General features: G+C 36.3%; 3 protein-coding genes, 1 non-coding gene and 1 pseudogene across 4 annotated transcripts; all 5 read right to left on the reverse strand.

Moving 5' to 3' along the window:
- Nucleotides 1-42,504: 42,504 nt before the first annotated feature.
- LOC150109883 (uncharacterized) lies at nt 42,505-74,753 on the reverse strand. Its single transcript, XM_090396437.1, has 3 exons — nt 74,574-74,753; nt 61,948-62,156; nt 42,505-44,770 (listed from the first exon to the last, which is right to left on the reverse strand). The coding sequence occupies exons 1-3, from the start codon at nt 74,751-74,753 to the stop codon at nt 44,539-44,541; spliced, it is 621 nt and encodes a 206-aa protein (XP_090252563.1). The 3' UTR covers nt 42,505-44,538.
- Nucleotides 74,754-96,377: 21,624 nt separating this feature from the next.
- Nucleotides 96,378-685,727, reverse strand: LOC150109884 (forkhead box protein P1-like). The gene is made up of 14 exons (XM_090397192.1): nt 685,684-685,727; nt 658,675-658,716; nt 592,781-592,869; nt 470,371-470,505; nt 367,642-367,857; nt 282,442-282,742; nt 262,241-262,571; nt 237,554-237,755; nt 219,122-219,356; nt 191,509-191,586; nt 176,929-177,005; nt 164,158-164,259; nt 96,939-97,072; nt 96,378-96,490 (listed from the first exon to the last, which is right to left on the reverse strand). The coding sequence occupies exons 4-14, from the start codon at nt 470,482-470,484 to the stop codon at nt 96,394-96,396; spliced, it is 1,887 nt and encodes a 628-aa protein (XP_090253318.1). The 5' UTR covers nt 470,485-470,505; nt 592,781-592,869; nt 658,675-658,716; nt 685,684-685,727; the 3' UTR covers nt 96,378-96,393.
- Nucleotides 176,354-176,517, reverse strand: LOC150109885 (U1 spliceosomal RNA). The gene has a single exon (XR_016549071.1). It is a non-coding gene; the product is annotated as a U1 spliceosomal RNA (small nuclear RNA).
- Nucleotides 685,728-794,773: 109,046 nt separating the features above from the next.
- Nucleotides 794,774-1,021,003, reverse strand: LOC150109886 (uncharacterized). Its single transcript, XM_090396448.1, has 18 exons — nt 1,020,931-1,021,003; nt 1,020,605-1,020,831; nt 1,005,066-1,005,453; nt 993,177-993,461; nt 963,675-964,112; nt 955,523-955,657; nt 942,110-942,318; nt 941,843-941,980; nt 935,994-936,088; nt 926,860-927,053; nt 925,598-925,952; nt 913,413-913,710; nt 893,102-893,297; nt 858,749-858,867; nt 845,850-845,974; nt 837,536-837,807; nt 828,677-828,746; nt 794,774-796,421 (listed from the first exon to the last, which is right to left on the reverse strand). Exons 1-18 carry the CDS (start codon nt 1,021,001-1,021,003, stop codon nt 794,774-794,776), a joined length of 5,265 nt encoding a protein of 1,754 aa, XP_090252574.1.
- Nucleotides 906,475-906,558, reverse strand: LOC150109887 (U6atac minor spliceosomal RNA; annotated as a pseudogene).
- Nucleotides 1,021,004-1,153,433: the final 132,430 nt, after the last annotated feature.

Here is a 1,153,433-nt window from a genome sequence, read left to right on the forward strand (position 1 = left end):
TTGCTATTTAATCTCCCCCTCTCAGCTGTCTATTTCATGCCAAACTATTTAGCATTCTCATCTTTGGTCCAGTATACCATCAATGTTATCAATTATATTATATATTGTTTTGAATATCCCACACAAGAAGTGACAAAATCTGTAACTCAATAATACCATGTATGGGCAAGTGATCAGAAAGAAAGAAAGAAAGAATTCACTAATGCTTATTCCTTGAACAGTTGGAGGTTGTAGCCACTGGAAAAAGTAGTATGGTGAAAGGCTGTTTCAAATAACAGAGGTCAGTGGAATAAAATAGAACAATGTGTTTGTTGGATAAGTCCAAAGCTGAATGGTGCATCACAGTTGTTGACCAGTAGCTGCTCATGTTCTTACATATCCATAGGAAAGAAGAGAAATGGTTGTGATGAGTCAGACAGAACAGCATACATGAAAAAAAAAAAAACTATAAAAAAAAAATCAATGCAGAAACAGAGTATCCATGAAAAAGTAATTGGAGGAAGTTTGTGAAAGAGAGAGGTCATCTGTTAAGCATACTGCCTTCTTCTGGAGGCAGAAGAAGAAGCATTATAGAGAGTTTAGTGCATCTTGCTAAATGTCAGAACAGTATTATAAAGTTGGCAGATTTGGGTTTTATAAATGCTAAAAGTTGTGAAGGTGAGCAGCAGTAGTTGAACAAAAGAGGAACACCAAAAGAGTCTCTAACATGTTTGTGCTAGGATAGACTAGATGTGAAAGTCTATCAAAGAAAAGCTAATCTTAACTGAAGATCAGAGATACCCTGACAAAAGTAAGAGGAAGTTAAGTGAGTGGAGTGTCATGATAAGGCTCTCTTGAAATAAGACAGGATTGTATTCTGGCAGCATTGAAGTTCACTAAATTATTCTCAACCCACAGGAGAATGGTATGGAGATCAGTGTTTATATAATTTGTATAAATTATAATCAAGCTACAAGATCTTCCATTAGGATGGAAGATCTTGTAGCTTGATTTGAGCACTAGCACTACAGGTTTGCTGAAAAAGAAGAGGAATGAAGTCACCAGCAAAATCATGGTATATCATGAAAAATATTATTAATGTTTAAGAAGAAGAGTGTAGGCAAAAGCAAATAGAGAAATCTGATGAAAGGAAGCCATTCACCAGGCCACACAGTGAATAACCAGAGAGGAAACTAGTAGCCCAATTGCAAAAGGGAGACACTATAAGAAGCTCACTGCTCAGTAAGGAGGCCACTATGCCATATCAGATGTCCTGGAAATATCAAGCGAGAGAGAGAGATCATATGAGTTTCAATAACTTTTCCATCATTTGCATTCAAAAGTGGGTAAAGTTGGCTAGGAGATCTGCTGTGGTACAAGAGTTGTGGAATGCGTATTAGTGGTTACTAATTAATTGATAGACCTCTATATAGTGAAGAAGTTAGCAGTTGATGACTGTTATTTTTGAGAGGATTGAAGTAAGTAAGTAATAGTTTGATGGCTGATTTTTATCTTCTCTTTTAGAGACAGGTTGGATTATCCAACATGCTACTGAATTATGTCAGATGAGTATGATATCTTGTATCAGTTTAGTGTTAATTCTGGGGCACAAGTTTTTAGCACAACTGGAGTCATGCTAGCTACCGAGAGAATTTTTTAGTACCCAGGTTATTAAAGATTTGAGATATCAGAAGTAGAATATGATGATGATGAGTTGTTTGCTGTATAGTATGTGATGAATTTCCTTGGTCTATACAAGAGTTGTGAAGAATACTTATGCCAAGAGGTCAATCAGTCTTGTCATTAATTTATTTTACTGTGCACTACTGGAAGTGATAAAGGTAGAAACTTTAAAGGGTCTAAGTTGTGCCTAATAATATTAGCAGGGGATCAGAAGGATCAACTAAAACAACTTGAGAAGAGAATTTTTTTGTATTTGGTAATTTCGAAGCCTTAAGTCTAACTGCTGTCTGTAACATACAGATGTTGTAGGCAGTAGTTGTTAGGCTGAGTTTAAAGCTTGGGTTTTGACTTTAACCATTTAAGATATGCTAAATTTTTATCTTGGACAATGGTCAAACGTTTGTGTGAATTGCAGAATGAAGTTCCTCATTCTAGAGAGAATTATTTCAATTGTTGAGATTATATTTGGTCATTCAAACATATTATTAAACTGAAATATATATTGATCTTTAGACCATTGATTTATAAACATCTAATGCCAACAAGTTTGCCAAAGGGGCTGTTTGGCCTCTTCAGGGCTTATAATGGTAAGAGAAAACTCAAAGTGGCTAGTACAAAGAAAATGGAGTAACACTGTCGTATAAATTAAAAATTAAAACAGAATACATAGCATTACATGCATGGAGTATGCTGTGTTAGTCACTGTTGTGAGAGCACGCTCTGTAGTTTTGAGTGAAATTAAATTCTGGCAGACTGAGCGATCTTATTAAGGTTTTCCATATGTCAGCTATTATCATTTCCTGGTTTCTGTTAAGATTTTCTTCAGAACTGGCTTTCATGAAATTTCTACAATGGGAGTCTTCTTCTAGATAAGGCATGGAGCTGCTATCCCAATCAATGGTATGGTTTGTAATAGTGAAATGATGGGCTAGAATTGTCTGTTCTGTTGTTATTAACATCTCCTATATGTTATTTTTTTTTGGATTTCGAGGCTTCTCGACATCTGTCCTATATAGTTTGACTACAAGCACATATGATGTTTTACATTCCAGCGTGTTTGAAAAAAACATTAATGACTTTGGCAATCTTAAAATGTGATGGACAGTCTTGACCGGTTTGAATGCAACTCTGATGTTGAAAGGCTTAAAAAGTTTTGCAATTTTTTTCGACACTGTACCTGCATAAGGAATAACTATGGATGATCTGTATTGAGTGAGGGTAGATTGTTGTTGTTGCTATGAAGAATCCTGTTGATTATATTCCTTGGATAGCCATTTTTTATTAATTATTATTATTATTATTATTATTATTATTATTATTCCGGGCAACTCCAAGGAGTCGACAGACTCATCGAGGGAGGCCCTAATATCATGTCAAGAACAACTATTCGACATTCACACAGTATCTATCATACCTCGCCTTGAACTCATTCATGGTCATAGCACGCACAACAGACTCTGGTAGCTTATTCCACTCATTCACCACTCTCCAAGTAAAAAACCTAGCTCTAACACCTCTGCTAACCACATTCTTGCACAGCTTCCATGTATGGCCCCTAGTCCTCCCACCACCACCAGTCCTATTCTCAAAAATATCTTCTGGATTAATCTTATAGAAACCCTTCAGTAATTTGAATGTCTCAATCATATCACCCCTTTACCGCCTATCGACCAATTTTTGCAACCCACAAATCTTCAACCTATTCTCATAAGGTTCATTCCACAGACCAGCTATCCTCTTGGTCACTCGTCTCTGGATCCTCTCCACCTCCTCCCCATCAAGAAGAAACCCTGGCGCCCATATCTGGGCACAGTAGTCTAGATGGGTCTTATCAAGGCTCGATACAGAGGAACAATAACTTGTTTGTTTCTGCTTGTTCAAGTATTTTTCAGAAGCCAAGTGCCCCCTAAACTTCAATTCCCTATCCATAACACTCCCAAATTCCTGGCCTCATCAATCTCCTGGAGTACGGTTCCGCCAGTGTGATATACTGCTGCTAATCTTTTCACCCCAAAATGCATAACCTTACACTTTGCCACACTAAATTGACATCCATTTTCCCTAGCCCAGTCCTCCAAACTATCCCAATCATCCTGCAAAATTTTGACATCCTGTGCACTCACAATTCCTCTATCCAACTTTGCATCATCAGCAAACAAGTGAACACTTCCTCTCAGATCCTTTCCTATATCATTAATGAACAAATTGAAAAGTAGTGGTCCAAGAACAGAACCCTGCGCCACACCACTAGTCACAAGTCGTCTTTTGGGCTCAACTCCTGAATAAACCACTCTCTGGTATCTCTCCATCAACCACCCTCATATCCATCCCCATCTGCTCCAGTTTACTGATTAGAGTTCAATGTGGTATCCTGTCAAAGGCCTTGGCAAGGTCCAGTAGAATCACTGTAAACCCATTACCCTTATCTGCGTTATAAAACATGAGCAAGTTACTGAGGCATGATCTACCCCTTCACAAAACCATGTTGTCCTCCATACAATATCCCATTTTCATCTATCCAATCCTGTATTCTTTTCTTGACTAATTTCTTCAAGACCTTGACAACGATTCCTGATATGCTAATCGGTCGGTAATTTACAACAGCAGTCTTGGAACCTCCTTTACGCAGTGGAATTATTTTCCACCCCTCGGGACTAACCCAGACCCAAGACTCAAATTAAACAAAATGGTCAAGGGTACTGACAATTCTTTAGCCGTTTCACGTACGACACGAGCTGGTATACCATCCAATACCACAGACGTATTGACATTGAGGTTTTGCAATAGACTACTCACCTCCACTTCATTCACCACAATTCCCGTATAATCTATTGGTTCATTCATTTCTGCAATGTGACCACCTGGATGATATATTCTTGCAAAGTGCTCACTCAGTAACTCAGCTATCTCAACTGATTCAGTTACCTCCCTACCATCGGCATTCTTTAAAATCATTCTGCCATGTACATTTTTCCTTTTACTTGCTACATATCTAAAAAACTGTTTAGGATTCTCTTTAGCCTGCATGGCCAATGTTCTTTCGTAATCCTGTTTTGCTTTTCTTACCACACTCATTACCCTTCTGGCTTGCGCTTTATACCGTTCATGTGCCTGCTGGTCACCTTTCTCCTTAAATTCCCTCCATAGTTGTTTCTTTTTTTGTAGCGCAAGCTTAATGGTGTTATTCATCCATTTAACCCCTACGTGCTTTATTATTTGGACTCTAGGTATACAGTCAGCCATTGTTTCATGCAAACACTTCTTAATCACCTCCCATCCACTATCAACTTCTAGCTCTTGCAGTTGTACATGCCATGGCACCGAACCAATCAAACTCCTAAGCTTGTCATACTTACCAGCCCGATAATTCCACATGTACCCTGTCTTAATTGTAAATTCCACACCTTTAGCCACCTCCCAAGTCAAGACCCTATGATCACTCTCACCAATTGGTGAGAGTGATCATAGTGACCAAATCCTCAGATGCAATTAGTAGGTCAAGCACTCTCTGACCTCTAATATTTTCCATTACATGCTGTTGCAGATAGTTATCCCTTAATAACCACATAAAATCCAATTCCTTCCTCCCATGTGTCCTCTCCTCACTGCAATCAATGCTACCATAGTTGAAATTTCCCATAATAATTACCCTCTTTCCACTCATTTCTTCTATTTGCTTGTTCATACTATCTCCACCATCTTTTCCATCACCTGGTCTATAGCAGCACCCAATTGTATATTTTGTTCTGCTAGCCACAATCTCAACCAAATGGCCTCAAATGTGCTCTTTTCTCTATCCTGCAATTCAACTTCAATTCTCCTTGGCTGCAGCTCATCAGCTATCATCAACAATACTCCTCTGCCCATTTTATTCTACCTGTCATTCCTGAACACACTATGCCCATCACATTCAATCCTACTAGCTATATCATCTACAGTCAGCCATGATTCATTAATACCAATAACCTGTGGTCTGGAAGTGCCAACCATGGCCAAAAACTCTTCCTTCTTGTTCCTAATACCCCTAGCATTAGTGTACATGAATTTAAGACCCCCATTAGCCCTAACCCTACCTTGATGCCTTATATTAACTATCCCACTCTGATTTGTTGTCCTTATTCGCTCGGGCATATTAAATTCATTCATACATTCAACTGCCTCCCTAAGGACTGTATATCTACCCCCCCCCCCCTAATAAATCTAGTTTCCCTGAATTTGCGCATCCATTACATTCAGCAACACTTTCTCAAGTCTCCTTACACTGTATCCATTCAAATGCAAGCCATCCATCTTATATAGATCCTTTTGCCCATCGAACTCACTCCACACATCCACAAATTCCACACCACTCGTCATACATAACCCACGCATAAAGTCATTCGCAATTATGGCCCTCCTTCTAAACACTTCATGTCATACCATGGCAAAAGACTAATCATCCTAACTCTCTCACTCTTTTCTTTTGCTACCTCAAACAATTCATTCAGGTCCTCTATCATTTCCATTTTATCTCCTTTCAAATCATTTGTACCTGCCACAACTATCATTTCTTTCACCCTTTCCTTTTGCTCTCTAATAGACTCACGTCCTTGATGGTCGAACCAGGTTGGTACGATTTTGTCAAATCCTCTACTAACACACCTCATACTAATGAATCTCCATACAGCACTTGCTCCTTCATTTTGTTTATGTTCACAATCATAGTCTTATTTTTCCTATCATAGTTTTTATTATTGGCTGGTACACTTGGTAGACATTTGTGCATATGCTCTAGCTGCCTCTTTGCTCTGTGTAGCACTCCACTCAACAATGCGATCTCACTCATTGCATCTATCTCATCTTTTTTAGTATCTGTTAAGCCATTAATTTGTTCTGTATTAATACATCATTCACACTTTCTTCAGTCACGCCCTCACAGTTCTCTGGTACAACCTCGCAATTTCTTATCATATTGCTATTTTCTTCATTCTGATATTTGACAAAAATATCACACTCACGACCTGAAATACACTTTAATTCCTCATTTTCCTTACATTTTCTAAATACATTCACTCCATTATCATCATCTAACCATACTCCAACCGCTCTCCGCAAAGCGTACATTTCGCAGATAGTACACTGGATAATCTCCTTTATATTACAGTTATTGAACAAAGATGGCAAACCATTATTACTAGCCGCCATTTTCCTTCTTACGGGAGCCATGTGCTTGCTTCTATCGTATTTTATCGAATTAATAATTGAAACCAAAAACACACAAAGAGACACACTAAGATACGCAAAGCAAACAAAACTACGTAATATTCAAGCAAAATTGTCAATGATAACTTAAAATAACACTTATCTTATCAGGAGCTCTCAACAAACACTACAGACCACGAATCCCTCCAGCAGCATTGTCAATTAATGTCTATGATATATGAGTAAGTTCATCATAGAGTTCTTTTTCTTCTGAGATGATGTTTGTGGCTCTATTTTTGAGCATAGGTATTATGCTGAGCTTCTGGGAAATATGGTTAGTTGATTTGAAATGAAGGTAGCATCCAGTGTATATGTTGGTTTGCAGTAGACTTAGTTTGATATGTCCATCTGCTAATTTCTTGATTAGCATATCCAAAAATGGTAGTTGATTATCTTTTTCTGGTTCCAAAGTGAATTGTATTTTTTGATGGAAAGAATTAATTATGGTTAAAAAGTCCAAAAGAGCTGTTTTTGTGTCCCTCCAAATTATGAAGACATCGTTTACTTACCTCCACCACCACACTAAAGGCTTTGTGTCTAATTTTGAGAGAATGTCTGTTTCTAGCTTTTCACCTTTTTAGTCATTGCCTTAAATCTAATTATTTTAAATGGAATGAAACAATATATGAGCAACTAAATGGCTTAAATATGGGCAGTCTCCTTTCACTTCTCTGTGCAGATCTGTTCATGGAAAAGCTAGAAACAGACATCCTCTCAAAATTAGACCCAAAGCCTTTAGTGTGGTGGAGGTATGTAGACGATGTCTTCATAATTAATTTTTAAGAATTAATTTTAAAGAATTAATTTTTACCCCAAATTAATTCTTTCCATCAAAAAATACAATTCACTTTGGAACTGTGAATTTGGAACTACCATATTTGGATACCCTAATCAAGAAACTAGCAGATGGATATATCAAACTAACAGTCTACCGCAAACCAACACACAGTGGACTCTACCTTCATTTCAAATCAACTCACCATATTTCCCAGAAGCTCAGCATAATACATATGCTCAAAAATAGAGCCACAAACATCTCTCGATGAGTCTTTGGACTCCCTGGAGGGGTGATGTAATAATAATAATAATAATAATATATCAGACATTAATAAAAAATGGCTATCCAAGGAATTTAATCAACAAAATTCTTCATAGCAACCCACAACAATCTATATAACTCAATACAGATCATCCATAGTTATTCCTTATACAGGTACAGTGTCAGAAAAGATCACAAAACTTTTTAAGCCTTTCAACATCAGAGTTGCATTCAACCCGGTCAAGACTGTCCATCACATTTTAAGATTGCCAAAGTCATTAATGCTTTTTTTTTCAAACACGCTGGAATGTACAACATCCCATGTGCTTGTAGTCAGACTATATAGGACAGACTTCACGAAGCCTTGAAATCCAAAAAAAAAAATAACACATAGGAGATGTTAATAACAACAGAACAGACAATTCAGGTCTAGCCCATCATTTCACTATTACAAACCATACCATTGATTGGGATAGCAGCTCCATGCCTTATCTAGAAGAAGACTGCCATTGTAGAAATTTCAAGAAAGCCAGTTCTGGAGAAAATCTTAACAGAAACCAGGAAATGATAATAGCTGACATATGGAAAACCTTAATAAGATCGCTCTCTGCCAGAATTTAATTTCGCTCAAACCGACAGAGCGTGCTCTCACAACAGTGACTAACACAACATGCTCCATGCATGTAATGCTATGTATTCTGTTTTAATTTTTAATTTATACAATAGTGTTACTCCATTTTCTTTGTACTAGCCACTTTGAGTTTTCTCTTACTATTATAAGCCCTGAAGGAGCCGAACAGCCCCACTTGCGAAACTTGTTGCCATTAGATGTTTATAAATTAATGGTCAATTAAAGATCAATATATATTTCAGTTTAATTAAATTATTTGGTTAGAGCAGATGCTTGAGAAATAGTAATCAGATCATCAAAATAGATGTCCAGAAATTCTTGAAATGATTTTATCCAGTGCCAGAAGATGATTGGCTAGGTGAAGGTCAGTCTGTAGAAAGGAAAAATTATTCCTGCTGAGGACCTTCATGGAGTTACAGGATTCATTGGTGAGACATATGTCAAACAACAAAGGTTGTACCATACCTTAAACGCATTTATTCATGCTCTCACCACCCTATCAGGCAATGCATTCCATGATCCAACCACCCTCCGTGCAAAAAATCCACTTTTCAATCTCCTCTTCACCACTTAACTCTGCATTTTGCTATCAGCTTGTCCTTCATAACTAATATTTTATAATCATTATACATTTTGTTGTCTGCCTCTTCAACCTCTCTAAGGTTAATTTAATTCCATTCAGATACCAGTGATCAGATCTGAGTAGAGTAATCTGATCAGAGTTGTATACAATGGAATCAGCACTCTTCTGTCTCAGCTGGACAATGTACTTTTCGATATTGTAGCAATACTCTAAGTTACCTCTGCCACTTTTGTGTTGTCCACTAAATTTCAGATTTCTATCAATCATCACACTACAATCTCTTGCCTCCTCCATTTTCACTTCTATAGTTCCATTGATAGAGTACGCAGCTTCTTATCAGCGGATCCCAGACTTCAAAATCTCACATTTTGTTGCATTAAACTGATATCCCCATTCCTCTGCTTATCTTATTCAAATCCTTCTGAAAGACCACCATATTGGCACTATTAATAATGACCCTTCCCATATGCAAAAAACATCTCTCTATTGCAATCCACTGACATAAATGTTAAACAATAGAGGTTACATATGGACAACATATAACAGAGAAATTCATGTGTAAGGCTTAATTGCTAGGAAAACTCATGATAAGTTTAATGAAGTGAAACAGCATAGGAAATGATTAAAAATGCTAATGTTTCCAGTATTTCATCTGTTACAGAGACATCATCATCATTAGGGAGTACAAAATGAGACTTGTAACACACACACACACACAAGCAGCACAAAACTAACTGAAACATGTGGACAGAAGACCAGAGTAATAACTAAGTGGGGGGGCATCCTCCTCTATGGATGCCTGTTGGTGGTCTAGGATGTAAACTGGATCCCAATTAGTGTTTTCCATATTTTGGGAAGTTTCATGGAACCATATTTATTTAAATTAGGCTGATTTTTAGGAGCAGCAGCTGATTCTAAAAACAGTCTTTCTATTTCTAAATTTACTGTGATGGAGCATGATGGTCTTTTTCCAATTGATTCTGTGAGTTATATCCAAAGTATGGTCAGCAAGACTAGACATCTAGACATGGTCTGAAAAGCTAAAAATACATCTCTAGCCATGACTATAGATGTATTTTTATTCTTCCACTCGAATCCTTCTGTTTGTCCATGGTAGGCCAACTTGCAGGAACAAAGAACTCTATATACATTTGGAAATGAGAGGGGAGGGAGTTTGTCTTTAGTGGAGCAGATAAGGGTAGCTAGTTTTAAGTGGAACTTAAAAGTGGTGCAAAGATTGCATTTCTTTAAGATTCTAAATATTTTTCTGATGTACCTCAGATATAGGGGATGGTAATAGCATTACTAAAATCTTTCTGAAGAGAAGATCGGGGGAAGGATTGAAGCATTAAATATTATTTTAAATCATTTCCTAGTGCTGTTTCACTCCATTAAATTTTTATCAATGGTACAACAGAGTTAGCAAGAGGGTTGGTGACATCTGTATACTGTTGATAACACTTACTGTGACATTCATATTGCTGTAGTTTTTTTTTTGAAATGCAGTCGAATTTGTTTAGCCACAATTTTCCAATGCATAGGAATTTTTTTTTTTCTTTTTCTCAGTTAAAACAAGTGAAATTTGATGGCATCTATTAGTGACAAGTATGTACTTGGGAGTCATCAACAGATATTAAACCGAATGTGTGTGTGTGTGTGTGTGTGTGTGTGTGTGTGTGTGTGTGTGTGTGTGTGTGTGTGTGTGTGTGTGTGTGTGTGTGTGTGTGTGTGTACATGTGCATTGTATTTTTTCAAGCCATGCATTTTTCAAAAAAAAAATTAAAATATTTTTATATATTTATGTACATTTGATTTGTTTTTGTTTCCAGGTGCAGAGAGAGAGAGAGAGAAAGCACAAAACATAAGGTTTTCACAGCACAAAATGAAAAATATGTAGGAAAACATTTCTGTGGTCATTCATCAAGAGGTTGTGGTCATGAGAATGCATGTATTTATGAGAGTTTGGAACATTTGAACAATTTTTATTATTAAAAGTGAACTTTCAGCAATTAACTACAGCAATACCTTGATTAATGCGCCTAATGCATTCTTTAAAACTGGAGCATTAATTGAAAATGCACCAATTGAATATAATAACCTATGGGAAAAAGTATAATTTGGTCCTCAAATTTCTTTTTTGACCCTTAATTTGTTTTATAAAAGAATAAGGGTATATCTCAGGGCCTAGGAAAAATCAAGGATAAACCATGAAGCTGAAAGACAATAAGACATATTCAGAATATAAATTTATTATTCTACTTCTTAACAAAGAATTGAGCTAATGTAGTTTGGCAGGCATTCTGTTTCTTTTTTTCATACAACTCACAGTATGGCCCCTATTGCCTCTTCTATTACTTCTGCAAATTTTACTGCTTTTCTCTTCATCAGAGTCAGCCTCTAAGCATTGCTGCTTAAAAACTTCGCCTGTACGAAAAATATTTTCAAATTGTTTCTGTGAAATCTCTTTGGGCTTGTCAGTGATTAAATTTTCTCCATATTCTTCAGGATCTTCCTGCTCTGCACGTAGATTTAGCAGGTCAGAATCACTCAATTTCTCAGAATGAGATTTAATTAACTTAGATTCTTATTTAAGTTAAGGGATATTACATCCCATATTGTTTCACAGCTGAATAAGAAACTCAAAAAGTTTCATGCCGAATATAGAAACTATATAAAGTTTGGCGAGTCCAAGCGTAAGCAAATACCTGGATAGCATAACAACTGACTCATCTGGGAGTGCAACACTGAGGCAACTCATAGCAAGGGTGGAGCAAGCTCCAATCGCTATTCTTGGTATTTACCCATAATGTGAAACCCAGCTCCTAGGAGCTGTATTACTGTTCTACATTATGAGAGAAGGTCATAATGTAGAAGGTCATCAGTGAGACCTCAATGAATGAGGTCTCACTGATGAGACCTCATTCATTGAGGTCTCATCAGTGAGTAGGCAGACCTAGTAATACCAAGTTTGTAGCAAACAGAACTTACATACCCTACTATGAGAATTGCCAAGAAGGTGTCTTAATAAATTATTAATTATATGAAGAGCCAAAGGCTTCAATGATCATGTCACCGAATTGAAGCCTTTGGCTCTTCATATAATTAATAACTTAGATTCATTTGAAAAGCCTCTAAAATCATTTGCACAATGTGCTTCCGAATGGCCCTGCATATTGCTAGCAGTAATTTCATTCGACTTTGTGACTTTATAACCAGGCTGAGATTTCTCTGATTTGACCAGAAAAAGTCTTGGAAGGCATTTGCTTCCAAAATAGGGGCCGGTTTCATCGACATTAAACATTTGTTGGTCACAATAGCCCCCCTTCTCCCACAGTTTTCTTCAAAATCTCTGGATAATTTGCAGCCATCTCCTTATCTGCACTTGCAGCTTTGCCTGTGATTAGAACATTACGTAGGCTATTTCTCTTTTTGAAATGCTCAAACCATCCAGCACTAGCATGGAATTCTTCTTTTCCATCGCTAGCCCTTTCTTTCAAGGTTGCAAAGAGAATTAATGCTTTTGATTTAATGAGATCAGTGCTCAGTAGGATCTGTTTTTGGTTACAATATTCGATCCATATAGAACGAAGTCTATCTAATTCAATCATTATAATACTTTGATTTCGAGTGTATGCATGATGAACTTGAAGCAGCCTTACCTTTCTCTTTGTATTCAGCAGCTTTTGCTTAAATTTGCTCGTATAGTTGATTCATCCATTTTTGTGTTCATGTCCTATCTTTGCTCTGGACTCATTCTTTCACTTAAATTTTAATTTTTTGTTATAATTTTCAATTATTATTTTTAATTAAAATACAATAGATATTATTATTATTATTATTATTCAGACCTCCATGGAGTCAAAAGACTCATCGAGGGGACGACCCCCCTAAAAAACACAAAGTCTATCATACCACTCCTTAAACTCATTGACCGTTTTCGTGCTCACCACTCCATCAGGCAGTGCATTCCACGGTTCAACAACCCTCCACGCAAAGAAACCACTCCTCACCCTCTTGCTCACAGTTTCCTTTCGTAATTTCCAGGGATGGCGTGTTGTCATCACTCCTTCCCACTGTTCAACCAAGCGAAAGAACTTCCCAGTGTCAACCCTGTAACCACCTCTCAACAGTTTAAAAGTCTCAATCATATCACCTCTCCTTCTTCTATCCACCAAACTCTGCAGTCCACATTCCCTCAGCCGATCCTCATAACCAAAATTGTACAGTCTGGAAACGATCTTTGTCATCCATCTTTGTATCCATTCCACAGTTAATTTATCCCCTTCAAATCCTGGGGACCAAATCTGAGAACAATAGTCTAAGTGTGGTCTGATCAGAGACTTATACAATGGAATGATCACCCTCTTATCTCTGCAGGTCAGTGTCCTACTCGTTATTGCAGCAATCCTCTGTGTTACCTTCACCACCTTTGCAATATGTCTCCTAAATTTCAGGTTTCTAACAATCATCAACCCCAGATCTCTTGTCTCCCCTACTTCCTCCAGTATAACTCCTCCCATAGAGTATGCAGCATCCCATCGATGTTTCCCAAACCTCAAGACTTTACATTTTGCTGCATTAAACCGACACCCCCCATTCATTTGCCCATTTATCTAGCTTATTCAAATCCTCTTGCAGGGCTACCACATCTGCACTATTACTAATAATCCTTCCCAGCTTCGCATCATCTGCAAACAACTGAATATCCCCTTGCAATGTCATTGATGTAAAGGTTAAACAATATAGGTCCTAGTACTGAGCCCTGTGGGACCCCACTTGTAACCCTCTGCCTTCTTGAAACTGCTCCACCCTACACAACTCTCTGATACCTGTCAGACAGCCAATCCTGAATCCAGTTGACCAATCTGACATCCAGACCCATGTGCTGCAACTTAAATATCAGCTTATCATGTCGCACCCTGTCAAATGCCTTCGCTAAGTCTAAGAAAATTGCAGTATATGCCTTTCCCTCATCTAATGTTCTTGTAACTTTTTTATAAAAGGCTAGCATATTGCTAAAACAAGAGCGCCCTTTCACAAATACATGTTGACTCTCACAGATAACATTACCCTCATCTGCCCAATGCTGTATACGGTCCCTCACTACTTTCTCCAAGATTTTAACTACTGATGACACACAGACTGGCCTATAATTAGACACTTCCAGTCTGTTACCACCCTTATGCAATGGCACTATCTTACCTTTTTTCCATTTCCTGGGCACCTTTCCCGTAGCCAGACTTTCATTGAAAAGCCAGGTTAAAGGTACTGTCAGTTCCCTAGCGCATTCTCTCAAAACTCGTGGTGAAATACCATCCAGTCCCAAAGCTTTACTGACATCCAGAGTACTCAGTATCTGAAACACACTCTCCTTCTGTACCTCTAAACCTCAAACCAGCACTATCCCTCTAGCATTAAAACTGACTCCTCTAGGATGAAATACTCCAATAAAGTGTTCATTGAACAATTCCACTATGTCCTCTGCATCAGTCACTCTATTCCCATTTTTATCTCACAATATCATTCCTCCACAGTCATTTCTCCTCTTACTGGCCATATAGCTAAAAAATTCCCTAGGATTTTCTTTGGATCTTAGGGCCAATCTCCTCTCATATTCCAGTTTCGCTTTCCTTACCACACTAGTCACTCTTCTGGCCTGTGTCTTATATTCTTCATGCATCTTCTCTTCACCTGTCTCCTTATATCTCTTCCATAGCCTCTTTTTTGCATGCAATTCCTGATTAATATTGTTTGTCATCCACTTTACTCCAAATTGTGTCCTCTTCTTCACTCGTGGTATACAACTTGCCATTGCTGCTAACAAATTTTCTTTCACAATTTCCCACGCACTAATGATATCTTGGCCTTCCAATTCCTCCCTCCATGAAACTTCCCGAAGTTGATGTCTAAGACTATTGTAATCACCTGTTTTATAATTCCACATAAGTTCCCGTCTCTTTGATACTCCTGCATGTCTATTCATTTTCCAAGTCAAAACCATATGGTCACTCTCTCCAACTGGTGAGAGAGATGTCATCTCAGTTATGAACTCTTCTGATGCTATAACCAAATCAAAAACTCTTGAACCTCTTGTTCCCTCTGTTACATGTTGCCTAAGACATTTGTCCCTCAAGAATTCTAGAAATTCCATTTCCCCTATTGCTACATGCATCTTCCTCTCTCCAATTTATGCTACTGTAGTTAAAATCTCCCATAACAATCATTTTTCTTGCACTTGCCAAACTTAACTGTCTAAATATCTGCTGGTCCCCATTCTCTGTGTTCCTGGGTCTGTAGCAACACCCCACTAAATATCCTGTCTTGCCTATCTCTACCTCACATCCATATGCTCTCAAAATCATTTGTCTCACTTCCTTCCAAAGCCTCCACTCTTAGAGGACATAGGTCGTCACTTATCATAAGCAATACCCCACCACCACGCTTTCTCCTCCTATCCTGACAAAAAATGGTGTACCCAGCGACTTCTATTCCTATTATTATATCCCCTTCTGTCAACCACGTCTCAGTGATCCCAATAACTTTTGGCCAGGCTGATGCCATCTGCGCCACCAATTCCTTAGTCTGGATACGCCTGGCATTAGTATAAAGCATATAAATGCCATTGTTTCTATACTAGCATTATCCCCTCTAGACTCCACTGGGCTCAGTGTTACCTGATGTCGTCTCCCTTCTCCCAAATATCCATTCCCACAAGAGATCACCCCTGCTATCATCCTCCCTGGGATACACTGACTTGTTCAGAACAGCAATCTCTCTAGATGCCTATGTCCTTCCTCATTCAAATGTAAGCGGTCTCTCGCATACAATTCCTCTCTTTCCTCAAATGCATTCCAAGCGTCCACATATACCAGTCCTCTCTTGGCATACATTCTCGCTATTATGCCATTCAATATCACTGCTCAACTCGTCATTATCAACACGCACACTATTTTTCCTCTCTCTGTCTTCTTTCGTACAGCCTCAAGCAAAAATCTCATATCTCTCGCTGCCCAACTTAGATTACCACTCAAGTCATTTGTTCCTACCATCACAATCATCTCATCCACCCTTTCACCTCTCTTAATTGTCACAGCCACCCTTTCTATTGTTCCTCTTGGCAAACACTCCTCACGCATCCTAGCTTGAACACCACGGATCATTGAGTCGCCATACATTATACCTCTTACCATTCTCTCCTCTTCTTTCATTCCCATAGGTCTCTCTCATTCCCTCTCCTCTACTGCTATTCTCTCTTCTAGCATTCCCATACTTCTCTCTCCTACTACTGTTTCCATTCTCTCCTCTTCTAGCACTTCCATATCTCTCTCTGATTCTGTCTCTCCTACTGTTTCCATCCTCTTGTCTGCTAGCATTCCCTCTCTTCTACTGTTTCCATTCTCTCCTCTTCTAGCACCTCCATACCTCTCACTCATTCCCTCTCTTCTACTGTTTCCTTTCTCTCCTCTTCTAACACTCCCAAAATTCTCTCTCTCTCCCCTACTCTGATTCGGCTTGCATTTATCTCTTCCATTCTCCTAATCTTGTCTTTCATACTTCTGCTCTCATTCACAAGACATTCCACCTCCTCTTTCAGCTCATCTATCTCCCTCTGCAGGTCAGTCACTCTTAATCTAAATTCACTCTCCCAAATAAAACCATCTCCTAAACTTTCACAGTCACTCACATCTTCCACACTATCAACTATTATTTTCTCATTCATATATATATTTTTTTCATTCTCTCCTATCACACTACTTGTCTTCCTACATTCATTTCCCGTTTCTGGAGCAACAAGGTTGGATATTGATATTTCTAATGCACTTATTTCCTCCAACTGCCTGCATTTTGCGCACATACGCTCTCCACTCTCTTTCACAAGTCACATATCCAATTCCTGAGACGCATACATGCCGCAAGTACTGCATGCCACAAAGTCCCTTATGATATTGCTTATAATAGAGTTCTTAAATGGCGGAGGACTTGGCAATATGCCACTTGCGACTGCAGCTGAATCCGCCATCATTCCTTACTGCCGAGTAGCATAATCGTTAATTATTCAATTAACAAATTCCGTTAAATAAATAAGAAAAAAGTACAAACAATTACAAGCAAAACAAAACATTTAAGTACCCTAAATAAAATGAAATATAACTAAATACAGTAATGAAAACTTATCTTCATTTTGTCTTCCACCGTTATGCATTCAATTCCGATGGTAACCAAAATATATTATATCGCGACAGCAACTAACTTCCAAAAAACAACCATTGAAGTACACTCGTATTCAGAGAAAGAATTTAGCACTCAAAAACGTAGAAAAACAGGGAAAAAAACGGACTATTCACCGAATAAAAATCACTTTCTTCTGCACAGCTTAAATTCACTGGCATATGCTACAGCGACGCTCAATAGCAATATGTTTAAAATATCATTTTGTTTTTGAGAAGTTTATACCCCCCCCCCCCCAAAAAAAAAATTATTTTAATTTATATTTTTCTTTTAAAGTTCAAATTTTTAATTTAGAAATTATAAATTTTTCAAGTTTTTTTTTATATTATTATTATTATTATAAGTCCTTGAAAAAGGCATGAACACAACTCAAAATTACAAATTAAACAGTAGTGGTCAAGCACAGAGCCTTCACAGACACACCACTAATCATATGCTTTCTCCTGGATTCTGCTCCTCCGTATGCTACTTTTTTGGTGTCTGTCCATCAGCCATCCTTGTATCCATATCACCACCTTAATATCCATTCCCATTTGTTCCAGTTTGAGTAATTTGCCAACCATGCATTCAATGTTCATAACAAATTATAATCAATGCGTTCAATGCTCATAATGAATTATAAGAGATATGATACATATTGTATGGATAGTTTGAGTCTCCCACGATGAGTCTTTGGACTCCATGGAGGTACCCAAGCAATAATAATAATGATAATAATAATAAGTCAGCTACATGTTTAGATACTTTTGTGAAAAAGAAAAACAAAACCAGTTCCTGTTGATCTCACTCTTCTTTCTCACCAGTCATGAAATCTGCTTGCTATGATAGTTTTTATTTTTTTAATTATTTTTTTTTTGTCCCCAAATAATCACATGGACATTCACTGTATTTGGTGGGAGAGATGATTAAGAAAAGGTTCAGGGTGTTGGATGAATGATGAAGATTATCTGGTATTCTGAATGGGTTAATAATTTATGTTAGATCATTGCCTTTTCTTTATCAGCAACTGCACCAACAAAAATTGTCAAGTCATGCATATCATAGCCACTTCAGTTTTCTTCTATCCCATATTATTTCTTCATGAACATCATCCCAATTGCTGATACAGACCAACAAGTCCAGATGAAGATGTGGATGACATACATTGGCAGATTAGCACAATAAGTACAGGTTGAGAAATTACCATGGGGTCTTCAACTATAGGGAATATAGATTGCATGGAGGAAAGGGCACATGACAAGATGGAAAGAGAATTATATACAGTTACCTGAAACAACATGTAAAGGAGGGGAGCAAGTAGTTTAAGAGTGCTGAATCTGGTAACAACATCAAAAGAATTATCCATAACTATAGCAAACTATACCTCCAATCATTGAAACTGACCATGCAGTCTTATTCTGGGAGGTTGCTCAACATGTAGAATTCTCAGTCAAGAAAAGGTTACGTGGAACATAAGCAGTACCCCACTACAAAAAAAATTGTGTAGATGGGACTGGATGGAATGTCATCCTGTGTAATACGAGAATGTGCAAGAGAACTGGCTGTGACCCTAATGAAGTTGATTAATGTGTCAGCTCTAGCAAGGTTCCAAGGAAGTGGAAAAAGGGTAAGATAGTTCCATTACATGAAGGTGGCTCAAAGGCAGAAACAGCAAATTACAGACCAATTAGTATCTCAGGAGTGGTGGTTATTTATTTATTTTGTATTACACAATAGGAGGTAAGGTGCCATACCTCCCTATTATGGGGAGGTATGGCACCACCTCATTCCCCCTGTTTTTATCTGGGCTTGAGACTGGCATAACTGACAATTCAGACCTATAGCTGGAGATCGTCTTAGGTATTCCTGACTGTATTCGTGTGTGTTCATGGGGCCGGTTTGTGGGATGAAAAATCCCAGCTAAACTGGGGGAAAAAAACCTGCTGTCCACAGCCAAGACCTTCCAACTTGGCTATGGCTGAGGAAGGTTCCTTAAGTTCCCCTCGTCGGCAACGGGAATTGAACCTAGGACATTCCTTCCCCAGGCATATGGTTGCGAAGGGTAAAGCCACTATGCTAACTAGGCAGACAGGAGTGATAGTTAAAATACAGGAAATGTTAGCTACAGGTTAAATTCAGGAATGGGAAGATAAGAATATGTTAATCTATGGGGGAAGGGTGCAGCACAGTTTTGTAATATGTGAGAGGTAAGTCCTGCCTTGGTAATTTATTCACACTTTATTATAAATTGAGCAGAGTTGGATAAAGAAAATAATTATACCAATGTAGTGCTGAACTTTGTAAAGACATTTGATAAAATACTGCATAAGAAAATTATTACATAAGTTGGAGCAAATGAGAATGGATATCAAGCTGGTGGCATGGATGGGGAAGGTGGCACTAACAGACAGACAGACAGACAGACAGACATCAGATGACATATGGTAGAGCAAAGGTGAAAGAGTATGACTACTTGAGATCCAGTACTTCATACTATGGCTATTACTCTTTAATAGCCATAGTATGAAGAACAAACAGACCCTTATGTAGCTCGATCTAACAACCAGAAATCACCAAATTTGGTAGGGAGACTAATCAAGATGTGGCAAGAAGGATTCTGAAAAAAAAAAATGAAACAAAAAGTTTAAAAATCGCCAATAGTGAGAATATGGTGTTGCACAATGTAAACCCCCCCCATTAAAATAGACAGATAAATGAATAACAAAGACTTAACTGAAATGAAAGATTACCTTTACGTGTTGCACTTATGATAACATAGCAATAAAACATTTAATATCAATTTAATTTAGCAGAGTAATTATTGAAGTTTTTGTAATATGTATTACATTAACTGGAGCATAAGTATTGTCACAAACCTGTTACATAACTTGAGCAGATTGAGTTCACCCATGTGAAACAGGATCTGGTTCATTGTGGTCATCATTCTCGTGGACTAGAAATTGCATCCTGTACACAGTAATCTAAACATCATAATGTAATATGTTTGATGGCACATTCATGATAGTGCATGATACATGGTCCTGTAAGGCTTCCAAGTTGGAGACTCTGCCACAATAAACATTAGCCTTGTTTCCTGAGGCTCCACAACCAAAAATCACATGGGGCAAGGTGGCCATGTAACTGGCAAGAAGCAATTAATCATTCTTTCTTCTGTGAAGTGATGCTGTAGAAACTGCTATACTGGTCATGCAATGTAAGGAGATGCTTCATCTTGCATAAAAATGGTCTTGTCCAGGCATCGTTGTTTGCTTTAGTTGTGGAAGAAAGAAACCATTCAGCATATCATGATATTTCTGTGCAGTAATGGAACAAGTTAGAGTGATGTCCTTAAAAAAGAATGGCCCTATTATAAAATCTGCAGTGAAGCCCCACCAAACAATAATTTTCACTGAATGTAATGGGAGTTCCTGGAGCACATGGGATGATTTGGAGGGCCAAATTTGAAAATTTTGGGAGTTTACAGTCCAATTCAGATTAAAATGCACCTCAATCTCCTCACAGAATTTTCCAGGGCCAAGCATCATCAACTTTTAATCTGACCAGAAATGTCAGAGCAGTTGTCAGTTGATTATCATAATCATTGTGTAGCAGCTGATCTTGTATGGATAAAATAAAAAGTTTACAAAAGACTTTCCATATCATGGAATAAGGCATATCCAATTGTTGCACTACTCCACAGATGCTGCTACTTCCAGCAACATTTTCATGTAATCTGTCAACAATTGCAGTGGCAACTTCTTCAATTATCCATGGTGGCAGTGGATTCCATCCTCATCCAGGCTGAACTTTCAAGAATCCTGTTTCTTCAAACTTCTGAATCATTGATCTGATTGTGTTAGCTGACAGAGGACCTTTATGGAAAGTTCTGGTGGGTTCTAAACTCACAAAGAGCAGCTGATGCATTACACTCGTTAAGATAAAATAATTTTACAAGTAATATGCAATAAGATAAAGTGAGGCACATGTTGAACACAACTATGAATAGGAATGTGTTTGTGAAGTTTTCCTATACTTTATAGCTCTTATGATGCCAGCAAAACAGGCATTCAAACTTCATTTTATGCAAATTTTTGGCATCTTGGGCTACAACAGTGCCATATTCCCCCTTCTTCCCCCCATTTGCGATGATATTCTGGTTGTTTGAGCTACATGTCCCCTCCCCACAAATACATACTGCCATACTTACACTCTCATCCAGGCACAATCCAGCTGAATATTTCTACTGTCATTTGACAGCAGAATTATTCAGGAATAGGCCACTTATCATCTTGATCACTCGCCTCTGAATCCTCTCTACTGCTTTCTCATCCCCAAGAAATCCAGTGGACCAGACTTGAGCACAGTAATCCAGATGTGGGCATATAAAGAGGAATAACAACCAACTTCCTTATCTCTACTTGTTAATGTGTTCTTCAATAGCCAAGTAATCGAGAACATATTGCTACCTTAGCAATATGTTCTCTAAACTTGAATTCTCTGTCTACCACCTTCCTAAATCTTCTGTCTACCATCTTCCCTTCATCTATTTCCTGGAGTACAGTACCATCAATGTGATACATGGCTTGTAATCTATTTATTCCAAAATGCATAAATTTATATTTCTCAACATTAAACTGATACCCATTATCCATTAACCTACACTGACAGCCTATTGAAATCATTCTGCAAGCTCTCCACATCACCTGATTAACTATTATTCTACCTAATTTTGCATCATCAGCAAACAACTGAATATTTCCTTTCAGGTTATTTCCTATATAATTTATGTACAAATTAAACAGCAGTGGTCCCAGTACTGAACCTTATGGCACACTACAAGTCACCCATTTTTGCCTCAATTCTGCCCTTCCATATACCACATTTTGATATCTGTCCAGCAGCCATCCTCTTATCCACTTAACCAATGTCACATTCATCCCCATTTGTTCTAATTTGTGTAATAAAATTCTAGTGGTATTCTGTCAAATGTCCTTACAAAATCAAGCAAAATCATTGTTTAGCCATTTATTTTATCCAACTCAGCTGTTACTCTATTATAAAAAGTTAGTAAATTACTAAAGCATGACCGACTCTACACAAACCCATGTTGACCCTCATATAGTAGCATATTTTTATCTACACATTCTTGAATTCTCTTGATTGCCAATTTTTCCAGTACATTAACCACCACTCCTGAGATACTGATTGATCTGCAATTTGCTACTGCAATCTTAGAACTTCCCTTATGCAAAGGAATTATTTTGCCCTCTTTTCACTCCCTTGGAACTCTACCAGAGTTGAGATTTAAATTAAAGAGCCTAGTCAAAGGCATTGGCAGTTCCCTTGCACATTCTCACAAAACCGCTGATATCCCATCTAACCCCACAGCTGTATTTACAATGATATACCTTTGCAAGGTGGTCACTCAGTAACTCAACTATTTTATCCACTTCTGTCTCCTTCTGACCATCATCACTCATTAAGGTTAATCTTCCATAGTCATTCTTCCTCTTACTTGCAACATAACAAAAGAACTCTTTGGGATTTCTTTTGGTCTGCTTGGCTAGGTTCTTCTCATAATCTTAATTTGCCTTCCTTACCATGCTGGTCACCTTTCTTGCCTGAGCTTTGTACTGTTCATGGGTTTGCTGGTCACCTTTCTTCTTATATATATATATATATCCTTAACAGCATTTTCTTCTTTTGCAGCTCATGCTTAATGATACTACTCATCCATCTAACTCCTACCTGATTAACCTTCTTTACCCATACTGCTTCCTCTAGATTATCCTTAACTATATCCCATGCACTACTAACATCCTTATCCTGCAGTGTTTAAAACCATGGCACAGATGTAAGAATTAGAAATATATACACGTTAACACAAGAATATAAGTATCGTTAAAAAATCAGATGTAAGAATATCATAATCACCTGCCTTGTAGTTCCACATATACCTCTTCTTGACAGAACAGTCCTCATGTTGTACAATCTCCCAAATCAAGACCACATGATTGCTTTCACCAATTGGTGGCAATGTGGTTACCTTTATTATGGATAGCTCTTCTGATCCTATCCCCATCCATCACATGCAGGCTTAAGTAATTATCTCTTAAAGGTGTATAAATAGGTGACTGTAATACATATTACAAAAACTGTGATAATTACTCTACTAAATATAAGAATAGTCCACAAAAGAGAATAACATATCAGGTGTGCAAAGTCCAACTCTACCTCCCCGTGGTGCACCTTGGGATGTTGGGAATCCTAACTATTATCGGACCTGGACCCAACATCACTAACAGAGCTCTGGCAAACACTTCAGAACCCTGGTCAGGAGTAGTGTATATGCGACCACAGCAAAGATGCCACTCCAACAACAGAAACAGCCCAGAGTCCTGCACGGTCCACATTCACCTTTCTACAGCAGAAGTAAGGCACTGAGTAAGGCCATTGGTGCTAAGAATCTCGCAGATGAAAACAGGCTGCCTCTCAAATCTATGAAAATGGCCATCGGTACCCTCAATACTCGAACTTTGGCAAGAGACTACAGAATAGATTTATTAATCAAAGAACTAACCAATAGCAACTTGGATATCCTGCTAGTGAATGAAACAAAAAGATTAAAAGAACTGACAGCAAGATGGTACAATGGCTCACAGATACTCCTCGGAGCATCCTCAAACAGTGGCAAACAAGGCGAAGTGGGCTTCATTGTTAAATCTAAGCTTACCAAGTTGATCTTTTCTTGTAACATCATATCTGAAAGAATAGGTGTACTCGTAATTGGAATAGAGAACAACATAACAATGAAATTAATATCCTGCTATGCTCCAACATCTGTAGCTGATAATCAAGAAATAGAAAATTTTTACATGAATCTTGAACAAGCATTAAATTGCAAGTCAACATACATATTCGTTGGTGGTGGCTTTAATGCCAAAATAGGATGTGGAAAAGAAAACGAAAACTGAAATATGAGAGCCAAAAGGTTTCACTTCAGCGATGCACAATTATTCAAATTAAGTGGATACTGAATTACATTATTTCAAAGCCGAATAGAGAAACTACAAGAGTTTCATGCCGAATATAGAAACTATAAAATAAAAGTTTCAGTGGATCCAAGCATAAGCAAACCTTTCATGATAGAGGCAACGCATGGTAAAGGTGGAGCAAGCTCCGATCACTATCCCTTAGCATTTCCCATAATGTAAAACACATCTCCTGTCGGACATGTATGATGTTATACATTATGGGGAGGGGGTCACTACCCAGACCAGTTTCGACCTTTTTTGAGGTCTCGTCAGTGGGAGCCAGACCCAGATGTAAATGTAAATACTCAGGTTGTAGTGATGCAGAACTTTTATACTTTACCATACGAGTTGCCAAAAAAGGTGTCACATCACAAAAGGCACCAAGAATTACTGAAATAAGAGAGCCAAAAGGCTTCACTTCGGCAATGCACAATTATTCAAATTAAGTGGATATTGAATCCAACATTATTTCAAAGTCGAATAGAGAAACTACAAGAGTTTCATTTTGTGGTCAGAATCTATGTTGAAGTATGTTTCGTCTATTGTACCAGTCTTTTACAGTCTGTTAAAATGTAAAGCGCTATTACTACTACTACACTGGATAAAGAGATACATGTGCACAAGTATAAGGTTGAAGATGTGTTTCATAACCTGGATAAGAATTCAGCAATAGTGGGACAGTGGAATATTAGCATATATGCTTAAAGAATGTTCAGCTGAACTGCCCAGGCCCTTGACATGTTTATATAATTTGAGTCCTTGCTCAGAAAGATCCCACAGGGATGGAATTGTATGATAATCCCGTTTCACAAGGGTGGTGAAGATCAATGTATCTAACTATCAACTGATCTGCATCTTTGGAGTATTTTAAAGATTTTAGAGAAGTTGGTAAGAACTTGCATACAGAAATGGGTGGACAAACAACATATACTTTGCAAGCAACAGCATGAGTTTACTAAAATACATAATGGTCTACAGTTTAACACTTCCATTCTACTATCACCCTTTTGCAATGGCATCATCTTATCCTTCTTCAACTCCTTGGGCACCTTTCCTTTAGCCATACTCTTATTAAAAAGCCAAGTCAATGGTGCTGTCAGTGTTTCAGTGGATTCTGTCAAACCTGTGGTAAAATCTCATCCAGTCACATTGATTTATTGACATCCAGAGAAATCAGTATTTAAAACACACTCTCCTCGTAGGAAATTTTTTAGCTATGTGGCCAGTAGGAGGAGAAATGACTGACATTGTGGGATAAAAACGGGAATAGAGTGACTGATGCAGAGGACATAGTGGAATTGTTCAATGAACACTTTATTGGAGTATTTCATCCCGGAGGAGTAAATTTTAACACTAGAGGGATAGGGCAGGTTCGAGGTTTAGAAGTGCAGGAAGAGAGTGTGTTCCAGATGCTGAGTACTCTGGATGTCAGTAAAGCTTTGGGACTGGATGGTATTTCACCATGAGTTTTGAGAGAATGTGCTAGGGAACTGACAGTACCTTTAACCTGGCTTTTCAATGAAAGTCTGGCTGCGGGAAAGGTGCTCAGGAAATGGAAAAAAGGTAAGATAGTGCCATTGCATAAGGGTGGTAACAGACTGGAAGTGTCTAATTATAGGCCAGTCTGTGTGTCATCAATAGTTGTTAAAATCTTGGAGAAAGTAGTGAGGGACCGTATACAGCATTGGGCAGATGAGGGTAATGTTATCTGTGAGAGTCAACATGTATTTGTGAAAGGGCGCTCTTGTTTTGTTTTAGCAATATGCTAGCCTTTTATAAAAAAGTTACAAGAACATTAGATGAGGGAAAGGCATATACTGCCATTTTCTTGGACTTAGCGAAGGCATTTGACAGGGTGCCACATGATAAGCTGATATTTAAGTTGCAGCACATGGGTCTGGATGTTAGGTTGGTCAACTGGATTCAGGATTGGTTGTCCAATAGGTATCAGAGAGTTGTGTATGGTGGGGCAGTTTCAAGGAGGCAGAGGGTTATAAGTGGGGTCCCACAGAGCTCAGTACTGGAAACTATACTGTTTAACCTTTATATCAATGACATTGTCAGTGGATTGCAAGAGGATAGTCAGTTGTTTGCGGATGATGTGAAGCTGGGAAGGGTTATTATTATTAATAGTGCAGTTGCTGTATCCTTGCAAGAGGATTTGAATAAGCTAGACAGATGGGCAAATGAATGGGGGGTATCGGTTTAATGCAACAAAATGTAAGGTCTTGAGGTTTGGGACACATCGATGGGATGTTTGCATACTCTATGGAGGAGCTATACTGGAGGAAGTAGGGGAAGACAAGAGATCTGGGGTTGATGATTGATAGAAATCTGAAATTTAGGGGACATTGCAAAAGTGGTGAAGGTAACACAGAGGATTGTTACAATAATGAGCTGTATAAGACTCTGATCAGACCACACTTAGACTATTGTTCACAGATTTGGTCCCCAGGATTTGAAGGGGATAAATTAACTGTGGAAAGGGTACAAAGGCAGAGATAACAAAGATGTTTTCAGGACTGTACAATGTTAGTTATGAGGATCGGCTGAGGGAATGTGGACTGCAGAGTTTGGTGAATAGAAGGAGAGGTGATATGATTGAGTCTTTTAAGCTGTTGAGAGGTGGTTATAGGGTTGTCACTGGGGAGTTCTTATGCTTGGTTGAATGGCATGAGGGAGTGATGACGGGGGAGCAATTCCTGCAAGTTACGATGGGAAACTGTGAGCAAGAAGGTGAGGAGTGGTTTCTTTGCATGGAGGGTGGTTGAACCATGGATGCATTGCCTGATGGAGTGGTGAGAGTGAGAATGGTCAGTGAGTTTAAGGAGTGGTATGATAAACTTTGTGTTTCCTAAGAGTCTTGATGGACTTTGTGTTTCCTAGGAAGGTTCTCCCGCAATGAGTCTTTTGACTCCATGGAGGCCTAAATAATAATGGTAATGGATGGTAATGTCTGTCATTCTCCAAATCAAAACCACATGGTCACTCTCTCGAACTTTGGGGGGGGGTGGATAGTAGAGCAGGGATGCCTTTTCATTTACAAGCAGATTCTCTGAAGCTATGATTATATCCCAAACTCTGAACCTTGTGTTCCTTCTACTACATGTTGCTTAAGATATCTGTCCCTCAAGAATTCCAGAAATTCTATACCCTTACTTTACATGCAGTTTCCTCTTTCCAGTTTATACTGCTGTAGTTAAAATCTTCTATAACGATCATTCTTTTCATGCTCCAAGGTCAACTGCCTAAACATATCCTGCTCTTCAACCTGGCCACTCTTATAGCAGCACTCCACTAAATATCCTGTCCTGTCCACCTCTCACCATATCTTCTTAAAACTATTAGTGCCATTGTCCCCCAAATCCTCCATTCTGAGAGAACATGACTCATCACTTTTCATAAGCAATAATTGACTACTGGGTTTGATCTTCCTATCCTGCCAAAAAATGCAATACCCTACTACTTCTATTCCTTTCAATATATCATCTTCCATCAACCATGTCTCTCTAATCCCAATACTCTTTGAATAGGCTGAGGCTATCAGCACCACAAACTCATCTCTTTTATTCTGGATGCTCCTGGTATTAGTATAAAGAAACATCTACACATTATCAGTGTTTCTATATCTGTCATTATTCCTTCTAGACTCCACTGGATTCTGAATTACACTATGTGTTTCTCCTTTCTCCCAAATGACTATTCCCACAGGCCAACCCTGCTGCATTCCACCCTGATAATTCTGGTTTCTCTGCTCCAAGACTCTCACTTTTTAAGAGAAGAACATTCTGTCCAGATGCCTATGTCCTTCATTCAAATGCAAGCAGCCTCTCGCTTACATTCTGTCCTCAAATGCACTCCAGGCATCTACATAATCCAAGCCTCACTTTTGACACATTCTGGCTATTATACCATTCATTATTGATGCTCTTCTCAGTTCTGCATTATCATATCTGAGTAACACATTTACTAATATTCTCTCTCTCTTAGTTTTCTGTCATACAATTTTAAGCATGAACCTCAGATCTCTCACCACCTGATTCATGCTGCCTTTCAAGTCATTCATATTCACCATCACAATCATCACACCCAACTTTCACCTCACTTAATTGCCATAGTCACACTGTCTATTGTTCCTCCAAGCAAACACTCCTCTAGCATTCTATTTTACACCATGGATCATCGAATTCCATACATCACAACTCTTGCCACTGTGTTTCTTCTTGCTCACCTGCATCCCTTACACACACACTTTCTCTCCCACTTACCTGCCTTCTTATCATCTCTCCATCCCTGGCTCCTGCACTGTTTCACCTTACTCTCATTCCCTCTCTCTTGCCCTGGTGCTACCATTCTCTCCTCTTCTATGTTCTTTTCTTGCAAAAATGTTTAGATGGTTATGACCATCATTCCATTAATTTATGGAGAATGAAGTTTTAATTTTTTTTTTTTTTCTTGTTAGTTGGCTGGAATATAAATGTTATAAAAATTGATGTAACACTGAATTATAGTTGATGCATAGCTTGACATTCTGATTATAGAGAATTTATTCTTCACTAAAATGAAGAACTGTTTCTTTCTATTTGACTGGAAAGCCATATTTTCATTCTTGTGGTATTTGGTATAAAATACCAAATACCACATTCATTGTTTTCTTTCTGGATTTAGTTTTTCCTGCTGTTCTCAAAATTGTTGAGCTAACACACACACACACACACACACACACACACACACACACACACACACACACACACACACACACACACACACACACACATCAGAAGAAAAAAAAAGTGTTTTTATGATGTTAATCTTTTACTTTAATTACACTATGTGGAAAGTGATTTATTTTAAAAGAAATGACAAGATGTATCACAATCAAATCTGAGTGTGGGACAACTTATTAGATCTCTTAATTTTTTTTTTCCAATATTAATAAACATAATGATTTTTTATGATTTACTAATTTATAATACATGTTAACCTCAAAATAATTTATGACATGTACTCTAAGAAAAAAATAACAAACAATCATAAAGTGTTGGAGATTAAAAACATATGATCAATGATCACTACATGTCTGAGACTATATATATATATATATATATACACAAGAGGGGACTGGAAAGTTCTGATAAACACCTAGAACAAAAATTAATTAATTTTATGTCTTCTTATATATTCTAAAAGAAAAGGAATAAAATATTACAATTTGATGAAATATGGGGGTTAAAGGGTTTAAGATATGTTCTTTCTTGTGGTTATATCAGTTGTTTTAATATCATTTTTATTCTAGGTGTTTATCAGAACTTTCCAGTCCCCCCTTCTCGTACTATCTATCTATTTCTCTCTCTCTCTCTCTCTATATATATATATATTCACATATACAAACCACAAATCACTGCTGCTCAGTTTGCTTTATTTTGGTCCTTCACTTGAGGGTACATAGGCCTACAATAGCAGCCACTGGTTACACTGGACCCCTTGGCACTGGGTCCTCTATACCCTAAAACATCTACAGACAGAAGTCTCTACTATTTATTGCTGTAATCTCCTCCTATCCCTAAACTGGGTGGGGAACTTACTTTATTCCTGTTATTACCCTACCTACTAAATCCCCTTAGGTCAGCATCATCCTAAACCTAGCACTCCTTTCAATAAAATCTTCATGTAAAAACAGCATGCATCAGTGCAATTACATGATGCCATGCAGCTGCAGAGTAGCCCATAAATTCTACAGCAACAAGAATGCATGTGTGTCTGTGTGTGTTCTGTAATACTATGGAACATTTTTAAAATCTCTTGCAACTTTTAATTCTCTCAGAATCTAGCAGAAATTTTTATGAAAGACTAGAAAATTCTGGCAAAATCCCTGCTGTTCAAAGGAAGAAACACATAGAGAGAATTGGAAGACCATCAAAGGTTTCTAAATAAGCCATCACAAAGTTTATATATTTGTATGCCACCCATATAGACTGGTTGGATTGACTGAAATCTTCCATAACAGAAATAACATAAAATAATACAAAGAATGGACAAATAAACATACCTTTAATTAATTTGAAATGTTTTGAGTATATGAAGGCTTCTTGCTTGAAGATTTCTAACATAGTTAAAAGGAATTTAAAAGAATTATGATACCTACATTTTAATATTAAGTTGTAGTAACCAAAACTAGCCTTTTGTGATTGCTATATCACTGTTTTCATTAAACTGAAATTAAAGCATTACAGTAGCTATGTAACTGGTGCAGGAGCTAGCTTACATTTATCACAAGCCATCTGCTAACACTGTTATAATAAAAAAAAATCCTGTATGAGCAGCTTGCATATTATCTTTCATTATTTTTCATTAGCTGTGACATACATATTAGCATTTGTCATCATGAGCTTCTGCTTATTTGCTGATGGGAATCTCAATGCATTGCATCCAAAACGGCTATCTAGTTAATGAAATTCTAAAATATTCTATAAGGACAACAGACCCTCTGGAGGTTGCATCATTTCAAATACAATAATGCATACCAAAAGAAACTTTGGCCAAAGGTAAGCTCGACTCTTAGTCAGCTGTGTAACTATCCTAATATTAATATTTTGGTTTTAAAAATAACACTTTGGTATAACAACATAAATCTTGTGTTTGATTTATTTAAATATATCTTTCCTTTTCTAACAGGCAATGCTACAGTTTACTGAATGGAATCCACTTTTTTTTTTTTGCTAGCACCTGGCAGCAAGTAACCAACAGCTCTCCAACAAACAGGCTCTGTACTTAAATCTCACCACATGCATGGAAGTTTTAAAGGTTCTTTAGGTGATAGATGAATCACACTACCCAGCATGTGGTCACCACCTTGCTTATTGAAGATCTGAAATGATTTGGGAAAAAAAAAAAAAAAAAAAAAAAAATCTTTTTTTTTCCATGGGTAGAATTCGCATAAAAATTACTAAATAAAAAATTAAATTAAGATCACAAAGAAAGGCTTAATTTGATAAAACATTTATTACTTATTAGAAATTATTGTACTCTTTGTTATCTGCAACTTCAAACAAATTCAGAATATTGGAAAAAGCTAACAATTTCTATTATGGAAAATTTCTTTGACCTAATTTAAATTTGTATCTTATAGATATATAAATTCTGTCAATGAAATATTGCAAGTTTTTTTTGTTGTCGTTTTGTTTTGTGTATCATTCAAATGGTTCCTGTAGAATTCCAGGGATTGTCTGCATGAGGTAGTTTCTTATATGTTTGTACTGTTAGTTTTTAATCTTTATTTTATTTATTTATTTTTTTTTGCCAAAGGCCAATGAGAATTTGTGCCACAAATATGGAAAATAATTCCAGAGGAACTCTTCTAGGACTAGAATAGAAAAAGTGGTGGTGAGCTAATGTATAGTAGCTCAGACTTTCTTAAGAAAGGAGTGCCCATCTAGGAGAATAATTAAAAGCCATGTTCACTCACTTTAGGTGTGTGTGTGTATATAATTATATATATATACATACATACATACATATATATATATTACTATTATGGACTGTCACTGCCATATATGGTATAAGATTTTGATATTTATAGATTTTCATACCAGTGACAATAAATGAGGCAGCTGTGCTTATATGGATATCAAACTTTGTTTCAACTTCTAATCACAAACACTATTTTATGTGTTATAGTAATTATGGCAAATATCTACATAGTTATGATTTACTGCAGTAAAGAAAAGATAATTATTCAAATTCATTATTTCTCATTTCAAAAAATTACTGCATTTAAGAATATATAAGGCACAGGTTCTTACATCTACTGTTTCTTAAAATTTTGGTGAATTATAATCTCAATAATTTGCAGTTAAACAGTTACTGAGCATAATTAGAACTATGCTAAACTTCCATGTCTTATTGTCTGCCTTATTTAAATTCATTATTAATAATAATGTAGTTTATAAAATAGGCAAAATAGCAAGACACTTTCAAATATCAACTAGTGTGTGTTTATGGTGGATTCATAAACAGACACTGTGATTACAAGTTGATCACATAAAAAAAAGCAACAAATTTTTCAGTAGATATAATTTGAAAACTTGTTCCTCTTTTATATAATTTTCTCTTCTTATTTTTTTCCATTTTTTTGTTTGATTGAAGCAATGGGATACATACTATGTTTCATAGAAAAGCACTGAATATGATGATTCATATATAAAGTAACAAGACTGAATGCATACTCAGTCACTCAGATTATACAAAGAATATATATGAGATGGAAAGAAAAGCACCATAGGATGGATACAGCTTGCATGGGGTGAAAGTAAAAAAGAAGGACAACTGGAATAGAAGACATAAATGTAATGAATGAAAAGAGATTTTATCTCATTGGATGCTTTTGGCATCAAATTAAACTTTTGCTTTACACACTGACTTTATTAAGTTATATAAAGCTTTATCTACACCATGGAACTTCTCTGCAAATATTTAACAAAAACTACATGTGTTACCCATGCATCAATACAAAGCACACATAAAGTTCTGTTCATGCTAGACTATTTTTCATTTACACGCAATCATGCCCTGAATGCTTTAGAAGCTCATGTACTAATGTGCTACTACTTCTACTATGTAAATATACCACAGTTGTTTTAGGTATTACAGTATCCAACAAAACACAGTTGCCACTTTAGAATATGTTATTATAATATTTATAGAATTTTATAAATCAGCCAAATACTCTACATTTTGAAATAGGACAGTGAAGTGCACATCATAAAAAACAATATTTTCCCCTCCCAGCAACAGTCATAAAATTCAACTCCCTATATTTTTGTTAAATTATACTCAAACAACTTCTTTATTCACAGTTACTTTCCCTCACCCAGCTTTTTCTTATATAACTATGTGACCTAGTAGAGGATTTTTTATAGTGAGACAAGGTACACAAAACTTGCTTCATGGACTTGTTACACAACATGGGCCATTTTTACAGACTTAATGGCCTCTATGGCTAGTTTTCTGTGCAAGCTACAAAAATACCATTGTTCAACAAGATCTCTACAATACAAACATGTAGTATGATACACCAGAGTAATGCACAAGACAGTACAATACAGTACACCTACACTGCTCAACAAGGTATGTGCTTGGACTCTAATTATAAGTACAGTGGTTGTGAAGGAAGAATGGGAAGGGAGGAGAAATGTTACAGTTTACAATATCTCATGGTATTATCAGGCAACAGTGCCACATATACCCAACAGTTACCTTATCTTCAGATTTGTAACCACTTTCATCACTCTGTATATAACCAACAACAAAACATATTTAAGATGTCTCAACAAGTAGCAAGCCTTGCAAAAATACATTTTCATTGACACAAGAGATTCTATTTAACTTGTCCATTAAAATGACCACTAGTATTATAGTTCAAAATTACTTATTTCTCATGGTTTCAATAATGAATGAGATGAATGAGTGCTGTTTAAAAAAATACTTTACTTTGTAAAACCAATTTCAAATAGATCTCTCACATGACAGGAATGTATTAAATTGTATCAAAATACATCCTTAAAAACAGAATAGTGCAGAATATTTAGGATGATGAAGAAGACTTATATAAAATCTTTCACTGCTTTGTTCATAACTATTTTGAATTTACTACAAAATCTAAAAAAAATATCTAAAATTAAATGTAGTTATCAAGAAATCAGACATGGATATAATTAGCAACTTTAAAGATACCTGTCCTTCCCCTTCTCCTCTATTATTTTACATTCAGTTTCAGAGCGTTAAGTTGGTCAAAAGTAATGGAAATACATCCATAATTACAAAGATTTGCAATATGGTAAAATATCAGTGGATAGGAATATTGAATTCTTGTATGAGGGATTTATTATCCCCTTAACTTAATATTGTATTCTGTTGGGAGAGGAGGAAAAAAGAAAGCTTATGAAAATAGACCTTGCCCTAGTAATATATTCACTATCCAGAATAGTGTGACATTTGAGTTGGATAAAGGAAATGGCTGCACAATAACTGCTAAATTTTTACAAAGGAATTTTGAGAGGATGCCTATGAATGTAAATTGAATCAAAGGAGAATTTGGGAGGTGGTTGTCAAAATACTGGAGAAGTTGGTCAAAGGCAGAATTTAGTGAATCTATGGATAAGGAATATAATACACCAGAGGAGGATACAGTTTTGTAAAAGGTAGGACTTGCCTTAGTAATTTACTTCCTTTCTGTAATAAAAGGACAGATGAATTGGATAAAAGAAATAGCTACTACAAGACAATATTACTACTACTACTGCTAAACTTTGCAAAGACATCTGACAGGATACCTCACAAAACTCTAAATTAGAACAAAATTGGGATGGATAGACTATATATATATATATATAAGTGGTGATTCCATTGTATAAGCCCTGATCAGACCAAATCTGGATTATTGTACTCAGATCTGAGCACTGGAATTTGAAGAGGATAAATTAACCTTGGAGAGAGTACAGAGATGGATAACAAAAATGATATCAGGATATCTGGGGATGGATTGAGGCACGAAAATCAGTTTGGTGAACAGAAGAAGAAGGGATGCAATTGGTTGAGCCATTTAAACTGTTGAGAAGTATTTAAAGGGTTGACATTTGGGGAAGATTTTTCACATAGTAGAACAAGAGGAAGAGACAAGGACAAGAGGCTATCCCTGGAAGTTGCAAAAGGAGGTGATGAGTAGGAGGTTAAGAAGAATTTTTTTGTTGTTGTTTTGCATGGAGAGTGGTTGGACAATGGAATTTGCTGCCTGATAGAGTGGTTTAAGGATAAACCTGAGCATTCTGAGGCGGTTTGGATACATCAACCCCCAATCCACCCATAGTACTAATGTGCTAGAGGTTGTCAGAAAAACCTTTTGTGGGTAGAAGCCACATTAAAAAAATAAAAATATTATATATATATATATGTGTGTGTGTGTGTGTGTGTGTATTCAACAATATTCAGAGATGGTCAGGATTTAGGATTTATAAAGTGTTAGAAGTTGTGCAGGAGAAAAATAGTATTTCGAATTAATAACATATATTTGTTTTTGTAGGCTGAGGAGGAGGTGAAGATGTGATGTGTTTGTGCCAGGATAAGCTAGATGTGAACTCATCCTAAGAAGAGAAAAGTAATCTTGACTAGTGATCAGGATATTATTAAAAGTAAGGAGTGAAGTAAGGTCTCGCTATCTAAGAAATAAGGTAGGATTATTTTTTAACAGCATTAAATTCATTACATTATCATCACTCCACTTGAAAATGGCAATCGGTTTATAAGGAATTGGCCACAGAAGATTTTGAAGCTTGAAGAATTTGAGCACAACAGGGTTTCTCACACTATAGTTTTTCAATTGAAGAAGAGGAATAGAATGTACTGTCATCAGCAAAATATGAATACTGTTTGAGATTAGCAAGAGAAGGTCATGAGCTCTTGAGTGGATACACAGAATATTATATTATACAATATGCACACAAACAAATACAAATCTCGGTTATTTTTTTCTTTTTGATCCATTTACTGAACCGAAAATTTAACAAGATCAATTATAAAAAAAAACAACACGATGGCATGTGAATCACAAGTTCTAAGTGGAGTAAGAAAATACTTTATGTGATGCATTGGCTAGTTTTAATTATTAAAATAATAATGACAAAAACAGTATATCAGCCTTACTATTCACTGGTGCATATCATCCTATTATGGGACAATGATTATGAAAACTGCAATTTACATTCTCTCAATCAATTTCAAAAATAAAAAATTAAAAAAAATATATAAATAAATAAATTGGGAGGATTTTTAAAATATTTTGTTAAGGCCTTTACTAATTTTACTGACAATTCTATATGCAAGTCACTTTTTTAAGCATGTATAATTTTATCGCTTTTATTGATGTAAGGAATATTATTATTATTATTAACATCTGACCTCTATGGAGTCAGAGACTCATTGTGGGAGGTACACACTATTGCACACAATGCTCATCCAGCCATGCTTTAAACTTATTTAATGTGTCTACATTCACAACACACTCAAGCAATGCATTCCACTCACTAACCACTCTCCATGCAAAGAACCCCCTCCTCACACCCTCCTTATACTGTTTCCAGTGATGGCCTCTTCTTCTACCCCCTCTCCCATTCTATGAAAAATCTCTTCTATGTCAACCTGATAAACAATCCCTGAGTAGCTTATGTGTCTCAATTATATCCTCCCTCCCCTCATTTTCCTCTTATTCACAAGGCTTTGCAATTTACATTCTCTCAATCTGTCCTCGTAGATCATATAGATCAACGTTTCTTAAATTGACCCAAATGATATATAAACAGGAGATATAATTATTAATAATATATATTGTAATTTAAAAATCGATAATTTAGCCATTCATATGAAAGCATGATGTGTGAAATCAATAGTTGAGAGATATAAAGAAATCATGTTAATTTTGGGAGTATCCACAGTGAAAATAACAGCCACATACTGTTGATAAACTAAAGTCAACAAACAATAAAATTTAGCTAAGTTCCATCACTGCACAGATAAGAAGAGAAACAAATAGTTAATTATTGAGCCTACATTTAAAATACAGACTAATAAGGCAAACTTTTCAGCCGATCAAGTCAGCCATTCGAAAAATTCAACCATCAAGTCAGTAGATGAGTATTCTTCCTTGGTTGCAGTAACCTACAGTGTAGTGTGGTAAATCTGTCATGCTTCCCTTTCATTAATTAAATGTTTATTTTCAAAAAATAAATATAATACAAATACTTTTACTTCAGATTACATTCCAACAGTGCACTCAGATAAGTTAAATATTAGAGGAAGTGGATGATGCTAGGGATTTGGGGGTGATGACTGATAGAAATTTGAAGTATGTAGGCTATTGTAAAGGTGATGAAGATAATCCAGAGGGTTGCTGTAATACTTAGAAGGATGCTGAACGAGTGGGAAATTTCAATCTATAAGACATTGAATCTATCCATGTCTGGATTATTTTGTTCAGACCTGGTCAACGGGATTTGAGCCAAATAATTCAGACATGGACTGATCAGGATTTTATAAAATGGAATCCCCACTCTTTCTCCATAGTAAGGATTCCAAATGAGCAATATGATTGAAACATTTAAACTGTTGAGAGGTAATTACAGGATTGATACTAGAGAGATCTTCCATATGGTAGAAATGGGGAAGTAGCAAGGACAAGAGGCCATCCCTAAAGTTGTGAATGGAAGTGGTACGTAAGATGTTTGATGAGTAGCTGTTTTGCATGGAGGGTGGATGAACCATGGAATGCATTGCCTGATGGGATAGTGAGCGCATGAATGGGAAATAGGTTTAAGGAATGTATGATAGATTTTGTGTTGTCTAAGATTCTATGCCTCCCATGATGAGTCTTTTGGCAACATAGAGGTTCTGAATAATAATAATAATAATGTGAAGCTTGGGAGGGTTATTAGTAATATTAGTTATTAGTAATAAAGATTGCAATGAACACTTTATTGGAGTATTTCATCCTAGAGGAGTCAGTTTTAATGCTAGAGGGATAGGACTGGTTCGAGGTCTGGAGGTACAGGAGGAGAGTGTGTTTCAGATACTGAGTACTCTGGATGTCAGTAAAGCTGTGGGACTGGATGGTATTTCACCACAAGTTTTGAGAGAATGTGCTAAGGAATTGACAGTCCCTTTAACGTGGCTTTTCAATGAAAGTCTGGCTTTGGCAAAGGTGCCCAGGGAATGGAAGGAAGGTAAGATAGTGCCATTGCATAAGGGTGGTAACAGACTGGAAGTGTCTAATTATAGGCCAGTCTGTGTGTCATCAGTAGTTGTTAAGATCTTGGAGAAAGTAGTGAGGGACCATATACAGCATTGGGCAGATGAGAGTAATGTTATCTGTGAGAATCAACATGGATTTGTGAAAAGACGCTCTTGTTTTAGCAATATGCTAGCCTTTTATAATAAAGTTAAAAGAACATTAGATGAGGGAAAGGCATATACTGCAATTTTCTTAGACTTGGCGAAGGCATTTGACAGGGTGCCACATGATAAGCTGATATTTAAGTTGCAGCACATGGGTCTGGATGTCAGATTGGTCAACTGGATTCAGGATTGGCTGTCTGATAGGTATCAGAGAGTTGTGTATGGTGGAGCAGTTTCCAGGAGGCAGAGGGTTACAAGTGGGGTCCCACAGGGCTCAGTACTAGGACCTATATTGTTTAACCTTTATATCAATGACATAGCCAGTGGATTGCAGGGGGATATTCAGTTGTTTGCAGATGATGCGAAGCTGGGAAGGATTATTAGTAATAGTGCAGATGTGGTAGCCCTGCAAGAGGATTTAAATAAGCTAGATAGATGGGCAAATGAATGGGGGTGTCAGTTTAATGCAGCAAAATGTAAGGTCTTGAGGTTTGGGAAACATCGATGGGATGCTGCATACTCTATGGGAGGAGTTATACTGGAGGAAGTAGGGGAGACAAGAGATCTGGGGTTGATGATTGATAGAAACCTGAAGTTTAGGGGATATATTGCAAAGGTGGTGAAGGTAACACAGAGGATTGCTGCTATTATGAGAAGGACACTGACCTGCAGAGATAAGAGGGTTATCATTCCGTTGTATAAGTCTCTGATCAGACCACACTTGGACTATTGTTCTCAGATTTGGTCCCCAGGATTTGAAGGGGATAAATTAACTGTGGAAAGGATACAAAGACGGATGACAAAGATGGTTTCAGGACTGTACAAGGATAGTTATGAGGATCGGCTGAGAGAATGTGGACTGCAGAGTTTGGTGGATAGAAGGAGGAGAGGTGATATGATTGAGACTTTTAAACTGTTGAGAGGTGGTTACAGTGTTGACACTGGGGAGTTCTTTCGCTTGGTTGAACAGCGGGAAGGAGTGATGACAAGAGGCCATCCCTGGAAGTTACGAAAGGAAACTGTGAGCAAGAGGGTAAGGAGTGGTTTCTTTGTGTGGAGGGTGGTTGAGCCGTGGAATGCATTGCCTGATGGAGTGGTGGGAGCGAGAATGGTCAGTGATTTTAAAGAGTGGTATGATAGACTTTGTGTTTCTCAGGGGGAGACCTCCCCTCGATGAGTCTTGACCGACTTTATGTCTTAGGAAGGACCTCCCTCGATGAGTCTTTTGACTCCTTGGAGGCCTGAATAATAATAATAATAATATTACATCAATTTAGCTCTTCAGGAGGATTTGAATAAATTGGAAAGGTGGCAAATTAATGCAAATTACAGTTTATGCAGTTATTTGTGAGATTTTGAAATTCAGGATCCAAAGATGAAATGATTCATACTCACCTGGAAGAAATGGGAGCAAGGGATCTTGGGTGATTGTAGATTGCAATAATTTGATGTTCAGAGGATGTATTAAAAGGATTGCAAACACAATTCCTGCAACAGTGAGGAGGATAATGACCAGTAGAGATAAAAGGGTGTTGGTTCCATTGTATGAAGCTCTGATTATACCATATCCCATTTATTGCACTCAGATCTGGTTATCAGGATTTTGGTCTACAGAGTTTGGTGGATAGGGATATGATGAAATATTTAAACTACTGAAAGATATTTACTGGACTGACCAATGATAAAATATTTTTTATGGTAGAATAAGGGGAAGAAACAAGAACAAGAGGCCAATCCTTGGACATCCAAAAGGGAATAGTAAGTGATACCACAGAGAGTGGCAGGATCATGGAATACATTACTTGAGAGGGTGGTGAAAGTGCAAATAGTGGATGAGTTTAAAGAGTGGTACTATAGATTTTATGTTGTCTAATGTTGTCTGAGCTGAAACAATTAAGATTCTTAGTTTTTGAAAGTTTATTTTTCACTTGGTTAGACTATAATAAATTTAGCTTAATCCTTTATCCATGTGTGAGCAAACAAAGTTTGCACCTGAAAGTATCTTCAGGATTGGGGTAAGGTAGTAATTCTTAGTTTCTTTTGAAGACTTTTATATTTATAGATAGAATAAAGAAATTACTTAAAAATTCTTGTTCACCGTTACATGGCAATTATGGTGAACTTTGGACTTTGGGGCTGTAATGCAAGAATTTTGAGGACAATACAATGAATAATGGCAATAATGAGAAGAGAACACTGATATGTAGAAATAAAGAGGCTATAGTTCATTTACAAGGCCTTAATTAAGCAGTATTTAGATTATTGTGTATAGTTTAGGTTTTTGAGGAGATGGGCAGATCTTGGAAAAGGTTCAAAGAAGAGCAACCACATCAGTGTCAAGCGTTGAACATTTGACTATGATTGACGGATTGAAAGGGAAGAATATGATTAGGCATGTAAGTTGGTGACAGGGTTTGTATCAACTGAAGAGATTTTTTTATAGAGCGAAAGGATATGGGACAGAAAAGAGGCTATCCTTGGAAGTTGTTAAAGTAAGAGTGAGTAATAGGTTTTTGGTTGGAGGGTGGTAGGGGAAGAATGCACTGCCTAAAAATAGAATTTATTGCCTGAGAGGTTGTACATGAGTGGAATGCAATGCCTGAGACTGTGGAGGCAATCAACGAGTTTAAATGTGATTTGAAGGACACTATTTGATAATAAGGGCCAATGATGATTCTTCTGGCTCCATAAAGGTCTGGGGGGGGATACAATAAAAAAAAAAGAAATATAAAACATTGACCTATATTCAAATTCCAAAAAACTAAGAAATTATTATAACATGTAAAAGAGAATTCAAATTTCAAAAATAGTTGATTCACTATACTGAAAATACATTTTTGAAGCATGTGTGTGTGTGTGTGTACATGCATTATTTTTTTAACCACATTCAGCATTTTTTAGAATGGAAATTCTAAAATTTTTTAGGAATGCAAGTCATTTCTGAAGCCAAGTAATTATGTTAATTTCAATTTAAAATTCTTTATAATTAATGAATATAACATAACTTGCTATACAATTTAAAGAACATGCATTATGTGTATTTGCAAAAGACTATGTAAAATTAAATACTAGTTAATTTTACAATACATACTATTTAACTATTTATCATTTTAAAATAATAAACATTTTGGATTTCAGAGTGAAAATTCTGAAAAAATTAGTTTGGCTTACATTGCTTGTTTATGTGTGTGTGTTTGCAGTGGATGTTAATTGTAAAAGTCTCTTTATAACTATTTAAACCAGATATGTATATAAATGATTAAAAAAAGATTCTTCAAAATACAATGTAAACTCTTCTTGAGCTCTTTTCTGTGTTTATCATTTGTTATTTTGTAGAATATCTTTCTTTTACTTAATGCATTAGTAATAAACAAAAAATCAGAACAGCATTCATTTTCCTGTCAAATTTTTTAAACTGCAGGAAAAAAATTTCATACTTTTACATTACATTAAAAATTCTTAATAGTCATAAATATCTTTGGATGATGACAGAAAAATCAATAGCTCTTTAATAAAATTAAAATCAAGAGGTTTAAAAGTAAATGTTACTTATATAAATATTTATAATAAATATAAATATTTATAAATATTTTATATATTAATGACCTATGAACAAACTGTTTTTTCAAAAAAAAAAAAAAACATAAATAAATAAATAAAAGAAAATAATAATAAAATAATAATAAGTAGGCCAACATGTTAATCAACTTAGAATTATGGGTTTACAGAAATGAACATAAGTTTTTCTAAATAAAAATAAATAAAATATTTAAGGTACAAATATTCTTTATACTACTTATCGTGTAAAATAATAAGCAGAATAAATGTCATAATAAACCATTTTCAAAAAAAAAAACTTTACAATAAACACAAATGACTAAAAATAGTCAAGTATATTTTTAAAATATCTATTTTTAAAAATTTTAAATTTCTATTAATATTTTTAAAATTAAAATAGCATTTCTTTCAGCAATTAACTAATATATTCTATAGGTACTATTTCTGGGAAAATGCTCATGTTACTTCTCTTAAAAACTATTATTTATATGGCTATTTTTGCCTACTTTCATTTAGAAGTGACCCTTTTTTTTAAGTCATTGGCTTTTTACTCAAGAATTCTTAGGATATTACAGATGTGTAATTTCTCTATTCCTATATTCCTCTTTCTCTATTATTCTGCACATATTGGTCTCTAAAAAACATCTGTAATGAAAAGATCTTCCTCTATTATTCTGCATATATTGGTCTCTAAAACACATCTGTAATGCCCTAAGAATTCTTGAGTAAAAAGCCAATGACTTTAAAAAAAGGGTCACTCCTAAACAAAAGCAGGCAAAAATACCCGTAAAAATAATATATTCTATGTTCCTGAAATGGTTGTAATATTTTCCTACAAATCTGAAAGATAAGGCAACACCAAACAACCATAAGTTTATATATAATTTGTTCATAAAAACTTTTTTTAAATAGTTCAAAATATTTAAAACCTTATACTCAAAACATGAGTCAGTGAAATATAGAACATAATATTTTTATCATTTCAGGCTGTTTTTATTTGAGGTATTCAAAACACATATGTTTAAAAAATCATCAAACCAAAGCTGTGAGTATATGTGTGTGTAATAACTGCTGGAAGAAGTAAACATCTCCAAAAACCATTGTCTGTTTTCCTTTTCTTTACATAAAAGAAGTTTAAATCTCTCTCTCTCTCTCTCTCTCTTTCTCTCTTCTTATTTCTAATGTTATTAAATACAATATGGAAGTTCTACAACTTGGAATTTTTGGAATACCAAAAATTAGTTAATCTTATATTGGCTGAATAAAATCTAATAGGACCATACAGATATCTATCATTTAGGTAAGATAGATAATTGATATGTTTAATGTGTCTGAAACAAAGAGTTTCTTATTTGTATCATTAGATCCAATAAATCTGAAAATTGCAACAGCTGTATAACAATAAAACTAAAACAATTAGACCGAAGTTGCACTAGGTGCAAGAATTGGCAATAGCAAGCAAACACAAAAATTAGTTGCGTTGTGCGCTTGCAAAGTACACCGTTCTTTATCCTTCTTTAAAGAAGCTATTTTTTGCTTCTCAACATAACCATAAATGTAAAACTTAAAAAATATATCTTTGCTTTCTTGTCACTGGGAAGGTTTTCCACTGGTTACAAGTATTTAACTTGCAGGTGGCTTTAAGTTAGAAGTGTTCTGAAATGCATGATTGTGCAGTAAGTAGAAGAGAAGGGGGGAAGGGAGAGAGGTGGGGAGGGTTGTTGGAAGTAAAAAATGGTAAATAGAAAGCAAGGAAGGAACTGTGGGTAAAACAGAAGAGATATTGGAGTTGTGCACTTAAAATCTTCTCTGTTTGTTCCCCAATAAACATAATATACTAGCTAAAAGCAGGCAGCTAGCAGTTATCAAAAGTTTACTTTCGAACAGATTCCTGAACAATACTATACGTGGACATAAATAACTCAAACACATGGGACACTAGTACAAGTAAATGTGGCTAAGTTACATCAGGAATGCTTTTGCTGTGATACAGTATTCTGTGTACAGAAGCTCATAACACAGCATTCTAATTGGTACAAACTTCTCTAATGAAGGAAGCCATTTGTGCCCAGTAGTCCACAAAGGTTGCCAATAATAACAATGCAACATTGTATAGATGGTCCTTTTGTGTCTGATTTGGCTGTGGCTCTGGCACATAACTGAAGCACGCACACAAACCTAGTGATTTCTATTCTACTGCCATAATATGGACTGGGAAGTTCACTATTCACAGTGAATGGCCCAGTAATGTTCTATCTTCATTTATACTTCTTACAAATATTTTTGTATGACTTGATCATTTCTTTAGGAGAAGCTGGGTAGCCCTGAAAGAGCTGAAAGCTCTTGAGGTGCAGCTGATAAAAGGAACACAGAGTGAGGAAGGACTGACAAAGTCACTGTGATGTGAGGTATATTGCAAGAGTGAGGTATCTTTGGGAGTAACTTGAATTGATTTGGCCGGACAGATGACATCATGCTGCTTTCAGCTGGTGGCTCTAAGAGCCCGAGATATTTTAAAGCCACAGAGTTTGCTCGCAACGCTGCCACTGCGTGTGGAGACTCACTCAGAAACCACTTTCAGTGGTATATGTAATTACCCTGGAAGGACAGTGAACACCACATATTTGCAATGTTTTTTGTTTTATGGACAAGTAGCTGTCTGTGGCTCAGAGGTAACAGAAGATGATAAAGAAAGGTCTTCTGCTTCTTCCATTTCTTCTACTTCATCATCATCAGGATGGCTTGTTGTAACGTCTTGTGGATCATCAACAAGGTGATGACGACGATGATATAAAGTCAGATCAGTGCTGCTTGCTAGATGAGTTTCATCTGTTCTAGGTTCTTGCTTAATATGCATTCCACTGCTGCTGTTTCTATAAGAACAAATGCAAGTACATTAGTATTTATACTAAACAGTTATGAATAATAGTTATGTAAAACCATTGAAAGCTACAAGTAAAAATACTATGCATTTAAGTTTTATAAACTTTAAATTAAAGATGCCAAGAAATTATACTCTTGGCTTAATCCTTTATTCAAGTATAAGCAAACAAAGTTTGCATGTGAAGTAACTTCACGACTGGGCGACTCATATATAGAGGCTAAAGACTTTTCATTACTTGCCTTTGTATCAATAATGCAAAGCACATATCCTTATGGACATGTATAATGCTATGGGAAGGGTCACTACTGAGACTAGTTTTGACCTTTACTGAGGTGAAAAAGTACTAGGCTTAGAGTAGTTAGTATAGATTGCAAGAGAGCCTGATAGTATTGGAATGATAATACTCTAATGCGTTGGGCATTCCATTACTTAATCTGTTCCAAATATGCAGGGCAAGAGGGTAGCTGTAGTTTGCATGTTCAACTATTTCTAATTGGTAATGTCACAGACTGGATCTCCAATGTTAAAGTACCTCCATTTGATGGTATAGACTGGTAGGCAGCCACATGCAATTCTCCAAGCACGATCCCTCCTATTAGGGTATCCTTGGAACTTCAATAAGTTATGAAACAAAGTCGTTGTCAGTACCCAACTGTGGAAGTTTGTGACAAAAGACATTAAAGATTTCTTTACACCAAATTTTACCTTTTTTTAATGGAGAGAATATCAATGCCGGAGTGTTGTAGAATTCAGAAACAATCTCAGCTTTTAGACCTTTATAATCATTTACTTCAAACAGGAGAAGATGAAAACCCAGGTACTACAGAAGAAAGTCTGCACATGTGCAATTGGTCTGCAATATTTTATGTATTTTTGAAGTTGTATTGCTTAAATAGCAAAATTTTAAGACTGGAAGCCCAAATCCTCCATGCTTCTTTGATAATTGAAGGAATTCCTTTTTAACTTCTTGGTATTGGCTGCACCAAAAAAATTGCACAGTCTTACTATATAATTGCTTTTCTTCAGCTTCCGTGATGTCTGTAATATTTATTATGTACAACTGAACAGGAAAGCTTATGGTTTTTGAGTACTATGTCTTTAGAAGAAAAGGAAACTGAGCGTGGTCCTATTTTCCAGTCTTCTAAGGTTTCAAAGTTCTTGTATACTGGGCAAGTGGAGAAAGGAATTCCAAGTATAACGAGGAGTTCTCTCTCTCTCTCTCTTAGGGGTTAGTCCAAAAGGGCTAACCCCTAAATTGCCTCTAAGATTCCAATTTCCAAAAACTTTTAATTTTGTCTTGTCTGCATTTAATTCAGTGATCTTGCTGAATTTTTCCAAAATACCAAACAAAAATATATATATATAGTATCATTATCCTTCAAAGTGCCCACTGCATCATCGTCATATGCTAATACCTTATTTTCAGTCATGGATGAAGGAACTGTTATTCCTCGCACAGCATGTGCGAGGATTAACATTTCTTGCTTGACTCCCTTTCAAATTTTGACCAGGCCTGATAGGAATCCATTAATTAAGAGGTATGTAGTTGAATTGGCATAGGCTCCTTTGATAACAGATGGCAGCTTTCTTTTTTACCTACACCAATTTTCTGGAGGAAGTGGAACAGAAAGGAATGTCAGATATTATTGAATGCTTGAGTTGAGTAAGGTCTACTGACAGCACTGCCATCATCTGCTTTTTCATATTAAATAAGCAGATCAGATCAAGTAATAGAAACAGATTAAATTCTACTGCTTAGCCAGGAACTTCATACACCTGTGTGCTTTTAATTATGCATCTCATTTCCACTTTGAGCCTGTTATTGATAATGCGGAAAAATATCTTGTAAGTCAGTATTAGATAGAGAAATAAAGAAAGCCTGTTCCTTTCCCCATTCAATCATATTCTGTTATATTGCTTGTTTGAATTTTAACCACACATCACAATTCCAAGTATCATTATTCCATATTGAACAGAGGATCTGGAATTTGGTTGAAAAGATTAATGGAATATTTGGTGGAAGTCTCTATGGTCCAGAACTGATCTCTACTTGTTCCATGCAGTGGAACTTAAGTAGAACTGGATTATGATCTGACATGTTGATGTGAAGATGTTTTATATGGATTATCCTATTTATAAGGGAAGAAGAGATAAATTCGATCACAACAGGTACCAATACCTTGATTTATGTATGTGTAAGCCTGGAAATTAGCACTGCAAATCCTCCATATGTCTACTAGTTGAGCATTGTTGAGACATGTTTTATAACTGAAGGGACATGTAGTGTGAGAGTGTTGGACCGGGTCACTGGTTCAGAGGACATATGCATAAGTAAGGTGTCCTCGTTACCTCCAATTTGTGAGAGCGATCGTGTGGTATTGACTTGGGAGGTTGCAAATTTTGCAACCTCCCAAGTCAATACTTAAGAGAGAAATTGGATTTCTCTCTTAAGAATGGGTATATAAGGAACTACAGGTTAGGCAATTATAACAAGCTTTGGAGTGAGCTTACAGCTGTCCCATGGCAGAACATATTGCAGGGGAATGATGTTAGCAGTGCATGGGATAAAATCAGCAGGTATCTGAGGAAGGCAATATCAGAATGTATCCCCATGGTCAGGAAGGCAAGAAAGGTAGGCATTAGATGGATGAGTAGTAGTATCAAACTTGATCTGCAAAAAAAAGAAAATGTTATGGAGAATTTACAAGGAGAACGGTGATCAGTACACCCATGAGCAGTACAAGGCTCAAGCTAGGAAGATTACCAGCATAGTAAGAAAAGCTAAATCAGATTATGAGAAGACCTTAGCCAACAAGATCAAGGGTAATCCCAAAGAGTTCTTTGCTATGTGGCAAGTAAAAGGAAGAATGACTTCAGAAGGATAACTTTAGTGGGTGCTGATGGTATTGAGGTGACCAATTCAGATGTAATAGTAGAGTTACTGATAAAAGTTTATTTTTCACTTGGTCAGACTATAATAAATTTAGTTTAATCCTTTATCCAAGTGTGTGCAAACAAAGTTTGTGCCTGAAAGTATCTTCAGGACTTGGGTAAAGTGGTACAACACTGGTCGACTCCTTGCAAAGGTGGAGCAAGCTGCCAACACTCCTATCTCAGTATCTCCCATAATACAAAACACATCTTCTTGCAGATATGTATAATGTTATGCATTAAGAGAAGGGCCACTACCCAGACTAGTTCCGACCTTTATTGAGGTCTCATCAGTGGGAGCCAGGCCCAAGTGGAGATACCAAGGCAGAAGCATTAGCAAGGTCATCTCCTCCTATAGGAGCTGCCAAACAGTGTGCCACCTTTTTATTAAATCACTCTGGATTTAGAGAAAGATGTTGAAAGTTTATTTTTTACTTGGTCAGACTATAATAAATTTAGTTTAATCCTTTATCCAAGTGTGTGCAAACAAAGTTTGCGCCTGAAAGTATCTTCAGGACTGGGGTAAAGTGGTACAACACCGGGCGACTCCTTGCAAAGGTGGAGCAAGCTACCAAATTTACCAGGTGTTGTACCACTTTACCCTAGTCCTGAAGATACTTTCAGGCGCAAACTTTGTTTGCACACACTTGGATAAAGGATTAAACTAAATTTATTATAGTCTGAACAAGTAAAAAAATAAACTTTCAACATCTTTCTATAAATCCAGAGTAATTTAATAAAAAGGTGGCACACTCTTTGGCAGCTCCTAGGAGGAGATGATCTTGCTAATGCTTCTGCCTTGGAATCTCCACTTGGGCCTAGCTCCCACTGAAGAGACCTCAATAAAGGTCAAAACCGGTATGGGTAGTGGCCCTTCCCTTAATGCATAACATTATACATATCTGCAAGGAGATGTGTTTTGCATTATGGGAGATACTGAGACAGGAGTGTTGGTAGCTTGCTCCACCTTTGCAAGGAGTCGTCCAGTGTTGTACCACTTTACCCCAGTCCTGAAGATACTTTCAGGTGCAAACTTTGTTTGCACACACTTGGATAAAGGATTAAACTAAATTTATTATAGAGTTACTGAGCGATCACTTTTCAAGTCTACCACCCAAGTGAAGATATCTCTGTACCTGTAGCAATAGCTAATGTGAGTACTGAAGTTAATAAATCAGAGGTACTTAGTATATTGCAAAATTTAAATGCAAACACTGCTGTAGGTTTAGATGGAATATCAGCTCGGGTTTTGCGTGAATGTGCACAGGAATTGTCAACGCCTCTTATTTGATTATTTAACTTAAGTTTGAACTCTGGTATGATCCCTAGGGAGTGGAAGGAAGGAAAAATAGTTTCTTCACATAAAGGTGGCTCTAAAACTGCAGTAGTTATTACAGACCAATCACCATCTCGGGAGTGGTGGAAAAAGTATTGGAAAAGTTGGTTAAAGACAAAATTCAAGAATTGGTGGATCAGGATATGATACACTATAGAAGCTAACATGGTTTTGTTAAAGGTTGATCCATCCTGCCTTAGCAATTTATTAACTTTCTATAATAGAATGACATCTGAGTTGGACAAAGGAAATGGCTACACAGTGATACTTCTGGATTTTGCTAAGGCTTTTGACAGGATATCCCATTGAATACTGTTGCACAAATTGGAGCAGATGGGGATGGATACTAAACTGGTAATATGGATAAGAGAATGGCTCAGGGAGAGATACCAGAAAGTGGTGTATGGAGGAGCAGAGTCCAGGATGAGGTGGGTGACCAGGGGTGTGTATGCCTCAGAACTCTGTGCTTGGGCCGTTATTGTTTAATCTGTACATAAATGATATAGGAAATGGCTTAAAGGGAGATATTTAGTTGTTTGCTGATGATGCAAAGTTGGGTAGCACAATAAAAAATCAAGCTGATGTTGAGAGTTTGCAGGATTTAAAAAAGCTGGCAAAATGGGCAAAAGGAAATGGATGTCAGTTCAATGTGGAAAAATGTAAAGTTATGCATTTTAGGATTAAAAGATTACTAGCTGTGTACTGCATTGATGGAACGGTACTCCAAGAGATTGATGAAGCTCGGAACTTGGGGTGTTGGTGGATAGGGAGATGAAGTTCAGGGGACACATTGCTAAGGTGTCCAAGATTGCACATAGGATTACTTGGTTATTGAGGAACACACTAACATCCAGAGATAAAGAGGTTATTATTCCCCTTTATAAGGTGTTGATACTTCCATATTTGGATTACTGTGCTCAAGTCTGGTCACCTGGATTCCTTGGAGATGAGGAGGTTGTTGAGAGAGTTCAGAGGAGAGTGACTAAGTTGGTGAGTGATGTAAAAAAATGCTCCACATTGATAAATTGAGAGCTTGTGGATTGCAGAGGTTGGTTGATAAGCAGAGAAGAGGGGATATAATAGAAACATTTAAATTACTAAAAGGTTTTTATAAGATTGATGCAGGGGAGATGTTTCAGCTGTGTGATAGTGATGGAAGAACAAGAGGTCATCCCTGAAAATTAAGGAAAAAGTGTGGTTAACAAGGGTGTGAGAACGAGGTTTTTTGCCTGGAGGGTGGTAAATGAGTGGAATGCATTTTCCCTGACTCAGTTATGAGTTCTTCGTCTGTAAATGACTTCAAGAAGAGATATGATAGATATTATTTTGATAGTATGGGTCGCCCACGATGAGTCTACTGGCTCCATGGAGATAACTGTAATAATAATAATAGCTATGCATATCCCATTTTTCCACTCCTGGGATGTCCTCCTATTTTGTCTAATGTGGGATTTTCAATACAATTGCAGTCTCCAGCTGCTATGATATAGTGGACACCGTATAAATATGACTCCAAATTCCTGGAAAAATATTTGCCTAACTTCTATTAGATGGAGCATAAACATTTATAAATCTTATTTATTTGTGTTTCATCCCTAGGAAACACAAAGTCTATCATACCACTCCTTGAACTCATTCACTGGTCTTGCTCTCACCACTCTATCAGGCAATGGGTTTTATGATTCACCTGCCCTCCATGCAAAGAAACCACTCCTTACCCTCTTGCTCACAGCTTCCTTTTGGAACTTCCATGGATGGCCACCTTGTCATCACTCCTTCCCGCTATTCCATCAAGCAAAAGAACTCCCCAGTGTCAACGAAGTAACTACCTCTGAACAGTTTAAAAGTCTCAAACATATCACATCTCCATCTTCTATCAACCAAACTCTGCAGTCCACATTCCCTTAGCCAATCTTCATAACTAACATTATACAGTTCTGAAACCATTTTTGTTATCTGCATCCATACCCTTCCCACAGTTAATTTATCCCCTTCAAATCCTAGGGACCAAATTTGAAAACAACAGTCTAAGTGTGGTCTGATCAGGGTCTTTTATAATGGAATGATAACTCTTTTATCTCTCTGCAGGTCAGGATCCTTCTCAGTATTGCAGCAATCCTCTTGGTTACCTTTACCACCTTTGCAATATATTCCTTGAATTTCAGTTTTCTATCAATCATCACTCCCCAGATCTCATCTCCCCTACTTCCTCCAGTACACCTCCTCCCATCGATGTATCCAAAATTCAAGACTTTACATTTTGCTGCATTAAACTGATACCCCATTAATTTCCCCATCTGTCTAGTATATTCAGATCTTCTTGCAGGGCTACCACATCTGCACTATTACTAATAACCCTTCCCAGCTATACATCATCTGCAAATAATTGAATATCCCCCCCCCCCCCTCTGCAACCCATTTACAATGTCATTGATATAAAGGTTAAACAATACAGATCCCAGTACTGAGCCCTGTAGGACCCCACTTGTAACCTTCTGCCTTCTTGATACTGCCCCACCATACACGACTCTCTGATACCTATCAGACAGCCAATCCTGAATCCAGTTGACTAACCTGACATCTAAACTCATGTGCTGCAACTTAAATATTAGCTTATCATGTGGCACCCTGTCAAATGCCTTTGCAAAATCCAAAAAATGGCAGTATATGCCTTTCCCTCATCAACTGCTCTTGTCACTTTATTATAAAAGGCAATCAAATTACTAAAGTAAGAGTGCCCCCTTAACAAATCGATGTTGACTCTCACAGATAACATCACCCTCATCTGCCCAATGCTGTATATGGTCTCTCACTAATTTCTCCAAGATCTTTACAACTACTGATGAAACACAAACTGGCCTATAGTTAGACACATCCAGTCTGCTACCACCATTATGCAATGGCACTATCTTCCCTTCCTTGGGTACCTTTCCTGTAACCAGACTTTCATTGAAAAGCCAAGTCAATGGTGCTGTCAGTTCTTTAGCACTCTATCTCAAAACCATCCAGTCTCACTGCTTTACTGACATTCAGAGTACTCAGTATTTGGAACAACGTACTTTCTTCTTGCACCTAGAAACCTCGAACCTGCCCCCCCCTCTAGTATTAAAACCTTCTTCTCCAGGATGATATACAGTGCTCATTGAACAACTCCCCCTATGTCCTCTGCATCAGTCACTCTATTCTCATTTCTCCTCCTACTGACCACATAGCTAAAAAAATCCCTAGGATTATCTTTAGATCTTATTAGTCACTCTCCTGGCCTGAGTCTTATATTCTTCATGCATCTGCTCTCCATCCCTCTCCTTATATCTCTTACATATCTCTTACATAACCTCTTTTTCACCTGCAATTCCTGTTTAATATTGTTTGTCATCCACTTTACACCAAATTGTGTCCACTTCTTCACTCATGGAATACAGCTTACTATTGCTGCCAACAAATATTCCTTTGCAATTTCCCACGCACTAATGGTATCCCAGCCTTCCAATTCCTTCCTCCATGGAACTGCCCCAAGTTGATATCTAAGACTATTATAATCAACTGCCTTATAATTCCATATACATTTCCTTTTCTTTGATACTCCTCCAAGTGAAAACCATATGGTCATGCTCTCTACAACGGGGGGGGGGGGGATGTCATCTCAGTTATTATCGGCTCTTCTGATGCTATGATGACCAACCAAATCTAAAACTCCTCAACCTCTTGTTCCTTTTATTGCATGTTGCCTAAGACATCTATCCCTCACTAATTCCAGAAATTCCATTCCCTTATTACTATATGCATTTCCTCTTCCCAACTTATACTGCTATAGTTAAAATCTCCCATAACAATCATTCTTCTTGAACTTGCCAAGCTCAACTGCCTAAACATCTCCTGCTCCCCACCCTCTGTACTCCTTGGCTTGTAGCAGCATCCCACTAAATATCCTGTCTTGCCCACCTCTACCTCACACCATATGCTCTCAAAATCATTTGTCTCACTGCCTTCCAAAGTCTCCATTCTTAGAGGACATAAGTCATCACTTATCATATGCTGTACTCCACCATGACATTTCTCCCTCTTATCCTGCTGAAAAATGCTGTACCTTGCTACTTCTATTCCTGTTATCATATCATCTTCCATCAACCATGTCTCAGAGATCTCAATAATCTTTGGCCAGACTGATGCTAACAACACCACCAATTCACATCCTTCATTCCAGATACTCCTGGCATTAGTATAAAGCATAAAAATGTCACTGCTTCTATACCTATCATTATTCTGTCCAGATTCCACTGGACTCAGTACTACCTCATGTCGTTCCCCTTCACCAAGCACCCGCCCCTTCTATCATCCACCCTGGGAAATCTAGTTTCCCTGCATTGATGCACCAACTCGTTCAGAAAACAGTAATCTCTCCAGATGTCTATGCCCTTCCTCATTCAAATGCAAACAGCCTCATGCATACAGTTCCTTTCTGCCCTCAAATTCCCTCCAACATCCACATATTCCAATCCTCTCTTCTGACACATTCTGGCTATTATGCTATTCATTATTACTTCTTCTGCGCAGCTCGTCATTATTATACCTTGGTAACACACACACTATCTTTCAATTTACACTGCCTCTCAAGTCATTCGTACCCACCGTCACAATTATCTCATCCACCCTTTCATCCTGCTTAATTGCCATAGCCACACTTTCTATCGTTTCTCCAGGCAAACATTCCTCTGGCATCCTATCTTGTACACCACATATCATCGAGTCTCCATACATCATACCCCTTACCACTCTGTTCCTTGGTTGCTCACCTGCATCCGCTCTCTCTCTGCTCCTCTCTAATCCTTTCTCAGTGTGTTCCCCTACTTACCTGCTGTCCTGGCATCACTCTATCCCTGGTTCCAGCACTCTCCTCCGCTTCTTCTCATTCCCTCTCTTCTCTGTTTCTATTCTCTCCTTTTTTATCATTCCCATAACTCTCTCTCATTCCCTGTCTTCTACTCTCTCCTTTTCTATCATTCTCATAACTCTCTCTCTCATTTCCTCTCTTCTACTGTTTCTATTCTCTCCTCTTCTATCATTCCCATAACTCTCTCAGTCCTACTCCAATTCACCTTACCTCATCTTTCATACTTCTCATCTCATTCCCGATATATTCCACCTCCTCTTTCATACTTCTCATCTCATTCCCGATATATTCCACCTCCTCTTTCAGCTCATCTCTCTCTCTCTCTCTGCAAATTAGCCACTTTTGCTTGCCATTCATTCTCTCAATCAAAACAATCTCTGAAAACTTCACAATCATTTAAACCTTCCACACTCTCACTCTTATTTTTTCATTCATATTCCACTCGTCAATCTCACCCTCTATCACACTACTTGTCTCTCTAGGTTGAGATACTCCCACCCCAGACGCAACGAGTTTGGTTATTGCAATATCTAACTCATTAAGTTCCTTTCATTGCCTACATTTTGCACATATATGCATTCCTCCTTCTCTCATCCACCACATATCCAAATGCCGGGACACATACATCCCACAAGCACCGCGTGCCTAAATGGGGGAGGACTTGGTGACAAACCTTTTGTAATTGGAGCTGCAGATGCTACCATCATCCAAACAGTTCCGAGGAACTACTACAACTAGATGCTAAATAGTAAACGCTACTATACTATGTTATACTCTCTTCTGTAAGCAAATTTTTACGCGATCATGCCTATCATTCTTGATTTAGAAGCTAGTTATTTTCTTTTCAAACAGATGATAATGAGACTGAGAAAACTTTGAATCAGTAAACTTTATAATTTTTTTCTTTAATTGTATCTCTCGCTTTCCCTTTATTAGCATGAGATAGTTCTTCATAGTTCATAAACGTCAAATGAAAAGAGTTTTCATTTGACAATCCACAACCTTCCCCATCTTTACATTTTATATTACTTCTTTTTCTTTTAGATGTAGTTACTTTTTTTTTGTTTGTTTATCCTCAATTTTTTTTTTTTAATTTATCTTTCCTTTTTGATGGTCTTGTCTGCATGCTTTTCTGTTATTCTATAGTTTCTCCTTGTAGAACAGTTTCATGTTTTACATTTGTCTTGTATTGTTCAGGTCTTGTATACTAGGTTCATTATTGGTAATTCCAACTGATGTTGTGACATCCATATTAGACTGGGAAAGTGGCTCCTGTAGTTCTGGAATTTTGGGGCTAATTTCTAGCTGATTTGGTTGTACACTTTGCATGATTTTACCACATTTGTTAAAAAGCACCATCTTTACTAGACTGAATTGGAAGATCTGGAAACTCTTCATTATGCCTTTCTGATATATAGCGTTCTAATTGGCTCTATCAGTGCTCCACTATTTCAGTGAAAGTTTTAAAAAGACAAGTGTTAACAAACAGTGTTCAGAACTTTCTCATTTCTGAAACACTGATTAGTGATATGTCTGATCTCCATGCAGTTGAAACATTATCATTTGAGGCAGTTACCACCCAAGTGATCGTATGAAGCACTGCCTTTGTACTTCGGGACAGTTTAGCATAACTCAGGTTGTACCAATGGTGACAAAATTTGGTATGGGCATCTTCATATCCATTGTGAAGGTAACTTCACCAGTTTGGATCTTCATCTCATAAACTCTTTTGTATGTTACTAATCTTATCCCATTTGAGAATGTCTGTATAAGAATTTCATTACTGTTCTCTATATATTCCATGAAATCGTTCATTTTTACTGTTTTTACCTGGCTCACAACCATTACAGGAATAACTGTGCTGCTTTCGAAAGAAAAAACCCTGTAATAGTTTGTTCCTTGTTTCCACATATCTTTAACTACAATTAAATATTTCTCTCCACCATACAGGGTGAAACAATAAATATTATTAGCACCAACTATCTCTTTTAAAACCTTAGTCGCCCATTCACTTCTTCACATCCTGGAATTTCAATTCCTAGAGTTTACACCCGTGGAGGAATTGGTACCATTATCTCGGGGGGGGGGGGAGACTAAAACCTCTGCATTTGATTATAAGAGAGAAAAAAAAAAAACTTTCGGTCATAAGACTGAGAATTAAATAATCCCATGATATAGAAATAATTCTATATCACCAGTAAATGCTCCATTTGAACTACTATAAAATGGTGGCCATGATACCATTAAAAGTAACCCCATAATGCAGATAATGACTGCACTACCAGAAATTTTAATTTATTAATTATTATTTAACTATAAATTATTATTTACTTTAAAAAAAAAAAAACAGTGCTAGTGGGGGAAAACCACCACTGTGGAAAGAATGGTGAAGGAGGAGGTAGAAGATGATGGTGAGTGAACAGATGGTATATGAAGAAAGGCATATGGTATATGAACAGATGGTATATGAATACGGCTCAGGTGCTCACATTGGTGAGTATGGGCATGGCAAACCTGAAATACCCAAACTAGACCTGATCTTACTTCATACAATATACACTTGGTATATCATATCTGGAGACTGGTCTTCTATTCTTCCTTCCCTCTACTCTCTTTTACTTCTTACTCCTTCCCCCAGTGCTATTAGAGCAATTCGAGGGTGGGTGGGGTGACTCTTTCCTCTCAAACTGTAGTTTCCACTATCTACTAAAAAAAAAAAAAAGTGGCTGAATTCAGGTCAAGGAGTGATGGTTGACACGATGAAAACTAAACCACTGAAACCGAATGAACTCTGACCAACTAAAAGACACATGCCGGCTCGATCGTTGCCCAGTCAAACAAGGGTCGTGCCCACTATTAGGGAACCAAGATAGTGAAGGCAAAAAATATGCTATTGGAACAAAACATCACCCAATAGACAGGAAAAACATAACAAGCATATGAACATGGAATGTAAGAACTCTTCACCAGGAGAGCATTGGAAATACTACTGCATGAATTAGACAAAGTCTCCATTCTTAGAGGACATAAGAATCATGTCATGAACCAATGGGAAGTGATTGGACTTTGCGAAACCAGATGGACTGAAAAAGGAGAATTCCACCATGGACAGTACAAAATCCTAACTTCAGGCAGGGAGGACAACAAACACCAAGAAGGAGTAGCACTTATATTAAAACCAAAGGCTCAAAACTTTCTACTGTCCTACAATCCTATCTCACCTAGGATAATTAAAGCAAGATCACTAACTGGATCACTAACTATTATTCAAGTATACTCACCAACTTCGACATCATCAGAAGAAGACATTGAGGAGTTCTATATAGATTTGTAAAAAGCAGTACTGCAGACATCAAGTCAGATCTCCTAATTGTAATGGGGGACTTAAATGCAAAAGTAGGCAAAAAGTGGGATACCTAGCCAAGAGTAATCAGAAAGTTTGGGTATGGAGAAAGCAATGAATGTGGCAAAAGACTGCTAAACTTCTGCTCAAATAATAGACTAACAATAACTAACACTCTCTTTAAACATCCAAAAACCCCAAAGAAAATGGACATGGATATTACCAGACAAACCAAGAATATGATAGACTATATTATTGTAAACCAAAGATGGAAATCAAGTATCCTAAATTGCAGATCCTTTTCTGCAGATTGTGGATCAGACCATAAGCTAGTATTAGCAAACCCAAGAATAAAGTTAAAATCTGGAAGCACTTTTAGAATCAAAAGGAGACTGAATGTAAAAAAACTACAAGACAACAATATTCTAAGAAAATATCAACTAGAACTAGATAAAAACCTGAAGGAACTACCAAAACAGAATATAAACATCGAAGAACATTCGTGCAAATTAAAGGAAATAATATTAAATTCGGCAGAAAAAACAATAGGTTACACAGAAAGAGAAAGTAAAAAGGATTGGATCTCAAATGAAGTAAAAAGGTTAAGCGATCAAAGGAAAAGCATGAAACTAAAACAGAACTATAACAGAAATGAATATAATAGATTAACTAGAGAAATTAGAAAACTAGTTAAAAGAGACAAGAATAACTAGTTAGAAGAAAAATGCAAAATGGCAGAAAAGCTATCAAAAGAAAATAACCATGGATTATATAAACAAATAGACCAAATTAGTAAGACACGGACAACAAAAATTATAATGATCAAAAACAAAGAGGGACAACTAATTGAAAGTAAACAAAAAGAATGGCCAGATAGGAAAAATACTTCAAAGATTTATATAATAAAAACAGCCCCTAGGACATTACGATTCCAGCCACTGAAATGGAAGAGGAAACAAATATCTTTACCAAAGAAATAATAGTACACAGCATAGAAAAACTCAAAACTAGGAAAGCACCTGGCATTGACCAAATATATGCAGAATTCTTAAAAGCAGGAAAGGAACAACTTTTGGAACCATTAAAAACATTATTTGAAAGGATCTACAAAAATGAAGCAGTACCTACCGATTGGACTAAATCAGTCATAACTCCTATATACAAAAAAGGAGATAAAACAGAATGCAATAATTACAGAGGCATTAGCCTCCACAGCATTCCAAGTAAGGTTTTTACGAAAGTACTCCAAAAACAAATTAAGCCATATATAGAACTGGCACTAGGAGAAGAACAAGCAGGTTTCAGACCAGGGCAAAGCACAATTGATCAACTATTCACCTTAAGACAGCTAATAGAAAAGACATTAGAGTACCACCAAAGTTGCTACATAAATTTCATAGACTTTCGTCAGGCATTTGATTCAATCCATAGAAGAGAACTATGGAAGAATTTGGAATTCCCAACAAAACCATAAGAATAATAAAGAATCTGTACGAGAAATCTGAAAGTACAGCATGAATGGAGGACTCCTTAACCAACTGGTTCCACACAGAGAGCGAAGTAAGACAGGGATGCAATCTGTCACCAGACCTGTTCAATCCTACACTGGAAGAAGCAACCAATAAGGCCTTAAACAATGAAGACTCCGGAATCAAAATATATGGGAAAAATGTAACGCATTTAAAATTTGCAGACGACATTGCATTACTTGCAAGCACAGAAGAAAATCTACAGCGAATTTCTGATAAAATAAAGGAGGAGTGTATAAAATCTGGATTAAACATAAATATAGACAAAACAAAAATTATGCAAATAGGAAAAAGAAGCACCAATCTGAAAATTGAAATTGATAGTAAGAAGCTAAAGGCATCTCTTCCCATCACTATTCTTGCTTTTATATCACTTTTACATCTTCCATCACTGCTAATAACACTTCCTAGATATTTAAATGTCTTTACTTGATTCAATTTTTCCCCATTTATTCTGATATCCATATTTGCCTCTTTCCTTGCTATTTTCATCACCTTTGTTTTTCTAATGTTAATTTTCATTCCATAATTGATACAGGATTCCAGTAATCTGTTCAACAATTCTGGGATTCTGTCTAATACCAAGTGCTTCAATACTTTTTAATCGTCATGACTGAGATACTGATTGGCCTATAATTTGATACTTCTTTCTGTGAGCCTCCTTTATGCAATGGAATTGTCACCTTTCCAGAATTGAGACTTAAATTAAGCAGCTTGGTCAGCAGAGGTGCCAATTCCCTGCCATCAGCATTTGTTAAAGTCATCCTTCCTTTTACTTTCCACATAGTAAAAGTACTCTGGGATTTTCTCAGCCCATATCAAGTAGCTTCCCCTCATAATTAGCTTTGTACTTCCTTACCATATGGTAAGGAAGTACAAAGTATCTTGAAAGTGCCTGAAAGTATCTTCAGGAGTGCCCTGGTGTTGTATCTCCTTACCCCAGTCCTGAAGATACTTTCAGGCGCAAACTTTGTTTGCTCACACTTGGATAAAGGATTAAACTAAATTTATTATACTCTAACCAAGTGAAAAATAAACTTTCAACATCTTTCTCTAAATCCAGAGTAATTTATTAAAATAGGGATGCACACCTTTTGGCAACTCCTATAGGTAGACATGACCTGCTAATGCTTCTGCCTGGTATCTCCACTTGGGCCTGGCTCGAAACTAGTCTGGGTTGTGGCCCTTCCCTTAATGCATAACATTAGACATATCCGCAAGGAGATGTGTTTTGCATTATGGGAGATACTGAGATAGGAGTGTTGGTATCTTGCTCCACCTTTGCAAGGAGTGCCCTGGTGTGTGTTAGCCTTACCCCAGTCCTGAAGATACTTTCAGGCGCAAACTTTGTTTGCTCACACTTGCATAAAGGATTAAACTAAATTTATTATACTCTAACCAAGTGAAAAATAAACTTTCAATATTATTATTATTATTATTATTATTATTATTCAAGCCTCCATGGAGTCAAAAGACTCATCGCAGGAGGTCCTTCCTGAGAAACACAAAGTCTATAAAGAATCATCGTGGGAAGTCCCTCCTAGGAAATACAAAGTCTATCATACCACACCTTAAACTCATTGACTGTTCTCGCTCTCACCACTCTATCAGGCAATGCATTCCATGGTTCAACCACTCTCCATGTAAAGAAACCACTCCTCACCTTCTTGCTCACAGTTTCCTTTCATATCTTGTCATCACTCCTTCCTGCTGTTCAACCAAGCGAAAGACTCCCCAGTGTCAACCCTGTAACCACCTCACTGAAGCAAGACAATTCTGTGGTGTGCACATTTCATGATTCTAATTTCTACATTAGCATAAAACAGCACAAAGACTGATTTTTATCTAGAGCTGAGTAAAGGATAACATACAGGTCATTTAACTGTTTCTTTCTTGCTAAATTTGTATCATGTAGTGGATATTATATTGAATTTTTCAGATTCAATATATGGACAATTCCTTCTATAATTTTGTCAATTACTGAGATTGTAAACATAAACCAGCATTTATTAATTTCTTCAGTTTTTCATGCTTTAGGTGAATGGTTTCTAACCTATGCACTCTCTCTCTCTATCTCTCTCTTGAGGGTGGGGGGAGGAACTTAGAGGCATAAAACAATGGTAAATATTATTGTGAATTTCTGAGCACAACTCCTGCCTGTACTCGATATTACATCCACTTATTTCAATACATTACAGCATTAAAACTATTTGCAATTTCCATATTTATTTCATTAACATTATTCCCACTGTAAGTTACAATGTGGTTATAACTACAGTGCTGTCACTACATCATAAAAATTTAATTTAATTTAATGTCTCCTCAGATTATCATCAAATCCTCTGATGTGCAATTGTTCCACACATCACATCAGGTTGGATATTATACATCTATTTCTGTTAGGCCACTACTGCAGATGCATTCCTTTTCTCAATCTATAATTAGATTTGAAATACTGCAAACTGTTTTACCGTGACAGCATAACAGTAGAGAAATTTTAAACAAACTCCCCCATCAGTTTATTCCAAGGAATCATGAATGGGAATATGATTTGTCAACTTCATGTGCTGAAATATTTTTATTATCATTGTATACTAAGTTAGAAATTTAAAAGTTTCAATTTTAAAAATAAATATCTCAATGTGCTATTTCACTTTTATTTTGATTTGAAGTATAATTGTGTAGTGTCAAAAAAAAAGACTAAGAATATATTTGTTTTCTAGAATAAAATACATGACAAGAAAACTATAGATCAATACTGTTTTATGAAAACTTGTGCAACGAGGGGGGGGGGATGCATTGCCTTTTTAAAAGTTTGAAAACCAGGTAATGGAATTATTATTATTAAACTGGATCCTAGAGACCAAATGTGGGACCTTTTTGCAAACCACTTCAGGTCTCCAATAAGTGGATGATGGTCTTACACTGAGTAATGAAATTTATCTACTGCCTAGACATTCACAACATTCATGCTCTTACGGGGATTTGAGCTACAGCCGGTTGGCTGGTGAGTAGATAACTATAAACTTACATGTACATGTGTATCATACATGCCAGTAAAAATTATACAGTTTATAAAAATTGTACAGTTGATAAAATGCCCATTGAAAATAAGTATAAATATAACAAAACTTACATAGTGTTATCTCCTGTCATAGTATGGGTAATCATATCTACAACATAGCGTTCTGCATCATTCAGAGGACCTGTGGTACCTGATGACACAGGAGTTGTGCATCCAGGAGTTGGTGTTCTTGTAGGAGTGGAATTTGGAGTTGTTGGTACAGCACTACTGTAAACTGCAGAAGGATTTAGGAAGGACAGATTACTTTCTGCCAAGGCTGCCTAAAATTAAAAAAGATGATATATCTAAGTCTGGTAGCTATTTCATAAATATCACAAAATCAGATACATTTTTTTCTTCTATATATACTATAAAATTACTAATTCACAAGTGGAAGATGATCTTAAGCAATGCATATGCATGCTGAATGATTGTACTCCTCAACTTAAGTGTTATTATAGTGACCATAGCAATATTTATATTAGGTTTAATTACATCGTTCAATACTCTGAACACTACTTTTATCTAAATAAGAAATTGTAAAACATATGTAAACATATTACAAACATATGTAAAGAAAATACTTAATAATTTTTTGTTGATCTTTTTTGTGAACATCCTTAATACACAGATCAATTTGAATGATGAAACAACAGATCAACTGTAAATGACAGAAACATCAATAGTGTAGGTATAGTAATATGAATTTCCTATTACATCATGTATGTAATAGGAAAAGTACAGAATCTGAAACTCTTGCTCTGAAGATTACCCATGGCATTAGCCACTTCAGGTCTCCAATGAGCAAGCTGATGTAAAAATCTCACATAATCTTTATTATTATTATTATTCAGGCTTCCATGGAGTCAAAAGACTCATCGTGGGAGGTCCTTCCTAACAACCTAAAGTCTCTGAACACACATCGAGGGGAGGTCCCCCTAAGAAACACAAAGTCTATCATACCACTCCTTAAACTCATTGACCATTCTCGCTCTCACCACTCCATCAGGCAATGCATTCCACGGTTCAACCACCCTCCATGCAAAGAAACCACTCCTCACCCTCTTGCTCACATTTTCCTTCCGTAACTTCCAGGGATGGCCTCTTGTCATCACTCCTTCCCGCTGTTCAACCAAGCGAAAGAACTCTCCAGTGTCAAACCTGTAACCACCTCTCAACAGTTTAAAAGTCTCAATCATATCACCTCTCATTCTTCTATCCACCAAACTCTGCAGTCCACATTCCCCTCAGCCGATCCTCATAACCAAAATTGTACAGTCCTGAAACCATTTTTGTCATCCGTCTTTGTACCCTTTCCACAGTTAATTTATCCCCTTCAAATCCTGGGGACAAAATCTGAGAACAATAGTCCAAGTGTGTTCTGATCAGAGACTTATACAATGGAATGATAACCCTCTTATCTCTGCAGGTCAGTGTCCTTCTCATAATAGCAGCAATCCTCTGTGTTACCTTCACCACCTTTGCAATATGTTCCCTAAATTTCAGGTTTCTATCAATCATCAACCCCAGATCTCTTGTCTCTCCTACTTCCTCCAGTATAACTCCTCCCATTAAACCATTGCTGCATTAAACCGACACCCCCCATTCATTTGCCCATCTATCTAGCTTATTCAAATCCTCTTGCAGGGCAACCACATCTGCACTATTACTAATAATTCTTCCCAGCTTTGCATCATCAGCAGACAACTGAATATCTGAATATCCTCTTGCAATCCACTGGCAATGTCATTGATATAAAGGTTAAACAATACAGGTCCTAGTACTGAGCCCTGTGGGACCCCACTTGTAACCCTCTGCCTCCTTGAAACTGCTCCACCATACACAACTCTCTGATACCTATCAGACAGCCAATCCTGAATCCAGTTGACCAATCTGACATCCAGACCCATGTGCTGCAACTTAAACATCAGCTTATCATGTGGCACCCTGTCAAATGCCTTCACTAAGTCTAAGAAAATTGCAGTATATGCCTTTCAATCATCTAATGTTCTTGTAACTTTATTATAAAAGGCTAGCAAATTGCTAAAACAAGAGTGCCCTTTCAAAAATACATGTTGACTCTCACAGATAACATTACCCTCATCTGCCCGATGCTGTTTACAGTCCCTCACTACTTTCTCCAAGATCTTAACAACTACTGATGACACACAGACTGGCCTATAATTAGACACTTACAGTTTGTTACCACCCTTATGCAATGCCACTATCTTACCTTCCTTCCATTCCCTGGGCACCTTTCCCGCATCCAGACTTTCATTGAAAAGCCAGGTTAAAGGCACTGTCAGTTCCTTAGCACATTCTCTCAAAACTCGTGGTGAAATATCATCCAGTCCCAAAGCTTTACTGACATCCAGAGTACTCGGTATCTGAAACACACTCTCCTCCTGTACCTCTAAACCTCGACCCTGCCCTATCCCTCTAGCATTAAAACTGACTCCACTAGGATGAAATACTCCAATAAAGTGTTCATTGAACAATTCCACTATGTCCTCTGCATCAGTCACTCTATTCTCATTTTTATCTCACAATATCATTCCTCCACAGTCATTTCTCCTCTTACTGGCCATATAGCTAAAAAATTCCCTAGGATTTTCTTTGGATCTTAGGGCCAATCTCCTCTCCTATTCCAGTTTCACTTTCCTTACCACACTAGTCACTCTTCTTGCCTATGTCTTATATTCTTCATGCATCTTCTCTTCACCTGTCTCCTTATATCTCTTCCATAGCCTCTTTTTCGCATGCAATTCCTGTTTAATATTGTTTGTCATCCACTTTACTCCAAATTGTGTCCTCTTCTTCACTCATGGTATACAACTTATAATTGCTGCTAACAAATATTCTTTCACAATTCCCCATGCACTAATGATATCACCGCATAGAGGACATAGGTCGTCACTTATCATAAGCAGTACCCCACCACCACGCTTTCCCTTCCTATCCTGCCGAAAAATGCTGTACCCAGCGACTTCTCTTCCTGTTATTATATACTCTTCTGTCAACCACGTCTCAGTGATCCCAATAATTTTTGGCCAGGCTGATTCTATCCGCGCAACCAATTCCTCTTCCTTATTCCGGATACTCCTGGCATTAGTATAAAGAATATAAATGCCATTGTTTCTATACCCAGCTTATCCCCTCTAGACTCCACTGGGCTCAGTGTTACCTGATGTCGTCTCCCTTCTCCCAAGTATCCATTCCCACAAGAGGCCACCCCTGCTATCATCCTCCCTGGGACACACTGACTCGTTCAGAATAGCAATCTCTCCAGATGCCTAAGTCCTTCCTCATTCAAATGTAAGCGGTCTCTCGCATACAATTCCTCTCTTTCCTCAAACGCACTCCAAGCATCCACATATACCAGTCCTCTCTTGTCACACATTCTAGCTATTATGTTATTCAATATTACTGCTCTTCTGCTCAGCTCGTCATTATCATACCTAGGCAACATGCACACTATTTTTCCTCTCTCTGTCTTCTTCCGTACAGCCTGAAGCAAAAATCACATATCTCTCGCTGCCCGACTTACATTACCACTCAAGTCATTTGTTCCTACCATCACAATCATCTCATCCACCCTTTCACCTCTCTTAATTGCCATAGCCACCCTTTCTATTGTCATTATCATACCTACTCCTGGCATACACTCCTCACACATCTTATCTTGAACACCACAGATCATTGAGTCGCCATACATTATAACTCTTACCATTCTCTCTCTATTATTGTTTCCATTCTCTCCTCTTCTTTCATTCCCATAGGTCTCTCTCATTTCCTCTCCTCTACTGCTATTCTCTCTTCTAGCATTCCCATACCTCTCTCTCTTACTACTGTTTCCATTCTCTCCTCTTCTAGCACTCACATACATCTCTCTCATTCCCTCTCTCCTACAGTTTCCATTTTCTCCACTTTTAGCACTTTTTTATCCCTCTCTCATTCCATCTCTCCTACTGTTTCCACCCTGTCATCTTGTAGCATTCCCATACCTCTCTCTCATTCCCTCTCTTCTATTGTTTCCATTCTCTCCTCTTCTAGCACCCCCATACCTCGCACTCATTCCCTCTCTTCTAATGTTTCCTTTCACTCCTCTTCTAACACTCCCAAAATTCTCTCTCTCTCTCCCCTACTCTGATTCGGCTTGCATTTATCTCTTCCATTCTCCTAATCTTGTCTTTCATACTTCTGCTCTCATTCACAAGACATTCCACCTCCTCTTTCAGCTCATCTATCTCCCTCTGCAGGTCAGTCACTCTTAATCTAAATTCACTCTCTCAAACAAAACCGTCTCCTAAACTTTCACAGTCACTCACATCTTCCACACTATCAATTATTATTTTCTCATTCATATATATATTTTTTTCATTCTCTCCTATCACACTACTTGTCTTCCTACATTCATTCCCATTTCTGGAGCAACAAGGTCGGATATTGATATTTCTAATGCACTTATTTCCTCCAACTGCTTGCATTTTGCACACATACACTCTCCGCTCTCTTTCACAAGTCCACATACCCAATTCCCGAGATGCATACATGCCGCAAGTACTGCATGCCACAAAGTCTCTTATGATATTGCTTATAATAGTTCTTAAATGGCGGAGGACTTGGCGATATGCCACTTGCGACTGCAGGTGTTACTTATTATGTTAGTTTTTTACAATATTTTTATATATTGAGTGTAGATTTCATCAGTAAGATTTAATTTCTGTTGCATGATAAACACATTTGGTAAAATTTATTTGTTCACATTTAGTAATGTAATCGTGTGCCTTAGGATTATTAGAAATTGCCATGCAGTTCTGCAGTGATGAAACAAGGGAAACTGAGATATATTCTTAGGAAGGTACAAAGAAATAATATTATGTATATTATTTTATGTCTATTTATAGTAGTATGTCGCACAGCACTGTAAGGTATAATCACTTACTAATGGCAGGCATGTTTTCACTTAAGTTTCACTTTCAATCTTGATATTATTATTATTATTATTATTATTATTATTATTATCATTATTCAGGCATCCATGGAGTCAACAGACTCATCATGGGAGGACCTTCCTAGGAAACCCAAAGTCTATCATACACTCCTTGAACTCATCTTGCTTTCACCACTTTATCAGGCAATGCATTCCACAGTTCAACCACACTGTAAACAAAGAAACCACTCCTCACCCTCTTTCTAACAGCTTCCTTTCATATCTTCCAGGAATGACCCTCATCACTCCCTCCTGCTATTCCACTAAGTGAAAAAACTCCCCAGTTCAACCCTGTAACTGCCTCTCAACAGTTTAAAAGTCTCAATCATATCACCTCTCCTTCTTCTATCAACCAAACTCTGCCATTATTATTCCCCCTCATACTTCAACTGGCTCTGTAATATAGAATGCACCCTCTCATTTCTCAAGCCACTATCTCCACATAAAGCTATTGCTACTATGGTCCACACATGTAATTCTAGTTTTGCTGCCATGACACATGACATATTCACAGAAAACAGTCTTTCCAAATGCCTGTGCCATTCTGCATTCTAATATAATCCATCTTTTGTATATAGTTCTCTTCTATCCTCAGACCCATCTCTCTCTCTCTCTCTCTCTCTCTATCTATCTATCTTACATAAAATTCACAGTCAGAACACAATAATGTGATTTGATAGAAATAATCTGTCAAATCACAATAAGACTAAATTAAAGATTTAATGTAAGGGTGGTGCAAGTTTATTTATTTACAAATAGTCACATTGATGAAAAACTAGAACTTGTTTATAACCAAATACATCACTTTCTAGAAAATGGTAAACATTATTTTAATATTTTGATGGGATATATAATGCAAATGGATTAATAAAAGAAAAAATCCAAATGGATCATCTGTGAGAATTAATGAAATAGACAATAGAAATGAAAGAGGAGAAATGCAAATTGAAATTTGCAGAAGAATGAAATCTAAAAATAATAACACAATTTTTTGGAATAAAACCCAGAATGAAATAGAATCTATATTAAAAAACTAGCCATACATAGAGTGTGAGACATATATATTATAGATGGAGTAAAATTAAGCAAAGATCACACGTTAGTTTAAAACAAAATAACGATTAACTTAATAATAATAATGTTATTATGACACAGTCCAACACAATTTTTGCTGACTTTTATATGAGATTGTTTTTTACTAATTTGGGTGCGCTGATTTCAAATATCAAACCCATTTTTCTCTATCACGTCAGGTTTTTCCTCTATGGCATTTTCTTTTTGCTAATTTGTAAGTTTTTGATAGTTTTAAGGAGGCAGTACTATTTAGAGGATCAAAAAAATTGATTTTTTAATATTATTTTCTGAAAGTATGTACTTTTAAAAATCTGTTCCTAACTTTTTATCATGAAATTCGAAAAATTCCTGAAGATACAGCCTATTATTCAAAGTGGTGCGCAGATCAGAATCGGAGCACTCATTGCTCTCGCTTGTTAGTAAACGAATAAATGCGTAAGAACCTGCAACGTCACGTACTGGCGCTTTGAATGCGAGAGAGGCCGATAATTAGATACATAACTACTTAACAATATTCATTAAAAATTACAAGAATATTTATAAAAAATAACAATTTTACTTACACATGAGTTTCAGGGAATAAATTTTTGTTTGTAGCAATTTCTGCTGTGTGTTCTGTTTTGGCAATCCCTTTGAATACTCCAACAGTAGTCGGCCATCATGTGAGAATCCCATCTTCCTTGGTACCGATCTTCCACAGTTTTTAAGTCTTGATGAAATCTTTCGCCTTGTTCATCGCTTACAGCACCTAAATTCTCGGGAAATCTATCAAGATGACTGTATAGGAAGTGGAGCTTTATGCTCATGTTGCAACCTAGGCGCTGGAAATTTTCAAGCATTGTTTCCACTAGATCTTTGTAATTGCACGCTTTTTTGTTTCCAAGAAAATTATTTACAACCATCGTAAATGAAGTCCAGACCTCTTTCTCAATTTCGTTCATAGAGTTGATGAAATTTGGGTCTCTCATTAAAGTTCTAATTTGGGGTCCATCAAATACACCGGCTTTAATTTTTTCATAACTAAGTCGTGGAAATTTTTCACATATGTATTGGAAACAGTCACCTTGTAAATCTAAAGCTTTAACATACTGCTTCATAAGACCTAGTTTGATGTGTAGAGGTGGAAAAATGATTTTTTCTCTGTTGATTAAAGGTTGATTTATAACATTCTGTTCTCCAACATTTAAGGATATTCTAAGAGGCCAATGTTTCTGACTCCAGTGTTGGTTCCTAGCTCGACTATCCCAGAAGCATAGAAAACACGGAAACTTTGTATATCCTCTTTGAAAGCCAAGTAAAAAGTTCACCATTTTAAGATCCACACAGATGATCCAGTTATAGTCTGTATATTTTAATAACTTCAGAACCTTTTTAATGTCCTCATATGTTTCCTTTAAGTGGACTGAATAGCCAATAGGAATTGAGCCATATACATTCCCATTGTGTAGTAAGACACACTTGAGACTTCTGCTTGAACTGTCGATAAATAAACGCCACTCATTTGGATGATATTGTACAACACTCATTTCAGTTAGTAAACCTGACACATTGTTACAGTAAACAAACCCACACTCATGTTTAAAATATTGTACAAGATTACTTTCCCTGCTACGATAAAAAGTTATCTTCGTATCTTGCCCCAGTAGGTTTTTTCATTTAATCTTGAAGTTAACAATTCCGATGATTCCTTTGATAGGCCCAAATCTCTTACTAAGTCATTCAATTCCGCTTGAGTAAAAACGTTGCAGTCCAGAACTAGATATTAAATTTTCATTGTCTAAATCAACATCCGGGTCTTGCTCCTCAAGAACATCTGGCATATCCCGATCATGCTCGTTCTCAAGTAAAGGAAGTCCTTTATAAATTGGCACGGCTATTTCATTGGAATAAGCAACTGGCCAAATTGCTGAGTCGAGATTTGGATACACAATTTTTTTCTTATTCTTCTTATTATAACCAGAAGTCTGAACTAAACAAAAATAGCAATCATCTACGTGATTTTTCGGTTCACGCCAAAAGCTAATTTTTGGTGTTTTCCCTTGCTCCACTGTCGTAAATTTTCTACACATGACTTACACACTTTATTTAGAGCCCATGACTTATCCTGATCTGCAATTTTTTACGTCAAAGTATGCAAAGTACACTTTCTTAACGAAATCAGTGATATCTGTCCTTTGACTGGGAACAGTAAAGCTGCCACAAATGTAGCAGAAGGAATCTACACTATTGACACAATTTCGAGTAGTAGACATAATGTATTTTCTTCACTGCTGACTAACATGCAATTAACAAGACAAAAAAAACCCAGAGACTTCATTGAAACGTTATAAGTGCTCATCATACTTTCACGATCGATTAACGATTGACTGATTTCGATCGTTCTTTGTCCGCTATGACGCATATAGCATTCATTTGTTTTAGGCAGTTGTCATCGCCTACTTTTCATCACCTAAATGTATTAGGTCGGTTATCGGCCTCTCTCGCATTTAAAGCGCCAGTACGTTCCGTTGCAGGTTCTTACGCATTTATTCGTTTACTAACAAGCGAGAGCGGTGAGCGCTCCGATTCTGATCTGCGCACCGCTTTGAATAATAGCGCACCCAAATTAGTAAAAAAACAAGTGTCAGATCATAATCAGCAGAAAAAAATTTTTTTTTTGTTGGCCAGTGTTATTATCCTCAGACCTTCATGGAATCAAAGACCCATCATGGACAGTCCTTCTGTCACACACCCACAGTCACCTGTAGTCACCAGACACACTCACTCACACACACTTTGCTCACACTCTTCTTATACAGCATCCAGGGTTGACTATTGTGGATATATGGACTATCCTGAATATATGGACTAGATATAAATATTATGGAACAGAATAAGATTAAGCAATAATAATAATAATTTATTATTATCCTGAGACATCCATGGAATCAAAAACCCATTGTGGAAGGGGCCCCTCTGTCACACACACCCTATACACCCACAGATCTTGATATCATGCCTTAAATACATTCAGTTTTCCTGCAGTTACCATACAGTCAGACAATGCATTCCAATCATTCATCACTCACCACGCAAAAAATCTATTTCTCACTTCCTGATCACACTCTCCGTATAGAGCTTCCAGGGTTGACCTCTTGTTTTCATCCTCACCTTCCACCATTCTATGAAAAACTTCTTCAGTGTTAATTTGACAAAATCCCTTTAGCAATTTATCTGAATCTAACATATACTCCTCCCTCACCTATCCACTAAACTCTGCAAATTACATTTTTTCAACTTTTTTCATACTCAGCATTCCAGAGAACAGAACCACATTAGTCAATCCCTATGGATCCTTTCCAATCTCTTCATCCTTTTGAAAACCAGGTGACCAATCTGTACATAGCAGTCCATATGTGGTCTAATCAAGGCCTTATACAATAGAACTATAATCCTTACTTCTACAAATCAGTGTCCTCCATATCACTGCCAAAATTCATTGTGCTGTCCTCCCAATTTTAGATATGTGTTCTCTAAATATCAGGTCTCTATCCACCAACATCGTCGGATCTATTTCCTCCACCTAATCCAATATATCCTCAACAATATACATACATACTCTGCATCAAATCTTTGTTTTTTGAATTTTAAAAGCTTCCACTTTGCAAAACTAGAGTGGCAGCCCAACTCACATGTCCATTTACTCAGTCTATTCATGTCCTCTTGTAAACCCACAACATCTATTTTATTCTATTCCCCATAGTTCTTTTCAACTTTGCAACCCTCTATGGGGGCACTTGGTCGAGGAGACCTCCCAATGATGGTATTCTTTGCTCCTTCTCCTGAGTCTTTTTTACTATCCTTTCTTCCAGACCACCATCGGTGGGATCCAAGGTACTGCCACCATGTTTGCCATGCAGTGCAACCCGTGGGTATCCTGGTAGTATTGCACTACTTTGGCCTCTGCTTTGGAAAAATAGTCCACTAGCTAATCAATCCTGGTCAGGATTGATTAGCTAGTGGACTAGCCTGCAAGAGTCAACAGTGTTGCAGTAAGACTCTCACCCCATGGTCCAGGGTCCAAAGCTTGTTTAGTTGCTGGTATATCCGGGGTAGCCCTGGCATTCCACTCCTGAGTGCTATCATTGCTTGCTGATCAGTAAGCATCCATGTGTGGCTCTGTGGTGGGTAGGGAGCTCTGGTGTGAAACCAAAAACTCCTTGAGCATGAATTCTTCATCCTCAAACATTTTAGGGGCCCTAACAAATTGGTCTCAACCAGTGGTGTTAAATCTGGAATGAAACGTTTAATTTATTATTAAGCATTTCATTCGGGATTTAACTAAGATGCCAAAATTCCCCAAAAGAAATGTTTGTACATAGGTGTAAGTGATTTTATAAATAATGTAATAATACTTTCTTAATGAAATTTTGTATGTATTATATTGTAAACTGTCCTGTAAATAACAGACAAGAATCACAAAAGTCTTTGTAAAGGTTACATTGGAACAAGAAAGTTAGAGCAAAGTTCACATTAGTTTAATCAGCTTATAGACATAACCCCAGGCAACTGCAATGCAAAGTCAGAGGTACATGCAAGGCACCCACGTGGGAGACATATTGGAGAGAAGATAGCATGAATGCAAAAAGCTTAGGTACCATCAGCAATCGGTGACGTAATAGGGAGAGCAGCCACAAGTGATATAAAAGATTTGGCAGTGCGAGCTCGGAGGCTTTTTTCTTGGTTCGTACCTCTCGCTCCCCGTTTCGGGTTCCAGTAGAGGTCGTTTGTGCAGACAGGAAGAATGATGGTCAATGACGGTCAGGTAGCGGTCAGGTCCAGGCATAGCAGCGGCACAGCTAAACAGTCAATGAAGACCGCAGCTTTATGCAGAACCATGCACACCCATCCATCAGGGTAGTATCACAATCATCGGCACAGGAGTGATTCATGAACGTAATCACTAGTTGGCAAAATTGGAGGACAACAGGTAGCAGATCGAGGAAATTAGCCGAAAGGAGTCAGCAAAGATTGATCAAGAGGAAATTCTTGCATAGTCCACTTGGTCGGTAACGTAAAACCTTTTATTTGTCCATTGAACTGTGAATACAGTTAATACATTAGCACATTAATGGAATAAGTGATAGGACTTGCTAATATATGACAGGACTCTAGTACTTTAACCTGTGGTAAATTGTTGTAATTCTATAAGTATATTGTAACAGATATTGTCCTTGAATCATTTTCAGTGTGTTATAATCTAATCTTTGGATATTGAGTAGTTATTTATTTGCATAGCTGTGATAAGCGAATGAGAATAGGACAGTTTGATTTGCTGATGTCTTTTAGTGTAACACTTTAATTGTAATTAGATTATGTTTGATAGATTGGTGTTACCTGCAGGAACAAAATTTTTATGTTTAGAATAACTTTGATTACTATGAACAATACCTTAGAATGAATAAACATTCTTGTTTTCTTTACCTAAGTAAATTGCCTGATTTCTCAAACCAATGCACTGCTTGCTTAAATTAGAATCTGTATAAAAAAATTCAAGCATGGGGGGAACTGGTTACGACTGCTAATTGAAGAAAGTAATTTAAGGGCTTGTTGATTACTAGATTCCAAGATCGTATGACAGTCTGCATGCTAACTCTCTGATAAGGAGATTTCTCTTGTATAGGAATTAAGATGGCACAGCTTCAAAAAATAAATTTTTTCTTAATTCTGAAAAGGAGTTAACTCCAGAATTGCAACCAAGGAAATTGGCCCTAACCTAAAGCATTCTCTTTGTTTGTAGGATTTGCACACATGATCTATTGGAATAATAGGACACTGAAGGAATAGGTTTTAGCTAAGATACAATACTAAGTAAAGGAATGAGAGATAATATCATAACTAGTGTATAACAAGATAGTAATTAAGATAATAAAACATAAAATAACTAAATATATGTTAAGAGAAGAGAAGATATAACAGTGGTCTGAGCTATGGAAATTTTAACAAAGGGCTCGCATCATCAAGCAAATAAAAAGCCAGATTTCACACAAAAACTTTTATTAATACAGCTTGTGTACAAATGCCAATCAAAAAGTATGAGGGAACAATCAACCTGTAAAGCCTATCATTTTTAAACAAATATTTCATGATCTAATCATGAAATATTTGCACACAATCATCTGTGTTAATTTATCTTATACAAGAAAAACATTTTTTAACTATCAAAATATAATAAGAATAAAATCTTTTATAATCGCACATATGCAATAGAAGTTTTTATGACAAACAATCTATAAATAATAAATATAAATATTATCTAAACACAATAATATTGAAATACGTTATATTTCTATTTTGTTTACATACTTCAAGTGATAATCAACGGTACCAATCAAGGGGCATTATTTTATAGTCCTATTTATTTAAATGTGATTATGATTACCAAGAGTATCTTCTTATTTGTAAAATGGTAGTAACAGTAACTATAATATTTTATTTAATAAAATCACTTTCGAGACAATGAGACGATTTTACATGAAAAAAAATAACTCACTGTCTCCTGCACATTTACCCAGAAAAAACTCACTCCTTTACAGGTTAACATTTACAGACAATTACTTTAAGGAAACACTTATGACAACAGCTGCCACACCTTATTTCCTTCCTCCTTCACATCTTGTATCCTTCTAGGAGGATCTATAGCTGAGCGATGATTTTCTAGAAAAGATTTTACATAGGGATTCGAATTAAATTCATTCAAGGGTTTCCCATTTATATATGTTGTCATTAAATCTGAAATATGTTTTATAGTGAGAGAAGATCTCTTCGTCATTACGATATTATTCATCACACTAAAAGCTCATTCAGCTTCAGCGCTGCAAACTGCAATTGTTGCCATAATCACTTTGGCTTTTTTTCACCTCATTGGGAATTTCGTTTTGTAACATTCCAGTCAAAGTCATTTCCACTAAATCTCTAAAATCATTAATTTTAATTTCATATTTCAAAATAAAATTTAAAGATCCTATTCTCTTTTCTCCTTCTAACCATGGGAACGTAACTTCTTCCATATTCCATGTTTCAGGATAACATAATAACAAATAATTAAGGAATTGATAGCGTACACTAGAAATATAAATTAAATAAACTTTAATATATACTTTCCGATATGTCGGCAAACGTCACATTGCCATCTTCTTGGGAACTTAATACAAAGACACGTGCACACAAGTACTACATAACAGCAAATGAGAACCGAAGCTAGGAAGCAAACATCTTCCTAAAGTCCTGATGGGGCCCCATGGTGGGCTATATTGGTGGTAGTTCTTGGCCTTTGGGCTGAAGTTCTTCTGATAAATGTTTCCCAAATTTGGGGCAGTCTCATGCATCCAAATTTGTTGAGGTTTGGCATGTTCCTAAGGGCTGAGGCTGATTCCATGAATAGTCTTTCATATTTGAACTTGCTGCGGTGTATTACTGTGACTTTCTTCCATCTTATTCTGTAGCGAGTATCCAGAGCGTGGTCTGCAATCCCCGAGTGGCTGTACTGGTGAAATCGGATGTAATCCTTGTGTTCTGAGATTCTAATATTTGCTGTCCTGCCTGTTTGGCCAAAGTAGGACAATTTACAGCTGCAAAGGACCTGGTATACACCAGGTAGGTCTAGGGGAAGTGGTTGGTCTTTAGTGGAGCGGATAAGGGATGCCAATTTTCTGTGTGGTCTGTAACAAGTGGTCCAGTCATGTTTTTTTAAGATTTTGTTGATTTTTTCCGAGGTGCCTCGGATGTAGGGAATGGTGATGGATTTAGAGTAATCTTTTTTGTGAAAGGGGGGGGGGGGGAAGTGGGTTGTGGATAACTGGTTTAAGTATTTTTTGGATTCTTTTTTTTTGGGGGGGGGGTAGCCATTGGCTGAGAAAGTGTCATGGATGTGATTTAGTTCAGTGGTTAGGGCTTGATCATTTGAACAGATTATTTTTGCCCTGTTGAATAGTGTCTTAATAACTCCATATTGTTGTGAGGGAAGGGGGTGATGGGATTGTTGGTGAATGTATCTGCCTGTATGGGTGGGATTTCTATAAACTGAGAAAACCAAGGTTCCATCAAGTTGGTGGGTGACTAGTGTGTCTAGGAAGGGGAGGTTATTGTTTTCCTCTTTTTCCAGGGTGAACTTGATTCTAGGGTGTTGGTTGTTTAAATGTGTTAGGAAAGAGAGGAGTGAATCCGGGCCATGTGGCCAAATGGCGAACACATCATCAACGTAGCGAAGCAAATGGTAGGTTTCTGTGGGGCTGAGTTTAAGGCTTTCTCTTCAAAAGTTTCCATAAAGAAGTTGGCCAAGGGTGGGGAAAGTGGTGAACCCATGGCTGTCCCCTCTATCTGTTTATAGAATTTTTCCTGCCAAACAAATTAGCCTGAGTTCATTGTAAACTGAAATAGGGCTGAGATATCGGGAGGAAATTTAGCTTGGATTAGCTCTAAGGTTTCTTTGAGGGGGACATTCATGAATAAGGAGGAGACGTCAAAACTGACCATTATGTCATTATGTTGGAGTGTAAGGTTTTCTGTACTGGCTTTGAAGTGGGCTGAGTTTTTTATGTGTGATGGTGTGTTACCAGTATAGTGTGAGAGCGCTTTGGCTAAATGCTTGGCTAGTTTGTAAGTGGGGGAATATAAATTGTCCTACTTTGGCCAAACAGGCAGGACAGCAAATATCAGAATCTCAGAACACAAGGATTACATCCGATTTCACCAGTACAGCCACTCGGGGATTGCAGACCACGCTCTGGATACTCCCCACAGAATAAGATGGAAAAAAGCCACAGTAATACACTGCAGCAAGTTCAAATATGAAAGACTATTCATGGAATCAGCCTCAGCCCTTAGGAACATGCCAAACCTCAACAAATTTGAATGCATGAGACTGCCCCAAATTTGGCAAACATTTATCAGAAGAACTTCAGCCCAAAGGCCAAGAACTACCAATATAGCCCGCCAGGGGGCACCATCAGGACTTTAGAAAAACGTTAGCTTCCTAGCTTCGGTTCTCATTTGCTGTTATGTAGTACTTGTGTGCATGTGTCTTTGTATTAAGTTCCCAAGGAGATGGCAACGTGACGTTTGCCGAAATATCGGAAAGTATATATTAAAGTTTATTTAATTTATATTTCTAGAGTACGCTGTCAATTCCTTAATTATTAGTTATCATGTTTAACCAGCGTATAAGCCTCTCTACAAGAATTATGATCATCCACGGAGATTCCTTCACACGCAACGCCCGCTATTACGGCAAACCGAAGCTAAAGTTATCCAGACAACTTAACCGTCTGGCATTCCTAAAACGTTGCCGGGAAAATCAAGTCATCGCTAACTGTGTAAAATTTAAACACTGCTTCATCTCACAGAAAGCTCACTGTATCTACAACCGGGCGAGCCAGGCTTTACTTTGGGAGCAAATTACCGCTACACGCGGTTCACTAGCCAACATAAACAGAGCCATTTTAGAGCTAGAAAATGAGCTTTCACATACGCTTAATCACGAGATTTGGTAAGTCCTATATGACATCTCGTGTATGGCGGCTAATAAAGAATTCGAACGAATACGGAGCCAACATATCAACAAGTTTGAAAAATTAATAAAGAACTCGGCATCCAAACCTAAACTACAAACCAACACCATAGTCAACCTTTCTTCAGTTATCTAGAAGCTTGAAGCACTCACCGCTCTGTCACATGGTCACAACTTGCCATTGCTACTAAGAAATTACCGGCCGAGGAATTAATGATCCAAATTGAACAAGGGATTCACCACCTTCCAAACCACATTGGCAACAATATTAGATTGGATGTAGTCTGTGTTCTCAAAAAAGCAGAACCTCCAAAATTCAACATATTATTATTATTATTATTATTATTATTGTTCCGGGAAACTCCAAGCAGTCGACAGACTCATCGAGGGAGGCCCTAACATCATGTCAAGAACAACTATTCAACATTCACACAGTATCTATCATACCTTGCCTTGAACTCATTCACGGTCGTAGCACCCACAACAGACTCTGGAAGCTTATTCCACTCATTTACCACTCTCCAAGTAAAGAACCTAGCTCTAACACCCTTGTCAACCACGCTCTTGCCCAGCTTCCATGCATGGCCCCTAGTCCTCCCACCACCAGTCATATTTTCAAAAATATCTTCTGGATCAATCTTATAAAAACCCTTCAGTAATTTGAATGTCTCAATCATATCACCCCTCCTTCGCCTATCGTCCAATTTCTGCAACCCACAAATCTTCAACCTATTCTCATAAGGTTCATTCCACAGACCTGCTATCATCTTGGTCACTCGTCTCTGGACCCTCTCCACTTCCTCCCCATCACGAAGAAACCCTGGTGCCCATAGCTGGGCACAGAAGTCCAGATGGGGTCTTATCAAGGCTCGATACAGAGGAACAACAACTTGTTCGTCTCTGCATGTTAAAGTATTTTTCAGAAGCCAAGTGATTTGGTGAGCTGTTTTAGTTACTTTTGCAATGTGCTCCCTAAACTTCAACTCCCTATCCACCAACACTCCCAAATCCCTGGCCTCATCAATCTCCTGGAGTATGATTCCACCAATGCGATATACTGCTGCTATTCTTTTCACCCCAAAGTGCATAACCTTACACTTTGCCACATTAAATTGACATCCATTTTTCCTAGCCCAAGTCCTCCAAACTATTCAAATCATCCTGTAAAATTTTGACATCTTGTGCACTCACAATTGCTCTACCCAACTTTGCATCATCAGCAAACAAGTGAACACTTCCTCTCAGATTCTTTCCAATATTATTGATGAACAAATTGAAAAGCAGTGGTCCAAGAACAGAGCCCTGTGGCACTCCACTAGTCACAAGACGTCTTTTAGACTCCACTCCTGAATAAACCACTCTTTGATATCTCTCCTTCAACCACCCTCTTATCCATCTCACCGACCCTATATCTATACCCATCTGCTCCAGTTTACTGATTAGGGTTCCATGTGGTATCCTATCAAAGGCCTTGGCAAGGTCCAGTAGTATCACTGTAAACCCATTACCCCTATCCAGTTCAGCCGTCACTGTGTTATAAAACGTGAGCAAGTTACTGAGGCATGATCTACCCTTCACAAAACCATGTTGTCCCCCATACAATATCCCATTTTCATCTATCCAATCCTGTATTCTTTTCTTGACTAATTTCTCTAAGACCTTGACAATGATTCCTGATATGCTAATCGGTCGGTAATTTACAACAGCAGTCTTGGAACCACCTTTATGCAGTGGAAGTATTTTCCCCTCTTTCCACCCGCTCGGGACTAACCCAGACCCGAGACTCAAATTAAACAAAATGATCAAGGGTACTGACAATTCATTAGCTGCTTCTTGTACAACACGAGCTGGTATACCATCCAATCCCACAGATGTACTGACATTGAGGTTATGCAATAGACTACTCACCTCCACTTCATTAACCACAATTCCCGTATAATCTACTGGTTTATTCGTTTCTGCAATGTCACCACCTGGATGATATACTTTTGCAAAGTGCTCACTCAGTAACTCAACTATCTCAACTGATTCAGTTACCTCCCTACCATCGGCATTATTTAAAATCAATCTGCCATGTACATTTTTCCTTTTACTTGCTACATATCTAAAAAACTGTTTAGGATTCTCTTTAGCCTGCATGGCCAATGTTCTTTCGTAATCCTTTTTTGCTTTTCTTACCACACTCGTCACCCTTCTGGCCTGCGCTTTATACCGTTCATGTGCCTGCCGGTCACCCTTCTCCTTAAATTCCCTCCATAGTTGTTTCTTTTTTTGCAACTCAAGCTTAATTGTGTTATTCATCCATTTAACCCCTACCTGATTTATTATTTGGACTCTATGTATACAGTCAGCCATTGTTTCATGCAAACACTTCTTAATCACCTCCCATCCACTATCAACTTCTAGCCCTTGCAGTTGTACATGCCATGGCACCGAACCAATCAAACTCCTAAGCTTGTCATACTTTCCAGCCCGATAATTCCACATGTACCCTGTCTTAATTGAAAATTCTACACCTTTAGCCACCTCCCAAGTTAAGACCCTATGATCACTCTCACCGATTGTAATTACTAGGTCAAGCACTCTCTGACCCCTAGTATTTTCCATTACATGCTGTCGCAGATAGTTATCCCTTAATAACCGCATAAAATCCAGTTCCTTCCTCCCGTGTGTCCTCTCCTCACTCCAATCAATGCGACCATAGTTGAAATCTCCCATAATAATCACCCTCCTTCCACCCATTTCTTCTATTTGCTTGTGCATACTGTCACCACCATCTTTTCCATCACCTGGTCCATAGCAGCACCCAATTGTATATTTAGTTCTGCTAGCCACAATCTCACACCAAATGGCCTCAAATGTGCTCTTTTCTCTATCCTGCAATTCAACTTCTATTCTCCTTGGCTGGAGCTCATCAGCTATCATCAACAATACTCCTCCCCCCATTTTATTCTCTCTGTCATTCCTGAACACACTATACCCATCACATTCAATCCCACTAGTTATATCATCTACAGTCAGCCATGTTTCACTAATACCTATAACCTGTGGTCTGGAAGTGCCAACCATAGCCAAAAACTCTTCCTTCTTGTTCCTAATACTCCTAGTATTAGTGTACATGAATTTAAGACCCCCATTAGCCCCAACCCTACCTTGATGCCTTATATTAACTATCCCACTCAGATTTGTTGTCCTTATTTGCTCTGGCATATTATATTCATTCTTACATTCAACTGCCTCCATAAGGACTGTATCTCTACTCCCCCCCCCCTAACAAATCTAGTTTCCCTGAATTTGCACATCCACTACATTCAGCAACACTTTCTCAAGTCTTCTTACACCGTAACCATTCAAATGCAAGCCATCCATCTTATATAGATCCTTTCGCCCATCACACTCACTCCACACATCCACAAATTCCACACCACTCGTCATACATAACCCACACATAAAGTCATTCGCAATTATAGCCCTCCCTTTAAACATTTCACTGTCATACCGTGGCAAAAGACTAATCATTCTAACTCTCTCACTCTTTTCTTTTGCTACCTCAAACAATTCATTCAGGTCTTCTATCATTTCCATTTTATCTCCTTTCAAATCATTCGTACCTGCCCCACAACAATCATTTCTTTCACCCTTTCCTTTTGCTCTCTAATAGACGCAGTTACGTCCTTTATGGTCGCACCAGGTTGGTACGATTTTGTCAAATCCTCTACTAACACACCTCGTACTAACGAGTCTCCATACAGCACTCTATCCTTCATTTTGTTCATGTTCACATTCATACGTCTATTTTTCCTGTCATACCTTTTATTATTGGTTGGTTCATTCAGTCTACTTTTGTTCATGCACTCTAACTGCTGTTTTGCTCTTTCTATCGCACTATTCAACAACACGATCTCACTCAATGCATCTATCTCATCTTTTTTGTTCTCTGAGAAACCATTTATACTATCATTCACACTTTCTACATTCACACTCTCACAATTTTCATGTACAACCTTGCCGTTTCTTGTCATATCCCTATTTCCTTCATTCTGAAGGTTGACAAAAATATCACACTCACGATCCGAAATACACTTCAATTCCTCATTCTCCCTACATTTTCTACACACATTCAATCCTTTATTATCATCTAACCACACTCCGACCGCACTCCGCAAAGCGTACATTTCACAGCTAGTACATTGACTCATTTCTTTTATGCTACCGTTCTTTGATAACAATGGCGAACCTTCATTACTGGCCGCCATTTTCCTTCGCACAGGTGCCATACTTATTTCAACGTGTTTTGTCAAATTATACGTTATAACACACCAAAATAGACGCACTAAAATACGCAAGGCAAACAAAACAAAACTACACAATATTAAGTAATTTGTATCGATAACTGAAAATGATACTTATCTTATCTGGAGCTTGCACGAACACTACACATTACGAATCCATCTAGCGGCGACTTCCCGACATAGATTATGTTATAAAACACTTTAGTACACTAACCACGCTAATAAAGCTCCAATAATATACCAAAATTACACTCTTAAGTCCATTAAATTGAATCCAAAACACCAATAAATCAACAAAAAACACAAATCTCTCAGGAGCTCTCCGGTAGCACGTCCGTTCACAAGCTAGCGTGAACTATTTGTGCTATATCGAAGAGTGCTATATTGAAGAAAAACAAAGAAATAATGATCACCAAAGTGGATAAGGGGAACACCACTGTGGTACTCAATCTTAATGACTACACAGGTAAGCTCAAGGCTTTACTATTAGATCGAGCCACTTACCTCCCTATTGAATACAATCCCACCAACTCTCAAATTAGAAAACTCCAGAGGCTCCTTAAGAAGGTCACTTCTTGGCCTGTGGAGATTACCAACAGACTGAAACCATATAACTCTAGACCCCCCTCGCATATATGGCCTCCCAAAAATACATAAAGAAAATGTGCCATTACGTCCCATAGTGGATGGCATTGATTCCCCCACTTACAAACTAGCCAAGCGTTTAGCCAACGCGCTCTCACACTATACTGGCAACACACATTCACACATAAAAAACTCAGCCCACTTCAAAGCCAGTACAGAAAACCTTACACTCCAACATAATTACATAATGGTCAGTTTTGAGGTCTCCTCCTTATTCATGAATGTCCCACTCAAAGAAACCTTAGAGCTAATCCAAGCTAAATTTCCTCCCGATATCTCAGCCATATTTCAGTTTACAATGAACTCAGGCTATTTCGTTTGGCAGGAAAAATTCTATAAACAGATAGAGGGGACAGCCATGGGTTCACCACTTTCCCCACCCTTGGCCAACTTCTTTATGGAGGCTTTTGAAGAGAAAGCCTTAAACTCAGCCCCACAAAAACCTACCATATGGCTTTGCTACGTTGATGATGTGTTTGCTATTTGGCCACATGGCCCGGATTCACTCCTCTCCTTCTTAAACATTTAAACAACCAACACCCTAGAATCAAGTTCACCCTGGAAAAAGAGGAAAACAATAACCTCCCCTTCCTATACACACTAGTCACCCACCAACCTGATGGAACCTTGGTTTTCTCAGTTTATAGAAAACCCACCCATACAGGCAGATACATTCACCAACAATCCCATCATCCCCCCCTCACAACAATATGGAGTTATTAAGACACTATTCAACAGGGCAAAATAATCTGTTCAAATGATCAAGCCCTAACCACTGAACTAAATCACATCCATGACACTTTCTCAGCCAATTGATATCCCCCCCCCCAAAAGAATCCAAAAAATACTTAAACCAGTTATCCACAACCCACTTCCCCCCCCTTTCACAAAAAAGATTACTCTAAATCCATCACCATTCCCTACATCCGAGGCACCTCGGAAAAAATCAACAAAATCTTAAAAGTACATGACCTGACCACTTGTTACAGACCACACAGAAAATTGGTATCCCTTATCCGCTCCACTAAAGACCAACCACTTCCCCTAGACCTACCTGGTGCATACTAGGTCCCTTGCAGCTGTAAATTGTCCTACTTTGGCCAAACAGGCAGGACAGCAAATATTAGAATCTCAGAACACAAGGATTACATCCAATTTCACCAGTACAGCCACTCGGGGCTTGCAGACCATGCTCTGGATACTCGCCACAGAATAAGATTGAAGAAAGCCACAGTAATACACCGTAGCAAGTTCAAATATGAAAGACTATTCATGGAATCAGCCTCAGCCCTTAGGAACATGCCAAACCTCAACAAATTTGGATGCATGAGACTGCCCCAAATTTGGCAAACATTTATCAGAAGAACTTCAGCCCAAAGGCCAAGAACTACCAATATAGCCCACCATGGGGCCCTATCAGGACTTTAGGAAAACGTTAGCTTCCTAGCTTCGGTTCTCATTTGCTGTTATGTAGTACTTGTGTGCACGTGTCTTTGTATTAAGTTCCCAAGAAGATAGCAACGTGACGTTTGCCGAAATATCGGAAAGTATATATTAAAGTTTATTTAATTTATATTTCTAGTGTACGCTGTCAATTCCTTAATTATTAATTATCATGTTTAACCAGCGTATAAGCCTCTCTACAAGAATCAGGATAACATACATTTAATTTTTTTTTCAGTTCTTCATCTTCCAAATCCTCATAATTTTTATTTTTAAGTTTAAAATTACTTTGCTGCATTAATCTATCCTTTAAAGACATTATAAGAGAGTTTAGTAATGTTTCTCATGGTAGTTTGTGAAATCTGATTTTGCTCTCAATTGGTATTCCTTCAAATTCTTTTGATTTTAACGTGGTAGCAATTTTAGATTCATAAGAACCATAAGAATTTTTAAAATCATTAATTGCATTAATTTTTCACATTATTAAGGAGTTAGCCCTTATAATACTTATACTGCAACTTTGTAGGGCTTCTGACAGATATGATAATTTCTGTAGGATATCAATCATTCATTAATGCTAGATCTTTTAAAAATTCCAAATTGAGAAGTCGGTTTGAAAAGCCCTTATATTTATCGTTCGATGCAAAATGCTTGCATAAAGCTGGGTAATTTCCCCACACAGCCGTTCGTAAACTGCAAGCCGCCCATCGTGGTCCAAACACATGGTCGATCTTTAAAATTTCGATACCAAGGTCTTTTGCAATCATATTTAATTCTCGTTGATTTTTTGGTGATTGATGATAAAAAGCATATAATTTATCCATCAATATTTAAAAAATGATTTATTTCATTAATGTTTTTTATTGAATCGTCTAATGCTAATTGTAAAAGATGAGCTGAGCAATGCCAAATCACAACATTGGGAAATTTTTGTAGAAGTTTGATTGACACCTGGAAGGAAAAAAATTCTTACTACATCAATGCTGGAGTCCTGTTATTATTATCTATTTGGTTACAAAAATAAATTAAGCTAGAGAGCAACATGTTCACATAAAGTTACTCATATAAGTATACATATAAATTAAAACAAAATAGTATGAATGGTTAACAATAAAAGCTGAAATAATTGCTAAGAGTCCTAAAGTCAGGATTAGCTAGAAAACTTTATTATTATTATTATTATTATTATTAGTACATAACACTTCCAGGGAATCCAAAGACTCATCGAGGGAGGGCACCTACGCTACAACTCTCAGTCTCCACCACTCCATCAATACAACACAAAGTAACCGTAACATAGTACGTGGGCAAAGAGAGCCATAATGTTGGGCAGAAATTTGTTCTATAAGAGAAGAATTGTATCACTGGTTGGGACATTTATGAACAGGGCAGAAACATCAAACTGACTAATAAGACATCTTTGCCAAGCATTATGTGGCAAAATAATTTTTATTTACAAAAAGAAGGTAGGGCCATAGGCTTACCTCTATCTCTTCCAATTGATAACTTTTATGTGGAAACTTTTGAGCAACATGCTCTAGATTCCGTTACTATCCTCCTATATGAAGTAAAGTATTCCTTTACTTTATATCAGTGATTTTCAACCAGTGTGCTACGGCACACTGGTGTGCCACAAGAGGTCTTCAGGTGTGCTGCGAGATTTATGAAAACAAATTAATTGAAAGAAATATTGTCGTAATTTGTGCATTTATTTATTAGTGTCTGGTCTTCCATCTTGTGTGTGTAAATCAATCAAAATTATGCCTATTTCTTGCCAGATCGTCAAAAAAATTACAAGAATATATTTTTAGTGTGCTGCAGAATTTTAATAATTAGTCTAGGTGTGTGCCTGGTTATAAAAAAGGTTGAAAATTACTGTTTTATATAGGAGGAAGGGCGGAATGACTGCAAGCGGTATCGTGATATGATAAACAATTTTTTTGTACTACAGCTACAAAACCAGTGCATGGATTCATTCATTTTCATGCAGGATGGGGCATCTCCAATCATCAGTAGTTCCATACAGGGAGGTTCTTTGAGAACATTTCACAGAAGCCAGAGTGATCAGTTGTGTGTTTACCACTACATGTTCATCTTGATCACTTGAACTAACCCCCCCCCCCCCCCATAACTTCTGGCACTGTGGATTTCTCAAAGGCAGGGTTAGGTTAGGTTATTAGGACCATCATCATCATGAGCATCCATAGCTCAGTTGGTATAGATGAAGCCCCTTTGGTTGGAAAGATCTGGATTATATTCTCTTCCAAGAGGCGAGGAACCTTTATCTGACTTTTCTTTTGACTAAAGGTCTCTTTTGACTAAAGGTGAATTAGTTGGTCTCATACGGTGGTAGGATTATTTTTTACCTGGAAACTCGGCTTTTTTTGTCCCCCAGAAGAGGCAATCGGCCCCGTGAACACACATGGTTGAGCCCTCATTAGGAGGGCTCAATCCATCCTGATGGATAGGGAGGAAAGGGAGAAACCCCATACAAAATAAATAATCATCATTATCACCTTACATTTTGCAACATTGAACTGGCATCTTCACTCCATGGGAGTGACTAATTTGGAATGACACAATGCATTCCAATTATTCACAACTCTTCATGCAAAAAGCCTGCTTCACACTTTTTTGCTCACCCCCCCCCCCTTATAGAGCTTCCACGGATGGCTCTTGTTCTTCCACAGTCTACCACTATTTTATAAAAAACCTCTTCAATGTTAATTCTATAGCAACCACTTACCAACTTGTATGTCTCTATCATATCAACATATCAACCCTCTTCCTCCTATCCACTGGACTATGCAAATTACATCATCTCAACAGTTCTTCATATTTAACATTCTAGAGATCAGAAACAATTTTAGTCAATAGCCTCTGGATTCCACCAGTATATCCTGTCTTCATTTCCCAATTTTAAAACCTGACATTTTATAACATTGAACTGACATCTCCACTCCCATGCCCATTAGTTCAGTCTATTCAGGTCATCTTGTAATGTTACATCAGCTGGACTCCTCATAGTTCTTCCCAACTTTGCATCAATCTGCAAACAACTGAATATCCCCATTCAATTCTTCCTCAATATCATTAAAATACACATTAAACAGCAATGATCCTAAAAAAAAAAAAAAAACCTGGGGCACATTAGTGAGTGACTTTCCTCTACTGAGATATCCCCCCCCCCCCCATACACAACTTGTTTATACCTATCAGACAGCCAATCTCCAATCCAATGCACTAGTCTAATATCCAACCCCCCATGTGCTCTAGTTTGACAATCAACTTATCAACTCATAATCTATAAAAATGTAAGATCATATTAAACAAATATGTCAAGGCAGATATGAACTCCCTGGTCTTTATCTGACTTTTTTCAAAATACACAGTGATATATCATCGAGATCCACAGCTCACAGTCACTCCCTTCTCATCGTCCACTGCTCTCAAACTCTCTTTGATGTGACATTCACAAGGATGAAAGATCAGTATGAATTGCTGATTAAATATCTCAACTATATCTACTGCAGTAGTTCTCCGATCAATGATATCCTACCATAATCGTTCTTATTTTTGCTGGCTCGCTACATATTGAAAGAACTCCATAAGATTTTTTTTTTGTCTTCATTAGCTAACTGCTGCTCATACTGATCTTTTGTTACCCTTACCAACTGAGTCACCCTCCTTGCCTGTTATATGTATTCCTCATCACATTGATTATTACCATTCCACTTATGTTGTCTCCATAATGCCTTTTTCTCTGTACTGCCTGCTTAATCTCTTCATTCATCCATTTCACACCTACCTTATTAAACCTTTCTGATCTTTGGAATACATTTAGACATTGCTTCTACTAGATTGTTTTTGAATATCACTCAAGCAGCACTGATCTCCTTTCTATCCAACTCCTCATCACATGCTACAGCTGCTGAGTTTCTAATAATCACCAAATTTGTAGTTCCACATAAACCCTTTCCTCACATAAGTCATTATTTAGCAGGCAACCACTTCATGGTCACTCTCACCGACTGATGGGAGATTTATTATTATTATTATTATTAAACAAGACCTCATGGAGTCAAAGACTCATCTAGGAGGTCCTTTTATCTTACACACACATCTCATCATACCGTGTCTTAAACACATTCAAACTACTTGCAGACACCACGCTCTCAGGCAAGGCATTCCAATCACTCACAACTCTGCACGAAAAAAACCTGCCTCTCACTCCATTACTCACACCCTCCTTATACAGTTTCCAGGGATGACCTCTGGTTCTCCCCTGATCTCCCACTATTCTCTGTAGAACTTCTCCACCATTGATCCTATAACAACCCCTTACCAACTTGTAGGTCTCTATCATATCTCCCCTCTTCCTTCTCTCCACGAGACTCTGCAAATTACATCTTTTCAATCTTTCCTCATACTCAACATTCCAGAGGTCAGAAACTAACTTAGTCAGTCGCCTTTGGACCCTTTCCAACATCTCTTCATCCTTCTGAAAACCCGGTGACCAAATCTGGGCACAATAGTCCAAGTGTGGCCTAATCAAAGCCTTATACATTGGAACAAGTATCTCCCTACTTCTACATGTCAGTGTCCTCCGCATCATTCCCAGAAGTCTTTGTGTTGTCTTCACAATTTTGGCGATGTGTCCCCTAAATTTTAGATCCTTATCCACTATCACCCCCAGATCTCTTATTTCCTCTACTTCCAACAATATATTCTCACCAAGCATAAATTCTGCATCCCATCTTTGTTTTCCAAATTTTAAAACTTTACATTTTGCAACATTGAACTCACATCCCCATTTGCTTGCCCAATCACTCAATTTATTCAAGTCTTCTTGCAAGGCCATAACATCTTCACTACTCTTTATGGTTCGTCCCAACTTTGCATCATCTGCAAACAACTGAATATCTCCATCCAAATCTTCACCAATATCATTAATATATAAGTTAAATAGTAATGGCCCTAAAACAGACCCCTGAGGCACTCCACTAGTGACTTTCCTTTTCCTGGATATTGCACCCCCATACACAACTTGTTGATACCTATCAGATAGCCAGTCTCCAATCCAATGCACTAATCTAATATCCAACCCCATCTGCTCTAGTTTGACTGTCAACTTATCATGAGGTACTCTATCAAAAGCCTTTGCGAAATCCAAGTATATTACTGTGTATCCTTCTCCTCTGTCCAAGGAAGCAGTCACTTTATTGTAATAAGTAAGTAGATTACTAAAACATGACCTCCCTTTAGCAAATCCATGCTGTCCATCAAAGATTATACCATTGTTGTCAACCCAACTCTGGATCCTAGTTCTCACAAGCTTCTCCAACAACTTAACCACAACACCTGACACACAGATAGGCCTATAGTTTGATGCTTGAGTTCGATCACCTCCTTTATGAAGTGGCACAATCTTGCCCTCCTTCCACTCTTTAGGAACTTGACCAAGTGCAAGACTCGTATTAAAAAAATATGTCAAGGCAGGTGTCAACTCTCTGGCACACTCCTTCAGAATACGTGGTGATATATTATCAAGTCCCACAGCCTTATTTACATCTAGTTTACTCAACTCCCCAAACACCTCTTGCTCACTTACAGTCAGTCTCTCCTCCCCATCATCAACTGCTCTTAATCTCTCCATGAAGTCACATTCACAAGATTGAAAGATCTTTATGAATTGCTCATTAAGTATCTCCACAACACATTCTGCAACAGCTGTCTTTATACCATTTCCTCCAATCAATGTCATCCTTCCATAATCATTCTTTCTTTTGCTGGCTACATATCGAAAGAACTCCCTAGGATTCTTTTTGGCTTCATTAGCTAACTGCTGTTCATACCTCTCTTTAGCTACTCTCACCAACCAAGTCACCCTCCTTGCCTGGTCTTTGTAGACCTCATGAAATTGGTTACTTCCACTTCTCTTATGCTGTCTCCACAATGCCTTTTTTTTCTGTATTGCATGCTTAATCTCTTTATTCATCCATCTCACACCTACCTTATTTAACCTTCTCACCCGTGGTATACATTTAGACCTTGCATCTACTAAATAGTTTTTGAAAATCCCCCAAGCTGCATTGATCTCTTTTCCAGCTAACTCCTCATTCCATGCTACATCTGCAAGCTGTCTCCTGAGCTCTTCATAATCACCCCCCTTGTAGTTCCACATATACCCTTTTTTCACAGGGGTCCTTGCACTGCTGGCAACCACCCAGGTAATCACCACATGGTCACTTTCACCAATTGGTGGATGATTTGACACCTCATTTATAATTACATCCTCCGATGAGATGACCAAATCCAAGACCCTTAATCCTCGTGTGCCCTCTGTTACATACTGTCTGAGGTAGTTATCCCTCAAAAACTCAAGAAACTCATTTTCTTTACTTCCAGTTGCTATCTCTTCAATCCAGTCTATATTGCCATAATTAAAATCACCCATAATGATCACCCTTTTCTTATTTGCTTGGCTTATTTGACTATACATTTCACTATCACCACCATCCACATTACCAGGTCTATAACAACATCCCACCAAGTATTTGATTCTATTCACCTCTATCTCACACCATACTGCCTCAAAACCACTGGCCCTATTTCCCTCTTGCATCTCTACCTTGTATGGACATAACTCTTTCTCTATCATCAATAGCACTCCCCCTCCCTTTTTATCCCTTCTATCCTCACGAAACACATCATACCTTTCCATCTCTATTCCTGTCAGGATGTCGTCCTCATCTAACCATGTCTCACTTATTCCGACAATCTCTGGGTACACAGACACAATTAGTGCAACCATTTCATCCGCCTTGTTTCTTATGCTTCTAGCATTGGTATACAAACACAACAACTCATTTCTGGATCTACAGCTATTTCCACTGATACCATTCACTCGATGTGCTCTCTCCATGCTGGACTGGGACCATTTCTCTTTCTGCTTCTTCATTTTAGAACCCTTTGCAACAACATCTGTTTCCTCTTGATCCCTGGTCATCCCATTACTTTCCTGCCTACACATGCTCTCACCTCCTCTTGGAGCATCCACCTTTCTCACGCTGTGTATCCCTGTCCATCCTGGGCCTCCCCGTTTCCCTGCTCCTCTTGCACACCCATTCTCTCATTTTCTATACTCATACCACTCACCTCTCCATTCATTTCCACTTCTTCAATCTCTCCTGTCTTACTCTCCTGCTCTTCCACATCACTCCCCTCTCGATCTGATTCATTTTCTCTATTCACTTCTCTACCTTCCAGCAGCAGTCTCTCCAAGCGACTCACACCATAACCACTCAAATGCAGTCCATCGCTCCCATACAGCTCACTTCGTCCCTCAAACTCATTCCACACATTAACAAACTGTACACCCATCTCCTCACACCTCATTTATAATAACATCCTCTGAAGAGATGATCAAATCCTAGATCCTCAATCCTTGTGTGCCCTCTGTTACATACTGTCTGAGGTAGTTGTCCTTCAAAAACTTAAAACTCATTTTCTTTACTTCTGATTGCTATCTTATCATCCAGCTTATTCCTGGACCTATAACAAGTTTCACTGATGTAATTTAAAATCACCGACAATGATCCCACCCCCCCCCCCCCCCACCCCCCCCCCCCCCCACCCCCCCCCCCCCCCACCCCCCCCCCCCCCCACCCCCCCCCCCCCCCACCCCCCCCCCCCCCCACCCCCCCCCCCCCCCACCCCCCCCCCCCCCCACCCCCCCCCCCCCCCACCCCCCCCCCCCCCCACCCCCCCCCCCCCCCACCCCCCCCCCCCCCCACCCCCCCCCCCCCCCACCCCCCCCCCCCCCCACCCCCCCCCCCCCCCACCCCCCCCCCCCCCCACCCCCCCCCCCCCCCACCCCCCCCCCCCCCCACCCCCCCCCCCCCCCACCCCCCCCCCCCCCCACCCCCCCCCCCCCCCACCCCCCCCCCCCCCCACCCCCCCCCCCCCCCACCCCCCCCCCCCCCCACCCCCCCCCCCCCCCACCCCCCCCCCCCCCCACCCCCCCCCCCCCCCACCCCCCCCCCCCCCCACCCCCCCCCCCCCCCACCCCCCCCCCCCCCCACCCCCCCCCCCCCCCAAACAGCTGTATTCACATTAAGATTCTGTTATATGCTATGCATCTCCATTTCATTTACTTCAGCTCTCATATAAGCCTTTGGCTCTCTCATTCCTGCAATATCACCACCTGGATGAACACTCTTGCAAAGTGTTCAATTAATAATTCTACTATTTTGACCGATTCAGTTACCTCCCTACCATTGGCATTCCTTAAAATCATTCTGCCATATACATTCTTTTACTTGCAGCATATCGAAAGAACTAGTTGGGATTCTCTTTAGCCTGCATTGCTAACTTCCTTTCACTTCTGGCTAGTGCCTTGTACTGTTTGAGTACCTGCAGTAACTGCAGGTACTCAAACAGTACAAGGCAATCCTTTTTTTCAATCCTTTTCCTTCTTCCCATGTCTTCTCATCCTTCCGATCTATGTTCCCATGGTTGAAATCCCCCCCCCCCCCCTAATAATTACCCGTTCTCCACTCATTGAGTCTATTTGCTGATGCATACTATCTTCATCATCATTTCCATCCCCTAGTCTATAGCAGCATCCAACTGTATATTTTGTTCTGCTGGCCTCAATCTCACACCAGATACCCTCAAATGTGCTATTTTCACTGGCCTGCAGTTGAGCTTCTACTTGCTTTGGTTGCAGTTCATCAACTATCATCAATTAACACTCTTCTCTCTATCCTTCCTGAACACACTATACTGTTCACATTCTATCCCAATAACTATATTATCTATTAGCCATGTCTCACTAATGCCAATAACGTTTGACCAGGATGAGCCAACCAATGCCAAAAATTCCTCCTGCTTGTTCTGAATGTTCCTGGCATTAGTGTACATAAAGTGCAAAAGCCCCTTAAGTCCACTACTATCCTGAAGCTTTATACTAACTATCCCATACTAGTTTGTTACCACTGTTACTAACTCAGGCATATTATACACATTCTTATACACAACTGCCTCACTGATGTCTGTATATCCACTCAACAGCTTTTCTCTCTCTCTCTCTCTCTCTCTCCCCCTCCTTGTTTCCATTCACTATCTTCTCCTACATTCCTGTAATTCAAGTCTTTCATTAGGATCACCTTCTTCTTCTTACATACCCAACCAATTTTCCTAAACATTTTGCAATAAGTATTCTCTACATTCCCTAGCCTATAACAACATCATATTAGATATAATATTATGTCAATTTCAACTTCACATCACACATATTCAAAATCTTCACATGTGTTGCCATTTCCAACTTCCACTCATTGTGAACAGAATTTCTCTGCAATCATTAGCAGTATACTTCCCCCCCCCCCTTTCACCTTTCTATCCTGACAGAAAATGGTATATATCTTTCTATTTCTATTCCTGACAATACATCACCTATACCAATTATCTTTTTGGTTGCTGACTTAATCAGTGCAACAAACTAAGATCCTTAAATGTAAGGAGTATTTCAAATACTCTTTACATTTGTATACAAACATAACAATCCACCTGTCTTTGAGGCCTATCAACATTCTCTACTCTAGTCATTATACCACACCTCTCTCTTCGGTCTCATCTTGTCTCATCTCTACTTTCATACATTCCAGCACCTGGTCTGGCAACAATCATATTTTCAGCCTTGTGTCTATCTTTCTCCTGCCTTACAACCTGTTTGGCTATGCTATCCTGCTTCACAATCTCCCTTTGATAATTAGCTACAAATAATTTCTTGATTCTGTGCCTTCTCAGCAAACAGTAGCATCTCTAAATATCCAATGCCAAACCCATTTGAATGCAATCTCATTTCAACTTCTCTTCAAATTCATTTCATAGATTCAAAACTGAATCCCCTTTGCTACATACAGGTCAGCCATCTTGTTATTCATCATTCAAGTCCCTATCAACATTTCTTTTTTCACCAAGTTATTTGTGCCTGCAATTCTATCACTAATTCTGATGCCTGCTCTTTCCTTCTCTGAAAAGTATTAGTTATTTGTTTCAAAGTTCCACCAGGAAAGCTTGTTTAGTGTATTTTATTATCACATCTCTAATGATTGAATCCCCATACAATGCTATATGATTATTCTTTGACTTTTTCTTCATGATACTAACTTCTTCCCCTATCATTCACATCTTCTTTAGATGTTTAATCTCATTTTTGAACTTCATTTCACTATTCATTTTTATCAACTCTTGCTTAAGCTCTTTCCCTTTCATGCTATCATGTTAGTAACGATAACATTTCTTTTGTTATCATTACTAACACTTTCCATCCAATTTCTATTTAATGCTGGCAACACTAGTTCCCATTTTGAAATGCTCTAATCTATTACTACACTTTTCAAATAAATTAATACTTTCCTTCTTTTCATTCAACTTAACATTCCATAAATCTTTCACTTTTTTTTTTTTTTAATGTACACATAAAACAATTCTTGCAATGCCTCCATGAAAAAAAATCCAGGATAAAATTCAATCTTTGTGCTGAAGATTTCCATGCTGCAAAAGTGTGCTTGCTCATAGATGCTATGTTCAGAAAACAGTAGTAGTTCTTGATACAAGCATCAAGAACACATGTTCCAACCAATGTTTAGCCATGGCATGTAAGGTTTGGAACCTTCTCACTTTTTCTCCAATAATATTTTTATATTTGAGTCTGTAGTCCTTCAAAAAAGCAGCTCAACTTTGATTATTTTTAAAACTTTCACGTATATTTTTCTCTTTAATGGGATATAATGCTCCAAGAACAGTAATCGTCCAAAGCAGGATTACTGTTCTAGGCTATGGTCACTGGAATTTGAAGAGAATGAGGTAGCCTTGGAGAGGGTATGTGGATAACAAAAATGATATACCTGCATAATATTAGTTATGAGGACAGACTGAGGACATGCAAACTGTAGAATCTGGTGGATAGAGTATGCAGGCACTGGCTGCCAGTTGTAGTAGGAATGAGTGATATGGTTCTCAACCGTGTTGAAAGGCTTGTGTTTGTCGCACATTTGAATGGATTTTAACGGTATAGATGCGAACACAGATTGATAAGAAAATAACTATTTATTGACTTAATTGCTAATATTTCGCTGGTATTCTATCTGGCATCTTCAGAGCAGACAAACAAACCTCATCATACCATGTCTTAAACACACTCAAATTCCTTGCAGACACCACACTCTCAGGCAAGGCATTCCAATCATTCACAATTCTGCACACAAAAAAACCTGCTTCTCACTCCCCTGCTCACACCTTCTGTATATAGTTTCTAGGGATGACCTCTGGTTCTCCCCTGATCTCCCACTGTTTTCTGTAGAACCTCTCCAATATTAATCCTATAATAACCCCTTACTAAATTGTAGGTCTCTATCATATCTCCCCTCTTCCTCCTATCCACCAGACTCTGTAAATTGCATCTTCTCAATCTTTCCTCATACTCGACATTCCAGAGGTCAGAAACTACCTTAGTCAGTCGCCTTTGGACCCTTTCCAACATCTCTTCATCCTTCTGAAAACCTGGTGACCAAATCTGGGCACAATAGTTCATGTGTGGCCTAATCAAAGCCTTATACAATGGAACAAGAATCTCCCTACTTCTTATATCAACTGTTTTTGTCATTCATATTACTGAAGGTTTTTTCCTATCATTTCAAGGTGAGAACTTCTGACTTTAGTCTATACATCATACTAATGTTATATTGGTTTCACAACTGATTGTGTGTTAGGTTGATTTATGTATATAAGAAATACTTTAAACACTGCCATTAGTGACACATGCCCATTAAAGTTATTACTGTTAGAGATGAGACATCCCTGGCAGTTACTAATTTTGCCTGCTTTTCTCCCCTCTTATAGGTAAAGAGAACAATCAGTGATTTTGTAAACCAAAATCACTAAACAAACAATAATTTTAAAAGAGGTATACTGTGAGTAGACATATCGATACAAAATTAATAATGGAAAAAACTCACGTAATTTCCATTATTAATTTTGTATCACTAAACAAACAAAGCAGTCATGATTATCATGCCACTGGTGATCTTTAACACTTTATGCTTTCTAGATGATTGACTATCTAGATATAATGGGAGTTATTATAATGTATTATGATTATAATATTTATTATAATGTATTATGATTTTGATCATAGCAGAATAAGATGATGAATGTTTCAACTACTTTCAGTTTTTTTCTCTCTTCTATCACATATTAAATATACATTAAGTTTAACAATTTGTGTCAGTACCTGTAAAATAAAAAAAGAAAGTAGTAAGTTATAAGCATATGCAGTTGAAGTCAGAAACTAAGCACAAGAGGTAAAATTTAAACCTTAAATAGCATGCAGAGGAATAATTATAATCATGCACATACAAATGATAAAAAAAAAAGAGAAGACAAAGCTTACTGTGCATTAGGGATGTCAGAATCAAGGCATTTTCGGGGCCGACCACGACTCAAGTGACGCCTCTTTATAAACTCCTGGTCATCCACCCTCCACCAGGAGCCAAATTCATCCTCATACCGCACAAAGCATTTATGGAGTGACAGATTGGTGCGAATTGCATTCTGTGCAGAGAAGGGAATGGGAATGGAGAAAAAGGAGTGGGGATTAAGCAAAATAAAAGAAAGAAGGGAGGTGCAAAGGGGAAAGCATGCCAAAAGCAATAGAGCCGACAGAAATGATTTTGTTAAATTAAAGGTTAGATGCAAAAGCAAAGATATGCAAGACATGAAAGAACAACACAGTTACAATTACATTATATTATTCAAGCGACAGCACAACAGAAAGAAATAAAAATAATATTACAACAATTAGAAGTTATTGGGTCAAACATAGTTTTATTATAACATTGCATAATCATGAGGATAGGGAAAAAATGAGGAATGGAGGGAAGGAAAAAATTCAGAGAAAGGGTTGAAAGAGAGAGAGAGAGAGAAAAGAAAAAAAGAGAAAAAAAGAAAAGTAAGTTTCACAGAGTGCACCAACTACACAACATCAATACAAAAAACCTACCCTGAAATACGTTCCTGAAGACGCTGAGGTCGTCGTTTGTAGAATTCAATCTCATCCACTGTCCAGACTGCCCCTTTAACGTTCTCAACACGCATAAAACATTTGTGTAGACTTAGGTTGTGTCGCACTGCATTCTAGCAAGATAATGGAGAGGCAGTCTTTCAGCATTTTAACAAACAGAAGCAACCAAAAATCTGCGAATTTTTCAATATATCCTCCTGACTGTAACATTAATTTTCTTATACTGATGAAATTTATAAAGATTTCAAACAAAAATAACAGCACCATTTCCAGTACATCACACATGCATGCACGCACGCACACACACACACACACACAATAGAAAAACAGTTAAATGCTAATGTTTTAGTGAAAAAAAAAAAGAGAAAGAATATGGTTATTTTTACTGAAAAGAATGAAGGATGTACAAAATAAAAAAAATGAAACAAATAAAAAAACTACTATTGGATGATTGCTTGCATTCATTATGCATTCAGTTTCTTAGTTTAACAATAATAAGAATAATGTAAATGTTTCAGCATTTAATATTTTTATAAATCTGATAATAAAAGTAACTTAAAAGAATTCAAAAATGTTATATGGCAAATTTGGCAACAAACTGAAATAATAACAGAGCTTTACATGAACGTATATTAAACTTTAATAGTTGTTATTCAACTTCTGAAAGAAAAATATTTGGCCCAATGAATGATAATGGTTTCTGGATGATCAGATACAACTATAAGTTATTATTCTTTAAGAGATACTTGTGCCGTAAGGTTTCTTCAATTCACATGATGACACAAGGAAATTAGTGAATAATATTTATTTATTTATTTATTCAAAGATCATATATTTCAGCCTGAAAATTACAGGTAATTTTCAGGCTGAAAATATCAGTATCTTAGTTAATAACAGTTAGTTAATATCAGTAGCTTAGTTAATAACAAAGTAGAATGCAAACAATGGATTGATTTGAAACATTCAGATAGTAATAAATAAAAATTCCTAGAAAAAGTAAGAAAGGTGACAGTCATGTCATCTTTCTTATTTTGAACAAACTGGACATTCAGTGGAAAAGAGAATACAAGACCAGTCTTAGATTATCAACAGGAAATCTGAGAAATCTGGCCTTGCACAACATGGAATAGATGCAGACGACAATATCCTATGGTCTGAAATATGCTTGCTCCATCTTTTTCACTAAAAAGTTTGAACATTTATTTAAAGAAAGTGATGAAGCCTTACTTCATGGCCCAAACTTGAATCAGAACGACTGCCTCTCATTATCTAAGATATGGGAGATATGGTTTTTTTATTAATAATAATACAGTTAATTAATAACTAATAATACAATGCTTCCTCAGTTATACCTTTGTGTTGTTTCATGTACAACATCACATAGCTCGCCCTGTTTCAACTCAATCCATTGTTTGTAATGAATTTGAAGCCATAGCCTATAATTTTCATGCTGAAATATATGGACTTTGAATAAATAAATATTATTCATGTCTTTCCTTGTGTTATTGTGTGAATTGAAGAAACTATGAATTATACCAATTTTATAAAGAAACTACAATATCTAGTATAATCAAGTTAGAAAAGTTGCATTGGATAGGACAAATTTTTTGTATGGAAAATGACAGTATTCTCAAGAACACTATAAAGAGTCAAATTCTTGCTAAAAGACCATAAGGAAAACCAAGCACAAGATGAACAGATACAATTAGTCAAGACGGCAACATCATATTGCAGTAATTATTGATATGGTCATTTTAAGTGAGCTTTATATTAAATTCATATAAATACATATATCATACATGCATATATAATTATGTACAGTCTTTCTTATCATGAAAGCGTAAGCAAACTTCCATTTATATATATATATATATATATATATATAGTCATACCCCGATTTACGTGGTTTCTTATATGTGGTTTTTTAGTTACGTGGTTTCTTATATGTAAGTATTCCCATCCCACTTCACGCCTCACCACTAGTCGTATCTTTCCGGTGCTGGCTGCATTCACCAGTGTTGCACATGCTGTGAACAAGCACTGACGTTCACAGTCGATATATCTTCAACTCTTCTTCAAATCTTCAACTTTGGAAGCAATACACAACATCATTAAGGATTTTGAAGGCGGAATGAAAATTTGTGAGCTAGCAAAGAAGTTTGATCTACAGGAATCCACAGTAAGAACAATGATAAAAGAAAGGTTTACAGATTTTGGAGGACATAGATTCTAACGAGGAATGAATTGTAGCTACAAGGCAAGGAATAAAAAAATCATTAGCTTGCTATGAAGAAATTTTGTGTGACAAGAAAAAGATTATGCCGTCAGACGAATCTATTAGATTTTATGAAACCATCGAAATAACTTTCTTTTTTTTTATGTACGAAAAACTACAATTATGATTATATTTCTTAAAAAATATAGGTGTTTTTGTAAACCTTTGGTCCCAATTGTATGTTTGTATATATAAATTACATGCAAAATTATACCCCAAGTTACGCGAATTCGACTTATGCGCTTTTTGTTGGTCCCACCTACCGCGTAACTTCAGGTATGACTATATATATATATATATATATATATATATATATATATATATATATATATATATATATATATATATATATATATATATATCTGATCTGGAAGATAGTTAACTATGCTGAGGGAAGAACCAAGATAAAAATTTAACATAATTGATATATCAGCATTTTGACATGAAAGAAAATTTAACTGAAGAAACTTTAAAGTTATTTACCAATCTATTTAAAAAAAATAAAAAAAGACTATGAAAATTTCTAGAATTTGAATTTTTCTCCTTTTATTCATTTCAAAGAAATCCTCCAACTAGCTGCTGATACCAACACTACCAAATAAATGAATTTGAAGCCATTTTCAAACCTTTGTTAAAAGAAATTAACAAGAATCGATATATCACTACAGGATCTAGGTGCCACCTGAGGAAATGTTCGGCCACCAGCATTCTTTTTTTATTATTATTTTATTATTATTATTCTTACGGGTATCTCCATGGAGTCAGTAGACTCATTGCAGGAGACCAAAACTAGCAAAACAATATCTGTCATATCTCTTCTTGAATTCATTTACAGACGAAGAGCTCACAACTAAGTCAGGCAATGAATTATACTCATTCACCACCCTCCAGGCAAAAAACCTTGTTCTCACACCCTTGTTAACCACACTCTTCTTTCATTTCCAGAGATGACTTCTTGTTCTTCCATCACTATCACACAGCTGAAACATTTCCCCTGCATCAATCCTATAAAAACCTTTCAATAATTTAAATGTGTCTATCATATCCCCTCTTCTCTGCCTATCAACCAACCTCTGCAATCCACAAGCTCTCAATCTATCAATGTAGGGAGCATTTTTTACATCACTCACCAACTTAGTCACTCTTCTCTGAATCCTCTCCACAGCCTCCTCATCACCAAGGAATCTAGATGACCAGACCTGAGCACAGTAATCCAAATGTAGAAGTATCAACGCTTTATAAAGGGGAATAATAACCTCTTTATCTCTGGATTGGAATAATTAAGTTTAATCACATAGCACATTTATAACACATTTTATTCTGATTTACTTGAACTGTTCCAAAAACAGTATAACAGAACTTACTCCATGTTTCATGCTGTCTAACATGTCATTATAATTAAGTTTAATCACATAGCAAGTATTTTATTCTGATTTACTTGAGCTGTTCTAAAAACAGTATAACAAACTCCTTTCATGCTGTCTAACACGAGAAAGCTCTGATATTATACAGGATTAGTTCATTTTTTGAAGGTAATTAGCCAATCTCATATGAAGTTAACAAGGTTTTTTCTCCCAGAAATATAGATTTTTCATCCTACATACAGGCAAATCACCCATTAGAACACACACACAATTCAGAGACAATAAATACCATTACAGGCATCCCCCAAAAGGGGAATGCCTCCCAGAAATGGGTGGTAGGAGGGAAATGAAATACCTCTCACAGACCAACATGTACACAGCAGAGGAATGGCAAGCTGGCTGTATTGATTGCCTAAAATCTTTAAAGATGAATCAGCCAGTAAATAGAAGCAGAAATAATGCTATGTACAGGAAAGCCGATGCACCTAACTCAAGCCCACATAGAGTAGGAAAGAAGACAGCTATGTGAAACGCAAACTGCACATATAATATTTCAACCATCAACATCAGAACGTTGTAAAAACTTGGCAAATTAAAACTGATGGAGAGAGAACATGAATTTAAATGGGAAATAATGGAAGTTGCAGGGACCCACTGGACAGGCAAGAGAAAAATCGACATAAAAAATGCAAGCATATTTTACTCAGGAAGGAAAGATAACCATCACAGAGAATGTGTGACACTAATCATTAAAAAATGGCTCCTAAACTCAAAAGTTGATATAAGACCAATTTCCTCTAGAATCATCTCAGTAAGATTCAAAGCAAAAGAAAAAGGAATATATATATAAAAATAACAGAAGTTTATGCCCCAGACCAATCACATGAAATATGATTGTTCAAGAAATATTGCCAATTTCTTGAACAACTGCAAAAAAAAAATCAGGCAAACAAGTACTAGAGATATCCTGATTATCATGGTGGATTTTAATGCAAAGATCGGTCAGTACCCTGAAGAAAAAGCAGAAGTAATGGGAAAATTTTTTGTCATGGAGAGATGAATGAGAGAGGAAAGGACTTGATTAATTTTTGCAAAATAAATCGACTGTTAATCACAAATACCTTATTCTACCACAGGCCACAACACAAATACACCTGGACATCACCAAACAATGAAATCAAAAACTGTATAGACTATATAATCGTTAATAAGAAATGGAAACATTCCTTCCAAAATGTCAAAACATTAAAAAAGATTGACATGGATACAGACCATGAACTACTATCAGTCAAACTAAAAATCGGCTTCAAAAGAAAGAGAATAAACCACCAAAAACAAAAGAAGATAGACATCTCAAAACTCAATGATAGCTTGACAAGATCTAACTATCAGAGAACATTAAAAGAAAAATTAAATAATCTTGCTTTAGATACAGTCTCGGAGTCTTGGGAAAAAGGTAAAGAAATTATTAAAGAAACAGCAACAAAACACTTGGGCTACCAGACAAGAGTAAATAAAGACTGGCTTACACCAGAGATTTTGGACTTATGGAAGAAAAAAACAATATCCAAAATTAACCTCTCAAAAGAAGATAATGAAGAAAATAGAATATTATATACAAAAATTTGAAAAAAGAAATAGACAAAAAAATGCAGATTAGCAAAAATCACATATTTAGGAGAAAAAGCAGGAATATGTGAAGACGTATGCAAAAAACATGGCTCCAAGACCATTTATGAAAGAGTTAAAGAGATAAAGATGGCATCCATAAAGAAAAGTATGTCAACAGCATGGAAGGCTTCTGTACGAAAGTCTGGCTTTGCCTTGGACTTTTTGCAGTGGATGCGTCGCGAAAACTGCTATACGTATGCACCAAAAAATGTGAACTGTTTGGGTAAACAAGAAGAAGGAAAGCATTAAGAAGGAGCAAACGTCAGAACTGTAGTAAAAGAGCTTTGGCAGGAGTTAATGAAAATGAAAAGTGAAATGAAACATCCAGAAGAGGATATTAAACAGCTAAAGGCGAGATTGGCTGATGATAAGGAGAAGGAGGAAGTTAATGTTATAAAGAAAGAATCAAAGGACAGTCATATATCAGTGTATGGCGACTCGATCATTAGAGGTGCGACTACTAATAAAGTACACAAAATATGCTTTCCTGGTGGAACAATAAAGCAAATAACTGATGCGTTGAAGAAAAGGAAATACCGGACATCAAAATTAGTAGTAGTCGTGGGCACAAATGACTTAGTTGGGGAGAAGAAGAATGTTGATAGAAACTTGAGGAAGTTGTTGCAGCAGGTAAAGAAGAATAGTGTTGTTGGGAAAGTCGTAGGCATGTTGCCCAGATATGATAACAGTGAACTGAGAAGGAGAGCAGAGATAATGAATAGTAAAATGGCTGAGCTGTGTGAGGCAAAGGGGATTCAATTTGTAAATCTGTGGAGTGAATTTAAAGGGAAGTTCAAATGGTATAAACCTGATGGATTACATTTAAATGCGTTTGATGTTGGGCATTTGCCGGCCTGGTTGGCCGAGTGGTTAGCGCATCCGCTCTCCAGCCAAAAGGCTGCAGGTTCGAATCCCGTTGTGGGCATGGATGTTTGTGATTGTCTGTGAAAATATTAATGGTGGTAGTCGGCCGTAGATGGCATTGGTATGGATGATGAAGGTAGTTGCGGTTAGGGGAGATGAAGTTGTAGAGTAGGTGTCCTCCCTCGATGAGTCTTTAGACTCCCTGGAGGTGTTATGTAATAATAATAATAATAATAATAATAATTTAGAAAGGCTATTGTCCTTGGAATGTCCCACCATTCCAAGGACAGGGATCCACGTCCCGCCAGCTGATGCCTGAGTCGAGAAGAGTCAAGAAATTAATGTAGCAAATGATCCGAGTCTACCTGTGGAACAGGATAGCACAAATCAACAGATTGTACAGCAGGAGGAAAATGGATATGAGATTGAAGATGTGGTGCAGAAGAACAAGGTGATGGAATGCATAAAGGTGAGGATGAGACAGGTAAGAATAGAAATCACAATCAGGATCAAGGAAATGGGAGTGGTCAAACTGAAGAGAGAGAGAGAGGTGTAGCATAGCAGCTAGAATAGAGAATGTTGGTGCTGGTAGGATGGCCTCAAACAAACAGTGATTGTTATGTTTATACACAAATGCAAGGAGTATTTGAAACAAGAGAGCTGAGTTTGTGGCAGTGAATGAGACAGTATGTCCAAAAGTAATTGGAATAAGTGAAGCTTGGTTGTCTGAGGAGGATGTGATGTCAGGAATAGAATTAGAAGGATATATAATTTTGTAGAAGAAAAGAGATGTGAAAAGAGGAGGGGAGAGTGCTGTTAATGATTGCAGAGGAATTGTGTCTGCAAAGTGTGGAAGTTGATGGTGCATGCATAGATTTTGAAAATCTGTGTGGTGCAAAATTGAAGTAAACTGGTTAGTATATCTGATAGGATGCTGTTATAGGCCAGGAAATGCAGAGAATACTGATTGTGAAATGTTTAAGCAAATTAGTTGGGAATTGTAAAATCTTGTATAGAAGGATTTTAGAATAAAATCTCTTCTATACCGATTTTACTTGGTAAACAAAATTAATTAAATATACTGGTAATTTGATTAATACTTAACTCAATTTTTCTGTAATAAACCTGAAAAAAAAAAAGTTAAAATAAATTGTAATAAGAAATTGTACAGACGAAGAATAACTCAGACGGGATTAAAAATGTAACACCCGAGGCTATCGCAACTTGCGAAGGTCAACGAAGTGTGGGATTTCTCCGACTTGACTCAGCAACTGCTGGGTGGCTGAGAAGATCCCCTCCAAGAAAATCTGGGCAATTGTATCTGTAGGAGTTCCAAGGTTGGGTGAGCAGAATGAAAGGGAGTCGAATCGAAGGAAAAGGGGCTTTTCGGCAAAGGGCTTTTGGTGCTTTTCGGAGGCTAGGCTTGCTGTTCCGGTTTTCTGTTCCTGTGCTCGCTACGAGGAGTTCCCTGTGTGTCCTGCCATTCCAAGGACAGGGTTCTACATCCTGCCAGCTGATACCCAATGATGATAGAAGTTTCGTAACAGCAGTGACAGAATACTCCAGAGTTCCCGCTCCTAAATTGCTTGGTGATCTCCGCATGTGAGGTATTATTGATGTCGTAAAAAGTGCCATGTGTGAATTTTACCATAAAGCAGAAGGTGTCAACAATCTCTAGGATCTTGTGTGATGAACTGGATGACAGAGTAACAAGTAAGACTTTTGTATAGGACTATCCTAGATGAGAAATTAATGGCAAAGATTGCTGAAATTTTTTTGTTTGTTAGCATAAAGAACAGTAGTAAGGACAAAAGCCGATTTGTTGAAAATAATTGGGAAGTAGTATGCAGAGTTATATGGAATTAGATAATGTAATGTATTGAAAAAGGAATAGTATGTGAAAGTTTTAGCTAAGCCTAATAAGATATATAGTCTGAGTTAAATTAATGTAAAGTGTGTAGAAGTCTGCTCCCATGTCTGAATTATATGTGAGTGTATTTATTGCATTAGTCATTAATCTTAGGAGAGAATTGTTTAATTAATCTACTGGAGAACCAGACACGTGAATTTTATATTATTTCCATGCCATTTTTTTTGTGAATTTGAGTCGGATTAAAATAGTATGTATAGTGTTACCCTTTTTATGTATCTTGATTTAGCATGAATAAATTGTTTTGTTTGTCAAATAACTTGCCTGATTCTGCCTGACCAATGCACTTCTCATAAAAAGACAGAACCTGTGTGATCTTAAGAGTAAAGATAGCCATGACTGATGAATAGTAGAATTAAACGTTGCTTGACTTAGAGATAAATATTAGAGATATTTCCGTGTTGTGCTGAGCACTTTTTTTTTTGCATGTATTGGAAGATATACAATTCCTCTATGCGATCTCTGATGGCGCAGTCATAAATACAAATAAATTTTCAGAGATCATTGTTAGAAAAAGCCAGCTATTTAGACAAAGGAATTGGCTCCAGCCAGAGGCAATTTAAATTTCTAAAATACGTACACGTGAAATGGCATAGTCATGACCTTGAGAGGGGGGGGTTAAATTGGTAGACTGAAGGGATTAAAAGGTAATTGTCTATTTCAAGCAACAATGAGATTACAACTAGGAGTTATGACTGTTAAGTTAAAATAAAGTTAGGATAAGTAAATTAAATAAGATAAGAAATAAATATTGAATCTCCAAATAAGAATTTTAAAGAAACCAGAAAATAAAAACATTAATTATCACAGAATGTAAAAAGAAGATGATCTTGATGGATGGGAACAGGGAGAGCGAGTTTGTGGAATTTATGAGAGATAAGTATCTTTAGCAGCATGTGATTGAAGCAACTAAAGCTTTAATGTTTTGGATTTGGTGATATCTTCACAAGATGTAGTTGTTAATGAGGTGTTGAGACTGCTGCCAGTTGGTGAGAGAGAGTGATCATGAGGTACTTGTTTGGAAAGTGATGAAAGAAGAAAAGGTCCACTGCCAAAAATGGATACATGTGGAAGTATAAAGCAGGTGATTATAGGAAGGTCTGTAGTCAGTTAGCATCAGTACGTTGGGTAGATGAGCTGAGTGAAAAAGATGATGAAAATGCATGGAAACTCATAGGGGAGTATCTGACCAAAGCAATGTATGACTACATCCGAGGGTTAAGCAAGTAAATAGAGTGGGAGTGAAATGGATGAACAGCGAAATCAAGCAAGCTGCGCTGGAAAAGAAAATGTTATGGAGGAGGTACAAGACAGTTGGTGGTGATCAGATCCATGAAGAGTATAAGGTGCAGGCTAGAAAGAATGACGAGCATGGTAAAGAAAGAAAAGGTGCAGTATGAGAGGAGATTGGCTGGTCAGGTCAAGGTGAACTCGAGGAAATTTTTCCACTACATGGCAAGCAAGAGGAAGAATAATTATGGCAGACTAACATTGGTAGATAGTTGTGGCAGCAGACTGACAGCTGCAAAGGATATAGTGGAATTATTGAACGAGCTCTTTATCAGCATATATCATACTGGTATAAATTATCCAGTACAATATATAGATTGGGAGTACAATATCAAGTATTAGGAGAATTGGAAGTGAAAGAAACAAAGGTGTAGCAGATGTTGATTGGGTTAGATGTGAATAAGGCTGTGGAAATGGATGACATATCAGGTATGCTTAAGGAATGTGCACCACAGTTGGTTATGCCCTTGACCTGGTTATTTAATGAAAGTCTTGTAGTGGGTAGTGTTCCTAAGGATTGGAAAGAGGGCAAAATAGAACCACTTCACAAGCATGGTTCTAAGATAGAAATCTCCAACTATAGGCCAGTCTGTATAACTGCAGTTGTGGTCAAGGTGTTGGAGAGATTGATGAGAAACAGAATACAAAATTGGGTTGATGGATATGGCATCCTTATGAAGGTCAGCATGGAGGGTAAAGGGTAGGTCCTGTTTCAGTAATTTATTTGCATTTAATGATAAGGTGACGAGTGTGTTAGATAAGTGAGAATCATATACAGTGATATTCTTAGACTTTACAATTGATAGATTACCACATGGTAAGTTGGTGTACAAGCCGCAGAGGATGGGAATAGATAGTATATTGGTTAGATGGATCAGAGAGTGGCTCTCTGAATGATACCAGCAGGTTGTGTATGATGGAGCAGTGTCTCAAAAAAGAAGGGTGACCAGTGGCATGCCACAGGGTTCTGTACTTCGGTCCTGTTGTTTAACTTGTTTGTAAATGATGTATCATATGGACTGACTGGAGATCTTCAGTTATTTGCTGATGATGCAAAATTGGGAAGAATTATAAGTAGCAATGCTAATGCTTAATCTCTTCAGGAAGATTTAAATAGACTTTTTACTTGGACAAAAGAGTAGGGTTGTAGTTTTAATATGAATAAGTGCAAGGTGTTGCATTTTGGAGTGCAGAAATATAAGGCTATGTACTATATTGATGGTGCTGTACTGCAGGAAGTGGATGACATTAGCGATTTGGGAGTGATGATTGACAGTAGACTGAAGTTTATAGGGCATATTGCTAGGGTTGCACATCGTAGTGCTACTATGATAAGAAGTACTCTAACATGCAAGGATAAGGAAGTGGTTATGCCACTGGTTAGACCACACTAGACTATTGTGCTCAGATCTGGTCACCTGGTTTTCAATATGATGTGGAGATATTGGAGAGGGTCCAGAGACGAGTGACTAAGACTATCAGGTGTTTGGAATGCTAGCTATAAAAAGAGATTGAAGAGACGTGGATTGCAGAGTTTGGTGGATAGGAGGAAGAGAGGTGATATGCTATAGATGTTTAAGTTAGTGAGAGGATTTTATCAGATTAATCCAGAGGGGATTATAAAAAGAGTAGAAGGTGAGAGGGGAAGAACCAGAGGTCATTACTGGAAGTTATGTAAAAGTGTAGTGAAGAAGGGTGTGAAGAGTAGATTTTTTACATGAACTGTCAGTGAATGGAATGCATTACCAGAATGTGTTGTTAATGCAAGGAGTGTTAAGGACTTTATAAGATTTTATATGATAAATATGTTGTCAGTTGAATGAACCTCACACAATGAGTCTGTCGACTCCATGGAGGGTGTAATAATAACAATAATAATAATAATAACTAGAACATACTCACTCAACCCAGTTTCAATATTGCAAAAAGATCGAACCACAACAAGCAGCCGTGAAACAATAAAAGAAACATGGACTAATCATTTTAAAGAAACATTTGCAGCTGAAGAAAACATAGATCAAGATGCCTTCAACCAAGAAGAAACTTCTGACACAAAAGACATACTAAATGAAGAAATACATAGAGGAATCAAACAAATGAAAAATAATAAAGCACCAGGCATAGACAACATTCAGAAAGAACTTCTAGAAAAAGGGAGAGAAAGCATAATAAATCACCTAAGGGAACTGTTCAACAAAATACAAAAGAAGGGAAATTTCCCAACAGAATGGAGAACAGGCCAGATCGTACCCATCCACAAAAAAGGAAATGTCAGATCTGCACTAACTATAGACCAATCACCCTTCTAAGCAATTGCTATAAAATATTCATCAGGATTCTTAAAAACAAAGTTAAGCATTTGTATGAAGAAAGGATGGAAGAAGAGCAAATGGGATTTAGAAATAGCAGAAGCAAATAGATGCAATTTTCATATTAAAAAGATTAGCAGATCTTATGAGAGACAAAAAAAAAAAAAAAAAAAACTGCTGTTTTGTGGGTTCGAAGAAGCTTTTAGCTCAATAAACAGAATTAAACTAATTAAAATTCTAGAAAACAGAGGGTTTGACAAATATCGATTAAATTGTATTAAGAATTACTATTCAGAAACACAAGCAACAGTGAATTACAAAAACATAGAAACAGATCAAAAAACAATTAAAAAAGGAGTTATACAAGGCTGTCCATTGTCACCATATTTATTCAACCTGTACCTAAAAGAAGTAGTAAACGAAGGACTAGAGATGTGTGAAGCCATGACTGTAAATGGAAAAAATATAACACATTTAAAGTAGGCTGATGACATAGTTAACACTAGACAGCAAGAAAAATTAGAAAATATCCTGACCAAGCTGCATCAAGTAACAAATATGATATGAAAATCAATTTTAGTAAAACAAAATTAATGGTGATAAGAAGAAAAAGGGAAGCAATCCAAATGAAAAAAGGAAACAATAATATAGAACAAGTAAAGCAGTTCAATTACCTAGGATCAATGATCACTGAAGATCTAGACTATTTTGAAACCATCAAACACAGAATCAGTAACGGATGGAAAACAATCGCAGACTACAAAAAATATGGAACAATAAAAGTTAAGCAAAGAACTCAAATTAAAGATATATAAAATAATGATAATTCCCACAGTACTCTACTCAGAATGCTGCTTAAGAAAAAAGAAATACAGGGTTGACACTAGGAGTTCTTTCGCTTGGTTGAACAGCGGGAAGGAGTGATGACAAGAGGCCATCCCTGGAAGTTACGAAAGGAAACTGTGAGCAAGAGGGTGAGGAGTGGTTTCTTTGCGTGGAGGGTGGTTGAGCCATGGAATGCATTGCCTGATGGAGTGCTGAGGGCAAGAACGGTCAATGAGTTTAAGGAGTGGTATGATAGACTTTATGTTCTTAGGAAGGACCTCCCACGATGAGTCTTTTGACTCCATGGAGGCCAGAATAATAATAATAATAATAATAATAATAAATTCGATGCTTTTGAAATGAAATGCCTAAAAAAAATCATTAATCTAAGGTGGTTTGGACATGTTTACCAGAAATTTATAACTTTATAAAAAGACAGCAGACAAGAAAGAAATGGCAAAAATTCATCTTTCAGGAACTCAACCCACCATGAGCGGAAGAGAAGAAGAAGAAGAAATACTATTGTTGGTGGTGGTAGTCGGCATAGGAGAATCAAGTAGCATGGGTGATGGTGAGGTGTGTAGCAGAGTGGAGCGGAGTAGAGTGCCCTCCTGTGATAAATCCTTGGACTCCCAGGAGATGTTATATAATAATAATAAATGTCTCTTCATTCCAATCTATATTACCATAATTAAAAATCACCCATAATGATCACCCTTTCCTTGCTTACTAACCTAAGTTGCTTATATATTTCTTCATCACACCTTCCACATTCTCTAAGAACAACAACATTATTCCTCTTTCATATATAGCTAATGTGGACGATTCCTCTGCTATCATCAGCAGCACTCTTTCCCCTCCCTTCCTGCTCTTTCTATCTTCTCAAAAAAAAAAAAAAAAAATTCTGTAGTTTCTATTCTCCTTCCTTGGGTCTGATTCAAAGCTGAGACTTATATTAAACAATCATGTCAAAGGAGATATATCATTAAAGCCCATAACTGTATTCATATTAAAGTAATATCTCATACACAATCCAAGCTGAGACCATATGATCTCACATGAAATAGCAGCAATGTGGCCCTTTGGTTGTAATACAAAAATTCTCTGATGAAATTAATAGATCCAGCACTCTTAAACTTCTCGTACCTTAAATCACATGCTGCCTCAAATAATATTCTTTAGTAGCTGCATAAAAATAAATTCAATTTTCTTTTGTTCATATGTCCTTTCATCTTTCCAATCTATGTTCCTATACCAATTACATATTTGGTTTAATCCTTTATCCAAGTGTAAGCAAACAAAGTTTGCACCTGAAATATTTTCAGGACTGGGGAAACTCATGGTAAAGGTGGTATAAGTTCTGATCACTTGCCTTAATATCCCATAATGCAAAGCACATATCCTTATGGGTATGGAAAGGATCACTACCCAGACCGGTCTCGACCTTTACTGAAGTCTTACATTGGAAGCTAGACCCAGGGGTGGTGATACTAAGGTGGAAGTAATGCAAAAGTTATATCACCATATACCAGTTGCCAAAAGGTATCAATGCCTTATTATTAAAATTCTCTGGATTAAAGATAGTTGATGGAAGTTTTTTCACTTGCTACTAATTACATATTTGGTTTAATCCTTTATTCAAGTGTAAGCAAACAAGTCCTGAAAATATTTCAAGTGTTGCTTACACTTGGATAAAGGATTAAACCAAATATGCAACTGGTAGCATAGCCAAGTGAAAAAACTTCCATCAACTATAAGTTAAGGGGATAAAAATCCCTTATTGTTTTTCAGCCAGTAAGCGAAACTAAGATCAAAAACTACGATCTGAACGTTTCATGCCAACGAACTGTCAGCGGATCCAAGCGTAAGTGACCACTTGGTAGTGCCACACCAAGGCAACTCGTTGCAAAGGTGGAGCAAGACCCCTCACTATTCTTGATATTTTCTCATAATGTAAAAACACACAGCTCCTAGGAGATGTAGTACTGCTTTACATTATGAGGAGAGGTCACTACCCAGACCAGTTTCAACCTTTTTTGAGGTCTCATCAGTGAGTAGCTAGACCTAGAATATCAGGGTTTAAGTGAAGAGAACTTACATACTTTCACTATATGAATGCCAGAAAGGTGTGTCACTATATTATATTATAATGTATTATAACAAGATGAAAAGCCAAACGGCTATTTTTCTGGCGAGGTTGAAGTTAAGGGGATAAAAATCCCTTATTGTTTTTCAGCCAGTAAGCGAAACTAAGATCGAAAACTACAATCTGAACGTTTCATGCCTTATCAACCTCGCCAGAAAAATAGCGGTTGGCTTTTCATCTTCCATCAATTATGTTCCTATAGTTTTGACCCCTCCCCAATAAAATTACTACTCCACTCATTGAGCTTATTTACTTCTTCTACTGTTATTAGCAATAACACCTGCCATATCCTGTTTCTTCTATTCACTCTAAAAATACTATACCATATTCTAATACTCATATTCTATCCCATTAACCATATCATCTTCCATCAACTATGATTCAATAATGTTAACTTTTGGCCAAGAAGTACCAAGTTCCAAAAACTCTTCCCCTCCCACCTCCAATCTGAATTCTTTGGCCAGTGATAATTTTCTTCTTTTTTTTTTAATATCTGGTCCACACACAAAAGGCTACAAAACCTATAGCACACTAGTGCCTGTGTCAGGACAAAATTACACAGGAAAAAATTACACGGGATAAAATTGCACTGCAAAAATTACACGAGGACGAAATTACACAGGGAAGAAATTACACATAGATAAAAATACACTAAGAAAAAAATTAAAAGGAAAAATACACAAGTAAGAATTACGAAATTAAGAAATTAAACAAAATATCACACATAGATAAAAATACACTAAGAAAAAAATTAAAAGGAAAAATAGGAAAATATTTACACAAGTAATTTCGAAATTACGAAATTAAGAAATTGCACAGGCAAGAAAAAACAAAGAAAAAATTACACATAGATAAAAATACACTAAGAAAAAAATTAAAAGGAAAAAATACACAACTAAGAAATTACACATAAAATAAAATTTACCAAAAATTGTACAAAATTTATAACCAGCAAGGGGTAAATCACTAGTGTGGATTTGGGCAAGGGGATTAGGGAAGTGGTTGAGTTGGAAACTCAAAATGATGTAGTGATTAGCTACTCTAATTAGTACTTACCTCAGATTTACAAGGAATAATTTCCTAAGGTAAAACCAATCGACAATTGTTAATCACCATGAACTGCTCAAGAATTTCTAAGAATTGTTTGGGTGAAGGTATATAAGTAAATTTTTGTCTTACATTCTTCAGTTCTAGTTTAGTGACTCATAATACAACTAGTGTATAACGTGCGAATTAATAAATTTCGTGATTAATTTTTTTAAATTAATTTACCCATGGCTAATTTTGAGTACGGCATTAGTAATAAAGGTGGTCAAATTATAATTTACAAAGAATTCCAGTTTGTTCATCACCATGAAACTGCTATCGGAACTATTCATTGGCGTTGTGCAAAGTTTAGAACTTTACATTGTCGATCGCTGCTCCATACCAGAAACAAGAAGATTATCCGTGAGTCTTCAGAACACTGTCATGTTAATAGGACTTTTGAATCTGAAGCTCATCAATTTGCCAATCAAATGAAAAGAAAAATGTCGAATCCAGGTGCAACGGCTCATGCAATTATAGCTAACAGTTTAGTGACTGTATCAGACAGATTAAAAATGTGACTACTGAAGAAGAGCTCCATGACGAGGTGATTAAATAGATCCAAAGCTAAAACAATTGGAAACGTTCCTCAAATCCAGATAACAAAAATTTTGAAATACCAGAGAAGTACTCTAAATGGATTATTCATGATTCCGGGGCAGAAGATCCAGAATATAATACTAATTAGTCACAAGACTCTTCTAGATCAACTTGTAGTAAATGATTTTTGGCTAGCAGATGGTACATTTAAAGTGGTTCGAGAAATATATTATCAGTTATACAGTATCCATGTCCAATATGATTCGGGCGTTGCTTTTCCTTGTCTACTGGCTCTTCTACCAGGGAAAAAGGATGAAATATATGTGAAGATGCTGAACATGTTACTGGAGAAACTTCCTCAAGCTCGACCATGAAAAATTTTGACCGATTTTGAAACAGCAGCAATGAATGCTTTCCGTGCCGTGTCTGAAAACATCGAAATTGGTGGCTGCTTTTTCCACTTATCACAATCTATTATATGCAAAGTAAATGAATTTGGACTAAAATCTCTATATGAATCCAATCAGTCATTTGCAGTACACATTAAAATGTTACAATCACTTGCACATTTTCCAGAAGAAGAAGTGTTAGAAACATTTTTAGAAGTTGCTGATCTGTTCTCTAATTTAGATGAATATAATGAACAAATCGAATAAGTTCTCCTTTACTTTGAACATACATATATTCGAGGTCGACAGCTCAGGAACGGCACTTATAGACAACCTCTATTCAATATTTCTACTTGGAACCATAGACACTCTGTAGCCAAACGTATAGCTAGAACTACAAATTGCATCGAAGGATGGCACTATGGACTTCAGTCTCTCTTTCAGTGTTCCCATCCAACTGTTTGGAAATTTTGGATCACACTGTTAAAGAATTATCTTTACAACATACAAACTATTTGCAGCATTTAACTGGTCAACGAAACCCAGGACGTCGTAGGTACATTTTGTTAAAACAACATATTTCAAATATTGTACAAAATTACGATTCTAATAGATGATTAGATTTTTTACGTTGTATAGCTTATATGACTTAGTGTTTGTTTTTTTATTATTTTTTAGTAATTGTGTTTAATTTGATAACAAAATACCAATAATATTTTAATCAAATTAAAGTCAACAGGTAGGTCTTATAAAGTATTACAAAATTATCGGAACTCTTATCTGAAAATATATATAAAATTCTTCATAAAAATTTGTAAACTCTAAAGTAAAAAATTCGGTGTGAATATTCAAATTTGTGTAATTTTTTCTTAGTGTATTTTTATCTATAATTTCATCCTTGTGAAATTTTGGCAGTGTAATTTTGTCCCGTGTAATTTTAACATGTAACCCTAGTGCCGTATGTGGGCAAGAGGAATAGAAGAAAGGAGGAATCTGTTCACAATCTTCTTAAACAGCTAAGGGTTGTAATCTTTGGGGAAGGCAGAGTGGGGGAGACTGTTCAAAAGGACAGAAGTAGATAGAAGGAAAGACACAGTGAAGTTAGTTCAGTGAGTTTTAAGATGGACTATAAAAGGGTGCTGGTTAGTAGTGGCTCTTGTTTTAATGATTTTGGAGTTCAGGAATAATTTGAGGGTAATTATTATGGGGGATTTCAACTATGGTAACATTGATTGGAAGGAGGAGAGGACACATGTGAGGAAGGAAATGGATTTTATTCAATTATTAAGGGATAACTATCTGAAACAGCATGTAATTGAAAATACTAGGGGTGTGAGAGTGCTTGACCTGGTAATTGCATCTCAAAATTTGACTGTAATGAATATGACCATGTTGCCACCTATTGGTGAGAGTGATCATAAGGTCTTGACCTGGGAGGTGGCTAAAGGTGTGCAATTTGTGATTAAGACAGGGTATATGTGGAATTACCGTGCTGGCAAGTATGACAAGCTTAGGAGATTGCTTGGATCAGTGCCATGGCATGTACAACTGCAAGGGCTGAACGTCGATAGAGCATGGGAAGTGATCAAAGAGCATTTACAGGAGGTTATGGCTGATTGTATACCTAAGGTCCGAATAGTGAAACAAGTAGGGGTTAAATGGATGAATAACACCATTAAGCTTGAGCTGCAAAAAAAGAAACAACTATGGAGGGAATTTAAAGAAAGGGGTGACCTGCAGGCACACGAACGGTATAAAGTGCAGGCCAGAAGGGTAACGAGTGTGGTAAAAACAGCAAAAGCCGATTATGAAAGGAAACTAGCTATGCAAGCAAAAGAGAATCCCAAACAGTTCTTTCAATATGCTGCAAGCAAGAAAAAAACTGTACATGGCAAAATGATTTTAAGGAATGACGATGGTAAAGAGTTCACTGAACCAGTCAATATAGTGGAGTTACTGAGCGCACACTTTGCAAAAGTATATCATCCAAGTGGTGACGTTGAAAAAATGAAGGAACCATTAGTTTATACGAGAATTGTGATGAATGAAGTGGAGGTGAATAGTCTATTACAGAACCTTAATGTGAATACATCTGTGGGATTGGATGGTATACCGGCATGTGTCTTGCATGAAGCAGCTAAGGAATTATCAGTGCCCTTGACCATGTTGTTTAATCTGAGTCTCGGGTCTGGCTTAGTCCCGAAGGCGTGGAAAGAGGGGAAAATAGTTTCACTGCATAAAGGAGGATCCAAGACTATGGTTGCAAATTACCGACCGATCAGCATATCAGGAGTCGTTGTCAAGGTCTTGGAGAAAGTAGTCAAGGGAAAAATACAGGAATGGATTGATGAAAATGAGATACTGTACAGAGCACAGCATAGCTTTGTGAAGGGTAGATCATGCCTCAGTAACTTGCTCAAGTTTTATAACAAGGTGACGGCTGAACTGGATAAGGGAAATGGGTTTACAGTGATACTGCTAGACCTGGCAAAGGCGTTTGACAGGATACTACATGGAATTCTAATCCGTAAACTACAACATATGGGAATGGATATAGGGTTGGTGAGATGGATAGCTGGGTGGTTGATGGAGAGATATCAAAGAGTAGTTTATTCAGGAGTAGAGTCCAAAAGACGGCCTGTAACTAGTGGTGTGACACAGGGTTCTGTTCTTGGCCCACTGCTGTTTAATCTGTTCATTAACGATATAGGGAAGGGTCTAAGTGGGACAGTTCATTTGTTCGCTGATGATGCAAAGTTGGGTAGGGCGATAGTGAATGCAGAAGATGTCAAAGTCTTGCAAGATGACTTAGATCGATTGGAGTTCTGGACTAAGGAGAATGGATGACAATTTAATGTGACAAAATGTAAGGTTATGCATTTCGGAGTGAAAAGATTAGCAGCAGTATACCACATTGGTGGAACTGTACTCCAAGAGATTGATGAGGCCAGGGACTTGGGAGTGTTGGTGGATAGGGAGATGAAGTTTAGGGGGCACATTGCGAAAGTAGCTAAATCAGCTCATCAACTCACTTGGTTGTTGAAAAATACCTTGACGAGCAGAGACAAGCAAGTTATTGTACCTCTGTACCAAGCCCTGATAAGACCTCATCTCGACTACTGTGCCCAGATTTGGTCACCTCGGTTCCTTCTTGATGGGGAGGAGGTGGAGAGGATCCAGAGGCGAGTGACTAAGATGATAGCAGGTCTATGGAATGAACCATATGAGAACAGGTTGAAGATTTGTGGGTTGCAGAAACTAGTTGATAGGCAGAAAAGGGGAGATATGATTGAGACATTCAAATTGCTAAAAGGATTCTATAGGATTAATTCAGAGGATATTTTTGAGATCAGGACTGGTGGTGGGAGAACTAGGGGACACCCATGGAAGCTGGGCAAGAGCGTGGTTAGCAGGGGTGTTAGAGCTGGGTTCTTTACTTTTAGAGTGGTAAATGAGTGGAATAAGCTGCCAGAGTCTGTTGTGGGTGCCATGACAGTGAGCAAGTTCAAGGCAGGGTATGATAGATACTGTGAGAATGTTGAACAGTTGGGTGAACATGATGTTTAGGGCCTCCCTCGATGAGTCTAAGGACTCCCTGGAGTAGCCCGTAGTAATAATAATAATAATAGAGGCCAATTCATCAGAGCACTGTCGATGAAGGTAAGTATCCGTAGAAGAGACACAAGGGAGAAAATGAACAACTATGAGAGACGAACTGAAATGGGTCTGTGAGAGAGGGATCATTAATTAGCAACATTGTCTCTTCTGGATAGAATTGAGCAATCTTAGAGAGAATTTTGGTGCACCACTCCAAATATGGGAGCAATATTCCATAGCTAGGTGAATTTGTGTTTTCTATAGAGTTAGCAGCTGTGAAGTAGCGTCTTGTGTGAAAAAGTAACCAAGTTTTTTGGCAGCTGCAGCAGCTATAGTTCTGCCAGGAAAGATCGGAGGTGCAAATCAGTCCAAGAAAAAATTCTGATCTTGTTTGGATATCTCAGTATTAATGAAGGCAAGGGGGAGGAATGAGAGCTCTTTCTTGCAAGAGATTTTGATGACATTGAAGTTTACGAGGTTGTCCTGGCCCCACTGGGATATAGCTAGGAGATCTCGATTGAGGTCCCTGGTCAGAGTAGATCTTGAGGATTATAATACTTGAGCATTAACAGGTTTGTCGAATGAAAAGAAGGAATTGGAGTGTACTGTCATCAGCAAAGTTATGGATAGGATTGGAAGTCTGTGAAAGCAGGTCATTTATACACACATAAGGAAGAGAGTGGGTGAAAGAACAGAACCCTGGGGTATTCCTGCATTGGTGGCAAATTTTGAGAAGAGTAAGCCATTCATCATAACACGTAGTGAGCAGTGAGAAAGTTGGCGATTCAGTTGCAGAGTGGGGAAGGCAGACTGTAGGATGGCAGTTTGGTGATTAGGTCCCTGTGCCAAACCCAATCAAATGCCTTTTGAAATGTCAAGGGCAACCATGTGAGTTTCTCCAAATTTCTCCATGGCTTGAGTCCATAGGTGGGTGGTGAAAGAAGAAGATCAGCTGGTCACTGATTAGTTGGTATCTCTCTGGTTGGTAATATATGAAGGCAGTAGCCATATTCCAGCAGCTACTCACAACTATTCAACAATGAATATTGATTTATTTGTTTGTTTAAACAAACAAATAAATCAATATTCATTTGTATTGGGTCATTAGGTTGGCGTGAGTTAAACATCGGTCGCAAGATAAGTAAATTTTATATTTAAATTCTGCCGATATTGTCTAAATTGTAGATTAAGTGTTACTGTGAGATATTTGAATGTGGAATACTGTGTTTGGATAAATATATAATAAATTAATTGTTTTTGTTAGCACATTGATGCAACATGGCATTGAAAGGCAAATCATTGCATAGGACTGCACAGATGACAAATAAAGTAAGCGGTGTGGATTTCTCAAAAATGGTATGATGCCATTTTTGATGCATGGGAAGATTTTGCAGATATTTATGTAGAGAAGCTGAAGAAGGGAAAACAACGAGTGTGGGTACGTAAGAAATGTAATATTCTCATGGACCTTGAAGGTTGCTTAAATATGAGAATAAATAGTTTTAACATGAGTAGGAAGCATGGCATAATAACTAACACAGCAGCAGAAATTTGTGGAAAAGTTCTGATAGTGTGTGGAAGTGATAGCGAGGAAAAAAAAAAGTCCGTTTGATGATAAAGTCGACAATAATGATATTGAAAAAAAGAATGACATGTGAAAAGAGTTTAACTAATGGTAAGGTGTTGAGTGGGGTTGATGGCAAATTAGTGCCTGTGATTGGCAATAAAATAGTGAGAGTGAATAATAGCATAAAAAAAAAAGAATGCAAGATTTGAAAGCTGAGTTGGTGAAGATGAGGCAGATGTGGAGTTAATTAAAGAGAATTGGAGATGTGTATGAGGATTGAAGAAGACGAAAACAAATGATGATGGTATGAAAAAGGTAATGAAAGACCTGCAAGTGGCTTGTATGGCAATTTAGGTATGGTAAACAAGAAGATGCACAAGGTTTGTCTTCTAGGAAGTAAAATGAATAGAGTGATTGAAGCTTTGAATATGAGGAGTAACTGAGCAAAAGGAGTTGGTAGTGGTACTAGGGACTTGACTGGGAACAAGAAGAATGTAAGATAAGATATCAAGAGGTTGTTGAGAAGGATAAGAGCTATTAGTGTGATGGGAAAGGTACTCAGTGTGTTGCACAGGTATGACAGTGATGAGTCAGAAAGGAAGAATTATGAATGATATGTTAGCAGAAATGTGTGAAGCAGTGCAGCCTGTTAAATGTGTGGAATGAGTTTGAAGGAAGAATTGAATATAAGAGTGATGACTACATTTGAATGGTTTTGGTATGAGTCATTTGGATAGACTGTTGCTGGAAGGAAAAGTAATGCGTGCAGAGAATGAATCTGAGCAAGAAAGAAGCAATATGAAAGAGTGGGAGAGTAAGGAAGGAGAGACTGAAGAAGAATGAAGAAGTGGGTAGCACGAGTGTAAAGGATGAGAAAACAAGTATGCAAGGCAAACAGAGAAACAGATAGATTCTGGGTGGACGGAGGAACATATGAGAAAGATTGATGCTCCATGAGGATGTGAATGCGTGTGGAGATAAAAAAGGGGAAGGGGATGACCTGGGATGTAGGGAAAATAGTTGGATTTGAAGAAGGGTTTGGGATGAGTAAGGAGAAAAAAAGAAGTGGCTCGAGGACGATATGGAACAATCACATCTAATAAGTGGTATCAGTGAAACTTGTTATAGATCCAGGAATGAGCTGTTATGTTTGTATATGAATTCTAGAAATATCAGAAACAAAGGAAACGAAATGGTTGCATTGATTGAGTTTGTTCACCCAAAAATTGTTGGAATAAGTGAGACATGGTAGGATCAGGAAAACATCCTGGCAGGAATAGAGATACAAGAGTAATATATATTTCATGAAGATAGAAAGGGTAAAAAGAGAGATGTGCTATTGATGACAGAAAAAGAGCTATGTCCATACCAGGTTCATATGCAAGGGTGAAATAGAGGTGGTGATTTTGAGGCAGTATGGTGTGAGACAGAGGTGAATAGAATGAAATATTTGTTGGATGTTGCTATAGACCTGGTAATGTGGAAGATAGTGACCAGGATTTGTATAAGCAAATTAGCCAAGAAAATGAGAAAAGTGGGATCATTATGGATAATTTTAATTATGGTAATATAGACTGGGATGTCGATATAACAAATGAAAATAAAGAAAATGAATTTCTTGAGTTTTTCATGGATGACTACCTCATGCAGTTCTTATAGTTCCACATATCCATGTGGATATGTGGAACTATAAGGCTGGTGATTATGAGAAGTTCAGGAGACAGCTTACAGCTGTAGCATGGAATGAGGAGTTGGGTGGAAAGCAGATCAATGCTGCTTGGGTGCTATTCAAGAACTATCTAGTAGAAGCAATGTCTAAATGTATTCCAAGCTCAGAAGGTTAAATAAGGTAGGTGTGAAATGTGAAGAGATTAAGAATGCAATGCAGAGAAAAAAAGGCATTATGGAGGAAACATAAGAGGAGTGGTAATAATCAATTCCATGAGGAATAGAAAGAACAGGCAAGGAGAATAACTCCATTGCTAAGGGTAACAAAAGTTCAGTATGAGCAGCTTTTGATATGTAGCCAGCAAAAAAAAAAAAAGAAAAAAAAAAGCATATGGCAGGATGGCATTGATTAGAGAAACTGGTATAAGGACAACTGCTGCAGAGGATATAGTTGAGATATTTAATAAGCAGTTCATACAGGTCTTTCATCCTTGTGAATGTGACATCATGGAGAGTTTGAGAGCAGTGGATGGTTAGGAGAGACTGACTGTGAGCAAGAAAGAGGTATATGGGGAATTAAGCAAACGTGATATTAATAAGATTGTGAGACTTGATAATATATCATCAAGCATTTTGAAAGAATGTGCCAGGGAGTTGACATCTGCCTTGACATATTTGTTTAATATGAGTTTTACATTGGGTTTTCTAAACATTATCTTGCCTTCCTTTCAAAGTACTGGAAGGAAGGAGGCAAGATTGTGCCATTTCATAAGGGAAGTGACAGAACTCAAGCATCAAAATTCTTGAAGGACAAATGTCTTAGGCAACATGTAACAGAGGGAACAAGAGGTTAAAGAGTTTTGGATTTGGTTATAGCATCAGAAGAGTTGATAATAACTGAGATGACATCTCTCCCACCAGTTGGAGAGAGTGACCATATGGTTTTGACTTGGAAAATGAATAGACATGCAGGAGTATCAAAGAGACAGGAACTTATGTGGAATTATAATGCAGGTGATTATAATAGTCTTAGATGTCAACCACGGGAAGTTTCATGGAGGGAGGAATTGGAAGGCCGGGATATCATTAGTGCATAGGAAATTGTGAAAGAACATTTGTTAGCAGCAATGGTAAGTTGTATACCACGAGTGAAGAAGAGGACACAATTTGGAATAAAGTGGATGACAAACAATATTAAGCAGGAATTGCATGTGAAAAAGAGGCTATGGAAGAGATATAAGTGTGGTAAGGAAAGCGAAACTGGAATATGAGAGGAGATTGGCCCAAAGATCCAAAGAAAATCCTAGGGAATGTTTTAGCTATGTGGCCAGTAGGAGGAGAAATGACTGTGGAAGAATGATATTGTGGTATAAAAATGGGAATAGAGTGACTGATGCAGAGGACATAGTGGAATTATTCAATGAACACTTTATTGGAGTATTTCATCCAAGAGTAGTCAGTTTTAATGCTAGAGGGATAGGGCTGGTTCGAGGTTTAGAGGTACAGGAGGAGAGTGTGCTTCAGATACTGAGTACTCTGGATGTCAGTAAAGCTGTGGGACTGGATGGTATTTCACCATGAGTTTTGAGAGAATGTGCTAGGGAACTGACAGTGCCTTTAACCTGGTTTTTCAATGAAAGTCTGGCTTCGGCAAAGGTGCCGAGGGAATGGAAGGAAGGTAAGATAGTGCCATTGCATAAGGGTGGTAACAGACTGGAAGTGTCTAATTATAGGCCAGTCTGTGTGTCATCAGTAGTTGTTAAGATCTTGGAGAAAGTACTGAGGGACTGTCAGTACTTTCTCCAAGAAAGTACTGACAGTCCCTCAGTACTTTTTACTTTATTTCTCTCTCATCTGCCCAATACAGCATTGGGCAGATGAGGGTAATGTTATCTTTGAGAGTCAACATGTATTTGTGAAAGGGCGCTCTTGTTTTAGCAATATGCTAGCCTTTTATAAAAAAGTTACAAGAACATTAGAATCCTGAATCCAGTTGACCAATCTGACATCCTGGGTCTGGATGTCAGATTGGTCAACTAGATTCAGGATTGGCTGTCTGATAGGTATCAGAGAGTTGTGTATGGTGGAGCAGTTTCAAGGAGACAGAGGGTTACAAGTGGGGTCCCACAGGGCTCAGTATTAGGACCTATATTGTTTAACCTTTATATCAATGACATTGCCAGCGGATTGCAAAGGGATATTCAGTTGTTTGCGGATGATATTGAAGCTGGGAAAGATTATTAGTAATAGTGCAGATGTGGTAGCCCTGCAAGAGGATTTGAATAAGCTAGATAGATGGGCAAATGAATGGGGTGTCGGTTTAATGCAGCAAAATGTAAGGTCTTGAGGTTTGGGAAACATCGATGGGATGCTGCATACTCTATGGGAGGAGTTATACTGGAGGAAGTAGGGGAGACAAGAGATCTGGGGTTGATGATTGATAGAAACCTGAAGTTTAGGGGACATATTGCAAAGGTGGCGAAGGTAACACAGAGGATTGTTGCAATTATGAGAAGGACACTGACCTGCAGAGATAAGAGGGTGATCATTCCGTTGTATAAGTCTCTGATCAGACCACACTTGGACTACTGTTCTCAGATTTGGTCCCCAGGATTTGAAGGGGATAAATTAACTGTGGAAAGAATACAAAGACGGATGACAAAGATGGTTTCAGGACTGTACAAGGATAGTTATGTGGATCGGCGGAGGGAATGTGGACTGCAGAGTTTGGTGGATAGAAGAAGGAGAGGTGATATGATTGAGACTTTTAAACTGTTGAGAGGTGGTTACAGGGTTGACACTGGGGAGTTCTTTCGCTTGGTTGAACAGCGGGAAGGAGTGGTGACAAGAGGCCATCCCTGGAAGTTATGAAAGGAAACTGTGAGCAAGAGGGTGAGGAGTGGTTTCTTTGCGTGGAGGGTGGTTGAGCCGTGGAATGCATTGCCTGATCAAGTGGTGAGGGCAAGAATGGTCAATGAGTTTAAGGAGTGGTATGATAGACTTTATGTTCTTAGGCAGTACCTCCCACGATGAGTCTTTTGACTCCATGGAGGCCTGAATAATAATAATAATAATAATAAATTATAGGCTAATCTCTTGGTCTCGTATTGTGGTTAAAGTGTTGGAAAGACTGGTGAAGATCAGGATCCAGAATTGGGTTGATAACAATGGTATTGTCTTTGATGAACAGCATTAATTTGCTAAGGGGAGATCATGTTTTAGTAATCTACTTACTTATTGCAATAAGGTGACAGCAGCAGCAGCAGCATTGGATATGGGAGATGGACACACTATAGCATACTTAGACTTTGTAAATGCTTTGATAGATTACTGGATGATAAGTTGATAGTCAAACTACAGTGGATGTGATTGGATATTACATTAGTGCATTGAATTGGAGATTGGCTGTCTCACAGATAACAAGTTGTGTGGGGGAGCAATATTCTACAAGAGGAAAGTCACTAGTGGTATGCCTCATATTGAGGAAGATTTGAATGGGGATATTCAGTTGTTGAGACGAACTATGAGGAGTAGAGCAGATATGGCCTTACAAGAAGACTTGAATAGACTGAATGAATGGATATGTGAGTTGGTTCAGTTCAGTGTTGCAAAATGTAAAGTTGAAATTTGGAAAACAAAGATGGGATATAGAATTTACTCTTGGTGAGGATATATTATTGGAGGCAGAGGAAATAATAGATCTTGGTGTGATGGTGGATCTGAAATTTAGAGGCTATACTGCTAAAATTGTGAGGACTACACATTAAATATAGAGAATGATTCTGAGAACACTGACAAGTAGAAATGAGAAGATTCTGCTTCTACTGTATAAGGCTCTGATTAGACCACATATGGACTACTGTCCACAGATTTGGTCACCTGGTTTTTAAAAGGATGAAGAGATGTTGGAGAGTGTCTAGAGCTTGACCAAAATAGTTTCTGATCTCTGTAATGCTGAATATGGAAAAAGATTGAGACGATGCAATTTACAGAGTCTTGTAGATAAGAGGAAGAGGGGTGATATGATAGAGAAACATGAGTTGGTAAGAGGTTATTATAGGATTAACCCTGAAGAGGTTTTTCATAAAATGGTAGGAGACAGGGACAACCAGGGTGTGAGCAATGGAGTGAGAAGAAAGTTTTTTGCATAGAGAGTTTTGAATAATTGGAATTCATTGCCTGAGCGTGTAGTATATGCAGAGAATTTGAATGTGTTTAGAGCATGGTATGATGAACTGCGTGTATGACAAAAGGGAGCTCCTAAATGGGTCTATGACTGACTCCATAGGAGTTTTAGGATAATAATAATATTCAAAGTCACACTTCTATAAATTAAAGATGATCAAGCTTTTAAGAATAGTGCTAGACAAGAGGAACATTAAAGACTCGTCAACAACCTGCACTTCAGGGAAACTCTGTTTTTTTTTTTTTTTGTGATGACACCACTAAGGTCATACAGAACTAATTAGCAGGATAGTAGAAAGTATTTTCACTTGGTTATAATTTAAATTCAACTTTTCACAAAATCTGGATAAAGGATTAAAAAAGAATATAATTTTGTTGTAAGTTTAATTTTAATTCGCAGGATTCTCGGTTTCTATACTTCACTAAACCAAGTTTCAATACAACAAAAAATTTAAGCAAGCATGCGAAACCATTATAAATTATTTCTGATTACAATTGCTAAGTCTCTTTCTTATGTCAAACTGCTGAGGGGGGGGGAGGTATAGCACTATCAAAATCTAATCTTACAGTCACTTTCAAACTATCCTCTAAACTTAGAATTTTTTTCAGCTCTTCTTATAATCCTCCCATTCTCTCTTTACTTATATGGATTTCTACAAAATCAATTACAACTGTTACCCCTACAGTGGTGAAAAATAACTGTTTTAATCACACAATTATTATTTTATCAGACAATTTCATGGAGTTAAAGATTGAAGAACTGTTTTAATCAGATAATAATTATTATTAATAATATGGATAACAATTCCAAAAAATAAAAAAAACCATCATGTTATTTGAAGATATTACAGACTCCACATACAAAATTCTGGATAAAAAAGCATTTGTTACTACCGACCAACAAATACTACTGGACAAATTACACTCCATTGGAATTTGTGGAAACTACACTCCTGGTTCCAGAATTACCAGTCACACAGAATTCAGGTAACAAAAATATGTGCCAACTATAGTACAGGTATTCAGAAAAAAACAATTAATTCCTCAAGGTGCAGTATCCTATTTCCATTCTATTAACATATACATAAATGATATTCACATTCTCCCATAGAGCGAGATATTTCAGCATGCAGATGACACTACATTACTAACAATCTATACAAAGATATCAACATTGCACTCCCCAAAGTAAAACAAGACCTGAAATAATTAACAAGATATTTTCATATTCAATCATAATAAACAATACCAAAACTCAAGAGTTGCATATTCTGTACCAATTACACTACATGGTCACACATATCGTTTGTATTATCAATACCAACAATTGTCATTGGCTTGAAACTACATCCATAATACATACTAAATATCTGGGCTTTCATATCAACTGTCATCTTAAATGAACAAAACATACTGAATACCTTAAAGGAACAAATATAGTACCATATTTTAAATAACAGTTCACACATGAAAAAGCTGTTATTTAAAATATCATACTATGCCTACCATACATGTCCCTATTAAACATACAATAAAGGACACAATATCAATTAAAGCTAAGAAAATTATCTATCATAACATCTGTGAAACAGTGGTAAGATATGGAAACAGTCTGTGCAAACACTGTAAACAGTCACCTGTTCAAAATTACAAAGGAATCTTTTTTTTGTGGTGATTTGGAGAGTGAATAAACACAAAATGATGATCAATTCTTTAATGTCTTAGATAAAAATTCAAGCATAACAAATCACAATCATATTAAACAATTGCTTCAATAATGATTACTGTAAACACAGAGACACACTACATAATGTGGCCTGCTACTCCTCCCTGCATTACCAGGCACTTCTGTAATACATATAGTGTAACTATGAGAATGCATCTGATACCTGCTCTGATTAACAATCTTCCACACAACTTAAAACACCTAAACAGTTATCAAACACTAAAACAAGAACTATGGAAATAGTACCATGCCAACACATACACAGAACTGAAATGCTACATATGATCAGTTATTTATGAATCTACAGGGAAGAGGCATCCAAATATACACCAAAACAAAACAGTAAACAGTGTAATCTTTTGAAAATGTTGGGATTATAACATGGTTTTTGACACGTATCCTGTTCTGTCACTAGAATCCAGCACAAGATTCCAGCTTCCAAAATAAAAGCTCAAATGAGTGATTCTCCAAGTGATTGGTTTTCAGGATTCAGTCTGCCAGTATGTACCTTTCAGTTTTATATATATACATATATATATATTTTTTATTTTTATTTTTTATTTTACTCTACTTTATTTTTCATTTATCAGTTTCCTTCCTTAACTCTCTGTTTTATATTATCAGTTTGACTCTACAATTTAACATGAGCGAAAAGGACTACCAACAATAACAAGAAACACCTGTCTTCAGTTTGCCATGAATTAGCTATGTCTAGCTGATCTCATGATGCTAAATGCTATAGAACAACACTTTGCATAGCTGAAATTATCATTAAGAAGAAGAAATACTGCAGATCAAAATTATCTAGAATTATGACAGACTCACTTCAGAGTCAACACTAGGTAACTAGAAAAGAACCTCCACATCACCTGTAAGGAGTGCAGCATACTGATTAGGACTTCTAACATAATATTAATTCCCCACCTTCCCACTGTGTGTGCTATTGGCAGAAATCATAGAGGCATCAGCATAAGAAATATTAACAGAAAAGAACTAGGACAACCAAAGAAGTGCCACATGGACATAACCAAAGAAGTACCATATGAACATAACTGTGTGACTGAAACAAAGAAGAAGAAGACTAAAACAAGTGAGATCCTACTAAATAATAATCATATTATTATTATTAGTAGTAGTATTGCACCCTCCATGGGGTTGGCAGACTCATTGTAGGAGGTTAGTTTAACTGACAACGTTTATCATACCGAATCTTAAAATCCTTAAAACTTCTTGCATTAACAACACATTTTGGTAATGTCTTCCATTTACTGACAATTCTCCATGTAAAAAATCTATTCTTCACACCCTCTTCACCACATTCTTGCATAACTTTCAGGGATGGCTTCTGGTTCTTCCACTCTCGCCTTCTACTCTTTTTATGATCCCATCTGGATTAATCTGATAAAATCCTCTCACTAACTTAAACGTCTTTATCATATCACCTCTCTTCCTCCTATCCACCAAATTCTGCAATCCACATCTCTTCAACCTCTTTCTCCATAGCCAGCATTCCAAAGTCCTGATATTGTCTTAGTCACTGGTCTCCTAATCCTCTCCAATGTTTCCACATCACACTGAAAACTAAGTGACCAAATTTGAGCACAACAGTGCAAATCTGGTCTGAGTACCTAGATGTCAGAGTACCCTACATGTCAGAGTACTCCTTATCATGGCAGCACTATGATGTGCAGTCTTTGCAACACTTGCAATATGTCCTCTAAACTTCAGTCTACTGTCAATCATCACTCCCAGATCTCGAATTTCATCCACTTCCTGCAGTACGGAAGTGGATGAAAGTCCTTGGACAAAGGAGTACCTCCACTCCTTTGTCCAAGTCAAAAGTCTATTCAAATCTTCCCGAAGGGAATTAACATTGGCAGTCTTCTTATTATTCCTAACATGGAATATAGGCCATGTGGCCTGTTCCGGTCTCATGCCATCTCTTTCTTGGTCTTCCGATTCTTCTTTTTCCACTTATTTTGTATCTGTATAATATTTTTGGTAGTCTGCTGTTGTCCATTCGATTTAAATGTTCTAGCCATTTTTGTTTATACTGTCTTATGTAGTAATTAATTGGTTTGATTTTTAGGGATTGTAAGATTTCTTCATTTGTTTTGTGGTCCCACTTGGTATATCCAGCTGTTTTTCTGAGGAACTTCATTTCTGCTGTTTGAATTCGTTTTTCATCTTTCCTTTTCATGGTCCATGTTTCGCTTCCATATAGTAGAGTTGGTTTTGACAAGACATTATATAGTCTGATTCTAGTGTGTTTTTGTACCAGGGATGGCTTAAATATACTGTTTATTATGCCATTTACTTTGACAAAGTTTGATATTTTAGTGTCTATGTCTTTTTCTTCTTCGTATGATAGATCACATCCCAAGTATCTGAAAGTGTTTACTTGTTCTAGTATTTTATTATCTATCACTATTTTACTTCTTATTGGGTTTTCTCCTTTGAATGCCATTATTTTTGTTTTTTCTTTGGATGGATATTGTCATATTATATTGCTTCGAGATATCATTTAATGATTTTAATGATCTTTGTAAGTCATCTTCTGATGTAGCTAATACTATTTGATCATCTGCAAATAGTAGCGTATCTATCTTCATTTGCAGGGTCATTTGTATACCAAATGGGTTATGCTGTTTCCAGATTGTTAATATTTCATTTATATATATATTGAAAAGCAGAGGTGAGAGGGTACATCCTTGTCGTACTCCTCTTGATATATCTTTCCATTCTGAGGTGTGTTCTAATTTAACTGCTATTTTATTTCCTGTATATATTTCTTGAATAGATTGTAAAAGTTGGTTTGGTATGTTTAAATTGGTTAATATTTTAAACAATTTTTGTCGACTAATTTTGTCAAAAGCTTTTTCATAATCAATAAACGCCACATGTGTTTCTTTTTGAAATTCTCTTCTCTTTTCTATTAATAATTTTAAAGTAAAAATTGGATCTATGCAGGATCGGCCTTTTCGGAAGCCATTTTGTTCTTCTAGTAATTTGTTTTCTACAATGCTGCTTAGTTTCTCTTTTAATATTCCTGCATATATTTTATATCCTGTATTCAGCAGGCTAATTCCCCTATAATTATTGCAATTGTCTTTATTTCCTTTTTTATAGATTGGGATGACCAGTGCTTTTTTCCAAGAGTTAGGGGTTTTTCCGGACATCCAAACCATATTAAAAAAAATTTCAAAAGTCTTTCATTAAATTTTTCACCTGCATTTTTGTAGAGTTCTATATTTATATTGTGTTCTCCTGGCGTTTTATTATTTTTCATCTTCTTTATTATATTTTTCAGTTCTAACATTGTGATATTTTCTATTAGGTCATTCTTTGTCTTATAAAATTTTAATTCATTGTTCTCATCTGTCCAGAGATTTTGGAAATAGGTCACCCATTTTTCTAAATATATTGTTTGGATTTTTATCTTTTCTTTTATTTCTTTATTCATGTATTTTATTACTTTATAGGTTTTGGGTTGTGGCTTAAATAAATCCTTTTCTAGTTCTGTTACGAAATTGTTCCATCTTTCTCTATGTTTTTTCCTTACTTCTCATTTTGCAATTGCACTATTTCTTTTATACTCTATTTCTGTTTCTATTGTTTTGGAATTTAGCCATTTCTGGTAACTGTCCTTTTTGGTTTTTATTATATTTTCTATTTCTTTGTTCCAGTCTCGTAGTCCTCTTTTTCTAATCCATTTGTGCTTTATTCCTAAGGTTTCTGTTGCTGCTTTTGTGAGAATTTGTTTCAAATTTTCCCATTCATCTTCTATGTCCCTTGATTCATGTGTGGTTTCTGTTTTTAAGTTTGTGCATTTTTGATATTGTAGTCTAACTTGAGGATCCTGTAATGAAGAAATTTTGTAGCTTGGCTGGTAAGAATTTTCAATTCTATGTGTTTTTAGCCACTTTGGTTTAAAACGAATTTTTGCTGATACCATATAATGATCAGAGTTTAATTCGAAGCCTCGATATGCTCTTACGTCTAAAATTAACTCCGCTAATTTAAAATTTGTGATAACGTAGTCGATTACTGATTTGTATCCTCTGGCTGACCAAGTATATTTATGTATTTCCTTGTGTTTAAACATTGAATTCATTATTCTCATATTATTATAAATGACAAAATCGCGCAATCTGCGACCATTTTGATTACATGTATCTTCGCCAAATTTACCTATGTTTGTTTTGTATTTTTTGTTTCCTATTCTGGCATTTAAATCTCCTGCTAGCAGTAAATAGTCAGTTTTGTTTGTTTTATCTATGGCATTCTGTAATTCTTTATAAAATATATTACTGTCTTCTTCTTTTCCCTCTTCTGGTGCATATGCACCAATTATTGTTATGTGGCCTCTTAATGTCTTGAGTCTAATTTCTATTAGTCTTTCATTCAAATAGTTGTAATATACAATATTGTTCTTTAGGGATTTATGTACCATAATCATTATACCTGCTTTTGCTCTTTCTTCTTTTTTTACCCCACTGTAGATTTGTATATATTTGTTTGTTTCTTTTGTACCTTTTTGTTTTTTCTTTGTTTCTGTTACTATACATATCTTTATGTTAGCTTGGTTTAGTTGTTAATCAAGTTCTTCTTCTTTGTGTGCAATGCTTCTCACATTCCATGTTGCAATCTTCATTATGTGTTCCTTTTTCCAATTTCGTTTACCGTTTCCTGGGTTGTGGTCTTTTCCCTGACAGTCCGTCCGGCTTTTCTTTGCATGAAACTTGAAAGTATTTTGAATTTCCCCAGGGCAGGTTACTAACCTGTCGCTGGGTAAGTCCAGTAGTAGGGCTGCTACCTAACGCCTCTGGACAGGCAGATCTAACAGCATTTACTCTGTTAGGGTGTTAAGGTTATACCGCCCATACTCGGTCGCCAGTGCCTCATTTGTACTTTTAGAACAGGATGGACCACGGGAAGGTGAGGTTGACATTTGAGTGGGAGAGGCTATGTATTGCGCTTCACCACCCCTTCCAGACAAAGGAGTACCTCTACTCCTTTGTCCAAGTCAAAAGTCTATTCAAATCTTCCCGAAGGGAATTAACATTGGCAGTGCTACTTATAATTCTCCCCAACTTTGCATCAGCAAACAACTGAAGATCCCCAGTCAGTCCAAATGATACATCATTTACAAATAAGTCATCAAGGGCCCAAGAAGATAATCCTGGGGCACACCACTGGTTAATTTCCTTTTTTTGAGACACTGCTCCATCATAGACAACTTGCTTGTATCGTTCAGAGAGCCAATCTCTGAACCATCTAATCAATCTGCTATCTATTCCCATCCTCTGCAGCTTGAACACCAACTTATCATGTGGTAATCTATCAAACACATTTGCGAATTCCAAGAATATCATTGTACATAATTTTTCCTTATCTAACACACTCATTACCTTATCATAAAATGCAAGTAAATTGCTAAAACAAGAAATATCCTTTACAAATCCCTGCTGACCATCATAAAGAATGCTATGTCCAACAACTCAATTCTGTATTCTATTCCTAACCAATCTCTTCAACACCTTGATTACAACTGCAGTTATACAGACTGGTCTATAAATGGAAATTTCTGTGCTAGAACCATGTTATATTTGAAAGTTCATTTTTCACTTGGTCAGACTATAATAATTTTAGTTTAATCCTTTATCCAAGTGTGTACAAACAAAGTTTGCGCCTGAAAATATCTTCAGGACTGGGGTAAAGTGGTACAACACCGGGCGACTCCTTGCAAAGGTGGAGCAAGCTACCAACGTTCCTATCTCAGTATCTCCTATAATGCAAAACACATCTCCTTGCAGATATGTATAATGTTACGCATTAAGGGAATGACCATTGCCTAGACTAGTTTCGACCTTTATTGAGGTCTCCTCAGTGGGAGACAGGCCCAAGTGGAGATAGCAAGGCAGAAGCATTAGCAAGGTCATCTCCTCCTATAGGAGCTACCAAACGGTGTGCCACCTTTTTATTAAATTACTCTGGATTTAGAGAAAGAAGTTGAAAGTTCATTTTTCACTTGGTTAGACTATAATAATTTTAGTTTAATCCTTTATCCAAGTGTGTGCAAACAAAGTTTGCATCTGAAAGTATCTTCAGGACTGGGGTAAAGTGGTACAACACTGGGTGACCTTGCAAAGGTGGAGCAAGATACCAACACTCCTATCTCAGTATCTCCCATAATGTAATGCAAAACACATCTCCTTGCAGATATGTATAATGTTATGCATTAAAGGAAGGGCCACTACCCAGACTAGTTTCGACCTTTATTGAGGTCTCTTCAGTGGGAGCCAGGCCCAAGTGGATATACCAAGGCAGAAGCATTAGCAAGGTCATCTCCTCCTACAAGAGCTACCAAACGGTGTGCCACCTTTTTATTAAATTATTCTGAATTTAGAGAAAGATGTTGAAATTTCATTTTTCACTTGGTCAGACTATATAATTTTAGTTTAATCCTTTATCCAAGTGTGTGCAAACAAAGTTTGCGCCTGAAAGTGTCTTCAGGACTGGGGTAAGCTTGCTAATGCTTCTGCCTTGGTATCTCCACTTGGGCCTGGCTCCCACTGAAGAGACCTCAATAAAGGTGGAAACTAGTCTGGGTAGTTTAGTCTTGGGTAGTGGCCCTTCCCTTAATGCATAACATTATACATATCTGCAAGGAGATGTGTTTTACATTATGGGAAATACTGAGATAGGAGTGTTGGTAGCTTGCTCCACCTTTGCAAGGAGTTGCCCGGTGTTGTACCACTTTACCCCAGTCCTGAAGATACTTTCAGGCACAAACTTTGTTTGCTCACACTTGGATAAAGGATTAAACTAAAATTATTACATGTTATATTTGAGCAATAGCAATCAGGGAAAGGAAAGAATTGTAATAGATATTATTCAACATAAAACATGAAAATAAACTTCTTGACTGGGCAGGCAATTTAAATTTGAAAACAGGGAACTGAACAATGAAGTTTATTTGTGACTACCGTCCCATAGAAGTGGAATTCCACTTTGGAAATCTAAGCAGATTTCCAAAGGGAAATGAATTCGAAGCATACAGAAACATTTTGGGAAAATTTTCAAAAAAAAAGATACAAAGCTAATAATAATGGTAGGGACCTGCTTGATTTTTGTTCAAAACATAAACTGATCATCACAAAACCAAAATAAATTAAAGATGTCAAGAATACGGGTGTGGCAAACCCAAAGGAGCTGATGCTGTACCATGCCTTACTTCATGTAATATACATCTGTTATGTTATCTGTAGACTGGTCTATTCTTTTTTTCTTTCCTTCACCAGGCTGGTAAGTATGACAAACTTAGGAGATTGCTTGGTTCGGTGCCATGGCATGTAAAACTGCAAGGGCTGGATGTTGATAGTGCATGGAAGGTGGTTAAGGAGCGTTTGCAGGAGGTAATGGCTGAATGTATATCTAGAGTGCAAATAGTAAATCAAGTAGGGGTTAAATGGATGAATAACACCATTAAGCTTGAGCTGCAAAAAAAAGAAACAACTGTGACACACAAACAGTATAAACCGCAGGCCAGAAAGGTAATGAGTGTGGTAAGAAAAGCAAAAGTGGATTATGAAAGAAAGTTAGCCATGCAAACTAAAGAAAATCCCAAACAGTTTTTTTGATATGTTGCAAGTAAAAGAAAAAATGTATATGGCAGAATGATTTTAAAGAAAGCCGATGGTAGGGAGGTAACAGAATCAGTTGCTATAGAGGAATTACTGAGCAAGCACTTTGCAAGAGTATATGAGTATATCATCCAGGTGGTGATATTGCAGGAATGAAGGAACCAACAGCTTATAAGGCAATTGTGGTGAATGAAGTGGATGTGAATAGTTAATTACAAAACCTTAATGTGAATACATCTATGGAATTGGATGGTATACCAGCTCATGTCGTACGTGAAGCGGCTAAAGAATTGTCAGTGCCCTTGACCATTTTGTTTAATTCGAGCCTCGGGTCTGGGTTAGTCCCAAGGGGATGGAAAGAGGGGAAAATAGTTCCACTGCATAAAAGAGGTTCTAAGACTGCTGTTGCAAATTACCGACCGATCAGCATATCAGGAGTCGTTGTCAGGGTCTTGATGAAGGTAGTCAAGAGGAAAATACAGGAATGGATAGATGAAAATGGGATACTGTATGGGGGACAGAATAGTTTTGTGAAGAGTAGATCATACTTCAGTAATTTGCTCACGTTTTATAACACAGTGACAGCTGAACTGGATAAGGGTAATGGGTTTACAGTGATTCTGATGGACCTTGTTAAGGACTTTGACAGGATACCACATGGAATTCTAATCAGTAAACTGCAGCATATGGGGATGGAAATACGGTTGGTGAGATGGATAGGAGGATGGTAGACAGAGAGATATCAGAGAGTAGTTTATTCAGGAGTAGAGTCCAAAAGATGGCCTGTGATTAGTGGTGTGCTGCAGGATTTTGTTCTTGAACCACTACTTTTTAATTTGTTCATTAGCAATATAGGAAAGGATCTGAGAGGAACTGTTCATTTGTTTGCTGATGATGCAAAGTTGTGTAAAGCAATAGTGAATGCACAAGATGTCAAAATTTTGCAGGATGATTTGGATAGTTTGGAGGACTGGGCTAAGGACAATGGATGTCAATTTAATGTGGCAAAATGTAAGGTTATGCATTTTGGAGTGAAAAGATTAGCAGCAGTATACTACATTGGTGGAACTTTACTCCAGGAGATTGATGAAGCCAGGGATTTGGGATTGTTGGTTAATAGCAGTTGAAGTTTAGGGGGCACATTGCAAAAGTGGCTAAATCAGCTCATCAAATCACTTGAATACTGAAGAATACTTTGACGAGCAGAGACTAGCAAGTTATTGTTTTTCTGTATCGAGCCTTGATAAGACCCCATCTTGACTACTGTGCCCAGATTTGGGTGCCAGGGTTTCTTCTTGATGGGGAGGAGGTGGAGAGGATCCAGAGGCGAGTGACCAAGATGATAGCAGGTCTATTTGATGAACCTTATGAGACCAGGTTGAAGATTTGTGGGTTGCAGAAATTGGTTGATAGGTGGAAAAGGGGTGATATGATTGAGACATTCAAATAACTGAAGAGTTTCTATACATTAATTCAGAGGGTATTTTTGAGAACAGGACTGGTGGTGGGAGGACTAGTGGCCATCCATGGAAACTGGGTAAGAGTGTGGTTAGCAAGGGTGTTAGAGCTATTAGAGTGTTGAATGAGTGGAATAAGCTGCCAGAGTCTGTTGTGGGTGCCATGACTGTGAATGAGTACAAGGCAAAGTATGATAGATACTGTGTGAATATTGAATAGTTGTTCTTGGCATGATGTTAGGGCCTCCTTGGAGTTGCCCATAATAATAATAATAATAATAATAATAAATTATAATCCTCAAAGGTTCACTTTAGTGAGTACGGGTGTGGCAAACCCATGGTATCTGATGCTGGACCATGCCTTACTTCATGTAACATGCTTCTCTACTTTACCTAAAATCCGATCTATTCTTAGTCGGCCTAAAGAAAAACATCACCATTTTCAGTCCCCAGGAGTATACAGAATTATTTGCAGTTGTAGTAAACCTTACTACGGACAAACAGATAAATCAATCCTTCTCTATCTTAAGAGCACAAAAGAGACATCTCTTATAATAGAATCCGAGCTAGCACCCTCGCCAGCCATGTCTTGTTCTCTGTAAACTCTGATGAAGGCCACCTACATCAAATAGACTGGAATCAAACTTCTAATATTCACAAATGTTACGATGAACTTGAAAGACGTATCCTGGAGTTAAAAGAAATTGCCCTCGATTTTACCCACATGAATAGCAACATTAGCTACAATTTGCCAGATTCTCATAGCTCTGCTGTTCAGTGCTGGTGTTCTCAAGACATCACACGCACACATATAAATGTAGCTAGAACTGAAGTGCTGACTCCAATTTAAACTTAACTACAGTTTTTGATAGCTCTGTTGCTGTTAGTGTGTAATGTTTCTGTCAGTCTTTTTTTGTATATACCTTTGTTATTCTGGTATACTTTTAGGACTTTAATGGTCCCTAAACACACATTTTATAAGTATTTCAAAACTAGCACTGCCTCCGTTTTAAATTCTCAGTTATTGTCGTTGACAACGTAAATCAAGGGACATCTTTGGTTCATCCATTCTAGTGCTGCCATCTTGTGTTGTTGATACTGAACCTTGAAGATCGAAGTTTTTGATTAGAATCGATAGTCAGTCGGAAGTTACTGTAGTTACTGGAAGGGGAACTTCTATGTGAACAATCATACAAGTAGACTCACACTTTTACAATGTGGATGAGTGAGGTTAACGTGATTCATGGAAGTTTCACGTGATGAATAGTAAAATAACACAATGTTTTTCTTCCGCTCCCACAACTAAAAAGTTAAAATTCGAGAACAGTAAGTGTAGTGATAGTGATGTGGCAAAAACAGACCCGATGGACAGTGATACAAAAACTGGAGGGATAAAACACGCAGCTGCTATAGTTGCTACAATGACGAGTAAAGACGCACAGAAGATCTGCCCAACTGTTGGACTCTAGACCAAAAAGCTGATTTTTGTAACAAAAATGAATTGCTGTTGGTGGAGAATTAAAACATTGCCTGTAAAAGATGTAAATCGCAAGTTTGGGAGTAGAAAGGAATAAGCAAGGTATGAATATTTCAAAGCCATGGGCAAATATTCATATTTCTCATTATGGTAGGAATAAAAAAGAGCAAATGACTTCACTACATAAAAATTTCATGATCATAAGAACAGTTCAGCTGACATTGCTGCCGCTAAAATTATTGAATCTGCAAAAGAATGAAAACTGGAGGTAGCTTATTCAAAAGCATTTGAATATATTTTTAGAAAGAAGTCAATTGTAGAATCTTCAAAACAGCAAAGATGCAAAGAAAACCCAGGCTTTCAATGACTTTGAATCAGAAATTGACCTCCAAGAATTGAATGGCAGTGACATGGGTTGAATTCTACATTCTACAAATGCTTGTATCAATATAACAAATCATATTGGAACTGAAATGAAAAAAATCCATTTTAAAAAAATAATAGAGTCAAACTCTGAGATTTTCCTTTTGATTGACGAAAGCACCATTATTAACTAGTTGTCATCCTTAATAATATATGTACACACAATGCTACCTGATATGGAGCAACTCTCAATGTACTCTTAATGAATTGGAGTTTCATGATGATAATTTGAAGAAAAATCTTGTTGCCATTGCCTGTGATGGAGCAGCTGTGATGTTGGGTATGAAAAAAGGAGTAGTGGTTTTGATTAAGGAACGTTATCCTCACATTTTGGTTTGGCATTGTGCCAACCATAGACTCGAGCTCTCTGTTGGTGATGTTGTAAAAAAAGACTTACCAGAAAAATCAACCACTTCAAATCATTTCATGACAAACTTTACTGTCTCTATCACCAGTCGCCCAAAAAGGTCAGAGAACTAGGCAAAGTAGCTGAAGATCTTGACAAGGAAATCTTCAAAATTGGAAGAGTTTTAAGTACACGTTGGGTGGTTTCTAGTTTTAGAAGTGTTTTCGCAGTGTAGAAAGATTATGAAGCACTTGTGGCTCATTTTACAGCAGCAAAACAAGATGAAAACAGAGACAAGTCTGAAAGAGCAATGTATGAAGGCCTTTTGAAGAAAATAACAAGTGCTGATTTTGTTTTGGATCTTGGATCGATGTGTGATGCTTTCCAAGAATTGTCAGAGCTTAGTGTTGAACTGCAAGCAAGGGATATTACACTCTACAAAGCTCATAGCAGTATATCAAGGCAGATTCGGCTGGTCAATGGCAGGCCTTTTTATCGTGAAGCTGTACAAGCAGTTGAAAATCTGAACTTTAAAGGAGTGACTTTGGAGACGAGGGTAACCAGTCGATCAACAAATGTGAATCGTTCTCTTGATCCTACAAATTTTAAGACTACTTGAAACAATGAATGGAAAATCTGCTTCTATCTGCAGAAAGTTGCAAATTCCAGAATGGACAAAAGTGTTGTATCCAGAATGTTGGCCAGATGGTGCTGAAAGGAATCTTACTTTCAGTGAAACTGAAGTTGAGAGTTTGTGCAAGAGGCTAAGAATTCCAGAACAACAGGTCGTTAGAGGTAATCATGAATTCACAGAGAAGAAAATGCCTGCTGCACTATTGCAGTTAATAAACACTATCAACCATCCCCATTTCTGCTGCTGAATGTGAGCGTGGCTTTACCTAGATGAATCTGATTATCACAATGACAAGAACTTCTCTACAAATGAAGACCGTGAGTACACATGTTCAACAAGCTGGTTGGGCCTCCTCTGTGTGTGTTTCAACCCTTACCATACATCAATTCCTGGTTCCTGAAAGGCAGGCATCTAGCAACAGACACAAAGAGTAAGGAACGAACTCATGAAGATGACAACACTAGTGTGATGAGCCCAATTTTGAAGCTATTGTGAAAATTAAGGTATTTTTTAAACTTTTTTTCACCTTTGCTTTAATGTTTAATGTTTTATTTCCATTTGATATATATAAAATCCATTCATCAAAACTAAAAGAACGAGAACTTCAAAGGCCTGGTATGTTTTGATTTTCTTGTGTTATGAGATGAGATGGTAGAGTTCCAGTAAACTTATATTTAAAAAAAAAAACAGGGATGAATGCTGGTCTTGAAATTCAGGCTTGCTCTTGTTATCATTCAGGGAGTGAGAGGTGTGATTGAAGTCTGATTAGCGAAATAATGAATTACTGATCATTTAAAACTATATATTTAGAAATTTATGTACATTTAATCATACAAATACAACATTTATTTTACAAATGATATTCTATCTTTTTCAATTTAGCTACTTGAATACAAATTCTACCCTACGGTTCTTCTTTATGAACTGGTCAATAATATCGTCATAAAAAGTTAATTTTAATTTAACTTAATTTTCCCAAGCAACACGCACACTTGTAAAAGCTGGCTGAAGCTCACTGGCTAGAGTTACTTTGACTGTGTATGGCCTTGTGTTTAAGACGACATGAAGGGAGCGGAAATGGCTATGCATGCGCATGAAATCACAGTGCTGCTGCGAGGACCTGGAAGCTCCTACAACCGAGCAAGCCAAGGTAGCTTTGACTAGACAACCAAGCATCGGCCTTTGATACACAACGCACAACTCAATTATTGCCGTGCAAGCTTAAGACGTCTTCAGTCTACAAAAATAAAAGGCTAAATGGAATGCTTATAAATGCATGCGTTTATTAACAAATAAATATTACTTCTTTCTCAATCAATGAGCTTGCACAGCAAGCATAGCAAGTGTGGAGAATTCACCCCTGGAAAAAAAGCCCTGTATATATATATATATATATATATATATATATATATATATATATATATATATATATATATGAGTATGCATGGGATTTGATATAGGGAGTACTGTAATCATCATTTAGTTTTAAGCAGAATAAATTGAATATCTTATTGAAAATAAAAGGTTGTAAGAATGTTTTAAAAAGAACTTAAAATTATCACTAAGCAGCTTTCAGAGGTGAACTCCAATACATAAATATTATTCAAGAAAAAATAAATTGTTTGAAAACAAGCACCAAACCTGTCTCAGTGGCAGACTCTGAAGAAAACTGATTGATTCAGCCAGAGAAGCATATGGTGAAGCTGTCTTCAAGCAAGTACAGAAAAATCAGAACTCTACAGCAGACTCAGAAAGTTAAAATGGCAGTCATGTAAAAGAAGAAAGCACATCAAAAGTTCCTTTAATTTCTTAGGACATCTTTCTTAGATGTCCTAAGAAATTACAGAGAAAAATGTAAGGGGAGCTAAGCTATATGTAAAAGTAGCCAAACAAAGTCATGGAAAGATTTTGGCAAGAATATGAAAGATAAATATGAAGAAGGTGGCAAATTCTGGAGGTAATCTAAGATGTTTAGAAATTTAGGAAAGAATACAGAAGGAATAAGAGATGATAAAGGTGACAAAAAAATTTATACTAAAGATATTTTGGATATCTGGAGTAATTACTTTGAAAGACTTTTTATATGAAACAAGTAAATCAGGAATAATTATCAATACCATCAATACTAGAGGTACGAAAAGTGATCAAAAGTCTGAAATGTGGAAAGGCAACTGGAGTAAAATAATATTCAAAAGGAATGATCAAATATAGAGGTTGGCACTTCTGCATAATTCAGAAAGCCTGGTCAGGTGGTCAAATTCTGAACAATTAGAGTAGAGCACTCAAAGTTATCATCTACAAAAATGAAAATAAAACTGAATGTGAAAATTACATACAAATTTCTCTATTAAGTGTTCAGTAAGGTTTATGCAAGCATACTTTGAGAAGAGACTAAGAAAAATTATGGAAGAGAAACTTGGAAAAGAGCAAGCTAGGCTCAGGCCATACAGGGGTTGTCATGATCAGAATTTTATGTTACAACAAACAGCTGTGAAATTATGGGAATACTGCTGGCCTGGTTTGGCTGAGTCACTCCAACTAACAGGCTGTGTGTTCCAATCCTGTCATGGTATGGATGTTTATGATTGTCTTTATATAGTAGATGAAAACCTAAGAATAGCGATCTGAACTTCTTCCTCCACCTTTGCAACGAGTTGCCCTGTAATGTACTATGTACTAGGATCACTTGCATTGGCTAACGCTAGTATCGCCGATACTTTATAGTTTACTATATTCGGCAAGAAACTCTCTGATTCCAATCTTTGAGTTTCTTATTCGGTTTTAAAACTATGTGGGATTTAATATCCCCTAAATTTAAGTTAAATAAAAAGAAATAAAGTATAAAAAATAATATAATAAAAATTAAAAATTAACAAAAACAGAAAAACCCATCTTTCCAGACCAGTGATGTACTTTAAGTTCTGTCCATTACTTGGGTGGGGGGTCATGAAGGCTGATGAATTTGAACATAAATTTATGATTCAAATGACAGATCACTGTAAATTATATATTTAGTTTAATCCTTTATCCAAGTGTACACAAACAAAGTTTGTGCCTGAAGTATCTTCAGGACTGGGGCAACTTGTGGCAAAGGTGGACTAACTTCACATCACTTGGCTTAGTATCCCATAATGCAAAGCACATCTCCTTGCAGACATGTATAATGCTATGCATTATGAGAGGGTCATTACCCTGCTGGTTTCAACCGTTATTGTGGTCTCTTCATTTTCTTACACTTGCTTACACTTGATTAAACTAAATATATAATTTATAGTCTAACCAAGTGAAAAAACTTCCAACATCTTTCTCTAATCCAGAGTAATTTAATAATAATGTGTGACATCTTTTGGCAACTCATATAGGGAAATATGACTTCTGCATTGCTTCAACCTTGGTGTCACCTCTGGGTCTGGCTCCCCCTGAACAGACTTTCGGCAAGATAAGTACTTTGGTTTTCTTTCATTTGTTTTTTAATTTATTTTACTGGTGCTAGTGATGATTTTGGCCCCACTAGTGCTGGTTTCTTTTAACAAATATTAGGATTGCTGGTAGTGCAGTTAATATCTGCATTACGGGATTACTTTTAGCGGTATCACAGCCGCCATTTATAGTAGCTCAAACAAACATTTGCTGGTGGTGTAGAATTATTTCTGTATCACGGGATTATTTTATTCTCGGTCTTATGACTGAAAGTTTTATTCTTCCAATTAAACACAGAGGTTTAATTGGAAGAATTTTTTTTTTTCCCACTTGAGATAATGGTACCAATTCCTCCAAGGGCATGAACTCTAGGAATTGAAATTCCCGGATGTGAAGAAGCGAGACGGGTAACTAAGGTTTTAAAAGAGATAGTCGGCACAAAATAGATTTATTCTTTCACCCCTTATGGTGGAGGGAAATATTTAACTGTAGTTAAAGATGCGGAAAAACAAGGGACAAACTATTACTGAGTTTTACTTTTGAAGGCAGCACAGTTATTCTTGTAATGGTTGGGAGCCAGGTAAAAACAATAAAAATCAAAAGATTTCTGATGGAATATATAGAGAATAGTAACGAAATTCTTATACAGACATTTTTGAAATGGGGTAAGATTAGTAATATACGAAAGGGTTTGTCAAGTGAAGATCCAAATTGGTTTTCTGGTGATGTCACCTTCACAATGGATATGAAGACACCCGTACCAAGTTTTGTTAACATCAGTACAACCCAAGTTATGGTAAACTATCCCAGAGTACAATGTCAATGCCTGCATTGTGGTTCATATGATCACTTAGGTGGTAACTGTCCCAAATCTAAATGTTTCAACTGCATGGAGATCGGACATATTGCTAATCAGTGCCTCAAACCCTATCAGAAATGTGAAAGTTCTGAACACCGTGTTAACATCTGTCCTTTTAGAACTTTCACGGAGAGAGTGGGAGCTCCACCAATTAGAACACCATGTATATCAGAGAGGCATAATGCAGAGTTCCTGGATCTTCCAATCAGTCTAGTAAAGATGGTGTTTTTAAGCAAACCACACTTGGTAAAATCGCAAAAAGTGCGCAACCAAATCAGTTTGAAACTAGCCCCAAAATTCCAGATCTACAGGAGCAACTTTCTCAGTCAAATACTGATGGACATCAGTTGAAATTATCAATAATGAACCTAAAATAACAACTGAACAGGTACACAACAAAATGCAAAAACATTCAACTGTTCCACAAGGAGAAACTGGAGAAGAAACAGAAAAGCAAGTAACACAACTGAAAGAACTTAATATGCAGACAAGATCATCAAAAAGGAAAGACGAATTAATAAAAAAAATTGAAGATAAACAAAAAAATTAAACTGCAACTAAAAGAAAAAGAAATTATAAAAAAATGTAAAGATGGAGAACGCTGTGGATCATCAAATAAAAACTTTTCAGGCTCAGAAGAGTGCATGGATTATGAAGAACCAACTCATGCTAATAAAGAGAAAGCAAGAGATACAATTAAAGAAAATATAATAAAGTTGACTGATTCAAAGTTTTCTCAGTACAGTTATCATCTACATGAAAAGAAAATAACTAGCTTTCAAATAAAAAATGATAGCCATGAAATTGATGTAATGGAAAGCAACTGTAAAACACTGGAAAACAGTTTACAAGAAGCAGATTACTCAATTGCTTCTTCACAGATTGAAGACCTCATTGGGTTCATCCAAAATTTAGAAGTTAAAGACTTACCAGTCACATTTCAATAATCATAGCATCTCCTTTCTGCATTACTTCATTAAATGTACAAGGATTCCATAGGCAAATTAAACAAGAAACTATATGATAACTAATAATTAAGGAATTGACAGCGTACACTAGAAATATAAATTAAATAAACTTTAATATATACTTTCTGATATTTCGGCAAACATCACGTTGCCATCTGCTTGGGAACTTAATACAAAGACATGTGCACACAAGTACTACATAACAGCAAATGAGAACTGAAGCTAGGAAGCTAACGTTTTCCTAAAGTCCTGATGGGGCCCCCTGGCGGGCTATATTGGTAGTTCTTGGCCTTGGGCTGAAGTTCTTCTGCCCAAAGGCCAAATTAGTTGAGGTTTGGCATCATGTTCCTAAGGGCTGAGGCTGATTCCATGAATAGTCTTTCATATTTGAACTTGCTGCGGTGTATTACTGTGGCTTTCTTCCATCTTATTATGTGGCGAGTATCCAGAGAGTGGTCTGCAAGCCCCGAGTGGCTGTACTGGTGAAATCGGATGTAATCCTTGTGTTCTGAGATTCTGATATTTGCTGTCCTGCCTGTTTGGCCAAAGTAGGACAATTTACAGCTGCAAGGGACCTGGTATACACCAGATAGGTCTAGGTTGGATGTAGCCTATGTTCTCACAAAAGCAAAACCTCCAAAAACCAACATATCCATTAGTGAATACAAGTCACTACAAGAATTAAAGAAAAACAAAGAAATAGTGATCACCAAAGCAGATAAGGGGAACGCCACTGTGGTACTCAATCTTAATGACTACACAGGTAAGCTTAAGGCTTTACTATTAGATCGAGCCACTTACCTTCCTATTGAATACAATCCCACCAACTCTCAAATTAGAAAACTCCAGAGGCTCCTTAAGAAGGTCACTTCTTGGCCTGTGGAGATTACCAACAGACTGAAACCATATAACTCTAGACCCCCCCGCATATATGGGCTCCCAAAAATACATAAAGAAAATGTGCTATTACGTCCCATAGTGGATGGAATTGATTCCCCCACTTACAAACTAGCCAAGCATTTAGCCAAAGTGCTCTCACACTATACTGGCAACACACCATCACACATAAAAAAACTCAGCCCACTTCAAAGCCAGTATAGAAAACCTTACACTCCAACATAATGACGTAATGGTCAGTTTTGACGTCTCCTCCTTATTCACAAATGTCCCCCTCAAAGAAACCTTAGAGCTAATCCAAGCTAAATTTCCTCCCGATATCTCAGCCCTATTTCAGTTTTCAATGAACTCAGGCTATTTCGTTTGGCAGGAAAAATTCTACAAACAGATAGAGGGGACAGTCATGGGTTCACCACTTTACCCACCCTTGGCCAACTTCTTTATGGAGGCTTTTGAAGAGAAAGCCTTAAACTCAGCCCCACAAAAACCTACCATACGGCTTTGCTATGTTGATGATGTGTTTGCTATTTGGTCACATGGCCCGGATTCACTCCTCTCCTTCCTAACACACTTAAACAACCAACACCCTACAATCAAGTTCACCCTGGAAAAAGAGAAAAACAATGACCTCCCCTTCCTAGACACACTAGTCACCCGCCAACCTGATGGAACCTTGGTTTTTTCAGTTTATAGAAAACCCACCCATACAGGCAGATACATTCACCAACAACCCCCCCCCACACACACACAACAATATGGAGTTATTAAGACACTATCCAACAGGACAAAAATAATCTGTTCAAATGATCAAGCCCTGACCACTGAACTAAATCACATCCGTAACACTTTCTCAGCCAATGGCTATCCCCCCAAAAGAATCCAAAATATACTTAAACCAGTTATCCACAAGCCCCCTCCCCCCCCTCACAAAAAAGATTACTCTAAATCCATCACCATTCCCTACATCCAAGGCACCTCGGAAAAAATCAAAAAAATCTTAAAAAAACATGACTTGACCACTTGTTACAGACCATATAGAAAATTGGCATCCCTTATCCGCTCCACTAAAGACCAACCACTTCCCCTAGACCTATCTGGTGTATACCAGGTCCCTTGCAGCTGTAAATTGTCCTACTTTGGCCAAACAGGCAGAACAGCAAATATCAGAATCTCAGAACACAAGGATTACATCCGATTTCACCAGTACAGCCGCTCTGGGCTTGCAGACCACGCTCTAGATACTCGCCACAGAATAAGATGGAAGAAAGCCACAGTAATACACTGCAGCAAGTTCAAATATGAAAGACTATTCATGGAATCAGCCTCAGCCCTTAGGAACATGCTAAACCCCAACAAATTTGGATGCATAAGACTGCACCAAATTTGAGAAACATTTATCAGAAGAACTTCAGCCCAAAGGCTAAGAACTACCAATATAGCCTGCCAGGGGGCACCATCAGGACTTTAGGAAAACGGTAGCTTCCTAGCTTCGGATCACATTTGCTGTTATGTAGTACTTGCGTGCACTTGTCTTTGTATTAAGTTCCCAAGAAGATAGCAACGTGACGTTTGCCGAAATATTGGAAAGTATATATTAAAGTTTATTTAATTTATATTTCTAGTGTATGCTGTCAATTCCTTAATTATTAATTATCATGTTTAACCAGCGTATAAGCCTCTCTACAAGAAGAAACTATATGGAAACTTATGCTACGCCATAATATCAGGTTTTTGTTTCTTCAAGAAACATACTTCTGCAGATATAAAGATATAAAAAGTTAATAGATAGATATCCACTTCTTTCTTATTGGAGCTTTGGAAGATTTAACAGGGCTGTGGTAGGAGTTCTTATTCTTGCTTCCCCCCCTTTGGGTCATTCTGTAATATCCAAAAGGATGCAGAAGGGAGAATCTTGATTTTTACACATCCATAAACACTGTGAATTACATATCCACAGTATTTCCAAAAGATTGGAAATACTGTGGATGTGTACTAAGGTTTATAAATGTTAGAAAAAATAGGAGAACACCCCAGTAGTGGAAAAGTGGGATATGCACAGTTGAAAACATGTCTTGACAATGCTCAACTAGTAGCCATATGGAGGATTCTCAATCCTAATCTCAAGGCAGACACATACATGAATCAAGGTATTGGTACCCATATTGATTGAATTTATATCTCTTTTCCCTTATAAATAAGATAATTCAGATAAAACATCTTGACATCAACATGTCAGATCATAATCCAGTTATACTTAAGTTCCACTGTATGGAAAAAATAGAGATTTCTTCTGGACCATGGAGACTTCCACCAAATTTTCCGTTGATCTTTTCAACTAAATTCCAGACCCTCTGTTTGAATTGGAATAATGTTACCTGGAATTGGAATATGTGGTTAAAATTCAAACAAGCAGTAAAGCAGAATATGATAGAATGGGAAAGGAACAGGCTTTCCTCAAAAGGAAAAAGTTGAAAGACCTGTATAAAGAGAGAAGTTGGTTTGTAACAAATCAACACAATGATATAGAATGTAGCAACATTATTAGAAACAAGTAGAAGAAAGAAATTTTAAGATAAGAATACAACAGCATTTAGCAGATAACCCTTCAGCTACATTCTTCAATAGACAATTTACAAAACTTTGCAAAGAAAGGACTATCACTCAAATCTGTGTTGATGGAGAAGACATGTCTGCCACTAAAGACATCCTTGACTCTTTTCAAAAACATTACCAAAATCTGTTTTAAGACAATAGTGCTGTTGGAAATTATAACTCTTGGAACATTAACAGCTTTTCTGTTCATATCCAAGATGGGCTTGACAGTCCCATTACAGCATATGAAGTTGTCACAGCCTATAAAGAATGCCAGACAAGAAAATCCCCAGGACCTGATGGTTTATGGATAGAACTTTATTGTGAGGCCTGGGATTTTATTCTTCACATTCTAGTTACACTATTTAATTCCTTTCCCTCATCAGGACACATACCAAGTGAATATGTAGCAAGCCTCATTCCAAAACCTAATAGAGATCCCACCTTAATCAACAGCTGGAGACCTATTTCTCTATCTAATACTGACTTACAAGATATTTTTCTGCATTCAGGCTCAAAGTGGAAATGAGATACATAATTAAAAGCACACAGGTGTATGCTTTTTATTATGTATAATCATCAAAGTTCCAGGTCAAGCAGTAGAATTTAATCTATTTCTGCTACGTGATCTAATCTGCTTAGTTAACACGAAAAAGCAGTCGGTGGCAGTGCTATTAGTAGACCTTACTCAATCATTCGATAATGTTCGGCATTCCTTTCTATTTCACATCCTCCAGCAAATTGGTGTAGGTAAAAAACTACTATCTGTTATCAAAGGAGCCTATGCCAATTCAGCCACCAATTTAGCATATTAGCTCTTTAGTAAGAGGTGTGATAGATGAGAGTTTAACTAAATCGTACTTACCGGGTGTGAAATTTAAGGATGTAAGTGAGAGTATTAGGGTGCAAAAATAGAGGGTGAAAGAATTGATAGTTGTGGTGGGTACGAATGAATTGAAAGGAGATAAAATTTTTTATGAGAGAGGACTTGAAAGTATTGTTAAAGGTAGCAAAAGAAAAGAGTGACAGAGTTAGGTGGTGAGTCTGTTGCCGAGGTATGACAGAGAGGAGTTTAGAAGGCGGGCCATAATCGCAAATGACTTTATGTGCAGGTTATGCAGACAGTGTGGTGTGGAATTTGTGGATGTGTGGAATGAGTTTGATGGGTGAAAGGATTTGTACAAGAAGGATGGCCTGCATTTGAATGGATTTGGTGTGCGGAGACTGGAAAAAGTGTTGCTGAATGAAGTGAAAATGGATGTGCAGAACCAGGGAAAATGGATGTGCAGAACTAGAACTATCAAGAAGGGGGGGGGGGGAGTGGATATGCGGACATCAGTGAGACAGAAGAGTGTAAGAATGTATATAATGTACCCGAGCCAGTAATAAGGACAAGAAATCAGAATGGAATAGTTAGAATACTACATCAAGATAGAATACGACATCAAGATAGGGGTGGGACCTCTGCATTTCATGTATACTAATGTCAGGAGTATTAGGAACAAGAAGGAAGAATTTTTGGCCTTGATTGGCTCTTCCTGGCCACAGGTTATTGGCATTAGTGAAACATGGCTGACGGAAGATGATATAGTTAGTGGGATAGAATGTGTAGGTTATAGTGTGTTTAGGAGGGACAGAGAGAGAGAGAGAGAGAGAGAGAGAGAGAATAAAATGGGGGGAGGAGTGTTACTGATGATAGCTGATGAACTGCAACTAAGGAGAATAGAAGTTGTATTGCAGGATAGTGAAAAGAGCTCGTTTGAGGCTATTTGGTGTGAGATTGAGACTGGCAGAACAAAATAAACAGTTGGGTGCTGCTATAGACCAGGTGATGGAATAGATGGTGGAGATAGTATGCATAAACAAATTGATGAAATGAGTGGAAGTAGGGTAATTATTATGGGGGATTTCAACTATGGTAACATTGACTGGAAGGAGGAGAGGACACATGTGAGGAAGGAACTGGATTTTATTCAGTTACTAAAGGATAACTATCTGAGACAGCATGTAATAGAAAATACTAGGGGTTTGAGAGTGCTTGACCTGGTAATAGCATCTGAGAATTTGACTGTAATGAATATGACCATGTTGTCACCTATTGGTGAGAGTGATCATAAGTTCTTGACCTGGGAGGTGACTAAAGGTGTGGAATTTTCAATTAAGACAGGGTATATGTGGAATTACTGTGCTGGCAAGTATGGCAAGCTTAAGAGATTGCTTGGTTCAGTGCCATGACATGTAAAACTGCAAGGGCTGGATGTCGATAGAGCATGGGAAGCGGTCAAGATGCATTTGCAGGATTGTATACCTAGATTGTATGGTTGATTGTATACCTAGGGTCTGAATAGTAAAATAAGTAGGGGTTAAATGGATGAATAACATCATTAAGCTTGAGCTGCAAAAAAAGAAACAACTGTAGAGGGAATTTAAAGAGTAAGGTGACCTGCAGGCACACGAACGGTATAAAGCGTAGGTCAGAAGGGTAACGAGTGTGGTAAGAAAAGCAAAAGCAGATTATGAAAGAAAACTAGCGATGCAAGCTAAAGAGAATCCCAAACAGTTCTTTCAATATGCTGCAAGTAAAAGAAAAACTGTACACGGCAGAATGATTTTAAGGAATGCCGATGGCAAGGAGGTCACTGAATCAGTCGATATAGTGGAATTACTGAGTGAGCACTTTGCAAGAGTATATCATCCACGTGGTGACATTGAAAGAATGAAGGAACCATTAGTTTATACGGGAATTGTGGTGAATGAAGTGAAGGTGAATTACAGAATCTTAATGTGAATATATCTGTGGGATTGGATGGTATACCGCATCTGAGTCTCGGGTCTGGTTTAGTCCCAAAGGTGTGGAAAGAGGGGAAAATAGTTCCACTGCATAAAGGAGGATCCAACTACTGTTGCAAATTACCGACCGATCAGCATATCAGGAGTAGTTGTCAAGGTCTTGGAGAAAGTAGTCAGGGGAAAAATACAGGAATAGATTGATGAAAACGAGATACTGTATGGGGGACAGCATGGCTTTGTGAAGGGTAGATCATGCCTCAGTAACTTGCTCAAGTTTTATAACACAGTGACAGCTGAACTGGATAAGGGTAATGAGTTTACAGTGACACTGCTGGACCTAACTAAGGCCTTTGACAGGATACCACATGGAATTCTAATCCGAAAACTGCAATATATGGGAATGGATAAAGGGTTGGTGAGATGGATTGATGGGTGGTTGATGGAGAGATATCAGAGAGTAGTTTATTCAGGAGTAGAGTCCAAAAGATGACCAGTGACTAGTGATGTGCCGCAGGGTTCTGTTCTTGGACCACTGCTGTTTAATTTGCTCATTAACGATATAGGGAAGGATCTAAGAGGAGCGGTTCATTTGTTCGCTGATGATGCAAAGTTAGGTAGGGCAATAGTGAATGCAGAAGATGTCAAAATCTTGCAGGATGATTTGGATAGATTGGAGGTCTGGGCTAAGGACAATGGATGTCAATTTAATGTGACAAAAAGTATGGTTATGCATTTTGGGATGAAAAGATTAGCAGCAGTATACCACATTGGTAGAACTGTACTCCAGGAGATTGATGAGGCCAGGGACTTGGGAGTATTTTTGGATAGGGAGATGAAGTTTAGAGGGCACATTGCAAAAGTGGCTAAATCAGCTCATCAAATCACTTGGTTGCTGAAGAATACTTTGATGAGCAGAGATAAGCAAGTTATTGTTCCTCTTCACCGAGCCTTGATAAGACCTCATCTCAACTACTGTGCCCAGATTTGGTCGCCTAGGTTTCTTCTTGATGGGAAGGAGGCTGAGAGGATCCAGAGGTGAGTGACTAAGATGATAGCAGGTCTATGGAATGAACCTTACGAGAACAGGTTGAAGATTTGTGGGTTGCAGAAATTGGTTGATAGGCGGAAAAGAGGAGATATGATTGAAACATTCAAATTGCTGAAGGGTTTCTATAGGATTAATTCAGATGATATTTTTGAGATCAGGACTGGTGGTGGGAGGACTAGGGGACATCTATGGAAGCTGGGCAAGAGTGTGGTTAGTAAGGGTGTCAGAGCTCGATTCTTTACTTTTAGAGTGGTAAATGAGTGGAATAAGCTGCCAGAGTCTGTTGTGGGTGCTATGACAGTGAATGAGTTCAAGGCAAGGTAATGATAGATACTGTGAGAATGTCAAATAGTTGTGTGGACATGATGTTTAGGGCCTCCCTTGATGAGTCTAAGGACTCCTTGGAGTCGCTCATAGTAGTAATAATAATAATAATAATAATAATAATAATAATAATATGCTGATGATGTAGTTGGATCTTCGAAGGATAATGATTCCGTATATACAGGGTGTTCGGGATAAATTTGACAGTTTCGTAAGGAAAAAGAAAATCTTCTTTGTATCTATTAAATTTAATGAATTGACAAAAAAACATTACAGGCAGAGTTAATTACAATACTATCAACAAGATTTACTCAAAATAACCACCATTAGCATCGATCACAGCTTCAATTCTGCTTCGGAACCTCGAACAAGCTGATGCTACAGTCTCCCTGGGAAGGGCCGCAAAAACTGTTTTAATTTTATCCATTAACTGGGCTTTTGTATTACTGGAAGTGCGATTGGTGTCTTTTTCAACTGCGCCCCATACAAAATAAACCATGGGGTTAAGGTCTGGGGAGTTTGGAGGCCAAACATTTGGACTGGTGAAGTCGTAGAAATTTTCAGACAACCATTTTTGACTTTTCCCAGAGGTGTGGCAAGGGGCCGAATCCTGCTGCCATACATACGGCCTACCATTGGCTACCCTTGTTATCCAGGGCTTGACTACAGTTAGCAACTCCACGAACAAAGCCCGAATTCCAATGCCAGGGTTCTTCAACACCTGTTCCTGCAGATTTGCGAGGAATTCTGCTGTACGAACGCAATCAGATCGTCTGCTAGGGATCTTTCTTCTTGCTACATCCTCGTAGTCACCATTGCAAGTCTCTAGTTCAAGCCTGATTGTTTTTACTGTATTCAGGGAGCATTGGGCAGCAGTCGTAATATCCTTATTTTGATGGCGGGCACGAATCATCATGATACAAGTTATTCTCTTCCATGATTCAGGTGGGTTCCAGCTATCCATCCTTTCTGACATCTTGTATATGAATAAAGAAGGGTCCAAACTTTTAAATGAAGAGAAGTGTGTGTTAATACATGTAACTTACGGAAAAATATAATTAATTATAAATATGTCAAATTTATCCCGAACACCCTGTATATTTTTTGGTATTTTGGAAAAATTCAGCAAAAGCAGTGGATTAATTTTTAATGTAGACAAGAGAAAATTAAAAGTTTATGGAAAGTGGGATCTTGTAGGCATTCCTTTGGACTAACCCCAAAGAGAGAATCCGTCATTATACTTGGAATTCCCTTCTCCACTTACCCAATATTACCAGTCCAAGAACTTATATACAAGAACTTGGAAATGTTAGAAGAATGGAAAATAGGGCCAATCTCCTTTTCTTCTAAAGCCATAACCATAATCATAACCATAACCATACTCAAAACCATAATCTTTCCTGCTCAGTTGTACATAATAAATATTACAGACATCACAGAAGCTGAAGAAAAGCAATTATATAGTAAACCTCTGCAATTTTTTTGCTACAGCCGATATCAAGAAGTTAAAAAGGAATTTCTTCAACTATCAATGAAGCATGGAGGATTTGGACTTCAGGTCTTAAAATTCTGCTATTTAAGCAACACAGCTTCAAAAATCCATAAAATATTGCAAACTTATCACACATGTGAGACCTTCTCCAGTACTACTTGGATTTTCATCTTCCCCTGTTTGGAGTTAATGATTATAAAGGTGAGATTGTTCCTAAACACTACAACACTCTGTGCTTAACTCTCAGAATGCTAAAACACTCCAGAATTGGCATTCTTTCCATTAAAAAATGTAAAATTTGGTATAAAGAAATCTTTAATCTCTTTTGCTGCAGAGTTCCAGTTGGGTACTGACAACAATATTTTGTTTCATAACTTGATGAAGTTCCATTGGTACCCTAACAGGAAGGATCTTGCTTGGAGAATTGCATATAGTCAATGTCAATGCCATCAAATGGAGGTACTTTAACATTGGAGATCCAATCGGTGATATCTGTTACCAATTGGAAACAGTAGAACATGCATTCTACAGCTTCCCTCTTGCTCTGCGTATTTGGAGCAGATTATGTAACGTGTTGGGCATGCCACTATTTACAACAGAACAGATTATTTTTTTTACAATACCCACCACCTGTCAGTAATGGGAAGAGAATTTGATTTTTATAATTAATGAATTAAAATACCATTTATGGAAGGTTAGAAAAAAACATGGATTTGAAAACCAGCAATATGACATCAAGAATGCTTTATAATATTGTATTGTAAATATTTTATTGTTCAGTGATGTTTTTTGTATTTAGAAAGAAGCATTCTAGGATATATCAATTTATCACTAGATGGTGTAGACTACAACACATTATGCAGTATTCAACAGGGGGTGGGGTACTTTGAACAACCAAAAGACCAATTTCAATTGGTCTTTTGGTTGTTCATCTATGTGATATTGGTGAAAAAAGGAAAACTGGTAGCCTTTGGCTATATGATGATATAAAACAGCTGAGGCCTTTTCTCTCTCTCATGCTATCTATCTGTCTTTTTTTTTTTTCTCCTAATACTATCAGGCTCTCTTGCACCCCTATACTAACTACTCTAGGCCTATGATGAGCAACCCTTTACTTTTTCACCTCAATAAAGGTCAAATCCGGTCTGGGCGGTTACCCTTCCCATAATGCATGGCATTACACATGTCCGCAAGGAGATGTGCTTTGCATTATGTGATACTAAGGCAAGTGATGTGAAGTTAGTCCATATTTGCCATGAGTTGCCCCAATCCTGAAGATACTTCAGGCACAAACTTTGTTTGCTTACACTTAGATAAAGGATTAAACTAAATATATAATTTATAGTCTAACCAAGTGAAAAACTTCTGACAGCTCACTGTGTGACTATGTGTAATGGTTTATTCTTATATTTTATCTATTTTTTGTTCCTTAAGATTACTTTTAATTTTAATTGTAGCTTCTCTGTATCCATACAATAAATAACTGTAATATGAGCAATACAGGCATAGGATTTAATGTTGGTTGCTGACATTTATGGTGACAAAATACATACTTTAGCAATCTGCTATTATAGATCAGGGTATGCCAAAAAGGAGTGTGAACTGCACAGAAGGATACAAGTTGGACTAATATTATGGATAATTTTGATGGTGGAGATATAAACTATGAGAAGGAGAAAGATTGCAAGAGGAAAAGAGATTTATAGAGTTTATTGAGGGAACAACTTTCTTAAACAGCACATTATGGAAAAGGAACTTGTGGTACAAGAATATTAGATATGGTAAAAGAATCTGTGTATGCCTTCAGTTAGTGAAGGTGATCGTGTAGGAAGTTTAATGGAGTATTAAAAGCACAAGGATAAAAAGCTAATTTTAATACTTCCAATATTTTGTCTCAGTCATCAAGACATATTCAGGGACTACAAATAACACTTGTAAAACACACAGACACATACAAAAAGACAACACAATACTTAACGAAACACGGGGTTAACTGTAAAGTTCTAACTAGGTGGTGAATCCTCTATAGGTGTTTGTAGGTGGTCTAGGATGTAAATTAGGACCCTCCAACAATTAGTTTCCCAAATTTGGGTAAATTTTATGCACTATAGTTCAAATATGGTTGATTTCTAAGTGCTACTTCAGATTGCAAAAACAGTCTTTCCTTTTTAAATTTATTATGGTGGAGCATGGTGATTTTCTTCCAGAAGATCATGTGAGTTGTGTCCAATACATGATTTGCAAGGCCAGTCTGACCATAGTCGCGATTGCAGATTACAGATAGTGGCAGATCTACCTGTCTGAAGTAAGCCAACTTGCAGGATCAGAGGACTTTATATACTCCAGGCACTGAGAGAAGAGAGAGAGCTGATCTTTGGTAGAACAGATAAGAATAGCAAGTTTCTGGTTGGACTTAAAAGCTGTGTAGAGGTTGAACTTTCAATGTGTGCCAGGTGTAGGGAATGGTGTTTCTGAAATCTTTCTAAAAGGATGGCAGAAGAATGGGGGAAGAACTGATATATATATTTTTTTAATTTGCAGCTGTGCCATGGTATGAAAAACTGCATGGCAGAGGAATCAACAGTGCATGGGAAGTGGTCAAAGGGTGAATGAAGGAAGCTATAATTGATGACATCCTGAGAGTTAAAAAAATAAATGGATGAACAAAACTTTAAAGTAAGAGATACATAAAAAGAAATGCTATGGAAACAATATTGGTTAAATGTGATGACCAGGGTAAGGAGAAGGCCAGAGATTGCACCTTCCTCACTATGGTGTGGAGGCACCTTCCCCGCCATTGTAAGGAGGGTAGAATCAGACTGTGAAAAGAATTCACTGAACAGGTCAAAAGAAATCAGATCGAATTTTTCTGCAATGTGCAGAATGAAAGGAAGAATGATAGAGAAGAAACATTAGTGAATACAAATGTAATGGAAATGGATGGGTTGTTAAGTTATCATTTTAAGTAAAGTAGACATTCTAGACAGATTCATAAGTTCTGAAACCAAGGTGGTATGAAGAGACAAAAGTGGATGAGGTATTAAAGATATTGTAAGATGGAAACACAGCCATGAGATTGGATTGCATATCAATACATGTACTGCAACTGAATTTTTGTGAAGACATTGAACGGGATTTCATATGGGAGGCTGCTATGAAACTCAAGAGGGTGGATATAGAAAATAGGAAGATGAAATGGATAGGATAATGGCTAATTGAAAGTATTAGAAAGCGATATATGGAAGTGTTGATCTAAGAAAAAGTGGTTGGCCAATGGGGCACTACATGGATCTGTTATTAAATCATTATTCAACTTGTATGCTGATGATGAAAAGTTGTACCAGATGATAAAAAGAGAATATTATTATTATTATTATTATTATTATCAACACCCGACCTCCATGGAGTCAGAGACTCATCGTGGGAGGTACTCACTATTGCATGCAGTGCTCATCCAACCACGTCTTAAACTGATTCAATGTGTCCACATCCACAACCCACTCAGGCAATACATCCCACTCACCAACCACCCTCCATGCAAAGAACCTGCTTCTCACTCCTTTGCTCACAGTCTCCAGCAATGGCCTCTTGTTCTACTTCCCTCTCCAATTCTATGAAAAATCTCTTCCATGTCTACCTGATAACAACCCCTGACCAGTTTATATGTCTCAATCATATCCCCCCACTGCCATCCTCTTATTCACGAGGCTCTGCAACTTACATTTCCCTCAATCTGTCCTCGTACTCCACATTCCAAAGACCACTGACTACCTTTATGAATCTTCTCTGTACCCTTTCCAACATATCCTCATCACCATGAAAACCCGGTGACCAAATCTGTGCACAAAAATCCATATGAGGCCTGATCAAAGCCTTATACAATGGAATCATAACCTCTCTATTTCTGCATGTCAGGGCTCTCCGTATCATTGCCATTATTCGATGTGATGTCTTCACAACTTGTGCAATGTGGCCCCTGAATTTCAGGTCCTTGTCCACCATCACACCTAGATCTCTCATCTCCTCTACTTCTGTTAGAGTTTCCCCAACAAGTGTATACTTGGCATCCCATCGTTGCTTACCAAATCTCAAAACCTTACACTTGGCAACATTGAACTGACAGTTCCACTTACCTGCCCATTCATGCAATCTATTCAAGTCCTCTTGTACGGCATTAACATCAGCCTGACTGTGCATTGCTCTCCCCAGTTTTGCATCATCTGCAAACAGCTGGATATCACTAGTTAATCCCAACCCAATATCATTAACATACAAATGGAACAACAATGGCCCCAAAACTGACCCCTGTGGCACACCACTGGTGACCTTTCTCTTTCAAGATATTGCATCCCCATATACAACTTTCTGATACCTATATGACAGCCAGTTTCTGATCCAACACAGAAGTCTTTTATCCAATCCCATCACTTTCAATTTAATTAAGAGCTTGTCATGTGGCAGTCTATCAAAAGCCTTTGCAAAATCCAAGTACACCACTGTATATGCATCGCCTCTGTCCAAGCTATTTGTCACCTTGTTATAGTACATAAGTAAGTTAGTGAAACATGATCTCCCCTTAACAAACCCATGCTAATAACCAGAGAATACTGCTGTTATCAACCCATTTCTGTATCCTACTTCTCACCAATCTGTCCAGGACCTTCACCACAACTCCAGATATACAGACCAGTCTATAATTTGAAGCTACAGCCTTAAGCCTACAGATAAAGCCTTATACCTTTATGCAGTGGAACAATTTTACCATCCTTCCACTCCCTTGGAACCTGTGCTGTTGCAAAACTCTTGTTAAACAGGCATGCCAATGCTACTGCCAGTTCCCTGGAACATTCTCTTAAGATGCATGATGACATTTCATCAAATCCTATCGCCGTATTAACATCAAGGTTATTTATTTCCTCAAATACCTCCTGCTCACTCACAATTAAACTATCCTCTCCTATGTCCTATACACTCAAGCTCCTCATGATTCCACCCTGATCAGGATGAAACACACTTATAAACTGATCACTGAATATCTCAACAATGTCTTCTGCAGCAGTTACCATTGTACCACTTTCATCCCTTAACTTCATCTTTCCATGATCATTCTTCCTTCTACTTGCCACATACTATATTAGATATATCTAAAATATATTTAAAATATCTAAAATATTAGATATATCTAAAATATATTTAAAATATCTAAAATATTAGATATATCTAAAATATATTTTTAGATATATTTTTTAGATTTATTACTATGGATGATTTTTATTTATTTATTTATGGATTAGATTTATTACTATGGTAACTTCTGCAGCAGTTACCATTGTACCACTTTCATCCCTTAACTTCATCTTTCCATGATCATTCTTCCTTCTACTTGCCACATACTATATTAGATATATCTAAAATATATTTAAAATATCTAAAATATTAGATATATCTAAAATATATTTTTAGATATATTTTTTAGATTTATTACTATGGATGATTTTTATTTATTTATTTATGGATTAGATTTATTACTATGGTAACTTCTGCAGCAGTTACCATTGTACCACTTTCATCCCTTAACTTCATCTTTCCATGATCATTCTTCCTTCTACTTGCCACATACTATATTAGATATATCTAAAATATATTTTTAGATATATTTTTTAGATTTATTACTATATAAAATATAAAAAATATAAAATATAAAAAACTGTATAAAATATATACATAAAATATATTTTAGATATATCTAATATATCTAAAAAACTCTCTAGGGTTTTTCTTAGCCTGATTTGCCAATTTCTGCTCATACTCTACTTTTGTTTTCTTTACTAACTGAGTCAGTCTCCTGGCTTTATATTCTTCATGTGACTGCCATTATTCATCTTGTACTTCCTCCAAAGTACTTTCTTTTTCCAGATTTCATGCTTAAGCTCCACATTCATCCATTTTACACCAACCTTATTCAGCCTTTTGGCCTTTGGGATAGATTCGTACATTGATGCTGTTATGTATTTCTTTGTAAGTTCCCATGCAGCATTTATTTCCTTACCGCTCAAATCCTCGTTCCATGTTATAGCTCGAAGTTGTCTCCGAAGCTTGTCATAATCACCAGCCTTATAATTCCATATATATCCTTTCAAAAGTCTGCATATGACTAGCCACAACACAGGCAATCACTTCATGATCACTCTCACCAACTGGAGGAAAATGTGAAATCCCTCTAACAATTACATCCTCTGATGAAATGATGAGATCTAGAATTCTTGATCCTCTTGAGAAATTCACTTTCCTTATTCCCAAATGCTATCTCTTCATTCCAATCTATACTGCCATAATTAAAATCACCCATAATAATTACCCTTCCTTTGTTCACTAATCCAAGTTGTTTATACATTTCTTCATCACCACCTTCCACATTCCCAGGCCTATAGCAACATCCAATTAAATATGTCTTCCTCTCAACCTCCATGTTACACCACACTGCCTCATAACCATATCTGATACGTAATTCTTGAACCGACTTGAACCAACTGATTCTGTATGTAAATGTTAATGATGTCATTAACATTTACATACATAAGTGTCAGTTTAATGGTGCTCAGTTCAACACTGCATTCTTTCCCAATAATAATAATAATAATAATTACTAAATCTTTTCAATAGTCCCTTCAAAACATTTTGTTGTTTATCTTGTATTTCTTTCCAAAATACTCCCATGATTTTTAGCTACTTTTATGAGGATGGTCTGAAAATTTCATTGGACTAACAATGAAAAAAAAAAGGATTTATAATTTCGAAATTATCTTTATTTTTCAACATAATCTCCCTTAAGACTAATACATCTATTCCTGCGATGCTGCAGTATCATTATCCTGTCTCTGTAGTAGTACTCAGTAAGATCTGCAAAATACCCCTCTACAGCTGCAATCACTTCTTGATTCAAAGAAAATCGCTGACCAGCGAGGAAGAATTTTAGTTTCAGGAAGAGACAGAAGTCAGATGGAGCCAAATCTGGGGAATAGGGTGGATGTTCCAACAATCATAGCGCAGATTCCTTAATTTTCCATTGCCAAAACACCTTTGTGGGCAGGTGCATTGTCCTGATGAAAGATGATTTTTTTTTCTGCAAACCAGGTCATTTCTCACGAATTTTTTCATCTAGTCTGGTTAAAAGATCGGAATAATATTCCCCAGATATTGTTTTACCCTTTTCAAGATAATTAATAAACAAAATGTTTTAGCATCCCAAAACACCAATGCTATGACCTTTGCTGCTGATGGAACCGACTTCATCTTCTTTGGTGCTGAACAACCGGCTTCTGTCCACCGTTTTGACTGCTGTTTGTATTCTGGTGTGTCATCCATAGTAATAAATCGACACACAAAATCAGTTTTATTCTTGTTAAAACACTCCAAGCACTGTTCAGAGATTTTCATGGAAGTGCATTTTTGATCTACTGTAAGCAAGCGTGGCGCCCATCTTGCACAAAGCTTTTTCATTTGCAATTCTTCATGCAAAATATATCCTACATGTTCTTTTGAAATGCCTATAGTCTCAGCAATTTCATGCACTTTGATTCGTCAATCATCCAATTCCATATCATGCACTTGATCAATGATTTCTGTTGTTACACGTTTTGGACATCCTTCACGTGGATCATCTTCAAGGCTGATACGGCCATGTTTAAACTTGGCAGCCATTTCTTATTGTTGAAAATGAAGGAGAAGAGTGCTCGTAAACTTTTACGAACTTTGAATGAATTTCGTAAAAGTTTTTTACGAAATGCCAAAGAATTTCTTTTGGCATTAAACCTTATTTTACAAAAAATTTTATAACTTCACAATACTTAATTTTATCCATTTCAAGATAACACTTTTGCTTCAGACAGCTGTATAAAACAAACTACTTGATGGAATGACTTGCAATTTCACATGGATGCTTATGACAGATGTATGAACTTCCTCCTATCCTTCTCATCTGTCTAAGATGAGTTGAGTCCCCTACTAATGAGGGGTTACTGGCATATTAATGCAGCCAGTTCACCACTCCTCTGCTGCATCCCCTAAGGGTGATATTCATGACTGTAATCCATGTGTGTTCGCGGGACCGGTTTGCCTGCTTGCGGGATGAAAAAACCCAGATAAACTGGGGGCGGGGGACCTTGCTGTCCATGCCCAAGACTGACTAACTTGGCTATGGCTGAGAAAGATCCTTAAACTCTTCTCGTCATCAATGGGAATCGAACCTAGGACACTCCTTCCCTAAGCATATGATTCCGAACCGCAAAGCCACTAGGCTAACCATGCCAATAGTATTGCCATCTATGGTCAAGGCCGAGAATTTTTAGACTACCCTTGTAAAATAGCTTTTTTTACATTTTTCTCTGTATTTTCTAAAGGTGCATACTAGCTCACTTAAATAAGTTAGCCAGATATTTTTGATATGATTTCTCTTCTTCTTCTTCTTCTCCAGGTGCACCTTGTTTTCACCATGAAATTCTGATTTCCGTCCCTGCAGACATGCTCACTAGAGAGCTTTCCCAGCTGAATGAATAACTCAACCAATTAGTCAATGTTTTCTTCAGCTTTTACCATTGTTTGGTCCTTGTTTTCCAACTCATTTGTCTTCAGTAATATTTGTGTGTGTTATGTTGTTCCCCACCAGGAGGTCACAAGACCTATTACAGTACAGTGCCATGTGTGGGCATGGACAAAATTAGAGTCTACAGTTCACTCATGAAAGTTGCTTAACTCTGATTCTTTTTAAAACTTTTATACATATTCTATACTACATATTTCTTATGGTCTCAATAAATCATTGCATAAGAAGGATTTTGCCAATTTAGGTTTCAGTAGTTCCTCAGGCAGCTCTACCTGATTTTCATTGATCCTTTCGTACAGCTGCAATGCCTACTTTACTTTTATTGAGAATGTTTCCCACATCTGACTTTTGTTTGCCATGATTTTGTAATGAAAACAACAGCATGGGGAGAGTTTAATTAGGGCAGTAATTTTTGATATATATATCCACTATGTATTATCATAGTGAATATATATATATATATATATATATATGTTAAAGATGCCAAGCTATTTTAAACTTGGTTTTACTCCATTTCCCAAGTAAGCAAAAGACAAATAAGTCAAGTTTGCGCCTGCACGTATTGCAAGTCTAGCTGATCCTCAAAGTAGTGCAAGTCAAGGCAACTCATGGTAAAGCTAGAATAAGCTCTGATCACTATTCTTAATTACCCTTAATGCACAGCCCGTCTCCTTGAGGAGATGTATGATGCTATGTATTAAAGGCAAGGGGCCACTACCCAGACCAGTTTCGACTTTATTGAGGTCTCATCAGTGGGAGCCAGGCTAGAAATACCAAGATTTTAGTAATACAGAGCTTATAAGTATTTTACCAGAACAAGTTACCATAAGGTGTTTTAACCTTATTAAATAAAAATCTCAGGATGAGATATAAATGTAGAAAGTATTTTACATGCAGGCGCAAACTTGACTTATTTGTCTGTTTGCTTACTTGGGAAATGGAGTAAAACCAAGTTTAAAATAGCTTGGCATCTTTAACATTTATTATACCCAAGGTAAAATACTTTCTATATATTTCTCTCTCTCTCTCTCTTTCTATTCTATTCTATTCTAGAGAGAGAGAGAGAGAGAGAGAGAGAGTCCTATTATTATTATTATTGTTATCTATTAGGTTACAAAATTAAATTAAGCTGGAGAGCAAGATGTTTACAAAAAGGAAAAAAATTAATAAATATTAGATAAAAATAAAAGATTACTTATATAAGTATCTATATAAATCACAACCAACTAGTATGGATAGTGGCCAATAAAAGTTGAAAAATTGTTTAGAGTCCTAAAGTCAGGGTTTGCTGGAAACTAAGTGGGCTGAATGTGTGCCACCCAAATTTTTGGGGTTTTTAAGAGGAGCCACCTTTTACAAGAGGAGGTGGAAACAACTCTGAAAGACATTCAATCTCTGTGAATGTTCTGGCTGATGTGTGAAAATCCTGCCTGCTCAGAAGATGAGTTACTTCACGAAAAGGAGAAATACAAATCCATCTCAGATGATTTGGACCAGACTTTTTCAGAGCTTACTAGTTATTAAGAGTATTGCTTGCTTATCAGCTTGTGTATTTGTATGTGAATTCCACTTTCCATGGAATTAGAAACAGCTTTCATCATCAACGCCTTCAAGAGGAAATTCGTTGACAAGAGGAAGCAGAAGGTGAAGTTGCTGCTTTGAACAGACGTATCCAACTCATAGAAGAACGTCTCAAAATTGCAACCCAGAAGCTAAAGGAAGCATCACAAGCAAATGATGAGAGTGAAAGTATCAGAAAACCCTTGGAAATCGTACAAATATGGAAGATAACCGGATAATCATGTTAGAAAGCCAGTTAAGACAGGCTCATACAATTTTTATGTCACATTATTGTTAAGATTAGGGTGGTTTATCAAAATTTCACAGGCTTCTTTAAATTTCCGATAATACCAGGTTTTTGTATGATGTAAGGAGCAAGTACTTTTTCAATCAATTTGGTGTAGGGTGTTAAGAGCGTGATCTGAGAGAGGCCTGCTTCACCAAAATTGTTAAATTTAATGTGTTGTTTGTGCTCTTTTATTTACAGATAGGGACTGTACGTCCAGTTTCCCCACTATAAGATAAGTTAGAGGTGTAATAGATGCTATAAACTCCAGGATGTGCCAATGGGGGGGGGGGGATCCTTAGAGGAGTTGAATATGTTTTTTAATTTTAAAGGTGGTGGTTTAAAAGTGGCATTAAGATTGTAATGGTGTAGGATTAGTTTTACTCTAACACAATAGTTGTTTCCATAATTTTCATAATGTCTACTGCTTCTCCCTTAACTGAAAGGTTGGTTGATTGGCAGAGCCTCTGCTACTAATGGCTCAGTTAAGTAAGTTTGAGTGCGGTTAGTAGTTGAAAAGGGGACCAATCGTTCGATGCTATTGGCACACTCTCCCTCGATGAGTCTTTGGACTCCCTGGAGGTGTCAAATAATAATAATAATAATAATAATATTAAGTTAAGGGGATTATCGTAGTAATGATATCAGTATAATTAATTTGGTATCAGTTAAACCCAAAATGTCATCCTTGTTTAATGTATATATGGATGAAGAGCAGTTTGAGAAGATGAGGATAGGACATAGGCAAAAAAAAAAAAAAAAAAAAAAAAAAAAAAAAAAAAAAAAAAAAACTTGGTTTTCTGCAATCCCTATTGGATATGCAGAAGTCACTAGTTATCCTCTGAAATAATTTTTTTTCTATGTACCAATTCTACAACTGGCTTTATACAACAAATTAAACCTAAAGTATTAATTTATATAAAATTATTTAAACAATCAACCTACCTTCCATGTAGCAGCATTTCTACGAAAGTAACAAAAAGTAGTTGTAAACCAGTTGTAGATCTCATTAAGGGTTAACTGTTTCTCAGATGCTTCAATGATAGACTATAAAAGAGAAAGAATCTTCTATAGCCTTAAAACTTAGTTGATATGTTAGAAAAATAATTTAAGCAAAATATAAATTGCTTAAGTAAAAGAGACATGATATCAAAAAAAGTGTTCAGTGAATATATAGGGTGGCCCATAAGTCACAAAGGGAGTTTAAAATGTGAATAACTTTTTTCATTATTAAGGAACTCTCCAGGTTCTATCCAGAAATTGCACTAATAACTTTCAAATAACATGTATGCTAACTTGTTTTTTTACAAAGTGAAAATTAGCTGAAGGTGTAACATGTGACTGCTTGCTACTGCAGCAATTACTAGCTATTGTTTGTTTTACTTATAATCTTTAAAAGTACCTATGGTATAACAATCAAACAACAAAAATAACATGATAACCAAAGTAATAAACTTTAATGAAAAGCAGGTGTCAAAGAACAGAAATGCAAGGTAAACACACAATCAGTTTACCAATTAAAAACAGTTGCTGAGTGACAGAATAACAATTTTAAAAAACTATTTTTGATATTTACATAAGAAAAGAATCTCCCAAACCTTTGAGAGAGAGAGAGAATCATTCATTCAGATTAGGCTAGTGTATAAGGACTTCACAACTTTCTATGGAAAGGCATTCATATTTAAAACTGCTTCTATGGAGAAGACTGTGTTTAGTATTAATACTGAACTGTGCCAAACCAAACTTTTGATGATGAAAGTTTTTTCACGTGCTTATATAATAAATTAAAGATGCCAAGAAATTATATTCTTGGTTTCATCTTTATTATTATTATCCCAAGATCCCACAGAGTCAAAAACTCAACTAGGAGATCCTTTTGTCACATACACACGGCTCATCATACCTGAAAATAAAGATAACAAAGTGAGTATATTAAAGATGACAGGTTAGTTTTACCCTACATGACTAGTCGTTGTGATAGTAATTCTGCTCAGTACAAGAGGAACCTCAGGTTTGGACACTTGGTACATGTGTTTGGTCGAGTGACCAGTGGTGCAAAGCTACCACCCGTGGGATTATGATTGAATGCCTTTAAGTTAGAATCCCGTCTAGCCACTGCAACGATACTGTATGTGCCTTGTGCATTAAAAGGCAGCGCTATCTGGAGTTGTTTTCATACTGTCACTGTGCAATTGCTCTGCCGATGAGGACACTACAATGGAAGCATCAAGGCAGCCATTGAGACTATGCGGTAGCTGCTTCCTACACCACACCATTCAGGTGTGACATGTGGGCACCAAATCGTCCACAGACGACCTAGGAACTGGTCTGGGTGTCGTGCTTAGAAGACCAGCCACCATACTGCGATTTATTGAATTCCAATCATTCACAACTCTGCATGCAAAAAAATACAACTTCCAGGGATGAACTCAGCTTCTCTCCTAATCTCGCACTGCTATCTGTAAAACCTCTTCAACACTGATCCTATAACAACCTTTTACTAACTTGTAGGTCTCTATCATATCACCTCTCTTCTTCCTATCCACTAAACTCTGTAAATTGCATCTTCTCAACGTTTCCTCATATTCGAAATTCCAGAGATCAGAAATGACTGACTACCTTAGTCAGTTGCCTCTGGATATTTCCAACATCTCTTTGTCCTTTTGAAAACCAGGTGACCAAATCTGTGCACAGTAGTTCATGTGTGTGTGCGTGTGTGTGTGTGTGGCGTACTAAGAGTCTTATACAATGGAACAAGAATCTACTTACTTCTACAAGTCAGTGTCATCCACATCATTCCCAGAATTCTTTGTGTTGTCCTCACAATTTTGGCAATGTGTCCCCTAAATTTTAGATCCTTATCCACTATCACCCCAAGATCTCTTATTTCCTCCGCCTCCAACAATTATCTCCACCCAGCATAAATTCTACATCCCATCTTTGTTTCATAAACTTTAAAACATTACATTTTTCAACACTGAACTCACATCTCCATTTTCGTGCCCATTCACTTAATCTATTCAAGTCTTCTTATAAGGCCACAACATCTTCTCTACTATTCATTGTTCATCCTAACTTTGCATCATCTGCAAACAAGTGAATATCCCCCATCCAAATCTTCACCAATATCATTAACACACAGCTTAAACAGAAATGGCCCAAATATAATCTGATCTATATATATATATATATATGTGATGAATGATGAAGCCTATTTCTCTACAGACTGCAAGGTGAAGGCCTCTCCCACTGAGGGAGGTTTTGGGTCTACTACTCCCATGGTGACCCACTCCATATTGGGAGAGTGTATCTATATTTGGGTGATATGCATGAACCTGCAGCCTCTTGGCTGGAGAGCAGATACGCTAACCACTCAGCCAACCAGGCCAGTAATATATATATATATATATATTTTTTTTTTTTTTTGAATAAAGTTGGAGATAAGTTACCTGCCTCTCTGACACCCTGATTTATTTTGGTCTCTTCTGTTAATTTATACCTAACTGTAACTATGTTTTTGTACTTTTATATAAACTTTGTACCTAATGAAATGGATATCCTTGTTTTTTTCTTCATATTCCACACTTTTTCTCTATGTATTTCATCAAAAGTTTTCTTGTAATCTATAAAGGCCATATTATTATTAGTAGTAGTAGTATCATTCAGAACTCCATGCAGTCAAGAGACTCATCATGGGAGGTCCTTCCTAGGAAACACAAAGTCTATCATACCACTCCTTGAACTCATTGACCGTACTTGCTCTCACCACTCTATCAGGCAAGGCATTCCATGGTTCGACCACCCTCCATGCAAAGAAACCACTCCTCACTCTCTTGCTCACAGTTTCCTTTCGTAACTTCCAGGGATGGTCCCCTCGTCATCATTGCTCCTTCTCGCTGTTCCACCAAGTGAAAGAACTCCCCAGTGTCAACCCTGTAACTGCCTCTCAACACTTTAAAAGTCTCAATCATATCAATTCTCCTTCTTCTATCCACCAAACTCTGCAGTCCACATTCCCTCAGCCAATCATCATAACTAACATTGAACAGTCCTGAAACCATCTTTGTTATCTGCCTCTGTACCCTTTCCACAGTCAAATCATGTGGCCCAAATTTGAGAAAATAGTCAAAATCTGGTCTGATCAGGGTCTTATACAACAGAATGATAACTCTTTTATCTCTGCAGGTCAACATCCTTTCTCAGTATTACAACAATCATCTGGGTTACCTGCACCGAATTTGCAATATGCTCCCTGAATTTCAGTTTTCTATCCATCATCACCCCCAGATCTCTTGTTTCTCCTAATTCCTCCATTACATCTCCTCCAATCAGGTATGCAGTTTCCCATCGATGTATCCCAAACTTTAAAACTTTACATTTTGCTGCATCAAACTGGTACCCCATTCATTTGCCCATCTGTCTAGTTTATTCAAATCCTCTTGCAGGGCTGCCACAAATGCACTATTACTAATAACCCTTACCAGCTTCACATCATCTGCAAACAACAGAATATCCCCTTGCAATCCATTGATTATGTCATTGATACATCATTAAACAATACATGTCTCAGTACTGAGCCCTGTGGAACCCCACTTGTAACCTTCTGCCTCCATGATATTGCCCTACCATACACAACTCTCTGATATCTATCAGACAGCCAATCCTGAATTCAGTTGACTAACCCAACATCTAAGCCCATGTGCTGCAACTTAAGTATCAGCTTATCATGTGGCACCCTGTCAAATGCCTTTGCAAAATCCAAAAAAATGGCAGTATATGCCTTTCCCTCATCAACTGCTCTTGTCCCTTTATTATAAAAGGGAATCATATTACTAAAGCAAGAGCGCTCCTTAACAAATACATGTTGATTCTCACAGATAATATTACCCTCAACTGCACAATGCTGTATATGGTCCCTCATTAATTTCTCCAAGAACTTAACAACTACTGATGACACACAAACTGGCCTATAATTAGACACTATCAGTCTGCTACCGCCCTTATGCAATGTCATTTCCTTCCATTCCATGGGTACCTTTCCTGTAGCCAGACTTTCGTGAAAAGCCAGGTCAACGGAGCTGCCAGTTCTTTAGCACATTCTCTCAAACTCTTGTTGAAATATCATCCTGTCCCACAACTTTACTGACATGCAGAGTACTCAGTATTTGGAACACATTCTCCCCTTGAACCTGTCTTATCCCTCTAGTATTAAAACCTATTTCTCCAGGATTAAATACTCCAATAAAATGTTCATTGAACAACTCTGCTATGTTCTCTACATCAGTCACTCTATTCCCATTTTTATTCTACAATGGGATTCTTCCACAATCACTTTTCCTCCTACTGGCCCCATAACTAAAAAATTCCCTAGGATTTTCTTTGGATCTTAATGCCAATCTCTTCTCATATTCCAGTTTTGCCTTTCTCACCATACTAGTCACTCTCCTGGCTTGAGTCTTATATTCTTCATGCATCTGCTCTCTACCCCTCTCATTATACCTCTTCCATAATCACTTTTTCACCTGCAGTTCCTGTTTGATATTGTTTGTCATCTACTTTACACCAAATTGTGTTCTCTTCTTCACTCATGGAATACAGCTTTCTATTCCTGCTAACAAATATTCCTTCATAATTTCCCAAGCACAAATGATATTCTGCCCTTCTAATTTCTTCCTCCATGGAATTGCCCCAAATTGATATCTAAGACTATTATAATCACTCCCCTTATAATTCCACATATGTTCCCTTTTCTTTGATACTCCTGCATGTCTATTCATCTTCCAAGTCAAAACCATATGGTCACTCTCTCCAACTGGTGGGAGAGATGTCATTTCAGTTATTATCAACTCTTCTGATGCTATAACTAAATCCAAAACTCCTGAACCTCTTGTTCCCTCTATTACATGCTGCCTAAGACATTTGTCCCTCATGAATTCTAGAAATTCCATTCCCTTATTACTACATGCATTTTCCTCTTCCAAGCTTATCCTGTCCTGTCAGGTGTAGTCAATCTCCTGGAAGAAGATTGACTACCATGTGTCTCCACATCCTATTCTGTGCCTCTCTGCTGCATTCCTCATATGAGAGATAGGTCCGGTCTTCTATATTTTTCATCCACTCCAGTGTTTGTCTTTCTCTTTCCCTCAACAGTTCCTTCAAGAAGTGTCCTTTGTGGGCAGTTATGTCTCAGGATATGTCTGAAATAGCTGACTTTTCTCTTTTTAATTCCTTTTATCAGCCTCCTGTTTATGCCTACTATCTCTAGCAGCTCTTCATTTGTCTTTCTATGATATCCTCATAATTCTTCGCAGCATCCATATTTCAAAGGCCTCCAGTTTTTTTTCACACTCAGATTGGACAGTGTCCATGACTCTACTCCATATAATAATGTGGGCCATATGTAACATTTGGAGATTCTTAGTCTTGTTTTCAGATTAATTCTCTAGATGTCAGTAGATTTTTCATATTGTTGAAAGTTGACCTTGCAATTTCAATCCTTTTTCTAATTTCATCTTCTGTCCTGCCTATCTCTGTGATTAAGTGTCTGAGATATGTTTAGCATCTGTTCTAATTAATTTCCTTTTATATTGAGGCATATTTTTGGTATTTTCTTTTCTCTTGATATTATCATGATTTTTGTCTTTTTAAAGTTGAAACTGAGGCCATACTGTTCGCTGTACTTCTGGGTTTCCTCTGTAGTAGTCTTGAGGTCACATTTGTTTTCACCTAGAAGAACAGAGTCATCTGCATATCTTAGGTTATTAATATTTCTCTCCCCTAAAGTGATTCCTTTGAGGTTACTAATTTTATTAAATATTTCTTCTGTATACAGGTTAAGGAGAATCAAAGACAAGATACACCTTTGTCTCACACCTTTATGAACTGGGAATTCTTCTGAGGTCTCTCTATTTATTCTCAAAGATGCAGTCTGTTCCCAGTAAAGATTAGTTATTAGCCTAATGAATTTTCCGTCCATTCCTATTTTTGAAAGGATTTCAATTAATGCCTCATATTGAACATTATGAAATGTTTTTTTTGTAATCTATGAAGCAGAGGTATAAATCTTTTTGTTTTTCTAGATATCTTTCTATGATGATTCTGATGTTGAAAATACCTTCTCTTGTACCTACATTTTCCTTGAAGCCACTTTATGTATCATTTATTTCTATGTTTATTTTTCTTTTATTTATTTCAAGAATAATATATAGGAGACCTTTTGATACTTGACTGATGAGGCTAATTGTCCTGAACTCTTCGCATCATGTAGCTTTTGTTTTCTTGGGAACTGGAACAAAATTGGAACTCAGCTTATACTGCTGTAGTTAAAATCTCCCATAACAATCATCTTCTTGCACTTGCCAAGCTCAACTGCCTAAACATCTCCTGCTCCTTGGCTTGTAGCAACACCTCACTAAATATCCTGTCTTTCCCACCTCTACCTCACACCATATGCTTTCAAAATCATTAGTGTCACTGCCTTCCAAAGCCTCCACTCTTAGAGGACATAAGTCATCACTTATCATAAGTAGTAACTACACCATCACGTTTTCCCTTCCTATCCTGCTGAAAAATGCTGTATCCTGCTACTTCTATTCCTTTTATTATATCATCCTCCATCAAACACATCTCAAAGATCTCAATAATCTTTGGCCAGGTTGATGCTATCAGCACCACCAATTCATCTCCTTTATTCCAGATATTCCTGGCATTAGTATAAAGCATAAAAATGTCACTGCTTCTATACCTATCATTATCCTCTCCAGACCCCACTGGACTCAGTGTTACCTGATGTCATCCCCAAGCACCCATTCCCACAAGATGCCGCCCCTACCATCCACCCTGGGAATTCTAATTTCCCTGCATTGACACACCGACTTGTTCAGAAAATAGCAATCTCTCTCTAGATGGCTATGTCCTTCCTCATTCAAATGCAAGAGGTCTCTCACATACAGTTCCTTTCTGTCCTCAAATGTCCTCCAAACATCCACATATTCCAATCTTCTCTTCTGACACATTCTGGCTATTATGCTATTCATTATTACTGCTCTTCTGCTTGGCTCATCACTATCATACCTGGGCAACACACACGATCTTTTCTCTCTGCATTTTCTTTTGTACAATCTCAAGCAAGAATCTCAGATCTCTTGCCGCCTGATTTACGTTGCCTCTCAAGTCATTTGTGCCTACCATCACAATCATCTCATCCACCCTTTCACCCCCACTTAATTGCCACATTCTCTATTATTCCACCAGGCAAACACTCCTCTGGCATACTATATTGCACACCACAGATCATAGAGTCTCCATACATCACAGTTCTTACCTGCTCTCCTGGAATCACTCTATCTCAGGTTCCAGCATTCCTTCCCATTCTTCTCATTCTCTCTCTCTGACTGTTTCCATTCTCTCCTCTTCTATCATTCCCACACATCTCTCCCATTCCTTCTCTTCTACTGTTTCTATTCTCTCCTCTTCTATCATTCCCATAACTCTCTCTCTCACTCCTACTCTGATTTGTCTTGCATTTATCTCTTCCATTTGCCTAATCTCATCTTTCATACTTTTCATCTCATTCCTGAGACATTCCGTCATCTCTTTCAGCTCATCTATCTCTATCTGCAAGTTAGTACTCTAACTCGCCATTCATCCTCCCAATCATGACCATCTCCAAAAACTTCACAATCATTCAAGCCTTCCACACTCCCCACGCTTATTTTTTCATTCATATTTCACTCACTACTCATCTCTTGAAAATCCCCCTGCTCCTGATGCAACGAGGTCGGATATTGTAACAGCTCACTGAATTCCTCCCATTGCCTACATTTTACACATATACGCACTCCCCCTTCTCTTAATCTCCGCACATCCATTTGTTGGGACACATACATGCCACAAGTCCCAGATGCCACAAAATTCTTTATTATGTTACGTAAAATAGAGTCCTTGAATGGGGAGGACTTGGTGACATACCATTTGTAACTGGAGTAGCGGCAGCTGCCATCATTAAAATTGTGCCAAGGAACTACTACAACTAAACACTAAATACTATGTTATATGCTCTACTGTAAGCTAATTTACTTACTCAATACTATGAGTATAAACTATATATTTAACTATACTAAATAATGAAAACTTATCTTCGCTTCCACTGCTGATGCATCCGACTCTGACTTCGCCTTCTCGGTAACGCGAAAAAAACACAATATAAACAACTAAATTCGCAAAGCAGCACCACTAAAGAACACTTGTATTACTGAGAAAAATGTAGCATAATTCGTGACAAAAGTCACACTATACACCTTTAAAAACACTTTTTTTTTTTTACCACAGCTCAAATCCACCACCATGTTCTTCTCTAAATTAAATTCTCATCTTTTTTTTTTTTTTTTTCAATAATTTGTTTTAGCACATAAATATTGTCTATACATGATCTTCCATGTCTGAAACCATTTTGTTCTCCTGACAGTAGACTGTTGGCAATATTTCTAAGTCTTTTATTCAGGATTTTATTGTAAATTTTATAACCTGTATTTAGTAAACTTATTCCTCTGTAATTTTCAAAGTCATCTTTGTTTCCTTTCTTAAATATAGATATAACCTTAGCTTTTAACCAATCGGATGGAATCTCACATTTCCTCCAACAGTTATTTATTAATTTTAAGAATCTGTGATGTAAATATTCTTTGCCATATTTCCAATGATCTGTATTTATGGCATTTAATCTGGTTGATTTTTGATACCTTTATTGCTTCTTTTAGTTCTTTTAATTTTATTGGTACTATATCAATGTTGATTTCTTCATCATTATTTTCTTCTATTAAATTTGCATCATATCAAATTCTTATAATGTTCTATTCATTGTCACCCTTGTATTATGTTGATTTGTGCTGTATCTCTTTCTTTGTTGTTTAATTTCTTTAATATTTTGTAGGCTATGTCTTGTCTTCCATGTATGCCTTCTTCTATTTTATTAATGAATCTGTCCCAAGAATCTTTGTTTTTTTCATCATATTCCATAATTTTTCTCTGTGTATTTTATCAAAAGCTTTCTCTTAATCTATAAAGGCCATATGAGTCTCTAAATTAAATTCTCATCTTTTTTCAATAATTTGTTTTAGCACATAAATATTGTCTACACCTAGTTGGTCAAGTGGTTAGTGTATCCACTCTCCAGCCAAAAGGCTGCAGGTTCAAATCCTGCTGTGGGCATGGATGTTTGTGATTATCTGTGAAAATACTAGTGGTGGTGGGTGGGTGGTAGATGGAGTTGGTGTAGTTGCAGTTTGTTGTAGTTGGTGGATTGGGTGGTGGAGACAGAGAGTTGTAGAGGTAGGTGCCCTCCCTCGACGAATCTTTGGACTCCCTGGAAGTGTCATGTAATAATAATACTTCTTTTATTTTTGTATATTTTTTCTTTGTATGTTTTTGAAGGAGTGATTTGTTTTTCTTTTATTACATTTTCTATATCTGTGTTCCAGATTTTTAATGTTTTTTTTTAATAATTTATTTTTCTTTCCAAGCGCTTTCTTCTTGTAATAGATATACTTTGTATATTTGTTCTATTTCTTGTTTTTTCTTATTTACTTCCTTTCTCTTATTTTGCTAGTATTTCTATTTTAGAGATTAGTAAATAATGATCTAAAAAAATTTCACTTCCTCTGTAAATGTACATCTCTCACATATGGAGCTAATTTCTGATTTGTAATGATATAATCTATTGTAGATCTTGTTCCTCTGCCATTCCAAGTATATTTATTTATATTGTTTTTTGAAAAAAAATTGGTTATTTTAAAATTGTTGAAAGTACAGAAGTCTAATAGTTCTTCACCATTGTTATTCACACAAATTTCTCCATATCTTCCTAAGACATTTGAGATTGGATTATTTCCAGCTCTAGTATTAAGATCTCCTGCTATTCATACATATATAGTCATTCTTATTACATTTATTTAACTGTTTTTGCAGTTCCTCATAAAATTGTTCGAAATCCTCTTTCCCCCCCTTCTTCAGGGGCATATACTCCTATGATATTTAAGTAGCTTCTATTTGTTTTTAATTTAACTGTTATAATTTGATCATTTACAAAATTGTACTTTTGTATTCTATTTTTCCATTTATTATCGATTAAAATGGCCACACCACTAGAAGTTCTGATGTGTTGGTCTACTTCACTATACATAATAGTAAAACCATCTATATCTTTTGTTCCCTTTAATTTCTTTTTTGTTTCTGTTATTACAGTTATATTAATATATTTAGTTTCTAGTTTCTAATTCCTTTGTTGCTTCGCACATTTCATGTGGCTACTTTTAAAATGCCTCAGATTCCTAATCATTTACCTTTTGTTCATTCTTGGTCATTTTTCATTGTTTCGGTCCAATGAATTTTCCAGTTCCATCATCTGAGTTATAGAAATTTTTTACCTGGTAAGGTAACCAGTCTTACACAAAATCCATGACCTGGAGGATTAGGGTATTTAGTCAGGCTCCTACCTCTCGACCTTTGTCATTGGTGCATGCCAGCTTCCTTACTGTGTCAAGGTGAAAATACCATTAAGTATTGCTGATAACTTTTAATTCATGTTTAAGTACTTGTTACTGGAGCAAATCTTCAAGGCCCTGTTTTTTTAGTATGCTAATGACATCTAGTTTTTGTGTTGTATGGTGGTTAGAATTTATGTATTTTTGTCTATTTCTAGATACATGTCTGGCAAGTGTATCTAGAAAAGGAAGTATGTTCTACCTTTAAATTTCAATTGTGAACTGTATGCATTTGTGTTGTTAATTTATGTGGCAGAGGAAAGAATCTAATGTCTGGCAGCCATGTGACCAGATAACGAAACTTTGTTAATGCATCTAAGCCAAACTTTGGGTTTTAAAGTAAAGGAATCTGGAGCACATTGCTTAAAAGCTTCCATATAAAAGTTAGAAAAACCTTTGCTATTTTTTCATTCTTACCATGATCCTGTTATCTTCACTTCATTTCCCTGCAGTTGGTGAGTGTGATCACTTCATGATCTCTCTCCCCAACTGCAGGGAAATGTGAAACCCCAATTAATCTTTTGCACTTGTCCATCGTAATCCACCAAACTTCTCATCTCACTATGCACATTTTTCATTCCATTTTTCGTTCCAATCAACTGATTTTTCAAGTCTTGCAACCTGGCTATTAAAATCATTAAAGTCAGTCTATCATTTGCTTCTTTTTTTTCTCATTCCACTAACTTTCCTTTGCTTCCATAGTGCCACTCTTTTTCATTTCTTCAGCTATACTTTATTTCACTTCCATAGTCCTCGCTTCTGTTCTGTGATTTATGCAACTATTTGCTCTTGCAATTGATTCTGTGATTCAGATGGTCATTTGCTCCCAGAATTATGCACTCATTCATTCCATCAGCCAATTCCTCATTCACCGATAACTCATAGTTCAACAGAATATCACATTTTCCACATATACATATCCTCTCTCTCATATGTTCAGTGTCTCCACAAACACATTCTCCATATTCTGCCATGTATTCATGTTGCTTTCATAATAACAAACTATTCTCGAAAAGTCCATTATTATTATTATGTGACCTTACCAAAGAGTACAAAGACTCAAGGCAGGGGGAGGGAAGTTCTACTCCATTCCCTTACACACATTTTGCTGTCTTCCTTACTATTTAATTCTCCCACTATACATTACTACCATGAATGCTATTTTCCACCCATCAACACCAACAAGAGTATTTTTTGTCTGTAAATTGTGTGTGTGTGTGTGTGTGTTCTCATGGCTGATTTTTCCATATGTAGGATGAAAAACCTAAGAATTGGAATAACTGGAAGAATAACTCTATTATTCTTCCAATCGTGCTATGGAGGTATCATTATGTTTGATTTTCACGTTGAGCCACATGCCAATCTTGTTTGTACTGCAACTTTATCACTGTTCACTGCAAAAATAGTAAAAATAAGTCTGTTTCAAACGGACATATCTCCACAATCACTTAGTAACAAAGCTATGGAAAATAAACAAAATATACCAAAACACAAATCCAAATCATTACTTTCCTACAAAAATAAAACTTATCTTTTCAGCAGCAACTTTTGACAGCATTTCACTAAGTGGCACTCTGGTGTCCTCCTTAAAATTTCATAAAAGAGGAAAGGGGAAACACAATTCCCAGCTAGCAGAAATTTCCCACTTTATCTTATTCCTGTCTGGGAAAGTGGCAGAAGTCAGTCATCCTGAAGTGCAATGGAAAAGCCTCTTTCTGAGATATTACCCTTCATGATCAGCAATTTTTCAGTGCCAGGTAAAACAAGATCTATAAATAGTCTGAAGGAACAACTATGGATAGCCCTTTGACACCATCCTTGGCCAATTGTTTTTTGAACCATCTGGAAGATATCTTGTTTTCATTCATTCATCCCCAACCCTCTCTCTCTTGCTTCACTAAAACTACAATATTCCCTTCATTCCACAGCCTCCCTCACCCTAAAATCTTCAAAATCATCGGTAACCTGGATTTCACCAACAGATATTGATTAAGAGAGAGAATGCTAACTGCATTCCGAAATGTAAGGCTAAAAGAGTTCCAGATCTTTGGCTAGAGCTCTTTCATTCCCTTTGGGGAATAAAAGTATAACAAAATTTATTGTAAAATAATAATAACTGCTAACTAGTGATAAGAGTTGATAATTAAAAATATAAATTGGTTTTGGCAATACATACCTGTCTGATCAGTGAGGCATACGTAAAAGGTGGCCTAACATCTGCTGTTCTATAAAATTCTCTGTTTCTTTGAATTTCTAAAAAATTTCAAATAAAAAAATATAAATGAAATAAATAATAATTTTTGTAAGCATACATATTTATCTAAATGAAATAATAATCAAATGCAATAAAAATTTCCACCAAGGTATTAAACTTTCTCCTACTGTGAACTCGAACACTCTCCTTTTTTTGCTGATGGCTAAATAATAATTACAAATTCTGAAGATAACTTACAGAATGTTATTTTAAATTTAAATGAGATACCCAAAGATTATGGAATGATAATATCAACAGAAAAATTAAAAATGATGGCTTTTAAAAGACAAGATCCAGTAAGAACTAAAACAGAAATAGATGACAAGATTTTAGAACAGGTGAATTCATTTAACTACCCCTAGAACAGTGGCATACTCAGGATTTAATCTTAGGGAAGGCTCATTCTCCAAAAGTCAGGGCAAAAACGGCCTCGCCTACTCCCTATACAGAAATAAAAAGGTGTTAGCTCAGTGGCACACTCAGGATTTAATCTTGGGGGAGGGAGTGAGTTGAGTAGATGATTTACGAATACACACTACGCATTGCATACGACCTATGACTGGGCATCTGCAGTGATCGCTAATACATGAGATAAGTAGTATAGAAATAGAAGACACAACATAAATAAAAAAATGAATTTTAATTAGGAAAAGATTTTTGGAAAATTTTCTGTTTATTTCCTTTTTCTTTTGGAGGGGCCAGGGGTTCTGGCCCTCTCCAAATTAAACATATAATTTAACATAGGCTGCATTTAAATGGATTTGTTGTGAGTCAGTTAGAAGGGCTATTGCTGCAAGGAAGAAGAGAGAGAGAGAGAGAGGCAGTGATGAGACTAAAGTGGTTGAGACTAAAATGAGACTAGTACTGTGAGTCAGTATGATCAGTATGGGAATGGGATATATGGGATGTAGTTAAGTCTCAAAAGATGGATAGGATAAGTGGCGATAAAGGAAATTGGGAATGGTTAGGTGTGGGGAAATCACAACATACAAGTAGCATGGGCAAGATTGGTTAGAGACCTAAGAGGTGAATTCTGGAGTTTATTTACAAATGCAAGGAGCATCAGAAATAGGGGAGATGAAATGGCTTCATTGATTCAGTTTATTTGCCCCAAAATTGGTGGAATAAGTGAAACATGGTTGGATAATCCTGACAAGAATAGAAATGGAAGAGTATGATGTTTTTCTTGAAGATAGAAAAATAGAAAACAAATTGTGTTTGAAGGAAGCTCTTTTCATGAAGGAATAAAGTTGCAACTTGAATATCTTGTAATGTCTCAAAGACATTATCTAGATGAGCTGAAAGGCGACAGAATTACTGATATTGCCAGAGAGTTTGGAATTTCACAAAGTGTTGTATCCAGGCTCTGGGCAGCATTTCAAACCAATGAAATGTGTTCCAGACATTTGCTAAGAGGTTGCCTTTGCTCCACGACAGAACACGAAGACAAATTTTTGGTTATAATGGCAAAATGTAATCGATACACCATGGCAGGTCAACTTGCAAGTTAGCTCCATTCCAGCACAGGTATACAGATATCTCGACACGTCTGCAACATACAGACCTATATGCTCAAAGGCCTATAGTTTATGTCCATTTCCCTTTATCCACAGTTCATCATAGAGCACGTTTTCAGTGGCATTGTATCCATAAAATTGGACAAGATGCCAACAGAACCATGTACTCTTTACAGATGAGAGTCATTTTAGTGTTTTCACCAAATGCAGGCAACACTTGATCTGGCATGAAAGTGGTACTGCTTACTATTGCAAGAATGTTTTTGAAAGGGATAAAAGCAGCAGTGCTGAGGTCATGGTGTGAGGAGGCAATATGCTTAATGAATGCACTGAGCCACAAGTACTGGAAAAGAGACTATGATTGGTAAACGATATTTCAGCTAAGTTCTTCAACATTGTTCAATTGTTCCATAGTGTTGTAGGCAAAGAATTCATTTTTATGGATGACAATGCCACACCACATTGTACACAAGTAGTAAAGATACTTCTGGATACCAAGGATATTAATTTAATCGAGTGGGCAGCAAGCTCCCCAGATATCAACCCCATGGAACATGTTTGGGATGCAATAGGGAGACACATTGCTGTTCAAAATTCCCGTTCAGAAAACAAACAACGCCTTATCTTTGCTCTGAAGGAGGAGGGGGAGCCAATTTGCCTCAAGAACTGAATCACTTGGTGCTAAACATGGTACAACATTGTGGGAGATGCATCACAGTTCAGGGGTGGACATATTCCATACTGAATTGTCTCTCTGTATAGTTTTCTGTAGGCACTGTAGATTAATTCCTTAGCTATGTCCTTAGGAAATTTGTAAATTTTGCCAAAAACATATTGCAATTTAATTTGTACAAAATTTATGTTATTAATTTATTAATTTATTTTATTATTTTATTAATTAAATAATTAATTTATTATATACTGCTGTTTATATAATATAATTAATTATAGTAAGCTGGTGATAAATTTATGTCCATATCTGGCTGTAGTTATGAAAATCTTTTTTTATACAGATAAAAATGTAGTTTGCCCTTATGTGTGTATGTGTGTGTGTGTATGTATATATATATATATATATATATATATATATATATACGGTGGAACCTCGGTTGTCGAACGCCTCTGTTCTCAAATAATTCAGTTCCCAAACATATTTTCTGAACAAAAAACGCCCTGGTTTCCAAACAGAATTTCGGTTCCCAAACAGGCACACGGCAACCGTGTGCTCCGCATGCTGAGCTGTAAGGCAGGAAAGCATCAGTTACAAGGCAGCCTCCGTTCAGTGCAGACACCTGCTCGAATTTGCAGTAAGTTTTCTTGATTTGCTTTATGTTTTGTTGTTTTTTTTTTCATAAATTATTATTAATTAAACCACCATGGGGCCGCAGAAGACTAGTGATAGCACCAAAGCAAAAAGAAAAGTTGTTAGAACCACAATAGAGATAAAAAAAGAAATCATATCCAAACATGAAAATGGCATTTGTGGATTGAATCTTGCTATGCAGTTCAGTATGGCGAAATCAACGATATGTACAATACTCAAAAATAAAGAGGCAATCAAGAGAGCTGATGTTGCAAGAGGAGTGAAAGTTCTTACTAAACAAAGATCACATATTATTGAAGAAATGGAAAAATTGTTGCTGATTTGGATAAACGAGAAACAGTTAGCTAGTGATAGTGTTTCTGAGGCTATAATTTGTGAAAAAGTGATGCGATTACATGATGACCTGTTAAAGAAAAACCCTGGTACGAGTGCTAATACTGATGTGGTCAAAGCTAGTAGAAGGTGGTTCGAGAAATTTAAGAGGAGAAGCAGCATACATAGTGTGCTTAGGCATGGGGAGACTGCGAGTTTGAACCGAGATGCTGCTGAGAAATATGTGCAAGAATTTAGTGACTATGTAAAGGCTGAGGGTTTTCTTACCCAACAAGTGTTCAACTGTGATGAAACCAGCCTATTTTGGAAAACATTGCCAAAGAGGACCTACATCACTCAGGAGGGAAAAAGAATTGCCAGGACACAAGCCAATGAAGGACAGGATGACTCTTTTGCTATGTGGAAATGCAAGTGGGGACTTCAAGGTCAAGCTATTGCTTGTGTACCACTCTGAGAATCAGAGGGTGTTTAAGAAAAATAACACGATGAAAAGTAAATTGCCTGTTATGTGGAAGGCTAATAGTAGGGCTTGGTTAACCAGGCAATTGTTTATTGAGTGGATCCATGAAGTCTTTGCCCCAAGTGTGAGAAAATACCTTCAAGAAAAAAATTTGCCAATTAGATGCCTTCTTATTCCAACATATTTTGTTGGCAGAAATAGTGCTGCAGAAATTCACTGATCACTGTGTATGGTTTACAGGCCTAACGTAATGATTGACAGTAAAGTTAGGCAGTGGTATCATTTGTTTAAAGAAGGTACAACAATGTTCGTGATGAAGAGCAGAGTGGCCAGCAAAGTGTGGCCAAAGACAATTTGGTGGATAGAGCAAACACAAAAATTGTGATTCCCTGCTGAAGAAAATCAATGAGAAAGATCTCTTTTGGGTCTCAGAAAACAGTGACCATCATTTTTAGACTGACAGTGCCTGTTTAAATGTTTTTGCTTTCAGAGATGACAAATAACACCACTACATTTATTATTGTTTTGACTCAATATTTGCATATGAAATCCACATTTCGTCACCAGTCACAATATGAGAAAAAAGTTCATCTCCTTCATTTTCATACTGCCACAAAAATTTTTGAGCTGATTCGACTCATTGCTGTTTATGTGAATCGGTTAGCATTTTTAGGACCCATCTGCAAAAAATTTCTTATATTTCAGCTTTTCTGTCACATAATGACTCAATAATAATTTCAATAATGACTCTGTATGAAATTTCTGGGAATTCAAAAGAAAGTTCTTCTTCTGCAGCTTCTCCCACTTAAGTGGGGTCACTGTTGATAATGAGTCTCCTCCACACCTTCCTGTCTTGGGCTGTCACCACATCCAAGTTCTTCATCCTCAAGTCCTCTTCTACCAGCTTCCTCCATCTCTTCTTTGGACGCCCACGCTTCCGCCTTCCTTGCACATCCATCTGCATGACCCTTCTTCCACATATTCGTCCTCCCTCCTCATCACATGACCAAACCACCATCTCAACCTTGCCCCCTGTATTTTCGCTCCTAAGTTCGTAACTTTCACTGTTCCCCTGACATAGTCATTTCTCAGACGATCCTTTCTGGTCACACCGCACATCCACCTAAGCATTCTCATCTCTGCTACTTCCATCCTGCTGATGTTATTTTTCCTCAGGGCCACAGTTTCTACAGCATATGTCATAGCTGGCCTCACTACTGTCCTATAAATTTTGCCTTTCGGATTGATCAGCACCCTCTTATTGCATAACACTCCAGCCATCTCCCTCCAGTTCCTCCAACCCGCTTGTATCCTGCATCCCACTTCCTTCTCAGCTCCTCCATCTTCTTCCACTGTCGAACCTAAGTATCTAAAGTCTCTCACCTTCCTGATGACATTTCCTTCCAGCTCCAGATCTGTCTCCTGTCTGCCACCCACTGTGCAACACATATACTCTGTCTTACTTCTGCTCAGTCTCATACCTCTCTCTTCCAGTACTTTTCTCCATCTTTCCAGTTTAGTTCCCGCTTCTTCTCTTGAATCTGCACACGGCAAGATGTCATCTGCATACAACATTGTCCACATCTTCTCTCACCTCCTCTGTTACCACCTCCATAACAATATTAAACAGAAACGGACTTAATGCTGACCCTTGATGCAAGCCAACTGTTACTTGAAAACTTTCTGTCTGTCCCAGACAGGTCTGAACACTTGTCTTCACATTTCTGTACATTTCCCACAACAACCTGACATATTTCTCTGACACCTTCTTCTCCCTCAGACACCTCCAGACTTCTTGCCTTGGCACTCTATCGTATGCTTTCTCCAGATCAATAAATACCAGATGTAGCTCCCTTTGTTTCTCTTGATACTTTTCCATCATCTGCCGTAACCCAAAGATAGCATCTGTTGTTGTTCTACCAGGCACGAAGCCAAATTGTTCCTTTGCAATCTCCACCTCCTTCCTCAATCTATCATCAAGAACCCTTTCTAGGATTTTCATTGTGTGGGACATCAACTTTATTCCACTGTAATTTTTACAGTCTTGTGCATCCCCCTTTATCCTTGTAGATGGGGGTACTCTCCCTCCATTCCTCGGGTATATTTTCCTGTTGGCAAACTTTCATGAACAGGTCCCACAGCAGGTCAATTCCCTCTTCCCCAAGTGCCTTCCATGCCTCCACTGGAATTCTGTCGGGCCCACCGATTTTCCATTCCTCATCCTCTTCATGGCCTCCGTCACTTCCACTCTACTGATGTTCTGCACCATCCCCCTCAGAAGGTGCTGCCCATCTCCTCTGTGAGTCCTTGCATTTTCCTTATTCAAAAGTCCCTCAAAGTATATTTTCCATCTGTTTCGTATGTCCACATCCCTCCATAATACTCTTCCTTCAGCATCTTTGATCTGTCTCACATGTAAGATGTCCTTTGCTGCTTTATTTCTACATTTCGCTAGTGTAAATTTTTCTCTGTCCTTCCTTTGTTTCTAATTGATATGCCATGGCCTTCGCCTGTGCCACAACTCTCTTGGCTTCTTGCTTTCTCTCTCTGTACACCTCTCTGTCCTCTTCCACTCTTGACTCATTCCACTTCTGCTTTGCCTTCCTCTTAGCTGTCACTGCCACTTGTAGATTATTCCACCACCAACCCTCCTTCTGCTCTCTAATCTTTCCAGATGTCTCACCAAGCACCTCGACTGCACAGCTCAGGATTACTTTTGAATGATGTTTCCACCAATCTTGTACACTTTCCAGTCCATCCGAAATCCTCTCTAACACCCTCTCCCTAAAACACCCTCACCTCCTCTCCACTTAATTGTCTTCATCCCATAGCATCCAGAGGTTCTTATCTTCGATCTTATTTTAAAGTCTGCACACAGCAGTTGGTGTTGCTGTGCTACTTGATCTGTTGGAATTACTTTACAATTTGTCACAACCTTAAGATGCTTTGATTGAGTGGGAGATGGTAAATCCCATTTTATTTTATAGCCGGGTGCGAAACTCGGGTCGAAATCCATCGACATCCATAGAGTTTCAATGCTGAAAAAACTATCGGCGGAACCAAGTGTAAATGATCACTTGGGTAGTACAACACCAGGGCAACTCCATGCAAAGGTGGAGCAAGATCCGTCACTAACTTTAATATTCTCTCATAATGTAAAACCCAACTCCTAAGAGATGTATAAATACTGTTTTACATTATGAGAAGAGGTCACTACACAGACCGGTTTCAACCTTTTTTGAGGTCTCATCAGTGAGTAGGTAGACCTGGAATATCAAGGTTTTAAGTGAACCGAAACTTATATACCTCTACTATCGAATTGCCGAAGTGGTGTACTATATATTGTTAATTACAAAGATAATCAGCCGAAAGGTTGATTATCTTTGAGTCTCTATGTTGCTTATGTTAATCTCTCCTATGTTGATTATCTTTGATTATCGTGAAGATTATTTAGGATGTTTTCTTCTAGTCAAAATGTAGTCAATTTGTGAACTGTTGTTACCACTCCTAAATGTTATCAAATGTTCTTCCCTCTTGTAGAAAAATGAGTTCACAATTGCCAGATCAAACGCTACTGCAAAGTCCACAACCCTCTCTCCTTCCTGGTTCATCATTCCCACTCCGTGTCCACCACGCACCCTTTCACAGTCTCTATTCTGTCTTCCTATGTGTCCGTTCAAGTCTCCTCCGACAATCACCATCTCAATTTCTTCCAATTCTCTCATTTCTTCATCTAACACGTTCCAGAACTCATCTTTCTCCTCTGCTGTACAACCAACTTGCAGAGCATATACACATAATACGACCACCCGCTCTTCTCCAAGACCCAATTTCATTCAAAATTCAAAAGAAAGTTCTGCAATTGTGAAATGACAATTCTCACAAATTTTCATGTTCACTCTTTCCACCAAATTATCTGTAAGCACACATGACCAGCCACTAGGCTCTTCATCATAAACATTGATGTGCCCTTCTTTAAACAAACGACACCATTATCTAATCTTACTGTCATTCATTATCTTAGGCACATAAGCCTTACACAGTCATCGGGGAATTTCTACACCACTATTGTTTTCACTCTAACAAAAACCATATCACACCATGAACCTTGCAACTGGTGGGATTTTTTTTATATTGGCACTCTTGATAAATTATTCATAGAAAACAATAAATGATAATGGAATGAAATTAACACGGTCAACAGCCAGTTCCACTACATACAGCCATGCATGTGTGAATCCTCTCCCATATCTTATTTTGCAGTAAATTCTGAATGGACCTTACTTTCTGGATGTACCCCGTATTATGGGTGACTTCTACTTCAGAAACATAGACTGTAAGGAGGAAGATCACATGGAAGGAAATGTAATTTATATATTTACTGAGATATAATTATGAGGATTCAGGGTACGAGAGTGTTAGATCTGATTATAGGATCAAAAGACCTCTCCATAACTAGATGGCTACATTGCCTCCAATTGAAGAGAATGATCATGTGGTCATGACTTGGGAAACAGAGAAACATGTGGAATTTTTGTTAGGGAGTATATTTGGAACCACGAGGCAGATGATTATGATAAGCTTAGGTGGCAGCTTGAAGCAGTACATGATATAAATATTATTATTATTATTATACGGGCACCTCCATGGAGCATGAAGACTCATTGAAGGAGACCCAATCTATGATACCTCTCCTTGAACCCATTAACAAAAAAGCACTCACAACTGACTCGGGCAACCAATTCCACTCATTCACCACTCTCCAAGCAAAAAATTTAGTCCTCACACCCTTACTGACTACACCTTTATTCAACTTCCAGGGATGACCTCTTGTTCTGGTCCGTCTAGTCAAATGCTGAAAAAACATTTTCCCTGCATCTATCCTATAAAATGCTTTAAGCAACTTAAATGTTTCTATAATATCCCCTCTTTTTCTTTTATCAACCAACTTCTGCAATCCACATACCTTCAATCTATCCTCATAGGGGCACATTCCACGAGCCACTCACCATCTTGGTCACTCGTTTCTGAATCCTCTCCACTGCTTCCACATCCCCAAGAAACCCAGTGTCCTCTAAACATGTCCTCTAAATTTTAACTCTCTGTCTACCACCACCACCCTTTAATCTATAGCATCATCTATTTCCTGGAGTACAGTGCCATCAATGTGATAAACAGCTTGTAATTTATTTATGCCAAAGTGCATAACTTTACATTTTTCAACATTAAACTGACAACCCATTAACTTTGTCCATACTGACAGCCTATTTGAATTGTCCTGCAAGCTATCCACATCACCTGATTAAATATTACTCTGCCTAATTTTTGCATCATCAGCAAACAACTGAAATTTCCTTTCAGGTTATTTCCTACATCATTTATGTATAAATTAAACAGCAACGGCCTACACTGAACTTTGTGGCACACCACTAGTCACCTGCTTTCACTTTGATTCTGCCCCTGCATATACCACTTTTTGATATCTGTCTAGCAGCCACCCTCTTATCCACTTAACTACTATCATATCCATCCCCATTTGTTCTAATTTGCATAGGAGTGTTTTATGTGGTATTCTGTCAAATGCCTTTGCAAAATCCAGCAAAATCATCTTGTAGCCATTTTCTTTATCTAACTCAGTGCTACTCTATTATAAAAAGTTAGTAAATTACTAAGGCATGACCGACCCTTCACAAAGCCATGTTGACTCTCATACAGTATCATATTTTTATCTACTCATTCTTGAATTCTCTTTTTTATCAATTTTTCTAATACTTTTACCACCACATGAGATACTGATTGGTCTATAATTTGCTACTGTAGTCTTAGAACCTCCCTTATGCAAAGAAATAATTTTGCCATCTTTCCACTCCCTTGGAACTCTACAAGAGCTGAGATTTAAATTAAACAGCTTAGTCAATGGCATTGCCAGTTCTCTTGCACATGCTTGCAAAACCCTAGCTGATATCCCATCTAATCCCACAGCTGTATTTACATAGAGATTCTGCAATATCGTAAGAACCATCAATTCATCCACCTCTGTTCCCACATTAGTGTCTGTCACATAGGTTAAAGCAGTAACCTCATTAGGAAGATATATGCTTGCAAAGTGCCACTCAGTAACTCAACTATTTTATATGCTTCCTCTCCTCATGACCATCATCATCACTCATTAAGGTTAATCTTCCATAGTCATTCTTCATCTTACTTGCCACATAACAAAAGAACTCTTTGGGATTTCCTTTGGCCTGCTTGGCTAAATTCTTCTCATAATCTGATTTTGCCTTCCATCCCATGCTGGTCACCTTTCTTTCCTGAGCCTTGTGCTGTTTATGAATCTGGTCACCTTTCTCTTTATATACCTTCCACAGCATTTTCTTCTTCTTCTGCAGCTTATGCTTAATGATATTACTCATCCATCTAACTCCTATCCGATTAACCCTCCTTATCCAAGGTATACAATTTAATACTGCTTCCTCTAGATGACCCTTAACTATATCCCATCGACTACCAACATTACCCTGCAGTGTTTTATGCCATGGTACAGATTTAAGCTTCTTCCTAAGCATGTCATAATCACCTGCCTTGTAGTTCCACAAATATCCCTTCTTGATAGCATGTTCTTCATGTTTTACAATATTTGCAAGGAAAGAATGTTCACAGTGGGTAGAGGACAGTCAAGGAACATTTGAGAAGTGATATTAGATTGTATACCCAAAGTCAGGAGAGTAAATGAAGTAGGAATTATATTGGTGGGCAGTATCATTAAGCACAGGCTGCAAAAAAAAAAAAAAAAAAGGAAAGAAAGAAAGAAACAAACAAAATGTTTCAGGGGATATATATAAGGAGAAAGGTGATCAGTAAAGGTCATGATGAACAAAATCAGATCATGAGAAAAACCAGTAAGCAAAATCAGGTTATGAAAAAAAATTAACTGAGCAGTCAAAAGGAATCCTAAAGAGTTCTTTTGCTATGTGGCAAGTGGGAAGAAGAATGAATATGGAAGGATAACTTTAATGAGTGCTGACAGAAGAGAGGTGAAAGAAGGAGACAAAGTAGTTGAACTACTGAGTTACCACTTTGCAAGGGTATATTATGCAAGCGAGAATGCGCCTGTGGCAGAGGTAACAGGGAATGATGCGAGAACAGAAGTTGATGAATTGGCAGTTCTAAAGTTATTGCAGAATATCAATGCAAATACAGCTATGTGATTGGATGGGATATCAGCTCACATCTTCTGATAATATGCAAGGGAAATAGTAGATTTCCCCAGGACTGAGACTTAAATTAAACAGGTTGTTTAATTTAAGTCTCAGTCCTGGTCAAGTTCCAAGGGAGTGGAAGAAGGACAAAATAATTCCTTTGCATAAAGGAGGATCTAAGTCTGTGGTAGAAAATTATAGACCAATCATTATCTCAGGATGGTGATAAAAATATTGGAAAAGTTGGTTAAAAAGAAAATTTAGGAATGGATAAGTGGATAAGATATATATAAGGAGCAGCATAGTTTAGTAATTTACTAATTTTTTATAATAGAATGACTGCATTGGATAAAGGGAATGGGTAAATGATGATACTGCTGGATGTTATGCAAAGGAGTTAATTCAGTTATGCAAACTGGAAGAAATGGATATGAAACTGGTGGTATGGATGCAAGGGAGGACAGATACAAAAAACTAAACTGGTATACAGAGAAGCAGAATTCAGAAGATTCAGAAAAAAGCAGCTGACTAGTGATGTGCTTCAATATAGGAAATAATCTGAAGGAAATTATTATAATTATCTGACCTCCATAGAGTCAAAGGACTCATCATGGCACTTTCAGCAATGCATTCCACTCACCATGAAAAGAACCTGATTCTCACTCCCCTGCTCACAACTTTTTTATACAGCTTCTATGGATGGTCTCTAATTCTATCTTTGCCTTCTTCTACTCTATAAAATATCTTCTCCATATTAATCTAGTAATAACTCCTCACCAACTTATATGTTTCAATCATATCCCCCCCCCGCCCTCCTTCTTCTATTCACAATGCTCTGTAAGTTGCATTCCCTCAATCTCTCCTTGTATCTCACATTCCATACACCTGACACTAACTTAGTAAACTTTCTCCAGTACATCCCCCCCCCCCCACGAAAACCAGGCAACCAAATCTGTGCACAGCAGTGATCAGTTCCACATGTGACCTGATCAAAGGTCTTATACAGGGGAACTATAACCTCTTTGCCTGTGCATGTCAATATCTTCCTCATTATTATCATAATCTGTTGGGATGTTCTTACAATTTTAGCAATGTGAACCCTAAACTTCAAGTCTCTGTCTGCCATTACTCCCAGATCTCTCATCTACTTCAAAATTTCTCCATTAACTGTATACTTTGCATCCCAGTCTTGCCTATCAAATTTCAAGACCTTGCACTTTTCAACCTTCAACCAATAGCTCCCATCATTTGCCTGCTCACACAGTCTATTCAGATCCCCCTGCAAGGCCACAATGTCTTCTCTACTTCTCATAGCACTTCCCAACTTTTCATCATCTGTAAACAGCTGCACATCTCCAGCCAGTCCCAATGTTATTAACGTATAAGTTAAACAATAACGTTCTGAAAACAGATCCACGGGGCACTCCACTAGTGACCTTCCTATTTTGGGATACCATCCTCCATATAGAACCTGCTTATACCCATCCGACAGCCAATCAGTTTTCCAACTACTAGTTGGATAACTGTATGTTATCCAATTAGTAAGTTATATATAATAGTATGTTATCCAATCCCATCTTCAGTTGTTTGCTGATGATGCAAAGTTGGGTAAGGTAATAGTTAATTAAGTCAAAGTAGAGAGCCTGATGGATGATTTAAATAGGCTGACAGAATGGACAAAACATAATGGATGTGCATTTTGGGATAAAAAGATTATAAGCTGTCTACCACATTATGGGAACTGTCCTCCAGAAAACTGATGAAGCCAGAGATGATTTTGGGGTAGTAGAAGATAGAGTCAGTTTATAGGATATATTTCTAATGTAGCCAGAATAGCTCACAGGACTACTTGGTTATTGAAGAGTACACTAACAGAACTAGAATAACAAAACTGAAAAGAGTTGTTATTTCTGTTTATAAAGCCTGGATATGATCATATCTGTATTAATGTGCTTATGTCTGGTCATCTGGTTTTTTTTTTTTTCTTTTCTTGGCAACAAGGAAGAGGTGAGTCAGAGGTGAGTGAATAAGATAGTAGAGATTCTCGTGGAATCTCTGTGAAATGCTACCTAAGAGAACAGACTGAGGATTTGTGGATTGCAAAAATTGATTGATGGGCAAAAAAAGAGGAAATACAATAGAAACATTAAGCTACTTAAAGGATTTTATATGCTTAATACAGAAGAAAATTTTCTACATTTGGCTAAAGGGGACAGGAAAAAAGGACAATACCTGGAAAGGTATGAGTGTGGTTAGAAAAGATGTGAGGACTAGATTTTGTAGATTGTGAATGAATGAGTTGTCAGAGTCAGAGGTGTCATCTAATAATAATAACATCCCCCACAAGAGAAGGGGATCTGTAAACTCCACGATAAAAAAAAGAGGAGAATATTTGTCTTTATGAGAGATAAGGAAAGTACAGTCGACCCTTGGACAACGTGGAGGTTAGGGATTGCAACCGCCCCCCCCCCCCATTGTTCAAAAATCCACATATAACTTTTGACTCCCCAAAAACTTAGTCTACCGTTGATCGAAACATAAACAGTCGATTAACACATATTTTCTATGGTATGTATCATATACTATATTCTTAAAATAAAGTAAGCTAGACTACTTCACAGTAGTCTAGCCCATACACTAATGAATGAATCATTATATTTTTTTATTTATGCTAATTAATGAATTTAATTAATTACTTAGTTAATAACAGTTATTTTATGCAGTTATTATTTAATATCACATCTTTAAGTTTGATTACATTTCTGTCGACTGTGAATGCCTATGTACGGTCTGTAAGTGTTTGTGTGCTTAAGTTTTGATAAAGTTTAACTTGATATTAGATTTGTGTATATTTTATGCATTCATGACATAGCTAACTTTTTCTTAATTTTTTCAATATTTCTAATCTACATGGTTTGTCTGCGAGTTTTTTCAAATTGCCAAAATGTCTAAAAAAATTTCCAATATATTTATTTAAAAAAAAAAAAAAAACATGTATAAGTGGACCCATGCAGTTCAAACCTGCATTCTTTAAGGGTCAACTGTATTAAGTTAGCTATGAAGCACACATTCACAATCAAAATCTGAACAAAAACAATTGTCTGAAACTCAACTGTATTAAGTTAGCTATGAAACACACATTCACAACCAAAATCTGAACAAAAACAATTGTCTGAAACTTTCTCAATTTTGGGAGTTATACCGACTAATACTCACCATTCGTGTGTTCCTTAATTTGTAATTTTTTTTGATTATATTTAAAAATAATTTATTAACTAAATTATTTTATTGTAATTTATTTATGGAGCTATTTTTCTATAGATGATAGTGTGCACATAATATCACATGCACTTTCAATTGAATATGTGTGTGTGTGTGTGTGTGTTCCTATAATTGTATTGACAATGGCTATGAAACTTAGCTGAAAATTTTACAAATAAAGATATTTAAATCAAGTGATGCCATTTAAATAAAGATATTTAAATTAAGTGATGCCATTATTAATACATAATGATGAATTATGGAATGTCTTTAGTTTTGATTTTGACTAAATTACAGAACTAGCAACCATTTCTGTAACATGTGCAAAAACACATATTTAAATTCTCATTACATTCTGCTTTTTTTAACTGTCAAATAATATAATATAATATACAAAGAAATTTTCACCTTCTGTGATGTCCAAATTTGCTCTCTCTACCACTCTTCTACGAATAGGTGAATCTTGGAGGGATGAGACATCTAATGCTGAATTATAAGTGAAATAATCTTAGAACTATAGGCAAGTGATTGAAAATAAGAAAAAGAAAAAAGATATATATCTAAAAATAATAACAATAATAATAATTATGCATTAAGTAAAAATATTCATATGATGATGATGATAATAATAATAATAATAATAATATAATAATATAATAATAATAGAATTATACATTAAATGAAAAATATTCTTACAAGATTAAGTTCCATTCATCCATACCATTTAAAATATGTTTTGGTATTTCTTAAAATAAAACAGTAGAAAGAAATTCCAAGCAAATAATCCTATTTATAATCCTGAAATAAGGGAAAGGCTAATTATTAAATGTACTGAAATTCCACAAAATAATGAAGATTTCAAATTTCAAATGCAGATAACAAAATTACGATGGAGCATTTTTTATGCTTTATTTTTGCTGCATTTTTATGCTTTATACTAATGCCAGGAATATCCTGAATAAAGGAGATGAATTGGTGGCACTAATAGCATCAGCCTGGCCAAAGATTATTGAGATCTCTGAGACATGGCTGATGGAAGATGATATAATAACAGGAATAGAAGTAGCAGGGTACAGCATTTTTCGGCACGATAGGAAGAGAAAATGTGTTGGTGGAGTACTGTTTATGATAAGTGATGACTTATGTCCTCTAAGAGTGGAGGCCTTGGAAGGCAGAGACACTAATGGTTTTGAAAGCATATGGTGTGAGGTAGTGGTGGGCAAGACAAGATATTTAGTGGGCTGTTGCTACAAGCCAAGGAAGAGGGTGGGGGAGCAGGTGATGTTTAAGCAGTTGAACTTGGCAAGTGCAAAGAGAATGATTGTTATGGGAGATTTTAAATACAGCAGTATAAGTGGGGAAGAGGAAAATGCATGTAGTAATAAGGGAATAGAATTTCTAGAATTCTTGAGGGACAAATGTCTTAGGCAACATGTAATAGAAAGAACAAGAGGTTCAAGAGTTTTCGATTTGGTCATTGCATCAGAAGAGCTGATAATAATAATAATAGAGATGACATCTCTCCCCCCTGTTAGAGAGAGAGAGAGAAAGTGACCATGTGCTTTTGACTTTGAAGATGAACAGACATACAGGAGTATCAAAGAAAAGGAAACATATGTGGAATTATGAGGCAGGTGATTATAATAGTCTTAGATATCAACTTGGAGTAGTTCCATGGAGGAAGGAATTGGAAGGGTAAGATATCATTAGTGCTTGGGAAATTGTGAAGGAATATTTGCTAGCAGCAATAGTTAGTTGTATTGAACGAGTGAAGAAGAGAACACAATTTGGTGTAAAGTGGATGACAAACAATATCAAACAAGAACTGTAGGTGAAAAAGAGGTTATGGAAGAGATATAAGGACAGGGGTGGTGAGCAGATGCATGAAGAATATAAGACTCAGTAGAGTGACTAATATAATGAGAAAGGCGAAACTGGAATACGAAGAGAGATTGGCACTAAGATCCAAAGATAATCCTAGGGAATTTTTTAGCTATGTGGCCAGTAGGAGGAGAAATAATTGTGGAAGAATGATATTGTGGGATAAAAATGGGAATAGAGTGACTGATGCAGAGAACATAGTGGAGTTGTTCAATGAACATTTTATTGGAGTATTTCATTCTGGAGAAGTAAGTTTTAATACTAGAGGGATAGAGCAGGTTTGAGGTTTAGAGGTGGAAGAGTAGAGTGTGTTCCAAATACCCTGGATGTCAGTAAAGCTGTGGGACTGGATGGTATTTCACATGAGTTTTGAAAGAATGTGCTAAAGAAAAGACAGCTCTGCTGACCTGGCTTTTCAATGAAAGTCTGGCCACAGGAAAGGTGCCCAAGGAATGGATGGAAAATAAGTAAGATAGTGCCATTGCATAAGGCTGGTAGCAGACTTAGAGTGTGGAATTATAGGAAAATTTGTGTTTCATCAGTAGTTGTTAAGATTTTGGAGAAATTAGTGGGGGACCGTAAACAGCGTTGGGCAGATGAGGGTAATGTTATCTGTGAGAGTCAATATGGATTTGTTAAGGGCCGCTTTTGCTTTAGTAATATGATTGCCTTTTATAATAAAGTGACAACAGCAGTTGATGAGGGAAAGGCATATACTACCATTTTTTTGGATTTTGCAAAGGCATTTGACAGGATGTACATGATAAGCTGATATTTAAGTTGCAGCACTTTTTTTTAGATGTTGGGTTAGTGAAATGGATTCAGGATTGGCTGTCTGATAGGTATCAGAAAGTTGTGTATGGTGGGACAGTATCGAGGAGGAAGAAGGTTACAAGTGGGATCCCGCATGGCTCAGTACTGGGACCTGTATTGTTTAATCTTTATATCAATGACATTATCAATGTATTGCAAGGGGATATTCTGTTGTTTGCAGATGATGTGAAGCTAGGTAGGGTTATTAGTAATAGTGCAGATGAGGCAGCCCTGCAAGAGGATTTGAATAAACTAGACAGATGGGTGAATGAATATGGAGGTACCAGTTTAATGCAGCAAAATGTAAACTCTTGAAGTTTGGGATACATCAATGGGAGGCTACATACTTGATTGAAGGAGCTGTACTGGAGGAATTAGGGGAAACAAGAGATCTGGGAGTGATGTCTAATAGAAAACTGAAATTCAGGGAATATATTACAAAGGAATATAATCTCAGTATTGCAGCAATCTCAGAGGATTGCTGCAATACTGAGAAGGACAGTGACCTGCAGAGATAAAAGAGTTATCGTTCTATTGTAAAAGACCCTGATCATACCACACTTAGACTACTGTTCTCAAATTTGGTTCCCAGGATTTGACAGGTATAAATTAACTGTGGAAAGAGTACAGAGGAAGATAATAAAGATGGTTTGTGTGGGAATGTGGACTGCAGAATAGTTCTTCCTTTATCTACTTTGGTAGATAAAAGAAGAAGAGGCGATATATTCGAGACTTTTAAACTGTTTAGAAGTAGTTACAGGGTTAACACTGGGGAGTTCTTTTGCTTGGTGGAACAGTGGGATGAAGCGATGACAAGGGACCATCCCTGGAAGTTGCAAAAGGAAGCAGTGAGCAAGAGCATGAGGAGTGGTTTCTTTGAATGGAGGGTGGCTGAACCATGGAATGCATTGCTGGATAGCTAGGTGAGAGCAAGAACGGTCAATGAGTTATAGGAGTGGTATGATAAACTTTGTGTCCTTCCTAGGAAGGACCTCTTATGATGAGTCTTTTGACTCCATGGAGGCCTGAATAACAATAATAATAATAATAATAATATGAAGAAATATTGGGAGTGATAGTTTTTTTATTTTATTTCATTATTAATTTTTTAAGTACTATCCCCACACATGATAGTGGATGGTGGATACAAAATATAGCAAACTGAAAAAGAAATAACTTCATAGAAAAACATTTAGTAGAAGAACAAAATAGATTTAGAAAGGATTGCTCATGAACTGACTTTTACTTTAAAGTGAACTCTTTTCTTTAACACAGCTAATTGAAAAACAAAAACAATTCAACTCCTTCTTATCATTCCTTCCTTCCTCTTTTATCTTGTGGTGTCAAGGATTTTCTATTTATTTAACCACTACCGTATCCTGAGGATAAGGTGGTTAGCCCTGTGCCTCCCAGTGTGTCCTATGTCTGTAGATGCATGTGTTCACGGGCTGGTTTGCCTGTTCAGGTGGATGAAAAACCCGAGTTTCCAGGTGAAAAAGAACCCAACCTCCATGTGAGACCGCTATCTTATTTTTAGTCAAAAGAGACCAGATAAGATTCCTCATGTCAAGGACGCGAATAGAACCCAGGTCTTTCCAACCAAAGGGCTTTGTCTATACTGACTGAGCTACGGAGGGTCGAGAACTCAACTTAATTACTCATATTCTACATATACTATTTGCAAATTATGAAAAAGCCTGTGATGTGTTATGTGGATATTGTTAGGGAGATAGACTATTAACTACATTCAAAAGATGAATCAAAATGCATATGTTTGCTTGTTTCTTGGTTGTAGCTGAATGTAGTTAATGGTCTATCTATCTATCTGATGATGTCTGCATAATCTATCGCTATCAAGAAGCGGTACGGATGTATTTTGAAGAGCTCCTGATTCAGATAAGTTTTACTAGGAATAATTAAGTATATATGCGTAATTGTTTAAGTAAGAGCGGCTGTAAACGTTGTACGCTACCAATATTATTAGTGTGGGTTTTTTTTCTTGCTTAAACTAAATACGAAATCATTAATATTAGACTAGTAACTTGCAGAGAAAAAAAAAAATGGTGGTGGCATTGTCATTCCATGATTTTAATTTGGATTTCAGTCGTTTCGTTAAGTGTGAGGTCTGTTATATGTATTCCTTCGATTACATAAATGATTTGTGGATGTTTAGTGCGGATGGAAGAAGGGTGTGTGCGAAATGTGACCTGAACGAGGAATTGATGAATGCGAATATGAAGTTGATGACAGAAAGTGCTAGCACCGATTGTGTCGCGAGTGCACGTTTGAAAGAGAGGGGATGGTGAGAAAGACAGGTGAAAAAATGTTAAAAAATCAGGAAAAAAGAAAAAGAGCGATTTGACAACCATAACGGATGTTAAAAGGGACGAAAGTGAGGCGGAAAGAAACGAAATTGAGAGAACGAACGAAAGTAGAAATGGTGTGATGCAGAAATCGCAAGTAAAAAAAATTGAAAGAATGAATGATAGCGAAAAAAGAATGACTGATGGCGAAAGTTGGACGCATGTTGGAACGAAAGTACTGAACCAAAGAAAGATGAATGACAGTAAAAGTGAGAAGAATGATAGCGAAAGTTGGACGCATGTTAGTCCGAAAGTACGGAAACAAAGAAAGATATGTGAGAGTGAAAGTGAGAAGAATGATAGTGAAAGTTGGACGTATGTTGGACCGAAAGTACGGAAACAAAGAAGGATGAATGAGAGGGAAAGTGAGAAGAGGGGGTCGAGAGTTAGAAAGTTAGAAAGATTTAATGATAGAGAGAATGTGTCACGCGGTTCGGAAGGTGAATTGGATTGGATGAAGCAAGAAATGAAATGGATGCGGAATGAAATTAAGAGAATTCAGGTCAAAACTATTAAAATAAATCATGATGGCATGAAACAGTTAACAAAAGATGAGCGAGTGGCGTTGTATGGCGACTCCATTATTAAAGGTGTGCTAGAGGATAAAATGCACAAGGTATGTTTTCCAGGTGGTAAAATTAGTAGAGTGATTGAGGCATTGAATATGAGGCGGGAACGAGCAAAAGAGTTAATTGTATTAATTGGTACAAATGATTTGAGAGAGAACAAAGAGCATGTCAAAATGAATGTCAAGAGACTGCTTGGAAAGATAAAGGAGAATAGTGTGACAGGAAGGGTAGTCAGTGTGTTGCCTAGGTATGATTGTGGTGAAATGAGGCGGAGAGGAAGGATTATGAATGATATTCTGGCTGAAATGTGTGAGGAGAAGGGAGTACAGTTTGTTAATGTGTGGAATGAGTTTGAGGGACGAAGTGAGCTGTATGGGAGCGATGGACTGCATTTGAGTGGTTATGGTGTGAGTCGCTTGGAGAGACTGCTGCTGGAAAGTGGAGAAGTGAACAGAGAGAATGAATCAGATCAAGAGGGGAGTGATGTGGAAGAGCAGGAGAGTAAGACAGGAGAGATTGAAGAAGTGGAAATGAATGGGGAAGTGAGTGGTATGAGTACAGAAAATGAGAGAATGGGTGTGCAAGAGGAGCAGGGAAATGGGGAGGCTCAGGGTGGACAGGGATACACAGAGTGAGAAAGGTGGATGCTCCAAGAGGAGGTGAGAGCATGTGTAGGCAGGAAAGTAATGGGATGATCAGGGATCAAAAGGAAACAGATGGAATTGCAAAGGGTTCTAAAATAAAGAAGCAGAAAGGGAAATGGCTGGAGTCCAGCATGGAGAGATCACATCGAGTGAGTGGTATCAGTGGAACTAGCTGTAGATCCAGAAATGAGTTGTTGTGTTTGTATACCAATGCTAGAAGTATAAGAAACAAGGTGGATGAAATGGTTGCACTAATTGCGTCTGTGCACCCAGAGATTGTCGGAAGAAGTGCGACATGGTTGGATGAGGATGACATCCTGACAGGAATAGAGATGGAAAGGTATGATGTGTTTTGTGAGGATAGAAGGGGTAAAAAGGGAGGGGGAGTGCTATTGATGATAGAGAAAGAGTTATGTCCATACAAGGTAGAGATGCAAGAGGGAAATGGGGCCAGTGGTTTTGAGGCAGTATGGTGTGAGATAGAGGTGAATAGAATCAAATACTTGGTGGGATGTTGTTATAGACCTGGTAATGTGGATGGTGGTGATAGTGAAATGTATAGTCAAATAAGCCAAGCAAATAAGAAAAGGGTGATCATTATGGGTGATTTTAATTATGGCAATATAGACTGGAATGAAGAGATAGCAACTGGAAGTAAAGAAAATGAGTTTCTTGAGTTTTTGAGGGATAACTACCTCAGACAGTATGTAACAGAGGGCACTAGAGGATTAAGGGTCTTGGATTTGGTCATCTCATCGGAGGATGTAATTATCAATGAGGTACCAAATTATCCACCAATTGGTGAAAGTGACCATGAGGTGATTACTTGGGTGGTTGCCAGCAGTGCAAGGACCCCTGTGAAAAAAGGGTATATGTGGAACTACAAGGGGGGTGATTATGAAGAGCTCAGGAGACAGCTTGCAAGGGTAGCATGGAATGAGGAGTTAGCTGGAAAAGAGATCAATGCAGCTTGGGGGATTTTCAAAAAATATTTAGTAGATGCAATGTCTAAATGTATACCATGGGTGAGAAGGTTAAATAAGGTAGGTGTGAGATGGATGAATAAAGAGATTAAGCATGCAATACAGAGAAAAAGGGCATTGTGGAGGCAGCATAAGAGAAGTGGAAGTAACCAATTTCATGAGGTCTACAAAGACCAGGCAAGGAGGGTGACTTGGTTGGTGAGAGTAGCTAAAGAGAGGTATGAACAGCAGTTAGCTAATGAAGCTAAAAAGAATCCTAGGGAGTTCTTTCGATATGTAGCCAGCAAAAGAAAGAATGATTATGGAAGGATGACATTGATTGGAGGAAATGGTATAAAGACAGCTGTTGCAGAATGTGTGGTGGAGATACTTAATGAGCAGTTCATAAAGATCTTTCAATCTTGTGAATGTGACTTCATGGAGAGATTAAGAGCAGTTGATGATGGGGAGGAGAGACTGACTGTAAGTGAGCAAGAGGTGTTTGGGGAGTTGAGTAAACTAGATGTAAATAAGGCTGTGAGACTTGATAATATATCACCGCGTATTCTCAAGGAATGTGCCAGAGAGTTGACACCTGCCTTGACATATTTTTTTAATACGAGTCTTGCACTCGGTCAAGTCCCTAAAGAGTGGAAGGAGGGCAAGATTGTGCCACTTCATAAAGGAGGTGATCGAGCTCAAGCATCAAACTATAGGCCTATCTGTGTGTCAGGTGTTGTGGTTAAGTTGTTGGAGAAGCTTGTGAGAACTAGGATCCAGAGTTGGGTTGACAACAATGGTATAATCTTTGATGGACAGCATGGATTTGCTAAAGGGAGGTCGTGTTTTAGTAATCTACTTACTTATTATAATAAAGTGACTGCTTCCTTGGACAGAGGAGAAGGATACACAGTAATATACTTGGATTTCGCAAAAGCTTTTGATAGAGTACCTCATGATAAGTTGACAGTCAAACTAGAGCAGATGGGATTGGATATTAGATTAGTGCATTGGATCGGATACTGGCTATCTGATAGGTATCAACAAGTTGTGTATGGGGGTGCAATATCCAGGAAAAGGAAAGTCACTAGTGGAGTACCTCAGGGATCTGTTTTAGGGCCATTACTATTTAACTTGTATATTAATGATATTGGCGAAGATTTGGATGGAGATATTCAGTTGTTTGCAGATGATGCAAAGTTGGGACGAACCATAAAGAGTAGTGAAGATGTTGTGGCCTTGCAAGAAGACTTGAATAAATTGAGTGATTGGGCAAGCAAATGGGGATGTGAGTTCAACGTTGCAAAATGTAAGGTTTTAAAATTTGGAAAACAAAGATAGGATGCAGAATTTATGCTTGGTGAGAATATATTGTTGGAGGTAGAGGAAATAAGAGATCTTGGGGTGATAGTGGATAAGGATCTAAAATTTAGGGGACACATCGCCAAAATTGTGAAGACAACACAAAGACTTCTGGGAATGATGCGGAGGACACTGATGTGTAGAAGTAGGGAGATTCTTGTTCCATTGTATAAGGCTTTGATTAGGCCACACATGGACTATTGTGCCCAGATTTGGTCACCTGGTTTTCAGAAGGATGAAGAGATGTTGGAAAGATTCCAAAGGCGACTGACTAAGGTAGTTTCTGACCTCTGGAATGTCGAGTATGAGGAAAGATTGAAAAGATGTAATTTGCAGAGTCTAGTGGAGAGAAGGAAGAGGGGAGATATGATAGAGACCTACAAGTTGGTAAGGGGTTGTTATAGGATCAATGGTGCAGAAGTTCTACAGAGAATAGTGGGAGATCAGGGGAGAACCAGAGGTCATCCCTGGAAACTGTATAAAGAGGGTGCGAGTAGGGGAGTGAGAGGCAGGTTTTTTTCGTGCAGAGTTGTGAGTGATTGGAATGCCTTGCCTGAGAGTGTGGTGTCTGCAAGGAGTTTGAATGTGTTTAAGACGCAGTATGATGAGATGTGTGTGAGATAAAAGGACCTCCTAGATGAGTCTTTGACTCCATGAGGTCTTGTTTAATAATAATAATAATGTTGGATGAAATATATTTGAGTTTTTGAATAAATTCTATATAATTTTTGTCTATATAATCACTGTTACATGTGTAAGCCATGAAGTGCACATGTTCCATTAAAGCGATTAATTATTATTAGCGGTATTAGTATTCACACAACTGAAACACAGTCAAAACACCATTCAAACAAAAGTTTGAATTCAGATTCTACCCAAGAATCTCAAAATAGTTTGTCAGGTAGCATCATAAAATATGTACTGTTCCAAGTAATGCTATTTTTTGTAGATCATATATAGTTACTTTGTTGATGTTTAATTCTTGTAAATCAGGCATGGGCAACCTTTCCTAGTTCGGGGACCAAATTATCATTCTGTCTCCGAGTCAAGGGCCAGACCAAATTATTAAATAAAATAAATTAATATTAAATGAATTAAAACAAGTTGCTACTTCATATTTCATTTATTTATAATATAATGCTTTGGTATAAAGCTCTACATAAATTTTATAATATAATGAACGACATAACAATTTAATGTGAAGATTGGCCTTGTACTTCAACTACAAGACTATCAATATTGACGTTAATGTTACTTAAGGATAATCGCATAGAATTTTCAAGGTTTTCGTCCGTTATTCTTGTCGGAATTTTTGATTTATTGTATTTCATCCTCGAAAAAAACTGTTCACACATATATGTGCTGCCAAAAAAGACAAATCATTTTTCTTGAAAAGGCGCATAAATTTGTATATTTTTCTTTCACCAAATAAAATTTATAAAAATCCGTCAAAGCAATGTTGTTAAATTGTGATTTTAGCACTAAATCCACCTGAAGCTCAATATGTTCCATCTGTAAGTTTTCTGGCACATTATTTACATCAGCATCCATCGGACGAGCGATGTAAATATAGCAAATGTGGAGTCTTTGTTTTTGAAGTCGGCAAACTTTGTATCAAATTGCTCTATTAGTGCCTTCAGTTCATCTCCATAACAATTATAAGGGATATTTTTATGAGTTGCTAGAGTAGGAAAATGATAACAATTTTTAGCTCTTATCTGACTTTCCAACAATCTTAGTTTATTACAAAAATCTTTGACATGTCCATGCAGTTCATGAACCAATTGTCCTTGTTTTTGCAATTTAAGATTCAGTTCGTTTAGGTATCCGGTGACATCTACAAGGAATGCTAAATCATACACCCGCTCATCATCTTTTACTTGGTTAATTGTGTTTCCTTTTATGTCCATAAAATCTGCAATGTCTTGTCTCAGATCATAAAATCGTTTTAACATTTTACCTTTACTCAATCACCTCACTTCACAATAATAAGACACATCTTCATAATCCGAAAATAGGTCTGCCAATATACTCTTTAAATTGGCGATGATTAAGTGCACATGACTTAATAAAGTTAATACTGGCTACTACAACTTCCATAACATTTGTGAATTTAATCGATTTTGCACACAGATTTTGTTGGTGGATAATGCAGTGAAAATTTGTTACATTTTCTGGATGGATCTGTAGTTCTATTGCTCTTTTCATGAACTATTCCAATAAATCCCTTCTGTGCAACAACCATTGCAGGGGCTCCATCAGTGCATATGCCAGATAGTGAACTCCATTTAAGCCCAAATCTCTCAAAGACTGTGTTGACTGTTTCAAATATATCTTCGCCGGTAGTTGTTCCTTTTAACGGCCAAAGCGCCAATAATTCTTCTGTGATGTTGAAATCCGCATCAACTCCTCGAATAAATATTGCTAGTTGTTCTGTATCGGAGGCATCGGCGCTGTCATCCAAAGCAATTGAAAATGATTTCAATCTAGCAATCTTCTCTTTTAAACTTTTTTTGATATCATCAGCCATAATTTCTATCCGTCGGACAACAGTACTTCTCAACAAACGAATATTCTCAAAGTCTTTTTTCTTTTCAGGACATATTATACTTGCAACATCCAGCAGACATTCTTTGATAAATTCTCCTTCACCAAATTACTTAGAATGCTTAGCGATTTTTTCACTTACCACAAAGCTGGCTTTGACAATGCTGTGGTGCTGCGTTGTTTGCTTGTTGAACATTTGCTGCTGGGTATCCAAGTTCTTCTTCAACTTCTGTATTTCATCTTTTCGTAGTTGTCCATCAATTTTTGGGTGATCTGCATGTCTCGAAGTAAAGTGTCTCTTCAAGTTGTATTCTTTTTTGACGGATAGGGATTCGTTGCACAGCAAACATACAGGCAAACCTTTATTCAGAATAAAATGATAATCCTCCATCCAGTTGTCTTGAAATTGATGATTCTCTGCATCTACTTTTCTTTTTTTTGCAATAACCCCTGACAATTGTCCCAAATTTATAAGCGATATTCAGAACTGTCAAACAAAACTGTCTTCTACACTGCAGGCACTGAATAGAACACAACATCAACACAGGCACTGAACAGAACATAACATCACTGCAGGCGCTGAACAAAGCACAACACCAATGCAAGTACCGAACTGACACGTTGTAACACGTTCACACACGCCGCTAGTCAAAGTGAGAAAGAGATCTTGGTTGGAGAAAACATAGTGTGTTTTGCACAAGTCATATGATGTCAGCTTCATGTGAGTTAGTAGAACACACCATGTTTTCTCCCACCATGAATCAGACAAACTTCACTGAAAAAGATTACGGAAGGATCAAAAGAAGTAGAGGGCCGGATCCTGCCAGCGGGCCTGGGGTTGCCGATATGTGTTGTAAATAATTGGATAGCTTCTTTGAAATTGCACCAATCACTAATGGGATGACTTTGGTGTGTTTAATCCACAGCGCCAACTTCAGTTGCCAGATCTCCATATTTCCATGTATTGTCGGAGATCTCCATGTATTATCAGAGGTGGAGGAAATAAGAGATCTTGGGGGTGATAGTGGATAAGGATCTAAAATTTAGGGGACACATAGCCAAAATGGTGAAGACAACACAAAGGCTTCTGGGAATGATGCGGAGGACACTGAACTTGTAGAAGTAGGGAGATTCTTGTTCCATTGTATAAGGCTTTGATTAGGCCACACATGGACTATTGTGCCCAGATTTGGTCACCTGGTTTTCAGAAGGATGAAGAGATGTTGGAGAGGGTCCAGAAGTGACTGACTAAGGTAGTTTCTAACCTCTGGAATGTCAAGTATGAGGAAAGATTGAGAAGATGCAACTTGCAGAGTCTGGTGGATAGGAGATATGATAGAGACCTACAAGTTATTCAGGGGTTGTTATAGGATCAATGCTGGAGAGGCTCCACAGAAAACAGTGGGAGATCAGGGGAGAACCAGAGGTCATCCCTGAAAGCTGTATAAGAAGGGTGCGAGTAGGGGAGTGAGAAGCGGGTTTTTTTTCATGCAGAGTTGTGAATGATTGGAATGCCTTGCCTGAGAGTGTGGTGTCTGGAGAGAATTTGAGTGTCTTTAAAGCACGTTATGATGAGCTGTGATAAAAGGATCTCTCAGATGAGTCTATGACTCCATGGGGTCTTGGGTAATAATAATAAAAAAATATAATATTTAGTGATTTTTTTCCAATTCATGTTTATTGATGTTATTTGTGGGTACTGCAATATCAATAATTCAAATTTGTCCATGTTCAATAATTGTGATGTCAGATCTATTTGTGTTCCAAATGCCAATCGGTTTGTATCTACAGTCCCAGAGAATTTTTGCTATTTCGTTATCCAGTACTCTCTCTATTTTATGCTGCCACCAGGTATCAGAAATAGGAAAACCATATTTTTGCATTATTATTATTATTTACCAGGGAGTCAAGGACTCATCAATGGAAGTCATACACCAGCTGTCATGCCTTCTCTTAACCACCCAACTGGCCAAGACGTATATACATCCAGGTTACCATGAATGCAAATACTATTGATATTACATTGAAATATATGATGGATACAGAGTGTAGAGGAGTGATGTATTTCATCCATACTGACAGTGATGTGATTAAACTCATTCATGCTAAATGCACTCACTACTTAAAGAGGTAATCTATTCCACTCACTCATGGTTCTATATAATTAAAATTGAATTATTGCCACAAGTATCTAGAAGAGAGTGCTTCATATGACAACCTCTATTTGGTCTGAACTGAACTTGTTCTCCTCCAAGTTTCTCTTTCACAATTTTTTGCAGTTTCTTTTCAAGTATGCTTGCATAAACAAGTAGAGAAATTTAGTAGAGAAATTCCTCTGTAATTCTAACATTCAACTTTACCCCCCCCCCCTCCTTTTTTTTAGAGATAAAAGCTATGAGCTCTACTCCAGTCATCTAGAATTTGATCTTCAGACCAGGTCCTCTAAATTAAGAAGTGTAATCACTGCAAAACTTTTATACCCATATTTAAGAATTTCTGATCATATATTATCCCCAGCAGTCTTTTCACATTTCAAGTTTTTGATGGTTTTTTCTACCTCAAATATTGATATGCTGCTGTTTGTATTCCTCTTGAAAATTTTCTACTACTGTTCTGCCATGGTTTGTTTGTTTAACAGTCTTTCAAAGTAATTACTCCAGACATCTAGGATACCCTTATCTTCAGTTCTGATGCCACCATTATCATTGTTGATTCCTTTTAGAGTACTCTTTCATCTATTTTTAAGCTTTTCAACAGCCTCCAGAACATTTTGTCACCTTCCTGATATTCATTTTCTAGATTCTCTACCAAAGTCTTTCCACTGATTTTGTTTAGCTACTTGCCCACATAGTTTAACTCTCTTACATTTTTTTCTGTATTCTTTTAGGACATCTGCTGACTTATTTGTTAGGAACTTTCGGTACGCTTTCTTCTTATCCAGAATTGCTTCTTCAAATCTTGTATCCTATTTTGATGTTCCTATTTTTCTATCTTTCCAGGTAACGATGTCACCATATATCTCCATAGCGGTTTTCTTCAGAGATAGCCACTGAGATTGCAAGGTTCTTATTTTCAAACTGATTAATACTTTCTTCAATGATGTTGTCGTTGAGTCTATAGTTTGCCTGTAAAATATGCTCAACTTTAATTATTTTTAAAACTTTTTTCCATGCTGTTATTTTCAATGTGATATTCATTTTTATCCTACGTAGTACTAGATGATCCTCTGGAGACTTTTGTATCCTGAACCAATATAAGATGTCATTATCAACAATGACACATTCAATGATGCTTCTCTTATTTCTTGCATCTTCTCTCCACATGAACTTGTGCATACCTTCATATTGGAACACAGTGTTAATTGGTTGTGAATTTAATGTTGTAAAATGTTAAAGTTATGCACTTCTGGATGAAACGATTACATAATGTGTATTCACATTGATGGTACTGAATTGTAGGAAATTCATTGGATTTGGTGTGTGTGTGTGTGTGTGTGTGTAGGGGGAGGGGGGGAATGATGGACACAAAGTTGAAGTTTACAAGCATATTGCAAAGTCTAAGGATTGTGGATGTTAAAAAGTTATTATCCCTCTCTATAATGCTGTGATTCAGTGGCAGGATCTTGACCTATGCATGAATTTGGTCCGTTGAGTTTCTTGGGTATTAGAAAGTAGCAGAGAAGATCCTAAGGCAGGTGACAAGCTGGTGGAAAGTCTGTGGAATGCTCCATATGAGAAGCGATTGAAGATGTTTTGGTTGCAAAGTATTCCAAGTATTCAAAAGAAATTTTTGAATACTTGGTATACTCTGTTAGGTCTAGGGGATGTGGCTGGTCTTTGTTAGAGCAGATAAGAGATGTCCATTCCTTACTATGGTCTATAACTGGTTGTAAGGTCATATTTCTTTAGGATTTTTGTTAGTTTTTCAGATGTACCTTAGATATATGGAATGGTAATAGATTTAGAGTAATCTCTGATATGAAGGGGAGGTTATGGTTAACTAGCTTTAATATTTTTTGGATTTTTTTGGGATTATAGACATTGGCCAAGAAGGTGTTAAGGATATTGTTAAGTTCAGTAGTTAGGGCATTGTTATCTGAACTGATTAATTTTTCCCTGTTATATAGGGTTTTTATAATACCATATTGTTGGGAGGGGGGGGTGACTGCTGGTGAATGTATCTATCTCTATGTGTAGGTTTTCTGTAAACAGAGAAAGTCAGGATAGCATGTAGTCAGAGTATCTAGGAAGGGGAGACTGTTGTTGTTGTTGTTATCCTTTTCCAAGGTAAACTAGATCCTGGGGTGTTGATTGTTTAAGTGTGTTGGGAAATTGTGGAGTGCATCCAGGCCATGTGGCCAGAGAGTGAACATGTCATCCACATAGCATAGCCAAATAGTGGGCTAATGCAGGACAGAGTTTAAGGCTTTTTCTTTAAAGGTCTCTATACAGAAGTTGGTTGGGGGAGGGGGGGGCAGAGAAAGTGGAAAACCCATGGCTGTCCCCCCATCTGTTTGTAGAATCTTCCTTGCCAAATGAAATAGTGTAAGTTCATAGTAAACTGAAATAGGACTGAGATATCGGGAGGAAATTTGCCTTGGATGAGGTTTAAGGTAATCTTTGATGGGACATTAGTGAATAAGGAGGAGACATCAAAACTAATCATTAATGTCAATGTATTGGAGTGAGAGGTTTTCTATACTGGCTTTAAAGTGGGCTGAGTTTCTTTATGTGTGAAATATGTTGCCAGTATATTGTGTGAGTACTTTGGCTAAATGTTTGGCTAATTTGCATGTGGCAAAATCAATGCCATCCACAATAGGACATAATGGTACATTTTGCTTATGGATTTTTGATAGTCCATATATCTGAGGCGGAGGTCTAGAATTAAAAGATTTCAGTCTGTTTGTCACTTTCACAGGTCAAGAGGTGACCTCCTTAAGGAACCTATTGAGTGTTCTGATTTAGGTGATGGTGGGATCATATTCTATAGGCAGGTAGATAGAATGTGATATAGTAGAATATAAAATGTAAATATAGAATATGATACCACCAGCATCCAAATTTGGGAAGCATATATTCTAAGATCATCAGCCCAATGGCCAATACAACCCAATTTAGATCACTATGGAGCACCTTTTAGGATTCTAGGACTGACTTCAGTTGCCTTTCTTCATTTGCTCATTTGCTTAGTGTGAGCCTGTGTGCAAATATCATTGTTTTGTGATCCCTGAAGATGGCAATGTAACATTACTACATTACTGCAATATATGTAGTTATTAATCAAAGTTTTTATAACTAATAATTTAGTTTACAATGTCATTTCCTAAAAAATTAGAGTATGTCTAACCAATGTATAAGCTTATCTACAAAAATTAACTTACAACTGTGCTATGGGTCGCCTGCTAACTGGTGGCAGGCGACCCATAGCAATAGACTCAATCTGTTTGTAAATTTTGTTCTTATAACAGAAACAGTCAGGATGCATGGAACAGGACAAGAGATGATACCAGGAGGAAAAATATTTTTAAAAGTGTTAAGGTTTTATTATTAAACAGTGAGGTGATGTCAGGGCTGATTAACCAAAATTATTTATATTTTAATTTTCAAAAGAAGTTTTAAAATGGATAGAATTTTTTTATGTAGGAAGATTATATGAGGTGAAAGAAACTCTATTTCTTTCACCTCATATAATCTTCCTAGGCAGGGTGAAATATTTTGCTACAGATTAGATAACACAGGCCAACACAATTTTTGCTGACTTTTATATGAGATTTGTTTTTTACTAATTTGGGTGCGCTGATTTCAAATATCAAACCCATTTTTCTCTATCACGTCAGGTTTTTCTTCTATGGCATTTTCTTTTTGCTAATTTTTAAGTTTTTGATAGTTTTAAGGAGGCAGTACTATTTAGAGGATCAAAAAAATTGATTTTTTAATATTATTTTCTGAAAGTATGTACTTTTAAAAATCTGTTTCTAACTTTTTATCAAGAAATTCGAAAAATTCCTGAAGATATAGTCTATTATTCAAAGCATGCGCAGATCAGAATCGGAGTGCTCACCACTCTCGCTTGTTAGTAAACGAATAAATTCGTAAGAACCTGCAACGGCACGTACTGGTGCTTTGAATGCGAGAGAGGCTGATAATTAGATACATAACTACTTAACAATATTCATTAAAAATTACAAGAATATTTATAAAAAATAACAATTTTACTTACACATGAGTTTTAGGGAATAAATTTTTGTTTGTAGCAATTTCTGCTGTGTGTTCTGTTTTGGCAATCCCTTTGAATACTCCAACAGTAGTCGGCCATCATGTGAGAATCCCATCTTCCTTGGTACCGATCTTCCATAGTTTTTAAGTCTTGATGAAATCTTTCACCTTGTTCATCGCTTACAGCACCTAAATTCTCGGGAAATCTATCAAGATGATTGTATAGGAAATGAAGCTTTATGCTCATGTTGCAACCTAGGCGCTGGAAATTTTCAACCATTGTTTCCGCTAGATCTTTGTAATTGCACGCTTTTTTGTTTCCAAGAAAATTATTCGCAACCATCGTAAATGAAGTCCAGGCCTCTTTCTCAATATTGTTCATAAAGTTGATGAAATTTGGGTCTCTCATTAAAGTTCTAATTTGGGGTCCATCAAATACACCGGCTTTAATTTTTTCATAACTAAGTCGCAGAAATTTTTCACATATGTATTGGAAACAGTCACCTTGTAAATCTAAAGCTTTAACATACTGCTTCATAAGGCCTAGTTTGATGTGTAGAGGTGGAAAAATGATTTTTTCTCTGTCGATTAAAGGTTGATTTATAACATTCTGTTCTCCAACATTTAAGGATATTCTAAGAGGCCAATGTTTCTGACTCCAGTGTTTGTTTCTAGCTCAACTATCCCAGAAGCATAGAAAACACGGAAACTTTGTATATCCTCTTTGAAAGCCAAGTAAAAAGTTCACCATTTTAAGATCCACACAGATGATCCAGTTATGGTCTGTATATTTTAATAACTTCAGAACCTTTTTAATGTCCCCATATGTTTCCTTTAAGTGGACTGAATAGCCAATAGAAATTGAGCCATATACATTCCCATTGTGTAGTAAGACACACTTGAGACTTCTGCTTGAACTGTCGATAAATAAATGCCACTCATTTCGATGATATCGTACAACACTCATTTCAGTTAGTAAACCTGACACATTGTTACAGTAAACAAACCCACACTCATGTTTAAAATATTGTACAAGATTACTTTCCCTGCTACGATAAAAAGTTATCTTCGTATCTTGCTCCAGTAAGTTTTTTTCATTTAATCTTGAAGCTAACAATTCCGATGATTCCTTTGATATGCCCAAATCTCTTACTAAGTCATTTAATTCCGCTTGAGTAAAACGTTGCGGTCGAGAACTAGAAATTAAATTTTCATTGTCTAAATCAACATCCGGGTCTTGCTCCTCAAGAACATCTGGCATATCCCGATCATGCTCGTTCTCAAGTAAAGGAAGTCCTTTATAAATTGGCACGGCTATTTCATTGGAATAAGCAACTGGCCAAATTGCTGAGTCGAGATTTGGATACACAATTTTTTTCTTATTCTTCTTATTATAACCAGAAGTCTGAACTAAAGAAAAATAGCAATAATCTACATGATTTTTCAGTTCACGCCAAATCATTGGAATGCCAAAAGCTAATTTTTGGCATTTTCCCTTGCTCCACTGTCGTAAATTTTCTACACATGACTTACACACTTTATTTGGAGCCCATGACTTGTCCTGATCTGCAATTTTTACGTCAAAGTATGCAAAGTACACTTTCTTAATGAAATCAGTGATATTTGTCCTTTGACTGGGAACAGTAAAGCTGCCACAAATGTAGCAGAAGGAATCTACACTATCGACACAATTTTGAGTAGTAGACATGATGTATTTTCTTCACTGCCGAATAACATGCAATTAGCAAAACAAAAAAAAAAAACAGAGACTTTATTGAAACGTTATAAGCGCTCATCATACTTTCACGATCGATTAACAATTGACTGATTTCGATCGTTCTTTGTCCACTATGACACATATAGCATTCATTTGTTTTAGGCAGTTGTCATCGCCTACTTTTCATCACCTAAATCTATTAGGTCGGTTATCAGCCTCTCTTGCATTCAAAGCGCCAGTACATGCCGTTGCAGGTTCTTACGAATGTATTCGTTTACTAACAAGCGAGTGAGCGCTCCGATTCTGATCTGCGCACCGCTTTGAATAATAGGATATATCTTTGGGAATTTTTCAAATTTCTTGATAAAAAGTTAGAAACAGATTTTTAAAAGTACATACTTTCAGAAAATAATATTAAAAAATCGATTTTTTTGATCCTCTAAATAGTACTGCCTCCTTAAAACTATCAAAAACTTACAAATTAGCAAAAAGAAAATGCCATAGAGGAAAAACCTGACGTGATAGAGAAAAATGGGTTTGATATTTGAAATCAGCACACCCAAATTAGTAAAAATAAGTGTCAGATCATAATCAGCAGAAAAAAAATTTTTTTTGTTGGCCAGTGTAATTTATAAGGACAGGGGAAGGAAACAGTGGCATCTATTACAGGTTGCAGAGGCTAATTAGGTTTGTGGATTTTAGGTAAACTCATCATCATCATCAAATTCCTGCAATGTACCACTCAAGGGATGTACAGGAAATGATAGTACTACATGAAAATTTTACATCATTACTAATTTCCTATCTACAATTTTCTTCCAAATCAGTCTGTTATCTGTCAAGACTCCAACATGATCAGATCTTATATTTCTATCTACTAAGGCACTTTTTTATCATATCAATCCACCTATATCTTGGTCTTCTTCTGTATCTTTTTCCTGCCAACCTGGAAGAGAACACTTGCTTTGCTAATTTTTCCTCTCCCATTCTGTTTAAGTGACCATACCACCTGAGATTAGCTCTGCTAATCTCAGGTACATGACAGAATTTAGGTAAACTCTATTATTATTATTATTATTCAAAGACCCCATGGAGTCAAAGACTCATATAGGAGTCCTTTTGTCATACACACAGCTCATATCATGCCTTAAACACCCTCAAATTCTCTGCAAATACCACACTCTCAGGCAAGGTAATCCAATCATTTACAACTCTGCATGCAAAAAAGCTTTTTCTCACTCACCTGCTCACACTCTCTTTATATAGCTTCCAGGGATAACTTCTGGTTCTCCCCTGATCTCCTACTGTTTCCTGTAAAACCTCTCCAACATTGTTCCTATAACAATCCCTTACTAACTTATAGGTCTCATATCACTCCTCTTTCTCCTATCCACCAGATTCTGTAAATTGCATCTTCTCAACCTTTCCTCATATTCGACATTCCAGAGATCAGAAACTACGTTAGTAAGTCACCTCTGGGACCCCTTCAAACATCACCTAACTTTGTCCTTTTGAAAACCAAGTGACCAAATCAGTGCACAGCAGTCCATGTGTGGCCTAATCAAAGCCTTATACATTGGAACAAGAATCTCCGTACTTCTACAAGTCAGTGTCCTCCGCATCACTCCCAGAATTCTTTGTGTTGTCCTCACAATTTTGGCAATGTGTCCCCCTAAATTTCAGATTCTTATCCACTATCACCCCAAGATCTCTTATTTCCTCCAACTCCAACAATTATCTCCACCAAGTATAAATTCTACATCCCATCTTTGTTTCCCAAATTTTAAAACCTTACATTTTGCAACACTGATCTTGCATCCTCATTTCCATGCCCATTTACTCAATTATTTTTGTAAGGCCACAATGTCTTCTCTACTCTTCATAGGTCAGCCCAACTTTACATTATCTACAAACAACTGAATATCCCCATCTAAATCTTCGCCAATATCATTAACATACAAGTTACACAGCAATGGTCCTAAAACCATTGCTGTGAGGCACACCACTATTGACTTTCCTTTTCCTGGATATTGCTCCCTCATACACAACTTGCTGATACTGGTCAGATGGCCAGTCTCTGATCCAATACACCATCTGCTCTAGTTTGACTATCAACTTATCATGTGGTAATCTATCAAAAGCCTTTGTGAAATCTAAGTATACTACTGTGTATCCTTCTCCTCTGTCCAAGGAAGTCATCACCTTATTGTAATAAGTAAGTAGATTACTAAAACATGACCTCCCTTCATCACCAGCTTCTCCAACAAGTTAACCACAACACCTGACATACAAATAGGCCTATAATATGCTTATAATGCTTGATAATGATGCTTCAGTTCTATCATCTCCCTTATGAAGCAGCACAATCTTTCCCTCCTTCCACTCCTTTGGAACTCGACCCAGTGCAAGAATCATATTAAAAAAATATGTCAAAGCAGATGTCAACTCTCTAGCACATTCCTTCAGAATATGTAGTGATATATTATCAAGCCCCACAGCCTTATTAACACCGAGTTTGCTCAATTCTCTATACATCTCTTGCTCACTTACAGCCAGTCTCTCCTTGATGATGACTGCTCTCAATCTCTCCATGATGTCACATTCACAAGAATGAAAGACCTTTAGGCACTGCTCATTTAGTATCTCCAATATATCTTCTGCAGTAGTTGTCCTTATACCATTTTCTCCAATCAATGTCATCCTTCTATAATCATTTTTTTTTTTTTTTTTTTTTTTTTTTTGCTGGCTACATATCGAAAGAACTTCCTAGGATTATTTTTGGCTTCATTAGCTGACTGCTGCTCATACTTCTCTTTTGCTATCCTTACCAACCAAGTCATCCTCCTTGCCTGGTCTTTGTAATCCTCATGGAATCGGTTATTACCACTTCTCTTATGCTGCCTCCATAATGCCTTTTTTCTCTGTATTGCATTCTTAATCTCTTCATTTGCCCATTTTACATCTAGCTTATTTAACCTTCTGACCCTTGGAATACATTTAGACATTATTTCTACTAGACAGTTCTTGAATATACACCAAGCTCTTTTCCAGCTAATTCCTCATTCCATGCTACAACTGCAAGTTGTCTCCTGAGCTCTTCATCATAATCACCAGTCTTGTAGTTCCACATGTACCCTTTTCTCTCAGAGGTCCTCACACTGCTGGCAATCCCCCCCCCCCCCCCCCGGTAATCATTTCATGGTCACTTCACCAACTGGAGGGCGATTTGACAAATCAACTCTATATTCGAGGGATGGGACAAGGACTAAAGTGTTAAGTTTTTTAGTAGTTTCAGGAGTTCAAGATGATACTTTTTTTTTTTTTTGTAGATTCATGAGGGCTTGATGAGTTGGACAGATGAAAGATTACTTTTGTGAGGCAAAGCTCAAGAAAAAAAGAATAATGACAATATCAATCCTAATGCTATTAGCTATTTCTAAAGTCAAGTCACAGACAGTGTGTTTGACATGAAACATCAGGTCAAATACAATACTTGTTTATGACTAAACTGTAGTCAAGACTTAGGATGCTGATGGCAGCCTTATTATGCCTTGTTGATGACAGATTAATTACAATGTGGAAAGACTGAAACTGAGGTTGAACTTTCAAATTGGAAGACTGTTATACTTTTTGATATGTCTGCTTCTTGTTTTTATAAATTTTATATGAGCAGAAGCTTCTGAAATGTCCAAAAGAATGGTCAGTTTATAAGGATGCACAATGATACTCAAGCTCTGGACAGAGCTTCGCCGAGTGGTGAGATTATTATAATGAAATACTGGCTAAATTGGTAGAAGTGAGGCTAGTATATGTAACAGCAATTTCTTTTCTTTCTTTTTTTTTTTTTTTTTTTACTGAAACTTGATTTTAAAATGGACATAATTTGGTAACACTCCTTTATCCCTACATCTTTTAATAAAAGACCAGCCAGTTTAATTGGCTGCAAAAGGCAGAGTTCAACTTATGGTATTACAGGCCAATCAGTATCTCAGGAGTGGTGGTTTAACTATTGAAGAAATTGGTAAAAGACAGAATTCAGGACTACTGGATGGATAGGTATATGATACTTTATAAGGGTCAACAGTTTTGTGAAAGGTAGGTCTTACCTTAGTAATTTGCTTACTTTTTATAATCAATTGAAAAATGGAGTTGGATAAGATAAATTGCTACTCAATAATACTTCTGGACTGTGCAAAGACATCTGACACAATTCGACATAGAACTCTTTGCATAAATTGGAGTAAATAGGGATGAATATGAATCTGGTGATTTGGATTAGAGGATGATAATAGAACTGGATAAGGAAAATGGCATTCTTTGATACTCCTGGACTTTGCAAAGGCATCTGACAGGATTCCATAAATAGAACTCTCTTGCATCAATTGGTGCAAATGCAGATGTACATGAATCTGGTGATTTAGATTAGAGGGTGGCTAATGAACAGATATCAAAGTCTGGTTTATGGAGGTGTTGAGTCCAGGAGAAAGCAGGTGACTAAAGGTGTACCATAGGACTCGGTACTTAGTCCTCTGTTGTTGAATTTGCACATCAGTGATATAGGAAATGATTTAATAGGAAATATTCAGTTGTTTGCTGATGATGCAAAATTGGGAAGCGTGACAGTCAATTAAGGTGATGTAACAATCCTGCAGGATGACTTATATGGATTGGCAGTTTGGGCAAAGGTAAATGGCTGTTAGATTAATATGGCCAAGCAGATAAGATGGTGCACTTTGGAAGAAGATCTCACAAGCTGTGTACAATATTGATGAAACTGAACTACAGGAAACTGACGAGGCCAGAGCTTGAGAAGTGATTGTGGAAAAATAGTTGAAGTTTAGGAGTATACTGCAAAAGTAGCCAAAGTAGCATATCAGATTATGTGCATGTTGAAGAACATACTAATAAGCTATGATAGGAAGGTTATTGTTATTCTTTATAAAGCTTTAATATGGCTACATCTGGATTCTGGATACTGTAAGCAGATATGGTGACCACGGACACCTGTATTCCATGATGATGAAGAAACAGTACAGAAGATCTAGAGGTGATTGACAAAGCTTGTGGCAGGGAACAGATGGAAGGGCTGTTGACTCCAAATACTAGCTGATAGACAAAGAGGAGACATGATAGAAACATATAAGTTATTAAAGGGGTTTTACAGGATTGAGACTAAAGACTTATTTCAATACATGGCAGGAACAGACACACACAAAAGAAAAAACTAGTGTCAAATGGAGGTGACACTGTGTGTCTCCTAGAAACTTGGGTTTTTCATTCAATAAAACAGAGAGAGAGAGAGAGAGAGTAAACTAGCCAAAAAATTCAATCAATTAACACTCATTGTAAACTATATAGACAGGAGAGGATTAACTATCCTCCTATTATGATTGGTCATTGGGCCAAATCATGTCACAGCCAATTCGAAACGCGATGCCATCTATATAAAAATAGATAGCATCTCGATAGAAAACTAAATCTGATAAAATCTGAGATTTAACAAATGCAGGATCACTGAGAAAGAAAATCAATTGATAGAAAATTAGTAATAAAATCTTAACTGCATATTGGACTATCATAATATCCTATATTCTTCCTCCATCTCCTTAATCACACAAATGTGCATAAATATATATATATATATATATGTCCGAGAAATTGCATTAGATTCTTCCCATATCAATAACTCCCTAAGTTTCAATCTTTCTGATACACACATTGCCTCTGTTCATTACTGGCGCACTCATGACAGCATGTAGTCAGCTTTTATTTGGAACTCAAGCTTGCATTACTGTTTTCAAAATGTACTACTGTTTTTTTGGACTAGTACTGTTAATGATGCAATTTTTAAGTCTCTGTTATTTTTTGCATATTTCTTTGATTGTGATACTTGAAGAAGTTGATCGATTCAACGAAACTAGTAAACTAGTAGTGTCTTTTTAAATAAACCATGTCATCTCTTTATCTCTTGGTATCAGTCATTTAAAATAATTTATATTTTCTACCGAGTAAAAATGAATGTTCAGAATATATATATATATATATATATTATAAAGGGTATTTACTCGGATTGTAGACATTTTATATTGGAATTTTATTGACTAGAAACACCGAGATAAGACAAAAACTTTAATTAGAACACAACTAATTTCATTGAAATGCCGACTTCTTCAGGTGTACATGCTATCACAAAAAACTCGGAAAATTAGCAAGATAAAAAAGTGAAATTCTCACATAAACAAGTTAGAAACAACAACATTCAAGTCTGAACTAGCGTCTACATGGTGGGTCTAGCATGAGGTGTTAGTGAGTGGGAACTATCTCAAGAAGGCCAAAATTGAATTACTGCGCTGTGTGAATCAGGTAAGCTATAACTTAAATTACTGTTCATGTGTGAGGGGTCCAGAACTATTTCTTTTGATTCTAAGATGTGTCTTTCTAGTTCATCAGGGCATTTATGGATATCTGTAGTAAGATTCCAGTCTATCTGGCGTTGAAGCTCTTCTAAATTAGAGCTGGCAAAGAAAAGGACATGACTGGAGAGGGCACTTGCAAGGGTTCTGTTGTACGAGTTATCACGTTGATGCTCTTCCCACAATGATTTTATATACTCCTGGGAACTGAAGTTGATGTTTTGGCTTGGGTTGACTCAGGAAAGAACAAAGTTTTGGTAGGGTAGTGAAGTAAGTTCTAATATTAAATTTCTTCATAATTTTTGCCAATTTGGGCAATAGAGAACTCACATACGGTAATGGAATGTGTGCAATAGGGTCAGAGTTATCTTCTTGTCAAGGTTGGAGACGAGGGTTAGAAGGTTATAGATGGTTAGAAATGCTTAGGTGAGTAGCCATTGTTTATGAAAGTACTTTTGAGGTGATTAAGTTCGATTTGAATATCTTCTTCTTCTGAAATTAGAGATTTCACCCGATGAGCCAGAGTGGTGATAATTCCAAGTTTCTGCAGAGGGAAGTGATGAGAGGAGGCATGTAAGTATCTGTCGTATGAGTTGTTTTTCGAAAAATAGAAAATTTGAGACAATTAGGCATCCTAGTAATCATTAAATCTAAAAAGGAATGGACACCGTTCACTTCAAGTTTCGATTGTTCAAATGATCTAGGAAGGTTTGTAAGTTCTCTGGAGCATATTTCCAGATGAGGATGATGTCATCTATTTATTGAAGCCACAGTTTAGGTTTTAGTGTAGCACTAGAAATCTTTGGCTTCACTATGGGCAGCCTTTTGTCTCCAGTGTTAGCCAATATTTTTCTTAAAGACTTTGAGGTAAGAACAATTTCTAGTGCTACACTAATACCTAAACTGTGGCTTCAATACATAGATGACATCTTCCTCATCTGGGAATATGGTCCAGAGAACTTACAAACCTTCCTAGATCATTTGAATAATTGCCACCAAAACATCAAATTCACTGGAACTTGAAGTGAACGGTGTCCTTTTCTTTTTAGATTTAAAGATTACTAGGATGCTTAATTGTCTCAAATTTTCTATTTTTCGGAAAAACAACTCATACTGACAGATACTTACATGCCTCCTCTCATCACTTCCCTCTGCAGAAACTCGGAATTATTACCACTCTGGCTCATCGAGTGAGATCTCTAATTTCAGAAGAAGAAGAAGATCTTCAAATCAAACTTAATCACCTCAAAAAGCACTTTCTTAAACAATGGCTACTCACATCGAAGCATTTCTAACCATCTATAACCTAGTCTCCAACCTCGACAAGAAGATAACTCTGACCCTATTGTGCACATTCCATTACCGTACGAGTTCTTTATCACCCAAATTGGCAAACATTATGAAGAAAATTAATATTAGAACTTAAGTTATAGCTTACTTCACTACTGAAGTAAGCTATAACTAATTTTTAAGTTATCGCTTACTTCACTACCCTACCAAAACTTCATTCTTTCCTGAGTCAACCCAAGCCAAAACATCACGAACTTCAGTTCCCAGGAGTATATAAAATCATCTGTACTTGCAGGAAGCCATATTATGGGCAAACCGATAAGTCTATCTCACTACAATTCGAGGAGAATCAACGTGATATCTCATACAACAGCACCCGTGCAAGCGCCCTCTCCAGTCATGTCCTTTTCTTTGCCAACTCTAATTTAGAAGAGCTTCAACACCAGATAGACTGGAATCTTACTACAGATATCCATAAATGCCCTGATGAACTAGAAAGACACATCTTAGAATCAAAAGAAATAGTTCAGGACCCCTCACACATGAACAGTAATTTAAGTTATAGCTTACCTGATTCACACAGCGCAGTAATTCAATTTTGACGTTCTCGAGATAGTTTCCACTCACTAACACCTCATACTAGACCTGCCACGCGCACGCCAGTTCAAACTTGACTGTTGTGGTTTCTAACTTGTTTATGTGAGAATTTCACTTTTTTATCTTGCTAATTTTTCCAGTTATTTGTGATAGTATATACACCTGAAGAAGTTGGCATTCCGACAAAACTAGTTGTGTTCTAATTAAAGTTTTTGTCTATATATATATATATATATATATATATATATATATATATATATATATAAATTCATTTATGCTTTGTATCCATGTTATTTCAGTATCTAAATGTTATTTCAGTTTCAATAGGCATTTCACATCCACATAATTACTGATGTGTATCACATCAAGACCAGTTAGGTGGTAAAGAAGCATACCAAGGAAATAATGAATTTCTTAGTAAGATACATTCAACATAACCATATGTAAATAGGTACAGTGTGTTATGTAACAATTACCCTTTCATTATTTGATGTTGATATTATTCCCATCTGAGTTCTTGATTATTTTCAGGTCCAATAGGAGTACATGTCATGTAATTCACTGTATATGAAAGTACTAAACTAATAAAATCAACCTTTATTAAAAATTTGTTCTTCTGTTTTTTTAATCATTTCATCTATTTACCTGAAAGAGGAGGGCAACTTTTATCACTGAGGCGGCGCCTTATAGGACCAATGGTGGCTGGAGTAGGTGGATGAAGAGGCTGTGGAGTGGGTGGCACCAGTCGGGGTGGAACAGCCATTAGTGGAGAAGATGTTGCCATTGTTGTCATAACAACAGAAAGTGATGGTGGTGATGTGGAAATAGGTAAGGGTAATTTTGGAGAGGTGGGTATTGTCTTGGAGTTGGAAGTCTGTGCCTGTAAGGTAAAAGCACTAACAATGAATTGATATTTATCTTAGAATGAATAAGCATAAAAATAAATTTAGCAATCTGCAAATATAGTTCTAAATTCATATGTTCTTTTCATTCTGGAAAGAATGCTCAGTTATTTATGAGAAGTTGAGTTAACTGTGATATGTGTCGCTGATAATGGAAAACTGAATCTGAATCCAGCAATGGCACACAAAAATATTCTTAAATGACTAGGAATATAGCACTGAACAAATAGAAACATATGCATCTATCTGATCATACATTTCATACTATCAAAAGGAGTCAAAAGTGACCATCTTTACGAGGGTCGAGTTGAGGTTTATTTAATATTTCAGTAATCTAGTTGCATTTTATAATGAGTAACGAAGAAGTTGACCATAAGAAGATATATTCAGTGGTATTTCTGGATGACACAAATTTGACAGATTGCTGCATTAAAAATTAATGTCTAAGGTATGAAAAATGGATGCAGACAGCAAATTTACAAACTGGACAATAGTTTAATTGAGAGAAACATATCAAAGTATTTTGTATGGTGGAGTAGTATCCAGAATAAGAGTCAAAGTGAGACTTTTTACTTGTTCTATGGCTGCTGAATTTATATACAAATGATATTGTGAATAGATTTAAGTAAGGAGAGATATGAATTCATTTGCCAGCAGTGCTTGTTCCTAAAGTTATAAACAAATGATACTGTGAATGGATTAAGAAAGAAGAGGTATCCATTCATTTCCTAATGGTGCAAAGCCACCATTTACAAACTGGACAATAGTTTAATTGAGAGAAACATATCAAAGTATTTTGTATGGTGGAGTAGTATCCAGAATAAGAGTCAAAGTGAGACTTTTTACTTGTTCTATGGCTGCTGAATTTATATACCAATGATATTGTGAATAGATTTAAGTAAGGAGAGATATGAATTCATTTGCCAGCAGTGCTTGTTCTACTGCTCCTAAAGTTATAAACAAATGATACTGTGACTGGATTAAGAAAGAAGAGGTATCCATTCATTTCCTAATGGTGCAAAGCCACCATTTACAAACTGGACAATAGTTTAATTGAGAGAAACATATCAAAGTATTTTGTATGGTGGAGTAGTATCCAGAATAAGAGTCAAAGTGAGACTTTTTACTTGTTCTATGGCTGCTGAATTTATATACCAATGATATTGTGAATAGATTTAAGTAAGGAGAGATATGAATTCATTTGCCAGCAGTGCTTGTTCTACTGCTCCTAAAGTTATAAACAAATGATACTGTGACTGGATTAAGAAAGAAGAGGCATCCATTCATTTCCTAATGGTGCAAAGCCACCGTATAAAAATTAACTGCTATGAAGAGAAGAATTTGAAATGGCTAGTGATATTAGAATATAAGTGTAGACATTAGCTCAATGCAATGAATTGTAAAATTCACAGCGAGAAGACTTCATACTTTACTAATAGGACTGTGTGACAAGAAGTGCAAGAGATAAGGAATCTTGGAGTAGTGATAGTGCACAGGATACTCAACTTCTGAGGGCATTCCAAAGGTGGAAGACAACCCTGAATATTGCTGCTATGGTGAGGAGGACATTGATAAGAAGAGAAGAGGTGTTTTTCCCTTTAGCTTTGTGCTAAAGGGAAAAACAGGGAAATATGTTCATAGACTGCATCTGCACTATGAACATATTTGATTGCTTAATTTTCATAGTACACAAGAAATTTTACTTTACTTACCTTTGAGGCAACTACCATAACAGAATAATTTCATAACTGAAATGTAAGTTATAAGAATAGACTTCTTCTTCTTTCACTATGCGTTATTCCCGCTACCTATGCAGGGTCCGCATGTTACTTAGATGTGACTACTTGTTAGTACCACTCCCAACTGACTTGTCACCTAGTCTGCTGCTGGGGGGGGGGGGGGTATATTTTTTGGCTGTAGAAGCATATGTTCATGGGGCTGGTTTGCCTGCTTGTGGGATGAAAAATGCCAGATAAACTTACGAAAAAAACTCTACTGACCAAGACCGGCTAACTTGGCTATGCCTGAGGAAGATCCTCAAGTTCCTCATGTCTTCGACGGGAATCGAACCTGGGACACTCCTTCCCCAGGCATATGGTTGCGAAGCACAAAGACACTAGGCTAACCGTGCGGACAAGTTATGAGAATAGACTGAATAATTTAAATTACAGAATGGGAATGACAGAAGAAGACGAAGAGATGATATAATCATCTATAGGTTAACTCAGATAGAAGATTCTAGATATCAAAGGAATTTTTCAAAGGATAGTAAAGAAAATAAGATTGAAAGGCACTTTCTCTATCTATACCGGTTCATAGTTAAGTAGTAGTGTATAAAACAAGCTTTTTTGCATAGAGAGAGAGGGGGGAGCGAGGGAGTGGTAAATGATTAGAATGTTCTGCTAAACAATGTCACAAAAACAATAATGCCATAGATTACTTGTTACATTTTTCATCATCTTCATTCATCATCCAATTCCTGATGTGTATCCTCAGAGAGTGTGCAGAATATTATGGTATAGCTATAGTACATTAAAAGTTTATATCATTATTCTATTGACAAGTTTCATCCAAATTAATCTACCATCTGTCTAGACTATTGTCAGAACTTATATTTTGGTCTTTCTCAATGTCTTTTTCCTGCCATGATGGCAAAAATACTTGCTTTGCAATATTTTCTCTGCAAATTGCATCATCTTGGCCTTTTTTCATATCAACATTCCAGAGATCAGAAACTATTTTGGTCAATCACCTCTGGATCCTCCCCAACATCTCTTCATCCTTTTTGAAAACCAGATGACTAAATCTGTGGCACAGTAGTTCATATGTGCCCAATCAAGACCTTATACAATGGAATAAGAATCTCTTTACTTCTACAAGTCCCCAGAATTTGTTGCATTGTCTTCACAATTTTGACAATATGTATTCTAAATTTTAGATCTTTATCCATCATTACTCCAAGATTTCTTACTTCCTCCACCTCCAACAATATATCACCATCAAGAATAAATTCTACATCCCATCTTTGTTTTCCAAATTTTTAAACCTCACAAGGATCCAGAAATGGGTTGACAAAAATATCTTTGATGGACAGCATGGATTTGTTAAAGTGAGTTCATGTTTTAGTAATCTACTTACTTATTACGATAAAGTGATGGCTTCATTAGTATACTTAGATTTTTCAAAAGCTTCTGATAGATTAAGATACCAAGAAATTACATACTTGGTTTGATCTTTATCCAAGTGTAAGCACACAAAGTTTGCACCTGAAGTATTTTCAGGACTGGGACAACTTGCATATAGAAGCTAACGACTTCACATCACTTGCCTTAGTATTCAATAATGCAAAGCACATCCTTATGGACATGTATAATGCTATGCATTATGGTAAGGGTCACTATCCCAACCGGGCTCGACCTTTATTGAGGTCTCATCAGTGGGAACCAGCAGACCCAGAGGTGATACAAAGGTTGAAGTAATACAGAAGTCATATTTTCATATATGAGTAGCCAAAAGGTGTCACAGCTTATTATTAATTAAATACTCTGGATTAGAGATAGCTGGTGGAAGTTTTTCCACTTGGTTATACTATAACCAAGATGTGATGTGAAGTCATTAGCTTCTATATACGAGTTGCTCCAGTCCTGAAAATACTTCAAGTGCAAACTTTGTTTATTTACACTTAAATAAAGATATCAAACTAAGTACTGTATATTCCGGCGTATAAGTCGACTTTTCAGCATTGAAAAAAAGTACTAAATTTTTTAGGTCGACTTATATGCCGGGTCAAAAATTGATTGCGTTCCAAGAAAAAACTACTACATATCATACTTTGTTAAATTTATTAGCAATATACAAAAAGGGCAAATAAGTAAAAATATTTCAACTTATATCAAATTTATTTACAGAAAAAATTATTTACATGTTATATAATTATTTATTTACAAGAAAATAGGTAGGTAACTACATAATTAAAATTTAATTTTCACTGTCTGAATGTATGAAAAGTTCATTGTACTCTGGTTCTGTAATTCTTCCGGTATATCGTCATATAAATTGTATTCGTTTTCTTCATCAGATTTAGCATCAATTTCATCATCATTGTAAACAAAATCATCTTCCGAGCCATCTAATTTGTTAGATATAGCACATTTTTTAAAAGATTTTATTACTGTATCTGGTTTTATTTCATCCCATGCTTTCGCTACCCATTCACACATAGTTACCAAAGACACATGTCGCATTTGTCCTCCTTTTGTGTAACTTTTCTCTCCTTCCATCCACGCATTCCAATATCTTTGCAAATTGTCTTTAAATGGCTTGTTTATACAAACATCCAATGGTTGCACTAGTGAAGTTAACCCACTTGGAATCACCGCCATATTGGTATTATTCTCTCTCTTAATAAAGATTTTGTGCTCTCCGTTAAATGGGATTTGAACATGTCCCACACTAAAAGACTGTTTGAATTTTTTAATGCACCTTGTTGTGTATTCCAAATATTTTTTATCCACAGCTTAACTCCTGCTTCATCAATCAAACCATTCTCATGAACATGGACAAAAATGTTTCTTGGAATTTTGATCTTTGGCATTGTTTTTCTTTTAAAAATTATCATAGGTTTTAATTTAGTACCGTCAGCCATACAAGCAAGTACAACTGTGAAACGGCTTTTTTCACGTCCAGTTGTTTTTAAAGAAATAGTTTTACTTCCTTTCAATTCTCCCGATCATGTCAAACATAACTGGAGTTTCATCCATATTTCCAATTTGAGACAATAAATAATTTTTTTGCTTTCTTTTAGCAATTATAAATCTTTGAAAACTTAATAACTTATCATCCAAATCCTTTGGCAGCTTCTGTGTGATTTTTGTTTTTAGTCGAAGCACTAAATTTTTCCTTTCTATAAACTGGCTACACCAACTCACTGTAGCTTTGAAGTTTTCATTGTCCTTTTTATTTGCTTTGCCCCACTTCAAAGCAAATAAATGAATATTATTTCTCGTTATAATGAGTCCATTTTGGCGATTTTCTCGAACCCAATCCGCAACATTATTTTCCAGAATAGGCCACTTACAAATTCCTTTCTGTAATGCACACTTATTTTTTGGCATCTTCATTATTAAAGTTTCATTTTTTCTCCAATCGCGAACTAGTTTTTCGTTTACTCCGAACTGACATGCAGCAACACAGTTAGTATTTTCTTTTGCAAATTTAATCACTTTACACTTAAAATTCGCATCATATTTCATTCTTTTAAAAGGAGCCATTGCACTTTAGTTCACTATTGGTCAACTGGTCAATACGAAATAAAATTTCTTTTGTCAACTAGGTATTTTATATCTTTTGCTAAAACAAAGAATGGAAGGACTAAAAAGGCAGTTATGATCCTAGTGGTTGATGCCTGTATAAAAATTTTACTTTAAAACTGTCATAATTTTATTTTTAAAGAAATTTTTTGAGTCGACTTATACAACGAGTATACTATAAAAACTCAAATAAACTCAAAAAATTCCAATATCGACTTATACGCCAGGTCGACTTGCATGCTGGAATATACGGTATATACTTTCTTGGTATCTTTAATTTATAGTATATTAATTTATTTGTATTCATCTTCTTCACTCTTCCATACATATTTACAGTTCTCTTCATTTCACTCTGCATCTGATTTATCTCTTGTGTCTTCTTCATCATCTAAGAATCCTTTTATTATTATCATTTATTCTTGCTATTTTATTGCCAGTCACACACACACACACACACACACACACACACACGATCACCACCTTACCATTAACTGCACTCTATTTTTCAACATCATTATTGCCCACTTTTTAGTGAATTTCACTCTGATTTTTAATGTTGTATACATTATCACTTGCTTTATTGTCAATCGATTTTTTTCTCATGCTATTATTTCCACACACTCTCTGAACATTCAAACAATCTTCAGTTGCCATGCCAGTTATGGTGCCATGTTTCCTACTCATATTTAAACTTTTTAAACTCATATTTAAGTGAGCTCAATGGTCCATCAGAATATTGCATTTCCTACATACCCAGACTAATTTTTTTCTGTTATTCAGCCTCTGTACATAAATATCCATGACATTTTCCCATGCATACATACATATTACACTCATGGCATCATACCATTTTTGAGAAATCCACGTCTCCTACTCTATATGTTTCGTGCAGGCATATACAATAATTTGCCTTTCACCGACATGTTGTATTAGTGTGCTAACAAAAAAAAAAGTTTTTGATAATATCGTCTATTTATCCAAATCCTGCATTCCACACTCAAATATCCCACATTAATAATTAATCTACAATATAAACAATATCAGCACACATTGAAATATAAAATTTACTTATCTTGCTGCAGCCCACACCTAACTAGGAATCTTTCTTGGAATTCTCATTCTGTGATCTCCAGTCTTTGATGAAGTGTTTTATTTCAAACCCAGCTCTCAGATTCCATAAGGTAAAACTGATTGTAACATTGTCTTGATATAGGCAGTTTAATGTTTTAACTAATTTCTCTCTTATTCTATATTTCAGTCAACTTCCTACTGAAATTGTCCAATGGAATTAGACAATGGAATTTGCTAATTCCATTGTCTAATTCCATATGTATTTTGTAATCTTCACTAAAAATTGTCTCTAAATAGCTGAAATGTTTTACTTGTTCTATAGATTCTTCATTCAGGATGCAGCTCATGTTTTCCTTGTTTCTGCCTATTTTCATTATCTTTTATTGTGGATTTTTACACAAAATTTATTATGGTAGTTACTCAATTTAGTTGAGAAATCCTGCAGATTTTTAGTGGATATTATTATTATTTGACACCTCCAGGGAGTCCAAGGACTCATTGAAGGAGGGTACCTACTCTACAGCTCTGTCTTCAGCAACTCAAAACCACCAACTGACCGCAACTACACCAACGCTATCTACTGCTGATCACCACCACTAGTATTTCCACAGACAATCACAAACATCCATGCCCACGGCGGGATTCGAACCTGCAGCCTTTTGGCGGGAGAGCAGATACGCTAACCACTCGGCCAGCCATGCTGGCTGGATGTAAACGCTGGATGGATAACATCTGCATTTAAAGTAAAGAAGAGTTGAATATCTCCAATTATGATATCATGCCTAATGTTGCTTTCCTTCCCAATGTGATCCATATAGATTATTTATAGCAGAGTAAATAATGTACATTCTTCTCTCAAACAACATTTAACATCAATTACTGATTGATATAATGTTCCATTTACACTATATAACTGTTGAATTTATTATTATTATTATTCAGGCCTCCATGGAGTCAAAAGACTCATCGTGGGAGGTCCTTTCTAAGAAACACAAGTCTATCAAGACTCATCGAGGGAGATCCCTCCTAGGAAACACAAAGTCTATCATACCACTCCTTAAACGTATTGAGCGTTCTCGCTCCCACCACTCCATCAGGCAATGCATTCCATGGTTCAGTCACCCTCCATGCAAAGAAACTACTCCTCACCCTCTTTCTCACAGTTTCCTTTCATAACTTCCAGGGTTGGCTCCTTGTCATGACTTCTTCCAGCTATTCAACCAAGTGAAAGAACCCCCCAGTGTCAATCCTGTAACTATTTCTCAACAGTTTAAAAGTCTCAATCATATCTCCTCTCCTTCTTCTATCCACCAAACTCTGCATTCCACATTCCCTCAGCTGATCCTTATAACTAACATTGTACAAACCTGAAACCATCTTTGTTATCTGCCTCTGTACCCTTTCCACAGTTAATTTATCCCCTTCAAATCCTGGGAACCAGATCTGAGAACAATAGTTTAAGTGTGGTCTGATCAGAGTCTTATACAACAGAATGATACAGGTCAGTGTCCTTCTCATTATTGCAGCAATCCTCTGTGTTACCTTTGCAATATGTCCCCTAAATTTCAGGTTTCTATCAATCATCAACCCCAGATCTCTTTAACTCCTCCCATAGAGTATGCAGCATCCCATCGATGTGTCCCAAACCTCAAGAACCTTACATTTTGCTGCATTAAACTGATACCCCCATTCATTTGTTCATATCTAGCTTATTCAAATCCTCTTGCAGGGCTACCACATCTGCACTATTACTATTACAAATAATCTTAATTACTATTACTATTACTAATGAAATGAATTTGGACAGTTTTTATTTTACACCTTGTTATGCCTTTTCCAGATATACAAATCTTAAATACAGATCCATCCTCATTATATTCCCATAATGGTTTCTTAGTTTAATTTTTAAAAGATTTAAAAATGTTACAAATGCAATTATTATTATTATTATTATTATTGCAGAGGCAACTCCATGGAGTTCTAAGACTCATTGTGGGAGACCCAAACCATTAACACAAAGACAAAGTTAGTTAGTCCTTACTAACTACACTCTTACTCAACTTCCAGGGATGAATCATTTCCCCTGCATCAATCTTAAAAACCACTTTAAGTAAGTTAAATGTTTTTATCATGTCTCATCATTTTGGGCAATTCTGTAGCTCAGTAGTTATAGATGAAGCCCTTGGGTTGGAAAGACCTGTGTTCGATTCCAATCCATGATGTGAGGAACCTTTATCTGGCCTCTTATGATTAAAGGTGAGTCAGCTGGTCTCATATGGAGGTAGAGGAGTTTTTTCTCCCGGAAACTAGGGTTTTTCATCCCTCACAACAAGCATACAGGCCCTGTGAATACACACTGGTACAATCAAAAGTATACATATTAATCTCTCATTAGGGGGGGCTCAACCAGTTCTAAGGGGTGGTCGAGGATTGGAGGAATTCCACATGAATAAATAAAATAAATAAATTTTGGCCAATCAATTTACTTCTGCGATCCAAACACTATCAATCTATTCTCATACGAAACACTCGACAGACCACTCACCATTTTGGTTGCTAACCTCTGAATCCTCTCCACCACTTCTTCATCCCCAAGACAGAGCTGTACTTATGCATAGACACACGAAGCTCTAGCTAAGATACCAGAAAAATTAAGGGCATTTGCACGCAAAGGGCATTTGCTGCTCGGGTGCAAACTTTTATCAGCCACCCCTAATACTGCATTGTATGATCCAAATTAGATATTAGCTACATAAAAAGCCGCCCTATCAATGTTGCCGCCCGGGTGCGGTGCATCCATTGCACCCACTGGTTGGCATGGCCCTGATGGTCTGCGCCATGGTATCAGTTATTGGATGGGAAGAAAATCGACTGCATGGGAATACTTAAATGATGCAATATCAGAATGTGTCACTAGAGTTCAGGGAATAAATAGCGTAGGAGTGGAATGGATGTGTAACTAATTAAACAAGAGATTCGTAAGAAAAAGATAGTATGGAAGGAATATTGTGTGCTTAAGGATGATGTCAGTTATGACAATTATAAGCAGCTGGCAAGAAGAATCACAAGTGTTGTATGGAAAGCTAAGTCCAATCATGAAAAGAAGCTGGCTCTGCAAATTAAACACAACCCAAAAGAATTCTATCGTTATGCTGCAAGTAAAAGAAAGAACGAATCTGAAAGAATAACTGAATGCAGATGGTATGCAGGTGACTGATGCAAAAGGAATTGTTCACCTAATGAGCAGCTATTTAGCTAAAAGCTATCAACCTGGTATATGCACATTCAACTCACTGCTAACTCTTCACCGTATGAGGAAACTCATGTGGATAAGGAGAAAATACCAGAGCTGTTGCACAAACTGAATAAGAATTCAGCAATAGCAACTGCTGGGATATCTGAAGAGATGCTGAAAGAGTGTTTAGCTGAACTGGCTATTCCTTTAGCTAGGCTGTATAATTTGAGTCTCAGAACAGGGAAGATTCCACAGGAGTGGAAAGAATGCATGGTAATTCCATTGCACAAGGGTATAAATATAAATATAAAATATAAACTATTGCCCAATCAGAAACTCAAGAGTGGTGGTGAAGATTTTGGAAAAGTTGGTTAGGGCTCACATTCAGAAATGGATGAACAGAGAATCTCTGCTTTGCAATGAAGAGCATGGGTTTACTAAGGAAGGTCATGTTTTAGCAACTTGTTCAGATTATATATTAATGTTAACACTGAATTAGACAAGGGGAATGGATATATCATGATACTTTTGGATTTTGCTAAGGCTTTTGACAGAATACAGCATGGAATGTTGTTGCATATAATGGAGAATATGGGATTGGATTATAAACTATTGGCATGGATAAGAGGATGGCTGACTGACAGCTGGCATGAATAGTATGGAAACCTCGGTGAGTTCCTGACTCCTTGGGGTCTCTCTAAATAATAATAATAATTATTATTATCATTATCTGAGACCTCCAGGGAGTCAAGGACTAATCGTGGGAGGCTGTAAATTACCAAACTCAGCTATCACACCTTCCCTTGAATTCATTTACACTAGATGCACTCGCTACCCCTAAGGCAAATTATTCCACTCACTCACTGCTCACTGGGAGAAAAACCTATTTCTCACCCCTTTCTTGACTGAGAACAACCTTAACTTCCATGGATGCCCCCGTGTTCTATCCCTGCCTTCCATATAATGAAACATTTCATCATTTGAAATGCTATAACACCCATTCAAAAGTTTATAGACCATTATCATATCACCCCTCTTTCTCCTGTTAACCAGAGTCTGCAATCTATATACTCGCAATCTGTCCTCATAATCTAAATCCCATAATCTGGATATAATCTTTGTAACTCTTCTTTGCACCCTTTTCACAGCTTCTTTATCCCCTTGGAACCTGAGAGACCAAATCTCTGCACAGTAATCCAAGTGTGGTCTTATCAAAGCTTTATAAAGAGGCAAAACTACTTCCTTATCCTTACGTGTCAAGGTTCGCTTCAACATAGCAATACACACTGGAACTCTAATCACGCCAAAGTGCATAACTTTACACTTACCAATATTAAACTGACAGCCATTTTTGTTTGCCCAGATTTCCAGTCTATTCAAATCATTTTGAAATTGCTGAATATCAGTAGCATCCCCGATTGCCCTGCCTATATTTGTATCATCAGCAAACAATTGCAAATCTAATGATAGACCTAGCTTGATGTCATTCATTAATGTATAGATTGAACAATAATGGTCCAAGGACTGAACTCTGAGGTACACCACTGGTTACCTTAAATCTGGCAGATTCACACCCACTGTATACAACTTTTTGATATCAGTCTGTCAACCATCCTCTGATCTAAGTCAATAGATTATATTCCAATCCCATATTCTCCAGTTTATGCCACAGCCTATCGTGCGGTATCCTATCAAATGCCTTAGAAAAATCCAATATTATCATAGTTTATCCATTCCCTTTATCCAACTCGGCTGTAATATTATTATAAAATATGAGCAATTGCTAAAACATGACCTTCCTTTAGTAAACCCATTCTGTTCCCTGCAGAGTATAGAATGCTTGTCTACCCATTTCTGTATGCGAGTTCTTACCAACTTCTCTAAAATCTTCACTACCACACCAGAGATACTAATAGGTCGGTAGTTAGACACATCAGTTTTTGCACCACCCTTGTGCAATGGAACTCATACATTCCATCCATTCATGTGGTATCATTCCTGAGCTGAGACTCAAGTTATACAAATGTGTGAAAGGCCTAGCCAATTCAGCTGAATTTTCCTTTAGCAAACGGGATGATATTCTATCTGTCCCTATCGACTAATTCTTATCCAGGTTATGCAAGAGTTCTTCAACCTCATTTTCATGAACCTCTAATTCTTCATCCAAAGTAGCAGTAGCACTGTGCACCATGCTACATACACCTGGTTGATATATCTTAGCAAAGTGAGTACTCATTAACTGAATAATCTCCTTAGCTTCCGACACTCGTGTACCATCTGCATTCAATAAAGTTATTCTTCCACATTTATTGTTTCTTTTGCTTGCGACATAATGATAAAATTCTTTTTTATTATCTTTAGCTTGCATGGCCAATTTCTTTTCATACTCTGTTTTAGCTTTTCTCAGCTAAAACAGACTTTCAACCTATATTCTTCGAACACTAGGAATACATTGAGATACTGCCGCATTTAAGCACTTTTTCAAAGATTTCCATGCATTGCTGACATTTTTTCCATTCATTAACTGATACCATGGAACCAAAGATAATATTCTTCTAAGTTGATCATAATTTCCAGCTTTGTAGTTCAGCATGTAGCCTGTTTTAATCAGAGCTTCAATACCAGTAGATAGTTCCCAAGAAAGAACAGCATGATCACTGTCACCAATTGGTGATAAAATAGTCATATCCTTGACAGAGATCCCTTCTGATGCTATGGGCAGATCCAACACTCTTTGACCTCAAGTTCTTTCTTTCACATGCTGCTTGAGAAAGTTGATTCGCAACAATTCAATAAATTCCTGTTCTTTCTTATCATGAGATTTTTCTTTTACCCAATCAATGTTTGGAAAATTAAAGTCACCTATAATGATCATCGCTTGATGATCATTATGGGTGATCATACCCATAAGGCTAAATTGGTGATGCATTTTTTCATTCTTTACAACTGAGCCGCCAGGTTTGTAGCAAAAGCCACCATATATTTCATCCTGTTAACTTCAACTTCACAATAGATAGACTCAAACTCATCGCTACATGGGACATTGTTACCATCATTGTTTTCCTGTATTTCTATCCTAACTAGACGTAGGCTATCTGATATCATTAGCAGTACTCCTCCTCCTCCTCTCCTATCTCTTCTGTCATTCCTAAAAATAGTATATCCGTTACACTCGATCAAGATCCCACTTACCATATCTGATTCTGATAGCCAGGTTTCACTAATGCCAACAATTTTAGGCCACATTGTATTCAATAAAGCAACAATTACGACCTATTATTAGTAGGTCGTAATTGTTTAAAATTGAGCCACCATACCATATTACCTCTTTTTCTCAGATATTAACTGACTTACCTTGTTGTTATTAATATTTTGATTTTCATGTTCAGTATTTTCCTGCCTGTTCTTGTTCTCATTCTTTTTCTTATCATGTCGAAGTTCAGAAAGATGTTTTTCCACCTTTTCCAATTCCCTGGTCGATTTCCTAATAATTTCTTTTAACTGAGCTATTTCTAATGTCAACGTATCCTCAAATAAATTATTATCATCACTGCAGCAGTGCTTTTGTTCAGGACAAATGCTCTCCTCAGCAGCAACAACTTTAGCTTTAGTCAGTGCCTTGTTATGATCCATCTTATTCAAATCATTCTGCCTATTCAAGGGCCTATTAGTTTCTGGTGCCATTTTTAAGAGTAGTAAAAACTAATAATATTTCTGAAATTCTGTACTAAAAGTACACAATTAAATCTAAGAAAACACTTAATAAATCATGATGGCTTCGACACATAATAATAATAAAGTGGTATATGCAGGGGGTGAACTGTAAAATTCAAGTCAACTGCTGGTATGCATCAAGGATCAGTCCTTGGTCCATTGTTCAATCTATACATTAATGGCATTGGGAAGGATCTGACATGTGACATACAGCTATTTGCTGATGATGCAAAGATGGGTAAGGCAATCAGGAGTGCTGCTGATATGCAATACTTTGAATAGGCTTTGAATAGGCCTTTGAATAGACAGAGGCAGAATGATTTGAATAAGATGGAACTTTGGTATGTGAAAATGGCTGTCATTTCAATATGATAAATGTTAAGTCATGCACTTTGGTGTGATTAGATATCCAATTTGGTATTATATTGGTAGGATTATGTTTATGGAAGAAACTGATTAGGCTAGGGATCTTGGAGTTTTAGTAGACAGGAAGTTGAAGTTTAAGGGTCATATAGCAAAAGTTGTAAATATAACCTCATACTTTTGTATGAGGAAAAGATTGAGAAGATGTAATTTGCAGAGTCTGGTGGAGAGAAGGAAGAGGGGAGATATGATAGAGACCTACAAGTTGGTAAGGGGGTTGTTATAAGATCAATGGTGGAGAAGTTCTACAGCAAATAGTGGGAGATCAGGGGAGAACCATAGGTCATCCCTGGAAACTGTATAAAGAGGGCATGAGTAGGGGAGTGAGAGGCAGGTTTTTTTCGTGCAGAGTTGTGAATGATTGGAATGCCTTGCCTGAGATTGTGGTGTCTGCAAGGAGTCTGAGTGTGTTTAAGACATGGTATGATGAGATGTGTGTGTGTGTGATAAAAGGACCTCCCAGATGAGTCTTTGACTCCATGAGGTCTTGGGTAATAATAATATAACTCTGAAAATAATAGCAATGCTGAAATGAACCTTGCCATGTAGAGATAAGGAAGTCATTTTACCTCGTTAAAATGCCTTGATAATGCTTGTCTGTTTCCATGGTGATTCTGAAAAAAGAGTGTCAAAAATGATATCAGGATTGTTTAATACAGATTATGAAGACAGATTGAATTTGCAGGCTGCGGGCACTAGCAAACAGAAGAAAGAGAGGTCATATGATTGAGACTTACAAATTTCTGAAAGGGTTATGCAGAATTTCAGCAGATGGAATTTTTCATTTTATGGAGGGTGGGGAAATGACAAGAGGATATCCATGAAAGTTGAGAATGAATGCTCTCAAGAAGGGGGGGGGGGTTGGGCTAGATTTTTATCTCATAGAGTAGTGCATGATTGGAAGGGATTGCCATTGGATGTTGTGTGAATGAATTCAAGAACAGGTATGAGAGCTGGTCTGAATAGTATGGAAACTCTTGATGAGTTCCTGATTCCCTGGATGTCTCTCTTAATAATAATCAGATCTAAAACTCTCGTGCTCTGAGTCCTCACAATTACATGCTGATTCAAGTATTTATCTTTCAAAGTCCATAAATTCCATTTCCTTCTTTCCATATGATCTTTCCTCCTTTCAGTCTATGTCTCTGAAGATGAATTCCCACATAATAATAATTAATCAATTGCATTCATTGTACTATGCTGATGCATGTCTTCCGCATCATCGCTGGCATCTTCTGGCCTATAACCACAGCCAATTTTATATTTTGTTCTATTGGTCTCACTTTCACAACAGACTGCCTCAAAAGAACTGCCATATGCCTGCCTGACTTCTGCTCTTGTTGGCTGCAATTCATCTACTATCATCAGCAGTATTCCACCCTCCTTTCCAGTCAACTCTATCCTCCTGAAAATATTAAACGTCACATTCTACTCCTTCAGCTATGTCATCTGCTGTTCCCAAGTCTCAGTCATGCATATAACTTTTAGCAAGGTTGTACTAACCAATGCCAAAATCTTCTTACTTTTATTCCTGATACTTCTCATGTTAGTATATATAGAAACTGTAGTATCCCTTTAGGCGTACAACCATATTTACATCCTGAATTGAATAACTCATTCGATACTATTGCTTGGGAAACTAGATTCTGAAAATTTTCTGTTCATTTGCATGCCCATTCACTTCATGGATGCCTCTCTCTCTCTCTCTCTCTCTCTCTCTCTCTCTCACACACACACACACTCACCTGTATGTATGCCCTAATTTCTTTAGTTTTCCTGACTTTGCACTTCTACACTCTCAGCAAATAAAGCTCTCTCTCTAGACATCAAAATCCAAATCCTTTCAAATTGCAGTCTACCAGCTTTATACAAATCCTTCTATCCATCAAACTCAGACCATAGGTTTACAAATTCAACATTATTCCTTCTGCACAACCTGTGTATTGATTTATTAGCTATTGCCCTACTTCTCAATTCACCTCTATCATAGGGTGGCAGCAGACTTTTCATCCTCTCACTCTTCTTTTTTGCTTCTTCCAATAATTCTTTCACATCCTCCCTCGTATAATATTTCTGATATCTCAGATAACTGGTGCCAGCCAAAACAATTATTTTTTTTACCTTGTCTTTCTGCATTCTGGCAGCATCACTAATATTATTAATTTTAGCATCAGAGAAACAATAGACCAAAGAAAGAAAGAGAGAGAGTGAGAGAGAGGAAAACCAGCTGCAAGTCTGAAAGACTAATGAAGCCAGAACAGGCATATGCCTAATCCTTGAAGAAAAGAAGAAGCAAGAGTTTGTTGAGCTTACATGAGTATTCCTTTTATCACAGAATTGCCATAAAATTTTTTCTCCTTACCCTCTTTCTCTTGTTAATTCATACAATCTTTTTTACTTCAAGCCTTTTGCTTTTTTTCCTTTTCTCAGTTTAACTTATCTGTTTATGTTTCTGAAGCTTTTCAATAAGATTAATAATTAAACTAAGAAACTAAAATAATTAAACACTCTCAAAGCATCTTATTTTCTACTTCTATGTTTTCCTGATCTTCTGCTACCACACTTTCAATAATATTACTGATATGAACATTTTCTGGTTCACTATCAATATTCTGCACTCTCCTCTCCTCAACTCTACTATTATATAAATTGTTCATCAAATTCTGCAGAGCAAAATCATGCAAATTTATTTCACCCAACAAAGATGTCTTGGTTCTCATTGTTATGCTATACATGGCACTATATCAACATATATATGCTTTAAGGAAACATACACATTTTACTTAAATCTCAACAACTCAGACTATCACACACACTTATAAAACAAATAAGTACAATAAATTAACTCAGCATTATTAGCAAAAATTTGAAAAATTATTTATCTTTCAGCATTTATGAAATCATGACATTTGCCAAATATCATTAAACACCATCAGTATATCAATCTACACAATTCACAGTCGTCTTAAGATGATCCTAGTCTGTCGCAGACAACATGGTTCATTTATTATGTATTTTTTCTGTTAACTTCTATCTCGCACCAAACATTCTCATACCTACCTGTATTACTGATTCTATCCCCACCACCATTTGAGATTCCTACTCTGGTTGGACCAACCTGGTTGACTAAGTGGTTAGCATATCTCTCCAACCAAGAAGCTGTGGGTTCAAATCCTGCCAGAGGCATGAATGTTTGTGATTGTCCTAATAACTCTTTGTGGAAAGGGCATCTGTGACCTTACCACTTCTTCTAGCAGGAGACTTCACTCCCAAAACCCAATGAGGTATGGGAGTGACCATGTAGCATTGAATGATGTCGCATGTGAATAACTAGAAATTCACATTCACCCACTGCATCCATGAAGTGATTAAATGGCAGTATTAAATCCCTTTGTAATGATAAGCAATACTCCTAGGCACTTCCTATTTTGTCTGCTCTCTCTCTGAAACACCCATTGTACCCTATTGACATCTTCTGTCAGTCATGTCTTACTGAGTTTTTCCAATTTATTTTTATTTTTTTTCCCAAAGCTGGTTTCCAAACAGTTTTTTTTTTTTAATCTATTCATGCTAAAATGAAATTCAGGATACAAATGTTTATACCTCTATAAATCAAGGTTATTTGATATTCATTTATGCCTTCCTCTAAACAAAAAATGGATATAAATTTTATTATATTATAAATATAATAAAATGTACAGTGTAGTGGTTGAGACAGCTGTAGGTGTCTTCCCGCGATGTCTCCGGACTCCTTGGAGGTGTCAGGAATAATAATAATAAATTCAATTTTCTTTTTGTAACTTATATACATATGTGTGAAAGTGTACACAGTAGAAATAGTGTAAAATAATAATAATAATAATAATAATAATAATTATTATTATTATTATTATTATTATTATTATTATTATTATCCTAAGATCCCATGGAGTCAAAGACTCATCTAGGATGTCCTTTTGTCATACACACAGTTCATCATACTGTGTCTTAAACACACTCAAATTCTCTGCAGAGGCCAACCTCTCTGGCAAGGCATTCTAATCCTTCACAACTCTGCATGCAAAAAACCTGCTTCTCACTCCCTTGCTCACACCTTTCTTATACAGCTTCCATGGATGACTGACTAAGGTAGTTTCTGATCTCTGTAAATTGCATCTTATTCAACATTCCAGAGATCAGAAACTACCTTAGTCAGTTGCCTCTGGACTCTTTCCAACATCTGTAGTCCTTTTGAAAACCAGGTGATCAAATCTGTGCACAGTAGTCCATGTGTGGCCTAATCAGAGCTTTATACAATGGAACAAGAATCTCCTTACTTCTGTTATTATAATAAGATGACTTTATTATTTAAATTAAATAATAACACAACTTTGGAAAATCATAAAATATTCAAATTTTAAAGTTTTCTAAAATATTTATTTACAGCTTCTGGTTTTGGAGGGCTGTTAGTTGTGTTGCTTGTGGAAGGAGTTGTTGTAGTAGGCTTCATATGAAGATGCTGCATCATTGCTTGAAGACGTTCTCTTTCTTTAGACAATTGAAGTTCCAGCTGTGACACTACCTGCATTTGAACTCGGGCCTGTGCAGTGCTGCGATCATCTAACTGGTGCTCTGTATTTATATGCCTGTTAAAAGAAATATTACATTTTAATTATTAAGATATTAGATGAATAACACAAGCTAGCTCACTAAACATGCATAATAGTTATGAAATATATTTAAGTAACTATATTATATTACATATGAAAAGTAATTATAAAAAAAATTAACAAAATGACAGCATCTTGAAACAATAATGGTTAATTAATAATTCTTTAACTGCAAGCACAGGAAGAACTTAAAAATATTATAAATATCATGACAAATTTTTCATGAGATTTAAAAAGCATCAAATGTTCCAGATGAGGTAGATTAAACTACTATAATTTTATTAAAGTCAGTAGGTTGTTTAGATTATGCTAAAGCAACTAACACTACAAGGTGAGCATATAACATCTGTAAATTGTGAGTTTTCTGTCTGGTTTGTGTGTTATTGCAGGTTAGAAAATCTGAGATTCTAAGAAGAAAAACTCTGATCCCCCTTCCATATGAGAACAGCTAACTCACCTATAGTTGAAACACTTGTATAAATAATACTTCTTGTACTGTTTTTTCCTAACACACTATTTACTGGTTTCCATGGGTCACATGACTTATTGCATAAGGCTAAACTTTCTACATACCACAATAGATATGATTCATTGTCTTGAACAAACTGGGAACTGGTCCACTCACCACTTACTCCAACAATATATTCCACTAATTTACTACTCTCCATGCCTGCAAAAAATCTACTTTTTACTTGCATACTCATGTGACTCATATGTATGTGAGTAAAGGATGACCACTTACTTTCCCACTGCCTAATTATTCTGTCATATTTCTCCTTTACAATCTAATAGACCCCTTTCACCAAATGATATGCTTCAATCAATCAAACAAAAAAACATGTAAGATTGGATATTGAGCGGTTGCTGAGAAGGATAAAAAATAATAGTGTGATAGGAAAGGTAGCCATTGTATTGCTCAGGTATGACAGTGATGATATGAGGCGGAGAGTGAAGATTGCGAATGATATGTTAGCTGAAATATGCGAGGAGAAAGGAGTGCAGTTTGTTAACATGTGGAATTAGTTTGAAGGATGAATTCAACTGTACAAGAGTGACAGACTGCATTTGAATGTTTTTGGTCTGAGTCATTTGAAGAGATTTTGCTAGATTGTAGATAAATGAGTGGCAAAAATAAATCTAATCAAGCAAGAAACAATGTGAAAGAGTGGGAGAGTAAGGAAGGAGAGATTGAAGTGGTGGTTATGAATGAATAAGTGGGTAGCATGAGTATAGAGAATGAAAGAACAAACATGGAGGTTCGGTGTGGACAGGAGAACACAGCCACAGCATCAGAAAAGTTGATGCTCCAAGAGAATGTAAATGTATGTGTAGACAAAAAGGAAAGGGGATGACCTGGAATGTAGGGAAAACAGTTACAGTTGAAGAAAATTCTGAGGCAAGTAAAGAGAAAAAAATAACTCAAGGAAGGTGTGGAGAAGTCATATCTAGTAAGCAGTATCAGTGAGACGTGTTATAGATCCAGGAATGAGCTGTTATGTTTGTATAGAAATGCTAGAAGTGTAAGAAACAAGACAAATAATAATAATAATAATAATTATTATTATTATTATTATTTGGTAATCTCATGGAGTCAACAGACTCATCGTAGGAGGTCCACTCAACCAGCAGCATGTCTATCATAATGAACTTTGAAATTACTTACACTAGCTGCACTCACAATGCACTCAGGCAATGTTTTCCACTTACTAACAATTCTCCGCATAAAAAATCTACTTCTCAAATCCTTCTTCACCACATCTTTACATAACTACCAGGGATGACTACTCGTTCTTCCGATCATAACATCTACTCTTTTTATAATTTCATCTGTATTAATCTGATAGAATCCCTTAACTAACTTCAAGGTCTCTATCATATTTTCTCTTTTTCGCCTATCCAGCAACTACTGTAATCCACATTCTCTCCAACACTTTTCATAACCAACACTCCAGAGTCCTTATATCACATTGGTTATTCATCTTTGGACCCTCTCTCTCTCTCTCTAGTGTTTCCACATCACAAAGAAAACTAGGTGACCAAATCTGAGCACAATAGTCTATATGTGGTCTGACCAATGTGATGGTGGGTACAAATGACTTGAGAGGCAGTGTAAATCAGGTGGCAAGAGATCTGTGATTCATGTTTGAAGTTCTACAAAAGAAAATGCAGAGAGGAAAAATAGTGTGTGTGTGTAAAACAAGTATAATAATGATGAGCTAAGCAGAAGTAATAATGAATAACATAATAGCCAGAATGTGTCAGAAGAGAAGACTGGAATATGTGGATGCTTGGAGGGCATTTAAGGGCAGAAAGGAACTGTATGCATGAGGCCGCTTGCATTTGAATGAGGAAGAATGTAGGCATCTAGAGAGATTGCTGTTTTCTGAATGAGTCAGTGCTTCAATGCAGGGGAAACTAGAATTCCCAGGGTGGATTGTAGCAAGGGTGACCTCTTTTGGGAACGGGTGCTTGGGTGAAGGGGAACGACATCAGGTAGTACCAAGTCAAGTGGAGTCTGAAGGGAATAATGATAAGTATAGAATCAGTGAGATTTTTATGCTTTATACTAATTCCAGGAGTATCTGGAATAAAGGATATGAATTGGTGGCACTGTTAGCATCAGCCTGGCCAAAGATTATTGGGATCTCTGAGACGTGGTTGACGGGAAGATGATATAATAACAGGATTAGAAATAGCAGAATACAGAATTTTTCAGTGGGATAAGAGGGGAAAACATCTTGGTGGAGTACTGTTTATGATAAGTGATGACTTATGTCCTCTAAAAATGGAGGCTTTGGAGGGCAGTGACACTAATGGTTTTGAAAGCATATGGTGTGAGGTAGAGGTAGGCAACACAGGATATTTAGTGGGATGTTGCTTCAAGCCAATGAGCACAGAGGGTGGGGAGCAGGAGATGTTTAGGCAGTTGAGTTTGGCAAGTGCAAGAAGAACGATTGTTATGGGAGATTTTAACTACAGCAGTAGTTAATATTAGTACTTAAAATTTTAATTACAGCAGTAGTTAAGTTGGGAAGAGGAAAATGCATGTAGTAATAAGTGAATGGAATTTCTAGAATTCTTGAGGGACAAATGTCTTAGGCAACATGTAATAGAGGGAACAAGAGGTTCAAGAGTTTTGGATTTGGTCATAGCATCAGAAGAGCTGATAATAACTGAGATGACATCCCCCCCCCCCCCCCGTTGGAGAGAGAGTGACCATGTGGTTTTTCACTTGAAAGAAGAAGAATAGACATGCAGGAGTAGCAGGCTACACTTGGATAGGGTACTCTATTCCTTCTATTCGAAGAAAAGAGCACATATGTTGGAATTATGAAGCAGGTGATTACAACAGTCTTAGATATCAACTTGGGACACTTCCATGGAGGAAGGATTGGAACGGCAAGATATCATTAGTGCTTGGGAAATTGTGAAGGAATATTTGTTAGCAGCAACAATTAGTTGTATTCTACAAGTGAAGAAGAAAACATAATTTGGTGTAAAATGGATGACAAACAATATCAAACAAGAACTGCAGGTGAAAAAGGTTATGGAAGAGATATAAGGACAAGGGTGGAGAGCAGATGCATGAAGAATATAAAACTTAGGCCATTAGCGTGACTAATATAGTGAGGAAGGTGAAATTCGAATATGAAAAGAGATTGGCACTAAGATCCAAAGATAATCGAAGGGAATTTTTTAGCTATGTGGCCAGTAGGAGGAGAAATGATTGTGGAAGAATGATATTGTGGGATAAAAATGGGAATAGAGTGACTGATGCAGAGGACATAGTGGAGTTATTCAATGAACACTTTATTGGAGTATTTCATCCTGGAGAAGTAAGTTTTAATACTACAGGGATAGGGTAGGTTCGAGGTTTAGAGGTGGAAGAGGAGAGTGTGTTCCAAATACTGAGTACCCTGGATGTCAGTAAAGCTGTGGGACTGGATGGTATTTCACATGAGTTTTGAAAGAATGTGCTAAAGAAATGACAGCTCTGCTGACCTGGCTTTTCAATGAAAGTCTGGACACAGTAAAGGTGCCCAAAGAATGGAAGGAAAGTAAAATAGTGACATTGCATAATGGCGGTAGCAGACTGGGAGTGTGGAATTATAGGCCAGTTTGTGTTTCATCAGCAGTTGTTAAGATTTTGGAGAAATTAGTGAAGGGCCGTTATACAGCGTTGGGCAGATGAAGATAATATTATCTGTGCGAGTCAACATGGATTTGTTAAGCAGTGCTGTTGCTTTAGTAATATGATTGACTTTTATAATAAAGTGACAAGGGCAGTTGATGGGGGGGGGGGGCAGAAGGCATATACTGCCATTTATATGATGGGTTAGTCAAACGGATTCAGGATTGGCTGTCTGATAGGTATCAGAAAGTAATGTATGGTGGGGCAATATCAAGGAGGCAGAAGGTTACAAGTGGGGTCCCACATGGCTCAGTACTGGGACCTATATTGTTTAACCTTTATATCAATGACATTATCAATGGATTGCAAGGGGATATTCTGTTGTTTGCAAATGATGTGAAGCTAGGAAGGGTTATTAGTAATAGTGCAGATGTGGCAGCCCTGCCAGAGGATTTGAATAAACTAAACAGATGGGTGAATGAATGGGGATGTCAGTTTAATGCAGCAAAAAAGTCTTGCTTTTCTTGCTAAAGTCTTGAAGTTTAGGATACATCAATGGGAGGCTGCATACTTGATTGGAAGAGCTGTACTGGAGGAATTAGGAGAAACAAGAGATCTGGTGGGGGGGGGATGATTGATAGAAAACGGAAATTCAGGGAACACATTGCAAAGGTGGTGAAGGTAACCAAGACAATTGCTGAAATATTGAGAAGAACACTGACCTGCAGAGATAAAAGAGTTATCGTTCCATTGTATAAGACCCTGATGACCACAGTTAGACTATTGTTCTCAAATTTGGTCCCCAGGATTTGAAGGGGATAAATTATCTGTGGAAAGGGTACAGAGGCAGATAACAAAGATGGTTTCAGGTCTGTACAATGTTAGTTATAAGGAACAGCTGAGGGAATGTGGAATGCAGAGTTTGGAAAATAGTAGAAGAAGAAGAGGTGATATGATTGGGCCTTTTAAACTGTTGAGAAGTAGTTACAGAGTTGACACTGAGGAGCTCTTACTTGGTGGAACAGCAGGAAGGAGCAATGACAAGGGGCCATCCCTGGAAGTTACAAAAGGAAGAAGCTGTGAACAAGAGGGTGAGGAGTGGTTTCTTTGCATGGAGTATGGTTGAATCGTGGAATGCATTGCCTGATAAAGTGGTGAGAGCAAGAACGATCAATGAGTGCAAGTAGAGGTATGATATACTTTGTGTTTCCTAAGAAGGACCTCCCACGATGAGTCTTTTGACTCCATAGAGGCCTGAATAATAATAATAATAATATGATGTGTAGTCTTTGCGCACCCTTGAGATGTGCCCTCAGAACTTCAATCCACTGCCCACCATCACTCCAAGATCCTGAATCTCATCTACTTCCTTAAGTACAGCTCCACCAATACAGTATGTAGCCTCATATCTCTGTATCCCAAAGTGTAACACTTTGCATTTATTAACATTAAAACTGTGCTTATTTATCCAAGCTAAGTCTATTGAAATCTGCCTGTAGTGTAGAGAATTAACATCAGCACTACTCCTGATAATCCTACCTAACTTTGCATCATTGGCAAACATTTGGAGATCCCAGTCAATCAATATGAAATATCATTAACAAACAAGTTAAACAGTAAGGACCCAAGAACAGAACCCCAAGGCACACCCCTGATAATGGGACTCATACTGAGTTTTTTCCTTAGAATGGTTCAGCACACAGTATAACTAACGCATGGAAAGTGGCCAAGAATTTTTTACAAGATCGTAGTAACATGTTTTCATGTTTTCTCTAACAAGTTGGGAGGACTGCAAAAGCGAAAACAATAATGTGGCCATAAAAAAAAAAGAAGTAGAGATTCTAGAAGGTATTCTAGTTGGTGCTACTATAGTGCCAAAAAAAAATCGAGAACTCATTCTACTTAGTGCCAAAAGGAATGAGAAAGAAAAATGACAGACAGATATTTTTCAGAAAAACAAGCTTAAAAAATATTGAATACATAAAGTGAACCAACATATGAAATAATGGGAGAAGAAAAAAAAAAGAAAAAGAAAAACCCTAATAAATGCAGTTAATAAACGAAAGTCAGATTATTAATGTTTCTCAAATTCTGGGAGGTTTCTTACACCCATATTTACTTAGATTCAGTGAATTGTAAAAAACTTCCCAAAATTTGGGAAACATTAATCCTCTGAGAGAATTTACAATCTAGGCATCTTAAAACACCCAACAGATTATGCCCCACGTAGATAGAACTTTAGTGTGATATCGATGTGTTTCTGGTACTGTGTTGCAATTGTGTATGTGTGTTACAAGTATTAGTTTGTACTCCCTAAAGATGTCTCAGTGACTGTGACAAAATACTGGAAGAAATAAAATAGCATTTAATTATTTTTTTAGTGCTGTTAATACTCTATTAAACCTCCAATATGATGTCCTCCTAGAACTTAAGCCTTAACACACAACTGATCTATTTACAATTCACTGCATGAGTGCTAGCTCAATTCTTGTGCAGTTTATTATCTTGCTCTCCTTTAACTCATTATTCTTAGTGAGCAATACCCTTGAGTCTCAGCACATAACATATTGAGACTCAAGAGTATTGCTAACACTTTTGTCCATTTATTTAGCACTTGTTCTTATTATTCCATCTAATATGACTGCTGTATTTAAACAAAGATTTGGCATAATAGCATTAATTGGAGCATTAATACAAGATTTCAACAGTGGTACTGTATGGAAAGCTAAGTGTGAGTATGAAACTGGCTCTGCTGCTAAAGACAATCCAAAAGAATTCTATTGTTATTAAGTACAAAGAAAGAATGAGCATGAAAGATAACTCTACTACAGATGGTATGTAGCTAGCAGATTAGCAGATGCAGAAAAGCTTGTTCATCTGCTGAGTGCCCATTTTGCTAAAGCTATCAATCTGGTGTATGCAACATTAAATTCAATGCTGCCTCTATACTGGGTGAAGAAATTCAGGTATATGAGAAGGAAATATTAGACCTGCTGCACAAATTAAATAAGAATTGAGTAATAGGACTGATGGGATATCAGCAGAGATGGTAAAAGAGTGTTCAGCTTTACTGGCTGTGCCATTGACCTGGCAGTATAATTTGATTATCAGCACACGGAAGGTTCCACAGAAGCGGAATGAATGTATGATAATATTTAGAGAGCAAAAGGAAAGGGTGAAAGAAATGATTGTTGTGGCAGGCACGAATGATTTGAAAGGAGATAAAATGGAAATGATAGAAGACCTGAATGAATTGTTTGAGGTAGCAAAAGAAAAGAGTGAGAGAGTTAGAATGATTAGTCTTTTGCCACGGTATGACAGTGAAATGTTTAAAAGGAGGGCCATAATTGCGAATGACTTTATGCGTGGGTTATGTATGACGAGTGGTGTGGAATTTGTGGACGTGTGGAGTGAGTTTGATGGGTGAAAGGATCTATATAAGATGGATGGCTTGCATTTGAATGGTTATGGTATAAGAAGACTTGAGAAAGTGTTGCTGAATGTAGTGGATGTGCAAATTCAGGGAAACTAGATTCGTTAAGGGGGGGAGTAGATATACAGTCCTTAGGGAGGCAGTTGAATGTAAGAATGAATATAATATGCTAGAGCAAATAAGGACAACAAACCAGAGTGGGATAGTTAATATAAGGCATCAAGGTAGGGTTGGGACTAATGGGGGTCTTAAATTCATGTACACTAATACTAGGAGTATTAGGAACAAGAAGGAAGAGTTTTTGGCCATGGTTGGCACTTCCAGACCACAGGTTATTGGTATTAGTGAAACATGGCTGACTGTAGATGATATAGCTAGTGGGATTGAATGTGATGGGTATAGTGTGTTCAGGAATGACAGAGAGAATAAAATGGGGGGGAGGAGTATTGTTGATGATAGCTGATGAGCTACAGCCAAGGAGAATAGAAGTTGAATTGCAGGATAGAGAAAAGAGCACATTTGAGGCCATTTGGTGTGAGATTGTGGCTAGCAGAACTAAATATACAATTGGGTGCTGCTATAGAGCAGGTGATGGAAAAGATGGTGGTGACTATGCACAAGCAAATAGAAGAAATGAGTGGAAGGAGGGTGATTATTATGGGAGATTTCAACTATGGTCGCATTGATTGGAGTGAGGAGAGGACACACGGGAGGAAGGAATTGGATTTTATGCGGTTATTAAGGGATAACTATCTGCGACAGCATGTAATGGAAAATACTAGGGGTCAGAGAGTGCTTGACCTAGTAATTACATCTGAGGATTTGGCTGTAACAAATATGACCACATTGCCACCAATCGGTGAGAGTGATCATAGGGTCTTGACTTGGGAGGTGGCTAAAGGTGTAAAATTTTCAATTAAGACAGGGTACATGTGGAATTATCGGGCAGGAAAGTATGACAAGCTTAGGAGTTTGATTGGCTCAGTGCCAAGGCATGTACAACTGCAAGGACTAGAAGTTGATAGTGCGTGGGAGGTGGTTAAGAAGTGCTTGCATGAAGCAATGGCTGACTGTATACCTAGAGTCCGAATAATGGATGAATAACACCATTAAGCTTGAGCTGCAAAAAAAGAAACAACTATGGAGGGAATTTAAGGAGAAAGGTGACCGGCAGGCACATGAACGGTATAAAGTGCAGGCCAGAAGGGTGACGAGTGTGGTAAGAAAAGCAAAAAAGGATTACGAAAGAACATTGGCCATGCAGGCTAAAGAGAATCCTAAACAGTTTTTTAGATATGTAGCAAGTAAAAGGAAAAATGTACATGGCAGAATGATTTTAAAGAATGCCGATGGTAGGGAGGTAACTGAATCAGTTGAGATAGCTGAGTTACTGAGTGAGCACTTTGCAAGAATATATCATCCAGGTGGTGACATTGCAGAAACAAATAAACCAGTAGATTATACGGGAATTGTGGTGAATGAAGTGGAGGTGAGTAGTCTATTGCATAACCTCAATATCAATACATCTATTCCAAGTGTGAGCAAACAAACTTTGTTTGCTCACACTTGGAAAAAGGATTAAACTAATTTTATTATACTCTAACCAAGTGAAAAATAAACTTTCTGCATGGCCTCTTGTTCTTTGACTATCTGTCATATATTGAAAAATTTCTTTTGCAACAATTTTATACAACCCTTTAATATCTTATAAGTTTCTGTCATGCCCCCCTCTTTTTCTGCCTCTCAACTAAACTTTGTAACAGGTTACAAACTAAATTCAACCTATCTTCATAGGGAGTGTTCCACAGACCTGCTACCAGCTTAGCGATTCATCTCTGAATCTTCTCTACCACTTTCTGGTCTCCAAGAAACCCAGGTGACCAAATCTGTGCACAGTAGTCAAGATGTGGCAAATCATGGCCACATCTTGAGTACTGTGACTACCTATCTTTACTTGTTGCCGGCCTGGTTTGGCTGGGTAGTTAGCGTATCTGCTCTCCAGTCAAAAGGCTGCGGTTTCAAATCCCACTGTAGGCATGGATGTTTGTGATCGTCTGTGAAAATACTAGTGGTGGTGGTCGGTGGTAGATGGCGTTGGTGTAGATGATGAAATGTAGTTGCAGTTGGTGGAGACAGAGTTGTAGAGAAGGTGCCCTCCCTTGATGAGTCTTTGGACTCCCTGGAGGTGTTATGTAATAATAATAATAATAATAATAATAATAATAATAATCCAAATAATCCTTTGAGCTATTTTAACAACTTTTGTAATATGCCCTCTGAACTACAACTCTCAGTCTATCATTATTCCCAAGTCCCTAGCTCCATCGAGTTCCTGCAGTCTAGTGCCATCAATATGATATACCTCATGCAACCTTTCAACCCGAAGTGCATAAACCTTACATTTTGCAACATTAGGTTGACAATCCTTATCCTTTGTCCACAATGCCAATTTATTTAAATCATCCTGAAGGATATCTACATCACCTTTATCAACTATTGCTTTCCCCAGTTTTATATCATCAGCAAACAACTGAATATCCCCTCTGAAATCTTTCCCTATATCATTGATATACAAATTAAAGAGCATGGTGGTCCTAGTACAGAATACTGAGGTGCTCCACCAGTCACCCTCATTCTCCTAGATTTCACTCCACCATATACGACTCTCTGGTGTCTGTCAGTCATCACTTCCAATCCATGCTACTAGCTTTGTATCCATTCCTATTTGCTCCAATTTTTGTAATAGTTTTCCATTTGGTATTCTGCCAAAATGTCTTTGCAAAGTCCAGCAACATCACTTTGTAGCCAATTCCTTTACCCAATTCCATTTTCACTTTATTATAAAATGTGAATAAATTACTAATCATCTTTTCCAATACTTTAACAACCACTCGTAATATATTACTTGGTCTGTAGTTTGCTACCTCCGTTTTGGAGCTTCAATTTTGATATGCATCTCTATCACATCGACAACTGCAAAATCTCACTTGGATGATACAATGACTAAAGAACTCAACTATTTTGTTTGCTTCTGTCACCTCCCTGCGATAAGCATTGCTTAAAGCCATCCTACCATGGTAATTTATCCTCTTACTTGCTACATAATAAAAAAACTCTTTTGGGTTTACATTGGCCTGCTTAGCTAATTTTCTTTTATAATTTGATTTGGTCTTTCTTACAAAACTAATCACCCTTTTTTGCTTTCACTTTGTACTGCTCATGAGTGTGCTGATAACCTTTTTCTTTATATTACCTCCACAGTGTTTTCTTATTTTGAAGCTCTTGTTTTATATCTCTGCTCATCCACTTAATTCACACTTGGTTTATCCTCCTGACCATGGGTGTGAAGTCTTGAATTTATTCTATCAAACAATCCCTGATCACTTTCATGCACTACTGAAATTCTTTTCTTGTAGCTTCTCAAGCCATTGCACTGCTCCAAGATGCCTCCTAAGTCAATCCTTTCTTAACAGAAAGGATTTATGAATGCAAAGGTGACAACTGATGTTATTTTAAAATATTTCTAATTGTTCAGAATGTGCTGTACATGTTTACACATTCATCTGTATGTGATTGGCTAATGAAGTTTAGAATGTACTTAGACAAGTTAATACTTGGATTAATATTTAGATGTTTAGGATCTAATTTTTGCTGGCCTGGTTGGCCGAATGGTTAACGTGTCTGCTCTGCAGCCAAGAGGCTGTGGGTTCGAATCCTGCCATGGGCATGGATGTTTGTGATTGTCGTACAAACTTTGTGTGGAAAGGGAATCTGACCCTACCACTTATTCTAGCAGAAGACATTATTGCTAAAACCATGTGAGGTACAGCATCTACAGATGTCAAATGTGAAAATTTTATTTATTTTTTAGGATCTAATGCCGTTTCCAAAGACTCCCAGATATTTTTCTCCATTGTATCATAGCAATGGTGTAATAATTCCAATTTATCCCATAAAAACTTAATGTCTCATTTGCAAAGCATCTCGTGGGTCAGCTGAAGAGAGGGCATGTGATTACAAAGCTCAGGCTTTACTCTTATGGTATTCAATATCTCAAATGTGTTCTTCAATATGTTGTTCAATTGATTTTCTGTCTGTCCACAGTGCATTGTCAACACCCTAACATAAAATTCACCTACGAATTAGAATATAATGGTTCACTCCCATTTCTTGCCCTTCTACTAACTAAAGAATCAGGTAAATTAAAAGTCTATATTTCGAAAGCCTACACACTGACAGATGTCTATATACCTCTTCCCATCATTATGGACCTCAAAAATTGGGTATTATTTCCACACTAGGAGCAAGAGCCTGCAAACTCATCACTAACAAGGATGAACTAGCCAAAGAACTTCAGCATTTAAAATATACTTTCTTTCAAAATGGCTATAATGACCATATCATCTTGGCTACTCAACCAACATTAGACCAGAGAAATTTCAAATGAGGATGGAAACAGAGGATTCGTTATGCTTCCATATATCAGCTCTATTTCCATAAAACTAGCAAAAATACTTAAGGAATATAAAATAAAAGTAGTATTTACCCCCTTTATCAAGATGAGATCACTACTCTGCTCAGCAAACCTTGACACGACCGACTGATTTTCCCTTTTCAGTCGTTTCCGACCATAGGTGACTTTGTAGACATTGCCCACAAAGTATTCCTGGTGAGATTATTACAGGGTAGTTCATCATTACTTTCTCCCCCCCCCCCCCAATTTTATCCAGCCTCAGGACTGGCATATGGCTGGGACGCATTCATGACTGTAGTCCGTGTGCATTCAGAGAGCCGGTTTGCATGTTTGCTGGAGAAAAACCCTGCTGTCCATGCCCAAGACTGGCTAACTTGGCTATATCTGAGAAAGAGATCCTTAAGCTCCTCATGGCAGTGATGGGAATCGGATCCAGGACACTCCTTTCCCAGGCATATGGTTGCTAAGTGCAAGGACAAACCTTGACATAGCCCACTTCAATATCTGGATGTTTATCAGCTATGGTGCATTTGCCTTCTTATTTATTTCTTACTATGGACAGACAGAAAAATCAATTTGAATAATGTACTGAAGAACATGTTTGCGATATTGAATACCATGGGAGTGAAGGCTTAGCTTTGTCATCACATATGTTCTCTTTAGTTCACCGACAAGATGCTTCACAAACGACGCACCGGGTTTTATAGGATAAATCGAAACTATTACACCATTGCTATGATACAACCGAAAGAAAACTCTGGGAGTCTTCAAAAATTGTAGAAAATTTTATTGTATAAAAATTGAAAAAATATCCTAAACAACTAAATATTAACCCAAGTATTAATTTGTTTGTGTACATCCACGCCTTCATTAGCCAAACACATACACATGAATTTGTAAACATGCACAACAACATTCTGAACAATTAGAAATATTTTAAAATAACATCAGTCTCTTATATAACTGCATAACAGTTGTCATCTTTGTTAAGTCTTTACTGTTTTGTCTACTAGTTTGTATGTTTATACCTGAAAAAATCATGTGCAATTAGGATGAAATGTTGCATTGCCAATTAAAATAAATGTTATCATCTTATTCTGATGTTTTATGATGATCTTGCCTTATAAACTTTTAACCACACACACACACACAATATAGCGAAACAAAGATGCATATAACCTGTATATGTATGTACTTATATTCTCATCAATATACATGTGCATAATGTAAACAACAGATATGAATAATAAGAGAGAGAGAGAAAGAGAGAAGATTACTTTCCTTTTTATGTGTCAGATCAATATGCAGGATAATACCAATTCATAAATGTGTACGGTGGCTTGCACTTTTTGCGATGTCATTTGACAAAGCCCATTATGGCAGTTTGGCATATATATATATACATATATACATACATATATATTATAAAAAGATTGAATGACTAGAACTGAGAAAAATGAAAACAAAGTTTATTAGTACTAGCACAACAAGTTTCAGCTTGTATCAGCCTTTGTCAGGTGCACATTAAAAAAGAAGAAGAAATAATAGTAAAACGTAGAGGAAATAACTGTACACAACATGGAAAGTTAGTGTATATATATTTTAACGTTGAAGCCTGCACATTCAAAACTGTTCCCTAGTTGGCTTCGTTGTTGGGCGTATGCATACATATAACATCTCGTGAACGCCAGTATTTGACCGCAGTTGAATGACAGTCTGAAAGGTTATAACTCAGGTTGTTGTTGAGATGTAGGGGGTTGAGAATGATTTCCTTGGATTCTATTATCTTCTTTTCTAATTCATCATGGCAACGGAAAATATTAGACTTGTCCCATAGGACTGTATGGCTAGGGTTTTCTTCATTAGAATTGGCTGAGAATAGAACATGGCTGGACAAAGCACTGGCTCGCTTCTCTTGTAAGTGACATCTCTCTTGTGCTCCTCAATGTGCAACTCGATTGACTTCTCTGTTTGGCCAAAGTAAGGTATGTCACAGTTGCACCAGGATATCTAAGATTATGATGTCTAGGTTTTGGATGACTCACTAGGGAGCAGATTTTTGGAAAAGGAGTAAATAAAGTTCTTATGTTGTATTTCCAAAGAACCTTGGCTAATTTGGGTGAGACAGAGCTTATGTATGGTATAGAAATATTACCTTTTACATTATTGGTCTATTCATTATGGCAACCAGGAGGATTTAATAGGAATTTATCAGTAGTTTTTGAAAATAACCATTTAGTTGAAAAGTAGACCTGAGAAAATTGAGTTCTTTATTAAGTTCTATCTCATGATCAAGAAGAGAGCGAGCAAGATGTCCTATAGTAGAAATGATTCCAAACTTTTGAGGAGGATAATGGGGGATTGACCATGGAGATATCTGTTGGTGTGGGTAGGTTTTCTGTAAATCGAGATTTTAAGTTCTTCTGAGGAACAGGTCAATTTGACGTGCAAAAAAGGAAGAGAACCATTAGCTTCAAACTCAGTGGTAAATTTTATGTTTGGCTGTTAACTATTTAGATGTTCAAGGAAGTTCAAGAGAGATTCACGGTCATGGCTCCAAGTCAGGCAAATGTTGTCAATATATCTTCTCCAAATTCTTGGTTTTAAAGGATAGGTTGTACTACTCAACCTTGAGTAGTACAAGCAATGTTCCTGCTTAAACATTTGTTTAAGCAGGAACATTGGTGAATAAGGAGACTATGTCAAAGCATGCCATGCTTTCATCTTCCTTAATAATGATATCTTTTATATATGATACAAAATCCGCAAAAAGATGATGACTTACCGGAAAAACATTTGAGAGATTTTGCCAGATATTTGGAAAGGTTGTATGTTAGAGAGTCAATTCCTTCTACGATAGGTCAAAGTGTGGTATTTACCTTGTGAATTTTAGGTAGTCCATATAACCATGGAATAAACAGATGGAGAGAACGAAGAGAAAGGCGAATGTTTCTAGGTAGTTCAGAGGAAGTTTTCAAATTATTGGTCCGGTTGTCAAGTTCACGAGTGGGATCTCTCTCAGGAATCGAGTAAGTGTCACTCCGTAACAATTCCATCATCTTATTTTGATATTCATCAATGTTAAGAACAACTGTGGTGTTGCCTTTATCCGCAGGAAGAATTATTATTATTATTATTATTATTATTATTCAGGCCTCCAAAGAGTCAAAAGACTCATCGAGGGAGGTCCTTCCCAAGACATAAAGTCTGTCAAGACTCATCGAGGGGAGGTCCCCCCCCTTGAGAAACACAAAGTCTATCATACCACTCTTTAAACTCACTGACCGTTCTCGCTCCTACCACTCCATCAGGCAATGCATTCCACGGCTCAACCACCCTCCACACAAAGAAACCACTCCTTACCCTCTTGCTCACAGTTTCCTTTCATAACTTCCAGGGATGGCCTCTTGTCATCACTCCTTCCTGCTGTTCAACCAAGCGAAAGAACTCCCCAGTTTCAACCCTGTAACCACCTCTCAACAGTTTAAAAGTCTCAATCATATCACCTCTCCTTCTTCTATCCACCAAACTCTGCAGTCCACATTCTCTCAGCCGATCCTCATAACTATCCTTGTACAGTCCTGAAACCATCTTTGTCATCCGTCTTTGTATCCTTTCCACAGTTAATTTATCCCCTTCAAATCCTGGGGACCAAATCTGAGAACAATAGTCCAAGTGTGGTCTGATCAGAGACTTATACAACGGAATGATAACCCTCTTATCTCTGCAGGTCAGTGTCCTTCTCATAATAGCAGCAATCCTCTGTGTTACCTTCACCACCTTCGCAATATGGCCCCTAAACTTTAGGTTTCTATCAATCATCAACCCCAGATCTCTTGCCTCCCCTACTTCCTCCAGTATAACTCCTCCCATAGAGTATGCAGCATCCCATCGATGTTTCCCAAACCTCAAGACCTTACATTTTGTTGCATTAAACTGACACCCCCATTCATTTGCCCATCTATCTAGCTTATTTAAATCCTCTTGCAGGGCTACCACATCTGCACTATTACTAATAATCCTTCCCAGCTTCGCATCATCCGCAAACAACTGAATATCCCCCTGCAATCCACTGGCTATGTCATTGATATAAAGGTTAAACAATATAGGCCCTAGTACTGAGCCCTGTGGGACCCCACTTGTAACCCTCTGCCTCCTGGAAACTGCTCCACCATACACAACTCTCTGATACCTATCAGACAGCCAATCCTAAATCCAGTTGACCAATCTGACATCCAGACCCATGTGCTGCAACTTAAATATCAGCTTATCATGTGGCACCCTGTCAAATGCCTTCGCCAAGTCTAAGAAAATTGCAGTATATGCCTTTGCCTCATCTAATGTTCTTGTAACTTTATTATAAAAGGCTAGCATATTGCTAAAACAAGAGCGTCCTTTCACAAATCCATGTTGATTCTCGCAGATAGCATTACCCTCATCTGCCCAAGATCTTAACAACTACTGATGATACACAGACTGGCCTATAATTAGACACTTCCAGTCTGTTACCACCCTTATGCAATGGCACTATCTTACCTTCCTTCCATTTCCTGGGCACCTTTGCCAAAGCCATACTTTCATTGAAAAGCCACGTTAAAGGCACTGTCAATTCCCTAGCACATTCTCTCAAAACTCGTGGTGAAATACCATCCAGTCCAACTGCTGTACTGACATCCAGAGTACTCAGTATCTGAAACACACTCTCCTCCTGTACCTCCGGACCTGAAACCAGTCCTTTCCCTCTAGCATTAAAACTGACTCCTCTAGGATGAAATACTCCAATAAAGTGTTCAATGAACAATTCCACTATGTCCTCTGCATCAGTCACTCTATTCCCATTTTTATCCCACAATATTATTATTATTATTATTATTGTTCCGGGAAACTCCAAGGAGTCGACAGACTCATCGAGGGAGGCCCTAACATCATCTCTGGAACAACTATTCAACATTCACACAGTATCTATCATATCTTGCCTTGAACTCATTCATGGTCGTAGCACCCACAACAGACTCTGGAAGCTTATTTCACTCATTCACCACTCTCCAAGTAAAAAACCTAGCTCTAACATCCTTTCAACCACGCTCTTGCCCAGCTTCCATGCATGGCCCCTAGTCCTCCCACCACCTGTCATATTTTCAAAAATATCTTCTGGATCAATCTTATAAAAACCCTTCAGTAATTTAAATGTCTCAATCATATCACCCCTCCTTCGCCTATCGTCCAATTTCTGCAACCCACAAATCCTCAACCTATTCTCATAAGGTTCATTCCACAGACCTGCTATCATCTTGGTCACTCGTCTCTGGACCCTCTCCACTTCCTCCCCATCACGAAGAAACCCTGGTGCCCATAACTGGGCACAGAAGTCCAGATGGGGTCTTATCAAGGCTCGATACAGAGGAACAACAACTTGCTTCTCTCTGCATGTTAAAGTATTTTTCATAAGCCAAGTGATTTGGTGAGCTGTTTTAGTCACTTTTGCAATGTGCCCCCTAAACTTCAACTCCCTATCCACCAGCACTCCCAAATCCCTGGCCTCATTAATCTCCTGGAGTACGGTTCCACCAATGCGATATACTGCTGCTGTTCTTTTCACCCCAAAGTGCATAACCTTACACTTTGCCACATTAAACTGACATTCATTTTTCCTAGCCCAGTTCTCCAAACTATCCAAATCATCCTGTAAAATTTTGACATCCTGTGCACTCATAATTGCTCTACCCAACTTTGCATCATCAGCAAACAAGTGAACACTTCCTCTCAAATCCTTTCCAATATCATTGATGAACAAATTGAAAAGCAGTGGTCCAAGAACAGAGCCCTGCGGCACTCCACTAGTCACAAGACGTCTTTTTGACTCCACTCCTGAATAAACCACTCTCTGGTATCTCTCCTTCAACCACCCTCCTATCCATCTTACCAACCCTATATCTATCCCCATCTGCTCCAGTTTACTGATTAGGGTTCCATGTGGTATCCTGTCAAAGGCCTTGGCAAGGTCCAGTAGTATCACTGTAAACCCATTACCCCTATCCAGTTCAGCCGTCACTGTGTTATAAAACGTGAGCAAGTTTCTGAGGCATGATCTGCCCTTCACAAAACCATGTTGTCCCCCATACAATATCCCATTTTCATCTATCCAATCCTGTATTCTTTTCTTGACTAATTTCTCTAAGACCTTGACAATGATTCCTGATATGCTAATCGGTCGGTAATTTACAACAGCAGTCTTAGAACCACCTTTATGTAGTGGAACTATTTTCCCCTCCTTCCACCCGCTCGGGACTAACCCAGACCTGAGACTCAAATTAAACAAAATGTTCAAGGGTACTGACAATTCTTTAGCTGCTTCTCGTACTACACGAGCTGGTATACCATCCAATCCCACAGATGTATTGACATTGAGGTTATGCAATAGACTACTCACCTCCACTTCATTCACCACAATTCCCATATAATCTACTGGTTTATTCGTTTCTGCAATGTCACCACCTGGATGATATATTCTTGCAAAGTGCTTACTCAGTAACTCAGCTATCTCAACTGATTCAGTTACCTCCGTACCATCGGCATTCTTTAAAATCATTCTGCCATGTACATTTTTCCTTTTACTTGCTACATATCTAAAAAACTGTTTAGGATTCTCTTTAGCCTGCATGGCCAATGTTCTTTCGTAATCCTTTTTTGCTTTTCTTACCACACTCGTCACCCTTCTGGCCTGCGCTTTATACCGTTCATGTGCCTGCCGGTCACCTTTCTCCTTAAATTCCCTCCATAGTTGTTTCTTTTTTTGCAGCTCAAGCTTAATGGTGTTATTCATCCATTATTCGGACTCTAGGTATACAGTCAGCCATTGCTTCATGCAAGCACTTCTTAACTACCTCCCATGCACTATCAACTTCTAGTCCTTGCAGTTGTACATGCCATGGCACTGAGCCAATCAAACTCCTAAGCTTGTCATACTTTCCAGCCCGATAATTCCACATGTACCCTGTCTTAATTGAAAATTCTACACCTTTAGCCACCTCCCAAGTCAAGACCCCTATGATCACTCTCACCGATTGGTGGCAATGTGGTCATATTTGTTACAGCCAAATCCTCAGATGTAATTACTAGGTCAAGCACTCTCTGACCCCTAGTATTTTCCATTACATGCTGTCGCAGATAGTTATCCCTTAATAACCGCATAAAATCAAATTCCTTCCTCCCGTGTGTCCTCTCCTCACTCCAATCAATGCGACCATAGTTGAAATCTCCCATAATAATCACCCTCCTTCCACTCATTTCTTCTATTTGCTTGTGCATAGTCACCACCATCTTTTCCATCACCTGGTCTATAGCAGCACCCAATTGTATATTTAGTTCTGCTAGCCACAATCTCACACCAAATGGCCTCAAATGTGCTCTTTTCTCTATCTTGCAATTCAACTTCTTTTCTCCTTGGCTGTAGCTCATCAGCTATCATCAACAATACTCCTCCCCCCATTTTATTCTCTCTGTCATTCCTGAACACACTATACCCATCACATTCAATCCCACTAGCTATATCATCTACAGTCAGCCATGTTTCACTAATACCAATAACCTGTGGTCTGGAAGTGCCAACCATGGCCAAAAACTCTTCCTTCTTGTACCTAATACTCCTAGTATTAGTGTACATGAATTTAAGACCCCCATTAGCCCCAACCCTACCTTGATGCCTTATATTAACTATCCCACTCTGGTTTGTTGTCATTATTTGCTCTAGCATATTATATTCATTCTTACATTCAACTGCCTCCCTAAGGACTGTATATCTACTCCCCCCCCCCTTAACGAATCTAGTTTCCCTGAATTTGCACATCCACTATATTCAGCAACACTTTCTCAAGTCTTCTTATACCATAACCATTCAAATGCAAGCCATCCATCTTATATAGATCCTTTCGCCCATCAAACTCACTCCACACGTCCACAAATTCCACACCACTCGTCATACATAACCCACGCATAAAGTCATTCGCAATTATGGCCCTCCTTTTAAACATTTCACTGTCATACCGTGGCAAAAGACTAATCATTCTAACTCTCTCACTCTTTTCTTTTGCTACCTCAAACAATTCATTCAGGTCTTCTATCATTTCCATTTTATCTCCTTTCAAATCATTCGTACCTGCCACAACAATCATTTCTTTCACCCTTTCCTTTTGCTCTCTAATAGACTCAGTTACATCCTTTATGGTCACACCAGGTTGGTACGATTTTGTCAAATCCTCTACTAACACACCTCTTACTAACGAGTCTCCATACAGCACTCTATCCTTCATTTTGTTCATGTTCACATTCATACGCCTATTTTTCCTGTCATACCTTTTATTATTGGTTGGTTCATTCAGTCGACTTTTCATTCTTCCACAATCATTTCTCCTCCTACTGGCCACATAGCTAAAAAATTCCCTAGGATTTTCTTTGGATCTTAGGGCCAATCTCCTCTCATATTCCAGTTTCGCTTTCCTTACCACACTAGTCACTCTTCTGGCCTGTGTCTTATATTCCTCATGCATCTCTTCACCTGTCTCCTTATATCTCTTCCATAGCCTCTTTTTCGCATGCAATTCCTGTTTAATATTGTTTGTCATCCACTTTACTCCAAATTGCGTCCTCTTCTTCACTCGTGGTATACAACATACCATTGCTGATAACAAATATTCTTTCACAATTTCCCACGCCCTAGTGATATCCACCTGTCTCCTTATATCTCTTCCATAGCCTCTTTTTCGCATGCAATTCCTGTTTAATATTGTTTGTCATCCACTTTACTCCAAATTGCGTCCTCTTCTTCACTCGTGGTATACAACATACCATTGCTGATAACAAATATTCTTTCACAATTTCCCACGCCCTAGTGATATCCCGGCCTTCCAATTCCTCCCTACATGAAACTTCCCGAAGTTGACGTCTAAGACTATTATAATCACCTGCCTTATAATTCCACATAAGTTCCCGTCTCTTTGATACTCCTGCATGTCTATTCATTTTCCAAGTCAAAACCATATGGTCACTCTCTTCAACTGGTGGGAGAGATGTCAACTCTGTTATTATCAACTCTTCTGATGCTATAACCAAATCCAAAACTTTTGAACCTCTTGTTCCCTCTGTTACATGTTGCCTAAGACATTTGTCCCTCAAGAATTCTAGAAATTCCATTCCCCTATTGCTACATGCATCTTCCTCTCTCCAATTTATACTACTGAAGTTAAAATCTCCCATAACAATCATTCTTCTTGCACTTGCCAAACTTAGCTGTCTAAACATCTCCTGGTCCCCATCCTTTGTGCTCCTGGGTCTGTAGCAACACCCCACTAAATATCCTGTCTTGCCTACCTCTACCTCACACCATACGCTCTCAAAATCATTTGTCTCACTTCCTTCCAAATTCTCCACTTAGAGGACATAGGTCATCACTTATCATAAGTAGTACCCCACCACCACGCTTTCCCCTCCTATCCTGACGAAAAATGCTATACCCAGCGACTTCTATTCCTGTTGTTATATCCCCTTCTGTCAACCACGTCTCAGTGATCGCAATAATTTTTGGCCAGGCTGATGCTATCTGCGCCACCAATTCCTCTCCCTTATTCCGGATACTCCTGGCATTAGTATAAAGCATATAAATGCCTGTCAAATGCCTTCGCCAAGTCTAAGAAAATTGCAGTATATGCCTTTCCCTCATCTAATGTTCTTGTAACTTTATTATAAAAGGCTAGCATATTGCTAAAACAAGAGCGTCCTTTCACAAAGAATAATTATATTTTTGTTGTTTTATAACTGCTTAAGAGCCTGTTGTTCCGATGAAGAGATATTGTCTGTAGGGGTTTGATGTTATTGATGATGAAAATGAATTCAATGCAGAGTAGGTTTGCCTCTTGGGTAGGAAGAAAGGAGTAGCTTTTTCTATCTTAGTAAGTAATAATTCTTTTGGAATAGATCTAGGAGATAAAACAAAATTTAAGCCTTTACTGAGGATACTTTTCTCGGCATCAAAAAGATTATAAGTTGATTTGTTAATTACAAATTTTGTCAGGATGGAGGTGTGGTTTCAAAGAAGTCAAATTATTTTGTATTTGTTTAAGGGCTTCGAATTTTCTAATAAGTTTCAATTTATTGTCATTTTGAATTTTGGCAGCTTGAGATTCACTTCTCACTCTAATAAGATTCCAACTGTCACTACCTAGAGATTGTTCAATTTCCTGAGATAACGTGTTTTTTTGCTAAATAAAAAGCAAGAGTGCATTTTGTATCAAATATCCTCTCGGCGAGAAGATCTAACTTTGCTCTATGATAAATTCTTCTAGCCCGTTCCGTTTTAATGTTTTCTTTAAAGAAGATAAACTTAGAAAACATGGCACAGAATTTACAGTGCTTGAGAAACACTAACCTGTTGATGTTCAGGCCTATCCTCTTCAATGTTTTCTGGAAATCCCTCATATTATTATGAGAAGCCTTGTCATATGGACTAGAGGTGTATGAAGATTGATAAGATTGATTTACTCGGCTGTTATACATTTTTATAAAAAGATTGAATGACTATCTATATATATCTTTATATATATATATATATATATATAAAGGAAGGGAGAGGAATTGCGGAGATGAATAATAGACTGGTCAGACAGATAGGAGATTGACTATCTGAATGACATCAGCAAGTCATTGGAAGTGGGAGAAAAATATCCCAGAGAAGGAAGTAACTAGTACAGTTAAAGTTCTGTTCTGTTCGTGAATCATTACTGTTTAACTTATTTCTTACTGATATTTCATGCAGACGGACAGATGGATATTTAGTTGTTAACTAACAATGCAAAGTTGAGAATGATTATAAGGAGCAATGCTCGTGTCAACTGTCTTTGAAAAGTTTAAATTAACTTTTAGCTTTGAAGGATATCTCGGATTTCTCTTTTAATGTTAATAAGTGAAAGGTATGTGCTATACTAGTAAAACTGTATTAAAAAGTGGAGGGGATTCTGGACCTTGGAATGATAGTTGACAGGAATCTAAAGTTCAAAAGATACATTATAAGAGGTGTAAGATAATACACTGTGTTGCTGCTATAAGAATGGAGGATGCTAACCAGAAGAGATTAGTAAGTGGTTGTACCAATGCACTAAGTCTTAATGAGACCATGTGCAAATTTATTATTATTATTATTACATAACACCTCCAGGGAGTCCAAAGACTCATCGAGGGAGGGCACCTACTCCACAACTTTCCATCTCCACCACTCAATCCACCAACTACTACTATGTTCAACATCTACATCAACGCCATCTACCGCTGACCACCACCACCACTAGTAATTTCACAGACAATCACAAACATCCATGCCGACGGCGGGATTCGAACCAGCAGCGTTTTGGCTGGAGAGCGGATACGCTAACCACTCAGCCAACCAGGCTGGCTTTAGTTATCTAGTTTTTATTAAGATGAGAAAACTTTTAGAGAGACAATATCAGGACTCTGGAATGTTGGTTACTGGGAGAGATTAAAGAAATATAAATTTGTAGATAGGCAGAAAAGATGATATACAAAAGATATTATTACACAGAGTGGAGGGTAAGAGGAGAAGAATAAAAGGCTATCCATTGAAGTTGTATAAGGTGTAGTAAAGAAGAGAGTGAAGAAGAGGAGTGAGTTGCTTTACATCAAGAATGGTAGTCAGTGAGGTGAATGTTTTGCTGGAATGTATTATGAATGAGCTTAAGATTCAATATTATATGCTGCTGGTTGAGTGAGACCTACAATGAGACCGTTAATAATAACAATAATAATAATAATAATAATAATATGGATGGTTTATGGTCCTTTTACTTCCACATTTCACTTAATGTGAAATTCATCTTTCACATTAAGTGAAAGATTTAAATACAGAATAATAAAGAAGAGAATTAAATACAGTCACTACTGGTTAAAAAAAAAAGTGACCATTCAAAATTAATAATTAAAAATATTTAAATTACATCCTAATAGCTTTCAAGGTTAATGCATTTCTGAGTTTCAACTTATGGTATCATAGAGCTGTCAAGGCCAAATCCAGCAAGGAGTAATAGGAGCAGAGGAAGTGTCTTATACTGACTGTAAACATTTTAAATAAAACAATACCAAAATATAGAGCCCTCTCTGAAAAAAACTACCCTGATTGAGCTGCTATTTTTAGATTCATCCGTGGAGGATTATATCACCATTAGATCACATGGCCTGCATATAATGAATATGATTGCTCAGCATTGGGTTGCATTTAGTATCTACCTAGTTCAGTAATTTCCACATATTTAACAGTTCACAACTGTTTCCAACTTTTTTTAATGTGGTATAAATTTCCTGAGTAGGTTAGCATTGGCTACCATCTAAAATAATAATTATATCATATCTTGTTTGCTTACTTTTTAAAAGCTTGATAATCTTCACAAAGAGTTTCACATCCTGGCCATTTACAAACCCCATGACCATAGAGAAGATGAACTGGAGGACTTGAAGAACTCCTGACTTCCTCTTTGGGAGTTACAGGAAGGCTGCGTTGGGAAGATGAAGAAGATACTGTACTGACTGGAGACACAGAGTAACTTTCATGTTGGCCATTCAAAACACGATGAGAAGATACACTGGTAGTCTGGTTACTTAATAGTGAAGGAGAACTACTGTGAAGTAATCCGTTTAGTCCCACATCATCAAGACTACCACTGCTATCCTTCCACAGATCATTTGAAGTCAGTCCTTCAAAAGAAAAATACAAATTAAATTCATGTTTTCATAAGAAAACTTAAGAAGAATGTCCCAGGATTCAAAAAAATGCAACACATGTGCACACCAAAACAACTCATAAGAATGAGGATAATACTTTTTCCATTAGTTATTTTGGTGTGAAGTAGCACTACATTAAGAACTATGAGCTGGAACTTAATTCTCTACAGTTCTATTATTCTAAGTCTAAAGAACACTAGTTAATCTATAGTTCTATTCTTGCTGGTTTTAATAAATATCTGGTTATTTTTGTGCTTGGCTTTTGGAAACTGTTAGAATTCTACAGTCTTATTCTTTGATTATCTTTGTCATCATTAGATCTCATATTGGTTGCAGATGAGCTATCCATACCCTTCTTAGGCTGTCTTATGACAGCCTAAGAAGGGTATGCACTGCACTGGTGTATACCAAATCCAGTGCAGGTTTCATCCTCTTTCCTACCCAGGTAAGAGGATGAACGGGTAGAAACCTCAACAAGAATGACAGCTTAAGTCCCCCAAGGATATAGACAGCTGATCTGCAAACCCTCATCTGGTGACAAGGATAATAAAATAATAGGACTGTAATTAATTAATTATTTAGCATATGTTGATACAGCAGCTGTGAGTCTCCTATGGATAGTACAGCATCATCTTATGAAATAAACATGAAGCTATTTCATCAGAAGGATGAAAAACCCAAGTTTCTGTGAGAAAAACCCTCCACCTCTGTATAAGACTGGCTAACTCACCATCTGATTGAAAACACCTGATAAAAGGTTTTCTCAAAGCTAATACCTTCAGTAATACACAAATCACTGGACAAGATCAGAGTTCTTTTCTTGGACTCCTAAAAGAAACTAGGGAGGGGAGGGATGGGGAAAGAGAGAGAGAAAGAGAGAGATTCTGATGAAAGATGGTCCTCTCTCTCACTAACTCACTTCAACCATTATCTCACAGACAAGTAGTTCCAGCTCTATGTCTTTTCTACAGGAATTTCCATGGACACTTCTCCATCAAAATGTCATCCATTATTCCTTCTTTTTTTTTCTACAGCAGCTATCCACAATCCTTTATAATTCAACTGCATAAATGCATCCACCTTCTTCTCCTCTTCCTATTTTGTTCTGGAACAGTCTTTTTTGAAAAGATGGAAGTCGTGGTTATTCCACAACAACCAAAACCTCCAGCTTTTCAAGAAAAATGCCAATAGGTTCTTCTTTCCTAAATCTTGCCCATCACTTTGCACATTGCACTAATGTGCTACAGATTCTTCCATCTCTCATGTGGGAATGATATATAAAAAAAAAAAAATAAAAGAACAGACTTACCTCCCTGCCTCCAAAAGAATATTAAGCAAGAATCTATTCCCTCCAATGCACCAGGCAGCCAAATACTCTTTATTGTTTATCCTATAGTGATGACATCATTAGGACTGTAGAAAAAATTCCTTCACTTTCTCCCTCAAAAAATAAGTGGAGTGACTCTGACTCAAAAGAGAAACTACAAACATGACTGAAGAACTTCATCCAGTAAAACTTTCTATTAAAGAGAATATCCTCACCTGTCTCACTAAAGGTAGCAACTGTTATCAAATTAGTAAACTGTGATTCCATAGATGAGGGTTGGGTTTTGTTTTAGAACAGGCTGCCAAAGAAAACATCTTTCATTCAATATTTTTTATAATTTTCAAGTTTTTTTTTATTAAATGCAATGGACAGTTATGTTTATCTATTCATTATATTTTGTTTTTGAGCAGGTTTTTGAAAAAAAAATTCATAAGTAAAATTTGTTGAAATTTTAAGTTTTTTAAAATTAAAATATAAATTACAGTTGTGTTTATTTTATCACACACATATTCTTGACAAAGAGAGGATAGTACATTTTTTTTTTTTTACATATTTTTATGTAAAAATATGTAAAATCACTATGATAAAAAGATAAAACAACCTTGTGCATTAAGGTTAAGTGCTGGGAGAACATCATGTTGGAAGTTTAATGGAATATATACAGCACTGGGAAAGGATTAAAAACTAATTTTAATGCATATATTATTTCTGGAAAATTTTCCATGTTACCCTTCTAAATAAATATTAATTTTTATGGCTATTTTGGCTATTATTGTTTAATCTTGTTTCATTATATTCTATCCTTCTCCTTTCCCCCCAAAATTTCTATCTTTCACCTTCTTCCCAAAGACCTTAAAAACCTGGGTTTTTACATTTCACATAACTTGTATCTTACCTGCAATTCTCCCACATTTCTCTATCTCCACATTCCCTCCACCCCCCCTTCACTTCCTTTCAGTCATACTGCAGTAATATCACCATATAGTGGATGCCACTCAATAAGATGACAACCAGGAACATCCTACAAAGGTATGTCGAAAATTATTCCTTCCTTATATTCTTCATATATCTATATATTTAAAACATTAGTAATGCTCTAAAAATTGAGAGTCAACAACATCCTAAAAGGAGTACTCCTAAACAAAAACAGGCAAAATAGCCAAAAAAATTAATAATTAGTTTTAATACTATATATGTTTATATAATAACGCCTATCAGTTTCGCTAGCAGCTGTCTAGCTTTCTCAAGGCTTGAACGGTAAACACAAAAAAAATGAAAAATGCACAAAGTATAAAGAATACAAAACCGTTAGTAACTATAAGGTAGCTAAGTTGATACGTTCGTGTGACAATGTCAGCATGTATTGCGAATCTTTAGTCTGTGTCCTGAACACACGTTATATGATTGTTGGCATACTGTAGTTCTGTCAAACTGAGTAAATCGATTAAATTTTTCTAAGTCTCATTCAATATGGCACCTTGATTTCTGTTTAGGTTTGCTGCCTGTACGTAGGACTACTGTTGCTTGTTTGAATAATCGGTGTCTGAAATCATCGTCTATGTAGGGCATAGAACTATTTTCCCAGTCAATAGAATGGTTAGAAATAAAAGTGATGCGCTAAAGCAGAGGTGATCGTCCTGTTATGATGTTGACATGTTGACATCTCCAACATGTTCTTTCTGCCTGATTCAAGGCCTCTTGAAGTTTGTCCGATGTAGGAGAGGCCACGCGTACACAGAATATTATACACACCTGGATATTTGTAAAATGGAACACTATCCTTAAGAGACCTTAACACCTGTCTAATGCTAGTAGTTGGTTTAAATACAACTCTGATGTTATGAGCTTTTAACAATCTCTCTATATTGGTGGAAACTGAACCCATAAAGGAAATGATGACCATTGAAACCTGCTGGGAGACTGTTTCTTGTTGTCGGTGGTTATCTTTATACAGGAATTTGTTGATAATGTTTAGAGGATATCCATTTTGAGATAGTGTTGTAACAATTTGAAACTTCATTGGCACTAATTAGAGAAAGGATCCAACACATAAGGTAGGAATTGAATGTTAGTGATGTTAATTGCCGGAATTACTTTGATGACATTTCTAATAGTGTAGACTACACTACCTGGAACAACATAGACCATATGATACAACATAGCTATGAGAAAACTTTCAAGTTAAAAAAGGTTAATAAACCTTTAAGTTAACCAAATTAAAAAATTTGAAGAACTCTATAAGAAAAAATACCATATACACAACACCCTCCCAGAGGATAAAGTGATTTTCAACATGTCGGATTACTGCCTTTCAAAGCACGAATCCAATATCCTAAAGAAAGGTTTCAACTTTTCAATCACTCTCAATCACATCCCAAAAATGGACTTTATTTGTGGAATTGAAAAAGATCTTCACCCTCTCCCACAGGCTATAGCTAACAATATTAGATTTCAAAGCGCAATCATCCTAGCCACAGCTAAACAACCCAAACTTAACACCACTCCTTATGATAGGAAAGCAATTCGTAACTTGAGAAATAACAAAGAGATTATAACCACTAAAGCTGATAAGGGGAAGGAACTCCACAGCCATTATGTTGGAGGCTTAATGGATTTTTTACAACACTCAAAAAGAATTAAAATAGAATTTAATACTTCCTATATTTCGTCCTAGTCACTAGGACATCTACGGGGATTATAGAAGGTTTGAGTGGGGCTGCCATTAACTCTGGGTATTTCTCTTGGAACAACAAAATCTACAAGCAGATAGAGGGAACTGCCATGGGTTCCCCCCTCTCACCCCCTTGCCAATTTCTATATGGAAGATTTCGAAAAACGAGCCATTGACTCAGCCCCACTCAAACCTTCTATCTGGCTAAGATATGTAGATGATGTGTTCTCTATTTGGCCTCATGGCCCAGACACGTTAGACTCCTTCCTCAGTCATCTCAATAGTCTACATCCAAGAATCCAGTTCACTATGGAAAAGGAAAAGAACAATTGTTTACCCTTCCTAGACACCTTAGTCACATGCCTGCCTAATGATACACTTACCTTCACCGTATACAGAAAACCCACACACACAGGCAGATACATTCACAAACTCTCCCACCAATCTTTGTTCCAGTGGAACCGCCCTCACTACTGAGCTTAACCACATACACAGCACTTTCCTCTCCAATGGCTACAGCAATCACAGTATCAAAAAAATAATCAACTCCTCCCCCATTCCCCATCCTTCTCGTCAACAAGATTTTAAAAATGCCATCACCATACCCTACATCCGTGGCACATCCAAAAAAATAGCCAAGATGCTAAAACAGTACAACCTACACACAGCATATAAGACCCACTGCAAACTTGCTACCCTTATCCGTTCTACGAAAGATCAGCTCCCTCCTCTCTCTCTGCCTGGAGCAAGCTTACAGGAACAGGGTACAAAGTACCCTGTTCCTGTAAGCTTGCGTACTTTGGACAGACAGGCAGATCAGCATCCATCCGTCTAGAGGAACACAAGTCTTACATCTTCAAACACAACTATGGCCATTCAGGCTTGGCTGACCATGTTTTGGACACCACCCACAGGGTATCATGGAAGAAAACCACCATGCTCCACCACAGCAAATTCAAGAAAGAGAGACTTTTCTTAGAAGCAGCAGCAGCTCTCAAAAACCAACCAAATCTCAATAAATACGGTTGCATTAAGCTTCCGAAGATTTGGGAAACACTCATCACCAGAGTTCCCACCTTACATTCCAGGCCACCTACTACTGCCCTTAGAGGGCGCTCTACCTAGATAGGACTTTAGTGTCACCCATGTGGTTGGGCTTAGTATTGTTGGTTATTTGTGTATATGTTACATTAATTGTTTTTGTAATCCCCGTAGATGTCCTAGTGACTAGGACGAAATATAGGAAATATTAAATTCTATTTTAATTCTTTTTGGGTGTTGTAAAAAATCCATTAAGCCTCCAACATGATGTCCTCACAGCACTTAAGCCTCTACACACGTATTCCACAGCCATTCTTAACTCAAAGGACTATTTCAAGAAGATAAACAATTGATTATCAGACAGTTCTACATATAAAATTCTCAACAAAGATCCTACCATGACGAATCATAATGAGACAAACCGTCTGATCCGCAATATGAGTACTTGGGCTGAGGAATTGAAAAGAAAAATTAAATCATTACATCCCATTACTCCTAGACTTTATGGTGCACCTAAAGTACATAAAGAAGAAGTCCCACTTCATCTGAATGTTGATGGCAGGTCCTCCCCAACATACCTTTTAGCTAAACAGCTTACAAAACTTACTAAAAGGAAAAATCAGAAAACAAAATCCTATATTAAAAATTCTCAACAATTTGTTGAAAAACTGAAGAATGTGAAACCAACAAAAACACATAATGGCCAGTCTGATGTAGTATCCTTATTTACAAATGTACCAATAGAAGACGTCATTAACATTATCAAAGATCTCCTTTCTGTAGATATTACACAGATGTTCAAGCACTGCCTAAAATCAAATTTCTTTAAGGTAAACAACAAGGTGTACCAACAATTATAAGGCCTAGCCATGGGCAGCCCTCTGTCACCACCATGTGCAGACCTTTTCATGGAGAAATTTGAAAATGAAATCTTCACCAATATTACTCCTAAACCGTCAATATGGTGGAGATATGTAGATGATATCTTTATCATATGGCAAGAAAGCATAGAAAACCTACATATGTTTGCTGATAGAATCAACTCACTCCACAACAAAATCAAATTTACCCTAGAAGCAGAAAATAACAAACAACTGATCTTCTTAGACATACTGGTAAAGAGACAAGATAACAATTTCAAACTATCCATTTACAAAAAGCCTACAGATACTGGGACGATATCTACATTATTCTTCAAACCATCATAGGTCACATAAACATAGCATCATCCACATGTTGGAAAATAGAGTCCACAAATTTGTCTCAGATGAAGACGAGGTTCAGACAGAACTGTCATAAATTGTTACAACACTATCTCAAAATGGATATCCTCTAAACATCATCAACAAATTCCTGTATAAAGATAACCACCGACAACAAGAAACAGTCTCCCAGCAGGTTTCAATGGTCATCATTTCCTTTATGGGTTCGGTTTCCACCAATATAGTGAGATTGTTAAAAGCTCATAACATCAGAGTTGTATTTAAACCACTACTAGCATTAGACAGGTGTTAAGATCTCCTAAGGATAGTGTTCCATTTTACAAATATCCAGGTGTGTATAATGTTCCATGTACGTGTGGGCTCTCCCACATTGGACAAACTTCAAGAAGCCTCGAAATCAGACAGAAAGAACATGTTGGAGATGTCAATCATAACAGGACAATCACCTTCGGTTTAGCACATCACTTTCCAACTTCTAACCATTCTATAGACTGGGAAAATAGTTCTATGCTCTACATAGATGATGATTTCAGACACCAATTCTTCTAAGAAGTAACAGTAGTCCTACGAATAGGCAGCAACCTAAACAAAAATCAAGGTGCCATATTGAATGAGACTTGGAAAAATTTAACCAATTCGCTCAGTTTGACGGAACTACAGTATGCTAACAATCATATAATGCGTGCTCATGTAACGCGTGTTCAGGACACGGACTAAAGATTCGCAATACATGCTGACATTGTCACGCGAACGTATCAACTTAGCTACCTTATAGTTACTAATGGTTTTGTATTCTTCATACTTTGTGCATTTATCATTTTTTTGTGTTTACCGTTCAAGCCTTGAGAAAGCTAGACAGTTGCTAGCAAAACTGGTAGGCGTTATTATGAACACATATAGTAATTAAAAAACCTATGGTCACATAAACAATAATAAGTCTTATAATTTTAATACTTCTAATATTTTGTCTCAGTCATTGAGACATCTTTGGGAATTGCAAATAACTCTTGTAACACACACACACACACACACACACACAAAATACTAAATAAAACACGTGGATGACTGGCAATTATTGTCCAACTTTACATCCTAGGCCACCTGCATATTTCATTTCAATACTAAATGAAACACGAGTCACCCACGTGTTTCATTTAATATTGTGTTATTACTATTATTACGGGCAACTCCAGGGAGTCATTAGACTCATCTTTGTGTTAGAAGAGTTATTTGCAATCCCTGAAGGTATCTCAGTGATTGAGATGAGACATTGGAAGCATTAAATTAGTTTTTAATCCTTTCCTAGAGCTATATATATATTCTATTAAAACTCCCAACATGAAGATAAAATAACGTTTGGATAATTTTACCATCATGAATTTCTCTTACTGAGATATTTTTTTTTTGGTTCCAGTCACAATAAGCAGATGTCCACAGTATTAAAATATAAAACTATACAAAAAAAAAAAAAAAAGATGGAGTACATCTGAATAGATTGCATATGTAATTTTCAGAGGCTCTTTCAGAAAGAGAGAGAGAGGAAGATGACCAAGTGATTTGAAGAAGTGAAGAAAAGGGGGGTTGTTGTTAGAAGTCTAGAATTATTATTATCATCTGATTTCCATTGAGTCAAAGGGCTCATTGCGGGAGGTCCACAAAAATGTAGACAGAAATGTGAAGAGTCAAGACAAGGATATGTTTAGCAATAAGATGAGGGTGATTGTTATGGATATTTTAATTACAGAAATATACACTGAATGAATAGGTAGCTAAGATTAACTGCCTTATCATAAGAAACAAGCAGATTTTTCTTAGAAGCCAGGTTATCATAACAAGCCTACTAAGCCTAACATGAAAGGATAGATGGGATGAACAGGTAGCAATCTTGAGCCTAGGAAAATAAATTGTACAAGTTTTTGATGAAACAACTATCTTCAGCAATATGTAAGAGAGGACATGAAAGAGAGGATTAGAAGTCTTGGATTTACATTAGGGGGGATATTACTGTGAATGAATGAATTATCATATCTGCCTCAAACCAGTGAAAGGGGCTGTGAGCTAATCATCTGATAGTTTCAGCCATATCAAGAAAGATATGTGGAACTACACGTTAAGTAATTATGGAAAACTCAGGAAACAAAATGGAGCAATAATATAGGATGACAATTAGGTGGAATGGAGATCAATGCTATTGAAGCACTGTTCGCAGCACTAGACATTATGTCTGAATGTATTTATTTCAAAAGCTAGGAGATCACACAGGTAGTTGTAAAACAGATAAAAAGTGAGATCAGGTAGACAATCTCCAAGGCATTATAGAGACAGTATAAGGTAAAAACTAACAAATTACATAAATAGTATGAAAAGCAAGTAGGAAACTCCTTAGTGAAAATATAGTATGAACTGCTAAGCTAATCAAGCTTTAAAAAAAATCAAAGGAAGTGCTCTCTCAATAATTGCCAGTAGGAGAAAGAATGATCAGAGATGGATCATATTAATTGATAGAAATGGCACATGAGTATGCACTGCACAGGATATATTTCAATATGTATATTCAATGAGCAATTCACACTATCTTTCATTCTAGTGAGTGCAAATGGATAGATAATAGATTAGTAAGGTAGATAAGAGATTGGCTTTTAATAGATATCACTTGGTATGCATGATGGGTGTATTATCCTGAAAGAGAAAGGTCACTAGTCAAGTTGATACTAACAGGATTATTAAGACATGACGAAATACTGCAACAAGTTAACAGCACCAGTGCCATAGCTTACTAAGAAGAGCCTTACAAAAGGGGAAGTAATAAAAGAATGAAAGGATTACATTCTGAGTGCTGTCAAACTGGAAAATGGTTCCAGTTTCCAAAGTGGGTGACAAGACAGGCTTCAAATTAAAGACTGTGTATCTGAAACAGTTTAGGTATCATAGAAGACAGGTGAGCACTAGGAGTCAGGACTCAGCTACAAAGGCTGGCCTGACAAAGATCATCATGCATTTGTAATTGATGAAGAGTGATATTTTAGCAACTTACTGAATATTAAAATAGCAATAGATGTACTGGACAAAGGATGATACAAATACTGTAGCATATTTTAGATTTTGCAAAATTCTTGGACAGATTGCCAAACATCAAGTTACATTTAAACTGGAGCAGAGATGAGACTGGATAAAAAATTGGCTATGTGATAGGTATTAGTTAATATATATGAGAAAACAATATCCTGAAAAGAGAAAAGCCACGAGTGGTGCCCAAGAATCTGTTTCAGGCCATTACTGTTTTAACTTCTGTTGGAAGTTTAATGAGTACTGACAGCACTAATAAAGAATTTAAAAACTAATTTAATGCTTCCAATATTTCATCTCAGCCCTCCTCAAACCTTCTATTTGGCTAAGATATGTAGGTGATGTGATTTTCATTTGGCCTCATGGCTCGGACACATTACACTCCTTTGTCACCTCAACAGTCTATCCAAGAATGCAGTTTATGATGGAAAAGAAAAATAACAATAGTTTACACTTCCTAGACACCTTAGTGACAGCTTCCCAATGGTCATCTCTCCTTTGCTGTACACAAAAAATCCACTGACACAGGCAGATACATTCACAAATATTCCCACCACCACAATCCCTCTCAACAATATGGCATCATTAAAACTCTAACCCAGTGGGTCCCAAACCGCACCGCAACACCCTGGGTTGACACAAAATATTCCAATATTTTCACGGAAATGACACTTAGCCGACGCGGTTTTAGACTCAGACCATCAATGTGTTGATGCAATGATAGGAAGGACATTTAACAGACACTTTACAAGTTTGATTCCAAGTGAGAAGATGTGCAGTGAACAGCAGGCTCACCTGTCCCACTAATTACGATTTATTTATTCAATGATGTGATTGTTTAAAATATGTACTTATTAAATACTTTTTACATAAATTGTTTATTAATTTGAAATATATGTTTCATTTATTTTTTTAACTTAACCATAACAGCACAATTGCACACTGCAGCTGTTAGGGAGGCCTATGTTCTGACTTTGGGCACCGTGGAAGAAACCTACCACACTAAGGGTGTCGTGAACCAAAAAAGTTTGGGAACCACTCCTTTAATCAATAGAGTTTACCATCTTTGTTCCAGTGGAATCTCTTTCAACAGAACTCAACCACATACACAACACCTTCTTATCTAATGGCTACAGTGCTTTCTGAATTTTAAAATAATCAATCACTCCCCCCCCCTCCTCCCAATTCTTGGACATCCCTTCAGAAGGATTTCAGAAATGCCATCACCATTTACCATCCCCTATGTCTGAAGTACACTGAGAAAAATAGCCAGGTATTTAAAAAAGTATTACCTCTACACAGCTTTTAAGGTCCTAGCAGAAACTTGCTGCCCTTATCCATTCAACCAGAGATCAGATTCCTCTTCTCTCAGTGCTTGGAGTATATAAAGTACCCTATTCCTGCAAGTTGGCATAATTTGGCAAGAAAGATAGATAGATAAGCCACCACAAATTTAGATGAACACAAAACTTACATCTGCAATCACAACAATGGTCAATCTGGTCTTGCAGACTATGTATTAATTGGATATGATTCACAAGATCTTCTGGAAGAAAATTACCATGCTCCATCACAGTAAATTTAAAAAAGAAAGTTCTTGGAAGCTACGGAAGCAGTCAGAAGTCAACTGAATTTAAACAAATACAGTGCAAAAAAACTTTCCAAAATTTTATTATCATCATTATTATTATGTGATGCTTCCAAGGAGTGCAAGGACTTATCACAGGAAGGCATTTCACTTCACTCCACACATCTAACCATCTCCCCCTACTACATTTGGGACCATTGATGATCAATCTTTTGACATCCTGATTTCCAATTTACATCCTAAGCCACCTACAAACACCCATAGAAGGTGCACCACCCAGATAGAACTTTAGAGTCATAGCCACATGTAGTGTTGTGTGTGTGTGTGTGTGTGTGTGTTACAAGTATTGTGTTGTGTTGTGTGTTACAAGTTTTAGTTGTACTCCCTGAAGAAGTCTCAGTGAGTGAGATGAAATATTGGAAGCATTAAAGTTAGTTTTTAATCTTTTCTGAGTGCTCTCAATACTCCATTAAACCTCCAACATAATGTTATTCCAGCACTTAAAAAAAAGCCTTAAAACACAGATACTGTGTTTTAAAGCTGTTCAACTTGTATGTGCATCATTATTATTATTATTCCTGATACCTCCAAGGAGTCCGAAGACTCATCGCGGGAGGACACCTACAACTGTCTCAACCACTACACCGAACCTCTACTACAAATCAACACCATCTACCACCCACCTCCACCACAACTGGTATTCTATGTCTGTAAATTGCGTGTGTTCTGAAGGGCCGATTTGCCTGTATGCAGGATGAAAAACCCTGCTACCTCCGTCTGAGATCGGCTAACTCACCTTCGATTGAAAATCGTCCAGATAAAGTATGTAATGACAGCGAAAAAACATTTAAACAGATATGCAGTTTGCAGATGATGCAAAATTAAGGAGATCTAGAAAGAGTGAGAAAGATTTTGGTTCTCTAGGAGTGGGATAGATTTGGCTGTGTGAACAGACAAGTAAGGATTATCAATTTAATGTTGCCATAAACATGAAACATGTCATGTAGCAGCTCCATGAGGTGCTGGAGAAGATCAGAAAACTGGGAGATAATGAGTAAAGACCCAAAATTTAAGCACCACATTATGAGAATTGTGAGGACTACATAACAAAGTTTGTGATGATGATGAGAAGTAATGCTTACATGTAGAAATAAAAATGTATAGTATTGATATATAATTTTTGATGAACCTGTAATTTAAAGTACTGTACACAGATATGGTCATGTTTGATTTCAACCCCCTCCATGTGGATACTGGTTTAGTTCAGAGGACTTCCCAGTGACAGTACTGGGGTCCTATTCATTTGTCTGCTTTTTCTATACTTTCCCTCCCATACTCTTTTCTTTTTACAATCCTATCTTTCAGGAAGGGCACTGGATCCCATCACTGGGACCCAATGCACCACCACTGTGTTTGTGATGAAGTGCAATCCATGGGCATCCAGAAAGGGAGAGGGGGAGGGAAGAATTCCAATAGTCTTATATTAATTGGGCTCCTACTTTGGAAAGACTGATCTTTGATGGCCCATCCAGTATCAATGGGCTTGCCTGCAAAAATCAACAATGTTGCAGTAAGTCAGAAAGTCTCCTACCCCATTGTCCAGACATGGTACACAAGATTTGCCACATGATGATATGGCATCCGTCATGTAGCAAAGACTATTCTGGATGCCAGAATATTCATGCATGTAGCAAAGACTATTCTGTATCCAGAATAGTCCTGGCATTCCACTTCTAATAATATTATTGCTTCAGATAGTGGGCATTCATATGTGGCTCCATGGTGGGTGGAGAGCTCTAGTGCTGAACCAAAACATCCCTTGAGCATGAATTCCTCATCCTCAAATTTTTCAGGACTCTCACAAGGTCCATCCAAGTATAGGTACTGTAGATGCATCATTTCATAACAGAAATAAGAAACAAGACATTTGACACACACACACACACATATGAGGGCTATTCGATAAGTCCGTGCAAAGTGATGGCGCCACCTGTATGTATCGAGGTTATTTTTAGTTGCTGGCAACTGCTGTGTTCATTTGAATTGATCAAGTACCGTGATTTGTGAAAAATGGATGAGAAAGAATTTTGTGTAGTAATTAAACATTACTTTTTGAAAGACAAAAACCTCAGGAAACCAAAGCTAAGATTGATAAACATTATGGTGAGTCTGCACCTTTAATTAGAACAGTTTATAAATGCTTTAGTAACTTTTCAAGTGGCCATATGAGCACAAGTGACACTGAACGTTTTGGATGTCCTGTTGAGGTCACTACTCCAAAATTACTGAAAAAATCCATGATATGGTGATGGATGATAGAAGGATGAAGGTGTGTGAAATTGTTAAAGCTCTGGGCATCTCAAACGATCACATACATAATATTTTACATGAACATTAATATGTGAGAAAACTATCCGCAATTTGGGTGGCATGTTTGCTCACACTGGATCAAAAGCATCAACATGTGAACTGTTGCAAGGACAGCTTGAAGCTGTTTCAATGGAATCCAGAGGAATTTTTGGGTCATTTCGTAACAGTGTACGAAACATGGATTCATCACTACCAGCCTGAGACCAAGGAACAGTTCAAAACAACAGGTTGCAAGCAGGGAATTTGCACCAAAGAAAGTGAAAACCATTCCTTCAGCAGGAAAGGTTATGGCCACTGTCTTCTGGAATGCTCGTGGCATAATCTTCATAGACTTCTTGGAAAAGGGCAAAACAATTACCGAAGTGTATTATGCACCTTTGCTGGATGATAAAGAAATAAAGGAAATACGACCACACTTAGCAAAAAAGAAGATTCTTTTTCACAATGACAATACACACTCACTCTTCTGCAATTGTGACTGCAAAATTGTTTAATTTATGCTACAAAGTCCTTTCGCATCCCTCCTACTCTCCAGATTTGGCTCCCTTGGACTACTATTTGTTTCCAAACATGAAAAAATGGCTGGCAGGAAAGAGATTTTCATCAATGAGGTGATTTCTGAAACAACTGCCTATTTTGAAGCGTTGGACAAATCATACTATACAGACGGGATCAAAAAACTTGAGTATTCTTGGACGAAGTGTATACACCTCAAAGGAGACTATGTTGAAAAATAAAAATTGTTTGTCCCCGAAAAATTGTTTTCTTCATTTTTGCACAGATAAACAACACTCGTATATAAAAGTACCAGTGTTTCTCATCATCCATGCAATTGAAAAAGTCAAAAGGGAAAATGTTCAAAGGGGGTTTAGAAGAACTGGAAGGATCTCATAAAACAGTTAGAAAACTATGACTTAGTGATATTTTGAAACACCATGTCAGTATGATGTTGATACAGATTAATGTTTATAAGACCTTATAAATCATTCAAAGAAGCCTAAATGTATCAAAAGTCCAGGAGACCATGCAGCCCACTCATGTGCATGCCAAGGAATGAAGGATGAAAAAGAAATACAAAAGGTAAAAACAGAACAAAATATATCATCAGGATGTGAAAAGGAAGCTAGCACCATGCACTTGTCCTGAAATACTCTTATGCTGAGAAGATGACAGTTAAGAAAATATCAACAGTGACTTAAACATATATGTCTATTCCAGGCCTGGCTGGTGGCGTGTGCGAAGTGTGCAATATACACAGGCGCCACAGAAGAAAAGGTGCCTAAAAGATGTCAAAAAATATGAGATAAGAGTTTAAACAAACAACGAATAGTACATACAATTATGAATGTACATCGTCTTTCGTTCGGGCCCCTTCAGATCTTTCCAGAAACGAACAAATAAATTCTGAAATTGTATCTTGGACCCGATTATATCACTGTAATTTTTGATTAAAATTTACGAAAATATACCTAAAATAGTTCTTTATTTTTTGATGTATCATAAATCAACTTATGGTTAATTGTTGAGTTCTGTGTAAGGGTAATATCCTAATTTTAATCGGATCGGATGCATGTGGTCCGGCCCTAAAAGTCGGCTTACAACTGATAACTCATTCTTCTCATCATTCAAGCCTGTTATATTAGCGGGCTGTTAGGACGCCGTCAGCAACACAAAATAATCGGCGAACTCTCAAGTCCAATGCAAAACATTCTTGTAAAATTCTCTTATTTATTTTCATTGAATCTTCAAAATGAATTTATTTATTAATGCAAAATTAATGTAAACAATATTTGAATAAATCTCTTAACTTTATATTACTATTTTATATTATTTTGAAAATTTATATAACTTGAAAAATTTGTATAAGCAGGACGTAGGTAACATTATACTGTAAAGTGGTTTTCATTTCCTGTTTGTTTTATTCACACTTTATTAAAAAAAAAAACTTTTTTCGAAAGGCGCCGAACATTAATCGCACACACAAGAAAAATACTATGTGCCGGTCCTGGTCTATTCCACCTATCCAATAATTTCAGCATACCTGAACTTTATATTCTATGGAGTGCATTAATTGCCCAAACTATTACAGTCTCATTCCTGAAACAATTACTAAAATGATCTCATTCAATGAGAATCCACTTGTCAAGAAAATTAGCAAGGTTATCACTTAAAGAAAAACCATCAGACATCCTCACAGAGAAAAAATGGATACTTCTGTATCAATTGAAAGTAAATTAAACTGAACAACTGATCCTTACACATTAGCAGAGGCATATGTACACTTTGGTATTAGGAGAGGTGCAAGGGTCCCAGTACCAGGATATTTAACCAATTTTCAAAACTGTCACACTATAAAAGTGCTTAGCTACAAATTTGCCAAGAGCACTAAAAGCCTAGCTATGTGCTTCCTATCCTCCTGAATTTTTGATATTCTTGCTCATTTCTACAAATGAGCAAGACCCATACAATCAGCCTTTCATTAAGAATAGTTCCTCCTTAATAAAATGAATATGATCAAGGCATTGATGTCATCAGTGAGTGCACTGATGACATCCATTAATAGATGATAAAACATCTTCCACTATCTTCAGTGGATCACCTTCTCTTACTGTATGACAGAATACTTACCAAGGAGGAATTTCCTAATTCACAGCATAAGTCAATTATCCTCTTCCAAAACCAGAAAATTACCCAACAGCAACCAAGACATGGACTTCTGAAACAAGAACACTAGGTTTTGGTGTTCTTTGACATGAAAAAAGCTTATGAACCATCCTAGTGTCATTCTTATAACATTGGTGAGTTACTGAAAGCCAGCTTCAATAAGTAATTGATCTTATCTATTTATGGCCCTTAGTGACAGGTTAAAATTTTCAGCATATTTTCAGTCTTGGGTGAAGAGTGTGCAAAAACACACTCTTCACCCAAACATCCTAAGTTGCAAGTCAGACAAATTATTAACCTAGTAGCAACAAAAGCTAGAGTCTCCATAGGTCTGTTGGTTTTGAATATGCCATTCAGCTGGAAAAACCTGGATTCATATTCTGTCTAGGATGTGAAGAACTTTTATCATAGGCTTTTCGATTGAAGGGGAGGGATTTAACCAGTCTCATACGGAGGTGGTAGTATTTTTTTCTCCAGAAACTTGGTTTTTTTTTGTCCCACAAAACTGACAAACCAGCCAGGAGAACACACACACAATTTACTATAACCATCCTATCTAGGAATAACTGTTAGGAAATCCAAAGGTGACTGGAAGGTTACAAGAATAAAAGAGCCTACCAAAACCATAGGTAGAAGAAGCAACAGAAGCTAAAAGCTTAGGACCCATTTTTGACAGAAAACTTACATTCCTTGTGCACATTTGTCAACCAAGAGAAAAGTGGAAAAAAAACATTGAACATCTTTCACATTATCCTCTACAGAATAGGGTGTGGATCAATTGTCTTATTTTGCCTTAATCATGTACTTGTTTCGATCAAAACTTGATTATGGATCTCAGATTTAATGTTTTGCAAAAGAGAGAGAGAGAGAGAGAGATCAATCATCATCAGGGTATATGAATAGTTACTGGTGCATTTTGCACATTACCCATTCAAAGTCTTTATGTCAAAGAAAATGAAACTGCTCTTTCACCTAATGGAAACAGTTGTATCTTAACTATATCCTAAAAATAAAGTCTCTGGAAACACATGTTGGCTAGTACTTTTTCTTTGCATTGGGAATCTCAATATTACACACACAAACACATCAGACTGCCATTTATCCATTTGGTAACACATGTGAAAGAGATTATGCAAGCTACTCACATGAATGTTGTCAATATTGCCCACACTGAACATAACAGCATTCTTCCATGGAAGGTTTGCACTTCATCATGCAACATTCAGGTAAGGAAGTCTTATACTTTATCATCTATTTATCTGCATCATTTAATGCTTGAACAGCAGAGCATCATGATTTCTTACCTGTGTATACTGATAATTCAAGATAAGAAACCTCTGTTAGTTTACTGTTGTTCCTGACCATATTATATTCATTCAGATTCCCATGAATGCTGTAATTATACAGATGCGCTGCATCCATAAAAGAAAACTGCTACCAACGATGTATGATTTGGTTCACTGAGTTCTTTACAGGTCATCTCTCCTGTGTATATCCACATCCAGTGCTTTATGTTCTACAACTACTGTATAAAACAAGATCCTTAATTTGAATGTTTGGTTAGCTGGAATTCCCAGCCACACTAGAATCAAGGGGAATCTATCTGTATATCTATATGTGAATCAAGGGAGTCTATCTGACCTAGCAACTGCTAGGTCAGATAGACTACAGACAGGTTATAAGATCAAAACTAATTAATCAATGGCAGTTATTATGGCAAGAAGCACATAAATAATTGCATGAGATTAAGCTTTGAAATTAAGCACTGACAATATCTTATCAACATAGAAACAGAAGGTACTGTCAGTGCTGAATCCCATTGGGCTACTTGTATATAGAGGCTAATGACTTCACATTAATTGCTTTAGTATCTCATAATGCAATACACATACCCTTGAAGACAATGCTATGCATTATGGAAAGAGCCACTACCCAGACTGGTTTTGACCTTCCTTGAGGTCTCATCAGTGGGAGTCAAACACAAGTAATGCCAAGGTTGAAGTAATGCAGAAGTCATATTTCCATATATAAGTAGTCAAAAGGTGTCACACCTCATTACTAAAATACTATGGATTAGAGATAGATGTTGAAAGTTTTTTCACTTAGTTATACTATAAATTAAAGATGCCAAGAAATTATATTCTTGGTTTCATCCTTTATCCAAGTGTAAGCAAACAAAGTTTGTATGTGAAGTCACTTCACGACTGGACTACTTGTATAACGAGGATAATGACTTCATATCATTTGCCTTAGTATCCCATAATGCAATGCACATACCCTTACAGACATGCATAATGCTATGTATTACAGAAAGAGCCATTACCCAGACTGGTTGTGACCTTTATTGAAGGCTCATCAGTGAGTCAGAGAAGTGATACCAAGGTTGAAGTAATGCAGAAGTCATATTTCTATATATGAGACCTCAATAAAGGTTGAAACTGGTCTGGGTAATGGCCCTTTCCATAATGCATAGCATTATACGTCCATAAAGGCATGTGCATTGTATTATGGAATACTAAGGCAACTGATGTGAGGTCATTAGACTCTATATACAAGTAGCCCAGTCGTGAAGCAGCTTCACATGCAAACTTTGTTTTGCTTACACTTGAATAAAGGATGAACCTGAGAATATGATTTCTTGGCATCTTTAATTTATAGTATTACCAAATGAAAAAACTTTCAACAAAGAAACAGAAGGAATGAAGTTGTTCTTGCTAAGCTCCACATAGATCACAGTCATCTTCCACTGAAGGCTCACAACTCACCTAAGTGTGAACAATGTAGCACTTGTCTTTACCATTTTCCACGTTCTAATGAAGTGCCAGCACCTCATTCAAGAAAGAAATGAAATTTATACTACTTTGGCCAAGCCATATACACTCAGACAGATCTCGTCAGATTTAGACAAACTGCATGAAGTTTTTAACATTTTACAAAGAATTAATTTATACAAATACATTTCATCATAAATGCTATTTAGGTGTAGATACAACATTGCTTAGTTTTTTTAATTTGATTTTTGTACATAATATGTAATTTACTAATTTATTATTATTTATTATTGCTTTATGTAATACTGTAATCTTTGGAATCGTGCAGTATGACCTTTGCTGTCGTGCACCAGTAAATCGCAAACTGACCAAGTCATTCTGGAATGGATTGGAAGAAGATTAATGAAAATAATGTCAGGTCTGCAAATGAATGTTAAGTGTGAAAAAAGGTTCAAGAATTGACAGTCTTCAGACTAGGATGGTGAGATGTGCATACAGATTAATACAGAGGAGATTTTTCATAAGTATTATGAGTAATAGAACATGAGGACATCCCTGAAAGTTCTATAAATAAGATATTTAGAAGGGGTGAGCAGCATGTGAGAGTGCAGCAATATAGAAACAGTAAATGAATTTAAGATATTTAAGGTATACTTTGATGAGCACTGTGTTTAATGAACATAGTGAGGACCTTCCACAAAAGTTTCCTGGAGGTCTGAGGATATTATTATTATTATTATTATTATTGTGTAAATTAGGATATGAAGGGAGATGATTATATGTTGCAATACATGTATCATCGGTATTTTTAAAATAATGTTTTTGTCTTTGCACACATGTATTGCTCTTAAATTAATTCTCATGGAAGAAATTGCTTTTGCATGGACGTATTCTTGATGTACTAGAGTATATGGCAAGAAATAAAAATAACAAATGAAATTAGAAATTGGATGAGGATTATAAGATGAAATGATGTGTAGAAGTGTGACAATTCTCAGGGAAGAAATCCTGAAGAAAGAATAATTTTAAGAGAATAGAATTCTGATATGACCAATTTACATGTTTCGTGAGCTAGTTTCTATTTTATGTTATGCTCAACTTATTCACAAGTACATCACTCACCCTGAGGTAAGACAAAGGGCTGGAGACCCAGGAGGTACTGTCTATGACTTAGCTGCAACTGCTGCATTAACTGATGTTGCTGAAGAGCCAACTGTTGCAATTGAATTTGAAGTTGTTGGCGACTTGTTTTTGCTTTGTCACCAACCATCCCTGCACCAGAAAGAGAGGCACTGCTCAAATTATTCAGCTGCTGAAGAATCTGACTCTGCTGCATCATGTTCAACTGAAGCTGCTCTTGAAGATGAGGGATAACTGACTCCAACTGTTTAAGTTGCTGTTGCTGTTGTTGCTGCTGCTGTTGCTGTAACAGTTGTAAAAATGTGGATGTTGGAAAACAACTCAAGACAAATATATTATATCAGTTGTATATATATTTCCTTTATGTTAGTATACGGTCAATTTTTATGTAAGAAATCTAAGAAACATTTTTTTTTTTAGTTACCCAACTATCTTTGTAAAGTGGAAATGAAATTAAAATATGTCCAAATGGGAAAGTGGCATTTCATATAGTATGATTATCTAATACTGTATAATGATCAAACAGGAAGGTAGGTAAATAAAATCCCCTCTAACACCTTTTATTCTCAAAAGGAATAGATAGACTTCCTTTAGTCCTATGCAATGTTTAACTTTTGTAAGCATAGTGAGCAGCCAGTCTCCACCCTCAGCCACTGCTTAAAGCAGACAACAGCTGCTATTTCCTGGTTCTAAAACCCTAACAGGTATATATTATTGTCAGAAATAGCTTGAGTTCCATATATTGTATATATATTTCTTTTATGTTCGTATATGGTAAATGAAATTGAAATGTGTCCCAATGGATAAGTGGTATTCCATATAGTATGATTATTTAATATTGAATAATGATCAAATAGGAAGGTAGGACCACTTGTTATTCTAGCTCAAAAGTCTTATCTCAAAGGGAGTAGATAAGACTTCCTTTAGTCCTATGTAATGTTATATTTTGTAAGCATAGTGAGCAGCAGTCTCCACCCTCAGCCATAAAGCCAAGTCTAAGGCTATTAATGATTGGTTAGGCATCAAGAAAGAGAGAGAGAGAGAGAGAGAGAGAAAGTGAAAGAGAGAGAGAGAGAGAGAAAGAAAGAGAGAGAGACAGAGAGTATGTGTGTGGGGGAATGTAGCAGACAACAGCTGCTATTTCCTAGTTCTAAAACCCTAACATGTATGTATTATTGTTAGAAATGGCTTGAGTTCCATCGTCAATTTTTAGTTGCAGTGTTAACAATCTGAGTTTCTAAGAGGAGATATCCTACTTGCCAGGGAAATCAAGGATCTACAAATTTGGAAACCAGCTGAAAAAAGGTCTTAAAAAGTTTCTCTAGCCAGTAACCAAAACAAAATCCAATTTATGAGGGTCTTCCTTTACATGGTCTACAATTATGCATGACGACACAATTTTCACAGGACCATAGACAGGCATCAGAATACTATAATTGCCCCTCCCCCTCAAAAAAATTTCAACTCTTATCTACTTCATAGATATGTCATTAAACTCTGGTGTAGCCTTAAGGTATTATATGTATGGCAAATCCCCATATTAGAAATTTTTGTAGTTGACTTTGTACTAAGTTACTGACGTGTTCTGAATCACCTATGTATGCTTTTATTCCTGTTCATATCTAATTACTTGGTAATTCACTTCTGTAGAAAAGCATAGCAAGCATGTCACTTTTCCCAGAAATTTCTAAAAATTCTAAATGGCATTATCTCTCATGAAATTCTAAGATTAATTTAATTCCATTTCAGTTAAGTTATTCTTCTTCCTTAGACTTAAATCTATCAATGTACTGCTTGTTAATTAAGCATTTCACTACAGTTAATTACAAAAGATTTAATTGCAAAAATTTTATTACAAAAAAAAAGCAAGTTGACTAATTATGACTGTTCATTAATGATTTTTAAATAAACAATTAATTAATACTTCTCTGACAGGAAACCTAGATATGCATGTCATCAGTCACAATCACTGGAAAAAAAAGCCATGAAAATGTTCCTCGGGTCAATAACTAAAATTCAATTTATAATGGCCTTTCTTTATATGGTCTACCATTATGGATGTTTACCAGGGTCAATTAACAGTGCTTCTTTTGCAAACAATTTACAAAATAAGGCATTCCATTATACTACCAAGAATAAATTTCACCTCAAGCCAGCTTATACAATAGTAAGTCAATACCAATAAAGTAACTGAATTAAACAAAGTTGTTACTGGTCCAGTGTGCAGTAAATGATAAATAAAAGAAAACCAGCATTAATACAGAAGTTTCAATAATAAGAAATGTGTTACTTGAATTCAGATTTTGTAGGCTGTAGCATTTTTGTTCTTTAGTTACCGAAAGAGTTCTAGAATATATTATCCCTTTATGTCCTTTCTCAAGAAAGGGTGCAATCGGTTTGGAAAACCCGTTTCAGTATTCTTACAATATATCATTATTATTATGTGACACCTCCAAGGAGTCCAAGGACTCACTGTGAACAAACAAACACCGTTTGTTCACAGTGAGTGAACAAACTATCCTCCTACACAATGTTGCTATCTATCAACTACACACAATGCCACCACCACCGCATTGATGAACTCTCAATCAACAGCATTTTTTGTCCGAAGTTATGTGGGATGAGAAACCTTACTTTTCAGGAGAAAAAGCCTGCTACCTTTTTAGGTCAGCTCTGCAGATCAGCTAACTCACCTTCCATTGAAAAGCACATAACAAGATTCCTCTCATTGTAATGAAATTGAACTCAGGTCTTTTCGAATTAAGAGTAAACAATATTCTGTCATTCTTCCAATTGTGCTATGGAAATTATTAAGTTTGGTGGAAGCTTGGTAGATACTTATTACATCTCACATGCTGTTTAAATAAAGATGCTATTTAAGTAAAGATTTAAGTGGGGATGGTATTTAAGTTAATGCTATTCCGTTTCAACATAATGCAGTTAAGAGAACAAGATAATGCACCTTTCAATTTGGAAGGTGCATTATCTTGATTGATTTTCATTGACTGTCGTTTGATTTCAGTATGACAAGTGGAATCTTTATACGGCCTTTTTTTTTCCAACTGAAGATGTTAACTTACCTTTAATTGAAAGGGGTGGGGAGGGAATCTACTACCTGCCCTGATATGCAGGTAGCAGGTCACCCCCACCTCACAAACTTAACTTTTTCTTGATATAAATACTTTATAGCACTATTATTATTATTATTATTATTATTATTATTATTATTATTATACAGGCAACTCCATGGAGTCTGAAGATTCATTGCAGGAGACCCAATCTATCAGACCTCTCCCAGAACCCATTAACAGACAAAGCACTCACAATCTGGTAACCCATTCCACTCATTCACCACTCTCCAAGCAAAAAATATAGTCTTCATGCTCCTACTAACCACACTTTTATTCAAGTTCCAGGGATGACCCTTTGTTCTGTCCTTCTAGCCAAGTGCTGAAACATTTTCCCTGCATCTTTCCTATAAGACACTTTAAGCAACTTAAATGTTTCTATCATATCCCCTCTTTTTCTTCTATCAACTGACTTCTGCAATCCACACACCCTCAATCTATCCTCATAGGGAACATTCCACAGGTCACTCACCTCTGAATCCTCTCTGCTGCTTCCTTATCCCGAAGAAACTCAGGGGACCAGATGAGAGCACAGTAATCCAGATGTGGGCATATCAAGGCCTTATAAAGAGGAATAACAACTTCCTTACTTCTACTTGTCAATGTGTTCTTCAACAGTCAAGTAATCTTTATGGGCTACCTTAGCAACGTAGCAATATGTCCAATAAACTTTTAACTCTCTATCTACCGCAATCCCTACATCTCAAGCTTCATCTATTCCTGAAGTACATTGCCATCAATGTTATATACGTCTTGTAATCTAGTTATCAAAAACTGCATAACTTTACATTTCTCGACATTAAACTGATCCCCATTAACTTTTGCATATAATGACAGGCTATTTAAATCGTCCTTCAAGTTCTCCACATCGCCTTAATTGACTATTACTCTACCTAATTTTGCATCATCAGCAAACAACTGAATATTTCCTTTCAGGTAATTTCCTGTTTTATTTATGTATTATTATTATTATTACATATGCACATCTCCATGAAGTCTACAGACTCATCACAGGAGGCCCATTTCATCATCATCATTATCATCAATTTCTTAGTATGTACCCTCAAGAGGTTGTCAAGCTACTATGACAACATTACATGATTAAGTTTACATTATTATTATTAATCTCTTATCAACATTTAAAAACCTGTTGTGCTAACCTTTCTTCTAACATTCTATTTAAGTGACCATACCACCTACCTTAAGGGGGTGGTCTGAAAAGTTCTGAAATGAAAAAACAAATTTTAAATTTTAAAATTATTTTTATTTTTCAACATAATGTCCCTTAAGACTAATACATTTATTCCAGCGATGCTCCAGTGCCATTATCCCATCCCTGTAGTGGTGGTTCTAAGTAAGACCTGCAAAATACCTCTCTACAGCTGCAATTACTTCATTATTCAAAAACACTGACCAGAGAGGAAGGGTTTTGATTTTGGGAAGAGATAGAAGTCAGGAGGAGCCAAATCTGGGGAACAGGGTGAATGTTCCAACAATTCATAGTGCAGATCCCTTAATTTTCACATTGCCTAACACCTTTGTGGGCACGTGCATTGTCCTAATGAAAGATGATTATTTTTCTTCTGCAAACCAGGTCTTTTCTCATGAATTTTTTCGTCTAGTCTGATTAAAAGATCGGAATAATATCACCTGGTTACTGTTTTATCCTTTTCAAGATAATTAATAAACAAAATATCTTTAGCATCCCAAAACACCAATACCATGACCTTTCCAGCTTATGGAACAGACTTTGTCTTCTTTGGTGGGAACAACCGGCTTCTGTCCACTTTTTGACTGCTATTTGGATTCTGGTGTGTAATTTTGAATCCAACTCTCATCCATAGTAATAAATCGATGCACAAAATCAGTTTTATTTTTGTCAAAATGATCCAAGCTGTTCAGAGATTTTCATATGAGTGCATTTTTGATCTCTGTGAGCAAGTGCAGCACCCATCTTGTGTAAAGCTTTTTCATTTGCAATTCTTCATGCAAAATATATCCTACATGTTCTTTTGAAATGCCTATAATCTCAGCAATTTCACGTACTTTGACTCGCCATCCAATACTATATCGTGCACTTGATCAACGATTTCTGGTGTTGTTATACTTTTTGGACGTCCTTCACGTGGATCATCTTCAAGACTGGTACGTACACGTTTAAACTTGGCAGTCCATTTCTTAATTGTCGAAAATGAAGGAGAAGAGTGCCCATAAACTTTTATGAACTTCGAATGAATTTCTTTTGCCATTAAACCTTCTTTTACAAAGAATTTTATAACTGCACAATACACAATTTTATCCATTTCAAGGGATACAGACAACACTTTTGACAGCTTTTATTCAGACAGCTGTATAAAACAAAACTACCTGATAGAATGACTTGCAATTTCACATGGATGCTTATGACAGATGTACCAATTTAGAAAAAAAAAAACCTTGCTGATAGTATTGCCATCTATGGTTGAGGCCGAGAACTTTACAGACCATCCTCATAGATTAGCTCTGCTCACACATTCTTGAATGCATACATTCCTAATTCAAGTTCCTTCCTGATTCTTCATTTATAATATGATTTTGTCATTAATGGCATCTGTTCAGGCCCCTAATATTTCTAAGAACTTAACTCGCATATCTATGACTCTAATCTTTGATCAATTGCTTTATTTTTAACCCAGCTCTCCAATCCATAACTTAAAAATGGTTTGAGCACTGTCTTGTATACGTCTAGTTTCATGATGTGGCTAATTTCTTTCTTATTCCATATAAATTTATTCCACTGGCTCCCCACCATACCAGTTTTGCTTATTATTATTATTATTATCCCAAGACCTCATGGAGTCAAAGACTCATCTGGGAGGTCCTTTTATCACACACACACATCTCATCATACCGTGTCTTAAACACACTCAAACTCCTTGCAGACACCACACTCTCAGGCAAGGCATTCCAATCATTCACAACTCTGCACGAAAAAAAACCTGCCTCTCACTTCCCTACTCACACCCTCTTTATACAGTTTCCAGGGATGACCTCTGGTTCTCCCCTGATCTCCCACTATTCTCTGTAGAACTTCTCCACCATTGATCCTATAATAACCCCTTACCAACTTGTAGGTCTCTATCGTATCTCCCCCTCTTCCTCCTGTCTACCAGACTCTGCAAATTACATCTTCTCAATCTTTCCCCATACTCAACATTCGAGAGGTCAGAAACTACCTTAGTCAGTCGCCTTTGGAATCTTTCCAACATCTCTTCATCTTTCTGAAAACTCGGTGACCAAATCTGGGCACAATAGTCCATGTGTGGCCTAATCAAAGCCTTATACGGAACAAGAATCTTCCTACTTCTACACGTCAGTGTCCTCTGCATCATTCCCAGAAGCTTTTGTGTTGTCTTCACAATTTTGGCGATGTGTCCCCTAAATTTTAGATCCTTATCCACTATCACCCCCAGATCTCTTATTTCCTCTACCTCCAACAATATATTCTCACCAAGCATAAATTCTGCATCGCATCTTTGTTTTCCAAATTTTAAAACCTTACATTTTGCAACATTGAACTCTAAACCCCATTTCCGTGCCCAATCACTCAATTTATTCAAGTCTTCTTGTAAGGCCACAACATCTTCACAACTCTTTATGGTTCATCCCAACTTTGCATCATCTGCAAACAACTGAATATCTCCATCCAAATCTTTGCCAATATCATTAATATACAAGTTAAACAGTAATGGCCCTAAAACAGAATAAAACCTTATTCTATTGTATATTTCCAGAAATAACTTGCTATCTTCACTAAAAATGCCTAAATAGCTGAAATATTTTACTTGTTCTATAGGCTCTCCATTGAGAATGCTGTAGTGTTCCTGAGTAATGTTCCTGCCTACTTTCATAGTTTTGGTCTTTTTATTGCTGATTTTCATGTCAAAGTTGAAAAGCTGTTATCTTGATATCTCCAATTCTAATATTAAGTTGAATGCCACTTTCATAATGTGACTCATACAGATGATGAATAAGAGTGGAGATAATGTGCATCCTTGTCTTACACGTGATTTTAGATTGAACCATCTTCTTGTATTTCTTTCAATTCTAACTTCTTGCTTACAATTTAAATATAGAATATGTATTGTCCTGTATAATATAAAATGTTCCATTTACCCCATATAACTGTAATACATTGAAAATCTCCTGTTTGCATTTTTATTGCAAATTTTCTACTACAGTTGTGTCACTGCTTGTTTCATTTAACAGTCTTTCAAAATAATTACTCCAGGATATTCTTATCTTCACCTTTCATGTTATCTCTATCACCTTTGATTCCTTTTACAGTAAGCTGTCCTTCATTTCTAAGTTTTTTCAATAGCCTCCAGAACATTTTGCCACCTTCCTAATATTTATCACCTATATTCTTACCAAAGTCTTTCCATGACTTTTGTTTAGCTACTTTCACATATGGCTTAGCGCTCTTACATTTTTCTCTGTATTCTTCTTATCCAGTACTGCTTCTTTAAGATCTTGTGACCATCATGCATGGTATTTCTATTTTTCTCTTTACAGGCAACTTCATCATATACCTCCGTAGTTGAATAAATCAATGTTTTCTTCTGAGTTTGCCACTGAGACTCCAAGGTTTGGTTCTTGATTTCAGACTGTTCCATTCTTTCTTCAATAATGTTTGTAGAGTTGAGTATACAGTTTACCTGTAAAAGATACTCAACTTTCATTATTTTTAAAACTTTTCTTTTCAATATGCTATTCAGTTTATTCTATTGGGTTGTTGCAAATGAAATGGCCGATTTTAAGGACGATTGAAAAAGAAGAGAATAAAAAGAAGAAGAATACCTGTTTAAACAAAGTAATCTCCAGCAGCATCAATGCATTGTTGCCAATATGTGACAAGGTCATTTATACCACATTTGTAAAAATCAGTGTCTCTGAAAGTGATGAAGTCCTCCACTGCCCGATAATTTGATGCGTCGTTGGCAAAGCATTTCTTGGACAAAAAATGGCTCAACTGCCGGAAAAAATGGTAATCTGATGGGGAAATGTCAGGAGAGTATGGAGGATGAGGCACAATTTTGTATCCCAAATTGTTGATTTGCTGTATGGTTGACACTGCCGTATGTGGTCAGACGTTATCCTAAAGCAATAGGACTCCATGTCTATTCACAAATGCTGGTTGCTTAAGGCACAATTTGTCATGCATTTGCCACATATCTGTACAATATCGAGCTGCATTTATCATTTCACCTTGCGGAAGGAATGAGTAGTGAATAACACCAGCAGAAGACCACCATACAGTAAACATCTTCATTGGATGCAGAGGTGCCTTTGAGTCCTTCCTGGAGCGTCTTTCACTCCCAACCACTGCGATGAACATGTACGATTGTCATAGAATATCCACTTCTCATCCACAGTCACAATTCGTTGCAGGAACCTTTCTTCTTTACTTCTTAAGAGAGAAGAGCACACTTCCAAACGTCGTACTTTGTTTTCACCAGTGGGTTCGTGAGGCACCCACTTGCCGAGCTTCCTTACTTTTCCTATTATTGCCAAGTGCTGTGAAACAGTTGAGAAGTGTACATTTAGTGTCTGGGCGATCTCTCGTACAGTTTGTCATGGATCTGATTCGATTAAATCCTTTAATTCATTCGAATAAATGGAGGAAGGATGATGGCCACGGGGTTCGTTTTGTAGCCTCAAATCTCTTCAGCAAAATTTCGCAAACCAACGCCGAGTGGATCTCTCATTAGTTGTTCCTCCACCGAATGCTTTATTGATGTTTTTTACTGCAGCCACTGCAGAATGTGAACTCATAAAGGCATAGCAACCTTAATTGACTGGGTTCCATGACTGACTTGATGTCGGTAGTATTCAATGTTTAATGCTCGTTGAACGAAACAAATACTACAATTGCATCACCCACGTGTGACGCTGTCACATGACATAAAATATTTGCATATACCTCAGCGCTTGATTTCTTCAGCAACCAGTAGAAACCTGACAGTCATTCAACGGCCATTTCATTTGCAACAACCCAATATTTAAACTATGTGATGGTCATTTCCAATTTCAAATGCTCTCTGCACTCTTGTATCCTAAACCAGTATGAATATATGATAGTCAATTAGGATTTTCTTATTTCTTGTTAATTACCATCTTACTTTCATACTGGTCCATTCCAAAAACTTTAATTATCTATGCTTGAAATCATCCAACAACAAAGCATGCAACTGACTCCAGCAATTTATTCCACTTATTTACTACTCTCCAAGAAAAATATCTGGTCCTTACTCCCTTGCTAATCATAATTATATGTGAATGGCTCTGTGTACTAAGTGAATGGCTCTGTTGTAGAATAAGGATTTCTCTTGCCCTTATATGAATTCCTTCTGAAGCACTAAACTTTTCGCAGTTTGCTAAATCAACTGATACAAGCTCATGTGCTGGCAAACCTGCCCAATGATTCAAAAATAATGATTGACTCAAATTTATGGATAGACATGTTCTTCACATCTCCTCCACTCAAACAAATAATACTGTATAGCATGATAGCAATTACAAAAATATGGCCATGACTAATTGAAAAGTAATCAGCTTATATTAGCTTGGTTTGCTGAGTGGTTAACATACATGCTCTGTGACCAACAGACTATGGTCCAACTGCCATGGCCATGGATGTTTGGGATTATTTTTAGGTGAATGATGAATTTCATTGGTGGGTATGATGCCAACACCTTGCTCCTGGAAGTCTGAAGTGCCTTGAAAATGTTCCAAGTGATCTCTACAAATGGGTTTATGGATTATGTAAAGAATAAAAAAAAATATTAAAATAAATAAAATTTAAAGGGTACCTTTAAAAGGTATTCCCATCCATAGCATTAGGCTGTTAGAAGACAGACTATTACAGAGTTAATTTGACACAAGGAACTAAGTCTTTTTCCCCTGAAATTTGGGTTTCAACCACAGCATTCACACTATTACACGCACTAATATGAAGTTAGGATTTAGGGTTACAAGATGGCAACTTGTTTGTTTGTTGTACTTTCTCTCTCTCTCTCTTCCTTTTTGATTTTAAAAGCCTTGATTCATTGATAGCTTGGGCTCACTATCAATGAAGGCTTGAAGGATAGACACAAGCTTCACCCTATCATCAAAAAGTTAATTAGGGATAAAAGAGATCTAGTTATTTCCTCTGGGAAATAAAAAAAAACAATAGCAGGTTGTATAATTTTTATAAAATAAAAATAATAAAAAAAATTATCAATAGGTTTACAATTGTTAGGTGAAGGTAACAAAAAAAAACATAGGTGAGCATAACAAAAAAACAAGAGAAAAAAAAGCATATACAGGTTTCACAAAGAAACATTGAAAGTTACTGCCTCTAGCTTTAGTAGCTGCAAAAGTAGAGTGGAATTGTATGCATTCTAACAAACAGACACGCATAGCATAGAGAATGGGCAAGAGATATTGAAGGAATTGAATCTGGAGAGTGGTAGAGGGAGATGCAGTGAGGGAGGTTGGCCTGGACTGAGTGTGTCAGGTGAAAGCAAGATGTGAAGAGAAAGAGAGAATGACAGTAAGTGATAAGGGACAGACAGATGAGAAGGGAAAATGAGAGTATATAGAAGCAGAAGAAATCACTGATGCCAGCGAAAGGAGAAAGAATGGCACTGTAAGATGAGATGTATAGAGATTCGATGATATGGAGTGCTTACCTGGAGAGGTATGATACAGTGACAAAGCAATGAAGTGAGGTGAAAATGCAGTTGAGATGATAGTAACGGCTAGTATGAATGATCTGAGAGGCAGTATCAAGAGATTTAAGAATTATGTTAGAAATTGTGCAACAGAAAAATGTTAGAAGGAAGATAGTGAGTGTGTTGTCAAGCCATGATATATGATAATGCAGAGTTGAAGAAAAGAGCAGTGATAATGATGCAATGACAGTAAGAAGGAGGTGTGGAATATGCTTGGAGTGCATTTCATCATAGAAGTGAGCTATATGCAAGAAATGGAGTGCATTAACATGGAAGGACATAGGTATTTGTGTCCTTCCATGTTAATGCCATGGAAGGACACAGGTATTTATTCCAGAAAACACCAAGCTCTTGCTCGGTGTTTTCTGGAATAAATGGCTGAATAAAACTAGAGTTAGTAGGGTGAAAGGTATCAGAAAAGGAAGACAGTGAGTGTGTTGTCAAGGAATGATATATGATAATGCAGAGTTGAAGAAAAGAGCAGTGATAATGATGCAATAACAGCAAGAAGGTGTGGAATAAGCTTGAAGTGCATTTCATCATAGAAGTGAGCTATATGCAAGAAATGGAGTGTATTAACATGGAAGGACACAGGTATTTGAAGAGCTCGGTGTTTTCTGGAATAAGTGGCTGAATATTGAAAACTTGGATAAAAGATTAAACTAAATTTATTATAGTCTAACCAATTGAAAAATAAACTTTCAACATCTTTCTCTAAATCCAGAGTAATTTAATAAAAAGGTGGCACACCGTTTGGCAACTCCTATAAGTAGAGATGACCTTGTTAATGTTTCTGCCTGGTATCTCCACTTGGGCCTGGCTCCCATTGAAGAGACCTCATTAAAGATCGAAACTAGTCTGGGTAGTGGCCCTTCCCTTAATGCATAACATTATACATATCCGCAAGGAGATGTGTTTTGCATTATGGGAGATACTGAGATAGGAGTGATGCTCCACCTTTGCAACGAGTTGCTCAGTGTTGTATCACCTTACCCCAGTCCTGAAGATACTTTCAGGTGCAAACTTTGTTTGCTCACACTTGGATAAAGGATTAAACTAAATTTATTAAAGTGGCTGAATATGTTAGAGCAGGAAAACTAGAGCTAGTAGAGTGAAAGGTAGCAGAAATGGTCTTATGGGAATGGCAACTTGTGAGATAAAATAGTATATAGCATACTGCAAGGCCAAGCGGAAACTGAGGTAAGTAATAATAGTTATGTGAATATTAATAATATACTGTTCTTTTCTATGTAGAAATACCAGCGATATTAGAAATAAAGGAAATCAGTTTGTGCCATTGGTTGAGTCATTATCCAAAGATTACAAGTATCAGTGTCTTCATGTACAAATACTGTTTCAGACCTCATCTGACATCATAATGAAAATGCATGGCTGCAATTTGTGATCCTCATACAAATATCCTGTTTTCCTCTTGGTTTATACAAAGAGGCATAACTATGAGTTTGAGACCATTCATACCAATTACTATTACATAGGCATCTCCATCAAGTCCTAAGAATCATTGCCAGAGGCCCACACTAACTACAAAGGACTGTTACATCTCTTCTAAAATTTGTTTATTTACCAAAAGTGCACTCATGATTTCTGGAACCCATTCCGCTCATTCACTACTCTCTAAACAAAAAAATCTAGATCATGTGTTCTTGCTAACCACACCGATAGACAGCCCTGAAGTGACCCCCTTGTTTCCTTCATCCAGTCATGTGCTGAAAAATTTCCTTAGCATATCATAAAACTGGTTCAATAATTTTTATGTTTCTATCATATCATATTCTGCCTACCAGCTAAACTTTACACAGACTTTCTAACATCCTCATAGGAAGCACTCCACAGATTAGTCATCATTTTGGTCACTCCCGCTTCTAAACCACATCAGTATCATCAAGAAATCTAGGGACCAAATCTGTGTACATCAGTCCAGATGTGATCATATCACCTTATCCTTGCTTGCTAGTTGTTTCTTAACATTCAAGTGATCCTCTTGAGCTATTTTACCCACTCCTGAGGTATGCCCACTGAACCAACTTTCTGTTTTACTATCAATTCCAAATCCATAACCTCATCAATTTGTTACAGTGCAATCACTTTGGCAAGTACAGAACCTTATATCTTGTTACATTAAACTGACATCATCATCAGTTTCGCACTCTGTCAGTCTATTCAAACTATCCTGTATGCCATCATTAACTATTGCTCTTCCTAGTTTGGTATCATTGGCAAACAAATGGATATTCCCCTTCAAATCATTCCCAGTATTATCATTAATGTACAAAATGAAGAGCAATAATCCAAATACATAATCCTATAACATATCACTGATCACCTCGCTTCTCTTTGATCCATTTCTACCAAAACTTATTCTCTGATATTTGTTCAGCTACGTTTTTATTCAGGTTCACCAGCTTTATGTCCATCCTCATTTACTCCAGCTCATATAATAGGGTTCTGTGCAGAATCCTATCAAATGCTTTTTGAAAAATCTAGCAATATCATGGTAGCCATTTTCCTTATCCAATTCAACTGACACTTTATTGGAGAAAGTAAATAAATTACTAAGGTATCCTTCTCTTCACAAAACCATTCTATCCCTATCCCTCCAGAAAGTATAACATCCCTATCTGCTCATTCCTGAATTCTACCCTTCAACAGCTTAACCATTATCTTAACCACAATTCCTGAGATAATGTTCTACCTCTGTCATGAGGCTCATTTATATAATGGAACATAAAGTCCTCTTCGCTCTCCTTTGGAATTCTGCAAGTTCTGAAACTATCTGCTCATTCTTGAATTCTACCTAAACAGCCTAGACATTTTACTGTTTCTTCTGCTTTCGTTATTTTTCCACTATCAGAATACATTTAAGTCATTATTCCATAGCCATTCTTCCTTTTTCTCAACAAATCATGAAACTCTTTGTGATTTCCTTTGGTCTACCTGGCTACAGTCTTCTCATAATTTTATTTTTTATTCCATCCATCTTCCTTACAATGCTGTTTGCCCATGCATTGTACTGCTCATGTTTATCTGATTACATTTTTCTTGTATTCTCTCTCTCTACAATATTTTCTTTTATTGCAGGTCTTCCTTACCAATGTTACTTATCCATTTAACTTCCACATAATTTATCATGTTTATATCAGATTGTCATTATCAGATCAAATACCTTCCTAACCCTGGTATTTAATCTGATCATGTTTTTCTTAAATGTTCCTTGACCATTTCCTATGTAATACTGACATCCTTGTCTTACAGTTTCTTATGTCATGGCACTCCTGCAAGGTGCCTCCTGAGTTTGTTATAATCACTTGCTTTATAGTTATACATGTATCCCTCCTTCACTGAAATTTCACATATGCTTGACCTATATCTGGCTCAAGGACTGTATGATCATTCTTATCCCATCAGAGGTAAAATAGTTACTTTGGTTATGAGCACTTTTTCTGATGCTAACACCAGCCAACACTCTCAAATCTAATGACATTTCTGTCACATACTGTTTTAAGTAATTGTCTCTCAGCATTATCATAAATTCAATTTTCTTCCTTACTTCCATATGCTCTTACCTCTTTGCATAGTTTGAAAACTTCCTCCAAACAACTCAGCTATGATACACTCAATATTAATAAGTGCATCCAGTTCCCAAAATGTTGTAAACTTATTTTATATCCATTCTGTGGATGAAATAATGGTTAGATAATTGAAAAACACTGTTCTAGAGACTCATGAAACTATTTCAAAAAAGAGTTTTGTGTTTTGAGGTCTCAAAAAGTAGGGTGGAGGCTTGCACAGGATGATGAAAATCATCTATATCCATGTTCAGAAATATTCATGCCGCAGTATGATTTCAGTTATAGCCTATTGGCTGGAGAGCAGACACCCAATCTACTTATACGACCAGGCCAATAATTAAAGCTACGACAGAGCTGTTAATCATTATTTACATAGTCAAAAATATCTATCAATTGTGTGATGTGTTTTCTAGATGGTTTGCCTGATTTGAGGGGATGAAAAATCTGCAAATTCAGTATGAGAACGGCTAACTCATCTTCAGTTGAAAATCACTTATAAAAGTTCTTCACATCTTAGCCAGGAACGGAACTCTTAGGTTCTTCACATCTTAGACAGGAACAGATCCTTCTAGCCCAAAGGAAGTATCATTACTAAAGTACTAAAGAACCATACAAAATGTTTTATTTATATTTATTTACTGAATATTTATAAGTGCCTATTAGCATTGCTCTTTTTTCCAGTCAATCTTTTTTTTTAAAAAATAGAGAAAACAAATATTCCAACCAGAAACTAGATTTTTTATGGAATATGGTATTTACTCAAGTGTATTAGCATATTTTAATTTTTGTTAAATTGGGACATTTTAAAGCCATTAATTTTAACACTCAAAATATAAAAAAAAGTTTATACATGAATACAATAATTCTAAGTAGTAGTAACAGCAGTAGCAGGCATTGCCTAAATGTTTACATGAGCCATTATGCCACTGTAATAAATGATTTGAAATTAAAGAAAAGTAGCTTTAAGGTTTTTTTAAATGAAAAAAAAAAATCATGAATTAATAAATAAGTTTCTATGTTTTTACATTCCAAAAGTGCTCAGATGTAAACAGCTGTCAGTCTTGATAACACTAAACATCAAATAACTAATCAGTGAAATACAACATTAAATGGTACTTAATTATATATATATATATAATTATTTTATTTTTATTTTTATTTTTTTCAGAGCATTACTCAATACAAACAAACATTAAATTGTTATTTTATTTAATATGACCTATAAATGCCGATTTCAAATATTTTACATCAGTTATAATAATTCCGCTAACACAATACTGTAATATAATATAGCTGGAGTTTTTATTTTTTTTTTAATACAAGAAAAGTACATACAGTCAGTGACTAAATGACAAACTAAGAACATCTGATAACAGGAACAGTTTGTTTTATCAAGTCCCAGCAAACCAAAGAAATGCTTCCTGGCATTGCTTCCATTTCATACAAGGCAATTACATAACAAATGATTGCTTCTATTAATACTTTCATAAAAATTAACACTCCTGTGAAACTGTTGGTTTTTTTCTTAGAATAATTAGTTGTTTATAGTATATTAATGCTGATTTTTTCATTTATTGTATTTGGTATATTTCTTGATATGTTGTTGGAATACAGTAATATTAAACAATGCAGCATCAACAAAGAGAAATGCTAACCTGAAATTGAAACTGTAAATAAGAAGGCTTGCCCCAATGAACAGAATAATGCCATTTCAAAAATTAACAAAGTTATTGAAAATAAATTAACTGGAAATATCAAAGCTAAAACAAATGATTAGAAAAAATTATTAGAGAGGCATTGGAAGGTCAAAAAAGATAAGCACTAAACCAGGTAAGATACTGAGTAATAGTAATCAGGTAGGTAAAAGTGATTATAAAAAGGATATTGTATGCTATGGAGATTCAATGATAAAAATTTGCATGATGACTGTGTTATTACTATGAGTTTTGGGGATGCTAAAATCAAAAATTTAATGAATGCCAGTGAAAAAAATAAAATAAAATAGATGGTGATTATGGCAGGAACAAATGATTTGTCTGGAGATAAATATGGTATAAGAGAAAGAGAAGATGTGAAAGGACTGCTAGAAGAAACAAGAGTAAACAGTGAGAAAGTGAAAACAGTTAGTAAAATACCTAGATATGATAACATGAAATTAAGAAGAAGAGGCTGTAGTGGCATATGATTCAATGCATAGGCTGCGTAGAAAGAACAGTTGTGAGTTTTTGGATATGTGGAGTGAGTTTGAAGGAAAAATGAATTTATATAAGAGGAACAGTCTACACTTAAGTGTGTTTGCTATCAGGAGTCTGATGAAGTTATTCATTGCTATGAGACCTAATGCAGAAAGACAGCAAAACTAGATTATGATGGGAGCAAAGGTGAGATGCATAAGAGCTATTCAGTTATGAAAATGTGTTAATGATATGAACGCCCATGATGAAAAGATGATTGTATGTTTGTCTGAGTCAGTATATCATGAATATTCAATTCAGAAAAGATTACATGCTGAACTATTGAGAGGAATTATAACCAATTGAAAATAATGCTAGGGTTGATCCCATGGTATGTTGCTAGATGGAAAGGATATCAGCAGCATATGGGAAGTGTTAAAAATTACAGGAGGAATTGTCGGAGTTTCCATAACCTATGATTTTCAAAAACCAGAAACAATAAAATAAAATTTACAGAATATGAAAATGTAATTCAAAAAGTTTTATTTGGTAATGCTGTACTCACCGAACTGATGTCTGGGAGATAATATGACATCATAATTCAAAATGGCAACTGTTCAAGAGAAAGCAATGTGTGTACCTTGGTTTTTCAAAACAAAGTCCGTTATTACAATGCAACGTCATTACAGAACTCGGTGTGGAAAATATCCACCTTCAGATAATGCTATCCGATGTTGGTTAAAGCAATTTCAAGAGGCTGGTAGTGTTCTGCACCAGGAAGATGCCGGCTTGGTTGGCCGAGTGGTTAGTGTATCTGCTCTCCAGCCAAAAGGCTTTGGGTTCGAATCCTGCCATAGGCATGGATGTTTGGGATTTTCTGTGAAAATACTAGTGGTGGTGGTGGGCGGTTCGTTGTAGTTGGTAGATTGAAAATACTAGTGGTGGTAGTTGCAGTTTGTTGTAGTTGGTAGATTGAGTGTCTGGAGACAGAGTTGTAGAGTAGACACTTCCCCCAATGAGTCTTTGGACTCCCTGTAGATTGATTTTTTTTTTTTTTTTTTTTTTTTTTTTTTTTTTTTTGCTGACCTGTTTGGCCGAGTGGTTAGCATATCCGCTCTCCAGCCAAAAAAGGCTGAAGGTTCGAATCCCACTGTGGGCATGGATGTTTGTGATTGTGAAAATACTAGTGGTGGTGGTCAGCAGTAGAAGATGTTGGTATAGATGATGTAGGTAGTTGCAGTTGGCGGAGACAGAGTGCTGTAGAGTAGGTGCCCTCCCTCGATGAGTCTTTGGACTCTCTGGAAGTGTTACATAATAATAACAATAATAATAATAAAAGATGCAGGAAGATGTTGATTGAATCAAGGAACGATTTTATTGAAGTCCATAAAAATCAATTTGGAGGGTTGTTCATAACTGCCTTCAACTCTGTGCCTACAAACAGCAGATTGTGTAAGTTTTAGAGCTGGATGATTAAACCCACCATTTCCAATTTGCCCAAGACATTTTGTCAAAATGTCGAAGCTGATGAAAATTACCTTTGGAGATGGATATTTAGTGATTAAACAATGTTTTGCATATCAGGAAGGGTAAATCATAACTGAAGAATATGGGAATCAGAAAACTCTCACTGCATTTGAGTATTTGAAAGAGATAGTTAAGGTGAATATCTGGTGTGCTTTGTCATGTTCAGAAGTTATGGGGCCTTTTTCTTTGAGAAAAAAAAACAGTGCAGCAGTGAACTATCTGAACAGGCTACAGCTGTATCTGTTATCCCAGTTGGAAGATCATCAGCCATATGTGGTATTACAGCAAGATACAGCACTGAGAATTTCTTGACATGCATTTTCCTGGTTACTGGATTGGGCATGGTGGACCAATTCCATGGCTTCCATGTTCACTCAATATTACGCTGCTTGGGAAGAAATCAACTGTTTACCAGACCTCTGTGACCTCCTTCGATGAATTGAAGAATTGTTGCTGCAATAGAAATAAGTTATACAGCAATTCCCTTGATTAATGCACCCCAGATTAGTGCGTTTTCGATTAGTGCATCATTTTTTTGATACCCAAATTCGATTGGTGAGCCTATATACATTTTAAAAATAAATGTTACAGATTTTAAAAATTTTCCATCTATACATTTTTTATGGCTAACTATTTTAAAAAATCACTCACCAGGATATAATAATTTAGTTACCAATTTGAAACATTTTTCAAAGTTATTTTTAATGGCATACTACACTATTTCTATGTACACTATTTTCCAAATTTACAGTCAAAATTTGTCATCTGCTTTACATAGCATTTTGCTGATCATATCTCGTGCAATTGTTTTCTGTACTTTTTATTTTCAATTATTTTCCTAACCTTTAATCATGAGTAAAAGAATTAGTGAGCAAAAAATAGAAGTGTGAAAATGATTCTAAAAGTAATCTGATTGGAAGAAAAACTTGAAATAATAAAGAAAAATGAACAAGGCGAGTACAGAGCAAAGATAGGACAAGAACATAAAAATGGGTGAATCAACTGCTGAATACAAAGAGAAAGGTAAGGCTGCTTGAAGTTCATCATGATACACTCGAAATCAAAGTATTATAAAGATTGAATTAGAGAAACTTCTTTCTACATGGATCGAAGATTGTAACCAAAAAAGGATTCCGCTAAACACTAGCCTTATTAAATCAAAAGCATTGTCTCTTTGTAACCTGGAAAGAAAGGGTTATCAATGATGGAAAAGAAGAAGAATTCCATGTTAGTGCTGGGTGATTTGAGCATTTCAAAAAGAGAAATAGCCTACATAATGTTCTAATCACAGGTGAAGCTACAAGTACAGATAAGAAGATATCCAGAGATTTTGAAGAAAATTGCATAAGAAGGGGACTATTGTGATCAACAAATATTTAATGTCAATGAAACTGGCCTTTTTTTGGAAGCAACTGCCTTCTAAGACTTTTCTAGCCAAATCAGAGAAATCTCAGCCTGGTTATAAAGTCACAAAATCAAATGAAATTACTGCTAGCAATATGCGAGCTGTTTGGAAGCACATTCTTCCACATTGTGCAAATGGTTTCAGAGGCTTTTCAAATGAATCTAAGTTGATTAAATCTCATTCTGAGAAGTTGAGTGATTCTGACCTGCTAAATTTAGATGCACAGCGGGAAGATCCTGAAGAATATGAAGAAAATTTAATCACTGACAAGCCCAAAGAGGTTTCACAGAAACAATTTGAAAATTGTTTTTGTACAATCGAAGTTTTTAAGTAGCAATGCTTAGAGGCTGACCATGGTGAGGAAAGAACCAGTAAAATTTGCAGAAGAGGCAATAGGGCCATATCGTTAGTTGTATGAAAAAAAAAAAAGAAACAGAATGCTCGCCAAACTATGTTAGCTCAATTCTTTGTTAAGAAGCAGAATAATAAATTTATATTCTGAATATGTTTTATTGTCTTTCAGCTTCATGGTTTTTCCTTTAACTAGGCCCTGAAACATACCCTAATTCTTTTATAAAAAAATTAAGGGTCAAAAAAAGAAATCTGAGGAATGAATTATACATTTTCCTGTAGGTTATTATATTCGATTAGTGCATTTTCGATTAATGCACCTGTTTTAAAGAATGCATTAGGCGCATTAATCGAGGGATTGCTGTACCATAAATGATGAAGAACACTTGGAGGGAAATTGATTGTTCGCTTGGACATCTTATGTACCATGAAAAGCATGCATGTTGAAATTGTTCAGCATTCTGCAGTATTGATTCTACAGGTAATAAAACTTTTTCAATTACACTTTCATATTCTGTAAGCAGTTTTATTTTGTTGTTTCCAGTTTAAAAATTATAGGCCACAGAAGCCCAGACAATAATTGAGAATCACTCTGGACATGAATGATGCAATATCAGAATGTCTCCCTGGAGTTTAAAGAATAAATAGGGTGGGAGTGAGATGGATATGCAATCTTATTAAATAAAGGGATTTTTAAGATGATGTGGAAGGAATACCATGTGCATAAGAATGATGTCAATTATGAAAAGAAACTGGTACAACAGCTGTCTATGAAAATTAGAAACATCACAAACTATTTCAACATTGCTTTGAAGGATCCTAACAATAAATGAAACCCATATGGCTATAGATGCTACATCTTATTACTAAGATGTATTCCAATTATTTAAATAATTCTTATCATAAAGACAGAGACACGTCTTTATGCAAGTCTCTATGCAGGTGCTACAGCAATTCATGAAAATATTGCAAGTATAAGATACTCTCTCACAGGTGCACTATATGCACCTGTGAGAGAGTATCTTATACTCACATTGCTCAATAACCTGCCACACAATCAGAACACTTAAACTACTATTAATCACTAAAACATTAATTATGGAAGCTGTTGAAATATAGTTAATAAAGCAGACAATGATATTCATAGCACATAAAATAGAAATCACAATAACCAAAGCTAACATTATCCATAAACATAAAGGTACCAAACAACATAACAGTATATGTTAATCCTACTCTCTTCATAAAAACATGCATATCTTCAAAGTCAGTGGGATTACATTGCCATATCATATCTCATTCCTCATCTATCTTTATTATTTAAGATTATGATTATTTTTTGTTAAACAATTAAACAATTTATTAAACAATATCAGTATTATCATGTTAATGTCAGTTGTACAACTTCCAATACAGGAAGGCTTAAATTATACTTGACAAGGAATTATATTCTTTTAAGCCTTTACTCAGACATGAGCAAACAAAGTTTGCATAGGAAATATCTTCACATCTAGACTACTCATATGATTGAGTTAGATGGCTTCACATCATATCAACCTAGTAAACCATAATGTAAAACACACTTCCTTTCAGATGTGCATATTGTTATGTATTATGGAATAGGTCAGTACTTTCTGAAATGCTTCACCTGTTATCACAAGCTTTCCCTCCTAATATAATTAAAATGTTTTGATTTTATCATACATTCAGGCTACTTTAGTTACAAATAAAATTTACAAGCAGACTGAAGGTATCGACACGAGGAGCTCCTCTTGGAGTTCCAGATTCTGTCTGGAACAGCTTTGCAACTTTTAGTTTGCCTTCTTCTTTCTGGGTACACTATGGATGACATTTTTTGCTATAAACCACATTATGAAGCTGATTTTCCTTTATTCCTAAGATCACCAGCCTACACCCTTGAAACATGTGCACTATAGGATATCCTCCTCTCCCTCCGTTTAACATGCTGGCAATTTCAGTATATTATAAATATACCTTCACTGACTGACACATACAATATGAACTGGCTCATTATTCTCAGAAATTGAAGTAAATTTCATGGCTTACACATATAACAAACATTATATAGAATTTATTTCAAAAACTCTACTATACTTCATCCAATATTATGTAGGTATTATTGGTGAGAAAGACCATTAACTACATTCAAAAGATTAATTAAAATAATGAGTCATAAATCATGAGTATATTAGCTTGTGTTTCAGTTGCAGCTAAAGTATATGATATTACACTATTAGAATTCAAAGGAACAATTGTAGTAAGCTGTATAGATTTTAAAAAATAATAGATAAAATAAAATAAAATAATTATAATTATTTTATTTTATTTATTATTTTTTATATAATGAATAATTATTCATTAATTAAAAAAACAACAACAACAACTTATAAACAATTAATAGTGATCACTTCCCAAAATTTGGATACTGGCATACAGTCTTATTGGTTCAGATGATTTCTTAATGTTTCAAGGCAGAGATGACTAAATTTGAACTTGCTGGGGTGAAGAAATATTGTCTAGTTCCAAAGAACTCTATGCCCAGTGTCAATAGCATATTTCCTATTTTGAACAGACTGGCTGTTCAAAATAGGAAAGAAGAACATGAGCAAGGTACTTGATAGCCACTTGGCAAGTAAAGAGGCAGTAATGTATCCTTTATTGATGGTAGGAAAGAAGACTCTTCTTTGACAAACCAGATTGATTTGCTTGCTTCAAATCAATCTGGTTTGAAGCAAGCATATAGATTGCTGTCCACATAATGTTGGATGAAATATATTGAAATTTTTGAATAAATTATATGTAATTTTTGTTATGTGTGTAAGCTGTGAAACTTACTTTAATGTCATGTTCCATTACAGATATTAATTTGGTTATTTAGATTACTAATAAACTTTCTTGTGTTTATGTATTCTTATAATCTTGTTCAGTCTAATTTATCTTATAAAGGAAGAAAAAAACGTTTTTTAATGCATTTAAATAGCCACCATCTCAAAATTCACTTTACAATGGAAAAGAAATCAAATAACGTCTCCCTTCCTAGATATACTACACATTTTCCAAATAGTTCATTATCGTTTTCTATTTACATAAGGCTAACACATACTGGAAGACTGGACACCATTATCCAGCACAACAGTATGAAATACTAAAATACACTAACAGACAGAGCCATCTGTTTCAATGATATTTCTCTTTGCCATAGCTATTATCTCCAGCAAATAGATAAAATGTTCAATGTCTTCTCAAATCCCCTCCCTTCCTTAATGCACAAGACCACACAAAACTGTTACTATCTCATAGTAACAGTTTTGTTATTCAGGGCACATCTGAAAAGATATCAACAGTACTTAATAAATAGCTTCACACCACGTATAAACCATATTAAAAAAAAAAAAAACACTGGCAATCCTCATGCATTCACCTAAAGACAAACCCTCTCTTTTATCACATTCCAGAAGTTTATGAAGTGCCCAATACTTGTGATCTAGCTTACTAAGGATATAGATCTGTTTATATCTGCCTTGGAAAACATAAGAAATACCTTTGCCACCATCATCACAGCAAGTCAAGCCTAGCAGACCATGCCTTAAATACTCCTGTTTATATATTGTGACAAACTGTTTGTGCTCTGAAGATGCTGGGAAAAAAACCAGCAAAATATTAGCAAGTAACTAAATAAATATATAATTTACTTTCTTATTAGTGTCTTGTGTTGTGAATTATACCATCAAAACGCAACAGAAGGGCATCAAAAATCCTGTTAGTCTTCTTAATACTACTAAGTTTCCTCATCTAGATGAATGTTCCTCTAGTTGTGTTCAAAAAACTTGTGCTCCAAAATCAACACCCATCCTATTTTGCCTATGTATGCTGTGATATTCATCTGAAATCTATCCAAAAGCAAGGCAGTAAGCGTTTATCCAGCAATGTAGTTAAAAAGGGAGATAAAAGTCAGCTATCAAACTATCATCTCATTGCTCTTACCCTGCTTTCTCAAAAGTGAATGAGAAAATCACCCACAACCAGCCTCTTCACTATTATTATTATTATTATTATTATTATTACCCAAGACCTCATGGAGTCAAAGACTCATCTGGGAGGTCCTTTTATCACACACATCTCATCATACAGTGTCTTAAACACACTCAAACTCCTTGCAGACACCACACTCTCAGGCAAGGCATTCCAATCATTCACAACTCTGCACGAAAAAAACCTGCCTCTCACTCCCCTACTCACACCCTCTTTATACAGTTTCCAGGGATGACCTTTGGTTCTCCCCTGGAAGAACAACCCTTATAACAACCCTTTACCAACTTGTAGGTCTCTATCATATCTCCCCTCTTCCTTCTCTCCACCAGACTCTGCAAATTACATCTTCTCAATCTTTCCTCATACTCAACATTCCAGAGGTCAGAACCTACCTTAGTTAGTCGCCTTTGGAATCTTTCCAACATCTCTTCATCCTTCTGAAAACCCGGCGACCAAATCTGGGCACAATAGTCCACGTGTGGCCTAATCAAAGCCTTATACAATGGAACAAGAATCTCCCTACTTCTACACGTCAGTGTCCTCCGCATCATTCCCAGAAGTCTTTGTGTTGTCTTCACAATTTTGGCGATGTGTCCCCTAAATTTTAGATCCTTATCCGCTATCACCCCCCAGGTCTCTTATTTCCTCTACCTCCAACAATATATTTTCACCAAGCATAAATTCTGCATCCCATCTTTGTTTTCCAAATTTTAAAACCTTACATTTTGCAACGTTGAACTCATGTCCCCATTTGCTTGCCCAATCCCTCAATTTATTCAAGTCTTCTTGCAAGGCCACAACATCTTCACTACTCTTTATGGTTCGTCCCAACTTTGCATCATCTGCAAACAACTGAATATCTCCATCCAAATCTTCGCCAATATCATTAATATACAAGTTAAATAGTAATGATCCTAAAACAGACCCCTGAGGCACTCCACTAGTGACTTTCCTTTTCCTGGATATCGCATCCCCATACACAACTTGTTGATACCTATCAGATAGCCAGTCTCCAATCCAATGCACTAATCTAATATCCAATCCCATCTGCTCTAGTTTGACTGTCAACTTATCATGAGGTACTCTATCAAAAGCTTTTGCGAAATCCAAGTATATTACTGTGTATCCTTCTCCTCTGTCCAAAGAAGCAGTCACTTTATTGTAATAAGTAAGTAGATTACTAAAGCATGACCTCCCTTGAGCAAATCCATGCTGTCCATCAAAGATTATACCATTGTTGTCAACCCAACTCTGGATCCTAGTTCTCACAAGCTTCTCCAACAACTTAACCACAACACCTGACACAGAGATAATCCCATAGTGTGATGCTTGAGTTCAATCACCTTTATGAAGTGGCACAATCTTGCCCTCCTTCCATTCTTTAGGAACTTGACCAAGTGCAAGACTCGTATTAAAAAAAAAATATGCCAAGGCAGGTGTCAACTCTCTGGCACATTCCTTCAGAATATGCGGTGATATATTATCAAGTCCCACAGCCTTATTTACATCTACTTTACTCAACTCCCCAAACACCTCTTGCTCACTTACAGTCAGTCTCTCCTCCCCATCATCAACTGCTCTCAATCTCTCCATGAAGTCACATTCACAAGATTGAAAGATCTTTATGAACTGCTCATTAAGTATCTCCACCACACATTCTGCAACAGCTGTCTTTATACCATTTCCTCCAATCAATGTCATCCTTCCATAATCATTCTTTCTTTTGCTGGCTACATATCGAAAGAACTCCCTAGGATTATTTTTGGCTTCATTAGCAAACTGCTGTTCATACCTCTCTTTAGCTACTCTCTCACCAACCAAGTCACCCTCCTTGCCTGTTCTTTGTAGCCCTCATGAAATTGGTTACTTCCACTTCTCTTATGCTGCCTCCACAATGCCCTTTTTCTCTGTATCGCATGCTTAATCTCTTTATTCATCCATCTGACACCTACCTTATTTAACCTTCTCACCCTTGGAATACATTTAGACATTGCATCTACTAAATATTTTTTGAAAATTCCCCAAGCTGCACTGATCTCTTTTCCAGCTAACTCCTCATTCCATGCTACACCCACAAGCTGTCTCCTGAGTTCTTCATAATCATCCACCCCCTCCTTGTAGTACCACAAATACCCTTTTCTCACAGGGTCCCCTTGCACTGCTGGCAACCACCCAGGTAATCCCCTCATGGTCACTTTCACCAATTGGTGAATGATTTGACACCTCATTTATAATTACATCCTCTGATGAGATGACCAAATCCAAGACCCTTAATCCTCGTGTGCCCTCTGTTACATACTGTCTGAGGTAGTTATCCCTCAAAAACTCAAGAAACTCATTTTCTTTACTTCCAGTTGCTATCTCTTCATTCCAGTCTATATTGCCATAATTAAAATCACTCATAATGATCACCCTTTTCTTATTTGCTTGGCTAATTTGACTATACATTTCACTATTACCACCATCCACATTACCAGGTCTATAATAACATCCCACAAGTATTTGATTCTATTCACCTCTATCTCACACCATACTGCCTCAAAACCACTGGCCCTATTTCCCTCTTGCATCTCTACCTTGTATGGACATAACTCTTTCTCTATCATCAATAGCACTCCCCCTCCCTTTTTACCCCTTCTATCCTCACGAAACACATCATACCTTTCCATCTCTATTCCTGTCAGGATGTCATCCTCATCCAACCATGTCTCACTTATTCCGACAATCTCTGGGTGCACAGACGCAATTAGTGCAACCATTTCATCTGCCTTGTTTCTTATACTTCTAGCATTGGTATACAAACATGACAGCTCATTTCTGGATCTACAGCTAGTTCCACTGATATCACTCACTTGATGCGATCTCTCCATGATGGACTGGGGCCATTTCCCTTTCTGCATCCACCAATATGGATTTGACTACTATCATTCTACAGCAGACCATCTTGCTAAATGTGGGTTTTTTCAAAGATTTGGAGAAGCTCATGTGGTCACCCTTGATAACTCAAAAGCATTTGACAATGTCTGCCATTTAGGCCTTCTCCATAAATTACCATCCTATGGTCCCCCTCGTGCTCTTTGCAACTGAATTGACAGCTTCTACTTGTCATTTTTTGAGTGTCATGGTGTATGGCTTTCTCTTATCAGACATCTTTATCAATGCTAGAGTATCCCAGGGTTCTGTACTCTTATTCACACTCTTCTTCCTTTAACATCAGTGATCCCCACTCTCTCTCTCTCTGACTTCAAATCCTTTTTTTTTTCCCATTTGCTTTTTCATTTAAGAAATCCTCAAATAGAGAGGAGAAATTAATTGCTCATCTCCTCACCCATTTTCAAGTTGGATGAAGGCAATTTAATGAATTTCAATTAAAATTTCTATTAAAACAGAATCCTATCACATTATCTATAAGAATGATCCTGCTCTGTAGTGTTCCAATATCTTTTCAAGATCAGTTTCCCTTCTTTGGCTAAATTTTGCATCCAGCTTATCCAGAAATAAATATATTATATCAAAGAAATGCTAATTCTTTCTTGCTCAACTCCTAAGACTTCATAAATCTCAAATCTGAGCAACCTTAGATTATTGGTCTCATATTTGGGATGTTGTGCCCTTAAACCTTTCTAAGAATTTCTGATTGTATACAGAAGAGGACAATCCACCTAATAGGTAACCCTCTCTCTCTCACAGACTCCCTTCACTCATTTTGCCATAAGTGTTCTATTTCTGTATCATGCCTTTTTTAAGCACTTGCATGGGCATCGCTCTGCTGAACTGGTCACTATCATTTTTCCTTTACTCTCCTCTAATCATGTAAGAACTACAGCAGCAACTAGTCAACATCAGCACATAGTCTAACTTCAAAAATACTGAACTAATATGATCATCATCTTCCTTCATTCCATCTACGTGCTACCTCTTTTCTGGAACAACCTTCCGCATGCTATTTTTCCTATATATACAACCTCCCCTAACAAGTTTTTCAAGCACCTTGTTAAAAGATTACTTCTTCCTCCATAATCACATGCTCACCCAAGACCTGTGAGATATCACATAGGTCTTGTGATATCTCATGTGTCTAATATATATATATATATATATATATATATATATATATATATATATATATATATATATATATATATATAAAGTGGTCCACTTTCTAGGTATTGTAAGCATCATTTATATCACTAATGTAGCACTTATTCAATAATTTCATTACATATTTTGCCATGGTCACCCTACTACCATAACCAACTACCAGTGTAAACCTTCCATGTCTGTTCTTCCTCTTGCTTTCCATCTATTATTATTATTATTATGTGACACCCCCAGGGAGTCCAAAGACTCATCGAGGGAGAGTGTGCCAACAGTATCGAATGATTGAATCCCTTCCAACTACTAACTGCGCTCAAACTTGCTTAACTTTTTTGTATGAGCCATTAGTAGCAGAGACTCTACCAATCGACCAACCTTTGCTGGCAAGAATTTCCTCAAAATTTCTTTGTTATGACTGAACAATCTTCTTTCATACTGAACTTCTCTTTCTTTACCCTGCTTATCCAATTTCTGACCTTACTTTTATAGTCCTCATGTACTGATCACTATTGACTGTCTTGTATCCTCTCTATAACAACTTTTCTAAGACTTCTTTGCTTGCTTTTCACTGTTCACTCACTTCATTCCCATTCAATTTATCTGCCTAACTCAAGGTATACAATTGCACATAACTTGTGTATGCTTCTTAATCGTTTCTCATGCTCTATCATCTTTTCCCAATACCAGCCCATGGTATTGAAGCAAGTTGATTACAGAGCTCTCACAATCAGTTTCCTTATAATTTCACATATATTCCTTCTAGACAGTAGCCATTTCCTCTTTGATCAGTACTTTATGATCCCTCTCACCAGCTAGAAGCTAAATATATATATGCTTGCACAAACTATAAAAATTCATAAATTAATCACTTTTAACAATAAATATTAACAATAATTATTTTCTTATCTCAAGAGATCACTTTTAATTTTAAAGATTTCTTTTCCATCCCTCACTAAATCAGTTGAGTACAGTATAAATAAGCATATTTTCAATATATATATATATATATATATATGTGTGTGTGTGTGTGTGTGTGTGTGTGTGTGTGTGAGAGAGAGAGAGAGAGAGAGAGAGAGAGAGAGAGAGATGTAATAAATATTTACAAAACTGACAAGAGATGGCAGCACCAGTCACATTCAAATCTGCTGGGGCCACATAAAATATCAATATCAACAATATTAAAACTAATTTGGATATAATAAACAGCTAAAGCTAATGTAATTTCAACTTGTGTTTGTTCACAGCTCTTATTAAAAGAATCTTCGGTTGTTGTGAAAACTCTAAAATAAATGTAGTGTCTAAATATTCCAAGGGCATGAGAATTATTAAAAAATAATGCATGCACAAACAAATGGTTATTTTTATAACATTATTGGAAATGTTTTTGTGTCTGTGTGCCAAATGCAATTACTCTGTTTCTTTGGTGAATTTATTATTATGGATTCTGTATTATACTCATGAATACAATTTAATGTAAAATACTGATAAACAAAGCAACAGAAATTGTGTCGTCAAGTCAACAGGATTAGAACATTATTTATAATTTGTGATATCATTTCCTGATAAGTTTATGTTAATGGATAATTGGACAAAGAGCCTTATTTAGGCATATGGTCCAAAAAAAGGTTCTATTATGGAAAAATAATTGTTTGAATCATTACAGAAGGCAACTGACATTAAGAAAAAGGAAAGTTGGTTCTAGAAGATCTAAACATCACAGAAAGAAAGAAATATTTGGAGAAAAGAGAAAAACTAATACTAATAATAATAATGGTAAATACCTGCTAGATTTCTGTTCAGGACATGGATTAGTCATTACTAATACTAAGTCCCAACATAAAGATGTGCAAATATTCACATGGAGAGAAAACACAAAAAATTATAAAAGTGTTACTGATTATGTTACTATTGACAGGGATGACAGTAAAGGGATTTAAAACAGAAAGTGACCACCATTTAGTTTTAAGCAGGATAAAAAGAAACTTTGAAAAGAAAAATATATACAAAACTTTTAAAAAGAATCAAAGTCAAGCAACTTTGAACTGTGGACTTAAATATACAAATATAATTAAATGAAAATGAAAGAATATGAAAATAAGAAGCCAAATCTTGGAGACTCAGTGGCAGACTACATAGAAAACTGACTGATTCAAGTTGTCTGCAAGGATAGATAAATCAGAACTTCATGGTGGACTTAAGAAGTTAGAGGGATGGTGCTGGAAAAGAAGAAAGCATATTGAAAGTTGCTAGCAAATGAGTTGGCAGATACCCCCAGAGAATATAAAGAAAAATATAAGGGAGCTAAGCTATGTGTAAAAGCAGCTAAAAGTCATGGGAAGACTTATAAGAATAGAGATGATAAAATATCATGAAGTTAGCAAAATGCTTTGGAGGCTGTTAAAAAAATTGGAAATGAAGTAAAAGAGTACTGCAAAAGGAATTATGATGACAAGGGTGATGTACAAAAGTAAAGATAAAAGATATTCTGGATAATCTGAAGTAATTATTTTCAAAGACTGCTAAATAAAACAAGATGTGACAGAGTAGTGGAATAAATATTAAAGAGTAATCAAGAATATATCTGAGGTAGAAAAAGCTATTAAAAATCTGAAACCTGAATAACACAGCTGAAACAGATGGTATTTGATGTCAGAAGATTTTTGCTTTAAGACAAACAGATGAGAAATCATGGGGATATAACAAGAAATCTGAATTTAAGTTTTGTAGTAAAGGAAAAGGCATATGACAAGGTGCAAAGAGATAAACTGTACTACAAAGTGATACACTTGTACGATGTAGTGGGACATTATACAAGTCATATATAGTCTATATCTGAGTTATGTCAGCATCAAATGAGGTACAAAAAGATGGTTTGATGTAAAATCGGGTGTGAGACAAGGATGCACACTACCTTTATTGCTATTTATCATCTATATGGGTGACATTTGAAGGAAGGTGATATCAGACCTAGAAATATTAAATGGGGAGGTTAATCTCAGCTCTTTACTTTAAGGAAGCTGTTAAACTCTTAAATAAATCCACTACAAGTCAGCAGGAAGCAATAAAAAGACAAAGACTGAAAATAGGCAGAAAAACATTGAAAACTTCAGCTGCTTCCTGAATGGGAAGCTTAGTCAATGAGGATGTTGATGTTTATCTTAATTATGATACAAAGAAAAACATTTAACTATTTTGTTGGAAGTTTATTTTCCACTTGGTTAGACTATAATTATATTTAACTATTTTAAAGGAGTTAAACTCTTCATATAGAACTGTAGCATGTATCAGATAGGATGCATATTGGCAATTTTAAGATGATGATGATACAAATAAGCACTCAGATTTGTCCACTATTTCATCCCATGCCTTTATGGGCCTCCCTGAAATTCAGGGAGGCCCATTAAAGATATGAACTCCCAAATATATATTCTTTCTTTTATATACTTTAATATGGAAACATTTATGAAGCCTTGGAAGAATACTCTCTCAAACCTAAGAAAAGGAAGAGATATGTCAATGTTTTCTTAATTTGGAGTCAGACAGTAATCACTTTTTGATTCTCTAGTTCACCTCAACAACCAATATTTCAATGTTAGGTTCACTTGTGAACTAGAGTCTAATGTTTCACTGTCTTTGATTTAAAACTAACTAAACAGTCTGAAAAATTAAACATCTCCATTATCCCATATTTTTAACATACTTAAAAATATTACCATGCCTCTTCATGATGGTATTTTTAAGTATGGGATGATTACTTAGTTCAAAAATTAGGCATTATCCCAAAACTAGTACCAAAAATCCTGCTATTTTATTAATCTTATCTTATTACAAGAAAGAATGAGCAGAACAGCTTCAATTTTCAACAAATTGAAGTGATAATGGCTATAATAAATGCACTATCCCTAGACTCCTTGTCAGTCAATGGACTCCATGCACCTAGAGATTAGGAAGCAAAAGGTTTTTATTTCTCTTCCTTATATCAGCTGTAATTCAGTAAAGAAAAAGTCATTAAAGAGCAGGTCTTACTAAAATTAAAACATTCTTTACTCCTTTCATCAAATTAACATAATCACTACTTTAATTCATTAAACCTACACATAGTCTTAAGGAATATCTAGAAGTTTATTGCTTGTAGTATAACTGCAAAATCCCCATACTATGGACAGCATAATATGGGAATTTTGAATGATGTCATTACATGTTTTCTTCAATAATCTGCATAATAACAGAAAGATATTACATTCTGTGGCATGAAATGGAAATGTTATGCTTCTTTTACAACTAGATCAAGAGAAGAATCTGGGAATCCCTGGAGATGTTATTAGAATCTGTATACACTTGATATATATCCCGGAATTAATCTGAGTGTTTACTAACAACTATGGTCAATCAATTATATAAACAAGAGCATGCTAATGAGCTCAAACATAATTTGAATTATCACATGCCAGCGTAATGCCATGTTTGCTGATGCTAATCTTTCAATGCAGTAAGTTTCCCTCTATTTTATGCCTCTTTCTGAGAAAATTCATGTAATTTGGACAAAACTAGTGCAGTTAATAATAACTAGAAGTTTTTGAAGTTAACCTTTTATCCACTTTTAATCATATAAATGTCACTATATGAGTAAACGCACACGCACAAACACACATGAACAGGGTCTTACTAAGGCCTACAATGCAATGACCATCAAATACACATACTTGCAGGCTGGTTTACCCATTAAGAAAGAGAAAAATTTGTAGTGATTAGTTTCAAAATTGAGACACTCTAATCACTGAGATAATTAGTAAGCAAATTAATAATAATAAGAATAGCAACAACAATGGTAATAATAAGATGACAGAATGCTGCACAATCGGCATTCAAATTTTTTATTTTTGTATGGAATTGAATAAAATTATGTGTGAATATTGCTACACATTTGAATTTAAAAGAGCAACTGATAATACTCCTACCATTTATTATTATTATAGTACAGAGGATGATTGGTTAACAAACATAATCCGTTCAAAGACGATGTTTGCTACCCGAATTGTTTGTTAACCGATCATCGATTTACCACAGATTTTTATCGGAATTTGATTAATTCGTTCTGGAGACCCAAAAAAATAAATAAAAAATTATATAATTTCTTATTATGTTTATTCATAATAACAATAATACATACATATATACACAGTCTTGCATTTTCATCAGTCATGTTTTTTTTTTAAGTTTGTGGGACGTTAAAGAATCTGTCCAATGTCAATTGCTTTTCTCTCTTCTTCAGGATTTTTCGGAAGTGATTAATAACATTGTCGTTGTAGAGATCCCCAAGCCTATTGACCTCAACCTGGTTTCAGTGCCATTCTAAGACCATTGTTCTGACATCCTCCCATTTCTTCAAAAGATCTTTAATAGCAGATGTCAGCATTGGTCCTCTTTCGTCTTCCTCTTTTTCAGAAGAAAACACATCTCGCCTGAGTTTCTTGGTTTTCTTCATTCAAGAGTTCTTGGAGTTCCTCTGTCGTCAGATCATTTTCATGTTCCATTATGAGCTCTTCAATGTCATCTTTATTCACCTCCAATTCCAGATCTCTAGCTGTTGTCACAATTTCATCTATAATTTCAGGGACATCATCTCTGCCACCCTGCATTCAGTTTTCGACAAGCAGAATTCAACTGTCGTTGAATGACTTCTGACCATGCCTTTTTGAATGAGCCAGAAGCTTCAAGAATATCAACTTTTTCTTTCCAAAACGTTTTTAATGTCATTGTTGAGGAGAACTGGCATGCTTCAAAACACTGACGAAACAGAGCACGAGTGTACAATTTCTTGAAACCCGCAATAACCTCCTGATCGATTGGCTGAATCAACAAAGTGGTATTTGGAGGCAGAAACTGAACTGTCAGCCAGGAAAAGTCTTCCAGTAAATTATCTTCAAGGTCTCTTGGGTGTCCTGGTGTATTGTCCAATAGCAACACTGCTTTCAATGGCAATTCATTGGTCTGAAGGTAATCCTTGATGCTTGAGGCACAAACTTTAAACAGCCATTCTTTGAAAAGAAGCTGCGTGACCCATGCCCTTTCATTCGATCTCCAGATCACTGGAAGTCTTTCTTTAATTATGGAATTTTTGTTGAATGCTCTAGGGTTGTCAGAGTGATAGACAAGAAGCAGTTTAAGCTTCATATCACCACAAGCGTTAGCTCCCAAAAGTAACGTCGTTTGGTCTTTCATGGGCTTATGCCCAGGAATATTTTTCTCATCTTTCGTGATGTAGGTATCGGTTCGGCATGCACTTCCAAAATAAACCAGTTTCATCACAATTGAAAATTTGTTGTGGAAAATATCCTTCTTTTTTAATGAATTCTTGAAATTTGAGACAGAACTTCTCAGCTTCTTCTTTATCTGCACCAGCAGACTCACCGTGCATTACCACATGTTTAATACCAGATCTCCTTCTAAACTTTGCAAACCATTCAGTGGTAGCCTTGAATTCTATCTCCTCATGTGACGAATGTGGAGTTTGTTTCTTCAGTTCTTCAAATATTTCTCTAGCCTTCTCTTGAATGATAGTCATATTAGTTACATCTCTTTTCATTTCCTTTTCTTTTATCCAAACTAAAAGCAATCTCTCCATTTTTTCATGGATGGCACATCTTTGTTTCTCAGATATGATTTTCATTACTCCTTTAGCTGCTTGAGTCTTCCTGATTATATCTTTCTTAGCTAAGATTGTGCCTACCATAGACCTGTTCAAGCCATACTGCCTAGCAACATCAGACATCTTCTGCTCAATCTCTACCATAGCTATTATCTCTTGCTTGGTTTCTATGGTGAGCACAGTCCTTGACACTCCACTCTTTTTAGGCCCCCATATTATTATCAGTTTTTTTTTTTTAATAAAAAGTTCAGAAAAGAACAGAAATCAACTAGCGCACAAAAAGGTTATGTATACAACTGTCAAAGTCTCATTCCAGAAAACGTTCCCAGAAACCGTTCATACCCATTCCTCTCTCTAAGCAAAAAAAATCAAATCTAGTTGTTCATGCCCTTACCACAACTTTGCAACTTCAAAAGGTGACCACTTGTTCTTATCTTCTTTCTTGTCATGCATTTAAAATTTCTTTTGCAAATTGATAAAACTCTAGTAACTTTAGTAACTTCCAGCTTGGTTGGAATGATTAGCATATCCATTCCCCAACCAACAGGCTGAGGGTATGAATCCCATCTTGGGAATGGATGTTTGTGATAGTCTTGAGAAAAGTTCCATGTTTGGTCTCTAAGAGCAGGGCAGGGTTTCCAGACTATGTAAAAAAAAAAAAAAAATAATACAAATATATATATATGTGTGTGTAGAAAGTTTTTTTACCTTGGGTATAATATATGTTAAAGATACCAAGTTATTTTAAATATAAACCTGGTTTTATTTACTCCATTTCCCAAGTAAGCAAACAGACAAGTCAGTCAAGTTTGCACCTGCAAGTGTTGCAAGTCTAGCTGATCCTGTACGTAGTGCAAGACCAAGGCAACTCGTGGTAAAGGTAGTATAAGCTCTGATCACTATTCTTATTATTTACCCTTAATGCAAAGCACATCTCCTGGAGGAGATGTATGATGCTATGTATTAAAGGCAAGGGGCCACTACCCAGACCGGTTTCGACCTTTACTGAGGTCTCATCAGTGAATTTCGACCTTTACTGAGGTCTCATAAGAAATACTAAGTTTTAAGTAATACAGAGTTTATAAATATTTTATTGGTCTTGCACTATGTACAGTATCAGCTAGACTTGCAACACTTGCAGGCTCAAACTTGACTGACTTGTCTGTTTGCTTACTTGGGAAATGGAGTAAATAAAACCAGGTTTATATTTAAAATAACTTGGTATCTTTAACATATATATTATACCCAAGGTAAAAAACTTTCTACATCTATCTCTCATCCTGAGATTTTTATTTAATAAGGTCAAAGCACCTTATGATAACTTGTGTTGGTAAAATATTTATAAGCTCTGTATTACTTAAAATGTAGTATTTCTTAGCCTGGCTCCCACTGATGAGACCTCAATAAAGGTCGAACCTGGTCTGGGTAGTGGCCCCTTGCCTTTAATACATAGCATCATACATCTCCTCCAGGAGATGTGCTTTGCATTAAGGGTAAATATTAAGAATAGTGATCAGAGCTTATCCTACCTTTACCACGAGTTGCCTTGGTCTTGCACTATGTACAGGATCAGCTAGACTTGCAACACTTGCAGGTGCAAACTTGACTGACTTGTCTGTTTGCTTACTTACTTGGGAAATGGAGTAAATAAAACCAGGTTTATATTTAAAATAACTTGGTATCTTTAACATATATATATAATTAATAAAAATAGAAAATATTACTTAACCCACCCACGATACAAATGTACTGCAGCTTGACAAATAAACTTTAGTGGGATGGGAGCCACATAAAAAAATAAATAAGAACTTGTATGTTTCTATTATCTACTCTTTTCTGATTACCAAACAATTTTTATAACCTACTGAACAACTTCTAGATATTTATTAACTATACAACTAGCTTTATCCATATTTTATGGAACTTCTTCAGGCATGAAAGTGATATATAATACCAGGAGGAAAAGTTACAAACAGTGAAAGATTAATATGCCAACAACAAATATGGTTATATTGGAATCCTATAATTCAATTTATCTGTGAACATATGCCCACTGTTGTCATTGCAACCCTATTTTAACACAATTTCTGTCACCCACAGTTTCAACCTATTTTCAGAGGGAGCATTTTACAAACCTTCACCATGTGGATCACCTATCTCTAATTCTCTCTGCTAAATCCTCATTCCTCCATATCAAAGCCTTATAAGGAGGAATAATAATAACATATTATATCACTGCTTCTCCCTGTGTTCCTGAATTTTCTCACTTTTGTAGTATTATTATTATTACTAGTTTTATTGTTAATGTTGTTGTTATTATTATTATTATTACTTTACTCACATAACTGAAATACAGCTAAAGATATATTAATTGTAACAATTTGACTTTTTTTTCCTTTTAATGTAGTTCCCACCCACAAAAGGTTTATTTGTGAACCTATAGTACATTTGTATTGTGGGTGAGTTAAGGATTTTTTTCTATTTGTATTCATTTTATATATATATACAAGGGGCCATCCCCCCAGTTCCGGAATGGTAGACCGGTTCTCCTTGAATTCTAATGACTCGAAAGAGGGTTCCTCCCCCCCTGGTACCCAACCCCACCGAGTTCCGCAGTGGTAGGTTGGTTCTCCTTGAATTCTGATGAATCGAATTTTGAAGGCGCCTACGGTGACCCCCAGGGACCCCCCCGAGTTCCGGACTGGTTCTCCTTGAATTCTGATGACTTGAATTTTGAAAACTCGAAAGCCCCCCTCCCTGAGTTCCAAACCGGTAGGCCGGTTCTCCTTGAATTCTGATGACACGAATTTTGAAGACTTGACACTCAGGGTAGCCCCTGAGTTGCAAAACGTTTCAAATAACTTGACAAAAAACGTGACACAAAAACAATACAAAAAAAGGCTTATCATTTTATATTATAGAGTAGATTTTGTATTTTTATTTATTTTTACTAATTAAAAGATATTCACAAGCTTCCATGCCCACATGTCCATGGTGGGATTCAAATTTACAGCCTGTTTTGGCTTGAGAGCAGATATGATAACCACTTGGCCAATCAGGCTGGTAATACAGTTCAATTTAGATTCCACCTAAGAATATAAAAATCCTCTCTCAAGTACTGCCATAAAATATGAACTGTTCCACGTATGCTATATTTTGCAAATCATCTACGTTTAAACACTGATGTTTAATTCTTGTAAATAGTTGGATAGGTTCTCTGAAACGAATACTACCAATAATATTAATTAATCATTATTATTATTATTATTATATAACACCTCCAGGGAGTCCAAAGACTCATTGAGGAAGGGCACCTACTCCACAACTCTCTGTCTCCACCACTCAATCCACCAACTACAACTATGTTCATTATCTACACCAACTCCATCTACTGCCAACCACCACCACTAGTATTTTCACAGACAATCACAAACATCCACGTCAATGGCAGGATTCAAACCTGCAACTTTTTAGCTGGAGAGCAGATAAGCTAACTACTCGGCTAACCAGGCCAGCAACACATTAATATTAATACCAATAATAATTGGAATCATTGTGATCTGTTTAGGCCATAAACAACCAAATTTTAATATTTTATGTGTTCAAGTTCTCTGTTGTTGTCATTCTGGGTGCTATGATGTTTAATAATTTGTGAACAAAAGGCTGATCAATTTGTATTCTAAAATCCAAGAGAATTTTTGCAGTTTTATTTTCCATTTTGGACTAAGTTATCAAAGGTAGGAAAGCCATTTTTTTGCATAAATATTATTATTATTATTATGCAAGATCCTCCAGGAAGGCAAGGATGCATTGACAGATGACACTCTTCCAAATCTTCCTAAATCATGCAATACCTATTACATCTTTGTTTGAAAGACATGATAGGTATTTAAGGTACATTCACTGAAGATGCACTCATAAACATCGACTGGCATTCCTCCATGAATGAGCCTACATGATTCTTGACTACACTGTTATTCAGTTTCCAGAGTTCCCTGACTCTTTCAGCCCCACCATATCTATGAACTGTAAAATCGCATTTGTATCTATACTATAAGATCCTCTTATCAACTTATATCATTCTATTAATTTGATAAAAAGATCTTATAGTATAGATACAAATGCATTCATAGATATGGTAGGGCTGAAAGAGTCAGGTAACTCTGGAAACTGAGTAAAGGTGTGGTCAAGAATCATGTAGGCTGGATCCACTCACACTTTGAAGAAGACAATCCTTCAGTTTCCTTATTAATATAACACTCTGTCTGCAATAAACCTTAGTCCAAAATGGATTACTTTATACTGAATGGATAAATTTGGCTAATTGGTAAATTACTCGTTTAATGAATGGATAAATGAGTGGGGATGTCAATTTAATGTTGCAAAGTATAAGGTTTTGAAATTTGGGAAGCAGAGAGGGGATGTAGAGTACACCAACGGTGGAAATATCTTGGAAGAGGTAGAGGAGATGAGAGATCTGGGAGTGATTATAAACAAGGACCTAAAATTTCAGGGCCATGTTGCTAAAATTGTGAGGACAGCACAGCAGATAATAGGAATGATGCAGAGGGCACTGAATTGTAGAAGTAAGGATATTATGGTTGCCTTGATCAGGCCACATATGGTTTACTATGTGCAGATTTTTGCCTAGTTTTCAAAAAGATGAAAATGCACTGGAAAAGGTTCAGAGACAATTAACTAAGGTAGGTTTTGGTCTCTAGAATATTGAGTATAAAGACAGATTCACAAAATGCTATTTGCAGAAATTGGTGGACAGCAGGAGGAGAGGGAATATGATCAAGACATATAAGCTGTTAAGAGATTATTACTAGATTAATGTTGGGGAGATTTTGCATAGAATGGGTGAAGATAGGAAGAGAACAAGAGCTCATCCCTAGAAGCTGTATAAGGAAAGTGAGCAAGAGGTTGAGCAGCAAGTTTTTTGCATGGGGAGTGGTGAGTGGATTGGAATGCATTGCTTGAGAGGGTGGCATGAGCAGAGACAGTTAATATGTTTAAGGCGTGGTATGATAAACTGTATGTGTCACAGTGAGCCTTCTACGATGAGTCTTTGAATCCATGGAAGTATTTTATAATATTAATAATAATACTCTGCAATATGGAACTAACGTTCATTATTATGTGTGCCCAAATTGCCAGTCTTTCAAGTCAACCAGCAGAGATTCAGTATCAATTACATCTCTTATCACTCTCTCCAAAATTAGCAGCATCAGCAAATAATTGTATTTGCCCTCTATACTATCTCCAATATTCCTAACATACAAGTCAAACAAGAATGGTCTAGTTTAGGACTCTGAGGTATGCCACTAATCACCCCCCTTTCTCTTAAACTTTTCTTCTTCTTCCTTCACATATTAGGCCTAGTGGTACAGGGCTATCGTTAGCCCTTCTAAGCCGTACCCGTCCCAAGGATAAGGAGGCTAGCCTATACCTCCCAGTGTGTCCTATATCTGTAGATGCATGTTCACAGGACCAATTTGCCAGCTTGCGAGAGAAAAACCCTGCAGTGAACACCCAAGACTGGCTAACTTGGCTATGTCTGAGAAAGATCCTTAAGCTCCTCAGGTCAGCGATGGGAATCGAACCCAGGACATTCCTTTCCCAGGCATATGGTTGCAAAGCCATAGCCACTCTGCTAACCGTGCAGACCTCTTAAACTCAGCACACCCAAACATCACTTTCTAATACCTGACAGCTATTCACTGTTATCCATGTCACAGGTCTATTTCGTATGAACTTCAACTGTCTATCCACTATCACCCTAAAATTTTTTGTCTCATCAATTTCCTGCAGTCCAACTCTATCAATGTAACAACTTTCACTTTGCCACATTAAACTGGTGATTATTATCTATCCAATACTCTCAATCTATATAAATCATTCTATAGATATCTGTACATTACTTTTGTTAACAATTGCTTTATGTTGCAAGTATTCTTCTAAATTCTTCTTCATGTACTATTCTTTAATGTCTATCCATCAGTCAACACTCTCTTCATATTATTCCCATTTACTTAAATTTATATAACATAGTTAAAAGCAGTAACCCATGAAATGCTTTCTAGAAGCACAACAGTATTACTGCGTAGCCATCTCTTTTTATTTAACTGAAGAGTTACTTTATTATGAAAAATGATTAAATTGCTAAGACAAGACCCAACCATCACAAAACTTTGCCACTCCACTACAGATTATGATATTCCACAACAACTTATTTATGAATTCTGCCTTTGACCATTCCAATATCAGAACAACCACTAATGAGATTCTCAATATCAATGAATTACTATCTCTGTTTTTTATTTATTTATTTTGTATTATTATTATTCAGGCTTCCATGGAATCAAGAGAATCATCGTGAGAGATCCTTTTCTGGGAAACACAAAGTCAGTCATACCACTCCTTGAACTCACTGACCATTCTTGCTCTCACCACTCTATAAGGCAACACATTTCATGGTTCAACCACCCTCAACAAAAAGAAACCGCTTCTCATCACAGCTACCTTTCATAACTTCCAAGGATGGCCCTTTGTCATTGCTCCTACCTGCTGTTCCACCAAGCAAAAGAACTCTCCAGTGTCAACCCTGTAACTACCTTTCAACAGTTTAATAGTCTCAATCATATCACCTCTCCTTCTTCTACCTACCAAACTGTGCAGTCCACATTCCTTCAGCCGATCCTCATAACTATCCTTGTACAGTCCTGAAACCATCTTTGTTATCTGCTTCTGTACCTTTTACACAATTAATTTATCCACTTCAAATCCTGGAGACCAAATTTGAGAACAGTACTCTAACTGTGGTCATCAGGGTCTTATACAATGGAACAATAGCTCTTATCTCTGCAAGTCGACATCCTTCTCAGTATTGCAGCAATCTTCTGGGTTAGCTGCACCAACTTTGCAATATGCCCCTGAATTTCAGTTTTCTATTAGTCATCACCCCCAGATCTCTTGTTTCCCCTCATTCCTCCAGTACAGCTTCTCCAATCAAGTATGCAGCTTCCCATTGATGTATCCCAAACTTCAAGACTTTACATTTTGCTGCATTAAACTGGTACTCCCATTCATTTGTCCATCTGTCTAGTTTATTCAAATCCTCTTGCAGGACTGCCACATCTGCACTATTACTAATAACCCTTCCTAGGGGTGTAATCTACCTCGCCTCCTCGTGGTGCACCCTGGGTAAAGCTAATTGAGCTAGAGCGATTTGGCAGCCAGTCTAACACTTAGTTCTCCTGGCTAAGGCATGCAGTCAAACAATACTGATTTTTCTAATTTATTGATGATGCTGACAAAAAACTAGGTTTAGCCTTAAGATGTGTCAACTGAATATTGAGGGAATTAACAGAGCAAAATGTGACTATCTCTGCAAAATACTACAAGAAAATAACATTGACGTTGTGCTTCTTCAAGAAACACATGCTGAAAACAAAGACGACCTTAATAGAAGAGGAAAAATAACTGGTTACACTCTGATTGGTGCTACATACCACTGGAATTATGGCATTGCAACATATATCAAGGATGATATAGAAAATGCTTCTATTTTGACAACGAGATGTGATAACGATACCCATCTTGTGAGTGTGAAAATTCACAACATAACAATAGTCAATGTCTATAAACCTCCTTTAACATCATGGTCTATAGATGTGATACCTACTTATCAACATCCAACAGTATGGATTGGTGATTTCAATAGCCATCATGAAGAACGGAAGTACCATGACAACAACAACTGCGGGACTACCCTTGTTCAATGGGCAAAAATAAATAATATACACCTTGTATTTGATGCCAAAGATAGAAACACCTTTAGATCATCAGCATAGGAAACAGAGTCTAATCCAGACTTATGTTTTGTTTCAATAAACACAAGGGCAAACATTACCAGCAAAACAATATGTACTTTCCAACTTCCCATACAGTCAACATCGACCGGTGTTACTGGAAATTGGTATGACACTACCTATAGCAAGATCCTTTCCATGACCGCATTGGAATTTTAAAAAAGCAAATTGGAGAAATTTTGTAAATGAATTGGATAAATGTGTTCGATGGATACCTGCTAGAGTTGCAGAGTACAAGAGATTTGTAGGAGCAATCATTTCAACTGTGAAAAAATATATCCCTAGAGGTTACAGAAAAGATTATGTCCCCGGATGGAATGAAGAGAGTGAACATCTCTACAGAGAGTTCCTGAAAAGGGAAGCTCCTGAAATAGCAGATGAATTACTACATAGCCTGAACTCATCTCAAAAAACAAAAGGGATTGATACGGTTGAAAACCTTGACTTCAAACGATCAAGTAGAAAAGCTTGGAATCTTCTCCAACAACTATCCACAACTAATCTACCTAAAAGAAAAAGCACAATCATCTCCCCTGAGAAAATAGCTAATCAAATCGTTAATATATCAAGGGCACCTAGGGACCGTGAACATACCAAGAAAGTTAAGAAAAAACTTAGAGCTTTAAAAATAAATGCCCCTGCTTTCTCACAATATGCCTCAATCTTCACTATAGATGAAGTAAAAGCCGTCATAAAAGATATCAAAGCAGGCAAGGCCCCAGGGTTCGACGGCGTCCATCCTGAATTTCTAATTAATAACGGGCCAAATACTATAAAATGGCTCTGTGAATTCTTTTCTTATATATTATTGACTGGCCGACTACCTAGCCAGTTTAAGAAGTCAAAAATAGTTGCTATTCTTAAACCTGGAAAACCACCCCAGGAGGCAAAAAGTTACAGACCTATTGTTTTATTGAGTTGCACCTATAAAATGTTAGAGCACCTTCTGTACAACAGATTGTCCACACCAATTATGCAGCATGTCCCGATTGAGCAAGCTGGTTTTAGAGAAAAACGTGGTTGCTGTGATCAATTGCTCACTTTAACATCATACATAGAAGCTGGATTTCAGAAGCAAGATAAAACATCAGCTGTCTTCTTGGACTTAACAGCAGCCTATGATACAGTATGGCATGAAGGTCTTATATACAAATTTCTTAGCACTGTCCCATGTAAACGGACTACACACTTAATTTCCTCCATGCTCACTGAACGTTTCTTTCAAGTTATATTAAGAAATAAAATGTCCTGACAATGAAAACTTAATAATGGTCTTCCACAAGTTTCAGTATTGGCACACTTACTTTATAACTTATACACATATGACTTGCCAGCTACCATCTCACGCAAGTTCTGTTATGCTGATGACACCGTAATTGCCATTCGACACAAAAACATGAGTCAGGCTGAAGACGTCCTTACAAAAGATCTGAAAACTATAGGTGAATATTATAAAAAATGGAGGCTCCAGCTCAATCCAGACAAAACAGAAGTATCAAGCTTTCACCTTAATAATCACATGGCAGATGTCACTTTACATATCTTCTTTGAAGGATGTTTACTACGACACAATAAGTTTCCAAAGTACTTGGGCGTTACCCTGGACCGCACGCTCTCTTACAGGCAACACCTAACAAACGTTTCTGCTAAGTTAAGAACCCGTAACAACATAATACAAAAACTAATAGGCATGACATGGGGAGCAACAGCCGATAATCTGCAGATTACTGCTCTTGGTCTAGTTTTCTCTGTTGCCAAATATTGCTCCCCAGTGTGGCTAAATAGCACACATGTTAAACTTGTTGATAGCCAACTAAATAATACAATGAGACTGATTTCTGGCACAATTAAATCAACGCCCACACGCTGGCTTCCAGCTCTTAGTAACATTGTTCCACCGAATCTGCACAGGACTAAGGCTCTCTTGCAGGAGTATAAGAAAATCTTGGAGAACACAGCCCTACCAATACATTTAGATCTCCCAGACTTAAGTGTATGACGATTGAGATCAAGACATCCACCACTACAATTAGCCCAACTACTACTACATTCTAACTTTGACTCGAAGTAAAAGTGGCAAGAACAGTGGGAGAGCCATACAGATGACATTACAAAATTCTCTCTCAATGAATTACAAGAAAGTTTTGATGCTTGCTCACACCTCCCATGAAAATCCTGGACTCAGCTTAACAGAATACGAACTGGTCATGGTGTATGTGCGGACATGCTTTTTAAATGGGGTAAACGACCATCCCTGCATTGTGATTGTGGAGCTCAGAGACAAACTGTGAACCATATTGTGACTCAGTGTTATCTCAGAGCATATTCAGGAAACAAATTGGACTTTTTAAGTGCTACACCCGAAGCTATGCACTATCTGATCAATATGGATGTAACCTTTTAATTTTATTGGTTTTTAAAATGACTTTTGACTTTTAATTTTATATGTTATTAAAGTGTATTGTACTGCATGTTTTGATATTCATGCCATACGAATAAATAAATAAAAAACCCTTCCTAGCTTCGCATCATCTGCAAACAACAGTATATCCCCTTGCAGTCCATTGATAATATCATTGATATAAAGGTTAAACAATACAGGTCCCAGTACTGAGCCCAGTGTGAATCCACTTATAACTTTCTGCCTCCTTGATATTGCCCCACCATTTACACAACTCTCTGATACCTATCAGAGAGTTCAGCCAGTCCTGAACATTTAACATCTGACATCTAAACCCATGTGCTGCAACTTAAATATCAGCATATGATGTGGCTCTCTCTCTGTCAAATGTCTTTGCAAAATCCAAAAAACTAGCAGTATATGCCTTTCCCTCATCAACTACTCTTGTCACTTTACTATAAAAGGCAATCATATTACTAAAGCAAGAGCACCCCCTTAACAAAATCATCGTGACTCTGACAGATAGCATTCCCCTCATCTGCCCAATGCTGTATAAGGTACCTCACTAATTTCTCCAAAATCTTAACAACTACTGATGAAACACAAACTGGCCTATAATTGGACACTTCCAGTCTGCTACCACCCTTATGCAATGGAACTATCTTACCTTCCTTCCATTCCTTGGGTACCTTTCCCCATAGCCAGACTTTTATTGAAAAGCCAGGTCAATGGAGGGTGTGTTCCAAATACTGAGTATTCTTCCAGAGTATTCAGTATTTGGAACACACTATCATCTTGCACCTCTAAACCTCAAACCTGATCTGTCCCTCGAGTATTAAAACTTACTTCTTCAGGATGAAATAATCCAATAAAATGTTCACTGAACAACTCTACTACGTCCTCTGCATCAGTCATTCTATTCCCATTTTTATCCCACAATATCATTTTTCCACAGTCATTTCTCCTTCTACTGCCCACATTTTCTTTGGAAGGTCAAAATTAGTCTGGGTTGTGGCCCTTCCCTTAATGCATAACATTAGACATATCGGCTAGGAGATGTATTTTGCATTATGGGAGATGCTAAGATAGGAGTGTTTGTAACTTGCTCCACCTTTGCAAGGCATGCCCTGGTGTTGTACCACCTCACCCCAGTCCTAAAGATACTTTCAGGCGCAAATTTTGTTTGCTCACACTTGGATAAAGGATTAAACTAAATTTATTATACCATCCACCCTGGTTATTCTAGTTTCCCCTGCAATGACACACCAACTCATTCAGAAAACAGCAATCTCTCCAGATGCCTACATCCTTCCTGATTCAAATGCAAGCAGTCTCTAGCATGCAGTTCCTTTCTATTCTCAAATATCCTCAAAGTATCCACATATTCCAATCCTGCCTTCTGACACATTGTGGCTATTATGCTATTCATTATTACTGCTCTTCTGTTCAACTTGTTATTATAATACTTGGGTAACACACACACTATCTTTCCTCTCTGCATTTTCTTTTGTACAACCTCAAGCATGAATCTCTGATCTCTCGCCACCGGATTTACACTGCCTCTCAAGTCATTCGTGCCCACCATCACAATCATTTCATCCACCCTTTCACCCCACTTAATTGCCATAGCCACACTTTCTATCATTCCTGCAGGCAAACACTCTTCTGGCATCCTATCTTGCAAACCACAGATCATCGAGTCTCCATACATCACACCTCTTACCACTCTGTTCCTTGATTGCTCACCTGCATTCCCCTCCCTCTCTCCCCCTAACCCTTTCTCTCTGTTCCCCTACTTACTTGCTGTCCTGGCATCACCCTGGTTCCAGCACTCCCCTGCATTCTTCTTATTCCCTCTCTCTCTCTCTCTCTCTCTCTCCCCCCAACTGTTTCTATTCTCTCCTCTTCTATCATTCCCATACTCTCTCTCTGATTCCCTCTCTTCTAATGTTTCTATTCTCTGCTCCTCATTTTTCTAGATTCCAGTCCATGATATACTACTCTCTGGTGTGTGTGTGTGTGTGTGTGTGTGTGTGTGTGTGTGTGTGTGTGTGTGTGTGTGTGTGTGTGTGTGTGTGTGTGTGTGTGTGTGTGTGTGTGTGTGTCTCATTGCCTACCCAACACCCATACCCACTTGTTCCTACTTAGGTAATAGTTTTCTAAGTAGTATTCTGTCATTAAATTGAAAAGCTGGACTAAAGTATTGCTAATTTACTTATGCATTCTCATAATATGGTGATCTCTATATTTATCTGATCTTCAAATGACCAAACTTTCAATTATACAGTAGTATATAACTTTTCCTTCAGTTAATTGACTTCAACTGACCTTGCTTTCCCAAATTACAGTATACAGCAAAATATTTCATCTACTCCCATGACTGTATTCACATAAAGGCTACACACACTGAACGAGTCAGTGTGTCCCAGGGAGGATGATAACAGGGGTGGCCTCTTGTGGGAATGGATACTTGGGAGAAGGCATCAGGTAACACTGAGCCCAGTGGAGTCTAGAAGGGATAATGCTGGGTATAGAAACAATGGCATTTATATGCTTTATACTAATGCCAGGAGTATCCGGAATAAGGGAGAGGAATTGGTGGCACAGATAGCATCAGCCTGGCCAAAAGTTATTGGGATCACTGAGACGTGGTTGACAGAAGAGGATATAAAAACAGGAATAGAAGTTGCTGGGTACAGCATTTTTTGTCAGGATAGGAGGGGAAAGCGTGATGGTGGGGTACTGCTTATGATAAGTGATGACCTATGTCCTCTAAGAGTGGAGGCTTTGGAAGGAAGTGAGACAAATGATTTTGAGAGCATATGGTGTGAGGTAGAGGTAGGCAAGACAGGATATTTAGTGGGGTGTTGCTACAGACCCAGGAGCACAGAGGATGGGGACCAGGAGATGTTTAGACAGTTAAGTTTGACAAGTGCAAGAAGAATGATTGTTATGGGAGATTTTAACTACAGTAGTATAAATTGGAGAGAGGAAGAAGCATGTAGCAATAGGGGAATGGAATTTCTAGAATTCTTGAGGGACAAATGTCTTAGGCAACATGTAACAGAGGGAACAAGAGGTTCAAGAGTTTTTGATTTGGTTATAGCATCAGATGGACAGGAAAGAGCAGTGCACAACTGCTCAGATTAACACAAGATCGCAGTTTGTTCGCCAAGATGGTCGCTGACCTTCGATAGAAGATAGCACAATAAGAAGAAGAATAGCATCAGAAGAGTTGATAATAACTGAGATGACATCTCTCCCACCAGTTGGAGAGAGTGACCATATGGTTTTGACTTGGAAAATGAATAGACATGCAGGAGTATCAAAGAGACGGGACCTTATGTGGAATTATAAAGCAAGTGATTATAATAGTCTTAGACGTCAACTTCAGGAAGTTTCATGGAGGGAGGAATTGGAAGGCCAAGATATCATTAGTGCGTGGGAAATTGTGAAAGAAAATTTGTTAGCAGCAATGGCAAGTTGTATACCACAAGTGAAGAAGAGGACACAATTTGGAGTAAAGTGGATGACAAACAATATTAATCAGGAATTGCATGCAAAAAAGAGGCTATGGAAGAGATATAAGGAGACAGGTGAAGAGAAGATGTATGAAGAATATAAGATACAGGCCAGAAGAGTGACTAGTGTGGTAAGGAAAGTGAAACTGGAATACGAGAGGAGTTTGGCCCTAAGATCCAAAGAAAATCCTAGGGAATTTTTTAGCTATGTGGCCAGTAGGAGGAGAAATGACTGTGGAAGAATGATATTGTGGGATAAAAATGGGAATAGAGTGACTGATGCAGAGGACATAGCGGAATTGTTCAATGAACACTTTATTGGAGTATTTCATCCTAGAGGAGTCAGTTTTAATGCTAGAGGGATAGGGCTGGTTCGAGGTTTAGAGGTACAGGAGGAGAGTGTGTTTCAGATACCGAGTACTCTGGATGTCAGTAAAGCTTTGGGATTGGATGATATTTCACCACATGTTTTGAGAGAATGTGCTAAGGAACTGACAGTGCCTTTAACCTGGCTTTTCAATGAAAGTCTGGATGCGGGAAAGGTGCCCAGGGAATGGAATGAAGGTAAGATAGTACCATTGCATAAGGGTGGTAACAGACTGGAAGTGTCTAATTATAGGCCAGTCTGTGTGTCATCAGTAGTTGTTAAGATCTTGGAGAAAGTAGCGAGGGACCATATACAGTATTGGGCAGATGAGGGTAATGTTATCTGTGAGAGTCAACATGGATTTGTGAAAGGGCACTCTTGTTTTAGCAATATGCAAGCCTTTTATAATAAAGTTACAAGAACATTAGATGAGGGAAAGGCATATACTGCAATTTTCTTAGACTTAGCGAAGGCATTTGACAGGGTGCCACATGATAAGCTGATGTTTAAGTTGCAGCACATGGGTGTGGATGTCAGATTGGTCAACTGGATTCAGGATTGGCTGTCTGATAGGTATCAGAGAGTTGTGTATGGTGGAACAGTTTCAAGGAGGCAGAGGGTTACAAGTGGGGTCCAACAGGCTCAGTACTAGGACCTATATTGTTTAATCTTTATATCAATGACATTGCCAGTGGATTGCAAGGGGATATTCAGTTGTTTGCAGATGATGCGAAGCTGGGAAGGATTATTAGTAATAGTGCAGATGTGGTAGCCCTGCAAGAGGATTTGAATAAGCTAGATGGATGGGCAAATGAATGGGGGTGTCAGTTTAATGCAGCAAAATGTAAGGTCTTGAGGTTTGGGAAACATCGATGGGATGCTGCATACTCTATGGGAGGAGTTATACTGGAGGAAGTAGGGGAGACAAGAGATCTGGGGTTGATGATTGATAGAAACTTGAAATTTAGGGGACATATTGCAAAGGTGATGAAGGTAACACAGAGGATTGCTGCAATTATGAGAAGGACACCGACCTGCAGAGATAAAAGGGTTATCATTCCGTTGTATAAGTCTCTGATCAGACCACACTTAGACTATTGTTCTCAGATTTGGTTCCCAGGATTTGAAGGGGATAAATTAATTGTGGAAAGGGTACAGAGACGGATGACAAAGATGGTTTCAGGACTGTACAGTTTTGGTTATGAGGATCGGCTGAGGGAATGTGGACTGCAGAGTTTGGTGGATAGAAGAAGGAGAGGTGATATGATTGAGACTTGTAAACTGTTGAGAGGTGGTTACAGGGTTGACACTGGGGAGTTCTTTTGCTTGGATGAACAGCGGGAAGGAGTGATGACAAGAGGCCATCCCTGGAAGTTACGAAAGGAAACTGTAAGCAAGAGGGTGAGGAGTGGTTTCTTTGCGTGGAGGGTGGTTGAACCGTGGAATGCATTGCCTGATAGAGTGGTGAGGGCGAGAACGGTCAATGAGTTTGAGGAGTGGTATGATAGACTTTGTGTTTCTTAAGGGGGGACCTCCCCTTGATGAATCTTGACAGACTTTATGTTCTTAGGAAGGACCTTCCACGATGAGTCTTTTGACTCCATGGAGGCCTGAATAATAATTATCATAAGCACTTCCAGTCCATTTACCACTATTCCCAGATCATTCTCAGTCATATTGTCACTAAGATATCTCCACTGGATGACACACCCTCATAAAGTACTAATGCAAGAACTCACCTAATTCTTAAGCACCATTCTCATCTTCCTACCATTAGCATTAAAATGAAATAACTGAAGCTGAAATGTTACTGCAGTTAGTACAGAGAGGACTGCAGAATGTAAGACTAAAGGCTGAATGCAACTCATGTAGGATGCATTTGCTATAAACACATATTTGGGACTTTATTACAGCTAGAAGACAAAAGATAATCTTTCTGAAATATGTCCTTTTTTTTTTTTGTAAACAGCATATTTATGTAAAAATATCACTAACACTAATTTACATTTAGAAATCGCTCATCATCACAAAAAAATTTTAAATTATTTAGTTTAAGGGGATGTTTAATCCCACATTATTTCAAACCAGAATAAGAAATTCTAAGATAGAAATCAAAGAGTTTCATGCTGAATATAGTAAGCTATAAAAGTTTGGCGAGTCCAAGTAAGCAAACATCTGGGGTAGTACAATACCAGGCAACTCGTAATAAAGGTAGATAAAGCTAGGATCACTATTCTTAGTATTAACCCTAATGTAAAACTCATCACCTAGGTCCTATGGGATGTATGTTGTTTTACATTAAGGGAGATAAGTCACTACCTAGACTGGTTTCAACCTTTATTGAGGTCTCATCAGTGAGTAGGTAGACCAATAAATACCAAGATTGTAGTGATAATAGCTTTAATACTTTACAGTATGAGTTGTTAAAGAGGTGCATATAAATTAATGAAATAAAGAGCCAAAAGGCTTCACTTAAATTAATTTAAATAACTTTTACATCACTGAAGTGAAGTCTTTTGGCTCTTTATTTCATTAACAGTTTTAAATATTTATTATTTTTTATTGGAGTATATATATTTTTGATATTTAAGAGCAGTTGATGATGGGGAGGAGAGACTGACTGTAAGTGAGCAAGAGGTGTTTGGGGAGTTGAGTAAACTAGATGTAAATAAGGCTGTGGGACTTGATAATATATCACCACGTATTCTGAAGGAGTGTGCTAGAGAGTTGACACCTGCATTGACATATTTTTTTAATACGAGTCTTGCACTTGGTCAAGTTCCTAAAGAGTGGAAGGAGGGCAAGATTGTGCCACTACATAAAGGAGGTGATCGAACTCAAGCATCAAACTATAGGCCTATCTATGTGTCAGGTGTTGTGGTTAAGTTGTTGGAGAAGCTTGTGAGAACTAGGATCCAGAGTTGGGTTGACAAAAATGGTATAATTTTTGATGGACAGCATGGATTTGCTAAAGGGAGGTCATGTTTTAGTAATCTACTTACTTATTACAATAAAGTGACTGCTTCCTTGGACAGAGGAGAAGGATACACAGTAATATACTTGGATTTCGCAAAAGCTTTTGATAGAGTACCTCATGATAAGTTGACAGTCAAACTAGAGCAGATGGGGTTGGATATTAGATTAGTGCATTGGATTGGAGACTGGCTATCTGATAGGTATCAACAAGTTGTGCATGGGGGTGCAATATCCAGGAAAAGGAAAGTCACTAGTGGAGTGCCTCAGGGGTCTGTTTTAGGGCCATTACTATTTAACTTATATATTAATGATATTGGTGAAGATTTGGATGGAGATATTCAGTTGTTTGCAGATGATGCAAAGTTGGGACGAACCATAAAGAGTAGTGAAGATGTTGTGGCCTTGCAAGAAGACTTGAATAAATTGAGTGATTGGGCAAGCAAATGGGGATGTGAGTTCAATGTTGCAAAATGTAAGGTTTTAAAATTTGGAAAACAAAGATGGGATGCAGAATTTATGCTTGGTGAGAATATATTGTTGGAAGTAGATGAAATAAGAGATCTGGGGGTGATAGTGGATAAGGATCTAAAATTTAGGGGACACATCGCCAAAATTGTGAAGACAACACAAAGACTTCTGGGAATGATGCGGAGGACACTGACATGTAGAAGTAGGGAGATACTTGTTCCAATGTATAAGGCTTTGATTAGGCCACACTTGGACTATTGTGCGCAGATTTGGTCACCGGGTTTTCAGAAGGACGAAGAGATGTTGGAAAGGGTCCAAAGGCGAATGACTAAGGTAGTTTCTGACCTCTGGAATGTTGAGTATGAGGAAAGATTGAAAAGATGTAATTTGCAGAGTCTCGTGGAGAGAAGGAAGAGGGGAGATATGATAGAGACCTACAAGTTGGTAAGGGGTTGTTATAGGATCAATGGTGGAGAAGTTCTACAGAGAATAGTGGGAGATCAGGGGAGAACCAGAGGTCATCCCTGGAAACTGTATAAGGAGGGTGTGAGTAAGGGAGTGAGAGGCAGGTTTTTTTCATGCAGAGTTGTGAGTGATTGGAATGCCCTGCCTGAGAGCGTGGTGTCTGCAAGTAGTTTGAATGTGTTTAAGACACGGTATGATGAGATGTGTGTGTAAGATAAAAGGACCTCCTAGATGAGTCTTTGACTCCATGAGGTCTTGTTTTAATAATAATAATAATAATAATAATATATATATATATACTTTTTTCAACAAATATTTAGTCAGTGAAAATTTTTAATATTAATTTTCTTTCTAGAAAAATCCATGGATAGTGGTGCATGAACATATTTTTAGTGTCATGGCATAAAATTGGGAACTTCGTTTTTCATGGAGGGGAGGGGTCACCAGCATAACCACGATAGTAGCATAAACCAACTTAAACAGACACACCATACATGTCTGTAACCATGCATAGAAAAATAACAATCTCTTAAACACTATTTCATGGATTTCCATAAATTATATATGAGAATCAAACCAAAACATAACTCAGGATTGAATCTGATATGAGAACAATTAGGATTATTATTTTATGTGGAATGAAGTTTATAAGTTTATAAGATCAGGTGTTAGAGATTTATTCTAATATGCTGAATATATTTTTGCATGCACTGTTGGAAGTTTTGCCACTTGGTTATACTATAAATTAAAGATACCAAGAACTTATATACTTGGTTTAATCCTTTATCCAAGTGTAAGCAAACAAAATTTTTCATAACTATTTTCAGGACTGGGACAACACGTATATAGAAGTTGAAAGTTTATTTTTCACTAGGTTAGACTATAATAAATTTATTTTAATCTCTTATCCCAGTGAGAGCAAACAAAGTTTGCACCTGAAAATATCTTCAGGACTGAATATAGTGTTGTACTATCTTACCTGGGTAAGTAGTACAACACCAGGCAACTCGTAGCAAAGGTGGAGCAAGCTACCAACTGAGATAGGAGTGTTGGTAGCTTGCTCCACCTTTGCTATGAGTTGCCTGGTGTTGTACTACTTACCCAGGTAAGATAGTATAACACTATATTCAGTCCTGAAGATATTTTCAGGCGCAACCTTTGTTTGCTCTCACTGGGATAAAAGATTGAACTAAATTTATTAACGTATATAGAAGCTAATGACTTCATCACTTGCCTTAGTATCCCATAATACATGTATAATCCATAGCATTATACATGTCCACAAGGATATATGCTTTGCATTATGGGATGCTAAGGCAAGTGATGTGAAGTCATTAGTTGCTATATACGAGTTGTCCCAGTCCTAAAAATAGTTCAGGCACAAACTTTGTTTGCTTACACTTGGATAAAGGATTAAACCAAGTATATAATTTCTTGGTATCTTTAATTCATTGCATGCATTGACTCACAATTTCTGTTCTCTGTCAAGCTTCTATGATCAGTATAATATGGTTTGCTAATTTCAGCAACTGAAATGCCAGTTTTCTGTCTGGATATGCATTACAAGTGATGGTAGATGGATCTTCCTACTTAAATTGCAAGTAATGCTGGCATTCCCAAAGGAGGCTCTGTTCTACTTACCTTTTCCTTCTAAACATCAGTGGCCTTCTCTCATTGACCATAATTTCAATAATAATCCAATAATAGTATACAGTACAATAGTCTATAGTTTGTCAAATGGCTTTCTCATTTGACAAATCCTACATTATGCAAATCACCAAAACTCCTAGAATACGAACTTCTATAACCTTAAATTCTTATGTCCAAACCATTTTTAAATGAGATGCTGATAATCCTCTTAATTTCATTGCTAGTAAAACTCAATTTTATTTTATACCAAATTTAAAACATAATTATTTCTTTTAAAAAAAAAAAACTTCTATTTTTGATAACACTAAATCTCCAGACAAGAAGGGATAACTGATATCCAATCTTTCTTTAAAAAATATATTACAAATATTGCTTCCTCAGCACCCAGAAAAATAGATGCTCTTTTGCTTAAAGTATTATTTTATCTCTGAACAGATACTAACCTGTATTCAAATTGATTTATTCAAATCAAAAATCTGTCTGTCCATTAAATACTGTTCACATCTTTGAGGCAGTGCACTTAAGGACTCCTTAAAATATCTGACTCAGTACATAAAAAGAAAGCAATCAGGTCAATTAATGACCCAATATCTCTCACCAAGTTTTTACTGTTTACATTTTCTACAAAGGTTTCCATGTTCACTCTTCATCAGAATTGGTTGATCCCCCCCCCCCTTTCCCCACTACTCTCTTCTAAATCAGTTAAAACATGCATATTAAAATATTAAAAAATGCAGCAGCTATTCAACACTCCTTCATAGCTCAAATCCAACTCATTCTTTCTCTACTGTTGTCTTTTGAAAAAAAAAAAAAAAGCTCTGTCTTATGTATTTCCTAAAGGAAATACATAAGATGTCTACAAGTCTTAAAATCCAATTTTAACAAGGTTCTTTTTTGTAAATTTTCTGTGCATCTATAGTACTAAAATATTATAGACTGAACAACATCTTGTGTACGGATAACTTAAAAAACTTATAATGTTATGCATTTTGTGTTATAGAGATTTGTACATTATCAAAGATTATAGCAATGTTATGCTCATGTAAAATCTTATCTTGTGTAATAGCTCATCCTGCTAATCTCCACATCACACCATACACTTCCCAAAGCCACTCACTATCTCCCCCCCCCCCACTTCCTCCTTGCTCTCACAATCTTCACAAAAAAACAATCAACTGGACCACTCCATTTGTATTGTATTCCTGTCAGAATATCATCTGTATCTAACCATGTTTTCCTTATGTCCAAAATTTTCAAGCATATCCAATCAAGCAATGTAACAATTTCATCTTCCTTAGAATGTCTGATATTAACAAGGTAATGGAATTCATAAATAAGCAGAATTCTTGGAATTCATAAATAAGTAGAACAGTTCAATCTGATCCACATCATCCTCTGCTATTACTTCTCCACACCTACACCCTGCCTAGTTTATCACCTTTATCATCCTTCATCCCATATATTTCTCATAGACTCAATTATTTCCTTTGCATATTAGGCTATCCTATTTCTATACAGATATTCCCACATACCCATTCATTACTACTTCCAGCATCCACTCCTCTCTTACGTTGTATCTTCTTGTCAATCCTGACTCTTTCAATCCATTTCTCTGTAGCTCTTGCATTTCTTACACTACTATTCTCTATTTAATTTATCTATTATCTCTTTTTATATATTTTCTATATTAACTATTATCTATTTCATGTATATATTATTATGTGTTTAATCTAATCTTATCTATTTTTCATCTATTTTCTATATTATCTATTATATTATCTAATATTGTCTATTATCAAATATTATATAACAGAATCCTACCATGATCATGGAAATTTAGTGAATGCTTTTAGGTGGAGGATGACTTTCATCACCCAGCATTGGAGAAATGACTCTTGGACAGTATGATACAGAAGTGAAAGATAGAGGAGATGCAAGGTGAGGGAAAGCAGTATTGAAGAGCAAAAGTGATGGTGATTCATTGATAAGAGTGCTTGAGAGAGGATAATGAAATCGTGTTGTCCTGGTGCTAAGATTAAGGATGTTGGTGATGCTGTAAGAATGCAGACAGTGACGGTAAAAGAAATGTTTATTTTGGCCTAGTATAAATGATTTAGCAGGTGAAAAGTGTGGTATGTAAGAAGATATGAATGAGTCTAGAGCATGTAAAAAAGAAGAGTGAGAAAGTAAAAGTTATGGGTGTTGGGTGTTAAGTTATGTTGTGAGTATATCTTCGGTGAATAAGCCCTTATCTCCCTGCAAGAGGAACCCACATAATAACAATTTGGTTATTAGTGTTAACATAATTAATAGAGATATAATGAACTGAACTTAGTATTCATGCAATTGTGTAAAGATAAAAAATACTTATATTTTGTGATTAGTTGTTCATTACATTATCAGAGTAAACATATAACAAATGGAACTTTACATATGGAATGAAAACAAACATGAATGTTTATTCATTCATGTTTGTTCATTCTTTCTATCACTCTCTAGTCAGCAGTTTGATATATGATACTCTTAAGAACATGTGAAACAATATATAAAACAGCCAACAGGAAATGAAGCATAAAGGTTTGTAACATGAAAGTGTATGTAAAACACACCCATACACATGAAAACACTTATATAAAGAGTATAAAATTTGCATGAGAATTACATGTACATATTTTATTTATCAGATTAGTAGTGATAGTTCAAGGTTACCATTTCCCAAAAATTTAAAAACTGCAAACCATCACTGCAATTCAAATTAGGTTGATTATGAAGCACTTCATACACTTTTTGAGTCTCTCAAATCTGGTCTGAACAACTTTTCTATTGTTCCAAAAAATCCTGTGGCTAATAAAACTCCATATTCTGCAAGATTAGATCTCTCAAGTTGAAGAAATGGATGAAAACCACATGCTCTAATCATCAGATGCCTAGGGAATAATTCATCTGGCTGAAATAGGAGAGAGATCACAATAATGAAGAGCCTGGTAAGCTTCTGATGAGGTTAGAGAATAATTTCTCTGTAGTAGAAAGTAAGATTAAAGAAATCTTTACTGGCTTGTAGGCAGCCTGAAAATAATTTTTTTTAGAACCCTTGAGATGTTTAGAGATACCTTTATATAGGAAATGGAAATTTTCTTGGTATCTGATCATGTTTTATTTGTGGGAAAGTAAGTATCCAAGACATGTCATAATCTACATGGGAAGTAACATTGAGTATTATGTTATCTTTAATATGATGCAATTCTTGTCTAAAAGAGAGACAGACATCAGAAGCGCAAATTACATGCCCTGTGGGTGATGTCTCAACAATTCAGAATTTTTGTGAAGAGTGATGCACTGAATCCTGGAGAATGTATCTTTCAGTAAATGTATGCTTCTTATAAACAGAAAAACAGAAAGTCATCAATTTCTCATTGTGCAAGTGTATCAAGAACAGGTAAGGCCTCTTGATTTTCTTTTTCTAATGGAAATTTTATCATAGGAATAGGATGTTAATTTGACTTAACACTAATTTGTCTAATTTTTCATTGTGATAGGTCCAAATAGTGAATACATCATCGACACAGTGAAATCAAGTGGAAGGAGAAGGGAGTGATAGTAATGAAGAGTCATTATTCAGAGAGTGTCCATGAATTAATTAGATAGCAATGTCAAGAAGGAATCTACAGAGCAACCTTCCATCTGCTAGCTGAAATTACCTTCCTATGAAAAATACATTGGAATGTATAGTAGAATCAAATAAATTAAAGATTTTAACAGGAAACTCCTTTGAAAATAACTGAAAAGTTATGTCTAAAGGTACATTAATGAAGAGTGAAACACCTTCATAGTTCATCATGATGTCAGAGCTACAAAGCTATAGGTCATTCACTTTAACAAATAAAATCAGATAGTCTTTGTGTATGAAGGTGACATTCTCATTAGTAATAAGTAGGTTCAATAAAAATTTTGATAAAAGTTTTGCAAAGCTTAATCACAGTAGGGCAACCAATACAATCAAACAACAGTTGCAAAGGAATGTCTATTTTGTATTTTTGAAAGTCTAGAAGTTCTGGTATGAAAAATCCTTAATTTTTTTTTTTTTTTTTTAATGATGTGAGCATCCAAAGAACTGGCATTGTATGGCAACTGATTTGATTTATTCGCATGTCATTTAGTGGTGTTTCTGTGATAGGTTTAAAGACAGAATGATCTCTGACAAGAAAGTCTAAGCTTACAATTACATTCCACTGAATCTGTGATCACTGTGAAATTGTATTGTAATGTGAGATTGTATTATTATGATTATACAGGATTTGAAATCAAAAGTAATCACCATTTAGTTTTGAGCAGGATAAAACTGAATATCATACTGAAAATAAAAGTGTTTAAGAAAGTGTTAAAATTTATCAAAGTTGAGAAGAGACAAAATGTAGACAAAAATATTATTTAAGAAAAATTAGAAGTTTGAAAACAAGAACCAAACCTTAGAGATTCAGTGGTAGATTCTGAAAAAAAAAACATTAACTGATTCAGACAGAGAGGCATATGGTAAGATTGTCTGCATTAATAGAAAAATACAAACTTCATGATGGACTCACAAAGTTAAAGAGGCAGTCAAGGATAAGAAGAAAGAATATCAAAAGTTCCTGGCAAGTAAGTTACTATGTGCTCTGAGGGAAGACCAGAAAATCATATTTCCGAAGATCGAAATATCTGATAATATTGGAGTCTTGACAGATAACATATTAATTTAAAGGAAAATTGCCAATAGGGAGTTAGTAATGATATAAACTTTTCATGTAGTACTATCATATAACATATATCAGCATACACATATCAGGTATCTGATGATGACATTATGATTATTTTTTAATGAATGCAGACCTCTTATTTCTAACATAGGAATATTTAAAGCTGGTAAATTTAGAAGTATATAATAAAATATGTTCCATTTCAAAATGTAATTTGTTACTGAATCACAAGACAGATCATGTAAGTTCTCTTCCATTTGCAGCATAAAATCAGCATAAGGAATTTTTTAAGACTGGTACCAATCTGTCAGTCTGTGGGCAAAACATAAATTTCATCTTGATTGTGTCTAAAACAAGTCAAAATAACCAACTTTGTAATAATTTGTAATAGAGATCTGAAGAGTAGAAAATTTACATTTCTTCTTATAAGATCTTCAAACTGTTGGATATCATTTTGTTTAGCTCTTAGGAATATTCTCTTGCAAGAATTCTTTAGAAATATAAAAGAGGACAGTATATAAATCTGGGATTAAAATTCTTTGGATTATATTACGAATGCTACTAACAGAAATATGAACTTTGGCAAAGTCACATTTAACACAACAGAGCAGGTTCAAAAGTAAGGATTCACTAACATGTAAATAAATCATGTCTGCACCTGGAGATTTGATAGTTTCTTTAATTTTGGCAATATTAGGAATGGGAATTGAGTTGTGGCAGCATTTAAGAAACATTATTCTTGCCTGTAGCCAGAGGTAACTTCAAATGTAATCACCAAAGCAATTTGTCATTATATTTAAATTATCTCCATGAATGGTGCAAATGTAGTTACTGATGCTAACTTAATTAAAAAAAACATAATGAACTTAATATGCACATTAATTATATAATGATAAAATACAGAATTTAATATAAAAGCACTTATATTTCATGATGAGTATCTCAGTGAACACACACACACACACACACACACACACATACAGACACACACACACACATGCATGCATGCACCCAAGCACAACAAATAGACCATTATGAAGTGAGAATAGAACACAAACATATTAGACACATTTTTAGTTCACATTAACAGCCTTTTTTATCTAGGATAAAATTTACATGACAAAAAAATAACATAATGAAGTCTTTTGTCTCCTTGATCTCTCCTTGTGATGGAGGAAGTTGATGATTCAATCAGTTTTTCTGTTGTATAAGAAGCTTATATTTACTGGAAGATACATAGACTCTCCAGGATTCAATGCATCACAAAAATGCACAAGCATTTTGCCCTTTACAAAAATTCAAAAACTGTCATGAGATTCATCCACAGGGATGTTCTTCTGAGGATTCTCTCAAGAATTACAATATATTAAAGATAACATAATATTCAATGATTCATTTTCATGCAACAACACATCTCAGATACTTACCCTTTTATTAATAGCTCATCTCAGATACTTACTCTCCTACTAATAACACATTATCAGATACCAAAAAAAAAAAAAAAAAAATTCCATTTATTATATCAAAGATGTCTGTAAATACATCTCAAGGGTTCTAAAAGATTCTGATTACCAGATGACATACAAGCCAGCACACAAGATTTTGTCTATTCTATTCTTAATAGAGTGAAGAATTCTATTAAAGATAACCTCATCTTAGCTCAGCTGAGAGTTTGCAGATTCTTGTTACTGCAGTCTCTCCAGTTTCAGCAAAATGGATCATACTGTTGACATGTAATGATCAGAACATATGGATTACATCAATTTTCCCCAAACTGAGAGGTCTTGCAGAACATGCAGTTTCTAGTAGACACAGGATTCTCTGCAACAATACAAAATGAAAGAAACCCTTCAAAGAATGCTATAAAGGCCATTAAAATCAAATTAATCTGAACTGTGCAGATTGTTCAAAAATAAAATTTGGGAAAATTTTTATTTAAAATATTAGAAAATGGTAACCTTAAATTATATAAGTAAGAGTTTATAAGGCAGAACCGGAGTAAGATGATAACATTTATTTTAATTAACAGCACAACATTTCATCCTAATTGCACAGGATTGATTCAGGTGTAAACATACAAACGAGTAGACAAAACAGTAGACTAACAAAGGTGACAATCATTATGTAGTTATAGAAGAGACTGATGTTATTTGGCTAGTTTGTATGTTTACACCTGAAGAAATCCTGTGTAATTAGGATGAAATGACATGTTGTTACTTAAAATGAATGTTATCTTATTTCAGTGTTCTGCCTCATAAACTCTTAGTTATATACTCATGAATTGGCAAAGTCTGCATGTTTATAAATATATATATATATATATATATATATATATTAGATATCATATGTTTAAGGGTATGTATGCATATAAATAGACATATGCATTATTAACCTAAGACCCCATGGAGTCATAGACTCATTTAGGAGGTCCCTTTTATCATACACACACACACATACAGCTCATCACACTATAGCTTAAATACATTCGAATTCTCTGCATACACTGTATTCTCAGGCAATGCATTCCAATCATTCACAACTCTCCATGCAAAAAATCCTGCTTCTCACACACCCTCCTAATACAGCTTCCAGGAATGATCTCTTGTTATCCTCCAATCTCCCACATTTTTATGAAACACCTTTAACGTTAATCCTATAACAATCCCTTACAAACTTGTACATTGCTATCATATCATTCCTCTACCTCCTATCCATTAGACTCTGAAAACTGCACCGTCTCAACCTTTCATCTATTTTGGTCAATCACCTCTGACTCCTCTCTAACATCTCTTCATCCTAATGAAATCCAGGCAACCAAATCCGTGTGCAGTAGTCTATATGTGGCCTAATCAGAGCCTTATACAATGGAGCCAGAATTTTCTTACTTCTATAAGTAATAGTCCTCTGCATCATTCCCAGAATTTATTGTGTTATCCTCACAATTTGGCAATATGTCCTCTAAATTCCAGATCTCTATCTGCCATCACCCCCAAGATCTCTTAATTCTTCCAACTCCACCAATATATCCCCACGAGGAGTAAATTCTACATCCAATCTTTGTTTTCCAAATTTTAAAACCTTACATTTTGCAACAGTGAACTGGCATCTCCACTCCCATGCCACCCATTCTTTGGTCTATTCAAGTTTTCTTGTAAGTCCACAACATCTGCTCTACTCCTCAAAATTCATCCCAACTTTGCATCATCTGCAATATACAGGGTGTTCGGGATAAATTTGACAGTTTCGTAAGGAAAAAGAAAATCTTCTTTGTATCTATTAAATTTAATGAATTGACAAAAAAACATTACAGGCAGAGTTAATTACAATACTATCAACAAGATTTACTCAAAATAACCACCATTAGCATCGATCACAGCTTCAATTCTGCTTCGGAACCTCGAACAAGCTGATGCTACAGTCTCCCTGGGAAGGGCCGCAAAAACTGTTTTAATTTTATCCATTAACTGGGCTTTTGTATTACTGGAAGTGCGATTGGTGTCTTTTTCAACTGCGCCCCATACAAAATAATCCATGGGGTTAAGGTCTGGGGAGTTTGGAGGCCAAACATTTGGACTGGTGAAGTCGTAGAAATTTTCAGACAACCATTTTTGACTTTTCCCAGAGGTGTGGCAAGGGGCCGAATCCTGCTGCCATACATACGGCCTACCATTGGCTACCCTTGTTATCCAGGGCTTGACTACAGTTAGCAACTCCACGAACAAAGCCCGAATTCCAATGCCAGGGTTCTTCAACACCTGTTCCTGCAGATTTGCGAGGAATTCTGCTGTACGAACGCAATCAGATCGTCTGCTAGGGATCTTTCTTCTTGCTACATCCTCGTAGTCACCATTGCAAGTCTCTAGTTCATGCCTGATTGTTTTTACTGTATTCAGGGAGCATTGGGCAGCAGTCGTAATATCCTTATTTTGATGGCGGGCACGAATCATCATGATACAAGTTATTCTCTTCCATGATTCAGGTGGGTTCCAGCTATCCATCCTTTCTGACATCTTGTATATGAATGAAGAAGGGTCCAAACTTTTAAATGAAGAGAAGTGTGTGTTAATACATGTAACTTACGGAAAAATATAATTAATTATAAATATGTCAAATTTATCCCGAACACCCTGTATATATATATCGATTCAAATCTTTCCCGCTATCATTAACATACAGGTCAAACACCAATGTCCCTAAAGCAGATCCCTGAGGAATACCACTAGTGACTTTCCACTTCTGGGACATTGCTCCTCACATACACAACTTGTTCATATCTATCAGACAGCCCTCCAACTGCACTAGTCTAATATCCAACCCCATCTGCTCTAGCTTGACTATCAACTTATCATGCGGTAATCTATCAAAAGCCTTTGCAAAATCTAAGTATACTACTGTGTATCCATCTCCTTTGTACGAAGCTGTCACCTTATTGTAATAAGTAGATTACTGAAACATGACCTCCCTTTAGCAAATCCATGCTGTCCATCAAATGTAATACCATTGTTGTCCACCCAATTCTCTGATTCTCACCGGTCTTTCCAACACTTTAACCACACAACACCTGACTCACAGACTGACCTATAATTTGATGCTTGAATTCTGTCACCTTCATTATGAAAGCAGTATAATCTTGCCTTCCTTCCATTCCTTATGTCAAGACAGAATTCAACTCCATGGCACATTCCTTGAACATGTGTAATAATATATCATCAAGTCCCACTGCCTTATTAATATCAAGTTTGCTTAATTAACCATATGTCCCTTCGGTCACAGTCAGTTTCTCCTCCTAATCATCCACTGCTCTCAAACTCTCCATGATGTCACATCGACAAAGATGAAAGACCTTTATGAACTGCTCATTAAATATCTCAACTATATCTTCCCTGCAATCTTTATTCCTCATGGAATTGATTATTACCAGTTCCACTTATGTTACCTTCATAATGCATTTTTTTCTTTAATCTCTTGATTCATACATCCATTTCACGCCTACCTTATTTAACCTTATGACCTTTGTAATACATTTAGATATTGTTTCTACTAGATAGTTCTTGAATATCACCCAAGCGGCATTGTTCTACTTTTCACCCAACTCTTCATTCCATGTTACAGCTTCAAGCTGTCTCCTAATCACCAGCCTTGTAGTTCCACATATAACTTTTCTTCACAGAAGTTCTCATTCTGCTGGCAGCCACCCAGTTAATCACTTCATGGTCACTCTCACCAATGGGAGGGAGATTTGACACCTCATTTATAATAACATCCTCTGATGAAATGATCAAATCCAAGACTCTCAATCCTCACATGCCCTCTGTTACATAGTGCCTTTGGTAGTTGTCCCTTCGAAAACTAGAGAAACTAATTTTCTTTACTTCCAGCTGCTATCTCATCATCCCAATCTATATTGCCATAATTAAAAGTATTCATAATGATTATCCTTTTCATGTTTGCTTGGCTGTTCTGATTATACATTTCATGGTCACTACCATCCACATTACCAGGTCTCTAGTAGCATCCAACTAAGTATTTCCTTCTATTCACTTCTAATTCATACCCTACTGTGTCAAAACCACTATTTCCCCTCTTGCATTTCTACTTTGTATGGACATAACTCTTTTCCTATCATCAATAGCACTCCACCTCCCTTTTCACCCTTTCTATCTTTATGAAATAAATCATACTGTCCATCTCTATTCCTGTCAAGTTGTCATCCTTATCTAATCATGTCTCACTTATTCCAACAATTTTTGGATGATTGAACTCAATCAATGCAATCATTTCATTTCCCTTGTTTCTGATACTTCTAGCATTTATGTACAAACATAACGGCTGATTCCTGGATTTATAACAAGTTTCAGTGATGCCAATTATTAGATGTGACTTCTCCATACTTTCCTCGAGCAATTTCTTTTTCTTCTTATTCATCCCTGAACCTTCTTCAAATCCAATTGTTTTTTCTACATCCCAAGTCATCTCCTTACCTTTTTGTCGACACATTCATTCACATCCTCTTGGAGCATCAACCTTTTTCCAACCTTTTTCATGTGCTCCCCTGTTCACCCTGAATCTACCCGATTCCCTGTTTGTCTTGACTCCCGATCTCTCATTCTCTACACTCAAGCTACCCACCTTTTCATTCATAAGCACTACTTTAATCTCTCCTCCTTTACTCTCCTGTTCTTTCACATCACTTCTCATTTGCTCAGATTCATTTTCTGCACTCATTACTCTCCCTTCCAAAAGCACCAGCAGTTGATCCAAATCACTCATACCAAAAACACTCAAATGCAGTCCATCGCCAATTCAATTCTTCCTTCAAACCCATTCCATACATTAAACAAACTGCACTTGTTTCTCTTCACACATTTCTGCTAACATATCATTGATAATTCTTGCTCTCTGCCTCATCTCATCACCCTTATACCTGGGCAACACATTGACTACCTCTCCCATCATACTATTATCCTTACCTTTTTACCTTTACCTCTGTACCTTTATATGTATGTGTATATGTATTTTAGATTGTGCATGCATACACATTATATATTATAATTATTTTCACACACACACACACACACACACACACACTCTTACTGTGTGACATTGATTACAGGTTCTCTGAACTGTGCTTGTCCCATGAGTAGATTATCACTACTGGCCAAGATTTGGCTAGTGTTTTTTTTGCTTGCTGCTGAACAGGACTAAGGTTTGGAGGAGTGTCATCTGGTGGAAGTATTCTGAATGATAAGCTTACAGTGATCATTTTAGATCACTGTATTTGGAAATCCTCTGTACCTTTTATATGAAGTTCAAAACTAGTGTGGATAGTGACCCTTCGCATAATGCATAAGCTATATATATATATATCTGAAAGGAAGTTTGCTGTACATTATGTGATACTAGGAGAATTATGGAATACTTGGACTGGATGTCATCTGCCTCTATATACAATTAGCCAGTCATGAATATATTTCAAATGCGAAAATTTTATTTGCTCACATTTGGGTAAAGGATTAAAAGAAGAATATAATTTACTGTTCTAGTGCAATTTAAGCTTTGCATTCCATTGTCTGTTGTTTGTGTTTATATATTATTTCATATGTTCCTAATAGTATTGTATTGCTGGCCTTGGCTGGAAAGGGTAGGAAGAATATACTTAATATTTTTTTTTTTTCATTCCATTCTCAATAATTGTACATCTGTGGCATGCACACAAACATGTGGGAGGATGCAGGCACATGTGCATGCATGCGGGCATATCTGTGTTCACTCTGATAATGTAATGAGATACTCACACAAGATAAATATATAACACTGAAGTGATCAACATTGACAAAAAAATTATAAAAGAAAATATTACTATATATAGTGTTGAGAAATGCTAATTCATCCATTACTCCTGTATTGAAATGAATGTGATAGTAACTAAGCAAGAGAGAGAGACAAAAAGTAGCACGAGTCTTCCATTGAAATATAGCCCTTCAACAAATTGTCCTTACACATATTTTCAAAGAAAATAAGTATTGGAATTTTTCCCATTATGATATTATTTGGAAAAATGTTTTGCTTGTATAAATGCATTTTAATGAAGTCAAACAGCAGAGACATCTTTTATTATGCATACATTATTTCAAAAGTAGCCTTTTTTATCATATGCATTTCTACAAAAAAAAAAAATAAGAAGAAAATATAATTTATGTATACAAGATAGCATTCCCAATGCATATCAATCAAATCAATGAAATGCTGATTACAGAGGTGGGCAGAGAAGTTGAGTGGGTGGGAGAATGTGCATCTAATTCTCAGCTTGCACCTAATGACAAGTTTTTACTAACACTTAATACTTCTAATTAATTTAAAGGAACAAAAGTTTTCTTTTCAGTCTCACATCCATTCCTAATTTATTGGTTAAATTTGATTTTTAGAGATTAATCTAGAATGTTCTTAATTAACCTCAAGAGTTAATTACAAGAACAATGTTTCTAATGTATCTGACATTCAGAGAGATGCAAAAAATCATAAAACAAAAAGGGACAAAAGAAAGAATGAAAGAAAAGCGAAGTCAATTTAAGTGTGAGCTATTTTTATGCAGATAGAGTAGATTCACAGCATGTGACTAGCTAAGAGGTACAAGGCCAACTTACTAATTAAAATGAATAAGCATTCAGTCTTATTGATTAGTTTGGTAGCCAAGAATGCTTAGCATGACTTCAGGGTGCTTGTTCAAAACAGTTTTTTCTTTAAATGGCAGGCAATCACTTTCTTACAAGAACCAATTCTATCAAGTTGATATATTTACTGAACTTGCTTGCATGAATAAAACAGCTTATCATAAAATTCATTAAATTTGGAATAATTTCAGGTGCAAATTAACATAGTTCTGAATTTAATTGTTAATGCAGTTTTTTTTTTTATCATTTTATATTTGTTTTATGCAAAACACCAGTTTTTTATAAGTAGTAAATCAATACTTATACAACTGATGTCTGTTTATAATTAAACAACTATCTTTTATTTGTAGAAATAAGTAATTTTATTATTTTTTTAAAATTTATTATTATTATTATTAACATCATCTCTCCATTAATAGTAGCAACAGTCTTGGGTTCACTGTATGGATGACAAATCATTTTTCAATGCTTATGACTAAGTTTATTTTTTATATTATTATATATATTATATATAGCTCTCTTTACTTTTCATATAGTTTATGACTGATTATTCCAATTCAAATTCTATTCTGGACATGAGAAGGTAGATTTTATCATTCTCTCTCTCTCTCTCATTCATTTCAAGGATGACTTCCACATAACAAATGCTCACCTGCATAACACTTTGCAAATGCAAAGTGTTATGCAGGTTCAAATGGAAAAAAAAAAAAAAAAAAAAAAAAAAAAAAAAAAAAAAAAATCAGCTAACGCCTTTTTATTCCCGTATATGGGGAGTAGGCAAGGCCATTTGGCTCTATCTAACTTTTGGAGAGTGAGTGGGCAGTTCAATCGCCACTGGCACCAATCAGAGATAGATGGCCCAAGGCTATCACTAATTAAGCAGTACACAGTGAAGAGAGACGGCTCAAATGTGCCACCATCTCGTGGTCTCTAACCCTAACATAATATATTTAATGTTTGAAATAATGTGGGTTCTAAGGTCGATTTTCTTGAGTTTACGGGACGAAAAACCCGAGTTTCCGGGAGGAAAAACCCGCTTGCCCGTGCCAGAGATCGACTAACTCGGGAACCGGTCGAAAAAAGGCTTAGAAAAATTTCCTCTAGTCGGCGACTAGACTCAAAACAAAGTCTTCCTTCATGCGGCCAAGCGCCGTGGTGTGTAAACGCCACATCCACTGAGCTACACAGGCTCTAGGTTAGGTTAGAGCAAATTTTAATAAGTTGCAAATACAAATCCTACATAATACTTTTTTCGCTGATGCTGTACTTTCAAATTCTCACTGAATAACACTCTCTCCATACATCTTATACAAGGGGGTACCCAAAAATAACTGAAATTATTATTTATTTTTTAATTTTATTAAAATTTATAATACCATATTCTAGTCCCCTTCAAAGTACTCTCCACGTGAGTTAATCCACTTGTCCCAGCACTTTTTCCACTGCTGGAAAAAGTTCTGGATCTGTTAAACTGGAATACTGTTTATGGCCTTCAGCAACTTTTCTTTCACTTCATCCACATCAATGAATCCTGCCCTTTCATGGTTTTCTTTATCTGTGGTAATAAAAAAGTCACATGGAGAGAGACTGGGCAAGTAAGGAGGTTAGGGAACAACTGCCATGTTGTTTTTCATCAAGAACCATTGGACAGACAAGGCCGTGTGGGCTGGGGTGTTGTCATGATGCAGCAACCAATCTCCACCACTCCACATTTCTGGCCGTTTTTCATCACACACTATCACAATGTCTTCTCAAAACATTATTGATAAAAATGTTGGTTCACTGTCTGTCCAGGAGGAACAATTTCTTTCTGTACAGTTCCATTCACATCAAAAAAACAAATCAACATTGTCTTGACGTTTGAATGAACTCGATGTACCTTCTTGGGTCATGGTGAATTTGCATGTGTTCATTGGCTAGATGCTTGTTTCGTTTCTGAATCATAACTGTAGCACCAAGATTCATCCCTGGTCACAACTTTTGAAAGAAAGTTCTTAACAGTAAGAATTTGCTCCCTCAAATCATGGCAAACATTCACACACTTTGTTTTGAGCAAACAAGGCATAAATTTAGCAGACATGTTTCATTTGCAAATCTTCTGTTAAAATTCATTGGCATGAACTCCATGACAAATTCATCTCTTCAAAAACTTGCTCGATGGTCTTTCAACGATCTTTATTGATAACCTTTTCAATGTTTTCATCATTTCTGCTTGTTGAAGATTGGCCTAATCATGCCATTGGTCTTCAACTGACATATCCCCCTTTTTTGAAATGGGAAAACCACTTGTAGATTAGACCTGCATTTTACCTAAAGCTTACTGAAACATAACAATAGTTTCAGCTGTAGTTTTACCCAAAGGAAAACAAAATTTCATGTACACTATTGTTTCTTGTGGTCAGCCATCCCCAAATTCACAAACTTGCTTGTAAGCATTAACAAAAAAAGCAGCCAGAACCCAGAACAACAAACCAGTTCACACAGGATGATGATACTTGCCAAACTGGTCTGAAAACTGCACACTCATGATGCCTAGCAGCATCATCCATAACTAGAAAATGGGTGTATGCCAAGTTCAAATTCTAGTTATTTTTGGATATCCCCCCATATATCAATTCAAGCACAATCCATCAAATCATATTATTATTTGTTATTATTATTATTATTACCCAAGACCCCATGGAGTCAAAGACTCATCTAGGAGGTCCTTTTATCATACACAGCTCATCATACTGCACCTTAAACACATTCAAATTCTCTGCAGACACAACACTCTCAGGCAAGGCATTCCAATCATTCACAACTCTGCATGCAAAAAACCTGCTTCTCACTCCACTGCTCACACCCTCTTTATACAGTTTCAAGGGATGACCTCTGGATCGATTCTTTCCAGAATTGATCCTATAATAACAACCCCCTTACTAACTTGTAGTTCTCTATCATATCTCCCCTCTTCCACCTATCCATATATAAGTTCTTCTATCCATCAGTCACTCTACACAACCTACAAATGACTCATTTACAATCATGACTTTTATTTTCAACTTAACTTTCATATAATCGCACATATCATACCATACCACACTTCTTACCCATGAAATCATTTAATCATTTAATAATTTTAATAAATTTAATAATTTAATCATTGTAACTGCCAAAACAATTTTCTTTTTTCTAGTAAATTATACCAAACAAGAAATTATATTCTTGTTTTAACCCTTGACCTAAGTGTGAGCAAACAAAATTTTTGTATGTGAAATACCTTCATGACTGTCTGCTTGTATGTAGTGGCAGATTACTTTGAATCAAATTGTCCAATTATCCCATAATACACACTTCCTTTCAGATGTGAATATTGTGAATTATAGGAGAAGTTGCTGATCAGACAGGTTTCAACTTTTATTGAGGCTTTCATTGGTTCAATGTTAATACATTATAGTGTGTTATAATGAATAATTCATTCATTATAGGTAAATCACTAAGTAATCCTTACCTCTTGTCTTTTTAACCCCAAGCCTCTCTCTCCAGAAGTTTCTCCTGCTTTCCTTATAAACTAACTAAATAACTGAAAATTAACCAAACATAAGGAAAAATGTTCAAATGAAAACCCAAGATTTTTCTATATATGAGACACCAGATTTAAGAACTTGAATTCTCCTTAAAGGCACAAAGGACAGAGTTTGTCACAAAAAAGTCAGCAAAATCAATTGCTACCTAAAAGGATTCTTTCCAATTGTAGTGTCTGATTATAGCATTGAACATATGCTTTCTTGTGCTTCTATATCTAGATGCAATTACTATTAGTTATTCTGTATTGTATATTGTAAAACACTGATTATAGTATTGAACATATGCTTTCTTATACTTCTGTATCTGAATGCTATTTCTGTTAGTTATTTGCTCTTTTATCTGGAATTACGGTAATACTCAATTTCAATAATTAGAAATAAGTAGAACATATCTTAGTGTTCTCAGTGGATTAAAATGAAAGTACAGGGTTTGTAAAAGTGAAAACAGGAACTTGGAGAGCATGGGACACTCATAGCCAGAAGTAGTGATCTGAAGGACAGGAGTAAAAATCAAGTGTTCAAATGTTTCAAAGAAGCTGCACATGTTAGAGAGCAGACTGTCGCAATTACACTGTTCCATTTTACCCATTTGACCTCGAGAAAACCATGTATGACCCTCCATCCATGTCAAAGGTTGATGGATATCTCTTGCTGTTATTTGAATTCTTCAAACAATTTCAATGTTACTACATATGTCAGCATATAAGACAATATTAGAAGTTTAAAAACAAACAAAAGAAAAGTTTAAACCAAGGGTCATCTTACACAGGGTGGCCCATAAATGGCAAAGGAGTTTAAACATTTAATAACTTTTTTATTTATTGATTATTTTATTGCTTGTTATAATGAAATACAGAACCTGGATTTTAATAATCAAAAACGTTATTCATATTTTAAACCTCTTCATGACCTTTGGGCCATCCTGTACTCTGAGTATAAAATATGAACCTTTAATTCAGTACAAAAAATATCATCAAGTAATCATCATCTAACTCCTGCACAGTAATATACTGTGTAGTAGTGTTATGTTAGAGTCACGTACCATGTTCTAATTAGTTTTTGGCATACTAATATACAGATGTTTTAGCATATTAATATATTATGTATAAAATATTTATATTTAATAAATTTATTCAGTAGGGCAATTATGTAGTTTTTTTTTTCATTTAAATCCTAATCAAACCTTACTGGTGATTACATGAATACAATATCCAAAACAAAAGATGGGTATAAAGATAACAAACAATTTTATCAATTGTCTAGTACAGGAAGAGATCATTCATAATATGCAGATATAGGTATCTGTGGAAAGTAGATAAAGGAAACTCAAAATCCAATTATTCTTTAAACACTTATTCAAGTGTTGGAAGTTTTTTCACTTGGTTATACTATAAATCAAAGATACCAAGAAGTTATATACTTGGCTTAATCCTTTATCCAAGTGTAAGCAAACAAAGTTTGCACCTGAAGTATTTTCAAGGCAATTCATATAAAGAAGCTAAGACATCGCATCACCTGCCTTAGTATCCCATAATGCAGAGCACATCTCCTGTCAGACATATATAATGCTATGCATTATGGGAAGGGTCACTACCCAGACCAGTTTTGACCTTTATTGAGGTCTCTACAGTGGGAGCCAGACCCAGAGGTGATACTAAGGTTGAAGTAATGCAGAAGTCATCATCTCATATATGTCTGGGTAGTGACCCTTCCCATAATGCATAGCATTATACATATCTGCAAGGAGATCTGCTTGCACTATGGGATACTAAGGCAAGTGATGTGAAGTCTTAGCTTCTTTATACAAGTTGCACCAGTCCTGAAAATACTTAGGTGCAAACTTTGTTTGCTCACACTTGGATAAAGGATTAAGCCAAATATATAACTTCTTGGTATCTTTGATTTATAGTATAACCAAGTGAAAAAACTTCCAACATCTTTCTCTAATCCAGAGTAACTTAATAATAAGGTGTGACACCTTTTGGCAACTCGTACATGAAAATATGACTTCTGCATTACTTCAACCTTAGTATCACATGAACTTGATCAGAGACAAAAACAGAACTAGGAAAAGATTCCGTAACACGTGTGCACCACAAGATAAAATAAATCTAAACAGATTAAATGGGGCAGTAAGAGATGCACTCAAAGCTCATAGAGACCAAGTATGGGATGAAAAGTTATCCTCCATTTCACCTACTGATCACTCCATCTGGGGACTACTGAAAAATATCAAAAACAAAGACAGATCCCTTCCCCCAATATTCTCTGACCAGGGCCTTGCTCACACAGATGTAGACAAAGCAGAAGTTATAGCATACAACTTAGAGGAGCAATGCAGACCTTCGTATGGAAACCTTGACTTTGACCACATATATAAGATTCACAGCAAGGTCAGACACTCACTCAAACTTCCTATCACCAGCACTGACCATATTGCAACAACATCACCTGCTGAGATATATGACATCATTAAAAAATTAAAGAACAAAAAAAGCTCCTGTGCCAGATGGCATTACTAATCGGGTGATTAAACTTCTGCCCCGAAAAGCAATAGTGCACCTGACCAGTATAATAAATGCGATTTTAAGATTTCACTATTTTCCTTCCACCTGGAAACTGGCTGACATAATTCCTATACATAAGCCAGGCAAAGACCCACACATACTGCAAAATTATCGTCCAATCAGTCTCATCTCAGATCTGGGTAAGGTTGCAGAGAAGGTCATCCTCTCACGACTCCAAACCTCAGTAAATGACCTAAACATCCTCCCTAAAGAACAGTTTGGTTTTAGGCAACACCATAGTACTACCCAGCAAATCCACAGAATTGTCGAATACATCACCACCAACTAGAACTGGCACCAGTGCACGGGCACTGTTTTCCTAGACTTATCCAAAGCATTTCACAAAATCTGGCATTTTGGACTCCCGCACAAACTTATCTCAGCCGGTACCTCACTAAAAATGGTTCATTTAATCCATTCATATCTTCAGAATAGATCAATGCAAGTAAAAATCAACGGTTCTACATCCTCCCAGCGCCACATCTTTGCTGGAGTGCCGCAGAGATCTCTACTGGCTCCATTGCTGTTCTCTATATACATGTCAGACATCCCGCACAATCCGATGACTTCCATTTTGGCCCTGTATGCGGACGATATGGCAATACTAACCAGATCTCTCAGACCTCATTTCATTACCAGAAAGCTTCAAGAAAACCTTCTAAAGCTGGAGGGTTGGTTCTACAAGTTGAGATTAGAAGTCAACCCCCAGAAAAGCTCAGCCATTCTTTTCTCAAAAAGGCCAATGTCTCCTGCAGGAGATGTGTTACTATCCAATACTAAAATTCCCTGGCAGACAGAAACAAATTACCTGGGTCTAATTCTCGACAAAAAGCTATCTTTCAACCAACACATCAAATCTGCATGCACAAAGGCATCTAAAGCCATAGCTCAGATCTATCCGCTAATTAATAGAAATAGCAAGCTTAGCAACAGAATCAAATTGCAACTATACTAGATGACAATTCGTCCTATAATCACCTATGCCTCTCCGGCCTGGAGCCACACCTCTAATGCTAACATTCTCAAAATACAGCGAGTGCAGAACAAGTGCTTGAGAATGATTCTGAATGCCCCGTGGTATGTTAGAAACAATCAACTCCACAGAGACACAAATATTCCCTATATTTTCTCTTTTCTACAATCCTTAGCAACCAAGTTTTTCCTAAAGACATCCACACATCCCAACGATTTGCTTCAGCAAGCTGCAGCATACGATCCAACGGACATATTCAAATATAGAAGACCAAAAGCTATATTAGCCTCCTTTAGTGATGCATAATCTCCATGCCCATTCAGGGCGAGCAATCTGCTCATAAATTTTACCTTCACTGTAATTACAACAGATAGCGGAGAATATGAAAAGCATCTTGCTTCACCCTTAAAGACATAAATGTCAATTGTCAAATTGTCTTAGTATCACCAGGATGGATGAAACCATGGGAGGGTAATGGAGGGCAATGCTGTAGCCAATGAAGTTCTAACTGAGGCTCGGCTATTGCTGTTACCCTCCTGCCATGATCAGAGCTTTTATAGCTCAATAACACCTTGTCCCTACACTTTCCTCTACAGATAACGGGGAAGATGAAAAGCATTTTTGCTTTGCCCCTTTAAGCCAGTCCTTATAAGGACTTTATCACCAAAAACAAAGGCAAATCTCTTCCCCCAACACTCTCTGACCAGGGCCTTGTACACACTGATGTGGACAAGGCGGAAGCCATGGCAAGAAATTTGGAAGACCAGTGCAAACCTGCACATGAAAATCTAGAATTCAATCATATATATAAAATTCACAGACATGTCAGACACGTATTAAAACGCCCAGATACCAGTGCTGACCATATTGCACTCACATCACCTGTTGAATTATATGATATTATTAAAAAACTAAAGAACGATAAAGCTCCTAGACCAGATGGCATTTCCAATAGGGTGATCAAGCTGTTGCCTTGAAAAGCTGTAGTGCACCTGACTATTATAATTAATGCAATCTTAAGACTTCACTATTTCCCTTCCACCTGGAAACTGGCTGATGTAATCCCTATACATAAGCCAGGCAAGGACCTACACCTACTGCAAAATTATCGTCCAATCAGTCTCATCTCCAATCTGGGTAAGGTTGCGGAGAAGGTCATCCTTTCATGACTACAAACCTCAGTAAATAACCTAAACATCCTCCCTAAAGAACAGTTTTGTTTTTGGCAACACCATAGTACTACCCAGCAAATCTGCAGAATTGTGGAATACATCACCACCAGCTATAACTGGCGCCAGTGCACAGGAGCTGTTTTCCTAGACCTATCCAAAGCATTTGACAAAATCTGGCATTTTGGACTCCTACACAAACTTATCTCAGCCGGTACTTCACTAAAAATGGTTCATCCAATCCATTGATATCTTCAGAACAAAATCAATACAAGTCAAAATCAACGGTTCTAACTCATCCCAGTGCCATATCTTTGCTGGGATGCTGCAGGGATCCCTACTGGCTCCAATGCTGTTTTCTGTATACATGTCAAACATCCCACACAATCCAATGTCTTCCATCAGATTGTGTGGGATGTTTTCAATCGGATTCGTTACCAGAAAGCTTCAAGAAACCCTTCTAAAGCTGGAGGGTTGGTTCTCTAAATGGAGATTGGAAGTCAACTCCCAAAAAAGCTCAGCCATTCTTTTCTTGAAACGTCCAATATCTCCTGCAGGAGATGTGTTACTATTCAATACTAAAATTCCCTGACAGACAGAAACAAAATACCTCGGTGTAATTCTAGATAAAAAGCTATCTTTCAACCAACACATTAAGTCTACTTGCGCACAGGCATCTAAAGCAATCGCTCAGATTTATCCGCTAATTAATAGAAATAGCAAGCTCAGCAACAGAATCAAATTGCAACTATACCAGATGATGATTCATCCTATAATCACCTATGCCTCTCCAGCCTGGAGCCATACCCCTAATGCTAACATTATCAAAAAAAAACGCGTGCAGAACAAATGCTTGAGAATGATTCTGAATGCCCCATGGTATGTTAGAAACAATCACCTTCATAGAGATACAAATATTCCCTATATTTTCTCTTTCCTACAATCCTTAGAATCTAAGTTCTTCCTAAAGACATCCATACACCCCAACGATTTGGTTCAGCAAGCTTCTGCGTACGAGGCAATAGACATATTCAAACATAGAAGACCAAAAGCTATATTAACCTCCTATAGCAATGCATAATCTCCATGCCCAATCAGGGCAAGCAAACTGCTCATAAATTTTACCCTCACTGTAACCACAACAGATAGCGGGGAATATGAAAAGCATCTTGCTTCACCCCTAAAGACATAAACGTCAATTGTCACTTGTCTTAGTATCACCTTTGGGTCTGTCTCCCACTGAAGAGATGTGAATAAAGGCATTGACCCTTCCTACAATGCATAGCATTATGCATGTCTGCAAGGAGATGTGTTTTGCATTATGGGATACTAAGGCAAGTAATGTGAAATCTTAGCTTCTTTATACGAATTGCCCCAGTCCTGAAAATACTTCAGGTGCAAACTTTGTTTGCTTACACTTGGATAAAGGATTAAGCCAAGTATATAACTTCTTGGTATCTTTGATTTACTTATTCAAGTGGTTTAAAGAAGCTTAAAGACCTGATTTTTAACTTAAGCAACTAAAAATGGATTTTTTTAAAAAAAAGCATATTTGTATTTTAATTGTTCAGATGCGGAAGACCATTCTTATATCATAGCAGAGTATCTTACCTAGTTGTCAAAATCCTTAATGTAATATGCAGAGGTACATCATATATATATATATATATATATATATATGTTATTGTTAAAATATACAATTCAGTTATTCTATAGAATAACTAAGTAGTTCTAGAAAAAATATATAAAAAATAATTATTGGTTGACAAAAGTTAGCAATGGTTCATTATATTTCTCAAAAGAAGGATATAATTTTCACTTTCATAAATTATTTATAAGACCAATGAATACAAATGAAGAACATAATAGTAAAAATAATGTGTTAATGTAAACAGTATGAAAAGAGACTTATTGTGCATGATGAGCTATAGTGGAATTCAAGTTGCAAACATTTTGTAGCCTGCCATCTTTTCTTACCTACACATTTCATAAAATACTGATGTGTATCAGCTGATTGCACTATAGATATTCTGGCAGTAGTTCTTCAGATTATGCAGATGACAATGACATAGTCTTGATATCATCAAAATATACTGATATGTAAGCAAAATCACAGGACCTGTATAAAACAGCTGAAATGTTTGGCCTTAAAATAATATGGATAAAATAAAAGTTCTTAAATCGAATAGCAAATGCCACAAAGAAATTAAAATTAATCAACATGCAGTATAAGAAGCTAATAATTTTACATTCTTGGGAGCAAATGTAGGTACTGAAGGTGGAACTGACAAGGATATAATGCAAAGATTGACAGAAGAAAATACAGTTTTCAGAAAATTAAATATATGGAAATCATCCCTATATAATAATAAAACAAAAATAAAGATCTTCAATAGCAATGTTAAAGCAGTATTATTATATGGATCAGAGTCATTGAAACCGGCCAAAAAACAGGAAGTTAAATTAAATAATTTTAAAACAAATTTTCTGCATAAAATATTAAAATATTTTGGCCCCAACATATAATAAAAGATGACTTATATAAGCTGACTGAGCAAAAAAAAAAATCACTAATGAAATTAAAAAAAAAAAAATGCAGATTGAAATGGATTCGACACATAATGAGAATGGACAGCAGAAAGAGAGATTCAAGAATAGCTTTGACATGGATCCCAGAACGAAAAAGGAAAAGGGGAAGACCACCATTAGCTTGGCAAAGATGACAGAAAAGGAAAGAAGAATGACTGGGCTAGGGGAGCTAGAGAGAAGCTGAATTGGTAACTCAAGACAGAGGTATCTGGAAAGAAATGGATCTCAGCTTTATGTGTCCTGAGACATGAAGAGGATAAGTATGTACTTCATCAGGGAATTTTTTTTTTTTCATCACAAACACCAAATTGTAACTTTTGTATAATATTTTATAAATCCATTCCTACTTCTTAATTTATAAAAGATGATTTTTTTTTGTATACTTAAGCCCTCTTTGGCCTCTCCTCGTTTTTCATTATTTTAAAATACGTAGGCTGTTCAATAAGTAATAAGACTAATTTTACTGTCACGAAACCACTCATCACAATATTAATTTCTTTGGAATAAAGAAATGTTGCTGTCTGTATTAACAAAAGAGGTTGATAGATGGCGTATACGGGCTGATGTGCCAGAATGTCACGTGACTAAATGCAAGCTTGTTTCGGCGCGCCTATGAGTGATTAAATTTTGTGTGCGTTTGCAAAAATCAGCATCGAACAAAGTTGTCGCCTTCTTGTTCCAGTCTTTCTTTCCATTCTGTGCACACATCCACTTGATGGATGTGTGCACATATTTGCTCCGGTGTCAAGAGTTTGAATCCATCGAGCGTAAACACGTTTCAGTCCCAAATGAGTGAACACTTCCCACAGAAATATTCAGGACAACATGTAGCTGGTGTACTGTAATTCTGTGATCCTCCTTGATGATAATCGCTGTTGTGTTGATCATTGTCTCTGTGATGGACGTTGAAGGTCTTCCCTCACGTTCAAGATCTTCCACATTTTGCCTTCCTTCCTTAAAAGTTTTATGCCAGTGAAAAACACTTGACCTCGACACTGCTTCATCGTGGAAAGCTTCACGTATCATGTTAAAAGTGTCCGATGCCGATTTTTGCAAACGCACACAAAATTTAATCGCATAACGCTATTCCAAGGATGCTTCCATTTCGACGACTGGTCGAGGTTTGTAGGCACGCCAAAACAAGCTTGTGTTTAGTCACGTGACACTCTGGCACATCAGCCCATATACGCCATCTATTAACCTCTTTTTGTTAATACAGACAGCAACATTTCTTTATTCCAAAGAAATTAATATTGTGATGAGTGGTTTCGTGACAGTAAAATTAGTCTTATTACTTATTGAACAGCCCTCGTAGTTTTCTTTTAATTACACAAAAGATACACTGTTTAAACAAACCCATCAGATTCGTCATCTACATCTAATCCACTATTACATGCACCAGCAATTTGCACTGAATGAAGATATGTGTACAAGTGTGCATTCTTTAAAATATATCACAAATTTTGCTTTGTTAAAACTTTGATCAATTTCCTTTTCTACATTTTAATTCATTTGCATCAACGGATTAGGAATTTCAAAGTTTTCTTACTCCATTTACTTGTAGCATCTATATTGTCAATACATACATTTTCAACATCCTGAGTTACTCTTTCCACATGACACTGACCTTGTCTGTGTCTTATTTGTGTACAGTTTTCAAAGCTAGCCACATATCCTGCAAATTTTCTATTATTTAATTATGAAAATTCTTTACCATTATCCAACTGTAGATTTCCGATACTATAAATACTCTAAACATATCAATATTTGACATGCATTTCTTTCTCTGCCTGTTTATTTACTGATGGTTTTCAGCACTGAAAATTTCATTAAATAATTTTGATACACCATTGCATACTTGAAATTTCCATCAGACTGTGATTAAAAACATTTACACGACATTGACAATCAAATGCAGAAAATGTATATTCACTCAATTACCCCTTTATATTTGACTGTGTTATATTTTTATAATGCTTATTTAATTCCTTAATGATTCTATCTCTGCCTCCATAATCAAATGACAAGTGGAATGTCATATAAAATTAAAATAAATCTTCTTTTGTGATGTAATATAATATATCAGTACCTGAATATTCCGCTGGAGTAGTTTAACCGTATCTTGAACCATGAGAATGTTATAATGTTGTAGTAACCATAATTATGGTACATTTAATTTTTTTGGTATTTCATTCATTAAATCTAGATGTTTATTGTACATCTACACATCAATGCTCTATTAGATTATCAACAAAGCTCAACTACCATATCACTGATGACAGGTACATAACTGTGCTGTACAAAAACACTGTACAAAACCGAGGATAGTTTCTATAAATTAGACACTAGGAATGGAATTATTAAAAAAAACTGTATATGAGAACAAAATTTGGTGGTCGTGAATGAAAAACTTGTTTCCCACAAAGAATTACTACCATAAAAACTGTTGCTTGGAACAGTACTTACAGCCGAATCAAGTGATGAAGGCCATGGTTTTGTGAAATGTGTTATGTAAGCAAAGACAGACTACAAAATGTTTATGGGGAAAAAAAAATGTTTGTGATTCAAATATCGTTATAGTTTGTTCATCATGTGAAAATCATATTCTTTATTTCAGAAATACAATGGACTACTGCAACATCTTGCTAATTAATAATTCTTTTTTGTACAAAGTTAACTAGAACTACTTAGTTATTCTATAGAATATGTATTTCATAAATTACTAGTTCAAGTATGAATAAAATTCTTATTTCATTCTTAAATTAAAATGACCTATTATTTTATAGAATACCTAGCTAATAATAACTGAATAACTGAAGTATATACTTTATTGTTAACACACACACACACACACACACACACACACACACACACACACACACACACACACACACACACACACACACACACACACACAGAGAGAGAGAGAGAGAGAGAGATACAGTAATCCTGCAATTATCTAACTACAGATAGAGAGTAATTTGTCAGAAAACTGAAAGGCTGGATAACTTAAGGTACAATTACATGGTGCTATATCAAAAGTCAGTTAACATGCTAATCCATTCAAGGGTCAGTTAAATGAAGGTACATTTTGTGTGTGCACGCACGCATGCACCTTAGCTCTTAACTTTTCTTATAGATACTTCAGGTTCTAGTATGATGCCAGATTTATCTCAGTTCAAATGATCAGTCCTGCAGCATCTTAAGGATATGATCAGAAAAGTCCAGAATGCAATATGTCATTTGTGCTCCTCCTCATTATTAGCATGTCACAAGTTTCTCAATATATGGGACTGCATGTTAGAGACTCCGTAGCGCAATTGGAAGAATGACAGTACATTGCGCACTTCAATTGGAAAAGGCCTAAGCTCGAGTCAAATATCAAAAGTCAGTTAACATGCTAATCCATTCAAGGGTCAGTTAAATGAAGGTACATTTTGTGTGTGCACGCACGCATGCACCTTAGCTCTTAACTTTTCTTATAGATACTTCAGGTTCTAGTATGATGCCAGATTTATCTCAATTCAAATGATCAGTCCTACAGCATCTTAAGGATATGATCAGAAAAGTCCAGAATGCAATATGTCATTTGTGCTCCTCCTCATTATTAGCATGTCACAAGTTTCTCAATATATGGGACTGCATGTTAGAGACTCCGTAGCGCAATTGGAAGAATGACAGTACATTGCGCACTTCAATTGGAAAAGGCCTAAGCTCGAGTCTCATCAATGATGGGAGGAATTTTTATATGGACTTTTTCAATCGAAGGTGAGTTAGTCGATCTCATACGGAGGGCAGGGTTTTTTCCCCCGAAAACTCGGGTTTTTCATCCTGCATACAGACAACACTTGGCCCTTCAGAACACACGCAATTTACAGACAAAAAATACTAGCTGTGGTGGTGGGCAGTAGATGCCGCTGATGTAGACGATTGGTAGTAGAAGTTCGGTGTAGTGATGGAGACGGAGAGTTGTACAGTAAGTGTCCTCCTGCAATGAGTCTTCGGACTCCATGGAGGTGTCACGAATAATAATAATAATAATGTTCACTTAAACTGATTATATATATATATATATATATATATATATATATATATATATATATAGAGTTTATGGCATCCAGAAAACATGTATATATATATATATATATATACATGTTTTCTGGATGCCATAATATTGTTAGGCATGCTCACATGGGAAACATTGCATGTATGCCAAAGTTGGATAGCTGAAGAATGACACATGGGCATGATCTTGTGTATTGCATGCAGTAACACACACACACACACACACACATGGTATATTACATATATATATGTGGTATAAAAATCAAGTGGGTATTAGATCCAGCATTATTTCAAAGCCGAATGTAGAAACTATGAAAGTTTTGTAAAAATAAGCTGACCAGAGAGCTTACTGGAATCACCCACCGGCATTCACGAGTAGCCCTAGTGCAGACCATTTAGAGAATATGGACGCTGCCCAGGTATCCATATATTCACTCTCTAATTGGTCCATTTTAATACGGTTTCACTGGCCTGACATCTGTTTCGAACTAGTTAGTTCTCTTCAGAGACCAGGTAGAAACCTTAAGAGAGTAAAAACTCTCATTTAACTATGGAACTTGTAATGTTGGAGGTGTATTTTTCATAAGTGAGCTCTCGGTTAATGCATAAAAGTATTTACTAAAATAAAGAGCCAAAAGGCTTCATTTTGGCGATGCAAAATTATAAAAATCAAGTGGATATTAGATCCAGCATTATTTCAAAGCCAAATGTAGAAACTATGAAAGTTTCGTAAAAATTAGTTGACCAGAGAGCTTATGGGAATACACCTGCCGGCATTCATGAGTCGCCCTAGTGCAGACCATTTAGAGAACATGGACGCTGCCCAGGTGTCCATATATTCGATCACTATATGGATGCCTGGGCAGCGTCCATGTTCTCTAAATGGTCTGCACTAGGGTGACTCGTGAATTCTGGTGGGTGTATTCCCATAAGCTCTCTGGTCAACTTATTTTTACAAAACTTTCATAGTTTCCACATTTGGCTTTGAAATAATGCTGGATCGAATATCCACTTGATTTTTAAAATTTTGCATCACCAAAATGAAGCCTTTTGGCTCTTTATTTTAGTAAATATATATGGTATAATTTTACCTTCTGCAAACAATAATATTAATAATATTATTGAGTTAATAATATTATTAATGATTTGCTTAATAGTCTTTTTTGCTTATGACTTTTCACTTACACTTTGCTTGATAATTATTCCACTTACAGAACTAAGTCAAAAATCATTAAACTTTCACATTATACTAGAGCAAGATGAGAGTTCAAAAAAACATGATTAGCAGCCCAACTAATCTCAACAAGGATGTTGATTTAAATTTTTGAACTACCCTCTCAACTGGCTAATCCCCCTCCCCATCCCAACTTGTGATAAAGACTTGCATCAGGCTTCTATTCACTAACTTTCCCTCTGTGCCACTAGTAGCCTCAGTAATATGCCCAGATTGATCCATAATGTCTCTGTGACACTGCTTTTCCTACTGTGATGCCAGTTATCAAGCTATTGGTTTAGACATCTCCTTCATCAAATTATATTAAATTGATGTATTGCAATGAAGGGCTTTACACTTTCTTAGATAAAAAGGACTATCTTCATCTTATTAGCTTTAACTTTGTCGAATCTATGGACAGACCTAGAATCTTGTGATTCAGCCAAAGTGTTATAGATGTCTAGGCTGCTACATGTAATGCTTACAGATAAGTTTGTATGTAGCAGCCTAGATTGCTACATACACACTTATCTCTGCTACAATTTTACTCATATGCATCCAATTATTTATTTGGATAATAGCTGCATCACTACTGTGTAAGTACAGACACGTGATACAAAACTAGAACATTTTGCAGCGCTATTCTAGTTTTGTTTAATCATGTTTAATGATTCTTCTCATTTTGTATGATCATTTTGGAGTAGTATTCTAGTTTTCTTTTATCCATTTAGTGCCACATATAACTGGTTTATTACTCTACTCATATTTAAAACCAAAATTATAGTTACTTTTTAGTTAATAAAGGACTGACAACTGCTATTTGAGATTATTTTAGTGCTTTTCATAATTGATTCATTGCTATCCTTAAGCTATAAAATGCAATTCCCCCTGCCCACCCCATATGGCTCATTTAATCAAAATGTTTTACATGCTTATCTGTTTAGTTACTCTAAGCCTCCAATAATGACCACTATCTGGAGTACTGCTTGACTGCCCAGATTTCAAGCAGTGTTAGCTATGAGCTCAATTGACAGCACGTAATCTGCAGAGATTGAGTAATAGAAGTTGGAGAGTAATATAATTAAAACATAAATTTTGAAAGTATTTATTGGATGGATACTAGGAATATTTTCCTTCTTGTTTGGAAGAAAGTACAAGCGGCCATTCTTGAAAGTGGTACGCAAAGAAGTGATTAGTTTTTCTGTTGTTTTTTTTTTTTGCACAGAAAGTGGTCGATGCATGGAATTCATTTCATGATGGAAGAGCGATTCTTAATAAGCAAAAAGCTTAAAACAAACTCATCACAGATAGTCTATGATAAGTCTTGACTAAAAGGAGGGCTTGTGATAATAATCATAAGAAATTCTTAGTGCTTTTAAATAAATTTAACTCTGTCTATCTCTCTATTCAGGCTCGTAATTTCTGAAATAAAAAAAAAAGAAAATTAAATTTGATCTTAACACACCGAAGCTTTTATTCAAAGTGGAATGCAATAAGACAGACTAATTCGCAATTGTCATCCAGACTTTTTAACTTCTGTAAATTTACTCCTTTTTTTTGTTGTTTAATTTTAACTATTCATCATTATTAATTAAATTTAAATGAAAAGTGAAAAACATTTCTTTTATCCCACTTTTTTTTTCTTTTTTTTTTTTTTTGCTGGAAATTAAAATTGCTACCTGTTGTTGTTGAAGAAATAATGACTGCTGCTGCTGAAGAAGTTGCTGAAGTTGGACAGGGGAAGGAACAGGCTGCTGTAAAAGCTGTTGCAGTTGCTGCTGAGCTAGGAGCTGAGAGTTCATCATTAGCAAAGATGGTATGGTGGCTGTGGTGTCGCTAGTGGATACTTTATCACAGGCCGTCCGGGCCCGCTTTGTTCCTTGGGTTTTGGAGCCCTAAAATTAAAAACATATATATAACAATAATTACAATCTCTTTGAGCTAAATTAAGCATCTAGTTAAGGATTCCTATTACAAATAACTTATCATTTAAAGCTAATAAAATTTCAGTTTTGTTAATGTATCATCCTGAAAGTTGGAATGTACCAACTATCAGGATGAGTTTTTTTTTAACCATTAATTCTGAAAACTTGTGGAATTCTTCCCATTTTGTACTGTATTTCACTAGATTTTTTCCTCGCCCTGAATGATATATATATATATATATAATAATTAATACACACACACACACACACACACACACATATATATATATATTATATATATATATATATATATATGTGTGTATTTTTTAAATTAATTAATTTATTTATTTATTATTTATTTATTTTATTTCATTTTATTTATTTATTTTTTTTTTTTTGTCAGCTGTATGGGATCCTCAAGGCGAAGAGCTCACTGCAGCCTCCAGCCACTACTTTGTGATCCATCCTACTAATCCACACAACATCTATCTCCATAAACTTATTTACTGGGAGAATAAATTCAATGGAAAAACACTTGTTTGAGTACAGCATCTAAGCAAGAACTATAAAGTCAAATGTTCAAAATAGTCAATAAAAGCAATGCATAGAGGTTTCTCATATTCATTATATTTTTCAATAATTCGGTTTGCAGTTTGTAAATGACCTGTTTTGGATACTCCTTACTCAACAACTTACAATTATTGGAAATGAGACTGATTGGTCTATAGTTGTTTATAACATATACAGTTTTTCTTGTTTATATACAAGGATTTCTTTAATTTTAGCTGCTGTCTGAAATTGATTTTTTTGATAATAACATTCTTACTATTATATTATTACTATTATTATAGAAACATGCAAAGAGTCCAATGACTCATTAGGAGCCCTCTACCTATTTAATTCTGAAACTACACACAATAACACTATCACCCACCACAACCAACAACAACAACATTTTTTGTCTGTAAATGTTTTATAACATACATGTAACTCAATCACTAACAAACATAAATTATTATTACATAAAGAAAACACAGAACAAAAAAAGATACAAAATGAGTTGAACTTTCTATAAGCTAGGAGTTGGCCAATCATGATATGTAACCAGTTGTAATATTACGCCAAAGCACAGGAGTAGAATGCACTTTGTGCCTTAGTGAGAAAAAAAAAGTATTGTTTTTTAATTGCTTACTATATTTTATAATTATTTTACCTGAAATTAGCAGAGAAATAAAAGCGTCATTCTTCAGCGCTGGTGCCATTATAAAAATGTGCTAATTAAGTGTTATTAAAAACAATAATAACAAAATCATCAAGCTGATAATTCTAATAACTTCATTTAAATTTATTGTTATACTTAAGGCCTAATTGCTTAAAAACAGTTTGTTTACTTCAAGATAAACTCGAAAATCTTCCAATTTGGTTAATAATGACTTTTGCACTAAAGAACGAAGTGTTTTTTTTTTTAATTTTTTTTTTTTTTTATTCTTCACAAAACCTCATCTAACGGAATGCTCAATTAACATAAATGAAAAATACAGAAATTCCCATCTAGTATTCTCGTTAATAAATCTACGTTTTAAGCTCTATGAATTTGACATTATTATAACAAAAAATTCTTCCAAATTGGTAATCCAATGTTCAAATTAGTGCATTTTATCTTTGTTGGGATTATATTAAGGTTTAATCATAGAATTACGGCTACATATATAACATGACTAGTTTCTAATAAATTCTAATTCTGGTTAAATGCTATTCACTAGAATACTTCATTAATACTTTCCTCCAATTTAGTTGCAAAAAAAAAGAACATTACTATGGACATTTCAGGGGAGAAAAAAAAGAAGAAGAAAAAACACTCATAAAGTTCTGAATAATTGTTCTCGAAAGTTCGATAAGTCAATCAATTGTACATCGATACGGCGTACTGGAAGAAGGGAAAAAAAACACAGATGTCATTCAAATGTTTATTTGTTTTTCCTTTTATCTACCGGATATAATATCCACTACCTTCTTCAAGAGAATGTCAAATGGACTGCTAAAATCAAGGATCACTGATATTTATCGCCAATTTGTCAGCAATTTCAGAATGATAACATTACATAAAGGGGGAGGGAAAAGGATAAACAGTTGGCCCTTCATCAAAATTCAAACTATCTTATTTCTCACAATCACAATTATCATGGCATATATTATCACAGCTGTAGCTATATAGATCTCTAAAAAAAATCAGATTTTCTTAATTTTCTCTTCTGCTTAAGACGCTACTCTCGACGTGAACAACTGATTACGTTGTACAAATCCATCCCTGTATAGGATATTCTTAGTGAAAAGTCTTAGTTTTTTTTAAAAAAAAAAATTCTACGCTTCATTCAACCTAGAGCAATCAGACGGTCATAACTCGTTCCACTACCGATACTCCCACGTGCAGCCTTTATCAATAAAATTCGAGCAACAATCACTCAACACCAATTTTCAGTTATACTCCAAACTTACTGTGTTAACCACTCATCCTCTTTATTCATTCTCTGCAATTCTTATCGCTTGGAAATACAATAGTATTTCCTATGACTATGACCGGTAGGCTTCGGGAATAAGTAATTAAATAAATATAAATAAATAACAGGAGGTTCATCTCTCCCTATTTGTAACGAATGTGTGTGTGGTGTGGCTCATTAAATGAACACAAAACACCCATAAACAAACAGTAATATGACTTGGTAAGAGAGGATCGCAAACAACTCGAAACGTATAATGACGAGAAAAATGTAACTCGACGCGCATTTTTATTATTGTCAAAATTATGGCCGAAACAACAAAGGTTGTATGGCTACTAAATGATGTTTTTAATTTGGGCGTGTTTTGGCCAGTTTGTCTGTTTGGAGAGAGTGATTACGAAAGGTCATTTTGTGCTGGTTAAGAATGACCCTCGTCACTCAGAGAACGATAAGCCCCCCCCCCCCTTTTTTTTTTCTTTTGGTCTTTAAGGGGAATTTATAAATAATCAAAGTTTATCAGGATCGACTTAGCCTTTTTTTCTTTATTTTCAGTACACTGTCCTTGACGTGTGCAACGCGCTAAAATATCACATTATTCCCTCCCATCCCAATTAAAAAGAATATTTATGACGCAAATTGAAGATTCAAATACAGAACTGAAAACAAAAGTGCTTATCCACTACAGCTACTAAATGTGAAACTTGTGGATTAGAAAGAACCTCCATATTCGTATTTATTTTTTTATGTGGAGAAAGAGAGAACATGGATATAAGTATAGACAATATAGCCATGTTGTAACTATGCATATAGTTACAGACAGTAACTATATGCATAGTTATTCAAACTGTAGTTATGTAACTATATAATTATTCAAAATTTGTGCTATGATATGAAGTTTAGAATAAAGTTTTTAGAATTAGAAATAAAATGAAAGGCGAACATAAATATATTGTAATTTATTAAATGAATCGTATGACGCAATGGGTTATTTCTTGTTTACTATAAATGTCAATCAACAGCACGTAGTAGCAAGTCATGATAAAAGATTAAACCACATCAGCAGATGAAATATTTATTTACATTTTCAGAACAATCAAAAGTTCATATAATAAAAGAGCACTCTCGTTACAATGGAAAAAAAAAAGTGCTAGTGCATAAGATGAAACACTCGTAATAACGGATTTAATGTAGTACTTATAACGCGGACTTTTACTGTAATCAATAACATAATGATAGATATCAAGTTTCAGTATAACAAATGCTGATTGCGAAGTACAATGATCAATGTGGTTTCTAATTTATTTTTATTTTATTTATTTATTTATTTTGAAAAACATATTTTCGTGAGACTGAAAAGTCTTGGTGCCCTTTCATGTATGGAGACCACTCGGACAGACTACATCTACGTGCGCATGTTATGTTCTGTGTCAAATTAACTCAAAACACTACAATAATAACATAAAAGGGCAAAAAAGTATGAGGAGGAGAAAGATGAAAGAAAGAAAGAAATTAATAATAATAAATCGAAACCTAACATAATAAATTAGTGAATATCCCTTAAGAAATATCAAACATAAAATGAGAGCAACCCCACCTGAATAGAGGAAAAAGGGGGGGGGGGGATTAACTGCACTACATGGAATTTTGGATTGGCGTTCCCTATTCAATAGCGCATGCTTAGGCATCCCAAATACTCCAAGTAGTATGACGTAAGCACAGATGTAACCGGATTGAAACCCATCGCGTCATTTAAAAAAAAAAAAAAAAAAAAGTTATAAGTACAGATCATGGATTCACTTGATAGGAAATTTGAGCTACTCCGGGTTTTTATTGCGTGAATTTTCAGTTATGAGAAATACGTTTTTGAGTATTTCATAGATGACACATTAACTTAATAATACAAGTAGGGCAAACCTTTCGATACAAAATTCGTAATTTGAAAACATTAATAGGTTTATTTCCGAAAGAAGAATTTCAACACATCGCCTAGAGTTGACAAACTTTTATTCAGGAATATCGTCAACACTGAAATAATTAGAGAAATCAAAATAATATTTGAGCAAAATGGTTGGTTTTTAAACAGTTTTTTATTCTATTATTTTTTTTTAATTTTCGGTAGTTTCTTCGTTTTAATGATTCATTCTTGACGGTTGCTTTATTACTTGGAAAAGATTATTTTTATGTTTTGCAAGCTAACACACACATTAAAAAAAAAAGCCACAATTAAGAGCCAACCTCGTTAATTCATTTAATTATGAATTAAATGAATTATGAAGTCGCACTCACCATTATGATCTTGGCTACAGCTGTAACCAGGTTGTCAACTGACTAAATAAACAAATAACATTTAAAAAATAAATACGAAGCGTACTTCGTAAAAGTATCCATGAACAAAAATTTTCCACTCCTGACTGTTAGCACTGCCATCGTAGAAAAGTTACTTAACTTTCTGCAGGAGTTCAGCCCAACTTATGTTCCGGATGTTTTTTATTTCTTTCCGGCCAGATCTTCATTGAAGATTAGCATTCTGCACACATGTCCATATTATTCAAGTTTTCCTTTCATTCTTGTTGCTGCTGCTGCTGCTGGTATGGAATATGGTAGATTGTGTTCTTTTCTAATCGCTTCGTTGGTATTCATTTCAGTCCATACCGTTTTATTTAGTTTTTCAAACACTTATTTTCAAAATTTGTTAATCTTTCCCACTCTGTTGGAAAGAACAGAGGGAAGTACCAGAACTATATACCATGATTTTAAGATATGGATGTAAGATATCCACAAATATTTGTAAATCTGATCCTAGTAAAGCAACTTGGGTTTAATTTATGTTTAACAGTTTATTCACAATTAACTCATCAGTGATTAATATAATAACTGATTCTTTTAACCAGTTCTAATTCATATCCTTTACTTCCAAGTTACCAGCGCTAACGATCTTCATCGTTTTGGGAGAGCAAGAAGGCATTCCGACATGACTCTTCTCTCAAAGAGTATTTTGTAATTTTAAACCGCTTCAAAATTTTCTGTTTCATAGTGTTACTTGTACAGACTTAAAGTGAAACAATAATTTTAATGGACATCAGCAGACGCTACAGCCAGTCTACGTCTGTGATGTGTCACAAGAATTCTTTTCAAGTGAATCCTATTGTGGGTTATTCTTGAGGCTTCAACTCTTTGAGGACCAGTCACTCTAGAATCACTACTCATCTATTTCATTGAGGGTCTACCCCCTCCACGATTTCAGGAACATTATCTGTTTTGAGAAGTCAGCTTTCCATTATTTTTGTATGGCCAAAGTATTTCAGCTTTTTTTTTTCGGTCAATGTTCTTTTTGCATCGAGTTGGACACGCACGCATAAAAAAACGATAGTTGGTACAAGCGACACGTACTATTAAAGGTTTGAAGTATGGATTTAAGTAATACGCGAGTTTATGACTGCCATTCTAGGAGGAGTTACGATGGCCAATAATAATAATAATAACAATGATTTCATGGGAAATCAAACTTAGCACTTCTTAATGGACACGTCAATTGACATAGTGTGCATCTCTACATACAAGATGATCCAAAAGTTTCAAGAATTTACTCTAATAGGACTAGCTGATTTATGTGAAACCAGAGTCAGTTGTATCGAAAGAGAATCTTATCAATTTGAACACGTCCTTGACAACTGCATACTGTTTCTAACCATGTTTCTGAACAAAAATCTAAATATGGCGCGACGTTCTAATGTCACCAAGAGGAGACAATAAGTTATCCCCATCGGAGGGCACTGGTTTTGAAAAAAAGAATGACTAGCTTTGATTTTATACCAAAAATAAACTTCCTCTCTAGCAGCTATAGACAATGTTAGCTGGAGATCTGAATATGCTGAACATACTCCCGTTCACCTTTCTTTTCATTTATCTCTGTTATGCAGAACAGTTTTTCTCAAGAAGTAGCCTCCCTCCGAAGACCTTCAGCTCTTTAAATATATATATATATATATATATACAGGGTGTCCCAAAATTCACGCAAGAAGTAATTTTGATAGAAAACACAGGTTTTTAATTAAAAATTGTAATTTCTTATTGATTCATAAAGTATACAGTATAGGGTTATGCATGAATACCATATCGGGTAAATGGCCTCCACGGCTTTGCTGGCACATACGCACTCTTTTGTCGAAATTTTCCATGACCGTTTTTTGCATAAATGTGGCTGAATTTCGTTGATACAGTGCTCAATTTCCTCCTTCAAGGCATGGGTGGTCGTGGGCTTGTTGGCATAAACCTTAGACTTCAAAAAACCCCAAAGAAAAAAGTCCAACGGCGTTAAGTCACATGATCTGGGCGGCCAATTCTGATCACCAAAACGGGAAATTACACGACCAGAAAATGACTCATGCAGTAATTGAATTGTTTCTCGGGCAGTATGGCATGTGGCACCGTCTTGTTGAAACCACATGTCGTCCACATCCATATCTTGCAATTTAGGCACAAAAAACTGGATTATCATGTCGCGATAGCGAGCACCATTAATTGTTATTGCCTTGCCAGCCGTATTTTCGAAGAAGAATGGACCGATGATGCCTCCAGCCCAAAATCCGCACCAAACAGTGACACGTTGTGGATGCATTTGTTTCTCAACAATCACTCGTGGATTTTCTGAACCCCAAATGCGACAATTTTGTCGCTTAACGAAGCCATTAAGATGAAAATGAGCCTCATCGCTGAAGATGATTTTGTTCGAAAAATAAGCATCCACTTGTTGTTGTTCCATAATCCATTCAACGAACTCTCTTCGCTGTGTGTGGTCAGCAGGCTTCAGTTCTTGAGTCAATTGAACTTTGTAAGCATAAAGATGCAAATCTTTCGTGAGAATACGCTGTAGAGAGCTTCCCGAAATGCCCAATTCAAGACCACGGTGCCGAATTGATGTTCCTGGACTCTCAGCAACACTCTCACGAACTGCTTCGATGTTTTCTGTTGAATGACTTGTTGAAGGACGGCCAGAGTGTATAAGATCACTAATTGATCCAGTTTCCTTGAATTTTTTAATTAATCTTTTCACAGTTGATTAAGTTAAATCACTATTCCTACCATATTTTGTACGAAAATTGCGAACTGTATCTGCCAAACCTTCATTATTTTTAAAATATTGCTCAACAATGAAAATGCGTTGTTCTTTCGTGTAGCGCTCCATTTTTAATAACCATGAACTGTCAGCTGTCACGCTGTCTTTTTTTTTTTTTTCTCGTTGGCAACACTTTACCGCACAAATGGCGCTAAATTTAAATCTTGCGTGAATTTTGGGACACCCTGTATATATATTTAAAGAGCTAGTGCCGTATGTTAGTCAAAAAATAGAAATCTGATTCTGTCTAGTGTTTAGGTAGTTAAAGATAAAGAGATCTTTCTTGAAAAGAAGATAGGGCTCAGTTCTTGTAGCACTGAATACCTGATGAAGTTTTCCTCATCAGGTATGAGATATGAAGGACTTTAATGTTTAGTACTACAAGATTTGTTAAATAAAGAAGACGACTGGAGTGCACTATAATCGGATAAACTATACAGATAAGATTTGAAGTGATTGAGCTTGACTGCTCATCAGTCTTCAAAAAGTTATAGCTGTTATTTACTGACATAAACTGTCATTTATGTGCAGAAGAAAGAGGAGTGGCGAAAGAGCAAAGTCCCAGAACACTCCAGCAGAAATAGGATAGAGAAATTTAAAGGAAGCTTTCCACCCTGTCTTGTAGTATGCTGCTTGGGTGCCTAGAATAGGTCTAACGACCATAGCACAATATTCCGTTGAACAATTTCTAAGGCTAATCAGGCACCATGGAAAAATCAAAAGAAATAGTGCGAGTTCCTCCTAGCATTTCTATTCACATGTATACAGAAGTGAATGATGTAAGTAAGCAATTCCTCGTGGAGTGATGGTTACTGACCAACTTCAACTGGCTGTCCACAGTTGATGAAGAAGTGAATTATTATTGGAGTTCTTCAATATGTTAGTAAACCTTGAATACAAACTAATGGACTGATAGATTAATGGCATATTTTTATCTCCAGAATTTAGAATCGGTTGAATGTAGGCGTATATCGCAGCTGTAGTGCAACTGAACAGAAAATATGCAAGAATAAGGATAACACAGAATGGGTATTAGTTACGGGTGAAAATTTTTGAGTAAGGTTAGAAGATATCATCAAGACCAGGAAACCTTTTTTTGTATATCGATTGACCAAAATTACTATTATATTGACACGAATCACTGAACTTTTTTTTTCTTTTTTTTCGGGCATAGTAAGAGGATTTAGTAAGATTTGGCAACCTAGACAGGAGATAAAACAGAAGCTTAATATCAAACAGCCAGTTTTGCAGATAATGTTGCAGTGAGAGAATGGCGGACGCTTGGTTGGACAGGAGTTGATCTTCATAAGAAATCAGCAGGCCCGAATAGCATTTGTAACAAGAGGTGAGTTTGCGCATTTTGCTTATTATTAAGTCAGATTTATATTTGTTTATTTACGGGTTAGTTTATTTATTTAAATTAATTATTTATTAGATATTTATCAGCGTGTCTGCGGAGAAAGTGTTTGCTTCCAGGGAATTAGACCAGTGATGGCGAACCTTTTTACCCAGGTGTGTCAGACATCTTTTTTTAAATATTGACGTTGTTGATGTGCCACTTGCATACATGCATTATAAATTTAACTGCTTAATCATAGATGGTGACTTATTTATATTAGGACATTGATATACAATCTATGAATTCATATTATACAATTAATTCAATAAACTGAAATTACTGAAATTAGTTTTTTCATCAGAATACCAATATTTTTCAACATCCAAGGTGTGTCACCTGAACCCCTCAAGTGTGTCAGTGCTGACACGCGTGTCATAGGTTCGCCATCACTGAACTAGACGATCTCCAGAAGAAAGAACCGTTATAAGTTCGATACTAGGTCAACTAGAGGAACTCTTTCTAGGACTATTTTAAGGGGTTTTTGAGTCAGTCAACCTTCGGCAGCATATATGTTTTTTTTTCTCCAGACAAATCGAGATTTTAATCCCGCAGCTAGAAAATCGACTGCAGCACTCACACTGTTCCGATAGCGAGTTATAGGCCACGAGATGAAGCCAGTTGCCTGCCATAATCTAGTCTCTTCCCTCCCGAGATGCTTATGAAAATCATTCTTATCGGTGGACCAGCTAAGGTGGAGTTTAGCTGCTCATCAGTCTTCAAAAAGTTAAAGCTAAACGTCTTCGTCTACTCTTTTTCGTGAATTTATTTTAATTTATTTTTTTGTTTTTTAATCTTCAGTGCCAGGCCGAGAATGAAGCTGGAATTTTTATCTTTCCCAATTTGCAACATATGATTCCTCCCCTCCCTCGATCTTCATTGACACGTGATGCAGGAGGGAGTTATTTTCGTTGGCAGAGGAACAATTGGTATTAGATCACTGCTTACAGCAAAAACTTCATTTTTATGGCTTGATTAATGGAATTTGAAAGAAAAAAGAGCCAGTTGGAGTTGTCAATATAACCAAAGAAGATGACTTTGCATTTAAAACAGTTGGACATTCAGAGATTAAAAAAAAAAAGTCATACTGTTTCTTAGAATTTGTAGAATAATAATAATTTTTTTTTCTTGATCTCCTGGAGTCACAAGACTCATCGTGGGGAGTCAATACTAACCAAAACAAAGTCTATCGTACTATTTCTTAAATCCACCTTTGGCACTTTCACCAAGCTCTCAGGCAATACATTCCCAGTTCGTACCACTCTCCATGCAGAAAAAAAAAAAATTCTTACTGTTTTACTTATTACTTTCTTTTGTAACTTCCATGGATAGCTCCTTATCTTTTGTAACTTCTCCTCGTTTTACCATATGAAAAATCATAGTGTAAATCTAATAAAAATTCCTCAACAGTTTAAATGTCTCAATCATATCCCCCCCTTCCCTTTGTATAAACGTGAAATATAAATACGAAATAAATGTCATTGAATGAGACAAGAAAACATGTGCCTCAGATAGGTAAAAAAGATCGGATTCTAGACTTGGCATTCTCTGAGAGAGAGAATTAAACTTCGCTGGTTTATAGCTTTTTTTTAATGAAAAAAATCTGCTAATGCTATTTTTTCTTCATAAGGAAACGGCGAGACCCTTCTAGTCCTAACGTTTTGGAGACTGAGGAGGCCAAATTCCACCTTAATTTTTTTTTTTTTTTTTTTTTTTTTTTTTTTTTTTAATCACGCACGGTATGATCAAATGTTCCTGCCTTTAGTGCCAGCCAGTTTAGGTGAAAAAAAAAAAAAAAACTACTGCGAACAGCACAATACACTTCACTGTGTATCGTGTGTTAAAATACACTACAAAATTCTTCGCATTGAAACTATAAATTGGAATTATGTTTTAGAATGCTTTGATGTACGCACGAGGGTGGTCTGAAAAGTTCTCGGCCTAACAATGAAAAAAACGAATTTATAATTTCAAAATTATTTTTATTTTTCAACATAATCTCCCTTAAGACTAGTACATTTATTCCAGCGATGCGCCAGCGCCATTACCCCGTCCCTGTAGTGGTTTTCAGTAAGATCTGCAAAATTGATTCGAAGAAAAACGCTGACCAGCGAGGAGTTTTAGTTTTGGGAAGAGATAGAAGTCAGAAGGAGCCAAATCTGAGGAATTGTTGGGTCGATGTTCCAACAATTCATAGTGCAAATCCCTTGATTTTCCTATTGCCAAAACACCATTGTGGGCATGTGCATTGTCCTGTGAAAGATATTTTTCTTCTGCAAACCGGGCCTTTTCTCACAAATATTTTCGTCTAGTCTGGATAAAAGATCGGAATAATATTTCCTTGTTATTCTTTTATCCTTTTCAAGATAATTAATAAAAAAATTTCTTTAGCATCCCAAAACACCGATGCCATGACCTTTCCTGCTGATGGAACTGACTTTGTCTTCTTTGGCGCTGAACAACCGGTTGATTGTTGTTTGGATTGTGGTATGTAATGGTGAATCCAAGTCTCATCCATAAATCGATGCAAACATCAGTTTTAATCTTGTTAAAACGCTCCTGTGAGTAAGCTCGCCACCCATCTTGTGCAGAGCTTTTTCATTTGCAATTCTTCGTGCAAAATATATCCTACACGTTCTTTTGAAATGCCTATAGTATCAGCAATTTCACACACTTTGACTCGCTGGTCATCCAATAACGTATCGTGTACTTGATCAATGATTTCTTCTGTTGTTACACTTTTTGGACGTCCTTCACGCGGATCATCTTCAAGGCTGGTACAGCCACGTTTAAACTTGGCAGCTCATTTCTTAATTGTCGAAAATGAAGGAGAAGAGTGCCTTCTTCTCCTTCATTGAATTTCTCTTTTTGAAAATCTTCGAATGAATTTCTTTTGGAGTTAAACCTTCTTTTACAAAGAATTTTATAACCGCACGATACTCAATTTTATCCATTTCAAGGGATACAGACAACATTTTTGCTTCAGACAGCTGTATAAAACAAGCTACTAGATAGTTTGTTTTAAACTACTAAAAGAAAATGATTCGAAATTTCTCATGGATGCTTATGACAGATGTACCAACTTTGAAAAAAAAACGTACCGATAGCGTTGCCATCTATAGTCCAGGCCGAGATCTTTTCAGAGCATCCTCGTAAGATCCCAACTAATGAATTGGGATGTGTCTATTTCCGTGGTCAAGTTCCTTCATCAATGAGCATCGCCAACGTTCAGCGTCACCAAAACCAACGGACAGGTACAATGTATCATGCAGTCATTTAAAAGACTGAAAAGAAAACAAATAAAATATTTGTTCTGTTCTGTTCATTGTTTCGTCTCCGAAAGCAACTTTTAGCATCTCGAAAATCGCTGTGGTAGTGTAAGCTGCAATTTTAGTGATATCCACCTTCCAATTTAAGTGATAAGGGATATTTAAGCGAGGTACAAAATCGCAAAAAAAACACCATCTCCAATGATAATAATAAAGTAATTTTGCTCAGCATTGCAAACTGTAACCTATTTTTGTCTTGCTCTTCAAACCACACATAAATTTCATTCCATTAGAGTTCACTTTTCATTTACAAACGTGAAAATTCATATTAAGGTGAAATAGGAATGATTACCATGACAGAACTGTCGCAAATAATATATGGTATATTTCACCAGCCACCAACATGGAAGTTAATGAAATGATTTTTCAGTAGTTCTGTACATACCATAATTTATGAATTATTTTGCAAAAGTTGTCATCGTCACTGCAGGTTTTCATTTTCCTAAATTATCCTTTAACACACGCGCGCGCACGATTATTTTTGAATTTTTAATATTGCTAATGACAATTTGAAAAGTTAAAAAAATGTTAAAACGGATTTAAAATATTGTTGAATATGATTAGCAGCATCCTTTTTTTTAAAAAAAAAAAAGTGTGCTACTTTTGTAACATTAAGAAAAGGCGGAGGGTTAAGTCTCTGTAATGGATTAAGTAAGGTCAAAAAAGCCAAAAGAGAAAAAAAAGTAATATCATTTAAAGATAACTCAACGCATTGTTACCAGGTTAATGTGCTTATGCGAAATATTGCATTCTTACTAATGCACCAATTGGGTATGAATGGAGCTGCAGGAATCACAGGACGAACTCCAATCCTGATTTGTCCCACGCTGTACAGTTTTTGATTAAACAGGACTGTGATGAATCGATCTGAAGAGACCGGTATTCAATAGAATCAACTTCGCTCTTTCGTCGGTAGTTGATTTTGTAACGATGAAAATAAATAACGTAATTTAATTGTGAAAGGCCCGATACAGAAGTTTTGACCCGCCCTTTATATGTCACCATTTATTGTCCGAAATGCATTCATTGTCAACAATATCGCTCGGAGTGTGATTGTTCACCATGAACTGTATGGTGGACGTCGGATAAAGCTGTAATATTTTGCTTTTCAATCGTTCACAGGAGGGGGTTGACACTTACTAGAGTTATTCAGAGAGATTTTAATGATTCATGATTCTCGGAGTGATACGTTTGTGATTATATTTAGCATGAGCCTGGAAATAAATATATATCCTTCGATATCTTCATTAAATCAGATTTCACCTAATGTATTAACGTAATATAAAGTGGGCTAATTTGTGCTATCAGTCAAGTCTGGTTGGTCAACTAGTTAGTTTAAACGTTTTCCAATCAACATATTGTGGGTTCGAATCCCACCCTAAACTTAGATGCTGAATATCTTTAGGTGGTGGATGTATTTCATCCCGGGTGTGAAACCTCAGTCCTATTTATTGGAGTCCTGAAAAAAAAATAGCACATTTGGTCTCGAGAGTATAGGCTGGATTATCTAATATTCCAAGGAAGTAAAGTACAATGTGCTAAAAAATATATAAAAAAGCCTTTTGTGGATGGAATTCATATAGAAAAATATTGGAAATGGTGGGTTTGCTCTCACAAAATATACAAGCGGTTAGTAACGACATGCAACCGCAACCAAGTGAGATGATATACATAATGTACTCAAATAATTACTTTAATTCTTGCTTTTAATCTTATTTAATATTAAGAGCAAGAACAAATCTACGTTTACGACTAACAACTAATCCAAACTACGAGGGTGGTCCGAAAAGTTCTCGGCCTAACAATGAAAAAAAGAATATATAATTTCAAAATTATTTTTATTTTTCAACATCTCCCTTAAGACTAATACATTTATTCCAGCGATGCTCCAGCGCCATTGTCCCGTCCCTGTAGTAGTTCTCAGTAAGATCTGCAAAATATCCCCTCTACAGTTGCAATCACCTCTTGATTCGAAGAAACACGCTGATCAGCGAGGAAGAGTTTTAGTTTTTGGAAGAGATAGAAGTCAGAGGAGCCAAATCTAGGGAATAGGGTGGATGTTCCAACAATTCATAGTGCAGGGCAGGTGCATTGTTCTGAAGAAAGATGATTTTGTTCTTCTACAAACCGGGTCTTTTCTCAAAATTTTTTCATCTAGTCCAGTTAAAAGATCGGAATAATATTCCCCGGTTATTGACCCTTTTCAATATAATTAATAAACAAAATGCCTTTAGCACCCCAAAACACCGATGCCATGACTTTTTCTGCTGATGGAACCGACTTTGTCTTCTTTGGAGCTGAACAAACGGCTTCTGTCCACTGTTTTGACTACTGTTTGGATTTTGGTGTGTAATGGTGAATCCAAATCTCATCCATAATAATAAATCGACGCACAAAATCAGTTTTATTCTTGTTAAAACGATCCAATCACTGTTCAGAGATTTTCATGCGAGTGCGTTTTTGAGCTATGAGCAAGCGTGGCACCCATCTTGAACAAAACTTTTTCATATTCAATTCATGCAAAATATATCCTACACGTTCTTTTGAAATGCCTATAGTCTCAGCAATTTCACACACTTTGACTCGACGATCATCCAATACCGTATCGTGCACTTGATCAATGATTTTTTGTGTTGTTACACTTTTTGGACGTCCTTCACGTGGATCATCTTCAAGGCTGGTACGGCCACGTTTAAACTCAGCAGCCCATTTCTTAATTGCCGAAAACAAAGGAGAAGAGTGCCCATAAACTTTTATGAACTTCGAATGAATTTCTTTTTGTGTTAAACCTTCTTTTACAAAGAATTTTATAACCGCACGATACTCAATTTTATCCATTTCAAGGGACACAGACAAACTTTTGCTTCAGACAGCTGTATAAAACAAACTACTTGACAGAATGACTTGCAATTTCACATGGATGCTTATGACAGATGTAGTACCAACGCAGAAAAAAAATCTTGCATAGTGTTGCCATCTATGGTCGAGGCTGAGAACCTTTCAGACCACCCTCGTACATAGTACTCTATTTTTAATGTGTAATGCAACATGTGTTTTTAGTTAGTTGTTGATTGAAAATAAATGAATTTCGGCATCAGTAATTAATAATAATCTCTAAAAAAGTTAGAAACAACAATAATGCTACTTTTTGTTTTGTTATAAAAAATATTTACAAAAACGTAAGTATATAAATTATCTAAGAGAAATCCTCTCCCTACCAACACATTCATTATTATAGTGACGTCAATTCATTCACTCATTAATTATAAAAGCAATTTCTTACTTTCATCTGGATATTCAATCGGCTATTTTGAGGCTTCTACGATACCAAATTGAGGCTTCTACGATACAAATTGATGGCAGAAATTACTACGTAATTTCTGCCATCAATTTGCACAATGCAAGTGCTAAAAATGGTTCAGTTTAAATTTTGGTAAACAAACGTTCATTAAATTTTGGTAAATAAACGTTCATTAAATTTTTGTAACTGAAATTTTTAATCAAACTTTTTCAATTGCAATAATATTTTTGATAAAAAATAATTTTTTTTTCGAGTCCATGGCCCCTGTTGACTATTAACATCGCCATCAGTTTGTAATAATGATTTGTCCTGATTGTTTGTGAAAGAATAAACTAATGATACAGAGATATTGATAATTATAAAATGATTAAGAAATTAAACTAATTTCACTCATTTTGATTTTAATTTCAGATTAATTACTCTATCTTATCCTTTCCTTTCCTTTCTTTGGTGTTCACCTTCTGAATTCTTCTTCCATTTTGTCTCACTTCCATCTTCTGGTTGTTGCTGCTCTGCTGTTGTTTTCTCGTTGTAATCATTTATTTATTGAATTATAATTAACACTTTATGTAAATATACTAAGTAGAAAACCAGCTAGTGTTTGATGCTTTTGGTTTAAAATTTATAGACAACAGCAAAAAAAAAAAAAAAAAAAAAGTTCATAGACTTTGTTGATTTTTATTTATTTTTATTTTTTATTTTTAGATCGTATTTCGTGCATCTTACGTCATACATCTCGCCAGTCACACGTGTCTCTCATTGGTTGTAGCTTTCAGTACATTACGGTGCAAAACTCTTTTCTGTGATCATAAACAAACGTATTAAATTTTGTCAGTGACTAAAATTATTGAACTGATTCATAGCAAACTATAATGATGCTTATATCATTTTAAGAACTAAACAGCTTCTGTATTATTTATTTTAAAACAATGGGAACCATGTTCGGTTCGATGATGAAATTCTGTCTATGAGTTCAATCATCAATATTCATGGGTCTATGGCCGGTTGGCCGATGCAGTTTTCACTATTTTCTGCCATTCTGTTCTGTTCAGTGCCAGGTAGCTCAACTCTTGTAAGCTCTTCCCACACTACTCATTTACATGGTATACTCACTCTCGTCACGTTCAATTCTGTTTATATCGTCCATTGTGCCGAACTTCGAGATTTTGATCTTTCTGCTGTTATTATCCCTCCTACAGATATGTCCGAAAAAAAGTTACGTTTCCATCTAATTATTTTCTACAATAGATACTCTTTGCATTTACTATTCTATAGCATTCTTTTTCATTACCTTCTGCATCCGTATAATTCATAGAACATTTCTATAGCGAGCTCTTTCAAGCCAATATTCGGCTGAACAGCCTTCGATTATTACCCATGTCGTTTCCAGCACTCTGGGCTTTGTCAAGGGTAACTAACTACTTTACTTTTTCCATATATTATCAATCACTTGCAGGTTTACTTTCACTTCTGTCATCAGAGATTTTAAACCTCCCCCCACCCTCCTTGTTTTTAACAGTTTAAATCGCAGTGTTATTTCCTAGGTAAGTAAAACTTCTAACTCTTGCCTTTCTAACTTTTTTTTTTTCAGCGTTCGTTATTAATCCATATCTTTTTTCCTACTTTACTTCTCCAATTAATACATGAATTTGCATTACATTTGAGATGTAACATTGCCAAAGAGTCAGTATACTCACGTAAAGCCATGGTTAGCTACTGAGGATAGTCACTAAAATCTGACGAAATAGATTTTTTAAAAGTTGTTAATACAGCTTTCGTTTCTGTGTTCTTTTCTTTTCCCCTGTCGTGTAACAATTTTATCGAGTTAATTCAGCTCGCAGACTATGAAGGCAATGTATTATGTCTGTTAATTGCGTGTGTTGTAACCATTTTACCTGCTGTAGGGATAAAATAATAACTAATCTAGAAGCCAGGCTAACTTACCAACAACAACAACGTTACTGGCTTGCTGGGTGAAGCATAAAATGCTTTTTATTTTCCCCTTTATCTGTGTGGAGAAGCTTGATGGGAGAGGTTGTGAGACTTATGCTCGCACTTTGTGAATTGTGGAGTTAGCTCTGTTCTGCTGAAAGCAGGATTGCCTTGGGTCTTTTGTGTTTTTGATAGTCATGTTCACTATAACTGGAAGCTTGTCTGATTAGTGGATTGGGATGAGAATGTGCCTTGCTGAAGAACTTTTCCGCATGGTCATGAAGGAGAGAACGGATGTCAGGGGTTCCGGTTTCTCTGTGGATCTGCGTGTTTCTGATGAACCATGGGGCGTCTAAGATAATCCGCAGGCATTTGTTTTGTATCCTCTGTAGTTTCTGGATGTTAGATTTGGATGTGTGACTCCATGCCGGGGATGCATATGTGATTACAGGTCGAATTACCATCTTATATAATAACAGCTTGTTGCGTTTATCCAATTTGCTGTTGCGATTGATCAGGGGATAGAGTTGGGCTATGGTTCTGGATGTCTTTGTGCCTATGAGCTTGATATGGCTGTTGAAATTTAGCTTTTTGTCTAGCTGTACTCCAAGGTATTTGGCTTCTGTCTGCCATGGTATCTTTTTTCCGAGAAGTTCAATATCATCTTGGATGAAGGCTTTGCGTCTGGTGAACAGTATAGCTGAGCTTTTGACGGGGTTTACTTGTATCCTCCAGTCGGAGAACCATTTCTCTAGCTTTGTGATAGTATCCTGGAGACGACTGATGGCCAGGTGTGGGCGGAGAGATCTTGTCATTATGGCTGTGTCGTCTGCATATAGGGCTGTGATGGTAGTCCTCAGGTTCTGTGGAATGTCAGCCACGTAGATTGTGAAAAGTAAAGGAGCCAAAAGAGATCCCTGAGGTACTCCTGCCAGGATTTTGCGCCTAGTTGAGATGGTGCCATTTATTTTTATCTGCATAGATCTGTCAGTGAGGTATGATTTTATTAGACGGGTAAGGTTTGTTGGTATGTTGGCCTGAATGAGTTTATAGAGTAATCCTTGATGCCATACCTTATCAAAGGCCTTGGCAATATCCAGAAAAACTGCAGCTGTGTGAAGGTTCCAGTTGTATCCTTGAGTGATATGCTCCACTATTCTGTGTATTTGTTGCACTGTGCTGTGCATACGGCGGAAGCCGAATTGTTCGTTTGGGATTATTCCTAATTGGTCTGATTTTTCTTGTAGTCTTGAAAGGATAATTTTTTCAGCAATCTTTCCCAGGTTGGAGAGCAGGCTTATTGGACGGTAGCTTTGCGGGAGTTGCGGATTGTTTCCTGGCTTTTTTATTGGTATGATGTCTGCTGTTTTCCATGCAGAGGGGAAGTGTTGTATCCTCATTATTGCATTGGTTATGTTAACCAGGTGCATAATAGCCTTTCTAGGAAGTAATTTGATGATTCTGTTAGTAATTCCATCTGGCCCTGGAGCTTTTTTGTTGTTTAGATGTTTTATGATGTTGGTTATTTCAACTGGAGTAGTGGGGGTGATGCTGGCTGGTTTGTCTTCGGACTGATTTAAGGTACGCTTGACCTGCTGGTGGACTTTATATATGTGGGTGATGTTTATATTATCATATGACGGGCTGCATTGTTTTTCTAGGTTTTCTGCTATTGCTTCTGCTTTTTCTTTATCCGTGTGCGCCGTTCCATGAGCAGTTTGCATGGGCGGTAGGGGATTGTGTTTAGTGCGCAGAATCTTCAGAAATTTCCATATTGTGTGATCTTCTGGGTTGAGTGATGATAGTTTATTGTCCCAATCCTGGTTCCTGTGGATTTGAAGTGCTTTTCTGACTTGGTTGTTCAACTTGTTCAGAGTTTTCTTGTCCTGTGGGGCTCTTGTGTTGTGATATCTTTTCCTGGCTTTGTTTTTTGTTCTGATGAGGTCCATTATGTTTTCTGGGAGCCGACCGGATGGGTGGTTGGTTGCAGTTTTGGTGACTGTTTCTAGTGCTTTTTTAATTTGGCTTGTTAAATTGCTTATTGCTTCATCTATGTCTTCTTCTTTGTGGATGATTGGTACAGGACCAATGTATTCTGGTAGGATTTTAGCTAGCCTATCCCACGATATGAAGGTGTGCTGGTGGGCTAGTTGATCTTCCGTGCCAAGTTTGATCAGTATTGGGTTGTGGTCGGATGATAGTTCATTGAGCGTCTCTAGTTTGTATTGATAACTGATGTTTCTAAGGATAGCTATGTCAAGTACATCTGATCTGCCATGAGGGTTGTAATGAGTGTGCTCAGTGGGTCCTGCTACCACAACTGAGTTAAGTGTTGAATAGTTGTGTAGTATGCGACCACTTCTGTTGTTGGTGGTGCTGAACCATGCTGTGTGTTTGGCGTTCAAGTCACCTACTATGATGGTGGGGTCTGTGGTGCCGAGGACTGCATCCAGGTCTGTTGTCAGTAGAGGATTGCTTGGTGAGTTGTAGGCAGCAAATATCTTGAGGCTTCCAGCATTTTTTGTGTGGACTTGTATTCCTGTGGTTTCCAGGTTTGTAGTCTGTGGGTTGGATATGGCATTGTGGTGGAGGTATGGTTTGATGTAGATGGCAGTGCCTCCCCCTCTGGAGCTGAGTCTATCCGTTCGGTATATTGTGTATCCTTTCACTTTTGGGTTGTTGGCAGGTTTTAGGTGGGTCTCGTTGATCAGCATTATGTCCGGATTGTGTCTTTGTGCGAATTCCTGTAGTTCTAATGTCTTGTTGGTGAGGCCATTGGCATTCCAGGCTGCAATTAGAAGCGAGTTAGGTTTTACTTTTGTTTTATTCATAGTTGAGTGCTGTGAGTATGGAATGGGTTCCTTGCAGGAATCTCTTTGTGGAGGATGGAGTTGGGTTTGTTCTGCTGAATTCCTGGAGCATAGTGGCTAGCGAAGAAGTCAGTATTGCTGTGATGTTGGAGCCTATTTGATTGCTTTGTATTGTGTCCTTTGGGCAAGCTGCTTCAGCATAGGTCTTGGTGGAAGGTTGAGCCCTTTCCTGACTTTTATGGCTTGGGTTTTGATGGTTTAATGACTGTGCAGCAGAGATGCTTTGATTGGTGGTCCAGATAGGGGGAGGTTGGACGGGTCTTGTAGTTCCGTGATTTCTGGGATGTTGGCTGCATCCTTTATAGTTTGCTGGGTGGGGACCTCCACAGTTGGCTGGTGTGGTTCTTGCTTTTGTGCATGTAATGGTTTGATGCTTCTCGCTACACTTCAGGCATCTGAACTCGGCTTTACAGAGTCTTTGGGCATGGCCAAACTTTTGGCAACGATGGCATTGCCCTGCTGATGCCCTTTTCCTGAGTGGCTCTGTTGATATTTTAAGTCCACAGACTGCAGTTATGTCATAAATTTGTCTTTGAGTGTTCTGTATCTCAACCAGTACTAATGGCATTGGTTGTTTATCGGATCTGTACATCCGGCTGACTTTGATAGGTGATAGGCCCTGCTGAGTAAGGTCAGCCGCGATCTCCTCTGAGGTAATGCCTTCTGTGACACCTCGCAGTACAACCTTTAGATTTCTTTCGCTGCTTAGTGCGAAGGTGTGGTACTGTAGTTTGTTGTTATCCATCATTTTTGTTATTCCTCTGTAGTCTGTGACTGTTGTTGGTTGAATTTTTACACCTTCGTTGGTGTTTTTGGCCCAGGAGTATCCAATTTGATGTTCTCTTAGGTTTCTTGCAACTGTGGTCCATTTTTCCTTTTCACGGAGAATTACCGGAGGGACCTTTTCCCTTTTTTCCGGGACTGTTTGTGAGGTAGTTTCGTTTTCCACATGATCTTCCTCGATTCGCCGTCTCTTGCCCGTCTGTTCACCTGTGAAGACCGTCTGACTGGGGCTCTCGGGCAGGGAGATGGATGTGTCATTGATCTCTTCCACTTCGCCGTCCATATCATCGGATTCTTCTGGTTGGGTGTACAGGTTTAGGAAACCTGGCCATTCAGTATCAAATTTTTTAAGCAGTAATTTAAACAATTTTAATGCTTGTTCTTTGTTTAGATGCTCTAGCAGATCAGTAATATTATCCATGTCTGCTTTATTTGTTGTTATATCTAGTAGGTAGTGATCGGAAAATTGCTTATGATCGCAATTAGAAATCCCGCAGGTCTTGAGACCTGCCAGCAGAAATTTTGTAGAGGATATTGCAGATGGAAAGGATTGCCAGCAATATCGAGCGATTAGCTAAATGTACAAATCAATATTTTAGAAAATGAAGAACGCTTACCTCTATATATATCATATAATTCACCATCAAAAATACACAACACGAAACACTAACACGCGAGACGCCATCTTTCTTTCGGTTTGCTAACTTACCTTCAGTTCAAAAGTTCACATATGGATTCATTGTATACCTACACGAGATTCGAACCAGATTATTTTCAACGCAAATTAAGAGTAGAACGAAATTATTTGTATTTTTTCCGCTTCCCACATAGAGGGTTTATTTAACAAAACATTTCTGACGCTCATCTCTTTTTCGCTTGATCCACATTACTTTCTAAGCGTACGATCACTCATTGTAAATAAGACATCGATAATAGACGCGAGACAGCGACAAATATGACAAGATCTGTGATCCGACTGTAAATATAATGATTATTGATCGGGAGATCGTAGTCTGGGGGTTGATTCATAGTTACTAAGCATGCTTTGTATACGAGTATATATTTAGAAAATTGCAGAGCAATCCGAAACAACAAAAATCTATGTCACGTGATCCCTAATAGATCCTTTTATATCAGTGCATTATTCTCACGTTTATCGTATATAAAGCTGGGCGTCTGATAGAGGGCATGGCATGTCACAGTGAAACTATATTTCCTTCGAAGCTACAGTAATTTGTTAACGATGCTAAATGGATGCAGTTAATAAAATGGTGCTCGAAATTTTTTTTTCTGAGACGGTAAACAGAAAGAAGCAATCGATAAAGAATTTTCTTTAAGCAAAAACAACTTAAACCCCACTAATGTGTGGTTTTTAATTTAGATATCAATAAATAACTAAAACAGACTGTGAACGAACAGCATACATGATATTGATAAACAACTTCGGTATTACTTTGTTCCTGAGGTCGCAGGAGAATGCATTGCACCAGCGAAAAGCGACATGAGGAAACACTAATATCCGAAATGGAAGGAACGCTACAATTAAACTTTTTTTTTTTTTTTTCAATTTCCATAATTATCCGTGTTTCTTCCCGCAAAAGTCGCCACTGTGGAGAAATAAACCTCCGTCTAATATTTTTAAAATCCGACACAAATCTTTTTCTGCAGGAACGTGTGAGAGATGAGTTTTACAAACAGCTCTGTAAAAAAAAAAAAATAAAAATAAAAAACAGCAACGGGAGGGATTAAAAGCAAACATCACAGAGGTTTCTGTCGGCAACCAAACACAAATTTCTAAGCTAAAAAGAATAGCCTACGGCTAAAATAAATTTTCATTAACGAGATTAAAACTCTTTAGGAGAGATAGACAGAGAGAAAGAGAGAGAGAGAGTAAAAAATGAATAAAAAAACATGATTAAACATTCACAAGCTGCCAAAATTAAGGACTTACTGAATTGTGTGGAGACATATCGAACAATTTTGTGACATTAAGTGACAACTCTATACTGCTAATATAGGAAGATAGGATCTTAATGAAACATTAAACAGCATAGGAAGCGAAGAAACTAAGTAACCATTCATTTCAGAAAGGATGCAAGCATGGAATATAAAATATCAACTTCTTTTTTACTCGAATGTCCACTTTTGGACAAAATCCTACGAACTATTCGTAGGAACCTGTCATCATCCATCCATTGGTATCTTCCATTTAACTCTTTTAAGAATATTATTTTAGTGTCAAGCACTAAATACTAAGTTCTACACGGATAATAAATTTTCTCGTGATTTTTAAGATCTACAACCAAAGTTAGAAATTCTAATTCAATTTTCAAGAAATATTTGACTCGCTCTTATAATGTTTATTCTTTTCTTTACATATAATTACTTCGGACCTTTAAAGTCTTTTTTAAGTATTAAAAAGTGTAAATATTTAAGGAAACCCAACAGTAGTAGTAGTAGTAGTAGTAGAAAATATTTTAATTCTGAAAATTTATATGCCTTTAGTTTGCTATTAAACCAAGACTGTCCTGATTATCTCTAATGTGGATGGTGGTAGGGACTTTGCACTGCGTTGACCTGAACTCTAAGGCAGGAAGGAATGCAAGTTTTTTTGTTTGTTTGTTTTCGTCCATATCCACCCAATTTGTTATCCCCATCGCCTTTATGCCCTCGAGCATGCTTTAACCAGTTAAAAATAGTTTATTACTTGTAGGTGGTCAAGGTACGAGTGACAATAGGCTGAAATTAGTTTTGCACTATTTTAAATTTCGATCGTAAAAATAATACGGCTTTCCGCAACTCATTACTAATACTACTCTTCAAAGGAAGGGTAAACTTAAAAGGAAATAAACAAACTTTTTTTAATCGCGTATTCCACAAGATTCATCGACATGTCTGCTCTTGCTGATCACTTCTTTCCACGCCAAAACATAAATACACTGAGTGGTCAGTGTTATCGGTGTATCCTGGCATCAGTGCATCGAGACAAGTTGAATAAATCATTTGAACGAGCGCTACAATTATCTTAGGGTTAGAAAGCATGACTTTCCACTAGGCAGACCTATCCATGTTCTTATTTGGAAGCATTTTCCCGCAAGACCGCCACAAACAGCTTGAGACATGTGTCAGCACTTACTCTCCTCTTCCTCAATCCCCCGCTCTCCCCTCCTCAATCCTGGTCAGTACGAGAAGAAAATCAATTTGTCGAACGGTGGTCACTCTCTCACCACAAGGTAGCCCAAAAGAGGTGGGGAAAAAGCAATCAATCACTCTGGCTGTCACTCGATGTTTACTGCCATCAGCGTCTGGTCCGTTCGGGGTCAGACGGCCACTCCAGTCAGTCCCTGTACACCCTCCTTGGCCAGTAATCTTTAGCCAGCGGGCGATAGTGACATCGTACTTATCACCCTTCATGCCCAAAGTTTTCACGCAAGGGTGCTTTCACTAGGATCAAATAGGGGCAGGTAGATTTAATTAGACCAGACAGCAGCTGTGCTACTAAACAGATCCATATTCTGCAATCTAGCGACAAAAACACTCTTTATAAAATCATGGTATTTTCTTAATTTATCAATAATCCAAAGTTTTTTTTTTTTTAATTAAACTTTGGATTGCTTAAGAATATAGCAATACGTATATTATGTGTTCATTTCAGTAAACCAAGTTTTATCCATATAATCTAATTCAACGCACATCGGTTGTTATATATTGTCAAGAGAGTGCTTTTAGATGAAACCTCTAAGAGAAATTTTCATTTTTGTCCTTTGACGAGTTGTCAATAATATAAACACACGTGATAATAAGTTGTTGAGAGCTTCTCTGCTTTGAAGTTAACTTTATCTTCGAAAAATGGGTTGCTATTTTTCTTAGAAAGAAGAGAAATATCTTTAATTCTTATTTAATTGTTGTCGTAAATTTTTCGGACAGAGGATTATTTTTAATTTTTTAAACCGTTACCACAATTGCTTACGTTCCGATTGGACTTGAAATACAGCACGGCAGTTAGAGTAAATTAAAATAATAATTCAATAAGCAGTTTTTATTTAAGCAATCGATTAAGAACTATAAAATATAATGAATAAAATGAAAAACAGGAAAATACAGGAGAATACTATAAATATGGAACTATCCAAAAACGAAGGTGAAAAAATTAAAGAAAGATTCGCGAATTTTAAAAAAAGGTTAAATAACCTTTAAAAAAATAAATGGTTTACTGAAGTGGTTTACTGATAAAAACTGCGTTTTAAAAAAAAAAGGCATTGGCTATATACCAATTTATAAAAACCGAAATAAAGATGACTGCAGCAACTATACAGGAATTGGTATACTAAATATAGGTTATAAACTATATGCAGAGATATGTGAGAAGCTAAATAAATTCCGTAGAGGGCAAACTACTAGAAGAACAAAATGGCTCCCGAAAAAGCCAAACTCTGGCATGGGCTCAATCTTTACTTTAAAATTATTAATTGAAAAAGGAAGAGAATTTTATGTATTGCCTTTGACAAAATTGAAAATTGTTTAAAATATTAGCTGATGGATATATACCAAACAAACTCTTGCAGCCAATTACAACAATCAAACTAGAAAGATATATATCAAGATGAGTCGGGCAGAGATGTACTTTTTTTTTACCACTACTTCTACTTTTGAAAACAAATAGAAATAAACTCATAGACTAAGTTAAACACATTACTGTTTGTAGATAACCAAACTGTGTTAACCACATCAAAATATTACAAAGACCAGTAAAATAATTAAATGAAATCTCCAAACAGTATAATATGAAAATATCAAAGAAAAAACATGGCTTTAAGGACAAAAACTCAGTAAGAAGTAAAATAGTGATAAGTAAGTAATTTGCAAATACCTGAGATGTGCTTTATCATACGAAGACGAAAAAGATATATACATTAAAATATTAAATTTTGTTCAAGTGAGTGCCAAAACAAATAAACTGTTAAAAAAACTGCTGAAGTGAAATTCTAAGAAAACAGCCGGATAAACTGTATGAAACCACAATAGAAAAGAAGAAATCTTACGATCTATAAATATGAAATTAATAAATGATTACATTAGTAAATATAAACAAAATGGATTCATCTAAATCGAATCGAAAATAAATGGGGAGAAAAAATTGGATGATAAAGAAAGCGATGGCATGAGACAGGAACAGATCACTTTGCCTGTAATCCATCTTATGATAAAGAAAATTAATGAATAATATACCCTAATCGTTTAAGAACACTTCAGGAATGATGAGGTCACTCTCCCCACGGCATATTTGTTTTCAATATAGCTTTCCTAGGGGAAAGAGTATATTCAATATATTCTTTCCTTACTTCTCCAAGAAATAAGGACGGGATACGAAAACCTTGTTCCATATGTGATTTTCGAGATGATCCAGTTGAACGAATTGCGCCGAAAAATTGGTAATGAGGGACAAAGTCATTGCTGTGATTCGCTCTTGATTGATAATCAGTAGTTTCGCGTCGTTGCAGTTTATATATATAATATTAGGTATAAAAAAAAAAAAAAAAAAATCAGCTAACGCCTTTTTATTCCCGTATATACGGCAGTAGGCGAGGCCATTTAGCCCTATCTAACTTTTGGAGACTGAGTGGGCAGTTCAATCTCCACTGGTACCCAATCAGAGACAGATGGCCCAAGGCTATCACTAATTAAGCGGTACGCAGTGAAGAGAGACGGCTCAAATGTGCCGCCATCTCGTGGTCTCTAACCCTAACACAATATATTTAATGTCTGAAATAATGTGGGTTCTACGGTCGATTTTCTTGAGTTTACAGGACGAAAAACCCGAGTTTCCGGGAGGAAAAACCTGCTTGCCCGTGCCAGAGATCGACTAACTCGGGAACCGGTCAAGTTGCTATTGCTTGCACTGCTTCTGAGTTCGATTCAGTATATATGCTTTTGCAGAACTGAAACTAAATGTCTTCGCTACAGTATATTCATAATCACTACGAAATTGAATTTGACTAACTAAAGGTACGATAATATACGACTAAAGTTAGCAGCAACTAAACTCTTTAAGAGGACTTAAAATCCCTGCTCTCCCTCTCTCTCTCTCTCAACAAGTCAAGAAACGTCGGCATTCTCTAGACCGGGGAGAGGAGAAAGAAAGCAAATTATTCTAACAAAAAAAAAATCCATCATCGCAGAACTCTAACTGGAAATGTAAAAGAAAATAACTATTTGCTTTGTGCATTTTACTTTTTTTTCCTTCTTCTTCTTTTCATTTTAAGATTGAACTAGTTAGTAATCTTAATTAACAATTTACACACCGAAAAAGAATTCAGTCTTCGATTCTTCGTTACTTTTCATTTCATTTCATTACTAAATTATTTACACAAAGAGCTGCACAATACGAGACTGAATATTAGAAAACCTACTGTTAAAACGACCTGATAGGCATTTTCCCTAAGAGATATTTAGACTGTAGAATTTCTTTGATTAATGACTAAGAATGGAATTGAGACTGCATAAGGTACTTCTCTTGAAGAGCTTTGCGAGGAAAAAAAAAAAAAATGAATGAAAGTGTCACAGGGAAAAAAAAAAGTCTGTCTATCACAGGTTGTAAAAGTGTATGAAATACACGAATTAAAAAGTAACCATAAGAGAAATTCCAATCACGGAATTGACAAAGTGTTTACTGATGAAATATTAAAAAGCGGTTCGTCTCAAACAGTAGCAATTACGTCACAAATTCCTAAAAATGCATTTTTCATTGTACGAAACATTTTATTATTATTATTATTTTTTTTTTTTTGTTCAATACTGAAAACAGTCTCCATGCTTGATAGGTTACATTTTTCTTAGAAGCTCTTAATATTCTTTGATTTAAGATTCCGCAGGTGTTGAGATTATTAGCATTATTAATTATTAGTCATATGCAATTGGTGCTCTAGGATTACAGATTAAAAAAAAAAGGCAATCAACTATCTGATTAAAACATTAATGCAAAGTATGTCTTTATGTGATACTAATATATCAGAAATTATAATCAGGTATTCCTAATTTTGATTTTCTTTTGCCAAAAGTTCTGACAACGGAAAGATATTACATGTTTAAAAATTGAGAACACTTATTACCCATCTCTTCTTCTTCTTCTTCTTCAAAAAAAAAGTAAGATTACGAAACGTACTAGGCCGACCCTTCATACCAATATACAATTGCCTTTCATAAATACCTTTCATAATACTTTGTTGTGCTATTCACGAAATTTATACTTTCATAAATTTCGTGAATAGCACAACAAAGTGGGCACATTATTTATGAAGTTCGCAATCAAGATGACGTCATTTATCTGGGATGCTTGAAATAATAATAAATAAAACAGTGGCTTCATTTTGTCATATGTGCATAACTGATTTATTATTATTATTTGACACCTCCAGGGAGTCCAAAGATTCATCTAGGGAGGGCACCTGCTCTACAACACAGGGTTGTAGGCTCCACCACTCAATCCACCAACTGACCACAACTACACCAACACTATCTACCGCCGACCACCACTAGTATTTCCACAGACAATCACAAACTTCCATACCCGCGGCGGGATTCAAACCCGCAGTCTTTTGGCTGGAGAGCGGATAGGCTAACCACTCGGCCAGCCAGGCTGGTATTTTGCTTCAAAATAAATTGGAACTATAATTATATTTAAAAAAAAGTCTCCCCAGTGCAGATGAAAGAACAGTGGGATATGTGCACCTTTCAATTGGAATACAGCTGAGTTTCGAATTTCTTCAGGACGAGGGGAATTTTTATATGGGATTTTTCAAGTGAAGGTAAGTTAGCTGGTCTTATGGGGGAGGGGGAGTAGAGTTCTCTCCTTAAATCCGGTTTTCGTTCAAGTAAAACAGAGGTATAGGCAAGGACAACACAGCGGATCGCGTAGTGCTGTCGGTGGATTATGCAAAGTACATGCTAGATGCAGAATTCATTGTACACGGAGTATCGTCTAGAATTGGTGTAGTACAGAATGACGTCAGATTCCACAGACTAGCAAACTAACTGTCTTTGTTCTCAAAGATAAAAAGGATATGCTTTCAGTGTCTCTCTAGGTAAGTAATTTCACCACGTGCTAGTTGCCTGAAAAATAAAATAATAAAAAACGGACCAAAAAGCTCTCCACTAGTTCCTGATCCAATCCAACGAGCAGTTGTTATAGGACAACGCTTAGCTAGAACAGAAAATAGAAGCATTTTCCTCCAATGTGTTGGAAACTAACTGCCTTATCCTGTAAGAACTAGATTTAGAAATTCAGTTAACTTACTATTATTCAATTAACTACATCTTATTCTGGAAAGGAAAATGTTAACGAGTATAAGATTTTCAGATTTTATAAATGCAGATTTTACCGCCATCTCAGTTGGAATTATAGCCCAAAGTAACTAAGGTTAATGGCCTGTTAATGGCATTGTTCTCAGGCAAGGATTATAAATCAAATTTTCGGGGAAAAATTCTTATCATATTTTTATGACACTGACTAACTCGCCTTCAGGGGAAAAGCCCTTATAATAACATGTTGTGATCAAGAGCAGTAGAATTATTTTAACAGAAGGAAGTGTAAGAGGAATACTAGACCTTAACGGAGAGAGGCAAGCGAAGCGTGCAGAGACAGATCTTGTTAATGAAATAACGAAACGAGATACAGCGGTTTATCAAACTGAAAGTCTACCAAATAAGTCTAAAATCAAATAACGGGGCTTCACTTTAAAAGAAGTTAGGGAGGGATATGAATAAACTCCTCTTGTCCGAGACAGGAACCAAATTCCAGATCGAAAAGTAAGTGTCCTATTCATTTCGCTGCATCATCCTATCCAAGTAAAGTTGGAAACCTATAACGCATGAGTGCTGCATGATCAGGGCTAAGGATTAGACTTTGGAAGCACTTTTTCTAGAGCCCAACCAAACATCTTTTTTATTTTAGACCTTCCATAAACAGGATAGTAGTCGTATCACTGCGAGGGATGAAAATCATCCTTTACCAAAAGACTCTCACACGCATACATGTCATAGCGAGATTTAAATTAATAATCTATATGTAGGTTGGAGAACAGTGATACTATTTGCTTTGACTGTCTACCATTTCGGCATTGGCATTTATAACTTAAAATTAAAATCAGTGGAGGTAAATTTCATTCTCGAGGTGTACAGACGAGTAGATCTAGTGTTTAAATAGAGCTCTGTCGTAAGTAGAACATTCACAAATACTGTCAGTAATAAGATGACCAAGAATTTGCGTTGATTCTGTTCAAATGTCGTCCCGGATGAACCTCTACTGAAACAGTTTGCAAATGAGAATAATCAACTAATTTCAGAGGATTTTTCTCTCGAGAATAGACAAACTAGCCTGAGAACACATTATACTTTAACAAGCATAACATAGCAATGATGCTTCAAGTTACTGTTGTATATTTATTTGGTTGAATTTGGACAAAACATACATATACATTTTTTCTTTCTCTTTCAATGGAGGAGGGAGTTGGAAAGAAAAAATCTGATCTCGTCGAAAGCACGCATATACTCGAATTATAAGCAATCAAATGAGAACTTTAATATTCAGTTCTATCTGTCCGATCCGTCTCCGTCACGCCCCAAGTTGTTTGTTAGTAATATAAAGAGTCAACCCTTTTGATCAAAGAAGGCAAACCTAGTGCCTTCATTAAAAAAAATAAAATAAAAATAAATAAAATAAAATAAAAAAAGCAGTAAGTAAAAATGAGAACTATGGAGTGCATAGAATTTATTGCTATTAAATATATTTATTCCCGACGATATTTATTCTAATCGGCAAGCGATTTACACTATTTCACTTCAGCACTTTTCTGCTAGTTGCTTTCTTTATCGCCGTAGGCTGTTATGAAAAGAACTGCGAAAAAAGAACATAATAAATAAAATTCCATTTTGAAGAAATTCCAAACGCTGTAACCTTTATAATTTTTTTTTTAAGTTCGCTCTTTCTTTGACTAAACATTAAGTTATGGACCAAGCATATAAACAAATTATGTGCAGAAAGAGGGTTGGGGGGGAAAAAGAAGGGAAAAAAAAACTCTTTTCTGTTTTCATAGCCAAAGATGGAATTCCTTTCAAGATGGTAAATCGAGTTTCAACAGTGGTGAAGGGGAGGGATTAGACATCTCACATCCCCCCATCCCCTACACTCTTTCTCTCTCGCATTTTTATTTGTGGTCGGTGATATCTCAGACCTTCAGAGGAGACGAAAGGAAAGAGAGAGGAGGGGAGAAGCGAAGACAAAAAAGTGTGAAAGAAAAATGATCCTACCCTGTTCCTGACGAACAAACCAGGCATGACTTTGATATGAACTTTTCGTGCTATGGAACGCGCGCGTTTTATCAGCATCGGAACGCCTCACCGTCTTGGGTAAAATAATCCTGGCAACATCATCTTTCTCACGTTTGCAAGCGAGGGCGAGTTATTTTGCAACAAATCCTAGTTTCCAAAAGTAAATAATTAAAATTTTGTTGTTCGCCCCCACAGTTGAACGCTCCCGCCGTTTCGCGCCGTCACTCCGCATAGCGGGGATATGTTTGACGCTATTAACTTGTACTGAGCAAAAGTGCAATACAATCTGACGGGGCTGTTGTTGCTTGTTAAAAAACACACACCGGCCGAGCGCATCGCACACGAGTCGGCGATGGTTTTTAAAGCGCCCAACATTTCAGCATGGGCTTCAATTACAATAATATAACAAGACGCAAACGGCAGTGTGGCTGAAATGAACCGAAACGACAAAGCACGTCGGTTAAGGGCCGCAGTAGCGCCACCACACAATGTATGTTAAAAAAAGTAATTTGTGAAAAAATAAAAAAATAAGATGACGCAAATAATTCGCAAAGTGTTTGCACCACAGGTATTCTCAAGACTTCATTACGTAGTTTAAAGACTGATAGTGCTTTTATTGTCGCTAAATATTACGTTACGCATTATTTAATGCGACACAAGTTTAAACAATATGCTATACGAAAGTCATTGCGCTTCAAGCATGAAAATTAAGCCTTTTATTGTTGGTAAACTTGGTACTTCGCCAAAAAAAAAAAAAAAAAAAAAAGCTTGGCCACCAGTAGAAAGACGATTAAGATATTCGTGAATTATATTAAGCTTTCATAAAAATATGAGTGAGAGAGAAGCGCAAATATTTTTAATTATGAAGCCAGAAATAGTTTCTTTCGGTTATAAACATCAAAGAGAGTTTTTTTTAAGAAAATTGCTTTTTCAAGTTGAAGGGAATGAATTTCAAAAGTGGGTAAATGCACTGGATTAGACTCGGTTCCTTTCTAACAGATAATGAAAGAAGATAGTTGACTAGTCAGATGTTTCTATATAGTCGAGTGCTAAAAACATAGCATTCCGGATACAAACATAGAGACAAACAAAAAAATTCGCACTGGACGATCATCCAGTCTTAAAGGATGTTTATGTGGGTGAACACTATTCCCAATCTATAATAAGACAGAGGGATTCAGTTAAATAGAGTAGGCTGTTTAATTGAGAATAGAAAATGCTGCAACTAATGGCTGAATTCCGCGTCATCACACGAAAGGAATAGTTAAGCTATTTCTCTTTTGTTAATGAGCACTAAGGAATCTCATCATAATAATATGGGCTTCTTAAGGCCATAACTTCAAATCACTAAATAAAGCCAAAATATGTGTTTTCAAAGTGCCTAAATACGCAATGCAAACTACAAAATAAAATTCGCTTAAACACGAACTGATCGTGGAAAAGATCGATATGATCTAATAAAAACACAGGAAAGATGGATTATAATGACAGCATAACACTAGAATCAAATTATGAAAAGACATAAAAGAGTTGAAAAAGAGCGTAACAGCCACGAAAGTCCGATTCAAAATTTATTTCAAGCTTGATTAGGAACACTTCTAACAAGCCCTAAATGGGACACAGAAAACAGTTGGCTTTGGAGAGAACTTAAAAAAACTGTTCGTTGATTTCTCGTAGACGGCACTTGATGTGGGATAAGGTAAATTGGGCAAGTTTCATATACCTGATTTCATGCCATTCATTTGAAATCAGGAGACAATCAGAATCAGCTATATAATTCTGTTGCAGGAGCGCGCACTCCACACGCACGCACGCACACACACACACACACACACACACACAAATTCCGGATACATGATTAGATCAGAAGTAGCAGGATTTCTCCTCAAAGCTTTACCTCTTCACTACTCCCACTATTATCCTGTTTTGAGTTAGCCAGTGTCGCACGAGGCTGTTAAGCTTTTTCTAGAGAAATTCCGTCGTTTAATCCTGAAAACAGACAAAAATACAAATAAGAGAACATATGCATATGACAGATCCAACGATCAATCCATTACATAACATCTGCATTCAGGCCGTTAGAATTATCACCAAAGTAGTAACAAGTATAATACATTGACATTCATAGCAAGTAAGACCGGTTAACAGGCTTGCTAATTTCCGGAAGCATTGCTTTCCACGCGATACTTCCATACGCACTCAGAAGAGCACACACACACTACCTATTAGGAAAGTCTAAACACTCCGCACCCAGGTCTTTATAGCTGAGGCTAAGTTAATTGACCTCATAACGGAATATCCCCCCTCCAGCAAACGTTTGATTAGTTCAAGAATCTTGCCCAAGAATACATGTAATTAAAAGATACTGCAGAAGCCTCATGACCTTAGTCTTTTACTAAAATCCAAAACTGTCCTTCAAAAATGTCAAACCGTTTGTGTAGTATCAAATATATATAACTGGTACTTCAATAATCAACATGAACTAGTTACGTTATATTATCTCATTTAAGATCGAATCTAATTGTATAAATATTAATAGGCCTTCTATTATGTCTTCAATCTGAGATCGCTTAGAAGTACCTAATGAACTCACTTTCAAAATTATTAAACTCAAACAATAATTTAATCTCAACCCAAGAGGTAAATGAGGAGGGGGGGGGAAGGAGTCCCTTTTTTTATTTTAAAAAGACATTTCTCATGCACTTCTTTTTATTGAAAAAGATCTGTAAAAGTAAATTCGAACTTTACAGATCGATTAGCTTAGTACATTTCGTTTATTTAAACATTCAGTGACCTGTTACTCACAGGTCACTGAAACTCATTTTTTTTTTTTTTACATTGAGTTAAAAATGCATTATTTTAATTTACAACTGGTTTTTCTGTTATTTTGATTTTATTTCCTTTACACCTTCCCAATGGAAATTATTAAAATTAATTGACCCATTCTATCAATTAAACTTTTGGTTATCAGTTGTTGTTATTTTATTTTTTAAATCAACTGTGTACAAAATATGATTCACTCAGCACGCCTTCTTTTTTTTTTTTTAAAATATTTCAACCATTTAAAATGTAAGGCTTATATTTTAATGTACGCTTATTCATAGCCCCTTTTTTATCAGTTACCGTTTCGTATGATAGAATATAGGGTCCAGAAAAATATCTATATGGAATATGAAGATGATAGCGTAGTGATCCTAGCCTTTATTAAAAGTTCTCATGTAAAAGAGCTCAAATAGCATAATACTAGCAGCAAGAGAGCTATGTATAAACTAACATAAGAAACGACTTCTTAAAAATTATCGCTTTCTCAATATATAATAGAAGAGACCATTCAATAAGCAAGTCCAAAGTAACAAAAACTAGATACTGAGGCTACAAGTAAAAATCAAAAACAGTAAAAATATGAAGCGTGTTTCATTAGATTCTAGTTCCTTCTTGTCCGAATCCTATGAATTATTATGAAGTGATACAGAACGAGAAGAAAAAGGATTTAAAACAACTTGAGACGGGATTAAACTACAATATATGCATTAAGATACTGATATTCAGTTGAAACCCTGCCACTTTGCTTATTTTGGATCTGAATAAAAAAATACCACTCACTACATGAAGCAGGGGGTCCCAACTTATCTAATCTTTTTTCTTACCTACAGTATTAGTACAGTATGCTACACGTTTCAAAACTTTTCGTTGGCAGTAGCCATAAAATATATAAAGCTTGTGGTAACTAAATGCAAGAATAAACAAAATTCTTACTTTTTATCTTATCAGTTAAACAAAATATGGCAACAGACCTTAAATTTACTTAAGATCTTACCGCCTAATGACATAGAACACCCCCCCCCCCTTTCACGCCATGAATTACACATTTTGTTAGGAAACAGATGAAGCGAATATCTGAATGCAGTTTCGATATATCTTGTTAGGACAGCAATAGAACGTAAGCATTCTATTTTAGCTGTAACTTTTTCGAAGACTAGTGGGCAGCTATCCTTAGCCAAATACAGAATAGCCCGTCCAAGGCTATTTGTGATTTTAATTGGCACCGGAGAGAAAAGTACTGCAGACAGTCGCAATCTCAGAGCCCCTGATCCTAACACTATATATTATTGTCTGAAATAGTGAGTATTATAGTCGATTTTCTTGATTTTAAGGGATGAAAAACCCAATTTCTAGTGCAGAGATTGAGTTAATCAATCTCTGGCACTAGAACTTTCGACAATCTAAATAAAAGGGTTAGAAAAAGTTCTTCTAGCCGTCGACTAGAATAAAACTTAGAACAGTAGCCTAGCCCGAAAGTTTGTCTTCTACTTCTGTTGGAAATAGTGAGCATTTTGCTCCAACTTTAATACTTGTAATGGCGGCTTTATAACTTATATGTTATGATCGAAGCAATCTGAGTGACTTTGGCTGTGGATCCAAATAAACCAAAGAGTCACGAAATTTACATCTAAAAGTGACTCATTTTTGATTTTCGACCGGTATCGTAATGTTTACGTATATTAACATGAGCAACAATCTTTTATTTAGTGATTTTTCGATGACTTTCCAACTTGAAATGAAATCAATTCGCTTGCAGATTCAAATGTACTGTAATTCACTGCTAAAAAAATCTAGTTCAATAGTGACTAGGGAAGTTTTTTTATATGTTTATGTGAATCTCACACACGAAAAGTTGCAAAACTATTGCGTATTAATACAAATTGGCCAAAGTTGGATAATAATCTGAAATCGCTGTTGTAGGAGAATAAACATGAAACTTTTTTCAATGGACCTCCAATAAGCAGGGTCTTCTAGCATTGAAGAGTTCTTTGTGATTTCGTGATTTTTATTTATTATTATTATTTGGTCGTCATCATCATTTTGTCCAAGATTTTTGCTTCCTCGGACAAATCCTCTATATATATGTATATATATATATATAAAAAAAAAAAAAAAATCAGCTAACGCCTTTTTATTCCCGTATATACGGGAGTAGGCGAGGCCATATAGCCCTATCTAACTTTTGGAGACTGAGTGGGCAGTTCAATCTCCACTGGTACCCAATCAGAGACAGATGGCCCAAGGCTATAACTAATTAAGCGGTACGCAGTGAAGAGAGACGGCTCAAATGTGCCGCCATCTCGTGGTGCCTAACCCTAACACAATATATTTAATGACTGAAAATAATGTGGGTTCTATGGTCGATTTTCTTGAGTATATCTGGTTATACTCCATTTCCCAAGTAAGCAAACAGACAAACAAGTCAAGTTTGCTGGCGCAAATTTGACTTGTTTGCAGGTCTAGCTGACTCTCAAAGTAGTGCAAGTCAAGGCAACTCATGGTAAAGGTAGAATAAGCTCTGATCACTATTCTTAATATTTACCCATAATGCACAGCCCATCTCCTTGAGAAGATGTATGATGCTATGTATTAAAGGCAAGGGGGACACTACCCAGACCGGTTTCGACCCTATGAATAAGTAAAGCCGTCTCTAAAAATTCGGACGATCCCTAGGCCACTCAATCGTGGTCGAAAAACCGTCAATTTCAGTGTTGGCTCCACTCAGTGATGGCCTTCCACCCACCTCCACCACCGAGCAGAACTGCTCATATTCCGAAGAAAAGCATTCACCGACAAAGCCCCTCACCGGGCCGTGCCGGAAAACACTTTCCCTGGAGAGTCAAATTGCTCCCTTAAGACAAAAACCTTAAGAGAGAGCGAACTCATAATAGCCCCACCGGTTTTGACCTTTATTGAGGTGTATTTAAGTAAAGACCTCTCTAAAAATTAGGACGATCCCTAGACCACTCCATAGTGGCCGAAAGACCGTCCAACTCAGCGTTGTTCCACTCAGTGACAGGCTCACCCCGTCACCGAGAAGAACTTCTCAGCGTTCGCTCTACCCAGTGGCAGGCTCACCCCCACCACCAGCCAGAACCATAATCTCAGCAGTGGCCCTACTCAGAGACAGGCAAAAACCTATCCCCAAGCAAAGCCTCTCAAAGCCGCCCACATTAGTTCCGACCCCTATCGAGGTCTCATCAGTGGGAGCCAGGCTAGAAACACCAAGCTTTTAGTAATACAGAGCTTATAAGTATTTTACCAGAACAAATTACCATAAGTTGTTTTAACCTTATTAAATAAAAATCTCAGGATGAGATCTAAATGTAGAAAATATTTTACCTTGGGAATAATAAATGTTAAAGATACCAAGCTATTTTAAACCAGGTCTACATTTATATCTCATCCTGAGATTTTTATTTAATAAGGTTAAAACACCTTATGGTAATTTGTTCTGGCAAAATACTTATAAGCTCTGTATTACTAAAATCTTGGTATTTCTAGCCAGGCTCCCACTGATGAGACCTCAATAAAGATCGAAACCGGTGTGGGTAGTGGCCCCCCTTGTCTGTTCTAAACTAGTGATCAGAGTTTATTCTACCTTTCCCATGAGTTGCCTTGACTTGCACTAATTTGAGGATCAGCTATACTTGCAATACGTGCAGGTGCAAACTTGACTTGTTTGTCTGTTTGCTTACTTGGGAAATGGAGTATAACCAGGTTTAAAATAGCTTGGTATCTTTAACATTTATTATTCCCAAGGTAAAATACTTATATATATATATATAAGATTTCACGCTACAATTAATTCAGCGAGAATAAATTAAAATAAAGTAATGAAAATGTACTATTTTCCTTTGTACTATTCACCAGATTTGAATAATTGTTTTTACTCAAAGGAATTTTCAAATTAATTATGTGGGAATGGGAAGGAACGCAATTTTTTTTATATTGGTCTCGATAATTGTTAGCAATATTGGCTTATAAACGATACGAAAGGAAGGAAGGAAGACGGGGAGAAAAAGAGAGAGATCTTTTTTTTTATCACTTTAATTGGAGAATTGTATCAACAGATGGGGTGTAATGTGGACAATACCACACCGGAAGGGATGAATCAATTTTCAGATTATCCAACACATGCATTAGATAACAATAAAAACGACCGGTGGTTGTTCCCCCGGGATTTTTTTGTACAAATTAAAACACGCCTTTATTGCGTGAAGTGGAATAAACAGATAAAAAAAAATATTCTCATAAATTTTCTATTTCTTATTTTGGTCGAATTATCAAAACCATTTATAAAGAGAGATACATAATGCTTTTGTTTTGGTAGCGAACAAAAAAAAAAAAAAAAAAAAAAAAAACGTAATTTTCAGATTTTGAATAGCGGCAGATTCAACATGAATTAACGAGTATCCTCAAAAGGATGATCTTTACTGTAAGAGAGCTACTTAAAATAGCCATCGCCATCAGAAATTTAACAATTATAATATCATACCGGATACATAACAATTACTTTTTTTTTATCTCTTGAAATGCGTTACCTTTAGCGGGAATACATAGTCATAATTGCTCATCATACTAGCAATTATGACTAAACCTTTTGATAAAGTTTTTGTAAGCATACATATAATGCCATCCCGAATCTTCTGTTTCATATAATCTTGAAATGATTACATGGAACACAATAAAGAATCAGTCAAGTAAACTGTTAAATCAATACCATGATTATTTACATTTATAAGTGTTGTCAGCTACAGAACTCTACTGATATTCTTTAGGTTTGAATAAGTTCTTTAGTCTAATATAGGCTATCTTTTAAAGCTGACACCCAATAATACTTCTACCAAATCTAGATGTTATCCGAACAATGATAACAATATCAAAAAGAAAAATATTAACACGTAATAAAAGAAAGGTACGTAAAACTATTAAATCTCGTATTCAAAAACATAAATCAGGACACCGATCGCATATAAATTGGAATAATTAGTAAGTATTCAGTTCTTCTGTCCTCGTAGTCTGTAATCTCGGAAACCAGAATCTAAATTCATATAAATAAATAAAATAATTCAAGAAGCAAAGGGAGTTTCCTACTACAATAAGCTGGATATTAGAATGACGTTTTACCCCTCCCGTCCAAGATGCGATACAGCGCATAATATATAAAAACATCGCCTGTTCAATTAACAGACTTCAACAAACTGTTTTCATTACTATAAACAAACCAAACAAACAAAAAAAAAAATAAATAAAAATAAGAGATAATATGCAAATAGTTGAATTAAAATAGTTGTATAACAGGTTATTGCGAAAATAAGTATCTACATCCACTACCTCGGAGAAAAATATTGTGTTCACGAATTAAATAAAACTTTTTTTTTTCATTGCAAAAAATTACGCAGAATTCCAAATTATCGTAGAGTTTGGTACAAGGAAGAAAACGTATTCTCTTGTAACTGCAGGAGTCCATACAGTTTATTCCAAATTGAAGCTCTCCTGTTGGCTTCGCTTCTTTAATGAGATCGAACAGGTGTTTGTTGTATTTGGTGTTGAGCCATCCACACGATTCCCCCTAATTACGTGCATAATCAGGTGACACCGCCGCCCACGTGTTTTGAAGGTTACATTTGGCGACTTCGCGCAAAGCTGTATTTGAAGGTACACGTGTGAGGCTAGGTAATGAGTATGCTAATAAATATTGATGCAGTTACCTAACTGGTAATTAACTGGCAGAGCGTGCCGACGTCACGAAGGGCTACTGAAGCGCTTTTGATAGAGCGAAGCCAAGGCAGTCGAACAATGACCGAATGGTGGTAAAGATGAGACACGCAACTGCAACTGACTTGTAAACAGAGTTATGTTTATTTTTTGGATTTTTTTTTTTTATGATGGGATAATTCTGAATGAGCGAAGAAATAGGATTATACTAATCGTACACACATAATGGGAAATTTCAGTATTCAACTCCGAATTCTTTGGCAAACATTCAAAATAAACATTTCAAGCTTTTCTGGATATGTTGTCTTTTTGTTATACCTGGAGGCGTAAAATAAGCCATTTTTGTTCGTAACATATTTTAAAACATATTTTTCAAGTCAATATTTAATGCGTTAGTCGTAGAATTTATAAAACTTTAAATAATAATAACCAATAAAAGAGAAATACTACAGTTAGCCTTCACTTATTTCTAAAATGTCCTATCCTTTAAGTTATTTGATTAGATACACAAGGAGGGTAATCTTAATCATAAATAAGAACGCCCGCCCTCCAAACAAGGATGACCTTCGCAATGACCTTGACAGCACACTCACCAGAGTAGTTGGACAACTTTCTTCGGCCAATTGTCCACTTGATGTAGGGATGTCTTCAACCGGGGTAGAGTGCTCCAACTTACTGCGTTTCGTACGGTGGGCATCTGGGAACGAACTACTATCTCCGACAGATACGACAACCACACATGCCAAGAGGTAGAAAATTTTTAGATACAGAACCTAACTGTCCAGATAGAGGGATAAAGCAAGCGATAGAGAGAGAGAGAGAGAAAGAGAGAGAGAGAGAGAGAGAGAGAGAGAGAGAGAGAGAGAGAGAGAGAGAGATCTTCTCTAACAGCACGCACTCTTCTGTCACCCCTGGAGTTCGTCGCTTTGTTTACTCTGATGCTGAGTAACAAACTAAACGCATTCGAACGGGCGGTTACCATGGTAACTAATGGAGTGCCCAATCAAGTTTGTATTTATTCTTACATAATACACAATCACGGAGCCCCCCCGTTATGGATTATGCAAGCACAGACCTAAGCATCGAGACGCTGCCTCAATATTTACTCTGGCCAGAGCAAACCGGAGCCCGAGCCGGGAAACAAACAGAGCGCCTCTTCTCCAGTTGCACGTTCTGGCGCGCGCAGCGCGGCCTCCCCTACTCTTGTTACACCGTAATTCACTCCGCCGTGCAAGGCAAACAGGCGACCGCGTGAAATGCGAGATGCTGCCAGCTGTGTCAGCCTCCCAACGTCTGTCACACTTATCGTCCCCCCCCTAATTCCTACCCCCCCTCGCTTCTCCTTTCTCTCCACCCTGGTTTTCCTCGACTGCCCGACTTTTCCGGATCCCTTAGCAACACGCCGAACTGCACACATTACGCATATGCAGGACGTGTTGTTAAATTCAAGGGTTCATCCACGAAGACTTTAGTTCACGACCCCCTTTTTTATTCGGTGAAAAATATCTCTAACCAACATGAAAAGACTTTACACACTGTTTCATCCCTCCGCAACTTTTTTTTTTTTTTTTTTATCATCGTCATGTCATGCTGTGTATTCTGCAGCAGGATGAAGACAAGAAGTTTCATCACTGGAACAGAAAAAAAAACCCATTGTATTTATATGATCGTCTGTTTACTTCCTGAGATTAAATTGATCACTGTATGCAAATAAATGCATTCCTTAAAAGTAAGGAAGAACGCGACTAAGATGCACAATACATCTATAAATTATCTTCCGAGAGAGCTGGAAAATATATTGTTTGTTCGATGGAAACTTAGAGACATGTCCCCATCTCCTCTCCTTTATGTCGTAACTATAGCTAGTTTCAAAAAAATATGTCCACCGTTCTGATAACAGGAACTAGAGCTAATGATGTAGTAATGTGTGGAAAGAGAGACACTGCTAAACCCAAAGCATTAACAAAATCATATTCCCACGTTAATATCATTCTCATAACGCAATAAAATTCCATTAAGAATTATTAATAATTTTATTAGGAGTAATGATTGCTCCTAATACAAATACGCAAAAATTCGCAAAACGCTGTTCCTAAACCGTGCTTTGTGCATGCATCACCAAGGATGAGAGGGAAAACATGGTTGTATTAGTACTGCACATCGTGCAGATCAGCAAGCGCCCCACCTTTGAGTGCATTTTTTCATGATCTGATCTCGAGCAAATTTGTCCCTGGTTAAAACATACTAGTTATAAAGTTAACAGTAACATAAATGCTTCTCTCATTAATATATTATAATCAAAATAAAAATATGCAATGTTTATATTTTTTAGGCATGTTAGGAAAACGTCACTAATAAGAGATCTTTGCAAGTGAAATACACTTTATCTTCATTCATGTTAGAAATAATCTGTTTCAGCAGAATCATCTATAATCCCTCCACATTCAAATTTATAAAAACATGAGCGGCAGCTGGGAGACATCCATATACAAACCCAATTCTCAAACCCACCGCCGCTTTCTTTTCACCTCATTTTCTTTTATTTTCTTCTTATTTTCTTATTACCATATATATATATATATATATATATATATATATATATATATATATATATACCAGATAGTGCATAAAGAGATAAAGAGGATAGCTGGATTAAAAAAGATGAAGATTCAGTTGTAGCTGATTTTTTTTTTTGGAATATGAAATTCCCACCGACAATAGGTTGTAAACCATGGTACGTTTAGTATCGTAAGTAGTTTTACAGAGTCGAGAAACCGTATACTCCAGAGACCAAACATGAAACCCTATCAAGCCACTTGACTGCTTCAATAAGGATGACACAAAAACATTCACTGTAGTGGGATCCGAATCCAAATCCTACCAGCTGGAGAACAAATATTTTATCCCCCAGGAAAATCAGGCCGGTATTTAATTAGGAATCACTAGCCAGAAGTAAAAACAAATTAATTTTTATTAATAAAAACTTAGCGGGATTAATTCACTGGCCAACATCAGGTGTAAAAATGACCATTCTGATGAACACAACTCACGAATTTTGATTACCATCAGCAAGTCATTTTCGTGGGTCAGAATATGCTAGACCAATAGCAACGCTTACAACGAGCTCAGGGCAACTACTTTGGTGAAAAACTACAAATTATTATTATTATTTTTAACTGCAAATCCCATCCAAGAATGCTGTAAACGTATGTTTGTAAACACACACACACACACACACACACGCACACTAAAATTGTGCATGTGTGTGTGTGCCCGCGGTCTAAGGGTTAGATAATCTGAGAACCCTGCTGAAGAGCCCTAACATGGTTCTTTTCCAAGTCACTTCATGACTCCACTAAGCAGAGTAAGTGATCACACGCGAAACGACAGAAATCGTCCACTCTTCATCACAAAAAAAAAAAAAAAACATGACTTGGTGGGATTCGAACTCGCAGCCTGTTAGCTAGAGAGAGAGAGAGAGTACATTATCTGCACAATCAACTAAACTGTCAAATTTCTTGTTCTACCCTTTTGATAACATTTTTTTTTCTTCTCGGGACAGATTTCCCTAAATTAAAATAAAACTCATCGAATTTCCTAAAAATTGAGAAGTCTGAATGGCGGAGTTGTTCCGGAGAAATATCGCATTGAAGAGTTGCTTGGTTGGTGTTCAGATTACACCTGTTCTCAAGTCGGTTTGTTTGTTTCGCGAAAGAACATAAACCCGGGTGTCTTGGAAGCCCTGACATCTCCGTATGAAACTGCAAAATTTATACACATTATACCGATCCATGGTCCAAATCAAGAGCTAGAAGTGGATAACATGGTTGATAGCATAATAGTCAAGAAGTTTTATAACTTACAGCAAATTTCGCAGGTAGACAAAGGTTAGATAATGCGACTCTACACTAAAGACCAAACCAAGTGTGTTTTAAAATTGCAGTCTTCCAATTAAGCAAGGTAGTGATCAGACAAGGAAACGGAATCCATATATCGTGAACGTATGACTCCAGATAATTCTCTTGTGACGTAGTTTTGAACGTCTTTAGACGTTCACGAACTACGCCACAATGAGAGTAAAACGCACTGGTGGTAGGTTAGAAAACGGATATGTTGCTATTCCATGAACATGACTAGCAGAATGGGAACGGTATGGAAACCTGAAAGACCAAACCATATTTTCATCAAAAAGAAAATAATAACGTTGCATAACTTTATAATTATTCAGCTCTTGTCTTAAACTCATTTAACTCATAAAAAAATATAAAAAAAAACGGACACTAACTCTCATATCGGAAGGGTGATTTTAATTCAACACAATATATGCGGAGAATTATCTGTTCCATCGGGATGAGTTATTCTAACTGGCAGAGGGCTATCTACGCTACTATACATTTGTACAGTCGTGCAGATTTACTTGTCATTCACGCCACGAGGTATCACACAGAACTACACCGCTGTATCTAACCTGGATCAAATTACTATTTTTATCTCTCACAATTAAAGTTTACATGTACCTCTAAATCACGAGCTGAAATCATGATAACATATCTTGCGCAGGATATAACAAGACAAGGCCAATTTGTTATTGGCTATCAAATTCACAGTGTTTAATGTAAAGGGCACACCTCTAAAGAATTATGGACAAGAGAGCTTAACATCCTCTCCAGAACCACACATATATACCTAAATATAAGAAAAATATTATATTTTGGCCGGAGTTATCCATACAGAAGAAGTTGGAGCTAACTTACTAGCCAGATTATTCACAACGCATGACAATGCCCAGGTGCAACGACACGAACAACCTTACTACAGTTTGATTTTGTCTTCAATAGAACTTCAATTGACAAAACGATAAATGCAATAAGTGCTTTTTTTTTTTTTGGCATTCATTGCCCTTGTAATTGAGCATTGTTCATCAACAAGAGAATTCAATTATACTTCTCAAAAAGCTCACATAAAAATAATTGAAAAATATTGTAGAAGTATGTTCGCACATACTTCTACAATATTTTGTAATGGGAAAATGCAGACAGGCAAATTATCTTCACAAATCATTAAATCCTACAGTATTTCGAAGACTGTTCTTACATTTTACATTAGCAATCAGCGATACAACCAAGTCTGAATAAAGAATGCGAAAACTGATCGAAAAGTTTTGAGAGTATTTAAAATACTGAGAAAGAAACTTAAGAATTTGATTTTCCACATAGATTATATGGAACTGGATAGTTATTTAGTTACAAAGAGCTAGAATATACTGAAAAATAAATTTATTAAAGTTCGTTTTTTTTATGTATATAGGGCCACGAATTTTTTGATCAACCCCAGTATACACCAGTCCTGACTGGAAGCTACTCATTATTATTCCCCTATCGTCGACGGCTAATAAAAATGAGTAAGGCATCGTTTGTTTTTGAATTGACATATCAGACTCAGAAAAACGAATCTGACAATTAGCATTCAGTAATCCTGATACAAAATGAGCTACGGTGAAAGACAAATAAGATATTGGAACCTCTGAACTCTGTGCCCAAAGGAGAAGAGTTGCTGATACAAGCGGCGAGAAAATGAACTTAATAACTCATCTCTTATAACAAACCGAACGCAGAAAGACACTTATATTAGAGATAACATGAAATGTAGCTTGCAGAGTCTTGACTCATCGCAAATTGGCCGCGATATCTTAAGGGAGGGGGGGACGGGATGATATTTAACTTTAAGCATTGACTACGCTGTTAATGAACTATTATCGAGGTAGGGGGATGCCGAAGTATTTATGATACCTTTCACCAGGGTATCCAACAAGTCAGACCGATGTGGGAAGTGGAAGAAGGATAGAGGGAGATTAAGTACACGAGTATTTTTTAAGTTGCAATTCACTATACTTTTAAATACTTCATATGAATTGCTGTTCAAGATCAGCAGAAGATTTTTTGTTCTTTATAATAACTGTTTGGAACTATGATTCACAAACTGCGAATAAGGCGTCAAATGAAATAACTGAAATGTGTCCTATAAAAATGAGATACAAAACATTGAAAAAAGGCACTTGCTATGATCGGATTAATCTTATTAAACCATGAGAGTGGTAGAAAAACTTTAAAATCGCAGAAAAAAATTAGAAACAACTTAAAACATTTGTCAGTACTGACAAGCATTCCAGTTTAAAAATATACTAGCGGAATATGTTTTTATGTCTTTTATGCTGGTCTCTTACATATAATTAATTAGGATTATCCTATTACGATAGCACGAAAGGTGTATATAACTGTTACAACAAAAGATGTCCCACTGCACTGTTTATAGCCCTACATCTTAGATGCGCAGGTACATTGACAACGTTATCTTTTAAGTTGGATTATTATCAAATCTCATCCCGATTTTTTATCTAAGCCCAGAAAAAAACTGAAAAGGTTAAGTTTATTATTTATTTATTTATTTGTTTCAATGAGTGGCGTAATTATGATTTATGGGGCTATCCACAACAAACTTTCAAAAGAAATTATTTTAGGAATTCTTAATACCCCCCCCCCCCTCCTTTTCCTTAGAGTCGAGTCTTTGTCAGGATAAGTTCACTGTTTTCTGATTCTTAATCTGATTCTTCAACATCAGTCATAATAAATGTTTAAAATCTGTGAAATAGCGTTTAACTACACTTCACTTAAGCAGAAAGTTTTAAAATATCGCATACAACATTTTCCCTCTTTCGCTAACTGTTTCAAATTATATAGTTTACGTATGATTATCCCTTCGAAAATTTCCTGCACGTTTCGTTAACTTTTATGCCACATGGCGGAAAGTATTAGACTAGAATGTTTGGAATCTCACGGTGCCTATTCCCAGTAACTTTAATCCAAATTAAAAGTACGGTGAATTCCAATTCAAACGAGTTTATTTCGGTTTCTAGAACTCTTGTTTATGAAGAGAATAAAGTATAGCTAAACGGATGACTATAATTATAATTAGGTACAGTATTTGTTGTCTGATTTCATTGTAGCATTCGAGAAGGATGAACATCCGCTACTGGAATGTCACTTATTAGCTCTTATGTAATTTTATACTACGCGTTCTCAGATCGCGATGTTGTTTCAAGGTGCACGGTGTCGGGTTTCCGAGGTAATCTGAATACTTACGCGCAGAACATCGTTTTGATGTAAAATATTGCATCATAATTGGTACCATTTTCCAAAAGAGTGACTCCGAAGAATTCCAACCTAAAATATCATGTTTTAGAACAAAGATGATTCTCGAATACAGTGCAACAGTAAACATAATAGGAATTACGCCAATAATATATTTCATTTGAGGAACAGCTATCAGACATTCTCAACAAGTTTTTATTTATACTCAAATGATAACTGAGTTGTTGGATAAGCACAGCAGCAGACTTTTTTCTTTACTGGAAGCATACTTAATAATGATACTTAATTTCTAAAGAAGTGATAAAATATATATAATCGATAAGATTTCCATTGGCGCAACACATCATAGAGATATTGTTATGCATATAGGAAGGACAAAAGTATCATTTTTGAGAAGAAAATCTTGTTCTGAGATTAGGTTTATATCAATTACTGAAGGTAAATAAACTTTTTTTTTTCCTTCTCAGTCATCTGATCATCCGGATACCCAATACTCAATACTTTTGGGAAAGAACAGATGAGAGATAGGAGATGGATGAGTTGGAGCATCTTAAAGATATTGCAGAATATATGGTAGATACAAGGGCATTGAATTGGATATTAGTGCATATGTTAACGGGTTGTGCAATGGAACTGGACGTACCTTTGAAAAGGTTCTTTTCAAAGGTACTTCCTTTGAAAAGTAAGTACAAATATTGAAAGTAAGTAGAAAACTACAGGAGCGTTAGTATTTCTGGAGTAATTTTTGGTAATATGTGTTGGAAAATTGGTTAAGTTAGGACAAGAATTAGGATATGGATAGAGACTAAAATGAAACCTCGGAGATGAAATTAGCTTTCTTAAAGAAAGATTTCGACTTTGTAATCTACTTGCACTTTATAATCAAGTGATAAAGATTTTAAAGGTAGCAACCAGTGATGTTACTGGATTTGCTAAGGTTTTTAATAGACTACTGCAATGTAGGTTATTTCGTAAATAAGCTAGTGGGATAGATAATAATCTGATGTTATGGATAAGGAGGTGGCTGCTTGCCAAATATCAAAGCGCAGTAGGAGAAAGAAGTGAAAGAGAGTGCAGATGAGAAGTGAGATGACACAAGACTATTCTTAAGTCAGTGCTATTTCTTTTGTATATTAACAATATTGTAGTTGGTTTGAAGAGGACTGAAGCAGAATCTCTTCCAGATAACTTGAAAATTGGCAGACACTAATCTATTAACATTAGATATACTAATCTACTTGTGGGGAAATCAGTTAATTTTATGAAGTGTAAACTTTTGCATTTTGAGCTAAAAAGATTGCAAGCTACATATCATACGTGTTTTTACGGGACTGCATTTCGAAAATTGCGATTTTAGGAATCTTACGTATAATAGTTAATATAGAATTAAGTTGTCCGCGCGGTTAGCCGAGTGGCTATGAGCTTCGCAACCATATGTCTGGGGAAGGAGTGTCCAAAGTTCGATTCTCGTCGAAGACGTGAGGAGCTTAAGGATCCTCCTCAGCCATAGTCAAGTTAGCCAGTCTTGGGCGTGGACAGCAGGGTTCCCTCCCCCCAGTTTATCGGGGCTTTTTCATTCCACTAGCAGGAAAACCGGCCCTGTTAACACACACGGATTACAGTCATGAATACCACCCATAGGGGATGCAGCAGAGGAGTGGCTAACCGGCTGCATTAATATGCCAGTAACCCCTCATTAAGAGGGAACTCAACCCGTCCTAGGAAGGACGAGAAGGATAGGATAGGAGGAGAGTTAAGTTTAGAGAACATATTACAATTCTGGTAAACGCAACAAAACGGATGACTGCTATGTCGAGAACGAATGCAACTGAACACAAATAAAGAAATTAACGTTTTTTTTTTATTTACTGTAATCTTAATCTGACATATTTAGATTACAGTGCATCTGGTCTTTTAGGTTTCATGGAGATGGTGAGGAATTCGGGGCCTCCTCCTCCTCCTGTGAACTAGGATTCCACGAAGCAACAAGTACTAACAGTATTAATGAGTACTTCGATTATTATTCTTACTACTACTGTATTTTTTATGATTGCCATAAATTATGGTTCTTCTTCAAAACTATAAACACAAGCTCACAATGTTTTTTTTCTTTCTCTAACTGGAAATATCTAGAAACCAAATCATACTCGAGATTGTTCAGCTTAGGCCATAGCTCTTAAACGGCTAATAGTGACGTGAAATGCAGATCAGATTATTTCGTTTTTCCCACAGGAAATCTGTATGAATGACTTTTCAGCAGCAATGACCCAGTTCCAGTTTTTATTTCTAAAAATCAAATATTTGGTTTGTAGATTGCGATATTTTGATATATTTCTGAAGATTTCTTCTAATTGGAATGCTCGCCCGCTCAAAACTGCGCAGAGTTTCAACAATTCGAAAATATTCAGAGGGCGTTGGTTCGAAACTTCGGAGGAACAACGAATACCGTTTTCAGAAGAATCGACAGCTTGTTAGAGAGAAAGACACTGTCCACTTAGCCAATAGGCCAGAAAGTTGCTCCTTCGACTACAATTGTGAACAAACCGGGAAGAAGAAGAAATTATTAGCTATTATTATAAAAAAAAAAAGATTTCTGTACATGACTAAAATCAACTTACGCATTAATAAAAATCTACAAACAGAAATAAAAATGGATAGAGAATATGTAAAGTATTTTTTAAAATAGACGCACACAGAAAAAGTAGCAAAAACTACAGCACATGTGCTCTGCGTGGACAAGAAGAAAGTGGAGGTGCGGGAAAGGACAACTCCGGGCTACCCAAAAGGTAGTCTAAGAGTTGCCTAGAGAAGAAGAAATGGTAGTCAGGGATAACCATGCAGCTTCCTTTGGACTCATGACGTCTCTCTCTCACTTAATCTGTTCCATCCTGACATTCGCTTTCTCCGCGAATGATGGACCCTGACTATTACTAATGCAACATGGAAAGTTTATATATATATATATATATATATATATATATATATATATATATATATATATATATATATATATATATATATATATATATATATATATATATATATATATATATATGTATAATCACTAAAATTTTACTGATTTGACATATTACATCCTCCTTTAATACTTTTGTCTCTCTTTCTCTCTCTCTGAATTCCATCATCCTAGCATGAAAAGAGTCACTAAGACACGCTTAATATACAGTACATACGCATTAACGTGTATCCCGTTTCGCAAAACTCCAAGGAAAATGCAGATTCTTCCATGGTTTATTTATAAAGCTCATCTGACATCGCTGCACTCACATACCGAGCCTTGTGCTATTCCGTAACTTTACACCGCCGTTCGAACCTACGCAAGCCCTTTTCACTGCACGAAAAGAGTACACATCTGAAAAATCTAATCTACCTGACAGCAATCTTTCTTTGCTTGTTATTCTACTTTTTCAGCTGTTTTCGGCTATGTGTAGATGATGACTTAATTTACCGACACCAGTGCCAATAGTTAGGATGTTTACCCAACTTGCATCCAAAGGCAAGTTTACAAAGATTGTTGTTAGCATTTGAAGAGGCTATTGAAGAGAAAATGTAAAAGTGCGTTTGCATAAATAAAGTTTATGTAATCTTTATCGTGCGTCAAGATATCGGGACTCTCGCAGAACTTAGCTCAAGATAAGACATCCTAATTACAAAGCTGGGATCCGTTATTCAGCGATATAAGTAGTGGTATATGGTGATTCCAGTTTATCATTTTCTTTTCGTGGATCACAATTTCAGAAAGGGACTGGCATTAGGAAAACATTTTCCATGCAGGCTTATCATAAACAGACAGAGTCATAGTAGAGATGTTTTCGTCATTCCGATCTTCCAAAGAATTGCAAACAGGTCGTATTAACTAGTGAATATACAAAATCTCTTCTGGTGAGATAGAGTAGATATTCACTACAACTTTTGCGAAGCATTTATAAGAAATCTGTGAAACGATGAAGCAATAGAACTCATATTTAAATAGAAAAACCTACCGATTTTTTATGGTAATCTCAAATATGAAAATTTGTTGAACATACAGCACGAGGATAAATCAAAAAGCCTTTGATAACTTTTTTCCATCTGATATGATATTTTAATAAACACGTTAAGAGTGTACAAATGAAAGATGAGCCCTTACACTAATTTTCAATATAGTTTCTAACTGACTGAGACATCTATCCTATCGTTTCATTTTTTAAAAGACTCATTCATAGAATGAGATTATCAGCCAGCACCAATGAGAACACGTGAATGATGTCGTCATTAGTTATATATTTGAGGACCCGAGGATTATCAGCAATGTTCTTGATTTTGGAGCTCTTGTTAAAAGTTCTTGAATAGAAGTATCCATAGTGCCAATGTTGTCCGGAGAAAAATGAAGGTTTCCAGAAGACCTTTCCACATTGTCTATTCATGTTTAAATTATTCTTGTAATACCAGTTTATTACCAAACATGACAACCATTTCTCTCTATATCCGGTATCAGCTAGCCAATGAATGTCACTTGGCAGGATAGTCTAGATCCATAAAATTCGTACAGCACTTCCTTGTTCCTCTGGGATAGGAGAGATGATAAGATTAGAATCTGGATTTAGCATTGTGGTTGGACATTTTGGATATCAGCAATTAACTTTGTAAGTTGTTTGTAAACAAAGGAGGGAGAATGAATGGATGAAAGAAGAAGAAGTGCACTAAATTTGAAGTGGAACGTTGAATGGAAACCCATCCCAGATATTTGGGGAGGAGTTTCAACTCATTTAGGATAATTCCAAAATGAAGAAATATTCAAACGAATAATAATCATAGAAATATCTAGAAAAAGTAATACAGAAGAGTTCGACTAGCTTGATTAGAATTAATGCCAAAGCAGCTTCATTGGATTTTGAAATTTTTTGAAAACTTTACAATTCCAAATCTCGTTAAATTACTTTGAAAATTAACTAACCATTTAAAAATGTTAAAAAGTTTGTGTTTGTGTAGCTAGACTTATATTTTCTTCTACATTTCAAATGCTAGCATTCTTCCAAATTTTGATTATTTTTTTCTCTTCCTCTTTCTCGCCTCATCAAACCAACATTCAACTGAAATTCATGGAAACAATTCCCCACCCCCATCTCCACACTTATTCATTGCTCTTATTCTACTTCTATTTTACGAAGAAGTTTCTTATAGTCCATATCAAATCAAATGCTAATAAGTTTGTATCCAACATTCAATCTATGCACGCTTATCATGTTTGTAACGACTATAAAATTATCGACAGTTTTTTTTACAGCTGAAAGATATTCTATTGCCTAACGAATTTCTCATCCTTTACACAAAAAAGTCGTTGCAAATATCCATTTTCATTCGCTAGACGTTAATTTTTATATTCCCTAGTTACTCTTATCTTAATTTTAAGTTCGTCATTTCGGAAGAAAAGCTGGGCCTTCTTGAAGGAAACCACAGATGCAATGTTTTTCGCGAGGTAAGAAGTTAAATAAACTACGTAAAGAAATATGATTTAGTTTATAAATATGGATATTAATCAACGTTTATGCGAGAAACGGTTATTATAAATATCTGTTTCTCTATAGAAATGATACGATTAGGCTGAATTCAAAAAATACAAAACATATTGACGGAACGGATGACGTTTCTGCTCCTCAACCAACAGACTGTGGCTTCAAACGCATAATGGACATAGATGTTCACAAACCTCGTTAGCTGATAGTTAAGTTTCGTCGCCGGATGGGACCCCCCCCCTCAACCATCATACTACATACAGGAGGCCAGCAGATTGAAGAAGTGACATGACAGAAGTGTCTAAGCGACATTACCAACATAACCACCTTTACGGGCAAAAAAGAAAAACATGTACTCGAAGAACAAGAACAAACTCATCTCAGAAAATACATGAAAATGATCCACCTCCTATGCCCTCAATGTGGAGTTACTAATTATCTAGTGTAACCTTACTAAATGGAAAACGAAAGGATAAAATATAGTAAATTAGTACCGTGAGATAACTTGGGAACTCTATCCTATAGGCTCTCTCTCTCTGTGTGTGTGTGTGCGTGTGTGTGTGTGTGTGTGTGTGTGAGAGAGAGAGAGAGAGAGAGAAGGAGAGAAGGAGAGAAAGAGAGAACCCTTTTAAACACTTGTATTTGCTTAAAAATTACATTAAAATGGAATTATTAAGAAAGAAATGCGATGGAATCCTGTAAGAGGAGAGGTAAGTGCTGGTCCTGAAGTGGTCTGCTGATCGGCCTTTTCAATTATTTAGGCACGTCTTCTCTCAGATTACTAACGTAATGCACAATACTGACTTTTTTAGCCTCCGCGTAAATCGGTTTTCCGATTTACCTGTCATTCTATCTTTTATTTTAGATTTTACCTAAGATCGTCTCTACATAAATTCAGGTTTCTAATCTTTAGACTACACTAATCAATATCCGGATTACCACTTGGAGCAACTAGAGACTACAACAATATCACCGTATGTTTTCAGACAACTATGTCTATTTGGGGTATGAAAAACTCGAATTATACAAGAGGATAAAAAACAAACAAAAAACATGTTATCCTGTATGAAATCGGCTGACTCACCTTCCGTTGAAAATGCTTTATTACCAAGAAATGTTGCTCATATCACAGAGACAAGAATTTAGCCCAGGTCTTTTCATTCCGAAGTAGATGTCATGTCTAGTCATCCGTCAAGTGCGCTATGGAAGCGCAAAGAAAAAACCTTAAAAGGATTTGGTAAAACTTATTGGAGAAAGAATAAAACTACCCATGTTTTATCGTCAGTGTTTAGAAACTAATGTTTAGGCTATGAAAGTTTTGGAAAGTTTTAAAAATTATTGATGGTATACGATATTTGCGTTTGCGCAAAATTCAGAATAGTTGCCTTAGGAATGCACAGAGAACTTTCTGAGAACAATTTCGAAATAGTGCCGTTGGAGCAGTGAACCCCCCCCCCCCTAATGAAACATCAAAAAAGGAGAAAATACTCGCTTTTCAGAGACCCGGTCCTTTAAGTGGTTCTATACTAAAACAATTTCATATAAGTTTTAAGTGCTGTATACTATTAAAACTTTTCGAAACATATTTCAAATCTTCATAGCGCAAAAATATTAGCTTGTCTATTTGGGAATAAAGCATTGTTTTATCCCTTCTTCAATTAATCAAAAAATGAAAATGAAAATTTAATTTATTTAAAACTTGAAAGGGTTAAATTTCCAAAATAATTAAAATTGTTTTTTATTATTTGTTTTACACTTTATAAACTGTCCTCCTAACTAACAAGTGCAGAGTGAAGCAAATTCCATTTTAGTTTTTTTTTTTTTTTTTACTGATATAAAATTAGCAACTCGACATAACTTAGCTTTTAAAGTTGGATAATTAAAACTGAAGTTTGATCTTCAAGATAATGGAGAGCACTTTGTGCATGAAATCTTTTTAAAATAACTTTCTTGAAGATTCTTCAAATCCTGAAAAAAAAAAAAATAGAAACCACAAGATCCAGACCTTCATTATAAAGTAGAAAAATATTTAATTTCTGATTTCATTCAAGTCGATTCCTAAACTTGAAATATTTCTGAGCAGAGGCATATCTGTGTCGTTACTGTGAAGATCCAAAACAAGTTTGAAATGAATCCTTTTTGGCAATGTATTTTATCTGAGAATTTTAATGTAACGCTGCACATATAACTGAAGAGAGAGAGTCTGTAAGCAAAATGGAGAAAATTATGGAAAGAGAAAATATTAACTAAGAAAAGAAAATGGAGAAAGAAAACAGGAACAAAGCATGAAGAAAAAAAAAAGCAAAGAGAGAAAAATGAGAAATAGCAGAGAATAGAGAGAAAGGCCATGGAAGAAAAAAGAAGAGAAAACGAAAAATCTTAGTAAAAAAGAAGGAAAGGACAAAAAAGGGAGAAAAAGAAAGTGAAAACAAAATCAGAGGGAGAGAGAGAGATGTAGCAATAATGCAATTTCCCAGTAACTATCACAAACTTGCAAGGTGATATAATCACAGTGAACCGTTCTATTGAAGTTAGTGAAAATAAGTAAATAATTAGATTAAAAGTTATGAAGTTATATTTTTTGCTTAAAAATGGCAAAAAATAAAAATCTGTGTTTCCAACATTAATAAAAAGTCTGCTATTTACTTTCCAAGAGAGTTTCTCAGCCATTAAACTTTATGATTAGTTTTGTTTTTCTCCTCATCTGTACGAAAAGTGAAGAAAAAAAAATTATATAACAACTTCACTAGCTTGTTATATATTCCATCAGTTGATGACAAGTTATGGCCACGAAACTATTGCTATAGAAAAAATGTAATATTTGTTTATATGGAAGCAGCGATCTTCGGATAACCACTTACCTCAAGAAGTCACAGCGTGTTTTCAGTAAATAGTTCGTGGTTTGTACAGAAAACTATAAAACACCAATATCTTCACTCTTGTTTGGCGTCATAACAGTGACCTGCGGGAGCGATCCGCTTTCTCCATCACATTGTATGTTAATTTGCTGACTCCGTAACTACTAACAGTCTAAAAAAATGCATTTCCTCAGACGCGAGCGCTTTAGTATACTTAAAGTGCGTGTCCTAATAGATGTCGTGCATAGTTCAGGGCGTTGTTGCTGTGTCCTTCATCGAGCCGACCATAAATCTCTACTAATCACTGCAGTACAGAAAGCTCTGCATATTACACGTACACTCAATAATGATTACCCCTGAAAAGCGCTTTTTCCTGCAAATCACCGGAGTAAAGCAGGGAAGGGCCGAATGAGTTAGATCGTTGGTGTTATAATACCTACATCGGAGACAAACTGCATCAAAAAAAAAAAAAAATGAAAATGACAGATATAAAATATGAATTTAAGAAAGCAAAGAAATAGATCATGACAGAAGCAATATTGTTTCAAAGAAGAAATAAGTCATTTTTTTATTTCCTTCTTTTCCTGAATATACCATAGCGTGCGGACAAATTAATTCTGTGATGCATTCTGAGCATGCGTAAAACAGAACTCATCATTAAAGAGATCTGTTTTTAAAGGTATTACCATTCCGAACAGATCTTGGAGAAACTGAGTATTTCACTATAGGTAAAGGGGTGCGACAAGGATGTATTTTATCTCCGTACCTGTTTAACTTGTACAGCGAATGCATTTTAAGAATGGCAGGGCTGGAGGAGTCTTCAGTTGAAATTAAAATTCGTGGAAGAAATATTAATAATTTGAGGTATGCAGATGATACCACCTTGTTAGCAGAATACAAAGGAGATCTGGAGGAACTTATTATGAAAGTTAAAGAAGAAAGTGCTAAATATGATCTTAAACTTAACCTTAAAAAAGACAAAAGTTATGGCAGCATGTGAACTTAATGATTTTGAAGTGGATGGGGAGAAAATGGAAGCAGTTAACAATTTTGTGCTCATAGGATCCCGAATTGATAAAGATGGTTATTGTACTGAAGAAGTTAGAAGAAGATTATTATTCGGAAAGAAAGCAATGCCAAATTTAAGAAAAATCAGAATCGTGAAAGCAATGGTATTCCCTGTGGTGCTGTATGAATGTGAAAGTTGGACCCTGAGAAAGGGTGAAAGAAGGAAGATAGATGCATTTGAATTATGGGTTTAGAAACGCTTACTAAGAATACCATGGACTGCAAAGCAAACCAATAAATCAGTGATAGAATAAAGCCAGATTGCTCCCTCGAAGCTATGATCATCAAGAAAAAATTGTCATACTTCGGACATATTATGCGAACAAATGACAGTCTGGAGAAGATGATGGAAGCAGGAGAAGAGGAAGACTAAGAATTAGATGAGTGGATGGAGTTAAAGAAGCAACTGGAATGCGCTTGGAAATTCTGAAAGATATGGCCAGGAACATACTGAATGGAGAATGTATGTTCATAGAATCATTAGAAGTCGAAAACATTTTGACTCGGCAACCATTCCTTTTGAACACACCTTTTTAAAAGTAAATAAAAAAATCCTACATGATTTGTGGCAAACTGGGTGAATCCTCTGAAAGTGATTCGGAGCTCTCTCTCTCTCTCTCTCTCTCTCTCTCTCTCACACACACACACACATTTCGAATTTAATCTAAACAAGGAGGTACACACTTCTGCTGTATATAATAATGGATTTTGTTTGTTCAATTTAATTCAAAACATTCATCTAAAATTGTTACTACGTAAATATTTTTAAAAGCGTCAGCACTGTTGAGGTGTCTGAAGACAATGTCTTCTAATTATTTATTCATAGCAGATGTTTAATTTTTTTTCATTTCGAAGCATTATTTATTTATTTGAATTTGAACTATTATTTTTGGTTGTATACGCAGACAAGAAAAGGCAAACAGACTGTGGAAATAATGAGAAAAAAAATCACACTATTCATAAACATTATATGTCACCCAGGTGAGCCGAGATGAAAGTGTCTCTGTTCTCGTCTCCAGTAAGCTCTGTGGCTTTTGCAAAAGTTTCGAATCCTCTGTGGCTTTTGCAAAAGTCTTTAGGTGACAGACAATTTTCATCCCGGTGTAAGAACACTTCTTGACTTGTTGGAGGCCTAAAGTGGTTTAAAAAGTTATTATGTTCGATCTTTAGAGAAGGGTTTCTTGAGTACCTAACGCTTAACTCATCCGCGATATTAAATATGCTATAGGTCTCAACTTTCCGTGAGTAAGATTGACATTATATCAGATAAATTTTCAATTTTTATGAAGCGAAAGGAAATGTATTGATCTAGTGTTAAAGTGAAAACTCCTCCTTGTTCGACATAATAAAGCACACATCAGCATAAGCGATACGTTATCCGATATCAGAGCATTTAAATGAAAGTTTAAATTCTTCTTGCCTCAAATATCTCAAGAAAATCGTATTAATTCTGAATCATGTGAAATAATCTTAGAATAAAGGAAACCGTTTTTGTAATATTTGAAGAGGATTGAATTAGATCAGAATTGAAATTAATTTTATACAGTATATAAAACGAATTACGAAAATATGTCTTGTTGTCGTTAAGACTTTCCTGAATTTAACTGCAATGATTATTTTAGACAAATTGGAAAATTGTAGGTCTTGTTTATTACCGAAGCAAAGCATACAGACCCACATAAAATCAATTTTATCTTTTAAATCTTTACAAACAACTTTTATTCTAATTATTCAATTTAGGTTATGTTCATAATTCATTAAGAACATAATGTTCATAATGAATGTTGTGTTCATTATTTTCATTATGTTCATAATTTTATTCAATTTAGCTTATGTTCATAAGGCATACCCAGACTAGTTAAAACAAAACTAATTGAGAGACAAACGCAGCATATATGCGAGTTCACAACTTGAAACGGAACATCGAAAAATTCAAATGCATGAAACTGGCATCACAATAAAATAGAAGAAACTACGCCTCACTCTTACGTGCATAACTACTCTTTAATTATTTTGACCAGTCATCAGAGCCATATGATTTGCGATGAAACTGAAGGAATACTATATGGACGCCGAGAGCATCATATTCAGTCAGTGAAGATAGGTGTTTTCTGTGCATGAATTGGCCACTTAGAGACCTGGATAATTACTTACTAACTGTAGTCATAACTAGAAAAAAAATCCTCCAAATAATGCGCTTATTTGAAATTAAATTTTAAGAAAAAAAAAAATAAATAATAATAAAATAATAATTAGCTGAAAGTTAGTCGAATTTTCTGCTTTCCTCATTCAAAATGCGATAACAGTCAATAAAAATGGGACATCAATACAATGTTAAAAAGACGTAATTATATTAAAGATGCTAATTCCTTTCAATAATTTGATTCGAATGTTTAATCACTGTCAGTTTATCTTATAAATGTAGTCATGGTGACAGTAAAAAATTGAATTTTTAAGAGGCCGATTAAGGTATTTGTAAAGCGACACCAATGCCATTAGAATAAAAATTGGTAAATTCATAGGAGAAGAAAATGAAGAGAACTCGCCTGTTGTCAATATGCATAAAATTTAAACTAAGATTAAACATTAATGTAAGAAGTATCGCGAAAGATAAAACTTACTAATTAGCGAAGTTTTGCGGGGAAGCTTTGTATGTACAGTGAACGCCATCAATACATACAATATATTTTTAAAAAAAATTTCACTTCAAGCAACTAGCACTTTTGTTACCGAGTCCGCATGCGCTAATACAACTTGGAAAGTTTCAAAGCATTGAACGTTATTAAAATTGCTTCCTTAGTGTTAGATGTTTTTAGCACACTAAACGTTTGTAGCGAAGAAGAAATTTTCTATTTTCCTTCTAATGCACCGAATTTTTCTCTTTCTAGCTACTTACCTCTTCTCATCTTTCATTATGTAACATATTTTAATACTCATTTACTTACAAGATGGAAGTTTTTATATCTAATTCATATGTTAGACGAATCACTTCTATTGTTCTTTAAGATTCTCACTCTAAATGTGACAATCGTCTGCTCCTGATTAGTAGATATATTTACTTTTCACCCTTTTTATCTACTTTTAAGTATTATTTTATATCCTTATTCCTTTTTTTCCAAATATCTCACGATTTTGCATATCCTTTGTGCATTTTAAGTACTTTGTATTTTAAGTATTTTATAATGTACACTTTTACATTATAAAATAAAATAAGAAAGAATTACAGATAAAAATAAACAAATAAAAAGGCAAAATTAAAAAAAAAAAAAAACAGAAGCAACTAATATACGCGCCCCGAGTAGTTTCATATCAACAAATTCGAGATTCGGCATTTGTGTATGTTCAAAGTACGATTCAAACTTAATTCGCCTACAGCCAAAAGAAGCACTATTCAAAAGAGTTGTCCCCACTCAAGGCATACTAATAAGAACAAGTCATCTGAGATCCTAAAGTATTCATTGCTTAATTTCAGTGATAATATAAAACTTTCTAGAATACACCTATGAATAGATGTAGGAGGGCCAATTTACATTTTCTGTAAGAAAAAAAAAACCTCGAAAGTGAGCTCGATAAAACCTATCTGTAAAGCGCCCTCTACTGGAAGCTCGGCATCGAGTACGATGCGATCAGGCCGCTGTAATTAATGATATTATCAAAGAAAAATACATTAGATACAACATTTATGTAAACTCGTAATATATATATATATATATATTCTAAAATATTCAGTTTTCGAACGAAGAGGCAATCAGTGAGTTTGACAACTTAATGAATAACATATATAATCTAATTTACAACACACGCATAAACACACAAGCACAAACACACACAAACAAACGCCTCCCCCCGCACACACACACACACAGGCATGCATACACATGAACAAACACACACGTAAACATATATATGGAAAAAATAGAAAAAGTGAATCAAATTATTCTTTAAATTAATGAGTTCGACTCACACACACGCACAGATAACCTAACAAACAAACAAACAACGAAAAACTTAATACAATTATATTCTATCTTTACGCTTTCAAACATCTTTCTTTCTATTATATTTTTCCTTACAGATAAAAGAAACTAAATTTATGCTCTACGAATCATGAAATACAGAGCAAACAACTGACCTCTGTCGGTCCTCGGGCGGTCAAATATCTTACAAAGTGATGGCAGGTGAGAGAAATCTCCCCTTAGTCATCGACGCAGACACTTGGCGGTGGTGATAGCAGAAACCAAAGTCACGCGGTGGAAACATCTTCCCATACACTGCGCTTTAGAACGAAAGGTGGCAGTAGAGAGACGAATGACGAAACAAGCAGAGAGAGAGAGAGAGAGAGAGATCAGAAATATGTGAAAAGGATAGAGGGGGAGAGTTATCTGTCAACATCCGTTTGCCACATGGCCCGGATGGGACTGCTAGAGTCAACACGTTTTTGCATGCGACCCTATCGCCCGTCCGGCGAAATTCGACATAAGCAAACAGCTCGTTTTCCGCTCGCTCAAACTACGCGGGCCGTGGCGGAAGCTACGGAACAGAAGCAGCAGCAGCAGCATAAAGCATAGCAGTACCGCTGAATGACTTCTGTGAGCTGATGACGTCACAGAGCTCCACCCGCGACGAAAATGTTACCACTTACAACGGACCTACGGCACTTACTAAACAAACCTTATCGCCGTGGCCACACCACCAGTCTACGCTTTTTTCTTTCTTTTTTTTTTTTTTTGCTTTTTTATTCACGCAACGTAGAACCCGTCACAGGGCACAAAGAGGAAGAGGAGGAGAAAAGGGGAAAAGACAAGAAAAGAGATGGGAAAGAAGCAGAAAAGGAAAAGCAAAGTAAAAACTAAGCAAAGAAAAGTTCTTTAGGAGAAGATAAAGCTGGATAGACAGGAAAAGAGTTTGTCACAGCAACGCCCAAGTAACTGTGTTAGGTATAAATAGTTGGATAAATTGAGCGCAGAGAAGGAAGAGAGAACGAAGAGAAAACATATGATGCAAACTGACAATCGGATCGGCGTCCGTAGAGAGCGAGCGGGATAATTAGCCCCGATATAGGGCGACGCAGTTACAGTAGGGATGTAACACACTAGGGGCACATCCTACGGCCAAAATAGTCTCCTTTCTCGACCAGTTACGGCCACTCACGAGCCCTACGGGGGACACCGGCCGACTAAGTAGCTCTGGTCAGAACGACCAATCATCCCTAGTGAGCTCTTGGCTCAAGCGAGGGGGGTGTCAACTTTAATCTGTCTCTGCCGACCGTTGTGCGATCCAATGGCTCCCTGCTGACCTGTCAATCTGTACGAGTGACCCGTCGCCTCTAAGGGGTGGGGATCGAATGAGGGGAAAGATGCAGAACGCCTCTCTTTCTGTTTCTTCCAAACTCAGGACTTTGATAACCGGCGAGTTGTGTGAATCAGTGGTCACCACATCGGCTCTCAGAAGTGTTGACCGCACGTTCCAGGTAAGACAGGGTCCTGCACTTAGAGTGGAGTTAAAAGACATTTACTAACCTCATAGCTACTTAAAGTGCTACCTTTACATAGCTACCTTTCTCCTTGGAGTAGAGTTGAACCTAGTTATCTATGGAGGAAACTTAAAAAATTGAATCTATGGAGGACACTTAAAAAAAAAAAAACTTACCTAACCAACGGGCAAATTTTATTTGTTTGCAGTTTAATGCGAAACCATACAGAAAATTATTCGGGGACTACAAAAGCGAGTTTCAAATCTATTTTAAATTTTCTAATTTAAGACAAAAGTCATTTACGGGTCAAAAAATATTAGTCAAGGTGTTAACATGCAATTTCATTGAAATCCATTTAGCCAGAGCGCCAGGTTATATGCATCAAAACAAACCGTCCCTTATAAGGAGTTCTGGAAGACATACTTAAAACTGATCGCAAACGACGGCTACCGTTTTTACTTTCACTTTTTCATCTGTTGTTTGGATGTTTTTAAGAATCACAAGGCTGGAGAGACACAACCGACTCCAAAATGATGAAAACGTCTAGAGATAAGATATGAAGAAGGGTCTCCCTCAGAGAAATTAACATTCGGTCTTTCAAAAATGATCACCAAAACAATGACCTGTCAGCCTCTAATAATTTCAGCAATTTTACTAATTTAGCTAATTCCTTATAGTTAACCCAGATCGTTCCTTTGCACACATTGCTCTAATATGCTATAAGTTTGGAACCTATCAAGTGTAAGATTCCATTCTCAAGTGTAAGATTCCATTCAATATCTGAACCTAAATTATTTATGAATATACAATCATGGGCTCCAATGCAAAACTCCGGGATATCCCGAGCCTAACTATCTGTCTCTTTATAGTATTTCCTGCTTCTTGTCATCTATCAGTACCTGCGCATTTCAAAGGATTTGTTTTGTGTATACTAAAGGATTATTAGAGAAAATCCTTTAGCATACACAAAAGGGGCAGTTGTCAAGAGTACGAGATTCCTTAATGATCAAGTTACAGGTAATATCTTGAGAGGCATGTTGCTTATAATCATATCACAGCAAAAGAGTTTGTTTTCTTATGTCTGTGTATGCATTCTCTGGACGATTTCTGTGTTTTGCTCGGAGAGAGAGAGAACTGATTATCGGGAAGAAAAAAAAACCCTTAGTATACCTACCTTCAGCTGACAATTTCTGAAACTTTCCTCTCACATTCTACGGGATTCGAACTGCAGTTTTCCAATTAGAGAAGACATTACTAAATTTTCTTTACGGCTCTTTATACACTAGCACAACATTAGTTGTAAAAAATGGCTTATTAATATAGATTCATCATCAGTGATTCCAACAAGCCATTAAGCGCTCACGATTTCAGACTCCTCGTATTCCGCAACCATAATTCTAGAGCCTCCGTAACTCAGTCGGTTTAGGCGAAGCCCTTTGGTCGGAAAACCTTTATCTGGTCTCTTTCGATTAAAAGTGAGTTAGTCGTTCTCATACGGAGGTAAAGGGTTTTATCTCCCGAAAATTCGGGTTTTTCGTCCCTCGGAACAGGCAAACCGGCTCGTGAACACACGTACACGGATATATATATACAGTCATAAATGCGTACTTAATCCCTCATTAGGAGGGCTCAACCAGTCCTAAAGGATGAATGAGGAACGGGGGGGGGGGACCCCATACGAATAAATAAAAAAAAAAAACACAATTCTAGGATAAGGTGGTTAGCTGCATGCCTACAAGTATACTTTTATATAAATTGCGTGTGTTCTTGGCAGTTTGCATGACTCGGGATGAAAAACTCGAGAAAAACCGACGATCTCATCCTCACTTGAAAAATTCTACTAAACGTTCTTCGCTTCTTAAACGAGATTGTAACCCAGGTCTTTCCAACCAAAGCGAACCATCAAAAACCGAATAAGCCCGAGAGTTTATTAATATAAATGACTGATATCTTATTGCACTGAATTGAACTTTACTCTGCTTAATATCTCCCACTACTAAAAGACAAAAGCATCAAAACTAAAGCACATATCACACTTCATCAGTGCTTACCTTTTTCTTGTAAAATAATGTTCAATAAAATAAATTTCAGGTCTTCTTATCGAAGATCTGAAAGTTGCTTGAAAAAAAAAAGTTCTACTTTGGGTTTCTAAGCAGCGTTTCCTGATTATCGATTCCATCGTCCGAGTATGCTACTAAAAGTTTGTATGATTTTGTGAAATGAAATTGTTATAAGAAAATCTTGCTTCAACTCTCCGGCGATAAATTATTGTGTTAGCACTAAATATATCACACATCCAAAGACACTGCTAATTGCAGTTTCGTTAAGTATGAAAAAATCAAATCCGCGATACAGCGGACATACAAAATCTCCATCCGCAGCATATAAAATAATTAAAATTAAGAATTCAATTTATATGAATTTCGGTTCTCAAATATATCTGAGACGCATTTGCAAAGTACCTGTTTTAAGGAATGGAGGAAGAGATCGGCAACTAGCCAATCATCGCCGTGATAGTATTCGTAGTTGGATAGTATATAATGTTTTTCTCATTTAAAAAAATACGAAAAATGTGCATTGCAGTACTAAATTACACCCCGAAGAATGTCTTTGTAGATTTTTTTCACCAGAGAGTTTCATTAATTAATGACGAAAGCTTCAAATCAGCTACTTTCATTCAAATAATATTCATTTTAGAACATCCTCAGAACGAAGTATTAGGCAAATTATATGAAGGAATATATCGGATTTACATAAGACAGACATTTAGATGCTTAGAAATTAGACAAAAAGAGCATATTGGAGAAGTCAATAACAACAGAGAAGACAGCTTGGGTCTAGATTTTCATTTCACACATCATAACATTGAAGGGATAAAGAACTCCATGCCTTATATAGAAGGCAACTTTACTGTCCGCAACATAAAAGAATCTACTATGGTCTTCCGCTGACAAGGCACACTCAATAGAAACCAACGAATGATTCTATGTGATATTTGGAAATCGTTCATTAGTTCTTTTCGCACGTCAGACTTTAACTTTTCAGCCAACTGTCGTGCACACATCACCGAACAATAGGTGACCCGTGTCAGCTTTCACGCTCCACGTGTTTTTCTTTTTTAACTTATTGTAACGGTTCCTACATGTTTGTATTTTAGTAATGTAGGTTCATGTTAGCTCTTTGTTATGTGTATATATATATATCACAAAACAATAAAAAAAAAGTTAGCCAAGTACTGCAAAAAAGAAGAGCTGGTTGGTAGTTGGAATATAGAGGCGACTCTTTTCCTCTCAATTTTAATTAATTGAACTGTTGCTCTTAGTGCTGCTGCTGCTGTTGTGGTATTGCTAGAATTTCAAAGCAAGAACGTTTACATTATCAACAATTAAAATTATAATGTCAGCCAAGTAGCAGCTGCTAAATTGCTGCCAAACTTCGGATTTCTTCAATATATGGTTCACCTCTTTACGTTGAGACTATCAAGAAATAACTGGTCGAAATCAATTGAACGATGCGACCTGTAGAGGTATTTGCGGAGGAGACGGAGAAGAGCAAATACGGAAATGATCACAGACAACCATAAAATTGTTGTTTTTCGCATTGTTGTTCAGTAATACCATTCATGTTCACAACTAAACCTTTTTTTTTTTTTTGCCTAATATTGTCATTAAAACGGTCACATTAAAACCGAAATGAAACGACGCATTTTAATAGAGATTTTAAATAGCATGATTAAAAACCATTATTCATTCGAAGAATAATTATTTTTATTTCGAGTTACAGTTTTTTTTTTTTTTAAATTTAATTGACACAGTAAATAACAACAGAAATGAAAACAATTGCTATGAAGGTCTTGAGTCAAAGATTCGACATTACTGCGCACACACACAATACAAATACACAGAACGAAATTTATGAAAGAACACACTGGACAAGCAGCTTCTGATAATTGTTTATACAGTTTGATATATATACTATTCGAGTTGAATTTTCGATTGTAAATGTTCCCGTCTTTTTTTCAGAAACCAATTCGGGGGTAGCAATATCAAACGTTAAAGAAATTTATGTCCTAGTCGTGTTTTGGCTTATACACTGTAGATATTTTTTCTGTTTGTCGAATTTTTTCCACTGCGAACAGTCCCATCGAAACGACTCGGTAAATTGTATGCGATGATAAATTTCAACAAGCCACTGAAAAATTATGAATATCAGTCATGGTGATTTCGAGAAATTTTGCCGGCAGAAATGTAACTAAATCTAAAATTTGGATACTTTATAAATACAACATTTTATTCATTTTAAGCCCCTTGCAAATGATCCAGGTTAAACTAAAATTGATATAGTTACAACTTTCTAGAAATAATGCGTATACGGACTAACAAAACGAATCTAATTGGTATTACACATTTTGCAAAATATACCGAAAACGACACAGGAATGTTTTCACTCGTTCTTTCAATGATTTAAACTAACGAATCAATTTCACCACTTTTATTCGCCAAATATAGAAAAATTCAACACAGAACGAAATTCAGATTGTTTAAGCGTGAATTCTGAATGCAATGCCGAAGTTTGCAGCGCGGACACGTACGGTACTGTTTACACGCTCATCCACTCTACGTGTCTACTAATACCTACAGACTTTCAATTGCCGATTAACGTAGCGACTGAGTTTCGGACTGCGGAAGACGTTCACAGTGACACATCGTCTCTTCACTACTCTATTTTCCCGCCTATAATGCAATGCAGAGACTTCTAGTGGCAGAACCGTGAAACAATTTCACACACCAGAGAGAGAGAGAGAGAGAGGAAGGCGTAATGAATGTGCGCGATCCACACTCCGCTACGTGAGTCTGTTCCGTAAAACAAAGCAGAAGTATCCAATTCTTATTTTCTCATCGCTTCCGTGATAAAAGAAGATAGCTTGGCTATTCTGCTTAAGCAGATTAGCAAAAAAAAAGTCGCAAATAAAACTGCCGAAACAGTTAATTCTATAATGTTACCACATTTAAAACAATTTCACATAAAAACAGTTTTCGAAAGAACATTATATGTTCTTTCGAACATATAATGTGTGTGCGTGTGTGTGTGTGTGTGTGTGTGTGTGTGTGTGTGTGTGTGTGTGTGTGTGTGTGTGTGTGTGTGTGTGTGTGTGTGTGTGCGCGCGCGCGCGCGGGAGTGACAAATTAGGTCCATCTAAGAAGAAGAACTTTTCGAATGTAGAATGCAGAATTAATAAATAAAAATGAGACAAAGTGTGAGAAAATTATCTGTTTAAATATCCAGGTTCAGTGCCCAACTTATGAGAATCAGCTAGGCATTCTAGAACAGCGGTTTAATTATATTTTTTTTAAATATTTTATTTCTTTAATTAAGAAGCATTCTATACTAGTTTACCATATCCTCTACTTGATCGTTATGCATACCTGTGCAACCTTGCAGTAATTTAAGCCAGCAGTGATGGTCGTGCTTTCATGCTCAATGCACATATCCACGTAATGAATATATCATCGCTGATTGGTAAATTATATTTTCTAGAAATAGGCAGCAAATAAAGAAATTACAATAATCACTGGAAACTATTACTTTAAAGTAATATCTGCCACGAAAGTTTTAAAACCTAGTAGGCAGGAAATTTACCGAAAACAATTTATCAAAAACAATTTATCGAACGACAATTCGCCGTAAAGCAATTTATTGTGCAGATCAAACAAACAATTAATCACAAACAAACAACAGAAATATCGAAAACATAAACATATATATATATATATATATATATATGTTTGCTATATATATATATATATAGCAAAAAATAATTTCTGCACTTTGTTTTAAAAACTTAAAAAGAGCACTGGGAAGTTGATTATGAAAAAAATGTTGCTTTGCTATTATTATTATTATTATTATGCAGTCTTTTTATTACAATATAAAAAAGCAAATTGATATTTGCTTGATATTGATCCTGATTGACGTTCTGATTTATATTGCATTTCTGAATCTAATTTTGGTTATTGTTTTACATGAAAAATACATAGGTACATACGCTCAAAGTGGAATAAATTCTTCTTTAAACAGTTTTGAAAATAAACTACAATTCGAAATACTTAATTTGAAATAGGTGAATAAATTCCTCTCCTCTAAAGGAGAAAAAAGTCCAAAATCCAAAACGTCTCATTAAATTTCCAAGTAATTATGATCATGGTATGTTTTCCAGTTTCGTGTTTTCACCCTTCACAGCAAACTATGAGCACTCTGCAATCTGTTAAAAATATTAATCCATCTTGTCCACCGGTCAGATGGCTGACCGGCAACAAACTGTTGACCAGGCAGCTACTCATGCCATGGGATCCTTAGACTTCTGATTACACACGCAAAATAATAATAATAGTAATCATCGTCATAATAAAAAATTGATTAGGCACGTTTCACAAATGCACTTTTAAGATTAAAAGATACGCAAAAATCCGTTATCCGTTAAACGATACGCAAGTCATGGAGTATATTTTACTCAAGTCTAGTTTTTATTGGGAAAATCTGGCATAAAAATTTCAAACTGATATTAATAATTGTGCGCTGAGTGTAACGAAATGTTATGTGTGGCATGCTTAACGAGGTGGTTGGTGTTACGCACAATGAATAATCACTATCCATCCTTTGACGTAGCATGTACATAAAGAATAACATTCAAAAATACAACAAAATAATTATTAAAGTCTTGAGATCACCTGCTCATGTTATCTGCATAACATGCAATATTTAGCAATACAGTTGCTGTTTCGATTAATTAGGAAAGGAATTTATCGAAAATTATTGGTAATTCCTTTTTATCCCAGATCACTTGTTTTCAAGATGAACTGCCTTTTCAATAAACTGTCATTCGGTGAACTGTCGTTCGATGAATTACAATTCGACAGTTTAAACTGTTTCAAATAACCATTTATGATGAATTTTCATGGAACCTAAACAGACCAAACGTGTAACTCTTTCAAGCCACTTCAGGACTTCGTCAAACTTGGTTTAAAAAGAATCAAGGCACGAGCAACTATAAAGGCTACAAGTATAAGACCACTCCAATAAAGGGTGGGGATTTCATGGCAGCCGATGAAACATAAACTACCTAAAGTATCATGAGATTGATTTGTTTTTATCCCACTGTTGACTAACAAAGCTTTCATCTCTAAACAATTTGAGAAAAAAAATCTTGCACTTCACGAACCGCTTTTTCTTTCTCAAAAGTTTCAGCATATTTTTATTTTCTGAAAGATTCCGCGGAGCTCATAGGAGTTATCTACAGCATACACGGCACTGCAGCGCCATGTTTGTCGCTTCATCAGTTGTGCACATCACGTCATCAATTCTAAACGTGGTGTCAACTCAAACAGCCAATCCTTTGTAGCCTAAATAACGAGATAACCACTGAAAAGTTTTTACGAAACCAACAGTTGATGGACAAAACGCCACATTAGCCGTTAAGATGGGTAGATGTTAACTTTTTTATAAAGTGAGCATCCGTCCAGATGGATGCAGTAGAAAGGAGAATAGATTTCCATTATGACATCCTGAAGCTCAAAAAATGAATTCCATGTCATTTTCGAATATGGGGGGTGTAATCGTTAACTCTCCTGCCTTTCAATAATGAACTATCTCTTCGCTCCATGCTAGTCTGATTTGCGGACAGATGTCAGACGCGGTGAGAGTCGAAAAGGAATTTTTAGTTTCGCTTCTGCGGTAAGGGAACAGGCGAACGACGCTTACATGTCAAAAGATACGGCAGATATTCTCGATCATAACAGTGTCTTATAAATAGTTATATGACGTCACTTCTCTGTGTCATTTGGAATTAACATTCTCCTTCTAGTTCTGGGGAGGGAGACGGGTAGAAAGAACTTCAGAATTCTCTCCGGAAGGATCAAAATAAAGCACTAATGATATAAAAAGGAAAGAAAGTGGCTCGAACAAATCGAAGTCGAAATGCTGGTAAAGAGTGACATTCAACAACTTTCATACGTATAAAATTCCCCTGTTTAAACGGGAAATTGCTTCGTTATACCAAACATTTATGTTGGAAGTTAGCGTACTTTTTAGGAGGAAAATATAATATTTTATTTCTTTTGTGTAAAGCAAAAGGTACACGAAAGTTTGGTTGTAATTGTGAGATGCACAACTAAGGCTACAATGACAGTATTTTGTGTCTCTTAAATGCTGTATTCTCCGACTGGTTTGCATTCTTTTGCGGAATGCAAAAACTCGATTGCCTTCCTCTACATGAGACCGACTAACACCTTCAGCTGATTCTCTTCTAAAAGGTTTCATCGTGCAGTATGGAGTTCGATCAATTCCCAGGAATATTCAGTGTTTCTACAAAAAAAAAAAAAAAAAGATATATTTGCTTGTATGTTGTTATATTCACAAATAACGAATGCAGAGTCCACAGTCATATCTTAAATGATTAAGAAATGTCTTAACAAGCATGGCGAAGTCCTAATTCCTAACATACCGCAAAAATTTATTGTTAGAGCTGATGAGTAAGAGTTCATTTATTGGATTCAATAAGTATCGGAGTTCCAGAAACTGCTTACAACGAAGTTAATTTATACGCATAGTAGTTTAAAAAACGGGAGGTTGTCATATATTATGAAAGTCTCTTTCGAAAAGTCTGAATTCAGTGTGAAAACTGAAGAGCCACACACACACACATACACGATAAAATTTTATTGGTCGGGTGGGAATTAAAATCTCATTTTTTAAAAAAAAACATCAATTCGAACTCATCTATGTTTTAGAAAATAACACCTGATTCTTATTCTAAGGAAGAGTAACAAATGATCTCTGTTTGATTGAATAGACAGCGTCTGTGCTCCCCAACTAATAGAGCTGGATTGAATTTTACTGTGGCGTGAATGTTTATAATAGTGCCTATAGCATCTTGCATAATGTGAAACCATCACCTTGCTTATTTGAGGCTTAAAGTGGCTTGAGAAAAAGTTCCATGTTCGTTTCTAGAACAAGGTTGAGTTCACTGATTATCAAAACATTAGCCAACCATGGTCCTAAATGCACTATATTAGCAGTAACACTACAGATTTGAAATCTTTTGAGACGAGATGGGCATGAAATGTTCATGTCGATCCTATTCCAAAAGATCTTCGAAACATATTTAAGCTTAAAAATCTTTAAAATTTCTAGAGTGTTCAGCGCCTCAGCTAACTTTCAGTGTGTGAGTTATCTTTTTTGGTCGTAACGTTTTTAAATATACCAGCAGAAGACTAGCACACGCTTTCATTAGAGTGATTGAATGAGTTTCATTGACCTTGCAGACATTTCAAACTGTCGGTCTTCTTCGGAAGCCAATCAGAAATCCATAATAAGGATTTTAAATAAAGCACTAATAAAATTCAAGTATACAGACTCTTCAGACAGCGGTCGTGATACCTAAGCAAATCGTTCTGAAAGGATATTTAATTTCATAAAGTATTTATCACTTTTGAAATATTGGAAGTGACAAAGAACAAATATTGTTTGCGTCTACACAATGTTTACACGATATAAATTATTCACTTTGGATTAATGTTAGAATATCAACGTAGAGAATTTTGGCTCTTTTCTTCATTAAATTCAATTCTAATATAATTTCTTTCCATTGACATGGTCAGATTTTAAGGTTATAATCATGATATTCTCTAATTATGGTATACTTTTAAAATCTAATGCTTATATTTAAAGTTCAACTTTGTAGCTTCATTGACGCCTTAACGCCTGTAAAAGCGATCGGAAAACAGGAAACGCGATCGTGTTGAAGTAGACAAACATTCCTAACTTCGTATTTTCTTTAATTAATATTTCATTAATGCTGTTATATGGTTAAATATCTTGACAAATGCGTTGCATAATAAGTAAATTCATTTATCGCTTCTGCAATTTACAGAAAGAGACCATAAAATTAAAAGTAAATTATATTTTTATAGATAAATGGAAAATACCAACTGATGTCCCATCGCTGAGGTCACCAGAAGTGTTCCATGAAATCTGGCAATATGAACTAGGGTTCCTTTTCTTTTATGCATTCCGATTGCATAAAATATCTACTGACAAATATATAAGTCTAAATAGGGAAATACGCGTCTCACCATCTTGTTATTAAGGAACTAAAGTAACAGTTACAGTTTGAATAATTTGAACATTTACAAAGGCTCGGCTTGACACACACACACACACACACACACACACACACACACACACACACACACACACACACACACACACACACACACACACACACACACACAAAGTTAAGCAAACGTGTTTTGTTGTGTTCTCATACCATCGGCTTATCCTCCCTTAATTAATTAAGGGAGCAATAAGTCCATTAATGGATACACCAAGATGCCATCAAAATTAATCAAAGATATGTAGCTGAAGAAAGCCGGTCAAGACGCAAAAGATCTCAAGGCCAGCTAACTCATCGTTTAGTTAAAAAAAAAAGAGAAAAATCTCACGCCCTTCTCACATCCTAAACGAGATCAGACTCAGGTTTTCTAATTCAAAGACACTATATTTGTGATGTGTACTACAAAGGGCACAACTAAGAGGCTGAAGAGGAGATAGAAATGGCTACAGGAAGGAAAATGCTCGTTCGCCCTCACACACACCTGCGTTACCACTGAAATTTAGATTCATACTCAAGTTCTCTCTTATGCTATTTACAGTTTCGGATCTCGGACCATGCGATTGTCATCTTTTTGGATTACTGAAAAAGGTCATATGAAGTGTGGCATTTGTTGGAAATGAAAAATTAGGCAAGTAAAACAAATCCTAAATCCCAATTCTTTCCAATTCCTTTCGTGAAATTTTATAGACATTGCGGCTTATTGTAGTGTGTTTGCATTATTTTGTTTATTCACATTATTACTTTGAGATTTCCTACTTCTTAATACAGTATTACTAAGGAGCGGATCCTACCTGTTTGTCTGTTGACCGGGTCTGAATATAGATAGGTGAGGGGGTTACTCCTAACTTAAAGTTTCTCCATTCGCTGTTGTTCTAAAAGATTATCCACGGTAGACGGATGTTTAGAGAGCGATTCCATATGGCCACTGATTCACAGAGAACGCTTAATTACCTACCACTTACCAGATATAATCTGCCATAATCCTAATCCAAACGGTCGGTATTTAGTTTATGAATTCTTGAATCTACATCAAGACAATCTTTGCAATACAAAGATAGCGGTGCAAAGTTTTCTGACCGAAATTCGAAGAATCAATGAAGGAAAGTAAGCAGCTGTTTCGCTGGTCTTAGCTATCAAAGACGCCGAAGACACGAGAACTTCCTCTAACTGATGAGATAAGGGTGGTAATGATTATGATGTATAACCTGTGTATACGCTAAGCATTGTTCTGGCGTGCTGTGTCAGTAGAAGGAGGCAATTTGTAATTGTCTCGTTACTCCTTAGACATGATCCAATTGTAAACACTCACTTTGATAGCGTATTCAGTAGAGGGGGGAGGGGCGAAGGTCTAAAATGTCAACTTTAGTTCCTAAGTAGGCTGTTAACAATTAATAAGTTTCCTTTTTGTTCGTATTTTGGTGTCGTCCGATGGCAAACATGTCCCGTATTGATCCAGCTTCCATAATGTGTTAATTCAATTTGTAAGCCATCATTCTTTTTCTTTCATCGACCCTTCTGGAAGACCATAATTGATCTTTACTCGGTGTACTACACATACGCCTACTAAGGCTTACACTTTTGCTATACGCTTATTTTGATTACGGAACTAAGCGAAAAGGAAAACAAATACAATACTTAAAAAAAGTTTAACACTGCCAATCCATAACTGCGTCGTTTATTGACAATTATCATTCGAGTGTTTTATTATAAGTATTATTATCTGATGGTGGACGCAATGACTTTCGGTGGTTGGTTCTAAAGTTAGGAACTAAAACTGTTAGGCATCTGATGCGCCTTTTTAATTCAGATATAAACAAGCAATCAATTAAAGTTTGTTTTTCGTTTCCGATTTGTAAGAAGAAAAATATGAATTTAATTTAAAATTGAATACACTAACGACAGAGATACTAATCTTTATATCAACAAAAGTTGCTAATTCTTACCGAAATTCCATAGTGTATTCAATTTTAAATAACTGGTATTAATGAAGCAATTATTTAGCTTAATAGGCGCAATGCATGGTTGGTGCATTGGTCTAAACCAGCAATTTCAAATCGGTGTGCCGCAAAAGTTCACAGGTGTGCAGCAAGATTTTGATATAAATGAATTAAAATTGATGTAAAAGAGGTTTTTATGCTTATCTTACCTACAAAGTATATGAGGAGTCATATTTACATAGCATCGAACGGAACTGTTAAGAGTGAATAAAATTTATGATTATATTGGTACACTATAAATTTATTATACCTGTTATTATAGATATGCATCGTTGTATGTGTTTACGGGTGTCATAAATAACTTTGATCATTTTTTTGTATTTCAATACGAGGTGTCATAAATAAATGGAACTTCAAAGAGATGTTTCAAAAATAGGATTGGTTCATAAAGAGGGTTGCGAGGTTTTATCTTTATTTGAAACGGTCGATATATTTCTTAATACTTGAATGGTGTGCCATAGAATTTTAGTAATTAGTTTTAGTGTGCTGAAGATAAAAAAAAAGTGGAAAACCGCTGGTCTAAACAACCAATTAAAATTAACTGTATTAACTGAAAAAAAGCAACTACATTAAGAGCAAATGTATCTGTCAGTGTGTAGGAGCAAAAAAAAAAAGATTATAATGCAATGGTTTGAGGCAATATCAGACAGGATATCTTGCTTGATGTCACTTCACGGCACCAAATATGAGCTGCACAAGTTCAACGGTGTATCCATTATAAGAAAGTGTACGTCAAAGTTGCGGTTTTTCAAGTATAAATCAGCGCCATTCGAGTATAAATAAGCAGAACAAAAAGTTAAGATCAGATCAACGAAGCATATTTTACTAATGTTATTAGTGGTAATCCAAGCTAGAAATGAGTTCGTTTTCAACATACTGTGTTTATTGTGCAAACTTTATTTGTTTTCGTAACTAGAATCTTCAGCATTTACGATGCAGTGAAATATCGACCATTTCTTTTTTAAAAGTGCAGTCTGCATATTTGTGAATCTGACCCAGATGTTGAAAGTTTGGAAGTAATGGTAAACATCGTACTACCGGGTTGCTGACGGTGAGTTTATTCTGCAATGCCAATTCATAGCCATGGATTACATCCGTTTTATGTTATCAAATAACAAACCAATGAAACTACAAGTATGCTATTATACAGAGAGCTAAACAATTAATGCAAAATGGCTACAGAAATTCTTTAAGTTCTGCTGTTTGTAGATTAGTTGGCCATAACAGAAGAGAAACAGATGAGCATAGGGACGAATGAAATGTTCTAAATGATTGAAGTGAAATGAGGATGTTCTAAAGTCATGAGGAACGTGTATTATTTCTGTCAATAGCAGGTATTCTCCGAACTGTTTATCTGTTTTGGGAACCTAAATTATGGAAGAAAATTCGCTTATTTCTGAGAGACTTGCTAGTTCTGGATCTCTGGTGGAAAAGTTGTAGAAAATGTTCAAGTACATGTAGTCTCACAAACCCAAGGCATCGTTCTTCGATTATGAAATGGAGTGCTTCGATGAACACCGAACCTAGAATAGCTAAAGGTCGAAGTAGCAACGCAAAGATTTTCAGGAACAAAATAGAGAGAGAGTGAGCACAATGAGCGACGACAGACAGACGATAAGTAAATCTGACAAGTGGAAAGAAAGCCAGAGCCCACTATACAAAGATTTTATCCACTCGAATTTAGTATATGCATGTTAAATTAACTGTACGATGAAAATGTGCACTAAAGATAATTTTATAAATACTTTTTTACAAAATTAAATTTCCCCATTCCTCTAAGAGCATATTTTTAGTCAACATATTTGCTCTTACTTCACTACCAAAGCTGAATATCGAAAGTGAAATTCTGAATTCATTTAATCAGATCTACAATATTACATTGAAAAAAAAAGCATGTTCAAAGGAAGACAGAATAAAAATTAGACATGGTAGAAATGGGAGGAAGAATATCAATGGGGAAAAAACGATGGGGGAGGAGCGTGTTGATTGTGAGAGTGGTTGGGTTTACATCTAGTAGAATACAGGAAAAGAGTCGTGAAGCTAGATATAAAAGAAGAGGGGAACGCTCAATGAAATTTAAAAATATACTTAATCTGTAATTGGTTCAGAAAATGCTATAATTTCTTTCAATAGCCATGTAGCCATGTGCATTCGATGCGGGTATATGCAATTTATGACTGTTTCTCCCTCTGTAGCCGAAATCTGAATCATCGGGAACTCGTATATCATAACTGTGGAAGATATACGGGCGAAGAGCCACGCTATCACTAACGAGAATAACGTGAAAAGTGAAAAGAGTGACGTCATCTCGATTATCTAAATGGATAATGGGGAATTTCCAATTGATTAACTGAACATTAAGGTGTTCATTGCATGACGCAGTTCAAGTTCATGTAAGAATAAAAGCTATCATTTGAAATTTCCATCACAACGGGTAAATTAAGAATAGCTATTAGCAGCTGTATTTAAAAATTCTTTTTGATTGCCAAAGTGATTGAATACTTTATTTTTGTTGCATACGGAATAAGCAAGGATTATTTATTACAGTAAAACCCAGTTAAGATGTGATTAGATTTCCAGACATGTTGCGCGAATTTCTGTTTATCTCCTATTGCAGCTAAGGTCTCTAAGTAGGTTGTTCTCTGAGGTTAGCTTCTTTGATCTGGAGGAAGACCAAGTAAGAAAATGATCTTCAGTAATCATAAGAAAGTGCATTTCGCAAACGCATCCTTGTGCCACTAAAAGGGGGATTATAACGGAAAAAAAAGAAAGAAGAAATATTTCTTCAAGCAGTCTTAAAAGAGTTATGGCGTATTTAAGACAAGCTGATCCGGTTTTATCTTATGTATCAAGATATATAATTTCGTTTTTCTTAAAAGTGCCACAGAAACAGTTCGAATGAAACCAACATGAACTTTTAAGAGAGGTTTCATTAAATTGATTCAGCCAATGCGACACTGCAATTCGAATCATTTTAAAAATTTTGTCAATAAAATTGGCATCTTTGTGTGCGTGTTCTAAATCCAATATTTCATAAATTTATATAAAGTGGAGTTATTGTAATTTGTAATCTCTCAACATATTTTGCCATTTTGGTGCCCCTCCACAACCAAATATCTTCCATTTTCATCTAAAACAAGGTTGGAATACTCGACAACTTTTTGTGATGATACCGAAGTCAAACTTTCAGCAATAAAGAAAATAAATGAATAGTAATTCTATTTCAAACCAACTAAACCTGTTAAAAACCTCTGTATAAGTTTTCTCCATTTTTGAAGGGATTTCAACTTAGATCTTTTCAACCAAAAAGAACACGTACTTCTTGGTTGGAAGAAGTATATCTCCTGTGTATCTCTTCATGTTATTGATGACGACAACATGAGAAGATATATGTGAGTGAAAGAGCAAAAATGTAAAGACAAACAGTACAGGACAGTAATGACAGATGCGACAGAAAAGGAGGCGGATGTAGTGACATACACGAGACAGAATCCAATAAGATATGAGGAAATTAATGCCAAAGAACAGAATATATTTATTGAGAGACAAAGTATATCAGAAAAATATGCTTTACCCCATAATTTGTTAAATAAACTAGATAATGCTTAGAAAACAAAGATTGATTTATGAATTTTTATTGATTGATTTTTATGAATATACAGATTTCAATCTATATATTCATAAAAACTCTGAATGAAATCAACTGTTTCAAATTCATCATTAAAATATATCGGAACTTGTGATTTATTTAATACTGGCACCATCATTCTAATCTATGTTGAAAACCTACTCTCTGCACCTTCTGCATAACTGAATTAAATAGAATATTAATGTTACTAAGTTCAAAATTTAATTTCAAAGTTCAATTACCAATTTGAAAATTGGTAAAATTGCGCCAACTACTTTGGTTCAAACCTTAGTATTTCGTTCTGCAAAATCTTTTATGACTAGCGTTCACGAGGCACGGATTTCCAAACACATACTCTAATTTTCTAAAGAAGGAAATCTATATATCATTAAACTAAGTTTGTTTGTTTTTACTATTATCTACTAATATGTTTTTTTCAATACGAATTCTTCTGTGAATAACGATCACAGAAGCAAGTAATGCCTATCAGACGAGTATATCCTGCCATGTTTATCGCGTGTATTTGCAGGAAGCTTTGTCTAGTTTGTGGGAAGTGAAAAATCACGTCACTTCAGTATGACACCGATTAAATGAAGCATTTTCCTCGAAAAATTCGAAAGCTCGAAGAAGAGTCCTCCCTTCACTTCCCAACATCTTCGAACTCTTCTCAACTGATTTTTCCTCCAAGTGTACTGTAGAGATTATATCTCGTCTCTTTAATTAAAACTATGATCTTTTGAAAGTTTCTTCGTCCACAGAATGCTGTTCTCTCGTCATCCCTAAACCTTGCATTCTTAGGAATCATAGCAGCACCAAGTATGACAATCCTGTGGGACTTTTTTCTTCCTTATTATGGTCAAACCATTGCTTCCACTCTTCTGACTTACGTTTGTTGTGAGCGAGTTACTGAAATTATAATTAGTTGAATGAAGATCTTCATTCATCATTCTACCTAAACTTCCGATCCGCTATCCAAGTAAGATAGCCACAGTTTAGCAAGAAATGTGATAAAACAGTTCAAGAGAAAAGTTCAATATACGGCAAATGGCTTGAGAGAAGATCTTCAACCTCATTCTCGCCACGCTACTGCAGCACGCAGAAATGCAAAAATCTATCAAGTAATCCAAATCTGACTTTGAAAAGGCCAAGTACAGGAAACATGTCTCCTATTGAATGACAGACTGGTCCTTCGCAAAGAATTTCATTTCTGCTGACGTCTTCTCTCTTATTCAGATGGTACCAGTGTTACAGAAACTAAAGAAAAAGATGAACTCCGGGCATCCTTCTTTTTTTCTAACTCCAGCATAAATGGACGAAGCAAATTATTTTCTTGTGATCTTTCGGCAGAAATATATCAGAATACTCTAGATACCAAAATCCTTTTTGGTCCTGATAGTATATTTCCAATTATACTCAAACGCTATGCTTCAGTGCCGATTCTGCATTGGCTCCTTACTGTCTTATATTCGACTGGAAACTACCTCACACATAAAAGGAAGCCAACCTATATTCAGGCTTTTCCTTTTTATCTCAACTTTCCAAAAAACGTTGAGAGATAAAGGGCTAACATCAAACTACTGATCACTTGTCTTCACTTCAGTCCCGTCCAAAATAATGCAGAAAGTCAACAACCGTTCAACTTCTTCGCTATATGGAGGCCCATCTGCTAATCAACGACTACCTGTAAGGACTCTCTATTCTAGCTTTTCTAGAAGTGAGACCTGCTCATCAAACTACCGTTAGACAGGATCAGATCTATCATTCTACAGTAGATTGACACTCTTTCTAGCAGTGGCGGCTAGTAAGAATTTGTAGTGGTGGGGCTGCAATGCTACCAGCCCAAACTGCACGTAAATCACGCGTTACCCCCACTACGTTATCCCACTAAGTAGCGGTTTGGTGCGGTCTGCATTGAATGCAGCTCCAGCGTTGAGTATACTAGCTAGTACTCTAGCCCACCCAGCACATTGACTACTGCAAAATACAACTATTGCTACAAAATGAATTATATCAAATACTATCGAGCGGTACTGTATTACAAACAAGAAAATAACGGTTTTTAGATAAATATATAAAAAATTAAGAATGGCGATAAAACAGGAACTTTCATTTTATACAGGAGGGGTTGCGGCCTTTGTGGACGACCCGCCATTGATTTCCAGCCTTTTCCTGGTATTAGCGCACATATATGATGCCAGCCTGGTTGGCCGAGTGGTTATCATACCCGCTCTCCAGCCAAAAAGGATGCGGGTTGGGTTCGAATCCCGCTGTGGCATGTTTGTGATTATCTGTGGAAATGCTAGTGGTGGTGGACGGAAGATGGAATTGTTGTAGTTGCAGTTAGTTGTAGATGGTGAAGAGTTGTAGAGCAGGCACGCTCCCTCGATGAGTCTTTGGAATCCCTGGAGATGTTACGTAATAATAATATTAATAGTTTCCTCATGCTCTAAAATTTTGGCATGCTTTTCTTCTCAAAATCCCACCTTTCAACCACTGAGATACAGACACCGTAATACTGTTCTCATCTTGGAATACTGTTCTCATTTTTTGGATAGTGCATCAAAGATTTCCCTAAAATTTTTAAGAAGAGGAGAGCGGTTCGTCTGACCGACGAACAATCTCTCACCGACTCACTTTAACTACTTTCTCTCGGTGGGTATGTTTCAGTCTTTCAGTCTCAAACCACTAATTGCTGCTCCATTAAATTCACATCTTCGTTCCTCTACTCTCCATAAAACCTATTAAAACAAGAGGAAAAGATGACTTATCATCTCTTTTGCAGTCCACCTTACAATCTAGCGAACGTACTTTTCTTCATCTTTCATTTCATCTGCCTTTTTTTTTTTTTTTCTCTCAAACAGCCTTCTTCGCGAAGTATTCCGTAGCAAAAGTTCCCACATCTTCAAACCTTGCCTAAACGGCACACTAATATGTTATAGGTTCATGGGTAGCCATTCTTTGCCAAGATATGTGTGCGTACGCTCGCGCGCGTGTGTGTGAGCGCACCTGCAAATAAAGCATTATTATTTATAAGGAATCATGTATCGACAAATTTGAAAATATAGTGAGAAACAGGATTATAAAATGTAAGTACAGAGAGAGAGAGAGAGAGAGAGAGAGAGAGAGAGAGAGAGAGAGAGAGAGAGAGTCAATAAGACGAAAATGAAAGTTAATAAACAAAAATGAACACAGAATGGAGAAAAATCAATCAAATTAAAAGCAAACAAAGAGTGAGCAGTGTAACATTTGAAAAGAACATAATTAAAATTGATTCGTTTATCGATGTTTATTTGTCGACGTGTTGCTTTTAAGGACGATTTTTACTGCTCCATGCAAAGCTCGTTACGTTTCCTATTCGATAAGTAAGACTGTTAATGTCATACAACTGACAAAACTTAGGAAAGTTTCGTGGTTTCTGTGGATCTTATAGCATGCATGCATGTCATCACTCTGAGAGAACCACATACGCTATTTGGTTCTATGAGAGCATTTTACTGATACAGAGGTGGCAGGATTTTCTTCCCAGAAAGTTGGAACCATCCTTCAGAAAACAGACTATCTAACTGGCAAACATACCTGTTGAGAGACACAATACGCTCGATTCACATTCTTTAGTGTAATAATAAACAGCCTCAAACGCCATTAATTCGTTAATTAGCAATTTTATGCTTTTAGTTGCGTGGTGAATGCTAGTACAACAGCGTAGCATATAAAAGTGTATCGTTTTATACTTGGAAATACACTCAAGGTTGAAATAAATGGTGAAGTTGTATAATAGTAAACAATGTAAATAAACTCTTGTACATCGGAAATAATGCTTGCAACTTTTACTTACGTAAGAGGACAGACTGTGGACATAGAGACTCAAGGATAAATGAAGTGTTTCCCCAAAAGCAATAACAACAATCTGCTGTGACCCAGTGAGTACAATAATTCTCACCCCCTTCTGTCCTCTCCAACCAGTACGAACACGAGAAAGCCACCACATTATCCAGAAACGTTTGAAGTGTGCATAAACAATGAGTGCCTGCAGTTCTTGAAGTACGATGTGTACGTAGGTAATATCGGAAACATTATCTGTGTGTGTGCACGTAACGCTCGAAAGAGTTGATTGTGAACTTCCTTGAAACGAAAGACAACCAAGAACACTTTAGAGAGAACTGTGTGTGTGTTCACACTCCACCTATCACGGTCCAGCCAAGTGCACTCCATTATGACAAATGCTGGAGAACACTCTCACCTTGTACTGTTTATTTAATTACAAAGAAATCGTGCCGACATACAGATGAAGTGCGGTTGGCAGCAACTTGAAAAAGGAGGAGGGGAAGAAGGATAAATGGGGGAAAGTCTCCGTTTGTAGAGAATTGGCCCGATTTGCTTCGCGTGGGCAGCTTTGTTACCATGGGAACAGCATCCGAATTCCGAGATAATGTGGCAGGTAACACATGGACTGAGAACAATAGGTCTCTGTCTTAACGAGGTTTCTTAATAGAGTGTAGAGAAAAAAATGCATGACGCCTGCTGTTCTTCAAGAATGTGCAGGTGACAATAGGATTGTGACGAGCTCGCATCTCTTCAAATTATAAGTCTGTTAACTTTTGTTTAAGGAGTATAATTTTCTTTGAATAGGTTTTCAAATTTCTTAATTATAGCAGTCAGGAATTAATTAAACATAGTTTTTACCTTCTGTGTTTAAATAGATGGAACTTAAGTCAGTCTATTATGGAGTTTCTAGTTCTGCTTTTTTTTACTACCTGGAGAAGAGAGGGAAAGCGTTGAATTCGGTCTGAAAGCGACAAGAAAGTTAGATAATTGAGAAATTCGCATTTCTTTGGGAAACTTTCCAAATGATAAGTTTCGTCCGAAAGGACTGCGAAGAGTCGCTACTTAAACTTCAATAAATGCTTCGAAACTGACAAAACCTGTTCATGTACGTCCGACTAAACTATTTTATTGGTTACAGAAATTTCCCCCTTCTCTAACTAGGTTTAAGATATGAGATATCATAATATGTACAATAATACTGTTAATTTAATATGAACAGCAAGAATTAACAATTTTCTGCAAATTTTCAGTAGCGGAAAGAACACAGGACGAAACATTAAAAAAAAAAAAAGATAAAGTAAACAACGGAATAACAAATACAACTACATGAAAATAATTCGGATCAACATTCTTTAAGAAACGTACACACTACCTAAGTGCTTAACTGTTTGTCACTCCAACTCAAGTATTGTTCAACTTAAGCAACATAAATTGAACTATCTTATCACAGGACAATAGACCATCTAATCAAATGCCCAAAAGATTCGGAGTGATAAATTGTTATTCATAAATCGATCTTAAAGCAATCTCTTAGATTAGTTATTAGAAATGAAATCCATAAAACTGAAGTTATTTTCAAACTATGTATTTGTATACGAATACGAAGTGTATTCGATGTGAGTATTTGAATACGAAGCGAAGAATGCAATATTTACATTAGCAGTATTATTTGTTACGAACGAACGTTCTATTATACTTTCGTCACCACAATTAGGTTACCGCATCTAGAAAATCATTAGAAAGCTTATTAAAGGAAATATCGACAAGCATTAGTATCCAACTGCACGCAAGCAGTATCTCGAAAACCTACCTGTTTGGTATGTCTATTAAGACGAAATTATGCAGTCATCACTAACAAGAAGTCGCATTGGTGGTTTGCCTTGATAAATACCTTTCAGATTTATATCAACGCAAACAAAACAAATGAAATACATTTCAATTTCCGATCATCCAGAACTCTTCTTTTTGTTGTCTAAACACAACAGTATTCAACATTACGTTCTTAATTAATTCCAGATTACGCTCGAGTACGAATGGAAGAAAGTTGACTCAGAGCTCTAAGACCAATTAGAAGAAACCTCAATAAATACAGAAAAAACTAATTCCATTATCTCACACTTTATACCAGATTTATCGACAATCATGTGTATTAAATCGTAAAGGCAGCCGACATAACACTTATAACTAAAATGCATTAGAACACCTACCAGGGTATTTTAAACAAGCATTCGCATTCCCCTAGTGAAACACTTGTAAAGCTCTTTTCGCCTGAAAAGCTAAATCAAACAGCTTAACTTATGGTGACAACATTTCTGTTTAATACATATAGAGTACATAGGCAAGAGGGGCGAAATAGAAGCGGTGGAAAGAAAGAATTCGCACAAAAGTCTTCGTAAGCATCACATTGCTACAAATGTGGAAAAAGTAGGAGGCGCAGGGAAGGTAGAGGTGAACTGACCTGACCTACCAGGAAGGGCGACTGTCCGTCATCAACATCCGTAGAAGCACGTGGAGCGATGGAGGCTCGACGGATCGCTGACTGGTTGCAATTCGGTCGGACGTTTGCGGCAGAGCAAGGTAGGATAAGGTGTCGGGGCTTGTGGCCGCGCGCGCTGGCCTAGTCACGTCCTTGTCGTCGGCACCAATTTGTGGGTTAGTCGTAGAACAAATCGGCGCGGCGCAAGCGATGCAACTTTTGCCTTTCGTATCTCTCTCTCTCTCTCTCTCTCTCTCTCTCTTTCTCTCTGAGATCCCCCCCCCCTTTATCGTCTTCTCCCTCCCACCTCCAAAACGCTTCGTGCTTAGTTGAACCGACTTGGCTCTCAAGTATACCCGTTGCTATGGCAACTAGGATAAACGGAGCTGGTTCCCAGAAGGGCAAAATAAATAAGTAAATGACAGTGTGTCAGCACGCTGCCCATAATGCCACAACACATTTGGGCTCCACCGCCTTACCCCCTCAATCCTCATCGATCTCTGCGGTAGCGGTGGCGGGCACCGTTCAACTTGAATAGGCCCGCTGAGCATTAGAAGGACCTGCTCGCATCACGTAGCGGCTGAAACACAAACTGCCACTGCTCATTGCCTTGTTCGAGCCAGACGAATAAACAAACAGAACCCTATTCTTGCCAACACCAGATCGGGGCGTTCTCCATTACACCACACACAACGCACCTGGCCAGGGTTCCGCCGATTCTCAGAAAGCACTTCTAATGAACGCCATCTACAAGGCGAGGAAATATCGACAAGAGTTACACATCGGCGTTTGTTAGCGACATACAGACAGACAGTCGTGGCTAATCAGAGACACAGGTAGGATACAATGGTACGTACAGATCGCCGTGCGGGGAGTGACTGAGCGAAATGCACTTCAAATAGACAGCAGCTTTAAAATTACAGTTAGGGGAAACCTGACTTGACGATTCCGCTCTTTTCATTACAATTTCGACTAACGTTCGGCTTTTTCAAAAAAAAAAAAAAGTCAGACAGACAGACAGACAGACAGAGAAATGCTTACAGGAGATATAGTGGATAGAAATAAAGACATATCCGAAAAAGTGGATCCGTGGGTGTGGGGGGGGGGGGAGTGCGTGAGAGAGAGAAATGCCACAGACAGAATAAGTGAAAAAGAATGAAGAGAAAAGAGAAAATATGTAGGCTGACTGAAAGAAACTGGAATATAATAGAAGAAAGAAAAAGATTTGTTAAAGAGAAAATGAGAGAATTAGGATACAATGGAAAAAATGAGAGAACGGTAAGAGAGAGAGAGAGAGAGAGAGAGAGAGAGAGAGAGAGAGAGAGAAGGAAGGAAGATGAGAAGAAAGATGCGAGAAAGAGAAAAGGGTATGAAATGTGAAAAAGCAGAGAACATGACAGAAATGTAACTGAGATGTAATAGAGAGAGAGAGAGAGAGAGAGAGAGAGAGAGAGAGAGAGAGAGAGAGGCAAATATCACGCGTACGTATATAGGACGGAGCCTCCACAGCTCAATCGGTTTCGACGAAGCCCTCTGGCTGGAAAACCCGCCCTGGGTACGAATTCCGTCTACAACGCAAAGAAACTCTATCAGGGCTCCACCAAGTTAAAGGTGAGTTAGCCGGTCTCATAAGGGGGTTAAGGATTTTTCTCCCAGAAACTATGTTTTTCATCATGCCTTTAATCTCGCAGTCGTGTGGAGGTTTTTTTGAGAGTCTTTATGGGGTAAACATGCAAATTGGCCCCGTGATCATACTTGCTCTTGAGAGCAGTGGAACGGCTGTATTAAAATGACATGGGGACTCTATTCGTTCTAGAGAATGAAAGGGGTGAGAGGAAAAAAAGAAATGACCGATAGTACGAGAGAGAGATGATGATGATGACAGAAAGTACGAAGTAAGTTTTTAATTAGTCTTCATAGATATTGAACCAGTTTTGGGATATTTATATACTTGCACTATCGTGATACATTTTGGTTCCTTCCTGATCACGTGTGTATCCACACTTTACCGCGTAGGCCTTTGATACCAAATCCAATGGAATAAAGGGGTTAACCCTTATTCCCGTAGTGTCTGTATGTTGCACGTATTCAACCGGAGGTTTGCCTGTTCTGAGGGAAGAAAAACCATCTACCTCTCCTCTATGAGACCGTCGTTCAAACCGAAAGATTCACCTAAACCAACTGAGCTACTACACGGTTGAAACTATCAAGTTAACAATACGCTTGCAGCTAAATGTTACGATTTACTTTCCGATAAACTATGATCCTTATCAGCGGGTTATCTAACTGATTATAACAAAGAGAGAGAGAGAGAGAGAAGGTTAAAGCAACAGTGGTGAATATAGGATTTTAATCAGAACTCAAAATATGCAGATGGATAGATAATTGATTAGACATACAAACACGTAATTATGCAAACAAGGTAAGAGTGTTACAGATGTTCATATATCACTGGAAATTCTTTGGACACGTTGTTGCAGTGCACAATAAGAAAAATCCATGAGAAACTAGCTTCTTCTGTTCTAGAAATGAAGTTTTCCGCTGTTCTTGTAAAGAAATAAAAAAAGAAGAGAGAAACTTTCTACAGCATACTGTAACTATTTTAGTCAAATAAGAAAGTAGCGTTGCCACCCAAGCTGGTATTATAAAACTACTTTGCCGATCTGCATTTTACGTGCAAAAAATCATTGTGGATGCAGAACTGAATGGGTGTCGCCCAAGTGTCCCAGTGGATAACGTGTCCGGTCCCCCAATCTATAGGTCATGATTCTAATCTCGCAGTCGCGTGGAGGTTTTCTGAATGTCTTTATGTAGTAAATGATTTTCAGTCGCAAGCCCTGTGTGAAATCACCTTGAGGCCTAGAATTTTGCAAAAAAAAAAAAGCACTGTGTTTGATCCTGAGAACAGGATTCCAAGATTATCCAGTACTTAGCCTACTCAAGGGTACCAACATGTACTGCAAAATTGCGAGTTTTCAGGAATCGGAGTAACATGAAAAAATGTTCAAGTCCCAAGAGAAAAATTTAGTTATTCAAAAATCTTCATCACATAACTATACAGTTTCTTTTTACACGTTTCTCCGTTATGATTTCTCCCTTTCTAAAATTTATCCTATAAGTGACTCTAGAAGCCTATCAGAAAACGCTGCAAAATAAATGAAATTTTCTCATGATAACAAGTTCTGCTTTTAGTAGACTAGTCGTACTATGTGCCAGTGATATATCTCAGAAAGATTATTATTATTATTATTATTATTATTATTATTATTATTATTATTATTATTATTGGAATTGGGAATAAAATGCATTTTTATTTTATTTTAGTATGCTGCATGTGCTAATGGTTAGTATGTTTTTTTAAATATCCGTATGTATAGGTTCACATGGTGAACATCCGAATCCCACATTATAATAAATCCGTTCCATCCAGAGTATCGCAAATTTCGAACACATTTTGCCTCTTTGCGCTTCTGCAAACAGTCTGAGACACACAAAAAATGAGCTAGTTCGATAATTTTTGCGAGGATTCCAAATATTGAATCTGCATAAAATCTATCGGGATCGTCAAAGTTACGTGATTTGAACATGGACTAATAGGTGCCCAGCAATTCGGGAAATGCACCAAAACTCTTCGAAGTATATACGGATGATAAATTACACAGAGATAAAATTCACTGCAAAAGAAATGTAAACACGATTGTTATGTGCATGAAAATAAAATTAAAATTAATACAATTTATTAATACAGTATAAACATCAAAATTAAATGAAACTCAATTGTGCATCTTAAAAAATCAAAAGAACTAGATGACATCATCAATTCTAAGACTGCTGTTCGACATATTGAAGGAGCGAAGATAATCGCCTTCTCTTTGATATATTATATATATGCTGCCTTGGTGAGAATAGAAACGTTACCCTTCTATCACATCATACCAATAAAACGATGTATGGATTTAGAAGTAGCATTTGAAAGGTTATTCCATGTTATTCTCTGCAAAGTGAATTCATGCTCGCAGAGCATATTTTAATATAACCCACGGACTTCCAAATACTTGAGATAAAACATTAGGATGACTAGTGAAGATAATTAATTTCACCATCATGTTCTTCAAATTGATGGCCAGGAGCATTATGGTATACCTCGTCTTTAGATAGAAATTCGTGCGATCCAAAATATTATTGAAATGCATATTGTTGAAAGTCTATGACATGAGAAAATCATGTAGGATAGGATAGAACCTTCACCTTCCTTCTACGCAAGATGCAAATCTGAATTCAAGTAACAGAAACAAATTTTTAACAAGCTTTAACAATCAATTGCGTCGTTTGCTAAAATCACAGCCTTTTTTTCTGATTTTTACCAGAAATGAGTCGTTTGCGACCTGAATTCATTTCGACTGGATCCATACAAGAGCAGTTTCGGATTCTCTTACATGGAACAAGTTGAAGTCGACTGATCTTGGCTTTAGATTGATACATATCAATGAACAGATATTAATAAAGAAGAAACGCTATTCAACTTGAAAATTAAAACCGCGGGTTCATTTATTACCAAAAATAATGCCCAATTTCTTGCAACCATTTATTACACACTTCCGTAATGGTAGCCTTTTACAACTGATTGCTTTGTTAGAGCTTTAGAATTACACCAACACAGCTTAAAACTATCAGGCGAGAGCATTATATATGTCAGCTGTTCTTCAGTTGATCTATATGTTTTTGAGGAAAGGAGAAATATCAGTTTCAGAGATGAAAAATCATTCCATCTTCATATGAAATCGGCTAACGTACTTTCAGCTGAAAAAAAATATAATAAAAATGTTCCTCGTACTCTAGAGAAAGAGAGAGAGACAGAGAGAGGTTGAGCACTCTTTCCATTCATGGGGTTCGCATCGTTGTTCTGAATTGAGCAATTCGAATCTGATGTTGTTGTTTTTTTCCACAATTCGTGTCATGATTTACGGCAGTTGTCGGACGATGACAAATGCAACCTTAGTTTTAGAAGTTAGTCACATCACGTTTTGCTCCTATCGAAGCGGAACGTCTGATTTTTATTGTCTTATTTAAAATCTCATATGAGCATTGCAGGCGATCTCCTAATGCAGATGCCTTTAGAAACACTAGTATTTCCAATTTTTTGGACAGGTGTAGCAGAGACTGTATTGACCTAAGGCTTGACGAACGGCGTTTCACTGTACGCAAAAAGAAACCAAGAAAGAAAGCAGATTTCTCCTCGACTAGAAAAATGGATACATAAACAGGAATCTAGGTACGACATAGACAAAAAAGTAGATATACGAGAAAAACGAAGGGGGAGGGGATAAGCACAATGCCAACCAAAAAAGTGGTGAGTAAACAAGGTAATCGGAAGAAAAACAGACGCAAACTGGAGATAAACAAATAAGAGATTACCACTTCAGTGAAATTTCCTGCTTATCAGGAAAGGAATGACTTTTTTCTACGAAGACACACTAAATAACATTCAAAATTCAACAGGTCGATCTTATTATTTAAAGGCTAAACATAATTGATTAGATTTCAGTCCAAAAAAAAAAAAAAAAAACAGCAGCCAAGCATAAAAGTACAAGAAGAATTATTTGGCAACATTCAGCGTTCCTTCATTAGTGATTTATTTTGAAAGAAATTGCTGTTGTATTACATATGTCGACTATGTATAAAATGGAGAGAAAGAAAACAAATACAGGAATCACACACACACACACACACACACACACACACACACACACACACACACACACACACACACACACACACACACACACACACACACACACACACACACACACACACACACACACAATTTGAAACCAAAACATAACAAATTACCACTTATTTTCAAAAATATCTAGAAACGAAATGTTCTCAGGCGATCTTTGAGGATACCGTCACCCTTTACTTTAAGAGCAGTATGGGAAAAGACCTACACATGAAATCGACTAACTCGCCTTTGATTGGGGGGGGGGCAGCTATGAAGGTTCTTCTTGTCCTATACAGGATTAGAAAGCAAGTCTTCCCACAAAAAGGACATCGTACTCCATGGAAGCCGTACCCAAGACCATGAAGCTGGTATATGATGTCTCTTAATCATTACGTGTTTGTTCTTAGGCTAGCTTATCTGTTCTTTAAATGGAAATCCTGCCATCAGCGAATAATACTGGTAACTCATTTATAGAAACTATCGCAATTGTTTTACACGTCTTAGAAGAAATTCGAACCGAGTTTTACAAGAGGTAAAACTCGCTATGAGATGCTAGCGCCACGATCGTGCAGTCGATAGTGAAGATGCCTTTTGAATTGCAAGACCTGCCTACAATTCCTGTCGCAGTACCTTTATACGCGTAAGGAACTTTTACTAAAAGCCAGTAAAATAGTGAGATAACAGTATCGAGAATGGCATTTTTGATTTTTTTTCCCCTCTACATAACATGCAAATTGGAAAAAATATGGAATTCATAAATAGAACACCCACATCATAGCCATAGTTGCTGTGACCTAATCTAAATAACCGATACCATCTGATTTTAGGTAGTTGGAGGTGAAAAGGGAAAACATTCGTAGAAGAAAGTTAGAATTTAATTACGTAAGTTTCGTTTTGATTTATCGGCTTAATTTTCATCAAGAGAGAGAGAGAGAGAGATACAAATATGGATGATTACGTTTGAAAAAGAACACGGAGTGTAATACAATGTAGCATACGCGAGAGAGAGAGAAAGAGAGAGAGATGTGGCAATAAAGAAACAGACCAGCCATCTAAACAAAGATAGTGAGCCATCATGTGACAAAGAGAAAGGAACTTATCGCCGATGTCGTAGTGGGCGACACAACAAAACATCGATTATTGGCGCGAGACGGTAAAACAAAATCCCCGGGAGGCTTTTTCGACTATTCGATCAACTCGGGCAATCGGTTGTTAACAGAGAATCATCTTGAGGGACAGAAAGTAGCTACTACACGCAATTGAACCATCCCCTTCTTCTCACGTGGCAGCCTGTCTCATGATCACTTGCACGAGGAGACACTGCCTTGGTAATTGAGAAGCACGTCGTCCTACGAATATGTCACAATGTTCTTCACAATGGGTTTAAAGGGAAGGCTAGTCATAGCGTCCCCTTCCCAGCAGGAAGACATGAAATATCACGCCATGGGTGGCTCTGTGTACATTGCGCCGGAAACACGCCTACTTTAAACACACCTGCACACGACACACACTGCCACTGCCATAAAACTGTGTTGTTGTGTTCCCTAATTTATATCTTACTTTGTCCAATTGCCTCTCCATGAGTTCATTTTTTCTCTTTCTGCTTGACTCGATGCCTTTCGATGTTAACTGTATTATATGTACTGTGTTGCTTGTTTTTATATTGTACTGAAAATTTGTATTATATGTACAAAGCCTATTAGTGTGACTTTGGCCGTTGGCTTATAACAATGCGACTATAACAGGTTGATTCCGATGAAATTTGATATGTCCCTGAATATAAAAATAGAAGGGTGAAAGAAATGACTTTTAAAAGAAGTGTACGTGTGGTTCATTGCATATTAGCATTTGATTAATTGCATAGGCGAGGGAAATAAATAAAACTAAAGGTAACTTGACTGTAAATAAATACGTATGTCAGTAAGCGCTCTCTGAGTGATACTTAAGTAGATAAGTCTAAACGTGTATTGCTCTTTGCTAGCGCTCGCTACGTCTTGTACAGTCGACGACCAAATATGTCAACTCCGCTTTTCTATTGCATCTTTAGTGAAAAATGTCACAGATCAAATTTAAGCAGTATATTGTTTTTTTGAATACCGGCCTGGTTGACCGAGTAGTTAGCGTATCCACTCTCCAGCCAAAAGGCTGCGGGTTCGAATCCCGTTTTGGGCATGGATGATTGTCGTATCTTTCATACAGACAATAAATGACTTTCCCAAGATGGATTGGGTCACCATGGAAGGGGGTAGACCCAACTCTTCTCCCCCCCATTAGGGTAAGGAGGCCTTTCTTGGTAATGAGTGAGATCAGAGATTACACATAATTGAAATACCAAAAAAAAAACAAGTCATTTATAGCTGCAGTAACGGAAAGTATTCATCGTACTCCACACGTATTTCAATGGAGGGAAGGGATATCATGTTCGATTTACACGAGACCCTCAGGAACGCATATATAACGTAAATAGAAGACTGGCTGTTATGTAGAAACAATTTAGGGGCCCAATGTTTGTGACATTTCTAATGGCATATATCAAAGCAATTTTGTTCTTCATCAGGAAAATAATCGGCTTCGTGTTTAAAAAAAAGCAAAAGTCGTAGGCGGTAAGGTTAACTATTATGAATCGCTAGAAACATGACACTGTGTTTGGCCACCTGCAATTCCACAAGTAATGACTGCCTTTTTGGTATACGAAACAAGCACAAGTATGACGCAAGTGCAAATCCTCAGCACATGACAATTTCCATATCAAACAGCCGGCTGCTAATGGTCACAGATGCTCAACCAGTACGTCCAAATTACCTGTTTAAAAATGTAGAGGAGTCATATCTTGATATCACTTCAGTACTTTTTAAATAATCATTTCATAACACTTCGTTGGTAATTTCTTAAATTTAAACAAAGCATTTTTCTTGCATTTCGTATACTGAACACTGAGTCTGAACGCAATGATAATACCGAGATGATTCCATTACTTTATCAATTACATCAATGTTACACTTTTATTACATTGTACAAGATGTAATAAAAGTATAGACTCGAGTTCCGATGATTATGCAATATTTAGCTAACATATGAGAAATTATATCATAACATTTTATTGGAAGAAAAAAATCAGCCTATAAATTTTTGATGGACTTTCTTTAATCTATTTTCAAGACTCAAACATTAAATAATTAATACAAACTTAAAGTTTTTATTCTCGGTTTACTAACACTAGCGAACTTCCGATTATAACAAACTTTCACTTCTTTTTCTCCTACGGTTGTTAATGACCAATAACCGTCCAAGGTATTCTTGTATTTCGTATTCACGATTCCAGGGTTAGCCCTATGCCCATAAGTATACTTTTGTATGTAAATTGCGTGTGTTCTCCTGGCCAATTTGCCTGTATGCAAGGTGAAAAAACCCAAGTTTCTAGGAGTAAGAGCCCTGCCACTTCCGTATGAGACCGGCTAACTCACCTTCACTTGAAAAGCCCTGATAAAGGTTTCTTGCGACCTAGACGGTATTCAAACCAATGTCTTTCAAAGGACAGCCTCGGAGGATCTCAAACATTTACTTCAATATGAAAATTTATTAATAGGTCTCAAATCGATTGTTCTGTCACATTCCATACCTTACCTGCATATCTGCTTTGCGCCAGGATAATAATGATACGATTTAGCAATTAAAAGTAAACGGTTAATTTATGATAAAAACAATGGATTCGGCCAGTGAATACAAAATACATCATCATCATATGATGAATTCTTCCAGTGAATAGAAGAATACATCATATGGATATGGCAGGGTTTTGTTCATCGAAACAATCAAACTAGCTAGAAGAATACACGCAATTAGCAGAAAATTAATGCACTGGCCTTAAATTACTGCAGAAGCAAATAAAAAAATAGCAGAATGCAGAGTGTGGTCCGTCACATATTTCAATTTGGCATCCAAAAGTATAAGATATACTTTTCTTAATAAGCGACACAATTAATGCATTTCAACTGTTGTGAAATAAAAAAAAAATCGTGATTGTCTTTTACGTGCAGGAACATATCCAGCTGTAATATTATATTTATTGACGACAAGTGAGTTTTTCATGTCAGAGTAAATACATTATGGCTTGTGTCCTCAGTTTATTTACTCAGACCTTATAAAATTCTTGTTACTGCAAGTAGTTTACATGCTGAAATATGACAATTGTAAGATGCCATGCTATCTTGGAGAGGAAAATTGAGATAATACGGAAATCGGTGACACTAAATTTTCCAGTAAAATGTAAATCATTACAATATCAGTCTTAATGTAAAGATTTCTTGACAGCAAGAACGCGACGCTTCAGCTGCATACACGGCAACTATTAATAGTTAATAAGCTGCATTTATTTTGCTGGTTAACAGACGCATGTTGTCATGAGAGTTACCCAAAAAAATCATGAGTTAGCCAAAAAAATCATAAGCGTTAGTCAAAAAGTCGTATGACCGATTTACGGATATCTGTTAGATCGGTTTTGTTTCCCTGCACTGGTAAAGGATATCCACCCAGCTCCGGCCGCACACAACTTCTTCTTCATTCTAAATTTACTCTTAGTTCTATTTTCTTCCTTCATTTTAAATTTATTATTTATTCTTCTTCATTCTTAGTTCTAAATTTCATTACTTTTCTAGGAAGTTCATTCGCTCTCTGCGAGGAGAGCGAATGAACACACACACACATGCAAATTACAAAAAAGAGGCATATATTTCGTTTATGCTAAGAAAGTAATGATGACAATTCGTGGATTTTAATCTTGTGTTTGTATATGTTTCGTTTGTGTTGCATTTTGAAGATAACCACTAAAAATGTATATTAATCGTCGTTACGCAGTCAGACACACACACAGAAATCAATTTTGTCATTTTGCAAGCACGTTAATTTTAAAGTAAAGATACCTGCAACCATGTTACAAGAATAAGTTTTGCCAAATTCGGTTATTAGTCATTACAGTAATCATAAAAAAAAAATTTTTAATCCAGATTTGCAATGTACTTCATTCACAGTTTTTTTTTTCTTTTTCCTGTTTACGAATCAAGAAAGGCCTTAAAAAGCGCGCCATGATTTGCATTAACTGCCACTCTGACCAGGAAGCTAATTTTTTTTTAAATCAGTCGAGTATGAGAAAGAGAAGAGGTTAAGGATTAAATGAGACTATGCTCGAACCCCTCCTCCAAACACACACGCGCGAGTGCTCGTACACACACACACACACACACACACACACACACACACACACACACACACACACACACACACACACACACACACACACACACACACACACACACACAAATCACCTAAAACAACTGCAGAAATTAGTTTCTTTAACGGGTTTCATCTTTATCTAATGTCCGATCAAACGAACGTGATAGCGTCTTTTTTTCTCCGTTTTTCCCATGCCGGCTTGGGAGCACCTCAGGCGCGTGACAGAGGTCAGTACACAAACTTCTGATCACTTAACTCGCCCAATTCCGTCAGATGGTGGAAAAAAAGGAGATAAAAAAAAAGAAAAGGTATGATGGAAAATTGAACGCATCCTTCGTTTAGAGAGAGAGAGAGAGAGAGACGACGGAATTTGCTTTCCCACTCTGAACACACGTGTTCTGAACAGTTCGTCTCTTCCAAGGTATTTTTCCCATTCCTAAAATAATAGCTTTCAGACACCGATCAACATCCTAAGGTCAGAAGAAGGTGTTGACGAAATTGTCCCACAAAAAAGTGACCGTCATCGATCTTTTGAAGTGCAGTTTTTTTTTTTTTTTTTTCTCAGGAAAGAATTTTTGCTTTCTTCACGTTCAATTATCTTGCCACATATTTCCTGATTTCAATATATCAGTACATATAAAATAAGCCATTGTATTAACAATAACAAATGTTAACACACACAGTAAGAATCAAATTAAAGGTAATGAGTAAAACCTAATTACAAAACTGACAATATTGAATCTACTAGTGTGTTAAGTGCCAAACGTTTAGCGTCAAAGTCGAGTGTTAGTTGAAAAGAGAGGTCAGAATATTCTACTTTTCAAAGTCTCCTCCGTTAAGAAGAACTTTGCTATAACAACGATAATTTCCTGTTTAAAAATAGTTGAGAAAAACATATATTTTTTGTTGAATATATAAAATAACTGAAAGACCAGTTGCATAATATAATTCCCTGTTAAAGGCTTTTAATAAGTATGTGTGTGGTATATTCGGATTTTTTAATATTCTAAACAGGAAATGTAATTTAGCGGATCTTATTCCGGTAAAGAAATAAGCCCATTTTGATACTTTTAGTCCATCTTTTTTACTTTATCGAATTTTATTTTTTTTTTATTTACTTATCATTCAACAATTGAGATGTAACTTATGTCTTTAAGTTATTTCGCCAAATAACACACTGGTATCTTCCCCATTATAACTACTTTTTTCAGCCTAAGAAAAACTTACTATGCAATCGGTTGAGTGTGGGATTTCACCAGTGAATGTAGAATTTTAGGATGTTTTTATAGCGATGCTACATAAGCAGATCATCTACAGAGATTTTTTTTTTCCAGGAAGCATCCGCTACTTCCTAGAAAAGTACTTTTAAGGTATCTCAAATCAAATCAATGTGAATATTTTTCCTTACCTTTCACCAATTTAACGTACTCATGTAATAAATGTACTGGAACGAAAACACTTAAAGTTTTTTTTTTCTTTTTTTTTCACGAGTTAGAATGGTAGTGACGATGGCTGTCCAGATTCGAAATTATTTGAAAACGAATGTATTTTCACGCGGACTACATTGGGCTATTACAAGTTCATCATCTTCACCCACCACTCCAAGTGGTTATCGAAGTTTCCTAATTTTCTCACTATAACCTGCAAACATCAAAAGAAGAAAAGAACAAAAAAAAAATACCCTCTGAGGAGTCCGTGGATGACACTGAACTTGTGGCCATTATGAAATACTGATTTCCAAGCGATTATGAACTTATGATAACTGTCTATGACCACATCTGGAAAGATAGATAGATAGAAAGAGGGAGAGGGAAATCAGAGATTACAAAATAATTACACCACGTTATCATAAAATTCGCTCGCATAACTGACACAGAGAGAGGGGGAGAAAGGTGCCATTGATCGAAAATATGGAGATAGCAGCAAGGTTTTAATGGTAGTTCAATATAAGAATTGGATTTGTATTCAAAATCGATTTTTTTTTACACTTTGCCAAAGTTTAAGGATAAGCGTAGATGCTGACTCTGCAAAAGAAAACCTCCGTCAAGACATGATGATAATAATAGTGTCATTTTGGGGATAATATGTCGCTTTAATAAGATAATATAATTAACTGGAAAATCCAAAACTGTTATTACAGTTTTCATCATGAGACAGCATATAAAAACATAGCACGCAAGCAACACAGCGCGCGCGCACACGCACACACACACATGAGGAATAGATGGAGAAATATACAATGGAGGACTTATACAGTAAGCAACATAAAATCTTTAATTTGATATCACAGAAAGACATCAAAGACAAATGAAACATCTGAACTGGAAACAGTCTCATAAATATTGAATATCACTAGCCATAAAACAAACCGAATACGTAGTCAAATTGTAGCATGACCTATCCTTTGTACCTGCAGCACTTTAAAGAAACAATTTTGAATCCCTTGTTGTTCTATTTCCAAAAGGCCGAAAAACAAAAATGAGTACTGATCACAGATATTGGATGCCGCATTCCACGCTAATACCCTCATGCAATTATGTGTTCGCATTAGGTTGCGCTGCTAATATTATGATGCAAATGACTCTCTCAAAGATGCCGACAACAGGATGCAGAAGCTGACAATATCTAACTTCGACTATGATCGTAACTCCTGTCCATTGTGGCGCAAATCCCGTGCAGTGTATGTCGCGTGGTACGCGCGGCAAACGCAGCTCACCAAGATTGGCTGTTACGTAAGACGTCAACAAATGCATCGAAACTAACGGAGCAAGATTCAATCAACAACAATGAGCGGAACACGTCTACGCTTAGCGCACGTGCTGTTATTAGGGGAACTGAAGAAATCAAACGATTCCCGGACACGTAAACAAGCTTTTGTTCACTCAGAAATAAGAGTGATCTTCGAAAACCGCCAAGTCCCAGTCAATCAGGAATGAGACGTCTTTTCTTTGCTAGCTTCCTATTAAGCTTCTACCACAGTCAGGCGCCGGAAATTTGATAATTAAACTCCCATTGAATAGCTGTTTACTTGGAATCATGTCACTCACGTAATTAAAAGTGTGGCAGCATTTAAATCGTGCTTATTCCAAAGTTTGCAGCAATCTTTTTTTTTTTCTTCTTCTTTTTTGGTGTACATGAAACCCTCCAAGAAAAACATGCACAACAAGTCTCGAGTATGTCTGTTGTCTGTAAAGATGTTTAAGAATAATACAGACGGGCAGATGAAAACAGAGAACTAAAAATAGAATTATAACTGAAATGTAATAAGGGAAGGGGGGGGGGGAAGAAGCTAAACTAAAATGACTGACTTTAGGAGAGCATGGGTCAGTAAAGCAAGAAAGCAAAGGCGAAGTCGATATTACACGGAGAGAGAGAGAGAGAGAGAGAGAGAGAGAGAGAGAGAGAGAGAGAGAGAGAGAGAGAGAGAGAGTACATATCGAAAAAATAACAGCAGATTGAAGGACGGAGGAGAATGGTGAAAAACAAATAAATATAAGTTATAGGACAAAAACAACAGGAGAGAAACCATACAGATGAACATTACGTTCAAATAAAGTTATGACTGCGTTGATGAAGTGAAAATTAAGACAAAAGCGTGGTTCTTGGCATACTTTTTTAATTATCTGTAACATATGACATTTTGATTTTAGCTGATGATTATAGAAGTGTGTGTGTGTGTGTGTGTGTGTGTGTGTGTGTGTGTGTGTGTGTGTGTGTGTGTGTGTGTGTGTGTGTGTGTGTGTGTGTGTGTGCGCGCGCGCGAGCGAGCGAGCGAGAGAGAGAGAGAGAGAGAGAAGAACAAATACATGGAAGGAAGAAGGGATGAAGGAAAAGTGTTCTTCCATTGCTGTTTGCGGGTTGGGTGAAATTACAGCCGAAGTAACTAAGATTAAAGTTAAACGTATTATATCTGCTAATGGTGATGCTCTACAGATAGCTAATCTGTTTGGAGCGATAAAATATCATACTTTCTAGAAGGAAAAAACGAACAAACTTTTGCGCCTCCATATGAAATGAAGTGAAGACCAATAAAATATATAGAGGTTCCTGTCGTCCGAGATGCAATTCGATTTTCAGTCTTTTTAAGTGAATAGCATATGTCGTGAAGTTCCCACGACTGTACTACGAAAGTGTTTATTGTTTATAATTGCGGCAAAACTAATAAGTCTAATGCGTACGTTCACAAATCGGCCTGTTCGGTTTCGGGAAGAGTAAGACAACGAAAGAAATCCGAATTTCTAGCTGGAAAATCCATGTGATTTCCGCACGAGACTGATTAACTTACCGTTAGTTAAAGAGCCCCTTATAAAAGGTTCTGGACATGAATCGAACCTGTCTTTCCAACAAAATTCATTATTGGTCATTATTGTTGTCGACTGCTTCTTCAAACACTGAAATTTAGGGGCAGAATACATTAGTGTTTTTTTTTTGTTTTTTTTCAAAGAATATATAAAATCCAATATACGTTCAATAAAACTTTATCGTTGTATATTCAAATATACTGTATTTATATTTGTTGGCCGAGTGGATAGCATATCCGCTATCCAACCATAAAGCTGCAGGTTCGAATCCCCCCGTGGGCATGGGTGATTGTGATTGGTGTTGGAGTTTAATTTCATCGACCATTTCCCGGCTTACTGGAGATCTGAAGTGACTCGAAACACGTCGGTGTCCAGAGCTGGGTTTCCGGGCTATGTAAGAAATTAAAAGACTTAAAAATATTACATTAAAATAAATAAAAATAGAAAAAACCATCTGGAGTCAAGTCATTGTGATAATGTACATTGGTTTACAACCGTGAGTGGAAGTTTGATGTTAAAAAGTTCTATCACTGCCTAGATTGGTAATCATCTGCACTGGATTCTTTTATTGCCGAGAAAGCATAAGGAATTAGTGTCACATCCATCACAAAATTTCATTTATGATGGATACGAAATTTTGTGATGGATGTGACTTCGGGGGGAGGGAATCACAGTTTCTGGGAAAGAAAATCTAAGATCTTTGATTTACTTTGATCACAAATCTATGGCGGGATTTTATTCCAGAACTCTTGGAGTTAAATCCCACCACATATAACATTTCAACTCTATTTTTTCCAGACAGGTATGGAGGTAAACCGTAGAATCGCTAATGTGACTAATGACTTGTACCATCACTTTGCATTTTTTTTTCAGGCAAAGCACAATTAGTTGATCGTAAACGAAAATGATTTTTTTTTTTTTGCTGTTATTTTCTTGGAAACTCGGGATTTTTCATCCCGAATACACATGAAAATGACAGAACTCTGATTGTTGATTGACTCAAGTTGTTCGGCGATAATCACCTTAAATATATATAAAAAGAACCTTTTCTTTTCTATCTTTTTTTTTTTTTTTTATTAGAAGGCAAAACGTTCCTTCGAGGAATCCTTATCAAAACGGGGACTTCTCATCAGTGGAAATTATTTGCTTGATGAAAAAGTGATTGTGAGATAAAATACAATCAAAGAAAATGCAATTTTTCGTTTTCATGCATATGAAAACGAAAAACTGTTACGCATCCTTTCACACCATGGAAATATAAACGTTTTTTTTTTAAAAATACAGTATATAAAATATTAAGTTTCTTTTTAATGGAACATTTAAAATTTTTAATAAAGCATTATATCAAAATGTAAAATGTTGAATAAATTATAAAAATCATGGATTTTTAAAAATACTGAACCTTCTGTTCTTTTCCTGAACAATTTTTGCCTCTTCTCAATGCTTCTGGTAATATTTAAGTTGTTTTTCAGCTATTCTAAAACGCCACCAGATGTATACGTTGAGAAAAGCGCTTTTTTTCTATTTTTAAATACTCCCTAGTTGTTATATTGCATAAGATGTACTGTATCAGTGTAACGAGTTTACTAAGCTCTGTGTAACTATGTGGCATGGAAGGGAAAAAAACGTTGAAAACACATAAAATCACAGTGAAATCAGAACCATTTTACTATAAGCCTTTATTCAGTGTACTATCAAAAATTGCATACTAGTTTTATTTATTTTATTTTGTTTTTCATTTATTTAATTTCGTTATTAGACTATGCAAAGTGGCAATAAGAGATTCCAAAAGACAATTTCAACTTCTCCCCGATTCGGGACAAGCAATCAAGCAACCGCTTCATTTGAATTATTCCTTTGCATGCATTTCAACAAGAATGCAACTATTTTAAATGCTGCGAAAAGAAATAAATCAGGTAAAGAGCAAGCAGTATAATTTGTCATTTGTTGCTCTGCACAGCATTAATACACTACGGATTCTGCAAAGTAGTAGTTTTTTTTTTTTTTTAACTGTTCGTCTTTGGGATGAAAGATATAATAAATGGCACTGCCAAATTTGAGGAACTGCGAAAGCCACAGCTTCAATCATGAAGGATCGCCAATTGAGTTATGACAACAACGGACTTGATTTAGTTCCGAAAAGCATTTCAGTTGCTCTTTAGTTCAGATCCAAGACTACTGTTTCTCATCCTCACTCCACAAGACTGGATAGACAGAAAGAAAAAAAAAACTGAAAAGAAAGGAAGAATTTAACAGAAAGAAAGAAAAAATGCAGAAGTAAATATTAGAAAACAGGGAAATGTTAAAAAAAGAAGAGAAAGAGTCATAGAAACAGATAAAAGAACCAATGAAATTCCAACAAACGAAATGCTGGAAGATGCAGACAGAAAACAGAGAGTTGCATCGAAACGATCCCTTAAGTGTCTTGGCAATGTCACCATTGGATTTTTACTTGTCGGTGACACGGCAGTTTCATAGTGCTGTCTGCTCCAGTGTGAGGGAGCGAAACGGCCTTAGAATTGAAACGACAGAAGTTTTAATGCCGCGTCCCAGTTAAGTGCGTCCTGAAATGCGCATCACATGCGACCATGAGCCAACAGTAGTTCCGTTTCCTGGTATGTACAAAGAGCAGCGAACGCATTAAGGCTCTAATTCGCCTCCTTGTACCTGTGAGGTGTCCATAACAAGTCATCAACAGTCTAATAGACCCGTCACGGTCGCTTTTTCTTTTTGTCAAAGATGCGACCAAAGACGCAATACTGCCAAGAAGCAGCGTCATCGTCCTGTTGTTTGTCACAAACTGGGGATGCTTTACGGCATCCCTCCTAACTGATATTTCCCTTATCAATGCATTTAAGCAAGAAAATCATACTTGGAAAGTGACGATAAGAACTTCGGGCCGCACATGATATTTACCAATAGCATCCAGCTATGGGACAGTTATAGCACTTTCTATATTTTATGCATAAAGCCACCTACCTGGGGCTCCCCATCATCCACGTCCGTATTCCCATTTGGTGTGTCTGTAGAGCGTGAAGTTTGGTTAGTGGACAAATTAATAGCGACTTCTCCGTCCTCCTCATGGTCCATCATGCCATGATCCTGGGGTTGAGGCTGTAATGAAATAAAAAAATCGTTCGCATTACAAATAGAAATTATAAAAAAAATTAGAATAATCGTAATTAGAGAAATTACGATGCTTCAGTTATACAGCAAAAAACTTTTACTGGGCATTGTTGTTCTCGTGTCTCCATGACAACTACCATATGAAGATTTTTGTATGTTACACAATTCAGCGAAACTTTTATTAGCCATTGTTGTTCTATAGTCACCATGGAAACAAATACGTGTAGATTTCGTGTATGACCCATTCCGGATTTGATTTGTGATATGATTGGTGATACTTTTATATCGAATTTTATCCAGTCTATTAAATGAATGCGTATACATAAAATAAGAAAGAAAGGGGGCAAAAAAAACGGGCCGCAAATTCCAAAACATCTTTGATCACCACGTACACAAAGTCATGGCAACCCACGTGGTTCCGAGAAAGAGTAATAATTGATTATACTAATACCGTTTTCGGCGCAACATGGTGGGCGCGGACAAAGCTCGGGGCGTAACGACAAACGGCTAACAAAAAAAAAAGGGGGGGGGGAGGTAGCCGGAATGGAGTGCGTGTGTGTGTGTATGTATACATATATGGATGGAGTGTAATTGTCACCCTGCGGAACCGAAAAACTTCCCGGAACTGGTGATATCAATTCAGTATTCATCCAGGCACGTGAACCGATAGATGAGTTAACAGGCAGCGCCTGAGCGCTCGTGCAAGAAACGCCCCCTATTGGAAGTTTTCCTCATCGTTTCACTGAAATGCATCAAGAGAGAAAGTAGGAAGGAAGGAAAGATAGACAGATAAAGGGCGAGCAAAATGTAGAGAATCGGCAAGTCTGATAAGTAGGGAAAGAAATAATGAATGAAAGACTAATAGATTGGGGGAAATAAATAAAAAAAAACAGGTACGTGAATATAAGGCATTTAGTGAGGGTCAAAAATAAACAGACGCTCGGGTGTGTGCACACGCACAAAGATACCGAGAGAGAGAGAGAGAGAGAGAGAGAGAGAGAGAGAGAGAGCTTATATACTGTGAAATGGAGAAATGAAAGAACAGCAGCATAAGAAGAAGAAAATGAATAAGCTCTTATAAATGGTCTACCGATATCGTATGCACGTTCAAGCGCGCTTATAAATATTCCTATTCTCCCACATAAGATTCATATCCATGTTTCTAAAAAGGGCATTTGTTCTTCCTACTGCGTTGTGAAGGTGCGGCAAACAGGGAAAAATCATAACTAGATTTTTACATGAAAGAAATAATAAAAAGAACCCTTAAAGTAAAAAACACCAAATAGCAAAAGAGAAAAATAGTCTGAAAATACGGGCAGTTAATAGGCGTATAGTATGCCCTTGACTATCAAACGTCATTCTCATTATTAAAAAAAAAAAAAAAAACTGAGAATACCAAGTAAGAATCAAACACGAAAATACTAATCGGTAAACAGACAGATAACAAACGGGAGAAGAAGAAGAAGAAGAAGAGAGAGAGAGGGGGGGGGAGATAAAAACATGCAGAAAGATAAAAAAAACTAAAGACTTTAAACAAAATAAGAAACGTAATGGAGAGAGAGAGAGAGAGAACGAATGAATTGATGAACATTTATTATATACAGATAATATCCGGGAAAAAAAAGTCTGTGATATTTGACATAAAAAGAGGGGTGGGTGGATTGGGTACTTTCCCTACTCCCGCAAACGCACGAAGATCAGGACAGGCGGACGAGTGACAACATCATTAGGGCCGGTGACCCGGGTAAACAGTGCTTGGTACGCGTAAAAAGCTCTTTGATTGACTGAATGAAAGCTACACTCCACCTTCTCATCATCTGACCTTGCGTTCCCCTGTTATTAGGGAAAATTTTCACTTAAACTTGCAATGCTATCTTGGTTCTGACCTCCTTCTCGAGACAATATTTCTTATCATTATTGTTATTAAACATTCACGACTCTGGCCGCAATCTAATGACAGTGATCTGCCACAAGCATCCTATCATTAAAAGAAAGCAGCGCTTTCAGCTAGTGGAGAGCTTATTAACTCTACATTTCCACGAGCTGTTATTGTTTGACACAACGAGGAGGTATGGGATTTCTCCAATCAGTTAGAAGTCCGGCAGAATCTTTTTTAATCAGGTTTATAGCTGTTCGAGCTATTATGTGATCAGTTACAACTCCGAAAGGCATCATGACAACACCATCACTAACAGCGCTCATTATTATCACGTACCGTCCGAATACAAGCACGTCCGTTGTTCAAACTCTCAGCGTTAGGTTAACATAGCTAGCTAGTAACTCGGTTGCAGATCAAACGGCCAGTAAAGAAACAATTTCACTGCTAACGTACATAATACTAACCAACCTCGCACAAAAATATAAGTGGAATCCGAAAAAAAAGTGTTTAGATGCTGTCTATTATGCAAAGTCATGTAGTGAAAGAAATGGATGTCAAATACGCAAGAGTAAAGGTCTCATCTCAATTGCTGATTACATTACTTAATATCCTGTACATAGTTGTGTAAACCAAAACAAATTTAGCCTTCCTTACTTCATTAAGAAAGCAAAAATAACAACGCTGTTACGCATAAGAAATATCAAAGTTAATCCTTAATATGGCAAGTTATTATGTGATCAATTCTGCTGTTTGCTGATTATGAAACCGGTAAGACAGCCGTTCTTATCGCAACAATATTTCGCAGTTGCGAAGTATTACCTGCAACATTTTACCTGCAACAATATTTCGCAACTGCGAAATATTGTTGCAGGTAAAATGAGCACTGTAAACTTGTTTGGTCACGGGACAGTTGGAGTATTTCAAAACAGCTTGTGACTATGAATTCTTCCGCTGATTCAATAAGAAGGCAAAAAATATATATGCAGACTTCAAAAACGTCTTCAAATATTAATGTCTATACATTTCATAGATGCTCTAAACTTGTTTAGTGCATTTAAAGAGGAAAGGCGGATACAGAGAGAGAGAGAGAGACAACTAAAGACATGAAATTGTTGAACGTTAATTTCGTGTGTCCTCTGGCAGGTTTTTCTGTTTTAAAAGAGGTCGGAAAGAGTTTCTTAGCGAAGGAACTCTGTAGATATGAGATGAATGGAAGTCTTTACAACCAAAGGGCATATGACAAGTCGTTCTTCTATATTACTTTGAAGACTCTGAGGATATAAAAAGAAGCGAAACATCTTGAACATCGCATGCTCCTCTCCCTTGTTTGGCAGTTGTGGAGAAGAAAGATCCGAGTTTTCAGAGGAAACGCCTACCATCTTCTCTTCTCATCACCTGTTAAAACTGAAACACTTTCTTCTTTCACTACGCGTTATTTCCGCTTCCTATGCAGGTCCGCGTGTTACTTAGATGCGACTTCTTGTTAGTACCACTCCCAACCGACCTGTCGCTGTGGGGATATATTTTTGGCTGTAGTGGATCCATGTGTGTGTGTGTTCACGGGGCCGGTTTGCCTGCCTGCGGGATGAAAAACGCCAGATAAACTGGCGGAAAAAACCCTACTGCCCGCGCCCAAGACCGGCTAACTTGGCTATGCCTGAGGAAGATCGTCAAATTCTTCACGTCTTCGACGGGAATCGAACCCGGGACACTCCTTCCCCAGTCATGTGGACATGAAATTGCCTAGTGGTTGCGAAGCGCTAAGCCACTAGGCTAACCGCGCGGACAAAACAGAAACACTTTACGATGATTAAATATGAATAATTTATGAAAAGTACGCAGTTAAGCAAGATAAAGTCTACGTAAATCTTCGATCTGTGATCCAAACCTCGAATTCTCACTAGAAATCAGAAGTTTGGATCATCGTAGGATTTGTTTGTTATTATAGAGGAAAAAAGCTTTTATTTGCTTAATTTTTCCTACGAAAAAGACTCTCTTTCATTTGTTTCTCCATTTGTCATTATCGAAAAGATTTTTGAAGAAAGAAACTTTTTTCAATAGTAACAAACAAACAAAGAAGTGGGAAATGACATAAGTTATTAGTTTGTATTGAGGGATAACAAATTTGTATGCTTAAGATCTAATTCAACTTCAGATGTGTTCAAAAATCGAACAGCTTACTGGTAACAGTTTTGAGCTAATTGTGAAGAAACTGATAGCAGTAGTTTCCTATAGTGCACCTCAGTAGTGCAGAAAGACGCAATATGTGTCTTTCTGATGATAAGATCGAGGTTCAAGAAGCTAAGACATGAAGAACTTTGTAAGAATTTTTCAATAGAAGGCAGTTCCGTACGAAGACAGCAAGGCTTGACTGAAAACTTGACCTCTCCTATGTACAATTAACAAATCGGCTGGAGAATACACATAATTAATGGTTGGTATACCCGCCTTGGCCTGAACTGTCTCAGCGTATGCCTGAAAACAAGAGTACGTATTTACAATGTTTCATCTATGAGAAAATGTTTTTCACGCGAGTCAAAAAAGTAGATAATGATTACAGCTGGAATGCATTTATTAAACAAACACATATTAACGGAACTCATTTTTATTTCTCTTCATTCATTCTCCTCCACTGCTATTTTTTGGAACAACATCGCTTTCTATGAATTTTACAAAACATACAAGCGAAAGACGAAATGGTTATTTAATACAAACTCCCAACCAACCACGGAGCCAATTCTACAACCGTCTGAAATCTAGTGGCAAGATTCGGTACTTCAGATGTGTTCAAAAAATGGATTTAGAATATTAGTAGACACCAGTTGAATATGCTGCATAGCCATCGAAAAAGGGTATTCAATGTAAAACAACCTATACCCTCTAGAGTTTTATATTTTCAGTTTTTCTTTGATAAAAGCGCTTTGTTATGAGGCCGCGACGCCCACCTACGGAGAGAGAAACTGTTGTGAATAGATTGTTAGTGGGTAATGTTCACGCTGTTAAAAGCTGAAACCTACTTTATATTGTTATCGCATGTCAACGAATATCGCAAGAAAATCTTAATAAATCACGTTTGCTTCACAGCTTTGCCAACAACTAAATAAAGGCACTTCAAGTTCATGAAAACAGTCAGTTGACGCAGAGAGAGACTACCGGAAATAAAACGATTTTTTTTTTAATGCATTTGTAGCGCTTAGGAAAGTACCAAACGATTTGTGGAAAACATATAACAGCTGCAGTCATGATGTACTGTTCCATCTCCGCATTTTGTTCTTATAAAATGAATCCTTAAAGAGCCTTGTGGTGGTTTTTCATGATAAATTTACTCTCCACAAAGTAGTTAAAAAATAAATGAAAAAAAAGGAAAGGAAAAAAAAAGCGTCTGCTGTATTACAATTACAGTAAAATCTCATTTTAATCATGAATTTCGTTAAGGAATTTGTCTTTTTAACGCAAAACCCAATCACTTTTCTCACTTCTCAACTTTCCAAAGATCAGAAGCAGATAGAAAGCTTAACGACATTTAATCATACAATTAAAAATGTTCTCTGCCCACCGATAGATGTCGCTGCCTTTGAAGTGGTTTTGAGGAGAGATGAAAAAGACAAAGAAAAAAAAAAAAGCACAAAAGTGAAGCGTTGTATTTTAGTAGTAATTTTTTTTTCAACCAGTTAATTAAGAGATGTTCAAATTGTGTAATGGACAACTCTTATGTGGTTTTTGTCTAAATTTCGGACGACTTAAAAAAAATACAAAGTCAATATTTTCCGGCGTAAAGGTTTTCCTTCTCGATGGAGATTTTTTTATTATTTTTTTGCTTATTCCTTCTTTACAGCAATGCTTTTCGCATCTTTGGGAACCTTTTTTTTTATTATTTTTTTCCAATTTCGCGCGTTCTCGATTTTTTTTTCGATAAAGAATCCTTTAACATTACTAATGTACCCTAAAGCATGTAGAATGGAGTACAGGCGAATTGCTCAACACTAATGGATGATGAGTTGTGAGATGAAAATAAAATTTAATTAATATCGTATTATTAAAACACATTGAAAGCAAGTAAAACAATTGGGAGAGGAAAAACGAAGAAAGAAAAACTAATTCCGATCATTGGACATGCCTTCGAGGGATCTGTTTCCTCTCTGATGCATGCTCTTCTTCGAAACGTCGAGTGCATGTTTAGAAGCCGGACTAAACAGTCTCTCTCTCTCTCTTTCTCTCTAACAAACGCTTCAATATAATGAACGAAAGCGCGCGCTTGGCTCCTACTACCCGGTACTAACAAATACTTATATTTAATTTTCAGCCAGGATGCGTCCCAAATCAAGCATTTTTTTTTTTTTGTAATGCAACGTGCTACAATGTTATTTGCTCTGATTTTTTAAGGTAATTAATATTTCATGCCTTTAGATAAGATTTTCTTTAGGCACAAGGATATTTGTAATTAGTAATAAACAAGCAAGCTATCACCTGAAGAAATCGTTCTTCTTATCGGTACAAGAATAACTTCGTACTATAAATCTAATTAGCTTCCACATCTGTACACATTTGAAAGGCATACACCGTTTGACCGGAAGTGTGCATGCAGGATATTCGAGAGCTGAAATTGATCTCCCCCCTACCAATTAGATAAATCTGGAGTGGATCGGAAGGTATTCAACTCATACAAATGGGATTACATAGTGTACCGGCCTGACGCTCTATCGGGAATGACAACTAATAATGCGTACGGTTAGCTTTGGCAGTATTACAACTCGGAAAGATCTGACACACAAAGGATGTCGAAATGTGCGTGTGTGTTTGCGATCAATTTAATAAGTATTTCCAATTCACCTCACAAATACTCAATTGGACTGACAGCCAACGGCTAAAAAGCTAAGAGAAGTGTTTAACGTCTTGGTTACATTCATTATGTTAGAGACTCAGAATTTTGGCATGGAGGAGAATAACATTACTTTCACGGAAATAACTGTCACCATCAGAATAATAAGCGAGGTATCGATAGCCTTAAAAAACTATATTGCAATATTTTGATGTGCCCGTATTGGAATAAACTGATATTACTGTCCTTCTCATGCTAATTTAACATTCCGATTGTCTTTAATCGACTACTGATCAAAATGAACCAAGGCGAAGAGAACTAATAGGTGACTTGAAAAGTTTATGAAATTGACTGTTTAATCAGCAACAGATCTTTATATATCATAATTTTCTACGTTTCACTTTTCACATGCAGTCCTCCATTCATGGAGAAATTGTGTGTGTGTGTGTGTGTGTGTGTGTGTGTGTGTGTGTGTGTGTGTGTGTGTGTGTGTGTGTGTGTGTGTGTGTGTGTGTGTGTGTGTGTGTGTGTGTGTGTGTGTGTGTGTGTGTGTGTGTGTGTGTGTGTGTGTGTGTGTTGTCATAGCTACAAACATATTAAAGTGCATCTGCGGAGTAATATTCATCACTGTACCTGTAGAAAATATAAATGACTGCAGAACAAGTGGTGCAATGGGTGGACATCAGGGAAGTAAAATGGATGAGCATCAAACTGACTACTGTAAAACTTCGGTCCAATCTTTTCCGGTTCTTTTCTTGGAGACGTAATAGGCAAGGTCTCCGGAAAAAGACAACGAGCAGTATGTGCAACGCTGTCGTGGAAGAAACCACTGTGGCCAGTTTCGGGCGCTTTCCAGCACAAGGGATCCACAGCTGGTTGGAAATTGGAAAACTTCTTGAATTCAGGACATCATTGACATAATTCCCTACCTGGTCAAAATAATGACACCCGCTGTGCGACCTAAATGTGGCAAAAACTTGGTTCCAACGCACTTCCGTTGAAATAGTCTGCAATCATGCGCAGTCTTCATTTACAACCTAGATTTTTAAACACGAACATTTTTTACACTTTCATAAGAAGTTTTACAGAGACACGCACGTCCGACTTCACTGCTTCATGTCCGTCCATGAAATACAGACCACATATGATTAGTTATTTGGCTCTAATTCTAAAGCAACTGACCACGTGTTATGCAATTTAAGTCAGTATTTACTCTTCTCCGAATAGAGTTATCACCAATATGACCTGAAGTCATTCTAGTGATGTTCTGCTTAAGCACTCATGACACCGAGATGAGAATACTTTCTTTCCGATCTTCGTAAATAATTCAGGTAGGACTCTTGATTTTCTTGTATAGTGTCATGATTGTCAATGAGGATCTAAAATCCAAAATGGTCTTCAGTTCCCATAATTCACTTTTTCCAGTAAGTGTACTCGTAAGTTAACTGTCGTAGTTAAACAGACTCCTTTCTGACAACCAATAAGCTCACATTCTTCTTTAATATCCTTATTTTTTCACTTTTTATATTTTTTTCATGCTAGTACCGACTATTATTCCTCTGAAAATGTTATTCCCGTCCCTCCGTTTCCAGAAAAGCGACTGCAATACTGATACCATCGTGACTACTACTACTTCAGAGTTCACTTCCAGTGATCTTGCAAACTGTGTATTCATATATATAAGCACATGCAGCAGAAGCAGAATATCATTTACATTATCTGTATATGTAGATACATAGATTTTAATAATAGGTAAAGGGGTCGCCCTAAGATGACCTGGAGAAGACAGACCGAGTTGGAGATGAAGCAGATGGGAAGATCCTGGAATGAACTCAAGAGGGAGACAGAAAACAGAATCGGGTGGAAAGCATTGATTGAAGCCCTATGCTCCGTAGAGAGAGAAGAGGATAAGTAAGTAAGATTTTAATAATAACTACAAATATTATCATAGAAAATGTCCAAATTATAGCTAAATGAAGTAGCATGAGATTTTTTATATTATTAGGATGGATAACAACATTAATCTTTTAGCAAATAAGAAAAAATCCCTTCAGACGTTTAATCTTGGCTCTCCAAATGTTTACTTGATACATCGCAATAGGACGCATAAAAATATTCAAAATATTACTACTACCATCGATCGATAATAATAATAATAATAATAATAATAATAAATGTTTTTTTTTTTTTTTTTTTTTTTTTTTTTTTACATCATAGACTGTGTACTACCATTAAGACGATGCGAAAGATAATCCTACTCAGGTTGGCTTTCTAGTTTTCGTACAACGTATTTCGTTGGAAGAGGAATCAACTGGCTAATCTTTGCTTCCTGTAATCAATACAAAAAAGTCCACTTCCCGCACCGAAAGCCAAAAAAAAAAAAAAAAAAAAAAAAAAAAGAATGACATTTCATGTTATTCGTGCTGGGAAACTGTTAATCTATTGATCTCCTAGATACGTCATTTTCCGTTTTAAGTTGAAACATAGACCTTCCCCGTATCATGTAGGCATTCGACACCAAATCTGACGGAATAGCGGGTGCTTAATCTTTATTCCCGTTATTTTACAGGAAAAATTCCCTGACTTATGAAAAGTTGTTCTGCTGCAGTCCGCGGTGTAGCACGAACGTGGATTCAAAAAATTATAATTAGAAGGATCAAGTAAAAGTTTATAGAGAGTGGGAATCATCGTATCTTACTCTTTTTACATTATGAGAATTCCAGAATATGTAGTTATGATGGGAGGAACAATAGATACGACTAACCAAGAAAAGTTGGTCCTTCACTGTACCGAAGACTTCAAGACGGAAAAGAATTTTGTAGGATTTTTTTTTTTCTTTCAAAATTGTCTATTAAGTACCAATAACGAAGCAGTTAGAGACAATGATATAGTACATTTTTCTGTGGAAACACCAGTCTGATAACTGGCTTAAAAGTTCATGGCTTCACCATGTAAATTGACTTTTCAATTAATTCAACGAACTACGATAACTACTTAACATACAAACCTTATTTCCGGTATGGAGTATACGCATATTTTAGATTCGAAAGGCAATTCACTATCTGAACTACCAATAGCTACATATTTCGAATACTTCATTTGCCTATAAATCAACGATACTATTCATTTCAGAATAATGCAACAAATGCGCAGTGAATGCTGTATTGAGATAGAGAGACTATTTGATTCGCATATTAGTTTTCTAGGTCAACCCTCTTCGAGTTAGCATTATTTCGATTTATTTATTTCTTATGTAATAAACAAAAGCTCTACTGTATGTCCAGTTGAATGTGGATTGAAAGATATCGGACATTGAACACATTAAATGGACTGGAAATTCAAGAATACAGACAAATACGTGGGAAAAAACAGAACGAAAAAAAATGTAAAACGTACTGAAAATCGTAATCTAAAATTTGTAATTTCCACCAGATTTGTCTATCAGAAATTATAATTATAATTTCTGATAGAGAAACACAAGATGAATGCCTGTCTAAAGTTCAAAACTTTCAAGATGAGATTTTTCATGCAATGACCATTCAGAGTAAACCGGATTCTTTGTCGTATCTGTTGTTCCCTGAGGGATTCGTCTAAATGTTATGTTCTAGTTCAAATGATTTCGACTTTTGAAAGGCAGCCTTTACAAATCTCAAAAGATAAAAAATCTTTTATGTTTCTCTTACCAAGCAAAAGGCTATTAAAATTTGAAACGTAAAATTATTTCTTACTATTTCTCGATTTTGAACAAATACAAAACTTTCGAATTAACCATTTCAATATCAGTTCATGTTCAGAACTATTTCTTCCGTTCATTACAGGAGTTTTAAGAAGCATTATATCATGATATAAACCATTTTAAAACTATAAACGAAAGATAAATATTTGTCTGAACAGATTGTAGCAAAGGAAAAAAAAGCAAGTACATTTTGATCTGTAAAAAAGAATTTTTTTTTATCGTGTTCTTGTTTCGATAGGACATTACTGCGACTTAAATTACTTTCTTGGTATATGGAACAATTTTTGAATAGTCTGTATATCATATACTCGACGGAAACTTTTTGTTTCTTTTTATTTTCATTTTCTTTTCCTAAAAACAGGCAAACTGGTCAAAATAATACACGCAATTAACAGACTAATCTCACAGCTTTAGCTGCTTCGGCTGAATTCCAAATAATAGACCCATCAACAACGACAACAATATCATATATTCGACCAATTTTTCAATTCTTTACAAGCTATACGGGTTGGCTATAAACTCGTATGAAAAGTTATCGGACTAGTTGAAAAACAAAAGCGCAAGATTAACTTAAATACAGGTCGCTGTTGTTCCCTTCCAAATAATTCTCTTCCAAATTCATGCACCCTACATATGGAGTTACCGTTAGCCTTCCTTTGAGATCGCGTTCAGCCCTATCTGTGAGACTTTTTTTACCTGAATCATTTTCAAATTTCCGTCCTTTGAACCAATTTAATCTTCGGAAAACCTAGAGCGGTACACTTGTCCGAAGAGTGTTGTGTGTCGATTTTGACCCAATGCTGCTTTACAGACAACGCTGTGAATACGTGCGTGCGTGCATGCGTGTGTGTATAGGGTGCGCGTCGGGACATCGTGGGAGAAAAGTAGTAATTCTACATGGATGTGTTTTTTTTTTTTCTGCCTGTTTTTTCAAGGAACATCTTCCCTTAAATGTCACTGGATTTAAGTAACACCGGTAGTTGCCATATATATATACAGGGTGTCCCAAAATTCACGCAAGAAGTAATTTTGATAGAAAACACAGGTTTTTAATTAAAAATTGTAATTTCTTATTGATTCATAAAGTATACAGTATAGGGTTATGCATGGAATAGCATATCGGGTAAATGGCCTCCACGGCTTTGCTGGCATATACGCTCTCTTTTGTCGAAATTTTCCATGACCGTTTTGCATAAATGTGGCTGAATTTCGTTGATGCAGCGCTCAATTTCCTCCTTCAAGGCGTGGGTGGTCGTGGGCTAGTTGGCATAAACCTTAGACTTCAAAAAACCCCAAAGAAAGAAGTCCAACGGCGTTAAGTCACATGATCTGGGCGGCCAATTCTGATCACCAAAACGGGAAATTACATGACCAGGAAATGACTCACGCAGTAATTGAATTGTTTCTCGGGCTGTATGGCATGTGGCACCGTCTTGTTGAAACCACATGTCGTCCACATCCATATCTTGCAATTTAGGCACAAAAAACTGGATTATCATGTCGCGATAGCGAGCACCATTAACTGTTATTGCCTTACCAGCCGAATTTTCGAAGAAGAATGGACCGATGATGCCTCCAGCCCAAAATCCGTACCAAACAGTGACACGTTGTGGATGCATTTGTTTCTCAACAATCACTCGTGGATTTTCTGAACCCCAAATGCGACAATTTTGTCGATTAACGAAGCCATCAAGATGAAAATGAGCCTCATCGCTGAAGATCATTTTGTTCGAAAAATAAGCATCCACTTGTTGTTGTTCCATAATCCATTCAACGAACTCTCTTCGCTGTGTGTGGTCATTTTTAATAACCCTGAACTGTCAGCTGTCACGCTGTCTTTTTTTTTTTCTCATTGGCAACACTTTACCGCACAAATGGCGCTAAATTTAAATCTTACGTGAATTTTGGGACACCCTGTATATATATATATATATATATATATACACGAAACTTCATTAATCAGTTTTTTCATATCGAACATTTCAGAACCCAATAAACATCCGAGCAATTAAACCCGATTACATTCGAGCACTACAAGGTATAATACCAATGATCACCAGACTGAAGTATGCATAGCTAGCAACTGCTAGTTAGTGTTCGTAGGCATACTTTGGGTCAGTCTGAAAACTCAGGCGTATCACTGTGTATAGGAATTACCGTATTCTTCTTTTATCAATCAGAAAGATATTGTAAGGTGAAGTAATCAGACAAAGAATATTTATATCAACACTACTGGTTATGCGTTTGATATAATTAGGTTATTTTTATACTATAATGCACTTCCAATGGTGTTCTTAATAGATATTAAACTGATTGTTTTCGAAACATCTTCCAAGAAATCCGCAGTGAATATCTCAATCCTTACTCCTGAGGAGTTTCGAGAGAAAAAAGTTTGTCTAATGGTATACAAGATCTGGAACCGGTCTGGTTGGCCGAGTAGTTAGCGTATCCGCTCTCCAGCCAAAAGGCTGTGGGTTCGAATCCCGCCGTGGACATGAATGTTTGTGATTGTCTTTCACATTCATTCACACAACTATATATACACATCCCCTAGGATGGAGGGGATGACTATGGGAGAAGGAGACCCAACAGTGGGGAAGATACAGTCTCATATTATCCTCATCATACTAGATCTGGAAGGTACAGATACGATTCCATTTAATGAATGTTTTTATCTTACATCCTCTCTCTCGCTCTCTGTACATTACCAATGTGATGGTATAAAGAAAACCAGTAATAACTGGTGAAATTTTATAATAAAAATTAACATAGTGGAAAGTGTTCACGTCATGGAGATTACTTCAGCGAAAGATGCAAACTCAGAAGAGACACAACTGTAAAACTTTAATTGATGTCAAAAATAGAATCAAAAATCGAAAACAGATTTCAAAAATAGAACCCGGGTAAGAATAAAACTACTTATAATTATGAAACGGGTGGATTTGAGTTCTTTTTAAGATGGCTTTTGTCAAAATAGTAAATGAATTAACTAAGAAATGACTTGGAGTAATATCTAATTTGCAATTTGCGCTTAATTCAGGGGATGAACGCTTTTCGTAGAGAAAGACGCTTCGACTTCAAAAAATTATCTCTTTCTCTTTTTTTTAATTTTTTTTTTATCAAATTCAATTATTTTCATGTATTAAATGCGGAAATAACTGAATCCCGTACAAAACCGGACGTTTCTGTAATGATTTTGGAACTCCCATATTATTGCATGTTAACTTAGCATTAATCGCCAAAATTAAACACAATTTTGCTTCTTACCAGCAAAACATTTAACATTATAAACATACACACAAGTGAATAATGATAAAACGTATTTTCCCACCGTTATCTAGTTCAAAAGTACATTTTTGCGGATATAAAACTGCTACACAAACTTAACCGAAAATAGTTCTTTTGGAGTTTGGAGAATGAAATAACTGCCATTTTAAATATGTAGAATGGTAAGTGAACTTGAGCAGTAGAAGTTATATTTTTACATAAATATTGGAAAATAGTAGAGAAATCACTTCTGTTGCTCAGGCACTCTATGAAGTACAGGCAGTACTAGAGACAAACTGAAACTTAGCAAACAGAAGTTCACAAACAGTGGAAATGCAAGCGTTTGCTAACTAGCAAATTTGTGTTTACATACATTCTAAATGCTGCGTCAAAGTCCAAAATTATAATAACATTAAAAGTTATATTTGTTAATTAGAAAATAGAACATACACGACTTTTATTAGAGCTAACATAGGACAGAAAGCGTCTTTCGGAAACGCGACAGCGCCATCTAGGAATAAATTTTAAAATTATTCCGTTATTTTCACTTTTACAATTAATATTAAACTAGTAGTGCATCTGAGTTGAAGTAAATATACTAAAAGACAAGACAGAAAATATAGTGTTTATGAGAGCGCCATCTACGAAATTTAATGAAAATATGTTGGTAAGCAAAAGAGAGAAAACAAATAAATGCTTAAGACTAAAACAATTGCTATAGCAACCATTAACCGCAGACAACAACAACAACAACAACACGCAAATAAATCAAGACAGCTTACGTTTATCCGGCAGTTCATGATGCTAAAACGGGACACGCACTCTGGAAAATTTGCAAGAGGTAAAGCGATGGGAGCACACAGTTCCGTGTGGTGGCGACCCCTGCCGTCCGAATGGGAGGGAGGAGCGGGGCAAAGAAGACGTAAGAATGTTTCTTGCTTGCTTGCTACCTTCTCTTCGCTCATTCGGGTCGGTCTGTTCGTCAACAGATCGATAAACGAAGCATTCCACCCAGTCCGGAGACGCTCAGCACCACATGCGGTAGGATGAACAGCCACGACGGCTATAGGATGGTGCGCACACCTGGCGATGAAACGGTAATCGTGAAAGATGTCGGAGACGATAGATTTTTTAAAGATACACGTTCAGATGGAAGTATAGCAATTCTCCCCCCCCGGCCCCCTTAAGGTTTCCGTTAGGAAATTGAGTTGATTGGAGGGGATTCGGTAGAACTGAGAAAAGTAGCTTTTTCGGAGGGCAAGTGACAAAGAGAAAAGGTTAACGGGGTGGATGTAGATGCGGGAATCTTTAAAAATGACACAAAACTAGTAAGAAAAGTATCCTCTCTAAATGAAATAGTGGCTTTTAATTGAATTCTTTATTAGAAAAAATATATCAAAATTAGCATAAAAAATAAAAAGTATCTATTTAGAATTTGATGGTAAAAAGATTAGCAATTTATTAAAGTCCAAGATTTAATTAACGAATATAACACAAACTCGTGGTTTGCTTTTGCGCTGAACTGACTGCAGCTTTAGATTTAACTAGGTATAAGTTATTATACTGAAAAAAAAAACCGTAAGTTCAACTGTTAATCGCACATTCACACCTTTATTATTTCCAAATGTATCCTTATGACAGATTCCAGAAATACACAAATCGTCCAATATAATAACGAACTCTTTTTCTCAAAACGACATTCTCAAGAACCAGAAGAGCATGGCAATTCTTCCTACGCTTTCCGTATCATATTGAAAAATTTGTGACTGATCTATTGAACGAGGAAAATTCACAACGAGAAACAAAGGAAAATATAAAAAGTGCTTTCGCGTTTCACTTCATTGTCAAGAATGATCCAATAACAAAAACGTTTCCTAAACACTTCCCAGTTTAGCATTGTGGATATAGAATTGTTTTCAATCGATAATGTTAACGTTAGCTACCTATGATAACTTTTCTTAATAATGAAATGGATTCCATTCATCCACATGCTTCTCGTGTGACGCCAATCAGCTCCCTGGGCAGCGATAATTGCAATTTTTGTGTGAGGCAGTTGTGTGAATCCTCGGTTGACTCGAGCAACAATGTCAATAACTTTTCGGCAGTGTGCCACAATGGTTTGTTATATGTACAATTTTCTTAAGAAAGAAAGAAAAACTTTCTAAAGTTTAATAATCAGTTTGCAAGGTTTTAGAAGAAAACAGAGCTTTGAGAGAATATCAAAAATTAGACGAATTCTACACTGGATCGTTTTCAGGAAATTTGCACTTTAAGAGCCGATATTCAAGTGGAGCAAGCTTCTTAACTACTTCATTGAGTAACTTGTGCACTTAACTCTCTCTCTCTCTCTCTCTCTCTCTCTCTTACTAACTGGTTCTGGCCACTTGTTAGTTATACGTTACTTAGTCGGCCTACGTCTTCAGCGGTGAATATTTGAGGAATGCACATTGCTAGTGGATAATATTGGCACCACCGCCTTGCAACCACAGCTCGTGCCGAATAAACTTGCACTGCTTCGAAAGAAGTCAACGGACACCCCCATGGACAAGATGCATTGTGCCATGTAACGAGTCACGTGTTTCTAGTCAGTATAAATTGCAAGATTATGATGCTCCCAGGTGCAACTGTGTTTGGGTGAATTGGCTGCGAGAAGGGAACTGACTAAATTCGAAAGAGGCATTGTGACAGGATGCCATGTTGGAAGGCCCAATCTTTTCGGCAAATTGTTGAAAATTTGGGCCATCTCAGGTCACATTCGCCGAATGGACTGTAAGGAGCTACAAAGGATAATATGCAAAAACCAGGCATCGACTGGAACACGAATCTGCACAAAATCATTGAACCGAGAGTAGGACCGTAATATGCAAGCTCCACATTATCCGAACGCAGAGACGCAGAGTGGTCTTCAGTGGTGCAAATAACGTGCAGTAGGATGTGGAAGCTTAGAAAGCTGTGTTACGAGTTGGAGTAACGAATCACGCTACACCTTCTACCAAGCAGACAGACGTGTGGATGTGGCGGATGCTCGGTGAACGTCTCTTACCAGAGTGCATAACCTCGACTATGAAATTCGGAGGTGGCGGCGTGATGTTATGCTGCTGTGTTTACTAGTTTGGCCTCGGACCTCTGTTTGTAGTGCCCAGAATATTGAACTTCTAGAGGTATCTGAACATTCTGGCAAATGCAATGCTTCCTACTTTGTGACATTTCTACGGAACTGATCGTTGTCTCTTTCAGAAAGACAAAGCACCATGTCATAGGGCTGCTGCTGAAACTGTTTGGTTTGTGACCAACCACACTTGGTTGTCCTCCACAGGGCCCTGATCTCAATCGTATTGAACATTTGTGGCATGAACTGGAAAGTTCGGTGAAGTCAAGGGACGCCTGTCCCATAACAGTCCAGGACCTGATTGCATGCCAATAGGAAGAATGGTCTAAAATTTACATTAATTGCTACTACGCTTGTGGAAAGTACGTCACTCATGATTGCTGCAGTCATTCCAGCGAAAGGAGGTCCTAAATATTAAGGCAGGCGCATTGGCTTTTGTTCCTCACACTATACAGTTCGTTGACTTCTTTCGAAGCAGCGTATGCGTATGATTTATGACATTATTGCAAAACTGTTGTTTTTTTTAAATCCTCCTATACAAATGCATGGCCACCTAACGATCCAGGTGCAAAAGCCACGTATATTAATATTCATTGTTGAATTTAATCATGGATTCGTTAATTTGTCCACGTTCAGCTTAGCTTAATGAAACCCTTACAATGAATATGTAAATAATCGATCGTGTGGGAGAAAAGAGAAACATGTGCTGCAACATTGTAGTCTATTGCTAACATATATATAGTTAACATATATATATATTATTTTCTTCAGAGTTCTTATAGGATAGTGTGATGCTATGATCCTTGTTACCCGACACTACTACTCCTTTTGTTTCAAAAAAATGGTTATACAAAGATTGATCTACAAAATCTTCGCATACAGCTTATAAAGATCAGAAATTTTGTTGTTTTTTTTTAATCCCATTCTACAAAACTAAAATTAGGATTTCAAAAAAAAAAATACAACATATCTCTCTCTCTCTCTTACCATGCTTTATAGCATTCTTATGACTTTGTTAAGCTAGTCTTTTTGGACTTATTTCAAAATATAACTTTAACGTCAAGTAGCATTTCTACATGTGCCAAAGAGAACACATTTCCTGTAGCATCCTATCAATATATATTAATAAAATACAAAACACTACAATTGTTTTCTTTTATCTTTTAGAAGCCTTCTCATCATATTGAAAGCCATCGCGGACGTAAGTAAACGCCAAGATATCCTAAAGTTTCCTAAAAGCTAACTTTAAAGTTTCCTCTGGACCCTTTTCGATGGATTGTCCACACTCCATCGAAATATCGGACGTAATATCGGACGAAACGTCGAATTAAATTTTGAACTAACACTTGTCTGTCGTGTTCTTGAATGTGTGCTTCTGTCTCTTGTTCTCTGATGATATCTTTCTTTTTCTCATATTGACATGACGTTCGACACCGTTTATGCAACTTTTCATAATTAAAACGTACAACTTGCATCAGAATTACATCTCGTTCAGGGTTATTAAGCTGTCGATTTCCAATGATGTCGGATCTCCATATTATATATATATATATATATATATATATATATATATATATATATATATATATATATAAGAAACAGTTCGGAAGAACATACATATATATACCGCGACTGTTTACCATAGGAGAAGACAAGCAGTTTGTAAACAACCAGTTCATTTTCTCCCCATAACTTAACTGTTGATTTCATACACAAATTATAAGAATAGAGGAAGAATAAAAGAAAACTTAAAGATGAATAAAACTTGGAAACCTGATTCAATGACAACTGCAAATAAAACGAGGATTTTTTATACTTAATAAGTTTAGCGAAACTTCTTCAGGGCTCCTATTTCTCTGAGGGCGTTCATCAGAACTCAGGTTAGTCAATCCCAAACTTTCGTGTTACGATATAAGAGATATTGGCAGGACGTAGTTCTCTATGAAAAGGAACTTGTGTCAACAAATACAAATCGCGCGATTGATCGTGTGGGAAACAGATTGAGGAAAATTAAAGACGAAGGCTGTTACTGGGAAAGGGAGGAATGTCGACGAAATTTGCACACAAGTGATGTGTGGTGGCATTAAAGCATATCGTTTATGTTTTCTGAAAGAGAGAGAGAGAGAAAGATGATTAACTTAGCCTGCGCACACCAATCACGCTTTGACAAGTGGCAATCATCGAAAGCTGGCGCGAGCTTCTACTCTACCATTAGTTTGCCTTCAACCCTTCCTAGCCGATTTGGTAGTTCTACAAACGATGTCAGATATTGATGGCTTTGCCTGTTTTTACTGAAAGCGAAACCACTTAAGCAACGAACAGCATGCACACTCTCTTCAAGCGGTGACAAATTCTAACCAACACATCTGCACATTTGTCTCGGTGAGCGCCAAATACCTAAAGATCTGAGTTGGTGAATTAAGCAAAGGAAAAAAAAACCTCTAATTTTTTTAAGAATATTTTTATTTATAAGTTTATAGTAAAGTTTCATAATATGAAACAAAATCTTTGCTTTCCCAAATGTGATAGCACATATAACAAAATTATATATATTTGCAAAATACACGAAACACGAAAACACTCTGCTCTGTCAGCCATTTAGTGCACTATAAGAAAGAAAAAAAAAGGAGGGAGAGAGAGAGAGAACAAGAATGTAATGATGGACACCAAATGTGAGTAGAATAAGTTTAATAAGCTTGGGATGGCTGAGTGGTTAGCGTTGGGGTTCGAATCTGGGCATGGATGTCAGTAATTGTCTTTAAATGGGAGATGAATTTCAATTTACAATACTTTGTTGAAGTTCCATAAAAAAAATAAATCAGCTACCTAGTTAGATGGGACACGCTGCTTAGTTGTTCGAGTGGACAGTGTCGCCTTGGAGGTGATACATCCCATACCGGCATAGATGTTCATTCATGACGAATATGATCGCGCGATGTAAAACTATCACTATTCTTAATGGAGGCATCAGATGGTCTCTCGAGTAGAGTTTCCGGATGAGATAATCTCCAGTTCACCCATAAAGGTGAACTGGAGATTAGCTCATCCTAAAGTACGACGATTACAACCTTTTATAGGCTGGATATGCAAAGACCGTGTTAATTCCATTTATAAGTCCTCATTGGACCAACTGGTCATCCAGTTTCCAGACATAGGCAAACTATTCAATTTCCTGGCTTTATATAAATGATAGGACAATGCTGAGTCTTTCGAATAGATTTCATAGTTCTTCATTATGTCTCGTTCATATATTTCGATTCTAAGATGGCTCATATTTTTTTCTCAATACTTTTTTTTTTCAAATGTAATAAGTTTTCTTTTATAGCATTTGCTGTTGTTGATCATTCCATTGAAATTTGCTTTGATTCCATTGAATCATGCTACAGATTCACATAAAATAACAAATTCATATAAAATAACCTAATCTTTCCAGGATAAGTGAACTCATTTTTGGGAGATCTTGACCAGGGAAGCGGAAGTACGCAAAGCATCTCATGGACAAGTTAGATGTCCAACATTCTACATTTCCTCCTCTTCAACCGCTTGAAGGCTTTTTGTAAAATTTTCAGTGGAGTCCTCACTAAAATTTCTGGATAGCATTCAGTTTTAGTTCAGATTAAACAAAGCTGGCACATGCAGCCATACTAAATCTTCACTTACACCAACTAATTCGAACTAAAATTGAATGCAGTTGAAAAATTTAATGAGGTTTCCCCAATAATTAATTTTACATAAAATGTTTATGGGGTTCAAGAATAGAAAATTTTTATAGGGAATATCTCAAGACATCTAACAAGTTAAGGTTGTAATAACAGGAATAAAATTTTCGTCTGATTTGCTACAATGCTGTACACAGAGTTTGGGATTTTAATTGCCTTCAAATGCTCGAAAATTGCCATTCATAAAATATGCTAAATACAAAGATTCGCGCTTATCCGAATGACAAGATTGTGACGTAGTCCATTTGCAATGTATTTTTTTCTAATGTGAATCCTATTCATGAAAGGCTATAAACCCATCACACATTAGTACAGGATGGACTAAGGGTCAGATAACAGGGAAGTATTGCCTTAAAGACTAAAACTAACCATTTCAAGCCTTTAACAACAGGGTAGTAGTGATGGTTGCAAGAGAGGTTGCAAAACCATTATAACACAGCAGTACCGACTGTGTCAGCAAGTAATTAGGAAGAAAGGTATGAGTCAGTGTACTTCTTGAACAGTTGGAGTTTTAGACTTTATGGAAAATTGTATTGCAGAAAGGTGTACCGAACAACAGTGGCAGATGGAATGAAAGAAGCGATAAGTTTGGATCTGAACTGTATCGATGTTGAACAGCGGCTGCTCGTGTCCGTACATGATAGATGAAGATGGGGGAATTGTGGTGTCTAGTTTAATATACCACGCGAGACATCTCTGGAAGGAAAAGAATACCAATTATTTAAAGGCTGGGCATGTTATAAATGTGATGTATTTGTGGCTAAGAAAGCTAGTGGTGTAAGTCGGCTCAAGAAGAGAAATAGATGAGATAGATCTTGATTGCAGATCTGAATATTATCCAAAGTAAGGGAGTGGGGGAGTTAAATGGGTTAAAGGGTAGTTAAGTGGTAGCAATAGTGTATTAAATTATTCTCTATTCCCATTGGAGAATGATAAGGAGTTAGTATTTATGGCTATGGCTATGAAAGATCTTGAAGCCAGAATCATTTAAACATTCAAGGTTTATAGAACACGCACACGCGCAAGCACACACACACACCATACGATTGTATATCGAATAATATATATAATATGATTAATTGTTATACGCATATATGCATTATCATCAATAAAACTCTGGATAGCAAACCATAAAAGATATATATATATATATATATATATATATAGAGAGAGAGAGAGAGAGAGAGAGAGATGAAAAAGAATGTACATAAAAACACAGAAACAATCTACAATCTACAGTAAATGACCAGAGAGGAAACCGGCTTTTTTTTTTTTTTTTTTTTTTTTGTGAAGGGCAGAAGGCAACCATGAGATCTTAGCCCAGGACCGTAAGAGGCCTCTTTACCAAAATTGATAAAATATCGTCTCTTGGAAATACATTGAAAATGTCAAGAGCAACTACATGAAAATATTGAAATTCAATATAAGGAGAAACCACATCTTTCCATGAATTGTGTCAGATGGATAAGTTGGCTAATAGATCTGTTATGGAACGACAGTGGAGTAATCCACATTGGTCATTCTAAAGGAACTCCAGATAGTGGAGAAAAAAGCTGACTCTTTGATAACATTTCCATCGTTTTCGAAAAAATAAATGAAATGAAGGAAAGGGACGTGAGTTTAATGGCTGACTTTTACTTCGATTATAGAGATGGAATGGATAAAAGACCTGCTTCCATGCTGTATTAAATGTCAGATGAATATGATAGCTTTTGAATAAACGCCATAAATCCATATGGAATTCTTATGGAAAACTGAAAGTGGATAGCCTCGGTAATTCAAATACAACGAAACAGACTAATATTGGGAATATCAGGTAAATGGCAGCTTCGCACGACAATATTACAACACGGAGTTCATTTGATAGTGTCCTCATACTTGACTCAAAAAAGGTACTACAAGTTTCAAAATACCCTGTTCAGCCATTTTTCAGAGACTTTTAGTTCTGTGAAACGAAACTTTCCTTTCCCCCCACACACAGTGTAATATCAGGAACACCAGCGATCCCTGATTTAGGAGTATACATTTCCTTCTTGTTTTTGTTATCTTGATTGCGGACTACAGTTGGGAGACCCTGGGTATGCATGTTTGACCATTATAGGTACTGGAATAATATTAGCATAGCATATAATGTATAACATTCCCCTCGTAAAATTGGACAAAACAGAAATAGCTGAGACATGGCAGTGTGCTCCTAATAATCTAAGTTGAAACGTTTGGGATATGCAGTAAGCTGTATAAGCAATTAATTAACCCATGAGTCTCAACCACAGCTTACATTAACATAAAATTCATCAAGCCTAACCAAATTTATGAAGCACAAAATGCCATGCGTATATATAATAAATAGAAAGAAATTGCTGCTATTAAATACTAATTAAGTACACGAAAATAGACATGTTTAACAATTGTGGTTACTACATGTGATTAAGACAATCATAGAGAATTATATGTATGGAAGATGGATTACAGATGGATACGTAACTAATTATGACGATATCAGGGACAGTACGTACAGTAAAAATAAAAACTAATATTCCTCGTAAAAAAGAAAAGAAAAAAATCAGCCAGGAGAGAGTCCCAACTTACGCACAAATTGTACGAAATAAAAATTGTTTATGATTGTGATAAGCGAGATAATTTTTTCTATTAATTAATAAACCAATCATTACAGTCACGTGAGCAATTTTCAAGCGATCCCGCCCACCCACAAAAATCTTCAAGATGTGCTCCCATCTCGGTAAGCCACACATAAAAAAGCAAATAAATAGAGATAAAAGTGCGCCAGTTACGATTGTCGCTCAATTCGCAAGCTCCATGCCAGGCGTGACGTCATAGACACGTGTTCGCGAGATTAATTGTTACGTCTGGAGCATTAGGCACGCACTGCAGCCAATGGCAGTGTGCATACATTTCATTACCGTTATCTTTGTTACTTACAGCCATGGCCAACGACAAATGAAGTTCATGGCGGCAGCATCACCGCCGCTACGAAAAAATACTGTGGAGAAGATGCAGCCGCAAAGGAGGCCACGTCGAAGCATTCTTCTCCTACCTCCAGCCGCCTCGGAGCAGTGAAGCGCTCAATGGCTGTAATTTTCCCGATAATTGCTGAAATCCCTGCACTAAATGACATTCGCATTAGGGAGAGATAGCGCCCAACTAGAGGTCGAACATTTGTCTGCCGGGGTCTTCTCACCGGATGCCTTGAATTCCGTAAGAAGACAGGTCACTACCGCATAGATTTGCCGTAAAATAGTACCTCTAATTTATCAGTTTGGAATCAGCGGCATGGATGTGGGTGGATAGGTGAAAGAGTAAACATGATAAATACCGGAGCAATGGAAAGGAAGGATTATGGCGGGTGGGGAATCGAAGGAACTTCGCAGAGCTTAGAAAACTTAGCAGTGTAATTAAAGGTTGCTTATTTCGCTAGTATCCCGTTTGTTTTCGTATCAGGACTCCATTTTCTTTTTTTCTCCTATCTGTGCACTTCTAATTCACTATTGCTACCTATTTCATTTTCTCTTCTGGAGTTCCTTATATTCCCTTTCTTTCCCCTTGATTGCACTTTCTATTACTTTTTACATTATATTATTCGTCTTTCTCTCTCTCTCTTGGGCGCGCTATTTTTATTCATTGTTTCTTTGGGGTAATTTATTTTTATAATAACGTGAAGTGTCGCAAACTCTGTTTCGAAATTTAAAAAAAAAATGTTTTGCCGGTGTGTGTGTGTCTGCGTGTGTGCGCGCGCAATCCCCCCCCCCCACACACACGCGCGAAAGTGGAGCGACTATAGTATATTCTGTGAATCCTCTTCTTTTTACTGTGGATAGCAGCATCACTTTACTAGGGAATAATGTAGACAGCTATTTCGACCACTTTTCTGCATGCTCTGCAACTTAATCGAGCCTTCTTATAACAGTAACTAAGAATGTTCTGAAAAAAGTGAAAGAACCACAACGCTGTCTTTCACCTTGTAATCATGATTATCCAGAAAACTATGCTGTTGTTTTGAATTACTGTTGAAGTGACTAAGGCTGTTAAGGTTAGAATGCGTGCATGGATTCATCTAACCCAGTTTTTTTTTTTTTTTTTTTTTTTTTTTTTTTTTTTTTTTTTTTGAGATGAGAAATCTCTGTTTATGGGTGATAAAACCTGCAGATGAAAAAAAAAAACAATAAAGATCTTGGTGTCCTAATACGGGAACCAAACGCAAGTCTTTCCAACTAAATGGTATCATTATTAATGTCGATTTAGCTACGAGAGCTCCCTAAGAAACTTAAGAAATGGTGAGGGGGGGGGGGAACTAGATAAACATTAAAATGGGAGGGACATCACACCATCACACTAACCGCAGAATTGTGCTCGAGCCATTAGCTGGGGATTTTCAGCACATTTGTGTCCGAGATAGAGATACAGAACTCACCCTTCATAATGGTAGCAAACGTGAAATGCTATGCGAGGGTATTGCATGGCCCATCGTAATCTGATGGTAAGTACGAAGTAAAAACGTATTACTAATTACTATTTTAACGATGAAATTTAGAGGAGATGTATTATAATGATGGTATGCGCGAGTGGTCTGAACTGCGCCCAGTCTCTGTTGAAACTACTCGCATTTTTTGGAATCCCTTGAAACAGAACAAACGTTTCGAACTGTAGCGTCTGGAACACTGGATACTATGGCCTCCATTGACATTCTCGATAATTCTTTATCATTTAAACTCTATAAAATTGAGCTTTGCTAACGAAAGGAAATTATATAGATAATGCGAGTAGTGCTTTTTTTCGAAACAAGATTCCTGAAGTAGTCGTGACCTAAATGATGAAACCTTTCTGAGATGAACTTTAGCAAACATGGCTGGTATGATCTTCTTTGACTGTGGAAATGACGAACAATATGACAGAGAAGTGGAGTAAAGCATCGAGTGGCGAAAACATTACATATTGGCTCTCGTGACTAAAGAAGCACATGGCATTAGCTGTATTCACGACAGACGATATTTTCATGGCTAAAGTTTAGGTTAACTGTCGTTCATCTAAAGTTTCCAAAAGACTGCGTTCAATTTTAAAGTTACATCAAAAGTGGTGGTTCAACACCATATTAATTTTCTGGAATAAAATTAATAAAGCAGAAATAACTACTGTGTGCTTAACATATGTAATAAATGACGTTTAATTCTTGATAAGTTGTTGGTGGTGAGATTAGACCGCAAAAAAAAATCTTTGAGTTCAAAAACTGACTGATGCACTTTCCTTTATTCGTGGTTTCTTGATCCCTATCAATATGACAACAGCTTTCGAGTTAGAACTCCATCTTCAATTATTTGCACTTATTAAAATGATTTCGCTTCTAAATATATTACCAAACACAGCCTTCTGCTAAATGGGAAACACTAATTGCCTGGATGAGATTTAATTTTGTAATTGCCATTATGTTATTTAGAGAATATTAACAAAATAAAAACGTACTGTAGCAACACTCAATGGTCATAAATTTAGAGCTGACACGGAAACCAATCTCCGATGAGGAAATCTTCAGTTAATCTATTGACAGAGTTCGAAAGGAGGCTCGCGTTTGGAGAATAGTTAAAAGAAACCCTACCGAAGACCACCGTCCTCGTGTAGTGTCTTATATAGGGAATAATCTAATGAAAATAGATCCTACGATATCTCCTTGGGCTAACTTTGAGGTGTGTATACGGCGCACACATCTTCACTCGTTCAGGTGGCAAGAGGACAGACACACGCAGTGTAAATAAAGAAAGGTTATAAAACAAAGAAAAACGAAAGATGAGGGAATTGGAAAACTTACGAAAATTTCCCTTCCCTCCCTACCTCGCGGTCCCCTCGTCAGTGCATTGCAGCCTTGCCCTCTCCGTCCGCTCCATTGACCGAGAAAGGAGTGCATTTTCTTCTTGACGCTCCAAACTCTGGTGTCCATTAAAAGGCAATTTTCCGACCCCCCTGTGTTATTTTAACGCATGATGTGCTCCAAATGAGATGCGGCGGACGCACCGGGGCAAGAAACGACAAGCCTCTTTCACGAGCTTGAGAGATGGGCGCGGAACCGTAGCTTGACAGCCGCTCAAGGAAACGCACAAGAACGCGGGATGAGATAGAGAAAGTTGCACAGGCGAGGTAGTGATGGGGGGGAGGCACCGTAGCTTTATCTCCCCCAGTCCGTACAAATCTACCACCTTACCGAGTTAGTTATTCCCTCTGACCTCTTCGTCCCCCCGATCATAAATTTCTCACCTCGCGACTAGGGGACATTCGGAAAGATTTGGATAAAGTTTGCGAATCCCTGGCTTTAGCGTGTTGAGACAGTGACTGGATGGTGATGGAAAGCATGGTGATCTGCAGCGCACGGACAAAAGGTGGGAAGTGAGTGCGAAAATAAAACGACCGATCCCTGATAGTCGGGGATCAGCGGGTTCCAGTTGCCTGTGAAAGAGTGAAGTGCAGCGAAAGGCAAAATAACAAGAAAGACAACGAACAGAGAGACGCAGCGAAGAAGCACAGAAATGAAGCAGTTGGTGAAAAATAGTTAGCAACAAATATAAGGAAACGGAAGAAGAGTAATGCAGAGTGAATCCACGACCTGTAGGATAGTTTATGCTATTAAAGAGGCATTATTAAAAAAAAAATAGAACTACCGAGAGGAAAGCAGCCACCGTATGAAATTCAAAAGTCAGTGGTGCCCATGCTAAGCCCAGGGCCGGATAATGAATGCATACATTAGTTCTATTTATTGCTACCATCCTGAGAGGATTTTCTCTCTTACAGATGAGAAACTTCCAACAGAATTTTCTTTTAGAGACGACAGCCACTCGAAATGTGCGCACACGCACGCCAACCCACATTGGGTTCAATACTACAAAGAGTAACTGAATTGTTACGAGTACTTATGATTACCTGAAAAATAAGTTGACGAATATAAAAGCACTGCTTCTGCCTTAAGATTACTGTTCATTTGTATGTACAAGTTTCGAAAAGGGGAATATTGCACTCAGTTGAATAAAATCCTTCGCAGAGGTTAAGAAGTCCCGAAACCAGTGGAAGTTCCAGCATAATGACAAATCTGCAGTATATACGCGAAATAAAACTCTCCGTAAAATGATTATTATTGTATTTTTGGCTCAGGGACTGTTTGAGAAGAATTTTTTTTTATTTTAATGTCTGCAAAATGAATATGCCATTTAAAAGTGAAGTAAAAGCATCACTCATGAAATGTGTACTTAACGGAATAAAGAGAATTTGCAAAATCATTCTTTATTACATCATTCCTTACTGGAAGTTCTAATTGACTGATTTTTAATGAGTTCTCTCATAATAAATTTCATCAGAATGTGTCCTGGCCAGCCACAGTGCAACGATTAAATTGATATGGACGCAAAGAAACTCGCATGTGTTCCGTGTAGTTCAATGTGTATTTTCAGAGACATCTTCAATGCAAAATTTATCAAAATTCATAACGTGGTTCATTAAATGAAAGACGCTGCTAAACAAAGAAAGCGAGACATATCCAAAGGTATTCCAGTCCTCTCGCTTCGCAAGCAAGAAGAAAGTGAAACTGAAGTTCAATCTTTTTATTCCATTTGACTTAAGCAGGGAAACTTTGGAAAGAAATAGCCACAGAATAAAATCTAAAACCTATGTGTTGTTCGTTTTTGTAAATGATATTGTACACATACCGGCCACTGATTTAGAAACCTTTATGCAGGTATAGTAAACGTCATTTACGCAGCGTATCTGCAAAATACTTGGTTAGGGGGCGTCAGTTACGTTTTCTAGGCAACTATTTAAAAATGCTGCTGTCAGTATTCGTCAATGATGTTTGTTCGTCAATAATGGAGTTCGATAAAGAGTTTATTGTGGGTACTTGTGTTAACATCGGAGCTGACATTTTCCCAAAAGCTGCGATATCCCGGATGTTAAATCAGTAGAAAAATAACCCACTTCGCTTGTCTAAGAGATGTAACTATAGTCCCAAGACAGTTTTTTACGAATGAGATAGTCTGAGAAGGTTTGTACGGACAAACAGAATTTCTTGTGTGCAGCAATTGACCGAAGCATTTAATGAAGACTGTTTCCAACCGTATCTCACCGAACTATGCGCACGGAGGATCAGTATTAGTAGTCTACATGCCTACACGGAAACCACTATTTCTGCGAAGAACTGGAAAGCGATGTCAGGAACAACGTGAGTAGACATTAGAAGAATGAAAAAAGTTATATGGTCCGATGAGTCACGGCACACCTTGTTTGGTACTGACGGTGTGCAAAGAGTTTAGCAGGAGCTCCATGAAGCAATGAACTCAGGTTGCCTAATACAACCAAGGTTGTGGAGGCGGTGTCATCGTGAGGGTATGTTCTATTGGGAACGGCTCCTCTGCTATTGCTGTAACGTCGGGTGTCCTCCAGGGAATATCTGGACATTGTTACCGATCAATGTCCAGCCTGCAATGTTGATTTTTTATGCAGCAGGTGAGGGTTGTTTCATGAATGATAATGCTACTGTCCATCGTGCAAGAATTGTTCAGCAGTGGTTCAGCGAGCGTGACAGCGACTTCCACCATCTTCTCTGGCCACCATAAAGCCTGGACCTAACCCCACTGAAAATGCATGGGATACGTTAGAAAAGCAGATCCGGAGTAAAGTCCTCTTCGTTTAAATCTGAAGCAGTTAAAGGACTGTCTGGTGAGCGCCTGTTATGTTGAAGATACTGTAGATGCAACCTAACACCTTGTGCAATCTATGCCAAACCGCATATGTGCTGTAATTGAGAATAAAGGAGGTCCAATATGGTATTAAATAAAAGTTTCTAATTCAGTGGCTGGTATGTGTATTTCGTTCTATAAAAGGTGTTTGTGTTGTTTACTCAGAATTTTGCACAGGAATCCCTTTTCATTTATCCCTACTTCGTAACTTTTTATATCTTATGTTTCAAATTCAATGGGGAAATATTACCAATGTTACAGAAGCTTAAAATGCAAAGTGCAGAAATCGCACATGTTTTACAGTCAATTTCCAGCGAAGTATTACCACACACTTCCATATTAGTCATCAATAGGTTCGAAGATAAATTAGAATAATCCAAATTAATTGTGGCTGATGTCAAGTAAAATATGAAAACAGTCAGGAAAACCACATAAACGGAAGAAAAATGACAGCGGAGTACTGAAAAGGGGATGTGCATTATTCTCCTCATCGTATATAAGTGAATTTTCTTAACCTGAAGGTTCGGAACTTCCACAGTTGCATAAGTTTTTACCAGAATATTACGTGCAGAACTCCATAGCCTAAGTTTTCATGAAAAGGATATCCAGCCGAACATTGTCTTATTACATTACTGAATCGACAGCAGACCTCGGAAAGCTGCGCAGAATGATGAATCTGATGAACGTGTTTGTGTATAATGGTGACGTTATGTGGTGTGGAGATGCTGCCTCTGGTTTGTTCTAGGACAGCATGTCATTATGTCGTAACTGTGAATGTTACATTGACATTCGGGACAATTCTATTATGACAGTTCTATAGATGAAAATGATACCGCTATGTATCAACATGAGGAAGCGAAGATTAGGTTGGCCAACGCGCGATCCAATCTTGACTCTATAAAATATCCGCAGAAAGAATCAGAAGTGAGAGGGAGATCACCACATAAACTTCTCCCAGAAATCGGGTAAGTCCAACATCTAGCGGAAAGCTTAAGTATTTGCCCACACAGAAGGTGTGTCCATAGTATACTGAAGTATTATGAAATTGTCAAAATCTCTTTCTTAATATATTGCATAAACCTTATTGAAGCAAATCCTTATTGTGAAAGCAAAAGATTTGTGAAACATCTAAGGTATTCATAGAATGTTTGTAACATAGATCGTTATTCCGATTCCCCATATAATAAATCTCAAGTAACGAGTGGCTTCTTGTATACAACACTTCTTCAATCTGATCTTGAAGAAGAATCAGCTTGATTCAAGGTTTTTTTTTTCTTTCCGAATATTGATGATCATCCCCATCCATCAGTTTTGTCCTACCTGCAGTTTCATATGACAGGTTTATTTGGGAAAGTATTGGTTTATTTAGATCACGATTTCGATTTATTAACTATCTGAAACGAAGGCTGTATCAAGGCAGATTGTGATATTCCTGATTTGACTGCCTCTATAAAAGGCTCTGTTACACAGCCACGAATACACTTGAGGATCTTCTTTAGTGACATTATTCATGTTTCTATCATCCCTTGTTTTTAACTGAAATTTTATTGTTGTTATCATTCCTGAAAGAATAATGGATGGTACATTAATACCGCTTTAGTACACCTACAATAACGGACTGGGCTAAGTTCCTTTAAGATGCCAAAACAACTAAGAGATAAGTGCATGCCGCTTGTGATTTTATTAGCTTATTTGCCTGTTTTTCGAGATTAAATATAATATAAAAAATGGGTTTCCAGAAGTAAAATCCTGCAAAAGACTGAATAAGTCGTCTTCAGGTTAAAAATCACTAGTAAAGGGTTTGCTTTCTAAAATGGATTTAAACTTAGGTCATTCTTGACAGAAGATTGACGTTTCTTCAGAATAGTGCCTGAACACTTTTTCGGGTGAACTGTCAGCAGTATTATTTCGTGCTAATGAGCATGAGTTACGTGGCGTGGCCAATCCCAGGAGGCCTATCAGGATATACAGTATGTTTCGTCATTTAGACGGAGCATATTCAATATCCTGAGTGACAGAGAGATGTGTGTGTGTGTGTTTCAAAGAGCCAGAGAGCGATGAGAGACGTGCATGTGTTCCCATGATCCCGAGCATGATCCTTTCGAATCTTGAACCTTTTCTGAGTACAAGGACTTTCCACTTAAGATCTCTGAGGTGTCAATTATCATAGAGCATCGACATACTCATATAAAGGAATTTGGGGAAACTCGCTCGAGAATAACTGTGAAAAATTTGCTCAAACATCGAGACTGGGCATGATTTACTTAAAATTGCATTTTTTTCATGTGCTTAAGGGATAAAGGGGAGGATGGATCAACGAAAATTATTTTAGATCCAAACGCTTTTCCTCTTCGCCTTTCTTTAAGCTATCGATGAATGACGGCTTAGCTGGGTGAAAGTATGGTTTTTTAAACGAAATCAAATTAATTACTAAATTACTATTTTCCTCTAGTCGTAGTCAAAAGACACTTTTCGCGTACTAATACTATTTAATGATGAAATCGTATTTAGCAAAGTGGAAGCCAAAAATCAAGTGCACTGAATCTAGCAATCCGGTCCATATACCTATTTATGAGTTGAAAATAAAACAGACTGTGAAACTATAAAATTAAATTAAGGTGGCAAATCCTCATTTAAAAATTGTTTCTAGTGTATGCACATTTATAAAAAAAAAGCAAAAAAAAAACCGTATTTAAAAAACCGTTAGCGTGGTTGGCCGAATGGATAGGATGATCTTTGCGCTGTGCTCGGACTAACCAGCCGTCGGTTCGAATTCCAAGGTATGGATGTTTATAAATAACTTTAGATAATAGATCCATGTTTGATCTCTTAAGAAGAGTTTCCGTATTATCAAACCCTTAATGAACTCATCTACCAAAGGTTTTAAATCCATCATGACGACAGTGGTTTGGTTACAACCTTTCGTCGGCATCATTCTTATTGAAAATATTTTTATCACAAAAATATAAATACGTAAATTGTTAAAACTGAATTCAGATATATGAAGTGGATTACGTGGACCATCTTTTTGATGATTTTTTTTAATGAGAATTGACTTTCAAAATAAGAAAAGAGTAAGAAAAAGAAAAAGATATTTAGTTCTTGCTAATTTATGGTGCATACCTTTTAATTGTTTTGTCTTCATTTTATTTGGAGGGGGGGGGGCTTCTAATTTAGGGAATTTAACTTGTTAAATCTCGTGCAGAAAAGTAACTACTGTTACCGAAACTCCAACAAAGCCAGAACTTAGGTCAAGCTAAAGCTCTGGGGAAGTGATATGCACTAAAAAAAAAAAAAAAAAAAGTTGTTAGCGGAGGCGTGGAGCCCAACAAAAGCTTCATGCCAAAAATTGCAACCACTCAAATGACCATTTAAATTTAAAATAAAGATATTTGGAACTACAATAACCGTAAGTTAAAATAATCATCAAATTATCGGAGTATTGAACCCCTCAATAAATGGCCGAGAAAGCATCAAATAAAATTTAAAAAAAAAACGTTAAATTAAAAAAAAAAGTAACTGAAATCGATTATTTTAAGGAATTTAACACCACGGTCATGTCCAAATTGTAGCTTCGTGACATTCTTACGCCAAAAATTATCAAATGGGAGACCGCAATCCATATTCGGATCCTCAAAAGATTTTAGGAACTGCAGATGATTGAGTCTAGCACAATAATTTGCACATAAAGTAAATTATTTCAATTTTGACATTTTTGTAATTCCCCTCCTTTTGGAGTATAGTATCAAAATGTTCCACTGCAGATTCAAATCCAATCAGAATGTCTGTGCCGTGTGTTATGTAACGCTAGCTGTATCCCTATATTAAACTATTGACTATATATATATATTTTTTTTATTTTTAACTGCGTGTGTTCTTCTGGCGGGTTTACTGTTTTGCGGACGAAAAACCTGAGTTTCCAGAAAGAAAAAAAAAATTTACACCTCTATGAGACTGGCTAACTCATCTTTTGACTGAAAAGCCCTGATAAAGTTCTGTGGAAACGACTTGTTTCACCCATCAATTTTTTTCCAACCAACGAGCTAAAAACCAACTGAGCTACGAAGGCTCTGGTTTCGAATTAACCTCGCCAATAAGTTTAAATTTTGCTACAACTATCAAAAACAAATCCGAATTTAGACTCTTAAAAAATTCTTATCGAAAAGAAGCCACATTTAATCTGTATGTCTCCAATTATTCATTTATAAGAGATTCAGACCTCAACCAGTTACTTTTAAAATAAACACTGTGAAACAAATTAGCTAGGAAATTGGGACAGAATACTAATCCATAAAATAAAACTTTTTAAACTGAAATAATTTCTTCTTCTTCTTCTTTCTCATCCGTCAGATGACGGATTGAATCCCTAATGCGCAAATCTTTGCCATCTGGCTCTATCTCTGGCCATTTCTGTCATTTCTCTCTAGAGATCTAAAGCTCGATGACTGTGACATTTCTTTCAAAGATTGTAGCCGAATTCTTCTTGGTCTACCTCTTGATCATCTTCCTCCAATGATTCTATTCAAGACTATATTTGGTAATCTTTGAAAGGACATTCTCTGGAAGTGTCCAAACCATCTTAATTGCTCTTTAATAATTATAGCTATGATATCTTCTCTACAGTTTCGTTCGTGTTTGCTTTTCTCATTTGTTTTGTGTTCTTAAAACTAAGCCTTATTTTCCTTAAGCATTTCATTTCGAATGCTCTGATTTTCTTTATTTTCTTCCTGATTGGGTCTCCGCGTCTCGACTCCATACGTTGCTGTTATTTTCCCATATTATTTTTTTTAATTAATTGATATTAGATCCGCCTATGTTAAGTCTGTATTTTGCTATTTCTGTGTTGTCGAGGTTGTGAGTATTGAAGCCGTCAAGATATGAAAACTGCTTTACTTGTTCAAGTATATGATTTTCTAATTTTATTGAAACTTTTTTCCCATCTCTTCCTATTTTCATTGTTTTAATTTTGCTCATAACTTGTCTTACAATAAACAATACTATAGTACAGACTGCGTTTCGTAAACACGTTATTAAATTGTTATTAATAACACTTTTATGCTACACACTTTCTGAGACACTTCATTTTTTTTTTTCCAAACTTCCAGTTTGGATGACTATCATTGATGAGCTATCAATGGTAGTCATCCAGACTGGAAGGTAATGACCAAGGCCATGATGACTAATTTGCATTACTAAAAACAAACAAAAATAAATAAAATAAAATAAAAATACTCCCCGAACTTTCTGAAAAACTTACAACGAAAATCTCTGATAGGAAATAAAAACTTAATAAGCAGCTGCTATAAAAATAACAGTCCCGTAAAATTCATTAAATACGTTTAGAGTAAACTTTCTTTTATCTGTATACTAAATAACGATCCATTCATAGTGTTGTTGTTAAGCTTTCGCTCCAAATATATATTTTTTTTCCTGATTCGCCAGAATCATCTTTTCTTTTCCTTAAGATTTAACAGTGTGGTCTATTTATGTGATTGATATTTTAGGCTTAACTTCAAATGTCTTAGAGCAACTAATTTTTTCCCTCCATATAGTCTCGATGCGTCTGTGTACTTATTGAAAGAGTTAAGTAATCCCGAAAGAAGCTTCCTGAAACCGTCTTAGTAGCCTCTAATCTTTATAGGGAATTCCTTTCGGTCAAAAAAAGAAAGTCATTGTTTAGCCTCGATCTTTCTTATCCTCCCACCCCACCCTACCTCAAGTTCGGAATCCACCAATTACCATCTCCACCAAAAACACTCATTTCAGCAGTGCACACATCAAGCCTGACGACCTGGAAGGGGGGGGAGGGAGGTCGAAATGAACGATCCGTCGGGTGACGGGATCAGCGGTGTAGCATCCACTATCAGCCATTACAAATTTCCTATTTAAAATCCAATAGCGACCAATCAGATAAACATGATACCACCCAATAAATGTGAAGCGAGACGTCGTAAACGAACTTTTTCCCTTCTTCCATCCCCCAACTTACCACCCCTTCTTCCCCCACTCCACACATACACACACACACACACACACACACACACACATACGCGCGCGCGAACTGCCTGCCGTTCACGGCTGATGCAAACCTTTATCTGGCAAGGCGCTGAGTCTAACAAATGGCTGTGGTAAAAATGCCGCCCGCAAAAACCGTCATTTGGGCTCGCGCCTCTGAAGCCCACTATCGCACCCTCACAGTTTGGGCATTATCGTGAATTCACCGGCTGATTGCCGTGGCAGAGCGAGCGCCTCGCGCGAATAAAAACCAAAAATCCTGTTATGAAATTCATGATGCTCTGACAAAAATGAATGTTCTGAGCAATCGAGCCGGGAAGTCAAACCCGACAAATTTATCGTCGTGGCTTTCTTTCTTTACCAGCTCTTACGGAGTCGGTGGTGCGGGGCACCCGAGCTGGAGGAGTATATGTGCGCGTGTTTGTGTGTGTGCGCGTGTGTGTGTGTGTGTGTGTGTGTGAGAGAGAGAGAGCGAGAGAGAGAGAGAGAGAGAGCGTTCTTACTCTCCGACGGTCTACAGCAGCAGCAGCGTTGGCTATATGTATGTGTGTGTGTGTGTCTTGGCGGGGGCCTTTTTCGCCCGTAACCCGGTGTGCCATCAACCCCACACTAGACGCGCACCAAAAATCGCGCCGCGCGAACCACACACACACACACACACACGCACGTACGGCGCGCGCGCGCGCGCGCGCTAACTAAGTAGGCCCATCAAGAACTTGTGCCGAGCGATTCATCACTGAGTCCGGAACCGCAAAAATAAATGACCTCAGACGCCATAGTGACAAATAGCGTTCAGCCGCTTCTGTTTCGAGCGGCTTTCTTCTTCTTCTTGCAGTGAATTTTGTATTTTGATTAGAATTGGAAAGATAAAGCGAAAAATGATACCGAAATGGAGCAGTTTCGGAAGCGGCCATTCCTTCTTAGAATATATGACACATATGTCCGTAGAGCCATAACGACGTGTGGTCATTGGAGTGTGCTGCCCTCTTTTGGCCAGGTGCTTAACCGTCAGTAGATAAAAGGCATGGATTGATGTGCCGTGGTACGTTAAGTGAAGAACTACGAGGGACTTATCCCACAGTTGCCAACTCGCATAGAAGGATCGCCCGTCATCACGCCAGGCACAACATAAATCTGTGCTAATCTCTAAGTAACTGTCCACTTCGCACGATGCACTAGAACTTGCACGTTCTTTACTTATTCCCCGATTGTTCTAATATCCCTCTGTTTAACGTTTCAGTACTCTAATCACATTCTTGATGTTTTCTCCTATCCATCTTTGCTTTTCCTGAGGAGAATTTCTTTATTTTTGTGATATATTTTTCGTGTTTCCGGTTTTCATCAGTCACATGCACATTTCCTTTCCATTTTCTTACCACCTATACTAATACTGATGCAATTTTCAACTCTCTCTCTCTCTCTCTCTCTCTCTCTCTCTCTCTCTCTCTCTCTCTCTCTCTCTCTCTCTCTCTCTCTCTCTCTCTCTCTCTCGTGTCTTTATTTCCCCTTCTATTATTAAGTCCCATATTGCTGGTGTTAAGAGATTTTCGTCAAAGTTCAACTCTTATTCATCAGCGATTATTCACGACCGATAGAGATTTACAAGTCATTCTGCTCCTAGGCCGCAACGCTAATCGCTGAGAGGGAGTTACCATGACTACGGAGCACCCTAAATGTAGGTAATGTTTAGCTAATCTCCTAAAGGTACACATGCATAAAAAAGGAGCATCTTATCAACTTAAAAAAAAAATAAAAATAAAAAGTGGGGAGGAAGGTCCGTGGGAATAACGCAATGGGCGTATTGGAATCCTCTGTCAGTAGTTTATGACCGTTTTGGCGTTCGGTGTCATTTGTTCGTCTAATTAACGCACCGAAAATGACTGGCATGTCAAGCTACAGGAGCGTCTGTGATCACGTGCGGGCCAGAGCGGTGTGGAAGGAGGGTCTAATTATGAAATTCAATTACACATGTGAATATTGAGTTTGTTTCTTCGGTTTTTCTTCCCCCTCATCTTCACTCCGGCTTCTGCCCAACCCTTGCCGTCACCTCGACTCTGCCTGTAACCATTAGATTCACGGAAGCGAGGAGGGTTTCGTGGGGGAAAGGAACAATACGGTCAATAAAAAAAGCAATCGATAGTTAGGAAACGAGCTTTCGCAGCCATGTCAGCAAACAGACATTATATCCGGACCTCGAGCTCGGCGTGTAACAAAATGATGTTTAAGACAAGCCACTTTCGGCTCCTTAACGTGGCGAACTGGTGCATTTTAACTCCGCCGGATCGGTCAGTTGTTTGCTATTCATGAAATTCAGTGCATCAGCATGGGGTGGAAAAATACCAGACAGTGAATAAAGTAGCTTTTTTATCTTTCGTTTGCTTTTTATCGCTTTGTCACGTGGTATGCGAGAGAGAGAAAAAATAAAAATAGAAAGAAAAAAAAGAAAGGATTAATGTTCCTTATGTGCGAAACAAACAGTAGAAAGCACTGGAATAGTTCTTAGTGACGTCACACTTCACGCCGTGAACAAATAAGTGCTCTCCACATCAGCGAACTCTTTCTGTCATCAACTGACAAATGTCTTCACACCCAATGCTACTGACCTCGGGGAAAATCTCAATTCTACAATTACCGCAACACATTACGAAATGCATTATCGAGACTATAGATTATCTAATGAAACTGGGTGATTTCTGTAGTCAGTGAATTTACTTGATTTTCCTGTCGTGGAAGGCCTGGAAATTATGGAAATCCAAAGAATGAGAAGGGTTTGAATGTGTGAAGAATGGACCCGCATAGCTCTTACGTTACCTAATCATTAGGTTGGTGTATATTTTCAATGTTTGTCAACCCTGGCTTTTCTTCATATCGGCATTGGGTAAATAAAAACGCTTAAAATTTAGAAGATACACAAAACCGTCAACAAAAACTATTTAAATTTTACACATTTTCTTTTAAGTAACGTTTTTCATGTAATATTTAAATCACATTCAGTTACTAATTTGACCAAATAAGAGTGTTAATATTAGATATAAACTTTCGAACTTACACCATCCAATTTTGTTTCGCATTAATATGCTACACTTGTGTGTTCTGCAATCGCTTACGTAGGTAATTAATAAAAAAATATGAAGCAATCATGACACACACACACACGATGGAGCACAAAGAGCTTTGAACTTCTGTGTCTGTCGAAAATTCAAAATTTTAAGCAGGATAATCTTTCTTCATGCACTTTTTTAATGTCTAAATCTTGAAATTCCTTTTAAGTCGTCTTTAAATGGTTCTTCCTCTCTCTCTCTCTCTCTCTCTCTCTCTCTCTCTCTCTCTCTCTCTCTCTCTCTCTCTCTCTCTCTCTCCCCTCTAATCTAATGAAACTTCATGTCCGCTTCCTCATTAAATGCCAACTTTCAAAATCTTACCAAAGGTCTCCAAACTTGTATTTTTTTGTCCCATTCATTTATAACTCAATAAAATAACTTATTTACTGTTTGAACTCTACATACTGTTAGCCCCGAAAGTTATTATCGCATTATATGCATATTTATATAAACTGCTAACCTTGTTCAATGAATACCAATTACATGTCGTCTAGATGCTTCACATTTTGAATTATCAGAGTCAGGATCATCTTCTATGTGACATTCTAACAAAATTCGCAGTGGCGCTTTAGATAGCAGAGATCATGTTACATCTGATCTGATCAGATGAGACTTAATTCTAATCAGATAGGAAGAGGTCACCTCTAATTGATCAAAGTCGGCTAATAACATTTGTTCGAAAACCTTTCACGACTGCATTATCTAGAAAGACCTTTTCCTGATTATTTTGAACTACATGAGCTGATTTAGTCACTCATAAGAGGATTTTCTCATATAAAATCCAACTTTTAATGTAAAAAAACCACAACAAAAATTAATGATAAGAGCAGAAATTTTATGTGCGTAGAATAGAAATTGACCTACAGATTTGTTTAGGTTTCCTATTCACAAGGATTGCTTATGTTTCAAAATGTACTGTTCAGCAGAGCTGTGGCAGTTTTTTCGTTTGTAATGTGAGCACGGTAATCTGACTCCTTGAGTGTATATTGTATTTACCTCCTCCTAAGTTTTCAAATAACTACACGTCTATCACGATTCAAAAACATTCATCCTTTCATAATGCATATACTATATGATATATTTTTCTTTTTCTTTTTTTTTTTAAACAATGATTTTGATCCTCTTAAACCGCATAATCAACAACGCAGACTTCCCAAGTTGTGTTCTACAAGCGCACGTGCGTATACAAGCAAGGGATCGTTGCAGAGGCATGACTGCACGAAGATGCTCGTGTCACCTGCTTCGAGCCTTGCGCGTGTGGCAGTAGTTGCTATTGCAGCAAAAAAAAAAAAAAAAAGAAAAAGAAAAAGAAAGCAACGAAAAAGAAAGCCAAACACAGTTCCCAGCTAGCATTTTAAAAGATTTTAACAAACTTTCGCTTATTTGTTGACCTAGCCTCGTGTTCGCGAACATGAAAAACACTCAAAGCCAATGAATTTCGCATCTTGCAAAAACAAACCGGCCTGCGATAAGCGCACCTTTTTATCCCACTAAATCAATTTTAATGGTAATTAGAGCAACTATGAAATAAGATGAAGTCCAGGCCTTAATGACATTGCTGCTAGGGAAGGAAAAAAACCTTTCAAAGGAAAAAAAAAACACTTACTTCTCTCATTTGATTGCCCTCCCCCAACTCCCCTTTCTCAGCACGCATGAGGCTTCGTTGTATCCCTCCGTCAGTGGTGGCTTGCCGATGGTACCGCCCTATCCACCCCCAACTCACCCCACCCTACAGAGCGCCCTCCGAGCAACAATACTTTTATTAAACATGGCTAACATTAATTAAAGTGGCAGACATCTGTGGCCGGTTGCTATGGTTACCTCGAGCTCGATGTTTATGTTTCGTGCGTGGCCAAACAGAAGCGAGCAGCTAAGTAAACAGAGCACCGATGAAGGGCTGTTTTCTTAGATGCATTTGTTGTTCTTACCAACAGTGTGCAAACACAGTGCCATCGGGGGCCCCGCTCCTGGCTCCCGCTTCGTCCAGGATGAAGATGTTCATAGACCTGTGGCTAGAGTAAACACCACGTCTGTTGGGTGCCAGATTGTTGCCATGACGACCACAACCAATCGTCAGCCTCCGACGACAAGCGGGGGTCTTAAAGCCTGGTCTGTACACCCTTTGGTTTCTTGCCCGTAACAAGAAAATAAATCGGGAGGGAAAAGAAAGGGGGGGGGGGGGGAATGGAACACGAGACAGTCTGAAATCAACGACTGGCTGACTGACTCGTTCCCCGAATTACGGGAACTGATGTTTGCGCTGGAAAGCTACTAACCAATGTTCGTGCGTGCGTGCGTATGTGGAAAAGTTTCAGGTTCTCGCTCTTTCTTGACTCTCCACGATCGACACACCCTTGAGGTTTCAAATAGCTATCGGACTTGTTATGAAAGTTCGAACAGATTCGGCTTAATTTAGTAACTAAAATACTTATAAACCAGTATCCACTAATGAAAGGATTATTAAATGCAGTCTTGCGAAACAGCCGTTTAGAAAACTATCAAGTAACATGCATTTCCACAGTTACGTGATAAAAATAACGGCCAATTATCAAATATTTGAATGTGTGAGACGAATATCAATGAAAATAAATTACGAATAATCATTCAATATTTACCCTGTGTTTTGTAGAGTAAATACTGTATGATTACAGCTTCAACAATAAATCGTGAACACATTCACAAGTTCTTTTTCTTCTTTTATTTTTTTAACGGTTAGTTCTCGTCATGACTACACGATGGCAGCACCATTCAACTTTAGCCAGAGGATGACGCAAGAAAAGAGCACAGAATCGAATGTTTCACGCGCATAAACATACAAAAAGTTGGAAGTCTGACATTTTCTATTCGGAGGACAAAGTTGAATGGTTCGTGAAAGCGCAGATGCAGAACAAATCGAAGGACTTAGGTTCGATTATACAGGTAAAGTGACATGAGGTTATATTGATTACTAGCACTAAATTTCTTACACGGTTCGAGTAAAGGAGGCATTCGGTAAGCAGAATTCGCATTATTGTAAAATAATTTAATAGCTAAATTACTTTACAAAAATAGCACTTCACTTTCAATATCAGCAGATATTAGCCTTTTAAACTTGAAAAAAATTGAAAGAAAATTAGGAAGAAAACTTGAAAAAAATATCACCATAAGTCGACACTCATGTGAACTCTGCCTCGAACTTAAAGCAATTCTCCTCCACCAACAAACGTTTAGAGTTTTATATCAATTTTAAATATTAAAGATCCTTCCTTCCTATACATTATGAATAATAATTACGCGAATGGAAAGCGAACGCATATATTAAATAAAATTTTCTCTCTCCCAAGTAGTGGGGCACGAAGTATTGCTAACTTTTTACTTGCAATTTGGAAGTTATATGCATTTTAAGGAAGACATTCTTCAGATTGGTAGATTAGCACTAATGTTAAACAGAGACGATGTCAGTCGACATCAGTTAACTCGCTTACTAACCCTGTCAAAAACCGTTTTTTCATCCATAGGAGTAGAAGACCAGTGATGATGTCTGGGAGGAGGAGGAGGGGGGGAAGGAATGCAGATTCCCGTAATGATTTTGGATATCACTCGATGCAAAGTAGGAGGTATTAGATCTCGTCAGTGATTAGAAGAGCTTGGTTTTTCATCCCACTGTATTAGTCTTAGAAGAAAAGTTCTTTCTCCATTCAGAGAAGTCACCATGAAAATAAAATAAATTAACCTTAAGAAAGTATACAGGTGTAACACGGAGATCGTTCAGGAAATAATGTGGTTTACGTTTAGAGCAGATCACCAGAACAAAGCGAAACCAACAAACTATCAACATGACGTTTTGACCTTTCTGGCTGGAAATAATCCTGGGAACTGTGATCTTACTCATTTCATTATTTGTTAATCCTTTCACACAATAACAATTGAAGACAAGTTCCTCATCCCCAATACCTATATGCTAATTAAGCTAGACAGGAAGAAAAAGAAAGCTTCTAGTCTATCGAAAGCTTTCTTCCCTCTGTCCTCAGTTTTGAACGAACTCCACAGTAATATTCAAAAAGGTTCAAGATCGTGTCCGCTTGTCTTCACATTCGTACTATTCCGAGCGATATATACACCGATGTGAGTAGATTGTCCTTCCCAGAGTTTTCATTATTTATTATTAGAGTAATGCAAATTGTTCCATTTTCGTCAGATATATGCTAATCTAAATTCATTAATTAATGAAACGTGCTTAACGAAAGATTCTTTTACAACACCCTATACATCCAGAAATATTCACCTAGAATAATTTCATATGGCGGAATTTAAGATTTTAAAATAACTGTTATTTTCACGCGCATCAATGTAATCAGATTATTCAGATAAGTATCTAATAACTTTACAAAGCTGTATTACTTTACGTAGTCCTCTCCATGCACTTTAACTGACCGTAAACATTGTAAAATTGTACATTATACAATTATTCTCATTTCCAATTCTTTCTCATCTCTATGTAAAGTTCAATTAGAGCGGCATCGTGAATGTGCAAGTGTTGCAAGTTGGACTGACCTTAGGGTATCATTTGCAATGTGTCTTCTACAACAGAATGCCTTTCTGTTGTAGAAGACACATTGCATGGTGGCGCAATCCCGTGGCTCACCAGACCATCGAATGAGATCCGAGAATTAATTTCATTAAAACGAATTAAAAATATGATATTTGAAGGTAAAAATGCGATGGCAGTAACGCCGTAAATCATTCATGCGATAAATCTAAGACTGGATATTGGCATGCAGATAAAACAGTAAATGAGTGAGAAACTGTAGTTCTTCAGGAGCGGGGAAGGAAGTTGTACAACGATCTAGTTTATATTCATAAAAGTAAACTATCCATGGATTAAGACAGATGTAGCAGAGAGGACGTATCGTCGCTAAATTCTGAACGTGAATTACGTGAGATCTATGGCGTGAGCAATAGTATATGGAAATATTATACATGCCTATCGAAGGGATATTTTTTGTGAATCCTACCCATGAAAGGTTGTGAACCCATAGTCTATTATTATCGGAGGTAAGCTAAGAGTTAGATAACCCTTGAATCTTGTTCTAGAAACCAAAGGTAAACTCTTTCAAGACACTCGGACCCCTCGGTATGAAGTGAGTCTCATTTGGCAGATGAAACCAACCGTATACGACATTCATAAATATCTATGACGGCAGTAGGATTCGAACTCGCAACCTGCCGGATGGAAAGCGATGACGTTAACCAGGCTGGCAAATGTGGAAGCTGTTAAGCGACTGCAATTTATAGAACTGACGACATAAGACTATTTCAATGATATACAACCAACGAGTTCTTGAGTGTCATCTTCACAAAATGATAAGATCTTTCCGAAGTGTCGTTTATAGTATAAATAAACAAGTTGCATACAATAAGTTTCCAGGAATATTTTGTTCCGATAGCAGTCACTGTATGAAATTTATGAAAACATTTTTAACTTTATCTATTCAAATCTCGTGTTATTATTATTATTGGAGGGCAACAGTTTATTCCATTGTACGCAATTCTTTTTATTAAAGGGACTTGTCGAACACACATTTTGATAACAACAAAACGCGAGTTCGACAAGTTCCTTGTAAAAAAGTTATTATCGCTAGTCTAGTGAGTATTTCAAAGAAATTAGAGCAGACAACTACTTCCAAGTTAGGTTTTCATTTGAAATTAAAATCATCTTATTACAACTGAGAAAACAAAAAATGGGTTTTCAATTATTTATATTTATGCCCCCAAACTAAACACAGATTAGCATTCTCTGTCATGAGGCCGTTGTCTTTCTTTGAATTGATCTTACGCACACAGAAATAATGCCTAGGTATTATAGAAAATATTCATGAATGAGATCAGATGTAACACTAGAAAAGCGGATGGTTTTCTGATATCTAGCATTTACAACACTTCTAAGATTTTATTCGACTATATTTAAGTTTGAGGAATATGTTTTCCAGTGAGTGTACACAATGGATTACAGCACTGCGCGTGTTTAACCAAGACGTGTGACACGACATTGATGTTAATGATTCCTTGGGTTGAATCCACCCACATGAAGGGAGATCATATCGACACACCAATCATGTTGGCATATCTGGATAGCGAAATTCGTCTCCGTCATCCTTCGGAGAACACGTTAACCACCATCATCACACGGCACGAACGACACTTAAGGGAGGTATCCACTCACGCAAGGGTTCTATCCCTGCCAATATGTCAACCCTCGTTAAAAACAAGAAACTTTTAGTCACAAGTCTTCGTGGAAGACAAAAAGGTGATAATGCTTTCCCGCCTGCATGTAGTAACACTCTGACGTCACAGGCCAAGGATGTGGCCTCTTTCCCTCTACTATCTCTTCATCACTTCTAATCGGTTTAATTCAACGCTTTTCCTACGCGCTACCAGGTGTCGCCACTTCGCCAACAATGAGAACTACATAAACTCAAGTCAACATAAACACTTTCTTCCTAAAGGGCGGGCAAGCAGAGGAGATCGGTAGATAAAGATTAAGACAAACACGCCCCCAGTATCTCGCCGGAGAACAATTATGAGGAACCTTGCACGACATCCCAGTTACAGCGCGTGCAGGCCGATCAGCCCAGTTTTTTTCCAAGTACTGCGTCCTCAACTTTTTCCTGCCATGTCGTTCCGCCGCTATTTTCATGCCTCCTTCTCCACACACACATACACACGAAAAGTTGTTCCTTCATGTTGGCAAAGGTGTCACGCTATTTCTCACTTACGGTAAGGGGACACGAGCGTGGCGTGTGTCTGTTCGAGTCACAATGGCAAGGACCACAAACATCGCATTTCACAAACGGCTCCAATATCCTGGGTGTGGTCTCTGTGCGCGAGCGAGTTCCACCCACCCACCCCTACATTCAAACTTCTGTCGACTAGTAAATAGTGCACCTTAGTAGAAAATATCCGGCTGTAATTTCACTAACACTAACTCCCTCCCTACCCTCTGAACCTGCCCTCGGTGCGTGCCGACAACTAGTAAGCAGCTATGACGAACTATTATGGAACACGCACGCAGTTTACAATCGCCCTTTTTTTTCTTCTTTCTTTTTTTTTTTTTCAAGAGTTTGAAGTGACTTAGCAAGCAAGAACAGTTTCGCATTTTGTTCCAAGGGACTGCTTATCGGATGGATCGCACAGCATTATTTTTATCCTTTTAGTTAGAGGAATAGTGACCGGTGACATTTAGACTCAAATTCCCTCTCCCCCTCCGTGCAGAAAGAAAGACTAAACAACATTACAGGACATCGCAACTTGTAAACGCCATTTTGTTTTCTTCAGGTGTACCTTTTCCTTTATTTATTTTCCCGTTTATAATCTTCCATAAAGAATATTTCCTTTTTTTTTTATCTAACCAACTCCTGTTTCTTATCCTCTAAATATCGTTAAATCCTTATAAAGAAGAACCAGACATTTAGTAAACGAGAAACTCTCTGCAAGCGAATGTTAACTTCATAAACATATTCCGAAAATAAATGAAATAAAATAAGAAAAAAAAGCTAGTTCAGAAATGCACGCGCCAAATGCTGATTTCGAAACTCTCTGTCTTACAGAGTCCTTAATGACTAGCGACCGCAGACCGTTGTTGAAGCTCCTTCCTTTCTAATTCTGGCACCATCAACTACTACAGAAGTGGGGAGAGGGGCTCCGTAACCATGGTAACAAATCCGTCCGGGACCAGTGTTTACAGCTTCGCTGTTTACTCTCCGTCCTTTCCCCGTCCCTCCCTGTCACGAGGCGCAGATAAGGCAGAAATCAGCCGTTGCCCGGGTAACCAAAACCTCTCGGACCCTTGTTTGTTGTCTTTGCACTGAACAGCAGACTTGTTTACCTTCCAACTATTCAGGCTGCATCTCTTCCTGAATAGCTGCGTTACTATGGTTACCGCCTCCTTCCCGTGACCTCGGGGTCCACTGTAATAAGCCCTAACAGTGGATCTAAAGCCCACAGGAGCTAACCCTAAATCTCAGTAGACACAGAGACAAGTGTCGTAGCAACGCACGGACAGCAAAGATTGTCGAAGCCCAACTTCTTCTCCCCCCCCCATTCCCCAGTCTTCACCTGTCCTTCAACGAGGATAGAGAGCTGCCTTCAGGTGTTGTACATCTCTTCCCCCATCCCTTTCCGCAGCATTTCTTATACCACCACAGCTTCAGGAGATGGAGGAGGAGGAAACGAATCCCCCATCCCCCTTTTCCCTCTGCAGGCGGAAAAGATTGATCATAACCAATAACGGACAGCGATACGTTCGTTCGGTACAGAAAGCAGCGTCGGAAGGGGGCTGATCGATTATGATGCAGGCATGTTTTCCGGGCTTGACACGCAAGCCCAGGCTAACGTCTCCGCTAGAAGATAAGCCTTCGCTGTGACGTTAAGACTTTTTTTATCTTCCGTTGTCCCACTTCAAGAGACACCTAGCACGCAGAAAGACGGCCCAAAGACACGCAATGATGGGGGAAGTAAAGTGTGTGATCGCTCAATGGGACATTATCCAGCAACATTTGGGTGGTTTAACCATACTTCAGTTCCGATGATAAAAAATACTTTTTTTTTTTGGTAATTAGATCATCATTTTAAATATAGTCACCCGCAAACCAGTACATTAGAACCCTGCTAACCACCACATACTTAAGGAGTACGTAAAATATTCATTTATCGTTAATCTTACACAGCAATTTTTTTTACTTATCTTGGCTAGTTTATTTTTATATGACACCAAATGAAGGTATAAATGAAACAAATACAATAGAATTATTCCACAGAAATTAATTAATTTTTTATGGATTATCACGCGATATTTAAAATAAATACAACATTAACAGTACATTTTTAAAAACAGATTTATGTTTTCCTAAAATAAATTATATGCGCTGGTCCATTTTTTTTTTTACAAGTAAACAAAGAAAAAGTTCTACAAGCGAGATTGTTGAACTGACCCATAGTTCAGTAATATGATTCACTATTTAATAATCGAAAGTAAATTAAGTGTACCTCTTTCTTGTCATTATATTATTTACTTTAATCTGAAAAATTAACGTCAGTAAAAACAACTCGCTATACACTGCACACAGCAACAACAGTGGCTGGAATTATGACAATTCGGAACAACAAGATATGAAACTTCGTACAGAAAACGATTAGCAGGCAGTTATATATAAACAGTTATTCCGTGTGTGGCAATCGTATTCCATTTGCCAAAAACTGCGTGATTGAAATTGGGTTTTAAAGTTGATAGCTTTCTCGCACGTAACCAGGAAATCTATCGATATTAAAAGAAGAAAAAATACAGCTCGTTCAATAACATTCTTAATTTTTTTTCTATGCAAGCATATTACCCCTGTAAAGGATGCCCCACTGTATGCACATAAAGCTTCCTTTCATATTTACTACCTCTTTTGAATTTATATCTAGAAAAATGATAGCTGAATGTTCTTCAGCGAGTTTTGTCACTAAAGCTAACTTGTCATAGTACTCAGGATTTTCGATTAGCACCTAAAAAAAAAATCTATAAAACTTTCGAAAATAGAGAAAATGTCATATCTGTTGAACCTTGGTTACCAATCAAAGTGGACACCAACGCCCTCTATAGTAAACTACTGCAAAGTGGAGAACTGCGCTTGTAGATAAACAAGGATTATTTATAACTGAGTGTTCGCTCAGAATTAATGTACAACAGTCATGAGATCATTACCCGAAAGTCAAACATAGGTAAGGGGCACGACAAATCACTTCACATCACAGATAAGTAGAGGTCAAATTCACCCCGTCACAAATATGTTTAGCGTGTCCCGGAAAAAAGAAATAGAAAGGCTCAATAAACAAATAAAAAAACACGCACGGAATTTATTAGTTTAATTATAACATTCAAATTATTTTGTAAAAATAGTCTGGAATACAAGTCTGTTGGAGTCACGCAGGATCAAGAAGGATTTGAGAAAAACTAAAGCAAGGAATTGGCTTTTCGAATTAATAATAATAAGAGAAAAAAAAAGAAAGAGAGAGAGACGCCGTGGGACGTTTTATGGATCTTCAATTACGGCATCAATCTCTAAAAAATACGACAAATAAATCGTAAGGGGTGACAGTCAGCAGTGATGGAATGGGGGAAAATTTTTCAGAAGCGGGGGATTATCTATTTCCTGACCCATCATAAATACCTAATAGAAACTGTATATAATGAGCGGCGAGGGACCGCATCTAGCGAAGCATATGAATCATTCTGCATTCAGCCTTGCAACAATGTGATGACGTCATCATCAAACATAGCCATCTCCATTAGAAGCTGCGACGAACGCCAAAAGTTAATACAAACAAAGACCCAAGCTAAGTTTGCCATCGGTACTCTCTTTCTCGGGGGGGGGGAGGAATTTTTTCCTTCGATTGTAATTCAGAGATAATTATTTTCATCTGAGTATTTTCTTTCAATGAAATGAATACTAACTCCGGCCATTTTGTAAAGCTGTTCTTTGCCATACAATTCCATGGATGCCCAAGGCACCTGGTGATACCTTCATCCTCTTAACCGCCAAAGACTACCAAGGCGCCACCTTTATGTGCGTGGACGTCCAGCCAGGCGACAAAGACTTTGCTGAGATCGGCAGAAAAGAGCGTCGTCGGAGTAGATGAGGAGGGGACGGGAAAGGGGGGAACAGAAACAGTAGACAGAGAGGAGATGCGGCAAGGGGTTGAAGGGAAAGGAATAAGAACAGTACTTGAAACAATCGACTAATCAATAGTCACCGTCGCTAGGCGGCGCTGCTTAAAGGAATCCAACTTACGTGTGTGTATGTGCGTGTGTATGTGTTTGTGTGGGAAGCTGGGTGGGTGAGTGTGCAGATTTAAGGCCGACGTGGCAGATGGATGGTAGTGACTTGGTGCAGAGGAAGACTAGGACGTAGGAGTAGGAGATATGCGATATATACACCATGACGTCACTGTACTGCTTGTGCAATTACGTCATCTTCCATCGTAGTCCTCTCTCTCTCTCTTCTTCTCGCCTTAGTGTATATCTTATTGTGTTTCTTCTTTCTTTTTTTCCACCCTTCTCTTTTTACTTCATCTCTTCGTCTTTCTTTAGCGTTAAAGCTTCTATCATTTACTTCCCATATCGCTAGTCTTTCTGATACTGCTAAAAGCCGTTGTCAAATTTCACACTGCAAGAAATTAATGAAATAATGCAAACACGATCAACTTTTTATTTTCCTTGCAAGATGGGTCATAGATTTCTTGGCAGCCATTGCCTGATTACTTCTTCCTCTCCTCCAGTATATCGCTTAAATTAAGATCTGAAGTACGGATTTAATTTGTTCATGAACGTAATTTAAACATTACAAATCGTAAGCTACATATTCTTTACTTAGTGGAAGTCTTTTTCAAAATTAATGTTAATATTTAAACGTTTTTCCCAATCATGTTCTCATACTTGAATATTTAGAGTTATCTCTTTTCTTAACTTTTCATTCATTAGGCAATCTTTTAAAATGGAGTGGCAGACAACATAACACTGGTGGTCTGCAGATCTACAGACCATCTCTAGTGCAAACGTTGCAGAGCTATTAAACCAGAAGTTTAAGAACACTTCCTTAATAAGTGTCCTTAATCCCCCCCCCCACACAAATGTGGGCGGAAAGGGTCCTGCTGGTGAGAATGGAAAGCGAGGTTATGTGCTAAAACAACCTCTATAAAAACATTTTGAGGGACGAAAGTTTGAAAAAATAGATTGTGTGTGTGTGAAAATCGTTGACCGCATTGGTGTCCTGACCTGGATCAACTCCTTCCCCGTCAACATCGCCACACATGACCACGTGACTTTTCTTGCGTTAGCAAACAAAAGCCGAAACTGGCGGAAGTGTGTTGGCGTCAAACTTAAGTTACAAGGCGTTCGACGGAGCGTCATAAATGTCACATCACCTGTCATCCGCTGTCAACGAGCAGCGTCTGTCACTATTTGTTGCAGCCCATGCAGCACGCGTGCATGGCCTCCCTACAAATAAAAATCCCTTTCATCCCCCCCATTGGCTCGCGTTTTTCAACTAACCGTTTTTTTTTTTTTTTTTTTTTTTCAATGTGCGCCTTTGTCTCGGCTGACCAACGGTTAACATCATCGTCTAGTTTTATGATATGCCGAGCGTTTGATGTAGAGAAAGAAACAGAAAAACCAACATGGATGAAGCCAAGACAAAGATGAATAAAAAAATAAAATGAGAGCAAAACGAATCAAAGGAGGCATTGTGCAACTAACAAGTAATAAGGGATTAGGCTAGAAGAAAATAAAACCATCTGAATGTTAGATGCTTTTCAGCTCTCAAAATGGATAAACAGGAATATGTTTTCTTAAGTATGCAATGCAAGATGCACAGTAAACAATACAAAAAAAAAGTAACGATGATACTACTTTTAAAAACAGTCGCGAGTCTTGATCAGAAACTATTAATGAGTAAAAGTATATACAAAAAATACAGTTAAAAGAAAATGTTAATGAGTAATACTACATACTTCTTTGTTCCCGTCCGGACAATCTTACTTTATCTTAGTCAGAAAATAGAACAAAAGGGGGCGTTCGACGTTGATAGCTTATAATTTAAGCACGGAAGTTGAAAGAAACACAAAGACATGTGTAAAGTGAGCTGAAACATTAAAATTTCGAAAATTTAGACAAGAACAGTCACTTACAGTTTTCTAACTGGGACCTGATCTTAAGTAGGCATAAAAATAATCTAAACAAAAAAAAAGAATGCAGATATAGCTTGAACTCTGCAGTTTATCTGTGCGTATACAGATAGACATATTAAGCGAAATGTTTAACTATTCTAACATCTCAATCCACTGAGTTATGAGAAGATCAGGAGGATAATAATCTGTTAGATCAGAGGGCTTGTATGATTAAAAATTGAAATAAAACCGAAAACAATAATCTAAGACTAAACAAACATCTTTATAAGAAAACTGCAACAATTTCCTGAGCATTATTTGAAATCATAATAAAAATAAAACCTACTACTTCAAGCGAAAATTGCTGGAGATTCTCTTTCCTTCGTTTTATATCAAAGATTATTTGTTTTGCTAAGTAACTCCGTTCATGTCTCAGCAATGGATCTCCCATCACTATTTGAAATATTAAAATACAGTGACTGGGATAAAATGAGGTGGCAAGGAACACAACGGAGTAGCATGGTTACTTAATACATGTCAGAGCTTTATTTTAATTTCAAAGATTGCATCGTATTAATTACGAGCCATTATTAAAGCTCAGTGTTTTATTAAAAAATAAAAAAAAGAAAAGAAAACATCTGACTCTTTATTTACTAAAAACACGATATGGACAAAATGACGCAAAAATAATAAATAATAATATTAAAGGCGCTAAAAAAAATTTTAAAAAAATCTGCTACGTACATCGGACTCGAATGTAAAATGTAGGAAATAGTAACATGCATGGTACCACTGATTCCAAAGCGGAATCTGTTGTCATGGTAACACACTTCACATTCGTCTCATAGAAATAAATTTCTTTATTGACTATCGGTCAAATCACTACACGTGACGAAATATTATAACACCTGTTATATACATTCCTTCAATGGGGTCAAGTTACTTGGCTGCGAAAAACAATTAGGCCTAACTGAATTAAGAAGAATTCATAATTGGCTATTAACCGCCAATGGCTAATAAATCTCAGAGGAAATTCGAACTGAATCGATTTTATTGTATTAATATGAAACAATTCTCTAAGTTTTATCTTTTTTTCTTGAGGCAAATGCTGTCCACAGATGATAATAACAATTAGTCTGAGTAAAACATGCTTAAATTATAAAATTGTCAGAGGCTACAATGTACATGAATCTACCCGTGTTGTTCGGGGAAGGGAAGAGACGTTTGGCATCTATGCACTGTTAGCGAAAGAGTGAAAAGTAAATAAAAGTAAGTTGGGTTTTTTTTAATAAATAACTTTAGAAAATTAGATCTTTGTTGTTTGTATAAAAGAGTGAAAAATAAATAACGCTGCTGTACACAATACTTCGTTTAATCATTCTTTACAAAGTAAAGTATATTGAGAAAACTGAGATTCAGAATTAAGAAAATTGGTCCAATTGAGAAAACAGAGATTCAACTAATTAGAAACAGCATTAGAAAAGACATTAATAGCAGTGTCATTTCTGCGAAAATATAGCGATGCTCGTTGACATTCCGTAAATAGTAAACACATCAGTCAATAGATAATATTATTTAGATTTGCTTTTAGGCAAGTTTAGCTGGGAATAATGTATGCAATATACATCAAACATTGCTGAATGCTATGACATCTATAGAAAAATACTGTATAGATAATGATCCAATTAATTTTCTCAATACAGCCATGCCTATTATCTGTTTTTGTTCTAAACAGACATGTCGTTTAGAACAAACAGACATTTAAACATGTCGTCTCTTTGTTCCAGAGGAATACAGCCAAAGATAGAAAGAAGCGTTATATTTTGAAATACAGATTCATACAGAAAAACTACGCAATAATTTATGCATGACAATAGACTAAACTTCATTTAAATCTTGATTTCTGTAATTGCCCTTGAAACAACTATATTCAAGACATGGGACAGTAGAAAGCCTAATTTTAAAAGGAAAAGAGACGTGCTAAACTTCTACGGCTCTTTCTTTAAAAAGGAATCCATTGGAATCGCCAAGCATCTAGATGAATTTCGTTGAAGAACCGAAGAATAAATGATTTTTGGAAGTTTTAGAAACCCTATTCCAGAACAATACCAATGACTTTTCTAAATCATAGATTATCTTCGAAAGAAAGTGGTTATGTTAGTAATCACTCTTCTTCCCCTTCCGCAGCGATTCATTTCACATCAGAGTCAGAAATTCAGTTTTGGTAGCAGATATTTCCATGGTAATTTTTTGTCGAAACTAGAAATTACTTCTGTCTTTTATGTTAATTTCCAATCTTAAACATATATACGAATCCAGAGTAGGTCCAATAATCTAATCGTTCGTATTCAAAAATATATTTAGAGGCTGACTTGCCAATATCAGTTTTATTGAACATATGTTCTCAACATTCAAAAAAAAAACGTAGCAAATTAACGTCAAAGTAACAGTAAAAGGAAACGACAAGAAAAGGTAAAACAAGGACGCTTTTTTTCTTACAAAATCAATAAATTATTAAATTAAATTATACCAAGCTTGAAGTAGTAGAGATACAAAAATTATGTTGGTAAAACATTTAAAACAATCATCATTATAAAAATGACCTCTGCGTATATAACTGTTTAATCCTATTTTAATCCTATTGTGTATTTAATTGTTTAAACTGTTAAATCCTATATCACCAAATAAATCAGGTTAGCTATTTCCATATAGATACAATTCTGTCACTCCATATATCACAGAGAGAAATGTATCAGACATTTTCAACGAAGGGAATCAGAAAGGATCAGCGAAACACGAAAACCTAGTTTAGCCATAAGTAGATAATGCTTCAGCAGACGCAATGGGAAGGAAGCCGAGATTAACACGATGATTGAGTACACTCATCCAACAATACCGGATTAAAAAAAAACCTTTATGTTGTCTTCCACTGAAACAAGTACTGCACACAACACAGAAGCATAAGAAATATTTAGTGGACAAATTTTCAGCAAACTCAAGCTTACATTTGTTGTAGATGAGTTTGAAGCCACTACTTCGTAATCAAAGAGATTCCCCCACCTCCCAGTCTACAAAAAAAATTGAAGAAATCATATTCTAATACTTCAAATAAGTGACAGACTAAAATGTAGGCTCGGAAAAAGAAGTGTTATTCATTTGAGGTGCATGACGGGCTTTACTCTCACGAGGGAGCTCACGTGCACTTTACTCTCGTGGGTGATATTAGGATAGCAGTCATGAATGAAGATAAATTAATGTATTTAGGATGTCCTGCACTGACCACATCACAAATATTTGGCTAAAGGGAGGGGGGGAAACGTGCAAGAATATCATTGAACTAGAGATAACGTATAGAATGTTCGCTTTAATGAATCCCAGTGACGACCATTACAGTTTGACAGTGAGGCACGGAGAAGAAAAAAAGATCGCGAGAAGAAAACAGAATGAAAGAAGTGGGGAAGAAAGAGAGAATAAAGAACAGTAACTGGTATTCCGCTGGTCCAGGTCTAAGTCCGTGACAGATGCGGGCTGTAGGCCGGGCTGGCAGTTGCCCCACGAACCACGACAAATTGAAGGCTCCAGCAGTTATTTCAGCTTCATTACCGAAATATCTCTTCGTTCAGCCATGGCATTAAATTTAGCAAATGGCAACGTTTCTCTCCCTGCTTGCCTTCCCCCCTTCCCATCCTGACAGGAGCGGCTGGGCGTGAAATTGCGTCGTTTGCATAATGAGGACAGTCCGACTGCACGAGGCAGGTGCGCAAAACGTAGCCAGTGCGGCGGTGAGCGGTAGGGCGATGTGGTGGTGGTAGTCACAGTAGCACACACAGAGAGAGAAATATAAAGGGGAGGGGAGGGACAGATAGATGCACGGGGCTTGAAGAATGAGGGACTTGACTGGTCTGACATGACTGGCGATATATGGCTGAGCTGCAATTAAGCCAGCTTCCGGAACTGAAACTCCTCTTTCCGCTACAAATGCGCCTCCTAGCGAGAAGACAGTAATGAATTCTGGTAGTCATAAGAGCATGGCCAGTCAGCCTACCTACCATCTATGAGGATTACTGGTAGGAGAAACGATGAATGTCGCAGAAATATGTCAGAGTGCGCGCCGAAAATAACTAACCTCATTTCAACAAAACGATAAATGACTTAGTTCTTGAAACCCACTAAGCGAGTAGACTCATGTTCTAAACAATACTATATAACGTTTCGTCATAGTGCGCTCCATGCGTATCAAACAGTGAAATTGGCTAAATCTATAAAATCCCGGTGTTGCCATCTAGTGTCAGATCACAGGAAAAAATAAAAAGAAAAAAATCAGCAATGAAGGTAATCCATTACAATGAATTGTGTACTTCGAGGTATCCGTTATATGTCCACAGATGGCAACTTCGTATTGCGCATAATAAATCTTTCTCTCACTAGTTCTCTCGTCGTTTTTTTTTTTTAACTCTGATCAACAAAAGGCATCACGATGATACTTGTAATCGGTATAATTGTGTGACAATATAGGCAAGGTCGGTTGGGTCAGAGTTCAGTCTAACAAACAATACTTATCTCCATTATCTGTGACTACATTATTTATGACCATCAAAACTGTAGACTTAAACTATTTTCCAGCCTGACTGGCCAAGTAAATAGCATATTCTTTTATCTTTGGCAGGATTTGGGGTTCGAATTCCACTTCGGCATTTATGCATTAAGTACTAGGTGATCTACGTCCATCGGAATCGAGCACACCATCTCGCTTAATGCAGACCTAGAAAAGTTTTATGTTGGTCTATTGAGTATGGTTTTCGGATTCAGTGATTAGTAGTCTGCACTGCGTGTATGTACAACACAACATGTACGATAGTTTTAGTGGGAGGGATTTACATTTAAAAAAATTCACATCCAGATTTTTGACAAACTAGCGGATTGAGCCTTGTGAATGGAATGCTAATTAAAACACAAACTAGTTACGATTTAAACAATCACAACCTGAATTCTCTTATATCTATTATATAATAGATATAATAGAAAACCTGAATATCTATTATATAATGCATTTTTTTATTCTCCTAAATTAAACTGCAAATGCAGTTTTATGTCTTACAGTTTCGAGAGTATTGTAATAAGGTTGCGACAATAGAATAAGAAACTGCAATTTAAAAAAAGAAGAGGTTAGAATGAATTATTATACAAGCATATATTGTAAAGTGTGACCTTTCAGGATGAGAAAACTCAAAAGATAAAATCAAAGTCCGTTGATTTTATAAAGATATAACCAACAATGCTGGAGGAAATATGATTATGCAACCAACTGTGCAGCATAGTTTCATGGCTGATATCAGAAACAGTGCTAAAATATACATATACAGGATTTGTCATGTAATCAAGATCACTCAGCAGATCTTGATTACGCTAAGAACGCTTTCATAAGGAAAGACTTCACAAACTTCAGACATCGTATCTAAGTATTTTAATCAAGATATTTAATCAAGACAATTCTTTCACAGGGATGATCGGATACTACGCTTCGAAATCATGTTTGATCAAATTGAAGTATCTTCTTACAAATCGAAATCAAATTGAAGTATCTCCTTACATCAGCAACATTAATTTCAAATTCCGCTCTCCACTCAACAAGCTGTAGATTTGAATCGCACGATGGCATGACATGGTTATTTGAAAAAAAGGGTGTATATTATCTCTACCATTATTCATCATCTGTAATGAATCACATCATGGAGGAAAGTGGCTCTAGGCCTGATATAAAAATTGCCTATGCTAACATCCGCTGTTTACTGTATGCAAATGATGTTATACTCCTAAATAAATCCAGTTACAAGTCTGTGCAGAACTGAACTAAACTGAATAACATATTGGTGTGAAAATCATAAAAAAAAGAGTAAAATCTATGAAATTTGCTAGGAACAAAGAAAATTCCAGCTGCTTTATCAATGGAGAATCTATAAAACAAGTAAAATATTTCAGCTGTTTAGGTACAATTTTTATAAAAATGACAAAATGAAGTGTCGAAATAGACAACATAATCAGCAACTCTAGTATGACAGGAAGTCAACTAAATCATTTATATGGAACAAGAAGGAAATTAGTCAAAACACTAAACTAGTTGTAAGCAAGATATGATATGGTATATGAACCCATAGATATGAGTTCTGAGAAAAATCGGGGGGGGGGCGAACAGATGGCATCAATATACAATCATATTAATAATGAAACTTGATATTCTTAGCATTCTAAGATGTGAGATCAGATCCGATCTAAGGTTTGCTTCACTTAAACAGGATGGAAGACGAAAAATCAGCAAAACAGGTGTTAGGTGTTAAGATGGCAGGAAAAGAACCAGACGAAGACTGTAAGTGAATTGATGGAGTTACAAATCCCCTAGAAGACAGAGAATCTGATAATACTGCAGTGCTGACAAGTCACAGAACAATTAGAAGGCAAATTGTTTACAGGACATTAGCAATAATGGAAACTTAATCATGCAATACTGTCATAGTATCCTATGCAACCCGTTGAAAATATGCACCAAGAAACTGATTATGATAAGGATAATGATTTTCATTATCTCTTGTGAGACCACTACCATACTCCTTATTGGAGATCCGAAGTAGTTTGCGAAATTTCCATATTTTGGTCAGAGCAGACTATCCGAATTATCTCTGTTATGATACTCGCCTATGATGCTACTACTGATGTAATATAGATTTACAATCTTTCATGGGTGAGATTCACTTTAAAATGTCTTCGAACCTAAAGTGAATACACTGCTAACTTTAGGCCTCCTTTTAGCTGGTCATGGTTACTTTTAGTGTACATGCGTTTTATAAACACACGTACACACACACAGAACCTTTCCGACACACGTTTTTGTTTATTCTGTATTTTTTTTCCTTTTTTATTTTTCATGACAACTCCATGCAGGTAATTTACAACCTTTTATAAGTATAATTCACAAACATGTGTAAGCGCGCGCACGCTTACACATGTTTGTGAATGCATCTTTAAAAGATTTTTTAAAGATGCATACTACAAAGATGTGGTATGCATCTTTGTGTGCGATGGTTTGCATTATCTTCTGAAGAATATATTTTCCCACTTATTCTTTGACAAACCTACAACACTACTGATATCAATATCACATATAATGAAGAGTTTTTTGTCTTCATAAGCTTTTCTTCTGATGATGATGAACCTTAGCCATATAAAGATATTAATAAGATCGGTCACTGTTAAAAACCTGAAGAAAAACAAAGAAAGAAAAGAAGGGAATTTCATATCGAGGACACTATGTGAAGAATTTAGGATATTATGTGGCGTTAACTTTTCAACTTGCATTTGTGTATAATTTGCACTGTAATTCGTATTCAGCCGTCAATCAATATATTCCTACGTATTAGATAGTTTTATTACTTTTTGGTGTCTCGAAAACGTATGAAGATCAAATTTCATTCATTTTGAATTCTGTCTAGACGCATCATATTATTTAATCTAAGCCCAACTTATAATAGTTATTCTTCCCTCTCGTTTTGAAAACATAATTATCTCTCATTTGATTCGTAGCTAGATTACATGACAAAATCAATGGTATTTTCGTGTTATTATGTTCCTTTTTTCAACCACGAATAGCTTATAAAAATAAAAATACAGCAAACAAGGACTCTACTCTTAAAAATGCTGCTAAGGACTGCGCTATGTGAAATTATGATAATCAGTTACGTTTAAAAAGATATCTAAGAAAATTAAGTAAAGAAATATGGAAATAACTGCTTTACTAAAACTTCATACGATCATACTGCTTGTCAGGTAAAAGACTCAAGTATCATTCGGCCTGAAATATTTACAGTACTTGTGTGATTTTATATGACTCCCAGCCACAACATTGTTACAGTGGATGGGATAAAAGATTTTTTAATTTTTAAATGTTTTAAAATTTTATTTTGTAGATATCGAGACACAGCCGCAATGCAAAGTATTTTTCCCAAACAAATGCTGGACATTATGCTTTGGATAAGCTCACACAAATGCTAGATTGGACTACTAAAACTTATTCTTATTCATTTTTACATAATTCGGAAACTCTGATCTACAGATCAAGCATGCATTTTTTTTTTTTTTTTTCAAGCACGAGACATCACACAGTGCGATGAAATTCATTTCCAACCTAAAGACAATCACAAACATATTCATGGCAGAATTCGACTTGACTGGAGCACACCGCTCAGATAACAAAGCCAGCGCATGAATATGCAAATAATGAGAATAACGTACATCATATGAATGCACACTCTACATAACTCTGTTTATTCGTAAGGTAATAGTTAAACTACAGAAAATGGAATAGCAGAAAGCAACTTTAAAATGAAAGCTAAGGCTTGTGTTGGATACTGCTCATATATGGATTTTACTCATATAGCATACTAAATTATTTTAATGTTCTAATTACATTGATTTAACTGAGAATCCGGGAAAGCATAATTTTTTTTTTCTGTAGAGAATTCAAATAATCATTCGAATGAAAACAGTTTGTAAAGTCATAGAGAAATTCCAAATTACATAAAGCTGCCGAAATATCACACAATTTGGTATCTTCCACCTGAGTTATATAGACTAGAATGGAAACGCGACACTGCAACAAACTGTGGACTTCATTCATGATAACGATGTTCGTAATAAAACTGACTGCTCAGGGTATATACGAATGGGTGGGTATGTAAATAAATTTCAATGTTCAAGTGAAAATTATTCATTCTGAGTATCCGCTCTTTCATCTGTGCGTGCGTGCGTGCGTGCGCGCCTTAATAACGATTTAGCAGTTGAGAGCGCTCATCCGAAGTATTTTGTCTGGCATTTGGGCAAAATATTTTGCACTATGGTTGCCTCGATATCTATCAAATTATTCAGAAGAGCCATCTAATTATAATAGAGGAACTGTTCAGCCTGATGACTTTGGAAGCATTCGATGATGTATTATTGAACATTAATGAATTGCGGTATTGAGGCAACATGCATACGTATAATCTTCAGGCAGTATTAAAATGTACTGTTTCGTTTAGTATTCTGTGAGAGAGAGAGAGAGAGAGAGAGAGAGAGAAAGTTAACACAGAAAAAAGAAGTATGAAGAAGTACGTCTACAGTTTAATTTAAGTATCATGAAGGCCTAACAAGTGAAATATTTCTGCGACATCCCTACACAGGGGGAGAGGGTATAGAACACGTTTATGTTCACAACTCTTTCTCTGCCACGAGATTTCTATGGGAACCTAATATTACCATGATTATTCCGAGAGTGTCAGAATCAGAATTTGCCAACTAAACTTATTTCACTGAATTTTTAGCAGTGTGAATAATATATTAAGAATGGCATAATGGAATACCTGTACATTATTTAGAAATTGCGAATGTGACCCTAGTAATTTTCACCTAAAAGACATTAGTGAAAAGAATAATAGTAATGTCTTTTAGACATTACTGTTGTTCTAAGGAAGAAAATATTTACAGTAAGTTCTTCTCGAACTGCACAGTATATGGGGAAATTTCCTTTAATACGTACTAAACTTAGAGGAAAGAAGAGCAGAGAATTAGATGCGAGAGGAGTGGCGATGAAGATCTGTGCGTATACTTATTCACAGGTAAGTTATCAGAAAAGTTTATACCGAAAAAATACGAAGAAATATGCCTGGACCTGAAGAAGATCCAAAGAAAAAATCAACTGACAAGAAACTGATGAGCATCGAAAGGAAGACGATGTATGCACGATACATCATCTTTTAATGTATGATATCAACTTGCAAAGGTTGTTATACCATTCCCAGATGCCAACAGGTCATTTAAAGCGTACTGTGTCACAAAATTAACGGTTGAGCTTCTGGGTAGCACATGACTACCTAAATAAAGTCATATGCTACTGATGGACCAAAGATTATCATGAAAGAGCTTCAAAAGACGAGATATCATTGCTACCGTAACGAACTAATGAGTCCAGATTGTTTCCTACCAAATCCATATCCATAAAACGATTGTCATAAGGGAAGGTTCCCAGAAAACTGTATTGTGGTCAGTGAGGCATGAAACAAGTATCGGCATATTCTAGGGCATATTCACGTGGTTTTGACTTAGATCCATTAGTTGTGTGGAATGGGATCTTTGAATATGCTCCAAGCAATCATGTTTTACTTGTACTGATGGAATTGTCTGTAAAAAGAATCATTGGTATAACATTCATTGTTAAGTTTTATCCAAAAGCGCGATCACATAGCAACCATGTTCTGCAAATGCACTACTTGACTTACTGCTTTTAGAATACAATGACACGGTGGTCTAGTTCCACGTGCAAAAATCGTTCGCAAGAATTTACCGCGGAAATGCTGTTCGCAACCGTTCCACCTACGTTTTTTCCCCTCTTTCTCAAGTTGTATAGCTTATCCATAGTACAATATTTTGCGCACACTGTGTAAACGATAGTCTTGATAAGATATCGAACAGCATCTTTGAAACTAGTTGGTAAGTAACCGATAAGAGACTGACGCTTACCAATCTGGTTGTAAAAGATGCTGTTAGACTTTTAAGCGTGTCATTTAGACAATGTAAGCAAAATATAACGCAATTACAATATGAAGCTCTACAAGTTGTGATTTGAAAGCATTAAGCGTGCCGTAAGAGTACCACGTTAAATCATATCTTAACATATATTTTTTCGAAGAATCTATAAACTTTTGAAAAGTCCATTTTTGATTAATCCTTTAAAACTAGTATAAACATATTGGGTGCAGACCAATGCTTTATCATTCCTAAACCGAACAAATTCTTTTGTCACCAAACCCAAGACAGAGGACATGGGGAGGGAAGGGTCAAGCAACAGCGAATAGTAGTGGCTTCTCAGCATTAATACTTCCAGAAGATTTTAGTATTGCATTATAAAAGTACAAGAATCTTTTTCCGAAACTACAGCGTGCACTGCTAAAGCTAGGCAAAATTATTACAGAATCTTTCCTTAAGACATCCTATGTAAACACTAGAGATACGAGATACGTAGTGCGCGTATCTCGATACGCACTGAAATATCGCCAATTTTATTTTCTCTCTCTCTCTCTCTCTCACCCGTGCGCGCATTATCGTTCTTTCTTTCTTTTCAATTCAAAGAAAGTAACATTTTACAGGTATCCAGCATATTTTCAATTTCTATTTCTTAAAGTCCCCCCGTTTTATAAGTCCAAAGATTATAAGAGGAGTACACATACTTGTGACATAAGTTGGAAACGAATATAACCCTTAGATGTAGTAGCGGTGAGCATCTTATCACGCAAATTAATACGAACGGCTCGTCAATGTAACATAATTTATTGATAATGATAACAATATTGATGATATTGTGGTCTGTCACCTTACAGACCAGGATGTAACTTATTATTGCTACATAGAAGCAAAAGACGTTGCTCAAGCTGTCAGTGTATCCTTCAAACCAAAAGGCAATAACTCTTTTTGTAAGCACACATTTGTTTGTGCACCTCAATTCACACCTCTCAGCATTACTTCACATTACTCTACATTACTTGTAGTCTGCTTCTAAAGTCAGCGTGTTTTTGCTGTGATGTTCTGACATTGCATATTGCAATGTCAGAATATCAAGAAGGATGGACGCAACGTTAATGTAAAAACTGTCTAGATTGCAACCGAAACACATGTATGTACAGATGTAAAATGAATTTCCCCTTTGTTGTCACTGCAACAAATACTCTTCAGTCACCAAGTGTGCAACAAAACCAAAGTAATACTGATAGGTTACTATGATAATTTCTTCTCTCTGACCTGACCCCAGTGAGAGGAACTTGTCTTATGACCTCCTTCTTCGTATTACTTCTTTCTTTATTTTAAGAAGCATCAGATGTGTTTAATGTTTCATACTAAGAGCAAAAAATCCTATTAATTATACTGAGCATTCGTTTAGTATATCTGTAGTTTTTAAGTTTTATATGTTATGAGAAATGCTATGTCATCTGAATGGGAATTCGGCAGCCCTTGCTCTACAGTAGTGCCTTCTCCAGGAAATCAATTGCAAATGTCGCCAACACAGCACGACTATTCTAATATTCCAACATCTCCCTCACCACATGCAAACCAGTACCACATTCCTGTAATACACACCCCCTCCCATCAGCAACCTTCAGCCTTCCTCGTCTCCTTTTTTTTTTTTTTCTTCTCCTCCTCCCACGCGGGCATGCACGCACGCAATTGCAATGATCCGCGTACAGTAACAAGCGCATGTTTATGTGTCCATGTCGAGGTGCGGTGTGCGAACGAACAACACGCCGACGTCCCACCTGACATCAGCAATGACTTTTCTGCAACCCGTAAGCTGAACCTGGAGGTTGCCATTGATCGATGACGATAGCCACAAACGCCACAACACACGACAGCATCTCTCACGTGGGACCCTTCACTGTCTCTCATCTTAGTAACGAAAGTCTTTTAAGGAATGCCGGGAAGAACGAAAGTGCAGAAAGAGAAAGGACGACACGGCACCGTTATAACCACTTGAAATTTGCTTACTCCATATACGTGTGTTTAGCTGTTGGCGTTTCTGCATTCCTACATGAAACAACTTTTTTCAATTAGATGCGTTTATCTCAAAATAGTACACGAAGAAATAAATCAGCGAAGCCAGTTAATGCTGCTAATTTAAGAGCCCATAAACCTGCAATTTGATCTCATTGAATCATTAATTAAAAGTTTTCTGTTAGCACTTATGACTACTGTATCAACAAACGAAATCATAAGAATGTGTTCAGCTAAGAGTTTTTTAGCCGCTAAATTCATATCGAAAACCGTAGCTTCAAATTAATCACAAATGCTGAAGAAAATCAATCAAATTATGTATCTTTTGTCTGTAGATCCACTAATTAAAGCTAGGTATGAATGCAACCTGCAGTTTCATGTCTCCTGTTGATTAAAATTGTCTAATTTGCAATCGTGTGTGTGTGTGTACACGAAATCTACATACTAATATCACGTGCACTGTACATGTAATTGTTATCCATGGTAAAAAATTAAGCACTTTTTTTATTTTATTTTTTTGGATAACGACTTTACCCATGTAAGAGAAAGCTAAATATAATGTATTACTCCTATATTCTCTAAATAAGCCATGAGCTTCTTTCAGGGAAAATACAGAAAAACTGGTAACAACATTTAAATTCTTAACGAGTCATACAGGATGCGTGTAATATCACGTGTCTCAGTCGCAAGTGTTGAGAAGGAGGAAACACTATTAGAGTTCAGAGACATGGAAATAGATGAATTATTAATTAATTAAAATAATGTATTTTTTAATTTTTTAAATTAATGTAAAAATAACAATCAAATAAAAATATAAACACGTATTAAACAATTGCGTTTGATGTTCATTGTTTATAATTTTTATATTTATATATAAATATTTACTTTTAAATTAATTATACATCTAGTCCCACGTCTCTAACTCTAATAGTGTATCCTCCTACTGGACAGCTGTGACCGAGACACGTGATATTATACCTATGACTCGTTCTTGTATTCAGAATTTAAACATTGTTACCAGTTTTTCTATCTTCTCCCTGAAAAAGGCTCGTGACATATTGAAAGACATATACTGTATAGGAGTAACGAATTCTATTTAGTGTCCTCTTATATGTACAGTGGGTCTAATTGCGCCTGTCTCTATTCCAGTAACAATTTGCAATCGTGAAATTTGCTATATATATGGCCGTTTAATGAATATTTTTTTTTAAAGTTGTACTGTCCAAACAAAGTTACGAAATCAACAGAATATTAAAACCTGCTAATTAATTCAGTGGACTATTTACCACAACAAATAAGATTTCTTCTTCTTCCTACGCGAAAATTCACTTACTGCATTTTTTAAAAAAATTCCGATGGAAAAAACCAATTATATTTATTAAAAAGAAATCATCTAAAACTTTCAAAAGTTTAAGTTCAAAAGTAATGTTTTTAATCGCACAACTCTTATCTCCCCCCCCCTTTCCAATCGCCGCTTATCATAAAAAAGAGAAAAGTACCAAATAAAAAACAATTTTTAAGTGAGAACATTAATCGGTCACTCGGATCCAACTACACTAAAACTCTCCCCTTGTCTCACCCCCAAACAACAAAAAAAAAAAAAAAAAAAAAACTGCTACCTTAGCTTCCGTCTCACACTGCACGTCGACAAGCAAAACGCACGTCCCCAAAGCGCGCAATAGTCGTGTAGCAACGGAGCTTCCGAGAAGACAAATTATCTCCGTATTGTAAATGTGTCCTGTCACCTTCGGAAACCCTAGCTGCGTTCTAAATATACACGTAAGGCCAGCTACGGCCCTTACGGCACCACGCCCTCGGCCATCACGCCAAGTAAAACTAGGCGTGGCCGCAACCGCCGAGGTTTCATGTAAATAGACGGTGTTCGACCGCAGTCGGCGAAGTGACACGTGGGTTGCTATACATTCCCACCGTTAATACCGATGACGTTCGGCTCGGCCAAGTTCGGCAACCACTTATGTCGGAAAGATTACGGAGGAAGTGAAGGAAGGGGAAAGAAGTTAAAGCAAATTAAGCGATAAACAAACTGAAAAATACCGACACTTGGCATTACAAACAGCGCAAACTGAAAACCGAGGAAAGAAGAGAACACCTATGCCGATCTTTCTTCTTCTTCTTCCTTTTTCATAAAAGGCATAATTAGAAATTAGATAGTTTCCAAAAAAAATGTTGCGACTTCTTCTTGTGATACAAAAAGAAATAGAGTAATTGCCGGAATGGCGCAATGTTCTACGGAAACCACCCGAATACGTAGAGCAAGAAATCAAGCCATACACAAAATACCTGTAGTTCGGGCAGAAGCATCAACTATAAGGGTTGAAAATGATTTTTTTCTCCAGAAATCTTTTCTCCCGCAGTTTCCTCTCACAAAAGATTGAATATTTCTTTGCTGAAACTGTTCAATTATTTATTTGACCTTGAATTTAACAGAGAAAGGAATAAAACTAACTAGCCATCATGTGTGATATAAACGTCAAGCGAAGTCTATCATTTAAAATTCCGCCATTCACACTTCACTTTAGCCCTATTAAAAAGTATTTAATGAGTTAATACAACATTATTTGCTCTATATGGCCAATATAACACAATATAAGTCAGTTTCGTTCCTCAGTATGCTGAATTAAAATTATGGCTCTCTTTTATCAAACTAAGATTGCTACAGAACAAATCTGGGAGAAGTTTTGTTGGGTTGAATTATTTCAAGTTGTCGCACAAGGGCTGCGTTTCCTCCAAGATGTCTTATTACAGATGGAACTGGACCCCTGTCTTCTGAAATGTCTGTTAAAAAATCGCTTAGATGTGTCTAGTTTATGAGTGGTTTTCATCAAACATTCATAAACTGCATATAAAGAATAGTTAATTAACCATATGTATATTCATACGCATTGGCATGTGTGATCCTTTGTATATTATACACTGATATAAACACATTACTTTCTCATATTCGACTTAAAAGAAAGGAGAGAATGCATTTATGAAGTGTTTGTTTCCTTTCAAATATGGATTTGTGAATTTATATCTCCTCAACTAATTAGTGACAAAATTTAGTTAGTATCTGAGCCAAACTCTTCGTTCTCTACTATCCAATTACACCACTCGTCATCCCGATAAGTATGGAATCTGAGATTTTTTTTTCCTATCATCTTAAACACATCGTTTAACGTAAGACGTTTTGGAATAGACAAACCGCATTGCCACCGAGCCATTTAGCACTTCTGCGTCCAGACGGCAGAGGTCGCTGCTATAGGGCCAAGCCATCTACAGCTTCATTAAGCGGCTGTGTCAAATGTAAACGATTACTATACGGACATGAGCGTGTAAGATGCTGGTTGGTGCTGTTACATCTTTTAACTTCGCCAAGTCCCATTAAGGTACAACAAATATGAGAGGCCGGGATCCATTTTAACTCCATGTACTAGCGGATTGCGTGCTGCAGAAAAATTAAAGGCAAAACAAACATTCGGTTATTCATTCACTGGCTTAATTAAAGGATTTCGAATGTGTGCAAGTTGTTAGAAGGCTCCTACATGCAGATCTCGAACGTCTGAATGATATTCTACCTAACAACTGGGAAACTGTTTTTTTTTTTTTTTTGTCTTTCCTTACTTCCTTCTTCATTACGCCTTAAATAAGTTGTTTTTCTATTTCGTTCCTCACTGATTACATCAGCACTAGCAGATAGAGTTGGAAATTTCTAATGGTTATGTTCTTTTGCTTTCATGCTGTGCGCTTTTTTTTTTTTTTTATTATTTCTTTTAGTGAGTGCGTGGCAACGCGAAAGTCCTGCTATTGGCGAAAAGGAAATATCCAGCGTCCTATTATTATTCCCAAATGATAACCCATCGCTCATGGGTACGAATGAAACAACTTACATTCTGTAGAACATCTATGCAAAGAGATTACTATTGACTGGACTTTTGTCCATTTTCTGAGAAGGCCAAACATATACTACTAGACGTATCAGTGGGACAACAGTCTCCAATGAGATTCCATTCTTGCTTTAAACGCGATAACTTTAATACCTATTGTATAATCATTCTGGATATAAAAAACTAGTAGTTTAAGCGATGTCACAAGCAGGAATGACCTACCCCAGTCGAAAGACCTTTAAAGAAACTGTCCATCAACTTAATGCTCCTCTTTGTTTTGTTACAGTAAGCCATCAAAACAACTGTAAATTTGTGCGTACTAAGTAAGCCAACTTCCTCTCTTTCAGCAAGCACCAGGATCATTCTAATGACAAAATGCGCAATCTCAAACCACAGATCAAGTGTATTGTATCTGTCAATCGAGTGTGTTATAGGACGGTCTATCTAATCTATCTGCATGTTTTGATGAAGAAAAATCCGAGTTTCTAGTGATAAACACAGCCGTCTTTGTCTGAGACTTGAAAACTTAACTTCAGGTTCACAGTTTCATAGCTCAGACCATGTCCTTCGATTTCAAAGACTTGGAATCAAATCCCAATGTGTGGAATTTAAATCAATAACGCAAGGAAATATAATCAAGAGTTTTTTTCGGTGTCATGTGAATGTAACGAGGATTTTTCTCCCAGAAACTTTTTTTTCTTTAACAGACATGCAAACCGGATTGAGAATGCGCAGAATTCAGAACCATAATACACTTGCTTTATATTTTTATTTTTCGGTATGTTCGTACATACGTACATAGACGGCCGAAAAAGGAGACCTTAGCAGCCAAAACATTTCACAGCCTAGGAAAAGTTCAAGTTTTGTTGCATCATTGAAATTACGGACTATAAATTCGAACATTTCAACATTTCCGAATTTTTAAGAAAAAAATAAAAAAAAAACAAGTCCACAAAAATCAAAATAATTTTTAATATATATATATTTATTTATTATGATGAAGTTCAATAAACATGTTTTGACAGTCCTGTTTTCATCCACTATTCTGAAAAATGCTTTAATTTAGTCTGTGTGCTTTTGCGATACGTCATGATAGCTGGCGGATGGCAAAAAAGTCGCACGAATTTGACCTTGTAAATCTATCTGTTATCTATGAAGTTTTAATTGCTGCCTATGTGATGACTTTAATTGTGAGGTATGTAGGTTTAATGACTGTCTAAGTGTATTAAATCGTGGGTTACTGCGTTATGTTCACTGTTACGTGCTTTACGGGATTAATTTGGCTCTTAAGTAATGTTCGAATTAATAGTCCGTTGTCAAGTGAACCAAATGAGCATTGTGCACTTGGAATCATCCAGAATCAAAGTTCCTGGGTAAGAGGAAGAATAAATTCTCTTATGTTTGACTACGACAGAAAAAGAGAGAGATTTTCTAATCTAGAAAACGCTCAGTATACATAAATGACTGGATATATGGTAAAATATAATGCGATTATATCAGTACTCACAGAAATGTTTTGTATATAAGAAAACACTTTCCCAACTCGCTTTATATTAACTATCAATAAACTACTGAGGTTTACATATATACAAAAGTCAAGTCAGAATGAACAAAATTTGATCGTCTTTTACGAGCTCTTCCAATTATCAAAAAGTGGAATGTCGTCCAAACTAGCGAATTGCATGTTGGTTCAAACGACAGAACTGAATTTTAGACCATTTTAGGAGTTAGCTTGGGAATGTCAATTCTTGTTTCAGTAAACCAAGGATACATATAAGATGACAGCGCGATACGCTGACAATGGGTTAAAATCTGATATCTTTAAAGATAGAGATGTGAACAATACACATATAAATAGACAGAGAAGAGGCTAAGAAGATGATTAACAGAATGGGAAAGAGAGAGAAATTTAGAGAGGCGTGTTGGATCTGAAAAAAAAAGGAGATGAGAGACAAAGTGTTGGAAAAAAACAAGAGAGCCTGAACGAACAGGAAATGGAGAGAGAGAGAGAGAGAAGCAGAAAGAAGACGGTAAAGATAGATAGAAACGAAGAGAGAAGGAGAGAGAGAGAGAGAGAGAGACGTGGCAAAGATTAGTTGTATGTGTGGATCACAAAAGGAGAGTAGATTAAAGAAAGAGCGAAAAGGAAATGATAGATGAATTGTTAATTAAGAAAGGGCAATATGACTAAGAAAGCGAAATATAAATATGGACGGGAAGAGATTGGAATGGAAGAAAATGACATTGAGAGAGAGAGAGAGAGAGATTATAAAAAGGTCATAGAAATGGATAAAGGTGGAAAACAAACAGGAGGATGTGTGTGCGTGTGTGTGGGGGGATGCATAGACACATTGAAAACAAATTAGGAAAACATTAAACAAATTCAAACATATTTCTTGCACAGAATGTTATGCATCTTTGATGGTGAGCTAAACATTATTTAGTAAGAATATATTAGTTTTCCCATTCGTACACATTAACAATGCGGAAAAGAAAACACTTCAAGACTCTAGGAAGGGATTCTAACCTCCTGTTTAAGAAAGCACCCGACACAGCAATCCAGACAGAACGAAAACAATACGCACCATAGTGTTCCTAGGAAGCAAGTAATCTCTCAGCCAACTCTGCCAAAATCAGTCCGATAGCGCACAAACACATGCCATCAGTGACCGTGCACGCGACACTACCCCATTAGGCTACCGCCTAATTATACAAATCACGCCTTAATTACATCATAAATGCTCGCGCCAAGGCCATGCATACGTGAAAATCACCTGCGCTTAAAGAAATGCTGCGATCTTTGACGCTCAGAAGAAAATGCATTTAGAAACATATACAAGGCAATTCCAGTCCACGCCAAGTTTTTCGTTCCTTTTTTTCTTTACTTTTCATTTTTCGTTCAACTGGAAGGGGCTTGCTTTCCAAATTTAGATCCCGACTTACTATATTTGTATACCTTTTGTACTGGCATAAAAGTGTAAACAGCTCCCTCAACAAGAAAATGTCACTTTCAAATTCGTATCGCTTACAAGTATGTGATTGTGACGTCAGCGCACGTCACAATTAGAGATGAAGTGGTACGTCGAAAAAATCATTTTCTCTGTGCGTGTGTTTTTTTTTTTAATTAATAAGTAAAGCTTTTTTGTGTAATATCAAGCAGTAGGAAAGAACTGGCAACAAGTTCAGGACATTTTCGTCTTGCATGCTTGCACAAGATGAATTAGAATATTACATTGGACGACCTGGTTTTGCCACTATAAATAGTCGAAGGTAAAAATTCCCATCCTTTCCAACTCTCTTTCTCTTCTCTTCGTCCTGTTTTGTGTGACAGATTCATAGCATTTGATAAATGGGTCTGAAAACCTTGCGGTTTATTTAACACTGTAAAGGATTTTTTTTTTTTTTTTTGTAATGCCATATTCAGACAATATTCCAATGACAAGGAGTCCTACAGTACCAATTGCTCGCTAGTTTTATTAAGACTTTTAAAGATACAGTTGGGGTCTTGCTAGATTCAAAAATAACTGTTATTAATTACTAAATTTCTTAACAATGACTGTAGTGACGTGTACCAACAAGCGTATTAAAAACATAACCGAAAAAAAAAAAAGTTTCAAATGTAATGAATTAATTTGAAACTAAAAAAAAAAAAATTAAAAGATGGCAACTATTTTTTCTTCAAAAACAGTTATTCATACAAATAATAGAACAGTAATAAAATATAATGCCCCTCCTATAAATTAGGGCACCTGATTTCAGCACATTATTTTTATATGAAGTTCTAATATGAACGATGTGGCAATCCGATTTCTTGAAACAAGATGAAGATCATGATGCGAATAATGCAATCCTTCTGTCGTGAGGATTTACTTTAAAAGAGAATGATGGGAAGCGTGTGTGTGTGTATATATATATATATACACACACACACACACACACACACACACACACACACACATTGAATCTGGATATACATATATCCAGATTCAATGTATATTTCGATAGCAATCTCCAGACTGCTATTATAATGGTACAAATTTAGGCCACAGTCTCCATAGTAGCTGTGTATCGGCAGCCAGCTGTGGTGAACTAATAAAGATAATCGTATTTGGGTTTTCATGGTAACTTTTACAATGTCTGAAAGTAAAGAGAACCCGTTTATATTAAATTTTCATTTAAAAGGTGGCAAAACTATGATTGCTGAAATGAGACGTATATAAGTCTGACTGCTTCCATCGATTTAAAGGAAAAGGAATCACATTTGAAAGTTATTCACGCTCTGAACGATCATCAGTGTCGAAAAATGACGAAGCTGAGGAAAACGTGTGCAATTTAGGTAAATTATCCACGATTAACTGCATGCGAGATATCAGAAGTGGTTGGAATTTCTACAGGCCAGTGAAAACTAAATTTTAACTTGCGATTTGAACCCAAATTTCATTTCCAAGTCCTCATCGTAGTTCTGTCGCTTCAATAAAGAGAAGCAACATTTTAGGAACACAAGAAATACCGATGTTTCTATACTAGTCCGATTTGGGTCAGCGATTTTTTTTTTTTTTTCTCAGGACCATTTTTATAAAGATTTATAAAATTTCAAATATTTTCAAATATAATCGTATTTGGGTTACTTTTACAATGTCTGAACGTCGATGTAACTCAGTATTCAAAGAATACTTTTAAACATTCCGATAATGAACTTCGATAAACATTTCCTAATTTTCTCTCACCCAGAGAAAATAAATTAATAATAAAAAATACAGATATTCAGAAAATAATTTATCGATAGAAATACAGAAAAAACAATAGAGAGAGGGGGAAAAAAAATATATATATGCATTTAATTTCTCTGCTCTCTCTCAGAGAGACTCGCTCTTTCTTTCCAGGAATACACAAAGACAGCAATACACAGCGACCAATATAAGAAGGAGAGGTAAAAGAACTTAATGAGAAAAAGTAATTGAAGATAAAAAGTTTCGAAAAACCATTCTCAAAGAAATACAACCGTCTATTAATAGTGAACGATTATGAAGATTACTTCGAAGATAGTGAAAAATCAATCACGAGTTCGATTTCGCAATACTGGCTTGAGGATATTTTCTGCATCGTGTAGAAATAGGTGCTGTTAGACTGTGATCGTGATATTTACTCTGAGATTAGAGGCTTTTAAGTTTATACACAGAAACTCGCCACTGTATGGTTAAAATTAGGACTGCTTCACCATCTGTTGTGACTGGCGTTCGAAAGGTCAACAAGCAGTGCCTACTCATTTATCGTCGATGTTAAAAGCAGTGAAAATTTGATAATCGACGCGCGCGCGCGTGTGTGTGATAACAATCAAAATGAAATAGCATAAAACAGCCATTAAAAATAAAATTTAATTTAGTATTAATCGAAAAAACAATAACAGCAGCAAGCACTGATTACTGATTTACAATTATTCATTTAAAGAACCGTTATGTATGATTGAAGAATGCTGTCTCGTGTTCACTTTAACTCTTCTGAATAAATTTAGATTTTGCGATTTTAGAAAGTGCTACACTTCGTGACAAGCAATTGATTGCTTGTCGTATATTCAGTGATAAAACTTGCTCTGAAGTAAGGTGGAAAGGAATTATAGTCCAGAGTTGAATAAATGTTAAAAGCAAATTCTAAATTCGAATACAACAAAATGAGTGTCATCAGCATGCAAGGATAGATATTCTGCTGTATAATGTTATTCATTATTATTATATTATGAATTATGAAAATGACTAAAAGCTGGTAAGCTTCTTTACGACACAAGGTTTTTCAGAAATTCCAACTAGCTTCTACGAGCTTTTTTTTTTTTTTTTTTTTTTTTTTTTGCGTTTTCTTGAAGAACAATGACACGCATTTATAGCTTCGCTGACAAACTACATGACAATATTACGTCTGGCTACAATAAGCAAACTTATACATTTTTTAACAATTGGTCCTGTTCTAAGATCAGTATGTCATTAAGTTACAAAACTGTGTCCATTTAAGAGGATTTTAATTTAAATTGATTTCAAGTTCAACCCTGAAAATACGTTCATTTTAGACATTGTAAATGCACAGATGCAAAGGATATCATTATTCTGTAAGGAAATGGGACAAGTAGTCACTGGGCGACGGGGGTGGACAGCGATTGAAATATTTCTTTTTGAAATATTTAAACATGATCAATTTAAAATTAGGGGCGACTATGTTTAAAAGAAGTTAATGATGTTTTTAATCGAACGATTAATAGGAGACCAAAAATAATAAATACGTAGAAAATGAAGAAAGACAGTTTTTCTAATACCATCATCGCAGCATTCCAACTAAAGACGATTTCGATGATTTCCTGAAACGAATTTTTTATAACAGGTGGAAATGCCATCTTATATATTACAGCTGCGATGTCTAAGTATCCAAAGGTTTCAATAGAGGAGGAGATAGGCGTATATATTATGATCAAGAATGGTGAATATATTCCCGAAATTCTCTCCTTAATCTCGAATATTTCCATAAGTAGAGACCGGTTTTGTTATTGTATATTTTTCTACTGCAATGTAGCATCTATTATAAGGAATCACTGCGCTCTGACCGACTGACCAGCCAATTGATTACTCGGTCTGCGTATCAATTTGTTTAGTCAGTTGCTCCACAACTTCACATTATTATCATAGAAACAAATATCTGGATGGATCACGTACAATTCAGGCTTCATAAGTCACTTACACAGAATTTCTAAGAATTTATTCAGTCTTCAAATCTTCTAAAATAATAAAGTGTAAAAGGAATTAAGACTGAGCGAATTGATACAATTATTTATGCTGACCAGAATAAAAAATCTTGGTTTAATAACCCATCCGAAAAGCTCAATATGAACGCAATAGATTTTCCTTTTATATATGCAAACTTATTTGTAGGATGGGATATGTTAAAAGAGAAAATTTTATCTAATTTCTATCCAGCCATACTCGTTTTTAATCTGATTTAAACAATTATAATAAAAAAATTGCTTAGGAACGGTCAAGACTGGAGGAATCTCTCCTCCGTACTTCCTCCCTACGCAAACACTGCATAATTTATTATTTTTTTTAAATATCTGAACTTTATATTATACCGTGCTTTGGATCTGGATATGTGAACTATAATTTGATCACCTTGAAGCACACTTTTAACTAACAAGCAAAAGTAGATTAATGAGGAAGAGATCCTCAGAAAAAAAAGGATCGTTTCAATTTTAATTTCAATTAAAAGATTTTTTAAAAAAAACCGACATCGCCCGTTTTTTTTTCCCTGACGAGTTCGTATATGGACGAAAAAGCAAACTGTCGCAATTACAGAGCATGTTGGCAAGAGGGTACTATAAACCCTAAATATAGATTTGTGTGACAGATTTCCGGTTAAGACAGGAAGTGGAATGTGTAGATAAAAATGGACAATGATGAGGATTGAGAGGAAGAAGGAAAGAGAAAGCGATGGGGAGAGCGCGGGGGGGGGAAGATGAAGCATGTTTGAGCACGTGTGTTTCCTTCCGTTTCTTAAAAAGCTGGGAATTTTATAACTCTAATCATATCATACCCCTTCGACTTTATAGTCTCTCGATGAATCAATAGTTAATGCCTCGGAGCACACTGGAGGCTCACTTCTGAAAGCATTTGGAATCACGATGTAGCAGGGATTTCGCGTTACGCTGCGAAACTAAAAATAACATTGAGGGGTAGGGAAAGGAAGAATCCTTTACGACTGACACAAATAGCGAGAAGCCATTTAACTCATGTATGAAAATAAAGTCTTAAAGATCTCGGAAGAATGATTTGAAAAGATAGAAGAAAATTGAATATTCGGGGACACAAATGCTTAACAAATGTAATATCATGACAACAGCAAAGAGAGGAAGCTGGGGTGAAGGAGCAGATTACATGGGGATCGGGGGTGTTGAATAATATTTACGTAACATGAGTGTGAGTGCGTGCGTTATGAAATATTTGATTTGGCGGAAGAAAAAGAGACAGAAAGAGTAAATACACACGTATACACATACGGTAGACGCGAGGTGGGTTCTGCCGCAAGTCAATCGATACGCAAATCCGCCGCGATACGGTAAAAGAAGTTCCTTAATCCTACGAGGATCATCGACTGACTCCTTTTATCAAGGTAAGCAATAAAGGCTGTCCTATCTTCGTACACTAGCAGCAGCTAAGAGGTAAGCGTTTTCTTTTTATTGTTGCCATCGGGAGATTTTTATGAATTTAAAAATTATCAACACCTTATACGACACAATCAAGACACTTACCGTTCCCAAGGCAGGCGAAGGAAGGATGAAAATGTGTGATAGGTGCGATCAAGATGCTGGTAAAAGTTAAGAGGAAGAGATGGATAACCGGGATTCACCGGGACCGGTCCACAACGTCACCAGCCATGACGTAACTAAGAGAGAAAAATTAAAAAAATCATTAATAGTCAATCACAGAAAAAGATCTGGATGAAGATTTACATTAATGATTTCCTTAAACATTCATCACTTAGGTCTAACATTGTGAAATTAGAAAGCAAAATGCTATTCCATGTCGAGTAACTACCCACCCTTGCCATCATCTATAGCTTAACAATCTCTGATATCAGTGGCGCACCCGGGGGGGGGGGGGGAATGGGGGTCCTGGCACCCTCCAAAAGAAAGAGGAAAAATATACTCGAAATTTTTCCAAAAATCTTTTCCTAATTAAATTATTTTTTTATTTACGTTGTGACGTGTCTTCTGTTTCTATACTACTTATGAATTAGCAGTCACATAAAGTGGGAATACCTTATAGCGCTCGGGAATTATGGCCGCTGTAACGCAAGGCGAACGAAGTAGTGCTCGGGCAGACCGAGCTACTTCGTTTGCCCGAGCCGGGCCAGAGGAGATCACGGGTATCATGTATTGGCGACGATCACTGCAGATAATCAGTCATAGGTCGTATTCAATGTGTAGTGTGTATTCTCAAATAGTTTACTCAACTCTCCCCCCCCCCCCCAAGATTAAATCTTGAGTACTCGGCACCCTCCAAGATTAAATCCTGAGTGCGCCACTGTCTGACATTGCACTTTTTCGATCTAGCTTTACTTGCGTATCTCCTCCCACGTACCATCTGCTTTTCTACATCTCACTAGGTGACTCGCTCGTTCTTACTTCTATGAGTTCGTAGTTTTGCTCTCTCTCTCTCCCCCCCTCTCTCTCTCTCTCTCTCTCTCGCTCTCTTTCATTTCATTTCATGTCTGTCACATTTCTATCATTATTTGTTCTACTTATACTCTTCTTTTTGTCTCTTCTTCTTCTTTCTCCCTTCATTTCATCTCTATCACACTTTTATCATTATTCGATTCCTCTTATTCTAATCCCCCTCTCACTCTACTCTACTTTTAAGTTATTTTTTTTTCGAGAATTTAACTTAATTATTGTCTAATTAAGGAAATCAATGGTTTCAATAGGCAAAACATGTGCTCAAAAGATATGCTTCGAGAATAGCCAACTTGAATTCCATACGAAATCGCTTTGATGTTTTTAATCTTTTATTTATGTTATACGCCTTTGTGATATATAAGGCAAAAACTTTCTGGCGAGATATCAATTAAAGATACTTATTTACTGAGAAGTATTAATCTTGTTTTAACTTCTTGCTAAATAAAGAGAATGCGACAATATATGTGCAGAAAGGCAACCAAACCTACAATAAGTCTGTCGGGTTTATAAAATTTTATGTGCTATTTAGGTCCGTTTCATATCTGTTTCGTGGAATTAAAGTAACATTCCTGGTGAAATTAAACCGCTGCTATACCCACTGAATACAAACTCCGCACCGCTTTAAACTAGGCAAAAAGTGCTCTAGCAATCAATAATTTCGAATTTACATTTCCCCTCCCATCGGCAGACTTCACTAACAAAAGAAAAGATTAACACAATTAAAGTAATTATAATTTAATCAAAATATGACTTGAAAAATGAGAAAAATAGTCCGCTAGCAGAGCTGAAATTAAAATCTTCCACATTTCAAATCATCTGAAATATCTAAAGTTATAAAGTAAATAAGGAAGGGAAAATGAATTCGAATTCAATAGTAAAAAAAAAAATCGACTCTAAAAAAAACTGCATCCATTTCCCCATCCCGCCACCCTTATTATTTGCACACATCCACACTCATACACTCAAGGACAATAAAAGCACAAACCCTGATGTCCAGAAGTCCATGAGAGTGAACTAACCATGGATTTCTCATCTAAGCAACAACACTGAAATCCCCACGAGCAGACAGCGTCCCAGGAAACTCCATGCGCACACACACAAACACTGCGCGAGGCACGCACACCTTTGTCGGGGCTGTTAGTTAAAAACGCCAAAACCCCGTGACGGTCATCTTCGTTTAAGCGGTGCAGATTACGGAACATTTGTTTGTGCGCCCGGTTACCATAGTAACTGTTGCCATATCAATAGAGGCACAGCTGAATAAACACGAAAAGGTCCGGCTGCAGCGAAACACTGAACGTGATAGGCACGAAATCAAATCTAACGATCAACTTTCTTCGCACACATCTGCCCACAACGTGCTGGTATCGTTCAACGCATCATAAACACGTGCGTATAGCCAACACACAGACGAGCGCACCTTCGTGCTTTGCTACAACGTTCGATGAGTGTAAAAACAATAAACAAATAAAATGAGAGAAAAAAAAATCCTCCGCATCAACTGTCGTAATTATGTAGGTTAGGCAAGTAGATGTATACGATACGGTCTGATGAGTCCCAGACCTCCCCTAGCTTACCCAAAGGAATTCAGATTGTTTCTCTCACACGTACCGAATATTGACGTAGCCATTAGTGACGTCACCATTCAGGTGGTAGTTAATTTATATGTTCGATAAGTACTTTAAACTTATTGTTCATCAAATCACTTTTTTTTTTTATCTTTATACACTTGCTGATAATTCAACTTCTGATGTTAAAAAAGCATCTTCTTAAATTTTCACATTGGTCAGCGATAAATTTGAGAGGGAAAAAAATCAGCATTTCATGAACTTCCTTCTATTCAGTTATGCGATATTCCAGATATAAAATATAGGGTTTACAAAGTAAATTACTCATCTAAGATCCTCAAATTATCTCCAAATCCGGATTAAAATTTTCATTTTCATAGATTTGGATGCACAGCCATCTGTAACGATATAATCAACTTAAGCCGAGTTTTGAGACTAGGACCCAGTTAGCATAATGGATAAGCCATTTATTTCGCAAGTATTGAAAAATCCCTCGTGAATAAAACTTTTTTATTCTAATTAGACAATCCAAAACAAAAAGGATTTCATTTATTGTATACATTCTGAAATGTAAATAATCGCATATAATTTGATTGCCTTGGTACATCGAAAAGGGATTTGAAGGCAGATGGTCCAAAATTTTTGTCCTTTTATAACTTTGTCCAAGGGAACATTCGTCCGGTCGGACATTTCGTCCAATCTCAATTTGTCCCATTGATGTCTACTGATTATTATTGTCACCTGTGTCAACTGACTAACCTGACTAACCAATGTGTCCACTAACGTGTGAAGTTGGACCATGCATATTGCCTTGCACCCTTCTCTTTTGTGTCAACTAACTATTATTAATGATCACAAGTTACTTATAACTCCTTGGACTATGAAGAATTGGACAAATAGGATTGGAAGAATAAGATTGGACCAAATGTCCTACTGGACGAGAAAAGTAATAGACGAAATCTAGGGATTGGACGAGATTTGCATTGGACAAAAATAATTGGACGAAATGCCCTGAAACCCGAAAACGTATAGCACGAGGGAGGGACAAAAATGTTAGATATATGTAAAGCAAAACGAGGAAGACGTAAACGCAGATGGGAATCAATAAAAAAGAGATACTAAAGACGAGACAAGATTGAGAGAAAAGAGAATGAGAAATAGAATAAAAACGAAAATGAAAATAAGTAATAAACGCGAAAAGAAATAAATTCAAACGATGGAGGGACAATCCAAGTAGTGGCAAAAGAGGAGAAAGAAAAAACGTAGCTGCTACACAGATCTGGGGAGGAGGAAGAGGAGTTGAGTAAATATACGCAGGAGGAAGATGAGGAAGAGAATCACAACGCAGAGAGGAAGAAAATTGCAACTGATCTACGGAAGATAGCTGTTGCAGGTGATGCAGGCATGCAAGACAGAAGGTTTGCCGCATTTCCTTGTCTCCCGTTTCCTTGATAAATGATTGCCGTGAGCGAAGAGGGGGTATGAACTGCACACCTCACCACCATCATCAACGGACGCCTTATCTGTGTGCCGCTGATTATTATTGAATCACTGATCACTGGAGGAGATAAATTAGACGTCGAATTTGTGTGGATCGGAGAGGGAAAAAGGAAAAAAAAAACAGTGTGGGAGGGAGACAGAGCAAAGGGAGACAAGGAGAGGAGGTCCACGTACGGCAGAGCGACCTGTCGGTGTAATGTAGGTCAAGTTTGGGGTTCATAAATCACCCAGTCCGCCCCTGGCTCATTTATTTTAGCGACAACCACCTTCGAGTGGTTGTCATGGTTTCTGCTCGACTCCGAGGACTTCTTGACAGATTCCGAATAGAAGTGATGAGGAAAGAAGAGAGTTTGAACGCTGTGACGTTGGATCAGCCTTCGTAAGGCTTGTCGTGTTAAATGTTTACTCTGTATATACGATTTATGTTTGTGAGGATTAAATGCAGTATCATGTTTAGATCTATAACATTATATATTCTAAGTTAAAGGTCGCATTGTTTATTTATTTATTTATTGTTGTATGGATCTCACAAACGAAACACCTATAAGCACATCGATGCCATGTATGTGGAGATAGGATATTGATGATGCACCATCGTAATTTCAAGCATGTATTTGTGAATACCAAATAGTGCAATATAAACAAAATAGAAAGGATTATAGATTGAAACTAAGGCATATCAATGGACTGGACAATCGTCACGCTGTATAACATTTCATCATTTCTGAGCAGATAAAATGTATATGTTTCATAGAGTAAAAAATTTGATGTTTCGAAGAGGGAAATCCCTATAGCACGAGCTATCTTTACCTGGTGAAGAAAAAAAACAATCTACAAACATTTTTGAGGATTCTTATTAGATACAAATATCCGTAAAGAATCTCTAACTGCTATCATAGAATCAGGACGGCATTAGGAAATTTTCAAAAATTATAATTTATCAATAATTAATACGCTTTAGTTAATACATTTACATGTTTTATCTGTATATCAGGTTTTTCTTCTATTTCCCTAAAGATTCGGAGTTATCTCATCAGAATTTAGAAACATCGTCCCATTTTGCTAATGGATACATTAGTGAAATATGTAAACATTGCAGTTTTGTCATGCTTCCATGGTAGTCACGAGGACCATACAATATCTGCTCTTCGGATGGAAAGATCTACGTAGAATCCTCCAGGACATAAGGAACCTTTATAACAGTTTTTCAGTAGATAATGAGTTATCTAGTTTCATAAGGAGACTTATGAAAGCTATATTCCTCCCATAAAATAGGTTTTTCATCTCGCATAGAATGGAAAACATCGGCCGGATCATGTACGCACGCACGCACACACAAACACAAATACACGCACCACCAACAACAACAACCACAATATGCTAGCCTCATAGTCCTGGTTAACTGCATCCAAATAAAACAAAGTAATATAGTCACAAATATTATGTTGATTTAAAATCAGTTATAGGGATGTCCAAAACTGTCTTAGTTGAATTTCAGTTATTTCATGGTCAACAGATATCTGACTTTTAAAAAATCAGACATTTAAAAAGTCAGATATTTAAAAAAATATCTGACTTTTAAATTTATATATATATATATATATATATATATATATATATATATACAGGGTGTTCGGGATAAATTTCACATATTTATAATTAATTATATTTTTCCGTAAGTTACATGTATTAACACACACTTCTCTTCATTTAAAAGTTTGGACCCTTCTTCATTCATATACAAGATGTCAGAAAGGATGGATAGCTGGAACCCACCTGAATCATGGAAGAGAATAACTTGTATCATGATGATTCGTGCCCGCCATCAAAATAAGGATATTACGACTGCTGCCCAATGCTCCCTGAATACAGTAAAAACAATCAGGCATGAACTAGAGACTTGCAATGGTGACTACGAGGATGTAGCAAGAAGAAAGATCCCTAGCAGACGATCTGATTGCGTTCGTACAGCAGAATTCCTCGCAAATCTGCAGGAACAGGTGTTGAAGAACCCTGGCATTGGAATTCGGGCTTTGTTCGTGGAGTTGCTAACTGTAGTCAAGCCCTGGATAACAAGGGTAGCCAATGGTAGGCCGTATGTATGGCAGCAGGATTCGGCCCCTTGCCACACCTCTGGGAAAAGTCAAAAATGGTTGTCTGAAAATTTCTACGACTTCACCAGTCCAAATGTTTGGCCTCCAAACTCCCCAGACCTTAACCCCATGGATTATTTTGTATGGGGCGCAGTTGAAAAAGACACCAATCGCACTTCCAGTAATACAAAAGCCCAGTTAATGGATAAAATTAAAACAGTTTTTGCGGCCCTTCCCAGGGAGACTGTAGCATCAGCTTGTTCGAGGTTCCGAAGCAGAATTGAAGCTGTGATCGATGCTAATGGTGGTTATTTTGAGTAAATCTTGTTGATAGTATTGTAATTAACTCTGGCTGTAATGTTTTTTTGTCAATTCATTAAATTTAATAGATACAAAGAAGATTTTCTTTTTCCTTACGAAACTGTCAAATTTATCCCGAACACCCTGTATATATATACTGTGCACTCTTTTCCAGTTTCATAACCTGATAAAGAAACCATAAAAAAAATTAATCATCCACAGTGCGTATCTTTCCATTGGAGTTCTGCTCAGACTTTATTCTAAGTCTCTCTACACTCCAGAAGTTCCTAAATGTTTCTTTCCTTCCCAAAGTGAAGCAACCATTCAAATATAACCGACAGTATATTCCATAACAGTATCTTCATGTACGTTTCTGTTATACACTCTTTTATAAATTTCGGAATTCAAGTTAATACATGTTGCTCTTTCGTAAAAAATTTCCCAAACAAAACATATTTAAGTTTATTGGTTCCCCACAAAACGTGTAGCAATTATCACCTAAGTGTAAACCTGCATAACCATTTTTTACACCGTAATAATAAAGAAAGTCCGATTCACATAGAGATATACACCAATCTGGATATTTTTTGAACTCGTATATAGGATGACACCAATATGGCCGATTCTTATTTAAATCTTTTATCTATCTCTGACAAAGGACCACATGATGAATGAGATTAAAAACATTCAAATTAAAAGAATATGTGAAAGATAATGCTCTTTATCGAAAACGAGCATTATCTTTCACAGAGACCCGAGCAACTTTTTTGTGCTTCTATATATTTACTGACACACACACACACACACACGCGCACACACAGTGGGGTGATTATTACGAGTTACGTAATCCGAAAAGCCTGCTTTGGATATGACCAGAGAAGCGTTTACGGATTATAAACATCGAACTCCTCAGTCACTTCAAATCTCTAGTAAGCAGGATGATGGCAGTCTCCCGTCGAATAATAAACTTCATCCCATCTTAAGACAATCATAAACATACATTCTACAGATAAAATCAAATCTACTGCCCGTGGACCAAGAGAGTGAAGACGCTACACTCAGTCAACCAGGCAAGTGTACAGACGCAGTTTAAAAGAGTACGGAGGGAGAACCTTCCTATCTTCTATTAACTACAATTTTCTAATATTTTTATCTTAATATTAGAAATATTTCATTCTATACGCTAAAAGAAAATAAAATTTAAAAAAAGAAACTTTTCAGTCCTTGGGCTACTTTCCATCGCGTGCTCCTCTAAGTAGAACTATTTGACAAAGAGACTCAAGAGCAACAGCAAACAATACTTTCATTAAATAAATATAGCAGCTCGTCTGATTGCCTTTTAACCGATAATTCATTTGGGCAAACTCAGAAACAACTGCGCATGGGCAATGGATGCTGCTGCAATGGCCACTATCTTTCCTCTAGTTTCTTCCAAAATAGTAAGAACAAGAGCAGCTGTTAGTGAACATCTATTTATCCGGCTCCCAAGTTACCAAACCAACTTCCCTTTTGTTGTATTTACTTCAGTTCTTTGGAACAACCTCGCTCACTTCATCTTCCTTAAGACAACAACCCTTGAACCGTTCAAAACCCAACAGATTCCTCTTTTCTTATTACCCTCTTGCCCATACACGGGTACTGATGTGCTATGGGTCTTGCAACCTTTTGTGTGTAGGTCAATGGAAATGGAAACACCTGCATATATAACTGCCAATAAAATAGCCATAAAATAAACAAAAAATCCTGTTTCTACGACATTTATTCTTCACGCTCATATTTCAATTTTGACTTAAATGGTAAAGCTAATATTAGAGTTAACACGATTCAGCGTTTTCGATGATACGCTAGGATTATCCCCATATTTGTTTTATTTTCTATAAACATATTTCAAATTTGATAGATGCGCATAAGTATCTGTTAAATTTAAAAGACAGACACATTAAAATCAGCAAACACCTGTAAGTCGAGGTGTAACGACACATAGGTGTCCGGGGAATCCATGCTCAAAATACAGATAAAATATGAATGCAGACTGTGTGATTTCACAAACTAACTGTGATAATAGTGAAAACCTTCAACCAAAGGGCTCAAGACACCAAGCAACACTTATCCAGTGGATTTTGTTACCTAAGAAGGAGGGGAAACCCTATTTCTGGCAACTTTCCGCATAAGAAGAAGCATGTAGAAGAAGCAATATTTTTATTGAGCGTGTTCTTCCCTAAACATGGTTTAGGGAAGAACGCGCTCCTTCTGCACGCCTTCGGGACTTTGTTCTCTCGTATTTCCTGGTCAGACACTAACCTGTATATCTAATTAATAAAACGACACGTGACTTTAAAACTATTATCTAATAGTTCTATGAGGTCTATGAGAAACATAGGAGTGTATGTCAATAAAATCGGTATATAGTAAAGATCCTCTATATGGTATACATAAACTTAAACCACTATCAGTGTGCAGGAAAATCGAAGGCCCACGATGTTTCCACTAGAAAAACATGAAGGGCATTGTCGTAACTGCCAACGAAAGAATACCTAGATGATTACAGACCACATTTCGAGGAATAGTTTTATGAACTTTTTTGCCGTCAGTAAGAAATCAATTAAGGAAGAAAAATATGGAACTCACACGTTGAAAAGGAAACTTTTTTGATCTTCGATGACTTTCCATCATGTGTCCCCGGTTTGACACCGACACTCAAGAGCAAGAGCAACAGCAAACACTACTTTCATTAATAAATATAACAACTCGCTTGAAGCATTTTTATTGATGGATAACTGTATATCCGATATAATATAATGTGGACCAAATTATTTGACCTCCATCATTCCCGTTATATAAATGTCCTTCAATATGTTGTCGAGATCAACACAAGACGTGAAAATTAGTTGAACGAACGTCTCCATCCAATCCGAGCGGCATATCAGGGATTTTTCTTGGGACTATGATGAACCATTATAACTTCTGAGCTTTTAAAGGATCGCTGTAAGTACTTCGCATAGCTTTCGCTATGATCAAAATTTGATTTTCAATGTTTTTCAATACTTGTTCGAGCAACTTTGAAAATGTACAGCACAGGTGTGCATTCATGAACTCGCCTCATTCAAAGTATGTCAAACACATACATACAAAGCATTAAACAGTCACTAATATTAGTGGCTATTCAAGCTATGATATGTGTGTGTGTGTTTTTACTATCAATGCATTAAATATTTCTACATCGCTCACATAACTTTCTACAACTTTACCGAAAGTGATCTGCAAACTTGAGAATAAAAAAGAAGGAAGGATATATAGTTATAAACAGATGAAGAAGAAAGCAGAAGCAAGAAGAATTTGAAAAGTGAGTAATAAAAAAGCATGTTTCACTAACATGACAAAGAAGGAAAGCAAAAGAAAGAAGACGGGACAAGCAAAGGATGACCATTACCGCATTTTAAAGTACGGTGGGACTGGTTGTCTACATGTCTGCTGAGACAAACAAAAATTGCCAATCTAAAATACGTGACCTACAAGAAAGTTGCAGTTAATTTTCATCAAATGACTTCCTTTTCTTAATATCATTCGAACGCTACACCCACCAGTTGTTCTCTGATATTTATCTCGGGCATCCTTCCAAGCATTACATCTTGTAAGTCCGTGTAGCACATGCCAAGATCAAGTCTCTAATGTCTTCACAAAAGGACAAATTGAACTTTCAGAATTCATTCACTTCGATCCCAAGGGAAGTTCTGTACCTTTCAGTTTTTCATTTAACTCGATAGAGACAAGATTACAACTTCAGTAATGGTTGACGAAGAGAGAGAGAGAGAGAGAGAAAGTATTCAATTATCATTATGCGAATCGCATTGTTGTTGAATATATCTCGATTAAATGCGAGTGCGAAAGTGCTACTGAAGCACTTCAATAAGCATACAAAAAACACACACATATATACATACCCATGTAATATTACACAACTGTTATTCCTAAGCATCGTTCTTACAAGGTCAAAACTTTTCGTGCCTTCTCCTAACAGAACAGATAGTGAGAACCAACTGCGCACGTCACCAACTGTTCGATCATAGTAGTAAAGTTGGTGTGGCGGAACAATTAACGACTGCAGCATACTCATTATATCTACCCGTCAACTAAAAGATCTGCGGTGAACCTCACACTACCGACTAATAAACGACAACCCCATTAAGAGAGAGAGAGAGAGAGAGAGAGAGAGTGGGGGGGGGGAAGGAGGAGAGAAGAGATAGATGGTATCTTGGCTAATTCCCTAGAGGAAAATGTTGTTCGCAGCTAGCATATTTTCGTTAAAACTACTAGCTCAGTAGGAACAATCCCCGTAACAGAAATATCGCTTCCTAATGATAAAAAAAAACTGCATACTAGCTTTCAGGGAAGGACGCAAAGATATACAGAGAAGTTTCCCTTGCATTACGCATTAGAAACTTATATGCATATACTGTATTGTATATATTTATATAAATAATTTCGTTGAAATATTAACTTATGAAATTCACTATTTCAAGAAATGAGACAATAATTCAAATTTCAGCAGAGATGATCAACATTGCTGGAGAAAACTTAGGTGGAATTGAGTAAATTTTCTAAATAGAACTCTAGATGAGTCTTGAAGCAGACATTAGACATGTATAAAGTTGATGTAAAAATATTTAAAATACAGCAAAAGGAGATTCCAAAGAACAGAGTAGATGAAATGCAAGAGGATGGTGATGAGGAGGAGATGAGGAGTTGATCCTGTATGTTGATCCATAAGTTTTAAGCCGAAATGCGCAAGGTTGACCAGTAGCTTTTTTTTTGTGTTTTTACATGTTTAGAGGATAGCAGAAGCAAGATAGTAGCCCGTTCAATGCAGCAAACCTAATAAAAATACCTACATATATGAGTGAGTCTGTGAGAGATAGGACTCATTTATTAAGAAAACGGTATAATAGTATTTTTAAACGACAAGCTTATAAATTCAAGAAGCATACAAACTTCTTCAGAGAAGGCTATTCAGAATTCATTCACTTCGACCCCCAAGAGAAGTTCTGTAGCTTTCAGTTTTTCATTTAACTCAATAGCGACAAGATTACAACTGTAGTAATGGTTGACGAGAGAGCGAGCTAGAGAGAGAGAGAGAGAAAGTATTCAATTATCATTATGCGAATCGCATTGTTGTTGAATATATAGAACCTACAATAATTAAATAATGAGTTTTACCAAGTTACTGAGGCAGACGCGGGTGTCTGCACCACTCAAAATGGGAGAACGGTATTCTAAGGTTGTGTTAATTTGGGATTTATATAATTATAAGTGGTATAAGTGAGAATTAATGTCTCCAGTGAAAAAGAACATTCAAGTTTTTTGGAAGCTGAGTTGGTATGTATATGCATGTGGCTGGAGATAGGTTAGAGATGTAAGTCACCACTTTAAGCGAAATGTAATCTTCATTGGAGATTTGATTATAATAAAAGGTAAATAAAACTGACGTGAATTGTTTACTATGAAAATAAACAGTGTTACCTTAGTGGCCAGATATCTTCGTCAGTTTCAATATAAAATGAAAAATTCTGAAATCAAAGTAAAAAAAAAAATCATGAAACAGAAATGATAATGTCAGGCGCAGCCTTGATAATATATCACCGTAGATTAAAAACTTACTTCAAGTTCTTGTTTAGAGTATCAATGTCACACTGAGTACAGTTTCCAGATGTGCCGGTATTAAAAATATTAAAAAGCGTCGGTATTTTAGCATTCCCTTAACATGGCTGCTGTACTGGAGGTCTGAAGAGGCTAAAAATTTCAATGTTCACTTCTTAAGCAGCTTTCTGTATTGTCTAATCCTCAACTTATCCCCCACTGTGTGTGTGTGTGTGTGTGTGTGTGTGTGTGTGTGTGTGTGTGTGTGTGTGTGTGTGTGTGTGTGTGTGTGTGTGTGTGTGTGTGTGTGTGTGTGTGTGTGTGTGTGTGTGTGTGTGTGTGTGTGTGTGTGTGTGTGTGTGTGTGTGTGTGTGTGTGTGTGTGTGTGGTCATTCAGTTTTCCCAGCAAAAGATAACACCAGCGAGATTTACGCGTGTGCAAAAGTCGAAAATTATATTCGTAACGAATCCTATATTAACGCTAATTGATCAATGATAAACATTCTAACATTTTTAGTTCAAATACACACCTAAATCCGACAAGTCTGAATCTTCAGTTTAGCTATATTCCTTACTATCATTCCATATAACATATTCATCAATTTTCCTAAAAAGAACTTTCTTATTTCCATTTCTAATCATGAATTCTAACCTAGCAGTTAATTTAGCAGTTACCACTGACTTAAGCCTAATTCTCCCATAATGACCTTCAATCAATGCCCAGCTCACCGCAAAGACACATACAATTCCACACTTATCTGTAGACGCACATTTAAAGTTCTCAATATAGAAACATAGCACTACTTGTTTGGAAACTTTCCAAAGGGAAAAAAAATAATAAAAACTGAAATGACCATTTTTATCACACACATTTTTGCAAAGTAAAAAAAAAAACTGCAAAGAGGAAAAAAGGGTCAAAATTTAAACGCATTTCATTATTCAGTAATAAAGCTAGCTTCTTAAGTGTATCTAATTACAGCGAATCGAGACAAAAAACGCCTTAATGTGCTATAGTGATTAAAACAGGACTTAATTTTTGTCGGTTATTAATTAACCGGTTAGAAGAAAAAAAGGTCGAAAAATCTCGCTCACCGAAGAAGTTTTAAAGAAGATGAAAAAAAAAAAATAAGTGGCCCTGAGAAAGTTATCGCCTTCAGATCGGCGGTGTCAAGAAAGTATGCATGCAGCTAACGCTGAACACCAGTGTGGATTATTTTCTTTCTCAGGTTTTTCCTTTAGTAGAAAAAGGGTGCCTAACGTACATGCTAAGCGTGCGTGTGTGTGCGTGTGCGTGTGTGTGTGTGTGTGTGTGTGTGTGTGTGTGTGTGTGTGTGTGTGTGTGTGTGTGTGTGTGTGTGTGTGTGTGACCATATTAATTCTTAGTCAAGAAATAATACATATTTACCAGACAGTGCTGCAAATTAACCTTTCATAGTTACCAAATCCCGAAATTCAGCGTAATTATACAAATCCATTTTCCATTGTATTATAAACTTTTTTCTTCTATGGCTAACATAAAAACAGCACTAAATAATAAAAAGGCTTTACGTCCGGCATGAAAATATTTATATCAAAACCTGAGTGGAACATTTAAGTTTTCGCAAAAAGATAAAATTAAGTAAAAAAAAATAATGACTATTGTATAAACCGAATGAATGCTGTAAATAAAGATAAAGGAAAATACACAATAGTGCATGCAGATATCGTGTAAATAATTAGAAGAAAAAAGATAAAAAATCTCGAATAAGAAAAAGGATCTATACAAATAGAGAAACAGACTATTTATGTGCCAACTCATAGAAAATGTACCAAGTTTGCATCAAACTTTCACTCCAACTGCACGGGACAACGCGAAGGAAACATAGTTCAGTTTTGCGCAAATCGAAAGTGTTTCTAGAGTAGTACAGGTGTGCATATCCTACCCTTCAGCATCGTCAATAATGTGACGTGGGGAGGAGGGGAAAGAGGATGTTCGCAGAGCACGAGGAAAGAGTCATCCCGCGCAAAAGTCCAAAACGACAGCGGTTGTCAGACCCCCGTCAGTCGCTTGTGACGGGATGGCAAAAGCCAGAAAGGAAGCGGCTGTCGTCGGTCGATTAACTACCTAACCCTCCGCCAGGCGGCAGCATCATAGAGGATTGTGAGCAGCAGACAGTAACAATATAGCGTTCATTTATTGCCTATTATCGACACTCGACTCTAAACTCCGCTTCGCCAGCCTTTATCCTCGTAAACGTGGAAAGATCGGGCCCACCCTCTGGTAAAGTTACGGCACTAAGACGCACACGACTCGAGATGTGACGAAGAGGAGTGGGAGGTGGGGGAAGGAAAAAAGAAAAAGGAGGGAGGGGCGGTCGCGGGGCACGTTCTGGTCTGATCGATGGACGCCGACCTGCGGTGTTTACATCAAGCTGTGCTGAGTCAGGAAAAAGGCCTTGGCAGAGAAGGAATGTCTCCTGTTTCTGGCTGCCAGCAGTAGCGTCGGCTCCGCCCAGCCTTACTCCATCAGCGGACCCATCTTTCACCGTCACTAGCGCTCAGCGCTAGCCGACCTTACCGACGGAAAGACCGCAAAACTAATAGAACACATAAAACCGCAATCTGACTCAATACAGAGTAAAATAGACACATGCGCCTCTCTCTCTCTCTCTCTCTCTCTCTCTAAGTAGATATAAGTTGCTACCAGAATTCTGGCCACAACTAACTTTAAAAAAAAAGAAAGAAAGAAACGGGGAGAAAGAAGGAGTAAGCGACCAGCTATTGAATAAATCAGCATTAAATGGCAATGAAAATTTAATGCAGAGGCGTACAACAGCAAAGTAGCATGTTTATAGGTATGTCTCATCCACACCAATAGAGGCGGTACGACCACGCGCGCTCACTCACACACACACACACACACACACACACATAAATATTGATTTTTTCTCTTTTTTTGCAACCAGGCAAGCAATAAGCTGTCCAAGTAACACCAAAGCAAAACTACCACTAAGCAATTGGCAGGCAATCATAAGAGCCGGGCATACGTACGCCAGCCAGCGAGAAGCAGGAGCTGGAGAGAGAGAGAGAGAGAGAGAGAGAGACCAAAATGATTCTCAATAATAAAAGCAGTGGGATGATGGCGGTAATGTTTTCTAATTACTATCATGGACCGATGGCGGGCGGGATAGAAGGCGGGGAAAAAGGGTTCGCATCATTCGCCTCACCACTGAAAGCGTTCCTTGTCTCTTCCTCTGCCCATCCCACCTTACCGCATTTCGAAGAGATATGCCAAGTGTTAAATGTGAGCATTGGAAGGGTAAGATAGTGAAGTCTGTCGGTTGATTTCGTTTCTTTCTTAATACCTACCTTATAAGAGATTAAGACATATTAAGAAGTACCAAGATATCTGAGAAAAACATTATCTTCATCTACCATACAAGGCTAAATCCCATTTTATTTTATTTTTTCTATTCATTAAAAAGTTTAAGTTGTATAATGTGCAATAAAAGAAGTTAAAAAATACAATATGCAGTTAAGATCCCAACAAACTCCAATCCTTCGAAACCATGATTGTATTATAGCCATTTTTGTCTTCGTTTACACTGCATCGTTATTTAAAGTATACTGAAATAGAAGGGGGGGGGGAACTATTCAAAAATCGTCGATGAATTACCATACACAAAAAGAAAAAAATAAATGAAACTGAAATTCTGTTAATTCACGGTGTCGAACGGTAAAAAAAGTTTAGAAGCAGTCAAATGTCTAAACTTTGATTAATGTAACAAACAGCTGAATATTTACAAATCTATTTTTTTTTCTATTTCTCGTTTGCCCTGGCGACATAATATCTTGTATAAAGTATATTTAAATAGATGAAGCATGCAAAACTGATGCGCCCAAGTAGAATGAGATGCGAAACCATAGGTTGTTTGTTCTAATTCCAAACAAAATTTAAATTATAGGTACAGAGCAAACATTTCTTGTTTACCAAATACATCTCATAAGGGATTGATATATGATTCAGAATTAATGACTTTCTCGATTATTCAAAACTCATTTTTCTCACTATAAATCAGCAAGGCTGTTTGTTGGTAATGACTGTGTACCAAGCAACTGGTACACAGTCATTACCAACAAACTTATCGGAGGAAACTGTATCTTAGTTTCCTCCGATAAGCTCCATCAGTTTGGCATTCGTAAAACAAAAGAACTTAACAGAAATCTTTCACTACAGACTCTTTAACAGCATATACGGATTATTTTTAGTTGAATGGAGACGCGCTTAGTGCTTGTAGTTTCATGCTGTTTCCGTATCGGTGCTATTTAGAAAATGGTACCCTCTGGTTTAATTTGCCAGTTGGAAGTCAAGAAGAAAAACTTTTTAGGCAACCAACCAAAGATAAGTTAGTCTCAAACCAAAGGAGAAACTCGATTTTATTCTTAATGCAATACGAGCAAAACTGTTTGTCGTTGTTGCACAATACAAACAAGGTAAAAGCACGCAACCTAGAAAAGAATATGTCTGCTTCATGGTCTACGTATTTAGCTTTTTTTATGCGTCTTCATCCAAGGAAAGATTATAAAACCTATAGTACATTCGCACCGTGAGTGGGCTAAGCTTAACCTGGTCAGGAAACTCAGCGATAGAGACGAAACATGGCACTTTTTTAAGTCACTTCAAGTGCGAAATTATCACCCCTCCATTAAGAGGGATGACAGTCTCACACCGGCAATGAAATTCATCTATCACCTTAAGGCAATCACAAACCTCCATGCTCACAGGAATTCGAACGGCAGGTTGTTGGCTGGACAGTGGAAACGCTAATTCCTCGGTCACCCAGGTCAGCATTAGCTGTTTTTATTCCCTATTACTCAAATAACTGATGTCCTTTTATAAAATGTTTAAATTATTTGAAAATTGTTTTATACGTGATGGGGTTACTTCCTTTTGTTCCTCTTTTCCTGATTTCGTTTAAGTCTGTTTGTAGTGTCTCAAGTTTAACAAAATAAACATATTTACACGCATTGCAATAATCAGAATATTGAAAAATGGTGATCTCGTGCTTTTTGTTTTAATTTCCAAGTGTTCAACTGAACAAAAAAATAATAATAATAACTTTTTGTGCATCTCTACTGATGAGTTAATTTGCATGCGCATGCATTTTATTCAAAAGTAAAATTTTATTTTTACCCCAAATGAGCTGTAAAGCAATCAACTAAATAAAAATCCAGCAACTAAATTATGTAATGCTGAAAACGGAGAATGATTTTATCACTTCCATCCGCAAAAAGTTGTAAACCTTCATATGTATATATAGTACTCTGGGTTGACTAAGATATTTTGTTTAATTGTTTAATTTTTATTCATTTCTTTTATATAATCCGGAAATCCTATTCCGGAAAACGTCGAATTTTTTCAAGCCACTTCAGGCCTCTGAGCAGGGCGTCGGTCTTACAATGGAAATGAAATTCATCTCGCACCTAGACATTCAAAATAATCATGCTAATACTGGATCTTTTTTTTCTCTTCTCAACCTACTGGTTTGGTTAGCAGTATGGCTATTGGTAGCGGTTATCTGTTTTGTGCTGTTAGTTTGACTGTTTGGTAACTTCGTCCATTTGTACTGTCACTCCTATTGAGTTCTTGGTCTCCCTCTACTAGGTCTTACCTTCATCATTCCCTCAAGTATATTTGTAGTCCAATCTGAATGTCTTGGTTGATGTTCTATTATATTATTCCTAATTTTTTCTGACGTATGTAGCAATTCTCTTATTTTCTTCTTCCTTTCATATCTCCTCATTTGTCGCTCTTTCTGTCATACGATCTTTAACATTCGGCCAATACATCTCGAAATGCTAGAAGTCTTGATTCAGCTCTTTTTTGAAGAGTCCTGATCCGTAGAGGGCCACGCTCCAGACATAAGAAAAGCTTATGTAATTTTTTCTTTTGAGATCCATTTAAAAAAAGCTTTATCTGGAGTGGAAGGAAGGATTGGAACATGAAATTATTCAACGAAATCCGTCACAAATATATATGAAAACGTTCTGTGAATCAGATTTTTTCAGTCGTGCAATCGGAATAGCGTATACACGCGGCGAAGGAAACGTGGAGCAATTGATGATTCTATAAGATTTTTTTCTTATAGAATCTTGGCATACAATTAGCGTCATTTTTTTTTTCAAGCCCAAACTGATAAAACTATAGATTGCTTTTTTTTTTTAACATTGCACAATACTTGAATACGTCGAAGAGTTTGGTGTGAGACACTCAAATTAATGTTATGCAATAGAATTATAGAGTGGTTTCGCTGATAATGAACAATTGTAAAATCCACAGTATAATATTAACTTATACCCACAAGTATATATTGTTAATTATGGAGAAATAGTGATGAAGATTACTCCACGACACGTTAGACGTAAGAAAGTCTGAATGAAGAAAAGAAAAATTAATTCAAGAAATATAAAGCCGGATGCCCTCTATAACTGGTTACTAAAAAGTGTTTTAATGGGAAGAAGAAGAAGAAGAAGAAGAAGAATGAAAATTTCGTAATTTTCGATGCCAGTTCACATAACGTAAACTGGAATTATCTGAATGTGAACGAAAACGATGCAATTTTTTGAACAAATCAGTAACAGGTATTAAAATATATTGCCTCTCCATTTATCTTAACATTCGCATTACACGATTATTTTTTGAAAAGGATTAAAAAAACTCGTGCCTTTATACGAATTTAGGGAGATCTTGTGTTGTTATTGTTTCTTGTATCAAAGAAAAGAAAAAAAATCTCGATCTTTTCGTTTCATATTATGCCAGATGGCAAGATATATTGTGACAGCAGTACCAAAGTAAAATAAAAATAAAAAATAAATAAAAAAGCCATGCCAAAAATTTTATATGCTTACGAGCTCATAAGACTTTGCAGCGCATACTTTTTGGAGTCATATTTCGGGAAATATTTGAAATATTTTGAAACATTTGAAGACTTTTTATGATTAAAACCTAATTTTAGTAATTCAATATGTTTTGAAATTGTTTTGCAAAACCCAGTTCTGCAGAAGAAAAAAAGAAGTAATGCTAGTGAATATGTTTCAAACAAAATGAAACACTAGTGAATTTTAGAAGCTAATGGATTTGAATACAAAACTTCGTGTCATATAACAAGTTGGCAAGAAAATAAACATCTTGTCCCGCAGTTTAACACATTGTCATAGAGATTTTAGTAATGTAAAGTTTTGTAATGTTCATTACGTTACAAAACTTTACATTACAAAGTTTTGTAATGTTCTTTTTTTTTAAGCAAAATGCATTGGATGTGTCATTGTCAGTATTTAATTATATATGAGCAGACCAAAAAATATTTTTTAATTCAAATTTTTGTTACATTTTTTATTAAGCTGTAATTTATACTTGTGTATATTTTTGCATAATCTGCAAGATTTTCATGAAATAAGAAAGGTCATAAAAAGTAATTTCTTTACATATTCTTTAAAAGAACATTATCTATCTAACAAGCATCTATCTAATATATATTAGATATAGATATATATGTATGTATTATCATTATAACAACAACATGAAGAGACAGTTTAGATCATTTTATTGAAAAAAAAAAAAGTGGTCCCAATGCTCATTGATCGTGAAATTCGCTAAACGTGACTTTTTTCGTTCTAAACTAATCAGGTAAGCAAACCGCTATAATATTCGCATAAAGTGTTAAAAATAATTTTAAAAATATTCGAAAAAATAGATACTTTTAAGAAAGAGAATTTCTGAATTTTTAAGATTTTACTTGGGGAATAGTAGAAGTCATGGGTAGTATTTTTGTATAATAAGATTTTTAAGGAATATTTTTATGAGAATTCCTTCCACAAACGGCTAAAAAGCATATTAGCACCGTGATTAGGAGAGCAGTTACATAATCTGGGAAACTTACTATAGAGAACATAGCTGACACCTTTTTTTTCACATCAAGTCTTAATAAATCAGATTGGTGGTCGCATCATGGATAATTAAAATCATTTACTTCCAAAAGACTTTCACAAACATCCATGACATAGTGAAAGCTGAATGTTCCCAGTCAAATCGAAGAGTGCATTTAAAATCGAAGTTAGCGGTGTAGTGAACAAGCTCAATGTTTTCTGTTTTCTTAAATTCGAAGGATATCTAAAAAAAAAAACGGACATCTATAAATTAACAAGCGAGTCATCAATAGCTTTAGCGGTAGATCTCATCAAAGACTCCAGTATCTCATTATTTAAAGCCGACATGTTCAAGAATGGATAAACACTATAGGGAAGATGACGTAACCATGCGCAAAATGCAATCGGATTCATCTCTATAGGAAAAATTGGCACAATATTTTGATTTTAGTGAAACAGAGCACATGAATCCCATCGTCTTGAAATTAGTGTAAGATAAGAAACCTGGTCGGAGCAGTCTGTTCCAAACTGGATACAGATAATAAAATAAGTTATGCGAGAAGTGCATTCCTATATGACAAGTCATAACACACTGACAGTCATAGCAAATGAGTATCTCTTCTTACTTAACTTTAAGTTATTCTATTCAAAATAATTACAATGCCATTTGCATTAATAAAAAACTAGACAACACTTGAAAAAACGTAACACCATAATGAACAAATTAAGTTATAAAGAGACAACAAAACAAAGGCTAGACTATGCGCATCCAACAACGAAAGAAAGCGGTCTTATTCAATCCACTTGGAAGTTACCGGCATCACCCGCTTCTTGAGGATCAATTCGAATTTTTCATTGATTATATGAAATCATCCGCAAACGAGATGTCGCAATATAACACAATAGCGTCGCGTGTGCGAGTAGAGAAAAGGGAGGAATTCGTTTATATGTTTCTTGATTATATGGCGTAGTCATTGGGGAAGATGGTGTGCAGAAGCTGTTCGAAAATAGGGGAAAGATGGAATGATTTAACATCAAGATCGTCTGATTTTGACGTTAAATCATTAGTACAATGCAATGTTTGCCGAATGGAAAAAAGAAATGTAATCTAATGTCTTGAACTGTAGGCATTGGGGATTTGGATTTGAGGTTAATGAGATAAGTTCAAGTTCGCTGATATATAGGAGGAAGGATGTTCAGAGCGCTGGAGCATTCTGATCGAAAACCTGCTGAGAGGAAATCATCCACCAAAACACGGAATGAACAACCACAGAAGAAAAACTAGAGATCCATTCACAAAGGGCAAGAGAGAGAGAGAGAATCACACAGCGACTTGCTAAGAAAGCCTCGATGACTGGATCAAATGCCTTGTAAATGGAAGAAGTAATCACATGAATTTCTCTCCAAATTTTTCCACTGGCCTGTGTTCAAAGGCAGGCAAAGGTTCGCAGAAAGAAACTATTCATTTTAATAGTTTTTTAATATCAATCGGTATTAGGGAAAGAAAGAGAGAGAGAGCAATGAATAATACTGAAACAGGTTAGTGCAGCGGGCATTCGTCATAAAATTTGGTTTGAAATAGCAACTAGGTAAAAAAAACTAGCAAAGAAACCATGGTAAGTCCTATAGGAACATTATTGGAAGTTACTTTTATTCAGTCACCAGTAATGACATTATTTAGTGAAAAGAGGATTTCTCCACTAAGTGCAGTACAGTGGTGACGAGATTTATGCAAAGTTTTCAAATACCTTCTGCAAGTCAAATATGGATTATTTAGGAGTACATCATGTTACTTGGATCTCAGATCAATCACTATAATTCCTCTCCGTAGCCTGCAACGCCTCCAAATAGTTGAAATTTCGATCCAAGTTTTCTTCATATTCTGATCTTTCTATTAGTGTAATACAATTAGAATCTGGAATAACCGAATCGGGTGACTATAATCTTCAAAGAACACTTTTATTGTTATTTTGTCACCTGACAGCGATGTACACAGGAGTCATCTACCTTTCGCACAATAATATAACTCATACCTTGGTCCGACGTTATGCTGGGATGCTGAGTTTGGCTATACTATAGGTTATTTGAGCCACTGTGCCATGTCTAATCAGCTACAAAATTTTCTTCTCTCTCGTTTACTACTGGACATCAACTAATATTTTCGTTGCATGCATTTCTGTGGGTTATTGTTTTATTGAACTAACGTGAGGATGAGCTAACTAGAATTAAGACTGAAGCAAAGATTATGAAGCTAGTGTATTATGTCGTGAGATGCGCTTGTTCTCCGGCCAGTTTACCATGCCGAAGAACGCATGCTGAATGAAAACCGTATGAGAATGTCCGACTCGTGTTCAACTAGGAAAAAGAAATACTTAGAAAAACTTTTCGTGTGTTCCATACGGGATTCGTACCCAGGTCATTCAACTGGGAGAAAAAAATGTTGCAATGTCCTGGCGACTACGCAGCGGAGAAGCTTCTGCTGAGCATAGAGCACTGCTGAGAAAATATGCGAGATTTTTTTTTAATTTTAATTTTTATTTTTCATGCTCCCCCACTCACTAAAGGTTTTAAACTATAATGCATAAAAACATGTGGATGAAGTAAGCTTTTGCTTATTGTTTTTTATACGTTTGATATTTTTATTCATTTAATTTTTACATAATTAGGAAACCTTACTCTAAAGAACAAACATGAAACTTCAGGCCTCCTAAGGACGATGAAATCCATCTCCCAACTAAGGAAGTTCAGAAAACATCGATTAGGGCGAGAAAATAACCTGCAGCCTGTTGATCCATTCAACCAACCAGGCGAGTAGTTTTGCATATCTGCACAATACGGACACTTGTTCTTCTGAGTTCAATCATATGATATTCTAAATCTCTTGAAGTACCATTATACTCATTTTTCATTCAAAACTCTCTCTCTCACGCACACATCCATGTGAAATTGTATAGGTGAAACGAACATGATGAGCGGCTCTTCCAATGGTTTTAATGCCACTAAAAATTTGTTTTGTAAATCAGTTGTCGCTTATAAAACGTTGGAGTTGAGAAGAATAAGATAGAATTGTTCAGATAGCATCCAGATTAGACTGATGGCAATGACTGGACTTATTCTTCCGTAATAATGAAGCATGAGTTCGTGATTGCAATTAATGTAATATGCAAAAGAAACATCATCGAGTAAGGTACACTGAATTCCCCTATCAGGCCAAAGTTCGTGTACGATATTGTCTAGAAAGAATATTTGAACAATATGTACCAGAAACTTCTTTCGGCTAGTGGTATAATATACTGGGATCTTTGATGAATTATCAGATGACTAATAAACACACACCTGTTTCTTTGTTTGTTTGTTGTTTGTTTTTTACTTTCTTTTTCTTCTTCAGAAGAACATATAACGGTCCATGCCCCTATTTTCTTACTCAAAGTCGAGAATGGAAATCTAATAAACAATATCAGACTATATTGGGGTCATGTGTTAAAAACAACTGACGATATTTTTGGCTACTGAATAACCTGAAATCAGTTACCCTGAATAACACTTTTCGTGAATAAATGCACGTTGCACAATTTTTGATTTATTGTGTAACGTTGTTTTCGATAACAAAGAATACAAAAAGTATAAAAAATATTTGGTATTATTTTTTATAAGTTACTAATTAACTAATTTAAGATTTAGGCATTATTCAGACTCAAGAAGATTCACAACAAGCTGTAGTTTAAAAATAGACAAAATCTCAATACCTTTCGTTGTTTTATTTTTATTTTTAATTTTTTTTGTCACTTTACAGGAGTCACATAGAATGTTTTAAGAGTACAACGTGTGAATTATAAAAATCAAGTTATCGTGCAAAAACCGTTGAAGTTTTGTCAAAAGGAAAAGTTTGATTTCCTTGAAGGATAAAAAATGAAGAGACTGGTTAAATCGTCTCTAGTTAAAGAGGGACAAGAACGATCAGTGTATTTGTAAGTGGATATTTTTTAGTCAAGAAACATGCATATTATCAACCACTTGAAAGAGATTTTCGAAATTTTTAATGTCTAGACAATCCTGAATGCAGTATTGAAAAATAGTGGGAGAGTAGGCTTAAAGATATGACACACGATGTTCGTGTCAAATTACCAGCTCAATTTATTCATCCAAATAACCTCTTTAGGTCCTAAACTGATGACCAGCATATTAAAGTTTCCGATAAGTGAGATCTCCTTACACTTCCGAATTGGCTCCAAAAGCAAACTCATGTGCTAATCGTGGAATGGTCCAAACTAGGCAGGTGTAATTAGTGGCAATAGCATAAAGCCAACAAAGCCAAACAGAAATTTCTATCTCGCATTCTCAGGCTAGTTTGCCAGAACTGTCCATGCTAGCAACACCTCTACATTGGGAGAAACTGCGTCACAGTCTTCCCGATATCATTGCGACTCATCAAGCTATTTTCATGAGATGATATTTAGTTGATTAAAAGTATAAAACTTCCAATCAATATCGGAGGCCGACTCGACAAACAGGATCAGAATGAAGATGCAAATTAGCAAAAGAAAACGATCAATAAAGTGCACATAACAGGTGCGGAATGAAAAATCCAAAGAAAGCATTAAAAAATGGCGTTGGGAAACGAGGATTTCAGGTCACTGAAAGGGTCACTATGTAGCGATTTTATCGCGTTGGCGTGCAAGCAGCCGTAAAACGACTTCCACACAACATTTCTACACATTAAATTGGGAGAACTCGCTTCTCCCCTCTGATTCTCTAAACCCACGACAGTAAACACCACACTGAAGGACTTGGGGAGAGAAGGCAATACACTCCACACTCTCCTCTTCTTTCCCTCCCTCTTTCCCCTGCATACACACGACTTCCGCCGCCACCGACGACTGCGAAGGCGGGAATTCGATCGCACATCGTGCCCAGGTCTGGCGTGAGATGTCCATCCCCGTGATTGATGCGTTCACGCCGTCCTGACTCGGCTGTCAACTGGAAACTTGCAGCAACGGACGAAGGGCTGCTACAGGGTGTGAAATCATCTTTCAAGGCCGACATGCAGCAGTTAACAACCTACATTCCCATACCTTGTCGTTAGAGGGCGCCGTGACACAGATTCGTCCCTCAACTTCGATAACTTAGTGGAGAAACTCGCAAATATTGTTTGTTAAATCATCTGAGTCTGTCCGATCTTGGAAATCTCAAACAAGAATTCAAGTATGTATGTATGTATGTATGTATGCGCTTACAGAATGTAAAAAAATTTATTTCCTTGAGGAAATCATGAAACTTATATATTTCCTCATGGATTTTAATTAAGTAGGATCAAAATCCTTATTTGCAGTCGAGTGGGCGATAGAGAGAGAGAGAGAGAGAGAGAGAGAGTTTGAGTTTGTTTAAGCACCAGCTTAACTTATAACGAGTCGATAAGCTATTGCTCTACATCTGATAGAAACCCAGATTTAAGAGAACATTTTGGCTTTAATATTTTTCTAATATAGTAGGCAGTAGACTACAAGGCTTAGAATGCTTAAGCATAATCATTTTGCTTAAAGTAAAATCATTTCTGAAAACAAAGCAGCTGCAATAGTCACAGAAAAAGCTCAAATTATATAATTTCATAAACATTATTCAACATAAAAATTACTTAAGTTAGAATGCTTATCTAAAGACCATTACAGTCAGCATAATATTTGAGCAAAGTTTTTAATGAAATTATGTAAATTAGAGAAGCATCGAACAAGTAATCGAATGTTATTTCTTGCGATATTAAATACAGCGTATTTACTGTAGTTTCGGATATCAGTTGCAGTGAGAGCAAACTTTTTTTCCCGTAAACTGCATTCCATAAAAGCCTATAAACTTCTCGCGGATGGGATCGTCAAGTAAGGTTGTATTATAGGAATACATTGGATGGGTATCAGGTGGATTTCAAGCCACTTTAGATTTCCAGTAAGCGGGAAAGTGCTTCACACCGGATGGTGAAAATCATCTGCCATTTAAAGACACTCGTAAATATCCATACCACAACAGATTCGAACCCACAGTCTACAGGATTGAAAGAGAGAAAGATAGACGGCAGGAGAAACAGTAGTACGGATATAAAAGATAAGTTAGAATAATGACTATTAATGTGGCTTGGTTCGTGTCCATATATATATATATATAATGTGTGTGTGTGTGTGTGTGTGTGTGTGTGTGTGTGTGTGTGTGTGTGTGTGTGTGTGTGTGTGTGTGTGTGTGTGTGTGTGTGTGTGTGTGTGTGTGTGTGTGTGTGTGTGAGAGAGAGAGAGAGAGAGAGAGAGAGAGAGAGAGAGAGAGAGAGAGAGAGAGAGAGGGACGTACATCAGATGATATGTGTTGAACTCCCAGTATTAACAGGATTTATTTCCAGGGGCATAAACTATATCTGCACAAGGATTTGTATGTTATCTATTACATTTGCTTTCCCACAGGTTGGCCAACTACTTTTACCAGGCCTACCTTTAATCTGGCTGGTCAATAGGCCAGCCAAAAAGCAATTTGCAAATCAGTGTTCGGCGAAACTCTAATATGATATCTAGACTGTGAATAACAAAAATGAAAAACTGAAAAGCCAATTATAATGGAGTACAATTAGAAATTTACATTTCAAACATTCCAGTGAGAAATTACGAAAAATAAATTACGACTGATTGCTTTTTAATCAAATAATAATAATAATATATACACTATATCTACATATATTAAACGTTTTCATAACGATAAAAGTAATTTAACTATCAACATAAAAGTAATTTGCGTATTTTATAGAATTTTATATTGTGAATCCATTAATCAAGCTATTTAATAAATTATAACGTGAATATGTCATGATTCACATGAAAGTTCATAGCGCTAACCTACAATTAAATATAAAAAATGAAAAATAAACTATCAATCATTAATCTGAGAGTATCATTTTAAAAGAGAATAAGGATACGCTCCACCTCCACTCACAGTTATCGTGACCAGTAAATATTTTTACCAGTCACCAATATGCACTGCTGGGAAAGAAGCCAACGGATATCATAGTGTGAGGAACAAACAGCCATGGCGCCCGCCTTAATAAGATATGGGACCTCCTTTCGCTGTGATGACTGCAGTATTCATACGGGACATACTTTTCACAAGCGTACGATAGTGATCGATGGGAATTTTAGACCATTCTTCCTGTAGGCATGCAATGAGGTCCTGGACTGTCGTGGAGAGCGGACGTCCTTTGACCTTACCCGGCACTCCAGTTCATCCCACAGATGATCAATAGGGTTGAGATGAGAGCTCTGTAGAAGCCAGCCAAGTGTGATGGCCACCCAATTACACAATTACCACACAATTACAGCAGCAGCCTCGTGACACGGTGCAGTGTCTTGGTGAAACAGACAATGGTCAGTTCCGCAAGAAAAACAAGACCATGCCCTTCCGAAATTTCATAGTTGGGGTTACACACTCTGGTAAGAGACGTTCATCGAACATCCGCCACACCGACACCCGTCCATCTGCTCGGTATAGAGTGAAGCCTTATGCCTTGCTCCATAATCCTGCTTTCCAAACTTCTGTGTACAAGCTCTTTGTATCACTGAAGACGCTGCATACTGCGAGCCAAGATTCGGAATGTTTTTGTGCAGATTCGTGTTCCAGTCGATGCTCGGAACTTCGCATTCAACGTATCAGCCGACGAATGGCCGTTTTTACATATTATCCATCATAGCACCCTACGGTCGAACACGATGGTAGGATGCTACATCAACAATTTTCCGAACAGATAGGCCTGCAACATGGCATCCTATCACCCAGGACTCTTTCAAACTTCGTTAGTTCCCTTCTTCCACCATTTCACCCAAACACAGTTTCACTGACTTGGAAGCATCATATTCCTTTAATTTATATCGGCTACAAACAGATGACTCGTTACATGGGGGAAAGGTGTTCGTTAACTTCTTTACAAGCAGTATATATGACTGCGATGTTTGAGAACAAATGCTATATGGCCACAGGTTGAAAGGGTTATGGGAATGTGTGTGTGAGCAAAACAAGTTCGGTATATTTTATTTATGGATACTATACATAAATAAAAGTATACTATATTTAGTTTCTTTATACGTTTGCTTTTTTTTTTTATTTTCAAGGATAAGAAATTAATACCTAATTAAGTATTCCTACTGAGAACCCGCCTTAGCATACCACATAGGCTCCATTTTATTTATTTATTTCGTATGATGATATAACCGCCCTGAGCCCCTTTTATGGAGAGGTATGGCACCTAATTTTATCTGGGCTCGAGACCGGCATAGCTGAGGAATCAAACCTATGGCTGGGTCTTAAGTATTCCTGACTTAATCCGTGTGTGTGTTCAAGGGGCCGGTATGCCTGTTCTGGGGGAGGAAAAACCTGAGTTTCCGGGTGGAAAAAAAAAAAACCTACCTCGTATGAGACGCTAACTCGCCTTTTGTCGAAAGAGACCAGATAAAGGTTCCTCATGTCAAGGGCGAGAATCGAACCCAGTTCTTTTCGTCTATACGAAATGAGCTATTGAGGTTCTCATAAGCTCCATGAAAAGAAAAGATTGATTGTCCTTATTGACACTTCTCTGTTTTCGTTATGAATTTTATTGTTCTTATGACTTTTTTTTTTTACACTGTCGTCTCGGTTTATTTTTTTTTCATCATTGCCTTACATCATCCATCTTATTTTTTTCAATTTATCATTCTGACAAACTGATTGGAATTCAATGAAAACCAGGTGAGAATCCAGAAATAGCATAAAATAACCTGTTTATTAAGCAGCGAGTACGAATATCGTTAAATTTAATCAGAAATCTCTTCATTGTTTTAAACAAATCGTTCCGGCACTCACAACTGCTGATTTTCGACATCTTACCATTATAATAAGGAAACACCGCCACATGAAGGAATGGCAAGTAATAATCTACCTGAAAAGTAATATGAAATGGGTAATGGTATATGAAAAATCGTACATATACCAGTACATTAAAATAATTGCATTGAATTAGAAGAAGAATGTTTTAAATATACCCTTTCTTTAACTCAGAGAATTTATTGTCTTTTGATTTAAGGATGATATCATCAGATTTTTGAAATTCGATTTTTAAGTTCAGTTAGAGCACTTGAGAAATTTACACAAAATGCGTAAGAAATTCTTCGTTCTCTCGAAAAAGTAGCAATAACTTTTTAGCCAAGTAGTCGAGATGAATTTTCTTCAAGGATCAAACATCTCTCCGAGGAATGATTTTTGTTGCCAATGGACTACTGAACACAAAAACAAAGTTTCTATATTTTTTAATCGTTTTAATCTTCAGTTCTTAAAAATAATAGGTTTATTTAGTAGTACTTCTAGACATGACCATCGTGGAAGCATATATCAACCATTATGTCTGTCACCCCACTTTAAATTCTTACGTTCCATCACATTTACATGTATGCATGTATTTAGTTCGATAAATTAAATAAACAGATCTGTAATATTAATACGCATATTGAATGGTATCTGATTATATGATACGTGTTAAGAAGTGTATCAGAAATAAATGTTACCCATGTTATTAAAAATAGTCACACATTTTTATTTTTCACTTCCATTTACTTTGTTTTTATCCTCTGTAGTTTAATTTTCTCTTACAAAAACTCATATGGCACATTTTCTTATGACTAGTTTCTTTTTTCCCCCAAGAAAGTACCAGGACGCAGGTAAACACTTTAGGAAAGGTTATCTTAAATCATCCAATGATCAGTATTCACCATAAAACTGATTTATTTCAAAAACTAGGTGCATCAAATATGAAATGACTTTAAATATGCCAAATTATGTTGTTGCAAAATAACAGTAACACAATACAGAATGAGGCTACTACTGCATTTAGACATTATTCAAACAGGGCAGATCTTCAGTTAATTCTCTGTCACATTTTTTTTGTTCAACTGGATTTAGATTAGTTAGAGAGTCTCACTATAATTTTTAAATTATAAACATCTAAAGCAGGGGTGTCCAACCCGCGTGCCGCCCTGGACTGTTAGTAATGAGGCCCCATAAGATCTTAAACTTTTAACATTATTATGTGATGCGAAAATATGCTTTGTTTCCGTTTTTATACAGGAATTTGAGAATGGGTTTCAAGATTTCAGAAAAAATTATCGTTTTTTTTTGTGCTAGATTTTTATAATACCTATCTTCCCAGAGAAAAAATATTCTTGGCTTCACAATCCCGCTTTATTCACGTCATCACTTTCTGGTAATACGTACATTTGTGAGCAAATGTTTTCATGAATGAAGTATATGAAGAGTAAAGTTAGATCAAACATTTCTGATCTTTGAGCTCACTACAAATTGCAATCACTTCCATTTAACCAGAGATTGATGCATTGGTTCGTAAACAAGGCCAAATATCTCACTAGTTTTATGTTTATACTGCCCTCTTTTTTTAAATGTTATAATTTTTTTTTTTAAAAAAAGGAAGTTTTGTTACTTATATACATTATCTATATTATACATTTTATATGCGGCCCAAGACAATTCCTCTTCACTCAATATGGCCCAGACAAGCCGAAAGGTTGGACATCCATGATCTAAAGCAAGCGATGTCCGATTATTCTCGAATTTACAAAGTGCTTGTATTCAGGTTAAAACCCACGAGGAAAGTTTTATTTATAGAGAAAAAATATCAGTCCAAGAAGAGAGAGATCTGATCCTGCCTACTAGTTGTTATTGTGAAAAATAGGTAAAACGAGAGAGAGAGAGAGAGAGAGAGAGAGAGAGAGAGAGAGAGCGTGTGTGATTTGGCATCATTCAAACTAAATGCGGCCCTCAAACCATTGAGGAAATGTATGTCGAATGAACAAGGGGAATAGTGCACTATCACTGGCAAAAACTATGGCTAGTATTTGAGATAGGAAGAGAGAGATATTTTCATTTGTTATCCTCTTTCTCATATGCATGAGAAAGAAGATAACAATGGAAAGAACAGTCATTAGGACACTTACAATAGTGAAGAAATATGAAGAGCGAAAACGATCCACCAGGACAGAACTTACAAAGAGTGGAAGGCAGACCATAGAATGGCAGGTTGTTGAGCTAAGCCATTATACCAGACCCCATCGAAAGTCATGGATACAAGTGCTTCCGGAACCTTTCCACGGCGCATGTCAAGGTAGACGGTGTGAGCTAATTCCGTATGTGTGTGTGTGTGAGGACACACACACACACACACACACACACACACACATACGGATCTAGAATGGCAGAATTGATATTGGTGGTGATGGATTAAGTTGTAAGCTTCCAATTAATGAAGAAGCTGACTGCTAATGACCTTCAACTCCATTCTCGCTAAAATAATGGAGGCGATCATTAAGAGTGAAGGGCAATGGGTCACCAGTTTGATGGCATACCTTTACCTTTCTTGTCTGAAATTGGCTGAATATTGGTTTTTGCTTTCACGTTGCATAAACAGTTAATACCAGCTGAATATGAATGAGTGTTGACTTGATATAGGACGAATGCTAGTTTCGGAGCACAACTTCTGCGCAGAACTGGGTGGATACTATCAGAAGACAAAGAAGGAATATGAAGCTCTCGGTGAAGGCTAAAGTGCAAACATTATTATATTCCTCATCTAGTTTTACGACCAGAGTTTGAAAGGAAGAGAAAGCCAACCCCATTTCGTTTTAGAAAAACATTAAAGCATCCCTCTATGTTATCAATAATTGCCATATATAGAGTTTAGTGTGCAGATCCTTTTTCTGCATCATTCCTCTGAGATTTTTAGGATTCTTATGAACCAATTCCTATTGCTACGTGACGAATATTTTGCTTTAGACAAAACCAGTAGGAACGAAGTCAGGTATGCCTACGTTGTTCGCTCTCTCTCTCTCTCTCACACACACACGGTAAGTAAGTAAGTAAGTAAATGAAATTGCTCAAGTTCCTCCTCATCTGATAATAAAATAATAAAAACCGCTTTTAAAAAAAGTTACACCCTGCGATTAGAAACTTATATTCATATTATTCCATATTTTAAGTCTTTCTTGAATGTATGTAAAACATATTCTCCAGCAATTTGTACCGAAGTTGACGAAAATAATCATAACATACAAACAGAACTTTATATGTGTCATATATACTATTATGGCTTAAACAGTTTGGGAAATATCACGATCAGAAAATCATGAAAATGTATCTAATCACGGATTTGCTGTCGTGGATTGCATATATTGTTTTTAACTTAGCTCTGAAATAAAAACAACAAAACCTATTGCTCGATATCACTGAGAATCACTCAGTAAGAGCACACCATATACTTCTGTGTTCCTAGCACCACCTCGAATGAATGTTTTTCAAGGCATTTATAACTTCTCATTGTTCACCTTAGTTCATCAGTTAATCTGCACATTTTTTTTTAATTTCTTTAGGATTAATTCAATTTTTTCCTCATAAACTGAATAGCTGAACATGGTACATGCGCAATTTTTAAATGATTATAAAGGCGCAGGGTATGCACTCTGAACTTGCTATGTGGGAGAGGAGATTACGGCCCTGTTTGACACAATAAATGCTCCCAGGGACCAATTGATAACTCTCAAGAGTAGAGAGAAGGTTTCAATCGTTTGTTTTAGGAAGAGGAGAATCATAGTAAAGATAATGAAGCTGAACCATGAACTACATGTGGCAGACGTCAATAGGCATCCTAGATAAACTGAGAATCGATCTCTCTCTCTCTCTCTCTCTCTCTCTCTCTCTCTGGAGAAGTCTACAAGTCAACTAGCAGTATGATAATTATTTGCATCTGAACTACTGGAGTAACGTACAAATCTTATACAAAACTATGAAATGCTTGTACTCAGTTATTTTAAACATTATACGGACATGTTTAAGAGTTAATTATTAATCTGCAAATTGCCAAATGAGAATTGCCATATTTCTACCTATCTTCAAGTATTCTTAATCAGCTCCAGGTCAAGTGAGAATTAAATAAATAATACCAACTGATACAGAAATAATTTCAAGATTGCAATGGAAAAAAGGTTTCGTCCTACCTTTCATTTAAATGTTTACATAGAAATCAAAACTGAAATGTTTCAAAAGCTTTTCAGAAACATATTTCAATAACAAATTTCTTTTAAAATTTATTTGCCCAGACTTGCTCAATAATATACGAGCGACCGATAGACAGACAAAATAATGATAAATAGGTTTTCAGATTTTGCAAACCATGTCTAATAATCACAGAAATAATATAAGGAATATTAATTTTTTTTATTTATATCAGCCAGGATAATTCACACATATTATGCCAGCGCTAAAGAAAAGAGCGGAAGTTATGTTAGGATTCAATGTCGAAAAATAACGGAGAAAATGGGAACATAAATAAGACTGTACATAATTCTACTCATTCCACATTAGTAACTGATTCCATTCCTTTTGTTTAGTGAAAAAACACTATTTTATTCCACGAGTTGAGCTCAAAACCTGGCCAGTATTCCCTGCTGCTGCTATTGCATAGCGATAGGTTCGGTTAAATAGGAAATATCAGCCAGATTTTCACTTTAAGACAAAGACGCGAGAAACCAATTTGTGACAATGATTCTCCTTCAATTTTTGTGAGAGAACTATCAGTATTGGGTGGAGGGGGGGGGGTTAAAGCACCGATTCGAAAATTATTAATTACGCTGATCTACAGAAATAGGCAAATATTCTAGTCTCTTGTGGCATAAACACATCACACCAATGACTTCCTCAGCATCCAAAATACTAGGCATTCTCTTCACTGAAGATGCTATTTTACACCTACCCAGCTACCTAACTCTATACAAATCTCAAATCCACCCCTAAGTACGCTCATTTACAGAAAGTTTATTTAAAACATTAGATCCCTTTTAAAATTATAATTTTAAAACGGGTCCAATTCTTTAAATTATGGTTCTTTTATTATTACAGTGCATTTCTTTTATTTATGCTTCACGCGAAATTTAAACATTAGATGTGCAAAACGACATATAGTTTATACTATGTTGTAAATTTGATAAACCATGCCGTGTTCAGACCTCCCAAACTTCATGATCACCTTCATTATAATGATGATTAGGAGATTATGAAGCGCCTTAAAGATCTTCACACGATCTTCAATGGGACGAAGAAAACCTAGTCGCATTCAATGTCACCAAAAACTAGTGTTGCCTATTCTCTTGCAAAAGAGATTTCAGCTCAACTATTTTTACCCTCAGTAATACACATACCATCAGACAGGATTAGATTTTTTTCTCTGTTTGGACTAACATTTACTTCTAGTCTCTTGTGGCATAAACACATCACGTCAATGACTTCCTCAGCATCCAAAAAACTAGGCATTCTCTTCGCTGAAGATGCTATTTTACACCTACCAGTTACTTAACTCTATATAAATCTCAAATCCACTCCACTTTAGAATACTAGGAACATGTTTGGAGAAGTCCACCTGAAGCCTCCCTAAATTTTTTCAGTACTGTCCCAAGCAGTAATTTGACTCATAGATGATCTCTCCCTTAGATCAACCTCTATTACACTGACGCGCTGTTTCAGCACTGTGTTTGTTCTACAGGTATTTCCATGGTATCTGCTGCAATAAACTGGCAAACATCATTCCTCCACTTTCTGTTGGGTCCATAAAGCAAGAGGAGCAGATACCCAGCATCTCTTTTCACACAACTGCAAACACGCCGAACCTGCTTTTCCTCTTTTATCCCATCTACATCTGTCCTCTCGAAAAGCCTTCCTCATGAAGTTCGAGGTAGTTCCCGAGCAACTACCCTGTTCTTGCAGCTCTTTTACGAAAAACATCAATAAACTTCTTTGATATTGATATTAAGCACTTAGAATTGAAGGATATGAATGGCAGTTTGCGTGGAGAAAACACACTCTTTCCACTGTTATTTATCATGCTTATAGATCTTAACCAGTGACGAAATCTGATGTCAACATCGGGAATATCACGTGGAGAAAGTAAATGCTTCACTTTATGCACAGGATGGTGGTGGTCGTAAATAAATTCTCCACATGTCTTCAACACTCTAATTAACTAAATGGTTTAAATGCTAACAAATTTAGTTCGAAAAACTGTAACAGAAGTAATTCTTGGCCATCTAAGATATCTGCGGGTGATCATCATGCAAAAAAAGAGTAATTTCAAAAACGGATAAACAAATTGACTTGGCATGTCTAAACTCATACTTCAATTACTCTTTTTTTTTTTTTTTTTTCAGAAAAAAAATTCGGTTTTAAGAAATATCGGGTTTCTCCTGGAAAAAAATCCTTTTACCCCCTTGGCATTAGCTGCATAAAATTAATACTTATATGATAGAAAGTTCATACAAATATTTTTAAAGATTAAAAATGATCAACGTTTGTATTAATATAATTGAAAATACTACAAAAATCTGTTCCTTCCTCCAAGTTAAGATAAATTCAAAGCTGAAAATGAGATCAGACAAAAGAATAAATAAAAACGCTATTCATTTTCTCACAACTCTCGTTATTTCTTATTTTTAACTTTCTAACTTGAAACACAGCTATTTAACATAGCTTTTTCTGAGAGTAGTAGTGGATACTTTACACCTCTCTAGTTTGTAAAAGTTTCGTTTCCTAATGCTACGTGCTTAAAAGACATTTACCTGAAGCAAAAACAGATACGTTCTTGAATTTTATTCTGCACTTTTACACAATTAATTCTCAACATAATCACTTCTGAGATCACTCGAACAGTTTCATGAGTCTGGAGCGATAAACATGAGCGTCTTGTTGACAGAACCACGACTTAATTTTGTCATCCAACACTAAGTATTATCATCCCGAACGTTTCCCTTTAATCACGAGAAGAGTGGAGGGAGATGAAGAGAAATTTGTGGGGGGGGGGGGGGGCTGTATGATTCTGGTAAGCGAAGACAGTGAAATGAAGGCAAAGAGTTTTTGTAATCGTCCTTGATAGTATGAGGATATGCATCGTAATGCTGAAGGAAAACCGAATTTGTCGGTTTTTTTCTGTTTTTTTTTTTAGTGTTCCAACATATGCTCACAGTTAACCATAATGCCATTAGACATAAAATATCTGAATGCGTTACATCAAGAGTTCTCAAATAGGAAAAATCCTTTAGCGGATCCAATATGGATCCGCTAAAGGATTTTTCAGCTTCGCTCCATAAATTATATATAACGTGATTATGCTAGTTTACACTTTTGCAAGTATCTTCATTTTTGAAGCATACCTGGTCTATACCGCTTTTTAAAGACACAAATAAGTATATCCTCTCTCTCCACAGAGTCAACTATATATCTGTAACTGCTAATAGCAAGTGGAGAACTTTGAAAGGAATGTTATCAAAGGTTACCACATTAGTGGTGAATCCGTACACGACATTGAAAGAAAAAAAAAAAAAAGACTGCATCACTCGCAACTGTAGACAACATTATCAGCAAATGGAAATAGGAGGGTGCCACCTTGACCAAGAAAATCTCACAAGATAACCCAAGAAACAGTTAAAAAGAGGCCACAAGAGTTCAAAAGAGGCTACAATAGTTCAAGTTAGTAGTAGGAACTACGTAAAGAGCTGCACTCTGTACGAAAGAGAAGCCACATGTAAGTAAAACAGCAATCGGGTACTGCCTACACAGGTGTAAAGAACAGCATTGTGACAGCGCTAAAAATTTGTGAAACACAGACAAATCCCGTTAAATTTTTCTTATCGAATGGATCCGGGGAAGCCTGATGGCTGAATTCATCATATCAACCGAAGTTTGATTCGAATGTGGAAAGGTCTGGAGGTGTTTCTCCTGGTAAGGAGGCGAATTTAAGTTCTAATTCCAGGAAGGATGAATGCAATGCTTCTTCATTGTGGCAATTTTACGGAGCAGATTCATGTCATACCGCAAATGTGATTCCGATATAGGTTGAGGTAAGCGACTTTGGGAAACATAAAATGGCCTACCCAGAGTTTGGAGTTCAAGCCAAAACGGAATGCCAGGTGTTTTGCAGTGCATTTGACAACCTAGATTAGTCCAGATTACATGATTGGCATCGTCATCACAAACTGGTGCCTGGTAAGATCAAAAGCATGGTTTTTAATATTTTTCTAAAATGCATTTTTTTCTAATACTTATTTCAAAAGAAATAAGTAAGAAATTCTTTTGGGAAAAAAAATAAAATAAATGCTTATAAAGTGTGTACAACGTGAATCGAAATTCAGGAAAATGTCACTGTGGCCCAACAAGAAAACATTGGATCTGTATTACATTTCCGTACACAGACCTGATGTTTCCTAATTTTTAGTTACTCAAGAATTCGAACTTCAACGTGGTGCTGTTTTCTAATACACAAAGTGCGAAGAAAACTTATCCAGGAGATTTGCACTCATCCTTTCGAGTCCCAGAAAGTAATGTCCTGAGTAACAACAGAGACACAAATTGCATATCATTAGGTCCACATACTCGTATCCATCAAAACCATGTATCAATATTAATATGTGTCCTTGTTAGAAAGATCTGACCTCGGTTTGAATTCCCATCTACGGTAAAATAAACCTACATAATCACTTTCCAGTTGAAGTAGCTTCGATTTATGCAATCTCAATGAAATTAGGCAGACATTTATTACCAGAAACTTGAGATTTTACTGTCATAATACAAATAAACCAGCCAGGGAGCACACATAATTAGCAGACATAATATACTGAGTTCATACCCTTCGTTTCCTCCTCCGTAATTCACCAAAGAATGACAATGAACCCAGTCAGACCTGAACTAGATGAAATAAAAAAACACACATAGTACTGCGATATCTTAAAACATTAATAAATCAGGAATCCAAATGGAATCCTAGCTTTCTTTTCAGGCTAAATACAAACTACCCGAGCAACCTCTCTTCTAAGAATTAACTCAGCATTTAATACCACGATTTTTTGGCGAAAAAAAAAAAAAGGCTAAAAGAAGCAATACTGAAGTTCCCGTTACTTCAATAGCCACAGATTGAAAATTCTTCTTAAAGTGACCAGCCTATGTAAACATTGGGTTACCCTCATCTCTTCAGAGAAATAAAAAATCCGTCCATCATCCGAAAATAATGTTGAAAATATCAGAAGAAGAGGAAGTATAACTAAAGAGTAATTCTTCTAACTTTTCAGGATGTTAATTACTTTATAAAAAATGCACTTGTTTGTATGAAAGGTTACTCGACCAGGATGACATGGATGAATATCCCTTGGAAGGGTGCCACCACTGCCCCAATCATAATACAGACCAACAGGCAAGAGAACACACACACACACACACACACACACACACACACACACACACACACACACACACACACACACACACACACACACACGCGCGCGCGCGCACGCACGCGCGCGAGCGCGACTTAGACGATATGTGATATATATACAAGTATTTACTTATTGATTTGTTCATCGAGCACAGCGACATACTCAATTAAAAATACAAAGAATTAAGATATAGGTTTAGCATTTTAAATATATGTACTAAAAAAGAAACTATTAATACGATATTTGCACATAACCGCCATAACAACTGAAGAATGAATCTTTGCCAGAGCGTTATTATATCAACGCTAGTGACTTATGGGAGTAGATCTGTCAATTTAGTTTAGCTTTTAGTCGCAAACGAAAAACAAAAGTTAAGAAAGAAAAAAATTACTGCAAAAAGTATGCCAAAATTATTTTACAAGAAATTCTGAAATAAAACAATTTTATACGTAATTATAAAGGATCACCAGTTGATAAACACCTGCCATAGGCGAGTGGACATTTAAAACCCTGCTAATAGCTGTTTGTTAGTCACTGTCCGATTTTTAGAGGCGAAAACAACTTCTGTTTAATCATAAGATATACCACAAACAATATAAATGCCAGGAACAGCTTTACAGAATAGTTTAACATAGTGAAACTATAGTTATAAGGCCATAATATACTAGCATGTCATAGTTGTTTCAGTCACGAATGCAATCAACCCATGAAACTTTAGAAATATAAGTTACAGTATAAATTCAAATTTTTATATTTCATTTCTCTTTTTTTTTATATTATGAAACTAAGAATACGAACTGAACATGTAGCATGAAGATAAGCCTCTAGAACTTGAACTGATGATTTCATTGGGCCAAGAGCTGCATCTGATGCTAAATTCAGTTCCGAATCTCTTTCCTCTACACTCGACTTCTTAGTATCACATGTCTCCTTGGCTAAAACTCATTCTTTAAAACTCTTGGGTGTTTTTCTCAAGTCTAGGGACGTTCATTTTCCCCCTCCCCAGTCATCATATTCAGATCTTCAAGAACCTTTGACAAACATTAATTTTCTTTTCATCATCAACATCCAATATCGTGGAGTTTTTTGTTGCGTCTTTTCCCCTGTGTGTCTCTGCTACGATAATGAATCCCTTTAGTTTTCATTACTGAGAGCTGATGCTTGGTTGATATGCAATATGTCCCTGTCCTAATCGTAACAAATAATTTTAGGGTACTGTACTATTTAGGTTGCCTTAATAATATTTATAAATACAAGTAATGTATTTATAATAACGTATACTTACTTGATGAAGTAAAAACAAGAAACCAATTAAAGATAACGAAAAGGAATGTACAAAAGTACGTGATGGAAAAATGAGAACAAGGTTTACGATCACTGCCCCTCTCAGAGCTCTACTTCCCCTCCCCTAATCGTGTCCCTTAATACGGTAGGGTAGGTCTTTACGTGCAATAGGCGGGCGATGTCGAAGTGGTACGACCCGGGTACTTCTGTAAACAGTCAATAAGCGTCCATCTGGGCATTGTTTGTGAACGCGGGACTGAGGAGCTGGGAAAGGGCGGCGAGAGTGGGGCCCTAAAGGGAGCGTTCTTGCATCGCAGGCGTTTCAGTAAACAAAGCCATCTGGCGGGTCCAAGCGTCACACTGGATACGGAGGCAGTGGTTTTCTCCTACCGAATATGATGCTGCCACCTAACGGATGCTAAAGAAATATTAATTTGGGGGAGAGAAGTAGCAGAAAGAAATTCAAGAAGCTGAGTTCAATTTAAATAATTAATTACAAAATTACTATTCTATAGAACATTTAAACATTCGTTATAAATTTAACACATGAAAATTCTGAACTCATAATCATTTTAAGAAAATTCTGAGAATTATGGCGTTCAACATTAGGGATTCGGTTTTGTCTTCATTCTATTACAAATGTGTGCAATATTTATGTGACTGACATGTCCCCCCCCCTCCTACGTGCCTCTTACCGCTCTAGGTTACAAATGAAATTACGTCATCCGAAAATTTAACGTGGACTCTATTTTTACAAAATCTCAATGCCTCCTCCATCATTGTAATTTATTTTTTAAAATGCATTTATCCTCCGATGTATGTAAACAATAAACTTCACTACATGTAGAATATAACTTTCTACTCAATCCAATGGTCAGTAGCACTTTCAATATGCTGCAATTATAAGTAAACCATCCCCCCCCCCCCCCCGAAGAGAACATCATCCCGTTTGCGCATTAGAGAACAATACAATCACATTACTTATAAAATACAATCAATTGCTAAAGCGCTTGGAGAGAAAAAAAAAGTGCAGAAAAAAGAATGAGAGAAAGAAATATAAAATGCAACTCACAGTGAACGGTAGTTGTCCCATTGATAAAACTGCTAGCCAAGCAATACATGATATCCGTTTCGGACCGATTACCAGCTTTGTTGATTTAATGTCCGGCAGATGGCAGCACAAGTACTTTAAAATGACGCAATATTCGCATGAATTTAAGTGGTTTAAACAAGATTTCAAGGGTGGGATAAAACAAATTGCATATAAAGATGCCATCAAGAGGCCAATTTCTGATTCCCCCCCCCCCCCTTTACGACCGCGTACAGTACCTTATGATCTATTAGATACTAACTGCACTGAATACTGAACTGGAAGTAAACCCGAGATTTTTTGCATGATCTTTGTAAACAATAGCATTATATAATACGTTCAACAATAGGTATTACACGAAGTAAACATGCCAACTGTTCCTTCTTCCTTGTTTTGTCTTTCGCTTTTCTGTTTGCACTGAACCACATTGTTGTTGTTATGCGTTCTGGAGCGAACTTCCTTTCTTCATATGTTTATGTTTTAATGCTTTTCCTTGTTCGTTGTATTTGTCTATCTAGTTGGCTCCATTTGAATCTTCGTTAACAACCAACAATGCTTTGCATAGAAAATATTTTCTTTCTTTTTGTGATGCTCTTCCGACTTCCTATATGTAGCTTAATACTATGAGAGTTTTTCCTTCCTATTTTTACCAAATAAGAGAATCTTCTACAACAATCTTCTCAGTTCACAAAACCTTACTTCGAATAAAGTTTGCGTGGAAAACTCACTTCTACAATTTAACAGTAATCTTTGATGCTCGGTACAATTTTACCAAAGTTGATGAATGACGTTACTGTTACCAGAAACGTTGTCAATTTAATGAAGTTATCATCGGGAAGATTAAAAATCTTTTTTTAATGTACTTCATTCGCAATTAAAATTATTATTCGTTGTTGAATTCAAGAGACCGACCTTCGCTTCACTAGTCTTGAGTAGTTCGAACAAGTCTTCGATATCGCATTCCATATTTTCAAAAAAGAAGAGAGGAGGGGGGGGGGGAGATACCCATGGAAGTAAGCAGCTGTCCATAATAAAGAAAAGAGGTAAGAGGAAAAAAAAGGAGAGAGAGAGAAAAAAAATCCGAAACGCCCAACTGACGACGTCTGAAAAATAATAAACCCGTGCCATAATTGCAGACTTGGAAAAGCTGAGCGAGGTGTCCCGACTGACCTAGTTTGTTTTGCTTGCCTGTAAAACATGTTTCGCCGGTTCATAAAGACAGCGAGCCACGTGTACCAGATAAACATTACTTGGTGGAAATTAAGAGAGGTGGATATGTAAGCATATTACCTCCAAGTATTAATATATCCGCCATACTTTGAAATGGCTAAAACATTGAAAAAAAATTATTCGTGTCTTGTATACGTACACAGGATAAATAAATAAAGTAGGCCCATCTATAGATGCCCTAAAGTAGGCCCATCTACCAGACTAAGCAGCAAAAGCCCTATAAGCTGCGATCCCTCGAAAGAAGACTTCTCCCCATACGCAGGATGCTCCATGCATCAAAGAATGTAAATGCAATTTAATAGCGTTTTAATGTGTTCTTGAGGTTTCAGTTTGTATCTGTTCGAATAATTAATGACGCACAAAGATGCACAAAAAAGATGAATTTCGTCGCCCGGTGTGAGACTACCGTCCTGCTTATTGGAGGCCTGAAGTGGCTTGAAAAAGTTTCATGTTTGGTTTCTAGAGTACAGTTTCTGGACTTTGTAAAAAATAAGCAAACAATACAAATAAATATATAAAACTGAGAAAAATAGAAAAAAAATCGTTAACCCATCCACGGCACAAAATGTACTATTGGTTTGCAATGTACCCTCGTAGTTCGGAGCAACATACGAAAAATAAATAAAATAATTCAGGACTGCGTTGCTGGACGGGTTCTGTCCAGTACGAAGTATAAAATAAACAAGTGTGTTTCATAATCTGGTATTTATTATAGCTTCGTTATATTATTATAATTTATTATTTTCTAGTACAGTCAACTTTTTTCTGTATTGCAGACTTTCAATAAATTCAGTCACCTTCAGATAATCTTAAATAAAAATAAATAAATAAACTAAAACAAAACGATAAATGTTACAACTAAGCAGAAGTATTCCATGATTTTAAATTCGCAGAGAGAGAGAGAGAGAGTAATAAATTAAACGCATTGTGTAGGAATTGTATCCATAATAAAATGTGGCTAACTGCAACAAAAAGTTCTCAACAATTTCAAATACAAGATTAATGAAATTAGATATCTGAATGTAATTCTTAGGTTGTTGGAATTACTTTTAAATGAATCAAGGAAGCCTCTTCTGCCTAGGAGCCTTTGATCCCTGTGCAAACGTTCCTTTTTTTTTTCCTTTTTTTTTTCTCATTAGATTAAATGACCGTGATCGTGTATTACAAGAAGATTTAGAATCCTACAAGGTGAACTGATGAGGATGGCGAATTTTTTTTATCAGTGATTACTTATACAATGCACAAAATAGGGCGAAATGGAATAAAAGTGTTAATATTTTTTGAAGGGACTCAGAAGTCAAACGCAAGTAAGGCACATTTGTATTTTTGTTTATATTTGTGCATGTAGTAAACCTTTTAAGAAATACGAAAAGCTCTCCATTTGCCTGAAATGAAATTAATTCTTTAGAGATTAGCTATAATGTGATGGAGATAAGATCCGCATTCACTTCATGATCCTAACACTTGTATACAAGAAACTATTGATGGCACTACCACTTTAGGATCAAGTTGCAGGTATCTAGCTCAAATAATCGCGTGTTCTGGCTCCACCCCCTTTATGGAAGCTTCATATTACATTGACAGAGCATCTGTAAGAAAACGGCGTCCATGCAGCCTCCGTATTCTGACGTATTCATATCAGACGGAATGGGTGTATGGCTTCTACGAAAGCAACATGCCCCAAGCGAGTAACGGAATACCGGTTCTAAAAATTTCGTGTATTTCTCCCCCCCCCCCCATCATCCCCAATTGCTTCTTCCTCCTCACAGACTCCACCCTCCAGCTGTCCCCAATGATCAGCGTTCTGTCTGTACCGGACCATTATCTCATCGCTTCGTCGTTGAGGTTAACAAGGAAATGCCCCGTACATTATCGCGGTGACGCCAATCGCACACTTTTTCTCACAGTGTCGTTGTTGCCAGGCAACACAACATCCGGATCAACTGTCCTCCAAACATCACTTACAGAGAAGCTTCAGTGAACAGGATAGATACAAGATTTATACTGTCATCTGCATAAACACCAACAAAAATTACAATAAGTAAGTTTTTTTGAGAAGTTTTAAGGTAAATTAGAAAAAAGAATTTCGAACTACATGTTTTTTTTTTCACTATAAGTGGAAATGGAATTTTATTACTTGTAAGAAAAACGACAACAGTGATTTACGATGCTTTTAAATATCAAAAGAAAAGAAAAGAAACAGTGCCCACCGAGTGAGTCAGCTGCGATTCATGTACACAAAATAATATTCAAACTAACATATATTGTTGGGTAATTATGTTGCTATGCCAACACAATATGCAACAGTGAAAAGAACGTTTTAACTAAATGGTCAATTTTGCAATGATTGAAAAAAAAAAAAAATACAAAAGCTGGTACTTTCAAACTATTTAAACGGTTCACACAGAGCAAATTTACGCCTACTCAAACAAGGCAAGATGTTATTTGACTTCAATCTGGTGTTATGGAAATAAAATAAAATAAAAAGATATTCATTTCGTGGCATTTCGAGGTCAAGTAATATTTCCATTAATCATTTACTGAAGTATGGGATCAAATATACTTCTCAAATCCGTAATATAACTAATGCTTTCAAAAAAAAAAATTAAAAATAGAATTCAAGTTCTTTAAAAAAGGAACTTTGCAAGACATAAAGAATCAAACAACTGGCTGACATTGTCTGTGACGTAACAATGACGGAGTTACACAACTGTTGCGTAATTGCACATAGAGCTAAAGCAAGAAATCGTGGAAATAACATATTAGGTTTTTTTCCTTGTTATTATTCTCACATAAAGATGCCAAAAAATTCTTAAGAGAACTGTTTACACGGCATCGTAGCATATACACACAGATAATTCATTTGTTTGTATTGTAATTCATTCATTCATTTAATTCATATATGAACTGAATAGCAATGCGATACTTACTTGACATTCATTCTGAATACTAAGTTAATCTGAATATCCAGCTTTCTTTCTTTCTTTCTTTCTTTTTTTTTTTTTTTGCTTTTTTTTTAGAAAGAAGCCATTCAGCTAATTCTGTAACAAACATTTAACACCATATGTGTAATTCTTTTATGGGTATTCGTCATGTGTCTCGTTACAAGAAATTACAGTTAACTCAGAGGGGAGGAAGGGGGGGAAAATGCCAGAAGAAAACGAGAGAGGAGGAGGAAGAGAAGGCGATCAAAGGCTCTAGACTGCCTTCTCATCCATATGGACTGCTTACCGTTCCCACGTTCAGCCCCGCCTTGTTATAAAAACTTAGTTTATTTTCTCAAGTCCCCTTCCCCGCAAGCTAAATAATTCATCCCTTTTTTTTAGTGTACCCTGTAGGGTAAAGGCACCTCTGCACCCTTTGTACATCACCTGCTAATTAATGAGTAGTATTTCTTTAAAAACTCTTATGAAGAAAAAACATTTTTTACCATCTCTCACCCCTCTTTCCCGCCCTGTGGCCGTCTACGAATCTCACCTGCACTCTCCCGCTCCCGTTCGTCCTTCAGCTCCGTCGACAGTTCCGTCACGGTCACGGTCGTCTGCTGGCCCCTTCCTCAGGGCCCCTTCCGTACAGGGTCGGTTCCTCAGCGGAGGGGGCCAGATGTAGGTCACTCAGTCTGCCGTAGGCCAACTACCGAGACTTACGCAACGACCAGACGTCGGCGGCCGTAGCGGCGTCGTCATCTTATAGGGAGCACCATTTCCCACGAGCACACCGGCCTTCGACAGCTATCGCCGAACCCCGGCAGAAAGCAGCCGTAGTTCTCCCGCGAGCCAGGTGGCTTGTTGTCTCGTGCTATAGGGTGGCCTACCCCTCCATGCACCGTTCGGTGGCTGCACAAAACGCGCCTTTCCGTCTCTTACTTCCTCCCCCAACCATCCCACCCCAATTTCCCCCTCTGTATAATTCCTTCCTTCCCCTGCGCGGAGAATCGACTCAGCCCATTATCCCTCAGTTGACGGTCTAACTGCGAGATAGTCGTGCCCCGAGAGAGAGCGAGGGAGAGAGCGTTTCCAATTTTAATGCCACCATTATCATTTTAATGAATCTGATTCGCTCGAGCTGAGCAGTCTCGAGAGTCACAAGGTGGCGCGGTGGTGCTAATCCGGCTCATTTCTCCAACGGGGCCGCTTTTTATCGTAGGACGACAGGCTGGCAATGGAGAGAGAGAACGTAAATAAAGATTTTTTTTTTTTTTTTTTTGTACAAGTGGGGGAAAGCGGTTTGATGCGAGAGATGTGGTGATGGGTATTCTTGGATTTTTCTGAGTAAAGTTGTCTGGCATAGTTACTATATATAGTCCACATTTCACTCCCTGCTGAATACACCCTAACACGGTTATCGACTATGTAAAAGATGCGGAAGCAGGCGACAAAGTGTGTGTGTGTGTGATATACTTCATAGTTCGCAGCTCGCGACTCAAAGTGGACCCTTGAAGTGTCTACACAAATCAACTTTTCACACACACAAGCGATTTCCCTTTTGTATAAATGCTTTGGGTTTGATCTGTTTGTCTGATCCTATTTCAATCATTCGCTCAATAGTTCTCTCTCTCTCTCTCTCTCTCTCTGTGCTTCTAAAAATCCTTTTTCCATTTTTATTTAAAAATAATCAAATATAATACTTACTTTTGCAGTAATTCTTTCTTTTCTTTTGCTTATTTTTTCTTCTGTTTCCACTTTTGACTCACTTCTGTTAGCATCTTTACATTTTTGCCCTAATATATTCAAGACAACAGTTACCGATGTATAATAACTAAAAGTTAATTTATCACTAGATCTATAGTAACTCTAAACTAACTTGGGAAGATGGAGTGATTCAGGATATTAGGGCTCTTGAAGGGGTGGGGAATTAAAATTGGAGGGATTTAGCACAGAACAAGGAAAGGTGGTGCTGAAGGAGACCAGGACATATCATCATCATTATTACCAATGATGGTAATAATGATGATGATAAAGAGTAACTAGAAGTTTAATGCGTTCAACCATTTTATAATAGATTTGACAGAGTCAAGATATTTCTGGAAGATAGAAACTTTTAAGACATGCGATTGTTTCCTTCTTTGTATTTCTATTAATGGGCAAGATATGTTTGAAGGATCGCTGCCTCCATAATATGTTAAAAGTAATGGAAATTATTCGGGTTTTTATAATTTTAGATCTATTAGTATTCTTCACACATGTCAGTCAAGTTTAATTATTTCATAACATTGAAGATCTTAACTCGTTTTAAAATAAACATGATCAAACAATGATGTTTGATTATGTTTATTTTAAACATGATCATTGATGACTTAATTAGATCATGAACAAACATGATCCAATTAAATCATCACTCTTTAGATAATGAATATTAAATTGAAAACCAATAGACTAAAAGTAATCAAAAATGCGCAGAAAAATTCAAATTATTAATAATAGATATTCGTAATACAAGAACGATATTACCGAGGAATCTACAATAAAGTTTGAAAATAATTTATGGTTTATAAATGAGTAATAATCAACAGTAAAATCACCTACTTAATATCAAGAATTCGGTCTCAAACAGGAATATGGACCTTTCGGTCTTACATTGAATTGTACTTTAATATCCAGAAGAGAAAGGATGGAATCTCCACATATTTCCATCACGAATTATTGATTTTATTTGATTGCGGTGGAAGAGACTTTAAATGAAGGTCTAGTCTAGGTTCCGCGAGATTCTTAAACTGGATTTCTAGGTATTATGATTACTACTATTCAGTGCACTTAGGTCATAACACTAACCTCTTAAAGAACATAGTAGGCATATCCTCCCAATTTAATGCCTCTAATAGTAATTTTTTACCTTCAAGTAAAATTAAAAAGTAGTTGGAATCTTTGTTCTCTAATTAGCTGATCCGATTACCTTTTCTATCTTCTATGAGTTATGCGTTTTACGATCTCAAAGTAAATCAACACTTTTAAAATTACAATTTACTCTCTAAAAGTTATCGTATAAATCAGACGGACTGCCTCTCTATTGGTTCTGTTTGCTAAAGAGACATTTGCACACATATGCGCATTCTCTTTAAACACTTCTAGTTAGAAATGACATCTGAAACTCGTTATATGAATAAAATACAAAGATCCAGTGTTGTATAAAAGGAAAAAAGAAGGAAAGAAATAAACTAGAATTCCACGGAAAACATGGTTTTATTTTATTTATTTATTTATTTTGAGTTCTGCAAATCAAATTTTTTTTCCCGAAAACATGCCATTAAATGCTCAGAAACCTCAGCATACTTCATTAGTCAATCTGTCATGAGCACATATTACCGCATCAGACATTTTCGAGTTATAAGCCAGTTAGAATGTAACCCGTGAATTACCTTAATTAAAATCAAGATAATGCTTAACTGTATTTCGTGCATCACAACATGCACAATTTATATTTTCTAGCGATTACGACAGTACAGTATTTCAGTCATGACACCAATACTTCCAACACTTCTGTGCTATTTTTTAAGTATTCGTCGAAACAAACATTATACACTTAGAAAGATAAAAGGAGTAAATTAGTTCCAGGCGGCTATGCCCATTCATAACACCACTTGCGTCAGTGTCGTTAATCATTTGATGGAGTTAACAGGACCCATTCACAAATCAAAGCATCCTCCTGACAATCAAGACCAAAGTGGTGTTTAAGTAAGTGAATGAAGCGAGTAAAATCGCAGTGGAAACACATCTTAAAATTCCAAGGGGCCTCAAAAATGAAGGTCCAAATCACGTCCTATCTACACACGTAACACTATAAACACATACTTCCTTTTTGTCTTCAATTGAACTTGCTAGTAAATTCCATCTTAATAGTGCCACCGCTTTGGCGGACACCCCTTTATCGCTAAGTGCACATATAACCTACCTATAAACATATTATTCTTCATCTTCCCCTCTCACATGCCACTACTCTTTTCCAGGAAGGGTACGTCACCGTCAAACATTCGAAGAAACTTCATGCCACAAGTCTGTGGGACAAAAATAGATTTCCATCAATTCATGCTCATTGCTGTAAACCCACACGACCTCACTGGACTCTTTATTAGAACAAGAAAAATTTAAAGAACTTTATTTACTTGGCTGGAAATGCAATCATCTCGCTTTGGGCAGTTAAACTTTGTATGAAAATTGCAATTGAGAAAAGTATCTTCTCCGTCTCTGCAAAAATACATTAAAACGAAGTTATATAAAAGAGTATTTGACAGCAATCAAACTCCAGTGTTGATACACACACACACACACACACACACACACACACACACACACACACACACACACGTGAATAACGTATACGCACGGAAGGAATGAAACTGAACATTATATGTGAGATCGACGTCACATATATTCCAATGCATGGCAATACTACATTGAGCGACCTTGATGGGAGGTAAATAAGTCTCCAAGGTCTTTACTTAAAGCAAGGTTGGATTAATGTAGTTGTTTAATTGTTTTGGCAAATAAACAAAACAAACATGCGCTACCACAGGAAATGGACAAGAAGAAAGAAGGAAATGAAACGAAAGATAAGTAAATATACGGCGACACCAAGCAGTGTTTTTTTTTTTTTTTAGAGATTGAAGAAAGACCAGGAAAATATAGGAGGCAGCATGACTGTTCGTTCAACCAGTACCATCATTGGTGTTATGTAATTAACAGCTGTAGGAAATAACAACTGAAATGTTGCTCTTTTCCGTGTCATTATTTAGCTCTATTAATGTTTTTATACAAATAGTAACAGAGAGATAATTCTACTCATCCAAGAAGTAGCATACACAATTCCGAAGTCAGATGGCTTGGTTCGATCTTGAATATGTTACACGATTTCATTTGAGATTAATTTGTCTGAAAGTTGTAAAAATCTAGGCGGTTATTAATTAACAACAAATAGCAAGTCAACTCTCCCCCCCCCCCAAAAAAATATATATATATAAGGAAATGTGCGCAAATATAATGGTATTAGTGTGCGTACAGTTATGAACTTTGGCGTGATAAGATTTATATTCACAACGACATATATTGACGAGGTATGCTATAAGAAATTGATGAAGCTAAGCTAGGGATCTTGGGGTCATGATAGATAGGAATTTGAAATTCAAAAGTCACATAGGAAAAATTGCAAAACAACTCAGAGGAAGACTGCTTTTGAAACGAACATTGACACGTAAGGATGAAGAAGTCATTTTGCCTCTTTACAAAGCCCTGATAAGACCGCATCTGGGACAGATTTGGCGTTCTGGGTTCTAAGAGAATAAAGAAGCTGTGAAAAGGATGAAAGAAGAGTTCAAGATTATACCGGGATTATCAATATAGATGTGGACAGATTGAGAGTATGTAGACTGCAGACTCTGGTTAACAGAACGAGGGATGGTATAATAAAGTTCTATAAACATCTGAATGGGTGTATTTCCTAAAGTTTTTCGTTATATGGAAGGCAGAGGAGAGAACACGGGGCATGAAAGTTAAGTTTGTTCGCAGTTAAGAAAGTGGTAACAGCTATATTTTTCTCTCATAGAGTAATGAGTGAGCGAGTGGAATAGTTTGTTTGTTGAAATGGTGAATGCATCACGTGAATGAGTTTAATAGAAAGTATGACATTTGGTATGAGTTATGTATAGACTTCCTCGATGAGTCCTTGACACCCAATCAGATAATAATAATAATAATAATAATACAATGGTGTGTGTGTGTGTGTATGTGTGTGTGTGTGTGTGTGTGTGTGTGTGTGTGTGTGTGTGTGTGTGTGTGTGTGTGTGTGTGTGTGTGTGTGTGAGTGAGTGAGAGAGAGAGAGAGAGAGAGAGAGAGAGAGAAAGATCCTAAAAACTAAATCATTTTAAAGCCAAAGAACAAAGAATGGCAATTAATACACTCAGTAATGCTGCTATCCTCAGGATCCTCAGGCATTGCTTTTTTAGAAGGGGGAAAAAAGAGATAATGTCACATTACCTGACCATAAAGTGAAAATTTTGGGCAATCTACCTAAACTGGCCTCTGTTGCGGTACGCTAACGCTCCGGATCATCCGCCCATGATGAGAGGTAATGGTTTGGTGAAAGTCCGCTAATGACTAAATTACAAAACCTTCCTACCGGCATTTACTACAGAAAAGAAGGGGGGGGGGGATGGATCGTCCAACATGCCCTTCAGGGCACAGTACTCAGGTACAGAGGAAATTCAACTTTTGCGTGAGAAAAAAGAGTGAGGATTTGATGAACGAGGGAAGAAGGCAAGGAATATACTAGAAAATTGCAACAGCCTATTCAGTTTAGAAAATACGATCTGGAAATGGAGAGAGGGGAGAAAATGAAAGATAAAAGAATGATCAAGGGAAAGACTGCACAAAAGAAAAATATAGAAAGGATAAGGGAAAGAAAGAAAGAAGAAATAATGAGAGAGAGAGAGAGAACCTGTGCAAAAAGAGAAATGAAGGAAATGGAAAAAATAATGAATAAATGAAGGAGAGAGAGAGAATGATGAATAACTCTGAAAATGAACGCAGACTATGTGGACCATTGGTGTGATAACTCCAAACTCACCGATATATATTTTAATGTGACAACCATGAACGATTGTAAACATTAGAAGTGATTTGAGATCATACATGGAAAATAAAAAAGGAGTTAAAGAATTCGGAAAGTTTATTCTAGAGACCAAACATAGAATAGAACTTTTACAAGCCTCCGAGAGACAGTTTTCTATCAGTCGACAAACTTCGTGCACCACCCAAAGATATTCACACACAATGTGCCATACATCCATATCTAGAGTGGTATTGAAATCCACGGATTTTGGTTGGTTGTCCAGCTATTGCTATTCACTCGGCCTGTTTGTCCGAGTGGAAGTCCTATCTACTCGGTCAAACAGGCCACACGCCTGTGAGCTTCGACTAAAATCATATCCCTAATTCTTCCACCTTCTTCATAACAATTTATAAAAATTGCATTTGTATATAATTGAATTAATAGTTTAAATACAATATTTAGCAATATTAATTTGAAATAACTTTCAGCATTTATTGTATATTAATAATATTTTAACTTATTGTGTAGTTATAACGAAATAAAATTATTATATTCTCATTTTCCTTTTACCCTCTTTTACCTTGCGGTGTCGAGGGTTTATTAATCATCGGACCTCAAACCGTTCACAGGATAAGGTGGTCAGCCCTACGCCCCGGTGTATCCTATGTCCTGTAGTGTTGGGTTCTCAAGGCCGGTTTGCCTGCTTTAGGGGATGAAAAACCCCAGGATCAACTGGGGAAAACCCTACTGTCCACGCCCAAGACCCGTTAACTTGGCTATGGCTAAGGAAAATCCTTCAGCTCCTCACGTCACCGACGGGAATCGAACCCAGGATACTTCTTCCCCAGGCATATGGTTGCGAAGCGCACAGCCGCTAGGCTAAGCGCGCGGACAAATTATTATATTAAAATCTGAAAACCATAAACTCTTTAATACAAATAAATAGAAATATTACAGACGTTGCTGTCTATGCTATCTATATGTAAATATAACTGCGATAAAAACTAGTTAGGAAGCTCATACACGATAGAATTTCAACTTCACAAAACCAGGTTATACTCCCCCCCCCCTCTCTCTCTCTCTTTCTTCAACACTCCCTCTCATCTATTCTTTAGATCTTAGAGCAGCTCTCTGGTTTCTTCAGTTTTTTCCAAAGTCATTCTAAAGTAAATAAACAAGCTATTTAATGGGAGTCTTATTTCTATTCCTTTGCCAATATATTTCAGTAAACATAAGCAAAAAGAATAGGGAAACAATTTGCTTCAAACTATAATCATACATCAATGGAAACGTGCATGTTAATGTTTACTGCTATAATATTCACAGCATTTACTATACAAGGGGGAAATTCAACAATTATTCGTTATTTAAATTAAGTGGATATTGAAACCCACATTATTTGTGGGTTTCAATATCCACTTAATTTGAATAATTTTGCATCGCCGAAGTGAAGCCTTTTGGCTCTTTATCTCAGTAATTATTCGTTATTATTTTAGCTGCTGGGGTAAACTTGATAGTTCATGAATGAAAGCTTCCCCCGACAATAACAGCAACAACCTATATTCTGACTTCATAAATTAGATCCTCTTAGTCAGCGTTGGAATTGTTTAAAAGGAGCAGAGGCAATTGTATTGAACAGGTGCATTACGCCTGTCATTGGTTTTGCCTCTCTGCCATCATTTTACCTTCCTATAAGACAGCTTACTCACTTTCAGATGAAGGTCCTTATAAACGGTTCTCTCACAGTACGACATAATCGAACACATTTTTCTTCCGAACCAACGAAAGGGTGTTGTCATTATCGAATGCATTACGGAGCTAGTCCGCGTTTCAGACAGTGACAAGATACCTTATTTACACTTCCAAAATACTTAGAAATATTTCCATGTACAAGACCGTTTGGTGCTAATTAACGAAATTTATATTTCCAGAGGTCTTGCTTTGTGTAAATGAGATCTTCTCATGTGCTCATGCGTGTTGGCGATATTCTTATTTTCAATTAGGATGAACTAAAAAGAATAACACTGTAAACAAGATTCATATCTTCGAAATCATTCTTTAATTTGTATTAATTAAGAACCGCACGTTTTTACAGAAGAATTTCAATTCTTTTATTTAAATTCTTTCAGTATTAAGGGTTTTGAACCATCACTTAGTAATAATTAATAGCTTTTTCTTGGAAGTAGTTAGCGACAATCTCAGTTGGAATACATGGATTTCCTGAAGAAGTTCTGAAAAAGTCTTACCTACCTATTTATCGTCTAATGATGGATGATAGGCTAATGAGCCATGAAAGATCCCAAGGTAAAGCCTAAGAAGAGGAAATTCGCCCTTTTTTATGGAGGGGAGGAGAGAGAAAGAGCTGGAATTTTAATTTCTGAAATTCGATGTAAATTTCATGAAATTTCATATATTGAATGCTGGTTACAAATTTGCGTCTAATATACAATATCATCCTTTAACTGCTGTTTTACGCTAATTAAAAATAAATTCTTTACCTAAGTAAGTATTGTTTTTGAGGATTCTATGACATCAATGTTGTTTATGAACCTTTTTCCCCCCCTCAATACATCAGATATAACTATCCTATCCTCCTAATTTACGCTCAGGCGTAGACCTACACATTTTACCGTGTAGGTAGTCGGAACCGAAATCCTACGGAATAAGCTGGTTACTCCTTATTCCTGGAGGTGTCCTATGTCTGTAGAAGACCGTGTTCACGGGGCTGGTTTTGTCTGTTCTGAGGAACGAAAAACCCGAGTTTCCGGGTGAAATAAAAAAGCCTACCTCCGTATGAGATCGGCTAACTCACCTTTAGTCGAAAGAGGTTCCTCACGTCACTGACGGGAATCGAACCCAGGTCTTTCCGAAAAAAGGGCTTCGTGTCCATACTAACTGAGCTACGGAGGCTCCAGTTTTAACTAATACTGTATTATTCCAGGTTTGCGACCTTAACGTGAATGCTACTGTCTCAGAAATTATTATTGATTAAATAAAATGAGATTAAAATGAAATCTTAGATATAATGTTGATATCCCGTTTTTTTTTTTTTTTTTTTTTTTTTTGTATTGAGGATTCAGACCTCCAGGAGTCACTCCCTCTTTTCCCTCCAATACGGACAGAGAATAAACTTAATTGAAGACATGTTTTTAAGAGTATTAAGCCAGGAGTGAATAGGAAGTATAAACTACTTGCTTTAAAATGAATTTGCTGTTCGGTGCAAACAATACCGACTCATCTGCTATTTGACTGAATTCTTACAGCCATCCCATCCCATGAGGGGACAATTATTCATTACTGAATCAAATAATCTAAGGAAAAGAAACATTTTCCTTAGATTTATTATTATTATTATTATCGGAGATCTCCAGGAAGGCAGGGATTCATATTAACTTCACACATGAAAGGTAGAAAAACCTATAGCACATCAGTATCCATGGCTACAGATGTGTCCATGGACATTGTTTAAGAGAAATAGTATTATCATTCCCTCCATTCCTATTAAACCTACAGGAAACACCAACGACATCTGCCTAATATACATTTATAGTTGACCTGCAAATGTGCCAAACTGGAGCAGCTTTCGTCGTGGAACATTTCCCGAATACTACAAACTCCAGCTCTTCGAAAAGAATAACAACAAATTGCTTTTCACCCCTGCCCACACACACAACATTGATTTGCTATAGTCTTTACAGCCTCTCGTGTTTGCGAGTGATAATAATAAACCTTTAAGAAAGTGATGGAGTGATGGTGAGCAATTAAGAAGAACATTATCGATGAAAATTTGTGCTTCTCTGTAGCACAGCTGGAAGAACAACAGGACAGCAAGTCCTTCAACCAACGTTCTCTCTAAGCTATGCGAGTATGTTGGTCAAAATGGGAGCGCACGTGCCTAGCATCTGCGTACACAAAATTTTTGTTTTCAGAATTTATAATTTACAGTCATTAATTTTTGAATGTATAGTACTATAAAAGCAAATACGATAAATCTTACTTTTCACTTATTTTATTTAGTAATTTCTTCAATGTCTGCACTAAATATTAACCCATTCCACCTAATACACTCTAATAAGTTATCTTAGTGTGCGGCGAGTAAGTTGCGAAGGCATATTTGTTTAAAGTGTCAATCTATGAGAGAGAGAGAGACAGAGAATCGAATTGCCCTCATCTGGATAGCAACAACAATTACACACGCACACACACACACACACACACACACACACAAATTTCATGATAATCCCACGAAAAGGTAGAGTGCAAGTGCAAGTGCAGTACAGTGGAGCTAGGATTAGGTAATCCGAAAACCCTACTCTAAAGATCAAGTGGATACTTCTTATTCTAATTCTGTCGATGATTTTTATAGTTTGGCGATAAAATTGACACTCCATATCCCAATGTGATTCAAAACGACAGTCTGGAGTTTGGAGAATGGGCACGATATCCACCTGGCCAAAGAACCACATTCGCCAATTAAGCAGCTCACTCTCCTACCTGCATAACAGAGAATGAAAGAACCAACAATGACCGTTATAAGGAGAAGAAAAATACGGGCTGGAGTCTTTACCTTAGTTGAAGGGGTAGACACAATTTTATTTCTGTCAGAAATTCATAAAGAGTTTATCACAACCAATTAGTTGTTTTTATTTTTATTTTTCCGAAATATAATGAATGACGATTCATATTATTAAAATAGAGAGAATAATTCATTCATTTGATTGAACATTTTGGTGCACAAATATTGTACCAGGTATACCAATATAAATATTACGCTAGCCTGGTGGTTGATGATTAACGTGCAAACTCTCCAACAAATAGGCTGCAAGTTCGAATCCTGTCGTTGGCATGAATGTTTGTGACTGTCCTTAGGTAGTAGATGAATTTCATCGTCCGATGTGAGATCACCGTCTCATTATAATATAAAAAATTAAACTTTTCTGTCTTTTGAGAAAGATTGTTTTCAGTCCTCGCTCTTGAATATACGTATTCGCTGCAACATATATGCACAGGTGCTCAATGCCAAATCAATTCGCTCTCAGATACGATCTTACAAATTTGAAAGACTGATTCTGAGCTTTATTTATTCTCTTTGAAAACAGAATCGAAAAACAGAATACACGAGAGGTTGGTTCATCAACCTATAGTACATTATACCAAGATCCTCAATAGGGAAAAACCGAAATAGGACTGGTTAGTTTGGTTAATTAAATTAAGGCAACTAAGGCTATGAGCTAATGAAAGAAACAGAAAATTTAATTTTCTAGCTGTCGTTCATTTCATCGCTAGACTATGAGTGAAATTCTTGAATATAGACGGAAAGTGTCAAGGTCACGTTTTGGCTGTGTGTACACTTTTCTATAGTCTAGGAATCAGGGTACAAGTTCCATGTATACTAGAGTGAAAATTTTTCGAAGAGTAAACAAAGTTCTTTAAAAGTCTCATCTGGATCGAGGGCTCTTTTTCCTCGAAGTAGTTTTATTGCATCGAGGAACAATCAGTACGATCGATGCAGTAAATGAATACAAGTTATGGCCAATACACAATAAATATATGCCCTGCCAAACTCGCTCTAGGAGAATTTAGGTTTAATAATCATTCGTGCCTAAAAGGTTGCGTATCTCTCAACAACAGAACAACGTCAAAACTTGTACGTAACTAAGCAACCAGGTGAATGTGATCTGTTTTGGTATATCTTAGTCAACTTTGAAGAAAATAAAATTATTTTCCCATGTAATGCACGACAATATCGTTCTGCTGTTATCTTCGCGAAAATGTACCCTCGGAATATATCGCTATGCATAAAAGGTTTTGTCTAGAATTTTCTGCAGGATACAATAACAAAATGAACATCACGTTAAAGGAGAACCATCTCGCTGTACAAGTTACGAAAACGATGAAAATGCAAATTAATAAATAAATTACTGTAATCAAGTCCATTAACTTATCGGGTTGTTTATCTATTAGCCAGCTGCAGGCACTTTCTCCAGCCGAAACCCGCACACGTATAAAAACAGAATACAGTAAAAAAACAGAATATTTAACGATACGGTGGCCCTATAAAACTCAGATTTTTGGACATAATTATAACCTTCCCAGACGTGACTGTTATAATGCAAGTATCTTTTTAAGATCACCTTCCTGTCATCATGGAATGGGTGGCATTGAAATTAGCAGTACTTGAACAAATAATGAATGTTATCCACGAGTAATTTGTCTGATGTGGACTAGTATCAATTAAATAAAAATAGTGTTGCTCAAAATACAGACCTGATAATGGCTTAAAAAATAAATTAAAAAAGAATTCTCATTAAAAAAATACCTTACAATTCTTCCTATCTTATATTAGAAATGCAAGTTCAGCGAATCAGGGAAGTGAAGGGGGGGGGGGAAGATGCAGAATGATCACTAACCCCAAGGTCAAGTAAAACTTACGTGATGTAGACTAAACAGAATAATAGCCAAAATAAACAAGCACACGACAAAATCACTTGCTGTATTATATAACTACTGAAATAAAAAAAGGCAACGGAATTAGCAGATTATTAATGTTTATCCAATGCCTGACAACAACTTTAATACCCATCATATTACTGCTTCTTTCATTATGTGCAAAATTTGAGTGTGGGGTCGGCGGAGGGGAAAAATGTCATGTGCTAAGAGAAGATTCGACATTTAATGGTTGTTTAATCAACACCTTCCATTATTAATAATGTAACGAGGCTGTGTAGACATGCTGCAAACCCCCTAATGAGCCTCCATATTGAAAATGTACATGTATACATCAGGCAACCCTGACTAGCAAAGAGAGTTACACAGCGCGCACGCAAAGGCAAAACCCACACACACACACATCAGAAGTAGGCGTCCGTCCCGGAGATCGGGATGTTTACTTAGCCAAGTAGCCCCGGCAACAAATAGTTGTTTATCTTAGCCACCTCCCTTGCAAACAACTGTTTACTTTAGCGATACTCCTCCCTTGATCATGACGACTTCGCCAGACAGAGACAGGCCTCTGTGTTTATTCCGAACGAAGGGTGGATGCACTCTAGAAAAGGCAAGGATGCAATCGCCAAAATTTCTGGGAGGTATGTTACAACAGACATCTAAAGTTCTCGCTTTGAATAGTACGCCCTTGTCATAAAAATCAACCTCTAGTTTTGGAGTTATTTTTGAAAGAACGATCTCAGAAGAAAGTCGCATACGCTAACGATAAGTCACGTCAAAACCGAATTACGTCACAATCAAGACACACTTATAATCACGACCTTGTATGCGGTAAACAAGTAGACAGTTATCACCATGACAACCTCCAACAATGTTAATTTGTGCGCGTGATTACATGAACACGTACTCGAATAGATTGTTGATTTCAACTGGATTGTCCAAGTCACGTGATCAAAGCAGAGGGAGAGAAAAAGTTTGAAACGAGTGAAAAGAGAGCGGAGAGGTGCCTGTTTGTGCATCCAATTCAAATGAGTAATCCTATTAACTGATTAGTCCATGTCTGTCTGAGAGCATGAGATAATACGACATCCTTGAATGATTACGTGCATTAAGTTTCATATTAACCAACGCTTTTTTTTTTATGATCACTTAAATTATATGGAAGTCTTTGCACAGCCAGAGAAATATTAGAAAAAAAAAAAATTAAACTGTTAGTGTTGCATAGTAGAACACCTACTCGAAAGGCTAACTCTTAATGCATTAACTATTTCTAATACTTTTAAACGACAAATATGCATGACTCGCTTTGAATAAACGGATGGAAAATGTCTTATTTGTTAAAAAGGCCTACGTATCAGGTTATTCACATTGCTGATTATGGGAAATGTTCATAATTAGCGAACTGTCTCCTAAGGATGACGCAAAAGCTCTATAAAAAGTGTAATAAATATTCAGACATTATGTAAACGTGTGTCGATGATAAACGAACTTTTCACTTATACAATTCGTAGAAGTTAATATTCCAGAATAAAACTAGATAAAAGTAGACGAGAAAGCCTCAACGAGCAGGTTCAAAAATTCAGTTAAGACACATTTAATCTAGATTTAGGACAACACACACACACACACACACACACACACACACACACACACACACACACACACACACACACACACACACACACACACACACACACACACACACAAAATCTTGAACAAATTGTTTTAGATTTAAAAGAACAGACTTTAGGTAAAGATAAGCTGCCTAAGTGCATCACACACGAAGTACAAAATTAGTGCCAATTTTTGTACTGTTCTTTAAAACTAAAATTAAAGCTAACTACTCTGCCTTTTTATTGGTCATACAAATAAAATCCTATTTTAAGGGAAACTGTACATTTCTATACGTTTACTGAAGGGATTAATTTCAAAGTCTGTCAAGAATGCATAAACGCATTGTTCCAATTCTAATTATAACACATTTTAAAATTCTTCAAAATAGATCTAAAAAATTAAAAATTGCTGACAATGAAAAGAATAGGACCATTGATTGGTCTGATTATTTCAAAATACAATAGTGTGAACATTATCTGCTCGCGTTATAAAAATGAACTTAAGTTAGGGACATGCTTGTTGTTTTCAACTTCAGTCCTCAACTTTCGCTACCAACAGCGAGATTTGGCAGTCAACTCCAACAACATTTCGTATTCGACGCAGGAAAAGAAGAAATGATTCTGACTTGTACTTTTCGGCCCACTATCTGCTAAGATTCTACAATAATAGAGACATTAAAGACAAAATATCTAAATATTAAAGGCAAAACTTCGATTATTTACATACAATTTTTCCCTTCTTCGGAAGCAAGAGTGCTTCCGAAGTTGTTAACGTATTTTTGTGATAGGTGGTGCATCAAAAAGTTCGGATTAATATGACATGAGTATCTTTTCCGCCCTCCCCTCTGTCCCCAAGGAAAATTGCATTTGACAGAGGCAATTCAGGCTACAATTATGTTAAAGTAAACTGGTTTTCAATAAGTTTTTTTTTTTTTTTTTTTGCGATACCAGCAATCATTCAGAAAAAATTTCCATGAAGAAATACACCATCCACATCGTATAAAACTAGGATTGAAAGATTTGAACACTATCATAAACGGCTCAAATACAAGCAATAAGAAGCAGCATCTTCATAACACGATACCGACTTAGAAGAATAAAAAAAAAAAAAAAAAAAAAAAAACAGGAGACCACTGTGTGAAGACATTCTTCGTGTTTTCGACATTCTGGATTCCCAACTCAACTCGCCAGTCATGAACATGCGCCTTGTCTCTCCGTAATACATGTTTCGATTATTTCAGAATCCAAGGGCACCAGGCAAAGTTCCACTCCAGTTCGTTAGAGTTATGTAGGACATTTAAGCTGCAGCTTCAATCTTTCAATCTTACTTTTTATGGGTATGTCTGCGAAGAGAGTTTAATTGCCATCTTCTATTTTGGCTAATTTTCTTAACACTTATATCAATCGCAGAAAACCTAAAGAAATAATTGATATAGCATACAAGTAAAACCTCTTTAAAATATATTACGTGTCATACCACCATCGAGCGTAGCACAAAATTTCCTGTATATTGTTATGTCATTACCTTTTCTGCGTGTTTTTATATCTGGTCCACACACGAAAGGCTACAAGACCTTATAGTGCCGTATGTGTGGGAAAGAGGAACAGAAGAAAGGAGGAGTTTGTTCACATTTTACTTAAACAGCTGAAAGTTGTAATCTTTGGGGAAGGCAGAGTGGGGACACTGTTTTAAAGGACAGAATAGATGGAATAAAAGAGGAGGCAGTGAAGTTGATTCGATGAATTTTAAGATGGACTGTAAAAGGGTGTTGGTTAGTAGTGGCTCTTGTTTTAATTTTCGAAGAGAGTCGAGGAATAATAATGGACAATTCAGTAGAGCACTCTCCATGAAAGTATTTGTAGAAGAGGCACAAGGCAGAAACTGAACGTCTATGAGAGAGGGTTTGAAGTGGGTCTGTGAGAGAGGAGATCTGAGTTCAGGTCCCTGGTCATAGTAGATCTTAAGGATTCTAATACTTGAGCACTACAAAGTTTGTCGAATGAAGAGGAGGAATGCAGTGTACTGTCGTCAGCAAAAGCTATGGATAGAATTGGAAGTCTGTAAGAGCAGGTTGTTTATATACAAGGGGAAGAGAGTGGATGAAAGAACAGAACCCTGGAGGGTACTCCTGCATTGATGGGGAAATCCGAGGAGAACAAGCAGCCCACCATGACAAGTAGTGAGAAAGTCCATCCTACTAACAAGGATTTCACTTATTTTTGGAGGATTTTCAATATCTTCTAGAAATTCTTGTTGCTAATATTCACAAACATCAAATAATCGCTTTAACTAAAAAACCAATTCTCCCTTTAAAATAACCGCAACAGATATTGTTCCTTAAAGAAAACATCCAATGATGTGATTAATCAAGTCGCAAAGGAGAACCTCTACATTGCAGTCGGAAAAGCAATCGCTCTTTTTAATTAGAAGAGACGTCGTTTTCTTATTAAAAGAGGAAAAACACGTGATATATCCAAATATATATATACATCATGATAAAGTCGCCGCATAGCCTTAGTCTCTACGATCATCTATTGACGAACTTGACACAGTTACTGCGTGGTCATCTTGGGTGTCAAAATTTTAGGAAGCATAAAAAAAATTAAATCAAATATTAACCAGTAACACGGTTTAACTGTAGTTAAACCGTATTAGTGGTTAATATCTCTCGCAAGCAAGAACTCACAAAGAAGTTTCAGCATGGTATACTTAGAGAGAACGGAAAAGCCATTAAGAAAATAATGCGATGAGCTAGTTATGTAGAATAATTACAATATTTTACTATATACATTTACAATATTTATTTTATTATATTACACTGGATCCAACACAACTACCGAAATCTCCTTCTTGTTAAACTATTGAATAAGTGAGTTTTGTAAAAGAACGCTAGTTTTTCAGGTGTTAATTATTGCACTACAGAAACAAAACATAAAATTCATAATAAGGAGTAAAAACGGAATTATACACATACTGGCCACTAAATTAAAATGAGAAACCTTTAAACAGACGTACACTAACGTCACTTACGCAGCGTATATGCAAAATACAGAGTGCGTCATGTGCATCACCACGTGTTCTCGGTGACCATTTAAGAGTGCGGCTGGTCAGTAATCGTCAACAGTTTGATCACAATGGGAAAAACAAAGGATTTTTTCCAGTTCGATAAAGGACTTATTGTGGGTGCCCGTTTGGTTGGAACCACGATTTTGAAAACAGCAGAGCTGAATGGTTTCTTAAAAGGTGGGATATCCCTAGTTTTTAAGGAATAGAAAAATAACCACTTTGCTTGTCTAAGAAGCGTAACTGTGATCCTAAAACAGTCTGTCAGGAACAAGTACGAAGGCTTGTATGGACAAACAAAACTTCTGTGTGCAGCAACTGACCGAAGTATTTAATGAAGGATGTTGTCGAATGTAGAGGAAATTGAAGAGGATCGGTATTGGCAGTCGCATGCCTATAGGAAACCACTTATTTCTACAAAGAATCGGAAAGTTCATCTACAGTAGTGTCAGGGACAACGTGACCGGAGATAATGGGAGACTGGAATAGCTCATGTGGTTCGACGAGTCACGATACCTCCTATTCTAAGACGGTAGACAGAGAGTTTGGAGGGAACCCCCATGAAGCAATGCACCCAGCATGCCTTGTAAAAAACAAGTCAAGGTTCTGGAGGTGATGTCATGGTGTGAGCCATGTTCTGTCGGTAAGGAACGAGTCCCCTGATATTGCTCCAAGGTCGGGTGTTCTCCAAGGAATATCTGAACATTGTTGCCAATCAAGTCCATCCTATAATGTTGAAATTTTATCCAGCAGGTGACGGTTGTTTTGTGGGGGGACGATGTTTTTGTCCATCGCGCAGGAATTGTTCAGCAGTGGTACAGCGAGCATGACAGCGACTACCACCGTCTTCCCTGGTCACCATAAAGCCCAGATCTGAACATCCATTGAGAATGTATGTGACATGTTAGACCGGGAGAAAAATCCTCTTCCGTCAAATCTGAGAGAATTAAAGGACTGACTGGTGAACGACGCCTGGTGTGTGTTGTAGACGTAGCTGCAATCCAAAACCTTGTGGAATCTAAGCCAAACCTCATATGTGCTGTAATTTCGGCCAAAGGAGGTCCAACATGGTATTAAATAAAAGTTTCTAATGCAGTATCATGTACGTGTAGTTCTGTCATTTCGTAATGCTTTACGAATTGGTTGTACCTAAAAATTTCTCTTTGGCGGGATAGGATTTGAAAAAAAAAAAAAAGCAATCACAAAAGGTTGTTATACCATCTTTAGTCATTGTCTTCCCCCCCCCTCCATTTTTAGAATGATCCTAATATGCTTGATCATACTTTCACGTGTTTCAGATCCAACAATAGCTTTCGATTGCTTTCGTTCATTGTTCGTTTTTTTATAAACAGTGTTCTTTTGAAATTATGTTGGTTGTCCGTATTTTCTCTCAGAATATGAAACATGAAAAATATACCTGGATCATTCCAATTTTTTGTATCCGCTTGACGATCCAGTTTTAATGGTTTTTTTTTTTTTTTTTTTTTTTTTTTTTTTTGTATTATCTATAAGACGTTCAAGTGACGTGCACTTTTGTAACAATCGATCTGCGCTTGTTGCCAACATTGAAACTTCAGAAAAATATTTTAATGCTTTACTATTGGGTGAAATGAAACTTAAATGAAATAAAAGCGTTTACTAAATTTTAATGGACAGTTTGTGGTAATCACGATAGCAATAATTCTACGCGTCTAGTTTGGGTTAGAATAAAAATACGGAGTTGGCGCTTCCGGTAGAGGTCGCAGTATAACGCTTCCGCCAGTTCATCGTATTCACTCAAAAAAAAAAAAAAAAAAAAAAAAAAGGAAAAAATAATAATAGTAATAGAATAATAATAAATAAATAAAATAATTAATTAAATAAATTTCTAGATTCTCGCCCATAGTCGAGAAAAAAAAAATATATATATATATTATATTATATAGTATTATATTATATTTCACCATGTCTCTAAACATCTATTAACTGTATAGAAATCAAATCAGTCCAACCATTAAATTCGATTTTACATTTGAGACCGGGGCCCCCCTGAGAGCTGCTAAAAATATGTAACTCAACCCAGAAGGGAGCAATTAGATTCATTACCAATTTATTTCATTCTCTTTCACACAGATATTCAGTTTCTGCTATTTGTTTTCTACAAATCTTCTATGGTCACTTCATCACATTTCACAACAGATGACAGCTCTGATGACGTTTCATCAGAACTGTCATTAATAATTTCCTTCCCTCTCTTTTAAATCTGCTAAAACGCATGCAGCAGCTATTCGACATTCATTAACAACTGAACTCCAACTCAAAGGTAAAAAATTCTTCATCTGTATTCATTCTTCTTTTGCTGTCGTATTGGAGGATTTATTTCTTATGTATTTCCTAAAAAATACAACCTACAGGTAATATTGACAAGTTTCTCTCGCCTTTCTGCTAATTCACATTATTGATGTATTACAGAATTATAAACCACTCGTGTGCGGGATTACTATGAAAACATAAAAGAATCAAAAATATCTGTTTAAGATGTATTTAAGAAATTACGAGCTGACATGACGTCAGCTCGTAATGTAATTCATAATTTAGTTAGGAATGGAAGAGTGATAACTGGGCTAGCCTTTTGACTGATTTGTCATAAAAAGGATAAGTTGTGTAATGATCGGGGAGATGGTAGGATATGATTAGGGAGAAGGTAGGATAGTATATTCACAAATATTTCATGACGTGAAGGAAAAAAACTGTCATGAAGAAACAGATAAAACAGCACCCAAATGCGCTAGCTAGAGAATAACTGACAGAAAGAACTAATTTGGTCAAACAGTTCATTCAAACAAGAATAAACGGGGTTCGTTCATCATGACGTCATCCTTTTTGCAACAGCGGCAACGATGAAGTTGAAGAATGGACGTCCTAGAGATGGAATTAAGGTCATAGAATATCATTTTGTACTTTTTTATATAATTTAGATACCTTTTCAATGTTAAACCAAAATGAATACGATTAAACGTTTTTTAGAGATCCTAAATACCAAATTTCATCGAAATCAGTTGAGCCTGAGCTCCATTATGATACCACACAGATAAATGGGAACAAATATAAGTGATCCAAAAGGTGCTAATCCTGTTACCAACCACATCTAAAATATTAATTTTAAAATAAGCTTACGTTTAATTAACCCTAATTGCATACATAACATACAAACAATTTCCGAATGATTTTTTAAGCTGGAATATCATAAAATGATATTTTTCTTTGCTGCTTAATCTCTTCTTTGCAGAAAATCACAGACCTATGAGTGGGATTTCATTTTTCATGAGCAGCAAAATTCGCACAAGAAAGATCCTCCTGCCGAGATTATCGTGTTGCAGTTAATCATGTAATGTCCATAGTTATAGACTGGATTGGCATCCAGGTAATATCATTCCAGTAACATCCAGAAGATGACGCAAATGAAAATTTGTAGAATTTATAACATATCGATGCCTTGTGTGAAAGATAGAAAGATGAAATAAAAAGAATCAATTATTATTATTATTATTATTATTATTATTATTATTATTATTATTATTATTATTATTATTATTATTATTATTATTATTATTATTGGCTACTCCAAGGAGTCCTTAGACTCATCGAGATTAACGTGATTTTACGTCGTCAAATGTTTGGCCATCAAATAAAAACAAACTTCTTAACTTATTGTCACCTCAAAGACACAGACATTGGATATAATAACGTACCTTGTTATTCGGCAGATCAGAGTACAGACTCAACTAATTTGCAGAAAGAAAAAAATCAGAATTTCAGTCAAGGAGAGGGAAAAAAACCTTACCACGACGTGTAAGACTGAGAAACTCACTTAAAGTTGAAGTGTCCTTATAAATGGTTCTTTAATCCGAGAATCGGTGGTTCGACCAGAGCATTTCAGTCATTTCAACCAGTGGTTCATTCTGACTATGCTACGAAATATTATTTACGAATACGAATAAAAAATAAATAAAATAAATAAAAAAAACGAACACTTTGACAGGCATTCGCAGTATAATATAAGTTAAAATCACATTTGCTATAAGCGAATTTTTTTGCTTCTGTATTCATCTCTCCGAATGTTTGGGCAGTTGTCGCTCATTAAAAATGAAATCCAATAGGTTTATTTAGTTTTATTCTTTCTTTCTTCCCGACTTTAGTTCCTTCTGTACCAGAACCTTATGATACAATAAGTAACGTTCTTATTTGGGACACCATAAAAACGAAAGGAAATTGCTCCTTCTAAATATACAAAATATTAATATCTAGCGACCATTTATTAAGACCAAAGCATTCTAGTGCTTTGACAAGTAGACTACATTGAACTACCTCTCAGGTTTTGTGTGGGTAAAAGGTTAATAAGAAGGGCGGTGGAGGTCACGAGTTAAAATTATTTTATGATACCCTAGACCTATCCACGAATTATCGTTTATCTAGAACCATTAAAATAATCATAAATTTAAGATGAGTAGAAGCTGTGCGAAGACGTACGCATGAACACAAGAAATGGAACCGGTTTTTCAACGCTCGCTATTGCCCATCATTCTTATTCTAATAAACGACGTTCAAATTCTTGACATTGCCAACCTTTTCTCCATTTGAGATTCTTGTCTGTCGTTGCGAAAACATCAGTGATGAAGAAAATGGATTAACGAAGTCAGCGTATATTTCAAACGATCTTAAAGTTGAATCTCAAATTTAAAATACATCATATTCCTGACAAGCTGATGCAGGTAAGTAGATAAAGTATTAGAAAGAATTGAACATATAAGCATTATCATTAAATGAGTAATCGCAAACCAGACATAAGCGTTCAAAACTGAATATTTTTGGTATTATTTTATATCAGTGCCATACACTTAACATTATAAACCTTATAATGAACATTGGTAATGTCATCAAGTTAAATAAGTACAGGCGTTCCCCGGGTTAAGGACGACCAAACTTACGGCGTTCCGTACTTACGAACGGGCTCCCAAGGCTTTCCATAAGGATAATTAAATAATTAAATTAATAATTCGGGAACTAGTTTCTTCCGCGCATGTAAACAGACTCGCATGGCGTAAACGGTTCGTTGGCGCAGCATCTTTACGTTAGCGGCTAGCACGGGAGTATTATTCTTATTATTATTACCGCATATGCGCTGTTCATCAGGGATCCGAGTTACGTACAAATGCGATTTAAAGACGCTCTCAGGAACGTATCTCGTTCGTAACCCGGGGACTGCCTGTAATGGGTAAATGAAGACCCGTGAGCCAAAGTTATAACATGGAAAAATTAACACTATATGAAATCGCCAATGATCAGTGAAAAAGGAGCTGTCCTCGTATAGCTGACCCGCAATGTTACAAATAAATTGTTATTACTTGATTAAAATTTAATATTAGAAATAATACTGACAAGAAAAATATGCTTGAATTTTCTTGAAAGCAAAGATGATTTGTAACAACTTGGAAATTAAGCATATCAAGGATTTTTTATTTTATTTTATTTTTTTCTTATGTTTAGTAGGAAACATAATCATGGGGCCGAAAATAATATAACACCAGAAAATAACATAGGAAAAGTGGATATTAAAGATCCAACATTATCCAGAAAATAATACTAATTGATTGATCACGGCAGAACAACTATGGTTAGTTTTTGTCTACTTTGAGAAATGAAAAATTCGAATTTCTGGGAAAGAAAAACATGATGAAGAAATAAATAAATGTACATAGGAGTATAAAACAAAATACAAGAATAAATATCAGTTATATAATATAAACTATAAACTAGATAACTCAGCTTTCATCTTCTATTATCTGATTTCATTTTTGTATTTTTTGTTTTTGTTTTTTGCGGAGTTTTTCTATGTTCCTCATATTTAAAAATTATTATTAATGATTTGATTATATGTTAATTTGTATGTCATAGAAAGAAAAACAACACTCTACAATAAATTGTTTTCCATTATTTTCGAACAATAAAAAAATCCAAATAAAGTGAATATACATATTCAGCAGATAATGAATGTAATTATAGCTAACTAATATTAAACAAATTCAAATAAGTTTGTGGCATCCTTTTTAATTCGAGTCCATATGCATATATGATTATAGTCTTGGGGGGGGGGGGAGTAAGATGCAGCAAATAAAGTAAATAAAATGCACTTACAAGACAGAACTGTCAGAGTTATGACACTATCAATATTGTTTGCAAAGTTTGGAGTGGAGGAGTCGATTATTAATCTAAGATTAAAGTAACGAAATCGGCAAGGGGTAAGTTTTGTTTCCACTAGTGAATAAAACTTCGCAAATGGAAGTTTAATTCAATATTATGAAAAATATTAAATATCGAGAATTTTTTTTGCTGAATATATACTAATCGAATTAAGTTTCTTCATCGAACCTCTAATGTTATTCCTTACTGCAAGTACCAACGTCTTTCACTGTCCTGAGATCTTCCAGTCCAATTAGAGAGGGAATCCTAAAAATTCACATTTTCAGGATTCCCTCTCAATCAAGGATTTTTGGATGTTAACCTTCCAGCTGCCTGCTCTTTCTCCAGGTTGCTTGCCATCACTCATCTTGAATGCTTGTTTGGCCATTTTCTCTTCACCCATTCTTTCCATAGTTCCAAGTTATCTCAGTTCGCAATCTCTGATTTCACAATTAGTAGTGGAGATCTATACAGTTGATATAGTTCTTGAATATGTCTTCTTTTCTACTTATCTGATATCTCTTATAGATCCAAAAACTTCCAATCCTATGCTCCTTATCGTGTTAGACAATATTATCCTGTTATTTCTTCTAGCCTGTTCGGGAATGTAAAGCCCGAGCTTCTAAGGAGAGAAAACCCTTCTACCTCCGTATGAGACTGACTAATTCGCTTTCATTTAACAAGCTATTAAAGTTTCTTCGAGTCCTAGACGGGATTCGAACCCTTTCTTTGATTGGTTGTTTATTGTCAACTGTTTCAGGATTTCTTCAACCTGTTCATCCTGTAAAAATTTTCTTTTTTGTTGTATGAGTATTGATTGGCTTCTGCTCTCTTTATATTTCTGAGTAGCATAAATATCAGATAGGTTAAGTCAATTGCTAGCATATATATATATATATATATATATATATATATATATATATATATATATATATATATATATATATATATATATATATATATATATATATATATATATATATATATATATATATATATATATATATATATATATATATATATATATATATATATATATTGATTAAAATCAAAGAGTATAAGTCAAGCTGTTAAGTGACAAATATGACAACCGGTTGTGGCTTTCTGTGCCTTCGCTATAAACTGACAATGATATTTAGATTTCCTTTTATGTACTTTTTGAAAGTACAAAGAAAGGTGATATTGATTTAAAATCTCCTTGACGATATGAAGGGGTACACAAAATGTTAAACATGGATACCCAATATTCAGTGATTTACTACATCAAGACTTTATAATATTTCAGTAACCATAAATGGAAAACTTAATTTAACGAGCCTTGCTTGATATCAGTTGGAATTTTGGCTGAAGAAACTGACTGAGGTTAACATATTAAGTTTCATAATTGCGTGTATTCTGTGGCCTGATTTTGCTCGTTTTTTGGAAGATGAACCCAATTTTCCAGAAGGAAATTCCTACTACTTCCCTATGAGACTGGATAACTCATCTTCAGTCGTAAAAACCCTTTAAAGATTCTTCGCGTCATAGACGGGATTCTAACTAAAGGATGTCGTTAGATACCAACTGAGCTACATAGGTGCAACCTGCTGGCTGAAGAACTTTGTTGTTGAAATTTGTTGAAATTTGTTGTTAATTGAGTGTATGTACTTCTAATCAGTTTACCTGCTTGGCGTTGGAAAGCGGAGACATTATTTTTTGTTACTGCACATTGAAAAACCCGAATTTCCAGGAGAAAAACTCTGCTACCCCTATGCGTGAGACCGGGTAACTCACTTTCAGTTGAAAAGATAAACATCCTAGATTTCCACGTCTTTCAAACCTAAACGCATCGTCGATATCGACTGAGCTACGGGGTTGAGTATTCCAGCATCATTTCGTTCATCGAGGACAAAATACATCAAATACTAGAAAATACATTTCAGATCAAAGTAATCTACGAAGTTAGAGGTACACTTCTGAATGTTTCTACTAATCCCACAAAGGTTAAGAACTATCACTGCAGTAGGATACTTTTTAATCTTCTCCTCGAGTTACGTCAAATCAACTACACACGAATTCTTTATAAAACAAATTGTTCGGATCTTCTCAGAGTATCTTGGATCCTTTCTTAGCTAAATATTTTAATATAATTCCGAATGCTGCAACAACTTTGCTGAAAAAAGTGTAAAATGAACGATTGAGTCGTGTATCATAATGGTGTGTGTGTGTGTGTGTGTGTGTGTGTGTGTGTGTGTGTGTGTGTGTGTGTGCGCGTGTGCGTGCGTGCGCGTGTGCGTGCGTGCGCGCGTGCGATCTATTACATCAGTACAAGTTGAACTTATACCGGTTAACAATTTTATACATTTTAGCATTTACACTATTTAGCATTTAATCATAACTGTTCACTGGCTCTTGAGTACGTGGAATACAACAATCCTGATTCCAAGTATTCTCGATTTTCATGATATTCAATTTCACTAAATTTGTGTGAAATGAAATTCATTGTTAATCAAAATGGATTTTCACTTCTACATTTTCATTTTTCCATCCCCTTACATTACAAGACAGTGACGTAGCGATCTATATGCAGTGGTCGACATTATGTCTATGGAAAGCAAATCTAATATAATGTCTTAATCAGTGGAATATTAGGACTATAATGGATCCCAACTCTACTACGCACTCCCGACTCTCTCTCTCTCTCTCTCTCTCTCTCTCTCTCTCTCTCTCTCTCTCTCTCTCACACACACACACACACACACACACCATAAACGATACGAAATGAATCTTTCACAGTACTTGCAACTCAAAGGCCCATTAAAATGGGAGGCCCACGAATGGAATGCAGCCCATGACTTCCTCATGACTCTTCCATTATGCATGCATCACTGAAATGCCTATTTTTCCTTGATCATTTAGATACAGGAAGCGTGGCTTGCTTGCTAATCTTTCCTAAACCAACAATGTTCACAACAAGGCGACAAGTAAAGGTGGTGTGGGGGGAGGAGAAATGAACTCTAATCTATGGTTTTTTTTTTTTTTTCATTTAGTAAATTCTAATGCTGCTGAAAACATTACTGAAATAACATGCCGACTACTCCCCCACTCTTCGATAATAGTCCCAAGGTCGATTCAAAATGACATTATCGCCACCGATACCCTCCAACCTTAAATCACATTAACTCTTTGTTGGTTTTCAATTTATGTTAACTTTTCAATGGAATCTCTATAATTTGGTTGGGTGAAATAACCGATCAATTACTCTTACTTTATCTCAATTATTCTAATTAAGGATCATGTGTATACACTTCCTCCAAATTATGACTTGAACGTCATGGTAAACATATCTTGAATAAACTATAGCTACGAGCTAATTATAGTTGATTTGAATATGCCAAGGGTAATACTCTGAAAATAGTTCCCACCAATATAGTATCCGATAATCATTTATAATGAATTCACTGAATTCCATTTTTCTATGAGCTATCTGGACCAGATAGCTCATAGAAAAATGGAAGGTCCTATAATCAATCCAAGTCATGAGTTCGAAACTGTTCTGCTACAGACATATGGTCGTAACTTTGACATCTTAAAGTATACTATAAAATGGTTAATCAACATAATTCCTCTAATCTAGTGAAAGTAGGATTATTACCACGCTTGCCCTTAAATACCGTAACCGACATCAATGGTAAAATTCTTCTAAATGAATGGAAAAAACAGAAAAATTAATTAAGGTCAAGCTCGCTGGGACACTGAAATAGAGAGGTTGAACCATTTCATACAAAATAATTGCCGAATTAGTTCATTGGTCAGTATATAATTATAACGTAGACTTGAAAACTGGTTAGAATTTCAATATCATATAAGGAAAATGAATGACTAAGACCGTATAAAGATATGAATGTGTACGATCCCATTACGCTTATGCTACAAAAAAAAAAAAAAAAAATTATATTGTTTACACTGTTATGCGAGTGAGATATCCAGGTGTCTGAAATGTTCCATCAGTGGCATCGGAATGCCTTTTTTTCTGTTCGTGCCTCATTTTCATACATCTTACATCCTCCTTCCAATTAGCGCTCATGTCTAAAACATTCCATTTCATATATAAATAAAATAGTCTTCTCATTAAAAAAAAAAATAGCTCCACCCCCACACCTGCCAATATCTAATTCAGTTGCCTGCACTTCGTGTCAAAGTACACCTCACCGCAACATTAAACTGCAATTAACAATCGCGAGACGTACATGTTCGGTTACTATGGCAACGGCTGACCGTCACTGTGTATGGCAGTCGGGTGGGACTGCGCCACTTATTTAATTTGGTTTTCATCGCAGTTGACAGGTGAGGCTAGCTAGCGTGCTTGTGCTACGAGTCCGTGACTGTGCCGTTTTAGGGATCATGGCGAATATGATTAGGGGACTTGTACAGACGCGCGTACACTCCAACTGCAGTGGCACTGATTGGCACATGTGGAGAGTTCACAGAGCTGCCACAGCTTACCCATGAGCGACCAGTTGGTGAGTGTGACTCACTCCCGGGTATTAAAAAAAAAAAAAAAAGAAAAAAAAAAAACAGGGATGAGATTAGAAATGGAGACTTTCCCCTTCACCTCCCTCCCGCCCTCGTTGTTTTTAGGAGAGGAGAGTGTAGTAAACCAGCGATGCAGTCCCTGAGGATTACAGATCGATTGACTTGTGAGCTGGACCCTCACAAAACATCAGTCTTCTATGGGGGGGGGGGGGGGGGGGTATTAGACCGAAGTCAGGGAGACAGCGAGAAAGGGAGAGAGCGGGAGGGAGATAAATTCGAATTCCTCACTCTGGGCAAACCCAATGGGGTCTCGCAAAAAAAGAAACAGATAAACACAAACATTCAATATACGTCTGGGAAATTTTCTGCTTCCTGCGTAAGCAATTTAATGTTTTATTTATTTAAATATCGAACCTTTATTTTGTATCCCATCTACATATAATGCGCAAGTCTACCCATACGACGCTTTCTACGGGAATGCAATTTAAAATTTGGAACACATATAAAAGACTGAGTACAGAAAAATAAACAAAAAAACATTGTATCCCCCAAAAAACCGGATCCGGCGGGCCATCCGCAATGTCACGCTTTTCGTTTAGAACAGCCAAAGTTTATTAATATGCACACGCACACACAAAGTAATATATACATCTGTAGATATTTTCAGTGGCTTTGATCACATGTCAAGTCGTGTTCTGACCAAATACCCAATGCGTTCCTGATAATATTCCGCAGAATTAGTGTGAGCTATATTTTTGCTTTGAAATTTAAAAAAAAAAAAAGTTCCATTTTAAAGCAAGGCCTTCTAGGTAGGAATAAAACCCTTCGTGGTATTCATTTTAACGGGGGGGGGGGGGAATTGAACGGCGTGAATATTACCGCGATCAGATCTGAATTCTAAAAGTTCAGCACTGATCTTACTGCGTCCGCTCCACTTTCCCATATCCTTATAGGGGTTTCCTTTAATCCCACATCCTTGAGATAACCGGATTGTTTTCAAAGATAAGCAGATATAAAGATTTCCAACACAGACATTCACCGATGGAGTATCTCAAACAGACGCTCACACAGGTTCCACTTCTGTCTGTGACGTCTACTGGGATGGTCAGATGTGACCTTCGATCCGAGTTCCGCAATGACCAATATCGAAGTGATTATTGCCTACAAAGCGGAAGCGACGAATAACCTTCACTGTTCTAAACCTGTATCACCGGTGTCAAGGGATCGTAGCTGTAAATCAGGACCGTCACTTGAATCTTAACGAATCTCTAAGCCGGCAGCGGTTGATAGAGCGAAACACAATCTTTAAAGTTGTTCGTAGGTAAAAGCTATTTGTGGCGATTGCTTATCTTACACCAATTTTTAACCTTGCGTGTCTGTATACCCACCGATCAGAGGTGGGGATTCGATAAGGAAAATCAAATCTTTCTGTCTTTTTCCCTTAAGAGTTTTCCTAGCAGCTCTGCTATTTCAGTCACCTTACTTACACTTTGGGGGATCATTAGTGAAAAAAGTATTAGGAGTAACATATATAAAACATAAGAGAATACTGAAGGAAATTAAATAATAATAATAATAATAATAATAATATGTTGTTATTATTATTATATAATATTATAATATATATAATAATAATACGTAACATAGAGTTATTTGCATTAATTAATACAGAAGCAGTTTATGCGAAAATGATCTTAATAAGACAAGGGCTATTATTTTTATGGTTGTCGGTGTACACAGTTACTTGGCTAAGGGAAGCCATTTACCAAGCGTGGAAATCTAAACAGGAAAAAAAAAAAAAAAAAAAACCTCGCAACTCTCTCTAAATGAGCATTGTCATTTGTTTTAAGATGGTGTGGCTAAAACTTGCCGCGTACACTAGTCCAGGTGATAATATCTAATGAAATTCCGTTGTTTCCAGACGTGGCCATTAAGAAAACAGCAGTGCAGACATAAACATCCGTTAATTGTCGAAGTACTCCTTCAGATCCGCCACACACATTTAAAAAAAAAAAAAAAATCAGAATTCTCTTATTGTTCGTCTTAAGAAAAATATGTTCGCTGGAGGTAGAAAGCAAACCGTGGAAACCGAAAAAAGATATGCTACGTACAGAAACACTCACATAAAAAACAACAATTCTCTCTCTCTCTCTCTCTCATAACTATATCAGGCATCACATACTAACAATACCGGTTTTTTTTTGGGTTTTTTTTCCTTAAAGTAAATTTTTGCCAAAGAAGGAATGGGTGATGTCTGTTGTTGTTGTTGTTCAGATAAACCAAAGTAACTAAAGCCGAGTAAGAATTTTTGTAATTTGAGCTCTCTCTCTCTCTGCGTGATTTGCATGTTATGCTGGACTTGAATCTGAAAAGATTTTCTTTTCGTTTCGCTTTTTGTTCCGTCTTACCTCTAGATGAAAAGTCTTAATAACGGGTTCCTGACTTAAACGGAATAACCGAGGGCTTTCTAACCAAAGAACAGCAAAAGTAAGAAGAGAAGATTTAGGTAGGAAGTTTTAGATTTTGAAAATAAAATACTGAAATAAAGCAGTTATTCTATAATATGCTTCTGAGCATACAAAATTATTTGGGAAACAAATGTATCCTTAGAGCAAGAGTGAATGAATAAAGGATAAATAGCATCCACATTCGACACACATCATCCATTAAAAATAACCCATGTTTTTATAGAGTAAAAGTTGTTTTGTGCGTCTTCTTGTATATACCTATAAACAATGTAACAGGTGAATGGATGTGAATGAAATCTTATATTTGAAGATTGGCTAAGGATTATATATCCAGAAATCCTGTTCTAGAAACCAAAGGTAGCACTTTCTCAAGCTACTTCAGGACTCGAATGAGGCTGTGCTTCTCATATTGAAGAATGAAGATCGTCTATTACTTAAAAGACCTCAAAAAAAAAAAAAATGGGATTCGAACCCACAGTCGCTTAGTACTTAAATTACGCAATCTGATACAAAATTATATAAATGTTATTTATCTTGGTTGAAACATTTCCGAACCATCTAAAACTGGTTTGGAAATGTTTCAAACTGCCCTACTTTATTGCTTCCCTTTGTTTAGAAAAACCTTAGTTCGGAAGCTATCCCTCAGATGTCAGAGAAATTTTTATGAACTTCAAAATAAAGCTGAGTTAACCAATCTCCGATGAAAGCTGGTGATTTTTTACTCCACAAAAATTATAAACTAGCGGATGAACACGTGCAGTTGATAAACAACCCGTAAAGTCTTTATTATAGAAACATGCGAAGTGTCTTTAGGTTGAAACTCAGTAAATCAAAACAAATATGATTATAACAAGGTAGTTACAATACGATCAGAAAAATGGAAACAGATAGGACGCAATGTGATCGCGAGGATGATAAATTCTTGTAATATTTCCCATGCAGAATTTTAAAAAGTAAACAGTGAGATCTAATTTTCTCATTAAGTAAAACCCCGAGCGCTATTAGATCACTGGGTAAAAAGAATAACAACTAGAGGTAACGAGAAAGATACTGTATGGGAGCATAACCCTTACACAATACGAATGGCACTGAATCATCACTGGAAGTGAATCACTGCTGAAAGTAGAACACTATCCAACAAAGACTCCCAGTTATAATGAGAAAATTGCAACTTTTTACATAACCTGAAATGCTTCATGTTTATTCTTGTTGTAACGCTCCTATAATAAGCAATGAAGAATGAGCAATATTTCTCCAATCACTCTTCTCTTCTGCATTGGTGGCAAAGAGAGAGTCTTTTGTTACCTTTTCGCCTATTGGATAGTAAAGCACTTCAGCTTAAACTGTAGTTATATTAGCAATCACGATGATAATAACAAGACTCCTATACAAATGATCAGAGTGAAGTAATGGGACTTATTTAACAAAACCATCCGCAGAATTCTGAGAGTTGGAAAGATGCGGACATTAAGAAGTTTCCTAGAAGAAACTAGAAAAAAAAAATTATCCGCCAGAGGAAATGTATGTTTAGATAAACGCCCAGCTTGAAATGAAGTTCGGTAGATGACGTCATGCCTAAAGAAAACATTTTAAATATGATTTCTATCTTTACTGGTTGTCCAAAATGTCATCTCATACTGTTGTTATTAAACAAAAAACGGAGCCATAACTATCAATGTTTTAAGAGTAATAAAACATTGATACGCATAATTACTCTGCTACGCAGCAAATAGGTTGAAGGGTAAATATGATGGAATAGATCTTAAGTAATGTTAATGTACAAGACAAACAATGAATGACGCCAAAGTTTCTGTATTGTTCTCGTGGTCAGCGCATGAAAACTTAGCACAAAGTACTTAATTAATAAGCATCAAGTTAAATGGAAATCTGATAAGCAAGTTTTGAGTCGATGTTGCTTAATAATGTTGTTAACGTGGTTATAAACGCAAACAGCTATCGCAATAGCGAAATATAATACACAGCATGTAGCAATTCCATGTATTACGGAAGTGAAAGAGAAGAGCCTACACATACCAAAATTAATTGTTATATTTAAATTATACAAATTTTCTCCTTATATATTGAATACTTTATTAAAACAAAAAAATAAATAAATAAACGCTGAAAGTAAACTATATAGAAATAATATTATCCTTTAATTGTTTTCACAATTCCAAAATCCAAAATTTATTCCCATCTTTTATTGATTCTCATTACTAAAGCGTTCAGTGTGTGTGTGTGTGTGTGTGCGCGCGCTCGCGCGCTCGCTGCAACCTCCCGTATAAGGAATTATTATTTGAAAAAAAAAAAAAAAAAATTCAGTATCCTAGTGAATTTATACTTCAAGATCACATTCCATAGGCTAATCAAAAACCATATGAACATCTTTTTCCCAATAAATAAATATAGAAATATTTATTTATTGGAATAAAAGAGAATAAATGTACAGGCTATGTAATAAATTGATCTCTAACAGCTTCGGACTTTATGAATTAGGATGTGCACATAACACACCATAGTTTTTGAACTTTTTGTAAACACTGTTTAGTAAAAAATAAATAAAAAATAAAACACACACACACACATATATGTGTGTGTGTGTGTGTGTGTGTGTGTGTGTGTGTGTGTGTGTGTGTGTGTGTGTGTGTGTGTGTGTGTGTGTGTGTGTGTGTGTGTGTGTGTATAATATCACAAGTGCTTTGTCAGCGAGAAAAATGCACCGAGACAAACAGAGGTTTTCTGCAAACCAATACAGAAATACAACCTCTATACACGTCCGAATTTCTAAAAATTGTGAATACGCTGATATACTGCAATCCCTTGCTGTGTAATATCCGTGGCTGTCATGAGCGGAGGATAGAAGCGGGAGGAAATTCTTTGAGTCCCAACGCATGAAGTGTTTTCTCTCATCCAGATTCTGTCGTCCTGCATGTTCAAGTAATCGACATTATCTTTAATATATATATATATATATATATATATATATATATATATATATATATATATATATATATATATATATATATATATATATATATATATATATATATATATATATATATATATATATATATATATATATATATATATATATATATATATATATATATATATATATCAATCCGCCCAAGGTAATATTGCTATAGTATTAGTAACATGGATGAGCTTAGGTTAGTTAATCCGAAAACCGAGGTCGAGACACCAAACACGGGACTTTTTCTTCTCAAGTCACCTGAGGTCTCCAATAAACAGAGTGGAGTGACAGTCGCACACCAGGCAGTGAAATTCATCTCTCACATAAAGCACTTTTACAAACATCTATACCTTCCATGATACTCAAGTTAATAACCATTTGGCAGGATAAGCAGGTATGCTATCTGCTCGGTCATACTGCATATGCCGTTTTTTTAATGGTCTATAAACTGAACATGCGTCGATCTGGGATTTTTTCTTCTTCTTAAAAATCATCGCTATAACTCAATGACAAGTAGTCCATTAATATTACAAAATTTTTCAGTGTAAAATGATAAATAAATAATTTATGCCGAAACAACTACCTGTATTATTCGTTACTGAAGCACTAGTTACATATGAACATGAATCATGAATACGTATGACACAAGTAATTTTAATATATCTATATCTCCTTAACCGTTGAGGTGCAGATTTGTGTTCGTGTTATATTTCTGACCGGGAATACTATCAAAAAGAAGATTTTAAAGATCTGGCATTAAGTCATCGGACAGTGAATATAATTCTACCACTTGTTTAAAAAAAGGAGTGGAATTAGGATGAAAAGATAGAAGCTATGCTCAATAGAATCAAAAATTTTCAAAGAGGATGTGGGTATTTCAAATGTGAGAACAATATTCCAGGACAGTATCGATCCAGATATAAAGAATAACAAGTTGTTCACGAGAAAAATATCACGAGAGGGAATAAAAGTCATGATTTCTGAAACGAAAAATAACTACAGTTGTGAGGTGTCTTTGCCATAGCTAGAAATGTTAATCGAAGAAAGGATATCTGATCTTGTCTGAAAATGCGGTATTATGATAAGCAAGAAGAGGCAAAATGATAATTCTCTTGCATATAAGAAGGCATGACAGTTCTTAAGTTGCACTGAATTTGTCTAAGCTGTCTTTTCTTTCGATGCAAGACAACACAGAGATCAAAATAAATTTAACGTGTTCCATTTGAAGACGTTCTTCAAGGTTTCAATCGTAAGAATACTGAAAATGAGTAAAAATGAATTACAGATAACAATAATATCACCCAGTCGTATAGTAACTTCAAAAGGTAACAAATTCACGGGTTTTTTTTTTCGTTCCCTCTCCATCTGCATACAATAGTTTGTATTCTTGTAAACCCAGTGTATCTTTTCCATTCATAATCATAATTAATTAACACGTTTGGAATTAGTACGAAAATAAATAATTTATGCCGAATCAACGTGGATGATGCAGATAAATGCGAACCATCATTATACTGAACCTACTGGATGATGTAGATAAATGCGAGCGGGTATTTGGGTATCTATCATTATACTGAACCCACACCTCCCTATCAGCAAACTGTGAAGCCCATCCAATGCCATTGAAAAAAAAAAAAAAAAAAACACTCCTGAGAGTACTCTGCTCCAAATATTGTTATTAGCAGAGAAAACTGAATGTTCACTGGTATGGGATATACGCTAGTTTTACAACTATAATATGAATCAGCCTTTCCAGAATCGTATTTATTATTTTTTATAAATCATTTATAGAAATTATTCAGTGAAAAAAGTAGTTAAATATAATTATTTTTTCTGTGATTCTTCTCTTCTTTCTTTCACGCACATTGTAGAAAAACAATTACTTTCTAAAATGAAAACGAAAATAATAATAATAATAATAATAATAATAATAATAATAATAATAATGATAATAATAATAATATAAAGAACGAATGGTGTATTGTTGAAAGGTACAAAAAGCATTCGCACATTATCAGTGGTAACTGTTTATCTAACAACAAACACAACTACAGAAACTCATGCAGTACACCTTCGATTATCTTGGCTCATGAAAGAGGAGAAAAATCAGCACGGTGTGAAGATTTTAAGCATAAGAACTATAACTCTATTTGATGAATATGGAATATATATCATATTGGAAAAATTTAACTGAATTATCTTTTCATAGACCTCATCGCTACAGCATTATTGAAAAATAACAGCGAAAAAAAATCAAGAGACAAAAAAAAAAAAAAAAAACATCTCAGACAGAAAATTTTTCTACGCCCAAAATTACTTGCTAATATCAGTTTTAGGGAACATTCCAAACACGTACCTCTTTCCTCCTGCTAACGCTGTCTGCTGTTATTACGTAAACCTAAAATGCTCTTCTGGAGAAGGAGGAGGGTATGTAACTCTAACAGATGATCACAGTAATGTCCGGTTATCCGCGGGTTACCGGAAATTTGAAGGAAATCTTTCCAGCATCGATTACTTTTACGTTCCCATAAAAGGGAACCGGATGCCTTCTCGAAAAGACTACACCCCACCCCCACCCACCCTGTCTCCCTCTCTGAAATGCTGGCTATTTTGATTGATCTTTGACTTCTTAAAGGAGACGATATCATATGTCTCTCTTTCGGAAATATTAATTTAGCAAAATATCTCCAAACATTCATACATGCTCCAATAATCGAGTGACACAATTCTAGAGTTCGAAAATCCAAATTGTCCTGGTGATAATATTTTGTTAAATCGTGTTTTGTACAAAGTTAGCTGCACATCGGGAGCTACATTCAGAATTACAGGTGATAAACACGGAATTAAAATACATGAACAAATGTTTACGTCATGCAAGGTGACAATCGTTTTCCCCCTTTCATAAACAGATGCTTACAAACGAGAACCCCATAAAAGTGTTGAAGGTACTTCCTTGTATGCACTGTCGAGTATGTTTTCACTGTTGTCTTCAATTATAATAAAATAATCTTCCTTCCTGTTTTACGCTTACGAGTAAATCCATACGATACCATGCAGTTTTTCGAAACCATATCCGACAGAATAAGTTTGTTAATCCTTATTCCCGTAGTGTCCTATGGCTGTTCAGTGTATTCTAGTCGAATCTGCCTGTTCTGCGTAATGAAAAACTAGAACGTCCCCGGAAAAAAGCTCAGGCTACACTTTCGGATATTAAAACAAGATTTACATGTTAATATTTCACTTTAGAATGTTGCATTTCAGCATATAAACATTTGTCATATGAATGGTACTTACTATAATCTTTATAGTATTCGACGTGAATACAATAATGACCCTCATAGTGCTATTGTAATTTATAATTTCCTTATTTAGATATTTCTGAAGTCTAATTTTATATAGCTGCAATCATCTGATAGTATTATGTGATAGCTATGGAGTATATTAGGAATGGAGCTGCCGTTGTATAAACATTCCATAAGGCTAAAAGTTAATTGTTTATATAAGGATTAAAATTTTATATTAGAAAAAAATACTGCACTGAAAAATTTTGAAGGCGAATATAAATGCCATGTATTCTAGAGATGTTTAGTCTTTTTTTTTAATCACAGTCGTTTTATTTTATCTATGTTTTATTCCTACTGTTTTATATTCCTATGTACATTTATTGGCTCTTCATCTTCTAATAATATATTATTTCTGGTTCAATAATTAAATTAGGTGCTTAATAATAATTAAAAATTCTTGATGTAACTAATATGAAGTTTCATAAATATGACAATCACCTTTACCTTCGAGAAATTTCGGCTATGTTTTCTTATGTCTAATTTAAAAGTTTATCATTAAATAAATGACTAATTTCTAGCCTTACAGGAGCAGTTACATTTTTCTACTAAGTTTTGGCCACCATATATTGTCCATAGAAACTATCTCTGCGACGCAGATGTCATTCTAACACAGGATTTGCAACGAAAAAGTGCATAAATGCATAAAACAGGCAAGTCACATCGGCATTCGTATACTGGTACGGAACAATCTCTAAGCCTCTCATTCCTTCCTTAAGTTAACTAATGCCTTTCGTAAACCTTTACCTATATATTCTCTGAAAACCACAATCTTCAGAAATTCAAATTATATATTAATAAGCTATTGGTCTTTTGTTACCACTTACTAGATGATCTTCATTGCACATTGCACAACTACCGGGAAGTTCGAAGGGGTATGAAATGGGTGGTTCTCAAAAGAATAATTCTAGCTAATCCTTTTGCAATATTAGAAACTCCAGTCATTCATACCAATGAAGGAAGGGAGGAAATAATTGATACCGATTTCTAAGAACAAACACTGGAGAAAGATAAGATAGTCGAACAGTCCAGATATTGAAGGAAGGAAGTGTAAAGAGGATGGCGGATGCAAGAGATATACACGGTTTGAGAAGAGAGGATCTCATTAAGCTAAATGGACACAGCAATAGCAAGTATCATCTCTTGGAAAATAAGAATGCGTCAATGAAAATGGCATAAGCATATTCATGTCGGTTGTAATACACGAGGAAAAGGTAAGAAAGAGAGAGAGAGTGGGAATAATTAGAATTAGAAAATAATTTCCCTCATTTCTCTCTCTCTCTCTGTCTGTCTGTCTATCTGTCTTTCTCTTTCATCTCTTTATGAGATGAAATAAAGAATAGCAATTCGCAAGTTCTGATATCAAAAATTGTGGCTGCGTCATCGACCGTTTGGTATTACCATCTGTTATTTCTTTCCTAATTACCAACGAAATAATGTGTGTCAGTGATTGGTATACATCAAACCAACTTTGTTGATTAATGTCGTTTGCATTTTATAGATAGGAGGAAATGAAAGGAGAGAATGTTCATTAAAAGTTTTTCTTAGTCTTGTGAAAAAGCCATTTAAGTATCAATTTCTCAGAAGTAACAAATCTGTTGAGAGAAGAAAAATTTATTTTATCATTCACACTGAGTAAATTTTTTCGTAGAAATACCAGCAGAAGGATGTAGTGATCAGATCACTACATCCTTCCTCTAATTACTTCTGAAGGTATACATCAATCTTCATGTAACCTCGTAGGAATATCATAATATAATACTACAAGCCTTCTCAATACCTTCCCTACATCAACATGAAGGACAAGGAAAATTCGTGATGTGGGAAAGCCTTGAAAGGTAGACCTGATGAGATAATCACTTATTTGATGATTCATTGCATCGGAGAATTACTAAGGTTTAGCTCTCGGTTTCTCGTACCTCTTGTTCATACCAGCTTTCCATGTAGTTTTCAGGAAAAGCTGAGCAATGGGAGTGAAGAAGAATCGTACTCCTTTGCGTTAATCACAATCAGCTAAACCCTGATGGAAGATGGTCTAAAATTTCCTCTAGGTTCAAACCCATTTATCAGTAAATAAATAACAAGCGATAACCATAATAATTAAGGTAATGCATCATAAATTTAGAACTGAATGTTCTAGCTTAGCTTTACCACTTATGATAATGTTACAGTCTTAACACTTGTAGTATTTATAACAAGTCTTTATGATCTCACATTATTCCAGTTCATAATGTTTTTTTTTAAATCCTCTCTTAATATTAAAGGACCACGTGCCACATTCAACATAATTATTCTTTAATTCAATATAAAAATGGATGCCAGATGTGTTTGAAAAGGATAATTTGAAACTGCTTCTAAAATTGGGAAGGTGTTGAGCTATCTGGAATTATGGCTGAAACAATGAGGCCAGCGCATTGCATCTGTTAACTGTGTATGTTTTAATTGGTTTGCTTTTTCTGCTGTTGAAAAAAAAAAAAAAAAACGAATTTCTAATTGGAAAAACCCTTCCATGAGACTGGCTAAGTCGCCATCCGCTGAAAAGCACTCGTAAAGATTTTTCGCGTTGTAGACAGGAGTTGAAAAAGCAAAGCAAACGACATTGTCGATACATACTGGGCTATGGAGGCTATGATACCTATGAGCCCAGCGTCTGTAATATGTCTTTTCCGGCCAGTTTTCCTATTTCATCAAATTCAAAATCGAATATCTATTCACTCTCAAAAGTGAATGCAATCCAATATATCATCTGGTTTACATATCGGGCCCGAATTCCAAAATACTGTTCATCTAAAAAGTGATTTGAGAAGATTAAAAGCATATAACCTTTAAACACAGTGAGAAATCTTCACAAGTAGTTAGAAAAAGAATATCTTGCTCATTCCCCACATTTCCTTTTACCAAATACTTTTTCCCAATATCACTCACTGTCATCTACAAAACGCCGATGCCTATTTGATAAACGACAAAAAGCTATTCACATTATACAAAGTTAAAATTCTAATATAGAAATAAAAATTAAAATTTATTCGGCATTTCATACATTTTAAACTGTTATAAGTTTCATATAATGAGACGTCATGAGGCACTAAAAACTATCCACTATAAGCTAAAATCGAGCTTGGTTGATAAATCTGAGTAGAGGGGGTAAGCGAATTTCACCAAAATCCATCTAGTCAAGGCTGTTTTATGGTTATAGGTAGCAAGCGACAAGATGCAGTACTTCGCTGTTGGAGTGATTTTTAAAATAAAAAAAAATCAGGGGGGAGGGGGGAGCGAAGTACAAAATAGCCACAGCAGTAAAAAAAATTAAAAAAAAACTCCTTACAAACATGACTATCAGGGCCACCTTGTTATGTGACTGCGTCAATAAGATTTACAATTTTTTTATGTCAATCCTACTCGCGAAACGTTGTAAGCCTCTCAGACGTCAGTGTCACGGGTGTGCTATAATCATGGATCAAATAATCCAGAAAAAAACTTTCGCTAGAGACAAAATGCGAAACTGTTTTTCAAGCCATTTCTTGCGTTGGATCTCACACAAGCGATGAAAATCGTCTACCATCTAAGGACATTCCCAAAGAGTCGTGTCCATAGTTGAATTCCAATACACAAGTTAGAGGACCGAAGCACTGTTGTCTCGTCCAACCAATTAGTTATGATTCTTGTAATGAGATAACACTTGTTGTAAGAACAAACTGAAATCGATTTTTTGTCAATTGCGTGTGTTCTCCTGGTCGGTTTGCCTGATTGCAGGACGAAAAAACCCTTCCACTTCCGTATAAGACCGGATAAATCATTTTCAACTGAAAAGAATTAATACAGGTTCTTCGCGTACTGGACGAAGTTCAAACCTAGATCTTAGAGATAGATAGAGAGAGAGAGAGAGAGAGCTTTGAAAATAGCGAAAAGCCCATAATGCGCAGTTTTTCGTCTTCTTCCCTATCTCTCCCTTTCTCTTCCTCCTCTTCTTCTTCTCTTCTTCCTCTTCCTTCTCTTCTCTTCCGACACATCTGTATATGTCGATCGTTCAACCTATTATCTCACGCTGATAAAAATCCTGCTAGAAATTCAGCCTGATCCTGCGAAAATGAAAGCACGAGTAGGGAAGTGCTCTCTCTCTCTCTCTTGGGAAAAAACATCTACTGTATAAAGGTGCATCGCTCAACTGTTTTTCGATAGCATTTGAAACACAGTCATTTCTTGTGTTGTTTAATGGTTCCTGACATTTTTTCACATCTGAATCGAAATGGAGGGCGGGATTGCAACAGCTAGAGGGGGGGGAGATGCTACAGCTAATGCTACGTATCATCTCGTGCAGCAAAATGAGATCAGTTTTTGTTTATGATCAGCTTTCTTCATCTAAAAAACAAGCAAAGTTTTCTTACAAAAGAACTGCTTTTCTTATCTCAAAAAACCTTAACCAAACACCGTAAAAGAAAGCTGGCTGCAACTGAGAAGCGGGTGCTACTTGGCTGACATTATTGTTTTATATTGTAAATTCGCCTCTGAAATTTGATCACAACTATAAACAGAAGACATACCGGCAATATGTCTTCATCATCTTATGAAACCAATATAAAGCTATTGGTTATAACGTATTTTTTCTGTCAACTGTGAGTGTGTGTTCTTCTGGTCGGTTTTCCTCACTTCCAATTCCGTATGAGACCGGATAACTCACCTTCAACTGAAAAGCATTGATAAAAGTTCTTCGCGTTCTAGAAGGGGATTCGAACGTAAATCTAGAATCTAGTTCGAACCAACTGAGTAAAAAGGCTCTAATGAGTACGCTAACAACTTGCTAATTACTGAGGGTTGAAATCTGCCATGGGTATGGATATTTATCTTCAGGTAACCCGGCTTATTGGAGACCTGAAGAGACTTGAAAAACGTTTGGTCTCTAAAATAGGGTTTCCTGATTATGTAAAAATAAATTTTAAAAAATACAAAAGATAATAAAACAAAATATAATTACAAAATTCTTAACCCACTCAATGTATTAATGTACTACAGATCTTAACCCATCCACGGTGCTGATGTTCCGTGAATGGGTTTACAGTCCTTCGTGGGCTGGAAGTCGCATAAAAAGCTAATTATTAAAAAAAATAGCAGTAAAATCTAAGTTGAATCCAACCTACTAATTCCTCGGCATTTGGCCCACTTACATATAAGATTCTTTTAAGGAGATAGGATCGTTTATGACGTGAAACAGAACTTCTGTGCGATGTAGGAACAAAGGCTAGTTTATTCGGCAGCTGTCAGGGATCGATGTATATTCCCCAGCAGCGAAATTTAAAAAGACACTAATTTAGAAAATAACTACTTTGAAAAGGGTACCAAATTATCGTTTCCACAAGCCAGGCCAATAGCAGTAACTGTGGTGTGCAGTTCCAAAATTATTAATTGCTTAATTGTTAAAATAAATAAATTATCTTATTGAAATAACTAAATAAATATCTGAAAATTTCTAATATATACGAGGAAGGCTGGAAAGTTCTGATAAACACCTATAACAAAAATGACTGGTTTGTGCAACAAGTGAAAAACGTTTTTTCTCAGAGGATTACAAATGATGCAACAAGTGTTGGAACAAGTGTATAACACTTCGTGGGGAATATGTGGAATAATATGTAAGTTACATGGTTCTATTTCAATTCCTTCATGCTGGTTATCACAACTTTTTCAGCACACCCTTACATAACAAACAATAAGCAAAAAATAAATAAAGTCTGAGACTAGCTGATTATTCCGAATTGTAAAACAAAAGAATGGTGACATGATGGAGAATATACTTTCATTGTTACTATAGAGGTTGTTTATAGACAGGAGTAAATTTAACACGAGTCTCATGCAGCTATAACTGTCTAATCCCCTACTGTTTCTTTATGGACCTACATATAGATGTCAATACTACTGAAGTCACCTAGACTTTATTTCTTAAACCAATCACTGTTTATAGGGTTTACTATCTCATTGTTTATAATTTGTTTTGTTTCAATATTTCTGAGATTTTGCACAATGAGTAAACGCCAGTCAATGTCATTTTTTTTTGCCTTATTTGATCGATATCGAGCATATAACAGATCCATTCTGACTTGCGGATTTCATTTAAATTTGTATTTAGAATTTCTCCTGAAATTTTTATCGAAACAATTCAATTCGAAGCAAAACTGAGCACCATATGAAATACTCCGATCTATTTCTCTCAAATCATTTCCATGCTAAATCATCGTTTACAAAGTAAAGAATTTTATCCCATCCCATGCTTGGGATATCTTTACAAAGTAAAGACACACACACACACACGCACGCACACGCACACACACACACACACACGCACACGCACACGCACGCGCACGCGCACGCGCACGGAATGTTTTAAATTCGATCAGGATATGTGGTATACTATTCTAGAAATATAATTCTACTTATGAGTACTTCTGCCTTTATCTACATCTCACCTCGTTATTCCTTTCTTTGATGCAGTCTCTTTGTGTTATCAGAGAATTGAGCACAAATAGTAATTCAAAGTTTAACTAGCTAGCAAGCCTGGATGGCAGAGTGAATAGCGTGTCCGCTCTCCAATCAACAGGCTGCAGTTCCGAATAACATTGCGGAGTAGGTAAGTCGCTTTAGATGAACAGAAGATTTAATCCCTGGTGTGAAACTTCAATCCTGTTAAGTGCAGATCTGAAGTGCTAAAAAAATTCAATGTTTTGTCTGTAGGTTTAAGATTGAATAAAAATGCCTTTGTATAAGACAATCATACGGTAGGTGATCTGGATACTTTATATGTATGCCAACGTACGGACGGAAAAAACTAATATAAGAAAAGAATATATACTACGCCACGCAACGAAAGTAAACAAAAAAAAATACTCATTTCAAGACAGGCATCTGAAATTCGAAACCAATCAACAATACTAGGTGCAATCCCAATCCCACTATTTTAATAGGTTTGATTAGAATTACGGTCGAAGCAATTAAGGCTATGAGATCAGTATATGGTTGTTTGCCAGCAAACAATCATGTAGATTGTTTAGCAGCATATCCGAACTAGAATAGGCACAACATCCATTCATACCGTAGCTATAAAATTATTTTTTCATGGTTCTCTTCGATTGCTTTATGCTTCTGTTCGTCTCTTTGAAGTAACTTCCTTTCATATTGTGCTAAAAAAGCAAATTCTGAAAGGTATTCAAATATGATATTGGCAAGCTTTTTTTTCTTTATTTTTTTTTCTAATCTCCAACCCTTCCACAGTATCAGTGTAGAAAAGATTTAACAAGCTGTTGCGTTTGAGTTTTCTGTAAAACTTCGTCTCTTTTATTTTATTTTATTTTATGGATCATTTACATGCTTGTTTAAAGGAAAAAGTTTATTCGAATAATAATTACTGAATAGTTTCAGTTCTCAACATACAGATGCATGAATGTCAAATGGGTAAGGCAAGAGAGGGCAACCTACCAAATCTCCAAAACAAGCTGAAGAAATGAATAATAAGATAGTTAATTATAATAAATACATCGAATGGAAACTACATTTATTTTAAAATCATAGTACTAAAACAGTCAAACCATATACTTAAAATCTGACCTATCCTAAAAGAGATAAGGCCTGTTTTTGTATCCCTTACTTGTAAACTACTCTCTCTCTAGTCAAAAAAAAAAAAAAAAAATTACCCGCGAAGGTCACAATATAAAAATGCTGACAAAAAAGACGGAAGGAAGATTTGGGCAAAATGACCAACTGGGAATAAGGAACACTGGTGTGCCTAGAGCACATAAATGGTAAGCAAGTCAAACAAACAGTCATTGTTTTCCTACGAACAACACACATTATTGTTACTGGTTGCTTGGTAACAGCTTACCGTCACCGGGATGTTTATTTCCTATTTTTGTTTTTCGTTCTGACTGGTTGCGAAAATAAATAGGCAGATAGCTGAGCTACTGCGTCTCTGTTGGAGCTGAGATATGAGTGAAACATAGAAGCAGATCAAAGAAAGAGAGAGAGAGAGAGAGAGAGAGAGAGAGAGAGAGAGAGAGAGAGAGAGAGAAATATATGAATAATAAAGAATTCTATTACCTGCTCTGTTTTGTGATGCTCTCAGAGATAACAAATGAGCTCAGGAAATCAGTATAAAGCACTTGAATTTATTACGTCATGACAAGTGATAGCAGTTGATATTACTACAAAACAAAAAATAAAAAATAAAAAAAGCAGCTGTTTACACCAAAGAGATGTATGTACTAGTTTACTGTGCAGATGGCACATTTGACGTGCAACAGTAAACGTCTATTACGAAACGAAATATAATCTGAGTGATGACTAACACACATACACCAATCAAACTCGATATTCTCATCATAATAAGAAAAGAGGTAAATTAATGGATCACTTTGTACTCTGCAAAAGTATTTTTTTTTAAAGTCATAAGATATTATTGTTAAAATTAATTTTGCATTATAAAATGTGTATGTCTTTATAGAAGCCGAATATGAGGTAGCTAATTTCCTAGGTAATTTGCTGTTTGTGGTTCTGTTGATATTAAGCTCATTGTTGAAAATGCTTTAGAGTGCACTGCGCTTGCGCAAAAAAAAAAAAAAGAAACTGTCGTAGATTTTGCAAAGTGCTTATTATCCTAATGTCTAATTTTTTTCCCTTTAGAATGACGCTCGAGAGTTATGAAAATTACAACCCGATAACTGTTTGTGTGTATGCGTGTGTGTGTGTGTGTGGGTGTGTACACAAAAAAAATCTTGTTTTCATACCAAATTTGCAGATACGCCGTTTTGATAGCGACTTCAAAAGCTGATAATTCGATACAGTAAGGGGGGAAATTGCGCAATATTTTAAATTATACAGAATTATTCTTTTCTAACGATCCTAGTTTTTTGTCTTTCCCCGACACATCCGTTAGCCTTTTTATGTGTCTTTCTCTCGTAGCTCGCAGATCGCCAGCGTAACCATGCTATTCTCTTCCAATACCATGGTTATCTAGCCAAAACAATTGTCTAGACAAGCTAAATTAGGGAGATTAAGCGATACCAATGTGTACAAGACGAAAACATCCGAACAGTTGCAGAAACAGAGAGAGAGAGAGAGAGAGAGATTTGGGGGGGGGGGATTCGGAAGGGAGGTTAAAAAAACTTTTAAAACTACCGCAAAGCATTTTGTTTGCATTAAAGAGGCGTTTGTTATCAGAGAATTTGGTAATTGTTCTCGAACGAAGCCCGGGTAAACTGCACGATCCATGAAAAGCGCATTAGTCTCTGTGTTTATACTTTTACACGGTGAATTATCTTTTTTCCTCTTTCTCTTCCCCTCCGCCCGTCCCCAATTTCTAACATGGTTGGAGAAATAATGACAACTCGCAGTAATTATCGAACGCTACATTGTTCTACCTCGGAACGCTGCCGGAGCGACATGGAGACGACTGAACAACAAGGAAAAAGAGGAGAGAGGAAGTGATTTGAAAATAAAGTTTTAAACAAAACCCTAACCCGCCCCGATGCCATAAAACAGGACTAATAAAATTCCATTATCACAGCAGAACGAAACACGGCGATGGGCCTCTGAAAGGGCTATTGTTTCAGAGGAAAATTTGTGCGCGAAAACCGATAAAACATGTACGGATCGGCGGGGGGATTCTGTTCGACATTGCTAACGCTACAGGCGAGGTATTCATAAGCAGTTCTGTTCTGTGCCGAGAGAAATAAAAAAAAAAAAATGCATACTCTATTAGTAACTTCCCACCCCCTTTCCCCCAACAATACCCTAACAAACGGGAATGTTATCTGCTCATCTTCCTTTCTGACTAAACCCTTTTGTACGAGACAATAGTACCTGTCTTCGTAGACAAGGACACCTGACTAGAGCTTCCACAAAAATCACATTTTTCGTGTGACTTTAACGGAAGACTAGCACGAGTGTATAACCTCATTGGACCTTCTTTCAGAGCGAGATGGCAGATTGTCAGAATCTTTTTCCTATTCAATTGGTGTCACCTCTGGCTCTTCGTAAAATAACTAATTCATTGAACAATCGGTTAGTGGAGCGTCTCGCAGCACTTTCTGAAGTTATCATTTTCAAAATTACGGAGATTTGCTTCCTCTTACTTTTATCAACCATGTTTGCAAATTTTTGAGGTCGGTGCTATCCAGCTATAGTCATCTGTGATAAGTAGTACCGATTAAAGGTTAAAACAGCGAAAAGACATCTTTCACTTGAATCTGACGTTCAACTAATGGCCGAGTTATGAAAGGAATGAAAACATTCTCACTGATGATTATCTTTAATGTCATCAATGTTAGAAAACCATTATATATCTTTGTCTCTGCTGGCTGCTGGAATTGGCCCTCTGAGTGTCACTTCATCTGAGAAGTAACTTCACCTTCATAAAGCATCACGGGAACTGGCTTGCGCCTTTTGGGAGGACCAGGGTTCAAATTATGTCAATCAATTTGTAGTCCTTTCAAACAAAAAAAGGACTAGAAATACTCCTGCTTTTGTGTCCTTCTATTATCCTATTCTATTATTTGTGTCCTTCTGGTCTGCTACTAGATATAACAGTTTAGACGGAATAGCTATTGAATATTTTTCCACAATTATGCATGAAATCCAGTTTCTTTCACTGTTTTCATTTGGGCTGATTAACATTATGGAAAAGCAACTCAGGCTTTGATGCCAACTAAGTGTGAGAACGGATAACTCACCTTCAAGCGAAAACCTTTATGAGTACGACATTTTTTTACTGAAAACTTCTCTCCAACTTCTGCACTCTAGATTTTGGCACCATCTTTGCACAAATTTCTCATGACCGAAAAGTAATCTTAAATCTCAGTGTGGATATTTATATCTTCCGCTATAAACCTAACTGCATAAAGCCATTAACCAACGCGATGGTCTCCTAGCGATGAATTTCACCTCTTCATTTACACATTTGTCACCTACACATCTGACATCCACAAAGATCCACGTCCATGATGGTATTCGAACTCAACCTATGGACAGCGGATACACTAGGCTAAACAAGATGGACACATATAGAATATATAATGTACAATTAACTCCCTAAACTCGGATGCTATCAGAGATTTCTACAATGATAAGAAAAACTTACTTATGATTGAAATATATATACATTCCCTGTCTTGAATATGCCGAGAGGATATGCACCCGCACCAAACCCAACTTGCTGTTGGTTCATATCCCACTGTGAGCACGGACATTTATGATTTTTAAGGTGGGGTAGGTGAATTTCAATGCCCTATTTGAAACTCTTACCCTGCTGAAAGGAGATAAGTAACACGGAAAAAATTTCACATCTTATTCTCTAGATGGTTTTTTCAGATTATCTAACCCATAAGTACTTAATAGTACTTAAAATATACTACAGGCTCACAATCTTTTGTGGGTAAGTTGACATAAAAAAAATTAATTAAATAAAATATACTGAGAAAATTTAAGGAAAATCATAGGGACCTACCCAAAAAAAAAAAAAAAAACCTAGATGGGACAGATAAAGAAAGCAGGAAGATAACCAATTTATTGAATAATTAGTAACAGCTATCCACAATAAAAATTTTAGTATATCTTATAGTGTTTACTTTTATATATTGTGTAAATGAACTCAGACATCTATTGTTGATATCTTACTTCATTTAAAATCGAAGTGTACAATTTTATCAATCAATTATTTGCCAACCGGACAATTTGTTGCATTATTTCATCTTCAGAGACATTTTAATATTCTCAAAAATGAAGTAGTTTTTTTCATGAAGGTCCGGGTTCGGTACTTTTTTTTTTCCTATTCTTAACCCAGCAATGCGTTTCCGTCACGCTCTTTCCGTAATCGACTGGGGCAAACTAAGCATCATGTAACGTCTAAATAACTGGTCCGAGTAACAGAACCCCTCCCACGCTTTATTTTCAACTGGCAGTGAGTGCCATTAAGAAAGTAAATACGGAGGAACAAATTTTCGTCAGTCAACTTTGCACTGCAATGCTAACTGTTGGAAGGTGGGGGCACAACCTCCTGTCGCATCCCTAAAGCAATAGAGTACTCGACGCTACCCCTCGAAGGCAAAGCATTTGAGTAAATGATCGAATCCATTAATAAAAAGCACACATGAGCCTACACTCGTTCCCATTATTGCCTGAAGGTAAAGCTTAAAAATTATTACTTCTGATTGAAGTTAAAACGTCACCACTCCCTGAAATTTCAGCCGTTAAATTGCATTAAACTGAACAAACAAACAAACTCTAAATATTCCTAATGGACCATTGGTAGGAATGAAGAAGGAAAAAAAATTTAAAATAAAATTATTCAATGACCACCAGGTGGAGCCATCCTCGGCATTTATCTAGAAGTTAATCACTAGCGCAAATAAAACTCGGTGTTTTACCAAATAGAAAATCCTGAATTTTCATACGATGGGGAAACCTCATTAGTATGCTAGGCAAAGCCACTATGTTGATGCACTTTCTAAAATCAACAAAAGAGTCGATTAGTCAACATCGGAATTAAAATTTCCTGAGGTGATGCTGGGATATCTCATTATAACATCCTCTACTAATAGGTATTTATCGTCTTCTTAAGATATCTTAGGGGTGCACAAAAAAGAAAGAAAGAAAAATACGAATAAGTGGCCAGCGAATTCGAAGACTTTCCATTTTCCAGCAATGTTTGTTTTCTGTGGCTAACACGAAGTATGTTGCAGGAAAGCAAACACAACGGATCTAGGGGGTAACTATTAAAATTCGTGACAGCTATGTAAACAAAACCTTTGCTAGTTCGAAAAGATACGGCCTTGGATTACCCATCTTTTCACAAGTGTGTTTTAACTTCTCAGGTACATATGTCTTGCCACACATGATGCACTATGCAGTGGAGGTTATGCTCCTTCTGTGAAGTGTTGTTCAGCATGATGAGAAGGATACCAGCTTATAAGAAAATATCCAACTCGAGTACTGATCGATAAGCGAAACATTAAAAACACATAATCATAACACACAAATATGTGTTGAAACAGATAGAGAGAGAAAATGCGAGTAAAAGTTAAAAATGTATGAAAGGGACAAAGGAATAAATAAGAGAGAGCGTGTGTAAAAATAAAATAAAACAATCAGAGAGATACAAGAGTACACACACATAGATGTACTATTGATATAATTACAACTACTTTGTAAACAGGGACATGACAAACTTTATTTTGAAATTCAATCCATTCTTAAATTTACTGAAAAACATAACTGTTCCTGGCTTCACATTTGAGGCTTCTCGACTTGACCATATTTTACATCTCGTAAATAAAAGGGTGGACATCGTTTACTTTGACACTAAATCTTCACTAAATTACCTCCGGACACTACAGATCTTTGTAGCATACGCGACGCCACCTATCCTTGGATCTGAGAGATACCATTAGTCACAAGATGTTATTTTTATCACTGTGACAGGTTTCCCGTTCGCACTTTAATCAGGCAAGGGCTAATTTGCCTTCTCTGGGCACACCTCACCTTAATGACAGCAGGTGTTTTTCTTAGCACGTGCGGGGAGACAATGAGTTAAGGCCCCTGATGACAATCCTTATCTCCCTTGTTAACGCCCACCGGACGAAGGCCTGTAATCCTTTTTTCGCTCAAAAAAACCCTCGCTTTTTATTTACCCCCACCGTTGGAGACGCGTAGTTTTACAAATTGGATAGCTCCTCTTGCATTCCCCCCCCCTTCCCCCACGCACTACCATGGCGATCCCCCTTCTGGCCGCAATTACTGTTCGATGATGGAGTCAGATCACATTTTAAGATGAGTACCAAGGAGATATGCGATGAAATTTTTCACACTATCTGTTTAGTTGCGTGTCTCTGTCATTCTTCTTCTTCTTCTCTCTCACCTGTCCTTGTTTAATTCTATCTTGTCTATTTTTGCATGTTTGAAGTCATCTCTGTCTATGTTCGTTTCTCTCTCTCTCTCTCTCTCTCTCTCTTTTATAACATATCTTATGTTCCTTAGTTTTAGTAACAGTAATAAAATCATTAATGATGCTTTTATTCTATTGTAGAAATAAAATAGGTGATAAGCATTAGAAGAATAAAAATTCGTATTAAATTCTGGCTAAGAAAAAAGCCTTCCTTGTTTTTCCATTAAGATCCACCAATAGTGCTAATGGAAAAGCCAAGGGTCTTCCAAAACGCCTAAATCGGACACCATACTGGTGTTCAACGCAAAGATCGAATTTAGCTGAAAGTAATCATTGCAATGCAATTGATCACATAACTCTCTCAGTAAATTAAGTTTTATCTAATAGCAGCAATTATAGCCGGAAGAAACGTAGGCTGAAAGATCAATATTTTGTGCATATTAATTGCATGTATTATACAGTAGCCATTTTGACTATTTTGTGGAAAGCAAAACGCGAATTTCCAGAAGGAAAAAACCTGCTACCCTATTTCGTGTGCTGTGCTAGACGGAATTCGAACCAGGTTTTTTGTACATTTCGAAGGAGAAATTCATATCGTTCTCGCCATTGTACTATAGCACTTGTTGCTGTTGTTTTGTTTTGTTCCTATACAGAAAAATACCACTTATGCTACATCATTTCCAGACTTTCTTCTTGTATCAAGAACTGAATTCAGAGGAACGATATTGTGAGTCTGCTGACATTACTCAACTGAAGTCAGTACTGAAAGGAATTTGTGAGCGTGATTTCTTGAAATATGAAGAGACACGACAGATGGGATATCTATATAGTGAGGAAGGCACTTGGAAGAAAAACATTAGTGATATACTTTTTCATTTATTATTACTAGCCAAGTTATTCTATAGTCGAAGTTAGCCGGATAAAATTATTTGAATATAATTTAGGAAATGCATTCTTATCTCAGTGAGGGTCAGCTGATGCACAAGCCATGCAGCTGACTTTATCAGTTACTTGGCATTCTGTATAAATGATATTAAAATGAGTTCGGCAGGCTTAATACAATTACATATAGGGGTTCGCTACCAATTAATTATCTCTGAGTACACTTGTAAAATTTAGATGCTATCGCCATTTTTAAAAAATACTTTACATAATTAATTTGACTCATTTAATAATAATTTAATAATTATTAATTATTAATATTCTGACTCATTAATCTATATATCTTCTGTTCAATCTCTAATTTATAGATAGCTGTGGTTTAATTGTTACTCCATTTCTTCTTCTTCTTCTTGTTTTCTGTTTCACTTGATAGGTTCCACGCGCGCGCGCGTGTGTGTGTATATAGTTTTTAAACTCACGCTACCAAGTAATTTTATATAAACTTGGTTTTTAATCCTATTTCTCAAGTGAGCAAACAGACAAGTAAGTCAAGTTTGCGCCTGCACGCAGTGCAAGTCTGAGGCAACTCATGGTAGTGCTACTCTGGGCAACTCGTGGTAAAAGTGGATTCAGCTCTGATCACTTTCCTTAGTTTTTTCCCCTTAATGTAAAGCACATCCCCTTGCGGAGATGTATGATGCTATGCATTAAAGGCAATGCATAGCATCATACATCTCCGCAAGGGGATATGCTTTACATGAAGGGAAAAAGACTAAGTAAAGTGATCAGATCTTAATCCACCTTTACCACGAATTGCCTAGAGTGGCACTCGTGGTAACCATGCGTATATATATATACGTGGTTTGCCGAGTGGTAACGCGCTCCTCAACCATATGCCTGGAAAAGGAGTGTCCTGCGTTCGTTTCTCGTCGTTGACGTGAGGAGCTAAGGATCTTTCTCAGACATGGCCAAGTTAGTCGCTCTTGGGCGTGGACTGCAAGGTTTTTCTCCCCAGTTTATCTGGGGTTTTTCTTCTTCCCAGCAAAGGAGACAAACCAGTCTTAAGAGCACAACGCTTCAGACAGTTACACATAATTGAGCGTGGGGTTAACGACCCTACCTCGTAGTGAGTTATTAAACCCAAAAATGGGAGGCCAAGGCCCCTAAAAATGGAAGTGTAGTGCCAAAGAAGAAGAAGAATATATATATATATATATATATATATATATATAGAAGTGTTGGGGCACCCCTCTGGTTTAGAACAAAACATACTGATACATAATGGTAACTGTCCTGGTTATGGTTATTTGGGTAGATAGACTCTCTACTCTCTCCAACGAACAGGAAGATGGTTTCATCGACCCCAAGTGTAAGACCACCACCCTTGTTGGATACTTCTAGTAGCTTGAAAAAATGTCATCTTTGGTCTCCAGAACAAAGATTCTAAGTAATGTGTTACATGTTTTTTTCCCCCACTTTTCTAAGTGATATTAAGGTGTATTTAAAAAAATAAAAATAAATAAATATATATATATATATTCATGAGCATTGACTCGGTTACTTGATACATTTAGAAAGATATTTAATGACTAAAAAACCGAGAATTAATTAAAAGCTTTAATGATAAAAAACACAACTAGTTTCGCTTTTTACAGCCTTCATCAGGTATCTTTTTAGGAAGAGGAAACAATAATAAAAACTGAAAAGCACAGATAAATTGCAGTACATAATTGAAATAAAAAATGTTGTATTAACATTCAAGTTGTTCTATTTTACGTGCCATTATTTGTTGTATGCGTGGTAGCAGACTCTCGAGAACTCCAGTACTGAATAACAGCAGTATGGCTATCAGGGATGTTATATAGCTTAAATTGTTGTTTAAATGTTCAGGATTAAGGACGATCTCCCTGGATTCCACTATCTTTCTTTCAAATTCATCATGGCAGCGGAAAATGTTTTCAGATCTATCCCAGGAAATTGAGTGACCTTGAAAATCGTCATGAGGACTGTTAGAGAAGAGAATATGGCTGGATAGGGCACTAGCATGTGATGTTTTATAGGAGATGTCTCTTTTATGCACCTCCACATGAAGTTCAATAGACTTATTAGTCTGACCATAATAAGGAACATTACAGTCACACCATAGTTTATTTACGCGATGATATTTCAGATTGTGATGCTTAGGCTTAGTATGGCTTATAAGAGATCGGATTTTTGGAAGTGTAGTGAATAACGTCCTGATGTTATACTTCTTAAGGACTTTAGCCAATTTTTGAGAGACCGAACTCATGTATGGGATTGAGATATATATATATATATATAAGATACTCTCAAAGAGATGTTATCAGTGATAAATTTCGGGACGTTAAAACTACATTATATTACCAAATTGAGGTAACATAATCAATTAATGGAGATGTGAGGCAGCTACTCTAGCCAAGAAACTCATAAGAAAACTCAGAAAGCTAAACCATAGATCCAAAGGGTACGGAAATCTTGGTAGCCTAATGAGGAATCAATCAACCAAGAATTTTAAGAGAGAAAAGAGTTTAGCTTACTGGACGCTACATATAGAGCTACAAATTCACATAAGCCGAACATCAGTCATAATAATTGACATGCAGACAACTGAAAGTCCCTGATGGAGCTACGAATTAGACAACCTCCTGTTTCCGGTCGGATCGGCGAGTGTGAATGTGATGAATGCCTGGTAAATGTCTTATATCCGAGTGCATTATTCCAACTATAAAGTTTAGTGGCGAGGTCTAATAGTCTGTAGCGTTTTTTCCTGGACTCAGACTTTTGATTGTCTTAGATACTTTAAAGTATCTCTAAAAGGATGGATGCTGAGATATGCAACACTTCTGGACCATGAAATGTACGAAGATTCACAGAATAGGCCCATGTCTCTTTCAGTACAGTACACCGTGTCATACAGCAGATACTGTTGCGATACCTGGCAAAACCGATGTTAGAAAAACTTGAGTGCCTGCACGGAGTCTCAAATCCAATAACGCGTCCCATCACTGGGAGATTCGAACCCACAGCCTGTGATTTAGGAAAATCAAGAAAGTCTTTACCGATTCCATAAATTTCTGAGAGAAAACGAAGTCTCTGATATGCTGTTATCTGAAATGAACTGAAAAGGTAAATGCCTAATCATAACGTCTTATGATTATGAAACCTGATATATTTCTTTAGTTAGCTTTTGATGAGAAAAAATAAAAAAACTACTTTTAATGAGGAAGAGTTATTTGTTTTGATTTCGATAATATTCTGTAATTTCTAGCAGTATAATTTTCTATTTATTGAGAAGAAGAAAACATCAATTTTCCAAAATAAATAAATAAATAAAATAAAATAATAATGTAAGAAACCAAAGTTAGTGAAAGCTATAAACCCGTAATACAACATGGAACTCATCACCTTTTTCGCAGATTCCCTTGGTACTACGCCATTTAAATAAACGATTCTAAAGGACTGTAATTTCGTTTTTGCTTGGTTCGCTTAAAGCGAGGTAAAGACCGTATAATCATACGGGCTACCGACTGTAATCTGTGTGTGCAAATATGGTTCTCGTATATGCATCATCGTAACAAAGGTGAAATGCGCTCCTCACACACTAACAGTTTCAGAATTAATCACCTTTCAAAATATTTTCAAGAACAGTAATGATCTGCTTATTTTTATATCGTAGAATTTTCATGTAACATATTACATGAAAACTCTGATGAACACTTCATGGAAGTATCAACAGAAAAAGTGGAGAGAGAGAGCGTGTCTACCAGGGAGTGGGACAAATCGTTAGTAAAGTTCTTAATCATGACGCCTCTCCGCTGAACTACAACAGCAACACTGTATATCGAAGTTGAACGAAATTACAAAACTAGTTTAGGTGTATATAAACACTTTCAGTAATCAAGTAAACCGTTAGCGTACACTAGACCAAGGATCGGAAACAGGGTTCTGAGCACACGCTGAAAAAAACATGGCTCTTATTTTGTAGGTTAAGTCGAAGAAATGGATTATAAATGATTCTCTAATGTTGATTATACCCGCATAAATAAATAAATAAATAAAATAAAATATTCCTTTATTTTTTAATAATGTTACGTATCTCTCTCTCTCTCTCTCTCTCTCTCTCTTTCTTTCTTTCTTTCTCCCCCTGTTAAAATCATAAAACAACAAACAAATAAAAGAGAAACGCAAAAAATCGAAGGTAGCCCTCGCTACGTCCGCCTCCTTGCACTGTGAAATGCGTACTCATGCGCAGTCGCGTATGTAGAGCTTAACAATGAAAGTTGTATTCACGTATTCAGAGCTAAACATTGAAAGTTGTTTAGCTGTGAATACGTGACTAATATTTGTCGAACAATACTATTTCTGTTTTTTTTTTTGTTGTTTTGTTTTGTTTGTCATAAACCATATGTCAAATTATTTAGGATGAAAGAAAAATTATTATTTTTTTCTTCTCTTAAACTTTTTTTTCTTCATTTTATTCAACTTGAGAGCCGTTATAACCTGCTAGAAGTCACCACTTTGGGCTTTTGATTCAATAAATGATCCCACCCTTGGTATGTACGCACCATCTTACCACAGTAGGAAGAGTGATAAGTGCCCTTGGGTTAGAAAGATCCGCGTTTGAATCCTGCTTCAGAGAGACACGTTCGTAAGGGCTTTTTAAACTGATGCGAAAGTTATTTATCTGATCTTGAGGGAAGACAGTATGGATTTTTTATTATTATTATTTTTTTATGTTCACAAATAAGACAAATCGACCAGAACACACGCATATAATGTTGACAGACATAAGATCCAATACTGTTGTATAATTAACTACCTCATCGCAGCAAAAATTACACTAATGACAGTAAAGCTACCTGGCCTACGGCTTTATTTTGAGGGCCCGTTAGCCGATTAGCGTACTGCTGTCCAACGAACAGATCGAGGGTTCAAATCCCGCAGCGGGTATGATGAATTTCATCGCCCGGTGTGAGACCACCGCCCCGCTTATCAGAGGCTTAAAGTGGCTGAAAAACCTCCATATTTGGTCTCTAGAGCAGAGTCTCCAGAACATGTAAAAAAATTACGAAAAAATATATAAAAAATTTACAAAAATGAAAAAAATCCTTAGCCGATCCATGGTAACAAATGTACTATAGATTTAGTAATAACCTTTCGTGGGTGGTAATCACATAAAAAAATTAGGAAGATAATGAGAAATTAGACTGGCATGTTTTTAAACTAATGGGTTTAGAAAACGTTTTGCAAATATTTCCAATAATATTTCCAAAGGTGGATCACGAGAAGATATTAAAATATAGCTGAATATGATGAATCTAATTTCGATTAATTTCTCATTTTTATAGGTCATATTACTTATTCTTCTCTAAAATAAGTTCCTTGAGCACGACAGATAGTGGCACTTTAAAAAAGTACGGAGATCGATAGTTCACCCTCTGGAAACATGAATGTTTCGTCCTGAAAAACAGACAAACCGTTCAGAAAATTAACATACATACAGATATAATATACAGGCCTGGGAGCTATAATTTTTTCGACCATAATTCCAACCAAAACAAAAGCCATTAAAAAAAAATCAGAAATGGTGCTATACGTGCTACAGTAAAATTCCATGACTGTGAAATATAAAACCGTACTGCGATGTCGTAGTCAGGAATATATATAAGAATCATCGAATTATTGTTACCGGTATTTATCTTGTTAGCTAACCACAGGGCCGACTCTAGGCTTATGCACAAAAGGCACCGACCTAGGGGCGCAATGGCTTTGGGACGCCAATATCGTAAAAAAAAAAAGTAATAGTATTAAAGAAAACCAGGGAGTCGAAGCGTTGGTAGTACGAACAGTGCCCCCTAGAATGCTCTATATGCACTTTTTTTTTGGCAATAACTATAAACTGATTTTAACAATAAAGAATTTTATGATGCCTGTCTTATGATGGCATTGGCTAACCATAATATGGAAGATGGGAGTTCAGTCTTGTATGCATGGTCCTGGTTTCCTAGGACCCCCCCCTTGCTTCAGTCAATGTTCAGGTCTTCAGTTTCAAGTTCCATCATATTAGCTGTTAAATCCAATTCTTGATTATCAGCGCCTGAGTTAAGTTCTACTTTTTTAAAAGTATCTCCTGGCCTCTATCCTAGTAGATTCCTACTCCTTTGACAGTCAAGACTGGAACCTGACACTCGAAAACATTTCTCCAGATCCATTGCAGTCCTCAATATTTATGATTGTTATGCTGCATGTTCTCAGTCTGGTTTGTTTTCGAAATGAAGAAAACCAGTACTGGGAACAAGTAGACTGAGAAATGGAGTAATGAAAAACAACTTATCGAAGGGATAATCCTTTTACGCTGCATAAGACCGATTAACTCACCCTCCATAATAAATAATAATAATAATAAAACTTTTATTGTATCCACAATCTAACAGCTAGTTTCTACAATGAATATCCACCTGATATATAATATGGAAAAAATAGATCGATAAGGAAGAACAATATACAACAAATTGTAGTATTAATACGCTTGAAGGAAGAAGGCCCAGGAGTTATTGATTGCAATATTAGTCGCACTAAATACATTTCGTTCTATCCATAAAACTTTTAACAGGTAAAAGTTATTCCAGGATCGATATATTCGCCTAGCAAACAGCGGCAAGGTACTTAAGAGTGTCTTTCGATAAACCACTAGCGAACAAAGGTTGAAGAGGCTAATAAATATTCTCATGTTACCGAGGGGTAAGCAACGCAATCCCAGAGAGCGATCTAGGAAATCAAAGTTATATGTATTAATAGAGAAATGGGATATCGAATATGCAGGAAGCGCATAAACAAACAGATACACGTCACCATGTTTAGCATTAATACATTCCATATTTCCTGTACAAAGACAGAGATGCTCTACATCTATCAGCTGTCCTTGTGCAGGTGTATTTTGTATTGGGAAGGGGGCAATAAAGAAGAGAAAGGAAGCGAACCCGAAACCAACCAACATATACAAAAAAAAAAGGATAGTTCAAAATACGGTCCAAAGTTTTTCGATATGATGACCCAATCCCCCCCCCCACTTTCCTCCCCACACATAAAATCTCCCTATGCATACACCTGTCGCCCGTGAAGGCGCGCTCGCCTTCCCCTTTAGAAGGCCACAACATTTGACTTTGACTCGCTCATAAATGAAGTTTTTAATATTGAACAGAATGAGAGATTAAAGCTTCCCCTGTCGTCCACCTTAATTGGAAACTGTCTTAAAGAACAATGGTTGCCTTGGCAACGAGGAACAATCAAGCAGACAGGAAACTTTCATATCGTTTAATGCAATAAAAACACGGAGGAAGTCAATGAAAACGAGTGGATGTGCGTTCGGCCGAATCTTTCCTCCTTGCAACTTGTGGGTTACCCTTGCTAAATGCACGAGGCATTTTCATTTATTCGATTAGAATTCTAACTACCCTGAGGGCTAATCGAAATGAATGACGTTTGACAAAGGTGAGTTAAAGAAAGATGGGGGGGGAGAAAAAGGACAAAGAACTCTTTTCCAAACCCATGATCCTAGTTGGAAATTATGAAATAATACTATCCACACATACCCGCGCGTTCCAACATACTGCGTTCGATGTTTTTCTGGTTACCACATACTCTACGAGAGTAGTTGTGAAGGAATCCGATTCCTCTATAATTACATTGCCATCGCGGCTTTTCAATGCACCCAGTGCCACTGCACTCGCCAATTATTAAACGCTGCTCATGGAACGAGTAATCTGGTTGTTAATATTAAAATCACCCATGTATACGTTTTTTTCTTCTTTTTCTTTTTTTTTTTTCTTTTTGTCTGTGTGTGGCAGAATGTGTTGTCTGCTGAAGCATTCGACATATTCCATGTTCAATCTCCAAGATATATTGTAACTAGTGTCCGACCTCAATGTCGCAAAATCTTCTTCGATTAAGCTTAAAAGTTCAAGGAGAATCATTATAAATGATTAGACTGAAATAGAGCATTTAGTTCCAGTTGTTTCAAATCTTGGTTAAGCTGGAAATTTGCTTATACTACTGTATACAAAAGAATCCATCCCAAACAATTTTGTTTTTGTTTTTAACTAGGAGAGCTCATGTCCGAAAGGCGAATGATCTATTGATCCAATGATACAAACAAAATAAACAAAAAACATCTGTGAAAAGACCTAGAGAAAGATGGATGGATGAATGTGGTAATGGAGAACAAGATAACTGGATGAAAGCATATCCGCATGGAGACAGGAACAGAAAAGAAACCTGGAAGTGGTAGCATTAAACTTAAAGGATCCATGAAGATTCTGAAGAAGAAGGGATTCACAAATGCAGGTCAGCAAAAAAGTTAAGGGCATTTTGAGAAATTTATTATTTTTATTTTGACAAGTCATTTAAAAAAATCTGAAATGAATGCGTGAAACTGAATCGAATATTGTTTCTACTTTTTTTATATATTTTGTACTTAAGAAACTGATAGAAAATAATGCGTTGCAGAAATAGCTAAATTGTTCGTGGATAGAGAAAAACATAACAGCTAAAATGCATTATAAGGAACACATGTGAGAGGAAGATTGGAAACATACTCTTGCTGTGATCCATGTTCAGAAATAAATAAATGAAATAAAGTAAAAATAAAACTATATTTAGTCCTGGATCATAACAAATGTATGAAGTTTTCTTTACTATTTGTTAAGTTCTACTGCGTTCATTTTATTTAATCAGTTGTGCCGACATTACGAAAGAAGCCATCATCGCCTCACTAACTCACATAAATGAAACGTATAGGATGAGATAAAAAATAAAATGACAATACCACACTATGGACTGTGAGAACGAAAAGAATCAGAACTACTGTTCTGAACCACATTAAGAAACTTAAAAAAAAAAATGACTCACTTTGAACAAGGACCGTACATTATAAGTTTATGTAGCCATCGTTCACAATGGGGATAGCGGACCTGACAACAACTGGGGCGTTAAAGTGCTTCTGGATATAGTAATCTAGATTATAGCTAATTTTTTACTTATCCAGCATTGGTCCTTACAAATAATCTTACTTGAATTTACTAAGAGTATGGTTTTGTTTTGTTTTTCTTTTAAAAGTGTGTTTATTGTTATCATTTATCTTAAAGGAAAATACAGAAAAATTTAATTTATTTGAATTTCATGCAACTGCAGTTTTTTTCAGCACTTTTAAGACAACATTCAATTAGCATGTTGTTTATTTATTTATTTTATGTGCTAGATGCAAAAAAAAAAGTCCCTTATAAAGGGAAACTATCTTCGTCAGTTAGTTAAAGAAATGGTAAATGTAACTGCTTCTGTATTTCAGTTGTTCTTAAACTAAGAGAACACTTTTAAATCCAAAATGTTGCTCTTTGATATTCGAGAGAAGAATGGCATGCAACTTGGACAAAATACCATCTGTGGCTAGTACAGATCACAAATGAATGCAGTGGAGTCGACAGACAGAAATGGGTACAGTGACCTTGTAGAGAGATAATTCGTAATTCGCTGCCTGGGTAAGCAATGAGCATCTTTTTATATTCCTCTACTGTTCCATTTTCCTTCTCCCATCGTCGCCCCCTCACTTGGCTTAAGACACCCCGCTATGGTAACAATCCAAAAAGGTCTCTGAGGCACAAGCGTTCACAGACTATAAGGCTAAGAATAACTCTTTCGCGTCCGTGTTTACCTGCACGTCAGGTGAAACGTCAGAACTGTGGCCATTTGCCAATGTGCCATGATGGACGGCATTATGAATCTGTCTGTAAGTATTTGCAACCCTTAAAAGCTTAGGTCTAGCATAAACAATTCTGTCTTCGCCATGTATGGTTCAGGCCTTAGCAACAAGTGAACAAAAAATTTAGCTAATGTGAGGAAGGAAATAAATTAAAATAAAATTAAAAATAAGCCGTTGATGAAAATTTTGAGCAGTAGAAATACAGCGGAAGTAGTAACAACTGCAACAATTAATAAAATTAATTAAAAACTTGCTACCATTTTATCTTATGCAACGCAAACAAACTGCCTGTTTTAAATATAGCGATTTAGTTAAAAACAACAAGCAAAAAATAAAATAAAAATTGATTAGAATACCATTTCCCCGATATCTTTTATTCACTGGTCTACCCAGCCAATCTTGACACAGTTTGCGTCTCTTTTAGACATTAGTCGTACCCTGGAGGCCTAAGGGATAAAGCAATCTGTTGCTCGAGGGTAGAGTCTAGATAAAGCAGGAAGCTCGTAAGTGTTGCTTTTAGTGATCAGTTCAGATTAAACGAAGGTACAAGAAGAGGAAGGAAAGAGAGAGAGAGAAAGAGAGAGAGAGAGAGAGAGAGAGAGAGCAAAGAAAGTTTAAGGTGGTTTTTAAATCCGACTTTTTTTTAAAAAAAAAAGTTTGCGTATTTGCTGTTAGTAACTGTCTTATTGAATAATTTTCTAAGCTAAAATTGGGATATTAAAGATACAGTTATAGAAGTATATAAATCTTGAGTTGCAAACCCCGTTAATTATTTAAACATTGAGTGCACTTTCTTATTTCTGAAGTTCCCTTATCAACTTTTATGACATTAGGTTGTCATGACAACAGCTATTCAGTAAATTCTGAACTTTAATAAAACTTTTGTTTTAGGATAATATTTTGAGTTGTTTTGACTTCGGTAAACCAGTAAATTACCATCTAAATAGTAGTAGTTATTCCTAAAAGTTATGTTAGGGGGGGGGAGGGGAAATATAAATGAAACAACCAATGGAAATCACAGGAGCTCAAAACGCTACCGTCACACATCTGCTAGAATAAAGCCATCACTTAAGTGAAAAACCAAAGACCAGTTACTTAAAGAATTATATTAAGCTAAACGCCGACTGCTACGTCATCACCACAATTACGTGCAGGTTATGTGCTAAAGCGTGTTGCCCCTAGCAACTGCGTGAGAAGACGTGTAAAGAATGGAACTCATTAAGTTACTTTCGGTAATGCTATCTACAAGGAAACAATATAATGTTTGGATTGTTGTGTCACCATGGTTACCGCGTGAGGCTGGTTACTTTGACCAAGCTGCTCATTTAATGAAAAGCAAAATGGGAAGAGGGGAGAATGTAGAGGGGGGGGATATAAAAATTACGCTAAAATAAAACCGGTTATAATATTTTTAATAGAGTTAAATTCTTCCACTATTAGTCTCGGTAACGTTTATAAGAGCTGCAAGGATATGACGACTCTGTACAAGTCTCGCAGAAAATGCAATGATGAGACATATAGGACTGAATATCCTAACTGACTCGACATCGTAAAGCGACTATAGTGGATAAAATAAAATATTATATTTGTTGAAATAAATAAAATATTCGAACAGCACATTCTTTATACCCCTCTTCCCTTTTGGTCAACTCATTTATTTTCCATAGCGTGATTGTATTATATATGAAAAAATCCACGGCCCATGATCAGTTACACCCACAATCGCATAAACCATTCTGACATCATCTTTGAAACATCTCTTCCTGTGTATTGCATCGCAATATTGTTGTCATGGGAACTTAGTACGAAGTCGCACTAAAATTGATTCACGCACCAGATAGTGGAGGGGGAAGAGAAACAGAGAAAAATGCAATAGTTCTAACAATATACGAAATTTAGGGGAAAACGGTAAAGACAGTTGACGATCTACTAGAATTTAACCAAAAAATGATAAGAATCTATTTTAGTAAACAACACAAGGTCATGAGGAATACCGAAACAAAGAAGTTTGATTTCCCGTTGCCTAGCAACCGAAACAGTGATGCATTCCTATAATAATAGTGTATCGCTTGATAGGATGTTTGATACTTAACAATCGAAATTCAGAAACAGAGATACGATATTAAGTTGTCCCACTTTAAAGCTTGATCACAAAGCATATATTGCAACCATTTAAAACAAGGTGCGATTGTGTGCAAAAATAAATCGTTATCTTTCTGCTAGGATGTCACACAAAGAGTGTCTTTGACTGCAACTTTTAAGAGGAAAACAGTAGCAGTTTTAACGTATCAGTTAAAATAAAAAGGAAATCTGTAAATAGACTTTGCTGGTTGTACAGCAAAGTCTTTGTTCTAGTAAAACATGGTAATACTTAACAAGAAAATCAGCGAAATCAACGAGACATAGCATGAAGACATAGATTAGGAATAGCTACATCAGTCAATTTCTTGGTATATACTTTTTCTTAGCATTTAAATAAAACTAAGCTAGATAAAATTAAAATAAGCAGTTCGACTAATCAAAGAGTGCTTATTCTTATAATTACCTGTGCGAATTCTTCATTCCATTATAAATATAAATATTTATATTTATATATAAATGCTACCTGCCAAAATATGAAATAGAGCTGAAAAGTCAGGAAAGCTGTGGCATGTCTAAATAAGAAAATGTTACCGGTTGATGTGCAATCCCAGTGAGTTTTAGGAACTATGGATAGTATCCTAAAACTTACTGGGATTGCACATCAAAGTGAGCAAATTTGTCTAACAAAAGAAATTCTTTCAACCTCCTCACAACAGATTCTACTCCCATGTTTCTCAATCAACCTGCCTCAAAGACTAGAACAGATATATTTATTTTTATATTCACCAAATTAGCAAAAGCTAGAGCTCAATAATAATAATAATGAATCTGTATGGCTTATGTTAATAAAAAAATCTGTATGGCTTATGTTAATAAAAAAAATCTGTATGGCTTATGTTAATAAAAAAAAAATCTATATGGCTTACCGCATTGCTTGAAATAAATAAAAATAATGTAATATGCTACGCAAGTATAAAATATTTTCAGACGCATCTTGTTACCGTTATGTTAGCTTTTGATGTGAATTTGTAAAAAATCAAAAATATGATTAAACATGTTTCAATTATGGAACCTAGAATCATTATGCATTAAAACTACACCTACTTAAAATTAACTATTCCTATCCTGTCCGATAGGCTTTAGGCTTAAGTTCAAGAAATATGCAAATTCAAATTCCCAGAAGAAGAAGAATGACAAGTGAATGATCAGCCTCATCTCCAACAATAACAGCAACCGCTCCAACAGAAACTGTGAGGTCACATGAATCAAAGTTTTCCATTTCTTTTAACCCTCTTCCATTCTTCTTTGCGAAGAATGTTCTAATTAGTTTCTTTTTTTTTTTTCGAAAATCATCTCTTATTTGATGTCTCCACCTTTCCATCTTTTCTTCTCTTGGTCTATTCTCCTCAGTTTTCATTTCGGATATTTTCGTTGTTTCTAAATTCATTCTCATTATGTGTTCAAATCACTCCAAGCAAGGGCTCACAAGCATTTCTTCAACACTTTCCAGCTCAAAAAGATTTATCCATATTTTTTTTTTTTTTTTTTTACAAAATTGTCCTCAAAACTTTCATTTCCATTGTTGATATTCAGTAGTATTTTTATACGGAAGTGTAATTTTTTAAGTGCAATTATTAGCCTCATCAACCATAAAACAAAAATAATAATATTAAAAATAATAATAAATATTAATACATAATGAGCAAGTGGAATTTGAATAACTAATACATTTTTTGTACAATCTAGAGATCTGAACTTTCTACAAGAGATCTGAACTTTTTATCTGGCAGGATTATCTTGTTTTACCCAGTAGACCGCATCTCATACGGGGTAGGGAAGATTTTTCATCTAGCAAAACAGACAAACCGGCCATACGGACACATGCAATTAACAGATATAATAACTGCCATCATAGCAAGAGTTGTTTCAGCAGTAAAAGCCAATACAACTAAGTAGACCACGTCCGGAAGCAGTTTTGGTCGCGCACCGCTTGTTTCATCTGTTATGGGATTTGAACTAATTTCAATTCTTTAAGTCAAGAATAATCTGGATAGTTCGAATGGTCATTAAACTTTCGCGAAGAATGTTTTTAAGCTTTTTTAAATGCCACTTTATGCCGTTCAAAACGTCGAACTAAGCCGCATGTTTTGACTGCTTTAATTTAGATCTGCTGACCAGATGATAGGGGATATAGTCCGTAGTACTGTTAGTAATGATGATTATCTACTGATGATGTACCCGTTGGATAACGAGATATATAGTTGGAAGTTTCAGCGATCGGAAGATTTCTGAAATGAATGTCGGTCACACATACTTTGCAGACCAGTTTCACTGTTTGTCAGAAGTCAAAACTGAAGTTCCCATGAAGAGAAAAAAATCTGTTATCCCTGACTAAGCAAATCTCGCTTCAAAAATGCTTAAAAAAATATTCTTCATATCCACCGAAGGAACTGACCTATAGCTCTTTACAAAACAAAAGGCGACCGCCCTTAGATTCCCTCTCGCTATTAGGAAGTTTTTTTCATGCAGAAGTTAATAAATGCTGAGGAGAAACAATTTGCACTTCCTGTGTTTTTCAGATCCCCTTTGTTATTTTATAGAATGAAAATCAGACTTCCTTAACTGAAAGCGGATAAATTTTTGCGGTTTTTAGACATAAAAACAGATCAGCCTTGGCTACAATCGGCTAAAAGTGCAGAGATTGCGAATTATGAAGTGCTGCGGGTTTCAAAATATAAACTAATCTTCTCTCATTCTAACAATTATAACACAGACTTTTGCCTGAATCAGAGGTATTGATAAGCTCTTTCCTTGTTAGAGCTCATAATTTCTTTAATTATGAGAAATAGTTACTTTATACTGAATAAGGATAAAACCTACATATTTGCTAACTGTTTTTTTTTTTTTTTTTAACGGGAACGAAAGACAACGAACCAAGTATCTCTGTATATGAGAGGATAGTAGATAATAACTACTCACAACTCCCTCCCCCTTTTCGGATACGGTAAATTTCGCAGTATGAGGCGATCTTATGCAGTACAAATCCAACCAGGGTGTTTGAAGCTGTATAAACAAGACGCAACACAGGATTAGGACAAACAATGGCTCCCTCTATGTTAAGTGAATATCTTCTTGCTGACCCACTTACTGTAACCCGAACATTAGAAAACTCGCCAACAAACAGACAAATGCAAATAAACCATTTTCCAAGAACGTGTTTGTCCACTTGCTACCATGGGTGGTGCGGTCAAAATAACCAGCAATACGGAGAATTTCTTGGTAGGTAGCCGGGAACTGCTCAACCGCACGCTATTTGGGAGGTACAGAGGAAACTAATGCATATGCATATCCCGTCAGTGAACATACAGTATATTAAGTAACTCCTCTGTAAACCCATAAACTTCCCTGAAGTTTTTAAATATGATTAATGATTTTTATTTTGTGCTTAAGCAGGTTTGTAGGTGTTTATCCTTCCCCGTTCTTTCTCTTTTGTACGCAAGGTTTTAATTAATTTAAAACTGTCGCTTAGCATTTAAAATAAAGTTTTAGAACTGTACCTCCAGGAATAGATTCTCCAGCCTGGTGATGCGTGGCCAATGTATGCACTGATTATAATCCTGACTGTCACTGTTTACATAGGAATTACATAAATCGTTACAACTACGATTTATTATAGTGTTACTTACCCGTAAAACTGGATCTTCTCCTGGAAAGTTCGGCAATTGAAACTGAAATGTACAGTAAGAAGTTTTGAGAGTGGAACAAATATGAATAAATAAATAAAGCTAGCATATATAGTATAATATTCTCTCTCTCTCTCTCTTTCTCTCTGTCTCTCTCTCTCTCTCTCTCTCTCTCTCTCTCTCTCTCTCTCTCTCTCTCTCTCTCTCTCTCTCTCTCTCTCTTTCTTTGTCTCTCTTTCTCTGTCTCTCTTTCTCTGTCTCTCTTTCCCTGTCTCTCTCTCTCTCTCTCTATTAATTTCCCACATAAAAAACAGGGTTTATAGTTATAAACTGGTTTTCCTGCTCTAAAATAAGTCGCTAACTATGAAAACCTAAAATTCTTATTTTTATTTTATTTCCTTGCAGAGTTTATTTCAGACAAATGTAACTTGTGTATGCTCTTAAATCGGTTTGCAAGTTATACAAAAATCCTGCCATCGACGTATGAAATCAAAAGCGCACCTTCAAAGGATAAGCAGATGGAATCGTCGCTTCTGAAATATATCATGGAAGTGCAGTCTCTTACGAAATTGAATAAATAAACAAATTGAGTAAATAAGATCAAAGTAACTGAATTCATCTCCTAACGGGCTATTTATTGTCACCAACTAGCTTATCTGATTAATTCCGACTTAGTACTGTCATGATTTATATATAACTTGTTCGTACAACAATTTTATTCTCTCCGATTGGATTCCTTAGATACATTTTTTCTGTTGTTATTGTTGTCATCTGACCTTTCTTATTATGTTGGAAGAAAGTTACACATTTCAACTTTCATATACCAAATAAGTTCAGGTTTTTTTTTTTTTACTAATATCCTTGTATAATTTCTTCCTGCAGCTATACGCAATATACATCTTTCATGAACTCTTTATAGAGAGTTCATGAAAGATGTATATTTCATGAACTCTCTATAAAGAGTTCATGAAATATACATGAACTCTTTCTTTTCTCGTGATCTTTCTTTTCTCTTTATAGAGAAAAGAAAGATCACGAACCCGGTATAAACAAGTTATGAATCATTATAAGGTTTTCAGTCATTACGATTATATTTATTTTCTCAATGGAATGGATATCTAAAGGAAGTGAATTATTTGAATAATTTAAAATTCTACGGTCAAATAAATACACCATAATCCACTAAGACAATCATAAGGTCAAGTAAAAACAGGTGTTCATTTGGATGAACAAATACTCTACCAGAAATGAAAGCGTGCAACTACTTGATTCGTAAATATACAGGAGATTAAAAGGGGCAGTAAATGTGTCGTTCATATTACACGAAATCTCTATCTTAATCGATTAATACTAGATACACTCATGAACGGGAGGGAGGGGGGGGAATAAATGTGGTGACGAAAACAGATGAGCAATTATCAACTCTTGGAGTCATGTGAGATGAGATGAGACAAGTCGTTTCATCCTTCAGATTAATCATGCAAAGAAATCAAAGGCGAATGAAGTCTTCGACTAGTTAAATGACCGAGGAAGAACAGTTCTTAAATGTAAATTGTCCATCAGGATGGACAATTTACATTTAGGATTTAGAAACTCCTCTGGGCTTCCAGAGTTATTCACACGTATTATAAAACATGAGCATGACATTTAATGAACCTAAAGTATCCTAGGGCATACGATTTTATACTGAAATGACTGAATCTCAGATATGTCATGTCTGCTTTTCTTTATTATGCGCTGCACAAACACACAAACACACCCACAAAGAGATGTTTAAATTCTTAATATACGCTAATGGAATACATCACACACACACCCTCATCTCCAGCTATTTTTAAACGCATACATAAATCCATTCCCTCCCCTCATTTCCAATAAAAAAAAAAGTTTCAGAGTTAACCCGCTTTCATTATCTTTAGCAAAGACATTCAAAAGTGTTTGAGTTGTGTATTAACGAAAACGACTCGCAAGTTCCGACCGTACCTGGGGAGTTCATGCATTACCAAGTGACACAGGGTCTGTCAGCTAAATGACGGATAGATGGCTTCACCTGTCGAGCGCCCGAACTAAGTTTCCGTTCATGGTGCACTTTGACAGAAACAGTGGTGTCGATAGTTTTTTTTTTTTTCTAAAAAAAAGGAGGGGGAAGAAACTGTTCCTATTCGCGTCAACCCCACCCGATCCCCCGTTTTCTCTTTCGTGCTGCTAGACCATCCTATCTAACGGAGATCATTATTCCGTCTGCTCCATTCAAAGAAAAGATATGTGAATAATGAAGAAGGAGAGAAACTGAATAAGTTCCAACAAATTGTAAGAGATGGTGACCCTCAATTATGACTTTTTCTGAAGACTACACGCTCCCACACTTGTTCATTTGAGAAGGATTCGAAGATCTATGATAAATTGGCACAGACGCCACCACACTAACATCCCCTCTTCCGTGATTTGCAGACAAAGAGCTATAAGCACGCCAGTTACAACTCTCTCTCTCTCTCTCTCTCTCTCTCTCTCTCTCTCTCTCTCTCTCTCTCTCTCTCTATTGAAGAGATGTCTGAATATCGAAATAAAATCGCATTTAATGTCAGTTAAACGAGACTGCCAGTGAAGGAATGTGAAATACAGCTGTCCGGTTAAGTCACTGTGCCTTTCACTATATTAGATGTTCTCTATAAAAGAGGGTCGTCGTAGTAACCTGGTGAGTCAGAACTCCCTGTAAGTAAAGTTTAGCGTCACAGACGGCTTATAACTTATCTACTCGGCGAGAATTGTGATATGCTCCCATCTCTTAGGGGAAAAAAAAAAAAACCATTAAGAACAAAATAAAACTAAGAACGACTTTTAACCAGGTACGAGAATGATACTTCTTTTGGAAGTGTTCTTTTAAAAATATTCATCAACTTAGGCTACAAATCCCAGTACTGATTGTCATATTTACAATATAGATTCGATAATGCGCGTTAAACACTTACATCCCAAGCATAAAACTCCTAGCTCTGTTTTAAAACTACAGAGGTAGGAGTTTTTTTAAACCTCCTACTTCTGGCTTCCAGGGTTATTCACGCGTATTACAAAACATGAGCATGACATTTAATGAACCTAAAATATTAGCTGCAGAAAAGAGGGTTTCCCCCTTTCAGGAAACTGGAATTTCTTGTGACCTTCGTTTCATGGGCGTATTAATAAATAACAACAACAAAAAGCTTTAAAGTGAGCACGTAATTCACATATACCCTATTAATCTCTTTTAAAAAAAGCTCAAAATAACATTATTTTCTCATAGAAGAAACTTTTTGCGATAAAACATCATTATAACAAAAAAAATTGTTATAATGATGTTTTATCGAAATAACGAGAAAAAACTTTTGCTTCGTAATTTCCAAAAATGAAATCACATGCCTATGAGGTTTGTAACTCACTTTGTGATAATCTAAACTAATCTACCCTAAAGGTTCGCAGATGGGTCGTATCCAGGCTGCATTACAATAGGACAAGTTTTACTGAATGTCGTATTTCTGTCATGAGATTTTTGTATGTCATTTTTTCCATTATATGGCCATCTTCAGTTCTCATATCTTGAGTTTTAAAATATTAATGTTGCGATTGCTACATTTTTCTACCTATGTCTTTCACCCTTTTAGGTTCTCTTACCATCCCAACCCCATGTGGACTATCAACTAGCCTTATAATTTGATCTTGTTATCCTTAAAATATAAACTATTTTGACTTGAGTTAAATTGAACTTTGTAATTTAACTCCGCTGGGTTCATGGTTCAGGTATTGCTGTATGAATTGTTTTGGCCTACGAATAAATAAAAAAAAGGGATTTTCATCCAACATAATTAATGTTTAAGGGACAAACTCTTGTCTTATTTATATATAAAAGAATTCTCGCAAAAGGTTGTAGTGCACAAGTATCATAGTAAGTTAGAAAGAACGAAATAAAGAATGAAAGAAGCTTAAAGTAACATGTTTGAATGAAAGAGAGAAAAAAAAAAGGAAGAAACTTGGATTTACATAACAGTCAACTGAAATTTTATGGAAAAACTGAGGAAGGACGTTTGTTTCCAAGAAAAGAAAAGCCACAGAAGGAAAGAAAAAATAAGAGGAACCAAAAAAAAATTCAAAATTAAATATATACAAACCATAAAACTGTATACGTAGAAACAAACTAACAAAAAGAAAAATATCTGAAAATCAGTTGGATAGAGTTCAAGTGAAAAGAGATAATACGTAGTTGACGGCCATTATATATATAAACAGATCCGAAGATTTTAAAGGAGAATTTCTGTAAACGTGGGATCAGTACAAGCTTCGAGTCGAAATTCGATAATTCATCCATTCGACACATACATAATAACTTCTTCTTCATCAATTGCGCCAAAAGAAACGGTCAGGTCAGACAGATCCAAACTCCGTTTCTTTCTTTATGAATACTGGTCTAACGCAAGTCTCTTGTTTTCTAAATCCTCTTTTATCTGGTCTGGCTACCTTTTTCATAGTCGTGGCCTTTTCATCGAGGGGAAGAAAGAGAAAATGCTTGATTTCCTCCTCCTCCTTAAGTAATGTTAGATGTTAAAATCTTAAGAAATAGTAGATGTTTCTAACATTGCTTAAGGTCTGAAAAATTCAATTCAATAAGGCTAAAGTGAAGGAACAGATCGTATCCATGCAGACACCTCATTCAACCGATTTCGGCTAACTCTAGCATATAGTTGCTTTAAATTGCATAATATTCTCTGAAAAATTCAGCCAAACATGGACTGAAGTGAATAGGATTTGAAAATAAAGTTGTTGTTCGTAATTACGGTAGAAGGAACTAAAGCCCAGAGGCCAGCATATTCTTCAATTTAATGTATTATTATACCGGTTTGCCTATTTTACGAAAAAAACACCATAGTTTCCAGGAAGAAAAACTCAACTAAATCGCCTTCGATTGAAAAATTCTTATAAAGGTTCTGCACATCCTAGGTGAGATTCGAACCCAGGTCTTTACAACTAAAGGGCATCATCGATATTGGTTGGGCTATGGAGACTCCAGCAAACAATGGCATCATCGCTGACACTTCCACAGGACGCAACCAATTTCGGACCAACCAACCGCACTAAAACGAAGGTGAGTTCTAGAAAGACCACTCCTACATGCACAAGTTCTATGAACTTTACAAGTTCATAGTTCAACCAAGTATGGAATAATATAATTGTTTCTCATTGCTAAAGGTCTCCCAAGAAAACAAATTCAACCTAATCAAAGCATAGTGCTGTCTTTTTTTTTTTTTTTTTTTTTTTTCGCAGCCTATAACTTCGCCACTACTAGATAAAGGACTCTTTCTCATTGCAGGAGAGGTTTTTACCCAGTAGTAGTAGTACTTTCCCAGTCCTGTCTTACAACCAGGAAGAAAGATTCTACTTCAGTCCGTAAACCCAAACCTACGACCCTACGAAGCCTTGGCTTAATTACAGAAACTAGCGATCCGTCTAACAGACAACTCCTCTCTCTCTCTCTCTCTCTCTCTCTCTCTCTCTCTCACACACACACACATACAATCCTCACTTTCTCCTAGGTGCTGATTTTGAATTATGTGTTTTTCATAGGTATTTTCATCGGTGTTGCTCCACTAACTGGTCATTGCAATTCCTCCGCTGTTCTCTAATTATGTAAAAACCCGAGAAATCACTGATCAACATCTATACACGGTTCAACTCCAAAATTATCTAATCAACTGCTGTTCTTCTCTTACTTCATTTCATTCGCCTCTATTCTTTTTAGGAACAGCTCTCAAGGAATACAATCCATAGCTTTTCAAGAAAAGTATTAATGGATTCCTTCTTTCTCCTTAACCAATTGCTCCATACATATCACTGATGTGTTATATATAGGCTTTGTGAAAAATATAATAAAAATAAAAATAGACTAAAGTGAATGGGAGAATTTCAGGAGTTTCGTTACTCGGCAGACAACTCTACAAGTCGTACGCTGTTTAAAGTTCATTGGGAATTGCCGCATAACTGGCCAAAAATTGTAGGATGAGTTACAAAGGAAAGACAGAGGGAAATAAAATACAAACAAACATGACTGAAGATTTCAGTATTCAACCGATTTTGACGATTTATTCCTCTGCTGTTTTATCACTTCTAAAAAAGTGATATCTCATAAAATACATCTCATATATGAAGAAGTGATTTAAGAACTGAAGAATCAGGAGATCTGTTGGAGATCTGTTGCAATTTAGCAGCAGCTGTTTGACTGGCATTATTGTTTTAATCAGAATGTAAACGTAAACAGCGGAATGAAAACAAATGCACAATACTGTCCTCAGAGCGCAAATTATGGGTGGTTATAGGAAGAAGCGAAGTGAATGAGTAAAACAAGGATGATTAAATAACCTAAAAGCTCTCCTGTGTGGAAGATTTTTTAAGATTTTACGGACATCCTTCCAAATATAAAAGCTGATTGGACAACTCTGTACAGAGTAAATTACTCAAAATGAAGAAACGTCTGAGATTTTGGATGTTGCAGCAGCTATAACTGGTTATGCTAACGAAATTTGAGATTAGGGTTAGCTTAGAAAAGAATTTTTATAATTGTATGAATATCTAGATATTATTAATTGTAAGAATATTTCGAAGTGAATTATATTTATTCAATGAAAAGAAATCAAGTAAGACAGGTTTAGAGGGAGTTCAGTCTGTTCATAATGTAGTTGTGTCAACAAAAAAAAATTTTTTTTTAATGAAAATATACATCAGATTTTCAGGTAAAAGACACATACACAAGCTCTGATGAATGTATTTGTTTTCATGCTATTAAAACATTCGTTGTCTATATATATATATATATTACTGTTACATACGAGTATACACACGTTAAGTGTGTTTTCTCAGCTGATCTTTGGGTTGTCATAAAGAACGACGTTCTTTAAGAGTGAGCCGTTTCGATGTTCATTGCTCTCATGTGTTAACTTGTTCGATATCAGCTGTGAGCAATTAATAGCAGATAGGGCTAAAGACTTGACCGTTTACTAGTCAATCGGTCTAGTTATTTTATTACTAGTATATACTTATTGGTATGTTAGACTCAAAAAATTGATATGTAAACTAAGATATATTATAAAGCCATTTAAGTTGCGTCCTGTTTGCCTTGCATTCTGCGCAGTTTTGTACATACTGATTTACAAATATGCGTGAAAGAATTATATTCATTATGATTTCCTCAAATAACTACTATGAAGTTTTAACATTACATGCGAAAGCAATACCACCTATAACTAACTACCACCTATGGGAACAACAGAGTAGAATCGGTTTGTGTACTGTATAGTCTATCATATCATTATTAATACCTGTAGAAGTTCTTCCCAAGAGATTAGAGACAGAAATCATCTTCATCAGATGCGATTACACGAAGTGCGCAATGCTCGACCAGCCAGATGAAGTAACACGAAGCTGGAAAAGCAAAACGTGGTTAAAACTACAGTCTGGATGCTTCATTAAACTGCTGGAGAAATAATACGCGCGTCCGGTAAACTCCGTCGTGTAGCAAGTAGTCATCTGGTCTTCTTTTGAAGAGGGTTCACCTTGTAATTAAACTCCACTGAGTTCATGGTTCAAGTATGGCTGAGATGTTTTTGGTCTAAGAATACGGTTGAAATTCTCACCGATGTACCCTACCGTGTTGTGGGCGAACAAGGGTGTCAAAATAAACCTCTCTCGCACTTAACAGTTAAAAGTACCTTTAGAAGCATAATTTCAGATGGCATAGCAAGGGAAAGATACGATAACAGTCGGTAAAACATGCAGGTCACATAAAAGTAACTCTAACCTATCGGGTCTTCGGAGAAGAAAGAAAGGGTTAAATCGTGTAAGAAATAAATGGAGGGTGTTAAATTAACTGCATGTATGAGAAGAAAATGGTCAGATAAAACTACAATACGAATCACAAATGAACGGCGCATATATTCATGAAACCATTTCAAAAAAGTGTTTACAAGCAGGTAAACATCAGAAAATGCTGAGGATTTTGAAAGAAATGTTGCATGTGCACAAAACAGGTGACTGATTCTTATCTGGATTTATTGAGAATTTTGGTATTGATGAGGTAGTGAAAGCCATAAGGTATTAGTGTGATGCATAATGTACTTGTCTAGTGCAACATGTTCTCAGTTTGATTTGTTTGTTTAGTGGGAGGAAAATCTCCAATTATTAGGAAAAGAATAAAACTTCCACACACTCTTGAGACTAATTAACTTAGCATTATAATAAGTTTAGTTTAATCCTTTATCCAAGTGTGAGCAAAGAACGTTTGCTCCTGAAAGTATCTTCAGGACTGGGGTAAGGTAGTACAACACCAGGCAACTCGTTGCAAAGGTGGAGAAAGCTCTCATTACTCCTATCGTATCTCCCATAATGCAAAGCACATCTCCTTGCGGATACGTATAATGCTATGCATTAAGGCAAGGGCCACTACCCATACCGGTTTCGACCTTTACTGATGTGTTTAAGTAAAGACCTCTCTAAAAATTATTATTAGGACGATCCCTAGACCACTCCATAGTGGCCGAAAGACCGTCCAACTCAGCGTTGTTCCACTCAGTGATAGGCCTATAGGCCTACCCCGTCACCGAGAAGAACTTCTCAGCGTTGGCTTTACCCAGTAGCAGGCTCACCCCACCACCAGCCAGAGCCATAATCTCAGCGGTGGACCTACTCAGAGACAGGCAAAATCCTATCCCCAAGCAGAACCTCTCAAAGCCAGCCTCACCAGTTCCGACCTCTATGGAGATCTCGTCAGTGGGAACCAGGCCTAATAGTGGAGACACCAAGGCAGAAGCAATGAGAGGTCATCCCAACCTATAGGATCTGCCAAAGGGTGTACAATCTTATTATTAAATTACTTAGGATTCAGATAAAGATGTTGAGAGTTTATTTTTCACTTGGTTAGACTATAATAAGTTTAGTTTAATCCTTTATCCAAGTGTGAGCAAACTAAGTTTGCGCTTGAAAGTATCTTCAGGACTGGGGTAAGGTAGTACAACACCAGGCAACTCGTTGCAAAGGTGGAGAAAGCTCTCTCATCACTCCGATCTCAGTATCTCCCATAATGCAAAGGTTGTACACCCTTTGGCAACTCCTATAGGTTGGAATGACCTCTCATTGCTTCTGCCTTGGTGTCTCCACTACTGGGCCTGGCTCCCGCTGACGAGACCTCAATAAAGGTTGAAACCGGTATGGGTAGTGGCCCTCGCCTTAATGCATAGCATTACACATATCCGCAAGGAGATGTGCTTTGCATTATGGGAGATACTGAGATAGGAGTGATGAGATCTTTCTCCACCTTTGCAACGAGTTGCCTGGTGTTGTACTACCATACCCCAGTCCTGAAGATACTTTCAAGCGCAAACTTAGTTTGCTCACACTTGGATAAAGGATTAAACTAAACTTATTATAGTCTAACCAAGTGAAAAATAAACTCTCAATAACTTAGCATTAGAAGGAAATAACTAGAAAATTGCACAGTTTAAAATATATTCCATTCTTCCTAAATAATTTTTTTTTTTATCAAACGAAAGGCTTGCGTCGGCGCTCATTTCGGTTGCACAAAAAAGTACAACAGATGTAGTTAGTACATCCTCACAGTGACAGCCCCACATTTTGATACAAGAACTATTTCTATTACCTCAAACTGACATCTACTTCCTATTTACTTTCAAGCACTAGCATTGTATCTGCCAGCTCTATCGCACAGAAAAAAGAAGACATAGAAAACAATTCGGTCAGTACACTAATAGAAATCCCAAACATCGAAATATGAAAAACGCCAAAGGTTTTGGCCACCCTTACTCACGATAGCGAATTATGGTTGAACATCCTGAACTAGACCGCACTACACTATTAAAACTTAACTTATTTTCTACACCTCTATTTACTGTTGTTTGCGTTATGGTTTCCTATTTACAAACATCTGTTGTAAATAAACAGATGATTTCTTAGAATAAATATACTTTGAATAAACATCATAGCCACAGTTATGATGATTATTCAAAGATTAAAGACTATTTTTCTCCTGGAGGAGGAAGGAAAGACTACGAAGAGAACTTCTGATGCAATTTAAACTCTTCCGTAAAAGTATTCGTCGTTTTACAATTGAACAAACCAGGTTGAGTTCATTTAATGTCAATGTTCTCATTTCAGAAAGTCAATATTCGGTTCTGTGCTATGAATATTTATTTTCTCTTTCGTTAATAATTCCTATAAAGACAAATTTCTTTTCTAAATGACTGTTTAGAGAAGAAATATGTCTTTAGATGAGTTTCACAAATACCGAAATTCTCAACTACTGAATACTGTTCCAACAACTCAAGGATCCTGTTTATTGTATTAAAATTTATATCCTCTACCACCTTGAACTTATTAAAATATGTAAATCACCCAACCCATCCTTTCATCTGTTCATTCATTAATTCATTCGTCATCGAAACTCAACTTCTCCTTTTAATTTTGTCTATCTTCTATTCTTTTGGTATTTCGTCAGCATTTCCTAAAAGTCACAAAGTAGAGATATTCAAATCCAATATTAATAAGTTTCTTTTTTTTATCCTGTTCCTCCAACTCCACCATAGGAAGTAAGCATCATATTTTTATTCTTCATAAAGAGAACATAAACGTGTGAAATAGCGCATGCTTTTAAAATATATAGTGATGAATATTAAAAAAAAGATTTTACGGTGTCGCTTGAAACAATTCTTCATCAAGGTTGAAAACTAATAATTATATACAACTGAATATTATCTTCTGTGCTTTCAATGCAATTTCTATTCACACAATTCACACAGATTCCGTAGATAACAGTTAGAAGTAGTTTTGCAAACTTGCTTATCTGACCTGAGAGAATCAAAGAAATTGACTAGCCGACACAGTCGATTTGCTACCCCCCCCCCCCACACACGTTTGCAGATCCCTTCTCCGGTCTAAATAAATTAAAGAGGGAGCTGTTAAATAATCTTGTTGGCCTGGTTGACCGAATGGATAACGTCTATTCTCCTCAACCAACAGATGGGTCCGAATCCCATACTACAGGCAGGGATGCTTTGTAAACGTCTGTAAGTGGGAGATAAATTTCATCTCCTGAAGAAACACCTTGCTTACTGAAAGCCTGAAGTGAGCTTGAAGCTCCATATTTCATCTCTGGAGCAGGATTTCCAAACATAATATTAATGTATTATATTTTACAAAATTTCGTGGTGGAATTCAAATTTTTTTTCATTTATTTTTATTTTTTAAAAAAAGGTATTTATTAAATAGTACGGGGTGCGAAGAACTAGAAAGTAAAGCATAACTTCATAACAGAACAGAGCGAGTGGCTTTCAACGCAAGGCATTCTTTTTACTGTTCGTTTTTTTAAACAATTTTTTTTAAAAATTAAAAGCCATATTTCATAAGCCCTCAGTTCAATTTCGAAACTTTAATCGAGTTTCAAATATTTTAAATCCTAATGAATCTTTAGCATTCTTTCATTTAATAATTTGATTGTTAGTTTCTTATTAACCTACAACTTACTAGAGCTAAGGCGCTAACAGACGACAGGCAATCCTTGCACGGAACTAACTCCGCTTTAAACGCTGAGCACTTGCAACTACATCATCCAATTCAGTACACACAACGTGAATAGTTAATTTATTTGCAACAACCAGCTAAATGAAACGAAACATCCATCTAATACTTCACAAGTAAGACAAAGTCTCCAGGAAAATATGAAACTGATCTCACATCCACTTTGCTCAACAAACATCTCTAACTATTAACATCTGTTCACTATGTTAAACACTGGTCTCGCAAAAGCGCTGTTCGCCTACTTAACAGTTTAAATGTCACTATATTTAAATGTTTTGCGGGTTTTTGGCATTTAAATACTATTTAATGCAAAAATTATATAATATTAAATGTTACGCATCTTCTGCTACAGAAACTAATGATCTTCTAAAGCGTTACATGATTTATGGATGAAATCTCATGCAACTTTGAGCAGGAAAATTTTTTCATAGCTGCTAATAAAACATTTCTCCCATGTACGTGTTCTCACAATATCTCTTAATATAATACTAACACAGGAGAATAAGAAACATATTGACACAAAGATAAATTGATTTAATAGACCGTTCAGTTCAATTCGCGATTCAATACCGTGAGTATTGAATAAGACGACCCCAAAAATGTCTTTTAAAAATGTTTATTTTGTGCTATAAGACGACCACAAATTTCACATTTGCAGCTGACTGTTCTTGCATATTATTTTCATATAATGTAGGCAAAGAAATCAAGACAGATATTTTCTTTACTGTAATTCATGAGCATTGTCTTCACGTACCAGAAGACTAGTAGAACTGTTATGTTTATAGCAGTGTTAGTTGTTGTTGTTGTTTTTTCATATATCGTAATTTATTTCATCATGCTATTACGGTTTCATTGGGATGCAAAGGAAAAAAAAACTACCGGCATACTCTACGGAATTCCTGATTTACGCTCACGCGTAGACCCATACTTCGCCATGCAGGCGTTCGGAACCGAAATCCTACGCAGTAGGTTAATTCTTATTCCGGAAGTACTGTATGTTATGTCTGCAAATGTGTGTGTATGTTCACGGAGCCGGTTTGCTTGTTTTGAGGGACGAAAAATCTGAGCATCCGGGAGAAAAAAAACCTCAACCTCCGTATGAGACCGGCTAACGGACCATTTGATAGAAAACAACTGATAAAGGTGCCTCAAGTCCTTCACGCGACTCGAACCCGGGAGTTTACAACTAAAGGGCTCGTCTAAACCAACTGAACTGCGGAAGCTCTACCCTACTGAATACATTTACTAAATATAAATTTAATACCAATGAATCCACTAGATTGTTTGTCCAAACTGGATGCTGCTTCATGAAAGCATTGTCGCATTTGTCTCAAACAAAACAAACAAAACTATTATATATAAATATTAAACCTTCGAGTTTGTAGCATAGTGAAATATCGGATATTTCACATCATTATTGATGCAATATACAATATACACTGCTAGCTGAATAAGTAATCGCAAAGTTTTGTGGAAATATAAAGTTAACCATCTTAGTTCTTCTTGATGACGAAAACAAATACTGACTCCTCAAGTGATATACAGAAAAAAAGAAAGAAAAAAAACTATTATCATAGAAGCACGAAATCAAACACCATATCCATCTTAAAGAAACGAACGAAATAAATTCATTACACAGAAATTATACACATAAATGTATATCAAGTGCATATAAAAATGTGTATAAAAAACGAATATCTAATTTTTCTGTTTTTAAGTAACTTTACACGTTAATGGTTTCACTCTAAAAAAAATTAAAAGCGTTTTGATTACCCATGTTTATCTTATTGACATCAAATACTGATCAAAGTAATCCCGTTAATAGCAATGAACTTTGCAACCAACTAGCCAATAGGCGTAAGGCTGAATTTTCATTTGACATGAATGTCAGTGAAGGTCTTGCGAATGTCGATATTTTCATCGCACGGTGTGAGACCATCTTTAGTGTCTATAGCAGGATTCCCAGATTAATAATATTAAATCCAATGGAAACAAAGCATATACGTTACCAACGTCAGAACCCAAACAGAATCTTCAAGAGCAAAATTTCTTGAAAGCCCCATACAACCAGTAACAACACAGAATCACTGTACCAAAGTAAATAAACAACCAATCACAATGTAAGCATTATACCTGAGGTGCAAACTACAAGGAGTACCAGTCCCACTAAGTTCATGTTCTCCAAATACTTACTTATCTGGAGTACCTTGAATTCGTCCAGTTGATTGATTACCCTTGTATTAAACGAAAATTTCCTTAAGTGTAATATATAGCGCAATTTATTCGTTTAAAATTGTCCCACACTACATGATTCCTGGAAAAATGTAAAAATGCTCCTATAATTAAATTTATTCATTCTCTTAACAGCCTTATAATTTTCTTTTAATAAAACAGAACTTTTGTAAACCTATGAAATAGAAGTTTTTACTCATAAGATTCCATGGTGATGGATGTGGTAGACGATTAGGTGTGATTAGTAGATAAGGTGGTACACGATTTTCGTTTTCTAGTGAGAGACCACACCTGCTTATTTGAGACCTGAAGTGGTTTGAAAAACTGTTGACTAGAACTCCCTCATTAACTAATCCTTAACATAGCATCACATATAATACTATATGTACTGCAGGTTTTGTGTGGTTCCTATTTGCATTTTATGCTTACGTTTCGACCCACGCCACCATGCAGGCGTTCGAAACCAAATCTGACAATATAGAGTGGTTAATCCTTGTTCCCGGAGTGTCCATTTCTTTATGTTGAGTATGTTCCCTCAAAACAAACCGATTTTCTTATTTTGAAAAACGAGTTTCAGGGGGAAAAAAATCCTTCCACTTCCGTATGAGATCAGCTAATGAAAAGCCCTGATAAAGGATCTTCGCATTCTAAACGGGATTCAAACCGAGTTATTCGAACTGTATAATTTGGTCTTTCTAACCAAAGAGCATCGTAGAAACCGACTAAGTTATGGAATCTCGCAAGATTTAAAAATATATAAAAGTAAAAATAGAGCAATCTGGTCCCTCACTTCTGCATTTTCTCAGACAAATTAATAACATTTTTTAAATAGACTCCAAACTTGAATGTATTGCTCAAAATTTCAGATATTAAAACGGTGGTGATGTGCATATGGCCTCTTACAGGTTAGTCAACCCCCACCTGCTCGCGGTGTAGCTTGTTTCCACAAACGGGATTCTGAAAAACCATGAATATTGCCATACAGGCATATCATTCCTAGTTGGGAGAGATGCCAACCACATCTTTCGATGATAGAGGACTTTTTATAGCCTTGTGAAACACCACCAACTTGCTTATCCGAAGCCTGAAGTGTCTAAAATCATGTTAAGTCTCAAGTGGAAGGCCTCCGATTTCTATCCCCTCCTCCTTCTTACATGTAGTACGACAGGTAATACCAATGAATGCCATGTCAAGCACACTTTAAGGAGCTAGTCCCTACCATACTATTAGAGAGTGGAGTAGTAAAACAGTTCCAGAGGCAAGCAAGAACTTGATAATAAGGAATCAAGAGACTTGTCGATATGTCTGAAAGTTTTTCATCTCTGAGTGCATGTCCAACTCTTTATCTAACTCTTCCTCCCCATTAACAATGAAAGAGCGAAATATAAAGAAATTGTTTTCCTGCAGATCACAAAAACTCCCACAAAAAACAATACAAATTCAACTAAACACAAGAAAACGCCAATAACAAGTAAAAAATGTTTCTTCATCCACTTTGCGGCCTTAACATAAACGATAACAGCAGAACTCAAAAATTACCGTCAGCCTCACATCAAATTATAGTTTACGCAAGGGCAGCACATATGCATTCATCTTCCCTAACACAAGATGTCAGATCTGATGATCTGACAAACCCAGAATCCTTGCTGTTTGATCTGCAGTCTGATCTCAATATATCCATACTACATTTTGACACTCATTTGAGGTCTTTATCGCTCTCCAAATTCTGAAATTACTCTTATCCCTTCGATTATTTATAACTGAAGCTCAATTTTCTGCAGTCCAAATATCCAAACAATAAAGTCATCTTTCTTGGGGACGTCATTATACTCGTCTCAAATTGGCTTTGTTTCTCCAATTCTTTCTCCAAACTTGGATTGTTTATATTGGAGAATAGCCAGAAGAGCGCATACACTGGTCTCATATGCTTCCTTCGGAAGTAATTCTCAAAAAACAAAAAAAAAAAAAAAAAGAAGAAGAAAAAAACTCAATCCTTCTTCAATTCCACTGATAAAGCTAGAAGGAATCCCAAGGTATTTGTTGTTAGCAATGAACTAACACAAATTATTCATTTACCATTCATGCTACAAAATACTTCTATCCACTCCTGACTCTTCTGAAGCTGTTCTCCAATATGTCATCTCCATAACTCAGATTATAACTTCATCCATTTTTTCCCCTTTTACTAGAGCATAATTTACTAAGTTAGTCTCAATCTTATGTCCAATCGACATTACAAATGGTGTAAAATAGGATGGAGTTTATTACTTCCACTTGTTATTTTCATATTCTGGTTACTAATTCGTTCTCATGATTGAACCACCTGCTCAGACCGAATAACAGAAATAATTCTAACAGGCGGTTCAATCATGAGAACGGAATTAGCAATCAATTTTGGATGGAATGTGGAAGCAATTTTGGATGGAATGTGGAAGGAAGATATTCATTCCACGTTCCATCCAAAATCGACAATGTTCAAGTCTTTATTAACCAACAAGTTTGCCAAAGTAATTCGGACAGAGAGAGAGTTATGTTGCAGGTAGCTAGAAACAAAAAGTCTACTTCGCGTTATGTCTACACTACATACACTATGTTTCTGGTGAAATAATAAAGAAATAAATAAAACTGGGATCCGAAAGGGTCAATTCAGAAAACTTGTCTCCTGTTCAAACGATAGTCTAGCTTTCTAATACTTGACAGAGTCAGTAGATGCAATTTCTATCATTGCATGATCCCATTTCTTTCACAACCAGATGGTACTACAGTATCTTTTACAGCATCACTCAAAAATAAAGCACAATCCCCTGGTATCGTTTGTTCTTCTCATCAAACCATGCTTCCTCCAGTTTTTCAAATAGAAAGAAATCATTATAATACTATATAGCTAAGACACCAAGTGTTTTGATCCTGATGATATTCTCCTATTGTACTAAAACTTTTTCTACCTTTTCTACTTCTTCAGCATCTAAAAATCGAGACGCAAGCGAAAGAATTCATCACAAAATATTAAACTATTAAAATATCATAAAAATATTAAACTAAGCGATTCTGGTATTAATATTTTATGATCCCAAAACCTATCCATACCTTTACTGATGATGTAATACTCCACTGCCCTTTTTCATTTCAAACCATGCAGTGCACAGTCATTCGAAGCTTCAAGATATTTCATAAACAGTGCTACAAATGTGATTAAGTTTAGCTATGTTTCGGTCGGAACTTGTGACTTTCAGTGCTATCAAAACCTAATCCTGTCTTATTTCCTGCAAGAAAGATCTCACTTCACTTTTCCTTACATTCAATAATACTCAGATCTCTAAACTCCGTTAGATTTCTTCTCTTGGATTGACTTACACTTCTAACTTCTCCTGTCATAAACACATCCAGCCATAGCTTCTTCAGCCACCCCCCCCATGAAACTTGGTATACTTTTCCACACAAGACTAACTTCTCACCTGTATATAACTCTCAAATCCGCACAACTCAAGAACTGCTCATACCCATTTAGGGTTGTGCAGCACAAAATATCCTAAGCCGGATGCCATTCAGAAGTGGCCAATCCGATTAATTTATGATCCACCTTCATAGATTCACTCCAACTACTCACTCTCTCTCATGGATATTCTTGTGTCCCTTCCGTAGATATTTGTATGAATGCTGGAATGGCTACCATTATTCTTCCACTTCCGCTTTCTTTTTTGGCTGTAAGAACGCTAGCAACTGCTAATCACATCCATTTACTGCCCAGCTTTAAATCTTCTGAACTGACTTCTCTTTCGCCTCTTATTCCATTTTCCTCTGTCCTTTGGAACAAATTTTCTTCATTCCTCGAATACTACAACCATCGGCTGTTCGGTAAGCACATTAGCAGATTCCTCCATCCCCTTGACACCTTGTCGACACACGTCACTGATATGTAATAGAGTTTGTATCCTTTCTAATGAAGTTGGTGGGGTTAGATGATATAAAACAACGAAACCCAAGTACTACTCTTTTATTATAGGAGACTAATGTATTAGCTTATTTACAAGAAGTTTGCCATCAAATCATTGAAAGAATCTTGTTTGCAGTTTCACAGTAAAATCGTCTGCTTAGTAGTAGTAGTAGTAGTAGTAGTAGTAGTAGTAGTAGTAGTAGTAGTAGCGTGTATTATAAGTTTGCAACTTTATGTGAACAGGATTATTATTAAAAATCTAAATATACACTTCAATGCGATTTTCCCCCCATTCCTTTGAATCATTTTAATGTTTGGAAAGACTATTCAACTATAATGCATTGCTATTGCAATGTATTATACATTCTAATAGCAATCTTTTAAAAGTACTAAACTTTTACCAATCTCTCTCTTTTTTTTTCTGCCATAAAGCGTATATTTAATAATTAATAGGTTTAGCGAGTACCTCAAGTCAGATAAAATGAGCATGCCATGAAATATGTCCTGCTATGAAAGAAAACGAAGAATGAAGATAAAGAAGTATTAAGAAACTACACAATTCATTCTCTCATTTTATCGATTACGACAGCTTCGTAGCCCGAGCAAGTAAAACATCATTTGCTCGCTCCCTCATCCCATATGAGCTGATCACGCAAAATTTAAAAATACGTCGTTGCGAAGTTTACGCAGTACACACGGAGAAACAAAGCTGGTTTTTCCTTATAACTGACATCTTGTTAGTGACTCGTCGACCTTGACCTAACCTTCACACGTCGGACAGACAAACCATCCTTTTCCGATGCCACTCATACTTAATATCTTACGGTTTTGGGCAGCACTCAGTGAAATGCAGTTCCCGTAGCCGATACATATCCATATTACAAATAACAGGTGTTTCACTAGGAAATTAAAATTTTTCTCTCTGACGAAGCTGCAAATGTATGTACGAAATGCCACACGCCTTTCATTTATCTATGTCGCTTCAGAACACACATCTCGCAATTCGATATCCGCTCCCTTTACCATCTATCACCATTCCGCGCAAAATACTGCTGTCAGAAGTTTAAGAGAAACTGAATTTAAAAGAGGGGGATGGCTGCGAGACAACACGAACGTCTTTCTCTTTCTAATCCGCCAAGATGGGACAATAAGCGAATCGATCTTGCTGAGGTGTCCAACGTAACGAGCGATTACTATTTGATTCTCATCAAACAGTAAATAAATGCCAGCGCTGGATGAAGGAAAACAAAACACGCAAACTGCGATAAGCTACAGTGGATGTGACGATGAATCAGTCTTGTGTGTAACGTTCGTTCGGCAATCTCCAGAATGTTATCACACTTCCGTATAGCATAAGGATGAAGCGAAGTTAAAGTGACTCATCCAAACTCCTTGACCTTGAAGATGACGGAAGGAAAGGTCACCTATCAGGTATCAGCCAAAAAAAAAAAAAAAAACTTTTATTGCACCGCTCACCCCTTAACTGTCGGCATTCTTCAGGAAAAACGAATGGGTGAAACCGAGAGACGAGGGCCTGACAATGGAACTTATCGTACGGACGAAAGAGAAAGGAACGCGCTAGGGACGAAGAGACGCGAGGGTTAGAAAGCGGTGTGGGAAGCAGAGAGAGAGAGAGAGAGAGAGAGAGAGAGAGCAGGAGAAATTGAAAGTTTTAACTTTTTTGCACAACCTGATCATTCCTTCCTTTAAAAAAAAAAAAAAAATCGTCTCTCTCTCTCATTTCCCAAACAGTATTTTTCGATCTCCTTCCAATTTATTTATTTATTTAAAAAATGCAGCTTCGTTCTTTCAATTTCTGTTTCTCTTCTCTGATTTTTCAATGACCTACTTAATCTATTTTTGATTTTCCGTTCTAAAATCTGAAACCTGCATTTTGTTCCTCTAATCCTCTTTAATTTTTTTCTCTTTTTTTTTTTAACAGATTCATTCCTTTATGCGTCAATATACCCAATGTATGATCACTTTTATTTCCTTCTTTGTCTTTATCAATCCATCAATTTCCAGTTCTCTCTCTACATTTCTATCTTGTCCTTTTTCTCCCAATTTGCTTTTATTCTACTTACTCTCTTAATTCATGCGCTTTTCGTTCCAACTTTACTTTTACTATATTTCTTCGTCATCTTTTATTCTGTTATTACTCTGTATTGTCTTTTACGATTTCTTTCTTACAAAAATTTCATAATCTTTATTCCACACTCTCATTCTCTGACATGCATTATTTTCGCTTTTCGTCTGTTTGATCAATCTCTCTCTCTCTCTCACTGATTTATATGAGAAACATTCTGTCAATTTCTAATAACCAAATCAACAGACATCATTAAATTAAACTATAATCCAAAAATGCAATTATACTTAAAACAATTCAAGATATTCTCTGCGTGCGGAAGACAGAAATTCATTGCTTCCTAGCAGTAAAACCATCATCGCACCTTCAGAAAGTTTTAGTCTCACCAAATGAACTAATGAATGATTGCTGTTCACTGACTATCAGTACCAACTCTATCACTGAAGTTAGATCATCAGAGTATCAGTACCAACTCTATCACTGAAGTAGGTCATCAGAGACAATCCAAAACCCGATGGTCAAGTGCTGTAACACACACACACACGATCAAGCAGATGCACCGGGAAAAGGAATCCCAAATGAGAACGATCCCTAATGAATCGCCAACCACTCATTGCACAGCAACACAGGTGCATCAGTACACAAGCCTGTCTTCTATATTCACCCTTTGCCCACAGGCTCGAGAATCGACACTACCCCCAGTGACAGGTGATAGGGGCCACTAAACCAACAAACGGAGGAAAATACAGAGGGGGCTGAAACAAACACCCAATAACAATACCCCCTTCAGTACATTAAAGCTACGGCACGGCCCAACAGTCATAATAACATGTCCTCAGGCCAGATCGATAAACACAACGGTGACACATTTCTACCTCCCAACGAAAGTCAATACAAAGAATTAATAGCCAGGGTTCTCGGATGCTTCTAAAGATATTAGCAGCACAGTACTTTTCAAAGTGTCATCGAATCTATAAATCGCAATATATAGGCAACAACTTTCTCAAATCTATTAAATCATTTTTATGGTCTCATTCAAAAGAGAACCAGTCTCTAATAAAATGCCAATCTTTGTACCTGCTAGAAGTTGCTGTGACGTATTCGACCATGAATCGGAAAATAAATAATGAATATAAGTGGTTAAAAATGTTATACAACATTAGAGAAAGCCGTATGGTTGATAACAGCGTCTGTTGTCAACCATACGGAAAATGGAGAACCTGACTTATGAAAAGCAGTTTAGAAAAACATGCGAGGGGGGGGGGGATTGAAGAAATCCCGTTATCCGATTGAGAGAGAGAGAGATTCAGTTTGAATTAGTGGATTGTCTTGCAGCTTCGGAGAATTCATTAAAAATAATAGACTCTGTGTCACGTTTATATCCGGCTAAATAGTGTATCGTTCCAACCAAATTATACAAAAATCCGTTACTATGGTAACAATGAAATGTACAGACGTACAGTTAGTGGCGATCAAGCGATCAACATGAGGCGACAAAAGAACTTGCCCACATGGAACTTCAGCAATGCTGATACGTACAAGTGACTTTTGGGGTCACTCTCTATACGCTTTATTTAAATCTTAATTGTACTTTCTCCACCTCAAGTTATCCACAGATACAGCTCTTAATACGTCTAAATATTAAAATAAAAAAGTAGTCTATTAATTTTTTTTTTCTCTAATGTTGTATAACAGCGCGACTTACAGTCGATTGCTTTGCCGGAATGGGAAAGTTCCTCTACCCAAAATAAAATATTAAGTCTTATAAAGACCACACCCGCTTTCTTTGCTATTGCAGTTTATTAATAGCGGCGGCAATTCACCTTAGTCTACCCCCATCCCAAACAAACGTCTCTTATATAGATAGATAGATAGATGAATAGATAAACATACAGACACGCGATTTTCCAGAAATATTTCTTTTCTCTCACTCCTTTTAAATTCATATCTTAGCTCAATCATCAGAAATATCATAAAAGTTGTCATCTTTTAACTTAAGATGTTCTTACTTTTAAATTTCTTTATATCAAGTATAGTCGTATATTTCATCATCTTTTATTAAACTTTTTTATTAATTACATAGTCTCAACTAAGAGCTGGCAAAAGCTTATTTTATTAGTTTAATATAACTTAAATATACTATAAACGGAACCTTATAGGTTAAGAAGTTATTAAACGAAAATGATTTGAGACAGAAATTCATAATCCTCGACCAAAACAGTGCTTCTCATTCAATAAACTTTAAAACTCTACTTCAGAGATCGCTGAGATCATGTGGATTTCAGGAGTAATCTGCATCACACCATAATACTTATAATCCAGGAAGAAAATAGCATAAACTACTGAATCACATAAAATTGTAATTATCTAAGAGTAATTATTAGGGTCTCCGTAGCCCAGTCAATTTCGATTATGCACTTCAGTTGAAAAAAAAAAAAAAAAAAGATAGGTTTGAATGCCGTCTAAGAAGCAAAGAATCTTTATTAGGGTTTTTCGGTGAAAGGTGAGTTAGCCAGTCTCACACGGCGTGGCAGAGTTTTTTATTTTTTTTTTCCTCCCCGAAATTCGAAAATTTCATTCCGTAAAACAGACAAACTGGGCAGAAGAACACCCGCAATACAGAGCCATAAGATACTATAGAAATAAGGATTGACCACCCTATTCTATTGGAAGTGGTTTCGAAAGCGCGCAGTGCGGGTCTACTTGTACGCGTAAAACAGAGATCAGAGAGAGATAGAAGTATCGTATTATCTTTAAGTAACTTTCAATCGACCGAACTATAGTGTAACTGTTTTCGTACTGGCGGTTTGTCGAGTGGCTATGCGCTTCGCAACCATATGCCTGGGAGTGTCCTAAATTCGACTCCCGTCGCCGACGTGAGGAGCTTAAGGATCTTTCTCAGACATAGCCAAGTTAGACAGTCTTGTGCGTGGACAGCAGGGTTTTTCTCCCCAGTTTATCTGGGGTTTTTCCTTCCGCAAGCAGGCAAACCAGCCCCGTAAACACACGCAGCTACAGCCATAGAACATACTGGGAGGCATAGGGCTAGTCACCTTATCCTCGGGACGGGTACGACTTAGAAGGGCTTAAGATAGCTCTGTAACAAGCCAGTAGGCCTAACACGTAGAAGGGAGAAGAAGAAAAAGTTAATTACTCTGGTCTTCATTATCAGGTGCATGCGGTTGTCGTCACCGTTTTTAATACTTCCTTTATTCAATCTTTTATCCAGCTCAGGTTTCCTAAGTTGGATTAAAAAAAAAAAAATCGCATGGTTAGTTTTAGTGTTCGTTTACATTGAAGATTGAGAAAGTGCCAGAAGAATAACTAATTAATTGCAATCAATCGATTTCTAATATCACTTTTTTTTTTTTTTTTCAGCCTGTTACTTTCCCCACTGGTGGGACAAAGGTCTCAACCATTGCGGGACGGTTGGGTCTAATTCTCCCATGATGACCCACTCCATCTTGGGAGAGTGTTTATTCAGTTGTATGGATTAATGTATGAAGGTGGAAGACAATCACAAACATCCATGCTTAGGCGGGATTCGAACTCGCAGCCTCTTGGGTGGAGAGCAGAACCACTCGGCCAATGGGGCCGCCATATCACTGTTTAGAAAGATTTAAAACCTAAACTTGGATTCTGTACAATTTATATATTTATTTAAAATAATAATACTTATTATTATTATTATTTGTGCATATTTGAAACAAACTAGGAATGGTACAATTTATATATTTATTTAAAATAATAATACTTATTATTATTATTATTTGTGCATATTTGAAACAAACTAGGAATGAAAAATACATCGGAAGACTTTTTAGTACAAAACTTGAACATATTTTCGGAAATCTGCACCTAATTAATCTCTTGGTGAATTTTTAGGTACTAAATAGTATGAATTTAGAAAGCATTGAAACTTTTAGGTTTAAGAAGGGAATAACTGAAGATAATGCAAACTGAAATGACAACAGAAGAAAGAGCAAGAGAGAGAAATTAAGAATGTCCGAATGTCATGAGAAACATTAGCCAAACATACACAAATACAATTTTCCATTTTACATGAAAGCAAAATGCAACACAAGCGATCGCCTTGGAGCTTAACTGATAATTACCATCCGAGACTTTAACTCGAGTCATTTTGCTCTTCTTAAAAAATAATTTTAGCATTCAGTTTGTAGGATTAATAGCAGACTTTTCTGCTTCTCCAAACTCTTTAAAATTGAAGTCATAAAGTTTAGCAATACCGTCTGGGGTATAAATTCAAACTTAAATATATGCCCTTTTGTTTTGTTCAAAGATGAAATAAGACGTCTAACTAACAAAACACCAAAACAACGTGTTTAATTTGAAGAACTTTTCATCGCATATAATGCAAAAATACAGTAACTCATCTTACCAAAAGCACCCAAATTGTCCCAGTTCAGATACTCTTATTTTAACAGTTCAGTTAAGCTGTGAATTTGCTTTCTACTTTTCCCTAAAATTCAAAGAACAAAATCTTAGAACATTACCTATTTACATACCACAATTCAATAAGAATTCTTCTAAACAAATTTAAAAAAAAAGCAAAAGGAGGGGGGGGGTAAAAATCCTTAACATAGTAAGACCGCTTCAAGTGAAATTTTGACTGACCTACGTTAAACTTAATGGAAACCAAAAAATATATACTTTATTATAATGTTCATGATAACAGCGATTGCAGAGAACAACTAAACAGTCAGAAGCTCACTACTCCCTCTCCAGTGTGTGTGTGTGTGCGCGAGTGTATATATATGTGTGTGCTTTTTTTGCCGACTTTGTGATAAAAAGTGTGTCCTATCTCCACTTTAACATAACTGCCTAATAAATTGATTATATAAACATCAAGTGCATGATATTTAATTTGGAAGTAATTAAACCATGTGAAGTTTAAACGAAATGCTAAAAATCCGATGAATATCCATATTAAAACTTGTATTAATATGAAGATCTTAATTAAATTATATTAATTAATCTCATATTAATATGAATCTGTTATATATCAGGATCAGAAAATTGTAAAAGATTATATTAAAAAACGCGTCTGAAAAAATATGTTTTACAATTCAATAATAAACTAGACTGGGGGGAAAAAATGCATCTCTAAATCATGAAAAAAATTGGTTCATGCTGTTCTTTAAGAGGGTGTGAAGAGAAAGAAAAGCAAACAGAATAGTAGCAAGAGGTACGTGGAGAGAAACCAAAAATGAAAAACAAAAAAGGGAAATGCACAAAACAGAGAAGATGAAAAATCAAAAAACAGAAACTCTCTCTCTCTATCTTAAAAGAGAGATGAAAAGGATGATACACACACGCACACGAACAAAGAGAGAGAGAGAGAGCATTTCTGATTATATAAAAAAGTTCAGTAAGTCGTAATTCAAAACATTTCAACATTAATATCGATGCAGCTTGAACTGAAAAAAAAAAAATTAAATAAAACTAAAGTTAAGTAATCACTAATCTCATGGTTGAAAGATGACGAATAGGCACATTTAATCCAGAACATAAACATATAATTATTATTTTTTTTTTTTATTATGAATTAGATACTCAGGTATCAGTCTCATCCATGTTGAAGCTTTGATGCCAACGGAAATCTTCAAAGTTACAGTTTATTTAATTTAATAGCGAATAATAATCAAGAATTATTCTATAAAGTATTAACAGGGATTACTTTTATGCGATTTTCCGAAATATATATTTGTGAGGAGGAGGAGGATGCTTTAAATGACTTTATGACAAGTAATCACTAATCATATAATATTTATATCTATCTATTTATTTACTCTTTTTTTTTTAACTGGATATCTTAGGATTTTCAATTTTTCACGTGACCTCAGTCATGTATTACAGGTTTCATTCATAAACTATAAATATAAGAAAAATAAATACATAGATGAATTTAAAAAAAATTACTATATATTCCAATTCACAAAAAAATAAATATATAAAATCCCGTTATATACTGAAGAAAAAAGTTAATTCTTCAAAGTTTCCAAATATTCGGTGTGAAGAAACAGCACGAAATAAAAAGAATCAAAAAAGCGTACTATTCAACTTTGCTACTTCTAACGGTAGGAAATTTTGAAAGCTGCGCCCTTTTCTGAAAACTAAACCAGGACAAGGGGCCTCTCTCTAACAGTAGCCTACAGCCAACGCAAATCTGGTGTTTAGGGGCGTTTATGTAAGCTTCGGGGCAACGGAAGGAAGCGAGCGACGGAGTTTTTGAAGGCCACCTATGACGCAACTGAGGAAAAATGCTGCATTCAAACAAGGTTTCAAGCGCCCAGCGTCCATGCCAAACTGGTTCAGGACAATGCAAGTAGCCAGCGCAGGGTTCTGAAAACTGCCGCTAAGCCTTGTGACTGCTCCGGGCTTGAGGCAACGGCAAACACGGCATAACTTAGTCCCTTTGTCCCTCGCTTTACACAGCCAGCACAACGGTCCCGGTAGCTGTGAATCGAGTCGCGCATTCGGCACAAGACTAGGTGACAGGGAAAATCCATTTACTCCATACAATGCACGAATGTGACTAGCCTCGTAAAAAAGGTTACCGTATCGGGTCTGACATACCCGTAGCTGTCTGCCCTTGAGGGAAAGCTTCAGGGTAAAGCTAACTTTCCACTGACAACCCCTGCCAAGGGGTGCGATATTCGCACAAACTATCCCCAAAAACAGACATCGTCTCTAACAGTTATCAAACTAAAACAAACAAATATCGGGGCACGCCTTTGTCCTCGTGGTCGGCGTGTATGTATGTGTGTGTACACTACCTCGTGACTTCGGCGTCGCACACTACGCAACGGACGCTATTTTTGCCCTAACTACCGCGTATCGATGGAAGAGGTCACCGTGGTGTCACAGACAGCCGACAATCTTAAACCACGGTCGGAATGTATTTACCTTCATTCAGTAGGTGCCTATGGCAATGGCGAAGTTAATCTCGACCCGCTATGCAAATTAATTAGCCCAGTCACGAGCGACCATGCACCTAGAAGCCACAACAACCACAACACGGCATGCTGACAATGCCACTAACAACCGGCGATCGCCTGGTAGCTTCTAAAGCCGCCACAGTCCACCACGTATCGACTTAATAAGCTAGTATACAGCATAAGATTGTACTCACCTCTGGGTACAGCGCCTTGTTCCTCGGAAGCGTTGACATGCTCCCTAAATCGGACTTGAAAGGCAACACTTCTCATGCGGTGTGCGTTGAGTAAATACAAACATACCACTCCGCGTCAACATTGCAAATATTCTGAGAAACTACTAGTAAACAAATTAACTTTTGTTATTTAGACTTTGCCACATCATTTGGATGAAATAGGTGCAGAATGAACAAGAGTAGACGAATACTTACTTCGCACTACTTTCTTTAGCGGACGCCGATGTTTTCCTAAGCAGTCCGCTGTTCATGCAACTGACGTCAGACGCACCTGCTGGGTAAACAGAGAGATCGGTGGACAAATTTAGCTCACCTACGGTCGACAAGGACACAAGTAAGGCTTCATAGCCCTTTGCTTGATAAACTTTGATCCAGTACCTGAAAAATGACTAGGAATTGGTTGAATAAATGATTACAAATATGAAACGACTGAGTGTTCGATTCTGAAGGCTTACGACAGTAGTTACAAGACTCAGATTACATGGTTAAATGTACCGGTCGTATTACTAAGTGTGAATTTGCACGTTGACTTGCTTGTTGGGAACATACTATAGTGAGACAGGTAGTAATTTATGTAATATGAGTCGGCAAACAGCTATTTAAGTTTAAAATAGACTACACGATTGACGCAGGGAATGCTCTGATCAGATTTTAATAGCTACGATAAGGTGTGTGTGGTAGTTGACAATTCGATACACCTCTAATGTTTACTGTCATTAACAGTATTTTTGTTTGGACCATTTTAATTATAGTGGGAATAATCATGTATCATAGATCATTAATGAATCTTTTTTTTTTTAAAAAAAAAAAAGCATATCAATCCAAGAAATGCTTAGTGTTTTCGCTTTTGCGATTCGTGATTGTTTTTATCTCGTTAATAGCGTGCATTATGGCGTAGTTAAATATAAGCCTAAGTAGGCTTAAGTTTATTGAAACAAATAATAAAAATTAAATAATCCAAACGTTAACTAAAAAATACACACACACATACATAATGATAAAAATTATTTCTTACCATTATTAGTTCATTGATGGTGAAAGTAAATTTAAATTCAACACGCGAGGGATAAATTCTTAAAAATAAAGCAGTATTTGATAGATATTAAAACGCCTAGAAGCAGACGAGTGATGAATTGCCAACTACAGCAGCGACGTTATTTATTAGAAACTAATTTATTGGAAACCAATTACGAAGAATGTTTTTTGTAAAAAATAGATTAGTCTTCTTAATGCTAGTATTATTTCAAATTAAAAGCGATAGTGAATTTTGTAATGCGCATTTTAAAAAAAAAAATCTATTTTATTTTACGTATATGTAATGGACAGAAATTTCATTAGTTCTAACTAATTACGTATATACATAGTAAAACTCAAGTAAAAACTTCCAAAAGTCAGCTTTTACAAAATAGTTATAATTTTAATTAATAATAAGTATAATTTGTATTAAAAATACATTTTATACATTTTAGATATAGGAATATTTTGATAAATACTATGATTATCGTGCATATACAGTGTTTGGAAGAATCAAAAAAAAAAAAAAAACATTTAAAAAATACTTATCTAAGTAGGTAAAGGGTGTGACAACTGATCCTATGAAAATAGTAACTCCTTATAAATTAAACTAGGAAATATTTTTAAAATATAATCTAATACACAATAAACCGGAAAAGAATGACAAAGATATGTTTAGGATTGTTTTGGTTTAAGTATATAGTTTCGGATTTCAGCAAAATATCGTTTGTTTTTCTTCTAATCATTTAGTTTTGTTTATTATGTTTTTGTTTTTCTTGCAGTTCCATTTCTTGTTTGTTTAATATTCGAAAACTCTTAAATAAATTTTGCAAAAAAAAGAGAAAAGTTTTTGAAGTTACTTTTTTAAGTTACTTCAGGAAGTGAACAAATAATAAAAACATCTCATATTGTGATTATTCTTTTGGCCTTCTTAAATCAACACTTATTACCAGTTTTACATTTTAAAAAAATCCAAGAAATCAAGATGTTCCAAACTGTTAGTTAGTAGCACTTAGAAAACAATCCAATGCAGAGAATTTCAACTTTTTTTTTTTTCCTGAAAAGAGCTTAGAGTGAACGCAACAGATGTCAAACTCGTCGTTAAAGAATCCAAAATGACAGGAAAGTGCAGATTATGATCTAGAACTGCAAGTTAGATGCAAATATACCATTCAAGTGTCAGCCTTCTCTTGGCAAGGACCACGGGTCTAGCTATCGTAAATCACATTAACTAGAACAGTGTGAATAGCTATTCTACACCAAGAAATATATCATTCGGTGTAAGTGGAGTCTGTTTACAAACTTATTGTCGTTGAAAATCAGATTGTTCTGATGAAAGTCTAGAAATGGCATCATTTTCGGTGACATAATTCATAGTCAAATACTGATATTAAAATTAGCAAATGGATCTATTTCATTGTTTTATTTTTTTTAGTTTATTATTATTTTTGTTGTCGTCGTTAAACACAGAACAACGAATACAACAGAAAATGGATGGTAGTGTTTCCCATCCTCACGCCATTTATAAATGCTAACTTTTTTTTTTTTAGAAAAGTAGTCTACTGTTTTTGTTGTAAACGAATGCTATCACTTTTCCTGTTATTCCGTTTTATGTAACGACCTTCGGTTCTTGCGATCTTTCTCTTATATAATAGTTTCACTTTATGCATACAAATATCCAATGCATCGCTTGATAAAGTGGTTGTATTACTTAGTAGAGCCATCTATCGGGAGAATGGAAAAATATCAGCTCATTCGATAAGTGTTGAGAATGTTCGGTTAAATTTTGAATAGATATTTTGGTAGAATAAATGTTACGAGAAAGCAATAAGGGCAGTTGACTAAATCTAAAGATAAATAAATAAAAACGCTAACTGTTTCATACAGAAAACGTGCGACTCACCTTCATTGGGCATTTAAAGTTTGCTGCTGAAGTAATGCGAAAGGGAAATAGTTCACATTTCAGTTCATGCCAAATAAAATATCGCCTTATTTATATACAAAAAAAAAAAAAATTTCAACTGCCTACAGACACGTGAAATAATTCGCATTTTAAAAATTACTGTTCTTCTAATAACTGCTAATTTTTATAGTTAATGTAGTTTATAACAGGGTTATCAAAATCGAAATTTCTTCGTTTGAGAAAGAAGATGAACGAAAGTGTGAGCATGCGCAATAAGAACGATAGTAGTAACATTCTTTGGTTAGTTCATAATAAGATTTACTCTAGGTAATACAAGAACACTCAATTAGCGAAAGACTCTCGACATCACTTTAAGTTTATTTCGACTCCCAATAGTGAGTCCATTGTACGATAGCAGATCATTCGATCGACAGCTGAAGTAGCTTTTAGTTCTTGAAACTATGACACAACTGAATACATAGAAAAAAGAAAGAATCTGCGCTGAATACATAGAATTGTTGAAATATTGAGTGACTATGCAAATAGTCTTTAATCTTTGAACTGCAATTAATAACGTATACAATTGCTTTTCTATAATAGATTGCTGATAAGGTCATAAACAGTCTATCACATTCCAGTATGCACTTCAGTACATTTCGATAAATTATGGTACTTTAAAGAGAAAAAAAAATGCGTATTTATTAAAAAACGATGTTCTTTATTTGTTCGGGTAAACAACTACGCAAATAAACAAGTATGTACACAAATAAACAATTTTGTAAATAAGAAAACAATCAAGTAAACAAATAGGTGAATAAGAAAACAATCAAGTAAACAAATAGGTGAATAAATAAACAAGTAAATAAACAAATAGGTAAATAAATAAACAATCATATAAGCAATTAAGTAAATAAATAAACAAATAAATAAACAAATAGGTAAATAAATAAACAATCATATAAGCAATGAAGTAAATAAATAAACGATATATAATAAACAACCAGTTAAACAGGCACATGCTAATCTAGTTGGCAGAGTGGATAACGTACTCTCCATTCCAATAGGCTGTGTGCGTGTGTGCGATTCCGAGGTTTCAAGTTTCGAATTCCACCGCGTGCATGAATGCATGGTAAATATCCTCAGATGGCAAGTGAATCTCATCGTCCAATTTACGTAAGACCACCAGTTTCTCGAAGAACCCGAATTTGAGAAAGTTCCATTTCTGGTTTTCAACCCCTTAGACCATCCACGATACTCATACTAATGTACTATAGGCTAACATTCTTTAGTGGGAATTCATATTAAAAAAAAAAAAGATGTAAACAATTAAGTAAGGAAAATAATTTTAAAACAATGAATTACACTGCCAGGAACACAAGATGATATCTCAGCTATAGAAGTAGATGTCGTCTAATACTCTTGATGACGAAATTGCGGATTCATGTGATGACAGGTCTACACATTCGCGCATATAACGGATGAAATATTCCCTATATGTTAATATCATTTACTGAAGATATAAATATCCTGTGCCACCTGTTAAACCTAGTCACAAGCGGTTGTTGCTATGACAACAAGGAAGCATAACATCATATATGCCGGAATTAAACTAACAAATACATGCAAGTATTTTACTGCATTATACAGTATATATATAAAGGAATTCGAAACCACCTTTAGTAGCAGTTGTAGTTTAATGAGTGAAGAATATGAATTAAATAGTTCGATCTCTCTCTCTCAACCTACCTTCGATCTCTCTCTCTCTCTCTCTCTCTCTCCCAACCTACCTGTATTTGGTTTAATAAAATCTTTGCACGCTATAAGAAAAATAAATCGTTACAGTTTAGTTTATTAACACTTCATAGATTTGCTTCTGTTCTAGAAATCCATACTACTTTTTTTGAGACAATTAGAATTGTCTGTCAGTTAAAAGTATTCACAAGAATCCACGCCACATTGAGAAGGTTTGAACCGACAGCCTTGGTAGAAAAGTGGATGCGATATGCATTTCGACAACCGAAATTGAGAATATGCACAATCAACCAACCACAATAAATAATTTTTCCTAAAAAAAAAAATTCGCTCTATACTTAAATACGTGCATTTTTAAATCGATAAGAATTACTTTCAAATTTTGAAGAATGAGAAACTAGAAAACGTGGAAAAAAAAAAAAAAAGGATCCCAGAATGCATGGCAGAAAGGAAATAAAAAAAAATAGAATAGTATATAATGAGGTAGCAAGAGACAGTTTAGATTCTAAGAAAGAGGGGAAAAAGAAAAAGAAAAGGTTAACAAAGAAGACCAGAATTTCATAGGAAAAAGGCATTAAATTAAAATGCTGTTTAAAAATTCTAAATCTCAAAGAATTAAAGAAATTCATTTGAGAAATTATACAGAAAACAGGTGAATTAAATATTAACAAAGAAGATAAGACGAATTAGGTAAACAACACGACAGCAGAAAGCTACAGTATTAAGTTTGGTTAGAAAATTGTAACCTGCTCTAAAAGAAGGAAGCAAGAAATACAATAATGGATAAAAAGAAATAGTGAGCTGCTAACTGAAGAATATAAGATTGTTGAAAGATTTACAAAATTTTGATCAGATTTTAAATGTAAAAAACAATAGAATTGACATTATAAGAAGAAGATCAGTAATTGAAGAACGTCCCGTAAGTAAACATTGAAATATTCACATTAGAACCAAATCTAAACATGAAATCATAAACTTAATAAAGAGGCTGAAAACTGGAAAGGCGTGTGAACACAATGAAATGGGATCTCACTAAATATGGTAGAATAATTGGAGGTTATTATATTGGAGGTATGATGTGCTAATCATTTGTTTCAACTGAATGAGAATCACTTGATTTTTCCACATTTGGAGCATCCATTTTCATGTCCAACCTCAATCCTATTTCTATAAACTTCCTGGATGATTGTGAAATCCAATGAACCACTTCGAAATCCAATGAACCACAAACAAACTATTAGCACAGTTTATTCCAGCTTGTTGGCTTTATTTCTTTCTAGCAATGGCGAATGTTTTTGACTACCTCTAAGATATCCAATCCTTTTTAAGTCTTTCAGGATTATCGCTTCATCTACACTATAGCTACTACTGCTTTGCTAATTGTTCCACCCAAATAAAAGTTTTTCGTTTTCTCCATAGGCTGCAGTACGCTGGTGATTCAGGGAGGCAAGAATACCAATTTTACGTTTGTATTTAAGTTGGTTAATGCTGTAGGATGACCTTGGCACATTATCAAGGAGTAATAAAACTTTAAACGTCAAATTATATTCTCTCTGCACTATTTTTCAGTAGTTGGAACAAAGTGATTTACAAACCATTCATGGAACACTGCAAATGTTACCGTGAATTTTTATTAGAATTTCAAATAACCGACAATATCTTGTCAACCCCCCCCTGAAAACCCTCGGGTTTTCAAAATGGTAAATTACAATTGGCTTAACCTATAGTCTCCCTGTGTATTCTCACCAAGAGGAATAGACGGTCCTTTGAAATTTCAAATCTTGGAGTTATTACTCCTTCACTTGCAATAAAAGTTCGTGATGGTATCTTTTTTGGCCACATCACAATGGGTCACTTTCAGACTCGACAGATGATGAAAGCCTTTTTATATTTTTCCTTTTCTTGAATTAAACAAACCACCCACATTTAAAATCAGCAGAATCAGCTGCCATTTCTCCCACGACATTTTATTGTCTTAAAAAAGACTTCTAGCTTCAGCTTAAATCAATTCGATATTCAAGTGTTTTTTTTTTCTTATTTTGATTTTGAATCCAAATTATTAAGAAGGAATGTTCTATTTCTCCAAACGATATTTGATTAATATATATATATATATATATATATATAGATGCAAAAATATGATATATGTCAATACGCATAATATTCATGCATATATATTCACAAAATAATGGATTGTACATGTACAGAGAATGGACAGAAGAGAGATTCCAAAAGTGGTTTTGACATTAATCCCAAAAGGAAAAAGAAAAAGGTGAAGGGCTAAACTACTTAGCAAATAATAGAAAAACAAATAAATATGGCTGACCGGAAGAAAACCAGAAATAAATTGGGAATTTGATGATAATGAGATTTAATCGAAGGAAATGGATCTCCACCTTATGTGCCTTTGGTGAGGGGGGGGGGGGAATGAGCAGAAAGTGTTATGCCACCAGATTCACCATTCTACCACACAATTTAGGGATTTGTTTTGCTTTATCAGTGGATTTCCGCACCGCGAGGCAGAAGTTTCTATTCTTATGAATAGTTTATCAATTTATTTAACCAGCTGCAGTTTCCAGTGACGTAAAAATCTACTTCCTCCCACGTGACTGTTTAAATTGCGTGGGAGGTAGCAGATTTTTACTACCCCGAAATTAATTGGGATTAAAATAAAAATACGATAATAATAAATAAATAAATCTGAAACTATTACCTATCTACCAATCAGCTTTATCGGATGGTTTAAGATACCTCAAGTTTTATTAATAATAAATTGACACTTTTTTAAATAGCTAGTAAAAATATTTTTAATTTGTTTTTTATTTTCAGAAAGAAACAAACTTAACTCTGCTGATAAATCTTATATGTCGCAAATACGTTTTATTCATGAAAGATAAAATTTTAAAATAATTTGAAAAAACATTTATTACCTAAGTAAGAAACAAACTTTTCGCTATCAAAAATCGAAGATAACAAACCCCACATTCTTTCTCCTGAGTTTTGATATTCATTGATACTTTTAGTTCACTATCAGTGAATATTGAAAGATGGAGAATTGCCACCTTCTCTTTAAAATAAATAAATTAAAATAAATAAATAAAAAGAAAAAAATAATTAAATGAAATTCATAAAAGGAAAAAAAAATATTAGCGTTACACGAGTTTCGCTTACTCTTGAAAATAAAAGGATTTAGAGAGTTTTTAGAGGAAATCGAAATCAGAATAATAATTTAAGTTATTTTTTCTTATTATATTAATATCATACGTTTCCTTCAGCAGTATTTCATTATTTGAAATGCCCAATGTAAACAGCCTTTCATTCATTTTCGTATACATTTATTTATTTGCGGATAGATGTCATGGGTTTTAATACAAAAACTTTGCACCATTGAAGCAGCTAGAACAGTTAAATAGTTTAACAAATCTAATTTTAAATTATATGAAACGCACAGTTTTTCTACAAGGGCTCGAAAATTGAAGTGTGCTTGGCACAGCAAACTTTTTCAACTGTACTCGAATTTGGAACGGGATTCAAGACAGTTCGATCATTCATCGTGTGACTCAGGACCTCCTAACACTTCATAGGATAACGCCTGATTTACGTAAGTTAGCGTTTCAATATTATTGAATGAAAGGATTGCTGTGGGCTCCCTACCAGAGTGTCAGTCATACCCTCGAAGGACATCACTAAGCTCCAACGTACAAATCAGGGAGGAAGTGAAAAAGAAAACCAGAAAGAGTCCTGTTCTGTAAATGAAACAATTTTATCCATGTTGCCACCTTATTGCTAAGCAAAGTGACAGAGTCGCACATCATCGACTAACAAGAGCGGGAATTTGTGACCCTTTTCAAACCAAGCACCCTTCGAGTCATCAGCGTTTTTTTTTTCTTTCGTTTCTTTTTTAATTTTATTTTTAATATCCTGCAAATAGCACTTTGGTTTGGTCTCAGTATTACCTTGCTAGAAACGGAATAAATTAAAAATTTTTAAATTTTAAAAAAATTTAAAATTTTTAAATTTTAAAAAAATTTAAAATTTTAAAATTTTAAAAAGAATTTGAATAATAGATTCAATAACTTTCTTTTGCTGAAATTAACTATATAACTATAAATTAACTATGGGAACATAGTAATATCTTGATTAACTAAATTAAGGGGATCAATAACTTAAAATCACGAGAAAATCAGCACCACTATCCAGCGTAATAATAGTAATAGTTTATTAAAAATGAAAACACATACACGTGAAAAGGCCTTTTAAAACTTAATCTTAATAAAATAAAGCTAAGTTTATTTTGTAAGAAGGAAAAGACAATACCGCATTATTTTTTAAATTCTATTCTTCTAGTTGCTGAAAACGATTTCTGTCATTTCGTTCTTAGCAGCGCGCCACATGAGAAGCGACTAAAAATACTGTTGTATAAGATTGAAGGAAATAACTATTAGAGTTATTTCCTTCAATAGTTATTTCCTTATTATTTCAAGTAAACTTGAATAATAATTATTATTAAAGTTTACTTGAAATAAGCAGCAGTACAAGAAACTAGGTAAACTATTTGTTTACCTAATTTCTTGTACTGCTGCTTATTTCAAGAACAGCCAACGGTATTGAATACGGTAGATTACCAGTCATTCGGAGACGTAATTCACATAAAAATGTTATATTTTTTGAAGTTTGTTCCAAATAACACGTTAGACGTATACATGCTAGGTAGTTAAAAACATTTAGACACACTTGGGAAGTTTGAAAAAGAATATACTTGATTTATAACAACTTTAATTGATAATTCTTAACTGAGCCCGCCATGGAGATGATATCCCCATCCCCAGTGTCTGGCGCTGTAGTAGTTTCCTCCATGACTGTAAATACGAGGTACGTATGTTTGAAAGGCCCCCTTATCTGGAGTATCTAAGAAGGGATGATCAGATTCCTGCTTTTCTCTCTCTCTCTCTCTCTCTCTCTCTCTCTCTCTCTCTCTCTCTCTCTCCCCTCTTCTAAACTATTTTTTCCTCTATATTTCTCTCTGCTACCGTTTGTCCTTCTTTCTTTCTTTCTGAACAGTTAAGTGATTCATTTCTGTCTACTGATTGCAAGCTCTGAATGCCTCATTTTGCCAATTTCTCCCAACACGATTTTTGTGTGTGTGTGTGTGTGTGTGTGTGTGTGTGTGTGTGTGTGTGTGTGTGTGTGTGTGTGTGTGTGTGTGTGTGTGTGTGTGTGTGTGTGTGTGTGTGTGTGTGTGTGTGTGTGTGCAGTCGTTGAGGATTTCATCTCGCCACGCATTTCAGGAGGTTCTCACTTGGCATTCTCACCGCATACGAAAGCCAAGTCACTCATCGTTTCCGACGGTCGCTCGTCACTGTCGTTTATGGCACGCTCTACCTAATCTCTGTATTTTCATACAAAACACCTTGTGTATGGAGTCACGTCTCGTATCTCTGTCTGTCTCTCTGTCGTTTTTAGAAGCTGTCTGGAGATTGTCTTCGTTCGCGTGGCTATTTTAAACGTCGCGACACAAATAGAGGCAACGGCAGAGAAGCTGTAAGCTAAGAAGTCCTGACAGGAAGACGGACGTGGATTGATAACTTGGCCCTTCAACAGTGCGAAGATTGTTTACAAAATTAAGAGTTCGAGGAAGCTTTTGGTGCCACATAGCTTATTAGTGGGGAGCTATGTTGGATATTAGGTAGACAATGAAAAGAAAGGAAGGCCTTTGAATGCCTTGTTGAACACCAACACACATCATCCATTACCGATAGAGAGATAGCTTCAGGAAATTTCTTTGATGTCACTCGAAATACATCTTGATGAAGTTAGCGCTGTGCTGACAACTTAACTGTTTCCACAGAATCATTCGTTTTTGGCTCAGACTTCGAGTTTTGGTTTACGAAATGTAATCTGGCAAACGATGGGTTTCTGACTTTCTTATTTCATGACTGCAAGTCGCAGTGTGTACAAGGGACGTTCTGAGTGTGCATGTGATAGAACGAGGGACGGCTCGAAATTAAAATAACAGTTTAGCAGAACAAACAATTTTTGAAATATAAGCAATTAAAATTTTTCAAAGTGAAATATATTTATTTGTTTACCTAATTATTTACTTGTTTACTTATTTGTTTACCTAATTATTTACTTGTTTACTTATTTGTTTACCTAATTATTTACTTGTTTCCTTATTTGTTTACCTAATTATTTACTTGTTTACTTATTTGTTTACCCGATTGTTTACTTGTTTGTTTACTTGTTTACTTGTTTGTTTACCTATTTACTTATTTGTTTACCTGTTTACTTATTTATTTACCTGATTGTTTACTTGTTTACTTATTGGTTTTAGTTTATTTTTTTGTTTTGTATGCTGCTCGGATTGATTTTACTGGTTTCTCTAATACTGCCGTGTATTTCAAATCACGTACATGCTACAATGTTACATTTCTACTCAAAATACGATGATTGCTTTAAAGCTTATCCATATTATTTGATTATCTTTCTGGCGTTTGGAAAAGATGGTGGTAAACTCGGTTATCTTCCTCCATTACTATATTAATCCTCACATCTGTGCAGCAGATAAAGTAAAAAATAAACTACTATGTGGACAAATACAGCATTATTAAAGTAGCTAAGGTTACATTTATGCTAGTAGATACGATGACATTTCTAATTGTTCTGTACTTTGAAATTCAGATTTTTACTCCCTCAAAGTTGCATGCAGTTAAAATACAAAACAATGTGCGCATGGCTAATATTAGCAGCCTAGCCAAACAAGTAGCCAATCAGCTTTTGTTAGGAAATGTGAGTATTCAGTATAATTTTTCAATACGCCTTATATTCATTTACAAATACACAGAGATATAACGTTCAGGCACTCCCGTTTTAACACATTATATGTAGCGCCGTGTTCTAGTTCTGTGTAACTGGGCACATGACAGAGCAAATCAAAATGTTACGGTTGCAATCATGGATAAAAGTGACGATATTACAGACTTCGGAAGGACACAATCGTTGAACTTCATCTCGATATCAATACTAGTTTTAGGCAGCAAACAAACGAAACTACCTTCTACTCACGGACAGTGGAGGACCACGAAAAATGGATACGCGTTGTAAACAAAAGGTGCAATGCCTGGTACAGACTCGCTAACAGGTGACGTTGACGTTGCCAACACATCATGCAGAATACAAGAATAATATCCGAAATAAAGAGACGTCATGTTATCCTATTATCGGATTTCAGAGTCAAAGGTCGACATGAGATCCCTCATTTTTTCTTCACCGAAGGTCATCGCTAAAAGCTGCTTCTATAATCGGCATCACGAGCTCCTATGGCTCTGCGCCCCCCTTTGCACACGAGTCGATTTTAATGTCTAATACCATACACTTGATATCATTGTATTGTACATGTTTTGTTGATCAGGATTAGGGTCTTCATTTAGTATTTACCAAAGTGCGATTATAGCGAACCACGTGCACTCGGACATGTTGGACCTATATTCCCTAAACGAAGTCAAGGATGATAAAATCTGAATCCTGAATGGCCAGCGAATTCAGAAAATCTCATATCAACCTAATCGAAACTTGCGGGATATCCTTGAATCGACCTTTATTCATAAATTGCAGAGTGTTTTTCAGACATCGTATCTACAGATCCACAAATATTTCATTAGCTATTGTATGCAATTAATGCCACAACGTACACACATCCTTATTCGTGAGAAGGATGATCCACAAGTAATAAAATAATAGCACAATTTATTGTTGATTTTTTAACATAATAAAATGCTAATAAAATTATGCTAAAAATTTTATAGTTAGTTCGTAAATAGTAATAAATAATAATTATAATAATCCTACTACTTATCAAGTATCCTTTGATAAAAGTAATTTAGTCTTATGCGTGATCACTACCACGGTTAAAAGATGAAAATCCTAGTTTCTGGGAGGAAAAAATCTGTCGTCTCAGTACGAGACCGATAACCCACCTTTAAACAATTAAAATACAAATAATAATTGTTATTAAATAAAATAAAATTTATTATTTTTAAGATATTAAATCGCACATTATTTAAAAGAGTTTCTCATTCTGATTTCAAAAATATCATTTGCACATATTTGCTTCCATGAAAAGCTATTGCGTAGTCGTTGAAAGGGATAAATTGGCCGTGTAGTTAACACGCTCGCGCTTTTGAAGGTCAACCCAGCCTGACGATATTCACTCGGTGCAAAGTGCACTATAATTATTAAACTGTCGCAGAGGAAGCATTCCACTTTACTGATTCGAAGTGTTATTTCAATTAATTGTCATCTACATTTCGATTACATTGTCTAAAACCCCCAAGGTTAAATACGTTATTTTCAAAATGGCAGTGGTTTGATATCACTATTCAAATTTAACAGTTACAAAAAAAAAAAAGGAGTGAGATAAATGTACGCAATTATCTGATTGTGTTTTCCATTTCTGGCTGATGCAAGGGGAACCGTTTATTACACACTTTCTTTTCCCAAAAAAATAAAACAAAAAATTATTCTCTATCAGCATGAGAAATCGTCAAATATCTCGTGAATAACTAACAAATTCTTCCTTTGCAGGTGCTTGTTTGCTATTTATTTCGATAAGCCTGTTTGTTACCTGTTTATGATCGTGCTTGTTTATCTATTTGCTTGTTTGGTAATTTGCATCACTTTACGATGTGCCAGACACGTCACGATGGTAGCTGTTTTATTCAAATGACGAAAAACAACAATAATAAAATACTACACGAGAGAGTGCATGCAGCCACGGTTTCGTGAAAATATAACAGAAAAAGAATTTTTTTTTTAAAAAAAAAATGGAAGCACATGTGTGGCTGGCAAAATGCCAACTATGGCACATGTTTTGTATGACGTAGTTCGATCATGCGCGTTTTGTCTAAAAATACTACAAAAGTGTTCTAGAAAACGGACGTTGTTTTGGATGTAAAAGTTGTTGGTCACATCGTAAGACACGTTCCGAACCATATCAAAAGTGATATAAGAAATATCACTTTGGTTTTCTCGGCAACTCAATAGCTTCACAATAACCTTGATTTTCCAAATACTAATAAAAACAAATCTTTCTAAAGAAAAAATATTTTGTTATATTTTTTCTTCTTTCTCACGCGGATTAACTTGATATTGAATGAAAAGATGTCTCTTCTGTTTTTCCTAACGAAAAACATCGTGCACTTTAAACAAACAATAAAGTGTGTTTGTTCGTTGCAGAAATCACAACATTAGCTGATATCATTTGCCTTTCACTTTCTATTGAAAGTAAATAAGTCTAAGATATAATAAAAAAAGTTCATATTAACGTCCTTTCTACTTGCATTTATTTCCATTTTTCATGTAATTTTACTAATCCAATCGATTTATAACTAGTTCAGCGTATTTTTACTTCTCAATTCCTTATAGTTATAAGCGCATATGTAAGTCCGGTATTGGCGATACGTTGGTTGAAAAAAAAAAAAAAATCTAGGTTTAAATTCTGTCTAGGACGCGAAGAATTTTTTTATGGTCTTTTCCACTACAAGGCTAACTCCTGAAAGTATCCTATCGTATTGGCATTATCCTATTGAAATTATCAGTGACGTAACTAGAGTATGAAGCACCTGTGGCAAGTGTCTAACTTGCCTAACCCAAAAATGTTATACGTTTTTGCGCCTCAAACCTAGTTGCGCCCGTGATGGGCGCCTCTTTCGCCACGCGCTGTTTACGACACTGAAAATTATGGTTACGAAGGCGAAGAAAACATTGAAGATGGTGAGCCCTCAGAACTTATAAGTACTAGGAATAAATAAATGAAGGAATATATTTAATTCTATCCGGTGATTTAGTAGGATGCACGATTCAGTACTCGTGGTAACTCGACTCAGTAACGAACCTTTTACTATGTGAATCCTACCAACAAAAAGGTTACAACCTATCGTACATTAGTACCACGAATGAATTAAGGGTTAGCTAATTCACAAACCTTTCCCTGGAGATCAAACCTTTTCAAGCCGATTCGGACCTCATATAAGCAAGATTAGGTTGTGTCACATAGGGCGGTGAAAATCATCTTCTTCCTAAAAGCATTCACAAGCATCCGCGTTCGTAGCAGAATTCGGGCGTATGTCCCATTGGTTGAAGAACGTAAGCGCGCTATCTACTCCCATTATCATATAGGGCCGGTTATGTTTACTGCACTTTATATTAGGGGAAAATGTGTTTTAGATTATTCACTCCAAAATGATAAGTGTGGTTAATATTAGACAAGCGATTAGTAATTCTCGATCTTTTTCGCTCTGGGGGCCCTTCAAAGCATTAAAAACAAACCTGTAACCACGAAAAACAATTTCATTTTATTAGGAACAGGAGGGGGTTTTATTTATTTATTATTTTATTTGATATTTATTTATTTTTATGTTATTTTACATTTATCCTTTATTTTATTTTTTTTTTAATTTTTTTATAAGAAAACATAACATATTTTGTTAAAAAAAATTTAAATTAATCAGAATAAACATTAAATCGCATTCTGACTCTCAAGGATACTGAAATGAGATAGCAAGAAAGAATTTGTTTATATCTCGAAATTCTAAGAAAGTAAGGGGGGGGGGGGGTGGCTTAAGGAACACATTGGCTAGATTTCTAGTAAACGACTTGCTAATACACGTGCAAAGTAAAAATAACCTTCATCTCGATAACCGAGCAAATGTGAATACAAATTTCTTTTTTAATTATTGTTTTTATCTTTTAGTTTTCATCGACATTCGCAACTCCTTTGAATTTCTTCTTCTTACAACTTATAACTATCTTTTTCTTCTAAGATAGTTGTAAGTTTTCCACACAAACTCTAGAAACGTAACTAAATGAACAATTGTTAGCGTAGTTCAACATTTCAACAGAAACTACAAATGTATCCTCAAGGCAACAAGAATAATCTCTAACACTAGACCACGAACGTATTTTCCAACAGACAGACCGGGCTTTTGATGTTGGCTTGAAGCGTTATGCGCATTTCCGACCTCGTGTTTGTTTGTTTGTCTTTTGGACTTATTATACTACTCATAGAATTCTATTATGGAGAACGTGTTTTTTTTTTTTAATATCATTGGAAAACCTGATTTTTTCTAATAGTAATTTTAAAAAATGATTTTGTTGTTTACTTATTCCGTGCTGCTTTTTAGTGTTTCAGTTCGAACAAAATTCTGTCCACATCTAATGCAGTTCAAATTAGCATCGAAAAGTAAGCCTATCTTCACACCTCTGATGCTACTCGCGAGTTATTTCTTTATAATAATAAAAAATGAAGCAGTAAAAATAGATTTAAAAATCGAGACGTAAGTAAACTTCATAACAATGGAGTTAAAATAACGATGACAACTTACATTAGGGAGAAAATAAGCATATATTTATCTCTTTTTGACCGTATTGATAATGGCTAGAAAATCTAGTTGAAAATTCTACAAATATTATATATATTTTTTCCCTTAACGTAAGTTATAATTTTATTATTATAAACAAATAACAATAAGCCGAAACTCAACCTGGGAAAAAGTATAGGGAAAGTGTCAGCTCCATCTATTGGCAGAAAAGAGAATTATCATAAAAATAAACAAATAATAATAATAAAAAAAGCATGCGACATGCCTAGGGTTGGTAGACATTTGCCAACATGGGAAGAGCTATCGTTAGTTACATTTTCACTATCTGCGTGGTTATTTTAGGAAATTATGGATGATGATTTCTATTTATAGCTCACAAAAGTTTGTCTGCAAGAACACACAGATGTGTTCCTTCTTAACTTCCATTTAAATGAACGGTCGCTTTGATAGGAAAATCACTAATGGTCTCTATATATTATTTAAATACTTAAATCCGATAACAAAGGTTGTTCGAAATTGTTGAGCCCTTTTCTCTGTATTTCTATTAATCGTCTGCACTTGTGAATTGTTAGTTTCAATTTATTTATTGTTTATTACTGTTTTCATACTGAACAAAGTTTAGCTATCTCTGATCGGTTTTCATTGTTATTGAGTACAACGTGCACGTTTTTTATTTTATTTTTTTAATACTTGTTTTCATAGTTTTGTTCAATCTTAGAAAGTTTTCGACTGCTCTTAATTAGTTGTTTCAGTGCATTGTATTGCTCTATTTACCAACAAATAACCTTTATTCTAACTTTCCCGTTCCGATCTTTTATCCTAGTTAGGAGTTTCAAAGTTAGACGTCTCATTAGTTCAACTTGAACTTTCTTTAAATCCTATAAATTTGAGCACGTTGATAAGAAACAATTTCAACAGTACTTCCGTCTTCCGTCGTGACATTTTAAGATTCACCGTTTACCCAGTAGTTAACGTACTCATAAACTGTATATTAATTCTTCTAGTTCATCAATAAAATAATAAAAAAAGTATCAAATTATTTGAAACGAACAAGATTACAGATACGCAGCCGTAATACCCAAATATTTTTATTTAAAAACAATTAAGGATTTCAGGCTTTTAGATACCGTATTTGATATTGACAACATTTGTCGAGATATTCATAAATTTTCCATAGCGATGATTTGATTAATTCTATAGAAAGATGTTAAAACTATAGAGGAGTTCAGTTGGAGAAAATGTTTGATGGAAAAATTGGGAAAGATCCGGATCCAAGAATCTTTTCAAACGAAGATGAATCAGTCAGTCTTATATGGAGTTAAAGGGGAGTTTTGCATCCCACGAATTCATTCAGTAGGGATGAGATCCAAGTTTTTATTCCGAGGATTCCGTAGATGTGCCTCAAGTAATACAACAAATATTGTTCGAACCCTTGCCAAGTCGTACGTAATAAATTCGAACCCCCGATGCGATAGTTTTGTAAGTACCCTGTTTCGTGTTTCTGACATGTACGCATGAAGAAATTTAGAGGAGAGAGGGGGGATGGGAAGATCTTGAAGGCTAAATGGATCCTTTGAGGGTATCCGTTTGTTTAACGCAAGAATGTAGCTCCACTTTGCACACAAAAGAACTGCCGTTTAGGGGAATTGTATCAAAGAACTGCCGTTTAGGGGAATTGTATCACCTTTGATTTGTTACTGCTTCTAAGTTACCCTTTAAAATATTAATAATAGTTTAGGCCGATATTCAATCTCGTTTTCCAATTATCCATGGCTATATGCTGTAATTCTACGAGAATTGCAAGATAAGTAGTATAATGTACGCTGGCATGCCCAAAGTTGTACACCAACTCCTTCAATGTTTTGAAGACTTCTTTTTACTAAATTCAGCAAAAAAAAGTTGATGGTATTGTTCTCCACAGTTTCGTCCTTTCACTAATAAAAGAGGACTGTTTTGGCGTGCCTTAATTCTATTGGTTTTCCCTTTCAGTCGTTTCCGACCGTACTTTGTAGGCATTGCCCACAAAGTATTCCAGGTGAGATTTTTACAGGGTAGTTCATCATTCTCCCCCCCCAATTTTATCCGAGCTCTGGACCGGGCATATGGCTGGGACGTATTCATGACTGTAATCCATGTGTGTTCACGGCGTTTTTGTCTGTTCTAGGGCACGAAACCCGAGTTTCCGGGTGAAAACACCTCCACATCCGTATGAGACCAGTTAACTCGCCTTTAGCCGAAAGTGACTAGATAAAGTTCCTTATGTCAGAATTAAGGCGAGCTACGGAGGTTCGCCTTAATTCTGACATGAGGGGAAAACACACTTAAGTATAAAGCATTCTCGAGGGATCCTTCTTACTCCAAAACGTCAATCCATGATGTGTTTGATGAGTTGTCATCTAAAATTCTTTTCAGTTTATGGTATGATTTGCCAAGTGTTTATTGAATTTGTCATCTCAAAACAACTGGGGGTGGGTTTGGATCCCATCGTAGGATATGGGCGCATTCTGATTGTCTTTAAGTAGGCAATGGATTCATCACCACATTGCACAGTGGTATGAAAGTACCACTGTGTCTATTGAAGGCCTGAAGTGGCTCGAATAGTTCCATGTTTGCTCTCTAGTTTACGGTTTCTGGATTATCTAACCCTGATATCACTACGATATTAATGGACCATTGTCTAAAACCCTTTTGTGGGTTGATACACTGTAAATGTCGCCATTGTTACTAATTTTTACAATCCTAGCTCCATTTAATCAAATCGAGCTTTATATGCAGGTACTCTTCAAGAGTATGTGTGTGGGGGGAGGGGGGGCGCTCTCCAAAAGTTTTGTCGTCGGAGATATCGTCCATTTATTACTAATTTACTCGTTTTTTATTCTTATTTACTTACTTTTGTCGATTCATTTATTCGTCGTTTTGAGGTGCGGTGAATGTGATACTAGAATTGCTAAAAAAAATAGTATATAGACTGCAAGTTTTACCGGAAGTGACGTCATAGAAGCGTGAGATCACCTTTCAAAAAAAGAAGAAGCTTTTTATATCGAAAAAAAAAAAAAAACAGGTTGCATCTTTCTAAAGTGAGAGTGGGGATGTTTTTTTTACTTTCTTACACTCTGCTCCTCCTCCAAACTACGACGGAAATCGAAGTGAGCTGCGATTTCCGCTATGAAATGCCATGGAGATGAGCATTGAAAAAGCAAGAGAGAGAGAAGGAGTAAATAATTTCTTGCCCATGCATAAATAATTATTAATGGATGCATCTGTTGATTGGTACCATTAAAGCTCCCTCCGGAGAGTCATCTTAATGCGGAATGTTTCGCCTCTGTGGTCCCGACAGCAAACAATCTGGACTGCAACATGAAATAATTGAACACAACTCTTGCGAGGTTACGTGTGTGTGTGTGTGTGTGTGTGTGTGTGTGTGTGTGTGTGTGTGTGTGTGTCCTTCGATGGAAAAAACTTTTCTCTGCATTTATCTGAACTTTTGTTTTTGTTCTATTCGTTTGGAAACAAAAGTGAACTTCATCAACAATTACATCTACTGTCCCATTGTCCGCATTCAACAATTACAATATTAAAATGAAAAAAAAAAAAAAAAAAATCAACCTTCATTAATTTTTGATATTTTTTTTTTATTTCCGTTCTTGCAAAGCTTTGTTTTATGTATGAAAGACTATTTGTTAGAACAAGAGCTTGCAATTTTTTTTCCCGACTAACTTATCTCTTTATTAGCTTAACAAGAATGCTAGAAATAGATATCAGTAAAGAGAAACACAAGTGAAGACGTAAAAAAAAAAAAAAAGACAATGAAAGGCTAGAATTAATGAACATAAGAAGGTCTTTTATCTGAAAAATACCAATACATCAATTATGAGCAAAATCTCGCTTTGGAACAAGGAATTGCACTGCCAACTAGGATGTAAAAATCATTAGTGGATAAACCAAGCCTTTTACAGAACAAGAGGGCTCTGGGAGACATTCAGTCATTAATTTGTAGTCATTGTTATTATTATTTTTTTCTTTCGTTTTCTATTGTCGTAGTTCTTGAGTTTCACTATTGCTTTCTAGGATACAAACAAGGCGAACAGCCACCATGTGGAGATAGTTGGTAGATTACAGTGGAGTAATAAGATCTCAGTAATAATAGTTAGTTTTCCTGTTAGTCCGTTTCGGCAGTTGAGAACTTTTACTTAATCCAACCTTGTCTTTAAACGACAGCTTGATTTCTCATTTTGTACAATCCAGTGTAAATGCGCAGATTTTTATAGGTTGTAGTTATTATACCAACCGTAGATATTTAACTGTAGTTAATATAACACCCGTAGATATTGAAAATTTTAAATAAACAAATAAATAATAATTATTATTATTATGTGACACCAACAGGGAGTCCAAAGACTCATCGAGGGAAGACCTCTACAACTCTCTATGTCTCCACACCAGTGTTTCTCAAAGTGTGGAAGGTCGTTAGGGGGTACCTGGCAATTTTCGGCTATGCATAATTAAAGGAGTCATTATATTTTTCAACAAACAGTGCAATTAGAGACAACCGGGATAAAACGGCACTAACTAATGAATCACATCCCCTCTCCAACAGAAACTGCTATATAGACCAAGCAGAACCATATGTTGCCGGTGGAACATGGTTTTGCTTGATACCACCCCCGTCGTTAACGTGTTAAAATTAAGAAATATATAGTGAACGTGTTTCAGATATTATGGAATTCGGTTGAAGGGAATTAGCATTTCAACTCAACTGTTGAAACGCTAATTTGTCTTTGGTTCGCGCGATCTTTTGTTAATACCGCACCAATCATATGCAGTTCTTCGCTGCGCTACGTATCTCAAGTCTTGTAAATGACTGGTAATTTTTGCTTGAAATAATGGGAAAGAAGATGACGCTATTTGGGTAGATGACTTTGACGATGCACACAAAGAAACTGTTCTCGATGCCAAAAGTAGTGATAGCGAGTAGGAGCTTGGTAAGTCGCGCCATTTTCAGTTTTTTTTCTGAAAACTTTAGTTTCCGAAAATTCCTGCACGTATCTCGCAACACGATTTTTTAGCTTGAATTTTGGGAAAAAAGTTAGAGTTATATTCGAGTAAATACAGTATTTTTTTTTAGCTTTCAAATTCTTACGTATGGATCATTGAATTTATGAAACCCCCAAAAGAGAGCAATCTAGCAAATACAAGTAGCTGTAAGCAACAAAAAAACGTTGATATTGCATCAAATGAAATTGATAAGGGTGTGTCATCGACATCTCTAGAGAACCAAAATTTAAAAATGAATCATATTTTTGTTTGTTTACATGAACATATAAATTCAAATAAAATAGATATTTAATTTTAATTATTATTTTAAATTAATTTATTAATTATTAGTTAATTGATTTATTTTTTAATTAATGAATTAGGGGGTACTTGGTAATAATGGAAATTTAAGAAGGGGCAGATATCTGAAGTTTGAGAAACACTGCTCTACACCAACGCCATCTGCCTACTACCACTAGTATTTCCACAGACAATCACAAACAACCATGCCCACGGCGGAATTCGAACCCCCCAGCTTTTTGGGCTGGAGAGTGGATACGCTAACCACTCGGCCAATCAGAGCGGAATAGTCGTATTTCATAATAGTTCACATGAAAGTGAGCCAGTGAAAGTGGCTTATTATTCTTTCACTCTTTCGCAAAAAGATATTACTCCAGTTACTCCAGCTAACAATAGGAACTCGGAAATTACCTCTCTCTCTCTCTCTCTCTCAAACTTAAAGGAGAAAAAAATCGCCAATGTACATAAAGATTTGTGAATTGGCCCATAAATTTCTAAATAAATTTATTTATATTATTTGTAACTTCAGGGGTTGCATGTAACAATACCAATAATTTTATTCCATTCATCTCATTTCATTTTTTTTCATTCCATGTGGATTTTTAGTTTTTAAAGATAGTTGAGATGTAAAAAAAAAAAAAAAAAAAAAAAAAACATTTTACAACAGTTTTTTTTTTTAATGAAGGATAATCTCCAGTAAAATAAAAAAACTTATCGTTACTAATTAAAATACTATGAACTCTACCACGAAACAGCATTTCCTTTTTTTTTCATGTGAATTACAACGAAGAAAAATAATAAAATTATCGTGCATTAGCAGAGATTAGGGAAGGACTTTAACCCAAGATCGCAGTTTAAAGGCCAAACACAAAAAGCCACTTCAGTGCTCCAATAAGCAAAATAGTGGTCACTTCGAATTAATCTCCACACCTTTTAGAAGAAGAAGAAGATGGGCGATGATTTTCAACGCCCGATACACAAGTTTTAGTAGAGATAATGAATAACAAATTTAATGAAAGTGGGCATTTATCACCTCTACTAAAACATTTCAATATAGACCCCAAATGTTCGGGACGCCCGAGTGGTCTTAGGCGCTGCGTTGAGATCTCAATTCGGAGATGAGAATCGGACAGCCTTATTACCCGAGTGGACTGTTCCAGCCGATAGGCTATGTGTTCGAATCCCAGAGTGGACATTGATGTCAGTGGATATTTTAAAAAAGGGCAGTCCGTTTTTTTTTTTTTTTTTTTTTTTTTTTTTTTTGTTTGTTTGTAGAACACCATCCTGCTTATGGGAAGCCGAATGACTTGGTTCTGCGTTTGATCTGTGGAGAGATTCCCAGGATTATCTAATCATTTAGTCCTATACTTATATGCTAACCTGCCTATGTTCGAATCCTTTAGCATATAAGTGACCAAAAACGAATCTAATAAGTCCCTACGTCATTTTGCGAAAAACACGACAAAAAAAAAAAAAAAAAGCAACTTCGCTGCTATTGGTGCGATGGTGAATGGCATCATTACTAGAACCCTGTTATTAAAACGTGCCTTATTAATACTGTCTGTAATCAACGCAATACGTTCTTGTTGTTGTTATTATTCGGCCGGAGTGTTCTTCTGTCTCTTTTGAGGGCTTCGTAGCATGAAAACCAGTGTTTGAAATTAGTTTTGTGTTAATCTTTATTTTTCGTAATGTTTATAATCAATTTGTTTGGTACTCTCTTTTGTTAGCGGAAGAACGGCACTTGGAAGGCCATAGTGTTATCAGTATTAGTAGTATTATTACGTGACACCTCCATATTTACGTTCTCTTTTCTTATATTTCCAAATATAAGGTTATTACTTTAATTGTTTTTGTATATTTATAATAATAAAAAGTATTAAAAATATTAAATTCTATCTATGCACTATATTAAATACTTTAAAGTCATGTCCTATTAAAAAAAAAAAAAAAAAAAAAACTTGGATAATTTCTATCCGATCTGGCTATGCATACGTGATTATTTTTTCTTTCAAAAAATTCAGCATGTTGTTCTGCATTATTTAAATGAATTCGAAGCGGTTAATAGCATTTATTGTTATTTTGCTATTTGTGTTATCCATTGTTAAGCACGCGTCCCATTGAAGCACGAGAGGAGAAGTAAGTTCTCCACGAGTGTATAACGCAATTCGCCATTGGCTTTCGCACGTGAATCACCTGCAAAAATAAAAATAAATAAATAAATAAAATAAAAAAAATTATGAAGCATCGAAAGAACGTGATAATAGACTTGTACTCCGTTATATAATGAGAACGCACATAATGACTAATTTATTAAAAAGAATACAGAAAATCAACTCCAACACAACGAAATCTGATCATTTATAATTAAAATTTAAAAAAAATCTCAGCGCAAACAAACAGCTTGAATCAATAACACAACGTCAGCATTCGCTTTAGCCGATGAACTTAAAGCGGGCGATTTGCTACCAGACCTTTATTACAGGTATCCTAATTTGTGTAATAGGAGCAGGTCGAGATAACGAAGGCAATTTGCCCCATCTACTAGTTGACCTGTCTCCGTAACGTAGTAATTATAGCAGTTAGAAATTGGCCAAAGTTTAATCGCATGTTGTCACTATCCTTTTAAATTCGGTATCAAATAATCCGTTATCTAACTGGTTGCGCCATCTACTGGCCTGTCTTGTATTCAAACCACACATATTTGTTTCCGATCACAACCAGAAATTTCGTCTATGGTATTTTAAAACTACTCGTTTAATGTTTTATTTTTAATGTTTTATTCTTATTATACTTCTATTATTATTATAAAAATAATTTATGTATAAAATTTAAATTTTAGCAAGAGAAAAACTGATTATTATTATTATTATTTTCCCGAGAAAATTTTTCATGTTATAGGTGTTGTCTTAATAGTAACACATAACAAATAAATGTTTTAGTTTTAGCCTTTAATTTTTTTAAAAAAAATTATTTTTTAAATAGGATTTTAAATTTGTATAAAATACATACCGATGGTGATGAATGAAATTTAGTAATCTTTAATTTAGTAAATAACCGATAGATGGCGCCGCGCCAAATGTTTCTCTTTTGGCATACGGCATAATTACAATTTTACAAAATTTCATAAAATTCAGTGTCATATTAATGTATTCATGTTTCATAAAGATTAAATTATCGAGGAAATAATTATTTAAAAATTAAAAAGATAACTACAAATAATAATGCTTTGTTTCTATTTTATATCAGTGAAATTGCCAACAGTTAGGATTGCATTGTTGCCTAACACTGTTGCTTGTAATGGATGTTGGTAGCAAACAGTGGATTAAATGGAAAAAAAAAAAACTACTATATGAGTTTACTTGAATCTATTATTTATGTATTAAATATTAGAATCATAAAACACTTTATGATTCTCACAAAATACTTTATTAGGAAAATCACCGAATTGTCTTCGGTGACCCTTGGGCCTCTGTATTCGGTGACCCTTGGGCCTCTGTATTCGGTGACCCTTGGGCCTCTCAGAAAGAGACCCTTGGGTCTCTTTCTGAGATTTAGATTTTAAATTTAGAAATATAAGTATTTGAAACTCGCTGGAGATACTTCTTCCAGTTCAAAGGTCGATAAAGAAATGCATTCGTTTTCAGAAAGACTAGATGTGAGTCCACTTTCAGTACTGATAAACTTTCACGTACTCCTGAGTGAGCTCGGTCAGTAACGAACGTTGTACGTTTAGTTGGAAAGAATTAGGTTCAAATCCCTTCGAGAACCCGAAAGACAGTAAAAACAACAGAAGATGGATAGTTGGTACTGGAATTATTGTACTATCAGACCTACTTGTATGCGGATGGAGGATAGGTTAGTGACAGGATTCAGTTAATTAATCTTGAATCCAAGAAGTTACTTTAGCAATATTCGATTTTTTTTAAGAACGCTGTGATTCAAAAACATTATGGGGGGGGTGAATTGCACAGCGAAAGGCCTAAATTTAGGGAAAGGCCAGAATTATAGATACTCAAGTGGCACACTTATAAAATTATAATAATTGTTTTTAAAAAAAATGGATAGATTATAAAAGTTTTAAAAAGAATTATTTAAAGAAAATCATAAATTCTGAAATTCGTACTTAACATTCTAAGTAAAAAATCTCTGAAAGCCTACATGCACTTAAAAATTTCTATATGCACTTAGCAATGATAACAGCAATCATAAAAAAATAAATAAATCAGTTAACGCGTTTTATTCCCTTATAGGGAGTAGGCGAGGCCTTTATACCCTATCTAGCTTTTGGATACTGAGTGGGCAGTTCAATCTCCATCGGTAGCCAATCAGAGATAGCTGACCCATGTCTATCAATATTATAGGCAGCCACCGATGAAGAGGCTAGCAAACAAGTGCTGCCATCTCTTGGTACCCAATTCTAACAGGATAAGTTACTGTCTGAATTAATGTGGGTGCTAAGGTCGATTTTCTTGAGTTTACGGAACGAAAAACCCGAGATTCCAGGAGGAAAAACCCGCTTGCCTGTGCCAGAGATCGACTAACTCTGGAACCGGTCGAATAAAGGCTTAGAAAAAGTTCCTCCAGTCGGCGACTAGACTTGAATTTAAACCTAACTTCGAGCGACCAAGCGCAGAGGACGCAAGCACTACTTCCACTGCAATCATACAGATTTAAAAGATTTACAACGCATTTTCATTGTTGAGCAATATTTTAAAAATAATGAAGGTTTGGTAGCTAAAGTTCACAATTTTCGTACAAAATATGGTCGGAATAGTGATTTAACTTCATCAACTGTGAAAAGATTAATTAAAAAATTCAACGAAACTGGATCAATTAGTGATCTTATACACTCTGGCCGTCCTTCAACAAGTCGTTCAACAGAAAACATCGAAGCAGTTCGTGAGAGTGTTGCTGAGAGTCCAGGAACATCAATTCGGCACCGTGGTCTTGAATTGGGCATTTCGAGAAGTTCTCTACAGCGTATTCTCACGAAAGATTTGCATCTTTATGCTTACAAAGTTCAATTGACTCAAGAAGTGAAGCCCTGCTGACCACACACAGCGAAGAGAGTTCGTTGAATGGATTATGGAACAACAACGAGGATGCTTATTTTTCGAACAAAATCATCTTCAGCGATGAGGCTCATTTTCATCTTGATGGCTTCGTTAATCGACAAAATTGTCGCATTTGGGGTTCAGAAAATCCACGAGTGATTGCGATGCAGGGTCTTTGTAAGTTTGTTCAATTTTTCTTGTACATTTCTTTCGTAATCTAGGAGATACGTTGTAGATGGACTGATAAGAAATAGTAATAAGAAGTGTCTATAAGAGAGTCCTCACATTTGTTATTGATTGGAATATAATTTGTGAGATAACTTGGCATAGCTAGCTAAACTCTTTCTGAAGAGTTTCAAGAATTTGTTTTAATAAGCGGAGAAGTAATTTGAGTAATTATAGTTTATAGTATTGAAAAGATAAAGTTTGTTTCTTTATGCTAAAAGTCTAAGTGACGGGTAGAGAGAGTAACGTACTTAATGTACTTTGTTATTAATGTAAATAAATGTGTTTTAATCATATGCCAATAGAGTGCCGTCTGATCTTTCTAATTACAATGCACTGTCCCTAAATAAAACAGACTTGTGAGCGTGAAACAACTAAGGCATTAAATGCGTAGTTTAAGTACTTGAGAAACCGGGACTGTTTATGTAAACTTTGTTGAAGGAATTTATACTAGTGAGAGAGAGAGAGAGAGAGAGAGAGAGAGAGAGAGAGAGAGAGAGAGATCTACCAGGCGCATTACTGAGTCTTATCCCGATATAGAAATACCGGTGGCGCAGTCTCAACAAATAAATTTTCCAGTGTTCATCCCCCCCCCCCCCACCCCCCCCCCCCCCCACCCCCCCCCCCCCCCACCCCCCCCCCCCCCCACCCCCCCCCCCCCCCACCCCCCCCCCCCCCCACCCCCCCCCCCCCCCACCCCCCCCCCCCCCCACCCCCCCCCCCCCCCACCCCCCCCCCCCCCCACCCCCCCCCCCCCCCACCCCCCCCCCCCCCCACCCCCCCCCCCCCCCACCCCCCCCCCCCCCCACCCCCCCCCCCCCCCACCCCCCCCCCCCCCCACCCCCCCCCCCCCCCACCCCCCCCCCCCCCCACCCCCCCCCCCCCCCACCCCCCCCCCCCCCCACCCCCCCCCCCCCCCACCCCCCCCCCCCCCCACCCCCCCCCCCCCCCACCCCCCCCCCCCCCCACCCCCCCCCCCCCCCACCCCCCCCCCCCCCCACCCCCCCCCCCCCCCACCCCCCCCCCCCCCCACCCCCCCCCCCCCCCACCCCCCCCCCCCCCCACCCCCCCCCCCCCCCACCCCCATATTAGTGCATGGGAAGCAGTCAAGGACTGTTATCAGAGTGCATACTACCTTGGTCAGAAGGATAAACCGAGTAGGGATTAAGTGGATGAGTAACAATATAAAGCAGGAGCTGCTGAAAAAAGAAAGCATTGTGGAAGGAATATAAACGAAAGTGATCAGCATGCTCATGAGCAATATAAAGCACAAGTAAGAAGGGTAACTAGTATATTAAGAAAAGCTAAATCATGTTTTGAGAGAAAATTAACTAAACAGGCCAAAGTTAATCCAAAAGAGTTTTTTTACAACATATCAGAGTAAGAGAGACAGAATGATGGAAAGATTATTTTGTTCGGTGCTGATGGGAAAGTGACAGAAGCATAAGTATTAGTTCAGTTACTATGTGATCACTCTGTAAGGGTATATCATCCAGATGGTGATTCACAACATGTTGGAGGCTTAATGGATTTTTTACAACACTCAAAAAGAATTAAAATAGGATTACAAAAAAAATTAATGTAACATATGCACAAATAACAAACAATGCTAAGCCCAACCACGTGGGTGACACTAAAGTCCTATCTAGGTAGAGCGCCCTCTAAGGGCAGTAGTAGGTGGCCTGGAATGTAAGGTGGGAACTCTGGTGATGAGTGTTTCCCAAATCTTCGGAAGCTTAATGCAACCATATTTATTGAGATTTGGTTGGTTTTTGAGAGCTGCTGCTGCTTCTAAGAAAAGTCTCTCTTTCTTGAATTTGCTGTGGTGGAGTATGGTGGTTTTCTTCCTTGATACTCTGTGGGTGGTGTCCAAAACATGGTCAGCCAAGCCTGAATGGCCATAGTTGTGTTTGAAGATGTAAGACTTGTGTTCCTCTAGACGGATGGATGCTGATCTGCCTGTCTGTCCAAAGTACGCCAGCTTACAGGAACAGGGTACTTTGTAAACTCCAGGCAGAGAGAGAGGAGGGAGCTGATCTTTCGTAGAACGGAAAAGGGTAGCCAGTTTGCGGTGGGACTTATATGCTGTGTGTAGATTGTATTGTTTTAGTATCTTGGCTATTTTTTCAGATGTGCCACGGATGTAGGGTATGGTGATGGCATTTTTAAAATCTTGTTGACGAGAAGGAAGGGGAATGGGGGAGGAGTTGATTATTTTTTTGATACTGTGATTGCTGTAGCCATTGGAGAGGAAAGTGCTGTGTATGTGGTTAAGCTCATTAGTGAGGGTGGTTCCACTGGAACAAAGATTGTGGGCTCTCTTGGTAAGAGTTTTAATAATGCCATATTGTTGAGAGGGGTGGTGGTGGGAGAGTTTGTGAATGTATCTGCCTGTGTGTGTGGGTTTTCTGTATACGGTGAAGGTAAGTGTATCATTAGGCAGGCATGTGACTAAGGTGTCTAGGAAGGGTAAACAATTGTTCTTTTCCTTTTCCATAGTGAACTGGATTCTTAGATGTAGACTATTGAGATGACTGAGGAAGGAGTCTAACGTGTCTGGGCCATGAGGCCAAATAGAGAACACATCATCTACATATCTTAGCCAGATAGAAGGTTTGAGTGGGGCTGAGTCTATAGCTCGTTTTTCGAAATCTTCCATATAGAAATTGGCAAGGGGGGGGGGGGGGGGGTGAGAGGGGGAAACCATGGCAGTTCCCTCTATCTGCTTGTAGATTTTGTTGTTCCACGAGAAATATCCAGAGTTAATGGCAAAGGAAAAGAGATCTAAGATGTCAGAGGGAAAAACGTTTTCTAAGAGAGATAAGATGTCAATTAAGGGAATATTGGTAAACAAAGAGGAGATATCAAAGCTTACCAATATGTCTGCCTTCTTCAAGGTTAAATTTTCTGTGAGGGCTTTAAAGTGGGTCGAGTTTTTTATATAGGAAGGGGACCTTCTGGTGAGGGGGATCAGAGAGTTGGCCAGCTGTTTAGATAGTCTATAGCAAGGTGCATTGGTAGCATCTACTATAGGCCTGAGTGGGGAATTGGGTTTGTGGATTTTTGGTAAACCGTATATTCGGGGGGGACGGGAGCGGAAAGGTTTAAGTTTTTTCGTGACATCTGGGGACCAGGAAGATACTTTTTTGAGTAAACTTTTAAGTTTCTTAACTTGTGTTTTTGTGGGGTCGTGTTCTAGCGGGATGTAGGTAGCGCGATCACGGAGGATAATGTTCATTTTACGCTTATATTCACTGGTATTAAGAACGACTGTGGCATTACCCTTATCCACTCTGGTGATGACGATACTTTTTTCTTTACGTAGTTTCAGGAGAGCCGTGCGTTGGGCATATGATAAATTACTTTTTGGCGGAGAAGAATGCGCAAGGATGTTGACTACGTCAAATCTGATGTTGTTAGCTATCTCCGACGGTAAGCGACCGATTCCACGTTCGATGTTCACCATTACGTCAAGCACCGGCACTTCCTTCGGAGCGACGGCACAATTATGGCCGAGGCAAAGGGCGCTGACGGCATCGTCGTTGAGCCTTTTGGAAGAGAGGTTTATTACTGTCTGGAGAGGTTGAATTTGTTGTTGTGGTTTGTTTTTCACAAGGTTGCTAAATTTCTTGATGTGTTTATTTTTTATTTTTTGGAATTCTCTCTGTGCGGAAGTTTCCGAAATGCCAGAAAGAATCGACCAAAGTTCAGGGTTAAGAACGGTGGAGAGCTCTGAATGTAAGGGGCCAATGGCGGCGTTCGTCACTGCGAGGGTGGCACGTGTAGAGGCGATTTGCTCGCGGAGTAATGCCTGGCTGGCACGGCTATATATACGAAGTGCTTTTTTAGAATGGAAATTGATCTTTATTTTAACGCAGTTTGGTATCACTCTTGTGTCCTGACATCGTTTTAAAAATAATCAACTCCTCCCCCATTCCCCTTCCTTCTCGTCAACAAGATTTTAAAAATGCCATCGCCATACCCTACATCCATGGCACATCCGAAAAAATAGCCAAGATACTAAAACATTACAATCTACACACAGCATATAAGCCCCACCGCAAACTGGCTACCCTTTTCCGTTCTACGAAAGATCAGCTCCCTCCTCTCTCTCTGCCTGGAGTTTACAAAGTACCCTGTTCCTGTAAGCTGGCGTACTTTGGACAGACAGGCAGATCAGCATCCATCCGTCTAGAGAAACACAAGTCTTACATCTTCAAACACAACTATGGCCATTCAGGCTTGGCTGACCATGTTTTGGACACCACCCACAGAGTATCATGGAAGAAAACCACCATACTCCACCACAGCAAATTCAAGAAAGAGAGACTTTTCTTAGAAGCAGCAGCAGCAGCTCTCAAAAACCAACCAAATCTCAATAAATATGGTTGCATTAAGCTTCTGAAGATTTGGGAAACACTCATCACCAGAGTTCCCACCTTACATTCCAGGCCACCTACTACTGCCCTTAGAGGGCGCTCTACCTAGATAGGACTTTAGTGTCACCCACATGGTTGGGCTTAGTATTGTTTGTTATTTGTGCATATGTTACATTAATTTTTTTGTAATCCCCGTAGATGTCCTAGTGACTAGGACGAAATATAGGAAGTATTAAAGTCTATTTTAATTCTTTTTGAGTGTTGTAAAAAATCCATTAAGCCTCCAACATGATGTCCTCACAGCACTTAAGCCTCTACACAGGTGATTCACAAATCTGAAAACAAACGCCAACTCTACATCACCAGAGTTAAAGATCGGTACTATCAACGTAAGAAGCCTGAATGGCAAAGAAATGGAGCTAGCTGAGGAATTAGATAAGTACCAGATCGACACAATAGGGGTGACTGAAACAAAAAAGACCAAAACTGGTGAGATCTTTCTGAGCAATAAATACAAAATGTTATATTCAGGCAATGACAATCAAGGAAAAGAAGGAGTAGCCATAGTATTCAACACAAAATACAAGGCTAATCTTCTTGAATGACAATCAGTCTCAAGTAGAGTAATGTGGGCAAATATGAGAATGGGGAACTGGACAATGAGACTTATTTGTGCCTATGGTCCCACAGAAGGTTCTACTAAGGTAGAAGTGGAGGAATTTTTTGATGCTCTAGAAAAAGCAACTGACACAATGAAAAAGGAAAAGTTGGTCCTTGTTGGAAATCTAAATAGCAGAGTAGGAAATGATTGTGAGACATACAAAAATATTTTGGGAAAATTTGGAGAAAAGAGCAAAGCTAATAATAATGGCAAATATCTGTTGGATTTCTGCTCAGGACATGGACTGGTTATTACTAACACCATGTTCCAACATAAAAGTGTGCAGAAATTCACATGAAGAGAAGAGGCTAGGAATAAGAATAATTTTAATTAACTATGTTATTGTTGATAGTGATGTTTTCTCCCTGGTACAGGACACCAGAGTGTACCGAGGATTTGAAATTGGAAGTGATCACTACTTAGTCTTGAGCAGGATAAAATTGAATTTCATATTGAAAAGAATAACATGTAAGAAAGTTTTAAAGCGAATAAAAGTTGAGCAGCACTCAGATGTTAACTGTAGACTAACATACAGAAAGATTATTGAAAAGAAAATGAAAGAGTTTGAAAACAGGAATCAAACCTTGCAGATTCAGTGGCAAACTCTGAAGAAAACATTGATTGGTTCTGCCAGAGAGGCATGTAGTGAGGTTGTGTGCAAGGATAAAAAAATCAGAACTCCCTGGTGGACACAGGAAGTTAAAGAGGCAGTGAAGGAAAAGAAGAAAGCATATCAAAAGTTCCTGGCAAATAAGTCAGCTTTTACTCTTACAGAATACAGAGACAAATGTAAGAAAGCTAAACAGTGTGTAAAACTAGCTAAACAAAAGTCATGGGAGGACTTTGGCAAGAATATAGAAAATAAATATCAAGAAGGTGGCAAAATATTCTGGAGGTTGTTGAAGAAGCTTAGGAATGGAGGAAAGAGTGCTGTAAAAGGAGTTAGAGATGATAAAGGTGACATGAAAACAGGAGAAAAAGATATCCTTGAAGTATGGAGTAATTACTTTGAAAAACTGCTGAATGAAACAAGAAGTGATGACAGCACAGTGATAAAAAACACTGACCAGGCATGCAGTCAGGAATACATATCCATACTTGAAGTAGAAAAAGCCATCAAAGGCTTGAAATGTGGAAAGGCAGCAGGGGTAGATGATATTCGACCAGAAATGCTGAAATATGGTGGTATAAAAGTCTTACAGTGGCTGCACTGCATAGTTCAGAAAGCCTGGACAGAGGGACGAATTCCCGATGATTGGAGTAGAGCTCTCATAGTACCTATATATAAAAAGGGAAATAAAACTGAATGTGAGAATTACAGAGGTATATCCCAATTGAGTGTTCCTGGCAAGATATATGTAAGTATACTTGAGAAACAGTTGAGAAGAATTGTGGAAGAAAAGCTTGGTGAAGAACAAGTTGGATTCAGGTCAAATAGAGGCTGTCTGAATGAGATTTTCGCTTTACAACAAATAGTGGAGAAATCATGGGAATATAACAAAGATCTATGTTTAAGTTTTGTCGATTTAGAAAAGGCATATGACAAGGTGCCAAGAGAGAAGCTATTCAATACGCAGCAGTTATATGGTGTCAATGGGGCATTGTATCAAGCAATACTTAGTCTTTATTTGAGTTGTAAGTCAGCAGTTAGAATTGAAGGAAGTACAGGAAGATGGTTTAATGTTAAATCTGGTGTGAGACAAGGATGTACATTATCCCCTCTGTAATTCATTATTTATATGGATCACATTATGAAAGAAAGTGGTATTAAACCTGATATCAAAATTGGAGATATTAATGTCAGCTCTTTGCTTTATGCGGATGATGTTATACTTCTAAATAAATCCGCTACAAGTCTGCAAGATTCTCTGACTAAATTGAATAGCTGTTGTAATAGATATGGTATGAAGGTCAGCAATAAAAAGACAAAGACAATGAAAATAGGCAGAATCATTGAAAATGTCAACTGTGTTGTGAATGGAAAACCTGTGGAACAAGTAAAACATTTCAGTTACTTAGGCACGATTTTTACTGAAGATGGTAAATTAAATATAGAAATAGACAACAGAATCAGCAAAGCTGGTATGGTGGGAAGTCAATTGAATAAATTCATATGGAATAAGAGAGAAATTAGTCGGAACACTAAATTAGCTGTATACAAGACAGTGTTCAGACCAGTTTTAACTTATGGATCTGAGAGCTGGGTCAGAAGTAAAACACTTGACCAAAGACTAGAGACCACAGATATGAGAGTCCTGAGAAAGATAGGCATGAACAGATGGCATCAATGGCAATATCATATTAAAAATGAGGATATTAGGAAAGAACTTGACATTGTCAGCATCCAGGAATGCATTAGCAGAGCTAATCTCAGGTGGTATGGTCACTTAAATAGAATGGGAGAGAAAAGATTAGCAAAGCAAGTGTTCTCTGCCAGGTTGGCAGGAAAACGACCCAGAGGAAGACCAAGATATAGGTGGATTGATACGGTACAAAGTGCCTTAGACGATAGAAATATAAGATCTGATAATGTTGCAGTCTTGGTAAGTAACAGATTGATTTGGAGGAAAATTGTAGATAGGAAGTTAGTAATGATGTAATTTTTTCATCTAGTACTGTCATATCCTGTACACCCCTTGAGGGTACATGACAGGAATTTGATGATGATGATGGTGACTCACAGTTGCTAATGTGACAAAGACTGATGTGAACTGGAGGTACCCAATATATTGAAAAATACCAATGTAAATTCAGCAGTGGGACTGGACAGTATGTCAGCTCATGTGCTGTTAGTACTTTTCTTATAATATTTATCTCTCTACTTATTTGTATAATACGTTTGTACTCTAATCGTTTAGATTAACTTCTATTGTTTTATATCTTTACTTTATCCTACCAGCTTCGCCATTTATGTTGTGACTTTTTTTATATTATTTACCATTTCTTTACTTAATTAGTTATTTACTTTTTATCTACCCTTTCTTAACTAATCCAATATGCTATCTTTCTAAAATTCAAAACTTGTCTAACACTGTACCTTACTTATACACATTTTTCCCTTATAATTTAAACTCTACAATCAAATATTCTCTCATTGAGTGCTTTGCAGTCCTATTGACCTCTCTATGTCCTAAACAAACAATCTGAAGAAGTTCACCCTATAAGTATTAACACATTTATTTTTATGCTGCGCCAGCTAATACTTAGGTAGAAAGGATTCTTGTTCAGGGTGACCCCTTTAGAGAGTTAATGATTATTTGATCAAGCATAAATTTATCTCCCCCCCCCCCCCGCGCTTGTCCTTTTCTTTCTTACAGTCGCGACTTACTTATTGCATTTGTATTCATGGGGTTATCCCGCTTGGTTCGTTGTTATTTTTATGAGCAGTAGTTTTGAATTCATATAATATAGGCAGATCAGGCAAGTACATGAATGAAACAATTTAATTAGCTGTAAGGTGATACACTATAATACATTTCAAAACAGGATAATATGGTTGCACTCAACTCAGATCAAAAGCTCTAATTAACTTGTACTTATCACACATACTAAATCTTAATAACCTTAAATACAATCATAAAATGCAATACATAGATTATCATTAAGCCATTCGGATACACGTGGCTATCAGTGAACACATCAGCACAATTACACCTTTAGTTTAACATAATCTTGTATCTATTCAGCCTCTAGGGCAAACAATTCTTAACACTGTCTCAGACACGTATCTAGTTGTAGGCCACTCTTATAGTTCTTTAAGTTCATTCCAATTTAAACGTTCACACAGGAAATTCACACTCTTCTTACAACATGGAATTAATATTTCAAAAGTCTACATTACCATTTCTGTCCTCGAACTCTTAAAACTTGTTCCCGCCTTGTCTAATCATCAAGGCCTTCAAATGTAATCGCTTTGGAGGATATCTTCCGTAGATCTGTGTGAGTAGAATCTCCAAGGGAAACTTTGGAGATGGCACAGTAACATCGCCTTGAATGGACGGCTCAATTTAGTCCCTTCATCGTACGACAACATCACAGCTATCCTAGAACATGGACATAGCTTGGCCCAATACGAACACTACGACGGACAAACTAAGTGCCTTCTGCGACTGGCCAGGGACTTCCCTCCTACGATGAGCAGGACCACTCCGAGAGATCAGGAATCCAGGAAGAAAAAAGATAAGAGAGCTCGAATCTTCATGCAATGCCTTTTTATTCAATTTTCTCCTCTCGTTAAATCTCGATATTTGCGATACGTGCCAACTCGGTCACGTGTGTGTATGTCAATCTCATTAGCTCCCTCTATTATTTCTTCACACATGTGTCTGCCTCCTATTCCTGGAAGACGCTTAGGTTTCCCTTTCCAATACTTTCATAATGCAGGAAGGTAAAAGTGACCTTTGAACCCCGACTCACAGGCTTTACTATTTCAGTGCAATAGGCTGGTTTTTACAAATGGATTTTGCCAGCTTACATGGATTTCTATTATCAGGCCAATACTTAATACAGATTATATTTAAACACTTTATACAATTTTATACAATTCCTTAAACTTTATCTTGACTTGTATTAACAAACAACTTATTTTTTCTATTGCCAATGTTCCATGTTCTCTGCCTGAGTAGAATTAATGTTGTCACCTGAATATTTTAATATAAACCTTTTTAATGCTTATTCAGGACACAACAGTGCTATGAGTCTAACGTAAATAAACAGCTTGGGAGCTATTGGCTAACGTAAATAAACAGCGTGGGAGAGTTTCCGAAATGAAGGAAAGAGTGTTGTATGGTGACTCGTTATTAAGAGGAGTAATAGATGGGAGTGTAACTAAATCGTACTTACCGGATGCGAAATTTAAGGATGTAAGTGAGGGTATTAGAGTGCAAAAACAGAGGGTGAAAGAATTAACAATTGTGGCGGGTACGAATGAATTGAAAGGTGATAAATTTTTTATGAGAGAGGACTTGAAAGTATTGTTAAAGGTAGCGAAAGAAAAAAGTGACAGAGTTAGAATGGTAAGTCTGTTACCGCGGTATGACAGAGAGGAGTTTAGAAGGAGGGCCATAATCGCAAATGACATTATGCGCAGGTTATGCGGACGGTGTGGTGTGGTGTGTAATTCGTGGACGTGTGGAATGAGTTTGATGGGCGAAAGGACTTATACAAGATGGATGGCCTGCATTTGAATGGACTTGGTGTGCGGAGACTGGAAAAAGTGTTGCTGAATGAAGTGAAAATGGATGTGCAGAACCAGGGAAACTAGAACTACCAAGGAGGGGGGGGGAAGTGGATATCCAGACATCAGTGAGACAGTTGAGTGTAAAAATGTATATAATGTACCTGAGCCAGCACTAAGGACAAAAAATGGGAATGGGACATTTAGAATAACGCATCAAGATAGGGGTGGGACAAAGGGATCACTGCAATTCATGTATACTAATGCCAGGAGTATTAGGAACAAGAAGGAAGAATTTTTGGCCTTGATTGGCTCTTCCTGGCCACAGGTTATTGGCATTAGTGAAACATGGCTGACGGAAGATGATATAGTTAGTGGGATATAATGTGTAGGTTATAGTATGTTTAGGAGGGACAGAGAGAATAAAATTGGGGGAGGGGTGTTATTGATGATAGCTGATGAACTGCAGCCAAGGAGAATTGAAGTATTGCAGGATAGTGAAAGGAGCTCATTTGAGGCTATTTCGTGTGAGATTGACACTGGCAGAATAAAATATACAGTTGGATGCTGCTATAGACCATGTGATGGAATAGATGGTGGAGATGGTATGCATAAACAAATTGATGAAATGAGTGGAAAGAGGGTAATTTTTATTGGGGATTTCAACTATGGTAACATTGATTGGAAGGAGGAGAGGACACATGTGAGGAAGGAAATGGATTTTATTCAATTATTAAGGGATAACTATCTGAAACAGCATGTAATTGAAAATACTAGGGGTGTGAAAGTGCTTGACCTGGTAATAGTATCTGAGAATTTGACTGTATTGAATATGACCATGTTGCCACCTATTGGTAAAAGTGATCATAAGGTCTTGACCTGGGAGGTGGCTAAAGGTGTGCAATTTGTGATTAAGACAGGGTATATGTGGAATTACCATGCTGTCAAGTATGACAAGCTTAGGAGATTGCTTGGATGAGCACCATGGCATGTACAACTAGAGCATGGGAAGTGGTCAAAGAGCATTTACAGGAGGTTATGGCTGATTGTATACCTAAGGTCCGAATAGTGAAACAAGGAGGGGTTAAATGGATGAATAACACCATTAAGCTTGAGCTGCAAAAAAAGAAACAACTATGGAAGGAATTTAAAGAAAGGGGTGACCTGCAGGCACACGAACGGTATAAAGTGCAGGCCAGAAGGGTAATGAGTGTGGTAAAAACAGCAAAAGCCGATTATGAAAGGAAACTAGCTATGCAAGCAAAAGAGAATCCCAAACAGTTCTTTCAATATGCCGCAAGCAAGAAAAAACTGTACATGGCAAAATGATTTTAAGGAATGACGATGGTAAAGAGTTCACTGAAGCAGTCGATATAGTGGAGTTATTGAGCGCCCACTTTGCAAAAGTATATCATCCAGGTGGTGACGTTGAAAAAATGAAGGAACCATTAGTTTATACGGGAATTGTGATGAATGAAGTGGAGGTGACTAGTCTATTACAGAACCTTAATGTGAATACATCTGTGGGATTGGATGGTATACCGGCACGGGTCTTGCATGAAGCGGCTAATGAATTATCAGTGCACTTGACCATGTTGTTTAATCTGAGTCTCAGATCTGGCTTAGTCCCGAAGGCGTGGAAAGAGGGGAAAATAGTTTCACTGCATAAAGGAGGATCCAAGACTATGGTTGCAAATTACCGACCGATCAGCATATCAGGAGTCGTTGTCAAGGTCTTGGAGAAAGTAGTCAAGGGAAAAATAGAGGAATGGATTGATGAAAATGAGATACTGTACAGGGGACAGCATGGCTTTGTGAAGGGTAGATCATGCCTCAGTAACTTGCTCAAGTTTTATAACAAGCTGCTGAACTGGATAAGGGAAATGGGTTTACAGTGATACTGCTGGACCTGGCAAAGGCGTTTGACAGGATACCACATGGAATTCTAATCCGTAAACTACAACATATGGGAATGGATATAGGGTTGGTGAGATGGATAGGTGGATGGTTGATGGAGAGATATCAAAGAGTAGTTTATTTAGGAGTAGAGTCCGAAAGACGGCCTGTGACTAGTGGTGTGCCACAGGGTTCTGTTCTTGGACCACTGCTGTTTAATCTGTTCATTAACGATATAGGGAAGGGTCTAAGTGGGACAGTTTATTTGTTCGCTGATGATGCAAAGTTGGGTAGGGCGATAGTGAACGCAGAAGATGTCAAAGTCTTAGATATGCAAGATGACTTAGATAGATTGGAGTTCTGGACTAAGGAGAATTGATGTCAATTTAATGTGACAAAATGTAAGGTTATGCATTTCGGAGTGAAAAGATTAGCAGCAGTATACCACATGGGTGGAACTGTACTCCAAGAGATTGATGAGGCCAGGGACTTGGGAGTGTTGGTGGATAGGGAGATGAAGTTTAGGGGACACATTGCAAAAGTAGCTAAATCAGCTCATCAACTCACTTGGTTGTTGAAAAATACCTTGATGAGCAGAGACAAGCAAGTTATTGTACCTCTGTACCGAGCCCTGATAAGACCTCATCTCGACTACTGTGCCCAGATTTGGTCACCTCGGTTCCTTCTTGATGGGGAGGAGGTGGAGAGGATCCAGAGGCGAGTGACTAAGATGATAGCAGGTCTATGGAATGAACCATATGAGAACAGGTTGAAGATTTGTGGGTTGCAGAAACTAGTTGATAGGCTTTTGAGGGGAGATATGATTAAGACATTCATATTGCTAAAAGGATTCTATTGGATTTATTCAGATGATATTTTTGAGATCAGGACTGGTGGTGGGAGAACTAGGGGACACCCATGGAAGCTGGGCAAAAGCGTGGTTACCAGGGGTGTTAGAGCTGGGTTCTTTACTTTTAGAGTGGTAAATGAGTGGAATAAGCTGCCAGAGTCTGTTGTGGGTGCTATGACAGTGAGCGAGTTCAAGGCAAGGTATGATAAATACTGTGAGAATGTTGAACAGTTGTGTTAACATGATGTTTAGGGCCTCCCTCGATGAGTCTAAGGACTCCTGGAGTAGCCCGTAGTAATAATAATGAGAATGTGGAAGTGAACTGTCAGAGTTACTGCTGAAGTTGTTTACTCTAAGTCTCAGCTCTGGAAAACTTTCAAGGGCAAGATAGTTTTATTACATAAAGGTGGATCCAAAACAGAAATAGCCAATTACAGACCAATTAGTATGTTCTGGAGGTGGTTTAAGTATTGCAAAAGTTAAGAGTAAAATTGGCTAAAAGTAAAATTCAGAAATGGATAGACAGGAATATGATACCCTATGGGGAGGCAGCATGACTTTGTAAAAGAAAAGTGTTCTCCCTCAGTAATTTTTTCACATTTTATAATAAGGTGACAGCAGAATTAGATAAAGGAAATGGCTACATGATGATACTGCTGGACTTTGGAAAGGCATTTAACAGAATACACATGGAAAACTATTAAATAAGTTGGAGCAAATTTGAATGAATATGAGTCTTGTGGCATGGATTAGGGGGTAACACATGGAAAACTGGACAATGAGACTTATTTGTGCCTATGGTCCCACAGAAGGTTCTACTAAGGTAGAAGTGGTGGAATTTTTTGAGGCTCTAGAGAAAGCTACTGACAAATGAAAAAGCAAAAGTTGGTCCTTGTTGGGGATCTAAATAGCAGAGTAGGAAGTGATTGTCAGACATACAAAAATGTTTTGGGAAAATTTGGAGAAAAGAGCAAAGCTAATAATAATGGCAAATACCTGTTGGATTTCTGCTCAGGACATGGACTGGTTAACACTAACACCATGTTCCAAACATAAAAGTGTGCACAAATTCACATGGAGAGAAGAGGCAAGGAATAAGAAAAGTCTCATTGACTATGTTAGTGTTGATAGTGATGTTTTCTCCCTAGTGCAGGACACCAGAGTGTACAGAGGATTTGAAATTGGAAGTGATCACTATTTAGTCTTGAGCAGGATAAAATTGAATTTCATATTGAAAAGAATAACATGTAAGAAAGTTTTAAAGCGAATAAAAGTTGAGCAGCTCTCAGATGTGAACTGTAGACTAAAATACACAAAGATTATTGAAGGAAAAATGAAAGAGCTTGAGAACAGGAACCAAACCTTGGAGATTCAGTGGAAAGCCTTGAAGAAAATCCTGATTGATTCAGCTAGAGAGGCATGTGGTGAAGTTGTCTGCAAGGATAGAAAAATTAGAACTCCATGGTGGACACAGGAAGTTAAAGAGGCAGTGAAGGAAAAGAAGAAAGCATATCAAAAGTTCTTGGCAAATAAGTCAGCTTGTGCTCTTAGAGAATACAGAGACAAATGTAAGAAAGCTCAACAGGTGTGTAAAACTAGCTAAACAAAAGTCATGGGAGGACTTTGGCAAGAACATAGAAAATAAATATTAAGAAGGTGGCAAAATATTCTGGGGGTTGTTGAAGAAGCTTAGGAATGGAGGAAAGAGTGCTGATAAAGGTGAAATGAAAATGGGAGAAAAAGATATCCTCGAAGCATGGAGTAATTACTTTGAAAATTTGCTAAATGAAACAAGCAGTAATTACAGCACACTTATAAAAAAACACTGACCAGGCATGCAGTCAGGAATACATATCCATACTTGAAGTAGAAAAAGCTATGAAAGGCTTGAAATGTGGAAAGGCAGCAGGAGTAGATGATATTCGACCAGAAATGCTGAAGTATGGTGGTATTAAAGTCTTACAGTGGCTGCACTGCAAGTTCAGAATGCCTGGATTGAGGGACGAATTCCCAATGATTGGAGTAGAGCTCTCATAGTACCTATATATAAAAAGGGAAATAAAACTGAATGTGAGAATTACAGAGGTATATCCCAATTGAGTGTTCCTGGCAAGATATATGTAAGTATACTTGAGAAACAGTTGAGAAGAATTGTGGAAGAAAAGCTTGGTGAAGAACAAGTTGGATTCAGGTCAAATAGAGGCTGTCTGAATGAGATTTTCGCTTTACAACAAATAGTGGAGAAATCATGGGAATATAACAAAGATCTATGTTTAAGTTTTGTCGATTTGGAAAAGGCATATGACAAGGTGCCAAGAGAGAAGCTATTCAATACGCAGCAGTTATATGGTGTCAATGGGGCATTGTATCAAGCAATACTTAGTCTTTATTTGAGTTGTAAGTCAGCAGTTAGAATTGAAGGAAGTACAGGAAGATGGTTTAATGTTAAATCTGGTGTGAGACAAGGATGTACATTATCCCCTCTGTAATTCATTATTTATATGGATCACATTATGAAAGAAAGTGGTATTAAACCTGATATCAAAATTGGAGATATTAATGTCAGCTCTTTGCTTTATGCGGATGATGTTATACTTCTAAATAAATCCGCTACAAGTCTGCAAGATTCTCTGACTAAATTGAATAGCTGTTGTAATAGATATGGTATGAAGGTCAGCAATAAAAAGACAAAGACAATGAAAATAGGCAGAATCATTGAAAATGTCAACTGTGTTGTGAATGGAGAACCTGTGGAACAAGTAAAACATTTCAGTTACTTAGGCACGATTTTTACTGAAGATGGTAAATTAAATATAGAAATAGACAACAGAATCAGCAAAGCTGGTATGGTGGGAAGTCAATTGAATAAATTCATATGGAATAAGAGAGAAATTAGTCGGAACACTAAATTAGCTGTATACAAGACAGTGTTCAGACCAGTTTTAACTTATGGATCTGAGAGCTGGGTTAGAAGTAAAACACTTGACCAAAGACTAGAGACCACAGATATGAGAGTCCTGAGAAAGATAGGCGTGAACAGATGGCATCAATGGCAATATCATATTAAAAATGAGAATGTTAGGAAAGAACTTGACATTGTCAGCATCCAGGAATGCGTTAGCAGAGCTAATCTCAGGTGGTATGGTCACTTAAACAGAATGGGCAAGGAAAGATTAGCAAAACAATTGTTCTCTGCCAAGTTGGCAGGAAAACGACCGAGAGGAAGACCAAGATATAGGTGGATTGATATGGTACAAAGTGCCTTAGACCAGTGCTTCCCAAACTTCTGGATGTCAAGGCCCCCTTTGCAAAACTTAAAATATTTCACGGTCTCCCTCGAAAAAAAATCATAATAGAGAGATATATTATTATAATATTTATTGTATTTATATTCATTACAAAACATACACAGCGAATAATGCAAAAATCAATTGCATATATTGCATTTTTTGCGTCTTGCCGTTTGGTTCTGAAGACAATGAGGGCTGTTCTGGTAAAATATGAAATACTGCCCTTTTTTTTTTGAGTCTGTTTCTGTTTCTTCTGATTGTTCGCGGAAATTTGTTTTATTTTTTATCAGCCACTTATTCATCTCAGGGTTACATTTTTTAATGTAGAATAGATCAAATAATATCACCACTTACTGATACTGGAACACCACAGACTGATAACATGAAATCATGTTATCAGTCTGTGGTGTTCAATAATCAGTGAATATTACCTGAATAATGGAATTCCCGGACCAGGAACATTTTTCGCTTTTGTGACTTTTCTCCCTTTACCGTAATTAAGCCTAACGTGAAACAGACAACAAAGGCAGGTTATTAAAACGTGCATATGATTGGTGCGGTATTAACAAAAGATCGTGCAGCCGAAAGATAAAAACATAGCTGACAATTGAGTTGAAATGCTAACTCTCTTCAACCGAATTCCATATGTGAAACTGCCATAACATTCGTTATATATATATATATATATATATATATATATATATATATATATTGCTTGGTTTTAACACTTTTACTAATTTTATCACATTCGGTTGAATTTTATTGCTGCCTTGGGAAATCGAACTCACACACATCTAATTAATAACAATAGTTTTTAGTTAGATACTGTGTTTGCGCATGCAACATATGGTTTTGTTTCAGTCTATACAGCATAGTTTCTGTATGAAGGGACATGTGATTCATTAATTAGTGTGTTTTTATCCCAGTTGTCTCTAATTGCACTATTTGTTGAGAAATATATTACACAGACACCTCATTCCTTATTCACTGGCATAATAAAAGTACTTGTTTTTATTGCCTCTGCAGTATAGTGGCTGTTAGGGAGGGCGTGTTGTTTCCCCCTGCAAGCAAGTTACCATCTCCCCACTTGAACTTGTTTAAGCTTTTTTTCATGTGTGAAGTATATGCGAAACTTTTATTGGTAACAGAAAAACTAGCTTGGATGACAGTGATAATATAAAACGAGTTTTGATATGTATATAAAGTCAATATCAACAGTGTCCTTGATTACGAACACGTGATGGAAGATTACGGACAGGAAGATTTGGAGCTTCCCTGGAGAGCATTTGAAGTAAATACAATCAACCACTGCTTTGAAATGAAATGAATAAGCAATATTTACTAATATTCATTAAGCGCCAAAATACGCAGGAAGCAAAGTTTGTGAACCATCACCAATGTGTGAATTTTTCCATTAAAATATAAAAAATAACGAAAAAGAAATAATAAATGATAAAAGTTAAATAAGTTTCTTTTAAAATAAAAAAATCTACTTAGTCTTAAAACATTTTAAATTTGTTTTCATTATTTCACGACCCCCCTCAACAAAACCTATGGCCCCCAAGGGGGGCAGCGGCCCACAGTTTGGGAAGCGCTGCCTTAGACGATAGAAATATAAGATCTGGTAATATTGGAGTCTTGACAAGTAACAGACTGATTTTGAGGAAAATTGTAGATAGGAAGTTAGTAATGATGTAAATTTTTCATGTAGTACTATCATATCCTATACACCCTTTGAGGGTACATGGCAGGAATTTGATGATGATGATGATAAATTTAGTTTAATCCTTTATCCAAGTGTAAGCAAACAAAGTTTGTGCCTGAAAATATCTTCTGGACTGAGGTAAGGTGGTACATCCCTTGGCAACTCATAGCAAAGGTGGACCAAGTTCTCATCACTCCTTGTCTCAGTATCTCCCATATTGCAAAGCACAGCTCCTTGCTGACATGTATACTGCTATGCATTAAGGGAAGAGCCACTACCCAGACTGGTTTCGACCTTTATTGAGGTCTTGTCAGTGGGAGGCAGACCCAGAATGGTGATGCTAAGGCAGAAGCTATGGAGAGGTCATATTTACCTATACAAGTTGCCAACCAGTGTCCCACCTTATTATTAAATTACTCTTGATTTAGAGAAAGATGTTGGAAGTTTATTTTGCACTTGGTTAAACTATAATAAATTTAGTTTAATCCTTTATCCAAGTGTAAGCAAACAAAGTTTGCACCTGACAATATCTTCAGGACTGAGGTAAGGTGGTACATCCCTTGGCAGCTCATAGCAAAGGTGGACCAAGCTCTCATCACTCCTTGTCTCAGTATCTCCCATAATGCAAAGCACATTTCCTTGCAGACATGTATACTGTTATGCATTAAGGGAAGGGCCACTACCCAGACTGGTTTCAACCTTTATTGAGGTCTTGTTAGTGGGAGACAGACCCAGAGCGGTGATGCTAAGGGAAGCTATGGAGAGGTCATATTTATAAGGACTACCTTTCCTTTTTTCTTTGCATTGGCTGCTTTCTCTAATGTCTCTAAATTTCCGCCACTTCTTCCTTAGTTGAACCTTCTCTTGGACCATAAGCACAAATGTCTCATTGCCCAGTTTTCCATTCTGATGTTGGCCCACATCTCTCTAATTGCCATTCAAGAAGATTATTCTCATATTTAGTGTTTAAATCAGTGCTACTCTTTTTTCCCTGATTGTTAGGAGAGGTAAATAGGCCTCTCTATAGCTTCTGCCTTAGCATCACCATTCTGGGTCTGCCTCTATTAATATCTGCCTCTAATAATCTTTCGTATTTAAATACAAAATTAAATTAAATTAAATTTCATATTTAAATACGAAATTAAATACGAAAGATTATTCAAAGAATCTTCAGCAGCTCTAAAAAACGTTCCTAACCTCAACAAATTTGGGTGCATGAAACTGCCCCAAATTTGGGAGACTTTCATTATGAGAACTTCAGCCCAACTGCCAAGACTACCAAATTAGCCCGCAAGAGGGCACCATTAGGACTTTAGGAACAAAATTAGTTTCTTACTTTCTTCCTCATTTGCTTTGTTAGTTCCTTAGTGTACATACCATATCTTTATGTTCCTGAAGATGGCAATGTGACATTGCCGAAATATAAAAGTGATTCATTAAAGTTATCTTTAATTAATATACTTTATATGCGTTGTTAATTCCGTAAATTAATTACCAGTTATGATTAAGAAAGAAGGAACTTGCTGGTATTCTTTTTAAAGAGCTGGAAATTGTTGTCTCTTTAGAATACATCATGGGGAAATGCCAATGAAACTGTAGATGGATATCAGCCAGTTGCTGGTGGAGAGAAGATGCAAGGAATAAGAAAAGTCTCATTGACTATGTTATTGTTGACAGTGATGTTTTCCCACTGGTTCAAGACACAAGAGTATACAGAGGATTTGAAATAGGAAGTCATCACCATTTGGTGTTGATATCGAAAAGAAGGGCGTGTAAGAAAGTTTTGAAATGAATCAAAGTTGAACAGCTGTCGGATGTGAGATGTAGACTCAAATACAGCTCACATCTTGTTTTCAAATGTGTTCAAACTGAAACAAGAACCAAAAACCTTGGAGATTCAGTAGCAAACCCTAAAGAAAACTTTGATTCAGCTAGAGACATATGGTGAGGTAATCTGCAAGGATAGAAAAATCAGTTCTCCACAGCTGGCTCAGGAAGTTAAAGAGGCAGTCAAAAAAAAGAAGAAGCATATCAAAAGCTCCTGGTAATTAAGTCAGCTTGTGTTCTTAGGAATACAGAGAAAAATGTAAGAAAGCAAAGCATTGTGTAAAATTAGCTAAACAAAAGTCATGGGAAGACTTTGGTAAGAACATAGAAAATTATTATTATTATTTATGGCATCTCCATGGAGTCCAGAGACTCATTACAGGAAACCCAAATCAACCATCATACACACAAATCCTATCATACCTCTCCTTGAATCCATTCACCATCAGGGAACTCACAACCAATTCTGGCAATTCATTCCACTCACTCATCCATGCAAAAAATCTGATCTGCACACCCCTACTAACCACACTCTTACACAACTTTCATAGATGGCCCGTAAGTGAAATTTTTCAATTTCTGACTGATTATTTGTCATATATTGAAAAATTTCACTTGCATAATTTTATAAAACTCCTTTAATATTTTAAGTTTCTATCATGTCCCCACTTTTCTGCCTATCAACTAAACTTTGTAACCCACAAACCCACAGATAAATATCAGATAGGTGCTAAAATATTCTGGAAGTTATCGAAAAAGTTCGGAAATGGAGGAAAGAATACTGTAAAAGAAATTAGATGATAAAGGGGTCATAAATACTGAAGATAAAGATATTCTCGATATAATTGATCTAAATGACAGCATGGTGATAGAAAACACTCAACAGGAATGCCATATGGAATATATATCTGTACTTTCCACATTTCACAAACCTGAAATGTGGAAAAGCAGCTGGAGTAAATGATATTCAACTAGAAATGCTAAAATATGGAAGTATAAAAGTTTTACAGTCGCTACACAGCATAATTCAGAAGGCCTGGTAAGAGGGTCAAATTCCAGATGATTGGAGTGGAGCACTCATGGTACTCTCCTATAAAAAGGGAAATAAAACTGAATGTGAGAATTGTAGCAGAAAATCTTTACTGGGTGTTCCTGATAAGATTTATGCAAATATTCTTGAGAAACGGCTAAGAAAAATTGTTGAGGAGCAGCTTGGAGAAAAACAAGCTGAGCTCAGGCTAAACATAGGTTGTCGGAATCAGATTTTCACTTTAAGACAAATAGTTAAGAAATCATTGGAATATAACTTGGATAGGTATTTAAGTTTTTAGATTTAGAAAAAGAAAAGGCATATGTCAAGAGGAAAGCTGTTCAAAACGCTCCAGTTATATGATGTTAATGGGATATTATATCAAGCATTGCACAGTCTATTTGAGTTGTAAATGAACAGTCAGAATTATTACAAAAGTTATTCAATTTGGTCTATATCTATCCACTTCTTTTGGTGGCCAATATCTTTCCATCCTAAATAGATGTTCTTTGGTATGAAAATCAGCATTAAAAAGACAGAGACAATAAAAATAGGCAGATACCATTGAAAAATTTTTTAGTTAAGGTGACAAATGAAATATGGAAATGGACAATGCAATTAGTAAAGCTGGTATGGTAGGAAGTCAAACTCTTGATCAAAGACTGGAGACAACAGATATGAGAGTGATTATTTAGTAGCTCAACAATTTCTTCTCTTTCTGTTACTTTCCTACCATGATAACTGAGTAACGTTATCCTTCCATAATTATTCTTTCTTTTACTTGCTACACAGTAAAAAAAAACTCGTTTGGCCTTAACTAAGTTTTTTCTCATGATATGATTTACCCTTTTTACTATACTAGTCACCTTTTTCGGCTATGTTCTGCATTTCTTATTGGTGTACTGACCACTTTTTTTTTCTTTATATTCTCCCTATAATGTTTGCTTGTTTTGAAGCTCCAGCTTTATATCATTTCAGTTACTTTACTTCTTTTTCTGCAGCTTCTCCCACTTAAGTGGGGTCACTGTTGATGATGAGTCTCCTCCACATCTTCCTGTCTTGGGCTGTCACCACATCCAAGTTCTTCATCATCATTTCAATTACTTAACCTCATTGGCTTATTCTTCTGACTCTACTAACATTCTTTTCTTTTGATTATTTAACAATACTTGTGACATAATGATTATGTCTTCATAATGATTATGAATTCATATGAATTTCTGAATTAATATCTTTAATTATGTTTTTTTTTTTTTTTTTTTAAATGTTTACTCTTCTAATACTTAGTGATATGACATCACATGGCACATTATATGTATGAATGATCAATTGTTCGTATTCCACTTTGTTTTTTAAAACTATTCCTATGTAGCCACTGAAGATGGTCTGTAATATTCAGACCGAAATATTTGGCAAATTAAACATTATTCTTGTGCTAACATGTATATATTTCTACTTATTCTTTTCTTTTAGCTTTGTAAGCCATGGTGCTTTTCCAAGCTGACTATGTGTTTGTTATAATTACTAGTTTTGTAGTTCAACATAAACCCTTTCTTGATTAACTGTGATATGAGAACATTACTGACCAAGTCTTGGATACTTTGCATAGAATTGTACGGAATAAAAAAAAACTATTCTAATTCACTGCAACAAATATAAACTTGAAAGACTTTTCTGAGAATCAGCAGAAGATTTGAAAAATCAACTTAATCTTAATATATACAGTTGTATTAAACTTTAATTCTTAGGCCTCCCATTCAACAGCATCCACTGGACAGAAGAAAGAGGTGACCCCTCATAGGACTTTTAGTCTTTTTTTTTCCAATTTATTGTTTGAACTGTTTTGTGTGTGCGTGCGTGCGTGCGTGCATGCGCACATGGGTGCTATTACAACTTTAAGATTGTATCCCTGATTTCTCTATGATGGCAATAAACTATAGGAGCCATTAAATTCATGTTTAATTGTTTTTTTTTTGTGCTGTATTTGTTCCATTAAACTTAATAATGAGAAGAAAGGATACAATCCAGCCTTTGCTTAATACTTTCTATGATGATCACAGACAATTCCCAATCAGCAGAAGTACTTGGGGATGTTTCTCAAATAGCCAGTAGCACTGTCATCTACACAGTAGGAATTTGTATCTTAATTATAAAATCATTTGTAAACTACAGTAAAAATTATTCATTGTACAAATATTTTGTCATCTTACATATTGTAAGACATCATCCATTTAAGCAAAAAACAACAGTGATGATGAAATTGAATAAAATAAACAGTAAAATGCATGTGTTGCATTAGATCCCTCTATATATGTAGTCATGTGTTATGATAAACTCGCTCTTATTGGGTTAAAGTTATTAATGAAACATTGATAGATAGTTTTCAGTTCTTGGGAGAGATCCTTTGGAGCAACAGGTGTGCTCTAGACACTAAATATTGTACAATAGTTACTAGTGCAGTAGAGATGGATGGTGAGTCAATGCATACTTGAAAGAGCTTTTGCTATGACTACAACCCAAATACAAGGGAGGAGAAGTCCACAGAACCCTTATATCTTATATTAAGGATGTTTCTGAATGTATAGCAAAGATTCTGTGAAAATGCCAGCTTTCTATCTTCCCTTCCCATATCTCAAGTTTGGGAAATTGTTATCCTCAACTGCATTAAATAATTTTAGTCCAATAGTGTTTTTATCTTATCATGTGTCTGCATGTATAGAGGGATTCTAATATAAGTACGTGCTCTGCTGTTTCTTTTGTTCAAATTTCATCATTGTTGTTCTTTACTTATGATACACGAGACAAAATATTTGTACAGTAAATAATTTTTACTCTCATATACATGTGATTTTATAATAATGGAAGCTCCACATTCATTATATTGTATTTTGATTGCAAACTTCCAAAACAAACCATCAATTCAAGGACTTTAATATCACAAAACTGATTTGAAATGGGCTGTCGCTATGCAATATATAGTTTCTCAGAGTCAGGCCATCCCTACCTCGTCATGGTATGCCAGGTTTGCCAGAAACAGGACTCTGGCAAACTTGGCAATGATTGCTACCATAAAAACATATCTTCCCTAGTTGGAGAAAGTGCTGATTAAACATCTAGGTGTTGATGTTTAATCAGTTGGTTAACCAGCATTAACCATGTTGGTTAATAGAGCAAGGATTCTGGTTTCTGTCTTCTCCCTCCCTTCTCTTCCTACATTCAGTGAGAGTGATACTCTTGATGACATGCCAGTCATACTGATGGGGTCTTGTCCTTCCTCATTCAAGTCTACAGCAGTAAAACGGTTCTGCTGGCAAACCACTGGTTATTGCACAGGACTAACACTTCTGGAGGCTACCTGATCAGCTGGCATCAAATCCTGCAGCCACATATTGTGCTAATTCATGATGGCAGGGAGACAAAGTAGAGATTTAGATTAGATTTAGATTAAAGGTTCTCTCTTTGTGGGTGGTATGTTTGTGAGTTTGTCACCTCTCACAGCATATCCCATTCCTTTTTTCATCTCTTCTTTACCATATACAATGGATCACAGCCCAAAGAAATACAACTTTATTGTGAATCACAAGTCTCCCACAAAAAGGAGTTTAAAAAATTCATAAAAGAAAAATCCAACCAAAATTAACTCAAAAAATCGACAAAAACGAAAGCGAAAAAACAACCCACAAACGTTAATTTTTCCATAAAAAAAAAAAAGTTTCTCCATCCACTTCACCAACATCCATGGCCTAAACAGTAATATAAACAAAGAATTAAAATAGAATTTAATACTTCCTATATTTCATCCTAGTCACTAGGACATCTACGGGGATTACAAAACCAATTAATGTAACATGCACACACAAATCTTACAATACTAAGCCCAACCATGTGGGTGACACTAAAGTACTATCTAGGTGGAGTGCCCTCTAAGGGCGGTAGTAGGTGGCCTGGAATGTAAGGTGGGACCTCTGGTGATGAGTGTTTCCCAAATCTTCGGAAGCTTAATACAACTGTGTATTTATTACGGTTTGGTTGGCTTCTAAGAAAAGTCTCTCATTCTTGAATTTGTTGTGGTGGAGCATGGTGGTTTTCTTCCATGATACTCTGTGGGTGGTGTCCAAAACATGGTCAGCCAAGCCTGAATGGCCATAGTTATGTTTGCATATGTAAGACTTGTGTTCATCCAGGCGGATGGATGCTGATCTGCCTGTCTGTCCAGAGTATGCCAGCTTACAGGAATAAGGTACTTGGTAAACTCCAGGCAGCGAGAGAGGAGGGAGTTGATCTTTCGTAGAACGGATAAGGGTAGCAAGTTTGCAGTAAGGCTTATATGCTGTGTGTAGGTTGTACTTTTTTAGTATCTTGGCTATTTTATCAGATGTGCCACGGATGTAGGGTATGATGATGGCATTTTTAAAATCTTGTTGACGAGAAGGATGGGGAATGGGGGAGGAACTGATTATTTTTTTGATACTGTGTTCGCTGTAGCCATTGCAGAGGAAAATGTTGTGTGTGTGGTTAAGCTCAGTAGTAAGGGGGGTTCCACTGGAACAAAGATTGTGGGCTCTCTTAGTAAGAGTTTTGATGATGCCTTATTGTTGTGAGGGGTGGTGGTGGGAGAGTTTGTGACTGTATCTGCCTGTGTGTGTGGGTTTTCTGTATACAGTGAAGGCAAGTGTATCATTAGGCAGGCATGTGACGAAGGTGTTTAGGAAGGGTAAACAGTTGTTCTTTTCCTTTTCCATAGTAAACTGGATTCTTGGATGTAGGCTATTTAAGATGACTGAGGAAGGAGTCTAACATGTCTGGGCCATGAGGCCAAATAGAGAACACATCATCTACATATCTTAGCCAGATAGAAGGTTTGAGTGGGGCTGAGTCTATGGCTCGTTTTTCGAAATTTTCCATATAGAAATTGGCAAGGGGGGGGGACCCATGGTGGTTCCCTCTATCTGCTTGTAGATTTTTTTCTTCCAAGAGAAATACCCAGAGTTAATGGCAAAGGAAAAGAGATCTAAGATATCAGAGGGAAAAACCTTTTCTAAGAGAGATAAGGTGTCAGTTAAGGGAATATTGGTAAACAAAGAGGAGATATTGAAGCTTACCAATATGTCTGTATTATTCAAGGTTAAATTTTCTGTGAGGGCTTTAAAGTGGGTCGAGTTTTTTATATAGGAAGTGGACCTTCCGGTTAGGGGGGGGGGTTAGTGAGTTGGCCAGCTGTTTAGACAGTCTGTAGCAAGGTGCATTGGTAGCATCTACTATAGGTCTGAGTGGGGAATTGGGTTTGTGGATTTTTGGCAAACCGTATATTCAGGAGGGACAGGAGCGGAAAGGTTTAAGTTTTTTCCTGAACTCATGGGGCCAGGAGGTTACTTTTTTAAGTAAGATTTTTAATTTCTTAACCTGTGTTTTTATGGGGTCGTGTTCTAGCGGGATGTAGGTAGCGCGATTGCGTAGGATCGCGCTACCTACATCCCGCTTTAAAATGAACATTATCCTCCAAAAGTACAAACAGGTTCAAAGCACCTCCCGGAGCTCCCCCCCCCAACCCCTGGCTATGCCACTGGCCTGGTTTATTTAACATGCGATACCTGTACACTGTATGAGGAAACTCATGTATATGAGAGACAGTACTAGAGCTGTTGTGCAACTGGATAAGAATTCTGCAATAAGAACTGATGGGCTATCAGTCCATCCCATTCAACTGCTGTTTCCTATTTAGGATGTTTTTTATATATATTTTTTATTTTTATTTTATTTTTATGGTATTGACACTAGTAAAATTTATTTTTAAGCTTCCTACAATAATACAAAATGTTGAACAATCATGTGTAACCTAAGAGCAAAAAACTCATCCAGGTTACGATATGCATAGTTACAAAAATTTATGTAGTGTATTTTCTTTATATATACATATGTACATTCATATAATATACATATTACATATTACTATAATATAATTACATAATAAAATACCAGGAGACATGCTAATATGCACAGAGAAAATTGCATAACATTTCATTAGGCACAAAATAAAACAAAGCAGTTAAATAGCATTTAAATTTTTACGTTTCACCCATGAGACTAGATCTTTGAATACAAATATGCTAAAAACCAATAATTTATACAATTAATTTGAACAGAGCTTCCTCATTTATGTGGGAAAATAAATACTCTTTGATTAGAGTTTTGTATTTGTTTGGGTTGGTTTCATTTCTTATTGTTAAAGGTAATCTGTTGAATACTTTTGGCCCTAAATAAGTATAATGTTTGTTATTACTTCTTTATTTGCTTTTGGAACTATATATTTTAGGCCCTTATGTCTACTAAGGAAAGTATCTTGTTTGATATTTACGTATTCGTTGTCTATTATTCATTTTATATGAATAATAGTACTATATAGACACATAAATATTTAAGGGGTAGCATGTTTAGTATGGTGTATTTATTACACATTGCAGTATCCTTATATTTGTTTCTAGTTAAGATTTTAATTACTTTATTCTGAGTCGAGACTAAAGGTTTCAGAGTAGCGCAATAAATTCCTCCCCAACTTAATATACCATATTGCAGTGCGCTTTGAACCCAGGCAGAATATAACATTTTTAGCATATTTAAATTTTCTGCCTTGTTGATTACCCTGATGCGAATTCATGTTAACCATGGACATTACGACCTGTGGTGAGGAACCAATCTCGTACACATATTTAAAGTATTCGTGGCTGTAAATCCGTGCGTGTTCATTGAGCCGGTTTGCCTGTTCTGGGAAACGAAAAAAATCGATTTTTCAGTTGAAAAAACCTTTTTATGAGACTGGCTAACTCACCTTTCGTCGAAGGTCATCACTTCATTAAGGGGAATCGAACCCCGGTCTTTCCGACTAAACGGCTTCGACTGTATCAACTGAGCTACAGAGCCTCTGGGATATGAGCAAGGATGCTGAAAGTATGTTCAGCTGAACTGGCTATTCCTTTGACCAGGCTGTTTAATTTGAGTCTCAAGACAGGGAAGATTCCACAGAAATAAAAAGAATGTATGGTAATTCCATTGCACAAAAGTGGTGCAAAGACCGACCAATCAGTTATGTCAGGAGGGTGGTAAAGATTTGGTAAAGTTGGTTAAGACTCGCATTCAGAAATGGGTTGACGAAGAATCTCTACTTTGCAACGAACAGCATGAGTTTACTAAGGGAAGGTCATGTTTTGTGTTGAATACTATGGCTACTCCTTCTTTTCCTTGATTGTCATTGCCTGAATATAACATTTTGTATTTATTGCTCAGAAAGATTTCACCAGTTTTGGTCTTTTTTGTTTCAGTCACCCCTATTATGTCGATCTGGTACTTATCTAATTCCTCAGCTAGCTCCATTTCTTTGCCATTCAGGCTTCTTACGTTGATAGTACCGATCTTTAACTCTGGTGATGTTGAGTTGGGGTTTGTTTTTAGATTTGTTACAGTAGCTGACTTTTCGCTGTTCGCTCTGGTTCCCTGGCAAAAACAACGGGGGCCTTGTTTAACGGGCAACGCCCCAGCCGGCATGAAATCTTGTCATGTAGTACCATCATTTTTTATTTTGGTTTAACCAATAAGAATACAATTTGGTCGGCTAAATCCCAAATTGCCAGCCCATCCTCGTTCGTTCAGTATCAAAGTAGATACCCAACAGGGTGCACCACGAGAAGGTGAGGATTGGACGTTGGGTCAGAAGCCCTGGTCGGTTCTCCTCATTCCTTTAAAGGCTATGTGGAGGTCTCCTCTCAGTTGGGATCTCACTGGGATAATTAATTGTCAATTTCTTTTGAATAAGACTTCAAATTTATTTCGTAAAGAAATTTGCATTTCTGATGGAATTATTGTAAGATATACATTGACAAAATCACCTTGTCGTTGGAAAGAATTACCTGAAAGAGTTAAAAAACAGAATTCTTGGTTAATAAAATATAACCATCAGCTGAAGTGGGAAATTGATTCACTATCTCTGGACAAACTAAGAAATTGGATGATAGAATCAACATGCAAATATCAACTATTGCTTGCCAAAGGAAGAGAAAAATCAAAAACATTAACGAGGTTAATAGGGAGGCCTGTTCTTGATTTAAATGAAATTGGATGCCGAAGTAATTTTTTCACATTTTATAATAAGGTGACAGCAGAATTAGATAAAGGAAATGGCTACATGATGATACTGCTGGACTTTGGAAAGGCATTTAACAGAATACACATGGAAAACTATTAAATAAGTTGGAGCAAATTTGAATGAATATGAGTCTTGTGGCATGGATTAGTGGGTAACACATGGAAAACTGGACAATGAGACTTATTTGTGCCTATGGTCCCACAGAAGGTTCTACTAAGGTAGAAGTGGTGGAATTTTTTGAGGCTCTAGAGAAAGCTACTGACAAATGAAAAAGCAAAAGTTGGTCCTTGTTGGGGATCTAAATAGCAGAGTAGGAAGTGATTGTCAGACATACAAAAATGTTTTGGGAAAATTTGGAGAAAAGAGCAAAGCTAATAATAATGGCAAATACCTGTTGGATTTCTGCTCAGGACATGGACTGGTTATTGCTAACACCATGTTCCAACATAAAAATGTGCACAAATTCACATGGAGAGCAGAGGCTAGGAATAAGAAAAGTCTCATTGACTATGTTATTGTTGATAGTGATGTTTTCTCCCTGGTGCAGGACACCAGAGTGTACAGAGGATTTGAAATTGGAAGCGATCACTATTTAGTCTTGAGCAGGATAAAATTGAATTTCATATTGAAGAGAATAACATGTAAGAAAGTTTTAAAGCGAATAAAAGTTGAGCAGCTCTCAGATGTGAACTGTAGACTAAAATACAGAAAGATTATTGAAAAGAAAATGAAAGAGTTTGAGAACAGGAATCAAACCTTGGAGATTCAGTGGCAAACTCTGAAGAAAACATTGATTGATTCTGCCAGAGAGGCATGTGGTGAGGTTGTGTGCAAGGATAAAAAAAATCAGAACTCCCTGGTGGACACAGGAAGTTAAAGAGGCAGTGAAGGAAAAGAAGAAAGCATATGAAAAGTTCCTGGCAAATAAGTCAGCTTTTACTCTTACAGAATACAGAGAATATAGAAAATAAATATCAAGAAGGTGGCAAAATATTCTGGAGGTTGTTGAAGAAGCTTAGGAATGGAGGAAAGAGTGCTGTAAAAATAGTTAGAGATGATAAAGGTGAAATGAAAATGGGAGAAAAAGATATCCTCGAAGCATGGAGTAATTACTTTGAAAATTTGCTAAATGAAACAAGCAGTGATGACAGCACAGTTATAAAAAAACACTGACCAGGCATGCAGTCAGGAATACATATCCATACTTGAAGTAGAAAAAGCTATGAGAGGCTTGAAATGTGGAAAGGCAGCAGGTATAGATGATATTCGACCAGAAATGCTGAAGTATGGTAGTATAAAAGTCTTACACTGGCTGCACTGCATAGTTCAGAAAGCCTGGACAGAGGGACGAATTCCCGATGATTGGAGTAGAGCTCTCATAGTACCCATATATAAAAAGGGAAATAAAACTGAATGTGAGAATTACAGAGGTATTTCCCTACTGAGTGTTCCTGGTAAGATCTATGCAAGTATACTTGAGAAACAGTTGAGAAGAATTGTGGAAGAAAAGCTTGGTGAAGAAGAAGCTGGATTCATGCCAAATAGAGGCTGTCAGGATCAGATCTTTACTTTACGACAAATAGTCGAGAAAGCATGGGAATATAACAAAGATCTGTATTTAAGTTTTGTCGATTTGGAAAAGGCATATGACAAGGTGCCAAGAGAGAAGCTATTCAATACGCTGCAGTTATATGGTGTCAATGGGGCATTATATCAAGCAATACTTAGTCTTTATTTGAGTTGTAAGTCAGCAGTTAGAATTGAAGGAAGTACAGGAAGATGGTTTAATGTTAAATCTGGTGTGAGACAAGGATGTACATTATCCCCTTTGTAATTCATTATTTATATGGATCACATTATGAAAGAAAGTGGTATTAAACCTAATATCAAAATTGGAGATATTAATGTCAGCTCTTTGCTTTATGTGGATGATGTTATACTTCTAAATAAATCCGCTACAAGTCTGCAAGATTCTCTGACTAAATTGAATAGCTGTTGTAATAGATATGGTATGAAGGTCAGCAATAAAAAGACAAAGACAATGAAAATAGGCAGAATCATTGAAAATGTCAACTGTGTTGTGAATGGAGAACCTGTGGAACAAGTAAAACATTTCAGTTACTTAGGCACGATTTTTACTGAAGATGGTAAATTAAATATAGAAATAGACAACAGAATCAGCAAAGCTGGTATGGTGGGAAGTCAATTGAATAAATTCATATGGAATAAGAGAGAAATTAGTCGGAACACTAAATTAGTTGTATACAAGACAGTGTTCAGACCAGTTTTAACTTATGGATCTGAGAGCTGGATCAGAAGTAAAACACTTGACCAAAGACTAGAGACCACAGATATGAGAGTCCTGAGAAAGATAGGCGTGAACAGATGGCATCAATGGCAATATCATATTAAAAATGAGGATATTAGGAAAGAACTCAACATTGTCAGCATCCAGGAATGCGTTAGCAGAGCTAATCTCAGGTGGTATGGTCACTTAAATAGAATGGGAGAGGAAAGATTAGCAAAACAAGTGTTCTCTGCCAGGTTGGCAGGAAAACGACCCAGAAGAAGACCAAGATATAGGTGGATTGATACGGTACAAAGTGGGTTAGACGATAGAAATATAAGATCTGATAATGTTGGAGTCTTGACAAGTAACAGACTGATTTGGAGGAAAATTGTAGATAGGAAGTAGTAATGATGCAAATTTTTCATGTAGTACTGTCATATCCTGTACACCCCTTGAGGGTACATGGCAGGAATTTGATGATGATGATGATTATCCCAGTTATAACCGAAAATTCGTATTTTTCACCCTTTGTCGATTTTTCGTATTCATTTTCCTTCATTCTTCTTCTTCTTCTTCTTAGATTACTTCATATGGTACCACAAATAAATAGTTATTTATTATTATTATTCACAGATTATTAGCTCCGATCTTGTATTTTTTATTAACTTTCTGTTACAAAATTCTGAACAATTAGAACTTTTCAAAAAGAAACTTTCAAAGAATTTTATGGATCACCCATTATTTTTACATTACCAAACACAAAACACCACAACACAAAACAGCAGCTGCAGTGGATGAACGATTACCTTAAGTTCAAAGTCACTTGACTCTATGGTTTTTTCTTATAGTACTGTTTACCCTTACTATGCCCTACCCTGACCGTTCCTTCAAAAATGAATCTTTTGCACAGATGACTCAATGATATGTTTTTGCATGCTGTTGGATATACTGTTGGTGTGTTTTTATCCTACTTTTTGTGGAGAAAGGTAAAATATGTATATGGGTTATCTGGAGAGTACAAATAGTTTTTCTATACCAAACTTTAAGAGTTAAAGTCACGTTTTTGGTTAACTAGCTGCTCTCTCTCTCTCTCTGTAAAACAATCAACATGTTTAAGTTAAGGGATATACATCCCATATCGTTTCTTAGCCGAATAAGAAACTCAAAGAGTTTCATGCCGAATATAGTAGAAACTATATAAAGTTCGGCGATTCCAAGCATAAGCAAATACCTGGATACTGCAGCAACTGACCCCTTAAGGTAGTGCAAGCTGAGGCAACTCATGTCTAAGTTGGAGCAAGCTCCGATCACTATTCTTGATATTTACCCATAATGTGAACTTAGCTTCTAGGAGCTGTATTACTGTTCAACATTATGAGAGAAGGTCACTACCCAGACCGGTTTCAACCTTTATTGAGGTCTCATTAGTGAGTAGGTATACCTAGTTAATATCAAGTTTGTAGCGAACAGAACTTATCACCCTTCTATGAGTATTGCCGAGAGGTGTCCTAATAAATTATTAGACATATGAAGAGCCAAAGGCTTCAATTCGGCGACATATAACTTGAGAGAAGGTCACTACCCAGACCGGTTTCAACCTTTATTGAGGTCTCATCAGTGAGTAGGTAGACCTAGTTAATATCAAGTTTGTAGCGAACACAACTTATCACCCTTCTATGAGTATTGCCTAGAGGTGTCCTAATAAATTATTAGACATATGAAGAGCCAAAGGCTTCAATTCGGCGACATATAACTTGTTTAAGTTAAGGGATATATATCCCATATCGTTTCTTAGCCGAATAAGAAACTCAAAGAGTTTCATGCCAAATATAGTAGAAACTATATAAACTACGTCGATTCCAAGTGTAAGCAAATACCTGGATACTGCAGCAACTGACCCTTAAGGTAGTGCAAGCTGAGGCAACTCATGTCTAACGTGGAGCTAGCTCCGATCACTATTCTTGATATTTACCCATAATGTGAACTTAGCTCCTAGGAGCTGTATTACTGTTCAACATTATGAGAGAAGGTCACTACCCAGACCGGTTTCAACCTTTATTGAGGTCTCATCAGTGAGTAGGTAGAACTAGTTAATATCAAGTTTGTAGCGAACAGAACTTATCACCCTTCTATGAGTATAACTTAAACAAGTTATATGTCGCCGAATTGAAGCCTTTGGCTCTTCATATGTCTACAAATTCTAACAGTTCGAATTTTCGATTATGTGAACGAATTGTTTTCAGATAACTCAAACAATGTCAATAGTTAGCATTAGACAATTTCTAAAATAATCAATTACATGGATATCAGTTTCCAACACTTTTTTTCTGCCATTCCTAGCATTAATTTCACAGTAGTGATTTTTTTATAATAATTAAACAGAATGCATTAAGGTATAAAGTTATGGATTTAAATATCAAATTCTAATCAGAATAACTGAGTAAAAATTCACTGTGGAAAACAACAAAAGTACACATATTTGTTCATCTAAGTTTACAAGTGCATATTTTATTTTGCTGATATACTATTTACAAGTATATTCATTGAGAAAAAATCGAAAATGTAATTACCTAAAATATTTCACAATATTTAGTTTACACTATTAACATTTTCTAAAGAGTTCAATGAAAGTAATTTTTGTTACTCACTGTTTGTTGGTGACATTGCATCAAAATAGCTGGTCACGCAAAAGACTTTTTAAATCAGATACCATGGTAAGCACAGATCCATACACTTGATACTGTGTCAGTCTGAAAATGACACCATGCCTCCCTAAACATTCTGTGTATTCTTTTGTCACCAAACATATACAAACAGTTTTCATAAAATGTTCGTAAATGTCCCAAAATAAAGAATCTTTATCGAATTTGATAAAATCTTGAAAGTCTAATTTTACCATTGATGAATTTAAATGATTAGTGATAATTTTCCCCATGATACGAATAGCTGGGAATTCAGTTTCCAAAAATAGTAAATGATTATCAATGTCGTACATTTTTGGTGAAAATCTCTCAGCTTTTCAAAATCTCTCAGGTTTTATAATAAAATTAATTAAAAAATAGAAAAAATCTTAATAACAAACGCAGTTTGTGGTAGCGTGTATTTATTGCTATTAATATTCATATTTTTGATATTGTATTTTCTTTAAAAAAAAATTGCAAGAAGGTATGGTTTATTCTATCCCCCCCAATCTAAATTCCTGAGTGCTATCATAAATTCATACACAGCCACTCGCTTATTCAGTTCTGGATATTCGCTAATCTGCTACACAGCAAGAAATAATCTCTATAAATCTACATCTGAATAGGGAAGGAAGTTTTTCATTTATGTTAACATGAGACTTGATTCTTGTCAAACTTGCAGGACACAGGAAAGTTTAAAATCAGCCATAATATTTTGTTTATAGATGTAAGTGCATTTAGTACTAACATTTGGTAACTAAAAGTGAATTTCTTGGCTTTTTAATTTAATCTAGTCAGTTGACATTTCTATAAACAATTGCATCCGATTACATGAACTGTTCATAAACTATTTTTATAAAAAGAAATCGAAAGAAATTATCCTTTCAAAGGCTCTGAATATTTTAGAAAATACAGTTCTTGGTCCCTTTTAGATGGATTTGTTTTTTCTGTTATCCTTTAAATTTAATTCTAATTTAAATTTATTATTATTTTTTTATTATCATTAAATGTCATTTGTTCTTTCATATAATATATATAAGATAGATAGATACACTTGTATAAGACTAAACGCTAAATGGGAATATTTAAAAAAAATGAAAATAATGAATGTGAAGGAGATGATACGTTGAGTCAAATTATGCACCATTCCATTCTCAGCGAATGAATTTCGTGGTACGCGTGTTGGTTTCGCTGCAGTAATCGTTAATCAGTACATAGCGCTTGATGTTTTTTATTTATTTTATTTTATTTTTCAAAGTGTGGCTGTGGAATTAGTTTCTTTCCCTCCGGACGCTTCACTTTCCCCTCACAAACGTCAGATCGACAATAATCTCGTTTTGGTTTAGCGACGACTACATTTTGGCAAAATATTAATTTCAATCTTGCAGCTTCTACCGTTGCTATCCTAAATGGACATAACTTTCCTGATAGAAAGTATTTAATAATAATAATAATAATAACCACAACAAAACTTATTTCAGAACGCACATAACGTATAAATCAGTACCAGTTTGAATCGGACCATCTTCATTTTGAAGACGCAGATGTGCATCGAAATGCAGATTTAATGAAAAGTCTTTCCAGAATTCCAAACCTCCTTCAGTTTGTTTACTCCATCACATAAACAGCTTCTTTATGCATTTATTCATGTTTAACATAAATGAATACAGAAATGCCATTTTATTCAAATTTGTTTAATAATTATTTTTAAAGATTTTTTTAATACTTATCAGAAAATTTTCTAAAACAGTTATTAAGAGGGATGTTTATATTAAAATTTTCTTATATGTATTAAACTTTATATAATATTCACAAAAATTTTTAAAACCAATTTCAAAAAGATGCTTTATTTAACGGGTGAGACAAATAACTATAATCTACTCCGCCAAAAAGACCACTTCAAAAATTGTTGATGCTTGATGTTTGTCGTGTAGTTTCTTCATTTATGTATAGATGGCAACACCAGTCATTTCAAAGTGAAGGCTTGTGTTATATTTGGTAACTGGAGAAAACATACCAGCTGTGGGTAGGATTACGTTAAGCATTGCGTACGAATTATGGTATAACATGTCCACCTGCTAAATTTAATCTGAATAATGTACAGTTCAGCACGTGGCATTTTATGACGATAATAACATCTGAACAATACTGTGGTTGGCACAAAGCATCAACCTGAATCTGAGAGGACATGTGTTGGGTGAAAAGTAAAGCAGAACGACGACATGCCTGAAACAAGATATTTGATTAGAGGAACTTATTAACGAAGGAGTAGTGTATAATCCCACCAACCTTTCAGCTTTTAAATGTTTTCCACGAAACACTGAAACAGCTATTACAATCAAAAAAGGAGTGGGCGGAATAATGTCAATTTCATGTTAATACGCCTTATTTGTATTTGTAAGTGCTCTGTAACTTTTGGTTGGAGTGTGAACACTAACCAGTATGACACGTGATTGAAAATAACTGCAGGATGCTCAGAATGTAACAATCCAAGAACACTCTGGAATTATTAATTGCACCACGAATAAGTCTCTTAAAGTATTCAAATTTGCAATTCTCCGTTTCAAATCTGCTTCCGCAGCCAAACTTTCCCTATCAGGACCGCCATGATTGGAAACATTTATGTTAAATTATTTTTCAGTAAATTAATTTGGACGTTATCCAATTTTGTGGATATTTAAATTATTTTGATCTTTCATATTAAAAAAAAAAAACCTTGCATTAAACCTTAACATTTATGTGCACTCAAAACTTTTTAGCTGAAATGATACACACACACACGTGCACACACACACACACACACACACACAGTGGTATCTCGCTTATCCGAACCTCTTTAGTCCGATCCCTCTAGTAATCCGAACTGCGGTTTGAAAGAAAAAAAAAGTTTTATTTATTACGTATTATTATTTTGTGTACTATTATTTTTATTTAATAATTATTATTTTAAATGTTATTATTTATTTTATTATTATTACAGTACAGTAGTATTTTTTTCATATTGTCAATTGTACGGTTATACTGTAGACCTATTTTGATTTATTGTGTGTTCACGTTTGCTTTTATATACTGTACAGTACGTACCGTATTGTCGGCATGTATTACCGCTGTCCTTAATGAGCTGAGTAGTCACCAGTATTGCACAGTGTTTGTTTATCTTTACTTTCCTTCAACAATGACTTCGTCTAAAGCCTGGTTGTATATAACGCTCAGTTTTTCTTTGGTTATTGAAATCAAACGTTGTCCGTGTTGTCGTTTATTGTTTTGTGTTTTCGTAAGTTTTCAGTGAATGATTATCGATTGTTTTAGTAAGTGATTTTATTTTTCAGATAAATTTTAAAAGTGACAGTTTTATTGTTTATTAACTTCATTTTTTATTTTACTGTTTTTAACACTAAAATTTATTTCGTTAAAATGGTTACCGGGTTGAAGCCTAATAAAAGAAAACACGTAACGTTATCGTTGTCGGATAAGTGTAAAATAATTCAGTGTCTGGAAAAAGGTGAAAGCAGCCATACAACTTGCTACTAAATACAATGTCTGCAGATCTACAATCAGTGACATAAAAAACAAAACAAAGATAGGATTTTAACTTATATTTCAACCACAGAAGAAGGACCAAGCAAGAGACAAACTCTGAAAACAAGTGATTTTTTCTTTACTTGATTCTGCTGTTTACACGTAGTTTCGTCAAGTAAGAAGTCGTCTTACTCCCATCTCCGGAGACATTTTAAAGCAGAACGCTAAGCATTCACAAATTTACCCAGATCAGAAATTCAAAGCAAGTGATGGTTGGCTCGAAAAATTTAAGACATGCCACGGTATTCGGTACCTATCAATATCAGGGGAAAAACTGTCTAGTGACTTTTCCAACGTAGAACTATTCCAAAAAGCTGTTTTAGAAAAAATTCTTGAATTAAATTTAACCAATGATCAAATTTATAATGCGCACGAAAGTGGTCTTTGTTGGAGGTCGTTACCAGAGAAAACTCTAGTTTACAGAGATGAAGCCTCAGTAACCGGTCAAAAAATGTCCAAAGAGTGTGTCACGATAATGTCTTGTGCAAACGCCTCAGGAAAACCTAAATTAAAGTTACTTATGATTGTAAAATCAAGAAATCCAAGACCATTTAAGAACTGCTGCCTTCCGGTTTTGTACTGAAGTCAACGTAAAGGATGGATGAATATCGTACTTTTTTCAAACTGGTTTCACAACGATTTCATACCGGCTGTTAAAACTTATTTAAAATCCCAGAATTTGGAACAGAATTTATTATTGGATAACTGTCCTGGACATCCTCCAGCAGATGAATTGATTAGTAAGAATGGAAATTTTACAGTTATGTTTTTGCCTCAAACTGTACTCCATTGTTGCAACCAATGGATCAGAACATAATACAATCCATTAAAAAATAGCTTAAAGACCTGCTTTTAAATGTAATTTCCCAAAATTATGACGTTACCACATCGATAAAAAAATATAAATTTGAAGGATGTAGCATTCTCAGTTGCTGCTGTTTAGGAAGCCGTCGACCCTGAAGCAATTCGAGCATCATGGAAAAAAACTGTGGCCGTCTAGAATTTACTAAGATAACTACGGTGATATACAAAAAGAGGAAATTTAAAACGTGCATAATTTAGTTAAAAATATAAATCCAGATGTTCATATTTCACCAAATGTTGCGGAATGAATTACAGGTAGAACAGAAACGAATTCAAAATCAAATCAGATGATGAAATTATAAATATGACGTTACAGAATGAATTAGGAGACGATGGTGACGATGAAGAACTCGAAGAAAAAAAAGCAAAATATGAAGAGGCAGTTGACAGTTTTAATGTGTGTATAGAATGGGCTAAGCAGAATGATACGCCATTCCACAAAATTTTGTTGCTAATGCAGCTCCGAGAAGAATCATTCGAAAAAAGTTTAGCTTCCAAGAAGCAAAATAAAATCAGTGACTTTTTTACAAAGAAAAAAAAACTTTTTGTGTTATTTTGTGAAACTTTTTTTTGTGTTCTGTACAAGAAAGTGATATTTTTTACGCAAATTAAATTATGTACTGAACTATGCAGTTTTATTAAATCAGGATCCTCAACAATACAGTACATACAACTAAATTTTTACATTACTGTACAGTAGCTTTTTTTTCTATTAGTTACTTCATTTATTTACAGAATTAAATTGACATATCATTAGAATCTGATTATTTTTGTCTCAAACGGTAGTTATTGTTGTCTCTTGGGGGTAAATTCTCTAATCTAAACGAGCACGGTTTTTATTAGTTCGGATTAGCGAGATACCACTGTATATGTAATAAATTTTTTAACTTGGGGATATTGTATGTTACGATAACCAAGTTATTTTATAAACTTGTTATTTTAACTCCTAATCCCAAGTATGCAAACAATTAAGTTTGCTCCTGAAACAAAGTTCAAGTCTAAAGATGGTACAACACCAGGGCAATGCATTGTAAAGGTGGGTAAAGCTCTGATCACTATTCTTAGTATTATTAGTATTTTCCCATAATGTAAAGCACATCTCACTAGAAGATGTATACTGCAATGCATTATGGGAGGGGTTACTACCCAGACCAGTTTCAACCTTTTTTGAGGTCTCCTCAGTGAGTAGCTAGATCCTAAATACCAAGCTATAGTAATACGGAGTCTTATCAACTTTACCTATAGAAGTTGCAACAAGGTGTTTTTATTTTTAATAAAAATCTCTGGAGGAGATATACATGTAATAAATTTTTTAACTTGGGGATATTGTATATTAGGATAACCAAGTTATTTTTGCCACTTCTATAGGTAAAGTTGATAAGGCTCCGTATTACTATAGCCTTGGTATTTAGGGTCTAGCTACTCACTGAGGAGACCTCAGAAAAAGGTTGAAACCGGTCTGGGTAGTGACACCACCCATAATGCATTGCAGTATACAACTTCTAGTGAGATGTGCTTTACATTATGGGAAAATACTAAGAATAGTGATCGGAGCGTTACCACCTTTACAATGAGTTGCCCTGGTGTTGTGTCATCTTTAGACTTGAACTTTGTTTCAGGTGCAAACTTAATTGTTTGCATATACTTGGAATTAGGAGTTAAAATAACCAAGTTTCTAAAATAACTTGGTTTTTCTAATATACAATATCCCCAAGTTAAAAAATTTATTATATCTATATCTCCTCCAGAGATTTTTATTAAAAATAAAAACACCTTGTTGCAACTTCTATAGGTAAAGTTGATAAGGCTCTGTATTACTATAACTTTGGTATTTAGGGTCTAGCTACTCACTGAGGAGACGTCAAAAAAGGTTGAAACTGGTCTTGGTAGTGACCCCACCCATAATGCATTGCAGTATATATATATATATATATATATATATATATATATCAATCAACTAACGCCTTTTATTCCCTAATAAGGAGTAGGCGAGGCCTTTATACCCTATCTAGCTTTTGGAGACTGAATGGGCAGTTCAATCTCCACCAGTAGCCAATCAGAGATAGCTGGCCCATGTCTATCACTAATTATAGCAGCCACCGATGAAGAGGCTGGCAAACAAGTACTGCCATCTCTTGGTACCTAACCCTAACAAGATATGTCACTGTCTGAAATAATGTGGGTACTACGGTCGATTTTCTTGAGTTTACGGGACGAAAAACCAGAGTTTCTGGGAAAACCCGCTCGCCTGTGCCAGAGATCGACTAACTCGGGAACCGGTCGAAGTTAGGCTTAGAAAAAGTTCCTCCAGCCAGTGACTAGACTAGAACCTAAGTCTAACTTCAAGCGGCCAAGCGCAGAGGACGCAAGAGCCACTTCCACTGAGCTACACAGGCCTATATATATATATATATATATTTATTTATAACTTCTAGTGAGATGTGCTTTACATTATGGGAAATTTATAACTTCTAGTGAGATGTGCTTTACATTATGGGAAATTTATAACTTCTAGTGAGATGTGCTTTACATTATGTGAAAATAATAAGAATAGTAATCAGAGCTTTATCCACCTTTACAATGAGTTGCCCTGGTGTTGTGCCATCTTTAGACTTGAACTTTGTTTCAGGTGCAAACTTAATTGTTTGCATACTTGGGATTAGGAGTTAAAATAACCAAGTTTATAAAATAACTTGGTTATCCTAATATATATATATATTTTTTTTTTTTCTTTTATTTATTTATTTTTTTTTTTTTACAGCGGATATGTCTCATGAGAATGTTACAAAAATAACCTTGTTTGTCTCTAATTGTTTTATGCTAAATATTACTGTAAATAACCCTTTGGGAATTGACTGTACTTACTCTTTTAAGAAAAAATTTCAGAGTGTCAAAAACAAAGAAAATGAGAAAGTTGCCTACGAGCTCTGCGTATGAACACCTTCAAAGTCAGTGTCTAAGACAAGGGTTTCCAACCTTTTTGCTTCCCTATAGTACATTCTAAAGTACTGGCAGGGCGATGGACGCCATCTATTTTTTCAATCAAATTTTTTGAATTCTTTTGTTAAATCAATACATGCAAAATTTACATTATCATAAAATGTTTTATTATTTAAAAGTTTACATTATATAAAAATTTAAATATATATATATATATGTACGCTCAGAGGACCCTGTAACCCCTAGAGAGCACGTCCCCTGGGTGGCGGATAGGGGAGCCCACCATGTGTGTGTGTGTGTGTGTGTGTATATATATATATATATATATATATATATATATATATATGGTGGGGTGGTCCGAATATACTGAATAAGGACTCGTGGGCCATAAGGGGCAATCATCTTGATTGTAAGGGAAGTGGCACTCCCATGGACCCCTAGCTGGATCTATCCTCTCCTTCTTCTTCTTTGAGGAAGACCCACTTACTTTAATCTTTCCTATAAGGCCTTATCAGCCAACTCTTCTTACTTTATGACCCTTGTGCTATTAGAGTACTCGAGGGCCATGGGGTCTTTTCATTTCTGTCCTTACAACTATGTCCTCTCTATAAACCTTACTATATTTCTTCTATAATCTACCCTTTCCCCTTCAATATACCCTATTCCTCCTATGGGTTTAAATTCGGAAGAAGGCGAGTTCAGACGCCTTAAGGTAGCAGCCCTACCACCGAACTATTCCATTGTCAGGCTAGTCCCCTGACATGGAGAACATAACCATACTTGTAAGCTGACAGAAAAAGATAATCGGATTGAATTTATGGGAAACGACCCTGGAATGGAAAAGGGAAAACGAAAATGGAAACGACAAAATATAATACACATAGCAAACTGGAATGTAAGAGGAGTAGTATATAAAGAAATAGAATTAGACCAGTTATTAAATGAAAGAAATTTTAAAATAGCAGTAATCACTGAAACAAAAAAGAAATTAAAAGGAACTATGAGAACTGAAAATTTTAATGTGATATACAGTGGAGTCGGCAGAGACCAAAGAGCACAAGCAGGAGTCATGATTTGGATTCATAACTACCTTTCAAAACAGTTAAAACATTATAAATTATGGAATGAAAGAATAATAGAAGCTAGAATAAAAATAGATAGAGGCTATTTAACGATAATTGGTTTATATGCCCCAGAAGAAGGAAGAAAATAGGATAATATTGATTTTTATAATCAGCTACAAAACATATATAATAAAATAAATAAAAATGATTACATAATTTTATCAGGAGACATAAATGCAAGAATTGGAAACATGAAAATTAATAATAATATAGGAATACATGGAGAACACACTCTAAACAGAAATGGTAAAAAATTGATTGACTTTGTAGTTTATAATAACCTAAAAATAATGAATTCCTTCTATAAACATAAAGACATACATAAATATAGTTTGGCAGCAAGAGGATGAAAATCAATATTAGATTACTTCATATTAAATGAAAAGACATCAAAATTTTCACTAGATGTTAGAGTTCACAGAGGATATGAAATAAGCAGTGACCACTTCCTTGTTAAAATAAAATTAAGATTACCACCCAAATGACTACAAGTTGGGGATCTAAATAGCAGAGTAGGAAATGAATGTGAGACATACAAAAATATTTTGGGAAAAAAATGGAGAAAAGAGCAAAGCTAATAATAATGGCAAATATCCGTTGGATTTCTGCTCAGGACATGGACTTGTTATTACTAACACCATATTCCAACATAAAAATGTGCACAAATTCACATGGAGAGAAGAGGCTAGGAATAAGAAAAGTCTCATTGACTATGTTATTGTTGATAGTGATGTTTTCTCCCTGGTGCAGGACACCAGAGTGTACAGAGGATTTGAAATTGGAAGTGATCACTATTTAGTCTTGAGCAGGATAAAATTGAATTTCATATTGAAAAGAAAAACATGTAAGAAAGTTTTAAAGCGAATAAAAGTTGAGCAGCTCTCAGATGTGAACTGTAGACTAAAATACACAAAGATTATTGAAGAAAAAATGAAAGAGTTTGAGAACAGGAATCAAACTTTGGAGATTCAGTGGCAAACTCTGAAGAAAACATTGATTGATTCTGCCAGAGAGGCATGTGGTGAGGCTGTGTGCAAGGATAAAAAAATCAGAACTCCCTGGTGGACACAGGAAGTGAAAGAGGCAGTGAAGGAAAAGAAGAAATCATATCAAAAGTTCCTGGCAAATAAATCAGCTTTTACTCTTACAGAATACAGAGACAAATGTAAGAAAGCTAAACAGTGTGTAAAACTAGCTAAACAAAAGTCATGGGAGGACTTTGGCAAGAATATAGAAAATAAATATCAAGAAGGTGGCAAAATATTCTGGAGGTTGTTGAAGAAGCTTAGGAATGGAGGAAAGAGTGCTGTAAAAATAGTTAGAGATGATAAAGGTGAAATGAAAATGGGAGAAAAAGATATCCTCGAAGCAAGGAGTAATTACTTTGAAAATTTGCTAAATGAAACAAGCAGTGATGACAGCACAGTTATAAAAAAACACTGACCAGGCATGCAGTCAGGAATACATATCCATACTTGAAGTAGAAAAAGCTCTGAAAGGCTTGAAATGTGGAAAGGCAGCAGGAGTAGATTATATTTGACCAGAAATGCTGAAGCATGGTGGTATAAGAGTCTTACAGTGGCTGCACTGCATAGTTCAGAAAGCCTGGACAGAGGGACGAATTCCTGATGATTGGAGTAGAGCTCTCATAGTACCCATATATAAAGGGAAATAAAACTGAATGTGAGAATTACAGAGGTATTTCCCTACTGAGTGTTCCTGGCAAGATCTATGCAAGTATACTTGAGAAACGGTTGAGAAGAATTGTGGAAGAAAAACTTGGTGAAGAACAAGCTGGATTCAGGCCAAATAGAGGCTGTCAGGATCAGATCTTGACTTTACGACAAATAGTTGAGAAAGCATGGGAATATAACAAAGATCTGTATTTAAGTTTTCTCGATTTGGAAAAGGCATATGACAAGGTGCCAAAAGAGAAGTTATTCAATACACTGCAGTTATATAGTGTCAATGGGGCATTATATCAAGCAATACTTAGTCTTTATTTGAGTTGTAAGTCAGCAGTTAGAATTGAAGGAAGTACAGGAAGATGGTTTAATGTTAAATCTGGTGTGAGACAAGGATGTACATTATCCCCTTTGTAATTCATTATTTATATGGATCACATTATGAAAGAAAGTGGTATTAAACCTGATATCAAAATTGGAGATATTAATGTCAGCTCTTTGCTTTATGTGGATGATGTTATACTTCTAAATAAATCCGCTACAAGTCTGCAAGATTCTCTGACTAAATTGAATAGCTGTTGTAATAGATATGGTATGAAGGTCAGCAATAAAAAGACAAAGACAATGAAAATAGGCAGAATCATTGAAAATGTCAACTGTGTTGTGAATGGAGAACCTGTGGAACAAGTAAAACATTTCAGTTACTTAGGCACGATTTTTACTGAAGATGGTAAATTAAATATAGAAATAGACAACAGAATCAGCAAAGCTGGTATGGTGGGAAGTCAATTGAATAAATTCATATGGAATAAGAGAGAAATTAGTCGGAACACTAAATTAGTTGTATACAAGACAGTGTTCAGACCAGTTTTAACTTATGGATCTGAGAGCTGGATCAGAAGTAAAACACTTGACCAAAGACTAGAGACCACAGATATGAGAGTCCTGAGAAAGATAGGCGTGAACAGATGGCATCAATGGCAATATCATATTAAAAATGAGGATATTAGGAAAGAACTCAACATTGTCAGCATCCAGGAATGCGTTAGCAGAGCTAATCTCAGGTGGTATGGTCACTTAAATAGAATGGGAGAGGAAAGATTAGCAAAACAAGTGTTCTCTGCCAGGTTGGCAGGAAAACGACCCAGAAGAAGACCAAGATATAGGTGGATTGATACGGTACAAAGTGGATTAGACGATAGAAATATAAGATCTGATAATGTTGGAGTCTTGACAAGTAACAGACTGATTTGGAGGAAAATTGTAGATAGGAAGTTAGTAATGATGTAGTTTTTTCATGTAGTGCTGTCATATCCTGTACACCCCTTGAGGGTACATGGCAGGAATTTGATGATGATGATGATGACTACAAGTAACAAGAACAGAAAGAAAAATTGAAACATTTGTTTATAAAACTAGACTATTGAATGACACAAATGTACAATGGCTATATGAACAAAGAATTAACCAGTATCTAGATAAAATAAAACAAAATGAAGAAATAGAAATAGAATGGCTTAATATAAAAACGATACTAAATCCAGCAGCAAATGAAAGTTTAGGAAAAACAAAAAATTCAATAAAAGAAAAAAAACTGAAGATCTCGGATGATACAATCAAAGAAATAATCAAAAAGAAAAAAGAAGCCTCTAACAAATGGTTAAGCAGTAAAAGATTAGAAGATGAAATAGAATATAAAAGAATAAGAGCCATAGCTAAAAGAGAAGTCAGAAAAAGACATAGAGAATCATGGAATAAATTTGTTTCTAATTTAGAACATGATTTATATAAAATAAGACCCAAGGTATATAAGATTTTGAAACACCTAAATGCAGATACCAAAGAAAACATAAAATTAAACACTGAATTGAAATTAGAAGAATTTCTAAATTACTACACAGAACTGTGGACAGACAAATATTTTAAATAAGACAACTGGCAAACATTTAACGAAAATGAAAATGAAATAACTGAAGAAGAATTAGAAATCAGCCTGAAAGAAACAAGAAACGGAAAATCACCTGGAGAAGATAAGCTAGGTTCAGAACTATATAAATACGCAGGAACAAGATTCAAAGGAAGACTCTTATTATTTTTAAATAAAATTTACTCAACTGGTATCCCCCCAATAGAATGGAAAAAAGCAATTGTGATAACTATCTTTAAGAAAGGTAATAGAGATCATCCTAAAAACTATAGAGGTATCAGTATACTAAATTCATGTTACAAAATATACAGCAGAATCTTAAATAACAAACTAATGAAATATTCCGAAAACTTTATTCTAGAGGTACAAAATGGATTTAGAAAAGGACGATCATGTATAGACAGCTTCTGACTAAAATTAATAAATAGAAAAGAAGTGAATATAATTTAGTAACACATATTGCATTTATTGACTTTGAAAAAGCATTTGACAAAGTTAAAAGAAACATATTATTTAACATATTAAAAGAAAGACAAATACCAAATAATATCCTAAAAGCTGTCACAAGTATATATGAAAATAATCAAATACAAATAACATTAAATCATGAGCTATCATATACAAGAGAGATAAACCAAGGGGTCAGTCCGACAGGGATGTCCCCTCTCAGCAACTCTATTTAATATCTACTTAAATGAAATAATAATAAAATGGAGTAAAAATTTACATCAAGGAATTAAACTTTCACCTACAGTTAACTTAAACACTCTCCTCTTTGCAGACGACCAAATAATAATTACAAATTCTGAAGATAACTTACAGAAAGCTATTTTAAATCTAAATGAGATATCCAAAGATTATGGTATGATAATATCAACGGAAATATCAAAAACTATGGCCTTTAAAGGACAAGATCCAGCAAGAACTAAAATAGTAATAGATAACAAGATCTTAGAACAGGTGAATTCATTTAACTACCTAGGATGTATGATCACTTATTAAAATGAAAAAGATATAAACATAAAAATTGCAAAATATTTAAAAATAACAGGAGTAATTAACTCTATATTTAAACCAAACCTAGTTCAAAAACAAACCAGGCTAAAAGTATACAATACATTAGCCCTACCGGTCTTAATATATGGAAGCGAAATCTGGACAATGAAACAAAAAGACAAAGATTAACAACAGCAGAAAGGAAGTTTATGAGAAAAACTGCAAAGTATACCCTATTTGATCACAAAAGAAATGAAGATATTATGAAAGAATTAAACCAAGAACCAGTAATTGAAAAAATTAAAAAATATAAACATAGATGGATGGAACACGTTCAAGGAATGAAAACAGAAAGATTACCAAAACAAGCCTTAAAGTACAAGCCATTAGGAAAGAGAAAACCACGACGTCCTCTTAAACGATTCAACGATGACTTCTAAGGCCGGAACAGTCCATACTAGGCCTAAATCCTTGATACATATGATGATGATGATATATATATATATGTAAGTTAGTGTTATCTTTGGCATTGCATTTCATTAGCAAATGCTTCATAATTAGAAGAATATGATGACATTCCAGTTCCTAAACTGGAATGAACAACTTCGAATGCGCATCTACTTTCATTGTATGCATTTAATACTCGCATTGTCATTAATGCATGTGCCATATAGCATGCCATGAATTGTTTCGTGATGTGCACATGATTATTTCAACCTATACGGCACACGGTTGAACAGCGGTGGGCACAAACAAATTGGTGACGGGCGCCATGGTGCCCGAGGGATCGGCAAACTACAGACAAGTTTCTGATGCACGACAAGATATGATAAAAAGAGCGCATGGAGGAGAAGGAAAAATGGGTCGGTCTTAACAGAAGATCAAGGAGTCGTGCCAAATTCTTCGGGGGGTTACAACCCTTTGTGCAAGATCACGGAGAACGGGAAATAAAAAGGGACTGAGCCGAACATCGGGGTCTTCGTCGTCGGCAGTCGCAGTTATTGGAGTCGGCAGTTAGAGGCAGAAATACCGGGAGTAGGATCCAGGAGCTCAAACGTTACGGCGAGCACACCCCAGAGGAGAAAATTGGGAATGACGAGAGAACAGCCGATATAAATACCCGAGCCAAGTGTTGGTCGGAAGTCTTTTTGCCACGGGAGATCAACTGAAGCCAGTACCCGCAGAAGCGAACTTCAAGCATCGGAGAATTTGCCCGTATGCTGAAACCTTTTGCCTGAACTAATCAAGCGCTGCAGGTTGCAGTCCAAAGCCTGCTTTTAATCCCGACGAACTGCCCATGAAGAAGACTTTCCAGATGGAAGCCTAAGACCTGAGATGAAGGAAAAGACATAGGGACTTTAGTGCAGGACCTTTGATTAAGTTTGCGATACAGGGCCTCTGTGAGTTTGTTCAATTTTTGTTGTGCATTTCTTTCATAATCTAGGAGATACGTTATAGATGGACTGATAAGAAATAGTAATAAGAAGTGACTATAAGAGAGTCCTCTGATTTGTTATTCATCGGAATATTATTTGTGAGATAACTTGGCATGGCTAGCTAACCTCTTTGTGAAGAGTTTCAATAATTTGTTTTAATAAGCGGAAAAGTAATTTGAGTAATTACATTTTATAGTATTGAAAAGATAAAGTTTGTTTCTTTATGCTAAAAGTCTAAGGGATAGGTAGAGAGTGTAACGTGCTTAATGTACTTCGTTATTAATGTAAATAAATGTGTTTTAATTATATGTCAGTAGAGTGCCGCCTGATTTTTCTAATTACAAGGCACTGTTCCTAAATAAAACAGACTTGTGAGCATGAAACAACTAAGGCATTAAAAGCGTAGTTTAAGTACTTGAGAAACCGCGACTGTTTATGTAAACTTTATTGAAGGAATTTATGCTAGTAAGAGAGAGAGATATCTACCGGACGCATTATCGAGTCTTATCCCGATATAGAAATTCCGGTGGCACACTCTCAACAAATAAATTTTCCAGTTTTCATAGGCATACGACTACTAAATGCGAAAGGTGGATAAACATAGTATGCAATAGAATAAGTAAGAAAGGTTACTAGTGCAAAAGCGCACTGCTAATTAGAATAAAGATATTACAATAGTGCGGTAACCAAATAGTCTTACAAAATAGCAATTAATAGCCACCGTTACAGAACTAGCAAGGGGAATGGATAGACCATGATACTTCTGGATTTTGCTGAGGCTTCTGACAGAATACAGCATGGAAGACTTGTATAAATTGGAGAATATCGGTTTGGATTATAAAATACTAACATGGTTAAGAGGATGCTGACTGACAGATACCAAAGCGTCGCATATGGAGGTGGGAATCTACGAGGTTCAAGGTAACTAGTAGTGTGCCTCGAGGATCACTTGGTCCACTGTTATTCCATCTGCAAATTAATGATATTGGGAAAGATTTGACATGTGACACAGTTATTTGTTGATGATGGAAAGATATGTAAGGTAATCAGGAATACGACTAATATGCAGTGGTTGCAGAATGATTTGAATTCGTTGTGATTCAGATACAGAGAGTGGCGAGGAGAGTATTAAAATGATATCAGGGGTGTGGGATACTGATTACAAAGACGAATTGAGAATTTGTAGGCTGAGGTTGCAGACACTGGAAAACAGGAGAAAGATGGGTGGAGAGTGACATGATTGAGGCTTGCAAATCTCTGAAAGGTCATACAGGATTTCAGTTGATGGAATTTTTCAGTTTATGGAAGGTGGGGAAAGGGCAAGAGGGCATTCTTGGAAACTGAGAACGAAGGTGGAGAGGTACATTTTTTCTCTCATTGGATGGCGCATGAGTAAAATGATTGCCGTTGGACTTTGTGGATGCAAGTAACGTCAATCAATTGAAGAATAAGTGACCGCTGGTGCGTGTAATCTGTGGCACCCCTCGATGAGTCCCAGGCAGTCTCTCTAAATAATAATAATGATACATGCACTTTCCCAAGTGCATACCATATGTGCACTTGGGAGAGTGCAACCACTACTCCCATTGTTGGGGGAAAAAAGCCTCCAATCAGCAATGAGAGGCAGTTCATACTCATTCTGCTTATGAATACCCCCCCCCCACCCCCCCCCCCCCCCACCCCCCCCCCCCCCCACCCCCCCCCCCCCCCACCCCCCCCCCCCCCCACCCCCCCCCCCCCCCACCCCCCCCCCCCCCCACCCCCCCCCCCCCCCACCCCCCCCCCCCCCCACCCCCCCCCCCCCCCACCCCCCCCCCCCCCCACCCCCCCCCCCCCCCACCCCCCCCCCCCCCCACCCCCCCCCCCCCCCACCCCCCCCCCCCCCCACCCCCCCCCCCCCCCACCCCCCCCCCCCCCCACCCCCCCCCCCCCCCACCCCCCCCCCCCCCCACCCCCCCCCCCCCCCACCCCCCCCCCCCCCCACCCCCCCCCCCCCCCACCCCCCCCCCCCCCCACCCCCCCCCCCCCCCACCCCCCCCCCCCCCCACCCCCCCCCCCCCCCACCCCCCCCCCCCCCCACCCCCCCCCCCCCCCACCCCCCCCCCCCCCCACCCCCCCCCCCCCCCACCCCCCCCCCCCCCCACCCCCCCCCCATAGGGATAATAAAAACAGCACTCGTTTACACCGCCATAATGTAATAACAGCATACATTTCCTAGGAAATGTGTTTTTACATTATGGAAAATACCAAGAATAGCGATCAAAACTGTACCACCTTTGCTGCGAGTTGCCCGGTATAGTACTACGTACTAGGACTACTTGCATTGGCTCACGCTAGTAATCGCCGATATAGAGATATAGATATATATATATATTTATAATTTACTATATTCGGCATGGAACTCTCTGATTCCAATCTTTGAATTTCTTATTTCGTTTTAAAACAATGAGGGATACTTTAATTTTCATAATATATTCACCCGCACCACACACACACACACACACACACACACACACACACACACACACACACACACACACACACACCATAATTAGGAATGCCATGACGCCTTGTAGCACTGAAAATCGTGAATTACATCTACCACTAAAAATATATAAAAAAAATAAAATAAATAAATAATTTCCTGCCATGTACTTTCATGGGGTATTCAGGCTACTATGACAACATTACAGGATTAAGTTTATATTATTACTAATCTTCGTCAACAATTTTATCCGAATTACTCTATTACTTGTCAGCACTCCAAATATTAATACTTCTAAATATTACATCGAAATATTAGATATTGTCGTTTCTAATATTTCAGTCTTCTACGACACTTCCCATCCACCTACATTTTGGTCTCCCTCTGGGTCTGTCTCTTTCCTACCCTCTTGGCATCAAACGCCTCTTTTGCTAACCTTTCCCCTCTCGTTCTTTTTCAGTGGCCATCCCACCACAAATTAGCTCTGTTGACACATTCATGAATACGAATAATGTCAAGTTCCTTTCTAGTATCTTCGGTTTTAAGATGATTCGGCCATTGAATTTATCTGTTTAATCCAATTTTTCTTAGCCCTCACAGGTATTCTCTTTAATCTTTCTTCAAGTGCTTTATTTCTAACTCAGCACAACTTAAAATTGGTTTGTACATTTTTCACGCTGCTGGTTTAGTGTTTTCTCTCATTCCTTTCTTATTCCGTATTGATTTATTCAGTTGGCTTCCCTTCCCAAGAACATTTCTTATTCTGTTGCCCGTTTCCAACTTTAATTTTTCTTCATCACTAAAAACTGCGCCAAGAAATAAATGAAACCTTATTTTCAATGCTGTTCTCCGAATCGAATTGTCCATTCACACTTCTGGTGATTGGATAGATGTTCATCCACGTACAACTTCAGCGTCAATAGAAAGCTTCTGGCCTTTTAGTGAGTTTTGCTATTTCTTCTAAATTTACGAATAACTAAATCGGGATTTATGTAAACTTATTAAACCGGTATCCATAACGGAAGATTGAGGCGTGAAGGCCGTGCACATAATAGTAATCCGAACTTATGTTTTACGAGCACTTTGTCAGCTGACAAAGGCGTAATATTGATTATAAATTGTAAATAAAATCCATAATGATTTGTATTTGAAACCAGTTAATATTTTTATCGATCCTCATCCACATCTAAAAGAAAGGAAGAAAGATTGATGCATTAACATACTTCCTGCAAGACAAAATTTGCAAATTAATCAAACTGTGTGCCAGGTGACAACATCGCATTTTAATGTGAACGCGTAAGTTCCATACATTCCGGTGATATTTTGAAGCACTCTCTAATTTACGTATAGGTACACTGTGGAGTTCGCATATTTATGGAAAGGGTTGGTAATAGACAATGAAATAATCAATAATAGTAGTAGATATAACAAGTAATCAAATGCAATTGTATTACGATGGCGAGCAGTCATCACCGCTGAAGCCAATCTTCAATATTCGGGAATTCAATTGCAATTCGAAATCGCCTGGAATAGAAGTTAAAGCACTTACTTCGTATATACTTCATCTTCATCTTGACCATCTATGAAATCTTCTTAACTTTAGTTTTTATCAATAACTCTTTATTTTAAGGCAGCTTAGTAGATCTGTCCTAGCAGGTGAAGCGAATTCTTTACAATGAATCATATGAACGAAACTAATTCTTTGTGTAAATGACGTTAACAATCGAATACGTTGTTTTGGTGTTTAGCATTAGGCTCATTGTTTCCTTTCATCAAATTAGGGGTCCCCTTTTTTATTTTTTTTATTGTTCACGAAATTATGTCCAGATAACTGTTGCACCTGAATTCAAATTCTGTACGAACAGCCACATTTCATTACAGAAAACTTATGTTAAGACACAATATTTTGAATTCAAATTCATATCAACGCGTACGTTTTTTTTTTAATTTATTATTTTTTATTTTATCATCATTTTCAATAGAGAAATGCGTTTTTTTTTTGGTTTTTTTTGTAATTTTTCACTCATTGAAGGGTAGGAAAAACTTATTTTTATTTTAAAATAAAAATAAAAAAAATAAAGGATCATTTATGACAAAACAACCATGCTTAATATTTTTTGCATTTTGCAATTAAAAAAGTCTTCAGTAGACTATCTCCGTATAAATTGTTTGAATTGGATATTACTGTCTGGGATGTTTATGAATGAAATAAAAAAAAAAAAAAGAAGAATCATTAACTTGAAAACTGAGAAATTATTAATCAAAATAAAGTGACAATAAAAATAATAACTGAATTCAATTTCGAAGCAACTCCAGATAATCTGGTGGTATCTTACGTATTCAGGCCTGGACAGTTTTTCATTGCCATTTTAACTCATGGACAGTCAAAGCAATTAAAATCTCAGGTTGATAACAAAGTGAGTGTTTAAGCATCTCAATCAGCAGCTTTACAATCGTATTCTGTACATAAAAAAAAAAACTAAAGAAAAAGGTTCCAATGAACTTGAACCTCACATTTCCGATATGCAAATATTTGTAATTACAAACAGCTGAATATGCACAAGAGAACACAAAAAATAAAAAATGCAGAGAGAGAGAGAGAGAGAGAGAGAAAACGATTCGGTGTTCGTCCGTTTTGGACCTTTTAAGCATGTGTAAAGATGTCTGCATAAGTAAGGAAATAGATAAGAACAGAGATCTGCAAGTTTTCGAACACGCAGACCACCGACAGGAATATATATGCAGAAAAAAAAGAAGAAAGAAAGCATGCAGGTAACTTATTATATCTGTAGACGAACACTAGGTGGAACAAAAACAAAGGATTGGAGTTTGTACCTTTGTTGATATGTTGGGACCTTCGATTGTAGGTATTAGTGAGACCTGGTTATCAGAAGCAGACACACTAACTGGTATCGAGTGCAAAAGGGTACAGTAATTTTAGAAAGGAGAGGGGGCATGCAGCTACGAATGACTTCAATTCATTTAGACTCGAGACCTCTGACTGCAGTACGAGTAAGGATTCTTCATGTAGCAGTGAGTTTAAAGCCATCTGGTGTAAGGTGTCTAACAAGATAACCGAGACAACACTCCGCTAACATAGTGGGGTGTCGTTACAGACCTGGTGGATTAGCTGCTAGTAATGAAGAAATGCATCATTACTAGCAGCTGATCCACCAGGTCATAGTCTGGAAAAGAGTAATCATAAAGGGGACTATAATTATCCAAAAATTGATTGAGCAGTTATGAAATCGCACGAGTAGAATGAAACAGAATTTATTGAGCTGTTTTCGGGACAACTTCCTCAAGCATCATGTGAGGGAAGGAACTCGTCCTCAAAGAGTGTCAGAGGGCGGTTCAGTTAAAGACGAAACGATTCTGCCTCCGGTTGGTGACAGAGATCATGTGGTACTCACTTGGGAAGTGACTAAGCTTATGAATGTTCCAATCAGAATGTTAAAGCCTACAAAGCAGGAAATTATTACCAACTGAGGGGTATACCAAGTTCAGTGGAATGGGATCAGTTGCTGGATCGGAAGAATATCGAGAGTGCATGGGAAGCATTTAAATAACACTTGAACGATGCGATCTCAGAATGCGTCCGGAGAGTTCGAAGAATAAATGGAGTAGGAGTGAAATGGATGTGTAATCTTATTAAGCAAGAGATTTGTAAGCAAAGGATGTAGAAGGAATACCGTTTGCATAAGAATGATATACGTTACGATAATTATAAGGAGGAGGCCAGAAGAGACACAAGTGTTGTAGGAAAGCTAATGTGCATGAAAAGAAACTCAATCTGCAATTTAAAGACAACCCAGGGGAATTCTACCGTTGTTCTGCAAATAAAAGAAAGAATGAATTTGAAAGAATGACTATAGTAAATGCAGACGCTATCCGAGGAACTGATGCAGAAGAGATTGTTCAGCTGCTGTGTAGTCATTTTGGTAAAACTATCAGCCTGTTTCAGTGGCGTAGCTAGAGCTTTTGACGCCCGTGCCGATCCTTGAGTTTGCCGCCACTCTCAATACACACCAAAAATACTACAAAAGTCAAATCGATGTATAGAGAAATAAATTAAAACACTATGTTTATTTTTGGAGTAAAATTTTAATTTCAACATTCTAAAATGTTATTTTTCTTGCATTTCTATTAGCAAAATCGTCGATGATATTGGCGACGTCTATTTCATAGCAATGTAGGTAATTCTTAATCAATTTTATTTAGAAAAACTCCTTTCACAACTAGCAACACTTACAGCAATTGTGAGGAACATTCGCATCAGTATTACAATATTTGGAACTGAGTTCTCGCGACTGTATTTTAGAATTAACTGCAAAAGTTCAAAAAGGTTCAAAGTGTCACCCAGGGCGCCCCCCACCCTACAGCTACGCCACTGGCCTGGTTTATTTAACATGCGATACCTCTTCACTGTATGAGGAAACTCATGCATATGAGGGGAAGTACTAGAGCTGTTGTACAACTGAATAAGAATTCTTCAATAAGAACTGATGGGCTATCAGCCCATCCCATTCAACTGCTATTTCCTATTTAGGATGTTTTTTTTATATAGATATTTTTTATTTTTATTTTTTTTATGCCATTGACACTAGTAAAATTTATTTGTAAGCTTCCTACAATAATACAAAATGTTGAACAATCATATGTGTAACCTAATTGCAACAGCTCATTCATGTTACGATATGCATAAAGTTACAAAAATTTATGTAGTGCATTTTTATTATATATACCTATATACACATTCATATAATATACATATTACGTATTATTATAATATAATTACATAATAAAATACCAGGAGACATGCTAATATGCACAGAGAAAATTGCATAACATTTCATTAGGCACAAAATAAAACAAAGTAGTTAAATAGCATTCAAATTTTTACGTTTCACCCATGAGACTGGATCTTTGAATACAAATATGCTAAAAACCAATAATTTATACAATTATTTTGAACAGAGCTTCCTCATTTCTCTGGGAAAATAAATACTCTTTAATTAGAGTTTTGTATTTCTTTGGGTTAGTTTCATTTCTTATTGTTAAAGGTAGTTTGTTGAATACTTTTGGCCCTAAATAAGTGTAATGTTTGTTATTACTTCTTTATTTGCTTTTGGAACCAAATATTTTAGGCCCTTTTGTCTACTAAGGAAAGTATCTTGTTTGATATTTACGTATTCGTTGTCGTTTTATATGAATAATATTACCCTATAGACGTATAAATATCTAAGGGGTTGTATGTTTAGTATGGTGTATTTATTACGCATTGCAGTATCCTTTTATTTGTTTCTAGTTAAGATTTTAATTACTTTATTCTGAGTCGAGACTATAGGTTTCAGCATAGTGCGATAAATTCCTCTCCAACTTAATATACCATATTGTAGTGCGCTTTGAACCAAGGCAGAATGTAACAAATTTAGCATATTTAAATTTTCTGCCATGTTAATTACCCTGATGCGAATCATGGTTAACCATGGGCATTACGACCTGTGGTGAGGAACCAATCTCTTCCACATATTTAAAGTATTCATGGCGGTAAATCCGTGCTTGTTCACTGAGCCGGTTTGCCTGTTCTGGGAGACGAAAAAAATTAGCTGTGACGAACTTATAAAAGGGAGGCCATTACGCTATAGTTTTCATTTAAAAGCCTACATCAATAAAAATAACGCCGTTGTGTTGTTTGCAATTGAATCCATCACTTCAAAGATATTTGCACTTGTTGCACTTGGCCTGATCAGAACCCAAACTGTTCGTTATGATGTTAGCTTTGTTATTTCCTGCAATTTTGTTAGAATTACTTTTTTCAGATATTTCCCGTGACAAAAGAGGAGGTTGACGAAATTATAATTCTTAGGAAACTGTAATTCTTTCCCAGGTTTTGGAATTAATATTATGTCAGCTATTGTCCAGTGAGTTGGAAGGCAACATAGTCTCATCACCGGGCTGATGATGGCGATGATGTTCATAGTGGCTCTTGATATTATTGGAAATTCCATCTGGATCTGGAATTGGGTGGGTGGCTCAGTACACAGTCATATTCAGTGTATGTTTTCCAAATGTAAGTTAAATAAACAATGATTTTCAACACCGTATGCGAACACCTTTTTTTCGTAGCGCTGTAAACAATACCCCACTTGCTATGGATTGGCGTGAAGAGACACAGTGATTAGTGCAAAGAGTCTTCCATAGCGACTGATCTTCTGGCTGAAAAGCCGGCAGTCGCTATGGAAGTCGCTACCAATCAAAGAACATCTTTGATGGGCATAGTTCCGTGGTTCGGGGAGGGAAGGAGTCCTGTAATAACCACGTCTGGCTTTATTCTTTTATGGATGGACTTGACATTTTTTTCGTGAAACTGACTAGGATTTGCTCGCTCAGCAGCAGTAGAACAGTAAGTGGGCCAATGAAGTTGAGAATGGGAGTGGGACGCTTCCTAAAGTTGATAGTTGATGGACATTGCAGAATGTTATCCCATTTTAAGTCCAAATGGAATAAGATCCAAACTAAGGTCGTCTACCACCTGCAGCTGATACTGATGTGCAATATTTTGGATTATGGAACGTTGCAATTCGTACATCTGCTGTTCCATGAGATGCATAACAACGCTTTTATAAGTTACTTAGCACTGCCGTTGGAAGTATCTGCCAAACTTAATTAATATATACATGTAATTTATGAGCCTATTTATAAACAACATACGTTAAATGCGCTTCACTCTGGACTCTAAAAAAAACTTCAATTGCAGTCATCAAAATTTACTTAACATTCGCAACTTATTTTGTGTTAAAAAGTAATTCTGAAATGTGAAACTGAGATTTCTTTTAACTTTATATTTTTTATTTAATTGAAATGATAAGTTATTATTTTTAAAACAGCAATAAATATTTATAATTAACCTTCATTAAACATTATTTTTCGGTGAAAATATTGAAACTAGGATTAAAGGAAAGCAAAAATATTAATAGTTTCTTGCCCTGAGCCAGCACCTTCTCAAACAATAACGTCCATTTTTTAAAAAACTATTTCTTTCTTGTCAGATCACATTCGGTATTATTTTAATTGCCCATAAAGCAGACCATATAGAAAGACTTCAGATCCAAACTTGCTTGGCTAGAATTAGGTGCATTAAAAAGAAACTGTTAATCCTTTCAAATGGAAGAAGAAAATTTATATTTCAAAATATTTCAAAGCAAATTATCAGAATTTTTTGCGGCTAAAGTTTTGAAAATGGGAGATATTTTGACCTTCGTGTAACATAGAAATACCACATTCAGACTGTGTGGCAAATTAGCAACCGTTATCCGCTCACCCAAGGACAGCAGGGTACTTCGTAGAAGTACCCTGCTGTCCTTGGGTGAGCGGATAAGGGTTGCTTATAAGGTTGATAAGCAATAAGGGATCCAATAATGTAATCCACTCACAATAAGCAATAATGTAATCTGCTCACCCTTATAAGCGGATAAGGGTGAGCGGATTACATGAGCAGGGTACTTCGTAGAAGTACCCTGCTCATGTAATCAAGCCTACTACGGTCAAACAGGAAGAACTGTGAACATCCGCATCAGCGAACATAAAAGATACATCCGGCATTATCATTATGGCAAGTCGGGCCTAGCAGACCATGCTCTGGATACCCCTGCACACAGGATCAACTGGAAGAACACAAAAGTACTGCACAGAAACTCTTACAAGTCGGAAAGATTGTTCTTAGAGGCAACAGAAGCCCTGAAACACTCCAAATCTCAACAAATATGGCTGTATAAATTTGCCTAAATTCTGGGAGACAGTCATCTTAAGAAAAAACTAGTACCGGTTTTTTTCTCTGTTTAGGACTCTAGTCTTATGTGATAGCTGTATTTTTTTTCAGATAGAGGGCACCAAAATCAGGACGCTAGTCTTTGTGTTGCTGCTACAATTTTGTTTAACTAGTCCATTGATTACACCATGTTGTTATAGTCTCGGGTATTGTGACAGACTGTGTTTTTGTGCTCTGAAGATGCTGGTTATAACACCAGCGAAATATCAGCAATAAGTTAATAAATTAATTATTTACTTATTTTTCTGCGTTCTAATGTATACCGTTAAAAATAAACAACATGCACTAGCAATGTTTATAAGAAAATTTTAAATGACGTGAGTAAGCCGATTTCCATTAGCGGGAATTTTATTTTGTTGCTGGAACAACGGAATTTTTTTCACCTGAAGACATGCAGTTCTTCGGGAAGCAAGTCACATAATAGATACAGCACATGATTTGATGTACTTTGTTGTTTCTGTGGTAGTTCTTACCGGTTCAATCCAATTCAAGCAATAAACAACTGATAGCTCTAAACAGAAAGGTAATCTCTGGCATAATTCTTCTTCTCTATGCTCCAGAAACTAATAAACACACCTTCTCCCCGATGTCATGCTATTATTAGATAAAATACCAGATTTCTGGTGTGTGTGTGTGTGTGTTGTGTGTGGTATCCATACCAATGAAAGCTGTTTTGTCTCGCTGTTCATCCTTCTGAAATTAATGCAGAAAACATTTAATTTCTTTACCACTGGGCCGCTCACCAATTAATCAGCAATCAGTCGTATGGATTATGCAGTCTCCATCCACAGTACATCTTTGCTGATTCACCCAACTTTGAGCACGCATCATGGAAAGATTTGCTTAAACGAGGCAGTTGTTCTTCACAATACAGTTACGCAGCATTTTATAGTCTGATATGGAGTTCTGTTCTGAAAATCTTTTCACATAGGTAACCACTCTTCTTTCTGATCATTCAAGTCGTTATGCTGAATGGTTTGCTATTAAAGATCTACCGCTTTCAACGCAGGAGTATCCTATGGTTCTGTATATTCGTCCACTCTATTTCCTGTACATTAATGATCTTCTCACACAGGACTTAAATCCTATTCATAGCTTTGATAATGTTTCCTCTTCAAATGGAAACATCTTGCTTACTGAAGCATTCAAATTCCCCTCCCCATAAAAACTAATTGAGTGTTAAATTTTGCAGTATTCAAATTATCTAAACTTCAAGAATCTTCTATAAGAAGCGTCTTAAATACTGATCTTATTCTCATTCACAATGGAATAAAGACAACTGGATCGTTATCTCATTATGCCATTCTCCACTGAGATAAGGACAATTTTCAAAATACCAAAACAGTTCTTTTGGTTTAAGCGCATCACATAATTAAAGCAACCTTCACAATATAGGAGGGAAATAAACGCATTCTTCAGCTCCTGACATTATAACTTACTCTCACAGCTTGCAATCTGCTTTAAGAAGAGGTCCTTGCATTTTCAGTGGTATTTCAAATCCTTCCTCAAATCCTGACTTTTCCATGTTCAATTTTAGTAGGCAATGAACGGCACGCACCAATTCCACTGAACCTACACAAATGCTTGAGTTACACAGGCGTTAGAATAGAGCCTATGTAACTCAAGAAAAATCCAAAGAAGAGTTCTATTTAAGCTACCTGCGAGCGATATTGATTTCTGATTGTGAAACATGGTCAGTAACAAATTGAGATAATAGAAACTTATCACATTTGAAAGGAAAGAAAAAAAAAGTCCAGTCACTATTGGACTATATGAACGGAGACATAATGAGAAACTACAAAACCTGTTTCGAAGATCCAACCATCCTGTCATTTATAAGAAGCAATACGCTAAAGATACAAATAAATTATATACTTGGTTTTAATCCTTTTCCCAAGGAAGCAAAAACGATGTTTTTCGCGTGAAATATATTCACGTCTAAGATACTTGTATATAGAGGCTAATGACTTCATATCACTTGCGTTAGTATGGATCCCACAATGCAAAGCACCCAGTACTCAGTAATTTCTACTTCTGAACCATAACCTTTTAGGACCTTTATCAATATTAATGTTTGTTCATCAGTAATGTTTGTTAATGATTAGCTTACTTGAACCTTTGATTGCTGTTTCCATTTAGTTGCATCATAGACAGGTGTATATAAATTAGTTTGAATCACTTTCGGATCGCATGCATTCCTATATAATTTATTTCTGTTTTTGTTAAGACTGGATTGAATATCATTTCTAATTAATCTATGATCTGCATTAAAGTTAAATTATGTATTATATTTTGGACATGATATGCTCCAAATACTTGTTAAACTATTTGGAGAACATAATGCCCATGCTCTTTTTGATTTCCTCTTGAAGCAAGAATTTGTCATTATCAGAGATTTGCCTATTGCAAGCAAATAACTCGCAATAAGCAAATCTCCTCTGAGGTTTTTAGATTCGGAGTCATATGGTACAATTGTTTCCTCTTCAAATGGAAACATCTTGCTTATTGAAGCATTAAATTCCCTCCTCCCCATAAAAACTACTTGAGTGTGTTTACCTACATGTATTGTAGCATCTACTGTAGAAATCTGATAGAAATCTCTAAGAGATTATTATCTTCGGGATCACTATGAGAGCCTATTGATGCATAGACCTGCATTATAGTCATTATTATAGCTGCAGGTGTTTCAATTTCAGAGGCTACACATTCAAGATATCCGATCGGTTCTAGATTTGGTCTCCATTTCTTCTTCTTCTTATTATTATTATTATTCAGGACTCTCACAGTTATGAGATTCATATCTGCTCCAAATTTCTCTTCATTACTGTATGGCCTCCCATTTCATTGTTTCCAGCTCTTGTTTTTAGTCTGTTGGCTGTAGTGTCAAAATTTTCAAAATTTTCGAAGATTTTTTAAAAGGTAAAACCAATGCAATGGTAATATCTTTCTTTCAAATATTTTGCCATGACAGTTTGAGTTATGTCTTTTTCCTCCCTCCACGCTGAATTCAGAGACTGCAGCAAATTTTTCCTAACTGGTCTCCTAGGCCATTCACCAAGCTCTTGTTATCTCGAGCAATGGTCAAACGGAAGAGAGCTTTGGTTTGGGTTTTGTGTATGAGTATATTAATAATTGGACTTGGAAAATAATGCTACTTAAAAAAAAAAAAAAAAAAGAAAAAAAGAGCAAAATATGGTGCATTTACTGACAAGGGATGTACCAGCCAACTAAAAAAATAAAAATGGAGAGCATACAAACAGCAGAGATGAAAGTAACAAATAAATTTCCGCAAGCGACTGTATTATAATTCCATCTTGTACTACCACAGCGCTCTTTAATGCTCCACTAGAACAAGACACAAATGTTAAATACACGAAATTAATCTAAACCATTCTGAGCAAAATCAAGACTGGAATTTGCAGTTTGCACAGTAAGAAAGAGAGATTGATAAAAGTGTTAAACAAGATCATCCCATAGCTTCTAGGCTATTTACGGCTACACTTGAATATGTGTTTGAAAAACATTACTGCATCACAAGAGTATTAATATCTAACGAAGGATAATAAGTAATATTCGATTTGCTGAAGACATTCCATCTTCTCAGGAGACTCCCACTAAACTGACAGAATTCCAATTTTGCTGGATAGTATCAACATTGACTTAATGCCAGGATATACTTATCCAACAAATAGCATCCTTCAACAAGAGGAAAGACCACAGTAACTAACACATGAAGTAATTATTAGGATTAGGCAAGATTATGAAGAATGATTTGCACATATCTCTCTTAAAATGAAGCTGAAAAGTTCCATTATACCACATACATTGACATAAAGGTGCAAAGTGTGGTCCTTATATTACAAAAAAAAACAAAACAAATATGCCAAAGAGCAATGAGCAACATGGAAAGAAGTATTTTGGTGAATTAAAAAAGCACAGAAGGTAAAAAAAAAAAAAAAAAAAAAAATGCAGATATTATTAGACAGATCTAGTCTCCTGGATTCTGAGATGAAATAGAGAGGATGCAAAGGGGAAGTGTTAAAGAAATCAGGACTGTAGAATGTTGAATATGAGAACAGACTGAGAATTTGTGAACTGCAGTAGATTGTCTTGGAGTGGGGAGAAATAATTTATGCATTGTACACACACACACACCACTCTCTCTGCAAAAAAAAAAACAAAAAAAAAACGTAATATAGTATACCAGTAGATAAAACTGTTCACTTTAAATAGTAAGAGGACAACAATGTAACCATGGAATTGAGAGTAAAGATAGTGGGAAAAAAAGGGAGAAAGCAAGTTTTTCTCCCATAGAAAGTTACATGATTGGAATGGATTGCATTTGAAGGTGGTGAGTGCACATCGGAAATGAATTTAAGAAAAGGTATGGTAATCAGTGCCGTAACGAGGGCGTGGTGAAAGAGGTGCCCTCCACGGGTGCAACTAGGTTTGGGGAGCAAAACGTTAAAAATAAATAAATAGATATAAAAGTCCGCTATTTTATATTGTATTTTTAAATTTCGCTGCACAAATTCTGCAACACACTGCAACTCATTTTGATGGGGTTAATAGTAAGTATTTAACATATTGCATTTAGTAAAATTTAACTTGTTATATTTAAATTTTTCAAAATTTTTGTCATTTTTGGGTTGGGGGGGAGGGGAGTTAGACACTTGCCACAGGCGCTTCATACCTCATTACTGCAATGGTAGCCAGTCCAGATGATACGTGTAAGGAATCCCTGATTCGATAGAGGTTGTTAATATGACAATAAAATTGGGAGCAGTTGAGCAGCCTTTATCCAGTAGTGGGATGCAATAGGCTGATAACAACTCTGAGCTGTCATAAATAAATGACAAAGTTTCTGTGATTCCGTATGCATCTGGGAAGGAGAGCATAGCATACAAGTACTTCCATTTCCTTATCCCTAACCCTATTGATATATATATATTATTGTCCAAAAATAGTGTTACTATATAGTTGATTTTCTTCAGTTGCAGGGTTAAACCTTTATTTACCTTTGCCCAATATTGCCTAATTTCAGAACCAGTTGAAAAGTTGCCTCCTAGGAAAAGTTAATCTCATGGACGATCAGAACTTGATAAATGTTTTTTTTTTTCCTTTGGATGGTGAAATGTCATGGAAATAAACAACATTCGTGGTATATTTATTTTGTTTTTAGTATACTAGATCAGCAAATTTACAATATCTTCACATTGTTACCCAGAAACATCGGTTGGAATTCTTCTGTGGCATGTTTGCAAACGTTTGGAATGGGATCGGTGTTCATGGATGGGAAGAATATCAACAGTGCATGGGAAGCATTTAAACAATAGTTAAATGATGAGATATCAGAATGTGTCCATAGACTTCGAAGTATAAATAAAGTAGAAGTCAAATGGATGTGTAATCTTATTAAGAGATTCGTAAGAAAAGGATGATGTGAAAGGAATACCCTGTACATAAGTATGATGTACATTATGAAAATTATAAGCAGAATATACTAGAATAGTCACAACTGTTGTACAGAAAGCAAAGTATGAGTATGAAAAACTAGACAAGGGGAATGGATATACCATAATTTTTGATTTTGTTAAGACTTTTGACAGAATACAGCATGACAGACTCCTGCATAAATTGGAGAAAATGAGTTTGGGTTATAGAATACTAGCATGGATAAGAGGATGGCTGACTGACAGATATTAAAAAGTGGTATATGGGGGATGTTAGTCTGCAGAATTCAAGGTAACAAATAGCTTACTACAAGGATCAGTCCTTGGTCCACTGTTATTCAATCTCTACATTAGTGATATTGGGAAGGATTTGACCAGCCACATTCAGCTATTTGCTGATGACGCAAAGATAAGTAGGGTAATCAGGAATGCTGTTGATATGCAGTACTTGCAGGATGATTTGAATAGGCTGGAATTGTTGACATGGGATAATGGTGTCAGTTCAATGTCAGTAAATGTAAAATCATTCATTTTGGCATGTTTAGATATCCAATGTTGTATTATATTGGTAGGATTATGCTAGAAGAAAATGATGAGGCTAGAGATGATGAAGTGTTAGCAGATAGAAAGTTGAAATTCAGGGGCCATGTGGCAAAGAATGCAAATACAACTCAAAAGATAATCGCAATGATGAAACGCACGTTCACATATAAAGATAAGAATGTCATTTTGCCTCTTTATGAACGATGAGGCCTTCTTTATGAGGCCTTCATACGACCTCACTTAGACTATTGTGCCCAGGTCTGGTCTGGTCAATATCAGTATCAGAATGGTTTCCATTGTGATACTGATATATTGGAGAGAGAGAGAGAGAGAGTACAAAGGAGTGTTAAAAATGATATCAGGATTATGGAATACTGATTATGAAGGCAGATTGAGAATTTGTAGACTGCAGAACACTAGCAAATAGGAGAAAGAGGGGGTGATATGATTGAGACTTACTAACTTCTGAAAGGGTCACACAGGATTTTAATTGATGGAATTTTTCAATTTATGGAGAGTGGAGAAAGAACAAGAGGGCATCCTTGGAAGCTGAGAATGAAGGCTGCTAAGAAGGGGTGGAAGGGCTAAATTTTTCTCTCAGAGGGTGGTGTGTGTGTGTGTGTGTGATTGGAATGGATTGCCATTGGATGTTGTGTGTGCAAGCAGTGTGAATGAATTCAAGAATAAGTATGATAGCTAGTTTGTGTAGTATGTGGCCTCCCTTGATGTGTCTCTGATTTCCTGGAGGTCTGTTTTAAAAATAATAATAAAAAAAACTCACTTTATCTTAGAAACTTATTAGGGTTATATGAAAACAGAGTAAAACGAAATTCTAATTGGTACTTCATCTGTGTGAATAATGATATTTACTATGAGTCATCCGGTGCACTTCTCAAAATAAGCCAGTGGCAACACCTGTACTGTCGACAGGATGTAGCATAGAGGCAGCCTGCCTCATGGCGGTCCATAATAATGGCGCTCGTTCAGCCATATTGCGGTAGGCGCCTTATTACGGCAACAAGATATTTTACAAATATACACGCCGTTTAGTTTAGTTTACGAGCTTATTATATTTTAATAATAAAAAATTATAGTCATACAAACTAAATTGAACATTTCGGAACCCAGTTATTAGATCAGTGTTTCTCAAAGTGTGGTACGCTTACCCCATGGGGTATGTGAAAGGTCTTCAGGGAGTACGTAGCAATTTATGGCTATGCATCATTAACGCATGGAATGATTATTAAGAAAAAAGAATTAATTTAAACTCCTACTCAAATTGCGAGTTACTATCGCCCCCACGTGAACGTCGGGGCGATAGTAATTCGTTAAGGAAACATTTAATTAATATTATGTAATTGTTTTTTACTAATGTTTCTCTTGTAATAAAAACAAAATAGCAATTAAAATTTTTCTTATGTTTTTGTCTCAAGGGCGATATTTAATTGTTTGCTTCAGGACGCGATCTAAACCACTTTCCAAATCTGAAGTAGCATTAGGTTGGGTATTATATTACTGTTAACTTTCAGTCATCACTCATCATGAAAAGTCTGCATTAGGTCACACATCCAATCATTCATGAATCCTCAAACCCACTGTGGCTATTCTCTTACAATCTTCTTAAATAATGCATTCCACATGTGTACGTACACGCAAACTGGCTTTTATGGAAAATATCTATTTATCTCCCTCTTGTACAACCTCCAGCACTTCCTCATCCCTCTCCTAAGTTCTGCTTTTTGGAAAATCTTCCTAGTATTATAGGAAGATTTTCGGAAAAATACTTCTCAATAACCTTCCTATCATAATTATACAGTCTTTCCTCTTTCTCCTATCTAAATAAAAGAAATTTAAAAATATTGATTGTTTTTGTTACTAGCATCCCCTTCAAACTTAGCAAACAGATCTGAGTGTAATAATCCAGATGCAGTCTGACAAAGGGTTTATATAATGAAATCACCACATTCTTATCATTGATATTAAATGTCTTCATTACTTTTATTGTATATGCTTGCTGAACTCTCTGTCCACTATTAACTCAATGATCCCCCCCCTTCCTTCCTATAGCATACTATACAACCATCAAAATACACTGCCTAAGTGTAGTTTTGAATTTTGTATTCCAAAGTTTAAAACTATATTCAATTATGTATTGGTGTTCATCGATTTTCTAAATCTTCCTGAAGGGACATCAATCAGTACAATACTAATATTTGTTGATTAAGGAATAATTATGCATTAGTCATGATTATACTCAGAACCGGCGCTAGGGTCTTTGTCGTCCGCATACAATTTCTATCTAAGCACTTAATCAAAAATCTAATCAATTTCTTCTTTCTTCGTCAAACTTCCTTACCAGCTTTAAATTCCTGTTCTCCATCCACCTCTTCACTCAGTTCTTTTGCCGTTTTTAGAACTTCTTTAAAATTTGTATCTGATCGATACTCTTATAAGAATATTTTTAAGTTTTCGATAGATTCTAAAGCAAGTGTAATGTTCATATTTTTGTCTTGAAGCATTTTACTCACAGGGTTTATTCTGTTAAGCAAATCATGCCAAGTTATAAGAGAGCAAATAAATTTGTAGTCCTTTATTTTAGCACATAATGTTTGTGCTTCATGCTGAGTTTCTTTATTAAAATTTTCATTAATTTAAAATTTAAAAAAGTGCATCGTAAATTTCTCCTAAATGATAAATGATATCGTAGAGGGCGGATTGCATTAATTTTACTTTCCCATTGCGCTTCTGATGGCCGTTTCAATGTTAAATTTTTTACGAACTTTAAAAGGATTGCCCAACGTTTGTAAGAGAATGAAAATAAATTGTATATTTCTTGAATAATTGCAAAGAAACTAATTGTATCTGCATTCACTTTGACTGTATCGTTAATGATTAAATTTAGAATATGAGCAGCACATGGCATGTAAAAAGCTCGAGGATTTTTGCTCAAAAGCAAATTTTGGAGCCCATATTTTTTCCCTTTCATATTTGCCCCATTGTCATACCCTTGACCTCGCATGTCTTCAATGGGAATGTACCATTTTTCCAGTTGTTTCATTATTGTTGCACATAAACCACGTCCAATGGAATCTGATATATCTGCAAAACCTAAAAGTTTTTCCCTGATCTTGACAATTCCATTGTCACAGGAAACAAAGCGATTAATAATGGTCATTTGTTCTGTTTTACTTGCATCACATGTGCAGTTTAAAATTATGGAATAATATTTAGATTTTCGAATTGATAATAAAATTGTATCCCTGATTAAGTTTTAAAAGAGGTATACCATGAGTAGACATATCGATACAAAATTAATATAATCGAAAAAAACTCACGTACAAAGATTATTTAATAGATTATTTATTTAAAAAAATTTACTATTAAATAATCTTTGTATGCGAGTTTTTTCTGTTATTAATTTTGTATCGATGTATCCCTGATTGCATTACTTAAAGTTTCCAATATTTCATTTTGACCGTCTTTACTCAAATAGTGTACTCTATTGTTTCGTTCTAGGGCCTTTCAACATGATTTTCCATAACGGGATCAAACTTCGCAAACAGTTCGATTAATTTTTAAAAAAATGCTGTTATTCCTTTCATATGATTTATCAGATGATCTGCAAAAAGCTAAATTTTGGCTGCCAAGGAATTTTATAAATTCAATCAAGCGTTCTAAAACACTCGTCCAATGTTTCTTTTCCATTTCACACATGCTTAGTCTGGCAATCAATAGTAGTTTTGTTTTTTAAATTTTTATCTAGTTCCTTCCATTTTAAGAAATTTTTCATGTGAGTAAACTAGTCTCATGTCTATGCAAAGTTGTACTTACATTTCTCCAATCGTTATAACCTTCTACAAGACTACTTGATTCAGTAGGTGCGAAACGTTTGCAAAAAAAAAGAATTTAAAGTTTCGGAATAAATGAGCCATGTTCTTGGCACGAGCTCCCCGTTTTCCATTTTTCTATTATAATACGTGTCGCCAAATTTATGATCATATGTATCTCTGAGATATATTATATTTTTCTTTCGAACAGGCCCCACTTCAATTAAAACAATTCATAATTTTTCATCAATATTTCCCCATTCACTTGGATCTTCTAAATTACAGAGACTAACAATGTGTTAGTTCCATGGTCAACTACAACTAAATATTCTCCTAATTGTTTTTCATTTAAATCATGCATCTTGTTATCTTGTTCAATAGTTGCAATATTACTTTCATGTATACTGGAAGATGTGCACGGTTCTTCAACCCTGATTTCTGATGTATTGAGTTGGTTACTATCTGTATCAGAATATTTTAATATTTTAACAAATTTATTAAGAGCCCCAGTTTGTTTCTTAATATCTACTTCTTTTGCAGCATGACGCTTATGATTTTGTGCACCGGATAACTTTTTTTAATTTTTGATTCCATTTCTATTTTATACCCACAAGAAATTATTACACAACACGACACAGAGACGAAATAATAGTTTGCACTGCGCTACTGTCAGTAGCCTACTGAGATGCGTACCATGACTGGTTAACTAGTAACAAATGTTTTGTATGAAAATTCGTTTCTGCGCATAAAAACCGTTCACCGTTTCACTTTAGATAGACTGCAGTAGACACAACAATCTGCAGGCAAGCATTTAGCCTGCTCTCGCTGCAAAATTGTAAACAGCTGGCTGATCAAAGAGGCAGTAATATACATTTTTTTAAAATTTTCATTCGGTGTATCCAGCCTTATTTATTTTAATATCGATCATTCTAAGAATGATCGATATTAAATTTTTTGTTTTTATGATGAAAATTTTGTTTCTTAAAAATGAACTTATGAACCGTACCCCAGCGGCGGCATCCCCTTCGTAGCAGCACCCGCATGCTCTGCATGCCCACTTCCGCCGGCCCTGATTTATACTACATCATACATAGACACAGTTGAAAAATTATTTAATTAAGATATTTCAATAACTGCAGATATTTCAATTCACATATTGAGAGCTGAAATATGTGACATACTATACAATCTTCTGTTATCCAAGCCATCCTCCCTGCTACATTTCACCATTAGAAAATAGTTATTATTATTATTATTATTATTATTACCACGGGCTACTCCAGGAGTCCTTAGACTCATCGAGGGAGGCCCTAAACATCATGTTCACACAGCTGTTCAACATTCTCACAGTATCTATCATACCTTGCCTTGAACTCGCTCACTGTCATAGCACCCACAACGGACTCTGGCAGCTTATTCCACTCATTTACCACTCTAAAAGTAAAGAACCCAGCTCTAACACCCCTGCTAACCACGCTCTTGCCCAGCTTCCATGGGTGTCCCCTAGTTCTCCCACCACCAGTACTGATCTCAAAAATATCATCTGAATTAATCCTATAGAATCCTTTTAGCAATTTGAATGTCTCAATCATATCTCCCCTTTTTCGCCTATCAACTAGTTTCTGCAACCCACAAATCTTCAACCTGTTCTCATATGGTTCATTCCATAGACCTGCTATCATCTTAGTCACTCGCCACTGGATCCTCTCAACCTCCTCCCCATCAAGAAGGAACCGAGGTGACCAAATCTGGGCACAGTAGTCAAGATGAGGTCTTATCAGGGCTCGGTACAGAGGTACAATAACTTGTTTTTCTCTGCTCGTCAAGGTATTTTTCAACAACCAAGTGAGTTGATGAGCTGATTTAGCTACTTTCGCAATGTGCCCCCTAAACTTCATCTCCCTATCCACCAACACTCCCAAGTCCCTGGCCTCATCAATCTCTTGGAGTACAGTTCCACCAATGTGGTATACTGCTGCTAATCTTTTCACTCCGAAATGCATAACCTTACATTTTGTCACATTAAATTGACATCCATTCTCCTTAGTCCAGAACTCCAATCTATCTAAGTCATCTTGCAAGACTTTGACATCTTCTGCATTCACTATTGCCCTACCCAACTTTGTATCATCAGCGAACAAATGAACTGTCCCACTTAGACCATTCCCTATATCGTTAATGAACAGATTAAACAGCAGTGGTCCAAGAACAGAACCCTGTGGCACACCACTAGTCACAGGCAGTTTTTTGGACTCTACTCCTGAATAAACTACTCTTTGATATCTCTCCATCAACCACCCAGCTATCCATCTCACCAACCCTATATCCATTCCCATATGTTGTAGTTTACGGATTCATTTACCTCAAACTTTAAAAATGCTCAGAAAACAAGATTTCTGCAAATATCTGTACCCTTCCCTGTTCAGATGCAGTCCATCCCTTATACAACTTTCTTATCATTAAATGGATTACAAAAATCTACATATACCGAAAACCTAACTATTCTCACTCTCATTTATTCAACTCTCCAATCTCTCTCTAACACACACACACTCCTTGCTACATCCTCTTTGCTACAAAATTTCTACGTTGCTCTCAAATTTCTTGGTTTCGTAATTTGTTTTGTAATTATAATTACAAAAATTTCTGAATAAATATTATTTTATATCATCTTTAAACATCAGAGAGATAAGCATTGACAATGAGGACAGTAGCACAATATTTATTTTAATAATCTCTGGTACATAACTGCACACTTCTGAAAACGATTAACTGAGTGGATCTGAGCCACAGCAAAACTGGTGGACATTTATTAGATACCATAAAAACATACAGCATTGTATCTAGCAGGATATCTCCACAAATAACTGCAATGATAATACTTATCAAATAATGTTGACAAAATTCATATATGAACATGTGCAATTTTAAAAAAAATCAGCTTAAGGAGCTTTTATACCCTATAAAATTCTTATACAAAGCATGCAATAAAAAGATTAAAAAGATTGTAATATATAAAAACACTTTGTTCATTGTGAACTATTACTGAGATAATATTATGAAATCTTAGACAAAAAAAAAAAATAAAATAAAAATCATCTATATAACACTCATGGATTCTAATAAAGAAATCTGAATAAAAACATAAAAAAAAAAGGATCTGAAAGTCTGGGTACCAGATAAATGTTTATAAATAGAAGCTACCTGATAGTGTATATCAGCAATACTTTACCACAAACTAATGCTCTCATGCAACCCCCCCCCTCCCTCCCTTAGCAAAAACAAATTTTGTGCAAACACATACTGACAATTTATGTTTGTATTTTACCCTTTATATTAATTAATATTATTATTATCATCATTATTATTAATTATTATTATTATCATTATCAATTTGCCAGTCTGTTGGCCAAGCAGTTAGGGAATCCACCCTCTGGCCAACAGGCTGCGGGTTCAAATCCCGCCATGGGCATGGATATTTGTGATTGTCCTTAGGTGGGAGATGAATTTCATCACCCAGTGTGAGACCACTGTTCCACTTACTGGAGCGATGGTCCATGTTTGGTCACTACTTCAGAGTTTCTGGACTGTGTACAAATAAATAAATACACAAAAAAATTTAAAATTAATAAAAACAAAGAAAATCCTTATATCAGCCACAATACTAATGTACTATAGATTTGCACACATAAAAAAATTATATATTGAATCTCAGAAGGTGTGCATTTCTTAATTTGATTACAGCAAACATTTTGTTTTTTAAAGTAGTTTCCACAGTGTGGCTACACCTTTGTTTCAAATTTCATGTAATTCAACTTGGCATTATATTTGCCAGATAAAAAAAGGACAGACATTCACAATCCTATATTTGTGAACTCCAAGAATAAATAGTATATCAATGTATAACTTTATAATTTTAAATGTGAGTTATACTGTCTGACAATTTGAAATCATGGCATTCAGTCACAGTAAAAGCATAAACATGATTAACTAAAGCATATCAATATACCAAATGTAATTTAAAAAATCATCGTCACTCAAATGCATTATACTGTAAAATCTAAAGATTTGTAATAGCTTAAGAATATCTAAATATTTCATACCAATGTAAATATTTTTAAGTTGTGCAAATGAATAACTTGAAAACTTGACACAAATTTCAGAAATGTAAGATCAGTATTTTACATAAGAAAGTAAAATATTTTGTGTACATAAGCAATCTAATTATATTAATAGAAATTTAGTATTTTATATTTTCTTGGCCTATAAGATACACAGTATGATCAGAAAGCTGATGTACAACTTTTTATATTTTAATTTATGAAACAAAAAAAAATTAAAGGTTCATGAAGATATTTTGAAAGAGGCTTCACACTGAGCCAACTTCAATCAATACTCAACTGTCAGGTATTTATACTGGAAATATGAATTGAGCTTTTATTACTTAAAATATTTAAAATGTTTTGGTAACTGGTTGTCTTCTATAATAGGGAAAGAAGAGTAGAAGATGAGAGTAAGGCATGAACTGCAATTTTTTTTTTTTTTTTAGATTATGCAAAAGCATTTGGTATTAAAGTTACAATACATCATTTTGGATATCAGATTAGCGGATTGTATTGGTAACTGGCTTTCTGACAGATGTCAATGAGAGCTGTACATGGGAAAGCAGTATCAGTTGGGTAGGAAAGTTGCAAGTGAAGTTCCACAGGATTCAGTACTGGGAACATTCACTGATATTGCCACTGCACTGGGGAGGAGATATTCAGTTATTAGCATATGATGTGAATCTTTGGAGAATTATTAGTAATAGTGCTGATGTTTTGGCTTTTCAAGAGGATTTGAATAAATGAAAAGGTGGGTAAATGAATGAGGATTTCAGTTCAATGCTGCTAAATTTAAGGTTTTTAAATTTTGGATCCACAGATGTAATGCTTCATTTGGTAAAGCATATTCACTTGGTGGAGCTATACTGGAAGAAGTGGAGGAAGCAAGGGATCATCGGGGATCATTATAGATTGAAATTTGAACTTAAGAGGATGTACTGCAAAGGTTTTGAACATAATCCTGAGAAGTACAGCAATATTGAGGAAGAGGATGTTGACCCACAGAGAGAAAATGATGGTGGTTCCATTGTATAAAACTATGATCAAACTACATCTAGATTACTGGGCTCAGTTGTGGTCACCAGGATTTGAAGTGGATGAAGTAACCTTGTAGAGGATGATATCAGGAGTATACAATGTTGGTTATGAGAACAGACTGATACATGCAAACCACAGGGTTTGGTGAATAACAGATGAAGTGGGAATATGATTATGATATTTAAGGTATTTAAAAGGTATTTACCAGCTGGGGAGATTTTGAATGTGTACTAGAATGATGAGAAGGAGCAAGGACATAGAGTCAAGTTGCAAAAAGAAGCAGTAAGAGAGTAAGTAATTTTTTTTTTTTTTGCATGGAGAGTGGTAGGAGCATTGGATGCATTGCCTGAGAGGATAGTAAAAAACAGTGGATGAGTTTAAGGAGTAGTATGATAGATTTTATGTTGTCTAGGTGGACTTCCCACAATGAGTCTTGTGACTCTATGGCGGCTGGGATTAATAATAATTACACTAAAAAAAAAAAAGCCAGAATGATATATAATGTACATTCTTTCTCTTTTTTGATTGTTGACTTATTTGGATGAAGTTAATTAACTTATTGCAATCTTTCTAATTAAAATGTGAATTTGGAGCCTTCTCATTTCTGAGTAATAAAAACAAATCCTGATAGATCAATTGTATTGGGATTTAATTATGCAAATTACTTCAATTTAGGCAGGGCCAGTTCAGAGCATAGTATAGTAGAGAAATATAGTTATAACCAGTGGTGAGCTATGGAAATTTTAACAAAGGGCTTGCATCGTCAAAAAAAAAAAAAAAAAAAAACGTATTTCACATGAAAACTTTTATTAATACAGCTTGTGTACAAATTCCAATCAAAAAGTATGAGAGGACAATCAATCTTTAAAGGCTATCATTTTTAAACAAATATTTCATGATCTAATCATGAAATATTTGAACACAATCAACTGTGTTAATTTATCTTACCATAAGAAATTAACCATATTACCAATTAACCAATTTATTAACCATAAGAAAAACATTTTTTGACTATCAAAATATAATAAGAATGAAATCTTTTATAATCTTTTATAAAACATTTGATTGGCTACTGGTTTTACCATACGATTGGCTACCACAAGGGAGAAGAGTAAAGATAGCGTGCATGCGCTTATTTTATTTTCAAACTTGGGTGCATTCGTTATAGAGAAATTGCAACAATAATTCCAAATAATCTATACGATACCGAATAGAATAATTTTTGTTAGGTTACCGTATGAGTTTGTTGCTTAACATGTTTAAAAAAAATTTTTTTTTTTTTGAAAAAATAAAAAAGTAAACAAAAGAATAAGAGGCTTGCAAATTTGAGAAAAATTTAACAAAGGGCTCGCACAAGCCCCCGCGAGCCCCTTAGAGCTCACCACTGGTTATAACAAGTAGCTTTGAAAGATAACCTAAATAAACTGTCTGAATGGGCAAGTGTGTGAGGATGTCAGTTTAATGTTGCAAAGTTTTAAAATTTGGGAAGGAAAGATGGGATGCAGAGTAAAGGATTGGTGGGTATATTTTAGAGGAAGTGGATGAGATGAAAGATTTGGGGGTTATGGTGGATATGGGTATGAAATTTCATGGACATTTTGCTAAACTTGTGAGGACAATGCAGAGGATTATGGCAATGATGTGGAGAACACCACTGATGTGTAGAAGTAAGGATGATTTGATTCCATTGTACAAGACGCTGATCAAACCAAATATGGATTACTGTTTATAGATTTGGTCAGCAGGTTTTCAAAAGGATGATGGGATGTAGGAGATGGTTCAGAGATAATTGACTAAGTTGGTTTCTGATCTCTAGAATATGAGAACAGATTGAGAGAATGCAAATTACAGAGCCTAGTGGAAAGAAGAGGGATGATATGATTGAGACATATAAATTGGTAATGAATAATTATCAGATTAGCATGGATGAGATTTTTCATAGAATATCTGGAAATGGGGGGAGAATGAGAGGCCATCTCTGGAAGGGGGTGAGGAGTACATTTTTTGCATGGGGAGTGGTAGGTGACTGTAATACATTGCCTGAGAGTGTGGTGAGTGCAGGGGGAATTAATGCATTTAAGTTAAGATATGATAAGCTGTGCATGTGAGAGTGGGACCTCCCATGATGAGTGTCTTGACTCCATGGGGATCTGTTGATAATAATAATAAATATACCACTTGGCAAATTAATACAAAAACTAAGGTGAATGAGTAAATCCATAAATGGATAGATAAATTCATTAGTAAATTGTGCAAGGGGAAAAATAGTATCTCAAAGGAGGAAGGGAAAGGAAGCAGGCTAGAACCACCAGTGTTTAATTATATGTCAATGATACAATCCAAGTCTGGGTGATACTGCCTCAAGAGGATTTGATTAAGCAGGTACAGTGGGCAAATGAGTGGAGATTTGAATTCAATGTTTCAAAGTGTAATGTTTTACACTTTGGACAGATAAAAAATGAAATATAGTGAACTGTATTACAGTGACAATGCTCCCAAGAGGCATACACATTTGAAATGTGAACCTTCCTTGCCAGTGGTTATTACTGCAATAATGAGAAGGATATCAACAAGCCAGCCTAGTTGGTGAAAAGTATATCTGCTCTCCAACCAAGCTGTAGGTTTAAATCCATGGTGGACCTGAATGCTTTTGAAGGCCTAGTGGCACTTGATTTTTATTGCCTAGTATGAGACCACCAACCAGCTTATTGAAAGCCCAAAGTGACTTGAAAAAGTTCCATGTTTAGTCTGGAACAGGATCCCCAGCTTTAACACATTAATTTAATACTATTTCCTTCTGCAGTCTGAGGACAGACATAAAGCGAACAGGAACTTATGTACACCTCCACTCAAATTTTATCTTCATTGAAAGTTAAAGAGAGGTGGGATAAGCAATGAAGCAACTATAGTGAATGGAGTGCAATTCAGAGAGGTGACATCCAGTTCTACCCCTCTCTAATACTGAATGAAAGTAAGGAGAGGCATGACAAGCATAGTGTCAGCTACTTTCTCCAATGTATCTTCGAATGCAACAATATATTTTGGACATATAATGTAGCATAACAGAATATAATAATATATTAGTAGCTAAATGATCATAACAGATCATTTAGTACTAATATATTATCTATGGTTTGATCTCTGGTGACAATGCATTCACACACACATAATGTTATCTCCACCTTATCTCTCTCTTCTAAATATTAAGGCACTAAATGTAATTAGAAAAAAATTAATAAATAAAGTAAAAAAAACCAAACAAACTAGGGAATTCATTAGGTCTTTTGAAAGAAACATCCTCTATGCATAATTTTTCTTTCTTGTACTGAATATCACATATGCATCTATATTACTGCATGTGCTTTTGTGTATAAATCCATTCAATTAATAAAATGTTTGGCAGTAAATATGGCTATAGTTCAATAATAAAGATTATATTGTATATCCTTATGTCTTGTTTTGTTCCTTTTTTTTTTTTTTGATTCAGATTAAAAAAAGCTTCAAATGAGTCATATAAGGCAATAGCAAATTATTCCCCCATTCCCCTCTTACAGAAATTTCAATTATGCAAAAATAAGTTCTGGTTTTATCATTCACTTAATTGTTTAACAAATCAGCACAAGACCATATTGTTAATTTTAAATTTAAAAAAATCTGGAATTCATGTTATTTAAACTATTAGGAACTAGAGAAATACAATAAAAGAATGAGAATTTAAAAACTTATGGCAGACAATAATCTTCAGTATGGCACAATTACAAGGCAATGGCTCTTTAAAAAGTTTGTTCATTACATATCAAAACTATAAAATCTGTCAAAAATAATAGAATTGTTTTGAAATAGATAATTTAATTCTATTTTCAGTTTTTTAATGTTAAATTTAAATAGAAATTAGTTTCATTTAATACTTCTGTCTGGATGAATTCATTTTCCTGCAACTTCTACATAAATGTTATGTATTAATATTATTTAAATATTAACATAAATATTAATTACAGTAGTTCATTTTTTTCACAAATCATTGTTTGAGTGTGCTGTTTACTAATTGGCACTTCATAAATTTACAAAAAATAATGTACTTAAAGAATATGATCACAATGAATAATGGCAGAAAATAATTCCATATGCCCAGAAATTTCACCTCTTTGAACTATATGCAACTGAAGTAGTATAAAACAGCTTAGATTATTTATTTTGTTAACCAAACACTAACAAATTGAGAGAAAACCAGAATGGGAAATGACTGAAGATTATTTTATTAATAATAACAGAGTAATTATTTTGTTAAAAAAAAAAGAATTTATTTATATCTCATCAGAGATATCTGTGATAATTCTTGAAACTCAAATAACTAAGGAATACTTTATGTGGAACCAAAAAACAAAAAAACAACAAAAAAAAAACATATTTTAGATGTTGGTAATGTACACAACTATTTATCCTTCACAGTAGTCTGCTGAGATGAGAATGGAGGAAAATATTTCTATCAGAACAAATTTATGATGATGGAACCATTTGGATATGTAACACTGGAGAAATAAACATTAATTTTGGCAGTGGAACTGGAAGGGAGTTCAATTTGTTTTAAGAGAATGTGCTAAGCTGGAAGGTTAATTGACTGGGTTGTTAAATAAAAAATCTAGCTACTAGGAAAGTACTTAAAGAGTGGAGTAAAAAAACAAGTAAGATAGTGCCATTGCATAAGTATGGTGGTGGTGGAATGGAGGCATCAAAGTGAATTAGACTAGTTCATAGTGTAGAGAAATTAGTGACAGATCATAAACAAAATTATGCAGATGAGGGCAATGTTATCTTTGAGGATCAGCACAGATGTTAAGGGGCACTCTTGTTTCAGTAATCTGCTTGCTTTCCATAATTAAGTCATGATCATTTGATGAGGAAAAGGCATATACTGCTGCCATTTTTTTTTATTTTATTTTTTTTATTTCTTATTTTGCAAGGGCACTTGACAAGGTGCCACAAGAAAAGGTGATATTTAAATAAATTAGATTGATTTAATCTGAACCTATGGATTTAAATATCAGATTAGTGAAATGATTTGGAAATTGCCTGTCTAATAGATAGCTGTGCATGGAGATGTAGTATAAAGATTAAAAAAAAAAAAAAGTCATAAGTGGGAATGCACATGGCTTAATACTAGGACCTTTACTGTTTAGCCTTTATGTCAATGATAGTGTTGCTGGACTGCAGGGAGATATTTAGTTGTTTGCAGATGATATGAAGCTCAGAAGGGATATTAAACATAGTGGCACCTTCAGTAAGATTTGAATGAGCTGGGCAGATGGATAAATGAATGGGAGATTTATGCAACCAAACATAAGGTCTTGAAATTTGGGATCCACCAGTGGGAGATTATTATTATTATTACGGGTATCTCCATGGAGTCAGTAGACTCATCGTCAGAGACCCAAACTATCAAAACAATATCTATCATATCTGTTCTTGAATTCATTTACAGATGAAGAACTCACAACTGAGTCAGGCAATGCATTCCACTCATTCACCACCCTCCAGGCGAAAAACCTCGTTCTCACACCCTTGTTGACCACACTTTTCCTTACTTTCCAGGGATGACCTCTCGTTCTTCCATCACTATCACACAACTGAAACATTTCCCCTGCATCAATCTTATAAAAACTTTTTAGTAATTTAAATGTTTCTATCATATCCAATCTTCTCTGCCTATCAACCAACCTCAGCAATCCATAAGCTCTCAATTTATCAATGTAGGGAGCATTTTTTACATCACTCACCAAACTTAGTCACTCTCCTCCAGTGGCACACCCAGGGATAGGGCCAAGGGGCCCTAGCCCTCCCCCAAAAGAAAAAGGAAATAAACACTAGAAAATTTTCCAAAAATCTTTTCCTAATTAAAATTGATTTTTTTAAATTTATGTTGTGTCTTCTATTTCTATACTATTTGTTATGTATTGGCGATCACTGCAGATGCTGAGTCATAGGTCATATGCAATGCATAGTGTGCATTCGTAAATCGTCTACTCAACTCTGCCCCCACCTCTCCAAGATTAAATCTTGAGTGCTCGGGTCCCCTCCAAGATTAAATCCTGAGTGCGCCACTGCTCTCCTCTGAACTCTTTCCACAACCTCCTCATCTCCAAGGAATCCAGGTGACCAGACCTGAGCACAGTAATCCAAATGTGGAAGTATCAATGCTTTATAAAGGAGAATAATAACCTCTTTATTTCTGGATGTTAGTGTGTTCCTCAATAACTAAGTAATCCTATATGCAATCTTGGACACCTTAGCAATGTGTCTCCTGAACTTCATCTCCCTATCTACCAACACCCCTAAGTCTCTAGCCTCATCAATCTCTTGGAGTACCGTTCCATCAATGTAGTATACAACTGGTAATCTTTTAATCCCAAAATGCATAACGTTACACTTTTCCACATTGAACTGACATCCATTTCCTTTTGCCCATTTTACCAGCTTATTTAAATCATCCTGCAAACTCTCAACATCAGCTTGATTTTTTATTGCACTACCCAACTTTGCATCATCAGCAAATAACTGAATATCTCCCTTTAAGCCATTCCTATATCATTTATGTACAGACTGCATACTCTGTTGGTGGAACTATACTAGAGGAAATGGAAGAGGCAAGAGATCTTGTGGTGATAATCAGTAGACATCTGAAGTTTAGGGGACATATGTGGAGGTAATCCAGAGGAATGCTACAATACTGAGAAAGATATTAACTAGCAGAAATAAAAGAGTGGTGATTTCATTGTATAAAACCATACTCAGATCTTCTCACCAGGAATTGAGGGTGAAGTAAAACTTTGGAAAGAATACAGAGGAAGATAACAAAAATAATATCAGATTGTATAATGTTAGTCATAAGGATGGACTAAGACACATAAAATTAGAGCTGGGTGGATAAAATACAAAGGAGTGAATGACTGAGACATTTAAAATGCTGAGAATTATTTACAGGATTGACACCTGGAGAAATTTTTTGTATATAGAACAAGAGGAAGGAACAAGAATAAGAAGCCATTCCTAGAAGTTATGAAAGTGGGTTTTTTTTTGCATGGAGGAGGGTTGGACCATGGAATTTGTTGTTTGATGGGGTGGTGGTGAAAGTGCAGGCTGTGATTGGGTTAACAAATAGCATTATAGACTTTGTGTTGCCTAAGATGGGCCTCTTACAAATGAATCTTGTAACTCCATGGAAGTGTTGAATAATAATAATGATTAATTAATAATTTGCTAATAACAATAATAATTTAGCATTCATATCTCATTGGAAACAAATAAATTAAAGAAGAGAGAAAAATGCGAAAATATTTAAATATAATAAAACATGAGAACTGTATTGAAATTTAAAAGATAACAGCCATTTATGTATGCCATAAAAGTTATCAAATTATGATAACTGTAAGAAAATAAGTACAATAGTGTAGAGATTATTTATTATGCTTTGGTAGTATAATTATAGTGTTATGTATATATATATATATATATATATATATATATATATATTAAAACAAAGGCACATTGTGCCTTGTTCTAAAAATGCGCCATTAGATAGCATTAATGAATTTCTTTTCCCTGATTTATCACTGATTTAAGAAAAGTCAAAGCTGAAACTAAAGATAAATCTTAAATAAATGCTGGAACAAATTACTGATTTTGGTTTTTTTTAAGAGGATCAATTATCTACCATGTTTTGAAATAAGCTGTCACAAAGAACAGAGAAAAAATAAAATAAAATAAAATACAGAGGGAAAAATAGTCATAAAATCACAACAGTTTTATCAGAATATTAAAGAACTATCTCACATACACATATGTTGGTTACTCTACATACTAAATCATTTGATTATCTCTCTCTCTCTCTCTGGCTAGTCCATAAAATACTGTACATGAGCACACAAAATTGACATAAAAGAAGTCACTGGAAGTATTTTTCATATTTTTTTTATATTTATGTTATAAAATCATTCATCCTTTAGTTGAGTAGTCCACTAAAAAAGGCTGAGGTATGAGTAATGACTATAATGACTGTCAAGTGACCTACTTGGCTATCACATTTCAAAAGACATTTTAGTTTAAAATTTTTCTTTTTCAAGTTATATTTTAATAGTTGAAAAACTGTTAAATTAATATGGAAGATATCAAATATAATGTTTGAACGTACCTAAAACATGTGTAACATGTTTCCAAAAAAAAAAGTTATACAAGTCAGTTGGCTAAAACATATTTTCAACTAATCTGTGTCACATATATTTATATTTATCTAATTTTATAACATCTAGTTTCTAAATCATTTTTATATCTTGTTGTAACAACCTTGCTTTAAAAACTAAAATATTAAAAAGGTTTAAGATCTAAATTATCAAAATGCACTTTTACCCATATAAATTATCAACGTTCTCAGTCTGTAAAACCTGATTAGTTGAAGTGTTCTTGATTGCTTCTTCGATTGTCAACAAGAATGCAGGCATCATATACATCAGTGATATTTTTAAGAATGAATTTCACTTAACTACTGTCATACGATTCTAACTGAACAATACATTTATCCACAATGATGATGATGGTGAGGATGATCTTGGTGATAAAAATAAAAATTATCAAAAATTTAACATCACAGTCTGGATGAAGCTGTATCAATTAACAATATATTACATGGTGATGGAAATCCATGTCTCCAGTCCTGGTGACTATCACAGGAATCGGCAGTGTCGCTAACAGTTTCAAACCTTCCCTTAAGGCTGTGTCCTGTATGTTTTGTTGGAGTGAGTTCTACTCCTGCATTTTCTAATGCAGAGTCTTCAGTGGAATGATCTGCATTCAACATCTTTCCAAGGCTGTAAGAAGACTGTTCTTCTTCCAGAAGCCGATCAGTTGGTCTTGCTAAATTCTGCATAATGGAAACATCATCCTGAACTGGTAATTCATAGTCTTGTACCCCGAGAGATTCAGACAGTTCACAAAATGTAGAATTCTGATGCTGAACACAAAATCCATTTTCCTCTAATTCTGTATTTCCTTCAAGACTTCTTTCTGATGATGGAAGAGCAATCTCTCTTTCCCGTAAATTAACAATACTAAGAGGAACTGACTGACAAGACTGTGTTTCAGAATGCTTGCCAGTTAATCCTGCAATACATCTCCTAGGAAGTGTTACTTGACTACTGCCCTGCACAGGATACTGGCCTTGTTGTTCTCGTCCACTTAAAAATGAACTCAGAGTTCTTGGCCAAGAATTCTGTTTCTCAATTTCTGGAGGAGAATCACTTTTGCACCGAGCAAATAAACGGGATGTATGTGATGAAAAACCTTGTCTGGCTGCTAAACGTCTTTCATGGTGTTCATCATCTATGTAACCAATAGAACCATAAGATCCAAAATGATCTTTCACATCAGGTGTTAAAGAACTTATTTCTGTTTCTCTGGTCCTTACATTTAAATTCTTGTCTTCTTCAGTACTAATTATTTCTACAACCACTTTGGGACCAACACCAAATGTAGATGTGCCATTTTGATTTAAGTCAATTTTTTCAAGTTCTGCAGATGATTCTGAAGCAGAACGTTCTAATGTTCTATTAATTTCTTTTCCTTGCTTTTCATCCTGTTCTAAATTTATATTTTTCAGAACAGAAGTAAACGTTGACATATGAGGAAATTTAGCAGATGACAAATCAACTGGTTGTGCACTATAATGAGAAGCTTCCTTGCACTGAGTCCTATTCCAGAAGTTACTGTTAAACACAACAGTAGTTGTAGTATCGCTAACTCCGCTTCCAAGACGTGTTGTAGTTGAGTGACCATTCTGCTTATTACTCGAATTTGAATTTCCTGTCCAAGAGCTACCTGGAGGTGTTACTCCACGATACTTCTTAAGGGTACCTGTTTTGAGAAGTTGTGCCCAAGCAATGCGAGCCTCAGGATACTGGAGACATCGAACAACAAAGATGAGGAATCCTTGAAGTGAGTTAGCAACACAGAATACATACTGGAATATAAGTTTTGCTCTGCCAACTGCAAAGGCTCCAAACACCCAAGTTACTCCCAATAATACCATTACAGTAAATGCTCCTCTCACTTGGGCAGCAGTGACTGTAAATTTCTCTCCTTTTCCTCGTATTGTCCCTGCTTTGCAAGTCATACGAGGAGTAAAAAGAACACGTGTTACCATGATAAAGACAGTCAGATTGATGAGAAGAATAAGGCAAGAAGGTCCCAGGAAAGAAATATAATAAATGTAGGGATTGGCTGGAGACAGCATGCAACTGTAAAAAAAAAAAAGCATAATAAAAATAAATAAAATATGACAACAAAACAGAATACATTAGCAAGTTATACAATTATAGTTTTTTTTATATAATTTCACTAATTCACCTATGTTTATACCTTACAAAGTAAAAGTCTATTAAACTATGACCAGAATGAGCTAGAACGATTGATATCTTAGTTTTAAGTAGGATATTTTAGTTTTAACTTACTGCTCATTGAAAAGAGCAGTAAGTTAAAAAGTTTTAAAAAAATTAAAGTTGAGCAGCTTTTACAAGTAATCTGTAAACTCAACTATACAAATATTATTGAAGAAGAATGAAACAGTTTGAAAACAAGAACCAAACCTTGGCATCTCAGTGGCAAACTCTGAAGAAAACATTGATTGATTCAGCTAGGGAAGCATGTGGTGAAGTTGCCATGGATAAAAAAATAAGAATGCCATAGTGGATACAATTTCAGGTTAAAGAAGCAGTCCTGGAAAAGAAGAAATTATACTGAATGTTCCTAGCAAATAAGTTGGCAGATGCCCTAAAAGAATACAGAGAAAAATGTAAGAGAGTTAAACTATGTGTGAAAGTAGTAATGAGAAGCTAAAATAAATATAGAAAATAAATATCAGGCTGGTAGCAAAATGTTCTAGAGGCTATCAAAAACGCTTAGAAATGGAGGAAAGAATGCCATAAAATGAATCAGAGATGATAAAGGTAACATGAAAACTGAAGATAAGGATATCCTAAAAGTCTGGAGTAATTACTTTGAAAGACTGTTAAATGAAACAAGCAGTGACAGAACTGGAGTAGAAAACTTTCAACAGAAATGCAAAGGGAGTACACATCAGTACTTGAGATAGAAAAAACTGTCAAAATTCTGAAATGCAGAAAGGCAGCTGAAGTAGATGTGAGCAGAAATGTTTCAATATGGAAGCATAAAACTTCTGCAATTGCTTTACTCCATAATTTAGAGGGCTTGGTCAGAAGGTAGAATTTCAGATGATTAGAGTAGAGCTAACCCATTTATAAAATGTTAGGATTATAGAGGAATTTCTCTACTAAGTGCAAGAGGCTGAGAAAAACTGGAAGAAGAACAAGTTGGATTCAGGCAAAACAGAGGTTGTCAGGATCAGAATTTAAATTTATGACAAATAATTGAGAAATCATGAGAGTATGACAAGTATTTAAGTTTTGTAGATCTGGAAAAGGCACACAACAAGGTACCCAGTGAATCTATTCAAAACACTACAGTTATATGGGGTAAATGGAACATTATACAGGGCAATGGTGGTGGTGGTGGTGGTTTTCAGACCCTAGGTGACTTTGTAGGCATTGCCCACAAAGCGTTCTTGGTGAGATTTTTTTTTTACAGGGTAGTTCGCTATTGCTTCCCCCAATCCAAATTTTTATCTGGGCTCGGGACTGGCATATGGGTGGGATATATTCATGACTGTAATCCATGTGTGTTCACAGGCCAGTTTGCCTGTTCTGGAGGATGAAAAACAAGAGTTTCCAGGTGAAAACTCCCCCACCTCCATATGAGACTGGTTAACTCACCTTTCGTTGAAAGAGACCAGATAAAGATTCCTCATGTCACCGACAGGAATTATACACAGGTCTTTCTGACCAAAGGACTTTGTTTATACTGACTGAGCTATGGAGGCTCATACAGGGCAATACATAGTATATATTTAAATTGTAAGTCAGCAGTTAGAATTGAAAGAAATATAGGAAGATGGTTTGATGTAAAATCAGGTGTAAGACAAATATACACATTATCTCCATTCATGGATCACATTAAGAAAGAAAGTAGCATTAAACCTGATATTAGAATTGGAGATATCAAACTTATCTCATTGTTTTACGCAGATGATGTTATTCTCCCAACTATGTCCAGTGCAAGTCTTCAGAATTCTTTAACTAAATTGAATAACAGCTGTAACAATGACATGAAAATTAGCCATAAAAAGACCAAAACTATGAAAGTAGGCAAGAACACAGAAAACTTCAGCTGCATTCTGAATGATGAGCCTATTGAACAAGTAAAATATTTCAGCTATTTTGGCAGTTTTAAGTGAAGTTAAATCTGGAAATAGACAACGGAATAAGCAAAGATGGAGAGCCAGTTGAGTTAATTTATATGGAAGAGAGAAATTAGCTAAAACACTAAACTAGAGGTATACAAGGCAATGTTTAAACCAGTTTTAAGTTATGGATTGGAGAAATGGGTTAGAAATAAAGCACTTGATCAAAGATTAGAGATCACAGATATGAGAGTTCTTAGAAAAATTAGGGATCTGAGCAGGTGGCATCAATGGAAGAATCATATTGTGTGCAGGTCTGGTCTCCTGGTTTCTGCTCTGATTCTGATATACTGGAGAGAGTGCAAGGAGAGTGTTAAAAATGATATCAGGATAGTGGAATACTGATTATGAAGACAAGACAAATTGAGTTGTAAACTGCAGACACTAGCAAACAGGAGAAAGAAGGGTGATATGATTGGGACTTACAAATTTCTGAAAGGTCATACAGGATTTCAATTTATGGAGGGTGGAGAAAGGACAACAGGGCATCCTTGAAACCTAAGAATGAATGTCGCTAGGGTGAGGGCTAGATTTTTCTCTCACAGGGTGGTGCATGACTGGAATGGATTGCCATGGCTAAGATTGGGGGGGGGGGGAGGGTTAGCCATTGGCTAAGAAAGTGTTGAGAATGTGGTTTAGTTCTGTGGTTAGGGCATTGTCATTGGAACAGATAAGTTTAGCCCTGTTGTGTAGTATCTTAATGACTCCATATTGTTGTGGGGGGGGGGATTTTCGGTGAATGTATCTGCCTGTATGGATGGGTTTTGTATAAACTGAGAAAATCAAGCTTAGTCACCCGCCAGCCTGATGGAACCTTGGTTTTCTCAGTTTATAGAAAACCCACCCATATAGACAGATACATTCACCAACAATCCCACCCGCCCCCTCACAACAATATGGAGTCATTAAGACACTGCACAACAGGGCTAAACTTATCTGTTCCAATGACAATGCCCTAACCACAGAACTAAACCACATTCTCAACACTTTCTTAGCCAGTGGCTACACCCCCAAAAAAATCCAAAAAATATTGAAACCAATAAACCACAATCCCCTTTCCCCCCCTTCACAACAAGGATTACTCTAAATCCATCACCATTCCTTATATCCGAGGCACCCCGGAAAAATTACAAAAATCCTAAAAAACATGACTTAACTTCTTGTTACAGACCTTATAAAAAATTGGCATCCCTTATCTGCTCCACTAAAGACCCCCCCCCAAGACCTACCTGGTGTATACCAAGTCCCTTGCAGTTGTAAGCTGTCCTACTTTGGCCAAACAAGCAGGACAGCTAATATCAGAATTTCAGAACACAAAGACTACGTCTGTTTTCACCAATACAACCACTCTGGTCTTGCAGACCATGCGCTGGATACCCGCCATAGAATATGGTGGAAGAAAACCACGATAATACACTGTAGTAAATTCAAATACGAAAGGCTATTCATGGAATAAGCCTCAGCCCTAAGAAACAATCCAAACCTCAACAAATTTGGTTGCATGAGACTTCCCCAAATTTGGGAAACCTACATCAGAAGACCTTCAGCCCAATCAGCCAAGAATACCAACATTGCCCGCTAGGGGGCACCATCAGGACTTTTAGGAGAAAGAATAACTTCCTGCTTCATTCCTCATTTATTGTGTGTTGTGCTTGCGTGTACGTGTCTTGTGTTTAAGTTCCTGTGATAATGGCAACGTGATGTTGCCGAAATATTGGAAGTGTATTAAAATTTATTTTAATGTATGTTCTATTGTATGTTGTCATTTCCTTAAGCTATTTAGTAAGAATGTATAACCAACATCTAAGCCTTTCCATGAGAATTATCTCTTATAGAATAAGTATAGAAAGAGAGTTCGAGCTCTAAGAGTTTTCAGAGATAGAGTCCTATTGAATCTATAAGAGTTTTCAGAGAGTTTGAAAATAAACATTACCTCAATAAATGTTAAAACTAGGCTCAAAAGCGACTTTTCCACATAATGCATTGCAATACACATCCTGAAAGGGGTGGTGTGCAGTGAATGATGAAATATTGCGGCAATTCAATACAAAGTTAAATTGCCTAGTTGTGAACATACCCCAAATGCAAACTTTCATTTACTCATGCTTGGTAAAGGATTAAAGCAATAATTTAACTTCTTGTCAAGGATAATTTATTAAAATGAAGAATGCTGTAAAGAGATGCTGTTTTGCATATAGCCAAAATCTCTCTTGGTGTTCGTGTTTGGAGTGGAAAGAATGTGAAAGCAGACAACTCTCTATAAGGGTCACATACAGAGTTTTTCTGATACTGAAGCCGGCGTTATTTCTGACTTGCTTTCTTTGAAGCAAGTCAAAAATAACAGCTATTTGGAGATGACTGTTTGAGGGTCTTTCATATGAGAATTCGTATGTGAGACAGTACAGTTTTGCTGGAAACAAAGTAGGTGTCATTTCTGACTTGCTTTCTTTAAAACATCATAATTTTTATTTCTACTCAAACTAAGTCCATTGTAAGTTTGCAAATGACGTTTCTTATTTTTGATGTTTTAATGCAAGACGGGATTGTAATTTTGTGGCCGCGATATTTACTCTCTTGTTATTGCAAGACGACTATTGTTCCAGGGACAGTTGGTCACCAGGTGACAAACCTGCCCTTGTTGTTGCAGTAGAGTGGCAGGACAGTTGGCAATTGATTTGCTACAGTGGAGAAGGGAGAATTAAGTTTTTGAGGTCTAATAAAGGCCTAGCTGAAGTCTCTGTAGTGCCAGGCTGTCTTTGCACTTCACCCATGCCTTTTTTTTTTTCAGTCTGTTTCAAACGAGTCAACTCTTTGATGCAGGATGGTAATCTCGGAAGCCCGCGTAAGAATAATACTATTTATTATTATTGCTGAGGCAAATGAATCAACACCAGCTGTTCATTCTGAGGTGTGGTGCAGCAGTGGCCCCTACTCTGTTTCTGTGTTCTGTATTTCTGCAAACATTCTTAAATGTCAGAGGAAATACAACATATTTTCTTTGATGTGGGCTGGTGGGCTAAAAAAAAGAAAAGTATGCTGTGAGTATTTTTATACAGCATATGTAGGGATTAATATAAGACTAATTTATTAATATTTTATCTGTTCATTAATTATGAGCGTTTGTTCATGCTTGGTCAACGATTAAAGAAATAATTTAACTCCTCGTCAAGTATAATTTATTAATCTTTTATCTGTTCTTTAATTGTGAGCTAGTAAAAATATCCTTTTTTTTATTTTTTTGTATTACTAATAGGAAGAAATTTAATTTTAAATACTGGACATCATCTCTGTTGTTATTTGCTGCTGTTGGGTTTTTTAAAAGAAGGAAAGGTAAAATAATATTCCCCTGAATCAAATGGGACTGATATAAAATTACAATGAAGAAGCTGATTTTTATCTTCCATTAAAATTATTTGGATCTTATTCCATTCACAGAGGAAGCTGCCATAATTTGAGCACCCAAGTTGTCAACTTCAGAGTAATCCTATGGCTTTAAAATACCCATGTACGACCAGTTGAAATTTCCAAGAACTATATTTTTGTATTTCTAATGTATAATAACACAGTTCTGAAATTTAGAAGAATCAATGAACGCTCTCTATTCCAGGAGTTTTTGTTCAACAGGAGTTTTACTCATAAAAATAAATAAATAAATAAAATGAACAAATAAACATAAACGTTCAAAGTTGATTTTTCACTTGGTTAGACTATAATAAATTTAGTTTAATCCTTTATCCAAGTGTAAGCAAACAAAGTTTGCACCTGAAAGCATCTTCAGGACTGGGGTAAGGTAGTACAACACTGGGCAACTCGTTGCAAAGGTAGAGCAAGCTAACATCACTCCTATCTCAGTATCTCCCATAATGCAAAACACATCACCTTGCGGATATGTATAATGTTATGCATTAAGGGAAGGGCCACTACCCAGACTAGTTTCGACCTTTATTGAGGTCTCTTCGGTGGGAGCCAGGCCCAAGTGGAGAGAGTTAGGTGGGAATGCAAGAAGAGAGAGAGAGAAGGATTATTATTATTATTATTCAGGCTAAAAGTGGAGTCAAAAGATTCATTGTGGGAAGTCATTCCTAAGAAACGCAAAGTTTATCATACCACTCCTTGAACTGACTGACCGTTCTTGCTCTCATCACTATCAGGCAATGCATTCCACAGTTCGACCACCTTCCATGCAAAGAAACCACTCCTCACCCTCTTGCTCACATCTTCCTTTTGTAACTTCCAAGGATGCCCCCCCCCCCTTGTCACTGCTCCTTCATGCTGTTCCACCAAGCAAAAGAACTCACCAGTATCAATCCTGTAAGTACCTCGCAACAGTTTAAAAGTCTCAGTCATATCGCCTCTCCTTCTTCTATCTACCAAATTCTGCAGTCCATATTCCGCTCAGCTCATCCTCATAACTAACATTGTACAGTCCTGAAACCATCTTTGTTATCTGCCTCTGTACCCTTTCCACGGTAAATTTATCCCCTTCAAATCTTGAGGACCAAATTTGAGAACAAAAGTCTAAGTGTGGTCTGATCAAGGTCTTATACAATTGAATGATAACTCTTATCTCTGCAGGTCGGCATCCTTCTCAGTATTGCAGCGATCCTCTGGGTTACCTTCATCACCTTTGCAATATGTTCCCTGAATTTCAAGTTTCTATCAATCATCACCCACAGACCTCTCGTCTCCCCTACTTCCTCCAGTACAGCTCCTCCAATCGATGTATCTCAAATGTCGAGACTTTACATTTTGCTGCATTAAACTGATACAGATATGCAAATATTCATTTGCTCATCTGTCTAGTTTATTCAAATCCTCTTGAAGGGCTGCCACATCTGCACTATTACCTTCCCAGCTTCACATAATCTGCAAACAACTGAATATCCCCCTGCAATCCATTGAATGATATAAAGGTTAAACAATACAGGTCCCAGTACTGAACCCTGTGGGGCCTCACTTGTAGTCTTCTGCCTCCTTGATATTGCCTCACCATACGCAACTCTCTGATACCTATCAGACAGCCAATCCTGAATCCAGTTGACTAACCCAACATCTAAACCCATGTGCTGCAACTTAAATATCAGGTTATCATGTTGCACCCTGTGAAATGCCTTTTCAAAATCCAAAAAAATGGTAGTATATGCCTTTCTCTCATCAACTGCTCTTATCACTTTATTATAAAAGGCAATCATATTACTAAAGCAAGAGTGCACCTTGACAAATCCACGTTGACTCACAGATAATTTTACCCTCATCTGCCCAACACTGTATATGGTCCCTCACTAATTTCTCCAAGATCAGTAAATACAAACTGGCCTAAAATTAGACACTTCCCTACTACTGCTCTTATTCAATGACACTATCTTACCTTCCTTCCATTCCTTGGGTACCTTTCCCATAGCCAGACTTTCACTGAAAAGCCAGGTCAACAGAGCTATCAGTTCTTTAGCAAAGAGATAAGAGAGAGACATAAGTTACTTAAAGATTTTGATAGGATTGACACAGAGGTTTCAGTACATGACAAGTGGGGAAGAACTAGGAGTCAATGCTGAAAACTAAGCAAGGGTGTGGTTAGCAATGAGGACTGAGCTCTAGATTTTTTGTTAAGAGAGTGGTGAATAAGTGAACTCTCAATATTTCAGCTGATGAGTCTGCAGACTTTGTGAAAGTGCCTGCATAATAATAATAATAGTAGTACAGGAAGAATATGTGTGTAAGTTCAGCTAAAGTATGCACATATGATAATGATACGAATGTCAATAAGCATAGATATGAGTCTGTTGAAGAGAAAGACCTATATGCTTGGGGTTCAGACTTCTTTCTATGTGTGTGTGTTTGTGTATGGATAGGAAAGAAAGAGTTGCCTAAATTGATAAGGACTACAAATGTAAGTATACAAAAAAGCCAGAAAGTAACCTGTTATGTCTATACACACAGATCAGGAAAAAAGAAGTAGAGGTGTGTAAACAGGAAAGAGAGAGAGTGACGAAATGCAGATTGCAGATGTAAGTATACAAAAAAAGTGGGGAGGCAACTTGTTATGTCTATATCAATACCAGGAGCATCAGGAACAAAGAGATTGAGCTCATTGTCTTGGTGAATATATGTTAGCCTAAGATTACTACACTGATTCTGGCTCTCAGAGTCAGTGTAGTAATTGGAATTGAGTGTAAAGGATCAATGTAATAATTGGAATTGAGTGTAAAGGATGGTATTTTTAGGAAGGATACAAAAGATAGGACAGGAGGAGGAGGATAATATTATTGACAGTATTTGAATATAGTTAGAGTACAAACTCATGAAAGCAATAATAGTAATAATTTTACATGTAGCAATGAATTGGAGGCTATCTGGTGTGAAAATGGAGACTAACAGTATGAAACACTTTGTGGAGAGTTGCTACAGTCCTGGTAGTTCAGTTTGAGAATGATAAATAAATCACCAAATTATCCTGCTCGGTACTGAGTAATTATCATGAATGGCATAAATTATCCAAATACTGATTGAGTAGCAGAGAAAGAAGATAAGAATGAAGAAGAATTTATTGATCTGTTACAATACAACTTTCTCAAACGCTAATTCATGACTTATTTTTCATGGTATTAACAACACCATAAACACTTTTATCAACAAAGATGTTTTATTAACGCTTATATTTCTCTGATTTTCAACTCAGCATCATCAGAGCACAACACACATGTAAACACGACAGTGAGTGAGTGAAACAATATAATTGCAAAAGACAAAAAATTTAAAGTCCTATTTTTTGGCACCCTCTAATGAGGAAAAAAAAAAAACAACAGTTATCCAGGAGTTTTTCTTAGGATAACCGTCTCCCAAATTTTTGGCAAATTAATGCAACCATATTTGTTAAGGTTGAGAGAATTCTTCAAAGCCATTGTGTAGTAACGGGCGAGTTTAACGCTTCTTCGAGAACAAATCGCCGCTACTCGTATAGAGCTTAGCAAGCTAAACAGCTCTACAACAAGAACTAATAAACGTGTTAAATCCTGAAATATGGACTGTCCTGCAGCACATCTCCGAAGTTGCAGCAAAAAAAGAATTCACAAAAGTAAAAAGCAAGCACCTAAAGAAATTTGAGCTCCTACAACAGCGCCAACATACGAAGTCCCAACCGCAACTTCGACAAAACCAAGTGGTCATAAACCTATCGTCGGAAACACTCTCTGAAGAAGCCAAGAACGTCCTCAGTCTAGGACATAACTTTGCCGTCATGCCCAAACAAATTCCTAAAGTAGAAATTATGATGAAAGTAGAACGGGGTATCCACGATCTTTCACCAGTAATGGCCAATAACGTGCGACTAGATATAGCAAGTATTATAAACAAGGCTAAGCCTCCAAAAAACAATATGCCACGTAAGCAAATAACTGCCCTAAAAAGTTATATAATAATAAAAATATTATTATTACAAAAGCCGATAAAGGAAATGCAACAGTTATCATGAATAAAGAAGAGTATAACAGAAAAATGCAAGATCTCATATGTGACAGTTCCACATATCAAATTATACATCGAGACCCTACGATGTCTCAAAAGAAAAAAAAAAGTCCAAAAATTACTGAAAAAAGTGACATCATGGCCCAAAGAAATCATCAGGAAAATAAAACCAATTCATGTTAAACCACCCCGTATTTATGGATTACCAAAAATCCACAAAACTAATATTCCCCTACGCCCCATAGTTGATAGCATAGATAGTCCCACATATAAACTGGCCCGGCATTTAGCCAAGTCGCTTGCCCCCCCCCCACATGCAACTCCTCTACTTTTGTAAAAAGTTCAATCCATTTCAAAACACTGGTTAAAAATCTAATCCTAAAAGATTCAGACATAATGGTTAGTTTCGATGTCACCTCCTTATTTACCAATCAGTCTAAATTTCCCCCAGATATTTTTGAATTATTTCAATTTACCATGAATGCAGGTTACTTTACATGGGGGAGGGGGAATTCTACAAACAGCTTAATGGTACTGCTATGGGTTCCTCCCTCTCTCCCCCGTTAGAATTTTTAGATGGAACACTTTGAAAACAAAGTACTTACCACAGCTACATACAAGCCACAAGTGTGGTTATGCTATGTAGATGATGTGTTTGCCATCTGGCCCAATGGACAAGACACTTTGGATGCTTTTGTCACCTACCTAAACAGCCAACACCCCAAAATTCACTTCACAGTAGAAAAAGAATCAAATAACTGTTTACCATTTCTTGACATATTAGTCACCTGTCTTTCAGATGGATCACTATCTTTTTCTATTTACAGAAAGCCTACACACACACACAGGAAGATACCTACATAAACAATCACATCATCATCCAGTCCAACAGTACGGCATTTTAAAAACACTTACACACAGAGCCATTTGTTCTAACGATACAGCTCTGACCACTGAACTCCAATACCTGTGCCATACGTTCTTAGCCAACGGCTACAACCCCTACAAAATAGATAAAATACTACATAGGCCCATTACTCTGCCCTCCCCTAATACACAAGAATACAACATGACCATTTCTATTCCCTATATCAGAGGTACATCGGAAAAGATAGCCAAAGTATTGTTGAAACATGGCCTTCGCACTACTTTCAAACCTTGTGTCAAGCTGGCAACTCTGATCCGCTCGCCTCAGGATAAACTTCACCCTTTAGCACACCCAGGAGTGTATGAAGTTCCGTGTGACTGTGACTTGGCCTATTATGGGCAAACAGGAAGATCAGTGAACATCCGCCTGGAAGAACATGAAAGATACATTTGCTACTATTACTATGGCAGGTCGGGACTGGCAGACCACACTTTAGACACTCCTTCACACAGGATTAGATGGAGGAAAACGAATGTGCTATTTAGGAGTCGTTATAGATCTGAAAGATTATTTTTTGAGTCAGCAATGGCTTTGAAGAATTCTCCCAACCTTAACAAATATGGTTGCATTAATTTGCCAAAAATTTGGGAGACGGTTATCCTAAGAAAAACTCCTGGATAACTGCTGTGTTTTTTTGTTTTTTTTTCTCGTTAGAGGGCGCCAAAAATAGGACTTTAGATCTTTTGTCTTTTGCAATTATATTGTTTCACTCACTCACTGTCACGTTTACATGTGTGTTGTGCTCTGATGATGCTGAGTTGAAAATCAGCAAAATATAAGCATTAATAAAACATCTTTGTTGATAAAAGTGTTTATGGTGGTGTTAATACCGTGAAAAATAAGTCATGAATAACCATCAACACCTAAGCCTATCTGTTAGATCTCAAACATTAAGTAAAAGAAGGAATTCAAGGTGTGTGTCTCTCTCTCTCTCTCTCTCTCTCACACACACACACACACACACACACACACAAAGAAATAGACATTAATGAGACTTGGCTAACAGCAGATGATCTAGTTATAGTGACTGAATGTTATGGATTTAGTATTTTCTAAATCCATCTGCCATCATCAGCAGTAGGACAGATGATAGTTCTTTTGAATCAATTTGCTGTGAGGTTGAGGCCAAAAGGACAAAATATGAAACTGGTTGCTGCTATAGGCCAGATTGTACAATGATATAATATAATGAGTGCAAGTCAAGTAATTATTATTGGGGACTTCAACTTCAGAGACATAGATTGGAAGGAGGAAAGATCACATGGCAAGAAACAGAATTTATACACCTACTGAGAAATGGAGGGAACTTGGGTATACAAGAGTGCTGGATCTCGTTATAGGATCATAAGACTTGTCTGTAACTAGGATAGCTACATTGCCTCCAAGTGGGGAAATGACTATTCCCCACTTGGAGAATAGAATACATAGTGCATGGGAAATAGTCAAGGGGTATCTGGAGGAAGCAATATCTACTAACACTATATACTCAAGGTCAGGAGAGTAAATTGGATAGGAGTTAGATGAATAGTAGATGAATTAAGCATGAACTGAAAACAAAGAAAATGTTGTGAAGAGTATATAAGGAGAAAGGTGACAGCTAACTCATGAACAGTCCAAGACAAGAAAGGTGACCAGCATAGTAAGGAAGGCACAATCAGATTATGAGAAGAGATTAGTTAAACAGGCAAAAGGAAATCCCAAAGAGTTTTTTCATTATGTGGTAATCAGGAGAAAGAATTACTATTAAAGGATAACTTTAATGAGTGCAGAAGGCAGAGAGGTAGTGAAGGCAGACAAAATTATTGAGCAACCGAGTGATCATTTTGCAAGGGTATATCATTCAAATGAAGAGACTGTTATAACAGAGGTGAGATGGACTGATGTGCAAATAGAAGTTGAAGAATTGGAGGTACTTAGTATTTTGCAAAATTTGAATCCAAAAATCTGTGCAGGGAAACTGGTGATGCTTTTGACTAGGCTGTTTAATTTAAGTCTCAGCTCTAGCAAAGTCCCAAATGAGTGGAAAGAGGGCAAAATAATTCCTTCGAATAAAGAAGGATCTAAGTCATTGGTAGCAAATTATAGACCAATTAGTATCTCAAGAGTGGTAATAAAAGTACTGGAAAAGTTGATCAAAAAGAGAATTCTGGAATGGGTGGATAACAATATTATTATTATTATTATTATTATTATTATTATTCAGGCCTCCAAGGAGTCAAAAGACTCATCGAGGGAGGTCCTTCCTAAGACATAAAGTCTGTCAAGACTCATCGAGGGGAGATCCCCCCCTGAGAAACACAAAGTTTATCATACCACTCCTTAAAGTCACTGACCATTCTCGCTCCCACCACTCCATCAGGCAACGCATTCCACGGCTCAACCACCCTCCACACAAAGAAACCACTCCTTACCCTCTTGCTCACAGTTTCCTTTCGTAACTTCCAGGGATGGCCTCTTGTCATCACTCCTTCCCGCTGATCAACCAAGCGAAAGAACTCCCCAGTGTCAACCCTGTAACCACCTCTCAACAGTTTAAAAGTCTCAATCATATCACCTCTCCTTCTTCTATCCGCCAAACTCTGCAGTCCACATTCTCTCAGCCGATCCTCATAACTTTCCTTGTACAGTCCTGAAACCATCTTTGTCATCCGTCTTTGTATCCTTTCCACAATTAATTTATCCCCTTCAAATCCTGGGGACCAAATCTGAGAACAATAGTCCAAGTGTGGTCTGATCAGAGACTTATACAACGGAATGATAACCCTCTTATCTCTGCAGGTCAGTGTCCTTCTCATAATAGCAGCAATCCTCTGTGTTACCTTCACTACCTTTGCAATATGTCGACTAAACTTCAGGTTTATATCAATCATCAACCCCAGATCTCTTGTCTCCCCTACTTCCTCCAGTATAACTCCTCCCATAGAGTATGCAGCATCCCATCGATGTTTCCCGAAACTCAAGACCTTACATTTTGCTGCATTAAACTGACACCCCCATTCATTTGCCCATCTATCTAGCTTATTTAAATCCTCTTGCAAGGCTACCACATCTGCGCTATTACTAATAATCCTTCCCAGCTTCGCATCATCCGCAAACAACTGAATATCCCCCTGCAATCCACTGGCTATGTCATTGATATAAAGGTTAAACAATATAGGTCCTAGTACTGAGCCCTGTGGGACCCCACTTGTAACCCTCTGCCTCCTGGAAACTGCTCCACCATACACAACTCTCTGATACCTATCAGACAGCCAATCCTGAATCCAGTTGACCAATCTGACATCCAGACCCATGTGCTGCAACTTAAATATCAGCTTATCATGTGGCACCCTGTCAAATGCCTTCGCCAAGTCTAAGAAAATTGCAGTATATGCCTTTCCCTCATCTAATGCTCTTGTAACTTTATTATAAAAGGCTAGCATATTGCTAAAACAAGAGCGTCCTTTCACAAATCCATGTTGATTCTCACAGATAACATTACCCTCATCTGCCCAATGCTGTACACGGTCCCTCACTACTTTCTCCAAGATCTTAACAACTACTGATGACACACAGACTGGCCTATAATTAGACACTTCCAGTCTGTTACCACCCTTATGCAATGGCACTATCTTACCTTCCTTCCATTCCCTGGGCACCTTTGCCAAAGCCAGACTTTCATTGAAAAGCCACGTTAAAGGTACTGTCAATTCCCTAGCACATTCTCTCAAAACTCGTGGCGAAATACCATCCAGTCCCACAGCTTTACTGACATCCAGAGTACTCAGTATCTGAAACACACTCTCCTCCTGTACCTCCAGACCTCGTACCAGTCCTATCCCTCTAGCATTAAAACTGACTCCTCTAGGATGAAATACTCCAATAAAGTGTTCATTGAACAATTCCACTATGTCCTCTGCATCAGTCACTCTATTCCCATTTTTATCCCACAATATCATTCTTCCACAGTCATTTCTCCTCCTACTGGCCACATAGCTAAAAAATTCCCTAGGATTTTCTTTGGATCTTAGGGCCAATCTCCTCTCATATTCCAGTTTCGCTTTCCTTACCACACGAGTCACTCTTCTGGCCTGTGTCTTATATTCTTCACCCATCCTCTCTTCACCTGTCTCCTTATATCTCTTCCATAGCCTCTTTTTCGCATGCAGTTCCTGTTTAATGTTGTTTGTCATCCACTTTACTCCAAATTGCGCCCTCTTCTTCACTCGTGGTATACAACTTACCATTGCTGATAACAAATATTCTTTCACAATTTCCCACGCACTGGTGATATCCCGGCCGTCCAATTCCTCCCTCCATGAAACTTCCCGAAGTTGACGTCTAAGACTATTATAATCACCTGCCTTATAATTCCACATAAGTTCCCGTCTCTTTGATACTCCTACATGTCTATTCATTTTCCATGTCAACACCATATGGTCACTCTCTCCAACTGGTGGGAGAGACGTCAACTCAGTTATTATCAACTCTTCTGATGCTATAACCAAATCCAAAATTTTTGAACCTCTTGTTCCCTCTGTTACATGTTGCCTAAGACATTTGTCCCTCAAGAATTCTAGAAATTCCATTCCCCTATTGTTACATGCATGTTCCTCTCTCCAATTTATACTACTGAAGTTAAAATCTCCCATAACAATCATTCTTCTTGCACTTGCCAAACTTAGCTGTCTAAACATCTCCTGGTCCCCATCCTCTGTGCTCCTGGGTCTGTAGCAACACCCCACTAAATATCCTGTCTTGCCTACCTCTAGCTCACACCATACGCTCTCAAAATCATTTGTCTCACTTCCTTCCAAATTCTCCACTCTTAGAGGACATAGGTCATCACTTATCATAAGCAGCACCCCACCACCACGCTTTCCCCTCCTATCCTGACGAAAAATGCTATACCCAGCGACTTCTATTTCTGTTTTTATATCCCCTTCTGTCAACCACGTCTCAGTGATCGCAATAATTTTTGGCCAGGCTGATGCTATCTGCGCCACCAATTCCTCTCCCTTATATATGATACCCTATGAGGGGCTGCATGGTTTTGAGAAGGGTTGGTTATGCCTTAATAACTTACTCACTTTTTATAATAGAGTGATAGCTGAGTTGGATAAATGGAATGGCTACATTATGATAATGCTAGATTCTGCAAAGGTGTTTGACAGGATGCATGTGGAATTCTGTCACACAAACTGCAAAAACAGGGATGGATATGAAACTAGTGACATGGATAAAAGGGTGGCTGATGGGCAGATACCAAAAAATAGTATATGGAGGAGCAGAATCCAGAAGAAGGCAGGTGACTAGTGGTGTGCTGCAGGGCACTGTGCTGGCACTTCAGTTGTTTGCTGATGATGCAAAGTTGGGTAGAGTAATAGTTAATGTGATGTGGAGAGCATGCAGGATGATTTAAATAGACTGAAAGTATAGGCAAAACCCTGAGAGTGTGGTGACTGCAAGGAGTTTGAGTGTGTATAAGACACGGTATGATGAGATGTGTGTGTGTGTGTGTGTGTGTGTGTGTGTGTCATAAAAGGACCTCCCAGATGAGTCTTTGACTCCATGAGGTCTTGGGAAATAATAATAATAATAATGGATGTCAATTTAATATGAAAAAGCATAAAGTTATGCATAAAAATCTCCTATTGGGTGCATTCAAGAGGTGAGTGCCTGTGGAATGCACCCAATGAGGAGATATATTCAGGGTTTGTGGATTGCAAAAGTTGGTTAAAAGGCAAAAATGGGGGATATGGTAGAAATATTTAAGTTACTTAAAGCATTTTATAGAATTCATGCAGGGGAAATGTTTCTGCATTTGGTTAGTCAGGCAAAACAAGAGGTCATCTCTTGAAGTTCGGTAAGAGTGTGGTTAGCAAGGGTGTGAGGACTAGATTTATCAGTTAGAAAGGGGTGAATGAATGGAATGGATTGCCTGAATCAGTTGGGCATGCTTTGTCTGCTAATGTTTCAAAGAAAGGTATCATAGATATTGTGTTGATAGTTTGGATCTGCTACGATGAGTCTTAAAACTGCATAGAGGTGCCCATGCAATAATAATAATAATAATAATAAAATTAAGTCTTGCAATTACTGAAGTCAAGATATGACAACCATTCATGTCGTCCCATGTAACATGTTCCAAGGTATCATGTACAAGATGGCAAAATTGGGGTTCCCATAAATTAACATGAAACTTAACACACATGAAAAAATATGTGTGTGTTAAGTTTCATGTTAATTTACTTGTACTTAGCTGCTTAACTGAAACAGTTAATTACACTTGTGTGCTAAGGACAAACTACATTTTTACCTGTATATGAAAAAATTTTCATGATTATGGCCAAATGTGGACAAATTTATTGCCAGCATACTAATAAATTATTATTATTATTATTATTCAGGCCTCCAAGGAGTCAAAAGACTCTTCGAGGGAGGTCCTTCCTAAGACATAAAGTCTGTCAAGACTCATCGAGGGGAGGTCCCCCCCCCCCGAGAAACACAAAGTTTATCATACCACTCTTTAAACTCACTGACCGTTCTCGCTCCCACCACTCCATCAGGCAATGCATTCCACGGCTCAACCACCTTCCACACAAAGAAACCACTCCTTACCCTCTTGCTCACAGTTTCCTTTCGTAACTTCCAGGGATGGCCTGTTGTCATCACTCCTTCCCGCTGATCAACCAAGCAAAAGAACTCCCCAGTGTCAACCCTGTAACCACCTCTCAACAGTTTAAAAGTCTCAATCATATCACCTCTCCTTCTTCTATCCACCAAACCCTGCAGTCCACATTCTCTCAGCCGATCCTCATAACTATCCTTGTACAGTCCTGAAACCATCTTTGTCATCCGTCTAAATTCCACAGTTAATTTATCCCCTTCAAATCCTGGGGACCAAATCTGAGAACAATAGTCCAAGTGTGGTCTGATCAGAGACTTATACAACGGAATGATAACCCTCTTATCTCTACAGGTCAGTGTCCTTCTCATAATAGCAGCAATCCTCTGTGTTACCTTTGCAATATATCCCCTAAACTTCAGGTTTCTATCAATCATCAACCCCAGATCTCTTGTCTCCCCTACTTCCTCCAGTATAACTCCTCCCATAGAGTATGCAGCATCCCATCGATGTTTCCCAAACCTCAAGACCTTACATTTTGCTGCATTAAACTGACACCCCCATTCATTTGCCCATCTATCTAGCTTATTTAAATCCTCTTGCAGGGCTACCACATCTGCACTATTACTAATAATCCTTCCCAGCTTAGCATCATCTGCAAACAACTTAATATCCCCCTGCAATCCACTGGCTATGTCATTGATACTAGGAAATTTGTATCAATTTCCTAGGAAATTTGTATCAATATAGGTCCTAGTACTGAGCCCTGTGGGACCCCACTTGTAACCCTCTGCCTCCTGGAAACTGCTCCACCATACACAACTCTCTGATACCTATCAGACAGCCAATCCTGAATCCAGTTGACCAATCTGACATCCAGACCCATGTGCTGCAACTTAAATATCAGCTTATCATGTGGCACCCTGTCAAATGCCTTTTCCAAGTCTAAGAAAATTGCAGTATATGCCTTTCCCTCATCTAATGTTCTTGTAACTTTATTATAAAAGGCTAGCATATTGCTAAAACAAGAGCGTCCTTTCACAAATCCATGTTGATTCTCACAGATAACATTACCCTCATCTGCCCAATGCTGTACATGGTCCCTCACTACTTTCTCCAAGATCTTAACAACTACTGATGACACACAGACTGGCCTATAATTAGACACTTCCAGTCTGTTACCACCCTTATGCAATGGCACTATCTTACCTTCCTTCCATTCCCTGGGCACCTTTGTCAAAGCCAGACTTTCATTGAAAAGCCATGTTAAAGGTACTGTCAATTCCCTAGCACATTCTCTCAAAACTCGTGGCGAAATACCATCCAGTCCCACAGCTTTACTGACATCCAGAGTACTCAGTATCTGAAACACACTCTCCTCCTGTACCTCCAGACCTCGTACCAGTCCTATCCCTCTATTACACAAAAAAGTGTTATAAATTTCATACAAATTATATTGCAATATGTTTTTGACAAAATGTTACAAATTTCCTAAGGATGTAGTTAAGGAATTAATGTACAGTGCTTACAGAAAACTATGTAGAGAGAGAGACATTTCAGTATGGAATATGTCCACCCCAAACTGCGATTCAGCTCTCACAACATTGTACCATGCTTAGCACCAAGTGATTCAGGAGTTCTTGAGGCAAACTCACACACTCCTTCAGAACAAGGATAATTCCTTGTTTGTTTTCTGTAGGGAAATTTCATGAAGCAGTGCATCTCAAAACAAACAAGGATAATTCCTTGTTTGTTTTCTGTAGGGAAATTTCATGAAGCAGTGCATCTCCCAAATGTATGTGGTTGAGCTCTGGGGGGAGAGTGCTGGTGACTCAATTCGATTAATATCCTTGGTTGCTAGAAGTATCTCCACTGCTCATGTACAATGTGGTGTGACATTGTCATAGTCTCTTTTAGCAGCACTTGTAGCTTGGTGCATCCATTAAGCATAATGCCTCCCCACACTATGACCTCAGCACCACCACATCTATCCCTTTCAAGAACATTCTCACAATGGTAAGTAGGACCACTTCATGCCATATCAAGTGTTGTCTAGAATCAGAGGAAAGACTAAAATGACTTATCTGTAAAGATGATATTAATCTACTGGGATCAAGTAGATTAATTTTTATGAATACAATACCACTGAAAACATGCTCTACGATGAGCTGTGGATAAAGGGACGCAGGCTACAGGCTTTCTGGTCTATAGGCCTACTTGTCACAGACATCTAACTGCCTTGCCAAGGCAGTTAGATGTCTGCGACAAGTAGGCCTATAGACCAGAGTTTGTTTGGTCTATAGGTTGAGATATCCACATACCTGTGCTTGAATGGAGCTGACCTGCCATGGTGCATCAATTATATTTTACTGTTAAAACCAAAAATCTGTCTTCATGCTTCATGTAGAGTGAGAGTGACCTCTTACTAAACATCTGGAACACATTCCATTGGTTTTAAATGCCTCAGAGCCTGGATATAACGCTATGTGAGATTCCAAACTCTCTGGCAATATTGGTAATTCTGAAGCCTTCTTCAAGCTTTCCAATAATTTTTTCCTTCATGAAATCATCTAGCTGATGTCTTTGAGACATTACAAGACATTCAAGTTCCACTTTATTCCTTTATGAAAAGAGCTTCCTTTAAACACAATTCGCATAGAGCAGCTTTTTGCCTTTTATCCCGTTGAGTACTACCATGTGACCCCCACGAATTCTGTTTCTACTCAAAATCATCAGTTATACAAATTCCCACAAGCTGATTTATATGAATTTGCAGTTATCTTCAGAAATAGTGTTCATCCTTAGGTTTTGGACACCAGTGTATAAATAAGTGCCTCTATAGTGCAATAGGAAGAACAATGGTATGTTGAGCCCTTTGATCGGAAAAGGACCAAGTTCGATTCTCGTCATGATGAAAGGAATCTTTATATGGTTTTTTTAAATTGAAGATCAGTTAACTCATCTCATGCGAAGGTAGCAAAGTTTTTTCTCCTAGAGACTCGGGTTTTTCATCCTGCATACACAAATCGGCCTTGAGAACACATGCAATTTACAGACAAAAAATACTATTGGTGGTGGTGGTGGCACTAGATAGCATTGTTGTAGATGATGATGACAGTGATGGTTCGCTACCATCATCATCTAAGTGGTGGAGACAGAGATCTAGAGTAGGTGTCCTCCCTCTCTCCATAGGTCTTTGGACTTTTTGGAGGTGTCACATTATGGAAATTAATATAGACTAGGATGAAGAGACAGTATCAGGAACCAAAGAGAATGAATTTCTTGAGTTTTTAAGGGATAACTACCTTAAGTAGTACATAAGAGAGGCCCCCACATAGATCGAGGATCTTGAATTTGATTATCTCATCAGAAGATATTGTTGTAAATGAAGTGTTGCATCTTCCTCCAATGGGTGAAAGTATGGTAATCACTTGGCTAGCCATATCATGACTTTTGTGAGAAAAGGTTATATGTGAAACTTTCTAAGGTGAGTGATTATGACAAACTAAGGAGGCAGTTTGCAGCGATGGCATGGAATGGGGAAAATGGATATGAAGGAAATCAATGCTGCTTGGTTTCCACTTAGCAAGTATCTGGCAGAGGCAATGACTGAGTGTATTACAAAGGTCAAGAGGTAGGTGTAAAATGGATGACCGAAAAGGTGAAGCAAGCATAAGAAAACAGCATTGTGGAGGTGACACAAGATGAGTGGAGATAAACAGTTACATGAGGAATACAAATAGCAAGCAAGGAGGGTGACTCACTTAATAAGGGCAGCAAAAGTTGATATGATTAGCAATTAACAAATGACACTAAAAGAAATCCTAGGGAGTTTTTTCAATATGTGGCCAGAAGAAGGAAGATTATTATTATTATCTGACTTCCATGGAGTCAGACTCATCATGGAAGGTACACACAATGCTCATCAACCATGCTCAAAATGACTCAATATGTCTACATTCACAACACACTCAGGAAATTTTTTTTTTAAATAACGAAACCTGTAGTGCGATCATGATTAAAAGAAACACATGTATTAACCACAGTGAAAATTATTTAATTGTAAATATTTCATCCTAAGTATCTTCAGAACTTTCTTTGTTTATACAAAGAAAGTTCTGAAGCCCTACTACACAGACCAAACTTAAACCGCAACGACGTTCTTACTATTCCTAAAGTATGGGAAATTGTCATACAAAATTGTGTTAAATAATTATTATTATTATTTTTTTTTTCTGTAACATGTTACGCACTTTTCATGAGATTCTATTGTAATTCATGCGCCCTAACTGTATGTTATTCCTATTATTGTTTTAAACTACTGTACTGATGATGTCCTAAGATACTTAGGATGAAATATTTACAATTAAATAATTTTCATTGTGGTTAATACATGTGTTTCTTTTAATTATGATCGCACCACAGGTTTCATTATTTAAAAAAGTTTTATTCCTTCAAGGGGAAATGACAGTGCAGAAGACAAACTTACTAGGAAAACTGCAATTAAAACAGGGTAAGCTACGAGCTAGAATCTCTTTTTTATAAAAATGCAGACGCGATAATCTTATTCCAACCTTTGCAAAACTGAATGAAGCCATCAAATCTCCAGGTGCCCATAAAATCTATCAAAAAGCAAGTCATTCCTTACTACTCAATCAGTTACAAGTTTCTAAGCATGAATTAGCAACAAACAATTTATATATTACAGAACTAGAAACAGACTTGTCAAATACGTTAAATCAAAAATTGCTACAATTAATTATAACTGTCTCAAAGAATTCAGGAAAAAAAGTTTTTGATAAAAGCAATAGTGCTCTACATATTAAATACCTTAATCTATTAAATCGATCAAAAAAGATCATTAACAAATTACCAACGGAAAAATGGGTAGTCAATTTATCTAACCGTCCACTAACAATTTATCTAACCGTCCACTAATTAAATGCTCTAGCAAGAGGCCATAAATCTGTGATTTCACCAAAATGTTTCCCATATTTAGATTTTATACATAATATAGAAAGAAACGTCAACCATCTCTCCAGTATTGAAGCCATGAGATTCTATTGTAATAGAATCTCATGTCTTCAAGACTTCGATTTGAAGTAGCTAAAGTGATCTACAATGCCAAACCTTCAGAATTAAATATCTCACCATCAGAATTGAAAGCTATTATTTCCTTAAAACGTAATAAAAACATAATCATTACCAGAGCTGTTAAAGGAAATACCACTGTGGTTCTTGATACAAACTCATATGATCGAAAAATGAATTTACTTCTTCAAGATCGTAATACTTACGCCAAATTGGATTATGATCCTACAAAATGTCTACTCAGAAAATTAAATAAGCTACTTCATGAAACTTCCTCCTTAGATGAAGAAACAATCAAAAAACTTAAGACATACCATGCAAGACCTCCTAGAATTTATGGCTTACCTAAGCTACACAAAACTAATGTTCCACTTAGACCCGTTGCAGACTGTATCAGCAGTCCAACTTACAAGTTATCAAGATTCTTATCTAACCTTCTCTTCCCTCACATAGGCCACTCAGTCTCTTCAATCAAAAATTCTACTGAGTTTCACACAAAAATTAAAGACATTCAACTATCAAAAACTGACTTGTTAATCAGCTTCGACATTGTCTCCCTCTTCACAAACATTCCCCATAAAGAAACAATAGAATTACTAACTCAAAAATTTCCGTCTGATATAGTTGAATTGTTCAAGTTTGTTATTGCATCAGGTTACTTCACCTGGAAAGGTCAAATTTACAAGCAAGAAGAAGGAACAGCAATGGGATCTCCTTTATCACCAAACCTAGCAAACTTGTTTCTAGAACACCTTGAAGACAAAATATTCACTTTTGAACCCAAACCAAAAATTTGGTTAAGATATGTCGACGACGTATTTGCAGTCTGGGATCATCGCGAACATGAATTACAACAGTTTCTAGATAAAATTAACCTTCTTCATCATCGCATCAACTTTATGTTAGAAAAAGAATCTCCGCAGGGTATCTCCTTTTTGGATTTACACATCCAAAGAAAGGAAGACGGTTCCATTGCCACGTCTGTCTTTCGCAAGCATACATTCTCAGGTCGCTACATTCACAATTCTTCTGCTCATCATCCATCTCAGAAATCTGGCATTATTAAATCACTAGTTTCCAGAGCACACAAATTCTGCTCCTCTGAAGAATCTTTAAACCAGGAATTAGAAGTAATCAAAAATACAGCCATCCTAAATAATCCGAAAACAACTCAAAAAATCATCAGTCACTTCTCCACACATCAAACCAGACAAGAAGAAGTCCATAGGATTCCCATACCTTACGTCAAAGGCATCTCTGAACGTCTTTCTAAAATTATGAAGAAATACAATTTTGCCACTACTTACAAACCTATCAACCGAATTTACAACTTGTTGCCTTCTCCTAAGGACAAACTCTCACTTTTGATGTTGCCTGACATTTATGAAATTCCATGCTCATACAAATTGTCTTACTTTGGACAGACTGGTAGGTCTGTTCAGAAACGCATCTTGGAACATCAATGACCACATTCGTCTTTTTAAACTGCAGAAATCTGGCCTCTCTCAACACGGAATTGAAAATCCAAACCATAGGATCCATTGGGAAAAGTCTAAACTTTTACACAGATCTTTATATAAACATGAACGTTTATACAAAGAAAGTTCTGAAGCCCTACTACACAGACCAAACTTAAACCGCAATGACGTTCTTACTATTCCTAAAGTATGGGAAATTGTCATACAAAATTGTGTTAAATCATTTTTTTTTTCCCTTTAACATGGCACGCACGTTTAATGAGATTCTATTGTAATCGTGCGCCCTAACTGTATGTTATTCCTATTATTGTTTTAAACTACTATACTGATGATGTCCTAAGATACTTAGGATGAAATATTTACAATTAAATAATTTTCACTGTAGTTAATACGTGTGTTTCTTTTAATTACACTCAGGAAATGCATTCCACTCACCAACCACTCTCCATGCAAAGAACCTTTTCCTGTTTTTTCCCTTTTCCTTTTTCATGGAAGACATTTTTCTATGAAAAATGTCTTCCATGTCAACTTGATAACAACTCCTGACTAGCTTATATCTCAATCATATCCCCATCCCTCTTCCTCATATTCACAAGGTTTTACAATTTACATTCTCTCAATTTGTCCTCGTACTCCACATTCCAAAGACCACTGATAACCTTTGTGAATCTTCTCTGGACCCTTTCCAACATATCCTCATCACTATGAAAACCAAACGACCAGATCTGTGCACAATAATCCATACAAGGCCTTATACAATGACATCATAACCTCTATTTATGAATGTCCAGGTGTTCCAGGTCATTGCCATTATCCGATGTGATGGCTTCACAACTTCTGCAATGTGACCCCTGAATTTCAGGTCCTTGTCCACAACCACTCCCAGATCTCTCATTTCCTCTACCTCCATTAAAGTTTCCCCGCCAAGTTCATACTTTGAATCTCATTTTTTTTTTTTTGCTTACCAAATCTCAAAACCTTACACTTTGCAACACTGAACAGATAGTTCCACTTACCTGCCCATTCATGAACTCTGCAATGCTCTCCTCAATTTTGCATCATCTGAACCTAACTCAATATCATTAATATAAAACTGAACAACATTGTTCCCAAAACTCACCACTGCAGTACACCTAACCTTCTCATACAGGATACTGTCCCCCCCCCACTCCATATACAACTTTCTGATACCTATCTGACACCGAGTCACTGATCCAACTCAGAAGTCTGTTATCCAATCTCACCTGTTTCAATTTATTTAATAGTTTGTCGTGTGGGAGACCATCAAAAGGTTTTGCAAAATCCATGTATACCACTGTATATGCATCTCCCCTGTCCAAGGTATTTGTCACTTTGTTATAATACATAAGTTAGTAAAACATAATCACCACCTTTATGCAGTGAATCAATTTTACCTTCTTTCCACTTCCTTGGAACCTGCGTTGTTGTATGACTCTTATTAAACAAGCATGACAATTCTACTCACGGGAGGATGATGCTGGTCAGTGATAATAAGAGAATGATAAACACTGAGAAGGACATAGTAGAGGATGGAATACTTTAATGAACTGCTCATTAATACTTTAATGAGCAGTTCATTAAACATTAGTGTTTAATGAACTGCTCATTAAACACTAATGAGCAGTTCATTAAAAGATTCCATCCTTGTGATTTAACATAATGCAGAACTTGAGAACAGTGGGAATAGGGGAGGAACTAATCATGGTGAGTGGGAAGGAGTACATGAGGAATTGAGTAAACATGATGTCAACAAGGTCAGCACTTGATGGTATATCACTGTGTCTTGAAGGAATGTCACAGGGAGCTGATAACAGCTTTAACTTACATTTTTAACATAAGTCTTAGATTAGCCTAAGTTCCAAAGGAATAGAAAAATGGCAAAATTGTTTCACTTGATAAACAGGATGATAAGACTAAGGCTTTCAATTTTAGGCCAATCTGCTTGTCTGCAGTTGTGATCAAGTGTTGGAGAAACTAGAGAGGACAAGGATTCAGAACTGAGTTGACAGCAGTAGAATTCTCTTTAGTGGACAGCAAGGGTTTGCTAAAGGAAGATTGTGTTTTAGCAATCTGCTTACTTATTATAACAAGGTGACAAATACATTGGACAAGAGGTGGGGGGGGGTACATGTAGTAGTATATATATGTGTATAGTATATATAGATTTTGCAGAGGCTTTCAATAGATTGCCACCTGACAAACTAGTAGTTAATACCCTCCTAATAATAATAATAAATTGGAACAGATGGGGTTGGATAGTAGATTAGTGCACTGGTTTGAAGATTGGCTGTCTGATAGATATCAGTAGGTTGTGTATAGGGGAGTGATATCCCTGAAGAGGAAAATCACTAGTGGCATATCTCAGAAGTCTGTTTTGGGGGAGCATTGGTGTTTAATTTGTATGTAAATGATGTTGGTAAGGACTTAAATGGTGATATACAATTGTTAGCAGATGATACAAAGTAGGTGAGAAGTATAGCAGAGTAATCTTGCAAGAAGACTTGAATATCACTGTCTGAATGGACGAATGTGTGAGGACAGGTTAATGTAACAAAGTGTAAGGTTATAAAACTTGGGAAGCAAAAATGGGATGCACACATGATGTGGAGGAGATCTACGAGGTGATGGTAGATAGGGGCATAAAATTTTGTGGACAGTTTGCTAAAATTAGGACAACATAGCGGATTATGGAAATGATGTGGAGAACAGTGATGTGCAGAAGTATGGATGTTTTGATTCCATCGTACAAAGCTTTGGTCAGCCAACATATGGATTACTGTGCACAGATTTTGTTGCTTGATTTTCAAAAGGATAACAAGATGTTGGAGAGGGTTCAGAAATGATTGACTAAGTTGGTTTCTGGTCTCTCTGGAATGGAATATGAGGAGTGATGGAGAGAATATAAATTATTGAGCCTATTGAATAAAGGAAGAAGGGAGACATGATTCAGATGTATAATTAGTAAGGGGGGGGGGAATTACTAGATTAATGTGGATGAGTTTTTCGTAGAATATTTGGAGAAATGGGGAAAACAAGAGGCCATCCCTGGAACTGGTATAAAGTGGGTGTGAGTAAGGGGGTGATGAGTAGATTTTTTGCATGGAGAATGGTAGGGGATTGGAATGTACTGCTTGAGAGTGTGGTGGGTGCAGGGACAATGAATGCATTTAAGTTGAGGTATGATGAGCTGTGCATGTGAGAGTGGAAACTCACACAATGAGTCTCTTGAACTTCATGGAGGTCTCTTGATAATAATAATAAGCATAAAGACTTTTTAAGAAAATTCATTAACATTGCACATATTATTATCAACATCAAAGGAATCAAAGGTCTCATCGGTGGAGATCCATACTCTCCTATGCAAAAAAGATCATCGAACAGTGCCTTAAACCCATTCAAAATTTCTATACTTACCACACTCTCAGGCAATGCATTTTACTTGCCAATCACTGTCCTAGCAAAGAATCTACTTCTCACTTCCTCCTTATACAGCTTCCAGGTATGGCCTCTTGTTCTACTCTTGTTCCCTTTTATCCTGTGAAATATTTCCTCCATATTAATCTGGTAACAACCCTAATCAACTTATATGTCTCAGTCATATCCCCCTCTCCTTTTATTCATAAGCCTCTGCAAGGTGCATTCACTCAATCTCTTGACCCTCTCCAAGAAAAAAACCAAGCAACCAAATCTGCACACAGTGGTTAGTAACTTGATCAAAGCATTATACAAGGAAACCATAATCTCTTTGTTTTTGCATGTGATTATCCTCCTCATTATTACCATAATCTGTTGTGATGTTCTTATAATTTTATCAATGCAATCCCTAAACTCCAAGTCTCTGTCCACCATCCCTCCCAGATCTCTAATCTCTTCCACTTCCTCAAAATTTTCCTATTAATTGTATACTCAACATCCTAATCTTTCCCACGAAATCCAGGATCTCGCACTTTGCAACATTAAACTGAAAGCTTTGCTTGCCTTGCTCACTTACATAGCTCATTGAGCCTCCTGCAAGGCCACAACAGCTGCTCAACTTATCATAGTTCTTCCCAACTTTGCATCATTGGCAAACAGCTGCACATCTCCAGCTAAGCCAGTCCCAATGTCATCAACATGCAAGTTAAACAATAATGATCCAAAGACAGATAGATCCCATGTTGAATGCTCCTAGTAACATTCTTTTAGGAAGCACTCTTCCATACACAACCTGCTGATATCTAGCTGACTGTCAATCAGCTATCCAACTTACTAGTCTGTTATCTAATGCTATCTGTTTCAATTTAGCTACCAGCGTGTCATGTAGCAGTCTATCAAAGGCCTTTGAAAAATCCAAGTATATCATTGTATATAAATCTCCTTTATCCAGTAAATTTTAACCTTGTTGCTAAACCATGACCTTTCCCTAACAAACCATTATAAAGAATGCTGCTCTTATCAACCTTTTTTTTGAATCCAATGTCCTCACCAACTTCTTAAGGTGTTAACCTTAAACAACTCCAGACATATGGAGTGGCCTATAAATTGTAGCCTCGGGCTTACCCCCTCCCCCTTTGTGAATTGGAACAATTTTTCTCACCTTACATTCCTTCAGGACTCACCCTATTGCAAGACCGAGGCTACAATTTATAGGCCAATCCATATGTCTGGAGTTGTTTAAGGTGTTAAAGAAGTTGGTGAGGACATTGGATTCTAAAAAGGGCATTAATTACCTAGAGCAGCAGTTCCCAACCTTTTTTGACTTGCGGAGCCCTTTTTAGATTCAATTTCTATGGCAGAGCCCCTTAGGCCTACCCTGTGTCTTACAAGTTAATGTATGTCTTACAATATCTTTATATTGTAAAGATATACCTACCCCTAGTAAAACAAAACACAACACTTTATTAATGAACACTTACTAACTACACAACTAAACACTCACAAAGAGGTCACATGCACAGAAAACTCGTGGAAGAATCGCTAAGAAATCACAATGTTATCCCTATGAAAATTCGCTGTGAAGTGATTGCTTTTACTTTTTGTTTCTTATTCTTTAATTTCATTCAATTTTTATTTATTTTATTTTCCTGGAGTGGCCGCAGAGCACAGGTTGGGAATCACTGACCTAGAGCATTCCTCATTTATTTCCTCATATATTTGCTGTTCATTCACCATCAATACCTCCTCTGCCATACCCTCTACATTCCAGTTCTTATGATGCCATCTTTACAAGGATGAAATATACTGATAAAATGATCATTGAATACTTAAATTATATTCCGTGCATTGATTACCAGTCTTCCAACGTCATCAACAAGAATCATTCTTCTATAGTCATTTTTAATTCAACTTGCCACATATCGAAAGAACGCACGAGGATTTTTCTTAACTTGATTGCTTAGTTTCTTCTCATTCTGCACTTTTGCTATCTTTATCAATCAAGTCACCTTCCTGGCCTGCTCTTTGTACTCTTTATTTAACTGATTATTACTGACCTTTATCTTGTGTTTTCTCCACAGTGCTTCCCTCTTCCATATTTCACACTTAAATCTCTTCATTCATTCATTTTATTTCTACCTTATTTGGTCTTTTCACCTTTGAAATACACTCAGACATTTCTGCTGTTAAACAGCTCTTGACCAATGCTCAAACAGCATCTATTTCTTTTTCACTCAACTCCTCTTTCTCATATGACTAGCTACAACCATATATCTCTGACGATAATCTTAATTCCAATCAATACTGCCGTAAATAAAATCTCCCATAATGATCACCCTTTTCTTGCTCACTAAGCCAAGTTGCCTATTTTGCCTGTCTTCCACATTCCCCAGGCTATAGTAATACCCAACAAAATATCTCAATCTATCAACCTCCACCTCACTTCATACTGATTCAAAACCAATGTCACTTTTTTTTTTTCTCCTTGTATCTCAGCCTTGCATAATTCCCCTACTATCATCAGCAGCACTCGTCCTCTTCCCTTATTGCCCTTCCTATCCTCACAAAAGACATTGTATCCTTCCATTTCTATTCCTGTCAAGATATCATTCTCATTCAACCATGTTTCATTTATTCCAACTATTTTGGGGAAATAAACTCAATCAATACAACAGTTTTATCTCCCTTATTTCCAATATTCTTGACATTCATACATAAGCATAACAATTCATTTTTTGGTCTATAATCAGTCCTATCCATGCTTGCTGCCCCTCATCTGCGACTTCTCCACACTTTCTCTTGTCTACTCATCCTACCCTTTGTTCCATATACAGGGTGTTCGGGATAAATTTGACAGTTTCGTAAGGAAAAAGAAAATCTTCTTTGTATCTATTAAATTTAATGAATTGACAAAAAAACATTACAGGCAGAGTTAATTACAATACTATCAACAAGATTTACTCAAAATAACCACCATTAGCATCGATCACAGCTTCAATTCTGCTTCGGAACCTCGAACAAGCTGATGCTACAGTCTCCCTGGGAAGGGCCGCAAAAACTGTTTTAATTTTATCCATTAACTGGGCTTTTGTATTACTGGAAGTGCGATTGGTGTCTTTTTCAACTGTGCCCCATACAAAATAATCCATGGGGTTAAGGTCTGGGGAGTTTGGAGGCCAAACATTTGGACTGGTGAAGTCGTAGAAATTTTCAGACAACCATTTTTGACTTTTCCCAGAGGTGTGGCAAGGGGCCGAATCCTGCTGCCATACATACGGCCTACCATTGGCTACCCTTGTTATCCAGGGCTTGACTACAGTTAGCAACTCCACGAACAAAGCCCGAATTCCAATGCCAGGGTTCTTCAACACCTGTTCCTGCAGATTTGCGAGGAATTCTGCTGTACGAACGCAATCAGATCGTCTGCTAGGGATCTTTCTTCTTGCTACATCCTCGTAGTCACCATTGCAAGTCTCTAGTTCATGCCTGATTGTTTTTACTGTATTCAGGGAGCATTGGGCAGCAGTCGTAATATCCTTATTTTGATGGCGGGCACGAATCATCATGATACAAGTTATTCTCTTCCATGATTCAGGTGGGTTCCAGCTATCCATCCTTTCTGACATCTTGTATATGAATGAAGAAGGGTCCAAACTTTTAAATGAAGAGAAGTGTGTGTTAATACATGTAACTTACGGAAAAATATAATTAATTATAAATATGTCAAATTTATCCCGAACACCCTGTATATCCCTCTAGATTCACCTATCCCCATGTATTCCAGGCTATTCCATTCCTATGCTAACCAACCCATATATGCATTCATTACTGTTTTCAGAATCCACTATCCTTACACTGTCTCTCCCTGGCCCACTCAATTTCCCTGTTCAACTTGCATTCCTGTTCTCACATTCTCATATCCATTCATTCACAATACTCACTTAGTCCACTCTTCTGCTCATTTACATCATCCCTGACTTACACTGATACCTTGTTCATATCACTGATTATACTTCCAGCACAACAGCCTTTACAGGTGACTCACATCAAAACCATTAAGTTGCAGTGCATCACTCTTATACAGTTCCCATCTCTCAAATTCATCCCAAACATTCAAAAACTGTATTCCTTTATCTTCATGCATTTCTGCTACAGTGAAAGACAACAGTGTGGTAAGAAGAGTAGTTTGTTTGTTGTCCAGGTATGACAACGATGAGTTGCTAGAGACAGAAAAGATCTTGAAAGGAACTCATCATTATCATACCTGGACAACACACAAACTACTCTTCCTACCACACTGTTGTCTTTCACTATCCTCAATAATCTCCTAATATCCATTCTCCCTATGCCCTACCAAATCTTTCATTACAACCATTAATAATTCCCTCACATGCTAATTTCTCATATCTAGCACCTCAATCACCCTGTTCATCCTCCCTCTTGGAAAATAGACTTTGTGGACCCTCTCATTCATTCAAATCTTTTATAATAGAATCTCTGTATGGTGCTACTCTTAAGTCATTTGGTACTTCTTTTTCTTCACTATTTTTCATTTTATTCTTTTGTACTATTCCATTCATATCCTCCATATGTCTAATTTCATTTTGCATATGCATCATCTCATTTGTTATCTTAATCATTTCGTATTTCAATTTTTGCATTCTAGCAACCAATTCTTGCTATTGCTCCATCAGTCGGACAATCTAGCATTACATAAAGTTATAATTCTTTTCTTGCCTCTCACTTGCACCACACACACACAGTACATGTACACTATAAGTTCTTCTACCTCATGTATGGAATCAATATAAAATAAAATAAGAAAGATTAGGAAACACAGATTACAATTAAAAGGCCGGGTTATAAGAAAGATATAGTAGAAAGAATATAAATAAAGATTAGAGATAATAAATGGTTCTTTCTAATCTTTATTTACATTAGAATGATTAGAAAAAATAAATGATTTCTAATCTTGCTTATAAGAAAAATGAGAAAATATAGGTTACAGTAATACAGAGTTGTAAGAAAGGTAAAGAAATAGAACTTTCAAAATCCAATATGAGAATGAAAATGATCATGTGTTAATTACCAAAACACTTTACCATAAAAACACACAACAAACAATATGGACACATCGATAGCACAATTAAATATTATATTCAAGCTAGTTCACTTACTATTCATTTTGACTGTGATATTCTTGAAGATCAACTCCGACTGTCACGCCTACAATAATAAGTGGTATTCCTGCAAGTTGAAAACCCTATAAATTCTACTTGTTAAGAATTCCTCAAGGATTGAAATAAGGATTGAAATATATATATATATATATATATATGACAATATACTGGATAACAATAAATTTAAAAATGCATTTTTTCTCTAAGAAATTTTATAATACATTCCATTATACTAATGTTTAATTTTAGTATATACAATTCTACTTTCAGTTTAAAAGTGCATGGTACAAGAAATGTGCTACTAAATTCTTTTATAGAAATGTCCTGTCTTTCACTTTTTATTAATATTAATATTTTATGTCTTTCTTCTAATTAAAATAGACTTCTTATATTATAATCATACATGCAATAATGATATTTTATTATTGTTGTTTTCATAGTAGTTGTTATGTAGGCACCTCCATGGAGTTGTTGGGAGACCCAAACAATCCACACAATATGTATTGTGGCTCTCCTTGAACCCATTAATAGAGAAAGTACTCAAAACTGATGGTAAAAAAAAACTTCTTTCTCACACCCTTACTAACACACTCTTATACTAGGAATGACCACTTGTTCTGCCCCTCTAGCCAACTGCTGAAACATTTACCCACTGCATCAATTATATAAAATCCTTTATCTACCTTAAATGTTTCTATCACATCCTCTCTTTTTTTCACCTATCAGCCAACTTTTGCAACCTGCAATTCCTTAATCTCTCCTTGTAGGGAGCATTTCACAGGCCACTCACCATCTTAGTCACTTACTTGTGTATCCTTTGCACTTCTTCCTCATCCTCAAGAAACCCAGGTGACCAGACCTCATTACAGTAATCCAAATGTAGATGTATCAAGACCTTATAAAGAGGAATGATAATTCTTTATCTCTGTTTATTAGTGTATTTTTCAATAACCAAGTAATTGTATGAGTTACCTTGGGAACTTCAGCAATATGCCACCTAAACTTCAACTGTCTATTTCACATCCAAATCCTTAGCTTCATCAATTTTCTAAAGTAAAGTTCCATCAGTGTGGTACACAGCTTATAATCTATTTATCTCACAATGTGTAACTTTACATTTCTCCATATTAATCTGACAGCCATTATCTTTTTTCTGTACTGACAGTCTATTTAAATCATTCTGCAAGCTTTCCACATCACCTTCATTAACTATTACTGTACCCAATTTGCATCATCAGCAAACAAATGAATATTTCTCTTCAAATTATTTCCTATATCATTATGTTGGAGGTTTAATGGATTTTTTACAACACTCAAAAAGAATTAAAATAGAATTTAATACTTCCTATATTTCGTCCTAGTCACTAGGACATCTACGGGGATTACAAAGACAATTAATGTAACATGCACACAAAAACTTACAATACTAAGCCCAACCACGTGGGTGACAATAAAGTCCTATCTAGGTGGAGCGCCCTCTAAGGGCAGTTGTAGGTGGCCTGGAATGTAAGGTGGGACCTCTGGTGATGACCGTTTCCCAAATCTTCGGAAGCTTAATACAACCGTATTTGTTAAGATTTGGTTGGTTTTTGAGAGCTGCTGCTGCTGCTTCTAAGAAAAGTCTCTCTTTCTTGAATTTGCTGTGGTGGAGCATGGTGGTTTTCTTCCATGATACTCTGTGGGTAGTGTCCAAAACATGGTCAGCCAAGCCTGAATGGCCATAGTTGTGTTTAACGATGTACGACTTGTATTCCTCTAGGCGGATGGATGCTGATCTGCCTGTCTGTCCAAAGTACGCAAGCTTACAGGAACAGGGTACTTTGTAAACTCCAGGCAGAGAGAGAGGAGGGAGCTGATCTTTTGTAGAACGGATAAGGGTAGCCAGTTTGCGGTAGGGCTTATATGCTGTGTGTAGGTTATACTTTTTTAGTATCTTGGCTATTTTTTCCGAAGTGCCACGGATGTAGGGTATGGTGATGGCATTTTTAAATTCTTGTTGATGAGAGGGATGGGGAATGGGGGAGGAATTGATTATTTTTTTGATGCTGTGTTCGCTGTAGCCATTGGAGAGGAAAGTTCTGTGTATGTGGTTAAGCTCAGTAGTGAGGGCGGTTCCACTGGAACAAAGATTGTGTGCTCTCTTGGTAAGGGTTTTAATGATGCCATATTGTTGTGAGGGGTGGTGGTGGGAGAGTTTGTGAATGTATCTGCCTGTGTGTGTGGGTTTTCTGTATACAGTGAAGGCAAGTGTATCATTAGGCAGGCACGTGACTAAAGTATTTCCTATATCATTTATGTAAAAATTAAACAGTACTACTACTACTACTCCAAGCACACAGAGCCTTACAGCACCACTTTCTCCTAGATTCTGCTCCTCCATATACTACTTTTTTTTAGTATCTGTCAATCGGCCTTTGTAACTATATCACCAGTTTTATATCCATCCTCATTTGATGTAATCTGTGTAATAGATTTCCATGAAGGATTTTGTCAATTTGAAAACACTTTTGAAAAATCCAGTGGAATCGTCATGCAGCCATTCCATTTATTCAAATCAACTGTTACTCTATTATAAAAAGTTGATAAATTACTAAGGCCAACCCTTCACAAAGCCATGCTGTCTCTCAGAGAGTGACAGCATGGCTTTGTGAAGGGTTGTGAAGCTACTCCTGAAATACTGATTGGTCTATAATTTGCTACTGTGGTCTTAGAGCCTCCTTTATGCAAAGGAACTATATTTCCCTCTTTCCACTCTTTTAGGACTTGGCCAGAGCTCAGACTTAAATTAAACAACCTGGTCAGAGGCAGTGTTAGTTCCCTTGTACATTCTCATAAAACAAGAGCTGATATCCCATCTAATCCCAGCTATATTTGCATTGAGATTCTGCAATATCATATCAGTTCTGTTCTCACATCACTCCCTGCCATGTCTGTCGCAGCAGTAACGTCACCTGGATGATATACCCTTGCAAAGTGGTCAATCAATAAAACTATTTTGACTACTTCTTCTCCTCAGCTACTCCTCTATTTCAGCACTTGCCATAGTTATTTTTCCCTTTTACTTTCTATATAACAAATAACTCTTTACGATTTCCTTTGGTCTGCACAGCTGGTTTATTCTCAAAATGTTATTTTGCTTATTTTGCATTTTCCCTTCAATTATAAACTGTCCCACTTACTCTGCCTCAGCCACTGAATATTTTCCTACATTGCTTTCCCTCTAGCAGTGGTTTTTCCCTTTGTAGTATTTAAAAACCATCTTCAGTTTTCTGTTTTGCTTATATTGCAAAACTAGAACAGAAAATATAGATGTGTGATTTCCTTCAATTTATATTTCCTATATTCTCTATTTATTTCCTCTGATATTTACAATACTTTAAAATTCAGATGAAATACTTAAACATTACAGTGTAACTTATTACCCTTGTAATTTTCTGCTCATATTCTCTTCAAAACTTTGAAATTATTATTATTATTATTATTATTTTGGGCGACTCCAGGAGTCCTTGACTCATCAAGGGAGGCCCTAAACATCATGTCCACACAACTATGCGATTACATTCTCACAGTATCTATCATACCTTGCCTTGAACTCGTTCACCGTCATAGCACCCACAACAGACTCTGGCAGCTTATTCCACTCATTTACCACTCTAAAAGTAAAGAACCCACCTCTAACACCCCTGCTAACCACACTCTTGCCCAGCTTCCATAGGTGTCCCCTAGTTCTCCCACCACCAGTCCTGATCTCAAAAATATCCTCTGAATTAATCCTACAGAATACCTTTAGCAATTTGAATGTCTCAAACATATCTCCCCTATTCCGCCTATCAACTAGTTTCTGCAACCCACAAATCTTCAACCTGTTCTCATATGGTTCATTCCATAGACCTGTTATCATCTTGGTTATTCGCCTCTGGATCCTCTCCACCTCCTCCCCATCAAGAAGGAACCGAGGTGACCAAATCTGGGCACAGTAGTCGAGATGAGGTCTTATCAAGGCTCGGTACAGAGGTACAATAACTTGCTTGTCTCTGTTCGTCAAGGTATTTTTCAACAACCAAGTGAGGTGATGAGCTGATTTAGCTACTTTTGCAATGTGCCCCCTAAACTTCATCTCCCTATCCACCAACACTCCGAAGTCCCTGGCCTCATCAATCTCTTGGAGTACAGTTCCACCAATGTGGTATACTGCTGCTAATCTTTTCACCCCAAAATGCATAACCTTATATTTTGTCACATTAAATTGACATCCATTCTCCTTAGCCCGGAACTCCAATCTATCTAAGTCATCCTGCAAGACTTTGACATCTTCTGCATTCACTATTGCCCTACCCAACTTTGCATCATCAGCGAACAAATGAATTGTTCCACTTAGATCCTTCCCTATATCGTTAATGAACTGATTAAACAGCAGTGGTCCAAGAACAGAACCCTGCGGCACACCACTAGTCACAGGCCGTCTTTTGGACTCTACTCCTGAATAAACTACTCTTTGATATCTCTCCATCAACCATCCACCTATCCATCTCACCAACCCTATATCCACTCCCATATGTTGTAGTTTACGGATTAGTATTCCATGTGGTATCCTGTCAAATGCCTTTGCCAGGTCCAGCAGTATCACTGTAAACCCATTTCCCTTATCCAGTTCAGCCGTCACCTTGTTATAAAACTTGAGCAAGTTACTGAAACATGATCTACCCTTCACAAAGCCATGCTGTCCCCTGTACAGTATCTCATTTTCATCAATCCATTCCTGTATTTTTCCCTTGACTACTATCTCCAAGAACTTGACAACGACTCATGATATGCTGATCGGTCGGTAATTTGCAACCGTAGTCTTGGATCCTCCTTTATGTAGTGAAACTATTTTCCCTTCTTTCCACACCTTCGGGACTAAACCAGACCTGAGACTCAGATTAAACAACATGGTCATGGGCACTGATAATTCCTTAGCCGCTTCATGCAAGACCCGTGCCAGTATACCATCCAATCCCACAGATGTGCTCACATTAAGGTTCTGTAATAGACTAGCCACCTCCACTTCATTCATCACTATTCCCATATAAACTAATGGTTCCTTCATTTTTTCAATGTCACCACCTGGATGATATGCTTTTGCAAAGTGGGTGCTCAGTAACTCCACTATATCGACTGATTCAGTGACCTCCTTACCCTTGTCATTCCTTAAAATCATTTTGCCGTGTACATTTTTTTCTTGCTTGCAGCATATTGAAAGAGCTGTTTGGGATTCTCTTTTGCTTGCATAGCTAGTTTCCTTTCATAATCCGCTTTTCCTTTTTTACCACACTCGTTACCTTTCTGGCCTGCACTTTATACCGTTCGTGTGCCTGCAGGTCACCCCTTTCTTTAAATTCCCTCCACAGTTGTTTCTTTTTTTGCAGCTCAAGCTTAATGGTGTTATTCATCCATTTAACCCCTACTTGTTTTACTATTCGGACCCTAGGTATACAATCAGCCATAACCTCCTGTAAATGCTCCTTGACCACTTCCCATGCTCTATCGACATCCAGCCCTTGCAGTTGTACATGCCATGGCACCGATCCAAGCAATCTCCTAAGCTTGTCATACTTGCCAGCACAGTAATTCCACATATATCCTGTCTTAATCGAAAATTCCACACCTTTAGCCGCCTCCCAGGTCAAGACCTTATGATCACGCTCACCAATAGGTGGTAACATGGTCATATTCATTACAGTCAAATTCTCAGATGCTATTACCAGGTCAAGCACTCTCACACCCCTAGTATTTTCAATTACATGCTGTCTCAGATAGTTATCCCTTAATAATTGAATAAAATCCTTTTCCTTCCTCACATGTGTCCTCTCCTCCTTCCAATCAATGTTACCATAGTTGAAATCCCCCATAATAATTACCCTCCTTCCACTCATTTCATCAATTTCCCTATGCATACTATCTCCACCATCTATTCCATCACCTGGTCTATAGCAGCACCCAACTGTATATTTTATTCTGCCAGTCTCAATCTCACACCAAACAGCCTCAAATGAGCTCCTTTCACTATCCTGCGATATAACTTCAATTCTCCTTGGCTGCAGTTCATCAGCTATCATCAATAATACCCCTCCCCCCTCATTTTATTCTCTCTGTCCCTCCTAAACACACTATAACCTACACATTCTATCCCACTAACTATATCATTTTCCATCAGCCATGTTTCACTAATGCCAATAACCTGTGGCCAGGAAGAGCCAATCAAGGCCAAAAATTCTTCCTTCTTGTTCCTAATACTCCTGGCATTAGTATACATGAAATGCAGTGATCCCTTAGTCCCACCCCCATATTGATGCGTTATTCTAAATGACCCATTCCCATTTTTTGTCCTTAGTGCTGGCTCGGGTACATTATATACATTCTTACTCATCTGTCTCACTGATGTCTGCATATCCATTCCTCCCCCTCCTTGGTAGTTCTAGTTTCCCTGGTTTTGCACATCCATTTTCACTTCATTCAGCAACGCTCTTTCCAGTCTCCGCACACCAAGTCCATTTAAATGCAGGCCATCCATCTTGTATAAGTCCTTTCGCCCTTCAAACTCATTCCACACGTCCATGAATTCCACACCACACCATCTAAATAACCTGCGCATAATGTCATTTGCGATTATGGCCCTCCTTCTAAACTCCTCTCTGTCATACCGCGGCAACAGACTAACCATTCTAACTCTGTCACTCTTTTCTTTTGCTACGTTTAACAATACTTTCAAGTCCTCTCTCATAAAAAATTTATCACCTTTCAATTCATTCGTACCCACCACAATTATTAATTCTTTCACCCTCTGTTTTTGCACTCTAATACTCTCACTTACATCCTTAAATTTCGCACCCGGTAAGTATGATTTAGTTACACTGCCATCTATCATCCCTCTTAATAACGAGTCACCATACAACACTCTTTCCTTCATTTCAGAAACTCTCCCATTCTTACTCTGTTTATTTACGTCAGCTGAATCACTCTGGAAAGAGTTTTGCAGGTGCTCTAATTGCCGCTGCGCATTTTGTATCACTGCGATTCTTGGCCAATTCTCACAAATTATATGCTGTTCTACACGCTGTGAAGTTTAAAGGATCTATGATGAATGCTTTCTTGCTATTTCATGAAAGAAATGTTCACTCACTCTGATTAAATTTATGAAAATATATGACAAGGATACCAATGTTTGGTATGGATGTTGTGTCATCATGTGTAGGTCTTGTGGATCTTTGTGATTTATCTACTTCTATTGAATATATAGGTAAATGATCGTAAATATTGCTGTGAATGGTTTCAAAGGAAATAGCAATTTCCTAATGACACATAGCAGGAAAAGTTATGAGAATGTCATTGACATGATGGTCTTTCAAGAGGATTTCAGTCAACTCACAGTGATGGATGAGTAGAGATTTGTTCAACAGATCTAAGCATAATGTTTTGCACACTGGAATAATTCAGTTAGAAAGCTTTTAGAAACACAGCACCAATCTGGTATGCAACTTTTCACCCATGAATTCCAGGGTGCAAAACCTTTTGTTTAGATCTAGCAAGTAAGTTCAAGCACACACACACACACACACACTGCAGAAAGGTGGGAGAGAGATGATGCAAAGTATAATTACTATGGTAGTGGTAGGAGGGGCAGAACACTAGCAAAGCAAGGACAAGGAGGTGGTTGCTCTCTTGTATATAAAGCAATAATCAGAGAACACCAAGCATGTCCATAATGCAATTGGAAGAACAATGATACATCATGCCCTTCGATTGGAAAAGGACTAAGTTTAATTCTTGTCATGATGAGAGGAATCTTTACTTGGGACTTTTTCAATTGAAGGTGATTTAGCATTTCATAGGAAGGTAGCAGGGTGTTTCTCCTGGAAACTTGGTTTTTTTCAGGAGAAATCTACATAAATTGGTCTTCAGAACACATGCAATTTACAGACAAAAAAATACTAGTGGCAGTGGGTAATAGATGGCATTGGTGTAGATGATGATGGTAGTGGTGGTTTGGTGTAGTTGGTGGATTAAGTGGTAGAGACTGAGTTATTGAGTAGGTATCCTCCCTCAATAAGTCTTTGGACTCCTTGGAGGTGCTATGAAATAATAATAATAATAATTACTGTATATAGATTTGATTGTCTGGTTTTTGAAGTAATATGGAAAGCCTAAAAAGGATTGTTTCTGGGCTGTGGAATTTGACTTATGAGGTTTACATTGAAGGATTGCACACTATGGGCTGGTAAATAAATAAGGAAAGGGGATATTATGATCAAGATTCTCATATTTAAAGGATAAACAAGATTTTTGTTAATCCTCTAAAAAAAGTATCCACTCCCATTAACATCTCTTTCTGGTAATCTCCTCTATAGGTTACAGAGAAGATATTACCAGACAGATATAAATGAGGAAGAGGGATTTTTCATTGGGCTAGAGTCAGAATGAGAAGTCATTTTTCAAAACTGCATAAAGTATGTTAGGGTATAAGATTAAAAATATATATTATTTATTATTATTTTTGGAATATGATGTGAAAGCATGTGATGAGTACAAACACTGCAAATGATATAATAGACACTGACATTTAGGATGAACCTGCCTATATTTGATGAATCTCTTCTCCAAGGCGATATGAAATTTTATATATGTGTGTGTGATAATCAAACAACAATAAAAACAATAATAGTAATGTACAGGTATGTATAATTAATTAACAACAGCTTTAAATCATTAGTAATTAGCTCTGTACATAACTGTAACAATTTTAAACAATGAAGACTTTATTATTTGGCAATTTCAAACTGTCAGAAAAAGGCAGCAAAATGTTCTTTTAATACTTACCCCAAGCTAAAACAAATCGTTTTAACATGAAATGAGTTTCAGCTGAAGCAAATACATGAATTAACAGCTGGTACATGTTAATGGCTTCTACACACATCCATGCCAGAGAAGTTAGTAGAAAATAATGAATTAAAATTGCTACAGCAACACAAATATCAACACCTGCTAGTGCTATTCCTTTTTGTGATCCTACTATGAATGACGTATTCATCAGTAGCATGGAGATACAAAGATTGAGTAAAATTCTACCAGGATTATCACGATTTAGACATCTAGAAAGAGAGAGAGAGAAATAGAGATTTTTTGGCAATGTTTTTTTTTTTTTTTTTTTTTGGTGATTTTTTTGGGCAGATTTTTTTAAATATATACTTATTAAGATTAAATAATGAAGCGAGTGATCAGTAATGACATTAATTAGTAAAAGTATTGATTGAAGTTTAAAATCAATGTCACTCCAAACAACCATAATATTATCTGAAATTAGCAATCAAAGGTCATATTGCATAATTCACACATAGCCACTTACCTCTACTAGTTTTAAACCAACCTGATCAACAATCTATCATGAACTTTAATTCCCATCTTTGCCCATAATTCCTGTCATATTTCTGTTTCCACAGCTACTGATTTCACATCCACACTGAAAACTTGGGTACTCTCAGACTTCCATTTTCCTGTCTCAGTTTATTCTGTCTTTCTAATAGCCTCTCTAACATTTTGATATCATATGCTTACAGAAGTGACTCATATTACACATACAACTCTTAAAACACCTTCAAACCATCCCAAATTCTCCATATTTTAGTCAACCCTAATTAAGTATTTTGCCTTAATATTATACACACAATCATTCTTCTCCTCTTTGGCTCTCCAGCAACCTAACACATATATTAAGGTGGAAAAGGGTTAACTTCAAACATGGTGATATGATTAAGACATTCAAATTACTGAAGGGTTTCTATAGGATTAATCCAGAAGATATTTTTGAGAATAGGATTGATGGTGGGAGGACTAAGACCATACATGGAAGCTGGGCAAGAGTGTGGTTAGCAGGGGTGTTAGAACTAGGATTTTACTTGGAGAGTGGTGAATGAGTGGAATAAGTTACCAGAGTCTGTTGTGGGTGCTATGACTGTGAATGAGTTCAAGGCAAGGTATGATAGATACTGTGTGAATGTCAAATGGTTGCTCTTGACATGATGTTAGGGCCTCCCTCGATGAGTCTGTCGACTCCTTGGAGTTGCCCGAGATAATAATAATAATAATTCTATTTCTTTTTTTTTTTTTTTTTTTTGCTTCAGCATTTATCATAAAATGATCAAATTGTCTCTGAAGTCATCCATTCTCACCAGCACGGTCAGATTTGAATAACGTGTAAAACAGACACATACTTTAAAAAAAAAATATATATATATATATATATATCAGAGTTCATATTTACTCGGTAAATAATGTTATGAATATTAATATAGTTTAAATGACTATAACACCAAGAATAAAAAAGAATAAGGTTTAATTGTGAGACACTACTAGTTTCATTGAAAAAATCAACTTCGTCAGGTGTCAAATACAATGAATTATATAAAAAATAACTGAAACATTATAAAATAACAACAACAGATCTAATATAAAAAAACTGGAGTACATTTTAAAATTAAAAAGGAAAACATGCTGAAGTTCCAAATTGAAGTTAACTACTTGCGTGAGCTATCGCGAGAGCACTAGTACTGGACAGTAGACATGTGCACATCAGATAAATTGTAGCTGAGGCTGTTATTCATATGGGTTGAATCGAGGGATATTTCTTTAGATTCAAGTATTCTTCTCTCGAGTTCATCATAACAAGTATGTATATTGGACGTTTGAGACCAGTCTATGAGGTGTTGGTGGCCTTCGTTGGAGTTTATAGAGAATAGAACGTGGCTTGAGAGAGAGCACTGGCTTGGGTCCTATTGTTGGATATGTCTCTTTTGTGTTCCTCAATATGTAAAAGGACAGATTTAGCAGTCTGACAGTAGTATGGTTTGCCACATTCACAAGTGATCTTGTAAACTCCTGAATACTGAAAAGAGAGATGTTTTAGGTCCACTAAGTATGGAGCGAAGTTTAGGAAATGTAGTGAAACATGTTTTAATGTTGAACTTAAGAATTTTTGCCAGTTTGGGAGAGAGTGAGCTGATGTATGGCAAAGATATACATGCTCTTTTGGAAGAAGAATCTTCAATAGTAGGTAAATGATGGTGAGAGATAAATTTTGCAATGTTCTTAAGAGTGAAACCATTGTTGAGAAAGGTCCTTTTTAGTAAATTAAGTTCATTTTCAATCTCCATTTTGTCTGTTAATAAAGATCTGGCTTGATGTGCTAGGGTTGAAATAATGCCAAATTTCTGCGGAGGGTAGTGATGGGAGGAAGCATGAAGATATCTGTCTATATGTGTGTGGGGGGTGGCTTTCTAAAAATTGAGATTTTGATATTTTCAGAGCATCTTGTAAGTTTTAAGTCCAAAAAAGCAAGACAGTTGTTGGATTCTAGTTCACAGGTGAATTTAATTTTCTGATGAAAATTGTTAAGATGATCTAGAAAAATACTGAGGTTGTTTAAACTGTGTTCCCAAATGAGGAAAACATCATCTATAAAACGGTACCAGATTTAGGGCTTAAGAATTGAGGAATTAATCGGCTTTTCTTTGAAGTCTTCAAGAAATATATTAGCAAGTCCCGGTGAGAGCAGACTATCCATAGCTAATCCTGAGTTCTGTTTAAAAATAAAAAGGACCTTTCTCAACAATGGTTTCATTCTTAAGAACATTGCAAAATTTATCTCTCACCGTCGTTTGCCTGCTATTGAAGATTCTTCTTCCCCAAGAGCATATGTATCTTTGCCATACATCAGTTCACTCTCTCCCAAACTGGCAAAAATTCTTAAGAAGTTCAACATTAAAATATGTTTCACTGCGTTTCCTAAACTTCGCTCCATACCTTAGTAGATCTAAAGTAAAACATCTCTCTCTTCAGTATCCAGGAGTTTACAAGATATCATTTGTGAATGTGGCAAACCATACTACGGTCAGACTGCTGAATCTATCCTTTTACATATTGAAGAATATAAAAGAGACATATCCTACAATAGGACCCGAGCCAGCACTCTCTCAAGTCAGGTTCTATTCTCTATAAACTCTGATGAAGGCCACCAACACCACATAGACTGGTCTCAAATGTCCAATATGCATACTTGTTATGATGAACTCGAGAGAAGGATACTTGAATCTAAAGAAATATCCCTCAATTCAACCCTATGAATAACAGCCTCAGCTACAATTTATCTGATGCACACATTTCTACTGTCCAGTATTGGCGCTCTCGCGATAGCTCACGCACATAGTTAACTTCAGCACATTTTCCTTTTTAAACTGTACTATAGTTTTTTATATTAGATCTGTTGTTGTTATTTTTTATATAATTTTTTGTATTTGACATCTGAAGAAGTTGATTTTTTCAACAAAACTAGCAGTGTCTCACGATTAGACCTTATTCTTTTTTATTCTCAGTGTTTAATTATTTAAACTATATTAATATTCATATATATATATATATATATATATATATATATATATATAAAGCATTACATAAAATAAAATTCTAGTTATTTAATAAATTTCATATAACATTGACTATATTAGTCACTATCATTATAGCAAACAAGACATTAACATGTAGTTTAAAATAATGATGATGGAACAAAAGACATGCGAGGCACAATGTAATGCAGCAGCTTGAATTGTGAACAGAGAAATCAGTAAATCCTGACAACCAGGAATTTTAATTAGTTTAAAGAAAAAAAAAATTCTTTAAATGTTCTTTCCCATATATATATATATATATATATATATATATATATACTCAGGGCCATCACCAGATTAGATTGCGACCTGAGGCAAACAATTAAATATCGCTCCTGATGGATTATATGACAAAAATATAAGAAAGTCTGCAATTGCTTTTTTTTTTGTTTTTATTACAAGAGAAACATTAATGCAAAACGATTACATAATAATATTAATTAAATGTTTACTCTACAGGCATATCACATAATAAAACTGTTTATAAGCTCTTCTATGATAAGCTATGTCTGCCTCTATCAATATAATTGCTAGACCAACCACCTTCTTGGGTCATTGCTGTTCACAAATAATTTTTAATAAGTTTAAGCTTGGAAAAACTCCTTTTTGCACTTGTTCCTGTTAGTGTAGCTGTGGCAACACAATATGGCTGAATGAGCATCCTTATTAAGCCGCGCCGTGAGGCAGGCTGCCCCTATGATACACCCTATTGACGGTATTGTATATACTTAAGCAAAAATGAATTATGCATTCAGTTTTGCTTACATTAAGGAATGAAACATTGACTTATATGATTTGTTGATGAGGCATTCAAATTTGGAGTAGCTGTGAAGTTTCACATAATTCCATTTAATTCTGTGATCAGGAGATAAAGCATGAACTGGGGTATGTAAAGTACATATTTCACATATGCTTGTCTCTTTTGAATTCTGCAATCCTACTGCACTGCATGAAATAGCTGAGTTTGTAGGAACAAGAGATTTGGTATCATGCAAATGTTGCTTCTAATGGACTAAAATTAAAGGAGCCATCCTCTGAGTGAGTGAGTGAGTGACTTGCAAATTAAAGAATCTTCATCATCATCAATTTCCTGATATATACCCCAGAGGGGTGTTCGGGTTACAATGACAACACTACATGACTAAGTTTACAGTTTACATTATTATTAATCTCCTATCCACAATTATCCTCCAAATTAGTCTACCTGTGAGCACTCCAATGTTGTCATAACTAACATTTTGTGCTTCTATAGCACTTCTGACTGACTCAATCCACCTAGACCTTGGTCTTCCTCTGTGTCTCTTTCCTGTCATCCTGGAATGAAACACCTGTTTTGTTAACTTTTCCTTACCCATTCTATCTAAATAGCCATACCACCTTACACATTCTAAAATGCTGCAAATTAAAAAAAGCATGACATTTTTGAATTCGATCCCCTATAACAACTTGATCCACAGGGTGTGTGTGTGTCATCTTTCTGAAACAAATGAAAATCAGGATATGTGATGGTCCAAATAGCAAAACCATACTATGTATCTGTACCAGAAGCAGGAGAGGAAGAAGAATGATTAGGATTAGCAGTCACTATAAACTGTTTCACTGTGAATCTGATTGGCTAATTGTTAGAATTTTTAGTCTCCAACCAAGAGACTGTGAGTTTGAATCTCACTGAGTTTGGGTGTTTGTGATCTTTATAAGTGATAGACAAGTTTTAGTATTTGTGTGAGGCCACCAGAAAAAGTATCACATTTAGTCTCTAGATCAAGATTCTGATTATTTAACCTTTTGTCCACTCACAGTATTAAGTATGGAAGGGCACACACACACACTCGCATGCACTCAGATAATTTTTTTTCCACATGAAGTGACTAATGTGAATGGCAAAATCCAACAGGCATACAATATTCAGATGAAATTCCTGCTATAATAATCTCTTAATCTATGGGGAGTAAGGTAACAGCAAAGTCAACAAATGAACTTAAGATAACCTGGATTTCAATCTTGAACTCTTTAGCACACTGATGGAAAATGAAATGAAAGTGAGTAGTAGTCAGAAGTTTTGATTTTTGGAGGTTAAAGAAGGTTCTTATTCCAGAGAAATATATTTCAGTTATTCAATTAGAGCAGATGTTTTGATCAGGAAAAGAAAAAAAATTAATCCAACTATGGAAAGAATGAGTAGAAATCAATAAGGTCATCCCATTTAGTGCTGAATATACTATTAGTAGTATCTGATATGTTACTTATGATTAAGGTCAAGGGCACAACCAGTTCATCAAAGTAACTAGCGAACATGCAATAAAAAAGCTCACCAACATCAAATTCCTGACATGTACCCTCAGGGCTGTACAGGATATTATGCTAGTCCTACATGAAAAAGTTACATCATTATGAGCTTCCTATTGACAATTTTCTTTCAAATTAATCTGTTATTTGTCAAGACTCCAATATTATCAGATCTTATGTTTCTATATTCAAAGGCATATTTTCCTATATCAACCCACTATAATCTCAGTCACTTTCCTGCCATCCTAGAAATGGATACTTATTTTGCTAGCCTTTCCTCTCCCATTCTGATTAAGTAGTCAATCTGAGATTAGCTCTGCTAACACATTCCTGAATGCTAACAATGTCAAGTTCTTTCCTAATAATACCATTTTTAATATGATACTGCCATTGATACTATTTCTTCATCCCCATCCCCAAATCTTTCTCAGAATTCTTATATCTATGGTCTCCAGTCTTTGATCAAGTGTTTTATTTCTAATCCAGCATTTAGCTCCATAAGTTAAAATTGATTTGAACACTGTTTTGTGTGCAGCTAGTGTAGTTTCACTCTTATTTCATATAAATTTATTCAGCTGACTTCCTACCATACCAGCTTTGCTAATTCTGCTATTTTCATACTTAATTTGCTATCTTCACTAAAAATTGTGCCTAAATAGCCGAAATGTTTTATTTGTTCTGAAGTTTCTCTGTTCAGAATGCAGTTGATGTTTCCAATATTTTGGTCTATTTTCATTGTCATTGACTTTTTTTTCTTTTCTGATTTTCATACTAAATTATCGCAGCAAATATTCAGCTTAGTTAGGGAATCCTGCAGACTAGTACTAGATTAATTTAGAAGTATAACATCATCTGTATGAAGTAAAGAGCTGAGATTAACATCTCCATTTTTGATTATCAGGTTTAATACTACTTTCCTTCATAACATAATCCATACAGATGATGAATAACAGAGGAGATAATGTATACCCTTGTCTCACACCTGATTTAACATCAAACTATCTTCCTGTACCTCCTTCAATTCTACTTAGTCTATATTTGAGTTGTAAGGCAGCTGACTTACAACTCAAATATAGACTAAGTATTGCTGAAAGCTAAATATTGCTGAAAGTTGCCAAAAGGTATGCCACCTTTTGGCAACTCCTATAGGCAAAAATGACCTCACCATTGCTTCTGCCTGGTATCTCCACTTCTGGGCCTGGCTCCCACTGAAGATATCTCAATAAAGGTCAAAACTAGTCTGGGTAGTGGCCTTTCCCTTAATGCATAACATTATACATATCTGCAAGGATATGTATAATGTTATGTATAAGGTTTTGCATTATGGGAGATACTGAGATAGGAGTGATGTTAGCTTGGTCCACCTTTGCTACGAGTTGCCTGGTGTTGTAGTACCTTACCCCAGTCCTGAAGATATTTTCAGGTGCGAACTTTGTTTGCTCACACTTGGATAAAGGATTAAACTAAATTTATTATTATTACTAAGTATTGCTAGAACAGCTTTTCTCTTGGCACCTTGTCATATGACTTTTCCGGATCTACAAAACTTAAATACAGATCTTTATTATATACCCAATATTTGTCAACTATTTGCATTCAAGTGAAAATCTAATCCTGACAACTTCTATTTGGCCTGAATCCAGCTTGTTCTTCCCCAGGCTTCCCTTACACTATTTTTCTTAGCTATTTCTCAAGTATGCTTGTATAAATCTTACCAAGAATGCTCTGCAAGGAAATTCCTTTGTAATTCTTTTTCCCTTTTTATAGATGGGTACTATTAGTGCACTATTCCAATTATCTGGAATCTGACCCTCTGACCAGTTCTTCTGAATTATGTAGTGTAGTCAATATAAAACTTTTATATCTCCGTATTGAATCATTTATTATTATTATTGTTATTAAAACCAGATCTCCATCAAGTCAAAAGACTCATCGCAGGAGGCAAACACTGTTACACATTAGCCCATCAAGCTGTTCTTTCAATGTACATTTCATTTCAATGTACAAACTCATTCAATGTATCTGTATTTACCACATGTTAGGCAACTGACCAACCAATCAACCTACTCACACTTACCTTATACCGCTTCTAGGTATGTCTCCTTGTTCTACCTCCTTCTCTCATTCTAAGATTTCTGGTAAAATATCATCCACTTCAGCTTATCCCTTTTCACATTTCAAGTTTTTGATATTTTTTTTCTATTTTAAGTATTGATATGTATTCCTGATTACATTCAGGATGCAAGATTGCAGAATAAAAAAAAACTAATTTGTCAAATTTGTGCACATATGCACTCAAAATAAAATTTTTCATTACAGAAGTATAGATCATATCCTTTTTTTTTAAGCCATACTGTACAATGTAAACAAGTTCAAGTAAAATAATAAACACTTTATATGCAACTTACCGAAAAAGGGAGTAGGTTAAAATTGTGAGTAATAAACCAAAAATGGAAAGTGCACATCCAATATAAGAAATAATAGAAAGTGCTACTTTATGCTCTTCTGGTATATCAAGGTCTGGAGTTGGATCCTATAATAAAATATTTTAATGTTTTATTTTAATAAGTAAGCAACAATAACTTCCCAACACATTTATAATTAGAAAAAGACATTATTCATTATCTTTATAGAAAATAAGATGGACTGGCATTCTAAATAATCTCATAACCATATCCTGTCAGCTTCAAAAAGACAAATAATAAAATCTTGTGTGCAAGTGAAATTCTTTCTCTTCATACTTGAGTGGCGCTAGAGTCATCGTAGCATGTGGCGGGGAATTTGAGCTGTGCTGAAGAAAGTGCTTATTAATTGGTGAATAGTTCATTTTTTTCTATGTTTTTATAGTGCTAAGTTGTTTTCTGGAATATGAGTGTCTGTCGTATGCGATATTGTGTATTTTGGTTAGAGAAGACTGGGTCGGAATCGAATGCACAACGGTGGAAGACAAGACGAAGGATAAGCTTTCATTATTTAATTATTTCATTTTATTTATTTATATCTAGTGTACTTAAATGTTCTGTTTGAAATTGTTTGTACTTATTTAGCATTTATTTTTTGAAATTGTTTGTACTTATTTAGCGTTTATTTTTTGAAATTCTTTGTACTTATTTAGCGTTTATTTTTTCCCACTAATTAGCAACGCTATTTTAAATAATGGCGGCAGCAGCAGTTAAAATTACAAATGGCATATCGCCAAGTCCCCCCCCCCATTTAAGGACTTCATTTTGCGCGCTATCATACAGGATTTTGTTTAGCATGCGGGACTTGCAGAATGTATGCATCCTGGCGATTGTATATGTGGCAGGAGAAAGAAGGGAGAAAACGTATATGCTCAAAATGCAGCAATGGGAGGAACTTGGTGATTTAGAAATGACCATAACTGACCTCGTTGAGTCAGAGATGGGAGATTCTCCACGTAGAGAGATGACGGGTATGATAGAGGGCGAGAGAAGTATGAATAAAATAATAAGAGTGGGGAGTATGGAAAGGGTGAATGATTCTGAAGTTTTAGGAGATAGTTTGCCATTCATCCACCCTCAATTGGGAGGATGAATGGCAAACAAGAATGGCTGACTTACAGAGAGAGAGAGATGAGCTGAAAGAGCAGGTGGACAGGTGGAATGTCTGGGGAATGAGATAAGTGTGAAATATGAAATTAAGCAAATGGAAAAGACAAATGCAAGGCGAATCAGAGGAGGAGTGAGAGAGAGTTATGGGAATGAGAGAAGAGGAGAGAATAGGAACAGTATAAGAAAGGGAATGGGAGAGTTATGGGAGTGATAGAAGAGGAGAGAATGAGAGAGAGAGTTGTATGAATGACAGAAGAGGTGAGAACAGGATAAGTGGAAGAGAGAGGGAATGAGTGTCAGATATGGGAATGATAGAAGAGGAAATGGAAACAGCAGGAGAGAAGGAATGAGAGGAATACAAGGGAGCAGCGGGACTAAAGATAGAGTGATGTCAGGAAGGCAGGTGAGTAGGGGAGCACAGAGAGAAACTGTTACAAGAGAGAGAGTGAGGGATGCATATGAGCAATTGAGGAATAAGTAGGAGTTAAATGGATAAATAACACCATTAAGCTTGAGCTGCAAAAAAAAATAAACAACTGTGGAGGGAATTTAAAGAAAGGGGTGACCTGCAGGCACACGAATGGTATAAAGTGCAGGCCAGAAGGGTAACGAGTGTGGTAAAAAAAGCAAAAGCGGATTATGAAAGGAAACTAGTTATGCAAGTTTTTTTCATACTAGCTATGAAACTAGCTATGAAAAAAAACTGTACATGGCAAAATGATTTTAAGGAATGACGATGGTAAGGAGGTCACTGAATCAGTCAATATAGTGGAGTTACTGAGCAAGCACTTTGCAAAAGTATATCATCCAGGTGGTGACATTGAAAAAATGAAGGAGCCATTAGTTTATATGGGAATTGTGATGAATGAAGTGGAGGTGAATAGTCTATTACAGAACCTTTATGTGAATACATCTGTGGGATTGGATGGTATACCGGCACGGGTCTTGCGTGAAGCGGCTAAGGAATTATCAGTGCCCTCAACCATGTTGTTTAATCTAAGTCTCGGGTCTGGTTTAGTCCCGAAGGTGTGGAAAGAGGGGAAAATAGTTTCACTGCATAAAGGAAGATCCAAGACTACGGTTGCAAATTACCGACCGATCAGCATATCAGGAGTCGTTGTCAAGTTCTTGGAGATAGTAGTCAAGGGAAAAATACAGGAATGGATTGATGAAAATGAGATACTGTACAGGGAACAGCATGGCTTTGTGAGGGGTAGATCATGCTTCAGTAACTTGCTCAAGTTTTATAAGGTGACGGCTGAACTGGATAAGGGTAATGGGTTTACAGTGATACTGCTGGACCTGGCAAAGGCGTTTGACAGGATACCACATGGAATTCTAATATGTAAACTACAACATATGGGAATGGATGTAAGGTTGGTGAGATGGATAGGTGGGTGGTTGATGGAGAGATATCAAATAGTAGTTTATTCAGGAGTAGAGTCCAAAAGATGGCCTATGACTAGTGGTGTGCCACAGGGTTCTGTTCTTGGACCATTGCTGTTTAATCTGTTCATTAACGATATAGGGAAGGATCTAAGAGGAACAGTTCATTTGTTTGCTGATGATGCAAAGTTGGGTAGTATGATAGTGAATGCAGAAGATGTCAAAATTTTGCAGGATGACTTGGATAGATTGGAGTTCTGGGCTAAGGAGAATGGATGTCAATTTAATGTGACAAATGTAAGGTTATGCATTTTGGGATGAAAAGATTAGCAGCAGTATACCACATTGGTGGAACTGTATTCCAGGAGATTGATGAGGCCAGGGACTTGGGAGTGTTGGTGGATAGGGAGATGAAGTTTAGGGGGCACATTGCAAAAGTAGCTAAATCAGCTTATCAACTCACTTGATTGTTGAAAAATACCTTGATGAGCAGAGACAAGCAAGTTATTGTACCTCTGTATACCCAGCCTTGATAAGACCTCATCTCGACTACTGTGCCCAGATTTGGTCACCTAGGTTCCTTCTTGATGGGGAGGAGGTGGAGAGGATCCAGAGGTGAGTGACTAAGATGATAGCGGGTCTATGGAATGAACCATATGAGAACAGGTTGAAGATTTGTGAGTTGCAGAAATTGGTTGATAGGCAGAAGAGGGGAGATATGATTGAGACATTCAAATTGCTAAAGGGTTTCTATAAGATTAATTCAGAGGATATTTTTGAGATCAGGACTGGTGGTGGGAGAACTAGGGGATACCCATCGAAGCTGGGCAAGAGAGTGGTTAGCAGGGGTGTTAGAGCTGGGTTCTTTACTTTTAGAGTGGTAAATGAGTGGAATAAGCTGCCAGAGTCTGTTGTGGGTGCTATGACGGTGAACGAGTTCAAGGCAAGGTATGATAGATACTGTGAGAATGTAATCGCATAGTTGTGTGGACATGATGTTTAGGGCCTCCCTCGATGAGTCTAAGACTCCCTGGAGTCGCCCGTAATAATAATAATAATAATATGGTGGTAAGAGGTGTAATGTATGGGGACTCAATGATCCGTGGTGTTCAAGATAGGATGCGTGAGGAGTATTTGCCAGTAGGAACGATAGAAAGTGTGGCTCTGGCAATTAAGAGAGGTGAAAGGGTGGATGAGATGATTGTGATGGTGGGAACAAATGACTTGAGTGGTGGTGTAAATAGAACAGCGAGAGATATGAGATTCTTGCTTGAGGCTGGACGAAAGAAGACACAGAGAGGAAAGATAGTATGTGTGTTGCCTAAGTATGATAATGTCAAGCTGAGCAGAACAGCAGCGATACTGAATGACATAATAGTGAGAATGTGTCAGAAGAGAGGATTCGAATATGTGGATGCTTGGAGTGCGTTTGAGAGCAGAGAGGAATTGTATGCGAGAGACCACCTACATTTGAATGAGGAAGGACGAAGGCATCCAGAGAGATTGTTGTTCTTAACGAGTCAGTGTGTCCCAGTGTGGATGGGACACACTGACTCATAGCAGGGGTGGCTTCTTGTGGGAATGGGTACTTGGGAGAAGGGGGACAACATCTGGTAACGCTGAGCCCAGTGGAGTCTAGATGGGATAATGCTAGGTATAGAAACAATGGCATTTTTATGCTTTATACCAATGCCAGAAGTATTCGAAATAAGGGAGGGGAATTGGTGGCAGAGATAGCATCAGCCTGGCCAAAGATTATTGGGATCACAGAGATGCAGTTGACAGAAGAGGATATAATAACAGGAATAGAAGTTGCTGGGTACAGCATTTTTTGGCAGGATAGGAAGGGAAAGTGTGGTGGTGGAGTACTGCTTATGATAAGTGATGATCTATGTCCTCTAAGAGTGGAGGCTTTGGAAGGCTGTGACACTAATGATTTTGAAAGCATATGGTGTGAGGTGGAGGTGGGCAAGACAGGATATTTAGTGGGGTGTTGCTACAGACCAAGGAGCACAGAGGGTGGGGACCAGGATATGTTTATCAGTTGAGCTTGGCAAGTACAAGAAGAACGATTGTTATGGGAAATTTTAACTACAGCAGTATAGATTGGGGAAAGGAAGATACATGTAGCAATAAGGGAATGGAATTTCTAGAATTCTTGAGGGACAGATGTCTTAGGCAACATGTAAAAGAGGGAACAAGAGGTTCAAGAGTTTTGGATTTGGTCATAGCATCAGAAGAGCTGATAATAATTGAGATAACATATCCCCCACCCCCAAGATGGAGAGAATGACCGTGTGGTTTTGACTTGCAAGATGAATAGACATGCAGGAATATCAAAGAGATAGGAATGTATGTGGAATTATAAAGCAGGTGATTATAATAGTCTTAGACATCAACTTGGGGAAGTTTCATGGAGGGAGGAATTGGAAGGCCGGGATATCATTAGTGCTTGGAAAATTGTGAAGGAATATTTGTTAGTAGCAATGGTAAGCTGTATTCCACGATTTGGTGTATTCCACGAAGAGGACATAATTTAGAGTAAAGTGGATGACAAACAATATTAAACAGGAGCTATATATGAAAAAGAGGCTATGGAAGAGATATAAGGAGATAGGTGAAGAGAAAGATGCATGAAGAATATAAGACACAGGCCAGAAGAGTGACTAGTATGGTAAGGAAGGCAAAACTGGAATATGAGAAAAGATTGGCCCTTAGATCCAAGGAAAATCCTAGGGAATTTTTTAGCTATGTGGCCAATAGTAAGAGAAATGACTGTGGAAGAATGAGTCACTCTATTCCCATTGTGGGATAAAAATGGGAATAGAGTGACTGATGCAGAGGACATAGTGGAGTTGTTAAATGAACACTTTATTGGAGTGTTTCATCCTGAAGGAGTCAATTTGAATACTAGAGGGATAGAGCAGGTTCGAGGTTTAGAGATGCAGGAGGAGAGTGTGTTCCCCATACTGAGTACTGTGGATGTTAGTAAAGCTGTGGGACTGGATGGTATTTCATCAGGAGTTTTGAGAGAATGTGCTAAGGAACTGACAGTGCCCTTGACCTGGCTTTTCAATGAAAGTCTGGCTGCGAGAAAGATGCTCATGGAATGGAAGGAAGGTAAGATAGTGCCATTGCATAAGGGCATTAGCAGACTGGAAGTGTCTAATTATAGGCCAGTTATCAGTAGTTAGTAAGATCTTGGAGAAAGTAGTGAGGTACCATATACAGCATTGGGCAGATGAGGGCAATGTTATCAGTAAGCGTCAGCATGGATTTGTGAAGGGGGTGCTCTTGATTTAGCAATATGCTAGCCTTTTATGATAAAATTACAAGAGCATTAGATGAGGGAAAGGCATATACTGCTATTTTCTTAGACTTAGCAAAGGCATTTGACAGGGTGCCACATGATAAGCTGATATTCAAGTTGCAGCACATGGGTCTCGATGTCAGATTGGTCAACTGGATTCAGGATTGGCTGTCCGATAGGCATCAGAGAGTTGTGTATGGTGGAGCAATATCAAGTAGTGAAGGTAACGCAGAGGATTGCTGCAATAATGAGAAGGACAGTGACCTGCAGAGATAAAAGGGTTATCATTTCGTTGTATAAGACTCTGATCAGACCACACTTAGACTATTGTTCTCAGATCTGTTCTCCAGGATTTGAAGGGGATAAATTAACTGTGGAAAGGGTACAAAGGCAGATAACAAAGATGGTTTCAGGACTGTACAATGATAGTTATGAGGATCGGCTGAGGGAGTGTGGACTGCAGAATTTGGTGGATAGAAGAAGGAGGGGTGATATGATTGAGACTTTTAAACTGTTGAGAGGTGGTTACAGGGTTGACGCTGGGGAGTTCTTTCGCTTGGTTGAACAGCAGGAAGGAGTCATGACAAGAGGCCATCCCTGGAAGTTACGAAAGGAAACTGCGAGAAAGAGGGTGAGGAGTGGTTTCTTTGCATGGAGAGTGGTTGAACCATGGAATGCATTGCCTGATGGAGTGGTGAGAGCGAAAACAGTCAATGCATTTAAGGAGTGGTATGATAGACTTTGGGTTTCCTAGGCGGGACCTCCTTCGATGAGTCTTGATAGACTTGTGTTTCTTAGAAAGGACTTCCCAAGATGAGTCTTTTGACCAAGAAGAAAATCCTAGAGAGTAATGCCATGTAGCAAGATTATTCTTAATAGCATGAAATACAATGACAAAGGCCGCATTAAAAATTTCCACTATATGCTCTGCACCATCAGCAAACTGAATTGTCATCCTTCTTCTGGTGCTTCCTTGTATTCCCTTTGATTGACTGATCAATCTCCTCCTATACTTTTCTTTAATTAACATGTGTGTTACTTTTCTAGTCTGCATCTTAAACTCCTCATTTGGTGATTGTCTGCATTCCACAGATCCTGCACATAAACGTTTTTTTTTTCATGCTGCTTTCCAAATTTCACTGTTCATGTATTTCAGATCTATGTATTTATTAATCTAACATCTGGAATGTAGATGTATTTCTTTTATGTAATTCCCACCCATGAAAGGTTTTTTTGAATCTTTACCATTCCTCAGAATATTAACAGAAATCAATGGCAACTATAGCAATCCTTTCAAAATAGAAAGCAGTGTGCATCAAGGCTGTATACTTTTGGATGCTTTTTAACATATATTTGGAATATAAAATAAACTCAGCCTTGGAAAACAGTAGTATTGAAATTACAGTGGGTGGGGAAAAAAATCAATAATTAGATTTGCCAATGAGATTGAACTAACAGCAAAGAATGAATATCAGTTACAAGAACTAACAGACAGAGTTTCTAAGGCACTTAGTGATTATGGGTTAAAGATCAGCATTCACAAATCCAAACAATGTCTCAGGTAAAAAATCTTTAAAACTTTCAGTTAATGATGAAAATTGGAAGAAGTAGAAAAATTCACTTACATGAGAAGTGTACATCACAGAGATAGCTGGTCTAAACATGATATTAAAGTGTGCATTGCTAAAACAACTGTTGTCATTCAGAGGTTATAGTCACTTTGCAAGGATAATAAAATACGGCTAACTACAAAATGCTACCTCACTGGAGTGGAGTGGATTTTCCTTCTAACCTCACCATTTGTCACAGTGTCAAATATGGTATCTCCAAAAGTTTTCTATGGTACTTCATCTGAAAGGGCAATATATGATATGCATAACAAATGATGAGGATAGAAGGAAAATCCACTCCATCTCCAGAAGACAAAACATATCCTCGCTAAAATATATTGAAAACAGCTCCAATGGCTGTGCCATGTGGCTAGATCTGAATAGTTTAGCTAAAATAGCACAAGAGGGTTTGACCTCTGGTAAAAAAAAAAAAATATCACTGAAGATGACCTAGAATGACTCAGACCTAGAATGACTCAGATAGATATCAGAAAATGGACTTTTCCATCATTTTAAGGAGATCACATGATAGAAACAACTAGAGAGATTATTATTATCTGGGACCTCCAGGAAGGCTATAAATTGCCCAAACTATCTGTCATACTTTTCTTAAATTCATTCACACTACATGCACTCACTACCTGTAAAGGCAAACTATTCTACTTACTCACTCACTACTCTATGAGAGAAAAAATCTAGCTCTTACCTCTTTCTTGCCTGCAAACAAACTTAGCTTCCATGGATGCTGCCATGTTATCTTGCTGCCGTTCATATAATGAAAAATTTCATCAGACGATATCCTATAACATCCATTCAAAAGTTTATAGACCTCTATCATATCACTCCTCTTTCTCCTGTTAACCAAAGTCTGTAAAACATATACTCACAATCTGTCCTCATAATCTAAATTCCATAATCCAGATATAATCTTTATAACTCTCATTTCCACAGCTTCTTTATCCCCTTGAAACATGGAGATCAAATCTACACACAATAAATCAGGTGTGGTTTACTGTACGCTGGCCTTATAAAGAGGCAAGATGACTTCCTTATCCTTACACATCAAGGTTTGCTTCAACATCACAATTATTCTTTCAATTATATTTGTAACTTTTGCTATGTAACCTTTGAACTTCAAATTCCTACCTGCCATTATGCCAAGATTCATAGCCTCATCTGTTTCTTGTAGCATATCCCCACTAATATAATATGCCACTGGAAATCTCATCATGTCAAAGTGCATAACTTTACACTTACATTAAACTGACATCCATTTTAGTTTGCCCAAATTTCAAATCATTTTGTAGTGCTGGATATCAGTAGCATCCTTGATTGCCCTGCCTATCTTTGCACCATTGGTAAATGTTATTAATGTATAGATTGAACAACAATGTTTCCAAGGACTGAACCCTGAGATACATCACTGGTCAACTTAAATCTGCCAGATTCACATCAACCATATATCACTTTTTGATAACTGTCTGTCAACCGTCCACTGATCCAAGTAAAAGTTTATATTCCAATCCAATATTCTCCAGTTTATTGACCTTTCATGTGGTATCCTATCAAATGCCTTAATAAAATCCAACATTATCACAGTGAATCTATTCACTTTATCCAACTTGGCCATAACATTGTTTAGTATACCCATGCTGCTCCTTGCAGAGTATAGCTTGTTTGTCTACCCATTTCTGTATGAGATTTCTTAACTTCTCTAAAATCTTCCCTACCACACCAGAGGTACTGATAGGTTGGTAGTTAGACACATCAGTTTTTGCACCACCCTTGTACACCCTTGGAACTATCATAAATTCCTTCCATTCCTGTGGTATCATTCCTGAGCTGAGACTCAAGTTATTCAAACACGTGAGAGGCCTAGCCAATTTGGCATGGACATTCCTTTAGCAAATGTGCTGATATTCCATCTGTCCCTATTGATAAATTCTTATCCAGGTTATGCAACAGCTCTGACTATTAATTCAATGTAGCAGTAGCACTGTGCACCATGTTATATACACCTGGTTGATATATCTTAACAAAGTGAGCACTCATTAATTAAACAATCTCATTAGCTTCCGATAATAGAGTACCATCTGCATTCAATTAAGTTATTTTTCCTCATTCATTCTTTCTTTTGCTGGCAGCATAGCAATAAAATTCTTTTGGACTGCCTTTAGCTCGCATAGCCAATTTCTTTTCATACTCCAATTTAGCTTTCAACACAATACTCATTACTTTTCTGGCCTGAGTTTTATATATTTCGTAACTGCTCTCATTCTTATTCTCATGATATTCTTTCCACATCATTGTCTTCTTTTGAATCTCTTGCTTAATAAGGTGCACATCCATTTCACTCCCATCCTATTTATACTTCAAACACTAGGAATACATTCAGATACCACCTCATTTAAGCACTATTTCAAAGATTCTCATGCATTGCTGACTTTTTCTCATTCAGTAACTGATACCAAAGATAGTTTTCTTGTAAGTTAATTTCCAACTTTGTAGTTCAGCATGTAACCTGTTCTAATGTTATTTATTTTCACAGTATTGATGACAACACAGAATGATAAGAAAATCATATTTATTAACTTATTTCACTGGTATTATATCCAGCATCTTCAGAGAACAAAATAAGTTTGCCACAGTATGTGAAATAAACAATTTGAAAGTTCTAATTAGACAACATCTATGTTGGAAAAAGAGAGAAAACAAATATTAATTAGATCTTAAACCTGCAAATAAGGGAGTACTACTGTATTATTATTATTATTATTATTATTATCCTGACTACCATGGAGTCACAAAAACTCATCATGAGAGGTCAACACAAAGTCTGTCATACCACTCCTTAAACTCATCCACTGTCTGTATGTTCACCACCCTCTCAGGCAATGCATTCCATTATCTTACCACTCTCCATGCAAAAACTTACTTCTTACTCACCACTTCCTTTTGCAACTTTCATGGATGGTCCCTTGTCCTTGCTCCTTCCTCTCATTTTACCATATGAAAAATCTCCTCATTATTAACACAATAACCCTTTAACAGCTTAAATGTCTCAATCACATCCCCCCCCCCTTTGTCTTCTATCCACAAAACTCTGCAGTTTGCATATGTCCTCAGTCTACTCTCATAAGCAACATTGTACAGTCCTGATATTATTTTTGTTATTCATCTCTGCACTCTCTCTCTCTCCAAAGTTACTTCATCCCCTTCCCTTCAAATCCCAATGCCCAGATCTGAGCACAGAAATCCAGATGTGGTCTGATCAAAACTTTATACAATTGGACCATCACATTTTTATCTCAATATCGCAGCAGTCCCTCTAGCCACTGAAACATTTCCCTTACATCAATCCTATAAAATCCTTTAGGTAATTTAAATGTGTCTACCATATCTCCCCTTTTCACCTATCAACCAACTTTTGCAATCCACACACCCTCAATCTATCCTCACAGGAAACATTCCACAGGCCACTCACCTCTGAATCCTCTCCACTGCTTCCTCATCCCCAAAAACTCCAGGGGACCAGACTTGAACACAGTAATACCAGATGTGAACTTATAAAGAGGAATGACAACTTCCTTATCTCTACTTGTTAATGTGTTCTTCAATAGCCAAATAATCTTATGGGCTACCTTAGCAATATGTCCTCTAAACTTTAACACTCTGTCTACCACCATCCTTAAATCTCTAGCTTCATCTATTTCCTGGAGTATATCAATGTGATACACAACTTGTAATCTATTTATCCCAAAATGCATAGCTTTACATTTCTCCACATTAAACTAATACACATTATATTTTGCCCACAAACTGACAGTTTATTTAAATCTTCCTGAAAGTTCTCCACATTGCTTTGATTAACTATTACTTTGCCTAATATTGCATCATTCATTCGAAATATTCAGCAAACAATCAACTGAATATTTCCTTTCAAGTTATTTCCTATATCATTTATGTACAAATTAAACAGCAATGGTCCTAAGCACTGAACCTTGCAGCACACCACTAGTCACCTGTTTTTTGCCTCGATTTTGTCCCTCAATATACCACTTTTTGATATCAATCTGCAGCCACTCTCTTATTGATAGGCAACTCAAAAATTAATAACTTAAGATATGAACTCCTTGGATGAATAGAGTGGAATAGTTTGGCATGTGGACTAAATATTAATATCAGGAAAACAAAGCTGATAATTCTAGATAGGAATCATATAGAAATACTTCAGCATTGCTTATTAACATAATCAAGTTGATCAGTTTATCTATCTGAGCTCACTGCTCTCTGCAATGGGAATCATATAGAGAAAGTAAAGAGACTAATTAAGATCCATAATAATGCTCACCATGATTTGGAAGAATAGCAAAATATCTATAAACAAAAAGATCAGACTGTCAGATCCTTGACACTCTCTATGATCCCTTAAAGCTCAGAGTCTTGGACACTGAACAAAGCAATTAAGAAAGAGAAATGTTAAAATGTGAGCCTGAAGAAGGATGCTCCAAGGTCCTTGAACAGAGAAAAGAATTAGCATCTCATTTTCTCAATCTAAGAACATCAGAGATTGAGTAAATCTTGAAATTGGTCAACACAGTGAAGAAAATATCCTCAGATATTTTGGATACAACTCAAGAAGAAAGAGAGAAAACATTGAAAAAGTCTTCATACAGACAAGATAATGCCAGGAGCTAGAAGTGGAAGTACCCATGGGAGATGGCTGTATCAAATTCCTGTTCTTACTGGACTAAAACTGAAATTGAAAGATGCACTTAGAATGATAGAAGGAAACAAATAAAGATGACTATTATATTAGATCACAGGTCCACAACAATATGAAGAACTAAGAGAGAGAGAGAGATACGTGCATGTGTGTGTGTGTGTGTGTGTGTGTGTGTTCTCTGGCTAGTTTGCCTGCTTTGAAAGAGGAAACCCATGCTCATGTATGAGACCAGATAACTCATCTTAGCTGAAAAATAGCCCACTATCCAATAAAGAGGATGATGCGAGACACTATCATACTTAATGAAGGACTGGAATAGTATGGAAAAAAAAGTTTCATGGTCTCTAGAGCAGAGTTTTTGGATTAACTTACCCTTAATCCACTCAATGCTATGGTGAACTATAAATTTACAACCTTTAGTGAGTTGGCTCCCTTAAAAAAATTATCATTTGGTAATGTATGACAATTAAATAAAGATATTTTTGAATGATTTTTCAATGATTCATATTCTTAAATATTAAAATGCACAAATACAACTATAATGATCTGCTAAAAAATGTATATTTTCAAAGATTTTTGCTGTTTTACAAGAAAAGTAATTGTAACAAAGGTTGGTAACATTTGATTTTCATGCTAATATTCAACAGTTTAATTCAAATAAATTATTAAAATCATAACTGGAATAACAAAAATTATTACTCACAAAAAGAATAGAGAAAGCTGTTAAATGAGAAGAATAACAGGTTGTAAAATTTCCTGTTAAGTTGGTAATAATTCCTTCTGTAGACCACTTTCTTTCTAGAAAAGTGAGGAAAAATGTTTCTATTAGAAAAAGATAAAATTAAAGATTTCATTTGTATCATGTTCATATTATATTCATATACAATATGAAGATATTGTCATTAAAACACAGTGCTGCCTTTTCTCTCACAAAAGAGATCTCAGCTTACCTATCCTTACCCTTAAGTAATACACAAATCACCAGACAAGATCAGATATCTCTGCTTGAACTAGTGATTACCTCCAGCCTTTCCTGGCATAACTTCCTCAGTATCCAAAAAACTAGGCATGCTCTTTTGTTCAAGAATTTTACACCCACACAACTCCTAACTATATACAACCCAAAATCCACCTATGCTTAGAATGCTGTCATATGTTTGGGATGGTGCACCTAAAACATCCAGTAAAATCCTCAACATTGTCCAAAGGCAAGCAATTAGGCTCATTGATAATCCCTCTCTAACAGGTTCACTTCAGCCTCTATCTCAGGGACACAGTGTTTCAGCAGTGTGTATGTGTATATACTACAAGTACTTCCATGGTTGCTGCTCCAGTGAATTGACAATTATCCTCCACTGTTGCACCTGTTAATACAAGAGCAGCAGCTACCCAGCATCCCTTTATTGTGCAAATACAAACACACTGAACCCGCTTCTCCTCTTCCTCTTTTATTTCATCTCTGTCCTCCAGAATAGCCTTTCTCCTAAAATATTCCCAACAGATACAACCTGCAGCTCTTCAAAAAAAAAAAAAAAACAGTCACCAAATTTCTATCTCAGTCCTCACCTACATCCCACTCATGAAACTGATGTGCTAATAGGTCTTTTGAACTTTCATGTATGGGATCAATATAAATTAAAAAAAAAAAAAAAAAAAAAACGTTATCTATAAATTAAAGCATTACTGAGCACTATCACCATGTAGTGTCTTTATATAAATATATTGATTCCATACATTACAGATCAAAGAACCTGTAATCACATCATTGGCATGAGTAGGGCACAGGTGAATAATGAACCCCAAAATTAGATTACTATATTGATGATATATACTATATTGAATGAGGTGTCAAATCATCCACCAATTGGTGAAAGTGACCATGAGGTGATTACCTGGGTGGTTGCCAGCAGTGCAAGGACCCCTGTAAAAAAAGGGTATATGTGGAACTACAAGGGGGGTGATTATGAAGAGCTCAGGAGACAGCTTGCAGATGTAGCATGGAATGAGGAGTTAGCTGGAAAAGAGATCAATGCAGCTTGGGGGATTTTCAAAAACTATTTAGTAGATGCAATGTCTAAATGTATACCATGGGTGAGAAGGTTAAATAAGGTAGGTGTGAGATGGATGAATAAAGAGATTAAGCATGCAATACAGAAAAAAAAGGCATTGTGGAGACAGCATAAGAGAAGTGGAAGTAATCAATTTCATGAGGTCTACAAAGACCAGGCAAGGAGGGTGACTTGGTTGGTGAGAGTAGCTAAAGAGAGGTATGAACAGCAGTTAGCTAATGAAGCCAAAAAGAATCCTAGGGAGTTCTTTCGATATGTAGCCAGCAAAAGAAAGAATGATTATGGAAGGATGACATTGATTGGAGGAAATGGTATAAAGACAGCTGTTGCAGAATGTGTTGTGGAGATACTTAATGAGCAATTCATAAAGATCTTTCAATCTTGTGAATGTGACTTCATGGAGAGATTAAGAGCAGTTGATGATGGGGAGGAGAGACTGACTGTAAGTGAGCAAGAGGTGTTTGGGGAGTTGAGTAAACTAGATGTAAATAAGGCTGTGGGACTTGATAATATATCACCACGTATTCTGAAGGAGTGTGCTAGAGAGTTGACACCTGCCTTGACATATTTTTTTAATACGAGTCTTGCACTTGGTCAAGTTCCTAAAGAGTGGAAGGAGGGCAAGATTGTGCCACTTCATAAAGGAGGTGATCGAACTCAAGCATCAAACTATAGGCCTATCTGTGTGTCAGGTGTTGTGGTTAAGTTGTTGGAGAAGCTTGTGAGAACTAGGATCCAGAGTTGGGTTGACAACAATGGTATAATTTTTGATGGACAGCATGGATTTGCTAAAGGGAGGTCATGTTTCAGTAATCTACTTACTTATTACAATAAAGTGACTGCTTCCTTGGACAGAGGAGAAGGATACACAGTAATATACTTGGATTTCGCAAAAGCTTTTGATAGAGTACCTCATGATAAGTTGACAGTCAAACTAGAGCAGATGGGGTTGGATATTAGATTAGTGCATTGGATTGGAGACTGGCTATCTGATAGGTATCAACAAGTTGTGTATGGGGGTGCAATATCCAGGAAAAGGAAAGTCACTAGTGGAGTGCCTCAGGGGTCTGTTTTAGGGCCATTACTATTTAACTTATATATTAATGATATTGGTGAAGATTTGGATGGAGATATTCAGTTGTTTGCAGATGATGCAAAGTTGGGACGAACCATAAAGAGTAGTGAAGATGTTGTGGCCTTGCAAGAAGACTTGAATAAATTGAGTGATTGGGCAAGCAAATGGGGATGTGAGTTCAATGTTGCAAAATGTAAGGTTTTAAAATTTGGAAAACAAAGATGGGATGCAGAATTTATGCTTGGTGAGAATATATTGTTGGAAGTAGAGGAAATAAGAGATCTGGGGGTGATAGTGGATAAGGATCTAAAATTTAGGGGACACATTGCCAAAATTGTGAAGACAACACAAAGACTTCTGGGAATGATGCGGAGGACACTGACATGTAGAAGTAGGGAGATACTTGTTCCAATGTATAAGGCTTTGATTAGGCCGCACTTGGACTATTGTGCCCAGATTTGGTCACCGGGTTTTCAGAAGGATGAAGAGATGTTGGAAAGGGTCCAAAGGCGAATGACTAAGGTAGTTTCTGACCTCTGGAATGTTGAGTATGAGGAAAGATTGAAAAGATGTAATTTGCAGAGTCTCGTGGAGAGAAGGAAGAGGGGAGATATGATAGAGACCTACAAGTTGGTAAGGGGTTGTTATAGGATCAATGGTGGAGAAGTTCTACAGAGAATAGTGGGAGATCAGGGGAGAACCAGAGGTCATCCCTGGAAACTGTATAAGGAGGGTGTGAGTAAGGGAGTGAGAGGCAGGTTTTTTTCGTGCAGAGTTGTGAGTGATTGGAATGCCCTGCCTGAGAGCGTGGTGTCTGCAAGTAGTTTGAATGTGTTTAAGACACGGTATGATGAGATGTGTGTGTAAGATAAAAGGACCTCCTAGATGAGTCTTTGACTCCATGAGGTCTTGTTTTAATAATAATAATAATAATATTTAAGCTCACATTAGATTTTACTTGGGAATACTTCATGAGAAAGGTTGTTCTAGAAGACAGAGCTAGATGGAGTAAAAGAAGAAGAAAATTTCATTTATCATAACTATACAGTGGTGTACTTAGATTTTTCAATGGTTTTTAATAAACTACTACTACTACTACTATACCACATGGCAAATTGGTAACTAAAGTTGATCAGATGGGATTAGATACTCGTTCAGCAAGTTGGATAGGTGGTTATCAGATGGATATCAGCAAATTGTATATTGGGCATTACATCCCAAAAGAAAAGAAGTCACTAGTAGTGTGATGCTGGAGTATGTTTTAGGACCACTATTGTTTACGTATATTTGCATATTAATGTAAACTAATTAAGCTATATATTAATGTATTGGGAAATGATAGATACAGTTTTCCTCAATTTTATATAATCTGCAAAACGGGAGAGAACAATGAAAAGTAAAATTGATGTTATGGTGTTACAGGAGCATCTGAATAGAATATTATTATTATTATTATTAAGGGAAACCTCCAGAGAATCGGTGACCCATCGAGGGAGGCCACATACTACATGCACAGTTATGACACTTGTTCTTGAATTCACACTGCTAGCACACACAACATCCAATGGCCATCCATTCCAATCATGCATCACTCTATGAGAGAAAAATCTAGACATCACCCCCTTCTTGGTATCATTCATTCTCAGTTCCAAGGATGGCCTCTTGTCCTTTCCCCACCCTCCATAAAATGAAAAATTCCAACAACTGAAATCTTGTATGACCCTTTCAGATATTTGTAAGTCTCAATCATATCACCGCTCTTTCTCCTGTTTGCGAGTGTCTTCAGTCTAAAAATTCTCAATCTGTCTTCATAATCAGTATTCCACAATCCTGATATCATTTTTATGTTGAAGTTTAGAGTCCATGTAAGCAAAGATTACAAATACAACTCAAAAGATAATTGCAACGTGAAAACAAACTTTGATATGATGTCATTTTGCCTCTTTACAAGGCCTTTGTAAGACCTCACTTGGATTACTGTGTGCGAGTCTGGTCTCCTTGGTGATTTTGATACAGTGGAGAGAGTGTTAAAAATAACATCAGAATTAATATCATTCTCCAAGATCCCTTGTCTGATCAGTTTCTTCAAGCAGAATCCCATTAATATAATACAACACTGGATATCTAATCACAAAATGCATGTGATTAGATATCCAGTATGTCACCTGTCAAATCTTCTCCAATATCATTAACATTCAGATTAAATAAGTAGACAATGGACTGATTTTATAATCCAATCCCATATTCTTCAATTTTTGCAATAGTCTTCCCTGTATTCTCTCAAAAGGCTTAGCAAAATCAAAAGTATCAAGTGTATACATTTCCCTTGTCGAGCTCAGTGGTAACATTATTATAGAATGTGAGCAAGTTACTAAAACATGACTTTCCCATAGTACATGCTGTTCATTTCAAAGTAGAGATTCTCTGTCAACCCATTTCTGAATGTGAGCCCTAACCAACTTTTCAAAAATATTCACCACCACTGCTGAGATACTGATTAGTCAATAGTTGGATACATTGGTCTTTGCATCACCCTTGTGCAATAGGATTACCATACATTCTTTTCACTCCTGCAGAACTTTCCTGATCTGAGACTCAAATTATATAGACTGGTCAAAGGGATAGCCAATTTGTTGTTGTAAAACGTTCTCTTTACCCTCCCCAGAGATTCTCAAAAGGTCTGAACAATCGTATATTTCCATCCCTTTGCCAGGTTCATAACCATGTTCAAAGCCATTCATATCTTCATCATATTTGCAATCCATAGCTGACCTTTCACACAAATCTTCCCCATTCCTCCCTTGCTGATCCAGTTTCTCTGACTCTCTGCATTAGGTCTCATACCAATAAGTATTTTTTAGCTGATTCCAAATGAATTCAAATGCAGGCTCTCTCTCTCTCTCTCTTATACAAGTCCTTTCTGCCATCAAGCTATATCCATATAAAGTAGAGATGCAAAGGATGGAATATTGGCAGTGATTCTGAGGTGGTGTGGTGTGAGACAGAGATGACACAACGAATTACTTAATGTTGCTTTAGACGGGTAATGTCGAAGGTAGTGACCATGTATAAGCAAATCAGTTAAGTAAATAGCAAAAGAGTGATTTTAATTATGGCAATATAGACTGGGATAATGAGATAGCAACTAGAAGTAAAGAAAACCAAATTTCTCAAGTAATATATTACTAAGTGTCCTTGTAAAACCGATGACAGTTGAAATTTAGTGAAAGTTACGTTAACATGAGAAAGTTAGATCTAAGTATACAACGAGATAATCAGCTTAAAGAAATGACTCCATGCAGTCATGTACACGAGGTCCAAGTTGCACGCATAGAGAACGCAACTTGGTACTGGGTGCAGGCTAGAAAAGAGTGGTGTAGCAGGGAAAACAGCTCAGCAAGGATATATATAGAGCTTGGCGATGCCAACTCAGGGCTTTTTCTTTTGTTCGGGATTCCTGTTCCAGTCATTCCAGGAGGAGGTGCGTGAAAGCGGTCAAAAAGAACGATGTCCAGTGGCAGCTATGTGGCCAGATAGCGATCCAGGGTGGGCATCATCGGTACAGCAGAAAAGCCAGCGCAAACCGATCAACATGCAGAACCACGCGGACCAAACCAGACAGAACAGCTTCACCCACATCGGAAAAGATGATTCGTAATCACTAGTTGTCCTACTTGAAGACAGCTGACCATAAGAGAGGGTAACAAGCCGTGTGAAATTTTTCGGAAGATAGAGAGAAAAAGCAAGAGAAATCCTGATGCTTGGTAATGTAGAAACTTTTCAATTCCTTTGTATGCAAGAAACAGTTAGTGTGCAATAATGAGCTGATATGCCCAGTCATTGGACTTACAAAATGAAATAGGGCTTTAGTATCTAATCAACTAGTAGATTGTCTTAGCTCTGAGTAAGATTCCATGTACAGTGTGGTATTGAATTGCTAAGGTATGTTATACCCTGATAGTTCTTGAATCTAGAATAAGATAAATACTTGTACAAAAATGTTAGTTGAATAGGATGATGCTAGAAATTTAACTAATTGTAGATACTGTCTCACAATGTTTAAGACTAGGAGTATTAAGGTTATGTCTGGTTAATCAATTTCAATTTTGTAGGAGAGAGTCAGTTTTGTTAAGTGATCTTGATATTTGTATATCATATTAGTGTAATGAATAAACCTTTCTTTTTCTTACCTAACAAATTGTCTGATCTGTGAATCAATGCACCACTCATAAAAACAGAACCAGTACGAGTTAAAATTTGGAGATAGCTATGACTGCAGTAAGAGTAAAAATATACGAAGTTTTTGTAATTGGGAATTTTAATTGCTTGGTCATCAAATAGTGTCATTCTGAGTGTTAACTCCCTGACAAGGAAGATTCTCTTGTCTAAGAATGTGGATGGCACAACTTTAACAAACAAATTTTTTCAAATTCTGACACGGAGTTGATTCCAGATTTGTATAAAAAAAAATTGGCTCTATCCTGGGGCAATTTCTTTGTCTACCAAGTTTTGCACACACGAGCAATTGAAGTAGCGGCCACAGAACGAAAAGGGAGAAAGCAAGCTCGAGAATTTATGTCAAGTAATAGGGATATTCAATAATAGTAACAAATAAAAAGTAAAAACAAATAACACATAAAACAATTAAGGAAAGAAGTAAAAATTTAACAGTACAAAGTGCCTTAGAATAGAAATATAAGATCCGATAATGGTGGAGTCTTGACAAGTAACAGGCTGATTTGGAGGAAAAAGTTAGTAATGATGTAAATTTTTCCTGTAAGTACTATCATATCCTGTACACCCCTTGAGCGTACATGGCAGGAATTTGATGATATTTAATGATACTACTCATTTATTTTATTCTCATTTGATTCATCCTCCTAATTCAAATATGTCTGATATTTGATACTATGCCTGATGTCTGATATTACTTCTCTTAAATACCCCTTAAGCAATGACCATACACTGTTAATCAATCATTTCCTTGCCTTTTGTACTATGGTTACTGAGTTAAATGATCCTTTGGGTCACTGGGTGATCCCGCAGATCACCCCGTGACCTGCAGATCAATTTCATTGCCAGAGTTTCTGGGGAGAAAAAAAGCTATAAATATACATATTGAGGCTTGGTTATATAACTGCAATGAATTATTCCTTTCAGGAAGGTGATTACACTGATAATACTCAATAGTGATAATAATAATAATAATAATAGAGTTTGTAAATAGTATTTCCACAAATGCTAAAAAATGAAATCAGTTTGAATTTAAACAATTACTATAGGGAAAAAAACTTACTTTTACTTACCTTTATAGACACATTTGAACACAATGAAAAGGTTTTTCATTATAAACTTTTACTTGAAGAAAAGTAGAAGTTTACAATGAAAACAAATTTTGAATTTTTTCCAAGTTTAAAATTACCAATTATAGAGAATTTATACACCTGCCTTGTTCCTTCCAGAAGACACACAGTATTCTGTGATGAGGAACACTCAAAGATGGAAGACTGTATATTACAGGTTCTGACAAGTTGGTCACTGATACATTGCTTATGCCAGCTTGAAAAACAGGTCGTTCTATCAATAAAATTTAAATTTAGATTAATCTAACACAGTTAGCATATTTATCAAAATTTCATCTACTTGTAAAGAGAGCTAATAATTGCAAAGAGATTGGTGTCAATTTAATTTTTTTTAAAGTGAACTTTTCTATTTAAACATATTTTAATTAAAGTTTATTTTTTTCTCAGGTCTTCTGATATGATAGCCAAATAATTAGAATTATTTCAAAATCCATTTAGAAATATATTTAGAAAGGAAAAACAGTGGTAACATTACACAAACAATAAATGAAATGGAAGCCTTCATTAAACTAAAAATTTAAGTTTGGTTTTCAATTTAATTCAAATATCAATGGGTCATATCCTAAAAATCCAATGAAAGATAGTGTAATATGAAAAATATGTAGAAAGTTTTCATATTTTCATATGCATGCAAAGGACACCTTCTTCTTGAATGCATATAATTAGTTTACTTTTCCTCTGAGCACTGGTTATATTAAATATTCAAATTTTTGGTCTTACCTTAATTAAGATATTTGTTTTCAATGTAGTTTGTTAAACTGAAGATTATCCTTAACAAATTTATAATTTTCCCTATCTTTGCATCACCTGCAAAGTGTAAGAAAGAATGTTATTAAGGTAGTGACTCTTTGAGATGTAAATGTGGACATTGATTAGAAGTACCAGGTTAATGTTTCTAAGTGTAAAGTTTTCACAACAGGAAATAACTTCAATATTTCAACCATTATGTCCAGTGGCGGCGCTAGGGTCTTTGCCACTGCATGCAATTTCTATCTAAGTGCCCCTGTAACGATCTGGGCATGTGTGTGCCCCGGCGGCAGGGGCCCCCTTCATAGCGGCGCCTGCATTGCACCACATGCTCTGAATGCCCGCTTCCGCCAGCCCTGATTATGTCACTGAGTTGCAGCCTTGTATCATTTCTCCCACCTTTTTCTTCAACAGGCAATACTCCATTGAAATTCCATCATTCCTTTCATCTTCTCCAAATATGTTAAAACATAAGCAGCAGCTGCTGGATATCAAACTTGAAACTCACCAAACCTGCTTCTATTCCTCTTTCATTCAATCTGCCTTTATAAATCATGAACACCCTCCTAACAAAGTGCTCTGTGTCTGCAAACTCTAGCATTTCAAGATATTATTATTATTAACATCAGACCTCTGATCAATCAAAACAGTAATTGTGAAAGATTTACACTCTTGTGAAAAGAAATAAAATAAAATAAAATAAACGACAATTAAGCTTCACCCCATATACTTAAACCCATTCACAGTTTCTGCACAAACCACACACTCTTAGGCAATGCATTCCACTCATGAACCACTCTTCAGGTGAAGGCCCGCATCTACCTTACTCTTACCCTTCTTATAAAGATTCCAGGGATAGCCCCTTTGTTCTACCCTTGTCCTCCTCCACCTACCCTATGAAAAATCTTATCCACATTAATCTAGTAACAACCACATTAATCTAGTATTGTTTTAGGGCCATTGCTGTTTAACCAATATGTTAATGATATTGCCAAAGATCTGGATGGGGATATTCAGTGGTTTGCAGATGATGCAAAGTTGGGACGAACTATGAAGAGTAGAGAAGTTGCGCCATTACAAGAAGACTTGAATAGATTGAGTGAATGGGCATGGAAATGGGGATGTCAGATCAATGTTGCAAAATGTAAGGTTTTAAAATTTCGGAAACAAAGAAGGGATTTATAGCTTACGCTTGATGGGATATTCTGTTAGAGGTGGAGGAAACAAGAGATCTTTGGGTGGTAGTGGATAAGGTTCTGAAATTTAGGAGACACATTACCAAAATTGTGAGGAAAACACAATGAATTCTGAAAATTATGTGGAGGACACTGACTTGTACAAGTTAGGAGATTCTTGTTCCATTGTATACGGCTCTGATTAGGCCACACATGGACTACTGTGCAAAGATATGGTCACCTAGTTTTCAAAAGGACAAAGAGATGATGAAAAGGGTCCAGAGGCAACTCGCTAAGGTAGTTTCTGATTTCTGGAATGTTGAATATGAGGAAAGGTTAAGAAGATGCAATTTACAGAGTCTAGTGGATAGGAGGAAGAGGGGTGATATGATAGAGACCTACTAGATAGTAAAGGGTTTTACATGATCAATGTTGAAGAGGTTTTACAGAAAACTTGGGGAGATCAGCAGAGAACCAGAGGTCATCCCTGGAAGCCGTATAAGGAGGGTGTGAGCAGGGGAGTGGGAAGCGGATTTTTTGCATACAGAGTTGTGAATGATTGGAATGCCTTGCCTGAAAGGGTAGTGTCTGCAGAGAATGTGAGTGTGTTTAAGGTGTGGTATGATGAGCTGTGTGTATGAAAAAAGGACCTCCTAGATGAGTCTTTGACTCCATGGGGTCTCAGGATAATAAAAATAATAATAATCATTCCATAATCTGCGATGATGTTCTCGGAATATTAGTAATGTGACTTTAGACTTCAAGTCTCTGCTCTCTTTCACTCCAAGATCTCTCATCTCTTTTGCTTCCTTCAAAATTTCCCCATTAATCATATACTCGATAACTCATCCTTACCTACCAAATTTCAAGACTTTGTGACATCAAAGTGTTAGCTTCACTCTCTTTCCCACTCACGTAGTCTATAGAGATCCTCCTGTAAGGCCACAACATCTGGTGTGTACTTTTTAGAGTTCTTCTTAACTTGCATCATCTTCAACAGCAGCATATCTGCAGTTATTCCAATAGCCTTGATAGACAAATTAAACAATACTGGTTCCAAAACAGATCTCTGTAGCGCCACACTAGTGACCTTTCTTTTTTGAGATAACGATAGATTGTGTGGATAGTTTGAATCTCCTGCGATGAGGCTTCGGATCCCATCAAGGTGCCCATACAATAATAATAATATACCACTCTACCATACATAACCAGCTGATATTTATCAGACAGCAAATCAGCTACCCACCAGTTTGTTCTGTGGCAACAAGCTGGTGCAAAAGCTTGTTTCTAGCTTGTTGTGTGGCAGTTTAATCAAAGGCCTTTGAAAAATTTTAGTGTATTTAGTATTTTATCACATTATATTTACGGCTATTTTGCCTGTTTCTGTTTAGGAGTGCCCCTGTTTAAATGTCATTGGCTTTTTACTCACGGATTCTTAGGGCATTGTAGATGTATATTTACTAATAAATATATGTAGCATAAAGGAAGAGAAATTTATGCATACCTTTTTCTGGGTGTTGTGGCTTTTCTTCTTTCTGTGATGTGCAAACTACTGTGTGTGTGTGTGGGTGGGGGGGGGAGGGGTTTTGGGCAATGTGGGAGAATTAAAATAGAAATGGAAAAATGGAAAAAACCCAGGTTTTTTGAATAATATATATATACATATATATTATGTTATTACGGATAGGCGGAGCATTTTTTTTATATTTATATAGTGTGGGAAAAGGTGAAATAGGTTAAAAAAGGGGAGGAAGTGTTTCCCCCCCTCTCTAAAAATCAGTTGCTGTTTTCAACCCCTTTCACCCTTTCCCACACTATATAAATATAAAAAACGCTCCACCCATCCCTAATAATATAATATATATGTATATATATATATTATTCAAAAAAAACCGTTTTTTTTTCCATTTTTCATTTCTATTTTAATTCTTCTACATTGCCAAAACTCCTCCCACACACACAGTAGTTTGCACATTGCAGAAAGAAGAAAAGCCACAATACCCAGAAAAAGGTATGTGTAAATTTCTCTTCCTTTATATACATATATTTATTAGTAAATATACATCTACAATGCCCTAAGAATCCGTGAGTAAAAAGCCAATGACATTTAAGCAGGGGCATTTAAACTCCTAAACAGAAACAGGCAAAATAACAGTAAATATAATAGTTTGTAAAGAGGAGTAACATGGGAGTTTTCCCAGAAATAATATCCACATTTTATCACATATTTTTATTAAGATATTTCAATAATTAGTATACATTTAAAATGGCACCAAAAAAAGGCATGAAATGTAATGCTAAAAAAAGCACTGCAGGCGAGAACAAGAAAGTTAGCCCCACTAATGAGGTTATTAGAGATATGAAGGAGGTTAAAGAAAATGAATTAACCTCCAAAATAGCAAAATTGAAGCAGATCATCAGAGAGACGATGAGGAAATTGCAAAATAGTCGAGAAGCGTTTAAATGAACAGAGGGGAAAAAAAGATAAAATAAACAGGAAAATAAGAAACAACAAAGCATGGAAACAAGCAAGTCAAGAAATAACAGAAATCAAGTAAGTGACGTTGTTAGTAAAAAAAAAAAAAAAAAAAAACGTTATTTGGTATAGTGACTATAATAAAACATGATATTGATCAGCAAGTTATAACTTTGAGTTTTCCTGGAGCAAAAATTAAGAATATAAAGGAAACAATTCAAAAACAGCAAAGAAAAGTAAACAAAACCATAGCTGTAGTATATAGTAATGAATTAACTGCTGATAAGTTCAGTATGATGAAAGAGGACATAAAAGAATTGTTGGAAGAGCGAAGAGTGAAAGGTGAGAAAGTGAAAATTGCCAATATTTTCCCTCAATATGATAAAAATGAATTAAGAAGAAAGACAATGATGGCAAACGATTCTATGTGTAGGCTGTATAGAAGGAATGGATGAGTTTTTGGATGTGTGGTGTGAGTTTGAGGAAAGATTGGATTTGTATAAGAGGGACAGCCTATGCCTGAATGCATTTGATATCAGGAGTGTAAAAACTAATAACTGGTATGAGACCTAAGACAGAGAGTCAAAGAAACTAAATTATAAAGGGAGGAATGGTGTGAATGTGAGTATAAGAGTGACAATGTTATATAACTGTGTTAATGATGGGAATGGGCTTTGTCATGGAAATGTTGATTTCGGTTTTGTTTGGACCCATCAAACGAATTATTATTATTATTATTATTCAGGCCTCCATGGAGTCAAGACTCATCGTGGGAGATCCTTCCTAAGAAACACAAAGTCTATCAAGACTCATCGAGGGTAGGTCCTCCTGCTAAGAAACACAAAGTCCATCATACCACTCCTTGAACTCATCGACCGTTCCTACTCTCACCACTCCATCAGGCAATGCACTCCATGGCTCAACCCCCCCCCACACAAAGAAACCACTCCTCACCCTCTTGCTCACAGTCCCCCCGCAACCTCCAGGGATGGCCACCCGTCATCACTCCCTCCGCTGTTCAACCAAGCAAAAGAACTCCCCAGTGTCAACCCTGTAACCACCTCTCAACAGTTTAAAAGTCTTAATCATATCATCTGTCCTTCTTCTATCCACCAAACTCTGCAGTCCACACCCCCCCAGCCGATCCCCATAACTATCACTGTACAGTCCCGAAACCATCCCCATCATCCGCCCCTGCACCCCCCACACACACAGTCAATCCATCCCCTTCAAATCCTGGGGACCAAATCTGAGAGCAGTAGTCCAAGTGTGGTCAGATCAGGGCTCACACAACAAAATGACAACTGTTTTATCTGCAGGTCAGTGTCCTTCTCATTATTGCAGCAATCCTCTGTGTTACCTTCACCATCTTTGCAATATGTCCCCTAAATTTCAGGTTTCTATCAATCATCAATCCCAGATCTCGTCTCCCCTACTTCCTCCAGTATAACTCCTCCCATGGAGTATGCAGTGTCCCATCGATGTTTCCCAAACCTCAAGACCTTACATTTTGCTGCATTAAACCGACACCAACCATTCATTTACCCATCTATTTAGCTTATTCAAATCCTCTTGCAGGGCTGCCGCATCTGCACTATTACTAATAATCCTTCCCAGCTTTGCATGATCTGAAAACAACTCGACATCCCCCTGCAATCCACTGACAATGTTATTAATATAAAGGTTAAATAATATAGGTCCCAGCACTGTGACCTGTGGGACCCCACTTGTAACCCTCTGCTTCCTTGAAACTGCCCCAGACAGCCAATCCTGAATCCAGTTCACCAATCTGACATCTAGACTCATGTGCTGCAACTTAAATATCAGCTTATCAGGTGGCCCTGTCAAATGCCTTCGCTAAGTCTAAGAAAATGGCAGTATACGCCTTTCCCTCATCTAATGCTCTTGTAACTTTATCATAAAAGGCTAGCATATTGCTAAAACAAGAGCACCCCTTCACAAATCCATGTTGACTCTCACAGATAACATTATCCTCATCTGTCCAATGCTGTATACGGTCCTTCACTACTTTCTCCAAGATCTTACTAACTACTGATGACACGCAAACTGGTCTATAATTAGACACTTCCAGTCTGCTGCTGCCCTTATGCAATGGCACCATCTTACCTTCCTTCCATTCCATGGACACCTTTCCAGTAGCCAGACTTTCATTGAAAAGCCAAGTCAAAGGCACTGTCAGTTCCCTAGCACATTCTCTCAAAACTCGTGGTGAAATACCATCCAGTCCCACAGCTTTACTGACATCCAGAGTACTTAGTATGCAAAAATGTCTACATGTACAAGACATTAAAGAAGAATAGAAATCTGCAAGTTGTCCAACTGTATCAGGCAGACTGCAGACAAGACAATACAAAAGAACAAACAGGTAGATTATTATGTCTGTATACAAATGCTAGGAGTATCAGTAACAAAGGGGTAGAGTTTGTTGCCTTAGTCAACATGTTGCGACCTCAGATTTTATGTATTAGTGAGACCTGGCTATCAGAATCAGATCTACTAACTGGTATTGAGTGTCTAGGGTACAGCATTTTTAAGAAAGATAGAGAGGAGGAGAGGAGGGGATATGCTACTAATGATATCAGATGACTTGAATCCAGTTAAAGTTGAGACCTATGATTGTAGTACTATGATTACTAACAATATTTCATATGGCAGTGAGTTTGGAGCCATCTGGTGTGAAGTGGAATCTAACAAGATCAAATACATAGTGGAGTGTTACAGTCCTGGTGGATCGGTTGCTAGTGATGAAGAAATGCATCACCAAATAGAAAAGATGAGAGCGAAAAGAGTAATCATAATGGGAGAGTTTTAATTATCCAAATGCTGATTGGGCAGCAGTAGAATCTCACGAGAAGAATGAAAATGAATTTATTGAGCTGTTGCCAAACAACTTCCTCAAGCAGCATGTGATAGAAGAAAAATCGAGGACAAATAGATTTGATTATAGTGTCAGAGGGTGTTTCAGTTAAAGACGTAACTATTCTGCCTCCAGTTGGTGACAGTGAACATGCAGTACTCACTTGTGAAGTGACTAAGTTTATGAATGTTCGATTCAGAAAAGGTTACATGATGAACTACAAAGAAGGAAATTATGACCACCTAAGGAGTATACTGAGTTCAGCAAAATGGGATTGGTTACTGGATGGAAAGAATATCGACAGTGATGGAAAGCATTTATACAATACTTAAATGATGCGATATCAGAATGTGTCCATAGACTTCGAAGAATAAATAAAGTAGGAATCAAATGGATGTGTAATCTTATTAAGAGAGATTTGTAAGAAAAGGACAATGTGGAAGGAATACCACGTGCATAAGGATGATTTGCATTATGAAAATCATAAGCAGTAGGCTAGAATCACAATGTTGTACGGAAAGCAAAGTCTGAGTATGAAAAGAAACTGGCTCTGCATGGTAAAGACAATCCACAAGAATTCTATCGATATGCTGCAAGTAAAAGAAAGAATGAATATGAAAGAATAACTCTTCAATTCCACTTGATGGTTACAGATGCAGAAGAGGTTGTTCAGCTAATGAGTGCCAATCTTGTTAAACGCTATCAACCTGGTGTATGCAATATTGAGCTCGCTGCTACTTTTTCAATGGATGAAGAAACGTAGGTGTATGAGGAGAAGGTATTAGAGCTGTTGCACAATTTAATACGAATTCAGCAATAGGGACTGATGGGATATTAGCACGTGTGCTAAAAGAGTGTTCAGCTGAACTGGCTATTCCTTTGACCTGCCTGTTTAATATGAGTCTCAGAACAGGGAAGATTCTGCAGGAATGGAATGAACATATGGTAATTTCATTCCACAAGGGTGGTGCAAAGACCTATGTATCCAACTATCAACCAATTAGTGCATCAGGAGGGTGGTGAAGATTTTGGAAAAATTGGTCAGGGCTCACATTCAGAAATGGATTGACAATAAATCTCTACTTTGCAATGAACAACATGGGTTTACTAAGGGAAGGTCATGCTTTAGCAACTTGCTCACATTCTATAACAATGTTGCCATTGAACTAGACAAGGGGGGAATGGATATACCATGATACTTTTGGATTTTGCTAAGGCTTTTGACAGAATACAGCATGGTAGATTGTTGCATAAATTGGAGAAAATGAGCTGGGCTATAGAATAATAGCATAGATAAGAGGACAGCTGACTGATAGATATCAAAAAGTGGTATATGGGGGAGGGGGGGATGTGAGTCTGCAACTTTAAGTTAACAAGTGGTGTACCACAGGGATCAGTGCTTGGTCTACTGTTATTTAATCTATACATTAATGACATTAAGAAAGATTTGACAAGTGGCATAAAGCTATTTGCTGATGATGCAAAGATTGGCAGGATAATCAGTAATGCTGCTGATATGCAGTGCTTGCAGAATGATTTGAATAGGCTGGAATTATGGGCATGGGATAATGGGTGTCAGTTCAATGTTAGTAAATGTAAATTCATTCACTTTGGCATGACTAGATATCCAATGTCATATTATATTTGTTGGATTATGCTAGAAGAAACTGATGAGGCTGGGATCTTGGAGTGTTAGTAAATAGGAAATTGAAGTTAAGGGGCCATGGCAAAGATTATAAATACAATTCAAAAGATAATTGCAATGCTGAAATCAACATTCACATGTAAAGATAAGGATGTCATTTCACCTGTTTCCAAGGCTTTGATAAGACCTCACTTTGACTACTGTGTGCAGGTCTAGTCTCCTGGTTTCCGTTGTTATTCTGATATATTGGAGGGAGTCCAAAGAAGTGTGTTAAAAATGATATCAGGTTTGTGAAATACGGATTATGAAGACAGATTGAGAATTTGTAGACTGCAGACACCAGCAAACAGGAGAAAGAGGGGTGATATGATTGAGACTCACAAACTTCTGTAAGGGTTGTACAGGATTCAATTGATGGAATTTTTCAATTTATGTAGGATAGGGAAAGGACAAGAGGAAGCTGAGAATGCAGGCCACTAAGAAGCGGGACTAATGCTAGATTTTCCCCTCGGAGGGTGGTGCTTGATTGGAATAGATTGCCATTGGATATTGTGAGTGTAAGCAGTGTGAATGAATTCAAGAATAAGTATGATAGCTGGTGTGTAGTATGTGGCCTCCCACGATGAGTCATTGAATCCCTGGAGGTCTTTATTAATAATAATAATAAACAAAGAAGGTCATATTCTATTCCTTGTGGTCATCTATCATTAGTATCTCTGAACTGAAGTGTGTGCATCAAAATCTATTTACAATTAAACCATCAGTACAATTAAAAGGATTTTGAGGACTAGTTCTTGTGATTTCAAATTTGACTTAGGTGATAGCCGTTGCTTTCTTCCATTTGATAAAGTGATCAGTTTTTAGTTAATATTTAGCTAGTTGATTTACACACACACACACACACACACACACACACACACAGTCTTATCACACAGAAGTTACACTGTTTCAAAATATTTCCATTTACCACAATGTCAGGCAATGCATTTCACTCATCAACCACTCTCCATGCATAGAACCTGCTCTTTATGACCCTGCTCACATCCTCCTTATGCAACTTCCAGGGATGTCCCCCATTGTTCTGACCCTTTCTCTCATTCTATAAAAAATTTCTTCCACATTAACCTGATAATAACCCTTTACCAACTTAAATGTCTCAATCATAACCCCTCCTCCTCTCTTCCTCTTATTCACAAGGCTTTTCAAACTGCATTCACTCAATCTGTCTTCATATCCTACAATCCATAACCACCTTATTCAGTCTTCTCTGGACTCTTTCCAATATATCCTCATCACCATGAAAACCAGGGGACCAAATCTATGCACAGTAATCCTTATGAGACCTGATCAAGACCTTATACAATATAATTATAACCTCTTATTTCTGCATGTTAAGGTACTCTGCATCACTGGCATAATCTGATGTGATGGCTTCACAACTTGTTCAATGTGATATCAGAGCTTCAGCTACTCATCTGACACTACTCCCAAGTCTCTTGTCTCATCAACTCTTCCAAAATTTCCCTACCAAGTGAATAATTTGCATCTTCCTGTTGCCTATCAAATTTCAGAATCTTATATTTTGCAATAGTGAACTGATAGTTCCACTCACAAAAAAAAAATTAATTAATTAAATCTGTTGCAGTAATGAGTAATTTTAAAAATAACTTTGAAAATGTTTTAATTTGAAACATACACCATAAATCCACTAAGGTCTCAGAAGTGCTGAATGCAATACTAGTATTATAATATGTAGTTCCCTTCCCCACCTCAGTATGAGTGCAACACCTATGAAAATTTGAATATGGATAAACAACTACATGGAAAGTAATCAATGGTGGTAGGTACAGTAGCAACACTGCCTTTACTTTTCTTATTGAAAGCTTTAAAGTGGCTATTGCCATGTTCTGTCTCCAGTTTCTGTTACCGCTCCTCTTACATTTTTCTTATGTTAAGAGTGGATGGCATCCCCCCCCCCCCTTTCCAATGCATTCAAAACACAGTGTAGGGAATCAGCCCATTCTCATTCAAAGATAGAGTAATAAAGAAGCTGGTTGAAAAACAATCAGAGCTTTCCAATCATGTCTAAGTCTCAGAGTTTGCTACTGAGACTCCAAGGTTTGATCTTGTTTTCAAACTCTTTCATTTTCCTTGCATAATAATTTTGAGTCTATAACTCATCTCTTAAAGCTGTTTGACTTTAATTCTTTTTAAAACTTTCTAACATACTTTTCTTTTCAATATGATATTTCATTTTCATCATACTATATTTGTTGCTACTTAAATTATGAGTTCCTACAAGAACTACCATCTCTTATTTTTCTTTTCTGTTTTTTGATTACATTTGTCATATCTTTAATTTTCGTTCCCTGGAAACTAAAAGTAGTAACTCCCTTGGTGAGGGCAAATTGTATGAATGAATTAACATAGCATATCATCCACTTTTATCTTAGATTTTAATTGACTCGCATGGTTGTTATTATGACCAAATTCAGTGCTTTCCTGCTCTTCTTGTTCTAATTGTTTTTTTTCTTATCATGTCTAAGTTTTGTCATGTGTTTTTCCACTTTTTCTAATTCTCTGGTCGATTTTCTAATAATTTCTTTTAAATGGGATATTTCCAATGTCAGATTATCCTTGGATATATTATCATCATCATCACTGGAGCAACACTTCTTCTCATTGGGACAAATGTTCTTCTTATCAGTAACAACTTTAACTTGTGCTTCAGACATTGTCCTCTTGTGATGAGTTAAAGTTGTTATTGTATTTTTAATATATTATTATAGTTTCTTTGGTGTATTTATTGTACTATGGCATTCAAAAACTAATAATATTTCTACAATTATGTTATTAAATGCTGTAATATAATATATACACCAAAGAAACTACAATAATATACCAAGAGTATATCAATAAATCTAAGAAAACACTCAAAAAAATTAACAAAAATCATCGATCTTTCAAAATATGTGCTTCTTAACAGCACGTCTTTTCACCAGATAGATTGCATATAGTCATAACAAGTTACCATTAGCCTATTCTTATAATTAGATATGCAATCTATTTGGCTTTGTTGTAAAACTTTCTCTTTTTCCCTCCCCACATAAACTAAAAAGGTCCGAACCTAAAGCGCACATTTTCATCCCTTCGCCAAATGCATAACCACATTTGAAGTCATACATATCTTTATAATAATAATAATTATTATTATGATTATTATTGATGCCCTTCTCTTCATCTCTGTATTATCATATCTAGGTAACAAGCTTACTATCTTCCCGATAGTAAGCTTGTTACCTCAAGCATAACTTCAGATCTCTCACTACCCAATTCACACTACCTCTCTGGTCATTTGTACCCTTCATTGCAATCATCTCATCGCATCCACTCTTTCACCTTGCTTAATCGACATAGTCAAACTCCCTATCATTCCTCCAAGCAAGTGCTTTTCTCTAGCATTCTATCTTGCACTCCATGAATTATCGAATCTCCATATATCACACCCCCTCACTGTCCAATCATTTCTTACTCACCTGCATCCCTGAATGTCTTGAGAATGAGATGAGAAGTATGAAAGATGAGATTAGGAGAATGGAAGAGATGAATGCAAGACGAATCAGAGTAGGAGTGAGAGAGAGTTATGGGAATGATAGAAGAGTAGAGAATAGGAGCAGTAGAAGAGAGGGAATGATAGAAGAGGAGAGAATAGAAACAGTAGAAGAGTGGAAAGGAGAGGATGGAAACAGTCAGAGAGAGAGAGAGAGAGAGAGAATGAGAAGAATGCAAGGGAGTGCTGGAACTAGGGATAAAGTGATGCCAGGACAGCAGGGGAACACAGAGTGAAAGAATTAGAGGAGAGACAGAGAGAGAGTGATGGATGCAGGTGAGCAATCAAGGAACAGAGTGATAAGAGCTGTGATGTATGGAGACTCGATGATCCATGGTGTGCAAGATAGGATGCCAGAGGAGCGTTTGCCTGGAGGAACGATAGAGAGTGTGGCTATGGCAATTAAGTGGGGTGAAAGGGTGGATGAGTGATTGTAATGGTGGGCAAGAATGACTTGAGAGACAATGTAAATCAGGTGACGAGAGAGATCTTAGATTCTTGCTTGAGGTTGTACAAAAGAAAATGCAGAGAGGAAAGACTGTGTGTGTTGCCTGAGTATGATAGTGATGAGCTGAGCAGAAGAGCAGTAATGATGAATAGCATAATAGCCAGAATGTGTCAAAAGAGAGGATTGGAATATGTGGATGCTTGGAGGGCATTTGAAGATAGAAAGGAACTGTATGCAAGAGACTGTTTGCATTGGAATGAGGAAGGATGTAGGCATCTGGAGAGATTGCTGTTTTCTGAACAAGTCGATGTGTCAATGCAGGGAAACTAGAATCCCCAGAGTGGATGGTAGCAGGGATGGCCTCTTGTGGGAATGGATGCTTGGGGGAAGGGGATGACATCAGGTAACACTGAGTCCAGTGGGGTCTGGAGGGGATAATGATAAGTATAGAAGCAGTATTATTTTTTATGCTTTATACCACATTTGGGCAAAGCCCGGCCCTCTACTTCTTTTGATCCAGCCCTAATCTATTTCAGCGAAGTTTGTCTGATTCATGGTGGGAGAAAACATGCCGTGTTCTACTAACTCGCATTAAGCTGATGTCATATGACTTGTGCAAAACACGCAATGTTTTCTCCAACCAAGGTCTCTTTCTCACTTTGACTAGCGGTGTGTGTGTGTGCGTGTGTGTGTGTGTGTGTGTGTGTGTGAGTGAACGTGTCAAAATGTGTCAGTTCAGTACTTGCATTGGTGTTGTGCTTTGTTCAGTGCCTGCATTGATGTTATGTTCTGTTCGGTGCCTGCGTTGATGTTGTGTTCTGTTCAGTGCCTGTGGAGTAGAAGACAGTTTTGTTTGAAAGTTCTGAATATCACTTATAAATTTGGGACAATGTCAGAGGTTATTGCAAAAAAAAGAAAAGTAGATGCAGAGAATTGTTAATTTCAAGACAACTGGACAGAGGATTATTATTTTATTCTGAATAAAGGTTTGTCTGTATGTTTGCTGTGCAAGGAATCCGTATCCGTCAACAAAGAATACAACTTGAAGAGACACTTTACTTTGAGACATGCAGATTATCCAAAAATTGATGGACAACTACGAAAAGATGAAATACAGAAGCTGAAGAAAAACTTGGATACCCAGCAGCAAATGTTCAACAAGCAAAGAACGCAGCACCACAGCATTGTCAAAGCCAACTTTGTGGTAAGTGAAAAAGCCGATAAGCATTCTAAGTCATTTGGTGAAGGAGAATTTATCAAAGAATGTCTGCTGGATGTTGCAAGTATAATATGTCCTGAAAAGAAAAAAGACTTTGAGAATATTCATTTGTTGAGATGTACTGTTGTCCAATGGATAGAAATTATGGCTGATGATATCAAAAAAAGTTTAAAAGAGAAGATTGCTAGATTGGAAGCATTTTCAATTGCTTTGGATGACAGCACCGATGCCTTCGATACAGCACAACTAGCAATATTTATTCGAGGAGTTGATGTGGATTTCAACATCACAGAAGAATTATTGGCGCTTCGGCCATTAAAAGGAACAACTACCAGTGAAGATATATTTGAAACAGTCAACACGGTCTTTGAGAGATTTGGGCTTAAATGGAGTTTCGTAGTCGAAGTACAAGGCCAATCTTCCCATTAAATTGTTATGTCATTCATTATATTATAAAATTTATGTAGAGCTTTATACCAAAGCATTATATTATAAATAAATGAAATATGAAGTAGCAACTTGTTTTAATTCATTTAATATTAATTTATTTTATTTAATAATTTGGTCTGGCCCTTGACTCAGAGACAGAATGATAATTTGGCCCCCGAACTAGGAAAGGTTGCCCATGCCTACTTTATACTAAGGAGTATCTGGAATAAAAGAGATGAATTGGTCACACTAAGAGCCTCAGCCTAGCCAAAGATTATTGGTATCTATGAGATTTGGTTGACGGAAGATGATACTGGATGATACAGATGAAGACAGGAATAGAAGTAGCAGGATACAGCATTTTTTGGCAAGATAGGAAGGAAAAATGTGGTGATGGAGTGCTGCTTATGATAAGCGATGATTTATGTCCTCTAAGAGTGGAGGCTTTGGAAGACAGTGACACTAAGTTTTGAAACCATATGGTGTTAGGTAGACAGGGTATTTAGCGGTGTTTTGCTCCAAGCCAAGGAACACAGAGAGTCGGGAGCAGGAGATGTTTATGCAGTTGAGCTTGGCAAGTGCAAGAAGAATGACTGTTATGGGAGATTTTAACTACAGCAATATAATCTGGGAAGAGGAAATTGTATGTAGTAATAAGGGGATGGAATTTCTAGAATTCTTGAGGGACAAATGTCTTAGGCAACATGTAATAGAGGGAACAAGAGGTTCAAGAGTTTTGGATTTGGTCATAGCATCAGAAGAGCTGATAATAATTGAGATGACATATCTCCTCCCCAGATGGAGAGAATGACCATGTGGTTTTGACTTGTAAGATGAATGGACATGCAGGAGTATCAAAGAATTAAAGGATGTATGATGAATTATAAGGTGTGTGATTATAATAGTCTTAGATATCAACATGGAACAGTTCCATGGAGGGAGGAATTGGAAGAGTGAGATATCATGTGCTGGGAAATTGTGAAGGAATATTTGTTAGTAGCAATAGATCGAGATCGAATCAGATCGAGAGGGGAGTGATGTGGAAGAGCAGGAGAGTAAGACAGGAGAGATTGAAGAAGTGGATATAAATGGGAAAGTGAGTGGTATGAGTATAGAAAATGAAAGAATGGATGTGCAAGAGGAGCAGAGAAACAGGGAGGCTCAGGGTGGACAGGGGTACACAGCGTGAGAAAGGTGGATGCTCCAAGAGGAGGTGAGAGCATGTGTAGGCAGGAAAGAAATGGGATGACCAGGGATCAAGAGGAAACAGATGGAATTGAAAAGGGTTCTAAAATGAAGAAGCAGAAAGGGAAATGGCCCCAGTCCAGCCTTTTGGACTGGGGCCATTTCCCTTTCCCAAGTGGTGGTATCTAGTGGAACTAGATACCACCACTTGGACTGGGGTGGTATCTAGTTCCACTGATACCACCCCAGTCCAAGCGAGTGGTATCAGTGGAACTAGCTGTAGATCCAGAAATGAGCTGTTGTGTTTGTATACCAATGCTAGAAGTATAAGAAACAAGGCAGATGAAACGGTTGCACTAATTGCGTCTTTTCACCCAAATATTGTCGAAATAAGTGAGACATGGTTAGATGAGGACGACATCCTGACAGGAATAGAGATGGAAGGGTATGATATGTTTCGTGAGGATAGAAGGGGTAAAAAGGGAGGGGGAGTGCTATTGATGATAGAGAAAGAGTTATGTCCATACAAGGTAGAGATGCAAGAGGGAAATAGGGCCAGTGGTTTTGAGGCAGTATGGTGTGAGATAGAGGTGAATAGAATCAAATACTTGGTGAGACGTTGTTATAGACCTGGTAATGTGGATGGTGGTGATAGTGAAATGTATAGTCAAATAAGCCAAGCAAATAAGAAAAGGGTGATCATTATGGGTGATTTTAATTATGGCAATATAGACTGGAATGAAGAGATAGCAACTGGAAGTAAAGAAAATTAGTTTCTTGAGTTTTTGAGAGATAACTACCTCAGACAGTATGTAACAGAGGGCACACGAGGATTAAGGGTGTAGGATTTGGTCATCTCATCAGAGGATGTAATAATAAATGAGGTGTCAAATCATCCACCAATTGGTGAAAGTGACCATGAGGTGATTACCTGGGTGGTTGCCACCAGTGCAAGGACCCCCTGTGAAAAAAGGGTATATGTGGAACTACAAGGGGGGGGGATGATTATAAAGAGCTCAGGAGACAGCTTACAGGTGTAGCATGGAATGAGGATAGCTGGAAAAGAGATCAATGCAGCTTGGGGGATTTTCAAAAACTATTTAGTAGATGCAATGTCTAAATGTATTCCAAGGGTGAGAAGGTTAAATAAGGTAGGTGTGAGATGGATGAATAAAGAGATTAAGCATGCAATACAGAGAAAAAGGCATTGTGGAGGCAGCATAAGAGAAGTGGAAGTAACCAATTTCATGAGGTCTACAAAGACCAGGCAAAGAGGGTGACTTGGTTGGTGAGAGTAGCTAAAGAGAGGTATGAACAGCAGTTAGCTAATGAAGCCAAAAAGAATCCTAGGGAGTTCTTTCGATATGTAGCCAGCAAAAGAAAGAATGATTATGGAAGGATGATATTGATTGGAGGAAATGGTATAAAGACAGCTGTTGCAGAATGTGTGGTGGAGATACTTAATGAGCAGTTCATAAAGATCTTTCAATCTTGTGAATGTGACTTCATGGAGAGATTGAGAGCAGTTGATGATGAGGAGGAGAGACCGACTGTAAGTGAGCAAGAGGTGTTTGAGGAGTTGAGTAAACTAGATGTAAATAAGGTTGTAGGACTCATAATATATCACCGCGTATTCTGAAGGAATGTGCAGAGAGTTGATACCTGCCTTGACATATTTTTTTTTAATACGAGTCTTGCACTTGGTCAAGTTCCTAAGGAGTGGAAGAAGGGCAAGATTGTGCCACTTCATAAAGGAGGTGATCGAACTCAAGCATCAAACTGTAGGCCTATCTCTATGTCAGGTGTTGTGGTTAAGTTGTTGGAGAAGCATGTGAGAACTAGGATCCAGAGTTGGGTTGACAACAATGGTATAATCTTTGATGGACAACATGGATTTGCTAAAGGGAGGTCATGGTTTAGTAATCTTCTTACTTATTACAATAAAGTGACTGCTTCTTTGGACAGAGGAGAAGGATACACAGTAACATACTTGGATTTTGCAAAAGCTTTTGATAGAGTGCCTCATGATAAGTTGACAGTCAAACTAGAGGAGATGGGGTTGGATATTAGATTAGTGCATTGGATTGGAGACTGGCTATCTGATAGGTATCAACAAGTTGTGTATGAAGGGTGCGATATCTAGGAAAAGGAAAGTCACTAGTGGAGTGCCTCAAGGGTCTGTTTTAGGTCCATTACTGTTTAACTTGTATATTAATGATGTTGGTGAAGATTTGGATGGAGATATTCAGTTGTTTGCAGATGATGCAAAGTTGGGACGTACCATAAAGAGTAGTGAAGATGTTGTGGCCTTGCAAGAAGACTTGAATAAATTGAGTGATTGGGCATGGAAATGGGGATGTGAGTTCAATGTTGCAAAATGTAAGGTTTTTAAAATTTGGAAAACAAAGATAGGATGCAGAATTTATGCTTGGTGAGAATATATTGTTGGAGGTAGAGGAAATAAGAGATCTGGGGGTGGTGATAGTGGATAAGGATCTAAAATTTAGGGGACACATCGCCAAAATTATGAAGACAACAGAAAGGCTTCTGGGAATGATGCGGAGGACACTGACGTGTAGAAGTAGGGAGATTCTTGTTCCGTTGTATAAGGCTTTGATTAGGCCATACATGGACTATTGTGCCCAGATTTGGTCACCAGGTTTTCAGAAGGATGAAGAGATGTTGGAAAGGGTCTAAAGGTGACTGACTAAGGTAGTTTCTGACCTCTGGAATATTGAGTATGAGGAAAGATTGAGAAGATGTAATTTGCAGAGTCTGGTGGAGAGAAGGAAGAGGAGAGATATGATAGAGACCTACAAGTTGGTAAGGGGTTGTTATAAGATCAATGGCGGAGAAGTTCTACAGAGGATAGTGGGAGATCAGGGGAGAACCAGAGGTCATCCCTGGAAACTGTATAAAGAGAGTGTGAGTAGTGGAGTGAGAGGCAGGTTTTTTTCGTGCAGAGTTGTGAATGATTGGAATGCCTTGCCTGAGAGTGTGGTGTCTGCAAGGAGTTTGAGTGTGTTTAAGACATGATATGATGAGATGCATGTGTGATAAAAGGACCTCCCAGATGAGTGTTTGACTCCATGAGGTCTTGGGTAATAATAATAATAATAGTAAGCTGTATTCCGAGTGAAGAAGAGAATACAATTTGGTGTAAAGTGGATGTCAAACAATATCAAACAGGAACTGTAGGTGAAAAAAGAGATTATGGAGGAGATATAAGGAGAGGGATGGAGAACAAATGCATGAAGAATATAAGACTCAGGCCAGGAGAGTGACTAGTATGGTAAGGAAGACAAAACTGGAATATGAGAAGAGATTGGCAATTAAGATCCAAAGAAAATCCTATAAAAATTTTTTAACTATATGGCTAGTAGGAGGAGAAATGATTGTGGAAGAATCACAGTGTGAGATAAAAATGGAAATAGAGTGACTGATGCAGAGGACATTGTTCAATGAACACTTTATTGGAGTATTTCAACCTGGAGAAATAGGTTTTAATACCAGAGGGATAGGGCAGGTGCAAAAGGAGAGTGTGTTCTAAATGCTGAGTACTCTGGATGTCAGTAAAGCTGTGGGACTGGATGGTATTTCACCATGGGTTTTGAAAAAGTCACCTCTGGTTTTTCAATGAAAGTCTGGCTATAGGAAAGGTACCCAGGGAATGGAAGGAAGTTAAGACACTGCCATTGCATAAGGGCGGTAGCAGACTGGAAGTGTCTACTTATAGGCCAGTTTGTGTGTCATCAATAGTTGTTCTTGGAGAAATTAGGAAGGATCATATACAGCATTGAGCAGATTAAGGTAATGTTATCTGTGAGATTTAACATAGATTTGTTAAGGGGTGCTCTTGCTTTAGTAATATGATTGCCTTTTATAATAAAGTGACAGGTGAGGTAAAAGCATATACTGGCATTTTTTTGATTTTGCAAAGGCATTTGACAGGGTGCCGCATGATAAGCTGATACTTAAGTTGCAGCACATGGATTTAGTTGTTGGGTTAGTCAACTGGATTCAGGATTGACTGTCTGATAGTAATCAGAGAGTTGTGTATGATGGGGAAATATCAAGGAGGCAGAAGGTTATAGTGGGAGTCTCACAGGGCTCAGTACTGGGACCTGTGTTGTTTGACCTTTATATCAATGACATTGTCCATGAATTGCAAGGGGATATTCAGTTGTTTGCAGATAATGTGAAACTGGGAAGGGTTATTAGTAATAGTACAGATGTGGTAGCCCTGCAAGAGGATTTGAATAAACTGGACAGATGGGCAAATGAATGGGGAGTGTCAGTTTAATGTAGCAAAATGTAAAGTCTTGAAATTTGGGATACATTGATGGGAGGCTGCATACTCAATTGGAGGAGCTGTACTGGAGGAAGTAGGGGAGACAAGAGATCTGGGGGTGATAATTGATAAAAAACTGAAATTCAGGGAGCATATTACAAAGGTGGTGAATTTAACCCAGAGGGTTGCTGTAATACTGAGAAAGACGCTGACCTGAAGAGATAAAAGAGTTATCATTCCATTGTATAAGACTCTGATCAAACCACACTTAGACTGTTGTTCTCAAATTTGGTCCCCAGGATTTGAAGGGGATAAATTAACTGTGGAAAGGGTACAAAGGTAGATAACAACGACGATATCAGGACTGTACAATGTTAGTTATGAGGATCAGCTGAGGGAATGTGGACTGCAGTTTGGTAGATAGAAGAAGGAGAGGTGATATGATCGAGACTTTTAAATTGTTGAAAGGCAGTTACGGGGTTGACACTGGGGAGTTCTTTTACTTGGTGAAACAGCGGGAAGGAGTGATGACAAGGGGCCATCTCTGGAAGTTACAAAAGGAAGCTGTGAGCAAGAGGGTGAGGAGTGGTTTCTTTGTGTGGAGGATGGTTGAACTGTGGAATGCATTGCCTGATAGAGTGGTGAGAGCAAGAACAGTCAATCAGTTCAAGGAGTAGTGTGATAGACTTTTTATTTCCTAGGAAGGTCCTCCCATGATGAGTGACTCCATGGAGGCCTGATAATAATAATAATAATCCCTCTCTCTCTCTCTTCTTGCATTACCACTTACCTCTCTACTTGCCATCTCTCCATCACTAGATTTTCTGCACTATCCTGCCTTCATTGTTATAATTACCTGCCTCTCAATTCCTCTTGTTCTCTGGTGCTGCCACGCTTTCCCTGCTGTTCACCTCACATCAGTTAGCCTTAATATCCTGTTCCACGTATCTAAACTCATTCTCCATATGTTCCACCTCCTCTTTCAGTATCCCTCTCCTCCAAGTAACCTACTCTTGTTCGACATTCATCCACCCAATTGTCACCATCTTCTAAATGTATCTTATTAATTTCCACATGACACTCACCTTACTCACACTTGATCACTACTCATCTCATCTCTCTCTCTCTCTCTCTCTCTGGCAGCTTTCACTCATTTCTGACCCACCACTACAACAGATACTTAAATCTAAGCTGATATCAAAGTCACTCTTCTCATTTCCTGCATATTAATGCAGACATGCACTCCCTGGTCTCTTATCTGTCATATTTCTAACTGCCAGGATACAAACATGCTGCAAGCACCACATACCACAAAATCTTGTAATATAAGGTATAAAGTGTAGTCCTTGAATAGTGGTTGGCTGGTTGACCATGTACTTGCAAAGAGAATTAGCTAGACTTGTTTTGAGATAACTGTTTATCTTATCTCAAAACTAGTCTAGCCGATGGCCTAAAACCTGCAAAAAGCCAACTGAAATAGTGTGCAAAATGCTGCTTATTTCTTATTATTGCTTTAATTTCATCTGAATTAGTTTCTGAATATGTTCAACTCAAAAAATATATTCAGAGTATACCAGTGATAAACAAAAGCCCATGTGCATACTAACAATAATTTACAAAATTTTTATTTAGTCTACAACATACATATTTACTTAAACGTGTGGACAGACTTATGTGTTCGTCGAACATGTTGTTTATTATTTTAACGGTATAATAGAACACAGAAACTAAGTAAATAATTAATTTATTAACTTGATGCTGATATTTCGCTGGTGTTATAACCAGCATCTTCAGAGCACAAAAACACTGTTTGTCACATTACGCGAGACTAAAACAACATGGTGTACTTAAACAAAATTGTAGCAGCAACACAAAGACTAGAGTCCTGATTTTGGCACCCTCTATCTGAAAAAAAAAAAAAAAAAGCTATCATATATTACTAGAGTCCTAGAAAAGTGCTAGTTTTTTCTTAATATGACTGTCTCCCAGTTCTTCGGCAAGTTAATACAGCCATATTTGTCGAGATTTGGAGTGTGTTTTAGGGCTTCTGTCGCCTCTAAGAACAATCTCTCTGATTTATACGGGTTTCTGTGTAGTACTTTTGTGTTTTTCCAGTTGATCCTGTGTGCAGGGGTATCCAGAGCATGGTCTGCTAGGCCCGACTTCCCATAATGATAATTCCGGACGTATCTTTTATGTTCGCTGATGCGGATGTTAACAGTTCTTCCTGTTTGACCGTAGTAGGCTTGATTGCATGAACAGGGTACTTGGTAGACTCCTGGATGTGATAAAGGAGGAATGCTGTCCTTGGGTGAGCAGATGAGGGTGACTAATTTGCTACATGGTCTGAATGTAGTGCGTAGTTTATGTTTATTGAGAATTCTTGAGATCTTTTCGGATGTGCCTTTAATGTAAGGGATGGTGACTGTTTTGTTGTAGTTCTCTGTGGTGGATGGTGGGAGGGGTTTCTTAGGAGTGTTTAGTATTTTGTTTATTTTATGTGGATTGTAGCCGTTGGCCAAGAAGGTGTGGCGTAAGTGAGTCAGTTCAGCAGTAAGAGCCTTGTCATTGGAACAGATTGCTCTCGCTCTATGGGTTAGCGTTTTTAATATGCCATATTGTTGAGAAGGATGATGGTGTGATTGTTTGTGTAAGTATCTGCCTGTATGTGTGGGTTTTCTAAAAACTGAAAATGATAAGGAACCATCTGGGAGACATGTGATGAGTGTATCCAGGAAGGGCAGACAGTTGTTGGTTTCCAGTTCCATAGTAAAGTGGATTTTTGGATGTTGGCTATTTAAATGTGCTAAGAATGTTTTCAATGTCTCAGGACCATGTGGCCAAATAGCAAGCACATCATCAACATAGCATAGCCAAAGTGTTGGTTTGAGAATGGCTGTATTGATTGCTTGTTTTTCCAGGTGTTCTATGTAAAAGTTGGCTGGGGGGGAAAGGGGGGAGCCAATGGCTGTCCCATCAATTTGTTTGTATATTTTCCCTTTCCATGTGAAATATCCTGCATGTATTGTGAATTTGAATAGTTCAACTATATCAGGGGGGAAGTGTGACTTCAGTAGATTGAGGGTTTCTATTAGTGGTACATTTGTGAATAGTGAAGTGATGGCAAAGCTTACTATTAAGTCTGAGCTTTTTAGGTTAAGGTGTTGTAAGATGCTTTTTAGGTGTGCTGAATTTTTGACAAAAGAGGGAGAATTGTTTGTGAGAGTGGCTAGTAGCTTAGCTAAATGTCTAGCCAGTTTGTATGTGGGACTATTTATACTGTCCACAATTGGGCGTAGGGGTGTGCCTTGTTTGTGAATTTTTGGTGCTCCATAGATCCTCAGTGTTTTAACATGGTAGGGTTTGAGTTTGTTAACTGTGTCTTTGGGCCAGGAAGTGACTTTTTTCAATAATTTTCGTGCCTTATTCTTTTGTGTGTTGGTGGGATTGCGATCTATAATTTTGTATGTTGACTGATCTTGTAATAGTGTGTGCATTTTGTTTTCATATTCAGTTGTGTCCATCACCAGTTTCTTTTTTGAGATAGAGGGTGCCAAAATCAAGACTCTGGTCTTTGTGTTGCTGCTACAATTTTGTTTAAGTACACCATGTTGTTTTAGTCTCGCGTATTGTGACAAACAGTGTTTTTGTGCTCTGAAGATGCTGGTTATAACACCAGCGAAATATCAGCATCAAGTTAATAAATTAATTATTTACTTAGTTTCTGTGTTCTATTATACCGTTAAAATAATAAACAACATGTTCGACGAACACATAAGTCTGTCCACACGTTTAAGGATTCTTCACGGATACGATATCGTACGCAAGACACGACAATATGGTAAGTGGAAGTTGAAATTGCCGCAGCAATTAAACAGGTTAGCCTTCTTAAAGAGGTGCCGAGACACCAAATTAATACCGAACTGTTTTAAAATCAAAAACAAGTTCCACTCGGCCAAAGCCCAACGCATCTATAAACGAGCGAGCGTAGCACTGTTACGTGAACAGATTAGCACCATTCGCCTGGAATTAACAAAAGCAAATGCAACCATCAGCGCATTACGAGAATCACTGCATAATATTCTAAATACGGAACTTTGGCAGATCTTAGAGAATATCACCGATGCAACGGCAAAAAAAGAATTCGACAGAATCAAAAACCGGCACCAAAATAAGTTCGAAAATCTCCAACAACGGAACACCATACAACGATCGCAATTACAACAAGACCTCGTCGTCGTGAATCTATCGTCACTCACCTTAAGCAAAGAAGCCACGACTACTTTAAGTCGAGAGCACAACTTTGCCATAACCCCCAAGCAAGTTCCAAAAGCCGAAATAATGGCGTCCATCAAACGAGGAATATACGACCTGCCTCCAACAATAGCTAACAACATACGTTTAGATGTGGCCAACATCCTAATCAAGTCCAAGTCTCCCAAAAATAATATCCCAGATAAGGAATTCATTGCTATAAAAGAGCTACACAACAACAGCCAGATTACCATAACAAAAGCAGAAAAAGGAAATGCAACCGTGGTGATGGACACAACTGAATATGAAAACAAAATGCACACACTATTACAAGATCAGTCAACATACAAAATTATAGATCGCAATCCCACCAACACACAAAAGAATAAGGCACGAAAATTATTGAAAAAAGTCACTTCCTGGCCCAAAGACACAGTTAACAAACTCAACCCCTTCCATGTTAAAACACCGAGGATCTATGGAGCACCAAAAAATTCATAAACAAGGCACACCCCTATGCCCAATTGTGGACAGTATAAATAGTCCCACATACAAACTGGCTAGACATTTAGCTAAGCTACTAGCCACTCTCACAAACAATTCTCCCTCCTTTGTCAAAAATTCAGCACACCTAAAAAGCATCTTACAACACCTTACCCTAAAAAGCTCAGACTTAATAGTAAGCTTTGCCATCACTTCACTATTCACAAATGTACCACTAATAGAAACCCTCAATCTGCTGAAGTCACACTTCCCCCCTGATATAGTTGAACTATTCAAATTCACAATACATGCAGGATATTTCACATGGAAAGGGAAAATATACAAACAAATTGATGGGACAGCCATGGGCTCCCCCCTTTCCCCCCCAGCCAACTTTTACATAGAACACCTGGAAAAACAAGCAATCAATACAGCCACTCTCAAACCAACACTTTGGCTACGCTATGTTGATGATGTGCTTGCTATTTGGCCACATGGCCCTGAGACATTGAAAACATTCTTTGCACATTTAAATAGCCAACATCCAAAAATCCACTTTACTATGGAACTGGAAACCAACAACTGTCTGCCCTTCCTGGATACACTCATCACACGTCTCCCAGATGGTTCCTTATCATTTTCAGTTTTTAGAAAACCCACACATACAGGCAGATACTTACACAAACAATCACACCATCATCCTTCTCAACAATATGGCATATTAAAAACGCTAACCCATAGAGCGAGAGCAATCTGTTCCAATGACAAGGCTCTTACTGCTGAACTGACTCACTTACGCCACACCTTCTTGGCCAACGGCTACAATCCACATAAAATAAACAAAATACTAAACACTCCTAAGAAACCCCTCCCACCATCCACCACAGAGAACTACAACAAAACAGTCACCATCCCTTACATTAAAGGCACATCCGAAAAGATCTCAAGAATTCTCAATAAACATAAACTACGCACTACATTCAGACCATGTAGCAAATTAGCCACCCTCATCCGCTCACCCAAGGACAGCATTCCTCCTTTATCACATCCAGGAGTCTACCAAGTACCCTGCTCATGCAATCAAGCCTACTACGGTCAAACAGGAAGAACTGTGAACATCCGCATCAGCGAACATAAAAGATACGTCCGGAATTATCATTATGGGAAGTCGGGCCTAGCAGACCATGCTCTGGATACCCCTGCACACAGGATCAACTGGAAAAACACAAAAGTACTACACAGAAACCCGTATAAATCAGAGAGATTGTTCTTAGAGGCCACAGAAGCCCTAAAACACACTCCAAATCTCAACAAATATGGCTGTATTAACTTGCCGAAGATCTGGGAGACAGTCATATTAAGAAAAAACTAGCACTTTTCTAGGACTCTAGTAATATATGATAGCTTTTTTTTTTTTTTTTTTTCAGATAGAGGGTGCCAAAATCAGGACTCTAGTCTTTGTGTTGCTGCTACAATTTTGTTTAAGTACACCATGTTGTTTTAGTCTCGCGTAATGTGACAAACAGTGTTTTTGTGCTCTGAAGATGCTGGTTATAACACCAGCGAAATATCAGCATCAAGTTAATAAATTAATTATTTACTTAGTTTCTGTGTTCTATTATACCGTTAAAATAATAAACAACATACATATTTACTTTATATCTATTGGCATAACACAACAAATGTACTGAAATTAGCAGGAAAATTACCTGATAAAAGTTGGCTTTCAGAAGCATTTTGGCAATGTTTTTCTTTCTTCTTACTACTACAATACTGTTTAGAAGTTTCCTTTTTAGCACGAAATAGTTTGTCATTTTTATAAGAAACAAACTTTACTCTTAGGTCATGTGCAATTTCATTCTGGGCATTCAGAAGTGCTTCTAATGGAATGGTAATTACAGCCAACTATAAAAAATGATCATGAATTATTAATTATTAATCTCGCACAATAATCTTCCTATATAATTAGACTGACTCCTACAATTTCCAGGACAGATTTCATTTTAAGGTATAGCTCTGTACAGATATGAATCATACATAATTAGTGTGACCTGTTGAACTGAATCAAAAATGGCAGTGACACTTTCTATTAATATTTCAAGTTTCTAAACATTTTGTTTTATCAACTCCATACACATTAGCAATTATAAACTTATAATATATCTATCTCTTATATGCAGGCAAGGTTAAGGTCCTTGGAGAAAATGACATGAGAAAGTCTGTTACAATTATAAGTTTAGTTTAATCCTTTATCAAAGTGTGAGCAAACAAAGTTTGCACCTGAAAGTATCTTCAGGACTGAGCTAAGGTGGTGCAATACCAAGGCAACTCGTGGCAAAGGTGGAGAAAGCTATCATCACTCCTACCTCAATATCTCTCATAATGCAAAGCACATCTCCTTGCAGATATGTGTAATGCTATGCATTAAGCCAAAGGCCACTACCCAGACCGGTTTCAACCTTTAATGAGTCTCATCAGTGGAAGCCAGGCCCAGTGGAGACACCAAGGCAGAAGCAATGAGAGGTCATCGCCACCTATAGGAGTTGCCAAAAGGTGTACAACCTTATTATTAAATTACTCTGAATTCAGAGAAAGATGTTGAGAGTTTATTTTTCACTTGGTTAGACTATAATAAGTTTAGTTTAATCCTTTATCCAAGTGCGAGTAAACAAAGTTCGCACCTGAAAGTATCTTCAGGACTGAGCTAAGGTGGTGCAACACCAAGGCAACTCGTGGCAAAGGTGGAGAAAGCTATCAACACTCCTATTTCAGTATCTCCCATAATGCAAAGCACATCTCCTTGCAGATATGTGTAATGCTATGCATTAAGACAAGGGCCACTACCCAGACTAGTTTTGACCTTTATTGAGGTCTTGTCAGTGGGAGCCAGGCCCAGTAGTGGAGACACCAAGGCAGAAGCAATGAGAGGTCATCCCCACCTATAGGAGTTGCCAAAAGGTGTATAACCTTATTATTAAATTACTCTGGATTCAGAGAAAGATGATGAGAGTTTATTTTTCATTTGGTTAGACTATAATAAGTTTGGTTTAAACCTTTATCCAAGTGTGAGCAAACAAAGTTTGCACCTGAAAGTATCTTCAGGATTGAGCTAAAGTGGTGCAACACCAAGGCAACTCGTGGCTAAGGCTCTCATCTTGGTCACTCGCCTCTGGACCTCCTCCCCATCAAGAAGAACCCTGGCACCCAGATCTGGGCACAGTAGTCAAGATGAGGGTCTTATCAAGGCTCAATAAACAGGAACAATAACCTGCTTGTAGGCATAGGTTTCTGCGGTTTAGCAGTTTGAAAGAAAGATTCCGGTATTGCGACCACATGTTTACTAAGATAAATAAAAATAAACAAACCTGACAAGTTTCGTATGTCATTTGACTTACATCTTCAGGGGTTAAAAGTAACTAAAAGTTTAAACACAAGAAATGAGAAATTACTCAAAATAGTCCATTCTATGATGTTATGGCCATCTAACTGTTTATTAAATTAAAAAATCCGAATTCAGAATCTGTGCATGCTAAGTTTGAAAAATGCTAGATGTTGTCACATTCTGTTGTTCACGTTCACACCGTCTGAGGTCTGACTTAGGTATATTTTTTATCAATGCTGACCTAACTTGGTGTAGAATTAGGCCATGATTTTTGTTGCATTGTGTTGGAATTCTAAGCATATTAGCAGCTTCTTTAAATTTCCTTGTGAAACAGTTTTTTTTTTTTCAATATAAGACACATTTGTTTTATGGCAGAGTATATTATGGCCGGTGGAAGTTGTGTGGGATGCTACGCCTGATTTGTGTTCTCTCCTTTTTTGCACCTCATTTTGGTGATTTTTTCATACGAATTTCCCCTGATCTTCCCGTCTGGCCTACATAGCAGATGCCACAGGAACAATGAATTTTATATACACCTGGTTTTTTAAAGGATGATGTGGAGGTTTTGGGAGATGTAGATATCTTGATATTTTTTCTAGCGGAAGAAAAGCAACTTCAATGTTATGTTTGCTTAGTAATTTGGTCAATTTGTCTGTAACATTCTTGATGTATGGTAGCGTGATTGTGTTCTTGAAATCTTGTGTTTAAACGTTTAGTTAACTTTAACCCCTGAAGATGTAAGTCAAACGACATATGAAACTTTTCGGGTTTATTTATTTTTATTTATCTTAATAAACATGTGGTCGCAATACCAGAATCTTTCTTTTGAATAACCTGCTTGTCTCTGCTCATCAAAGTATTCTTCAGTAACCAAGTGATCTGACGAGTTCATTTAGACACTTTTGCTATGTGCCCCTAAACTTCAACTCCCTATCCACCAACACTCCCAAATCTCTGGCTTTGTCAATTTCCTGGGGTACAGTGGAATGTACTCCAGGAAATTGGAAATACTGTGGAATACTGCTGCTAATCTTTTCATCCCAAAATGCATAACCTTACACTTTACTACATTAAACTGACAACCATTCTCCTTATCCAGTCTGCCAATCTATCCAAATCATCCTGCAAAATTTTGACATCATGTGTATTCACTATTGCTCGACCCAACTTTGCATCATCAGCAAATAAATGAACAGTTCTTCTCAGATCCTTTCCTATATCATTAATGAACAAATCAAATAATAGTGGTCCAAGAATAGAACCCTGCAGCACACCACTAGTCACAGGCCTTCTTTTAGACTCTATTCCTGAATAAGCTACTCTCTGATATCTCTCCATCAACTAGTTCATTGTGTATTTCTGTGCATTTTTTTTCTGTCTTAACATGTACATCAACTATCCTATGTATGAATTTCATGTCTCAAGCCTCTATCCTTATTTTTTTTTTCTGCAGTTTTTATGGTTTGTGTTTCACTTCTTTAAAGTAGAGAAAATTTTTCCAGAACTTTATAAATTCTTGTATGCTTTTGAACTTGGTTAGGTCTAAAAATATTATTGATCCCTATTATCTTAAGGAAGTTTGAAAAGCTGGTATCCATGTCAGCTTCTTTTATATATGATATAGAGAATCCAAAATATCTGAAGCAGTTAATTTGTTCTAAAATTTTATTTTCAATCATGCTTTCACCTCAGAGTGAAAATAGCCCTTGAAAAGCCATGATTTTTATTCTATTTCTTGATATTTTTATTTCAAATATTTTAGTATTTGTGTTTAAGAAAAATATTGATCTTTGAAGTTCATCTACACTCTGTTTTAATTATTTGGTCTACTGCAAACAACAGAATATTAATAGCTCCACAATCAAGTTAGTTTTATATTTTTAATCATATTAGTTTTATATTTTTCTTCCATTTTTTTTTACTGTTTCATCTATATTAGATTTCTCTCCCAATATCCAGGCTATAGTTTTCCAAAAAAATTTTTTTTTGAAAAAAAAAAAACTGACCAACAAAGTATACACTTGGTGAGGAAATTTTGGAAGAAGTTAAGGAGACAAAAGAGACCTTGGAGTGATGGTGGACAAGGATGATCTAAGGTTCAGCAGTCACATTGCACAAGTTGTGAAGTCACCCTATCAGATCATGATAATGTTGCAGAGGATCTTAGCATGCAAAAATAAAGAGGTTATGATTCCATTGTATAAGGTCTTGATCATGGATTACTGTGCTAAGATTTGGTCTCCTAGTTATGGTGATGAGGATATATTGGAAAGGGTCCAAAGAAGACTAACAGGTCTTTGGGTTGTGGGATATGATGAAATATTGAGGGAATGCAGCTTTGCATTATGAAACCTTGTAAATAGGAAGAAAAGATATGACTGACATATTTAAAATTGATGAGGCTAGAGATCTGGGGGGTTGATGGCAGACAGAGAATATTGAAATTCAGATAACATATTGCAAGAGTTGGCAAAATAGTTCAGAGGATTACTTGGATGCTGAAGAGCACATTGACAAATAAAGATGATGTTATTATATCTCTTTATAAGGCTACGATTCAGCCACATGCTGACTACTGTGCACAGATTTGGTCTCCTGCATTTCTTGGGGATTGGGAGGTGATAGACAGGGTTCAGGGATGAGTGACCAAGCTGGTGATAGGTCTGTGGAATGTTCCCTATGAGAATAGATTCAGGGTGTGTGTGTGGGTTGCAAGAGTTTAACTGACAGGCAGAGGAGAAAAGATATGATAGAAACTTATAAGTTACTAAAGCAATTCTATAAGATTGATACAAAAAAGGATTTCAATACATGGAGAGTACAGGGAAAACAAGGGATCATGCTTTGAGGTTGTCTAAGAGTGTGGTTAGTAAGGGTGTGCAGACTAGGTTCTTTACAGAGTGGTGAATGAGTGAAATGGATTGCCAGAGGTGACTACAAGTGCTCCAACAGGGAAGAGGTTTAAAGAGATGTATAATAGGTATTGTTAATGGATAGAGTGGGTACCTCAGATGAGTCCTTTGACTCCATGGGGTGCTCATATAAATAATAATAATAATCTATAGCTTTATTTGCATTTTGCACAGTATTAATATGACTTATTAATATAATTCATAGACTATTAATATAGTCTATGTGTGATCAGCAGTTCTTAGGATAAATGAAGTCACTAAAATGTTAAGTAAAAGTCATTGATCTGATGTGATTCTCTCATTGATTGGAGTTTTGTATATGCCATGTAAGGCCTAATTTACATGTGTCTGACAATTAGTATTGTATTGCCAGTAAAGACATGATAATCTGTTACTAGTTGTACTTTACAATTTGGTATTGATTAACTTTGAAGAAAAAAAAAAAGAGAGAGAGAGAGAGAGAGAGTCCCTAAATTAGAAAGATGGAAGCTCTGCATATCTGTTTAAACAGGAAAACTCACTATATCAATAAATTAATTGCTTTTAATGCATTACTTTTTAGTGAAACTTTTGTAGATATGACTTTAGTGTGTGAAGGTAAGTGACTAAACTCACACAGAATAGTGCTGTCTGCATGCAGTTCTATCTTTTATAGCATATTTCTTGAAACCACCTGTAAATATCCAATTATAATTCTCAAAGATATAAAATACACAGATTGAAAATAATAACAGATTTTATGTACAAAGATAAAGTGAACATTTTGAAGGATGGATAATAAGCTTTCTATGCTAGTGCTGCTGAAAGTCTGAATGTGCACAGTTTTTACAGAGGTTTCACACCAGAACACTTCCAGCATTAATCTTCAGGAAAAGTGTGAACATGACTCAAGTAACCAAGCCTTGTTACTTGCTGGGGGTGCAACAAAAACAACACAGCACTGAATTGCCACTATTAAGTAAGAGGAAGACCTCTGACTAGATTTCTTAGCAGTTCTAACAGTAACATGAAGACTAAAGTATCATCAAGAATGTTGAAAGTTTATTTTTCACTTGGTTAGACTATAATAAATTTAGTTTAATCCTTTATCCAAGTGTGAGCAAACAAAGTTTGCACCTGAAAGTATCTTCAGGACTGGGGTAAGGTGGCACAACACCAGGGCAACTCGTTGCAAAGGTGGAGCAAGATACCAACACTCCTGTCTCAGTATCTCCTATAATGCAAAACACGTCTCCTTGCGGATATGTCTAATGTTATGCATTAAAGGAAGGGCCACTACCCAGACTAGTTTCGACCTTTATTGAGGTCTCTTCAGTGGGAGCCAGGCCCAAGTGGAGATACCAGGCAGAAGCATTAACAAGGTCATCTCTACTGTTTGGCAACTCCTATAGGTAGAGATGACCTTGCTAATGCTTCTGCCTGGTATCTCCCACTTGGGCCTGGTTCCCACTGAAGAGACCTCCATAAAGGTCAAAACTGGTCTAGGTAGTGGCCCTTCCCTTAATGCATAACATTATACATATCCACAAGGAGATGTGCTTTGCATTATGGGAGATACTGAGATAGGAGTGATGTTAACTTGCTCCACCTTTGCAACGAGTTGCCCGGTGTTGTGCCACCTTACCCCAGTCCTGAAGATACTTTCAGGTGCAAACTTTGTTTGCTCACACTTGGATAAAGGATTAAACTAAATTTATTATCATCAAGAATGAATGAACTAGACACATCAGAGAATATTATGTCCAGTAAAGTCATTCACAAGTGAAAGAAGGTCAGAGCTCTCAGGAACTAACTATTCACTGGCTCAGTTTCTGTTTCTAATCAAGAATATACCCTATTCCAGCTTCAAACTTACTTCCATCTGTGCAGAGTTCAGTGTTGGTAGAAGGATCACAACAAAGTGAAGATACAGAACTGGATACATCCAGAGTGCCTACTGTTGTGCCAAACAATCATGAAGTACATGATTAACAGCTTCAATTACAAGATCAGAATATTACTCAGGAGAAGATACTTGAGTCAGTTCATTATCCTTGGAGATCCTTGTCACAACATGAATGTGGGTTATGCTGCATTACAAAATCTAAACCTAGAAGTATCATATGAAACTGTATGAAAATAGCAGAACTGAATCTGAATTGCCATATATCAGATCTAGCCATGAAAGTAGAGTTGAAGAAAATGATGCAAGAGATGAAGCACATGCAAAATGAAATAAAAAGAATTACAAGTAGCTGGAAGAGTGCAAAAGAATGGAAGGAAAGGTAGCCATACCAAAGAGGTGATGAATGATTAGAGAATGGCTCTCTGTGAGGATTCCATTATTAGAGGTATACTGAATGAGAAGGTTTATAAGGTTTGTTTTCCTGGAGGTAGAATGAGCATAATAATTGAAGCATTGGTTATGAGGAATAAGCGAGTAAAAGAGTTGGTGGTAACAGTGCTAGGTATGAATGATTTGGATGAAAACAAGAAAAATGCTAGATTGAATATCAGGAGGTTGTTAAGGAGAGAAAAAGATAACAGTGCGATAGGAAATGTAGTCAGTGTGTTGCACAGGTATGATAGTGATGAATTGACGTGACAAGCAAACATAATGAATGCTATGTTAGCACAGCTATGTGAGAAGAAAGAAGTGCATTTTGTGAATCTGTGAGATGAATTTGAGGCACAGATGGAATTATACAAAGAGGATGGGCTGCATTTATACAGTTTTGGTGCAAGTTTGCTGGAGAGATTGTTGCTGGACAGAGAGGTAATGAATAGATTTGAGGTGGTGAAAAAGAGCAAGAAAGCAGGGTAGAGAAGCTTGTGAATGGCAAGGTGAGTATTATGAGTAAAGTAAATGACAGGATGGAAACACAACATAAAGAAGAAAATAGGTGAGGGGATCAAGGTGGATGGGGAAGTACTTCATGAAAGTGCAGAATGCTGGATTCACAAGTGAATGTGTGAGCAGGCAAAAAAGGATACAGATGGCCTGGGATGGGAGGGGAGAGTTTGGATGGGAGGAAAGTTTAAAGTTGTAGAATTGGTCATAATATAGAGGAAAGGGCTCAGGAAGATATGGAGGAGTGACATCTGAGAAGTGATGTTCATAGGATTTGTAGAACAAGAAATGATTTGTTACGATAGTTTACTAATGCCAGAAGTATTCAAAATAAGGGGAACGAAATTGTTACATTGATTAAGTTTATTCACCCCAAAATTGTTGATAATATAAGTGAGACATGGTTAGATGAGGATGACATCCTGAAAGGAATAGAGATGAATGGATATGATATTTTTTGTGAAGAAAGGGAGGAGGAGTGCTGCAGATAGTAGCAGATGAGTTGCCCATTTAAGGTAGATTTGCAAGGGACAAATAGTGGCAGCAGTTTTGAGGCAGAGGTGAACAGATTGAAATATTTAGTTGCTATAGAACCAGTAATGGGGAGGGTGGTGAGAAGGAAATGTATAGGCAAATTAACATGGTTAGCAATAAATTAATAATCATTATGGTGGTTTTAATTATAGTAATATAGACTGAAATAATGAGACTGCATCTGGGGAAAAAGAGAATGAATTTCTGGAATTTTTGAGAGACAATTACCTTATGCACTACATAGCAGTATGAGCAGTGCTTAGGCTAATGAAGCTAAAAAAAACTCTAGGGAGTTTTTTTGATATGTGGCCAGCAGAAGAAAGAATGATTATAAAAGGATGAAAACTGTGCAATGATAACCACTGCAGAGGATATAGTTGGGGAATTTAATGAGCAATTCATAAAGGCACTTAATTCTTGTGAATGTGACATCATGCAAAACACTTCAATGCAGTGGGAAGGGTGGAGGAGGAGGAACTGTTAGTAAGTGAGCAGGAGATATATGCTGAATTGATAAAACTATGTTAATAAAGTTGTAGGACTGAATGATATTTCACCATGTTTTTTTGAGGGAATGTTCTGGGAAGTTGACAACAGCGTTTACATATCTTTTTAATATGAGTCTTACACTAGGCCAAATTCCAAAGGAGTGAAAAGAAGGCAAAATTGTTCCGATTCATAAAGGAGGTGATAAGACTAAAGCTTTGAATAATAGGTTAGTCTATGTGTTTAGAGTTGTGCTCGAGAGATTAATGAGGACCAAGATCCAGAACAGGAGTTGGCAATAGAAAAATACTTTTTGATGGTCAACATGGATTTGTTAAATGAACATCGTGTTTTAGCAATCTGCTTACTCATTACAATAAGGTGACAAATACATTGAATAAAGGTAATGGATACATAGTGGTATATTTAAATTTTTCAAAGGCTTTTGAAAAATTTCTACATGATAAGCTGGTAATTAAATTGGAAGGATGGGACAGTAATTAGCATGCTGGATTGGCTGTCTAACAGGTATCGGTGAGTTGTCGGTGGAGGAGTGATATCCCAGAAGAGTAAAGTTACTAGTGATGTACCCCAAGAGTCTATTTTAGGTCCATTGCTATTTAATTTGTACGTAAATGATGTTGGGATTGCGATAATATACAATCTGAATTGTGATATACAGTTGTTTGTAGATGATGCAAAGTTGGGAAGAGTTATCAGGAGCAGAGTGAATGTTGTGGATTTACAAGAGGACCTGAATGAACTGGCCTGGCTGAATGAGTAAATAAGTGGAGTTATCAGTTCCATGTTGCAAAGTATAAGGTTTTGAAATGTGGAAAGCAAAAATGGAATGTAGAATACACAATTGATAGAATTATCTTGGAAGAAGTTGAGTAGATGAGAGATCAGGGAATGATTGTAGACAAAAACCTAAAATTTCAGGGATATATTTCTAAAATCTGAGAAAGCACAGCAGATAATGGGAATGATGTAGAGGGCACTGACTTGTAGAGGTATGGATGTTATAGGTCCATTGTATAAGGCTTTTCAGGTCACATATGGACTATTGTGGACAGATTTGGTCACCTGGTTTTCAAAAAGATGAAGATGTATTGGAAAGAGTCCACATGATTGACTAAAAGTATTTCTGGTCTGTGGAATGTTGAGTATGAGAACAGATTGAGGAAATGCAATTTGCAGAAACTGGTGGATAATAGGAGGAGAATATAATTGAGACTGAGACATAAGTTGTTAAGGAGTTATTACCAGGTTGATGTGGAGGAGATTTTGCACAGAATGAGTGAAGACAGGGAGAGAACAAAGAGGTCACCTCTATAAGGAGAGTGAGCAAGGGGATAAGGAGCAGATTTTTTGCATGAAAGAGTGGTTAGCAATTGGAATGCTCAAGTGCAGTGAGTACAGAAACAGTGAACATATTTAAGGCATAGTATGATAAACTGGGTGTGTGTGTGTGTGACAGTCAGACTTCTTGCAATGAGTCTTTTGACTCCATGGAGTCAAAATAATAATAATAATAATAATAATAATATATTATATTATTATTATTATTAACAATTTAATTGCAAAGCTACATAAATTTGTTGAATTCTTTTTATATGAAACTATATCTGCGCTTATTGTGTGTGTGTGTGTGTGTGTGTGTGTGTGTGTGTGTGTGTGTGTGTGTGTGTGTGTGTGTGTGTTATGTTTCATCGAGTCGTTTTTGACTCCTGGTGATTCTTGGTCTTCCTCTTCTCCTGCTTCTATCAACTTTAGCAAGCATCATCATCATTTTCTTCTTCAGACTGTCATTTGTTCGCATAATATGTCTGAAGTATGACAATTTTTGCTTGATGATCATAGCTTCGAGGGAGCACTCTGGCTTTATTCTGTCTATCACTGATTTATTGGTTTGCTTTGCGCTCCATGGTATTCTTAGTAAGCGTCTCCAAACCCATAATTCAAATGCATCTATCTTCCTTCTTTCACTCTTTCTCAGGGTCCAACTTTCACATCCATACCGTACCACAGGGAATACCATTGCTTTCACGATTCTGATTTTTGTTGCGAGGCTAATATCTTTATCTTTAAAGATCTTGCTTAAATTTGGCATTGCTTTCTTTCCAAGTAATAATCTTCTTCTAACTTCTTCAGTACAATAACCATCTTTATCAATTCGGGATCCTAGGAACACAAAATTGTTAACTGCTTCCATTTTCTCCCCATCTACTTCAAAATCACTAAGTTCACATGTTTTGCCATAACTTTTGTCTTTTTGAGGTTAAGTTTAAGACCATATTTAGCACTTTCTTCTTTAACTTTCATAATAAGTTCCTCCAAATCTTCTTTGCATTCTACTAGCAAGGTGGTATCATCTGCATACCTCAAATTATTAATATTTTTCTCACCAATTTTAATTCCAACTGAAGATTCCTCCAGCCTTGCCATTCTTAAAATGAATTTGTTGTACAAGTTAAACAGGTACGGAGATAAAATACATCCTTGTCGCACCCCTTTACCTATTGTAAAATACTCAGTTTCTCCAAGATCTGTTTGAACAGTAGCTTCTTGTTCATAATAAAGATTCCTCAGACTCCCATTCCTCTGGGACTCCCATTGTTCTTAACACATTCCACAGTTTCACATGGTCTACAGAGTCAAAAGCCTTGCTATAGTCAAGGAAACAAAGGTAGACATTCTTTTGATATTCCTGTGCTCTTTCTATTATCCATCTCACAATTGGCTATTTGATCTCTTGTTCCTCTGCCTTTTCGAAATCCTGCCTGTTCATTTGGCATTTCTCTCTTCATGAATGGTTCCAGTCTTTTCTGAATGATCTTAAGACTTTATTTGCATGAGAAATCAGTGCTGTAGTTCTTATTACAATATGATAATTTTGATGAATATTTTAAAAATAATAAACTGCCTTCTTATTAGTAATGAGTTTTTGTGACACTTGGAGTTATACAATGTTTTTAGTAGCTCTGATTTTAAAACCTGCTGTTGAACAACAAACTACAACAAACAACAAAAAATTTAGAATGGATGCAATACTTTCTAAGGGATCTTTCTCGTCCACACATTGTCTCCAACTTTATAAATTTCTCCCTGTTGAGAGAAATTCACTTCCAGCAGTCATTTTTTGAAGCACACCATGCTCCATCTCCAGCTTATAAAAATCATCTTCGACTTTCATAACCACCGCAGTCACATATTCTACACAATCCTATTTTGGATTGTGTAGCATATGTGGCTAGCTGACAAGTTTTGACATGGTCAAAATTTGTCAGCTAGCAAGTACTAAGGCAACTCATGGTAAAGGTGGATCAAGCTCCCATCGCTCCTTGTCTTAGTACATTCAGCCATGTGAAGGTGTGCAAGAAAACTGCTCTGTTTGGAAACTGGCCAAATTCTGAACTGGTCAGCCAAAGTCCAAATAAACAAAATGTGTGTTGAACTTTGGTCAGTGTGAAAAGAGACCAGCAATTTTGCAAACTGGCAGATTTCGGATTTTGGCTCTAACATATATACACTACATTTTGATCATAGCTGAAAGATGTTGGAAGTTTTTTCCACTTGGTTAGACTATAATAAATTTAGTTTAATCCTTTATCCAAGTGTAAGCAAACAATGCTTGCACCTGAAGTATCTTCTTATGGTAAAGGTGAACCAAGCTCTCAACACTCCTTGTGCATTAAGGGAAGGGTCACTACCCAGATCAGTATCGACCTTTATCGAGGTCTTGTGAGTGGGAGGCAGACCCAGAAGTGGTGATACCAAGGCGGAAGCAAGAGAAGTCATATTTACGTATACAAGTTGCCAAAAGGTGTCTCACCTTATTGTTAAATTATTCTGGATTTAGAGAAAGATGTTGGAAGTTTTTTTCCCACTTGGTTAGACTATAATAAATTTAGTTTAATCCTTTATCCTAAGTGTAAGCAAACAGTTTGTGCCTGAAGTATCTTCAGGACTGAGGCGACTCATAGTAAAGGTGGACTAAGCTCTCATCACTCGTCTTAGTATCTCTCATAATGCAAAGCACATCTCCTTGTGGACATGTATAATATTGAAACCATCGAAGCCAGTCTGGGTAGTAGCCCTTCCCTTAATGCATAGTATTATACATGTCCACAAGGAGATGTGCTTCCAACATCTTTCTCTAAATCCAAAGCAATTTAATAATAAGGTGAGACACCTTTTGGCAACTCATATAAGTAAATATGACTTCATTGCTTCCACTTCACCACTGGGTCTGGCTCCCACTGACGAGACCTCAATAAAGGGCGAAACCAGTCTGGGTAGTGGCCTTTGCATTATTGCATAGTATTATACATGTCCACAAGGAAATGTGCTTTGCATTATGGGAGATACTAAGACAAGGAGAGATGAGAGCTTGGTCCACCTTTACCACGAGTTGCCTCAGTCCTGAAGATACTTCAGGTGCAAACTTTGTTTACTTGCACTTGAATAAAGGATTAAGCTAAATTTATTGTCATAGCTGAAAGGTTAAAAAGCGATACCACGAATGAAATGAGGTAATATAATAAGAGGGCAACTAGAGTTCAAAAGTAGAGAAAACTTTAAGAAATTCGTTGCCTCCCTCCCCTCTCCAAAAAAGTTTAATGTCTTGGGTCCCGATGGGGGGCCCATATCAGATATATACTAGGGTCAATAGAGCTGTCAGTTCTTAAGTGCATTCTCTCAAAATGGGACAACAACTGATGAAATACAAACTGATCTATAGTTTGATTCATCCTATTGCCACTCTTATATAATGGAACTACCTTATCCTCCTTTCATTCCTTATTCACCTTTTCCCATGGCCAGACACTCACTCTCTCTCTCACTCACTGAAAGTCAGGTCAATGAAGTTGTCAGTTTTTAAGCACATTCTCTTAAAACATGTGGCAAAATCCAATCTGTTGTTTATTGACATCCATAAAAAACTGGTTAAGTGCTACAAAGGAAGAAGCAGTGCCTTAATCTTATATGTATTAGGCCCAGTGGTTAGTTCGTCCTTATTGGAAAACAAGTCAAACTATTTAATAAATATACTAATTACCAGTCATCATCGCAATGAAAATATGATGTTATCAATAACAATGGGAAACCACCAGGTGGCAAGTGTATGAAGATTAGTGTGTAAGAGCTGCAGCAAGATAAGTAAAGTTTATACAGTATTTATCATGCGATAATTATAAGGCATCAAGATAGGGGTGGGACTAATGGGCTTCTGCATTTCATGTATACTAATGCCAAGAGTATTAAGAACAAGAAGGGAGAATTTTGGCCTTGGTTGGCTCTTCCTAGCCACAGTTATTGGCATTAGTGAAACATGGCTGACAAAAGATGATATAGTTAGTGGGATAGAATGTGAGGGGTATAGTGTGTTCAGGAATGACAGAGAGAATAAAATGGGGGGAGGAGTGTTATTGATGATAGCAGATGAACTTCAGCCAAGGAGAATAGAAGTTGAACTGCAGGATAGAGATAAGGGCACATTTGAGGCTATTTGGTGTGAGATTGAGACCAGCAGAATATAATATACAGTTGGGTGCTGCTATAGACCAGGTGGTGGAATAGATGGTGGAGATAGTATGCATAAGCAAATAGATGCAATGAGTGGAAGGAGGGTAATTATTATGGGGGATTTCAACTATGGTCACATTGATTGGAAGGAGGAGAGGACGCATGCGAGGAAGGAATTGGATTTTATGCAGTTATTAAAGAATAACTATCTGCGACAGCATGTAATGGAAAACATTAGGCATTCGAGAGTGCTTGACCTAGTAATTGCATTTGAGAATTTGACTATAATGAATATGACCGCATTGCCACCAATTGGTGAGAGTAATCATAGGGTTTTGACCTGGGAGGTGGCTAAATGTGTGGAATTTTCAATTAAGACAGGGTACATGTGGAATTATTGCGCTGGTAAGTATGACAAGATTAGGAGATTGCTTGTTTCAGTGGCATGGCATGTAAAACTGCAAGGGCTGGATGTTGATAGTGCATGGGTGGTGGTTAAGGAGCGTTTGCAGGGGGTAATGGCTGACTGTAAACCAAGAGTCCGAATAGTAAATCAAGTAGGGATTAAATGAATGAATAACACCATTAAGCTTCAGCTCCAAAAAAATAAACAACTGTGGAGGGAATTTAAGGAGAAAGGTGACCTGCAGACACACGAATGGTATAAAGTGCAGGCCAGAAGGGTAATGAGTGTGGTAAGAAAAGCAAAAGTGGATTATTAAAAGATGATATTAGTCATGCGAGCTAAAGAGAATCCCAAACAGTTTTTTTTGATATGTTGCAAGTAAAAGAAAAAATGTACACAGCACAATGATTTTAAGGAATGCTGATGGTAGGGAGGTAACCGAATCAGTTGATATAGTGGAATTACTGAGCAAGTACTTTGCAAGAGTATATCATCCAGGTGGTGATATTGCAGGAATGAAGGAACCAACAGCTTATACGGAATTTGTGGTGAATGAAGTGGAGGTGAATAGTCTATTACAAAACCTTAATGTGAATACATCTGTGGGATTGGATGGTATACTAGCTCGTGTTGTACGTGAAGTGGCTAAAGAATTGTCAGTGCTCTTGACCATTTTGTTTAATTTGAGTCTCAGGTCTGGGTTAGTCCCAAGGGGGTGGAAAGAGAGGAAAATAGTTCCACTGCATAAAGAAGGTTTCAAGACCGCTGTTGCAAATTATCGACCAATCAGCATATCAGGAGTCATTGTCAAGGTCTCGGAGAAAGTAGTCAAGAGGAAAATACAGGAATGGATAGATGAAAATGGGATACTGTATGGGGGACAGCATGGTTTTGTGAAGGGTAGATCATTCCTCAGTAACTTGCTCTCATTTAATAACACAGTGATGGCTGAACTGGATAAGGGTAATGGGTTTACAGTGATTCTACTGGACCTTGCAAAGGCCTTTGACAGGATACCACATGAAACTGTAATCAGTAAACTGGAGCAGATGGGGATGGATATAGGGTTGGTGAGCTGGATAGGAGGGTGGTTGATGGAGAGATACCAGAGAGTGGTTTATTCAGGAGTTGAGTCTCCAAAAAGACGGCTTGTGACGAGTGGTATGCCACAGAGTTCTGTTCTTGGACCACTACTTTTCAATTTGTTCATCAATGATATAGGAAAGAATCTGAGAGGAAGTGTTCACTTGTTTGCTGATGATGCAAAGTTGGGTAGAGCAATTGTGAGTTCACAGGATGTCAAAATTTTACAGGATGATTTGGATAGTTTGGAGGACTGGGCTAGGAAAAATGGATGTCAATTTAATGTACCAAAGTGTAAGGTTATGCATTTTGGGGCGAAAAGAATACCAGCAGTATATCACATTGGTGGAACCGTACTCCAAGAGATTGATGAGGCCAAGGATTTGGGAGTGTTGGTGGATAGGGAACTGAAGTTTAGTGGGCACATTGCAAAAGTGGCTAAATCAGCTCATCAAATCACTTGGCTTCTGAAAAATACTTTAACAAGCAGAGACAAACAAGTTATTGTTCGTCTGTATCGAGCCTTGATAAGACCCCATCTAGACTACTGTTCCCAGATATAATGGGTGCCAGGGTTTCTTCTTGGTGGGGAGGAGGTGGAGAGGATCCAGAGGTGAGTGACCAAGATGACAGCAGGTCTATGGAATGAACCTTATCAGAACAGGCTGAAGATTTGTGGGTTGCAGAAATTGGTTGATAGGCAGAAAAGGGGTGATATGATTGAGACATTCAAATTACTGAAGGGTTTCTATAAGATTAATTCAGAGGATATTTTTGAGAACAGGACTGGTGGTAGGAGGACTAGGGGTCATCCATAGTAACTGGGCAACAGTGTGGTTATCAACGGTGTTAGAGCAAGGTTTTTTACTTGGAGAGTGGTGAATGAGTGAAATAAGCTGCCAGAGTATGTTGGGTGCCATGACTGCGAATGAGTTTAAGGGAAAGTATGATAGATACTGTCTGAATGTTGAATAGTTGTTCTTGACATGATGTTAGGGCATCCTTCGATGAGTGTGTAGACTCCTTGGAGTTGCCCATAATAATAATAATAATAATACTGTGTAATTTTCAGAGCGAGTGTTTCTGTGTGATATCTGTGACTAGTACGGGAGATGGCACATCTAGTATGTGCCATCTGGTTAATTTTTTTTATTTATATTTTAATTCTTTGTTTCTTGTTCAGTACTCGGGGACAAAATTGCTGGCCTGGTTAGCAGAGAGGTAATGGCTGACTGTACACCTAGAGTCTGAATAGTAAATCATGTCGGGGTTAAAGGGATGAATAACACCATTTAGCATATCTGCTCTCCAGCCAAAAGGATGTGGGTTCGAATCCTGCTGTGGACATGGATGTTTGTGATTGTCTGTGAAAATACCAGTGGCAGGCAGTAGATGGCATTAGTGAAGATGATGGCAGTTGATGTTTGCTGTAGTTGGTGGATTGACTAATGGAGATAGATTGTAGAATAGGTGCCCTCCCTCGATGAGTCTTTGGACTCCTTGGAGGGGTCACGTAATAATAATAATAAATCCGTCATAAGACCATCTGCCATATTCGCCAAGAATGTCTATCCACTGAAAGCATACAAAGTAGAGGAACAAGATTTCCTAGTTCCAACACTTGCGACTATTGACTGGATTAATAACTTAGATATAAACTTGTAATATCTGACTGATAGAAAAATCTTAATTTTCGTATTTGTAATTTTTACTGGTGTTGTATGTAGATTTAATGTGTTTGTGCTATATACATATATTTAGAGATGTCGAGTTTAGATTTTATATATATATATATATATATATATATATATATATATATATATATATATATATATATATATATATATATATATATATGTCTATTTATATTTTAATTATATACATATTGTTATAATTGTCACTGACACTGTATATGTTTCTTTTTCTTGCAATATAATAGCCATATGATAAATAATAAAATAAATAATAATAAAATGGTGGTCAGATGGAGAGTGATGTAGGTCAGTATGAGGAACAAATGGTGTTAATTTTTTTGCTATTGGTAGTGCCATCAGTGTAATATGTATGCATGGGAAGATATTGCAGATGTTTACTGGGAGAGGTTGAATAAAAAAGATGAGCAATGAGTATGTAAGATGTATGACATGCTGCTGGACTAAGAGCCTTGGTTTAATCAGACTAGGGAATATGGCATAGTGAGTGAATCAGAAGATGGTGAGAAAGAGTGCACAACAGAGAAGAAAACGTGTGAAACTGATGGCAATAAAAAAGTGTGACTAATGAATAAGAAAGTGTTCAAGACTGACAATCAAAAAGCAGATTGCAAAGGAAATAGGAAAAGAATGATCATTACGGTGATTTTAATTCTTCTTCTTTTCAGCCATTTTCTGTCCACTCATGGACGAAGGCCTCCTCCAGTTCTTTCCACCTTTCTCTGTTCTTGGAAATGGTTGATCAATTTTTCCCAACAAAATTTGAAAGTTCATCACTCCACCTTCTTTTAGGATGTCCTCGGCCTTGTTTCCCTTCTTTTGGAATTCAGTTTGTTAGTATGGTGGACCATCGCTCATCTTCTCTTCTGGATAAGATGTCTGGCCCATTTCCATTTTAGTTGCTTATGGTGAAGAATGATGTCAGTAATGCGAGTCTGGCTTCTTATCCAGGCGTTTCACTTCTTATCTTTAATTGTGATGCCTAGCATCAACCTCTCCATTTTTCTTTGAGCAGCTGTTAGTTTATTTGCCAGTGCTTTTGTTACCAACCAAGTTTCACAACCATATGTGATGACTGGAAGTATACATTGGTTAAATGTCTTCCTTTTTAAACAGAGTGGGACATCATTGTTTTGAAAAATGCTTTTCAATTTTCTGAATGCACCCTAGGCAAGTTGAACTCTCCTATTTATTTCCTTTTAGAGTCCACAGTTTAGATCAATGAGATGACCGAAGTATGTATATGAAGAGACTCTTTCCAATTTTTTTTAATAATAATAGAAATTGTTTTCTATTATTATGCTTTTTGCCATCTGGAAGTAAAGAAAACGAAGTTCAAGTCTTTAAGGGGCAACTACCTTGGGTAGTATATAATAGAGGGCACATGAAGACTGAAGTATTGGATTAGATCATTTCATAATACGATGTCATTATAAATGCAGTGTCAAATCTCCATCCAGTTGGTGAGAGTAACTATGAAGTGATAACCTGGGTAGTTACTAGCTATATGAGTACTTCTGTGAGGAAAGGATATAAATGGAACTACAAGGCTGGTGATTATGGATAAAATCAGGAGGCAGCTCACAACTCTATCATGGAATGAGGACTTGGTTGGAAAGGAGATCAATGCTGCTTGGGTGTCATTTTCTTGGATGTCTAAATAGGAGTAATAGCTATGACTAGCTATGAGTAATAGAGCAAATGCTGTGGCTTTATAAGACTTGATCAAGTTAATTATTATGGTAGCAGGGTTGCCAGTTCAATGTTGTGAAGAGTAAGGTTTTAAAATTCGGAAAACAAGGATGAGATGCAGAGAATACAATTGGTGAGGATATTATTATTATTATTATTATTATCCCAAAACCCCCATGGAGTCAAAGACTCATCTAGGAGGTACATTTGTCATACACACAGCTCATCATACTATGTCTTAAATACACTCAAATTCTCTGCAGACACCTCACTCTCAGGCAAGGCATTCAATCATTCACAACTCTGCATGCAAAAAACCTGCTTCTCACTCCCCTGCTCACACCTCCTTATAAGGCTTCCAGGGATGACCTCTGGCTCTCCCATGATCTCCCACCATTTGCTGTAAAACCTCTCCAACATTGATCCTATAACAATCCCTTACTTACTTGTAGGTCTTTATCACACCACCCCTCTTCCTCCTATCCACTAGACTCTGTAAATTGCATCTTCTCAACCTTTCCTCATATTCGACATTCTGGAGATCAGAAACTACCTTAAGTTGCCTCTGGACCCCTTTCCAACATTTCTTCATCCTTTTGAAAACCAGGTAACCAAATTTGGGCACAGTAGTCCATGTGTGGCCTAATCAATATTGGAAGAGGTGGAGGAAATAAGAGATGCAGGGTAATGGTGAATAGGGACCTAAAATTTATAGCAGGATAAAGTGCTAAAATTGTGAGGATAACACACTGAATTCTAGCAATGCAGAAGACAGTGACTTATAAAAGTAAGGAAATTATGGCTCCATTGTATAAGGCCTTGATCAGGCCACATATGGACTATTGTGCACGGATTTGATCATCTGGTTTTCAAAAGGATGAAGAGATACTGGAAAGGATAAAAGATGTGACTATGGTGGTTTCTGGTCTCTGGAATGTTGATTATAAAAAAAGGTTGAGAAAATGCAATTTGAGAGTCTAGTATGATGAGGTAATGACAGAGACATATAAGTTGGTAAGGGGTTTTTATCAGATTCATGTTGGAGAGATTTTTCATAGAATGGATGGAGAAAGAACAAGAAGTCATCCCTGGAAGCAATATAAGTAGAGTGTAAGCAAGAGGGTAAGAAGCAAGTTTTTTTTTTTTTTGCATGGAGAGCAGTTAATGGCTGGAATGTACTGTCAGAGTATGTGTGGCACCCTGAGAATGCAAAAATGTATTCAGGGCACAGTATGATGAGTTGTATAACAGAGGGACATTCCACAATGGGTGTCTGATTCCATGGAAGTTTGAATAACAATAATAATATTCATTGCAAAACATCACCAAAATCTTCAATAGTTCGGATCATAACAGAATGGTATTTTTACAGATACTCCAACTCAATATGCAAAATTAACTGTTTAATTTTGCATTTTTAAGATGCAAGAAGCAACAAAAAGAATTTTACTTACACCTAAGTTTAAAGATTCATCATGGGTTTCTTGATCTCCATCACTTTCAGTTTTATGTAGTAAGGCATTTTCTGGAACATGCTGATTCCTCAGGGCTGGATCTTTAATTCTTGTTTCTCTCCCTTTATGCTGTGTAAGTTGATATGTAGCAGAAAAACTCAGTTGTTCTTCCATATCATTATTATGATGAGTATCCCATGCTACAGCTTTCACTACTAGGTTTTCTGTTTCAAATATGATACTTTTTCCTTTGTCAACTCTAACTTCAGAGACAAATCTGTCAACAATTTTCATTAGCCTAGTGATAAAAAAAAAATCAAATTATCATATATACAATCAACTCTTACTATAGCAAACTCACAGGGACCACAGGAACAGTTTATTATTGTGAATACTTTTTATTATTGTTATTATTATTATTATTATTATTATTACACCCTCCATGGAGTTAACAGACTCATTGTGGGAGGTTCATTCAACTGAACAACATATTTATCATATAGAATCTTAAAATTCTTAACACTCCTTGCATTAACAACACGAATATTCTGGTAATGCATTCCATTCACTGACAGTTCTCCATGTAAAAAACCTATTCCTCACACCCTTCTTCACACTTTTACATAACTTCCAGGGATGACCTCTGGTTCCTCACCTCTCACCTTCTACTCTTTTTATAATCCCTTCTGGATTAATCTGAGAAAATCCTCTTACTAACTTAAATGTCTCTATCATATCACCTCTCTTCCTCCTATCCACAAAATTTGGCAATCCACATTTCTTCAACCTCTCTCCATACCCAGCATTCCAAACCCCTGATATTGTCTTAGTCACTTGGCTCTGGACCCTCACCAATGTCTCCACATCACACTGAAAACCAGGTAACCAGATCTGAGCACAACAGTCCAAGCCTGGTCTGACCAGTGCCTTATACAGTGACACAACCACTTCCTTATCCTTGCATGTTAGAGTACTTTTTATCACAGCGAGCACTACAATGTGCAACCTTTGCAACATTAGCAATATTCCCTCTAAACTTCAGTCTACTGTCAACCATCACTCCCAAATCTCTAATCTCATCGACTTCCTGCAGTACAGCACCATTGACATAGTACACAGCCTTATATTTCTTAACTCCAAAATGCAACACCTTGACTTATTGATATTAAAATTACAATTCCACTCTTTTTTCAAAGTAAAAAGTCCATTCAAATCTTACTGAAGGGATTCAGTATCAATGCTACTTATCATTCTTTCCAACATCAGCAAATAACTGAAGATCCTCAGTCAGTACACATGATATATCGTTTACAAATAAGTTAAACAGCAGGCACTCAAGAACAGCACCCTGGGGCATGCCACTGGTTACCCTTCTTTTTTTTTTGAGACACTGCTCCATCATACACAACCTGGGTATCGTTCAGAGAGAGAGAGAGAGAGAGCAATCTCTGATCCATCTAACCAATATACTATCTATTTCCATCCTCTGCAGCTTGTTCACCAACTTATCATGTGGTAATCTATCAAACGCTTTTGCAAAGTCTAAGATTATCATTGTATATGATTCTCCCTTATCTAACACACTCATCACCTTATCATAAAATGCAAGTAAATGACTAAAACAGGACCTACTCATTACAAATCCATGCTGACCATCATAAAGAATGCTATATCGATCAACCCAATTCTGTATTCTATTCCTTACCTATCTATCCAACACCTTGACTACAACTGCAGTCATACAGACTGATCTATAGTTGGAGACTTCTGTCTTAGAATCATGCTTGTGGAGTGGTGCTATTTTGCCTTCTTTCCATTCCTCAGGAACCCTACCCACTGCAAGACTTTCATTAAATAACCAGGTCAAGGGCATAACTAACTGTGGTGCACATTCCTTAAGAATATGTGGTGATATGTCATCCATTCCCACAGCTTTATTCACATCTAACCAAACCAACATCTAATACACCTCTGTTTCTTTTCTTTCACTTCAAATTCTCCTAATATTTTCCTCTCTTCTCTATATTGTCAGATCATTTATACCAGTATGATATACCCTTATAAAGTGCTCATTCAGTAATTCCACTATACTCTTTGCAGCTGTTAGTCTGCTGGCATGACTATCCACCAATGTCAGCCTGCCATAATTATTCTTCCTCTTGCTTGCCATGTAGTGGAAAAATTCCCTTGAGCTAACCTTGGCCTGATCAGACAATCTCCTCTTATACTGCACCTTTTCTTCCTTTACTGTGCTCATCACCTTTCTAGCCTGCACTTTATAATCTTCATGGATCTGATCACCGCCTGTCTTGTACCTCCTCCATAACATTTTCTTTTCCAGCACAACTTGCTTGATTTCGCTGTTCATCCATTGCACTCCCACTCTATTTACTCGTTTAATCCTCGCTACAGACCTTCCTATAATCACCTGCTTTATACTTCCACATGTATCCATTTTTGGCAGTGACCTTTTCTTGTTTCATCACTTCCCAAACAAGTACCTCATGATCACTCTCACCAACCAGTGGCAGTGTCAACACTTCATTAGCTACTATATCTTGTGAAGTTATCTCCAAATCCAAAACATTAAAGCCTTGTTGCTTCAATCATTTGCTGCTTAAGATACTTATCTCTCAGAAATTCCACAAACTCGCTCTCCTTGTTCCCATACACTATCTCCTCCTTCCAGCCTATTTTCCTGTAATTAAACTCTCCCATCAGGATCACCTTCTTTTTACATGCCCAAATAATTGGCCTAAACACTTCACAATCAGTATTCTCTTCATTCCTTGGCATATAACAGAATCTCAGATATACTAACCTGTTTATTTCACCACACATATTCAAAATCTGTGCATGCACTATCAACTTCCACACTTTGTGGATACAATTCCTCTGCAATCATTAACAGCACTCTCCCTCCTCTTTCCACATCTCTATCCTTCCAGAAATTTATATATATATCCTTCTAATTCTATTTCTGACATCACATCCTCCTCAGACAACCAAATTTAACTTATTCCAATTACTTTTGAGAATACTATCTGAATCAATGCTACAAACTCAGCTCTCTTGTTTTGAATACTCCTTACATTTGTGTATAAAATGACCATTTTATACACAAATGTAAGGCCATTTGCAAAGCGAATTTCCTTTATAACACCATTTATGCCTGCTGCTTTAGTCCATACTATTCAGTAAATTAAAGATACCAAGAAATTATATATTGGTTTAATCCTTTATCCAAGTGTAAGCAAACAAAGTTTGCACCTGAAGTATTTTCAGGACTGGGGCAACTTGTGATAAAGGTGGTATGACTTCATATCACTTGCCTTAGTATCCCATAATGCAAAACACATCTCCTTGCAGACATATATAATGCTATGCATTATACATGTCTGGGGATAGTGAGGTAAGTGAAGTGAAGTCATACCACCTCTACCATGAGTTGCCCCGGTCCTGAAATTATTTCAGGTGCAAACTTTGTTTGCTTACACTTGGATAAAGGATTAAACCAAGTATATAATTTCTTGGTATCTTTAATGTATAGTATAACCAAGTGAAAAAACTTCCAATATACTTTTCAGTAGTTTATTTTAGTGAGTGAGTTTGCTATAATAGTATTTACTACAGTGACAGTAAACTGTATTTAGTAATTATTCATATTTTGAAATTATCACACATTATATTACCCAAGTAGGATGTTGTGTTGATCACTGTATTTTAGAGAAATCAAAGTATGCACACACACACACCTCAAGCATATATGGATTCTACTTTAAATCACATTCTTGCCTTTTGAAGCACACCCTTCACCAATATGTGACAACATAAATGTCACATACTGGTGAAGGGTTATTTTGAACCATTCTTCCTTAAATATGACCACCAGTCCAGGTTTAGTTGTTGGACATGCTACTTGGGTCCAACATCATTAATTTGCTCCAGAGTGATACTTGGTTGAGAATGTATATCTCCTCCAGACATGTAATAGTACTTGAGGTATGATATAGTTCATTATAATGTTGAAACTGACTGACATGTGGTATAAAAATTTCATAAATATAATTTACTTATTATGTTCAGTTTTTACATAATTGCAAATAATATGTATTAATTTGTAAATCTCATTTTCTGAATTTAAATTTTATACAAATAAGTGTAAACATAATATGTTTTATTTTCTTACATTTTGCAATGCACAATTATTACCATTGTCACTGAACTTATCATGTGTGCACTAATGGAGAATTAATGTTAAACTGTTAGTTAAACTTAATAATTTACCACTTAATGATATGATCTTCTAAGAACAGTGTAGAAATGCTGAAAATATATGTAAATTCATCTTACTTTTCAAAATTAAAATAAATAAAATAGAAGTTACAAACATAGATAGCTAAAAGTATTGAAGAGCTGTTTGCTTAGATACAGAAATTCAAGAGATAGAAAGACAGGGATATCAAGAGCAGAAAAGCATGCATCTTTTCTGTTCTTGATCTAAGAAGAAACAATAACAATAATACTGAAAGCAAAAGACAGAAAGTAAGTTCATCGTAGTCCAATAAGAATAACTGCATGCATTAATAGTTGCAAACAAGATAATGTTTTTCTTCAGTGTGTGTGTGTGTGTGTGTGTGATGCATGCAAGAGATCAGAAGCAAGAAATGAAGTGAAAATTGAGACAGTGGTATTGAAAAGACAGAAGTACTTGGCAGTGAAAACAGTAGTAGTGTTAGAGAGAGACGAAGAGAAAATAGGAATGCAAGAGGAACAGGAAACGAAGGGAGCCTGGATGGACAAGGAGACATGGAATAGAGAGAGTGAATATTGAAAGTGAAGGTAAATGTGTGCATGAAGTAGAGCATGTTGTGATGTGGTTGAGGAAGTTGAGAATGAGCAGATATATGTGGTAAGTGGTGATAAAGGTGATTGGGCAGGTATGATGGGGAAATCACAGCCAAAAAGTAGCTGGGATAAGATTGGTTATAGACCTAAAAATAAATTACTGTTTGTTTACAAATTCCAGAAGTATCAGAAATATTGGAGATGAAATGGTTTTGCTGATTGGGTTTATTCACTCCAAAATCATTGGAATAAGTGAAACATGGTTGAGTGAAAGTGATATTCTAAAGGGAATAGAAATGGAAGGATACAGCATTTTTCATAAGGATAGAGAGGACAAGATGGGAGAAGAAGTGCTGCTGATGATAGCAGGAGAACTATATCCACATAAGGTAGACATGAAAGAGGGAAATAGTGGCACTGGTTATGAGGAAGTGTGGAGTAACATGGAGGTTGACAAAAAAGACATATTTAGTCGGATGTTGCTATAGGCCTGGAAATGCGGAGGGTGGTGATGAAGAAATGTATAAACAACTTGGATTAGTGAATAAAGGAAAGGTAATTATTATGGGTCATTTTAATTATGGCAGTATAGATTGGAATGAAGAGATAGCATTGGGAATAAGGAAAATGAATTTCTCAAATTCTTGAGAGTTAACTACTTAGGCAGCACATAAAGGAGAGCATATAAGGATTGAGAGTTTTCAATATAATCATTTCATCAGAGGATGTAACTGTGAGTGGGGTTTCACACTTTCCCCAGTTGGTGAGAGTGATCATGAAGTGATCACCTGAGTTGTGGCTAGCCATATGCAGACTTTTGTGAGGAAAGAATATACAGGAAAACCTCGCTTAACGCAAATTCGATATGCGCAATAATCAGCGTGATTGAGTGAAATTATACTATTTCACTCAATCGCGCTTTAAGCAAGTGATTAATCAATTAATGCGATTTTTTTTACTTTATGCAAACTTTTTTGTCACCAGTCTGCACTGAGTAGAAAAGCTATGATTGTACGAGACCTGGGATACAGCAAGTCTACAGTTTAGACTATATTACATAAGAGCAAAGAATACAAAGAACAAGGAAAAGTCGCTACTGCTTCTTTAAGCATGCAGATCACCTGAAATAGAAGCCATTTAATGATTGAGTTGGAGCGTCTTCTATCAGTCTGGATTGAAGATTATAACTGAAGATTTTTTCTAGTTGAAAAAAAATTACAGTATAATCTATATTAGAGGATAAAATCATCAAAGTTAATAAAAATCAATTGCTTAAATTTTTATTTAATGTCTAAACATTGGATTGAGCTAATTTTTTACAAAAAAATTAAGTAAAGATGTTTGAATCATGCTCAAATTTTTCATCTTGTCATGCAATTTGTGATAGCTGCGATCACTTTATCAAGAATTCAGCATACTTAGAAGCTTCGTTCCATATCAGGATCAGCATCAAATAAAATTTCATTAGCATATGCATCATTTGTGATTGAATGCAGTCAGCTTCTTAGTTGTAACATTCTCTTCTTGTTCGCACTCCTTATCTTCTTCATATGCATGCTGTTCTTCTAGTTGAAGGATATCATTCTTTCTTAACTGTTCTGAATGGGAATCGAACAAGTTTCTCACATTCTTCATTATCCAGTTCATTAAATCCAAGTTCTTTTCCAACTGTGCTGATTTCTTCAATAATGTTAAATCTTGGATTTTGTGCATGATAAACTAACATAGACTTGAGTTTAAAGTTGCCTCCTAATAAAAGCATAAGACGATTTTTAGATACTTTGTATCCTTAAGATGCTTCAGTTTTAGCTAGGAAATTTTTGTTGGTATACACTTCCAAAAGAGACCAATTTCATCGACATTGAATATTTGCAGATCCTCACAATCAAATTTTTCATCCTGAATTATACTTTCCAATTCTTCAGGAAACTTGGCCGCAGAATCTTTATGAGCACTAGCAGATTCCCCAGTTATTCTTATGTCATGTAGCCAGTTCGATTTTTAAAATGGTCAAACCATCCAAACTAAGCTTTCACATTCCTCTTGAAATTTGGTCTCTTTCAATGAGGTAAAAATATTGAGAGCATTTGCCTGAATATTTTGGAGTGGTGGTGGTGGACAAGGATCTGAAGTTCAGAGGCCATGTTGCACAAGTTATGAATTCATCACATCAGATCATGGCAATGATGTGATGTGATGAAAACAGATTTGTCCACAGGTTTTCATAGTGATGAGAATATACTGAAAAGGGTCCAGAGAATACTGACTCAGGTGGTAACTAGTCTTTGGGATGTGGGATATGAAGATGGATTGAGGGAATGCAGTTTGCAAAGACTTGTGAATAGAAGGAAGTGAAGGGAATATGAGTGAGATATTTAAATTAGTAAAGGACTATTACCAAGTTAATTCTGGAAGAAATTTTTCATACAATGGGAGAAGGGAACATCCCTGGATGTTGTATAAGAAAGATGTGAGCAAAGGCATAACGAACTGGTTCTTTGCATGGAGAGTGGCTGGTGAGTGGAATGCTTTGCTTGACATTTCAGTGATACACAGATATGCTGAATGAGTTTAAATCATGGAATGATGGATGTGTAACAACATTTATCTCCCATGATGAGTGTTCTGATTCAATGAAAGTCTGGTGTTAATAATGATAGTAATGATAATTCTTCTGGGAAGGTAAGAAATGCCATATGTTTGTTAATCAAGCCATCAAATAAAAGTTTCATATATTTGCTTCATTGTAATTAGCAGATTAATTCCTTAAGTTTTTGTGGTAGTCAGTAAGATATATATATATATATATATATAGAGAGAGAGAGAAGTAGAAGTAAATAAAAGGTTCTTAAGGGTAGGAGTTGAGTGGATATTTTTTTATAAGTGAGCAAGGACGAAACGAGCTTTATAGTTAGCTGAAAGTATAATCAGCAGTAATAATAAAAAGGAAATTAATACTACAATCGGATAAAATAAAAAGCTGGATGTTTAAGGAAGAATTCTGAATGAACCCGGCTATTCTAGAATTGTGGCTTTTTTCCGATTTGCCCTAAAAAGAACCTCACGGTGTTTAATTAGTTTATGAGTGGTAACGACGATAGTTGAAGTACCCTGTAATTGAAGTCTAGAATTCTGAAGTGCGTTTGATAGTGCTTTAAGTACAACCGTGGATAAGTCTTGTAGATGTGTTTTTATTAAGTAAGATAAATAAGTTCCAAAGGTTTGCTCACAACATAATTGATGTATTAGGAACTATTTCAGGTAAGGTTTATCATAGTGTATTATTTCTATGCTTGAAGAACTGTGTGTTAATTACGCTATGCTTAACCTAACTTTAACTGTGGAAGCTCTTCGTGATTGAGAGTTGGAGATAAGAATTGTTTGAAAAATATTTTTCAGCTATTAGTGCCTGTGATACTTTGAACTTATAGCATGACTGAGAAATGTGTGAAAACTGATTAGATTGGATGTTCTATTATATTTATTTAAGTGTGGAAACTTTGTAATCCAGAAGCTGAGAAAGTGCATGTGAAGACTTGGAAGATTGTGCTAATGTGATTAACTTGACTTAATATTTGACTTGTTACTACTATTAAGAATTAGAAGTAAAATTTATGTATGTGTTATATGACCTATATTAAATGCTTTATTTGTTAACCTAACTGTTGTATTTGCCTGAAATTCTTTTTACTGCACCGTTCACAAAAAATTCGAATCTAGCGGGAATCCCCAAAGAGAGAAAATAAATACTTTGGCCTGAATGAATGAGAAGACTGCTTACTAACTTTGAATTGATCCTACTATTTCATATAGACTTATCTAAGGATGGAGTGGTGCAGTATAATAGAAATTTCTCTACCCTTAGATTAGTGATCAATTTACAATTAGTTTTCTTTTATTTTATGAAAGTAACTTTTAACAAGATGGTGGATTCGAACATCAAGAGAACAACGTCACAACAAATGGCACTATTCTAGAATTGTTAGAATAGAATTTCTGTCCCCACTCCTTACCTTTTATATATATAAAAAGGTAAGGAGTGGGGACAGAAACTTGGAAGTGAAAGGAAGCAAGGGGATATACTACAGAAGTAGAAGTAAATAAAAGGTTCTTAAGGGCAGGAGTTAAGTGGATAATTTTTATAAGTGAGCAAGGATGAAACGTATTTTCTAGTTAGCTGAAAGTGAAATCAGCAGTAATAATAGAAGGAAATTAATGCTACAATCGGATAAAATAAAAAGCTGGTCGTTTAAGTAAGAATTCCGAATAAACCCAGCTGGTCTAGAATTGCGGCTTATTTCCGATTTGCCTTAAAAAGAACCTCACAGTGTTTTAATTAGTTTATGAGTGGTAACAAGGATAGTTGAAGTACCCTGTAATTGATGTCTAGAATTCTAAAGTGCGATTGATAGTGCTTTAAGTATAACTGTGGATAAGTCTTGTAGATGTGTTTTTTTTTAAGTAAGATAAATAAATTCCAAAAGTTTGCTCACAACATAATTGATGTACTAGGAACTATTTCCGGTAAGGTCTTTCATAGTATTTTATTTCATTGCTTGAAGAATTGTGTGTTAATTACGCTATGCTTAACCTAACTTTAACTGCGGAAACTCTTCGTGATTGAGAATTGGAGATAAGAATTTTTTTGAAAGATATTTTTCAGCTATTAGTGCCTGTGATACTTTGAACTTATAGCATGACTGAGAAATGTGTGAAAACTGATTAGATTGGATGTTCTATTATATTTATTTAAGTGTAGAAACTTTGCAATCCAGAAGCTGAGAAAGTGCATGTTAATACACTTCAGGTGACATTATAAAAATTCTTTTATAATGTCACCTGAAGAAGGCTGTTACAGGCCGAAACTAGTAGTGTGTTTATATTAAAACCTTTTTAATTACATCTCGGTTCTAGTCATTCAATTTTTTTTTCATAAAACTATGTATGTTAACCGAGTCAATGATCATTCTGTCATATATATATATATATATATATATATGTGTGTGTGTGTCATTGCATGCCCATTTTGGTTTGGTGTGTTGTTGTGGCTTATGCAACCTGTACTACAAAATTCACATCGATTTAACCACATTTTTATCGATGTATGAACATTTTAAGAGTGTATAGCACATCAGTGCTCATCTTAACTGGTCTAATGCAACTAATTGTAGGATAACTTTGAATACTTTAATTTATCAATTAATTGTAACCAAATCTGCACAGTGGGAGACAATTTTTTGTTTTTGTTTTAAGATACTGTATATCACAAAACAATAATGAAAGAGAATGGTCTATTTGGTTAGTACATTTGAATTACTCAAAGGTGTAAAATTTGGAAGAGGAGGATGAGATAAATTTATTAAACTATTGTTAAAAACTTGTCTATATTAAATATAAAAACTTGCCCACCACGTAATTCACACTTCACACATGCAAAACAGATGAAACTCAGAAAATAAAAACAGCAACTCATGACAACATTAAGTTGGATTGGGTAACACAATAACCAATCACAGTCTCTAGGTGCTATTGTCTCGAGCTCACCCTGCCTTGCCTTCTGAGCAATATAAAACTACTAGAATGCTAAGAATTTGACCTGCTGCACCATATGTACACCTTTTCAAAGGGCTCAAAGGTGTATGTATTTTGAATGCACACCCAGGCTATTAATGTGAATGTGATGCGATGTTTACGTGTCAAAAAGTGTCCTCTTCATGAAGCATTACTATATTGTGCTTACTTTTAGGAATCATGCGAAGTCTGGAAACAATTAGAGGAGCCTTTAATGGAAATAAATGAAAAAAAAAAAAAGAAACAATACCTTCTTCAGAGTTGAGAAAAAAGGCCATGCTACCTCTAGCATCTGTGATCTACTTTAAAAATAAACATGCAATCTTTTGTTGTTCTTTTTTTGCTTGTTCCATCTTTCACATCTTCTTCCTTATCTTTCCTATCTTCTTTCATACCATGCTTGCCAGGTCACTGTACTGCCAAGAATCATAATTTTCACTTTCCCTGTTTGCACATCTTAACAACCTTACTAACATCTCCTAAATCTTACACCTGCAATTCCAATTTCATAATGTCTCATAATATAATAAATTTAGTTTAATCCTTTATCCAAGTGCTCCTGAAAGTATCTTCAGGATTGGGGTAAGGTGGAACAACACCAGGGCAACTCGTTGCAAAGGTGGAGCAAGGTACCAACACTCCTGTCTCAGTATCTCCTATAATGCAAAACACGTCTCCTTGCGGATATGTCTAATGTTATGCATTAAAGGAAGGGCCACTACCCAGACTAGTTTCGACCTTTATTGAGGTCTCTTCAGTGGGAGCCAGGCCCAAGTTGGCAACTCCTATAGGTAGAGATGACCTGCTAATGCTTCTGCCTGGTATCTCAACTTGGGCCTGGTGCCCACTGAAGAGATCTCAATAAAGGTCGAAACTAGTCTGGGTAGTGGCCTTCCTTTAATGCATAACATTAGACATATCCGCAAGGAGACGTGTTTTGCATTATAGGAGATACTGAGACAGGAGTGTTGGTAGCTTGCTCCACCTTTGCAACGAGTTTCCCTGGTGTTGTACCACCTTACCCCAGTCCTGAAGATACTTTCAGGTGCAAACTGTGTTTGCACACACACACTTGGATAAAGGATTAAACTAAATTTATTAAACTCTAACCAAGTGAAAAATAAACTTTTTCATAATGTCTCATTAAGCACTCCTCTTATCATAAAATCACTACACTATATAAAAAATATTGATAAAAAAATGATCGAGTTTTTATACAGTATAGAGCATGCTGTATAAAAACTCAATTCTTACTTTCCCTCTTAGAGCAAATATTACCATCTTTTCTCTTCTATATTACTCACCAGTTATTTCTCCTATTTGAGATCATATTTTGTCTTGTGAAAGACTCCATGTTGCATGCCATTAATACTTCACTGTCCTTGTTTTCCTTCACTTCTTTCATGCTACAGGTAGGTATTCAAAAATCTGGCAACCTCTGGACCTGAAGGGTGCCAGATTTTTGAAAATGCCAGATTTTGGATGGTTATATATGCTGTATATTTTTAACAGAAAATGACTACCTGTACACTAAATGAAAAGCTTATGAAATTTTAATGTTCACCAACTAAATATAACGGTTCTACAGAATTTTAGTTCAACTGAATAAAATAGTTTCTCAGAATTTTAATTAATAAAATGTTGATGGTGGTGACAGCACATCTAGTTGACTTGAAGTTAATGGCAGTGGATTATCAAGTGTGGATACCACTGCTGCTTCTTCCCGCTTCTTAACTATTTTCTTAAATATATCATGCAGTGTCTACTGCTTCATATATTTGGGTCTTTCTCTAATACGTTTATCTTGGAGCAAGTAAACATTCATGATTTCTTGTTCACTTACAAAACTTCGTTGCTCTAGTCCAGCCAGCAGTTCAGCTTTCAACATAATTAACCTGTCAATAGAGATTCTTTCTCTCACATCTTCCTGATTTTCGTCACTGCTTTCATCTTCATCACTACCTGTAGAGGCATTTCTCTCCAGACTTTTAACTATATCTACAATTTCAGAATCAGTGTAATGATGAACTGTAGGCACGTTATCATCGACATTCATCCATTCTGTTAAAACATCTTCATTTATCCTTGATGAAAGCTTCTTGGTATCAGGATTAATTACATCTTTAACATAAGCAAGAAGTTCCTATATAAGCTGCTTTTCTTTGGGAACCCTAAACCCTGCAATATTATTTTCAGTGTCTTCGTTAGAATAAGAAGTAAACATTAAACTTGGCCACAATTTATGCCATCCATTTTTCAGTGTTGATGTTTTCACAGACTTCCACGCATTGGCAACACTGTACACTGCATCCTTAATGTTGAATTCTTTTATGAACTTCTGTACTGGGGTGCATGAATTAACCAAACTCACTAGGTGCCTCATTAACAGGGATCGATACTTACACTTCATAGAACGTATAATACCATTGTCCTGTGGTTGAATTAGTGATGTGCAGTTGGGTGGGAAGTAAACAACAAAAACATTATCTTTCACTAGAAGATCGGCTTTTGGATGTGCCAAACAATTGTCTAAAATAAGAAGTATCTTGCAATTAGGGTCTAATCCAACCAAGTTACAGTAAGCCCTAGCCTCAGGAACAAAACAGTTTTGAAACCAATCCAATGTAATATCAGTGATAACTCACCCCTTCTTGTTGGCATGGTAATGGATAGGAAACTGTGTCATACTCTTGAAGGCCCTCAGATGTAAACTTTTTCTGATAACGAGCAACTTACAACTATGGGTACCTGCAGCATTAGAGCAGCACATTACCGTGACGCGATCCTTTGAAGTTTTAAACCCCGATGGCGATTCTGCCTCAGTTGTTAGCGTTCTTTTTGGCGCATCTCCAAAACAAGGCAGTCTCATCAGCATTGTACACTTGTTCAGGACTTAAATGTTCATCACTAACTAACTTTGCAAATTCATCCACATATGCACTAGCCACATCTTTGTCTGCTGAACGTTTTTTCCCACACACCACACGAAACTGTAAGCCATGTCGCGACTTGAAATGATGCAGCCAACCTTCTGAATATTCACACTTGTGTTGCAATCCCAGCTCTTCATGAAACATTTTGGCTTGTTCCTTTAATAAATCACCAGAAATTTCCACACCTTCACTTACATGAAAATTAAACCAGGTTATGAGAACTTGGTCCAGTTCTGAACTTTTTCCCTCCGTCATTGACTTCCTTACAAACATTTGCTTTTTTGATACACTGTCAGAAAAGAACTTTAACAGTTTTTTTTCTGTTTTTTAATATCATACACTGTTGAAGAGCCAATGTCATGTGTTTCACAAATGGTTCGCACAGACACACTGCTATCGAGTTTTTTTTAGCACTTCCACTCTCTCCGTGATTGACAACGCACGATGTTTACATTTTACGCCACCTCTTTTCTTTGCTGAATCTGGGGCTATACAGCAGCAAATGAATGATAAAATGAGAAGGAATAAGCAGGTTATTGCAATGCTTATTGACTACAGCGCCATCAAAACATAAGCATAAACAGAAAACAGTGGCGCACCAACACGGTAAATTTGAAAATGCACGCTCCAAAATCCATGCCGGAGATCTGAAGAAACCGGATTATCGATGGCCGGATTTTTGAATGCCTACCTATATCATTCATGTATTGTCTACTTTCACTTACTTTTTACATGTGCATTTTCATCTACAATCTCACAAATACTCAATTTTCCTGTCTTGTGTCATTTACTACAAGTTAGAGATTAATTTTTGTATTCCTAAATGCATGGATAGGATAAGTGTTTTTTTTGGGGGGCGGATGTAGTATCATTTTATACAACCTTTCCTTCTAGTAAAGAATGCATATGGTACCATTGTCTTCTTCTTCCTATCAAGGATTTTAGGCCAAGTGGCCTGTTCCAGTCTCATGCAATTGCTTGCTTGATCTTCCAATTCTTCTTTTTCCATTTATTTTATATTCATATAGTATTTTTTGCAGTCTGCTATTGTCCATTTGATTTAGATATTCTAAACATTTATATTTATATTTACTTATGTCATTTTTAATTGGTTTTATATCAGGGATTGTAAAATTTCTTCATTTGTTTTATGCACCCACTTGGTATATCCAGCTGTTTTTTTTTTGAGAAATTTTATTTCTGTTGTTTGAATCCATTTTTTATTCTTCTTTTTTATGGTCCATTTCACTTTCACCCATTGTTTTTCAATAGGTGAAGTTGGGTGGGACTGATATAAACCTAAAAATGAATTTCCCTGATTATTTGTTATTATTATTCGTGACACCTCCAAGGAGTCCGAAGACTCATCACCAGAGGACACCTATTGTACGACTCTCCATCAGGGATGACAAGACTAAGACTTTAAATTATAGACCAATTTATTAAAGCCAAGAATATAATAGTAAAAGAGACAAAACTGTTCCCTGATTAAGTCTATATGCCCAAAAAAAATTGTTAGAATAAGTCAGAAATGGATAGATCAAGATGATTATCCTGAGGAATATAAATGGAGAGGCATGATATTTTTCATGGATCTGATCATAACTGGATCTAATCTGAACTGATTCAATCATAGAATCAGAGAAATTAACAGTAACCAATCTAGCTAGCTATGTTGCCCCACTTGGAGAAAGTGATCATATAGGTTTCACTTGGAAGACTGCTAGACATGCAGAATTTTCTGTTAAGAAGAAATATATATATATATATATATATATATATATATATACTACTGACGTCTACTGCATCCCCCCCCCCCGTGTTCCGGACTGGTAGGCCAGTTCTCCTTGAATTCCAATTACTCGAATTTTGAAGACTTGACACTCAGGGTAGCAACTGAGTTTCAAATAACTTGACAAAAACGTTACATAAAAACGTTACAGCCTACATCCGTTTCAAGCTGACGTCACATCCATTTCCAATTTCAGCTTATCATTTTATAGTATAGAGTAGATATATATATATATATATATATATATGGAATTACAAAGCAGGTGATTATGACAAGCTGATGAGTCAGCTTTCTACAGTGCATAAAAATTTGATAGGAATCAAACAGACAAAATAAAAGTGCACAGGGAATATAAGGAAAAAGATGATCAGCATGCCCATGGCAAGAAAGTGACCTGTATAATAAGGAAAGCCATGGCTAATTATGAGAGAAAGCTAGCTGATGAGGCCAAAAGAAGGACTAAAAGTTCTTTTGCTATGCAGCAAGTAAAAAAAGGAGGAATGACTACAGAAGGATGATTTTTAAAAGTGCTGATAGTGGAGAGGTAACATAAGCAAACCAAACAGTTGAATTAATGAGTCAGCGTTTTGCAGGAGTGTACTATCTTGGTAGTGACATTGAAATACAGATGTGAAATTATAAGAAAACAGAGGTTCAAGAAAGGAAGATACTTAAAATATTCTAGAACCACAATGTGAACATAGTAAGGGGATTAGATGGCATACTGGCCCATGTATTAAGATGCTTAATTTAAGCCTAAGTACTGAGAAGGTGTCAATTAAGTGCAGAGAGGGCAAATAGTTCCACACCATAAAGGAGGCTCCAAGACAGAAGTAGGAAATTATAGGCGATTCAGCATCTCAGAATGGAGTAAACTTGATGTCAACAAGATCATGGGACTTGATGACATCGCTGTGTCTTGACGGAATGTTCCAGAGAGTTAACAGTAGCTTTAACTTATCTTTTTAATATGAGTCTTGAAGCAGTGCAAGTTCCAAAGGAGTGGAAAGAGAGCAAAATTGTTCCACTTCATAAAGGGATGACAAAACTAACACTTTAAATTATAGGCCAATCTGCTTGTCTGGAGTTGTGGTCAAGGTGTTGGAGAAACTAGTGAGGACAAGGATTCAGAACTGGATGGACAGCAGTAGAATTCTCTTTAATGGACAGTATCAGTCTGCCAAAAGAAGATCATGTTTTAGCAATCTGTTTACTTATTATAACAAGATGATGAATATTGGACAAGGGGATACACACACACACACACACACACACACACACACACACACACACACACACACAGTAGTAGATTTAGATTTTGTAAAGGCTTTTGATAGATTGCCACTTGTAGTAGTAGTAGTTAAATTAGAACAGATGGGGGTTGGATAGCAGTTTAGTGCTTTGGATTGGAGATTGGCTATCTGATAAGTATCAGCAAGTTGTGTATGGGAAAGTGATATCCCAGAAGAGGAAAGTTGCTCTAATAAGGAAAGTCACACAATAAAGACCCCAAAACAGATCCCTGGGATATGTTTTGGGGTCTTTATTGTTTAATTTGTATGTAAATGACATTAGAAAGGGCTTAAATAGTGATACACTTGTTTGCAGATGATGCAAAGTTAGGCAGAGTTATTATGAGAAGTAGAGCAGATGTTGCAGCCTTGCAAGAGGACTGAGACACTGTCTGAATGGGCAAGCAAGTGTGTGGGGATATCAGTTTAATGTAGCAAAGTGTAAGGTTTTAAATTCATTTTCGAAATTATGGATTTTACAACCGTGTTATAACTAACTCTTTTTATTATCCCGACGTTTAGATCTTCATATCAAGATCATCATCTGGAGCATACACAAATATACAAGACAAGCTGGGTTACATTACAAACCGTAAACTAGAGAAACAATGATTTGATCACATGTTATTCTACTGGCATGATCTCTAGTGAAAAAAAAAAAAAAAAAATTATAAATTACATCAAGCTAGATTTAATTTAAGATAACATGAATAAACATTTTTTTTTTTAACACTAAAAGAAAAGAGTAAGGTTTTAAAATTTGGGAAGCAAAGATGGAATGCATAGTACAGCATTGGTTGGGATATCTTAGAGGAGGTGAAGGAGATGAGAGATTGGGGGGGGGGGTGATGATGGATAGGGACTTTAAATTTCATGGACATTTTGCTAAAATTTTGAGGATAACTCAGCAGATTATGGGAATGTTGCAGAGAACACTGACAGGTAGAAGTAAGGATATTATGATTCTATTGTACAAGACTTTGATCAGGCTGCCTATGAATCACTGTGCACAGACTGGAGTTGCTTGGTTGTTCAAAAGGATGATGAGTTGCTGGAGAGAGAGTTGAGAAATGATTGGCTAAATCGTTTTCTAGTCTCTGGAATGTGAGGACAGATTGAGAGAATGCAAATTACAGAGCCTAGTAGATAGAAGGAAGATGGGAGAGATGATCAAGACATATTAGTTGGTAAGGTAATTAATTACCAGATTATTGTAGATGAGATTTTTCATAAAATATCATCTACAATAGAAGAGAACGAGAGGCCATCTGTGGAGGCTATATAAGACAAGTGTGAACAAGTGGGTGAAGAGTAGATTTTTTGCATGGAGAGTGGTGGGTGAATTTAAATTGAACTTGAATTTAAATCAAGGTACGATAAGCTGTGCATGTGAGAGTGAGATCTCCTGTGATGAGGCTCTTGACTCCATGGAGATCTGTTAATAATAATAATAATTAGTGTAGAGGGAATTCCCTCTACACTAGAAGTTTAGTGTAGAGGGAATGGAAAACAACTGGCTGATAATAAGTAAACGATAGGTGGTGCATACTGGATGGACCACATAATCGTGAGCTTGCAGCTAAGCCATTGTTTTAATATTCATTTAATGGTATTTTGATAATTAGCAATTGTAGTATTCATGTGTATGACTGTGTGCTTGAAGGTGTTTATTTAATTTGGATATATTTATACCACATACAACAAATGAACTGTGTTATTTGTGATGCTGAAGTGAATGAGAACAATGGCACTAAGAAGACATTCCCCATGTCAAACCATGCAGGAGGTTTGACATGGGGAATTTTGTAAACTGTACTGTGTGTTCTGTATATGCATTGCCAAGAGAAAATTGATTGTGGTATGAGAGTGGCAGTGAGAAGAGAGCATGTCATAGATGTTTTCCAAGCCAGAAATGTGAGACTTATTGAAAGTGAGAGAGTAGTACTGAAGGCCGTGAAACCTCCAAAAAAACTGAAATGAATAGAGTTCAGGATTTAAACAAACGTCAAATAAATGTCTAAGAGAGTATAAATGAAGTGACTGAAAGTAGGTTTTGCCACTGCAATATCTGAAAAGGTTGCAGTGGCAAAAGTTCAGGAGAAAGTAGATGGCCTGAATAAAGAAATAACTCGCTTGCATTTTGTCCTTCATAGGACAAAGTGTGAGATCGAAAGGCTGTAGAAACAGCACAAGATTAGTCAAACTGGGAACAGAAAAAAGCAAGAGTCCAAAATTAAAAAAGGAAATTGTAAGAATAACAAGAGAAAAAAAATAAGCAGATAATTTTTATGGCAATAGGGTGATGAACCTCCTCAGTTCATCACCCTCCTCATTCTGGCTAATGAATCAATACACAGATTTTGAAGAAGGATTGATATAGAGTTTGTGGACCTATGGCCTGAATTTGATGGATGGAAAGATTTATACAATGTTGATGGACTGCACTTAAATGGATTCAGAGTTAGGTATCTAAAGAGTGCTTTGTTCACTGAGAGTGAACTAAAGAAATTAGGGCAGATGCAGACGAATGTGGTTGTGGGTGTGAAGGCACCCATGAATCTAGTCTCGCAAGCAAAAATATTGAAGAGAGTAATTCGACAATTCAGGAAGTAAAGGTGGTTGCTTCTCACAAGCAAAAATATTGAAGAGAGTAATTCGTCAATTCAGGAAGTAAAGGTGGTTGTGACTTACAGGGATGCTGAAGTTTCTGGCATTAGTATATACTAATGCCAGAAGTATTAGAAACAAGAAGGAAGAGTTTGGGGCACTGGTTATTACAACCTTGGCTAACAGCAGATGGTGTAGTTACAGGGATAGAAGGTTATGGATTTAGTATTTTCAAGAATGATAGAGAAGACAGAATGGGGGGGGGTGCTGCTGCTGCTGCTGATGATGATAGCAGATGAATTGAAGCAAGCAAAGCAAGAGTAGGTGTCAGCTGTGCAGATGGCAGTTCTTTAGGATCAATCTGGTGTGAGATTGGGCCAATAGGACAAAATATAAATTGGTTACTACTATAAGCTAGCAGGTACCAGAGATGATGTGGAGGACATGCACCAACAGATTAGTACAGTGAATGCTAGTCGAGTAATTTATTATGGAGAGAACTTCAACTTCAGAGACATAGACTGGAAAGAAAAAAAAAATTACATGGAAATGAAATTTATAGATAATCACTTGAAGCAGAATGTGGCAGAAGAGATTCTGAGCACAAGAGTTATAGAATGGTTATAGAACATCTGGTTATAGAAACAGATGACATGTCCATAATGTCCACGATACAGAGATTGGTTCAAGGATTCATTGTGGTTGATCAGTGAATTTAGTGCTCCTGTAAAATTGGTGATTTTTGTCTGATTTATCATGTTTTATCCTTAGAAAATTAGTGTTTTATAGTATATTAGTGTAGATTTTAGTGTATTTAGTATTTTATAACATATAATAACATAAAATATCTTAATTTTTATTAAGATATTTCAACAATAAGAATAAGTTTAAAATGGCACCAAAAACACACAAAAAAATAATGTAAAAAGAATGCCACAGACAAGAACAAGAAGGCTATCCCCACTAATGAGGTTATTGGAGATGTGGAGGAAGTTAATGAAAATGAATTACCCCAAAAAAGCAAAATTGAAGCAGATCACCAGAGATTCGAAGTTATAACTTTGAGTTTTCCTGGAGCAAAAATTAAGAATATAAAGGAAACAATTCAAAAACAAACAAACAAAAAAAGAAAACAAGATCATAATTGTAGTAGGTACTAATGATTTAACTAGCGATAAGTTCAGTATGAAAGGGTTGTTGGAAGAGGCAAGAGTGAAAGGTGAGAAAGTGAAAATTGCCAGTATTTTACCTCAATATGATAAAAATGAATTAAGAAGAAGGGCTATGATGGCAAACAATTCTATGTGTAGGCTGTAGAAGGAATGGATGAGTTTTTGGATGCGTGGAGCAAGTTTGAGGAAAGAATGGATTTGTATAAGAGGGGCAGCCTACGACTGAATGCGTTGGGTATCAGGAGTCTAAAAACTAATAACCGTTATGAGACCTAACACACAGAGTCAGGGAAACTAAATGATAAATGGAGGAATGGTGAGAATGTGAGTGCAAGAGCGACAATGTTATATAACTGTGTTAATGATGGGAATGGGCTTTGTCATGGAAATGTTGATGAGGAGAGAATGATTTCGAGTTTGTCCAGTTCTGACAAATCAAATGTGCAAAGATATCTACGTGTATAAGGCTAGAAGAATAGAGACCTGCAAGTTGTTCAACTTTGTCATTCAGACAATACAAAAGAAATGCAAGTAGATTATTATGTCTATAAATGAATGCTAGGAGTATCAGAAACAAAGGGGTAGAGTTTGTTGCTTAGTCAATAAATTGGGACTTCAGTTGTAGGCATTAGTGAGACTTGACTATCAGAATCAGACATACTAACTGGTATCGAGTGTAAAGGATACACTATTTTCAGGAAGGATAGAGAGGATAGGAGAGGAGGAGGCTATGTTGGTGTAGCTAGGGAGGGGCAGAGGGGGCGGCACTTTGAACTTTTTTGAACTTTTGCAGTTAATTCTAAAATATAGTCTCAAGAACTCATTTCCAAATATTGTAATACTACTGTGAATTTTCCTCACAATTGCTGTAGGTGTTGCTAGTTGTAGGAGTTTTTCTAAATAAAATAGATTAAGAATTACCTACATTATTATGAAATAGACTTCACCAATGTCATCAATGATTTTGCTAACAGAACAGCAAGAAAAACAACATTGTAGAATGTTGAAATTAAAGTTTTACTTCAAACATAAACATAATGTTTTAATTTATTTCCTTATTCGTCGTTTTGACTTTTTGTAGTATTTTTGGTGTGTATTGAGAGGGGTGGCAAACCTAGGGACCGCCCCGGGTGGCAAAAACTCTAGCTACACCACAGTAATGATATCAGATGACTTGAATCCAGTTAGAGTTGAGACCTATGATTGTAGTACTACTACTAACAATATTTCATGTGGCAGTGAATTTGAACCATCTGGTGTGAAGTGGAATCTAACAAGATCAATTACATAGGGGAGTGTTGTTACAGACCTGGTGACTCAGTTGCTAGTAATGAAGAAATGCATCACCAAATAGACAAGATGAGTGCAAAAAAGAGTAATCATAATGGAAGACTTTAATTATCCAAATATTGATTGGGTAGCAGTCTCATGAGAAGAACAAAAATTCATTTATTGATCGGTTGTGGGACAACTTCCTCAAGCACCATGTAACAGAAGGAACTCGAGGTCAAAGAGTGATAGATTTGATTATAGTGTTAGAGGGCATTTCAGTTAAAGATGTAACTATTCTGCCTCCAGTTGGTGAGAGTGATCATGCAGTACTCAATTGGGAAATGAATAAGTCCATGAATTCCATTCAGAAAAGTTTACATGCTCAAAAAACTACAAAGCAGAAAATTATGACCAACTGAGGAGTATACTGAGTTAGGTGGAATGGGGTCATTTGCTGGATGGGAAGAATATTGACAGTGCATGGGAAGCAATTAAACAATGCTTAAATGATGCGATATCAGAATGTGCTCACATACGTCAAAGAATAAATAAAGTAGGATCCAAATCGATGTGTAATCATATTAAGCAAGAGATTCATAAGAAAAAAAGGATGATGTGCATTATGAAAATTATAAGCAGCAGGCTAGAATAGTTTCAACTGTTGTATGGAAAGCAAAGTCTGAGTATGAAAAGAAACTGGCTCTACATGTCAAAGACAACCCACAAGAATTCTATCGATATACTGCAAGTGAAAGAAAGAATGAATATGAAAGAATAACTCTTCTAAATGCAGATGGCATGAGCATTACAGATGCAGAAAAGGCTGTTCAACTAATGAATGTTCATTTGTTAAAAGCTATCAACTTGGTGTATGTAACATTGAGCTCACTGCTACTTTTTCACTGGATGAAGGAACTCAGGTGTATGAGGATGAGGTATTAGAGCTTTTGTATAAACTGTATCTGTAGATAGTAGCAGAATGGCATGAAAAGCCAGTGGGTAAAAGAAGCAAAATAAGCGAATTATTTTTAGATAAGATATGAAAATTCACTGGCTTTGTGTATTTCAAAGTTAAATACATTTAAATGACTTACTTGTTGGTTGTAGTACCATTTTGATCGCCTATTTCCAATATAGAATCATTCACAGCTAAAACATTGCTAATTACTGACAGCATACTTTGGGCAATCTGAATAAAATAAAACAAATTAATGTCTATGAAGAAAGAATGCACACATATAATTACTTAAACAAAATTAACAAATATCAAATGAAGTAAATAACCTAGTCGAAAACAATCCATGACTTAATGCATGTAATTTAAACTTTAAAGCTACTGAAACTTCAATTATTATTAAGGGAAGTAAGGGCAAAGAATATGAGTCAACTCTATGCCAGTTTGTACATCAGGTGTGGTGGTGGAGGGGGTGAGGATGTTGGAAAGGCTGGTTAGAGATAAAATACAAACCTTGAATTGCTAATATTAGAAATCTTTCTAGAAAGTTGCATGCAGTTTATTAAGGGGATGTTTTCATTTAGTTAAAATAGGATGGCAAGTTACTGAGAGAGAGAAACTTACATGGTGATTTTTCTAGATTCTTTAACAGAATACCACAAAATACTGTTGAAAGTCAATAGGATGAAAATGGATAGTCAATTGTTAGTCTGGTTACAGACGTGGCTGGCTGATAGGGGCAAATGACACATTGTATAAGAGTGCAATGTCTCAAAAGGAATAATGATGAGTGGGGTACCACAGGGTTTGGCTCTGGCACCACTCTTGCTTAATCTATCTATCTATAAAGATAAATTCTAGGTTCAAAAAAGAAGGAAAAACCTAGCAAACTAAATTCACAATCTGTATCTCTTGCAGACCCAGAAATGCAACCAAACTAAGAAAATACCTCCATACCTAGTACTATAACCCTCACTAGATGCCATCAACGAAGGGAACGCAGGCTGCAATGTCTGAGTATATTCCACAGGTGAAAAGGCTAAATAAAGTAGGAGTAAAATGGATGAATGAAGGGATTAAGCATGAAATTTAAAAGAAGAAGGCACTGTGAAGGCACCACAAGATTAATGTAAGTAATAATTAATTGCACGAAGAGTATAGACAGCAGGCTGGCAAAAGGGCAACATGAGCAGAAATTAGCCAACTAAACAAAGAAAAATTGTAGTGAGTTCTTTTGTTATGTGGAAAGTAGAAGAAAGAAAGAGTATGGAAGATGTTAGTTGATAACAATCATAGACTGGTAACTGATGCAGAGGATAAGTATTCAACGAGCAGTATATCAAAATATTTCATCCTTGTGAATCCCTTCTCTGGTGAGTGAGGAGAAGGTATATGAGAAATTAAGTAAACTTGATGTTAAAAGGCAGTAGGACAATATATCACCATGTGTTTCAAAGGAATGCTCTATGGAAGTAACAATACATGTTTAATATGAGTCTTGCAACAGGGTAAATCCAATGGAGTGGAAAGTAGGAAAAAATTGTTCTGCTTCACCAGAGGGAAGAAGAAGAAGAGATAAAACTGAGGAGCAATCTGTGTGTTTAGAGTTGTTAAGGTGTTAGAGAGGTTGGTAAGGACTAGGACTAGGATTTGGATTGATAATAGCTGTATTCTCTATGATGATCAACAGCGATTTGTTAAAGGGAGGTCATCTTTAATAATCTGCTTATATACCACAACAAGGTGGCAAATTCACTGGATAAGGGAGATGCATATACACTAGTATACTTGAATTTTTAAAGGCCTTTCAGAGATTGTCACGTGACAAGCTGGTAATTAAACTGAAATGAATGAGATTGGATAAGACACTAGTGAGGTGGATAGATAACTGGCTGTCAAATAGGTCAGTAGATTGTATGTGAAGATGGGAATAGTATTCCGAAAGATTAAGATCGCTAACAGAGCACTGAAGGGGTCTGTCTGTCTGGGGACCATTATTATTTAATTTGTATTAATTTGATGGAACAGACTTAACTGGAGATATGCAGATGTTTGCAGATGATGCAAAGTTGGAAAGAACTAGGAACACAGCAGATGTATTCTTACATAGTCTATTGAGAACAGAAGGTTCTCAATAGACTATGTGAGTGGACAAATGAATAGCGTTATCAGTGTTAATGAAACTATGTGTTAAATGTTGCAAAGTGCAAGGCGTAGAAATTTGGTAGGCAGTTGTGATACAGATTACATAATTAATGGAGAAATTTAGAAGGAGAGATACTGCCTACTGTGTGCATATTTGTCATCTGGTTTTTGTTGGAAAGGAGGATATGTTACAGATGGTCCAGAGAAGGTTCACTAAGGTTTCAGGTCTAAGAAATGTGTAGGATATGAGAATGATTTAGGAAATGGGAATCACAGAGCCTTGTGAAAAGGAGAGGAATATATAAGTTGCTGAGGAGATTATTACCAGATTAATGTGGAGGAGATTTTTCATAAAGGAGAAAGGGTAAAACAAGGTCATTCCTAGAAGCTGTATGTGTGAGCATGAGAATGAGAAGCAGGTTCTTTGCATGAAATGTAGTTAGTAAGTGGAATGTATTGTCTGAAAGTGTAGTGAGCACAAAAACTGTGACTAAGTTTAAACCATGATTTGATGATCATTTTGAATGGAAGTGTAGACCTCCTGCAATGAGTCTTTGATGCATGGAGGTCTGATGTTAATAATAACAATAACTGTGATATTCTATACTTTTTTGCTGTCTCTAAAAATAATCAATTATTTTTAGAGACAGCAGCTAAACAAAAAAAATTAATTCTTCTCCATGAATCAATTCTAAAGACAATTTTAATTACCGTATTTGCCGGCATATAAGACGCAACGGTGTATAGGACGCACCCCCTTTTTTGTACACATTTTTTAAGGAAAAAACTTTAACACTGAATATTATAATGAATTTACAGTATTTCAAATATAAAGTAATAAGTGGGTCTAGTTTCAACAAATACCTAATCTAACTAGGAAAGAATACCCACCTTTTAATCGTCAAAACCCAGAAATTCATCTCCAGAGCTAAATGAAGAGACACTTGAAACCTCTTCTGAAGCAGAATCTGAGTCCTCATACAACAAATTGTCCTCTGTACCATCCAGTGAATCACTAATTCCACACTTCTTAAATGATTTAACCACTGTCTCAGTTTTCACAGCATTCCATGAAGCTTTGACCCACTCACAAACTTGCAAAATGCTGGGCCTCGTCCTTCTTCCTGATGGCGTAACCTCAAAATCTGAAGACTGCATCCAGCTGTTCCACTTCTCCTTCATAAATCCCTTAAATGATTTATTAATACAGACATCTAAAGGTTGAAGTTGACTAGTTAGATCTCCTGGAATTACAGCTAACTGAGTTTAATTCCTTGAGTTTATTTGTAACATCGTCTGTTCTGTGAGAATGAAACTGATCCTATACTAGCATGGCAGGCTTCTTCAACAGTTCACCAGGGCGCCTAGACCAAATTTTATCTATCCATAACTTCATTCCTCCTCCATCCATCCAGCCTTTTGTGTGAACATGTACAAACACTCCTTTAAGCAGTTTTTCTTTGGGTAGCATCTTCCTTTTAAAAATCAATAGTGGCGGCAATTTTGTCCCATCAGCACAGCAGGATAAAACAACCGTGTAGTGAGTTTTTTCATGCCCCGAAGTTTTAATAGTAACACTTTTAGTGCCCTTGGAATCTACAGTTTTGTTTGAGGGCACATCAAAAGTCAGCGGAACCTCAATCCATGTTTCCTATTTGCGCAAGTTCAAAATTTTCTAATTTCTTGCGTTAATGACGAATCGATGAAATTCAATCATTTTTTCTTCATATTCAGCTGGCATCTTTTGTGATATTTTTGTTTTAGTTCACATACATAGGTGGTTTCTCTTCATGAATCTTGAATACCATGATGCTGATCCAGTAAAGTTGGCAATCCCTCTGTTAGTGGCTATAGCTTTCGCTTGATGAATAATCAGTTTTGTAGACACTGAAAGTCCTGCTTTTCTGTGGTCTAAAATCCATAAATTCCACAAGTATTCAGTTCTGCCTCAAGTTCTGGCCATTTTGCAGTTCCACTTTGTAGGTTATGTTCACTGTGAGTTGTTTTTTTTTTTTTTTCCTCTTCCTGATTCTGCCAAGTTCTTATCATTTTCTCAGTTGGGATGGTCAGAAATGCCTCTCTGCAGCTATGTTTCCTTGTTCTTTAGCATTCGCAATGCAAAGGTCGATTGGTAGAGCCTCTACTAATGGCTTGCAAAAAGTTAAGTTAGTTTGAGCGCAGTTAGTAGTTGAAAGGAGTCCAATCATTCGATGCTGTTGGCACACTCTCCCTCGATGAGTCTTTGGACTCCCTGGAGGTGTCACATAATAATAATAACAACAACAACATGTAGCTTGTATGCAATATTGTAACAATGCCGATGTTTTTCAGCCATAATTTGCCAAGAAATTTATCACCGTTCACAACTGCACAACAACTGGAAAGTTTAAATGAAAGTTTAAATGCGTGCTGTCATCGGTGATCAGCTGTGATCACCGATGACAGCACGCATGCGCATCCACTGAACTCTACGTCAATGTTTCTCAAAGTGTGGTACACGTACCCCAGGGGCATGTGAAAGGTCTTCAGGGGGTCTGTGGCAATTTTTGGCTATGCATCATTAATGCATAGAATAAACTTCAATGTATCCATGAAGTTCAAGATCGTAAAACATTCCTATTGGATCACTGAATAAGGTAGAGAGACATCTGCAGGCTGTGCAATATGTTTCTCAACAAATGCAATTAGAAACAACTGGGATAAAAATGGCACTAACTAATGATCACATGTCCCCCTCCCACAGAAAATGCTGTATGATTCAAGCAAAACCATATGTTGCCGGTGCAACATATGGTTTTGTTTGAGTGAACATGTTCGAAAGAAGAAATATATAGTAAATGTGTTTCAGATATTATATAAGGAATCTGGTTGAAGAGAATTAGCATTTCGACCTCAACTGTCGGCTTGTCTTTGTCATTTAGTAGCACCATCTTTTGTTAATACCACACCAATCATATGAACACGGATGTCTGAAGTTTGAGAAACACTGCTCTACGTAACTAGAATGCTCTCACACACACTGCAAGGAAGCAATAAAAAAATCGCGTAACTCAGAACAGAGAAAATTTCCAGAAATGAAAATAATAAAAAACTGAGTATCGGCATATAATATGCACCCTGTTTTTCAGGCCTATTTTCGAAGAAAAAAAAAAAAAGTGCGTCTTATACGCCAGCAAATACGGTATATCATTTGATGTTATATTAATATCATATGGAACTATCTCCAATTTTTAAATAAAATCAATGGGATATAATCAAAATTTACTTTTAAAAATGCTAATTATAGATGGAATTAAGAAGCATGCTGAATGATAAAAAGCCAAGGCATTATGTTCCTTTCTATAATCAATTAATTCTCTTAAATCTGAATTGCTCTGCCCAGAATTGAGTTTATAGCTCCAAAAGGATGAGGAGATGTGAAGAGCCAAGAACAGTCAAATCACCACAGTGATATGCAACATGATGCCCCACATGACATGATCAATGATTGACATAAATATGAATTGCAGAGTTGGAGTTATAAGCACGAAAAAGAAGATTTAATGAGGCATGCATACTATCCAGAAAGGAGGGAAATTATATTATAGACTCCATCTTTTGCAAGGACCAATTATTGAAGATCAAACGAAATTGAAGATACAGTGATTTCCTAATTGGACACGCTGTTATAAAATAAAATCTTACAACCTGTGAATTGATGATTAAATAAAATGCTGAAAAATAAAAAGATTCGGTTATTTTAGGGCAAAGTTTTACATTAATAGTGTATACAGTTAGAGCAAATCTCCCATAATAAATCAGCATATTCTTTAGAAATCAATAACAATAATAACTTTTTCTTACATTTTTGTCATAGACTGCATATTCTAAAACATTTTCAATCCGTTTTGTAGTGTCCTGTAATCTTTCTGGAGTCATATTATTTGGATTTTCTGTCAGCATTCTTAATTTACCAGTAAGCTCTTCAGCCCTTTTAAATGCCTACAAATATAGTACAGTTATTATACAACTTTAATTATGTAATACAATTGTGACATTACAAGAATGCTTCTGTTAACTCAAATTACTCCAATATACTTAACCAAATAAATAACTTAGCAGCCTACTTACCTCTTCCCTACAGTTTTGACTGTCCATTATGCCCCAAGAAACTGTACCATTTGAATAAAGAATGCATTTTCTTTTGGCATATCCAATTCCTCCTCTGTCAGGATTGACTGTTCCAAATGGACATTCCAAAATACTCAATCTACTATGAGCTGTTGAATTCCACCTGAATACACCTTTTGAGGTTTGCATGAGATGCATAGGACAATGTTCTAAAATACAGATGAATCAATTAATCAATCAATAAGATAATAAAAATGGATAACCATGAGTAGCTAGCTATATTATAAAAGTCATATTAAAAAATGAAAATTAATTATAAACTGGTTAATTACTATTAAAAGTCAACTAATAAAAATTATATACTTCTTATACATAAGAGATATTATATGCTTAACTATAAAGCTGGAAATTAAGATAAATTCTGGAGAATAATATGTTTCAGTCTCAAGGTATCAGTTATTGAATGGAAAAAATATCACCAGAGCATGGGAATCTTGAAAAGATGCTTAAATATGATGCAGCATCTGAATGTGTCCCTAGAGTTAGAAGAACAAACAAGGTGGGAGTGACATGGATATACAACCTCATTAAGTAAGAGATCCATAAGGAAAATGCTAAAGGAATATTGTGAGAATAAGGATAAGAGGAATTATGAAATATATTGTGATATTGATGATAGAGAAGGAGTTATGTCCATATAAAGTAGAGATGCAAGAGGGAAATAGTGCCAGTGGTTTTGAGGCAGTATGGTGTGAGATAAAGGTGAATGGAATCAAATACTTGGTGGGATGTTGTTATAGATCAGATAATGTGGATGGTGTTGATAATGAAATGTACAATCAAATTAGCCAAGTAAATAAGAAAAGGGTGATCATTATGGGTGATTTTAATTATGGTTTTGAGGCAATATGGTGTGAGATAAAGGTGAATGGAATCAAATACTTGGTGGGATGTTGTTATAGATCAGATAATGTGGATGGTGTTGATAATGAAATGTACAATCAAATTAGCCAAGTAAATAAGAAAAGGGTGATCATTATGGGTGATTTTAATCATGGCAATATAGACTGGAATAATGAGATAGCAACTGGAAGTAAAGAAAAAGTTTCTTGAGTTTTTTGAGGGATAACTACCTCAGACAGTATGTAACAGAGGGCACACGAGGATTGAGGGTCTTGGATTTGGTCACCTCACCAGAGGATGTAATTATAAATGAGGTGTCAAATCATCCACCAATTGGTGAGAGTGACCATGAGGTGATTACTTGGGTGGTTGCCAGCAGTGCGAGGACCTCTGTGAGAAAAGGGTATATGTGGAACTACAAGTGGGGTAATTATGAAGAGCTCAGGAGACAAACTGTGGGTATAGCGTGGAATGAGGAGTTAGCTGGAAAAGAGATCAATGCAGCTTGGGAGATTTTTAAAAACTGTTTAGTAGATGCAATGTCTAAATGTATTCCAAGGGTGAGAACTAATGAAGCCAAAAAGAATCCTAAGGAGTTCTTTCGATATGTAGCCAGCAAAAGAAAGAATAATTATGGAAGGATGACATTGACTGAAGAAAATGGTATAAAGACAGCTGATGCAGAATGTGTGGTGGAGATACTTAATGAGCAGTTCATAAAGATCTTTCAATCTTATGAATGTGACTTCATGGAGGGATTGAGAGCAGTTGATGATGGGGAGGAGAGACTGACTGTAGGTGAGCAAGAGGTATATGGGAAGTTGAGTAAACTAGATGTTAATAAGGCTGTGGGACTTGATAATATATCACCATGTATTCTGAAAGAATGTGCCAGGGAGTTGACACCTGCCTTGACATATTTTTTTAATATGAGTCTTGCACTCGTTCCTAAGGAGTGGAAGGAGGGCAAGTTTGTGCCACTTCATAAAGGAGGTGATCGAACTCAAGCATCAAACTATAGCCTATCTGTGTGTCAGGTGTTGTGGTTAAGTTGTTGGAGAAGCTTGTGAGAACTAGGATCCAGAGTTGGATTGATAACAATGGTATTATCTTTGATGGACAGCATGGATTTGCTAAAGGGAGGTCATGCTTTAGTAATCTACTTACTTATTACAATAAAGTGACTGCTTCCTTGGACAGAGGAAAAGGATACACAGTAATATACATGGATTTCGCAAAGGCTTTTGATAGAGTACCTCATGATAGGTTGACAGTCAAACTAGAGCAGATGGGGTTGGATATTAGGTTGGTGCATTGGTTTGGAGACTGGCTATCTGATAGGTATCAACAAGTTGTGTATGGGGGGAGCGATATCCAGGAAAAGAAAAGTAACTAGTGGAGTGCCTCAGGGGTCTGTTTTAGGTCCATTACTGTTTAACTTGTATATTAATGATATAGGTGAAGATTTGGATGGAGATATTCAGTTGTTTGCAGATGATGCAAAGTTGGGACGAACCATGAAGTGTAGTGAAGATGTTGTGGCCTTACAGGAAGCCTTAAATAGATTGAGTGATTGGGCACAGAAATGGGGATGTAAGGTTTTAAAATTTGGAAAACAAAGATGGGATGCAGAATTTATGCTTGGTGAGAATATATTGTTTAAGGTAGAGGAAATAAGAGATCTGGGGGTGATAGTGGATAAGGATCTAAAATTTAGGGGACACATCGCCAAAATTGTGAAGACAACACAAAGGCTTCTGGGAATGATGCGGAGGGCACTGACGTGTAGAAGTAGGGAGATTCTTGTTCCGTTGTATAAGGCTTTGATTAGGCCACATGGACTATTGTGCCCAGATTTGGTCACTGGGTTTTCAGAAGGGTGAAGAGATGTTGGAAAGGGTCCAAAGGAGACTGACTAAGGTAGTTTCTGACCTCTGGAATGTCAAGTATGAGGAGAGATTGAGAAGATGTAATTTGCAGAGTTTGGTGAACAGGAGGAAGAGGGGGGGGACGGGAATATGATAAAGACCTACAAGTTGATAAGGGGTTGTTATAGGATCAATGCTGGAGAAGTTTTACAGAGAATAGTGGGAGATCAGGGGAGAACCAGAGGTCATCCCTGGAAACTGTATAAAGAGGGGGTGAGTAGGGGAGTGAGAGGCAGGTTTTTTTTGTGCAGAGTTGTGAATGATTGGAATGCCTTGCCTGAGAATGTGGTGTCTGCAAAGAGTTTGAATGTGTTTAAAACATGGTATGATGAACTGTGTGTGTGATAAAAGGACCTCCCAGATGAGTCTTTGACTCCATGAAGTCTTGGGGTGGTAATAATAATAATAAATAAAGTGTAGACCAGAATAGTATCATGCATTGTTTGGAAAGCAAAGTCAGCATATGCATATCTTCTTTTATTATATCACAAGTAAAAGAAGGAATAAATGTGTAAGAATGCTTTACTAAATGCAGATTGTACCCTTATGTCAGAAGTAGATGTGATTGTTCAAATAACGAGTGTGCACTTTGATAAGATCTATTAACCTAGTTAAGCAACATTGTGCCTACCACTATATAGGATGAAAGAGATAGAAGTGCACAAAAAGGAGGTTATAGAGCTGTTGCATAACCTAAATAAGATTTGGCAATAGACACAGATTGACAATAGGGATATCTGCATGTATGCTAAAGGAATGTTCAACCAAGCTAGATAGGTCCTTGACATGCTTCATAATTCAAGAGTGAGATGCTGAAAGATGCCACAAGAATGGAAAGAATATATGATAGTCCCATTGAACAAGTGTAGTGCAAAAAAAAAAACTGATGTATCTGGCTACTAATTTATCTAATATATAATGTGGAGTAGTGGCAAAGATTTTAGGGAAGTTGATGAGAACTTGAATGCAGAAATGAGATGAATAGAAAATTTTGCAAGGAATATCACGGGTTTAATAAAGGAAAGTCGTATCTGAACAATTTGCTTATATCTTATAATAATCTTAGCACTGATGTTTTAAGGATACTTGTGACATAAAGACTGAATAATATAAGCACGCAAACTCAAGAAAGATATTTAATTAACCAAATATTTCAGTCTGGAAATAGCAGACCATCTTCAGTGGCACTACAAGAACAGTTTTAAAAAAAATACAAGGTGGAATACTAACAATAGATCATTTAAAAATAGAACAAGCCGTGTGATGTTATATCACTAAGTATTAAAGGGAATATTTTTAAGCAGAGACATGATTGAAATAAAGATATTAATTAATAATATTAAATACATAAAGTTAATATGAATTAATGAGTTATCCTGATTAGACTTTCCCAGATTTTTTATATAGATATACAATCATTCCGATTCATTAGGACAATGAAGTAAGGAAGTAAGGCTTCTACGCTTTCTTTGAATAAACGTTCAAATTTATAATGAGATCTATGTAAGAGGTGAGTTTTTGACCAGAGGATGTTGCGGTTAGTTTCAATCCCGTGCTGAGCCAATCCAGATTTTTCAGGTTTGTTATGATGAATGGGAGATTGATGTTCTTGGATTCTTTTTTCAAGAGAATGTCTAGTTTGTCCAAAAATCTTCTTTTTGCAATTTTTTTAGTAGAACAATTAGTTTTGCAGCCAAAACTAATTGTTCTACTTCTAATTTTCTACAGAAAGAACTTTCTACTATTCAACAACATATGAAACTCAATGGCTTTTCCGGAAAGAGTACACAACATCTCCTTGATTCTTATAATCCACCACAAAACAACAAAGATTCAATACGTCGAGTTCCAATCCATACATCTCTGGGATTTTAGAACCTATCGCAAGAATTCTGAAGAAATATGAGTTAACAGCTACGTATTCACCTATTAACAAATTATCTTCCCATTTTCCTTCTCCTAAAGACAAACACTCAACTATGTCTCTTCCTGGAGTTTATCAAATCCTCTGCAACTGTGATCTCTCCTATTTTGGACAAACTGGACGTTCTCTTGAAAAATGAATCCAGAAACATCAATCCTCCATTCATCACAACAAACCTGGAAAATCTGGATTGGCTCAGCACGGGATTGAAACTAACCACAACATTCTTTGGTCAAAAACTCGCCTCTTACATAGATCCCGTTATAAATTTGAATGTTTAGTCAAAGAAAGTGTAGAGGCCTTACTCCATCGTCCTAACCTGAATCGGAATGACTGTATATCTATATCAAAAATCTGGGAAAGTCTAATCAGGATAATTTTATGTTATTTAATATTATTAATTAACATCTTTATTTCAATCATGTCTCTACTTAAAATTATTCCCTTTAATACTTAGTGTAAGAATGCTTTATAACATCACGTGGCTTGTTCTATTTTTAAATGATCTATTGTTAGTATTCCACCTTGTATTTTTTTAAAACTGTTCTTGTAGTGCCACTGAAGATCGTCTGCTATTTCCAGACCAAAATAATTGGTTAATTAAATATCTTTCTTGTGTTTACGTGCTTATATTATTCAATCTTAGCACTGAGTTCAATAAAGGAATGGATATACTGCAATACCATTGAACTTTGCTAAGCCATTTGATAAGGTGAGAAGGCTGTTTTATATATTGGAGGATATGGAGCAGGAATATAAATAACCGACTTGGATAAGTTAGTAGCTGATGAAGAGAATCAGAAAATTGTATATGTCAGATTTAAGGTGACGACTGGTATATCTCAGGGATCACCCCTCAGACTGCTGATATTCAATATATACATTAATGAACAGAGATATTTAGTGATGATGGTACAAAGGCAGAACAAGCAGAGATGCTGCTGACATATAGCACTTACAGAATGATTTAAACAGGGCTGGAACTCTGGGAAAATGATAATCACTGTCAAATCAACATTGGTAAGTGTAAAGCTGTGCATTCAGGAGTGATGAGATTTCCAACACCATATTATATTGGTGGAATTATGCTTGAAGAAATTGATGAAACTAAGGATCTTGGAGTTATGGTAGATATTAGCAAAAATTGCAAATACAATTCAGAGGAAAATTGTGATGCAATAATGAACATTAATGTGTAAAGATAAGGAATTTATTTTTCCTCTTAAGGCATGATACAACCACACTTGGACTAGTGTGCACATATCTGGTTTTCTATATTCTAAGGAAATAAATAAGCTCTGGAATGGTTGAAAAGAAGAGTTACAAAATGTGATATTGGAATTATGGAATGTAGATTATTATTATTATTATTTATATGGGTGCTCCATGGTGTCAAAAGACTCATTTTGAAGACTCACTTTATCCATTAACACAATATCTACTGTTACATCATGATAACTTAAGAATGTGAAAATTTCAGTTATCATGATGTAACAAGAGAAGAAATAAAAATCCTGTGCAGATAACTAAGTAAGCAAGCTTGTTCCTAAGCAGATATTATTATTATTATTTTTATTATTATTATTATTATTATTATTATTATTATGGGTATCTCCATGGAGTCAGTAGACTCATCGCGGGAGACCCAAACTAGCAAAACAATATCTGTCATATCTCTTCTTGAATTCATTTACAGATGAAGAGCTCACAACAAAGTCAGGCAATGAATTCCACTCATTCACCACCCTCCAGGCAAAAAACCTTGTTCTGACACCTTTGTTAACCACACTCTTCTTTAATTTCCAGAGATGACCTCTTGTTCTTCCATCACTATCACACAGCTGAAACATTTCCCCTGCATCAATCCTATAAAAACCTTTTAGTAATTTGAATGTTTCTATCATATCCCCTCTTCTTCGCCTATCAACCAATCTCTGCAATCCACAAGCTCTCAATCTTTCAATGTAGGGAGCATTTTTTATATCACTCACCAACTTGGTCACTCTTCTCTGAACCCTCTCCACAGCCTCCTCATCTCAAAGGAATCCAAGTGACCAGACCTGAGCACAGTAATCCAAATGTGGAAGTATCAATGCTTTATAAAAGGGAATAATAACCTCTTTATCTCTGGATGTCAGTGTGTTCCTCAACAACCAAGTAATCCTATGTGCAATCTTGGACACCTTAGCAATGTGTCCTCTGAACTTCATCTCCTTATCTACCAATACCCCTAAGTCCCTAGCCTCATCAATCTCTTGGAGTACCTTTCCATCTATGTAGTACACAGCTGGTAATCTTTTAATCCCAAAATGCAAGACTTTACACTTTTCCACATTGAACTGACATCCATTTTCTTTTGCCCATTTTACCAGCTTATTTAAATCCTCCTGCAAACTTTCAACATCAGCTTGATTTTTTATTGCACTACACAACTTTGCATCATCAGCAAACAACTGAATATCTCCCTTTAAGCCGTTTCCTATATCATTTATATACAAATTAAACAACATTGGCCCAAGCACAGAGCCCTGAGGCACACCACTGGTCACCTGCCTCATTCTGGACTCGGCTCCTCCATACACCACCTTATGGTATCTCTCCCTGAGCCATTCTCTTATCCATATCACCAATTTAATATCCATTCCCATCTGCTCCAATTTGCATAACAGTGTTCTATGGGGTATCCTGTCAAAAGCCTTAGCAAAATCCAGAAGTACCACTGTGTAGCCAGTTCCTTTGTCCAACTCTGATGTTATTCTGTTATGGATAGTTAATAGATTGCTAAGGCAGGATCTACCTTTAACAAAACCATGTTGGCCTCTATAGAGTATCATATCCTGATCCACCCATTCTTGAATTTTGTCTTTAACCAACTTTTCCAATACTTTTACCACTACTCCTGAGATGGTGATTGGTCTGTAATTCAATACTGCAGTTTTAGAGCCACCCTTATGCAAAGGAACCACTTTGCCTAACTTCCACTCCCTAGGGACCATACCAGAGTTCAAACTTAAATTAAATATCCAGGTAAGAGGGGTTGACAATTCATTTGCACATTCACGCAACACCCGAGCTGATATTGCATCTAAGCCTACCGCAGTGTTTGCATTTAAGTTCCGCAATATATTTAATACCTCTGATTCTTTAGCTTCAATTCTCACATTAGGTATTGCTATAGGTATAGAGATATCCTCACTTGGGTGATAGACTTTTGAGAAGTGATCACTCAGTAACTCGACTATTACATCTGATTTTGTCACCTCAATACCATCAGCACCCACTAAGGTTATCCTTCCGAAGTCATTCTTCCTCTTACTTGCCACATAGCGGAAGAACTCTTTGGGATTACCCTTGATCTCTTTGGCTAAATCGTTAAGAGCCTTTAAAAGTAATGAATACAAAAAATAAAAAGAAAGAAAAACATGCTTGCATCCAAGTGAAAAATATAGCTGAAATTGTTTGTTGAACTAAATAAAAAAAGAAGGAAATTTTATCACCGTGATATGATAAAATAAGGTTAAATAAAGCAAAGAAGATTAGTCATAGGATTTTGTATGTGAGAGGCTAGTTTTTACACTTGAAATAAGAGATTAAAGATTAGAGTTAATTCTTAGAAAATTTTGGAAAGGGGATTAATTTAGTATAGATGACATAGAGGTTAGCTTAAACAAAACCAAAGCTCAAGGTCATAATTCCCGAATTGAGACTTCATCACATGTCAGTCGCGTGCACACAGACCGAATGATGTTTTGGCAGAAAAACGCCACTCTAATTGGTCAGTGAAATCGACTCCAGTAACGGGGGAAGAAAAGAAATTGAAGTAGGTGCCGGTAGGGGTCATCGTATAAAAGGGTTAGGTACCCCCCCCACGAGGATTTTTTTTTCCTCAGAGTTTTCTTCACAAGTCTTCGTATAGGTCTCACGCGGTTTTCCTGAGTGACGGATTAGGAGTTTTCTCCATCAGACACAATAAGGAAATAAAGTGTGCGGGATTTTGATTCCGTGTTCCTATTGTAAGAAATGAGGGACGCCGTTTAGTTAAAAAGAGAGAAGATAATGTCAGTGTGTTTCATCGTCCAGTGTTCGTAATGAGAGAAAGAAAATTCTCTAAAGGAGTTAGTGCCCACGTGGTGAATTGCACAGCCATAGAATAGATGATCCTATGTATGTCCTTGATTGAAGAATGTAAGGTAAAGATTGTGAAAGCCCATCTTAGTGGCAAAAGAACTTAGGAGTGATAAGTTATAGAAGAGTTCGTCTTAGGAAGGTAAAATATCAGAAAAAGGTAGAGACCAGTGTAGAAGACCCAAGTCAAAAGGTACTGTAAAATCTCGTGTCAATTCAAGTCATATGTGACTGTAGTCATTGTTCTACTGTTCAGTAATGGGTAATTACTGAACAGTAGAAAGGATTAATGAGAATTATACTGGGACTTTAGTACATGTCTATCTAGAAAAAAAAATGAGCTTGTTACTATTAATTAATACGTATTCATGTGCCTAGAGATTTATGCACATATACAGTGTATTTTAATTAAGAGAGTTTTAAAGGTCAAAAGTATGTATTAGCTCAGAGAAAGGATAAATTTTAATCCATATTGTCTTAGTGAGAAAATTAGAGTAACTGATTATATATGTCCTAGAAAATACAGAATTATAGCGTGATCAAACCAGTAAGGGGTTAGACAAAGGATTAACTAGTTCTAGGATTATACTTGTTTGTATGTATAGAATCTGTTATGGCGATATGATCACAATTTTCATGTAGGATCTTAACCTAATACTCGTGTTTAGCTAGTAAAAATTTATATTATGTATTCTTAGTATGGAATTGAGTTTTATTTAATAAAGAATGAATTGTACCATGTTTAAGAGTTCAATAAACTTTTGTTCATTGAAAATACAGTTATCTGAGATTGCCGCTCAATGTAAAGAGCCTAGTCTGCACACCATTACTTTTGGTTGAGAATACCAGATAACCCAAATCACTCCTCAAATATCCTAGATGTCTTTCTTATCAATGACCCTTCCAAATATACAGTGAATGTAGTGAGCCCACTGAGTAATTCTGACCACAACCTGGTGCTCATCTCTTGCCCCATGCAACAAACGCTTACACAGTCACCCACACAGGAGTGGGTGTGACTGTGGCATTATAACAGTGCCAAATGGGACAGCCTCCGAGACTACTATGCTTCATTTCCATGGTTGAACTATTGTTTCCAAGTCTTCCAATCCAAACATATGCACCGAACATATCACCAAAGTAATCCTCACTGGCATGAAAACATACATTCCCCAAACTTCTCTGAACTGCCGTCCCCTATCCAAACCCTGGTTCTCTAAAAGATGTGCCAAGGCTGTACAAATGAAAAATCAGGCATACCACAACTGGCTCAAATCAAGAACTCCATCCTCCTTCAGTGCCTATACTGAAGCCCGAAACAGATACAAGAAAATTATCAAGGATTCCAAAACAGAATTTGAACGTGAAAAAAGCAGGAAACTTTCAGCCTGTCCTAGCAGCAGCCATGCCTTTTTGGTTTCTTGCCAAAGCCTCCCACTCGTATCATACCCAGATGGCTCAATTGCAACATCACCCACGGAAAAAAGCTAATCTCCTGGATTCACACTTTGCCTCCAATGCACACATAACTGACAATGCCCCTGTATCCTTTTGCCAGAATTTTGTGTCAAAATTAGACACACAAAAAAAAAAAAAAAAAAAAGCTCCTGGGCCTGATTGGCATTCCTCCAATTGTACTGAAGGTCTGATTCCTATCCTATGCCGTTTGTACATACTCTCTTACTCCACTGGTATTTCTCATGGAAAGGCTTAGACATTGTTTATACATTCTTACTAAATATCTTAAGGAAATTACAATGTACAATAGAATATACATTAAAATAAATTTTAATACACTTCCAATATTTTGGAAACGTCACGTTGCCATTATCACAGGAACTTAAATACAAGACACGTGCACGCAAGCACAACACACAATAAATGAGGAACGAAGCAGGAAGTTATTCTTTCTCCTAAAAGTCCTGATGGTGCCCCCTAGCGGGCAATGTTGGTATTCTTGGCCAACTGGGCTGAAGGTTTTCTGATGTAGGTTTCCCAAATTTGGGGCAGTCTCATGCAACCAAATTTGTTGAAGTTTGGATTGTGTCTTAGGGCTGAGGCTGATTCCATGAATAGCCTTTCGTATTTGAATTTACTATGGTGTATTATTGTGGCTTTCTTCCACCGTATTCTATGGCAGGTATCCAGCACATGATCTGCAAGACCAGAGTGGCTGTATTGGTGAAACCAGATGTAGTCCTTGTGTGCTGAAATTCTGATATTAGCTGTCCTGCCTGTTTGACCAAAATAGGACAGCTTACAACTGCAAGGGAATTGGTATACACCAGGTAGGTCTAAGGGGGGGGGGGAGGTTGGTCTTTAGTGGAGCAGATAATGGATGCCAATTTTTTATAAGGTTCTGTAACAAGAAGTTAAGTCATATTTTTTTAGGATTTTTGTAATTTTTTCCTAGGTGCCTCAGATATAGGGAATGGTGATGGATTTAGAGTAATCCTTGTTGTGAAGTGGGGGGGAGGGGATTGTGGTTTATTGGTTTCAATATTTTTTGGATTTTTTTGGGGGTGTAGCCATTGGCTAAGAAAGTGTTGAGAATGTGGTTTAGTTCTGTGGTTAGGGCATTGTCATTGGAACAGATAAGTTTAGCCCTGTTGTGCAGTGTCTTAATGACTCCATATTGTTGTGAGAGGGGGGCGGGGGGATTATTGGTGAATGTATATGCCTGTATGGATAAAGAATACACTGCTGTGGATAAAGAATTTTAAAAAATGCGGGAACGACACATAAAAAAATTTGAGAATTTAAAAAAGAACTCGAACTCCAAACCACAACTTCCTACCGACACTGTAGTCAACCTCTCATCAATTAATTTGACACCTGAAGCACTCGACGGTATCTCACATGGCCACAACTTTGCTATTGCGTCCAGAAGAATACCTGCCGAAGACATTATAATACACATTGAACGCAGGATACGACACCTTCCAAACCACGTCGCCAACGATATTAGATTGGATGTGGCTTGTGTTCTGACCAAAGCAAAACTACCAAAAATCAACATGCCCAATAAGGAAATTAAATCTCTGCAATAATTAAAGAAAAACAAGGAAATAATAATCACCAAAGCAGATAAAGGGAAAGCTACTGTATTACTTAACCAAATGGATTACACAGGTAAGCTGAATGCTCTATGGTTAGATCGGGCTACTTACCTCCCTAGTGAGTACAATCCCACCAACTCACAAATTAGAAAACTCCACAGGCTCCTTAAGAAGGTCACTTCTTGGCCTGTGGAAGTCACTAACAAATTAAAACCATTTAACTCCATACCCCCGCCATATATATGGACTCCCAAAAATACATTAAGAAAATGTGCCCTTACATCCCAGTGGATGGCATTGATATCCCCACATACAAACTAGCTAAACATTTGGCCAAAGCCCTCACACACCTATGCTGGCAACACATCTTCACACATAAAAAACTCAGCCCACTTCAAAGCCAGCATAGAAAACCTTACACTCAAACACACTGACATAATGATCAGTTTTGATGTCTCCTCCCTATTCACAAATGTCCCACTTAAAGAATCCTTAGAGCTAATCCAAGCTAAATTTCCTCCCCATATCACAGCCCTATTTCAGTTCACAATGAACTGAGGCTATTTTGTTTGGCAAGGAAAATTCTACAAACAAATAGAGGGGACAGCCATGGGTTCTCCACTCTCCCCACCCTTGGCCAACTTTTATATGGAGATTTTTGAAGAGAAAGCCTTAAACTCTGCCCCACAAAAACCAACCAAATGGCTTCGCTATGTTGATGATGTGTTTGCTATTTGGCCACATGGCTCCGATGCACTCCTCTCCTTCCTAACACACTTAAACAACCAACACCCCAGAATCAAGTTCACCATGGAAGAAGAAAAAAAAACAACTGCCTTCCTTTCTTAGACACACTAGTCACTCGCCAGCCTGATGGAACCTTGGTTTTCTCAGTTTATAGAAAACCCACCCATACAGGCAGATACATTCACCAACAATCCCACCCACCCCCTCACAACAATATGGAGTCATTAAGACACTACACAACAGGGCTAAACTTATCTGTTCCAATGACAATGCCCTAACCACAGAACTACACCACATTCTCAATACTTTCTTAGCCAATGGCTACCCCTCCCCAAAAAAAAAAAAAATTCAAAAAATATTGACGCCAATAAACCACAACCCCCTTCCCCCTGCTCCCCCCTTCACAACAAGGATTACTCTAAATCCATCACCATTCCCTATATCTGAGGCACCTTGGAAAAAATTACAAAAAGCCTAAAAAAAATTAACATGAATATCACCATTCAATACAGATTACATATTGCAAAATGTCTTATACAATTGTAATTACAAATCGGACCGCTTAAAAGATATAAAGAGATTGCATGTACTTCCACTTTCTATGAAAGGAAGTTGATACTGTTTATAGAAAAATGCTACTGAATCAAATAACAATACAAGCATTATTATACAGATAACTGAAAATCATTATTCAGTTTATTATCACAAACATCAGAAACTTGTGTACCTATCACATGACACCTTCTTCCTCTGTATCCAGGAGCACACTGACAGTGGAAAGAATTGATGCCATCTTGACAAATACCTCCATGTTTGCATGGTGAAGAGGCACACTCATCCACATCAATCTCACATTTCCTTCCTAAAAATGAAAAATGTTACTAATTCTATATTAGACAGTTAAAGAAAGTATTAAACAACAACATCATTGAAAAATAATAACAAAATCTATTTTGAACAACTTTTCTATAATAATCATGACATAATGGGCATCACAACACAGTAATTAGAGAAACTTCAGGTAATACAGAATACTATATGAAAGAAAAAAGCTAAGCATTTTTTGATAATGGAGCAGATCCTTTAAAAAAAAAAAAAACTAGGCTTAAACAGCTGAATTTAATAAAGTTTAAAAAGACAGATATTAATTAACATACTTGTATCTTGAAGGTAAAGACAGTGAAAACTTGACTAGAGACTTGATTGTAGTTAGACGGTATGCAATTTAAAGTGATGAGCAAGATAGCAACAAGTGTAAAAAATATACGAAGATAAGCAAGAATTTAACCAACGACGAAAAAATTAAAACAAAAAATAAAAAGAAAGAAATAATTTAAAAAAAAAATGAATTTGTAACCTTTGGATTTCAAATGAATGGAGAATAAAAAACCTATTATATACGTAGCTATAATTACATTTCGGCCAGCACCTCGATGTTTGTTTTGGCTCAATCAAATCTTTATTCAAGTTTTCACCATTCTTACCTTCAAGACACAGGTAAGTTAATTAATATATATTTTTTTAAATCTTATTAAATTCAACTGTTTAAGCCTAGTTGTTAAAAAAAATGGATCTGCTCTGTTGTCAAAAATAGCTTAGATTTTTCTTTCATATTGTAAACATTTCAGGAGCATCATGATTTTCAGTAATATAAAGTATTAGAGCTTCCGTAGCACAGTTGGTATACACAAAGTCCTTTGGTTGGAAAGACCTGGATTAAATTCCTGTCTATGACGTGAGGAACCTTTATCATGGGGAACTCTTTCGCCAAAGGTGAATTAGCTAGTCTCATACGGACACTGGCTAAAGGTGAACTACACACAGATTTACATTTCATAAATAATCGCTCATTAGGAGGGCTCAACTAGTCCTAAGGGATGGATGAGGATGGGGGGGGGGAACTCCATACAAATAAATATAAAATATTAACAGAATACTATTTTGTGTGTAAAATGGCATTCTGTATTGCCCAAAATTCCTCTATATTGTAACAGAACTGTGTTCCAGGAAGTGGAACTGTGAAATGTGCTCATCATGTTACTAATGAAATGTGCTTCCGGAGGTGGATTAGTTTTGTGATACAAGAATGATGGTTAAAAGAAATGTGAGATTCCAGGATGAGGTGAATGTTCTTCGCAACAAAAGTTGTGAAGAATGTACCTTGTTTCTGCTATGAAAAGACTGTAGCTAGTTAAAAGTATGTCGAAATGACCAAGGCAGCATATTAGGTTTTAGAATTGCATTGGATGAAATATCCATTTCCAGGAAGAAAACCAAGTCACCTCTGTATGCAACTAGCTAACTCGTCTTCAGTTTAAAAGTCAAAGATTTCTAGCATCACAGATGGGTTCAACTAGTTCTTTCCAGTGAAGAGTGAACATCATTTATACTGTAATCAAACTTCACTATGATGGTACTGATATCAATAGCAAGAAGAGATAAGAAGCATGCAAATTTGATCAACAGATTTTTTTTTTTTTTTAGGAAAAGACTTCAAAAAGAGTTCTTAAACAAGTAACTCAGAAAATATCATCATGCCTTTGGAATGCTTATGAAACTACTAAAAAATGTAAATTCATTTATTGAATATTATTATTTGTGACACCTCCAAGGACTCATCGTGAAAGGACACCTACTATCAGTGGCATAGCTAGGGGGTTGATCCGCCCCAGGCGGCACTTTTCACGTGAGACACAATTTTATTTTTCGACGATTTTTATATTTATGTTAACTTAGTAATTTTATTACTTAATTAATAATTAGTTTTCAACAACTATACTTAAAACTAAAATAAACATAGTGTTTTAATTTCTTTCTCTACGTCGTTTTGACTTTTTGTAATATTTTTGATGTGTTTTGCCGCCCCTCTTGGGATGGTCCTCAGGGACCGTCCCGAGCGACAAAAGCTCTAGTTACAACACCAGTAGCGGCCGGTACATAAGCACTGCGACACTGCAGCACCCCCAAGGAAAAAATGAAAAAATTAAATTTTGTTTGTGTTTATAAATAATAACAATGCTTACAACATTATATAAATGCAGTACAACATGTTAAAGGTTACAGCTTATGTTCTGACATTGATTGAATAGTTAATATGGAATTGTTCGATTAATGCTTTAGATTACGAAACAAATGCACTGCGATCTAATAACGCCGATATTCGTTTGCTCTTGTCATTGCACGTTACGTCATTCCAACAGTAACTGCTCAAAGGGCAGTGTATTTTTAGTAAGCTTACGCGCCTTATTTCTGTGAGATATTATTATGAAACGTTTATTATTGGTGCTAACAATAGCAAATACCTGGTTTAAACTTCCACCCAGAAGACTGTATACTTGGAAATCGCCTCAAGATAACCAACATAACATTGTCAGAAATCAAATTGATTATATACTGATAAATAAAAGATTCCACAGTAGTATAAAGAGTGCAAAGACTTATCCTGGAGCAGATATCTCATCAGACCACAATCCCATAGTTGCAGAAGTACGTCTTAGATTAAAATCAGCTAAAAAATCACAAAAGAAGAAAAAGAAAATTGATGTAGAAAAACTGAAAGACCCGAACATAAATAAAAGTGCCAAGACACAGCTTAACCTGCGATTACAACAGATTAACATAGAAGAAAATAAAAGTGTGGAATCTCTTTGGAATAGCTTAAAGAATGCCATCGTAACAAGTATTGAAGAAGTAGGTTATGTGAATAATATAAAACAACAGGAATGGATGACATGAGATTCTCTCTCTTATTGATACAAGAAGAATGTGCAAAAACAAAGACCTTGCCAGGTATACAGAAACACATAACATCATCAAGAAAAAAATAAAAGAAGCCGAGGAAAATTGGATGAAAAATTTATGTACTGAAATTGAACTGCTTCAGAAGAAACATGATAATTTCAATCTGTATAAGAAAATCAATGAAATTTCTGGAAAACTGAGGAAAAAGCAAATAGTGTCTCTAAGAGACGAAAATGGAAAAATAGTTGTAGAAGAAGAGAATAAAGCACAGATTTGGATAAAATATGTAACAGAACTTTTCAATGATACTAGACAGAAGCCTATAAATATAAAAGATAACATTCAAGGACCAGCAATCATGAAATGCGAAATAGAGAATGCTATACGAACAAGTAAAACAGGAAAAGCCAGTGCACCAGATGGTGTGCAAACAGAATTTTTAAAATTAATAGAACCAGATAACATCAAACTTCTTGAAAAACTATTTAATAAAATATATGAAAGTGATGAATTTCCATCAGATTGGCTCAAATCTACATTTATCACTGTCCCAAAGAAACCCAAAGCGAATTCCTGTGGTGACTTCCGACTTATTAGTCTAATGAGCCAAACATTAAAAATATTATTGAAAGTAATTCAGAATCGTATTTATAGAAAAAGTGAAGAAACTCTAAGTGAAACACAATTCGGCTTTCGGAATGGTTTTGGTACTAGAGAGGCCCTTTTCTGTACCCAAATATTGATACAAAAATGCATAGAAAAACAGAAATCTGTCTTTACGTGTTTCATAGATTTTGAAAAAGCATTCGACAAAGTCAGACACACTAACTTAATAGAAGTCCTTCAACAAATAAGGCTAGGCGAACAAGACATAAGACTAATAACAAATCTGTATTGGAATCAGTCAGTTACCGTTCAATTAGACAACATTACCACCAGTGATATTAACATCAAAAGAGGATTGAGACAAGGATGTGTGCTCTCACCACTCCTGTTCAACATATATGCAGAGATAATCTTTAAAAAAGCATTGGAAGAATGTTCAGAGGGAATCACAATAAATGGAAAGATTGTTAACAACCTTCGATATGCAGATGACACCGTGCTAATTGCAGATAATATTATGGATCTCCAAAAACTCATTGACAGAGTATACATAGAAAGCCAAAGAATGGGAATAAATATAAACATCAACAAGACAAAATACATGATCATCAGCAAACATCCAGCCTCATCAATGAAACTGACACTCAATGGGAAAAATATTGATCAAGTGTCAAGATATAAATATCTTGGTTGCTGGCTTAATGAACGGTGGGATCCAGAAATAGATATAAAGACAAGGATTGAAGTTGCACGGCAGTCCTTCATGAAAATGAGAACACTATTCTGCAATAAAGACCTAAACATGGAAGCCAGATGCCGAATGCTGAAATGCTACGTGTGGTCTATTCTGCTCTATGGAGTTGAAACATGGACATTGAAGGCGACAACCATCAAGAAAATCGAAACCTTTGAGATGTGGCTATACAGAAGAATGCTAAAGATATCATGGACAGAAAAAATTACCAATGACGATGTCTTAAAATCCATTGGCAAAGCTAAACATCTTGTACAAATAATCAAGAAATGAAAAACATCGTATCTTGGCCACATCATGAGAAACAGCAAATACCAACTTCTACAAACTATTTTGATAGGAAGAATTGGTGGCAAAGGAACTAGAGGAAGAAAAAGAATATCATGGTTTGACAACATCAAGACGTGGGCAGGAAAGAGCAGTGCACAACTGCTCAGATTAGCACAAGAGCGCAGTTTGTTCGCCAAGATGGCACAATAAGAAGAAGATTATTGGTGCGTGTGCCTGGTGAACTATTTTTTGTAAATCTTATTTTATTTTGTTAAAATAACATATAATTATTTATTCATTATAGATACAAGGCTGAAGTATGACGAGTGTCACCGTCGAAAATATGAAAAGAATAATATTTTTTCAATTATCGTTACAAGAAACAAATGCACTTGTCATTGCTATTGATACGAAACTTTTATTATTGGTGTTTGTTCATGGTGAGGATGAAATATTTTTAATAAAGTAATTTTTAATATGTAAATTTATTTATTAATAAGTTCGTTACTGATTAGGGAAAAAAAAGTTTTTTTTTTGAATATGCAGCACTCCCACTTAAAATTTTCACCGGCCGCCACTGCCTACTATACAACTCTCCGTCTCCTATACCGAATCTCTACTACCAATCATCTGCATCAACACCATCTACTGCCCACCACCACCACGACTAGTATTTTTTGTATGTAAATTTGCATATGTAAATATGCAAAATAGATGTAACATGAAAAAGACTAATGCATTTTTATGAGTTAATACTGGAGGATAAAGTAGGAAGGAAGGAAGGGAAACAAATCATCTTTGGAAGAAGTATAAGAGTGTACTGCTGGACCACAGATGTGAGACCTCCTGACACTTCTGCACATGGCAGAAATGTCAGACAAAGCGCAAATGCAATTCAAAGGCAGAAATGCAATTCAAAGACAGAAATACTATGACTGGCAGTAGATAGCATTGTACGAGATGTATGTAGATGATGCTTTTTTTTTTTTTGTTTACATGGAGTATTAAATTTTGTAAAGGGCCCAACTCTTCCCCAACCCCACATAATGGGAACTTTGACTTCTCAGAGGTGTCTGTGGTTGCCATCTAGAAGAACTCTTTCTAAGCCTTTCTTCGACTTCTCCCCCCCACATCCGAAAGTTCTTGAACCTCTTGGAGGTGTCAGTAAATGATAATAAAAATGCTAATGGTGTTTGTGATTGTCATCTAAAGGAACATTTCCTAAACAACCTTTCTTCCAATAGTTCTCAAGTTAGTCGATCTCTGAACGGGCAAGCTGTTTTTCCTCCCAAGAGAGAGAGAGAGATGTACGGTTGATATTTCTGTATATAGGGTCAAACTCGCACTATTACAACAACAATACCAGTGTTAGGATTTAGAACTACGAGATGGCGGCAGTTTTTTTTTTTTTTTTCTTCTTCTGACGATATCCAGGTAACGTTGATGGTATATATTGGAGTGTTTAAATAAATTCTATATTATTTTAGAGATACCAAACAATTTTATAAACTTGGTTTTAATCCTATTTCCCAAGTAAGCAAATAGGTAAGTCAAATTTGCGCCTGAAGTATTTTCAGGTCTGAGGCAACTGGTAGTAAAGGTGGAGTCAGCTCTGATCACTATCCTTAGTATTTCCCCTAATGCAAAGCACATCTCCTTGCAGACATGTATGATGCTATGTATTAAGGAAAGGGCCACAACCCAGACCGGTTTCGACTTTTGTATAGGTGAAGCGGGCTCTAAAAATATGACGATCCCGAAAGATCGCCCAACTCAGCATTGTTCCACTCAGTGACAGGCTCACCCCATCACCGGGAAGAACTTCTCAGCATTGGCTCTACCCAGTGGCAGGCTCACCCCACAACCAAGCAGAGCCATAATTTCAGCGGTGGCCCCACTCAGAGACAGGCAAAAACCTATCCCCAAGTAGAGCCTTTCAGAACCAGACCCAAACTTGTTTCGACCTTTTTTTGAGGTCTCGTCAGTGGGAGCCAGACCCTGAGATGCCAAGGTTGAAGTAATGCAGAACTTATAAATTTTACCTATACAAGTTGCCACAAGGTGCTTTGACCTTATTAAATAAAAAACTCAGGATGAGAGAAAATGTAGAAAGTTTTTTACCTTGGGTATACTATACGTCAAAGATACCAAGCAATTTTATAAACTTGGATTTTCCTCACGTAAGCAAACAGGTATGCCAAGTTTGTGCCTGAAGTATTTTCAGGTCTGAGGCAACTCGTGGTAAAGGTGGATCAACCTTGGCATCTCAGGGTGTGGCTCCCACTGAGGAGACCTCAATAAAGGTCGAAACCAGTCTGGGTAGTAGCCCTTCCTTTAATGCATAGTATCATACATATCTGCAAGGAGACGTGTTTTGCATTAGGGGAGATACTAAGGATAGTGATTAGAGCTTACTCCACCTTTACCACCAGTTGCCTCAGACCTGAAAATACTTCAGGTGCAAACTTGACTTACCTGTCTGTTTGCTTACTTTGGAAATAGGATTAAAACCAAGTTTATAAAATTGCTTGGTATCTTCAACCTATAGTATACCCAAGGTAAAAAACTTTCTACATAAATTCTATATCATTTTTGTTATATGTGTAGCTGTGAAACTTACTTTAATATGTCTAGTGCACATGTTCCATTAAAGCTATTAAATGGGCAGGTACTCTTCTCCCTCAGCAGAAAAGATTTCATTTATTGATAATTTGGGCTCGCTATCAGTAAATGCTTGAAGGATGGAGATTGATTGCCAATTAATTTTCAAAAAGTTTGTTATGGCTAAAGGAGCTGTGCCTACTCCTTTTGAGAAATAAAAGTAGTTATAGGATTTTTTGGATTTTTTTTTTTTTTCAAATAATGTGTTCTGAAACATTAACAAAAATCAGAAATCATGTGCGATTTCTTGATGAATGTGATTAATGGCGGTCTTAAATGTTACACAAGCGAAATAGAAAAAAATTCCTCTATGAAATATAAGCATTTGTATGAATGGGAAAAATCAGGTAGTATTTTACTCACTTTAGAAAATAGAAAGGAATAAAGGATTTATTATTTTACTTACGGGTATCTACGACTATTTATTACGTTTCAGTTCCCTACTGAATGCAATAAATTCACTTCCTGAGCCATTAGCGCACTCAAGATTTAATCTTCGGGGGAGGGGGGGGGAGTTGAGTAGACGATTTGAGAATACACAACCTATGACTGAGCATCTGCAGTGATCGCCAATACATGATAACCGTGATCTCCTCTGGCCCGGCTCGAGCAAACGAAGTAGCGCTTGGTCAGCCCGAGCACTACTTCGTTCGCCTTGCGTTCACAGCAGCCGTGATTCTTGAGAGCTATAGGGTATTCCCGCCGTATATGACCGCTAATTCATAAGTAGTATAGAAATAGAAGACACGACACAACATAAATTTAAAAAAAAATGATTTTAATTAGGAAAATATTCTTGGAAAAATTTTAAAATATGTAAATATTTTTTGTAAAAATATATACGTACCTGAATAACCAGGTGAACACTTGCAAAGATATTCTGTCTGGGATATGTTCTGACAGATTCCATTATTTAAACATGGCTTTGATGAACATGGATCAAAATGCTGACATGTTTTTCCATAATAACCTCGAGCACAGTAACACTGATATTTGTGACTTGCTATATTTTCACACCGTCCATCATTTAAACAAGGGGAAGGTCGAAGAGCACATGGATTGAAATCGCTGCAGTTTTGACCAGAAAATCCGGAGAGGCAATCACATTTATACCTGTTGTCGGATATATTGCGACATACTCCAAAATTTTCACATGGTGAGAGGGAACAAGGATCAAATTTATCACAGACATCACCATAATAGCCCGATTCACATTCACACCAGTATCCTGGTTCTTCATTGATAGAACTACATTTACCATGCTTGCAAATATTCAGTTGGCAATCTGAAATAAATAATAATAACATCATATCGAACACCTGGTGGAAATATAAATTAAATTATATCGTTATCGTTTTATTATTAATTATTATTGTTATTATTAATAACTACTAATAATAACAATATTAATTATTGTTATTATTAGTAGTAGTAAGGACTCATTGCGGGAGAACACTCAACGCTATACTCTCCTTTAGGAAACAGTATATAGTATTTTGGTCTGCTAATTGCATGTGTTCGCTGGGCGATTTGTATTTAAATTAACTTACAGGAATATATGAGTTGTGATTAAAATTATCAAGACTGAAGCACTGAAGAAACGCGTCCAGCATTGGTGACAGAAACGCTTAGCCCTTCTTTCTCGATCCTCCTCCCCTCTACACACATACATTTCCGAGGTCTTGTAATATTCTGATATTGATAAAGTTTAATTTTTGGATTTTATTCAGTTGCATAAAAATTGTGAAATTTTGGGCTCTATATGGTTTTTGTAACTTGAGGATAAAGTTATATTGACCATGTCTGGTGTTGTACAAGTGGAACTCTGTGGATTCAAAAATAAAAAAAAAAAACCGGTGCAAATTACATATCATTATGTGACACCTCCAGAGAGTCCAAAGACTCATCGAAGGTGAGTGTGCAAACAGCATCGAACGATTCACGCCTTTCAACTACTAACCGCGCTCAAACTTGCTTAACATTTTGCGAGCCATTAGTAGCAGAGGCTCTACTAATCGACCAACCTATTCATTCAGATGCAAATTACAGTATTTCCAGGACTTTTTTTCAGCCAGAACGCGTTCCGATAAACTTTTCGGGACTGTTTCGGCTGAAAAAAAGCCTGATTATTTCTATTTATCAATCCTTATTAAAATATTTAATTTAGTAACAAGCTCTGATAGTTATCCTATTCTTTTTAAATCTTATTATTTTTTTCTTCTTAAAGAGGAGCCTTTTAACTTGCATCCTGTTAACAGGAGAAATATTTGAGTGGTTTTCGGTACAATAAGTGACTTCACACATTTCAAATCTAAGAAGATACCGTCCCATCGTAAAGTGCAGGTAGAATTATACTTGTCCTAGTTGCCCGGATAGCGGTAAATTTACTCAAGTTTTCCATTGGTGGACATATTATAATAGAAACCGATTAATTCACTTGTTTATAAAGCGTCCTGTTCGATGTACGATATTACTAACAGACTATCCTCTTCTAGTCAGTGATTCCGATTAAGACTAGTAACATCCGAATTTCGGTTGAAGGTGCAAGTATTTATGATTCAAAAGAATTATTTTAAAAAAATATACATAACCCTCATCCTATTTTCTAGACTAAACTCCTTCCTCCGTACGCTGCAAGTTATAAATACTCGAAAACCCATTATTTATAAACCCAGCAATTGTAATGAATCTTTGAGTATCACGAAGAAATGCTTTCCTCAAGATATTACAGATCGGCTTGTTGTAATTACGACAGAAAAAGCTAGTGTGTTCTTTGGCCTGTTTGCATGATTTCCGGAATGAAAAACCCGTATTTACAGGACCGAATACTCTGCTATCCTGGCTGAGAACTTTCACTTAACATCCTTATAAATATTTGTCACGTCCTAGATGCAATTCAAATCCAAGTCTTTCTAACAGAAAGGTAAGTGCAGCGTCGTCATCGCCACTGTGCTATGGAGACAGTTGATATTCTCGTTATTTTAAAACTATTTTAAAAGGACAGTCTATTTTAAAACTAAAAGGAAGAGATTGAATATTTTTATGTAGTACCTACTCAATAATCAAGCTCTCGTATAATTTGTCGTGCAAGATAGACAGGAATTGCAATAAATAAACAAAAAAATTCTAAGATTCGTATATAAACAAAATTAATATCGAAAATTATCATTACGTGACGCTTCCAACGAATCGAAGGGCACAGTATTCCGTTCATTCTTCCAACTATAGGAAAGTCCTTAAAAAATAGACCTGACCATAAAAAAATTACACATAAATTAACATGTGGATTCCAGCTGTTTAATTTTTGGAATTTCTTATCCTTCTTAATTTCTCCTGAATGTGCTTCTTTTATTCATGTCGAAATCCATGTCTTGCGTATTAAAAATATTTTCAGAATGTGAAATTTTAGAGTTCTTTATATTAACTCAAGAGTCCAATTGGAGAATGAATTGATTATATTCTGTCCAATTTATTCAAGACACACAAAAAAAGGACTGGAAAGTAGAAGTTATGTACTCAGGGCCGTCCCTAGGAATTTTGCCGACCCGTGCAGTAGCACATTTCGCCGCCCCTTCTCCCTTATTTTTCGTATAGTTTATGCCAACTTTGCCGCCCCCAAAAAACTTGCTGCTCCCTGCAAATGCACGTCTTGCACCGTCGGTAAATCCGGCCCTGTATGTACTATGTTGTTAATTTTGTCCTATGTATTTCCAATTTGTTTGAACCATTAATTTTAATTGATAACTGAATATTTTATTTTATTATTAGTAGTAGAAGTAGTAGTAGCGCAGAATTCTGTAGGAATTCTGAGCTTTCATTTCCTCCACCTCCTCTAAGATATCCCACCAATCATATACTCTGCATCCCATCTTTGCTTCCCAAATTTTAAAACCTTACACTTTGCTACATTAAACTGATATTATCCCACACACTTGCTTGCCCATTCAGAGAATCTATTTAGGTCCTGTTGCATCTGCTCTACTTCTCCTAACTCTTCCCAACTTTGCATCATGATATGCAAACAACTGTGTATCACCATTTTAGCCCTTTCCAATGTCATTTACATACAAATTAAACAATATTCGTCCAAAACAGACTCCTGGAGCACACCATAGTGACTTTCCTCTGAGATGTCACTCGCTCACACACAACCTGCAGATACCTATCAGACAATCTCACTCCAACTGTTCCAATTTAACTACTAGCTTGCCATGTGGCAATTTATAGAAAGCCTTTGCAAAATATAAATATACTACTATATATGTGCATCTTTCTTGTCCAATGCATTTGCCACCTTGTTATAATAAGTAAGGAAATTGCTAAAACACCATCTTCCTTTAGCAAACCCATACTGTCCATCAAAGAGAATTCTACTGCTGTCTACCAAGTTCCGATTCCTTCCTCACTAGCTTCTGCAACATCTTGACCATAACTCCAGACAAGCATGAACTTTATACCAATATTCATTGCCATTGTTTCCAATACCTCTTTCATTTGTAAATATGCACATTAGCTCATTTCTGTTTCTATAACAAGTCCCACTGATCCCAATTCTCGGATATGACTCCCCACACTCTTTCTCCATTCCTATCACCACTGATATCATCAATCTGATTTAGCCGATCTCATACGGGATAGCAGATTTTTTTTTTCTTCTGGAAACTTGGGTGTTCATCCCTCATACATGCAAATCAGTCCTATTAATAATGCAAGTTACAGACATTAAATAGTCTTAGTGGCAGCAGGTGGCGGCGCTCTATGTGTTGATGGATTGTAGTGTTAATGCGTCTAAAGTGGCATTGTGTCCTGATGGAGGTTAAAATATTGTGTACAGTGGGCTGCGCAGAGTGCCCTCTTGCGATGAGACTCTCCTACTATCTACGGAGACGTAGGTCTCCCACGCTGCTTAGTAATGAAAACGATGGACGCGTAGAGCAAAGTGTCCTCTTGCGATGACTAGTCCGAGGCAGGGGCATCGAGAGCCAATGCCCGGCCGTGGAAAAGCTGTTAGCGGGTCCCCAAAATAAATAAACAAATAAAACAATTATTTTTATACTTTCCTGTTTAATACCAAAAATAAAAAAAATAAATAATAAACAATATCAGATAGAAAAATCAAAATAAACATTGCACACACAAAACTTATAATATAATAGCAACAATTAATATTTATTTCTTACAAAAAAAACTTTTGCAACTTTACCGTATAACAAATAATTGCATTTATATTAGAGCTTTCCTTTTTTAATTGCGAATATTTAAATAATACGGTCAAAATTACTGTCTGGCTAACATTGTTTCAGTAGCCAAAGCACCTAGACTATTGGGACCGCACATAGTCGATTTTAACACATTAATTCTTGCCAATACACTGAATGACCTTTCGGTCTGGGTCACAGTTACAGATAGTGTGCAAAATATTCTGAGAATAATGCAAATGTTGGAAAACACTGTTTCAATGTGTAATTCTTTTATTTTATTAAATACTTTAATGATTCCAGTCCGAGGGCTGGAAATGTCCGAGGACTATGTCAAATACAAATTACAGCAATGTGAAATGTGTTAATTTGAAACAGCAAGCAATTATAGTAGAGATTGGAGAAATTGCTTGTTGAATTTTAAGGGCAAAAAAGTTCGAGAGAAATGGTGCTGATAAATACTGACAAATTGTTTTGCGGAACAATCTGTGTATTGCTGAGCGTGATTTTGATCCGCCAGCATTGACTTATATTTAAAAGCTTTAATACAAGTCAATTTTTCAGCAAACTAACATCTCTAAGAAAAATAATAGGTTGGCCCAGTGTATTTTATCAACAAGCAATGCCGATCTTATGATAGTGCTGCCAGAAAGACGACACATTTTCTCTTTAATTGGAAAAGATCGCTAAAAGTTCTCAATAAGAAATAGACGCGTTTCAGTTTAAAATTCATTGGCTACAACATCGCTTCTGCGCAAAGCCAGCAGTAATATGCCGTATGGCAGTGTTAATGAGAATTGTATGTTCTGAAGAATGCATGTTCTAAGTTCGATTCTAGTCGCCGATTAGAGTAACTTTTTCTAAGCCTTTCTTGACCAGTTCCCGAATTAGTCGATCTCCGGCACGGAAAGTCGGAGTTTTTCATCCCTTAAATCTCAAGAAAATCAAGAATAACACTATATAGTGTTAGAGATCACGAGATGACTTTAGTTGTCCCTACTCTCCTCCCCGGGTGCTATTTAAGATCACTAATATTCTTAAGTCCGGTATTCCGTGATTGTGGAATTAAAAGGCGTTAGTAGATTATTATATATTTTTTTGTTATTGTTGTTGTCATTTTATTCAGGTAGCCTGAACAGAATGAGTTTTGGTGAGCTCGACGAAAGCCATCACGGAGAGAGAATTATCAAAATTTCAAGCCCATGAAAAAACTCGTTCCCAAAAATCATAGTTAAGCCACTAGGTGTAAGAAACATTTTTTGTGTTTTTATGAGGGCGATTTATCACATGGAGACCGAAGAGGTCCCCCCCCCCCGAAACAGACTTTTACTCTTACAAGTTTGATAGACAAACCATCTGAATATAACAACAAAAACTTAACAAAAATTCATTTAATAATCGGAATAGGATGCAATGGATTGTAGAATGAGCTTCCACACTGAGTCCCGATGCTAAACGAAGGTATTAAATAATAATGACAACGAATTAAGAAATAAAACCACGGCAAGTCTCACAATAGCATGTTTTTTTTTTTTTAAATAAATAAATAGATTTGTTTCAACTAAAAATTAGCCGTCAAATTTATTTAAATAAATAATTTTAATAATAATAATAATAATAATAATAATAATGCTTAAACAATACTTAAAAATCTAGAAGAATTAGGGCTAAGACGAAAACTATATCGCATCAAGAAATAATACAAGATAATACAAGAAATTTCTTACATTTTCATGAAGATCTGACATATCGGCCGGGCGGTGCATATTTTAAACTAATAACAAAATCGTGCTATTTTTCCACACCAAGAATTATATTAGTTGCAGAATTAAATATGTCAAATGCCCCCAGTCGGTGTTAGAACTAAAAACAGAATAATGGTTAATCAGACTTCACGTAATGGAAATATACTGCCTCACTGCATTTTCACGCAGGAGAACCTTCTCTTGTGCATTGTTTTGGAGTGGAGAGGAAAAATTATACCCACAAGTAAATTTATAAAGTTTTCGTTCAGTCGAATTCTATTAAAACATGTCGCAGTAAGGACACACTAAATAGGCACAACAGCTGCAAGATAAATTGGTTCCACTGTGTGTGGTCTTAATAAAAACCGAAACCCACAAAGGATATTATTTTCTGGAAAATAAGATATGCCGTGGAAAGATGGTAACTTCCCTCCAGTAGGTTGGCTTAAGAAAATAACATCTAATGCTGAGACGTATCTGCCCTTGACAGTTGCATAATTTAAGGATTTTTATGAAAAAAGGTTACAAGCTTTTCATAGTAAGAGAATATATATATCTAAAACTAAAGCTAGTTATTTTAGTGTCGGGATTATTGCAAAATTTATCAGCTAGAAGGAGAACATAGGTACAGTCTGAATATTCTTCAAAACGAAATGAATCACTATTGATTTGTAAGCGTATAGGTGACCGTTGCTCCCTCACATTGGAAAGTAGTATCGTACAGAAGATACTCATCATTATGACCGCATACAGTGTCTAACACTTTGAGCAAAGTGTCTAAATTTGTAAGAAGCGGATAATTCATTTTTGATTTTTTTTTCTATGACAAAGAAAGCAACATTAACCAATAATCAATATTTAGAGAGATATATATGATTGATTAGTTGGTTGTTTAGATTGCTCCAAAATAACTAAGACAAGTATATTATATCTGTAAATTGTGTGCGTTCTCAGAGTTTGTCTGTTTAATGGGAGGTAAAAACCAGAATTTCCGAGATGAATGGTATTGTTGGTTCGTATCCTGCATATTACAATATGCAGGACACGAACCAACAATACTATGTGCTTCTCCTTTGTTCTCTCTAAGCCGTCTTATCCAGGTGATTTCAGTCGTTTTCCTTATAATCACACCAGCCCTCTGAAAATCTCCATCTCCTACTGTAATATTTTAATAAAATTCAAATGAATGAAATATTTAGTAGTGTATGGATAAGCATATAAATACTCGTATACCATGTTCAGATATCTTCATCTTCAATAACTTGGCCTTTTAATTAGAAAGAAAGGTTTTATATATATATATATATATATATATATATATTTCAAATTGAAATCTGCCTACAGGAGATACTTTTACGAGGATATATGGATTCGGTATATATTCAATAGTGACTGTCTTTAATAAACATGGCTGTTCTATTGAAATAGTCATTATTTTAGTTTATTTATTTTGGAACTATCTAAATTAAGTTCGTCTAGCACATTTCTGACATAAAAAAGATAGTAAAATCTTCAGAAAATTTTAAATTTCCCTATATATATATATATATATATATATATATATATATATATATATAGGGTTACCAAGTAATAATATTAGGGTTACCAAGTAATTTTATAAACTTTGTTATTTTACTCCTAATCCCAACTAAGCAAACAGTTAAGTTTGCGCCTGAACGTAGTTCAAGTCTAAAGGTGGTGCAACACCAGGGTAACTCATTGTAAAGGTGGGTAAAGCTCTGATCACTATTCTTAGTATTTTCCATAATGTAAAGCACATCTCACTAAGAGATGTATACTGCAATACATTATGGGTGGGGTCACTACCCAGACCGGTTTCAACCTTTTTTGAGTATTCCCAAGGTAAAAAAAAAACTTATTTACATATATATATATGTTCTACATCTGTGCGCTGATCTCGTAAAGCTTTTATGAAATCTATAAAAGCCAATATAACGTGGTTTATTATACTCCTGAGTATTTTTTTCTTTTTTCACAAAGATGATCGCGGAATAAATCATTATAGCAAAGGCAATTTGGAAACCTAACTTAGTTCAATGGTTGATTTTCTTCCGTCTCTTTTGTAATTCTTTGTATTATTTGACTACACATTTTAAGTATGAAAGATCAAAGTGATTGGTATGTAATTCTCTAGCTTTGATTTGCCATTCCATTTTTATGTAATAATATGTCAGACTTTAGCTGCTGTTTAGGAAATTCTTCTAAATCTAATCACGCGCACAGAAATGTGGAATAAGTATTTCGAAGTGTAATTTAAATCAGATTTGAGGTCTTCGCCGGGATTTTTCAAAATCGTCATTTTACTGATTGTTGCTTAATTTTTAAGCCTAGCACGTGTATTATGTCTTTTGTGTTTTCAAGTATATGCAAAGGGCATTTCCTATAATATCTTTCTTTTCTCAACATTATCCAGCTTCTTTCCTAGTATTGTTTTTTCACTTTGAACTATTTTAAAGAATCATCATTGTTGTTTGTTAAATTTCTTCTAAACTGAACTTTTTTAAACCTCTCTTCTGAACATTCTTAAATAAATCCTCTAATGTGACTTTATTCCCAAAGTTTGTAAGCAGCACTTTTTCAATCATAATTTTTTTTTTCTTGGAAATTGATAGGCAGACAGTTTTCGTTTCTCACCATTGCCGAAGATGAATCCATTTCCACGCTGTGTTAGATAAAAGTGGATGTTCTACCTTAATTTGCACTGATCTATATGCTCTATGGTCGAATCGACTAAGTTATAACATTAAAAGCTTGATTATTAATAATATTATTATTTTGAGAGAGAGGAAAACTTTACTTGCCTGTTCCTAGAGAAAGTCTAGAATCGAACCTATAATTGTCTTTCTTCTACAGATCTAATGTCACGAAAGTTATCTAGTGAGCTTTCATATATATATATATATATATATATATATACGTATATATATATATATATATATGAAATTCTTTACTTTTCGAATTATGTCCTAAGAATTTTCTTCTCTTTTCGTTATTAATTCGTTGGCAATATCAGAAAATTTGCTATCGATCTAATAAATCTATGAGCAGATTCAAATATAAGCCGTTGAGAATTTTCACTCCCCCTACAAGTTCTTGGGATCCTTTTGTGTTTTTACATTTCTGTCATGTTCACCTTCTAGTCGATTTTTTTTTTTTTTTTTTTTTTTCGTTATATATTCGTAACAGATTGCATTTCAGGAGAATTTGTCATTCATTACCTTCATTTTTTATTCTTCTGCCATAACTTCCTGTAATATTCTTCTTCAATTTTCCTTAAGCTACAATGGATTTAAAGTCATTCACATCAGGCTAGGCTTTCTTATCTGATATTTCTTCAATCATAATGAAGAGATTAATGATAGTGCACAAACTGTGTTTACTTAAAGTTAACTTTCATAATAAAAGCTTGGCTATTTGTTTGTAGTTCAAGTAGATGATTCCTCCATCTCTTACTAGCGTTAAACCTAACGTCGTATAATCTCGTATAATCTTTTACTTTTCCTTATGATAAAAATGAATGTTTATTTGGAAGTTTCATTAGCGCTCCTTCTATTCTTTTCAATTAGAAAGTCCAATTATTAAAAAAAGTTAATTTTCTTCAAACTTTCAACTTTTTGATAATTGCGTACTACCCTCAGCGAAAAAGTCGTGAAATGCCTCTTGTCTGCTCAGAACACGTTTCGATCTTATACGCTGAACGTTGAATATACGATACTGAATGGTTAACGTTTCGCCTTACTGTAGCGCTTTTTCGCTCTGAATCTTGAAATAGGTGAGATGACTATGAGATGTATGGGTCGGCTTATTTCCACTTGCAGTGTTGCTGTTCCAGTGTTAACAACGAACTCAAAGAGATCGTGCCCCGAGTGGGGGATTAGTAGTCTCATGCATTTGTCTTTATTTTCAGAGCGATGGCTTAATTTAGCCAGACAAACGTGAAACAAAACTATTTCAAGTTTAGTATTATATATTCTATTACACACTCTGTTTCGTAAAAAAAATCGAAATTTTTGCTAGTGTTAAAATTTAGCAATGTTGTCATATATTCATTTTGGTGTTGTTCATTATCAATTTCACTCTCTAAAGTTTGTTTTCTTTTATCTTGCTTATTTAATTTTAACTTAGTCTTACATGCAGTACCTAATATTTTTCTCTTAAACTTATTTGGTCTTAAGTTTACCTCGTTACACTTTTTTTTTTCATCCTGAATTGAGACGAACGAAAAGAAATGATGAAAAAGATAGAAGCTTGCTTTCTCGTTCTATCTGACTTTTCTTTCTTTCGAATATAGGCGAGGAGGGATGAACAACTTCTCAGTAGTAACTTTGGATTATTTCAAAATCTTCAAATTCAAAGATAAAATCTCTCCCACTCCTTTTTTTTTTTTTTATCTCGAATAGTCCGTAGTTCTTCCCTCGATATAATAATGGTATTCCTACATTATCAATATATTTCAAGATCAAGGGCTTCTAAGTCAATATTTATTTGAGAAATTCTAATCTAAATTATCCACCATAGCGTAAAAATTGGCCACTTATCAGGAAGAACTTATTATTACTATTCTATAATATTGTATTGTCAATAATCCCAAACACAAAATCCCCAAAAATATTGTGGACGGAAGTGTAAGCATATCCACAATCGTCAAGACAAGCCTGCTTGAAGTATTAGCATCAACAATCAACCAGTCACTGGTCTAGAATTCAAATTATTATTCATGTGAAAGTCCTGAAGTCATCTTATTAAAGATTTTAACACCATCCGGATAAATTAAAGAATTGAGTTTAATATTACAGTTATAAAGTTCATTGGCAATTTCCTTCATAATGTGATCCACACAGATGAGGAAGGGCACGAATCATCTTATTGTATATTCTTCACTACTGCTAATTTAAAGCATAATATAGGCTATGTGTCCGCGCGGTTAGCCTAGTAGCTATGAACTTCGCAACCATATGCCTGGGGAAGGAGTGTCCTGGATACGATTCCCGTCGACGACGTCAGGAGCTTAAGGATCTTGTCAGCAATAGCCAAGTTAGCCGGTCTTAGGCGTGGACGGTAAGTTCCCTCCCCCCCCCTAGTTTATCTGGGGTTTTTCATCCCGCAAGTAGGCAAATCGGACCCCGTGAACACACAGGCTACAGTCATAGGATATAGTACGGCAAGGAAGGCAACGGGAAACCACCTCGCTCATAGTCATTTCAATGGTAGCGTATATAGCTGCCCCTACACAGCTGAAAGGTTATAACCACAACAACATGTGCTATGTATTGTTCTTTATAATATTCCATTTACTATATAGAACTGTAGAGGGTTTTTTTTTTTTTTGTGTTGTTGGTTCTTATTGCTTTATGCCATGCTGTTTTGATGATCTTCTTGATAATGAGCCAAAACTTAAAAAAATTATAGTTTTAACATTTCATATTTGACTTAAACCCAGTTTGTTCTTCTTCACAATTTTACTTAGTCTCTTTTCAAGTATGCTTTTATAAATTTTATCTGGAGCACTCAATAGAAAAATTCCTCAATTTCAAGGAAATATTAAGGGCGTTTGACTCCTCCTTTTGTATTATGTAGTGCAATCAGCCACTAAAAATTGTTATACCTTCACACTGAATTTTCCGGTCGAATATCTTCTACATTTGCCTTTCCTCATTTCAGATAACTTTTACTACCTCCAATATGGCAATACGTTCATGACTATATTCCTTTTGAATATTTTCTACCCCTGTTCTGTCAGAATATATTTATCTTCAAATTTTTTTTTTTTTTGGTCACTTTTATCATAGCTGATTCCTTTTACGGTGCTCTTTTTTGCATTCACGATTTGTGTCAATAGCCTTTCAAAAATTTTGCCACGTTCGTCACAGTTACTTTCGATATGTCTTCTTTTAACTTCTTTAATAAATCATCGATTTCTGATTTTTCTATCCTTGCAAATTTTATCATAAAGCTTATTTAGTTATCCCTCTCTCTTCAAGTTTTGCTACTGATCTCTAAGGTATGATTCTTGTTTTTCGTCTTTTTTCCCTCCAGTATATTTTGTTGATTCGAACAAAATATACTGGAGGGAAAAATCTGATAACTACTCAGATTTTGGGTATGATACTTACTTTCATTCTGCTCAAAACTCAACAGTGATAATCTCCTGTTCCAAATCCCCTATATATATTATTCTCGAACCATGAATTTGGCATTTATAAACCGAATCAATAAAACACACAGATATGTGTGTGCATAAATTGATCATGCGATTTATGAACATCTTTTTGTTCATAAATTTTCATGGATGATGTCGGTGAGAAATTATCACGTCTTCAACAGAAATCCAGCAGGCTCTTCCCATTATTATTAACCTTGAAGTTTCCCAGAATTTTTTTGTAACAAAACCAGCTATACATTTTTTTTCATTATGTCAGATGTCTATGTGATACACAAAAAAATCCTCTATTTTTTCACTATTGACCTTCATTAAGACATTAGGCATAATATTTCCAATTTCCCACTTTGAAAATTGTCCTCATCGCTGTACATGAAATTGCTTACAGTTTTCCTGAAGGAATCAACCATACAGATATTGCTTAGAAGCCTCTCAATTGTTTTGGTCCTCTTTGTCTCGGAAGCACCAGCTACATCCAAAGGGTATTTCCATAATTCCACTGTGGGATGTCTCCTTGTTTTCCACTGATATCGTAATTCTTTCGCTGATGCTGCCAGTGTTCGATTTTGATCAACTAGCAATTGCAGTGGCTTGTTTTTCACTGCTTGCCGACTATTTTTACTATCATATGTAACGGTGAAACAAGGTCGGAGAAGAGTTAACCACTGTGTATCATTATATATGATAGTTTATTCCTCGTTTATTCACTATCCAGTTGATACCTACAAATATGCATCACAGGATGGTGTGGTGCACACTGTGACGATTGGCCAGTAGTGGATTACTTCTCCTTCAGGCTCCTTACAGCCTGTGAAATCTCCTTCCAATTCTCTAGCTTAAGGATCATAGAATACGTGAAAATTCAATCTTAAACACAATTTATAATTACGATCACGTAAAGTGAATCGACCGAGTGATGCACTATCATCGACTACAGGAAGCTGCGTTCCAAATAATTCCGCAAATATTTAATGTCATTCAAACTAAGAGAATTAGGCAGCCAGGGGAGCATATGGCAGGCTAGAATATGCTCTTCTTGTACAACGTGCGGGCCTTGTGAGACGTGGCATTGTCTTTTTTTGAAGAGTCCAGATCCATTGGACCACATTGTTGGGCAATACCTGATCCGAAACAATCCTCAGAGAAGAACTGGTGGTCATGGTTCTGAGAATGAGAGGATCCGCAGATGTTCATGAAGAAATAAACACCCTGTTTCTGGCTCACTGGTTGGCCGGAAATAGATTGGGCGGTCATAACGTTTTGGTTCATGAGCGTCTAGAAAATGCTCCGTTTATGGAGTATACTTTTTATTCTTATTCGTAATTTCGTGACTGTGAATAAATTCGTTTTTTTTCCCTCTCTCTCCCGATCTATAGATCTCTTTCGCTAATTTTAAACCGCCACTTTCCGAAGTGAATTATTTCCATTTCCATCACTGCTTTTAACGATCGAAAGAAGGCGTGGAGAAAAGAAAGAAAGAAAAGTAACTTTCTGTGCTCGACATATTTGCAGCGCATTTACATTTCCTAAAAATGAAAACATGTATTAAGAATGAACGTAGCGACTCAACAAAGTTAGCCAATATCGAAGATAACGGTTTCGTTTATATTTCTTAAAAAATTCCACCCTACTTTAATTTATTCATAGTTTTCTAAAAGTCACGAATTTCTCTGAGTTTCTCGATATCCGCGCTAAATAAGAAAACTTGCTGGAAAGTTTAATTTTCTTTCAGGTGAGTTTTTTTTTTTTTTTTTTTTACTATATGAATTTATTATTTTATTTTTTTTTTAAATTTTTTTTCAGTTGTACATTGGTATGTTCAAAAATAAAAAGAGCAAACTGGTAAATTAATCCATGAATTAGAAAGGTAACATAAATATGGCACGTATTATAAATGTATACGGTGTTAATAAACTATGAAAGTTCAAAAAATTATTTTTATAATTCCGTCTAGGAAGCATGAACCATTATAAGAACTTTTCCATGGACGCGAGCAATCTCCAGGGTGGACTGGTTTTCCCTCCTGCAAGACCCGTGAACACACACACACATACGCCCTTAGAGGATGCAGCATTCGCAGGCTGCATAAAAAGTGCCTGTAAATTACTAACCAGGGAGTCACCTTATCCGTAGATGGACGAAATGAAGATATATCGTTTAAATATGAAACTCACCAAAGGAAGGTTATAAACTATAGCACATTAGTACCGCGGATAAGGTAATCTCATACAGGATGATGAAAATGGTCACCTAATGACCTTTGCAAAGCAGCTATTACCGTAGTAGATCACGCAGCTAAGAGATCGGCAGCTTATTATCATATGAAAAGAAATTTCAGAACTGTATTGTAATGATGTACTCGCTGAAGTAAGAACGTTTTCATTAAGCCTACCTCTACACGCACTGTAATTCTTTCCTTTCGTCTTCATAAATAATTACAATAATAGGTATTATATTTATAGAAATTTAATAAATGAACACATTTTATATTAACATATGAATTGATCAAATATATGCAGAATGCATGCAAGAGAAAGTGTCTCTTTAATTTTATTGGAATGCCAGGCTCAGCCCTGCAGCTGTCTTGAAGGCTTAGGAACGTTAGTCTTCCTCATAGCTTAGTTGGTAAAAGCCGATGCTTGTTTATCAAATAGGCTGCAGTTCCATTTTTACAGAAAGCATGGATTTCGTAAAAAACTGTCTGGATAGTTACTTGAGTTTATAAGGCTCATCCTTTTAAATTATAAAAAAGAATAAACTATTATCATATGAAGCCTCCATTGAGTCCCAGGACTCACCGTAAGACCTATGCAAACCACCGTTATTGTACAAACGCAGTAAGCCTATCGTCTGTAATGTTTTTATTCGTTAATTAGCAAGACATATTTTTATTCTATTAGAAAAATCCGTGTGTTCAGGATATTATTATTATTGCTACCTCCGGTAATTTAAATTATCCTTTAAACAATTTAAATTATATTATACGAACAATTTCACAGAATACTTCAGTATAACTTGACTAATGATTTCACTAACCTCTTTATAATGCAAACATTACTCTCAGTCGTTTACGAACTGACACTATTAAATATAACAGTTTCTTCCTTGAAATCCAGCTCGTCTTTTCGCGCATGCGTAATAGTCCACTTCACATGGCTTCTGTATTCTGTAGGTAGGTGGCTGCTGTCGTTTGCAAAGCATGAATTTATTACAAAGTAAAGATATTCCATACAATTACTAATTCATCACATTTAATAAAGAATCTTCATAATAGTTAGCAATAGCAGTGTGTGGTAAGTACAATTCCAATGATAGTTCTAATTTCTAAACATCAAATTTGACTATCGCACATGGCAAAAGCCAATAGCGTGTTCTACTGTTGATACTAGAGGACCTCATGATAGCTTCGCGTATACTGAAAGTCGCCGTATGATTGATATTCACCGACAAGCTAAATACGCAATGTGGAAATTTCAAAAGTCAATAAATAAATAAAATAAGTTTACTTAGAATGATAAATTTCGAGGATTTTTTTTAATTATTTTATTTTCATCGTTTGCACTTCAAAAGTTACATCCGTGCAAGATTTTAGCTTTCGAATTTTCACGAGGAGTCATTTTGATATTTCTCTCAAAGTCACTTAACAGCGTATCAAAAAAAAAAAAAAAAAAAAAAAAAAACGGAGGGAAATTATTAATTACTAGAATTGGGGATCCAGTAGTAAATCCTGTTGATCCAGGTTCAAATCCTGCCGTGGGCATGGATGTTTATTTGTCTTCATTGTCCGGTGTGAGACCACTGCCCTCTTATTGGAGGCCTGAAGCGGCTTGAAAAAGTTCCATGTTTGGTCTCGAGAACAGGGTTTCCGGGCTATGGAAAAAAATTATTAAAAATACAAAACAGTATATAAAAATAATAAAAATAATAATCCACGCACGGTACTAATGTGCTTTACAAATAATTTAGTTTTACAAATCTTTCGTGGGTGGTAGCCACATAAAATAAGATTCCAGTTTAGATATGTTTTACGCGATATATCTAAACATTAGATGGGGGAGATGTGTGTGTTCTATGGAAATACAGAACATCTTTGACAACTATAGTTACATTTCACAATACACCCTTCCTATATCACAAATAAGGAAGGGAAAAAATGTCCATATTTGGAAACTTTCAGGTTTCAGAGGTGGCAACTCAACCTGGGTTGCTGGATTGGTTTGGATTTACGGCTAAAGCAACTAAGACTACGAGTAATTTATTATTTCTACAAATTCCATGTGTTTTCTGGCCGGTTTGCCTGTGTTTGCGGGATGGAAAACCAGCGTTTCTGTGGCAAAAATCGAACATTTCCAAGGACTAAATGGGTTGTTAGCCAGTTTCATACGCTGGTGGCACGGTTTTCCAACCGGAAAAAATGCTTGACGTCTTGCAGGTTTTATTCCAAATTAAGAAAACCGGACTTAAAAATATGCACGCGATGCACTTAATGGTTGTAGGCTCAGCCAACCGCAGTTATATCAATACATTATTGTAAGTAATAATTTCCTGTGTGGTTGGTCGAGTGGCTAGCGTATCTTGTTCACCAATCAGCGGTTGGTGAGCTGAAGTGGCTTGAAAGCCTTGAAGTAGATGAGCACAGAAATTATATTTGACATTTATCTATCTGTATAAAAATTAAAATTCATATCAGAATAACTCGAGATGAAATTCCTTCTCTTACAGTGTGTGTGTGTGTGTGTGTCTTGTTGTTTTTATTATTTATTATATGCTATAATCAATTTTAGCTTTCGAATTTTTATGATTGATATTAGGACAAAACTCCGCGTAAATGGTCTTACAATATCCAAAGGTTGTGTGTAATCATAGTAAAGAATGCCTTATAAAGACGTCTGTCTGTTGTTCATCAGAGGTGGAGAAATTCTATTGCAGTTTTACTTCTCTCTCTCTCTCTTGTTAAACTTCATGGTTTTTTCAATGAATTTGTTATAGAATGGCGGTTCTCGTACTTTTCAAATTGTTTCTCTATTAGTGCAGTATTGACAATATCCTTTGAAATAAATAACAATGAAAGGGGATGAGGGGTAGACGTGAATGTCCATATTGGGGAGGAAGCAGGAATAGAATAAGAGTACAAATTCATTCCGTTTTTCTTCCAGTCCTTTCTTTGTTCTCAACATCCCCAAATTATAATCAGTAGTCCAGAATACTGTTCACTAAAAATATGAATTAAACTAGTGATTCAAACTAAAAGATTTTTTTTAAAATTTTCTTTTCTGTTTTAAAACACAGCAGAAAAGGTAATCAATAAAACATTGCACTATATTTCACAATAAAAAATATTGAAGCAGTTTCTATTTTAAACAAAAATCGAGATGCATTTTAATGATTACAAGCCTACTATTGGCTACCCGCATTATAAAAATCCCAAAGTTAAATAAAAAAATAAATAAATAAACAAAAAAAAACCCATTAAACAATCAGCTTTAAAAAACTTTCAAAACTCTGTTCCTTATTAAGTATATTTCGTCATTTTATATTGTTTGTTTTTGGCATTTGTATTATTAAACTGTCAAAGATGTTTAGCGTATTCTTTATCTGTTTTTTTTTATCTTTTTTTATTATTATTCCATAATCGTCAAAGTTTATTTCTTGAAAAACTTGTTCATTTTATCGATGCTCTTACAATTTTTGTTTTTTTTTCTAAATGTCATTGTTTTAGTTGGGCTGCGTGCAGCATTTTGTTACAATTGGTAAAAACTATTTTGCAAATACCTTTTTTAACAATTCATAAATGCTTCATTATATTTATGGCGAAATTATACGTAGTCGCAAAGGCAATAACACAATTTCAGCTTCTTTAACTTTTGTTTCAAGAGTAAAATTGGTCATTCCCATTTTTCGTGGGTTTTTTTCCCGCATGTTTCTCTTCATCGATTTTTGCAGCAAGCACGAACACCAAGAGCACAATCGTATGCGTTTCAGTAAACAAAACAAACCTCTTTCTTGCTCTTGGAGAAACTAGCACGAAACTCCAAGAAAAAGTTTATTTTTCCCACTTATCACCTTCAGTTCTGCCTATATTTTTGCTTTCTTTCTTTGGTTGTCTGCCGGTTGGAAAGGATTTGATATATCACTACAACTTTCTTGTGTAAATCGCTTAAAAATCGGTTATGGAAATACTAAGGATTAATTTAAATGTAATTTGGTGTTTTAAATTAAAGTGATTTTAAATTTCAAAAACATAATTTAAATTGAATTATGTTTTTGAAAAACATAAAAGGACGAATTAACGTTGAAATATAATAAAGCGTGGCTGACTTCAGATTGGATTCTGCATTTTTTTTATTTTTTAAACTAGCAAGGTTTTCTTTATACTGTCCTGTTATGATAGTCTCCCACCTTTTTTTTTTTTTTTTTTTGCATCGAAGACTGCAAAGAAAATCTATCTGTATTACAAAATCATCTGGGATGCGTCATATATCATGTTTGTGACATTAATCAAGTCCAACTAGCTTCTAGAAAGATTTTATTTCGGGGGGGGGGGACCTCAGGAGTGTGTATAACAATAACTAGAAGATTATTGTTCTTGTTTTTTGTGGTGTGATTCCACAAAGAAGCAAAGATCTCGGAGCATTTGTATTATATTTATTAACTGTTATTGTTCTCGTCTGGGTTCGTTTTACAGTAAGAGAAATAGTCTCAAGTTTGTTTTCAAAAGAAACTCCTAGGAAAGTCTCATACAAGAGTAGCACAGTGACAGGGAAAGCCTACTGTTTCCATATTGTTAGTTACTTTTATTCGAAAAACCTCTTAATAGCAGTGGTTCTTCATCTGAAGGAAAATTAGTCTCATGCGCGGTTGAAAAGTTTTATCGTCCTGAAAATCGGTTTTCCTCCACAAAAGAAATATGCCAGGCAGAGAACACACACACATTTGGTAAGCGTATTAACAGGTAGATGATGGTCTTTAGTTGCCTCTTCTTATATTGATAAATAATCCCTGCTTCACTGTCAAGTGATGCCTTCGATTCAAATTGTGAACAGCGCATATCTATCATCTATGCATTTTGCTATGCGTAGTATGGTAGACGATGACCTTCATGTCTCACCTCTGCGAAACTATCTGAGGTGGAATATTAAGAGTAAAATTTCTACAATAATATGAGATATATCTAAAGTGATCCGATGGCCCTAAAGGGATAAGGAGTTGATAAGAGAGATAAGGAATGAAGCAATAAAGTGTACCTGCGCACATTCGCTCGGCCATGTTAATGTCAGTGAAAGTTGCACATTAAGAGACGCATGAAAAGCATATGTAATTGCAGATATCTTTCTCTATCCATAAGCATATCTGACCAACAATTTGTTTTCCGTGTTTTCTACTGACTGCGCAACAATACGTTAGAGCGTCAGTCACTGCATATTGCATCTTGGCTGAACGAATTATGATGAAATGTTGCATTGTAAGGCATATTAGTTGAGTCACTCGGGCTTTTAACAGATTCGAGCTTAAAGTGGCTTAAAATGTTCTAAGTTTGGTCTCTAGAGCTGGATTATCTAACCATAAATTCATCCATGGTACTGGTATTAATATACTATAAACTTTCAGCCTTTGGTGGGCAACATTTGCATTAAAAAATAGGGCGCTTTTCATCTCATTTTATCTTTTCCTTGCCTTTGAAATATTAAATCCCCCCCCCCCGTGATTTCCGCTACGTATACAGATGGAAAAGGTTATTCTATAAAAATGAAATAAATAAATAATAAAAAGTCTTATCAAAATCATTTCAGAATCCAAAAACAGAGTTAATTTTAGGTGTATTTTGAAAGCAAAATTTGTGTATTTTTATGGACACGCTTTCGATTTCCGAAAAGAGTAATTCAGTTTATGAATAATGATAAAAATGGATTTCAATGTGATCTCTGTGTTTATTTATTTAACGATAAATGGGTCGATTTGACATTCCCATTGTGCTTGCAAGTTGCCGTCATACAGTATTTACCGACGCAGTAATATAATTATAAAATCTGTTCTCATAAGAAGCTTTTCATTAATTTATTGATTCTGAGAAGCCCGTCTAAGTTCTTAGCCATCTCAATATATCAGTAGTTATGCTTCTATGCTTATTCTTTGGTATTCCTTTGAATAAAATCTGCAATAAGGGATAAAAATTGGTGTGCTTTACTGTTATACTCAAGAGAATATTGTTGAAAGATAGAACAGTTTGATAAAATTTTAAATGTGGAAAACAATGTAACTTAAGAGGCACAATAATAGAGGGAGTACGGATTTATATATTACATATTTAAATATTAATATCTAAAATTGAAATCATGAATGTAATGGAAAAGATCAAAAAAAAAAACACGCGGCAATGATAATTTACCATAGAAATGCTTATGACTAAAGAAATTGCTGGTGATTCTTTAATATTATGCTAGAGGGTAAAAACGTATCCAGATAATGAATTTGGGGAGAGGGGAAAATTAGTCTACACTCAGTGCCCTCAATATTTTTTTCTAAAGTTCGAAAAATAGGATTGAAAGTAGCATAGAGCCACAGGAATATAGTTTAAAAAAATTTAGAATTTTTTTAAATTTAGAACTTCATTATGTCGAAATTTTATTGATTTTGCCAAAGCATTTCACAACATTGATAGAGACATTATGGATAATTGTTAGAAGCTATGGAATTTCTGAGAAATATGTGAAAATAATAAAAGAAGTGCGAAAATGACCAACATATAGTAGGAGAATTTAAGAATTTTACATATTTGCGATAACGTTGATACTGAAAATAGAACTGACAAACATTGACGAAAGCAAATACTGCTTACAGAAGATCGAATAATATATATAAATCATCTAAATATCACAATAAAAAGATTTGATAGCAATGTGAAGGCCATATTATCTATAGATCAAAGACATGGAAACTGACAAAGAAAACAGAAAGCTAAATTAAATATTTTTCAAAGTGTTTGAGTAAAATATTTTAATAAATATATTTTTCCATTATTATTATTATTCGATACTTCCAAGGATTCATCGTGCATAGACACACTACGCCACTGAATACAACTCATCTCCCCAACTTAATCCTCCAACTATACAGTGGCGCTAAAATTTATTTTTTCATTCCAAATCATTTTATTATTTAGTATTTTATTTTTATTCTGTACTACGTTATTTTTATTATTATTTATTCTGTCTGTTTGCTTTAAATATTAAACCTTTTTTCATATTCTATACTCTGTTATTTTTGTTTATTATTTATTCCATTTGTTTGGTTTCAATATTAAAAATGTATTCTGCATTAAATTTATACTGCATTTAGTATGAATAAACATACAAAAGGTAAGTTTTGCATGTTTATTTTTTATTATTTATTTAATTTTATTATTTTTTTTTATTTTTTTTGTGTGTGAAATTCATTGTTACTCATGAACATTTAATATCTGCATGTCATGTCTTTTACGCATGCGTAGTGAAATGCAATCTCCAGGTAGTGTCTGTTTAATTTATGACCCGTTGCTTTTTTTCCTCATGTTTGCATCAAATTAACTTAATTTAAAAACATTAATTGATTTGTATAGCTCTCCCAATCAACATATATTAACCAAGCTAACATAATTTAGAACATGCTTTTTTCTCCGACACGTTGAAAGTAATGCATTCATTTTAACAAAAAATTCACTCCAGTTTTTCAAAGCAGGCAAGCAAGCAGTAATATTTTTTAACCTGAGTGCGCGAAGCGCTTCCTAGTGAGCAATCTGACATTCACGGTAGAATAATTCATACACGGATTCGCGAAGCAATTTAAAATTATATAAGGATTATTCATATTCCTGTTACTAGAAAGAGAGCAAAAAAAAAAAAAAACACGTCTTCCTTTTAAGGAAGAATAAAGTACTCAAAAACATTTTTCTTTTCGGTTTGGAAATTTATAATTTATGCTACAGTGATTCTCAGCAAGGGTTTCCAACTTTAATTTACAAGCACTAAATTGGTACTTAAAACACCAAGAAAGTTCTTGAAGAACCACCGAGAAAAATAAAATAAAATAAGTATGAATTAAATTTTATATATTGTGCGTAAAGTAAAAGGCAAAAAACTGCAAGGAATAATTACTGCTACATCAATTAAAAAATATATATTATTTTCCTGCATTTTATTTGTATTTTCTTTCTTCTTTGTTAGAATGCAAACGAATGTATTTCATTTTACCCTCAGTTTGATAACTTAAACAATGCTGTAAAAGATGCATTTGTACGCATGCTCAAAGCAGTTCACTGACAGAAATGCGTCACATTTCGGCCATTTTTATGCTTTCTTTCGACAGAATTCAAAGAAAAAAAAAGTGGATGTCCATCTATTTCGTTTGTTTTATTTTACTTCTTTGAATTTCGCACGCAAAAAAGAGATATAACAAATTTGCTATCTTATGAAGAAAATATTTGCTACATGGCTGCGGATCTGATCGAGTTTGCGCATGCGCAAAATTTATCTACACGCAGGTGCTGAAAATGTATGCGGAGTAAATTCATCAACCCTTAATAAATATATATAATTTTTAATATATTCTTCAATTATTTACAAAACCTATGATGTCAATGTTCAATATAATTCGCTGGGGAAAAAATAGAGGCAGTTCAGAAGTACACACACAATCAACTTTATATAATAATTAGCCTCACTTATGGTGGGAAAGTTCATTAGTTTATTCACAAAGGTCAAGAGATTTACTCTTTAGTTATTTATTTACTAATTTTACTGCATCATTGGTTGGTTAACTATTTAAATTTGTAGTGGTCTGTGAGATGGATTTTTATTTAATTAGCATGAGAGAGATGCTAACTGGTGTCTACAAGTATCTCTTTTCTGCGCAGAAAAATGTGAAAACCAAAACCGATTGGGTTAATTGACCTAAGTACTATGACTGGGCCTAAGGATTTCACTAACGACACTACTTTTAAGGGCTAAGGACAATGGGTTTACTAAATTAAACAAAATTTAGTAAACACATATGTAGCTTCTCATTAGTCACTACTTGTATATAGTGACTAATGACTTCACATCACTTGCCTTAGTATATATCCCATAATGTAAAGCACACCCCATTTCGGACTTCTGCATTACTTCAACCTTGATATCTCTCCCGGGTCTGGCTCCCACTGATGAGACCTCAATAAAAGTCGAAACCGGTCTGGACAGTGACCCTTCTCATTATGCATTGCATTATACACATACGAAAGTGGGTGCAATTATTTGAACATATCTGCAGAATGAGTGAGGACCGGAAGATAAAGACATTCATGTTTGGTATTATGAATGGTGTAAACAGAAGAGATAGACCGTACAGAGAATGGATAGACGACATAAAGGACTGGGTGCGAAATGGATTTACAGAAACTGTGCACTGGACAAAGAAAGGTGGAAGAAGATAGTGAAGGAGGCATCGGACACCAACGGGCAGTGAGAATGATGATGAAAGGGGGGGGGGGGTGATATGGTTTGCATTATGGGATACATACTAAGACCAGTGATGTGAAGTACACACACACACACACACACACACACACACACACATATATATATATAAACAAGAAATACATCTTTAAATATCCAAAGATTCGCATCGCCTTCATCTTCATGGATTTATTGGAAGACTCAATATACAATCACTCTCTACACACAAATCTCTGTCAAAAAATTTCATTTCCATCGAGGGCAATGACTACATAGCTAAACTTAAAATTCTCGTTGTACTAATCGACTTCCACCTAAAGGGATTTGCAATGAAAACAGCTGGCAAACCGATGCACGAAAGAGTTAATTTGATTTTTATTTGGTACTTCGAATGGTCTTCGAAATTCTAAAGAACTCAGCATATTATGAAAAAGTAATTTTTTCCCCTTTTGCTGTTAAGTTACAAAAATATGGAATGCTTTTTTAGCTCGTTGTTGTTAGAAAATATTTCATTTTAAATTCAGTGTCTGTCTGTCTGTCTTTTTATGCTTCTGTAAATGTTAAAAGTATTATCCCCTCATTAGGCAGTTCGTTCTTAGAGAGAGAGAGAGGGGGGGGGGGCTGTTTTTCATATACAGCGAGGGGCAAAAAAAGAAAGAAAAAAGAAAACATTCATAAAAGTAGCCCGTGGGTGAATAAGTTCCATTAAGAATATGTAATGCTGAATGACATAAAAAGAAAGACGTAGTTGTGAGTTGTTGTTATTGTTGTGAGAACAATAACAGAAGACATCGCATTTTGCTAGTGCCAGAAACAACTCATCTGCCTCGGGGTTTTCATAAATATACAATACACAAGAAAAAAAAAAGGTTCGTTCACCTTTTAATAATTCCTATTCATTACATGCATAGCATACTCTATGCATAAATACATATTTTATAAACACACTCTCTCTCTCTCTCTCTCTCTCTCTCTGTATTGCAGAAATTCCACACGAAACTGTTTGTTTCAACAGGAAAAATCAATGCTTTGAGAAGTGCGCGACAAATTAAAACAGAATACCTAACAAATTTTTCAAACTTCTAAAAAGTTTTGAATAAAACTTACTTTGACTAGATATCAATCTCCTCTTTTGCTATTTGTTTAAAAACAACAGATATTTTGACGCAGCTTTTTTTTTTTTTTTTTTTTTTTTGCAGACTACTACAAAGCAGTAAGAAATAGAGCGGTATTGTTGCAAGGCATCATTTCCTATTATACCTAACAACACAAGGTAAAAGTTTTGTCAACAGACATATCTGCAATGAATTTAAGAAGGATAAATATATCCACATTTGTAAATTAAGCAAAGAGAAACGGGTGGCTGGTAATGGTTGTCAATACCTTATTACGAAATATGCACTTCGTAAAGGTGAATATAATTTAATATATTCATTTATATATTTTTCAAATAATTTTACGAAAAAGTCTATTTCTCAAACAGAAGAAAATTAACTTTTATATCTTTCTACATAATTAAATATCAATAGAATATAGTATATTATGGATCAATCATATTTTATAGCTAAATATAGAAAGAGTTATAAGAAAAGTTTCAAAAATTTACCAGAGATCTTCGAGAACGTGTGTCATTCTGATGGCGAAGTTTATATTCTCGTAAACTCTCTGGTAAATTTTCCTAACTTTTCTTATGATTCTTTCTATATTTAGCTATAAAATATGATTGGATCCATAATATCCTCTATTGCAGTATTATATTTATGGTAAAATGAAGCCGTATGGCTGTATACATGAGTAAATTAGCATTATGTTATCACAAAATATAGATTCCTGCAAAAGTTTAGTTCTTATGGATTTGAAAAAAAAAATAATAATTAAAAAAAAAAAACGAAATTGACAACATTTTCATCCTCGGAAGCGCTGGTATGAAAAAATTAAATTAAAAAAAAAAACTTTCTTATTCTTGATCGATTACTACAGTGGCTAAAAATAAGTCTATACACAGCAGCCTATTCATGAGGAGAAATCTTTAAATGATGAAAACTTTTTTTTTTTAAGAAGAGGATAGAAATGGGACATTTTATGGAAAGCGAAAATGAATGTAAAATTTTTGCACTTTGACACGAAATAAATTATTCGCATGCAGTTATAGACGAAGCTCTTTGGTTGGAAAGACCTGGGTTCGATTCCCGTCCATGATGTGAATCCAGCCCTTTATCTGGTATTTTTCGACTAAAGGTGAGTCAACCGGTCTCATACGGAGGTGGAAGTTCTCCCCGTCCGGTAACTTGCGTTTTTCATTCCTCAAAACAGGCAAACCGGTCCAGTGAACACATACACGGCTACAGTAATAAAAATATTTGCCAAGGAAGGCAAACTACCTTGCTCATAATTAGCTCTCTAGTATGGTGGCATAAGGCTACCCCCACCAAGCTGAGGGAATAGGATAGGATAGGATAATGAAACAGAATAGAATTAGATAATATTAGTAAATCATAGAAAAGACGCTGAATTAATAATGGTATATTATGCAGGATCCTCCTTAGTTCAGTCGGTATAGACGAAGCCCTTTGGTCGGAAAGACCTGGGTTCGATTCTCGTCAGTGACTTGAGGAACCTTTATCTGGTCTCTTTCGACTAAAGGTGAGTTAACCGATCTCATACGGGGATGTAGAGTTTTTTCACCTGGAAACTCGATTTTTCGGTCCCCAGAATAGGCAAACCGGCCCCGTGAACTCACTCTTCTACAGACATAGGACACCTCCAGGAATTAAGGAGGAACCAACCTATTCCGTAAGCTTTTGGTTCGGAATGCCTACACGGTAAAATGTGTAGGTCTACGCGTGAACGTAAATTAGAATAGGATATTTTGCAAGAAGCTTACTCGTAGAGTTGCTCTCATCCGTAGGAAAAAATTTGACCTGTTATCATCTTTAAGGTTACAAAGGCAAAATATCGTTTAAAATAGTTAAAAATAATGCATAAAATCGCTAAATACCAACTGGATTCATTTACTTCCCCCTCCCTCCCCCAAAACGTGGGTGTTAACTTCGGATAGAGTAAAGAAAAACGTAAACAGCAATACTGCCATAAGTCACACTCTCAATAATATGAGGCTGTACGTGTGGCCTGTAGATGGTAGCAGTAGTAATTGTTTTAATTAATCGTATCGTGTAGAGATATTTGGAACCACCTTTTTGGTAAAATTAGGGAGAAAAGACGTGTTCAGTAGTCAGAACTTAAGGAAAACTTTGCATCATAAATCAGGACACATGTTGGCTACTATCACCATCTTGTTTTATGGTAAATTTCGAAGTTCATACACGGAAAAAAATTACTTCTAATGCGAAGGAACTAGAAAATATTTAGCGCATTTGTGCTACGCAATGCACGTCAATCTCAGTGACTTCGATCTCTTCATTTCTGGAGAAAGAATTTCTCCAGTATAGACGTTTGCAGCACACCCAAGATAGCTTATGATATACACCAGACCTTGCAGATATCCAGAAACTCTGTCCAACTCTGTCCTTCAAGCTAACTGCTTCAAGGACAGAGCTAGTGAGTGTATTGGAAAGAAAGACCTGGGTTTGAATTCCATTTGGAATGTGAAGAATTTTATAAGTTTTAAACTGAAGGGAATTAGCTGCAACCATATAGTTGGAGGGTTTTTTTTCCCTCAAACTTGCTAGAGAATGAACAGCTAATTAACACACACTCTGGTCGTCTAATGGTCTTAGTTGTGTCGAACGTAATTTCCACTACTAACTAAAATACTCAGGGCTATTTTAGTTTATCGAGGTAGCTTTTCATGATCATATATATTAGAACAGACAAATAAATATACAAGTATTTTAAACCAAGTAAACATCAAAAATCTCCTCTGTCGTCAAAAATACATTTTTTTTTACTTCAAAATTTGTGCTTCCGGTGTTCATAGAAAATAAATGGAATATTTTAAATCACTCATGTCATAAAAAACAAAGGAATTTGAGAATGGCCGAAAAAAAAAAAAATAAAATAATATATATATATATATAAGATCGTACGAGGTAAGATACTTTCAGAATAATGGATAGAAGATAAGATTTATCGTCCTGAATTTCAAATTTCACAAAGCGGATGCATTCTTAATAACGATACAAGAAGATACGAACTGCATTAGTGAAGCAGTTGTATGTAGAAATACTAAAAATGCTTTACAAAGCGAAATATCGCATATCCTAGCCTTTTATCCTACCATTCTAAATGGCACGTTTCTATTTGATTTGGAATATTTAAAATAAGAATTTCTGGAGAGCAGTTCATATTTCAAAAAAAAAAAGAAAGAAAGAAAGAAAGAAACCTGCCTAATCACAATAGGTCTGCAAGTAGATACCACGATTGTTTGGAAGAAAGTGAATTACAGAAACTGATATGTCTCGCTATATTTTCCACAGTATTATTTAACTGAATGCTTTCATATTTGCTTATTAATATTCCAGCAATATTATATATATTGCTGGAATAAATTGCCTACCTTGGCCGAGTGCTTAGCGTATCCGCTCTCCATCCAAAAGGCTGCGGGTTCGAATCCCGCCGTCGGCATGGATGTTTGTCTGTGAAAATAGTAGTGGTTGTGGTCGGCGGTAGATGGCGTTGGTGTAAATGATGAAGGTAGTTGCGGTTGGTGGAGTGGTAAAATAGGTACCCTCGTGTGATGAATCTTTGGACTCCCTGGAGGTGTGGTGTATTAATAATAATATATATATATATATAGAAAGTTTTTACCTTGGGTTTAAAATAAGTTAAAGATACCAATAAATTTTATACTTGGTTTTAATCCTTTTCCCAAGTAAGAAAAACAAAGTTTTGCGCGTGAAAGATATTCACGCCTGAGGCTACTTGTATATAGAGGCTGATGTCTTCATATCTCTTGCTTTAGTATGTATTCCATAATGCAAAGCACCCCCCCCCCCTTTTCCGGCATGTATAATGCAATGCATAATTGCCCTTCCCATTATGCATTGCATTATACCCTGAAACGAGGTGTACTTTTGCATTATGGGATACATACTAAGGCAAGTGATATGAAGTCATTTATGCTTACGTTATGCTTACTTGGGAAAAAAATTAAAACCAAATAAATATAAATATATAAAATTTAAGTATAAAAATATGCATAACTCATATTTATATATAAAAATATATGCATAACTCATATTTATATTTATATATAAAAATATGCATAACTCATATTTATATTTATATATATTCATTTCTTAGCATAACGATACGTAATTTTAAAGTAAGTATATAAGGAAAGAAATGGTAAAAAGACATGTTATAAAAAAGTCAGAGAAGAAGTCGAGAAGAAATAAATGCCAACGTTATGTACAATTGAATTAAATGGAAGGATGACTTATTATTTAAAAGAATTCATCCTAAATTTCCGCAAAAAACTGATCTTTCTCTGTATATAACGATGAACATAATAATTTTCTATGATTGAGAAAGAATGACGTCATGCTTCAATGTTTCCATGGGAACCAAATTCTTTTGATGTACATCAGCGATACCAATTTTAGGCGGGAAAATGCAACATTTATACAAACACATATTTTTAAAATGCATTAAAATTTTAAAACTATTATTAATTGCTTAAATTGCAAGTTAATATTCGCAGTTTAAAAGATTAGAATAATTATATGATAATTAGAAAAGTTTAAAAGTTCTGATAGCAATGCTTTCATTTCCATAGTCAAGCAACATTTTACTTACAGTCGGGTCTTGTGCCGAATTTCACCACCTCGCTTCCTATCCCAGTTTCATGACGATTCCATCCGTACACTCGAAATTCATAATCCGTCCAAGGGCGGAGATCTTTGAGGATTGTACATTTGGAGGTAGCATTTGAAGTAATATTCAGAAACGATGGACTTTCTTGTTTATTCTCAGCTTGTCTGTATTTTATGACATAACCGATTACTTTGCCAAATTTGGGACGATACCAGCACACTTCTGCTGACGTACCGGTAGCATTGCGAGAATGAACTTCTTGAGGTTCTGAAAAACAAAGCGAAAAATAATACAATAAATATATAATAAATAAATACAATAAATATCATTATTATATTTGCTGTGATTTTCAGTTTATGCCTTAAAACATATCATAAAATAAATGAAAGAATTAGCCCAATAAGTTCAACAACTTATATGACAAATTGCTCTTTTGTTATAAATATTTATAAATAGACACCATAAAATAAAAAGAATAAGTGACCTTTATAGTAATTTTAATTTTTGTGTAGCAAAAAGATGCGGTGATTGATTCATTCAATCCAATACCCTTGGAGGGTAATGGATAGCAATGCTGTAGCTAATGAAGCTCTAACTGAGGCTCAGGCTATTGCTGTTACCCTCCTGCCATGATCAGAGCTTTAATAATAGCTCAATAATCTTATCCCTACACTGTCCACTACAGATAACGGGGAATATGAAAAGCATTCTTGCTTCGCCCCTTTAAGCCAGTCCTTATAAGGACTATAAGTAGCAAAATGCAATAGAAATTTAGCGATGTTCGTGCATTCAGCATATGCTAGTTAATAGTTAATATACTGTATACATAAACATTAATTTTCAGCCACAATTAAAACATTAATTTTCAGACAAATTATGTTGAAGTGACATGTAGGTGGTATAGATGGCGCCAGGAATCTCACCTGTCTAACCTCATTATTATTGTTTCTATTATTCTTGAAATGCGATCAACTAGGAGTTACGGGTAATGTGCTAAACAGTGATGATTAGGAAGTTAAAATGTGTTCGTCGACTGAATATTAATTAAAACTTAACCTAATTGATCATTGAACTGATGGAAGCAATATTTCATATTCATTATAAGTGTACGTGATATATTAATAGCTAATAGTTGTAAAGGTGTCAGTTAAATTAATTGTATCTTTTATATGTGTTTGACAAAATATTAAATGAATTACTGTAATGAATTGTAAATGGAACCATGTGAATAATAGAGTTCCGATATGAAAGTTAAGTATATTGCTTTAAATATTTATTTATAGTACAGTATCCATTGCAGTTTATCAGGTTTTTTTTTTAATTATTTATTTACAGCTACAGTGTATCGGTTATCAACAATATAAAAAGCTGTAGATATTGTAGGAATTATTATTTAGCAATTCAAATTATTTTAATCTTTGGAAATTTATTACATATTTTTATATTTTGCCACCAAAATGTTCCTTTATTTTTTTTTTTTTTTATTATTTTCCTTCTTTATTATTCTTGCATGGAGTGTGGACATTTTTATATTTTTTAATTTTTATTTATTTATTTATTTCTCAAAAGTAGCACATTTTTATATTAAATCCATTTCCATTACAAATGGAAATATATACAGTAGAAATGAGATGGCGCTAATGTCTCCTGATATATCTGCTTTTATATTTCTTTACGTAATTGGAAAAAATCGCATAGTAATTTAAAAGATATACAAACATGTTTATGGAAAATGCAAAATTAAAACAGGAAACAAAAAAAAAGTTAAATGTGTTGGCGATGTTTATTACTGTTATCTGCCATTTTTTTTTAAAGTCTCAACTTACTGATCTTTATCGACTTTGAATTAAGTTCACTTCTGCATTAAACTTTTTTCTCCTCTCTCTATCTTTATGTTCATTTACTTAATTATTACTCAGAAAAACTAAATGAGCTACTCACTGTTTTAATGCACACTCTACACCAGTACAAATACATTTTCAAAGCTTTCGTTTTGCAAACTCAGTGTCTTTTTTTTTTCTTTTTTCTTTTTTTTTTTTTGTTCTCATTGCTAAAGATAATTTTCTTTTGTCATAAATCAGATATGAAATTATGAATGATGTAATCAAAGGTGTTCATAAAACTGTTCTGTTCGAAAATTAAATTTAAAAACATAAAATAGTGCAATGTGCTTTGAAAACGTAATATAAGCAGTTTGTGTGTGTGTGTGTGTGTGTGTGTGTGTGTGTGTGTGTGTGTGTGTGTGTGTGTGTGTGTGTGTGTGTGTGTGTGTGTGTGTGTGTGTGTGTGTGTGTGTGTGTGTGCGTGCGTGCGCGCGTGCGTGCGTGCGTGCGTTCTCAGGCAGGTTTATCTGTTTGGAAAGACATATGATATTATGATTATGATATTTGGCTATTGGCATGATTTGGGAAAATCGAATGCTCCCAAATAATGAACATTAAAAAAAATAAGAAAAGAAAAAAGAAACGAAAAGGAGCTGGCTAGACCATTTAGCATTTACTAACTTTTTGAAGATTTCAGGCAGCCAGCTTCCATCCTCAGCCACCGCTGACAGCTGGTCGAAGGTTATCGATAGTTTTCATACGTATTCGAAGAAGAGAGTACAGCTGATCATTGCCGACATCTAGGTTCCTAACCAACATTATATATTATGAGTTCTAAGGACGATTTTTCAGAGTTGTTGGGTTAAACACCTTTTACAGGCGAAAAAAACAGCTATTACCTGTCCCAGTCAACTAACTCGTGAACCAGCTGAAAAGATATAAGCTTAGCTGTAATATCCATCGATGTTTCTCAACTTCGTCTGGTTAGTTTAAGTAACTTGCAAGTTCAATACGTGTATATTTGAATCGATGTTTGTGCAGGTTTTTAATGAACATAAATTTCATTAACTGGTGTAAGATGATTACACCAGTTTGCTAGACGTTCTAAAACGATTTGAAAAGTTTCTTATTTGGTTTTTAGAACAAAATTTCCAGATTTTGTAAAAAAATAAATAAAGATGTAAAAAATTAACAAAGAATTAAAAAAATACTTCTTTACAATACAATTCAACACAGGCTTTCGTTATTAGTAGTCACATAAAATAAAGACTGTTAGCACCGCCAAGTGCCTGCATGCAACACTTAAACTGCTATCTCATTTTGGGATTAGCTTAGCTCCTGAAAATTTCCCAAAATGATTTACTTTGACTAATTGTATCAAACATTAAACCAGCCTAATATAATGAGATTTTGCATTCTTGTCTCACATCCCTCTTCACCACATTCTTACATAATGTTATTCCAGGGGTGGCGTCACCTCACGCCTTCTACTACTTTGACTGGAATAATGACACTGATTTTTTTTACTGAACACGTACCGGGATTTTCTTTATTTAAATAAAGAACTTTCAATGCAGTTTCAACTGATTTGCTTGCTATTTGTCTTCCTATTATTATTATTATTATTATTGTTGTTGTTGTTGTTGTTGTTACACCCTCCATGGAGTCGACAAACTCATCGTGGGAAGTTCATTCAACTGACAACATACTTATCATATCGAAAATCCTTAACGATCCTTGTATTTAACAACTGGTAATGCATTCCATTCGCTGGCAATTCTCCATGTAAAACATTTACTCCTCACACCTCCTCTTCACCACACACTTACATAACTTCCACGGATGATCTCCGGTTTTTCCCTTCTTGCCTTCTACTTCTTTATAATCCACTCTGGATTAATCCGCTAAAATCCTCTCACTACCTTAAATGTCTCCATCATATCACCTCTTTTCTTCCTATCCACCAAACTCTGAAATTCACATTTCTTCAATCTTTCTCCATAGCCAGAATTCCAAAGTCTTGATATTGTCTTAGTCGCTCCTCTCTAGACCTTCTCCAATGCCTCCACATCATAATGAAAACCACGTGACCAAATTTGAGCACAACAGTTCAAGTGTGGTCTGACCAGTAGCGAGACACTTCCTTATCCCTACGTGTTAGACTATTTCTTATCATAGCATCACTAAGATGTGCAGCCTTTGCAACACTAGCAATATGCTCTCTAAACTTCAGTCTACCTGTCAACCATCACTCCCAAATCTCTAATCTCATCCACTTCCTGCAGTACGGTACCGTCAATATAGTACACAGCGTTATATTTCTGCACTCCAAAATGCAACACCTTGCACTACCCCACTCCTTTGTCCAAGTCAAAAGTCTATTCAAATCTTCCTGAATGGAATTAACATTAGCAGTGCTACTTATAATTCTCCCCAACTCATCAGTAAACAACTGAAGATCCCCCAGTCAATCCACATGATATATCGTTTACAAACAAGTTAAGCAGCAGGGGTCCAAGAACATAACCCTGGGGAACGCCAATGGTTACCCTCCTTTTTTTTGAGATACTGCTGTCATACACAGCCTGCTGGTATTATTTCATTCAGAGAGCCATTCTCCGATCCACGTGACCAATATCTCTGCAGCTTGTACACCAACTTATCATGTAGTAATCTATGAAACGTTTTTACAAAGTCTAACACACTCATTACCTTATCATAAAATGCAATTAAATTGCTAAACAAGACCTATCCCTTACAGATCCATGCTGACCATCATAAAAATGTCACATCTATTCTATTCCTAACCAATCTTCCATCTTGATTACAACTGCAGTTATACATACCGGTCTGTAACCAGTTCTGTCCTAGAACCATGCTTGTGGAGTGGTACTATTTGCCTTCTTTCCACTCCTTAGGAACCCTACCCACTGCAAAACTTTTATTAAATGACCAGGTCAAGGGCATAGCTAACTGTAGTGCTCATTCGTTAAGAATAAGTGGTGATATGTCATCCGTTCCCACAGCCATATTAACATCCAACCGAGCTAACATCTGACACACCTCTTATTCTTTCACTTCCAATTCTCCTAATACTTACCTCTCTTCTCTATATTGTCGGATCATTTATACCAGTATGATATATGCTGATAAAGTGCTCGTTCAAAAATTCCACTATATCCTTTGCAGATGTTAGTCTGCTGCCATGACTATCCACCAATGTCAGCCTGCCATAATTATTCTTGCTCTTGCTTGCAATGTTGTGGAAAAATTCCCTTGAGTTAACCTTGGCTTGACCAGCCAATCTCCTCTCATACTGCACCATTTCTTTCTTTACCATGCTCGTCACCTTTCTAGCTTGCACTGTATTGATTTCATGCATAACTCTCAGTTATGCAGTCATACATTGCTTTTGTCAGATACTGCCTTGTGAGGTTTCATGCATTTGTTGACATCGTTTTTCGCTCAGCTCATCTACCTAACGCATTGATGCTAACTGACTGCAGAGCTTAGCGTAATCACCCGCTTTATACTTCCATATATATATCCATTTATGGCAGTAATTGCCTATATATAATTTAGTAGTATTTCAGATGTCGAAAGCTTCCAAAATCCATCAAGTATTTACACCTACAAAGCATCGAGATTAGTTTGAGGGTATTTTTAGTATGAATGAGCAATGTGAATTATGAACGTTAATTTATGTCTTTGTCAGAACTCTAACCTTATTCATTGGAGCATATATTTACCCTAATAGGGGCATATATATTTATATTTTCCAAAAGTTTTGAACATATAGTATAGTACATATAAATATTATAAGAACTTTAAAATAGTTTTTAGAAAAATTAAATAATTCATCCAATTTTTATTTTTGAAAATCATTCCAACACCCTTTAAAAATTTGCAAAGCATTTTTTGAATATAAAAGTCATTTCGAACAACGCTCACATTAAAGCGCGTATTTTGATAGGAAGTACGTAAGAATGGCTGATATTTTCAAAATTCTACATTTCTCTAAACTTCCTTTAAACAATATTTGTTACGAATTAAATTTGTTTAGACAACGTGAATTACCAATTAAATCTCCCGAATATGTAAGGCATATAATTTAAGCAAAGCGAAGTTCGCTAACAGCTTGTAACTTAACTCCCTGAATTTTCACTTATTAGAGCAAATGAGAGGCAGTTTAATAGCTAAAACATTAAAGATAATCAATAATTATTATTCTCTGGTTGGCTCTTCTCTAATAAGAACTGAAGTGCACAACTCTTTTAATAGCAAATTGAATCTCCCCCCATAATCAGAAATAATATACTGGGTTTTGGGGAGACAGTGTAGCGGGAAGGGTGTTATTAACATATCTTTTATTTGGACAATGTTCATTAATTGGATTTAATTTCTGATGTAGGAAGAAGTTCACGCTAATTAAACAAAATAAAAAAGCAAGCAAGTAAGATAGACACCTTTCGAGGATCGGATCAACTGTAATTACATGGTAGATGGTATCCTATTACCTTTAACGGATCCTGCTCTGCTAACCATTTAATTTGGTCTCTCCAGGGAAGCGTTTTCTAAGCATTTGAGGTCTCGTATTAAATACAGCTGGGAATGTATTGAAGCCGTTTCAAAAGAATACGTGAAATTTCGTCTCGTCTTTTCTTCTTTTGTAACATAAACATAAATACTTGTCCGCTGGCGCTTGCTATCAATGATGCATTGTTTATATGGTTATTTATTATTATTATTATTATTTTATTTTTTATTTTTTATTTTTTTGCTTTTCTACAGCAAATGTAGGATTATTTAACCGTTAACTCATAGATGGCGTTCGTATCTTTTGTTCGGAGCTGTATACAGTTCTATATTCGTGTGAAAGAAGTATACAAATGATATATACAAGCAGATGGTGAATGCAAGTTCGTTGCTTCACCAGTAGATGACGCAGAGTTTTGATGTCTCTTCGTTTTGGCATCATAAAAGAAAAAGGAGTGTCCAGCCAGATTCTGAGTTGTATTATTTCTATGTGAAGAGTGAAATATTCTTCACTAGGATATACGGCAATTTTAAAAGGAATATTACACTATATCTTTAATTTATAGTCAATTACGTTATACTCAATGAACACGAAATCACACTCTACATGCTCATTGAGAATTTTTATTTTTATATATTTTTTTCAGCTGGTTATTTCTTAGCATCTTAAAATTCATATAAATGCCAGTAAGAAAATATTATGTAGTTCTTCGCATACATTATTTTTCTCAGTGACTATTTATTCAAGAAAAAATGCTGAAAATTGATCTAGGTACTCTCTCTCTCTCTCTCTCTCTCTCTCTCTCTCTCTCTCTCTCTCTCTCTCTCTCTCTCTCTCTCTCTCTCTCTCTCTCTCTCACACACACACACACACACACACACACAATATTAATTAGAACAATTGAAGTGCTACTAAGACGCTATAATCAGCGTTTACATTTGTGTGTGCCAGTATGGCTAGTATAGGTTAGAGCGTATATGATTATTAATATTTGAAATTATGAGTTAATATCTGAGTGAGTTGGCACTGCAGATTCGCTAGTTATGCTGCTTCTTCCAGCAATTGCTGTCACTTTGATAGATTCCATATTAACCTGTGAGCCCACCTGTGTACACAACACATGAACTCTCTTCCGTTAATAAGAGGATAGACTATCATTGGTCGAGGTCGCGATTAATGAGGAATAAATCAATTAGTGTAATGACAGCTTCTATCTGCTAACACTCTACGATGAATTACAAGAATCCTCTTTGGGATAACGCAGTTTTTCCCCCAAAATCAATATAAATTTAAGGTATAATTCTGTAACCTTTGATGTCGTCTTCAGAGTTGACAGAACAAACAGTCCCAATTCTTTAGTATACAAAATCTACCAGGTCTGTTCAAATATTATTGACTTTGAAGTTAAGAAAACGTATTTATAACTACTGGTTATTAATCTGCTTTGCATGTCTGGATTTCTTAGCGCAGGCGCAGTAAATTCATCTATCAGTTTACGCTCTCTAAAAGTTTCATCGTCGTAATGTGTGTTTGTGTCAATATCATTGTAGGTTTTTGGTTTCAACTCTCCTTTTGATTAGCAAAGACACACAAAAAGGAGTCATATCTGTGACTAATCCCATTAATGAAGCAATGTGTTTAGTCAAAAATTCCATCACTACTATAATACATACTAAGGAGCAGGTGCATTGTAATGGTGGTTTTTGCTAGATGTCCATTTCGAAGAAATACTAAATTTCAATGATGTAACAACATTTTTAGTTAAAAATACAGACCTACAGTTGTGTTATGGAATATATATATATATATATATTCCATAACACACACACATATATATATATATATATATATATATATACAGTATATACAGTATATATATATATATATATATATATATATATATATATATATATATATATATATATATATATATATATATATATATATATATATATTTATATATATAATTATATATTTTATATATATAAAATATTCTTATACTAATGTATGTGACCTTATATATATATAAGGTCACATACTTTAGTATAAGAATCGTGTAACAAAGTGATGGTGACTGGCGCAGTAATGGCTTGTATAAAAGTATGTTTAAGAACTAACTGTATTCAAAAATAATTGCAAAAGTACAAAAATCAAGTTTGAGACTAATTAATGATAATTAAAATACAATATAAAACTAATGTTATATTTTCTTGTCATGTTTTAATTCAAATTTGGGGATAGTGGTACCTTCTGATTTTAAACTTTATATTCTTTCCATATGAGCATTGGCCATGTTGATAATCCCTTGTCATTTTAAGATTTATTAAAGAGGTCAAAGTCACAGGTCATCGAAAATAAGTGATGCCTTCTTGCTCGAGATATATAAAACACACTTAGTGGACCACACACACACACACACACACTGGCATGTTTGGCATTGTTACAATCTTGCATGAAGTCAGTGTTAAACCATGCGTTCTAGTTCTAGTTTTATAAAGATTGTTGGTCTATAGAGCATTCGTAGCTCAGCTGGTATATACGTTTATGAAGTAAGGGACCTTTATCAGGTGTTTTAAAATCAAGTGGTGAGTCAGCTAGTCTCATACGCGGGTGGAAGGTTTTTCGACCCTCAAAACAAGCATTTGTGTGTCCAGTGAACGCACAACTCTATAGGCATAAATAATTATCCTTAGGGGATCGTAGCATAGGAGTGCGCTGGCTGCATTAATTCGCTTTGATCCTGAATCAGGGAATTCTGCCTGCCCTAAGGGATAGATGGGTTGAAAAAGAAGAAACGTTGTTCTAGACCAGTAATTTCCGACCTTTTTTTCATAATACGGCACACCTAGACTAATTATTAAAATTCTGCGCACACTAAAAATATATTCTTTTAATTTTTTTTGATAATCTGGCAAAAAATAGACATAATTTTGATTGGTTTACACACACAAGAAGATGGAAGACCAGACACTAATAAATAAATGTGCAAATCACGACATTATTTCTTTTAATTAATTTGTTTTCATAAAAATCGCGGCACACCGGTTGAAAATCGTTGTTCTAGACCCGTGTCATTATTTGAACGCTACATTGGCCGCAAATGTCGATGTCCTTTTGACTTATTTAAAGCATACCAGTGCTGCCATCTACATCGCAGTCTTAATATCCATATTTGTTGTTTTGCTTCGAAGATAAACTTGAACTTTCTTTATCCAGTTTAATCATTTTATTGCTAATTTAGTGCCGATGTTCGTTTCTACATAAAGAAACCTCATTTCACTCTATTTTAGCACTGTATGACGTAATTAACTTCGTCATACGTTCATTTCGTGACCTATTCTTTTCCTTTTTAAGACAACCACAATACTTACTACCTTTGCATTGTTAAACTTACAGTTAAAAACGAGGAATCTCTCACTGTTATTAACAGCGTAAGAATATGCATGAAATGGATATTAAATCGTAAGCTATAGCGTTAAAAAAATTGTTTTTTTTTTTCCTCGCTTCCTTATGCGCTATATTTCTTTTCTTCTTTAATCAATATATTTCTGTGTTGATTTGTTTTGTTGATCTTCCACCTTTCTGAGTGCTTTCGTGTAAACGACTGTTTGAAGAAAACCGGAATCATTCTTCGTGTGCTCCTTTTATATTCGGAGTTAAATTCATTGATATTCAATGGTGAAGCAGCTGTTAATGACACTTATAATCCGGTAAGAGTCGCTGAGGATAATTTATTCATGACGTCATCGCTACGCATTAATATAAATTTAAACTCAAATCATGTCAGCAGGCTTTCAAACTTTAAAAATCACCCTTCCATTAGTCTTAAAGAAATCTGATACTTTCAGAGTTTTTTTTGATGAAAAATGAAGCATTTACTTTATCTCTCTGTAAATAATTAGCTTTTTTTAATCCGCCGAATATGGCAGCAATGATTTATTTTTACTTCGGATAGCAGTTCTTCGATTATCTTTATTAATGCTTTTATAGTGGAAAGCTTACGATTAGTTTTTCTGTCTCGAACATAAGGACCGAATACCTCTCTCTTTCTAACTATATGTTAATGATGTTTTTCAAATAACCAGAGCAGTCACCGCCAGAGAAACTAACCAATATTTTACGCTGTGGCATATATCAGAGTCTTCCGAGGATATTTTTTTCCCCTTTCTTATTAATTACTATAGTCTACACTAGATGGCGGTACGTGACACGTCATCAATCAGATGGAATTTATTTCTGGACAGTACAGACGTTGACTTGTGGTTCACTAGGTATAGGACCACTGTTCATAATTGGAATCATAGACTATAGGAAGGGGTGGAACAAAAGTAGATGTGCAATTTGGTAACGGGGAATTAATATCTAGAAAAAATAAGTAAACATTCAATTGTCTAAAATTAATATCAAACAATATTTTAACTAATATTCTCTATTAGCTTCTTTGTTCAACAGATGATTTCATTATATTGATTATCAACATATGGCTCTCCAACAATTAAACTGCATTAATGTTCTTTCTGAACAGCAGATGCACAACAATTACTGGATCTGCTCATCATTGTTGATTTCTCTTTTTGCAGTCAACACATGGCAGATTCTCTTATAACAATATAAAAGGTGATTACAGACGGATATTAATATTACAGCGTACACAAAAGTGATATTATCCTTCATTAATATTTCTAATCAATAGAAATATTCCAACGAAGTATATTACAAGAAATATGGGCAAAAATAATGATGCTGTCGCAAATAGAGTGTACTTGCGTGATACTATCAAGAAATATCACGTCAATACTCTATTCGATTACTAGATGGCGCTTCAACAAAAGTATTAGAAAATATGTCACTAATATAAAATTATAGAAGAAAACCAAAAATCTCAAATTAGCACTCTCTTTTCTCATGTAAAGAAAATAGATGGTGTCGATCAGTGCATGGTATTATTCAATTATCTAAATATAGCTGATAAACGCAGTATTCTTCTGTGTTTTGCTGAAAAAAAATAACATCATTTCCCCCCCTACACACACACACCCCTTACACGCACACACCCTGATTTGACACGCGTAATTCGATGATCTTTTATTAATGATTCTGTTGATCGATAGATGGCGAAGTAAAATATGATTATAATTTTGTCAAGAATATAAAACGAACATATAACAAAAAATATTATGCTGTAGTTGTCTCTCTGATTGACAGATGGCGCTCCATCTCTTGTAATAGATTTATGTAATAGATTAATAGATTTCATATAATTAATAGCATCGCGACCAGTGATAGAATACCTGACTTTAATTCTCTTATTGATTAACAGATGGCGCTTTAACAATTAAATTTACTTAAAAATTATGATTTAGCCAAATATATAAAAAGCGATTGAATATCAAGAAACATCATGTATTAGTATTCCCGGTGACCGACAGATGGCACTCTCGTGGCACAGTTATTTTAATTTCCTCCTACCCGCCATAGTGGTCTTATATTAACATAATAAATTCATATTACCCGAAATTGTTTTGACGGTCACATCCACTTGTACTTGATCCCATCTTTTAGGGGAACCTCCGTCTTCGGCAAGCAATTTGAACGTCAATTTGGGTTGCGAGGCATTAAGCGGTCGACCTAACGTCATCTCTCCCGACTTTTCGTCCAGGGTAAAGTATTTACTGCAGCTGTCGTCTTCCATCCGATAGTAAACCTCGGCGTTATACGACATGGGGTCGTCATCGTGAGCCAGCACTTTGAGAACTGGTGTTCCGATAGCAGCCCTGACGTGCAGCTCGGCGCGGTAAATTTCTTGAGCAAACTGGGGAGCAAATTCGTTGTATTCCGTCACCTTAATCTGTAGTTGCGTCAATTTGGTTTCTCCATGGCTTATAGCGACGGCGATGACCTGAAAAAGCAAACAAAACACGAGGATGAATTACAAGGCTCGCAGTATCTCAAATAACGATGTTAGCCTGGCTAATTTTTGCAACTAAATAGCTTTAGTTTTGCGCTTACTTAACTAGCTTTATATTTATGAAAAGGCTGCTTGAAATGTTCATATGTTAACTAAAACCGTTTTCATTGTTAGCTTCTGTTGGCCGTTACCATAACAACTACTTTATTATTATTTTATTTTTTTTTTCTCGTGTTGGTTTCATTTGCTTTTATTTATGTCGATTCTTAAATGTCTCTCTGCTAGTGGAACATTATCTCGACCACCTAATCCTTTCTCGTGACTTATACATCTGTTTCGCGTCTATTCGCGTCATTCTTGCAATTTGCTAAGTCAGCTATTGATCTTCTTTAATTACTCTGATCGTTCTCTTTCGTAATTAACTAATTTTTATTACGATGGGTTTATAAAAGCGTTTTTGTGTGTGTGTGTGTGTGTGTGTGTGTGTGTGTGTGTGTGTGTGTGTGTTCGTTTGCACGACTGTGATGTCATAATGATGTTAGAAAGCCATTATCTGATATTAAAATTAACACTAATGAATCATTAAAAGGTGAAAAATTCATAGGCGATTAATTAATTGAATTTTAAGTTCTGGATATTGTAACTTTTTTCTTCTTTTTTTTTAATTTCCTTGTTACAACAAAAACATTAAGCCTTTATCGCTAGATGGCACTTGGTCCAATTTGCTCTGGCCGTTACTAGATTCTAAAAGACAGATTAGTAGGAAAAATAAAATAAAAAAATACATTTAAAAAATGCTCGTTTCTGTTAACTTTCATGACAACACTCTTTTTAAATTAAATGATGAAATGCATAATATAAAAATAATTTATTTATAATAAATTTAATAATATATTTAATAATGGGATATATCGTTCATATGCAATAATTCGATTAATGCGTTCTTTAAAACCGCATTAATCGAATACAATGGAAAAAAGTATAATTTGTTCCTCAGATTTCTTTTTTGACCCTTAATTTTTTTTATAAAAGAATTAGGGTATGTTTCAGGGCCTAGTTAAAGGAAAACCATGAAGCTGAAAGTGAATAAAACATATTCAGAATATAAATTTATTATTCTGCTTCTTAACAAAGAATTGAGCTACGTAGTTTGGCGGGCATTCTGTTTCCTTTTTTTTTTTTTTTTTTCATACAACTAACGATATGGCTCTATTGCCTCTTCTGCAAATTTTACTGGTTCTTTCCTCACAAGGGTCAACCTCTAAGCATTGCTGCTTAAAAACTTCGATTGTACAAAAACTATTTTCAAATTGTTTCTGTAAAACCTCTTTGGACTTGTCAGTGATTAATTTTCTTCATATTCTTCAGGATCTTCTTGCTGTGCATCTAAATTTAGCAGGTGGGAATCACTCAACTTCTCAGAATGGGATTTAATTAACTTAGATTCATTTGAAAAGCCTCTAAAATCATTTGCACAATGTGGAAGAATGTACTTCCAAACGGCTCGCAGATTGCTAGCAGTAATTTCATTCGACTTTGCGACTTTATAACCAGGCTGAGATTTCTTTGATTTGGCTAGAATAGTCTTGGAAGGCATTCGCTTCCAAAAAAAAGGCCGGTTTCATCGACATTAAATATTTGTTGATCACAATAGTCCCCGTCTTATACAATTTTCTTCAAAATCTCTGGATATCTCCTTATCTGCACTTGCAGTTTCGCCTGTGATTACAAAATTATGTAGGCTATTTCTCTTTTTGAAACCCTCAAATCACGCAGCACTAACGTGGAATTCTTCTTTTCCACCATTGATAGCCCTTTCTTTCCAGGTTACAAAGAGACGATGCTTTTGATTTAATAAGGCCAGTGTTTAAGGGGATCCGTTTTTGGTTACAACTTCGACCCATGTAAACAGATGTCTCTCTAATTCAATCTTTATAATACTTTGATTTCGAGTGCATGCATGATGAACTTGAAGCAGCCTTACCTTTCTCTTTGTATTCAGCAGTTGATTCACCCATTTTTGTGTTCTTGTTCTATCTTTGCTCTGGACTCGCCTTGTTCATTTTTCTTTTATTATTTCAAGTTTTTCTTCCTATCAGATTACTTTTCGAATCATTTTCACACTTCTGTTTTTTTTCTCGCTAATTCTTTTACTCATGATTAAAGTTTAGGAAAATAATTTAAAATAAAAAAAGTAAGGAAAACAATTGCACGAGATATGATCAGCAAAATTCTATGTAAAGCAGACGACATAAATTTTGGCGGTAAATTTGGAACATAGTGTACATTGAAATAGTGTAGTATGCCCTTAAAAAACAACTTTGTAGAATGTTTCAAATCGGTAATAACTCAATTATTTCATCCTGGTGAGTGATTTTATAAATAGTTAGTCATAAAAAATGTATAGATCGAAAATTTTTTAAATCTGTAACATCTATTTTTAAGATGCATGTAGGCGTACTAATCGAATTTGGGTATCGAAAAAAAAATTACGCACTAATCGAAAACGCATTAATTGGGGCGGAGGGGCGCATTAATCGAGGGATTGCTGTATAATTTGAATATTTATAAGGTATGACCCTCATTCAGGCCAAACATCAGTTAATTACAAGAATAAAAAAAATTAAAATTAAAAAAAAACTAATAGCAATTTATTTTTCATTAAATCCAGAAAGATAATTTTAGGTGGAAGATGACTATTTCCCCGTTATTGGAAACCTGAAAGAGCTGTAAAAAGTTCAATAGTTGGTTTTTTCTAGAGAGAAAGAGAGTTTCAGTATTATTTTTAGAAAATCAACTTAAATATTTTAAAAAATAATTTCAAAAAAATTTAGTTTACCACAATAATATTTTAATATGTAATCTGGAACAAATGTTTCAATATGCGATCTAGAATAACACTTTTTTTTGGGGGGGGGGGGTTGGACTGAGTCCTTGACTCTTTACCCTTTCATCTGATTGAAGAAAATATGTGGATGGGGTGTTATTTAGCTATAAGCTTTGGTCACGGCCCTGGGTAACGGCAATGGCCGAGCTCAGTTAAAACTTCATTGGCTATAGCAGGGCTGTCCTAAACATAGCCCGCAGGCAGCATGCGGCCCGCCTGTGGGTTTTGATTTCCACGAGCGAAAAAATAAAATAATAATTTGAATCGAATGCGTATTAGATATTTTAATTCTATCACTAATCGATACCCTTAATGTTGGTTATTTTATTTGGTGTTTTTCCATCACTGTATACCACGTGTTTTTCCAAATATTATGTGTCAAAGAAGCGTCCTTACAGTGTTTTGTTCTAACGCGCATGCTCCTGGCTCTGACGGGGAACGTGAGCCCGCAATTAGTGTTGTTCGTTTGTTCAGCTATCGACGTTGTGTCGCTGCTGCTCACTAAATTACTAGATACGCATTGGATACGACCCTCGGATATTTTTTTTTTTTTTTTTTTTTGTTAATGTGGCCCTCGGATTACCCAAGGTTGGACAGCCCTGGGCTACACATTGCCATCCGTTACCCTGGATGTGTTCTCCATCCATTCCTTTCTAGAATAGAAATAGTATAATATATAAGTCTTTTTTTTTTTTTTTTTTGCTAGATGGGCGAAGCAAGAATGGTTTTCATCTTCCCCGTTATCTGTAGAGGACAATGCAAGGATAGGTGTTATTGAGTTATATATATTGAGTTATATATATATATATATATATATATATATATATATATATATATATATATATATATATATATATATATATATATATATAAAGCTCTGATCATGGCAGGGAGGTAACAGCAATAGCCGAGCCTCAGTTAAAACTTCATTGGCTACAGCATTGCCACCCATTACCCATTTTAGTCGCCTCGTACGATATGCATGGGCTGTAGTGGAGCTATTCTTATCCCGGCCACCACGGGGAATAAATACAAATAAATTAAAATACTACATACTTTTTATATAAAAAGTCTATGAATAACAAAAAGGTGTAATCATTAAATTTCTTAGATTTCTCAAAATTTTGTTAATTATTAGGAAGCTTTAAAATATAACGTTTAGTATACAACTTTCTTTTGTATTTTATATAAAATATTGACAATATTTAAATTATTAAAATTCCTTTACTACCAACTGTTCTCATTCTTCCATTTTTCTCAACCTTTTCATTCCATGTCTCTGTTACTCATTTCTTTCTAATTTCTTAGTCCTTCTCACTTACAATTAATGCAATCGGAGTTATACATTAGCCATTGTCTTAGAGAACCATTAGCTTAAATTCAGTTCATTCAAAAATTTTATCCACTCAACACGAAAACACAACGTGGTTTATCTTAAGATGTGGATCTGTGCAGATATTTTAATTATGTCTTTCTGTTTTGATAAATCACGTATTTTACAAAGCAGTTCTGTATGCGGTCTTTCATTCCCAAATGTTTCAACCTGTATTATGTCCACACCGAAATTGTGAAAACTATATACTTATATTCTATGGGATAAATCCTCCGAATGTAAGTAATAAATTAAAAGTTTCTTTTGCATTCATACGTATTGCTGTATTTATAACCATTCCATTGCTGGAAGCATATTCCAGTATTTGTGAAAACATACCCCATCGTATATTGTTTAACTTTTCAAAACGTCACGAAGTCGTTTGCCTTTCATTGAGGTCCTCTTAAATTTAGGAAGGGGCGTGAAAAAGAAAAAAATCACAACTACGATGTCTGGTGAGAGCTTATACTGTTTGACTAAAAATTAAAATACAGGTTTTGATAAATGTGCAGGTGCATTGTCATGGTAGAATTGTTATTTCTATAACCTTCAGTTGTTTGCTTTGGTGACTATTTCTCTATTGTAAATACAAATATTCATTAAGGGTTTGGTTTTGGTGAAGTAATAGTAATGCATAACACCTTCGTTGACTAAAAAAAATGGACGTTATTTTGATTTTTGCTAAAAAAATCTTTCAAGTTTATTGCTTCGAATCATGAAGTTATGTATTCAAACAGAAGTATTCTTGATGGCATTCGTAGAAAAAAATAAGTAGTTATACGTTAAAAAATTTGATATCAAGATATCAAGATCTCCTCTTGATATCTAGATGGCGCTGACGCTTGCCCTCTTTACAGAGTTTCATTTATGTCATGGAAAAATTATTGTAAGAAAAAGTATCAAGAGTTCAAAGTGGCAGTGTCAAAAACGATGTGTGTTCTTCGAATGGTTTGTCTGTTTTACTGACAAACACGAATTCATCATCGTTACTCCAGGAGATATTTAAATGATGTAAAATAACTAGATTATAATAACTAACATAAGGCGCGTACTTTGATGACACATTAACATTTGTATAGCTTAATCGAGAAATTTTAAGTAGAGTTTTTTGCCCTTCGGTCGGAAATATGTGGGTTCGAGTCCCGTCTACAGGATAAAATTGTTTAATAGGACTTTCCATCTGAAGGTGAGTTAGCCAGGTTCGTATAGAAAAGTTTTTCATTTCGAAACAGACCAATACTGACTAGAGAAAACACAAAAACTAACATACAGGATATATCAGCACTTCGTAGCGTGATCATTTGAACCAACACCAAAAATAAATAAATAAAAAGAATTAGAAGAAGTGTGGTGCATTTGGTAGTTTTAACTTCTCCTAAAATTTGTGATAAACCGATCAGGACAATTCAAAAACGAAAAAGTTCCACGAACGAGTTCCATATGGATATTTTGTAAACAATTTTTTAAACCAAATTAAAATTTCTCCAAGAAAAATCTCTTTTTTTTTTTTTAGCTAAATAAAAGAATAATTGTTCGTCGATGTAAAACTTTTATTAGATTAAAAGGCGTAAGAATTAAATTTTCTGATCTTCCAACCTTTCTATTCAAAAAGTAAAATTAATGGTGAACAGCTATTACTTCTATTGCTGGTAAATTGAAGATGACTTAGAGTAAGACATTATCGTTGTCTCGTTACCATGGTGAAAGATTATTGGTTACTCAAGAGAGGGGGAAAGTTACAAAAATTAAGTGCCTTGATGTATGAGGCTTCATTACGTTAAATGTGCTTGAATTTATCACCCTTGTCTGACACCTACGATCTATGGGTGCTATTATCAAAACATTTAGATAGCTGTGGAAATAAAGTAGTCAATTAGTGCGTTTGCTTGTTGGTTTATTGCTTTTCTTCCTGTTTTAGCTTTTCTTTTTCTTCTTGGATGTCTTAAAACTGCTCCATATTTTAAGATTTCAAATACCATCTTCACCTGTAAAATATTGATCCCTCTTTTACCACATCTTGACACTCGAATCTCCGATAGCGAGTGAAAAAAAAAAAAAAAAAAGAAAGGCATTCGACTGCGATCTAAAAAAAAAAAAGAGGGCGCACATGTCCATCAATACATTTGTTTCCGCAAGCCACGAACTGACAAACACAAAACTGCTGCTGTCCTACGTTAAATCTTTAAATATTCTTCCACGTATTAAGTTCTATTTATTTCCACAGATCCAATAGTGATTCGACCAAACAAAAGGAATGTGTACCCCTCGATGGATTTAAATGATTTGCAGAAGAAAAAGGCTCAGCAAAACTTCAAAAGTAAAGGAAAAAAAAAAAAAACTACAAAACGAATATGTTGAGCATGCGCGTTGGTAAGAGGATTTCCAAGTGTCTCATTATAGCATTGAATAATTCAAAAGTGAAATAAAGCCAATTCCAGCATGTGGGGTTCCCCGAAAGGGCCTCAAACTCTTTGAAGTAGCTAAGGCTTATTGCTAGTAAACAAGATAAGCAGGTAAGAAAGGTTTTTCTTGAAGAAGAAGAGAAAAAACTCGGCAAGAAATGCATGCTCCTTTTGCTAACGGGATTCTTTGAAGAGGTCATCCTAATCTCTATGTTAGAAGTGTTCATATTCATCTCTCTCTCTCTCTCTCTCTCTCTGTCGTATAATTGACTGCTGAAACCTTTTCGCGTTATTCCATTACTGTCTTGGATGTACAGCAACTTTAAGAAGTGAAAGCAGTTTATGAGATGTGCGGAAAAAAGACCTCAAACATCCTTCTGTTTAAATTCTACTTTCTAAGAGGCGCAATAGCAATCGAGAAGGCTGTAGTTTCTCCATCACACCGCATCTTATTCGCCGAAGTGAGAGTTCTGATACTTTTGCCGAAGTCGTGTACATAATTGCAAAAGTTGTTTCATTAAGGGTTGTACGCACACAATGTAAATAGAACGGCCAATTTTACTGTGATTGAAGACGATATTGAGGTGCTAATTATGTCACAATGAACTCCAGTGCTTCGAAGATAGCAGTACACAAGAGAATACGGCAAACCAGCTCATCGCCGGGGATGACGTCATTAACGAGATGTGCTATAAGGTAGATGAATGTCTTTAGCGACACTATAATTATCTCCTGACTTTTCTCCCTTGTTACGTTTGCTTGTAGAGAACGCTCCCACACAGAATGCCAATTAGGCATGCTTAAAATACCCTTTAACCTTTCCCAGCATCCTAAAAGAAGAATACACCCAGGTATAGATATACAACCCTGTACTCCCGGAAGGGCGAGGCCTAAAATCACAGATAATTGTCCCGTCAAAAATGGACGCGTCCAAATGTCATAGGTAAATCAAGGCCCTCCTCAGATTATTCATTGAGTAGTCGGGCGTGGCCAGGTGTAACTGATAAACAGGTGCTTAAGAATATTGGGAGCCAGAGTATGCGCGTGCGCGCGAAACACACGCTTGACAAGTGGTGTTCCTTTGTGATTATGTGCCGGTGCTCCCCTCCTAAAGAGAGTTGTTTCCAAATATGCTGTAGCTCCCTCCCTTCCTATCTCAAGAGCATCTTCACTACATTTCTTATTTTGTTTTCCTTAAAATTATTTTTTTTATTAATTATTGGAATAATATTCTTTTCTTCAATAATTTTTTATAATTAATTATCGCAATAATATTTTATCAAAAAATAAATTAATCAATGTTAGGACTATGTATTAAAATATACAAAGAAGATTAATATATATATATATATATATATATATATATATATATATATATATATATATATATATATATATATATCCCGTATTTCGAATAATATAACAATTGTAAGATTAATATGTTTAGTAAAGATTGTTTAAAATGGTAAATGCAACATCTTTATTTCATCGAGTATTTAGAACTTAAAACATTGCCATTTGTAAACAGTTAAAATTTATCCGACAGTAATTTGACATTTATTTTGTTGTTTATTAACTAAATCCGCGTGATCTGTTAATGACTCGTAATATATTCATCTAATTTATATACATTATGGGTTGGAGAATTAAAATTCCAAATGTCTGCTTGTGTATTCTCAGGAAAACAATTAACTTTAAATATGTGTTCGATTTAAACAAAAACTCATGAATAAATGTCAGGGTGAATGCGACTAATACGTTGGTACTACATTCCTTTAGCCAAGAATGTAATAGTTCAATTAATGTATATACAGTAGTTACACATAAATGTTTAAATAAACTTGCATACAGTTAAATAATCAAATTTAAAATTCTAAGTAAAAAAAAAGTAATATAATTAATAATGCAAAAGGTTTGATTAAAACACAAATAAAAGAAAAGAAGGAGAATAAAAGATTGAATGACAAAAACACCCTTTTAGAAATACAATATTCTTTATTCAAAAGGCTTTCTGTTAGCAACTTGTGACGTGTGTTTACATGTTGTTGATAAGAACAATAGCAAATAGCATAAATTAATAATACACCGTACAATGGAAATCTGAATATTAATAGAATTCCAGGGTGAATGAATATTATTAATGAATATTAATAATATTCATTAATACTATCTTTTGTATATTTATTTACTTAAGATTTATGATTAATTTGGTGGTACACCTAGATTCAATAAATTGTTCAACTGTCCTTTGTAATAGCTACAAACTACGCACAAGTTCGGTGATAAACGAAGTACTGCCTAGGAGTAACTTACATAATTATTTGTTTTCCTTTAGAGGTCGCGAGGAAACAAAGCTATGTATAAGTGAGTGAAATACTATCGAAAAATCGAAAGGAAAAAAAAAAATTGAGAATTTAGTACAGATATCAGTCGTTTTTTGTTTTTTTTTTTTTGATAAAGCACACGTGATAACTGCAGAATTTGTAATAAGAAATGGGACACTGAATTTTATTTGTTTGCAGGAATTTCTCTTTGTGTTCTAATACTATTGAAAACTTAGTGTATGTTTGTACTAAACTTGATATTTTTGTAATAAGATTCAGTGAGTAATAGGGTTTAACCACCCAGCTGTACCTTAATTAAGATATTCAACACACACGGACGACGCTACCGACCTTGTATGTCGGTACTGGTTGTAACTTCAGGGTTTGCCCTCAGGGAATCATAAAAGTCTTCGGAGTTTATTTTACAAACTATCTTATAAATGAAACATCTGAGGTAGGAAGAATTTGACTGGAAATTACTTTGGAAAATGAGCTTGTTAATGCTACACAAAATCTAAATAAGAATGAAATTCGATATTTCACTGTTGATTGGTCGAGTTGATAGTGCCTCCAACCACCAGGGGGCTACGAGTTCTAATCATACCGTGATATGGATGTTGATGAGCTACTTTTGGTGTGTGTGTGGGGGGGGGGGGGGGGTGCTTTTTCATCATTCTACGAACTATCCAATGTCTAGTTTTTAAACCTATAATTAGCTATCCTTCTTAGGGATAGTCTTATTTGAGCAATTTCTTTGTATCAAAATATACAGTCATTTCTGTTTTAATTTTATAGTTTCCTGTTTAAGTTCTTATGGAGTGTTTTAGAGACAGAAAGGAACATTTTTTTCTTTCTCAAACAAAAGTCGCATCTGAATTTCAACTTAGCATTACACCAAACTAAGAAACCGTTCGATGTCTATTCTATTTTAACCTCTTTAAATAGCACTTTGTCTTTTTGCAAGGTAGTGTAGTGTTTTGTGTGTTATCTGACTTTTCAATAGGGGGTGGAACAAATTATAAGAGGGAGGTCTTCTAATATAATGGTGCGATAGTTTACATATCACGACAAAGAGATTGATGGCGGCGGTGTTAACAAGAGAGAGAGAGAAAGTGAGAGATTCTTTCTATGCGAGGCTGAAACTTGATGGACTAATTAGCGTGATGACATTAGCTGTCATCAGTGTAACATGCGCTCACTTAAAGATTGTTGTAATTTGTACTTCCGGAGCGGAGAGGACTGGAAGAATGAAGAAAGAACATTGCATTGTGTGGAATGGTTAACTAGCATCCATTCTCCATGTTCCCTACTTAAACTTTCCCCAACAATGTGCAGGAAATAACTCAAGGGAAAGCGAAAAGGAACCAGGTCTTTGCTGTTAACCCACTTTAATGGTATCAGACGATGGTCTTAAAGGGATGGCGCAATTATGCGGCATGTTATTTATTCATCAATGTGCGGGTTAGCTCGTTTATCCATTCTAGAAGTAGCGAGTTCCAGGAAGCCGGAAAAGGCACGCACACACACATACAGAGAGAGAGAGAGAGAGAGAGAGAGAGAAAGAGATCATCCATATATGAACTGCACTAGAAAGCTAGATTTCAGACATATACTACTGCAGCCAGTCACGTGACCCACATGTGCTTTAGGACCGTTCAGTTTTCCAGCATGTAGACCCATAACTAACCAAAAAAAAAAGAGCAACAATCTCCACTGCAAAAATATTGCAATAGAGATAGAAGTAAGACACGCCAATATCTGTTCAAGCAGTATCTCCTTCTTTCTCTCTCTCTCTGAAGTGTGTGTGTGTGTGTGTGTGTGTGTGTGTGTGTGTGTGTGTGTGTGTGTGTGTGTGTGTGTGTGTGTGTGTGTGTGTGTGTGTGTGTGTGTGTGTGTGTGTGTGTGTGTGTTGCGAAGGAAGTGCTGTTACCATTCAACATGTCAATTTCGCATCTGTTTTTAACACCTAACTAACAGATGTACTAAACTGATCTTTTGGTATACCTGTTAGCATATCCCAATCTATAATAATTTTCACATGCTAACGTCTGTTACATAAAACCTTGTTGCTTATGGTGCTTTGCATTTATAAATCTGTATCTGTTAGCCATCCAGTTTTAAATAACGTTTGACCAACTTTGTTAATCTGATACATCAGGTAATATTCGATGCCATTGTTATACTTCGGGGGTTGCATTACGCCGCATGAAATCCTATAATAACAAGAATTTATTTTTTGTTAATTTATTGCCTCATTTATTGTTACATCCGATTTCTATGGTAACTTGCACGTATTATCCATAATCAATTACAATACTAACACTAATACTTTCTTGTGTAATAATTTGCATCTATTTTTGTTAATCTGCAACATCTGGTGTTATATCGTATTTCTTTGACATCCAGTTGCTTATAGTAATTTTCTCCTATTTGGTTAATGTTACATCATGCACCATCGTATTTACTGGAATATAACTCTCCCTCGCGTACACTACACCTAGCACTCCTGATTGTACTTACGAAAGAAGAAATTAAAAAGTTTCGCATATACTTTGCACTTTAAGAAATAGATAGTGAATGTTGTTATGGCGGTTTCAGATATTTTGGAATTTTAAAGAGAATGAGCATTTCAACTCAACAATCGTCGGCTTGCCTTTGTCGTTGAGTCGCGCGATATTTTTTTAATACCACACCAATCATATGCATAAAGATGGACGCAACCAGTAGAGGAAATATGGGCGTGAGAGCATTGACTGCTACTCGCTCTTGGATTGAGCGTGAGTGGATTAAGATTAAAAGACTATCATTAGAACTGTTGTGCAACTTGGTTTTGAGAACTTGGAACATGATTTCGCAAGAAATAATTAATTTAATTCCAGAAACATTGTCGCTAAAAGCTTCAAATATATCGCATGATGAAGATGAGCGGCCGATAGGGTGAATAACGTTGATAATTAAAATTTAAATGCATTCACTTTTTTAAATGTGCATTCAAAATCCTGGCATTTATCTCCCATCACGATTTTTTAATTTTAATTTTTGCGAAAAAGTGCGAGTTAATGGGAATAAATAAGGCATTAAAAGTTATTGCTATAGTAACATTCAACTATTTTTTTTTACAATACCTACTGCTTCATTCTTTCTGCAGAAAATTTATTTATTTATTTCACTCGAAGTATTAAGATCCTTTTCTGAGGTAATCTATATTCGGTACTCCGTAACACCAGTCACTATTACATCTTGTTGCTATGGTGACTGTTTCATCTGCTTGTGTTCGTATCTTAAATTATCCATTCTAAGATCTTATTTTAATGAACTTTCTTGCATTTTTGCGTTCCAGTTTTGAAAAATTTGTAAATCAGATTCCAGAAATATTTTAAGAACAACTACAAGTGAGTTTGGCGTTTTCGAATGCGAAATATGTCAAAAGAAACTAAGAAGGTTGCTTACAGACCCAACACCTTTGAAAGCCTTTTACAAATTTCTATGACTGACTTTCATCCAAAATTTGAAAACTTGTAATCAGAAAAAGCTCGGACTTTATTATTTATTTCATTATTTTGATATACGTAAATAATGACGTATAACAGCGTGATATCTGAAGAATAACTCTAGCATTAATCTCAGCCCTGCCAAGATTTTCTTTCTTAAATATGATACCTCAGTGATATAAGTTTTTGCACTATCCTGCATGTGTGTGTGGGGGGGGGGGGGACTGATATATAAAAAAGCAAACAAACTTAAAACTCTGAACGAACGTCTATGATTTTGGTGGCTATACAGTCTTGATACTGCAGGTATAGACAATGATTTGTTTATACCCATAATGGCCACTGAATCAGAAATCCGTGATATCCATATCGGCATGCGAATACCAATAGCGATCCTCTTTAATTCCGTGCGCATAGTTCGGCGAGATACGAGTCGGGAATAGCCTTCATTCAATGCCACGGTCAATTGCTGCACACGGGAAGTTCTGTTTGTGCGTACGAGCCTTCTCAGACGATGGGAATCTCGTTTCTGTCTTAGGATCACAGTTATGCCTCCTAGACGAGCAACGTGGGTTATTTTTCCATTGATTAAACAGCAGGGATATCTACCAGATACCATAAATCCTTTATCAAACTCCGAAAGATTCTTTGTTTTTCTCATTGTGATTGATACTGTTGGCGATTACTGACCGGCAGCATTTTTATACTCGTCTTGATACAGTCTTTTTTGGCTGGAGGACGGATACGTTAACCACTCTGCCACCTAGATCGGCCAGGTATAAATACCACATGAAAAACGAACACACAAACAAAAAAGTAAAATAAAAAGAAATTAATTCTTAATTCTTCGCTGCTCATGTAGTTTTGGGTACCATCGGAATGAATGAAAACATAAGCAGAGAATTGTCAGTGATCACAAGGATGGAATATAATGGATGAAAATTGAAATTAACAACGAACCCGCAATAGCTGAAGTGTTCACTGGGTATTGTCGCATTCCTCCACCAAAGGCGTATTATAGCCCAGGTCTGTACACGTGAGATTTTTGATGAAACATGACCAGACTTAGATGCTCTGAATTTGTTGCATCGTCTAGGCATGCGTAACTTTTCTAAAGATTCTTTGAATTCCCCAAGAAGATAGTTGTGTCAATGTAAGGCATCCCCCCCAAAACACAGGATGACCTTCATTCGTTGGGCGATAAACAACCAGATTTATGTTTTCCTCGGCTGTCCTACATCTGCAAAATTTTCCGTCTTGTTCTACTCACATGGCATATACTGCACTGAACAGTATCTTGTCAACACTCGGCTTCGTATGAGAATGATCACGTGATTTCGCGATGGAAGACTCATGCGGTTTTGTACAGAGAAATGAAAGCCACTTTTTTGCGATAATTCCAAACTATCTAAAAAAAAATAATAATAATCAGCTAACGCCTTTTTATTCCCGTATACGGGGAGTAGGCGAGGCCATTTAGCCCTATCTAACTTTTGGAGACTGAGTGGGCAGTTCAATCTCCACTGGTACCCAATCAGAGACAGATGGCCCAAGGCTATCACTAATTAAGCGGTACGCAGTGAAGAGAGACGGCTCAAATGTGCCGCCATCTCGTGGTCTCTAACCCTAACACAATATATTTAATGTCTGAAATAATGTGGGTTCTACGGTCGATTTTCTTGAGTTTACAGGACGAAAAACCCGAGTTTCCGGGAGGAAAAACCTGCTTGCCCGTGCCAGAGATCGACTAACTCGGGAACCGGTCGAAAAAAGGCTTAGAAAAATTTCCTCTAGTCGCCGACTAGACTCGAAATGAAGTCTTCCTTCGTGCGGCCAAGCGCGGTGGTATGCAAACGCCACATCCACTGAGCTACACAGGCTCTCTTCCAAACTATCTGAGTAGTTCTATCCGTTACATTATGAATGTAAGGCAGGTTGTTGATTTCTTTTTTTTTTTTTTTTGGTGGGGGGGGTGATAAAATGTTGTCGGCCATCTTGTATTTCCATTTCCATTAAAGATGCGAATATGGGTGAGGTAATGCATTCTTGATTCCTCTTCTGTACGCACTGCTCGAGATATAAGCTTTGTTCCTTAGCCTTTTTATTATTCCTACATTTTGCATAGTGTGATGACGAGAATAGCATCGAGGTATTGTCTCGTTGTTTTCAAGTTTTAGAATGAAATTTATAAGAGGGTGTAAACTGTTTTGATAATTCTTGAACTCTTCTAGTTGGCTCACTAAATATGGTCACATGGCAAATATATCGTCTACACAGCGTAGCCAAAGTTTAAATCTTTGACGACAATTTTTCTATAGGTCTCAAAAGAGTCTATAGATATATGGAAAATTACTTATTGACGATTAGGATTATTAAGTTTTATATTTATGAAAAATAACTCTTTACAAGTAGGTTTTCTACTTAGATGTTTATACATAGTAAACTTTTCGCTTTATCGCCTTAACGCCTTAAGTTTAACGGTTGGTCCGTCACAGTCAATAATCGTGAAACAATTAATATCAAGATAATTAACAAACAGTATCCGTACTGTAAGTAACTATCAGTCGGAATTATATCTCTCTTATAATAAATAATATAAGATAACGTTTCAAAAGTACGTCAAACATTAATATGCACGGCATCAGAGAATACTAGAGTGTACTGACCTGGTAGGATTCTCCAGCTCGACGATCTATTTCTTTCGCCGTGGTGATATTTCCAGTAACAGGGTCGATGCTGAAGAAAGAATGATCTCTGACGTCTATTAGGTTGTATGCCATGGACTTCCTAGGGGAGTCTGTGTTGTACGCTTGAACTGTGGCCACGTGCACTTTTGGAGGTGCTTTTTCGTAGATTCTAGGTTCGTGGACGGGTGTTCGAAACACAACCTTCCCTAAAAAGAAACAAGGAAAGAAAAATAGAAAGAGGAAAATGACCTTTTAGAATTTTCATTGCTTGTATCGTTATTGATGCATCAATTTATATTATCTACCTATCGACACAAAAATATTTGAATCATGTGTTTGTCCTTTATTTTTCCAACCTACAGAAGGATGAAAGCACATAGTGGTGGTAAGATAAATACGCTTACTTCCTTTTTCTTTTCTTCTTTGTTTGTGAACTCTGTGTAGATGTTTTCTGAGATTTAGAAGCTGTCAATAGCAGATTCTGACTGTGGTTAGAAGCGGTTTTAGATCTCTTGGGTAGGTCTCGCAAGGTCCTGTTTTTTTTTTACTTCAGAAAATTTGTGTATAGCTCGTTTCTTCAAGACAACACGTTATTCTCTTTTCAAGTATTTTCTTGATAAATGGCTTACTTTACAACTACAATATCAGAAATAATCCTGGACGAAATCATCTTATACGATTAGTCGAACATCCTCATCTGTTCTTATATCTTCTTACTGTAGTCTACAAAAGCGGGGGTGGGTCTGTTAAGAGAAAGTTTTTACTAAAGGCTGGAGGACATTCAAAATATGCTTAATGGGATCCTTTAAGTAACTAAATCCTTTTTCTTCTTGCGCGAGCTCTGCCCAAATCCTCCTCTTCTGTTCTGAATACACGTTGTGATTTTATTTTTAAGCTTCTAAATAAACGTAAGCTAAAGAGTACTACAATGTCATCCTTTATTATACATTACATACTTTATCTTGTGAATAGCTTTCTTACCGTCTTCCCTTCAGACTTATTTCTGATCTATAATTACCTCCTCTACCAAATCTAATTAGTTCAGTTAAATTGTTCGTAGTCTAACCAGTGTTTTAATTTTGAATGGAGGACATCGCTTCAACCAGCAACGTTGTGATTAATCAAGAATCTATTTAGTAGTCTTTAAATTTATGAAAACTTTTATAGTTTTATCACCAGAGAATACCATGATAAATTCATGAAAGCGTTCAGATTAACGCTGAGGAAATATTTCGTTGATTGAAATGTATCACATCGTGCGATGCAGTGGCTTATTCAGCTTACAAAGTAACTTGAATGTGATTTAATTATGAGGTTGATTTTGTAAGAATTCATTTCGATATGACTCAATATAGAAACAGTGAAAACACTATTCTGAACACATTCTTGGTATATTTTGTGGTGATATACTACTTCGTGTATCTCGTTTTCTATACATAACACTCCTACGTTTCCATGGAAACATTATGCTGGAGTATTACAATTGTTAGAGAATTCGATATTCTGTATTTCCAATGTTAGCAGACTAGCAAGGATGGATGTGCTGCCATGTTTCCATGGCAACAATAGATACCGCTTGCGTATACCAGGTGGTAGAGGATATTATGTGTGTTATAATAGAGTAGGTTACGAACTGAGCGAAGTTTCATAACTGTTTCAATCTATCAAATATAGATAGACTGAAATCACTATTTCATTCTATCCTTATTCGTTCAATTAACGTCAACTAAATGGTAGTCTACAGTTTTCGGTATATATAAGAAAGCCAACTGATACTGGTAAATTCATTGATTCTAACTCTCACCACCACCCTTGTCTGAAATATGGTGTAATCAAGTTTTGAGTCGACAGAGCTCATAAGATGTGTTCACAGATTCTCTTCTGAACAAAGAACTGTTTATTATTGGAACTACCTTTATCTTTAATGCAAAAAATCATCGAAAAATAATTAATAATTATGGCCTCGTCTTAATCCGATTGAAGAAGAAATTATCAGAATTTGTATTCCATATGTCAAAGGAGACTTTCAGAAAAAAATAGCAAGACTACTTCGACAGATTTACTTACAAGTCTCTTTCCGTCCAGTTCGTAAACTTAATACTGTCCTTTATCTCACCCAAAGAGAAATATCCTCCTCTTCCATATCAGGAGTTTACAGAATCCCAGGCTTTATCGGCTTCTGTTATTATGGACAAAACTGGTCGATCTACACAAATTCGTCTCGGAGAACATCACAAATACATTTCACTTAAAGAACCCAACAAATCCAATTTAAGAAGCCACTCATTTTGCTACAAAACACAGAATTCAAACCAAAGTGCTGCACAAAAGTTATTTTCTTCTGTAAAAACTGTACAAGGAAAGCTGCGAAGCACACATTCACAACCTAAGCCTGAACAAAAACGATTGCCTAAACTTTCTCAATTTTGGGAAGCTGATACTCACCATTCACGTGTTCCTTAATTTGTAATTAATTTAGTGTTTATATTTAAAAATGATTTATTAACTAAATTATTTTATTGTAATTTATTTTGGATATCTATCAATGCAGATGGCGCTATTCTCCTGCAGCCGATAGTGCAGATAATATCACGCGCTTTCAATTTCATTGTTGTTCTCTTATTTTTGTGTTTTCCAATTGTATTGACAATGACTATGAAACTAACCGAAAATTTTACAAATAGACATATTTTAAATTAAATGTTAGGGATTCCGTAATAATATTTTATTATAAATTCTTCTTACGTCTCGATTTTTAAAAGAATGGCTGACTGCCTTCCGTACAGTTGTTTCTTGAAATTAAGGGCAACAAAGTCTAAAAACATCAAAGTTTTAAAAGACTAGTTCATGGAAATTTTATCATTTTCGAGCAGTTTATCCATTTGAATTGTTAGATATGTAGTTATTCGGCTATATCAAATTTATTGAAAGACTCTAGCTCCTTATATTGCCGTCATTCTAGTTTTATATATTTCTAAAGCTATTTGGCATATTTGGCTATTTGGGACTCCAACCACGCAGACTTCTTCATACATCAAAGATTCCATTTACCTTCTTTGTAGCCCGTAATCGCTCCCAGATCTTGCCCTACTCATTAGCACTAAGTGAAAGCAATTATGGCGGCAGGCTATTGATGGAAAACCTTGACGATGGTTGCAAATAAGCGAGTTGGGTTTTGTAGGCGTCGGGTGTAGTGCGGTGAGGAAGTGAGGTTGGAAGTGGCGGGGGGGGTGGATCAATACGTGTTTGGCTTTTCACAAATGAATTCTTAAGGAAACTTTGGCTGTCCCGCCCCCTCCCCTCTTCCCCTATTGTCACGTGCCATAGAGGAAACTGATTCTGTCCGGACACTGAAAATAAAAGGGGAGGAGAAGGAGTTGGTGTTTGTGCGAAGTTGACCAGACTGTCAGAAGTAATTAATTGGCTGGGCGGGAGTGAACGTGATATCCGCTGACAAAGCTCCTAATGGAATATTAATGTTTTCTCTCTTCACTGGACTCGAGGGTGGCTCATAATTAATCCGTAATGAACGCTGCAGAGGTCATTTAACTTGTTGGGTTAGAACAGGTAATCATACGACGTAGAAAGTCTATCTTTCTATCCATCATCCGTTACGCTCGCACTCTTTTCCATCCTTATTTGTTTTTCCATTTTATCTATCCAATTTATCTGTTACATGTATCTATCTTCCCTTCTTCCTCTATCTAAATTTCCATTTATCTCTCTGCCCCTTCTTCGCTCACATATTATTATTTATTTATTTAGCTAACAATCCTCCCTTTTTTTCTTTATATTTTCTTTCTCATTTTCTCACTCTCTCTTTCTTTCACTCTTTCGCTTCTCTATTTTTCTCTTGTCTCTTTCTTACTCTTCCCCCTCTCTTTTTCAATCTTTATCGTTTCTTTTCTATTCCCCTCCCTCTGTTATCCGCGATCTTTTGCCGGTTCCATTCTTTAACCCTTTTTTCACGAATGTTTATTTAATATATGCAACGAATCATTAAAAGATCCCCTTTAGTATCATTCAAGAAACATTTAAATCATACGTGGTTAACAGACATCATACAGTACCGGCTCTTGGGTGCTTCCATACCTCAACTGGTAAAGGTGAGACCCTTTTATTGGAAAGACCCGAATTCGAGTCCTACGGAACCTTTACAAGCGTTTTTCAGATGACGATGATATCGTACGGAATTTGCAGGTTTATTCATCCTTAAACCCATGCAAAGCGACCACCCGCACACTTAACAGGCGTGGTCCAATAGAGTTGCTTTGGCGATACTTTCAAAATATAATCAACAACATTTTTTGATTCGATTTTAATCCAACCCATTATTTCTCGAAACCGGACTCGAGTCGATTTCGACGACGCTCTTCGGTTAGACAGACCTTGGTTCGAATCGTACCCAGAACGAGAAGAACCTTTATTAGGGTTTTTCCTAATAAACTCGGGTTTTTCATTCCTCAAGACAAGAACACACACGTGCCAGAACACTTGCTATTGACAGACAGACAGACTGTGTGGATACGATTAACCGCTATTAGGGTATTTAGATTTCAAAAAATTACTTGGCCGTAGCAGACTATTAAAGCCTCCGTAGCTCAGTCAGTATAGAGGAAGCCCTATGGGCGGAAAGACCTGGGTTCGATTCCCGTCTGTGACGTGAGGAACCTTTCTCTGGCCTCTTTCGACGGAAGATGAGTTAGCCCGTCTCATACTGAAGTAGAGGTTTTTTTCTCCAAGAAACTCGGGTTTTTCTTTCCCCCCCCCAAGAAGAACACGCAAACCGGCCCCGTGAACACACACGCTTCTACAGACCTAGGACACCTTGAGGAATAAGGAGGAACCAACTTATTCCGTAGGATTTCGGTTCCGAATGCCTATACGGTGAAATGTGTAGGTCTACGCGTGAGCGTAAATTAGTGTATGAACAGACTTTGAACTTAACACGTAAGAGAAAATGAAAAGGGGGGGTATACCGCTCTCTCTCCCCCCCCAAACGGTTTTTCTTTTCTCAATAAAAATTAGTCCTCATCCGTGGTCACATGGACAATCTCATATGCTCATAACTTTCATTTACCATTAGGCGACAAGGAACCCTTTAACAACGAAATTATTCTCTGTCATCTTTAAGTTATGAAATCTTCGTTTCCTTTAAGTTATTGACTTCGTTTCTGGAACGGTAAAGGATGCACACCGCTGACATCATTTGAGGGAATTTTCCTGCCATGCACTACATCTTTGATGATTTCGCGTAATTCTGCGAAATCATCAAAGATGTTAAAGTTAAAATCTGCCATTGCAACAACACTGTAGGATGTCAATTTTTTTTTATGTGAATCCTACCAACCAATGGCTGTAAACTATAATACATTAGTGTCGAAGTTATATAACCTGCAAAACTTGCTCTAGAGACCAAAGATTTACTTTTTTTCAAGCCATTTCAGATCGCTTGAAAAAAAAGTAATTAGTGTGGTCTCACACCGGACGGTGAAAATCATCCACCACCTAACGAAACGATGTAATAAAAGCATAAAATAGCATTTGAAAATTAAGTGAGTTGTTCCTTAGATATCTTTTTATGGTCTTTTGTATCAATTTGAGAATTTTACTAGAAAGAAATAGACGATTCATTCCATCACAAGAATAGGCCTAGAGGCGATAAAATATTCACTAAGCTCACTACGGATTATTAAGGAAAATAAACTGCCGGAGAATCCATAATTATCAGAATTGTTTTAGAATGCATTTCGTGTCTCCACTTTAGGCAGTCTCACTATCTGAAATGAGTGGCGATCAAAAATTAATCTAAAAGTCCCCACGAGATCAAATGGAGTATTGAAAACTAAGATTAATTGTTTGACTACCTTCGTCTAGTATTAGAGATGCGGGAATTGGGAATCCCATTTGCTGTAAATTGCTCCCAAGTTCAAACGATAAAAATTGATGGTGGTTTTTAGTACCAATTTTTCGCAGCGTAGTTTTCCACCATCGGCAATGTATTTATTGCACCTTAATACCAGAATTTGTATGCGGGTCACTTTTGACCTTATTTTTAACCAGAAGCGTTGGCTGCAAGTTTTATCCTTTAACTGTGAATATTTGTTTAGTGTGCCAACGATAAACGTCTGTGTTTATTTAACTACAAACTGAATCATGCGTAAGACGAAAATATTGACCGAAAGAGGAAACGGGTGAACTATACGTGTTTGTGTGTGCCAATTTAAGAGCATCTCTTGTCAAGTAAATCAGATTTACTCCTTTGCTATGATCTGTATTCCTAATTTGTATACTTGACGCGAATCACCCCCCCCTTCTCTTTCTCTCTCTGTTTCTCTTCCCCCCCACCTTTTCCCTCTCCGGCTTCTTGTTTGCATGTCGCCTTTTGCAGCGATAGCATTTAAAGAAACCCAGTGTAAACAGCTAACAGTACTGGTGATAGGAGAGGTATGCGTTTAAAGCACTCTGACAAATGTTATTGAACTAGTGGTGCATGCTAAGCGAATTGTATAAAAACTCATCTAAATGGAGGAATGGAAATGCATTCAAATATTTTGAAATATCTTCAATCCCCCGAGGGGGGGGGGGAATGCAGATTTGCATTTGATGAAGTCGAGATGGAGTCTTAAAAAAAGAAATTTAAAAATTCCAAAACACGCTTCTGTAGTTACCTAAGGTGCTAAACATTCGAATGAAGAATCAAAATCCCTACCCTTTCTTTTCTTTTGAACCTTTTTCGCACGGTTTGTAGTCAGAAGTCGTAAATTGAAAAGACATACGCCCATACAGTTGATACTTGAATTCACATGGTTGTAGAATAGATACTCTCCACTAAAGCCCACTCTACCCCTTTGAAGATGATTTTCCTGCACAGCATTTCCGCATTGCTAGGCTGCCTATCCAAACACAAATCAACATAATGCATGTTTGGGTATTACAGAGGAAAGGCATCTGCTGCAAGTTGATAGCGTTGTCAGAAGGCGAGCTAGTCATCGGTCGGCAAACGAAACTAGAAGTAAATAGAAGAAGCTATTAATGCATAGAGTAGAAAATAGCCAGAGATAAATATACGGAGAGCAACTCTCACTTTCTCTACATTGCGCAATTATATTGTATGAGCAGCACAGAAGGTACAGTCTGTTTATAACAGGAACGAAGTGAAATACTTCACAATAAACCCAACTCCTATAACCATAAATTACTTACGTTGTTTAGCTTTAATGAGACAGATATAAGGACTCAATGATACTTCAGAACCGGCTGATAAAGTGCCTGGGAATGGAGGTATCTTCTATTTTTTATCTGCTCAAATGGATGGAACTTATAAATAAAATTAAGTGTTGATTCTATCTGTATTACAAATGATAAATTTGCTTTTTAAAATGTCTTCAAAAGCAATTGGGCTGGATAAGAGCATTTTACGTTTGCCGCTTGGAGATTGGTTGTTGCAGGATTATAGGAGTGTAGGCAATTACAGGAATGAGTAATACAGATTGAGAGAGAGAGAAAGAGAGAGAGAAAGAGAGAGAGATGCGGGATGTGTTTGGGAAAAATGGCTCGCAGAACGAAACTGGAAGAGATAGCCAGAGTGGAAAGACAGAAGGAAAGATGGAGAAAAGGAGAAAATTAACAAAGTGCGACTATAGAGATATAAAAAGAGAATGAGAAAGAAATACATAAAATATAGAAGATAGAAAGATAAGCAGTAGAGGAAATAAAATATGGAAATTAAAGAAAAACGTGTGAGAATTATAAAAATAAACACAAGTGAATGAGAGAGTGAAAGGATAAAAATGTGACAGAGCACTTGAAAGCTCATGAGAGAGAGAGAGAGAGAGAGAGAGAGAGAGAGAGTGTGTGTGTGTGTGAGAGAGAGAGAGAGAGATGAAGACCAAAAAAGAAGAGAAAGAATAAAAAGAGAGAGTAAATGAAAGTGAGAAAGATAGGGAAAGATAAAACGAAAAAAATGTGAAGTAGAATAGAGAGAGAGAGAGAATGAAAGTGAGAGAAAGAAAGAAATAAAGTGATAATGAAAACAAGAGAAAGAAAACACGTTGTAATTAGAACAGCAAGAGTTCCGAGAGAGAGAGAGAGAGAGATGGAGAGAGAAATTACGAAAGAATGAAAGATGAAGTGAGCAGAAATTGAAATCGTAGCAGCGAAAACAAGAACAAAATGGTGTCTTCCATCGCGCTGTTAAACGCTCTTCGTTATGTACAATTTGGGGGGTTTCAAAGGGCAACTAATTAGAATGCGGATTTAAGTGACGAAGATACATCAGAAACACGTGTCGTTAGTGGTCGTTTCGATGGGTAGGGGGATGAAGAAGGGGCAAGCGTGGTGCTAATCACCGTCATTTCCTGGGTGCTGTCGACAAGTGGCGAGTTAAGGCAACACCGATGGAATTCGACGAAAAGCAATTGCGCGGTTTATGTGTGTGTGTAGCTGATGACGTCACAGTTCCATGCAGTCTACAATATCTGCCGTGCAGTGAAGCATCTCACCGAGGGATACAATATAGAGCCGGTTGCATTGTGCGAGGCTCATTCCGCGTTCGGGGAAGCGGGGGGGGGGGGGAATGTTATAAGCGCGCCGTTAGGGTAGTCTGTAATCGCGTATTGCCAACGAACATTACCTGCGTGACGAAAATCTGTTTCCATTCTCAGATTACTTTCAGCTAGCGAACAAATGTACGGCACTCACTTATAATAGATAAAATATTATCCACACTCCCTCTCTGACTATTATTGTCAATTACTGCCACCAGCGATACTTGTAAAGAGTATTAATTTCCCTTTATTCTTCTGCATGAAACAAATTTGCTCTTGCTGGGTAAACTCCTTCCAGAAGGAGGCCAAAGTACGCGTGGAATGGAGAATGAGCAGCGAAACAAAAGACGAGAAATGATGGGGAGGACGAAATGTAAGGACGACGAAGTACACATCGCACACAGAGAGTGAAAGAATGTTTATGAATGATTCATCTTTCCATAGTGGTCTTGTCCAATGTCTGCACAACAACCAGTTTCAGGAATAATTTCAGTGATTGTATCACTTCTGTTGCACATGGGTTTCTCCATAAACTGACATTTATTCTCTCGCTAGAGGTCTCCATAGTTTGTTAAGATCACGAGGTAAAACATTGTTTAGAAATTATGTGTTACGTCACAAATGCGTAGTTGTGTCTTGTAGTACATTCATAAAACTGACATTTCAGGTTGTTTCTGCGTATGTTAATTTTATTTTATTATGGAAAGTAAATAAAAATAATACAAAAAAAGTTTTTTTTAAATTACGTATAGAAATATAAAGTACATTTTTTTTCAACATAGTCACATTGCTTTTCCAAACTTGTTCAGTCTGTTCATAAGTTTCGTAAAGCCGCCTGAGAAAAATATTTTCGGTTGCTCCTACACCAGCTACTTTGTTGGTCACGTGAAAAACAATTAACGAAATTCTGATAATTACTTTGCTTGATTAGATTAATTAGATTTTTAAAATCAGATTTTTAAGTTCTTGAATGATTGCATTGGCTTTTACCATATTCATCTGGCATTCTTTTCTAAATCTTGGAGGATATGATCCCTTCTGACCACAAAAGCAGCACAGTCTTTACTAATGATGTAATCAGAAAATGAAGCTCTCGTATTTATCCACGAAGTATGCGAGACTCAATGAGCACTGGCAACGGAGGAGACACGTTTATCCCTTTCCATGTAGAAATATAATTTTAAGACTGCAGATTTTTTTAAAATTTTTCTTTGTATTTTTTTCTTCAATTTATTTTCCAACCTATAAATCCAAACTATAACGGAATATGCTTTCAAATATATTATAAAAAGTACAAATTTGAAAAAAAAGAAAGATAAACATCAGTACATGTGGATCATAATATGAAATGGCAGGGATAAAACACAGATGACTGAAACTTGAATAATGATGCAATTTGTATTTTATTTGAATAATTATTTATAAATGTTTTATTTTGATGTATATATATATATGTGTGTTCTCTCAGATTATACCGTGGATAGTCGCAGATACACAAACACTGAAGTTATAAAGTTTCCTTGTGCGATGTGTAATATCTAGCGATGTTGACAGCTTTGGTTCAATTTTTAAAAATAGAATTGCGCAACATTACCGGTAAGTGTAGAAATTATGGAGGAGTGAAAGATCCCTTTATACATGTAAAGGTAGAGCCTCCGTAACTCAGTCGGTATAGACGAAACATTTTGTTCTGAAAGACTTAGGTTCGAATCTTCGACACGAAGAGCCTTCATAAGGACTTTTCAATTGAATGTGAGTTAGCCAGTCTCATGCTGAGGAAAATAATTTTTCCTCTCGGAAATGCGGGTTTTTCATCCCGCAAAACAGACAAATCGGCCGGTGAACACACGCAATTTATGAACAAAATACATTACAACCAAAATAGTAATATATTGGTTTCATAATATGGTGCCGAATGTTCATCCCAATGGATGCCCATCGGGATGTATCATCATACGCTAATAATAATAATAATACAGTATGTCAGGATAGAGTGAATAAAATATAATAGGAGGAATTAAAGAATTCATTCTAAACAGGCGAATAGTAGTAAGTTTTTCGTATATTGTATACAGGTAATAGAGTATAGAATATTATAATATTTTCCTATCCTATCCGTGACACTTAAGTCCCCAAGACCTTTCCAAGTATTCTTGGACTTCGCAACTGTAACTGGAGGATAAGTTGGTTGGCCCTATGCCTTCCGGTGTGTCCTTTGTCTATAGATGCGTGTGTTCACGTGGCTGGTTTTTTGTCCCCCTGTTCTGGGCGACGAAAAACCCGAGTTTCCGAGTGGAAAAAAAAAAAAAAAAAACTACCTCTGTATGAGACCGGCTAACTCACGTTTCGTCGAAAGAGACGATAAAAGTTCGATTCACATCATTGATGGGAATCGAACGCAGGTCTTTCCGACTGAAGGGTTACCTCTATACCGATTGAGCTACGGAGGCTCAGAATATTACACTAATATCATGAAATTAAAACATATACAATATTTTTTTTTAAGAATTTATCAGTGTAAGTTGTTTTTGCAGGGTTTTAAATATGAACATAAAATGCAAAGCTTTGTAAAGCGCTGAATGAGGAGTGAAAGAAAGATAAAGTGAAAAAGAGACAGCAGGAAGAATAGCCAATGAAAAGAAAACACAAGAAGAGAATAAAAAAAGAAAGAAATGAAAAAGTAAGAAAAATGGACAAAAAAAAAAGTTTAGAGAGAGAGAATGAGCGAAAAAGAGATGGATAAATAGAAGCTCCGTACGCCGTCTTGAAAAAAATATTTCTTATGACGTAGGGTTAGCACGTGATGTCATACGAACGAACTCTAAACCATTCCTCATGGACTTTTCCAACTTTATGGTGACCTAAATATTTCACGAGAAGTGGTGCGGGTCGTGTTTTTGAGATTTGCTTCATACTGTAAGGGAAGGAAGAGGCCGAAGAACGGCTCATTCTTCACTCGAGTCGAGCTCACGTACGCGAAGATTGTAGAGGGATGAATTGCGACAAGTGACGTCATGAAACGCAGACGTGAGAACCACACCCGCCACCTATAAAATATTCAGCAGAATTCTCCTCAAAGGATCGTTCTGAGTGAAGACTAGTCTTCAAAATGATGGTGAAAAGCGATGGCAATTGAGCGGCGCTACGAAGTGCGCGGGAGGAAGTTCGCAGAGAAAACGCGGAGAATTCGCTGCATTAGTGGCGCCTACGGAGTATAACGGACATGATGTATAAGCACAGGGGCGGTGTTATGAAACTTTCATTTACATCCACACAAATGGCAAAACGCTGGAGTAATTTGCCATTCAACTGGCTTGAAGCGGAGGGTCGAAAGTGTCTAAACGATCCCCGTAGATACCAATCAAAACATCCAAACCGCTGCTCTGAGTCGGGGCGGACGATTGAAAATCTACGTGCGACTGAAAGATGGATGCACTACTAGATATTTTATGCGCTCCCATCTCCTGGAGGTACTTGGCAAATGTTGCCGTCTCTCCACCCCCCCCCCGTTTGGTTTTTATCCGTTACATGAAAAGAATGCATTTTTCCAAGACTGAACATGCTGCGAAGACATCCGTTCCATAGTGCAAAATGATGTCAAGAGATGGCGTTGTGGGACTTGAGTCTTTTCTGTTCTTGCCAAGTTTCACGAACAGTAGAAAAACTAAATAAATAAATAAAATAAAATACAGAAAGTGATGTTAGTCAAGCTCGTAGTTCAGACTAACTCTATTCTTACAATTTATGTAATCCTTTGAGAATGCCATCTAGTGGCGAATTTTGGAGATAAAGGAATTATTGTAGTTTTAGAGTTTGTATGCCTTAAACATGTCAAGAAAAATTTTATTTCTTGATTTATTCTCTCTCTTACTTACAAACTGCAAAACTTACAAAAATTGGATTTCTACTCAGAAACCGGGTTGCTTCGTATGGAATATTTATCCTACGTTTCAGTTTTGCATTTCAGAAAACCTATGACGGATAAAATTTCCATAAGTTTAATAAAAGTGTTCTATCGTGTGCTTTTTGCCCTCCTCATTTTAATACTGGAGGGAATTCTGGCTAACCTCGCGAACACAGCGCACTTCTCACTGCCGCATGTATTCCTGGGAGATTTTGTAGGATATGCAGTCGACCTGCCATCTCGACCGGCGTGTATGAGTTGCAAGGGAAAAATCCTTCAGGGAATTGAAAGAGGGGTGGCTTAGCGCTGCTTTGTTAGAGAGTTAATTTTCCTTTCACTAACAAACTCACCTCATCTCTCAATCCGCTGTTTGTTTGTTTTTTTCTGCTTTTCTCTTTCTTTCTCTCTCTCTCTCTCTCGTGCAATTTTCGGTTTTCTCTTTCCTTTTCTTTCTTTTTGTCACCCACCCCACTTCATTTTTATTTTTGTATATTTTTCTATTGCGATATCTACTCACGAAGTGTATAATACAATAGTACGATGAAAAGGCTTAAATGTTTTTCTTTTATTAATTTCATGTAATTGTTTACATTTTTATATAAATAATTTTTATTATAGGAGGAATAAAAGATGGAGGAATTAAGTTTCACTTTTTGTTAGCTTTCTTCGCCGCTTGACGACTTTTTGTTACCTTCGTTAACATTCAGATAAAAAAAATAATAAAAATATAACAATGGATAACTATATTTACAAATAACTTCAAAGCCGTGCACTTTTTATTATTATTGTTAGCAGTAGCAGTATTTTATTTATTTTTTGTTTAGTTCCCTTAACAACAATTAACCATCTCTGTTGGCTGCATAAACGTTACAACAATACTGCAAACCAAACCACGTGTTCCTTACGTAACCAGCATTTATAGCAAAACATTTCGTTTGTTATCTAATTTCATGTACGCTTCTGATTATCCACCACTCTCAAAACTGATCATTGTAAGATTTCAATTCTTTCGCTTTTTTAGACTTACTCGGTCCCCAGATTCCTCTGTGCTTATCGGTAGCTTAGAAATAAAGTTAACTTAAGGTTTTGGTTCTCCGTAATACCTCACTGGTGGGTACCCAGGCAGCAGTATCGGCCGAAAATGGCATTCTTCTCATCATACGTGGAGAGCGCTACGCGGAATGAAAACATTATGCAAATCACGGAAATCGCGGCAGAGTAAATTAACTAACAGATGCTACGTTGAGGATTTAAATTTGATGTTTTATTATTTTTTTTTCCGAAGAAAAGGAGGTTGAAAAATACAAAATGTAGTAAGTAATGTCGGTTTTTCCTACTCGCTCACGATTTTCGTCCGAAAGAATGCAATTGGAAATCGAAAGATGGGAAAGAGATAAAAAGAAGTCGATTGCATTGTTTTCCTTTGCAAGACTAGCAATTTTTGTTTCTTTTGTCTTTTACATTAGTTCATTGGTGGAGAATTACGATAGAAAAGAGCAAGTTTTGTATCATTTTTATTTGCCTAGCTTTCTTAATGCCCGCCGGCTTACTAAGCATTTCGTTTCATGATGAAATAAACAATATTTCACAATGATGCAAGCGCCCTCTCACGACTGATTTGATATAATGTTTTATTTTTACGTAATTTACAGAATTGTTCATTTCTTTAAATGAAATAAGTGGCGAGCGCCCTCTAACAATAAAATAATCGCCTATAATAACAATGCTTTGATTTGATATAATGTTTTATGTTTACGTAATTTACAGAATTGTTCATTTCTTTAAATGAAATAAGTGGCGAGCGCCCTCTAACAATAAAATAATCGCTTGCAATAACAATGCTTTAATGATAATTGTTGCTACTTGGAAATTTTAAAAAATGATTTGACATGAAAAAAAACAAACATAATTTAGCAGCGTATTGTTAACACATAAATTCATTCCGTAAATTAAAATTCTTTTCTAGACAATCGCATATTAATTGTAAACATTTAAAATTAAAATGAAGTATCTTAAAAAGTAATAGATTTTTTTTTATTCTGTATTTAGCAGGGATTCCGTGATCTTGCATAGAAATGTAAAAATCTGCCATGTAATATATTACAAATCTCCCCCTCTCGTGTACTAATCTCTTTCATCATAACATTTTTAATCAGTTCTCAACAAGGTTCATAAAAAAGACTTTCCAATAATATTTTTATGTGCCACGTTCTCACAACCTGCTACTTTTTAAATAATAAACACTAAATATCCTTGCTTTTCTCTCTTTCTTTTTTATTATAGCTTCCGATCAAATATGTTCATTATTCTGTTTGTTTTTATTGACTACAAAACTCTCATTATTTGATGTACTCTTATCAGTAATCGCAGTACGCAATCTCTAACAATGTTAAGGTTTTCCTTTGAGAATTAACGGGGGGGGGGGGGGAAGAAGATTTAAGTATTGTCTTGATAATGTCCTTAAAAAAAAACACAACTGAAGTTAAAAGCTTTCATGACAATAAAGAGCCGCAAAACAAAAGTCTGAATTGGATAAAAAAAAAAAAAAAAAAAAAAAAAAAAACATTAAAAGAAAATTACAAGTATGATCGCAAGAAAGACTACTCTAACGGAAAGCATGTGTGTATACTGTATTTTAAATATGTTAATAACGGAAAAAACGTCAATTACTTCTTGGAAGAAAAAAAAAATTTTTTTCAGATGTTAAAGTTAAATGTAGTAAAAGACACTTTTAAAAATGCAATCGTAAAATGTATTTTATAAAGTTTTTTTTATTATTTTTATATGTACTACTATAGAACAGTGTAAAAGGTCGTTTTAATAGAATTCAGCACATTCGCAAATTTATGGAAGTTGGAGTTAGCATATGACAAGAAATAACACGGTCTGATAAAATAAATAAATAAAAACTAAAGAAAGAATGAAAGAAAAAGAAACTGTGAAACCTAAACCGGTTGTTCGTACTCAGAAAGAGTTCAGATTTAGCCTTTTCGAATTAAAAGTTTAAAGCCGTTTTCCGTATTGTTAAAAACCTGTTCTCTTAGCATTTTGTTTAATTGTTGACATCATCAAATAGTGAAGGATTTGTTTAAAACACTTAATAGGCTGAATGTGCAAGTGCATTGTCATGGTGAATTCCCATTCAAATATATAATATCTGGTAGATGAAGACATGATCAACTACTTAATGGAGGAATGAAGTGGTAAAAACCATGTTTAGTCTGGAGTAGTCGACTTTTGTCTCTCTTCTCCACAGAATTAATCGTCGATTATAGTTTTCAACTTTTTCTGGATGAATTGACACAAAAATAATGATTCTAGGACATGACGGCCAGAAATGAGTTCTGTAAACATGCAGCTACCTGTTCAGATACACTGCTCTCTCTCTCTCTCTCTCTCTCTCTCTCTCTCTCTCTCTCTCTCTCTCTCTCTCTCTCTCTCTCTCTCTCTCCCACCTAATAATACAATACTATTCCCTGGAACACACAGCCTGCTTTTCTGACAGCACATGCGATTTCAGTTAAGTATTCAAGATAAACTGACTCCGAATCATACATAACAACAATTTGACATATTGATCTGAAAAGGGAGGGGGATTATATAAAAGAAACCTACAAATCTTTTCTTATCTATAAAAATTTGTCAAATAGCTTGGTTGAGATGAAAGTGAAGTCTCACTTTCTATTTTTACATTTTACCTTCAAGTTTTTTTTTATTTTCCTTAGAATTAATAATGGAACTAATATTTAATATTTATATTTATAGATTGTAAATAGTTTTAATAATATTTTAATATTCTATAACTATATTCTTAAATATACCATATAATAATATTATAAATAAAATAGTACTGAAGATTTTTGCTTCAAGGGATGTATTCCAGGGTAATGGATGGTAATGCTGTAACCAATGAAGTTCTAACTGAGGCTTGGCTGTTGCTGTTACCCTGTTGGATTCTGATTATGTAGAAATTAGAATAAATGTTGTTTGATTCAGAATCCAACATGACTTTCCGTCACAAGAACTATATTTGTAAATATTATTTGATGTAAATAACATAAATTATAATTGATATTATATAACTACCTTAATTATGTCAAATATTTAATTGCTTAATCAAAGAAATGTGTTAATGGTAAATAGATTCTGTATTAAATGTTATTAAGCTGTTTTATTTATTGTTATGTCAATATTGTAAGAACTTATATTTGTAGTTTAACTGCGCATTTATTGAAATGCGATCATTCTATTTATTCCTTTTGTGAAAGCTTAATGTTATGTAATAACTCAATGTAGTGGTATAGCGTAATGTAACATTCGCGAGAATGTTTACGTCTATCGGTTGTCATGGAGACGCGTGAAAATAAACGGGCGCGTGTGAAGGGAGCGTTGGTGGAGAGGAGGGAAAATAGATACGTAGTTGTAAGCAGAGTCGGAACGGAACTTTGGAACTATAAGGTAGCAAGGAAGTTAACTAAAGAAGTAGATGTAATTAAAAGGTTCTTAGGAAAGAATTGAGTAGATATTTTTTTTCATAAGTGAATCTTATAGTTGGCTGAAAGCAAAGTCAGCCGTAGTAATAAAGGAAATTATTGCCGTAATCGGATAATTAGAGAACTGGACATTCAAAGAAGAATTCTGAATAAATCCAGTCAGTCTACAATTACGACTTATTTCTATACTACGAAAAAAGGAATTGTACGGAGTTAAACTAGTTGATGAATGAAAAATAAGAATAATTAATGTACCTTATAGTTTTTATCTGGAGTTTTGAAGCGCGATTAATAAGGCTTAGTTATAACCTTGGAGAATTTTTATAAATGTGTTTCGCAAGTATGATAAATACAAATTGAAAGTGTGCTCACAAAATATTGGAAGTACTGAAGATTATTTCTGGTAAGGACAGTCACATTAGTTTATTTCAGTGTATGAAGATTTAAGTATTAGTTCCGTTGCGCTGTTTGTAACATTAACTGTAGCTTACCATCGAGGCTGAGAATTGAAACTATAGACATTGAAATGATATCTACCGTGGTTAGTGCCTGTTATGAGTTAATCGTAGAGTGTAGCTGAGAGACACAAGGAAACTGTTTAAATAAGAATTTCTATTGTAATAAGTTGAGTATAGGAACTTTGTGATTCTGAAACTGTGAAATTGTATGTGAAAGTTTGGAAGATTGATTTATTGTGAATGACTTGACCTGATGTACTAGCTTGACTGAATTATCATATTTAAAAGTGGAATACATGTATTTTGTCATATAACCATATATTAAATGTTTTGTTTGTTAATTTAAATATTGTGTTTGCCTGAATTTCTTTTTACTGCACCGTTCACAAAAATTCGGATCTAGCGGGAATCCCAGAAGGAAAGAAAATAAATACCATCGGCCTGAATGAGTAAAAAGACTGCTAACTAATTTTGAATTAATCTTACTAATTCATATAGACTTATCTAAGGATAGAGTGGCGCAGTATAATAGAAATTTCTCTACCCTTAGATCAGTGATTAATTTGCAATTAGTTTTCCTTTATTTTATGAAAGTGACTTTTAGCAAGATGGCGGATTTAGAACATAACATGAAAATGGAACGTCACGACAACCCCCTGGGACGCTGAGTTTCGTTCTCTTAGGTTTGCTCTCGGTGAGGGGGTTTTGTCTGAGAGAGCATTTTGAATCTCCGGCATGGCCCACTGCGGGGATGTGTTGGTGGATGCTTTTCCCTGGAATATGAGCAGTTCTGCTCAGTGGTGGGGAAGCCCATCACTGAGTGGAGCCAACGCTGAGTTGGACGTCTTTCGGCCACTAGAGTGGTCTAGGGATCGTCCTTATTTTTAGAGATGGCTTTACTTATTCAGTAGCCAATGAAGTTTTAACTGAGGCTCGGCTATTGCTGTTACCCTGGGACGTAGAGTTTCGCTCGCATAGGTTTCTTCCGAAATTTTGCTCCCGGTGAGGGGGGGACTTGGATTTCGGGGGATTTGCCCTGAGAGAACATTTTGAGTCTCTGGGTAGGGTGTTCTCCGGCATGGCCAGGTGAGGGGCTGTGTCGGTGGATGCTTTCACCTGGAATATGAGCGGTTCTGCTGAGTTGGACAGTCTTTCGGCCACTCGTAGGTGGGGGAGGGGGGTTCGGGGGATCGCCTATTTTTAGAGATGGCTTTATTTATTCAGTAGCCAATGAAGTTTTAACAGAGGCTCGGCTATTGCCGCTACCCACCATGACTAGAGCATGGTGGGTAGCGGCAATTCATTAACACCCCCATCCACACATTTTCTTCAATCAGATGAAGGGACAAAGAGTCAAGGACTCGATCCATCTCCCAAAAATATTCTCCGGTCAAGCAGAATAGAATAGAAAAAAACACCCAAAAAATATATATCAAAAGTAGAAAGCATAATACAATAGAAAATATAATATAATATAATATAATAAAAAATAAATAAGATAATATAATAAAAAATAAAGTAGTTAACGAATAGACTGGACAACACAATGCTATGTAACACCAAAGAACAAATGACCAAATCACGGAATATATAAAAGAATAATATATTGAAAAGTGCAGGAAGAAAAAGAACTGAAAAATAAAAAATAAAAAAAAAAGTTCGGGAAAAGAAATCTGCGAAGCAAGCAAGGAACAAAGAGAAGAGTGGTTGCGAAGCAAGCAAGGAATTGTGATTGATAGGAGCTAATGCTTGAGCCTTGGTATGTGAAAACGGAGTCATTATGGTAGACGACAGCCCAACTACCGAAATGAACAATGATTAATAACCCATGTGACAAAACGTCTCGTATTTAAATCTTGATCTTCCATTTTGTCGACGCTTATCATAAGTGATGGCGCTAATTTCGCATTCTGTCGCTAGAGGTCGCCTCACCGCCAGTAAACAAATCGCCGACTACAATAAGCATAGTTTTCGAAGGCAATCAAAATACGCAGCGGAATTGGCGAAGGGGGAGGAAGCCTGGGGCGTATCCAACTTCAACTTGTAGTGATGACAGATGTTGCGCGTGGGAATTAACAAAAGAAGTTGCCATCTCTAACATAAAGTATGCACTGTTTGGAAGTTGAAGGCGGAAAAAAAAAAAGAAGAAAATCTCAGTTAATTAAGAAATGCCTTTAATTTTCTCTTCTTTGACGTTAGCAAAGGGCTGATAATAGAAAGGGGTCTTTTGCATGGGATGTAATGTTTATCGATAAACTTGCCGGTGAAAAATCTGTAACTTCTGCTTGTTTGCCTTTTAGTTCTATTAACGAATAGAGTGAGGATACGAGGAGATTAATACGCTTTTTATTTAGTTATTTATTATTAATTTTTTTTTCGGCCTCGAGTTTTCGCTCATTTGCTGCTTGTCTGCTAGTTTATTGGCTGGTAAATATTCACCTTTTAATTAAACTCAAACATGGTAAGATTGCGAAAACTCATAAAATGTATATTAAGTTATTAAGTTGCAAACTCACTGTAATATCCAGATACATGCATTCATTTTCATACACGGATTTTCATTTTTATTATTACTCGATAAGGATGTGACGTCATTACCCAATGGTTTCCCGGATGTGACATATAAAAACGCAAAATATACCAAACCATCGATTTTTTTTTCTTCTAAAAGCTGTTTTTAATTTTAATTTTTTTTTTAAATATGTAAAGAGATTACATATTTCCCTATTAAGATGAGAGGGGGCATTCTTAAACGATAAAAAGAAGGATTACTGGTTTCGTCTTAAAACAAGGATTACTGGTTTCGTCTTTATTCATAACATTTTTATGTTATGAATAAGGCTCAGAGACGAACTAAGTCCTTTAGGTCGCCTCTGAGCTTCTTCCCTCCCCCTTACTGAGAGACTATGGATTGCAATGATATCGACCAACTGTTCATTGGAATTTAAGCGTCAGCAAATTCTCCGTACTTGCCTTTGAAACAGCAATAAACAAAGATTTCACAATTACCGCGATAGCCTTGAGGAATTGATTGCTGGCATGAACAATTATATGTTGTAATCGATGGCGGAAGCGGATAAAAATAAATAACTAAAAATCCGCAACCGTCTGCTGTTGGCTTTATTTATGTTTTCAATTATTTTAATCCTTTTACTGATAATTCTTTTTTTTTTCCTTTGATTTCTTTAATAAAATCGTTTAACTTTCATTTTATTTTATGGACAGCCAGTCTTCATCCTTCACTGATAGTGTGCTTAAGGCTATCAGCGAACCGACGTTTTTCAGGGGAGCGAACCTATGACCTAATGGAACCTACTAGAACTATAACCGTTCGAGAGAACATGGACGTGATATTTCCATGGCAATAACAGGTTACCATGGAAACCTACTGTGATACGTAGAGTAAACCGTTCATCAGAAAAGAAATAAGCCACATATATTATTGTGAACTGAATGATAGGAGAGAGGGTAGAAATAAGTGATATTTTTGCGTGCTGAAGGGATATACATTTAAATAAAACTAAATTTGAACAAGTGACTAATTCAGTTTAACAGACAGTTTTCTATTTAGCACTCGTCAATGTTTGTTTGTTTTTCTCGAGCTTAAATAGTGAACAACATAAAATATGTACAAATATAAAAAAGTATAAAAATTAAAATAAGACTCTAAAAATAGAAAAAAAGGAAACTAAGTAATTCAATTTCAGCCAAGTATTCTAACCATACGTACCAGAAGAGGATCCGGTGTTATACAAATTCTAGGTGTTGCCAGGTATACTCCGTTTGATATTTATGGCAAGGAAATAATAATACATTATGAGTTATTTATATAAGCAATTAACTCTTTATTTATTATATCCCGTTTTCGCTGTCTGCTCTCTTTTAACAATGCACTGGCACGTGCGTAACGTGACGAACGCGTTAAAGAGACTAATAAATGTCTCTTTCGGTGACGTCATTTATCACGCACGTATTCCCTGGATGTGCAAAACATTTTCGCACGTTCTGAAATGAACGAGCTATACTTAAAAGATTTTTTTTTTAAACTTTAAAACAATAACAAAACGAGGAAATAAATTGTTATATACACGCCTTATATTGCTAGTATATTGGGGCATACTTGACATGTTTTTATAAGTGGGTGTTGAAATTTTAAATGTTTCAGTATATACGCATTTTTTTTTTATTCTTCTGGGCGCAGTTCAGTATTGCTTGATGAATATATTATGCCTCGTATGTCATTAAAATTAGTTCAATACTGCATCTACTCACATTCTATTATATTTCTGACGTTTAAAGGAGGCAATTCATGATAATGGACCATGAATTTTATGTTGCTACGTTAGAAAAAGTCAACTTTCTTCATTTTTGGATTAATTCCAAGAATTCCACAATAAAAATAGAATTAAAATATGCAAGTTCGCTGATACTACGCTGACTTTTTTTCCCCGCATTCATCGGGGTGATGGGGGGGGGGGAGAACGCATTAAATATATTATTCCAAAAATACTGCATACCTCTAAATACTCTAATTTAATTCTTTCTTTTGGGATAAATAGGGTCACTGGAATCCCAGACTTTTTTTTTTTTTTTTTTGAGCAAGCTGCCAGCTACTTTAAATTAAAAATTGAATTTCAAAAAATGTCAGGAATTTCATATATAAGACGTTAAAATAAGGCAGTGAAGAGTGAAATAAGGCTTTTATAAATGGGGGTTGGTTTGGCAAGTGCGTAAATCTTTCTCTGGATAAACAATAAAACACCTTATTTCAAAAGACAGAGCGAGTTGTTTGGGCGTAGCTCAACTTGTAGTTTGTTCGTTGGGTGTGGTTATTGGTTTGTGTCTTTTATTGCCGGTGTTCCCATATACATTATGGCACTTGAGTGGGGGGAAAACGTGCAGTGACTGCGCAGAAGGAAACAGAGATGAATGAGGACAGCAAAGATAAATAAATAAATGCAGAAAGAAACGAATAAAACATGGAAATAAAATTAGCGCTTTTTTTTTGTTTGTTTGTTTGTTTTTGCTGTCGGGTTGGGGATAACGGTGTGTTCATTTATGGGTCCGATTCTCATATCTGACATCATTGAAAAGGATTTTTAAGACGGTTCACGTTCCGGCGCATTTATACTGCTATTTGTTTTCTTCATTTTATTTTATTTCTTTCTCTCACTCTTTTTATTTATTTATCTTGCAAAATTTCAGATTTAATTTTACCAACCGCTGGTTTTCATTCAGAGGCTAATTGTCGCTCCAAGGGCTCCTCGTCAGGCGCGCGGAGAGTAGAAATAATGCGTGAAATATATATATATATATATATAAAAAACTTCATTAAAAATATATATTTGTCTAAGAAAATTTATTTTAAATACGTATAATTAATTAAATAAAATATCAGTACTTTTTTGTTCCTATAAGTTTACAGATTTAAAATCTAAAATATCTTACGAATTAAAAAAATAAATAAAAATGCACTCATGTATTCATTTATTTTAAGAAATATGATACTGAATAAATTTACTTGCTAGATTAATTCATTTTTGTATTATCTCAATAACACCCGAGCTTGTGTTTACTGCCAAAAGAGTACCCTTAAGGGTCACAAAAGGCCGCAGTTTACTCCTCATGAATGCCTCTTTGATCTTTCTTAGCATTGACTATCTGAATTACTTTTCAGCAATTTCCAATTAAGGAGGAGTCTTAAACCTGCGGAGTTTACGATCAAGCTGATTATGGCTTTGAGCAGCATAAAATCTGTTTAGTGTAATCCACCCACCCGATACTATTAGGTTAATCTACGGTCGAAATTCATGAACGAACAATTACACGCTACTTTCACCAAGACATTAGTTCTCTCTGAAGAAATAAAACACCGACGAACCAACAAATCACAGGGATTCCACACAAAAAATTTTATGTGCTCTGTCAATTTCCGTTTTAAGTGCAAATGCAGGCTTAAGTTGGTAATAAGAACCAACAATGATTATTCACGAACGGAATAAAATCCCTGATAGCGAGAATATTTGCTAGAATGCGCATAAAATGGAGAGAGTATTGTTGGATGAAGCTTTATTGTCTGTTAATTGTTGTGCACTCTTCTGGTTGCTTTGGCTGTTCTGGGAGATGAAAACGATTGTTTCCAGGAAAGAAAAAAAAAAAAAAGAGGGTTCTTCGCGTTCTACTTGAACAGGTTTCGAACCCGCGTCTTTTCCAACCTAGGGATATCATCAATACGAACTTATATGAGACAGGGGTGAGGAGGGAAAAGGAGACTGTAAAAATACGACAGAGAAGAGAGGAAATATATACAGAGGATAGGCAAATGTAATAGACAGAAAGAAAGAGGAAAAATAGATGAGCCTATCTGTGTGTGTGATAGAGAGAGTGAAGGGAGGAAACGAGGAAATATAAATCTAGGCGCTTAATGTCATTCAAATATTCTGAGGGAGGCGGTTGATGGGCTATCGTTCCTTTTTCCCCACAACGAGAGCTCTGCAAAGAGCAATCCCCTCATTGAAAAACCTTCGTTCAATGTTTCTTTCGCTCTTTCCCGAAGACAGTGTCGGTACAGGCAGGCAGCGAGTCGCCGTACGAAATGTCGTAACGTGGAAATGATGAGTCGGCCTCAGTTTTCCTGTGCAGACAGATATCAATTTATCTCCGAACTTGGATGTGCTCGGAGCGTTTGCTTGTATCGTCATCGCGTGTACATGAAAGTGGTATCTGTGTCCAGGGAACAGCAATGATGGAAAGGAGCCTCGGCTCTGCTTGTACATCGCAACATCTCTTCGTCTCCATTTTCCAGTCGTAGTGAAGACAGTCCCAGTGGCCTACATACGGAACACCTATCGTCGCTCTTGTCATCTATCTAACTGTTTATTCCGCAAACGAGATCGGGAAAAGAAAAAAAAAATCCACCACTTTCCGCTAGAGGGCGCTTGATTTCTCTTATTAAATAATGTAATTTATGATTACATTATAAATTACGTTATTTAATAAAGTAATTTATGATTCCTTTCCATCTCCTGGTTTCATTAGTTAAGTATGTTTATTAGTAGTATTGCTATAATTTATTCGCCTAGAAACGTATTGTTAGCTGATTTTTTTTTTTTTTTAATGTATTTACGTTTGGTTAAATGCAAAGTCTTTAGACCATTGTGCAACGCAACACAATCTGCTGAATGACGAAACAATGTTCGGTATGCTCATTTTTACAGTCATTGTTACGTAATGGCAACTGAAATTATAATTCCGATCATTCATCATTCACAATCACGAATATATTATTATTATTATTATTAAGAGAGACCTTCAGGGACTTATCGAGGGAGGCCAACATAAACGAATATAAATATGAATATGAAACATGAATATAAATTTCGAGTAATAAAAAAGACATTGAATAAAATAAATTCAGATAACAATAAGTTTTAAATAAATGTAAGTTTATTTTTCTTTCTTATGATGTACAATTTCGCATCATACATTAATAGTTTGACTTCGTCTAGGGATAGTTATGGAGAGGGAATATATAAAGATTTTAAATAAACAATGTTAAATAGAAAAAAAAAAATCAAAATCTTATTTATTTACTAAAATAAAGAGCCAAAAAGGTTTCAATTCGGCGATGCAAAATTATATAAGTAAAAGCGGATATTAGATCCAGCATTATTTCAAAGTCAAATGTAGAAACAATGAAAATTTCATAATTAAAAAAAAAAAAAAAAACCTTCGGTGTTACTGATACGAAAACATTTGGTTTTACATCTTTTGTAACTTCAAAATGTCTTCGAGTTATTTTCCTTCAATTATTTTAGTGATGTTTCATCACTTTTTTTTTTTATTATTGACTTTCAATTGTCGTTGGCATTTCAGACATTTCATTGTTCTGTGATATTTTTATTAGCTACATATTTCATTGTTGTTATTTCACTTTGGCTGTCTTGCTTATTAGCAATTATCCTTTCCAGGCGCTCCCGGTTTCCGTGAACATAACACACACACACACACACACACACGTCTTGAACCTTTAAAAGTATTTCCAGACCCTCACCTTGGGGCTACAAAAATCTCTGGAATGTTGCTTGCAATCCAAAGGCTACTGAGTTTGCTAGCACATATTCTCTGCTCAATTACCGTCCCTTATATTTGTTTATCTCATTCGGAGATTCCTTTGAAGCATTATTATCAATCTGGCCATGGTGCAGTCGCTTGACCTTTACCATCCCATAAAGGGGAGTGAGTGAATATTTACATCCTTTCGCCACGGTTCACCATCCTACGAAGGTCATCTATTAGCCTATTGACCTAGTTCCCAGACTCTTTTGTTATATATTCGTCGCCTTTTCCCTCGCTAGAGGGCGTTTTTGTTCCATTGAATGTTTTAGCGTACTGCAAAGCAGCAATGGCAATCACGCCTCGGGCTTGATAAGATACGAAATTGGAATCTAGGCCTTTGGCCCTGCTTCAACAGGTAAGGCATGGGCGAGAAAGCTTCAAGGTTGGCGCTACAATGGACGTACACGCCGCGAGCTGTATGTAGTTAGTACTCCTTTGATATCTCAACTGTAAATACTCAAAGCAATTATAAATCTAGTGAAGGGGAAACTGTGACATTGCTGTAATTAGTGGCAAGTCAGTACGAAACCTGCCACCGAGCATTTAATTAGCGCAGAATGATCGGTTCGCTAGTTTCAACATCTTCGTCGGGATTAACCGCACTTGTATAAGAACCGTCACACAAGTTTGTATGCAAGTTTTGCCGTACACAATCGATACAATGCAGACTAAAGTAAGCCAGAAGGAAGGTTTAGTTTCCACCTTCTTCTGACGTAATCGATACACTGCATCTGTGGAGAAGTAAACACGTTTGCAATAGCGTGATTATGTTTTCTGATTGTTAACCAACACGAAAAAAAAAAAAAAAAAAAAAAAACATACAAAGGTAGGATGCTCGGAAGTGTCTCTGAAGACGTTCTTAAGAATATCTGCTCGTTAAAATATTTTTACGATTACTAACTCGCCCTCTGGCTGCTATTTTAATACAAAGAAACAAATCTCCGACATACGAACTTTTAAACTACTTAATATTGCCCATTTTAGAATTTTCAATTAAAGAGATTTTTTTGTTCTTCATAAAATCGTTTTTTCTCTCCCGGATCCTTCGGATTATCTAACCTTTTTGGACAGTACTAATGCACTATAGGGTTCAACCATAATTTTGGATAGAATTGACGTAACATGTCGATTAGAATTGGAAATATCAAATCGTTCTCCACGAATTGGCTTGGTATTGCACTACTTAAAATACGGTTTCACATATTTTAGCCCTTTTTTATGGGGAGGGGGAAAATTTGATTATTTTTAAATTTGAAATAAAATGTTGTTTAATAATACAGTAAACTTTCCGATTCTACTGCTTATTTCCATAATTCTTGTTTCTGCTCATTTTTAATTATTATAATTCGAAGTAATGTATCGTAAATTAAACTAATTAAGCTCATCCGTATACCTAATTGGAAAAACAACGGGACACTGGGCACTACGAATGGAAAAGATCTTTCAATCTCGGCATGACAAAGAAGATTTTTTTTTCTTGCAATTGAAAGTGAGGTAGGCCATCTTATATGAAAGTAGTACGGTTTTTTTCTCTGAAAATCGAATTTTGTATCCTGCATGCAGGCAAATCGACCAGAGAACATACGCAATTGACAGAAAAATTAATGATGGGAGATAGATGACGTTGTGTATAGATGATGGATAGTATTGTATATAAATGGATGGATGAATAATTATTGGGATGGGGGCTATGTAGAGTACCTCCAGAACTACTATTACTACTACTAATAATAACAATTATTATTATTATTATGCAATACTTATTTCTAACAAATACAATTACATGTTTTAATGACAGTTGCATCTAAATTATTATTGTAAGTATGCTAAGGATTCTGGAATTCTTAGAAAAGATTTTAATCAAGTAGCAAGCCAATTCAGGTCTCCAATACGCACTAGGCGATGAAAACTATTACGTCAGTTAGTAAGTTAAAAATCGAAGACGTTGTGCAACTATACCGGCAACAGCAGTGTAAAATTAGCACTGTGACGTCACTTCCTGAAACAAAGTATTTCTTCCATAGGCAAATGTATCATTATATTCGTGTCAACGTTATAAACAGCAGTCCGATCCCTTTTTAATAAATTGTATAAAATTAATCGGAATACTCGAAAGCGACAAAACCTAAAATGAATAACTTGCAAAAGCAATAACCTATTGTGAAGGCATTCACTATAGTGATTACTCTCTACACATAAAAGGTAATGATAGATCACGTGCAAAGAAAGAAAAGAAAGGGTAAAAAAAAAGTCGCTACTTCGGCATAACATCGCCACAATCCTTAGAGATCAAACTAGTGACGCGCAAAAAAGGAGTTAGTTGGAACAAATCCGGGGATTTTGTTTTCGTCGACATACCATCGTCCTCTTTTAAACGTGTGCTTCCACTAGCATCTTATGATGAATAGTTACTCTTATAAGTTGTACGAAGTTTTTGGGAGGAAAAAAATCTTTAAGGAAAAACACTGCACCATTTATAAATCAGAGGAAAGACGGGTACCCATTTATAATGTCGTTTTGCGGATGGAAACCACCCAACCATTTTTTTTGACGTCATGAATCAAAGTAGAGTAGCTGTGACTTTTTTCCTTCCCTCCCTTTCTTATAAACGCTGTGTTTCGTGTAAGTGTAGAAGTGCTCACTTCTGTAAGTAGAACATAAAACTACAGACCTCAGCCACCTTCAGTTAATTTTTTTTTTTTTTGTGCGCTTTTTTTGTAATGACAGAAAAGATATTTTACCGCGCATTTCACCCAACAGAAGTACTTCTGTACCAGCTTAGCACGCGCGACACGCTGCGCGATGTTTCAGGTGATGAAATGTACATTGTTTGGAAAACAAATGTGCATGCAATTATTACCAATCGCTTTTGTTGTTTCTTTGTTTGTAATGCTAAAATACGACTGAATTAATTATAATATTTTACATAATTTAGCATGTTTTTTTTTTTTTTAGAGAGATTTGCAAACAAAGCTTTTTTCGTTATTATTAGCGACATGTTTACGTATTAGTGAATTGCTACAGTAATTATTCTTCCATGCATGTATTTGATGCTTGACTAGAGTAATTGTAAACATTTATTATATCACGTTTGCGCTCTGTTTTAGCTGCAGGAAATTTATATAAATCACTTATGCTAATAAATGCTTGTAGCGTAACCAGACATGATCACATGTCTTCTGCAGTACTGTTCTCGTCTGTTATGCATTTATGAAGGTGTGTACTCTTTTCACTAAAAGAAATCTAATAAATTATTGACAAGCGTGATTGGGCTTCCATTGGAATGACAGCGTTTAGAAAATAAAGAATAGTCGGTCATGAGATATTAGTGTCGGATTTATGAAGAATGACTACGCGTTCTACCACACTTCCTAAACATGTTATTTTTAAATTAAATTAGAATTAAAATTCGAACCCGGGTGTTTCCAGTCACAGGGCTCGTCTGTACTGACTGAGCCATGGAGACTCCATTATTAATATAATAATTATTAAGGCTGGCATTGTTAAGGCTAACGTATGTAGTCTCGTTTATGTATTAGCTGAATCATAGATAATATTGTGTGCCATACTCTCCTACCCGGAGAGTATGGCAGACAAGTGCCGTCATTTTTTTATTTATTATTATTTTTTTTTTGTTATTGATATTTATCTTAATAAACATGTGGTCCAATTACCGGAATCTTTCTTATGAAGTGCCGTCATCTTGTGGTGCCTGAAATTGCACATTATTGTTTTAAAAAAGTGGAGTTCTACGGTCGATTTTCTCCCGGATCGACTAACTCGTGAACCGGACAAAGGATGGCTTTTAAAAGTTCCTCTGGTAGGAGACTAGAATAGAACTTTGAGCAGTCATTCTACGGATGGTCTAGCACTATGGATGCAAACGTTCTTTCTACAGGGTTATACGGGTTATTCAGAAATAGCTGTCTAACAACTTATAACCTCATTTCTATTGAGATGACTAAGCTAATATCATTCTTTCAGTTTTGTAAAATCTCTGGAAGGTGCTACATCACTTCGTGTCTTATACGCAGGTTACTGTTTGAGTCTGTAAAAGGTAGTGCATATTGTTGCGCAGGAGTAAAATAGCTTCATTGGGCTCAACTGAGGGAGGGAAATGAATAGGTATGCTAAGAGTGAGACTTGTCAGAAGACAAGATTTGGGTAATTTGAAGTAGTTGACACTTAATAATGGACTGCCACAAGAAATGTCTCATCGCCATTGCTGTTCGTTATATGTTAACGATCAGAAAGACGGAACGCGTGCATTTGCAGACGACGTGCTTATTGAGGCACATTTAAAAGAACTGCGGAATAAATTAGATAAATGAAATAAAGATTAGGAAGAAAACATCAAGGCCAAGACTTCGGAAGAAATTTGCGAGAGAATATAATTAGGAGAATTTGGAGGGTAGAGGGAGGGAAACAGAGAAGAGAAAGACAGAATTAATACGTCTGATTAGACGGGTTTTCTGTTGGAAAAGTCGCTTTTAATGATCATTAAATAATATATTTACAGTGATTAGTAAGAAGCATAGCCATTGGTTTACTGTTTAGTTATATTTCTGAAAAGACGAAGTATTTTAGAAATATAACTTACGATAAAATTAATATTGTTATTAACGCTAAAAATATGCTCGGATATATTTCTGTGGTCATTAATAATAACCATATACAAAGTGCCTGTGTAGTTTTGAGCAATGTTGGTAGTTCCATAATTGTTACTGCGGCATTACAAAGACCGTTACAGGTTCGATTCCCGTTGCCGTCTATTGCAACCTTTTCTAAAAGCTTTGCTTTCACCCACTTTTCTTATTATTTAATTTCTAATACCATTAAATAATTTTTTTTCTTCCTCTCCCGAAAATCTAAATGCAGGTCTTAAACATAAGTTGGATTTTAAATCCTTATTTTAAAACTCTCAGGAAAATAAACCATAGAAGAAAAAAAAAAATTAATTATTATTTTTTACACACTCGATTCAGAAATAATCTTAGAATTTTTCTAGAGTCCCACGGCTTTGTGGTAGTTGCTTCACAATATGGCATCATCTCACAGACTTTTATTTGGTCTCGTTCAACTAAAGGTTAATTAGCCGGTCTCATACGGTGGTAGGGGGTTTTTTCACCCGGAGACTCAGGTTTTTCGTTCCCCCAGAACAGGCAAACCGGTCGGTGAACACATATACCAATCTACAGTCAAACATACATACTTCAAATCTCCCACTGGAGAACTCAACTGGTCTTAAAGGACGGATGAGGAAAATTGGGGGAATTCCACACGACAATAACCACAACAACAACATCACCTCTCAATATTTCTCATCGTTTGCTTTGGTTTCGCCTTTGCGCTATTAAAGAAACAGGAATTAACATGCTAAGAGATAGGAAATGGCCTGCTTTCTAAATGCAGAAGTAGAGACTTTGCATCCCGGTAGTCATACTTTATCCCCACAAAAGTTGTCTTTGAAAAAAATTAAAAAAATTAATAAATCTCTGAAAGCAAACAAAACTACTCATTTTTAAATTATATATCTCTAAAAGGCGTCATATTATGTTATGTGAGTTCAAATCTATTAGTCTATTGCTTTTAGAGTACAAAAGAAGCGCTGAGGGTAGGCAGAGTCACAAGGAGAAAAAAAAAAAAAATAGCCAGAGGAGAGAAAGAGGACTTATTTGACAAGGGTTTACTGTTGATCCATTTAGTGCTTCTTGATTTTAAAATGGTCGTTTGACTTCCAATCGTAAAGAAAAAAAATATCTCCCCCCCCCAAGGGGAAAATGTACTGAAAATCTTAAATAGGAAAGACGGGAATAAGAGTAAAAATTAACATTAAAACGTGCAAAATACACAAGAATAAATAAAATTGCAAAAACAATTTTTTTTGCAATTTTGCTTATTCTTATGTATTTTGAAACAAAGTGGGGAAGACCTAGATCAGATGATCTATCCTGCTCTCATCTCACTGTGAGATCGCCTCGATGCTGGCATTCACTGCTCCAGTTTATTAAGGCCAATCCCCTCCTGTTTTCCATAGAAAAATCAAATCAAATGATTTATAAAGGAAAAAAAAATGAAATGAATGGCCTTGAACAAAAAATACCCTACAAAATAGATGATTCTTATTTGACCATCCCAGGTTTGATTTTCCGCTCTTCTGTTCTACATATCATTTACTAGAGATTTATCTTTCTTGTACAAAGAAAAGTGTCAAATAAGTAAATTCTATTTTAGTCTGTCTGTGGGCGTATGTATAGACACTGCTTCGAAAGAAGTTAACGGACACCCCACTGACAAGGTGCATCGAGCCATGTAACGTGTTTCTAGTCGGTTTCGGCTCTGGTGTGGTAGTGAAGATCTTAGAGAAGTTGGTAAGATCACCCATGAAGAAATCGGTAGACAAGCATTCTATACTCTTCAGGAACAGCATAGGTTTACTAAGGAAGGTCATGTTTTAGCAATTTGTTCATATTTTATAACAATGTTACGGCCGAGTTGGATAAAGGGAATGGATACACTATGATAATGTTGGATTTTTCTAAGGCATATGATGGGATACCATACGATAGGCTGTTGCATAAATTGGTGAATATGTGATTGGAATATAAACTCCTGACTTCCATCAGGGAATGGTTGATAGACGGATATCAAAAAATGGTATACAGTTGGTATGAATCTGCCAGATTTAAGGTGACCACCGATGGTACCTCAGGGTTCAGTCCTCGGGCCATTATTGTTCAATCTATACATTAATGACATCAAGCAGGGTCTATCATCAGATGTGCAATTGTTTAATGATGATGCGAAGATAGGCAGGAAAATCAGGGATGCTACTGATATTCAGCAATTACAAAATGATTTGAATAAACTTGAAATCTGGGCAAACAAAAATGGCCATCAGTTTAACTTTAATAAGTGTAAAGTTCTGCACTTTGGCGTGATTAGAGTTCCAACGGCATATTATATTAGCGGGGTTATGCTAAAAGAAACTGAAGAGACAAGGGATCTTGGATCAAGGGATAAGAATTTAAAGTTCAAAGGTCACAGCCAAAATTGCAAATGCAACTCAGAGGATAATTGCTATGCTGAAGCAAACCTTGACATGTAAGGATAAGAATGTCATTTTGCCTCTTTATAAGGCTTTGATAAGACCACACCTGGATTATTGTGCGCAGATTTGGTCTCCCTGGTTCCAAGGGGATAAAGAAGTTGTGGAAAGGGTGCAAAGAAAGTTACAAAGATTATATCCGGATTATAGGATTTAGATTATGAGGACAGATTGCAAGAATGTGGATTGCAGACTCTGGTTCACAGAAGAAAGAGGGGGTGATAGAGGTCTATAAACTTTTGAATGGGTGTTATAGCATTTCAAATGATGAAATTTTTCATTATATGGAAGGCGGGGAAAGAACACGGGGGCATCCATGGAAGTTAAGGTTGCTCTCAGTCAAGAAAGGGGTAAGAGCTAGGTTTTTCTTTCAGAGAGCAGTGAGTGAGTGAGTGGAACAATTTGCCCTTAGGGGTAGTGAGTGCATCTGGTGTGAATGAATTCAAGGTTAGGTATGATAGCCGAGTTGGGTAATTTACAGCCTCCCTCGATGAGTCCTTGACTCCCTGGAGGTCTCAGATATAATAATAATAAACTATAAGATTATGATGCTCCCAGATGCAACTGTATCCGGTTGGATGGCTGCGAGAAAGGAACTGACGGAGTTTGAAAGAGTCGTTGTGATAGAATGCAATATTGCAGGCCTATCTGTTCGGCAAATTGTTGATAAATTGGGCCATCCCAGGTCAACAGTCAGTGATACTACAGTGAGATGGAAACGCAGGGAATCAATTGCAAGTGCTCCCCGCAGTGGACGACTCACCACATTCACCTTACGTGATCGTAGAGTGCTAAGAAGGATAATACAAAAAAGCGCCATTCGTCGCATATATATTACCATCGTTTCAATTTCAACAACAAGGAGAGTAGGCTACATCTAAGTTTTGAAGAGAATTATGTAAACAAACGGTTCTTCCGATTTTTATGTATGCATCTCATATAATGGAGAAGTTTCTCCTGATTTGAAATACGAGGTGCGGCCATTAAATAACGAGACTGGTTGCAAAAATATGGTTTATTATTACAATTGTAGAACTTAATTGTTATCCTCTTCAACATACGCCCCCTCCTCTATCTATACACCGTTGCATACGAATTTTCCATTGTTGGAAGTGCTGCAAGTCATTTGGTGTTATCTGCTTCGTTTTCTCCTTTACCTCATCCACTGACTGAAAATTGGCGCCCTTCATTGTGGATTTCAACTTTGAAAAAAATGTAAAAGTTACATGGAGCTAAGTCCGGCGAGTAAGATGAATGGTCCAACACTGGGGTCTTCTTATCAGCCAGATACTGGTTTACAGACAGTGCACTGTGGGCTGGAGCATTGTTCTTCCACAGATCGGGTCTCTTCTTCCTCATTCGTTCTCTCAGCTTGGCCAGAACCTCAAAGTAATAATGTTGGTTAACTGTCTGACCCTCTGGTACTCATTCAACCATTACCACGCCATTGATATAAAAATGAAAAAAAACGAATAGCAACACCTCGTATTTGAAGCATCGAGAAGGTGACTCATTACTGAAGTCTTTGATTTCCTTAGCTAATTTTTATTTAATGACATCAACAGTACCCAACACAAATTCTTTAGGTTATGTGTCATTTTGATACTGTTCTACTACGGGGGAATGGTCCTTTAAAAACAAGATGATTTTATAATAATAATAATTATTATTAAATAACATTATTAACAAGTCTTTTCATTATGTATGTTTAAGTATAAAATTACACTAAATTAATTTATGTAATTATATACTTGAACATACATACTGAAAAGAGAGATTAACTTTGGACACTGTTTATATCAAAATTAATCCGCGGACGCAAGGTACGTTTTAGTATAACAGAGGGTGAGAGATAAATAGCGCCACCTGTTGTCACAGACAGGAATTACTTCACATTTACGGAAACGGCAACAAGGCATATTTGAGAGTATTTTTGTGTGAATTAACTTTTGGCGTGCAGTCTATGAAGGAATTAACTTGTTAAATTAATTACATTTATGTCCGAGTTGAAAATAATACTTCTTTACTACATTAATTGGAGGCGTCCGTGATAATATAACTTGATATTGAAAGAGATGATGGCTTTTATAAAATAAAAAGTGAATTATGCTAAGAAAAAAAGACATATTTTGAATGCATTTAAAGTGAGGCTGAAGATAACTCCCATCGACAATGTTGAGCCAAAAGCATTCGCTTACATTACTATTTTTTATTTATTTTTATTTTATTTTTTTTTTGAATGGGGGAGATGGACCGAGTCCTTGACTCTATCGTATTGAAGAAAATGTGTGGATGGGGTGTTATTGAGCTAAAAGCGCTAGACATGGCTGAGTAACGGCAATAGCCGAGCCTCAGTTAAAACTTCATTGGCTACACTGCAGCGTTTCCCAAACTTTTCCTACAACGGAACACTTCACAAATCCTGAAATTTTCACGGAACACCTTGGTTATTTTGTAATTATTAAATAATAATTAATTGTTAATTTAGCTGATTTTTATTTTGAATTAATAATTGGTCACTAATTATTAATCAATAATTAAGTAAACGGCAATTAAACATAAACACCAATAAATTAATTTGTGCTGATTTTCATTGACATTTCCCATTCTGATCACTAAAAATTTATATTATTATTATTATTATAAGTACTTACGAGTGAATGCAGACTTTTTTTCTCCTGTGTGTTGGTAGTTTCCTCCTCCTTTTGTACATCCTGGAGATCGCTTTGTAGGCTGGTGGTGGATGACATCTGTTGCATCACAAACACCTTCAATAAGAGATTTCTTAACACCAAAATTAAACAAAATCCCTTGTCTCTTATTCATATTAAAATTTAAATCTGTAGACCTATTACTTTTCAAAAATCACGGCACTACGGTTTCGAAACTTTCACCCTACAATACGAACTTGCGAAGAAAGTATTCAGTATTACTTGATTTGAGAACTGAATACAGACTACCTTGATTTCAATGTTAGTGGAAAATTTTCTTTCTGCTTCCTTGCTGATTGGTCACTAACATTTGCAACACAGATGTTATTTCTTTCAGTTTTGAGAACAGAGGATACGCTGCCCATTGTTGTAATCGTCTTGCAGGCAATTTTTACGATCGGTCATAAACAGCGGTATTCTTTTTCCCGATTGTTGAAAGATTTCGATGTGTGAAAATTAACGTTAATTCATGAATATTTCCATGTTTAAAAATACACTGTTTTTGCTACACAGATGTTATTAGGTGTTCTGGGTCTGAGCTTTTCGACATATTCAATAATATTATTCTCCCCAGAATATTTCCACTATAAAATATTTATTCATGCTTAGAAAACTAAAATGACAAATTCCAGGAGAACTCCTCGCTGAACACCGTTTTGGAAACCCTGGTCTATAGTATTACCATCCGTCACCATGGGTCTTGTCGCAATTAGTATTCATATTAAGCGCAATGTATAATGTATACTATAAAATCCATATTGATAATAAAAAGGTAGTACAATAAAACTTACGGTTTCGTTAAAATTTTTAAATTTAATATTAATATTTTAATTAAATAAAATTTAATATATTGCTTCCTTTCATATTCTATACAAATGTATTAATTATAATCAGTGAATTAGATAGCATAAGAATCTAACTCTCTCGCTCTCAATCTTGTATTGTTACTCATTATTATTTGTTAACCAAAAAAAATAACAAAGTTGTTAAATTAAAATGCGTATGTGTAAGATATGTATTCATTCATATGTGAACGATTATAAGTTGTAAATGTTTATCATTTCGTTAATGGGTTTTAATCTGAATATTCTCTGCAAAGAATAGGAGTCTAATAAATAAATGGATCGATCACCGCCGTGAAATTGTAAAAAAAAAAAAAAAAAAAAAAAAAAAAAAAAACGGAATTGCGTCAGAACCATATCAAAAATAAATAAATATATATATATATATATAACGTATCTTAAAGTAAGGAGAGGATTCAATTATGGATCTTTAAGATGATGAAAAGAATAAAGAAAAAGATAAATAAATAAAGAAAAATATAAAATCACATTTGTTATTTAGTTATGTCTACATCGTGTGTAGACCTAAACGACGTTGGCAGCTGTTCCGTTTCATAACCCAATTCGTCCTAAACGAAACAACTATTTGTGATTCATCAACGCCTATCCTGACATAATCGTGTTTGTTTTTCTGAAATTCTCTCGAAAACGAAGAAACGTCTTAGTTGACATTTCTCTGAAGAAAGTCTCCTGAATCAGAAAAGAAGGAAATAGTAGCAGACAAGTGGGTAACTTATAGGCCCACTTTACGTGCTTACCTTGCAACAATAAATTACATAAAAGAAAAGAATAGGTGGAACGCAATCTCAATTTAAGGAAAATTCTCTCTGAAGCAATGTTGTTTTTTTTTGTATTTTTTTTTTCTTATTTGTCCTTTATTTTGAAACGAGGTTTGATTCTCGTAAGAAATCGAAGCAATGTTTTGGTCGGATATTTGTGCCTATAAACAAAGCAACGAAATAGTTGAATGTCACATCAGAAAACAATTTCGTAAGAAGACGATCTTAAGCCTTGTCCCCTATAAAACTTTGTCAAGAGCTACAAATTCGAATTTGTAGCCAGTGACAAACATCGCATCCATAGAGACTGCTTACAAAAAAAAGCAAAAAAAAAAAAAAAACTTGATCTTGACTGCGATGATGAAAGACATGCAACACATTTCCGATCTGATTAAGGTTGGTTTTGTGCACCGAAACGTCATGTTTCGTTATTTTAATTTTCATCTTTTTGACAATTATTCTCTAAGATATCACGAAAGAATAATAATATAAAAAAAAAACATTAATGAGTCTTGAGTTAGCACACAGAAAAATCAAATAAATCCGTCTGCTATTTTTGTTTCTTAGGTTGCCACAAAGTGTTTTAGCGGCTTATTGCTTTCTTCTCGGCCAAACGTGGTCTGATAACTAGTATAACGCACACCCACTAATTCCATCCTTGACAGTAACTGACGCTTTGGCGTTCTTGACATCATTTTCGTTCTTTAATTTTTTTTTTCTTTTTTTTTTTTATCATCGTTTTCTTGGTGTTCCCTAAAACGCTTAGAATGTCTCTTTACCATTAGCTCGTTGACGTGTGAAGAATTATCAGTCGAAATAGAGAGACGAGAAGGCTAAAGAAATAAAACAAGTTTGTAGGAAAAAGAAAATGATAAGGAGAGAGAGAGAGAGAGAGAGAGAGAGAGAAGAGACAAAGCAGCACATTAAAGATATTTCTTGGATGTAGCAGATGATAATATAAGTAGAGAGAAAACGAAAAGAAAAGAAAGAAACATGGAAAACAGAAAGACAGAAAGATATAGAAAGGAAAAGAAAACGGAAAAAGAGAATAAAAGAGAAAGAAAAACATAGAAAAAAGAATTGAAAAAAAAGGAGATCAAGAGAGAGAAAAACAAAGAATGAGAAAGAAAGATCGATATAAACAGTGGAAGAAAGAAAAATAACCAAGAAGAGATAGATAGACAGAGAAAGAGAGTGAGAGAGAGAGAGAGTTTATTGCTTTGAATAAAAGAGATTCACATCCATTCAGATTCGTTATTTATCTTGTTCCCTTCAAAGTAATCTCCAGAATGACCGAGTTAAATGTTTGCCTTATTACAAATGATATACGATATGTTTAGTATTAAGTATATTAAGAAGTTCTTCGTTCGTGTATTCTGTATATGCCATTGCAGGCTCTATTTTTCTCTGAACAATAACGACTTGTGTTACTGTAGCAACGCATTGATATCGGTATTGTGATAATTCCTGACTAGTAACTCGATGGTACAATGATTACCAGTTTTTATTGCAACTCACAACAATGTTCGTTATCCACTACAGAATACGTGAGTTTCCACGACAACAGTCTAGTTCATTTTGTCAGTAAAAATATGGGCGGGGGGAGGGATAAAAAATACAACATGCGTAATAATGTATATAGAGAATTATATATATATTTTTTAAAAAAGGTGATTTTGTCCTAAATCGAAAATTAAATAAAAAAATTTATTTAATTACCTATAATTAATAATTTATAAGATATTTAATAGTGCTTGTTTTTAGGAGTTCGCTGACCTGATAACCTTGCTTTTAACTCATTGGTTCTCCTCAGACGACCAGGTAGAATAAGATCGGAACTATGTTGTGATTGTTATTGCTTGTTCGATCTTTATTCGCGCATCCCTGATTAGGACAGTAGATTGCACCCGTCGCCAATCAAAACGGTGCCACATAGTGAATGTGCGAGTTTAATACATCATCCTTGATCAGCTATGTTTGAAGATTGCGTGACTTTTCTGACCGGTTTGTATGTTTTATAAGGAGGGAGAGAACTGTTCACTCGTCCTATGAGAAGACCGACTACATCATCTTTAATTATAAATTCCTTATAAATATTTTGCTCATTCTGGTACGAAACTAAACCTCCTTTTTTAAGCTAAATATCGAGTGTCATACTGACTGTGCTACGTACATAGGTCATAATCCTAAACGAAATAAAATATTAGCATATAAAACAAGAGCTTCGTGTATGAACAAAAAAATCTTTGATACCTAAATAACACAGTACAGAATAAGGAAGTTAGCAATTACAGAAATGGCTATTCATATTTATTCTTTCAGTACAAAACAAACAATTTTTTATGTTTCAAGCTAATTTTAAACTGAAAATGTAAGTATTAATACAAAGAAAAATATAGTTAATTTATATGTCATGTCCAATTTAAGTGAATTATTCTTTCTCTCTCTCTACAACCCAGACATTTTTTTTTCTACGGCCTCTCGTATCATTTTGTTAGTTCTCATATATGTTTACGTCTATAGACTTGCTATTCTTCCTTAATAATAGCTGAGGGAGGGATTGTATATCTTTTTTTTTTTTTTTTTTTTTTTTTGCGGATCCCAACAACTATGCTTGAAGCAAGTTTACCTAGCTATAACAAACAATGTATCTAAAAGCTCCCCGGTTCCTTGTTACACATCCTAGTATTTAGAGAGAGAGAGAGAGAGAGAGAGAGAGAGAGAGAGAGAGACAGGAAAAGAAACTTTAGATGGACCTACATACATACAGAGATATTCGTTTTTTGATGATATTTGTGGCTGACGTATGGAAAAGTGGCATTCGTTGAACATTGATGTGTTTCAAGCTTAACAAAAGGGAAAAAAAACTTCAAAAGAGCTGTAGCTATAGAATTGAAAATGGTATAGACAGTGGCTCTTTCCAAAGGACTTCAAACACTCTCTCCGGTGATATATAGGCAAGAGCTAGAATGGAGCTATTTGCGTTGGGAACTTGTATATAACCTTCTGGTAAAGATATGGCTGTGGGAGATGATTGTTAAATATATTCTCCAAAGACGTCGACACTGAAGGGGAAGGTGTAGAAAGGGGGGAAGAATATCATTATATATTGATATATATATAGATAGATATATTTCGGACTATCGACGAGGTAGGCAACATCCTGAAGAAATTGGCAGGGGGATGCTGTTACATATATCCCAACTTTAAAGCATTGATACGAAGTGATTTAAAGTTAGGACCACCATAGATAAGAAACTTTTTTGAGAAAAATGGAAAAGATATACGAATGAAGAACCCTCTTCCCCGCAATATGAGAAACATGCGAGGCTAGTACGCTCTCTCTACCTGGTTTCGGAATCGATATCATTTAGGAATCCTAGAAGCTATCAGCATATATTTATATTTAAACAGTCTTGCGAAATTTCCCAAATATTCAGCGGAAATTTCGGAACCTGTTCATATAACAGTATACTTTTGTTGTCAAAAACTATTTTAACGGCTTCACAAGTAAATATTTTTCTCAAATATTATTCAAACCATTTACAGAAAAAAAAATGTTCTCCAAGGTATGCGAATACAACTGTATAAAAATAACATATCATAATGTCTAAGTTTTTACAATTACAAGAAATTTGTGATTAATTTAGTTGAATATATGTGAAAGATTCTTCTAATGCGATGATAGGTTTGAACAGTCCATCCATCACGAACAAATACAGCCCAATTTTAAGGAGGAAAATGTCAAATTGTTAATATATAATAATATATATTTATATTAATATAATATTTAATAATTAAGATAATAATATAATATTTTTATAATAATCTTGTCTACGAAACATTGAACATTGAACAGCTTAAAATACTCTATTTGAATATTTTTAGATCAACAATAGTATGTGTTAGCAAATAAAATTAGATTACCAGCAGCGACACCTATTAGCCATTAAACCTCTGAAGCCTATTAATAATTGTTATATCCTGGATTATTGTTATAATCTAGGATAGCATGATCATCTTCCATTGTTGCAATGATATATTTCATTTATCTTATATCTTGCAAACGATTATGTTATAACAAACGTTTGTATTGTTAAAATGGAACAATATTTGAAATATGCATTTTATAATTGCAATAACTAAAACTGTTCTATGAACGTAACGAATAATATACAATACATTGTTGAATTTTGCAAATATTGATATCATTTAGCGTAGAAAATTAATCTAAAGGTCTATTGATATTATTATTGTTATTATGATGAGATGGTCGGCGATATGAACGCAAAGTACAGCATTTGAAACCATCATATTAATAAGCTGTAGTTTAGCAGCGACAAACGTATTACTGATAATTGAGGCACACGTAGACCTACAACCGACGAATGTTCTAATAATAATAGCCCTTTTGAGGCTTTCTCTGCAACGAAGTAATTACACGATAAATAACTGTGTTGCAAACTAGCATTTGACAGTGTCACTGTAAATACAGCATAGTGACGCTTCAGTACTCAGCAGGTGCATACAACACCTCCCTCATCTGAATCATTTTACGTGCATTTTCGAAGTTATACCCACAGCAGGGAATACCACATCATTGCTGGATCCATAATGCATAGCGAAGTTAATAGCGCATGGAAACGGCTGTACTGCCTTAGAACATGGTTTGATTTTTTTTTTTTTTTTTTTAATATCAGAATAGGGGAGGGTAAATAAATTATTTTCATAGCTTAAAAAATATATATTTACTTTAGATTAAAGGAAACCAACAAACACGCGCGCCTACTACCTCTCATATTATCTTTGTTAATACGTTTTTCTTTTTCTTTTTTTTTTTTTCCTGCCATTTTATGTTGGCATATTTCTCTTTCCGTATGTACGCAATAACTATTATCAGTAAACACCGTTTTTTTTTTTTTTTTTCACAACACACGCACACGCACACAGCTAAAAGAATCACAAAAGAAATTGCACAATTTTCTCTCTTTCTATAGGCTTGTTATCCTTACCTTCTCTTTTATTTGTGAGGGCTTCCATGATGACCTCTCCAGATACTCGACGTATGCCTTTCTGATCCACAAAAGGCTAATTTGCTGCAGTTTAAGCCTAACAAGAGTCTCATACAAGAGATCAATACAGCTTTAACTGCACCGAACAAAAGTCCTGTAGACAAACCTGGCTAGCATCAAAAGATTTTACGTACCACCCCAAAAATAATTCTCCGTCGAAACCGCTACAAAGCGATAGCCATAATGTTCAAAAATGACGAAATCTAGTGAATAAAAAAATACTAAAAAAAAAAAAAAAAACCAGGTCATAGAAAACACAATAATTTCTGTGAGAAGACGGTATCTTGGATGCAAGTATAGGAATCTGTAGCCACTTAGTGATTTCGGAAAAACCTTGATTATTCTTCTGCAGAAAGTGAAGCAGTTTTCATATTTGTTGCATTATATCCGTTACAAAATAGAATCTTTTTTTTTTGGGGGGGGGGGAGGATATTTGATTGCAGTTTTTTTCAATGGTTGATTATAGTACAGAAAAATATATATTCTTTTGTTTCTTCATTGTTTGATATGCGTTGAATCTGTTGATTGTAGAAATAATCCGTACTTTAATTGTTCTCAACAATTAACCTGCACGTAATTTATTCTGTTATTATAATAAGAATGGGTTGAACCTATTTTCATCAAAAAAAAAACAATGTATCAAATATCACGCACACTAAATTTATACCACCGAACTCGGTTTTTTTAATGACTCCCCCCCTCTTCTTTTTCCCTTGCAACGGAAGTTCTAGATCTGTTTATAGAGTCCGTATAGGTATTTTCATCTTGGGAAAACAGCAACGCACCTAAGCTAGTAGTATCATCACATCTCCTAGGAAGCGAGAGTGCAATGAGCTACCTTTTCTCCTTTTTTTATTTATTCATTTACCGAATAACTGCAGCACGCATGCGTCATCTGTATTACATCTCACGTGAGCTTGAAAAAGGACTTCTCTTTATTCTAAATTGCTTTTTTTTTTTTTTTTTTTTACAGTGAAGTCTAATGACCATAGTCTGTATTTCCCCAAAGAAAAGGAGAAGAAGAAAAGAAAAAAAAAAGAAACTGTTTATTTTTAATGTGATGACCAGAATAAAAATTTTATCTCATCCAAGGATGTTGCTTCAATGTTTGGGACAAGGTCTGTGTATTCTTTAAAGAGTTCATTGAAACCAGAAATAGAAAGGGGAAGTTTCTGTGCACGTATGCGGGGTTAAAATAATGCAAGTGAGTGCCAATGTATGCTTCGGGTGTCTCTCTAGGGGGTTTGTGTTGTGTAGCTGGGAGGGGGAGGTGTATAAAGCAAGTTCTTGAATTTCGTTTAGCTCTGCTAGAAAGTTGGTTGATAGTCTAGTTTGGCCACGTGTTATGAGGAGGAAAAATGGTATTCTGACAAACGTGATATACGATCTCTGTGTTGCTACAGTTTGTTATCTGCTCCACGTTGTTGTTGAGTGGATAAAGAATCTAATCTGAACTGGTTTCGAGAGAGAGAGAGAGAGAGAAAAAAAAACAGTTGATCTCGTTTGGGGGAATACAGAACATTGAAAAGAACATAAAGTGGCTTTCTGTTTAAAGAAAACAAAATGAAAAGGCGAAAAAGAAACTAAGTTTATTTTATTATTAACATTTTTTCGGAAAGTACTTATTTAAAAAAAAAAAAAAAAAAAAAAAAAAAAAAAAAAAAAAAAAACAGAACCAGTTACAGCAAGCTACTGTGATCTGGCTTATATATAATGGGGGAGGATTATCCTTTAAATGATGGTGATATCGATTTTTTTGGGGGTGGAAAGGGGCTTTATCACTTTCTAATCCCTTAGAAAGTGTCAACACATTTCAACTCTTAGTCCTTCATCAATTTTTTTTTTTTTTAATGAAATGTGTGTTGTTACGTGAATTTTAGCTTTAAAAAAATTCCAAATAAATTTAGAAATATATTTTGATAATTTCCGTGATTACCGATAATAATATCCACTGTACCATATTTTGATTGTCAAAATATGATGCAGAAGAGAAAAATATATTCTTTTGTTTCTTCATTGTTTGATATGCGCTGAGTCTGTGGATTGCATAAATAATCCGTACTTTAATTGTTGTCAACAATTAACCTGTACACTAATCACGTGCAGTCTACACGCTGAGCATTTACTCAGATTTTAAAATATTTAATGGTTGTTCAAATATGTTAAGATCTGTTTCTAGAAACCAGAGTCATTCAAACTTGATGTTTACTTGACTTAGAAAGAATCTGAGTTTGAATTCATTATATAAGGACATTTCAACTGAAAGTAAGTTAGTATACGGTCTCATACGGAGGTGGCAGGAATTTTGTTTTCTTAAAAAAAAATTCCTGCCACCTCCTTATGAGAATTATCCTTATATTTATGACCACGTTTATTTATGACCTCCAGTCATAAATAAACGCAGTTTCTCCTCTTATAAACAGTCAAATCAGCGAACACACACACACACACACACACACACACACACACTACCAAAACATATCCATCTTTAAGAGATACAGTATAGAAATATCAAGCCTACTGCAGTATAAATACGTAAACTCATAATCAGAGGACTCGATCTATCGTTGAAGTAGAGATAAAGAAGCCGTTCTTCTAATTCTAGAAAATTAACATTTTTAATAAGAAAATACCGTAAACTCTCCTGCATCTTTTGCGTCTGCTTTTCTATCAACAAACAAACTGTGGATTCCAATCCACTGCGGGCATGGGTGTTTGTTATGTCTTCGTGTAATTTTGTTATTCTTTTTGTCCTTAATAGTCCTTAAAAAGGACTGGCTTAGAGTGGCGAAGCAAGAATGCTTTTCATCTTCCCCGTTATCTGTAGAGAACAGTGTAGGGATAAGGTGTTATTGAGCTATTAAAGCTCTGATCATGACAAGAAGGTAACAGCAATAGCCGAGCCTCAGTTAGAACTTCATTGATACAGCATTGCCATCCATTACCTCCAAGGGTATAAAATCAATCACCGCATCTCGTGTGTTTAGATTATTTAGAAGGTGTTCATCACAAAATACGATTCTAAAAATTAAACTTGCAAATTAAATCAGAACGATATGCTTTTCTAAGATATATTTATTGTAGCAATATTATTATATATTCAAATTTTATTAAAATTTATAAAAGAGTCTTGATATGTGTGAAGAATACATACTAGTAGGAGAAAATGGCTCTCATTTTTGTGCTCCTAGTACTGAAATACCTTCTTTAGGCTGAATATTTCTTGCACATGCTCAATTGTGCATCATACATTAAGCATAGTTGCATCTTAACATCATTCTGTTACTGACTTTTATTTTTTTCAGTGAATTTTACTTCTTTCTAAGAATAAATTTCACTAGTCGGAAGTAATCAATATTCATCAAATTGGAAAGTAAAGTTCTTAATAAGATTTTTCTTGTATGTGTTATTCTCACGCTTTCCAACCTATATGTAAATAAAAATAATTGCCTAAAAAAATTACCATCTCTCCTTACGCCAGTGAAAATTCACTGCCTGATAGTTTCCTAATCAATGACAGATTTATTTCGTTCAAAACATTAATTATTATTTAAAATAGTAGGAATTTGTCAAAAAAGAAAAACACCATCAAATCACTTGTTATGAAACAGCGAATTACTATGATAAGAAATAAGGGAGGGGGGGGGAGAGGAGAGAGAGAAAAAAAAAGTAGTAGAAAAACAGAAGAACTGACACTCCACCACAAATCCTTAGCTTGACAGCCATTACATATCTCTCCCAGAGGTAGACCTACCCAACAGCTAACAGCCTTACTGTCTAAATAACGGGTGGTGTTGTCATGATCATTTACCCACTGTTATCGACGCGTCCATGGAACCGAAGCCACCCTAGTGGGTTGGGAAGTTTTACTAAATTATGTCTATCGAGCATGGAGGCAGGCACATGAACGTGCTGTGGAAAGAAAGACTTGCCGATTACTTTCATAAATCTTCTCCCCCCCCCCCAACTCCCCTTCGCTTTCTCTCTCTCGAACAGTTCCCCCACTTCAGCGTTCGTTGGTCCCGGCCTTTTTGCCATCGTCGCAGCAGGCAACCAAAAAATGACAAATTTTGATCATCCTTGCGACCCAAGTCGTATCACTCCGTTAACGATCTCAAACCCCTTTAATTATTCACCCCTAGAGTGTCGTTTGGGTTTTATGCCATTATGACATCAGCAAGAAAAGCATCTTGAACGAAGATTGCGTGAAAAATTGCGTGCCTTTTCTACTGATATCTTTCCGTATTTGGAAAGCCTGCAAAGAAACATCAGAGAGGCCAGTGCCTTGCTTTTATACCTTATTTTTATTGGTTACTCTGACATAAAAGCTGCCCCAAGTCTACAGGGAGAATATTAGCTCCTGCAGGAAACGTTTAAAATAAACTATTTTCTGGCCTGAGGATAAAAACTCGCCCACCCAATGCTGTATTAATTTCTATCGCTGGAATTTAGCACTAGTGAGGGCGAAGTACTGATATATATCACATCGATGTCCTTTCCGTGCTATGTTATGATATTTTCCCCCTTAAAGGTTTTGCTGAACATGGCAATAGTTTGCGATATTATCTCATTGAGTATAATGCCATTCTGCGCTATTTTCAAGGCGTATACGTTGAAAAGAGAAAAATACATCGAAATAAATGCAACATAATAATAACAAAAATGAATTGTCCTATTGGATAGAAGCGCACAGACTACAGTAGAAGGTGGACGAGCCACTTCCAGTGGAAAAAAATTGCTTTAATATGTTTTCGCTTTGAAAAGTAATGGACATAATAATTGGATTGTTTCCAACTTTTCCAGCTTATATACGAAGAATTGCAAAGCAATCGCTAAAGGAATCACCTAAGTACAATCAAGTATACTTTTTTTTTTTTATTTATATTTCCAAATAAAATTACTTGGCAGACGTCTATGAAACCGAGCCATTTGCTACTTTGTTCCCTGATTCTCGTAAACTAGCCATCTTGGTTCCATTTCATCAATTATCAAATCCTCACATCTGTCTGACTTCTGCTATGACATTAGTTTAAAAAAAAAAAAAAAAAAACCTTTGTCGGTTTATCATCTATAATTAAACTCCTCGAAACCAGGAAAATATTAATTCTGTAAAAAATCTATTCCCTAATTTATATTGCACATTAGTGACGTGTGTGTTATTCAGGTCCGATGTTCTGCTTTGCGGAAGAAACAATCTCGCAACCTCCGTTTGAGACCGGTAGGCAAACCAAAAAAACTGCCTAAGATATGTATTTGCTTTTTATTTAACACGAAGTTTGTCATTTTATTTTTAATTCCTGCCATTATGGTTCTTTTTCTGCTGTAATCTGCAAGTAAATGTTACGCCAATAATTTCTGTCCCGGATGTCGTCGTTCGCTATTTGAAGTCTTCACTTCTTCTTTTTACAGCTAATGTTAATTTTTTTTTCGTTTTCTTTTCGTTCAGAAACAAAGAAAAGCAGAATAGAATGAAAGTGCAATATTGAATTAATAATTGTGCTAGTGTTTCGGTGTTTGTGATCTGCTTAAAAAGCAATGCATATGTAAAGAGCTCAAAAAAAATTAAAAAATGAAAAGTAAAGAGAAATTGAATGAGGGAAAGTAAGTGGATTGTTAATAAGTTATAAAGCTAAGTATGTATATCTTTATATCCCTACACATCCCTATAAACTAGCTTTTTCGCTAAATCAGTGAGGAACCTTTGTATACATTGCTTGACCAAAAAATAAATAAATAATTAAAAAAAAATTAAATAAATAAAATCAGAAACGCTACTCCTTAAAAGCATTCTCTCATTATCATAATTTACATTAGTTTCAAAGGAAATTAATGCAAATTATGATATTACTTGAAAGCTTAACATGCAACCTCTGAAGTCTTCGAGATCAAAGAAAAAAAAAAGAAGAAAAAAAAAACGTATGATATAAATTGACTTTGAGAAAGTACTTGACTGATGGTGACTGACAAGTGAAGGTAATCATAGTAAGAAAAAGACCTACGGGAAATCAGTAGGTTGTCAAAACCATCATTGCCAAATAGTATAGACGAATGGTTATAGGACTGGACGTTTATTCTCGGCAAAGTTAACTGGGCCGAAAACAAGATAATACAGAAATGGGTGAATTATATATATATCTATTGGTTGACCTTGTTTGTCGAGTGTTTATCTTACCCATTCCCCAATAACTGGCTGCGGGTTCTAGTCCCACCGTGGACACGAATTTCATCGTTCAGGTGTGAGACCACCATCCAACTTACTGGAGGCATGAAGTGGCTCGTGTTTAAACAAGTTTTCTATTCTTCTTAGAGAAGTGTTAAGAGAATTAAAGTAAAAATATGATGGGCTGTTAATGCTTGTCTAGCAGCATGTGGAATCGTGTATGTATATTGAGACGTAGTATTCTGTTCTTGCAAACTAAATATTCATTTCAGTGAATACGGATGAATGGTTTGGGAGATGAGGATGTAAGAGGTACGTGATACAGCGTTGTTGTTGTTGATCTATCTACTATGAGTGGTCGGTTGCTTCCAGCGTCGGCAATGTATATCTTTTGATGAGCTTCAAAGCGAGCCTCAAAGAAACATATTTTATTTTCTATTATAATTTTCTAAACACTGATATAACATCGGTTTTGATGAGAAGTATTCCTAATGGTACCTATATGCTACGTAATCTTTACGGAAATTTTGGCGTAACAGGTTATGGCCGAGAAGAGGAAGGTCTGGAAAATTCAGAATATATTATCATTATGTAAATTGGTCACTCGTCTCTGAATAGTCTCCACCACCTCCGAATCCCCAAGAAACGCAGGTGACCAAATCTGTGCACAATAGTCAACATGTGGCCGAATCATAGCCTTATAAAGAGAGACAATAACTTCACTATTTTTACTTGTCAATGTGCTTTTCAGCATCCAAGTAATGCTCTGAGGTATTTTGCCAGCTCGTGCAATATGTTCTCTGAATTTCAAATATCTATCCACCACACCCAGATCCCTAACCTCATCAATTTCCTGTAAGCTATACCATCAATATCACACGAATTGTGCATTACCTTACATTTTCCAACATCGAATTAACAACTATTGACCATTGCCCACACTGCCAATTTATTTAACTCATCTTGTAAGATATCGACATCACCATTATCAACTACTGGCCTGCCCAGTTTTGAATTATTGGCAAACAACTGAATAACTCCCTTCAAATCCTCCGCTACATCATTAATGTAAAATTTTAAGGCAGTGTCCTAGTACAGAGCCCTAGTACACTCCACTAGCCACCCTCATTCACCTTGATTCCACTCCACCATACACCACCCTCTGATGTCTGTCTATCAACCACCTATCCTATCCATTCCACCAGCCTCGTATCCATTCCCATTTGCTCCAACTTATGTAATACTTTTCCATGTGGTATTCCTGTCAAATGCCTTTGCAAAGTCCAGCAGTATCATGTAGTTTTTGCCTTTATCCAATTCCGATGTTCCTTTATTATAAAGTGCGAATAAATTACTGACGCAGGAGCTACTTATTACAAAACCATGCTGGCCCCAATAGGGTATCATATCGTGACCCACCATTCTTGAAATTTACTTTTAACCACCACTTCAGAGATGCTAATTGGTCTGTAATTTGTTTCTACTGTCTTGGAGCCACCTTTTATGTAATGGAACTATCTTACTCTCTTGGAACCCTTGCCAGAGCTGAGACTTAGATTAAATAACTTCGTCAGAGGCACTTCCAGTTCACTTGCACATTCTCTTAGCACATGAACTGACATACGGTCCAGGCCAATTGCTGTATTCACATCGATATTTTTCAATACGTTCAGAAACTCTAGTTCATCTACCTCAATGCTCACATGAGTGTCTGACACATCAGCAACTGCAAATCGCCACTTGAATGAAATACCCTTGCAGAGTGATCACTTAGTAACTGAACTATTTCTTCTACTTCTGTCACTTTCCTCACATCAGCACTGATTCTCTTTCCATAATCATTCTTTTCTTACTTGCTACGTAGCGAAAAAACCCTTTTGGATTTACTTTGGCCTGCTTAGCTAAATTTTTCTCAAAATCTGATGTAGTGCTCATTACCATACAATTTACAATTCTTGCATGCTCATGAGCAATGATCAGCATTGCTCATGAGCATGCTGATCACCTATTTGTTTATATTCCTTCCACAGTACTTTCTTTTTCTTTTTTTTTCTTTTTGCAATTCCTGCTTTATATTGCTTTCCATCCACTTAATCTCTACTCAGTTTATCCTCCTGACCCTGGGTATGCACTTTGATCCTGCCAAGCTCAAACAATCCTTGACCACTTTTCATACACTTATGACATTCATTCCATGTAGTTTCTTAAGCTATGGCACTGCTCCAAGTTGCCTCCTAAGTTTATCATAATCGCCAGCTTTGTAGTTCCACATAAATCCTTTCTTGACTGAAATTTTCATATGTTGAGCACTTTCCAGGACAAGACTATACGGTCACCTTCCCTGATCGGAAATAGGGAAGATCTATCTATATCTGCTACTGTAGATATAGATAGATCTTTTGATGCCATTACCAGATCCAACACTCTCAAACCCCTGGTCCCTTCCAACCCGTGCTGTTTCAGGTAATTATCCTTAATAACTGTATAAATTCCCTTTTCATTTTGCCCTTTCCTTCTTCCAATCTATATCACCCATAGTTGAAGTCTCCCATGATAATTGTTCGGCCGGCACTCATTGTGCTAATCTGCCGATGCATGTCGTCCACATCTTCTTCTGAACCCACAGGTCAATAGCAGCAACCAACAATGAACCATTTCCTTAAAATTTATAATCTTCCTTAACGTCTATTTTTGTTGGTTGAAGTTCTTCAGCTATCATTAATAATACCCCCTTCTCTTGCTCTCTTTCTTCTATCTTCTCCTAAAATACAATATTTATTACATTCTATCCCTGTAACTATATCATTCTCTGAGAGCAAGGTTGCTGATGCTAATAATTTTTGGCCAAGTTGAGCTGACCAACGCTATAAACTCCTCTCCTTTAGTTCCGAACCTTCCGGCATGCGTGTACACGCGTTTCAACATCCCCTTGGGCCCACAGCTACTCTTACATAATGCCATTCCGTGCCCATTCAGAGTCGAAACCTGGGAAACTGCAGCTCTTCACAATCATTCCTGCACTCACACTCATTTGTCCCAGGGGTGTAGTTAGACACATGCTTGATTGCTTCCTCTCCCAATATCTCTAGTTTTGATTTATTTAAATTGATTTATAATAAAATTATAAATCGATTCAAGTGATATCAGTAAGGAAGAGATCCGCCTAGTGATTTATTTTTACTATTAGACTTAATTATAAGTGCTGTTTAGTTAAATATACTTCCATACTATAAGATTAGTCCAAATTAACGTGAACAAAGCAGAATAAACAATAATTACAAGGTATTTTGGATTCAAAAATAAATAAACGAATAAAAGCGATTATCTCTGAACCAAAAAAAAAAAAAAAGGGCAGTTTTTGACGCCTTCACAAAGGCATTATATTTTTGGCACTAACTCAATTCTAAAAAATGTTCCCGAGATTTTTATCAAACGCATAAAAATATTTACAAAAAAAAAATCACTAGTATATTGCACTATAAGAGAATTTATGGCAACCCAGATACTGCTATTGCTGTTATATACTGTACATAATGCAATTATATATTCCTTTAAACTGATTCATATTTCAGATCTTTCGTGTATATTAACAGTAAAAAAAAAATATACTGCGAACTCTTTCTTTAAAGCTAAAGTTGCCGTAAAGATATGACCTACCTTAAACAGATCATTTTTATTCATATACAGAGCCTGCTTAGCAACTATTTTTTTTATTCATATTCAGGGGCACTTAACCAGCAGTTTTTATTCATTCATTATGTATGGCCGCATGTTTGATAGCGAGATGGAATAAGATTTTTTTAAACTTTTTTTTTTTTTTAACATCGAGTATAATGCAGTGAACGTTCGTTTGCTTCTTTCATTATGGTTTAAATTTAGATAAAGCAAATAACAGAGACTACAAACATGGTCGCACTTTCGACGAACTACTGCGTTTAGTAGTTTGCGGTGTCGACTTCACAGTTGACATGGAAAGCTGCCTTGGTTGACGGTTCTTAATGGAAATGTGTGCGTGTAATTTTAAAAACTAGAGTCTGGTTAGTGTTGTTTAATCTTCTGTATCTGTGTGGTTTAACTTGCACGTAGGCAGAGGAAAATGAGTTCAAAGACAAACATAGTTACTTCTTTATAAATCTAAAAATACGGAAATTAATCATAAGCAAAAAGTTAACTATATTTATATACATATATTCAGTTTCTTACCCCCCCTCTTTAATTTCGTGCAGATTTTGTATATATTATAACATGTCCGTGAACACCAATTGTAACATATTTATTATCCATGTTAGGGGCCACAAAAAACAGTATAGTGGATGTAAGCATTGTTTCGCATAGAATTCTATTACACTTAATTCATGTTTAGGGGCCCATCATATAAATTTGAATGATGCTACACCAATGGGAATTCTAAGAGATTAACTAGAATTTTAAGGATTAATACTGATTAAGGCTTTCTGGGGATTAAGTCATTTAATTGATCTGCAACGATTAAGGAGGGATTATAGGATTTTTAGTAATTAAATTTCGTCAAAATTTAAACCAGTACAGATCAATATAGATAAAAATTTACTTACAAAAACAAAACACCGGAAATTTAACACGAAGTATTCAGAGGCCTACTTTTAAAATCAAAAGCCTCTTTTTTTCTCTCTGTTTATTGTTTATTTAAAGCAAAGATTAAGCGTGTTTGCATTTTCTTTTAATTTAGCTGGAAAGCAATTTAAATAAAAATACAAACTTTTCGTTAACTAAATGAATTATGACAAGACAAAATGGTTAAAACAGAATTGTTTTGGTAAGCTGTTATCGAATTCAGAGCACTTTCATCTCTCTCTCGTTCGCCTCTGTTACAGCTTCTAAATGCGTTCAGCTTGGACATCCCATTTCCGTGTGTCGTAGTGTATTGTTTTCGCCCCGTCATTATAGGTAGAAAACGCCGTGCTAACAATAAAAGGAAGTTGAAGTCGACCAGCGTTGTTGCAACCGATCTTTTCCCTTATCAGAGATCAGATACGGCGAAACTTTTCCATTAGTCAAAGTCGTAATTAAATGCAACCGTTTTCCCTTCACAGCTCTTGGACGACCGTTAGCCCATTTCTGAGTTGGGCTTATGATTATCGCGCATAAACCGCCCTGTTTATTAGTTTTGGTGAACCAATTGTGAGCCGACAGATTTCAGATATGTGAGGACAGTTATGTTCATTGCATATTTCTCTGTTGTGTTACATGCTATACACATGTCGGCAATATTTCACCTAAACGACATAGACATATGTCGATAATTCTTTCTGAATAATAGCATATTTAGGAAGAGTGACAATGAAAGATGAAAGAGAGAGAGAAAGAGAGACTAAAATATCACGAAGAGAGAAAAGTAAAATACAAACAATACAATACTTAGAAAAATGTGATAGATTAAAAATAGCGAGAGAAGAGATAAAAAGAAAGATATGTGTGTGTTTGTAAGGAAAATATGAGGATGATTAATGAAAAATGAAGAGGAGATAAATAGGAAGAAGAAGATAAAGGGATGAAGGAAGATAAGATAAAGCGAAAAAGATAAAAGTTAGAAGGAGATAAATGCTGAGAAAATGGGAAAGAGAGAGAGATGGAGATATCATTAAAATATGAATAAACTAATATGACTTAATAAACGAAACTCAATGGAAAAAAAGGGAAAGATGTGCTTAATATCTCCAACCATGGGCCCCCGCAGATGGGAGCACTTCTCCTACCCCGGGATCTACTTGTGAAAAAAAATAAAAATTAAATAATTAAATAAAAATTTATTGATGCAATTATTTATCTCCAAGATCCCCCCCCACACACACCGGAAAATTTTTCTTTTCCCCTCCCTGGAAAATTTTCTGGGGATGCCCATGTCTCTAACTCAAGAGTAAAATCGACGGTGCCCAAGGGTAAATCCACTGCGCGCCTCACTGGTACGATGAAAAACCTATTTTGGTTTAATGATGATGAAACCAAAAAAAAAAAAAAAAATGATAAAATAAAGAGAAGAAAATTACAGCAAAATTTGTACGAAATAAGAAAGTAACATATGATCAGAAAAAGGAAGTTGACGAAATAAAGAAAAAAAAAAGATTTTTTTTTATTACTTTATGTTTAGTGATACTGTTTCCCATAAGTGAGATAGCGTGGAGAATGCATATTTCACCATATTGTTACGCGTTATACAAATGCTGCAATATTTTCTTCAAACCACACACAGATGTGTGCCGATAATCGACAATGGGAAAACAAAGAGAAGAAATAAAATAAAAAAAATTTAAAAAACAAAACCTGGAAACATTATGTATAGATTCCTTACCATTCTTCATTGCACAGTGATCTGTGTTTCTGACTTCTGTTTCTTTGTGTAAGCGGTTAACCCCTCCTCTCCCCCCCCCCCGCTCTCCCGTTTTTTTCCAAACCACAACGCTATCTACTAAGGAGATATTCAAATGAAGAAAGCACACTAGCAAAACAAAACCATTTTAATATCTAGTTAAAGCAAAACATTGCCCGCATTCTTATCCGATACTGTTGGCTGGCGCTGATGACTTCGCGAAGATAGATGCGAGAGTGAAGGCAAATTCATCTTGCCACGAATGCATCTCCGCATATTTCTGAATGCTATTTGCATATGTTTGTTCACTGCTTCTGCAGTCAAAGCAAAAGGTATACATTTTAATAGCGGTCCACCACACAGAAGTGGGAAGGCGTGTTGCGGAACAAGTCGAACAATACCCAGTTTTCTTGCGGAGGTGGCCAATGTATGTAACAGACTTCTACGTATTAATTAAAGTGTAAACTTATGGCAGGTTATGGGATTTTGGAGTTCGCTTTGTTTGTGTGTGAGCCAAGGGGAGGGAAAAGAGGATGTTAATGTTTTAATTGTCTTTTCTTATTTTAAAGTGAAATTACGGTCGTCAACAGGAAGTGTAAGACACGCCAGAAAATAAAAATTGATTCCGCAAAAGATTCTCTCCCCCCCTGTATCTTTTCCCCCACTACCTTCTCTAATACGAGAGAACCGCACCTATCGTCCTGGATATCTTTCTAAATAAAACCTTTCCATTCTTGTCCGCTTTTGTGCTTTTAGGTAAGAATTGTCTGACTAAAGTGTAATTTTTTTTTTCCCCCAAAGTAAAGCGACTCAGTACGTTCGCTTTGAGATCATCATGATCGATTATTAGAAAAACCACGCCCATTCATATAGTTGCAGTTTGCCAGTTAAGTTTAATAGCCAAACTGCAAACTTTTATCTTTTGGAAAAAGGTCAACAATGTGAATAAAATGTCATTGGTTCATTTTGTGTAGTTCGGCGACTTACCGCTGGAAGGCGTTGGAAAGAATTAACAAGGAGTTTTTTTTTTGTTTGTTTTTTGTCTGCTCGGATTGTTCTTAGAGATTTTCATTAAGATGCATACTTATTTTTCAGGTATAAGTCGTCCATGTTTCTTCATTAACATATTGCACTTAAAATAATATGCCACCATAATTGCCTTTATGTAGAATGGATTAATACATACGAAATGAGTTTTTAGCTTAAAAGAAGTCGTTTTTGGACATTTTTTTAATACTTTTCTTGATCACTTTAACATATGGCGCCACTTAGTAAACTATTACGTGATTGCTACCATTTTTTGCTTTTTATTATAGTTAAAAAAAAAAATTCAAGACACCATTTCGTACAACTATTTTCAAGTGAAATTTAGATATTTTTTAAGTATTGAATTGAAATCAGGGGAAGATGGCATCCACTTCTCAATAAACACCGTTCCGATGAAACTTAGGTGATGTGTAGTTAGTTGGTTAGTCTGAGGCCGAGGATAACAAACCTAGTTTCCAATCACTAGGATGCAGGTTTGAATCGCGTAAATATATATAGATGTCTTTAGGTGGAAGATGACGGTTTCCAGACTTTGCAAAAATATAAATAAATAATATATAAAAGACGATAAAAATTATCTTTAGTCCCGATGACTGTAATTGTACTATAGATGTGACTACAGTTATGCCCTGTCTACAACATTGCTATGGTATACCGTAAGTGTTCCCACTAACCGTTCTAGCTATTTGTAGATAGTATAGCGTGCAGGCCTGTTATGCACCTTTCTTCTTTGTAATACAATTTTCTCACACTACCATGTTTGTGATAAATATCCATACACGCAGAGTGTGAACAAAAGCCAAGGGGCTTCGCATTTTGTAAATTTTCTATGAAACTTATAACCATGACAATCAAGGAGTACAACTACACTTCGCCTTTTTTTTAAGGATGTTTGTGCCATTTTTCACGCAACAAAAGGATAGTAGAGAAAAAAAAGGGTGAAGGTTGTATAGAGAGAGAGAGAGAGAGAGAGAGAGAGAGAGAGAGAGAGAGAGAGAGAGAGAGAGAGAGAGGGAAAGTAAATATAAGAAAACGAAAGAAGCAGAAAATGGGATCGATTATTTGATTGACTGGCACAGACGAAACGGAAGAGATTAATGGTGAACAAGTAAAGGACAGCTGTAGAAACTACAAGAGAAAAGGCAGGAAATAGCTTGATAAATGGACCCGTTTACAGGAACAGAGAGAGATCCTCTAGGCATAGCCAAAGGAATTTCTTAAACCTAAGCATCAGCTACTCAAAATTCTGTTTCATCGCATCCCCATTTGAAATTCTGTGCCATTTTTACTTCACTTGCTCGTTGAAAACGTTAAAATGCACAAAAATCCCTTTGGATATTGCCCGAGCACTAGTCATGTCTCAAAGACGTTTTTACTTTTTTGACACCGAAGTCCGAAAAGATTTGCTAACCTATGCGCTAAGGCAATGGCAAAGGGATGACATCTCTTTGCTATCTGACAACGGGAGTGAGATTATTACACATGGAAAGAATTGGACATCCCTACTCTAGAAGGGTATGGAAAAATAGTCTTATCTTCTGGCAGCTACTTAAGGCTACATTGAACATCAATTTTCTTTCACAGCCGATTCATCGCGTTCCACACAAAAACACCTAAAAAGACAGGGAACACTCTTTTTTTTTTTTAAAAAAAAACTATTGTCTGCTTGCTGCGCGCGCTTGTTGTTACTCCCCCGTATCGTCAGCCCACATGCCGAACATGGTTGGGTGGAGAGTGCAGGGCGATACAAGGTTAGCGTGTCTGTTACAAAGCGGGGAACTTCAGAAAACAGGTACGCGCGCGCGCGCGCGCGCGTGTGTGTGTGTGTGTGTGTGAGGGTTATTAAGAATTCATAACAGGCAATTTGTACGCAACATCTGCAATATTTTCTGTTCATTAACCGAACGAGCTTCTTGCTTTATAAGTTCACTTGTTAGTGTTTATTTTTCTCTTTCTTTTTTATTACTTTAATCTTTAATGACTTATGGATCAAGACGAGGTAGTAGTAGTATCGAGTGCAGTATAAAAGATCATAAGGCTGGTTCTTACACAGGCGCAAACTTGAATTTACTCACTATATAGCCGATGGGCTTTGTAATAGGAAGGAAGAGTATACTCCATAAATGAAATAAAGAACTTATACGGGGACAATATACAGCTTTTATATAACATGGAAATTTCGAAAACTTCTATGGTATATTTTGAAGTCTTCGTGATATTTTAAGTGATAAAATTCGTACAAGACCATTCAGAGTACTTTCGTTAATAGCTACTTATAACAATGCATAACTAACAATGGAGAAGTGTTTCTTTTTGAAATAATAAAATGAATGTTAATAAAAAAAAAAAATTCGCTCAGCGCGTAAAGTAGATCATTGCATATAGATTCTGTCCAGCAAATTTCTTCAAAATTTGTCTGATGGTTTAAGAGATGCAAGTGCAACAGAAGTAGCACGCAGTTGCTTCTTCTTCTTATTTAATATTACAAATTATCACGCCCTGTAGACAGGGCGTGATAATTTGTAATATTAAACTGATATTAAGAATTATTTACATCGGAGGCTTTTCTGGAGTTACGAGCTCGAGACTTCGATGCTGTGTGTATCAGTTGCTCTTCCTAGAAGACTGATTTTAATGCTCAGCTACTGGCGCGGCAGAAGTGTCAGATTATTAACCAATTGCCCGATATATATGTGGTTCTCAATTGTGCTTGATTGTCAGTTAATGTGCTTCCAAGGTGGTATTCGATAAAGTAAGCGCAGTCACGCCAGATCCAGATGCATCGGTGCACAGTAACATGTTAGCTGGAGACGTTTTATATGAACAGGTGGTTCTTCCCTTGATTTGAAGTGCATTTTATTGAAATACCGCAAATCGTATGGCTTGCTTTTTTGTGGATAAATCTAGACAGTGTATATTGCGTTCGATGGATCATTCGTGCTTAACCGAATGATCCGTCGAACATTTATCAGCAAACTAACAACTATCAAACTAGCAACCACTAAAAAATCCTTTTTTTTCCCTTCCCGGAAATTCTTTTTTATTCTGAAGTCAAAACCAGAGAAGAGACGTAGATTAAGTGTCTTATTATTAGCATACACATTTTTGTAAATCAAATTTATTCAACCAAAAAGATCATTCGGTTTAGTATAAGGAGGATGCTCTGAAATAATACTCGAAAACATTTTTTAAACTTTTTTTTTTTTTGATAAGCCTTTGTGGATATTCCACGGATTCTCTCTTTTGTTATTAATTCGGATAATCGGAATTTAATTTAATGTTGAAATGTTTCTAAATGTATAACAAAAGTAATGTTTGTTGTTGTTGTTGTTGTGTGGGTGGTCGGTGATTGTGTAGGAAATACACTTCCTAATTTTGAGTAAGTCTTCGTGTTTTTTTTTTTTTTTTTTTTTTTTTTTTTACTGTAAGCAATTTAGGTCAATGGGTTACTTCCGATCTTATCCTCACTCCATCTTTCTTTGTTTGTAGTTTATTTCTTTTCTAGCTCCGTTTTTTTTTTTTTTCCCAGGCATTCTGTTTTAATTGTAAACGAGGTCATTTCACTTCTCTCTGACAACATCATTTCTTCTTAAAATAAACTTAGTTGGTTTCAGAATTGTAATAATAATGGCTTCCGGATTTAACTTCTCAAATCCAGTCGCAAAATAGAAATGGCAAAAATTTTCGAATATTTATTTATTTGTACTATTTCAAACATGAGTGGACTTTTAAAGCTGTTTATGCCAAATGATACGAAAGAACAATCTATTGCATTATAGCAGATTGTGATACACTTGCCAACCTGGTTGGTCAAATTGTTAGGGTAACCACTTTCCAACTAACAGACTGTAGGTTCGAATCTCGCCGTGGGCATGGATGCTTGGGGGGTGGTGTTTAAGTGGAAGATGAATTTCGTCGCCCGGTGTGAAACCTCCTGCTTATTCGAGGCTCGAAGTGGGATTAAAATGACTGAATCGGGAAACTTTGGTCTCTAGAACAAAGTTTCCCGATTCAGTCATTTGTGGATAGAATTCGCAGATTCTGATTTTCCCTTTCAATCATTTTCGACCTTGACTTTGTGGGCATTGCCCACAAAGTATTCCTGGTGGGTATCCGGAGAGTTCATCGAAAAACCGGTTAATCGAAAGACAATTCATCGAACGACAATTCGTCGAAAATGCAATTCATAGAAAAAAAAAAAACCAATTCATCTAAAATTTTAACTTTTCGAAAATGTTACGATAAAAGTGATCCATTTAGAACAAAAACTTAACCTTGCAGAGTGAGAAAGCAATGCTACTTTAATAGGGAATAATTATAGAACAATATGGTTTCTTATCGTCTTCCCGATAACTGTTTCATGTCTGTTTATGGGACTGATTTGCTGTTTCCGGGGGAAAAACCCTCTACCTCCTTATGAGACCGGCTAACCACCTTTAGTCGAAAGAGACGTTTTTTCCACTGACGAGAATCGAACCCAGGTCTTTCCGACCAAAGGGCTTCGTCTATACCGAATGAGGCTCTGGATTCCCATAAATAAATACAATTTATATGACTAAGAGAGCACAGTTGCTGTGTCAATGTGAAGCACGATAACAATATTCATTGAACTTTGTATAAATACGGTTATTGTATTAGTAACTGAATTTCCTTCTACAAACGGACAAACCATCTGAAGATCTCACTTTAATTAAATTGCAAATACGCGGTTGTTATTTGATGTTAGGTTCATTTAACCAAAAATCATTATTACAAATAAATTTATTTTCTTGTTAATATATCTGCATATTGATTTTTTCAAAAAAATAAAAAATACTGACTTTTAAGTGATTTTTGTAGTTAAAATTCTCTTGCCTTTTCAATTATTAATATTAATTGAATCCACAAACGATGTACAAGCTGTCATTTCATTCCCGTTTTTTTTTTTTTTTTAATTTATATTGGTTTAAGCCTTTACAGTTACATTTCCAGGAATGTGAATCACATTCGACTATCATTACCGAAATATTTGCCATCAAGGCTTTGTTTGTTATTAATTATAAACACATTTTGTTATTTTCGTATACATTTAATAGCAGTTGTGTCAGGAGGAGTTTTTTTTAATTCATGAGCTTCGATTAAATTTATTTACTTGCCAAACAGTTAAAAGCATTCTACAGAAGGAGGGTGTTGCTGATTAAATTTTTAATTTCAAAAAAACCTTTATAGCTTCCCAAGATAATTCTAGGTTGTGTAGTTTGGGGCAAACAGTCAGATTTTAAAGGACCGCGAAACATTGCAGATTGATTTTTTAATAATATTAATAACTCACTTTTATTTGAAATAAGAAATACTTTGATTCTGTGTATTTATTTATATTTTTATTGCCATTTTTGAGTGAAAAAGGTTCGAAAACAATAGCATAGTATTAATATTTTGTGATAATTTCATTATTTCGAATTAATATAAATTTCGAATTAATATAAACACTACTAACGCCATTTATTAAGTATATGTCTCTGAGCTGCTCCTGTTCTCTGTTTCATAGCAAAAAAAAAAAAAAGACGGGATTTGAACCCAGATCTTTCAGATAAGAGGTGTTTACGATCTTTTATTAGCATACGAATGATAAGTTTAACTGTCTCTCTTAAAATCGAGTCTCTCTTAAATCTTAAATTAATAAAGTTCTTTTTATGTTTACTAACTGTAGTTTTCAACTTGGAAATGTCTATTGACTTGAGATCATTTTAGTTACAAGACATCCGCTTACACACTCATCTGTAACCTTCATTTACTTTCTTTTTTTTGTAGCCAAAAAAAAAATTAAAAAAAATAAATAGAAGACAATGATCCACTTGTGATGGTATCTACTAGAATATTGATGACTCCAACAAGCTAAGTGGGCCACAAGAGCAGGAACTATTCATATGTGGACGAATTGGATGATCAACATTTCACTGTTACGGGCTAGTTGGCAGTAGATTGCGGTCCGACAGAGTAACTATGTTCGTTTGAAATTATCAACATAAGGAGATATAAATTGGTAATTGGTGATTTCAAGAATTCTTACATGTCTGTAGTTTGACGTGATGTTTTCGACCTTGTACCACTACAGGAAACTGTAAAGTTAGCTCAGTGAAATGAGGACACCAGGCGTTTGCTAATGCAAAATGATCCTACATTAAATAGTTGTTTTAAGGAATACGAAATTGAGAGGCTGTCGGTGAAGGTGATGGCAAATACTGGCGTGTATTACTGTAGGTTAATGTGTTTGCGATCTTCTGGGTCTACTGTTAGGGGGGATTAAATGCCTGGAAGAGAATCAAAAACTGAGATTGTAAGCTTAGAAATCTCTAAGCTCCCAATCTCAGTTTATATTCTCAGTTTATATTCTCAGTTTATATACTCTGATTATATTCTGCAATAGTTAGTTCCTGTGAATTGGGTTTTACAACATTAATATAGAGTTAGTTATATGGTTTAATAAGTTTTATTGTGAACCATTATTTTATGATTGTGTATGGGCTATGATTATGTGTCTACATGTTTGTAACTGTAATTAATGAAAAGAGTATGAACAATTTTGGTGTGGAAATATTACATGATCAGTTGCTTTAGCCATTCTTGTTGGAAAATTGATTGGAAATCGCACTATGAAATTGTATTCGTTATATAGGTTGGTTTAACATCGATTTTGATGGATGGCTGTCATTATATGAGAAGCCTATCAAAGATTTAGAAAGCGCTATCACATTTCCATTAACCGCTGTGACAGCGATCAATCTCAAAACTTATTGATTAAAGTGATTTGGTCATCGGTGACTGTTTGACGACAAGAATAACCTGCTGGATGGTTACTAGGCTACAAGAAATAGTTTAATTATTCCGTTTAGTGGTTTTATGTGTAGTGGGCTATTGATGCCAGAAGAGTGAGGAGTGAATACCATGGATAGGAAATTACCGGATGATGACTTGCAGCTTACTCCAAGACTTGAGCAACTTTTTGAGTTTGACATTGTCTTTGATGAAGACAAATAAATCTAGTAGTATCCTATCTTAATATCTCAAATGTATATATATATATATATATATTCTTCTTCTTCTTCTTCTTCGTCTATGATCTCTTGTGCTTTTAAGCGTCGAGATTACATTTTAACTTGCTATATCAGCTAAGACATGCATACCTCGCGAATTGAAATTAAATTAATTAATAAAAACTTGAAAAAAAATTCAAACAAAATCTGAAATATATAGTAAAGAATGCTCCGCATGTGAACCTAATACTTTGAGATTATGCAATGTGGAAGCTTAGCTTTTGAGTCTACATACTATACGGTTTGTTTCCGACTTCTTTTGATATTGAAGTACTGTAAGGGCTAAGCACTGGGACTTTATTCTTCATCTATGTTTGTAGGTGATTCAGGATGCAATATAAGATATGAAAGAATAACTTATTGTAAGTACTCGAGACGAGACAAGATGCATTGCTCTTAAGATTTCGTGAGTTGAAGAGAATAAAAATGTATTTATGCTGCACAACCTTCTCGTCTATTTTTGGACTAATAATTTTAGCTTTATTGTTGAGTCCACTCTTATACTAAGATGAGATTTCTGCGAATGGGTTAATAAGTAGTGATTTACTAAAATTATCACAAATTACTTCTTGTTATGGTACGCGTTTTAGTCGTAAAAGAGAAATGGAAGAAAAATAATATATGAAAACATTTTAATGCCAAGATATAAGTGTTTTTTCTACAGTTAAATTAAGAGTTTCTGAAAATAATCCCCAAATGCACTTCATAAAGAAACCCTTAAAATGACGCATCAGTACAAACATGGTCCTAACAGTCCCCCAATCATAATTACTACCATTCCAGCATGAGGATGTTCTTCGCAAGTGGAAGAGACGGGGAAGGAACTTGGTTTCTTTTAGGAAAAGCCCTTCAGACAGTTCCTTGTGTGTCCATTACTGCTCCCACCATAGTTCACCACCCTGCCGTCCTCTTTTAATGTAATTAACACGCACCAGACGACTTCGGAGCTCATAGCGTTCCTTAAATGTCGCGCACGTGCAGTTAATTTAATGAGACGCTGTGCGGACGTGAAGTTTATTTTGGCACCAATTAACATCGGTCTGGGCTCAGTTGGAGGTTTTTTATAAGAGCCTGGAAGATAAAAAAAAAAAAAAACCGAATTGCGTTTGTGTAGGGAAAGATTTTTTGTTATTTATTTAAAACGGGAAGATGATTTGCACGCGGTAGTGTTCATTACTACATTGCCAAGTGGCTTTTGGTGAAACAATAGAAAAACAATAGCCTTCAAGCACTGGACAAAAACTGTCAAAGATTTTTTATTAAGTGAGTTTTTTTTTTTTTTTTTTTTTTTTAAGCAAAGGTTTATTATACGGTGGAATGTCCTGAATTACAAGTGGAGACTCACTGTAGAGCCTGCAGAGAGAGAGAGAGAGAGAGAGTTAACGGAGTAGTTATGCTACAGTTGTAAAGAACTTGTAATAGAGCATGTTAAAAATCTTCTAATGCTAGGATCTTGAATGAATTTCTTGGACAAACCAAGCTACTCGGCGACTCAACCATAACAGCTGATGCTGTTGTCCAGGAAAGCTTAATTTCACTGTAGTGCTTTTTTAATAGTTCGTACTCAGCTAAAGATGTCTGTTGAAAGTCAACAACTGCGCGTGTACGCATGCGTACTTAGTTACACCAAAAATTGATAACAGCTCATTCATAAATTACGTACTCTCCTATCCCTTCATCGCGCGCGCGCGTGTGTGTGTGTTTCCAAAATCACTTATTTTGGGAAATCGAACATTTAAGAAGTTTTTGTCATACTGTAATGATCCTTCATAAAATGTTACAGTTTTCTACAATTTCTACTTTGGGAGGAATGTGCATTACTTCAAAAGAAATATATTACATATACGGATATGGAATTCCTCCTTCTCCTGCCAGTATAGAAATTGAACGTCCCTAAAAATGGTTAGGACAAACGTCCTAAGATGGTAACTGCCAAACATTGAATTATTACTATTATATTAAAACACTAACCTGATGGATCCACAGACTGATCGTACCGGGTTCAAATATAAAAGATGGAATACATTCTACCATTTCGCCCTCTTTGAAATAGATATTGTGAAGTTCCTAACATAACTTCGTTTTCGTACCAACAAAGAAATAATAAAATTATTAATTTGTCGCTGCACCACATTTTCATTCCTGAATGTCAGACCAAGTGACAAATATCGGCAGTGTCCCCTATATATGCAAGAAGTGTTTATTCGGATCTGACGATAATTGGTTGGAAGAGCTCTTCTTTAAACATGGACAGAAAGGAATCATTTTGGGGGATTTCACATCAGAAACACTTCCCACTAAGCCATATTGCAATTTCTGCATGCAGTCCTCCCTCTCTCCAAAGTCATTGCTGATCCTTCATCACGCGCCTTAAAAAGCCATCTGCTAATACTATCGCTTGGTGTAACCCTTTGAAATCATAAAAATCATATAAGTGCTTTGTTGTTTGCATGCACACTGACAGAGAGTAGTCATGTTTGTTCAAGATTCAATTTTTCCTCTTATTATCATCGTCAGACGATGAATTTCCTTGGAGGAACCGTCTAAATAATAATCTTCGCTGTATCAATGTGAAAAGCTCTCCTCACAAATTTGTACTTCTCAGTCATTGCATTCCTCTCCTTATCTTCCTTCTTGCATATACCAAGCGGTGTAACACAAAGAACATTCGTCACCCTAGCTGACAGAGTAGAAAGCATCTACTCTCCAATCAAAAGGCTTTGAATTCAAATTTCTATGAATCCCACTATGGTACGGATGTTTATGAATGGGAGCACATTCTCTCCACAGTACAATTCCTAAATGATGTAATCCTTAGCATGCTAAAATATGCTAAACAGTAACATATAACTCATTACTACCACAGTGCTAATGTAGTATTACTTTATAGCCTTTCGTGAGTAGGATTCACAGATAAAAGAAGATGGTGATAATGATGCTAATGACATAAACAGCCGTGCAAAGCTTTCTACATTTTTAAGCATATTTCAAAAATCATCACTTTCAATCAAAATAATGTTTTTTTCCCCGATTACAACGCATGTGCACTGATGACTGCATTTTATTGTTTAACCCAACTTCCGGTATTACTCGTAAAGTATGGTTTGACATCATTTTTTTGTTGAGATTCACATTACAAGAAATTCTAGATGGATGCTGATAAACACAGTCAGACTCGTGCAACAGTTTTTGTCTACCTTACTTCTTCGTCCATACTAATCGAAACATGACTCCGCATGCTTTTTCTTTTTCTTAATCTCAGCAGATTCTTGAGAGATAAAAGATTTCCTGTCGGTGCAATTAAAGAAAACATATAAGAGAATTTTGTGTGTGTGTGTGTGTGTGTGTGTGTGACTGTTTTAAGTGACTTCTTACTTCTGCGCAAACTCCGTTCTTGCCAAAGTATTAATGTGTATCCTCCCAGGATGATACCCACGAGCTGTTTCACCTACCCATTTACATTTAGTGTTTTTTTTTTCTTCTTTTGTCCTCGAAGTGCGTGTAGTCATTTACAAAAATGACGTTTAACCTTTGATGTTAAAAAAACCCCGAAGATGGAAACGTGTCAAAAACTTACTACTGTTAAACTTGCAAAGTAATTTCAAAAGCTAACACACGCACACACAAACAGACGCTTACGAAATCATCGATCCATTTGGTTGAGCTCGAAATTCTACGCGTTTCGGTTGGTGGACAACGAAAACAGCAGATTAAACAGCTGCTGGGTGCTGTTGACGGAGATATGCAATGAATACCGCGGCTAATTTAAGGTGATGCGGATGTTATGGTTTTCTCGCAGAACGACAAACAAATAGTAATAACTAAGGAAAGATCTTTTCCCCTGAGTTTGGCACTGGGGCAGCGAAAATGCGGAAATAAGTTCAATGAAATAGCGATACGACTATATCAATGGCGTCAGTTTTTTGATCTTCTGTCGGTCACTCAATATTTAAAAAAAAAATTTTTTTTTCGATTTTATATTTTTAAAGGGACATCAAATGCTCTATTTACTAGGAATATCTAAATGTTCATATTACACTAAACATTTAGTAGGTATTCCTACTAAAGAAACAAATTTGTCAGTAAGGCATTTTTTAAATTTATTTTTTGTTCATTTTTGTTGTTAAACCAAACATCTAATTAACAAAATGGATCGATAGGCTTTCAATATAATTTCCATTTTGCTTTAGCCCTTAAGATGACTAAACTTCGTCAGAGGGAGAATAATTTCTCACGATGTGGTTCTTTCAACATACGGAAAAGATGGAAGTCTGAGAGTTTTTCATGTTAGAATTTTACGTGTATGTGTAGGGGGGGGGGCTTGCATTTCATACTTTTTCATAAGATCAGATACTTCCCATGAAACATATGGCCTCGCATTGTCATGCAAAATGTGCAATATCTAACCTGAGTCAGATTCTCCCTCCATTTTATAGTCTTATTTCATGGAACAAGAACACTTGGATTTTTACAAAGGCTTACATCATCCCATCGATGCCACTCATGCGCAGTATGCGGAGCTTTGAATTGAACTTGTATTTTCATTAAATAATTTTCATACATAATTATTTATGAAAGCTATTATTTAATAAAATTTTATTATTAAATAAAATATTATTATATAGCTATAATAATATTTTATTTATCTAAATTATATAAATTAATACCCTTTAAGATTAAGACGAATATTTGGATGAAAAAATAAATAATATTGTAATTGCAAAACAGACTATATTTGCAATTTATATAATTTAATACTGTTTAAGTGATGGAAAGTTTGTTTTATGAATAAAATTTTCTATGAAAATTTCCTTTGATACTCTGCCAAATAATTACGTTATAATTGCAGTTGTTGTTTTGTAAACTCCTCTTTCCCCACTGAGAATCGCTTCCCCATGATTTGGAAATTAGTCGTATATTTGGCTCATAAATATTTTATAAATAAAATTTTAATTCTCCTTAATAGCCTGATGTGTTTCATAAAGATTTTATAAAAAAACGAGGGAAAAAAGTGGATCGTTGCAAATCAGACCATCTGTCAAATACAGTTGTGCGTTTTAGAAGCAAAATTCTGCACATTACTTCATTTATTTTTGCCAGATGCCTTATAAATATAAATTTCAGGTCGATTTCAACTAAATATTCAACTAAACATCGACAATTGACATTTATATCTTTACGGGTGAAGCAAGATGCTTTTCATATTCCTTGCTATCTTTAGCGGTTACAGTAAGGGTAAAATTTATGAGCAGTTTGCTCGCCCTGATTGGGCATGGAGATTATGCATCGTTATAGGAGATTAATATAGCTTTTGGTCTTCTATGTTTGAATATGTCTGTTGCCTCGTATGCAGCAGCTTGCTGAACCAAATCGTTGGGGTGTATAGACGTCTTTAGGAAGAACTTGGATGCTAAGGATTGTAGGAAAGAGAAAATATAGGGAATATTTGTATCTCTATGAAGTTGATTGTTTCTAACATACCATGGGGCGTTCAGAATCATTCTCAAGCACTTGTTCTGCACTCTTTGTATCTTGATAATGTTAGTATTAGAGGTGTGGCTCCAGGCTGGAGAGGCATAGGTGATCATAGGACGAATCGTCATCTGGTATAGCTGCAATTTGATTCTGTTGCTGAGCTTGCTATTTCTGTTAATTAGCGGATAGATCTGAGCGATGGCTTTAGATGCCTTTGCGCACGTAGACTTGATGTGTTGGTTGAAAGATAGCTTTTTATCGAGAGTTACACCCATGTATTTTGTTTCTGTCTGCCAGGGAATTTTAGTAATTTTAGTATTGAATGGTAATACATCTCCTGCAGGAGATATTGGCCTTTTTGAGAAAAGAATGGCTGAGCTTTTTTTGGGGGGGGGGGTTTGACTTCCAGTCTCTATTTGGAGAACCAATCTTCCAGCTTTAGAAGGTTTTCTTGAAGCTTTCTGGTAATGAAGTGGGGACGGAGAGATCTGGTTGGTATGGCTGTATCGTCCGCATACAGGGCCAAGATGGAAGACATCTTGATATAGAAAACAGCAATGGAGCTAGTAGGGATCCCTGCGGCACTCTAGCAAAGATATGGCGCTGGGATGAGGTAGAACCGTTGATTTTGACTTGTATTGATCTATTCTGAAGATATCATTAATGGATTAGATGAACCATTTTTAATGAGATACCGGCTGAGATAAGTTTATGTAGGAGTCCGAAGTGCCAGATTTTGTCAAATGCTTTGGATAGGTCTAGGAAAACAGCTCCTGTGCACTGGCGCCAGTTATAGCTGGTGGTGATGTATTCCACAATTCTGTGGATTTGATGGGTAGTACTATGGTGTTGACGAAAACCAAACTGTTCTTTAGGGAGGATGTTTAGATCATTTACTGAGGCTTGGAGTCGTAAGAGGATGACCTTCTCTACAACCTTACCCAGGTTGGAAATAAGACTGATTGGACGATAATTTTGGGGTAGGTGTGGGTCCTTGCCTGGCTTATGTATAGGGATTACATCAGCCAGTTTTCAGGTGGAAGGAAAATAGTGAAATCTTAAGATTGCATTTATTATAATGGTCAGGTGCACTACAGCTTTTCGAGGCAACAGCTTGATCACCCTGTTCGAGATTCCGTCTGGTCCAGGAGCTTTTTTGTTCTTTAAGTTTTTAATAATATTATACATTTAACAATTGATGTGGGTACAATGTGATCAGTACTGGTATCAGGAAGTTTGAGTGAGTGTCTGACCCCTGTTTGTGAATTTTGTATATATGATTGAAGTCTAGATTTCCATATTCAGGTTTGCACTGCTCTTCCAAATTTCTTACCATGGCCTCCGCCTTGTCCGCATCAGTATGTACAAGGCCCTAGTCAGAGAGTACCGGGAGAAGAGATTTGCCTTTGTTTTTGATGTTCCTTAGTAATTTCCAGACAGTGTGATCAGTAGGTGAGATAGAGGCTAACTTTTCTTCCCATAGATGGTCTCTGTGTGCCTTGAGTGCATCTCCCACAGCTCCAGTAAGTCTGTTTAGATTTGTTTTATCTTGTGGCGCACGAGTGTTACGAAATCTTTTCCTGGCTCTGTTTTTCTCCCTGATCAACTTCATAATGTCTTCAGGCAGACGACCAGGCTTGTGGACAGAATTTTAGGATGTGACTACCGTTATAGCGGAGTTAATTAGTATGGAGAGGTTTGAAACTGCAGATTCTATGTCGTCTTTTGTACGAATATGAGGAATAGGGCCAATACTATCCCTGAGCACTTCCGACAATATTTCCCATGGTATATAGGAGTGAGGGGAAGGAGACAGGTATTCTTGTCTTCCTATCTGAAGTAGTATTGGGTTGTGATCAGATTACAACTCATTTAATGATCTTAGGCTGTATTGAAGATTAATATCCCGCAGGATAGCTATATCCAAGATGTCTGCAGTTCCAAACGTACTAAGATGAGTTGGTTCAGTGGGACCTGCCACGACAGCATTGTGTTATCCTACGAAGTTCTAAAGGATGCAACAGTTCTTGTTGGTGGAGCTGGAATTCCATGCAGGATGCTTGGAGTTCAGATCCCGAGCTATAATGATGGGTTCTCTGACGCATAAGATGGCATTTAGGTCAGAGTGTAATATAGTTTTTAGGGGTGGATTGTAAGCAGAAATTTTCAGTCTGTCAGCCGAGCTGGTGAACACCTCCACGTCCGTGATATCAAGATTAGTGGTTGGAGGGTTGATCACAGAATTGTGCTTGATGTAGTTTTTAATGAAGATAGCAGTGCCACCACCTCTGTACACCAATCTATCATTCCTGTATAGGCAGTAACCCCTGATTTTAGGGTTATCTGAGGGTCTTAGATGAGATTCGCTGATTAATATAACATCTGGTTGATATCTGTTAGTGAATTCTTGCAGCTCCAGAATTTTGTTTCGTAGGCCATTCGCATTCCATGCAGTGATCTGCAAAGAGGCTGGAACTAAGTTTGTTTCTACTCATCAATGAGTGCTGTGAGGATGACCTGTGTTTCACGAAGAAATCTTTTGGTGGAGGTTGCTGAAGGGAGTGACAAGCTGAAGTCTTGTAGCATGTTGGCTAGAGAGGCTGGTGAATTGTAGGTGCTGATTTGTTTGTACGGGCCACATCAGCATAACCTCTTGTTTGCTTTTGGTTCACTCTATCTTTGAAGGTCTCTTTGAAGGACTGTGGACGCTGAGCCTCCGGCTGTGGTGCAGGGGACTCTTCCTAGAGGAAGAGGACTGTTTGGCTGTTTCCATCTGTCTCTTTTTTGGGTGATGAATGCATCCCTTGTAGTTGGCCGGGTGGGGACCACCGCAGTTGGCAAAATTAGCCGAGGTTGTTTTTGGCTTTGTGCAGATATTGGTTGGGTGGCTTGCCCCAATTTCAAGCATTTAAATTCAGCTTTACATACTTTCTGGGCATGACCAAACTTTTGACACCTATGGCACTGCCCAGAAGATGCCCCTTTTCGGAGTGGCTCTGGTGTGACAATCAGCCCACAGATTGTTTTCTTCAAGTTGTAGATATTTTTATATATGTTATAGATCTATACGAGGACTAACGGCATGGGAGATTTTTTTTTGGATCTGTACATTCTGCTGACCTTAACACGAGGTAGATCCTGCAAGTTAAGATCATCAACTATATCTTCTATATCAATGTCTTCACAGACGCCATGGAGGACCACTTTTACATTTTTCTCCGAGCTGAGCGAAAAGGTATGGTACTATATACCTCTATTGCCCATTTCTTTTGTTAGTCGCCTATAGTCCGTCACCGTTGTAGGATATATCTTTATTCCTTCGTCCACATTTTTAGCCTTTACATAGCCAATGTGTATGTTGGACATTGTTGATCTTAAAGCTGCCCATCTCTGCTTCTCTCGTAATATAATCGGAGACACCTTTTCTCCGGGAGAGGCAGTGGAGTCCGAAACTTGACCGTGTTGTTCCATTATGTTGTCTTTGAGAGGTTCATCCGTTGTTCTCCGCTTTTTGCGTACGCGGACTTCTTGAAAATCAGAAGTAGTGAGGTTTGCCGATTCTGACTGATCTTCCATATTCTCGGCGTCAACGTCTGTGACACTTGCCGCGGGAAATGTATCATAAAGTTTCACCTTTCCTGGCCAATTTTTGTTGATCAGCTCGCCCAGTCTGATAAATTCCCGATATACCTCTTCAAACGTTCTCTCGTTTGGCTGCTGTTCCATATCTGCCAATGTGAAGAAAGAAAAGGAAAGGGAAAAAAAAAGCACGCTTACCGTGCAGTTGTAGTCTTACCGGCACTGCTGCAGAACTCTGAACTGTTTTGGTAAGAGCACCGATTCAAAAATTACATGATCTTCAAGACACATAATATAATAAACGCACCACAATTCCAAAACTGACGATATGAACACTCAAACTCCAGAATTCACCCCATTCAACTAAACATTTTTTTAACCATTAACATTACTGACAGGATGGGTGAAGCAGTAGTGCTTTTCATATTCCCCTTTATCTGTAATGAGAGTTGTTTGGGAATGGGAGATTTGTGAACTATTAAGCTCGTCCTCTGAGGGCAGTTGTGTTAGTTATGATCAGTTGAGAGAAGAATAGCCTTCAGTCTTTTGTGTTTGTAGTAATCAGTCTCGTTGTAATTGACAGCTTGTACGATTAGTGGGTTTGAATGTGAACTTGACTTCACGAAGAATTTTTCTGCAAGATCACGAAGAAGAGAGGAGATGTATGGAATGCCGGTTTCTCGGTGAATTTCTGATGAACCACGCTGCATCCAGGATCATCCTAAGGCATTTGCTTTGGATTCTCTGCAATTTCGAAATGTTTGATCTTGAAGTGTGACTCTATGCTGGTGAGGCGTAGGTTATGACTGGACGTATTACCACTCGGTAAAGAAGCAATTTATTGTGTAGGTTCAATTTGCTCTTGCGGTTGATCAATGGGTAGAGCTGTGCTAGTACTTTGGAAGATTTGGAGCCAATGATATTGATGTGCTTGTTAAAAAGGAGTTTTTTTATTCATTAATACCCCAAGATATTTAGTCTCTGATTGCCATGGGATCTTATGACCAGAGAGCAGGATGTCTTCTTTAATGCAGACCTTTCTTCTTGAAAATAACATGGCTGAGCTTTTGAGGGGGTTCACTTGAATCCTCCAGTCGGTGAACCAGTTTGCTAGCTCATTGATACTTCCTTGGAGTCTAGTGATCTAGGCGATCTAGCTAGAATAGCGATGTCGTCGGCATAAAGGGCCGTAGTAGTTGTTCTTGAATTGAGAGAAATATCTGCCCTGTAAGTTGTGAAAAGTATTGGGGCCAGAAGAGAACCCTGAGGTACTCCCGCCAGAATTTTTGCGCCTTGATGACACAATTCCATTGAGTTTTACTTGCAAGTATCTTTCATTAAGATATGAATATTCAACTAAACAAATTTTGTGTTTATATTGATATGATAACAGTAGAGATAAAAAAAAAATTGGTGGCTTAAATTTAACATCAAAAACTTAGGAAAAATTAAACGTACGATAGATTTTTTATTTTAATTTAATTTTAAATTATACTTGCCAAGAAATTATATTATTTTTTATTCCTTTATCCAAGTGTAAGCAAACAAAGTTTGCGCGTGAAGTATCTTTACCAGTAGGCCACCTTATATATAGAGGCTAATGACTTCAATCAATTGCTATAGCATCTCATAATGCAAAGCACACCTCTTTTCGCAAGTGCATGATGCTACGCATTACCTAGACCGCTTTCGATCTTTATTGAACATATTTTTTTTCTTATAGTAATTCTTATAAGGAAAAAAAAATTGTTTCAAGTCTAAGAAGCGCGAGTTCAAATCCCACCCGTGTTGGAATGTCGCTAAGGACGTTTGAAAACTCTTTATAACATAGAAAGTCGATGATTTCTATCGCCTGATGGAACACATCCCAGTTATATCAGTAGTATAAAAGAAAATTATTTTGAATCCTTTATCACTGCAAATGTGCTATAGGTGGATTGAAAAAGATGAAGGCGGACGATATTCTTGAGGTCACCAAAAGTGTTTTCCAAAATTGTTGGGAGGAAAATCTCTGAAAGAGGATTTTGGAAAGTCCTCCTTGTAGCCGGACTGAAATGAGGACTGATTTCTTAGGCAAAAAAAAAAAAAACCGCATCCTTTTTAATGGAACCTATGGTATTTTACCTCATGACTTTCAATATTATGTTAGGCTACATCCTGCGTGTTGGCTATAATTAGTGGTCCCGTATTGTCTTACGTGGCTATTGTTCATCTGCAAAGAGCGCTAATGACTCTCCTGGGAATATAGTGATGCACTTTTATTCACAGGTGTGGTTTGACTACACCCAGCACTAAACCAAAAGATAATAATATGTGGAAGATTTTTTATTGAAAAAACTTTTTTGTTTATTTCATCAACCAGCAATAAAAATGAATATCCAATGCGTCCTCTAGACAAATCAGAGATTGCCCATACACGCTGTTTGTATAATTATTGTCTTTATGTGAGTTACAAAAATCGATTTCGGGTTAGTTAGAGGTTCTGTTGCACCATTAGGCCTTTTGTTCTTAACGTTAGTGATTCACGTTATTTGCCGTCAATCTATACACAGCCCTGCAGCACTATCTTGTTTGCTGTCTTCATAGTAATGAACACTGTACACCTTGTTTCTGTAGCACACACACACACACACACACACACACACACACACACACACACACACACACACACACACACACACACACACACACACACACACACACACACACACACACAGATTAAATCAATAAAAAGCTAGAACATTATATTTTCCAAATTTCACCGTAAGGTGGAGCTCGCAGTGCACTTCCTGTGGCATGCTGCAATCTCAATAACTTTTTTCTTTCTTTTTTCTTTCCTTTCCTTTTCTTTCTTTCTTTTTTTTCAAATATTGCTAATTAGTTATTTCAGCAAGCGATAAACGTAGCTTCCTAGAATAGTCTATGTCAATACAGCATGTTGTTCAGCACTTAATTAAGTGAAATAAATAAATAAATAAATAGATGTCTCAGCAAATGAAATTACATATTTTACTATAATTATTTAAACTTGCCAAAAGGAACGACTAAATATTAACTGTGTTTATCCAGAAAAATAAGTCTAAAAGAACTATTTATTTGTTGGCAATTTTTAATCCCCCCCCCCAGCTTGTCTTAATATAATGTGATGCACGTTAAGATTAGGTCATTGAGCCCTAGTTTATGCTTGCAGTGCGAATGGGTGGAAGATGAAGATGAAACATGTATCATATTATAATTATATTTGAATGAATAAACGATAAAGATAATGAATGAACTATAATGACAACAAATGGAGTACTTAATAAATTAAAAATAAATAATATATGAATCGCTTGCAAAAATTAAAGAAGAGAACCACTTCTAATATTTTTTAGTAGAATCTGCATAACTCCTACATTATATATATTATAAAGAATTATAAGGAAGAAAAAAAGTCAAAATAAAATTTCTAAAAACGCTCAAATATTTTAAAATTAATTTAACAGCGGTAATGTTCAAGCATGTATTAGCTTTTCATTGCCTCTGTCTATGTATTTGACAGGACAGATTATGGTGAAATTTGAAATTATGGTGAAATCGAGCCATCAATCACGCTCAAATCACACCTCCAATCGAACACGTCCAATCTACTGTGATGCTATTCTATAAGAATTACGTGACTGGTAATCACACAATATATCTCATTTCGTGGAATTCTCTTTTCATGATTATCTATTATCATAAAAGGAAAGTATTACTCTCTAAGATTGTGATATTAATTCTCAAAAATATCTTTCATAAACTATTTTTTATTACTTAAGGAATTTTATGCAATATTTAAGTAATGTTATTGCACCTATTTAAAATTAATATAAGAATAATAGTAAATCAACTGTTGTAAAACTCGCTTTGTAGAATGGGTACCAAAATAAAAATTTAATCGACCGTGAGATGAGATGAGATGAGATGAGATGAGATGAGATGAGATGAGATGTGGTGATTACCCTTGGAGGGTATTGGATGGCAATGCTGTACCAATGAAGTTTAACTGAGGTTCTGCTATTTGCTGTTATCCCCTGGGGTACTGAGATTCGAGAATTTTGAGTTCGCTCTCTTAAGGTTTTTGCCTTAAGAGAGCAATTTGAGGCTCCGGGGAAAGTGTTCTCCGGCACGGCCCGCTGAGGGGCTTTGTCGGTGAATGATTTTCTTCGGAATTTGAGCGGTTCTGCTCGGTGGTGGTGTGTGGGTGGAAGGCCAACGCTGAGATGGACGGTCTTTCGCCCACGATTGAGTGGCCTAGGGATCGTCAGAACTTTTAGAGACGGCTTTATGGCAATGCTGTACCAATGAAGTTTAACCGAGGTTCGGCTGTTTCATTTACCCCCTTGGGCGCTGAGATTCGAGAGTTTTGAGTTCGCTCTCTCAAGGTTTTTGCCCTAAGGGAGCAATATGCATCTCCGGGGAAAGTGTTTTCCGGAACGGCCCAGTGAGGGGCTTTGTCGGTGAATGCTTTTTTTCGGAATAAGAGCGGTTCTGCTCGGTGGGGGGGGGGAGCCCCTCACTGAGTGGAACCAACGCTGAGATACGGACGGTCTTTCGCCTACTATGGAGTGGCCTAGAGATCGTCCGAATTTTTTTGAGTTCACGTTTACTTAAACAGTCGGTGTGATTAATACCCTTGGAGGGTAATGAATGACAATGCTGTGGCCAATGAAGTTCTGAGGCTCGGCTATTGCTCTTACTCTCCTGCCATGATCAGAGCTTTAATAGCTCAATAACACCTTATCCCTACACTGTCCTCTACAGATAACGGGGAAGATGAAAAGCATTCTTGCTTCGCCCCTTTGTAATTTTGTAATTTTCCTTATTATATTATATTATATTATATACTGATATTCCGTTAAATCAATATGAAATTATATGAAATATGAAATGAATTTCCAATAATGGAAATTTATTTCATATTTCATATACGAAAGGAATTCATGTGTTAAATATAATGTTTCAAAATATATTGAATAACCAAGTTATTAATCGTACAAAGAATTGGAAGTAATCATTTTGTTTGTTAACCGTAAGGAATAATACCTGCCGTTAAGAAGGTGCTGTGATCGATAGTCGAAAAACAGCAAACAAATTTGAATGAGCGTATTAGAATTATATATTTCATATAAAATATGAAGGAAAGTTATATATATCTAAAGATATTATTATAAAAATGGTTTCTTTTAGCAAATTTATGAACAGTATAACAATTTTATAAAGCAATCTCGTGAAACACCTTTTTCTTTTATTAATATAGATTATAGGAATAATTTATTTGTAAAAAATCGAACCGGAGGACTTCCAGGGTAACAAATGGCAATGCTGTAGCCAATGAAGTTTTAACTGAGGCTCGGCTATTGCCGTTACACAGTCATGACTAGAGCTATTTAGCTCAATAACACTCCATCCACACAGATTTTCTTCATTCAGATGACGGGATAAAGAGTCAAGGACTCAGTCCATCGCCCAGTTCTTTTAAGAACTTTTCTTCGGGGTTGGAATCAATCGACCGTGAGATGCGGTGATTGAGTCATTAATCCCCTTGGAGGGTAATGGATGGCAATGCTATACCGGTGAAGTTTAACTGAGGTTCGGCTGTTGCTGTTACCCCCTTGGGTGATGAGTTTTTGAGTTCGCTCTCTTAAGGTTTTTGCCTTAAGGGAGGGTAATGGATGGCAATGCTGAACCGATGAAGTTTAACTGAGGTTCGGCTGTTGCTGTTACTCCCTTGGATAATGAGTTTCGAGAGTTTGCTCTCTTGAGGTTTTTGCCTTAAGGGAGCAATTTGAGTCTCCGGGGAAGTGTTCTCCGGCACGGCCTGGTTAGGGGCTTTGTCGGTGAATTATTTTCTTCGAAATTTGAGCGGTTCTGCTCGGTGGTCGGGGAGCCCGTCACCGAGTGGAACCAACGCTGAGATAGGGACGGTCTTTCGCCCACTATGGAGTGGCCTAGAGATCGTCCGATTTTTTGAGATATCACCTTTACTTAAACAGTCGGTGATTGATTCATTCAATCCAATATCCTTGGAGGGTAATGGATGGCAATGCTGTAGCCAGTGAAGTTTTAACTGAGGCTCGGCTATTGCTGTTACCCTCCTGCAATGATCAGAGCTTTCATAGCTCAATAACACTTCATTCCTACACATTCCTCTACAGATAACGGGGAAGATGAAAAGCATTCTTGCTTCGCCCCTTTAAGCCAGTCCTTATAAGGACTATAAGAACTTGTTTCGTTACTCAATAGATTTATAATATTATTAATGGCTGAGTTATATAAAAACCCTAGCAAAGCCGAAATAAATCTTCATTTTAATAATTTGCATAAATAAAAACAAGATAGGATTTATTTCTTTAAATCCTGTGTTCAGAGTTGATTAGCATTTCAACAAATTCTGACAGTAGGCACAGTGGTTTTAAGATTAAAAATAAAATAACATTTCGCGTTTTAATTTTAGTTCATTTTCTAAGCGAAACCTTGTTTCATCGCAAAACTCTTCATTCGTAGTACGTATTGAGGACACATCGACCAGAGATAAAGTGGGTGGACGGTAACCTGTAGACCAATCACACTATCCGTCCTAGAAACGATGTTCAGCTATGCCTTGGGGATTGTGTTCATCAGAACTAATGATCTGTCAGAAGCGACACATCTGGTCCACATTTCGCGTCGCGTGCCGACTCGAAGAAGTTGATCACGGTATTGTGTCTGTCTTGTCCTACATCATACAGCAGGAGGCTATTTAAATCATATTAATTGGGATCACTAACGAGTTATTGTGTTAGTTCTGAGTCATTGTTAATCATGCTTAGCTGTGCGGTGGTTTTTGTAGTTTTCAACTATCGACTGTTTGCTCATTAAAACTGCGAATAATCTAAAACTATTCTTGGCAGTTTTCCATAAATAATACGAGTTTTATTCATTGCCAATGATTAGTTAAGGTTTAATGTAGCATCGAAAAGCTTACCTTGAAATTAATTCTGAAATGTGTGTGTGTGTGTGTGTGTGTGTGTGTGTGTGTGTGTGTGTGTGTGTGTGTGTGTGTGTGTGTGTGTGTGTGTGTGTGTGTGTGTGTGTGTGTGTGTGTGTGTGTGTGGTAAAGCACATATCAACATTTCGAAATCTAAGGAAAATAATGTTCGGAATATAATAGTTCTAAAATAAAATATAATTCATTATTTAAAACGAACGTATTTCTATAAGTATAATATATATTTTAAACTTTGTCTGAAGCATATACACATATTTAATTTAAGACAAACTGAACAGCTTTAACAACAAGAAGTTCCGGAATTAAAATTCACCTACAGAGCTGTAGGCACTAAGAATAAAATAGGTTTGATTGTTTAAGCAAAGCATGACCTCATTGCATCAGTGTTTCCATGGCAACAATAGGTTCTACTTGCATCTGCTAGCTCATTCAAGATGCTTGTGGCTTTCAAACGTTTTGTATTCCATTCTTACTGATAAATTATTACAAACCATGCTTTGAAGAACGAAATAGACGGGACTTTATCCACTTAACAGTTATTTAATTTAAGAAACTGAACAACTTGTACAACAAGAAGTGCTGGAATTAAAATTCACCTACAGAGCTGTAGGTACTAAGAAGAAAAAAACAAAACAAAAACGGACGGACTCAGCGATTTTAAAAGTTACATAGCAGGAACCACGATTTTTCCTGTTCTAGATTTTCCCTTTTAGTTTCCGACCGTAGGTCACACTGTAGGCCAGGGGTCGCCAAAGTTATTTGCCCGTCGACCCCTTCAAGAGTTTCTTGACTTTTTATCGACCCCGTATATTTTACTATTACGTAATTATAATAGGACAAGCAAAAAAAAAGAAAAAAAAAGACGCTTATGTGAGTTTTTAGATTGTTTATTTTATAGTTAGTGTTTATTGTATGCATAATATAGTATAATATAGTTTATATTACTATTACTACTACTATTACTATCACTAGTAATATCACTGGTATTACTAGTAATATTAATAAACTACTGGTATTAATATCACTAGTATTACTACCAGCGCCGCTCAACTCTTCAACATAGAGAAGTTTAGTTCGTGAATGAATAACGATTGAATTATAATATGTATGTTGATGAATTTTAGAACATTAACGCTCACTTGTATGTCGATGGGCAAAAATGAGACTGGGATCGAATACGTGTAAGTAAATAAGAACCGCACACGTGTTGCAATCTCGCTCCTGCCGCACCGGAACCACCAACATCCGTTTGTTGGTAAATACGTCATTTTGGCGTACTTATTGGCCTCAGTAACTATTTTCATGACCTTACTCCATCTTACAGGTCCTATTCATGGACCTGTAAGATGGAGGTACTGATCCCACGATTCACTCTTAATTGCGTTGTCATTACCTCCATGTCTTTTGTCATGGAGGTAATCCAAGTTAACCGAATTAAATATTACCCATACAATGATGTCTTATATTTTTCTGTCGACCCCTGAGCCCGAATCGACCCCTAACAATGTCATATCGACCCCAGGGGGGTCGATGTCGACCCCTTTGGCGACCACTGCTATAGGCATTGCCCACAAAGTATTCTTGGTGAGATATTTTATAGGGTAGTCCACCATTGCTTTCCCCAATTTTATCCAGCTCGGGACAGGCATATGGCTGGAACGTATTCATGACTGTAATCCATGTGTGTTCGCGGGGCTTGTTTGCCTGTTCTAGGGGACGAAAAACTCGAGTTGCCGGGTGAAAAAAAAACCCTACCTCATGAGACCGGCTAACTCACCTTTAGTCGACTGACAGGAATCTAACCCGGGTCTTTCTGACCCAAAGGCTTCGTCTATACCGACGAAAGCTAGGGAGGCTCTTCACGATTGGTAACTGTCGGTTTGTGGAAGAAAAAAAGTCACAACCCTCGACAGAGACTACGAAACTCAACTTCAACTATTGTCTATAAAATATTTCTTCACGGGATTCCAACCCAGGTCTTTTCATGTAAAAGGCACGTGTTCTTTCTTTTTATTGTTCCAAGCGGTTGTTTTGATATTAGGAATAAAATGTTACGCATGCGTGGTATGTTTATTTCAAAAATGACATCTTTTTCTCAGTAGTGAAAAAGAAAACTTGGAAATAATAAATTCCTGTAGTGGGTACAAGTGCTTATTTATTACTTTAAATGAAGAAAATAAGGCTTCTTCAAAGAATATTTTTGCGACGCTTTTCTGCATACAAACTCCTGCAAAATAAGCGCCGTGTGTGTGTGTGTGTGTGTGTGTGTGTGTGTGTGTGTGTGTGTGTGTGTGTGTGTGTGTGTGTGTGTGTGTGTGTGTGTGTGTGTGTGTGTGTGTGTGTGTGTGTGTGTGTGTGTGCGTGTGTGTGTGTGTGTGTGTGTGTGTGTGTGTGTGTGTGTGTGTGTGTGTGTGTGTGTGTGTGTGTGTGCATCTGACAAACGATATTTTTGATAAGTGTCATAGAGTTTAAGCGTCTGCCCAGCATTTTCTCTTTTCTTCGTGGCGAGCTATTTAAGAATGCCTATCACGATACGAGTATTTGGCAGGAAAACTTCAAGAACTAGAACCCTGACGCCCAATTCTTGTAGCTTTCTTGTGAGTGTTTTGTGCAGTTCTCGTCTCAAAGAGTCGCCAGACGCTGAGTAATTTCCATCAGCGTTCATTATTCGACATCCTGTCCTACATAGCCATCGACATGGCTGCCACAAAGAGCCTTAAATGTTCATTCACCCCTCAGCGCTCCTCTGAAGAAAACGAAGTGTGCGTTGAGAAAGGGAAGAGTTGTAAAAATGAGGTCAACACACGTGGTTTCTGTTTAATTGGCTGCTGCACTCCACCTCGCTAAGGATGACTCAAGGTTAAAGATCGCGCACCAGATTCCTTAGTGCTACCTCCTGAACATAAAAGAAAAATCACTTTAAAGACACTGTTAAAGAAGGACGCATGAAGATGCGGTGGAAGAAAAAGTTGTGGATTGATATTAAATCAAATGGAAAGAGAAAGAGAGAGAGAGAGAGAAAGTGTGAATGAGAAGGATCATGAGCCTGACAGAAAATGAAAGAATTAGAGAAGGAGAGAGAGAGAGAGAGAGAGAGAGAGAGAGAGAGAGAGAGAGAGAGAGAGGGGTTAAACAAACAACAACAAAAAAAACTGAAATAAACAAATGAAAGATAGGAAGATCGGCCGAGAGATAAATTGATAGACATGCAGAAAATAGATGGAAGGAAAAAGTATAGAATTGGAATCAATGGACAGAAGATAATGCGAGCAATTCCTGTAGCGTTGCTCGGGGAGCAACGCAGGGTGCGTGCGTATGTGTGTGTGTGTGCGAATGTGTGATTTATTTTAAACTCGTTCACATCGCTGATCCCGTACCGATACAGCATCCCACTGCTCGTGCAGGTCTGTTGAACGTCACAATAGACGTTTGTAGCACTTTTCTTCCTTGGGAAGACTGATGCGATCCTTTTTTTTTTATTTTATTTGTTTGGCACTCTCGTGGCCGGAAGCAGAGAGATTTACGTTCAAGTCAATCTTTTCGTCGACTTCCCTCCTGGGACTTTCCCGCTTATAACGAAACGTCTGTTGTACGACTTGCTTCGATTTGGAGACGTAACAGCCACAGAAAGATGAAAATGACCGATATGCACTTTTCCCGATATGTTTCTCTGGCTGCTTATCGTCAAACAGACTGCGCACACTCAAGTCTTTACATAAAAGCCAAGACATCCTCGTTTTTCTCACTTTCTTTTAATTTTCTGTTTTGTCCATTTTCTTTTGAATTTTTCATTTTGTATCCTTCATTTTTCTCTTATATTTCATCCTTTTTTAAATATTTATTACTGTCTTCTTTCACATTCTATCTTACCCCATCCCATTTACAGTTTTCTTTTATTTCACTTATCTTTTTCTCTTATGTATTTATTTTCCTCCAAATTTTTTATTCTGTTTTTCTCTATTTCTGTCTATGTTGTTTTTCCATTTCTATTATACTGATTTCCCTTTTTTATTTATTACTTCTTACAACAACGGATATTTATCATTTCAACTTTTAATTCACACACACACACACACACACACACACACACACACACACACACACACACACACACACACACACACACACACACACACACACACACACACACACACACACACACACACCATCTGGTCCCGCATCTAATTATGTTTAGCTCACCAGCCGTACTTAACTATTTTGTATTATAACTAAATAAAGAAATTTAATATATAAATAAGGACATTCAAACTGATCTATATAATATAAAAAGACATTAAATTACGTATCAAATCACCTTATAACAATAATCTAATTAGAAACAGAGCAATATAATAATATACATAATAATAATAACAATATATTTAAAAGTAATAATATACCTATAACCTGATTCGAGAGTAAGTTATGTGCACACAAAACACGACAATATAATAATATATTTAACATAATAATAACAAATACTTAAAATAATAATAATAATAATATACCCAACCACAACAAGAGGTCACTAAGGTAACATCCTGGTTCGAGAGTAAGCCATATCGAATAAACATGACAATGAAAAAATAACCAAGAGTACTTCAAAAGCTAAATAGAAATAACTGAATCTAAAAAATCGGATTTTTATATATTTTTTTGTGTCATCTTTGTTACTTACACTTCACACGTAAACTTTGAGACATACTTTGAGGTTAAGGCCCTAGCAACCGGTTAGAAACTTCTGCTTGATTATATACCTGATCTAAGCTGGCAGCTGACAAATCTATGATACCAATTGAGTTAAAAAAGAAAAGGAAATCTAAAGCAACCTAAGCATGTAAATAATGCCACTGGTGGGCTAATTTTAGCATGCTACGCATTACTTCAAATACCATCATCTACATAGAAACGACGTTATCAGAATAATCCCCTGAAGCCCCTTGAGTATTTCCCCTCCCCTAAAAAAACGGGATCGAAAAAATGCATCTGCGTTACGTTCTCTGAATTTATAGTTCAAAACCTAATACAAGCTTTATTAACCAGCCAATGTAATATAAGAATTCCAAATCATCTCTTTATGCCAACCAAATGCAACCCCCCATTTTTCTCTCTAAGTCATTAAGCATTGCCAGAGTAGAATTCTTTATTATACAACATCTGTTATCCATCGTATCTTTTTTTATTTTTTTACAGCCTTCCAGTTAGAAACCTCAACCAATCTGCAGTTTTAACCAGTGATGTTTTTCTGTTTGATAAAACTTTGCCCATAATGCTATATTGTGCTGTATAATGCATGTCTTTTCTCAGTAGGCCCTCAAAATTAGTTTTGTTCGCTGCCTTGCTAATCCCAATTTTGTCTTGGTTCAGATATAAATACATACATATAACCACCAGTCCCCACTTATCATATCTGGACATATACATCAAGAGGCTGCATTATTCCATACTTATTTAAAAGTCTAATTCTTAATTCTACTTTTACACAGAAAACACGTGTACTTACCTTCTCCCCCCCCCCCTTTCCCCCCGTTTTCCTTTTCACAGTATTTTCATTTTTATTTTTATCTGATTTTTTTTTTTTTAAATATAACTCGTGCCCACGCAATGGAGGATACCTTTATCGCAGCACGCATTGGTCTAGGGCAACTCATTGTTGGCAAGATATGCAAGAAACTCTGTAATTGTTAGTGTGGCACCCTCAGCACGTACACCCTCGTGATATACCAACTACAATGGATTGTGTACGTTGCACCTAACAAGGCGTTGTTCACGCATATAAAAAAATAAAATAAAGAAATAAAAAAAAAGACCTGGAAATTTCTGCCTCTGTTTTTTTTTTTTTTATTATTATTTTTTTTTTATTCGACTGAATTAGTTCTGTTGTGAGCACGCGCTGCAAATATAGAATACGAAAAACAATGAATACAAATGATAACGCAATTTACAATTGCTTAAACTGCAAATAGTTTTACGAAAATCTACATTAAACAGTGCGTTTAGTGGAAAAAATAATACAAGTTCATACAATTTTGACCTCACTTCTGAAAATTATGGAGTGATAATAAGAAGAAAGTACTTATATGTACTGTATTTTTACCGCTTTCATTTAAAACTATTTATATTCCGGTAGGGGACTTTTAAGCTAAAGTTTCCTTGTTTATGACTTATTCCCGTGGATCCGGTTTTCTGGTAGGTCAACGCTTGACAGAGAAATGAAATATGTGAAAAGAGAAAATAGCTGAGCAGATAAAGAGACATAGAAATAAATAAATGTGGAACGAAAGGAAACTAAGACAATACGAGAATGAAATGGAGGACTGGAAATATATATCTAGTGGTGGTTTTTCCCTTCAGTTGTTTCCGACCCTAGGTGACTTTGTAGGCTGGCCACAGTGTTTCTGGCGGTGGCGCCTCGTGGCTTGAAATCGTGGGGGGTGCTGCAACTTTCGAAATATACATACTTACTGTAAGTACAGTGTAAACGTGTTTGGATAAAATATCAAAATTATGGTAAAAATTAAAAAAATAAAAATAATCATGAAAAAATATTGTTTATTATCGTAAAATTATACAGTTTGGTTTAATTCAAAATTACTTAAAAATAAAATCCATTTCTTTAATTGTAATTAAAGGAATAGATTTACAATTTTTGGATATTACAATTAAATCTTTTAATTGTAATGTTTAAAGAGACGAAGTAAACACGATAAGCACTACGAACACTCTACTACTGGCGCAAACTGCATATAAACAACAGTGGAACTGCGCGACGGACAGTGCCGCATTACGCTAATAGCTCGCATCTCACTATGACATGCATATGCTTGCGCGCGTAGCAATATGACACTGTGGTAAACACAGTGCCGCTAGCGTCCTTCGCCCCTCCTAAGTGCTACAAGATGGATTTTTATTATTTTTTATACAAAATAAGAGAATTGTATGGTATTGTTGATGACACAATTAAATATTACAAGCACATATAAATAAATTAATAAATATATTTATATGGAGAGAAAATTTGGAGGGTGCTGCAGTTCCGCAGTGCCTATGCACGAGCCACCCCCTGGTTACTGGTGAGATTTTTTACAGGGTAGTTCACCATTGCTTTCCCCGGATAAAAGGGAAGGGTATCCCTTTCCATTTTAGGAAAATGGAAAGGGATACCCTTCCATTTTATCCGGGCTCGGGACAGATGAAATCAGATAAAGGTTCCTCACGTCATGCACGGGAATCGGACCTCTGTCTTTCTGACCAAACAGCTTCGTCTATGCTGACTGAGCTAAGGAGGCTCGAAAGTATATATATATATATCCTTCTTTTATATATATATATATATATATATATATAAAAGAAGGATATATATATATATATATTTTTTTTTTTTTTTTCCTCGAGCCTGTGTTTCGATATGTGTGTGTGTGTGTGTGTGTGTGTGTGTGACGATAAATCATGGAATACACATAATGATTTGGATGTGAATGGGAAAGAGGAAAAAGATAGATGCAAATTACAGAAATAAATAAATACTGAATGAAAGAAGGGAAAAATAAGAGAAAAATAAAAGGAAAGAACACGTGGATAGATCAACTAATGGATGCAAACTAACCCAAGAATCAATGTTAGGCAATTTTCAACTCGCCGGAAGAGCTATACAAGTGTGCATATGAGTGTGAATAACGATTTAGACGCGCGCGCACGCACGCACGCACGCACACACACACACACACACACACACACACACACACACACACACACACACACACACACACACACACACACACACACACACACACACACACACACAGCTAAGAAAATATTCAACTCTACTTGCCATATTGAACAGCGAGGCTGAATGCCTTCATCAAGATGGAGAGAGAAACAGAAAGAGCAAAGAGAAAGAGAGAGAGAGAGAGTACATTATTCTTAAATTCTTTAAGAAAACTTTCTACAAAGAATTGCGAGGAAGTCTCCTTCTCTTTCTGTCTAAATCTCCTCTCTAGATGCAAGGGAGTTCATTTTGACAGCGGATTCCGGCAAAGGATCACCTTAAGAAAAATGTAAAAGAAACGATGGACTCATGAAAGAAAGTAGGGTGTATATGTGTGTGAGTTTTTTTTTTTTTTTTCCTTACAGCCATTTACCGAATTCTTACATTACTATATCAAGCCCGAGCACGGGATGACTAAGATGCACAGTTTTTTTTTATTTATTTTTTATTTTAAGAATCTCATCTCCTGCTCTCCTCCGGTTGCTTTTAATTTTTTTTTTTTATTCTTTAAGCGCTACATGTCGGCAGGGGACTCAAAGGACTTGTAAACATACAGACAGATACAGAAAGATGTGTGACGCAGAAGCATTATTGCGATGTTAATATATTTCTGATACATTATTGTATACTTAATAGGATCGTATGGAATGTGGATGGTAGTGATATATTATTTTTGATTGTATATAATAGTCAACTGATAAGAATTCAACTTGATATCATTCGGATGTTGCTTTAGGAGGGGTTTTATTAATTAATAATATACTGCATAATAATCTCAACACTTCCACTAATAAAATATTTTATTAAGAGGGAGTGTTAACAGTTAGTCTCTCTATTTAACCTTTCTCTGTTTCAGCTTTGTTTTTCGCATGGTATTTAGGGATATTCAATTGAAATTAAAAGAAACGTATTTCACACTTATCGTTATAACGTATTTCCAATTAAATGGAATACCAGGAATTATAAATTCCTAGTATAAATGAAATTATAACATTGAAAATTACAGCAATGAATATATTTATTGCTTATTCGTAATTTTCAAAAAAAAAAAAAAAAAAAAAAAATATATATATATATATATATATATGTATATATGTAGGCTGTTCAATAAGTAATAATGCTATATTTATAAGTAATAATGCTATATATATCTGGCACATCATCCCCTATACAGATTACCTTTAATCATCATCATTTACATGGTCTTTTTCGAAGTAACTACTGTGAGACGCGATGCATTTGTCCCAACGTTGCGTCCACTTCTTAAACACATGTGAGAGTCCGTTTTTTTTGAGAGTTCTTTCAAAACCGCCTCAGCAGCTTTTATACGAAATGGCGGCCTCTTAGTGGTTTCTTGAGCTGAGGAAACAGCCAGAAATCGCACGGTGCGAGATCAGGACTGTATGGAGGGTGTGGTAGGATATCTGTGTTGTTCTTCTGCAAAACGTCCACTACACAACCAGCAATATGTGGCCTTGCATTATCGTGGTGCAATAAAAAGCCATTCTTCAGCAATGGACGCTTCCTTTTGACGTGCTTGATGATAATCGCTGCTGTGTTGATCATTGTCTCTGTGATGGGCGTTGAAGGTCTTCCCTCACGTTCAAGATCTTCCACATTTCGCCTTCCTTCCTTAATGCCAGCGAAAAACACTTGCCCTCGACATTGCTTCATCGTGGAAAGCTTCGCGTATCATGTTAAAAGTGTCCGATGCCGATTTTTGCAAACGCACACAAAATTTAATCGCATAATGCTGTTCCAAGGACGCTTCCATTTCGAAGACTGGTCGCAATTCGTAGGAGCGCCGATGAGCACTTGCGTTTAGTCACGTGACACTCTGGCACATCATCCCCTATACGCCATCTAGCAACCTCTTTTGTTAATACATACAGCAACATTTCTTTATTCCACAGAAATTAATATTGTGATGAGCGGTTTCGCCACAGTAAAATAAATTAGTCTTATTACTTATTGTATAGCCCACGTATATATATATATATATATATATATATATATATATATATATATATATATATATATATATATATATATATATATATATATATATATATATATATATATATATATATATATATATATATATATATATCAGTCCATTTCCCCCCCCCCCAAAAAAATATTCTGCAATAATTTTTTTTGGGAGATGGACTGAGTCTTTGTCTCTTTATTTCTTCATCTGATTGAAGAAAATCTGTGTGAATATTGGGCTAAAAGCTCTGGTCATGGCTGGGTAACGATAATAGCAGCCTCAGTTAAAACTTCATTGGCTACAGCATTGCATCCATTACCCTGGGTATTGTCCTCCTTCCCTTTACCGAAATAAAAATAAATATTTCAATCTTCTATTTATATATAAAGCTCTGGTCATGGCAGGAGGGTAACAGCAATAGCCGAGCCTCAGTTAGAACTTCATTGGCTATAGCATTGCCATCCATTACCCTCCCAGGGTACCCATTTTAGTCGCCTCGTACGACGACATGCATGAGCTACATTGGGACTGATACGTAAGTAAAGCCCTGTATAAAAATTAGAACAATCCGTAGACCACTCCATAGTGGCCGAAAGATCGTCGAACTCAGCGTTGATTCCACTCAGTGACGCCCCCCCCCCCACCGCAGAGCAGAACCGCTTATATTCCAGGGAGAAGCATCCACCGACAAAGCCACTCACGGGCCACGCCGGAGAACATCCTCCCCAGAGACTCAAAATACTCTCTCAGGGAAAATCCCCCGAAATCTAAGCCCCCTCACCGGGAGCACAATTCCGAAAGAAATCTGAGAGAGCAAAACTCTGGAAACTCTGCGTCCATTTAGTCGCCTCTTACGACACCCTTGGATTTGCGGTGGAGCTATTCTTATCCCGGCCACTATGCGGGAATCAATCTCCTATTTACAACAACAACAACAAGAACAATTACTGGCTTGCTGGGTGAAGCATAAAATGCTTTTGTTTTCCCCTTCATCTGTGTCGAGAAGCTTGATGGGGGGGGGGGGTATGAGCCTTATGCTGGCAGATTGTGAACTATGGAATTAACTCTGTTCTGTTGAGAGCAGGATTGCCTTCGGTCTTTTATGTTTGTGATAGTCGTGTTCATATAACTGGAAGCTTGTCTGATGTGGGTTGGGATGAGAGTGTGCCTTGCTGAAGAACTTTTCCGCATGGTCGTGAAGGAGGGAATGGATGTCTGGAGTTCCGGTTTCTCTGTGGATCTGCGTGTTTCTGACGAACCATGGGGCGTCCAGGATCATCCGCAGGCACTTGTTTTGTAAGCACTGTAGTTTCAGGATGTTGGATGTGTGGCTCCATGATGGGGATGCATATGTGATTATTGGTCATATTACCATCTGGTATAGTAGCAGCAGCTTGTTGCGTGTATCCAATTTGCTGTTGTGGTCGATCAGGGGGTACAGTTGGGCTATGGCTCTGGATGTCTTGACGTGGCTGTTGAAATTTAGTTTTTTGTCTAGCTGTTCTCCAAGGTATCTGGTTTCTGTCTGCCATGGTATCTTTTCCGAGGAGTTGAATGTCATCTTCGATAAAGTCTTTACGTCTGGTGAATAGTATAGCTGAGCTTTTGTGGGGTTTACTTGTATCCTCCAGTCTGAGAACCATTTCTCTAGCTTTGTGATGGTGTCCTTGTGACGACTGATAGCCAGGTGTGGGCGGAGAATCTTGTCATTATGGCTGTGTCATCCGCGCATAGGGCTGTGATGGTAGTCCTCGGGTTTTGTGGGATGTCAGCCACGTAGATTGTGAAAAGTAGGGGAGCCAGCAGGGATCCCTGTGGTACTCCCGCCAGGATTTTGCGCCTAGTCGAGATGGTTCCATTTATTTTTAATTGCATGGATCTGTCAGTGAGGTATGATTTTATTAGCCGGATGAGGTTTGTTGGTATGTTAGCCTGTATGAGTTTGTAGAGTAGGCTTTGATGCCATATCTTGTCAAAGGCCTTGGCAACATCCAGAAAGACCGCAGCTGTGTGCAGGTTCCGGTTGTATCCCTGTATGATGTGTTTCACTAGTCGGTGGGTTTGTTGCGTCGTGCTGTGTACACGGCGGAAGCCAAATTGTTCGTTTGGTATTATTCCTAATTTGTCGGATTTTTCTTGTAGTCTTGAGAGGATGATTTTTTCAGCAATCTTTCCTAGGTTGGATAGCAGACTGATGGGACGGTAGCTTTGCGGAAGTTGTGGATGGTTTTCTGGGTTTTTTTATTGGTACAATGGTGGCAGCTTTCCATGCAGTGGGGAAGTGTTGTATCCTTATTATTGCATTGGTTATGTTAACCAGATGCACAGTAGCCTTTCGAGGAAGCAGTTTGATGATTCTGTTTGTAATTCCGTCGGGAGCTGGAGCTTTTTTGTTGTTTAGATGTTTTATGATGTTGGTTATTTCCATTGGAGTAATGGGAATGATGCTGTCTGGCTTGTCCGTGGTCAGTCTTAAGGAACGCTTGACCTGTTGGTGGATTTTATAAATGTAGGTGATGTTTATGTCATATGATGGGCTGCATTGTTTTTCTAGGTTGTCTGCTATTGCTTCTGCTTTTTCTGTATCAGTGTGTGCAGTTTTCATGGGGGTTAGTAGGTTGCGTTTGGTGCGCAAGGTCTTCAGAAATTTCCATATTGTGTGATCTTCTGGGCTGAGTAATGACAGTTTATTTTCCCAATCCTGATTCCTGTGGTTTGAAGTGCTTTTCTGACTTGGTTGTTCATGTCGTTCAGAGTTTTCTTGTCCTGTGGGGCTCTTGTGTTGTGGTATCTTTCCCTGGCTTTGTTTTTTGTTCTGATTAGGTCCATGATGTTTTCTGGGAGCCGTCTGGTCGGGTGGTTGGTTGTGGTTTTGGTGACTGCATGTAGTGCTTTTTTGATTTGTTTTGTTAGATTGCTTACTGTTTCATCTATTTCTTCTTTTTTGTGGATGATGGGTGCAGGATGGGTGTATTCTGGTAGGATTTTGGCTAGCTTGTGTCATGATATGAAAGTGCGCAGGGGAGCCAGTTGGTCTTGCGTGCGAAGTTTGATCAGGATTGGGTTGTGGTCAGATGATAATTCATTGATCGTCTCTACTCGGTACTCGGTACTGAGGGCTGTAATGAGTGTGCTCGATGGGTCCTGCTACTACAACTGAGTTGAGTGTTGTGTAGTGTGCAGCCACGTCTGTTGTTGGTGGTACTGAACCAGGCTGCTTGCTTGGCATTTATGTCTCCTGCTACGATGGTGGGGTCTGTGGTGCCAAGGATGGCATCCAGGTCTACTGTCAGTAGAGGGTTGCTTGGTGAGTTGTAGGCGGCATATATCTTCAGGCTTCGTGCATTGTTTGTGTGGACTTGGATTCCTGTAATCTCCAGGTTGGTGGTCTGTGGGTTGGATATGGCGTTGTGGTGGAGATGTGGTTTGATATAGATGGCAGTGCCTCCCCTTCTGATGCTGAGTCTGTCCGTTCGGTACATTGTGTATCCTCTCACTTTTGGGTTGTTAGCGGGTCTCAGGTGGGTCTCGTTGATCAGCATTATGTCAGGGTTGTGTCTTAGTGCAAATTCTTGTAGTTCTAGTGTCTTGTTGGTGAGGCCGTTGGCGTTCCAGCCGGCTATAAGGAGCGAGTTGGGTTTTACTTTAGTTTTATTAATTGTTGAGTGCTGTCAGGATGGAATGGGTGCATTGAAGGAATTTCTTCGTGGAGGATGGCGTAGGATTTGTTTTGCTGAATTCCTGAAGCATGGTAGCTAGTGAGACAGTTAGAACTGATGTAAGGTTGGAGCTTGTAAATTCGTTGGAGGAAGTATTCTTGGATCGTGCAGCCTCGGCATATGTTTTAGTCCTGGTTTCAGGTTGATTTCCTTTCTGAGTTGTCAAGGTGGAGGTTATTTGAACTGGATGGTGATCTGCACAGTTGCCCGGAGTGTCACTGCTGGGTAGTGGATGAGCGGTTTTGGGAGACTCGCGATTCTGTGGGTGTGCTATGCATCCTTTATAGTTGGCGGGGTGAGGACCTCCGCAGTTTGCGCACTTAGTTGGCGTAGATCTTGACTTGGTGCATATGATGGTCTGGTGACCTTCGCCACATTTTAAGCACCTGAGGTTGGCCCGGCATATCTTTTGGGCGTGCCTGAACCGCTAACATCTGTGACACTGTCCTGTTGACACTCTCTTTCTTAGAGGTTTGGTAGTAATTCTGAGGCCGCAGACACCAGTCAATTCATATATTTGTTTCTGGGTGTTATCAATCTCCACGAGTACTAAAGGCATTGGCCTTTTATCAGACCTGAGCATCCTGCTGACTTTGATTGGGGTCAGGCTTTGGTTTCTTAGATGAGCAGAGATTTCTTCTTGGGTGATTCCTTCTGTGACACCGCGTATCACCACCTTTAGGGTCTTTTCGCTTGGTAAAGCAAATGTATAGTTAGGAAGATTTTTGTCATCTGCCGTAGTCAGTGACGGTAGCTGGCTGGATTTTGACTCCCTCATCTCAGTTTTTTGTCCAGGAGTTTTTTGTCCATAATAATAATAATGTGATGTTTTGCTCCCTGAGGGCTGATATGACAGAAGTCCATTTCTCCTTGTCCCGAAGTATAACTGGCGGGACTTTCTCCGAATTTTTAGGAGCGTCCTATGTGGGTGAGTCATCCTCCATAAGATCGTCTGTTGTTCTTCTCCGTTTGTTTGAATGCTCTTCTTATGAGTTGTTATGATGGGGGGTTTTAGATGGCGAAACAGTAATAAATTCCCCTTGGGATACTTCGTCCTCTTTTTCTGGATCATTTGTTTGGGCGTAGAGGTTCAAATAACCCGGCCAGTCAGTCTCAAACTTTGCCATAATAAACTTTAACACTTCTAATGACTCCTCCTTGTTTAGAGTCCTGATCTGTTCCTTGATGCCTTCCATACCAATCGGGAGTCTCCTTATCTGAGGGCTACGAAAAAACCCTGCAACAATGTAGGGCAGTGAACCTACGATTATATTCCCGCAGGCCTAAGAACCCCCCAGGACAATCCTGTTGACTGAAACAGTCAACTAGCAAAGATTAAGAAACGGTGTTGTGTTATAGTGATGTTGGAGGAGACAGGAAATGGCCTGGGAAAATTGCATCAAAAGTCAAAAGTCTTACCTTGTATTCCACTATCAATGAAGATTCACAAAATCTAAAACTTGGTAATCACCACTGAAACCAAAAGAAGCACGTCGAATCGCCATACTGTCAATATCAATACCAAAGGCAAACAACCGTATAACTATCGGACTCATATTCCGTTCACCATTCACCACTCCCCAATCTCCTATTTATAGTCCTTATAAGGACTGGCTTGAAGGGGCGAAGCAATAATGCTTTTCATCTTCTCCGTTATATATATGTAGAGGACGGTGTAGGGATAAGGTGTTATTAAGCTATTAAAGCTCTGATCATGGCAAGAGGGTAACAGCAATAGCCGAGCCTCAGTTAGAACTTCATTGGCAACAGCATTGCCATCCATTACCCTCCAAGGGTATTAGGAAAGCCGATCAAATCTCCTATTTGTTTTATATTCCTCTTCCTTATATTAAATTAGTTTTAGAAAATTAATGGTGTGAAATGTTATTATTAAATTATTTGAAAAAAATTTTAAATTAATTTCACTGGCCAACAAAAATTTTTTTTTTCTGCTGATTATGAACTGACACTTGTTTTTTTACTAATTTGGGTGCGCTGATTTCAAATATCAAACCCATTTTTCTCTATCACGTCAGGTTTTTCCTCTATGGCATTTTCTTTTTGCTAATTTGTAAGTTTTTGATAGTTTTAAGGAGGCAGTACTATTTAGAGGATCAAAAAAATCGATTTTTTAATATTATTTTCTAAAAGTATGTACTTTTAAAAATCTGTTCCTAACTTTTTATCAAGAAATTCGAAAAATTCCCGAAGATATAGCCTATTATTCAAAGCGGTGCGCAGATCAGAATCGGAGCGCTCACCGCTCTCGCTTGTTAGTAAACGAATAAATGCGTAGGAACCTGCAACGGCACGTGCTGGCGCTTTGAATGCGAGGGAGGCGGATCACCGACTTCATACATTTAGGTGATGAAAAGCAGGCGATGACAACCGCCTAAAACAAAACACAGCAGAAATTGCTACAAACAAAAATTTATTCCCTGAAACTCATGTGAATAAAAAATAAAATTGTTATTTTTTTTAAAATATTCTTGTAATTTTTAATGAATATTGTTAAGTAGTTATGTATCTAATTATCGGCCTCTCTCTCTCTCTCTCGCATTCAAAGCGCCAGTACGTACCGTTGCAGCTTCTTACACATTTATTCGTTTACTAACAAGCGAGAGCGGTGAGCGCTCCGATTCTGATCTGCGCACCGCTTTGAATAATAGGCTATATCTTCGGGAATTTTTCGAATTTCTTGATAAAAAGTTAGGAACATATTTTTAAAAGTACACACTTTCAGAAAATAATATTAAAAAATCGATTTTTTTGATCCTCTCAATAGTACTGCCTCCTTAAAACTATCAAAAACTTACAAATTAGCAAAAAGAAAATGCCATAGAGGAAAAACCTGACATGATAGAGAAAAATGGGTTTGATATTTGAAATCAGCGCACCCAAATTAATAAAAAACAAGTCTCATATAAAAGTCAGCAAAAATTGTATTATAAATTAGCACTTTTAAATTAATAAATAATGAATAAAATACTATTGTATAGTCCAATAATAATAATAATAATAATAATAATAATAATAATAATAATTATTATTATTATTATTATTATTATTATTATTATTATTATTATTATTATTATTATTATTATTATTAAATGATAACCGTGGCTCATTTTATTTATGAAACATTAAATTATTTTTCATAGACAGTTCACTCTACAATTTAGTATAGGGAACAAATCGGTGGCTCCACAAATATTATTGTTTAAGGAAGCCTTTCCCCAGTCTTTTTAACTGGACGAATCCTTGAAATGATTCAGGTCTGAGGGGACCCAAGGAAGACAATCCAGGGAATAAGCAGCAATTTAATTATACATTGAAAGTATAATTATCAATAACTCTTTATTTATAATATATGTTGTAAAGTTCAATAAATAGTCTCGTTTGCAAATTTTCTGATGATTTCTTCCAGAACTAAAATGATCCCTTGAATGTCTTTTATTGTTCTTTGTCTTTGGCTGAACTATATAACGTTCGGTGTATGTAAACTTGAAGTAAGATGGATCAAAACTGAATCGGGTTTTATATTTGTTAAGTTGTGCTAAATCATTAGAAAAACAGTTAGAGGTAAAAAGTGCAAAACGTTCTCTTTCATTTGCATTTTAATCCCAGAAATGTCAACTAATTCCTGTTGCTACATAGGACCGGTCTATTAAATGGGTTAGTATCATGGGGGTGGGGGAGGAGAAAAAAATTGCTGGATGACCAATGTGTCTTTTATTGGTATTTTGATCAGTAACCTGTGTGTGTGTGTGTGTGTGTGTGTGTGTGTGTGTGTGTGTGTGTGTGTGTGTGTGTGTGTGTGTGTGTGTGTGTGTGTGTGTGTGTGTGTGTGTGTGTGTGTGTGATATGTAAATTTTCCTCACACTTCCTACTGTTTACCAGGTTGCTAGGAGACCGGAGCATCTGGTAGGGTGGACAGATTGACGGTATTATCTACAAGATACGGCTCGGCGGATTTCCAGACCTAAATACACGTGCTAGTTACTAACTACCTTCACCTGCGTCTGCGACAGCGTTTCCGGTCACCTTAATTGTGTTCTAGCACGCATTTCCAACCTTGAAACCTCTTTCAACATCTCCTGTATTTCCTTCCGGTCCCCGGAGCATGACCCAGTGTTTTATTGAACGTGCTAACACCGTTGAATAATGGGATGCCAAAATAAGCGACTGTTTTGTGCCATAGTTGGAAATCTCTTAAGCACACTTGACAGAATTAGCCATTCCGTGTTGCTTTGCAAGGACACTCTTATCATGGCGCATTTTCATTTTAAATGCTCCGTTCCTAGTAAACCCAGTCTGAATGGCGTCACTAATGCCTTTTACGGAACATTAGCTGACCTTGGGACTTGCATCCCAACAGATGAGTCTTGGAGAAGACATCTGTCACTCTATTCTCTTTCCTGTGAGGTTTCATCAAGCTGATCCGCCTCACAGACTCTTTCGAAATATTCCCTCAGCTGCAATGCGACGAACGAAATTGCTGTCACAGCTTTCACAGCAATGAACAGCGAAACTCGCTAAATTGCATGATAAAAGCAAACACAAATACGCCACTTTATAAATAATAAACCGAGGTTGTTATTTATGATGCTGGGAATTGACAGACCTTTCTGTTGAGCACAGTAATAAACAGCAAATACATCAGGAAGGGGGAAAAAAAAAGATGCAAAGAGGAACTAGAAATAATTCTAGATTTATATTGGATCCTCGATTAACGCTAAAAATTCGCGTTCACCGAGGTTTGGAATTTAAATTCCTGAGGTTTATTCAAAGAATTGGCCCGCATCCCCAGAACTCGACTATCATTATTTCTCGTAAAATATAACTACAGACTCGTATACGAGTCTTTACTTATATTTGATATTAAAAAATATATTTTATGTAAAAAAAAAAGAAAAAAAGTGTTAATAAACATGTTTAAAAATAACACCTAAAAGTGAGGTATGGAACTGCTACACCAATATAATCTCCAGCTGTCATTTTTACTTCATCTTAATGTCCTAGGAGTGGTTTCACCTAAAAAAGGAGTCCAAGGTTAACGACTGCACTCTTATTTTTTCTAATCTTGTTTAGTACTATAATTTACTAATTTTGCAATTGAAATATCCATTTCAGTTATCAATTAGCGAAGAATGCGGAAAAAATGGCTATTTGTTAAAGGTGTAACCATCTACACGCTTTCGATTTTTTTTTTTTTTTTTTTTGTTATAACTGGTTATGGAACTTTCTTTCATAGACCAGTTATGAGAGCAAAATAATAGGTAGAAGGTAAGTAGTTTCTCAATAGAATTATTTGTTACTCATCTGTTAAGAGACAGAGAGAGATAGTATTCTCAAAATTGAAGCAATTATTTCCCAATCAGAAACCCAATCTCAATATTTCCCACTTGAGTGACGCATGGCTAATAATATCGGTGACACAAACACACACACACACACATTATTTATTTATTTTTATATTTTCCACAGAAAGTATATAAAGTGACAAGATTTTGAAAAAATGCACGTTAATATCAGAGCCGAAATTATATCGGAGGACATTTGGGATATTAAAGAGAGAGATGGAGGAGGGAGTAAGAGGTTGCTTATTTCCACATTATACAGAATTCTGCCAATTTATAACTGCAAACGCACTAATGATTGAACATTGAATTTAATAAGCTTGGGGGAGGAAGAGGGGGGGTGTAGCTGGATGGAATTTTTCGTTATGAACGCCCCAATAAAACCATTTACAATGCAGCTATACTCTGGCTAGGAAACATAAAGGACTAGGGCAATAGCAGGAAGATGAGTACTCGTGTTAGGGGGATGGGGAAGTTATAATGGTACGTCTCTTGGGGAATAAATCACGAGATATTTTAATCTCCCAGACGTTAAGCAATTTGTACAGTGGGAGACACACTAGCATCACGATCGGCATTTTTTACGTCTCCATCTTCCTCTCTGCAACTTTTCGCGTGAATCATGGACCAGTCTGTCAACCTTATGACATTGGCCAATAACTTGTGCTGGGGTATAATAATGGCACGTGGCAAGCCGGCGCCTAATCGGTCATTGGTGAATTACAGTATTTCGAAGAGAGAGAGAGAGAGAGTTCTTGAGTTGGGAGATTACGTTTGTGACGGAGCATGATGGTAGAGTCCTCTCTTCTCTCTCTCTCTCTGCAGCATCAGGGCACTTCCGGATCCTAATGTCCAGACTATGATTAATACAATGACTCTCCTAATTATACTAATGATGCTCCTATTTCTCCCCTTCTCTCGTTGTCCTCCCACGCGGGTTTAGATTTACGCACTCGACTGCTGCCAAGATGAGTATTAGTCTATAACACTTCTTGAATAGTTGAGTCTGGCTACTTGCGAATTCTCCACTGGCCAGTCCTAATAGCACGCGTGCCGAGTAAACATACAAAGGACACACTCGTTAATAAATCATTTCTCGGAGAAATGTAGCTGACAGGAAGAGAGATCGTAGACAGAAAAGGAAAAAGCCAACTAGGAAACCGTATGATGCAGAAATACACGAGAGTTTCAGTACGCATGCGCGATTGCATCATTGAATCCCCGGATTTGATACTTAAAAGTTTGCTTATCTGAGATTTTTTTTTTTTTTTTTCACACACCAGAGGGAGGGCATTTCGAGCTGTTTTTAATCAACGATGGATATTTTGGATTCTTCGAAAACAACCTTTTCTCCCCCACCCTCATCACACACACATACACCACTGCAATCATTGAATATTCCTATACACACCAGTCATATCTGAAACTTGGAATAATTTTTTTTTTCGCAGATAGCAACCATTTATCGAATATTAAAAAGAGGTTTTGCTTTCATAATACGTTACCGTAGCCAGTTCATGCACAGCCGTAACACCACGGGGAAATATCTATTTTCTATATTTTTTTTTCCCTTCCTTCTTTTCACCTTTATGTATCAGATACCAAAAATATACTTTTGCAAATAATCCCTTCCCGAAAATGAAAGTGTCAGAGAAGGCAAATATATTTGTGCAAATAGTCCGAAAGCAAATGACTTGGAAAAAAAATTTTGAGCGATTTATATTTCGAAGGGGATAGTTTCCTGTAAATGGCGTTATTATGTTCTCTGGTATAATGTGCAGTTGCTTGTTTATTTGCACTTTTCAGATGCGCACCAACTCAAAAGAGAGAGAGACATAGAAAGAATACCAAGAGAGAAATATATCTTGTCACATATCTCTCTGCGCTGTCCTATGCTATACTTTTTTGTAATAAAGAGTAGTTCGGAAAATGACACAAGTTATTGGTAACGTGTTTCCTTCTTTTTTTATTTTAATGTTCTCTAAGTATGTATATTTATATATTCTAACTGTTCGGCTGTTTCTATGCATCGAGAGGTCATTTCTTCTTACAGCAGCCATAACGGATTTTTGATGAAAGTATTCATCTTCTGTTCTTTCTCTTTATAAGCATAAAGAATTTTTTTTAAAAGAAGGATTGTTTGGTTTTTAATGTATTTTTCATTGTTTGTAATTTGCATTAATATTTTTACAGAATTTTTAGGAATTATTTTAATTTTTCAAATTTCCTCCCTAATTCTCGTGTATTTATTATTTATTACTATTATTTATTATTTTATTACTATTTATTATTTATTATTATTTTAATTTTCAAAACATTTTATTATTGTTTATTATTCTTTTATTATTATTTATTTAATTTTTTATTTTATAGATTTATTATTATTATTAGTATTTTATTTATTTTTTTATTTTTGTACTTTTCATTTTTTGAAATTCTGATAATATATTTTTAAAATATTTATTAAACTTATTGTTTTTTCAATTTCTGGATACTTTTCTCAAAACGCGTAGCATTTAAGAAACTCGATTTTTCCTTACGTATGTTTATTCCTTGGTTCGACAGATTGAAATTGCATGTTTGGGGTTCTTAAGTTTGTCGAATCATCTAAATGTTGGTTTTTATCTGACCATTTATTTTTAGTCGGAAACTTTCGCAACGTAATTCAAAATGATAATCTTAATACAGGTATTCCTTGCTTAACGCGGTTTTGCTTAACGCCGGATTTTATTACCGTAGCGAAATTAATTGCGACAATTCCTTTATATACGTAGCAACAATCTTAATTAACACGCTTTTAAATTTACCACACAAAAATATTCAAGACTCGAGGAGTGTTTCCTGGCCGAAATAAAGAAAGTCGTGAGCATGATGACGTCATTCCTACCATTAAGCATTAAGAGTGCGTGTGTTACAAGCTACAATTGTTCTGCTGTATTTACAGATTCTTCGTAAATTTTTCATCCAAGAAAGAATTTCATCCATATTCTCTTAATGATCTGTGTGAGAATGTGAAAGCTTTATTTTCTCCACCAAATACGACATTTGCTACAACACTTGGAACATAGGCGTCATTGCAACTTTCAAAGCCTATTTTCTTAAAAAAACATTCTCAAAGGCAGTGGAAACAACTACTGGAGAAAATGCGAGTACGCTCCAAGAATTTTGGAAAAATTTTAACATTAAACACGCAATTGAAAACATTCATGACTCGGGGGAGCAAGTGTCTTTTTTAGCTGCATGAGAGCTGTTTGGAAAACCTTTTTGCCAGAATGCGGTAATGACTTCGATAGTTTTCAAAATCCTGTGAAGAACTCGTTGCAATTGGTGAAGACCTTGGTTTTGATGCAGATGTTAAAGAATTATTAGATTCAAATTCAGAAGATTTCAGTGACAACGATCTTCTTGAAATTGAAAAACAACGCGCATACGAAGACAACGAACAAATAGAATGTGAAGATAAGGTTGCAAAGGAGATAACAATCAAAGAACTGGATGGAATATTTCGCAGTTTAGAATCGCTTAAGCAGCAAGTGATGGATATGGATCCAGATGTTAATCGAAGAATGCTTGTTTGCCGAAGTCTAGAGAGTCATTTTGCTTGTTATCGTAGAATTTATGCTGATAAGAAAAAAAAACTAAAATTCTTCAAACGACTCTCGCTAACTTTTTTTTTTGATAAAAAAATTGCGGTAACTAATGTAGGTATAAGCAATTATTAAATTACTTTGCATTCATTTTTTATCTTTCCTAAAATACCACATAAAACGAATTATTAATAGAGTAATCGATCATGGACGAATTGTAATTTTTATCATTGATTATTAGATTTGATTAACGCGATTACGTGGTAACATCAGGGATTAAATAATCGTGTTAATCAAGGAATACCTGTATTTCTTTTCTGGTTTGATTATATGGAATAAAATTTGATATCAAGGATCTCTAATAATCTTCATAGAGTAATCAGAATTTTGCTTTAAATAGGATTATTTTTAGAACAAAAATTAAGTAATAAACTAATAACCAATAAAATAATAATCTGCAATAAATAAAATAAATAAGATATAAGTTAATTCTTATGATATTGATTGATTTTTCTATAATAAAAATGCATTAAGTAATACACCTTTTCATAATTATCAACAATCACATATTTATTCTCTGCAACAAAGCAGGTTTTGGATGACGGATCAGAGTCCTGATTTTAGGACTGTCAATCCAATACCCTTGGAGGGTAATGCTGTAGCCAATGAAGTTCTAACTGAGGCTCGGCTATTGCTGTTACACTCCTGCCATGATCAGAGCTTTAATAGCTCAGTAACACCTTATCCATACACTGTCCTCTACAGATAACGGGGAAGATGAAAAGCATTCTTGCTTCGCCCCTTTAAGCCAGTCCTTATAAGGACTATAATAAGGTTTTGGATGACTTAATCGACCGTGAGATGCGGTGATTGATTCATTCAATCCAATACCCTTGGAGGGTAACGGAGGCAATGCTGTAGCCAATGAAGTTCTAACTGAGGCTCGGCTATTGCTGTTACCCTCCTGCCATGATCAGAGCTTTAATAGCTCAATAACACCTTATCCCTACACTGTCCTCTACAGATAACGGGGAAGATGAAAAGCATTCTTGCTTCGCCCCTTTAAGCCAGTCCTTATAAGGACTATAAGGTGGTTTCTTATTCCTCGTGTGGTGGCCGGGAAAGAATAACCCCAATGCAAATCCAAGCGATGTCGTAAGAGGCGACTAAATGAACGCAGAGTTTCGAGAGTTTTGCTCTCTCAGATTTCTGCCGGAATTTCGCTCCCGGTGAGGGGGGGGGGGGCTTAGATTTCGGGAGGTTTCCCTGGGAATGCATATTGAGTCTCTGTGGAGGGTATTCTCCGACATAGCCCGCTGAGGGGCTTTGTCGGTAGATGCCTTTCCTTGGAATATATGAGCGGTTCTGCTGGGTGGTTGGGGCCCCATCGCTGAGTTGGACGGTCTTTTGGTCACTATGCAGTAGTCTAGGGATCGTCCTAACTAATTTTTTTACTTTACTTTACTTAATTATCGCCAATGCAAATCCGAACATGTCGAAAGAGGCGACTAAATGGACGTTGAGTTTCGCTCTCTTAAGGTTTTTGCCTTGAGGGAACAAATTTGAGTCTCCGGGGAGGGTGTTCTCCGGCACGGTCCGGTGAGGGGCTTTATCGGTGGATGCCTTTCCGTGGAAGAGCGGTTCTGCTCGGTAGTGGGGGAGCCAACGCTGAGTTGGACGGTCTTTCGGCCACTATGGAGTAGTCTAGGGATCGTCCTAATTTTTTGAGTTTGCTTTACTTAAACATCACCAATGTAGCTCATGCATGTCGTACGAGGCGACTAAAATGGATACCTCTTGCCATGATCAGAGCTTTATAGCTCGATAACACCTTATCCTTACACTGTCCTCTACAGACAACTGGGAATATGAAAAGCATTCTTGACTCGCCCCTTTAAGCCAGTCCTTATAAGGAATATAAGGTGGTTTCTTACGTTTTTTCCATTCTATTAAACAAATTATGTTTTTATTTTAATTTTTAAAAAATTTATTATAACAACTCTTAGGGCTTGTTCCATTTTGTTTCATCTTCATGCGTCAATACTAATATATTTGAACGAACTTTCTGCACCATTCGGTGCAGAAAGTTCGTTCAAAGGTATCAGTACCCAAGCCTTTCGATTTCCCTTCGAAAAAGGATAGAAATGGTGTGGGCTCATTAACAAGGATCCACTGCATATACAAATGTTTTTCTTAAATATTGTCCGTGGTTTTTGAGTAGTGTTTCTTCATGACAACTTCTATAACTCTGTGAACTTTTCTTCAAGCATAACTATTCATTGAGGCGTTCAGCTGTTTTCACCAACTCCGAAACTTGAGAGAGATAGACAATTTCACCTGCTTACAAAACAAGTTCACATACCCTTAAGATTTATGCCTATCTTCACCAGACGAAGCGTGTCTGTAGGAGAAGAATGAGCTTAATGTACGCAAGAAACGTACAATTCCTCAGGTGTTTCGAAAGCTGTCGATAGTTTACAAGAAATTGCAAAGTGTCGGCAGAAAAATATAAACTAAACATGAAGTAACAGAGTAAAGAAGCATTAGCAACTATTGAATTTTAAAACGGTACCTTCTTAATAGAAGCACAGCGATATATCCCGAAAGCTTTATTATTGCGAGAAAAACTATCTATGAAATTATCATAAATGGAATTGGTGGATGATTACTTCCGTGTGAATATAAGTCATTATTTTCCAAAATTTGAGACATCCATTATCGAAAATGTTTTCAAGAATTTTGAAAATATAATTTTATTTGTTGAATGAGTTTCTTTTATTGATTTCTAATCATATTTCAATTACTTCATCTTTTACAATTTTCTACTTACTTTTTTATCATTTTAAAAATATTATGGTGTATTAATTTTTTTCCATTTTTTTGATTTACCTCCTCGAAATTTTCCTAAAGGGTTTTTTAATTTTTATTCTTCAAAATATTGCCCACTATATTGATTAAAAATCTTTCACTTTTAATGAATACACGAAAAATTTCTTAAATTTTTTCCACATTTTCCCTTAATGTCCCTGCATACGTCATTAAATCAGACTTGGCAATTGATTCTAATACTGGTCCTGTATTTAAAGGCAATTAAAAAGTTTTATTGCTTCGATACGTGGAATATTTTGTTGAATTAACTGCGTATCAAGCGAGGGTTAAATGTTGAAGTATTAAAAAAAAAGTGAGTGAACGAAGATCTGCGTTATTCTTTCTTATCGTGTGTGGATCGCTAATTAGGGAGAGGTAAAATTAATGGGTAATAAATGCTTGAAAAGGAATAACGGTACCAAGTGACAAGATAAAGTCAAAACTCTGAAGATTGCCAACCCTAATGGATAGTCAATAGTAATAAATACTTCCTAGTCGTTAAAGTTTAGCTCCATCGCATGTTCTTGTCATCGGTGTTCTTTTAATCAAGCATACCCCCCTGCAAAGCACAATATAGAGATGGTGAGAATTCAATGTCAAAAAAAAAAAAAAAAGTTAAATCATTGCCATCATCAAAGGATAAATATTGGGGCAAAGGTAGTCAATTTTCCCGGAATAAAACTACGACACTTTGATCCGTTGATACAACCTTTTTGAATGCTCTTATCTGACTATTGTATACGCCTTCTAAGTCAATCAAGTTTGGAGAATAAAGAGTTAAATGAAGAAAAAATATAAAATAAAATAAAAACTGAAAACTACTTTTAGAAAAATACAGATACATAGCTGATTACGAAAGGTATAATAAATTTTTTATAAAGAAAAGAATGACACCAAACACGAAACAAAATGAGATAGAGATAAGATCTCCTTATATAAAATATAAGGAGATGTGAAGTCGAGAATAAAGGATTGATTCATTCAATCCAATACCCTTGGAGGGTAATGGATGGCAATGCTGTAGCCAAAGAAGTTCTAACTGAGGTTCGGCTGTTGCTGTTATCCTGGGTGTGAGTTTTTGAGTTCGCTCCCTTAGGGTTTTTGCCTTAAGGGAGCACCTTGAGTCTCCGGGGAAGGTGTTCTCCGGCACGGCCCGCTGAGGGGTTCTTGTCGGTGAATTATTTTCCTCGGAATTTGAGCGGTTCTGCTCAGGAGTCGGGGAGCCCGTTGGGGTGCTTGAACGGGGCGGCCGACACTGAGTGGAACCAACGCTGAGCGGTTCTGCTTAAACGGGGAGCCCGTCGGGGTGCTTGGACGGGGCGGCCGTCACTAAGTGGAACCAACGCTGAGACATGGACGGTCTTTCGCCCACTATGGAGTGGCCTAGAGATCGTCCGATTTTTTGAGATTTTACCCTTTACTTACTAATCAGGGTAATGGATGGCAATGCTGTAGCCAATGAAGTTCTAACTGAGGTTCGGCTGTTGCTGTTATCCTGGGTAAATGAGTTCGCTCTCTTAGGTTTTGCCCTAAGGGAGCAAAATGAGTCTCCGGGGAAAGTGTTCTCAGGCACGGCCCGCTGAGGGGTACTTGCCGGTGAATTATTTTCCTCGGAATATGAGTGGTTCTGCTCGGTACTCGAGTTTCACTGAGTAGAACCAACGCTGAGATTTGGACGGTCTTTCGCCCACGAATGAGTGGCCTAGAGATCGTCCGATATTTTTGAGATATCACCTTTACTTACACATACGGTAATGGATGGCAATGCTGTAGCCAATGAAGTTCTAACTGAGGTTCGGTTATTGCTGTTACCCTCCTGCCATGATCAGAGCTTTAATTGCTCAATAACACCTTATCCCTACACTGTCCTCTACAGATAACGGGGAAGATGAAAAGCATTCTTGCTTCGCCCCTTTAAGCCAGTCCTTATAAGGGAACTAAATGGCGGTAATAAGTCCTTTTTAGGACTTCCAGGATAACAAATGGCAATGCTGTAGCCAATGAAGTTTTAACTGAGGCTCGGCTATTGCCGTTACCCAGCCATGACTAGAGCTTTTTAGCTCAACAACACTCCATCCACACAGATTTTCTTCATTCAGATGACGGGATAAAGAGTCAAGGACTCAGTCCATCGCCCAGTTCTTTTAAGATGGAACTAAATCAGAAAGATAATTTATGAGAAAAAATGATAGCTAGATGGAAAAAAATGAGAGTTCAGTCCGGAAAAAAACGGAATGGGAAAACAAATACGATGACGTAAAAACATCAGGGATGTAACAGTGAAAGAGATGGAGAGAAATTTAAAAAATACATTTAAAACATTTTGAGAGAAAAAGGAAAATTAATTAAAAATGGAAAAAAGAAAAAAATGACTTTCCAAAACTGGGGAAAGTAAAGGAAAAGCCAGAGTGATATTTAAGACCGAATAACTTAACTACAGTTGTTCGAATGTCGTCTTTCGAACTTTAAAATATAAATGATGAGAAATGGATGGAGAGAAACAAATAGAAATAAAAAAAAAAAAAGATGAGGAAACGAACGGAGAACAGAGCAAAAGAGAAAGCGAGATAATTGGTTTTGATCCCATTGCGATAGCTCATCTAAGTCGCTGCTAAGAGCGCGAGCTTGTTCAGCAAGCTTAGCATTAATTGTGTATTCAAATATTTTGATTAACTGTTCTGCAAGCGAACTTCGCTATGATCCTCATCCTCTTATGTTTAACATCCTCTTTCAACAGGATCCAGTTTCATCTCAGTATGAATTAAATTGCACACAGCTGAGATCAATAGGCACTGGCACCATTAGACAAATACTTGTGCCCACCGCGCATACAAGTGTATGCCTGCGGGAAATCTCATTTGAGTTTCATCCTGTGAAACGATCTTATTATAAATGGATGCTGAATAGAAACCTCTTAATGTATACACTAATTGGAAAAATATTGGAAACTCCTAATCATCAAGGCGAGAAACAGAGAACGACAGGTCCTGGGCGACAATTCTGAGTTTAATGTCTCAAAGGCGACAGTCTCAGCAGTGACGTAATAGTTGAACTCTGGTATAGGATTATCAGAAAGTTGGCAAAGCTCATAAACATTCTCCTTGCTATTCACGGAGCTCCCAATAACCGAAGGCAAATTCCACATCATATTTGCACGTTTCCTTATAGTGAGGCACTATTTATTATTGCCTTCTCGTTTTTCTTTTTAATCTTTCGCTGCAATACAATTCCTCTGCACGAAGTGGCAATCGATATGTCTATTTTTAGAAGTTCTCTTTTCACTTTGTTGCTCTTTTCATTATTAAGATGCGATCATAATCATATATTCTACCACGAATCCCAATCCTAATGAATAATATAAGGTGAACAGGCGTATAAGATCCACGAATATAAACAGCACAAAGGTGAATGGCAAGTGGAATAATCTTACCGAATTCGTATTTTAAAACCTATGTTTTGATAAAAACAGTAGAAAAGCGGTTGGTTCAACCCACCACGCTATCGATATTTCATCATTCCATCTACAAGAGGATGCGATAGTTGGAGAAGAGCAGCATAGAATAACACTTGTACATCAAGTTTATTCCCATAAGAATACCAATACAATAGTCGCACATGACATTTTATGCAGATACTGGATATGCAGAGTTCTACATACTGAATTGTGTAAAATGCATATAAAAACTCAGGCAATTGAACGATGAAAGGAAACAACGGTATGGTATGAAAATGTGAAATTTAATAACGACAGTGGTTCCTATAATTCTTTTTACTATTTGCAATGGTTTCAGTCATTAAATCGCTGTCATTATTAAGGATGGAAATTATGCACTTAAGATTTTTGTACTTATAAAGAATCTTGGACAACGAATCCCTGAAGAAATACCTTATGCATCCATAAAACATGATTATGATTTTGGCAGTTCCAAAAAAAAAAAAGCCTTAGGCATCAAGGAGAAACGTTTAGTTTTCGGCATTCATATCTTCGGACCATTCTCATATGGTATTTTGATAGGATCGTCGACTAACAGCTTCATCAGAACACAGATGTTTTCTTGGACATCTGGGGGATTGTAGTCTTCAGGGAATACTGCAAGAAAGACCTCATTTGATATCTACAATACCTTTTGATAGGAAAGGACCTGGGTTCAAATCCTGTTAAAGACGCAAAGAATCTTCATCAGGGTTTTTCATCTTCAGGCGAGGTAACCGGTCTCCTACAGAGTTGGCATGGGCTTTCATCCTGCACATAGGCCAACAGACCAGAAAAACCCCGTGATTTATAGACAAAGCAAACAAGATTAAGCATAACATTAGGCTAGAGCAGCTGCGCATGTTCTCATAATAGTCATTTTAATTCAGGTAATTTCTGTTAACGGAGCAGAATTCAGTTGACGATATTCTAGCCGTGATCTAACTGGTTTTCTTTGCTTGCTTTTTATTAAATATCTTCCAACACAAATGATTTCGAGGTTGATTTTTGAATTCACATTCGCACTATAGTATAAAGAACAGACCACTAGATTACCTCTCATGAGTTTCTGCAGCTGTTTCGTATTATGTGATAAGGTGGGCACTCTTTATGTACCACAATGCTGGAAACGTTTCTTTATCCAAGCAGTTAAAGGCTACTACATAGGGAAGCAGAGAATAGTAAATATGGTAGGAGGAATGAATTGCAGAGAGGGAGTCACAAAAATTCAACACTTTTTTTTTTCGCAGTGAGTGCCAGATACTATTAGATACTATTCCACTGATACTATTGAAGTCTGATAAAAAAAAAAAAATAATAATAACAGATTCTTTTCTAAAAAGCGAAAACAATAGGAACTGTTACGATTTTGTTATCATGCTTGACATTCATTTATGGGCATGAAATAAAATGTGTTTGTGTGTGTGTGTGTGTGTGAGAGAGAGAGAGAGAGAGAGAGAGAGAGAGAGAGCAAATTAATTCCGGCAGATGGCCCGTTCTGAATTCAATAACATGACTACAAATAAACAACGCATCACAATAGCATTGCCGACACATTTTGGTGACAATATTTTTTTTTTTTTTTTTTTTTTTTTATCAAACACATCGAACTGTTCAGAATCTTAGCATCCCATGAAAGCATCCGACTTGTCTGAACCCTGTTTATTCGTGTATTAACAAGGGATTCTTGATGTCTTTGGATAATAGCGTGACTAAAGGAATCATCTGCGATCAAAATCGCATTAATGTAAATTGACTGGCTGTATCTGTGTGCCGTGGTGCGCTTGTTCGGCGCTAACATTGCTAAAGCCACCACCTTGCATGTTCCCCTATCATTCTGTAGCCTGTCACAGCGAAGATTAATGTCCTGGATGAGTCTGATTCTACCCCTCCCTGCTCTTTGGATTCCTTGTACAGTTGTGACTTTTATTTCGGCGTCATCGCAAATATTCTTCTTCATAACAGTTAAGTATTAATATACCATTCGTTTTTTTTCCCTATCTCTCTCTCGAGATAAAAATAGGAAGCTGTAGTGATAGGAAAAGAATTTTACTGTAAGCCGTTTCTGTGGTTTGACTAGGAACTGCTTCGCTTGATTTCTCAGACGTAATCTGTCAGGGCAAAATTCTTCTAACCTACGAAGATTTCGACATGACTCGAAAAGCTGCCGTGTTGTCTCGGTGGACACTTTTTTAAGCGTTATTCATTGGTTAGATGTTTCTGAGATAATGAAACTGTGCCTAATTTCGACACGCAATTTTTCTGAAATAAATTAATGAGACATCCAATAAGTTTCCTTTGCTGTTATTAAATATTGGATTATGCATCGGTGCATGTGACGAATTTTGTCTAATAAACAGCTGCCCACTCACCTTGACGCTTAGTAGCATGGATAAGCTAGTAGGGGGATCATCAAAATTTGTAAAGAAGAAAATTACAGGAACAAGAAAAGAAAATAGTGTTTCTTAGGATTCGAAAGATATCTGGTTTTAGACAGAAAAAAATATGTTCGAGAGAGAGAGAGAATGATAGAACTAGAAGCAGTAAAAGTAAAACAGAAAAATTCATTCGATGAAAAGAAAAAAAAATGCCTTTCTACTTTGTTGAGTCTGTAAACATATAAACAGTGTTTACAACTCAAAAAAAAAAAAAGAGAAAGGGAAAAAAATACTAGAGGAGAAGGTGAGGGAAAAGGAGAACATCACAGAAAGAAAAAATAATCATAGAATTAGAGGCCTTTGTAGAAGATGCTGTATTAGGCCGCCCCGAAAATAGGCTTCAGTTCAAGTCTAGTCGTCCACTGGAATAACTTTTTCTTCCACGAGGTGTGTTTTCGTTTGTATGTGTTCAGCGCACATTGTCTCAAATTTGAAATAGTGTGTGTGCGTGCGTGTGTGTGTGTGCGTTCGTTCGTTCGTTCTCTGGCCGATTTGCTTGCATACGTAGTGAAAAATCCGTCTTTCCAAAAGCTAAAGAGAAAAAAAATTCTCCTAGCTCACCTTCAGCTGAAAAAGCCTATAAAGATTCCACTCTTTGTGACGAGAGTCAAACTGGGTTCTTTTCCTGTCAAAGGATGCATTTCCCACCGTTTTCTAAGAATTAATAACGTCCAGCGATTGTTTATTATATTCATTTTTTTTTTAATCGTAAGTAAACAATAATCGAAGTTACTCTCCAATAACAGATGCGAGACTCTTCGACACTTCTGCGCATGTCAAAAGAAGAAGGCGAATTCATTCCGATAACAGGGTAATCAATGCGTTTCGTGGGACGAATGTTTATTATTATACGTCGAAAAATTAGCTTTTCCTTTATGAAAATTCTAGTTTTTAAAGTGGTAACTATTTTGCTTGTACAACAGTTGAAAAATTTTACAGATGATCACAGACATCCATATTTCGCGTGTTGGTGACCAATTCGTACATCGCTTTGTTCCTTTCTCCCCTTCAACATAAATTGACTCTTCTTGGCAATCTGCCAGCCAGAGATCGGGCATCTGTGGTCGGACAGTACATTCCAGTTACTGACAAGGGCTGGAAGTTATCATCTGGCCGGATGGCTGGCGTATCTACTCTTCGACAAACGCACTGCAGGTTTCAATCCCGCTGTAAATATGGATGTCTGTGATCGTCTTTTGGCGGGAGATGAATTTCATCGCCCCGATGAAATTCATCTCCACATTATCTCTTATTGGAAACCTGAAGTGGCTCGGAAAAGTTTCATGTCTGGTTTCTAGAGCAAGATTTCCTGATTAACATTAGTACCTATGATACTAATGTTAATAATAACATTTGTATCATAGGTTATAGTTTTTACAACCTTGAGCGGTATTTACATTAAAATAAATAAAAATTGAAAATCCATAGCGGATAGCAATATTCACTTCTTTCCTTAAATTTAATTATTAAAAATGATAACTGTAAACCATTCAAACGTCTCAAATAACTAGAAAGACAGAAAAGTAAATTTAGCAAAACATCTTGGATTATCATTTTCAGAAACGCATCAAAATGAATAATTAATCTGTCGTTTAATCTTAAAATTACAATACAAACATGATTAATTATTTAAGAGGCATATTTTCTTATTTCAATTGTTTATCGATTTGTTGTCACACCTCCGGGTATTTCTTATTTTAACGTCTTATGCTGTGTGTTGTTTCTTGTGTGTAAAAAAAAAATTTACACCTTGAACTTTAGCAAAGAAATAACGTGAGACTACTCCACATGGCTCATCCTATGATAAACATCATTCTCTCACTTGATTTAACACCTTGACAATGCTTTACACTTGTCTAATTACAGAAATATGATTTCTTAACCTTATTCATACTAGTCATCACAAAAGAATGAATAATGTATTAAGCCTATGGAACAAAAAGAAAGATGACTAAAACTGGTAACCCATTGCGCATATAAATAACCAGAAGTATGAGCCAGATAAGACATCTCAAGGTCTGAGGTGTGGAGGTCGACATTCTATCACATACATAAAGCTACTGGTACACACTGTCACGCATTCCTACCGGAAGGACACTAATAGAATTGAAAAAACAAGTAAAAGACTGTACTTTTCATAAATAAATTGAGGTACTAAAATAATATAACTAATTTATTAATTATAATAATTATTTCTAAGTAAAAAGTAACTTGAAAGATTTTTTTTTTTTTTCACAAACCAAACGTTGAAATTTGTAAGCTTACTATATAAATTATAATAATAATACTAAATAACGTTATGGGGGGAGGGAATGGAGCCATACATATACTCTTGGAGGGTAATGGATGGCAATGCTTTAGCCAATGAAGTTTTAACTGAGGCTCGGCTGTTGCTGTTACCCTCCAGCCATGATCAGAGCTTTAATAGCTGAATAACACCTTAAATAACGTTATGGTTTGATGAAAAAAGACAAAATGACGTTTTGCCTAGTGCTCATACATTTGATTCGCGATTCTGATATTTGATATAAAATGTGATTTAATGAACTCAACAAATATTTTTACTGACAGTGAATAGTCCTACTGGTATAGTCAACCGGTTTGGTTCTTGAATAGGCTCATAAAAACTAATTCAGTAGGTAAATTAACCTTTTTTCGAAGCAACGGCGATACGCTAGGCTTGCTGCCATCAGCATCGCCATTGTTTCATTGCATCAGTTATTATTTTAGAAACTACCTATTATCACAATACGGTAGATAGAAATGGAAAGCATGTCCTGTTCTCCAGAACAAAACGTGGGTCCAACCACAGACCTGCCGTACGAGGAACTCACCTTCAAACAGCTCCTGGCTATTTTCAAGCATATTGGAAATCTGCTACACACAAAATGGCCAGGTAAGGTAGTAGTTCATGAAATCCAAGAAGTTGATACGGACGACGTTCAACTTCTTGAACTACTCCAAGACAACGCTACTGAAAAAACCACAACGGCTGAAGATCATTCCCGTACTGACCACACTGATTTTCAGGAGGTTCGCGCAAGCAAAAAGCGCAAAACTGCGACCTCTGAAACACCAATTATAGATCTCATGGAAGAAGATGGCTCTGCCCCAGACTCACCTACCTCCGCAAGGGAAAAGATCCCCCCGATTATCCTGCTTGAGAAGAACAAATGGATGACTCTAAAGAGCATAATGAACAACCTAAAGATCTCATATAACAATGCAAAGAATATCACAGATGGTGTAAAAATTCACCCTAAAACTGTCACAGACTATCGTAGATTAACAACAGAACTAAATTCCAGAGGATTCAGTACCATACTTTCTCACTCGGTTCGGAAAAAAATCTCAAGGTTGTGATTAGAGGCGTGCCTGAGGATGTCTCCACCGATGAAATCATCACAGACCTGCACTCGAGTGATTTACCACCAATCAAGGTCAGCAGGATGACCAGGAGGGACAAGACTCCAATGCCATTAGTGCTGATCGAGATCAATCAAACCTATAAACACATATATGACTTGACAACCATCTGTGGATTGAAAATCTCGGTAGAACCGTTAAGGAAGAGAGCTTCTACTGGGCAATGCCATAGATGTCAAAAGTTTGGGCATGCCCAGAAAATGTGTAGGGCCGAATTTAAATGTTTGAAGTGTGGGGTTGGTCACCCAACCAACACCTGTTCTAAATCAAAATCTACCCCGGCTAAATGTGCCAATTGTGGCGGTCCTCGCACATCCAACTACAGAGGATGTTTGTACAATCCACGTAACAGGAAATCTGAAGAGGGACCATTCTCTCCTTCCATCAGCTCGCCTACATCTGCGGCTACTTCGCAGCCTCCTAAAGTACAGAATAAAAACTCAGAAGCCCATCTGTTGAAAACTGAGGTCCCTCAAAAAACGACTCTAAGCTGGCAGTCCAGGACATATGCGGATGTAACCCGCCCTAAACAGACATCCCTAGAACAGTCAACATCACGCCAAAATTTGACAGCTATCATTACCGCGTCCCTGGCAAATATGCTATTAGATTTCAGCAGATCTAATCCTTCACAAAGTTCTACTAACAGATTTCTAAAAGATACTGAAGTCATCATTTCAGCGCTCACTAATGAACGGTAAAAAATTAAAACCAGAAGCCCTAGAGATAATAGCCTGGAATGCAAATGGCTTAAGAAATAAGATCCTAGAACTCCAAAATTTTGCCCACAGACATCGGCCAGATCTTCTACTAATAAATGAAACGCATCTAAGACCAGCAGACAATCCCAAAATCTATGGATATCAGTCGTATAGAACTGACAGATCAACCCACAGAGGTGGAGGCATGGCAATTTTCATCAAAAATTTTATCTCTCATCACTCCATAAACATTCCTACTACCTCCAATCTTGAGATCACTGGCATCGAGATTCTCACGAGCTCAGTAGGCAAATTAAAAATTTTTGCAGCATACCATCCACCACAAAAAGCACTACTACCTTCTGATTTGAACGCCATATTTGACACTGGAGAGCCTACCATTGTGGCAGGTGATTTAAATGCCAAGCATTCTACCTGGAATAGCCACTCCACTAACAAAAATGGACAGATACTACAGAACTATGCTGATTTCAACAACCGTCACGTAATAGGCCCTGCTGATCCCACCCATCACAACACCTATGGTAGGGCCGATGTATTGGACTTAGCCATACTGCAGCACATCAGACTCCAATACAATTTAATAACAATCAATGATTTATCATCAGATCATAATCCAATACGGTTAAAATTAGGAAATCTTGAAAAATTATCCCCATCCCCTCACTCATTTATTCCTTGGGAAAGGCTCTCCAAGATGCTCCCGAAATATATTGGACCTGTTCCCATCATTAAATCAAAAGAGGAAATTGACATAGCTGTCAAAAATCTAACAGAACAGATTACAGCAGCCTGTGCAGCAGTTACTACCCCTGCAACCACCCACAAGTCCAACCACCTGCCTGAAGATACTATGAATCTGATTAGGGGAAAAAATAAGGCTAGAAAAAGATACCATAACACTAGGGCGCCACAAGATAAACGAATCTTAAATAGGTTAAATTCTGCAGTGAGAGATGCACTCGCAGCTTAAAAAACTCAACTCTGGGAAGAAAAACTGACCTCCATCTCCGCTGACAGCCACTCTGTATGGAATCTTATCCGAAAGATCAAGAACAAAAATAAACCTCTTCCCCCTCTGCAAACAGATTCAGGTCTCATCCACACCGATGCTGATAAAGCTGAGGCAATAGCGAATCATCTTGAAAATCAATGCAAACCCGCATACGGTCACCTTGACATTAGTTATATCTACAAGATACACCGTAATGTCAGATATTCACTCAAGTCTGCTCCCACGCATTCTACTCAAATCACACCCACCTCACCTGCTGAAATATATGCTATTATTCAGAAATTCAAAAATAAAAAGGCTCCTGGACCCGACGGCATCTCCAACAAAGTTATAAAACTTCTACCTCGCAAAGCTATTGTTCATTTGGCAAACATAATCAACTCCATACTTCACTACAAGTATTTCCCTTCCTACTGGAAATTGGCGTACATTGTTCCAATTCATAAACCTGGAAAGGATCCCACTCTGCCACAGAATTACAGACCAATCAGTCTCATCTCTAATCTCGGAAAAATAGCTGAGAAGGTAATTCTTACTAGGCTTCAAGATTCTGTACTCCGGTTAAACATCCTGCCTGAGGAGCAGTTTGGTTTCAGACAGTTGCATAGTACCACACAACAAATACACAGATTGGTGGAACATATCATCACAGGTTTTAACTGGCGCCAATGCACTGGGGCTGTTTTCCTAGACTTAGCCAGTGCATTTGACAAGGTTTGGCATTATGGTTTACTATACAAGCTTATATCATCCGGTATCCCAATCGGAATCATTCAACTCATCAAGACGTACCTCTGCGATAGGCGCATGCAAGTGAGACTAAGTGGAGTAGTGTCCTCACAGAAACACATCTTGGCTGGAGTTCCACAAGGGTCCTTACTAGCACCAATCCTATTCTCCTTATACCTGCATGATATACCACACAACCCATTATCTTCAATTAAAGCTCTTTACGCAGATGACACAGCGATATTGGCCAGATCATTAAAGCCTCACTTAGCCATCAAGAAACTGCAAGAAAACCTACTGCAAATAGAGCAATATTTTGCCAAATGGCGTCTCCAGGTGAATCCTCAGAAGAGCGTAGCCGTCTTATTCTCTAGAAGATCAGTGCTTCCCAAAGAAGATATTCTCCTATTTAACACAAAAATTCAGTGGAAAACAGAGATCAAGTACCTTGGTGTAGTAATGGACAGTAAACTGACTTTCAACTCCCATATCAAGACTCTCTGTGCAAACACATCCAAAACCATAGCCCAGCTCTATCCGCTAATAAACAGAAACAGCAAACTGAGCACCAGAATCAAACTTCTCATATACAAACTGATGGTTCGTCCAATACTCACTTATGCCTCACCGGCCTGGAGCCATACTTCAAACTCAAATATCATTAAATTACAACGCATTCAGAACAAGTGTCTTAGAATGATCCTGGGCGCTCCATGGTTCATCCGAACTGTCCAACTGCACCGCGACACGGAGGTCCCCTATATTTACACCTTCATGCGGACTATAGCAACCAAATTCTTTTCAAAGGCAACTGTGCATCCTAACAGACTGATCCAACTGGCCGCTGACTATGATGCAACGGACTATTCTAAGCACAAAAGACCTAAAGCCATCCTAAACCCCCTCACTGAGGATTAATCTCCTAGCCCAATCAGGGCGAGCAATATAGCTCATAAACTCTTTCTACTCACAGTCTCTGTTAAGATAGCCGGGAATATGAAAAGCTTTTGCTTCACCCGTTAAGCCAGTAATGTTACTAGTTGTTACGTTATGGTTTGACGGAGAGATTGTCGAGGATTGATTCATTCAATCCAATACCCTTGGAGGGTAATGGATGACAATGTTGTAGCCAATGAAGCTCTAACTGAGGCTCGGCTATTGCTGTTACCCTCCTGCCATGATCAGGGCTTTAATAGCTCAGTAACACCTTCTCCCTACACTGTCCTCTACAGATAACGGGGAATATGAAAAGCATTCTTGCTTCGCCCCTTTAAGCCAGTCCTTATAAGGACTATAAGGAACGTTATGGTTTGGATTTGTGGTCCTTTTTAGGACTTCCAGGGAACCAAATGGGAATGCTGTAGCCAATGAAGTTTTAACTCAGGCTCGGCTATTCTCGTTACCCAGCCATGAATAGAGGCTTTTTAGCTCAATAACAATCCATCCACACAGATTTTCTTACATTCAGATGACGGGATAAAGAGTCAAGGACTCAGTCCATCGCCCAGTTCTTTTAAGAACGTTATGGTTTGAATGGGGACAGAAAAGTCGTTTTTAGGACTTCCAGGCTAACGAGTGGCAATGCTGTAACCAACGAAGTTCTGAGTCTCGGCTATTGCCGTAACCTAGCTATGACTAGAGCTTTTAGCTCAATAACATCCCATCCACACATATTTTCTTCATTCAGATGACGGGATAAAGAGTCAAAGACTCAGTCCATCTCCCAGTTCTTTTAAGAACGTTATGGTTTTTCATTATTATTGGAATAATTAATATCACGTTTAAATCCGAGAATTTCTCACAGAGTAATTATAAAATATACAAAAAAAGCTGATTAATCATAAATGTCTTAAGTTTAATGTATTCTTAATTATAATGAGGCCACATATATACAAGAGTATGCCTTTAGAGCAAACTCAGGAACTAAAAGATTCTCATGGATGGGAATTTTTTAGATGTTTTCTATAGGATGAGGAAAATTCTCTGTAAACAATGGGATGCAAAACAGATGAAAAAGCTTTGATGGACTGGATACATACATGATTAAAATTCATCGGACATTGTTTGAATGACAGATCAAGCAGAGTTTCAAAAAAAGTACTAGTTTAATTTAGTGATATGGGAATGATAATAATAGTCACGTAGTAACAGAGCTGTCACTAGACTGACTACATTAGCTTTGAATGCAAATAAAGGAAAGAGTGGAAATTTCAGAAGTGCCTGATCACGTCATCCGAAAAGTCCCTCAACTCCGTGTTATACAATTTTGCTTTTTTGTGTCTCCAATTTCTTCCTTACAGCCTCTGCCCATTGACTTGATGCATAGAAATTCAATGCTGTGCAATTTGTTGAGTGCCTTGCTGTTTTAACAGTCTTAAGAATGCAACACCTCTCTCTCTCTCTCTCTCTCTCTCTCTCTCTCTTATCTCAAATCCAGGTCCCTTTGTGCTGTTTCCTCTGCAGGTGGGGAGAGATAGAGAGAGAGAACAAGAAGTCGAACCGTCATATTCTGTTAGTTCATGACAGGCGATACAGAAAAATGCAAATGGCGGTGGTGGTGGGGAAAATGAAAGCTCACGCCAAATTATTAACCTAAGATTTCCGTAAGGCGAACACTCCCCAAAGAGCAAAGACGTGTCACTTACTTAGATGGTTACATATTCGCAAGAGATTTCAATGCGACGAAAATGCTAACAAATATCGCTTTAACTGACAATATCGAATCAGTTCTTCTGAGAAATACAGAAAACTTCAACATCGAAAACATAAAAATAATTTTCTTTCTCAGTTCTCTAACATCGAATGATGAAATTGTTAATTTAGAAAGAAAGTCTAGCTCATGGAAATATTTCGTTCATATGGTCGATAACCATCATCTTATCTTTCATTTTAATACAGTAATTCTTTTAATATAAAGAATTTAAATATTTTTATAAAAATTATTTGGCCTTTTAAAATTATTTATTTTGAATTTATTTTTATTTTTTATTTTTATTAGCGTGAAATGTTTTCTCATTGTAAAAATAAAAATAAATGCTGATTTATAAAAATAACATTTTAATTAAAAAAAAAAAAATATATATATATATATATATATATATATATATATATATATATATATATATATATATATATATATATATATATATATATAACTAACGTGTAGTGGCCAGGATAAGAATAGCCCCAATGTAGCTTATGCATATCGTACGAGGCGACTAAAATTGGTACCCAGGGAGGGTAATGGATGACAGTGCTGTAGCCAATGAAGGTCATATCCTTCGCTTTCTCGTCGTATAGAGATTTCTAAAAGAAAGATATAATTTTTGATAAGTGAACATTTTCGTTTCTCCATGAAACCTTGGTAATGGCATGATTTTATATGAATTAAAATATATTTCGGCATTATGATCCTTTTTAATCAAAACTTTTGAATGCTATATAAAACTGAGGCAAATTATTTTCTCTTTATTCGAAGTATTTCTTAGAGGGTTCTGATTCGACATTGTTGAATAAGTAATGTTGGCATGCACTTTTTAGTGAGCGCAAGTCTGTTTATGAATTAACTAATGTTCGAATTAAAATAACTTATTGCATTTTTTAATAAATATTCTGAACATTAGATCAACTAGTTTTTCTAATATTAACACAAAAATTGCCCTGTTTTGCAACTCAAGATTTACTTTATATTTTAAATTAAAATGCTATTTTATATATTTTCTTATAGTCCTTATAAGGACTGGCTTAAAGGGGCGAAGCAAGAATGCTTTTCATATTCCCCGTTATCTGCAGAGGACAGTGCATGGATAAGGTGTTATTGAGCTATTAAAGCTCTGATCATGGCAGGAGGGTAACAGAAATAGCCGTGCCTCAGTTAGAACTTCATTGGTTACAGCACTGCCATCTTTAAAGGTAAAGCCGTCTCTAAAATTTCGGACGATCCCTAGGCCACTCAATCGTGGGCGAAAGACCCACGATTGAGTAGCCTCCACTCAGTGATAGCCTTCCACCCACACCGAGCAGAACCGCTCAAATACCGAAGAAAAGCATTCACCGACAAAGCCGCTCACCGGGCCGTGTCCGAGAACACGTTCTCCGGAGACTCAAATTGCTCCCTTAAGGCAAATATACCGATACCGAAGAAAAGCATTCACCGACAAAGCCGCTCACCGGGCCGTGCCGGAGAACACTTTCTCCGGAGACTCAAATTGCTCCCTTAAGGCAAATACCGAAGAAAAGCATTCACCGACAAAGCCGCTCACCGGGCCGTGCCGGAGAACACTTTCTCCGGAGACTCAAATTGCTCCCTTAAGGCAAAACCTTAAGAAAGCGTACTCATAACTCTCGAATCTCAGCGCCCAAGGGAGATAACAGCAACAGCCGAACCTCAATTAAACTTCATTGGTACAGGATTGCCATCCATTATCCTCCAAGGGTATTAATCCACAAACAGATCCTAAAGTTCGAGAAATGGAAAGAGGAGAGTTAATAAGATAGAAACATGTAGGTTAGTAAGGGGTGTCACAGTATATGCACAGGAGAAATTTTGCATCTCAGAAATATCCATTTTCACGACGCCTATTTTTAATAGCAAATATCTTAGCAATGGACATCGTGAAAATGAAAATTTAATTAAATAACTAAGCTCGTTTACATATTAAATAAACGTGCAAAAAATTACTGAATATTACCACATTGCACTCTTAACAAAAGCGATAATACTTCGTAGAGTTGCATGCTGTCCGAAAAAAAAAAGATTTCAATATAATTTACTTTCGCCTTAATTACTTTAATTTACTTTTAAAATTTATCTAATTTATTTATTTATTTTCATTTTATTCCCTTAATATTTGAATGCAACCTAAAATCAATTTTATACACACCTAAAAAGATTTTTCATAAGAAAATTATAATTTCCTAAAACAATTGCTGCGGGTTGATAAAAAAATAAAGACATCTGTTCCGTCATTCAAGGTTTTATTTTATTTTATTCTTATTCTTATATTTATTATATTTTCGACGTATTTTGGAATGAAATTGTTTTCTTATCTTTCTCCCTTCATGTACGAGAGACTTGATACTGGAATTATGGGAACGAGCGGAATAAAGTTAACAAAAACGCAATGAGACAAGAAATATATCTGAAAATGTTCTCTTATTTCGATTTCCAAAAGCAGATGGTGAACTGTTATTGAAATCTCCTATGCAATTAATTTTTCGAATTGTTCAAGTCATCTCTTCCTAACTGTATATCAACAGGGTTGAAGTTCTGTGTTTTTTTTTTTATTGTTATTATTAAAAGCAAACAGACTCGCTAAACTATTCTAATGGAAGATTTTTGCGTCATTTCCAATTGGATTTAAATTATCGTGGAAGGATGGCCGATAGGAGTGTGTGCCCTTTCATGTCGACCGATCGCAAATATTGAAGATAAATACGAATTCAAGAAAAACCAATCTGCCACAGCTGGCTACCTGATTGTACTTTCTAAGGGGGGGATGTGGGGAAAAGAAGTTATTGCATTCCGTTTACTTATTCGATTTTTAGAAAGGGTATTGAAAAATAATGGATACTGTTCCTAATACACTTCTTCAACTGCAGCTATTCACGAGACCTTGTTAAATAGAACTAAAATGCTCTGTTGAAACGACAAACTGACTTTACCATCCGTATTTTAAAAATGTACTTTTGAATATTCTCATTCAGTAAGATTTTGCAAAGAATTTGAATATTTTCTGAACGATTGTTTTTTTGTTTTTTTTTTCCCGAGAATTGTCAGCCCACAGACATTAGCTGGGCTGTAGACGATCAATAGCTCTTGAATATTTTACTCGAATATTTGCACTACAAAGTTTTCTCTTAAATATTTTAGCAATTTGTTTAAGTCACAAAAGTTTGCATGCAAAATAATAGCATTCTTTTATCGTCGAAGTTTAGTTTGTTGTAAACGATTCATCCTTTTAGTGGGGGGGGATATCAAAAGAAAAAGAAAATTGTCTATTGTATTGTAAAAGCATCGCGTTTGATGATCTAAAAATGCAATGCCCAATTGCGCTGCTCTATTTAAAAAACAAAAACATGAATATAATAAATTTAGTTTAATCCTTTATCGAAGTGTGAGCAAACAAATTTTGCGCCTGAAAGTATCTTCAGGACTGGGGTAAGGTGGTACAACACCGGGCAACTTGCAGCAAAGGTGGGCCAAGCTAACTTTTCTCCTATCTCAGTATCTCCCATAATGCAAAACACATCTCCTTGCGGATATGTATAATGTTTATTAAGGGAAGGGCCACTACCCAGACCGGTTTCGACCTTTATTGAAGTCTCTTCAGTGGGAGCCAGGCCCAGAAGTGGAGATACCAGGCAGAAGCAATAGCGAGGTCATCTCTACCTATAGGAGTTGCCAAAAGGTGTGCCACCTTTTTTATTAAATTACTCTGGATTTAGAGAAAGATGTTGAAAGTTTATTTTTCAGTTGGTTAAAATTTACTTTAATCCTTTATCCAAGTGTGAGCAAACAAAGTTTGCGCCTGAAAATATCTTCAGAAAAATAACTTTGCTGCGAGTTTCCCGGTGTTGTACTACCTTACCCCAGTCCTGAAGATATTTTCAGGCGCAAACTTGGTTTGCTCACACTTGGATAAAGGATTAAACTAAATTTTAATCAACTGAAAAATAAACTTTCAATAAAAACATAAATGTAATGGTATCATAACTATAGAGAAGATAAATTGTAATTTGTAAAGGAAAATTTTAATTAAAAACATTGTTTTACCTAAAACATATAGTTTAATTTAAAATCCAAAACAAATAAAAATAATTTGGATTCATTGCAAGATATTTTTGTTTCTCTAGTTGACGTTTCTTGCTATTCTTTTAACAAGAAATAGACGTCCCTTGCTTCGACTTCGTATTAAGTGCGCACATGTAAGCGATAAAAGGGGGAAAGGGGGGGGGAAGAAAGCGTGGGTTGAAAGAAAAATACTATGCTATTATGGATGGAAAATCAGATAAAAAATAAATGCATATACAATATAATATGTATCTAAAGACACAGTGGGGGAGGAGAGAAAGATATTCTAGCCTTTAAGCCCCTGTCTACCATTACTCCTAGTTCTCCAGCTTCAAATTCTCGTTAATCTAAATACTTAGTTTCCAATATCTTCAGCCCAAAATGCAAATCCTTGTAGTTAACAACATTAAACTGAACACTCATTAAAACCCATAGTCACTCTATTCAAGTCAGCCTATAAGGATTCTGTATCAGAAATGTCCATTCTCACTCGATCCAACTTTGCATCATCCACATATAACTGAATTTTTCCCTACAGCGGTGGTGGTTTATCTCTTCAGTCGTTTCTGACCTTTAGGCAACTTTGTAGGCTTGCCCACAAAGTATTTCTGGTGAGAATTTTACAGGGTAGTTCACCATTGCTTTCCCCCTCATTTTTCCGTTTAAACTCCCCTACTTCATGAGACCGGCTAACTCACCTTTCGTCGAAAGAGACCAGATAAAGGTTCCTTAGACACTGAAAGGAATCGAACCCAGGTCTTTCCGACCAAAGGGCTTCATCTATACCGACTGAGCTCCCCAATATCATTAATATAAAGTTGAATAGGAGTTATCCAAGGACTGAATCCTTGGGCAACACCCTATCAGTCAGTTTCATTCTTCTATATTCAGTTCTCCTTCATGCAAAATCTAAAAGAATCATTTGTAGTCATTCCGTTTACACAATTTCACTCTCACTGTACTGTAAAACACACGCTTGCTCACTTCCCAAACTCTGTGATCACTCTTGGAGGACAAACGATTACATTTCAAGGTCAGATTTTCAGATGTTATTATCGGATTTGATGTTCATGAGCCGCAGGTCCACTCCATAAGGTCTGTTAAAGGAAGTCGACCCTCAGTAACTCTAATTTATGAAATCATCCACAATGATAGCCTTTCCTGTATCCGCAATGTTAATTTTCTTGTGCGTAGTTCTGATTTTCGTTTTCCAATTAAGCCTGGTCTATAGCAGTATCCAAACACGTGGTTTGTCCTTCAAACTTCTACTTCGCCCTAAACAGCCTTTGGTTAAACTACTCACACCTCCTCCTTTCTCCATTCTAGATGCCTGCAATTGACCTATAATCTATAATTACATTTTAAAAATTAAATTACTTAGTTTCATAAACAAGTAAATAAAAAAAAAACTTTATTTATTCCTTTATTAATTAACTTGGCAAATCGAATGCTTCACTAGTTGTGCAGATCTTATGTTATGTTAGTCCTTCTATTTGTATAATAAATCTTAATTATTTCTTCTCTTAAATAAGTCATTTTATATTCAAGAAACCGAACACTTTCAGATTATAGAAGTTGAATTGCCCTTTAGGCAATTTTAGATAAATTACCAACATAATTAAATTTGCAAATATGCTATTTTTATGCACGCAGTATATCTGAAGTTATATTTGAAACCAGTATAAATTAAAAATTATTCATATTTACATTGAATGTCTGAAGCAGCCAAAAAAAAATAAAAAATAAAATAAAAATAAAAACTTATATTCGAATCTATCATTTATTAAACTAACTTTGAACACAACTATTTTGTTTTTATGGTATGACATTTTTCGGTATTACTTTTGTCAACTGTAAGCTATTATAAAATTTTTGAATTTCATAATTTAATTTGTTCTTTGAATAAAAATAAATAAAACAAATAACGTGAGTCAATGTAACAGCATGAAAGTATTATGTGACATTTCAGATTCTTCCAACGTAAATTACGTCAGCAAAATTCTTCTTTTTTTTTTTTTTTTTTGATGAAACAAAATCTAATCACTTGATGATATTAAGTGCAACTAAATATTATTATGTGCAAAAATCAGTAGAAGGCGCAAATCGAAAAATTCTGTGAATTAGCAGACGTATATTTAATGTTTTCATGTAATAGAGCCAACGTGGCAAGATTTTAATACTTTTTTAAATTCATCTGCTGCTTTTCGGTCTGCTATTTATACGATCGATCTTTGTTTGTGTTGATTTAATAACTTTTGGGAATTAATCTCATCAGATTTGTATATCCGGGTATTTTTTTTCACGTTCCACTACAATAAAAATCGATACTCATTTGTATTAAATGGGGGCAATCTTGTTAGTAATAAACTAGTTTTTTTTTTGGGGGGGGGGGCCTCTCTAGGCAACTAAATTAGGTAATGAATTCATGCCCCTATCTTGTGGATGCGTTATTTAACTCTCTGAGTTTCAAAGCAAGTTAAGGAATATTTTTTTTTTTTTTTTTTTTGCATCTATTAAGAATTATGGTCACCTATAATTGGTTCTTTTATTTTAAGTATTAAAAATTGATCACTCGAAGCACTCTTGTGTTAAATAAAAATCTCGGTAATCGTATTTTCCGAACAAATAACGCCATTGTGATAAATATGTTAATATGTAATGTGGCGGATTGTAGCTGTTTGTTTCTCATGTGTTTGCGAATTCCCTAAGCCAAGGTGACAAAGTGAGTTATGATTGGCGGTGTTGTGTGCAGTCGAATGTTTCGGTATTAATCAATATAATCTGGAGACTAAAGCGGTTAACTGATTATTATTATGCATGTAAACCAACAAGGACTTTCTTATGTAGCGAAATGTATAAAAAGCAATGGGAGCATTTTTTTAAAATTGATTATTATAAGCTTATTCGTAGTGCTGTTTGAAAATAAGATTTAGTTGCTTTTCAGGCAGCCTTTTAGTTGAAATACCCGGATTAAAATCCTGAGTTAGAATGGTTATCAGTTGTCTATTTACAACTGATGTAACATTTTCTTGAAACTACCTTTTTATGTCATTCCAATCAGGAAAAGTTGATAATCCTTAGTACATTTAGTACATTTAGACTAAGAGTTCAATATTCCAGCCCGCGCTGAACATTATAAGTACTTTTTACAAGCCACATCGTGAGAAGAATTTTATCTACCAGTTTCCTAAATCTACATAATTAACTACTTAATTTTAAGTTGGTAAAATTGAAAAACTAGGCTAATTTCAGTAAATATTGCATAACTAACTATATTTCTAAATTTGTCGACTAGGAACATTGTTATGTACTCACAACGGGCGGACGGACAGACGGACTGAGTGATCTAATTAATTGGTTACACTGAAAAACAATAAATAGAGTAAAAAATATATATATAGAAGGTAGGAAAGATAAACAGAGAGAAGGAGGGGAAAAAAAGATGGTAGAAAATATAAAAGAACGAAGAGAAAGGGACATTAAAGTTAATCACCCGCATAGTTAACCCCATTTTTGGCGAATTTTGTAGCTATTGCTTCACTTCGCATGGCAGAGCAAAGTTTGTCAGTGTCTTTGGTTCCCGGTGATGTTGTAACAACCCCAAGATAGATCAGACTAGTGATGGTCTCATTCTGCTCATGTTTTAAGCTTCCTTTACTTTCTAAGTCATTAACTTGCAGACACTGGTCGTATAATTGTTGTTAATTAGGAAAGGGAGATATAAGTGGATGGTTTGCCGTAAAAGGCTGCTTTCAAGAGAGAGAGAGAGAGAGAGAGAGAGAGAGAGATTATTCCGTATTTCTGATGATAAACGAACTGCTCTACGTGGATACAATGCTGAAATATTTTAGTCATTTATGACGTCACAGGCTCTCGTTAATCTCTAGGTAAGCGTGGTTAAGTGTTCATATTCAGCCATTTATGATTCGCCTTAAGAATATTACTAAGGTGTCTCATAAATAATTGCATGCCTCGCTTCTCCGAGTTAGTCGAAGTTTCCTGGCGAAAAGATAGAAATATTTAAAGATGATATAAACCGGACTTAAAAGACTTTAGTATTTTTGATCACCCCCCCCCCTATACACACACACAAAGAGAGAGAGAGAGACAGAGAGAGAGAGAGTTAACATAGATTAAATTTGATTCACTTATTATAACAGAATTGCGAAAAAGCCAGTATGAAGTCTATGATCATGTGATTATTGTTGCGTCATCGTTACTTGATTGTTCTTTGAATGTTAAGCTGAACATTTCGTAACAATGACGCAACAATAATCACATGATCATAGACTCCATTTTATTCAATTATTACACTCCATATGCAGTGTCTTTTTAGCATAATCTCAATACACACAAATAAATGTGTGCTCATCAAAAACGTTTTTAAAAGTTAATTAAAAAAAGATTCTTTTAAAGGCATTCCATTGCTTGGATTTTCCACACGCCCAAGCCTTGTAGTAAAAGGCACAAAGACGTGTTACTTATCCATCATCTGGCGGCCTTTGACGTCTCGCATTGTTTGTGCCCAAGGGATGAAAGAAAAGTGTAAAAGAGCCCTGAAAATTCAAAGTGATAACTGACACTTTGTTCCCGGCCACAAAAGAAGTTTTCAAAAAGGATGATGGGCACTTTAAAATGTAGTAAGAAATCGCGAAAGATACGTAGCCTCCCAAGTGTACCAAATGCTTAAAAAAAAATGAGGAATCCAGGGATATTTTTCAATGATATTTACCTCTTAGGAAACACAATTCAACGTCTCACTCTGAAAAATCTAATCTCTTACCGAAGCTACGATTGAGCCTTCCGCCAATACAATAGCCTCGGGTTAAGGTGTTTGGAAGGTGCTTCAGTTCTGTTTGGAATTGGTCCAAACACAGACAGCTTACATTCCCCGCTGTTACAGGACTTACCACATAAAAGAGAAACCAAAAATAAATAATAATAAAAAAAAAAGAGTAGTCGCATGATTTGTTGGCCACCTGTGGGACCAATTCTGTTCTGGTATATATATTTCTTCCACACGAAGCTATTCATTCAGCTATTGTTATTGATAAGGATCTCTTCTCTCTCTCTCTCTCTCTCTCTCTCTCTCTCTCTCTCTCTCTCTCTCCAGGCGTACGATATTTCAATAAAGTATAATTTTTGTTTCCATCTATTTCTAATTCATCGCGTTCCTAATTTCTTTAATATTTAATAATTATTTACTAATTTAATTCCTAATTAAATATTTAATTAATTTATTTATTATTTTTTTTAGCAATTTCGTTTTTCGTTCATAACGACATTGTCGACCTGGCATAAGTATTGTTTCCCGTGCTATGCCATACTATTAAAATGTTCACAGTAAGCCATTTCGTTTTTTTTTTCTGTTAAACTAAATTACCCACAATCCATAGGGACAAATTACGTCACATTTTTTGTGTGGGGGGGAGTCAAAACCGAGCATTGCCGTCAGAATATTATACTAAAAATACTTGAGCTCTTCTGTTGCAACAAAGAACTTACCAAACATTTCTGTAAGCTTCGAGAAGAGGAAATATATTTCCAGATAGTATTGGTGTATTAGGGGGATGCTTCTTCAGAGAAGTCATCGTTTATTCGTTTCTGGTGAAGAGAATACCAAGTAGATATTCTCGAAAGAATTAGCCTGTCTTCTGTATGCGTAGAGAAGGCGAGAAATAGCCGGGAAAAGCGCGAATATTTTATTCAACCAACATAAACGTTGGCTCACAGGTTATTGATATGCGGTCCTGTCGCTGGGTTGCTGACTCTTGTGTTGCTTGATCGTGACCTGAAGATAAGATAGTTGGCTGGATTTAAACCTCGTGTTTCTACTCTCTGGCTTGCCTATTTGGCGTTCCTTTAATCCAGGCTTCTTCACCAATCGAAAAGAGGGTGGATGTTGAAAAGGAGGGGGGGGAACAGGGAGGAAAGAAGGAGAAATACCTCAAGCATCGCCCTTGGCAGAGAATTCTACCGACAATGTGTGTCTTAGAGGACTAACGATGAATTATTTATAATCAAGTCTATCTTCAATTCTTCCCAGTTTTATGTCCCCTTCTTATTTCTTCTTTCATTCTGTAGGGATTTTACGTCTTCGTGTCTTGCATTATTTGCTTTACATTAACTATGTCTTTTGTTATTTCTGATTCTATTTCAGAAGTGGATCTGTCAGTCATTTATTCTATTTATGCTGCTTTCTACCGAACTTATTTGTAGGTTTTTGGATAAGAATTAGACGCAAATTCGTACTATTGTTACAAGCTGAGAGTAAGAAAGAGTAATTGGGTAATTTTTAAGTTCAAGAATAGAAGATTTCAGATAGAAAGAATAATTACCTACGATGAGGGGATCGAGGGAAAATAACTAAAAATAAAAAAATAAAAAAAACTAGAAAAATAAATAACTAAAAAAATAAATAAAATAAATAGAAAAATAACTAAAAAAAGATATTGTTGAATATACAGATCGTAATACAACCAGGAATTAAATTATCAGAAAGAATAACTTATATAAAAAAAAGAAGAAAAACACAGCTTTATGAGTATGAGAAGTTATACAGTATACGAGAAATTATGAAAAAATATCCGCTTTTTTGTTGTTGTTTTGTAAGGAAACTACCAACCGAAATGGTTTATTATGTAAGATATTTGGAAACATCTCGTGACGCCACCTATCTGAAAAGGACTCACAAGCTTGATGCAATCGATGATCTGGATGATCGGATTTTCTTTGGATCATCTAGACGAGCTATATGATCCAAAGGGTGGTTCTACAGACTGTACGCTCGTAATACACTGATGGAAGTGTTGTCCATATACTAGAATCATCTCGGTAAGAAAGTGAAAAAAGTTTTGTCAAATTTCAAGGCAACACTGATTGCTAGAGTCTTCGTAGCTCAGTCGGTATAGATGAAGTCCTTTGGTCGGAAAAACCCGAGTTCGATTCCCGTCAGTGACGTGAGGAAAAGGTCTCATACGGTGGTAGGGGTTTTTTCCCACCAGGAAACTCGGGTTTTTCGTGCCCTAGAACAGAAAAACCAACGCCATGAACACACATGGATTATAGTCATGAATATGTTCCGGCCATATCCCGAGCTCGGATAAAATGGGGGGGGGGGTGAAGCAATAGCGAATTATCCTCTAAAAATCTCACCAGGAATACTTTGTGAACAATGCCTACAAGGTCACCTACGGTCGGAAACGACTGAAAGGGGAAAAACCAGGCACTAATTGCCTTCCTTGAATCCTAGGCATGAATTGGGCTATGTCTTCAAGATGTGCATCCTTTCGAGATACACTTCGTCTAAAACTGACTCATGAATTTGTGTCTTCGACACAATTGATATTCTTTAATTTCTTTACAAGGTGGAAAAACTATATGGAAAAATAAAGATCTAACAGAAAAGAATACAAAAGTAAGGATATATAAATTAGTAAGAAACTCCTGGTACAGAAAAAAAATCATCGGTCCCCGTTTTCATATCTTTTCTGATAACATCTTGCGTATTCCTTCTCATTGAATAAATATCGCGATTGACAAACGGACAAATAAGATCAAAGCAAACATTCCCTTGAATGTTCATTACTGCCATCGAAAGACAACCACTCTCTTCAAGTATTCAATCTTGGCTTATTTTTCGTAAAAGCAAAACTTATCAGTTGAAAATCCGATCTTTCTTTAGTGCCATCCACTTTTATAATCGAGAAGATATTTTTAATTGAAATAACAATAACGACGAATTTATCTTAGCATAAATATATTATATGTATCACAACCTTAGCATCCAAAAAGCTGGGATTTCTCTTCAATTTCAGATACTCCTTTTCATCTGAAGAACTATTTCTTTACCTTCTACAAATTCAAATGACGTCTAGATATGAAATATTAATCCCATTGGATTAATATATCATACTTAAACCAAAGCGGGAGTAATATTTCATAGACCGTTCAAAAAGTCTATAAACATGAATTGATTTATTTTTGTAAATTGATTTATGACCCTAATGTTACTGACTCGCTCCCATTTTATCACGCAGGCAATCAATGCCTATGGTGTGAATATTCTAAATCCATGCAAAGTCATTGTTCAGTCGAACTGCCTTCCTCTAAATCTTTTAAAACTCACCTGCCCGTGAATCAGCAGTTAGTTTCATTTTTAAAACTATATTTCAAAATAAGCCTCAAACTATATTCCAGACTTAGTCGAAATCTGGAGATATCCGTGAACAGTAGATAACCCGACCTAACTTTAACCGAAACCGGAGTCACAATGGCTCGTGTGTGAGCATTGAGGATTACCAGAAGGAAAAATCACAGCAAGAACTCCAATTGAGTGCTCTTATTACAACAAAAGATCAAGCAGTAAATGCAACCTGTTTTAACTCCTATTCTAAGATGAATTATCGGGATTCCACTTTTATTCCATAGAATATTCAATGCACAGTCAGCTAAGTGAAACATGTTCAATCCAATTAATGAAATAAATAGGTTGTTTTAACCGTAAAGAGCTTGGAACACTACCAAAGCCCTAGATATCTTCCAAAAAGCATTTGATACGTTAAAAAAGCGTCTAATCTCATATGCAAATTATTTTCGAAATTCAAGCACTACCACAAAGATAGCAACCCTACTAAAATAATGCCGCTAACTCACTTGTTTACCCATGATGTTTTAAAGAGGTTTAAGACAAAAATAAATAAAAACTATACCTTACCTCTTTCAGTTATTACAAACTCAGTTTTTTCGTGCCCAGTCAGATCAAAAATTTGTAATAAATTATAAACTAACTTCTAAAATTAATACGAAAGCGCTTTCTTATCTTTTTTATTTTTTGCTGTTTTTCTTCCTTTTTTTTATCTTCTTCTTTCGATGCAATTCTCCATTCACTGTGTCTCCTGATGTATTTTTATTAACATAAGATCCAAAGCTAAGTTTCTGTGTCTTCTAGATAATGTATCTTATATGGATTTCATCCTATCATATTTTCCAAGCTTTCACTGCTGAAATAGCATTAGCTATAGCTGCAGGCAGGAGTTTCTTCTAGAAGCGACGCAATGCATTGAGAACCCAAGCGAGTCATCGCGCCTTTATCCACCTCTATGTAACTATATATTTGCTCTAATGTGTCACTGGACGCAACCTAATTTATTTCCAGAACAACACACCAACGATGTCCCACGTATATATCATACGAACTATTTTTTTTATCTTCCAATTGTTTGTACATTTCCTTAGGTACACCTCACGAAAACGTTTTTGTTGGGAAAATAACTTATGAGACGAGACAGCAAAGAAATATCTATTTGTTTCATCAGTATAACAATAGCTACTTTGATATTCTCTTTGGTTTTCAACTACCCCCCTTTTCTCTCTCTCTCTCTCTCTCTCTCTGCCGTCGGGGTTTCATTTCTTTTGGCGTATATTGTTTTTCGTTCTTCCTAGTCTGTTTTCGTTTCATGGTGTTTCTTCAATTTTTTTTTTATTCGGTAATCTACGTGTATAATGAAGGTTTGTTTCAATTTTATCAAGTGCTGAATTATGTTGTTAAATATATGCTGGGGTATGTGTGCCATGGCCGTATTTATTAAGTCAGAAAATGCTTCATTATGGTTTTAATTGGATCAGGGTTGTCTTGATGAATGAAAGGGAGCCGACTGAAACGAAAGATTTATATTAAGCAGAAGGATGTCTGTTATTAAGGAGGAGTGTCTCAGGCATTAAGAAGAAATGGTTTTCTTTGTAAAACAGGACAAAGGAACTTAACTGATATACACAGTCATGTCTTCATTTGCCAGAAGTCTTGGGACTATCATAATTCTCTCTGTCTTTCTGTTTATCTACGAAAGCCAGTTCTACATATTTTTTTTACATCTTTACATCCATTTTTATTCGTCTTTTTCCAGGTTATTAGGTTATTTCTTTTTCAGTTCCTAGATTACATATCATTAGAATAAAAGAACTAAAACCAGTTAACAAACTCATTATGCACACGATATGTAGCAGTCACATAGTTTTAATCTTTTCTTTTAAATACGGAGAATTTCTTCATTCATTTATTTGCTTTTAATAAAGCTACACCAAGATATATTTTATGTAGTGCAATGTAAAAAATCAGAAGCACACAAAATATATTTCATGGAGAAGAGAATCTGGGAGGATAATGGATGGCAATGCTGTAGCCAATGAAGTTTAA

The sequence above is a fragment of the Typopeltis vanoorti genome, chromosome 1 (assembly GCF_054136105.1).
Source record: "Typopeltis vanoorti isolate ZY-2024b chromosome 1, IOZ_Tvanoo_1.0, whole genome shotgun sequence".
Lineage (NCBI taxonomy): Eukaryota > Metazoa > Arthropoda > Arachnida > Uropygi > Thelyphonidae > Typopeltis > Typopeltis vanoorti.

Coding starts and splice junctions, on each gene's coding strand:
- LOC150109883 (XM_090396437.1), bottom strand. CDS start 74,753: ATGACGAAGAGATCTTCTCTCACTATAAAACATATTTCAGATTTAATG. Junction 62,157..74,573: donor TGAAGGAGGAAGGAAATAAG/GTGTGGCAGCTG, acceptor TTTTAATTTTAG/GCAGCCTTGGCAGAAAGTAA. Junction 44,771..61,947: donor ATGACAGGAGATAACACTAT/GTAAGTTTTGTT, acceptor TTGTTCTTATAG/AAACAGCAGCAGTGGAATGC.
- LOC150109884 (XM_090397192.1), bottom strand. CDS start 470,484: ATGATGGACCATGAGGAGGACGGAGAAGTCGCTATTAATTTGTCCACT. Junction 164,260..176,928: donor ATGCCTCACTGATCAGACAG/GTATGTATTGCC, acceptor TCTCTTTTATAG/TCTATCATTGAAGCATCTGA. Junction 97,073..164,157: donor GAAATGCTGCTACATGGAAG/GTAGGTTGATTG, acceptor TTATCTTGCTAG/AATGCAGTGCGACACAACCT.
- LOC150109886 (XM_090396448.1), bottom strand. CDS start 1,021,003: ATGTGCTTTCATCCTTCTGTAGGTTGGAAAAATAAAGGACAAACACAT. Junction 936,089..941,842: donor ATGCAGTCTATGACAAAAAT/GTAAGAAAAAGT, acceptor TATTTTATTCAG/ATTGCCCAAAGTATGCTGTC. Junction 845,975..858,748: donor CAGCTTTCTCTATTCTTTTT/GTGAGTAATAAT, acceptor ATTTTATTATAG/GATCCAACTCCAGACCTTGA.